This window comes from Lissotriton vulgaris, chromosome 1_1, assembly GCF_964263255.1.
Source record: "Lissotriton vulgaris chromosome 1_1, aLisVul1.2, whole genome shotgun sequence".
Taxonomy (NCBI): Eukaryota; Metazoa; Chordata; class Amphibia; order Caudata; family Salamandridae; genus Lissotriton; species Lissotriton vulgaris.
In genome coordinates this window covers 1,763,729,368-1,764,882,800 of record NC_141685.1, presented here as the reverse complement: position 1 = coordinate 1,764,882,800, position 1,153,433 = coordinate 1,763,729,368, and the positions used below count along the sequence as shown (strand labels likewise).

General features: G+C 45.8%; 3 protein-coding genes and 1 pseudogene across 5 annotated transcripts; 1 reads left to right on the top strand and 3 right to left on the bottom strand.

Annotated features, from left to right (window-relative positions):
- Positions 1 to 212,532: 212,532 nt before the first annotated feature.
- METAP2 (methionyl aminopeptidase 2) lies at positions 212,533 to 382,066 on the bottom strand. Its single transcript, XM_086919070.1, has 11 exons — positions 381,713 to 382,066; positions 359,517 to 359,615; positions 333,770 to 333,835; positions 321,769 to 321,871; positions 317,122 to 317,283; positions 298,151 to 298,332; positions 297,972 to 298,066; positions 294,907 to 295,003; positions 269,759 to 269,862; positions 254,310 to 254,425; positions 212,533 to 214,014 (listed from the first exon to the last, which is right to left on the bottom strand). Exons 1-11 carry the CDS (start codon positions 381,861 to 381,863, stop codon positions 213,762 to 213,764), a joined length of 1,428 nt encoding a protein of 475 aa, XP_086775196.1. The 5' UTR covers positions 381,864 to 382,066; the 3' UTR covers positions 212,533 to 213,761.
- Positions 382,067 to 468,880: 86,814 nt separating this feature from the next.
- On the top strand, positions 468,881 to 921,767 carry LOC147751179 (uncharacterized protein C3orf20 homolog). 2 transcript variants are annotated; one of them, XM_086919068.1, is made up of 20 exons: positions 468,881 to 469,008; positions 506,727 to 506,805; positions 506,894 to 506,997; positions 511,020 to 511,600; positions 574,965 to 575,024; positions 587,689 to 587,769; positions 598,399 to 598,498; positions 609,702 to 609,929; positions 614,060 to 614,209; positions 678,104 to 678,224; positions 698,106 to 698,237; positions 728,530 to 728,640; positions 807,153 to 807,306; positions 821,398 to 821,635; positions 833,517 to 833,603; positions 836,934 to 837,261; positions 854,902 to 855,018; positions 893,016 to 893,158; positions 904,850 to 904,951; positions 920,629 to 921,767. In XM_086919068.1, exons 2-20 carry the CDS (start codon positions 506,758 to 506,760, stop codon positions 920,681 to 920,683), a joined length of 2,940 nt encoding a protein of 979 aa, XP_086775194.1. In that variant the 5' UTR covers positions 468,881 to 469,008; positions 506,727 to 506,757; the 3' UTR covers positions 920,684 to 921,767. The 2 variants fall into 2 exon arrangements, with proteins under 2 accessions (XP_086775194.1, XP_086775195.1); XM_086919069.1 differs by lacking the exons at positions 468,881 to 469,008; positions 506,727 to 506,805; positions 506,894 to 506,997; positions 511,020 to 511,600 and having other exon boundaries at positions 574,971 to 575,024; positions 678,107 to 678,224.
- LOC147751180 (tubulin alpha-1C chain pseudogene) lies at positions 678,763 to 679,554 on the bottom strand (annotated as a pseudogene).
- Positions 921,768 to 926,832: 5,065 nt separating the features above from the next.
- Positions 926,833 to 1,124,585, bottom strand: VEZT (vezatin, adherens junctions transmembrane protein). 2 transcript variants are annotated; one of them, XM_086919066.1, is made up of 12 exons: positions 1,124,385 to 1,124,585; positions 1,036,368 to 1,036,502; positions 1,019,706 to 1,019,795; positions 1,010,790 to 1,010,968; positions 1,007,001 to 1,007,282; positions 995,098 to 995,247; positions 984,864 to 985,011; positions 978,291 to 978,622; positions 967,734 to 967,927; positions 955,757 to 955,857; positions 937,827 to 938,034; positions 926,833 to 927,962 (listed from the first exon to the last, which is right to left on the bottom strand). In XM_086919066.1, exons 1-12 carry the CDS (start codon positions 1,124,418 to 1,124,420, stop codon positions 927,388 to 927,390), a joined length of 2,430 nt encoding a protein of 809 aa, XP_086775192.1. In that variant the 5' UTR covers positions 1,124,421 to 1,124,585; the 3' UTR covers positions 926,833 to 927,387. The 2 variants fall into 2 exon arrangements, with proteins under 2 accessions (XP_086775192.1, XP_086775193.1); XM_086919067.1 differs by having other exon boundaries at positions 995,098 to 995,235.
- Positions 1,124,586 to 1,153,433: the final 28,848 nt, after the last annotated feature.

Sequence of the window (1,153,433 nt, the reverse complement as noted above, 5' to 3'; positions counted from 1 at the left end):
TGGGTATTGTAATGTAGGGGGCTAGAAAAATACAGAATCGGTAAATTTACAGATTCGGTAAAATACCGAATCGGTAAATATACCGATTCTGTAATTCAATATGTAGGTGGCACAGTTTACAGTGCAACAGGCCCTTAGAAATTTGTTATTTACCACCCAATACTATTGGGTGGTAAATTACGAATTTCTGTGTACTTGCACTGTAAACTGTGCATGTACACCTGTGCCATGTGACACACATACATGCCCTTAGGGCATGTATGTGTGCCACATGGCACACAAGCCAGAAACAGGGGTGCAACAAGGTGTCAAAGTGACACCCTGTCCCCTTTGAAAATTCTGTATTTTTACCGATTCGGTAATTACCGAATCAGTATTTGCTTTTGAATCCTATGGGCTTCAAGGCCCATAGGAATCAATAGCAAATACTGATTCGGGAATTACCGAATTCGGTAATTACCGAATCTTACTGATTCGGTATTTTTACCAATTTTTTTTCCTACATAGCAATTACCGATTAGTAAATACCGAATCGGTAAAATTCGGTATTTACCATTCGGTAATTTGCTATTACCTACATCTTGTAATAGCAAATTACCGAATGGTAAATACCGAATGTTACCGATTCGGTATTTACTAATCGGTAATTGCTATGTAGGAAAAAAATCTGTAAAAATACCGAATCGGTAAGATTCGGTAATTACTGAATCAGTATTTGCCATTGATTCCTATGGGCCTTGAAGCCCATAGGATTCAATAGCAAATACGGATTCGGTAATTCGGTAAATATAAGATTCTGTATTTTTCTAGCCCCCTACATTACAATACCCAAATACCGGTCGGTAACGGCCAAAATCGGCCGTTACCGACAGGTATTTGGGCTCATACATCTGGCCCCTAGCCCTTAGTGTAGATTTTTGTAGCCACTCAGACCTAGTTTGCCTACACTGTATGGTGTTACTATCCCTGGATGTTGTGTCTGGACTTATCTTGGATCTGGCCTGGTGATTGTGAACCATTGTGTCTTATTCAGGAATCTATCTGAACAGTTGTTTGTGTCTGTGGGCCAGATTAACAATTTTTTCCAATCCGGATCTGTTCTGTTTTTAAGTAAAATAGTTTTCACGTCGACCACCCCCTCTTTAGTGTCCTTACTATCAGGTGTAGGTGTAGGTATTGACGGTTTGTTTATCTATTTTCCCTCTTTTTATTAATCAAATAGCTACAATTCTAAATAATATTCAGACAGATGCCCCAAAATTGATGATACAGTGGTATCTGTCCTGCTATATGCTGACGACGCTGTTTTAATCTCTCGCACCGCCCTAGGCCTCCAGCGACTTCTCAATGAATGTACAAATTTTATTAAGGATAGGAAACTTTTAATTAATAAATCAAAGACTTACACTATAGCCTGTGGGGGGAAGAAGAAGATATTAAGGCCATTTTTTCTTGACGGATCAAAAATAGAAGCCGTTACATCTTTTTGTTACCTCGGTGTCACCTTTGAACAAAATAGCAAATGGGTTTGCGAACAAAAAAATATTAGGCACAAAATGATAAGGAATGCAAATGGTATTTTCCGTTTTGCTAGTAAACTAGGGGAACGTAGACTACAAGATATGGTAACCATATATAATGCCAGATGTGTTTCCTCAGCTCTGTATGTAGCCGGTATATGGGGCCACTCATCCACAGCCCAACTTCAAACAAATGAAAATCGTTTTTTAAAACGACTACTGTGTGTCCCGGTCTCGGCTTCTATTGACTTGATCCATCAAGAAACCGGCCTGAACTATATTTCGGATCTAGCGGCCTTACGCCCATTGCTTTTGTGGTGTTCGATCTGGTATAAGAGCGAGACAGAGTTTACTCAGAAAATAATTAAAGATTGTCTTAAATTAGAGCATGCCTCTCGCATCCCATGGCTTAGTTATATTATATATTGGTATAGCACATTGTTTGATTTTAATATTTTAAAGGTAGCCGAATATATAATCCCCTTTACAAAGAAGGAAATTAAGGATTCCTTCTTGTCATATGAAAGGGAAGAGCGTTTAAAAACAACTAGGACCCAAAAAACTGTTGTGTTTTATAGGCAACTTGAACTCAAAAGTGGTTTTCAGGCTTACTTGTCTGATGTATCCAGATCTTCACATCGCTTTGTTTTAACACGCCTGAGGCTGGGGATTGTACACCACTTGGTATCCTTCCCTGATATAGGAGAGAGATCTACTATGTTATGCCCATGTGATAACATCTCTAGCCAGAGTTGCCTTCACGTTTTACTCTTTTGTAAATTTTATATATTTTTAAGTAAATTTTATTTGAAGCCTATCCTTTTAAAATATGTCTGTACAACAAAGGATGCAATTAATTTATTATGTGCCCTTGAAACTACAGATATTTGTTTTCGGGTTGCATTATATATACTGAAATGTAGAACAACAAGGAAATCGATAATACTATAACCATTATAACAAGCCGTTTTGCCGATTTTCAAGACACTTTATTTTGGGGTGGAAATGTTTACTATGTTTTGTATGAACTCGGACGTTTACTCAGGCACATGTCACTTTAATGGATAATGAATAATGTATAATGGTTAAAGCATTAGTTTAAACATCCTTTAGTACTATGCATTTAACTGTAATATTTCTTTTTAATTATTGCTACTAGTCTGTATGTGAAAGTTTGATCTATTTGAGTATTTACTAAATAATGTTGTCTCGTCGGTGTATCACAATGTGGGTTAATATACGGAATGTGCAATCAAACCTTTTTAATTTAGTAGGGTAACTGATATACTTGAATTATGTTGATTTTATGTTAAATTTCATTGAATGTATTTTTCTCTTTGATTATTGTTGCTTTTATGGTTGTGTCATGCAAACCGAATAAAGTTTCCTAAACTGAAACTGACGGTTTGTTTGAATCTTTTATTTTAGCTAATTCAAGACAAGATGTCTGTTGAACAGTGTCATTTAAAACATTATTTGTTCTGGAATAATGAAGGCTCTAAATAAAGGTTCTAATCCCTGCACCTGCCAGTCTTTTGTGCCCCAGACAGTTTTTGTCTCAATGTTGTCTTTCCAAAAGTCAAAACCTAATGTAGACAGCTGAGCATAAAAGGCTGCAGAATACATTTGCTTTGTATTCGTAAACATACTTTTCATTCCTGTCCTATTAACATTTTTAAAGTAAAATGCTTCTGGATTTGAGACATTAAAACCTGAAAAGTATGGAAATGTGTCATACAATGTTTTTGAGCTACCTTTTGGTGGTGTAGGACAATGTTCCCATAGGTTATAAGTAAACACATTTCTTGGATTTGCAGATTTGTGCAAAAATGATGACCATAGTGATTATAACAGTACATTTGTTCTGATGAACCTTCTAAGTATTCATGATTTGTACATTTTGCAGACATTTCTAAGTCTGACATCATATTATTAACAGTCTCAAAGTCCCAATCATCAGAAAAGGTACTAGATGAAACAGTCACTCAAGGAAACCTTGAATTGGTGTAGAATTTTTAACAGCTCCGTCGGACCAAAGATGTCATAATCAGTTCTGTCATAAGCTATACCACCTGGAATAGGAACGGCTTTGATATTCACTGATGACAAGTCTCGTTGTTCACAATGGGAAGATTTGTGTTGTTTGAGGAGTAAATTGATGTTCTTACTTGCTGTGTCCTTTTTACTATATCTTTCATTTATCAACATTCCCAAAGTTAATACAAGAGTCAACCAAAGAAGAAGAAAAAGTACACCAACAAAATCCAAAGTTCAACCCATGGTGAAACCAGATAAGTATTTTCCAGTTGATAAAAAAGGTCTGTAGCTTGTTCTTTAAAAGTTCTTTTTACTGGCCTTGTTTCCAGTTCACTGTTTTTCTCCAAAAACATATCAAAGTTAATGAAATAGTAAGAGGCAGTTCTGTCAATTGTAAGTATTGCATTAGGATTATTTGAAATCGCTGGAGTTATTTGGTCCCTTGTCATATTAGTATAGTCAGACACTATATCATTGTAGACAGGCGTTTCTTGATGAACTCTTATTTGGGTCTCAAGAGGTACAAGTTCCATGGCTTTGTTGCATAGTCCTTCTTTTCACACTGCAGATTTTTCAAAGGTGATGAGTCTTTCAGTTTGAACCTCTTGGACAGTAGTCAGATTTGGTTGTCTGCTACATCTTTGGAGCACAATTGGCCTACTACTTATGATCAGCCACATGATGCGGTTTTATCAAGGTCGATGGATAAGAACCTGTTCTTTCTTCCAGCAAGGGGCGGTAGAAACACTGTTCTTGATCCGTGGAATGCTAGTACAGGTACTGGTTGTATATAAGAAGGCCCAAATTCCTTCTTGTCTGCGATCTTCTCTCTGACTAGATCCCCAATCTTTGGAATGCAGGCAGGCCTTGCTGGGACGGGTGGTTCCCCTTCACTGGTCGTTGGCTTCTGTAATGTGTTGCTTTGACTTTTCCTTGTTTCATCTAAGTCCTGCAAAACAGCCAAACGGTCTTTGATATCAAAATATTTTTGTTCTACTACTGAAGTGTGACGATCAAGGTCCTGGACAATCATTCTAGTTCCAAAAAGGATTTCATATGGAGGGATTCCTCCCAGAGACTGCGTTGGACACTTATTAGATGTTTGACCCATCCGTCACCGAGCCTAATACCCTAGCTGTTATAGATTGCTTTATGTCCCTTTTTTTCTCTCCACAACCGAATTTCCCTCAGGATGGAAAGGAGTAGAATTCCACAATGCAATGCCCAGATTGGCCATGGCCTCCTTGTAAGCTAAACGCAGGACCCTGGTCAGAATGTAGCAAGCCTACTGCGTATGTGCTGATAAAGACTCGCAAATCTTTTATAACAGTTCAGGCGTCAGCCGAGTGCTGAGGCCACATCCAAATGAATCTTGTCTTAATATTTGTGGGGCCGCATTTGTCCATAGGGACGTCTGCATGTAGATAGTCTAATGCTGTCTAACAATGGTGTCTGTACTGGGCTGGCTACACTGTAGTGAGGTATCTAGCGGCATTCTGTGCTGCGATCTCTGTGCAGTCATGGCAATTAATTGCAAATGTGTGAATGTGACCATTCATCACTGCCACTAGTATGTCTCTTTTAATTCTAGTATAGATTTAGAGATCCCCTGATGTATCAGACCCTCTCCCAAATGTGCTTCGTGCATCAAAGCTACTCTACGTCTCCTGTTTGGAATTACTCTATCCCCCACTCCAGGGATTCGAGCAAAAGGAACGGAGTTGGCATTGATTATGTATGAAATTTGGAGTGGATAAGTTTGAGGTAACGCTGCACCGCTACTTTTGCTTGTGGCATTGACAGCTGGCATTATTTAGCAGTCTATTTTCGTTTTGAACGAGTGGTTGCAGCTATGGAAACAGTTTGCACAGCTGCCTTCGCGGCTTCATCAGCCAATGAAATCCCTGCAACATGAACGCCATCACGTTCATAAGTCAGTGTATGCATCACGTGAGTTTTTTTTAGTTCTTTTTGTCACTGAACTACTTGTTCCCAAAGCAATTTATGCTTGACTGTGCCACCTTTTGCATCTTTCAATCCGTTTTGAATCCAGTTCTGCAAGTATTCATTGTAAGAATGAACGCAGTAATAAGAATCGCACACTATGAGTGTGGGGAATTCGTGATCGGTATTTTTAAGTGCCATCTTGAATGCTTGTAGTTCAGCTTGCTGAGCTGTACAATCTCCGAGAGATTGTGTTTTAGTGACCATAGGTCGGAATTTACCATCATGCCAGCGACCTTTAACGATCGCCCACGCAGCACTATAAGCTTGTTTACCCCCAATTGCGGGCTGTGCTGATCCGTCTGTATAAATGATACATTCGTATTGTTCTAGTGGCAGAATCTCAGTAGGCAGAGGACATTCTTGTTCGTATTGTAGAAATTCTTGTGTTTTCAAATAATGGTCAAAAACGTATTCAGCGTCTGTTGCAACAAGTGATTTAACCAATTGTATCCATCTTGGATGTAAAGCCTTCGCATTCGGAATGCTCGCTTTAGTCACTGCCTCTAAGGCAGGTACAGGAGTAACGACCATTATGCGTTTTCCCTGTGCGAGGGCTCTCTTTTGCTACAGCAGTTTGAACCGCTGTCAGAATTTTTTCTGTAGAAGTGAATTTCATTTCAGCTTGTGTATACAAGTGTGATTTATAAGCTATTGGTACTTTTTCTCCTACATTAAAGGTTAAGTATGTGAATCCGCATCTTCCTGGAATGATTCGGATTACTAGGTTGAGTACATTTACGCATGTTTTTAAATGTGTTGTTGCTAACATGCTGTTTGCACTGAATGCAACATTTCTGTGTGTTTTTGACTCCAATTAGTTGTTTTCAAATCAGGTTTGATTAATTCGTAGAGAGGTTTAACCCTTTCTGCGTAGTTTAGAATGTAAGTTCTTCCCAAATGTAGGAAACCTAGAATCGACTGAGTTTTTCAGCGTTTTTGGAGGTTGGAGCAGCGCACACTTCTCTAGAAAGTTGGCTGCCAGGCTTTTGCCTTCACTTGATAATTTGTATCCTTGAAAAAGGACGTTTAAATGGGTAATTCTTGATTTCTTAAAATTGAATTCGTACCCTTCAAATGCGAAGCCAAGTATTATGGTGTTCACCCTGTTCAAGTGCCTATCCAAGTCATCATACATTAGATAGATGTCATCAACATATGATAATGCCTCATCATCATAGGTTTGTAGTAACTCTGTTACTCTTGCTGAAAACCCTGGACTATTCTTGAATCCCTGGGAGAGACGACAGAATTGACTCTGTATCCCCATTATTGAGAAAGTGGTCAAATACCTACTTTCTGGTGCAATGTTTTAACAGAAGAAACCATTAGAAATATCTAACGTGGTTTTATATTTTTTACGCACAATATTATTCATTAGTGCTGCACTGTGTGCATTTTGTACTGCAATAGTTTTGCAACAAGAGTTTAGATGTCTGTAATCCAAAACTAGACGATATGTATTGTCTGGTTTGGAGACAGGAAACAAAAGATTGTTCATGGATGAGGTGCATGTTTCAATCACCCCTTGGTATTCAAGTTGATCTAAGATCTCCCTGACCTGTTTTTTAGCTTCTTGCTTAACTGGGTACTGTCTTTGTGCAGTTGGTTGAGTTTTTAATTGTATTTTATGGTGAGGGGAATCCTCATCCCATCCTACATGATTTGTGTATAATGCAGGAGCCTGGGCTAAAGCCCATTTTCTGGCAAAAGTATATTTTAAATGATTGGAATATGATTGGAGAAGGCTGGCATAATGATGTCTTCGGCACTCCCTGACAAATTCAGGTGGCCAGTCTTTTTCAGCTAGAAGAATGTCATAACCCATAGAGAACTTCTCCCAAAAGAGTGCTCTTATTTTTCTAGTTATATCCCCCTCCATCCGGAGTGTTACTTCATATAACTTATGGGGTACACTAACTCTGGTATCTGCAGTTTCAACTTGGATGTATTCATTCCAGTCCACTGTCTCCAGATGATCCTTCAAGCTATGCGAGCTATGGTTACTTCTCCTTCGCTGTCCAACATTGTCTGAACCCACTCCCTGTTCTTAAGTTGTGTCCTCAAGATCCTCGGCATGTCTGATTTTTAGACCTGCTACCTTCTTTTTGGTGAATTGGGTTTTCTTATTTTTTTGGAACGTGTTGTTCATCTTTGGACTTCACACGTTCTTCTTTCTGTTCTGACTGTCTTCTTCTTTCCGATTTCTGTGAGGAAGTCTGAAAGGTACGAGAGAAACATGTATCCGTATCTTGATATCTATCAGGTTTTCTCAAATGATCCCTATTCCTGAGGTTATACCTCCTATCAGAGGGCTCCTTTTGAGGAGACCTACCTCGGGACTGAGAACGCTTCTCTTTAGAAGTTTGTTTAGTGTTCTCCCACTTCTTTTTAGGAACAGTGAGTGTTTTAAGACCTTTTTAGGACTCTCAGTTAGTTGGGGTTTAACTGGTTTCCCACCCAAACTATCTCTACCTAGATCTACATAGGATTTTTCAATTATTCTGGCCAGTTCATATGGTTGCTCAGTTACATCAACTTCTCTTCGCCACAGATGCTGCCTCACCTTTAATATTAGCTAATATTATTGTTGAGACCTGTTTGAAATCTTTCAGTAGTTTCATACCTAGATTTAAAGCAGGCTCTGCCCCGTATTCATTTTGAATCTGTTTCAGGACTTCTGGTATCACCGCCATAGACGGAACACCATGTGTTTTTGTATAGATTGCAGCAAATACTGTACCCCAAGTGTCAGTCCTCCAGGTGTGGTGCGATATCCATTGGTAAACAGATTGTTAGAATCCTGTGTTTCTCGTGAGGGGTAATATCGGGAAATACTGCCTCGATTTGAGTAATTTTTTGAGCTATCCAGAATGGAATTTGTTCTCGTTTTGCGGGCAATTTACCAATGACTGATTGTATAGCCTGTGGTGTGATTTTATTTGTGTTCCCCTGATAAGGGGTGTGTTGTGGAATCCTTATAGGAGGTTGGACCATTAGAGTCCGCATGACATATTGAACGAATTGTCTATGGATTTTGATTAGTTGTTTCAGTTGAACTAATGGTTCCGCACCTGTCATTTCTTCAATGGCAGGATGTGGTGTATAGCTGGCTAATACCAACCATGTTGCTCCTGGTCTACCTAGTGGACCAAGCCTGGTAATGTGATTTGATGTTGTGGGGCACCTTTAAACCAGAGCACATGCTCTTGGTATGTTAGTTGAATTTCAACATCCTCGAAAGGAGTGTATTCCGTTGGATGTTCCTCTTCTTTGTAGAAGTGAAACACGTGTTACTGGATTTGCTTCAGAGAAGAAAATCCATGAATACAATACCTCTGTCTGCCGATATTCATGTGTCTCTATTACAAAAATTACCCTACCACTTCTCGATGATAGGCCATTTGTTATAAGTTTTATAGTGATGGTTTTCTTTAAAATTTCCGGGATGATTATAGCATCCGGGTGATCTTCATTAAAGCCTGTAACATCTAAGCCTGGTAGGGCTGCAGCTGCTGCAACTCCACCGGTCGCGTTGTTGTCGCCATTAAGCAGCATTGTTTAATAAAAATTTGCAGAGCAAGCTTCAAGGAAACAAAGATAAGGTGCACAATATTTTGGAACACTGTATCCTTCAACGTTGAACAAACCAAAAACTAATACATAGGATTTTCGTCCTGCTCAGCTATGGTGGATATTTTATCCTTTTACCCACTCCAGACGTCTATTGGAGTATTTACAGGAAAAAGGGGCTCTGAGAAAAGCACGACTGAGGTACTTTAGTATCTAGCGTTAAATTAGTGCCTTACCAAACGTTGGGCGCCATGTGGTGTAGTTCCTATATTCCCAATAGGCTCTGCGCATTGGAATAATATATCCTATAGATTAGACTTAGGACTGAGGTAGACTAGGTCTCTATCGAATATATTAAACTTAATAGTGTGTGCCAGCTAGCTCAGAGGTCACTAGAAACTTTCTCGAATACACAAGAAGGGATTCGTTTCTGACAACCGCATAAACATGACCACTTTGTTTCCCAAGAATAAGAAATGTATCTCTAGAGTCGTGGAAACAATAGATAAGTAGTTCACTCAGTCAATCGTACATGCTTAGTTTCAACAGAGGTGCAGAGAAATAGAGAGACAGGCGTTTTCAATAAAAGGATTTATTGAACAGTCTTCTTTCTCATGCAAGTAAAGTGAACTGCTACAATCGTAATGCAGGCTGCGGGTATGGCTGCGGCTGAGTGATAAGGGGCATAGGGTACAGACCAAGCGAGGCCCAGGCCCTGCCACCGCCCGGGCACCATGTCTGCCAGCGCCATCTACGTGCTGGGCCTGAAGGGGAAGCGCTCTGATACCTCCGGGTCTAGCCAGCGCTATATAACCTTTGCAAGTCAAATAAACTAAAAACTGGTTTCCCTGAACACTGAGACCTGAGCAACATGGCTGATGACGGATGGAGCTGCTAGACAGCTAATGAGGAGATTGGCCTTGGTTTCCCCCTTGACCGTCACCTACCCACATTGGGCACAGTCCTCCTCGTCTCCCTGCTATTACTCCTTCCTCCCCTCCCTCCTACGAATCTTGAAACATTGTTTATGTGTACTGTATCTTACTATGCTCTTGAATCTGATGTAAATTTTAATGCAACAATCCTAAATGTAAAGCGCTCTGATACCCTCATGGGTCAAGTTCACGCTATATAAAACTTTATAAATAAATAAATAAAATAAATACAGCGAGAACAATATTATAAAATATTACTGTAAGAGCATTGTATGGTTTCTAAGCCATATAAAACTACATACATAAATAATAATGACTAAAAGTTCTCAACAGATGCTTCTAAAATACGCCTACCCCAGTGTACCTAACCTAAGTCTAGTACGAGGGAAGAAGTAAGTATTGTGTAGTTTACGTTTAGATTTCTTTGCCAAGAATCTATCCAAGATTTCTCTTAGGTTCTAATCAGCTCTATACCTTAGTTTAGAATGAAGGAGGTCTGGTATATCTGTTTCTGAACTCAATTTCCCAACACCCCGCGAGGGGAGCTTGGAAACACTGGAGCTGAATTCTCAGCAAGAGAAAGGACGGCCTCTCGATCAGTGCGTCAGCTGGAGGGTCGGCTTCCTTCGGCACTTGCTGTAGCGAGCTGCGTTGGGCAAGTAGATAGTCGAACTGCTCCGAACCACTGTGTCTTGCTAGAGCAAGTGTAGGCATATTTATACTTTGAAGGTGCCTAGTTTGACGTAAAGTCGGGCATAATAACGTCAGTAAAGAACCCCAAGGGAATAGTAGTTCTTTGTAAAGTGCATGAGTTCTTCGACAAATCAATATTCAAGCAAGGGGAGGTCCCTGACTGCTTAAGCTGATTTTCCAAGAAATCGTTATGACGTTTTGGTACGGGTGGAAGTAGCCATGCCTGTATTTGGACTGCATGGGCTATGTCTAAATAAGGGAATGATTTCTATGCTTATATTATGGCAATGTGAATTGTACCTATATAAGGGCATGAATTCTGAAAATTCACTTGGATCCTAAAACGCCATACAACAGTATGTGTGTGTATATATATATATATATATATATATATTACCTACTGGCGGTCGCCAGTAGGTATATATAGTTAGGATTTTTTCTCTATGGGATTTTTGAAAATTCTATGTCTAATAACTTTGGCGTTTGTGGACGGAATTGGCTGAAATTTTCAGGAAAATGGAACAGTTTGTTTCTGAGCAGCCCCTGACAATTTGGGGGGGTTTCATCAAGGGGGGGCCGAGAAAAAAGGGGGGTCCCAAAACGCATTTTTCCCATGTTAATTTCCATAGGGCGGTTGGCCTCACTTTTAGCTCGAACGGCTGAATGGATTTGCACGAAACTTGGCAAAATTGTAGGGACTGTTAGCCCGATGTGCCTTTGCTAGGTCTCAATATATGTGCTCCAGTGGATTTTGAGTAATTTAGGTTCAAAAAAAGATATATATCTGGGCGGAGCCTAACCACACATCTGATCTGATTGGCTGTCAGCACTTCATCCAAGAAGTGTTGGCAGCCATCTTGGGACCAATATACATGATAGCACCTCATTAAAAAGCATTGTAGGTAATAGAGGGTTTTAGGACTTTAGTTACATTATAAATCATTTGTTGATGGTACCATACTCGTTTTAGGAATTGTGGTGGGTTCTAAGGTGATTTTACCATGTGAAAAAACCTTCTGCTGTGATATCATGAATATTGTTTGAAAGAAAACTAATATCTCATGATTTTCCCACAGTGGTTTGGAAGGGGATCTATAAGCTAAACTGAAAGCATATTTTCTGTAAATTCACATTATCTTTCTCAGTCATGTGAAAATCAAGTCTGACATTCTCAGTAAAACATGTACATCCAACAAGGACAGAGACTGTCAGTTGATTCCTTTGTGTTCTACTGCAGCCTCCTAGAGTGTTCTAAAGAACAACTAGAGCGCTAACAGTCCTACTTATTACAAAGGTATGGCACACCTGAAGCCATCTTGATTGGAATAAAGTGGTAACTCTTAAAACATTTAATTTAAAAAGAAACAACATGAGGGGGTATATTTTGCCATAGAAAGTATGATTAGTGCTGCAGAATGAAAAATTAGGGCACATTTTGAGTGACTTCTCAAATCCTTTTCTATTTCATTAAAACATTCTGACATGCAGTCTCCCAAAATGGCCACCCGAGACAAAAGAGCCCAAATGTAGCCCAAATATCACCCAGATGTAGCCCAAGTATAGCCCAATGACAGAATGTCCCAGAGTGTTCTAAAGAACAACTAGAGCGCTAACAGTCCTACTTATTACAAAGGTATAGCACACCCGGAGCCATCGTGATGGGAATAAAGTGGTAACTCTTAAAACATTTAATTTAAAAAGGAACAAAATGAGGGGGTATATTATGCAATAGAAGGTATTATTAGTGCTGCAGAAAGAAAAATGAGGGCACATTTTGAGTGACTTTTCAAATCCTCTTCTATTTCATTAAAAAATTCTGACATGCAGTCTCCCAAAATGGCCACCAGAGAAAAAAGAGCCCAAATGTAGCCCAAATATCACCCAGATGTAGCCCAAGTATAGCCCAATGACAGAATGTCCCAGAGTGTTCTAAAGAACAACTAGAGCGCTAACAGTCCTACTTATTACAAAGGTATGGCACACCTGAAGCCATCTTGATTGGAATAAAGTGGTAACTCTTAAAACATTTAATTTAAAAAGGAACAAAATGAGGGGGTATATTTTGCCATATGAATTATGATTAGTGCTGCAGAAAGAAAAATTAGGGCACATTTTGAGTGACTTCTCAAACCCTCTTCAATTTCATTAAAAAATTCCGACATACAGTCTCCCAAGATGGCCACCAGAGACAAAAGAGCCTAAATGTAGCCCAAATATCACCCAGATGTACCCCAAGTATAGCCCAATGACAGAATGTCCCAGAGTGTTCTAAAGAACAACTAGAGCGCTAACAGTCTTACTTATGACAAAAGTATGGCACACCAGAAGCCATCTTGATTGGAATGAAGTGGTAAGTCTGAAAACACTCAATTTAAAAAGGAACAACATGAGGGGGTTAATTTTGCCATAGAAAGTATGATTAGTGCTTCAGAAAGAAAAATTAGGGATCATTTTGAGTGACTTCTCAAATCCTCTTCTATTTCATTAAAAAAATTCTGACATGCAGACTGAAACATGCACTTTGAATACCAGCAGCAGACGTCCCTGGTGAGCAGTAGCTTTACTACAGTGATCTGATGTGCAACTAGAGTGCTAACATTCAGAATTTATGGCAAATGTGTGACACATCTGAATGCCTTCTTGATGGAACCAAAGTAAACAAGCATTGAAAATGCAATAGATCTCGCCCTCGTTTAAGTTAAAGCCATTCTGTTTGTAATGAGGTGGCTTTTTAGCTTTGCTTTTATTAGTGTTTTTTCAACTTTCATGTAAATAAAATGCATCTGTATGCATATAAGTATATGTATGCATGCATTTATGTTTGTATTTTTATAGATATACAGATGATATATGTTTATATATGTATGTATATATATATATTCACTGAAAAAACCATAGGTTATAGACCATATATAGTTAGGAATTTGCATTTACAAAACCTTGAAAATTCACTGAAAAAACCATAGGTTATAGACCATATATAGTTAGGAATTAGCATTTACAAAACCTTGAAAATTCACTGAAAAAACCATAGGTTATAGACCATATATAGTTAGGAATTCGCATTTACAAAACCTTATTTTACTCACACAAAACCATTGAAATTCCATATATAGTTAGTTGCACTAACTATATATCGCGCACCCGCAATCCACTGCTGATGATGTCACATATTACATCATTCATGACATGGTCAGTGACATCACTGATGACATCACTGATGACATCTCAAATGACATCACTGATGACATCACTGATGACAACATCCAGTGACTGTATGTTTCGGTAAAGTTAAAATATGTCTTACATATTGAAGAATGAGTGGATGTATAAGAGTCTGGATGAAGGATTTAGTAGGTGCATGACTGACTGTATGAGTGAGTGATTAAATGTGTCTCACTGAGTGCATGGGTTAGTGACTAAACTGTCTTAATTTGTGCATCATTATGTCTGTTGTTCTGTAAACTGTTGCATGTGTTGATAAGTAGCTATATGAGTAACTATATGGGTTATTGATTGGTTGCCCAAGTATTTGTATGGGAGACTGAGTGTGTGTGTGGGTGGCTGGGAGGTGTATGACTCTGTGCATAGATGTGTGAGCAGTTGATTCCCTAGATGTATGGTTTCAAAAGTGCATGTGGAAACAGCTGTATGGGCGGTTGACAGTGTGCATGAGTGTATTGGTGAGTGAATGGATATCTCAGTGCTACATGTCAAAGTAAGTACATATGTAAAACACAGTACATGTGAGAGTTGACATATATAAATAACTGTGCATAAGAGCCAGTGAATGTGTGAGTGGCTGTATGGATCATTGTGAACTTGTATCAGGGATTGTATAAGAGAGTAAATATGTGTTAGTATATGTTTGAATAAGTAAAGTTTGTATAACTGTATAGTTGAGGAAATGGAGGTGTGATTGATTCTTTGCATGACTGACTAGGTGTGTGAGTAACTCCATGGATGAGTGACAGTCTGTGAGTGTCTGTTTACACTGATTGTATCTAAGGTTATATTAGAGTCTGAAGAGGTTCATCGTATTATCACATGAATGATATCATCAGTGATGTGATCAGTAAAGTCAAATGAGATGTCATCAGTGATGTCATCAGTGATGTCATTTGAGATGTCATCAGTGATGTCATTTGAGATGTCATCAGTGATGTCATCAGTGATGTCACTGACCATGTCATGAATGATGTAATATGTGACATCATCAGCAGTGGATTGCGGGTGCGCGATATATAGTTAGTGCAACTAACTATATATGGAATTTCAATGGTTTTGTGTGAGTAAAATAAGGTTTTGTAAATGCGAATTCCTAACTATATATGGTCTATAACCTATGGTTTTTTCAGTGAATTTTATATATATATATATGTGTGTGGTGTATATGTCTATGTGGGTGTATATGTGTATGTGTGTATATATATGTATATATATGTAGGTGTATGTGTGTATATATATGTATATGTATGTCTATATATATGTATATGTATGTCTATATATATGTATATATATGTATGTATATGTATATGTATATGTATGTATATATGTATGTATATATTTTTCTGCTCAGTTTTCACCTCCTCCGTGCACTCCCGTGCGGGTGCTTTTCGCAGATTGTGCGCCCACACATATAACTGCTCCAACCTCTGTGTAACTGCTCACACACAAAGAGAGCACTCGCGGGCGAGTCTGAAGATTTTATTTCACGGACTAACGCTATCCAGACGCGTTTCGGCTAACGCCTTTATCGATGGTAACATGGCGTGCCTGAAATGGCCGTTTTTTATGTCAATTGTAATTCAAATCAACACTGAGAAAAGACAACACTGCCGATATTGGCAGACATCTTCTAGTGTGCAACAAACATTATCCTTATTTCATTAGCACAACCAATGCATCATGAAACCTTAATGAGTATACAACTCATTATTTTCTATTCACTATGTGAGATCTTGCCCGCAGATGGGCCTCATGCACTGTTCATAGTTAATCTTAATGCAAAGCTGCACATTTAATCCTTGATCAAGCCCTGTATGGGCCATCAACACAACAATTCAATCATGAAATGTTATCTCAGTGTACACATCAATAAAACATAATCTACTAATATACATACCCACTACATCACTACAACTTTTTGTAATTTTCAACGTTTCAGATTTTTAAAAAAACTTTTTTTCTTTCAAAAAATTTCATGAGATCAAAAAACAAAAAACATGAAGGACATGAGGACAAAAAACAGATCCTAATAATGATTACAATATTTACATGGCCATGGGATTACGCAGTTACTCCCCCAAATGCACAGCAAGTTCCTCGTGGGAATTCATGCCACCAGGTACTTTTGTTTGAAGATCAGTAATGTACCTGGATTCTAGTCTTCTCAGACTACTCACCCTATCCCCACCTCTTGGATTTAATGGTACATAATCTAGAGCAAAGAAGGTTAGAAGGAATCTGTTGCCATTATGTTGTACTTTAAAATGGCGAGCTACCGGGTAAGTCATGTCTCCATTTTTAATTGCCCTGGCATGCTCAAGGACACGTATCTTGGTCTGATGGATGGTGCTCCCAATATACTGGAGCCCACAGGGGCAAATGAGACAATAAACCGTATATGGGGTGCTGCATGTAACAAACGTATTGATGCATTTTGGTTTCTCAACCCCTGGTAAGTCAAAACTCTCTTGCTTCCTACGCAGGCCTTACACTTCCCGCAGGGATAAAACCTCTTCAAATCCTTATTCAACATCTTAGGTGTACCTTTTTTCATGAAACTGCTGGTTAGAGTATCCCGGATCCATTTTCAAAAGTTTTCAATGTCTCTGGAAAATGGTCCTTAATTTCTCTGAGTCTTATGAGAAGGTAGTTATCATACGGAAACCACCTTCATTATTTTCCTTTCTCACTTTCTCCTCTAGGAGTTTTTCTCTAGATATAAGATTGACTCCTTCAATGCTACATCCAATACCTGATCTCCGTACCCTCTAGTTTGAAATCTCCCTATGCATTCTCCTGTATATTTTTGAAAATCTACTTCCCTACTGTTATTCCTTTTTATATGTAGGAATTCCCCATTGGGGATACTGTTTATCAGTTTGGGAGGATGCCCACTACGGGCATGTACACTAGAATTACCCGCAGTGGGTTTTTGATACAGTTTAGTTCAGATCTTGTTCTCAATAATGGTAACTTCCAAATCCAGGAACTTTACTGACTTATCACTAATTTCAGCACTAAATTTAAGGTTCAAGTTATTATTTTATTCTCGAACATATTCCTCTGCAGTTTATGCTATCATCCTCCATATCAGGAAAAGATCATCTATATATCTGTACCAAGCCACGACCCTATTGGTCCACATGCTGTTGTCCTCCGCCCAGGCCACCTGCTTCTCCCACCAGCCCACGAATACATTTGCGTAGCTGGGGGCGAAGCAGGTGCCCATGGCCGTACCAGATACTAGTCTAAAGTACTAGTCTTGGTACAGAAAGATACAGACAAAAACATAGGATTTCTATTAGCATCTCACTGTGCTCAGAATATTTCAGTGCCCGATTTCTCAGAAAAAAGTGAACTGCCTCTAAACCATGTTGATGTTTTATGCAGGTGTAAAGGCTTGAGATGTTCATCACTATCATCTGATCCCCCTCTTGCCAAGTGACATCAGTCATATGTCGAAAAAAATCTTTGGTGTCTTTAATATAAGACCTTAGTTGTACTACGAAACTAGACAAAAAGTGGTCTATTTACATTGAAATGTGCTCTAAAAGGCTGCCATGCGATGATACAATGGGCCTCCCTGGTGGTGACAGGGCATTTTTATGTACCTTGGGAAGATGATAGAAACAAGGTGTTGTAGGATTTAGCCGTCTCAGGAATAAATATTCCTCTGTTTCTATCTTCCCCTTCTCATACCATTTTAGCACATAGCACATGACAATCCACAATACTTTTGCTGTACACGTCTTTCCCCACCTTCTCATAAAATGCATTGTCACCTAATTGGCGTAGGGACTCTTTATTATAAGCGTCAAATGTTTGTAACACAATATTACCACCCTTGTCTGAGGGCTTACAGACAATAGTCGAATCTTTCTTGAGTCCATCAATCGCCATATATTGCTCATGGGTGAAGTTGCACTTCTGGTTCGGGACACGGTCATGGCCTCGTAAATTTATCAATTCTTTAACGACATTTTCTGAAAATGTATCAATCACGTCATTTGGCATTTGCGGCAAAAAAGTAGATATAGGCCTAAAAGGTGTGATTCTACATGCCTGTAGTGGGCATCCTCCCAAACTAATCAATAGTATCCCCTATCTGGAATTACTACTTATAAAAAGAAATAACAGTAGGGAAGTAGATTTTCAAAAATATGCAGGTGAATACATAGGGAGATTTCAAACTAGAGGGTATGGAGATCAGGTATTGGATGGAGCAATGAAAAGAGTCAATCTTATATCTAGAGAAAAACTCCTAGAGGAGAAAGTGAGAAAGGAAAATAATGTAAATGTAAATGTAAATGTAAGGTGTTTTGTAGCGCGCTCAATTACTACCGGAGTATCCAGGCGCGAATGACCGCTGGGGAACCCGTCCTGGCTTTCCCTGTGAGATGGTCCCTTGCTGGGTATCTCCAAGGTGAAGCCAGGCATCCCCGGCGTCTGTGGGGGGCCGTTGTAGAGATGAGGCAAGCTTAATGCCCAGAGTTACCGAGTGTGATCACTGCCCAAAGTGGGCACCGAGGCGAGAATTATCAGTCCGCTGACCCTGGTCCGCGACCCTGCCGCGTCGGGAATCGAACCCTGGTCCCGGGCCGTTCTCAGCCTCTGGGTCTGCCGCCTCTAACCAGTGAGCCACACCTCTCTACTGAAGGTGGTTTCCGTATGAAAACTACCTTCTCATAAGACTCAGAGAAATTAAGGACCATTTTCAGGTGACATTGGAATCTTTTGAAAATGGATATGATTATTGGAATGGATATTCCAAAGCGACTGCTGTAGACATTTCGCAAAGCGAGGGCCCTCCGAGATACTCCAACCAGCAGTTTCATGAAAAAAGGTACACCCAAGATATTGAATAAGGATTTGAAGTGGTTTTATCCCTGCGGGAAGTGTAAGGCCTGCGTTGGAAGCAAGAGAGTTTTGACTTACCAGGGGTTAAGAAACCGAAATGCATCTATAAATTGGTTGCATGCAGCACCCCTTATACGGTGTATTGTCTTGTTTGCCCCTATGGGCTCCAGTATATTGGGAGCACCATCCATCAGACCAATATACGTGTCCTTGAGCATTCCAGGGCAAATAAAAATGGAGACATGACGTACCAGGTAGCTCACCATTTAAAAGTACAACATAATGGCGACAGATCACTTCTAACCTTCGTTGCTCTAGATTATGTACCATTAAATCCAAGAGGTGGGGATAGGGTGAGTAGTCTGAGAAGACTAGAATCCAGGTAGATTATTGATCTTCAAACAAAGTACCTGGTGGCCTGAATTCCCACGAGGAACTTGCTGTGCATTTGGGGGAGTAACTGCGTAATCCCATGGCCATGTAAATATTGTAATCAGTATTAGGATCTGTTTTGTGTCCTTATCATGTGCTTCCTGTTTTTTTTTTATCTCATGAAATTTTTTGGGAAAAAATATATTTTTTTAAAACAATTTGAAACGTTGAGAATTTCAAAAATTGTAGTGATGTAGTGGGTATGTATATTAGTAGATTGTTTTATTGATGGGTACACTGAGATGTCATATCATGATTGAATTGTTGTGTTGATGGCTCATACAGGGTTAGATCAAGGATTAAATGTGCAGCTTTGCATTAAGGTGAACTATGAACAGTGCACGAGGCCCATCTGCGGGCAAGATCTCACATAGTGAATAGAAAATAATGAGTTGTATACTTATGAAGTTATAATGATGCATTGGTTGTGCTAATGAAATAAGGATAATGCTTGTTGCACACTACAAGATGTCTGCAGTGTTATTTTTTCTTAGTGTTGATTTGAATTACAATTGACATAAAAACGGCCGTTTCAGGCGCGCCATGTTACCATCGATAAAGGCGTTAGAGCAAATGCGCCTGAATACTGTGAGTCTGTGAAATAAAATCTTCGGACTCGCCCCTGTGAGTACTTTTTTTGTGTGTGAGCAGTTACACAGAGGTTGGAGCAGTTGTGTGTATATATATGTATTTGGAGTTTGCGCGTCTATGCCTGCAGAGATGTAATGATGCCTTTGCGAGAAAGCACAGGGGGGAATAAGTTGACATTATTTAAAGGGAAGCGCTTCAATCACTTTTTACTTCTTTACTTGTCTGTTCCCCAGCGCTGTAATACAGTCAGCTGAAATGCACAGTTCGTTTTTTCATTTCTCCTGATTGAAGCGCTTCCCTTTAAATAATGTCAACTTATTTCCCCCTGCGCTCTCTGCAAAAGAATACGGCCTGCGGTGATTAAAAGAATCACGTGGGTCATTTGAAAGTCAGAGACTCCACCCATGACCAAGGCTTACAGAAGCAGAAACGTTGGGGAAAGGACGCCTACTGCCTTCGTGCTGTTCCACACATTAAATGAAATTACAACAATCCAGCCAGAGTTGGTGAACCTCTTTGCTTCAAGGAGGGATTTGATGATATATGTATATGTATGTATATATATGTGTGTATATATGTGTATATATGTGTATATATATATTTATGTGTGTGTGTATGTATGTGGGTATATATGTGTATGTATATGTGTGTGCATATATGTGTATATATATATGTATGAATATATGTGTATATATATATATATATATATATATATATATATGTACGTGTATATGTATGTGTGTATATATATGTATGTGGGTGTGTGTATATATATATGTATGTGAGTGTGTATATATATATATATGTATGTATATGTGTATATGTATGTATATATGTTTGTGTGTGTATACATGTCTGTATATGTATGTGTGTATATCAGTAGTTCCCAAACTGTGCACCGCGGCACCCTGGTGCGCTGCCAAAACCTGCCAAGGGTGCCACGATCTCTGATGCTGATCATAGTTCATTATTATTAGGTACACCAGCCTCTGTAATGCAGACCGAATGGCCAGTGCCTGGCAACTACTAGGTGGTGCACTTACTGCCTCGTAGCGTAGTAGGAATTGATCCGAAGAAGCACTTGAAAGAATGTGAGTAGCAGGGCAATCAAGTTGGCCATACATCACCCGCCAAGGTCATCTGCAGGTTAGATCAGAAGCATATGTTTGTAGTAACCTTTCCTAGATTCCTAGACAACTTTAGGTGTTTTTATCTGGATGGTTAAATTGTTAACAGGGCTAGAGGCCTAATAAACAATGCAAAGTAAAAACTACTGTTTTGGAAACACTTACTGCGTTATTACAATCGCAGCACGCCATGTCGAGCAGTGACACTGAATGCCCAAATCTTTTATCATGACGATTTCAATTTAATGATTTTCATTTGAGATCAATAGTCAGTATGTTGGCCATCCTGAAAACCAAATGGATTTAACAATAGTCTGGCTCAATGGATGCAGGCTCAATTACAACTGACCTTTATCAATTCCCAGTACTTTGGCACAACTCAAATACCAAAGGCCGATAGATTTCTGCCTGGAAAAATACCTTTTATAAATCCATATTTTTAAATGCTTCAAATAGGAATGGACGTTAGCATCAAAATGTAAAAGTATGTTCTGAAAAACCGTCCAAGTGACTGTGAGAGACAGATTTTTTAATGCAAACATTTATTACTATTGCTCCCATAGAACCTTGTCCTAAACTCCGGTCATATGATTCAGCAGACTAAATTAGCATTCCCAGATAGGCCCTCACCAACTTTCTTTTCTTGAGCACTTTAACTACCAAGTACCTGGAGTGGGCGCAGGGGTCTAGATTGCACAGACTGACCGTCTAGATTGCATAGACTGACCTGCATAATTCAGTGCCAAACTCTACTGAATTCACACGTTGCCTAGGCTATTTTGAAATTCAGCACTTACATGTGCATCACCTGATAGCTGCAGTAATTACATTTAAAGTGACTGACGAGTCTGAAAATAACATTTTGCACTGGTTAATCCAAATGCTGGTACACTATCATTTGGAAATGTTGGTACATGCTTACCCTTTCGCTGGTGCAAGCTAAATAATCTACTCCGTCTTTTTGACTCACCTGGCATTTTTTGCATGAACACACATATGTTAATTCCCATTTGTAAGCACTCTTGTAAATCGGGCACATATAAAGCAGATACTATCCGCGTGGGTCTCTTGAAGCTGACTTAGAGCGTTTTCACGTTCGGAATTTCAACTCTCACATTTTGCCTCTGATTTGCCTTCCCGAAAAGTCCAAATAGCAAAAGGTGCTAGATTAAACCTGTCCGTAAAGTAGGCATAAAGGTAAAACAAATCCTAAGAATGTCACATTTGCCACCTCCATATTTATTTCTATGACTAATGTACAGTTCTTCAGTGTAGTGTTGGCTTTAGAGACTGGCATGCTGTGTGGTTGATATCTCTAGTATGTAAACATACTTCTCGACTTCGCCAGTCTATTGACCCATGAGATTCACCATTCACTGACCACATTAACAGTCTAGTTATTGCTGACTTCAAATTAACCTAGAAAAAGAACTAGCTACACAAAAAGCCTTATCATATTATGAAAAGTGAGAGTAGACATATCTTTGCATGCACTATTCTCCCTACCTTCATCCCAATTAATTTCAGGGATTAAAATGTAAGTGCTACCGAGGCCGGGATTACACGCACACACACACAAAAAATGTAATGGGGAGCCACTGTCAATAGCCAATTGATCAAGGGAGCCGTAGGTCAAAAAAGTTTGGGAACCACTGGTGTATATGTATGTATATATATATATATGTATGTGTGTGTATATATGTATGTAAATATGTATGTGTTTGTAAATATGTATGTATATATAGGTGTGTATATATATTTATATGAATATATGTATGTGTGTGTATAAATGTATGTATGTGTATATATGTATGCATGTGTATATATGTATGTACGTGTGTGTGTGTGTATAACCTACTGGCGATAGCCAGTAGGTATATATAGTTAGGATTTTTTCTCTATGGAACTTTTGAAAATTCTATGTCTAATAACTTTGGCGTTTGTGGACGGAATCGGCTGAAATTTTTAGGAAAATGGCACATTTTGTTTCTGAGCAGCCCTTGAAAATTTGGGGGGGTTTCGTCAAGGGGGGGCCGAGAAAAAAGGGGGGTCCCAAAACACGTTTTTCCCATGTTAATTTCCATAGGGCGGTTGGCCTCACTTTTAGCTCGAACGGCTGAATGGATTTGCACAAAACTTGCCAAAATTGTAGGGACTGTTAGCCCGATGTGCCTTTGCTAGGTCTCCATATATGTGCTTTAGTGGATTTTGAGAAATTAACGTTCAAAAAAAGATATATATCTGTAACAGCGCTCCGGGCAGCGCTCCGGTTCGCTTACTTTTCGCGTAATGGAGCTTTGCGTAGCGAAGCTGATTGGCTTTCCGGTGTCTGTCAACATTCTAAACAGTCCGTAGCGGCCGCCATCTTGTCTCTCGGTAGGATCGAGAGACAAGAAGAGGTGAAAAACGAAGGGGGAATTTAATGAAAGGGGGCAAGGTAAACCCCGCTTGACCCCCTAGGAATGATGTTGGGGTTATTAAAGGGTCCCGTGGGGAAAATAAAAAAAATTTGATTTTTCACGGTAGAAGCGCTTCCCGGGCCGCGAACTGGGCCGCAAACTGGTAGCGAAACGGGAATTTGCCATTTTGTGTTTCGTTTTAATTAAATTACAGGGTATAAGGGGGTACGGGAGACGTATCCTGACTCTTTATGTTTTCTGAGGGTGGCTGAGGAGGCTCATATATGTTGATACATGTCTTCCAGTGGCTGTGCGTGAGCGTTTTATTTTTTTTGCTGCGTGACGTCTGTTAACGTTCGATTCGATGGAAATCAGGAAGTGTTGATCGCCAATTTGTCACTGCGATAAAATATTTTGTTATAAATTAATCCTTATTGATAAACATTGTCTGCGCCATCTTGCCTTTTTTCCAATGCCACAATTTTGTCGTGCACGGCAGCCATTTTAGATGCCTTGACCAGACCCACTCTCTGCAAGCCGTCGATTCTCAGCACGGCTCCCCACCCTCGCAAGCATCTCCCCCACGCACTGGTCACCCCCGCTCTCTCTCTCATGCATGGGCCATAAACCTCCCCCCATCTGCGCTGTTCTTCTCTGAGAATCACACCCTGTGCCCGCCCGACACCTCCCTTTCACCCTATTCACTACCGCACCCTCTGACACTCCTCTTCCTCTGTGTCCGATTGTCCAGGCCGGTCCCAGGCTATCACCTAGCCCTGCGGATGTAGTTTATGGCCCCAGCTGTAGAGAACGCAGACATGCCAACCCTCCCAATTCAGGCGTGAGACTACCGATTTCAGTGCTAGTCTCCCGCCTCCCGATTCCTGCAAGCAAAAACCCGATTCCTCGGGGGTTTCAGCTGACAGGGCTTGGTATTGTGTTACGTGCTAATTCTTCCAGGAAACGTCAGAGGGCCGATGCAGGGGCTCTAGAAGGGGTGATAAACCATTTAAGCCTCATTAACAAGCGCATGGTCTTTTAAAGATCTGTGAAGTACTCGGGGCGGCGGTGTGTGTGCCCTGTTTCAGGAGCGGGCGGGGGGGGGGGGCACTGCCAGCAACTTGCCAGGCCAGGCAGTGTTCAACACTTGCATCACCCTTTCTCTGCCTGCTATTGCGCTCCATGCTTCGGAAAGGTAAGAAAAAGAACGTGCATTTGAGTTTGAAATGTCCGATCCTGCAGCAGCACACTTCCAAAGCCCACACATGACAATAACCCGATTCAAGGCCCCATTCTCCCGATTTTTTTTTTTAAAAATCTCCCACTTTGCTCTTCTGAAATGTTGGCATGTATGAGAATCATCCCTCTTCAAAGGAGTTACAGTAGATGAAGGCCCCCACCCCATGAGATCCGTCACACCATACGGGTTCCTACTATCTGATAACCATCCTGTATTGTGCTTGGGGAGGGGATTCTCACTGTGAGGGTGTGTGGGTCCGAGCCTGAAGCGGAAGATTCCAGGGATGCCTCTTTGTACATCAAAGTTTTTACAATTATGTGTCACATTAAAAATATACTCCAACAAAGTAGTAGGATTATAACACTTTAATAACTTATAAATATATAGAACGCAACAAAAACAGTAAATACATTTAAACATTTTTTTGAAAAAAGAAGCAACAATGGTCAGTAGCTGTGTTTTGTGCGAATAGTCCCAAGGCAGCACAACGTGCTGAGTTCTGGACGGCACCCAGGTGATGTTACCCAGGTGAAGATTCTACAAAAGTCTTGGGGGCCCTCGACTCCTGCAGGCTTCCGTGGGGAGCGGCTGCCATGATTGCTCGCGGAATGACCACGACGGAGCCACGAGATGGTGGTGCTTTCATGCTGACGCCAGCTTCAGTCTGAAACATCCAGAATCAAGGTGGGGCTTTCATCGTTTGGGAAAAAAAAATGTTCTAAACCAATGAAAAGTGTTATTTTTAGGTCATATGACCAAGTCTTCTATCATTAGGAAACCAAAAGTAAAATGAACCAATGAAAAGTTTTATAAACAAGTCACATGACCTGTTATGCGGCATAGGGCTATAAAAAGCGTAGAAAATCCGTTGGCACGTGAGGCGGCGTCAGTAGCGGACCGATGTGCGAATAGGCCGAAGGCAGCACAACGCGCCGAGATCCGGATGGCACCGAGGTGGTGTCCAGCAAGTTGCTGCACTGGTATGGCTATCCTACAATGCTGCGTCGAAAGTCGGCGTGGGGCGCCCCGTTGGCCTGTGAGGTCGCGTCAGTCAGTGGGGGCTGTGCGTCTCCCCCAAGATGGAGGCTCCTCGGCTGCAGTGGGGCGCGCCTTAGCGTTTCACTCGCCGTCCAACTGAGTTGCGTCCGCACTTGCAGCTACAGTAGGCCGAAGGCAGCACAGCGCGCCAAGATCTGGATGGCACCGAGGTGGTGTCCAGCAAGTTGCCGCACTGGTGTGGCCATCCTACAATGCTGCGCCGAAAGACGGCGTGTCCAGCTGAGTTTCTCCCGCTCTTGCGGTACAGTGACTCGAACGCGCCGAAATCCGGATGGCACCGAGGTGGTGTCCAGCAAGTTGCCGCACTGGTGTGGCCATCCTACAATGCTGCGCCGAAAGTCGGCGTGGGGCGCCCCGTTGGCCTGTGAGGTCGCGTCAGTCAGTGGGGGCTGTTTGAGGATCTGACTGCATTGGTGATGCTGTGCGTCGCCCCCAAGATGGAGGCTCCTCGGTTGCAGTGGGGCGCCCCTTGGTGTTTCACTCGTTATCCAGTTGAGTTGCGTCCGCACTTGCGGCTATAGTAGGCCGAAGGCAGCACAACGCGCCGAGATCTGGATGGCACCGAGGTGGTGTTTAGCAAGTTGCTGCTCTGGTGTGGCCATCCTACAATGTTGCGCCAAAAGTCGGCGTGGGGTGCCCCGTTGGCCTGTGAGGTGGTGTCAGTAGCGGACCGATGTGTGAATAGGCCGGAACCAGCACAAGGCGCTAAGATCCGGATGGCATCGAGGTGGTGTCATAGTTGAGAGTTCTGAGCAGTGCTTGTAACACTGTCTGAAGCTTATTTGCACCTGCTGCAGCTTCACTATCGCCCTGGTGTGGCCAAAGATCGCCCATGACATAGGCGGCCGGCTCCTGGGGTCCGGCGGAACTTTTTTCCTTTCTGCATCTTGTCCCACAATCCGTTTGACCTGAAGACACGACCAGGTCCCTGAATGTGTGCAGGGGGACGTTATTGATTGAATCAAAATGGCGGCTTCACACAAAGCTGAGTCAAGCGTTGCTGTTGATGCTATACAGACAAAAATTGGTTTTCAGTTTGTACATTCTTCAGGATTTTTTTTTCCATCCAAGGCTGGTTGAGAGTTTGTAGAACAATGGCTTCAGATTTTCAACATACTACTCTTCAACATTCTTCCTAAATGTAACAATGTGAGACTCACTAGGAGAACGGCTGTTTATCTTTCCTTTCAAAATGCTGCCAACAATATTTTCTGAATGGAAGACATCATCTTGTAGCATAAAGGGCCGAAAGGGGTTCTGGTCTGGCCGATGGTTGGTGGAGACATTTTGACTATATCCTGGACCTGCCCGGCCTCGCCCAAAATGGCGACGGTATAAATGGGACTCGTAACTCCTTGTTGTGTACTGGTTGAACAACTTTGATATCACGAGATATGAATGCAGTTTTGATGCTCATGGCGGGCGGGGACGAGAATTGATTGAATATTTCGACATCCCTATTGATATTAAGTTCTGATGTGTTATTGATTACTGTACTATTGAAAGTTCGAATTAACGTCACCCATGGTACTTGCCCGCAAATGTATATCTAGAAAATTTTATTGAAAGTGGCCCTGTCGTATTTTAATTACAAAATGTACGTCCACCGATTCCGCAACTGTTAGACACCTTAGTTCTTGCAACCTAATGGCCCGCTCGTTACGTTCTTCTACAATGTAAATGTATCCTCATCATATACGATTTCAGTTTGCTCCGTGGCCGGCCCACGTGGTTATAGGCCCGTATTTGTATACTGACATTTTCACAATAAAGGTTTTTAAAACAAAACATGGTAGTAGTATTTACATTGGTAAAGTTTTTAATTTTAGTCACTATTTTCGAATCAGTAAAAGGCAAGTGAAATAAAGCAGTCCAATTACATGACGGATAAAAGGTATAATACGCAGGAACGCAGTAAAGATAAATGATCAAGGGCAGTTGTGTTTTCCACTCCTGCAACATAAAGTGATCGATAAGAATCTGATAATCAGGCGTATCGGCGACTAAGACAGCAGGCCGAGCCTCTTTTACTCAACGGCTCCGTCATGGGACGAAGAAACGCCCTTTTTCTCGAAAAAGGAATACATTTTACTTGCAGGACAGTTGTAAATTTTCCGGGAAAGTACATTAGCCTGGAACATTATAACATATATGTTTAAGAAAAAATTATGTTCGAAACCAATAAAAAGCGTAATTTTTAGGTCATATAACCAAGCTTTTCATCATTCAAATAACAAAAGTAAAATGAACCAATGAAAAGTTTTATTAACAAGTCACATGACCTGTTATGCTTACGTTATGCGCTGCGCGCCGCGCCCCGGATCGCTTCCGGGAAGCTGCGCGTTGCGCACCGGAGCACTTCCGGGTGCGCTAACGCGGCGTGTCATATAACGCATTACGCGACAACGTAGGTCCAGAATATAGTCAAAATGTCTCCACCAACCAGTGTTCGGAACACAACCCCTTTCAGCTTTCTAAAAAGTTCTGTTAAATGACAACAGAAGGGACAGGCAACAAGAACCATCAGTCAAAGAGGGGAGGGCAAGTTCTTCTCTACCGGGTCATGTTGGGGCGCTACCGGAACTGATCGAATTGGTAGTCTACAGTGTTTCTGGATGTTTCAGACTGAAGCTGGCGTCAGCATGAGAGCACCACCATCTCGTAGCTCAGTCGTGGCCATTCCACGAGCAATCATGGCAGCCGCTCCCCACCAGAAGCCTGCGGGAGTCGGGGCCCCCAAGACTTTTGTAGAATCTTCAAGGCTGAGGGGACGCTTTCGAGAATGGGACCCAAGCCCTATCAGGCAAGCGTCCGAGTTCCAAGGTGTCCCAGGGCCATTTTAGTGGACCACGCCCAAATCTGAAGAGCCGGCCGCCATTTTGAGGGTCCTGTGGCATCCGCCTATCGTTGCATCGCAAGAGCGGGAGCAACTCAACTACATGGTGAGCGAGACGCTGTAGTCGCAAGAGCGGGCGGTAAACAGCTGAATGGCGGAAGAGGCACAGTGTAGCAAAAGCGGGCGGAATGGCAACTGAAACGGTAAAGGGGCGCCCCACTACAGCATGTCTTCAGGTCAAACGGATTGTGGGACAAGGTCCAGAATGGAAGAGTCATCAAAAGGCAAAAAGTTCCGCCGGACCCCGGGAGCCGGCCGCCTATGTCGGGGGCGATCTCAGGCTACACCATTGCTATAAGACTTGGGGAGGGGGTCGGAGCCAAGCGTCTTCTCCGAGTCCGTGCCATCACACCGCCCCTCGGGGGCCTCCGTCAAGCGGTTTAGGGAGGTACCATATCACATTGTTTTCAAATGCAGTCAGGTCCACAAACGGCCCTCACTTACTTTGAGAATAGTGAAGCTGCAGTAGGTGCAAATAAGCTTCAGACAGTGTTACAAGCGCTGCTCAGAACTCTGAACTATGGCACCCAACATCCAGAACTTATGCCATTTGAGCATGGCAGTGACATCGAAGCAACTCAGGGACCAAAACCATGAACGTACACTCACGTATGAAAATCTTACTTGGGGAGGGGGCAGGAGCCATGCGCCCCCTCCCAGTCCGCGCCACCACACCGTATGTTGAAAATCTGAAGCCATCGTTCTACAAACTCAACCAGCCTTGGATGGAAAAATCTAGAAGAATGTACAAACTGAAAACCAGTTTTGGTCTGCATAGCATCAGCAGCAACGCTTGCTATCAGAGTGCATGAGTTTCATGCTCGATCGATTGAGCTAGCCGGATCGGGCAACAAAAAGTATAAAATAGTTATGTAAATAGTTATTTAATAAAATGTTTTACCCTGTTACTTTGCTGGTGTGTTGTATATATTTATAATATTTGCATAGGGTTTGTCGTTATTTTGGGTGGGGTGGGGTGGGCGGCGGAGTCGAGCTGTCTTGCAGCCATCATGCTGTGGAGCTAAGTTCATCTTACTAGTTTCGTATTTCTCATGAGGGGTTCTTCTTAATGTTTCTATTTTAGCGAGGTCAAAAACAGATCCCATTAGTGGCCTACTGATTTTGCTCGATTCCTTTTGTTTTTTTTAACTATTTTTCACTATCTGCAAAGACTAAACAGAGTATTGCGACTCTGTGCTTGTTTGTAAATACAGAATGAACCAAAGAGAACCAATTCTAAAACAGTAAATGCTTGGATAGCAATCAATCAAATAGAGAGAGAAGCAGGCACGACGGATTACAACGGGGGCAAAGGCCTGCGTTAACTACCCTTCACTATCTGCAAAGAGAGAGTACTGCTAAGAGAAAAGAGGGGGGGGAAGGGGGGCAGCGTTCAAAGCACATCAGCGTGCATAAACACGAAAATGTTTTTACCTATCATGTACTTGACATTTGACAGCATTTGATATTTGGTATTAAAAAACCATTGAAATTCACAGAAAAAACCATAGGTTTTAGGCCATATATAGTTAGGAATTTGCATTTACAAAACCTTGAAAATTCACTGAAAAAACCATAGGTTATAGACCATATATAGTTAGGAATTAGCATTTACAAAACCTTATTTTACTCACACAATACCATTGAAATTCCATATATAGTTAGTTGCACTAACTATATATCGCGCACCCGCAATCCACTGCTGATGATGTCACATATTACATCATTCATGACATGGTCAGTGACATCACTGATGACATCTCAAATGACATCACGGATGACATCACTGATGACAACATCCAGTGACTGTATGTTTCTGTAAAGTTAAAATATGTCTTACATATTGAAGAATGAGTGGATTTATAAGTGTCTGGATGAAGGATTTAGTAGGTGCATGACTGACTGTATGAGTGAGTGATTAAATGTGTCTCACTGAGTGCATGGGTTAGTGACTAAACTGTCTTAATTTGTGCATCATTATGTCTGTTGTTCTGTAAACTGCTGCATGTGTTGATCAGTAGCTAGATGATTAACTATATGGGTTATTGATTGGTTGCCCAAGTATTTGTATGGGAGACTGAGTGTGTGTGTGGGTGGCTGGGAGGTGTATGACTCTGTGCATAGATGTGTGAGCAGTTGATTCACTAGATGTATGGTTTCAAAAGTGCATGTGGAAACAGCTCTATGGGAGGTTAACTGTGTGCATGAGTGTATTGGTGAGTGAATGGATATCTCAGTGCTACATGTCAAAGTAAGTACATATGTAAAACACAGTACATGTGAGAGTTGACATATATAAATAACTGTGCATAAGAGCCAGTGAATGTATGAGTGGCTGTATGGATCATTGTGAACTTGTATCAGGGATTGTATAAGAGAGAAAATATGTGTTAGTATATGTTTGAATAAGTAAAGTTTGTATAACTGTATAGTTGAGGAAATGGAGGTGTGATTGATTGTTTGCATGACTGACTAGTTGTGTGAGTAACTCCATGGATGAGTGACAGTCTGTGAGTGTCTGTTTACACTGATTGTATCTGAGGTTATATTAGAGTCTGAAGAGGTTCATTGTATTATCACATGAATGATATCATGAGTGATGTCACCAGTGATTTCATTTGAGATGTCATCAGTGATGTCATTTGATATGTCATCAGTGATGTCATTAGTGATGTCATTTGAGATGTCATCAGTGATGTCATCAGTGATGTCACTGACCATGTCATGAATGATGTAATATGTGACATCATCAGCAGTGGATTGCGGGTGCGCGATATATAGTTAGTGCAACTAACTATATATGGAATTTCAATGGTTTTGTGTGAGTAAAATAAGGTTTTGTAAATGCTAATTCCTAACTATATATGGTCTATAACCTATGGTTTTTTCAGTGAATTTTCAAGGTTTTGTAAATGCAAATTCCTAACTATATATGGCCTAAAACCTATGGTTTTTTCTGTGAATATATATATATATATGTATATGATTCCTGGTGGCAGCAGGAAGGATTGTGACAGTGATGAGCAAACCAGAGATGAGAAAGAGACATGATTGTTCATGGATTTTAACAATCAGAGTAGGGATATGAAAAAAGCTCTACGGAAAAATTGGAACATACTGCTCCTGGACAATACCTTAAAACAACAACTAACTCAATATCCAAGCATTACATATAGGAAAACTGCCTCATTGCGTGACATCTTAACCGAAAGCCATCTGACACTGAAGGAACAACCCCCCAAAAAATCAACATGGCTGACAACTCCGGGATTTTGGAAGTGTGCCAAATGTAAGGCCTGTGAGCATGGCACAAACGTCAAAGAGTACAAATTACGGAATGGCAAAATTGAAAAAATAAGAGATCATCTAACCTGCGAATCTAAATGTGTGATCTATAGGCTGCAATGCCCATGTGGAAAATCTTATAAAGGGAGCACAATCAACAAATTAAAATTGAGAATTTTACAACATCTAAGGGCGATCAAGAACAGAGACCCAAGCTACCCTATGGCCACACATTTTGCCAAATGCCACAACAGCAATCCAGATTTGCTAAGATACTCAGGGATCAAACTGAGCAAACCATCGGAGAGGGGTGGTGATCGTACTCTACAGTTGCGAAAACTGGAGTCCAGGATGATTCTTGGCATGGGAACTGAATACCCAGATGGACATAATCTGGATGCTGAATTATTTATACATCTGCTATGAAATTCCAAAATATGGGAAAATATTAGAACTAATTGAGTGACATTTTGGATCCATTCATGTAAATAATTGTAAATAGGCGTCAAACTTGAGAAGTCAAGAAAAGTCGTAAAGGGACATGTAGCACACACGGGCAGACATCGTGACATGAGTAAACATCAAAAATGGATGAGTATAAATATCCTTAGTCTGTAAATGTAAATTGGTGTAAAAACATCACTTGGATCTGGTGTTTGGTTAAATGAGTTTAAGATATTCAGGGATCATGGAATATTGAATGTACTTTACCGGAACGAAATAATTCTGACCCGGTAATAACAATGTTCAACCCAGCTGATGTACTTCTAGTTTAAGATATTGCTGAGGATCCTGGATGTAAATACCTTGGGGTCATGAATTGGCCTTGGGAATTGTAAATAGTGCATATACAGGTTGCACCGTTTTGCGGACTAGAAGGAAATATAATCATGTTTGATGGAGACAATTTTGAGAAACTGTGGAAATGTATTCAGGTACTTTACTGAGAATAATGGGCCAAAGTTTAACCCTCATAATAACAAATACTGTACATGATGAAGACATAAATGAAAATTATATGAAACATTTGGTTTAAAAGTTGGGTAAATCCTCATCATGTCCAATAACAATGTTGGAATCTACTAAGGCGATATGAGGAACATATGGCTTATTCTCAAATTGAATGCAATGTGTGTAAATATGTAGATATATGTATATATCTATACATAAGCCCAGACTTTTTTTTTAAATGTGTACTTTACAGGAATGTTGAGCAAAAATGGCGCTCAAATGAAGCCATGTAAAATGAGCAAGGTTCTTGTCTAGATTTTTAATAGACATGGAAGAGGGTACTTTCACATTGCACTATAAGTTAAGGTCTAGATCCTTGGGACTCTATGGTCCAGTGGAAGGCTAGAGTAGCCGAAACGCGTAGGCCGTCCGTTTTTATGATGAGCTGCATCCTGCACATGGTGTGTGAATAATAAAGAAGTTTTGAAAAACTTACCTGCTGCTGTGCTGTGACTTCTGCCGACAAGTGGGGGGCGAGAAGAATCCAGGAATATATATATATATTTATGCATGTGTGTATATATGTATGTATGTGTGCATATGTATGTATGTATATGTCTATATACATATGCATGTGTGTGCTTATGTGTATGTATGTGCGTGCATATATGTGTATGTATGTTTGTGTATATATATCTATGTATGTATGTGTATATGTATCTATGTATGTGTCTGTATATATGTATCTATGTATAGGTTTGTGTCTATATGTATCTATGTAAGTGTGTGTATATATGTATCTATGGTGTGTGTATATGTATCTATGTGTGTGTGTATATATGTATCTATGTGTGTGTATATATATATTTATATATGTGTCTGTGTATATATATGTGTGTGTATGTATATATCTGTATATATATATGTGCGTGTGTGTATATATATGTGTGCACATAGATATGTGTGTGTATGTATTTGTGTAACAAGAGGGAGCCGTGAGCACTACAGGTACCACAATGCTCAGCAACAGGAAGTGACCTAGCTAAGATCGTGTTATCTAAGGAAACTGAGCCTTTAAAATCAAAGAAACACGTAGTGGCAAATCGGCTTCCCAACCAAACGGTGTTTGCAAACTGATGAAGTTCTTGGTAGAACGAAACGCGTCCTGTATAAATGCCGTTTTTCCAAAAGAAAAGGAAATGAAAATAAAATGAAGTAATGTGGCAAATATTTCGGTTTCTGTGCGGCTCTACTTCTTCTCTGCGGGGGAGAGTTGTTGGAATATTTAATCGGCTTGGTTCCGCCGAAAGAGACTGCACAGCCAACGAGAGCGCCATCATCCCCAACTCGAACCACATCGTTGACTCCGTCCAAACGGTCAAGGTGGATGCGGTGCTCCCGGGTGCTGGACCCGGTTATGGTTTCAAGCGGCCATGAAAGGGGGCCGATTTGGAGAAACCTGCTCCATGAAAATGCCCGGAGAAATGACAATTAATGGCATTTAACAACACCGACCCACTGGAGGGTTAAAAGACTTTCGGAAGAAAATAACAAGAGGGAGCCGTGAGCACTACAGGTACCACCATGCTCAGCAACAGGAAGTGACTTAGCTAAGATCGTGTTATCTAAGGAAACTGAGCCGTTTAAAATCAAAGAAACACGTTGTGGCAAATCGGCTTCCCAACCAAACGGTGTTTGCAAACTGATGAAGTTCTTGTTTGAACGAAACGCGTCTTGTATAAATGCCGTTTTTCCAAAAGAAAAGGAAATGAAAATAAAATGAAGTAATGTGGCAAATATTTTGGTTTCTGTGCGGCTCTACTTCTTCTCTGCGGGGGAGAGTTGTTGGAATATTTAATCTGCTTGGTTCTGCCGAAAGAGACTGCACAGCCAACAAGAGCGCCATCGTCCCCAACTCGAACCACATCGTTGACTCCGTCCAAACGGTCAAGGTGGATGCGGTGCTCCCGGGTACTGGACCCGGTTATGGTTTCAAGCGGCCATGAAAGGGGGCCGATTTGGAGAAACCTGCTGCCTGAAAATGCCCGGAGAAATGACAATTAATGGCATTTAACAACACCAACCCACTGGAGGGTTAAAAGACTTTCGGAAGAAAATAACAAGAGGGAGCCGTGAGCACTACAGGTACCACCATGCTCAGCAACAGGAAGTGACCTAGCTAAGATTGTGTTATCTAAGGAAACTGTGCCTTTAAAATCAAAGAAACACGTAGTGGCAAATCGGCTTCCCAACCAAACGGTGTTTGCAAACTGATGAAGTTCTTGGTAGAACGAAACGCGTCTTGTATAAATGCCGTTTTTCCAAAAGAAAAGGAAATGAAAATAAAATGAAGTAATGTGGCAAATATTTCGGTTTCTGTGTGGCTGTACTTCTTCTCTGTGGGGGAGAGTTGTTGGAATATTTAATCAGCTTGGTTCCGCCGAAAGAGACTGCACAGCCAACGAGAGCGCCATCATCCCCAACTCGAACCACATCGTTGACTCCGTCCAAACGGTCAAGGTGGATGCGGTGCTCCCGGGTACTGGACCCGGTTATGGTTTCAAGCGGCCATGAAAGGGGGCCGATTTGGAGAAACCTGCTGCCTGAAAATGCCCGGAGAAATGACAATTAATGGCATTTAACAACACCGACCCACTGAAGGGTTAAAAGACTTTCGGAAGAAAATAACAAGAGGGAGCCGTGAGCACTACAGGTACCACCATGCTCAGCAACAGGAAGTGACCTAGCTAAGATCATGTTATCTAAGGAAACTGAGCCTTTAAAATCAAAGAAACACGTAGTGGCAAATCGGCTTCCCAATCAAACGGTGTTTGCAAACTGATGAAGTTCTTGGTAGAACGAAACGCGTCTTGTATAAATGCCGTTTTTCCAAAAGAAAAGGAAATGAAAATAAAATGAAGTAATGTGGCAAATATTTCGGTTTCTCTGCGGCTCTACTTCTTCTCTGCGGGGGAGAGTTGTTGGAATATTTAATCGGCTTGGTTCCGCCGAAAGAGACTGCACAGCCAACAAGAGCGCCATCATCCCCAACTCGAACCACATCGTTGACTCCGTCCAAACGGTCAAGGTGGATGCGGTGCTCCCGGGTACTGGACCCGGTTATGGTTTCAAGCGGCCAGGAAAGGGGGCCGATTTGGAGAAACCTGCTGCTTGAAAATGCCCGGAGAAATGAAAATTAATGGCATTTAACAACACCAACCCACTGGAGGGTTAAAAGACTTTCGGAATAAAATAACAAGAGGGAGCCGTGAACACTACAGGTACCACCATGCTCAGCAACAGGAAATGACCTAGCTAAGATCGTGTTATCTAAGGAAACTGAGCCTTTAAAATCAAAGAAACACGTAGTGGCAAATCGGCTTCCCAACCAAACGGTGTTTGCAAACTGATGAAGTTCTTGGTAGAACGAAACGCGTCTTGTTTAAATGCCGTTTTTCCAAAAGAAAAGGAAATGAAAATAAAATGAAGTAATGTGGCAAATATTTCGGTTTCTGTGCGGCTCTACTTCTTCTCTGCGGGGGAGAGTTGTTGGAATATTTAATCGGCTTGGTTCCGCTGAAAGAGACTGCACAGCCAACGAGAGCGCCATTATCCCCAACTCGAACCACATCGTTGACTCCATCCAAACGGTCAAGGTGGATGCGGTGCTCCCGGATACTGGACCCGGTTATGGTTTCAAGCGGCCATGAAAGGGGGCCGATTTGGAGAAACCTGCTGCCTGAAAATGCCCGGAGAAATGACAATTAATGGCATTTAACAACACCAACCCACTGGAGGGTTAAAAGACTTTCGGAAGAAAATAACAAGAGGGAGCCGTGAGCACTACAGGTACCACCATGCTCAGCAACAGGAAGTGACCTAGCTAAGATTGTGTTATCTAAGGAAACTGTGCCTTTAAAATCAAAGAAACACGTAGTGGCAAATCGGCTTCCCAACCAAACGGTGTTTGCAAACTGATGAAGTTCTTGGTAGAACGAAACGCGTCTTGTATAAATGCCGTTTTTCCAAAAGAAAAGGAAATGAAAATAAAATGAAGTAATGTGGCAAATATTTCGGTTTCTGTGTGGCTGTACTTCTTCTCTGTGGGGGAGAGTTGTTGGAATATTTAATCAGCTTGGTTCCGCCGAAAGAGACTGCACAGCCAACGAGAGCGCCATCATCCCCAGCTCGAACCACATCGTTGACTCCGTCCAAACGGTCAAGGTGGATGCGGTGCTCCCGGGTACTGGACCCGGTTATGGTTTCAAGCGGCCATGAAAGGGGGCCGATTTGGAGAAACCTGCTGCCTGAAAATGCCCGGAGAAATGACAATTAATGGCATTTAACAACACCGACCCACTGGAGGGTTAAAAGACTTTCGGAAGAAAATAACAAGAGGGAGCCGTGAGCACTACAGGTACCACCATGCTCAGCAACAGGAAGTGACCTAGCTAAGATCGTGTTATCTAAGGAAACTGAGCCTTTAAAATCAAAGAAACACGTAGTGACAAATCGGCTTCCGAACCAAACGGTGTTTGCAAACTGATGAAGTTCTTGGTAGAACGAAACGCGTCCTGTATAAATGCCGTTTTTCCAAAAGGAAATGAAAATAAAATGAAGTAATGTGGCAAATATTTCGGTTTCTGTGCGGCTCTACTTCTTCTCTGCAGGAGAGAATTGTTAGGAAAAAAATGTATGTATATATGTATGTATATATGTATGTGTGTATATATGTATGTGTGTGTATAAATGTATGTGTGTATAAATGTATGTACGTGTGTATATATATGTGTGTATATGTATGTATGTGCATGTATGTGTGTACATGTATGTATGCATGTGTGTATGCATGTGTGTATATATGTGTGTGCATATATGTAAGTATATTTGTGTGTATATATATGTATGAATGTACATCTATGTATGTATGTGTGTACATGTATGTATGTATATATATGTGTATATATGTATGTGTGTGCATGTATGTATGTGCATGTATGTGTGTGCATGTATGTATGTGTGTGCATGTATGTGTATATGTATGTATGTGTATATATATGTATGTATGTGTCGAAATATGTATGTATGTGTGTATATATATGTATGTGTGTATATGCATGTATGTGTGTATATGCATGCATGTGTGTATACATGCATGTATGTGTGTATATATGTATGTGTGTATATATGTATGTGTGTATATATGAATGTATGTGTATATATGAATGTATATATGACGCGGTGCAGAGTGAGGGCGAGTGAGTGGAAAACGGCAGCTCCCCTTCCTGCTGCAGTGTCGGAGCTATCCACAGATGCGGGGGAGACACCAGTGTGAGAACTGAAGGCATACTGCTTACTCCACTGGAACAGCAACTACCAACAACGGTGAGCATTGTGCACCACAGGTGAAAGAAAACATGTATAGCAGTTAGCGGCAGGGTGCAAGACCATGTTTGTCAGCAACAGCGGCGGCTGGCATGGTGGTCACAAATCGTGTCCCAAAGATGCGAGATCCTGCGCTGAAGCTGCAAGCCAGAAGCGGGTGAGACATATTGCGACCCCCTTAAGATGCATAAGAGGGTAAATAAATTAAACCATGGTTCATAGTCGCGGGCTCCCGACCCACAACAGAAACTGAAACCGAAACCACAAGGTCCCCCAGTTAACGCTACTAGACAATGGCGGACATCACAATGAGACCGCATCGGAACCCAAAGCGTGCAAGCAGAGACTTTGGACACTTATGAGCAGGTATATGGGTCGGGCAGGAGCTATGCATGTAACATGCAACCAGAAGACAAGAGCGGCAACCGGAAGGCAAGCAGAGCTAGTGCTTCCCCTGTATGAAGCTAGCAAGATCAACACTAGCTTAAGCAAACAGAGTAGAGCACCATGAGGAGGGCGAAGTGGGGCACCATAATGGAAGAGCCTCCCGACAAAAACAAAAACAAAACAGCTATAGGGACAGTTATAACGATGGTTAATGTGCCAGTTAATTTGTCAAGATGGCGCCTGAGGAGTTATGAAACCGCACCCGATGGGCAACCGGCCAGAGCCTAGGAATGCAATGATGTTGGGGGATTCGGGGACCCAGAGAACATGAAGCCCATGCCGGCACCTACCCACTCGGTCTTTGGGTTGACTTTCCCTTTATCTCCTTTCCTTTTTCCCCCCTCGTCCTCTCCCTTCTCACTCCACCTCTCCCCTTTCCCTCTCTATTTGTCTTTCTGGACATTGGACACCGTTCTTCCTCGTCTCCCTGCTATGGCTCCTTCCTCCCCTCCTTTCCTACAAATTCTCTCAAACTCGTTTTTGTTTACCATACCTTACTACGCTATTGTAACTGATGTAATTTGTAACGCAATGTTCCTCTGTTATAGCTCTCTGATACCTAAGGGTCTAGCCAGTGCTTTTATAATCATTTTGATGTACCTTCTAATGCAACGTTCCCCTGGTTATGCTCTCTGATACCTCCGGGTCTAGATAGCGCTATATAACCTTCGCAGATAAAATAATCTAAAAACAGTTTTTTCCTGAAAGCTGAGACCTGAGCAACATGGCTGATGACCGGTGGAGCTGCTCGGCAGCTAATGAGGAGATTGACCCTGGTTTTCCCCCCTGACCATCACCTACCCAGCCGGACATTGGGTATTGTTCCTCCTCGTCTACTACTCCTTCCTCCCCTTTCTCCTAAGAATTACTGAAACATTGTTTATGTGTACTGTACCTTACTATGCTCTTGTATCTGATGTAACTTGTAACGCAACAATCCTAAATGTAAAGCGCTCTGATACCCTCTTGGGTCTAGTCCCCGCTATATAAAAAACGTTATAAATAAGTGTATCTATGTGTGTATCTACGTGTGTGTGTAAATATATGTGTGTGTGTGTATGTATGTGTGTTTATATATGTGTGTGTGTATATGTATGTGTATGTGTATGTATTATGTTTATGTATATGTATATATATATGTATATATGTTTATATATATATACACACACACACACACATATATACACACATATATCCATCAGTCACTAGGGGTTATACTTACCTGTTAAACTTGAGCACACAGACTGCAGGACCACTTGCGTGATCTCCGGCGCTTCGGGAGAGATTATAGCATGCCTCTCATGCCATCAACAAGTCAGGGTCATATTACATGCAACCAAAAAATGGAGAACTGTTCACAGTGGAGCTAAGATTCACATCACAAGGGATTTCTTGTATGAGAAGGAGACTAAACGGGAAAAGCTGGGGGCACTACATCACTGCATGCGAGATGCAGGGATCAAATTCAGCTCTTGTACCAAGCCTCTGATGATTATAACTGTACAAAGCCTTACTACGTATTCAATGACCTGGATCAGCTGCTGTCATACCTGGACACTTCGGAGAACACTATGGGACTCGTCTTCAAAAATGAGATGTGAAACTTGTCGAAGGCTGCGGAGAGGTCTAGAAAGATGAGGGCCGCGGTGTGTCCCTGGTCGAATAGCATGCAGATGTCATCAGTGGCGGCGAGGAGGTCGGTCTCAGTGCTGTGGTTGCGGCAGAATCCAGACTGGGAGGTGTCCAGGATGGAGTTCTCTTCTATGAAGGTGGTCAGCTGGTTGTTTACGAGTCTCTCGGTGACTTTGGCTGCGAATGTGAGGAGAGAAATGGACCGGTAGTTTTTCAGGTCCATTGGGTCGGCTGATGGTTTCTTGAGGATGGGTTTTTACTTCTGCCTCTTTCCAGTCTGGGTAGATGCTGGATCTGAGGGAGGCATTGATGGTGCATCCTAGTTTGGGTGTAAGGTGGACGATGTGTGGTGGGCAGAGGTCCATAGGGGCTCCAGAGTGGATTTTCTTCATGGTTGCTGTGATGTGTTCGATGGCCGCGGGATCCCAGGACGTATGGTCGGCTTATCGGTCGCGGTTGGTAGGGGGGAGGTGCTCGTCGTTGGTTTGCTGAAATTGTCGTAGAGGGCCTTGATCTTCAGGTGAAAGTAGGTGCTGAGCTTGTCGCAGAGTGTGAAGGGGTGATGTCCGTGGCTTCGCAGGTGGATTTTGCGAGCAGCTTTATGACGTTTAACAGTTCCTTGGTGTTGGTCGCGTTGGTCTGGACCTTGTTTCTTATGAAGGTCCGTTTGGTGTCTCTTATGAGCTGGTGGTATTCCTTCAGGGCACTCTTGTGGTCGTCACATGCTTCCGTAGTTTTCAGGTTTCACCAGGTTTTCTCTAGGCGTCTGCAGGAGCGTCTGGCTTCTTGAAGTTCTGTGGAGAGCCAGGCGGCTTTCGGCGGGCGTTGTTTGACGGAGAGGTGGAGGGGTGCGAGCTTGTCGGCGGAGCGGGCGATCCAGCGGTGGAATTCCTTGGCTCCGGAGTTGGTGTCGGTTGCGGTGCTGGGGGTCTTGGAGGAGGGTGGTGTTTAGGAGTTCCTCTGTGACCTTGCTCCAGTTCCTTTGTGGCAGGCGTAGGGTGGGTTTGGGTGCAGTGGTGGCACTGAAGGTAAAGTGGACGCAGTGGTGGTCGATCCAGAGGGGCTGGGTGGTATGGCAGAAGCAGATGTTAGTTCCTCCCACGAAGATGGGGTCGAGGGTGTGACCCGCACTGTGGGTGGGCGTGTTGACGATCTGTTTCAACCCCAGGAGGGCGAGGTTGTCGTGGACAGCAGTGGATTTGGGTTGTTGAGGTGGAAGTTCAAGTCACTGAGTAGAATGTAGTCCGTGGAGGTGATGGCGTGGGGTGCGGCGAGCTCGGTGATGGGAGTCACGTGGTGGGTGCTAGGTCCTGGCGGTCTGTAGATGAGGGGGCTGCGTACCGTGGTCCTGGGGCTTCTCTGGATCTGGAAGTGGAGGTGGTCTGTGTTAGAGTGGGGATCACTCGTGCTGGATGTGGAGAGGCGGAGGGGGGTCTTGTGTGCAATGGCGAGCCCTCCTCCTGGGCGGTGTGGACTGTCCTTTCTCTGGATCTTGTAGCTGTCAGGGATGGCAGTGGTGAGGTCAGGACCAGAGGTGGCGTTGGTCCAGGTTTCCATGAAGAGGGCGACGTTGGGCGAGAGGGTGTCAAGCAGGTCCCAGATCTCAATGGTGTGTCAGTGCAGGGACCGCACGTTGAGCAGGATGCAAGTCAGGGTTTTGGTGGTATGTGCATTGGACGTTCCTTCAGTGGTTGCGGGGGCTCTGTCGATGGTGAAGGATTTGCGGCAGGGTCTGCACAAGAACTACCCGTTTGTGTTGGTCGATGAAGATTTAGCGCAGTTGGTGTGTCTTCCAGGTTTGAGTGTGTGGAGTGTGGTTGAGTCGTAGCGGAGAGGCCTCAGAGAACCAGGGGTCCTGGCACTGTTGGCGGTTGGGTCACGGACGAGCATAGACAGGCTTACCTTAGGCACACCAGCGGCGCGACCGCACAGCGGCCACCATTATGTAGGGAAGGGGGAGGGATGAGTAGCTGGGAGGCAGGAGTGGGGTGGTCAGGGGGAGGGGTCACAGGTGGATGCGGCAGCAGGAAACAGCAGACACAGGAGGTGGGAAGAGTAAGGCAGTGAAAAAAGAAATTAAGCTCAATCAGGCAGAGTAAGCAGAGAAAAATTAAACACAGTCAGGCAGAGAAAGCCTAGGGGTATAACAGTGCTAAACAAACACAGTTCGTCAGAGGCAGCAAAGTAAAGTGGAAAAATTAAACACAGTCAGGCAGAGGCAGCGTGGGGGTAAACAGTGAAAAATAAACACAGTTCGTCAGAGGCAGCAAAGTAAAGCAGAGAAATTAAATAGTCAGGCAGAGGCAGCATGGGGGTAAAACTGTGAAAAATACACACAGTTCAGCATAGGCAGAGTAAGGGTAAAATAGTGAAGGTTTAATCGCAATAAGGCATAATGCAGCACAAAACTGAGACCAGTGTCAGGTTGGGATCGAACCCTGTAAAGGGAGGAGTTGGCAGACAACACACAGCACAGCGGAGCTGCCGGGTAGAGTGTGATCCTGGAACCGAAGTCGGCTGCAACCTGCCCTCATGTCGGATTCTGGCCATGGATATTTCCTGCCTCATTTCTTCGACAAGTTCGCCATGGTCCTATTAACCATTATGTCCTTTGCTGAAGTTTTGTATTACATTTGCCCTGCTTGGGGTACTGTTTTCTTTATTGTATAAATATTGCATTGTTTTTAATTGTCATGTATAGTTGCATCTTTTGGGGGAGGGATTCTCAAGGTGTTGGTGGGCTGAGGTGATTGATTCTTTCCAGACTGGGCTCTGTCTACCTCATACCTGTAGATCCAGAGTCAAAGGAGAGGCGCGCTTACTCACTGGTGGCCCCCTCAGACTTCCCGATCTCTACTATATGCGCCCAGGTGACCCTCCACATACCTTCACTCAATGGCATCCGACAGGCTGGTGAGATCTCCTGATGTTTACAGCCAGGGATAGTTCTGTGGATCACAGTTTGAGTTGTTGTTTCCTCCTGTGCAAATTGACAGACAACTTACATTGCTTATTACCTCACCCACTCTCTCCCCTGGCACTGTAATCTTCATACCTGGTTTGCAGTCTTACACTACGCTATCTTGGGGTGACCCTTCCTCTGGATACACGTGCTTGTGCCAAGTCGCCTACCTTCCCCCTATAATATCCATGTGGGCACCCTCCTCTATACATAGTGAAGCCTCATCCCCCAAGGATGGGTGTCCATGAATGTTATTGGCCTGTCCGATTTTGTTAAATATACAAAGATCCTTAATTTCCTCCACCACCGTAATACTGATGTGGCATTCTTACAGGAGTTGCACGGGCCCACAAGTGAAGTGGAAAAGTTACACAGGGACTCAGTGAGCCGGGTGGTGGGGAGTAGCCACACTATAGCCTTGGATCCTGGATCCCCTGCTAATTAGATCTCTTTCTGGAGTCACTTGTTAACAGTGTGTTTTAACTCACTCGCTTATCTCCCTGAGCACCCCCACGCAGCGGACCCTAGCGCTGACGTAGGGAAAATTGCCTAATTGCTGCCACCTGGTCGAGCACTCAGGCCACGCCCACTTCGCTGACCACGCCCCCCGCATCCAGTACAAAAGGCGTGCTGATTAAGAACGCGCCCAGAAGACTGTTTGTTTACTCCTGAGGCGGAAGCCGGGAGATTGCTTTGTTTTTAAAAATTGGAGTCACTTGTTAACTGTGTGTTTTAACTCACTCGCCTATTTCCCTGAGCACCCCCACGCAGCGGACCCTAGCGCTGACGTAGGGAAAATTGCCTAATTGCTGCCACCTGGTTGAGCACTCAGGCCACGCCCACTTCGCTGACCACGCCCCCCGCATCCAGTACAAAAGGCGCGCTGATTAAGAACGCGCCCAGAAGACTATTTGTTTACTCCTGAGGCGGAAGCCGGGAGATTGCTTTGTTTTTAAAAATTGGAGTCACTTGTTAACTGTGTGTTTTAACTCACTCGCCTATCTCCCTGAGCACCCCCACGCAGCGGACCCTAGCGCTGACGTAGGGAAAATTGCCTAATTGCTGCCACCTGGTCGAGCACTCAGGCCACGCCCACTTCGCTGACCACGCCCCCCGCATCCAGTACAAAAGGCGCGCTGATTAAGAACGCGCCCAGAAGACTGTTTGTTTACTCCTGAGGCGGAAGCCGGGAGATTGCTTTGTTTTTAAAAATTGGAGTCACTTGTTAACTGTGTGTTTTAACTCACTCGCCTATCTCCCTGAGCACCCCCACGCAGCGGACCCTAGCGCTGACGTAGGGAAAATTGCCTAATTGCTGCCACCTGGTCGAGCACTCAGGCCACGCCCACTTAGCTGACCACGCCCCCCGCATCCAGTACAAAAGGCGCGCTGATTAAGAACGCGCCCAGAAGACTGTTTGTTTACTCCTGAGGCGGAAGCCGGGAGATTGCTTTGTTTTTAAAAATTGGAGTCACTTGTTAACTGTGTGTTTTAACTCACTCGCCTATCTCCCTGAGCACCCCCACGCAGCGGACCCTAGCGCTGATGTAGGGAAAATTGCCTAATTGCTGCCACCTGGTCGAGCACTCAGGCCACGCCCACTTCGCTGACCACACCCCCCCACTCTACTAAAAATGTGTCTATTCAGGAAGCGCAGCGGACGAGCGCAGCGGGAGCGCCGTTTGCGCGCCGAAGGCGAGCCTAAGGCAAGCCCGTCTGCGCCAGACCGCGCCCAGAGCCGGGACCCCTGGTTCACCCTTCCCAGGCCACCACTTACTCCAGGGACACCTTGCTGGGACTCCGAATCCCCCTACCCCCCCCCCCCCTGCAGCAACTCGATCTCACTCGCTGAAGGGAACTCTCGCTGCCGTTCATGGTCGTACAGTCTCTGCCCAGAGCTAACGCTGAAACCCATCACCCTCAATATGGCCCTGCTAAACTGCAGATCCCTCCCAAAGCACCAAACGGAAATTAATCTGCTCCTGAAAGACTCCGATATTGAAATCTTATTCCTAACGGAAACATGGCTCACAGCAGGATCAGAGCCAGATATCGTTCAGTCACTCCCACCGGAATACCTGATTGAATTCCACAACAGACCCGAAGGCATAGGAATCGCTGTCGTATACAGAGACTACCTCTCATGTCAATTCAGAGATAGTCCTATACCGGACTGCGAAAATATCTTCTTCTCAGTGAGTCGTCCACCATCGCTCACACTTTTGGGACTATTAGTTTATCGTCCCCCTGGACCAATTCGTCACTTTTGCGAGTCACTCATTGACTCTGTCTCTTCCCTAGCCTGTACAACACCGAATTTTACGATATTGGGAGATTTAAATCTCCATCTCGACGACCCCTCCAGCAAACCGGCGATGGATCTCAAAGCCGACCTTGGCTCACTCAGCCTCGAATTACTTAACAACCTTCCCACTCACATCAAAGGGCATCTGTTGGATCCCGTGTTCTCCAACCTCCCGCGTCTCACAGCTAAGCCCCCCATCCCCATTCCATGGTCAGACCATTTCTTGGTCCCCTTCGAGCTACTGCTATCCACCAAGCCTCTGGGTAAACCTCCCCCCCAACCCCCCGATCGCCCGTGGAAAAAACTGGACAACAACGCTTGGGCTCAGGCGCTATCCTCCACCTCCCCCCTCCTGGACGAAGACCCTTCCATAGCAGAAACTCAGCTACAGGATTGGATCCATCAATCCTTAGAAACCGTTTTGCCACTCAAACAACTGCCTAGCAGGAACAAATCGACCAAATCTCCCCGGTACACCCAGGAAACTCTGCACCCTAAAAAAGAGCTGTAAAAAACTAGAACGCGCCTGGAGGAAAACCTGGTCTACAGCTGCCAAAAATGAATACAGAACCGCTATCAAGCTCTACAAAAACGCAATTAAATCTACCCAGGCCACCTTCTTTGAAGGAAAGATTGCTGCAGCGGCTAACTCCGCGAAGGAAACATACCGCATAGTACGGCTCCTCACCAAAATCCAGGACCCCCCCCCCCCCCCCCCAGACCCCGAAGGCCAACTTCTTCTCCGCAAAAATTGATAAAATACTTACCTCACTCCCTGCACCCTCCGCTTCTCTCCATTCCATTTCACCTCCCCTTCATCCGGAGGCTCCACGCCTGCGAGCCTTCGACCAGATCTCCACGGAGACTTTTTTAGACACCCTGCAAGCCGTAAAAAGTGGCTCACCAGCTGATCCTGCTCCCATTAGCAAGCTGAAACTGGTCGCCCCTACTATTGCTCAACCCTTCACCAATCTTATAAACGCCTCCTTTAGGAACGGCGCCGTTCCAGCCAACTGGAAAAAGGCTACCGTCAAAGCCCTCCTGAAGAAACCCCACCTGGACCCATCAGACCCCTCCAACTTCAGGCCGATTTCACTCCTACCAGGGATCAGTAAAGTGGCTGAACGAATAGCTAACCAACAACTATCCTCCTTTTTGGAGTCCAATCACTTATTACGCGACTCCCAGACCGGCTTCAGACCGGGCCAAGGCACTGACACCGCCCTGCTTGCAGTTGTCGAAGAGGCGAGAGCCATCATAGACGCAGGAGGATCAGTGGCAGTGATCCTCCTCGATCTTAGTGCCGCCTTCGACACGGTGGACCACTCCATCTTGGTCCACCGGCTGAGCCAAGTGGGAATCACTGACTCAGCCCTCGCATGGATTAAATCCTTCCTCGAGGGAAGATCATTCCAGGTGTCAGACTGCTTTTCCACGTCAAAACCCCTGACCATGCAGTGTGGGGTTCCCCAGGGCTCCTCCCTCAGCCCCACACTTTTTAATGTTTATATGTCTCCCCTCTAAGACATTATCACTCCCTTTGGTGTCAAGACAGTGATGTACGCTGATGACACCCAGCTGGTGGTGTCCATCAACCACTCAGACTCTAGCTTAGGAAACCTCACCAGTTGTCTAGAAGGGATCTCACAATGGATGTCGGACTCTAGACTTAAGCTCAACGGCGATAAATCTGAGATCCTCCTCCTGGGCAATCAAAACAAATTACCCGCAAACCTTTCTTGGCCACCCTGCATGGGCACCTACCCTACTCCCAAAACAGAAGTTAAAAGTCTAGGTATCTGGCTTGAACAGGACCTAAATTTCAAAACCCAGGCCAGGAAAACATCAGGGACCTGCTTCGGCCTAATCCGTATGGCCCGTAAGATCCTCCACCTGATCCCTTTCCATTCCAGGAAGTTACTGATGCAGGGACTGGTCAACTCAAGACTTGATTACGGTAACATCCTATACCTGGGAGCCCCTTCATCAGTCATTCAAAAACTTCAGGTGGCCCAAAACGCTGCAGCTAGAGTCCTCACAGGAACCAAAGCACGGAACTCGGCGAAACCTGCCCTCAAAAGCCTACACTGGCTCCCAGTGAAAGAGCGCATCACTTTCAAGACTCTCTGCATAGCGCACAAAATCATGCATGATAAGGGCCCCCCAATACTCAGATCCCTGATGAAACCACACAAATCTAACAGACATCTAAGATCTGATTCACTTGTCCTGGCCTCCATCCCTAGAATAAAAAAGGCAAGATCGGGCGGCCGCAGGTTCGCCTATAACGCTCCTAAGCACTGGAACTCCCTCCCACTAGCCATGAGGAGTGATCAGAATCTACTATCCTTCCGAAAATTTTTTTAAACCTGGCTCTTTCCTTAAACATCTTCTTGCACTGACCCCTTTTGGAATAAACTAGGTCCTCTTAGCGCTGGGATGCCCAAGGGTAGCTATGTGCTCTACAAATCCACTTCCAAATTCCAAATTCCAAAAATACAGAAAATGTGGCGGTGCCATCTTGATACATAAATCATTCCCACATACACTGTTGAAAACTTAGATCCTGAGGGCAGGCACATCTTTGCGAAATTGAAACTGAGAACACAACATTGTTGTCTTGAGTTTGGTATGTGCACCCGTGGTCGTTAAGGCTGTCTACTTTAGACGGGGGAGAATGTATGTCTAAAAGTTAAGGCATACACTGTGTATGTTAAAATACCCCTCAGACACCAAAAGGGCCCTTGGTATCATGCTTCATCATCAGGGTCTTCCCACCCGCTGCGGGACGGGGCGTGCTGCGACTGGCGACTACGCTGGAGCACTTAATTAGTGTAGTGCTATGTGAGGTGTATTTGTAGTGAGTGCAATGGGTCAGGGGTGGGTGAAGTAGTGTGATAATAAAAGGTACCTGGCCTTAGTGACTAAAAAAACTTTATTTGGTCATAGGCTGGTACTAATAAAACGGTGGTTCGGAGACCCCAGGCTAGTAATGTGCTGATTCTCCTGGAAAAGTCAACATGTTTCGAAGCTGAAGGCTTCTTCCTCAGGACTGAGTATGATCCCTCTATCACTCACTAAGTTGCTATCAATATGTGAAAGAATGAGTGAATATATACAGAAGTGTTTTTTTTTTAAATACGATACCTAGTTGGTACTGTTTTGATTCTAAAGCTCTGTCAGTATTTCTGGAAATAAGCCTGTAAAGAAGAGAGCACAGTTACTTCACATGCGCTTCCAAATGCGCAAGCACAGATCACATGTGAGAGAGAAAAGGTGATGCATAGTGAACATAGTAAACATAATATACTACTGTTAAATATTGGTGCTGAGACCTGTTCTGGTAAAGGAAGGGGGGAGGGGTGACAATACACAACGAACATACATAGAACGGAAAGCACACACTCTAAAACGTGAGACTCCAAAATGAGTTGTTTGAAGCTGAAAAAGTACATACTCGAAACGTAAAGGAGTCAGTGCTCCATGAAGCATGACACCAAGGGCCCTTTTAGTGTGTGAGGGGTATTTTAACATACACAGTGTATGCCTTAACTTTTCGACATACATTCTCCCCGCCCCAACTAACCTCTTTGAGGTGGATCCCTTTGTTTTCTAAACCTTTGCATGGAGGAGGATGCATCCACCAGAGTACTCTTGTTGAGCACTATCTCTTCACTCCCCAACCATTGTTTTATTTAAATGTCTACTTTAGATATCTGAACAGACTCCTTGTGGAATTTGGCAAGGTGAGGCTGATAGTGAGAGACGACTGGAATGTGACACCTGGTGATATCCTCAAACGGACTGGTCCACCTGAGTGATACAATGCCTCAGACAGAGCTCAGCTCATGGACCTGCTGGCTGACCATGGCCTAGTGGATGCTTGGTGCCTTACCCAGCCCTCTGATACGAACTACACTTACACTTCGATCCATACTACAGCCTCTATCTTCAGTTATTTCCTGCTGAACCACTCACTTCTCTCCCTCCCATTTCACACTGACATCCTATCATGCAGGCTTTCAGATCATTGCCCAGTATTACTGGAGATGAAGCACCAGGTGATTATGGCTTCTCTTGGGAAGTTCATAAGACTGCAACTGGCACAGGTGTTACACCAAGCCTTTCAGGAGGCATCTGCATCTGGTACCCTAGGCCCATTCCAAAAAAGGCAATCATCACAGTACTTCCTAAAGATAGGAAGGACCCTCCCACCTGTGGTTCCTCCCACCCCATCTCCCTGTTGAATATCGACATGAAGATTCTAGACCAGATCATTCCCAACCGGCTTTGAAGGGTTATACCATCCGTAATCCATACATCACAGGTGGGCTTTGTGGATGCTCCTCTCTGAATCATGTGCGCACGTTAGCCCAATTTCTCTGGGACTTGCAAAATGCTGATAAGGAATGGGTGGTGCTGTCGCTGGGCATCCAACCGAGTCTAATGGCCAAACCTGTTCTGGATTATGGACTGCCTTGGCTGAGACTTTGTTTCTACAGTTAAATGACTCTACGACGGGCCAACAATGCAGGTTAACTTTGGAGGCCAAATAATCAAACAAGCATTTGCAATGCAATAGGTCTCGCATTAGGAAAGTTTGAGCTATTGGTATTGTAAATGACACATTTTTTATTTATGTTTTGATTTTTAAAATATCGAAATTTATAGCTTTGTCATTTACAATGCCAATAGTTATAACTTTCGCAAATGGGACACCTATAGCATTTGTAATGCAATGTGTGTTGTATTTACGTGACTTACATGTATTGATATTACAAATAACAATGGCTTTTAATTTTTTTAAATAATTAATGCTTACATAAAAGTTATTGTAATTTATAATGGCAATAGCTTAGACTTTTGTAAATAACTTTTGTGAAGATTATGTTCAGTGTATTTTATTGTGACGAAAATCCAAGAACAGGAGTGAAATATTAACATCTTTTTGTTACATTTGTAATAAAGCTTGAAACATTGAGAGAACATATTTGAACCAGTTGTTGTTGAATGGTTGCAGAGATTGATGCTTTGGTGGCGCTGAGTGATGTTGTGTTGGCGAACGAGTGATGCTGTGGCATTCAGTGATGCTGTGGTAGCGCATAGTGATGTTGGGGGGCCCCTGAGTGATGCTGTGGTGATGCTGAGTGATGCTGTATGCTAAGCTATGTTTTGTTTTGCTATCCTATGTTTTGTTTTGTTATGCTATGTTTTGTTATCCTATGCTTTGATTTGTTATGCTATGCTATGCTGTGTTTTGTTATGCTATGCTATGTTTTGTTATGCTATGCTATGTTTTGTTGTGTTTTATTATGGTAAGCTTTGTTTTGCTATGCTATGTTTTGTTATGCTATGCTATGTTTTGTTGTGTTTGGTATGCTATGCTATGTTTTGCTATACTATTATATGTTTTGCTATGCTATGTTTTGTTGTTTTGTTAAGCTGTGCTATGTTTTGTTGTGTTTTGCTATGTTTTGTTATGCTATGTGTTGTTGTGTTTTGTTATGCTATGTTTTGTTATGTTATGCTATGTTTTGTTTTGCTATCCTATGCTTTGTTTTGTTATGCTATGTTGTGTTGTGTTTTGTTATGCTATGCTATGTTTTGTTTTGCTATCCTTTGCTTTGTTTTGTTATGCTATGCTATGTTTAGTTTTGCTATACTATGCGTTGTTTTGTTATGCTATGTTGTGATGTGTTTTGTTATGCTATGCTATGTATTGTTGTGTTTTGCTATGCTATGCTTTGTTATGCTATGCTATGTTTTGTTATGCTATGCTTTGTTGTGTTTTATTATGCTATGCTTTGTTTTGCTATGCTATGTTTGTTATGCTATGTTTTGTTATGCTACACTATGCTTTGTTATGCTATGTTTCGTTATGCTATGCCAAGCTTTGTTTTGTTATGCTATGCTATGTTGTGATTTGTTATGCTATGTTTTGTTGTGTTTTGTTATGCTATACTATGTTTTGCTGTGTTTTGCTATGTTTTGTTATGCTATGTTTTATTATGCTATGCTTTGTTTTGTTATGTTATGCTATGTTTTGTTATGTTATGCTATGTTTAGTTCTGCCATGTTTTGTTGTGTTTTGTTACGCTATGCTATGTTTTGTTATACTATGCTATGTTTTGTTTTGCTATCCTATGCTTTGTTTTGCTATCCTATGCTTTGTTTTGTTATGCTATGCTATGTTTTGCTATCCTATGCTTTTTTTGTTATGCTATGCTTTGTTTTGTTATGCTACGCTATGTTTTGTTATGCTTTGCTGGTGATGGTGTGTGAGGGGAGGGAGGGTGAGTGAGGGTGTGTGAGGGTGTGGGGGTGTGAGAGTGAGGGGGTGTGAGGGTGAGAGGGTTGTGAGAGTGTGAGGGTGAGGGGGTGTGAGGGTGAGGGTGTGAAGGTGAGGGGGTGATGGTGAGGAGGTGTGAGGGTGAGGGGGTGTGAAGGTTAGGGGGTGTGAGGGTGAGGGGGTGTGAGGGTGTGGGGGTGTGAGGGTGAGGGGGAGCGAGGGTGAGGGTGTGTGAGGGTGAGTGAGGGGGTGTGAGGGTGTGTGAGGGTGAGGGTATGAGAGGGTGTGAGGGGGTATGAAAGTGAGGCTGTGAGGGTGAGTGAGGTGTGTGAGGGTGAGAGGGTGTGAGGGTGTGTGAGGGTGAGGGGGTGTGAGGGTGTGAGGGTGATGGGGTGTGTGAGGGTGAGGGTGGGTGAGGGGGTGTGAGGGGGTGTGTGAGGGTGAGTGCGGGTGAGAAGGTGTGAGGGTGTATGAGGGTGAGGGGGTGTATGAAGGTGAGGTGGTGTGAGGGTGTGGGGGTGTGAGGTTGAGGGGCTGTGAGGGTGAGAGTGAGGGGGTAAGAGGGTGAGGGGGTGTGACGGTAAGGGGGTGTGAGGGTGAGGGTGTGTGTGAGGGTGAGGGGGTGTGAGGGGGAGTGAGGGTGAGGGTGTGTGAGGGTGAGTGAGGGTGTGTGAGGGTGAGGGGGTGTGAGGGTGAGGGTTTGAGAGGGTGTGAGGGGTTGTGAAGGTGAGGCTGTGAGGGTGAGTGAGGGTGTGTGAGGGTGAGGGGGTGTGAGGGGGTGTGAAGGTGAGGCTGTGAGGGTGAGTGAGGGTGTGTGAGGGTGAGATGGTGTGTGAGGGTGAGATGGTTTGTGAGGGTGAGTGAGGATGAGAAGGTGTGAGGGTGAGGGTGTTTGAGGGTGAGGGGTGTATGAGGGTGAGGTGGTGAGGGTGTGGGGGTATGAGGGTGGGGGGTGTGAGGGTGAGGGGTGTGAGGGTGACGGGATGTGAGGGTGTGTGAGTGTGATGGGGTTGAGGGTGAGGGTGTGTGAGGGTGACGGGGTGAGGGTGTGTGAGGGTGAGGGTGTGAGGGTGAGGGGGTGTGAGGGTGAGGGGGTATGAGGGTGTATGAGGGTAAGAGGGTGTGTGAGGGGGTGTGTGAGGGTGAGGTGGTGTGACGGTGAGGGTATGTGAGGGTGAGAGGGTGTGTGAGGGGGTGTGAGGGTGTGTTAGGGTGAGGGGGTGTGAGGGTGAGGGTGAGGGGGGTGTGAGGGTGAGAGGGGTGTGAGGGTGAGGGGGGGTGTGAGGGGGTGAGGATGAGGGGGTGTGAGGGTGAGGGGGTGTGGGGGTGTGAAGGGGTGAGGATGAGGGGGTGTGAGGGTGTGTGAGGGTGTGTGAGGGTGAGGGTGTGTGAGGGTTAGGGTGTGAGGGTGAGTGAGGGTGTAAGGGTGAGGGGTTGTGAGGGTGAGGGGGTGTGAGGGTGAGGCTGTGACGGTGAGTGATGGTGTGTGAGGGTGAGAGGATGTGAGGGGGTGTGAGGGTGAGAGGGTGTGTGAGGGTGAGGGTGAGGGAGTGTGTGAGGGTGAGGGGGTGTGGGGGTGAGAGTGTATGAGGGTGAGGGTGTGTGTTAGGATGAGGTGGTCTGAGGGTGTGGGGGTGTGAGTATGTGAGGGTGAGGGGGTGTGAGAGTGAGGTTGTGTGAGGGTGACGGGGGTGAGGGTGTGTGAGGGTCAGGGTGTGAGGGTGAGGGTGTGTGAGGGTGAGGGGGTGTGAGGGTGAGCGTGATGGGGTGTTAGGGTGTGTGAGAGAGATGGGGGTGAGGGTGAGGGTGGGTGAGGGTGAGGGTGTGTGAGGGTGTGAGGGTGAGGGTGTGAGGGTGTGAGGGTATGTGAGGGTGTGAGGGTATGTGAGGGTGAGAGGGTGTGTGAGGGTGAGAGGGTGTGTGAGGGTGAGAGGGTGTGTGAGGGTGAGGGGTGAGTGGGGGTGAGGGTGTGTGAGGGTGAGGGGGTGTGAGGGTGAGGGGGTGTGAGGGTGAGGGGGTGTGAGGGTGAGGGGGTGTGAGAGTGAGGGGGTGTGAGGGTGAGGGGGTGTGAGGGTGATGGAGTGTGGGGGGGTGAGGGGGTGAGGGTGAGGGGGTGTGAGGGTGAGGGGGTGTATTGGTGAGAGGGTGTGTGAGGGGTGTGTGAGGGTGAGGGTGTGAGGGTGAGGGGGTGTGAGGGTGAGGGTATGTGAGGGTGAGAGGGTGTGTGAGGGTGAGAGGGTCTGTGAGGGTGTGTGAGGTGGAGGGGGTGTAAGGGTGAGGGGTGTGAGGGTGAGGGGGTGTGAGAGTGAGGGGGTGTGAGGGTGAGGGGGTGTGTGAGGGTGAGAGGGTGTGAGGGGGTGTGGGGTTGTGAGGGGGTGAGGGGATTTGAGGGGGTGTGAGGGTGAGGGGATGTGAGGGTGAGGGGGTGTGAGGGTGAGGGTGGGTAAGGGTGGGTGAGAGGGTGAGTGAGGGTGAGGGTGAGATGCTGAGAGGGTGTGTGAGGGTGAGAGGGTGTGAGGGTGTGAGGGTGAGTGAGGGTGTGTGAGGGTGAGGAGGTTTGAGGGTGAGGAGGTGTGAGGGTGAGGGTGTGTGAGGGTCCGAAGTAAATGGTGGCAGGCAGACATTATAAGACAGAGAGAAACACAAATGTTAAGATAACAGTGCTCGAAGGGGTTGTGAGAAGGTGGAAATGGGATTAAAGGAGAAAGGATGAAAAGTTAAGTAGGAAAGAGGCCAGAAAGGAGACACAAAGGAGTGGAATGTGTGGCGGAAACAGGGAAAAGCAGAAAAGAATGAAGATGGATCCGAGAGGGTGCAAGTAGGGTCACATGCGGGAGAAGGAAGACTTGTTAGGAGGGTGTGATGAGGGTGATGCTAGAGAGAACAAACAAGAGGACACGAGTGTGCAGAAAAAAGAGCGTAAATTAAACATGACCACAGGCATGACAGGAGGAGGAACAAGCGGTTTGTATGGGAAAGCTTGCAAGAGAGAACACACAAAAAGATAAGACGTAGAGAGAGAAATGGGATGTTACAGAATAAATAGTAGAAGGGGAGTGCGTGGGGTATGATTCGAATAAAACAAGGACTGGGCGAGAAGGGAGGGGGGAATGCCAGCAGGAAGGGAGGGGGTGACAAATGGTGAGCATTTCGCGGCCGCTTTGATGTTCTCAGTGGCCGCGCGGCTCACTGAGAACATCTTAGCGACCGCAAAATTGCTCCCAAAGCTGCAGGCGGACAAATGGTGCGCGCGCCCGAGCACATGCACTGTGTTCGATCTGCAGACTTTGCGAGCATTAATGAAAGCCCTACTATACTCTCGCAGAACAGCGCATGCACGTTGGTTCTACGAGACCTAAAAAGGGTCTTCTGCTCCTAAAAAGGAGAAAAGAGTGTGACTAAGAGGTGTAACTGGACCTATATCATGAAGACAGCCAACAAGACTGTCTCATGTTGCCCTCACACATTCTAATTCTATAAAGTTCCCATACACGAGTCATCCCAGCAAGCTCTTTAGTCCTTTTATTGGCTCCCGGTGGCCCAAAGGGTCAAATTAAAATCCCTTTGTAAAGACCACAGGGCATTGTTGGACAAAGGCCCTTTGATTTCTCAAATTCTGATTTCTTACGATATTCTACTAGAAATATGTGGTCTACTAACTCCCGACTTACAATAGTCCCCTCCATTTAAAAAAGCCAGAAGTGGAAGTTGGTCATTTTGAAACATTATTGCCAAGCTATGGAATTCTTTACTCTCCAACTTTTGGACAATCAACCTGGAACTCCATTTTCACAAACTCCTGAAAACATAGTTATTTGACTGTTTCTAGAGCTAATGTTTTGGTCAGCCAGATGCGTATTTACTGCTGGGACGCCTACAGGTGGCCATGCGCTCTATGAGTGCCTTTAAGCTAAGATAAGACATTAGGTACAGACAGCAAGGTTTACTTTAAACCACTTTACTTGATGACGTAACTAGTTGCATAGAGTCAGTAGGGAGTGAATGCTCCCCACTTCGGAATTTGATGTCTATATGTTTGAACCTTTGCATATGAGTACACTAATGAGGAGGACCGATGTTGCTCCGAAATGCCCCAAGCAGAATTGGATTTGTTAAATCAATTACGGCAGTGATGGGTTACATTGTGTGTTTTTTTAATACTTCATGTAAAAAATTTATTTACTGCTATTACATACAATGAATAATGTGTTGGCATTAACACCATTTTTTTCTGTAGGACGAGTAAATACACGTAACTTGTCTGGGCCAATATGGCAGACAGCGTTTCTGTTCATGCACATGTGTAAGTCTTGCGTTTATGTTTTCAAACAAATGTTTCTGTATATTTAAATAGGAAGCCAAAATATCGTCTCTTATCGTTAGCAAGGCTCAGACAAGCCAAAATGCGTTAACTGCTGCCTTTGTGGATTAAACCTTCCAAACTACCACCTGAGTGCTGATCTCTTCTTTTGTTATAAGAAAAGGGTATACCCAAAACCACTGAGACCTGGGTGCAAGGCAGTATAGAATGTGGTTGTCCCAGTACTGTTACATCAACATAGTGTAAATAAAAATATGCAGTAGTATACAGACAATTAATTCAAAGGAGAAGTAAACTGATGCTCGAGTGTTATTTAATCACACTGAACACATTTTGCAATTTTTGAAAAGGACGTTTTAAGAAAAACATAAAAAATCATCATTGGTGTGGTGGTATATGACTGAGTAACGGCGAGTAACTGATTCATTAGTTTGCAGTAACCTGTGAACGCTTTCCGAAATTTTCTGATGGTGGTTTGGCCACGGACTTCCCCAGCAGTAATAATCACTAATACTGCTATGGATCAGATGTTTAGGATTCCTCCTCTTTTTTGAGTGTTCCTCACTCTCTCCCCCACGTTCAACCTCCTGGAGCTTCTTAGCCCTATCAGCCTCAGCAAAACTTTGCGCTTGTGAGGCTTCTTCTTTAACAGCTACGGTGCCCCTCCCCTCTCACTTTCACTTCAGTCCTGAGGAAGACCCTGCCAGTAAGGCCTAGAAGGAACCTACACAGTTTCAGGGGTTGAAACATCAACACATTACTGATACCAGTACCGTCAACAGTGCATGCCGCACTGTGATTTTCTGTTTTACATGGCTTTGTAATTTATTGGATTCTATCTGCTATATACTTTGTTAGGAATGTATGGCAGTGAATAGTATGCCCACCAATTTGATTGTGATAACCATTATTACTGTATTTCACTTACCTCACTACCTCACTTGAGTCACCATCCTTCCCTTCCCATTTACCCAGTTGGGCACACCAATGATGATTTTTTATGTTTTTCTTAGAACGTCCTTTTCAAATATTGCAACATGTGTTCAGTGTGATTAAATAACACTTGAGCATCAGTTTAATTCTCCTTTGGATTTATTGTCTGTGTACTACTGCATATTTTTCTTTACACTATGTTGATGTAATAGTACTGGGACCACCACATTCTATACTGATCTCTTATTTTGAGCATTGAAGAGGCAGAAGGTTTTGTTTTGTGCTGGCGAGCGCATCCAGCAGCACCGCTGATGTTCAGGTGTACGCCGACTTCTGCGTTCGTGAAGTATATAAGTGTGTGTGTATATAAAAAAAAAGAGGAACAAAAAATCATGGAACTTAACACCTGGAGAGTATAAAGCCCTTAAAGAACTGAGAGATGACCCCCAGTGTATCATCAAAGCCTCTGACAAAGGTGGAAACATTGTGGTCCAAAACCTCAATGATTATATAAATGAAGCAAACAGACAATTGAGGAGTGAAGATCATTACGAAACACTTGTGGAAAACCCAATCAAAGAGTACCATGTAATGTTACAGGGATGGAATGAAAATGGCCTAATGGACTTTGAGGAATATATGTATCTGAAAACTGATCACCCCATCATTGCAACAATCTACTTTCTGCCAAAAGTTCATAAATCAATCATAAACCCACCAGGAAGACCAATAGTGAATTCTATTGGATCTCTATCGGAATCAACATCTCGATTCATCAACTTTTTTCTAAGGAATTATGTAACATCTCTACCATCATATCTGAGAGATACAATGGACCTTTTCAACAGAATTCAAGACATTTCATGGAAAGATGGCTTCAAAGTGGCAACAGTAGATGTCTCATCCTTATATATATCGATCCACACTGATGGAATAGCTGCTGTCAGACAGTTCTTACAAACAAGATCAATCAGTTACCCGGAACATTCGGAGATGTTAGTAGAAATGCTGATGTATTGCTTACTAATAACCAACAGAAGAGCCAATACTGGAGTTTCAATAATTCTATGAACTGGTGCACTAATAGCAGTGAAGAATGACACTACTATCGTTGTCAAACAGGCCGATAAAGGCGGAGCGGTGGTTATATGGGACATCAACAAATACAAGCTAGAAGTACACCGTCAACTTAACGATCAGAACTGCTATAGACGTATCGGGAAGAATCCTACATCTGAATTACAGAATCAATTATTTGACATCATCCAAAGAGGCTTTGCAGAAGGGATTATAGGACCTAAGGAGCTCGCATTCCTACAAAATAAAAACCCAAGGACTCCTGTATTCTATGTGCTTCCGAAATTACACAAGGATGAGAAAAATCCTCCAGGGCGACCTATCATTTCAGGATGCGAATCTCTGTTTGAACCTGTGGCAAAATATATCGACCATTTTTTGAAACCCTTTATCCAGACTATCCCTGCTCATCTCCAAGACACCACTGCTTTCCTTAATCGCATTTCCACCATCAAATTTGACCAAAGCAGTCAACTCCTAGTGACACTCGATGTGGTGTCCCTATACACCCAGATCCCTCAAGAACAAGCACTGGAAACTTTGACAGTGTTCCTGGACAAAAGGGAAAGACCAGTAAGAGTCCCCACCAAGTTCATCCTTGACCTTGCACGGTTTGCGTTACAGAAGAACTTTTTTTACGTTTGACTCGGAATTTTTTATCAAATCAAAGGGGTGGCTATGGGCTGCCCCTTTGCCCCGGAGCTAGCCATAATGTTTATGGGGTTATTTGAGGAGAAATTCATCTACCAAACTAATCCTTTTGACAAGAGCATTTCGCATTATATGCGATATATTGACGATATATTCATGGTGTGGACTGGCGGACATGAAGACCTTGGTCAATTTGTAAGCTGGCTGAATTCGAGAACAATAGACATCCAGTTCTCTGTCTCAGCATCAAACAAATCCATCAATTATTTGGATGTGAAAGTGGCACCTTCTGATGGAGGCTTAAGCACAACACTTTTCCGGAAACCTTCGGATAGGAACAAAGCGTTGCATTTTAACAGCAACCACCCTCGCAGCTTGAAACAAAATCTGCCTTATGGGCAGTTTTTGAGAATCCATCGAAATTGTTCGAGCAAGGAAGAATACTTTATTCATGCTGAATTCTTAAAAAATCGACTGATTCAGAGAGGATACCCAAAAAAACTACTAAAAAACTCACTCAAACGAGCCTGGTGGACCCCTCGAGAGACATTGTTAGAAAAAAGAATGAGACCTGAAGTCAAAAGGATGGTTTGCGTCACCACTTTCTGTCCGGCAGCTAACTTACACAGAAAGCTCATTTTGTCCAACTGGCATTTACTAAAAAACCTGCATGAGGATTTCTCAGCCCCACCACTTTTTGCGTACAAAAAGGACAAAAGTGTGGCCAATTACGTGGTCAGGGCAGCTTTACCTATGACGAGGGCTCCCACAGTACAGAGCATCTTTGGATTACCCCCACCTAAAGGTCATCACAAGTGCGGGACTTGCACTTGTTGCATTGAGACCATTGAAGACACAGTTTTTACATTCGATAACACTCATTGGAAACATGAGACCTTTACGAATTGTAAATCAAAAAACGTGGTATATGCAATTATTTGCCCATGCCCTTCAGTCTACATTGGCAAAACAACACAAGAAATCAGGACCAGGATTACGCAACACAAATCGCGCATCCGCAGAGGGGTTGAAAATGCCCCATTAGTAAATCATTGGACTAAGTGTAAACATGTCATCACGGATTTGCGTTGGACCGTCTTGTCTAAAATTGAAAATGACCCCAGGGGAGGTGACATTGATGCAAAATTGTCACAACGTGAAGCAATGCTCATTATGAAGTTCAATACCGCCACACGGGGACTTAATGAAATATCTGAAATTTATAAGCCGAATGCTTAAGTCAGTTGACCTTTATGACTCCAATTCGTCATCACATAGTCTTTAAACTACAAGTCCCAGAATTCCCGGGCCCTCCTTTCTTTCTAACACTAACCAGGAAGTATTGAGGCTACACTTCCATTCGAGGACTCCAGCCGGTTGAACTATGCACACCAGCTAAGGAGAAGGACCATCGCCTTGCTCCCGCTTCGGTATGTGAACCCGACCGACACAGAATTGACTTGCACACGGGGAAACCGCCATATAACTAATAAATGCTTTCGCCCCCGTTCTACAGAATAGGAGCGGCCGCCCAAGAAAGTATCTGAGCAGCAAGTCTGAAGCTGCCCGCCTGCGGGTAAGTTTATGCACTCCCCTCCACGCGGTATGAATGATGTTTGTAAGCATTACACTATACTGAAATGTTGTCGCGTGTATTATGTTTCCTTGCACAGCTGCTGTAACTACACCCATTGGGAAATACGTAACTTATTGGAAACGCTCAAGTTATCGGTTTGACTTTTGGATTGAGGTAGGTAGCGTCAGTAGGACTCTGGTAGTTGATCCCTTGTTAAATCCACTTGTTAGTTGCTCCGTTCAACCATGCTCAAGCTAGTTATTTTTATTATTTCAGAACCAAACCCGGTCCTGAGGAGAACCCCACCAATTCCTAGGGGTTTGAAACGCGTCGACCAGCTTTTTAAGTCCCGCATCTGGTTACCATTATCACGTTGGAACAGTTATTTCATTAATTTGGGTTCATGAGTGATCTCATGATAATTACAACGACATTGCAAAAATATGAAAGGAAATATTTTCCACTGATTCATTTGCAGATGCCTGGACACAGTGTTGTTTGTATTATTATTTGCTCTGTACGGTTTGTGTATGAATGTATGGCCAAGTGTGTATGAAATGGTGTATTTACATGTTTGTATATATTGTATATAAAACGTATTTCATTGTTCATTTTGTATTTTCCACGCACAACGAATAATGTGCTGAAAAAAGAAAAAAAGTATGCTTGCAAAAATTAAATAAATTTGCTCGGTTTAATAAGCTAACCGGTTGTTGTTTGCTTCAATCAAAGCAACCTTCATTGAAACCAGTTCATAGAATTATTGAAACTCCAGTATTGGCTCTTCTGTTGGTGATTAGTATTAGTTGGACTCAGCCTTTCTGAGTAATGAGTCAAGGCCCTATTTTGATTCTTTGATGTATTGCTTACATCATAACATCTTCCTCTTTAAAGGCAAACTCTTCTGGCAGAGACAGGGAACTGCAATGAGGACATCTTTTGCACCCACTAATGCCCACCTGCTTATGGCAGTATGGGAAGCTGAAGTCCTGAAGACTCAAAAACTATCAAACATCAAAATCTGGACTAGATTTATTGACGGCCTCTTCGTAATATGTGAGGGGGATCGTGTTGATCTTCAGAACTTCATCAACTCACTCAACGAGAATAAATGCAATTTATCTTTTACATCTCTGATCAGTGAATCAAGCATTATGTTCCTAGATGTGGAAGTTTTCATCAAAGAACAAAGGTTATGCACCAAAATGCAAAGAAAACCCACCTCATGCAACATCAGCCTGCATGCCAACAGTGGGCACCCACAAAATCTAAAATGGGGCATACCTTATGGCGAGATATTACGAGGGAAAAGAAACTGCTCAGAAGTTTCTGACATGAACTCTCAAATAGATTAAATTAGCAGTTGCTTCTTAGAAAGAGATATCCGTTAGGAGTCATTGAAACTGCGAAAGCTAGAGTGAAATTGAAAATAAGAGGAGACCTTTTAAGACCACGTAGAGAGAATCAAGAAGAAAGCAATAAAGAAGATACAACATCTCAACTTATCATAGACTTTAATAACCAGAGTAGAGAGCTAAAACGTATTGTTTGGAAGAATTGGGAAATATTGATATCGGATGAAACCCTAAAAAGAACGTTGTCATCACATCCGAGCATCAGGTACAGGAAAACTGCCTCCTTTAGGGACATTTTAACGCAAAGCCATCTGGAATTGAAAAAAAAACAAAAACATCTTCCTGGATAAATACTCCGGGGGCCTCATTTATGAAAAGTGACGCATCGCTGCGTGAAAACAGCGATGCGTCACTTTTCAGTGCGCACTCCTTGCGACACCAATGATGCGTCATATTTAATGTATGGCGCATCATGTCGCAAGGACTTACAGATACGTCAGTATTTCTGACGCATCTGTAAGCGCAAAAGTGACGCATTGCTGGAGTGTGTCACAAAAGTGACGCATCTCCAGCAATGCGTCCTTTCACATGGGGAGAGCCCCATGTGAAAGGGCTTGCGTCAGTCTTACGCCTGCTGTGAGGCAAGCGCAAGATTTTGACGCAACCGCATCCTAAAAGTGACGCAGTGAAATCTCATAGATTTCACTGCGTCACTATTACGAGGCTTTTTGCGGGGGAACGCCCCCTCTGCATACATTATACCTGACGCAGGTATAATGTGGCGCAGGGGTTTAAAAAGTGACGCATCTACCTAGATGCGTCACTTTTTAAATATGGAGCAACAAGGCGCATGTTTTACGCCGCAGATGCGTCACAAAAAGTGACGCATCCGCAGCGCAAAACTGACGCAAGGCCTCATAAATGAGGCCCCGGGTTTCTGGAAATGCTCTAAATGTAGAGTCTGTGAGCTTGGTCAAAACTCAACAACTTATCGACTCCAGAATGGGAAAATTGAATGCATCCAAGATCACATCACATGTGAATCAAAATATGTGGTGTACATACTAGAATGTCCGTACCGAAAACAATATGTAGGAAGTCAATCAATAAACTAAAACTGAGAATCCTACAACATCCACAAGCCAGCAAGAACAAGGATTTTACTTGTCCTATGGCCAAGCACTTCCATGATTTCCACTCGAGTGATTGTCAACAACTAAAATATTTGGGTATAAAAATCGTGAAATCAAAAGAACGTGGCAGGTACAGAATACTAAACTTATGAAGAATAGAATCACAACTCATTTCAGCAATCTGCACTGAATACCCATATGGGCATAATCTGGATGCAGAACTACATATTGGGCCCGATGTAGGTCGGTCGTTAACGGCCGAAAAACGGTATTTTCGGCCGTTACCGACCGGTATACCTGAAATGGTATTTAGGGGCACAATTTTACAGAATCGGTAAATTTACCGATTCGGTAAATTTACCGATTCTGTAAAATACTGAATCGGTATTTTTACCAATTCGGTAATTCTCCGATGTAGGTGGGAATCTTCAGAGTCCCAGGAGCCTTAACGAATCGGTATTTTACCATCAAATTCAATTTGATGGTAAAATACCGATTCAGGTGTGCATGCACATGTGTGCATGCACACCTATGCCATGTGACAGGCAGACCTGCCCTTAGGGCAGGTATGCCAGCCACATGGCACCCGTGCCTGTTTTGGGGGTGCCAGAGGGTGTCAAAGTGACACCCCCTGCACCCTTGTGTGAATCGGTATTTACCGATTTGGTAAATACCGAATCGGTAATGCCCATTCATTCCTATGGGCTTTGAAGCCCATAGGAATGAATGGGCATTACCGATTCTGTATTTACAGAATCGGTAAATACCGATTGTTAAAGATTTGGTATTTCAACATCTGGATATACCTACATATCCACACTTTAGATTTACCAATTTTTAATTACCGAATCGGTAAAATTCGGTAATTAAAAATCGGTAAAACTAATTTACCTACATCTGGCCCTAGGTTCTGTAAAAAGTGACATTTCAAATAGAGAGAAGAACTATACACGGTGATTGAAAGTTTATCCCTACGGACCTTAGTGATACCGAATAAGAGATGGCAATTAGAACACAAAAGATCTGAGAGTGGATAATACATATACATGGGACAAACCAACAGAGGGAAAATGTTGTGCTGACTTTTTTTTTATGATTCATCAACTTGATAAAAACCTCACTAAGTCCTTATAAATAGGAATTGATTTGAATGTAAGGGATTGGGGCTCGGACTTTATGGACAGAATACAAGTATATAATAGTCCTCCATATATTTATTTTATCCATCTTTTTAATTTAATTGCAACAGGGTATGATTACACCCAAATGAATTACTGTGCTCACATGAAACGTATACATACTGCTCTTTATTGGAAAATTGAGGAAGGGCTAGAAAAACATATTTATTGATTTTTAATTCAATTTGTACTTTACATTGAATAAGTGTTAAAGAACTTTTTAACCAATATCTTAACAGATGCACTAGTCACTTTTCCAATTGATAACCATCTTAGGAACTTTTAGGTGTGGTTCAGCACCTCATTTGCGGTTAGGAAATGTTCAATTTGGTGTATTAGATAGTTGCAATTGATAACAAAATGCAGTATGTCACACATATCATGTAGATACAAATGTAAGCTGAGATGTAGGAAAATATTGGAACTAAACCAAATTGTACTTTACATTGATTAAAATACAAATGTAAATAAGTATTTATGATTTGTATAAAGTGCATCAGTCACCTTATCCGATTACCAGCTCCTACACACTTTATGTATACATGTGGTTTGAATAATAGGACGTTGTGCTATAATCACAGCATAATTATGGGGACTTTAGAAGATACATCATATACAAGAAACTCTAACAAAGAAAGGATTATTCCCTGTAATGCACTTTAATCGATTCCGTTTTTAATCCCTTCCCTGCGGGGGGGTTTTCACCTCCTGTGCGGGGGGGGGGCTGCACGCGGCGCCGCCGTGCTGGTGACGAGCTCACCTCGTCATGAGACACAGAGGAGCTGCACTCATGACGAACTCAGCTAGTCACGGCCACACCCGTCTTTTGAACGTTCAGCACAGTCCCCGCATGAGAACGTTCCAACGGCCGTGACGAGCTCAGCTCGTCATGAGTGCAGCCCAACTGTGCATCATGACGAGCTGAGCTCGTCATTAGCACGCAACGGGTTAAACTTATAAGAAATCTATTTCTTGCACTTGCACTTTTGGCCCTGCAAATGTATATACTTTACAAATGTAATGTCAAAATGACTGATAAAAATGGCCATTGCTCATATGTGAGGATTAACAGTCTAGTCACCTAATGGCAGTAGAAAGTTAAAAGGTATTAAGCACTGAGCACTTTAAGAGACAGTCTAGACACGAGGACTCTATGGTACAGTAGAATGCCGTACGGCGTGGATTGTGTTCATACAGAGGAGGCAACACTGCTTTATTTACTTAAGAGAGAGAGTTGATCATTTGCGAGGACTGGGCGAATTTAATATTGGGGACAATCCACCCATGTGAAGAATGATTACAAGCATCGATTCCACTTCTTTAGGCGGCATTAACATTTGGGATAACTTAGAATACGGAATCCTTATGAATAACGAGGATCATTTTTATCATTCCTTTACAATCAAGAGAGAACAAGATTGATTTGACACCATATTTAGGACCACTACAATGAAATAAACATACCTTGTATACCGTAGTTGCTGTTAAAGTTGGCTTGGCAGCCATACTTGTCATCAACATAAGAAACAGCACTGTGACTAGCCCTGAAGAAGTCCCAAGAGGTATGAAATGCGTTGGCAGCAAAGCAATTGTTTGGTGGTTTTAAAAATAAGAAAAAGGAGGATAACTGCATTTCAATAAAGGATTTGATATAACTGCAATCAAGACATTTGACTGATTAATAATTTTATTTGGGAAGTCTTTTCTGTTTGTGACATTCGCTTCTATTGTCTAATACAATTTGGACTATACCAGTGATATAAATAAGAACACACGTTTCTTGGGTGCAGGGTCAGTTTAGAGTCTGGTAACTCATTGTCAAACCTACAGCCCGAACTGCTGGACGGGATGACACCAAATTTGGCAGAAATTTAGATGTTGTTACGCAGATTGTGCTTTTTGTTATTTGGTGCAAATCCATTCAGTAGCTTTTGTGAAATTAAAGCAGAAAATTAAAGTGATATCTCTGCCAAAGATATTTCATGGCAATTTTGGGATGGTCACAGATATTTCGTGATGACTTCATGGTAAGTCACGAATGCGTGTGCCTACAGCAATGCTGTGATTGGCTGGACGCAACCTGAACAGAAACTCGCTGCCGTCATTTTATCAATCGGGAGCGGTATCCAGGTCTCAAAATTTCAGTGAAAGCTAACATATGGGGGGGGGGGGGGTCAGGGTGGAGGTACTCTGAACCCATGTTTGAGAAATGCAGGAGTACGTGGCACATGTTTGTCCAAAATTGTTTTTTTTAACTGCACGCAATATTCGCAATGACGACGCGATCGCCAGTATGACCCCTCATGTACTGTTGCCGGTATGTCTTGAATATTGCGGCGACACTGAGAAAATTGGTGAAAATATAAAAATATATATATATTTGTACACACTCGTGGGTCTCTGTCACAGACTCCTGTACAAACTCACTCAGACACTTCTACACCCACTCACATACCAATACATCCAGTCACATACCCGCTCAGATAATCACGCACCCACTCACATACCCATTCAGGTAGTCATGCACTCAATCACAGATTCAGTAAGTGATGCACCCATTTTCAGACCCACTTAGACTCACGCACCTACTTAGAGACCCACTTATAGACTTGTGCAGACAGTCTCATACCCACTTAAAGACTCTTACACCCACTCAGAGGCCCACCTGGGCACTCATGCACCCACTCACAGACCCACTCAGATATTCATGCACCCACTTACAGACTCACTAGGAGAGTCACACACACATATACAGACCCACTCAGAGACTCTTATTTATTTTATTTATTTATTTATAAAGTTTTATATAGCGCCAGCTAGACCCGGGCGTATCAGAGCGCTTTACTTAGAAGAAGTTGCACTACATCGTAGAACATGAGGAATCATAAAATATATAAGCAAATACATCACACTTAAACATACATTGAGGGAGTGAAGAACGCAGGTGGTTGAAACATTCAGATGACCCCCATCCTAGAAAAAGTCAGAGTGAGAGGGGAGATCATTACATCATTAATTTGAAAGATCGTGTCACAGCAGCGCTCAAGGGGGTGTTTCATGAGAGCTATAATGTAGGTAAACACAGTTTATGGTTAAAAGGGAGGCTGAGTGTCCCAAGTGTCATGTGCTCTCATGTATTGATGTCTATTGGTATGCTTAAAAATGTTTCATATTGTATTGTAATGTAATTGCATTTATACAACGCTTACTACCCCCTGACGAGGCATCAAAACGCATTTTCGGGAGTACCACGCCACCCAAAAAGGATTAGTGATGAATTAGTAAAGTAAATTATGAAATTAATTTGAGTGGTGGACATGTTAGTCTGTTATTTGGATTGAAGAAGGTAGTGGAGGGATTGAAGAGGGAAGGGTTTGCATTTATATGGCGCTTGCTACCCCTGATGAGTTCTTGTAGCACTTTTCTGTGGGCCACTCTGGAACCCAAAAAATATTAGTGGTGAATTAGTGTAGGTAAATATGTGTTGTGTTTGACCTCTCCAGGAGAATTTACTTTCAGCTGAGAGGTACCCAAGCAGCAGTGTTTATCAGTGTATCATAGGCCCTAGTGCAAGGAAGAACGTCCCTCCCCCGGCTGCTGTTTGAATTATAAAGTGCGGCAATAATCATAGTTCGGTTAGCCCCTCAAGCCTCTGGGTCCAGTGCCACTGCACCCGCTGCACCATTGGAAGTGAGGCCCTTGTGCTCAGTCTGTTAAAGGGGTGCCTAGAGCACGATGGCTTTTATGTGTCGTGCTTTCTAATCAACGTACAACACTCGGTTAAGTGTGATTCTGCTCCTCCAAAGGTAAGGGACAGGGCATGACATGAAAGTAAGTATGGGTCTCCATCTCTGTAGGTGGCAGATATCCTGACTCTATAAGGAAGAAGGAGAAACAGGCAGTATTAATACATTCACGGGTCTTACCTTACTCTTACACCCACTTACAGACCCACTCACACACATGTATGTACACACAAACCCACTGTCTGAGATCCAATGAAACACTCATACACCCACTCACAGATCCACTTAGGCACCCACTCACACACCTAGTCCCTCAAACACTCAGTCACAGATTCCCTCAGAGACTTATGCACTCAACCTTCTGTGATTCAAAACTAATTTCCCCCACCTTTGTCCCAATCGCCCAGACCCACGTTTCACCACCCTCTGCCGATCCACAGACCACTAATTCCACTTTACCACCAACCTGGGATCTTTCAGTCATCTTTTGGAATGTAGCGGGCCTCAGATCCAAGATTCATCTTCAGTCCTGGTTCGACTTGGTTAATAGGCATAAATTAGTCTGCCTCCAGGAAACCTGGGCTATTGACCCTATCCACATTCAGGGCTATAAAACTTTCCATATTCCCGCCAGCCGGTCTACACACGGAAGACCTAAGGGTAGCCTAGCTACCTATATCTCCAATCAAATTTCAATTACGACTATTGAAGTTCCCTCAGTTTCCCCAATTCTCCAAATCCTTACGCTAGTCCCAGACAAAAGCTCCTGTTATTATTTTATCAACATGTACAATAACTCTTCACCTGCTGACTGTGTAAAGTCTCTGATAGAAACTACATCATATTTGCATGATCAGAAAGTTAAGAACTCGCAGTTACAATGTCATGTTGTGTGGGGTGGGGATTTTAATGTTTACCTATGTAACAACTACAAAAAAGGTATCTGCGGGCTCCAAGATGAGCATGATGTCCCCATCGCCCACTTTGCTCACTCCAGTATTGGGACTACTTTAAATAACAGTCTTTTTTCACTAGAACTTGAATTTGCGAATGAATCAGTGTGTCCCGTTGTCGAATTCAAGCCGACCTTTCATGGCAGAGGTCTTTCCACTACCATTGATTATATTCTGTGTTCGCAAACTCTAAATAACCGAGTGAAAAACTTTGTAACCGGCACCGATCCCTCCAGTGATCATTACTCCAACAGTATCACCATAATATTTAACTCAGCTTTCCCAACCCACTCTAAGACTAGTCTTCTAACGCAGCATTCTCTGGAGATGGGCAAAACCAACGGCTATACTGTAAAATGGTCAAAGATCAACCCCACCGAGGTTACCAGTAGGATTATCCAAAAAACCCTTCCCCTAATATACAACTGTTTAGAGGAGACTTCATCTCCTCAGTTGATCCTCTCCAGTTTTGTTAAAATCTTAGAAGCTATTCGGCAGGAGCTTACCCGCCAACATAAGACTCATGATAAGGATTCCCGGGGGTGGTTTGATCCCCATTGCCGCAAAGCCCTTTGCGCGTTAAAACATGCCCTACATAGCCAAGAAAGGGACATGGCCTTAATAGCCCTATTAAGAAGGAATTATAAGTTGGCCCAAAAAAAACGTAAACGGGAAATAAAAAACAACCTCTGGGCCCAACTGCATGAGAGCACATTGAGCAAGGACAGTACTCTGTTTTGGCGAACAGTTAAGGCCCCTTTTTTAGCAGATGCGACAGCTGTTCGCCACCTAGATGTGGCAGTACTCGCTGAAAAATGGGTAGCCCCTACTCACAGATTTTTGGGGACTCCACTTCAACAACTGAGGCCTCCAGAATTGGGGAGGCAGTCCTTACTAGGGTTAACACCTATCCCATCGACCTCCACTTCGATCTCGTGGAGGTGACTGCTGCGTTGACTTCCTCAAAGACCGGGAAAGCTCCCGGCCCTGACGGAGTCCCACTTGACATCTTTGTGAGTAACCTAGACCTATGGTCCCCAATTGTTATGCAAGTTATGTCCGCAGCTTCACAGATTGGCCTAATCGACTCTTGGTCTACCTCTGTGCTTCTACCCATTTTTAAAAAGGGAGAACGCGACAACCCAGCCTGCTACAGACCCATTTCCCTCTTGGATTCGCTGGGCAAGGTCGCTGGGAGACTAATCTTGGAACGTCTCCAGGACTGGGCCACAGAGAATAAGATCATAACCGACCTACAGTTCGGTTTCCAGGAGGGATTGGGCACTGTAGAACAGGCCCCTAATCTGACATTGCTCATGGGTAAATATGCTTGGGCCAAAGGCGGTAACCTTTACCTGGTCTATGTGGACCTAAGCTCCGCATTTGACTGCGTAATCCACTCCAAGCTGTGGGAGATCTTGAGTAACTTGGGCGTAGATCCTCCACTCCTGAAATTTCTCCGAGAGCTATACTCGGATGCTAAAGCATGTGTGAGGTATGGTATCAACGGAGAGCTTTCGGAATCATTCGGCATTGCAAAAGGTGTCAGACAGGGGTGCGTCCTTGCTCCATTTTTATTTAATATCTATACAAACGGATTGGAACAAGCGATGCTGGTAGACAACAAAGATCTCCCCTGCATAAACACCAGGCCAATCCCCGCATTACTATATGCTGACGATTCCGTCATTCTAGCGAGAACACCTAATCAGCTCCAGCTCCAACTGGACAAGTATTGTCAATACATGCTTTCTCTTGGATTAAAAGTAAATAAATCCAAGACTTTTGTTATGCATATTGGCAAGAAAGCCCAGAAATGCAAATCTCTTTATATCGACAACACTAGGCTAGAAAACGCTAGAACATATCCTTACTTAGGGATCCCCATCGACGATCATTTGTCCTGGAAACCTGCCACCTCCAGCAAGAAATTGCAGTTTCAACGCACAACAACGGCGCTGACCTCTTTTTCAAGGAAGTTGGGCAAGCCCGCCCCTGCCGTGATTCTGAAAATCTACCAAGCTAAATGTTTGAGTGTGGCTACTTATGGAGCGGGTGTATGGGGCTACGCCCCTGCTACTGAGCTCCAAGTAATCGAAAACGATTTCTTGAAATATATATTAGCCCTACCCCAAAGTGCTCCTAACTACGGTACCCATATTGAGCTCGGTTGGGAGTATCTATCTGACACCATTAGATACCAACCGATCCTCCTTTGGCATCGTATATGGACCCAAGAGCACTGTCTTCTTACTAGGTCGTTAATAACTGATTGCCTTACATTGACCCACTGGAAAAAGATCCCCTGGCTATTATATGTTTTTAAATTTCTGAATGATCTGAACTGTCCAGCGTTTTTCACCGACCCTGTCTCACTAACGGCCATACCCAGAAAGACCTTGAAGAATGTATGTGTCGCCCATTTAAGAGACCTACGCATGTGTTCTGAAATTGGCAAACATTCAAACACTCACTTAATGACGATACAATCCTCCTATGGCATACAACCTTATTTGTGTTTTTACCTGTCAAATTATGATAGATATGTTTTAACTAGATTTCGGTTTGATTCATTTTATCGTCCTGTTTCATTCCCTGAGCCCTTTGATTGGTCTCGTGAACTAGCTAGTTGTCCTTGTGATGGCTGTTCTTCCCAGTCTACCTTGCACGTAACTTTATTTTGTAGCTTCTATGAGACCCCGCGCAAACGCTGGTTGGTCCCACTTCTCCGACAAACAGGACTGAGAAGATGCAGACCTGCTCTTTTGGCACTTCAGTTCTTAGATACCCCGTTTGTTGCCAAATCTATAGCTTGCTTCCTTAAGGCATGTCTGAAAATTCATTCACAACTAATGGTTACTGCAGTGTAAAATTTTATTCTTGTTATGTGAATAACTTTTTATTTCATTGCCGTACAGGGCGACATTGTATAGACGATCCTTTTAATGATTAATTTAATGTTTTATGTATCTATCAGTCAATATAGCTCAAATGAAAACTTTCTTATAAATTGTTGTAAATATTTTTCTACAATGTACTTTTATGATTGTAAATTCAATCGAAATAAAGTTTCTTTTGACTTTGACTTATGCACTCAGTCACTTGCTCATAGACTTAGAGGCTCACACACCCACGCACAGACTCACTCAGATATACAAGCACCTACCCACCCACTCAAAGACTCATGCATCCACTCACAGATCCACCCAGACACTCGCCCTACCAGTCACTGACCCACTCATGCTTGCATCCAGTCACTCATCCACTCAGACATATGCTCTCACTCGCAGACCCATTGAGACACTCATACACCCACTCACAGATCCACTCAGAGACTTATGCACCCAGTCACTCAGAGACTCATGCACCGACTCGCAAATCCACTCATACACAAACACTCCCACCCAATCATAGACCCACTAAAAGACTCATGCTCTCACAAACAGGCCCACTCAGACACTGATGCACCCACTCACTCACCCACCCACTTAGACACTCACAGATCCAATCAGTTAGAAAGTCATATACTTACTTACAACTGCACAAAGGCACTCATGCACCCACTCACAGATCGACTGAGAGACTCATGCAACAAATCACAGACCCATTTAGACACTGATGAACTCAGACAGTCACACACTTCCTTACAAAACCAGTGATAGACTGATTCACCGTCTCACAGATCTACTCAAACCCGCGGAGATTTGCCTAGTCCGCGTAGTCAATCCGTGGACACTGGAACCCAGCATTAGAACCATAGTAGACAGACCTGAACCAAAAAGGATCGCCTCTAACAGAGCTATGCTACAAGACATAATGGGAGATCATATTTTGCTGGATGTGTGGCGCCTCCCGCATCCCTGAGAGAAAGAGTATATGTTTCTGTCCCAGGTGCATGGGACACAGTCGCACATTGATTATTTTGTCCTCAAGGGTTTATTCGTTGGGCCAGTGGTGAAGACTGGTGGTCCAATGGACCATTCTGCTATATTACTAGACCTCTCGCTAGGGCATACCATAATCCATAAACAAATATGACATATGCTGGCCCAAGATGCAAATTGCTGTAGAATAAACGTACCCTGAGTGAGTGGGACCTGCAATAAGGAGAATAGTGCCTGTCACCTCTACTCAGAACGTATGTCACTCCCACAGTAAGGCAACAGGAGTTAATCATGTATAACTCTGCACTAATGAAGGAACCCCGCAGTCAAAATTCCTAGTGAAATTGAAGCAGCACCATTAAGAAGGAGGCAAAAGGGCAGGGAAGATGTTAGCACTCCAGCTCAACCAAAGGAAAGCACAGCTCGCTATACCGGTAATACAGGATGCACAGGTACCCTGTTCACATACCCGGAATATATTACAGAGGCGTTTCGCTCTTTTTATGAAGCACTGTATGATTCAACACTTGATGATACATCCACACATACAGATTGGTTCCTTTAATACTTTCAAATACCAGCACTGGAGAATAGTAGTAAAATATCCATAGAAGAGATTTCAGGAGTAATTTCACAGTTGGACACCTGCACATCCCTGGGTGAAGAAGGTTCACAGGGGAGTTCTACCAGACTTGCAAACCAACATTGTCGACAGGCTTCACGCTACCTGCAGAGAGGCTGATGAAACAGGAACATTGAGACTTCTATCAAACAAGGCAATGCTCACACTAACCTCAAAAGTAGACCAAGATCCACTAGACTGTTCCAGGTATAGGGCTATATCTTTAATAAATGTGGACATAAACATTCGAGCTAAGATCCTCACAAATGGATTACAGAAAGTCATCCAGTCCCTCATTCACATTCTCAAGTCGAGGTCGCTCTACCAGGAATCCTTTAAGAATCCAGGCCCATCTCTTACTGTATTCCAAACAGCAACCTCATGCCTTGATCACCCTTTCTCACATTGCTGAAAAGGTGTTTGATAGGATTGAATGAAAATATCTACTTAATGTCATGAAAAAGTTTGGTCTGCGACGTGAGTTAATTTCTAAAGTGAAGTTGTTATACATCGCGCCCTCTGCACAGGATAATTGGGCAGAATTCTTGTCATAACCCACACACATCCAGAGGGAAGCTAACTCGGGTTGTTCTCTATCCTCACTTTTGTTTCTGTTCACACTGGATTCTTTAGCACTGACCATTAGACAGACAGTCAGATGCAATAAAAGGCACACCTTCCAGAGTGGGTCCACCCAAGGCTTCCTATAAGCAGATGACACCCTTATGACAATGTCGGATTCAGGCTCTTCTTTTCCAACCTTGGTCAGTGATACAAGAATTCTCGAAATTCTCAGGGTGTCAAATATATCTTAGAGTAAGTGCTTAGCAATGCCATTCCCCTTGAGCACAAGTAGGTTCACAAGACACTTTGTTATTCGGATATTCGCCTTATTAGTGGCCTAGAGAATTTGATTGAACCCAACATTCTTTCACTGCTCCATAAAACACGAAACATTGTCACAACTTCCACTTTAATTAAGGAGCAGGACCCACGCCTTTAAGATGGTGATGGCCCCAAGATTTAATTATGTCCTGGGGATGTTACCCCTATGGTGCAGCGATCACTCCTGAAACAGATCGAGTCAGTCATTAGGGGTTTCTTTTGGGGGAACTTTAGGCTTATGAATGTACTTTATACCCGCACACAGAATTGGGAGGAATATGCCTTCTCCACATTACCTCAAATTATGCAGCCAACCGATTGTGACGACTGATATACTTCCACATGCTAATTGAGTGTAACATACTAGCATTGACGGTCATCTTCATGATCTGTATAAACACTGACCTACTTAGTCCTTGACTGACAACCCCATGGCGCTTTGCCTACTACATATATGGAAAACGACACCCAGGCTGGATAAGGTAGACCTGTAGGTGCACAAATCTGGCACAATAGTGACTACAAGTGGGAGGTGACCCAGTTCATAGGACATCATGAGATAACTCAAGCATTTCACGCGTAGAGCATCTGATCAGAGTTTCAGCTCAATCCGAATCAATATTGGAAGCATATTCAACCAAGACGCTGCCCTCACACTAGACTTGGTAAATCACACAGTATATTTCCACAGTCACTGATCGGGACTTATATTGAAAAATGTGAAGGCTGCAAAGGAGTGATGTTGGGATCATATAACCGGTTAATTGATCTCAATTCTTCAATCCCTGCAATAGTGGCAGCCAAAAATATTTGTCGTCCCTTATTACATACTGAATTTTGTGACAAAAAATGGAAATCGCGAATGGAGTCACACAATAGACTCATTCGATAGTTGAGATTCCAATGTGCATGCTTCAAAATCTTAATAGCGTGCTTAATCTCCACTACGGCCCCCACAGCGCTAAGGATGCCTGGCCTCCACCTTGGGGGTGCCCAGGAGTGGACGCCTCACAGGAAAAGCCAGGATGGGTTCCACAGCGGTATTCGTACAAGCGCCTTGAGACCCTTGCGGGTGAGTAGTGCGCTATACAAGTATCAATTTACATTTTACATTTACAATGTCTGGTACTGGACTTCATTATAACTGCATAGACTTTGAAAACTCTAGCACTCAGAATGCTGGTGCTACTTATAACAAGGGTTTTACTCATATACTGTGGGACTCTGAGACAATCCAGTGATACTGGACTGAAATGTGGTCTACTTCATCAGCCACCCAAGGGTCTAAAATAGTACTGGTGAAACGCCTAGGCCTTCCAAGTGATATATCTGAATGTGTTGTAAATCAGCAGCGATTAGATTAAGCATTAGCAGAAGACATGCTTCGTTTTGACCATTATCGTAATAAATGTGCCAACTCCATCTTGTATTTGTAGCGGCCATTTTGTATGCCATACATTGCCATGTGCTCGTCATGTGCTTAGTCCTACCTTCTTGTTCACCGCGCCTGGAGTCTGCCCGGCAACAGGCTATTTTTAGTAGTCTCAGCTTTCAGAATGCCCAGACATGAGCAGTAGGATCAGCGGCTGTTATTAATTGGTTCCAGATAGGAATGTGCCTACCAGTTATCGGAGACTGTTAACTCCGCCCACTCATCGATTATGCCATCCAAAATGTCCTTGTATGGTCATAAATCTGCTCTTGTCTTTTGTACCGCCTTCTCTTGAGCCCCCTCATTGTGTATAAAAGGGGCCATGTGCTTTAGTTCGGTGTGCTACTCAATACAATACCGAAGGGTGTTGTGTGGACTGTAGTACCACCTTTAAAGGTTTAATAAACTTTGCTTTTGTATTTTCCAGTTTTATTGCCAACTTCTTCCTAAGGTCTGAGGACTCTGTGCAGAGAAGGGCGAACCCTTGCACTAAGTAGGCCTAGCTGAGGTTTGCTTACAACAAATGCGTCCTGCCCACCAATCACTTGCACAGATGGGATTGCATAGGCACTGGAGGGAACCCACTGTGCCAACACATGAGCAATGGCTCAAGGTACTCACAAGAGTAAGTGAGTGATCGATAAGGTAAATGATCAAATGGCCCATTTTGGTTTGACATGGGAATCTTTTGTTAGGCCCTGGGAGGGAAGATAACCTTTAAATAGACTCTTTCCCCGCGGAACATATAATGTCAACAGCCCCAGGCTAACCAAAATAGGTGGAAATTACGTTACTGAGGTACTTGTCCGATTTTCTACCTTTTTCCTCCTTCCCTTCCCCTCCCTCCTCTCGTGAGGCTGTTTTTCTTTGAGCTACTAGTTAGAGTACATAAATATTAAATGCCGGTTTATCATAGTGGTCAACTACAACGCTAGTAACGATTTGTATGACAAGACTCCGACACACATGTTAATTTATAAGTAGAAAGTTATCTTTTTTGTTACAATCTCATTATCTCATCAGTTGTGCAGCTGGAATGCTGGTATAGACGTGTCTAGGGTTGGAATGTTGTACAGCAGTTAAAGAAGGTGGCTAGTGGTATCACCATTTAGTGTACCGTGCAGCTTTTTACTCAAAAAGTTATTAGTACATGCTTACATTATATAGTACTAGTAAAATCCAATAAACATGTGTTGCAAAAAAAATCCCAAGGTCACCCACAACCTTGTCGCTGCAGGAGACATATTGCGCCAAAGGGTGAGGCCTCCATGGTGTCTAAGCACATTAGGAGTCACTGGGCATCACTGGGAATCTGCAGATCGATTCTAGAACTAAATCCATGCCCATCTTTTGTCAAACTTTTTAAAAGGCTACTACATCCATCTTCTGAGCGGTCTGAAAGGGAGGACGACTGCTCATATAGATTCCCCACCAAAAAACGTGGCTACCGTTTGAGTTACACGCCTTACAGTATGCCGTGACAGCACCAAACACCACTGGACCACTGCAAGATGCTGGGGCAATTGGCAGGTTCCGCCAGTTGTAGCAATGGATTATGGGTAAACACCAAAACCCTTGACCTCGCCTCCTTCGCCCATCTTGTATCATGTATCATGTGAAAGGGATGGGTACAGATTATCTATCCTCAGATCCACATTTAACAAGCTAGTCTCCCCCTCACTGGAGCAATGTAAAGTATTTTTGGGCATATTTACAAGCTCCTTGCACTGCCGGTGTGTCCCTTGTTTTGGCACACCGGCGGCGCAGTGTGGTGTTCCATATTTGCAAGGCCACGTAAAGCCACCCTGCGTGGCTTTTCATGGTCACGGTCTTGTAAATACGGCCCCTTTTCAAGCAGCACTTTATATGAAAGTGGCCTGCCATGGGTGTTGCTGTGGGTGTTCCCACGCAACATCCATTAATTCTGCTGTATTCCCAAATTTACAACATTTCGTAAACCTGGGAATGCGTCCGAATCCTATGCATTCCTAGGGGAGGTGAAAGGAAGCGCAACGAGGAGAAATACTTATATTCTCATCGTTCTATGCGTGCTGCATTTTACAGCACACACGTAAGAGGAAAACACCTCACGTGATTTCCTCTTGTGAAGGTGTCCCTTACTGCACAAAAACAATCTACCCTAAAACGCGGACACCCTTGCACCAGGGCACAAGGGTACCTCCATTGGCGCATGGCAGCTAATTATGCGCCAGTGCAAAAGAAGGCATGACGCATCCCTGTGCTTTGTCAAATGGCTTGTGCTGCCGCTCTGCACAGCTTTCCTGTAATGCCAGAAACCGGTCCTCGGAAGCTTGTTTCCGGTCCAGGGAAGGCATGGCTTGGCAGTTCGGGCTGGACTGCTCCCATGAGGCACAGGGTCAGACTGGTTTGCATATAGCCATGTCTGAACTGGGGTGGCAGAGTGGGCTAAAGAAAGGTGATGTATTAAACCCAGATCTGTTGACTGGGTGTGAGTGTTTGATTGGTTCAGATGCTCCGTCCATCACCACCCCCTTTTGTACCGCTTCTTGTAAATAAGGCCCTTTGTTTGCAAGGTACTTGACAGAACACATCCGACAAAACTCGGATATACCTTATAGCTGGAGGTCACAGAGCCCATAACAGTACAAGTTCCATCACTTGACACACAAAACACTACAAACATGTCCAGCATAGCATGGATATCATGTATTTTGGTATCACGATGGTCACAATAGCATGCCCTGCCAGGGCACCCTACATTACAACAAAATTCTAACCGCAGACACAGATCCATTCACTTGCAGGGCAAAAGCACTGCCGTTGACTTGGGAAGTTGAAGCAGTGTGGTATTGTCCTCTGACTCACACTCGCCTTCAGGGCAATAGCATTGAGCTGCTGGTGTGGAGGCGGGGAGTATAAGCAGTGTGGTATGGTCATCATGTCTCACGCTTTAAACATCATGAACATTCACTCAAACATCAGTGAAAGGCATTCACTTAAGAGGCTAACAGACCCAAATGGGCAACGGCCAGTCCACCAGCACAGGCAGACTCCCACTCCCCTCGGTGATGGAACCTCACACCAGAGTTTGAGACGCACATGGATTCCCATTGTCACTGAGAGGCCAGACAAATGGCAGAACTGACAATTCAGAAATGCCTCTGAAAACATCCTAGCATCCCCGAAAGCAGCGGGCCACAAGGATTGCATCGTAACATGTCTGATCATAAAAACTCGTGAGATCCTCTTCTGCTTTCTCAGAACACTCAACCTCAACCCGTTTCACCTCAGCAAAGACTGCCAGCCTGCCCTGCCATAGCAAGGCGCTTAAATGGCCCGGGTGATTACCGAGTTGAAACGCTTGGCCGATCGGTCGATCTGGCTTCACACCGTGCTACACCACTCACCACCATTCAGGTAATTAATGGGTGGTGCCTTTTTTTTTAGCAGCGTCATACAGCGCGAACTCGACCCGAAGGTATTGGATCACTTTACATGAGCACCAGTTTCATTACACAAGGACACATTCATTTTTTGTAGGCTCGGGGAGATTGCGTGCTCGTACTCTATTTCTGAGTTCCCAGGTCGGCAGCTGTGGTTGGATTTCTCTTCTCTTTTTGAAACTCCGGAGCAGCAACATTGTAGTGGTGTCACCACGGCTTTAAGTGGAAGTGTTTTCAATAATATATACAAGCTATAGTTGTTGCTTATTTATCTTATACAGCTAACAACCATTGACAAAGCCAATAGTCCTGACTTGTTGTAGGTTTGATGTTACTTATTTGTATCAAATATCTGGATGCAATGACAGAACCAGCAAAATACAAGTCAACCGGCGCACTATGCCAAGCACAGATTTTTAGCTTACGTGTTTGTAAGCCACGCCTTTAATTACATTAGCCACACCCCTTTGAGAGACCCTCCAGTTTTTTCATCCCACTTAAAGCCCTAAGTATACTCCTTTTCGCTACACTGATCTTAGACACGGGTTACGTCTGTTAGAAGACCCGTGGGTGGCAGTTGTTGCATTTTGTAATGTTCTATGCCCTTTTCTGAGAGTACATTATTGCTCTCTGTATTTATTTATTTATTTGTCTAGAGTAGGGCGCATTGTTCTGCAGGTTTCTGAGGAAAGTAGGCAATTAAACGCACTGGTTAGTATGAAAAGGCGATAAAAACGTTACATATGAACCGTCACTAGATACATAATTTTTTATTGATAGAACTGTAGCAAAGGACCTTTTTAAGGTTCACCTTCCCCTCTCAGAGAAGTTACAGTGATGAGGAGGCCGTTTTTCAATGCAATATTCATATATGTGCCTTGAACATTTGTCCAAGTCAGCGTTCATGAGCCTGCTTGGAGCTAAGTTTAAATCTTATTTAAATCATCAGTGGCAAAATATATCTTACAGCTCCAAAAGCTCTGGTTGCGGTCTCTTTACCATCTTGTTAGGTTGGGCAGAAGTAGTCATGGCTACCACAGGAATCCAGGCTGAGGCGATCTTTAATTCCTTCCTCATAAGATGTTAGATGTATATTGCAATTTAAAATTACCAGTGACATCCCTCAGTGCAGCGTTGCCCAGATAGCATCCCTGTTGGAAGGCGGAGACCCCAGGGGTCAAGAGGACTCTCCTAACCACCTGGAACTTCCTCTCCCACAATTACTGCCGAGTCTTATCGAGGGGGAGTCCCCACCGGGGAGGACTGATCGTACACACTGTCGACACACCACACTTATGAACGGACACTACACCGTGATTCTTTATCAAGACAGACTTTATCAAGATTAAAGTAAGGAGCAATACACAGTGATCGAGGGATCACAAAAGTCTCGTAACGAGGGATCGGGGAAGCGGGACAGTCTTAGGAGGCCAGCTGGCACGCCATGTACCCTGCGCACAGTTCTCAATCCTCGAACTGGGGGGTACGGGGGCTGGCGATGGTACTTGCTGTCTTACTCACTTCTGGGTCAAGATGATCGTGAGGGTAGCGTCGATGGTCCAGCCGGACCAGAGAGTTTGTCAAGCCGCGACAAGGTCAGCAGGGCTTGGGCAGGAGTACTCCGTCGTACTCGTAAGCGGATGGAGCCGCGTCAGCGTCAGCAGGGCTCCGATGTTCAGGTCTTGTGCTTCAAGAGGGAGCCGCGACAGCCTCAGCAGGGCTCCGATGGTTCAGGTCTTGTGCTTCGTGAGGGAGCCGCGACAGCGTCAGCAGGGCTCCGATGGTTCAGGTCTTGTGCTTCGTGAGGGAGCCGCGACAGCGTCAGCAGGGCTCCGATGGATCAGGTCTTGTGCTTCGTGAGGGAGCCGCGACAGCGTCAGCAGGGCTCCGATGGTTCCGTTCCGTAGGTTCTAGGGTGAGCCGCGACGACGTCAGCAGGGCTCGGTGGGTCAGAGTCTGTTCTCCTTAAAGTCAGCCGCGATCAGATCAGCAGGGCTTTCTTGTCCAAGATACAACTGCCGATTAGGTGGAAGGCAGGCTGTCTTATAGTCGACGAGTTCTTTGATGTCCGGACCCTCATAGGCAGGAGGCCGGAGGTCCGAGGGCCAGGCGCCTGATCGTCTGGGCGGTTGGTTCTTTGATGCTTTGGACCATGCGCCCCTGGAATCCCAGACGCCCATCAGGGCCTGGAGCCAGCTCACTAGGAGGCCCAAGGTGCCATCGAAACCAGCCCCCAGGGATAGTTCAGAGGTGTGAGGGAAACCAGTTCCTCGGAAGGGGGCCGGAGGTGTGATGGAAGTCTTGGTTTCGGGTACTTGGTGAGTCGTTCACCGCCCCGGGTGGATCTGGGCGCGCCGGACGCACAGGCTTAGCTGCAGCCAGGAGAGGCCAGGGCTGCCGAAAGGAAAGAAGGTGGCCGGCCGGCCGGGGTGGCCAAACATGGAGTCTGATGGTCACGTGCACGGGTGCAGCCACGCGGTCTGGGGATCGTCTCTGGTCCAGTGTAGCAGTGTCATGTACAGTTCTGGGTGGACGGGAATCAGTTCCACCTGTAGATCTGGGGCTGCGGAGCTCAGCGAGGACCACGCCACGAGGCCGGGTCCAACATGCGTCCCCTCCAGCTGAAAGACGAGGGGAACTACCCATCCTCTTGGGGGTTCTCTTCGCTGAGGCAGAAAAAGCGGGACAGGCCGTCGGCGTTGGCGTGGTCGGCACCAGGCCTGTGTTCCACAGTAAAATCCACCCCTTGGAGGGAGATGGACCAGCATAGCAGTTTAGGGTTCTCTCCTCTCATCTGCATGAGCCACCGAAGAGGACGGTGGTCGGTCTGGACCCGGAAGTGGGTCCCGAACAGGTAGGGCCTCAGTTTCTTCAAGGCCCAGACTACTGCGAAGGCCTCTCGCTCGACGGTGCTCCATCTCTGCTCCCGGGGTAGTAGCCTCCGGCTGATAAAGGCTACCGGATGATCAATCCCCTTGTCGTCCACTTGGGAGAGCACAGCCCGATGCCATGCTCGGAGGCGTCGGTCTGAACCACGAACTCTCGGGAGTAGTCAGGGGCCTGTAGGACTGGAGTAGTGCACATGGCTTGTTTCAATTCTTCGAAGGCCTTCTGACAGGCGGGGGTCCAGATAACCTTCTTGGGGTTGGCCTTGGCTGTCAACTCGGTGAGGGGGCCTACAATACTCCCGTACCCCTTGATTAATCTACGGTAGTACCCTGTGAGCCCTAGGAAAGCCCTCACTTCGGTCTGGGTCGTGGGGGTCTCCCAGGCATTGATTGCGGCTATCTTGGGTTAGAGAGGGGCCAGGAGGCCGCTGCCGACCTGGTGCCCTAGGTATACCACTGAGCTTTGTCCTATTTGGCATTTACTAGCTTTAATGGTGAGCCCGGCTCGACGCAGGGCGTCCAACACCTCCCAGAGGTGGTGCAGGTGCTCGGGCCAGTGAGCACTGAACATCGCAATGTCGTCTAGGTAGGCTGCACTGAAACTTTCCAACCCAGCCAGGACCTGATTGACCAGCCGCTGGAAGGTGGCGGGGGCGTTTTTCATGCCGAAGGGCATGACTCGGAAGTGGAAATGGCCATCCGGAGTGGAGAAAGCAGACCTTTCTTGGGCCCTCTCCGTGAGGCCGATCTGCCAGTAGCCACTGGTGAGATCGAAGGTACTCAGGTACTGAGCCGACCCTAGGCGGTCAATCAGTTCGTCGGCTCGGGATATGGGGTGTGCATCGGTTCGGGTGACTGCATTGAGTCCGCAGTAGTCTACGCAGAACCTCAGCTCGGGAACGGTGCTGGGGGCGGCGGCCTTCGGAACCAGGACCACGGGACTAGCCCATGGGCTGTCGGAGGTTTCCACCACTCCTAGGTCCAACATTTTGTCGACCTCAGCCTTGATGCAGGCTCGGACTCGGTCCGGGATTCGGTAGGCTCTGTGCCGTACTGGAGGACTGTCCCCGGTGTCCACGTCGTGGACGCACCAACTGGTGACGCCGGGGTGAGGGAGAAGAGGTCTGAGAATTGTCCCAGCAAGTGGCGGCATTCCTCACGCTGCAAGGGGGTGAGGGAGGAGGAGAGACTCACTCCCTCTACGGAGCCATCTTGATCCTTTGCACACAGGAGATCGGGTAGAGGGTCCGTTTCTTCTTCCTCTCTGTCGTCGGTGGCAAGGAGTAACCCCAACTCAGACCGCACAAAATGGGGTTTGAGCCGGTTTACGTGTAACACTTTCAGGGCGTTCCTGGCTGATTTCGTATCAACGAGGTAGGTGACCTGGCTCTTGCGCTCTATCACCTTAAAGGGTCCAGTCCACTTGTCCTGCAAGGCACAAGGTTCCACTGGGGACATGACCCAAACCTGTTGGCCTGGTTGAAACTCGACCAGAGTGGCATTCTGGTCGTACCAGCGTTTCATCTCCTCTTGGCTGGCTTCCAGGTTGGTCTCGGCCAACTCGCGAAACTTCCGCGTCTGGTTCCGGAGGGCCAGGACGTAGGAGAATACGTCGGGGGGTGTGCTTGGGGGGGCTGCCTCCCAGCCTTCCTTGACCAGGCTGAGGGGACCCCGGACGGGGTGTCCATAGAGCAGCTCGAAAGGGCTAAACCCCAAGGATTTCTGGGGTACCTCACGGTAGGCGAACAGGAGGCAGGGTAGGAGGACATCCCACTTGCGTCGTAAGGGCTCCTCAAGACCCATGATCATCCCTTTCAGGGTGCGGTTGAACTGCTCAACCAGGCCGTTGCCCTGGGGATGGTAGGGGGTGGTGAACCGGTAGGACACCCCACACTGTTGCCAGAGGGACTTCATGTACCGGGATATGAAGTTCGTCCCTCGATCGCTTACAACTCCTCGGAGGAACCCCACCCGGGAGAAGATCCCCATGAGGGCCCGGCCCACGACTGGGGCCGTCACGGTCCGGAGGGGGATGGCTTCGGGGTATCGGGTGGCGTGATCGACCAGAACTAAAATGAACCGGTGGCCTAAGGAGGTCCGGGGGTCCAGAGGTCCTACGATGTCGATCCCCACCCTCTCAAAGGGCGTACTGACAACTGGAAAGGGCTGGAGGGGAGCCTTGCGCTTGCCTCCGCTTTTGCCGCTAGCCTGACACGTGGGGCAGGACTTGCAGTGGTGTTCCACATCAGCCCGCATGTGGGGCCAGTAGAAATGGGTCACTAGTCGTTGGAAGGTCTTATCTTGGCCCAGATGCCCTGCCAGGGGCACATCGTGGGCCAGGTTGAGGAGTCGTCCGCGGAAACGTAGGGGTACCACCAGCACACGGGCTGACCCTAGTTCCGCTGTCTTCTGTTCACTGTACAGTAGGCCGTTTTCCCAGTAAAGGTAATGGGAGCCGGACTGGTCTCCAGCGGCCTGAGCTGCGGCCTGTCGGCGGAGCCCCTCTAGGGCAGGGCAGGAGGTCTGCTCTTGGCAGAACTCCTCTCGGAACGGTCCTCCCTCTTGGCGCCACTGGGCCAACTCGGGGAGATCTGCTAGGGTCGGGACTGGTTCGACAGCTGGTCCGAGGGGACCTTCGTCAGATGCGTTCTCTTCGAGGGAGGGCTGGTCGAGGACCGTGGGGTGCTCCCCGCCCTCGGGGACATCAGGGGCTGAACTGGGGAACTCAGGCTCTTCGTTCTCGGGGTTGGGCATTCTGGCGGTCATGGCCCGGGTCCTCACACAGGCCCATTGGGGCAGTCCTAACATGGCTAAATGGGTCCTTCTTTCTACCTCTATACACTGGGAACTCTCTAGGTCATTCCCCAGTAGGCAGTCTACAGGCATGTCCGTGCGAACGGCGACCCGCAGATCGCCCGAGACCCCCTCCCACTCAAACGGGACCTGGGCTATCCTGCAGGTGCGGATAGAGTTATCGGCTGCTATCACCCGACAGGAGGTGTGGGGGATGATCATGGACTCAGGAACTAGCGTGTACCTAACAGACGTGATGCTGGCTCCTGTATCCCGAAGGGCTCCTATGCTGCGCCCATTAACATTCACTGTTTGGCGGTACTTTTCGGTGTTGTCGGGCAGATAATCTCCGGGGATCATCTCACTATTCCTCAGGGAGGCTAGGACCATGGCTGCGGGTTCCCACCCCCCCTGTTCTTCTATCTCTTCCTCTTCTAAGGCTACTGAGGATATCCGTCTAGAGGAGGGCCCAGTGGGAGTGGATTTCGGGGTCAGGGGACATCGGGGGTCACCGGCATAGTGCCCGGGTTGCTGACACTTGAAGCACGTGGAGCTGGGGCAGGGCCCTGGGGGTCCTGCACTCGGGCGGCTCTCGTCGCGGGAGGAGAGCGCGGGGTCTGGTTTCTGGGGGGACTACGCTGAGGCCCTGACTGGGAATTTTGCTGCTTGCCCCGACCTCCCCCACCTCGCTGGCGGGAAGATCCTTGGTCGTTCCGTGGGGGGTCTCCCCCGGGCGCCTTCTGGACTCGGGTGGCCACCCATCGATCGGCTTCCACAGCCAGTTTCCGTGGGTTGGCGAGCTTGCTGTCCAGGAGATGCTGTCTTAGTTCCACAAAGCAATTTGCGGACAGGTGTTCGTAAGCCACTAGGTCGACTAGGCCCTCGAAGGTGGTCACATTGCTGCCCTTGATTCACCCATCTAGGGCCCGGGTGTCATAGTTCACATAGTCCACTCATGTGGTGCCAGGAATCTTCTTGCACTCCCTAAACCGCTGGCGATACATTTCTGGCGTTAGGCCGTAGCGGAATAAAAGAGCATCTTTCATGTGTGGGTAGGCGTTCATGTGTGCCGTCGGTAGGTCCAGCAGGGTGTCTCTCCCCTCGCTGAGGAAGCGGCTCCACAGGCCAGCCCCCCAGTCCTTCTCCGGGACCCGGTGAGCGGACAAGGCCACCTCTTATGCTTTGAACCATTGCTGGATGTCGTCTCCTTTGTAGAATTCCTTTACAACGTCCTTGGGGATATGCACCTTCGTTTCTTTGGGGACCACCTGCTCCCCAAGGCTCGGTGATCCGGCTGCTTCTTTTCTGGCTTTCAATTCGATTTCCTTGAGGCTGCGCTCGTGCTCGAGCTGAAGTTTCCGTCCTTCATGCTCCCTCTGGAGCTTCTTCTCCTCTAGCTCTCCCTGGAGCCGCAATTGCTCCACCATCAACTTTTTTTCTGCGAGTTTGAGTTCACCCTCTAATTTGAGGCGTGCTAGTTCGAGCTCATGGCTTCGGTCACGTTCTCCATCGGCCATCTCCTCCGATGACCGCTCTCTCCCGGTTGCTGGGCTCCGGGTCGGTTGCTGGATTCTCTCACCGGTCGGTGTACCGGGTGCGGTCTGTGGCCTCCCTCCCTCGTCTTCGATCGGGGGACGAGATGCTCTGGATTCTACCCAGGCAGTCAGCGCTTTCTGGAAATCTTCCTTAGTACTTAGTCCGGTACTCGGGATACTAAGTTCTTTGCAGAACTGCTTCAGCTCTCTATGTGTGTAATCTTCCAGGAGGTCCTTGTCGAAGGTTGTCTTTACACCAGATTCTGTAGTCGTCATTGTTGCTCTTTTCTTGTGTGTTTGCTGCGTGTAGGTTCAGGTAGTGTGTCAGTGGTACGGTCTTTAGACGTAGGTTCGGATCCCACCGCTGCCACCAATGTTGGAAGGCGGAGACCCCAGGGGTCAAGAGGACTCTCCTAACCACCTGGAACTTCCTCTCCCACAATTACTGCCGAGTCTTATCGAGGGGGAGTCCCCACCGGGGAGGACTGATCGTACACACTGTCGACACACCACACTTATGAACGGACACTACACCGTGATTCTTTATCAAGACAGACTTTATCAAGATTAAAGTAAGGAGCAATACACAGTGATCGAGGGATCACGAAAGTCTCGTAACGAGGGATCGGGGAAGCGGGACAGTCTTAGGAGGCCAGCTGGCACGCCCCGTACCCTGCGCACAGTTCTCAATCCTCGAACTGGGGGGTACGGGGGCTGGCGACGGGACTTGCTGTCTTACTCACTTCTGGGTCAAGATGATCGTGAGGGTAGCGTCGATGGTCCAGCCAGACCAGAGAGTTTGTCAAGCCGCAACGAGGTCAGCAGGGCTTGGGCAGGAGTACTCCATCATACTCGTAAGCGGATGGAGCCGCGACAGCGTCAGCAGGGCTCCGATGTTCAGGTCTTGTGCTTCAAGAGGGAGCCGCGACAGCGTCAGCAGGGCTCCGATGGTTCAGGTCTTGTGCTTCGTGAGGGAGCCGCGACTGCGTCAGCAGGGCTCCGATGGTTCAGGTCTTGTGCTTCGTGAGGGAGCCGCGACAGCGTCAGCAGGGCTCCGATGGTTCAGGTCTTGTGCTTCGTGAGGGAGCCGCGACAGCGTCAGCAGGGCTCCGATGGTTCCATTCCGTAGGTTCTAGGGTGAGCCGCGACGACGTCAGCAGGGCTCGGTGGGTCAGAGTCTTTTCTCCTTAAAGTCAGCCGCGATCTGATCAGCAGGGCTTTCTTGTCCAAGATACAACTGCCGATTAGGTGGAAGGCAGGCTGTCTTATAGTCGACGAGTTCTTTGATGTCCGGACCCTCATAGGCAGGAGGCCGGAGGTCCGAGGGCCAGGCGCCTGATCGTCTGGGCGGTTGGTTCTTTGATGCTTTGGACCATGCGCCCCTGGAATCCCAGATGCCCATCAGGGCCTGGAGCCAGCTCACTAGGAGGCCCAAGGTGCCATCGAAACCAGCCCCCAGGGATAGTTCAGAGGTGTGAGGGAAACCAGTTCCTCGGAAGGGGGCCGGAGGTGTGATGAAAGTCTTGGTTTCGGGTACTTGGTGAGTCGTTCACCCCCCCGGGTGGATCTGGGCGCGGCAGACGCGCAGGCTCAGCTGCAGCCAGGAGAGGCCAGGTCTGCCGAAAGGAAAGAAGGCGGCCGGCCGGCCGGGGTGGCCAAACATGGAGTCCGATGGTCACGTGCACGGGTGCAGGCACGCGGTCTGGGGATCGTCTCAGGTCCAGTGTAGGAGTGTCATGTACAGTTCTGGGTGGATGGGAATCAGTTCCACCCGTAGATCTGGGGCTGCGGAGCTCAGCGAGGACCACGCAACGAGGCCGGGTCCAACAATCCCACAAACCTTCTCCATTTTGAAGAGTAACAGTTTTTAGAGGTAGGTTTCCCTGAGAACTTCCATAGAGTCAATTTAGAGAATAACACTTTCTAGTGGTAAATCTGACAGATAATTTCCATAGATTTGGGGGAAAGATCAGGGTCACCTTAATCTGACCTTTTTAGCTCTGCTGCTAAGTCATTGACTTGGATTGATGCATGTAATTGTTCCCTACTCCCATGGGAGTAGACTAGGATGTACCCTAACTTTTATGTGTGATACTACTAATACCTCCAACAAATGTTCATATCCAGGTTATCTCTATCACTAGCATATACCTAGATGTCTTTTTGGGATACTGAGAGAGACTGATGTGACTGGGTCATAACCCAGCCTGTATCAGAGTATCAAAGTATCACATCACTATTAACCTCAAGTTGAAACTGACAACCACTGGCCTCCCTTAGGGCAGGGAAGATAATCCGCCAAGGCTCATTCCAGGAACCGGAGGGGCATAGAGACTCAAAATGTGCTGTACCACAGTCAATAACTGTTGATAAATTGTTTCTCCAATCAGTACTTGACTTTTTTTTTTTTTTTTTTTTGTATGTTCTTATATAGCGCTTGAATCACCCGGAGGCACCTCGGCGCTTGCCTTGGGAACCCGTCCTGGCTTTTCCATGTGAGATAGCCCCTAACGGGCATCCCCAAGGTGAAAGCCAGGCATCCCGCCGCAGGGGGCCGTTGTGGAGATTAAGCAAGCTTAATGCCCAGAGTTGCAGAGTGTGAACCCATGATTAGGTCAGGCACCGAAGCGAGAATTATCGAGTCCGTGGACATTTGAGCTCAAGACCCTGCCGCGTCGGGAATTGAACCCTGGTCCCGGGTCTGACCTCTGCTTCAGGGTCTGCCTGCTCTAACCAGTGAGCCACACTTCTCCACTTTTGGAAGAAGAAAATAACTTTAACCCCTAAGTTGCTAAAGCCTCCCATTTACTGTGCTATTTTCTTTGTGTTTGGGGCTCTCGGTGCCTAAGCCTTCATAACTATTTTTCACAAAAGGTATCCAGGCCAAATGTGGATCCTTTTTCCTATTTGTTGGATATACTAAAGGTACCCAGGGTTTGTGGCACTTAAATATTGCAAAGGTTTGTTTTAAAAATTTGGAAATTTGGGGAAAAGTGTTGTGCAAGAGAGTGTATACTTTCTTTTTCACAAAAATTTGCACCATCAAAAGTTGTTCAAATATTTTATAGTTTTTGCATTTTTCCAAGTGGCAGTCAATTGTTTCTATTTTTGCATTTTCAACGTAATTGCAGTTTATGGTGAAACCAGGTTTGAAACCCATGGGTGAACACAGATAGCTATACATTTCTGAAAAAAAGCCACAATTCAGAATTTAGTAAGTAGTAATTCATGTAGATTGCTAATGGTTTTCATAAAGCAAGTAGTTTTTGATAAAAAAAACAATAATGAAAATTAGTAGGGAAATATGCCAACTGTTGACTTTTTCATCTGTAATTTTTTGCCCCAATGGCCAAATTACAAAAGTAACAGACTGTGACATATCTCAGCTCTTTTATGTTGCTGGAATATATAATGTTTGTTGGCTGCCCCAAAACGGGCTATAGCTAGAGCCAATAACTGAGTCGGAGCTCATAATGATATTTCATTTGTGTACCGACCATGTAGCAATTCGTTTGGTAAAATCTTATGAATGAAAAAATAGATATGAAGGAAACCAAGGCATTATTGAAATGTGCCTTAGATACTGAGTTTCGGAATAGTGGCTGCTTGTGCAAATCTAAATTTGGGGTTACCTATACTATTGTGAACAAAAGGACATTTTACATCTGTTTCATTGCACACTGCATTATATTTGGAAGCCAACAATGGTAAGACATTTCCCTTTCCTACACTTCTCCTGGTAAAAACGGTATCCTACTTGTGCAGCTTGGCCTAGTGACCATGAAACAAGGGCCCCCAAAACACAATGTGATAACATGTAATTTTTCTTGGTCTAGATGTTCTCAACACCTTGAGAAAATGTTGAGACCAGCTATACCATGATCAGTTGTGTTCCAAGGCAGGGAACACACAGAGACAGCCCGCCCTGAAAGCGTGTACTTTGGAAAAAACATTATTTATTGTGGAGTGCAACCGAACACTTATTCCTGCATTTGACATCTCATTGTTGCCATGAAAGCTCACCCATTTTGCCAATGTGGATATCTGCAGTATTTGGGCCCCGTGTTCGGCCGCCACCCAAGGAAATGTATTAAACCCAGAACATTTCTGAAACCTAGACCCCCAGGAGACTCCAGGGCAGCTCGACTTATGTGGCTCCCACTTCATTTTCTTACCCAGAATGCTCTGCAAATCCACATTTTAGCTAAATTGTTGCATTTTCCTCATATTTCACTTTGAAAAAGTTTTGGAGTCTGAATCTACACAATTCCTACCACCATTCACTCCGAAGCTTCTCCTAATAAAAAATATACCCCACCCGATCAACCACTCGGGAAGGGAAAATATTAAAGATTTATACCGCCATGGGAGATGGTTAGGGTGGGTCGACCCAGCCCCCATTCCACTCACTAACAAGCATTGGCATAGCCAATAGGTCTCGCCTTTGGGGCCTTATAAGTGTTTAGTCAGAGCTATTGACTTTGCATACTGCTGTACAGTGTGTTTGAATATACACGAGTCTGGTCTACTATGTGAGTGCTTTGCAATCACACTTGTGAAGCTGCAGTCGGCATTTAGGATTGCCAGTATGTTTATGGCGCGTATGTGTTTTCAGATCCTTTGAAAGTATCCTTTATCTTCAGGTGGTATTAATGGTACATGCATGATCTGAAGACTGGTAAGCTGGCAACGGCAAAGAAAACTTTCTTATTGTTGACAAGGTCTTAACTTAGCAAATGTGAGGCACTGTGGTGCAATGGACTGGAGTGCATCAAACAAATGCATCAGGGATCTAGGAAGTACATTGTGCGACACCCCAGTTAATTCGGCATTTGTGCTCTGGACAGAGATCAATGCTAGTAGATTCAGTACAGCAAGTGACCTCATAGGAAGCAAACACATCACTTCAGAATACAACCCGTGCACGTGTGTTCCACAAAGAACCCTCTTACCTTCCACATGCATCAGCTGGGCACCATGAACCACTGCTGGGCTGATGAGCAGTTTCTCCTATGCAGCATAATGGAGGCAAACATCGATCTACTGTAATCAGACCCCAGGTGCTCTGCCCTCCTTCTCCACCCCATTCAGCCATGCTCGCTTCCCTTGTTTACTTAGCTTACCCTTCATCCCATCTTTCTTTCATTAGAAAAGCCACACACAAACACGAGCCTCTTCGCTGGACGCCTTTTTTATGTGGTTTCGACCCCTTAGAAAAACTTCCTTTGGTGACGGCATCTGCGGCTCCGGTACATACTTCCCTGCCGTGTGCAAATGCGCTCCAGACTTTCTGGCATGATGTCAGCGCTGTGGTCACGTGACCCGAGCCGTGGCCCTCTCCGGGGAAAGGGGGATTGTGCTAAGTGGAGCCAGAAGGAAGGCCGTGCATGTGCCCAACGCCTCCTGCCCATGCAGCCTCAGATATCAACAGTGGCAGCAGAAGGGGCAGATCAAGTCGGGATGCGGTGGGGAAGCTAGCAAGGGTCTTAATGCATGCAATAACAAACCCGCGAGTGGTGCGCGAGAGCGCACGCATGTGCGCTAAAAGGAATTTTAAAAAAGAGCACGCGTCTCAAGCTGAAACAATAAAGATGCCCACAAGTGGTTGGCGTGCACTTGTGAGAGCGAGCAGCCCATCTGTTTTCAATTATTGCGCACGCGTCTGGGCACGATAACTGAAAACAGATGCCGCTGCTGCGCATAACTGCAAGCAGTAGGCCATGGGCGGTTACATTTGTTTGGAAAGGTCGGACATGCGCCCGCCTTTACCCAATTCTGTGCTGTCTTTCTTAGAAGGACGCACGCAAAGGCCAATAGCCTATGACCAACAAAAAAACCACACACAAGAGCGTGTGGTCAGATTTTGAAGCCCCTTACAAAAAGTCTTGCAGTGCAGCACATGCGCTCTGGCTCAAGCGAGACCTAAAAAGGAAGATCCTGATCAAGGATTGCAGTCCGAGTCCCAATCCCAAGCAGAAATCATTTGAGGAAGGACATCGCTGCAAAGTGGAGACCCTCTTCTTTCCAGTGACGCCTCTCCCATTACTTTAGATCCCCACGGGGTGTGCGATTGTTGAGGGGGACGAATGCCCCAGATGCGCGGATCAGCGCTCCCATGATGCTTGCAGCGCATCGTCTGGATGGTCAATGACGTCGGCATGAACGCCACTAGTTGTGGAGGAAGGGGATGGGAATGACGCTGATTCTGCATCAGTCCCATCATTATATGAATTGGGGGAAGCCTCTGTTGTAAGCACCGGAGGTTTCCATGTGCTGCCTCACCCTCCTGCTTAACGAGCCATTCCCATAAAGTGCACTATAGATAGAGGTAGTGCAGTGCATTTGGTGTGAACTGTTTTCCACTTTCAGTGTAGGGGTTAGTAGAAGGTGATTGAAAGCACACTTAAAACTATGTTCAACCAAGGAAACAAGAAGGTCATTCAGCCAGAGAGTCAATCCCAAACTCTATTGCTTCCTTTTGCAGAACATACTTTAACACTGACCCCTTGGATGTAGGCTTCAGGCTAGTAAAGTTTGGAGCCTTTCCGGACCCCTCCCTGAAAAATAGCAGTTTGTGAGCTACAGAGACACTGGTACGTCTGTCCCGAAAAAATACAATGGCAGGGTTAGCTCAGTTTCACAAAGCCATGCAGAGGACCAATGGCATGGGTGGAAAAGCATAAGCAACATTTTAAAAATCACTTACGTCCGTGTAACAATTGGTTTGCAGCCTTTAGTGCTATAGATCACATGCTTTGCTCACTCCTACCATCTAGTGTTGGGTTTGGAATATTGCAGGTTTTGTTTTTGTTTTTTAATAGGAGGTTTTGGTTTCGACGTGACTCATGATGCCTCCGCCTTACACCTACAATGAGTCAGGACACAGACTCCACCTCAGATTGTACTTTTTCCCTATGCGTCAGTGTGAGAATCAAGATGCAAACTAGAAAGATTTCTGTGTATTGTTACTATATATAAGTAAGGACAATATATTAGCATTCAAACATGTCAGGTGAGCTCACATCTGGGAATGCGGAAACGATGCATGTAAATTTACAGCACTGCAGGCTGCACACTGATTGTAAGTAAGGTTTTCTGTTTGGAGCTGTGGATAAAGATAATCAGTCTAAAAAGAAGTACGAAGTAGTAAGAATAATATTAAGAATGTATCCAAGACTAGGCAGTCCTCCAGATGGAATGAGTCATATAAGCACGTCCAGGATGGATTTAATGTCACATATTTTAATAATGGACTGGAATGGTCTGTTTTGGAGGTAAGCTGCTAATGCGGCTAGATGTATTTTGATTGAGATGTAACCTAGCGCTGTTTTTTTTAAATATCATAGGTAGCAAACAGTATCATTGATTGTTGCCTACAATGGCTGTACACTGATTTCAGAACAACAATGGACAAAAAATTTGGCAGCATAACATGCACGAGAGTTTGGTTGCTCTCTTATTTTAATATTTGCATGCACTCCTCTTGGGGCTGCAAATATCCAATTCTAAGACTTGAGGTCCCAAACCGCTAGATTCAGTATCTTTGTGTAGCACATTCATGTAATTGTAGCATCCTGCTACAAAGAACCACAGACACAGGTTCTTAGATCTCAGAGCTTTATTTACTACAACTTGTCTTGACCCTGTCCCTACTCTAACTGACCCTCATCCTGTCCTGACCCCTCCTCTTCCCCTCAGCCCACCTAGCTCCACCCACCCCAGCTACTAGACTGTCAACTGTGTTACATCTCCCCCTTTCTTAATAAAACAAAATAGACAAACCAAGCTTCAGTCCATCTCTACAATGAGTCTCTTTGGTGGCTGAATGTCGCGACGTGGTCGCAGAGACATGGTCCCAGTAGACGCACTTGGTGAGGGTCCATCCTGTTGACCGTTGTTTTCCATGCGACCATGGTCAGCTTCCGCAGGTGCAGGAGTGCTGGTCGGGCTCGTCACCGGCTCCTTCATGTCTTGAGGACACCTCTTGAAGTGAGAAACATTTCTGGTAATTCGACGGTGTTCAGATTCCGCAGTCAGCATGGTGCCCTTCTGTTGGGTAACCAGCAGTGGCTCATCCCGGAAACGACAATCAGTCTTTTTCTGTTGCTCCTGTTTGACGAGAACATGATCTCCCTCATGCAGGGATAGCGATCTTGCTCTCCTTTTTGCGTCGGCGTATATCTTCATTTTGTCTTTGTTGTGTCTGTCGGTTACGGCCATTTCTTGGTGATGGTGACTTGGTAATACCTCTTGCAGGGCTCCTTCCCATGTCGGGATGCGATTTCTCATTGTCCGCCCTAGCATGAGGGTCGCGGGGCATTGCCCTGTAGTTGAGTGAGGAGTCGTCCTGTAAGCCCTGAGGACTTCATTCAGGGCGGCCTGCAGCTCCTTCTTCTCCGCTGTTGCTTGCTGGAAGGTCCTCTTGATGGTGGCCATGAACCTTTCGACAGTACCATTGGCTTGTGGCCAGAGTGGTGTAACTTTTCGGTGCTTGAAGTCCATGTGCTTTGCAAATGCACTAAATTCGTGTCCATTAAATGGGGGGCCATTGTCTGTTTTAACCTCTCTGGGAACAGGTTGCAAATACTTCGTCAAGCACCTTGAGTGTGCAAGAGGCACTGGTGGATGGTACTATTTGAGCAATAGGAAATCTGGAGTACTCGTCGATTATAGCAACCACATATTTCCCAGATTGAAGCGGTCCATAAAAGTCCATTGCAACTTCTTGCCACACTCCGCTAGGCAAGGTGGTCATTTGCAGGGGTGCAGGAGGGTTGCTTTTGCTGGTCAACTGGCAGAGATGACAGTCTTTCAAAGTATCTTCTACCATTTGGTCAAGAGAAGGAAACCAGACACGTTCTCTTAACGCGCGCTCGGTGGATACTACTCCTCTGTGGCCTTCATGGGCCAGATTGACAACTCCCTGCCTTAATTGACTAGGAATGACGAGTCTATGATCTCTTAGAATGACTCCATCAGTGGTGACTGACAGTTCATCGCAGACGTGCCGGAATGCTTGTATCTCTTTCCGGATTATGGGATCAGTGTCCTCTTCCTGCGGGTTGTATCTCCATCTGTTAGTTTGGATCTGGTGGAGTACCTTTTGCAGGATGGTGTCTTGGGCTGTGACCTCCCGGATGACATCCATGGGAATGGCAGGTGGCAATGCCTGGTCAGCCACAAAGTGGATATACTCCTCAGCGATCGATGGTTTGGATTCTGAAGACGGCTGAGGGTGACTGGACATGTAATCAGCCGGGTTCTCCGCCTTCCCCGGTTTGTGAACAATCGTGAAAGTGTACTCCTGAAGCCTGAGACCCCATCTCTCAATTCTCAGAGGCATCTTGGATTTCGGGTTGCCATAGATGGTGACTAGCGCCTGATGGTCCGTGATCAGGGTAAAATGTTTGCCATAAATGAAAACATGGAAGTGTTTGCATGCCCACACCACGGCAAGACTCTCCTTCTCGGGCTGCGAGTACTTCTTCTCAGGATCAGAGAGGCTGCGGCTGGCATAGGCAACAATCCGCCTTTGGTCAGAGTCGTTATCATATTGAGCCAAGATGGCTCCTAAACCAACGGGGCTGGCGTCAACCGTGATCTCAGTCTTCCGTTGGGGGTTGAAGTACGAGAGGCTGTCAGCTGATTCCACAGCACGCTTGATGTCTTTGAATGCTCGCTCGCACTCAGAGGTCCAGTCGAACGGTTGACCCAGTTTGGTGAGAGCCCGAAGGGGGTGACTGATAGTCGCATAGTCACGGATGTAGCGGGCACAGTAGCTGGCCATCCCCAAGAAAGATCTCAAGTCATTGACATCTTGCGGGCTCTTGGTGTTGTTCAGAGTCGCAATCTTGTCCGGATCCGGCTTCATGCCCTCGTCTGAGAAGATGTGGCCAAAGAATTTCAGGGTGGCTTGGTGAAACTCACATTTCTCCTTATTCAACGTCAGGTTTGCTTCCAACAGGGCATGACAGACACGGTCGAGAGCGATGTCATGCTCGCGAACATCGGACCCATAGACCAGGATGTCATCGCTATAGTTCAAGGTGTTGGGGATATGTTGGATGATTTGCCGAATCGCCTCCTGAAAGATCTCAGCGGCAGAAGAGACACCAAAACTCAGTCGTTTGTACCTATAAAGTCCTAGGTGAGTCGCAAACGTGGTGATATAGCGAGAGTCGGTGTCTAACTCAAGTTGGTGATAGCCCTTGTTCAAATCTAACTTTGAGAAGACTTTAGCGCCATTCAGCGCGGCAATCATGTCGCTCAAATGCGGACCAGGGTGTCGCTCCCTTTCAATCGCAGTGTTCGGTAGGCGCATGTCAACGCATAGTCTCACCTTGTTGGGAGTCCCCTTCTTAGGCACGATAACCACTGGAGACACCCAGAAAGTCGGGCCGTCCGTCCGCTCTATGATGTCCGCGGATAAGAGTTCCTGCAGCTCGTCCTCGACGGCACTTTGCAGATGAAATGGAACACGTCGTGGGTGCTGCGCGACAGGTTTGACCCGTTTGTTGATGTGCAGATGGATTTGACACCCTTTCAGCTTGCCTAGGCCTTGAAAAAGCTTGGGAAACTTACTGATGCAGTCTGGGTTGTCATTGACTTTGAACAGGATTTCCACTAGGCGAAGACGCTCTGCAGTGGGGAGACTGAGTAGGCAGTCGGCTTCAGGGCCCTTGATGACATGTATCACTGCCGGTATGGAGATGTTGTCATGTGTGAGAGTCGTGTGGAATTTGCCCAGACAAGGAAGTGGCTTTTTGGACATCCACGTGAAGACACGGACTGGCGCATAAGTCAATGGAGGCTTCGGAAACATTTTCTCGTGTTCCGTAACTGGAATGTAGTTCAGCGAAGCCCCGCTGTCCATTACAAATTTGGTCTTATGATTCCCCACTTTTATGTCTAGGCGTGGATACCTTTTGAGTTGGTCAGGATCAGCAATCATGTTGACATGTTTCACAGTGTAGGCCGAGTCTCTGGAGGATAATGACCTTGACTCTCGAGATGGAGATCTGCGTTCCCAGTGCGATCTGCGTGACTCTCGGCTGGAATGTGATGAGCTTGGGGACCGCACAGACTCTCCTTGAACAGCTCGGATGTGGTGTTTCCTTGTGTCTGAGCGAGACGATCTCGTTGTTTCACCTCGTCTTTCCTTGTGGTAGTCCCCACACATTGCTTTGAAGTGGTTCGATCGCCCACACTTCCGGCATCGCTGGCCCATAGCTGGACAGGAGTCTACATGAGGATAATCATACCCACACCGGTAGCAGCGTCTGGTTCTTTCTGGTTTCCGATCTCTTCGCTCTGGTTCTTTTCTTCTATATTCCGGGCGCCGTTGATGTGATGATTGTCTTGGTCTCCATTGCTTCTCTTGGGAATATTGTCGTCTGCTACGGTGCTGTTCCTGGACACGGTGTGCTTTCTCATGGCTCACACTGTGTCCCGTTTCAATGGTGGCGGCGTGTTCTTCCGCTTGGTCATATAGGCGAGTCATCTCCTCGATCTCTTCCAACTCATGGGGTTTTCTTAGCAACCGCCTTCTGAGCGTTTCTGAGTGGCATCCGGTTATGATTTGCGACTTGATGGCAGTATCAGGCGAGAAGGTTTCGAACTCGCAGTGTCTCGACAGCCGTCGTAGCCGGGTGATGAATGCACTCATTGCTTCCTCCTTTCCCTGACGTGCCTGATGGAATGTATGGCGTTCATAGTCCACGTTTCTTTTGTGAAGAAACTTTTTGTGTAATGCCTCACGTACTTTGACATAAGTATCAGCATCCACCGGTAGAATGTCTCTAATTATTTTGCTCACTTCTCGACCTGCTAGGTTACGGAGAGCAATTAGTTTTTCCTTATCTGCAGTTACCTTGGACCCCTCAATGTAGTCTTCAAAGTCTTCCAGCCATTCTTGCTACTTGGGGCCCATGCTCCCTCAGGTGGTCACGGTCAGGGGTTCTGGCGCTCGCAGGTGTGTTCCTCCCTTGACTTCATTTCGCGGTGGTGAATGGGTTGGGGTCCCGTGGTTCGACATTGTGTCGCTGTGTCCTTATGTATCTTCACCAATGCTTGTGTGTTTTTCTATTCGCTAATGCTTGTTTATTCGCTCTTTCCAATGCTTGTTTGTTTCTTTTCGCCAATGCTTGCTGATTTGCTTGTGACAGTGCTTGTTTCTTTCTATTATCCAATGCTTGTTTATTTGCTCTTATCAATGTTTGTTTCTTTCTATTAGCCAATGCTTGTTTATTTGTTCTCCTCAATGCTTGTTTCTGCTGGGTGCCTGACTTCAAAATGGCCGCTCCGCAACAACCAAGGGTTCTGTCCTGAAAAACGCCTGACTCAAAGATGGCCGCCGTCACTGCAGGCACACGAGGCTTTCTCTCCCGGCTCACTCGGTCCTCTTTCACTCTGGACTCACCGGCGGGCGGCTCCCGAGGGCAGTACGCGTCAGGACTTGCTTCTCCCCAACTGCGGCTACTATCAGGTGAGGTTGGGGTGGGCTCCCGCCTTGTCCTGCAGGTTCCCGCGCTTCCTCTTGTGACAGCGTGCCAAAGCTCACGCATCCAGCATGAGGTCTTCCGACAGCAACGGGCACTCGAGCCCGGACTTCAAAACGCTCGGTGGCGCTTGTCAGCGGGCCTGTATGAGCGGCGTCCTCTGCACTGGGGCACTTCTCTTTCGCTCTCGGGTGCGAGGCAGGGTCGGGGTGGGCTCCCGACTTCTGCGCTTACCAAGCTCGCCCAGTGCACACGCTTCTGGCGTGAGTCGCGCTTCGGCGCAATCAGCTCGATTCCTTCGGGGCGAGTCAGCGCTCTTTCAGGCGGCCTCTCTCTCTGCCCCCTCACGGTCACTGGGCTCAAGATCCCCTGCTGCTGGCCTCTCCTTCTCAGGCGGCAGCTCACGGTACTTGGCAGCGTTTTTATGGACGTTGCCCGGGACAGGGTGTCTTCTCGGGGTTTTGCACACAGTGGGCTTGCTCATCCCACCCTCGTCGCCAGTTGTAGCATCCTGCTACAAAGAACCACAGACACAGGTTCTTAGATCTCAGAGCTTTATTTACTACAACTTGTCTTGACCCTGTCCCTACTCTAACTGACCCTTATCCTGTCCTGACCCCTCCTCTTCCCCTCAGCCCACCTAGCTCCATCCACCCCAGCTACTAGACTGTCAACTGTGTTACATCAATGTTGCTTGTATGATAGCTTAGTAACTGATATGACACAAGAAGGTTGTATAGCTCTAAGGCTAGCAGTTGCAATCATTTGATATGGATGAGAGTTTGTTGTAAGACCACCAACCCTGGCCAGTGAGGTTTTCCCCTCTGCTAGGGATGCTTTTGTATTGATGGTCACTTGCGCCTAAGTGCTGAGAAGCAACCTGCCCAGTAACAAACGGTTTGAATTTCACTATTGAAGTTTGCGCTGAATATTGGGCTCCCCCAACACTAAATCCAAATCTGAAGTGCCGTGTGACCACTGTCTGCATGTAAACTCTTGGAGTGGGTGCATTTGTAACCTGGCATATGGCACCAAGGCGATACAAGATGCAAACTAGCAGCTTCATGCTCACTCTGACAGGGGATGCGGGCTGTGGGAAGTAGTCTGTTGAAGGCACCGATTCTCTAGACTGGGATAGACTTTTGAAGTCATTGCATTGTGAGTCACTCCTTGGAAGTCATGTGTTTGCTGAGGACACAGGATCGATTTTTTTGCATTTGTTCTAGTCCGTTTTGGGATTCAATTTACAGACTGTTTGTCAGTCCACCTCCAGAAATTTGTGATTACAAGATGGGCAGAATTTAAAGGGTGTGTGTTTTTATGTCCTTGCCCAAACGCAACCGCAGCCCGTGCAGGTAAGAGTGGTGGGACCGGGTTGGGCCGGGTGGGGGAGGATTTCAACGGACGATGAAGAGGGAAAATCAATTGTTTATTTCATTTTCCCTCGCCATCGTCCATCGAATTCCAAGGGCCCCACCACTGTTACCTGCACTGGTCGCAGCTGCCCAAACGAGTAATTTTCATATTACCTTCTACTGATTCGGTGTCAAAGCAGTCAACAGATGTCAAATGTACTCAGATGAAATGTTCTAAGCTGTCAACAGTTTGTCCTGTAATGGCGTGCGGTGCTTTTCAGTTTATTATCCAACTATGCTCTGGTCTTCCGACATAAAATGTTGTGTATTTTGATGTGCAGCTGAATGGAGCTTTCGAGAACACATCTGAACCAGATGGTGAAAAAAACAATCTGAATTGAAGTCTTTGTCCTGGTGCATATTGTGTTTCAGGTGGAGGTATTTTCAGTCCCCTTGAAATGGATACCTCATTTGAAGAAAACAACTTGTAACATTGAGTGCCCGACATTAGCAGGAGTGTGCAAAGTATGTGACCTACAATGCAGCAAACACAAGCATACCTCCAGTGCATTCCCCCTTGTGCTGTCTTCTATAGGAATCTAGATTCATTATCATGCCATTTAATATTTTCTCTTGTTTCAAGTTGTATGTTTGGTTGATTCCATCTTTGGAAACACTGTACATCTTCCTATTCCCATTTGAGAGGGTCGATGTATTGCCAACCTCAAGAGGCTGGTGAATAAGTTATATACCTTTGGTAGTGGCTTTTCTGGTAGAGACTCTATCTCACCTCAGAATCTTCACAATCAGGCACAAGACTGGATCTGGAGACTCTTCATTTCGGATTCCCTCACGTGTCTGTAGGCAGCATCATGCATCTCCCTGTTGGATTCGTCTTGCCCCTTTGTAACATTAAGGCCACTATGTCTGCACCCCATCCGCACGCTGACGTCTGTTCCTTCCTTTTTGCACCTTTCAACGCAGATTCAAAACCTGACAACTTAAAATAATTTCTTCCCTAAAACTTTACAAGAGTGCAAGGGGCATTTCCCCAGCAATATTGTCAGAGTTCAAATTGTGTAGGTCCCAACATCGCCAGATGTCAAACACTCACACAATGCATGTCTTGGATCCAAGCATGATTGGCCATTGGGTGAATACTGCATGGAAATTAACTACAAGGGCATCCCTGGGCACAAAGCAATACTCTCTGTTGCGGAACTCTGAAGGAAGTAAAGAAGACCCAGTCTCGATCAGAGTTGAGGGTGAGGATGTGCTCCCAAGTCGATCTCATGACCATTCATTATCAAAGTCACAAAGCTCAGCTAAGTCAAAAAGTCAAAGAAACATAAAAGGTCCAAGCACGGCTCCCTGTCACTCCCACCATTCGAGATAAGAAATGCCCCATATACCTTCAGGGCATGGAGTCATTCCCCAAATTGGGAACCAATTCCAATGTTGCTTCCAATGCACCCTGATTTCCCTGGGCCATTTGCAAAGCCACAGAAATTCACAGAACTCAAAACAGTCGAGGGCAGAATATTTGGAACTCCATTGAATCTCTCTGGCTTGTCTCTGGGCTCCAAGATCTGAAGTAGTGGGTTTGCTACTAGCGTATTAGTCCCGGATGCCAACTGTGCTGCTGTACTTCGATCCAAGGCCAGCCTTTTCTCTGAGCTCGGCTTCCCCAACTCCAACCCCCGCTGCACTGTCCAATGCCGTCTTCAGCACCATGACCAATGCTGCCAGCCCGAGTCTTGACACCAGCACTAATACTAGAAGATGAGCTGATATTTTTATCAGACATCGAAACTCGTCTACAACCTACCTGGTAACTCACCTATACTCTCATTCAGACCCTGAAATGCAGCTACATGATGATGACACCCCATATAATGATTAAATCCTAGGATGGCAGTGGACTGAATACTCCTCCAGACATTGGAGTATTCTCGCCTAATAGAAGTATCTATCAGAAAAGACTTTTTCTCTTCCTGGAACGTGTAGCGTGCTAAGTGCCATGCCCGTCATCAGTGCCAAATCTCCTCACTTACCCGAACAATTTATTGATTGTAGCACCCCTGCTTTTGTACGTAATGCATACTAGTGGTATCATCTGTATGACTCAACATATTTTTGCTATCAAACTGTATTGAACAATTAGAGATAGGCTTCATGTCCAAAATTCCATTACATTTACATGCAACTCATTTCCTAGAGTGCCAATTTTCCACTTATTAATTTAAGGACACATCTGTAGTAATCGTCTCCTGGGGTCTTGCCATGCAGGAACTGCCTTTGACGCTCCCATTGAGGTGCCCTTTTTCAGAGACCCCACTGAGGTATCATCCAAAAGACGCCCGCCAGACACAAGAAAACTCATAATCTGGCAGGCGGTGCTCATGCGGCTTTGGCAGTGAGGGAGCAGGCGGTGGCATGGCAACCCCCCTCCCACTGCTCAATAGTCGCAGTCGGACCCTAAGTCATCTTCGTTTTGACTGGAGTAACTGCTCCGACAAAATACGTCTACTAAGGAAACTGGCTTTCCCACAGAGGTATCTGTCTGTGTGTCTTCCCTCTACCCACAGGACTGCCGATCACACTTCCAATGTTGTCTTGGCATTCTTGCTATATTTGTAGTTTGGTGCAATGTAACATTTATTTAGCAAAGGATCCTGTTCAGTCAAAAGTTTGTGCACACATATTTACTTACCAAGTAAAGAGGGAACTGTTGCCACCGGATTAGTAGGGGTGTGAGGGTGATTTAACAGTTACAGTTCAGGGTACCCAGTTGTAAATATGGTTTATTTGTGCAACTACGTTTCAGTTCTCTGTCTTTCCCACCACCCACAGACAAGGCATGGGTCTTGTACAATGGGGATAAGGCGTTTACTCTGCATGCTTTAACAAATTACTGCTCAGATAATATTGTTGACGTGGTGCATAGGGTAGGCTAAAATGCACCAGGTTAAGGACAATTCAGGCTGCTCTACTAGCATTTGTGTGTCAAAGAACTGTATGTCAGAGGCTTGGCAAGACGCCAAGACCCCGCTAAGACCAGATATTCGATGAATGCAACTAGCTAGAAAGTATTGTATGATTTTTTCATAATAATGTCTCTCTCTTCTGTCTTTCTTTTATCTTTATCTCTGTACCTTGGTAAGGTCTGGATTATTTATGAGCCTTGGAAGTAATTCCAGAGGCAGTTTTTTCTTTGTTTATACAATGGCGTGATTGTTGTTGCCTGATTTAGACACAAGGGTCAGTTTAGAGCATGTTGAGTACATATGGTCTCTCAAAACAATGTGAGAGCAGACCTGCTCTTCCACCAGGCTCGCACCCACATCAAATGGCCATCAAAGTAGATTTTGGGTCTTCCATCTGGATGCCAAAGTGGCATGCATGCCTTAACATCTAAAAATGAAGAACTTCAGTTCCCTTAAAATGGTACCTTGAATTACCACGGATTTGAAACAAATGCTGCTTCTCAAAGGCAGTGAAATAAAAGATAAAATATAACTCCAGTCTTTAGACATCTGTAACAGAGCTAAAGTAAAGGCCAGTGTTAAAAAATGCAGAAAACAGTGGAGCAAAGAAGTAGCCGCCACCACGGATATGGATCCCGCTCTCCTGGCTCCTAGTGCTCTGGCATTGGGAGGAAGACCACTTAGTGGGTGACATGCTTCTGGGGGCACCTACCAAGACCACCCCCCTGGCACAGACAGATGGGCGGCTACTGCGCCATACTGAGATTAATGCCCACTACGTTTTTGACATTCTGAGTTCCTCCTCATAACTGAGATGCATGCCTTGCATCAAATATCAGATACCGCCACTAGCCAGCTAAGAAGTAACTGTGCCGCCCTTAGGGACACCATTGCACAATGCCAAGATGGAGCGCAGGTCCCCACAAATATAATGGATGCTCTCTTCTGACAACAGAAATACAACGACCAATATTTCCCTACAGATACGTCCAATTCCTCGTATCCTAACCTTATTTCACAACTGGCTGCAATTGCTAGGGGTTGGCAGGATAGTTATTAGCACTAAAGAAATCAGCTATTGACAACAAATACAATGAATGAAATAAGACTGCATCTCATACTGCCCCTAAAATACTACCCCCCGCCCCCAAGGATGGGGATGAATTTAAGGGGCTCCTGGACAAAACAGCACAGCAGGATTGTGATACTTCTACTTCCGACCTACCTAATTCATGAAACCAAAAAAATGTATCCAAAATGCTTGAGCTGGACCACAAATGGGCCTATGGACCCCCCACCCTTTCCGATGGAGACTAGTGGCAAGGTCTCCACACCTCAGGCGTGAGTGAACCTAGGATTGCCTCTTACTGATTAAAATATGCCTGGTAAATACAAATGGCGGTCACAGGTGTTCAAATGTTCTACAGCCATGATACACACTTGAAACAAGCCAAAATGGCTTCTACACCCTGAACAAATAATAGCTTTCATAAGAAATGCCATTAACGCTACACAGTACATTTCACACGCACTCTCTTTCATTTCCTCTGCTTGGTGCCCAGCTTAACCTCATCTCATCTCTCCATGAAATTAAATGAGGCAAATGGTCATGACATGGTTTCCATTCATGGTCCTTGAACGTGGGCTGATTTATTGTCCTTTACTAGGGATTTCCCCAAATTATCGGAGGAACCCCAGCAATGGCTTAATAGACTCATAGCCATGGAGGTTTCTTTGGGAAAACTTGGATATCCTTTTTAGGTTTCGCCTGGCGTTACTGCGCAAGCAGTTCGCGCAGGCGAAATCTAATGATTACAATATGGGATATAGGAACGTCCCCCGGCTCCCATTGGCTAGCTCCATAAATGGAGGCTAGCCATTGGAAGCCGGATCTGTCCGTCAAGGCCGGACCGGATTCGTGGGCGTTCCCGCGATTTCTTCCCTCTCCGATCGTTATCGCGGCGGTGGGCGGAGTTTTTTTTTTTTATGTGTTTGTTTTCGCCATTCTGCGGCCGACCGCCGCCGGAGGAAGTCCAGGGGCAGGTGAGTGCTTTCCGTGTGCCCGTTCGTTCCCACCCCTCCCCTCCCGCTGTCCGTTCCTGCCCCCCCTCCCGCTGTTCGTGTCAACGTTCCCGCCCCCCCTCCCGCTGTCCGTTCCCGCCCCCTCCCGCTGTCCGTGAGCCTGTCCGCCCCCTCCCGCTGTCCGTGAGCCCGCCCCCCTCCCGCTGTCCCAACACTCCCAATCTGAAGCCACGTCGGCATGGCTCCTGAGGGGCAGACTCGGCGAAGTAAGGAAGAGTGTCCTACACAGCCCCACTGAAGACTAAGGCCGGACCAACATGCACATCACTAGGGGAGAAATGCGCCTGGTACTGCGACAGCTCAGCTGGCTAAAGCGCCTGGCACAGAGCCCGGAGCCTCACCTACACATCGCAGGCTCGAATCATGGAGCCATGGTCCCCGTTCCAGCGAGTGCCCCTCGAGTCTGTCATATGCTATAGACATTAAAAGCCTTTATCGGTGCCTGCGCCCAGCCTCACTTTTCTCAGTAGTGCACCTCCCCAACACCGCAACCTATACCCCTTGCACACTCCGTACATGATGTGTCTTGGAACCCGAGGCCACCGGAGCGCTTCGGTCTCATCAGGAGCATGGAGCACTATACTGCACCGTCACGTGGACTGGGGGATGGGCTCCCTCAAACCTGCCCAAGACGTGGAGTTCGTGCTCGGTCTGACCCCAAGGAACGGAGCCCCTCAGAGTCATGGCTGAGGGCCTGGTTCATTAACCCGAGGGAAAACAACATCAGGGATGAGGGAGGGGCGTAGAGGTGAAGGGGCACAAGGATGCGCCCTCTATGCCCGGCAATGCAGCTCAGTACACTTCAAACACCGTTTCGGCATCAGTACCACGACGGGTACCCTCACCAGGCTCAGAGGGCAGGAGGGAGGCACAAGCCTTGGAGGTACCCTCGCCAGGGCAGGAGGGAGTCACAAGCCTTGTAGGTACCCTCACCATGCTCGGGCACAGCCCGTTCCCCTCAGCTGGAAGCACAGGCCTTGGATGTACCCTCACCAGGCTCGTGTAGCTTGTGGAAGAGAGGGCACCTGCCCTGGCATGAGAGAAAACACTACAGAGCCCCCTGGCACAAGGCTAGGGGGAAACAATACACAGTACGGCGCTGAGCTCTGCCTCACCCACAGCCCTGGCCGCGCCCTCCACCCTTTAAGGAGTGAACATCGCACTGTCCATGGTCCCCCTCCCACAGGCCCAGAGCCCGCCCACTTCACACCGGGAGCGGACGGATTCCGGGCGAACAGGCTGCCAAAGAACTAACAACATGTGTTTTCCCAGCCGCCGTCTTTATTGCTTTTGTATTTTACACTTTGTTCCAACACCTGGAAAAATTGTCAGGGCCAGCTCCTGGAAAACCAATGAACCTCGTTCATGGCCACGGTCATAGCCCAAGTCACGGTGCCTTCTGTGTCCTCGTTCACACCCTGGAGGGCGTCCCCATCATGGCCGGCTGTGTGAGCCCCTGCACGCACAGCGCTACGAGGCCCTAGCAGTGGCACTAGCGGCAAACACAGCGTTTCCACAAGAAGGCTCATCAAGAAAATAAAGATCTGCCCTTCCTCCGGCAAAATCAGCGTGACTGACATCTGTAAACCACCCCTACGGGCGCAGGAAGGCAGGGGGACTAAAACACATCAGAAGTGACGGCTCAAATAGGTGGAGGTTCTAATGGAAAATAAACAGACCCGACCTTCTGCGGCCCCAGACCAGTCTGCTTGCACTCATCGGCCGGGGGACTGTACCTTAAGGGGAGGTGGGGGTGTTGCCCTGCTCGAGGTTGCATCCTCGTATTCCAGCACAGTGTCCTACCCCCAGGCAGAGGGAACCAGTGTACAGTGACCCCCGACAACATCCGGAACACAGGGGGCTCCAAAAAGGGTGGTAGCATAACTGTACTGATTTGTGGGAGTTTTTAGAACTTTGGGTAGGGCACACCAAACAGCTGTGGGGCGTTTTATTGCGAACATTTTATAGTACCCAGAGCATTTACACAGGAGGTGTAAAGATCAGACACTACTCTGAGGTCCTTAGGGGAATTGAAAAGTGGCGACAGTCAAAGGGAGGGTACTAGCTAGCGCCTACACGTGTATTTTCTCATTGGCAATTCAAAGCACCTGTCAGTCAAATCATTTGATCAGAATCTCACATCTGGTGAAATGAGAGCGCCATCAGCAGCAGCCAGCTCTCACCTTCTCAAATTATAACTTGAAGAAAAAAAAACACCCACAAGAAAATACACACGGGTGGCATAAAAAAAACAAGAACATACAAGGGTGGCAGAGGGTTACACCAGATGACGCCATGTCCACTCCCAGGCACTGCCTTCACAACCAAAGTAATAGCTCCCCCCCCCACCGATGCGTTTCAAAGGTTGTCAGCTACCACCACAACTCCCAGAACGCAATAGACTAAATTACACCAGATGACGCCATGTCCACTCCCAGGCACTGCCTTCACAACCAAAGTAATAGCGCCCCCCCCCGCCGATGCGTTTGAAAGGTTGTCAGCTACCACTACAACTCCCAGAATGCAATAGACTAAAATACATGGGTGAGCTGATGTGTTAATGGAACCAGGGCGCTAATAGTACTGTGCAGACTAGTGTGTAGTGTGGAAACAGATGTGGAAACTAGTGCTCCGGCTGTGCGCAGCACCTGCTGCCTCGCTTTGCTGTGCAGTGCATGGGTTAGCTTCTGTGCAGGTTGTAGTTGCTGGCTGAAGGGGCCAGTGCTCCAGTGGTGCCCTGCAGACTTATGTGGAAACAGAGGTAGTGAAATCGAATGCTCGGCCTTGTGCTCCTCCTGCTTAGCTCTGCTGTGCAGTGGTCAGGTGCTGTGCTCAGGGGGCCAGGTCGTGCTCCCGCAGACGTGCTTGGAAATACTGGAGGAGGGTTTGTGTGCCGAAGGACTGACGTCCATTACCAGCCACTGACCACTTACCGCCACCCTTGCAGTATTCTAGTGATCTAGTGTTGCACCTACCTGTTGTGCCACTGAAGGGGTTAACTATTATCAAAGAGGAGGGGACTGGGGGAAGGGCGCGAGCTGTTCACTGCAGCACTCAACATAAATAACCCCAGGTGCACCTCAAACGACAGAAGGAGCGAGCTTAGGCAGGGTGACTTATCAGTGTTTGCGACATGAGCCCGGCACACTTCTGGTGTCTGCAGACGGGGCCAGGGTGGAGTTCCTCTAAGGTTTATCCACGCAGCTTTTCCAGCCCTCGTCACCCCAACCGCCCTACCTCCTTATTGAAGCACACCTTACTAGGATAGGGCTTGATTGCAGGAAAGCCCTGCTCCATAACATGACCGCCCATCATCTACCCCGTCACAGTAATTCCGTTTAAGCCAGGGAGTGCATTGGTAGTAGTGTTGTACACACCACTACTGAAGCGTGCATTCCTTCTTAAGGTGCATGCTATATTTCCAGTTAATTGCAGCGCATTTTAAGGTCACATTCCTCAATTTTTTTTGCAGTTGTATATAGCGCGAGCTCCGTCCCAAGGTATGGGAGCGCTATACATGAGCGCCAGTTACGTTACACAAGGATCCAATCATTTTTTGATAGGCACGAGGAGATTAAGTGATTTTCCCAGAATCGCAGGATGTTGAGCCATTTGCCGTCAGTGTAGCCCTTCCCTACATACCGTCCCCCTCAGCAGGTCCAACGCAACTCCGCAAGGGGACTCTGCAGGACCTGTGCTCACTCATCTGAACGTGAGAGGCAGGCAGCACAGACTGTAAAAGTGAAACTCTGTCTCAAGGCATCCATCTGGAAACCCGTCATCCCAGGCCACTCCAACCCTCAGATTCTGCCGTTCCTCCACTCTTGTGCCAGGTCTTCCCAGCTCCTTCGCCCACACCCAGAAGTTCTGTCACAAATACGACTCCTCTCCTCCCTCGTACACACAAACCCAGCAGTTTCACCACAGTTCTGCCTCCTCTCTCAAGGCCACCGAGTACAATCTACTATCGAAAAACAGGCGGTTTTTCGTTTTAATGTATGTCCAGATTTGTGTCGTAATGTATGGTGGTGCAGTGTATGACTGGGCGTTCGAGACCAAGTGAGTTGGGAAGGGAGCAGGTATTGTATTGGACAGTCTTGAATACACTACCTCCTACAGGGACGCCTGCTGACTCTCCTCTTGATACTCTTCTGCAAGAGTAAATGCACAAGCCAGTTTTCATCGTAGTGCAAAATGAAAAACTGAAATAGTTGCAATACAAATCGCATTTGCGAGAGATTAAGCTATTGCCATTGTAAATGACAATGCCATTTATTTATTCTTTTTCAAAACCAACACATAAATAAAAAGTTTGTCATTCACATTGCCAATGGCACACACTTTTCCAAAGGCTAAACCGTTGCATTGTAAATGCTTGTTAACAATATTGTGCCCAAAGAATTGTGGGAGGATTACAAAAATTATGTGAAGTGGTCCACGGAAGAACCATCATCGCGCATCTGACAATGTGCCAGGATCTGAGGTTAATACAAAGCTACAGAGAGGTTCTTACACACATTAGGAAGAAGCTGTCTGAACAACAAGTTGATTGGTCTAAAATAATTTAGACCACTCAAACAAAAGATGACTGTTCGTGCACACTATGAAACGTTGGAAATTTACCAACAGCATAGTGGAATAAAAAGTCCCTGGGTGAAGGATTGCTTTATTTTGTCACCACTTTTGTGCAAGGCTTGCACCCCAATATTAGAACACACTTGCAAACAGTGGCAAAATATTGCACAGATGATCAAGAACAGCTTTCTGAAGATCAGGAAGGGAAGCTGATAAAAGGAAAGGAGAGATTGGTGGTAGCACACACACAGTATTACCAAGGGGGCGGGTAAGGAAATGTTGGCAGGTCTGTGCTTGGAAATGAAGAGGTTGTGACCGAGATAGAGGAAAGGCTCGGTTGGGATGTCTGCTAAGCAGACAAGAAAGTCACTGTTTTAACTGCAATCAGCCTGGCCTCTGGTATTGTCCCTGCCCCAAGCCACAGACAGCCCACAAGAGGGGGACCACCGCTGCCCCCTGCACACCAGTGGGAGCAGTGGGTCCCCAATTTTGATGACAAATGGCTGCCCACAAGCTCCATCAATCCCGATAGATCAGAAGCTCCCCTCCGGTAATCATGGATAAGCCTATACCATCCTTAGTAGATATGGAAGCAACAATCTCCACACTGAAGGCATGCTAAGTATCTCATTAGCCCCTTTCTGGAACAACAGTAAAGGCAACCAGCCTCACAGAAGAGCTGGTCAGAGAGCCCATGACCCACCCCTCCAAATACTCAGAGCCCCCCCCCCTACAGAATGACATCAGCAGCTTCTTTTTAGTCCCACTTGCCCTGTTAACCTGCTGGGTGCAGACTGTAAATTGCAATGTACGATCCACTGTACACCAGATGATATCCGCACTCAGTAGTGGTCGACATGTTTCTGCATTTGGTGAAAAAGATTTTTCATGCATTCCTCAGGACCAGATATTTCAAAACTACTGCTTTTTGTGAAAAATAATTATTAAAAGATATCACCTGCAAAGACCAGGTTGTGTGCTCAACCAAGTACCATAAATGATGGTTGAGGAGCTTCACCCCACCTGGCTGCGGCTCAGGTATGAGGAGCACCGCTCTATCCGTCGGTGTCTCCCGACAGTCATCCGAGCTGTCATGTCGACCACTACTGAGTGCGGATATTATTTCTAAACCCGCATTTGCACTTGTCTTTTAACCTTAGGGACTGGGAGACACTAATAAATCCTTTATTTCTACCCAGTTCACCTAATTTTACAATCACTCACTTTTCACCCTTTCCACTTTCCACTGCTTTTTTTCAGTCGCCACTAAATCATGTGATACTCTCCTCTCACATCTCCATTTCGGTAACGGTAACATCTGACCGGCCGTCTTGTTTTGTCTCCTGGGCAAGGAGATCCCAAATGATGCAAAAGAGGGCAGTACAGTATGGCTTCTGATGGGAATTTTTCCAAACGTCCTTGAGCCCTGACTTGGCCAATTCTATATTTAAAAACGTGCATGGTGTGTTCCCATGGGTGTTATTTGTATTGCACTTACGTTGTGATTCCAGACGATTAACTCACTCTCTTGACTACTAGGTACCACTTGGTGTTTAGACATTGTTATTGGGGCATGTACCTGGGTAGTCGTTAAACTTGCCCTTGGGCCCTCTTCAAAAATCTTGTTGTGTATGTGCTTTTAGCTTGCCCATCAGCGAAGGCTTGCAAACAAGACATTATCGCTCTTTATGTGAACTGGCAAAAACAGTTTACAAGGCATCACCTAAGAAATGGCAGTATTGTACCACTTTTCTAACCTATTTGGGCCATGATGTATCTGAAGGGTCTTGAAATCTGTCACCATATAGGATCTCTACCATTACACAGTTCCCTCGCCCTCTAACGCAAAAAAGTTTTATAGCTTTTCAAGGCACGGCTGGCTACTGCCGCCATTGGAACCCCAGTTTTTCACTTATAGCTTGCCCTATGCTGGAATATCCAGTCCCATCATCTCATCAATGTGCAGATGTGTTTGTTGTATTGAAGAAAGAAGTGTACATGACCCAGCCTTGGGGCTAACTGACTACTCTTTTTGGATGTGCTAACTTAGAAACATGGTGCTATCATCTTCCCAATTGCATATTATTCTGCCACTCTGAACCCGGTCATTGCTGCCTTGCCTTTGCTCTGTGGCACCGGCAGCTGTTGCCATTGAACAGTCTGAAAGTATTGTCCTAGAATGCCACATGGTTCTGCATGTTCCCCATGCAGTAGAAATATTGTTAACATCTCTCTAATGCCAGGTTGACTAGCTGTGGATTGACTTAGTTAATGTCACATATTGCTATAAAAAAATACTTGAATCCTGCCACATTGTTACCAACTGTACAAACTCAATTGTTAAATGATGACGCCTTCCACGATTGGGTATTAGCTATGAAGCATCTCTCTAAGGTGTGACCTGACTTGCAAGATACGCCCCTTTCTGAGCGGAATTTGTTTGTGAATGGTTCATGCTCGAGAAACCAGCAAGGGACAGTGCAACCTTCCTATGCCATTTGCACTGCACATAGGCAATAGAAGGTGCATGATTGACGGGTATTAGAAGTGCATAGTCAGCAGAATTTGATAGCCCTATTCAGAGTTGGTTGCAACGTAAAATATATGAAAGCTAACATCTACACTAATGGTCAATATGTGTTTGGGGTGACCCATGACTTTGACCAGTTATGGGTCATGAGAAGCTATCTCACGTCAGCAGGGCATAAAATACAGCATGAACAACTGATATGTGATCTTTTGCAAGCTCTTTTGTTGCCATCAAAAATTGCTACCATGAAATGTGCGGCTCATACATCGCCAAAAGACTATATTCATTGGGTAATGCCTTTGCAGATTGTAAAATATATAACAATTAATGACTGGAATTCTTGAATAAATCTCAGCCACTGGTAAAATAATTGGGCTGATCCAATGCCATCGTTATTGTCACACCATGCCACCTCAGTTTGGACCCAGCTATATACAAATCAGCCTTGGCCTTGCTCCAATGGGAAAAGTCCAACCTGAACTGCCAAGCTAGGTCCTCCCTGAACCAGAACACAAGCAACCCAAGACTGTTGTCGATGGGTTAGGATGCCGCCCGAGTGAGTGCCAGTAGCTAAGATGATTTCAAGCATTCCATCCATCACCTCGTTGTTGTTGCATTTGCAGACTGGAAAGTAAAAGAAATAGCCATTTCAGGATTTATTTTAAATATTTTGTAAATCTCTTTATTATCAACTGCAAATGCAATCATGACATTAAACAGATATATACAATCACAACAGTCTTTTATGATTTTTTTCCCTTCCTTGCATAAGTTGGATATCTACATATCTACATCCCATATATATTACAAATAATCTTATTACAGGGTAGACTAATCTTCCTAGACATATGTTGGCTTATCATTGATTAGGTGATTTAGCGCAATTCAAATTAAAGAGAACAATTACCGTTGTGAAACTTGATAAATTCCCACCCCAACAATCCCCCCACCCATCCCCACCCATTACTGGTCGATCTGCTGTCAGTGGTTTAGCTGCCCCTGGGTAGGCACTAGAGGCTGTCAGTCTGTAGGGCATGGGAGCAGATATCTCGCACCACTTTGTGCTGGCAGGGGCCCACCTCTAGATAGGACCCTCCAGGTTGTGCATGTTATTGAGAACCCGCCACCTGAGATGGGACCAAGTCGAACCCTTCCAGTTCCAGCAGCATGGCTTCCCACTCTAACGCTAGGGTTGTTTTCGGTGACCTCTCTCCTCCTCCCTCCTGAGGGCTGCTCCCTCCGCTCGTCCCCACTGCACTAGATCTGTCTGCCATGTAGTCACCATAGGAGACTTAGGGGACTTCCACCTCATGGTTATGACCCTAATCGCCAAAATGAGAGCAAGGTCCAGAAATGTTAACTTAACTTTCTGTTTCCCTGACCTTTTACGTAATCCCACCAGGCAAGGTAAGGCTTCGACCGGAACCGGCAGCTGTGTCACAGTATTGAGCACTTGACAAACTTCGGCCCAGTAGCCTCGCAGTCGTGGGCAAGACCACATCATGTGTATAAAATCTGCTTCATCCCTCAGCGAGGGCAGCAATGGGGGGAATCCGGGAACCTACGATGTATCTTCTTGGGAGTGAGATATGATCTATGGAGCACCATTGCCTGGATAAATTTAAACCTGGCATTACGTGAAACTCTTTTAGGATGCTCTAGTATAAGCTGCCATGCCTTATCTGTCAGTTCAGTTTCAGAGTCTTCAGCCCAACCTGTTCTGAGGGTCATGAGTGAGATTGCTGCGTGTTCCCTAATTCGGTATATAGCCAGCACACAAGGTGTCCACCTATTCCCATATAATATAATAAGTGTACAAATTCGTGCTGTGTAGGTTTGAGCCTTTGTGGTGCCCATGTATTCCTAATATAATGTGTTACTGTGGCATGCAATAGGTACAGTCGTGGGGAAGCACCTGTGATCTGCATGAAGGATTCGAGATCGAGCAGGGTCTCATCCCCGAAAAAGGCTCCTACCTCCTCTATCCCGCTATCTATCCAATGGCGAAGTTTATACCACGTGAGTCTACCCTGTGAGGTAGGGAGGCCTAATAAAGGAATATTTTCCGCGTAGGGTGGCACTGCAGATGTATAAAAGAGGGCTTTCCTCCAGCATAACAAGGCAGTACGTAGCAAAGGTGGGCAGTCCGGGGGTATCCTGGCCTTGAATGAATGAATGAATGAATGAATGAATGAATGAATGAATGAATGAATGAAATTATTTGTAAAGCGCGCGATGGCCAAACGGCTTCCTGGCGCTGGGAGCTCTAAAGAACCGGACAGACAAGGCCAGGAGGATTAGCGGGGGTAGGCCTGGGCAAACAGGAAAGTTTTTAGCGCTTTACGAAAGTGAGAAAAGATAGGGATCGAACGCATAGAAAGAGGAAGGGAGTTCCAGAACCGGGGGGCAAGAACAGAAAAACGGGTTCCACCAGTGCGAGATTTGCGAAAGCGGGGAACAGTGAGGAGGGCAGAAGATGATGAACGGAGAGTGCGGGCAGGGGTGTGAAGGGAAATCAGAGAATTGATGAAAGCCGGTCCAGAGTGATCAAGGGCCCGATAAACAAGGCACCCTAATTTGAACAGGGATCTCTGCAAGATGGGCAACCAGTGAAGGAATTTAAGGACGGGAGTGATGTGATGGGTTTTGGGCAAGTGAAAGATGAGACGGGCAGCCTGATTCTGGATAGCTTGTAAGCGGCGGGTTTCATAGGCAGGAATGCCAGCGAACAAGCTATTGCCGTAATCAAGGCGGGAGGTGATAAGGGCAGAAATAATAATTTTAAGGGAGTCAAGAGAAAAGAAACGAGAGATTTTCCGGATCATCCGGAGGGAAAGAAAACAGGAGGACACCACGGCACTGACCTGGCCGTGCATGGACAGGTCCTGTCTGACCTTGATGCCCAAAGTTTTAACGGAGGGAACGGGGGTGGGGGAAGGGCCAAGAATGGGAGGCCAGAAAGCAGAGGACCAAGGGTTGGATGAGCCGCCAATCAGGACAAGCTCAGTCTTATCTGGATTGAGCTTGAGGTGGTTGGCGCTCATCCACCCAGAAATAAAAACCATGGTGGAATGAAAAAAGGATAAAGCGTGAGAAGAAGAGGAAAGGTCAAAGACGAGCTGGAGGTCGTCAGCGTAGTTATACACAGAGACCCCCAGCTCAAGAAGGGAAGAGATAAGAGGGTGAATGTAGAGATTGAAAAGAAGGGGAGAAAGGGAGGAACCTTGGGGGACCCCACAGGGCACCGGGAGGGGGGAAGCAGAAAAGCCGGGAAGGTGAACAGCTTGAGAACGGCCTGTCAGAAAAGAGGTGATCCAGGAGAGGACAGTGCTTCGTATGCCCGCTGCGCTGACACGGTCCAGAAGAATGTTATGGTCGACCGTGTCAAACGCAGCGGACAAGTCGAGGAGGATCAAAGCTTGGGGAGAGTTGACGTCGGCCTTGGCTTTAAGCTCGTCAAGGACGGCTAACACCACGGTTTCGGTCGAATGACCTGAACGGAAACCGGCTTGGTGAGAGGCCAAAAGCTGGTTCCGTTCAACATAAGCAGAAAGACAGGAAGTAACATAAGATTCGAGAATTTTAGCAAGATAGGGAAGAAGAGAGATAGGTCTGAAGTTAGAGGGAAGAGAAGAATCGAGACCAGATTTTTTAAGAATGGGAGAAACAATAGCAGATTTAAATGAAGAAGGGACCAATCCAGTGGAAAGAGAAGCATTAAGAAGAGAGAGGGGGGTATCAGGGCAGGAAGAAAAAAGGGTTTTGAGAATACGGGCAAGGGCACAGTCAGTGGGGGAGCCAGACTTGATTTTAGTGAGCAGAGCTAGAAAAGCGTCCAAGGAGAGGGGAGGGAAAGAAGAGAAAGAAGATTTAGGCGCAGAGGGGACAGAGTGAAGAGGAGTAAAAGGAGTGACCAGGATGTTAGATTTAATATTAACAATCTTCTCAATGAAGAAGTTGTTAAGAGAAGAGCAAAGGGCCTGGGAGGGAGTGAAGTGAGGGCAAGCACGATCAGAAGTGGCCAAGTTCTTAACCAAAGAGAAGATTTCTTTGGATTTATTAGCCGAGAGCGCCACTTGTTCAGAGAAGTATTTGGTCTTAGTGGTCAGGATGGCCTTCTTATACTCCCTAAGAAGTAATTTGTATTTGGCCTTGTGGTCAGGGCAGTAGCCACAGCGCCAGAGGCGCTCTGAGCGTCTAAGCTCCAGTTTGAGAGTCTTGAGCTCCGGGCTAAACCAACGGTGAGCCTCATGAGGGCGAATGGACTTGACTAACTTAAGGGAGGCTACTAAATCGCATGCGGAGGAAAGCCAATTACCAACTGCAACGGCCTGAGAGTCAAGGGAAATGTCAGTGAGGTCTGGGGAAGAGGAAGCAAGGGAGTGAGAAAGGGAGGCCAAATCAACATGATTCCAACTACGGGTGAAGACATTCTTGGGACGAAGGGGCTTGTGAGGGGGGCCAGTAGTGATAGAAAAGGAAATGAGAGAGTGGTCGGACCATGTACATGGGAGGATGCTGGGAGAAGAAACTATGTCCTGAGATGACCACACTTGGTCCAGGATGTGTCCAAGATTGTGGGTAGGGACCAGAACATGGGACTTCAGGTTGAGGCAGAGGAGAGTGGCCGTGAAGTCCTTGGATGCTGAGTCCTCCCTCGGGTCGCCAGGCCAGTAGTTAAAATCCCCAAGCAGGAGAACAGAGGAGTTATTAACCACCAGCGTGGCGAGGAGTTCCTGCAGGGAGGCCACAAACAGGGGCATGTTCAGGGGGGGGCGATAAACAAGGACAACAGTGAGTGGTGCAGGCAGATTGGAGGAGCGAGCGACCAAGAAGTCCACTCCAGCGATGGGTGCTTGGGGGAGTAGCTGGAATTGAATAGAGGATCGGACAATCATGGCAACACCCCCCCCGATCTTGTCCGCGGGGCGATCGGCCCGGAGGACATAATAAGAATGGGGAAGGATGGCAAGGATGTCGGGGAGGGAAGCCTCCGAAAACCATGTTTCCGTAAGAAACAGAAAATCTGGGGAGTCTGTGGTAAGAAGGTTAAACAGGTCAAGTTGGTGTTTGCCTGCCGAGCGAGTATTGAGGAGATAGGCAGAGGCAGTGTGAGGGGGAGATGAAGGACCAATGGGGAGGGAGTCGATGTCCGGCGTAGGCAAGGGAGTAATTGGATGTGGCAGCACAACACGGTCTGAATGGGGGACATAGATATCTAATGCAACAAGATGCTGCATTAGAGTATGGGGAAGAGGCACCTCAGTGGAGCAGGCGAGGAGTTGTGCAGGCGTATATGACAACAGAGGAACAAGGGGTGAGGCCCCTGGTCCCGGCCCGTCGCGGACGGGCGCAGACGGGCTTAACTTAGGCGCAACTTCGGCACGCCTTCGTCGCGCCCGCTGCGCTCGTCCGCTGCGCGGCCGGGATAATAGTGCCATAAGTAAGGGACCGGAAACAATAGGGCGTGGCAGGGGGTGGAGGGACAGAGGAGCTGCCCCGCCAACCAGAGAGCAGCCCAAGATGTGAGACACGCCCGTCCCCGCCCTCGTGACCTGCCCGTCAGAGGGGGAGGGAACGCTGAGCGTGGGGCGCTCTGGTGGCGGCAAACAAGGAAGTCCCAGGAGGACAAGGGGTGCGCGGTGTCCTCAGCGCAGCCCCTGAACGAGGAGCAGGTAAGTAAAAAGTGTCCAATGCACAGATTAAAATGAACGTTGCGCCGCACCTCGGCAGCGTTGTTGCTCCCGGCGAAGCCTCGGGAGGTCTGGCGATTCAAGAGAGCTGGGGCGGGACTCGCCCGGCAGATAGAAATTGCCAGGGGGGGAGGGACAGAGGAGCTGCCCCGCCAACCAGAGAGCAGCCCAAGATGTGAGACACGCCCGTCCCCGCCCTCGTGACCTGCCCGTCAGAGGGGGAGGGAACGCTGAGCGTGGGGCGCTCTGGTGGCGGCAAACAAGGAAGTCCCAGGAGGACAAGGGGTGCGCGGTGTCCTCAGCGCAGCCCCTGAACGAGGAGCAGGTAAGTAAAAAGTGTCCAATGCACAGATAAAAATGAACGTTGCGCCGCACCTCGGCAGCGTTGTTGCTCCCGGCGAAGCCTCTGGAGGTCTGGCGATTCAAGAGAGCTGGGGCGGGACTCGCCCGGCAGATAGAAATTGCCAGGGGGGGAGGGACAGAGGAGCTGCCCCGCCAACCAGAGAGCAGCCCAAGATGTGAGACACGCCCGTCCCCGCCCTCGTGACCTGCCCATCAGAGGGGGAGGGAACGCTGAGCGTGGGGCGCTCTGGTGGCGGCAAACAAGGAAGTCCCAGGAGGACAAGGGGTGCGCGGTGTCCTCAGCGCAGCCCCTGAACGAGGAGCAGGTAAGTAAAAAGTGTCCAATGCACAGATAAAAATGAACGTTGCGCCGCACCTCGGCAGCGTTGTTGCTCCCGGCGAAGCCTCGGGAGGTCTGGCGATTCAAGAGAGCTGGGGCGGGACTCGCCCGGCAGATAGAAATTGCCAGGGGGGGAGGGACAGAGGAGCAATAGCAAGGATTGGAGCTCTCCTCGGTCAAGTCGTTCTCTTGTGAAGCCGATCTCGTGAAGGTTCCTGCCCGCGGTCCAGTAAGAGAGCCACTGAAGCTGGCTAGCATAGTAGTAGCCCCGGAAATTAGGGACCCCGAAGCCACCCGATCTAGTCCCCAATTGGAGTTTACGAAGGCTAATCCGTCTCCAACCGGTACCCCAGATAAGGTTGATCAGAATAGTATTCAGTGTATTAAAAATATTTTGAGGCAGAATCAGTGGTAAATTCACAAAATAATATAAAAGGCGAGGAAGCATAATCATTTTGGAGATATCAATTCTGTCCATAATTGACAGGGGCAGGGAGGTCCAGATCCCTACGCTACTGTGGAGACGTGTTATAGCGCTTTGGATATTACCATCTATCTGGTCTTCCGGTGACCGATACACCTATATACCCAGATATTTAAAAGTGGTCTGGGCCACCGGGATCGGATATGTACCAAATCGTATATGGAAAGAATACAGGTCCTCCCGGAAGAAGAACCCAACCGACTTTGCCGGGTTAATTGCTAGGCCAGACAAGAGTTCGAACCTCTCAAAAATGGCGGAAATCGAAGTGTGATCAGCCGTCAAGTCACGCAGGTACAATAAAATATCGTCCGCATAGACAGATATCAAGTGTTGCGTCCCATCTATCGGGATGCCCTTGCGGTCTGCCCTACTTCGGAGGTCCAGGGCCAGGGGTTCCAGGGCAAGGATGAGTAAAATCGGGGACAGGGGGCAGCCCTGTCGCATGCCTCTATGTACTTTGTAACATTTTGAGATGTGTCGCCCGTGCGTGCCCTAGCTGTGGGATTAGTATATAATAAACAAACCCATTTCAAGAAGGTATCTGGGAAGCCGAAGCGTTTCAGGGACTCAAACATAAATGCCCAGGATAAAGATTCAAATACTTGTTTCAGGTCAAGTGCTATGCACCCCGCCCGGGTAAACTCCTGTGGAGTGGCCGTCATTAGAGCATGTAGTCTACGCGTATTCAGCCACGTGTTACGCCCGGGAAGGAAACCACATTGAACTTGGTGTGTGAATGTGGGAAGGTGGGATTGTATACGATTGGCCAGAGCTTTACTAAGGATCTTATATTCGGTAGAGAGCAAGGAGAGAGGTCTATAATTAGCCATGTCTAGCTTGTCACGGCCAGGCTTAGGTATAGATGTAACCAGTGCCTACATAGTGGATTCCGGCAAGTGACCCTCCTCAAATGCTACTCTGTAGACCGTCTCCAGTACTGGCACTAGGATGTCCGAGTAGGTTAGGTAAAACACCATGGGGAGTCCGTCCACGCCAGGTGTTTTATTACGGTTGAGGCTCTTGATCTTTGCACGTATCTCTTGCTGGGTAATAGGGCCATCGATGGCCTTCTGTGTATCAGCCGTCAGAACCGGGAAGGGGAGACCTTGCAATAATTCTGCAATCTGTATATAGTCATATGGTCCGGAGGGCGCATAGAGTGCTCGAAGATGATCGTGGAACGCCACGTTAATCTCCACTTGTGTGTGGACCAGGGTGCCTGTCAGAGTGTAAATCTGAGTTATGGTCGTTGGGTCCGGTTGGTCCCATACTAGTCGAGCAAGTAGTGGTCCTGATTTATCAGCTTCGATGTGTTGTCGGCGTAGGTATTCCCTATAATCTATTGTCCGTACGTTTCTAACAACTCCGCGTGATCATTCTAAGCTATTTGCAGCTCTCCGCTCTTCGCAGGGTCAAGAGCTGCCACCTGTTCAAGTACCATCAATCGGTTCTCTGCCTCACAAAGTTTCCGATGTACCTCTTGTCTGGCCCCCACTAATTGCCCTATCGCTGCCCCTCTGACTACTACCTTCATGGCATCCCATTCAATCAGGTTCGTGGAGGCGGAATTCCAGTTTTCCCTCAAATAGTCAGTGATAGTATTAGACAGTAATGTGCGAAAGGGGGTGTCCTCTAGAAGAAGCAGGTTGAGTCTCCAGGTGGGTACCAGGGCTGGTACTCTGCCCCAGAGGAGCGTGAGCATCAGGGGCCTATGGTCGGAAAAGGTCTTGGCTAAGTATTCCGAACTCCCTACTCTAGTAACTATAGATCTGGAACACAAGAACCGGTCAATCCTAGTGTGAAGGTTGTGCAAGGGGGAATAGAAGGAATATTCCTCATGAGTAGGATATAGACCTCGCCATGTATTCGACAATGTCCAGCCATCCACCCAGGAAACAAAAAGGTCAGTCAACTTGGTCGCCCCGGAGGCCTGAAGAGGAGGGTGTGATCTGTCCAGGCCTAAATCTAAGACTGCATTCCAATCCCCCCCCAGCACCCAGGGGATCCCAACCCACTCCGCCAGTGCCATACCTAATTTGTGTAAAAACCTGTCTTGTTCGTAATATGGAGCGTATATGCTTCCTAGGACTATCAAGGTCCCATCCAGAGTGCCCTTCAGCAAAATGTATCTTCCTTGATCATCCACTCGGCGCTCAAGCTCTACAAATGGTGTCCCGTGACGGACCCAAATAGTCGCTCCTCTGGAAAAGGCTGAATAAGTTGTAGAGTAAATGTGACCTCTCCGTTTCTTCCGCATCTTCTGCGATTCCGAATCTGTGAGGTGGGACTCTCGAAGGAACGCGACGTGTGTGGTGTCTAAGCAGAAACAAATGAATTCGGTGGCATTTTTTAATCGCACCCAGCCCTCTTACGTTCCAAGTAAGATAATTGTAGGATCCTTCAGTCACAGCCGTATTCGCCATCTACCCAGGTAGTATGTGTCGCCTCTCCCCCTGTAAAACACCCTGTTGAAATCGACCAGGAGACCTGGTACCCTAAAACCAAAACTAAACTTGGCACAGCATAAGAACTGTGCTGGGCCCAACAATGGAGTGTCAAACATACAAGACCAAATAGCGATGCGTACGCCAAAAGGGAGTTGGCCAGTCACTAGCGGTGTCATAGTGCTGCTAAATGCCAAATACCGATCGCTCAATGGTACTCCATCCCGGGGAAAAAATATCAGGAGATATTAATGTTAAGGGAGTGATGTGGCAAATTCAGCTCGGTGGGTAGTCCTGGGAGGACCAGGTATCACCGAGGATCTCTGTAGGTGCTGACAACTAAAGGGTATGACCCTAAATTCTAACCCCCAATATTCTACTCAAGAAACCTAACCCCCAACATCTCGGCCGTATAGTCATCAGATCAAATAGTTATAACAAAATTGCGCTATGATCAGAGTCGGAATGTAATGTGCTACCATCTGATTCCGTCGCAATTTTATTTGTGTCTTCGCGGAAGGCACCAGCCGTCGCAATCGCTCATTCCTGGTCTCTTCTCTGTTGCTCCAGCGACAGGCCGGAACGTCCACTGCCCATGCTGGACATCGGCGGTCTTCACGTCCTGAGCCATCTCCTGAGGACCATCCTTGAGTAGAAGCTTGGCTCCCCCCTATGCACATCACCTTCAACCACTCTTCAACATTGGAGGAACTTTCGAAGAAGTGTGTTTTCTTTCTTGTGGATAACCTTCAGTCGGGCGGGAAAGAGGAGCGCGTACTTTAGCTGGGCCTTCTGTAGTTTTTTCTTTACCACTTGATATAAAGAACGCTGCCTCTGGACCATCGTTGTATAATCTGGATATAAGGACACCCGGTGGTTCTCATATTGGATATGGGATTTCTCGCGAGCCTTCTGCAACAGAGTGTCTCTATCCTGATAATTGAGGATCTTTACTATCAACGGATGGGGTGGTAGACCAGGTTCGGGCTAGCCGGTCAGAATCCTGTGTGCCCGTTCCACACAAAAGTACAATGAGAGCCCTTCAGGCACTACATTTTCCCGGAACCATTGTTCCATGAAGTCTGCTGCACGAGGTCCCTCCCAGAGTTCAGGCAGGCCTATGACGCGTATATTATTGTGCAGGTTTATCCCCTCCACGCCCTCCACCCGATCCAGCAATGTGGTGACTTGTTGTTGAAGTTGCTGCAATGAGGAGGAGTGTTCCGCCACCATCGGTGTGAGATCCGCGAGAGTGAGGCTCTGATCTTTCACTTGTCTGCTCTAACTTGCTGTGATCCGCTTTCAGGAGGGTCAGGCTCGTAGTGAGAGCACCCAGTTGTAGCTCCATCACTGATCTAGAGTCCCTTATTTCTTTGAGAATCAGGTCCAGTTTGTCTGGGGGCCGCTCTCCTGTGAGGGCAGTCGCGGCGGTCCCCGGTGTAGTGCGCCCATCCGCAGCATTTGGCGTGGTGCGGGGAGTGTCAGAGCTGCCCTGGATCTCCGGTCCCCTTGCCCCCTTGCGGCCCATAATGCCAACATTCCTCACCGCTCACCAGAGGATATCTGGGGCTGTCCAACACGGGGCCCGGTCCACAATCGACTCAGTGCTGAGGTGTGGGCGGTCGGGCACCCCTGGAAGCGTCCTGTAGGGGGAGAGAGGGGAGATAGGCGGAAGCAGTCCGGGCGGGATGCAGGAATGGAGGGGGGTCGGGGGGAGGGGGAAAGAAAAATCCTCCTTTCAGAGAGCCTCGCCTGACGTCAAGGCCAAACCACAAAGGTGTCCCACACATCTCCAAGCTCCATAGTTGTAGTATCTCCCTAAGTGTCCAGCTTCCAGATTGTGGAGAGCAGGGTGCCGGCAATCGCGGAGAAGGGAGAGATAACTCAGTCCAGCAAATAGCACATGTAATCAGGTCCCATACCATGCGGCTGGCTAATCAAGTGTTGGGGCAATCCGCCTCTCGAGTCTCGGGTCGCTTCTCTCTAGCCTCCCAGTCTGATAATATATTAATCCAGCCCTAGTCTTGCCAGGTTCCGTCCAAGGTCAGAGGCTATGAGGCCCCTGCAGCGCCGCCCCAGGCCCCTCCAGCCTGCATCACAGTCAACTTGTCTCCAATCGGTCTCTCTGACCTTCTAAGGCAATCACCCTCAAGCTCCCGGGTCCAAATAGTAAACAGTTATTCAATGCGGGCGCCAGCCACTCACCAGCACTCGACCCGCTGTGTATCCACGGAGGGGGGCCCAACCCGGCAATACTCCGACGAGTCGCAAGTCCCAAACGCAGGATAGGCGCGGCACTCACAGCGCCGGTGGCAGAGCATTTCGGCCCGTTCCCACGCCGACTCCCAGAAGGATCTCGCAAGGCCTGTCATGCTCAGGCCGACACAGGACGGCAGCCGCCAGCGCAGTCCGGGCCCAGATCTACGCCCGGGTCGGGCGCCGCACGTGTCCTCTCTCCGACCCGCGAATCTCTTTTCCAAGCTCTAATCCAACCAGTGCAGCGGGAAGGCACAGCTCCGCTCGTGTCCGCCTCAGGGCAGGATATGGGGGCAGCTCCGCGTCAGAGGCGCCGCTCATCGTCCTCCGGGGGGCGGTCTTGCGAGTCCCAGCCTACGCACGCAATCTAGTTTCCGGCCTCAGCCTATAGGGCTCCGCAGTAGGCCCCTCACCGCCACAGCTGCACAGGACCCGCCGTGGGTCCAGCAAGGTTACCCCAGGCAGGCACAGGGGCGTCAGCACCACGCCCCACTCTCCCGATCAGGGTCAGGCGCTCGTAGGCTCCCGTCAGCAGGATGACTTCCCCGGGAGGCTCCGGAGCTCTATCGGCAGTCGACCGCCATCACAGCTAGCAAGCCACACCCCCAGAATTTATTTTAAATATGCTAGTGAAAACACCACCACATGATGAATGACCCAACTTCAATAAGTATTTTGAACCACAGCCTGTACAGCAGCAAATTTCAGAATGTCAACTACAGTCTTGGTTCCAATGTGGATGTGTGCAAACAGAGTGGGGGATATAGGTGGGCCCAGATAGAAAAATGTGTTTGCTAATGTCAGACGTGAGTCCCATGCTCTCCACACCAATGGAGTCAAGCTATCCTGGCTGAAGATGGCTGATAGCCAGAAACCGGTCCTAGGATGCTTGATTCCGGTCCAGGAAAGACATGGCTTGGCAATTCGGGCTGGACTGTTCCCATGAGGCACAGGGTCAAGGATGATTTGCATATAGCCATGTCTGAACTGGGGTGGTGTGGAGTGCAAAGAAACGATGGATTTAGGCCCAGATCTCTGTACTGGGGTGAATGTATGACATTGTTCTGCATTCTGTCCATCATCAACTTGTTATTTTTGCATTTGTCACCCCAAGTGGGATGGGTATGCTCAGACGTGAGTCCCATGCTCTCCACACCACTGGAGTCAAGCTATCCTGGCTGAAGACGGTTGATAGCCAGAAACCGGTCCTAGGATGCTTGATTCCGGTCCAGGAAAGACATGGCTTGGCAGTTCGGGCTTGACTGTTCCCATGAGGCACAGGGTCAAGGCTAATTTGCATATGGCCATGTCTGAACTGGGGTGCTGTGGAGTGCAAAAAAACGATGGATTTAGGCCCAGATGTCTGTACTGGGGTGAATGTAGGACATTGTTCTGCATTCTGTCCATCAACTTGTTATTTTTGCATTTGTCACCCCGAGTGGGATGGGTATGCTCAGACGTGAGTCCCATGCTCTCCACACCACTGGAGTCAAGCTATCCTGGTTGAAGACGGCTGATAGCCAGAAACCGGTCCTAGGATGCTTAATTCCGGTCCAGGAAAGACATGGCTTGGCAGTTCGGGCTTGACTGTTCCCATGAGGCACAGGGTCAAGGCTGATTTGCATATGGCCATGTCTGAACTGGGGTGGTGTGGAGTGCAAAAAAACGATGGATTTTGGCCCAGATCTCTGTACTGGGGTGAATGTATGACATTGTTCTGCATTCTGTCCATCAACTTGTTATTTTTGCATTTGTCACCCCGAGTGGGATGGGTATGTTCAGACATGAGTCCCATGCTCTCCACACCACTGGAGTCAAGCTATCCTGGCTGAAGACGGCTGATAGCCAGAAACCGGTCCTAGGACGCTTGATTCCGGTCCAGGGAGACATGGTTTGGCAGTTCGGGCTGGACTGTTCCCATGAGACACAGGGTCAAGGCTGATTTGGCAATGGCCATGTCTGAACTGGGGTGGTGTGGAGTGCAAAAAACGATGGATTTAGGCCCAGATCTCTGTACTGGGGTGAATGTATGACATTGTTCTGCATTCTGTCCATCAACTTGTTATTTTTGCATTTTTCACCCCGAGTGGGATGGGTATGCTCAGACGTGAGTCCCATGCTCCCACACCACTGGAGTCAAGCTATCCTGGCTGAAAATGGCTGATAGCCAGAAACCGGTCCTAGGACGTTTGATTCCGGTCCAGGAAAGACATGGCTTGGCAGTTTAGGCTGGACTGTTCCCATGAGGCACAGGGTCAAGTCTGATTTGCATATGGCCATGTCTGAACTGGGGTGGTGTGGAGTGCAAAAAAACGATGGATTTAGGCCCAGATCTCTGTACTGGGGTGAATGTACGACATTGTTCTCCATTCTGTCCATCAACTTGTTATTTTTGCATTGGTCACCTGGAGTGGGATGGGTATGCTCAGACGTGAGTCCCATGCTCTCCACACCACTGGAGTCAAGCTATCCTGGCTGAAGACGGCTGATAGCCAGAAACCGGTCCTAGGATGCTTAATTCCGGTCCAGGAAAGACATGGCTTGGCAGTTCGGGGTGGACTGTTCCCATGAGGCACAGGGTCAAGGCTGATTTGCATGTGGTCATGTCTCAACTGGGGTGGTGTGGAGTGCATAAAAACGATGGATTTAGGCCCAGATATCTGTACTGGGGTGAATGTATGACATTGTTCTGCATTCTGTCCATCAACTTGTTATTTTTCCTTCCATCCATGGCATGATTATTTTATGGGACTTCTTTATATATTGGCTGTGATGGCATGATTAGAATGTTTTTTCGAAATGCTGGTATCACCTGAAATTCTGTCTAGAAGCTGAAAGACAGTGCAAAAGTTGTACTGTATGTGCACAATACAATTTAGGTGAGAACACTGTCCACTGCACCAGGCCCCTACCCACCTCCACAAAGGCCTTTTGAAAGTTTGCACATGGATTCAGTTGAACTTCCACCCATTCATAAGTTTACAAATGTCTTGGTTATTGTTTGTATGTTCTCTAAGTGACCAGAGGCATACCCATCAATGACCTGTTAGACATTGAATGTGGTCAAATGCCTTTTGAAAGAACTGATACCATACTTTGGGGTCCCAAGCCTCCTCAGAGCAGACAATAGACCAGCATTTAGCTCTCAAGTCATACAGGGGATCTGTAAGGGAGTGAGGGTGATGCAAGAATTTCACTGTCCCTCTCACCTACCCACAGCAGGAGCTGTGGAAAGGAAAAACAGGGTATTAAAACAGAACATTTGGAAAATCTGTGCATCCACTAAGCTGTCTTGGGTTGATTCTCTGCCACTTGCCTTACTGGCAATGAGGAATACTCCTGCTCGCGTGACCAAAGTCCTCATGATATCCTGTTTGAGAAACCAATGTACCTACCAATGCCACATGAATTGTTCTCTGTTACCAATAACAGATGATTTGCTACTACAGTATTTTAAGAAATTAACCGAAACATTACATTGTGTTCATCATCAGGTGCTGTAGATCCTTCCAGACCCATTGACAACACCAGGGTATTCTCTTCATCCAGGCTACTGGATTTTTGTCAAGGTGCACACCAAACATCACTGTCCTATGCTCATGACGAGCCCAGCTCGGCATGAGCCATGGTTTCCGTGTGCTCATGTCGAGCTGAGCTCGGCATGAGCCGTGGAACGCTCCCATGCGGGTCTAATTCCCCTGCTGTGCTGAGCGTTCCATTAAACGGGTGTGGTCGTGACGAGCTCAGCTCGTCATGAGCACACGAGAACCGTGGCTGAGCTCGTCATGAGCACCGGGGCGCTACGCGAGCCCGCCTCCCGCCAGCACAGCAGGGGAATGTGCCCGCAGCCAAGGTGTTAAACCTCGCTGGAACGGATCACATGAGGTCTTTCCAACAACAGACACAGCAGTCAAGTACACAGGTTTGACCTTTGGGGTGCACGTTTCCATGCTAAGAAAGCCGTCCCATCACGGCAGGAACAACAGATCACCAGCTCTAAGGAAGAGCTACCTGTTCCTTTGGCTACAAAGATAGGCTACAAATTAAGGTTGAGAAGGCCTAATCGTTTGCATACAATGTTCAGATAAGGCCACAAACAGAGTGCACATGTAAGCCGAACTTTTCTCCTGGAACACATAAATTGGGGGTCAAAGTTTGTCAGAGGAACGGGAGTGGCGTCACGAGGGGTAGAGCTTGAAAAGCATAGTCTAACAGTCAACTTGTATATATATTTTTTAATGTGCAGCAAATAAATTGGCAACAGCGACATATATGACTGTAAATCTTTTCTAGAGTACTTAATTAGTCACAAAGAGGCTGCATTTATAATGTATTTTACAGGGGTATGACTACTGCTGCAGAGAAAAGTGTGTGCCTAGCAATTTTGAGGAGATTATAATAGCGGTGAGGTAACTCTAGTGGTTAACACAGTTCTACGGTTTCTCCAGAAACAGTCTTAACTCATCGTGTTGCATGCAGATTACAGATTTGTATTGTATTTCGATAGGTAAGTGAGCTACTGCTTTTGACACTGAGATCATTGTGTTGCTTCCAGTTTATAAATTGCAATCCTTCTAATATAGCATAGTGATCTATTTACCAGCATCAAGGAGTTTGTTTCAAATTGTAAGTTAAAGGTTTAAACCTCTATTGGTTTTTTCCTCAATTTGTTATTCGAAAATTGCAAAGAAGGGTTCCTTTTGAAAGCAATAAATTATTGTTAGTACAGATAACCACAATCACTGTATTACATTTAATATCCTGACTTTGTGCTTTATATCCTTCACACTTACAACCCCTAATAGAGACTATCTCAAATATGGCTTTGGTCCTTTCTAATTATTTTACTTTAGGGGATTTCAACATGTGGGCAATAGAGGTATCCCCCGCCCCTCATATAAAGAACTTTGTAACTCCTTTAATATCTTAGGGTTACACTAGATGGCATCTGGCTCAACCCTTTCTAGTGGTCTCTGCCTCTATGTTGGACGGTCCGCGCTTTAATAACTTTCCTTCTTCATGTGAGAGAACTCAATACCGCCATAAAGGTGGTACCCTTTTGAAGAGTAGGACATGACATAAACTTGGAGGGTCCTTCTGCAATATGCAATGTAACCTGCCTATTTCTTTTGATCAAGAAAAGCTAATAGAACAAAACTACAAAATCATGGCGGGAAAAATCCTTGAACTCCTTGACACTAAAATTCTGCTGCAACCTAGGAAAAAGCATGGTCAAGCCCCCACTCCCTGGTATAATCCCTCCCCAAAGAAGCTGAAAGTAGCCTCTAAGCAAGCGTATAGAAAATGGTGTAGGTCTCGAAAGGAGGAGGATAAAATATGGCTAAAATCCTCCCTGTATAAGGCAAAACACAGCAAAAGCTGACCATTATGGCACCGCTATTCTCGCAGTGCCCAACAATGTAAAAAAGGTTTTTGACAGTTTGCGTGAGGTGTCTAATCATGACTGCCTGAAAAGGGATATTATCCTGTCTCAAGGACTATGTGACAACCATGCCTTGTTCTTTGAGGAAAAAATTGACAACAATCTGAATGATATTAACTACTCTTCTCACCTTTTTGGCCCATCCTCAGTTGGGTTACTCTCGGATGACAATTCCATCACCGTGTTACCCTTCCACTCTGCCTGTAGTCTACCCGAATTAGCTAATCTCTTGAATAGCCCCAGGTGTAACCTCGATAATAAGTATGAAACATCTCAGATAATTGTTTCTGCTTCATAGCCAATTCCATATCCCCTGTCTCTCCACTTGATCCTTTTCAATATAGGGTTTGGAAAGATCTGGCATAGGAATTTTTTCCACAGCTAAAGCAGATTTGTAACCAATCTCTGGACTCTGGCAGGTACCACAGACCTGGAAAAAGCCATTGTCTCCCCCATTTTGAAAAAATCCTCCTTGGACTCTGCAGTCCCTAGCAACTACAGGCCAATTTCACTACTGCCTTTCCCGGTAAAATTACTGGAACTTTATGTCAATAAAAATCTATCCCACTACCTGGAACACCACACCTGAGTTGAAATGAGCAGTTTGGCTTCAGACCAGGGCATGGAACTGAGTTGGCCCTACTCACGGCCATGAGACCAATAAGCAGAAAAGGGCCCTTTGAGAACAGGAATATAGGGCAGACAAGAGCTAATTCAAAGAACAAAACAGTCTGCCCCTTATAATATGTATCAAGGCTCTACTTGAGTCCTATAATGGAATTCGCAGTAGTAAGCTCACTGAGACCAGAAACAAAACAAACTTAATCAGATTCAGCTCATTATAGAAAAATGTTAGTTGTTTATTTCATTTCTTTAGTATAAATATATATATTTCCAAAAAAGAAGAGCAAAATCGACAAAACATAACAATGATAGTACAAACAAGATTATTCCAATAACATCCCACACACCCCTACATACATTCACGGCCATGGACGAGCTCCAGATGCTAGTCGATAGTGATCAGTCAGAGATTCTGATTGTATTGGCCTTATCTACTGCTTTCAACACAGTGAATCATGGTATCCTCTTACAGAGACTCGCAGTGGTTAAAATAGGTGGCACAGCACTAAACTGGATGCACTTCTATATGTCGAAGCGCTGTCAGGCCATTGGTCTTCCTCTCTACCGCTCTGCTCTCAAGGACGTTAAATATTGTGTTCCTCAAGGGTCGGCTTTTAGCACAATTCTACTCAATCTATAAATTTTGCCATTGGTGACCCTCATCAAAACACACAATATTAGGTAAGTCAATTATGCTGACGACACCCAACTAATTTTGTCACTGGATAGTGACCATCAGACAGCGCTCAGATCTTTCAGAACTGTATGAAAGACATTGTCACTTGGCTGAACGCCAACTCTCTGAAATTCAATGGAAGCAAAACTGAGCTCCTGTGCTGCTCAGCCAATACAGTTCCCTTAAGTCTCCCGGCCAACCTTTGACCTCTGTCAACAAAGTTGGAGCTGCCTCCGAATTCCAGCCATGTAATAATGTGGGGGTTACCTTTGATGATAAACAGTCCCTTGAAGGTCACATCACCAACGGAGCTGGGACTTAGTTATTGCTCTTGTGGGGTCTGCGAAAGCCTCCCCCATGCTACCGACAACTGCCAGGCCCAAAACCCTGATTGCGCGTATTGTGAGGAGGTTAGATTACTGCAACGCTCTCTCCTAGGAGCTCCAGATTTTCTGATAGACAGATTATATAGAGTTCAAATTGCAGTGCTCAAATTGGCTGCAGTTAGTCCTAGAAGATCTGCATTGGATGCACTGAAGGAGCTTTACTGGCTACCAGTTAAACAAAGAATAGTTTTCAAGGACTTATGCATTGTTTTCAAAGCTCTTCGGGGTCTAGGCCCAATCCCTCTTCAAATTGCTTTCGAAGATATTCTCCGGGGAGACTCCTTTGCTCCTTGTCTGCCAATCTTATCTTTATTGACAAATTCAAGAAGATACGACAGGTCGGGTGGGTGTGCCTTCAAGGTGAGAGCTGCCCATCTCTGGAATATTCTTCCTGCCTTTGTTTCCTTCCATTGCATTGGCATCTAGGTGTTAGGCTACCGATGGCTCCCAACCAGGATGATGCTTGAACAAAAGGAAGGCCGACGGCCTTTGTTTTGGGCCCAGCTGGATTTTGAAATAAGAAAGCCCCCTCACCGCCAGCAGGCTGCTGCTCTCAACAGAATGCAATCAATGTGTGGGCACTGCTGAACTAAGTCCCAGTGTCAGAAAATGAGACCAGGGCAAAATAAAGCACGTTTCCCTGGCCCCACAAAAAGCTTCCAGACCCGGGACATACAGGAGCCCCCTAATTTCCAGCACTTGCTTGTAGGTTCAAGTGATCTTTGGGGGCCTGATGGCTGAGACCTTCACAAGAAGCAAGAGGAAGTGGCCTTTGGCAGTGGCACTTTTGGTACCTTTGTGCCAGAAACAATAATGACTGTATTACTCCTCGTCTTCAAAGAACATATAAAGATAACGGCAGGAGAAGGCCATGTGAACAATTCCGAACTTATGGCAAAGATCCATGCTTCTGTCAGTACGACGAAGAATAGACGAAGAGCAGGGCTAGGTAGGAAATAGGGGGCATATTATCAAGTACGGCGATAAAATTATCGCCGCTTTAGCGACAGAAAAATGCTGCTGAAGCAATCAATCAATCAATCAAGAAATTTGCTTATCGCTTATAGGCTTATCGCCGCTTTAGCGGTCGTTTCCTGCCGCTAAAGCGGCGATAATTTTAACGCCCGTCCTTGATAATATGCCCCTATGTTTGTTATACCGTTGGAAAAGTATGTTTCAACGATGAATGTCTCCTGATTTTATGTTTGCCCACATCTTCCTGTAAGTTCTGAGGATGATATGACTTATGGTGTAGTCCATTAAGACAGGCTATGAGCTGTGGTTTTATACAGGAAGTATTTTTTTAATGCAAAATAGTGTAATATCTCAATGAGAAACCGAAAACCCAGTGTCATGGAAAAGTTTAAATCCCCTGCCTGTAGAAGAAGAGGCATAAAACTACAAGAATTGTCCCTAATAGTGCAGATTGATAGAGCGTCTTGGAGAGGGCGACTCAAGAGATACAATTTGGAGCAGGCAAGGAGTTGACAGGTGCTGCCTAGTTGAGAATAGAACACCACAATTCATACTAGCTGTCCCTGTGGGGTTTCTTCTCCAGACATTTGCAGCTGTGAGGTCTACCTCCATTCCTCTGGTGGTGCAGCTGACAGAAAAGGGACCCCAGGAAATGGGCATATATATGCATGAAACAGCACTTGTAAGGAGTTTATATAGATCAACATTTCAATGTCGAAAGGGAGATGAAACCAGGACTTTCCCCAGAGGTTAAACAATATAGAGGGATGTATTTTTAGTGTGAACAAATGGCTTAGTTTAACTTACTAAAGGGTTGTATGGAAACTGATACATATCTTTTGTCGTGCCAAGATGTTTCATGTCCAAAAAGTGCCAGAGGTAAGGTCTGATGCAAGAACGAAACAAAAGAAGATGATCACTTGGGTTAAGAACATGCTAACAGGCCTCGGAGTAATAATACTCAGAATTGGTTAAATCTATTGGCAAAATTGAATGCAGATCTGTCTGACGAAACAACTACTGCCGTAGGCAATATTAGAGAGGAGATGACAGGCATAAGAACCGTACCTATTTAGAATGGAGTGACAGTGGATATCTTGTTGCCCAAGGAGGTTGAGGTGTGCAAGATAATTGGACAGGCTTGTTGTACATACCCAATAATAGTGCCACCATCAGAAAAACAATAGGTAAGATCCACCATATAGGCAAAGAAGCACAGGACCCCCGGAACAGGACATTATGGGATTCCCTTGTTGAACAATACCTCTGGTAGCAGTTCACAGTTTCTTTATTCAGGACAATGCTTGTTATTTTTAGGTATCAGCTCAGCGCAAGCGCTGTCCCTGTAAGAACTTCTGTTTTTCACCATCCCTCTGACTGTCGGCGTTGCTGTGCACCCTCCCCCCCAGTTTTCATGTTACCTTGCAAATATTTGTGGTGCCTTGCTCCTTAAGTTTTACCTGTGTAGTTCTCCCACCTATTGTCCGTGTTGCCTTGCTAGTTGTCTGTGCTGACTTGCGCCCTCCATTGTCCATGTTACCCTTTCCATCGGCCATAACTAAAACAAGCATTAGAAATGCAATAGGTCTCGCAGCATTAGAGTTAGTGCTTTTAGAATTGTTAATGGTTTTTTTTGTAAATCTTTAGCATGAGGTTGAGGGTGAGTGAGGGTGAGGGGTTGAGGGTGAGTGAGGGTGAGGGTGAGGCTGAGGGGTTGAGGGTGAGTGAGGGTGAGGGGTTGAGGGTGAGTGAGGGTGAGGGGTTGAGGGTGAGTGAGGGTGAGGGGTTGAGGGTGAGTGAGGGGTTGAGGGTGAGTGAGGGTGAGTGAGGGGTTGAGGGTGAGTGAGGGTGAGTGAGGGTGAGTGAGGGTGAGTGAGGGTGAGTGAGGGTGAGTGAGGGTGAGTGAGGGTGAGTGAGGGTGAGTGAGGGTGAGTGAGGGAGGGAGGGTGAGTGAGGGAGGGTGAGTGAGGGAGGGAGGGTGAGTGAGGGTGGGTGAGGGAGGGTGAGTGAGGGTGGGTGAGGGTGAGTGAGGGTGAGTGAGGGTGGGTGAGGGTGAGTGAGGGTGAGTGAGGGTGAGTGAGGGTGAGTGAGGGTGAGTGAGGGTGAGTGAGGGTGAGTGAGGGTGAGTGAGGGTGAGTGAGGGTGAGTGAGGGTGGGTGAGGGTGGGTGAGGGTGGGTGAGGGTGAGGGGTTGAGGGTGAGTGAGGGTGAGTGAGAGTGAGTTAGGGTGAGGGGTTGAGGGTGGGTGAGGGTGGGTGAGGGTGAGGGGTTGAGGGTGAGTGAGGGTGAGGGTGAGGGGTTGAGGGTGAGGGGTTGAGGGTGAGGGGTTGAGGGTGAGGGGTTGAGGGTGAGGGGTTGAGGGTGAGGGGTTGAGGGTGAGGGGTTGAGGGTGAGTGAGGGTGAGTGAGGGTGAGTGAGGGTGAGTGAGGGTGAGTGAGGGTGAGGGTGAGTGAGGGTGAGTGAGGGTGAGTGAGGGTGAGTGAGGGTGAGTGAGGGTGAGTGAGGGTGAGTGAGGGTGAGTGAGGGTGAGTGAGGGGTTGAGGGTGAAGGGTTGAGGGTGAAGGGTTGAGGGTAAGTGAGGGTGAGTGAGTGAGGGTGAGGGGTTGAGGGTGAGTGAGGGTGAGGGGTTGAGGGTGAGGGGTTGAGGGTGAGTGAGGGTGAGGGGTTGAGGGTGAGGGGTTGAGGGTGAGTGAGGGTGAGGGGTTGAGGGTGAGGGGTTGAGGGTGAGTGAGGGTGAGGGGTTGAGGGTGAGAGGGTGAGTGAGGGTGAGGGGTTGAGGGTGAGGGGTTGAGGGTGAGTGAGGGTGAGTGAGGGTGAGGGTGGGGGGTTGAGGGTGAGTGAGGGTGAGTGTGGGTGAGTGAGGGTGAGTGAGGGTGAGTGAGGGTGAGTGAGGGTTCATTCAGCGGTGTAGACAATGTAGTGGCAGCAGGACATGACGTCCCTCTCCAGACTCTCGCATCAAGGCGCTCTATCAGAGTACAGACTTTCCTATCTTGAAGGGAAAAGTAAACTCGCACCAGAGTATTCCAATATAAAAATCCATAGCTTTAAAATCGGAGACCCTTCAAAGTATACGCACCTTATAGCTTGGCGGCGCGACAAATAATTTGTTTGTGCAGAAAGAAAAAGGTGTGTTATTGATAAAGATGTGGTTCCTCATTTAAAACCGCCGGGCTACCTTGGCAAATAATTCACACTCATCCCCCACAGCCCAGGTAAACCGACCCTGCTCATATTGAGCCCGCAATTCCACCCTGTTCATGAATGAGTAAGAATAAGGTGTAAGTAATGAAACGCTTACCCTGCTGCAGCCTGCCAAAGTGTCAACTCCGACAAAAGCCCTAGCATTCCTCCCTGCCCTGTTGCCAGGCCAACTCACAGTGAGGCAGGAAAGCGAGAGACTGGCTCTAATAACCCCCTTTGGAGGAGAGAGAGAGAAGGAGCTGGGAGGCGACAGCAGGGCGGAGCTCCTCTCGGCTTCTGTTAATGAAACTCCAGGAAATGAGTCAGTGCCTACTAACACATCCCTTCTATACAACTGGGCATCAAGTTACCGACCACCCACTCAAAACAGGAGTGCTCTGGGACAACGGCTGCAACTGCCTGGAAGAGTAAAAGGCGGAGAACGTGGTTGCGCCGAGTGCCAGGGCCCAGAGGAAGGGGCAGGTCGGAGCAGACGACTCGAGAGCACCAGAGAAAAGGCATAATGGCAGCCTCCATGGGAGGCGGGCACACTAGATTCAGCATGACCAACTGTCTAGTGGCCCCACGCCATCTGCTGCGCCGTCAGCCTGTCCCGATTCCAAGACGATCGCAAACTGCATTTTGGGGCTTGCAGTTTCGCTTTTACACTTGCAAGCCTGGACTCAACATCCCATCATGCAAAGTGCTGGAGGTTAAAAACGTCAAGCATGCCTTTAGGCGTCTAGGACATGAGAGCAACTACAGAACACAATCAGAGGTCCCGTCCAACGACAGTATTCAAGGCGACCGTTTTTGTTGAGTGTGCTTTGAAACAGACTTTAATCACTTGCGCGTCCTTTCTATAAAAGCTTCATTTCAGAGTATAATGAAAACATGCACTTTGTGCTGCGCAGCGTCCTTAGCACTAGAAACTGCATACAGTACTTGATAGACAACTATTGGCAAACGTATCTACTCAAATATGGCGACTGTCTATGCCTACGTGAAAAGCCTAACCGTTTTAATGGGGCCGATTCAAAACCACCTATAAGTAAAAGAAAGTCTCGGAAGATGTGTAATGCGGTTCTCTATTGTGGCTAGACCGGAATAACATTTTATGATGTAATCCGAGATACATAATCTTGTCAACAAAAAAACGATACTCCCGAAAATAAATAAAAAGTAGCCTATACACACAACACTAATTAAGAAAGGAATTGAATTAGCCAAGCCGTGTTTTGATGTTTTCTCAATCTTTCAATTACGTTTAGAATAGCTTCTCAAGATGGCTGGCCGTCTATGTTCGACATCGGTAATCGTGCCCTTAAAGGTAATCTAACTGCAGCCAATGCGTAGAGTCACTGCATGTTCTGGAGGAAAAGGGATACCAGCTGATCGCAATATGTGGTGCCAGGGAGCGCTTGTTCCCCGTACCTTGGCAGCCCAGCCCGCTTTCAGCTGGAAACACGCCCACGTCCCGCAGAGGAGTGAGCCTGGGACAGGGGAAATATAACGCTGTACAGAACGAAGCTAGACTCCTGCTGTGAAAATATGCACGACACCGTAGAAAGAAGTAGTCGCAAACGTGATTCTGATGATCCATTAGAAAAGGCTTGTAGTAGGAGCAATGAGGGGGAGGAGAAATGCGCTGGGGTCAGGCGGGGGAGGGTGGGTTTGGAATGACGAGCTCGCGAGGCGGTGTTGGCGGGGAGGGGGCGGAGCGGGGGAGAGGGTGTGTGTGAAACGAGACGGAGGGGAGAGAGGGGAGGGGGAGGAGAAATGCGGCAGGCAGGCAGGGGAGGAGAGGAGGGGGGAGGAGAAATGCGACACGGCGGGAAGGGGAGGGGGCGGAACGGGGGCGGAGAGGGGAGAGAGAGAGTAGGCAAGGGTAAACAAACACGGACGTGCACGCGCCCGTGACTTTTAAGGTCAATGCGCATGCGCATAAGCTTAATGCGCATGCGCATTGACCTTAAAAGTCACGGGCACTGCAAGGAATCGCCACGATTCCTTGCAGTGTGGATAAAGTGTGGATAACTCGCTATAGTCTCGCCTTGCTCGATGCGCATGCGCATCGACAGGCGAGACCTAATAAGATGTCACAATAGCTGGCCATGTCAGAGCACACTCTGCAGCACACATAGAAAGAGGAAAATGCCTCAGAGGATTGTTTTTGTGCAGGAAGATATCCCTTCCTGCACAAAAGCAATCCTGCCTACTACGCAGCCACCATGACATAAGGGTGAGTGCATTGACGCTAGGCGCCCAAAAGTGCGCCAGCAGTAGGAAAGGAGATGAATGTGCCGTATATTGGCACATTGCTGCCCTTTCACACAGCACAGTGTATGGCTGCGTGAACAAATGATAAATGTTGGCCGGAGTCTTTAGACCAGGAGAGTTGGTCTTCGAGTAAATGAGGCTGCCTGACACCTACTCTGCTGTGTACAGTAAATAATTGCTGACTCAACAGCTTCAGCACTCACCCGGCTGATTCTCCCTTCAGAAGATACTGTGTGCCAGAACCAACACTGTGCTGCTAGGCCTTAAGTATTCAGGGCCTGAACCTGCACTTTGCACATGCCCGCCTGGTGATTCATTGGTTGCCACTGATTACAAACTTTATGCTCAGCTAGCAATCGGAAAATGTGGTTAATATGGAAAACTTAATTGGAATCTGTTCTATGGCACAGAAATACACTAAACTCAGGAATCCCATAATCAATAAACATTCTATTAACTGTTGCACTCAGAGTGTCTCCTGCCCCCTAAAACATATGTATATTCATCAAGGCAGTTGTCACTACTTTGTGCCTGGAAACACTGTACATTTAGGAGTAGTTCAGCATCTTAAAAACATTTCTGAATTCAAATGCTGTGCCTCATTCTGCCATCTAGTGGCCCGAAATTGTCTCTCATGTAGTCTTTTTTTTTCTTCCCCTTCTGACTTGGGCGGCATTGACCATTTGGTCCTATGTCAACTCCTCTGGTGATGCCAGATGTAGCCCTCAGAAGCTCCTCTGCCTTGTCACCGTCTTTAGATTTGTTTTCTACTTGGAGACTTATACCCTTATTTGAGCTTCCCATTTTACATACTGCCTCAATTTCTCAAATCAAATTTTCCTAATTTCCCAGAGGGTCACATGTGGACCCAGAAGATTCTTCAAGCTGCAAAACTACCCTTACAAGTAACCATTATTTTGCAGCGCAAATCTTTTATGAATTTAAATGCTGTACATACAGTGCTTAATTTGAGCGGATGGTGGCGGTGGAGCCCACCTGCACTCTTTTTTGGGAGCCAGTACTTATTTTTCCTCATCAGACATTTCCTGAGAGGGGGCGTGGCTTGAATGGAGAACATGGCGGATGCGTGAGCAGACACCACTGAGCCCCGGGCAGGAAGGAGAGGAGATGCGCAGCCTGGCGCTTCTTCCTAGCAAACGTCACTGGTGAGACTGCGGCGACACCCCGGAAGGTAGCGGGACAAAGGCCTGACTGGGAATCTGCTTATGATCGGGGCGGCCCCTGAAACAGACATGTTGCACCAGGTGACTGCGAGGTGAAGAGCACTCCCTGAGTCTGCCGGTTCCTACTGGGGAAAGTGCGCAGTGAGGGCCTGTGACACGCGGCACATCGCTGCATCGGACTCTGAACTCTTGGAACCTTGCTGCATCCTCCCTGGCTCCTGGCTCCTGGCTGCAGTGAGAGGCACCTCGGGCGGATCTGAATGCCCAGGACCAGCTGAGTACTGTAAAGTCACGGCGCCCATGCAAGTGGCGAGACCGGCAGGGAAGGGTGTCTGATCCTGGGCCTGGTGCATAGTGGTGGATCTTGCTCGCGATCAGAGCCCAGGTTCCGCTTTTGAAGTGGACCCAAGTCACAAGACTGTCTTGCTGGGGCGAGGTGGGGGAGACTACATAGCACAAATAATTATGCCACCGGGAGATAAAAGATAGAGCCCCTCCCCCATTCTATGCATCTGGATCACTGGTTGGAGGCACTCACTTGTGAATCGGGGTATGGACCCACTGGGAGCAGAAGAACGTGAGCTGAAAGGTACTGATTTTAATCAGTAATGGGGCGCCTGTACGTAGTGAGGTTCCATCCAGTAGAGGCTGAACTACAACCTGAAGTAGGTGCGGAGAGAACAAGACTGCTCTCACCACGACCTGTAGCACCACTATGGGTAAACCTAGGGGTAAACAGACCGGGATTCCTCTGGACTCAGAAGATAGTGCGCATGAGCAGTTGTAGACGACATTGGAAGACACTGTACATCAGCAACTTAAACAAAATACTTATTAAATATAAAAATATTAGCACAGTGGAGGTAGGAATGGGCCTGCTGCGTGAAGAGCACAAGAAACTCTCGGAAAGGTTCAAAAACACAGAAACCAGTGTTGCAGAATTATTTCCAGCGCAAAAGGCCACAGAGAAGCAGATGGGAGCCCTCGCGGACAGAGTGAACTTATTTGAGCGCAGAGCTGAGGATGCAATCGAAGGAACAATGTCAGAGTCGTGGGCCTGCTGGAAGGAACAGAAGGGGGTGACATGGTGTCCTACCTGGAGAATTGGTTCAAGAGTGTGGTGACTCCGGAGGGCCTGTCTACCTTCTATATACTGGAGAGGGCCCATAGGGTTCCTGCGAAACCTTTGGCCCCAGGGAGGCCTTAGAGACATGTGGTGGCCCATTACTACTTCACTTCCGCGATAGGGACTTACTCCTGCATAGAGCAAGGGCCGAGGGCCCCTTTAATGTGGGCAACAGCAGGGTCACCTTTACCGGATTACACACTGGAAGTCTAGAGGAAGCGGGCCTCCCATGTGGAGGCTAGGAAAGCGCTGAGGGATGAGGGTCTTTGAAGTAACTTAGGAAACGAAGCGTGAGATGTAGTCCTTAGTATTTATTCCAGATATAGCAGGAAGACAGCTTACGCAACCATCGAGCAACACTATCTTACAACACTAATCCCCAACCGCCCATCCTTAGAATCCCCAGCAAGAATCAGAACATAGAATGCCAGCCCAAGATAACCAAGTGACAAGGATACAACACACCTCCCCCCAATAAAAACAAAAAAAAACAACAAAAAAAACCATCAATACTTCACATAGTCTTTCATTTTTAACGGAACATTCCTAGTGCGACAACTTCTTCTAGGTTCACATATGCATTGGTAAGCATTTTTAGAGGTACTATCAGCAACTCCCAATTCCCCAGACATACTGTTCCGTACCACAACAGGAGAAGGAGTTTGCTCAAAACCATCCTGAATAAGACCATCTGAACCAGAACCAGAAATCTGACCACCATCTGAAGAAGGTTCAGGAAAACAAAAACTGCCAAAGAAATTTTGAGAATCCTCATGAACTATTTCCTTAGAACGCTCAACAGGCAAATGAGATTTCCCAATAAGAGAATTATTCTTAAACAAAAAAACTCGTCTGAAATTCCAAACTTTGCCATCTTTAACCCTTACTGCTTTAGAGAAAACCTCAATCACTTCAATAGGATCAGACCATTTAGACCCTTTCCTATTGTAAGTCCCTCTAAATTTCACTCTCACCAAATCACCAATTTGAACTCTCCGATCCTCCCCTTGAGACACAAATTTATACTTATTCATTCTCCCTTGATAGTTACGTACACGTTCTCTTACCTGAGCAAAATCCACACCATCGTCTTGAGTATACCTTCCTTTCAACCACCAAGGCAGAAGTTTCACCCCAGGTTTCCGACCTCTCAACATTTCAAAAGGCGAATAACCAGTAACAGCACTTGGGGAAGTGCGATAAGTAAGCAAGGTAGCTCGCAAAGCTTTCCGCCAATCAATATTGCTTTTTACAGTCAGTTGAATAGATTCTTTAATAACCCGGTTGAAGCGCTCAACTTGACCATTCGCTTGTGGGTTATAATTAGAGACCCTTTTGTGCACAATACCATAAGTCTTTAAAAACAGTTCCATCTCCTTACTTGTAAATTGGGTACCATTATCCGAAACCAGCTCTGAAGGTAAACCCTCACGAGAGAAAACATTATCTAGAAATTCAATTACTTGAGAAGAAGTAATTTTCTCTACAACTTTAACCTCCGGCCATTTGGAAAAATAGTCTATTAAAACCAAAGCAAAAACTTCCTTAGAAGAAGGCAAAGACAAAGGGCCAATAATATCAATTCCCAATTTCTTCCAAGGGCCATCAACGAACTCAATAGGAGACGTGGAAGTAGACAAAGGCTTGACAGATTTATCGCTCTTGGAACAAGGAATTCAGTCTCTAACCCATTTGTCAACAATATTGTCAATACTTGGCCACCAGTAGAATTCACGTAAACGCCTCTTTGTACAAGACATACCTAAGTGTCCCTCATGAGCAATGGTCATTAATTTCTCTCTAACACCAAACGGAGGAACAATTTTGTCACCTCTGGTAACAACATCTTGTGAAGACATAAGTTCTTCCTTTACCTTAAAAAACGAACTCAATTCACCATTCAACTTCCTCTCCTCTGGCCAACCAATACGTAGAAATTCAAGCACACTACACAAAAAATTGTCTTCACCCATAGCTTTTCTCCAATCATCCTCAGAAATAACTCCAGAAAATCCAAAACTATTGACATCCTGAAAGGTATAAGCAACATCAACACATTCTTCTCCAGAAACACTGGAACCCACATCAATAGGCAGAGGTAACCGAGACATACAATCAGCATGAACATTCATACGACCAGGGATGTACTCAACGCTACATTGAAATTCTTGTAACTTAGCAGCTAACCTAGCCAAACGTGCAGTCAAAGTTCTTCCACCACCTGCATCTAACATGTTAATCAATAGTTTATGGTCCGTCCTTAAACAGAATTTTGTTCCCCACAAAAATTGTCTGAAATACTGTGCAGCCCAAGTACATGCCAATAGTTCTCGCTCTATAGTGGAATAATTGCATTCAGCACCACGCAATGATCTCGAGGCATATGAAATGATATGTTCAATTCCATTGTTTTTCTGCATCAAAACTGCCCCCAAACCAGTTCCACTCGCATCAACAGCTACTACACATTCCTGTCCAACCACAAATGGTTTCAAAAATGGTGCTGAGCAAATCTCCTTCTTTAGAATCTCAAACTCAATTTGTTGATCTTTGCCCCAGTCAAATTTTGCATTTTTCTTTAACAACAATCTGAGATGAAATACTTTTGAAGCATAGTTCTGAATAAATTTGCTATAGAATTCAGCAAGACCAAAAATGAATATAACTGTTCTTTGTTTGTAGGAGCAGGCGCTTCAGCAATACTTTTAATGTGGTTAAGCTTAGGTTTGATGCCCATGCAAGATATCTCATGTCCCAAGTATTCAACTTTTCCTTGTCCAAGTTTGCATTTAGAATACTTGAGAGTCAACCCTTTATTCTGTATACTCTGCAAAACTTTCATCAAGTTGTTATCATGTTCAACAAAATCTTTGCCATAGATTAATATGTCATCTTGAAAAGCTATTGCACCAGAACAGCCCTCCAAAACTTCCTTCATCAACCTTTGGAATACCGATGCCGCGCTAGCTAAACCAAAAGGCATTCTTAAAAACTGGTACATACCCTCCGGTGTTATGAATGCTGTTAAACATTTTGAATCCTCATGTAGCACAACCTGATGATAGGCACTAGCCAAATCTAATGTTGAAAAAACACAAGCCCCAGATAATGTTGAGATTAACTCGTGTATATTAGGTAAAGGATGTCTATCAGTCCAAATCTCTTAGTTAAGACTGCGGAGATCAACACATAAGCGAAGATCCCCATTAGGTTCAAGAGAAAGAACAATCGGAGAAACCCACGGTGAAGATTCAATAGGTTCAATGATCTTGCCATGCACTAACTCCGCTAGCATATTTTTCAATTTATCACGGTAAGCAAGAGGTACATTGCGTACCCTGTGTCTCACCGGAATAGCATTACTTTTAAGAATGATTTTATGTTTGAAGTCAATGAATTCACCAAGACTCTCCTCAAAAACTTTAGCAAATGTCGTCTTAATACTAGCAACAAATTGTTCATTAGAAATACTAGCAACAAGTTGTTCATTAGAATCAGATACGACATACACAGAAGGTGAGGCATTAGGATCAAGTTTCATCCCCATTTCCTTCTGATGAGGCCAACCTAAAATTGACGCACCTTTAGTAGCTACATATACCTTGCCTCTGGTTCTTCTACCTTGAAAATTTAAATCTGCCCAAAAAAAACCTTCCAAGTCAATTTTTTTCTCAGTATAACCAGCAGGTCTAATATCAGGAGGCAATAATTCTTTGTCCCCCTTTAATTTCATAAAAACTTCTTTCCCAATTATAGTGTACCAAGCACAAGAATCAACCATCACTTGAATATCTTCACCATTAATAGCTATCAAACAAGATGGAAAACTCTTGGTGTCACTACATCCAACACAAGAAATACAGTTAAATTCACTAAATTGTTCACACATACCATCCTCACCTGAAGTTATGCAATTTACTTTTGGATTGGATCTACACATTTTCCCAAAATGGCCTACCCTTTTGCATTTCACACAAATTTTATTTAATGCTGGACAATTTCTAAAGTTTCCAACATGGTCAAAACTACCACATCTATAACATATTATGAAATTACGTTTCCCAACAAATTTGTTTTCAGAAGAGGTAAACTCTTTTTTTCCCCACTTGTTTTCTTTCATTTCCACTTCTTTTTTAAAAGAATACAAAGGTTTCTTAAGATAGGACTGGTTCTTAACAACAGATACTTCAGAAGTGGAATCCTGAATTTTCACCGAAACAGATTGAGATTGACCTCTGATCTGATTAACAAATTTCTCAGATTGTTCAATGCCCTTAGCTATGTTAACTACAGCACTTAAAGAAGATTCAGTACCCAACCATAGTCTCTCTTGTATTTTTTTACTCTTTGTTTTCATCATGATTTGATCTCGTAGAACTTGTTCATAGTTGATAGTGTCAAAAGCACATGAGCCAGCTAAAGCGCGTATTGCTGAGACGTAGTTTTCAATAGACTCATCATCTTTTTGAGCCCGTGAGTAAAATTTGAATCTCTCCATTACCGTATTGATCTTCTTGCCAAAGCGTAAGGACAGTTGTTTAATAGCAATTTCAAAAACATCAGTCTCCTCAGATCCTTCAATTGGAGGCAAATTCGTAAATTCTTTTATTCCCTGTCCACCTAAACAATGCCTCAAAAGATCCAATTTCCTCTTTTGAGAACAACCATCTTCCTCCAATACCTCCACATATGCCAAAAACATGGGGTACCATAACTCCCATTCAATTTTTGGTTCTCCTGCAACCGGTAAAAAATGTGGAGGTGCTAAAATAGAGGACATTATGATAACAGTATAAAGTGGAATAAGAGAAATGAATGTCAAAAAATATATATATATATTTAAAAAAAAATAATATTTGCAAAATGACAATAATGTCTAAAATACAATTAAATATCTCAAATTCAGTTAGTATTAAAGATGAGATAAATATCTTTAAAAAGAAAAGTGTGCGAATCACTGAAGTTCGCAATAAAATACGAATAAACTGTGTAAATTGCTTTGTAATGTTGAAAACGCCGAATAAACCAATCCAAAATGGCCGCTTTGCGTGCGTGATGACATTAATGCCCCAGAAACCTTCGGATGATCCAGAATGCACTGCACGGCAACAATGAGAACTACGTCAGCTTCATGAGAGACAAATCTTGCTCTGAATCCAAGAATCCAAGGCTCGAGCAAAGATGACGGTTAGCTTTAAGTATTTATTTATTCTAAGTGCCAATAGAATAAAAATGTTCCTTAGCGGAAGTCGCAACAATAGAATAAATTGAATCAGGGCACAGTAAATAATAAAAAAAAAATCTCTCTACTCGCATTCAGCCGCTGGTGCAATCACAAGCACAGTATACTAATCAGCCGCGGGTGCAATCACAACACGATAAATAAGCCAGCCGCGGGTGCAATCAGAAGCACAACACATAAAAACTGCCGCTGGTGCTATCCCCGCACAAAATTAAATATATATTTTTTTTTTAAATACCTTGAAGCTAGATGAACGCTGTCTTACTTCTGCCAATCTTAGAAGAATCCCATCCTTGTCGCCAAATATTATGAAGTAACTTAGGAAACTAAGCGTGAGATGTAGTCCTTAGTATTTATTCCAGATATAGCAGGAAGACAGCTTACACAACCATCAAGCAACAGTATCTTACAACACTAATCCCCAACCGCCCATCCATAGAATCCCCAGCAAGAATCAGAACATAGAATGCCAGCCCAAGATAACCAAGTGACAAGGATACAACAGTCTTCAATACTCCCTGATGTTTCCAGACCGATTGCGCATTATTCTGCAAGGAACTACTCACTATTTCGATTCTCCCAGGGAGGCCTGGGACTGGTTAGAGGCTTACAAGGGCAAGACGCCTAGAAGGGGGAACTCTGAGGTAGCAGGGCCGAAGCCCACGGTCTCTGGAACACGCACAAACCGACGGCTCCGCCCACAAATTGGAGGCAGAGTACATGTTTTGATTCAACAGAAGTTGTGTGCTTCCACAAAAAAACATGCTTGCCCTCAAGGTAGCTGTGATTATTTTGTTCATTTATCCAGCTGCCTACGGACTTAATATTTCAGGCACACATACATGACTTTTGATTACTTTTAAAAAGTCTTAGATAATCAGATAATTTATGTTGTTTTTCTCTGGAAGCAGCGCGGATGGGAGGATGGCAGTCCTTAAACTACATGGAGGGCAGTCCTTAATACAAGCTTATTTCCCCATTGTGGGAAAAGCAATTCTATGTTAGGAAGCGGAGGCGAGGATTTTGCTAGTCCTTTCTCCATTTTATTGGACAGCAAGTTAAAAGTAAGAAAAAACATTAGAACCATGGACTACCCAAACCAACATGGCAGCGGTAGCCATGGTAACACATCAACCAATTAGAGTCCATCAAACAGCATATAGGGACTCCCAGCCGTTAGTCCTTCCTCTTTCTCCATTGCTGCCTCGACAAGATAAGTCACGTTTTACTTCAGCTTGATCTTTGTTGTGGCAGTTTTGAAATTGATTGTAGACAGCTTTGTTTTGGTATTTTACGATTAGCCTTTGACTTCGCCTTTGTTGTAGGCTGTTTGATTGTGTATTTAACGCGGTAGGCTATTAGCCCGAGCGTTTCTCCTACGCGCGTGCGCAGTCCTGGTGTCGGCTTCTGACGCCGACCGGCTGTTCTCCTCAGCGCTCTTCGCGCTTTGTGTGGAAACGCGCTGAGGCGTTGCGCTTCGTTTATTTTTGCCTCTTCCCTCACACTGACGCTGTGTTTTGACGGCAAGAATTATATTTCTGACTGGTATTTGAATAAATTGCCATTTATTTTCAGTCAGTATATTTGAGTTTCGGGCTTTGTATAAAGTGTTAGCCTGTGTGGTACCTGTGTGAGGGGCTTCCCCTTGTATATAGTTGGGGTGTTTGTTTTATGGGTACCAGTTTTTCTGCTAAAATGCAGTCCGGTCCTTCTAATGTTGAGGTGGTGAATTCTAATGATCAGCCACAGCTGCCCCTTTCGCGCCCTCCTGCAGAGGTGGACAGGCTTCTCTCTTCTGCGATAGCTCAGGCTCTGGCACCTCTGCAGGACAGTGTCAATAAGCTGTCAGCCCATGTGTTCAAGACTGATTCGGGTGTTTTTGGGGACAGCGGGGCAGGGCCCAGTGGTGTTCCTTGTGTTCCATCACGTATGGCCAGGAAGCGTGACGCGGGGCACCTGGAGGGCTTCAACAAATTATCTGAAGTCTTTCGTAAGAGTGCGCGCACGCTAAGAAGCGCACCCTACTGGGGGGATGACTCACCCGGAGAGACTGGTGGTTTTGCCACCCAGGACCTTGACCGGAGGAAGGGTTTCCCAATGAGGGAGATGATGAAGAGGACGATTATGTAGATGAGGATGAGGACGCTTCCTCAGAGGATTTTTTAGATGTGAGCAGGTCTTGGCGCCCAAAACCTATTGCTCCTAGTTTTTCAGAGGGTGATCTTGTGCCTCCTGATATGTTTGACCCATCTACTATTTTTAGACCCAGGTCATCAGAATGGTTTCCTGAACAGTCTACTGCTGATTATGTCGCTGCTAAGCTTCAGCAACCTTTACCTCAGGATGTACGTTTACGCCTGCGTTCTGAGTGCCCACGCCCTTCTCTTCCCTTTAGGGTGGCATGCACCCCTGAAATTGATCCGAAGTTGTGCACCTTCTTTGCCAAGTATATCAAGGACCCTAAGAAGGGTATAGATAGGTCTTGGAAAGCCTGTCAAGATAAACTTTTGGATTTCGTTGGTCCTCTGACGAAAATAATTGAATTAGCCCAACGTTCTAAAGAGTCAGGCATGCCTCTTTTGGTTGATGACATTGCTGGTTGGTCGCAAAGGGCTATGTGCCTTCTTGGCAATGCCAATTGTGCGCTTTCAGCGGAGCGTCGACGATCCTTGTTACTTAAAATTGACCCAAAACTGGGAGAGTTGTCGTCATCAGAGGCGGGCCCGATTGCGCAGGGTGCTTTGTTTGGGGAACCCTTTGGGAAGGAGTTAGGGAAGTTCGTTGCTACTTTTTCTGCCCTCGACAAAGCACAGGCTTCTATGAAGAAGTTTTTTCCCAAAAAGGTTTTTGGCGGGGCCGGCAGAGGCAGGGGTCGCTCTTCCGGCCGTCAATTCCAGCAAGGCCCCAATAGAGGCCAATCCAGAAGAAACAACGGCTGGAATGATGGGCGTCAGGGTACCTTTTACCCTTCCAGAGAAGGCAGAGGCCAAGGCAGGGGACGTGGTGGCAACCAGTCCAACTCCAGAGGATTTAATGGTAAGATTTTGCATCATTTCTCTGGTTCGAATGGGGGGAAGGCTAGCGTTATTTCCCCAGGCCTGGTCGTCGATAACATCAGATTGTTGGGTTCTGGAGACCGTTCAGGGGTTTCACATCGAGTTTTACGGTTCCCCCGTTCAAATCTCTCGTCCTCGCCCTCTAGTTTTTTCAGTCACAGAACAAGAGCTTATAGACTTGGAGGTTCGGGCTATGTTACAAAAAGGCGCCATCATCCCCTCTGTTCTCCACCCAAACGGTTTCCTCAGCAATACCTTCCTAGTGGAAAAGAAGGGCAAGGGGTTCAGACCGGTAATCAACCTCCGATCCTTCAACGAATGGCTGATTTACAGACATTTCAAGATGGAGGGCATCCATCTTTTGAGAGACCTTCTGTTGCAAAACGATTGGTTGGTTCGCTTGGATCTGAAGGATGCTTATCTTTCGGTTCCAATCTATCCTCCTCATTGTCGGTTCCTCCAGTTTCTTTGGAAGGATCAGATTTATGAATTTCGTTCGCTCCCCTTTGGTCTTTCCTCAGCACCTTGGTGCTTTACCAAGCTCCTGCACCCGGTGGTAGAACATCTCCGTACCCTGGGGATTCGTCTAATAATTTACCTGGATGACATTCTTTTAATGAATCAGTCCAAGGACCTCCTTCTTCACCATCTTCAGGTTACAATTTCCCTTCTTCAGTCACTGGGCTTCATCATCAATGCCCAGAAGTCGGATTTAATTCCTCGTCAGGAAATGACTTTCCTTGGATTTCTGATCATAACTACGGATGCAACGCTTCATCTTCCTTCTCAAAAGATCTCCAAGATCAAGAAGGAGATTCGCAAAGTTCTCCGTCGGGATCGAATTTCCCTCCGTCAATTGGCCAGGATTGTGGGCTTACTGTCTTCATCGATCCAGGCCATTTTTCCAGGCCCTCTTCATTACAGGTCTCTTCAGAGACTAAAAGCGTTTCACCTTCGCAAGGGTCTCACTTACTCGGAACTGATTTCCTTAAATTTGGAAGCCCGGTCAGAACTTCTTTGGTGGTTGGTTCACATGGATGCGTGTACCGGGAAGGCGATTTTCGGTTCCCGTCCGGATCTTGTGATCGAGTCAGATGCCAGTCGCCAGGGTTGGGGTGCCCGGTGCGGCTCCCTCTGGGTGGGCGGCAGGTGGACGGAGGAGGAACTTCACCTCCACATCAATTGCTTGGAGCTCCTCGCGGGTTCCTTCGCAATCCGCTCTTTCACCACGACCAAGGTCTCGTGTTGTGTTCTTCTCCGGATGGACAACACGACTGCGGTCAGATATATCAATCGTTTGGGCGGCACTCATTCCAAGGTCCTAGCGGATCTTGCGAAGGACTTCTGGAATTACTGCCTTCTTCGTCAGATTTCAGTCACGGCGGAGTATCTCCCAGGCGATCTGAATATGGTGGCGGATTGGCAGTCCAGGAATTTTCGGGATGCCAGTGATTGGAGGCTGGATCATTCGGTATTCCAGAGAATTTCGGACCTTTGGGGTCTTCCAGTGATGGACTTATTTGCGTCCAGATGGAACGCCCATCTTCCCCGCTTCTACAGCTGGAAACCGGATCCGGGTGCGGAAGCAGTGGATGCCTTCCTACAGGACTGGTCCCAGTTTCCAGCTTATGCGTTTCCTCCTTTCCTTTTCATTCAGAGGGTGGCAGCTCAGGTCCGCAGACAGAGAGCATCTCTGATTCTGATCACACCAATCTGGAGAGCTCAATGCTGTTTTCCTTCTCTTCTAGAGCTGTCCTGGGACAAAACTCTTCAGTTACCGTCGTTCGATCACATTCTGACGGATCCTTTGGGTCACCCGCATCCTCTGGTTCTCCAGGGCCATCTACATCTCATGGCCTGGAGGATTTCAGGGGACGTTGGTCTTGCGACTCACTTTCGAAAGACGCTGAGCTCCTCATTAGAGGAGCCTGGGCCCCTAACACCACTAAGCGTTATAGATCAGCGTGGAACAGATGGGTTCGTTGGTGTGTGGCAAAACACCTGGATCCCATGGGCTCCTCTGTCACTGACGTGATTAACTTCCTCGCCGATCTTTTAAAAAAGAAATTGGCATACAGCACCATTAACTCTTTCAGGTCGGCAATTTCTGCTGGTCATGCTCTTGTGGATGGCTCTCCGGTTGGTGAGCATCCTTGGGTTTGTAAACTCCTCAAGGGTATTCACCTTTCGCGTCCCCCAGAACCCCGTTATTCTGGGTTATGGGATGTTAATGTGGTTTTGAATTTTCTTAAGTCCTGGCAGGATAATCAGTACCTTTCGCGCAAGGAACTTTCTGCCAAATTGGCGATTCTTCTCTGCCTGATTTCTTGTAAGCGTGCTTCGGATGTTCGTGCTCTGGATATCTCAGCCAGGGTTTTTACCCCGGAAGGGGTTACGTTTACAGTTTCAAGAAGAACTAAATGTAATACCAGGTCAGTAACTTACCCAGCTTTCCCAGATTCACCAAAGCTCTGTGTTGTTCGTTGCCTCAAAACTTATGAGGATGTTACTCTTGAGTTCCGCCCTCCGGGCGAGAGACAATTGCTTATTGCGGTTAAAAAACCTTTTAAAGCAGTTTCCTCTCCCACCATTGCCAGATGGGTCAGGTGGATTATGTCCGAAGCTGGAATTAATATCACTGACTTTGGGGCTCATTCCACTAGAGGTGCAATGGCTTCCAAGGCTGTACAGGTAGGGGGACGCTTGGAAGATATCATGAATGCAGCGGATTGGTCTTCGGATTCAACTTTTAAAAAGTTCTACTTTAAACCAATCCATGAGGCTGCATCGTTGGTGGTGAGTAAGCTTTGAACAAGCAAAATCCTCTCCTCCGCTTCCTGACATAGAATGAGAAATTTCCTAGTTATCACCAAGGAAAGTTTCAATTCTATTAAGGACGCGGAGGCAAGGATTTTCCCACCCAGGCTTTATCGAGCCTTCCCTCCCAAGACTGGATTCTGATGATTTTACTTCGTCTAAGGGAAGTACCTTTTTATCCTATGTCTTAATGTACACATTGGATTACTGTGCAATTATGTTTTCTTCTTTCTGCAAATTGTTTATTTACTCCATTGCAATGTTCTTGACTTCGTTCTACATTGTTCTGGACAAGATATTATTATTGTTTCTCTTCCCTAGGCTCCGATCAGAAAGCGGACTAGTGGATGGATGACTTCTTACCTGCGGCAGCACCCAAGAAAGAGGAAGGACTAACGGCTGGGAGTCCCTATATGCTGTTTGATGGACTCTAATTGGTTGATGTGTTACCATGGCTACCGATGCCATGTTGGTTTGGGTAGTCCATGGTTCTAATGTTTTTTCTTACTTTTAACTTGCTGTCCAATAAAATGGAGAAAGGACTAGCAAAATCCTCGCCTCCGCGTCCTTAATAGAATTGAAACTTTCCTTTGTGATAACTAGGAAATTTCTCATTATTACTTGGTGTGTTTATAAGACCATGTAATAATGCCAAAATCTTTATCAGGTCCAGTTAGGTTTCTTTAATGAAACTTTTAGCTTAGTCGGGGGGCGTGGCCAAGCTGCCGACCAAGATGGCCCTGCAGCTCTGAAGCTCCTCCGCAATACCCGTAACAAACAGCTATCAAATGCCCTAATGACACCCTAACTGCATCGTAGACTGCCTGCATTGAACGCCTGAATGCACAGGGATTGGCCAGGCCAGCAACAAACACTACACGGCCAAGACAAGCGACACGACCGGCTACTGCGCACTTCATTGGGTGGAGACAACGGCAGGGGGCATGGAATATATCGAGACCCCGGCCTGCGGCCTAGTTGAAATCTGCTGCTGAGTTCCAGTGTGGGGCCGTGAGATTGCCACACACAGCCTCGGAGTACTGCTTGAGGTGAGCGGCGCTGTCCTCCTCTGCCCTCTTTCTTCCCCCTCTCCATCAATGCCTGAGACGATCCCAGCAGCGTGCTCTACCACTGGCAAAAATACAAGGCCCGCCCGGTAGTGCGTATCGGAGGCCCTGCAGCGACAGGGGCCGAAGGTGGGCCGAGGTTCCGACAACCCAGCTGACCGGGCGGATGCTGGGAGGGGGGCCCTCATTGCTCTAGTCCCCAGAAGAGAACTCTGCTACAGCCGTGGATCCCAGCATAGGGGCACGACAACGGATACTATTGGCCCTGGCTGAATACATAGTGAACCAGCCCGAGCTGTGCCTGCATTTATCGCTGAGTGGAGATGCGTGCTGCGGTGGGCGCCTAATTAGGGCCCTGACTGATGACCTTGCACATTGTCAAGGTTGAGGCCTTTCCCCGAGTGGCGCCCTTAGCCTTGCACGTTACCGGGGCGGCTTTGGCAGTGTTCTGCAGCATGCGAGTCAGCTAGACAAGATGAGGCCCTTCCCACAGTAATCCCCGGAGGCCCTGCTGCCTGCAGATATGGACTGAGTCAGCATCCCATCTGCCCGGACGACCGGCGTGTATGAGGGATGGTCCAATGCTTCTTACGCCCTCATTGCGAATGGGTTGTGTTTGGCGGTGAGACACTTCGGTACAAGGGGGGCTTCTTGCTGCCTGGATTCACCTTGGGACTTATGTGGACTTCTCACTGCTGATGCTCTGCTTGCTAAGTGCCGCTGCTCCACCCCATCAAATGTGAGAAATGATAGCAAGAGAATACTGGTGAGAATAAAGGGTTGTGGAGCACAATGTCTACAATTAGCAGACGGCGATCTGTCAGAGGTCATTTGCTGATATAGTTGCGACAATCCAGTGACCCTCGTGCTTGCCCTATCGCAGCCCCCCCTGCTGTATAACCCAGGAGGGTACCTGGCATGTAAGATAGAAGACGCACTCCGTCAGATGGGGGCAGAAGGGGGCAGGATGGCATGGGCCATAAAGACCCAAAGCAGTGAACCTTGCAATTTACTAGGGTACCGGAGAAGGGTCTTGACACAGAGTCCGCCATTGCAGCTGGAGGATCGGATACAGGCCCGACTACAGATCAACCAATGAGTTCAGACTGCTGCAGGAGCTACACGCTGGGTTTAAAGCTTTGGACAGGGGCTTTGACATACTAGACAAGTGTTTGGACAATTTAGGTGGTAAAATTGATATACATGAGAAATTTCTGACACAGTAGAGGAGAGGAGGTCCGATTTGGAAGACGGAGCCGCGCAATCGACCCAAAGACTCGAACGAGTTGAAAAGATCCTAAAAGATGTGGCTATCAAGAATGAGGACCTAGAATTGAGCAGCAGGTGAAATAATCTCCGTATCCTAGGTGTGCAGGAATCGTCCAACACCATTCGCATGGATCACTTTGTAGAAAATCTGTTAGCTGACCTATTTGGAAGAGAAGCGTTCACCACAGCCTTCATAGTGGAGCGTGCTCACTGTTAGTTACGTTCTAGGCCTAACCCTGGTTGTCCCCCTAGACAAATAATTTCACACCTCTAAATCGTTCCAGACAGAGATACAGCGTTGTGTCTCGCAGGGGAGAAAGACGCTCTCAACTGGCAGGGTTCTGTGTTGTCCATGTACCCAGATTTCACAATTATGCTCCAAGAGGCTTGGTGCAAATACAATGGGGTAAAGGCCACGCTGCACAAGTTGGGGGCTCCACTATGGGCTGCTATATCCGGCACGCCTTTGAGTTGACATTGATGCTCGGTCCCGAATTTTCGAATCACCTTCAGCTGTACAGGAATTTTGTAAGTTACAAAGATGGTGGTCTCCACAATAGCAAGGAGACATCCACATAGCGGCTCTGTTGCTAGTGTGGAGCTTTTTTCTTATGAATGATGTTGGTGCAGTGATGCGTTCCTTGCTATTTTTTACAAGCGCAGCTATGCTGTGACTTATTCCAGGACTGTCATTGGACGATCTTAGATAAGTATACAGACGGGTACTCGGAGTGGTGTTGCCACCTCCTAAGTGTTTAGCACAGTAGGCTTGCATGATGGTAATGATTTTGTGGATTTTCCACTTTTTTGCAATGTTGAAATGTTTGCTTGGGGAGGATAACTGTTTTCTAAAGGGGGTAAGTGCCTGCACATCGTGGGGCAGGGATGGGTAGGGGAGGTTTACTATTCACGGCTGCATTTCCTGACAGTCCTTTTTCCTAGTTGTATATCAAGCCACACGAATGTCATTATCACTTTGAATTCATTGTCTACTAAAGCACTAGGTCAGCTATAGATAATCTGTCCACCGCCTCCAGCCTTAAGCTTATTACTTGGAACGTTCGGGGTTGCCAAGTAAAGGAGAAACGTACTTCACTATTTATAAAGGCCAAGGGATTGATATTGCATTTCTGCAGGAGACCCATCATCCCAGAACTGATGTCACCTTGTTCGCAACAGCATGGGGCCCACATAGGTATTTTGCGGGATATATCACTTATGCACGCGGCACAGCAATTCTAATACACAAACACCTACCATTCCAATTACACAAAGTACACAATGACACGGAAGGGCGATACACCATGGTGACAGGGCAATTAATGAGTCACCGTATAACTTGTGAATATTTACGCACCAAAAGTAGACTGCCCGGAATATTTCCATGATGTGCATTCTCAAATTCTGCAGATGGAGTCTGAATTTATTTGTATGAGGGGCGATTCAATTTGCTAATGGACCCACAATTAGACAGTTCATCCAACACCTCAGACACCAAATCACAGCAGGCTCTAGTTGATCTATGCGACTCCATCGGGTTGTGTGATGCCTGGCAACTACGTCACCCTTCCACCCCCGCATACAACCACTATGCGGCCCAATATAACACGTGGACTAGATTGAATTATTGGTTAATCACCCCCAATTGTTTACTTGGTACAAGACTATCAACCTGCTTCCTAGAACGTACTCGGACCACGCTCCAGTAGAGTTATTGGTTCCTTGGCCTGAGGGTGTTAAGATGAAGTGGAGATTCCCTGGGGGGGCACTAATGAACTCCCTCTTTCACGCCTAGATTCATGATGCCATTGTGGTCTATTTTGAACTTAATATGGGCTCTGTCACCACTTGGGCGCACTTTGGGAGGCCCTCAAGGCCTATATCCGAGATGTATGCATCTCTAAGCACGCTGGGGTATTAAAAGACCTCACAGCTACTATAGCCGGCATTGAGAGTAAGTTGGAGGCGTTGGATAGGGAACAAATTGCATGACCTGACACAGTAAGATACAGCACCCGACTAACCCTCCTGACTGAATTTCAGGGGGCTGCTGAAAGGGAGTCTCTATTCCTGCCTAAGTATTCCACAGCTCGCCGGTACGGGCAGGGAGGCAGACCTGGACAGACACTAGCTAGACTTCTAAAACCCCAACGGCTTGTGACTATATCACTGAGATCCCCGGACGGCCCGGTTCTTACGAGCACTCCCGCTATTCGAGACAGATTTTTAACATATTACACTGATCTGTACACCTCCTGTAGAGACGATAACTGCTTGGCTCAAGCGGTCTATTTGGCTGAGATTGCGGTGGTCTGGTTGGAAAAATGTATGCAGGAGTACCTGGCGGAGCCTTTCTCTAAAGAAGAGATCTCCAGTGCGATTGACGCCTTCAACTGACTTATTTTATTTATTTATTTTAAAAGTTTTATATGGCGCTGGCTAGACCCGAAGGTATCAGAGCGCTTTACATGAGCTAGGACATTGCATAAGAACATTTTTACATCGTTACGTCTGTTATAGTTACAGTTAACAGTAAATGCTATGGAGAATATGTTCTAGGAATAAGCAATCCAGCATTATTTGTTGGTTAAGGGACACAGTATCGCTGCCCCATATTGAGTGCCATAGGAGAATGGGTGCTACGTTTATCAAATCAGTTATACAGGGGATATTTAGCTCTTGATGTAATTTGAAGTTGGAACAACTAATAGGGAGGCTCATCATTAATTTCCAAAAGCAATCCTCTATTGTTTGTATCGCCTTTACATTAACATAGCCCCACACTCCCGCACTATATGCAGCTACTCCACTAGATTTTGCCCCATAAACCTTTCTTAAAATATATGGGCTCCTTGTTCCCAACTTTTTTGAAAATGAATGAATGGCATTTGTACTCTTTTCAGGCATAGTCCCACGATTCTCTACCATATTCATCTAGGATGCCCTATAATCAAAGATAAGAAAATAACTCTGTCTGTACCACTTTACAATAAGAAATAAATCCATGGCCCCTGGGCTGGATAGATTCACGGTCAATTTTTACAAGGAACTCTTGGTTCTGCACCTGCTGGGAGTGCATAATGAGGCCTTAGAACGTGGCGAGTTGCCTCCCACATTACGTGAAGCAGTGATAATACTACTTCCCAAACCGGGCAAAGACCCGCTATCATGTGGGTCCTACCGACCTTTTTCACTCCTGAACTTAGATTATAAAAGCTTGGCCAAGATGACTGTGTTACGTTTATCTCTCCTGCTAGACCGGGTAATCTCCCCAGCCCAATAGGGATTCATCCCTCACAGATCTACTGCCCTTAACTTGAGGACATTTTTTGCTGTCCTTCATAGAATATTGCCTGATATTCCAGCGGCCGCTGTACTGCTTGACACCGAAAAGGCCTTTGATTGTCTTGAATGGTCACTTTTCGTGGTGGTCATGCGCAAGATGGGTATGCCGAAAGGTTTTATTGCCCTAACTGCACTACTATATAGTAACCCCACTACCAGACTTAGACTAAATGGTACTCTATAGCGTTCCTTTCGTCTCTCGCACGGTACCAAACAGGGATGCCCACTCTCACTGTTGCTTTTCATTATCCCAATGGACTCCCCGGTCAGACATTTTCAAGAACGTCATCTGCACAGAGGATTGCAGTTCAAGACAGGCCCCTTACTCGTTTCCCTCTAAGCGGATGACATTATTTTATATGTACGTAAGCCGGAGGAGAACCTTGAGCCCCTTATTAGGGAGATTATTCGATTTAGGACACATTCTGGTTTGGGAAAAGTCAGTGATTTTTCCGCTCACTTCCAGCACCAAGAGTTGGGATTGAGAATTCCCTTTTACCTGGTGTTCTGACACGACTCGATATCTGGGGATTCACATTCATTTCGATACAGACCTGATTATCAGATTGACTTATGGCCCGCTATGCATTCCCTTGAGGAGCAAGTCAACAGATGGATACGCCTCCCCCTTGATTAAAATGATTGTTCTACTGAGATTTTTGTATTTATTCAATAATATCCCGATCCCGCTACCCAATAGCTTTTTTCTCACCCTTAGGTCACATTTGATTAAATTAATATGGGGGGGTAGGAATCCCAGGGTTAGCTGGGATGCGATGACACTACCTTATGAGAGGGGGATTCGGAGTTCCAAATTTCCAAGTGTATTACCTGGTAGCACAGTGCAGCTTTGCACACTCCTAGTGTCACCCAGACGCCAGACTTCCCTACTCCAAACCCGAGGCGGACTTGGGCCTGCCGCGACACTGCACACACTACTGCCCCGGGGCCACCCAAGAGATCCCAGGAATATCCAAACTGTTTCAACCACAAGTTGGGCGTGGCAGAAATTAGTTCGAGTCACTGCAGTATCTAAACTATATTATCCGGACATTCCAATTTTCAATAATCCTTGGATCCCATCATGACAGAAAAAATAGTACAGCACACGTTAATCAAATTTGCAATTAGTAAGATGGGCGACCTATTTCCTGACGGCCACGTCTTTGACGGCGGGGAGGAAGGAAGATTCTGTGAAGCTACATTCATTGATCAATTCATCCTAAAACGGGTACGCAGTGAACTTAGATCAGAAATCGCCAGGTTTCCATTGGCCTCGGCCGAGTTTGTCCCATTATCCACTGTAATTTCGGACCCTGGGAGCCGGCGACTAGTTTCCAAAATGCATCGTGCATGCATGGCACTTGTTCTGGGGAGGGACACCAAGGTCAGAGAGGCATGGGGAAGGATTTGGGTTATCTCATCGCAGATTCGCACTGCACAAATTAAAGAAATTTCCGTAAACAGTAAGCACAGGTTACCACACTTTAAGTTTATATGGAGGATTTACATGCCCCCAGAAAAAAGCCACACCATTGACCCGAACAAACCACATTCTTGTTGTAAGTGCGGTGCACCACATGCAGACTTTGCGCATTTAGGGCCCGATGTAGGTAAAAGTCATTTACCGATTTTATAATACCGATTTTTACCGAATCGGTGTTCTGAAATCGGAAAATGAGATGTCGAGAAAAAAAATCGGTAAAATACAGAATCGGTAAAAATCGGTAGCGTGTTTCGATACTTACTGAATCGGTAATCACCGAATCGGTAGATACCGAATCGGTAATGGCAATACAACCCTATGGGCCAAAAGGCCCATAGGAATGCATTGGAAGAACCGAATCGGTATTTACCGATTCGGCAAATACCGAATCGGTAAATACCGAATCGGTAAATACGGAATCGGCAAGCAAGTAAAAGTGAAACCAATTAAAACAGCCAATGAGGTGGAACCACCCTCCCCCACCCTAGCAGGCAGTGGCTACCCAGGCAGGTGCAACTCATAAGAACTTTCTGGAGAGGCAGCCAGAGCTGAGCAGTGAGAGTGAGCAGCAGAGAGAGTGGTAGCTGAGTTTGGAACACAGTGGAAATGGCAAGCAGCTCAGAGAGCCAGAAGGCTGAGAGAAAGCGCAAGGTGAAGTTCAGCAGCATGGAGCTGCAAGTACTGGTGGAGGAGGTGGTGAGGGTCCACAGGCAGCTCTTTGGGAGGCTGTCCCTCACAGTCCCTGAGTCCACCAAGAGGAAACTGTGGAGTGCCATCAGTGAGAGGGTCAATGCTGTTGGTGTGACCCCCAGGAGCCTGGAGGACCTCAAGAAGAGGTTTTAGGATATCCGGAGCCTCACAAAGAGGAAATTGTCAGAGCTCCATAAGCAGGCAGGTCTGACCGGTGGAGGCAGGAGCCCCGCGCCCCCCCTGACTGACCTGGAGGAACTGGTGGCCACAAATATCGAGACAGAGAGTGTGGTGGGAGTAGGGGTAAGAAGCATGCGCAGCATGACACACCCAACCAGACACCTCCCCTTTAGCCTCAATGTACAGCCAAACCCCAGTCCAGTACTGCTAGCACCATACATGAGCAATGCATTATGGGAAATGTAGTCAGCTAATGTAGGAACAAATGTCAGTGCACATTAATCTGCAATGCACTTTAAAAAATAATCAGAGTAATGAAAGTGACATGTGCAATGCTTTTATTGTAGTGACTGTAAGACATTTGCACTCAGTTCACAAATGCTTCTTTATACCTAGGGGCGCCATCAGGCAGTGGAGCATCAGCTGCACAAGCGACAGCTCCAGCGACAGCGGACAGTGTGGTGGCAGGGCCAAGCACCATGGATGCCTCGCAGGAGGAGGAGGACAGCAGTGCCATGGCCAATGAGGACGACCCAGGACATGCCCTCTTATTTCCCCACTCCCCCCAACTGTCACAATCCCCCCCATTGCAGTTCTCACCAGAGAACTCCCCCACACGGTACCAGACAGCACCTGCCACATCTCCAGCCAGGAGGAGTATTGTGGCCCCAATTACTATCATGGAGGGAGCTGCGGGTCAGGCACCAGCACCAGCACCCACACCAGCGACACCTGTGGCACAGCAGTCCACCCAGCAGGCCAGCACCAATCACCGCCACCCACGCACTCCCAGCAGTGCATGTCCATCACGAGAGGGCACCGTCTTCCAAGGGCTTGAGGGGAGCATGGTACGAATCCAGCGGATGCAGGCCAAATCCATCTTGGCATGCCACCGCCAATTGCGTGCACACAACCTGCAGATGGTGGAAATGGCAAAGGGATTTGGTGAGTTTGTGGCAGGTAACAAGGAGGTGGCACAAAAAAACAGAGAAATTGCCACAGGACTGGGTCGCATGACAACTGCCATCACACAGCTGTGTGCCAAGATGGAACATAATGAGCACACAAGGCGCAGGGATGCCCGTGTACAAAACCGGGCAATTAACCGGCTTGCCGCCGCGACGTCCCTGCTATGCCGCCGAGGGGCAAATATGGAAGAGTGCCTCACTCAAAACACTGCGGAGGTGACCAGGGGCATGGCCCGGATCACCAGTGCCATGGAGGCCCTCATCATTAACCAACACAGTGGTGAATCCTGCCCTGGACGTGGCCGAGGCTGGGGACAGCAGCAGCCGCAGCAGCCCGGCCAGCGCTGTGTCAGAGCCGCACCGGAGCACCAGGCGCTCCGCAGAGGCAGCCGGCCATGCAGAAGGGGGGGAGCAGCATCCCAGTGGTTCTGCAAAGCGCAGCAGGAAATGACTCTGCCAGTGTGGGTGAGGCAACCCGGCCCATTTCCAGTCCCCACCTTTCATTTCATAATTTCATTTGTTGCACATCAGTGCTTTACCGTTGTGCCAACATTATTAAAAAAAAATTCACATCCATAACCTGTCTGTGCATCTGTACTCACTCAGAAATAGTTTTCTGTTATCTCCTCACGTCTGTATCTGCCATCACTTGGTGTAGACACCCCAGCAGGTTGTGTTTTTGGTCCTCGTAGTCTGACAACTCCACCTCAGTGCCCTTCTTCACCGCAAGGTTGTGCAACATTGCACAGACAGCTATTATCTTACAGCAGGTGATGGGGGTATACTGCCTTGCACCTCCACTCTTGTGCAAGCATCTGAACCTGCTTTTCCAGATGCCAAAGGTCCGTTCTGCTACATTCCTTGTGCTTTTGTGGGCCCGGTTATACCTCCTTTGGCTGGGTGTAGAGGGGTTGAGGTAGGGGGTGAGTATAAATGAGCGGAGGGCATATGCGCTGTCGCCTAGAAGGAAAAGGGAATACATCACTCACATGCATACATGTACTTCACAGTGCTATTTTTGTAATGGGGGTCTGATGATGTGTCTCACCTAGGAGGTACCCTTCACCAAATTCCCCTGCCGTCAGCCGTGCATAGATGCAGCTGTTTTGGAAAATGTAGGAGTCGTGGGTACTCCCTGGGAATTTTGCAACCAGGTCTGTGATGGCGCACTTAGCATTGCAAATCACCTGCACATTGATGGTGTGCATAGACTTCCTATTGCGGTATATGTATTCTGTGTCAGCAGGGGGGCAAATCGGAATGTGCGTGCCATCAATGCAGCCAATGATGTGGGGAAATCGTGCCATCTGGTAAAAGTCTGCTTTTGTTTGTACCAGTTCCGCATGGGTTGCAGGGAAAGAAATGTATTGGTCCATCCTCTGTATCATGGCGTCAAGGAATTTGTGGAAAAACCTTGACAGGCTGCTCTGGGTCACCCCTCCTACCGCAGCAACTGCACTTTGATAGCTGCCAGACGCAAGCAGGTGTAGGCAGCATAGCACCTGCACGTGCGGTGGGATGGCGTGTGCCCTTGGGGTGGGGTGGTCCAACAGTGGTTTTAGGTCCCTGATGAGCTCCAGAATGGTGTCTGAGTCCAGCCTGTACCTCTGTAGGATCTCTGCCTCTGTGAGCATGAACAGGGTGATCCTCTGTCTGTAGACCTGCTCCTCTCTTTGCCATTCCCTCTCTCCTTCCTGCTGTAGCCGTAGCCGCCTTGCAATGACATAAAATGCCGCCATCCTGCAAGTTGCATTGCATTTTGGGTCTAATTTTATAGGTTGCAGTTGGTTACCACCTGATTCCAATCCATGGTAAATACCGATTTTGAAATACCAATTTTGAGCCAAAATCGGTATTTCTGTGCTTCCATACATCTCTATCTGAGTTTTAGCCTGTCCGATTCGGTAATTTACCGATTCGGTAACTCTACCGATTCGGTAGATGATCCGAATCGGAATATTTACCGAATCGGTAACTCTACCGAATCGGTAAATGGTCCGATTCGGTATATTTACCGATTCGGTATGTTAGCGATTCGTTAATTTATCGATTCGGTGTATTTCCGATTCGGTTTTTCGAATCGGTAAAAATACTGATTCGGCCGGATTTCTGGCTCCTACATCCCGATGGCTCTATACCGCTCGGTAAGGGCCGAAAATCTGTATTTTCGGCCGTTACCGATCGGTATTGGGCCACCTACATCGGGCCCTTAGTCTGGAACTGTGTAAAGATTGGGGCTTATTGGAGATCAGTTTGCAATGAAATTACTAAAATGGTAGAATTGGAGGTTCCTTCGGCTCCGGAAACCGCCTTACTGGGCTGTGCATTAGATCTCCCCGAACTTGTTCGGAAATTCACAGCAATGGCTTTCAGATTGCCCTCAAATGGGGTTGTAAGGCTTTACCCATGTCGAAGGCCTGGCTTCACAGTCTGGCCTATTGCAACACAGACAGTTACTTAAATGCCGACACTTTACCTTCTGTGTCTCGCCCAAAATGTATGGGGCCCCTTCAAAGTTTACCTAAACGACTCAACCACACCCCCTGCCTCACAGCCTCCAGACGGCCTGGTCCCCACGGGAGTGGGGTGATACACAGCAGATCCTGATGTATTCCTGGTCAAACCCATATTTAACCAACTCTCCGGTGAAATGATATCGCTTGTGACAGGTTGTTGGGAGGGGGGCAGGTTGGAGGATGGCGATAAATTGAAGAAGTGTATTGTGTTGTTCTTTATATGACCTTATTCGGCATTGTATTTGTCGATGTGGCAGTTTATGACAACTGTGACTTTATTATACTTGTACGCTGGAAATGAAAAATAAAGTTACAAAAAAACAAAAACTCTTAGCTTAGTCCTGGGTAGCAATGGCACAGAGCAGACAGCCTTAATCAAGGGAAGAAGTGTAAAGTATTTGGGAGTATAAAATCAACAGGAAAGTGAGAAACACAACACAATAGAAAATTAACACCAACTGATAAAAACGCATTAGCAAAGCCAATAGGTTTCGCCTATGGGACATCTATTGGCTTTGTCATTATTATTTTTTTACACATGTTGCACAGCAGGGCGGGCTACTGTGCAACATGGCTTAAAATGAACAGGAAAAACGACGCAGCCAGGGTTTGAGGCGTACTACCACTTTTTTTTCACTTTAAGCCATGTTGCACAGCAGCCCACACTGCTGTGCCACATATCTAAAAATAAAACATTGCCAAAGTCATTTGATGTTGCATAGGCAAAACCTATTGGTTGTGTTTTCCGGGGATTTTCTGAAGATTGGCACTCTGAATTTAGCTTTCTCTGAGGTGGTTTGATGCCACTCTTGGGGTTGAGTTAAGGGCACCTGCGTTGCAACCTGGTTTTTAACTCCGGATTTTTTTATTGATGGCCATATGTTAGAATGTTATGTAGTGTAGGATTCATGTATGGTATACAATGAGGTCCGATTTCTGTAGGATTCTTATTCCAGAAGACGTCATGCTTTGTAACATGCCACAAGTCACACTGAATGTACTTCTGGGCTCTCTGCCGTACGCATCGAGTAGTTAGTTCATGACTTCAGCGAAAAATCAGTTATTTTTATTTGACACCTTTTACTAGAGTTTGTAAGAGCTGCATCTGTCATATTTACCCAGCTTAAAGAAAAACCATTTACCCAACTAGGTAAGGTAAGGTAATTTTACTATGCATAGTTAATTAAAACCAGTGCAAACATTTTACAAAACAGATTAAAATATCATAGGAAAAATGGATTCATTAAAACGTCATTACAAGAACATGCAGTAAAAGCCCGATCTAATGTCCAGCTACATTACTTTTGAGGCAGAAGAGCAGGTATCATTGAGTTCTGGTTAGCAACTGTATGTTTCCTGCGTAATGTTTTTTGACAGTTTCTGCTCAGTTAGCGCAAGGAACTTTACATACCTGCAGTTCAGTTTCGTGTTTGCAGGGTTTAGGCAAGCCAGCACTGCTTGCCTTCTAGTGCGAGATCCTATCTGTTTAAGCTGGTCTTTTAAGAGCTGTTGGCGTGCTGGCCGAAGCTCTTGGCAGAGGCAAGTCATATGAAGTATATCGCTCTTCTCTGTGTTGCAGAAGGTGCAGGCATCGTGGCCATTGCTCCTGAGCCATGGTGGAAAATGCTCTCTAGTGGCAAAACCCCTAGTCTGTATTTCAAAAACTTCAGTTTTATTATCTTGGAATAACCCTGACTGAAGTATGGTTGTGGTGTCAGGGATTTATATGAGTTTATGATCATCCATGCATGATTTCTTTTAGCACATGACTCTTGTACTCTAGTAGTGAAAGAGTTTTAACAGTTTTCCAAACCAGTTTTTTGAACGCATTGTGGCCGAGTTGCATATCCCAGATCGCTGATAGTTTAGTAGCCCCCAAGGCTGTCTTCAGATAAGATCTTGCCTGAGATACGTCCCTGCTTTGAATGTCTTGCCATAGCATCACATTTAAAGTGTTAGTAGTAGCAGAACGAAGTTTGTGGCAGCAGATAATATAAGTTCCCTGTCTTGTAAGAGCTTGTTTTTGTAATCCAAATTCCAGCCTGAGTTGGGCGGGCGATGTATAGGACGGGAGCGAAAACATTGTTCGGTAAGCTTTTATCTGGATTGAGTCCAGATTCTTGGAGTCTCTCCCACGTAGAGCCTCACTGCCATAGCAGATGGAAGGTAGTAGCTTAGCCTGGATGATTTTCAGATAAGGAGTCAGAATTGGTCCCATTAGTTGGTTAGCTATGCTTTTTAATGTGGCGGCAATACAAGACCCTCTCCTTTTTGCTTCCAGCTTTTGCTGTGAGAATGAACCGTCTTGGTCAAAGATGGCTCCCAAGTATTTGAAGTCCGAAGCTGACTCAATGTTTTGGCCGCCCAGTGTCCAAGTCTTTTGAGGCTTTTTATGTATGTTTATCAACATAGTGCGAGTTTTGCTCAAATTTATTTTTAGTTTGTTTTCCGTGGCATACCTATGCATTTGAATTAATGGTTGCTTGAGGCCAATGTAGGTATGGCTCAGTAGCACAACATCATCTGCGTACAAAAGGTTACTCAGGGATTTCCCTCCCAGCCTCGGGAATGGGAATTGCATGTGTTTATTATGCCTGGTAGATCCGCCATATACAAATTAAACAATATTGGGGCAAGCATGCCCCCTTGCTAGAGGCCTTTGGTGGTGCGGACTTTAGATGACAGATGTGTGCCGCCTCCTAGCTTCACCTGCACCCAGGTATCAGAATGGAGAAGCTTCAGCATACTTAAAGGGGAATGCGGTATTCCCCATTGTGCCAGTTTCCTCCAGAGTCTGTCTCTCTCAATGTTATCAAATGGCGCACTGAAATCAATGTAGCACATGTGCAGCGGCAATTTTCTTGTTTTTGCTGCATCGATCATTAGTGAGATAACCAGAATGTTTGTAGTTGTTCCAGTATTTTTCCGGAAGCCAGTCTGGTTCAATGGTATAATCTCAGTAGAGTCAGCCCATGATACAATCTCCTCTAAGATAGTACCCGCAAAATATTTTGCCTCATTGTCAAGGAGGGCTACTAGACGATAGTTGTTTGGATCCATTTTATCGCCTTTTTTATATATGGGGACAATCGTCGACCCTCTCCAGGATTCTGGGATTTTATTTAGGAGTCTAACTTCCCAGAATAGCGGTTGCATAATAGTAGCCCATTCTATGCGCTTTTCCTTGAAAAGAGCTGGCAGTATGCCATTAGGACCTGGTGCACCTTCTTTCCTGCCCTTGCAAATCTGTTTTGTTATTAGTGTTATTTGCTGAGAGGCTGATGCAACCATGGTGTTTTCGGGTAGGCCTTGCTCCTTCTTAATCAGAGACTCCGACGAGGGCGTTGTGTGGTCGGGCTCTATTTTGTTGGATTCTTGTGCTCCTGCCTGTTCCAGGTGGTTGTTGAAGTGGCTGGAGAGATAGTTAATACATGACTGTTCCATAATGTGCGAGCCTGGTTTTTTGTATTGTGGACGCAGAATCCTGTTCACCGATTGCCAAAAACGTGCGCTATTACTGCTTTTGGTATCATGTAGCAGTTTTGCCCATGTTTCGTTTTCAGCCTCTTGTTTTATGTTCCATTTTGTGCATTTGAGTTCCGCTCTTTGTTTCCTCAGCTCTATCCGAAGGTTTGCATTCTCGGCGGATGATCTTAGCTTCCGTAAGGTCGAGTTAATTCGTTTTTTCTGTAGCCTTAGTTGTGCTCTCTGTCCTCTTTTTAAGTTGGTTTTTATGCCCTCATTATGAAGGTTGCTTTTTTGGGCGGGCTTGGTTGCCAGATCTCGTAGCAGAGACTCAGTGTATAGCTCCCAGTGTTGGATATGCCCGACCGCATTTGATTGCAGAGTGTTATGTAGTTGAAGGGCAGTTTCTGCCAGAGTTGTTAGATTGGTTGGCGTGCATTTAAGTCTTTTTTGATTGATGGTAGCCCCTATCGTTTTGTCTGGCTTAAATGTAGTGGGCGTCTTTGTTGTTAAGTGGCATTCCTGGGGGTGATGATCGCTTTGGCCCTTGTCCCCCATTCTGAATCCCAGGATATGGGGAAGTAGGGCCAGACTGGCAAATGTATAATCCAGGATGGAGCTCGCTATTTGTGAGTAGAATGTTTCTACAGGCGGGGAGTCAGTGGAGAATCTTCCATTTAGTGCCCGAAGGTTATGATGTTCTAGATCTTTGAGTAGAGCATTGTTTGGATACTTTTTCTTGCGTAGCGGGGAGCTTTGTGGAGGTATGGTGTAAATTTTGTTTAAAGCCAGAGCCTCTTCTTCTGCTGAGGAACCAAACATGTTTTTGTTAAGATCCCCAGTCAAGAGGAGGAGTGTTTTTTCCATTTGAGAGACATACTCCGCTAGTTGGTTTGAAATTGAGTTGGAGTCCTTGACTCTATGTTTGGGGTGGACGTATGCGTTAACCAGGCATATCTCTTCTTCTTTGTTGCCGAGCTGTAATTTTATCTTTACTGATAAAGTTGTCGATGTGGAAGATTTCATAAGAGCTGCAGATGAGATTGTTGTGTTAGATATGTATGTACCCAAGCCTCCTGACTGGTGACCAAATCTGTTGACTCTAGTTGCTGCCGATGAAAAGCAAGGGAAGCCTGTGATGTGTTGTGAAGTTGTTAACCACGTTTCTTGCAACATAACTATGTCAAATCGAGAAATGTACTTTTGAAAGTCCGGGTCATCCATTTTTGATGAAAGGCCATTTATATTCCATGAGCAGATGCCTATAAGTGGCACCCTGCCCTTTATATCGTCTATTGTCTGTTGGTGGCATAAGGCCTCCTCGGGGCGTAAGAAGATTGTTCGAGACAATATTTCTCTTGTAAATGCTTGGTTTTGATGAGAGGCCCCCCTCAATGTAGCGTCTGTCCGTCCCTAGGGTCTGCGTGTATTGTTATTTGGCTGGCTTCTTCTCAAAAGCTTAGTCGTGGGAAGGGTGTGGGTCTGAAATACCTTCGGCATTGGCCGTCGCCCTCTTGTTGAATGTGCTTCTGCTGCCCTTGGTCTGTCTTCTGAGCATTGCCAGGATATATTCTCTCTTTTTGTGGGCGAGCTACCCAAGGCACCTCTAAGAACGCTAAGAGTGTTTGCCTGTATTGCCACTGATTCTGGGCTTGTTCTCCTCTGTAGTGGTGCTGGATAAGCTGGTTTTGGTAGAGGAACTAGCTTAATGCCCCAGGACTTAAATTGCTCCACTTCTGTTGCAATTAAGTCTGCAACGATGCTAGAGGACCAAGTGGTTTTGGTTGCCTCCGGGCTATTTGAGTTTATGGCAGGCAGGAATTCGACAGAGATTAAGTTATTTGAACTTATTCCCTCCAGACTGGGAATGTGTTCCATTAGTTTGAAAATATTGCAGCGATTTAGCGTGTCGTGCTGCCCTAGCGACGTACACTCCGGAAGGAAGACAAGCATCTCCGTTGCTTGATTGGTGCTTCTTTCCTCCTGATTTTTTTTGTTGTATAAAGTGCTGACGAGCCCTGAGCTGAGGGAGCTTCGTGGGTTGCCGGGATTGCGTCTTCGCCTTGCCGGTTGGCTATGTGTTGGCTATGTGTGTTGTTGCTTTGAGAGGGAGCATTTGCTTTGGTTTTATGTGTGTTTCAGAAGACCAGTTTGTTTGGGGATGCTCAGATTGACTTGGATCCAGATAGATAGTCTTAGCTAGTGTATCTCTAAGGTGGACTGCATGAATTTGGCTTAACGTTGGGCCAATCTCTCCATTCCTATCCCCAACCTCAGAATTTAGCCTGAGTGGGTAGTTACTTGCTGGTGTTGATGGTATATCTTGATTTATAATTGATTCAAGTGATTCCCTTTCCCATTGAAGCGGAGGATCCATGTTATGCGGTGTTGGAGCTCCCAAGTGGACGTCGAGGTCCCTCATTGTCTTATTCTTATCACAGTTTGGCTGTGTGAGTTGTTTGGTCTTTACTGCCATATCTCTGTATGTGACTGTTTGTTCCGGTTGGTCCTTTGCCGGTAGTCCTTGGGGCCCTTGCCCTGCTTGATTCGGCAGGTTACGAATTGTATTGTGCTGCTGCTGAATTAAACTAGGGGATGAGCGATTTTCGCCCTCTGTGGAATGGGCATTGATGATGTTATTTTTTTTTTAAAACCTTTATTTGGAGATAAGCAAGGAAAAAAGGAAGTGCATACATGATCCATACAGTCATAAATGGCTATTACAGTATAACGAAATACTCAAATGAGTCCTGAGTACAGAGTGGCATATCAATCAGTATATACAGTAATTGTTGAGATCACATAGCATGTAGGAGAGCGATGACCCAGGGCGCACAGGTACACTGATGAGATGGTACAGCATGGGCATATTCTGTGAGCGCAAAATAAAACAAAGGAGAAGCAGAGAAAAGGACAATACATGTAAGAGGAAACAAAAAAAAAAAAAAAAATGCCAGTGTCAAACGACACAAGCATATTACATGCATGATGTACTCCAACAAGCCCCCCCCAGCCGCCAACTGAAACCTGACAGGAGTTCGATCTCTATCCCCCCCATCTGAGTGGCATACAAGGAAATACAGCCCCCTTGATCTTGCAGAAGAAGGAAGCAGTTCAGCCCCCCCCCCCAATACCTGAGGACCAGCAAATGTAGAATGATATCGCGGCCCACCGTGCTGGCGTTAACCAACCCCTACTCGGTCCTCATGTTCAGAATCAGAGTCCTGCACAGCTCTAGTTAGGAGGTACACCTGTAGCGGGCTCCAAAAGTCTTTGGGTCTACACCTCACGGGCATCAGTTCAGAATAGACATTATATTGGTCCTGACAGTATATGAGATCATTCAACCAATCCTGGAAGGGCGGTACCCTGCCACGACCCCAGCAACAAGCCACCCTACGCTTGGCCAGAAGCAAGGCCACGTCAACAAATCTACGATGAGGGGCAGGCACGTCCCTAGAATAACCCAGCAACATAACCAAGGGGTCAAACGCCACCCCATCCTCCGCCATAACCTGCAAGGCCACATGGACCTGAGTCCAGTATTCTAGCACCCCCGCACAACTCCAAGCCAAATGCAGAAAATCAGCACCTTCCGCTCGACACCTAGCGCATCTGTCATCCTCCGCTAAGTGGAACCGAAGTTTCTTCGCCGGGGTGTAATAGTACCTCTGGACAAATTTGTAATGGATGATTTTCAGGCGGCAACTGGAAGAGACATTGGCAGTAAGTCCACAGCAATACTGCCATTGCTCGTCGGTAATAGGGGCTCCCAGTTCAACAACCCACTGCTCACGCACCCGATTGGACGGGACAGAGCGCTGTCGGCGAATAGCACCGTATAATTTCGACACCAGGTGACGCCCATCTGAAACCAACAGCACATGGAGGGGGAGAGTGACCTCCGGCTCCGAAGGAAAATCCGGTAGCAAGGCACGCATGCCCTGCCTCAGACGAACATAGTAAAACAGCTCCAAAGGGGAGCAGGCAGCAGCTCCAAAGAAATGAGCCTGGGTACGGAAGGCGCCTTCATGAAACACGTCACCCCACGTAAGAATACCTAGCCGCCTACACAATCGTTGAAACCCCGTTTCCAGCAACAGAGACAAATCAGGATGATAGGATAGAGGCAGGGCCGGCGAATAAAGAAAGGAGACGCCCAGCAGTCGTGCTACCCGTTTCCAGGCATCCACCGTGCATGTCACCGTCGTTTGAGGCGTATCCACATCTGACACCTTGCCCAATACTAAGCCCTCCAGCGGGAGCGGATGGGCAACCCAATGTTCGGCCGCTATCTGGGGCATAAACGGCGTGGGGCGCATCCAGTGATAAGCGTAATGCGTTTGAACGCTAAGATAGTAAAGCTCAAATTCAGGGACGTCAAATCCTCCATCAGAATAGGGTAGTGTAAGGGTAGCCCAAGCCAACCGCGGCTGTTTGCCCCCCCAAAACAATCGAATAAGCTCAGAGCGAAGTCTACGAAGAAAATAAGCACCAGGGTGATATGGAAGGTTTTGAAATAGGTACAGAAATCGGGGCAAGACTACCATCTTGATGAGGGACGCCCGACCGGCCATGGAGAGAGGCAAGGACATCCATCTAGTGACGTCATCTGCCAGTTTAGTAATAGCCACACCATAATTAAGCCTGATCGTTTCTTCTCTGTCCAATGACACAACAATGCCTAGGTACCGCAGCTACGAATCGCACCACTCCAAAGGGTAATCAAGAGGAAACCCACGCACAGCCGCAGTAAGGGGGAAGAGTTGGGATTTCCGCCAGTTGATATGGACACCGGAGACACCCCCAAAAGCAACCAGCTCTCGCAAGAGCGCATTAAGGTTGTTTTCAGGATCTTTCACATAGAGCGTGACATCATCCGCGTACAAAGAGATCCCGACCTGACGCTGAAGACAATTGAAGGCGCTCTGCTGGTGTAACTGACGAATCCTGCAGGCCAGAGGCTCAATAGCAATGGCAAATAGGAGGGGCGAGAGGGGGCATCCCTGACGAGTCCCCCTTGTAAGAGGGAACGGGGGGATAGCACCCCATTCACCACCACCCTTGCCATCGGATCAGTATACAAGAGCTTAACCCATGAAACGAAGATCCGAGGAAAGCCCATCCGACAAAGTACATCAATAAGATAGCCCCACTCAACGGAGTCGAACGCCTTAGCGGCATCAAGGAAGATGGCGGCGACTGGGATATCAGGAGCAATGGTCGAAATAAGGGAAAACAAGGTACGAAGGTTGTGGGAAGTAGCACGACCAGGCACAAACCCCGACTGATCGGGCAGAACAATAACAGGCATGAGCTCAGCGAGTCTCACCGCCAGGACCTTCGCGAGTATTTTGACATCGCAATTGAGCAACGAGAGGGGCCTATAGGAACCCACATCCAGTGGATCTTTTCCCGGTTTGAGCAGCGACGTAATAGCGACCTCCCGCATGGAACATGGCAGTCGCCCCTCCTCCAGGGATTCCTCAAACACCTCGCGGAGAACGGGGGCCATAATGTCCACATAACACTTATAGAATTCAGCAGGAAGGCCATCCAGACCAGTGGCCTTCCCATTATTCAGAGACATGATTGCATTCCTGACCTCTTCCACCTCTAGGGGCCTACCTAAGAACGCCCGATGATCATCCGACAACCAACAAAGTGCCAACTCATCCAGAAACCCGCCATACCGTGTCTCACCAGACTGCTGCGTCGTGTAAAGGTGTGCGTAGTGATCAATAAAGGTACGCTGAATCTCCGCAGTGTCCCGACAGCGAGTGCCATCCGGCAAAACCAATTCCAGCACGTCCGACCCATGCCGTGGATGCTTAGTAAGTGCAGCAAGGACCTTACCGGGCCTCTCCCCCTCACAGTACCTCCTCGCCGTCCAATACTTCCCCCTATGTTTAGCCTCCCTGGCAGCCTCCTCCTCATACTCGGAGAGCTTGGTGCGGAACTGACTCAAAAGATCGGGATCCGAGCCAGCCTGCATCCTGCGTTCTAAGTCGCGCAAGTCTCCCTCCAAGCCCCCGAGAGTCCGAACAATCAATTTAAGCATTCCACAACTTTTAGAGATAGTGACTCCCCGGATCGTAACCTTGAACGCCTCCCATATAACCTCGACACTGTCGACAGAGCCCTTGTTTCTGGGGAAGAACGCCTCACCTCCTCGCCAAGCTCCGCCCTGAACACAGGGTCAAGCAAGGCAGTTGGAAAAAGGCGCCAAGGCGGGCGCGGCCTGTGCAGCCCGGGAACAGACAGGACAACCTTCACCGGGCAGTGATCAGAATACGTACGAGCAAGATGCACAGCTTCCTGCAGGCCAGCCACCAACCCCCTAGAGAGAAAAACATAGTCCAGCCTCGCCCATGAGCGCGCATGTGCAGTGTAATGAGTGCCCTCCTTAGTGGCAGGGTGAGAATACCTCCAGCTGTCAATCAGCCCAGCCTCCTCCACAACCCCACGCAGAACTTCTCTAGCTTGCACATTATACTGAGGACTCCCGTCCGATCTATCCAACTGAGCATGAAGTGCAAAATTGAAACCCCCCCCCCACACAATGTGAGTGGCATCGACAGCAAGCACATGGCCCCACAACGTAACAAAAAAAGTTGGCGTATCAACATTGGGAGCATAGCAATTAACAAACAGCACAGTAATCTGCCCAAGCCGCCCCCAGAGTAGCACATAGCGTCCCTCCGGGTCTCCCATAGATCCCAGTTCTTGAAATGCGAGCGATCTTTTAACAAGGATAACAACCCCTCGAGCATAAGAGGAGTATGAAGCAAACATCCTGGCCGCTGCCCACCTCCCACCAAAGCTGGGGGAAGGTCCAGGACGCAGATGCGTCTCCTGGAGGAGGGCCACATGAATAGCATGCCTGTCCAAATACTGGACATTTCCTGGCATCATTAAGACCCCGTACATTCCAGGACAAAATTGATATCTTGTCTATAGTGACAGTCGACATTAGCCATATTCAGGGCCCCACAGGACCCAATGAGCAAGGGCGGCGTGTCCGACTCCCAGCAGCAGCCAGCAGCAGGACACCAGCCCAGGACGCTATCGTCCCACCACATACACTCCACACACATCCCAGCCATCTCCAAACCAAGCAACCAGAACCCCAACAACTCCCCCCCAACAGCACCATCCGTGCAACAGGCACCCAGGAAACACATCGCGCAGCACGCAGCAAATACAGCTCATCCAGCCCAGAACTCGCACACGCGTCCCTCGTGTAGCGTGCTCACCACCATGCGGTCGCCGGAAATAGCGGCCGTTTCTCTCAGGCTCACAGCGAACGAAGGCAAGGGCCCCAAGACCAATGCCACACAGAAAAATAAAGGACCAGCCGAAGCAGAGGAAACGGAGCCGCGTCCATACACACAGACAGCAATAGCAATCAACGCAATGACCCATGAGACCTGGGCGAACACGTATCGTCAGCATCACCCCCACCCCAACCACCCACCTGATGACACCCCAACTATCAGGCCATGCATACACCCTCCCCCCTCCATTCCCGAACACACATCCAGTCAACCAACAAAGGACTAGAGTCCAAACCAAAGGTACAAGTGGGGTACACCCTCCGGGGAACCCTCTAGAGGTGCACGGCACCACTCCCACACACCACGCCAGTGTCCGAGCCAACGAGTCCCAAATGGCTCCAGGCGCAGCGCGGTGGGGGTGGGTGCCCAGAGCGCGAAACCAAATAGCACCATCCTGCTGTCCCATACCGACCCCAAGAACCGCCACTCACAAATACACTCGCAAACAGTCAAGGTAAAGCCCCCTCCCTAAAAGCGGATGGCCGCGAGGCCTCCTACGCAGACAAGGAAGCCAATGCAAAAGACATACGTCAATAATGTCACAATACAAAAAATGAACAAGGTCACCCCAATCAGGCGACCTCCTCCTCAGCCGCCGAATGTTCACCCTCAGGGTCTCGATCGCCTCCTCGATCTGCAGCCGCTCGATCGCGCTTGAGGCGCTTTACAAAATCCTCAGCATGCTGTGGGTTAGTGAAAAAGTGTTGCTTAGCCTGGTGCGTCACTCTAAGCTTGGCAGGGTAAAGCAAAGCATAGTCCACCTGCAGTTCCCGAAGTTTCTTTTTCACCCCTAGGAACTTACGACGCTGGTCCTGCACCATCGGCGTGAAATCGGGGTACATGGTGAAAGACACCCCTTCAAAGGAGAGGGCCCGATTGGTGCGGGCAGCTTGGAGGGCAGCGTCCCGATCTCGATAGTTTAAAAGACGCGCAATGATGGGGCGCGGTGCGGCTCCAGAAGCCGGCCGAGGTCCCAGTGACCGGTGCGCTCTCTCGACGATGAACTGGGACGAGAAGGCATCCGCACCAATGGCGCCCACCAGGAGTCTCTCCACATAAGTTTCCATCTTTCCAACATTCGTTGACTCCGGCACACCTACTATACGAACGTTATTGCGCCTACTCCTCGCTTCCAACTCCTCATTCTTAGCGGCAATCACCCGCAATATATTATCCATTCTCGCCAGCTGCGTGGTATGAGTGGCTGCAGTATCGTCGTGGTCCGAGATGCGCTGTTCCGCCGTTGTCAGGCGTTCCTCGTGCACGTCTAGCTTCTGGACCACCGTATCCATGCGCGACGATATTTTGTCCACCTTGTCCACTATCGTGGCAAACCCCTGCCTCATCTCCTGCATCATCTGGTGAAAGTCCGGGGTTTGTGGCTGCGGCACAGTATCAGCAACAGGCGGGGGGGGGAGACCGTGAGGTCCCAGCATCCTGGAGCAGTCGCGTTCCCCTCCTAGCCGCTCCAGAGTCCAGAGTCAAAGGACAACTTAGACTGTTTAGTGTCCGGTTTCCCCATGATAAAGCGCTAGTAGCACAGCGGGGCACCAAAGTCAAGAAGAGCCAGACTGCAGGCCGGCCTAAGCACTCGACCAAATGCCAAAGCACGGGGGCACGAGCAGGCATGGACGCCCCGCCACTCCCAGAGGAAAAGATGGCCATCTCCGCTCCCAGGCCAAAGGGGTTGCTCTCCAGGCGACCAGACGATGAGCCGCTGTGGCTCCGTAATCAACAGTTCCTAGGCAGGCAGAGGTAGAAATCGAAAAACCCAGTTCGAGGACAGGGGAGCATTCAGCAGCATACCCGGTCAGCTAGCAAGCCCGGTGGAGAGAGGTAGAGCAGGGCCTACACCCCACGTGCGGAGCCACGGGCTAGCGTGGGTAGTGACGCCGGGCTACGGAGCACCCGACCTCCAGAGCGCAAGTCGGGGGAACTTAGAGCCCTCGTAACTTCGGCCAGCAGCCTCCGAACGGAACAGGAGTTGGACCGTGGGTGGCCAGTCGGTACCCCAGCAGATCTATAGGGTCAGATCAGGGCGCAGTGATGGTAAGCAGGATCCCTAGTCGGATAATAGCTCCGGGCAGCAGGAGCCTCACGGCAGTGCGGCCATTCTGCAGTGCGCCCTCTAGCGCCCCCGGCATTGATGATGTTAGGAGGAGATTTCTCCTTCAAACCAAAGAAGATTGGGAAGTATTTGGAAGTAGATGTTTCAGTTTACATTTTTTGTTTCCGCCCTTTCCTTTTTTGTTGGCGCCGTTGTTTGGCGTTGAGTTTCTTTGGAAGTTCCTGTCCCGTCTAACTTATTTCTTCGTATGCGGGAATGTGATCCACAATTAGCTCTGCTTTGTTTCCGGGTAACTCCTCCTTCCTTTGCGCTCCATCGTCATGTATAGTGAGGCTCTTTTCTACAGTTGCGTTTCCTCTATGTAGGTTCCTTAGGTCTCCTATTAGGTCAGTTAGCATAGTCGGCAGTGTGGCTACTTTATCCAATGCCTGACTGCAATTGCAAATTGGGTAGATATTTGTTTGTGCTCTCACTATTAAGTTGTTTAAGTTGCCTAACTTGTCGTCAATGCCAGCTGTAAAAACTGCCAGTGTGTTAAGGAGAGTGAGTTGGAGCTCCATTTTTTCAGATTGGTATTGTAATGCATCTACTGCTAGCTGAATGGTATTTAGCAGTGAATTCCACGTTCCGGTATTTTGTTCTTTCCACCGCCCGTTCTCCTTGGAGGTGTTGGCATGCAAATTAATACTTTTGACTGCCAAAGATGGATCGAGGGCGTGGGGATCTTTGTGATCTGGTGTATAGGTTGCTAACATGTCTTCCCATTCTTGTGTGTTGAGATAAGACATTATAGCCCTGCCTTCTGCTTTGCGGCTGAGGTCATGTGGACTAGCTGCCTCGTGGGTTCCCTGGTCTGTGGGTGGTGTTGCACGTCCAGCCGTTAAGTGAGACTTGATAGGGGTACTGTGAGTTTGGCCCATAGATTGTAAAGCCAGCGCCGGGCTAAGTGATGCTTCCTTGGTTAAGATCTGTTCTTGTGTCTGTAGGCCTGTCTGTGGGCCTCTCCCAGAAGCCCTATCAGTTGGGCAGATGTCTGTTCTGTTCGCTGATTTTTGTGCTGAGATGGGTATCTCATTCACGTTGGCGTTGAGATAGTCCAATGGGGTTGGTAGCACAATTTCCCTGTTGTGTGGGGCCATGCTGTCTGAGTAAGCAGGTAAAGAATTCTGATTCCGGTTGAGCTAAACAGCAGAATTAAGTGTCTCTTTGCTTGCGCTTGTGCTTGAAATCTCCAAATGAGTGCTTGCATTCCTGTGCTTTGAGATGCTAGCTTGCGTAGGGTCTAGCGAATGATTTCCCAGGAAAAAAGGGCTTGTAGATTCTGGTGCGGATGATGGCGGGCATGCTGGGCTCACAGCAGCCGGAAGTAATGGTGTTTGCAAGCCCTGCAAGTGGCTGTTGCTCGAAAAGATGACTGAGCCTGCGTCCCTTAGGAATTAAAATTTTGTGTAATTTTGGGCTGGTAGGACTTTTTTGTAGATTGTAGCACCTTTACTGCAGACTCTGATGACAGGACCGCTGTCGAGCCCTGCTCTGTTGAGCTTTGGTTCAGCCCCGATGCTTGCTCTAATGACAAAAAGTTCACCTCTGTACTAATGGCGGGATTTGAATTCATTTTCATTTTCTTATGCCCTTTCCCATTTCCAGTTGTATTATTCATTTTTGCTGTGGGCTTGGTTTTGGCTCCGGGGGCTCCGGGGGGTCCCTGACTTTCCCTGACCTCATGATGATACTTGCGGGCTGTGAACCACTGCCCAGGGGCCGCCAAGGAGAGGTGGAAGATAACTGCCCCCCTCCTTGTTTGCTGCCCCTTGCTAAAGCGTTTGCTCCTCTGCCGGTGGTCGAAAACAGAAGGATGGGAAGGTTTTAAGGTACGATTTTGATGGAGAGGGAAGATTTGTAAGAGTGGTCCCCCAGGACGATGAGGGCGATGGAATGGGCTGTGAGAGGGCTGTGGGGGAACTGAAAAGCAAGGCTGAGAGTAACTTCAGTCGAAACAGCAGGTTTGTCAGCAGGCTGTGAGCGGATCAGGCTGGGAGCGGAGCACTCAGGGGGGACCTGCTGGCAAAGTCGGACCTAGTCGGACCTGCCTAGGTCAGACCCCCCGGGCTCTTACTTGGCGGCCGCCTCTATCGGCAGCCGCGCTCACGTCACGTCTTTACAGTCTCACCTCACCTCTTTGAAGTGGCTGATCCTGACGGTGATGTCAGTGCAGCAAAGAGCGGCAGTGAAAAACAGTTTATCCGCACTGAGATCGAGCCAATGCTGGTACTCGCTCTGAAGATCGCCGCCTGCACGCTCCTCTAACACGGCGTGATCCGTGGACTATGCGGCTGCTGTCAGCGGGGTTGTGGGATCTGTAGTCTATAATCCCCAGTGGTAGCAACAGTGACAGAGCTCGAGGAAGAATAAACCGCAATCCAAGGTAAAAAGTAAAGCAAAAGAACCAAAGTAGAAACCCTAAGGTAAATGCCCAACTCGGAGGATGAAAGGCTGGCTTGCGAACATGTGATGTGCTGATCTCGCCAGATGCCAGCAGCGAGAGAATAACTGGTTGACTCCCCAGCTCTTGCTGTGGTTCGTGGGTGGTGGCATAATTGTTTAGCTGCTGGTCGGGACAGTTGAAAACTTGTATGTTTGGACATGTTTGTGTATTAATTGTAGTCTGACTACCAACCAGTAGTATTTATAAAATGTAAGCTTTTCAATCCTTGGCCTCCCGGGGGTGTACTCATTTTTGCACCTGTGCTTCCATGCGCCCATCAGTGTCTTGCCTTTAAGAGACTGCATTTGTGGTTGCTGGGCATGGTTTTTGCTTTAGAACTCTGTTTTCAAAATGTTAAACCTCGTCATACAATATTAGAAGTAAAAGCATCTCCATCTAACAGAGGATTTAATATTGTTATGGACAAAGAACGCTCGAGTGAGACAAAAACAAGAAACCATGCACCCTGAACCAGATGCACGACCATTTCCTTTTGCGACACAAAACGAAATGAACAAATGTGTCTCAGAGACTTTATTGCATTTCCCAATTCGGTTCCAAATGACCTGCCTCATCAATATTCATAAGGCAGGTCGCAATTCGAGACCCACTGTGTATGGGTAATAACACAGGGATGGGGGCCTGTTGAGGACAGCAGAACCCTCTCCGCCCCCCACCTCAATCATGTCTGTGTTTGCAATTTAAATTAGCAATTAAAAAAAATAAATGCAATTTGTATTACTTAAAGGAAATTCAGATGCATTTACAAAATAACAAGCATTTACAATGCAATGGACTCGCCTTTGCAAAAGTTAGAGCTATTGGCATTGCACGTGCAGCACAAGCTGCAGTGTCCCTCTTGCCGTGTGCTGCACGTGCAACACTAGCTGCATTGTCCCTCTCTACGCCTGCTGCAAGATCAGCACAAGGTGCAGTGTCCCTCTGATGCAGGTGCAGCACAAGCTGCAGTGTCCCTCTGTCTGTCTGCTGCATGTACAGCACAAGCTGCGGTGTCCCTCTATCCCTATACTGCACATGCAGCACAAGCTGCAGTGTCCCTCTGCTGCATGTGCAGCACAAGCTGCAGTGCCTGTCCCTCAGTCCCCCTGCGGCACGTGCAGCACAAGCTGTAGTGTTCCTCTGTTCCTGTGCTGCACATGCAGCACAAGCTGCAGTGTCCCTCTGTCCGTTTGTTGCACGTGCAGCAATAGATGAAGTGTCCCTCTGTCTGTCTGCTGCACTTGCAGCACAAGCTGCAGTGTCCCTCTGTTGCATGTGCAGCACAAGCTGCAGTGTCCCTCTGGCCGTGTGCTGCACGTGCAACACAAGCTGCATTGTCCCTCTCTACGCCTGCTGCAAGATCAGCACAAGCTGCAGTGTCCCTCTGCTGCAGGTGCAGCACAAGCTGCAGTGTCCCACTGTCTGTCTGCTGCACATGCAGCACAAGCTGTGGTGTCCCTCTGTCCCTATACTGCACATGCAGCACAAGCTGCAGTGTCCCGGTGTCCCTCTGCTGCATGTGCAGCACAAGCTGCAGTGTCTGTCCCTCAGTCCCTCTGCTGCACGTGCAGCACAAGCTGCAGTGTCCCTCTGTTCCTCTGCTGCACATGAAGCACAAGCTGCAGTGTCCCTCTGTCCATTTGTTGCACATGCAGCACACGCTGAAGTGTCCCTCTGTTGCACATGCAGCACAAGCTGCAGTGTCCCTCTGTCCGTTTGCTGCATGTGCAGCACAAGCTGAAGTGTCCTGCTGTTTGTCTGCTGCACGTGCAGCACAAGCTGCAGTGTCCCTCTATCCGTTTGCTGCACATGCAGCACAAGCTGCAGTGTCCCTCTGCTGTACATGCAGCACAAGCTGCTGTGTCCCTCTGCTGCATGTGCAGCACAAGCTGAGGTGTCCCTCTGTCTGCTGCACGTGCAGCGCAAGCTGCAGTGTCCCTCTGCCCGTCTGATGCATGTGCAGCACAAGCTGTGGTGTCCCTCAGTCTCTTAGCTGTACGTGCCACACAAGCTGCAGTGTCCCTCTGTCCCTCTGTTGCATGTGCAGGACAAACACCACTGGACAAATACCGAATACAATACAAAGGCCAGTGTAAATAGAATGGGAGAATAAAATGGCGACATGTGTTTTTGTTTTGTGAAGAGACATCAGAAGGAGATAGTAAACAAGCACTTGCTATGACACAGACTTTTCTCTAGTAGAGCTGTCCCACTTGGACGGCCTCAGCCTGACTTCCTGCTGGCATAAAAGGTTCCTTAGCTTCTTTATTGGGCATTTGGCCCTTAAAAAAAATAAGAAACCTTTCACGCCAGCAGTAAGTCCAGTAAGCCAGTCTGAAAAGGACGGGGCTTAAAGGGAGAAGAAGAACGTCACTAGGACCTCTTCTCCAATAGCTGGCCTCCGTTTAGCATGAATGGTGACGCCAGCCAATGGAAAAGAGGGGCGGGGCTTAACCTTGCTAGTGAAACTCACTCTACCTCATTAAATCTCGCCAGCTCGACTGCGCATGTGCACAGTCTTTCGCAGGCCGAGACCTAAAAACGAAACGTTTTAGTTCTATTATCCCCCTGCGACACGCTATTAAAAAAGGGACGCCCTTGGTATGCCCCTTCCTAATAGCAACCCACAAAACCTATTTTGTGAGTTGGTAACAGGTTACTGACTCTCAAAATATGTTTGGTACCTGCTACAACCCTTTTTAGCGTTGGCAAAAAGGCTGATTTCCCGTTTACGACAGCAGCAAATGTTCATACATCTAGCCCCCAGTGTATATCAGTCCCCGATCTTAAACATCTATGGTGATCCTCAATGATTTACGTCAACAATGAAACTCCGGTCTTCAATGGGCTCACACTCAACATTCAAGTGCACTAGGTTACAAATTATATATTGTCTTCAACAGTTGTTCTAATATTTAGAAGAGATTTGGCATGTATCGGAAGACCACACTGGCGGTGGAGAGCAGCACCTCCATGTAGCCATGGTCTGGTAGCCACAGCTGCCAATTCACAACCAAATTCAGCAAGGGCTCCTAACACCAAAGCACCCTTACATTGCCACAGACTGAAGCTGTGCGTAGTGGTAACAATACCACATGCCTCTAATAAACAATTTTCATCAGTTGTTGTGAGAAACGCACTAACGTAGCCGTATTTATTAGGGCCAGTACATTTATCGACTAACATGTAAGAATGGAGCTAGGGGGATGCATACAAAACATTTAATTAAATAATATTCATCAAGGAGCAGACACTAGATGGAGAGTGGATGAAGCAATTTCACTCACATTAAGATCAGAGGGGAAAATCACTAAAGAGCAGAGACTGAAACTGGTTGGTATGTATTCTACCTCCATAGGGACTGAGACCATGGATCAATTGAAAATGAAATGGTTACTTACCAGTAGGAGTAGTTTTGAACTTGAATAGTTTTCTGGACTCACATGCTGTGCATTATCCCGTCATCTAGTGGTTGGGTCCGGAATCATTCTGGTTTCTCTTTTTGTGTTGTTAGTGTGAGCATCATCGACCACTATTTGATGACATGTCCAACCCCTGTGTGAAGTCAGGCAGTGTCCCAGAGGTCCCTGTGCATAATCACCATCTTCAGATTGTGTTTCCTGTTTTCTTTTTTGTTTCTTCATCCACTTGTATTATTTCCCACCTGGTTGCTTGAACTCCCATTTCTGGGGAGGCTGGTGGGTCGCATGTAAATCCATAAAACTTTTCAAACTACAAAAGTACTCATACTGGTAAGTTAACTATTTTGTTTTGCAGCAAGAATGCTTTTCTTGAATCAAACGTTGTACATTAGATGATATAGCGGTATTCCTTTCCTTGGGTTGGATGAGTTGAAATCAGGAAGTGTTAGCAAACAGGTGTTGTAGTACATTTTGTCCCACTTGTGCTTCCTCGTTCATTTGAATGTCCACACAATATTATTTTGCAAAGGTGTGTGGTGATGCCCATGTAGCTGCTCCACAAATTTAATTAAGGGTAACCTTCGCTAAGAATGCCAGTTTTCCACCCTAGTTCCTGGTTGAGTGCACTCTTGGGCATACGGGTAGGGTTTCCCCCGCTTTGTACTAGGATGTTGTATTGCGATAGCTCCTTTACTAACTGGTGAACCTTTACCTGCTCTGACAAGAGAGACAAACAATTGGTTTCCTTTACGAAACTCCATTGTTTCCTGCATTAATGCCGTCCTCACATTCAATGTGTGCCGGGTTCTTCAGATCTGTGTCTTTGGTTCCTTGAAGAAAGAAGGTACCTATATGCTTTGATTGACATGAAACTGGGTCACCACTTTGGGTGGAAAATGTGGGTTAGTTCTGAGCACAACTTTGTCCCTGTGGATCTGTAGGTATGGTTCCTGTATGTTAGTACTTGAAGTTCACTGACTAAGCGTAACAATGTGATCGCAATTAGAAAATATATCTTCGGAGTGAGTGATCTTGGAGCTGACTTGTGCATGTGGTCAAAAGGCTGAGTCATTAATTGAGTTAGTACGGCGTTCAAGTACCACAATGGTGCTGGAACTGATCTTGGTGGTGCCATTCTTTTAGAACCTTCCAAGAATCTCTTTACCACTGAGGATGTGAAGAGAGTGTTACCTGAAGTAATCCAGGTGTAGGGTTCTATTGCTGCTAGGTGTACCTTTAGAGATTTGTAGGTTGGTCTGTCTAGCAGGAGCAGCATTATACATGTGACGCACTTTCCTTCATTGCGCCGGGCACACCTTTCAGCTCAATGAAGGAAAATGCTCTGTGTTAGGATGAATGCACTGCCCTCAGGGCAGCAGCAGACTCATGCTGAAAAACGGAGCAGCTGCTTTAAAGCCGCTCTATGTTTTCACAGAGCAGGCGGCAACCCACCTGCACTTTTAAAGGGAATTAGAGATCCCCTTGCAGGCAGGGGCAGTCAGCAAGAGGATGTCTGGGGGTTCCATGGGCCCCCTTCTCCCCTCCTCCAGAGAGCTGCCATCAGGGCGTGTTTCTTGAATCAAACTATTTCTCTGGAACTCTGTAGAAACGAAGCATGCACGATTGACGAGTGAACTAGTTATCTATTGTTTCCACGACTCTGAGAGATATATTCTTGGGAAATAAAGTTGTCATGTTTATGCGGTTGTCAGAAACTAATCCTTTCTTGTGTATTCGAGAAAGTTTCTAGTGACCTCTGAGTTAGCTGGCACACACACAATTAAGTTTAGTATATTCGATAGAGACCTACTGACCTAAGTCGTACGTCAAATCTATAGGATATATTATTCCAATGCGCAGAGCCTATTGGGAATATAGGAACTACACTACACTTGGACAGTTCTAGTAAGTCCAAGTACCAGGTCTGTCTGGCCAATTGTGGGGCTATGAGGACGAGCCAGTACCTTCGGGATCAGGGGAAAATCGGTGGAAAGGTAAATATCCCTGACCAGTTTATTGGCAGGTCATTCTCCTCTGACTGGTAGTGTGGAAACCTGGAGGCAAAGTGTTGGTATTTTGCAAGTGCAAACAAGTTTATTCTTGGTATTCCGAAGACCTTGAAGATTTTCTCCACTGTTTCCGGTTTCAACCCCCAGTTGTGGGGAGTGCTGTCCTCTATGCTCAGTCTGTCCGCCTCAGTGTTTTGTTTTCCAGGTAGGTGGACAGTCTGCAATGTGATCTGTCTTTGGATCGCCAATCTCTATATTTCATCGGCTAATTGGATAGAGTGAATGACTTTGTTCCTCCCGGTTTGTTCCAACAGTCTGTTTCAATCAGTACAGTTTGACTGGTTAGGTACAATTGGAAAGCCCTCGGGGCTAGGAATACTGTTTATCTCTAAGTAAATTATGTGTTTACTGCATCTGTGCTGTTCCATATTCCCCATGCCTTCAGGTTGCCTGTGTGCACTCCCTAATCCTTGTGGGATGCGTCCGTTGTTATGGTCACCATGGAAGCTGGTGTCTTGAATGGTCTCCCTATGTTCACGCTTGTTGATTTCCATCATTGTATCTCCTTTTCTACCCTTGCTGTGACAACCACTAGAATCTCCCAGCGACTTGTGATCATTTGTTACAGATCCATTACGGGATGGGGTGCATGTGTGATGAGTAGGATGCATGATGCCATCATGCCCATAATTTTCATGACAGTCCTCACTGTCAGAGACCTAACCGGCTGATAGAGGCATGTCTGCTCTACAATTGTCTCTTCTCTCTTCCAGACTGGATATGCTTGTGTGGTCTTCAAATTTAATGTTGCTTCCAAGACCTTTACCTGTTCAGTTTTTGGTGAATATGTTTTGTGTTTTATTGTGGACCCAAGGCACTGCAGTGTGGCAATCACTGTTTGTATGATTTTGCTTTTACTAGCCATTTGTCTAAGTATGGGTAGACATGGATTCCTTGTTTCTTAGGTGGGCTACTATCAACACAAAGCATTTTGTGAAGACTCTTGGCGCTAATTTTATGCCAAATTGTGGCACCCTGAATTGATGCACCTTGTCCAGTACACATCGGAAGTGATTTTGTGTTTTGGTTCATAGGTATGTGTAGATAAGCATCCTTTACATCTAGGCTGGACATATAATTCCCCTTCCTTAGGAGCGGTAATACATCTTGAAGTGTTGTCTACGGGTGAGCCTATTTAGGAATCTGAGGTCTAGGGTTGACCTCAAGGTCAGGTCTTGCTTTGGCACCAAAAAATAGGGTGAATAGTTTCCTTTGCTGGACCTTTTTCTATGGCTCTCTTTTGTAAACATTCTTTTACTTCCTGTCGGAGTTGTATGATCTCTTTTCCCTATAATTGCTTTGGTCTTGGGGGGATTTGTGGAGGCTCCATGAGTAGTTCTGTGCTGTATACGTGGCATATTATGTTTTAAATCTAATTGTCTGAGGTAATCTTTCCCCACTCTTGGGGGTAATCCCGTATTCGGTCTCCCACAGTTTATTTGTGGTGGGCTGAGATGCTACATATGTCTGTTGCCTGTTGGTTATCCCGCTCTGGGAGGTTGTGTTCTTCCCCTTTCTCGAAAGGACTGTCTTGCAGACTGTTGCCAATGTTGGTTTGATGTGTGCTGCATGGCATGGTGTGTGCTGCTTGAGGCCACTGTTGCCCAGATGTGAAGTGCACACCTGTGGGTCTCCTGGGTGCAGTTCCTCCTCTCCTGAACAAACCCCTGAAATGTAGTGCCCCCATTGCCATCTTCTTTTCCTTCTTTAGTTGTTAAAGAATATAATCCACAACCTTTTCGAACTGAGCATCAGCTGTGAATGGCATATTGATGATTGAGGCTTGCACCTCAGGTTTGAAACCTGATATTCTGAGCCAGGCGTGCCTTCTTAATTTTGTTCCTGTGCACATCTGCCTGCTGGCAGTATCTGCTGCATCTAGTGCTGACTTGAGGCAGGTATAAGCAATGTTTTTCCCTCATGCATTACTTTCTTGGCTCTTTTTCTGTACTCCTCAGACTCCAGTTCACCCCATTGCTGGTGGCTGTATCAGTTCAAGAGAGCGTTGGAGTTAGCTATCCTCCATTTGGCTACAGCTTCTCTTTCTTTCTTTCTTTCCACCAAGTCAAGTGTCTTACTCTCCTTTTCTGGAGGAGGACCTGTGGATGTGGGGTCGTTGTTCCTCTTCCTGGTGGTCTTCACAAAAACAGAGTCTACAGGAGTATTGCCGTTGATGTATTTATAGTAAGGCTTGTAGTTTTTTCCCCACTCTTGGTGTTACAGTCATTGTAGTGGCCGGTTCACTGAAGTCGTCCTTCCCTTAATCCAGGATGCTGGGGAGCATGGGTAGATAAAGGTTTCCCTTATGTGAGGGCATTCATTCACCACTAATCCTTTATGGGTTCCAGAGTAGCGTGCTACTGACCAAAAAAGCGTTTCAACACCTCATCAGGGGTTGCAAGCACTGTATAAATGCAAACTTTTTTCCTCTTCTATCCCTCCGCTACCCTTCTCTATCCAAATAACTGAATAACATATAAACCACTCAAATTACTTTCATATTTCACCATACTAATTTTCAACACTAATCCTTTATGGGTTCCAGAGTAGCGTGTTACTTGCCAAAAAAGCACTTCAACACCCAATCAGGGATAACAAGCACTATATAAATGCAATTACAATACAATTGATGTTTCAAGGAAGAAACATGAATTTAGTTTTTCCTCCTCTAGTTGTACCCCATATGTGTCTGCACCCTCTTGTTGAGGCTATTGTAGAGGGATAGGCCGTCTGGTGGAGATGGCCTCAAAGAGTAGCTGTCCACCCCCTCCTCTGGGGATTCAACATAAAGATCATGCCATGTTTCCTCAAAACGGTTCTGGTCATCAAACTTGGTTGTCTTCGACCTCGAGTTCATAGAAGTCTTCTTGTTCCTCTTCATGAGACCCGGATGTTGCCGGCGCCTCTATCCCAGACTGGTCCTTTTACTGAGATACTGAGGCGGAAGACTATTTGCGGGAATATGGAATTCCCTCAAGGAGTCATCAAACTCCTCCTTCCTCTGAAGGAGGGTGGCCATTTCGTTATCGAGCCGCCTCTTCTTGCATTAGACCTTGAGCACTGTTCGGGGTCGAGTGTTGTTCTCTATTTTAGCATGAACCGGTCTACAGTCTTAGCAATTTTGCTCTCGACTTTCGCTCGCTCTCGAGCAGATGGTTGCGTCGAGGGTTTCAACATTGTTTTGCCTACATCAGTATCCCTTGTATGATATCAGTGTGTCTCTTTTTGTTTTGGTTGTCTTTCGGTCGGCGAGTGCTTTGAAGCATAGTCTGCCTTTTGTGGCTTACTGTCCAAAGCCTTTCGGTGGTTTAGTTACCTTAAGCTTCTTCTTTTCAGTGTCCTTCACCGCATGCCTCTTTTCGGGTGTCAGACGCGTAGATCTCAGACTTTTCTACACAAGCAGTTTTGGCCTCCTCACATTTTCCTCTTCGTCACTGGCTAAGCCGATGGTCTTTGAGCGATACCTGTGTCTTCTGAGTACTGGCCATGGTTGAGTGCTCTAGCTTCTGTCAATGATGTACCTTGAGAGTCTTGGGTACAAACTCAGCATAGGCCTCACATTCTGCCTCTCCACTCTTCATTCTCCGATGTTATGTTTTGTTAAAAAGCTTATAAAGCGCACTTATACCCAAGGGTGTCCAGGCATTAACTAAAACCTAACTGGGTACAAAAGCTATAAATCAATGGTTATTGAGAAAATAACCAAGTTTTGAGCCCCCTCCTTAAGGCAAGTAGCTCTGTGTTATTCCTGAGAAATGATTGCAGATTTTTCCATGCTTTTGCAGCGCCCACAATAAAACTTCTGCCACCCCAGCTGGCTCTTTTAACTTGAGGGACAACCACATATTTTGCCTACGCTGATCTCAATGGTCTCCCAGGAACATACCAATGAAAATGATTCCTCAGATAATCAGGGCCCCTGCCCGTCAGGGATTTAAACTCCGTACACAGTGCCTTAAATTGGGCATGCTGTATCACTGGTAGCCAATGAAGCTCCTTTATATCCTTCCTAACAGAAACAAATCAAGGCGTGCTGGTAATCAGTCTGGCTGCCGCGTTTTGCACCAGCTGGAGTCTGTAGAGATGCTTCTTCAGAATATTTGCCGATCATATGGTTATTTCCAGAGGGCTCTTCTTAATTTTGTCTGGTTTAAAAAACAAAATGTCAGAGCTCCTCTGTCATACTTTCAGACCCAACGGCAGAAAAAAGAAAAGAATCTGGAGATGGAGACTATGCACAGGAACTTCCACGGCACTATCTGACGTCACACAGGTGTTAGTTATATCACCAAATGGCGGTCAACGACAACCACAACAACAAAAAAGAAACAAACAAGACCGTTTTGAACCCAACCACTAGATGGCAGAATAATGCCAACATGTAAATCCAGAAAAGGATTCATGCTGCAAACCCAGAATTATCAATCAAGAATGTCGAGTGATGGGGGCGTGGTTTGGACACCAGAGAAGATGGCGGCGTAAGCTCTCACCTTCTCTCAGGGCACAGCTTCACGTCGCTTCTTCTGGTGTTGTTCCGAAGTGGTGAAGTATCTTTTCCCCAGAAACCACGGCCGAAATGTGAGGTGCACCTCCGATCATCTTTTGGCAGAGCTCCCTGCATGTTTTAACACAGAGCCGGACGAGGAACAACAACGCGGTCCAGGCATGATCTCCCTCCGTCCCTGTTGGAGCCCGCCCACGGAGCGTCTCATATGAGAGAGCCCGCTGCTACCGCATGCTACGGAGATGAAGTGGACAGGACTGGAGCTGTTAACACAGTAAGTCTGCTGCCACCGCACGTTGTCCCGGTGTAACAGATGAAGCCCCGGGTTTACAGCGCTCAACCGCCCACGGCTACATTAATGTAATAACTGCCACAGATCTATGCGGACGATGTGATCTGGCTTTTTTCACAGTCAGATTTTAAGATTTTTACTGAGCGCGATCGCTTTGCAATGTCCTGATGACCCCTGAGAGGTACTGCTCGAACAGACATAAAATGGCGGGCACCCCCGGTGCAGTATAGAAATCCATGCCGAGCTGTCCCCTTCTATTTTCCTTGTGTGCATGGGTGGTTTTAACAGCTAGGCACTGCGTTCTGGAACCTGAGAGACACTGATGCACTGCAGCAACTCAACTTTCACAGGTCTAACGTGGCTAGCAGCACTTATGATGTCCCGGGTCCACTTAATGGCATCTAAATGGCATCTGCACAGCTAGTTTGATGTCTTACTTCCAATACTGTGGTCATTGGTGGCCATTTGTGTTCAACTGCACCAAGTTCCAAATACCATTGTGGGTAGACATCAATGTTTAGTCAGTGCAGTGTTTTGCCTCCATTCCTTTGCTGCCTGATTTTAGAATGGCTGCCAACTAGGACTGCCCATGTTTGTCCTTGCCTCGCCTGACACTAAAATGGATGCCTAAAAGAAATGGATGCGGGGAGGAGCTTAGTGCGCATCCAAGATGGTCGCATGAGCAAAGGGCTCCCGGGACCCTCACCGCCTCCCGCATATATCCTGTCATGAATCCTGATACAGTCGACGGGTTATTACGGACATGACCCTGCTGACATAAAAACTCTTTTCAGGAATCGATTTGGATGCCGGGAACCGGACTTACTCTACTCCGATAGTTGAAGGCCTACACCGAGGAGCAGCACGGGACTCGAGTCCCCGAGATACCCTGGAGGCAATTGAACAACAACGGCCAGTGGGAGCCGACTGATGCCCTTGACGTACTTTCGGTTTCGTTTTCTGGTTCTTGTTTACTGAAACCAGCTGCCCTCTGACTTTGTTGGCCCATGGTCTAATTGGATTGTACGCTTGCATGCTGTGCCTCGTCTTCTGACTTCTCTCAGCTTGATTCGCGAGGAGCCATTCACACCAGGTCCCAAAGGCCCCTTCGGGGCGCGTCGCTCAACATGGCGAACAAGCCTGAAAGTGAGAAACGGACGACCAAGACTACGCACCGAGGGGGTGCCATCCAATCTAATATCATGGATCGCTACACTCGCCCTAAAGGATCCCCCAGTGGTATTGGTAAAACCTCGGACGAGCTTGGAGGTGGCTCCCCAGCGACGGAGGAGTTGACTTTACGAGACGTCATGGGCGCCATTGCGAGCATGAAAACATCCATGGGCCAGCAATACGAGACATTGGCCTTAAAGCTTGACACCGTGGCTATTGATGTCAACTTGATCAGGACTAATCTGGCGAAGACCAATGAACGAGTCAAGTCTTTGGATATCAAGACCGCCACTCTTACAACCGACATGTCCGATCTCCAAACCAAGGTTCGTAATCTACGAACCTCGAATGATCTATTTGCCCGCTGGCTGGATGACTCCGAAAGTCGAGCAAGGCGCAACAATGTGTGTATCATCGGGGTTCCGGAGAAGTCCACTGAATTGACGACGGATTTCCTTGTGGAGGACCTGATACTGAATCATCTCGCCCCTAAGGGCCTCAGTAACTTTTTTGCGGTGGAGTGTGCCCACAGAGTTCCAGGCGGGAAACACACACCAGGTGCCCCACAATAGCCAGAATTTTCAATTTCAGGGATAGAGACGTCATCCTGCAGGCATTGAGGGCCAATAGCCCCACGAAATTAGAGAATGTGACTATCAGCTTCTACCCCGACTTCACTCAATCTGTACAGAAGCAGAGGATGGGATTTATGGGGGTGAAACGGAGATTGAGAGACATGGGCTTGAAATACGCTATGCTCTTCCCTGCCCGACTACGCATTGAATATAATGAACGAGCGCTCTTTTTTGATCGGCCTGAGGTCGTTAGTGACTGGCTGGATACATTACCGACGCATCGAGACCGCACGGAGCAATCTGGAGGCGTGGATGGTGGCCCATTGGACCAGGAGTGAGTGATGACCGGTGCGTGCAGTACATGGACTATACAGCAGTGGTTTATTGACTTTTTGTGTTTGTAAATATAATGGTATATACCCAGAGGCGGCAGGGAAGACGGCCTCTTCCTCCTCCCGGGGTGTTTTTCTCTCTTTTTGTAGACTAGTTTCAGGTTAGGGCGACAGGCACACTGCAAGTTGGGGTGGTTTTTTTGGACTAACGCAGGCGTGCAGGGTCGGGGGATGTGTTCTGGGGTTTTCTTGGGGGTGGCGGGGGGAACTTTGCTTTATTTTGTATTGTTTCAGAGGCAATGTATCACTGCATATTTTGACTTTTGTGTCCTTTTCGCTGTTGGAGGGGAATCCGCCTTCATTCCTGGGATGGGGGTAGGGGGTTGAGGGTACTAAGTTGGAATGTCAACGGCTTGGGAGACAGGATAAAACGGGGGATAGTACTACAGTTTTTGAAGCGTCTTTCCCCTGATGTAGTGTTGTTACAGGAAACGCATTTGATAGGGAACACATGCCACGCAATGAATAGGCGAGGTTATCGTCTAGTCGCGCACTCGGGATTCACCACTGGGTCGAGGGGGGCTGGTGTCCTTGTTAGGAACTCCCTCCCCTTGGAAATAGATGATACTATCCTGGATGATAGGGGACGATATGCCGCTATTATTGGCAGATGGGAGGGGAAGACGATCTCCATACTCTCCGTGTATGTTCCGCCAGGTTTACAAACTATGACATTTGCTGACTTGGGGAAAGTGGTGTTGGGGTTCCCCGAAGGGATTTTGGTTGTGGGTGGAGACTTCAACTCTGTTGTCTGTGGTGGAGAGGATTGCAGCCCCCCTAGGGATCTTGCGAGATCGCATTCTTGTCTGGGTAACTTCCTGGAGACACTGGGTCTGGTTGATTGTTGGAGGCTGATGCACCCTGGACAGGCACAATACACTTTTCATTCTGGTGCAAACGGGAGCTCGCTAGGCTTGATTATGTCCTTATGCCGGTGGCGCAGACCGTCTTGGTGAGAGAGGTTAGACACCTGGCCAGGGGTATATTGGACCACTCCCCACTGTGGCTTTCCATTGAAATTCAGCTGGGAACCGGGGGTCGAGTGGCCCCGATTAATGAAATCACTGCCTTGGAGGGAGAGTTGGAGTCTGGTGCCACACAGGATAAGCTGCATGCTTTAAACCTTAAACAGTTTGACTATAGAGCCCTGGGGACTGATGCGGCCAAGGCCATGAGTTGTGAGCAACAGGGGGCGACTGTATGATGCGGGAGATAAAGCAGGGAAGTTGATTGCCTGGTTGGATAAAAAGGAAAGACTGAATTGCGTTGTGCCTGTTATTGAGAGAGCGGATGGAGTGCGTATTGTTGATCCTGTGGAGATAGTGGAGGGTTTCGCACACCATTTCCAAACGGTGTATGCGCCAGTCTCAGACAGACCGGAGGAGGACTCGCACTTATTGCTTCAAGATATCGCATTGCCTTGCTTGTCTGATTCTGACAGAGAGTTTATGGAGGCGGAATTTTCCTAAGATGAAATAGCGCTCGCCATTCGCTTCATCCGCTCGGGAAAAGCTACAGGCCCAAACGGTATTCCCATTGAATTGTATAAGCTGTGTCCGGACAAAATGGCGCCGTATCTCCGTGAGATGTTTCTGGAGTCGCGAGATGTCGGGTCCCTTCCCCGAGACCAGAGACTTTCGTCCATTGTTGTAATTCATAAAGAGGGGAAACCCCGGGACCTATGTGCGTATTACAGACCGATATCACTTTTGAATGCCGAACCTAAGGTCTTGGCAAAACTGCTAGCAAACCGGCTAATTAAGGTGATTGGCGACCTGATACACCCGGATCAATCCGAATTCATTCCTCATCGCAATACCGCACTGAACCTGCGTCGTCTTCATGGCGTCCTCGCGAGAGCAGAGTCGTTACGTGAGCCGGCCATCTTGGTCTCCTTGGATGCCACGATGGCCTTCGACACCGTGGAATGGTCATACTTGTGGGCGGCTCTCGCGAAGTTCGGTTTTGGCCGGGGTTTATCGGTTGGGTCAAACTCCTTTGTTCTCGGGAGAGGCACGCAACAGGGATGCCCTTTATCTCCACTGCTCTTCGCGCTTGCCTTAGAACCCCTAGCTGCTTGGCTGCGGTGGGAACCGTCGCTCAAAGGCATTAGATGGGCCCCCGACTTTGAAGATCGCATATCACTATATGCGGACAATATCCTCTTATACCTCACTTCCCCTCGGAAGTCACTAGGGGTACTGTTTGATGTACTTAGCTCATTTGGAAAGAACTCTGGCCTAGTGATTAACTGGGCTAAATCCAGTGTTTACTCGCTCACTGGGGAGGTACCACCCTTGCTGCGTATCTGCCCGATACAGATATGGCAAACCGGCTTTAAATACTTGGGGATTTACATATCGCTGAACCCTGCGGTTCCTCCGCTTCTTCGACTTAAATCCGACGTGGGGTGGCCTGCCGTTGTCCCCGGTTGGGAGGGCAGCTTTATTCAAGATGATGTCCTTGCCCCGATTTTTATATGCTCTCCAAAATACGCTCGATATCGTACCTGCCAGCTATTTTCGCGAGATAGAGAGCCTACAGAGGCGGCTGACATGGGGCGGGCGTCCTCGCATTGCCCTAGCAAAATTGACACTGCCCTGGTACGATGGGGGCATCGCGTTACCGGACATCAAACGTTATTACTGGGCATCCCAGTTGAGTGCAATCAACCATGCCATGTACGGCCGTATGTCAAACCCTGCATTTGAAATGGATAAATGGCTGCTCCCGAGAGGGAACTACAACAGGGCGCTCTACTCTAAATCGACTGGCAGGAAATTAACGGGACCCACCGGGGTTGCGGTGCGGGTGTGGTGTAGCGCGAATGCAGCTATGGGGTGGTCGGACAGATTGACTCGAGCGACCCCGCTCTACGTTGTTGAAAAATTGGGTAGTTTGTGGACAACTAAGGGCTTCGAGAAGTGGGACCTCATTGGCATCAGTAAGGTCGGGGATCTTTGGGTCAAAGATAGGATCAAGACCTTTGAGGAACTGCAAGCAGAATACGCGCTCAGCAATAGGGAATATTTCCGTTATATGCAGATCCGACATGCACTTGGTTCGGTTTTCCCGGCTGGAACCTTGATCCCGGAATCTTCTTCTCTTGAAGATAGGGTGCTTGATGGACACGTCCCGGATAGCACTATTTCCCTAATATATAAAAAACGTATTATTGATCGAACGGATCTACTCCTGCAGCTTCGGGAAGCTTGGACCGGTGATGGACTGGGGCTGGATGATTGAAGATCCTACACCGTATCTATATAACAGGTCCCCGGCTGCTGCGTATGGGTTATTCTGTGGATGGGTTGTGTAAGCGTGGGTGTGGTAGGATGGGTACCTTCCTCCATATCATATGGGAATGCCCTGATGTGGTGTTATTTTGGAATCCTGTGCATGCTGTCATGGAGGAAGTTACGGGAGTCTCGTTGTTGCCTGAAGCCCGACGCTGTTTACTGAATGTGTGGGAACCAAATGATTATACTGTGGCACAGACGCAATGGGCTACCCTTGGGAATATGGTGGCTAAAAGGGACATAGCGCAACTGTGGGGGTCCCAAAGAGCACCTACGGTCTCAGCTTGGAAAGAAAACATGGACTGGTGCATGTTTAGGGAAAAAACTGTGTATGTCGCACGTGGCAGACCCAAGAAGTGGGGGAGAATATGGAATCAGTGGAACCTATATCGTGGGGAGATCTGTACTCCTCCTCTTGTAGATATCCCGGAAATGTCGCAGTCCCCATAGCCCAACATTCCTTGTACTGTGTGGATTCTTACTGATGTTGTGATCGCCTGCTCCCGGCCCCCCTTCCCATGGCTTCATCTACTGACATTTGCATATATTTCTCTTGATACGGCTCTCCCCTCTAGGGAAGGACACTCACCATATAGTCTTTTTTGCTTCGCTGTTTTTTTTTTTTGGTTTGTTTTTATTGTTTATTTATATATGTTTAAAATGTAAAACCTTAATTTCATCCTGTGCAATATCATATGTTTTCAAGAACGATATGGTGAATCGCTGCTGGACCCCTGGGTTGTCAGCTGAAGAGCTGTGTATCAGTGTAATATTATGTAACTGTCTCGTTTTAGCGACGGCCGGCCACTGTGGTTGTAGGCCCGCAACTGTATTACTGCAACTGTAAATAAAGGTTTAAAATAAAAAAAAATGGCTGCTTAAATAGGTACTCTGATCTTTCAGATTAGGCTGCCTGCCAACTCTCTGCCAGCAAGCTCAATAGATATAGCACTGGGTCTGTACTCTCTACTTACCATAGCACTGGGACTGCACTCTCTACTTACCACCATTCTGCCGGTGATTTGGCGACAAAGCCTTACAGCACGCCATTCCACCTGCTCATCTTACCTTCGGATCCTAGCGCAAACAATCTCCTGAGGATACATTGCTCGCGATCACAAAACGTTGCTTACAAATTGTTCAGCATGAGTGAAAAGGACTCTAAAAACCTCAAGAGGCTTAAGGCCGACCCGCCGAACCCAGACTCACCCACCAAAGGTAAAAGGGACTTAAACACCACTATGAACACTATTCTGAAAAAGTTAGCAGAGGTGTATGATCTGGCAAAATCAACAAAAGAAGAAATTTCTGTGATCAGACAAGATATTAGAGACACCAATGCCAGACTGTCCGAAACAGAGAACTGAATAAGCCACTTAGAAGATACAGAAACAAAAGTCTGCAAATCCCTCAAAACGTATCAACCACGACGGATTCCCTGACCAGGAGGTTATCTGAGCTTGAAGACAGAAATCGGAGAGGGAACCTACGCATTTTTGGAATACTGGAGGGTTCGGAGGATGCTTTTGATACTTGCATCTCCTTCCTGGAATCATGGTTCACAAACGCAACTAACCTGACCTTCCACCATCTGCTTGAATTTGACCGAGCCCATAGGGTTCCCTCTAGAATTAACCCAAACCCAAAAGGGTCAAGACCAATCGTATGCAAACCTTTGCGTTACCAACATGTTGAACAGATCTTGGCCTTCATGCGTAAGAACAATAATATTTTATGGAAATCCAGTAAAATCTATATCTCTCTGGACTATAGCAAAGAAACGGTGGACATTAGGAAAAGCTTTCTTGCTCTTCGACCCAGATTGCGCTCCTTAAATTACCAATTTGGTTTTGCAGGCCCAGCAAGGTTCCGTGTGGTCCTCCAAGGGGTTCCCCAAGGTTTTATGGATCCCCAAAGGCTCAAAAGATTCCTTGATGGTCCAGATGAACTTTCTATGGACACAACAACACAGTGGTCCCTCCACTGCAAGCACTTGATTATCCTTCTAAAATACTTCAATACATAGTTGTGATTCACTACTCTGTAATACGTTCATAATTTTGGTTGGTTGTAACAGTATCAAACTACCTGAAATGTCTTAGCAGAGTTTCATCTAGACTCTTTACTTGGAAAGGTCTCGACCAACTTTAATTTTCTTTGCATTCAACGTTTTACTGTGGTCTTACTTGAGTCAGTGTAAGCTCGTTTAATCTGCCGATAGGGCAATACTAGTTACTGGTTCCTACTTATAGATGAATAAGTGGTTTTCCACTTATATCTGATTATCACCCCAGCATTAGCTCGCTGTTAGCTCGTTGTTAGCTCATCTCTGGAGCTCAGTTTTAATCGTAGCCTCAGCATAGCCTCGACAACGTTTACCTGTTTCTAATCCTACAATTGTTACTATTAAACTCACAATTGACAATTTCCGCAGTCAGAGAAATGGCGGTATCACTCTAGGCACCTCCAGCACCCTCTCTAGGCCACGCCAGTGACTGCCTCACATGTAGTTAACGCCAATTATAGATTTAGCGCCCACTGTTCTGAGAATGGGAATTGACTTCAATAGTCCAACATGGTTCTGTTAATTGCCCTGGGAGGGGAGCTATTTTCCCCTTGTCACCATGTATACTAGTTTTCTTCTGGGTGGGGTGGGAGGGTTTGGGAGGAAGGGTCGGAGGGGTGTGGGTTTGACTTCAGTTTGGATATTTGTATGTATTGCTAGTATATTTTGTTTACTTTTTCATGTATGTTATTATTTCCTTTGCTCAAGTGCCAATTTTGAAATTCTAATTGTAACCCCATGTGTCAACTTGATGGGGTACTCCAGCACATATCTGCAAGTCATTGTGACCCAATGTGTAGCATATTTTGTCTATCTGATTCAGATGTGCAGGTCTGCCTCTTATATGCGACCCCCAGGCTATATGTCATACTGCAAGAGCAGTAAGAGGATTTTCTATCCGGTTTCAGTGCCTTACTTAGCTGAACTTTCCCTATTATGGTATGACCTCATTGCCAGCTTGCACCACCTACAACTCATCCACCGTGTTTGGCTCAGAAGCTGCGGGGGATCTCAATTAGTGTTCCCACTAAATATATTGCAGGCACTTCACTGTCATATACCCCCTTCTATCTACACAACCAGTACACTCAGACAAAACACACGGGACGAAGGTTTCGATGCTTTAATAACAGTGGTTTTGGCTTGGATAAATCATACTTTTGAGATATTTATGTTGTCACACACAACGTCCAAAGCCCCTTCGGGGATTCCCACGCTGAATACCCTGAAAATACGTTCGCTTAACGTCAAATGCCTTAACCATCCCGTTAAGCGGAGGAAGATCTTGGAATACCTCCAGAGAAAGAAAGGGGATGTTGTCCTTTTACAAGAAACAAACATTGATGCCAAACTATTTAATACACTTAAAAATAGATTTTACAATGAGGTTGTTGGTTCTGAGGTGGTGGGGAAGAAAAACCGCGTTTTGACACTAATAGCGGGAAAATCAAATATTGACATAGGAGCATACACGGCTGATACTAATGGGAGGTGGGTAACGACTAAATTGATTAAAGACAACACAGAGTTCTTTATTACAAAGGTCTACGCACCTAATGCTATTGAACCAGACTTCTGAAATTACCTATCTAAACAGATCGAAACTATCCCAGATTCGACTATGCATATTCTGGTGGGAGATTTTAACCTACCTTTAGATCCAACTCTAGACAGGGACTCACGGTGTGCTTACCGTAGTAACAAGTCCCATAAAGCCTTTACTAACCTCTGCTCCCTCTTCAATCTTTTGGACTCTTGAAGACTACAAAAACCCACAGGTAGGGAATATTCATTTTACTCACCACCCCACAATTCCTACACACGTATCGACTACCTATTTATCTCCAGTAATGCCGCTGCTAGAATCGTAGTCAATAGAACCCAGGGTAGTATGAGACCACTCCTGTATCTCCCTATTTAATGTAAAACCGACAACTCGTCAGTCCCTTTGGAGATTGAACGATGAAGTATTAGAAAAAGAGCAACATAGGAAAGCCATAGAAAAGGTAATCCAGTACTACATACTGAACAATAAAAAGAATGACAAGTCTGATCTAACTCGCTGGGAGGCTCTAAAAAGCACCATTAGGGATGAAATTATCAAAATCAGATCTGCCTTAAATAAGGAATATAATAAGGCCCTTGGCGAGCTAGAAAAGGAGATCTCAATCCTAGAAAGTAAGCACATAGCATCTAGGGATGTGTCAACAATGAATGAGTGAACAAAAAATATGAATATAATAAAATAATAACAGCCACATGCATCAAAGGAAATTGCATTCGCAAACGGTGCGAATTGCAAAATTTGGCCGTTTGCGAATGCAATTCCCATTTTTGGGATGCATTACCATTTTAGTAATGTTCGCAATTTAAGAAATCGCAAAATTGCGATTTCTTAAATTGCGATTGCATTTAAGGAATCTCAAATTGAGATTCCTTAAATGCAATGCATCAAACTTTAAAAATTTGCGAATTCGCAAATAAGGGGAGCAAATTACCATGAAGTTGACCTTCATGGTAATTTGCGAAAACTTTGAAAAATTCACTAAAGTGCATTTTTCAAAGTTCCATTTTACACACACACATGCCCTTGGGGCATGTGAGTGTGCAAAATGTACTCCTAAGCAGATTTCAGGGGTGCAACAGGGTGTCCTTTGGACACACCTGCACCCTTGAAATTGCATTCTTAATTTGCGAATTTTTAATGGTGAATTGCAAATTAAGAATGTCTTTCCATTCATTCCTATGGGCCTCTAGGCCCATAGGAATGGATGGGTAAGTATTCCTTAATTGCGATTCTCAATTAGAGAATCGCAATTAAGGAATTTTAAGAAATCGCAATTTTTATAGCGATTTCTTGATGCATTGCAGTTTGCAATTCCTTAATTGCGATTCCTTATTTTTCGCAATTAAGGAATCTCAAAATGCAATATTGATGCATGTGCCTGAGAGTAACAGAGCTGGAATATGGATTAATAAACTAAAGAAATTCAGGCTCTGCGAATCAAATAAGGTAGGTAAAAGCTTAGCTGCGTACTTAAAATGTAAAGTAAAAAAGAACCTGATCAATAGCATAAAAGACCACAATGGCTTAGTCCAATCTGACCCAGATAAGATTGCTGAAATTTTCAAAGACTTTTGTAATACCTTATATTCCAAAAACAGAGAAGTTGATGATACTAAAATTCAGGACTATCTCAATGAGTGTGAGCTCGCAACCCTTTCAGATTCCGATAAGTCTGAACTTAACAGACCAATAACTGCCCTGCAAATTGACAAATCAATTAGATCGCTCAAATGTGGGAAGGCCCCTGGACCAGATGGGTTTAGTGCTAAATTTTATAAGTGTTTCCCCTCACTTTTAGATCCTCCTCTTTTACATCTGTTCCATGAATTCGGTGAGGCAGGGAAAATTACAGGAACATTGGCTGAAGCTATCATTGCAGTGTTACCTAAGGACGGGAAAGATCCGACACTTCCCAAAAATGACAGACCGATTTCCCTCATTAACTTAGATTGTAAACTTCATGCAATGATTCTGGCCAACCATCTACAAAAATTTCTACCTAAACTTATTCACCCTTCATAGGTCGGTTTCTTAAAGAATACACTATCCAGCGATAATACCAGAATATTAGCCCATGTATTGCAAAAGGATAAACTCACTAACTCACCTACTGTAGCCATCACACTCGATGCTGAAAAGGCATTCGACAAAGTTGATTGGACGTATCTAGAAGTGGCATTGAATAAATTTGGACTAGGAGACAATTTCACATGGATGGTAATATCTCTATATTTCTGCCCCTCCGCTAGGGTCTGGGCGGGAGGCTCAATCTCGCCCGCCTTCCAGTTACATCAAGGAACCAGACAGGGCTGCCCCCTCTCTCCTTCATTATTTTTACTCGCCATTAAACCCTTCTTATAGCACATTATTAAAAATGATCGCATCGCAGAGGTCCACTTTAATGACTGTATGGTCAAGATTACCGCCTACGCGGATGATGTTTTAGTGGTTTATGAAGAAGCGGATAAGGCTATCCCCGCTCTCATGTCCTCAATAGATAGCTTCTCTAGGGTGTCCAGATATAAGCTAAACAAAGATAAGACTGAAGTAAAATTCTTGAATAACCTCGGCAGCAGAGATTATGGGAGACTCCGGCCTATAATGACAACCTAAATGTTTTAAATATCTAGGCCTTGACTTTGATAAAGACCGGATTTCTACCCTTCATACTAATGAAACTTTAGTCTACAAAAAGATATCTACATTGCTGGAAGGGTGGTCCCCTAAATATCTTTCATGCTGGGGCAGGGCCGAAACTCTGAGAATTAGGGTGACCCCTTTGGTCAATTATCTAGCTAACGTGCTACCAATGACTTTCTCCGATGATTTTCTGAACAAGATCTATAAACTCTTCAACACGTTCCACTGGCAGGGTAAGAAACCCAGAATATCACTGAATAAGCTACAGTTCTCTAAAGAAAAGGGCGGTCTGGGTCTCCCTACCTTTAGGAATTATCAAACGGCATTTCTCTGTAAGCAAGGTGCTAACTGGTTGACCAAGAATCCGGATTATACTATAATAGTACGGCTGGACATAGAAAAATCCCTCATTGATGATATGCCTTTGTCGGCCCTCCTCACTATGGACCTCTCCCACCTTCCTCACTCACAATATGTTCTCCTTAATACCAAGAGAGCCCTCTTACGAATAGACCACCATTATAAGCAAAAAGTAAATAAGTCTAATATAACCTCCTTATGGCGAAATCCCTCTCTAAGGATTGAAGGCAGCATGCTCTACTGGGAACTCTGGTCTCAAAAAGGAATAAACCTAGTAAAAGACCTTTATGCAGGGCCCCACCCGTTACCTTTCTCAACACTTCAGACCAGTCACAATGTAACCCCCATGGATTTCTATGACTTCTTAAAATTGAAAGCTCTCCTCTCAGCACGTTCTATCAAACCCTATGATCCATCATTAGCCTCTCATCTGTCACTAATACTGAAGGCAGATCACACCGTCTCCAGAATATACAAACTCCTATTACCTAATCCAAGGAAGATGCATAAACAAAATGAGACCAATTGAGAATCCGAACCCAACTCTACTACTATCTCATTTGAATGGGATAAAATATATAGCACAGGCTTCTCGAATACAATATCCCCTATTCATTCACAGACTAAGTTCATGCTACTCAATAGGTCATACTGGACTCCGGAAAAACTCTTTAAACTCCGCCTAAACGAAGCCCAACATGCTGTAACTGTAACTCGGCTGATGGTAATCTCGCTCACATGCTCTTCACCTGCCCCACCTTACAGCTATATTGGGATAAAGTCTACGAATGTGTAGGTCACATTTTCAACATCACTCCTCCCAGGGAATTTTCATATATCTTATTAGGCGTCCTGGATCCAGCACTGGTCAACGCTAACGATTGACACTTGATGGACCTCTTGATCACCTTAGCATGTAAAGTTATATTGTGCAAATGGAAAAATGGTAAAGATATGTCCTTTAGAATTTGGGAAGAATGGCTGTCCTTCCTAAGAGGTGCGGACAATCCGGCGCTTCATACCTCTCCATGGCGCAAGTCTCACAGGAAACTCTGGAAATCCCTAGATGCCTCATCATTCTCATTCGATCCTCCGTGAATTTAACATATTGTTCAATATTTGTAACCACTTTGTATTCCTATCAATATGAAGGTGTAGGCTATAACTATTATCTAATCCTCTTGTATGACACCATACTGCTTATTTATATGGTCACTCATGGTATTTATACACTGTACATGCTGTTTTCCCTTTTTGTGGCCATCTTGTGGGCATTGGCAATAATCAATAGGCACTTGAGCATGTTATCATTTATGTAATGATTAAGATGTCTGTATTATTTGATTCAGTTTGATTATTATTGTATTTTATTTCTTTTCTTTCTTATCTTCCTTTATTTTATGTATGTATTCTCCTTTATTTTTGTGTTCTTTCAATAAAAATGACGAATAAAATAAAATAAAAAAAGAATGTCAAGTGATGCAGGAGGGGTGGTTGTATTTAGTGGGACCACAGGCAAAGAATGAGAGGCCCCGACTTTGCAAGGTGAAAGGGAGGGTGCAGGATGAACATGGTCTTGATCCTTGGGTCTAAGAAGCCCGACGGGCTGGCACAAACCCAGATTATACACATTCTTCGACTGAAATACAACACAGCATGCACACTGCAGCACACAATCCTTTTGAAAGGGAAGGAAAACACAAAGACTATGGATAAGCAGAAGTTTACGCCACAAGAAACAGGGTATGGAACATTATCATTTGGCTCCATTGCCTGCAGAGCCTTTCTCCCCTCCATCACGTGTCCTTTTTTCATTAACTGCATTTTTATCTTTGCACCCTTAGATGATGTGTGGTGGGGGAAGGGGAAAAACAGTGCTATGATGCAACCAGTGTTTAGTGCCTTACAGAGCAAGTGCATGCCAAAAGTTTAAATTTAAAAAAGTGCTTGGAACCAATGGAAGGACACAGGAATGAGTACTTAATCCATGCTCCACTGTATTAACGAATACTCAAAAGCCCAGGAGGAGTCTGACCAATAGGAAGACAGGAAAGGAAAGCGACGTGATAGCCAAGCAATGGTAAGTAAAGTTAAGTAGTGGGCGGGTTCTAAGCCCCTTTTAAGATTTTGTTTTTCATTACAAGGGATTTAGCACACATAAAAATAGTACATTTTCAGCTTAGCTTTAAATTAACATCAAAATGATAAAAGGGGAACCGGAGATATGATTTTTCAAAGGTAAGTAAAAATACTTTAATTTAGTCTTTAGGTGCAACAAATCATTGCAAGTGGATTCTAGCAAACGGCTGAAAACACCTTTTAGAACCCTCTTGGAATGCCCACAAGGGGTTCAGATCCAGCCACAGGGACCACTCAGGTCCAGGGGATACAGTTACCTGTCACTTTCAGCAGTCCAAGTGCTCTCAGTGCACTTTTCTTCTTTTAACACAGTCCAGTCAATTGGTTCTAATGTTGGAGATGGTGCAGAGAGGTGAGTGTTCCTAGGGCCACCCTGGTATCCACAAATGTCAGGAGTTGTCTCTGGCCTCAAATATCGATGTATGTCTCCGAAATTGCAGGGGAACAGTGTACAGTGCAGGTCGAGTCACCACTGTCAAATGGTATCCCGGTCCCAGCAGTATTCAGGGGTTCCTTGTGGGCGAGTTTCTCTTTCTTGGTAAGCCACAGGAGTCCACTTCGATGTCTTCTACGGTCCCCACAGACACGTTGGTTAAGTTAGGACTAGGGCTCCTAGAGGCATCTCGGTGTCCTGTGGTGGGCAAGCATTCCTGTAAGCCTAGTTCCCCCGCCTTTCTTCCCATTTTGGCTTCAGCACACAAGGTCATCAAGCTAGTCTTTAACACCTCTTCCCATGGCTGATTTGACCCCAATGTAATTTTTTTTTACCTATTGGCTGCAGACACTAAGATGTTCTAAACTTCCAGCTTTCGAGCTAGCTCGAGCAATTAAAAATGCTCCACCCATCTTAATTGGGCTTTCACACCCTCTATGGTACTGAACGGCGCTGATGAAAGTGTGTAGGAAAATAGGATCTGCTTTCATGATTACGCTCACTTTTGCCTGGTGTCATTCTGTTTTTGGACAAGTCTGACTGGGATTCTGCTCATCAGGACCCGTAACTGCTCTCTCCCTAAATCGGACTATGGTAAGTACTTTGGTACCTTCCTAATTGGCTACTGGTGTACCCTTCCAAGTCCCTAGTCTATTGTACTGAAGTACCCAGGGCAAGAGTACACCAGGGGTCTCCTATGGGCTGCAGCATATATTATGCCACCCATGGGAGGCAACTCAATCCGTGACTACAGGCCTGCCACTGCAGCCTGTGTGAGCTGGTGCTAGCACCACTTACAACAGATATACGTTTCCTTATATATGACGTCACTGCACTTATAACCTATAAGTCATCCCTAAGGTAGGCCTTTCAATCCCGAACACTGGGCGCTTGGTTGTAAGTGTGAGGGTGCCCTGTATGAGCAGGACACCACCTACAGGCCCAGGAGTCAATTCTCCAGGCTTTGTAAGTGCGGTCAGCCATCTTATACATATAGTGGACATCAAGTCAATTAAGCGATGTCTGACTATATATTGGCTGCACTGAAACCGGTCATGTTTGGTATCACACATGTTGGAGCCCTACCCCAAAACAGATTCCAATGTTGGATTTAGGATCCCAAGTACTGGCGGCTCCGCTAGGGACTAACAGCAAGCAAGTGCTGCTGCAGACCACAGACATGATTCTGCCCTCCTACTGAGCCAGGCTCGAGGCGACAGTAGAAAAATAGGTTTCCTGTCACAAGGAGGTGTGACCACCTCCCGGCAGGACTTAGTGTATTGGGCTGGGGGCGCTTGCCGGTGCCACCAGACTGCTTTGAAGGGCTCATTTGATGCCCTCCTTGCATACTCCAGTTGAAACCAGTTCAGGGAGCTGTTGGCTCCAGCTCTGGCACGAAACTGGATAAAGGAGATGGGCGTATCCTCCCTCAGTTCAGCTCTTCCTCTGGGAGGGAACCCTGAATCGTCCCAACCCTTTTCTTTCAGTACATAAGGGCTTACCTGTGGGTAGCTCTTCAGATTAGTCATGGGACAAGATTCAGATCCAAAACCACTTCTACTTCTACCGTCTGGGCACTTCGGATTTCATTGGACTTCGCTTTGGGAACAAAGACTGCATCTGGGAAGACTCCTGTTGCTCCTAGTCTCGTCGTCCTGCCAGCCTTCTGAATCATATCTGTGCTTCATCCAGGTTCTTCTCTAGGCCTGTGGGTATCAAAGACATCGAAGGAATCTCCCTTGGAGTGAAGGAGCCACTCCCCTGCATCTGCAGGCACTGCAACTAAGCTGACTGGTCTGCTGCTCTGGACTTTGAAAGATCCAGCAACACAGGTGGTGGTTCTGCAACTACCTCAAGGCCTGCACTGTCTTCTCACTGAGTTTGAGGCCAGCGTCCCTCGTCAGAACCACTGAAATAGCACCCCTGTGCACCGTGTCGACTGGCCATTGCCAAGGCTTGTTGACTCTCTTCTCCAGAGATCTTCGGGCACCAAGAAGCTCCAGCCGCGAACATATCTTCCTGCCAAGATCTTAGTCTTCACCGAATTCCTTGCACCTTTGGTGAACTGCTGGAGGGGATTGATTAAAAAAATAAAACATCTGTTTTCTGTGTTCAATTTCAAGCAGCTTTCCGTCATCCGGGCTGCGATATTATTCATGCAATGTTTGAAACTGGCAAAGGCAGCCTCAGAGTGCTGAGTATCATCAACATAGGATACCACTTTAACGCCCCATTGCTCGGCAACCAATGCGATGGAGTAAGATAGACATTGAAAAGAAATGGGTTCAACGCCGAGCCCTGGGGAACACCACAGACAAGAGGTTTCTGTGAGAACACATGGGGGTGGAGAAATACCCGCTGAGAGCAGTCCTCCAGAAACGAGTGGAACTAGGCCAGCACGGAAGCACCCCACTCCCAGGTGCCAGAGTCTCTCCAAGAGAATTCGATGAGATACCGCATTGAATGCCACAGAGAGATCCAGTAGCACCAGCATTGCAGTTACCTTGGTCTACCGCTTCACGGATGGTTTCAGACACTTCTAGAAGAGCTGTCTCCGTGCTGTAGCCTGATCTGAATCCAGATTGGGCGACTTCCAATCTGGATTAGCTTGGTTAGATTCAAGGAAATTAGAGTTGTTTCTGGACTTCCTTTTCAAGAATTTATGCAGGCGCTGGTAGGAGGGAGATAGGCCTAAAATTGTTTTTGCTCAGCTGGGTCAGCATCAGGTTTCTTAAGAATAGGCAGCAGATTGGCCAGTTTCCAGGCAGCAGGGTAGATCCCTGTGGTCAGAGATGAATTCCAGATAGGGTTAAATACCGTATTTAGTCAAGGAGCAAGTAGTTTGAAGAACTGGGCTGAGCAGGGATCGCCAGGAGAGCCTGTTTTACCATTATATAATTCTCAGAGAGATTCCTCAGGGAGAAAAGGGCAGAATTCGGACCAGGTGCCATGGGGGTCAGAGGTGGAGTTAAACATCTAGGAGAGGAGGGGGGGCATTGCAGTCATTTTAAAATCCTGCTACTCTTGCCTATTTGTCAAAGAAGCAATGGAGGCCTGTGAATGCACACTCTTTCAGTATTACCGTCAGCGCCCATCTGACTATTTCAGGGTTGTTAGTATATCGCCCTCCGGTGCCTGCTACGAAATTTAAATCTGCCCTGTTGGAGTCCACCTGCATGCTTGCAATGGGTACAGCCAATTTCAGCATCCTGGGTGACCTCAATTAGCACTTCGATCTTGTGCAGGATACTGAAATCTGCAGTCTGCTTGCAGATTTTGCAGCTTGCCAATTAAATCAATTAGTCCCTGGCTCTACCCATTTAGCTGGCCATCTGTTAGACCCCATCCTTTCTAATATCCCTCTTGCTACGGTGGAGGCCCCTAAACCCATAGGTTGGTCTGACCACTCTTTGGCATCTATGTCCTTCCTTGCTCCCGAGCCCCTTGACAAAGTTGTTCAATTTAGACGCCCTTGACAAAAACTGAGGCTGGAGGATTTACACACGGTTCTTGCTGCTAATCCCCTGGAACCACACAACGATGCAGATGTGGGCTATAGATCTTATCGCAATTGGATTGTCCAAGTCTTGGATTCCCTCAGTCCAGCTAAATGGTTTAAAGGCCGCACTTTGGACTCAAGCCCATGGTATAATGACTAACTGCATTGCGGAAAGCGTGTAAGAAAATGGAGCGACGCGGAGGAAGGAATATGACCCTGCGACAAAAAAAATGCTATTTAGCCTCTATTAAAAACTATCATAGAACCATTTGTACTGCCCGAGCGGCCTGTTATGCCAATGAAATAAAGCAAAACCCTAATCCGGCCAAATGTATTTTTAAGATTCGAGGACCTCAGAGTAAGGAAAAACTCCTCTGTTCCGTGATTACATCTGAGCAACAGTGTGAGAACCTGGCAACTTTTTTGTTGACAAAGTGGACACCATCTATCGGTCCTTTCCGCAAGGGTCTCCTCCTCCACTGCATTCTCTGGCAGCTATTCCCAGTATCACGCAGGAAGAGTTTACTCTTCTGAGTAGGAAAGTTAAATCCGGCTCCCCAGCCGATCCGTAAAAACCCGTCCATTTCAGGGACTCACTTTCTCTCTTCCTTGCCCCTCTGTGCCAGGTTAACACTTCTTTTTCTATAGCTGTGGTCCCTGTGCTGTGGAAACAGGCAAGGGAATCTCCTATACTTAAAAAAAACCTTCGCTTGACCCAGCAAAATTGGAAAACTTTAGGCCAATATCCCTCCTTTCATGGGTAGCTAAGATCGCAGAGGCTCATGTTAATAACATATTAATGAGATTCCTGAACACCAATAACATCTTGGATCCCTCTCAGAATGGTTTCCGTTCCGGTCACAGCACAGAGACTGCTCTCCTGGCTGTGACAGAACATCTGCGGACCATCCTCGATTCCGGTCACACGGCGGCACTAATCCTGCTTGATCCGAGTGCCGCATTTAACACGGTTTAGCATGGGATTCTGCTACAGCGTCTGGAGGAAGCCGGTGTTGTGGGCCAGAATGGTTCAGATAGTTTCTGACAAAGATCATTCAGAGTGTCGCCCCCCGTTTCTTTCACAGGCTCATTCCATCAGTCAGGGGGTGCCTCAGGGTTCTGCACTGAGCCCTGTATTGTTTAATCTACATGTTCAGCCTCTTGCAACAGTGGCCAGGAATATGGGCCTCACCATGGTCTCGTATGCAGATGATACGCAGCTGGTGGTGGCCCTCTCTGATGATTCCACACAGGATGCTTCTAGGTTTAGGAGTGGCCTGGCCGCCGTTGCGGAGTGGATGACCAAAAACTGCCTCCAGTTAGTTAAACACGAATAAAACTGAGGTATTGCTGGTGGGGAAAGACAGAAGCTTCTGGAGTGAGAAATGGTGGTCTAACGCTCTTGGTAGTACCCCCACCCTAAGTTGGTGGTCAAGAACCTGGCGGTATGGATGGATTCTACCCTCAGTTTTCGAGATCATACTAAAAAAGTTGCTGGGACTGGTTTTGGCCTCATTCGGGGACTTAGGCCTCTGTTGAAGTTCTTTGACTCGCCTTCATGCCAGCCGATTGTTCAATCAGCCATTCTATCTAGACTAGACCAGGCTAGTTCGCTCCTTCTGGGGGCTAATCAGGCTGAGGAAATGTGACTGCAGCGTGTCCAAAATGTTGCCGCAAGGGCCCTGTTGGGGCTCTCGTTTAATTGTCCCTCTACTGGTGCCATCCAGAAGCTACATTGGCTACCTATGGCCAAGCGGATCCAATTTAAGGTTCTCTACCTTTCTTTCAAGATCTTGAAGTTTGCATCGCCCAGCCTCCTTGTTAACCTGCTAGCCCAGTATGTCCCAACTCGCCAGCTGCACTCCCTGGGGGAGGCAGCATCTGGTTAGAGTCCCCCGTGTGAAGCGCCTTTGGGCCGGAGGCCGTTCCTTTCGTTGCTTGGCAGCCAAGCTATGGAATTTTTTGCCTCCCCAGATCCGTAGCATGAATCGTCTGCTGGACTTTAGGAAAGCAATCAAAACATTTCTTTTTCCCTCTCCCTAATCATTTCTTGTCCTTCTGTATGTTTCTTGCGCCTACCTGCTCGGTTTCTTAGCCCTGATCCTGCTGACACGGGCAGCGCCAGGACACCTCTTTGCTGAGGCAGCTGTGCGCTATATAAACTCAAATAACATAACATAAAAGATAGAGTAGCTGAAGGGAAGGAGGAATAAATCGAGCATATTTTCTCCTGAAAAAAGTCAGAAAAGTCCTCACCAAGGGCGTCGGTAGGGGATACAGTGCTGTCAAGGGCTTTTGGCTTAATAAAGCCTTGAACAATTAAAAAAAACTTCTTTAGCTGCGTTTTCAGATTAATTTGGTTGGCATAGTATTCCCTAATGTTATGTTTCAGCCTATGATTATCTTTTTAAAGCGTCTTTATATGAGCATAACTGCTGTCAAATTATAAGATTTACGCCAGACGCATTCCAATTTCTTGCATAAACTCTTTTCAGGGAGTAGTTCCTGAGAGAACCAAGGAGCAGAAGGTTTCTTCCTGGCAGATTTAACTGCTTTGAGAGGAGCCACTCTGTCGAGGGCAGAGGAGACCCAGCAGTTGAAACTGGAAACATCGGCGCTCTGGTCTCCCGACAACTGAGAAGGGGCCTCTTGTAACAGGGGTCCTAAACATTATGGGGCTATCCTCCAGTTTCTTTGTACCTAATATATAGGGCTGGCACTACTGCCAGAGGGGCTACCCTTGAAAGCAAAAGGAACAAGCAGATGGTCAGACCAAGATAGAGGTAGCAGAGCCTCAACTAGCAGGTTGTCATCATTAGTAAAAAGAAGATCCATCCAACATATGGCCTGCTATATGGGTGGGGGCACACACCTTCAGTAACAGATTAATACCCTCCAATGTATCTGCCAAAAGGAAGGCCATGGAACAGTTATCTTTGTCCATATGTACATTGAAGTCGCCAAGGACAGTGAGATAGGTGTGCCTCAATGATAGATTTACTATGATGTGGCATAACTCAAGCATATGACAGGACGGGCCTATAAACCAAGACCTCCTCAATAGTTGAGGAGGGGGAGATGTTAATACAGAAGTACAGCGCCTCAAGGATGCTCTCCCAGGCATTCCTCATAATAATGGCAAGCCCGCCACCCAGCCTGTGGCCCGCCCGGTTGGCAACATAGATCTGGAAACCCTTGGGAACGGCCAACAGCAGATTCGGCTTGGAGCTTTATTTTAACCAGGTATCGGTTAAAAACATCAAATCCCAGGAGTTAGACTCCAAAGTGAGCCAGATATCGTCGGAGTGCTTGAGGAGAGAGCGGCAATTAACCAAACAGGCCCAGATGTTGGAACTGGAGGCCCAACAGTGTGAGATTGGGGGCCTTAGAGCGGCTATGCTGACCTTTGCCCTCTCTTCCCAGTGCACCGATAAAAAGGGGCAGAAGTTACAACACAACTCGTGACCAGCCCTCGATGATTCAATACAGGCCAACCCCGGGCAGACTACTTTATTTAAACCAAGCAGCAGATCTCTAGACCAGGAAATAGTTGAAGATGGAACACGGGCAGCATGGCTGGCCCTGGACGTGGTCAGGTCGCGGATGGGCGCAGACGGGCTTGCCTTTGGTGCACCTTTGGCGCGGCCACATCCCGGCTCCCGTTAAGTAGGGATGTAAGAGGCCGGCCGGTCGGTCAATAAAAAATAGACTGCCGACCCAAGATGGCACCCAATAATGCCCCAAGTGAGCAGTGCATACCATGCCAATAATAATCAACAGGAACTTCTTGTGCCCACAGTTCATTAGCATGGAGGAGTCTATTAGGTTTATGTAGGAGGTGAGCTCTGCTTGCAAGATGCTTGCTGGTCCCAACCCTGTGTAGGGTGCGACCTCTCCCTCTGGCTCTTCCTCAAAAGGATGGTGTTGTAGGGTATTGACACTTTGATGGAGCACTCAGGGTGTTGGTCGGTGGCTTGTGGCAGCATGGGGAGAATGACTAGCTGAGACCCTCATCTTGGGGGTACTTTCTTCTTGGTATGGCTTCTCTCAGAAAGGATCCTGAAACTGCAATGTGCCCATCTCCTTTGCCATCTCATCCATTTTCATCTTCTAGTGTGACTCGTCCACTGCAGTCCAAAAGTGGCTTCTGCCCATGAAAGGCATATTTATTACAGTTTCTTGTACTTCCTACTTAAAACCAGACTCCTTCAGCCACACATCTCCTTAGGGCGGTGCCCGAGCACAAATGCCTGTGTCATCTGCATCCAGTACCAATCTAAAATGTGTTAGAAATGGTTTGTCCTTCTTGGATCATTGCCTTCACCCTCCTCTTAGAAATACTGCATCAACTCCTCTATTTTCTCCCATAGCTGGTGTCCGTACCTGTTGAGCAATGTGTTAAGCTGGCTTTGCCCCATTGTGTGGTGGCTGACTTCTCCATCTTATGCCCAACCACCTCCACCCTCTAGGACGCCTTGTCTGTTGGGGGGGCCCCATAGCAACAGATACATTGGTCTCATTCGCACTGTGATGACAGTAATGGAGTCCACTGATTGCTTCTTCTACTCTCCTTTTTTGGCATACTCTTTAGCACTTTCTCCCTTTCTCAACGGCCTTGGCATTGGATCCTTTCTCTTGGCCCACTACAGTTTCCTCAGGGTTTTCTTCGTCTCTGTACAGACCTAAATGTCTCAGCAAGGATTGCTTCTGCTGTGACTGTTATAGCGTAAATGGCCCACCTCTGCTTCTCCCTGGTCTTCAGGGTCTAAATCAGAAACTTGCCACATACATTGATCTCCTCCGAGCTGTGATCTCCCAGAAGACAAATGTTACACACCTTTGTATCTAACCTGGGCAAACTTGTGGTGATGCTTTGGCCAAACCTAAAGGGGGGTATGCTGCATCCTTGGCGTTCATTTGATGACCAACATGGATGATGTCCTCGCATTGAAACCCCCCAAAATACTCAAGTTTTCCTCAGTGCTTTTCTGTTCTTATGACGAGTCTGTGGGTTTTCTTTTTTCCTACCCCATTCTGGGCAGAGAGAAGAAAAAAAGCATTGCAAAGCCAATAGGTCATGCCTATGTGGAATTTATTGGATTTGTCAGTGTCTTTTTTTAGCTGTATTGCACGCAGCATTCTGTAAGTAAAATAAAAAGGCAATACAACACAATCAATGCTGGCTAGGTCATAGCACTTTCCCCGTTCTTTTACATTTTTAACTGTGCTCCTGTAAAACATGGCAAAACAAATTGACAGCCAATAGAGCTCGCAGAGGTGAGACCTATTGGCTTCGCCAACGATTAGGAAAAAAATTGATAAGGCTGCTTCATAGTACTTTTTTTTCTGGCAAGGGAAGGGACAAGTTGACAGGTGTATGGGGCTAGTGGACAGGGGTATAGGGCAAGCAACGTCAGGAGGGGGCAGGCAAGCAACGTCAGGAGGGGGCAGGCAAGCAACAACGAATGGTGGGAAACAACGATGAGGGAGACGGCTCAAGCAACAATGCAGAAGGGGGAGGGGAGGGCAAGCAATGACGTGTGTAGAGGACAAATCAAGCAACGATGACAGAACAACAATGCAGATGGGTGACAGTCAAGCAACAACAAGTATGAAGACGGAGGAGGGGAGACAGCCTGAATATACATGCACTCTTCTGGAGGGCCATCTCTCAAATTCACAATAAGGGATTCCGGAAGCATGCAACCAGTCAAAGGACACTGGCCACCGACAGGAAGCAGTACTTGGTACATGCTTCACGGAATGGTCAAACAGAAAGCGAAATCGGTATGCGCTGACCAATGAGAAGCAAAGAAATGAGTGACAATGAAACCCACGAATGGTAAGCAGAGAGCAGGCTCCAAGACCCTTGTATGTAAACAAAATGTCTTGCAAGTGGCAGCACATACACTGTCTCAGGTGAAACTTAACCCCTTCGATGCTCATAACGGAACGGTTTCGTCATGAGCGTCGGTTGGCCTGTGCTCATGACGGAACCGTTCCGTCATGAGCCCGTTGGCTCATTAGAACCTTCAGCACAGCGTGAGAATTCGCGCCGCGCTGAAGGTGTTAAAAAGGACTGCAAAAGAATATTCTGGATTCACCCACTAGATGGCAGAATGATGCACAGCATGTGAATTCAGAAAAGATTCATGCTGAAAATGGGTCTTTCATCATATTTTCTTTCCCAAACTGGTACTCTTCAACCACTGTGGTGAGGCCTGATGGCAGCACAAATAATCTGAAGATGGGACCAAGCATTAGGCAAGATAGCTCCATCTCAACACTACACAGAAGTCACATTTGAGAGACTTCCCGACAGAAGGTTCGATAACCTTTTTAAAGAAAAACCACTGATAATATCCAGCCTTGCTAGGCAGAGTGAATATTCAAAGCATGTGATGCAGTGCAAGATTATTGATGCAAAATCCAATTTTTATTAACATATGGACAATAAACAGATTTTACCTGAAGGAATTATTAGCCAACAATATGTCCTGTCTGAGGGCTTGCCTTATTCTTATCCATTCACATCAGTTACAAGCCTGAAATGTAAGCAAAGAAAATGGGCTTGTGTCCAAATCCCCTCCCCCAGTGCACAGCCATAGAGCTTGATGGCTTCCTTCCAGTCCTCATCTAGCACACTAAATACTTTTACCTTCTACACCGGGAAGCACCTTTCCATGACTCCTGAAACAATCTTTTCTATCTGCCATAATCCATTACTTTGGAAACTCCTTCCGTATAGTCTCCCTTGCACCAACATGCTTACAATCTTGTAAATCTAACATACTTCATGAAGCAGTTTTTTTATGCATCGAAACAAACACTAAAAGTGTTTGAAATGCAAAATTCCAGCAAAGGAAAATGCAACAGTTATTAGGATGCGATTCATCACAAACCACCTTGCAAAGTGAGCACTGGAATAACAATCTCAGTTTTCTGTAAGACCAGGCACAGCAAGGTTCACTAGAAAAGAGTAACAAGATATGGCAATGAAACTTACTTTACCTCTTAGAAACTTTAAGTGCTGTTTAAACTATAAACTGATGTGCAATATAATATCCCACTAACAAAGGTCACAAATAAAATTCTGAAATGAGCTCTAGTACACTCCAAAAATAAAACACAAATTTTAAAGCTTTTAATATTTTTATGAGTAGAACCCTAACCATTTAAATCAACGCACACAAGGTTTAAATGGTTTATACTTTTAGCTCTGAAAATTAAACTTTATTATTTTACAAAATTAATTTCAGGAAATGTAAAAAGGCAATTCTATTGAGTGCAGGAATGGAGCGGAGTTGTTTCTGAAAAGCACTCCAGTCAGAATAAGGGTTATAAATGTCAAAAAATCTTTGTTTAATTCTGAATGTTGCAAATGAAATGTTGAACTGCAGTCAATCTCAGAATGCAGCGTTTCAGCATGCTTCCCGAGGATAAAACAAAAATTTAACAGTTGAAGACGAGTTATTTTAAAGGCAGACACCTTCCCCCACCCCTCTTATTAAACAAGATTTGCCTTTGAATAAATTCCTTTCTTTGAACGTGGAATACACAGGTCCACGGTTAAGACACACGTTGCAAATTAACTCTGGTGTAATGGTTTTTTTTTGCTTAAAAAAATAGCATAAAATCAAGATGGCCTAATAGTCCTCTCCTCTGCTGACAACTTCTTTGCAGGTTGGGCGCAGTAATATGGTATGCTCAAACTGAGCTGTGTAGGAGCCTTTAATGTCACACAATGGAGGGTATGGATCCACGATACCCAAGTCACACAGGCTTTTGAGAGCAATTAAGTATTTACTCTCTCCAAGACGATCAAGCCATCTGCGACAGAATGCAAGGGTTCCAAAGTTTTCGTTGATTACATTTAGCAAGTGTTTTGCTCTTGGTAGTCTGTAATACATAACAAAAATGCATTATTCGAAGCACAGTAATCAAAAATGACAAGTCAATGTCAAGTTAATCAATGTGAGATTAACACATTCTCCAAACAATTTGTAATGAACATTGTCCACAATCATGAAGTTATATTTACCAAGTATTCTTTATTTACTATTAAGAGGGATAAGGATGAAAAAGGAACACACATTTAGCAAAACAAGTGTACAGATTTTAGAAATAAAACTTACAGGAAGACTTGGTGAGAATTCAGGACATGAGGCAGAGAAAAACGAGTTTATATGGATTTCCTAGGACAAACTTGATTCTGAGTAGGCCTAATTTATTTTCCAACTGTCTTTCTTCCTCATTTCAACAGATAAGTGAAGCATCAAACTTACGCTTAGCATACTTAGATACTATGAAGTGACCAGTACCAATGTGCAAGCTATTTGAAATTTTAGGAGGAAAACGATCTGAAGGGTTACCCCCTGTGGTGGGGTATGTCAGTTTCAAATAAATTGTACGCTGTCAGGAGATACCTTGTTGCGTGGGTTGTGTAAGAGGTCGTTACTGTTGGTACAATCTTAAAAAAGGAAAGGCTTGGTGTCTGTACCATGCACTGGTGGAGACTTTAGTCCTAGGCGCTTGGGCCTCTTAACTCTGCAGGTGAAAGGGAGACATTTTCTTAACTCTGCAGGTGAAAGGGAGACATTTGCTAGGAATAAGTTACACAGAGGCCCTAAGCATGCATGGAATTCAGTTCAAGAAAGTTCAGCTGATGCAATTATAAACAGGTTTACCCAATGTGAAGGATACTTACCTCAGCCCCCCCCCCCCATTCCCGCAAAACCACCTTCACCCAAGACTAGCCCATTCAAATTGCCTTTACGGTCACAGCAAGATCAAAATTCTGCTAATCTAGCACTCAATCAGATTGAGAATGTGCATCATAAACGGTAGAGTAAAAACAACTCTTAAGGAATGGATTCAAAATGCCTGCTCACTTAAACTCTTCTAAAAAGGCATTCAGATCATGGACAACATTTAAAATGTCAAGTTGTCTTTAGCAGGAATCAGTAAGGCGCTTTCAAATAATTGTGCCATTCCCTAGCCAGGCACAGGATTTTCTACACATGCTAGGTTGGTCCTGCATGGATTATTTAGGGGAGTGGCAGACTTTCATGGTTCCACTTTGCTATTCAAGGAGGCTAAGCACTATCAGAATGTTGGTGTTATCATGGATCTTGAAAATGTTGAGCGAGTATTCAGTGTCCTATCCTTTCTACTAATTCCGTGCCCACATCCTATTGTGCAGTTATCTCCAATTCATATGATACCAGGAAGCTCCCACTAATTTGCGTTTGGAGCTCAGCCTTCAATTCAATCCATGAACAATCCACTCTGATACAAAATGTAGTGCCATCAAAAAGCATTTACAGCATCTATCACAGCACAGAACCCTAGAATATAAATATACAAGTGTCTTCCAAGAAACACTGAGAAAATGGGCAAAACAGCAAGATCAGTCATTTCTTTAGATGCTCCACACCCATGCTAAGATTAGATTCCTTTCTTTCACAAAGGTATAATCAAGCACAGAAATACATAATGAATGCAAATAAGAGTGTCCGAGAAGCACTCACTACTCACAGAATAAGTTATTATGCTGTAAGAGACTTTTGAACTCAGCAGTGATAACCACTATCGGTTATAGCGCATGCTTTTCCCTCTAGCCAACAGGGTCTACCAATTGGTTCAATAGCCTACAGAGAGGTGGGCTACATTTAGTTATAGCACCCACTTCTAGAGGAATCAATTCCTTTCTTAATCAATGCTAGCTAAACAATAGTGAACGTGAGAGTATAACCCACAGCTACGGTACATTTTGCAATACTACTAATTAAAGAATGAACTGTGTCAGTCTTTTACGTCAATGCCTTGAAAGGCAAGCTACGGCGGAAGGAGCAACACTAAACTCTTAGTTTGCAATCCCAGCAGCTCCAAGAATCAGTGCCAGGAAAACATCAAACTATACAGAACTTGGATTCAAGCGGTAGAGCAACAGAGTATGGTGAAGTCACATGTAAAGATTAAAGAGGAAACTCTTCATCAGGTGTTTTGTTAGGAAATGTTCAGCTCAGCAGCACTTTTCTCAAGGACCAAGTAGGCAGAACAGAAATGTATTGTGAATGCCCTGCAAAAGAAAAGAATTCCATAATCATTTCACATTTTGTCCAGATCAAAAAGGGTGTTTGGATCCCCACTTACCCCTCATCAGGCTGGTCTTTCTGCGCGTACTTGTGTCTGCAGTTCGGGCAGAACTTGAACGGAGTGTTGTCCATCCTCGTGCGTTCAGGCCTCCCTGACCGCGTGGACGTCGAAGTTCGAGGTTTTCACCTTCTTTTCTCTTCGTCAATGTTCTGTGAAGTCTCCTTTAGTGTTCTTCTTCCAATATCTTCTCCAACTTCCACGCTTTTCAGTACTTTCTCCAAAAATGTCTGGAGCCCAACGGGAACGATCCAGACCCGACCGCGGAAAAAAGAATCTGAAGATGGCGCCCAAGTGTGGGAGCTTCCGCAGGAAGCATGCCGACGTCACCGGAAATGCACCCGAGGAGGTGCGACGCCGACGCCCACAAGGGCTACAAAAAAAAAAAAAAAAAAAAAAAAGAAGACTACGAATCCGGCCCCAACCACAAGTCCGCGGAATATGCACAGCATAGTGAATCCAGAAAGATTCACGCTGCAAAAGTTCTTCTTCTTTCCACTAGGCAAAACACTCATTTGGGGAGGAGCAACGGTTGCAAGTGGATCCACAAAATTCCACAGACTGCAAAACTACTCATATATGTAAGTAACAGGCCTCGAAAAATCCCCAAAATGTTACTAGACCTGCACTTCACCCATAAACTGGTTTCAACTTATGTGATCCTTGGCAAGTATTTTAATTCACGGAGGCGCCATTTTCTTCTTTTCATATATGAGAGCACCTTTAAATACAAGACTTCAGCGCATCTGCTGTACAGGCAACTATTTTGTTTAATTTAATAACTTAGACATTAACTCCATATAGAATACAAATCTAGCCACAAAGGATACACATGACCGCTGACTTGCCTCTTAGTTCATTTACTGTATTGTCATGTCATCCGTGCGGGGGCTGGAATGTTTCTCAAATCATGTTTAAAAACCATCACTTCTAATAAATACATAATTAAAGCATAAAGTAGCAGCACACAGTCATTTGCATTCAGAAGATTTTAGAATGAAATATCCATGATCTCACAGGAAATGGGGAAACACCGGAAGAGAGGTCAAACGCCGGAGAAGCTGCCGCCGGAGAGTTAGGCAAGTAGAGCGAGGGTGACGGGGAGAAAGAGTTTGCACTACCTCCATCAGTGCCCTCTGAGCCCCCTGAGTTGTTCCCGAAGCCCTGCTCTCCCACAATGGGGCGCAAACCGTCTGTATCAGCCGCCTGACGTCTGCATTAACCGCCCCAGCCGCTTCCAGCAGCTTTACAGCTCCGGTGCTGAGTGTGTTAAGCGTACCACAGAGGTGCGTGAAGAGAGCGGAGAGGGAGCAGAGAGGTAACTTGGGATTACGATCACCCCCGGCACCCGTAGCCTCGCCTCACAACTCCCTAAACTTTAGCAGCCGCCACTTAAAGACAGGCTTTTTTTTCCTGCCGCCGCCACTGCACCAGGGGACTCCAGGTCCAAGAAGACACTGCTGCCAGGGGGAGGTGCTGCTCCTCACGCCCCCGCGCTCAAGAGCGCGCAACGCCACCAGCGACGCAGGCTTTGTTTTCCTGCTGCCGCCACTGCACCAGTGGACTCCAGGTCCCAGAAGACACTGCTGCCAGGGGGAGGTGCTGCTACTCACGCCCGCGGACGAGACCAGGCCTGGCCTCCCCCTCTAAATTTGTTAATTCGACAAGGGGGTGCCCTCTTTTCAGAATCTAATGGGTGAGGCGAACGCTCTTTATTGCCTGGATTTGTCTGAGCTGCTAGAGGAACGGCGCTTAGAGGTCGGGGTCTCAGTCCCAGTAGCAGTTGATCCACACAGCTTTGATTCTGAGCAGTGAGAGAAAAGAGAGAACTTGAGCGTTCCTGCTGCCCGCAAGGACTTTTTAGTGCAGGTATTGACTGTCCGGGAATTTATTTGATATTGTCTTTGTATCAATGATAGGCACTAGGTGTGAATGATTATCTGGATATCCTGTGTCCTATTGACCCTAGCGATTATATAAACCTATTAACGCAAGAAAGTATTGTTGGTATAACAAGAACATATCTTCTCCAAGATACGCGCCCTATAGTGTCTGGACGTGTTTGTCTGTTTTTTAATCCTGAGGAACATTTGGATTGTGGCTGTATGGATTCATGTACTTCCTTTTATATGTTTACTATTTTGTAATAGCCACCTTTTCTCCATTAGCGATTCTGCAAAGCAGTACTGTTTAAAGTTTTACTGAAAGTTGGATATTTTGTTAAAAATGAGTAGGCGGAAATTAATTCCAGGGAAAGGCGTGGTAGGAACTTTAGACGCCTTCTTAACGAGGGCTGAATCGGTTCTTAATAATGACATTTCATTAACAGAACATAGGCTATCCTTGGAGCCTCTTACTACACAGGGTAGGCTTTCTCTTACCCCTGCTTTTCCTGAAGCTTTACCAACCAGAAACCAGGTTACACTGCAAGACAGGTTGAGTCAATCCTTAGCAGGAGTTCCTGTAACACCGAGCATCTCAGTTGCCTCCATGTCTACGGAGCAGGATCCCAGCCCAGTTATACCTAAATCAAGAACCGGAGGGCAAAAAACTAAAATGAAAACCAATCGGCCAACTAACTCACCTGCTGCAGTGAGGAAGAACCGGGGTGCTGTGAAGCCAAAAAAAATCAGTGATAAGCACAACTAGGAGAACTAAGGATACTGGCCCCCTTGCAGGGGTTAGTAGTGTGGCCAACTCTTTCACTTTGCATCAGGATAAGGAAGGGTTTTCATCCAGTAGCAGACAAGAGGGAGATTTCTGGGGTAGGCTAGAAACTATGATGACCACACTAATAGATCCTATTATTCAGAAAATAAGTTCTGTTGAAAATAGGCTGCTCAATTTGGAGTAGTTGATGGTACACGCCCACCCAGAGAAATCAACGGCTATTTCTAATGAGCCTAAAATTCCTGTAACCACAGAAGGGGGAAGAGTCAGGCAAGACAGAGAAGATGGAGCCTCCAGTGTTAGGCAATTTTACCACAGTAGGGTGCCTGCGAAGCCTGCTAGTATAGATCCTGTAGCTCCTAGACAGATGTCAGCTACAACAACAGGGCCCCCTACCCTGCAGACAGATAAGGCAAGAAGAACAAACTCCTCAGGTGACAATATTCCCTACTATCGACCTTCCAGTGGAATCTACCCCGTATGTAGTGATCCTGGGGGGTGTTCCTGCTCTCCCATTAGGGAAGAGCGAAGTATATGATCAGCTCCTCAACAAAATAAATCACTGGTTCACACATAATACCACTGTCGGCCTGCGCATACTCAATAATATACTTATGGCACGAAGAGTTAACTGGATTGGGGGCTCACGTAAACAAGGGACTGGGGACTGTATCATCTGAAATTTTGACAATCCCTACACTGTTGGTCAGATACTCTTTAGAGACTACAGTCTTACCCCCTTAGTGGGCTCTGCCATTAAGATATTACCCCTGGGATATTTGTATAGGCCGTTTAAGAGCAGGGGCAGGACAGCAGTGGGCACCGGGGAACCATCAGATGGGGTGGCCAATTAAGGCCATATTCCAGCCACCACTCTAGTCCCCCGGCTCATTCTTGGTCTTCTGTAGATAGGCCTTTTGGCCCTGATCATAGATTGGTGCTAAACAATAGAATTGACACCCTGTCCGGTATGGAAGAATGCGACTGACTGCAGGGTCCTGAATCAGTAGGGATTGAGCAAGCTGCTTTGTCCCAGGATTATGGTGATGCAGTAGCAAGGTCTCCAAAGCGGTCTTCTAACAATATATTATCATGCAACATAGCGGGGTCGGCATCTAAACTACGGGAACCCAGATGGGTAGTTTATGTTAAACAATTCTTGGTAATTAGCCTACAGGAAACATGGTCGATAGACTGCAACCTCTTCCTGGAAGGCTATAAGGCTTTCTTTGTTCCGGCGAGACAATCTCTGAGCGGGAGACCCAAGGGTGGTTTAGTCACGTACATTTCCATGGCCATCAGCTGCAAATCGCAGCTTTTGCCCATTACACACCCAGGTATCCTGGTGATAAAGGCCTGTAAGGGGGGCATGAGTTTGTGTATAGTTAATTTTTATAACTTATTTTTGTCTTCGCAAGAGTCTAGTAACGCAAATGCCCAGGGAGATGCAATAAAACAATCGCTGAGCGGATGCCTACACAGTCTCCTGGTGGCCAGTGACTTTAATATACATCCGTGTGGTGATCCGCGTATGGCTTGTTTGAACTTGGCTGCCCGCGTATGCACGGCTTCCACTTTGAACATTCTGTCCAAGGTGAGCTGCTAAACACTATGATTAACGAATTAGATCTGGTGGCCACTATGTCTTTATCTGACCCGCACACTAATTTTCCCGTGCCCACGTTTAAGGGGCACTGTAAGGGTTCTTTTATTGATTTATTTTGATTTCGTCCTCCTTACAGTCATTTGTTATTAACTTCAAAATCTCAGGGAGTGAATTTAGTGACCATGACCCCCTGACACTATCGGACGGGTCCACAGGCAGAAAAAAGTAGGAAGGCTCCAAATAAAGGTCTACTGCGGCCAACTGATGGCAGGCATAGATTAAAATGGTCACAAGTAACTCCAGAATTATTTTACTATAAGGTTAAAACAGAATGTCCTAATTAATTATCCCTCTGCCTAGAGGAAAAGTCCTCGCCAACAGAGATTTTAGACGCTTATAAGTCCATTTCATATTATCTGCCCCAGAAAGAAGACATGTTAGGTCTGTTCCCAGATAGTTCGATTCACACTGCTCTAGAGCTGCGAAAAGGCAAAGGGAAGCTCTGACAAATAAACCTAGAATTCAATCTAACATTATAAATGGTCGTAGGGGTTACAAAGCGGCCCTCAGTAATCAAAAGGGAACATTAAAAGATGAAGCATGGAGGGAGCGGTTGGATTCCAGCACCCTCATAAATAGTTCGAAAATCTGGAGTATTGTGAATAGACCCCTGCTTACTCAGGAAGGAGGGGGGGGCTTGAATCCCATACAACTGAGGAAGAGTGGGTATCACATTTTGAAACCAAGTTTGATTGTCGGTCTGGGCATAGTGACAGGAAGCCTTCTGACACTCAGGAGGTAGTATTAAAATTTGAGAGAGGTGAAAACCTGGAAGGCATAACAGGTTTAACTGTTGGAAAAGCATCTGGTCCACACGGGATACCTCCAGATCTCTAAGTCTGAGCCCTCCTTTTGGGAGCAGATACTGGAGTCTGTATTTAATGCGGCAGCACAGTATGGTTCTCCCCAGTCGTGGGCAACATCTACTATAGTTCCTGTTTTTAAAAAAGGCGACAGAAATAGTACTTTGTGCTATAGACCCATCTCATTAATAGCCTCAGTGGTAAAGGTGGTAGGCAGGGTCCTTCTGCAGAGTATATCATCCTGAGCAGAGGACAATATGATTCTGTCAGAAGCTCAGTATGGTTTTCGAAGGAGACGGTCTACCGTAGCTTAATGCCTTAATTTATTTTTGATTTTGAGCAAGTACGCTGTTGCACGTTCCGGGATCATTCACCTTGCCTTTATGGATTTGTCATCGGAATTTGATTGCATTAACAGAAGTAAGCTCTGGCAATCCATGAGGGCAATGGGAGTGGAGAACAGTATTGTTAATTTTCTGGATGACATGCATTAGTCCACTAAAGCCAATATTAGGTTTTCACAGGATCTGCGTGTCACACGGGATTTTAGCATTAAAAAAAAGGAGTCCAGCAAGGCTGTATACTGGCCCCTTTCTTACATAATTTTTATATTAATGAATTGGATAACACTTTAAGGGCAACAGGTGTCGATTACCCTAGTGTAGGATGGCGTGGGATCACCGTCCTGCTATATGCGGACGATGCCGTTCTCATATCCAGGACTGAAAAGGGGCTACAAACGCTTTTATCTGCCTTATCGAGCTTTATGTCAGACAGGGATCTGGCAATTAACAACTATAAATCATACGTCATGCAAGTGGGGCACCCGGGTAGGAAAAAGTTCCAATTTAGAGTGAGAGACTCTAAGATTTCCCGTACTAATGTGTTTTCCTACTTGGGGGTTCTTTTTGATGACAAGCTCAATTGGGGACCTTTACTACAAAAACAAAAGGGGACCTGGTTAGGGCGAATTCAGCAATCTTCAACTTCGCATCTAAATTAGGGAAGAAGCCTACAGGAGCCATGATACAAGTGTACCAGGCGAAAAGCCAGGCCATAGCTTCGTATGGAAGCAAAATATGGGGATATAACACAGGACAGACCCTTCAAGTATAGAAAAATGATTTTCTGAAACTTTTATTATTATGTGTTCCACGGGGTACATCTAATTTAGTGGTCCATGAGGAGCTGGGGGTCCCTTACTTAAATGATGTGCTCTCTCTGCAACCCCTGTCCTGTTGGTTGAAAAGTTGGCTGAACATAGACCTCCCTCTTACCCACCTGATTATAAAAGATTGCATGGCCCTTGATAACTTGGCTCGCATCCCGTGGCTGAGCTATGTGAAGAGAAGCTTTGAAAGGCTAGGTTGGGGGGGATGGGGGGGGGGGGAATCCATTTACCAACCCCGAACGCATTGTGAAGAAAGATGTGGAGGCAATTAAGGTAGCCTTCTTGACAGAAAGGAACATGGAAATGGAAACAAAGGAGGTTCAGAAATCTAGTGTGAGGACATATATTATGCTTAAAACATCCCCTAGGGCAGAGCGATACCTCATGGGGTACCTGTCCACACATGAAATTTTTTTATTAACTAGGTTTCGGCTGAACCTTTTTCACCTTTTGCTTGCCAAACCCAAATGTTTCACTAGAAGTAAAGTGGCAGCTCCCTGCGGCTGCGATGAACAGCCTCCGCAGGACATGCTGCATTTTATGTTTCTGTTTCTATGTACATTTTATGATTTTCCTCGTAAACGATACTTGGCCCCAATTTGAAAAAGATTGAATTTTAGACAGGCTCGTCCAGCAGTGGCGTACCTGCAATTACTGAAAGAGGACTGTTTATTTTTTATAGTGGGGTTTTTAAAAGCTTCTGTTAATTCCAGGAACTATATGGATCAATAATGTATGTTTTCCTCAGTTTTTTTTTTTACTTATTTACTAACATATTTTACGTTTTATTGCTGTTTTAACTTAAGCACTGACATTTAAATTGTGTTCGTGTTGTGTAACTTTTATGGTTTGAACAACAAACCGAATAAAGTTTTATTGAACTGAATGAAATACCACAGAATTGGTCACCGACATGTGGTTTAAAACTATTTAAAGTACAATGTTTGGAAATAAAGTGTCTGCAAATATTTGTCATTTGCACATCACCAAGTAAAGTATTCTGATTGACTTTGCTCCAATTTAAATCTTTGTTTGCATCACACTTCTGAATTACCCAAAAATGTTATTTCATAATTCCAGTTATATTTTAAAATAATTGTACTGTTCATTTACAAGCAGTTTAAATGTTGTTGGAGAAAGAAAACTGGCCTTTTACATCCTTTTATTTCACAATCTTTGTCAGATCACTTGACAAAAACCATTAACTGTGATAAATAAGTGAAAGAAAAGTTAAAACAATTTTCCAGGAACACATAGGCAACAACAAGTAAAAAGTCAAACTGACATTTGACCTCAGTCTTTGAGCAGTCAGCAAATGTGTCATGATAAAAACATGATTTAAAGGCTTCTTAATTGCTCATTCACTTACTGAATGAACAGAAAACCTGTTTCTTCAAGATTAAGTTTACTCACCAGCAAGGTCGAGTAAGTGCTAAAAATAGCCCGACGTGATAAAATCTCACTCGGAATTGCGATAGGATTTTTTGAGGCCTGATAACTATTTCATTTTGAACCATGAATCTTTTCTGGATTCATATGCTGTGGTATTCTGTCCTCTTGAGAGGTCTGGTTACAATCAGTTTGGTTACAATCAGTTTGCGTTTAGAACTTTTTTCCAACTGCGCTTCTTTGTTTGCTTGCTTGCATGCACATGCTTGCTTTGATATCCACACAATAGTGTTTGCCGAGGAGTTTCATATGGCCAGCTTGCACTTTTCAGTAATGGAGACACTGGCGATGAAGGAAAGTGTTGCTTCATTCTCCCATGTGGAGTGTGCTTGTGGTTTTTCTTCCATGGAAATTCCTGCTACCGTATGGCATCACTGTATTCTCTGTGTTATCCATCGTGCTATAGTCCCTTTGCTTATAGGTGACCCTTTTTAGGTCGAGGGACCTATAAGCTGCAAAGCAGCTTCCGGTCCGGAGATCTTATGTTGTATAGTAGGGCTATAGAACCGGCCTCCCTGCCCTGTCTCTCCTCCATTGGCTGGCTTCCTAAACGGAGGCCAGCCACTGGAGGAGAGAGCCGTCCCTCCAAAGAAGCTCCGTCTTTTTCAGATTTGGGGGCGTAAGTTTTGCTGTTCTTTAGAAAGTGATGTTGTCCGTCACTCAGGACAGCAAAACACGCCCCCCCCGCCCCCCCGAATCCGAAAATTTCAGAGCTTTGCAGGCAGCCATTTCGGCCTGACCGCGTCGGCCGTTGCATCCATCTGCTTGCTTCCATGAGCCTCCTTCTAATCGTTATTCATCTCTCTTCCAATGATATTTAGTGGTAGCCCTCCGCCTCCGCTCCTATCTGGCAACTAAACTACAGCTAAAGCCCCATTTGTCCGCTCCTGTTAACACACTTCGGGAAAGACAGTAACTGCTTTTGGTCGGGAGGGGGTCTCCATTTTCAACTGCGAGGGAGACAAAGCGCCGACTAGTGAGTGGAGCGGGACCTAGGCGAGCTGGCATCCCCAGGCAGAGCGAGGAGGCAGCGGCTTTCTTGCTGCTCGTGTTGGTGACCCCCTCCTGTCTTCCCCCTCCCCTTGGCGCCGTTTTCTCTACCTCCCCCTTGCTCTCCTCACGCAGTGCCATTTATTTATCTATTTATTTATGCCATGTTATATAGCGCAAACTTTACCCGAAGGTGTCAGAGCGCTTCACAATAGGGACAGGGCTGATACACGAGACCAATCAAGTGAGCAAAGTCCAAAACAAACGTTACATTAAAGAAGCAAAATTACAATCGTGAGCCAACAAACTACAAGAGGCAGCAAAGGTGCATTACAAAATGACAATCGTGAGCCAACAAATACAAGAGGTAGGAAACGGTGCACTACAAAAGTGACAATCGAAAGACCCGACCACCGCATAGTGTGCTGGAGTGCGGCCCACGTCCTGCCTAGCTGCCGCACGCCCCGCGTGGTCCCCGTGCCCACCCCACACGCACGGGCTTCCACTCTGCACCCAGAGCATCCCCACGCCCCTAACCCAGGACTCAGTTGGCACCTCCGTGCCAAGTGGTGCTCTCCCCCGACAGCCTCCAACAGCACCTCACATCCCCTGCCATCTTCCGAGCCTAGCTTTCCCCGCAACAGTTTTTAGGCCGCCAATGATGCCCTGTACCCCCCAAGACCACCACCAGTCCCCATCCACCAGAACGGCAAACTTCCATCAATGCATCGTGTACGTGTGTTTTGTCCTAAGCCAATTTAAACTGCTGGCCCTGCATAACGAAAGTCATTTTGAAATATGGAGCCACAGATAGCGTATTTAGAAAAACCATGGTGTTAACCCCAGTGGAGAGAAAACTTTCATTGGCTCGGCGCACCATATGCGGACTTTCTATTCTATTTGCGATACCAGCCATCCCAAGCCTCGCTTTCCCTGCAGCATTTCTTTTAGGCCGCCAAAGATGCCTCGTGCCCCCCCACGACCACAAACCCATCCCGGCAATCTCCTCCCGCTACCCGCCGTAGCTCCCTGCCTCCCCCACATCCCCCCCCCCCCGCCTCAAATTGGTGCCCGCCTCACTCGGTCACTCTTTAGGAAACATGTGTCACGCTCCCTTTCGAGTCCCCCCTCCCCTCCCTTCCCCCCACCCCGCCTCCGGCCGAAGCCAGCGTTGAAGCATCATTGTGCAGCTCCGCGATGACCCGAGCGCTTAACCCCCTCCCACCGTCCTGGGCAAGCAATCCAAGGATACCAGCGCCCCCTCCCATCTATTAAGCCCCTTTCGGCCGTGCAACGATTGTCCTGATGTAGTCCATGCAGACCTACAAGAGCTGTATAGAGGGACAGTGTTTCCGGATAGGATTCAAGGAGTGCCTGAAAGTTTTAGTGCCGCTTTGTTGAGCTGTCATGTGGAGGCCGGACTTGTATTTATTTTGTGTCTGTAGACATCACGGGGTTGAGCTCTGATCTAATTTGTCTAATTATGAGATTTATACTGTTGTGAGTGCGCCAGACTGAAATGCACTGCTATCGTGAATTATCGACTGCTAAATGGTCGAAAGAAGAATTCGGACAGCAATGGATTTTAACCACTTTTTAAAAGGCACGGCTTTGGTGGAGCTCTAAAAATAGATTTCAGTGAAATAAGAAATAGGATGTTTCTGATTCTTACTGTCTGAGTCTAGTGAGCTGATGGTAATGCAGTGTAGATCAGTTACCTAACACTTTGAGTTTGTGAATATATAAGTGAAGAACTACTGCTTATCTTGTATTTCTTGTTTATCGCAGAAACAACCCAGATGCAGTGCTTCAGACATGTATGAAAGCCTGCTGCTTCCTGCTGCTAGTGCTTTTTAGGCCGAGGGGGTGTTAATGCAAAGGTCAGTCAGTTAATGAACTGGGAATAGTCACCGGCTCCCAAACCTGTTGGGGCTGAGGAAATGGAAAGTTATGGGCAGGCAGGGCGATTATAAAAGATTAAATGATTAATTAATTAAACTCAACAACTTTCGCAGTAGGTTCTGCAAGCAATAATTGACACGAAGTGTGCGTAATCCGGGATGCTCTATCAGTAACCTACACCAGAAACATCCTAAACGGAAACAATTTGTGAGTTTAGTGTGATATTCAACGTCGACATTTTATAAACACGATGCTGAAAGTTGTTGCCCTGTAGCCCAGTGCTTGCAAAAGTGAACGGGCAAAGCCTGCCTGCAGGAGTACAGATGGATAACAGCCCTTCTGCATACAGGTAAACTTGACATTGTACCAGTAAATCTCCTAAAATTGTGACAGCATGAAGCAGATAGAACAGATTTGCGACAAGAAAGTAAAATAAGCCAATGTGTCTCGCGGCTCACCTCTTTGACTTTGCCAATGGGGATCTCTTTCCTTTGCCAATTTTTTTTGCTGATGCCATCAAGACAGAGCCTCTGTTCTCTGCTTGTCATCCCGATTTTTCTGTGCCTATGTGTGCGTGGCTCTGTCTGTGTGTGCGTGGCTCTGTTCAGATTCAGAGTGTGAGTGCAGAGTGTGAGTGCAGAGTGTGAGTGCAGAGTGCAGATTCAGAGTGCAGATTCAGAGTGCAATGCCATTTATTTAACGATTAAGCTATTGGCAATGTAAATGACCATGCTATTTATTTATGATTTAAAAAAAAAAAAGTCATGAGCAATGCCAATAGCTCTACCTTTAATAATGCCGAGACCATTGCATTGTAAATGCTTGTTTAACTTTTGCGAAGAAAACAAAAAAATGATTATCTTTCCCAATCGCCTTTGTTTCCTGAATTTAGTACATGATGGCTCTTTTGACGTCCAGTGTATGCAGAACCAGCTCAGCTCAAGCTATTGTCTGTTCGAACAAAACTGTTAGCTGTATGGCTTGTTTGACGTGGAATGATGATGCAACCTTTAGAAGGAACTGAGTTTGTTTGCATCACAACTCTGTCCCTCGGACTCAAGCAGCTGGTGACCACCACCACCCACCTCGCCGGACACACACTCGACGCCGTCTTCTCGTCCAGCAAAGACATCGCCTTCAGCCACACCACTGGACTCCACTGGACGGACCACAGCTGCATCCACTTCACCTTCAGAAGGACCACGGTCCACCACCACCAGCAACAGGCTGCACGAAGAAGCTGGAACAAGATCACAGCCGACTATCTCGCTGCATCCCTAAGCCAGCACCCTCCCGCCAGCTCAGCAAACCCCAGCCAAGCCGCCGACAACCTCACGAAATGGATCTGCACCTGCGCGGACGAACTCGCCCCTCTGAGGACCCCGCCCAGCAGACCCGGAAGCAAGAAGGCCCTGTGGTTCACCGACGAACTCAAGAGCTCCAAGAAGAACTGCCGTGCCCTCGAGAAAGCCTGGAGAAAAGACCCTACACCGGACAACATGACTACCCTCAAGCTTGCCACCCGAAAGCACCACCAACTGATCCACGCCACCAAGAAAACAGCATTCAAGGACCGGCTGGACAACAACGCACACAACAGCAAGGAACTCTTCAACATCGTGAGAGCTCTCCAACCCCAACGCTGGAACCAACGACATCACCCCATCGCAAGACCTCTGCAACTCCCTCGCCTCCTAATTCCACAACAAGATCGCTGACATACACAACAGCTTCAGCACACAAACAACGCTCCCCACGACCACACCAACGCCCCCCACCACCACCCTCAACGCCTGGACACCGATCAACCTCGAAGACACCATCAGCACGATGAACTCCATCCACTCCGGATCTCCAACCGACCCCTGCCCTCACCACGTCTTCAACAAGGCCGACGCTGTCATCGCACCCCACCTGCGGGACATCATCAACACCTCCTTCGACACCGCCACCCTCCCTGAGAGCTGGAAGCACGCCGAACTCAGCGCTCTACTAAAGAAACCAACGGCGGACCCCACCGAACTCAAGAACTACCGCCCCATCTCGCTCCTCCCGTTTCCAGCCAAAGTCATCGAGAAGACCGTCAACAAGCAACTGGCAGCCTTCCTCGAGACGACTGGATCCCTCGACCCATCTCAGTCAAGCTTCCGGGCCAACCACAGCACCGAGACCGCCCTCATCGCTGCCACTGACGACATCCGAACCCTGCTGGACAACGGAGAAACAGCGGCCCTCATCCTCCTGGACCTCTCCGCGGCATTCGACACTGTCTGCCACCGCACCCTAGTGCAGCGCCTCAGCAACGTCGGAATCAAGGAGAAGGCACTGGAATGGATCATCTCCTTCCTCGCCGGAAGGACACAGAGAGTCCGCCTCCCCCCGTTCAGATCAGAAGCCACGGAAGTCATCTGCGGTGTCCCTCAGGGCTCCTCGCTCAGCCCCACCCTCTTCAATGTCTACATGAGCCCCCTTGCGGCCATCGCACGCCAACACAACCTGAACATCATCTCCTACGCCGATGACACCCAGCTGATCCTCTCCCTGACCAACGACCCCGCCACCGCCAGAGCCAACCTACACGAAGGGATGAAAGACGTGGCCGAGTGGATGACGACCAGCCGCCTGAAACTGAACACAGACAAGACGGAAGTCCTTATCCTGGGCTCCTCACCCTCTGTCTGGGACGACTCCTGGTGGCCCCCCCGCCCTGGGCAACGCACCCAAACCGACAGACCACGCACGCAACCTGGGCTTCATCCTGGACTCTTCCCTCTCCATGACCAGACAAGTCAACGCCGTCTCCTCGTCCTGTTTCAACATCCTGCGCATGCTCCGTAAGATCTTCCGGTGGATCCCCACCGAGACCAGGAAGACGGTCACCCAGGCCCTCGTCACCAGCCGTCTGGACTACGGCAACGCCCTCTACGCCGGAACCACCGCCAAGCTCCAGAAGAGACTCCAGCGTATCCAGAACGCCTCGGCTAGACTCATCCTCGACGTCCCCAGACGAAGCCACATCTCCAGACACCTGAGAGACCTGCACTGGCTCCCGATCAACAAAAGAATCACCTTCCGGCTCCTCACCCACGCACACAAAGCCCTACACAGCCAAGGCCCGACTTACCTCAACAGCCGCCTCAACTTCTACGCTCCCAAACGCCATCTCCGCTCGACCAGTCACGCCCTCGCCGCCGTCCCCTGCATCCGCAGAGCGACAACAGGAGAAAGATCCTTCTCCCACCTGGCCGCCAAGACTTGGAACTCCCTCCCGACCGACCGACCTACGCCTGACCCAAGACCACCTCTCCTTCAGGAAGAAGCTCAAGACCTGGCTGCTCGAGCAGTGCGGCCCCCCCCCCCCAAGCGCCTTGAGACCCTCCGGGGGAGTAGTGCGCGGTATAAATGCCTATGATTGATTGATTGACTGATTGATTGTCCTTGTGAATTTGAAGGTAAGTTTCTTTCATAGTGAGGGTTTGGCGCACGCTAACTCAACTAAAGTATGTGATTACTGGCATGAGAGTCTTCTTAGGTTAGGAATTGTAGTCCTGTGCATCCGCTCAATGGGCAGTTGTATAAGGTGGGTGATTACTATATTAAGGTTCCACTTTGGTGTGACCCTTGGTGGTGTCAATCTTTTTGCACCTTCAAAAAATATTTAATTTACTAGTGTTTGAAAAACAATTCTGCGAGTAAGCCACGATGGCTGGTAAATGTACTTTAAGGGAGTGCAGGAAATTGGCTCTGTATATGATATTGCCACTATGTGGTAATAATGTGCGTAGAGTCCAGGGGTTTCCCAAAAGTTCATAGGGCACAATCCAAAACTTAAAGTGCTTTATTAGTAGTAGTGTGGGCGAGCAGCCTTAAGCCTAACACAGAGGAGTGTAAGGCATTTATTTCAAAACTGTGATCAATAATGGACACACGACTCAAGGAGATCCAGACCAATTTTATGAAAGTATACTTTGTACTTTATTTTAAGACCCTGGTCTTCGTAATCGGGTAAGTAGTTTTTAATGAAAAATACTTTTCACTTAGAAAAATCGACACTTATAATCTTTTTCACACAGTCCAATGTTATCATATGGGGAAAACAATATTGCGGCTAAACAGGTATTTAACTTACAATCCCAGTCTTCAGAGCCAAAAGTCAGCAAGGGCCAGGGGTCAGGTGAGTACCAAAACTGCACCACCAGCAGCGCAGGGGGCGGTCGGGTGCAGAGGTCAAAATCAAAGTTCGGCCCAATGCTTTCCAGTGGAGCCACACTGCTGGCAGGTAAGTATATCAGTTGCAGGGACCAAGCTTTGGGGGTTAGCACAAGCACAGAAGGGGCCACAAATCAGCACCAAACATACACCACCAGTGGCACAGTGGCAGCCGGGTGCAGGGTGCAAATTCAACATTGGGCGCCCAATGCTTTTCAATAGGGATTCTTCTTTAGGCATGCGTGGAACCGGAGGTTGTAGGAAGAAAACCACCAGCAGCAGAAGTAAGTTGGGATGTAGGAAGTTGTAGGGGCACCGTCGGTTTAGCTCAGCAAGGCTCAGGAGCTTGGGTTGCCTTTCAACTTCACGGTTGGGGGGGGGAGCCTCTGGAATCACACTGCAGGTGCCGTTGTGAAGGGTAGGAGAGGTCAGCCAACGCTGGACAAGAGGTCAGGATCGCCAGGGAGGCTTCACTGCAGAGGTGAGCCACTCAGACTCGGGACGTGGGCATTGGGTGCAGAGTGGGCTGGGGACCCGGATCCAGCGTCTTTCTTCTGGACAGGTCCGCTGTCCACAGGAGATTTGAGTCTTGAGGGAAGGCCACAGTCCTCCCAGGGGTTTCAGAGTTAGGTGTTGTGAGACAGGTCGCAGGGTTGTTGAAACATGAGAAGGGACAGTAGGGCTGGGGCCAACGCAATTGTCTTCTGCTGCAGGGTGTCTTCTTTTTTCTTAGGTCATCGCAGATCTGAGCGCCAGGTCTGAGGGAGCCACCTAAATACTACATTTAGGAGGCGTTTCCAGGAGCAGTAGGTAGGGCCAATAGGCACCTACCTGGGGTGACTACACCATCTATTTAGCCACCTTCCTGTGGGATGCGGCATAGACCTAGACCTGATCGATGGGTTTCCTCCATCTTCAAGATGGCAGGGACTGAACTTTGTGCTTCACCCACCTTAGGTGCCCAAAGTGGGGGTGTGAACCAAGGGCTGCCATCTGCTGCTAGCAGCAGAGGCTGCAGGTCGCATTAAAAAGGTGGCAGGCTTTTGAAGCTTCCCTCTTTGAGCAATGGCACATCCTAGGGGGGAAAAGAGACAAGATACCCCTGACCAGGATGTGCACGATTTCTGGTCTCAGAGAGCAGGGGCTCTCTACCCAGGGGCCCAGAAAAACGTCTGGTGGTGGATAGCTGCCTACAGCCAGTTAGAGACCCCACCAGGGTTGACAGGGAGTCAGGGGGCACCTCTGAGGTGCCCTCTGGGTAAATGTTACAATAAATCCCACACTGGCAACTCTCCTGTATTCAGTGAAGCCATCATGGTGCTGTAAAACTCTAGTTGTCGAGCTCCCAGCTCATGTACTCTGTGGCTTCAATGGCACTAACAATATTAGGAAATGGGGCCCAATATTGTAGGGGCATAGCTGCTCATGCAGATATGCCCTCAACTGTAGTATAGTGGACCCTGTCCTAGGGATGTGAGACCTGCTTGCGGGGGCGTACCTATGCTGTCAGGCAGTGGTAGCTGGCTTGGCAAACAGGTAGGGTGCCATGTCGACTTTGTTTTCCCAGCTGCAAGGGCAGTGGCATGGTCCCAGTGAGGGGGTCCCAGCGGACCACCTTCAGCCCCCAGGCACTAGATACCCAGGGTACCATTCACTAGGACTTAGAGTGGGCAGAAGTTCTAATTGGGGGTTTTAGGAAGGAGCACTGGTACAGGGGACCTGATAGGCAGGGACACTGTGCACTACATTTTAAACCACTTCAAAACCAGGCAAAAAGGGGAGTGTTAACCATTCACAAGAGGCACTTACTCACAGTGAGGCATAAAATAAACCCTCATCTTGAGTAGATAAGTGAGGTACTTTCTATTCTTGGAATTTATATAGCGCATGGCTACCCACCGGGCCTTCCAGGGCTGGTAAACCTCGACTTTTTGCGCTAGCTGCCTGCTTAATGCTAGAATAGATAGGTTTTGAGTTGCTTCCTGAGGGTAACTTCGGAGCTATCTAGCCAGATGTGGACAGGAAGTGTGTGCCATAGTTTGGAGGCTAAAAAAGTGAAGGAACTTCCCCCATCTCTTGCTTTCTTGACCTAAGGTACAAGGGGTAGTTTTTGACTTTCCAATCACAAGTTACGTTTCAGCACATAAGGGGTTACGAGACGTTGGATGAGCTGGGGGATTTTTAATACATGGTACGATGGACCAAACAGATATGAACTGTATCCTCATTTGGATTGGCAGCCAATGAAGCGCTGCAGTAGCAGGGACCACTGATCTTTTGGAAATATCAAAAATTATACGTGCCTTTGTATTCTGTACTACTTGGAGCCGGCTGGTTACATATTTGGGACTGCCTAGGTACAGTGAATTAAGTAGACACTGAACTACCACTCTACGTTTAAGTGCTGGGAGCCAATTTTGTATTTTTCTTAGGAGGCGAAGAAGTCCAATGCAGCAAGCCACTAACTTCTTGGCCTAGACTTCCATGAATAGTCTTATCTATCTAAAACCTTAAGACTATTTACTGCCGGGAGGGAGTTGCCTTAAGTTGGCCTGCCAGGTGAGTTCACTCCGAAAGGAGGGCTTGTTTCCTACAACCGGGATCTAGGTTTTCTCTTGGTTTAATTTGAAACCACTATTCGACATCCTATTGGTGACGTGGTTAAGACAAGCAGATATCTGAGGAGAGGTGTATGTGATGTCGATAGACAATGAGATGGCACGTTGTGTGTCCACTGCATAGGAGACTAGTGTGAACCCATGGCTCAGTGCTATTTCTGCCAGCGGACACTCAAAGGTTAAAAAGAGCCAGACTTTGCGATCCTTCCTTGAGGTACTCCTTACTTTAAAGCATAAGTTGCAAAGCTCGAGGAATTTTCCTGGACTTGAAAACTTCTCTGGTGTAGAAAGTGAGATAGCCATTTAAGGGGGATTTCACCTGTTCCAGCCTCTGTTGATATGGACCGAATGTGATACCATGTCAAAGGCAGCACTTAGGTCAAATAAGATCACTCATGGTGAACTAACCTGATTCAGTAGAGCCCTCAAGTCTTCTGTTGCTGCGAGGAGGTCAGTCTTGGAACTGCTCCCGGCCCTGAACCCTGCTTGAGTTGGATGCAGGATGTCATGCGTGTCCAGGAAAGTGGAGAGATGTATATTTACATGCTTTTCTAGTATCTTGCTTGCCCTGGGGAAAAAATGTAATGGGGGGTTGATTAACCAGTAGTGGGTCAGCAGTGTTTTTGTAAGAAGGGTTTTCACCACTGCATGTTCCCATTGAGGGACCGTGCCGCCGTCTAGTGACAGATTGAGGAGGTCTGTAAGTTCTGGTACGATGATTAGAGTGGCGACCCTGATTTGATATTTTTTAGGGTCTCTTTAGTAGCATCAATACTCAATTGAGGAAAACGTAGTTAATGTGAAGTTTCGTACTGCTATGTCTGTGCTAAAGATATTTTGAGTGGAGTTTGTGGGGAGGGTTAGTAAGTTTTCTGCAGGAAGCTAGTGTGTGAAATTGGTTATCAGAGGGTGCAGGCCCTCTTTGGGTCTGTCGGATTCATAGAAGTATCGACCAACTTGATAGTTCCTTTAAGGATTTTGGAGCATTTTCTATTTTGGTGTTAAAGTACACCACTTTGGCTTCTCTAATGGAATATTGATATTTTTTCATCGATTCTTTGTATGATGCCTTACTTGGCCCAAAATACGACTTTCTCCATTCTCTTTCTGCTCTTTCTGTTTCTTTTTTGAGATCTGCAAGGTTGGCTGAAAACAGAGGCGGGGTGTAGGAAACTGGCTCTATATATACTACACCAAAATGAGGTAAAGTGTGTATAGAGTCCAAGTGAGGGAGGCAGAGGTTAAACTTAGATAGAACCTTACTCTCTATTTGTGGTAGTGGTCGAGCAGTAAGGCAGTATCAGAGGACAGTGTTAAGCATTTGATGTACACACTCAGTCAGCAAATGAATTCACACACTCAAGGACTGAACTCTAGACCAATTGTTTTTGTATAAAAATATACTACTGTTTTATTTTTAGAACCAAGCAAGCCTGGCACAGGTAAGCATTAACTACTTTACACTATTAAATTGCTGTATGTAGAACAGTTTGAAAATGCAATAGGAATTGTACTGTGTTTGATTTACAGGGGATTACAGTAAGTTGCAATACTTCGCAAATACAGTACATTGACATGAATAGGCTTTTTCAGTAAATTACAGGTAAGTTACTTATTACGTTACTTTTCTAACTCAGTGCTGGATACCTAGATTCAGCACTGGGACATTACCTGCAGACAGGTAAGTAAATGCGTTTTGGTTATTCATTCGATTTTTAAAGAATATTTTTAGATTTCCAAACTCCACACTTAAGAAGAAAATTGTCAATGTTATCCTTTTGAGGAAAAACAGGTTATCGGTCCACAGGTAAGTTATCGACTGTGGGAGTTAAATTTCTGGGGTTAGATTCAGGGGTCCCCCAGGGTCAGTGATACACTCTTGTTACACCCTCAGCGGCACTAGGGTGGCCGAGTGCAGAGTGTTGACGCCCAATGTTTTCCAATGGGGATAGGGGGCCTCCAGTTGGTGGCTGCTGGCAAGCAGGCCTATGGGTTGTGGGAGCAAAGCTTCTAGGGTTTAGGTCAGGGCAAAAGGGGAAACAAAGTAGCACAAAAGGTGCACCCTCAGCGGCACTGAGGTAGCCGGGTGCAGAGTGCCGTTTCGACGTTGGGCGCCCTTTTTTCAATAGGGAACCTCCAGTTTGCAAAAGCACTACAGGCAGGGAGACGAAGGACTTCTGGGTGCGACCACCACTTCGAGAGATAAGTTGAGAAGTTAAGGGTTGGTTAGGCACCGCTGGTTTGGGCACACAGGCCGTGGGGCGTGGAGTGCAGGGGTGTCTTTTGGGGTCAGATCTTACCAGCTCCTGGTCGCGGTTAGGGAGGCCTTCTGGATTCAGGCTGCAGGGGTTGGCTTGAGGCAGGTCAGGGGTCACCGGATCGTGCTTCAGGATCGCCGGAGTGACCTCCTCGTGGTGTTTTGCCACTCAAGCTTGGGCCGGGTTCGGCAGGTGCAGAGTGGGCTGGATTTGTGATTTACGGCTGCTGCCAGAGGTTGCAGTTGAACAAATACGGTGTTCACTGGAGAAGCAGTCTTTGGAAGTGAAGGCAGGTAGGTCCATTGGGGTTTTCGAGGTTGCTGGCTGCAGGACATACTGGGATTTTGCAGGAGCAGGTTCGAGGAGAGACAGTCCTCTAGGGCTGGGGCCAAGTGAGTGGGCGCCTTCCTCTTGTTAGCTGGCTGCAAGGCTGTTCGTTCCTTCTATTCTTGTTGTTTCTGGATCTGAGGAAGCAAGGTTCAGGGGGCCCCCAAATACTATATATAGGGATGTTACAGGTAGGTAAAGGGCAGGGACGATTGGGTCCCTTCCGGGGGTTGGGTACACCCACTATCTTGCCACCCCCCAGTTGGAGGGGGGCAGGAGCCTGTCCCTGGTTGGTTGGGTCCCCCCATTCTCAAGATGGCGGGAACTCAGTTGTGCTTCACCTCGCCTCCCCCACCTGAGTGGAGTTAGCAGAGGTGGGCACACCTCTTTCTCTCGCTTGTTTTTCCCGCCGGTTCTCCCGCCCAAAGTGGGGGGTATGGGCACCATATACTCTTAATGGCAGCACTGCACTTACAATGCCTGGGAATGGGCTTGGGCACTGTAGGGGTACAGGGCTCATGCACCTGTACCCTCACCACTGTCATTGGGCACCCAGGTAGAGAGTTGACTGATCTATGCCAGGGCAGTGGTTTGTAGGCATGGCACACAGGGATGTGTCCCATGTCGACTCTTTGTTCTGCACCAAGACACACAGCCTGCAAAGGCTCTGTGTGAGTGTCAGGGTACAGGGCTTCTAAGGGTGTAACAATATGTGTTTCAGCCCGTAGAGGAGGCCTCTGGTCACAGTGCCCTGGGTACCTGTGGTACCATTTACCAGGGGCTGACCTGTGGCTAGAGATGCCATTTGGGTTTGGGCTTCAATGCAATTTTAGGGAAGTAACATAGGCCCTGGGTACCTGATTAGCAGGAGCCCAGGGCACACTCAGTCAAAGAACATCAGCAATTCAGCAAAAAGTGAGGGCATACCATGCAGAAAGAGGGCATTTTCTTAAAGGGGGGGGCACCCTTCCAGGTGTTCTGCCCTATGGGCTTAATAGGGATCAAGGTATCCAGAGAATCAGTGAGCCAGTACTTACATTTTTTTTATTTATCTTTCATCAATCCGTCCTTCCCTTTTTGGAGAAGATTCTACAAGGGAACTCTCCCATGTTGTGGCATCGAATTTCAGTCTGGTGGGTTGGGGATGTTTTTCTAACTGTCCAAAAAAGCTAAGCGTAAAGGGAACTAAGTGTTGGTCTTACCACCACACAGGTATAGGAATATCGGTTGAAAGATCCCGTGTTGGTGAAAATGGGGTCCAATATATGGCCAAGTTTGAGAGTGGAATGCTGAACTATTCAAACCATTAGGATTGCAGCCGTATCTTGCTTGAGATTTAGATTTTAAATGTTTTATTGAAATGTATGCTAAGATCACCTAGCACTGAAAAACAGTTTTTAAGCTGAGTTTTGCAATCAGCTCTGGGAGTGCTGAGCTGAACTTGGATGCAGGGCCTGGGGGAGGGGGCGATATATTAGGATGTCTGAGAGGGCGAATATAGCTGAGAACTCCTATGAAAATTGCATACACTGGAGATTAGGCAAAAGAAAATCAGCTAGAGCACCAACTCAAAATGGCGGCTCTTGTGATTATTGTGGTACTGAACAAGGCCAATGAGGATTGTACATTTTGTGCCCAGTTGCTTTTGGCAACTACTGTGGTGTGCCAGTGTTCCATTGTGCGTGTAGCACCACCTTGTGGATGGTATTTGTTGGACCCGGCCCATTAGGCAGGTTCACCCCTAGACTTTTTGCGTTTTCCTAGCCTATTTATGGAACCTGGTATTGGTGATTTTAGGCCTCTGCGCACTTTTTCACTGTGGTACAGTGTAAAGTGCTTGAGCTCTCTGTGGATGAATGGTGAGTGACCTGCCCTCCCATAGGAATGAATGGGGAATATGTATGCCCATGGTAGTTCCTGATGCGTGGGGAGTGCAGGGGCGAGTTTGGTATGAGAGAACTCATGAGAATGAATGCTGCAAAATGATGTATGCAGCATGGCTGTGTCTAGTCTAGAAGTCCTACTTTTGGAAGTTGGCATATTTGTGCACGTTGGTGCTAGCGTGTGATTGGCTGGTGAGCCTGGCCCAGAGTGCATGGGCCTGCTTGTGGATTGACTGTCTGGTTTGAGGATGACAGGGGCTGGAGAGCCCAGGAGGTTGTCTGAGTCAGCCCATGGATGAAAGGCAGCATCTGCTGCCAGGGAAGTGGGAGGAGATGGCACCTGATAGTGAAGGGCTGTTCCTGTGTAACTACAAAGCTGGCTCCACCTCCCGCTGGGCGACTGACACCTCTGTCCCTGATACTGAAGGGGACTTCCCTCTAAACCAGTCCAGCTGGTTCTCACACTGCCTGCTTCAAAGGACTTCAAAGAACTTCAAAGGTTTTGCACTGTATAAGAAGGGGTTGTATCCCCTTCCAAAATGTTCTTGTTTTCAACTTGAATCTGCCAGGGGCTGCTGCTGCTTGAGCTCAGGGGAATCCCTGGCTCTGCCCAGCCCTGGGCACCTGATGGACTTTCCTGGACTCCTGGGGGACCCCTCTGCCTTGCTGGGCTGATGGGGGGGACTTTGCTTTGCCCCCTGGGACTCTCTGGACCTTTGTGCAGCATGGTGGAGCTGCATTTCTGGAAGGACCCTTTGTACTTTTTGTTCTAGCGCTTTGGGAGCGCTTTATTGCCCATAGCGCTTTCGAGCGCTTTATTTTTGATTCTAGCGCTGAGGAGCGCTTTGCCAGCCTGGCGAGTGCCCACCTCGCTTATTCTTACTTGTTATCTAACTTCGGCTGCCCACGCCGGTATTACCGATATTTTAAAATGCCTCCCCGCCTGCCTGCCTAAAGGAGAAGGGCCGCTGCGCTGCCCGCAGCGACCCGGAAGTGGATGGCCGGCCGGCCAATCCCAGCGCGGCCGGCCGGAAGTCCCGCCCCCGCAGCCCGAGAGGAGAGAAGCTGCCCGGGGGAGAGAAGAAGGACGAGTGATGGCGGCTGGTCGGCAGGGCTCCCGTGAGCGGAGGGAGCCCTGCAGCGAGAGGAGCGGCCTGCAGACACGAGCGGAGGGGGCGCGAGGCACATTGCCGGTGCCTGCCCCCACCGCGAGGCTTCCCGACTGGAGGGAGAGCCAGAGGAGGAGAACCGGCGAGCGCCTGACCGACCGGTGAGTGGGGCCGGAGAAGGGGAGGGGCGCCGGGACACGTTGTCGGTGTCCGCCCCGCCCCCCGGTAGCGCGAGCTCGCGCTTCATGTCAGAGGGAAGCCATGAGGGCTTCATGGGCGGCCCCAGTTGGCAGTGGGTCGCCCCAACGCGAGTCAAGCCATGAGGGCTTCAAGGGCGGCCCCGGTTGGCAGTGGGTCGCCCCAACGTGTATGAGTCCAGAGAGGCTCTAGGGGGCCATTTCTTTTTGATTTACGAGCCCCGCGAGGCTCGAGGGCCCTTTTGTCGAAAAGACACAGAGTCAGGGCGGCCCCAGTTGGCAGCGGGTCGCCCCAAAGTTGTCCAGGGCCAGGAGAAGGCTCGAGGGGGCCTGTGTGGCTCCAGCATGGCGCAGTTTGCGCCCACGGGTCAGTGAGGACCCTGTCGCAGTTTATTTTATTGCGATGCCCAGGTGCCCAGCACTTTGTGGGCACCTGCCACGTTTAGGCTTTTTGTACTTTGGACTGGCGCTGCATGGCAGCGCGCCCTGACTTTGGACCCAGGGCATCCTTGCCCCATCAAGCCCAGTTGGCCTAGGGACTGCCACAGGTAGTGGCTTATGTAGTGTGGGCGCAATGTGATTTCTATGCTTTTTAATAGTAATTACCTACTGTGAGTTTTTGCGCTATTGATTTATTAGGCACCTCTGAATGTTTAGGCATTATGTGTCTTCCTTTCCATGCGCTGCACCTCTGAATGTTTAGTCATCATGTGTCTTCTTGCGCTGCACCCCTGAATGTATTTTATTGCATCATGTGCTCTATTCTTACTCCTCTGAATGTAGGTTATTGCATCATGGGTAATGTGTCCTTTTCCTAGACCCCTAAATGCTGAGTGATACTTAGGTGGTTGTCTTTTCTACTCCTCTGAATGTAGGTTTATTGCATCATGAGTAATGTATTCTTTCTTAGACCCCTAATGCTGTGTGATACTTAGGTGGTTCTTCTTTCTTAGTACAGGTGGTCCTAGTAAGGTCCTGGTTCCTGTTACCAGTGGTTACTGGTTGTTATCTTTGTGATTACCATTTTATGTTTTACTATTTCATTCTAGAAGTGATTTTATATTCTACATTTTATCTAGAAGTGCTATATCTGAATATGACAGTGGCCCTTGTGGCCCTGTCTTGTGTACATAATCCCTGTGAATATTGCCTGTGCCAGTTGGCACAATGTATATGTGTGATTTTATCTGATGTGTTTTTACAATACAAAAGTTATTTTTATAATAACCTTGTGTGGAGTCTCTTCTGTGGTGTGCCTAGTATGTTGTTGCTGTTGTGCGCTGGCGCAAATGCTTTACACATTGCCTCCGAGTTTAGCCTTACTGCTTGAGCCAAGCTACCAAGGGGGTGAGCAGAGGTTATCTTGGCGTGTGACTTCCTTGCCCTGACTAGAATGGTGGTTTCTGCCTGGCTTTGGCGTCAGCCTTAGCCTACCAGAAATAGCCAGTTCTAACAGTATTCTTGCTCCTCTTAACACTTCCATGGTTCTTTCTGATATGAGTATGTGTCTAACCTTTATGTCTTCAAGAGCTATGATGCGAATCAGAGAGTAATTCTGGGTGAAGCACTTGTCCAGCTTGCATCGTTAATAGCTGTTGATGCAGTGCTAGTGATATTCTTCGGTCCTGAAATATTTCCACTAGGTCTGAGAACCTGGTTTGTCTTGCCCACTGTTAACAGATTGAGATTAGTGTCATTGTTATTTGTAGCCATTTCTCCATTACTAACAGTATCAGGGAAATTAAAGAAATCATATTTATACCAGTTTTTCTGACCATTCTATTGAGAGGGCTTTCCACAGTGACCTGTGGTTTGGGCATCTGGCTGCCAAGTTTTGGCTTTTGCTCTGGAAAAAAGCCAGTTGATGCTGTTCCTCAACTTATGAACATAATGTATAACAACTCTTGTTTAGTTCCCATTTGTGTGAAGAGCACGCCTGTCTGCCTCTGGGGTTTGTACTCCTGGTAGATGCATCATCAACTGTGTGATGTTTCTTTGAATGGCAATGTCTCAGGTGCTAGAGTGAACAGTTGGTAAGATCGTGTCCACCTGAATTTGTGGGGGTAAAACATGTTTTCATATTGTCCATCTGCATTTGTACTGTTCGCCATATTATCAGTTTTTGAAAGGCCCGCTAGAAAAACTGCTTTGCGTGCCAACACATTTATGTGCCTTACTCCTGAAGGTTCCATAGGCCTTGGATCTTCAGACTGTTCACATGTGTTCCCTACCCAGTGTATAAGGCGATCACTGATGGTGGCAGAGGGAGTTGTGTGTTGAATGGTCTGCCTCAGGTAATATTTCATATGGAACACTAGTATAACTCTTTGTGGACTCTGTTACAAATACCAGATCATTCCGACTTCCTGTTCCCAGTCATCATGGTCTCTGTAACCACGCTTGTAGTGGTCTCATGTGTAGTCTTGCATGCAGAAAGCCAACATTCCTATCACGTTTCCCACAGTCCTCACTGTCAGAACTTGAACCTTCTGGTAAAGGAGAATTATCTCTTAACACCAGGATTCACTCAAACAAAGAATGATTTTGCTACTGTTGAGTTTAGTCTCACTTCCAAGAATATTTGTTCCTTTTGTGGAGTAGGTGGAGTTTATGGAGAAATCCAGATGGTGTAGTGTTTGTATAGCTATTTTTAAACTCTCCTGACACCTTTTGAACAACCCTGATTTTACCAATCAGTCTTTCCCAGTGCCAGTACACCTGGATCACCCTTCTGCTTAGGTGAGCTGCCGCAGCAGATAGGCACATTGCAAACCCTTGGGGCATATTTTATTTCAAAGGGCAGGACGTTAAAGGGGTAATGTACCTTGCCTACTAAGAAGCCCAGGAATCTTTTGTGTGTTCTGTTCATTGTTACATGCAAGTAAGCATCCTTGAGGTCTGTAATTGCCATATAGTATTTCGTCCGCAGACGAGGGATAACTTTTAGCAGAATCTTGGCGTTTCGGTTTAAGACCCTACGGTCTAACATGGGTCCCGAAGTTTTGGTATAAATTTATTTTATTGGTTTTATCCACAAAGAGAACAAATGAGGCAATATGCTCCACAATCATTGGGTTGCAACCCGGCATGTCACTATTGTGTGCTTCAGGCATGAACAACAACAAAAGAGGGAACAATCCCCCCCCCCCCTTTCCTCCTCAGAAAAGAAATAAAAAGGACGACCTGGTAAAAGGGAAGTGTTGCGTTCCTAAGATCAGATCCCATGCTTGGCTAGGTAGCAGATGTGGCAGTAGTAGGTTTTGGTGGGGGGGTCCGCCAGTCTTAGCAGTCTGAGATATTTGGGACATGTGAGCTCTGTAAATTTGGATGTCAAGAGTGCGAGGCGGGGCGCCCATAGCTCGTGAAATGAAGCCCCGGGGTTAGTTAATGAGAGAGAAATCTTCTCCATCCCTAGAATGGACCAAAGTTTATGCAGCCAGCCTAGTCGTGTAGGGACTGTAGTGGAACCCCAAAGTGTGAGGACGTTCTGTACTGCCGCGCCTAGAGTTAGCGCCATCTGTTTGCCTCTCCTAGAGGTAAGCGGGAAGGTTATGGTATTAGAGAGGCCAAGAAAAATGTACACTGGGAATCTCGGGATCTGTGTGTCAAAGTGAGAGTCGATCTCATCTAGCACAGTGGGCTTTGTGAGGGGTTGCCCATATGGAGTCTTACGGGGGTTAAATACCAGTAGGTGGCCAACTTGGTGGCCGTTTCAATCGATGTGACGTTGCAAGCCGGCCGGCGGGCTCGGTAGTAAATATCCTTCCATTCTTTCGGTGAAAGTTCGCTACCCAGCTCCCCCTCCCAACGCAATTGGCCTGGGGATTTCCCAGTGTCTGAGGTGTTTCGAGTGAATTTATACGGATCTGATGTTAAACGTGTGTCGCTATGTCTTGTAAGTAACCACTTCTCATACAGTGTGAGCAGTCACTCTGCACCCTCCCTCACTCCCCTCTGCAGAACCCAATGGCGTTGGTCACAAAGTTTTATCTGGTTTCTGTACAAGGAAGAAGACTGAGTGCAGGAACTCTTTCTATCATCAGTTTGAACTATAGATATTCTATCTCTTCTTTGAGGTTACTACATATTCAGAAGTTGACCATTTTTGATGTTGGTATTAAGTTTGGAGGTTGTTTTAATAATTTGATCCATGTTCAATAATGTTTAGGATCCATTTGTAAAAGGTGATGGTACTCAGTTTGAGGAATCCTCAGATTGACACACAATGGAAATGCATGGCTGAAAATCAGGGTCTCTAAAACTCATCCAACCAAGCTACCACCAGTCCTCTCACAGAACAAAAGCTGTCACTCTGCATTCAATGCCATAGTTGGTCTATTTGTTAATTTTATAGAACAGAGCAAGCTAACCACACCTCAGTAAATAGGCAAAATTAGTTTGAAAAAGAACACACTTCCATATTAGTGGGGAAAGGACACAAGGGACGTATTACACTCAGTGCACCAAGGGTGCAATGGGCGTTTGCGCCTGTTATGCGCGCCCTCTGGGCACATTGGTATTACAGAAGGGGGCTCAGACGCTTCAGCAATTCCGATAGTGCTGGCGCACTTAAAGCGCCAGCGCTACCTTTAGGGGGCATTCTCTAATTTGCATAGGGGCACGCCCTATGCAAATGAGGGAATTCCTTAACCTCTGTGCTATATTACAAAAGCGAGCACAGAGGCAAAGAAGCTCTCAGGGGGGCAAACTCGCAGTGAGTGTGCCCCCTGAGTGCAGACCTCTGGATGGGGGAAAGGGGGTCCTATGGACCCCTCCAGACATCCCCTTGCAGGTGGATCTTCTGAAGGTGCGCCTGGCGCAAACAATGAAATGCGCCTGGACCATAATACGGCCCATAGACTAAAAAAAAAAAAGTGGTCTAAAACGGCTCAATTTTAATCAGTCCTTTATTGTGAGAATCAAAAATGATGGATGTAGGACGTTACATCGCGCACATTGAGATCGTGCGCTTTTTCCCCGCATCTATTACATCGCACAGACCATGACATTGTCTGTTTTTACCTCGCTATCTGTTGCAACGGGATTCCGTTGCTTTCTATTGGCCCGTACATTACCCCGCAGCACACCAAGTCGCATGGCAAAACAACGCTGTTTGATATCGCCTGCGTGAACCGGCCTGTAAGTCCTGGACCCCACTCCAACCCCCCCCCCGTCCCCCCCAACGCCAATTCTTCACTTTTTATTGCATGTTTGTGTTTTTGGGGGGGGGGGGGGGGGGGGGGTAAATTAATTTTATAAATGTATCCTAACCTTTGTCCTGAATTTTTACACTCACTGTCCTTCATTTGCATCTAAGCCAGTTGGTCCCCCTACCCAGGATCTTTGTATCGCGCACTTGAATTGACTTTTACTATTTACTATTCACGCAATTGCACCAGATATTGTGTGGTTAGACACGAACCTGGGTCCTGGTTTCATTTCGTGTAAGTTATGAAAGACTTCATGAGGGTTTTGTACGATGCACTCAAATGTGTTTTTTATTAATATTCCTCTCACATCAAGTAACTGCAGCAGAGGCCGTATAATCATGCGCTTTCTGCACTTCGCCAGGGCAGAAGGGATGTGTGATTATTTTCGGCATCTCAAATGAGTTCATTAATTCGAAATCTCTCCGATTAATGCATGTTATTCTGACACCAGAGCACAGAATCACAAAGAGGTATTTACTGCATTGTGTTTTTGAGCTTCGCTGTCAGCAAAACATGAGTTAACTCGGTATTAAATTGAGTTAATCTACCCACTCGAGATGACAAAAAGAAGAGCACAGATCCCTTCTACACTGGCACAGCGCAGAAAACGGCATCTTGATACAGTCACTGTTGATTTTGGAGAGATTGCTTAGTATCTCTATAAAGCCTAATGGCAGGGCTTTAAGTGGGTCGGGCCCTGCCAGGTCTGAGCACAGGCAGAATTTTCAGAGGGTGATTAAACGAATCATTTCTGGGCTCTGTAGATATCCCCCTAACTGAGCTCAGAGCAAGAATGGTTTCCTGATCAGCATTGTCAGGTCTGAGAGGGAGACGATTAAAGGAAATATATGTGGGTGTGGTTTCTCCTCCAACTCTCTGTGGCAGGACTGTGGCAGAGCGTTGGATAGCGTAGGGGTAAAAAATTACTATTCCCACTCCAGAGAGTGCAACAGTAGGGAAAGCGCTGGATAGTGTAGGGGTAAAAATTACTACTCCCACTCTAGTGAGTGCAACAGTAGGGAAAGCATTGGATAGCATAGGGGTAAAAATTACTATTCCCACTCCAGAGAGTGCAACAGTAGGGAAAGCGTTGGATAGCGTAGGGGTAAAAATTACTATTCCCACTCCAGTGAGTGCAACAGTAGGGAAAGTAAATACTTCATATATTATTTTAAAAAAAACATTAATATCCATAAAAAAATATTTAAAAGTAATTACCAATTTAATATAATAATTAATCAATTAAAAATACAAATTAAAATTATTACAATTAGTTACCAATTAATTACAAATTAACAATTAATTAGCAATTAAAAAGTAATTAACAATTAAAAATAAATACCAATAAATGTACATATTTATTTAATTACAATTAAATTACTTCCCACCCTATTCCCCTATAAACCCACAACCCGCTACAGAATTAGATTACGCAAAAATTAAACATAAATTTCATTAATTAAAATAAATTATCCACCCACCCACGCCACCACCCACCCATGCATTCACCCACCCGTCCACCCACCCGCCCACGCATCCCTCCACCCACCCACCCCTCCACCCACCCACCCATCCACCCATCCACCCACATACATAGAAAGTAGTAAGTGTTACAAAAACACTTAAAATTTAGTAAGTGTATATTTGGGGTTCTCGCACGCAGTTTAGCTTAATTTATATATTTTATGATCGTTTCCCAACATTAACATTAATATATTAGGTGAGCGTTCGTTTTGGGAGACGTGACAGGAGGCTCGAACCTTAGTTCCCAGCACCAAAGTCGGCAGCACTTGGCCTCAGACCACATAATCTTGTTATGTGGTCGTGAATCTTTTCTAGTATTTGGGGGCCTCGCACGCAGTTTAGAGTTTGTGATAGTTTACCATAACATTAATATATTAGGTTAGCGTAGTGTCAACAAAACACATTAAAATGTGTAAGTGTATATATATATTTGGGGGCCTCGCACGCAGCTCAATTAAGATATTTTGTGAGCGTTTCCCATTACATGGTGAATATTACATTGTTTCTGGTCCTCGCAGGTCATGGTGAATATTATATCGTTTCACACTGTGACTCGCACGTCACAGTTTAGAGCAATTTTTGTTTCATTTTGGTGAATATTATATCGTGCAGTTTAGCATTTGTGCTAACATTCATTAATTTTGGTGAATATTATATTGTGCAGTTTAGCATTTTTCCGTGTGGTGAATATTATTTCGCATTTCTCCAATTACATCAGATTTGCAGTTTAGAGCAATTTTGGTTTCATTTTCAGTTTCTTCATTTCCCATCACGATGCGATGTCATCACTGGCGATGTAATGGCCTATGTCATCGCTGGCGATGTAATGTCTAGCGATGTAGCGACGTCTTAGCATGCGGCGCGCTAGCATGTGGTGTGCAGCCATCCGCGGTGTAATAGTCGCGCTGCGATGCAGTACTTTCGTTGTAACGGGTGTTTCCCAAAATGATGCAGTGGGATTCCATCAAGAGTGCAAAAGAGCTCACATTTGAGCCCTTCTTCCTCAAGTCAAAAGGCTAAAAACCCATGTTTCTTTAGACTACATTTTTACGGTGTGAGCTACCTTTTCAGTTTTTCACAGTGGTACATTAGAACTTAATTTAGAAAGTGGTTTCCATTAAACTGTAGATTTGAGGTAGAACTTTCACCAATATGAACAAAAATCTTAATAATGCACTTATTTTTGACTGAAGAGCTTTTCTTTGTGCTGCATTATCGGATCGTATTTTTTTTTGTCCTCATTTGCCTTACCCTCTTTTCAAGAGACGCCAACCACCCTGCGTGTCCTACTCTGAGAGACACGATTGACATATTGGTGATAGAAGAATCCAGAGGAATAAGAGGGGGGAAGGGGTGTGGGATAGCAATTACTCCATCAAGGTATTTTCCAACTTGTTGGACCGTTACAGTATCCGAGGGGACCAACAACCCAAGGTCCATGGAGGGTTGTAGGCATAATTATAGGACCCGGGGGAAAAAAAAAAAAAAAAACTGAACCCTATCTCCACTGAACCAATATATCCCAAAAAGCCAAATTACGTTAGCTACATAGTCTGGCAAAGTCCACCTTAGATGTTTCATATAGGGACGTCAGCCGGCCCAAGTGTGATGGTGCCGTTGTTTCAACCCAAAATTTACAAATTTGCCTTCTGGCCAGAAGAATTGCATAAAATAAGAAAGACTTTGCCTGACCAGTGATGCTAGCATCCAAGCCGAAAATTATTAGTGGCAGAGTGATAGACAATGATGTATTAAGGATAGAGTCCAATGAGGACTTCACTTCTTCCCAGAACCGGCAGATGGAAGGGCAGTCCTTAAACATGTGTACGTCAGATGCTTCTGGGGGATTACATTTGTTACATCTTTTTCCTGGCTAGAATTTTGAAAGCCTTAGAGGGGAGATGTAAGCCAGATGTGCCGTGAACAGATGGTTACGACTCAGCCATGCCGGTTTAACGGTTTTATAGAGGAGAGTAAAAGATTTTACCCAGATCCCCTTGCACTGAAAGCCTAGCTCTTCCCCCCACAGCTCATCAGGTAGGGTAAACTCCCCATCAACCTCTTCCAGTAAACTCCAGTACCACAAAGCTACCTCTTTACCTCCCCCTTGCCTCTCTACCAATTGCTGTTCCAGGTTGCTAACTTTCCCCAGAAGAACACCTTTCCTACACAGGGCCCTAGACCAGCTATCGAGCTGCATATGCTTAAATCTGGATAATCCAGGGCCTACCCTATCCCGTAACTCTGCCCATGCCATCATAGACCCTCCTGCCAACAGGTATCCCCATCTTGCAATCCCAGCATCCTTCACAGGAGTCGACAAACTGTCCTTTAAACATAACGGTAAACCTGGGGAATTCCACACTGGCGCAAAGTTTGAGAAATAGGAAAGCCCTAATCTCTTTATAATCTGTGCCCAGGCTTTAGCCAAGGATTGAAGAATTTTTAACAACTTTTTTAGAAAAATTTCAGGTCCCCGAATTTAAACAGAAATCCGTCAATTGGTAGGTCCGCCCCAACTAGCACGGCTTGAAACATTGTCCCTATTGATAGACTGGATGGTGTTTTCAAAAGCATTCTAGAGTGGGACAACTGAAAAGCCCATGCATAGTACTTTAAGTCAGGTAGTACCAGCCCTCCCTTTTCCCTCCTCAACTTCTTCCATGCCAATCTAGTGGTTTATAGTTCCAAATAAAGGAATTAATCTCTCGCTGACATTTATCCAGCTGTTTAGCATCAAAGGCCAAGGGGATGGTGTTAAAGATAAATGTAAATTTGGGAAGGATAGCCATCTTTACTAAACTTATTCTCCCCAGTATGGTAAGTGGAAGGTAAACCCAAGATATGAATAGCTTCCGACATTCGTTATAAACCCGGTCTAGATTGTTTTGCACAATATTTCCAACTTCTTGGGTAACCAGGATTCCAAGATATCGCATGGAGGAGATCACATCCAGTTATACGTTAGCAATGTTCCATGCCATTATTTCTGTTTTACTGGTGTTAATCTCGTACCCCGAAATCCGCCCAAACTCCTCCGCCCTCTTGATAACAGTGGGAAATGATAGATCCGGGTCAGACGTGAAGATGAGGATATCGTCTGCATAGAGTGCTACCCGCATCTCCCACCCCTCGAAAATTACGAGGGGCACTAGGCAGGGCTACCTGCCTCTCCCACCCCTCGAATTTGAAAGGGGGGATGTTAACCTCTTCTCTCAAAACTTGAGCGAACGGTCCAATGTACAAATTGAAGAGGAGGGGAGAGAGCGGCCAGCCCTGCCTAGAGCCTCTCGTAATGTTAAAGGGTTCTGTCAGGACACCATTAATTAACAACCTGGCCGATGGGGCCCTATACATGAGAGTGATAACTCAACAGAAATCCTCTCCAAATGTAAATTTTTTCAGAACCGCGGCCAGATAGGGCCTATCGAAGGCTTTTGTTGCGTCTAAAGTGAGGGTTGCCAGAGGAAGAGAGAAGGCGGAGGCAATGTCTAAAGCTCCCACCAAATTGTGCGTAAGGTCAGCTAACTGACGCCCTTTAATGAACCCTTTCTGGTCTTGATGTACAATTGAGCCAATTACACTCCCCAATCTAGTTGACATGATAGTTGCGAAGATTTTATAATCGCTGTTCAGGAGCGAAATTGGCCGGTAGGATCCGCACTCAGTCGGGTCTTTCCCTGGCTTATGGATCAAAACGATAGTTGCTTCACTTTAAGACTTTGGGGGAGCCTCCCCCTTCATGAGAATCCCATCAAAAGTGCAGTCAGTGTTGGAACAATGGCTACAACTAACACACAATATAACTCTCCTGGTAGGCCATCAGGGCCAGCCGCCTTCCCTCGCTTAAGTTGTCCAATGGCTTTGCTCACTTCTGCCTCCGATATTTCCATCTCCAAACGGTTGCTTTGCACTATTGAGAGAGTCGGCAGAGAGATTTTATCAAGCCAAGAATCCCTTGCCACATGGTCGTTGGTAATGTCCTCTTTATAAACCCCCTCGAAAAAACCCAGAAAAGCGCTCCCAATATCTGAATTAGAAATCCTGGAAGCAGCCTCCCCTTCCAATTTTATTTCTCTGATGTAATTTTGAGCTTGGTCAGCTTTATCTTTCCAGGCCAAAACCCTACCAGCCGCTTCCCCAAATTCAAAATGGGAGATCTTACTTGCCTCCCATCTCTTAGCCACCCTTTCTTGTAGGATGTTCTCCAGCTGTTTTTTCAGGTCAGCCAGCTTCCTTTGCTAGTCTGTTGAACCCATGGAGGTGCCGAGCTTTTGCTAGATTAAATTCATCTCCAGCTCCAGCTCCAGAGTTTTTATCTTCTCCCTATATGACTTCCCCCTATGGTAGGCTCTGTTGGTTATACACCCTCTCAACAAAGCTTCCAGGGCATCCCACACCGTGGCTATAACAGCAGATTCGAGATTAATCTCCAAAAATAGTTTGCACTCTGCTAAAAGAAAACTGATTTCATCGTCCTCCAATAGAATGGTCCGATCAAAGGACCACGACGCATGTCTAATCTGCTGGTAAGATCTTAAAGTGAACAAAATAAACGAGTGGTCGGAAAGATGGGAGGGGAGATCTACTATCGCCGTTAATGAGTCTTTGAGACAATAGCTAAACCAAGCATAATCGATTCTCGATTTATGCTTATATTTAAGGTTCCGAAAAGAAACCCCCAATTAATTGCCTACCCTTTCCCTCCATAGATCCGCTAGACCCAGCTGTGTCATTATTGCTACAAGGGTTTGCCTTGATTTAGAGAGTGTGCAGGCTCTAGAGTTAGGGGATTTATCTAATTTAGGGTTGAGTACAATAATAAAAACGCCCACCCAAATTACGGGGTCTTGGGAAGTTACCAGATGATTCCTGATAATGTCCAAGTAAGACGGATCATCTTGGTTTGGATCATAATAGCCCACCAATGTACAAATCCAACCATCTACCGAGATTCTTAGGAGGAGCCATCTCCCACTATGATCCTCTTTATAGTCTAGTATCTGGACTTTTGCTGATTTTTTTAAAATAAAGAGGATCCCTCTGATATTTGCATTGTGGTCTGTACATATGAATTTATCAATCCATCTCTTCTAATATTTCGGTGGCTTCTGCGTTGAGGAGGTGTGTCTTTATGACAATGATCTGCGCGGGGGAATCTCTCAAATATTGGAGAATTCGGTCTCTTCTACTCCTCACGCACAGACCATTGACATTCCAGGATAAATATTGAATGGAAGTCATGTAATTGCTTCCCTCTCCCTCACCTTTACACCACCCCTCCCATGATCCCAGAATCCTGGGCCCCTCGACCACACAATCTGGCAACACTGAGTCTGGATAAATACACTACCAGGGCACATAAAGAACTTAAAAAGGGCTGACATATGAGGATTTAAAAAAAAAAATCCCCCCACTCAAAGTGCCCCCACCCGTACCCCCCATCCCGCCTGGAAAACCCTCCCACACTTATTCTGGCCTGATGTGTAGCCAGATTTACGTCCTCCAACATCCCCCCCTCCTACACTGCTTACTAGAGAAGACTACTACTAGAAACATAACTGATATTGAAGGGAAATCATTTTATTTATTTTTTCCTTTTGTAGATACTTTTATTTTTACCCCCACTTTGTGTTATTAATTTTTTTTCTCTATTTCTTTTATTCTTTTTTTCCCACCTTTTTCTCATTATCTCTTTCCCCCTTACCAATAAAATTTGGGAATTATAGCCTTAACCTGAATCTCTTAGGCCTAAAATAGGTTACATAGTGCAGAAGGTGCCAAGAACTTGATTATATTCCCCCCGCGAATGATCCCCAATAGATACCAACAATTCGTCGGCCTCAAGAGGAGATCGAATATTGTGCATTTTATTGTTATACATTACCCGCAGAGACGCGGGGAACCTCATCTGCACCGTTGAACCAAACGATCTAAACTTGTCCATTCTTTGGCCAAGTTCCCACTGTTGATCTAGTGTGGATTTAGAGAGGTCTGACCGTACCTCAAAGGGAAAATCAGGACCCTTTAACGTTTTTGCTTTCAGTGCGAGGTTTAGGATTTTTTCCTTTAGGGTGTATGTAAGGAAGTTAATCAAGATCTTTCTGGGTTTAATTCGGCCAGGGTTTAAACGGACGGGATCCCGATGTATCCGCTGTATATCTTTCTCTAGAACGTCGCCTGCCTCTTCAAGATTTAGGGAGTCTTTCAGTAATGTAACCACATAGGCCTTAATGTCCCCCCCTTCCTTTCCCTCCGGGACCTTCAGGAGCCGAAGATTGTTCCGCCGTGAATAATTTTCCAGGGATTCAACCCTCTCCAGCATGACATCCCCCTCTCCGTAGATTTTGAATTTGGTCTCAGCTATCTCTAGGTTGACCTTCAATGACCCAACAGAGCCCTCAAGAACCTCTGTTCTTGTGCAGAGACCGTCTACTTTCCTCTCGAGGATCTCACACGCGGCCCTCATCTCATTCTGATTTGATTTAGAGACCAAAAAGTCACACCATATCTCCTCCCTCATTGATGTTATGAGGTCCTCGAGCGAATTTCCAACCCCATTTTCTCCTGCTTCATGTGTCACCAATCTCCCCCCAGCACTTCCCCCAGAACTGGTACATGTCCCGGCCCCAGGAGCAACATCAGGTGGCCTCGTATCACCTACTTTAAAATTAATTGCCGCCTCGTCCTGCACAGCTAGTACTTGCTCACTGACAGCAGTGACTACAGCTGTAGCTTCAGGGAGAAGAGAAAGCTCAGCCATACCAGACTCTAAAGTAGAAGTGGGCTCGGTAGGTTTAGTTGGTAAAATATCTAATACCTGGGGTAGTGCTTTAAAGAAGGAACGCAATGAAGGGATAATGCATACTGCGCTACTCTGGACGCTTGTTATTAGCCCCTGTCTGAGAACTACCACTTATTTTAGTGCTTTTGCTCGCCTCCTTAATTCTGGCCCCCTGGTTATCACCAGTACTTTCCCTAGTTCTATTGACCTCAGCCTCCACCACAACCCCCCTATCTACTGCTGAGCCTCTCTTCGTCCCTACCTCCGCCCTAGTCGCACTTTCTGGGTCCTATTTGTTTTTTCCACTTTTGTATTCTTTCCCCTGTTTTTACTTTTTGGAGCCTGCCTCTTCTTTGTGAGCTTTCTGGTGTTAGAACGAGGAGTCCCTGCACCCTTCCCCAGCCCCCCGACCTTACTTCCAGTGTCCACAGCCAAACCTCCAGGGACCTCGGAACTTTCTGAATTCAGCGCCCCAGGCTTTGCATCCTTGCCGGCAATTCTCTCTGCAGGGGTCGCAGGGAAAATGCTGGAAAAAACTGAATGGAATCCGGCAGCAGCGCCTCCTCTATTACTGCTGGATTTCCCTCTGATGAGCCCGCGAGCCGCCGCCGTGCGGCCGCGCCTCAGCTCCGCGTCTGCATGCCTCCACTGCAGCAAGGAGGCGGGGGAGGGGGGGGGGGGGGTCCGCGACCAAACACATCGATTATTTTAACAAAAGCCGGTAAGGGGAGCCGAGCCACAACTTTATCGCCGAGTTTTATTCCTCCCTCATTTCCCTTTTAGATCCGCTTCTCACAACATAACTCGCCGGAAAAACGCCAAAAAATGCCGGCAGTGCAGCAGTGTATTGGAGGACTGTTAGGACGCGCGCACCGCTCTAGCCTGCAGCCGCCATGTTTCCCCCCCGTTCCCTGCCCGCCAATATCAGATCGTATTGAACACTGAATTTCTGGTATGCTATGAAATTCTGTACACATTTAATTACAGGAACAATGCTAATAATCTTAGATTAGGGTCAACTTTTAATGTATACACTATGCTTCAAAACAGTCCATTATTTTCTGGTGTTTTTGAACATTTTCTAAAAACAACCCCATGCAAAATATCACAAAAATACAGGACAGCTTAAGTACAAATTAAATTACAACCAAGTCTAAGCCTAGTTATCGTGACGGTTTTAACATACAAGCTTTACATAAAATAGAGAAAAAAAATATGGAACAAGACACCCATTTATACACTCAGTAAGTAGACATCGATGCAACATACCTTATTGGCACATGTCCAACATCAAAGTTTTTCATATAGTGAGAACATTCCATGTCGTCATGAACCACTCCTTTTCCTGTGCTACCAAATGTTTCTATAGCATATACTTCTCCCTCCTAACAATAAATAAATAAATAAATAATCAGTATAGTAACAAAGATGTGCAAGTAATGTTATGCAATAATTACCACATATTTAGCAGGCCTACTAAGTTCAGATAATAGCCTAACTGAAGACAGCAGAAAAAGCAACAAATGTAATGAATTGAAGTAGTCCTTGAAATAAATCAGGGCACTAACTTGGTAGCCCATGCCATTATCTTTGGTTAATCACATCTTGATAGATACTGCTTGACACCACAATTCAGATGATCAAACAATTGCATGTAATCGCAGAGGAGCTGATGCAATTAAAACCAAAAGGCACTGTGATATCACTGCTACAAAGGGAACCTACGTTAACTGGAGCCTATAAGCTATCATTCAAGTGGACAATGAAGCAACAGTTCTAAGAATTTGAAGAACATTACATATGTTTGACTCCTGTAGGCTGGTGTTATTTAACAAGAGGTATGGTGTCTAGTTTGGATGTAGCAGTAGAGAAGTTCAGAATTTTGGGAGCCAATTCAAAGATTTTTTGTGCTTGTAGTTGTGACTTACTCTAACAATACTTCTGCCTTGATCCTGCATTCAAGGAATACTCCGGACTTACTCTAGGAAAGCAATAAGGCAGGAATATTCCAAGAGAATATCACACCAAAATCTTTGTGAACTGAATGCATTATGGGCAACTGTAGTTTTTAAGGTTTGGATATTAAGTAATCTTTCCACAGCCTTGACACCAAGACGACGGTTCCTGAACACAACCAAATCCATATAAAAATAGACTCCCCTGAGCTAGACAGGATTCTTATTATGATTGTAGGAAGCTGGCTCAGTATATACCATACCAAAAAGAGGTATAGCATGCACAGATTCCATTAAGTCCCCAATGGTATGGCAGAGATTAAAGTAGATAATAGCTTACAATCAAGTTAGAGGTAGCTGGGCTGAGAAGTTAGGCTTATCAGAAGATAGTGTTAAGCGTTTGGTGTACACACACTCAGGCAAGAAATTATGTCACACACTCAAAGACTGAATCCGGGAAGCTAGACTCCAGCTCAAGTGTACCATCAATCCCTCCAGGTGCCACCTGTCTGCTTGATAGTACAACCTGCAGACCGAAACTGTGGCTTTTCCTTCATGTGCTGGTTGTGGCAGCTGCAGCAAGACCAGCAGGAGGAGGTAAGTGGATGTTTGCTAGTCACTTACCCGTTTTGTATCATTTTGAACTTCGTAGTGCCTCATGGTACTGTTTTTTCTAGGTGCTCTACATAGGCATAGTTGTGTGTTTAGCTCTTCTGGTAGATACCTGCTGGGGACTCCCAAGGAGTGTTAGCGGCCAGAGGGGCTGCCAGACTATCAGGAGGAAGACAAGCTGGGGTTCAAACCATCAACAATCAACATTGAACATCATTCAAGGGCATTACGCTTCCGAGGTTTGCAGGTTCGCAGGGTGCACAACTGTGCAAAGACGGGTAAGGCCTTCCCTCTTGTGTTTGAGTTCGGAGCGGCAAGCAGTACTTGGTCTTGTAACCGATAAGGATTGAATCCCTGCCAAAGGCGAGATGGATGAGGATGGGAAAACGCAGAGCAGGTGGGGACACAGTGAAGGTGCGACCTCCTATCACCACCAATGAAAGTATGCTTGAGCTTGCAATCGCCCTTGTGGAGGGTGAAATCGATCTAACTGACCGTAGACTCTCCCTTGACAATGAGGTTGTGCTTTCCCAGCTACTTGGTGCTATTTCTAGTACTATCGATAACCTCCAGGGGAGCGTGACTTTAAACTATGTTTTGCCAACGCCTGGAGAGGGAACTAAGATCCCCAGCCATGCCTTTGTTGTTGCAGTAGTTCTTTCAAGCCAAAGTGAGTCATGCTTGTTTTGATCACCACAGCCAGCCTTAAAACGCATATGACCCCTAGTCAAAGCTAGGTCTCCCAAGAAAAAGTTACCCGTTCAAGGTACCCGGGTTCAAAAGATATACTTTCATGGGTTCAACCGCCTGCACCTTCCTGTCCACCCACTCACATACCACTGCCTTGCTACTCAGGCCCTTGATACCACCTTATCAGACTCCAAGCTACTAGGTATATTTTGTACTAAGGTCGAGTCCATCCTAGAGGCCAAAATAAACCTCTGGTAGACCGACTTGGATGCATAGAGACCCTGAATAACAATCTCTCTAAAGTAAGGGTTTCCGAATTACTGATTAAGGATCCTCCTTTAAAACATGCTCCTAATATATATATATATATATATATACACATCCCCCCCCCCCCCCCCCCCCCCCACGGGTACCAGAGTCAGGAGTCTTCATATACAAAACAGTGTCCACCGTGGGACTCTTTTCAGACAAATATTGGCAACCCTCTTGCATCAGTTCGGGGAAGCCCACAATTCACTGTATTATTTCAAAAAACCAAGTGGTACCTACACACTCTGATGTATTGTACAAACAGGAGTACACAATAAAAAAAAAAAAAAAAAAATTATATATATATATATATATATATATATATATATATATATAAATAAAGGTTTTTGTGGTAATTTTTCTATTATTTAAAAAAAGTTCTATATGGAGATACTGTTCTAACAGATAACTTAAGAGCAGGTGACGCGGTACTCCAGTGTGACAAAATATAAAAATATACACCTAAGAAGCAAGATATAAAAGTTCACTGATTATGTATTTACAAGGCGAATACATGTGTATATATCCCATTACAACATGTGAGGCAATCATTGCTCAAGGCAACCAGGTGAAAACGTTTGTCTAACCATTTTACGGCCTCATCCCATATACTGCAGTAGCCTGCAGTGAGTCGCCAGGGTACTTGTACCTGGCAGTCTTTTAAAACAGCCCGAATACTTGTCCCTGATCTGAAGCACCTCTATCCACTAGTATAAGAAAAAGATGGAAACCCAATATACCCGTAGAGTCTTGAGTAATCAGTATATTAAAGGCTGAGGGTGCCTACAAGTGATTTTCTACAGCATACATAGTTTAAACATTTACTATACAAATAATGACAAGCTTTTTGCAGTCGCTTGCATTAAATTATTTTAGAAATTCAATTTAAATCATTTATACTTGAATTAATCTGTTAGAAAAAGATCTTACATACACGTGTGTAAATGTTTTTAAAGAATTACATTTATAATAAAAAATCTTCGAAGGGTACAAAAAAAAAAAAAAAGATTAGTTAATACAAACCTCTAAGTGAAACTACACATTGCAACTGATGTGTCCAGACCATTTGATGTTGCAAACACCTCTTATTCACTAGTGTGGACACCTCTATATAAAAATATAACCGGAAAATGTGACTGGTTCACCAGACAACAGATCCTTGAAAACAACAGTTCAACGTGAAAGTAGGTGCAATTGTCGAAGTTTCGGTCTATTTTGTAGACATCCGCTAGACCATCTTCAGGACATAAAAGTGCTGGAGGACCCTTAACAGTTTGTGTGGACTGATTCAAGTCGTGGTCAAGTCCATCAAGAATTTGATTAGAAATTGAGAAAAGGGCTATCAAATAGCACCCACAGTTTCAACAATGAAAGCAGGCAACTTCGATTTGATCTAAGGAGATTGCTGGCCCTTACCATCTCTGCTGCCAATTACATTAATCATAAAAAACTCTGGATGCGATACCTGGAAGACTTGATCAGTGTCCAGGCGGCCCTGCTCCGGTTATCAATATGGAAAAACCCTGGATCCACCTTAACAAGAGATCTAATACTGGACTGCCTCTCTCTGGATAAAGTTTTGCAAATCCCCTGTTGGGAGCAATATTTATGGATGCGACAATGCTGCCAAATAAAGTTTTGAATTGTCTGAATCCAGACCAGTTTTTGTAAAAAAAGTTGTTACTTTGTTATTTTTATTACGGGAAACAAGAATTACTTGGTTGCTGTTAAGTGATACTTTCAAAACAATAATACTTTTCAAAATAAGGTGTGTACTGGTTTTATATAGGCTAACAAGGTACTTTGCAGTATAGGAAATATGTTGTAAACTCTTTGGGATACTTGGAATTACTTCAGATTACGTTTTAGTTACTTTTCTAACTTTGTGCAAAACAAACAAATAATACAGTTTAGGTACTGCAGTTCATTAGTAAGCAGGACAACTCACTGGTAGACACTAAGTTACTTTTGAGAGTCAAAATCTTTCAGAAAAAGGCCACACTAGGCACTCCTATGGGAAAAACAAAGTTAATACGTGCAGGTAGGTACAACAACTTTTGGTGTGGTTCTTGGGCGGAGGGGGTGATTTGTGGGGGTAGAACCAATGTTCCCCAAGGTTCAATTCTACACTCAATGTGCACCACCACAGGCACTACGGCAGCTGGGTGCAGAGTGTAGGGGTGCCAATGCTAGTCAATGAAGATTAGGGGCACATCGGTTGGAGACTGCTCACAGGCAGGTAAAATGGACTTGGAGGACAATCTTCAAGAGTTGAGGCAAGTACAACGGGGGCCCAAGGCAGCAGCACAACCACACCAACAGCGGCACAGGGGCGGCTGGGTGCAGGGTGCTCATGCAGCATCGGGAGGCCAATGTTACCATATGGAGTTTGTCTGTACCGGTTTCAGGCTTGGACCAGGAGGTCACTTCGGTGGAACCAGCAGCCAGGGGAGGTAGTTGGGATGCCATGAGACATTGGGACACCGTTGGTTCAGGTCACAAGGATGCAGGGTCGGCGGATGCAGGGGTATCTTTGGACATTGGGTTTCTTCTTGCCGGGCAGCTCGCAGTTGAGGGGGGTCTTGATGCAGAGGCTGCAGGCGTTGTCACCACGGCTGGGTGAAGTCACTCCTCGATGGATTCAGACTTGAGACCACTGGGGAACCTCTTCTGGACCAGTGGGTCTCCTGGATTCGGGCCATGGGCGTCTGGTGCAGAGGACGGGTCTGGAAGGTGAGTCTTGACGGTTCCGCAGGGTCTTGGGAGTTCTTTTTGGAGACAGAGTAGCTGTCTTAGGAGTCTTGGGTCTTTTTCGACGCGAATCAGTCCTCTAAGGGTTTTTGGAGGTCGCTGGTCTTCAGGCTGGAAGTCGTTGTGCTGCATCGGTTGCGTGAAGGTGCAGGCAGGCCGATGGGACTGAGGCTAAAGCAGTGATCACCTGGATCATCTTCTGCTGTGCTGTCTTCTTCGCCAATCGTCTTAGGTCGTAAGGAACTGATGAGCTGGGTTCAGGGGTGCCACTAAATACTGTATCTAGGGGCGTTACTAGGGTAGCCAGGTAGTAGTCAATGGGCTGATGACCTTAGGGTAACCTCACCCTTAGCGTGCTCAGCCCACATTGGGGTGAGGGGGGGAGTGAGCCCAATCCCGGACACTGATTTGGGGGTGCCTTCCATCTGCTAGATGAGAGGCACTGAAGAGTGGGCTTCAGCTCGCCTCCCCGACTGAAGGTCGTGGGGTTGCCAGAGGTGGGCACACCTTCTGGCCTGTCCTAATTTCCCAACTTGTCTTTCAGCCAAAAAGGGGGTGAAGACAGGACGTGGCTTGCTCCTGCTAGCAGGAGAGGCTGGGAGTTGTGTTACAAAGGCAGCAAGTCCTTTGAAGCTCTCTTGCCACAGATGGCTCTTCATGACCTGGGGGAGGTGTGAACACCTCAGTACAGGAAAGGGTTTGTTTCTGGGAACTGGGAGCAAAGCTTCCCACCTCAGGGGTCCAGGTCTCGTGGTGGCAGGCTGTTGTTCAGTCAGGAACCCACCAGTGGTTGGTTTGATTCAGAGGCCTCATCTAGAAGGGCCCCCTGAGTGCATGGAATAATAAATCTGACAATGGAATCAGTACAGATTTAATATTTTGAAAAGTTTGATACCAAACATCTCAGGATTCAGTAAAGCCATTATGGTGCTAGGAAACTCATAATGACAAGTTTCTAGACCATATACTCAGATGTTAGAAGTTCACAGTGAAACTATACTAAGAATGGCCTTAGACATTATAGGGGCCTGTCTGCACCTGCATATAGGAATTCATATGAAGTATAGTGCACCCTGTCTTCAGGGTGACATACTTTGGCCCCAGTGCTGGGCAGGCATGGCACACAGGGATGTGTGCCATGTCATCTCTTCACTTTAAGCAGCACCAAAACACGCAGCATGCAATGACAGTGGTGCATGCTTGTGGTGAGAGGTCTAAGAGGGTGGCATAATACAAGCTGCAGCCCTCAGAGGCCTTTCCCTTGGTAGCATAGGTACCCCTAGCAAGGGACTTACAGGAAGGGGAGAGTTGTGCCAATTGGGGAAAAAAAGGTACAGGTTTGGAAAATAACATAGGCCCTGGGATCCTGACTGGCAAGGATCACCGCCAGAACCCCCTCGTCCAGCCATCAGGCTGTAGCAATTTATCCCTCATATGAAGCTATAACCACCAGGACCATACGCATGGAACTGCCGAATTAACTTTCCCTTTAGTCCCCGCGGAAAGCGTAATCATTTCGTTATCGCTGTGCGGAATTCTTACTATGGACCCAATCTGAGTATTTACGAGAGGCTCTGTGGTTGTAATCTAATCTCCAGACAAACATGACATTATTTCCTTTCCTGATGATGATGCAAGTATTGTGTAATTGCATCGAAACGTCGTCGACCTAAATGCACCATATGTTGATTTGACCTCATAATTTCTGAACAACAATGGGTTGCTATGATTGTAAACTAGTCTGTATTACCAAGGAATGAGTACAGACCGCTTTTGAGCGTTTCTACATAATTGTTTGTGTCACTTGTTTTGTCCTTGTCCCTTGTGGGTCACAGGCTGTGCCCACTTTTGTATAATTGTCATTTATATGGAATAACACTAAAAAATTGCATAATTAAAAAACCTGTCCGGCTGGGCAGAGGTCATATATACTATTAAGTATATGTCTATTATTTATGTGATCCTCAATTACTAGGGTCCCCTGTTCTGTACAATGGCAAGGACCCAGAGCACACTCAGTAAAAGTGAATCAGGTATCTGGCAAAAAGTTAGGGGGTAACTTTGGAAAAAAAACCACTTTCATGCAATGGTGAAATGGTTATACTCCCCAGGATTTGTACTGTACAACCATGCCGAAAACACAGATTGCAGTACTGGTTAAAATTCGAACAAAAAACTTTACCTATTATTTGTTGGTGTTCAATAAATGAATAGGCTATAAATGCCTTGCACTGAATTCCTCTCTGACATCGACGGCACACAATTATAGTTAATTTAATCAAGACTCCTTAGCAAGTGAAAATAGGCCTGTACTCCCAAGCCAACAAAACAGAAGAAGCATTTCAGAGTCTATGTAGACAAAGTAGTTGCCAGCTCAACCTCATGGAACTTCAAGCTAGTGAGGATCACTGTTGGACTTGGCCCTTCTGGCAGATTCACCTATAAAACTTTTTGCTTTGTATGGGGACCCTGTGTTAGTGATTTTTGGCTTCTGCGCACTTTACCACTGTGTCCCAGGGTAAAGTGTGTGCGTGTAGTGAGGTAGGCCTGCCCTCCCAAAGGAATGCATGCGGAATGTATGTGTCCATGTAAGTTCCTGATGCGTGGGGAGTGCAGGGGCCAGTTTGGTATGTGCAGACTCGTGTGATCAAATGCTGCGCGATGATGTGTGTGGCATAACGAATAGTTTCTTACCTGTCGGTGTAGTTTTGCAGCTTGAAGATCTTTCTGGATTCACTATGCTGTGCATTATTCCGCGATCTGGTGGTTGGGTCCGGATTCGTAGTCTTTTTTCTCTTTTTTTTTTGTAGCCCAGGTGGGCGACGACGTCCCACCATTTGGTGCACCTTCGTGACGTCGGCACGCTTCCTGCTGAAGATCCCATCCTTGGGCGCCATCTTCGGATTCTTTTTTCTTTTCTCCTTTGTGGTGAATCCATGGCTATGTGTATTAACTTTCCTTTAGCGTAAACTTCTTCACGTATATATGTCTTTGTTAAACGTTCCTATCTTGCTCCATGTCCTTCCACCTTCTCCAGCCTCATCTTTCTGGCGGAGGTGGGTGGGTTCGCTAGTGAATCCAGAAAGATCTTCAAGCTGCAAAACTACACCGACAGGTAAGAAACTATTCGTTTTGCAGCGTGAATATTCACTATGCTGTGCATAGATTTCGTAGCGGTTTTGTCACTCATGTGGCGGCTGGGTGGAAGATGAGTGTTGGTTGTTAAAGATATGTTGAAGCACTCTTTGGCCCACTTGTGCTTCCTTGTTCATCTGCACATCTACGCAATAGTGTTTAGTGAAAGTGTGCACTGAATCCCATATTGCCGCCAGGCATATGTCTTGGATGGGCGTGTTTGCCAGGAAGGCGATCGTTGCCCCTTTCTTTCTGGTTGAGTGGGCTCGTGGCCCCTCCGTGAGCTCTTCACCAGCTTGCATGTGGCAGAGCTGTATTGTTTTGGCAATCCATCTTGCTATGGTGTTCTTAGTCACTGGTCTACCCAGGAGACTCCTTGCGAAGGACACAAAGAATTGTTTAGTCTTCCTGTGTTCTTTCGTCCTTTCTATATAGTGCATTACTACCCGCCTTGCATCCAGAGTGTGGAGCGCCCTCTCCGCGTTTGACGTGGGCTTCTGGAAGAAGCTAGGTATCTGGATACTTTGGTTCATGTGGAATTTAGATACTACCTTGGGCATGAAATGCGGGTCTGTCCTCATCACGACCCTGTCACTGTGTATTTGTATGTACGGTTCTTGCAGCGTCAAAGCTTGTAGCTCGCTCACTCTGCGTAGCGATGTTATTGCTACTAGAAAGGCTGTCTTCATTGTCAGCATTTGTAGTGACGCTTTATGGATGGGTTCAAACGGTGGCTTCATGAGTTCCGTCAGTACCACGTTCAAGTTCCATGCCGGCGGCGGCATACTCTTGGGTGGCGCTATTCTCTTCGCTCCTTCCAAGAACCTTTTCACTACTCTGGAAGTGAAGAAACTTCTCCCTGTTTCTCCACTTGTGTATGCCACAATCGCTGCCAGGTGAACCCTCAGCGAGGACGAGCTTAGTTTGGCTTTGATCAGGTGCGTGAGGTATCTGAGTACTGTAGACTCTAGTCAGTTTTCTCTCCAGGTTTTTCCTGTGGCACCACTGCGTGAACCTCTTCCATTTCTCCCCATAGCACTTCCGCGTGCTGGGTCTCCTTGCTTCTCTCAGCACCCGAAGTGTGCTCTCTGGTAGTTTTAGATGTGCGAACTCTAAGTCCTCAGGAGCCACGCTGACCGGCAGAGGCTTTCTGGTTCTGGGTGTAGAACTTGTCCCCCTTCCATGGAGAGAAGGTCTCTTCTTTTTGGGAACTTGTGTGCTCTGCCCTGCGACATCTCCATAATCTGAGAGTACCAAGTCTGCCTCGCCCATTGGGGAGCCACCAGGATGAGGGTCATGTTGCTCGACCTGCACTTGTTCAGGACTCTGGGGATCAGTGGCGTTGGTGGAAAAGCGTAGGCAAATTTCTTTGACCAGCTTATCCATAGGGCATTCCCATGGGACATTGGTTCCTGTTCCCTCGATGCAAAGTGTTGGCATTTTGCATTCTGGCATGTTGCAAACAGGTCTATTGTTGGTGTGCCCCACCTCTTGAACAGGTTCTCTGTCTCTTGGTTGTTCAGTTCCCATTCGTGGGACACCAATGCTTGCCTGCTGAGCCAATCCGCTTCCACATTGTCCTTCCCTGGCAGGTGTATGGCAAGCAGGTCTATCCTGAGTGGGATCGCCCATCTCCAGATTTCTTGAGCCAAGCTCGACAGAGGGAATGACTGAGTCCCCCCTTGCTTGTTGATGTAAAACATTGTTGTGGTGTTGTCTGTCTGTATCATCACCCTTTTGTTGTAAAGGTGCTTTTGGAAGGCCTTGAGGGCCAGCAACACTGTTTTCAGTTCCAGGTAGTTGATGTGCTTGACCGCATCTCCTGGGTTCCACAGACCCCTCACTCTGAGCCTGTTCATGTGTGCGCCCCATCCTTTCTGGGATGCGTCTGTGGTGATGGTCACAGTTGGGTCCGGTGGCGTTCGAGGCTTCCCCATCGTTATATTCTCCTTCGTCCACCATTTCATCTCCTCCTGCACATTGTGCGTAACAACCACTAGATCTTCCCAACTTCCTTGTGCTTGTGACCATTGCTGTTGCAGCCACTCCTGTAGTGGTCTCATCTTTAGCCGAACATTGGGGACCAGGTGGATGCATGACGCCATCATCCCCAAGATCTTGCTCACCGTCCTCACTGTCAGAACTTGCCCCTTCTGGTAGTGACGTTTCTCCCTCAGCAGGCTGAGTGTTCTCTTCTCGCTGGGTGTCACTCTGCATTCGACCGTGTTGATCAGGGCTCCCAGGAAGATTTTCACTTGTTCTGGGTCCATGGAGCACTTCCTCCAGTGGATGGAGAAGCCCAGGTTCGTGAGCGTTCTTGTGGCCTCTCCGCATCCCCCTGAATTGTAGGGCTCCCATCGATTTGGCTGTCTCATTGTCCTTCTTCAGCTGAGCCAGTTTGTCATCTACTGATGCCCCGAACAACGTCTCCCCGTTGAAGGGGGTGTTCAGGATGTTATTTTGCACTTCTGCCTTGAAGCCTGATATTCTGAGCCAGGCTTGCCTTCTCTCAGTGATGCCTATGGCCATCAGCCTGCTGGATGTTTCTGCCCCATCTAGGGCTGTCTTCAGGCATGCGTTTGCTATGTCCTTTCCCCCCCTCCACGAGGTGGGCTGCCCTCTGCCTGTACTCCTCAGGCATGTGTTTCAGCAACTGGCTCATCTCATCCCAGTGCTGATATTGGTGTCTATTCAGGAGTGCATTGGAGTTTGCCATCCTCCAATGCATAGCGGCATTTCTTTCAATTTTCCTTCCAGTGAGGTCCATCCTCCTGCTTTCCTTATTAGGTGGTGGCCCAGATATGGTTGGCACTTCTTCTGGCCGTTGCCGCGATTATGGAGTCAGCTGCCATGGTGCCCTGGATATAAGGGGGGTCCTCGGAAGAGAACTTGTATTTCTTCTCCATCCTCGGGGTCACTGACCTGCATGTGGCCGGTTCCTTGAAGGCTTCAGTCCCTTGGGCCGTGACGCTCTTCAGCATGGGCAGGAAGCTGCTTTTCGTCTGTGAGGGGAGCAAAGTCTCTAGCAGGAAGTCAGCTTTTGTCTGTTCCTCCTCCAACTTCACATTGTAGACTGCTGCAGCCTTCTTAACGACCTCATAGTAAGCCCCGATGTCGTCTGGCGGCGAAGGCCTCGAAGGGTATGTCTCCACAGGTTCCTCGGGGTTGTCGGCCTCGAGATCCTGCCATTCTTCCTCTAGCGACGCCGAGGATTCTGAGTAGTAGTTCTCGCGGAGGTAATCTCCTTCCGAGCGGTAGAAATCCTCCTCTTCTCCCTCATCTGCGGGGTTTGGAGTTTTCGGCGGCTCCTCGGCTTCGAAGTCCTCCTGCACCTCTACCTCTTCGGCGGTCGCAGTGGTCTTCGAGGGAGTCGAGTCGGTCTTCGAGGGAATCGTATAGTTCTTCATTGTTTACTCGAAGGCTCTCTTCCTCTGGAGCATACTCTCCATTTCGGCCTCGAGCCTTCTTCTCTTTTTCTCCATCTCTGCCGCTTGCTCGGCGTCGAGCTTTTCGGCAGGTCTCTTCGACGGTACCTTAGACGTCGAGGCCATTCTGAGCGTCTTCTCGCTCGAGGGTCCCTTCTCGAGGGCCTGCTTCGACGACCTTTGCTTTTCGCTGGTCTTTGCCATCTGGGAGTCCTTTTCGAAGGATCCGCTGGGCCTTTCGGAGGATGCGGCTTCGGACGTCGAAACTTTCGTCGCCGGCGCTCCTTTCGAGGAATTAGCCTCTGCTTTTCGGGGTTCTCCCTCAGGCTTTCTCGGCCCTGTCTGGGTTTTCGGGGTCTTAGACTCTCCTACCTTTTTTGAAGGTCTCACATCGGTCTCTACGACCGTGAAGTCATCTGGTCCCTCGGCGATGTTCTCCTCTTCGTCGGAGGAGGCACCCAGCTGGTAGAGCCTCGGCGTGGTCCCTTTCCCTTGCATCGTGTGGTGGGCCACCCTCTGTCTCTCTCGAACTCTCAGAGTCTTCGGCGTGAAGATTGAACAGGCGTTGCAATCCTCGCTGGAGTGGTCGATCGGCAGGCAGAGGTTGCAGACCGGATGCTGGTCCTTCTGCGCGTACTTGTGGTGGCAATTACGGCAGAACTTGAATGGGGTGTTGTCCATGTGCTCGCTCAGGGGGCCCCCTGCGCGCGCTTTCTCCTTGGCCGTCGAGTACCACGAGGTTTTCTCCTCTTCCTTCGTTCTGGCTCTAGGAGGTCTTCTTCTCCGACTTCCCTCTGTCCTTTTTCCTCAAAAACTTGGTGTATTTCCTTCTTTTCTCCTGAAACTTCTCCGGAGCTTCATGCGACGATCCAGACCCAACGGCGGAAAAAAGAATCTGAAGATGGCGCCCAAGGGTGGGAGCTTCCGCAGGAAGCGTGCCGACGTCACGAAGGTGCACCAAATGGTGGGACGTCGTCGCCCACCTGGGCTACAAAAAAAAAAAAAAAAAAAAAAAGAGAAAAAAGACTACGAATCCGAACCCAACCACCAGATCGCGGAATAATGCACAGCATAGTGAATCCAGAAAGATTCACGCTGCAAAATTGTGTCTAGTGTGGAAGTGCCACTTCTAGAAGTTGGCCTGTGTTTAAATTATGTGAATTGGCTGTCTGGCTTGTGATTGGCTGGAGCTGGCTGGTGAGCCTGGCTCCAGGAGTCAGGATGGGTGTCCCAGGGTAAAGTGTGTGCGTGTAGTGAGGTAGGCCTGCCCTCCCATAGGAATGCATGGGGAATGTATGTGTCCATGTAAGTTCCTGATGCGTGGGGAGTGCAGGGGCCAGTTTGGTATGTGCAGACTCGTGTGATCAAATGCTGCGCGATGATGTGTGTGGCATAATTGTGTCTAGTGTGGAGGTGCCACTTCTAGAAGTTGGCCTGTGTGTAAATTATGTGAATTGGCTGTCTGGCTTGTGATTGGCTGGAGCTGGCTGGTGAGCCTGGCTCCAGGAGTCAGGATGGGTCTGCCCCGGTGGTGAGTGGGGAGATCTGCATGACTGATGTGAGGGAGGAGTGCACCTGGGACCTGAATAGGGCTGGGCTTTCCCCACACAATGCTGGCTCCGCCCCCTGTGATGCGTCTAATGTCCCTAGCCAGGCCAGTGAATGGAAAGAGGGGCTGAGCACATAAGAGTGCTCCAAAACCAGCTGCGACTGGTTTTCCCCCACCCTGCAGACACAGACAAAGGGAAAAGGTGTATAAAAGAGGGGCTGTGACCCCTTGAAAATTGTGCTCTTGCTGAAACAAATTTGGAGGGGGCCTGCTGCTGGGCGCCAGGAGGACCGCCACTGGGGACTGCCTCCCTGCCCTAATATTTGGGCCAGAAGAGATGTTCTTTATCAAAAGGAGTATTTAAAACTTTTGTACTTCTGGTTTGAAACCAGAAATCCTCAACCAGGCATGTCGTCTTAATAGCACACTTGTGTTGATCTCCCTAGCTACGGTGTCTGCAGCATCTAAAACACACATCTTATTGAGGAATGGGATAGAAGCGTCCGTTCCTGGACTAAATCTTGGGCTTTTGCTTTGTATTCATCTGGGAGTTGTTGTAGGAACTGCTCCATTTCGTCCCAGTGTGCCCCATCATATCTGGCTCGCAGGGCCTGGGAGTTTGCAATACACCAATGATTTGCTGCTTGGGAGCTACTTGTTCAGCTAAGGCGTCTAATAGTTTTGACTCCATGTCTAGAGGGGGAGAACCACCTGTAGTCTGAATTGTCCCGTTTACAGGCATTAGAGACTACCAAGGAGTCTAGCGGTAGCGGACCTTTAATAAAGACTGGATCTGAAGGAGCAGCCTTATAATTTTTATCATTTCTGAGGGTGAGAATGCAAGCCCGTACTGGATCTTTAAGGATGTCATCAGCATGTCTGAAAACGTATCTTTTCCCAGAATAACTGTAGCTCCTCTGTTTTCTATTAGTAGCCTGCTCTTGGATTCTATAAGCGCTGGGATGCCCCATGGTAACCGTGCGCGGTACAAAATTCAATAATAATAATAATAATAATGTCTCATCATGCCTTTAAGCATAGGTAGTGTGAGACTAGCCCTATGTGTGGTACAGAGTTTTCAAATAGGAAATCTTCCTCAAAAGATTCCTTGTGTTACTGCACCCGGTGATATTCTGCAGCTTTAGTAAGTAACTCTAGATGACCTACATTGTCGTCAGGAGGAGAAGGCTTTGCAGGGTAAAGATCTGGGTCGTTATCGGTGGACGAATCTACGTGATAATCTTTCCAGGGATCTATTCGTAAATTATTGTCGAAACAATACGGATGCGGGTACAGTGGATTCTGCATCAAGGGGAACCCGAAGAAACGGTTTAGAAGTGGAGCGCAGCAATACACATCCAAACCCGATGGCAGAAAAAAACCATTTAACAATGTGGTTGATGCCCATGCGCACTATCACTGAAAGGAGGAGTCACCTACCTTGTGACTGGAAAGACTTTCTCGAAGAAAAACTTGCAAACATCCGGACCCAACACTAGATGGCAGGAGTATGCAAAGCATGTGATCTACACATCACATGCCTCGAACATACGGCTTCTCCTTAGCTCACCTTCTCTCCAAGCACCCTTTCCCTGGGTGCAGTCAGGCTCTTCACGATCCCAGCCCGATTGTGATCTCTACTGTTCTCTGTGTCCATCCCCAGCAGGCTGCAAAGATCTAGCGCCATCACAGCCGTCCAACCCCCAGACACTCACTCCACGGCTTTGAGCAGATACAATTTGATGCCAACAGTGCCATTGTTATTGTTATGGCTGCACACTCGCACAGCCTCTCAGCCCAGCCCAGGGCAGGAGGATAGATGAATACACCTCTTGAGTTCAGATACAAAGCAGGGTGGAAGGCTTCATCACTATGGGCTCTGCCGCTATGTGGCCTCAGTTATTTAAGGCCCACAAACGACTCTATGGAGGACGTTACATGGAGAAAATACAGGAATTCACTCTTGATCTCTAGGAAACATGTGCCATCTTGGCATCTAGCAACTACGTTTCAAGATGGTAGTCAAAATGCTAGTTTATCTCAACGTTCATAAGAGTGATCAATCAACACCATATATTCAATAATGTTTTGATGACTAGCAACTGCCAGCTATAGGGCAAATCAGTTATTGGAAGTAGTCTGATGTTTGAAAGAAGCAATGTTCAATATTCTTAAGAAACAAAAATACAGGAAACAAAAACAAAAAATGCACACCTAGTGAATACACACATCAAAAGATATTATTAAAGGGCCAGAAGCAAAGTAATCAGTTAGATTCCTAAAAGCTCATACCTCCATTCTCGTGGCTTCTCCTCCCTTGACAATCGGAACAGTCTTGCCACCGTGGATCCTATATTGTCCAATTGAATGCCCATTGAGATTGCGTATTGGCTTCACTGTTCAAGAAAACAACACAATATCAGCATGTATGCAGCAGAATTAAAATTCTGATTTGCCAAAAAGCAGGCCCTCAAAATCTCATCAAGGCCAGAAAGTATACATCTTAAACAGTTTTCTTTAACAATCAAACTGTATAGTGCCAACATTCCAGTTGCTAATATGCTGGTGCTGTGCATTCACAGTAGAGGGCTACCCATGCTTTAAAAAACACAATGGCTCCCTTTACCCCTGCAAAAGCATAAATGCTAAGCCATACCATGTCGGCCCTGGAACTGACAAGAAGGGCTGCGATCCCAAGGTAAGAAGCATATTAAAACTAAAGTCAGAAAGTGGGTTGAAAACTAAGCACTACGCAAGAAGTTCATCCAGATTTCCACATGTGGGATAAAGTAGTGCGCACTACAAGCCAAGTTCTACTGACAGAATTCCTGGATGATCCTTTGACTCCTTGTAACCAGGGATTAACCCATTGACCTCAAGTATTAAAATAAAACATGCCCTACTGAAGTAGTAAATCTTGAACACTTAAACTAAGGCAAAGTGTCTATCCAATCACACAAAAATACGTCATTGTACAGAAGGCCCAATTCGAGGGAAGGAAATTTTGGATGAAACTCTTACCAAAAGGATATATACAGAAGCGCTTTCAACATTGCAGATTGCTAGGAAAACTGGGGAAAGAGACCTGGGGTCATCCGTTTAACAGGTCAGCATCATAAGTAGGGGGTTATACAAAAAGGTTCCATCTTCATGATCAACCAATAGAGTTTTTTACTTAGGTTGCTGAGGAGACCCATAATATGAGACCCATGTCAGCTCTACATATTTTATAAACAAAATATTAGGAACGAGGTTGCGCTATATAATTAGAAATGGCACTTCATATGATGTATGTTGAAACGTTGTCAATTCAAACTATATGGTATACCGTTAATGTGGTTTCAATAAAAATAGTTTATATAAAAAGATCTGAAATTGTGGCCTCAATTTCTTCCATGAACCTCCATATTCAAAACAATTAAGGTTCTGCATCCCTCACTACCGACCAGCTTGCTTCTTAATTAAATGGGTTATCCTGAAGTCTCAAACAGCAGCTTGCTGCCTTACAAATGGGGACAAATAACCTCATACGTATACCCAAAATAAATTAAACACAATCAGATATAAAAGGAATGCAGGGCCTTTCCTAATGACATACATTTTGTCAGAATCCCTACCTGGGGATAACTGCAGACTGATGAAACTGCCTCAAGGCAAAATCCCTCCCCTTACCACTATCACCAGAACCTCATGCTACCCAGTGTAGCTGTATTTCACTTGCATATGTTTATGGCGTGAACAGTGTTGCTGCCTGGAAAGCAAATACAGTCATATACTTTAAAAGAATGAATTTGTAGGGAAGCCTGAAAAAGGGTCAATTGTGCAGACGGTGCAAAAATTTACCTCCGTTGTTCTCAATACAGTAATTTCTACTAATTGAAGAGCTCCAAGAAGGGGTTAGAGCTAGTCACGCATCAGGAAAGAGTTGTTCCTTGGCTGCTCTGGCGGCAGCACCTGGCTCACGTAAAGACTTCAACATTGTGGCGGCCTGTGGGTCTGATAATCAGGGGATGAAGCAAAGCTACACTGATCTCTGCAAAGTACAAATTTGCAGAATGTGATCTCCTCTGCACTATCTGTGAAGAATGAAACATAATGGCACGCACTGGGACAGCATAGCTGGGGTCCATTTCCACAGCCTTAGGGCTGTCCTTTAGGACATCCACAGGGAGAGTATAGTGCGTGAGGGGCAGGGCCAGATCATTGCATTGCCACAGTGTGCAGGCACAACCAACACCCCGTGGCACTGCTGGAAGGAGTGGACTTGGCAAGGGTTTACATTCATGCTGGATGGGACTAGGGCAGGGTTTCATTGTATATACTTCTTACATTTTCTGAGGTGTGGAGAAGGAATCGGGTGCAGTGGGTCTCTACATTCGCTAGAGATAAGCAGAAATGTGACCGACTCGGACAAACTCTTGCAACGCTTTGAAGACTGACAATGGGTGAGCAATTCCTTTTGCATAAAGTGCATGCTTTACACTAACCCCTTTTTTTTAGCACAGTAGCAGAATGTTAATGATGGCCTCACCAACAAGCGGAGGCGAGTGAGTCCAAGGGACCCATACTCTTGTTCTAATTGCTACAGGTTATTTTGGTAGAGCTTGCACATTACTGTAGAGATCGGTCTCCAGGAGATTAAAAAAATAAGCATGGCTGAAGGTTCTACTGGGCATACAACAAAGCTTGCTGCTAGTCTATGCGGTTACTCTTTTCGAAAAGAGCACCTGTATGGAGTGGACTGAAGAGCTCCCATAGACTTTAATGTCGCCTTTCTGTCTTGATTTTTTTCAAGCATCTCATAAATGTGAGCCAAAAAGGTGCTCCTGTCAAACGGGAGGATGAGGAGATGCTGCTGAACCTCAGGATTGAACCCGGAGATATGGAGCTAGGCATGGCATAGTTATACGAACAGCCTACAGCACCAAAATTCTGGGAGGGAAGAAATAGATCGTGTGGCACAAGAATCGAGTCCAAATCAAGAAGGGGGTCTAGCTGGTAGGTCTAAATGAAAAGCAGAGTGACACCCACCTTCGATAACTGCAGGTCTAATCGATACCCCACTACCAGCCACGATATAGCTGTGAGGTTCAACAGTGCACCGCGACCAAGGCCACGGCGCAGCTTGCATTAGATAACACACTTGCAGTCACGTATCTCTTGCGTTCTCAGACCTCAAATCACTATGTTATTCAAACACATGTCGCGGAAATTACCCACGGCACGGCTTACCTTTTTTATAAAACATAGAAAGGGGACTGATGTCATGAACATCGAGAGAGGAAAAACCCTACTCTTGCATAAGTCGAATGTAACCTGGACGAAGGACTAATCATAACTATCCCAACTTAGGACGGAAACGGATGAAAGACTACAGCTAACTTCCAAAAGGAGGTGTAACCGAACTAGGATCAAAAGGACTATGATACTACATTAAACTAAGAGAAATTGAAGAGGGGGGACAAAACTACATGCCTAAATTCAAAAAGTGGAAAAATAAAAAAACACCTTATTACCCATAAAACTACATTAAACTAAGCAAAATTAAAGAGGGGGGACAAAACTACATGCCTAAATTCAAAAAGTGACCAAAATAAGATTAATTTCTCACTGGCTAATAAGGTGTATTATTATTTTTTCACTTTTGGAATTTAGGCATGCAGTTATGTCCCGCCTCTTTAAAGTTCGCTTAGTTTAATGTAGTATCATAGTCCTTTTGATCATAGTTCGGTTACACCCCCAATCAGAAGTTAGCCGTAGTCTTTCATCCATTTCCGTCCTAAGTTGGGATAGTTACGATTAGTCCTTTGTCCAGGTTACATTCGACTTACTGCAAGAGTAGGGTTTTCCCTCTCTCGATGTCCATGACATCAGTCCCCTTTCTATGTTTTATAAAAAAGGTAAGCCGTGCCGTGGGTAATTTCCACGACATGTGTTTGAATAACAGTGATTTGAGGTCTGAGAACGCAAGAGATGAACAATTGTTACTTACCTGTAAACAGGTGGTTCTCCAGTATTGGTGTCTTTCATAGATTCACATGCTTGAATATTCCCCGTCGTCGGAGTGGGAGTCCCACTGTAAATAAAATAGCAATAATATACCAATAATATGTAAATGTAAAACATAACAGATGAAATACATATTAGACAAGCATTGGAAATGCAATAGGTCTCGCAGCATTAGAGTTAGTGTGAGTGAGGGTGAGTGAGGGTGAGTGAGGGTGAGTGAGGGTGAGTGAGGGTGAGTGAGGGTGAGTGAGGGTGAGTGAGGGTGAGTGAGGGTGAGTGAGGGGTTGAGGGTGAGTGAGGGTGAGTGAGGGTGAGTGAGGGTGAGTGAGGGTGAGTGAGGGTGAGTGAGGGTGAGTGAGGGTGAGTGAGGGTGAGTGAGGGTGAGTGAGGGTGAGTGAGGGTGAGTGAGGGTGAGTGAGGGTGAGTGAGGGTGAGTGAGGGTGAGTGCGAGTGAGGGTGAGTGAGGCGTTGAGGGTGAGGTGTTGAGGGTGAGTGAGTGAGGGTGAGGTGTAGAGGGTGAGGGATTGAGGGTGAGGGTTTGAGGGTGAGGTGTTGAGGGTGAGGGGTTGAGGGTGAGAAGTTGAGGGTGAGGGGTTGAGGGTGAGGGGTTGAGGGTGAGTGATGTTGAGGGTGGTTGAGTGAGGATGAGTGAGAGTGAGTGTGAGTGAGGGGTTGAGGGTGAGGTGTTGAGGGTGAGTGAGTGAGGGTGAGGAGTTGAGGGTGAGTGAGGGTGAGTGAGTGTGAGGTTTTGAGGGTGAGTGAGGATGAGTGAGAGTGAGGGTGAGTGAGGAGTTGAGGGTGAGGCGTTGAGGGTGGGGTGAGTGAGGGTGAGGGTGAGTGAGGGTGAGTGAGTGTCAGTGAGGGTGAGGTGTTGATGGTGAGTGAGGATGAGTGAGAGTGATGGTGAGTCAGGGGTTGAGGGTGAGTGAGGGGTTGAGGGTGAGTGAGGAGTTGAGGGTGAGTGATGGTCAGGGTGAGTGAGGGTGAGGGTGGGTGAGGTGTTGAGGGTGAGGTGTTGAGGGTGAGTGAGGGGTTGAGGGGTTGAGGGTGAGTGAGGGTGGGTGAGGAGTTGAGGGGGAGGCGTTGAGGGTGAGTGAGGGTGAGTGAGTGAGGGTGAGGGGTTGAGGGTGAGATGTTGATGGTGAGTGAGAGTGAGGTGTTGGGTGAGTGGTTGAGGGTGAGTGAGGGTGAGGGTAGGTGAGGTGTTGAGGGTGAGGGTCATTGAGGGTGAGCATGCTTCCAAAGAGCCTAATTCCACAGCTATATTTGCAGCCTTTAGCTTAAGAAATCCATTATAGTCGCTGCCGATCTGGGTCACAGTGCAGAGCTGAGCCAAGGGCGAATGAGACCGTAGCCTTCAGCCATCTGCTCAGCAATATTTCATCCAGCCACGCCGCGTGCCATATTCACTTGTGGCAGCAAATGCAGCATGAAAACTCGCCAGAGCCAGCCCTCCCGCGGTAGAGGTTTTCTGCGTTTCCAGAGAGTAAGAACAAATACATAGCTCTAGAATCGGACAGGGGAAGGTGGGAACATTTGAAAAATCAACGGAAAAGAACAGATTGGAGTTGATTCATCGGATTATGTAATCACTTGCACATGCCAGATGGTAACATGCTGAGCCTGAAAGCAATATGGCATTTAAACGCAGAAGAAGAGAATGCCTCAGCGCTGACACATGGAAGAGGCATAATGACCAGCTACTGAGCCGTCCGCAAATATACACTGATTTGCATCATGGGACCCGAATACTGCTGCTGAAGCATCCCCTTTAAACACCAATGTTTTCAATGACACTGTTCCTATTTGTAACCACAAAATGACTGTGCAAGCAGCGATCCGTGATTCATAGGCGGGATCGGCCTCGCAATCTTGCTTCAGAGTTCGATCAGCACACATCTCAGACGCTGAGCACTGAAAGAGGTCTGTCTCCTGCTTCCTTATTTAGAGTTTAGCAGTCAGAAACGTGACGGATTTGACACCCAAGGCGGACGGGGTATCGGTCACGTTTGTCCAAACATCTGCCAAACTCTAAAATAAGCTTTTCGGATTGGGCTTTGGGTTGGAGCTCAATCCCCGACCCAGTTTCAACTAAGCACACCCCCGTCAGTGTAGCATGCCACCAGTCCAACTATGTGCTTCGGAGCCCCGCAAAGAGTATGGGGCGCTATACATATACAATCACAATTATAATCACCTAGCAAAACAATTCAAAATCTTTGACAACCTTAGCAGGCCCAGTTAGACAAAGAAGGAAAAAGCTTTCTGGGAGTTTGTTCATTCAGAGATTAACCATATGCAGGTTCAAACAGTTTGAAAAAGACACGAGTCACACGGGTCTAACGCTTTTCAAAACACACAGCTGATGAACGTACATTCGCCTCTGGCAACGGCTTCTTAAATACTTCAAAACTAACAAGCCTTTCACCGTAACACGGCGGGCAGGGGAGGGGGCGGAGAGGGGAGAGGTGCGACACGGCAGGCAGGCAGTCAGGGGAGGAGAGTAGGAGGAGGAGGGGGGAGGAGAGTAGGGGAGGCACGGCCTAGCGGCAGGCAGGCAGGCGAGGAGAGGAGGAGGGGGGAGGAGAGTAGGGGAGGCACGGCCTAGCGGCCGTGCAATCAAGTAGTGAGGGGGCGGAGCTGGGGGAGGCTGTGAGAGAGAGTAGGCAAGGCTAGCGGCAGCCAGGCAGGGGAGGAGAGGAGGAGGGGGGAGGAGAGTAGGGGAGGCACGGCCTAGCGGCCGTGCAATCAAGTAGTGAGGGGGCGGAGCTGGGGGAGGCTGTGAGAGAGAGTAGGCAAGGCTGGGGGCATGTGCACGCGCATTTAAGCTCAATGCGCATGCGCAATGAGCTTAAATTTCTCGTGCACTGCAAGGAATCGCCACGATTCCTTGCAGTGTGGATAAAGAGCGGATAAGTGCCAATACTCTCGCCTTGCTCGATGCGCATGCGCATCGACAGGCGAGACCTAAAAAAACAGGCAGTAAATGCCTAGACATAATTCCTCATAGGAAACCATGATTGGAGAAAAAAAAACCCTTTAGCCTATTTCTGTCATTATGTTGGTCCAAACTGTAGCCAATCAGGCGCCAGCAGCCCTCCAGAACCGTCTCCTCAGAGCTCAATACCTCAAATTTTCGTAGCACAAGAGTGACCGCAGAGTGTATGAGGAGAAGAGAGCTTCTGAGGGGAGGAGGGTGGGTCGCATGAGAATCTATGAAAGACACCAATACTGGAGAACCACCTGTTTAAAGGTAAGTTAACAATTGTTCTTCTCCAGTATTAGGGTGTCTTTCATAGATTCACATGCTTGAATATAGAATAGAAAGCAGTAATATTGGAAGAAAACTTCCCAGTCATGATAAACATGCATAGACTTATAAAACCAATATGCGTATAGTCATGCAAAACATACAATAATAAGGCAAACCATAATGGAGGAGGGAAAACAGAGGCTCACCTTTTTGAAAAAGATTGCGAAGCACAGCCTGTCCCACTGCAGTGTCTGCTTCGTTGATTGCACCCAGGCAGTAATGTTTCGTAAACGTGTGCCTGCTTGACCACGTGGCTGCTCTGCAGATCTGATGCAGTGGCACACCGGCGAACAGGGCAGTTGAAGACGACATCGCTCTGGTCGAATGAGCCCTTACTGAAGAGGCTTGCCTGCCTGTTGATGGCAGAAAGCGATGGCCGAGGAAACCCAACGAGCAATTGTAGGTTTGGTAACTGGACACCCCTTGTGGAATCGTCCATAAGCTATGAACAGTTGATCAGCTTTATGAAAAGGGTTGTTCTGCTGATGTAAAACTTTAAGCACCTTTTAATGTCCAAGGAGTGCAAACGCTGCTCCGCTGGAGACTGTGGATTAGCAAAGAAAGTCTTCAGGCGAACAGGTGTGTTGATGTGGAAATCTGAATGCACCTTAGGCAGGACCGTGGGATTAGTACGAAGCACTACACAATCAGGTTGAAACTGCAGAAATATAGAAATATAGGATTTATAGTGAAGGCATGTATGTCACTTACGCGACGAGAAGATGGAGGTGCAAGGAGAAGAGCAACCTTGCAAGTGAGAAACTTCAAGTCTACCTTGTGTATAGGTTCGAAAGGTGCTTTTTTAAGTTGTGACATCACGATGCTAAGGTGCCAAGTAGGAGGAGGGCGTCGAATCGGTGGGAACTTGCGAAATAATCCTTTGAAAAATTGGCGTATTATTCTGGAAGAACAAAGGTAAGTGACGCCATTCTGACGGAAGCGGGAAATTGCAACCAGAAAAACTCTCAAAGTTGAATGCGAGAGTCCAGACTGAGCAAGTTGTAGAAAGAATGGAAGGAGCTGCGCAGGCGTGGAATGAATGGGATGGATCCCAGCAGCTGCGCATCAATGGCAGAATCATTTCCATTTAAGTTTATAGGTTTTAACCGTTGACGGAGCTCTAGCCTGTGCGAGTAGGTCTCTACAGTCTGGTGGGATGGCTAGGTGTGCAAATTCAAGGTGCTCAGGTTCCAAGCTGACAGGTTCAGAGAGGAGGGGTTTGGATGGCAGATCTGACCCCTGTCCATCGTGAGAAGGTCCACCCGATGATGAAGACGGATGGGCTCGCACTGGGATAGAAGAAGTAGCTCTGAAAACCACGCCTGACGAGGCCATCTGGGGGCAATCAGAAGAATGTGGCAAGGCTGTCTCCGCATTTTCCACAATACCAGAGGCACCAGAGGGATTGGAGGAAAAGCGTAAGCAAAGAGATTGCACCAATTCATCAAAAGGGCATTGCCCTGTAATCCTCGGTGGGGATACCAGCTTGCATAAGAGGAGCATTTCCGGTTCTGTGGTGTAGCAAAGAGATCCAGCGGTGGATGCCCCCAGCTCCGAAATATCAGTTCGAGTGATTGATGGTGCAACTCCCACTAGTGGGTCGATGACGTGGACCTGCTGAGGGAATCCGCTAGGATGTTGGAAACTCCTGGTAGATGGACTGCAGTGAGAGTGACTTGATGACTCAGAGCCCAGTCCCAGATCGACTGCGCCAGATGCGACAAGATTGGTGACTTTGTTCCGCCCTGCTTGTTTATATAATGCATGCTGGTTGTGTTGTCCGTCTGAATAAGGACTGACTCTCCTTGGATCAAGAGATGAAAGGACTTGAGCGCCAGAAAAATGGCCATCAGCTCCAGCCTCTTGATGTGCCAGGCTCTCCGAGGCAAAGTCCACTTGCCCTTTATAGACAGGGCTTGGAGATGAGCACCCCATCCTTCCAACGAGGCGTCCGTCGTCAGAGTCAGTTCCGGAGTGATGGAAAGGAACGACGACCCTGTCGAAAGATTGGATGGCCTCGCCCACCATTTAAGGGCCGCTCTCATGCGGGCGGTGGCGCAGACTAATGTCGCGCAAGGAACCGGTGACCTGGCGCCACTGTCCATCTAGTTCCTCTTGAATGGGACGTGTCAGTAATCTGCAATTTGGGATCAATGCAATGCACGATGACGCCATTCCTAGAAATGATTTTAATAGTCGGCCAGAAACGGACTGTCTTGCGCGCAAGAGAGACACCAACTGAAGAATCTTTTGTTGTCGCTCCCGAGATACAAATGCTTTTGCTAGAGCCGTATTTAACGTGGCCCCTAAAAAGTTCTTGCAGGTTGCTGGATGTAATTGGGACTTGGCCACGTTGATGGATAGACTGAGGGAGCGAAACAACTCCTGGCAAAGGCGAGTGTCCTGAAGCAGCTGTGTACGAGACTGAGATTTTAGGAGACAGTCGTCCAGGTAAGGAAAAATCTGTACACCCTGAAGACGTAGATAAGCTACCACAGGAACCAACACCTTCGTAAAGACGCGAGGGGCTGAACGTAGGCCGAAAGGCAGTACTTTGAACTGGAAATCCCTCCGTCCCACACAGAAACGTAAATACTTCCAATGTCGCGGTAGAATAGGTACATGGAAGTAGGCGTCTTGGAGGTCGATAGTTGCCATGAAATCCCCCACTGAGAGTAGTCGTAAGATCTCCACCAGCGTTAACATGCAGAAGGATTGGCACTTGAGGAATTTGTTGAGTGCTCGTAAATCCAATATCGGCCTCCAATCCAGCGTCTTCTTTATGACAAGGAAAAAACGAGAATAAAATCCCATTCCCCTTTGAGACTTTGGTACCACTTCGACGGCACCCTTCTGTATCATATGACGAACTTGATGTAAAAGTTCCCTGATGTGTGCAGGTGGCGGGCCGGAAGGTGGGGTGGGTGGAGGAAGTTTGACGAACTCCAGAGCATGGCCTTTCTCTACGATGTCCAGAACCCAACGGTCCGAAGTAATGGAGGACCATTGAGAATAAAACAGGGAGATTCGACCTCCAACTTTTTGGGGTAATGGCAGGTCATTGTCACTTGGGAGCAGATCCCCTGTAAGAAGGCCTCCCCCTGTAGGTTTTAGAACACTGTTGTCTTGAAGACGGCTGCTGGTTGTTTGAATAGTGTTGGTTGCCTTGGTTGTAGGAACGGTACTGAGTATTTCCTCCTCGAAAAGTGGACGAGATGCCGCGTCCATGTGCACCCCGAAAGGGCTGGTTCAGAAACTGTAAAGTTCTTAGAGAGCGAGCAGTGTCCGTGTCTTTTTTAATGGACTGTAAAGCTTCATCAAAATGAGCCCCAAACAAAGACTTGCCGTCATACAGGATATCGAGGATCTTTGCCTGTACTTCCTGTCGGAAAGATGTGGAACGCAACCAACCTGGTCTACGAAGAACCGCCGCTCCAGCAAGTTGCCGGAAACCAGTGCAGGCGATGTCAACGGCACAATCAATTATCTCCTCCGATGTTCTCTCCCCTTCTTGGAGATGTTGCAATGCCTCCGCCATTAAAGTATCCGGAATTAAGGCTACATAAGCTGTCATGTCCACCCACATTTGGCGGCCGTAACGCCCCAAAATGGCCAAAGCATTGGCCGCTCTTACTGTGGTGGAAGCCATCGTAGAAAATTTGCGGCCTATAGCATCCATGCAACGACCTTCGCGATCTGGTGGGGCAGTAATAGCCGATGCAGGATTCCGTGAACGGCACCGAGCTGCTTGTGTAACCACTGAATCGGGTTTTGACTGTCCAAGGAGGCACGCTGGACTGCCAACAGGTGCCTTATATTTCTTTTCCAGCCTGGGCATCCGAGCCGGAAGTGTATTAGGGGCCTGCATCAATTTTACTCCTTCGGCCCAAATAAAGTCAATTATGGACACAGTATGGACTTGTTTTAAAGGCTGGTTTTTAAAGTCATAGAGAAAACAATCCTCCTCTCTTTGGACTCTAGGCAATTTAAAGCGTAGGGCTGCCTTGTCCATCAACTGATGGAAACTCGCAATATCTACAGGAGGAGAATCCCCTGGTGTGGCCGGAGATGGGGACGGTGTTTGGACTTGATAATTATCCCACTCTGCCATATTGTCATCCTCATCATCATCACGAACCTCACCATCTGAGAAAGCTCATCCTCATCATCGGCATACACAGTTGTGTGTATCCGAAACAGATGTTTGAACTTGAGGAGCAGAAGCAGGTAGAGGTGCCAAAGGAACCGGAGTTGGCATAGTAACCGGTGGTAGAATAGCAGGGGCTGCAGGCACTTGTGGAGATGACTGAAAAAGTCTGTTGTAGTCGTCCAACATATGTTGGAGATTAGAGATAAGCGACAAGGGTAGCGTCGCCGTAGGAGCTTGAACCGGCGTAGATTCCTGCTGGGAATACTGGTCCTCATCATCGTTACTATAATCTTGGCATTTGATGACCAAATCAGATGGACTACATGCTGCTCTAAATGATTTGTGAACATATTCCTCTGAGTCCTGTTCAGAGTCTGTGCCAAACAAAGGCGAGGGAGGCTGTGGATCACTGGAAATGGAAATCTGGTCCACAGGCACCATGCGGCGTTGGTGAAGAGATTCAACATTGGCAGATCCAGTGGATGACAATGGCAACATTGGCAAAGTGGCAAACGTAGAAGTAGTCGTCGATGGAGCCACACTGGCAGCATCCGTTATAGTCGACGGTACCGTCGTCGACGGTAATGGCGTCGACGGTGCCTTCATCGACGAAGATGACTTCTTTTTCGTCGACGGAGCAGTCGTCGATGGAGCGGTCGTCGACGGTGTGGACGTCGACGGGGATGTCGACGAATGTGATTTCTTCACACCCTTCGTCGACGATGAGTTGGTCGTCGACAGGGAAGGCTTCTTCGTCGACGACAATGCAATCGGAATGACAGACGGCACAGTCTTGAAACTAAGCGTAACTTTCGTCGACGACGTCGACGAGACAGTCGTCAACGATCCAGAAGCAAACGACGTTGTCGTCGATGATCCGGAGACAGCAGATTTCGTCGTCGGAAAAACATTCGACGGTCCCGTCAAGGCAGAAGCATATTTTTTCACAAAAACATGAGCAGAAGATGCAGTAGACGCCTGAGAGCCAGGTCTTGTGGGCGTGGACGTAGTAGGCAAAGGTGAAGACACCGCAGGGGCCAAAGAGAGGGACATTTTCTTTTTCTTGATGAAAGGTGATGGCAACTCCTGCACACTACTACGTTTAGATACTGCTTGGGAACGACCAGAAGTGAAACTTTCGGCATCAGAAAGTACACCATCCTTGTCCTCGAGTCTCTGAAGCCATAACAGAAGGCGGCCTTCCCTGTCCTTTAGAGTCTTTGTGGAGAAAGTTCTACAGAACTTACACTTTCCCACTTCGGGGTCGGGGTAAAGACATTAAATACACTTACTGTGTGGATCCTCTGAATAAAGACGCAGCTTTCCACAAGAAGAGCAAGGTCTGAAGAGAGATTTCTTACTTGTAGACATTCTGAAAAGCACAGGAAAACCTGAAGAAACTGAGAAAACTGAGCAGAGCTCAGGGAGACTCCCTTACACACGACGTGCGGTACAAAATCTGAGGTGTTGAGCTCTGAGGAGAAGGTTCTGGAGGGTTGCTGGCGCCTGATTGGCTACAGTTTGGACCAACATAATGACAGAAATAGGCTACAAGTGTTTTTTCTCTATTCATGGTTTCCTATGAGGAATTATGTCTAGGCATTTACTGCCTGTTTTTTCTAATATGTATTTCATCTGTTATGTTTTACATTTACATATTATAGGTATATTATTGCTATTTTATTTACCGTGGGACTCCCACTCCGACGACGGGGATTATTCAAGAATGTGAATCTATGAAAGACACCCTAATACTGGAGAAACGTGACTGCAAGTGCGTTGTCTAATACAAGCTGCGCCGTGGCCTTGGTCCCGGTGCACTGTTGAACCTCACAGCGACATCGTGGCTGGTAGTGAGGTATCGATTAGACCTGCAGTTATCGAAGGTGGGTGTCACTCTGCTTTTCATATAGACCTACCAGCTAGACCCCCTTCTTGATTTGGACTCTATTCTTATGCCACTCTATCTATCTATTTCTTCCCTCCCAGAATTTTGGTGCTGTAGGCTATTCGTATAACTGAGAAGCCCGTAATTCAATCTGCGGGCGCGTTTGACGTCTCACAGAGGAATATATAATATTAGTTACCCTAGATGTATGCAGGTACTTGTTGTTTGTCTTTCTTTCTCTTTTTTTGTTTAAGGAGCACTCGGGAAGGTATGGTGGCTTTGTCCTATAAATCACTAAGTTCCTTCGATCCTATTGGGCTACGAACGTAGTTTAATTCGGTCTTTTTCCTTGGGTTCTTTTCCGTTTTGTCACCATCAAATCACTTTCATCACGTTTTTTGGTGTTAGTTGGAAGTTATGTGGCCAATGCACCTCTAGGTATTTACACCTATACAGGGTTGTTTTCCATTAAGATTTGGTGTGTATACGGTGAATATAAAGTCTTAAGAATGTACATATGTAAATTTGGTTTATTTAATTGTTTCAGGAGAGTTTTGTTGTTAGCTAAAGTCCTGAAGAGGCCTGAATTTACGATAGACTGAAACGCGGCGACTTTTTTGTTGCACAGGCACCACCATAGAACGTGGAAGATCTAAAAACATTGGAAATGAGCCAAAATCATAAAGGAAGGATATAAGGTTTTTTCTTCAGAAAGCTCTTTCATAGTTGGATGTGGTGACCGGGATAGAAGGAATAAGGTTTTGTAATTAAATGCCATAATTTCCTTTCCTTGAATATTTGGGCAGAAGAACCATTAAAAATAGGTTCATGATATTGTCTCACAGTTATTTGTTAGTGTTTTTATGTATGTAGATATTGTAGATATGTATAAAGATACATGTTAAATGTATATATATGTGCGAAAACAAGATTGAAAAAAAGAAAATTTATTTTCAGAAAAAGATATGGTTTACTAACTGAATTATGCAAACCACTTTGTCTGTTTGTTCTGATTTATTTAATTTTCGGGATGGTATTTAGATGAATGAGTGTAAAATCATAACTCGAGATTGATTGAGTTCTTGGAGTATAGATACTCCGAGGATAGATAATTAATAGCATCTTTCCTACTTAATAATTATTGATAAACATTACCATAGGCATCAATTGTGTATTTAGTGTGATATCTAGGCATTTCACACTGATTAGCAAAAGCAATCTGAACAGTAAACCAATACGTAACGTGTAAAGTAGTTCACAAAGTAACTGACCAGTAATTTCAAAACAGTAACCTACCTGTAATTCATTTAACTACATCTGAACCTGTATTCCATTGTAAAACGGTGCATAAGATTTTGCAAAGCATTTATTTCACTTACTTGCACCAGGCTTGGTTTTAGAAGTAAAATAACTAAATAATATTTTTATACAAATCAAATTGGTCTGAGTTCAGTCTTTGAGTGTGTGACATCATTTGCTGATTGAGTGTGTACAACAAATGCTTAACACTATCCTCTGATAAAGCCTTACTGCTCGCCCACACTACAACTAATCGAGAGTAAGGTGCTATCTACTTTTACCTCTACCTACCTTTGGGGTTTCACTAGACTCTGTGCACACATACCTCATTTTGGTATAGTATATACAGAATATACAGAGCTAGCTTCCTACAATAGTCGGTGGGGCTTTTCCCTGGTGGCTGATCATAAGGGTCGAAGGTGCAATCAAGGTTGCCTGACTGAGTATGAACACGGGCCCTGACTCTTGACGATTCTGTGGAGGACGTGCACATAGGTTTGGTGCTGGTGGAGTTGGAGTTTAGGTGGGTTATGTGGTAGGAGAAGAGTCCCTGTGTTTCCTGGGTGCCTGCTCTAGGGAGGGAGACCTGGGGGAAGGTTTCTCCTCAAAGGCGACAATCATTTTTAGAGGCAGGGGAGGTAACATTCCGAAGTTCTTACTCATGACCTGATGAATGAAGAGGTGCTTTTGTCTAGCATCCAGTTCTTGTTGAAACCTCAATGTTCTCATCTTCAGGTGTCATCAGTGGAATGGAGCTCGACTTTGCCCTTACCTGGGTGCGGAGGATGGCTTTGGTGTCTTGTAGCCGGCACAAATAGAGGTTTCAGTGCCAGCTTTAAATGAGACCACTACTCCCTTGGAGAAGTTGGGGCTCAAAGGTGAATGGGGGTCTGGGGGGTGAAATCGACACTCTTGACTGGAGACTTGCTGGTCTCTGAAGCCTTTCGTCTGTGGTGACAAGAGTCTGAAGGTGGCAGACCTGTGGTTGGCCTTTTCTGGGCACTCTGCCTCAGCATGAGACTTTGTGGGAACCCAGCCTGGTGATAGGGCCCTCAGGGGCTAAGGCAGAGCTTTCCAAAGTCTGTGTTGCGACACAGTACTGTGTCGCCTCCCATGTGTGGGTGTGTCGCAACGATGACGTGAGGTCGTGGGCATATTAGGGCGAATGCTTGCATTCAGTGAGGCAGTACAGTACAGCAACGTACGCAGAGGAAGGAGAAGTTGAGCGCGCGGCCTTGTTTCCTTTCTGACACAGATACCACAAAGCCGCCTCTGCTCCCCAGGCGCTCTGTAAGCCAAATCTTCGAAATTTTAACACCGTTTAGGCCGCACAGGGATTGCATTTACAAGTGGGTCGGATTTCAACAAAACCTGTAATTACCGGTTGGTTTAAAGACCGAACTACCCCTCCCCTAGCCCCAACCCCCTCCATTGTAGATTTCAGCAGGTCAAAGCTGCTTGGCTCCTGGGTATCAGATTTGAACAGGTGTGATAAACCTAGAGATAACCATCAAAATCAGGTCCCTTGTCTGCCTGAAAAAGTCCGAAAGGGATTAGTAGGCTTCTGGGAAATGGGGCATGCAGTCATGGCAAGTTCGGTGAGTGGAAATAAAAAAACGTGTGATCCTGGGCATATTTTTGACCCTGCTGCGTTTGCCAAAGATGAGCAGAAGCACCGTTTCCTACATCTGTGCCTTGCGAGGGGTGGGAGCAGGGGGACATTTGTCCTTTATCTTATGTGAGCAGATACAATGCAAAGTGCTGCGAGAGGGAAGGTTAGTGTGTGCATTTGGTGTGCTTGAGCGAAAGTGCCTGTGTGCTTTGCGTGTCTAAGAGAGAAAGAGCTGTAAGACATCTCGGAGTGTCTAAACGTGTGTTCTGTGCGAGAATAAAAAAGGATGTACTGTGTTCTTGCACACGCTATGTCTGTGCAGAAGTGGTTTGTTCGGGGTACCTGCTATGCTTTCGTGTGTGTGCGTGGTTCTTTGAGCAGTGTGTTTGTCTGAGTGCAGGGGTACTGGGTTCGGGGTCAGCAGGTCCCTTGTGTGCCTAAAAAACTCAGAAAGGAAGTGGTAGACTGTTTGGAAACGGGGCATGCAATCATGGCATGGTTTGTTAGTGAAAATAAAAACGTTAACACTGCACTGCGCAAACAGCCATATCCACTCTGCATGTTTCTACACAATTTGAGACACAACATATTTTTAACCTGACATTACATTGATTTAAAAATGTTTTTGCAAAATACGAACTGCTTTTTAGTGTGTTTAATTTCACATTGCGGATTCTGCTTTGATTTTAATTGGACCCTCGCTCCCTGAGCCCCGGTGCCCCTGAGGTGGTTCGGGCTCGCTCGCATTACCGTGTCGCAATATGAAGATTGTTGAAAAGGTGTGTCACCAACATGAAAAGTTTGGAAAGCTGTGGGCTAAGGTATACTCATGGCTCCGAGTCTCGTCTTCGTATGAGGTACAGTTTTTGGCACTCATTCAATTTTCTATGTATGCTGGTTTCGCGTGTGGCTAGGTGATGGTTGCATGGTCAGGAGAATGGGGATCTTCCTCGCCAAATGTCCTCGGTGACTAAGACGTTCTGCCACTGCTTCCTTCTGTGTGCCAACGGTGCAGAAGGTAGTTTTTAGAATGAAAGGCGAGGTACGAGAGACAGGAAGAGTGGACATGCTCGGGTGACGGGCAAAGATTGCACCCCTCGTGGTGGTATGTCCAAGGGTATCTAGAGTGACACCAAGCCTAGGTCTTGAAGGATGTCTGTTTCATCCCTCATACAGAATTCTCGGCAACAGAGGACTGGAGGTGGTGCTCGGCCCCCGAGGAGGGCTATGCTCTTGACTCCCCAGGGTGTTCACAATGGACTTTGATGCCGCTGAAGGTAGGGTGATGGGGAGAAGATGGTACCAGAGCTCAGCTGAAACCGACGCAAATTGATGGAAGACTAACCGAATGGTCTGGATATAAAATGTGTTACAGACATGACAATCTTGGGGCCCACTTCTTAATCCAATGGGAAAAAAACTATCTAACATCGATTTGGTGCCCATGCGCGATGTACACTCAGAAGAGAGTGACACCACATCCCTTAACTCGAAAGACATCTTCAAAGAAGAAGAATTTGCAAGCGACGAACAGCAGATCGCAGGAGTAAGTATGTGCATCTACATTCACACAGACTATGAGCATTATGATTTTATATTGTGTTATGCCCTTCTCATTTCCAAATCCACAAATGGCTAGTGAAGCTAAAAATCAAACTGGAACTTGCAGGTACTGGTTTCAAAAGAAGAGTTCTTCCTTTTTCTCATTGGACACCACATTCTACAATGAAATCCCTATAAAATATATATACAAGATATAAAGGAAATCTCTCAGATGGGCTGGTATGTATTTGACCGTAGACATGTAATACAAACATTTCCCACAATTAAAGACAGTGCTCCACTACCAAGAATAAACTTATTTTAGCCTTCATGGAACTGTATACTGACAGTATGGCAGTTAGCTGCTGTAGTCATGAGCATCAATCCGGGATTACTAGAGAACAAGGTTAGCGGCACAAATCTGAACTCGAGCAGCTGCCGATTATATTGTGGGGGGTTGGGGTGAAACAGACTGCAAAGTAAGTAATTCAAGCAAACATGGAGACTTTCATTGTGCCAGGTAGGTCATTCACATTGTTTTGAACTATACACAGTGAGGTAGTGCAGAGCATTATTCAATGATAACGAATAGTTTCTTACCTGTCAGTGTTGTTTTGCAGCTTGAAGATCTTTCTGGATTCACTATGCTGTGCATTATTCCATGGTCTAGTGGTTGGGTCCGGAATCATAGTCTTTTTTCTTTTTTTCGTAGCCCAGGTGGGCGTCGACGTCCCACCTTTTGGTGTCCTTCCTGTGACGTTGGCACGGTTCCTGGGTACGCTCCCACCTTTGGTCGCCATCTTCGGATGTTTTTGTGTCATTGTTATTCATCTTTTTCCAATCATTTCAGGTTCATCCTTCTTTTTCAAGGAACTCCAGGTTTGTCTCTTTTAAAGAGTTTGACTGTATATTGCCTTTGTATTTCCTCCTTCTCCTGTCTAATCTTTCTGGCGGAGGTGGGTGGGTTCGCTAGTGAATCCAGAAAGATCTTCAAGCTGCAAAACAACACCGACAGGTAAGAAACTATTCGTTTTGCAGCGTGAATGTTTCTGGATTCACTATGCTGTGCATAGACTTTGTAGCAGTTTGTTATGTTTGTGGCGGCTGGGTGGAAGATGAGCGCTGGTTGTTGAATATAGGTTGAAGCACTTTCTGTTCTACTTGTTCTTTCTTGTTCACTTATATATCCACGCAGTAGTGCTTAGTGAACGTGTGCACTGAAGCCCATGTTGCCGCCAGGCATATGTCTTGAATGAGTGTGTTAGCCAGGAAGGCTACTGTTGCTCCATTTTTCCTGGTAGAGTGGACTTGTGCCCCTCCTAGTAGTTCCTGCCCTGTCTGCTTGTGGCAGAATTGTATAGTTTGTACGATCCATCATGCGATGGTGCCCTTTGTTACTGGTCTTCCCATGAAAAGGCTTGCGAAGGACACAAAAGAATTGCTTTGTTTTCCTGTGCTCTTTAGTTCTTTCAATGTAATGCATTACTGCCCTTCTAGCGTCCAGAGTGTGCAGTGCCTTCTCTGCGCTTGTGGCTAGTTTCTGAAAGAAGCTTGGTATCTGTATGGTTTGGTTCATGTGAAACCTTGACACCACCTTTGGCATAAAGTGTGGGTCCGTTCTCATTACCACCCTGTCATTGTGTATTTGTATGTAGGGTTCTTGGAGTGTTAGCGCTTGCAGCTTGCTTACCCTGCGTAGCGAGGTGATTGCCACTATAAAGGTGGTCTTAATTGTGAGCATTTGTAGTGAGGCTTCATGGACAGGTTCAAAAGGCGCCTTCATAATCTCCGTTAGGACTAAATTAAGGTTCCATGCCGGTGGCAGCATCCTCTTTGGTGGGGCGATCCTTTTTGCCCATTCCAGGAATCCCTTTACTACTTGGGATGTAAAGAACCTCTTTCCCGTCTCTCCTCTTGTATAGGCTACTATCGCTGCTAAGTGTACTCTCAGCGATGTAGAGCTTAGGTTCGCTTTTAGCAGGTGTGAAATATTTTAGCACAGTTGATTCCTTGGCCATTTTCTTGTGTAGCTTTTTCCTGATGCACCATTGTGTGAATCTCTTCCATTTTGCCACATAGCACCTCCGTGTGGGTAGGTCTCCTTGCCTCCCGTAGCACCCGTAGTGTGCTCTCTAGGAGGTTCAGGTGTGCAAACTCTACGTCTTCAGGAGCCATGCCGCTAGGCAGAGGCTCTCTGGGTGGAGTACCTCCCCGTTTTGCATTGTGAGCAAGTCGCTTCTTTTTTCGAACTTGTGAGGTGGTCCTTGCGCCATCTCCACTATTTGTGAGAACCAGGACTGCCTGGCCCACTGTGGTGCCACCAGAATCAGTGTCATGTTGCTGGTTCTGCTTTTGCTGAGGTCCCTGTGTATCAGTGGTATCGGAGGAAAAGCATAAGCAAACATTTTCAACCAGCTTATCCATAGGGCATTCCGCTGGGATTGTTACCCTGGTTGCCTGGATGCGAAGTATTGGCATTTTGCATTCTGGTGTGTTGCAAATATGTCTATTTCTGGTGTCCCCCACTTCTTGAATAGCTTTTGCGTTTCTTGTGCATTGAGCTCTCACTCGTGGGATGCTGATGTCTGTCTGCTGAGACTGTCGGTCTCCACGTTGTCCTTTACTGGTAGGTGTATAGCCAAGAGGTCTATTTGTAGTGGGATGGCCCATCACCATATCTCCTGCGCTAGGTTGGATAGTGCGACTGATTGTGTTCCTCCCGGTTTGTTGATGTAGAACATTGTGTTGTTACAAACTGACAACACTACAACACTCTGCTTGTACAGTTGTTTCTGGAAGGCTTCTAAGGCAAAGAACACTGTCTTTAGTTCTAGGTAGTTGATGTGCTTGATCGCATCTGTTGGGAGTCCCCAGACCCCGCACCTTGAGCTGGTTCATGTGTGCTCCCCATCCCCTCTGGGATGCGTCTGTGGTGATGGTCACTGTTGGGTTTGGTGGTTTTAAAGGCTTCCCCTTTGTTATGTTATCATTCCACCACGCTATCTCCTCCTGCACTGCGTGCGTTACAACCACTAGATCTTCCTAACTCCATGTAGCTTGTGACCATTGTTGTTGAGCCATTCCTGGAATGGTCTCATGTGTAGTCTTATATTGGTGACTAGGTGTATGCATGACGCCATCATCCCCTGGATCTTGCTCACTGTCAAAGGTCGCCCCTTCTGGTATTGACGTGTCTCCTTCAGCAGGGCAAGTGTTATCTTGTCTCTGGGGAACACCTTGCTCTGTATGGTGTTGATCTGTGCGCCTAGGAAGATCTTCACTTGTTCTGGTTCCATTGAGGATTTCCCCCAATGTATTGAGAATCCTAGTTCTGTCAGCGTCTGTGTGACCCTCTGTGCATGTCTCTGGCATTGTTTGTAGGAACTTGCTTTTATTAGCCAGTCGTCGAGGTAGGGGTATACACTAATCCCTTCCCTTCGTAGGTGTGCTGCCACTGCTGCGAGGCACTTGGTGAAGTCCGTTGGTGCGGATTTTAGTCTGAAGGCAAGGGCTGTGAACTGATAGTGCGCTTTGTCTATCGCAAATCTCAGTAAATGTTTGTGTTGTCTGTTCATGGGAATGTGTAGGTAGGCAACTTTGAGGTCTAAGATGGACATAAAATCTCCGTCCCTTATCCGAGGGATGACTTTTTGTAGGGATGTCATTTTGAATTTGAGTTTTTATGTATTGGTTAAGGAACCGTAGATCCAGGATGGATCTTAATGTTTTGTCCACTTTTGGCACAAGGAAGTAGTTGGAGTACACTTGTTTCTTTCTTTGAATGGTACTGTTTCTATCGCCTCTTTGTGGAGAAGTTGTTGTGCTTCCTCTAGGAGTAGCGCTAGTTCTTTTGCAGAGTGCACCTTTCTTTTTGGTTTCCTGTTTGGAGGCTTCTTTTCCAGTTCTATGCAATATCCGAACTGTATGATGTTCAGTATCCATTTGTCTGTTGTTATTTTCTTCCACTCCTGGAAGAAGTGTTTTAGTCTGCTTCCTACTGGTGTTACACGTTCGTTGATCTCGGACCTTAGTTCGTTTAAAGGTTTTTTGCTTATTTTGTTGTGCCCCCCCCCTCCCCTTCGAGGGGTTCTGTGGGTGGCACGTTTGGTGGGGTGGAGTCATTTTGAGGTGGGTTGCTGGCCTCCTCTTGTTTGCTGGCCCCTGGGTTGTTATTGCCAGGTTTGCTGCTGCTGCGGACCCTGCTTCGCTTGGTTGTTTCCTTGGTAACTCTGCTGGAATGTCTGATGTGACGTTCCCGGCTGGTTTCCACCCCCTTCCGTTTGGCCTCCGTGTCGGGTGCCCCTTCTCATTCCTCTGAATTGCAAGGCCCCCATGGACCTTGCAGTTTCATTTTCTTTTTTGAGTTGCGTCAGTTTCTCGTCCACTGGCGCTCCGAATAGGGTTACTCCTTTGAAGGGGGTGTTCAGGAGGTTTTTCTGTACTTCCGACTTGAAACCGGAGATCCTAAGTCAGGCGTGCATTCTTGCTGTGACCCCGATCATCATGAGCCTGCTGAATGTGTGCCGTATCCAGGGCTGATTTCAGGCATGAGTTTGCTATGTTCTTGCCTTCCTCCACCAGGTGTGTTGCACTCTGTTGGTATTGCTCAGGGAGGTGTTGAAGGAGCTGTCCGACCTCCTCCCAATGCTGGTACGCATGTCTGTTGGGTAGGGCATTAGAGTTGGCAATGCGCCAGTGGACTGCTGCATTCCTCTCTGTTTTCCTTCCAGTGAGGTCTATCCTCTTACTTTCCTTGTCTGGCGGTGGGCCTGAGTTTGTGGGAACATTGGCCCTCTTTCTGGCTGTTGCTGCAATGATTGAGTCAGCCGTGACGGATCCCTGGATGTAGGGAGGCTCCTTGGAGGAGTGTTTGTACTATTTCTCTGTCCTAGGCGTGACAGACCTGCAGCTTGCTGGTACCTTGAATGCCTCTCCCCCCTGGTCCAGGACACTTGGGAGCATGGGGAGGGATTGCCTCCTGGTTTGAGTGGGGAGCAGGGTCTCTAAGAGGAAGTAGGCTTTTGGTTTTTCTTCCTTCAGTTTCACTCCATAAGCGGTTGCCGCATTCCTGATGACCATGTTGTAGATATCAATGTCATCTGGCGGCGAAGGCCTCGAAGGATACGTCTCCATGGCCTCTTCCGGGTTTTCGGCGTCAAGGTCCTGCCAATCCAGGTCCTACACCACCGAGGATGCCGAGCCCAAACTTGTGTGCTGGTCTTCCTCGCCTTCCTCGTCATAGTATAGGCCCTCTTCCTCTTGGTGTTCTTGGGAGGCGGCTCTTCAGCGCGTACTCCTACTTCCTAGACGATCGTCATCAGCTTCGTCGGGATGGTGACCCTTTTCATCCGCTCGTCGAATTCTCTTTTCGCTTTTTCGGCCTCGAGCCTTCTCTTTTTTCTCTCCATCTCGGCGGCCTGTTGGGCGTTGAGTGTTTCGGACGATCTCTTCGATGTAGACGTCGAAGTTGCCTTCGGGTCTTTTTCTTTCGACGTCGAGCGTGCCTTTTTGACGACCTATGCTTTTTTTTGTGTTTTCGCCGCCTGCGAGTCCTTTTCAAAGGATCCGCTCGGCTGTTTGTCCCTGGATGAAGCTGCGGCCGTCGAAATTTTTGGCGCCAGTGCTCCTTTCGTGGACTTAGACTGTTTTTCGAGAGTCTGACTCGGACTTTCGAGGGTCTGTCGGGGTTTTAGGGGTCGATGTCTCTCCCACCCCCTTTGTTGTTTTCTTATCGGTCTCTCCGACCGTGTTGTCATTGGTCCCTTGGTGATGTCCTCTTCCTCACTGGAGGTTGACCTTGGCCTTGCATGCTGTATTTGACTCTCCTCTGCCCCTCTCTCACCGCGAGCGCCTTCGGGGTAAAGACGGAGCAGGTGTTGCAATCCTTGCTCTCGTGGTCGACCGGCAGGCAGAGGTTGCAAACCGGGTGCTGTACTTCTGCGCGTATTTGTGGTGGCAATTGGGGCAGAATTTGAACGGGTTTTCTCCATTCCTGCGCTCAGGGGGCCCCCTGTGTGCGCATTCTCCGTTGGACGTCGAAGTTTCAGATGTTCTCCTCCTCCTTCGTCGTCCCGGTTCAGTGGTCTTGTTTCTCGATTATTGTCCAATCTTTTTTCGGTAGATTTCAGTCTTTTTCCTCTTCTTTTCTCCAAAATCTCTGGAACCTCTTGGTGACGATCCAGACCCAACGGCAGAAAGAATAATCTGAAATCTGCGCCCAAAGGTGGGAGCTTCAGCAGGAAGCATGCCAACGTCACAGGAAGGACACCAAAAGGTGAGACGTCGACACCCACCTGGGCTACGAAAAAATAAAAAAAAGACTGCGATTCTGGACCCAACCACTAGACCGCGGAATAATGCACAGCATACTGAATCCAGAAAGATTCACGCTGCAAAAATATGATCCATGGGTGTGAAGCACAAAAAAAACAAGCATCAATATTGCACTTAAAATTTACTGTGGTAGGATGGCACCAGTGTATGCAGCGCTGACGAAGTATAGATGTGAAAGGATGGCTATACTTTGTTATGAGGTGTGGCGTGAAGTTGCAAAATTACAACTGACATCAACTGTATGTTTCTCATGTTCTTCATGCCACCCTTGAAAGCGTGGGACCCAAGATGTTTTATTTTGTTGACTTAAACAATTCTCCTGCATAAGGAGGTAGACCATGGGAAACAGATCATGGAGCAAAATCTAAATTGCTTACCCATCATCATGACCTCATTTTCAGAGCTCTTAAGCTCAAGCCAGCTCCTATGCATATAGGAATGTTATACACAGTGTCAAACATACACTGACTGACCAGTGAAAGAGGCCTGTATACCTGCTATCTACCCTATATTTTGAAGCTGCCTATATCAGTTATATATCTTGCAGCTATGTCCCTTAAAGATGGTGCCTCAAGAATTTTCTAAAACATCCAACACATCACTGACTTTTTTTGTTACCAAACACTAAATTGACAACGTCCAACAAAAAACGCAAAACAAAGGAATACTAGTGCCACCTTGTTTCAAGCCTGACTATCTACAACCTCTGATAGCTAAACAGATCTTCATTGAACTCAAGCCAATGTAAAATGTAGGCATCTATGTTTCCTCACAAAAAATATCACCAGGACTGCTTCAGCCACCTGCAACAACTATGCCTATGATGCACTCCAACAATTACTGGAGAAAAAATAAATAACTCCACATGAAAGCAGGCACATCTTACACCAGACCAGGTGGTCCCAATTTATCAGTCTTCTGATATAGACAATTAAATGGACTTTCACATCCAATTAGGTCAGATCTATACCTCAATGTGTGGATGTTATTGAAACACTTTTTTTTATTGTGGACGGGGAAGGTCAAGGTCAATGTATGTACAATCCACTCTGTGTCTTCACTATTTTCCCACTGGCCAATTTCGGTCTTCAACTAATTGTGTTGCACACCAAAGTAATGGAAATGAGGTAAAAGAAAATGATCTTCACAGACCCACATAATAGGGTGTCATGGGAAGCTTTGATTACCAACTCAAGGCTCTAGGTTCCACAATCTATAGTTTAGCCACCAAACTACATCCTTGTAAACTATTTCAACAATACACAGTCTCTACTGTACAAGGTGGCAGACTTACCTTGATATGTCTTGCCATCAAGTTCGACCTCATACGACTCCATCACTTCTTGAATGGCTTCGCCAACATCACAAAGACGCACATCTATTCCAGCACACTGGAAGGCACAAATGAATCATGTTCAAACATAGGAAAATAGTACAAATGTTAAAAGACTGGCACTCTGTAACACCCTTCTTCAGACCTGCTGTCTGGCATTTGTTCATTTACACTTTTCCTTATCTCCATTAACATCTATTTCCTTCACTTTCTACTTCTATGTCTGGTTATATGACTGGGGGTCCAAGTGAATGCTATTCAGGTATACAAAGGCCTTGACTCCTAAGCAAAAGGCATACTTGCTCTTTTCATTCTTGTGCTCACTGTAGTGATGATATTTTCAGACATTCAAGAGAACAATTTGTACATATTATAAAGACTTGAATCGGATTTGGCCAGGCTCCTAACCTAAAATGTTATTTTGTTTGTGTAAGGAGCTCAAAAGGTAAAACAAAAAAAAAACTGTGTTGTGCTGGCTTTATTGAGTCACTTGCCTGCCTTTTTAATTCACCTTAATATATTTGAAACCTTAATAAAATTCAATAAATTAAATATAAAGTACATTATGTGCCCCATAACACAGTAGCAGATATAGCTATTAGTCATATGAGTTTACAAATGTCAGTTTACTTTTTAGCAGGCTTGATCTTACCGGATTGTCTCATTAAAAAAAACATAGTTCCCTTGTTAAATTCCCAGAGCAAGTACTGAGGTAAACAATTTCATTGGGGACATAGGTGCCCCAATAATTAAGTCAGACTGGGAACATCAGACGATGGCAAGGATAACTTTGCTGGTGGTGTCTGGTTGGAGATATTACACAGATTAAACAATGAACTAAGAGCCAGATTGGGTAAAATGAAAAAAAAAACCTCATCAGACAACATGCTAGATAATTGTCGATGGGTTTATCTCTGCAACATGGGGCAAACAGTTCTGGTCGCTCTGCTTGAGGACATCTTAATGGCAGCAGAGGAAGTGGCGCTATCCCAGCTCAACTGTCTGCATTTGTCACTTTAATTTTATACAGTAAACTTTAATCGGCTGCTTATTCAATTCATAACAGTGGCTAATCTTCTGATTGAGCAATGAAATGGTGTAGCTCTTTTCTATGGAGCACCAGGTTAAGTTTGGTCCTTTTCAGTCCTCTAAAAACAGAAGTCAGCTGTGGGTCCAACAAATTATTACGGTTCCAATTCAACCTAGATGGCATGCATAGTTATCAAAACGTCCAAAGGGTTCAGCATCATTCTGAAGCCCACGGACAAGGGGTAGAAGGAGAAGTGGCCTGAATTAAGTGAGCTTAAAATAAATAGTCCAAGACAGAGGTTCTGCGGATGTACTCTGTTAAGATATTAGGAATACAGCCCCTCCCAACAGCCAGAACGGTTTTCGTTGCAACCACTTTCTCCAGTAGGCCAAAAAACTCAACTACTTCGGAGTAATCGGATATGCTGAGGTTGGTCTAGAGACACATTAAAGTGAGAAGCGGTCTCAGCGTTATTCAGCTTACTCCTTATATTGATGGGGCCCATCAATAGCTACATGCCGGACCACACGTGCCCATATAAGCAGCCATCTTACAATGATTGGTTATAATTTGACTAAAAATAGTCCAAGTTTGCCACCAGTGCCCTCACAAACATGCATGAGAGGCCATCTTTAATTTTTTGTCAAACTAGGATGGGAGAGACATGATAAAAGATTAAATAAAGTATGCGTTTGGATGCTACAAAAAGTAATCAGCTGGCTTCCAGTCTGTAAATGAACAGAGGCGAGCAGCTCAGAAGCAATTTGCAGTTGTATGCAGTAGCAGTATGTAGTTGCGGGGCGCACTCAAAAATTAGTAATATAATAAGGTTTTTAAAGAGCAGTTATTAAGGGCAGGAGGTGGATTATCAGACCCGGGTGTAGAAAGAACGAGCGAGAGAATGAACGAGAGAGAGAGAACGAGAAAGAGCGAACGAGCAGGCAAGCAAGAGAACGAGCGAGAAAGAATGAGAACATGAACGAGAACAAGAGAACGAACAAGAGAGCGAGAGCGTGTGCGGTTTGGTTGGGGCATGTAGAAAGCAGCCTGAGGAGGAGGGATGATTGCAAGGGAAAACAATGCATTCCCATTGAAAAAGAGAACAAAAAAACCAGGGCTGAAATATGGCTAACAGTACATACATCCTGATCACACAACCCTATCCTAAAAGTAGATAGGAGGTTGCATGGAAATGACTATCAACAGAGAAATTACCAGGGTAGGGCAGGTTGCTTTAGATGCTGAAATTTGTCTAGCGGGTAACCTAGTGAGGCCAATGTGGAGCCTGACGATGTGAGATGAGAAGCAGGGCTTGAGGACTGTAGGAAGCAGTAGCTCCCCAGTGCCCGCTGACCCGAATCTGGCCTGAGGGGAGCTTCAGACTCTGCAGAACTGGATGCCCCCTGCTGTGTTGGCCAATAGGGGGGAAGAAGGGGGTAAGAGAGCGAGAGAGAAGGAAGGGCCACTTGACCTTCAGATGGTGCCAACAGCACCCATACATGATAGAACGTGTATGATAATATAACTGATCCGAGACCTGGTCAGAAGTGAATGTGGGGAAGAGAGATTAGACCTCCATGGTAGAAGTAAATCCCAAGGAGACACTTTTACTTCAATGGTCCACTTCTGGTGGTGCCTAATTGAAAATATCCTGCTTCATGCCTTCCCTGGTATTTGAACGGATGACTTATGTTGGGACTATGCTGGTGAATCCTGCAGGCTGAACTTTATTTGCCATGCCCCTAGATGCAGATGGTAAACCCAGCTACACTTGCAGGTGCCTCTCCATACTGTACACATTGTGGAAAGGTATTGGGGGTGGGGGCGGGGATGAAGGTTGGCGCTTGAATGATCAATGTTTCTCCTTTCTTTGAGTAGTTGTTGGTTGTATCATGTCCATTCATTTAATTTTATTGGCACATTAAAAGGAGGCTGAAGAAAATTTGGTTTGTGGTCTGTGGCAAACTAAAGAACAGTAACTACATAAATTGCATACCCTGATTCCAGTGTTGGTGGCATCTTTGACAGCTTCCAGCAGCTTGTCGTATTTTGGGTTGAAGGTCAGTGTGAAAGCACAATCAATTATACGGCCTGTATAAACAAAATTACCCGTTAGAATTTGCTTTAAAAACAAAACCCCTAATTTACACTATAATTTTAACAAATGTGACTAACCATTAATATGGGTTCCAAAATCTATTTTGCAAACATCGTCATATTGCAAAACTGTTGGATCCATGGCGTTAGGAGTGTAGTGAGCGGCACAGTTATTCAAAGAGCAACCAGTGGGAAAGGCAAGGCCGGCATGTAACCCATTCTCCTTTATCAACTTGCGTGAGCAATCTTCTAGCTTTTCACTGTGGGGTAAACAACATTTTGTGACGCATTAGCCTTAATTAAAAAAACATTGACATTTTTAGAGGGTGCACTAATGATCTACGGCTGTTATCAAATGATGAGTGCATGTATTTCATAGACAACATAAGATTAACATTTGTTTGAAGTGCTTTTAATATTTATAATGCTAAGTGCATGGTTGTTTAGTTCTTCATAACAAAAGTCCCTCAGCACCTCTAACAGTTGCTAATATTATCCAACTCAATGTCTTTATGTTGTCAAAACGGTTATGCAGACCTGATAGGATTTGAATCAGTGACATTCAGGTTACACACAAATCTTGTGTACCTGTTGGTTCACTGAGTAATCATACACAGCTGTGTTCAATAAGTTAATATTAATAACCCATATACGCCGCGGGAGGAAAGGGACGACTAACTTAATCATGTAAAATCAAACTTATCAAGCTTTTGTCATCACATCACATCACTCACATCGACGAAGGAATTTATCAATGAAAAAGGAAATATTACTCCCCTGTAAAACCTTTTCTCCACTGTGAGTACAGTAAACTTGAATGGTTCGACACAGCTAACGGGTGACCCAGATTCCATTAAATCAACTTGTCTTCAAAGTGCATAATTTCTCTCGAATAGCCATTAAGGTTTCCCCTTTCTTCCTCAGAACTAACATACGCCTGCCTATGCACTGAAACGCAATGACTAGGCAGGCTGGAAAGATTCGATGATGGCCTACATTGGCAAACAATGGTAAAAAGTACTTGCTTGCAATTGTAGTTTACAGCAAGATGAATCTAATAATTTTGTATAACTCTGCCTATGCATCGGATCCTGAAACACTATGAAGAATAATCTTTTTCCGGATTATGCCTAAATACTGGTACACACACGGATGGGCCCCAAAGTTTTTCTAATCTCTATTGCCTTATCAAAGTTATATGTCAGAGCCCTCTTCATATCAGGGGTACATGCATTCCCCAGTGACTTTTGGGAGGAAATGATATGGTTCGTAAATGAAAGACACAGGATATCCTTAACCTTGCTTACAGATTTAACTGCCACTAGGATAGCCACTTTCGTATAAAAATGTTGCAGTTGAACTTTGAGGTTTGAAATGCAGGAAACATTAGTTTTGAAAGGACACCTCTGTACTCCCATGAAATAGTGAATTGCCTGATTGGGAGGTGGGATACGTAGTTATTACTATAATGTAACCCTGGGCGAAGACCTACGCTCCGTTCGCGGAGTTTCGGCAACTCCGCGCTCCGCGGAGAACGCAAAGTTGTCGAATACTCCGCAAACTGCTGCGTAGCGTAGTTCTCGCGCGCTCAATAGCATTTTCGCGTGCGCGAGGATGCTTGTCGGTAAGATCGAGTTGCCGAACACGCAGAAACTGCAATCTGGCACGGAATAACTCGCGAACACGTTAGTAGTGACTGGAAATAAGGGGACGCGAGCGGGCGGGACAAACCTCATGGGTAACTTCGCGCGCTACACATCCCGAGCATGCAGGCAATCAATCAATCAGGATATTTGTATAGCGCGCTACTCACCCAGAGTGTCTCAAGGCGCTTGGGGGGGTGGGGCGCTACTGCTCGAACAGCCATGTCTTGAGTTGCTTCCTGAAGCAGAGGTAGTCTTGGGTCAGGCGGAGGTGGATGGGGAGGGAGTTCCAAGTCTTGGCTGCCAGGTAGGAGAAGGATCTTCCTCCCATGGTGGATCTTCGGATGCGTGGCATGGCGGCGAGGGCATGGCTGGTCGATCGTAGCTGGCGGGTGGGAGTGTAGAAGGTCAGGCGGTTGTTGAGGTACCTGGGGCCCAGGTCGTGGAGGGCGTTGTGTGTGTGGTTGAGGAGTTGGAACGTGATTCTCTTGCTGACGGGGAGCCAGTGAAGGTCTCTCAGGTGTCCGGAGATGTGGCTGTGTCGGGGGATGTCCAAGATGAGTCGTGCGGAGGCGTTCTGGATGTGTTAGAGTCTTTTCTGGAGTTTGGCTGTGGTTCCGGTATAGAGGGTGTTTCCGTAGTCCAGTCGGCTGGTGACGAGTGCCTGTGTGACCGTCTTCCTGGTTTCGGTGGCGAGCCATCGGAAGATCTTTCGGAGCATACGTAGGATGTTGAAGCATGATGATGAGACGGCGTTGACTTGTCTGGTCATCGAGAGGGAGGAGTCCAGGATGAAGCCCAGGTTGCGTGCGTGGTCCGTTGGTTTGGGTGCGCTGCCCAGGGCAGGGGGCCACCAGGTGTCGTCCCAGGCGGAGGGTGATGATCCAAGGATGAGGACTTCCGTCTTGTCTGAGTTCAGTTTCAGGCAGCTGTTCCTCATCCACTCGACTACGTCTTTCATCCCTTCGTGTAGGTTGGTTCTGGCGGTTCCTGGGTCGTTGGTGAGGGAGAGGATCAGCTGGGTGTCGTCGGCGTAGGAGATGATGTTGAGGTTGGGTTGGCGTACGATGGCTGCGAGGGGGCTCATGCAGACATTGAAGCTGGTGGGGCTGAGTGATGATCCTTGTGGTACGCCGCATATGACTTTGGTGGCCTTGGATCTGTACGGGGGGAGGCGGACTCTCTGGGTTCTTCCGGTGAGGAACGAGATGATCCACTCCAGTGCCTTCTCTTGGATTCCGATGTTGCTGAGGCGCTGCACTAGGGTGCGGTGGCAGACCGTATCGAATGCTGCGGAGAGGTCCAGGAGGATGAGGGCCGCTGTTTCCCAGTTGTCGAGCAGGGCTCGGATGTCGTCAGTGGCTGCGATGAGGGCGGTCTCGGTGCTGTGGTTGGCGCGGATGCCGGACTGCGAGTGGTCGAGGCTGGTTGGGCGAGCGCAATTGGTGATCCACTGTGTAAGGTTGTTGGCTGCTTGGTTGGGGTCCGTTGAGCTGGCGGGAGGGTTCTGGCTCAGTGAAGTGGTGAGCTGGTCGGTGGTGATCTTGTTCCAGTTCCTGCGGGGAACCTGTTGCGGGTGGTGGTGAGTCGTGGTCTTTCTGAAACTGAAGTGGACGCAGCTGTGGTCTGTCCAGTGGAGTCCGGTGGAGTGGCTGAAGGAGATGTACTTGCTAGTGGAGAAGACTGGGTCAAGCGTGTGTCCGGCGTAGTGGGTGGGGGTGTTCACCAGTTGCATGAGTCCGAGGTTGGCGAGGTTGTCCAGCAGGGTGGTGGTGGTGTTGTCGTTGTTCTCCAGGTGGAAGTTGAGGTCCCCTAGGAGGATGTAGTCAGCGGAGGCGAGGGCGTGCGGGCTGATGAAGTCTGCGATGTCTTAGCTGAATTGTGTGCGAGGTCCTGGGGGTCTGTAGATGAGGGTGCCTCCGAGTGTGGTCTTTTGGTCGGTGTGTATCTGGAAGTGAAGATGTTAAGCGGCTGTGAGGGTGTCGTCTGAGTTGGTCGTGATGCGGATGGTGTTCTTGTGGACGATGGCGATGCCTCCTCCTGTCTCGTTGAAGCGGTCTCTCCGGGTGATCTTGTATCCGTCCGGGATGGCGACGGCGATGTCGGGCGCTGAGGAGGCGTTCATCCATGTTTCCGTGAGGAAGGCGACGTCTGGAGATGTGGTGTCGAGCAGGTTCCAGAGTTCCACGGCGCTCCCAAAGACGAAAAATGGCTCGCGAACGGGTCAAGCAAGCTACTACGCATGCTCGCGGAGCTATGCGTAGTTCGCGGAGTGCAAGTGCATCTTCGCGGAGTGCGGCTACGCGAACTACGCCCAGGCTTACTATAATGTCCTTAGTCTCTAGAATAGTGAAGGAAGACACTTTGTAGTGCTTTTTTCAGGAGGCTTTGAGCACTGCCAGATGCATGTTTGAGAAATTAAATGCATCCTAACAAAGGCAGTACCATGCCTCATGGGGATGAGGAGAGGGGGTGGGGGGGGGCGGAGGGGGCTTAGGCAGGTGGAAGGGGTAATTCATTTTTTCACATAATAGTTGCAGAATCTCTACCAGTGAAGTGTGTAGGAAGATCTGTAAGGCTGCCTTATCGATCCCTTTAGGATATCCGTGCGGACCTGTAGCAGGTTTAACAGTCCCTATTATAAGAATTAAGTAGCCGGGTAGCCTGTTTCAGTAATTGCCTTGTGTCTTGGACAGATGACCCAGTGTGCTGGGCAACCTAATGTGGCTATTCAGATTGGTAGTTATGGTCTATTTCAAGGCAAAAATAACATGCAATGTTGTATTTTTGACTGTTGTGAAGGGGTCTATTTGAGGCATTTGCCAGAAATTATAACACATACAGGATACATATCAACACACTGGTAAACTTTACATCAATATTGCTTTCAGTTCAACTAAACCTTTACTTCAACATGGTTGTAATGTCAAAACTGATCTGTTTTATTTACTATTCTAAACTCAGCGCTAGAAATTTGGCTGTCAAACTAATGGCTTGGTTAATGTTAAGGGAGGTTACTGACGATAGGTTATGTCATGATGTTGTACGTGCAAACACGACCTTGTGTTTTTCTGTGATCATTCTGCTTATTCATTGTGCCTGGTAGATAAACTGTTGTAACAATGAGATTTGTGGCAAGGATTAGGTGTCATATGGCTGGATGATTCTTTCAGCACCCGTGATCATGTTACTTCCTATTTAAATTAAATGAATTTAGATCTGCATTCACAGTCCTTAGGTACATCGTGTTTATGTGATTCAAAGACTCTGTTTGAGAAAAACATTTCTTCAATCTGGGGGAATCTAAATAAGCCTCCGACCCCATAAGAGAGGTATCCGTCAGAGTGTCTTATGAAACAGCCTGCTTTTATTCTATGAATATCCTATGTAATTTCTGTCATGAGTCAGCTTTAGCTTACAAAAGAATATCATCCAACAGAATAAAATAAAAGTGAATCACACACACACACACATTATATAAACACATACATATATACATACATACATAAATACATACATACATACAGGCCCTTTAGACCATTCAACCAAATAAAAGGAATGTTCTGCTTCTAGTGTTGATAACACTGTCACAATATCAAGATAACTGCGGTATACACTTCGAAAGTATTGCAGGATGAATCCAGCCTGATCTGGTAACACTAAAATAATCAATGGAAGTATTTGTACTGGAAGTATTTGTACTGTAATGTTTTAAACAAATCTCATGAATAATGTTTTCTCGATAGAGATATATCATCTGGAGACATTATTTGAATTGTTATACAGCCCCATATGTTTCCCAACACATTTGATTTGCAAAGATGGTTACCAGATCCCTGGTGTGAACAATATCAGTATTTTTACTATGTTCACTACTAGTCAGATGACAGCCCATCACATGACCATCTGGGAGGGTTTTAAATATTTTGTTTGATACCACAATGGCGTTTATGTGAGCAAGGCGACTGGGATCGCTGAAATGAGTCTTTCCACTTAAACTTATTAATTGAAAATAAAAGGATTGGAGGAGGAGCTACGACACAAACCAAGATGGCCGCATAGTCTCCTGGCTCCGCTGACCTCCGTCCGACGCTCTACTATCCTGGCACCTATCCTGATCTCCTGCCCCGGATCAGTGTGTGTGACCCGATTTGCACTCCGATGATGTGATCCTGGAGCTTCTCCGACATCGTGGAGCGGAGTAACGTCGAGGACTGATTTGAGGCCTAACCCAGCCGAGAAGCCGGGGTCTCGAGTGCTGGCCTAGCCGGGTCAGAGTTGAACAACAACGGACTGTTGAATGCGGTTGGGTCCGGTCTCTGGAACATTCGGAATTTTGGGATTGCCCTGCTACCATCTGCTGCCTGGTGTTCTATAGGAGGTGAGGTGACGAGTGCTGTGTTGCGGGGGTCCCGGACCGGGGGTCCGGCATTCATATCGCCAGTGCCCCGTGGGTTGGAATCTCAGTGCGTGCTACTGCACGCTAACAGTCTGTCCCTCATGGCTCATTCCTGCTCCGCCTAACCTTACCCCGGAGAAGGCGCCTCTCCGTGGGGAACACCATGCCTGAGGAAAAATGGAGGCTGACGGAGCAGGCTCAAAGTGGCCCGTCATTGCGGAGGGTGCTGGAGGCCCTTGTGGCACTGCAGGAGACGGTTAAAGCCCAGACCTGCAGCCTGTTGGCGGCGGATGGAATCAAAGGACTGAGACCGGATCCTGACTTGACGCCCGAGACCCGGCGGCCAGCTCGCCCTTCGATTGACGCCCCGGTGGCGTGCTTAGACCCAGCGCTGGAAGCTGTATTTGCCCCTATCGCAGTGGAGCTACCCGAAAGTACTGTGCTTGGTGACTCAATTGATCCGATGGAATCCCCGGTTTTGCAACTGTCGGAACATTTACATGCTCTCCCCACTTCGGATCCTTTTAATTGGTACTGTGAACTGTTTTGGACTGTGTCGACCCCCCTCCCTAGTCGGTCTTTTAAGATGGCGGATGGGATAAAGCCTGGCTTCGGGGACGGGGAGGGGCATCGTTGGTACCAGTCGACTAATTTGGGACCTGCCGTTCTTCTTTCATCTGTGGACCCCTGTTCTGCCAACTTCTGTGTACCTTTTGACATTTTGAGGACGGGGCTTCCTTCCTCTGACGGACTCAGCGAATTTCATCGACGGGGCCAAGGCTGAGATTGTTGTCTGGGTTGTTCATTGTGGTATTATGGTTAACGGGATTGTTTTATTGAATTAACGGAGTCCGGGGCGGGGTTGGTTACGACGGGGGCGAGAGACCGGGAGTGCGTTGAATTAAGCCCTCCTCCATTTCCCCTCTTCGGGTGGGGTTTAATTTCTTTTTTCCCTGTTCCTTCTATATTTCAGGTCTCGGTTCTTGGCAAACAGGCACGCTGCTAGGGGGGTAGGCCGTAGTCATCTGCAGGGGTGCAGGGTGGGGGCTGTGAGTTTTGTTTTTCTTTGTTTCTATGGCCTATTTTTTCTCTTCTTATCTTTCTTTATCCTTTTTTCTCTTTTTCCGGGTCAGTGTAGTGGGTTCATTGTTCAGTCCATCTCTGCTTTCACATCTGTGCCTCAACGCTCGCGATGTTTCGGGGCCAAGGGGCGGGCATGAATGTTGGCGCGAACCGTAATAGTATGCTTGTTTATCCGGGTGTCTTCTGCTTTAACGCCACTGACCTAAATGAAAACGAATTTACTGTGGACACACTGTTATTTCGCTCGCCCCCTCTTCATAACTGGAGATATTGTATGGCACCTGATCCTTCTATTTTATATTATAAAATGAAACCTTTTGTATCCGGTTTCCAATTCGATATGTCTTACAACCAGTACGCATTGTGGATGTAGCGCATATGCTCCCCGGGAGGCTGGGTCTGAAGTCTTGATCGTAGTATTGTGTTGCAATTGCTTAGCAGCCAGCCCTGGGGGTTGTAGGCCCGTGTCTGTATCTGGTTGAAAATGTCAAATAAGGTTTTCAAAAAAAATAAAAGAAAATAAAAGGTTTTCATTTCACCAGCAACAAGCATTTTCAAGAGTCTGTTTTTCTCCTAATGGTGCCTGCATAAAGCATTTGGAGGGCAACTTGAGATTATATATATATACACACATACATATATACAGGCCTTTAGGTCTAGTTCAGGCAAATGGAGACACAAAGGGCATCTATATCTCACCGGTCGACTGAGCATAAAGAATCTTAAGAATAAGGAGTTACTCTGCATCTATACAATGATGTTAGCACAATTTCACCAATGAGAGGAAAGCGGTCCTTCCACAGATTCTCTTTAGCACCTGCTTCAGAAAAGACCATTTAACCAAATAAAATGAATGTTCTGCTTCTAGTGTTGATAACACTGCCACAATATAAAGATAAATGCGGTATAGACTTCGAAAGTATTGCAGGATGAATCCAGCCTGATCTGGTAACACTAATATAATCAATGGAAGAAGCATGTTGGTGATATCCCATCACGGATTTTGGTCGGCATCAGCCAAGTAAATCCAAAGTTTCATCAAGTTTCAGCGTTAACATAACAGCTTTTCTAATAATCCAAGGTAAAGTCCCTCTTTGTAAGGCTTCCCCATCAGTCTCCAATAAATGCAGCACTAACAGTTCAATACATCAATCAACACAGCAGGCAGTGCTCCACTGGTCGGCTCTCAGAGAGCCCTGTTAGTCCAACCGAGAAGACGTTTATGATGCAGCAACAGTGGGTAACGAGTTTTGTTATTAACGGTTATGTCATAGCAGTGCGTTGCCAGATTTAGAATTAGGTGTTAACGATAGAGGCTTCCTATGGAAGCCATGCATAACAATACATTTAACATCTCCTTTAGGCCTTTCCTCTGGTTTTGAAGCAGCATGCTGTGCCTTCATACAATAACGTATATGTCATAGGAAGAGGAGACTAGTGGAGTGTAGTAGTTTGTTCTAGTATACTTAGAACAAACATAAGCACTAAATGTAGGTTACGGAAGCAGTAAGGGGCCACAAGTACATGTTGTGCTAGAGAAGTGTTCACAGAAGTCACACAGTAGAACACCTGCTCCTGTGCTTGAATAATAGAAATTCATTAAAGCAACAGTGGTCCCTTATAAGCGTGGCGATATAGTCAATAAATATAGACGAAATCGTATCTATATTGAAGTGACATGCCCAGCCGGGCAGAGGTCAAATATTTACTTTTCAAACAATGTCAGGCATCTTATACATACAATATACAAGGTGGGGCATCAGCCTGTACCCAGCTTAGCACACAATGAATAGAAAGGGAGAAAAAACAACAACGAAAGAAACAAACAAAGGGCTTTTAGGCAAGGGATTTGCGCTCTGTTATCTTGTTCTTTGCACAATTTTAAGATATAGAGCATAACATTACTTGCACCTTTACAATTATTAGGAGGGCAATAAAGTTTTTCATTTGTATAAGGTGCATACACATGTCGACGGCGTTTCGATCCGTTTAACAAATCATACGGATCATCATCAGGACATTTGATAAATGCCGAACAGGTAGAAGCCTCAGTTGCCTACGGAGAGAGAGGGAGAAGGAAAAAATAGGGAGAGTAATTAAAGCCAAACTTTTAGGACAATAGAACCTATACATCAGGGGCAGTGAGGTGAGGAGCAGCGATACGTGGTGATGAGCCATCGATGTGTCAAGGAATCATAAGAATCATGCGAGTGGTTAAGATCTGGAACAAAAGTTGGTTCTGAGGAAAACATGAGCTATGGTGCAGAGTAGAGTGAAGCCGAAATGATGTACGTGAATATAATAACGGGTGAATAGACAGATCCAGGAGATGCCAGGCACTGTGAAGAAGTGAGCATACACGGTAATGACGTTGGTGAAATAACGTGGTAGGTGGAGTGCGGGCGGGAGCAATATGAGATGCCAACATAGTAAGGTGAATAGTCGTAGTGGACGGATTACGGGCGGCGGAATCAGGAGATGCCAGGTACTGTAAAGCAGTACGCATATACGGTAAAGACACGGGTGACTTAACGTGGTGAGTGAGGCGGGCGGGGGCACTATGAGATGTCAGGCTTACCGTTTGCAAGCCGCTGGGAAACTATGCATCAAGGGTGGCTGCGAATGCAGCAGGAAGTTTCAATTGGAATAATTGAGCCTGAAAAAATAATCACAATTGGGGCGGTGTGCACATGACCGATGAAGCAGGGGCCGTGCAAGTAAACAGATGGGGGGCTTACCGAATCAAAGATCCGGGAGGGAGTGTCAGGATGCCAGTATTAAGGCGCGATCGCTCTGGATACGCGTAGGGTACAATGACCTGGGGAGTAAAAGACAATGCAGGCGGCGGTTAGATCAGTGGAGTGGTCCTCGTAGGAGCTTAAACCATGCATTCGGCGCTGGGGACTTACCAGAAGTTCGGCGTGTGCTCAGCTCAGTCGCAATTAGTGATGGATAATTCGGACGTGTGGATACGAGACTCTTTACGGAGAGAGCTCGTTCATGGTTGGTCTATTTGGGCATGTGACCGATGAGGAAAACAGGAAGTGGTAAGAGATGTCGAAAGTGGCGGCCATCTTTGGGTGTGATGATTAACATGAGCGGTAAAGCATAGCAGAGATCAACGTGGGTGAAATAAAATAATGGAGAAGGTTCAAAAGGACACAAGATGATTTAAAATTACATATTGGTCTTAGGGTTTTACGAAAAGCAATGAGGTCTCTATTCTCAGTAAAGGACTTTCCTTCGTCCCAACCACATATCCAAACGTTTTAGACTTGCAGGGCATGTCACTTCAATATAGATACGATTTAGTCTATATTTATTGGCTATATCCCCACGCTTATAAGGGACCACTGTTGCTTTAATGAATTAATTCCCAAGGTCCCTAGTTGACTTTCTTTGGGTCTAATAGAGTTAGGCATGTATACAGGGCTTTAAATAACCACACTCTATATCTGTGACTTTGCAAGCCAGAACACCTTTCTGCCCTGACTATGGAAGAGAATACTGGATAGAGTCAGTCAGGCTCAATCTAAAATCTATGACAATGCTTTGTTTTGAGTACATGGGGGTTTGGCCAGCAAGGAAAATGCCAAATCTAGTAACACCACAAGAGAACAAGCATTTGCAATGCAATAGGTCTCACATTAGGAAAGTTTGAGCTATTGGTATTGTAAATGACAATTTTTTTATTTATGTGTTGGTTTTGAAAATAGCGAAATTAATAGCTTTGTCATTTACAATGCCACTAGTTCTAACTTTTGCAAATGTCACACCAATAGCATTTGTAATGCAATATGTGTTGTATAACGTGACTTAGAATTATTGATATTACAAATAACAATGGCTTTTAATTTTTGTTTACTAATTATTACTTAAATAAAAGTTATTGTAATTTATAATGGCAATAGCTTAAACTTTTGTAAATACATTTTGTGAAGATTATGTTCAGTGTATTTTATTGTGACGAAATTCCAAGAACAGAAGTGAAATATTAACATCTTTTTGGGACATTTGTAATAAAGCTTGAAACATTGAGAAAACATAATTATGTGGCGTGTAACTATGTGGTACTGAGTGGTATTTGGAGTGTATGTTGCATGGCGTGCAGTGTAATTATGTGGCTTATAATTATGTGGCACGGAGTGGTATTTGGAGTGTATGTTGCATTGAGTGCAGTGTAATTATGTGGTGTGTAATTATATGGCACTGAGTGATATTTGGAGTGTATGTTGTATTGAGTGCAGTGTAATTATGTGGCGTGTAATTATGTGGCACTGAGTGGTATTTTGAGTGTATGTTGCGTTGAGCGCAGTGTAATTTTGTTGCATATAATTATATGGCATTGAGTGGTATGAGGAGTGTATGTTGTATTCGGTAGAGTGTAATTGTGTGGCGTGTAATTATGTGGCACTGAGTGGTATTTGGAGTGTATGTTGCATTGAGTGCAGTGTAATTATGTAGCATGTACTTAGCATGTACTTATGTGGCACTGAGTGGTATTGTGTGGTGTGTGTTGCATTAAGTAGAGTGTAAATATGTGGTGTGTAATTATGTGGCACTGAGTGGTATTTGGAGTGTATGTTGCATTGAGTGCAGTGTAATTATGTGGAGTGTAATTATGTGGCAATGAGTGGTATTTGGAGTGTATGTTGCATTGAGTGGATTGTAATTATGTGGCGTGTAACTTTGTGGCACTGAGTGGTATTTGGAGTGTATGTTGCATTGAGTGCAGTGTAATTATGTGGCGTGTAATTATGTGGCACTGAGTGGTATGTGGGATGTTGGGGAGGGGGCTGGGGGTGAGGGGGGCACCTGGTTCCCTTCCATATTGCTAGAATAATGTAGGGGCAGGGGGCTGCCTCCCTGGCCTGCTCTTCTCACTCTGGGAACTGCTGGCTGTCTTGTGTGCACAGTTACCTACAGCCCACCTTGGGGCGTAACTGGGAATGGGACATTCTCAGAAACTGCCCACAATGTGTAGGCAATACTGAAGGGGGGTGGGGGCTTAGTCTAATGTGGGATAGGATGTGGTGCTACGGCCAGAGCTGTTCACTTTGGAACTGGGAATCGGTTTCCAATCTCGGCGTCAGCTCAACAACCCTGTGATTCTGGGCAAATCACTTTATCTCCCCTTGCCTATAAAAATAATAACATCAAATGAATGTGAATGTAACGGGTGTTCTTCCGGTCCAGCTCGCGCTCCATAACGCTGCCCTGAGTCCAGCTCACTCTGCCTGTGCAGCGTCGGGTGAGATAAGCTAGTGACGTCAACAGAGTGGAACGTGCTAGCTGTAGCGCTCTATGGTCCCGGAGGCGCTGTCTGTGCGGAGACAGTGCCTGTTCCAGGCTGGGGTTTGCAGCGCTAAACTTCAAAGCTTTGGGTCTTTTATGGCCGGAGGTAGCGCCCCAGGGGGGAGCACTGGCCTGTTCAATGGATCAAAGGCTCTTTGGTGAGGTGTGAGATTGGAGAGGGGGCCGATGGTTTTCTGGGGGACGAGGTGTCACTGTAAGGCCTGGTAGCTGCTGGAAAAACAGCAAAGCTGGGGGATGGGGATGGCAAGAAACATCGGCTCTGCCTATGGGGGCCTCGTGACATCGGCTGGGTGACTCACCCACCGCGGTGTTCCTTTCTTGCTTTAAAGCGTTCGATTTTTCTTGTGTGTTTTTTCTGCACTTTTATTTAGCGCGAACTCTATCGGAAGGTATTGCAGCGCTTTAAATGAACACTAGTTACATCACAGAAGGTCACTTTTTTAAACAAGAAAAACAAGCATTTTCGGAAATTATGTAGAATATTCCATTTTGGGAGTGCTACATTCGGGGCCAGAGCTGAATTTTAATCAGGGGGGACTGCAGTGATGGACTGCAGTGTGTCTGCTGTTATACCGACGACATAAATCACGGCGAGCCCGACTGCGCCCGCAGGCACCGGCTCCCGACTGTCAGGGCGGTCGGGAGGCAGCGGGAAAGGTAGGAGGTGCCAGGGAGAGGGGGCTGGACACAGACAGGAACGGAGGAACCACGGAAGCAAGAAAGAGGGGAAAACAAGGGAGGAGAGGAGGAAGAAAATAAGATGAGAAGAAAGTAAGAGGCGACGAGAGAAGAGAGGGATAAAAGGAGGAGGGGGTTATGAGTGAGGAGGACAGAAGTGGATTGACAAAATAAAGACTAAGGAAATAAAGCGCGAAAGCTAGAGAAGAGAAAGGAAGCAGTAGAGGCAGGCATTCAGGGTGGAAGGAATAGAGGGGAAAGGTCGACAGGGTAGAAAGAAGAGAATGGAAGGAATAAAGACAGGAAGCTGCACATGGGGGACACAAGAAATAATGAGCAGAAGGAGAGACTGAGAAAGGCAGAAGCACAGAGAGAAAGAACGACTGAAGAGGATGGAGCAATGTTGAAAAGAGTCACACAAAGCCGAAAGTCCGAAAAAGAGGCGAAAAAGAAAAGGCGGGCGAAACTACACGGAAGGGGAGAGACGCGTGGGCGGAGTGGAGCCTGTAGGAACGCGCGGTGGAGATCAAAGAAAAGGCGAGCGACCATATGGAGAGTGAGGGGGTGTGCAGCCTAGTGAGCTGAATGCGTGTGGCAGCAGAGGAGGAGCACGGGGCTCCCGCAAGAAGTGTCTGGTAGCAAATGGAAACTGTTGAGAATGCGCGTGGTTGTGGCAGCTGTTGACAATGCGTGTGATTGTGCTGACATGAACTGTACGAGATCCGCAGTTGGGTAGACTTTTCGGAAGCCTTGCTATTAATCTTTTTTTTTTTTTTGAACGATCATATAAAAATATCCATTCATATCAATGTAAGAGGGGATATGCAGCGACTGGGGAGGAATAGACCGCAACATTCAATCTGTACTTATTGAAAGGTCTTCCCATACACGGTTACCTATTTAAAGATCCTTAACCCACTCACAAATTGCAATTTCTGGCATTAGCAGGCTTAATAAGGTACGTAGACCCTAAGCGGCAGACACATTGCTCCATGATAGGGTAACTTGCTATGAAGCAGAATTGATAAAATTAAGCCATCAATGTTTTATATGCTAAAACAAATTAGCTACGTTGTCTGCATCAACATTAGTTGGGAGGCCACAGAACAGTTTAAGAACAATAGGCCCCACAGGTTTTTTTGTGTGACCACACTGCATAGTAAGATAAGACCCCTGTTATGACCTATTTTAAGGCACTGTGGGAGGAAGCGGTCCTTATATATCCTCCAATTATACTTCAAAACGCATCCAGATGATGTGAAAAGCATTTTAATGTGAAGAGCTGTGAATAGTAAAAAAAAAGTATAACTATACGAGTTAACGGATGCCCAACGCTTCAGCAATTTAATTAGCAGGCTGTTATCCAAAAATAAATCCACTGGATGCTTCATAGTTCAATAACAGCACAGATACCAATGCTCAGAAAGCCAAATTATATTTACTAATCGGGGCACTTACTACAAGCCAGTTAGGCATTCTTATATGAGAGAGCCAAGATTGAAACTGAGATAATCTATTAAGGGTTCCGACAAACCAAGGTTGGACTGGTAAACCCAGTGTGAAGATTAAGACGAAAATATTGTCTTAGCACTTGAGTTTCAAAATGGTGGCACAGCCTTTTGTTTTGCAGGAGTACAGACATTGGAAGCAAACATGTTGTGCCTTTCCAATTCAAAGTGCGTTCAGTTATTGATTTTTTCCAAGCGGAGGACAATATTTGCAGTGTGGGGTATCTGCCATCAATGTTTGAATATTAGCGGTCGGGGGCTAACCTGACAATGACATGGTCATGTCTATTTCAGACAACAGTATCCATGGCTTGCCTAAAGTATGCTATATTTGGAATTAGAAGGGTTAACCAGATGAAAATACTAGGGAGGGACCCGTGTGGTTATAAAGGCTTGTTACAAAATAGCTGAATGCTTAAAAAAAAGTTTCCTTGCAAACTTGCACGTTGTTTTTTTCCTTTTTATTGGTACTTTAAAATTGTAAACACGTGTTTTCTTTGTAGTCAATTAGAGAGCAGACCCAAGCAGTCAGGGTTTCACTGTTGGGCCAAGCAGGGAGTTTTCTGTGACACACTGACCCTGGGGTTGCTTGCAACCATTTAATCTCCAGTCTGACGCATAGCTCGGAATGTTTCCTCAAACGTCTGCCCTTGGGTAATTGGGATGACGAAAATGGCTACAGTGAATACGTTGGCAGATACCTCGAGTACTGACTCTTTGGAGAAAAAGAAATAGCTAGTTAACAACTTGGATGGCCTCGCTTTGGAATTTGCAACCGGAGACATGACAGACGTTTTTTTAATCTCTTTCGTAAGAATGTTCACTTAAGATCGGAACCTCTTGATATTTGTTTTATGAGTTACTGTTTCCTCCACTGACATTTTTGAACAAGACTTGGCAAAAACTAAGAGGTCTTGCTGAGTGGTAGCTACTGCTTTGCCAATATGTTGTTAGGCAGCATGGCTACTGTGCAGCATAATAAAAAGTTATATAGAAAAACAAATTGCTGTGGTGCGAGAACAAGAAGCTAAAAAAAAAAGTTAAAAGTTGTGCACTGTTGAATAATGGTGCACGGAGAGGCGCACTGTTGTGTGCACAGTGATATCCTGCTATATCCCATATCTGTGCTGAATCTGTCCCTGCTAGTGCTGAGTGTGCCCCGTTGAGAGTTGACTAACCCATGATCAGGGGGTGGGGAGCGCCCCACCGCAAAAAGGAGGCCGTGGGGGCAAAAGCTGGCATCGTTGGGGAAACGAGAGTTGGCTTTGAGGGGGCGGGGGTCGTCAGGGTCCCGGTGAGTGGGGAGAGCCGGGAACAGCTGGGAAGTGCTGCAGCTCTATATAACAAGTTCTATCATCGTGAACAGCAGGAGAAGGTGATTGCTGGATAGGAGAAGAACAAGCTGCTGTGGGGGTTCGGAAAAGAAATAAATTGCTTTGCAAATGTGAAAAATGAAAATAAAAGCGCTTAAAGTGAATGCTAGCCGAGGATGGCTTCTGCTTATTGTAACATTTATTAACAAAACGAAAAAGCACAAAGAGCAGCTAAAGCATAGAGAGCAGCTGCAGGATGGGAGGGGGGGGGGGGGGGGAGACATGGGAAGCTGTGACTGGAGTTAAATGTATATTTTAGTGAGCACATTAATTCAAACAAATGCCCGATTTGTCTGCGAGAGCGGGCTAACGTGGAAGCAGTGACTGGGTCGAATGTCTATTTTAGTGAAGGCGGGCAAAAAGGCACGAATGGGAGGGGTGCGGGTGGGCCGAGAAGTCAGGGACTGCAGGATGGGAGGGGGAGGGGGGGGGGGGGGGAGACACGGGAAGCCGTGGCTGGAGTTAAATGTATATTTTAGTGAGGGCAGGCAAAAAGGCACGAACGGGAGGGGTGCGGGGAGCCGAGAATTCAGGGACTGTAGGATGGGGGGAGGGGGGAGCCATGACTGGAGTTGAATGTATATTTTAGTGAGCACATTAATTTAAACAAAAGCCCGATTTGTCTGTGAGAGCGGGCTAACGTAGAAGCAGTGACTGGGATTGAATGTCTATTTTAGTGAGCTCAATAAACAAGCTCTCGGCATTGCTGTGGCGGTGGCGGGAGCGCATTCCTTTGAAGTCTGATGGTGGGGGGAGCGGCAGTCTTTGAAGTCTGATGCAAGGCACAGACAAATAGTGGTTTGTGACGTGGCTGGTTTGTGCACGCGCATTAATCACATGAACTGTGTCTAATCCGCCGTTTTGGCAGACTTTTCGGACCGCTTACTAGAAATCTCGACAAACAAACTTTGCTAAAGCAATGCTTTAGGTTGAGACCTAAGCAACTATTTATTACATAGTCTCAAAAGTAAATCATTCTTTAAACAATAATAAAAACACTGTTAACCGACACTCAAACAGATTTGCTTATCTGTGACCCTATTACACTCAGTGTCCCAGGGGTGCAAAAGCAATATGTGCACCTGCTTTCAGTGCTCCCGGGGCACTTTGGTTTAACTAAAGGGTCTGTAGACGCCTGTGCATTCCCTTCTGTGATGACCCCATGCAAACTAGGAAAGCTTTTCCTCTGCACTTCTTATGTATTACCAATGCGGGTGCAAAGTAGCTCCTGCACTGATGGCATAAAAAGGGGTTGCACTGAACATGCACCAGAGAGAGGAAGTGCACTTACTGCAGTTCTTTGCCCTTCCCCCTTTGAGCTTCGTTTATCAAGTAGGAAAGAGGGCCCTATGGACACCTTCAGGCAGTCACTCACTGCACAAGCCTGCAGGAGGGATTTTCGTCCCCCTTTGAAAGGTGGGCCCACAATGGCACCTGCAAAGTGAAAGCCCCTTTCACTTATGCGCTGCTCAGAGTGGAGGCTTGAGATTGCAGCGGTCCTGGGAGAGCTCGCTAACTACAATAAGGCACAGCGACCACGTCAGCACTATGTACACCAATTAAAGGGGCAGTGCAGACCGATGCGGTGCATCCAATATATATTACAGGCCCTGCTGCTCATGCAAAACTGCCAGATAAACGAACTACACTTGCTATTTAACCCCTTCCATGCTGGTGACGAACCCCAGCCGTCATGCACTACGGTGCTCGTGTGCTGATGACGGCTGGGGTTCGTCATGGCCCGCCCGTGTTCGTCCGGCGGCCGCACACGGGAAAAATCGCGGCCGCACGGAAGGGGTTAAGGCAAAGCCTATTAGGTTTAGCAGCAAACAATAAACAAACATTAGCAAAATATATAATTTATATTGCTGAAACCGATGTGCCGCAATGAGAAACTCACTTCATACACAATATTGCTAGAAAACAGTACATGATAATATTGATGCATTGTTTGATTTCAGGCTTAAAAGAAATAAAAATGTGCAATGAGCTATTTATAAGCCCCACCTTTCTGTTTAGGATGCTTTGTAGAGGTCAACTAATGACCACCGAGGAGTGTGCCTTTAATCGTTCTATCTTAGGGAACGTGATGAGGCTAGAGAATGGTGGTAAGGTGGGATGGCTAAGTTATGTACTGACGTTTCTTTCAAATATAGGCCACCGGGAATATTATGAGGATCCCGCAAGTATGAGCAATGTTCCTAGAAAAATTCTCAAAGGTATATGCATGAGGTATTTGGGCGACCTCCGAACCAACACAGAAATGTAAAAAAAAAAAATAGTGGCCGCGCATCAATTAATAATGACCTCGGACCATATGCAACCATATATCAGATTAAGAATGAGTGTCTTTGAAAGGTTTTTAGCAACACGTTTTAGGTTAAATTTGTTATTTAGATCCCTTAGTTTCCCCAATATGAATACTTGGTCCAAAGAACTTAAATGCCCGTGTGACGATTTGTCTGAGCAGTCAGGCATCCATATTCTTTTCTTCTGTAGATTTTACACAATCCCTAGGAGAAGATGGATTGTGCCTTTATTGAAGATTATGGAATGTAATCAGTGTCGCCCTGCTTTCTTAGTAATCCAACGATTAGACAATATATTAACCGTTGCATCCCTCTCTGTGTATTTTAAATCTGTTTCTAGATCTCGAAAATCGATCACCTAATGAAATAAGATGAGCATATTTTATTCTTTGTTTTAATTTATTGTGTTTTTATGTATATTTGAAATGTAATGATTTATCTGTACTTTTATGGTTGTTTTTATCTGATAACCGAATAAAGTTTAATGAATGAATGAATGAATGACTGCCTTTGTTTAGGAAGATTCCACATGTCTTCCAAGAGGAAGAAGGAACTTTCCACTGGAAAAACCTGGGAAAACCTCTTGGGCAGCAAAGGAGCTTAAGATGAATAGTGGATAGAATATTGTCTAGATGAGGAGGACCCATGGGGTGGCACATATAACGAAGCCAGTTACAAGCCTTCAAAAAGTAACATATGTTGATCGCCTATTAATGGAATTCAGTTCATGAACACCGTACCATATGTCTATCATGGTCATTCCAGGCTTGATCCAGCTCATGACGTATTTCCGCACTTGTCTGTGTGCCTCAGCAGCTTGTCTGAAGTCCGCCCAGGTCTCTTCACTGGCTTGATCCAATGCTTTCTTTTCGTCATTTGTTGCCCTCCAGGCTGCAGAGCGTCTGATAATCCCCCACCCAAAAAAAACACAGGCACAGTTAAATAAAACAGAATCCTTCCAAAAAACACATTACAATCTTATCTAAGTACTAGAAATAGGGGATGAGTAACTAAACTCACATGACAGAATGACAGTGTACAAAAGAACCAAGTACATCATTACTGTATTCAAGGTAAAATGCAGATGGTAATATTCTTCACACATTAAGCCATTTTCTTGCCTGACATTCCTGCACCCGAAAGTGCTAAATTCACGTCAGGAAGCGAGCATGGATGAACAGCACGTATAACACAAAACTCAAATATACAAAAGGAAATAATAAGCTTTAAGGACTTTGTAGAAATAAAGATCTGCGATATGAATGTGAAGCTTTATGGAACAACAAGAGCAAATGAGGCAGTGGATGTCTAAAGATTAATGCACAGCACTTGGAAGATCGAATTGCCTGTAGATACTGCTGAGAGCCTGGGGCTAACAAGGGGTCAAAATATTAGAAGAAGAGTTCACTAAGTGAGGAAGGACCGTTTCAAAAGTGCACAACCATGAATAGGTATAGGCAGCTGGTTCCATATATTGAGGACCAAACTGGAAAACGCTGTCCTATAAACAAATGTCTAACAAAAACAAAAAATATTTCTCTAGACACCCTGAACTCCTTGATCAATGCTTATGAATTCCTCAAACCTAATGTGAAAAAATTATCTTTCCCAAGAGGAAGGTTTTAACTCCCTATCTCATTTATCTTTGATACTTGCATTTCTAAAACCAGAAAGAGAATCAAAACCAAAAGTGTCCTCACTTTGCCTTCACACAGAAAGGCAAAACTTGCAATCCCTACAATGCTCATAGAAGAAGCCATCTTACATAAGATCTTAAACAAAGCAAAAAGGTCCGAAACTTAAACCTTAAATAAAGAAGATACTTTCCAGAGATGAAAAAGCACCAAAAAGTTGAACTGATATATTATGCAGTGTAGTAAAAGCTTAAAACTATAGAGGCATACACAATAATCACCGAACTCCATGACACTTGCTGTAATGAGCTGGCCAAATTCTTAGACAAGATACACTAAATACGTAGCAATTGCCAATAGCTCAGATACTCCAACAACCCGATATAAACCTAAATATATATATATTCACTTAAAAAAACCATAGGTTTCAGGCCTTATATAGTTAGGAATTAGCATTTAAAATACCATTGAAATTGCTCCTATATAGTTAGTTGTACTAACAATATTTCGCGCACCCGCAATCCACTGCTGATGATGTCACATACATCGTTCATGACATGGTCAGTGACATCACTGATGACATCTCAAATGACACTGATGATTTCCTATGGTAACTAGGTCCTAACTATATATACCTACTGGCGACCGCCAGTAGGTAATATATTGGCAGCTGAACATCATTTACCACTTTCTAAAAAAAAAAAAAAAAAAAACATGGATGAAATCAAGCCTTCTTCAACTGGGCCAGACCGCCACCACTCCCTATTTACCTATAGCTAATCTCCTCCTTATCCATCTATGGAAAACATAAGTACCTGCCTTGAACAAGGCATTGCTCTCATCTTCTCTAGGAAGTGACTAATAATTAGGATGAAAAAAAAAACATATCTGATCCGGACCATGATTGGCCTGCCTTAGGTTGGAAAAATACTGCAAAATTATGTAGAACACCAGCGTAACCAATGCTCTCAGGAGAACAATGTCTTTATACAGGTACTAATCAGGCCCTTGTTTAATGGAAAGTCAAACTGCTGCACTCTGAATCCAAAGTTATTTAACACATACATGACCCCATTGGTGGATCCTGTCAAATGCCCAGGAATTCATCCTCCTCTCATATGCAGACAACTCACAAATTACGATCTTAATTTCCAATAACATCCCAGAGACACAATCCAACGTCCGATTTTGCATGGAGGATATTGCCTCTTGGATGTCGTCTAATTGTTCAAAACTCAAGGTTACAAGATGTGGTGGTCATGGTTGCTAAAACTGGATACAAACTTAGGTTTCAGGTTGAACCAAGACCTGCCCATGACAGAAATAATTAGCCACGTTGCAGCTGTCTGCATAGCCATACTGAAAATGCTGAATACACGTTTTGATTGGCATACACTACATGCTAGCACATCTGTGGTATAAGTCCTGATTACCTCATTGCTAGTCTACAGCAATGACCTCTATTTAGGCATACCCTAATATTTGATACACTGCCTGTAGGCCGTACAAAAAGCTGCAACCCAACGGATTCTTAATCTTCCAGCTCAGACTTTCATTTCTGCTCATCTCACTAATCCTCTCTCGCTACGTATTTAGAAGCACACCTTATTTTAAATTCTTTTGCTTTGACCACAAAGCTTTATTCAAGACTGTCCATTCTTACCTTAGCATTAAGCTGCGCTCTCCGAAACATTACTTACACTCTGCTTATCTTTTCCAAGCAACCATCCCGTATTACCAGTGTCAGGTTAGGGGTCTGCCTTCTTACTTAGCTGCTACTCACTGGAATTAATTTCCTGTCTCTCTTTACCAAGTATTGGAATTCACACTCTTCAAGAAAGCGCTCTAAACCTTTTTTTTGTTTTATCAAATATTAGCCATCTAGTACTTCCATTCAAATATTGCCTTGGCAGCACCCAGGTACACCCAGTGGGTAACAGTTGCACTTTAAAAACTAAGTAATATAACACTCGACATCATAGATGACTCCTGACAAAATACTAGAACAGAATTAAACCTGCCTGATAATCAAACTTGACCTCTCAGCCAGGTTTCCTACAGTTGACTGTGACCTACCAACACCACCTTCTCCTTGCCTTTTGGTATTGGTGGGAAAATACTTTAGTGGATCATACATCTGTTATCGATGCCATCATTCTTGCTTCACTCTGACAACATCGTTTGGGGTCCTCTCAAAGATCATTAGCCCTCCATCCCAATTAACTTATACTATGAACCTCTTGGGGAATTCTTACAAGCTGCTACGCAAATGTATACAGGAATTATTAGCACCTCAACCTAATACATCAAAAAATACCTCTGCAGAATTCAAAGCTGGATGTCCAGACAAAACCTGGAAGTGAATCAAAACCGAAATCCTGATATTCAGCTTGGGCTATAAATGCAATACAGCAAAAAACGTGCTTAAACTCTAAAAAAGAAAGCCTCTCCTTAGAGGTCATATAATATATCAACTCTTTAAGATTCATACCGAGTAACAAATAAGACTAGATGCCCACATAAGCTCTTTGGGGGAAAAGGCCCCATTGAGTCCATGAGGATTCTTATTCCCAAGGAATGAGATTTCAAACAGGTCATCAAAGCACTGGCAATTTCAAGGCTACAATAGGAGATCTCCATTATCACAGACCGTCTTGACATCCGGACAGTCCCCTTGTTGCTCCTGTAAGATCACTGATGCAATGCATTTTGAATGTTCCACACCAAAACACATTAAACTCAAATGGTCTCCATTCCAAGCACACCGCACATTTAAGTACGCCTGCACTTTAAATACGTTAAAAATCAACATCCCCTTACTTGAAAAAAAAATTCGCTCTCTTAGGTTGACAATGCATCTTCCGTGCCACAAGATCTCTATCTTGAAACGATTTAGTTCAACAAAACAGTCACACTAATCTAATCCTTCTCAGGATATGCTCCAAAGAGCAGGAATTTGATCACCTTAAGTATCTGATGACCAATCTTTCGCTGCTCTCAAAAACACTCTAAAATACCACCTTTTTAAACTAGTAACCGCATCTTATTCATGCTATCGCTACATGATTCGGTATAAGCTGTGTAACCAAATTCCACACGTAACATTGATAAACCCATATACTTGGATATCTAACCCCTGCTTTACACTTTACTTTCTTCCAACAGCTGCCAATTTTAACCCACTTATACGACGAAATGTTATATCCATGTTAGATCTAGCCTGCAACTAAAATATTGCCAAAATGTCTAATACCTGCAACTTATTTTTCCTTTTTTCCGTCCCTTGTATAATGTGCACCTCAAAGTATCATGTTCATACACTATTTTGTAAAGTGCTTTACCATTATTCGATTATATCAGCGTTTTGAAAAAATCTAAATAAATAAGAGAAATATATTCGCAGACAACGAATATCCTAAGGACTGCCAGTAGTATATCAGTAATCTTGAAAGCCTGCTTCAAGGTGACAAAAAGTGGAGGCAGACTATGGTTTTCAAACATTTGGTAAACACAAGAGGAGGAACAGATTTTTACGAAATTAATAGAAATAGGTGCTGGTAGCGAAAGGATGGGATACAAAAAGACATCACATTGTGCTCGCATGCAGAAGGAGTGAATTGGCTAACTATACAAACTCTGTGACCTCGATTATAAAAAGTTATTAAATGTCATTTCCCCAACCTGCCTCATCTGATTTTCCTACCTGCATGAGAGTTATTTACTATATTTTCTGTCACAAAATTAACACTTTACCCGTCTTGTGTTGCTGGATACTCGCATTCCTGTCCTCTTGGAAATATGCCACTGGGATACAGATCGCAAATAGGTACAGATGGGGGATCAGTCTGATTTTTTGCTGTGGAGTAGAAAATAAGGAATTAACCAATTATAGGAATAGTTACTAAAGTATCTAATAAATGTATGAAACCAAACATTTGCCTCGCTGAGCCAAAGACCCAGCTAAAAAAAAATTCTTTCAAGAGCAAAAAAGACAACAAAGCACTTCTAAGCCAAGCTACAACTAAACTGGTTCCAGCTAAATTGAGCTCTTACTACCATTTCCAACTATACTGGCCACACAAGGTAACCAAAAAAATAAGACTTTAATTACATGGACAATTGATCAAATGCAGTATTTTGTTAAAACCAAATATTTTTTAGATTTTCAATTAAAACAAGTAACCTAAATATTCCTCCTGCAATGAGAACTATGCTTCTACAGATCACATCCCTACCCATCCCACCTTCCAAGTTAAATACAGTTGCCACTACAAGTATTTATTGTAAGAAAGTGGCCCTGTATATACTGGACCAAAGTAAGGTACAGTGTGCACAGAGTCCACAGTCCCCAGAGGTATGGCAGAGGCTAAAGTTAGATATAACCTTACTCTCTAAAGTGGTAGCTTTGTTGAGCAGAAACGCAGTATCAGAGGACAGTGTAAAGCATTTGTTGTACACACAGTCAGCAAATGGTCTCAAACACTTAAGAACTGAACTCTAGGCCAATTGTACATACAAATATAGTTACTTTATTTTAGAACCACAGTAGGTATCAAATACTTTCTCAGAATGAGATGTTGCACTTAAATACTTTCAAATAGAAATAGACTTTTAAATGCAAGAGATACAGTTGTTGCAATATGCAACACAAGTTAAACACAATCAATCAATCAATCATTGCATTTATATAGAGCACTACTTACCCAGAGGGTCTCAAGGAGTTGGGGGGGGCGGGGGGGGGGTGGGGGGGGGGGAGGGGGGAAGGGGGGGTAAGCTAATGCTCGTACAACCAGGTCTTGAGTTGCTTCCTGAAGGCGAGGTGGTCCTGGGTCAGGCGGAGGTGGGTGGGGAGGGAGTTCCATGTCTTGGCGGCAAGGTAGGAGAAGGACCGTCCCCCTGTGGTGGCTCTACGGATGCGGGGGGACAGCGGCGAGGGCGTGGCTGGTCGATCGAAGCTGGCGTTTGGGAGCGTAAAAGTTGAGGCGGCTGTTGAGGTATCCTGGGCCTTGGCTGTGTAGGGCTTTGTGTGCGTGGGTGAGGAGACGGAAGGTGATTCTCTTGTTGACCGGGAGCCAATGCAGATCCCTCAGGTGTCCGGAGATGTGGCTGCGACGGGGGATGTCCAGGATGAGTCGTGCTGAGGCGTTCTGGATCCGCTGGAGTCTCTTCTGGAGTTTGGCGGTGGTTCCGGCGTAGAGGGTGTTGCCGTAGTCCAGACGGCTGGTGACGAGGGCCTGGGTGACCGTCTTCCTGGTCTCGGTGGGGATCCACCGAAAGATCTTACGTAGCATGCGCAGGATGTTGAAGCACGACGAGGAGACCGCGTTGACTTGTCTGGTCATGGAGAGGGAGGAGTCCAGGATGAAGCCCAGGTTGCGTGCGTGGTCTGTTGGTTTGGGTGCGCTGCCTAGGGTGGGGGGCCACCAGGAGTCGTCCCAAGCGGCGGGTGAGGATCCCAGGATGAGGACTTCTGTCTTATCTGAGTTCAGTTTCAGGCGGCTGTTCTTCATCCATTCGGCTACCTCTTTCATCCCTTCGTGAAGGTTGGCTCTGGCGGTGGCGGGGTCGTTGGTAAGGGAGAGGATCAGCTGGGTGTCGTCGGCGTAGGAGATGATGTTGAGGTGGTGCTGGCGTGCGATGTCTGCGAGGGGGCTCATGTAGATGTTGAAGAGGGTTGGACTGAGCGAGGAGCCTTGAGGGACGCCGCAGATGACTTCGGTGGCTTCAGATCTGAACGGAGGGAGGCGGACCCTCTGTGTCCTTCCGGCGAGGAAGGAGATGATCCACTCCAGTGCCTTCTCCTGGATTCCGACGTTGCTGAGGCGTTGTACTAGGGTACGATGGCAGACAGTGTCGAAGGCCGCGGAGAGGTCGAGGAGGATGAGGGCCGCTGTTTCTCCATAGAACATTGAGCTCAATGGGAAGTTAAGTAAATGCAATAAAACCCCTTTACGAATGTTTTTCCTGCTCAGGGCTGGAGCCTGGATTCAGCCCTGGAGCATTTCCTGTAAACAGTTGAAAGAAATCGTTTTTGTTACTCAGGCGATTTTTAAGGAATATTTCCAAGTTTGGAAAATCGACACTTAGAAGAAATTCCAAGTGAGACCAGCCAATGTTACCCAATGGAGAAAATCAAGTTATCGGTCTTTGGGTAAGTATTCGGCTGGCAGAGTTAAGGTTCTGGAGGTAGACTCAAGGGTCTCCCAGGGTCAAGTAAGTACAGTTGTCACACCTTTAGTGGCACAGGGGCAGCCGGTGCAGAGTGAGTAGTCCCAATATTATCCTATGGAGGATGGGGGCCTTCGGTTGGTGGCTGCTAGCAGGCAGGCCATGCGGCTGTGGGAGCTGAGCTCCTGGTCACTTACACAGGGCAAGAGGGGAAGTAGAGTAGGATAGATGCTGCACTCCCAGTGGCACTCGGGTGGCTGGGTGCAGCGTGCTTTTGGGCCTTCAGGCGCCTAATGTATTTAAATGGGAAAGCTGGATGTTGAACAAAGGCGGCAGGCTCGGGGACGGAGATTCTTCAGGTGCGACCACCACTTCGAGAGGTAAGTTGGGAAGCTGTAGGTTAGGTAGCCACCCAGGAGTTGGGGACAGGGAGCAGTGGGGCGCCGGGTTCAGGGGTGTCGGGAAATCTTGCCCTCAGCTGCTCGCGGTTGGAGGGGTCCCTTGTTGTGAGGCTGCAGGCGTCGTCAGGAGCGTCGAGAAGGGTCCTTGGGCACTTGATTCGTGGTCACAATCGCCGGGGGACATCCTTGTGGTCTTTGTTCACTCAGACACAGGCCGGCTCGGCGGGTGCAGAGTGTGCTGGATTCGCAGTTCCTGGCTGGCACCAGGGGTTGTTGCTGTTTGAGTAGAACCACTGCTCATGGGTGTCCCAGTCTTTGAATGAGCAAGGCAGTCAGGTCCTCCGGGGGTTTTCGAGGTTTCTTGACCTCTGGAGACACCAGGGTTTCGCAGATTAAAGGATCAACAGGCCTGTAGGGTTGGAGCCAAATCAGTTGGTGTTGTCCTCTTGTTAGCAGCTGCCCGGCAGGTCTTCTTGTTCTTCTTATTTCAAAATGGGAATCTTAGAAAGGAAGGTTCAGGGTGCCCCTAAATACAAAATGTAGGGGTGTTAAAGGTAGGGCAAAGGCAGGGACCAATCGGGTGTCCTGGGGTGAGTACACTCCCTATCCTGCTCCTCTCCTGTGGAAGGGGGGCAGGAGCCTGTCTCTGTTTGGGTAGGGCTCCCCATCCTCAAGATGGCAGGAGCCCGGAGTTATGCTTCACATCGCCACCCCACCTGAGGGGTTGGGTTGGCAGAGGCTGGCACACCCCCTTTCCTCACTTAGGGTTTCCCACCTGTCTTACCGCCAGAGTGGGGGTCAGAACCGGTGGGGGCCCGTTGCCGAGTACAGTAATTGGCCTGGATAAGCTCACAAAAGGCAGCATGCCTTTGAAGCTTCCCCTGACCATCCTGGGGGAGGAGGCTTGGCACCTTGTCCCAGGATGTGCATTGTTTCAGGCCCCAGAGAGCGGCAAGCTCTCGACCCAGGGGTCCAGAAACATGTCTGGTGGTGTCAGCCTCAGTAGCCACGCAGTCAGGACACTGGGAGTTGGTTATGTTTCGGGGTACATCTCCAAGATGCCCCCTGTAGGGCATTTTACATTTAATCCCACACTGGCATCAGTGTGGGTTTAATGTGCGGAGACGTTTGATACCAAACTTCAGTCTTCAGTGTAGCCATTATGGCGCTGTGGAGTTCGTAATGAGAACCTCCCGGCACCATATACTCTTAATGGCATCACTGCACTTACAGTGCCCAAGAATGGCCCTGGGTACTGTAGGGGCTCAAGCACCTGTGCCCACAACACTGGCATAGTGCACCCAGCTAGAGGGGTGACTGAGGTATGCCAGGGCAGTGTGTTTGCGGGCATGTGCCATGTAGATATGTTGAATGTTTTGTTCTGCACCAAGACACTCAGCCACAGTGGGTGTGTGTCAGGGTACAGGGCCTCTAAGGTTGGCACAAAAAGTGCAGCAGCCCTTAGGGGCCTTCTCTGGTCACAGTGCCCTGGGTACCAGGGGCTGACCTGTGGCCAGAGATGCCAATTGGGTTTAGGCTTCACTGCAGTTTTAGGTAAGGAACATAGGCCCTAGGTACCTGATTGGCAGGAACCCAGGGCACACTCTGTCAAAGTACATCAGCAATTCAGCAAAAAGTGGGGGTATACCATGCAAGAAAGATGGCTGCTTTTTACCAAAATTCTTTATAAATGTGAGAAAGTGCTATCATGGATAGATATTTTACATTCTTTACTAATTTTCTCCTGTTTTTTTCTGGCCAGAGAGAAATAAAGGACAAGAAAAGCTACTATATCGCTATTTAAATTGTATTTATCAAATTACCAGTTTACAAAACAAGCTGTGTAATGTGAAACCAGCACTGCTATGGCTTCTCAGCAAGATCAATTATAGAATGTACGCTTAAAAAAATGGTTGACATACTGAAGGATATTTTTGTACAAGTGCCTCAACTGTTAATGAAGAGTATTCAATTAACAAAATTACAAAATGTACAAAAAATGACAGCGCCGCCAGGTGGGGGGATTATCATAAGTACATACCAGTGTCAATTAAGTACCGGTGCAGAGCACTAGAAAACTCCAACACAAATTAGGACCCAATTAGGCACATTTCTGCACAAGCACTGTAAATCCACCTTGCACCACGGTTTACACCTGTAGTCAGACTCCGAACAAATAATTTGAATTTGGGAAGGCTGGAAAAATGGCATAAGACTCTCCAAATCCCAACTTTTGGCCATGACTAAACCGCATTAAAAATTTCAAGGAAAAACACCAGATCGGTGGGACGAGATATTAATGAAATAAAAATACCATGCTCAAAAAGGCTAAGTTCGTCTTTTTGTACAAATTAATTTAGCTGGAAGATTGAATCCATTACACAGTTTTGAGTAATCTGGAAAACGTATGATAAATTTCTGCAGTAAATCTATGCTAGATTTAAAAGAAAAGTGGGGCAGCATATTATGTAGACATTGGTGCCACTTTATTTACTGAACTACCAAAGACAGTCATGCACTCGGGAAGATACTACCAAGAAAACCTTGCATTGGTGTTTAACAGGCTCAATGATGTTTTTCTCCTTGTATACTTTCAAAGAACCCTAGTGCCTATTCAATTATTTTTTTTCTCAACCACTAAGAGCCATGGTTGGGTCCTCAATTTGAGGAGACACAGGAGACTGCAGAAGAAGATCCAAGCATTGAGGAACTCCTAATTGCAATTAACTATTTTCAGTTGACAAAATAGTGTTTTCGTTCTATTTAGCAAGATTAAGTAATCAAAAAATTGCTAATGGAAAACAAAACCATCAATTTAGTTCGAGCAGTGACCCCTGCATCAGACGTGAACCCAGCACAAATCAGCACGATCAAAACTGCTTTCAAATTTAGCAGCCACATCTATCATTTTTTCCGACAATTTTATCAGGTACAGCTCGATGGTACCGTATTGGATGCAAAAAGTACATGGTCTTTTGACTGGTGGGGTTTGAGAAGTTAAAGAATGCTGCATGCTTGAGCCACAGACGACCCACTGTTCCCTGAAGACTATAATAGCACAGAGAGTATACACTTGAACTTCACTTGATTTTAGTAACTTTCTTCTTGTGGCATCAAAACTTAAAACTCAAGTTGTACATTTATAGAGAAGAACAATAGTTACTTACCTGTAATCTGTGGTTCTCCAGTATTGGTGTCTTTCATAGATTCACATGCCTGAATCATTTCCAGTCGTCGGAGTGGAAGTCCCACGGTATATAAAAAAGCAATAATATGCCTGTAATAACTAAAAAACCTTGGTAATAACCAACCAGGAAGTAAAGTAGCCCTCAGCTACAGGAGCAAAAGCTCCCACACTCATGACTATCCTAGTCATTATGTATAGACCAAACTGCAGCCAATCAGACAACAGCACCCATCAGAATGTTCTCCCCAGAGGCTCAGGCTCTCAGATTTTCTTGCACAGGAGTGAAACTAACATAATTGCCTGAGGGAGCCTCTGAGGGGAGGTGGGCGGGTTGCATGTGAATCTATGAAAGACACCAATACTCGAGAACCACAGATTACAGGTAAGTAACTATTGTTCTTCTCCAGTATTTGGGATGTCTTTCTTAGATTCACATGCCTGAATCAGAATAGATAGCAGTACACATAACCTAATGCTCATAGACGCTAATAGTATCATAGTATACATGCATAAATATAAAATGCAAAAGACATGGTAAAGCGTCTAAAAAGAGCATAGAGGAGGCGGGAGAACAGAGGCTCACCTTATTGGAAAAGATTGCGAAGAACTGCTCTTCCCACCGAAGCATCTGCATCACTTGCTGAGTCCAGACAGTACTGCCTCGTAAACGTGTGCCTGCTGGACCACGTTGCAGCTCTGCAGATTTGTAGAAGAGGCACCCCAGCGAACAGAGCAGTGGAAGAGGAAACTGCCCTTGTAGAATGCGCTCTTGGTAAGGCCTGTAAGGGTCTTCCTGCCTGTTGATGACAGAGTCCAATTGTTGACGAGACCCATCTAGCGATAGTCTGTTTGGACACTGCACAGCCTTGGCGCAGTCTGCCATAGGCCACAAACAACTGATCTGTCTTGCGCAAAGCTGATGTTCTTGAAAGATAAAACTAGAGGCATCTCCTGATGTCCAAAGAGTGTAAAGCTCGCTCAGCCGGTGTTTGTGGATTTGGAAAAAATTTCTTGAGGATTACCGGCTCATTTAAATGAAAGTCCGATGGGACTTTGGCCATGTACCTTGGATTGGTACGCAGTACCACCAAATCAGAGGTAAATTGTAAAAAGGGCGGTTTAGATGTGAATGCTTGAATGTCACTGACCCTTCTGGTAGATGTTAAAGCCAATAACAAGGAGACTTTGCAAGTAATAAACTTAAGGTCAACCTTATGTATTGGCTCAAAGGGGTGACGCATGAGCTGGGCTAGCACCACATTCAAATGCCAAGCAGGAGGCGGTCGTCGAATCAGAGGAAACATACGAAATAGACCCTAAAAAAAATGACTGGATTATTCTTGAAGAAAACAGAGTTTGATCCGTCCTGACGGAATCAGGAAATGGCTGCCAGAAATACAGTCAGGGTTGAATGCGCCAAAACCAATCTAGCCAGTTGCAGGAAGAAGGGTAATATTTGCTCTGGTCTAGCATGAATGGGATGCAGATCAACAGTCTAGCACCAGGCACAGAAACGCTTCCACTTGAGTTTGTAGGTCTTAATCGTTGATGGTGATCTGGCGTTAGCTAGCACCTCTTGACAATCGTGAGGAATGTCTAAGTGGGCGAATTCATTGTGTTGAGGAGCAAAGCTGATAATTTCAGAGAAACTGGGTCCGGATGGTACACTTTGCCCCTCTGAACTGTCAGGAGATTCGGTATTCGAGGCAGTTGTATTGGCCTGCACTCCGAGAGGAGGAGAAGCTCGGTAATCCAATATTGCCGGGGCCACCTTGGAGTAATCAGTATTAGACGACATGGTTGACTCCTCATCTTCCTGATGATCTTGGGAATTAAGGGAATTGGCGGAAAAGCGTATGCAAATATTCGACACCAATTCATCGAAAGGGCATCCCCGCACGAGTCTTTGTGGGGATCCAGCTTGCAAAGCGTGGCATTTCCGGTTCTGATCTGTTGCAAACAAATCCAGGTCGGGATGACCCCACTCTCAGAATATCTGATCCAGGGAGGGTTGATGTAGCTCCCATTCGTGATTGCTTCCGGCGGACCTGCTGAGTGAGTCCGCTAGGGCATTGGCAACCCCTGGGACATGGACCGCCGACAGATTGATGTTGTGATCCAGGGCCCAATTCCAAATCTCCTGCGCCTGATGGGACAACCGGGCCGATCTTGTGCCTCCCTGCTTGTTCAGGTAATGCATGCTGGTTGTGTTGTCCGTTCGTATAAACACCGAAGAGCCCTCCAAGATCGCCTGAAAGAATTTCATGGCGAGAAAAATGGCTCTTAATTCCAGCAGATTTATGTGCCATTTTTTCTGTTGCATGTTCCATTTGCCACTGACTGTCATCCCTTGGAGATGGGCGCCCCAGCCTTCCAGAGAAGCATCCGTGGTCACGATGAATCTGGTCCTTCTGTCAGGAATGCCCCCAACACTGGATGGAGTTTCTCATCTGAGGAGTTATGTTGATGACGTCCTCGAATGAGCCTGTTATTTGCACCCACTGACGACTGAGTTCCTCCTGTAAGGGTCTCATTCGCAGGCGACAGTTGGGGGTGAGAGGAATACAGGACAAGATCATCCCGAGGAAAGACTTAAACTTGCGAACAGAAACGCACTTTCTTATAAGTAGTGTTGAGGACATCCTGCAAATCTTCACCTGCCTTTCTTTTCATATGAACACTTGGGCGAGTCTTGTGTCCAGCGTGGCTCCCAAGAAGGACTTCCTCTGTGATGGAGTCAGGTGAGACTTTTTGAAATTCACCGAAAAACCCAGGCTCTGGAATAGTGATAGACATCTCTGAACGTGAGTTTTTGCCAAGTCGATGGAACTGGCCTTGATAAGGCAGTCGTCCAAATATGGATAAATTTGAACTCCCTCTAGTCTCAGGTGTGCGGCCACCGGGGCAAACATTTTTGTGAAAACTCTGGGGGCCGAACGTAGTCCAAAGGGGAGTACTTTGAACTGGAAGTCCCAGCCAGCCACTCTGAACCGTAAGAACTTCTGGTGTCTGGGAAAAATGGGCACATGGAAGTATGCGTCCTGAAGGTCGAGTGTTGCCATGTGATACCCTACTGAGAGAACCTGGAGGATTTATTGAAGCGTCAACATTCTGAAAGATAATTTCTTTACGTACTTGTTGAGGGCACGCAGGTCGAGGATGGGGCGCCATTCCCCCGACTTCTTGCGGATCAGGAAAAATCTTGAATAAAATCCTGTACCCTTCGGATGTTGAGGTACCTTTTCTATTGCTCCTTTCCGAATCATTGAGTGTATTTGGGAAAACAGCTTTTTGAGATGAGCTGGAGGTGGTCCTCTTGGGGGAGAATTTGGAGGGACTTTGACGAATTCGAGAATGTGACCTCTGGAAACCACGTCCAGGACCCATCTGTCCGTGGTAATCTTGGACCAATTTGAGTAATATCGGGATATTCTTCCTCCAATTTGCTTCAGGCTGGGACAAAGTGGTGGCAGGATGCGTCTCTCACTTGCTCTTGTTGCAGTCTCTTCTTCGATAAGAGGTTTTTCCTCTTGATTGAGAGTAATTATTTCTCCATTGGCCATATGTTTGTTGACAGTATGGCTGGTATCTTTGATTTCCCTGGGTGTTATTGTAGGAGCGTTGCTGTGAATAACCTCCTCTGTTTGAGAAATTGCCTCTTCCTCTTGCGCCACGGAAGGAAGACTTTCGAAATTGGAGCGAGCCCAGCGACCGTGTCTTTCTTTATGGCTTGTAATGCCTCGTCAACAGGTTGACCAAAAAGGAACTCTCCATCATAGGCCATGTCCATGATCTTTGTCTGGACCTCTAGAAGAAAAGATGTAGCTTTTAACCAGCCTTGCCTATGGAGAACAGCTGCTCCCGCCAGCTGCCTGAAACCTGTGGCTGCCACGTCCACTGCAGCATCAATTATTTCAGATGAAACGCTCTCTCCCTCTAGTAGGATCTTTTTTGCTTCAGATCTATCCGGTTCTGCAAGCTTCTCGATGAAAGGCGATATGTCAGACCACATCTGCCTGTCATACCTGCCAAGTATTGCAAGTGAATTTGCGGCTCGGACCGTGGTTGCCGCAATAGTTGACACCTTCTTCCCTATTGAGTCAAGACGTCTACCGTCTTTATCAGGGGGAGCAGAGACCTGTGCAGATGGATTCTTGGCCCTTCTTTGAGCTGCTTGCGTAACTACGGAGTCCGTTTTAGCCTGACCAATAAGGCATGCCGGTGACGAACTAGGTGCTCTATATTTCGTATCTACCCGAGGTAGTACTGCGGGTATTCCTTCCTTCCATATAAAGTCAATGATTGGCATAGACCAACTTGGTCTTTGCAGCAAATACTTAAAATCATATAGGAAGCATTCGTCTTGTTTAGCTTCCATTGTGATGAGGAACCTTTTCGTAGCTCTATCCATAATCTTATGAAAGCTGGCAATGTCCACCGGCAGAGAATCTGCCGTATGCGGGGCCGCTGGGGAAGGGGTTTGTGCCTGATAGTCGTCCCACTCCGACGATACTGACTTGCATTGCCGTACAGGTTGACAGTGGAGGCGTCGATGGAGCCACCGATGCTGATGACAAGCCTGATTCCCTCTGCGTTGTCAGAACTGTCGACGGTAGCAGCTTCATCGACGATGAACTCGTCGACTAGGTTGTTTTCTTCTTCGTCGACATCAACGGAATGGTCTGCTTCGTCGACGAGGTCGTCGACGGGTTCATTTTCTTAGTCGACGGTAACTTCGTCGACGAGGGTGTCGTCGACGGTAACTTCGTCGACGAAGATGTCGTCGACGGTAAGGCCCTCTTTGTCGACGGCAAGATATTAGTCGACGCCTGAAATCGACAACAAAGAGCTCGTCAACGGTACCTTCAGGACTCCCGTCGACGGTGGAGCGTCGACGATCGATGGAACTATCTTCGTCGACGGGATGGGTCTAATTTGTACCTGAACCAACGTCGACGGTGAGGAGGCTGAACACATCACCATAGCTGATTTTGGTGAGGAGAAAGTCACTGTAGAAATGGAAGTGGTCACATGAAGAGATGGCGACGATGAGGCTGTTTTTGACTCTGCCATGGCCAGAGGTGTAAACTGAGGTGAAATTTTTTGAGCAGGTGCTTTGGAAACTGTAGATTTTCCAGATTTTCCTGAGGGCGCAGATTTCACAGGTGGGGACACCTTTTTGGAAGTAGTAGGCAAACCAGAATCCTGAGAGGATTGGGCCTTCTTCAACACTTTAGCCCTAGGAGAAGCCACCTCAACCTCAGTCTCTCTCTTCCTTGAGACAGAAGACCCTGAGGCAATGCTCCCTACCTCTGAAACAGGGTTATCCTTGTCCTTTATCCTCTGAAGCCACAGGAGAAGATGACCCTCTCTGTCCCGGAGGGTCTTTTGAGGGAAGGCTCTGCAGATCTTACATTCCTTCGCCTCATGATCCGGATACAGACAGTATATGCATTTTTTGTGAGGATCCTCCTTGAACAGCCTTAGTTTTCCACAGGAATCACAAGCCCTAAAAAGGGATTTAGAAGTAGACATCCTTTGAAGGTTAAAAAACCAACCAAAGTAAGAAGAAACTGAGCAGAGCTCAGGGAGACTCCCTTCACACGACGTGCGGTAGAAAATCTGAGAGCCAGAGCCTCTGGGGAGAACATTCTGGTGGGTGCTGTCGCCTGATTGGCTGCAGTTTTGTCTATACAGAATGACTAGGATAGTCATGAGTGTGGGAGATTTTGATCCTGTAGCTGAGGGCTACTTTACTTCCTGGTTGGTTAGTACCAAGGTTTTTTAGTTATTACAGGCATATTATTGCTTTTTTATATACCGTGGGACTCCCACTCCGACGGCGGGGAATGATTCAGGCATGTGAATCTATGAAAGACACCCCAAATACTGGAGAATACATGTTCCTCCTCCAAGGATGGGGATGAAACCTATTGCTTCAAAGAATAATTACTTGTCAGAATAGACTATGTTAAAGCTCTGTAGTCTTGGCACTTACAGCCTTTTTTCTTCTTTTTCTTTTTCTTCTTTTTCCCAGCTGCTCCATCGCCGTCTACTTCGCCCTCTAGTAAAATAGACATGATGAAGTTAGAAAAAACACATAACTTAAAAAGGTATCTAAATAAGAAATACCTTATTTGATTTATTTACATTTCAAAATACATCTGTAAATCTGCTTTGTTCCAGACTTCACAGGCTCTACACAATGCAGCCTTATACAGTTTAATTTCAGAGTACCAAACAACAAAGAAATATCAACCATTAGACCCACCAACCAAATTCTCACTGGCACCCTGTCCTTGATTATATAACACCACGTCATCTTAACAAGATTGTCACTCTTAAATGGCTATTTTCATAAGGCACTGTAGTACTTTTGGAGCCCTAGTACTTTTCACCAGCTACAATGAAGCATTTATATTAAAGCATAGACAAAGCCAATAGGTCTCGTATTTGAGAGAGAGAGCTACTGGCTTTGCCAATGTCTTTTAACCAAGTTCAACACCAGCCTGACTGCTGATCAGCAGGGCTAAAAGTTAGTGGAATGGCACACAGTGGCGTTAAGTAGTGTCGCCAGGAGGCGCATTGAAGTGTCATCAGAGGGGAACAGAGGTAGAATAGACAAGGTGTACAGAGGCACACAGTACAGTGGGTTACAGTGGCACAGAATAGACTGGGGTACAGTGGCACAGAGTAGAGTGGGGTACAGTGGCAGAGAGAGGAGCAGTGTTGTGAAGTAGTGCTTTGTGAGTAGAGTGGCGCAGAGCAGAGTGGTGCATAGCATAGTAATCGATGCGTAAAGCATGAACATATACCCCCTGAACATATCACCCCTTAAGGCAGAGGTCTTCAAACTTTTGGATGCCGAGACCCCCTGTCAATATTTTGAGGCGTTGGGACCCCCTCCTGACAAAAATTTCTAAACCTGTAGGCAGGGCTACTAGAATTATGAGGCAGGTGAGGACCAAATTACACGACAGGCTTGACTAAATAGTGTGGGAAGAAAATGTAAGTGATGTTATGTGATGCTGTGTATTTTGGGATAGCATTGCTTCTTTATTTTGACATTTTTACACACAGTAACACGGAGGAAAGGTTTCACCCCATCAGTACCCGTTCATAGCCAAAATACAGCAATTAACATCTGAAAGATTTTTAGTAAACCTTTGAGAAGGGCCTTCCACTCCGCAGGAATATGTGCTGCCACATTAGCTCACCTGGCCCTGGCCAGGAGAAGCCGGGGTCCCTTAAAAACCTGGCGGTTTTGTGCAGAGTTGAGCAGTTTACCCATGCAGCTTTACTCTCACCCCCTCCCTTCCATCCCTCTCTCCTCTCCTAACCCCGGATCCCTCTCTCACTTTGCAGGCCATTTTCTTTCACCCCTTTTTACAACTTCTGACTCTCCCCATTCAACCTCTCACTTCACCTTTTGCAATTCTCTCTTTTCACTGCCCTCATTTCTAACAGTCTCTCGCATTTCTCTCATGGCTTCTCTGGTCCAGTCACCTCCCGTGACCCATAGCACTTCATTCACCTCGTCTCTCCATTCAAATTTTTGTCTATTTGTATCTTACACCTCTCCAGTCCCCCCATTCAACTTTCAAACCTCCCCTTTGTTCTAGCAGAAGCCCAGGGCCAGACTGGCCGTAGCGGGCACCGGGCGTTTCCCCGGTGGGCCGCTATGGTGGGGGCCGTTTGTTTCAGGGCCGTTTTAGCAACATAGCTGCAAAATCGGCTCCTGTTGCAAAATCGGCCGAAACCTGCCCTGGTAAACAGCTCGGCCGCTCCCAGGGGGGGCCGGCCGAGCTCTTTGCCAGGGCCAGTTTTGATTCCCAGTCCGGTCCTGCAGAAGCCCTCACCTTTGGCTCATATTCACTTCTTGTGTGTCCACACTTCTCTGCGGCAATTCACCTTTCTCCTCATGCCGGACCTCCTCAATCGAATTCTCTCACTCCCTTGCTGTCCTCTCTCATCCCTCATTTTTCCTCACCAAGCATACGGGCCAAACCCGTATGCTCCTGCCGGCCTGTGCCACTCTGCTTATTGTTCCCTAGTTCAAGAAGGCATGAGTTGTCTGTCTCGCTGTTTTGGTGCAGGCTGCGCAGTTATGGAACTTACACCCTCCTTTGCTTTGCTGCACCAAGAATCTATTATCCTTTAGGAAGATATAAAAACCTTTCTCTATGCTCTGTAGGTTACCCCATTTGTCTGGTTCTCCTGTGCGTTTCTCATTTGCCTACAGGCAGCAGATAGCTATTAGCCCCAGGATATCTTTTGGTAACAGTAGCGCACTACAAATTAATATAGCCAGAAGCAGGGGAGTCACTAGACCAGAAATTCGGAGAGGACTAACACTCCCAGCCAGGGCTGGTCCCAACACTGGTTGCACATGGTGCAACAGTCTTTTTTGGTGCCCCACCCCCGTTTCCTCCTCTCCATGAATTCCTTCACTGCCACTCACCAACAATGCACTTCATCTCTCTATAGCACCTTTCTGACAAACATTTAACTTTGTTATAGCGCTACTCATAGTTTACTCGCACTCAGTTCTGTGATCTGCATAGTACACGTTCTTTGTAGCAGGCAGATTAACTCTCTGCACACTGTGTGGGTGCCAAGAGTGCCCATGTGAGTGCACGGTGAGCGATGCAACAGTGCGAGAGTAGGGTAAGAGGAGTGTGCAGGGTGAGTGAGGTGGCGTATGAATTTGGGTGCGAATGGAAGTTCAGAATGGGACGAATGAATGTATGATTACTGATGGGCTTGTTTGAGTAAGTTGCATATTGAGCAGTGAGGGGGACAGGTGAGTGAAGTGTCACATGAGTGCAGGATGAGTAGTGTACTCGTGTGACTGCAAGGAAAGGTATAGGGTGAACAGATCAAGTGCATTGTGAGTGCAGAGTGATCACTGAGTGCAGGGTGAGTGGATGAATGGTGCGAGTGCATGGTGATCAGTGTGAGTGCAGGGTGAGCATGAAAGTGAAGGGCGAGAATGAGGAGCGAGATGACTGAATTCAGGGCGCATTCCAGACACTTGAAGTAACTCATCATATTATTGACGGCGACTTAGGGTTTAAGATCTAAGTTAAACTATTGCGGCATTAATCGGAGATCGAGGGTGGAGGAAATAAATAATGTGCTTATCCTGCAACAAACTTACAGTCCTATGGTTAGGGTTGCCAGCAGATTTTGATGGCACAGTTGGTACAAAAATAAGCAGTCACCTAAAGCTGTATTTTCAGCATTTATCTGTGCATACTTCGAACAGCTAATATAAATAGAAAGCACTTTTAATTGTGTTCTAGGGCTGCCTCAATGATCCATGACTGATGAAGAGAAAAAAGACAGAAAAGTCACATAAGGAATGCATACATACTTTTGTATTTAAAAGTCTATTTAGTGTCAAGGGGAGGTCTTTCCAGGCTCTTTAAACAAAACAGGCAGGCATTTTTATTTTGGCAATCCTACTTTATATTCCTTTTCATTAAATGCATTCTCACAGTACAACAGTAATTGTAAAATACAAATGTAAGGAACAGGCAGAGTGGGGGCCCAGGGGGTACTGAAACCAGGAAAAAAACTAAGCCTCTGTAACAAGTTTACAAAGACATGTAAATATGCAAATGGTCTTTAAAGACCTGTGAAAAACTCAGCCCGCAGGAGAGGACTCCAGACACTGCCCAGCCGAGCCCCCAGCAGCTCGAGTTTCACTGCCGCAGCAGCCGGGCTGAGAGACACACGAGGGAGGAGGGGGGCTGAAGCCCTTGGGCCTCTTCAAAAGTGTGACTGAAGGCGCGACCCCCTTGGCATCACTCCACGGTCCCCCTGGGGGTCGCGCCCCACAGTTTGAAGACCCGTGATCTAGATATAGGAAACAAGATTAAGTGGATTTGTAATCTAAGAAAGTTGGTAAAAGAAATAGGGTTTGAAGAAGCTTGGGTAACCCAGAACGCGCCGGCAAAGCAAATTGTAAAGAAGGCTTATTGGGAATGGGTGATAGAGATGGAGGCACGAAAACCCAACCGAGGGACTCTTAATGCACAGTTTCCAGAACATAAGCCAGCTGCTAAATTTGAGCATTATCTTGATTTTATACAATCTTCCCGCGATAGATTGTTGTACGTGAAGTTTAGGCTAGGAACGCTCCCACTCAATGATATGTAGCAGGTTGGCGGAAGCATAGCTTATCTGTGAGCTGGCCAGGCTGCTATGCACCATCTGAATCGCTCCCACATTTCCTCTTTGCATGCCCCGCTTATAGGGCTGCAAGGAGGAAACGGTTGAAACTTACATGCAAAAATCTTGGGTTTACTGACTAAAGGGCAGCATGACGCATATTCAAATCTGATACTTCTTCTTTTAGTATGATCTGTGAGGTAGCAAAGTACTTGGGTAATGCCTGGCTGTTACGTTCCAAGATGTTAAAAAAAATAGCAAGAACTAGCATCTATAGGCTCCCTATGCTGTTTATATACCACTTGTAAATGCAATCGTTTTATTGTACATAGTGTAAAAATTCCTTTTAACAGATTTTTAGACGTTTTTACCTTGTAATTGTTGTATGAATTTATCGGGTTAATTATTGTATGAATCGCTGGATTTCTTTTTCCAAAATGTATTTTGTTCATACTTTCATGATATTTTATATCGAATAAAGTAAAACCAGCTTAGATTACCTACCCATAGGTGATAGTCTTTCTTTAAGCTTTTTCGACATCTTTAGTTTGCTTTCTACCTCAACATAAAACAACCTGATTTATTGCTCGGCATTTTTCCTTCTGCCTTTCTGTTAGAATGAGTCTCTGCTTACACTTCATCCTCTGCATGCCTTAGATGCTCCCTGAGTTTACCCTGCCCGTGCACAGGCCTGACTTATTCATGTCTACATATTTCAGTAAAATAAGCACTCCACTAATCCCTATAAAGCATAAACGTACCTTCAGAATGACCATTCCTGCAACTTCAAAACCTATCCAACCTGTCTACTACCCGCTCCCATAAGTCGCAATGGTTCATTCTGTTAAACCTCTTCTTGCTATCTCACAATATTTAATCTCCCTCGCCCTATTCCCACACACCCCTTTTTCACCTTCTTTAACTCACTATAGTTACGACTTCTAACCCCACCACACAACTCCTATTATCTTAATACATCACAACTTGAAAATGGAGCGCAAGACTAACCAAGAAATCTACAACAGTAATTAATAGCCACTGCATTAACCACTGTCTTTGGGCCCCAGTGTAGTGTGCTCCCTACTAAAAGTGCCTCAACACCTTGTTGAGGGGTAGTATGCTCTATGTAAAGGCAATTACAATAGAAGATACACCAAAATAGAGGAGTTCTTTGCACACAGAAAATATGTGCAATGTTTCCTATCTCTGTTCCAGGGCCCACTCTTGCACCATCAATGTAATAATTTTACCGAGCTGGTGTGAAAGCTATACCATAACTAGACGGGAATTGACTTTGTTAACCGCATCGCTGCTGCGGCGATTTTTGCGCTGTGCGGCAATTGTAAAATTACCGCAATACATGACGAGCTCGGCTCGTCATCAGCACACGCCACCCGTGGGTGATGACGAGCTGAGCTCGTCATCAGCATCGAAGGGGTTAATAGGTCTCACTTAAAAGTGAAAGTAGCTCTTTATTAATTTGTCTGCTCTGTATGGCATTCATACACAACATGGCCATCCCCAAACTGTAAGCGAAAAACCATTCATATTAGTAACCTAGTCTGAGAAGTGTCAGTTTTGAATGTGTCCGGGGCATGGTAGTTTTTGTGTGGTATTGAGATCATGATAAACAGCAATCCCAAATGCATGCACTTGTCATCTGTATTTTACTGTTCTACCTTATTTCCACCAGTTTGCATCTGTGTGTCACCAAAATCAGAATCTTTGGTTCGCGATTTCCAAAACTGATATTCCTGTTCTATGGGATATTATTTACAGCAGTAATCTGGGTATTTTGGGACTGACCCTACCACTTAACCAATCCTAAAAGAACATATTTTGGGAGCTTCTGATTCACCACCTGCGAGGTGCAAAGTACACCAGGCTATTGCCAATGTGGGTTTATTTGTATATGTCTGTTTAGTATAATTTAGTTAAAGCCAGGTAGTGCTAGTTGTAGTCCATCCCAATCTTCCACAACTTTGGCCAGACCCAGTGTCCACAAATTGTCTTCAATGGTGTTGTATTGTGAGGAACGTAGGCGGTTTAAGGGCAAAAAGAAGCGCTTAGACCAGAACAGTACCAAGTCAGGTGGCAGTAGTTTGTGTTTGGAAAGACAAAAATGTTAATCAGTTGTCTCCTTTGAAAGCTAGTTAAGGAATCAGTTAACGTGCTGTATTTCTTGAAAGATGTTTCCTACCTCTCTCCTTAAATGATTCTACCTATCTTAGCCACCACTACCCAGTTCATCTGTCTGGCATGCCTTTTGAGCAACAATTTTCTGTCTAGGAGTTTGCTTATTTGTTTAGTGCTCTTTACTAACTGCGTAACTTAAACAATCCTCTTCCTCAATTTCATACCCATGCCACAGGCCCTGGAAGCTGGGGAGTAGGGGTGCTGAAGCACTCCTGAAATATCCATGCTGGAGCTCAGAAGTGAATGAGCAATAAACAGCCATTTAAATATTGTTTTTATCTTGCCACATTTGCTGTGCATTCAAATACAGACACCAAATGTTAGGCTCTATCTTCCGATGGAGGTGGGTGTTTACTTTTCTTTCTCTGACTGTAAAGTGAACAAGCATTTGCAATGCAATAGGTCTCGCATTTGCGGGAGTTTAAGCTATTGCCATTGTAAATGACAAAGCCTTTTATATGCGTTGATAATTAACACATAAAAAAAGTAATTGTCATGTACAATGCCAATAGCTCAAACTCTTGTAAATGCGAGACCTATGCAAAGAAACGCCTGCCATTGTCCAGGGCTGTTTAGAAAGTTAAAGTCTGCATGGTGCCCTGAATGTTGCAGGAAAGCATGTTGTGTCTGCAGTAGGAGAAACTAATTAAAGAAAATGGTGCTTACAGACTAAAAAAGACTCACCATCTAACAACTGAAGTAAAAAGGCCGGTCCTCATGGGATTTTACGAATGAAGACCAGGCAGTACTGAGGAGGGACTAACAAGCCTATTAACGAATCAGAAGCCAGCATTTACGAAGGTCAGGTTCACAAGCCAATGACAAATGTGTGAGAAAGTGCCATCTTTCTCGCATGGTATGCCCCCACTTTTTTGCTGAATTGCTGATGTACTTTGACTGAGTGTGCCCTGGGTACCTACCTTTCAGGTGCACAGGACCTGTGTTCCTTCCCTAAAACTGTTGAAACCAAACCCCAATTGGCATCTCTGGCCACCTGTCAGTCCCTGGTAAATGGTACCCTAGGTACCCAGGGCATTGTGACCAGAGAAGACCCCTAAGGGCTGCAGCACTTATTGTGCCACCCTTAGGGGCCCTGTACCCTGACACACACACTGCCATTGCAGGCTGAGTGTCTTGGTGCAGAACTAAATAAATAGTCGACATTGCACACATCCGTGTGTCAGTGGCGGCTCCTCTATAGGGGGGTTTGGGCGCCGCCCCCCTGCTTTCTCGCCGTGCGAGAAGGCAGAAACAAATGGTAGTTATTACCGTAATAACTACCATTTGTTTCTGCCTTCTCGCACAGCGAGAAAGCAGAAGTTCCTGGTTGGGGGTGGGCTGTCCTGCTTGAGGGCAAGGGGGAGTGGCTTGCCCACTGTTGTTCATACTGACTGTTTGGAAAGCCTGAAGCCGCCCAAACAGTCAGTATGAACAACAGTGGGCAAGCCACTCCCCCTGCCCTCGAGCAGGACCGCCCACTCCCTTTTTCTCCATGTATGCTGCTGCCTGCGGCTGCCTACATAGAGAAAATGACCCAGGTGGGACGCCCCCGATGCGCCTCACTCGTTTTGATTGGCGGAGGGGAGGGAGGGAGGCTCCCTGTCCTGAGGACGAGAGCTAATTCGTAAACGCAGGACGTCAGGAGCTGAGGTGCCGCGGGCCGGTATGTTTTTATTTTTTAAATAAACCCCTCCTGCCTTCCCCCAACCCCCCACCCCGTAGTGACCCCATTTCCACCCACCTCCGCCCCCCACCCGCCCGTCATATGCTGAGCGTTCATGCGTGCTAGGTTTTGAAGTTAATACCAAGTCTTTGTATTAACTTCAAAACCTAACACGCAGTCACAGCAGGCATATGACGGGTCGGGGGGGGGAGGGGGGGGACTGGGTACAGCATACCTATTCGAAGCATGCTGGCAGACAACCAAAAGATATGCTGAAGCCTGGGCTGTAGACTGTAATCCCAGAAATCAAGAATTTTGTTTAGCAATATGAATACGTAGGTCTGCAAATGGCGTGGGCTGTGGCCTGTAAGCTCAGCAATCAAGAATGTTGTTGAAAATAGGAATGTTTTGGTCTGCAAATAGAATGGACTGTGGCCCGTAAGCCCAGCAATCAAAAATGTTGTTTAGCAGCAGGAATATTTAGGTGTGCAGATCGAGAGCCAAAGCTATGATAATGCAAGCATAGATATATTGAGTTGGACAGTTGATTGTTACTGTGTGAGTAGATGCTGCCTTGTTGTGAATATGTTGGGTATGCCTGGGATTTGTGCTAAGCCCTTACAGTGTCTTAGTAAGCACATGTTCCATGGTTTTACTGCAGGATGGCATTTTTTTGTCAAAAGCAGGAGGCCTTTCTTTGTTACATTTTGAAGTCCTTGACAAAGGTAAAAGATCTAATTTCAATATTGTGAAAAACAAAATGTGCATTTGGTATAAAAAGGAATGCTACGGGGCAGATAACAGGCACGGTCTGAGTTTTCAACTTTAGTTGCCCATGTGATATGTCTTTAGTGTAGTGATTTGTACCATGGATACTTTGCCACGCCCCCCTTAGCAGGGATTCCAATTTGTAATATCTCCTGGAATATTTGTAAATGTGTGCCTAGTATTTAGTGGTGTGTGCATTAAAGTATTTTTTTCCTTTTAAAGGAAAGACCATGGCTAGACATTGTTATTGGGTGTGCTGCTGTGTTCTGAGTTTCTAGCTCACAACACCGCCCTGAAACAGCCTTGGACTTCTCAGCCCCACTAGCCAGAGAATCACGTGCTAAAAGGGTGCTAGGTCCCCAGCTTGAGTATCCGAGTTATAGTGGCCCCCAGGGCATCAGTGACAGAAAATCCCCATTGAAACAACTGGGGCTCAGCAACCTCTGAGAGCCCTGGCCTGCCCCTCCCCCCCACTAGGCTTCTCACTGATACGCATTTGTAAAATAGGGTATCAGTGAACATTTATTCATCAGAGACCCCCTCCCTCACACACAGTTGTCAAAGATGAAAGGGAAGCGAATCAAATGATCATAGTTTTTTGTTCAGTAGATGTAGCCACACACTATCTATATCTGCATACTACTTTGTACGCTTTACTCCTTTATTTTCCACAAGAAGAAACACTAAAACCTCAAGGACAAACGTACAGTAAATACAAAGCAGTTACATACTTATTCATGCTTGAAGTGTCTTCTGTCACCAATGGAGTGTGTGTTTGTATATATGTGTATATATATATATATATATATATATATATATATATATATATATATACATATATACATATATACACATATATATATATATATATATATACATATATACACATATATATATATATAATTTCATTTAAAGATTTCCTGGCAGTACAAAACGTTTTATCAGTTCATCAATTTCAATAGGAGTATGTTTCAGATCAGATGACTATGCATGTGTGGAAAATACGGACAAGTTGAATACCGGATGTGTTATTTTATTCCTCAGACGTTCATGATAAAAGCACATATCAGGGTCGTGCCCTCGTCGGGATGCTTGTGTAATTATGCGGCTAAGGTGTTACTGCGTCGAGATGATAAACAAACACACGATTAACGACAGAGCATCCTGTGGCTGGCTGGCAGGTGAGGGCTCGCCTGGGCATGTTCTCTGCCTTTGCAGGATACAAATCTGTGCTCTGCTCCGCTCCCCTGGACGCCGGCCTGGTCCGCTCTGCTCCGCTCCCTTGGACGCCAGCATGATCTGCTCTGCTCCGCTCCCTTGGACGCCGGCCTGCTCTGCTCTGCTCCCCTGGACGCCGGCCTGCTCTGCTCTGCTCCCCTGGACGCCGGCCTGCTCTGCTCTGCTCGCCTGGATGCCGGCCTGGTCCGCTCCGCTCAGCTCTGCTCCCCTGGATGCCGGCCTGGTCCGCTCCGCTCAGCTCCGCTCCCCTGGACGCCGGCCTGGTCCGCTCCGCTCCCCTGGACGCCGGCCTGGTCCGCTCCGCTCCCCTGGACGCCGGCCTGGTCTGCTCCGCTCTGCTCCGCTCCCCGGCCTGGTCCGCTCCGCTCTGCTCCGCTCCCCTGGACGCCGGCCTGGTCCGCTCCGCTCTGCTCTGCTCCCCTGGACGCCGGCCTGGTCCGCTCCGCTCTGCTCTGCTCTGCTCCCCTGGACGCCGGCCTGGTCCGCTCCGCTCTGCTCTGCTCTGCTCCCCTGGACGCCGGCCTGGTCCGCTCCGCTCCCCTGGACGCCGGCCTGGTCCGCTCCGCTCTGCTCCGCTCCCCTGGACGCCGGCCTGGTCCGCTCCGCTCTGCTCCGCTCCCCTGGACGCCGGCCTGCTCTGCTCTGCTCCCCTGGACGCCGGCCTGCTCTGCTCTGCTCGCCTGGATGCCGGCCTGGTCCGCTCCGCTCAGCTCTGCTCCCCTGGATGCCGGCCTGGTCCGCTCCGCTCAGCTCTGCTCCCCTGGATGCCGGCCTGGTCCGCTCCGCTCAGCTCTGCTCCCCTGGACGCCGGCCTGGTCCGCTCCGCTCCCCTGGACGCCGGCCTGGTCCGCTCCGCTCCCCTGGACGCCGGCCTGGTCCGCTCCGCTCCCCTGGACGCCGGCCTGGTCCGCTCCGCTCCCCTGGACGCCGGCCTGGTCTGCTCCGCTCTGCTCCGCTCCCCTGGACGCCGGCCTGGTCCGCTCCGCTCTGCTCTGCTCCCCTGGACGCCGGCCTGGTCCGCTCTGCTCTGCTCTGCTCCCCTGGACGCCGGCCTGGTCCGCTCCGCTCCCCTGGACGCCGGCCTGGTCCGCTCCGCTCCCCTGGACGCCGGCCTGGTCCGCTCCGCTCTGCTCCGCTCCCCTGGACGCCGGCCTGGTCCGCTCCGCTCTGCTCTGCTCCCCTGGACGCCGGCCTGGTCCGCTCCGCTCCCCTGGACGCCGGCCTGGTCCGCTCCGCTCCCCTGGACGCCGGCCTGGTCCGCTCCGCTCCCCTGGACGCCGGCCTGGTCCGCTCCGCTCCCCTGGACGCCGGCCTGGTCCGCTCCGCTCCCCTGGACGCCGGCCTGGTCCACTCCGCTCTGCTCCGCTCCCCTGGACGCCGGCCTGGTCCGCTCCGCTCTGCTCCGCTCCCCTGGACGCCGGCCTGGTCCGCTCCGCTCTGCGCTGCTCCCCTGGACGCCGGCCTGGTCCGCTCCGCTCCCCTGGACGCCGGCCTGGTCCGCTCCGCTCTGCTCCGCTCCCCTGGACGCCGGCCTGGTCCGGTCCGCTCTGCTCTGCTCCCCTGGACGCTGGCCTGGTCCGCTCTGCTCTGCTCCCCTGGACGCCGGCCTGGTCCGCTCCGCTCTGCTTTGCTCCCCTGGACGCCGGCCTGGTCCACTCCGCTCTGCTTTGCTCCCCTGGACGCCGGCCTGGTCCGCTGCGCTCCGCTCTGCTCCCCTGGACGCTGGCCTGGTCCGGTCCGCTCCGCTCTGCTCCCCTGGACGCCGGCCTGGTCCGGTCCGCTCTGCTCTGCTCCCCTGGACGCCGGCCTGGTCCGGTCCGGTCCGCTCTGCTCTGCTCCCCTGGACGCCGGCCTGGTCCGGTCCGCTCTGCTCCCCTGGACGCCGGCCTGGTCCGGTCCGCTCCGCTCTGCTCCGCTCCCCTGGACGCCGGCCTGGTCCGCTCTGCTCTGCTCCCCTGGACGCCGGCCTGGTCCGCTCTGCTCTGCTCCCCTGGACGCCGGCCTGGTCCGCTCTGCTCTGCTCCCCTGGACGCCGGCCTGGTCCGCTTCGCTCTGCTCTGCTCCCCTGGACGCCGGCCTGGTCCGCTTCGCTCTGCTCTGCTCCCCTGGACGCCAACCTGGTCCGCTTCGCTCTGCTCTGCTCTGCTCCCCTGGACGCCGGCCTGGTCCGCTCCGTTCTGCTCTGCTCCCCTGGACGCCGGCCTGGTCCGCTCCATCTGCTCTGCTCTCCTGGACGCCGGCCTGGTCCGCTCTGCTCTGCTCTTCTGGACGCCGACCTGCTCTGGGCCACTCTGCTCTGCTCTTCTGGACTATAACCTGCTCTGGGCCACTCTGCTCTATCTGGGAGGGGTGTGTCAAAGCGGCCAGATCAGCTGACCCCAGAGCACATGGCTCACAGTTAGATTCCTCGGCTGCAGCTCAGCACCAAGTGACTCTGGGCAATAACTGACTTGATCTTCCTGATTGCACCCAGCGCCTTGAAACCCTAAGGGGTGAAATGTTCGCACTTCATACATATTGATTATTACTATGCTTTATGCCATGCTGCCCCACTCTGCTCTACCCCACCCTGCTCTACCCCACCCTGCTCTACCCCACCCTGCTCTACCCCACCCTGCTCTACCCCACCCTGCTCTACCCCACTCTGCTCTACCCCACCCTGCTCTACCCCCTCTACTCTATCGGGGAGAGGTGTGGTGCAGCAGCCAGACCAGCCGACTCTAGAGAGCAGGGCTCATGGTTCGATCCTTGGCAGCTGCTCAGCTACGCACCATGTGACTCTAGGCCAGAGGTCTTCAATCTGTGGGACGCGACCCCCAGGGGGGTCGTGGAGTCCTGGGAAGGGGGTCGCAGATTCTGCCAGAGTGCAATTCCTGGCGTTGGGCTGATTGAGGGTGCGCAAGGCGGAGGCCGCCTAATTCACACCGAGGTGTGAAAAACATCAAAGCCTCGTTAACAAGTAAAGGTCTTTTAAAGACCTGTGATAGTACTCTGGTGTGCCTTTGTGTGTGTCCAAGCTGTTTCAGCCTGGCTGACATACAGGAGCTGGGGGGGGGGCGCGCTGAGGAGGGGGGGGGGGCGGGGGGAGGAGGCTGTAGCCATTTGAGTTTAATGGACTTAGCTGTGGGTTTATTTATACTTTTAACGTTTTATATAGCGCTAGTTTAACACGTGCGCTTTACAAATACACAGTAAACAGCAGAAGGGCATTACAATCATATCATTGGTTCAAGTCCCACGAGCCCTCATACCTTGCGCCTGTGCAGGAGAAATGTGGCTGAGAGTCTGTTCTTCATGGTGCCCCCCCCCCCCCGGGGAGGCACAGAGATGCCCTCCCATGAGAGAGGAAGACGAAGCAGAGAGATACTGACCCCCCATGAGAGAGGCACAGACAAGGTGGGTGAATGAATGATAGGTGGATGGATGGAAGGGTGGACGGATGAAGGATGTATGGATGGATGGATGAAAGGGTGGATGGATGAAGGATGGATGGATGTGTGAAAAGGTGGGTGGATGGAGGATGGATGGATGAAAGGGTGGATGGAAGGATGAAAGGGTAGATGGATGAGGGATGGATGTATGGGTGGATAAAAGGTTGCATGGATGAATGATGGATGGATTTGTGAAAAGGTGGGTGGATGAGTGATGGATGAAAGAATGGATGTAAGGATGGATGGATGAAGGATGGATGGAAGGATGGAAGGATGAAAGTGTGGATGGATGAAGGATGGATGGACGGGTGGATAGGTAAAGGATGGATGGATGTATGGATGGAAGGATGAAAGGGTGAATGGATGATGGATGGATGATGGATGGATGGATGGATAAAAGGTTGCATGGATGAATGATGGATGGATGGATGTGTGAAAAGGTGGGTGTGTGGATGGACGGGTGGATAGGTAAAGGATGGATGTATGGATGGAAGGATGAAAGGGTGGATGGATGAAGGATGGATGGATGTGTGGAAGTGTGGGTGGATGAATGATGGATGGATGGATGTGATGGAGGTCTAACAGGCGCATTTATGGTTGTCGATAGTTGTTTATGATGAGGAGTACCAGTTTCTAGAATCTTTTGTCGGAAGGGGGTCCTTACGCCTAAAAAGGTTTTACAAGGGGGTCTCGGCATCAAAAAGTTTGAAGACCTCTGATCTAGATTGATAATCTCGCTCAGTGCAGCAGCATAATTTGCCAGTTCAGGAGTCCTTCTTAGGCGCACCCAGAACAATAAGGGACGTAGTCTAACGATGCTTGTAAAGGACTGTCTTCCCAGGTCACTACGGAGCGGAGTCAGAGGAGTGGAGAGAGGCAGAGATACCAAGCCCCTGAGGAACTTATTTTGAGATTTCTCGAGCTCACAGACATCTTCGAATCCCCATAGCTCCGACCCATAGAGAGCCGAAGGGAGTGCCTTGCCCTCGTAGACCACGAGGGCCGGGCCTACTGGTCTGCTAACTGAGAGGCGCCGTTCCCTTAATATAACTCCCGCTACCCTTCTATGGCTAAGAAGCATTTTAGCTAAGTGAGTGTTCCATTTCATTTGATTGTTCAACCTAATCCCCCCCAAGTAGTCAAATGACTCAACGGTTTTCAAAGGGGTGCCGTTCAGGTTGATACTAATCTTCAAACGTTTGGAAGGGGAGAGGGTCATCAATTTCGTTTTATCAGTATTGATTGATAGGCCCGTAGGTTACAGAAAAGGCTAAACCTATCTAACAGTTTTTGTAAGCCTACAGGTGTTTTTGAGACCAGAAGCGTATCATCTGCGAATAGGAGGGTGGGGGTTTTCTCTCCGGCCAGGGTTGGGGCATCAGATGGAACCTCTCTCAAATGGTCCACCACCCCATTTACAAAGAGAGAGAACAAGGTTTGAGCCAAAACACACCCTGACGCATCCCCCTATTCACTGCCACCCTTCCTGTTAACTGACCTTGATTACCCCACCTAATTTTGGCGTAATTCCCCTCATGTAGATGTTTGACAAAGTCGAGAATCATGGGGGGGAATCCCTAGGTCATACAGGACTTGCCATAACTTAGCCCGGGGGACCAGATCGAATGCGGTCTTGAGATAGATAAATGCCAGATATAGGCTACCCTTCCCGATAGATACCACTTTCCAGTGTAGAGTGCAGAATCTAAACACTTGGTCAATCGTCCCTACTTTCGTCCTAAATCCTGCCTGAAAATGCGAGAGGACGTTAGCATCATCCATCCATGACCTTACTCTCGTCAGGAGGACCCTGCCAACCACTTTTTGTATTACATCGATCAAACAGGAAGGCCGTTAGGGCCAGCTGCCTTTCCAGCTGCTAGCCCAGCTATGGCAGAAGAAACCTCGCTGAGCTCAAAAGGTTCATGTAGATTAGCCCCCTCTATTCGGTATTCTGGGCTAGGAACCCCGACCGATACTGGGGTAGATCCATTAGACTCTACCATAGCTGTTTCAGCATCGCAGTACAGGGCAAGAAAATGGGCATGCCATTCATGTTCCGCGATGTGGTTAGGAATCAGATCAGTCCCCTTTCGGCTGCCTTTGTTAAGTATTTCCCAGAATACTGCAGGATCTTTTAATAGGGAAGCGGCTTTAAGTTCCTGCCAGTGGTTTTCTTCCCAGTTGCGTTTAGCTAGGTCGACTGCCCTGGCATACTCCCTTCTTGCTAGTCTTATCAGAAGGGGATTGTTCCTTTTTAAGGACAGGGAAAGGCTCCGCCTCTTTTCCCTGCAAACGTCTGAGTACCACAGGTTAGAAGACCTAGGATGCTGTTTCCTGTTGGTACTCTGATTGCTAGGGTCCGGAACGGCGAAGAACTCTCCCAACCCATCGATCGTCCTCTGATAAAATTCGGGAAGGGGAGAGGGCACTATGGTCTCTGTAGCAGCAATAATCGCCCCAAGCTCCAATGATTTCTGCTCGTTGAACTCTTTAATGTTCGCCAGTTTAATCTCTTGACAAGCGACCTTATGCCATTTGAGGCGTCGGTTGCAATGGGAGGGAACTACCTCTTTTGTCAGTGTCCTCACCAAATTTGCAGCCTTCGAGATCATCCAGTTGTTTCTTAGTTGCATGCAGAGTGGATTGTGGTCGCTATCATGGGTTGGTTTCACCTCCAGGTCTATAAGATCTCCCCAAAGTCGGATGTCTAAAAAAATTTAGTCAATCCGTGATGGGCAGCTATGCCTATTATATGTATTAGCCCCTTTAAGATCTGAGCGTGTACGCCCATTAACAGCTCTCAAATTAAACTCCACGGATATGGCGTTCAATTGTATGGCTTGTTGCGGCCACTTTTTAATTGGGGGGAGGTTAAGCAATGGAATGTCAAATTTGCTGTCCTGCTCCCCAGTACCCAGCACATCCTCCTCGCTAAGTGGTTCGAATGTGCAGTTAAAAATTCCGCCACTATAATGACAGAGTTAGGGGGTAATATGGACAATTCAGACTCAAGAGCTGTAACAATGGCCGAATGGGTATTCCCGGTGACCCTCTAGCATACACATTGAATATCTCCAAATTGGGGCTATTTGGGGGACCTTTCATCGTCAGATGTAAGATGTCATTAGATGGGATAGTATGTGTAGTTATAAACCAATTTAAAGAGATGTTAAGCGAAATATGGAGACCCCCGGAGGGTCGACCCCGCCTTGTACCTAGTGCTGGAATAAAGTATGTTGCAAACCCAGATTTGTGTGAAGGGACCAGACTCCAGGTCTCTTGGAACAATAACATATCTTGTTCCTGAATAAAGTTATTCCATTCTGGTAGAAGCATTTGTTTTCTAGCCCTGCAATGTTCCACGAAAGGAGACAAATTGTTCTTATGTTGCTTCCATCCCCACTGTGTGTGTTATTCGTACCCCCCGCAGATCTACCCATCTCTAGAACACTTGGGAAGGCAAGCTAGTCCTCACATGGCCCATCCTCTGCTTCCTGGCTGGGAACCATAATCAGCGGTTCATCTAGTCAATCAACAAAGCCTAGGCCAGACTCCATCCCCTCCTCCCCTGATGACCATTGTGCGGTACAGCGAAACTGAATTGCAGAATGCCCTGCAGGGAGAGTGCGAACTTCAAGTTCCACTAGATTTTTAGCAATGACGGCACTGAATAACTGAATCTCAGTCCGTCTTGGAGCTTCCCAGGCTGACCCTTCTTCCCCCTGCCAAATCCTCTCTAATCACCGACCTGCAGCCCCTAACATGTCTCACCCAATGTATCACTTTGTTTTTGAGGAAATCACTAATCTTGTGGTTGATGTTACTTACTAACCTGGGAACCTTAGTCTCGTATATCTTGGGAAGAGGGTTCTCTAAAGGGGTATTTCCCATGTATAAGTCTTGTCTCAAATTGCTGCCCTGACCTTCCCTTATCGGGGCACTACTATGAACGTTACCTGTAGGGGTCTCTTTTTCTGGTACTGCTCGCCTAATTCCTAGAGATAGGTCCCTGTTGTGCCAAGAAATGGCACTAGATTTACAGTTAGGCCTTTCCCGGTATGTCTGTGCATTAGTCTTATTCCCTGGTGCTGGCCTCTGCCCCACTCCCTCAGTCGCCCCTAACCGCGGTCTGTTGTTAACACTACAGGGCAAGGGGACTGGAGAGGGGACCACAGCAGTACGGGTTTCTTTGGTCACAGCTAGAATCTGTTAATAGAGAGGTGGCAGGAGAGTTAGATCGACTATGTCTTAAAACCTCCACCTCCTTACTCAGTGAAGCTAATTCTTTTTCAGGAAGAGCTACTCTTTGCAATATGCTGCGAATAATGATAGAACAGGCATTACAGGTCTCTCTATTACATAAAGGTAGCATTTCTTTATCTTTAATCAGGGGCTTGGGTAAGTTGTCCTCGCCAAAAAATTCCAAGATGTCATATCTATTGGAGACCGGGATATGGGCCTTAGCCAAGTCCGCATCTGAACTAGCTTTGGGGATATCACCAGCTGCTTCACTAACATTCTGCACTATAGGAAGTGGTACTGGTGTATCCTCCTCTATCCCATGTACCTCTCCAATGGCGCTAGATAAAGGTGTTCTTTTACTAAATATTTCTGGGATTACTTTTCCTCTTTGCCCCGCCTGGGGCCTCATCAGGTGGGACATTAGTTGCGGCTAAGGGGATTAAGTTGTTAACCCCCAGAACTTCCTCGCATTCGCTTACAATTGCCTCAATCCTTGTTAGGACACAATTACTGGCCGCATGTGTAACATTCTTTAGTTTTTCCCTCTTTTTGATGGAGTTGCTTCTCCCCCTCCATAGACTTCCTTTTCCCCCATCTGATTCACTTAATACAGGTTAGGGCGTAATGGGGGATTCGAATCAACAAGAAATCACAAATTAAGCTAGACCCCAAGGATAGATGCCAATATAAGTCAATCCAGTCTGTTGGATCACGTAAATTGTCCCATACACAATACTACTGCAAGTACCTTATGTCAAGCACCCCGCTGTTCGGAGGTAAGAAGGGGGGGGGGGGGGTTTCAGCCCAGCCTCTTCTGGCCACAGACGGCCTGCCCTTTGCCCGGGCTTAGCCCGGTTTGCGCCCGCGCGCATCCGCGGAGCGGAAGTGGAGTTTAACCTTTACGTCGTCCTGGTAGAAAGGGAGGGCTGCTTCAGGTGCTGGTGACGCTCAAGGGATCCTGGGGCAGGTAGTCTCGTAGTACAGCCCCCAGAACACAGCCGCCGCTACACGAAGTCTCTCCCCCAATGCGGGAGGCGCGAGCTGGAATTAAATTGCTCCGGGCGGGGAAGGGAGAGCTACTAAATGTGCTGGTGACGCTAAAGGGATCCTGGGGCAGGTAGTCTCGCAGTGCAGCCCCCAGAACACAGCCGCCGCTCCACGAAGCGTCTCCCGCTTGCAGCCTGAGGTCAAGGACCAGGAGGCTGAGTTTCGATCAAGGCCCTGTTGCAGCAGAGCCACCATGTGTCATTATCTCTCAGTACAGATCTTGAATTTGATTATATAGCGACTAGTCTTAACTCCAATTTTCATGTGCTGAAAATAGAGCGTCTGCTCGCAATTTCTCACGCCTTAGTCACCTCTTTTTCTTTCTCAAGTCTGAAGCAGCCTCTCAGTCAAGTTGTCACTTTAATTAGTCAAAGGAGAATTCTTCCCATGGCATATTTCTAGAATTAATAACAGCCTCTCGTGGTAGCAACTCCACTCGCAGGCTCACATTGAATGTCAGACGGTTAGTGATCTAAATTGTTCTGTGTTACCTTGCTCCACTAGACCCCCCCCAATGGCGTCTACACTGTCATTTCTCTTACATACACAGGGCTAGAAAAATCATAAAAATCTTACTAGACCTGCAGGTCTAATAACCAGAATAATTTACTCGACCTAACTGTAATGCACTTGACCTGTGAACTGGTTTCAAATTGTACAATCCTAGGCAAATATTTAGTCTTATGGAGCCGCCTTTTCTTTATTATCACATAAGAGAGCACCTTCAAATATGCATGTTTTCCATTTCTGCTGTACAAAAACCTATTTTCTACACCAAATGTTTGCTCTTTATATATTAAGAATCGAGCCCACATATAGGGTACACATGATCCCTGGCTTGCCTTAGTCCACTAATAGCATGGTTATCTGGGCAGGCGCAGTAATATTTCCCATTTCATGTTTAAAAACGAACTTTTCATAAATATATTAATAAAGCATGATGTGGCAGTGCACTGTCATTTACAGACAGCACATTCCATTGTAATGGCCAAAAAACGTTCCTACTAACATGTAGTTTTACTGATAAAACTATATAGTGCATAAACCATATTTGGAAGTGGGTTTCAGCAAAAATATTGCACATCACCAAGTAAAGTGTTCTGATTTGATTCCATAAAAATCTTTGTTTTAACCACAGAATTACAAAAATGTGGCTTTATAACTAGTGAAATATATTTCAAATGTTTAACAGTTCACTTATTGGCTATTTTAACCTGAAATCTTACAGCCTTTCATTTCACATGCTTTGCACGGCGCGAGTCTCACAGTTCACTTTACAAAATCCTCTAACTGCAGTCACAGAAAGAAAAATAAATGTAGGATTACAAACTGACTTTTGACCTTTCTCTGAAAGCTGAGCAAATGTGACAAGATAACAATATTTAAAGGCATCTTTATTGCTCATTCATGAACTGGCGAGTGGCCCCCAAAAATAGCCCTGATTAAATCTGGCTCGCCATAGCGGGTGGGCAAGTGGATTTTGCCAGCCCTGACACAGATACTGAATATCACAAAACTATCAGACTTTGTACTTGTTTTTCATGGGGTATTGGGTATGTCTCAATAGTGGGTTCTTGGGTATGTCGGATGAGATTTTGAGGAATGGACAATCAGAAGGTGGACAATCACTGCTCATACTCATATGTGTTTTAGAAAGATGCAAGGGTGTGGAGTTTCTAAAGGGGTGTAGTTCTCCCTGATATCAGTGGTCGTTTGATCAGAGTTTCTGCTGTTTTAGCACTTCCTTGATCTTAAAGGGTCCTGATGGGTATCGGTCTGTGGGCAGGAGGAGACAAATTATGGATTCTTTGTTGGATCACATTATGAATAACCTGGTCTTAAACATCCCCTGAACTCTAAATGATTTTCAGCTACTCTGATCTTTGCAGTACTTTGGAGAGCATCTACTTGTAACTGGCAGCCAGTGTTGAGCTTTCAGAAAAGGAGAAATATTGTTTTGGATACTTACATTTAAAAGTAGTCTGAGTTTTGGAATATTTATAGCCTAATAATGGAGAGAGGAAGGTGTGGTATAGTTTGTTAGCACAGTCAAGTTTTGGGAGGATGAGCAATGTTGTTGCTTGTACCACTCTCCAGCAAAAAATGCAAAAGGGAATGGTCTTAAAGAACAAAGATCCTTATAAGGGTCTGCAATTGTGTTCACTCCACTGAGCAAAATGAGCCCTCAATGCTCAGTGCATTGAGGACTCATTGCCCTCAATGCACTGCATGGAACAGGCCAAGTCCAGAAAGTAGAATGGGAAGAATAGAAACCAGTCCGAGACTGGATGGACAGGTGAGTGCTGTTTCAGGGCACTTCGTGGATATGCTACATAACGAGACCTCTGCCACCCAGATAGGAAGTGCTAAACTTCTGCTTTAAGCAACACTTGTTGCACACTATGGAGACTAGCACTGAGCTCCTGACAAAAACAAATGCCCACTGAAGTTTTTTTTTTCAAATGATGGTTTTATGTAAAAAATTCCTGTATGAATGACAAAGAACTGAATGTGTGATTACAGAGTGTACTTTTTTTGTGTGTGTAAAATAGTTCCTCACGCGTTTATAATGCAAGCCCCCTATGTGATGCAGGATGATGTAGCACACAGCCAATTGCATGTGGTAAGAAATACTCCTCTGGTAGGGCGCCAAAGTTCACTCTATGTATGTCCATTTGTAACACATCAAGCAGACAGGCATGCGAGTCAGATCCAAAACAAATGTTAACAAGCATTTGCAATGCAATAGGTCTCGCATTAGGAAAGTTTGAGCGATTGGTATTGTAAATGACATTTTTTATTTATGTGTTGGTTTTTAAAATAGCAAACTTAATAGCTTTGTCGTTTACAATGCCAATAGTTTTACCTTTCGCAAATGTGACACTTATAGCATTTGTAATGCAATATGTGTTGTATTTACGTGACATTAAAGGTGCTATTTTTGGTTGGCGAGGGAGGGAGATGGTTTTAATTGGTTTAATAATCATGGGCCTCAGGCCCCACTATGCTGCCCTGGGTACCACTTTCATTCGTTTTTGATCCACTGGACTTGGTTACAAACCAGAGAAACTTAAAGAAAAAATACGCCACGTCGTGTGGTCGTCCTTTTGCGCTACAACAGTTCTTGGGGACCCGTTGTGGGTCAGCACTTGATGGGCGATCATTCTGCTGATCGGCTCCTGGGAGGCGCCACTTTGTGTGGTTGTCCGTGATAACTGTTCTGCGCGATGGCGCTGCCTGCGCTCTTCTTTCTCCTTGCGGTGGCTGTGCGTTGCCACGTGGCGCGTTATCTGCGCGCTTACTGTTCAGGGCTCTTGGACTCCTGTTGCGTGTCGTTGGGTACTTGCTGCTTTGGCTGTCATCGGGTACTTGCTGCATTGGACCGCTGGCGGGAGTAGTTGATACTGCGGTGAACACCTGTGGCCACTAGGAGTCGCTGCTCTTTCCGTCTTCTGATCGCGGCAGTCTTTTCCCTGGACGTTCTTCCAGTGCTTGGCAGTCGCTTCCCTCTAGACGTTCTGTCAGTGCTTGAGTTCTCGCTGAGGCGTTCGTGCCTCTTCCCACGTTGCGTTGGAAGTGGCGACTGCCGACTCCTTGCTGGTGCGTGTGGGTGTTTCCTGCGTGGTTGCGCACTTACTTGCTGCTTGGTAGTAGATTCTCCTTGGGGGCGCTACTCAGTCTGTTGCCCCTTGCTGCTGCTGACTTATCTTCTGTTGTGCACTTGTGCAATGCTGGTTTTCTTTCTTTTCTTGCTGGCAGATGCACTTTTCTTTTTTTTTGGCAGCAGCCTGCCTTGCTTAATACTTTCTTCCCTGGTTGAGCACTCTATTGTCTGTCCCTCAGTGCACACAGGGGGCTGGAGCTGCTGCTGTGACCCGGTGAGAGTCTCTCCTTCTGCATATTTTTCTATTGGGGCAGAGAGGCACAGGCACCCGATTGCTCCCAGTGTTGCATAGGCACAGGCTCATTGTTCAGGGCACATTCTGTGTAAGGCACTGTTATGATAGATCACGGGGCAAATGCTCACATACTTGCCGGGTGCACCAGCACTTTCATTTGTTGTTGCTGTGGGGGCACATTCGGACTCGGCGGCGCTGGCAGCATGCAGGCTTCTCCCGCCCCCTCGCAGCAGGCCAAATGTTCACGGGCTGCGGGGGGGGGGGGGGGGGGGGGGGGGTCACTCAGATCGCTGGAGGCAGTCCTGTCGGCTGTTGCTCTCCCCCGGCCGCGGAAGCCCTAGACTTCACTCGTCGGCGCTGCAGCTGAGGCACTGTTCGTCCTCCGTGCATTCTCCCCCCCTCCCTGCAGCAGCTTCTTCGTCCACACGCTGCCAGGGGGGGTGTGTGTGTGTGTGTACACTGGGTCGCTGTGTGTTCCGTGCTGAGCGGGTGGGCTCCGCTTCAGCCGTGTGTTGAAGGGTGTTTAATGCCCGATTCAGGGCACCGCGAGGCGGTGCGAGCGGCAGTTACTTTTCCCTCTGTCCTCCCTGCCCGCGGCGGCGTCTAGCAGTCCTTGCGCAGGGGGGGGGGGGGGGGGGGGGGGGTGTGGCGGGGGATTAATGCTGGGGTCTTCGTGTCTTGTTGCGGGTGGGCTCCGCTTTTACTACGGATTGTCCGGCAGGGGCTCGCTGCACTCGCGGGTGGGCTCCGCTTGCAGTAGACCTTAGACAAACGTTGCGAGGGGGGTCAGGAGGCGGTTAGCTACTCCGCTCCCTCCCCCTCATTATTCTTCTTGATTGCGGGTCTGGTCACCCCTTCCCACGCCGTCTCTAGTCTCTGTGCCCCGCCGCTTCCACTCACACACGTGGCGGGGGCAGGGGACGACTCGGGCAGGCCGCGGGTCGGCTGCTTTTTCGAAAGTAGTAATGGGGCGGGGGGGACGGGTCTCTATGTGTGTGTGTCCGTGTAAGTAAGTGCGTGTGCGCGTGTGTGTGTGTGTGTCTGTGTGCATGCACGTGCGTTAGGCTGACTTGCTGGCAATGTGGACGGAGCCGACGTGCGCGTGCACGCAGTGAAATCCAGCCGGAGAGAAGCGCGTGGCAGTTTCTTGTCCTTCATTCCCCCGAGTCAGCTAGCTATAGTTCTCCACCTGGACCGCATCCTTCGGATGCGTATTCCCAGGCTCGACCTAAAAACGATGAATAATTATTATTGGCTGTTATCAGGTTCAGACGACTGCAATGAAGTAGTAAAGCTAGTGAGTTTATAGAAAAATGTGTGAATGTTTAAAAGGTATAAAGAAGATACGGTGAAGTGAATGGGAAATGGGAGGGTGGACCCGTTGTGGTGGGAAGTGCCTATGTGTGGACCATGAGAGTGAAACTATGGCTCATTCTATACTTTATCCGATGCTGGTGACTATCTGTGTTTTGTTGTTTGGTTGTCAATTGAAACATACTAAAAATATAGTTTAAAACACTGTTTCAGGATTTGCAACAAAGAAATTCGGGACGAAATATGGCTATTATCGCAAATAAACATCCAAACATTGCCATGAAATAAGGAACTTTTGAAAATAGCATGAGATGGTACAATGGCAACTCCCAAATAAATGCAGGTATTGATAGGAGATTTCTCCCAGCATGCTATATTTTTAGAACCAACTATTTTTCAACGAGCTTTTCAAATATTACAAATATGAATTTCGAATAAAGCTATGGAATATTTTCAGCAGGCAATTTCACAGCTAAATATTTAATGTGCACAAAGGACACATTAGTGGTGTGGAACTCTAGTATTAACGGAACATATAATTCAAGTAGAGGGGAGTGTGGTGCAACAGGAGTGTCCTTGGCTATCAGCCATACAAGGAATTCGATCTCTTTGCAAAGAAACATGCTTTTTACCATGGAAAAACGATAATAACAAACATGTGACTTTTGAATATTGACATGCTTAGAAGTCACCAGACATTACATAAATTATGGCCTAATTCCGAAAAAAGAAAGAAAAAAATCTAAATTGGTGCCGTACAAAACTGTTCAAGACAGAATTTGCTTAATTTCTCATGTTGATTGCATTAGACAGCATTGTAAAAATATTCCCAAATTACTTCTTAGCTTTAGGTGGATAGAGTACTTTTGTAGAAATTAATTGCGACTAAGACTCTGTTCCAAATAGTTAAGAATTATTTCACTAAAACAAGCCTATGGTAAAATCCTTTAGTCTCATCATACAGTGACATCACCACTGTTTCTCATCCAGGAAAGTAGCTATGACAAGCTCAAGCAACATGAAGCATAAAACAGCAATAGCCCTCCTTTACAAAGTTAGTTGAAAATATTAAATTCGTAAAGACCTAAAATATCAATATATATGTGTGACCAAGGGCAAGTGGTGTCCGAAACACGTAACTAGGAAGCAAGAATAAAAATTTGAACTTGCCTGCAATTCCAGTGGTCCGTGATTCTTTTTCGTCGCAGAAGCAGTGGGAAACAAGTGCTGCGAGCGTACGAGGGATCGTGTGGAGTGTGTATATATATATATATATATATATATATATATATATATATATATATATATATATACACACACACATCCATACATACACACATAAAAGCATGCATATAAAATATGCAAATGTTGTACAGTGGAGTGAAGAAGTGTGGCTCACTGGTTAGAGGAAGCAGACCTGGAAGCAGAGGTCAGCCCGGGAACAGGGTTCAATTCCCAGCTCGGCGTGTCTTGAGTCCTAAAATGTCCATGGACTCGACAATTCTCGCTCCGGGGCTAGTCGATTCACGGGTTCACACTCTGCGACTCTGGGCAATAGCTTGCTTAATCTCCACAACAGCCCCTCGCGGCGGAATGCCTGGCTTTCACCTTGCGGATACCCTGCCGGGGTTATCTCACAGGGGAATACCAGGACGGGTTCCCTAAGCAAGCGCTTAGAAACCGCTCGGTGATTTGCGCTATATAAATTCCTGTACATTTACATTATGCTTCTCTTGGTTTTCATCAAAACATTTACTCAGCACTTGCCTTCATCATCGTCATCTTTTTCCTTATCCTCCAAGGCCTGCTTCTCCAGCTGTTTAGTCACATCATCAACCGTGGCGGCTCCCCCTTCTTTCTCAGTATCTGGTTAACATAAAACATTTTTAAAAAACGTTGATTTTCTGTTTTAGTCAAAAAACAATTCACATTTTTAAAAAAAGAGTCTCCTAGGTTTGCAATGTGCAATTGTGTCCACAGCAGTATTTGTGTACTTGAACAGATTTCTCAAACATCTGGGCTAACACATATTTCTTTATTACTAGTCGTGTAGGCAAAAGGTCCAGACAGAAATCCACTTGATTAGCTCCCTAATATCAGTATAAACAGTCCCTTACCTGACAGTACTTCTATTTGGTTTCTGTCACCCCTTCACCCTGTATCCCGTAAAGCTTGCTACTTCTAGTGTACTCGCTCAATGTGGTCTGATAACAGAGAATAACTTGTTTCATTGCTGCCAATTCTCCCTGATCCTCCACTCACCTTTCATCAATTCTTGTCAGTTCATTGATTCCCTCCTCAGGTATTGTCCATTCAATATACCACTCGCCGAGGCGCTTGTGGTCCGGGTGACCTTAGTCAAAGCATGGCTTTGCGTGGTTTAACAAGCAATGCCCCAAACACTTCAAATGTATTTACTTTGTTTTGGGACCCCCCACTACCACCTCAGGAGGCACGTTTTAATCATCAAGTGTGGCTATACCACCCATTATCGGGTCCAATCTGTTCATCACTCCTAGCCAAATTCTTTGGAATACTGGATAGGCCCATACAATATGGAAGTTTGCCTCTGCTGCCCTTCACCTCAGGTGTGCAGATCTCTCTCCACGTCCCAGTTTTACTGGGGGTGGGGGAATAACGTTTTATGCATGTAAATAAACTTGACTAATGTGACCCGGGCATTGCTGGAGATTTTCTTAACTTGTGAATATGCTGCCTCCTACTCTTTATCTGTGAATGGATCTGGGCAGTCTGCCTCCCATTGGGTTCTGACTTAGAAGGCCACCACCCTCGTCAGCTCTCAGTACCCTACAAATTAGACACCAACACCCCTCATTGTGCTTAAGTCAACAGGGTTACTAGTGCAAAGTCCAACCTTAGAAGTAAAGGAGCGTATCAAAATCAATCTGTAATTTTTCTTTCCAAGAATAGTAATTTTCACTCCATAACTCATATAAGTCCCCACTCAACTTGGAGTCTTGTGTTTCTTTTTTATATCCACATTTGTATTTAATCAATGCTTTTCATCAGAAGCAGTCAGCGCAGCTCAGCCAACGTGTTTCGTCCATAAGGAAATCATCAGGGCTCAAGATCACAAGTCAGAAGAAGACTAGATGAGCAGTAGTCACGAGGTCTCGACTGACAAGTTGCGTGGATTTACAGCACAAGAACAATGAGAACAGGAGGCCTTGCATTAACTTGAGTTGTGCTGCACACTGACATACATAGCTGAAGAAATAATAGTCTTCTGACTTTATCTTAAGCCCTGATGATGTTCCTATGAACGAAACGGGTTGATTGGAGTTCGCTGACTGCTTCTGATGAAAAGCATTGATTGAACAAAAATTTAGATACAAAAAAAAAAAAAAACAAGACTCCGAAGTGACTATTTTTGAGGGGGGATTTACTTATATGAGTTATGGAATGAAATTACTATTCTTGGAATCTAGGAAAGAAATTACAGATTGATTTTGACACGCTCCTTTTCTTCCAAGGTTGTATTGACGAGGTCCAGGGGCGGTGGGACATCATAAAGTTGAGCGATGACCTGCGATAATAGAACCAACTTGATTATACACCACTGCGCCCTTGTTCTGAGCCCACACTGCCAGTGTGTCTATTTTGGCGTTATTAGTGCGCATGTCACCTGTGAGGCACCCAGCAACTTAGTCCACATCTCCTTCATTGCTTGTGTTCAGTTAACTTATTAAGAATTGTCCAGATCTCACACCAAGGCTTTCCTGCGTTTCAGCAAATGGGAGGAAATTACATCGTGGTAAAAGACCTATTTGGTCCCACCTCCTGCCACTGCCATTTTTTGTAGATCCACTCGAATGGTTGTAACCTCCCTCCATAGGTCAATACCTTACTGTTCTCTCTCATGTTCTTCCACCTGCATAATTATGAAAGGGCATGGTGCTGGTACACTGCATCCCATCATGAGCAGTTCTCCAAGTGTGGCCTGTGTTCTCTACAGTAGCTTGCTCACCAAATTCACCTCAGTATCTAACCGCATGTTAAAGCTGTGCGGCTATTTAATATACTTCCAAGTCTTGAAAACCCAGGCTCTTCCTCCTCCCCAGCTGCAGTGTGTCCAATTTGGCCATGCTGCACTTCCCTGACCGTATGAGAGGGATAAACAATGGGTCTAACTCCCTGAATGTCCTCACCAGCAGTGGCGACATCAAGTTCAGAGTTGCAGGTAAGCATCTAAGCAGAAAGCGATACCTGCCCCGTAAGAGTGTCTCAGAATTGCACTGACCCTTTCGAGCCTGCCAATACTCTGTCAATTTACACATACTGTTTACCCACAGTGTGTGAGAATTGTGTTTCGAGATATCTGAAACACTCTACTTTCCACTGTATCCTCACTTTCGAGTACCAAGACCTTCTTTATCAAGTAATGTTGCATTTATTTTTACAGGAAAGCAAATAGTTCCAATTCATTGCCTCTTTACGCAGCAATGCTTCAATACAGAAGAAAAGGCATATGTTGGATACAGTTATTTGCAATCAGTTTCTGGAGGTCTCCTTCTGGACTTAGGGTTGTAGGAAGCCATTGTTTCAAAGTACCACCACCAGTTACTCATTACCTGCCCTGGGGTGACTGGGTGCAGAGGTGCTGGTCGAGTTAGTAGCGGTGTGTGCTACGCTGCTAGGAAGAAGGGTGTCGCCTAGAAACAGGCTGCAGAGGGGAAATTGGGGGCAAGTTCAGGAGCTCCCAACAGGGGGCTCGATCACAAGGTTTCGGGGGGCAAGGAGGCACATTCAGTTAATTGGTACCCAGACTGGGGTGCTCGGTGCAGAGTGGAAAGGCTGGCTTGGCTCTGTGCATCCTGGAGCTTTGCGGTTGTCGGTCTCACCAGTTGAGAGTACAAAAATCAGGACTGCTGGGCCACTCTGGAAGTGGGTTTCTGTGGTGCCGATGTTCCTTGATGGCTGCTCGGTCTCAGTTCAGTGTGAGTCCAGATTGGACTCTCACTGGCTGTGCTTGCTGCAAGGGGTCCGGTACCCCGGGTATTGGCCCTGTGCAGCTCTGGTCGGTCCTACTGTCCTCATTTGGTGGGTAGGTAGATTTGACCTTCAGGAGCACAGGTTCAGCTTCCTGGACGGCTGCTGCATCAGGCTGGCCGGGGAGCGGCAACTCAGTAGATCAGACTTTGTGTTTCGGTGCCTGCGGACTGCAGGGGAGTAGCTCCTCTACTCCAATAGATTAGCTGGTAATTTGTGAAGGGCTGGCAGTCTACTGGGGTTCTTGGAAGCTGGTTTGCTGAAGGACAAGTCCAGATTGTCGAGACTGGTGCGGAGAGGCAAGGTTTGGGCAAAAAAGCCATAACAAGTCTTCAGTTCTCTTTCCTTGCATCTCTTCTTTGCCCTCTCTTAATGATCCATTGCATCTAAGCTCCTTGTGTCAGAAGTCCCACCTAAACACTCGCTTTAGGTGTGTAACAGGGAGTGGCAGGTAGTAGCTAATAGGCTACTTACCTTTTAGGGTGTCTACATGCTCTATATGACCACTTTGTGTGGGAAGTGGGCAATACCCTGACCTAGCGAGCCTAATTCCGCCAAAACTAAGATAGTGGAATCCTAAAAGTCAAGTTCACAGAAGGTAGCCAACCTTAGGGGTGGTACTAGCCTGACAGGGGAACACGCCTAATGACTAGTTAATTTTCCCAAGCCTGTCAGGGTGCCAATACTGGCCCAGGACAGGGAGCAGCATTTCCACTGTCCTGGAAAGCCTTGTGTTGTGCATCAAAAACGGCAGAGGCTTTTGGAGCCTCCTGACTTGATATACTGATCGCTGATCCATCCTCCTTGAAGTAGGTGACAACACCTCCGACTGGAGAAAGCACTGTTTCTGTCCTCAGGGAGTGTGGGCTCTCACCTGCAGGAGGTCAGAAACAGGTCTGTGGTGGCAGGCTGGTCTACATCAGTCAGCCAGCAGACTAGGTTCAGTGAAGCCATCATGTTGCTGGGGAACTCAAACAACAGTGTCCAGCACATGGTCTCAAAATGGCTTCCCTGTTTACTTGCAATATTTAAGAATCGACTTAGGCATCGCAGGGGCATATCTGCTCATGCAGATATGTCCACACATGTAATATAGCCATGTAATATAGTGCACCTTGCCTTAGGGCTGTAAGGCCTGCAGCAGGGGTGACAACTATATTACATGTGGTATCTACAGGAATGGCACACAGGTGTGCCATTCGTATCTTCACTTTTCTCGGCACCATGGCACTTTCTCTGCACAATGGCACACAACTTGCTATTGCAGTTGGCATGTTGGTGCCAAAGTGTCCCTCAGTGTGGCACAATACATGCTGCAGCCCTTAGGGACCCTTTTTAACCTCTTTTCCCTAGGTATCAGGGGTATTATTTACAAGGGACTTACAAGAGATGCTAAAGGTATTGCCAATTGTGGGAACAATTGTACAGTTTTAGGTAAAGAGATCTAGCACTGCAGACCTGGATAGCAGAAATCCAGTACACTTCTGGCAAAACTGCAGCAGATACAAGTCAAAAAGTGTGGGTGTCCATGTCAAAAAGGGGCACTTTCCGACATAAAATTTTGTAGTATTTTGTGCCTCTAAAGACTTCAAGAAGTCTTAGAGCATACTGTGTAATTTATGGTAAGGTCCACTTCGCAGCACCTGGTCCCTACAAATGCCCTTCATTGTTGCCACCAGGTCCTCCTAGGCTAATGGGCCTCTCAGAAGTTTGGGCAGGTCAGCCCCTTCCACAAAGACATCAAGGAAATGAAAAACGTTATTAACAAGTAAGTGTACAGTGTGAATGGCCCAAAGGAATGCAGTACTTCCCACTTTCGGTGCAAATGATTTTTCCATAAAAGAACCGTCAAAATTAAATTAAATACAGATGTTGGATTTTGGGATGAAGAAATAACACTAAATTGCCCACTATGCATGCTCGGTCTCGACTTGTGTAATACAGATATCGCCTTGCAGACATCCAGAGGCTGCCTTACTGATGTTAACAAAGTCTCTAAAATTTAAAGGAGATAAAACATGAGTTGATTCTTTGTTACTGGGTCTCCGCATGGTCTTCTGGTTCCTGGCCTGATGAGCTAGGATAACCTGCTATTTCTGTTGATTAGGTTAATAGCCTTGGGGTAATTTTCAACAGCAAATTCTATTTTCAGACTCGCAACAAAACAGATTATATTTTCTACACTTACTGTGCAAGATTCTGCTTTTTCTGCTTTTGGAACAACATAGGACTATAGTTCAGGTAGTGATTATGTCCAGAATGGATGAATGCAACTCTCTACATGCAAGTCTTCCCGCAACTCTATGAACAGTCTTTAACTCAGAACAATGATGCTAGACTTTTTTTGGGGAGGAAAATATTCTATTCAATCCCAACACACCATTTGATAATGCTGACCAGAGGAACCCTTTGAAGAATCAATGAGGGAGTATGTTATCTGGCATAGTTTTACAATGCATTTGTTTCTTCATTCTTAACAGAACCAGTAACTACAAATATGAACAGAAGCCTCAGTACAAAGACCGGCATGTGGTATCCCACAGGGCTTCTCATGCGCACCACTACTTTTCAATATTTACTTGCACTTGTTAGCACACATGCTAGCGCATGCATCTGTCTGCCGGGTGGATTGGTGGGATGTTAGTGCAACATGTAAAAGCAGGGGGAGACAGGTTTTTTTTACAGTTTAAAACAGTTCATCATTGTTCAGCAGACCACAGGTGTGCCATTTGAGCAACATGTTATGGAAACAGTCATTAGTGGACAAATATTGGGCCGCCGTGGTTCTCATGTAGCTTCCAGAAAAATCAAGCTGCCTCTTGGCTTCTGCAATATATATCTCAACATCCCACAAAACGACATTACCTCCTTTGTCTGACGGCTTGGTGACAAAGCCGGTTGCTTGCTTAAGGGATTCAAGTACCGCTTTCTGACCTTTTGTTAGGTTACTCATGCCCCCATTCTTATTCTCAATGTTAAGTTTGAAAATGTCCCGTACCACCGAATCATGGAAGGAATCAATGTTATCGTGTGGGGTGTAGGGTATGAACCAAGATTTGGGTTTTAAATTGCTGCTGCTTCTCTTGCCGGTTTCCATGTCCAAAGCGATACCAAAGGGGATGATGGACGGAGTGTTGGAGCACTATTTTAGGGACAGACCAATTGCCACATGGGATCACACAGATGTTACTAGAGATACTCCAATTCTGCCTAGAGAACAACTACTTTTTACATGGCCAGCAGTGGTACAGGAAACTAACCGGTACTGACATGGGAAGTTGCTTCCCACTGAGCTAAGCGTGTATTTCCATGGGGTGGTGGGAGTGTGAATGTGTCTGGGCAAATTACCTTGCTGAATACACCAAGAATCTGGTCCTTTGGACCAGATACATTGATGACATTTTCCTGATCTGGGATGGCCCCCTGGATGCTCTAGACAGATTCCTCCTAGCCATCTCTGATAATGAACTGAAATTGAAATTTACTAGCACCACCAGCAGGGAAAAACTAGACTTCCTTGACGTCAGTGTAGAGGTCCTGGATGACAATACAGACCAGCCGTCACAGGAAAGCTACAGCGGGTAACAGCATCCTCCATGCCACAAGTCATCACCCACCCAATCTGAAGAACAGCATCCCCTATGGAGAATTACTTAGAGCCAGGCGTAATTGCAGCACCACAGAGGCATATACCAAAGAGGAAGGCGTAATGCTAGAAAGATTTCTGCAGAGGGGCTACACACGCAAAGTGGTAGATGAGGCTAGGAGGAAGGTTGAAGGAGTAGGGAGAAAAACGCTGCTTAAACCCAAGCAAAAGAAGAAAACTGAACCAGTTATTAGACTGATCACAACTTTCAACTCTGATTGTGCCAAGGTCCAGGCCATTATCAGGAGGCACTGGCATCTAGTAAAACTGGACCCGGCCATTAACAAACTGGTCACCTCGAGCACCAACATAACATATCGCAGGAGTAACTCTCTGAGGGATATGTTGGTACATAGCTTAATGGAACCCAGTCAGAAACACAACAGCACGTGGTTGAGGGAGCTCCCGTGGTTCCACAAATGTTCAAGTTCAAGAATTTATATAGCGCACTACTCACCCAGAGGGTCTCAAGGCGCTTGGGGAGGGGGTTCATTATTTGTCGAATAGCCAGGTTTTAAGTTCTTTTCTGAAGGAGATGTGGTTCTGTGTAAGGCGGAGGTGAGTGGGGAGTGAGTTCCAGGTCTTGGCCGCCAAGTAGGAGAAGGATCTACCTCCCATGGTGGATCTTTGGATACGTGGAACTGCGGCGAGGCCTTGATTGGAGGATCTCAGTTGGCGGGTGGGTGTGTAGAAGGATAGTCGAGTGTTGAGGCATTCGGGACCTAGTTTGTAGAGGGCCTTGTGTGCGTGGTGAGGAGACGGAATGTTATTCTCTTGTTGACGGGAAGCCAGTGGAGGTCTTTCAGGTGGCCGGTAATGTGATCTTGGCGAGGGATGTCCAAAATGAGTCTCGCAGATGCGTTGGAGTTTTTTCTGTAATTTGGCTGTAATTCCGGCGTAGAGGGTGTTTCCGTAGTCTAGTCGACTCGTAACCAGTGCGTGGGTGACAGTCTTTGTCTCGGCGGGGATCCAGTGGAAGATTTTTTTGAGCATACGAAGTACGTTGAAGCAGGAGGATGAGACGGCGTTGACTTGATTGGTCATCGAGAGTGAAGAGTCTAGGATGAAGCCGAGGTTACGTGCGTGGTCCGTAGGTATGGGTGCTGAGCCCAGATCCGAAGGCCACCATGAGTCGTCCCAGGCAGAGGGGGTTGACCCTAGGATGAGCACTTCCGTTTTGTCTGAGTTGAGTTTAAGGCGGCTGTCTTTCATCCATACGGCTACTTCTTTCATGCCTTCGTGAAGATTGGTTTTGGCGGTGTTTGGGTCTTTGGTGAGGGAGAGGATCAGCTGGGTGTCGTCTGCGTAGGAGATGATGTTAAGGTTATGTTGACGCGCGATAGAAGCGAGTGGACTCATGTAAACGTAGAAGAGGGTGGAACTGAGTGATGATCCTTGTGGTACACTGCAGATGACTTCGGTGGCCTCTGATATGAACGGGGGAAGTCGGACTCTGAGTTCTCCCAGCTAGGAACGAGATGATCCAGTCCAAGGCTTTTCCATTTATGCCGATGTTGCTGAGGCGTTGTATGAGTGTGCTGTGACAAACAGTGTCGAAGGCGGCAGAGAGGTCGAGTAGAATGAGGGCCACTGTTTCTCCGTTGTCCAGTAGTGTTCGGATGTCGTCTGTTGCTGCGATGAGGGCGGTTTCAGTGCTGTGTTTGGCTCGAAAGCCGGACTGTGAGGGGTCGAGGGAGTTGTGGGATTCGAGGAAGGCAGCGAGTTGGCTATTGACGGCTTTCTCAATGACTTTGGCCGGGAATGGGAGGAGGGATATGGGGCGGTAGTTTTTAAGTTCAGAGGGGTCTGCTGTGGGTTTCTTCAGGAGGGCGCTGACTTCGGCATGTTTCCAGCTTTCTGGGAAGGTGGCAGAGATGAAGGAGCAGTTGATGACATCACGGAGATGGGGTGCGATGATGGAGTCTGCTTTGTTGAAGATGTGGTGGGGACAGGGGTCGGTTGGCGAGCCAGAGTGGATGGATTTCATTAGGCGGATGGTGTCTTCGGTGGTGATTGGGTTTCAGGCACTGAGGTTGTTAGAGGGCGGTTTAGGTTCTGAGGGGGGTGGAGAGGATCGTTTGTTGGAACTGTTTTCGAAGCAGTTATGTATGTCGGCAATTTTGTTGTAGAAGAAGGAGGATAACGAGTCGCAGAGGTCTTGGGAGGGAGTGATGTTGTTTGAGGCTGCGGTGGGGTTGGTGAATTCTTTGATGATGTTAAATAGTTCCTTGCTGTTATGGGCGTTGTTGTCGAGTCGATTCTTGAGTGCTGATTTCTTGGTGGCTCGGATCAGCTGGTGGTGTTTGCGGGTGGCTGCCTTGAAGGTGGTCATGTTGTCGGGTTTTTTCTCCATGTTTTTTCGAGAGTGCGGCATAGCTTTTTGGATTTCTTATGGTCATCGTTGAACCAGGGGGCCTTTTTACTGTCTTGTTTGGTGTGATGGTTTTTCAAGGGTGCTAATTCGTCAGCGCTGTGAGTGATCCATTGTTTGAATTTGATGGCAGCTTGGTTTGGGTCCAATGAGAGGGAGGGTGGGTTTTGGTTGAGCGATGTGAGGAGTTGGTCGGTGGTGATTTTGTTCCATTTTCTTCGGGGGATAGGTTGTGGGGGGTTGTGGGTCGAGGTGGTTTTGTAGCTGAAGTGAACACAACTGTGGTCCGTCCAGGGAAGAGCTGTGGTGCGATCGAAGGAGATGTGTTTGCTGGAGGTGAAGATTGGGTCGAGCGTATGTCCGGCTACATGGGTGGGGGTGTCAACAAGTTGTTTGAGGCCGAGATTGGCCAGGTTGTCAAGAAGGGTGGTGGTGTTGCGGTCGTTTTTCTTGTCCAGGTGGAAGTTGAGGTGTCCTAATAGAATGTAGTTCTCAGAGGAGAGGGCATGTGGACTGATGAAGTCGGTGATGTCTTCGCTGAATTGTTTACGGGTTCCTGGAGGCCTGTAGATGAGGGTGCCTCTGAGTGTGGTTCTAGGGTCGTTGTGGACCTGGAAGTGTAGGTGTTCGGCGGTTGTAAGGTTATCGTCGAAGCTGGTCATGATTTTGATGGTGTTCTTATGGACGATGGCGATGCCTCCTCCTGTTTGGTTGGTGCGGTCTTTTTGGATGATCTTGTAAGTGTCCGGGATGGCAATGGCGATGTCGGGTGTTGATGATGCGTTCATCCAGGTTTCTGTAAAGAAGGCGACGTCCGGTGACGCAGTGTCGAGTAGGTCCCAAAGTTCGGTTGCGTGTCTGTGGACCGAGCGGGTGTTCAGCAGGATGCACTTCAGGTGGTTAGATTCGGAGATGTGTTTGGATTCGGTGGATGTGGTATTGTTATTGATGCTGGTACATTTGCAGGAGTGGCAGGCGAAAGGACCGTGGGTACGTCCCAGGGCAGCTTCGAAGCATTGTGGTGTATGTCCGGGGTTAAGGGCAAGGAGAGTAGCGGCGTCATATGTTATGCGGGAGGAGTGGGTATTGCGAGGGCCAGGGGGATTGGCGCTGGGCGCGGTCCAGGCGCGGACGGGCGTAGACGGGCTTACCTTTGGCGCGACCGCTGGGCGCAAATGCATCAGACATAAGAGGATGGTGGAGAGGGGAGGGGCGAGGGAGGGTCAGCTGGGAGGCGGGGCGGATAGCCGGGCTGGGAGGCACTACAAACATCAAACAAAATGTCGGCGAGCCAAAAGGCAATCAGGGCGCTATTGGGGCACAGGCAAAGCAATGCAGCAGACAATGCGAGATAAGTAAATAAATAAAAGTGCACAATTACGCGAGAATCGGCAAACAGGCAAAGTACAGCAGCAATGGACAATAATAAGCACACGAAGCGCAGTCTGGCGGCACAGCACTCCTAACAATCAAATTATTCCTTAGTAGCGCGAGATGCCACAATGCTAGCAGTTCACAGATGTCAGCTTTTGAGCAATTATAGTGCGAGCAGCGCTACGATACCAGCTCAGGTCAGGAGCAGCGTGGGGGAGCGACCGCCTTCGTGAGTGCAAGGCTTGTTCAAACAGTACCAATGTTAAGAATGGGCCTCTTCCAAATGGCAGACAATAAAAAATCCGCCAATTCATGAACTGCACCACAGAATTTGTCGTCTATGTCTTTGTGTGTGTGTGTATGTGGTTTGAGGTATGTGGGGAGCACCATCTTTCCGGTGAAAAAGCGTATTTTGGAGCACTTAAGGGCAATCAGGAATAATAAGGTCACATATCCCATAGCCAGACACTAAAACAGTACACCGCTCCACCAAACCTGAAAACGTAAAGATCTCATCTTTTGAAATTGACAGGACAGGATCATGGTGAAAAGTCGGGGCGGAGACAGGGAACGAGCACTGAGAAGACTAGAATCCAAGTACACAATCAGCCTCAACTCCAAACACCCAGGAGGTTTGAACCAGGACGAAGAGCTACATCTACACCTATGATTGTACTACTTGTCCTGATGTTACTAGTCCTTGTCTGTCATTCCATTTCATCCCATTAGTGCAGACGCTTCTCTCTCTGACAGAATCTCCTATCCTATTTTTCCTACTGACTTATCCCTCTGCTGTTCCCCCCCGCCCCTACCCCCCAGCTCACGCCACTATGCCCAGATGAGCCCTCTTTTCCTTCTCACCCAATGCCACCTATTTTTACAATGGTCACTTGACCTGTGAACCCATTTTTTGACATATTGTGTGTCAAGAATATGGTGGGAAAGTTCTCCCTTTTTAAGCACATTCAGGGATCATGCCTGGTTGGAATTCACTTGCACTAGCAATTCCACACCTGTGACGTTTTTCCCATGTGTTTCACCTAACATACATACATGTATATTTACATACAGTTTTTTCTTTTATTTTGCATTGTGATGCACTTGCTAACCAATTGCATGAGAAAAAACGACATTCTTTTTAATTTTGTTTTCTTAAAAAATGTCTTGACTTACATAGTGTTCTTTCACTGTGACTGATGAGATGGCAAAAATTTCTTTTGTGCCCAAAGTCTTTCTCCTATGTTGTTTTTTCTTTTCCCTCCACTTTGACTCACTGTATGCTATGGATACTGTGCCACAATGTGTAGTTCCCAGCTTTGACAAAGACCTCTTGGTCGAAACGCGTTAGCTATTCAAATAAATTGTTTTGGACCTACCCGTAGTGCGGGCTGTGTTCTTCTGGCGCGGCTGCATCAGCAAGGACTTCTTAAGCTTATATATATATATATATATATATATATATATATATATATATATATATATATATATATATATACATATACACATTACATTACCTACTGGCGATGGCCAGTGGGTAGTTATAGTTAGGATCAAAATTGCAATAGGAAAAGCATTTATTTTGTCAATAACTTTGGTACCGCTTGGCGAATCTTCCCAACATTTTCAATAACATCCCCTTTTTGGTTCAGCTGTGGTGTTGAAAGTTTCAAGGTGATCCATCAAGTGGGGGTCAAGAAAATGGGAAGGGGGGGGGCGTCGAAAATGTCTATGGGGATTTTTCATTTTTGAATAGGACTACAGCCTGAACCGCTGAACGGTATTACACTAAATTTGGCAGAAAGCTAAATGTTCATCCAGAAAGCATGCTTTTTGTGACCATGTCATGAGTTATGTAATATAGGACGTCATAAGCAATGCATTCTGGAGGGGTGCTCGAGTTCTAGTTAGCTGAACTAACTAGAACTGCTGAATTTCACTGGTTTTCTACGAGTGAAACCTGAGCCTAACTATAACATTCCTGCAACCTTTGTTTTTTTCAATTAATTTGTAAGGTGTTTTTATTCCATATCTGAACTAGTACGTCCCTGTGACTCTTGTTTTTTCAGTGAATATATTTATATTTTGTTTTCCAGCACAATCTTTCTTGATTTAGAGCACTAGCCATCTATTTTTAGGTCTCGACTATTATATCCCGCAGGTATAGATAGGCGAGATTATAGTAGGCAGTTCAAAAACTCTACCAAACTTGCGGATCAAGTACAGTTCATGTGATGTATGCCCGTGCACGCCATCGCTAGCCACGTCACACCACCATTTGGCTGTGCCTCACATCAGACTTCAAAGGCTGCCGCTCCCCCATCCACCTCCCCCCCGCCACAGCAATGCCGAGAGCTTGTTACCCCGCGGCCGCGTCAGTTTAATTTTATTCCGTGCCGTCAGTTTCATTTTCTTGCGTGCAGCGCATCTCTGCGATCACTCCCCGCTCACTTTAATTTTTTTCCCGCGGCCGCGTCAGTTTCATTTTCTTGTGTGCCGTCAGTTTCATTTTCTTCTGTGCTATCTCACGAGCGCGGCCGCTCACTTTTATTTTCTTCCCGGGGTTACGATTTGTGCTTTCTCACGAGCGCGGCCGCTCACTTTTATTTTCTTCCCGCGGCCACGATTTGTGCTTTCTCACGAGCGCGGCCGCTCACTTATTTTCTTCCTGCAGGATTGGTCTGTGCATAGAAAAGTAGGGCCGGTGCTGCTTTGAGCCAAGTGGCACAGGTGGAGGGGTGGGCAATCCCAGTTAAAGTCAGAATGCCAACCTAGTACCAGCACAGCTAATGTCAAGGCACTCAAGAAGATAAGGGCCCGCTTCCCAGCGTCATGGGGGCAGCCAGGGGTGTCACGGCATCACAGTCCATGGCCCACTAGATCACCACTCTGCAGTTTGCAGCTGGGAATCGGCTCCACCTCCTCACCTCTCAGCACCGGATGTCAGCAGCTTAGCGCCAGCAGCCTTGCCTCTCGGGCCGTAGCCTAACTCCCAGCCATTGTAGATGGGGCCCCCAGTCCTGCCACAATGCTGTTTGCAGTAGTGCCTTCTAATTCAGGCACAGCAGGGCAGTCAGGAAGCACGGGAAGGGACTCTGCGGGCTCAGAGCAGGGCTCATCGTAGAATAATCACCGTATAAACAGGGCAAAGATAATAGCTCACTTAGAGCACTCCCGCCATGATGGCTGCTCAAGCCACGACCCCCAACCTCCCTCATATTAAATTGTATTCATGTACAGTGTTATTCAACCTACAGGATTTGGGGATTATATACTATGGTTCTCCTTACATGATGTTATTGTATTCATGTGTACTGTTCTTTGATACATAGGATTGGGTTATTATGTACTACTATTTTCCTATGAGATGTTTCTCCTTACAAGGTTTTTCCTCAAATTCTGATTTAATGCCTCACTCTACCACCCTCTCGCTACCTCTCTACCGCCCTCTCTCTACCTCTCTACCGCCCTCTCTCTACCTCTCTACCGCCCTCTCTCTACCGCCCTCTCTCTACCGCCCTCTCTCTACCGCCCTCTCTCTACCGCCCTCACGCCCTCTGCTGCTCTCTTCCACCCTGCCTCCTTCTCTTAGTCCCTGTTCTCTTCTCCTGTGCTGATCTGCTGCTCTCTTCCACCGCCTCTTTCTCTAACTCCCTGTTCTCCTCTCCTGTGATGATCTGCTGCTCTTCTTCCACACGCCTCCTTCTCTAACTCCCTGTTCACTTCCCTTCTCCAGAGCTGATCTGCTGCTCTCTTCAACCCGCCTCCTTCTCTAACTCCCTGTTCTTTTCTCCTGTGCTAATCTGCTGCTCTCTTCCACCCCACCTCCTTCTTTAACTCCGTTCTCTGCTCTTCTCCCGTGCTGATCTGCTGCTCTCTTCCACTCTGCCTCCTTCTCTAACTCGCTGCTCTCTTCTCTCCGGTGCGGTTATGCTGCTCTCTTCCACCCACCTTCGTCTCTAGGTCCCTGTTCTCTACTCTTCTCCTGTGCTGATCTGCTGCTCTCCTCCACCCGCCTCCTTTAACTACCTGTTCTCTTAACTCCTTGTTCTCTTCTCCCATGCTGATCTTCGGTTCTCCTTCTCCCGCCTCATTATCTAACTCCCTGTTCTCTTCTCCTGTGATGATCTTTCTGCTATCTTCTATCCGCCTCCTTCTTTAACTCCCGGTTCTCTTCTCCTCTGCTGATCTGCTACTCTCTTCCACCCGCCTCCTTCTTTAACTCCCTGTTCTCTTCTCCTGTGCTGATCTGCTGCTCTCTTCCACCCCCCCTCTTTAACTCCCTGTTCTCTTCTACTGTGCTAATCTGCTGTTCTCTAATACCCGCCTCTTTCTCTAACTCCCTGTTCTCTTCTCCAGTGCCGATCTGCTGTTCTTCCACCCGCCTCCTTCTTTAACTCCGTTCTTTTCTCCTGTGCTTTTCACACACAACCACACACACACACATCTATCTTTCGCCCTCACTATCTATCTTTCGCCCCCTCTCTAGCCATCTATCACCCTCACTTTATCGCACCACCACAGCATCACTCAGGGGCACCACAGCATCACTCAGGGGCACCACAGCATCACTATGCGCTACCACAGCATCACTCGTCGCCACTACAACATCACTCAGCGCCACCACAGTATCAATCTGTGCAACCATTCATCAACAACTGGTTCAAATATGTTCTCAATGTTTCAAGTTTTATTACAAATGTCACAAAAAGATTAATATTTCACTTCTGTTCTTGGATTTTCGTCACAATAAAATACACTGAACATAATCTTCACAAAAGTTATTTACAAAAGTTTAAGCTATTGCCATTATAAATTACAATAACTTATTTAAGTATTAATTATCTTAAAAAATTAAAAGCTATTGTTATTCGTAATATCAATACATCTAACTCACGTAAATACAAAACATGTTGCATTAGAAATGGTATAGGTGTCACATTTGCAAAAGTAAAAAGTATTGGCATTGTAAATGACAAAGCTATTAATTTCGCAATTTTCAAAACCAACACAAATAAACAATGTGTCATTTGCAAGACCAATAGCTCCAACTTTCCTAATGCGAGACCTATTGCATTGCAAATGCTTGTTGAGATTACCTGCCGGTCTCAGGTGTAATTCTTCTGCAGTCAGAATTCAGGCATATACCAGCAGCAAAGACACATCTTGGCTGAGGGGATTCTCTCCCGTCAGTAGCTCTACTATGCTCTCAGCCTTCTGTGTACCGAAATGAAGAATTCTAAGGTGGCATTCAATAATTAGGATCACTAATTGTCAGCCTTTTTAATGTTGGGGTGCAGTAAGGTCTAAAAGACCAGAGCTTTTAACTGGTTTCTTTAATATATAATAAGGGCTGCTACAATATCACCCAAGGCAATGTCCTCGGTGTGCAAGGGCACTAACAATTTCCTGATATTTGTAAAATTATGAACACAAGTCATGTATCCTCTATTTAAGCCTGCTTGTCTGTACATCTTTAGTCCTCACAACTACTAAAGCACTAAACAAAAACAAAACACTGCAAAGCCACTTCTATAAAAAAACAAGCATTTGCAATGCAATGGTCTCGGCATCATTAAAGGTAGAGCTATTGGCATTGCTCATGACATTTTTTTTCTTTAAATCACAAATAAATGGGCATTGTCATTAACATTGCCAATACACAGCACTCTGCACTCAACAGCACACAATGCTCTGCGCACTCACCACTCTGCGCACGCACCACTCTGCACTCTGCACTCTGCACTCTGCACTCTGCACTCACCACCATTTTGAGGATATACAAATTTCTTGGAAAGCCAACAATAAATAACATTCTTAGGTCGGTCCCCCGGGAATCGGTTAAATGCTGATCTGTACAAATAAGTCTTTACTTTTGTAGCTCATTCTCCTTTGACAAGTGTAGTAAGGATTTGGCTCTTTTCAAAATTACACCGGAGTATCAATCAAAAAGTCCCCATTCTACGTCCGTCTTGTCGGGTCTTAAAGTTAATTCCTCTGTTCGTGGAAGGAGGAGCCACGCGTGTGACCAGGATGGCCGCGTGAGAGCTCGGCTCCGCCGACCTCCGTTACCAGCCTCCACATACTGGCATTAATCCTGTGCTATAAACCCGCTCCCGTAAAGATCTGGCAAAGCGACGACTCCCGCTGTTTACCCGGGCCACCTACGGTACTCGAGACCGAAGTTATACCGGGTTGTGGTCTGCGGCCTACTAGCATCTGAAGCAGGGGGCTTGAGTGGACGAGGAGCCCGTCACTAAGTGTAAAAACATTGGGGCCGCAAACCGAAGTCAGCGGTCCGGCCACGTGAACTACCCCAAATGTGCCTCCAGCGCGATGGCAGACCTAGCGGGAGTGAGGTGGTGGCGATGCGGCCATTGTGAGGCCGTGGCGCCGTGAACTCCTCCTGATTTGCCCTGTGAGGTGCACGGAGGGGGCTACCCGTCGTGGACATGAAGCACCCTGCTCCGGGGCGGCGAGCCAGTGCAGGCGGTGCTTCAGCGCTACTCTAGGGAGAGAGGAATCATGCACAGAGGCTCCGGTGAGCAGTGTGTTGGGGGTGCCCGTGCCGCCCCTCCTTGAGGCATATATAAAGCCCCATGGTGCCTGTGTGTAGCGAGGTGGGCAGGTTGCACAGTTGGTGCGCACTAAATTGGCTGTGTGGCGAGCAGTGGTGGCCAGGTTGGCGCCCTGTTTGGTTGTACAGAACTGTGGGAAAGCGGCTGCCCTGGGGACTTCCTTGTAGGCAATGCCCTACCTTGCTGCGGTGTGTCTACCCTGCTAGTAATGTTGTGGGGTGAGCCGGGCAGCTGATTGGAGACGCGGCGCACATACAACCCCAAGCATTACAGTCCCCGTTCCTTCCGCGCGTGTAGCCGGCGTTGACGGCCTCAGCCCCGGGTCTGCCGCGGCCGGTCCTGCAGTAATGGGCACGGCGCATGCGTAAGCCCGAAACCTTCCATTGGGCACGGCGCATGCGCAAGCAGCGGGAGGTATTGCTAGCGTCTCAGCTTCCGAGGAGGACAGCGCGTTCGCGTGCGCGTGGCCGGCGCAAATCGCCTTGCGCGCGGCCAGTGCTGTCTTCCTGGGAAGCTGAGCCGCTAACAATAAGGTCTCTGGCGAGAGCGAGCTTCGCTCGCTTCTAGCCGAGACCTAAAAAGGCATACACGTACAATGTTTGTTTCTTTTTCATGTCTCCCTTACCAGACAGTGAAAGGTGTCTGGCTGTAAAAGACCTGTTGTGAACTTACAGTGGGGTTACAGCCTTATCGCAGATTTGCTTTATTGACATTCTCATTTGCTTGAGGGCTAGCTTTCCTATGCTTGTGTTTGTTCCTGTTCTGAAGCATACCCTCTTTAACCCTCTGAGTGTGGCTGGAATTCCCCCTGCGGTGCGGGCGAATTCCACGCGTGCCAAAATCGGACGGCCCCCGGCTGTCTGACACATGCCCACCGTGATGTCGGTCGACACCCTGCGAATTCCACGCATGCATAAATTGGACGCCATCCGACGCACACGCCCACCGTGACGTCGGACAGCCGGGGGCCGTCCAACGCATGCAAGGGGTTAAAAACTTTTTGACTGGCTGACTTGTATCCTTCCACTGCTCGAATTTAGTAAACTACTTTTTTCTTTTTCATTCAGCAAACCATGGGATTGCATGTATTTTCAGTATATCGCCCTGGTGTGCTGTTTTCCCTCTTTAAATACCTCTCCTCTCTTCCATGTTTCTCCCCACCACTCATATTCTATGTTTGAGCATTTCCTCTAGAATTTGGATTGTTTTCCCTGTTTACTTTTTGTTAAACAATATTTAACAGGCATATATTGGCAAAGCCAACAGCTCAGCATTGCTATTGGAAAGGCAAGACCTACTATCTTTGTCAATACTTGTTTCTATATATTCTTATTCCTGTTTAAAGCAATTAAATCAATCCTAGTTTATGTGAAGTTTTTCACAATTTCACAACAAGCAACCCACGGATCAATGCTCTAAGCGTTTTAAGAAATATATAAGCCTCATAATCGCAAGCCGAGTTGTAACCTACACTTATATAAACACATTTCTTAACACTTTTCACAAACAAACATGGCATTTTAAGAAATGTTAAGCACCAGCATGAGCTGACAAAACTCTTAAATTGAATAGAAAATACAAATATAATATCAAAGGCAGGGCATCAGTCACCCAGAATAGATCAATGCGCCATTTTTCATAATTGTACGTTCATATCCTTATTTCAGAAGCAGATGGGGTCTCACTTATACTTCATCACGTTTTTCAGTATTATCATTTTACAAAAATGACGACAACCAGCTGTGTTTATGTAAATCCTTTACAGCAGCAATCAGTCCACAACTCTCAGAATCTAAAGGTCAGAAGTAAGATATATAGAAACATCCTTATCAGTCCATTCTCGAACGGTTGCCAACCCATCAAGAGCCTGGTCACTTGCTCAACAAGAGGTGTACTAATCGCTCTTGAAATGAACATGGACTGCAAACACAGAGGCAGGAGGTCATTCCCAGCTTCAAAGATGGGAAAGAGAACTTCTTGGAGGATCTCCTATTAGTGTGTGGAGTAGAAACAACTGCTGAGGTTGTCCAATCAGGTTTTGTCTGACCCCTACCGCATGAGAGACTAGCAGTAACATACCTAGTTGCAGAGCCTACTGCCAATTAGATAGCCAGTCAACACAGCTATTGAGTGTGTCTACCTTGTTACCTGATAAAGGTGGCCGCTCTGGGGCTGTTTGTATAGACATTCACCAAACTGGACCACAGCACAGGTAAGAATGCCTTCAACTCAAGCAACATTTGCTGTCAGAACCAACACGTTTATGTACAAGGGGATATGAATAGTTCTCAACAATGGACCCCACAGCCTGTCCTCTGTAAGTCAGAGGTAACTGTAAACAAAATTAACAAGGAGGGGAGAGAAGGTTCACAGGTGGATTCGTACCCCCTGATCAATAGTTTATAAACAAAAGGAATCCACTGTAGGAAGAGTTTCCCCAACTATGGTTGGGAACACCTATGTTTTAAAATACCCTTCACACACCAAAAGGACCCTTGGTGTCATGCTTCATCATTGGGGTCTTCGCACCCCTCTCCGGGATGCGGCGTGCTACGACCTGCAACTACGCGGGAGCACTTAATCAAGACTATGTGTGGTGTATGTGAAGGTATCTTATGTGAGTGGTGAGGTTACAAACGCGAGTGAAGTTTAAAAAGGGCCTGGCTCGTGGGGTAAAAAGGATTTTAATCAGCCCCCGAGCTGGCACTATTAAAAACGTGCAGTAAATGGAGGTTTGAAGTGCAAGGCTATGTGCACTACCTCCTTTGTGTGTGTGTCGACATGTTTCGGAGACTGGGCTCCTTCTTCAGGAAAGGGTACGCAAATCCCCACCTTACTCCCGTATTTCTACTTAAAACATGAAATATATCTACAAAAGTGAAATATATGTGCAGGACATGTTATGTACCTACAGGTTGATATCGAGTCGCTATGTTCGACCTCAAAAGGAAGGGGACAAATAATTTTTTCTGGTGGTCCACTCCTTTTTAAACAAAAACACTAGCATGACACCAAGGGTCCTTTTGGTGTGTGAGGTGTGTGAGGGGTATTTTAAAACATAGGGGGTTCCCAGCCATAGTTAGGGAAACCCTTCCTACAGTGGATTCCTTTTGTTTATAAAGTAACTGTAAACAAGGCATGCTGATGGGGCATCCCTCCAAGAAGTTGGAAGAAAGTTCAAATGATTCCATTATTTAAACAGTGATAGCTGGACTGAGAGGAGCATCAACTGCTCTTCTCACACCTATTCCCACAGACCAGCTGTTAGAAACTGTTGCATAAACATACCTGTGGCACACTACAAAATGGCACATTTTGCTTTTGTCTCTGATATTCTGCCCCACACAAATGTTAAAAATACAAATAATCCTATGCACAATGAGCAAGCCTTAGTAACAGTTTCCCCGACCTACGTTTTATACAATCTTTGCCACAGAATCCTACTTGCACAGAAAGCTCACAATTGAGGCTTCCTCTGCATTTGTCACTTTGCTTATTACATTTCTAAAGGGCTTGCACCAGCTAATCGTAAGTGGTGGATTAAAGTTTCATCTTGCTTGCAGGTACTTTTTGTGCTGGTTTTGCTCACAGCTGTCTTTTAGAAGATGGCAGCACAACTACTGACATGGTGTGGCTTCATCTGTTCGCCCTACTGTATGTGTTCTGTTATAGCATGTGCTCAACTTGCTACTCTATGGCAGCTCACCCTTCCCGCTTCCGTGCGCCAGTAAAGTCTTTTGAGCCAGGCGATGTTTGGCAGCATCCCATTTCAGTATTTACCACCACGTTCTCTACTGCAACTTCGAATCTATTCCCCGGGGTTTGTTCACAGCTCCTGCAGTAGTCTCCTATCACAACGCCATCAAAAAATGCAACAGTCCCACCTGCAACATGCTTCTTGCAATGGCAAATGTAAGTATAATGGATTGTCGGCAATGTAGTGGAGATATGGCAGAAGAGAAAATAAAGATGACTTTTATGGAGAATCTTAGTAACATCTATTGACAGGCTGCCTCAATTAGCTTAATGCTAGTCTGTGTAACCTGCAATGATCAGTGGGCCATATGCAGTTATCCCAGTAAAGTCCAGTCAGCCGTCCATCCTTCCCAAGATGGTAAATTGAGTGCGGTTACACTGGGCAACAGATAACGGACTACTTACAGTGCTAAGAAACAGCTGAAATGCGGTCTAAAGCAATACATAAGAACCGAGTTTTAGATATTTGGTCGAAATTGACTCGCAAACTTCGGCCCCATTCTACTGGCCACATCCACAAACCAAAGCAGCAAGCTTACACACACACACACACACACACGAGCACTGGCAAAGTCAACAGGACAGGCGTTGATTTAGAGCTCTTTAGCTTTATCAATTACTGTTTTGTCATGATTTTTGCAAACTTTTATTGTTGATAAGGATGCTGGGCCATTGCAATCTGCAAAAACATGTTGAATTGGCAAAAAGAAAAATATTTTTGGGGGTCTCAAAAACCATACACTGCCATAGTGGTCCCTACCACTTTATGGAACTAACTGATTTGTGCGTGGCTGTAAAAGTGAAGTTAGCCAATGGCTGAAGTGGGCTGACGCCGTGACCAAAGTTGTGTTCTGTAGTGGAAGACAAATGTGAATGAAAAACTGACCAAATGATGTAGAGGGCCGGCAGAAACAAGAATATTACATTAACCCTCACCACCTCTTCTATGCCCCCATCTCTAAGCCATTGCTCTTTTCCTATCCCCTTTCCCGGTGCTCTTGTTACTCCTTCCTCTTCCAACTCCCACACCCTTCCTACTCAACAATTGTGAAACACTTACTTTTGTTTGTTTCTCCTCATGCCCCTGCTAGCCCATGTGCCTGACTAGTCGGAACTACACGAGTTACTTTTTAAATGTTTTATTCCTCTTCTTTCCTTCAGCCATGATCTCACTCCTCCTAAAACACCCCGCCTATCCATGCTGCTCTTTTCCACTTATTTTACTTCTCACCCCCAGGAGCCTTGCTCTTCTTCTTCTTCCTCTTCTTCTTCTTGCCAGGCTCTTCTGACGTATCGGCCTCATCCTTGTCCTCTAGTTCCAACTCCCCATTGAGGTGCGGAGGTTCTTCAAGCAGCGATTGCTGCTGTTTCACTGCCGCCATGTTCAAGAGAGAGAGCCTAGGTCTGACCGGAACACTGTGGTTCCTAAAACAACTCTATGATTCAGGGGACCCGGGTTTCCGCTCTAACATCACTCTATGATTCAGCCATCACCAGTCAAAGGGGATGCCGGGACAGCTGCACACAACATTACGGAGCGCTCATCTGTAAACATAGAAAACGGACTTCACCACTTTTTCCCACCGAGGGCTCCGTATAGAAACCCATTAAAAACACCCAATTAAAAACAAATTACATCATATTTTTAACTGCAGCTCGTGAGAACCCACTTCAAAATGAGCTTTAAGTTTTCACGAATTCACGAACGGCTGGGCTATACCATTTTTGATATGACGATCACATTGGAATATAGAGGCAAAGTAGCTCAGATCGTAATAACCATACACGTATTCTGACGCTTTTAGCTAGTTAGGAATATATTTTCACAAACACTTGGAAAGCTCAGAGTATTCGGTTCTCACAAACACATTCGGTTCACATTTTCAAAATGGCCGACAGACTCGAAGACGGTATTTTGTCAAGAAGGCTGGTTCTTACTGTGCCTGGATACTAGATCAAAGATGTAAACAAATTTAACCTCTTGATTTCTAGCGCTTATTTCAACAAAATGTATCCATATCCATGTATGCATTTTTTTTGCAGTGTTATGTAAATACTTTGCTTTTTGTATGTATCTGTAAAAATCAGCAGAAATGGAAAACTGGGAACCTTAAACATAAAGAATGAAAAGTGGGTATGAATAAACCTATGTGTTTCTGAAAGGTACACAAACTACTGAGTTTAGGGACCACGATTATTTGTACACCTCTGAATTTGCGCTTACTTATATTATCTTATGATTCAGAGGGCATTTTGCCACAAATGCAAAGAAATCTAATTGTTAGTGACAAATGTTCTACTATTCTGCCACGTTTCCCAATAAAAATGGTACCCCACTTGTGTGTCCGGACCTAGCGCCTGCAACAAAAACAAGCATTTGCAATGCAATAGGTCTCGCATTAGGAAAGTTTGAGCTATTGGTCTTGTAAATGACAATTTTTAGGTCTCGTAGAGAGACCTAATGCCGTCCATCCACTTTTTACGATCCAGATTTTCAAAAGTTCACGTGAAATCACGTGACCACAAGCTCCTTCGTGCACAAGCTTGCATTTCCCCACAGGCTTCCCCCTGCCAGCAGCATTTGCATCAAAGGGTTCCGCTGCCCCGCCCCCTGCTTCACGGCCAGCTGTTCCCCAGCACCTCCCCTCTCTCTCCCCTAATTATTCACTGCTGGCCGGCCGGCACATCTAGTTTTCCACGGCTTTCGTTTTCCGCTTGTTTAATTTCATTTCGCGGCCGCAAATGCTTGTTATTTCTTTGTTGCCCGGCAAATGCTTGTTTTATATGGCGTGTGATTGTCTCCCAGCCATGTACATACCCGGCGAGCGCTTTTATTCCTCTGCATCAGACAGAATGGCTTTTCCCCGGCATGGGAATACGAGGCTTCAGAAAATCATGCATCTTTCAGCTTTAATTTCATCTCCAAATACTTTGCACTTGAAAACGTTTTAAGTCGCACTGCACAGGAACATGATCATTGTCTGGTTTTATTGTTTATTCAGTAAGCCTGCTCCATATGTGCGTGTCTACAAGCTGATACCTTGTGACTAACAGTGGTAATAATAAATCATTGTTAAACACTGTATAATTGCGAGTGAAATAACAATCTCATATGGCGGGGGATCCGCCGTGAGCAGATTAACTAGTTTGGAGGGTTCCTGGGCTGACTATTTTAAATTATTATTTCTGCCTCTTGCTAGACTTTCTTTCGCGGCGGCGGCTGCACAGCGTCCATAGGGGCGTAGGGGCGTAGCCCCACTAAGCCTGGACGCAACGTGGCAAGCTTACACATACTGTATACATACTATAAAAAAATTCACAATAAAGCGCCACAACGCAGCACTTCAATACCGGGACAGATTGGTATGCGGTGCGGAGTGCGCAGGGGGTGGGGGCGTGGCTGCTGGTCTGCTGCAGCTTGAGTGACAGTCTGCAGCAGGCCAGCAGCAGTGTGCGCATGAGGATTTTAGGGCTGTGACCTGCCCGAGCATGCGCGACAAACACCCCGCAGTGAGAGAGGGTCCGAAGGGGCCGGGGGTGCTGCTTCAACCGAGCCCCGGGGTTTACATAGGCACCAGGGCGAGTACGCAGTGTGCCCCCCTAGCCAATCCCGGCGCTGCATGCAGCGCCAGGATTGGCTGGTCCACTGCGCAAAATCCATTATTGGATGCCGTGCAAGGGTGGGGGCACACTGCTCAGCACTGCATAATCATGGCCAATCACTGTGTGACTTCAGCATGATGCCATGCAGTGATTGGCCATGATTCAGGACGTGCGCACCGTGACGTCTTGACTTAGTACTAGTTTGTTTCTGTAGTGTGACTGTCGTCGTCGCCACGTGCAGAGCCAGCAGCAGCTCAGCCCAACCGACTTCCGACGGTCCACACCACCAACAGAACAGTCACGTCACAAACAGTATCTATAAGGTGCGTGCTGTATAATATATTTTTAATTCGGCTGCGGTCCGGATTTATTTCTGTTGCGTGTCGCTGTCGCAGCCTCTATTGTGATACACTAATGTGTAATGTTTCAGAGATGGTGTGAAGTCTGCTGGCAAAAGGCAATGAGCTCATGGGTCTCTGGTGGCATAGAACACCAATATTAATTTTGATCATATAATTGTCTTCTACTATATCCAGAGCTGAGTGAAACTACATGTTATCCAAGGTCAAGCCCGCCAGTCTTTACCAAGAGCAAAGCACTTCAAATACTCTTGCAGACTTTGCAGAGAGGCTTTCGATCATTTGCTGAAATTGTCCACTTTGCACACAGAGATAAGATTGTTCATCGACCACCCACCCTAGCTAGCTAGTGCCAAGCGGCAATGACCGGGCGGACTGGGCCTTTATCAGTCATCTACTCCGAGCAGCGCTGATGCAGGCGTGTTGACTTTGCAAGATAGTTACTGCAGTAATGACGGATATTTGATGCCTTTCTGCTCTGCTTAGGGACGCTGTCGCAAGCACAACTCACCTCTATTTCGATACATTAGATCTAGACACACATTTAAAACATCTTCCTTTATGAGGCATACATTCATGCTGTCTCGCTGGATGACTGTATTCTGATTTATGTATGTTGATTTTCTTTCTTTCCTTTCCTAATGTCACCCTGGCCTTGAAACCACCCACGTACACGTGTAGTGCATCTGACATAGGGGGGTATTAGGCCAAACCTAAATACTGTGAAAGGTGAATCCTGACCTCACAGATCTGCAGATTGGTTGCTTCCAGCAGCTGGCCGGATTGTGCGCAATCATAGTGTAGTTTGGGATGCCAAAAAGTAGTGTTTGCTTTGTGATTCTTCACGGAGGTTTATCATGACGTTCCCCACACTCGGGCTCTTGCTCTTGCAATGACTGAAGGAATGTGTCCTAAAAACAAATTTTCGGAAGCAGTAGGGGTAGAGATTTCTACACTAAGCACATTTCCCGTTTGAGAAAAAGAGCCAAATAAAACGTCCAAGTGCAAAGTCATTATTTATCACCCTGCAAGTGTGCATTGTCTGATCTGTGAGCAGACTTCATGACAAGTGTAGGGATGGCAGACGTACGTCAGTGGAGTGCACTGCCCACTTTGAGCATTTCAGAAAATTCATAAACTATGTGCATTGCCATCTCTGACACCGTATTTTTTTCAGTTTCCTTTACATTTTTTTGTAACCAGTTTCAGTGGTCTGTTATTTATTTTATTGTGTTTAACTGACCCCCTGCAGATCTTGTGTTAGTTAAAGAAGAGAGCCCACTAATTTATGTTTCACGTTCATATTAAGCCTTATCAACCGCCTAGGTCTGTCATTGTAGGTTTTACATCTCTGTATTTCTAAGTTATCATTTGTGTCATGGATTCATACATTATAATCAACGAATGCCAGTCACTGAAATTCTATTCCTTGTGAGATGTTTAGTGCAGACCAGACATTACATCTTCAGGGTGCTATTACAGGACGTCAGTGTGCATGCAATGAATCAGACGGTACAAATATTCAGTCAGTACAAATAAAAATATTCAGTCAGTACAAATATTAATTTAAAAGGAGTATCGTTCAGCACTTCACACCCAATGTTCATTAGCGCCTTACCTTTCATGGGTGTTTCTCATCACCCTTCTTTTGCTTTAGTGTTGTTCCCAAGCCTCAGTTTCATCTGTGCGCCTCTCACCCTTTTATAACAAACGCTCATTCAGCTCTCCGCTTGCACCTCATCTCTCCATTTTGTTGGGCTTTGGGCACCCTTTGACTTCAAGTTCAAGTTCAAAATTTGTATAGCGCTCTAATCACCCAGAGGGTCTCAAGGCGCTTGGGGGAGGGAGATGTTCTACTTATCGAATATCCAAGTTTTTAGTTGCTTTCTGAAGGAGAGGTGGTTCTGTGTAAGGCGAAGGTGGGTGGAGAGAGAATTCCAGGTTTTGGCCGCTAAGTAGGAGAAGGATCTTCCCCCCATGGTGGATCTGTGGATGCGCGGAATTGCGGCGAGGGCTTGATTGGACGATCGTAGATGTCGGGAGGGGGTGTAGAAGGATAGATGCGTGTTGAGGCATTCGGGTCCTAGGATGTAGAGGGCTTTGTGTGCGTGGGTGAGGAGACGGAACGTTATTCTCTTGTTGACAGGGAGCCAATGGAGGTCTTTCAGGTGGTCAGAAATGTGAGCTTGCCGAGGGATGTCCAATATGAGTCTGGCTGATGCGTTTTGGATGCGTTGGAGTTTTTTCTGTAGTTTGGCTGTGGTTCCGGCGTAAAGGGTGTTTCCGTAATCCAGTCGGCTTGTGACCAGTGCGTGGGTGACTGTCTTTCTTGTTTCGGCCCCACCCACGGAAGATTTTTTTGAGCATTCGTAGGATGTTAAAGCAAGATGATGAGACGGCGTTGACTTGTCTGGTCATCGAGAGTGAGGAGTCCAGGATGAAGCCCAAGTTGCGTGCGCGGTCCTTGGGTATGGGTGCGGTTCCGAGGGCCGGGGGCCACCATGAGTCGTCGCAGGCAGAGGGGGATGGCCCTAGGATGAGGACTTCTGTTTTGTCCGAGTTTAGTTTTAAGCGGCTGTTCTTCATCCACTCAGCTACTTCTTTCATTCCTTTGTGTAAGTTGGTTTTGGCGGTGTTTGGGTCTTTGGTGAGGGAGAGGACCAACTGGGTGTCGTCTGCATAGGAGATGATGTTGAGGTTGTGTTGGCGTGCGATGGAAGCGAGGGGACTCATGTATACGTTGAAGAGGGTGGGACTGAGTGATGATCCTTGTGGTACGCCGCAGATGACTTCGGTGGCCTCTGCTTTGAAAGTGGGGAGGCGGACTCTCTGTGTTCTTCCGGTGAGGAACGAGATGATCCAGTCCAGTGCTTTTCCTTGAATTCCGACATTGCTGAGGCGTTGTATGAGGGTGTTATGACAGACTGTGTCGAAGGCTGCGGAGAGGTCGAGTAAGATGAGAGCGACTGTTTCTCCGTTGTCCAGTAGTGTTCGGATGTCGTCTGTAGCAGCGATGAGGGCGTTTTCGGTGCTGTGTTTGGCTCGGAAGCCAGACTGAGAAGGGTCAAGGGATTTGTTGGATTCGAGGAAGGCAGCGAGCTGACTGTTGACGGCTTTTTCGATGACTTTGGTAGGGAACAGGAGGAGCGAGATGGGGCGGTAGTTCTTAAGTTCGGATGGGTCTGCCGTGGGTTTCTTCAGAAGGGCGCTAAGTTCGGCATGTTTCCAGCTTTACGGGAAGGTAACGGAGTTGAGGGAACAGTTCATGACATCGCGGAGATGGGGTGCGATGATGGAGTCTGCTTTGTTGAAAATGTGGTGGGGACATGGGTCGGTTGGTGATCCTGAGTGGATGGAGTTCATCAAGCGGATGGTGTCTTCGGTGGTGATTGGGTTCCAGGCGCAATGGTTGTTAGAGTGAGGTTTTGGTTCGGAGGTGGGTGGAGTGGACTGGTCTTCGGACTGGTTTTCAAAGCTGTTATGTATTTCGGCGATTTTGTTGTGGAAGAATGAGGCTAGATAGTCGCAGAGGTCTTGGGATGGAGTGATGTCGTTGGTGCCGGCGGAGGGGTTAGTGAATTTTTTGACGATGTTGAATAGTTCCTTGCTGTTTTGGGCATTGTTGACAAGTCGATCCTCGAATGCTGATTTCTTGGTGGATCGGATCAGTTGGTGGTGTTTGCGGGTGTCATTCTTGAAGGTGGCTAGGTTGTCAGTGGTTGGGTTTTTTCTCCAGGTTTTCTCGAGAGTACGAGTCATCGTTGAACCAGGGGGCTATTTTGTTACCTTGCTTGATTAGATGGTTTTTCAAGGGTGCTAGTTCATCGGCGCTGTGGGTGATCCATTGTGTGAGGTTGGTGGCTGCTTGGTTAGGGTCCGATGAATTGGCAGGGGGGTTTTGGTGAAGCGATGTGAGGAGCTGGTCAGTGGTGATTTTGTTCCAGTTTCTTCGGGGAATAGGTTGTGGGGAGTTGTGGGTCGTGGACTTTTTGTAATTGAAGTGAACTCAGCTGTGGTCGGTCCAGTGGAGAGCTGTGGTGTGATCAAAGGAGATGTGCTTGCTGGAGGTGAAAATAGGGTCGAGCGTGTGTCCGGCAGAGTGGGTGGGGGTGTTAACGAGTTGTTTGAGTCCGAGATTGGCCAGGTTGTCCAAGAGGGTGGTGGTGTTGTTGTCGTTTTTCTTTTCCAGGTGAAAGTTGAGGTCTCCCAGTAGAATGTAGTTCTCGGATGGGAGGGCATGTGGGCTGATGAAGTTGGCGATGTCTTCGCTGAATTGTGTGCAGGGTCCTGGGGGTCTGTAGATGAGGGTGCCTCTGAGTGTGGTTTTAGGGTCGGTGTGGATTTGGAAGTGAAGGTGTTCGGCGGTAGCGAGGTTATCGTCGGAACTGGTCGTGATGCGGATAGTGTTCTTATGGACAATGGCGATGCCTCCTCCTGTTTGGTTGGTGCGATCTTTTCGGATGATCTTGTAGGTGTCCGGGATGGCTATGGCGGTGTCGGGGGCTGATGAGGCGTTCATCCATGTTTCTGTAAGGAAGGCGACGTCCGGCGATGTAGTGTCAAGTAAGTTCCAGAGTTCGATGGAGTGTCTGTGGACTGAGCGGGTATTGATCAGGAAGCATTTTAGGTGGTTAGTGTTGGAGCTCTGTTTGGAGTCTGTGGATTTGGTGTGGGTCCTGATGCAGTCGAACTTGCAGGAGTAGCAGGTGAAGGGTCCATGGGTGTGTCCTGGGGCGGCTTGGTAGCAGTGTGGTGGGCGGCCGGGGTTAAGGGCTGCGAGGGTTGCGGCGTCGTATGTTATGCAGGTGGAGTGTATTTTGCGGGGGCCAAGGGGTTTGGCGCGGTCTAGGCGCGGACGGGCGTAGACAGGCTTACCTTTGGCGCACCTTCGGCGTGCATGGGGCGCAACCGCTGCGCGTGGACGCTGCACGCGGAGGCATCTGTCATATGTGGATAGTGGAAGGGGAGGGGCGAGGGAGCAGCAGCTGGGAGGCGGGAGCAGGGTGGAGATCCGGGCAGGGAGGCACAACAACAACAACAAAATGGCAGCAAGCCAAAAGCGAAACAGGATGCAAATGCGATGCAAATGGCAGTGGCACCGGCACAATCAGGCACACATCAAGTCTACAGGCAGCGCAGTACAATTGAAACTATAGTAATAGCGCACTTTGGCTACGATCTAAAAATGAAATCAATGATTAAACAATCAGGCAAACTAGCGCTACTATAAAATTGTGCAAATCAATCAGGCAATATCAGCAGTCTGGCGGTATAGCGCTACGATACCAGGCTGCAGGCAGGGCGGGGAGCAGCGTGGGGAGCGACCGCTTCTGCTGGGAACAGGACAAGCCTACATACGTCTTTGCAAGAATCAGTGCTAGCTCAACGAAACGTCTGCTGAGGAGCAGCGAGTATTGCAAGGGCCTCTCGTCCTTAAACTTGCAGGCTAGCTACTGGTTATGCTATGTTGCTCCATGCTCCACATGGCTTGATTGAAGGCCCTCCTGCAGCTTGTTTAGTATCTGTGCAATGTTTAACCTTACGCGGCTTGCCCGAAGTGGTTGTAGGCGGCTTGCTGTGTATTCATGTGCTGGTTATACTGATGTTCTTGTAAGCCCTTACGCTGCTGGCCCAACCAGATTACGTGGTTTGCCCAGAATCACCGGATGTTGAGTCGAGACCAGGATGAAAACCTGTTTTTACAGGTTCCAAAGTTGGCTGTTCTAGCCAGCCATTAGGCACTTCTCCCCATTATTCCCCCTTGTTCCCAATTTCTGCATTAGGCGTTTTTGACACAACACCCAGCTGGCTGGTAGTATACTTGAAACTTGCAAGAGGGACCCAGTAGTTGCCAGGACAATATTAGTAGTGAGTCTACATCTAAAACCACACTTGATGAATCTGCAACAACAGTCTATTGAGGACATTAGTGATTGAAGAGAGATATGGGCATGCCCAGCCCCCCTCCCAGCGCTGCCTGGCCGGCACATCAAAGGCTGCTGCTCCCCTAATGAAATTTCTGAAAAGCAGTTTGCATTTGATTGTGCTTTTGTTTGTCAATGGCCCGGAACAGAATTGCCACCCAGTGTTTCAGTCGTGGCTATTGGCATCAGGATAGCCATTTTAAACAAAAATCCTACTTGATAAAATTCGATTATCAATATCAAATTGCATAATATCAATGAGAAACATTGTAAGCCCAAAGTAATAGACGTTGTGTAGCAGGAGGGCATTGGCTGTAATGTAAGGACATAGTGATATTGTATGTGCACGTAGGGAAATACGTTCCTTCGTTTTTTTTCTTCTTCAATGTAGACAGTTGTATAAAAATAAATATCTGAAATAATGTTCCAACATGATTGTAGAGTGGATGGAAGCAGCACAAAAGTGGCTGTATTTTGTTTTCCCGTTGATGCTGATGTCACAGTGAATGATGGGCTTTTTGTGGTTCATTTGCCACCAGCCTGGTTATTCCCAACAAGAGACCTCCTATAGCTAAACATTGTTTGAAGAGCGTAAAACCGGAAACACTTCTGAGTTCTAAGTCATTATTTATACACAGGTGCTTTGAGGAACTATCTAGCCCATTATTGAGTAACATCAATTAGACTCGATGTATGCAGCTTCTTTCAATATAATGGTTTTGTAGTGGAGGCTAAGTGCTAATGCAGAGTCAGAGTTCTAACGCACAGTTTGAAAGGCTTTTTCTCTGTCGGTTACAAACTAGTGGATAGGAGGTTCATATGACTGAAGAACGCACATTTTTCTCACGTGGTGCATTGCTTGATTGTTCTACATTGTTGACGAGGACTTGAGCTCCTTTACACAACTGTTACAGAAAGCATTTGTCAGTGAAACATTGAAAACAATAAAAGATGCAAATACACACCCTCACACCCGCACTCACCCTCACTCATCTTCACCCCTCACACACCCTCACCCTCACACAACCTCACTCACTCTCACACCCTCACCTTCAAACACATCACTCACCCTCACCCACCTCACTCACCCTCACACACCCTCTCACCCTCACTCACCCTCACACCCTCACCCACCCTCACTCACCCTCACCCTCACCCACCCTCACCCTCACCCTCACCCACCGTCACATCCTCACACACCCTCACTCACCTTAACACCCTCACACACCCTCACCCTCATACCCAAACACCCTCATCCTCACACACTCTCAAACCCTCTCACCCCCTCACACACCCTAGCACCCTCGCTCACCTTCACCCCTCACACACCCTCACTCCCCTTCACCCCTCAAACACCTTCACCCACCCTCACTCACCCCCTCACCCACCCTCACTCACCCCCTCACCCACCCTCACACATCCTCACACCCTCTCCCCCTCTCACACCCTCTCACCCTCTCACACCCTCACCCACCCTTACACCCACACCCACCCTCACTCACCCTCACCCACCCTCACCATCACACACCCTCACATCTTCACACCCTCACTCACACCCTCACCCTCACCCACCCTCACACCCTCACTCACCTTCACAGCCCCTCACCCACCTTCACACCCCTCACCCTCACACCCTCACACCCTCAACCCCTCATCCCCACACACCCTCACACCCGCACCACCCTCACCCCTCACACCCTCACTAACCATCACACCCCCTCACACACCCTCACTCACCATCACACCCCCTCACACACCCTCTCACCTCACACACCCTTTCACCCTCACTCACCCTCACACCCTCACTCACCTTCACCTCTCACCCTCACTCACCCTCACTCACCCTCACCCATCCTCACTCACCCTCACTCACCCTCACTCACCCTCACTTACCCTCACACCCTCACACACCCTCACACCCTCTCACCCTCACACACCCTCACCCACCCTAACACACCCTCACTCACCCTCACACCTCCTCACCATCACACACCCTCACATCCTCACACCCTCACTCACACCCTCACGCACCCTCACTCAACCTCACATCCTCACCCTCACACCCCCTCTCACACCCTCACACCCTCCCACCCTCACCCCCCTCACCCTCACACCCCCTCACCCGCACACACCCTCACCCTCACACACCCTATCTCACCCTCACCCTCACACCCCCTCACCCGCACACACCCTCACCCTCACACACCCTCACTCACCCTCACACCCTCACCCTCACACCCCCTCACCCTCCCAACCCTCACACACCCTCACACCTTCGCCCTCACCCTCACACCCCCTCACACACCCTCACTCACCCTTACTCACTCATCCTCATACACCCTCATCAGCATAGCATAACAAAACATAGCATGGCATAACAAAAAAGCATAGGATACACAACCTCACAACCCTCTCACCCTCACACCCTTACCCTCACACCCCCTCTCACACCCTCACACACCCTTAGCCTCACACCCTCACCACAAGTTAGAGCTATTGGTATTGTAAATGACATATTCTTTATTTAGGTTTTGTTTTTGAAAATAGCGAAAGTAATAGCTTTGTCATTTACCATGCCAATAGTTTTAACTTTCGCAAATGTGGCACCTATAGCATTTGTAATGCAACATGTTTTGTATTTACGTGACTTAGATGTATTGATATTACAAATAACAATGGTTTTTAATTGTTTTGAATAATTAATACTTAAATAAAAGTGATTGTAATTTATAATTGCAATTGCTTAAACTTTTGTAAATAACTTTTGTGAAGATTATGTTCAGTGTATTTCATTGTGACGAAAATCCAAGAACAGAAGTGAAATATTAACATCTTTTTGTGACATTTGTAATAAAGCTTGAAACAATGAGAGAACATATTTGAACAAGTTGTTGTTGAATGGTTGCTCAGATTGATGCTGTGATGGCACGGAGTGGTGTTGTATTGGCGACGAGTGATGCTGTGGCGTTCAGTGATGCTGTGGTAGTGCATAGTGATGTTGTGGTGTCTCTGAGGGAGGCTGTGGTGGTGCTGAGTGATACTGTGGTGGTACTGTGCTGGTGCTGTGGTGGTGCTGAGTGATAATGTGGTGGTGCTGAGTGGTGCTGTGGTGGTGCTGAGTGGTGCTGTGGTGGTGCTGAGTGGTGCTGTGGTGGTGCTGAGTGATGCTGTGGTGGTGCTGAGTGGTGCTGAGTGGTGCTGTGGTGGTGCTGAGTGGTGCTGCGGTGGTGCTGAGTGGTGCTGTGGTGGTGCTGAGTGATAATGTGGTGGTGCTGAGTGATAATGTGGTGATGCTGAGTGATAATGTGGTGGTGCTGAGTGATAATGTGGTGGTGCTGAGTGATAATGTGGTGGTGCTGAGTGATAATGTGGTGGTGCTGAGTGGTGCGGTGGTGGTGCTGAGTGGTGCTGAGTGATGTTGTGGTGGTGCTGAGTGGTGCTGTGCTGGTGCTGTGCTGGTGCTGAGTGATAATGTGGTGGTGCTGAGTGATGCTTTGGTGGTGCTGAGTGGTGCTGTGGTGGTGCTGAGTGGTGCTGTGGTGGTGCTGAGTGGTGCTGTGGTGGTGCTGTGGTGGTGCTGAGTGATACTGTGGTGGTGCTGAGTGATAATGTGGTGGTGCTGAGTGGTGCTGTGGTGGTGCTGAGTGGTGATGTGCTGGTGCTGTGCTGGTGCTGAGTGATGATGTGGTGGTGCTGAGTGATGCTGTGGTGGTGCTGAGTGGTGTTGTGGTGGTCCTGAGTGGTGCTGTGCTGGTGCTGAGTGATAATGTGGTGGTGCTGAGTGGTGCTGTGGTGGTGCTGAGTGATGCTGTGGTGGTGCTGAGTGATGCTGTGGTGGTGCTGAGTGATGCTGTGGTGGTGCTGAGTGGTGCTGTGGTGGTGCTGAGTGGTGCTGTGGTGGTGCTAAGTGGTGCTGTGTTGGTGCTGAGTGGTGCTGTGGTGGTGCTGAGTGGTGCTGTGGTGGTGCTGAGTGGTAATGTGGTGGTGCTGAGTGATAATGTGGTGGTGCTGAGTAGTGCTGTGGTGGTGCTGAGTGGCGCTGTGGTGGTGCTGAGTGGTGCTGTGTAGGTACTGAGTGGTGCGGTGCTGGTGGTGCTGTGGTGGTGCTGAGTAATGCTGTTGCGTTGAGTGATGCTGTGGCGTTGAGGGATGCTGTGCGATGAGTGGTGTTGTGGCGTTGAGTGGTGTTGTGGCGTTGAGTGGTGTTGTGGGATAGACGAGACCTAAAAAACAAGGAACGTTCATAAATCATGTACCTTTAGCACAGCACTCAATGTTTTAATAGACATTTGCTTGCTGCAGAGGAATACTGCTCCTGGGTACACCATAGTGTTGAGATATTTAAAGAGCTCCTCTTCGGGGCTGTTCGTAATACCCACAGCTTTTAAGCAGGTACATTTTGAGAACCTTGCAGTAAAAAAAAAAATCATGGTCTAGCCAGTTTTGTTAAAAAGAATACTTTGGGACCCCGAACCCCTATGGATAACGTTGGGGCTGCGTTCACTGTGCTCACGCCGTTTGGGGGTGGCATTAACTTAAGCAGTTTCTATGCTCCCGTCGCAGAAAATGGTCAGAGGTTTGGATATCCAGTCAGTATGCAGATGCACGTCTCTTTTAAATTAGAAAAAAAGGAAATATGTTATGTTTTGAGGTAACATGTTTTCGGCAAACAGTTAATATTTTCCAAATGTAACAGGCAAATATTGTTTTGATGCATTTTTTTTAAGCACACATTCCAAGGAGTCCTGCAGCTTGGTACAGAACCAACCTTATTTTGAACGTCTCATTGCTTGTGATTAAAATAGAAATTAGCTACTGGGCTGAATACTCCTGTCCCTCGACAACACCAATGATATAGAGGACAAAAGAAGAAAAACTGCAAATAAGGACATCCTATTACATGAACAACAATTTAGATTGAATTTAAATCATGCTGAGTATCGACACATTCCTCGTCAGACTAAAGTAGGGTTAGAACAACATAACATTACTAAAGCTTCAGCAGCTAATAAAGGTGTACTTAAAACATACGAAGTATGAAGTTAAGTTGAACAAATGCACAATAATCTAGTACAGTTTCACATGTGAAAACAAATGACCAACATCTTCGCAGCAATGAGCACTCCAATTGGTTTTTTTTTAAATGTCAACATACAGACCGATTATAGTTTGGGTAGAATGGCAAGCACGATTGCATTGACATCTTTCCTTGCCTAGAGGTTATGCGCCCAGGTAGATATTTGTTCCGTCGAATGTCACGACCAAATGCTCCCAAGTTGCACTCTTGACAGACCAATATGGGGTCACTATTTGGAAAGGAAACCAATGCAATGCTCCGACCCTTGTATCCTTCTCACTGTTGGCTGCAAATAATCGTAAACTGAATATGCTCCAGGCGGGCAACTAGAGCCAAATTTCGGGGAGGCTGGAAAATACTTCAGGGGGGGGGGGAGGGATAATTCTTCCAACCACGGACAGAGTGGCTGTAAGAAGGGGTGAACACACAACAGGACCCTAATTTGCACGTACATGGTCTTTTAAAGACCTGTTAAGTACTAGGGTGCAGCTGCAATTAGACAGTCGCCAGCCTGTGAAGCTGTCTCCGCCGGGCTGACACACACGACGTGGTGGGGGGGGGCTGAAGCTCTGTAAAGCTATCGCTTTTCACTTGTTACACAGGGGAACCTCAAACAAATGAAAAAATAGCAAAAAAAAACATTGAATCACTTGTTACAGTGCAATAAATATGCAACAAACAGATTCAACGTCTTCAGATACAATTCTGCTACAAACAATGCTGCCTCGCTTACTGATCACAGTGATTGATTTTATTATTTTGATTAAAGGACTAGCACTAAAGTGAATATTAAGAACAGTTAAAACAGCTCCGACTTCTAACACCCCCACTTGGTGCACAAAAACTATCATCTATCCACACACATATACTCTCAAAGTTACCAAAGGATAAATGAACAGAAATTAAAGCGTGTGTTCAGAAAGAAAATTGTGTCTCAATTAGCGCCATTCACAGTAAACAGCAAACAAGCTGCATGCCGCGTGTAAGCAACAAACAATCCCAGGTGCACTTAACCATTAAATCCTCGTGAAAGCGATGCGGCAATACAACACATAATCCCTGGTGCATGTGCCTACAAGCGTGACAAGCTGTATGCTGCGTGTAAACCACACATAATCCCAGGTGCGCTCATTAGTAAATGGCAGTTGCCCGAATCTCCAAAAAGATGAAGAAAAGGAACAAGCAGTGAGTCTGAGGCCGTGGCAGAGTGCCCACGGGGTGATGTGTCCCTCAACATCTCGCTCTGTCTGTCTGTCCAACTAGCTGCCCAGACAGGCTGGCAGGCGGAGAGTGAAGCAGACAGCCAGGACAGAGAGACGCGTGGACAGACAGACATGGATAGAGCGCACAGTCCCGCCTCTGTCACTGTGCTCCCCCTGCCCCTCCCTCTTGCTCCAGACCCTCATTAGCATCAGAAGGCAGGAATGAGGTCCTGGGACCAGACAGAGCCTCTGAGATGCCTCAGAAAACACGTTGCGCTCTGAGAACTTGGGTCCTCACCGGAGGGAGAGTGTTTGTGAGGCCTCTGGGGGGCATTCAGACCCTCAGTCTGGCGTCCCTCGCTCTCTGGGGGTGCGCGGGCGGCCGTGAATGGCAGATTGCCTTCATGTGCAGAGGAGAAGCGGGCTTGCGAGGCCAGCGCCAAGCCCTCTCCGAGGACCCAAGACTTCTAACCAGCAGTATTAGCAGCACAATCTGAGCACGCCTGTCAAAGAAAACAAGCAAGATAGCACGGATGGATAATGCAAGTGCAACAGAGCATGAGGTTCTCAGATTCAGATTCCAGCTGGGCCGCCTCAGCCTTCCATTGTTTCTAGGTAGACCATCAAATAACAAGCAAGATAGCACGAATGGATAATGCACGTGCAACGGAGCATGAGGTTCTCATAGTCAGATTCCAGCAGGGCTGCCTCAGCGTTCAATTTTTTTCTAGGTCGATCCCCACAGAGTTTGGTAGTAAGAAAACAGCCAGGCAGGAGACAATGTTGAGTGCAGGTGGGAAAAGCAGGAGTGTAGGAGAGAGCAACACGTGGGGGAAGCACACAGGGCGAGCTCATCAAGGAGGGGGCCGGGGAAAGCATACGGATGGTTGAGAGCAACCCGGAGTCGAAGGTGGAGGGAGGAGGCACATTAGGGTGATAGCTAGAAGGCACATGCAGTCGTGGATTCTGCACTGGATGTACGAAGAGAGAGGGGCAGAGAGGAGGAAAGGTGGGAGGGAACACGGCCTGGGGGAAGCTGGCTGGGGTGGGGGAGGAGAAATCCGAGTAAGGCTGTGTGCGGGGAGAGAGAGGGGAGGTGCTGGAGCTGGGGAACAGATGGCTGGGCAGAAATGCGAGTCACGCCTGGCGGCCGTGAAGTGTGAAGCAGTGGGCGGGGAGGCAGGAGCAAATGGTAAGGGGAGCCTTTGAAGAGCAAGGCAGGGGGATAGAAGCGCGATCACGAGCACGTGCACTTCTACAAATCCGCATTGTGAAGTCAGCTTTGTGGTTTGACTGCAATAGGTCTCTCTGCGAGACTTAAAAACAAGCATTTGCAATGCTATTGCATTGTAAATGGTAGGCATCATGGACAACTGGAGGGAGGGTGGGAGGGGGGGGGGAGAAGGCACGACAAGTGGAAGGAGGGGAAGAGTTAAGAAGGCATCAAAGCATGTTGTGCCTGCAGTAGGAGAACCTAATTAAAGACAATAGTGCTCACAGTCTAAATAATGCGTACAGTGTAACAACCAAAGTAAAGGGGCCAGTCACTATGGGAGGGGACAAATTAAGAAGAGGCGGTAATAAAGAGGGATTAGGAAGCCAATTGATGAATCAGAAACCACCATTTAGGACTCACAATGCACAAGCCAATGGCAAATATGGGCGGAGAGTGGGCAGGGCTTCTATTCCCTACTACTCTGCAATAAGTCTCACAGAGCAGCGCATGCGCACTGAATCTAGGGGCGACCTAAAAACACCCAGAAACGCAACCTGAAAACATGACATTTCACCCAGCAAAATCATAGCTGGCAAGTTTTGAGATTGCTTATGTGTGACATTTTCAAGAATCATGTGCACTTATGAGTGACATTGTATTGTATTGTATTGTAATTGCATTTATATAATGCTGACTACCTAGGGTGACCAACTGGCATAGGTGCAAATTCAGGACGGTGAGTGTAAAAATTCAGGACAAAGGGGCAAACTTCAAGACAAAACTTCGGGACAAAAGGTAGGTTTTACAGATACATCAGAGGTGGTCGCACAATAGTATATATGTAAGTAAACAGACAACCATCTAAGTACAAGTCAAAATAGGTTTATATTAGGTTGAGACAATCGTGCACTTCACGGTTTTTCAGTATGGCTGCAGCTTGCTGCCTTAGACAATTCCAAATTTGCATCTCACTCCAGCAGGTACATTAATCACCAGACAATGGTGCACCACACCTGAATATAAGTGAAGCCACTTTTATTGTTGATTGAAAACTACTGGATATATAAGGAACTTTGGAGTGCCAGCCACCCAGTAACAAAACCGCACCCCCCCTTTCCAGCCTCCCAGGGAAACACCCGATGCCCGGACAGGCCAGTCCTGCCTTGCTATCACCCTTCAATGGTGCCCCTCATCTTCACTTACACCGTCTCTCATGTGTATTTAATTTCTCTTATAGTGTTACTCATCCCAATTATGTAGGGCAGGGTGTCGGAGTGCGTTACATCACACACATTATATAGAGACAATGACTCATATTAACATGAAAGTCAATGTGTGGGAAATGCTACTTAAGATAATGGGTGCAACAAGGTGTAATCATTCTCTTATCTATTTGTCAGGGGGTCCCCTGCTCGGCCCCGGCTGGGCTAACTGATTGTCCGTCTCCTCAACAGGCGGACTACTACGGGCCCTTTAAGGATAGCCTTTGTGTGCGTGACGAAGGCCTCGCCCCTGGACCACCTGACTTTTTGGACCTATCAGGAGCCACCCCTCGCCATATGGGGGAAGACCCGGAAGACGCCGCGTCTCCGTCGTGGGAGGAGGACGTGAGACGCCAGGAGAACAACGCGACTTGGGAAGCTGAGAACAACGCGGCGACGGAGTCCTTGGAGAGAGCCGACACCGGGAGCAGAGAAGGTGCCTGGACGGCTTGCTTTTCCCTCACACCCTCCCTATTTCCAAGAGTCTCTAGAAAGTGTACAGTACACTAAAAGCCTCGTTCTTTTCTTTTCCTTCCATGCGCTGGAGTATCCCGGACCTCGACCCAAGAAGTGTCCCGAGGACCCTAAGCAGGACCCTGGATTCTTGTTAAAGTGTCTGACCCAAGAATTTCTTTTTGTGTTAATTATTCTGAAGTACGCAATAAAAAGACAAATAGTCGCCCTCTAGTCTTGGCTCCTTCCCTTCTTGTAACCGAAAGGTGACAAGTGGCGAGCCAGATAGGAGACAATCCGTCTGACATTACAAGATGGAGACCTTGATAAATCAAATGAGCGAAGGTCAGTCCAAGCTAGAGTGGGCAATTGAACGGTCTAATGAACAAGCAGACAGTGATAGAGCTACATTCACTGCAGCTATTCAGCAACAGGCTGATCATGTCACTAAACTTGCAGAAGGACAAACGCAGCTGTTGGCTGTTCTGGGACAAAGCCGAGCCGCACACCCACCTGGAGCAGTAGTTCCGCTCCAAAAATATGTTCCCGGAGATGACCCTGTCGCTTTCTTCCTAAATTTTGAAAGGGCAGCCCGAGCTAGCGCCTGGCCGGGGGAGAGATGGCCCTTTTACCTAGCTCCTCTCCTTACAGGAGAAGCCCAGGCAGCATACCAGTTGGCAAATAAGGATGGCACTGCAGCCTATGGACATGTGAAACAAATAATTCTAGATAGACTGGGGGTTGATGATGAGACTCACCGACTACGTTTCCGACAAGAGAGAGGAACCCCAACCGATGCTCCTAAGACTCTTTTCTACAAGCTGAAAGACGCAGCAGACAGGTGGTTGAAACCACAAGAGGGGAATATCGATAACGTGATGAACAAAATCTACCTGGAACAGTTTCTTGAGGCATTGCCCTATGGCACCCAATGGTGGCTTAGACAGCATGCAGGGCTGACCTTAGAGCACGCCATTGAAATGGCTAACTCCTATGCTAGAGCTCAAACAGGCCTGTATTCCGGGAAACCGAGAAACCTGTTGTCAACAAAACCCCCATAAAACCTGACAAAAAGCCATACAAAAATCAAAGCGAACCTCCTCCTATGAAGCCTAGACCTTTGAAGATAGAACCGCCAGTCTTTACGGGTCCACAATGTTATGAATGCGGCGAATGGGGACATATTGCGAGGCACTGCCGCAAAAAGAAAGAAGAAGAACCCATGGAGGTCGGGTATGCTCCTCGTGCCCTCCTGTATGCCCAAGAGACAGGACCAGCATTTTATGTAAGTGTCCTAGTAGACAGTAAGAAAACCCGTGCCCTGTTGGACTCTGGGTGTCGCAATTCTGTGACCCAGAAAAACGCACTGAACAATACTTCTATGCTCTTCGACCGTACTGTCCGGATAAAATGTGTACACGGAGATGTGCGTACTTATCCTCTAGCCCAAGTCACTTTAACAACAGAAAAGGGTACCCAAGTACATTGCGAAGTGGGAGTTCTTCCTAATCTACCCGAGTCCCTTATTATAGGAACAGACAATAAGTGGTTCTCCACACTGATGGCAGAAGTCCTAGAAAAGCAGGGTAGACATGGGGTCAGGGAGGGCCTGTTAGCTGAAGAACCTTGGTCCACTGATACAAACTTCAGGGCTGCCCAATTAAACGATGCTTCCTTGGCAACTGCTTGGCAGAACGCACAGGATAATAAAGTCCAGAACCAACATACTTACCCCTGTTTTATTGAGCAAAACGGCCTCCTATACAGAGTAGGACAGAGTCAGGCCACTCCCCAGCTAATAGTACCCACCATGTTTCGCGAGCAAGTGATGTTTTATGCTCATGCTCACCTTTTAGCAGGTCATTCTGGTGCAGAAAAGACCACTAACTTCTCATTGAGCATTTCTATTGGCCCGGGGTGCATGCGCAAGTTAAGAAATACTGTCAGGAATGCCAGATCTGTCAGAAAAGAAACCCGTACATTCCTCCTAAAGTCCTTCTTGTCCCTCTTCCAATCATAGGGAAACCTTTTGAAAGAATAGGGGTTGACATCATAGGTCCTTTACCAAAGTCACACAGGGGGTACCAATACGTCATGGTAGTAGTCGACTACGCGACGCGTTACCCCGAGGCGTTTCCATTAAGGGCAGCTACTACTAGTGCCATTTCTCAAAAGCTGGTTGAATTGTTTGCCAGAATGGGATTCCCCAAAGATCTTATAACAGACCAGGGGACACCGTTCGTATCTCGTCTCATGAAACAAGTGTGTACTCTCCTAAACGTGAAACATCTACGTACCTCGGTGTATCACCCACAAACAGATGGCCTGGTCGAACGGTATAACGGGTTGATAAAGACCACTTTAAAAAAACTATTGTCCGGAGATGGTAAGCAGTGGGACCAACTGCTTCCGTTGGCTCTTTATGTATTAAGAAACCAGTTCCAAAGCAGTCTAGGAACTTCACCCTTAGAGTTACTGTTTGGAAGGAAACCCCGTACACTGTTAGAAATAACCAGAGATAGCAGGGAAGACAGGGTCAAGAGACGCTGAAGAGTTGTTAGACTACTCCCAGCAGCTGAAGTCCCGGTTACACAAGCTACGGACCTTGTCCTATAAAACCCTAGAGAAAGCACAAGGTAAACAAAAGACCTTTTATGATAAAGGCAAGAAGTGGAGAGAGTTAAACCTAGGTGACTGGGCTCTGGTCCTTCTTCCTACCTCTACTCACAAACTCCGAAAGGAGTGGCAAGGACCATTCCAGGTAGTAAGGAAAATAGGTAGGACTACGTATGCACTGAAATTATCTCCTTCCCGAACCCAGATTTACCACATTAACATATTAAAGAAGTGGTTGGGTTCTCCTCCTAAAACTCATGTCTCAGTGTCCTTAGCTACACCTCCTGCTCATACCATCGAGCACGCTGTTGTGAACCCCGACCTTCCAGAACTCAGGAAGAACGAACTGAAGGATTTGATGTTTAAACATCAGTCCATTTTTTCGGATCAACCAGGTCGAACCACCTTGGCTGAACACCACATCCTGACCATTCCAGGGGTGACTGTAAAACAGAAACCCTATCGGGTCCCAGAAGCCCGACGGACAGTGATAAAAGAGGAGGTACAGAAAATGTTAGAAGCAGGGATCATAGTGCCCTCTAAAAGCAATTGGTCTTCTCCAGTGGTACTAGTGCCAAAACCCGATGGAAGTAAGAGATTTTGCATCGACTTCAGAGCGGTGAACAAGGTGTCAAAACAAGATGGGAATCCCTTACCAAGAGTCGATGAATTGATAGAGCGCCTTGGTGAGGCTCAATACATAACAACCATTGACCTCACCAAAGGATATTGGCAGGTGCCCCTTTCCCTACAAGATCAGGAAAAGACAGCATTCACCACCCCAGACGGTCTATTTCATTTCACAGTTTTACCCTTTGGCCTTCATGGGGCTCCTGCTACGTTCCAACGTCTTATGGATACAGTGTTAGCCCCATACCGACACTTTTCAGCAGCTTACATAGATGATATTGTCATCCATAGTCCAGATTGGCAGACCCATTTACACCATTTGGAACAGATCCTTGGGGCCTTGTAAAAGGCGGGCTTACACATAAATTCAAAAAAATCGCGCTTTGCCTTTTCCCAAGTTAAATACCTCGGGTACTTGTTGGGTAACGGTCAGTTGTATCCTCAACAAGAAAAGGTAAAGGCCATTCAATGTCAAGAGTTCCCCTATAACAGGCGGGATCTCCGAGCCTTTCTTGGCCTGGTTGGTTATTACCGACGGTTCATCCCACACTTTGCCACTCTCTCAGCCCCTTTGACGGATCTGTTGAAGAAAACGGCCACTTCTGTCCAGTTCAAACGACCCTCTCCCCAAGCTCAAACTGCTTTTCAGGCACTAAAAGACATTCTCTCCTCCTCCCCAGTCCTAATAACGCCTGACTTTGACAAGCCTTTCTATCTCCAGACCGATGCTTCAGGGGTTGGACTGGGTGCTGTTTTGTCTCAGTTAGATCAGGAAGGGAGGGAACGGCCTATACTGTACTTAAGCAGGAAACTTTTCCCTAGGGAGACAGCCTATCCCACTATAGAAAAGGAGTGCCTGGCTGTGAAATGGAGCATTGAGAAACTTCATTATTACCTAGATGGTCGACGTTTTACACTGTTCTCGGACCATGCCCCTTTGCAGTGGCTACAACGGAATAAAGGCCGCAATGAACGCATCCTCCGGTGGTTCTTGTCCTTACAACCCTATGATTTCGAGGTGTGTCACCGTCAGGGTTCTGCTCAGACGAATGCTGACTACTTGTCCCGTTATCCACTTTCCCCCGAACGGGAAAAGTCTAGGGGGGGGATTTGTCAGGGGGTCCCCTGCTCGGCCCCAGCTGGGCTAACTGATTGTCCGTCTCCTCAACAGGCGGACTACTACGGGCCTTTTAAGGATAGCCTTTGTGTGCGTGACGAAGGCCTCGCCCCTGGACCACCTGACTTTTTGGACCTATCAGGAGCCACCCCTCGCCATATGGGGGAAGACCCGGAAGACGCCGCGTCTCCGTCGTGGGAGGAGGACGTGAGACGCCAGGAGAACAACGCGACTTGGGAAGCTGAGAACAACGTGGCGACGGAGTCCTTGGAGAGAGCCGACACCGGGAGCAGAGAAGGTGCCAGGACGGAAACGGAGGATAAACGGACGGCGGCAGCTGTAAAGCCAGGAGACCAACGTCACCGCGATTCGCCCAGCCACGCGAAGGAGGACGCCTGGCTTTCCCAGGTGCGTGCTCGTTTAGGTTCAATACTGCGGTTGAAGAAGGGAGGGACCGGGTAGGAGACAGAGCAAGCACCGGGGCACCTCGTTTCTTAGAACGTTATGCAAGTCACTGTATGTGGTGGTGGTTCTTGCTTTTCCCTCACACCCTCCCTATTTCCAAGAGTCTCTAGAAAGTGTACAGTACACTAAAAGCCTCATTCTTTTCTTTTCCTTCCATGCGCTGGAGTATCCCGGACCTCGACCCAAGAAGTGTCCCGAGGACCCTAAGCAGGACCCTGGATTCTTGTTAAAGCGCCTGACCCAAGAATTTCTTTTTGTGTTAATTATTCTGAAGTACGCAATAAAAAGACAAATAGTCGCCCTCTAGTCTTGGCTCCTTCCCTTCTTGTAACCGAAAGGTGACACTATTATTCAGTCTTTCACCATTCATTCTGTCCTTTCATCTATGTGCCCATTTATATCCAAAAATATTCTACAGTTTGGGAACCTATCCACCATATATCCTTCCATCCATCATTACACTCATCCATCCCTCCAACCACCCTTTCAGTCATCCATCCATTATTCATCTCCCCACCCTTTCAACCCATCCATCCGTACAGTCATCAATCCACTCTTTCAGTCATCCATCTATTCCCTCATCCATCCAGCCATTTACCCTTTCACCCATCCAGCCATTCATTCATTCACTTACTCATCCATCCACCCAGTCACTTATCCTTCCACTCATTCACCTTTTTTTTTTTCCAAAACCATTTTATTATGAGTTCAAGCAAGTTTCAGCACAGTCCTCCACAGTCAGGAGGAGACTGTCAACGACAGACAAGAGTAAGCACAGCAGTGACATAGCATTGAACCCAGTGTTATAGAATGAGAACTGTCGAACAACCCCCGCCCACCCAGCCCCAAGAACACCAACCTACCCCGCCTACAACTACCCACCCCTTATCCCACCCTAACCCAGTGCACGTGATCACAGTTCAGCAGCATAAGATGACATACAAGGCGGAGCCGGCCAGCAGCCTAGGGTGCGGGATCCGCATCCGGCGGTAGTGCATCGTCGATGTCCATGGGGGGTTCGAGGGAAAGGCCCCTGTAGTCTGCCCAACGTTTCCATATTTTGTAGTGTTTGCGGGGACACCCGCGAGCTTCGAAAACAGGCTTCTCCAGGCCCATGAGGAAGTCTAGGCCCGCCTTCCAGGCCCCAAGAGGGGGGGCGCGTTCGCTTTTCCAGGCCTGTGCCAGATCTCTTTTCGCCACCACAAGCCCCAACAACAATAAATGGCGCTTGTAAATGTTGCCCCCAATGTTCTCCAAAACATGAAGAAGGCCCAGCCTAGGGGTACGGGGCAGGTCCCACCCCAACACCTCAGACAAGCAGTCCCAAACCCCGGCCCAGAACCGGGACAGTCTCACACAGGTCCACACAGTATGAAAAAGGGTGCCCCTTTCAGAACCACACCTCAGGCACTCCGGAGCGGCAATAAGGCCCGCCCGCCAAAGACGGTCTCTAGTATAATAAGCACGGTGGAGGTATTTGAACTGGATGAAGCGGAGGCGGATGGCTATAGCAGCACCACGGGGAGATTCAAGGGCCTCGCGCCAATCGTCGTCATCCAGTGGACCAACATCACCTTCCCAAGAAGCCTTGAGCGACGAAAGTGAGGGGGAGCAGTGTGTGACCAGGGAGCGATATATCTCAGAGACCTTCTTGTCTCCCAGGTCTCCCATGAAAAGTTTCGCCTCTATGGGGCTAAAGTCTGGGAGCTGCTCCAGGCCCACCAGGCTAGGAGTAAGAGCATGGCGAAATTGGAGGTAACAAAAGAACTGGGACCGAGGCATGTCAAATTCAGAGCTAAGGTCCTGGAAGGACTTAAGGGTAGTACCAGAGAGGACATGGCCGAGGGAAGAGATCCCGATCGCGTCCCAGCCGTCGAACCCAGACAAAGAGGCCAACGCCGGTAGCAGTCCATTACGCCACAACGGAGTTTCGGCCGTCAGCCTACCCCACCAACCCATACGGTGCAGGGCCCGCCGCCAGACCGCGAAAACCACCTGAGTAACCCGAGGAAGCAGCCGCCGCGCCTGGCCGAGTACAGCAACGTGTGAAGGGAGGCTCCCCCCATCAGAGAGTGCTCCAGGGCATAGGCCGGATCGCTACGGTCCCCATACCACCACTCGTTAAGCACAAGGAGATGGGAGGCCTGATAGTAAGACAAGATGTCCGCGGTTGCTAAGCCGCCACAAAATGTAGAGAGGAAGCACGTGCGCAGCGCCACCCTGGAGGCACCCCCAGCCCACAGAAACCGGCCTAGCACAGAATTAACAGTACGGAACCACTGCGGGTCGATCTGGAAGGGATGATTCTGTAGTTGGTAGAGGAGACGAGGCAAGGCCACCATCTTAAAGATGGCTGACCGGCCGTAGATGTTAAGGGGCATACGTGTCCATGTCTTGATGTCCATCTGGACCCGATCCCACACAGGCTGGATATTCCGGTCCCACGCCACAGCAGGCGAAGCAGAGAGGAAAACACCCAGGTACTTCACGCCCTCCACCACCACCTGAAGGGATGCCGCCCAAGGACAGGCCACTGCGCCACCCCCCAGCACCCACAGGGTCGACTTGCGCGGGTTGAGGTAGAGCCCCGACACCCGACCAAACGCCTGCATTAGCTCCAGAACACGGGGGCCCGTTCGCTGTAGGTCGGTCATAAAGAACAGAACATCGTCCGCGTATAGAGCTATGCGGTCCGAATGATCCGTACCCCATACAAAGCCCCGGTAGAGCGCGTCATGGCGTACCCTGGCGGCCAGTGGCTCCATAGCCAGCGCGAAGAGGTAGGGGGAGAGCGGACACCCCTGACGCGTACCCCTAGTCACCGGGAACCGAGCCGACGTCGCCCCGGAAATACGCACCGAGGCAGTAACCCCAGTATAAAGCAACTTGACGTAGGAAAGGAAGACCGGGCCGAGGTTCAGCAGCGGCAGCAGAGCAAAAAGATAGGACCAGCTGACCGAGTCGAAGGCACTATCGATATCGGCCAACAAGAGCACCGCCTGATCCTCCGAAGATCCGATCGCATCAATCGCAGCCTGCGCCCGCCGGATATTGTGCCTCGTCGCCCGCCGCGGCATAAAGCCCGCCTGATCCGGGTGAACAAGGGCCGAGATGTGAGGGAGCAAGCGGTTCGCTAGAGCCTTGGCCAGGAGCTTGGCCTCAAAGTTAATGAGGGAAATGGGGCGGTAAGATTCATGACGATCCGGGGGCCTACCCGGCTTCAAGAACACCACAATTTCGGCATGTCGCCATTCCGGTGGGAGGCGGCCATGGTCCCGCGCCTGTTCCAGGGCCCGCAAATAATGCGGCCCGAGCTGCAGGTGGAACTTCTTAAAGAATTCGCTGGGGGGGGAGGAGCCTAGCCGGCAGCCGAGATGGCCGCCTAGCCCTTCGGCTCCGCCGACCCTTGCGCCCTTCGCTGATATCCTGGCGAGAATCCTGTGCCTCCGAGCCCGACGCTTGCCTGCGCTAGGCTCCTGACCATGTTGCTGCAGCCCCGGTCGCGAACGGAGCCTTCCCGGCGGAGTTGAGCCCCAGTTTCCATTTCGGCCCTTCCAGAGGGAGCAGCCGGGCTACTGCTTGGTGGGGACGGCCGGCGGCGACAACGACAGCAGCGGCCGCTGCGGTGAGGGAGGAGCCGGTGCACCAGACCTGGAGCGCGGAGTTGCAATTCTTACAGCAGCCCTTCCCTTGCTCGGCTGCCCAACGCGACTCGCTCGCAACATAGTATCAGGCTCCTGGTTACTGTATCCCGGCCCAGCTGGAGGGCCGGGATTGCTTCTTTGTTGCAGCCTTCAGCAGCGGCCGCCATCTTCCGCATCAGACGCCCTGATCCTGCCGGTGGGTTTCCCTGCACCACAGTTTCTTCTGTCCTTGGAGCCTCTCCACGGCCGGCTGCCCCCACGTTTCCTGTACCACCAGAGCCCCACAGAGTGACTTCACGCTCCAGATACTGATGGCTGGTGAAGGGGGCTCGCTTCCCGGGGCGCTCAATGGTTGCCTGCCTAAGATGGCGGACGGTACAGCGCCCTCCATCCTTGATCCACCGCTGGGGCTCCGCGATATCCTGGCTGCGCTGGAGGACCTGCGGTTAGCCTTCCGCGACTTTGCCACCGGTCTGGGGGACCGGTTTGATGGGCTTTTTTCAGCTGGCCATGGTGATTCTTCAGTGCGGCATGTTAAGCCACATCTTCAGCCGGCTGTCGGTGGATCACCTGAGTTGAGGTATGTGACAGTGCCGGGGGGACGTGTCCCAATGCCCGCTGTGGTACTCTTGGGTTCTGCTCTGGAGGAGTCTGACAACGCTGCTCCCCTGACGCGGCCGGAGCTCGTGCCTCAGTTGCAGTTTTGCTTCTCTCCTTTGTCCTTTGGAGCCACGTTTCTGGGCGTCCTCCTGGACTTGCTTCCTGTACATCGGCCGGCCGCTACTTTGGAGTTTGTGCATCGTCCTGCTCCCTGTTGCTCTAGCCGTGGCATGGCAGCGGTGCATTCCTCGGTCCCTTATTATCGTGCATCACTCCGGCTTGACTTGTCGCCTGCACCTCGACTTCTGCAACGGACTCCATGGTGGTCCATTCCGTCCGGGCTGGCAGTATTGCACTTGACTTCAGTTGGACTGTGGATTCGAAGGGGTCAAGGCTGAGGAAGGAGATTTTCTTGTGGCACATTGGAACGTATAATGCTGGGACTGGGACTTGTGACTGTCGGAGGTACATGCAGCCTGGGTGTTAGGTTGGGGCCTGGGGTTGGGTGACCGCGGGTAACGATTTTGCTTGCTTTGATTAGATCCTTGGCCCTCCTCCGATCAACCGTGACACTCTCTCTCTTTTTCTTCTCTTTTTCTTCTTCTACATTTCGGGCATTCTTCTGGGGCGACAGACACACTGCTAGGGGGGGGTAGGCCGTAGCCTCTGCATGCGTGTAGGGTGGGGGGTATAATTCCTTGTTGGTTTTTTCATTTCTATGGGCCTCCTTTCTCTTTCTTTCTCATCTCTTTTTCTCTTCTCCCTTTCTACTCTCTATCTTTCTAGCTTGTTCCTCTCTTTCCTATTTCTTGGGTCTATGGGAGGAGTGGGTACTTTTGGGTGGTACTTGGAGATCGTCATGAGATGTGTTTTTTTTATTAATCCTGATTTCATTGAGTGCGATTGATTACCTTATTGATAATGCTTGCTGACCCTTCTTAAGATCGCTGCCCACTATAGTCCTAACTGCATTGCTCTGATTTGGATCCTTCCAGACCCGTTGCTATGGACTTATTTCAAACTTTATAAAATTAAACCTCATCATCCTGGCGCTTGGCGGCGGAATTTCGTATAATGTAACCTGATCTCTTCGTGATTGTCCTGCTATGCTGCCGAGTTGTAGACTTGCTTGCTGATGTGCCCTTTATTGTCGAGGCCGGCCTGAGGGTTGTAGGCCCGTATTTGTCTGCACATACTATTAAATAAAGGTTTTCAAAAAAAAAAAAAAAAAAAGAATTCGCTGGGGAATCCGCTCGGCCCTGGCGCTTTGCCCACATTCAGCTGACCCAACGCGTCACCCAGTTCCTCAGCCGTCAGGGGAAGATCCAATGCATCGCGCACCTCGTCATACACAGCAGAAGGGGGAACCGATACCAGGTAGTCCGCAATGTCGGCAAGGGAGAGAGTGTCCTGGGAGGCATATTGACGCCCATAATAGCGCGCAAAGCTCGCCGCAAGAGTCTTCGGGTCCGTGATCGCCACTCCCGCACCATCAACAAGGCCCGGCAGTGTAAGGGGTTGCAAGGTCTGTTGGCAAAGCCGGTGGAGCATGGTGCAAGACTTGTCGCCCCACTGGTACACCCGGCTACGGGTGTCCAACCATGCCTGGCGAGCCTCATCCATCAGGATCGAGGAGTAAGACTGCTGCGCTTGCAGGAGCAGTCGCAACGCAACATCATCAGGTGCCTCACTGTGGCGAGCCTCAAGCTCTTCCACCCGCGCCGCAGCAGCAGTAATGCTTTCCTGCCGAGTCCGGCGAGCAGATGCACACCAGGCTATATCAATTCCCCGTAAAGTGGGCTTCATGGCCTCCCAGACCGTCACCGCGTCCAGTCCCTCAGTAAGGTTATCCTGCCAATAGTGGGCGATCGCACCACGGAGATGCTGGGAGTAGTCAGGGCGCTGCAGATGCCACGTGGACATCCGCCAACGGAAAGGGTGGCGTGCTTTACACAAGTCGATTTGGACTGCCACAGGGGAATGATCAGAAAGCCCGCGAGGACGAATCGCCGCTCCCTGCACTCTATCAAGGAAAGCCCTCGGAACAAACACACAATCTAGGCGCGATAGGGGGCCATGAACAGCTGAAACATAGGTGTATTCCCGCCGCCCCGCATGCAGGTGTCTCCACACATCCACCCAACCCAGACCATCAATCATAGCCCCTAACCGTGTCGGGGAGGGCACAAGCGCCACACCGGGCCTCCTCTGCCGGTCCAAAGCCACGTCTAAGACATCGTTCCAGTCACCACCAATCACAGCCAAGGAGTGGGGGAGTTCAGTCCACAAGGCAAACAACCGCTCAGCCAAGGCCCATTGCAAGGGGGGGGGCATATACACATCCAAACACCACAGGCTCCGCACCGACCCTCCCCTGAACAAACACAAAGCGACCCTGGGGGTCGAGCCATTGGCGCTCATGGACGTATGCCAGCCGTCTATGAATAAGAATTGCCACCCCCCTGGAGCCCCTAGTAAACCCAGCATGGAACACCTGATGAAAGCCAAAGCGCTGCAGACTCTGGGCCTTCGTACCCAGCATGTGCGTTTCTTGAAGAAGGAGCACATCCGCCAGGTCCCTCTTAGCCCAACGAAGCACCGCCCCCCGTTTATTCTTATCCAACAGTCCCCGTACATTCCAACTAAGAACACGCATGGAAGCGCCCGGAGGCGCCAAAGGAGGGACTTCAGCCATAATCACCCTGCACCCCGCCCCACAGTCCCGGGCTCCCGGCCCAGGCCCCCGACCCCACAGTTGCAAAACCCATGAAGACCACGTGCACCCCAGAAAACAGGACTCCAAAACCCACGACCCCCGAAGAGCAAAAATCTCCCCCTAGCCACCCAACAACCCAAAGCCCCCCTCCCCCACCCCAATACCTCAAGAAACAATGAAGTATCTGTCGCGGCACACGGTACTTCAGGCCCAGAACATAGCGCCAAAAGTCGGACATGCCAATGGATCCCAAACAGTCCCCTTACCACCAAACAAGCACACTCCCAACACAACCCCCCAGACCCAACAGGAGGAGGCAGCCCTCAGAACATGCCCCAACCCCCCCCCCCCTCTAGTAAGAGGTACCGTTAATGACAGTGCATGATAAAGAATGTCAGTACACATGAGTCTCAAATAAAGGCCGAAGAGCCAGGTAATACTGCACCAAGTAATGTTCAAACTGTCGACCGGCAGGCGGTCGCCGCAGGGACGGCCACTGGAGAAGCGTGAGGAGCCAAGAAGTCAGTGAACAGCAGTCAGGGCCCCCGGCCGGAATGATCCGTCTCCGGCTGTGTGTCCCCCAAAAGGGGGTCTCGGGACAGAGACCTCTGCCTCGAGCGAGATTTACGATGCTGCTTCCCTTTGTTCGGTTGGTCGCTCCGGTCCTGGGAAGAACTGCGCGAAGAGCCGGAGTGTAGCCCCGGCTGGATGTGTGGTCGAAGCCTGACTGTCTCGTCGGTCCAGGCGAAGACTGCCTCCGGAGAATCGAAAAAGTGGGTCTTCGAGTTGAAGATCACACGGAGGCTGGCCGGGTAGAGCAATGAGTATTGGATCTTTAGGCCCCGCAGCTTGGCCTTGGCCGCCAGAAAAGAATGTCTCTGCTGCTGGACCATCTTGGTATAATCCGGGAAGATCATAATTTTACAGTTATCAAACAGCAGGGTGTCCTTGAGCCGGGCCTCCCGGAGGATAACATCTCGATCATGATAGTTAAGGACCCGAGCAATGATCGGGCGAGGCCGCTCCCCAGCCGGCGGCTTTTGTGTCAAGGCACGGTGGGCGCGCTCTATCACGAAGCAGCGTGACAGGGTGTCCGAGGGCAGCCAGCTCTCCAGCCACCGGGTTAGGAAAACGTCCGTAGGCCCCTTCTCACAGTCCTCCGGGAAGCCGACAAAGCGCAGGTTGTTCCGCCGTGCCCGGCCTTCAGCATCCTCCACCCGGAGCGCCAAGCCCCGCTGCGTCTGCTCCAGGGTGGCGACTCTCTTCTTTAAGGCGCCGACATCGCCCTCCACCGTCGTGACCCTGGTCTCAGCTTCGGCGATGCGGGCAACCGGGTTGCGTAGGTCCTGGCGCAGCAGCATCACATCCGCGCCCACCGCACCAATTTTGGCATCCAGCATATCACGGGATTGCGTGATGGCCGTCAATAGCGCTGCATTGTCCGGGCCAGCAGCCTGACTCCCACCGGCCGACCCGGCACCATTCCTGGGGCCGGTGAACTTATCGATGGGCCCTGTCGTGGCGGCAGTAAGACCGCCCTTGCCTCTGGTCATGGCCGCCGTCGAGGCCGGTCGGTAGGGACCCGCAACCGGAGCACCCGGGTGAATGATCAGCGAGCAGTTCAGAGGGTCCACAGCCCACCAATCCCTCAGGGCCCGTCCGTCTCCAGCCCGTCGGGCCACCGGCAAGAACCACAGGGTAGGCTCGCCCCCAAGGCGCGGATATCACAAGGCCGAGGGTCCAAGAGGGATCTGCCAAGATGGAACCCTCAGGCCGTCCGCCTCAGTCAGCGCGGCAGATCCCCGAGTCCGCTAGGCCAATCCAGTCCGGACAAACACCCGGTCTGTACCGTTGAAGCATCAGGATATCACTCCGCAGGATACGGCCAGCGGGCCCTCCGTCCCCAGGCTCCGGCAACACCGCTGCAGCACCGCGGGCCAAGATGTAGGATGCCCGGCCGGCGCCCAGGGTCGCCCTGCGGGCGGGACAAAAATCGAGGTCCCGGCTCGCCACGCGGCAGGTAGGCCCAGAGGGCTCGGACCCCAACGGCCGCGCCGGCGGAGGTCCGGGGCTCCAACGACCACACCACTACGCTCCACCGGACTCCAGCAACCTCCTGCACCAGTACAGACGAGGGAAGAGGGTTAGGGCAAGGATAAATTAGGATCGGGCCGGCAGGAGCTCTACAGAGCCGCGTCCGCCATCTTCGCCCTCGAAGCCACGCCCCCCTCGTTCACCTTTTCAGTCATTCATCCTCCCTTTCTCTCTCCATCCCCCTTTCACTTATCCATCCATCCATCCATTCATCATCCACCCATCCATCTACTCATCCGTTCATTTATTCCATCCATTGATCCTATTACTCATCCATCCTTTCACTGATCCATCCATCTGTTCTCTCATCCATCCACCCTTTCACTTCTTCACTCATCTATTCATCCTTTTGTCCATCTACCCCTTTCACTCACTCATCCATCCATACATTCACCCTTTCACTTATCAATTCAATCCATCCATCCTTTCACTCATTTATCCACCCATTCACTCGCCCATCTAAGCTTCCACTCATCCATCCATCCTTTCTTTTATCTATCAATTCACCCTTTCATTCATCCATTCATCCTTTCAGTCATCCATCCAGCCATTCACACATTCATTCACTTATTTACTCACCCACCTTTTCACATTATGAGCTGAGCCTTTGTCTACAGAGTTGCAGACAGAAGAGGCCCATCAAGAACTTCACCTTGCTGTAGTTCCTAAAGCAAGGGGTGGGGTGGGGTGGGGGAAAGTTCACTATGCCCCTGCACATAGGCAGTGTGAAAACGTAGAAGTCATAAGTCATGCATGATGCACAGTGCCAGGATGTGAGGTGACTGTGACATGGTGTTGTTTCCAGGGCTTTACCTGGTGTAAAAAAACTGGGGGGTCTCTTCAAAGGGAGTGTTCGATGTAATTAAGGGCGTAGTTTAAAACACCTAGGCTAAAAATCAGCGCTAGCGTAGTGTTCCTCCCGACTGGTATTATGTTGTTTATGTCTTTGCATCCAGATATATATATATAATACAGCAAGTATCATTACACCAACAAAAACCAGGACTATTGGCTTTGTCAGTGGTTGTTAGTTGCTTAAAATTAAAAAAAAAGCAGCAACCATGGCTTTGTTGGATATAATATTGAAAATGCTTCAGTTAAAAAATGATGAGACAGTGAAAGAACGATAACCTGTTCTTTTTAACTTATTTTACAGGCTTCTTTATATATATTATAGACTGTTTTCTCACGTTGCTTAAGTTGCAGCATTAGCGTTTTGCCTTTTATTTTACAGAATGCCTTGCTGAACCCTGAGGCAGGAGGAGGCCGCCACATGATTTACCAGCCCAGACTGCCCCATTGACATTCTGTATGTGGCGCCAGTCCCAGGAGCATTGCGTCTACAAAATTGTGTGTTTTGTAGGAACTGGATGAGTTCCTCAAGGGGTTGGTTAAACTAACATCTTGAGCTACAGATTAGGGACTTAAAGTCTTTGCTAGGTTGTGCCTCTTACTTTTCCTTCTTCCCAATTGGATAGTTATGCAGCCTGGCATTGGGTTTGCTTTCCAAGTTAATGTTGGAAAAATAAAATATGAATGTGTGCCAGTATAATGTGCGGGGAATGAGATTTTGATATCTTTCCTGATTACCTAGATACCTATCTCATTCTTCTTTTTGGATCGATTATTTTCTGTCATTGAGTAAAAGGCAAACCCACTTAGGTTAAATCAACCCCATAGACTGACGCAACTCTGAAGAACCACTTACAACTGATAAAGTTTAAAAAATTTAATATAAAATCAGAATCAATTGCATATACAATCCTCTCAGGATAAGATTCAACAAGTAATCAGGAACTAAAAGGAACATAAATTCTCTAAAGAATCTAAGTCTACAAAAGAATACAATTAAAATCAATTCCAGAATCAACAGATTAAAAAGCATAGACACAAAGTGGATCCGTTGCGTCATCTACAAAAAGAGAATAACAAGTTAAATCTGTCCCTACTCTATACTAGGTGACATCCCTACTTCGCAAGTTCTTTACCTAAAAAGGTGTCAGCAGTTTGACTTCCAAAGAAGTTCAAACTCTCTTAGCCTCTAATGGTAACCTATATCGAGAAACAGTACCCTCTCTGCCTACCCATCCGCTCTCTAAGGGTCCTCGGCCTACTGTTCTCTTGCGCTCTGCTCTCTCTCTCTCTGTCTCCTCAGGCCATCTGCGCTAACTTCTCCCCGGGGTGCTGTCCCTAAATACACAATCACAGTATGGGTGGAACGCCCCTTGACGCCCACCACGTATACATTTACACATGCTCTCATTCTTGGGTTTTTCCATAGCTTCATCTCTTCGCGTCGTCCGTTAAGTTGACCTTGCTTCTTAGGCACCATCTTCGTCTTCGTGCTGGTGACTTCATTGACATTCCAGTTGACACTTTCAGAGCAAAGTCTATCACCTCAACAGAACTCCATTCATTACGATTGTGATTATAACCTCGTTTGGTCCTGTGAACGGTCATTTCTAAACAAGACCCCAAATTCCAAGCGTCTCTTATCTCACTTAGGCCATAAACTTCGTCCAGCATTGTCACCTTAAATTTAACAAGACCTTTGACTCTTGTCTCGCACGTACGGATCAAGGCTATCCCCTGTTCCTGTGAGCCCACTAAATTACATACAGCGGACTACACTCTTGCGAACCCTTGGTCAGTTAGGTTAAAATCACACATGACCACACTTTCTAAAACTCCTTCTTCTACACAGTATAACCTTTAACACACATACTTATATATATAATCGAATTAGCGAATCGGTGATTATACTTGAATCCATGTTACATAAAATACAACGTTTACATTCTCGTTTCTACACAGTGCTATATAGTCTACACATTTCTTCGCGTTATATTTCGTCTTCTTTCTCCGTCTAATGATTACATACGTATATTCAGTTTAGCACGTTCTAACGTTCTTAAGCATTTCTATACATTTCTATATTAGACCACTATATATATACGGTCTTTCTAAGGCATATTCTAAAGTGAATACAAATACATTTCCTATTACTTAAGTTACATCGGCTAACTTTACACTACAAGTGCTACTTCATGTTACAACTTCTACGTTTATGCGATATGCTTGTAAATATGGTACAGACATATGTTTCATTCAAATTGCGCTCTCTCAGTTCCCCCCTTTGATGACCTCTGGGGTCATCACTAATTTCAATTTGAATGACATTTTACACAGAACTAGTTACAAGACTCCCTCTTTTTATCGTTTCGAGAGCTCTTAAACTTTTATACTGTTGATCTTGTAAAGAAGCTAATCTCCTTTCCTGCTCTCTCATGGATCTTTGTAACCGGTTCGACCTATACCATTTGTACAGTTTCACTAAACCCAACAATGTAATTATGCAAATCAATATTATTAAAACAGGTTTCAATATGTACCACACAACACTTTTACCAAGATTGGCAAACCAATTTCCTACTTTTCCCACTCCATGACCTACTTTTTCCCAAACATTTACTTTTGTTAAATCTTCGATTTCTTTATGTATCTCTGTAATGTTCCGTATGACTTTCTCAAGTGGTTTTGAATTGTCTGGAATGTAAGTACAACATTCTTGGACCTTCAAAGCCTTGCAGACTCCACCCTCTCTTTTGCTAGCAGAACATCTAAAGCAAGACGGTTCTGAAGAACCATTGCCCTAATCGACTGCATCTCTCCTTCTACTAGCATTAATGACCTTGCAGTACTTGCAGACAATCTATCTACAACCGTAGCTAGTCTCCTGAACTTAACATCGTTAAGTATCAAACCTAAAAGAGGAAACATTGCTCCAAATATGTCTCCAACTACCTCAGCATCTCCTACTTCCCTTTTCGCTCTTCTCGAAGTTTTCCCTTCTATGATCTCTAAATCCCTTGCATGATATATTTTGGGGAAGACAATTGCCAAGTAACACGAACCATACCAATTGTCAGGCAGTTTTACATAGGCATTCCTTCCACATACAAAATATACATTAGGAATCGCTTGCATCCCTTTCATAAAATCTTTCGTATAGTACTCTAATCGAAAAGCATGTTCACAATTAACTTCACCTACAAATACACTCTCATAAAATGTCTTGCTTCGAGTTAAACATAACTTTCCTTTCTGCGTTCTATCCAAAGCTATTGGACCATTGCTACCCTTCTTCTTGTGTGCTTTTTCTTCTTCGGTCCAATCTGTTTTCCACTGTCCTGACATTTTTAGAATCTTCTGCCTTCTGTACCGGTCATCTACTTGTCCTATGAACTTTTTCTCTACCTCTGACACCTTGCAAGTCAGATTATTTCTGCGTGCATATGAAGTATCTAATGTATCCCAAGGAAGAAAGAATTTTGCTAATCGATCTTCCTTTTTGTGATAGTCCCACTTATTCATTTGTTTATAATTCGGGACTTCAGGCAGTACCGAATCATAATTTGAAAAGTAGTACTCGAACCCTTCTCTACCATAAAATATACTGAGCAATAAACTACATGTTATCCCATATGTCAGTGGGAGATGATGATATCTGATGCCTTCATCTACGGAAGCCGGCAATTGCATGCACACATAACAATCCTTGGCCTCCATGGCATCAATATACTCATACAATAGCTTGGCATATGCATTTGATCTAAAATTTCCCTGCGACTCGTCTACGTGTAACCTACGAGCTTCATTTGCCAGTAACGTCTTTTCACGGATAACATTGCTCTCCTCCTTCTTCCCAACAAGAGCAGGTTTCAAAGTCGTTACAGGCTTTACATCTGTTGTCTCCTTTTCACTTGCATGTCCTACCATGTACGATATGGTAACTACTGTATTAATGAGAAAAATTACTACTGCTATTAGTGTACCTACTATGCATTTGGCTTTTCGGTTTGGGTTGCCATTCTCCATGTTATCAAAACAGCGTAGCTCTTTCTTTTTCGAAGAAAAGTTTTCTTTTCAAGTCTTTGTCTTTCTTTATTTGCCTTCCCAGTCTGTGAAGCGCTCTTAATCAACAAAAAGTCTCTTTTCACAACAATGTCTTTTTATCTTCAGCAATGGACAACCCTAACCCTTCTCCGTCCTCTAAATGTAATCCCTAATTTTATTCTTCTTTCCACTCGGCGCTAGGTTATCTTCTTCTTTATAGCTTAAACACAAAAGTCTTTATGCATCTACAATGATTCTCGTACCTGCAGCTCTAATAACGTGTTCCAATAGTTCTAAACGAATGACTTTTTCTTCTTGTGCTGGTATTTGATGACCAAAAGTCGGAAACTCTAATCGATTCAGTACTAGGTCTTTGATCCGACTTAGGTAAAGGGGAATGGGAAGTGTGAAAGTCAGTAACCCCTCAGTCTCGATTCCAGGCGTCAACATCCATATCTCCACTGCCACAAATGGATCGAGATTGATCACCTGCACTTCTCTCACTCTCCCAGATCTCTGTCCCCAAGACATCTGCTAGATAAGTCCACTCTGGGGTGGCGTACCTTCTGCAGGGCACACGTACCCTTCTTGATCTTCTCGGACTCTCAGAGCCTGAATCCGTAGCTTCTTCGTCTGGCTCTGAATCTTCGGAGATCGGGACAAGGGTGCTCTCTGGATTTACTCTCAAGCTTGACCTTCTCCTTCTTTCCGGCCAACTAGCTTCTCCATTCCTTGTCCTCCTGCTCCTTGTTCTTGGACTCGTCTCTTGATCACTTGCAGCTTGTTCGGTATCTGACTCGAACTCCCAGCTACTTTCCTTTTCTGAGGCGACTTCGGTCTCACTGGTGTCCTGACCGTCGTCAGCCTGTTCCGACACAGGCTCAGCCTCTTCAATCACCTCTACAGCTTGGCTTTCCCTCTCTGTGGCTTCTCCGCTTTCCGCTGGATTCTCATCCGAGAGAGGAGCTGTTTCTTCCAGAGGTGCTGGAACTCTTCGGGTGTGTGAGGCGTGTATCCAGTTGGGCAAGCCTCCACACTTTACTGCAGTGTTCGTAACTAGTATGACTTGGAACGGTCCTCGCCAACGTGCGTCTAGACAGTTCTTCCTGACATGCTTCTTCACCAGGACCCAGTCCCCCGGACACAGGTCATGGCACAAGTCTTGTGCTGATGGAACCTCTGCAGCCTGGACCTGGAGGGACACAGAATGAATGGCATCAGATAGTCCCTTGCAGTAGTCCAAGATCAAATCGTCTGTGATGTTCAACAATGCTGCAGTCGGAACCGATGGCAATCTCATAGCTCTCCCCATTAGCACCTCGTGTGGAGAGAGACCTGTTCTTCTATCTGGTGTGCTACGTATGCTCATGAGAACCAATGGAAGTGCATCAGGCCAACTCAGAGATGTCGATGAACAAACTTTGGCAAGTCTGGATTTTATCGTACTGTTGATTTGCTCTACAATCCCCGAAGCTTCTGGTCGATAACTACAGTGGAGCTTCTGGTCAATACTCAAGGCTGAACATAGCACCTTCACTATTTCGCTGTTGAAATGAGTTCCTCTGTCTGATTCCAAAGAGGATGGCACCCCAAACCTCGGTATCAACTCTCTAAGCAACAATTTTGCTACTGTAAGTGTATCGCACCTACGTGTCGGGTAAGCTTCAACCCATCTAGAAAATATACAGACAATCACTAAGACGTATCTGAGTCGATTGCACTTAGGCATTTCAATAAAATCCAGCTGCATTCTATTGAAAGGCCCCCCAGACCTCCCTATGTGACTCAATGTGACTGGTGTTCTCTTTCCTACATTTAGTTGCTGACAGATCGCACAACGCTGACATACTGCTTCTGCCGCTACTCTAAACTTCGGATTATACCACGTTTGTCTGAATACTCTCACCATAGCATCTCTTCCTATGTGTGCTGGTCTATGCAATCTCCTTGCCATTGGACTAACAAGTTCGTTTGGTAAAACTGCTCTCCCATCTGCAGAAATCCAAAAATTCATTTCACTTTTGGTACATCCAGCTGTCTCCCATGCTTTTTTCTCATCATCTGGTGCATTTTCCTGAACACACTTCAATTCGTCCCACGTATCTACAGTGTCTAACAACATAGTCAACTCAGTTCTTTCCTGTATTCCCCCCACTTCTACATTGGTGTGAGAATACCCCTGTTCTGCACAATAACGTGCAACTTCGTCCGCGTATCGGTTACCTTGTGACACAAAGTCTGTATTCTTTGTGTGCGCGGCGCATTTGACAACCGCTATGGCTGTCGGACCTTGTAATGCCTCTAACAATAATCTCACGAATTCTCCATTCCTAATAGGAGAACCCGAGGAGGTCATGTAACCTCTTTGAGACCATAACTGCCCGTAGTCGTGAACTACCCCGAAACCATACTGGCTATCGGTGTATATGGTGACTCGAATTTTGTTACCTGCCAAACAGGCACGGGTCAAAGCAATGATTTCAGCTACCTGAGCGGAATGTACTCCTTCCAGGCAGGCGGCTTCCACAACTCTGGTAATTGTACAAACTGCATATGCTGCTCTCAGCTGACCGATATCGTCTCTTACGCATGAACCATCAACAAAGAATATTTCATCGGGGTCAGTCAATGGTTCATCTACGATATCTGGTCGCGGTTTGGTGCATAGTTCAGTCACATCAAGGCAGTCATGATCTGTACAGATTTCATCATCAATATCATTTGGAAGTGGCATCAAAGTAGCAGGATTCAAGACAGAGCATCTCTTTAGGGTCACATTCTCAGCAGCCAATATGACTTGCTCGTAGCGTGTGAGCCTACTATTCGTCAGATGCTGAGTCTTAGTCCTGGTCATTAACAATTCCACAGAATGCGGTACGTACACCACTAACTGATGTCCCATTACCACATTTTCACATCTTTCAATGCTGACACCCGTTGCAGCAACGGATTTGAGACATCCGGGCAACGCTGCGGCTACTGGATCTAATGTAGCCGAAAAATACGCAACTGGCCTATGCGCATTTCCGTGTATCTGGGCCAAAACTGCTAAAGCACAACCTTCTCTTTCGCAGCAGTAAAGCAAGAATGGTTTTTCGTAATCAGGCATTCCCAAAGCCGGGGCACGACACAAGTCCTCCCTCAGCTGCAAAAATGCCATCAAACAATCTTTGTCCCATGGTACCGGATCACTCACTCCCTTGTGCGTCAGTTTAGTAAAGGTTTTGCCTTCAGTGAAAAGTTGGCTATCCACTGCCGACAATAACCGACCATGCCTAGAAACATCCTGACTTCTCTTTGTGTTTTAGGCGCGTTCATTTTCATGATTGCCTCTATTCTGTCTGGAGACACCTTCCGTTTTCCCTATTCAATCCTGTGGCCCAAGTATTGCACTTCGGTGAGACAATACTGCAATTTACTTGGAGACACCTTGTGTCCGTTCTCGGCCAAGTGATTTAACAAGGTGATGGTGTCTACTTTGCAAGCTTCCTCAGTTTCTGACGCCACTAGGAGGTCGTCTATGTACTGGACTAGAACCGAGTTCTTGGGCAGTACTAGACTTTCAAGATTCTTCTTCAGCAGCTGGTTAAAAATCGATGGGCTTTCTGTTTACCCCTGGGGAATACGACACCATGTTAAAACGCGATTTTCCAGCTTAAAAGCGAACAAATACTGGCTCTCCTCATCTAAAGGAATCGAAAAGAAAGCCTGGCACAAGTCTATCACTGTGAACCATTCAGCTTGGAACGGTATCTGAAACAATATTACTGATGGATTCGGTACCACTGGACAACATGAAACAACGATATTATTAATCTTTCGAAGATCCTGCACTATTCTGTATTTTCCACTAGGCTTCTGCAAACCCATAATCGGGGAGTTACATGGACTTCCCACGATCTCCTTCAGTATTCCCTGTTTAATCATGGATTCGATCACAGGCTTTATTCCTGCAATCGTCTCCGGTGTCAACTTATATTGTGGTGTTCTTGGATACTCAGCATTGGGTTTTACCATGATCTTTACCGGTTCTACCCCTTTAATCAATCCTATTTCCTCTCCAGTAAAATCCCACACCTCAGCTGACACTGTCTCCTTCAAGTCCTGTGGAAGCTCCTCCACCGTTAGGGTAGGATATAGTTCCACGCATCCCTGCGAGTTTACAACCTTAAAATCAGCATCATCATCGTTAGTCTGCACTTCTACTCCTTCAGGTGTGCAATATATTGTGCAATTTAGTTTACACAACAGATTTCTTCCTAGTAGACACACAGGACTAGAATCACAAATCACAAACTGATGTTCATCACTGTAATTTCCTATCTTCACTGACACTGGTTCTGTCAGAGGATTCGTCATTCTCCTGTTTGCGACTCCTACCACCTGAATCGTCTCTCCCGACATTGGCAAACCTGGGACTACCGCCGATCTCAAAGTGGATCGAGTGGCCCCCGTATCTACCAAAAAGGTCGTAGGACATCCAGCCACCTCAGCTTCTACGTATGGTCCTCTCTGGTCTACCTCCAGGGCTGCTCCTAGAGTACAGTCTTCTTCCCTATTCACTCGTTGCCCCGTAAGAGGATCAACGTAGTAGCATTCTTCTCCTCCTACGAACAGTGGCAGTTGTCTATAGGTTTTTCCTCCATTTGCAATGCGAGGCGGTTGAGGGAACGGGGCTCGAGGAGTCTGAGTCCCCCCTTTGATAAACTTTCCTTTCGGGGCTGCTGTTCCCTTTACCATGCTGGTTTGAACCTCATCCTCCTCCAGTTCTAATTCCCCCGTCTCGACATTATAGGGACACTCGCGTCTCCAATGTCCCACCTCGTTACACTGATGGCACCTCGTTGTCTTTTTCAGTGTCGCGATATCTACCCTCGGTCTCGGTCTTTCTTCCTCATCTCTGCTTTGATTATTCTGTTTCTTTCCTAGTGTTCCTGTTCCCTGTTGCCGCTGTCCACTCTTTCCAGCTGATTGCATCTGCACCAACATCAGCTTTTCCTTAAGTTTCTTTGCCTTTGAATCTATTTCATCGCTACAGTACCTCGCATACCTCAGAATCTCATCTAAAGGTTTGTTTTGCCAACAAATCAAATGCTGTTGTATCATTAAGCTTATGTCTGGTCGTAATCCCAGGACAAACTTCGACACAAACTGTCCTATGTCTTTGGGATCCATCACATCCAACCCACTGTACTGTTTGAATGCTTTCAGCAATCTCTCATAGAACTCGTGAACGGTCTCTTTAGGTTCCTGAGTTGTTCGATCTATCTTAACCCAGTCTATGTCCTGCACCGGCACCTTCTCTTTTAACCATGCAATTACCCTCTCGTACTTTTCCATGACTCTCTCTGATGGACCATTCGTCCGGACATCCCTATCGGGTTCACAAATGGGCCATTCGACACTAAGTTTGCATGCCGTCCACAAATCTCCGGGTACTACGATATCAAACAGGGTGTTCAAATCGATCCACAACACCTTAGAGATCTTTACGAACCTCTCTACCTGTTTGTACCACTCGACGGGATTCTCGCTGAGCTTTGGAAAGGAATTGGTAAATGCCGCTAAATCCCCCCTACTCCAGGGCACATGCACGTAGCTTCCGTTCGCGATTTCTCGCAAAGGGAAAGCTTCCATTCGCATTAGCTCTCCATCCGGGGACCTCGTAAGTGTACTCCTTCTGACGGATCCCCTCTTGGACCATCTTTCCTCCCATTTATCCAAATCCCTCCACATTCTGATACTCAGGATCAGTTCCTTTATGTGTACTTTCAGCCCAATCGTCCTACGCTCATCTAGATCCTGATCCGTGCAGTTTAGCCTATGGTTACCCTGTAAAGCTTTAGTTCGTGATAAGTCTATCATATACCTGTCTGCCAACTCAGATAATTTTTCATGAACTGACCTCGCTTTCCGAGTAACATCCTTAGACATAAACAGTATTTCTCCCTGATCGTACAGCTCTATCCTTTCCATTGGCAATGTGCCGTCTATTATTTCATCCAAATCTGATTTTAAACTCATTACGTCGAGCCGTTTTGCTTTTATCTCAGCTCTCAGTACCTCACCCCTAGGTGGTTCGTATACATCCCTCTCACCCCTACTACGAGCCCTACGTCTCGGTACAGGTGAGTTATGAGGCGTCCTTCTTGCTTCTCTTTGTTCCCACCTCTCTAGATCCCAAGCTTTCCCATCCTCCCTTGGGGTATGGTGGAACAATGTTCTATCCCCCATTACTGCGTTCTGTCTTTTCGGCTCGGTCTCTCTAGATGCAAGATAGGATCCTCCGTTCTGCTCTATATCACTGCAACTCCCTTGCTGTCTGGTATCACTCAATAAACGGTAAGGTCCTTCACGGTCCTCCATGTTCCCGCGATCCCGTCCGTGATCACTGGATGTATGGCGAGACCTTTCGCGACTCCCTATATTCTCGTGACTCCAATGTCGCACGTTTTCTCCCGGGGCATGGTGAGTGCACCTGAAGCTATCTCGGTACTCCTGCGTCTTTCGTTCTCCCTCACTAAGAATGAGGCGAGGCACTCCCCCACACCCTGCACTCTTGTCCTCACACATTTGTCTAGTGCCACCGATGGTATGGCAAGTATCTCCCTTGCTTCCTTGACTCCCTCCCTCCCACTCCGGGCTGCTTTCGCCAGCTCCGCAGTGAGAGAGGATCCTGTTATCCTGATCTCTCCATTCTGCTTCTGTTTCTAATCTTTTGTTCTGAGTCTCTTCGGCAGCATCCCATTCTTTCAAATACTCCCTTAATTCCTTAAAGGTTTTCGGTTTCGGTCCCCTCAGATCCATCTGTCCTCTCTGACCCCCTTGTTCTATCCAGGGACCCGTTGCTGAATCCAATGGGGTACTCCGACTCTTTGGTCCTAGCAACTGCCTTTGGGAATTGATCGTATTATTCCTACTTTCCATCTCTGCCCTTTCCCTGTCCCATCGTGCCTGTTCCTCCTGCTGGACTCCCTCCGGGTTGTAGATTGACACTATAGGACCTATGGTAACAGGTACTTGTAGAGCATCCAGCAATTGATACGACCTTGCATGCTGCGTTTCTGGCACCTTCTGGACCACGAATCTTCCTACTACTCTCTGTACGGGACTAGATTGAGGTACTTCCTCACCTTTCTTGGGATCCCACTCTGATGTGGGGAGCGGTTTATATTCCCCCCACCTAGCCCCATCCCCTTGCTGTAGTTCGGGACTTTCGGCTTCTCTGTTGTACGGTGGTGGTCTATCTAATAATAGCCTCTCTATTAAATCCTCATCCGGCTCGCTATCCTCATCTTCTTCTAGAGGTTTCTTTTCTCCCATAGTCTCTAGCATTGTGAACAGTTTGTCTGCTTCTATCTTCTGCACCCTCCACTTTTTAGCTTCATCATCCCATTTAGCATCCTGAACTGCTTTTACCGATCGTCTCACTCTTTCTTGGCGCCTATTCAAGCTCTTTTCGTGTGCCGTTCTAAACCATGCACTAAGGGCTTCGAACTGTGTTGGCCTCGGTAGAGGTCTCGTTGCTAGCATTACCGCTTTTAGTTGGTTCAATACTTCTAACCTAAACGTCCCGTATCTCGGGAACGTCAGTTCCTCATTTCCTTCTGTTAGCTTACTCCACTCGGAGATCCATAGTATTGAGTGTAACCCTACATTCACAGCCATATAATAAGCTGGTGTGCCTTCTGGTGGAGCTTCTTCCCCTGCATACGAGTTTCCTCTATCTCTCTTAAAGATCGCCTTAAACGTTTAAAACACTTCATTTTCAAAATCTACGATTTTCCTTATTCTCTTCCTTATTTACTTCTTGCTGACAACCACCAATCCCTGCGCAGCTCTCGCTGATCAGCCTATCCCAGCGCGACTCTACGCTGACCGGCCAATCTCAGCGCGGCTCTACGCTGACGTCACTCGTCCCCTCTGCAGCAGTTCCCCTCCTTTCTCAGCTCGTCTCACGGTCTTGCATGCGTTTTCATTCATACGCCGAAAAATGACTACTTCCGTCCAAGCGATCACTTTTCTTGACTGTACGTCCACAGTCTAACTGTAATTGTCACCTCAACTGACGAGACGTCTTTCCTCTCACGTTCAGACGCTCGCCTTATCTGATAGGTTACTTACACACAGTAAACGTCCGACCAGCGTCCGTTACTCATACACTCACTCTGTCACTCCCCCTATCATCGGTCCTGCGGGCGATCAATGGTACCTCATGACCCCCTTTACAATGGTAGACAATTACTCTGGGTGTTCGATACACCCGAACCACTTAAGCCCTTCACTGGGTCTTAAGATTTTATCCGGTTGCGCGCGCTCACAACCTTCCCTCAATCACTGCAGGCATTCAACTCCGCTTGACATTACAACACAGGTACAACACAAAACACCGCAATCTGGCAACGCATGACCCTTATACTCACTCTCGACCGACTCTGCTGCTTTTCTCTCGCACCGTCAGCACCTTCTTCTGCAGGGATTCTTCTTCTGGTCGTCGATGACTAGGGACCTTGGGGTAATCTAGACCTGACCTAGGTTGTCTTCCTCAAGAAGAAAACCATCTTTCTCTGCTACCAACTGCGGGGAATGAGATTTTGATATCTTTCCTGATTACCTAGATACCTATCTCATTCTTCTTTTTGGATCGATTATTTTCTGTCATTGAGTAAAAGGCAAACCCACTTAGGTTAAATCAACCCCATAGACTGACGCAACTCTGAAGAACCACTTACAACTGATAAAGTTTAAAAAATTTAATATAAAATCAGAATCAATTGCATATACAATCCTCTCAGGATAAGATTCAACAAGTATACAGGAACTAAAAGGAACATAAATTCTCTAAAGAATCTAAGTCTACAAAAGAATACAATTAAAATCAATTCCAGAATCAACAGATTAAAAAGCATAGACACAAAGTGGATCCGTTGCGTCATCTACAAAAAGAGAATAACAAGTTAAATCTGTCCCTACTCTATACTAGGTGACATCCCTACTTCGCAAGTTCTTTACCTAAAAAGGTGTCAGCAGTTTGACTTCCAAAGAAGTTCAAACTCTCTTAGCCTCTAATGGTAACCTATATCGAGAAACAGTACCCTCTCTGCCTACCCATCCGCTCTCTAAGGGTCCTCGGCCTACTGTTCTCTTGCGCTCTGCTCTCTCTCTCTCTGACTCCTCAGGCCATCTGCGCTAACTTCTCCCCGGGGTGCTGTCCCTAAATACACAATCACAGTATGGGTGGAACGCCCCTTGACGCCCACCACGTATACATTTACACATGCTCTCATTCTTGGGTTTTTCCATAGCTTCATCTCTTCGCGTCGTCCGTTAAGTTGACCTTGCTTCTTAGGCACCATCTTCGTCTTCGTGCTGGTGACTTCATTGACATTCCAGTTGACACTTTCAGAGCAAAGTCTATCACCTCAACAGAACTCCATTCATTACGATTGTGATTATAACCTCGTTTGGTCCTGTGAACGGTCATTTCTAAACAAGACCCCAAATTCCAAGCGTCTCTTATCTCACTTAGGCCATAAACTTCGTCCAGCATTGTCACCTTAAATTTAACAAGACCTTTGACTCTTGTCTCGCACGTACTGATCAAGGCTATCCCCTGTTCCTGTGAGCCCACTAAATTACATACAGCGGACTACACTCTTGCGAACCCTTGGTCAGTTAGGTTAAAATCACACATGACCACACTTTCTAAAACTCCTTCTTCTACACAGTATAACCTTTAACACACATACTTATATATATAATCGAATTAGCGAATCGGTGATTATACTTGAATCCATGTTACATAAAATACAACGTTTACATTCTCGTTTCTACACAGTGCTATATAGTCTACACATTTCTTCGCGTTATATTTCGTCTTCTTTCTCCGTCTAATGATTACATACGTATATTCAGTTTAGCACGTTCTAACGTTCTTAAGCATTTCTATACATTTCTATATTAGACCACTATATATATATGGTCTTTCTAAGGCATATTCTAAAGTGAATACAAATACATTTCCTATTACTTAAGTTACATCGGCTAACTTTACACTACAAGTGCTACTTCATGTTACAACTTCTACGTTTATGCGATATGCTTGTAAATATGGTACAGACATATGTTTCATTCAAATTGCGCTCTCTCAAATGTAATGGTACTCATGCAAAGTGCTCCAATATCTTCAGGGCGAGTTTGCACTACATACAATTGTAAAAAAAGTGTTACTCAGCAAATGTTTTTCCTGATTCCTCCGCACTGGGCTGAGGGCTGCTAAGAGTGAAGGATGGCCGGTGTCTCTAAAATTAAAGAGCCGAGAGGCTGTTACTGTTGATACAATTTAATAACAGTAAAATAGTTTATAAATATTTGCCAACTTGCAAACCAAATTTTTACAACATTTTTATCCACATTTGAGGAATGAAATGCTTTATTTGAGCACTCACCGTGACCTAATACTGTGCCGAAACATAAGTGCTTTTATAATGGGTTCAAGGCACCTGACAACCTGCCTTGAGGCCGTGAGTGTACTCACGGCTCGGCCCACCCACGCCATCCTGCATAGAAGGCAGGAATGGATGGCAAAACTACAATGCTTGGGGGCTGGTGCAGCAGCAGGTGGGCAGTCCACAGTGCACAGCGATGTGATTGGAGGTTGTGGCAGTATTATGGGCAAACAAATACTGCAGTGCTTCGCCCCGTGCACAGAGCTCCATTTTAACCACCATAGGTCCCACACAGTGGCAGGATAAGGGAAAAAAGGTTGAATCCAGGCTTGACCATCCGCCTGAGCCTTTAAGTGTGGTGTGTGCCCCCTACTGCCTGAAAAACAAAAGAAGGCAAGTGTTGGCTGGGCCAAGCCCACGTGGATCCGGCAGCACCTTTCTTTGAGATTAAACATGGGAGATCATATCCACATGACTGTTTTATTTCTCCCATCTCACTGCAGGGGAAACAGTGTATGGTACAACTTGGTCTTCTTACAACAGTGGTGAGTGTTGAGCATGGCTAAGTTAATTTCCCAGGGCCTTGCAGGCAACAGCATGGAAAACACCCAAAGCGTTTTTGTTGTTGATTATTCTGTAGCACCTCCTTGCGCATTCATCGGAGGAGCTGTAAATGCGTTACTAAAGGGCCGGACTTTAAGGCTGCGATGCCAGAAGATTACTGTGTCCATAGGCAGGACCGTATCTCTGCCCATAAAGGCGGGGGGATTGCAATAATATATCGCAACTGCCTCCGCGTTAAAGCTATTGATCTAAAACATAAGAGTTGTGAGGCGCTTGCCTTTACGATTACTCTCACCACTAATCAAACATTCACAGGCACTCTTCTGTATCGACCTCCAGGCTCACGTTCAAACTTTCTCTCACAACTCCATCAGTTGAGCGAGTTATCTGCAGACCATAAATATTTCACTTTCCTGGGAGATTTTAACTTTCATCTTGAATCACTGTTAGATAAAGATACCGATCAGCTTATCAATGATCTTCTCGCTGTTGGTATGGAACAGCTGATTAAAGCCCCTACCCATGAAGCAGGCCACACGCTTGATGGCATATTTTCCAACAACCCCTATATCATCAAGAATAAAATACTTCCTTTAACGTGGTCCGATCACTTTGCTATTTTATTTGATATCCAAATCAAAACCACAGTTCCTAATATTATATCTCCTATCCCTCACCTAACTTCGAGAGATTGGAAAAATCTAGACTATAATCAACTTGCACAGAATCTCACTGATGCTTTTATGAGTATAGACAATGTAATTGACCCCAACAGTGCTGCTACTACATATACCTCTATTCTAGAAGATGCTTTCCTTACCTTAGCTCCACCTAGAACTCTCAAACGTAACAGGAAGACTCCTTCGGCACCATGGTTCACCGAAAATCTTAGACTCCAACGACAACATTGTCGTAATTTGGAACGTCATTGGCGCAAAAACTATAATCCAGCAGACAAGACAACTTACAAAGCTGCACTTCTCAGCTATAAGCACAGCATAGCATCAGAGAAAAACATCTACTACACTACTCAAATAGACCAAGCTCGATGCAGCATGAAGAAACTGTTTGAAGATGTAAACCATCTTGCGGAACCACCCAACCCCCCTGCTGAAACATCTCAAAACCTTTGTAACGCACTGGCAGATTTCTTCTCTGATAAGGTCACATCAATTTTTAAGGATTTTAACCCACAAGTGAAAATCTCCGATTCACCTGATTCCCAGTCACATGATAATCAGACAGCGTTAACTGAATTTACCAGGGTTAACCCACAAGACATCTACAAACTAATTCAGTCAATTAAATCTGGCTCTCCTTTGGATCCTTGCCATCCTTCCATACTTAACAATATCCCTAATATCATTACTATACCTTTGACACACATTTGCAACATTATGTTTTCTACAGGCTCCTACCCTACCATCTGGAAAAATACCATCATCAGGCCACTTCTCAAAAAACCTTCCCTGGACCCCTCACTACCCTCCAGTTATCGTCCCATTGCCTCTCTACCTTTCCCAGCTAAGATCCTGGAATCGGTCATGAATAAACAACTGTCCGAATACATTCAAACTAATGACCTGTTAGACGACACTCAGTTCGGCTTCCGACAAGGTCACGGGACAGAGACTGCGCTAATTAAGGCGGCAGACGAAATAAGGGCCACAATGGACAAAGGCGGACAGGCTGTCCTGATTTTGTTGGACCTGTCGGCGGCTTTCGACACGGTCGATCATGCAACTTTGATCGGCCGTGTCGAGGCCATAGGCATTAAACATAGAGCCAGGGATCTTATCTCATCCTTCCTGGCGGATCGTAGGCAAGCTGTTAAGATGGGTACTTATACTTCATCCACCTTCAGCCTTCCTTGTGGAGTTCCGCAGGGTTCCTCGCTAAGTCCGACCCTTTTTAATATCTATGTTTCGGACTTAGCGAGGGTAATAAAAGAGTACAACATCAATTTGACAACATATGCTGACGACACCCAGTTGGTATTATCCATACACAAAAACGGACCTACTGTTGCAGCAAACTTTAAGAACGGTATGAGGGCTATTAGCAGCTGGATGGCTTCCAACTGCTTAAAACTCAATTCATCTAAGACGGAGGTCATGCTTTTTGGAAACATCCAACCCTTGTGGTCTCCCTTATGGTGGCCTGAGGAACTGGGAACTCCACCTCAACCTGTCAGTAAAGTCAAAAATTTGGGAGTGATATTTGACGACAAGCTCCTTTTCCATCATCACGTGAACGCGGTTGTTTCATCATCCTTTAACATCTTAAGGAAAATAAAGAAACTCTTACCTTATCTCCCCATAGCAACGGGAAAAACACTAATATCCACACTGGTGTTCTCACGTACTGACTATTGTAACGCCCTCTTCCTCAATGCCCAAAAAAAGGTTATTTCCAAACTACAACTTATACAAAATGCCACCGCTAGAGTTTTATTGGGTATTCCCAAACATAGCTCTGTTTCTGCACATCTGGACCAACTGCACTGGCTTCCAGTCAGAAGTCGTACGAAGTTTAAGACCCTCTGTATTGTCTACAAGGCAATAAATAATATGGGACCCAAATTCCTGAAAAGTTCTTTTAAGCCTTTGGCAACCCCCAGAACGCTGCGTTCCAATACGGCTCATATGCTTCAGATTCCTAGAACAAGGAAAGTAAACTGGGGAGACAGATGTTTTGCCATAGCAGCAGCAAAACTATGGAACTCTCTTCCCCTTAAGATAAAAAGTAGCCCATCCTTGATTATCTTCAGAAAACAGATAAAGACGTGGCTGTTTTCCCAACGGCATGACTCATAGACCTCTCATCCATTGCCTTAAAGTTTTATTTACTGGTCTTCTGCTTTTAGCCTCTAGCGCCGAGACACCCATGGGTAATTGTAGCGCTTTAAAAATTGCAAAAATAAATAAATAAATGCCTTTTAGTGTGGTGATGCAGACCACCACACTAAAATGTGTTAGTCTAACCCCTGATGCATGGAACTTCACAGGGTTGCAAAATATTTTTTTTTTTTTAACAATACAGGTACCTGTCAATTTTGGGCCCTAGCCACCACCTAGGGAAACCTACAGTACCCAGATATTTTCCAGAGAGGTGTCATATGTGATTCTAAGGTTGTCTTCCCAAGAAGCCATTGCAAACCTCACAGTTTGGCTAAAAACACACTATTTCCACACATTTCTGTGAAGTAAAGGTCCACAATCTGTGGGGATCCTCAAATTTCCTACCACTCAGCAGTCCCATATGTCTCATGATAAAACGTTTAGCCCTCTTGTGTGGGTGGGCTTAGCACCTGTGACAGGAATATGCCCAAAACACAACGTAGACAGATAAAATATTTCCACTCAAAACTGACCCTTTTTTTTTTACAGTATTGCGGAATTTGGGTGCTAGCTCAGCTGGTACCCTTGGAACGATCAATCCTCATCTCTGGTGAGACTTTGTCTGGATTCCCCAAGTGGGGTTGCACAAAATGGATATTTTCTTAGCTTTAGTGAAAGAAAGTCTTTATTTTATTAAAGACAAGGAGGTGAGTATCATGCTTTTTTTTGTGTTTATTCAAATAGCAGCCAAGATAAACAATGTGTGCCATCATACAAAGCACTACATTATGATGTCATAAAGGCATTAACTAATCATAATCCCAACCAGTCTACAAATCCCTTGACTGGGAGCAACAAGTCCCCTTTACTTGCCAGAGCAGATTAAACACTTCGAAATATGTAAACAATAACTATAACAAAAGCTGGTGCCATTTTTAGATCAAAAAAATCCTTTTTGAAATCCAGCAATGTATATTTACCATTGTTGTGAAAAGCCCAAAAAGCACAAAATGCTTTAGGTATCCATCTACTTTCAGTATTTGTCATCAGTTATTCAGTATGAAACATCGCACCTGTGTAATGCTTCATTGTGAACACTTTCTAGTCTTATTGACACATCTGCCCTGAGACTTCTTGAGATCTTTGGCAGATTCAGAGTGATGGCTCTGCAGCATCTATTATTCCCCCCCCTCGTCCGTGCTCTCTATTATTCTCTAATAGGATTAAATCTGTACGTGATTTATTTCATGTCCTACCTTCTAATCCCCTGATGGAGGCGTTATCTTTTAGAAGGTCTTTGGTACATTGGGTTTGGTTATTTAACAGTAATGGTGGCCCCAGCTTATTTACTCTCAGTTTTTTTATTTTAGAGACTTCTTAGGGTTTTTTTTATAAAAAGATTAATATACAGACAAATTGAAGATGTTTATCAGAGTCTTAAGTTGTAGTCCTTGGTGTATTTGTCTTGTTGGGTTCCGCCTCATGGTACAGTTGAACTTTTCTTCTCTTCTTCCTTGTCTTTCAGGTTTCTACTATTTCTGACTGGAGTTGCCCTAGGGTGGAAAATTATTTGCATAGCTTTTGAGATCTGACCTGATCTGTTGCCTGACCTGATCCCGTCTCAATTGGAGATTAGGGCAAATTTTAGCACAGAGATGGCCCTACTGGAAGTGACTGTGTACATCAGAGAAAAATTGGATCAGGGCGGAAGGGCTGTCCTGATATTACTCGATCAATCAGCAGCATTTGACATTGTCCCGCACGTAAGACTCATTGTCAGATTGAGGAATCTGGGAATTGGTGGGACAGCATTGGCCCGGTTGGATTCTTTTCTGCAGGACAGAGCCAAAGAAATATGGCTTCCCCCCTTCTCTGCCTTCATGCTTGGCACGAAGGTTGGAGTTCCCAGGGCTCTATTCTTAGTCCGACTCTTTTTAACCTCTACTTGTCCCCCTTGGCAGCTGTGGCAGATGCAAATGGTGCAAAGATTATTTCCTACTCGGATGACACACTATTGATTTTCATCTGCGAAAAAGGATCCGATTTCCACTGTGCTAATATCAGAGCATGTCTGACAAAGGTATTTCAGTGTCTCAAGGCGAATCAGCTAAAGTGCAACTCGGATAAATCCGAGATTGTCTTCTTTGGCCAACCTGCAGTCAGTAGTTGGAACGCTTGGTGACCTGAAGAATACTCACCACAGCACATGGAGCTATCCTCTGTGAGAAACCTTGGTGTTTTCATGGATAATGCACTTTCCATGAGGTCCCAGGTCCAAAGACTGTTAGGCTCCTGCTTTGGCATTTGCGTATGCTAAGACATTTCTTCCACTTTTGACAATAGAGGCTAGGAAAACTGTGGTCCAAGCCTTGGTGACCTCAAAACTAGACTACACAAATGTCCTGTATTTGGTTCTTCCCTGCTGCCTTGTACAGCGTCTTCAAGTAGTAGAAAATGCTGCAGCCAGGGTGATTCTCAGACCTAACTCTAGGCCTCATATGTCTCCTATCCTTAAACCCCTCCATTGGCTATGATTGAAAGAAAGGATTAAATTCAAAGCCCTCATTGTCTTTTTAAAATAAAGAAAAAGCATCTAGAAAGGAGACTCAGCACTCATGAAATGAGGCAAATCAAAAGACATTTTCAAAAGAAAGAGTTGGGTTTTATTAATGCAACACTCTCTAACAAAAAGACTTTCCCAGATGTCAAATGAAATAGGTAAAACAACATCTAAACATATATATGTATGTGTACAAGCAAGCAATAATAAAACACTCACAAGTTCAAATGCATGAGATAAAACACAAGCAGATAATAATGGCAAACATATGGAAATAATAATAATGAAACAAGTCAAATAATAATGGAACATTCACAAGTAAAATGCAAGGGAGTAAAACATTAGCAGATAATAATTATGGAACTTTCACAAGTCAAATATAATGGACGTCCAATGCAAGAAACAAGCACAGTCAAATGTCAGGAATATACTCCTTCAAATGAGAGAATCAATTATAAAGAGCACAACATGAAAACATCACAGAGCAGTGAAACTCATACATCACCTTAGAGCTCAGCATAATGGTCAGCTTGAATTGGAAGCCCTTTCAGTAAGTCACCCAGAAGTCTCAATGGGACAGCAACACTTTTTTGTGATGGTGCGTTCACCCCACAAATGAGGTTCAGTGTGAGCACCAACACTTCCCGTCTTTAATACTTTTTACTAACACGGGGAGAGACTTCTAGAAATTCCCCCTCTCTTCATTTATTGCAAAACCAAAGCTGATCATACAGGTCTGTTCAAAAGGTCAAGACGGAAGTGCCCTGGGTCACATGACTGTGAATGGCTCTGCCTTTGGGCTTTGTATATTCCTCCCAGACAATGAGGCAAGATGCGCCATCCTGTCAGGATGGTTGGGGAGGAGCTGCACACAGCACCACTTACATTTCAAAGGGCTTGCCTCCAACAAACACAAAGAAACCTGACACTCCTCTTTTGTTACCCCAGATATCTTGGATCCTTGACAGGGAAAGGGAAGAACTTTCCTGAACCAGAGTATAGGGAATCCCCCACTTCAAAGGCAGGCACAGGTATAAATATTGGACCCTCAAAACACCACTTTAGTTCACTGCTGGACCTTTAGTCACTATAGAAGCCCATCCGTGTTCCCCAGATGTTTGTCCTGATGCTTGAGACTTGCCGTGTTACCCTGAGGACTGTCCTGCTACAACAAAAGTACTGCCCTTCTGCTTTCTGCCTTTTTCACGGGGGACAGCCCTGGCTAACCAGGCAAACCTGAGTTAATCTGAGGGTCAGTTGGCTGACCTCCTGTTCTGAGCTACAGGGTCACAACAAACTCCAGAGGCGTTCCTGCAGCTGGCCTGCTCCAACTGGATTTCTCTGGACCTGTCTGAGCCCTACTGGCCTCTGCTAGAGCACTTGATCCTCAAGAGGTGCCTTTCCAGGTCCTGGAGCCTTGGCTTGCTTCAGAGTTTACTCCTCTTCAGAAAAAGAAAAATTCGTGAAGTTGTGGTTTCTTCGTGAACAGGCCTGTTGATCCTGAGAATATAGCTGTCAACACAAAACTCCGGTGAACCCGACTCTTTGTACTACAGTGACATTCTGCAATGCAAGATCTGCATTTCACACTACAGCAACAAAAACTCACAGTGACTGTCCATGTGAAACTCCAGCAACGACCCTCACCTACACCTGTCTGGATCGATGTGCTACAGTGGTGGTGTTCTGCAATGCCAGGCCTGCTCTTAGTGCTAGAGTGACGACCATCCACAATGTTCTCCACATACCTCGCAGCCTCCTCCAATGCGATTGGAATCTTTTGCACTGGATTTTGAGAATGTAACTTTTTTAGCTGGACTCACCTGGTCCCTGCATCTGGCCTGTGCACCTGGCCCGTGCACCATCATGGTGGGCCTGGACTTATGGCTTTCTCTTGGTCTAGCAAGTGGTGCTTTGTGCTTTTAGGCACCGTATTAACCTAACAATTTAGAATTCCAAATCTACTGTTCTACTGAATAGATTTTTGTCATTCCGGTATCATTTTATTTATTTAAATGCACCCTATTTTTCAAAATTGGTTTTAAATTTTACTTGTGTTGTGTTTTCACTTTATTACTGTTTGTGTGCTGCATACATACTTCACACATTACCTCTAAATTAAGCCTGACTGCTTTGTGCCAAGCTACCAGCGGGTGAAGCACAGGTTAATTTTGTGACTTTTGTGGTTCACTCTGATGAGGATTGTGGTTGCTGCTTGAGTAAGGTTCCCCCATCTCAATCAATAACCAATGTCTTACAACAGGTTTTTGTGACTGTGAATAATTTCTCGTTTAAAAAAAAATGTCTTCATTATAACCTTAATTTTCTCTCTTAAGTAACATAACACTTTCTCCCTTTGTAAGCATCTTCCCACCTTTTGCCCTGATTTCCTCACTCCCTAAGGCTTATCTCTAGTGATACACTGTTTTGGCCAACACAAAAAAAACACCTAATCCTTTTAGCATGATGTTTCTCTTCTCCGTAATTGATCCCATTCATAAAACACTCCTGCGACTCAAAGTTAGTTTTAAGGGCAACAGCTGTAAAAGAAAACCAAGATCCACTCAGGAAAATAAAATAAATATAAACCCTATTTACCCGCGAGACTGTGGTCATCGTTTTATGTGGTCTTATTTGCCTTAATCCCCTCTCCTTATGTTGCAAGCTTTTCATCACCTGCCCCTGTCTATACTGAAGGAGGTGACCACCCACCTGACTGGGCTGCACTCCTCTCCGGTGGCTGAAGCACAGGGAAGGCACTGTGGCTTATGGCGCGGCCTCCATTCTTTGCTCCTCTCATCCTCCTGTCCCAGGCACATCTATTCCTGGTGTCCTCCAGTTGGGAAGAAGTCATGCTGGTCTCTGCCGTTCTCTTACCCCCCAAAGCCGATGGGAAAGCGTTTGTGTTTTCAAAGGTGTAAGGTGTTCCCTATGTAGAATACAGCTTTGTATACATTTAAATCTGGTGTTAAGTGTAATCTGAGAAGGGCATTGCAGCATGGCCAGCCATTTCTTGTCATTGAAGACGGTTCGGAGCTCTATTTCTGAGGCAAGTTTAAGGGGCTGTGCAGATAGTCCAGCATGTCCCCGGGACCCCTAATATACCCAAGTGACCAGTTTCCTACCATCTCCTGTTGCGTAGAATGTTTGCACTACAGCTGGAGTAGGGGCGTTCTGCGTGTGGAGTCAGCCAGATAAGCTGGATCACGTGAAATAATCTCTCATAGGTGAGGAATTCACCTGCAGGGAGTCCAAATGGTCAGACAAGTCCATAAAATCTATGAGGGAACCCTCCTCAAATAGATCCCTACCAATGGTCAATCCAGTGTTGTTCCAGTGGGTCAAAGCCCAGAGAGAAACCGTACCAGGATAGGCTACTAGGCCCATCAGTGGAATCACTAGAGCGTAGGCAGGTGTAGCTTTATTATATCTCAAAGAGTTGGGGGACGCTAGTACCACCACTTCAAGCAATAAGGCACATCGAGCAGGTCCTCTGGCATGAGGGAAAAGAGCGTCCTGTAGCATATCATTTTGACTTTGGTCTGCCTGTCTCAGCCAAGTAGTGTATGGACCAGCCAATAGGTGGGCCATTTTAGTTGGACAGCATAGTATTAGGCATGAAAGTCAGTTGCTCCAAGGCCTCCACAGTCAGTGGGATGTTTGAGCTTAGTTAAAACAGTCCAACTCAGGCCAGTACCCCACATCAATTCAAGCCCTACAGTATCAACTTCTTTAAATATCTTAAGGAACACAACTACTGGGAGATTCACAAAATGGTAAAGCAAACACAGGAGAGACTCCATCTTACAGAGGGCTATTATTCCTATAACCGTTATAGGTAGGGTATTCCAGAGCACAATTGGGCGCAAAGGGTGCGTATGATGCTGCTGAGATTGCCCTCTAACAAATCTTGTGAGGAATTAATATTGTAATTCCACGGTATTTGAAGATTTGAAGGACTTAGGTGGCTAAAGTATGCGATCCATTCCAGTGCCAAGTTCACATGGGAATAGCCCCCTGGCACAAAGGAAAAACGAACATTTTAGTGGGGTAAACTTAAACCTCGAGAGGGCATGAAAATCATTCAGGATAAAAACAATGGGTGTAAGGTTCAGGTTAAAGGAGCAGAGCAACAGCAACATCTCATCAGCAAATAAAGAAATGACATGCAATGTGTATACCAGTGATATGCCCCATGCCCCACCCATTGCCCTTCATTTAATCACCAAGAGCTCTTCTGCCAGTACGAATAAGAGAGAGAGAAGGAGCATCCCTGTCTAGTCCACCAAGCGATAAAATAGCTACTGGAAATCTGGCAGTCTTGATCCTGGCTGTAGGGGAGTTATACAGCAATTTGGCCCAGTGCACAAAGCAGAGTCCATATCCTAATCATTCTAGTACAGCCAGCATATAGCCCAGCTCAACGTATCGAACACCTGTTCGAGGTTGATAGAAATATATGCTACCTCTGGCTAGGTATACAGAAACCCTTCCATCACATGGTACAGGCGACGACGTATGATTAGGAAACAGTTACGTCGAGAGGCAAACCTGTTTTGACCCAAATGAATGAGAGATGCAAAATGGGGAAGGAGGCAGTTTGCCAGGATTTTGCCTAGAATTTTGTAGTTTGTGTTTAGAACAGATAATGGACAGTAGGTGATGTTCGTGGTGTCATGGTGTGTCTAGGCATGGACGGGATGATCGCCTCTCTCAATGAATCAATCAGTAGATTTGTAGAGCGTTCCTGTCAGCCGTGAGTGTATCCAGGCACTGTGGAAGGTGAGAGGCTACCCAGCTGAAGAAGATCAGCGAATGAAGTCGCTAGACGAGGAGCCAGGAGGGATTCATAAGCTGCATAATATTCTACAGGTAGACCATCCAAACCAGACATTTTCGTAGGACCCAAATCATCTGGCGAATTTCCTGTATCAAGATAGGGGGCTCAAGAGCCTCGAAGTCTCCAGGAGGGATTCGAGGAATAGCTAGACCCTCGAGAAAGGGCCACAGGGCCGCAGGCCTCATTGGAGGGCCCGCCACATACAGCCCTCAGTAGGGTTGTGCAAATGGGGACTTTATATATTTTTTGGTGAACACCAATGTCCCAGAAGAGTCCCTAATACAGTGTATTGAAGAGTGCGGCTCATGTGGACACATTAGATGCACCAGCAGCGTATCCAAATTATCAGATGTGGGTTTTAGCGGCATAAGCGGACCATGAAGGCACCTCAGCAGGTCCATGAGGTCGCCATGCTCGCCTTCAACCAGTGTTAAGTGTTCAGACAGTTCAGGGGCAGGGATCACTCTTTTATCAAGGTCTCATTGGGCAGATTTGGTCTGCACCAGGTCCTCTATATAGAGGCATGGCCTCCAATCTTAGTGCACAAATGACTACCCGTATAACAACCTTGTACTCCTCCCATTCAATCGCTCTTGAGGAGGCAGACTCCGCATTATCCTGAAAGTACTGCACAATAGCTTCGCACAGAATTTCTTTGAACGCACTATCCTTCAACCGTAATGGATGTATGCACCAGGTAGGTATTGAGTAGGCACTTTGCCCTAGGCCGCGCTCAAAAGCATGATCAGATAGGGTTTTACCAAGGTATTCAGCATAGAGCACTTGCATTTGTAAAGAAGCAGGGCAAACCATGCAATCAAGGCGAATGTGAAAGACATGAGCAGGGGAATACCCTTTTGCCCACAGATGGTGGGCACACCAGGCATCAATCGCCAAGTGGTGGAGCCAGTCAGCTAATGCCACAGAGTGACACATTGCACATGTACCCAAAAAGGAAGAAAGTGAGCAGTCTAATGTAGTATCTAAAAATGCATTGAAGACTCCACCCTGTAGCAGAGTAGGGTCTGCTTCCTTTGGTCACCCCCATTTTTTGCTGTGATTTTCTGGTTTTTCGACTTTAGTGTGGCTGTGGGCCTGCTAATCAGACCCACAGCCCAGCTGTTCTCTCTCTAAATTGATACCATGTACTTTAGGTACATACCTGATTGGGTATTGGGTCACCTTTGTGAGCCCCTGTATTGTGTACCATAGGTACCCAGGGCATAGGTGCATCCCAGGCCTACCAGGGGCTGCAGCATGTATTATGCCACCCCTGGCTGACCATCCAAACTGACACCACAGGCTGATCACTCAGCTTGGGTACGGTGGTGTAATCACCCCTTACTTAGATATAGTATACCTATATCTACCCATATATATATAAACACATGTGCACCTATAAGTCACTCCTATGGTAGAGGCAGAGTGCTTGGTTTTATGTGAGAGGGTGCCCTAGCATGAGCTGAGCCCCTCTGCAGCTTTCGGAACCATCTCCTTATAGCTGTTCTATGATATAGCCATACCATATACTCTCAAATGCATTCTAATCCTCGCGGTTAATGCCGAATTTGGTTTGGCTTTATCAAAACATGTCGTGTAAGGTGTCAAACATTTTGGAATTCTACCCCTCCGCCAGTTCTGGTGGCGGGGGTAGCATTCCACCCTTCTAGAGGGAAAAGACATGTAGTTATTGCTTTACCCGGTTAAATTTAAACAGAGCCTCAGCATCACAAAATGGATGCTGCTGCCACAGACACGAGTCTGACCTCCTGCTGCTGGGGGAAACTCCAGCAAGGGAGGCTTGGACAATAGGTTTCCTGTCGAGGGAGGTGCCAGCACCTCCCCAGACAGCCTGTAGTGTATTGGGGCAGGGTGCGTTGAATGGAAAGATGCTTTTCCAGACACTGCCTGGGGCACACAAGGTGCTCCATGCATAGCCCGGTTCAAACCAGTTGCTGAAGACATCTCCCTTGTGGTCAAGGAGTGACCTCCCTGTGTAAACAGGCACCACCAGTAACTTGCCGGTCTGCTTTGTCGATGCTCCCACTGGAACCCGAAGACTCAGCGACACAGGAACTGGACTTTCAGACTTCTGTGACTCCGACCCACATCCACAGCAAAGCTGAGACCCGTGGCGAACACGAGAGTCGTGGGACCAGACACCCTGGACATCCTGCATTTTGCTAACTACATCCACTCCTGAGGTGACTCGCAGTTGTGCATTAGAGTACGAGAAGCCCCAGACCCGAGCGCCATTTGCACCGAAGCTCAGCCCTCCACACTCCACGAGTGCCGCGTGGGGCCCGCTCTTGCATTTCAGCTCAACGCATCTTCCTGGTTGCTTGCCCGCTGGCTAGTTAGCCCTCTGAAGTGTTTCCTTTGAAACTTTGCTCCAGGCTTGCTCCAGCTTCCCTGCAAAGGAGAAGTTACCCAGACCTTGCTGGTCTGCACCGAAGCCAATCTCCACTTCATGTGTGGATTGCGTTTGCCAAGGATTGTTGGGTCCAGTCCAGATACCGACACCGCAGTCAACTAGATCCTTTGTGGGACAGTTTGAATCCAGCTCCTGGTCATCATCGACGCCTCCTGGTCCTCGTGGCTGCAGAGACAAGGTTCACCTCTTCACCTGAGATCATCGCGACATCGCCTGGTTCCTTCCTGGTTCCTACCTGGTCACTGGCTAGTGACCAAGACTCTGTCCCCTCTGCTTTCAGGTTCTTCACATCTTCGATCCACCCTTGGATCCACCAGACACTTTTCCTCTGGTCGCCTGCAGCACTTCTTTGCAGATCTCCATAGAAAACATTGACGAAACCCGACACCAAAAGGCACCTATGCACCCGGCTTCCCTGGGTGAGGTAACACGAGTACTCCGGTGCTCCCGTGGGTCTTGACTCTCGAAGTGTCCTACTTTAAAGGGGTTTTGTCGTAGTCCATCCAGAAGTGCCCTTAAACAGTAACTTTGTAACTCTTACGTTCTCCATTATAAGTCAATGGTAACTCGCGACTGTGTTTAGACACTGCACGTGTCTCCCGTGGGCCTCCTACTTCCTAACCGTAGGTTGTTTAGTGTAGCCCCAGCGATTCCCTATGCCCTAGGCCTATTCACTATTCCTGAAGTGGTTCTCATACCACGTACGTAGTATTTGGTTTGTGAGGCCCCTAGGGCATAACTGTATTGTGCAACTTATCGTATGCTAATTGAGTAACTTGTGATGTATTTCGATCTCTGACCTCATAAAGAGTGCAGAGGGGTTGTGTTAGAAATAAATACATATATATTTGATATATACCTTGTGTGGTGTCCTTTCAATTGGTATTCAAGGGATTATAATTGGTAAAACAGCTTGCTTTACATGCTCTCTGAAGTTTTAGCCTAAGACTACTGGTCCATGCTACCACTAGGATAGCTTGTCTATAAGGATGACTTTACAACCACCATCAATAAGGGTTGTTTAGACTGGTGCAAGGTGCCCACTAGAATAGTGGACATCATATGCCAGGCTAACTTCTCACATTAGTGTACAGCGGATGGGATAAGAGCTTGCTGTTGTTTTACCATAACATCTTGAGATATCATTTGTAAGATCACATTAAGGTACCTGGAGGTACATATAAATCAAGTTCTTATAATACTTTATATTCTACTGAACTTAGCAGTTGTAGATGAAAGGGCTTAGCACACCCTGACTACAACTCCTAGAGAGGTTCTAGTTGGTAACATTTAGTGTAGGTAGGTGCACACACCACACCTCACTAGAAAATGTCCTTGGTTGCAGGGTGTAGTGGGCCTCTGCCAGAAACTGACCCTAACAGGGCACCTACTAAATATGACACATTCACTTGTCATGAATTGAGAAGCCTGTGTGCAGCCAGAAGGCCGAGACAAGGACAGAGTCCAACCTTAACCACCTGGTAGATATTTTAGTGGAGTATGATGTAGAAAAGGCGTCCATCCCAGATAAAACAGGTAGTGCAGAGGGGGGCCATACCTCAACAGAAGACCCCACTGATGACAATCAAGGGGGCACTGATGATGAAGTGGATGATAACCAGGTAGAAGTCAGGCAATTGAACCAGGTTAAGCTAGGACTACATAAAACTGGAGAAGGAAGGATCCAATCCAGACCCCCAAGTAGGCCTAACACCGAGCACAGAAGAGGAAGGTCACCATCCAGTGAGTCCAACCACTCTGATGGCTCAGTAGGGTCCTATGCCTCAGCTCTAAGGAGAATGACTTCCATCAGAGGAGAGAGCACAAAGCTAGGATGAAGGAAGTAAATCTTAGTATCAGGAGGCAAGAGATTGCCCTTGCAAAAGAGACCCTGGCTCTTGAAAGAGCGAAAAAGTTAAGTGGGTTAGAACCCACTGGTGACAGCAATATTCCTAGAGATAGGGATAGGTCTCATGACCATAAAAACCTAAATAAGATTGTCCCTCCCTACAAGAGTGGGGATGACATCCACAAGTGGATAATTGCTTTGGAGAGGGCCTGCAAAGTACAGCAGGTACCCCAGAGTCAGTGGGCAGCAATCTTATGGCTCTCCTTTTTAGATAAAGGAAGAGATAAGCTCCTCACAGTTAGTGATGACTACACTGTCCTGAAGAGTGCGCTGATAGATGGGTTTGGCTTAACCACTGAGCAGTATAGATTGCTGTTCAGAGACACCCAGAAGACACAGACTCAGGACTGGACTGACTTTGTAGATTTTGCTACTAAGACTCTGGAAGGCTAGTTACTGGGCAGTAAGGTCAATGACTATACAGGATTGTAGAATTTGGCGCTGATCTGACCTCTCGCCAAGAATTGGGAAAGAAGGCGGACAAACGGGTCAGAACCAGGGTGAAGCAGAAGGTACAGAACCAAGGTCGTGATCAGAAGAAGCAAGACCAAAAGGGTGGGGAGAAAGCAAAAGACCAGAAGTCCTCACCAGGTCCCCAGAAAGCTTCTAATGGTGGGGGTCCCCAAAAATCTAAAAAGAAAGAAGGTCCAAAGAAACCATGGTGCAACTTTTGTAAGGTTAATACTCACTGGACCAGTCATTGCACCAAAAAGGAGGCAGCACCAGCCACCATTGCCCCTAAGGCAACTGTTCCCCCTAGCACAGCTAATAGTGGTGGTTCTCAGCAGAAGGGTGTAGTAGGGTGAACCCTGGGAACTGAGAGGGATCCTCGCCTAGTCAGGATACCAACTCAAGCTGTTCTTGTCTGTTATGTGGACATGGCTATGTCCTCTACTGTGAGCCCCAGTAACTTGGGCAAGTACAGACAGACTCCTTTAATTAATAACAAAGTGGTTAAGGCCTACAGGGACACATGTGCCAGTGTCACATTGGTGATACCCAACGTTGTGGACCCTGGACAGTTCATACCAGGTGAAAATTATCTAGTGACCAATGCAAACAATGTCACTACCACCCATAGTATGGCAATTGTTAATTTCTCCTGAGGAGGGGTAACTGGCCTCAAAAGAGTTGTTGTTAGTTCAGACCTCCCTGTAGAATGCTTGCTTGGAAATGATCTAGAATCTTCAGTCTGGTCTGAAGTGGAGTATAGGACTCATGCAGAGATGTTAGGTATATCAGCACATGTCCTTGCTGTGACCAGGTCGCAGGCAAAAAAGTGAAAAACTGAACGGGCCCTGGATCCTGAAATAATGGACCAGTTGCCTACCAGGAGGAGAAGCAGTAGGGTTAAGGCAGTGCCTTCCCCCTTGCCTCAGAATGAGGATCAGCCTTCCAAGGAAGCTGATTGTGAGACCCAAGAAGAAACTGTTCTGGAAGAGCTTGAGCCTGATCAGGTTGAGTTTCTTGGGACAGGGGGACCTTCAAGGGCAGATCTGAGGCAGGCGCAATTGGACTGCCCTTCTCTTGAATCCCTCAGACAGCAAGCTGCTGCTAAGGCTGCTACGGCTGCTGGGAATGCTAATGGAACCCATAGAGTGTATTGGAATGAAGGGCTCCTGTATTCAGAGGCTATAGACCCCAAGACTGGTGCTTCCAGGAGGTTGGTCATACCTTTGGCATTCAGGGGCTTCCTTCTTACATTAGTCCATGATATTCCCCTTGCAGGACATCTTGGCCAGAACAAGACTTGGGACAGGCGTGTCCCTCACTTTCACTGGCCCCACATCTCAGAAGACACGAAGGAGTTTTGTTGCTTCTGTGTCACCTGCCAAGCCAGTGGCAAATCAGGTGGCACCACAAAGGCACCCCTAATATCACTACCTGTGGTGGGGGTTCCCTTTGAAAGAGTAGGGATTGACATTGTTGGACCAATGGATCCACAAACAGCCTCTGGGCACAGGTTTATTCTGGTGGTAGTGGATCATGCCACCAGATACCCAGAAGCTATTCCCCTAAGGACCACAACATCACCTGTTGTGGCAAGAGCCCTCCTGGGAGTTTTCTCAAGAGTGGATTTCCGAAGGAGGTTGTCTCAGACAGCAGTGCAAACTTTATGTCTGGATATTTGACTGCCATGTGGAAGGAGTGTGGAGTGAACTACAAGTTCACCACACCCTATCATCTACAGTGCAATGGTCTGGTGGAGGGATTCAACAAGACCTTAAAGGGCAGGATCAAGGGTTTACCTGAAAAGCTTAGGCGAAGATGGGACATCCTACTGCCCTGCCTTTTGTTTGCTTACAGAGAGGTCCCACAGAAGGGGTTTGGCTACAGCCCTTTTGAACTTCTGTTTGGGCACCCTGTAAGAGGACCCCTTTGTCTGGTGAAGGAAGGATGGGAGTTACCTCTCAAAGCTCCAAAGCAAGACATTGTGGATTATGTACTTGGTCTCTGCTCCAGGATGGCTGATTATATGACAAAGGCATCCAAAAACCTTGAGGCAGCCACGAACTCCAAAAAGCCTGGCATGACCAAAAGGCTGTGCTGACTGTTTACCAGCCAGGGCAGAACGTGTGGGTGTTGTACCCAGTTGCCCCAGCAGCACTCCAAGACAAATGGTCTGGACCCCACACTATTGTTGAACAGAAGGGACAGATAACCTATCTGGTTGATCTTGGAACTCCCAGGAGCCCCCACAGGGTGCTTCATGTCAACAGATTGAAACCATATGTTGAAAGGGCAGACATGGGCTTGCTCATGGCTACAGATGAGGGACAGGAGGAGGAGAGTGACCCTCTCCCAGACCTGCTTTCTCAGAGCCCTGATGATGGTTCAGTTGATGGTGTAGCCTTGGCAGGCAGCCTCACTGACCAACAGCAACAGGACTGCAGACAAGTTCTACAGTCCTACAGACATATGTTTTCTCTGACTCCAAGTCAGACTACCTGGTGCACTCATGAAGTGGACACTGGGGACAGTCTGCCTGTAAAGAGTAATGTCTACAGGCAACCTGATCATGTCAGGGACTGTAGCAGGACAGAGGTCCAAAAGATACTTTGTTTGATTCTTTGTGGGGGCGCACCAAGAAAAAGTCCAGAAAGATAATCACTTGTGTATATAGAAAAGTTCTTTATTTATTTTTGTCCATTCTTTTAAAAAACAATCACCGTGCACTTTACAAACAAATCAGCCAACGCGTTTCACTCCCTTCCAGGGAGTTTCTTCAGGGCTGAAATCAAAGTAGATAAAAACTTCCATGAGTTTCATATGTCATAAATCCTATTCCTAAGCACATTTTACCATACATATTCCACATTTGCTCTGAATTAAAAAAGACATATGACACATAGAAGCTCACATTACAAGAGAAGGCGCGGTACCTAATATTGGAAAGACCACTAGAGCCAGAGTACAAGGTATCATAATGAAAACAACTAGAGCCACAGTATAAGGTGTCGCAGTCCCAGTGCTATAATTACAACTCTTCTTATGCGATACCCTTTCATGTCCTAATCGTGTGTTTCTGATACGTGTTCGACAATGCCCTTTGTCACACAAGGATTCACAAGTTTTTTGACATATACATACTGTAAAAGCACAACAAGATTCTTGACAATCCCTATTCCTAACTGTGTGGCCATAGAAGGGGGAAGGAGCAAATTATGCGGCAACACACAAAAAGGAAAAGGGGCCGAACAAGATATGGTTCAAATTAGCAGGAAACGTTACTAATAATTCATTATTGTCTATTTTGTCCAGAGACACCTTCACAGTTTCACAAGATTATATCCATGAATTCCATCAATAACATGAATTTCCAAATCATTGTTGTCTCATTGGTTACAAAGTTCACAGTTGTTGCTAACAAGCAAGCGTTGGTGGGGCAAGAGTTGTAATACGTAAATATAGAATGGAAGGGATGATATTGAGAAAAGAGAGAGAGAAAACGAAAAAAGAAGAAAGAAGGGAAAGTTTTGGGAAGATTTTGGGAGGATACCATTACCGACCTAATATTCTGTTACAGAAAAAAGTTCTTGGATCTAGTAACCATTAAGGCCTAGCGTACACTATGACTGAGGGTCGTCTAGCTGAACTAGCCTTAGTAAATATCACTTCTTAGGTCGGTAATGGTATCCTCCCAAAATCTTCCCAAAACTTTCCCTTCTTTCTTTTTTTTTCGTTTTCTCTCTCTCTTTTCTCAATCTCATCCCTTTCATTCTATATTTACTTATTACAACTCTTGCCCTACCAACGCTTGCTTGTTAGCAACAACTGTGAACTTTGTAACCAATGAGACAACAATGATTTGGAAATTCATGTTATTGATGGAATACATGGATATAATCTTGTGAAACTGTAAAAGTGTCTCTGGACAAAATAGACAATAATTAATTATTAGTAAAGTTTCCTGCTAATTTGAACCATATCTTGTTCGGCCCCTTTTCCTTTTTGTGTGTTGCCGCATAATTTGCTCCTTCCCCCTTCTATGGCCACACAGTTAGGAATAGGGATTGTCAAGAATCTTGTTGTGCTTTTACAGTATGTATATGTCAAAAAACTTGCGAATCCTTGTGTGACAAAAGGCATTGTCGAAAATGTATCAGAAACACACGATTAGGACATGAAAGGGTATCGCATAAGAAGAGTTGTAATTATAGCACTGGGACTGCGACACCTTATACTGTGGCTCTAGTTGTTTTCATTATGATACCTTGTACTCTGGCTCTAGTGGTCTTTCCAATATTAGGTACGCGCCTTCTCTTGTAATGTGAGCTTCTATGTGTCATATGTTTTTTTTTAATTCAGAGCAAATGTGGAATATGTATGGTAAAATGTGCTTAGAAATAGGATTTATGACATATGAAACTCATGGAAGTTTTTTATCTACTTTGATTTCAGCCCTGAAGAAACTCCCTGGAAGGGAGTGAAACGCGTTGGCTGATTTGTTTGTAAAGTGCACAGTGATTGTTTTTTAAAAGAATGGACAAAAATAAATAAATAACTTTTCTATATACACAAGTGATTATCTTTCTGGACTTTTTCTTGGTGCGCCCCCACCAAGAATCAAACAAAGTATCTTTTGATCTGGAAAGCACAGCGACGTCAATCAGCAGCTGACGCCGGGGGCAGCACAAAACGTTAAAGACTACTTTTGGAACTGGATTTTAGGTGCGGCACTGTAGGGTTCGCTGCTACAATCTCTGTGATTAGAGGTCCAGAAGATGTTGGGAGTTGGGAGTCATTGAGCCCTCAGAGAGCCCTTGGGCCAGTCCTGTAGTCCTAGTGCCTAAACCTCACACCCAAGATGGTAAGAGAGAGATGAGGTTTGGCGTGGATTACAGAGGCCTCAATACTGTCACTAGGACAGATGCCCACCCAATACCAAGAGCAGATGAGCTCATTGACAGATTGGCTTCTGCCAAGTTTTTGAGTACATTTGACTTGACAGCTGGCTACTGGCAGATCAGACTAGCTGATGATGCAAAAGCCAAAACAGCATTTTCAACCCCTGGAGGTCATTATCAATTTCTGGTAATGCCCTTTGGTCTGAAGAATGCACCTGCCACATTCCAAAGTTTGGTGAACCAAGTCCTCTCAGGTCTGGATGACTACTGTGCAGCTTATCTTGACGATATTGCTGTCTTTAGCTCCACTTGGGAAGATCACCTGATCCACCAAAAGAATGTTTTGGAGGCCCTGCAAAAGGCAGGCCTAACTATCAAGGCTACCAAGTGTCAGATAGGGCAGAGCAAGGTTGTGTACCTGGGCAACCTGGTAGGTGGAGGTCAGGTTCAACCATTGGAGAGCAAGATCCAGACCATGAAGGACTGGACTGCCCCCACCACCCAGACACAGGTCAGAGCTTTCTTGAGCCTGACTGGGTACTACAGGAAGTTTGTTAAGAACTATGGGTCCATTGTGACACCTCTTAACCGCATCGCTGCTGCGGCGATTTTTGCGCTGTGCGGCTTTTTTTTAAAAGCCGCGTTACATGACGAGCTCAGCTCGTCATCAGCACACGCCACCCGTGGGTGATGACGAGCTGAGCTCGTCATCAGCATCGAAAGGGTTAATGACTTAACTTCCAAGAAAATGCCAAGGAAAGTTCAGTGGACAGTAAGCTGTCAAAAGGCATTTGATGACCTGAAGTAGGCCATGTGCACTGCACCTCTTCTGAAAAGTCCAGACTACTCCAAGGAATTCATTGTACAAACAGATCCTTCTGAGTTGGGTGTAAGAGCTGTTCTTTCACAACTGAATAAAGATGGTCAAGACCAGCCAATAGCTTGTATTAGCAGAAGGCTGACACCTAGAGAGAAACGTTGGTCAGCTATTGAGAGGGAGGCCTTTGCTGTGGATTGGGCCCTGAAGAAGCTGAGACCATACTTGTTTGGTACTCACTTCAAGATTCAGACAGACCATAAGCCCCTCGTGTGGCTAAATCAGATGAAGGGTGAAAATCCCAAACTGCTTAGGTGGTCCATTTCCCTACAGGGGATGGACATTACAGTGGAACATAGACCTGGGACTGACCATGGCAATGCAGATGGACTCTCCAGATATTTCCACTTAGAACATGAAGACTCAACTGGTCAAGGTTAGTTTAATGTCCCTACATTTGGTGTGGGAAGGGGGGAGGGGTTGTGTAGGAGAGTAGGGTCTGCTTCCTATGGTCACCCACACTTTTTGCTGTGATTTTCTGGTTTTTCGACTTTAGTGTGGCTGTGGGCCTGCTAATCACACCCACAGCCCAGCTGTTCTCTCTCTAAATTTATACCATGTACTTTAGGTACATACCTGATTGGGTATTGGGTCACCTTTGTGACCCCCTGTATAGTGTACCATAGGTACCCAGGGCATAGGTGCATCCCAGGCCTACCAGGGGCTGCAGCATATATCATGCCACCCCTGGTTGGCCATACAAACTGACACCACAGGTTGATCACTCAGCTTGGGTAAGGAGGTGTAATCACCCCTTACTTAGATATAGTATACCTATATATACCCATATATATAGACACATAAGCACCTATGAGCCACTCCTATGGTAGGCATCGACAATCCTGGAGGCAGAGTGCTTGGTTTTATGTGAGAGGGTGCCCTAGCATGAGCTGAGCCCCTCTGCAGCTTTTGGAACCATCTCCTTATAGCTGTTCTATGATATACCCATACCATATACTATTAAGTGCATTATAATCCTCGCGGTTAATGCTAACTTTGGTTTGGCTTTATCAAAACATGTCGTGTAAGGTGTCAAACACTTTTGAATACTATCCCCCCGCCAGTTCTGACAGCGGGGTTAGCATTCCAACCTTCTAGAGGGAAAAGACATGTAGTTACTGCTTTACCCGGTTAAAGTTGAACAGAGCCTCAGCATCACAAAATGGATGCTGCTGCCACAGACACGAGTCTGAACTCCTGCTGCTGGGGAAAACTCCAGCAAGGGAGGCTTGGACAGTAGGTTTCCTGTCGAGGGAGGTGCCAGCAGTGTAGTAGTGTATTGGGGCAGGGTGGGTTGAATGGAAAGATGCTTTTCCAGACACTGCCTGGGGCACACAAGGTGCTCCATGCATAGCCCGCTTCAAACCAGTTGCTGGGGCACTCCAGCCCCGCTCTGGCGCGAAACTGGACAAAGGGAAAGGGTTGTAACCACCGCCTTCCCAGGTCCACCCATAGGAGGGACCTAGCAGGTAATCCAGCTTATTTTCTTAGTATAAAGATAGTTGCTGTGTCTCCAGGACTTTAGATGATCCTGGAACGAAACTCTGATACGAAACTCTTGGACCTTTGCCATTCTATTCTGACTAGAAGACTGAAGACATCTCCCTTGTGGTCGAGTGACCACCCTGTGCAAACAGGCACCACCAATAACTTGCCGGTCTGCTTTGTCGACGCTCCTGCTGGAAACCGAAGACTCAGCGACACAGGAACTGGACTCTCAGATTTATCTGACTCCGACCCACATCCACAGCAAAGCTGAGACCCGTGGCAAACACGAGAGACGTGGGACCGGACACCCTGGACATCCTGCATTTTGCTAACTGCATTGACTCCTGAGGTAACTCGCAGTTGTGCATTGGAGTACGAGAAGCCCCAGACCCGAGCGCCATTTGCACCGAAGCTCAGCCCTCCACACTCCAGAATGCCGCGTGGGGCCTGCTCTTGCATTTCAGCTCAACACATCTTCCCGGTTACTAGCCCACTGGCTTGTTATCCCTCTGAAGACTTTCCTTTGAAACTAATCAATTTTTCTGGTTGCTCCAGGCTTGCTCCAGCTTCCTTGCAAAGGAGAAGCTACTCAGACCTTGCTGGTTTGCACCGAAGCCAATTTCCACTTCCTGCGTGGATTGTGTTTGCCAAGGCATGTTGGATCCAGTCCGGATACCGACACAGCAGTCAACTAGATCCTTCATGGGACAGCTCCAATCCAGCTCCTGGTCATCATCGACGCCTCCTAGTACTCGTGGCTGCAGAGACAAGCTTCACCTCTTCACCTGAGATCATTGCGACATCGCCTGGTTCCTTCCTGGTTCCTTCCTGGTTCCTTTCTGGTCACTGGCTAGTGACCCAGACTCTGTCCCCTCTGCTTTCAGGTTCTTCACATCTTCGATCCACCCTTGGATCCACCCGGACACTTTTCCTCTGGTCGCCTGTAGCACTTCTTTGCAGATCTCCATTGAAAACATCAATGAAACCCGACACCAAAAGGCACCTATGCACCCGGCTTCCCTGGGTGAGGTAACACGAGTACTCCGGTGCTCCCGTGTGAGGTTCCGTGACAATTGTAAGTGGTGTTTTCGACTCACACGAATATGGTCGAGTCTAGTATCTATGAACCGCAAATGACGAGTTTAGCAAGTGTGCGCAGTTTCGCTGTGCTAACTTAAACCGTTCGTTTGTTATGTGGGTTTGTCATCTGTACCCACGGGTTCCATCTTAGATACGGCATCCATTTTGTCTCTTGCCCTCAAGTAGCCAGCGAACGGACGCTGTCCGCTTCGCGACCCTGGGACTCCCAAGATATTTGCGGAAGACACATGTTCTTTGAAAGTGTCTTTATGACGAGGGGGATGCTATTGTAAGGCAGATGGCGCCGCTCGAGGCTCATCTTGCCGCACGGGCTTATTGTCTCAGTTGTGCATCTCATTAGGCACGTCCCTTTGATGCCTGTATCTCGTGCTTCTCGACACTCCCCTTTTACACCCTTTCCGATCTCCCCACTGTTTCCGTCTTCCTCTGCACCTGTCTTCGTTCCTGTTTCGATCTACTTTATTGCTGATTGGAATTTGCTAATGGTGGGAAGATGGGTTTTTACAGTTGGGAACCGCCAAATGTTTCCGCACTTATGTTCCGGATCTTGTGTGTTTCAAAGTGATCTAAGCGACCCCTCTGAGAGCGACTTGTGGGAACCAGGTTGTAAACTATTGTGTATCATGTTATCCTATGGGTAGAAACTGTATAAAAGGAGCGATCCACAAATACAATTTGAAGCAGTCTCCCCGAACTACACTCGATGTACTTCCTGTGACTTCTGTGTTCCCTGCAGTAAATAAACCTTGACTCTTTGACGCCGAAGGAAGTGTCCCGTGTCTCTGTGACTTGTACGCCGGAGCAGGTTACCCACGAAGGTTTCAGGTGTTGTGCCCTGGCACCGCTGGGTCCAAAGAACCCAGTCCTTCAGTTGGCGCCCAACGTGGGGCTGCATCAGTGGTACCGGTCCAAGCCTGACGATCGTGAGGAACTTCGTGTGAAATCTCCGAGGGAAGGTGCACCCCGCTTCATCGATCCTGTTGTCGAAATAAGTGGCCCGAAGACTTTTCCCGCGAAGATTCCCGCCTCCTAACGGCTGCGACGGACTGCTGCCCTGACTGTAGACCTGTTTTGGCGCCTGGCGTAGACCTTGGTATAGCGAGACGATTAGACGGGCCTTCCTGAGGACGCCATTGATCTTTGAGTTAAGTATTTGTGGGTCGCTCCCAGAGTTCTTTGTTGTAGACACTTTAGCGAGTGTCTTTGTTGTAAACACTTTAGCGAGTGTTTTTGTTGTAGACACTTTAGCGGGTGTCTTTGTTGTACACGCTGTGTGAGTGTTTTTGTCGGTGACACTTTGCTAGCGTACTTTGTTGTTGTTGTATTTGTTTGACGACTGCAGCCGCCAAAGACCGAGGGTTTTGTTCTTGCTGGGACTTGGTAAATCCCGTGACCCTTGAAGTTTGTGAAACTCGGCTAGTGTGCAAGATGCCTGGTCGCAGTACTTTGTTCAGTTGCTTTAGACCTTGTGGTGCGGATTCCCTGCTGGAGGACTCGTGTCCGATACCTCCGGTTGGAACTCCTACATATGACTTATATAGCAAACATGGGCTAGGCCCGATTGCTTTTAACGATTATTGGATCAAATATACAAAGAAAGACGGCGATCTTCGTTGGCCACCTCACGGTAGCTTCGAAGCGTCGATCTTAGATAATTTGGAAATAAAGTTGTTCGAACGTAAATCAAGGCCGGCCATGTTTGATGCCTTTCGGTTCTGGCGCAAAGAAGCCCGACAGAAAGAGATCAGACAAAATAAACGTAGTCAGCGAGATACTGTTGCTACTATAGTGAAGAAAGCTGAGCAGTTTCAGCGTGATAAGGAGGATAAGGATAAGGAAGTGTTTGAGAGATTACAGCGTATGTCCATAGACAAATGCTATCCTGTTTTGTCTACGGAGTCGGATAAGAAGGAAGAGGCAGTTGAGGATTCTTTAATGTCCTATCTTATGAAGTCGCCACCTCCGTACGTACAGGGTACCGCAGTTCCTGTGGTCCCTGCCGTACCTACTCTCCCACTTGTTATTCCTCCGCCTATTCCTCAACCTGCACCCGCTCTTCCGACTGTTCCTGCTCCTGTGCCTGTTTCTATTCCTACTGCTCCTCCGCTTCCACATACTCCTGTTCCCGCTACTGCTCACGCTACTGCTCCTGTGTTGTTAACCCCTGTCGTTGCTAACGTCTCTACTCCTTCTCTTGTTAGTCCTGTGTCTTACTCTTCTCCCTCTACTCGTAATCGTGATTCTCCCCTTGCGACAAACTTCTTTCAGTCGCTCGGACCTGTTTTTGGGTCTGCTGGTTCTGATGGTCCACAGAGACGTAGCCAGCTTCCTGGTAATAGAGAACGTGTTGCGCTATACAATATGGCGATGGGTTGGATGATAAACCCTGTTAGAAATCCACCTCGTGTTGTCCTCGAAACGTTTGATCAATTCAACATACCTACTCAGAGATATGTGTTTGATGAAATGTGCAAGTTCTTACATGATCAGATAGCGGCTGTTGCGCCTGACGAGGTGCTGACCGCCCTGTCTAATCTTCGGCTTCAGTTCGCAACTGGACTGATAGTCGACACTAATGTCCGACGTGCTATTGAACGGTTGCTATCTCTTCGTCCCGCTCCTATTCCTCATGCATTGTTCGTTGAGGACATTGAACAACGAGATGGGTCTGGCCAATATCCTATGCGAGAAGTTCCGCCAGTTTGGGTACCCGCTGATAATACTAATGCTAATGCTCCAATACCAGCACATTTCCAGAGAGTGTGGATACACCTCCCTTGGAAACGATCGGAAGTGCTTCAGGTGAAACAAACTTTGCCTGATCCTCGCAAAAATCCTGCGGGGTATTACAAAGAATTATCGCAGCTCGTAGACGCTACGATAATGAATCTGGCCGATATCGACATGTTGTTTGGCAATGTCGTACCGCAACCGGTATGGGCCAAGATTCGTCACCAAGATCACGCGAATGAATTAGGTGGTGATTGGGCTGCCATTACAGCGGCAGACGCTGGACAAGTGGCTGCTACTAAACCCGATCAGTTGATTGAACTTCTTCCCCAGCGAATCATTACGTTAATGAAAACGCTTATGCCAGCTATGAGGGTAAATTGGGACAAGTTGTCAGCCTGTAAGCAGAAGAAAGATGAGAGTGTTTCAGACTTCTTTACGAGGTTCGAGGAAACATTCGTCGATCATAGTGGGCAGGATATGGGTACTGAGGGTGGACAAAGGTTGTTTGTGGATAAATTTGTATCGAACTTATTGCCCGACTTGTGCAATAAATTGAAAAATTCGGAAAGTTCATGGGCCGTTTCTACCTCAGCTCAGATTCTGGCTACGGCACAATATTACGAAAATAGAGAAAAAGAGGAAAATGACCGTGCCGATAAAAAGACGAAAGAGCTGAAAACTAAAGTTTTGTTACAACAAGCATATCCGCCGCGTTCTAATCAGAATGCGCCTCAGCAGAATAGATCGCAGTCGCAATCGAATCGATCGCAGCCGCGTGATGATTCATCTTTTCAGAGATCTTCGTTGGGGTACAATCAATGTGCTTATTGTAGACAGGAGGGACACATTAAATTCAATTGTCCTGCTTTAAATGACCGTAGTGGTGGTAATTCGTCTAGAGGAGGTCGTGGTGGTTCACAGAACGCATCACGTGGTAGAGGTCGTGGTGCTCAGAACGACTGTTCTGATAACTCGTCAAATTCTAATAATTGTTTCGACCAACGTGGATCATCGCAAGGACGATCTGCGCAGTACAATGTAGACGATTATTACGTCGATCAGGGAACTGACGATAGTAATTACTAGGACAGCCAAAGACAAGGAGAGGGAGTGGTATCAGTTCCGGTTGATCAGAGAGGGCCTTACGTCGCAGTTGCTACATCGGGCGTCGTTGAGCCTTTTCTGTTGGACACTGGTGCAGCGAAAAGTTCTATCATGCATTCGAAACTCCCTGGCGCACCTTTGTCTGGCTTAACAAATGTATCTGTTGGATTCTCTGGCGCCCCCGTTAGCAATCCAGTTTCGCGCCCTTTGCCCCTTAAAATTGGGCCTCGTGAGCTCGAAGCTCCGTTGATTTTAACCACTGGTTGTGGTGAAAATCTTTTGGGTCTGGATTTGCTTAAACGCTTGTATGCGACTTTGTATTGTTCTCCTGCGGGTGTAAAGCTTACGTTCGGAGAGAAAGTAGTCTCTCCCATGTATTTGTCCCGCGATAAGCTTCCACCGGAATTGGATTCTCTTCCTGCATCTTTGTGGGCGACGGGTCCAAATGACGTGGGCCTACTTGATATCTCCCCTTATGTTGTTCAGTTGAAATCGAATGTGCGATTGCCACGTATTCCCCAATATCGTATCTCCCTGGATGGTGAACGAGCTTTGTTAGCGATCATCTATGATTTGATCGAGAAAGATGTCATTGAAGAAACTCGGGGAAACGTGTGCAATAGTCCTGTACTGCCCATTCTTAAACGTACTGATCCTACCAAACCGCCTGTTTATCGTTTTGTTATTGATTTACGGGAGGTGAATAAAATTGTGGTTCCTCAATTCCCTGTTGTGCCTGACATTACGGCGCTACTGACTCTGATTCCAGCTACGGCTTCATGGTTTTCGGTGATTGATTTGAAAAATGCGTTTTTCAGCATCCCGATTGCCGAAGAGAGCAGGGACCTTTTCGGTTTCTCTCTTGGTGGACGTAGCTTCCGGTTCAAACGCGCTCCTCAGGGCTACTGTGAAAGTCCATCGATTTACAGTCAAGCTTTGAAGGGTCAACTAGATGCGTTTAGGTTGCCGGTTGGTGCGGCTTTAATCCAATACGTCGACGACTTATTGGTGGCTGCTGATACTCAGGACATTTGCAAAATTGCTACAGTGTCGTTGCTGCAACATCTCTGTGAGTTAAATCACAAGGTGTCACCTTCTAAACTCCAATATTGTTGTCAAGAAGTAACCTATCTAGGTCACTTATTGTCAAAGGAGGGAAGGAGATTGACCCCAGAGAGAATTGCAGCGATTGCGCGCATGGCTGTGCCACAAACCCAAAGAGATGTGCGTGCCTTTCTAGGTATCACATCGTACTGCAGGCAGTGGATTCCTAATTTTTCATTGCTAGCGAAACCATTGGTGGCTCTTACGTGCAAGGATGTTTCGACTCCTTTACCATGGACGGAAGAATGTCAGAAACGTTTTTCTGAATTACGTGATTCATTGTGTTCGGCCCCTGTGTTAGGTACCCCTGATTACAGCAAGCCGTTCACGTTATATGTTCACGAGAGGGAAGGTTGTGCTTTAAGCGTCTTAACGCAACCTTTTGGTGGTAAGCAACGTCCATGTGCATATTTTTCCTCGACCTTAGACCCAGTAGCTAGAGCATTGCCGAGTTGTTTGAGAGCAACTGCGGCAGCTGCGGTCTCCATCCGACAATCAGCAGGATTGGTCATGGATAATATGCTTACGGTGATGGTTCCGCATGCAGTCGATACTCTTTTGAACCGTACGAAAACTCAGCACTTGACGAGTGCGAGGTTATCTGGGTACGAATTGACGCTCTTGGCAAGCCACATTCAGATAAAACGTTGTAATGTCCTAAATCCGGCAACTTTGTTACCAATTAGTGCAGAGTCAGATGCAGTAACAGAACATGACTGTTACTTGCGGACAGAGGAGGAAACAAAAGGTCGTGTGGACCTTAAAAACACCCCATTGGAAGACCCGGATGGCATCCTGTATGTGGATGGGTCATGTTTTAAATTGCCGAATGGTGATGTGACTACTGCTTATGCTGTGGTGACATTGAATACTGTTGTTGAGACTGCGAGATTGAATCAGAATTCTGCCCAAGCTGCAGAGCTGATCGCTCTTACTAGAGCATGTGTATTAGCAAAAGGTAAACGTGTGAATGTGTACACCGATAGTCAGTATGCTTTCGGTGTAGCGCATAGTTTCGGACGATTGTGGCGAGAACGTGGTTTCTTGACGTCACATGGCACGAAAATACAGCATGGCCAGCTTGTGAACGATCTTTTGGATGCATTGACTTTGCCTGCTCAAGTTGCAATTGTTAAATGTAGTGCGCATCGTAAGGTGACGGATGATGTTGGTCGTGGTAATGCGTTTGCAGATGAGATTGCTAAGGAGACTGCCCGGAACCTTAGCACTCGAATGTATGTGACGAATTCGGTTAGGTGGCCTACAGAATCAAGTATGTGTGAGAATACTATAGAGAGTGTGAAAGCAATTCAGAATGAGGCCACCGACACTGAAAAGATGAAGTGGAAAGAAAGTACGGGAAGGTTGGATGTGAATGGTTGCTGGATTGATTTGTCAGATCAGAAAAGATGGATGTTGCCTGATGCGTATGTACTGGCCGTTGTGCAAATGGCACATGGGTTAGCACATATTAGCGCGAAAGGTATTTGCAAGTTGTTGGCTGATGTGTGGAAGAATGATGGAATTACTAAGTGTGCTGAACGTTTGGTGAAGAATTGTATGGTGTGTATAATGTACAATCCTGGCAAAGGAACCCCAACTCCCCCTGGCAGTTTTGCTCCTCCTTCGTATCCCTTTGAGGTGATCCAATTGGACTTCATCCATATGGAGCGATGCAATAACCTGAAATACGTTTTGGTTGTGGTTTGCGCATTCTCCCGATGGATCGAGGCCTATCCCCTCAAAGATAATACTGCCTTGTCTACTGCGAAAATCCTACTGAAGGAATACTTTCCTCGGTATGGAATGCCTAGAGTCGTGTGGTCAGATAACGGAAGTGAGTTTGTTGGAAGTGTGATGAGGAGTGTGTGTAAGGGCCTTGGAATTAATCAGAAATTCCACAGCGCCAATCATCCCCAGTCAGCTGGATTGGTTGAAGGGTACAATGGCACCCTTAAACTAAAATTAGCGAAGATCCAGGCTACGACTGGACTTTCGTGGCCTGACGCTTTGCCTCTAGCATTACTGTCAACTAGGGCGACTGTACACTCCCGAATAGGGCTTAGTCCCTATGAAATAGTGTTCGGCCGTCCTGCGAATGTGTGGGGGGTTCCTAGGCCAGGTATATTCGTTGATCTTGAGTACCCGATGTTGATTGACTACTTACATGACTTGACTGCTAAACTGAGGTTAATTCATCAACAGGTTTACGACGCCTTGCCGACGCAGACGGAGGGTCCAGGCCACCAGCTCCAGCCTGGTGATTGGGTTGTCACCCGAAATTTTTCGCGCAAGAAGAATCTGGACCCCCGCTTTGTTGGACCTCACCAGGTGCTTTTGGCCACGAGGACTGCCGTTCGTCTTGAGGGACGGAAGAACTGGGTACATGCTACCCATTGTAAGCGAGTCCCTATTCCTTTGCCGGCAGACCCGTGGGTGAGGAAAGGCATTGCGTCAACAGAAGCAGCGACATTGCCGGCGTTTGTACCTTTCAGTGACGCACAACTTGTTGGTGAACACTCAGCGCAGCAGAAAGCCATTGTAGGAACATTGTCAGCAAGAGACTCAAGACCAGACCAACGAACTGATCAGCAGGACGCTGTCTCTTCGACAGATCCTTTGTTCGACGAGCAGACACGTCCTGGGAAACATCGATATTCTTTGCGTTCTCATACTAAGGACAAATAAATTTTTGCTTGCTTTGCTGAAACTGATAACTGCAATATCTTCGTTTCCCCTGATCAACTGTGAACAATTCGTATCACTGAAAATTGTTTTGTACATATATCAAGATTTTTTTCCTTGTATCTTTTTCCTTCCACAGCTGAATTATTGTGCTAAATAAAATACATATTGTGTATTGAGGGCCGTAGGGCCGCGCGCGTACTTCCTTCTGGACAGTAGGTCTTGACGCTAGGTTAAAGGCCGTCGGTTCCTAGGAACTCCTGGGAATTGACTATTGCTGCACAGAACGAAGTGCGTCAAGAAACGTTGCGGACGGTCATAGGGAAATGGCATTTTTGAAGCTGAATGATTTGGAAGGAGCTCAGGCGTATAGAGTCAAGCTGCAGAAACTTAGTCGTACTAAATGTTTTGTATCCCAATTGTTTGTACTGTTTTTAACTGCTTCTGCATTTCTGGCGGGTGGGGTGTATTACACTATGTCTTACTTCTTACTTCCTACCCCTACTCCTACTCCTTACCCTAACATTACTTCTACTGCTTCTCCTCATTCCTTTCATATGTTACCAGAACACGAACAGGCTAGACGTGTAGAATTCCGCAACAATTCCTTTATCCAGCTCCTCCATCAGCATCAGTTAGTGGTTAACACTACTAATTGTTGGGTGTGTGGGTTGATGCCACATACTACGGGTAAGGGAATTCCATATCTGGTGTTACCGTATAGTTCCCAAGGGTCAGCTCGAGCATACCAAACAATGCTTCGAAGCGCACTAGGTTTCCACCCCTCTCCAGAACGTTCCCCCAAACCGGGTCCTACCTCATGGCAGTGGGTGGTATCGATGATAATACAGGATTTGGAAGATGAGATCTATGATGCTTATCTCATCCCTAAGGCAGAGGTACAAGCCTATAGGGCACCGAATAGAGGGGAATATAGTACGTTCACTAATGAAAAGCAGCTTAAAAGCTCGTCTCCAATATGGGTCGTACCCCACACTGGTAATCTTTGTCTTGTGGGTCGTGGCTCGCAAGCCTCACTTGGAGTAAGTGCTTGCACTGAAAGTTACGTTCTGTCAATGTCCCCGATCCCTGTGTTTCTGGCTGCCAAGGGTACGTACTTCATCTGTCATGATCGTGCATACACATGGTTGCCCGCAGACTTCATGGGCTCATGTTTTGTTGCAAATCTGTTGCCTCCGACGTTCACTGTAGATGCCGATTACCACAAGACTAGAGTTGTACGAGGCGTAATTAGTGAAGAGGATACTGCCGGTCAAGAGGCAGGAGACTTTTTCAAGGGTTTCCTCCCGTTTTGGGGACCTATGGTTAATAGTAGGAACCTGAGACATTTGACTCGAGTGGTAGAATCGACAGCTAACATTACTGCCAGTGCCCTTGGTAATATCACCACAGAACTTCAGGCGGAGAGACTTATGACATTACAAAACCGTATGGTTTTAGATGTTGTCTTAGCAGATCGCGGTGGGGTATGTAAAGTGATCCATTCGAGCTGTTGCATTTTCATTCCAGATAATGCTCCTACTGTCTATCAAGCCATCTCGAAGTTGCACAAGATCTCCGAATCCATACACGTGGATGTAGGGGATTGGACGCTACTTGGTTGGTTTTGGGGCCTGGTGTCGACTTGGGGTTGGAAGATTCTGACGATCATCGGGGTTGTGGTAGTGTTCCTGTTCACGTGTTGCCTTTGTGTGCAGTGTGGTCCTGCCTTATGTGGCCTCTGCGCTACAACGTGTATGAGACAACCATCTGTTACCAAGGGGACTCGGTTGGACAGAGCTATGCTACAACGACATCTTGATGGTCTGATGAATATCGAGTATGATTCTGACTAGTGCTTGCCTACATGAGGGCAAAAGGAGCGTCTGAGGTTCCGTGACAATTGTAAGTGGTGTTTTCGACTCACACGAATATGGTCGAGTCTAGTATCTATGAACCGCAAATGACGAGTTTAGCAAGTGTGCGCAGTTTCGCTGTGCTAACTTAAACCGTTCGTTTGTTATGTGGGTTTGTCATCTGTACCCACGGGTTCCATCTTAGATACGGCATCCATTTTGTCTCTTGCCCTCAAGTAGCCAGCGAACGGACGCTGTCCGCTTCGCGACCCTGGGACTCCCAAGATATTTGCGGAAGACACATGTTCTTTGAAAGTGTCTTTATGACGAGGGGGATGCTATTGTAAGGCAGATGGCGCCGCTCGAGGCTCATCTTGCCGCACGGGCTTATTGTCTCAGTTGTGCATCTCATTAGGCACGTCCCTTTGATGCCTGTATCTCGTGCTTCTCGACACTCCCCTTTTACACCCTTTCCGATCTCCCCACTGTTTCCGTCTTCCTCTGCACCTGTCTTCGTTCCTGTTTCGATCTACTTTATTGCTGATTGGAATTTGCTAATGGTGGGAAGATGGGTTTTTACAGTTGGGAACCGCCAAATGTTTCCGCACTTATGTTCCGGATCTTGTGTGTTTCAAAGTGATCTAAGCGACCCCTCTGAGAGCGACTTGTGGGAACCAGGTTGTAAACTATTGTGTATCATGTTATCCTATGGGTAGAAACTGTATAAAAGGAGCGATCCACAAATACAATTTGAAGCAGTCTCCCCGAACTACACTCGATGTACTTCCTGTGACTTCTGTGTTCCCTGCAGTAAATAAACCTTGACTCTTTGACGCCGAAGGAAGTGTCCCGTGTCTCTGTGACTTGTACGCCGGAGCAGGTTACCCACGAAGGTTTCAGGTGTTGTGCCCTGGCACCGCTGGGTCCAAAGAACCCAGTCCTTCACGTGGGTCTTGACTCTTGAAGTGTCCTAGTTTAAAGGGGTTTTGTCGTAATCCGTCCAGAAGTGCCCTTAAACAGTAACTTTGTAACTTGTACGTTCTCCATTATAAGTCAATGGTAACTCGCGACTGTGTTTAGACACTGCACGTGTCTCCCGTGGGTCTCCTATTTCCTAACCATAGGTTGTTTAGTGTAGCCCCAGCGATTCCCTAGCCCTAGGCCTATTCACTATTCCTGAAGTGGTTCTTATACCACTTACTTAGTATTTGGTTTGTGAGGCCCCTAGGGCATAACTGTATTTGTGCATCTTATCGTATGCTAATTGAGTAACTTGTGATGTATTTCGATCTCTGACCTCATAAAGAGTGCAGAGGGGTTGTGTTAGAAATAAATACATATATATTTGATATATACCTTGTGTGGTGTCCTTTCAATTGGTATTCAAGGGATTATAATTGGTAAAACAGCTTGCTTTACATGCTCTCTGAAGTTTTAGCCTAAGACTGCTGGTCCATGCTACCACTAGGATAGCTTGTCTATAAGGATGACTTTACAACCACCATCAATAAGGGTCGTTTAGACTGGTGCAAGGCGCCCACTAGAATAGTGGAAATCATATGCCAGGCTAACTTCTCACACACCCGATAGCCAACCGCGTAGGTTTCGTGGAGAGAGAAACTAAAAATCACAGCGGATCCATATTGGGGGAAAGAGTGAGTCAAACACTACTGACAGACTACATAGGAGCCCCAACACAAGTATAAATCTGCCTTTAGGATCAATCGGGGTGTTCTTAGCTTGGAAGAGTTTCCTAACCGAATCTATGTGGTTGGGCCCTGAGCTAAAGAGGAATATGTAGTGCTGTAAATCTGCCCTACTATCTCTGCCTCACCATCTATACTGCAGCTTCGGAACCTCCCTATCATTCAAGCAAGTACAATTTGCTTCCCAGTTACTCCTTTCATTCTCGTCAAATATTCTTTCATTTTAGCTTTATAAACTTTCATTTTAGTGCAAGTCTCCTTAAAATCTAGCTCAGCAGCATCACCTTGTGTCCTTTGCTTGTCTTTCAACCACCAGGGCACTAACTTGATACTTGGTTTACAGCCCCTCAGCAATTCAAACGTACGTACAGATGTAACAGCAGGTGGAAAAGCTCTATAAACTAGTAACATGGATTGTAATACGTTCTTCCAACTTAGACCCCCTCTGACAGACAGCTGTATAGCCTCTTTGACTACATGGATGAATCTCTCAATCTGTCCATTGGTATCTGGGTGAAACACTGCAATTCTTTTATGAGAAATGCCACATTTATCCAAATAATTCTCCAATTGTTTGCTGACAAATTGGGGTCTGTTATCTGCAACCAGTTCCTGGGGAATACCCTCTCTACAGAACACTTCATCTAAAAATTGTATAATCACTTCTGATGTAACATCTTTGACCATTTTGATCTCAGGCCATTTGAAAAAGTAATCAATTAAAACAATACCAAAAGACTCCTGCCTTGGCAATTCAGAACACTGACCAATAATGTCAAGACATAATTTGCACCAGGGTGAAGCTGGTAAAGCAACTGATTGAGGATCAGTGGTGAGAGCCTTAGCAGATTTATGACTATTCACACAAAGCTCACATATCCTTACTTGATGTTCCACAAAAGCATCAATGCCAGGTCACCAAAAATTAGCCTTAAGACGTCTTCTGGTAGTTGAAATTCCAAAATGACGTTCATGAGCAATATCAACAAAAGATTTCCTCAAAACCGAAAAGGGGGATACATTTGTCCCCCTTAGAACAATCCCATTTTCTACTGCCAGTTCCTCACACACTTTGAAATAACTCATCAAATCTCCAGAACATTTCCTCTCTTCTGGCCAACCCTTCAAAATAAAATTCTTCACACAAATGAGCTGCTGGTCACCATCCATCTCCTTGTTCAACATCTCCTCTTGAACAATGGGACAATCAGTACCAAGTAAATTGACATCCTGCACAGTATAGGCCACTTCACACTCATCCAAGTCAAACTCATCAGACTCTTGAATAGGCAGGGGTAACCTGGACATTCAATCAGCATGCCCATTGGTCTTATCTGGAACATATTCTAAAGTGCACTGAAAATTCTGCAACCTAGAAGACAACCCGGCCAATTTGGAAGACATAGTGTGTCCACCACCCGGTGCTAACAAGTGAACTAAAGGTTTATGATCAGTTTTAATGCTGAACTTTGTGCGCCAAAAAAAGGATCTGAAATGTTCAGCACCCCGTACACAAGCCAATAATTCTCTCTCAATTACAGAGTACTGTCTCTCTGTTTCCCACAAGTTTCTCGAAGCATAGGCCACAATCCACTCTTTGCCATACTCGTCTGGATCAAAACAGCACCCAAACCACAACTGCTGGCATCCACCATGACCACGCAGTGCTTCCCTACCACAAATGGTTTAAGACACAGAGCATTCACAATTAAATATTTTACAGCTGCAAAAGTAGCAGACATGTCAGTCCACTCAAATGTAGTGGTTTTCTTCAAGAGACACCTAAAAGAATCTATCAAGGCTGTATTATTGGGAATTCATTTTCAATAAAATTCAACCAGACCCAGGAAAGGAACTAACTGCCCCTTACATTTAGGAATAGGTGCTTTACTGATATTCTCAACATGAAACGTCTTGGGCTTAATACCATCACAACTAATGCAATGTCCCTAATATTCCACTTCCTGTTTCCTGAATTTGCACTTATCCAACGTAGAGTCAAACCTTTGGGTACTAATGCACTCAAAACCTTCTCCAGATTGTGATCATGCTCATTCTCATCCTTACCAAAAACCAAATTATCATCTTGAAAAGCCAGAGCACCACTGAGACCACTCAACGTCTCCTTCATTAATCTCTGAAACACAGATGCTGCACTAGCTAGGTCAAAAGGCATCCTGCAAAATCTGAATAATCCCTCTGGGGTAATAAAGGCTGCTAGATTGTTTTATTCTTCATGTAACACCACTTGATGGTATGCACTGCCCACTACGCTACTGTTTGGACCCAGCCATATGCAAATCAGTCTTGATCCTGTGCCCCATGGGAACAGTCCAGACCGGACTGCCAGGCCAGGTCATTCCTGGACCGGAAACAAGCATCCTGGGACCGGTTTCAAGGTATGTCACCCTTCTTCAGCCAGACTAGCTTGAGTCTAGTGACACATCGCGCCAGGATACTCCTGAGTAACAGAGCGCGCAATAAAAGGATTTATAACATAACATAACATAACAGTGAGCAAGGGACTCATGTCTGGGCATACCCATCCCACTTAGGGTGAAAAGTGTTACAGCAAACAAATGATGGATGGAATGCTGACAATGCAAACATTCTCCCGCAGAGGGACAAATAGAAGAAGAAGAAGGAAAGACATTGAGTAAATTGCAAGCAAATGAATTTGACAAGAAAGCTGATCAAAGATAAGCAAAGGACTGACCCAAAGCTCACTGTAAATATTAGTATTGTTCTCAATTGGTTGGTCTTCCATTGCAGACAACTAACAATAGATTAAGGTGACCCTTCTGACATGCCTCTTGCTCTGGTTTAGCAAGGGTATCATGGCCCCAGAGCAAGCAAAGAAAATAAGCTCCGGTATATTCACTTAGGAAGTAAAAGGCAACATAACTGGGTGCAGTGGAACTCTTCGTACCCTGGAATCTGGTGCCGCTGTACCTGATACACTAATTATACTATCACTAGGGACCCTGGCCATGCATACTATATATTGGTCTTGATGTCTAGATGAACATGCATTTTTTCAATACAATCCTGCAATGAAAGATAAAAACCATATCTAATTACTTAAGTTTAAGAAATCTCTGGAAACAAATCAGTGATCAAGGTCTATATACAGACTGTGATCAGTACACTACGACATGGAGGGAGTGCAATCCTTCCTAAACTGAGTTACTTTGTCATGAGTCTGTACCGTTTACTGTTCATGATCCCATAGCAGCCACGTTTCCTGGGTCCATGTGTAACTGGTTAGACCAGTCCTGTTTTTTTTTCCTAATAATTCTGGGACTTGCAGTCTTATTTGACCTAGTATAAAACTGTGAAACGTAGCAGCTATGTGATCCTAGGGGGTCACAAAAACCTAAAACACTGCAGACCAAAGCATAAGCAATGAAAAACAATTGACAGTGTAGCTCATAACCCTCAAATGAAGGGGCAGTATTTCGAAGTGTGAAGAGTGTGTTTCCTGGCTCTGGCATGGCAAGCCCCTGTGCTCAGGGTGGTGCTGGCCAACCGACCTGTTGTTCCACGCGTGGCTTCTTTGTATTATTGGCTACCTGTCAGGAAGGACGCCATATTGTATTGTATTGCAATTGCAATTATATAGCGCTTACTACCCCTGACGAGGGTCAAAGCGCTTTTTTGGCGAGTAGCACAGTTCTCTAGAACCCATAAAGGATTAGTGTTGAATTAGTATAGTGAAATATGAAAGTAATTAGAGCGGTGGATATTAGTCAGTTATTTGGAGTGAAAAGGATAGCGGAGGGATAGAGGAGGAAAAAAGGTTTGCATTTATATAGCACTTGTTACCCCTGATGGGGAGTTGAAGCGCTTTTTTGTCGAGTAGCACGCTACTCCGGAAACCCATAAAGGATTAGTGGTGAATTAGTATAGTGAAACATGAAAGTAATTTGAGGGGTGGATATGTTAGTCAGTTGTTTGGATTGAGAATGGCAGGGTAGGGATGGAAGAGGGAAAGAGTTTTGCATTTATATAGCGCTTTCTACCGCTGATGAGGTGTTCAAGCACTTTTTATATTGTAGTTTACTTCTCTTTCTACGGAGTACAGGCTTTATTTAGTTACCACCGCCATACACCCCCCTACCCTCCCCTCATTCAAATATAGTCCTTCCCTCCACACCCCATCCTCAACACCATGAACCTGAGGGGAAAACACGGATCAGCATCTCAGACCAAGGGACACACGAGTTACAGAGTGGATATTAGTAGACTAGGGTGACGAGGAGTCCCGGATTTGCCGGGACATTCGCTGTTTTCCACCTGCTGTCCCCGCAGATATCTGCAATTTTGGCTCATGTGCCGGTTTCTTGAGGAGTTCGACTGAAAACAGTGAGAGGCACTTTTTTAGCTGGTGTAAAGCTGTGCTAGTAATTAGCTGTCATAAATCATCAATTTAAATAACAGGTATGTTGCTGGCTTTAAAAATGACATTTTACTTATTTTCTTAGTACCTCTTCTGTATTCCTATGTTGATGAGAGCTGTCCGTCTGCGCCTCGCAGTGGATGCAAAATTGCAGTCCTGCTACTTTTGCAAAATGTACCGGTTTTTGGTTCTCAAGATCTGGTCACCCTAGTAGACAACCATCATTTGGAGAGCAAGCGTTTTTAATTAAACGTCTGTGTGCATGTTTCTACATATTCGTAACGTTCACTGTGCCCCTCTGGTGGAGTTGTACTTAAAGCAGAAAAATCATTGAATTATCTGAAAATATGCACGCGCCGACACTCAGAGCTCTTAGGGGTCATCACTAGTGGTTTTACCTGCAAAAATCACCAACAAACGAATAGAAAATAGCCCCGCTTGAACTTCGTGAGTGTCAGACAAAAAAGCAGCATTTCAAAGCCTGGGACGGCCGGGTAACCAGGCAACGAGGCTCGACCTCAAACTCCGAACACAGAAACACTGGCGGCGACCGGCGAGTGAGAGAGGCTCTCTCCTTCCCGGCTGCGAGAGGAGACGTCACTGGGGGTCCAATGTAGCACCCGTTCCCACCACGGGACACAGGACGCGCCTTTCCAGGTATGTACACTTCTGTATTTTCCTGGCGCCCCAAACAGAATCGCTCTACAGACGTTGAATACGGAAACTGCACGGTGCGATTATTACAGAGCTCACAAAATGAGCAGCTTGTTCGGGTGTGAATCATGATTCGTGCATTCTGGGATTTGTGTGGTCCTGCATGGATAACCCACTCGCCTTCCCAGTTTTAGATTTGAGTGGTCTTCCGGTCTGGTTATTCACCTGCATGGGGTTGTAATTGTACAACAGTTTGAGTATGACCGGGCAGTGTTTGTCGTGCGTGGTTGGTAGAGTGTGTGGGGTGCAGCGTGGGTGATGGAAGAATCTGTGTGTCCTGCTTGAGGACAGGCGCGCGCCAGGCACGTCATGACCTTGCACTGCATACCGACACAATTGTAGTTTTGCTTTTCGTATTATGTATATATGTTTACACTGAAGCATAACTCTCCCACTGCCGAACTCCCCCCCTTCAGCCTCTGCCAAAGTTGCAGTAACCTAGGTTTTTACCAATGTAATTATCCTTTTTCTGCGACTTTCTTCTTCTGGTGATGCCCTTCCATTCTGGACCTAATAGTAGTTACAAGGCTCAGTGGATTTATTTATTTGTTTATTTATATATAACTGTGGACATTACCCAAAGGTGTTAGAGCGCTTTATAATAAACAGGTTCCATTACAAGAGATACGAAGTTACAAACCGCTGCTAGTCCTGATCATTACAAGAGGCACAAAGTATCAAGTCGCGACATATGGATATTTGCTCATTTCGATCATTACGAAGGCACACACTTACAGATTGTAAGAGAGGTATGTATTGTAGGCAGTGGTCGAAGTGGGGAATAAAAAGTAGGGGAACTGTGGGTGGAGAATCAGGGGCGGGAATAACCGAAGATTGGATCAGTGGGCGGAGTCAGGGTTGTGGCTAGAAATCGCAAAACATACCAATTTTTAGTACGTTTAGCCTTTTTTACTGACCAGTTACAGTTTATAACGTTATTTAATTCAAACAATGGATAAACATGTTTATTTGAGGTTTAATTCAGGAAAAAGCAAATACTCATAGGGAATACAGGTTTATGTAAAGCGGGCGAAATATAAGCAGGAACAATGGCATTGGCGCAAATTCAGGATAGTGAGTGTAAAAATTCAGGACAAGGGGTCAAAATTCAGCACACAAATTCAGGACAACGGGTATGCTTTGCAGACACATCAGTGAATGTCATGCAATAGTATATAAATAAATAGGCAAGGAACATAAGTACAAGTCACTTCTACCCCGTCACCGCTCCTTCCCTGTCATTTCCCCTGCCCGGTCACCGCTCCTGTCCAGTCAGCACTCCTGCCCCATCACCACTCCTGCCCCATCACTTCTCCTGTCCCATCACTATTCCTGCCCCTATCCGTTCACTGCCCTATCCATTCACTGCCCCTATCCATTCACTGACCCTATCCATTCACTGCCCTATCCATTCACTGTCCCTATCCATTCACTGCCCCTATCCATTCACTGCCCCTATCCATTCACTGCCCTATCCATTCACTGCCCTAACCATTCACTGCCCCTATCCATTCACTGCCCTATCCATTCACTGCCCTATCCATTCACTGCCCCAATCCATTCACTGGCCTATCCATTCACTGCCCCTATCCATTCACTGCCTATCCATTCACTGCCCCTATCCATTCACTGCCCTATCCATTTACTGCCCCTATCCATTCACTGCCCCTATCCATTCACTGCCCTATCCATTTACTGCCCCTATCCATTCACTGCCCCTATCCATTCACCGCTCCTGTTCGTTCACCGCTTCTGCCCCGTCACTCTCCTGCCCCATCACTTTTCCTGCCCCGTCACCTCTCCTGCTCCGTCACCTCTCCTGCTCCGTCACCTCTCCCGCCCCATCACCTCTACTAACGGGACAGCAAGTAAACAACCTTCATGTATGTAAGTAACTTGGTCAGCGCGCAAATGGTTCCCTTAGCACGGGTCTTTACATGCAGGGGTTTCCACGAAAATTCATGCCTTTAGAGCACATTCACTCAAGGGAACATTCACGCAAAATCACAATCGCTTCAAACCACCACAACTGGGAACCTCCGAGATACTCGGTCAAAACGAACTCTTGGTCGCCTTTTCTAGTTCAGAGCAATACATGTCCAGTTCATTACAGACTAGAACATTCCCCAACACCCCAAACAATGTTGTCCTGCAAAATACGGGTATATCCAAAAATGCCGCGTTCAGAGCTGTCTGTTAAAAATGACAGGCCCTGAATAAGCAAAAGTACACAAAGCATACAAGTCGATAAGCAAGTATCACGACAAAACACCAGGAGACTAACATCACATTACAGAACAGGCCTGGAATGTTAAATTAGCCGCTGTGCAGGAAAACTCCGAATTATTGTCCGGAAAAAACTGTAGAGTATGCTGAAGCCACGGTGTGGCTGTGGATCTACAGTTTCTGGCCCTGGTTGCTTCATGACATTCGCAGGAATGGACATCTTCAAGCAGCTGGACAAAGGAGTAACTAGATCAGTTGGCACGGACATTAAGGCCTAAAAACACAAGTCACAATTTTTCATGCTTTTGTTTTCCTCACAAACTTCTTACAAAGACATTTTACCACCTTAACCAAAAAATAATCATGCAGGTTTCGCAGAGTTGGTGGCAAGTTCCCGACAGTCCTCTGTCTGGGGAAAGCTCCTCTGTAATCACCAACTCAGCATGAGATGCTAAAGGCAGAGGGCGGCGCATTGTCATTCGAAAGGATTAATCAGCCTCAATCGGAATGACAATGGGCCGCCCTCCGTCTGTGTGAGCTCAGGGAGGGGCTGCTGCAGCCTCGGGAGTTTAACAGAGAAGTGCGAGCAGCCCCTGGAAGCTGAATGAAAAAAGTTATCGTTTTTAAGTTGGACTATTTTTGCCGTCCCGGGACGATTTTTTGAATGAAAGAAGTAGGGGAACGGACTGAAAGAAATTTTAAAAGTAGGGGCACGCCGTGCCCTTCCGTCCCCGCCCACTTCTACCACTGATTGTAGGTAAGAGCAGCAATGTTAGATTAGGTGAGACAGGAGTAGCGCAGTTCGTCTCAGTCTAGGGGAGAGTAAATTATCTTCAGGGAGGTTGGCTGACATCGGGACAACAGGGCAAAATGTCTTGAAGGGCTTTCAGCTCCGTTTTGAAGATCCACATTGAGGTGGTGGTGCATAGTTTTGGGGACAAGGAGTTCAACCATAGGCGCAAATAGAGCCAAATTTCATGGGAGAGGCCACTAAAATTTTCAGGGGGGGGGGGCTGATTCTTCCAGCAATATGCAGAGTGGAGATGCAGGGGCTCTAAGAAGGGATGAAAACATAACAAAGCCTATTTAACAAGTAAATGGTCTTTTCAAGACCTGTGAAGTACTCAAGTGCAGCTGTGTGTGTGCCTGGGAAGTTGTCTCAGCCGGGCTGCCACACACCACGGCGGTGGGGGGGCTGAAGCCCTTGGAGCCCAATGGGCGTTGCACGCCTGAGTTCAACTTTCTAGTCGCACTATCCGAGAAAGATTGTGACATGAGTTGTTGCTGTGTAAAGGTCGGAGGTTCTTACAACATTGCTTGAGCATTTCACAACAGTCTTGAGCCTCCTAAAAGCTTTGGTTTGTTCGCTAGGTAGCGAGGAGTGATTGTATGCAAGGCCTTGTGGGTGATACAAGCAGTCTTATGCATTGCCCAGGCTTCTATCGGGAGCCAGTGAAGAGTGACAAGCATTGGTGATATAGGGTTGTTTCTTTTCACCCCATGGACGAAGCATGCTGCTGAAAGTAGACCGGATTTTAGAGGGTGAGCTGAGTCTTGGGAGACCTGTCACAAGAAAATTGCAATAGTCAATTCTGGAATGAACCAGTGGTTGAGCAAAATATTTCAGATCTTGTTCGGGAACGAGCGGCAGATTCCTAGTTGATATCAGGCATTCCTGGCCATGGTGCTGATTTGGGTTTGAAGGTTAAATCTTTTATCCAGATTAACTCCCAGAGTTTTTGCACTGTCAACTATGATGGGTTTGCAGTTGAGTGAATCCATCCAGGATTGTACAGATGGTAGTGAATTTGAAGGCAAAATCAGGAGGAATTCAGTTTTGGTAGTTTTCTGTTTTAGGTTGCGAGAAATCATCTGTTATTGAATGGAGTTGAAGGTGTTGGCAAGAGGAGAGCTTTCATTTGTGGAAGAGACCTTTAAGTAGATCTGAGTGTCATCAGTATCATGGTAGAGGATCCAGGCCTTTCATAATAGAACTTCCGGAAGTTCGATAAAGAAGCTGAACAGGGTAGGAGCAAGGATATAACCTTGTGGTACTCCTTAATCAGCGGCCTTTGGTAAAGAGAGACAGTCGTAAATTTTGATTTGCTGTGGTCTGTCCATAAGGAAGGATTCATATCATTTTAGGACCCCACTGTCAATGCTTATATCATTTTTTTAGTGTACCTAGACACCTGCAGTGATTTAATGTATCAAAGGCTGCCAACAAATTGAGAAGCATAAGAGGCTGTAGATCCCCAAGTCTAGGACTCAAATAGAATGATTGACAACCTGAAGTAGCGCTGTTTCGGCACTCCATCCTTGATTGAGGCTGGATTGGAATTTGTCTAGAAGGTTATTGTCTTTGATATATAGATTGAGCTGTTCCTCTACACATCTTTTGATGATTTTTGCAAAAAAAACGTGGAGCTTCTAAAGTGCTTTCCTGTCGTTTACCAAGTTTGTGATTGGCCATAATTCAAGCAAAGAAAACGAGCTCCAGTGTTCCAGTTTGGAAAGTTAAAGACACCATACCTGGTGTGCAGTGGACCACCTTTACCATGGGCTCTGGCGTCACTGCTCCAGATGCAACAATGATAACATCGAGGTGGTGCTTTGGCATAGCCTTACCCGACCTGAGAATCTCACTCGGAATCACAGGAAGTGCAAGCCACTGTCAAATCAGAAGCTTGGATGACAGACAGGTGTGCAGGGTTACTCTTTAGATTGAATCCTACTAGACAGCGCAGCTGTCTGTTTGATAGGGACTTCTTGGGGCATCCTGAGAGCTGACCTAAAAATCTATTCAGACCATTACTTACCATTGAATTCGTAAATCATGTTTGCTTGCTTTTTTTTTCTGTCTTTATATCTTTTAGGTCGTCTAGCATGTCTTTGTCCCTCCAGTGGAGCACAGTCTTTTTACTGTATTTATCCATGAGTGCTTGCTTTCTGTGAACATTTTGTTCTTATCTTGTCACATTTTCTGTGTATTCAAAGACTACAGTAAATGTCAGATTCTGTCTTCCGAGGGAGCATGGTGTTGACTTTTCTTTATCTGACTTCAAAGTGAGAGGATTTATCTGACAATCTGGGCATGTGAAAGGAAAGGCTTTTTTCTAGCACACAACAAAATGTAAATGTCTGTAAATGAACTGCCCAAATATTTCAGAATATATAAGAATTAGGAAAGCACAAATTAAGCAATGTTTTTTGTAATTCTAGAGTTTTCTAAAACAAAGATTTTGATATGAACAAAAGAAACCAGTACGCTAGCGGATTCCATTTACACACATTATCTATTGTGCATTTGTAGTTCTATCAGTAAAACTGTATGTCTAGGTAAGTGTAATGGCAATTTCAGTTGAAAATGTGTTGTCTGTAATGGCAGTGCACTTCCACACCATGCCTACTCCACTGTCCGCCACTCCACTGTATGACACAATAAAATGCTCCATTCTGTGCAACTCTACTCTACTCTATTCTATGCCACTCTACTCCACTCTACGCCACTCCACTCCACTCTCTATGACACTCTAGGTCCCTCCACTCTAGGTCCTCCCACTCTAGTCTCTCCGCTCTACACCACTCTACGCCACTATACTCCACTTCACTCTGTGCCACTCCACTCTACGCCACCCTTCTCCACTCCACCCTACTCTACACCACCCTGCTCTACTCTACCCTACTCTGCCCCACTCTATGCCACTTTTAATCTCACTACTCCACAGCATTACACACTACTCCACTCCATGACACTCTACGTCCCTCCACTCTGACCCCCTACTCGATGACCCTTCACTCTACAACACTCTACTCTGACAGTCTACAACCCTCTACTGCACACCACTCTACTCCATTTTATACCACTCCACTGTACGAAACTCTACTTTCATCCAATCTGTGACACTCTACTCCACTCTATGCCACTCCATTGTGCTCCATGACACTCCTCTCTACTCCTTGACACTCCATGACACTCCACACTATGACCCTACACTCAATGACTATCCACTCTCCAACACCCCTCTCTATCTAAGCCACTCCACAACCCTCTACTCTATGCCACTCTTCAACATTTTAAACCACTCCACAACACTTTATGCCACTCCACTATTCAACACTCTCCTCTACACCTCTAACTTTTAGCCATGCTGAACAGCACCACACTGGTGTACAACATGGCTAAACACATTGGCAAAACCAATAGCTCTTGCAAAAGTGAGACCTATAGGCTTTGCCAATGCTTGTTTTGTCAGGCAGCGCCACTGTGCCATATGGCACCGACCTTTAAGAAACACCTCTCCATTGGCACATCGCTTCCCCCTGCAGCCAACACTCTACTTCATCTTTATGAAAAACCTTCCAGGTTTCCCTGCCGTGTGACTATCACAGCACCACTGACATGTTTCATTTTACAGAACCACACCTTTCGGGAAGTAGCCCAGGATCAGCCTGAGAAGTGAATAAACCCGTCACAACCCCATTGACCATTCAGAGTGGCCTCATACCTGTGGGGAAATAGCCCATACTCCCCTTAACTTATCGGCTTTTGCAGCCCGTGGGATACTCTGCTTGATTTGTTCATCTGCTGGCCTGTTACTGGCTGTGCTTCATCCACCCAGAGGTGCGAACCCACATAGGGACCTACTGAGTGACAGGTGTCCACTCTGCCCCAGTCCTGGGCTTTTTAAAGGAATTGCTTCTATCACTTTGGCCAGTTCGCTACTCTATGATAGAATCTGTATCTTTTTTATTATAATTTTGTTCTTTGTGTTTTGGAAAACCTGTAAAACACAGCCCAGAATTCTGCAGAATTTAGAAAGCAGGGCTTCTTTCTTCTGGGTTAACGCGCTTCAGTGGTTCCTTTCTGGGCTGACTTTAGCGCTGTTGGCGCCCAGTGTGACAATCTTTGTTGGCTCCACCACTCCTAAAAATCTCCTTCACAAATTCCCTCACTACCACACTCCACCAGTGCACCTCATCTCTTCATAGCCCCCCTCTCACATGCATTTCATTTGTTTTATAGCACTTCTAATACCATTGTAGGGAGCACTTTAGATCACACATATATAATACAGAGCCAATGAATCATACATGTGTAAATCAGTGTGTAGGAAATGTTACATAAAACAATAAGGATCACATGGCATAGGAGTCACATGTCACTGATACTAGTTGGCAGTTTTTGTTAAGGGTTTAAAATGTACCACAATAAGAATGTATTTCCACTCAAATGACCCCTTTTTTTTAATCAACATTAGGATAATGAAAGACTGGGGAAAAATATAACGTTCTAACCTATATGAGGCAGTTTGCATACAGACGTTTGATGATGGATCATATCTCACTGTGCTATACTATGGTTGTAACTAATGAACTGCAAGTAACAAAAGGATCTCTGCAGTGATCTACTGAGCAATCCACATAAAATAGATTTCTGTGAGCTACATGGTGCTCATTCTTGGCAGCAAGCATATTAACCCCACACGCTAATTTATCATGAGTGGAAACTGCCACTAGACAAAACTTTGATGTCTCTCCAGCAGGAACATTAATCACCAGAGTTATTTTGAAAATGTTATTGTTGCCTGAAAACTGCTGGACACACAAGGAATCTTGCAGCAGATACTTACTAAACCCATGTTGTTTTAATGGTGCCCCCTGAGGTCAGCTCCTGGTGCGACTGCACTGGTTGCACCGCCCGAGACCCCTAACAATCCATTGATTCCACTGAATGTCAGAGATAAAAAAGTGTTTTCGTAGGTTGCACGCCTGAGAAATTCACCCTTTTTTCCCTGCACACCTTTGCTGCCACATACACATAGAAAGTGGGATTGTGGGGAATTAGGCACAATGTTAGTGTTAAAAGCTACATGTACAGATTCTTTTGTGCCAATTCCTGACCCCCCACCACCCTCAATCAGAGACATTTTAAATCATGGGCAAAGTGGGCTCTGGCCCAGGGCCCCAGCCATTCAGGGGGCCCCCTGATAGAGCAAGCTCTGTTCTGCAGAGAGTCCTGCCCTGATGACCTTGACCTAATTCTTAAACAGATTGTTTTAAGTACTGTTTTCCTTTCATTTACTTTTTTAACAGCTGTTTTTATTAAGTTTTTTCTTCATAATAACACATACCAGGCACACATTGGTTTGGTAAGTTGCGACATTCAACAATGACCGACAAAAAAAGGAAGAATATTTCTGATATTCCTGTCATTTACATCTTTCTGTGTCCAATGAATCCTTTAGAGTTTCACAGCAAATTATACCACTTATACGACATCTTTTATATCTTGCCTGGCATCAGGCAGGTATATGTCTGTGGTGCCAGTGATGATGTTCCAAATACGTCTTACTCTGTGCAACAGCACTGTGCCTGCATTTGTCACAATGTGCTCCGTAACTGTGGAGGAGGGGTGTTAACCAAACTGTGGCAAAACAATACTTAATGTGTTAGGGATCTCAACTGTGAGGCTGGCGCTTAGGTACTCTGGGAGCGACTATCTTGGCGTTAATGTCTGTCATTTGTGGTCTGGCGCTGGCTGCTAGCTTGGCATAGAGCATTTTCATGGTTGCACTTATTCAGTGGGTCGGAATTCTTTACCTTACTCCTTTCCGCTTCTCCTCCCTGTGTGCTCTCCTCTATGGTATGCACTCTTGAGGTGTATCATCTACAGGAGTGTGAGAGGGCGTGGCATTCCCTTGTGTGTGGGTCAGTGAGGTTAGGATTACATCCCAATTTGCAATGGGGGGGATCTTGCGGATCCCAAGCATGTCCTTGCATCTGAGTGCAGTGCTTTCTGCTTTGGCCCAGTTTAGCATGGAGTGTCTCCACTTTATTATGAGCGGCGGCTCAGGGTCCTTCCGTCTTTTGTGATTAGCCTTTTTGCTACTGCCAACCCCAGATTTAAAAATGTAGACGTATTTTTATTGTTGCAGATTCTATGATATAAATGCAGAAGATGTACATGCCATTCAAACTGGAGTGTGCAACCTGTGCAGTGCACCAGCGCGTTGACTACTGCCAACCAAATTCTGTTAATGTGAGGCACTCCCATAGCATGTGTAGCAAGTCCGCATCTAAATGCATACATCTGGGACATTTGGTGTCTTGGCTTCTAAAGTATTGATTGATCTTTGCTGGCATGAGGTACCCTCTATGGGTGATATAGAATTGTATTTGTTGCAGGCGCCCATTCCTTGGAACCTGAGTTGAGCTCGACAATACTGAGGCCCATTCTGTGTCTGTTAGCAGATGTCCTATGTCTGCCTCCCAGTGCTGGCAGAGGGCCAATCGGTTTGCCGCCTTGTGATGCCTGAGGGATGCTGCAAACCATTTGACAAGGTGCCCACCTTGACCCATAACGTGTAGGTATTGGATGGTGAGGTGTGCCTCTGGTTCAGTAGTCACGTCTCCCCATTTAGCTGTTATCGACGCTAGTAGGGAGTAATGCAGTAGAATTGGCCGGGAGGTAATTTGTCTCCCTCCATTAGCATTGTATATATGACTAGTGTGCCCTCTCCATATAGATTCCCCATGTCCTGAATTCCGGCAGTGTGCCAACTTTTGAGTTTGGCTGCTGTGGTTACTGTGGGACCTCTGGGTGTTCCCTCCAGAGGTAGGGCTGGAGCATATGGTGTGGTTTTGGGGGTGATATACAATGCTGTACAGAAGCTCTTGTAGGCCACATTCAGCAGTAGTGAGTCAGGCGGATTGGCTTTTGAAGATGGGTTGAATATTACAGCTAGCTTTGCAATCTGTAGGGAGGGGTTGTGTGGTTGCTGTGTCTCCACTGTGGCGGTCAGCAAATCATCTGACAACCCATTGTATTTGGGCTGCTAAGTAATACTGTTCCAAGTGTGGAACTGCCAGGCACCCTGGTCCACCGGTAAGTGGAGTTTTCCCTAGATTTTCCCCATATGAATTCTTTTACTAATCTTTCAAGAGGCCAGAAGAAGGATGATGGGATGTAGTGTGGGAGATTTGTGAAATAATATAAAAACCTGGGCAGTATTACCATCTCTACTATGGCCACTTTTCCTGTAACTGATAGTGGGAACATTTCCCAAAACACCATCTGGGAGCAGAGTGCAATCAGCGCTCTGCCCAGGTTGCCATCTTCCAAGTCTTTTGGGCTCATACTCTGGGTCACCGCATTGTTCGCTGAAGGGATATAGACAGGATTTAGTGACGTTTACTTGTAATCCTGATATAGAATAAAGTTTTCCAATATGGTTGCTATTCTCTGTGGGATGCAGTGGATGTCTCTTATGTACAGCAGAAGATCATCTGTGCACAAAGATATTGCGTGTGCTGTCTCCTAGCGCGATGCCGTCTGCTATCTCCCTGTGTATTCCTTCCGCTAGTGACTCAATCGCTAGTGTGAAGAGCAATGGAGACAGAGGGCAGCCCTGCCTAGTCCCTCTGTGCACTTCCACAAGGCCGGATATGTAGGGGCCTCTTTTAACCCTCGCAGTAGGGGAACTTTACAGTAGCTTCACCATGTTGATATATAGGTCTAATATGAGATAGCCTGCTCTCTGCCATTGGGTTTGCGAATACGTGGCAATCCTAAAGAAGAGCCAAATGTTTAAGATGGTGCTTCTCAAGGGTACAAACCCGTTTTGGTCACGGTGACCCAGGGAGGGGACCACCTGCGCCAGTCTATCTGCCAAAAGCTTTGCTAGTACTTTGAATCTACGTTAAGTAGGGCAAGCAGCCTTTCCTATCATTACTTTTAATGTGGGTGATGTGTGAGTCTATTACAGATATTTTGCAGAGAAATTATGTGTTGAGAATATTTTACTGCTCAATGACAGGATGTTGTCAATGTTCATGATTGGGTGGCCAACGTACCATTCTCCTTTCACAGGAGAGTTTGAAGTGTGGGTCTGTCAGTAGACGTTGAGAATATTTTACTGCTCAATGACAGGATGTTGTCAATGTTCATCATTGGGTGACCAACTTACCATTCTCCTTTCACAAGAGAGTTTGAAGTGTGGGTCTGTCAGCAGACGTTTACTTGGGTAGGGGTAATCTATGAGACCTGGAAATATTTTTGAGTTTTCATTCCATGCACGCCCTTCTACATCAGGCCCCTGGTTTCTTTGAAAGATAAACAACAGTATTCACCACGTTTCTACCTAGTAACCACCTACTGCCACAGGACCCAGAGATAAGACCTCACAATCTCATCTTGCGCTTATCCCCTTTTAATTGGGAGTATGTGGGTGCTATAAAACAACTTGACGGGACACTCAACAGGGTGGCCAATTAACTCTAGTGGCAAATAGTACTAACTCTATTACCGTAAGGTGTGGAGAGAGGGTACACTTTAGCTCTTTATTAATTATTTTATTTATGCGATTTTATATAGCGCAGACTTTACCCGAAGGTGTAAGAGCGCTTCACAATAGGAACAGTAATCATACATGAGGAGAAAATTACAAGTGAACAAATTACAAAAGCAAACGTTAAGTTACATGAGGCAAAAGTGACAATAGTGAGCAACCAAAATACAAGAGGTAGCAAACGGTATATTACAGGAGGAAAAAGTGATATGTGTGCAGGTTACAAAAGCGTACAAAGTACAAGTAGAGGTATGATACTGCAATAAATGGCAGACACTCCAGCACAAGAACAAACGTTACGTAGGCAATGGTGGCACTTGTGCAAGTATCTAAAGCAAACAAAATTTGAGAGGTAGCAAACAGTGTGTTACAAGAGAAAAGTGACGTGTGCATGTTACAAACGAGTACCAAACACAGGTAGAAGGATAATACTGCAATAAATGGCAGAACACACTGGGAAGGCACTTCCATAGTCATGGAGAATAGAATTTTCAATAATGGGAGGTCTTCCTTCAGATAATAGAGAGGGCGTGAATTAAATTTGGAGATGTCTTTGGAGGAGGAGAACTTTGAGGTCAGTTTCGAAGGCCTGGGAGGAGGTAGTAGTCCGGAGCTGAGACGGAAGTGAGTTCCAGATTCTCACTGCGTTGCCTGAAAAGGTTTGGGCCATCAATCTTTCCTTCTTGAAAGTGGGAGGTTCAAGCAGTACATTTTCCGCATTACGAAATGGTCTAGAGCCTCCAGAGAGTTTCAGTTTATTCGCCAGGTAGCGAGGAGAGGAGGAGTGCAAGGCTTTGTGGGTAATATAGGCAGTCTTGTAGATCGCTCTAGCCTCGATGGGAAGCCAGCGGAGGGTGGATAACATCGGTGTGATGTGGTCGCTTCTTTTGGCCCCATAAATTAAACAAGCTGCTGAATGGAGAACAGATTTAAGGAGGGGCAGGTAGGATTTGGGGAGGCCAATAAGAAGAGAATTACAGTAGTCCAGTCTGGAGAGGACCAGCGATTGCACCAGGGTTTTAAGGTCTTCCTCCGGGAAAAAGTGAGGAATTCCCCAAAGAAGGCGCAGTTGGTATTGAGCAGACTTTGCAATGGAATTGATGTGGGAGATTAGATTGAGTTTTTTGTCGAGTATGACACCAAGGGATTTTGCAACAATGATGGGTTTATTGTTAAGTAGATTCATCTGATCCATCAATGATTGAACCGGGGAGGAGAAAGTGAGGAGGAGAGGAGGAGGAATTCAGTTTTGGAGAGATTCAGAATCAGTTGATGAGTTGACATCCAGTTTTGAATGGAGTCGAGAGTTGATTTTAGGATGACGAGATTGTGGGTGGAGGCAACCTTGAGGTAGATTTGAGTGTCATCTGCATAGGGATAATAGTGGATCCCGGATTTACTTAGGAGATTTCCCAGTGGTTCTAAGTAGAGATTGAACAAAGTGGGTGCAAGTATAGAACCTTGAGGAACACCTTGACCTACCGCCAAAGGAGATGATAGACTGTTCGCTATTTTGATCATTTGGGATCTATCAGAGAGGAAGGAAGCAACCCATTTAAGCACAGTGCCCTCCATGCCCATTTTCTGTTGCAGAGTGTTGAGGAGTGTGTTGTGATTGACAGTGTCAAAGGCTGCAGAAAGGTCAAGGAGAATTCGAAGACAGGACCCCCCCTGAATCGAGTGTCCTCAGTCCATCATCAACCACTTGCAGTGGGGCTGTTTCAGTGCTGCAGTTTTGGATGATGTTGGACTGACAATTGTCAAGAAGATCATTGTCCTTGATAGGACGAGAGAGTTGTTTCTCTACACATCTTTCTGTGATCTTCGCAAGAAAGGGTAGGTTAGTGATGGGGCGGAAGTTGTTGAGGTCATTCGCATCAGCAGTGGGTTTTTTAAGCAGAGGGGTGACCTGCCCAGTTTTGAAGGAGACAGGAAGGGAGCCTTGACAGAGGGAGAGGTTGACCAGAGTGGTCCAATAGGAAAGAGAATGGGAATAGAAGTCAATGGCAATGGCGCTGGGGATGGAGTCAAGAGAATGGTTGGAGGGCTTTGTTTCGAGGATGCAATTGAGGAGGGCATCTTCAGAGATGGGGTCAAAGTTCTGCCAAATGGCTAAGGATTTGCACTTCTCTGGAGGGGTAGGATGAGCGACCTGATCCACAAGGGATTTCACTTTTTCGTCAAAGAATATAGCAAAATCTGCAGCTTTCTTTATAGAATCCTCCAACTTGGAGGTTGGGGGAGAGCAGTTAGGAATCTTGTTAAGATCGAATAGTTTTTTGGGTCTATTTTTGGCTGAGTCAAGGAGGGTTCTGAAGTGCAACGCTTTCCCAAGGAAGATGTGCTTGTGGTACTTGGATCTTGCTGAATGAAGCGTGGCAAAATTATCGGTGGAGGGCGCTTGCCTCCATTGTTTCTCCAGGAATCTTAGCTGATTCCTTTCTTCATAGAGATTGATTTGTTGAACCAAGGTGCTGAGGGAGTGGGCCTTATCTTTTTGCTTTGGAGAGGAGCAACGTTATTGATTTCGACTGCAAGGCCTGTGAGGCATTGGGAGGTGAGTTCGTCAACATTTAGGTTCGGGTCTAGCCTTGGAAGTGATAACAAAGCTGATTCACAGAGGGAACCAGCTTAAATATTTTTAGCATCACGGAACCAGGAGGTAGCCCTCTTAGGTTGGCCAAGAGTTCTAGAGTGTGATAGGTGAAAAGAGAATGGGATGAGGAGGTGGTCAGACCAGTCCACATGAATAGGGGTAGTGATAGAAAGCATGTCTGCTTTAGAAACAACAAGGTCCAGGATTGAGCCCTTAGAGTGTGTTGATTCTGTGCAGTGTTGGATAAGATCGTTAGCAGAGAGGAAGGTGGCCAGCGAGTTCTCAGAGGAGTCTTGCGGTAAGCCCCAGTGGAGATTGAAGTCACCCACAAAGGTCTGATTGTCACTTTGTGAACAGTGGGGGTGTTTACTCCGACGACAGCCAAGAGCGTAGTGAATATTACACAAACCCAGTGACAGGAACTGCAATAAATCACAATGCCTTTAGGCTCAATGCCAAAGCTCAGGCCATGACTAAGAGCACTGAAGTTGAAGGCTGAAAGCAATGCAAGTTTACCATATTACCTGTCAGTGGGCCAAAAAGGAAACAAAAAAACAAAAAATTAACTTACCAGAGTTTCCTCATCTTCAGTGTTGTCGTTATTGTCTGGAATGCAGTCTGTGTGAGTCCTCCTGGAGCCTCAGCCAACTTCCCTTAACTAATCTGGACGCTGCTCTCATGCTGATGAAAATGATAGCAGCATGAAAGAAGCACCTGGATTGGTTGACGCGGGCTGCCTTGGTGCTCCTCAGTTCTTGGGGCCCTGTGCCTGCTCTCTAAGACGTCTAGGTGTAGAGGTTTAAAGTGCACATCTCAGGCTGGCCGTGGCAAGACAGACGGCCAAAGGGACATGTGCACTTGAAACCCTAGTGAGCACCCATTCTTCTTCTGCTGCCAGTCAGCAGCAATGGCCCTGCCCTCAAACACCACTCAAGCTGGAAGCAGTGAAATATAAAATGGTAATTCATTTTATTTCCATTTTATTTTTCACTTTGCTGCAGCACTGGCAGCAGGGGGAGACGCTCCTCTGCCGTAATGGGGAGATGGGAGGCTGCTTGTAACGTACCTGGCAAGCTGGAAACTGTAGAGCCAGGAGGCAATGTTTTAATACTAATCTCCCCATGTGAGTAAGTGCGTGCTCTAACATATTTTTTCTAATTTCATTTTGCGCAAAGGTTGGAAGTTCTAAAACCAGGTTAAGGGCTATTAGCGAGTGTGTGGAAAAAAAATGCATGTCTGGAATCCAACACACATTCGATAATACATCGTGGGTGTAGCACCCTGGTATACTGACTAAAATGTGGCACAGCGGGAAAGGTATAGGTCTTGAAACCGGTAGCCATAGAGTGCAGCCTTCATTGACTTACTTTACCAAATTCGTTGATCTTTGGCAAATCATGACTCCTCTGTGCCTTTGCCACATTATATGATATTTTGTGAGCATTTCGAGATGGGCTCAAAAGCAAAAAAAAGTATTGGCCCGAGCACATCTTTTCCATTCTTTCATGATTGTTCTTAATATTATATTTTCATAACTAAATGGGAATCGTTGACAAATAGTGACCATCTGTCTGTCTGTGTATATTATTAATGAAATACCTTAACCCAGCTATTTAGTACTGAGTTCTGTCAGTTTATGATTGCCGTGAAGATGTGTAGAAAAGGTAACTTACAGCACATCCCAAGGTGGTGGCAAAATGATTCCACAGATTACCAAAGTCTCAAAGCTGTGTTTCCCTTGATGATAGGCAATAGAACTGGCCAAAAATCCTTCCTCTGCTTAACAATGGCCTTCACGCTGAACGGTGGACTAGCCTTTAAACCAACCTGGGTGCGGTAAAAGATCTTGGATGGTCCCCTGTCGATTCATGGCCGCTTCACTGCAGCAGGTGTGCACAGTCTGTATTTACTAGCATCTTTATAATTAAAGTTAAAGCTGCCTGCCTTGAACCGACCCCCTTCAGTGCTGTACGCTCCATTTACCATGTAATCAATGGCTGGCCCATCAAAGGCTCCTGGAAAGAGCTAGTGTTCGTCTCTGTGTTGACGACAGATACTCCCACAACTATCTTTTGTACAACTGTCAGGAACTCATAAAGGGATTTTCTGGTATGCTTAAGCCCATTTACAGGTGTGGAGAGCTCCGCCCTGAGTGCAGAATTCTTCGACTTTTCTTGCAAATCATTTGTCTGCCTTCTAGATGGCTTTTAAAGGATTAAAATTGTATAGGGTTTACCTCTTAGCTAACTTTGTTTTAGGTCGAATGTCTTTTTGTTTCCTTTTATGGTTTGTTAAGTCTGGAGATACACTGCGGTGGTTTCCAGTTATGTGGGCTGCTCTAGAACACAACACTGGCAAAAGACATTCTTAATTGAAGTTAAAGTACTCAGTTTAAAATTGAATATATTTGGAAGTAAAATGGCCTGAGGATAAAAAAGGGTGCTTTATTCTGTAAAGGTCAACAACATGAATTCAAGCATCTCTTAGCACAAGGGCCAGATCAATACAGTGGGTTTGCAGATCTAGTGGTCCTACAGCTAGATCATCAACGGGTTAAGAGAAGAGGTGAGAAGATACAGCCAGACTCCCTAACATTTCATTGTGCTATGACTAAGAAAAGAAGGTTTTTGAAAAACGGATTTACCAGTAACTCGTGCAGATAGGAGAAGTTAGACCCCCTCTGTGGGAGGCTGACCTGGTATATGCTGTCCACTAATGTAAGTGGGCACCTTGCACCAGTCCATTCAACCCTTATGGTGATTTAAGAGGTTTCAGACAACCTTAGAAAGCTATCTAAGTGGTATCCGTGGAGAGCAGCCTTCAGGTTTAGTCTTGTAGAAGTGTAAATGAGCTTGTTTTAACAGAATGCAATCTTATAGTATAGATTAAATGAAAAGAGAACCACACAAGGTATTTATAAAAATATGTATTTATTATAGAATACTCTCTAGTACGTTCCAGTATCTCCCACACTGAGATAGACACAAAGCACACAATAGTATAGCAAATAAATCACAGTAAATAGCACTAATACACAGTGGGCCCCAGGGGGGTACCAAACCATATACTAAAAAAGTGGAATAAGAACCACGACTCGAGTCAGGACAATGGTGAGTAGAGAGGGACCCCACGGAGTGCGTGTGCCGTGTGAGAACATGACCGTTTGCTCCGTACAAGTCTATGGGTAAGTCGCGGTTGGATTTTTAAAGATTAGTGACCCTTCCCAGTGGACTACGAAGGAACCCAGTGGAAGACAGAAGGTTGGCAAGCCACCCCACCCGTGGATATTGAAGCCCCCAAGTTACCTATCCCAGGGAAGCCGGGTGCATAGATGTGAAGTGGCATCGGAAACTGCCATCAAACCCAATAGAGGACTTCGAAGAGGAGCCACTGCTGGAAGGGAGAAGAATGTCAGTTGGAATCCAAAAGTGGATTCTTGTTGAAGCGTACCTGAAAGCAGAGGGGACAGTGTCAGGGTCACTTGAGAGTGACCAGAGGCTCGGTAGACGAATGCCCACCGATGTCAGGTGCTTCAGGATAATTTACGGTAACCTTGACTCCGCAGCTGTGGAAGATCAGGCGACTTTGAGGAGGACAAGGAGCTGGATGCAAGCTGTCCCATGAAGGATATCAAGTACTGAGGGGTCGGTGTCCGGCGGGAGCACCAACAAGCCTTGACAACAGTAACCCACGCAGAAGGTCAAGGAAGTGTACGGTTCGGACCAGCAAGGTCCAGGAGACTCACCCCACACAGGGGAGTCAGGGCAGGCCTGGAGCAACCAAGGGAGCCCAGGAAAAGCAAAGTTGACCCTCAATTGGCCCCACAGGCCGGAGGTACAGGAGTCGCGAGACAACCTCGAGCAGCTTCACAAAAAGACAGGCCACGAAGCACACAGTGCGAGGTGACTAAAGTTCTTTGTAGGAAGTAGTGCCAGAGGTTGGGGCTCCTTGGAGCCCAATGCACTTGTTGCAGGATTGCCAACAAGCACAGGCACTTGCAAAAGTACGCGGTGCACAGGGGTTCGGGCATTGCAGCCCCCATGAGTGATGCTGACCTCAAACTTGGTGCGAGGGCAGCTCTGACCTTGAGGGACATAAGAACCCACCTCCAGTGTTGCTGAGCCTTTCAAAGTCCGTAGGAGCTTGGGATCAGCAGACTGGTCAGCAGTGTTGGGATGCCTGTGAATGCAGGGAAGTGACTCCTTCACTCCAAGGGAGATTATCTTCAGATGTCTTGGATGCTCCACAGGTCCTACACAGCTCCTGTATGGTGCATAGGCACAGACAATGCAGTAGGCTGAGAGGGAGATGAAGTCAGGCCCAAACGAAGTCCAGCAAAGTCAAGAGAGCCTAGACAGTCAAAGTGCAGTGGTTTCTTGTTCAGAATCTTGTCCACGATGAATCTAAGGTCCTACAGCCAGGTAAGCCCTTAAGTACCCATGGGAGAGGGTTGGAAAGATTCAGGGGACCCTCACAGTGGAGATTCTGGACTTCTGGACAGGGGGGAGGGTACTCCCATGTCTTTTGTCCAGTTTCACGCCAGAGCGGGAGCCAATGGCCGCCAGGACTGGTTTGAACTGGACTATGCACAGGGACACCAATTGTGCTCCTCATGCAGACTTTCAGTCGCTTGCAAGCCCACCCCACCCAGCCCTAATGAACTAAATCCTGTCTGGGAGTTGGTCACACCTCCCTGTAACAGGATGCCTATTGTTCTGCCTTCCCCTGCTCGAGCTTGGCTCAGCATCAGGAGGGCATAAATGTGTCTCTGGTCGGCAGCAACCATTTTGTGCTGTCTGGAACTAGAAGGCTGGTACTGGGAACACCAGGGACCCCACAAAGCTGGCTTCTGAGGGGTGGAATCATATCTCCACACCAGTTACCGGCGTGGGGGTATGATTCCAACATGTTTGACACCAAACACAATAGGGTTTGTTTCAGCTGTTTTAGAGTTGGTCATCACACGGTCGCATAATGCCCCTCTATATTTATGGTATATGGCTCCTTCACCGACAAACCGGGAGAATGGACTCCATAGGCTGCAGGGGTGTCCTGATCATGGAAGGGGCACCCTCTCACTTAAACCAAGCACCCTGCCCTCAGGATTGTAAAGGCCTGCTATAGGGGTGACTTGTGGGTTTTAAGTGCAGTGACCCTTAGATATAGTAAACCTCTATCTTAAAAAAGTGGTGCCCGCACCAACTTACACAGGCTGCAATGGCAGGCCTGTAGTTCCATTCTGCATGACCTCTCATGGGTGACATAATACATGCGTCAGCCCATGGGAGGCCACTGGTGTACCTATGCCCTGGCTACATGTGTATCATTAACAAAGGAAAGGCTGCACACCTTTTTTAAACGTGAATCATCGTATTTTATGTTTTTGTTCCATTCAACAAAGCGTGCTCGATGGTTCCGTGCCCTGCCCCTGTGGCACGTGAATCAAGTCCATCCCAACACAGAGGCGCATGTAGTGCCCCTAACCATGGCACTGTAAGTGCTGCTGTTGCAGAAGTCGTTTTTCTTTTTAAATCTCTTTAACCCTTTGGTAGCCTTATTTTCATCATCTTCTTCCATGTTTCATTTTTTCATAATCTTTCTTGTTATATCCACCAGCAAGGAAAAGCTAATTTTCTGGTTTTCTCATACTCTTAATGGGCCATCCGTGCCTCTTCACTCAAGAATACGTAATGATGCAATTTTCATAAAAAGCCGTTTAGTAAAAACCCAATGCATTTCGGGCCTCCATGGGCCCTTCGTCAGGGGTAACTGAAAAAAATCAATTTAAACAACAATCAATTTGAGTAAAATGCTGGATTTACTCTATACTTTAGACATATGCTTTCACATATATCTCTCATTTAAGGCAGTAATGCAGCAATACTTCACCTCTATATCCGTTCACTGTAGGCAAAATGGTGTTCACATCATGTTTCAAAGTCTAATATAGATCTCTGTTCCTTCCTATCACTTGTCCGCTGTCCCCATGTACTTCTCTCTGTTAACGTGCCCCTCCATTGTCCTTCCACATCCTCCCCATCATGTTTGCCCTGCTTCCTTCTATTACAAACATCAGCCTTAAACACCTTTCTAACAGTACCCACTCTAGAAGTATGTGCTTCGTCTCTCTTTAAACTCCACACTCGCCTTTCCTAAGCTTACTCTTCCCCGCTGCATTTGACAAATTTGATCAAAGCCTCCAGAAACTTGTAACCACTTAACACCCTCTATTACTTAACTTCTACATGTGTACCATATCTTAGGGACTGATAAGGGTACCCCAGTATCAAATCTGGAGTGTACTTAAGTACATAACATAACAGTTTAGGGAGAAAGCAGATATACTGGGGTCCTGATTAGCAGAATCCCAGTGAGACTAGTCAAAAAGATCTAGCAAAAAGTGGGGGTAACAATTAGAAGCAGATCCTACTTTCCTCCACCCTCTCAGTAAAGAAGAGAGAAAAACGAAAAAGGAATAATCTCCACCTGTTTTATGGTTCTCCAAGACAATTTCTGAGAGATTGTCCCAAAAGGTCTAATAAGAAGATTCAGTGAAACTTCTCAGCTCAATGTTGAAAGGAATCCCTGCATTATGTAATGAAACTGCGATTCCTACCATTTGTGAATCTCATACAAGGTCACCACGTCTAGTGATGTCTGGATCCTTATGAAGTTTGAGACCAAAACTGTTTATACTCGAAGCTTTAATAGATGCAGGAGCTAATGGTTTGTTGATTGGCGAACAGTAAAGAAATTGAAATGGCCTATCGTACAAGAGACTTTACCTTACCAAGAACAACCAGTTGATGAAACACACCTTACTTCAGAGCCAGTTACACACCACACAAAGTTTACAATATATCTATGGGGGGGAAATCATCAGGAGGCTATTAGTTGTAACATTGTAGATTCTCCCCGGTATGGACTCATTTTTAGGTATCTCCTGGTTTGGGCAACATAAATCCATTAATGATTGGACTTACAGAAAATCGCATTTGCCTCACATTGCAACATATCAGTTCGTAATACCACTGGGGTCACTAAACATTTTTATGGAATAAGAAAGAATACACATTGGAATCAATGATGCCTTCATGTTATCATTATCTTTTAGATGTTCTTGGTAAGAAGATAGCTATGGCACTCCCATCTCAATACCCATATGATTGCTGCATTTACTTAATATCAGGGGCTAATCTTACATGTAGATGATTTTATGCTATACTGAGATAAGAGACTCAGTATTTGTGTGACTGTTTGGATGAGTTTTCAGAAAATGTATTTATTGGTCCATCGAGTTCACCAGTGGTATTATCTCTTTTTCATTCCTGAGAATAAGCGGGAGATGCACATCTGTATTGACACCTTTGAATTAGATAACACTTAAGAATTTATATCCCTTTCCTCTTATCCCTTTATTATTCGTCCATCAAGTTCACCAGTGGCATCATCTCTTTTTCGTTCTTGAAAATAAGAGAGAGATGCGGTGCTGTATTGACTATAGAGCTCAATGAATTAGATAACAGTTAAGAATTGATATTCCTTGCTTCTTATTCCTCTATTGTTAATTCAACTTAGGCAGGCTAAAATATTCACTAAATTGGTTTTGAGGGCCTATCTTTTGCTTACAATTTACTCACGGGACGAGTGCAAGTCTGCCTTCAAAACTAAGTTTGGCTTATTTGAGTATGTTATGCAATGTAATTTCTTACCCAGGAGGGTATCTGGCCACCTAAAAAAGGATGGTGCATCTTGTTTGTGATGTATTGGAAAAGCCAGGTTTTCCATTGGGAGCCAGGTAAGAGAAAACATGCCCGCTGGCTCTGGTTCTTTGGATGCAGGGGATGTAGGCAAGTATGAAGCCAGCTCAGTGGATGTTTCTGGTCGTTGTATGCACTTTGATGCAGCTGTTTAGGTTAGAGGGGCTTAGATTGTGTACTGTTTTGCATGTATGCATGAGGAACTAAAAGATAATGAAATTGTGAATTTTAAGCCAACGTAGATCTTATAGGTGTGTGGAGAAGTGAGTGCAGGGTGGGTGTTTGAGCTTGAGTTTCGCTGTAGTGCTTTGAAAAACCTAGAGTCTCTTTGTGAGATGTATGGTCCTACCAACATAGACTGTGTTCTCATAGTTGAGCTTGCTGGAGACCAGGTCTGGTGTGACGGTTCTATGGGTATTGAGCTTGGAGCCATCTGAAGATTTTTCTGAGGAGGTTGAGGATGAGGAAGCAGGAAGAGGCAACCGTGTTGATCTGCCTGATCATTGAGACTTGGTTGTCTACTGTTACCTGAAGATTCCTGGTTTGGTTAGACCAGCTGCGTGTTGGTCTTAGTTCGTTTGACCACCAAGTGTGGGTCCACAGTTAGGTGACCTTTCCCGAAGAGTATCACGTCTATCTTGTCGGAATTCAGATTTAGACAGTTGGTCTTCATTTAATTGGTGACTTCAGATATGCAGGAGGTGAACTTCATTTGTGTGTTTGGTTGTTGTTGTCGGAGGGGGAGAGGATGGTTTTGAGTATCAACTGATGCTGATTCCGTGTGCTCGGAAGATGCTGGCAAGTGGTGACATGTAGACATTGAACAGCGTAGGTCTGAGTGACAATTTTGGGGTACTCCGTAAATCAGGTTGTGGGTAGTGGAGGTGTATGGCACCAGCTGACAGACTAGGTGCATCCAGTGAGGAAGGTGCTGATCCATCAGAGGGTGGGTCCTCATATGTCGGTTTTAATGAGGCGCAGGAGGAGGATGGGATGGAACACAGTGTCAAATATGGCTGCAAAGTTGAGCAGGATGAGTTATGCTGTATCTCCTCCAGATCACTGACAGAATATCGGAAACACAAGTATCATGTGGACAAAATATTGTTTTAAAATATAGAGGACAAGAATATCGAGTATGTAAGTGCAAATTGGTAAGTATAAATTAAGTATTCTTAACTTCACATCTATGTACCTTGAAGATATATATATTGTTAAGGTGCATATATGTGGTGCTATATATAGTAAAACTTTACTTACCCATAGAATATGACATAGACAATATTCTTGTCTTCAATATTTTTGACACGATATTCTGTCCCACGATATATATATGTTTCTGATATTTTGTCCAAATATCATCTTCTCTGTCCATGACAGGCAGATGTTGTTAGAGGCTATGATGAGGGCAGTCTCAGTGCTGTGGTTGGGCCCCAAACCGGATTGAGAGGGGTCCAGGGGGTGGTGGTTGTTGAGGTTGTCGACCAGCCATTTGTTGAAAAGGTTTTGCAGTACTTTGGCTGGGCTGAGTAGGGAAGCAAGGAATTAGTCTGTACTTTGCCAGCATCTTTGGGTCTGCTGAGGGTTTTTCAGAAAGGTTTATGATAGCATGTTACCAGGTTTCTGGGGAAATTGGCTGTGGTGAGAGAGTTGTTGAGTATCAACGTGAGTGCAGCGCAGATTAGGTGAAGTCCTTTGGTGAAGATGAAGTTTGGGCAAGGAGCCGATGCAGATCCCGAGTGGATGGAGTGCATGATGGTGATGGTCTCTGTCGATGGTGGCATCAACAATTTAGAGAGTAACCCCTTTTACAAAGACACAGGGGATTGGGTTCAGCCAAGCCTATAAAAAGGTTTCCTCTGGACTTGTTGTTAAAACACAATCTTTTGCTATGTGAATGCTTAATCATCAACCCAAGAACAGCAAATATAACTTCCATATCAAAAAATAACAAACAATTAGGCTTTCACCTCAATATTAAGACTCTCATAGATATTTAATAAAAATACACATAAAATCCTATTAACATTTGTTGATATAATATATCATCTATTAGACCAGATACATCATCAAAAACATTTGGTCCCCTATAACATAAAAAACAACTGTATACAAAGTACAAAAAAAATGTATTGTGTCGATGCAGCATTTCAATGGCTTCTTGACTGTTAACCCACCTTTTTCAGGACCAATAACTGAATTAAAACTAGGAGAAAACATAAAATGTATATCTCCATAAAAATAAACAGTTGTTAAACAGATATCAAAGCAGATACAGTTGGGTATACAATGTTGTTCTCACTCTAATTCTGTTATATATGCCACATATTGAGACAAAATAAGCAAAATTATCAACCTGATGTATAATTATATTATGCATCTCAAGCATCAGTAGACATGATTTTGTATATATCATTCTTTGCCATTTCTAATTTCATACACATTTAATTAATATGGTCAGCGTATATCATCACCATGAGTATCAAAATAAAATAAAAACCCAAGGGACATTCTTAATATCCTTCCTTTATATTTTATCTTGTTTAAACTGTGTTCTTACCCATTGATACTCTTCAGAGTTTTATATCATGTATATTGAAGATGCTGTCCTTTTAGAGTCCTTGACCCATAATAGCATGAACAGTCTGTTTCTTTCCCAATGAGATAAGAAACTGTAGGAATTCAAAGGCTTTTTCTATTATTTTACAATGGCAATAAGTTATTATTCATCCATTTATATTAGTCAACGTCTTACCTAGTATTTAAAACTTTGATACATTAAAGCACGCTGCCTAAATTTTGCGTGGGCTAACAAACTTTAACAAGTCTATTGTTCCTTCTCTGCCCTGGGCAAGACTGCAGCTGTGATAATGCAGATCTCAGCAGTTAATAAAATGCTCCTTAATAAAGTCAATAAAGTGACATTTTCACTTACCTGCACAGCGTAAAAATCCAGTTTGTAACTCAACATATTGCATGCCGTCAGTTTTGTATATGCTCTTCACCATAAAAGCACCATAAATCTTCTTCTTTCTAGTTTATCACTAAAACTCTCACCTGTCTGTTCGACGCAATTCACATAGCATATTGTGCCGGCTAAGTTATGAACAAAGAAAGGTCTTGCAGGCTGCCAATACGGAGCCATGTGTTTCTAAAAACACATATAAACATATTAATTGATTGATTGATGCTGAGTTAGGAGCCACTTATTTAAATATCGTTTTTGCCTAATTAGAACTCACCTCGTGAAGATCAAGGTCCAATAGGAACACAAACCATTGTTCCTTTTTTTAAAAAAAGAACAGGAACCTATTTCTATCATTGACTTATACAGGAAGATAGTTTCCCATTGGTCCCTTATCTAACTAATCTGAATGTACCCATACCTATTTGGACTTCCTGTTCTCATATCTGTGGATTTCCATTGGTCCATTACCTGATAAATTCGTACCATTGAATTGTAAGCCTGCCGGTTCTTGTAAATGTGGTTACTCATTGGTCCCTCATTTATCCAATCTGTACCCTTATCTGTTTTACCTTCCTGTTTTTGTTCTAATTCGTCCATGTTAAAAACAGGTACTTTCTTAAAGTGGATTCTATCTCGTTGCGGGAGCAGTGGATTAATCTCCTTATGGCAATTAAATATCAAATTCTAAGGCATGATGTTATATACTCCACCCCATGAGATTTACCATTACACAATGTCATTATTTTTATTCAAATGAGACATAAATCTTATTATTGTGTATAATATCCCCGAAGGAAGACTTTATTATTATTCTGTTCTACTCTTCACAATTATTTAAGCCTTTCTAGTGGTAGTACATTTAGATATTTTCACTTTAGGGTAAGATTCCCTCCTCTTCGTGACAGCTCCACCATTTCCAAAATGCATCATTCACGTAACTTCATTATGTTTCATTTCTTTAAAATGCTCCATGAGTGGTGCATTTTTTTTACTTGTCTTAATGGCAGATCTATGTTCATTAAGTCTTATTCGGATTTCCCTCCCTGTTTCTCCAAAATAACCTTTACCACAGCAACATATTATCAGGTATATCACACTGCTGATTTTACAGTTCACCATCTGATTAACACAATGTACAACAGCATCAAATGTGATGTTCTTACCTTTTATTATGCTATTACATTCACCACACTGCCCACATGGGAAAATCCCCTGGAGCACACAATTATCCTGTATACACTTCTTTCTGTTCCGTATCTGTTCTTTATACTTGTTGACAAGACAGTTACGTACAGTTTTATTTCACCTATACGCCATAATGGGTCTCTCTACCTGGGCAATCCAAAATGGGCCAGCTCCTTGTAATTACATTTTTTATTTTTTTTTCGTTTAAGAAATTTTTATTAAATATTTTAAATAAAGTAACAATACATATGTTATAAAGTTTTAGAAAACAGGCAAAATACATATATGTATAAGGAATACATAACATATGCAATAAGTACTAATCAGAATGATAAGAAGGATATAAAGAAAGGAGGGAGGAAGAAATAGGTAAAATAGCAGAAAGAAAACAAGAAAAGAAAGAAGAAAGAGAAGGAAAGGAAAAGGGAAGGGAGAAAGGAGGAGGGGAAAAAGGGTAAGAGCATGTGGGAATAAATAGAAAGCACTCAAGAAGGAGAGTTAGAAGAAAGATAGGAGGTGAAGGGAAGTCAAAAAAGATCAGATTTAATTTTTAGTGGAATAGAAGAAGAGGCAGCAATAGAGATCCTATGTTCATCGCAGACAAAATTCCACCAAGTATGAACAGAAATCTTAGAATTATCTTTCCAACACAATAAAATGACTTTGAATGCAAGAGAAATCAACAGGTCCAACAATCTTGCAGAAGAAGATATACTATCAACATCAGTGGATAAAGATCCTAGAAAAACATTCTGTAAAGATAACGGAGCGGAACAAGAAAATTTGCGCATACATGTCTTCCAAACTGCCTTCCAAAATGAAAGGACAAGGACATATAGTAGGTGTTTAAGTGTCCCAGTATCTTTATAACATGACCAACATAGTGCAGATGAAGTTTGGGAAAACTTATGAACATTAACAGGTGTAATAATCACTCTTTGATAAATAAAAAACAAAGATTGAGTAATGCGAGCAGCAATAGATGTCTTAAACAGTTTGGACCATATACGATCCCACAACAAAACAGAGAAGTTAGTATCCAGGTCACTTTCCCATGCAGTCTCAACAGAGGATTTGGGACGATCTTTAGTATTTGAAGTCAAAATTGTATAAACAAGGGCAGCCTTTGGTTGATGGCTGGAGAATAAAGGATATAGAGGAGTAGTAGGAACAAAAGAAGGAAAAGCAGCAGGAATTGAGAAAGAGGCTAAGTGAGATAGAATGGCAGATGTAATAATGGTGTATTCATTTATAGAAGAAGAAGACAAGTTAAATAACTTTTTCAATTCCAAAAATGGAAGGACAGAGCCATCAACAAAAAACTGATGTACAAATACAATATTCTTTTCTTTCCAGTGTTTGAAATAAAATGTTTTACCTTTATAACGAAGGAATTTGTTATACAACACAACTGATGCTAAAAAACATTGCAAAGGGGATAGGTTAGAGGAAAATACATTAGATAGCACAGTTTGGGAGTATTTTAAAATAGGGAATGTAGTCAAAAAAGAACAATTTGACATTAAAACAGTATGTTGAAAGGAAAAATCCTTCAGTAGAGAGCGCTCAAGGAGAACCCAGGTAGGAACGGGGGTATCATTAAAGTCATAGGCCAAAGAAAAAGCTTGTCTAATCAGGAAGGCTAAGTGATATGTCTTAAAATTGGGGAAATGAATGCCACCTTCAGATTTAGGGCGCATCAGCTTATGCAGAGCTATACGAGGGTGTTTATTATTCCATAGGAATTTGGAGCAAAGAGCATTTATGTGGGAGAAATATGAAAGGGGAATTTTAAAAGGAAGCATAGAGACAGTATATAAAACATGTGGAGCAATCATCATTTTAATTGTGTCCAATCGACCCCACCATGAGAGAAATAAGGGAGACCAACTTTGAAGAAGGGAGTGGATTTTCTTTATGAGAGAATCAAAAGTAAGCTTGAGGGTTTCTTTCAAGGAAGGTGCAAACCAAATACCAAGGTATTTAATTTTGGTGGGACACCATGCAAAGTCAGTATTATTAAACATGTATTGATAACATAACGTGTTGAGTGGAAGGACTTCCGTTTTGGAGAGGTTCAGTTAATAACCCGATATAGAGGAATACAATCGGACCTCCTCCAAAAAATGAGGAAGGGAGGATTCAGGGTCAGACATATAAACCAGCACATCATCTGCATAAGCCGACAATTTAATTTCAGTAGAGGATAATTTAAACCCAGAAATCTTGGGATTAGAGCAAATTCTTTCTAAGAAAGGTTCAAGACACAAAATAAATAATAGGAGGACAGGGGGCATCCTTGTCTAGTACCTCTAGATAAGGAAAAAAAATTGAAAATTGATTGTTAACAAAAATACTAGAACGAGGTGAGGAATAAAGAAGTTTGACCATTGAGATAAAAGAGGGACCAAAGCCAAACCATTGTAAGGTATGGAACAGGAATTGCCAATTGATACGGTCAAACGCTTTTTCCGCGTCTAAGGAAAAAGCTGCCAGAGGGATTTTAAGTTTTTTAATGTGAGAAATGACATTGGAAAACATACGAGCATTATCAGCAGCAAGTCTACCTTTTACAAAGCCTACCCGATCAGTTTTGATTGGACAAGGGATAAGGGAATCAAGGCGTAAAGCCAAAATTTTAGCAAATATTTTGCAATCATAATTAAATAAAGATATAGGGCGATCATTTTTACACTGGGAATGATCCTTGTCTGGTTTGGGAATGATAATGATTAACGCATCCAAAAAGGTTCCAGAAGCCTTCGCATCCAAAATAAATGAATTAAAGAGTTGTAAGAGTTTTGGAGCAAAAAAGGCATGGAAAGAGGAATAAAATTCCACGGGAAGGCCATCTGGACCAGGTGCCTTTGATTTTTTAAGCGAGTTAATGGCCTGAGTTAGTTCTTGGAGAGTAATTTCCTTTTCCAAGAGAGCAAATTCATCCGGAATGGATGGGGGAGAGGGAAGACCTTAAAAAAAGGACGTTAAATTAACATTAGAGGGATGCGTGTCATCAGTATATAAGGATTGGTAATAATTATGAAATACTTCAGCAATATCTTCATCCGCTGAAACTAATTTGTTTAGAGAATCGTTAAAAATTGGACCCACATTTTTACGTTCTGACTTTACTTTCAAATAGTTTGCTAGTATTTTCCCCGCTTTATTTTGGCCACCATGAAATTTGGACTTAATTTTAAGAAGAGTGTTACATGCTTCATTAGTAATAATCTTATTAAGCTCCGTTTTGGCAGAAATCTTGAAGGGAGGAGGAGGAGGATTTAGAAGAAAAATACATATGTTCTAGGGTCTTGATTTTCTGAAGTTGCTCCTCATATTTTTTCCTATTGAGTTTTTTTTTGTTAGCAACATAGGAAATAGTAAACACCCTGAAAGCAGCCTTAAAGGCATCCCAGTTGTTAGGAATGGAAGTGTCAGAGGGATTATTAAAGGAGAAAAATTCTTTAAAAAACTCCACACTTTTCTTCATAAAAACCGAGTCAGATAAAAGAAAGGAGTTAAATTTCCGACGACTAAATTTGGAAGAAATAAGGGAGAGGTCAAGCGTAGTAAAAACAGGGGCATGGTCGGAAATAAATATGGAGCCAATTACAGAATTTTGAATGGAAGGGATTAACGATTTACTAACCATAATGTAGTCAATCCTAAAGCGGGTGTGATGAACATTAGAAAAAAAGGTATATTCCAACACATCAGGGTTACACAACTTCCATGAATCAAATAAAGGACGCAAGGCAATGGCAGATTGAAAACTCTTATGGGACTTATTGAGTTGAAATTTACTGGAGGATAGTCTATCTGAGAAAGGGTCTAACCATTGGTTAAAATCACCGGCAATAATAAAATCAGGGCAGTCAATGGAGGAAATCAAAGTTTTAATATCATTCCAAAATTTAGGGTCAGGACGTGCTGGACCATAAATATTTAGCAACACCAGTGTCTTATTATGGATAATCACCTTAGCCATTGCCCAACGTCCTTCATCGTCATTTTGAGTAGAAGTAATCTGTACATTTAAAGCTTTATGAAATAAAATAGCGACCCCCCCTTTTTTAAGGACAGCAGGAGAAAATACAACTTGACCCACCCACTGCCTTTTCAACTTTAGAGATTCAACATCAGAACAATGCGTTTCTTGAAGAAAAACAACCTGTGAATTAAGTTTAGATAAATGAGACAATACCTTTTGACCCTTGACAGGATGACCAAGACCTCGGACGTTCCAGGAAACAAATTTACACACCATGTAGGGAAGAGGAGATGGGCGACACGTGAATTAAACACATGGTAAGGGAACAACTACGGAAAGGGGAACAACAAAGACAAAAAGCACATGAGGTGGGAACTCCCAGAATACTCTCGGCACATAAACACAATTGACTTTGAGTCAAAAAGCACATCATGAAAAAGAACAATCGAGGAAAAGACTGCTTAGGAAAAGAGAAACATAGAACATATGAGAGGAAGAGAAAGCAACCCGGAAAAGGATATAAAGGAAGAGAAATAGAAAAAAGGGGAGAGGAAAGAAGCAGAGCAAATAGAAGAGAAAGAAGAGTAAGCAGATCAAGGCACTGGAGCCTGATCGGAGAAAGATAGAACAACCGAAACATATGAGGCATGGATACACCAGATAGGGGACACGTCCCCACGAGCAACCAATAAAGGACATGAATAGAGAAAGAGAACAGAATGTAAGAGCGAAACCTCAAAAATGAGAACAAAGACTAGAAGGAAGAGTCAAAAGAGGATAAAATGAAGGTGAGAAGAGCTGCAGTATAGAAGAAAAGAGCAACAATAGAAAATTCAGCAAAGAGGAACGTTAGATGGCACTGTCCATATTCGAAGGCGAGACACTCTGAAGGTATGAGTGGAGCTTTTGAGGATCATCAAATGAGGAGGTGCGACCATTATGAGTGATCTTGCAGAAACATTGATGTAGGATGCCATATTGAATGTTGAGCTGTCTCATGAGGGGACGGAGATTCAGAAATTCCTTGCGTCGGGCATTCGTCGCTGATGAAAGATCTTGTGAGATAAAGATGTTATGACCAGACCATTGAAGACGTCTTTTAAGTCTGGCGGCTTTCAGGACAGACATTAACTCAGTGAATTCTAGGAAAAGCATAATAATACCACGAGGTTTAGTAGAGTTAGAGTTTATGCAGCCCAGGCGGTGAGCCCTCTGGATGTTAAGAGGGTGTGACGCAGGTTGGAGATTCAAAAGTTCCTGTAAAAATTTTTGTAAGAAAGACACCATGTCAGGGCCTTCCAAATTTTCTGGAACACCATAAACGCGTAGATTGTTCCTGCGATTGCGATTTTCCAAATCCTTCGTGTGTAACTTAAGTTTATGGATTTCTTGCTCTAATAATGGAATTTTGACTGAGGCATCTTGAATATCGCTAACTCTAGGCTCCAAGTTTAAGACCTTGCTCTCCATAAGAACCCAACGATCCTCAATTTGTTTAAGGCGTTCATTAGTAGCAGTCATAAACAGTTGGAGACCTCGAACCTCCTCAAGGATGGAGTCCAGCACCGAGTTTGGTGAAGATTTTATGGGAGAAGGCGGGTCATTTTTAGGTCTTTTAGGCTTGGTACCTGTTTGAGACAATTTCGGAGTATGAGAGTCATTAGCCATGTTTGCAATGAGAAATAAAACAAAGAGTACCAGACAGGCTGGACAAGCAAGGTGGACACGGCCCAGGTTAGCACGTTCCAAGACTGATAACAGAACGCCACTTGAAAGCGATCAAAGATGGCAACTAAAACAACGGAGGTTAAAGACAAAAATCGCAAATCATATACCCAACTGAAAAAGGACCTTGAGGAGATATCTCAATGAAAAGTCATAATACGGCATTAATAGAAATTATCCGCCTCCATAGGATGTATCATAGGTGTTAGCTCATGTAAGTAATAACCCAATAGGTAGAACAACATTAGCAAAGATACTGTTGTGTGAAGGGACACTCAAGAGAATACTTCAAAACCAGTAGTTCAAGCGTTTCCAAAATGGCGGCAAACATTCCTGTGAGGCATACACCATTTGAGGAGAAAAACGGAGTAATACATTCAGCGCCGTTCAAACAAGAAAGTTATAGCATAGCATCAATGTAGGGCAGCGCGGTGGTGCAATGTCAAATTCAGGAACCCCTCATAACAGCAGCAGAGTCAAAAGCTGAAGGAAACCCATATGCGAGCTCAGCAGCCAAAATGGCGGCCGCCCGCGTCTCGGGGAAGAGAGAAGTTACCGTCGGTAATTAGATACACCACCGCTGCAGAAAAACGTCCGGAAACAACATTCTCATGATCACTGGGTGTTCCGCCGTAACTGCAGCCGTCTCAGTTCGTACGAAGACGGGGAAAACAGCTCTCACGGCATCCGCAAAAGAATTCCGTAGCGGAGCTCACGGAGAAGCCGTCCTCACCAGCCGGCGCACAAGCCACGCCCCCCCTGGTAATTATGTTTTTAATCCTATTACTCTGCATTTTTTCTCATCCCAACCCACAATCGCCCTCCTCCCCCTGTGGCTGCTTGCCCTGTGCTTCTCCGCCCGTCATGGAACAGGCCTGTAATTCATGTTCTTATCTTGTTTCTTCCCCTATCCCCCAACCACTCTCCACACACTGTTCCTTTCTCCCTCCTGTTCCCCAGTGGCTGCTTGTTTTATCGAAAGCTGTTTTATTTCCATGCCACAGAGGACAGATACTGTACTTTTGCTACTGCCGGGGCAGTTTTCTTGAGACTCCCGGACTTGGGCAGTCATGCTGGTGCTGCAGTCAGCAGGCATGAAGGCAGACACAAAGTGCCTCGCAGTCTGCCATCACAGTATGGCACTGAGTCATGAGAGCGCGTGAACATTTAGTAAGAAAGTGGAGCTTTAGAGGAGACGTGTTTCAGGAACTAGATTGTGGACATACATCGAAACTATTCCTGGCATCAGTGCCACACATAACGCGTGCCCCTGGGGAAATTACTTCTTCTCCATATGAACCAGTACCCCTATTTGTCCAGGTCCACAAATAGGTTGCCCTAGAATTAGGCTTTATGTAAAAAACACAATAGTGATATTGGCTATAACTCCTATTTTAAAAGCATGTGTATTTAATCTATAATTGGCTTTTGGTCAAGGCAATGAAAAATCACTGGTTTGCTCCAGCACTCCCGTTAATGCGTGGTTTCAGGAACAGACTCGCCACTAAAACAAAACAAGCACTGGCGTTGCCAATAGGTCTCGCAGTAGGAAAGTTGGAGCTATTACAATTGCAAATAACAATGCCTTTTATTTTTATTTTGCATGTTAAAAACATAAAGAGCTTTGTCATTTACAAAACCAATATCTCCAACTTTCCTACTGCGAGACCTATTGTGCACTGCACAGTGTGTGTGAAAGTGGCACTGCGTGAGTGTGAGTGGCTTTGAGTGAGCGTTGTTGCGTGGGTGAGTGGCGTTGCATGTGTGAGTGTTGTTGCATGGGTGAGTGGCGTTGCGTGTGTGAGTGGCGTTGCGTGTGTGATTTGCGTTGCGTGTGTGATTGGCATTGCATGGGTGAGTGTGGCGTTGCGTGTGTGAGAGTGGGCTTGCGTGGGTGTGAGTGGCGTTGTGTGTCTGAAAGTGGTGCTGTGTGGGTAAAAGTGGCACTGCGTGGGTGTGAGTGGCGTTGCATGTGTGAGTGGTGTTGCATGTGTGAGTGGTGTTGCGTGTGTGAGTGGCGTTGCGTGCGTGATTGGCGTTGCGTGTGTGAGTGGCGTTGCGTGTGTGAGTGGTGTTGCGTGTGTGAGTGGTGTTGCGTGTGTGAGTGGCATTGCATGCGTGATTGGCGTTGCATGTGTGAGTGGCGTTGCGTGTGTGAGTGGCGTTGCATGTGTGAGTGGCGTTGCATGTGTGATTGGCGTTGCATGTGTGAGAGGTGTTGCGTGTGTGAGTGGCGTTGCGTGCGTGATTGGCGTTGCGTGTGTGAGTGGCGTTGCGTGGTTGAGTGGCGTCTCGTGGTTGAGTGGCGTTGCGTGGTTGAGTGGCGTTGTGTGGTTGAGTGGCGTTGCATGTGTGAGTGGCGTTGCATGTGTGAGTGGCGTTGCGTGGTTGAGTGGCGTTGCATGTGTGAGTGGCGTTGCATGTGTGATTGGCGTTGCATGTGTGAGTGGTGTTGCGTGGTTGAGTGGCGTTGCGTTGTTGAGTGGCGTTGCGTGTTAGAGTGGCATTGCGTGTGTGAGTGGCGTTGCGTGTGTGAGTGGCATTGCGTGTGTGATTTGCGTTGCATGTGTGAGTGGCGTTGCATGTGTGAGTGGCGTTGCGTGGTTGAGTGGAGTTGCATATGTGAGTTGCGTTGCGTGGTTGAGTGGCGTTGCGTGGTTGAGTGGTGTTGGGTTGTTGAGTGGCGTTGCATGTGTGAGTGGCGTTGCATGTGTGAGTAGCGTTGCATGTGTGAGTGGCATTGCATGTGTGAGTGGCGTTGCGTGGTTGAGTGGCGTTGCATGTGTGAGTGGCGTTGCGTAGTTGAGTGGCGTTGCATGTGTGAGTGGCGTTGCATGTGTGAGTAGCGTTGCATGTGTGAGTGGCATTGCGTGGTTGAGTGGCGTTGCATGTGTGAGTGGCGTTGCATGTGTGAGTGGCGTTGCATGTGTGACTGGCGTTGCATGTGTGAGTGGTGTTGCGTGGTTGAGTGGCGTTGCGTTGTTGAGTGGCGTTGTGTGAGTGGCATTGCGTGTGTGATTTGCGTTGCATGTGTGAGTGGCGTTGCATGTGTGAGTGGCGTTGCATGTGTGAGTGGCGTTGCATGTGTGAGTGGAGTTGCATGTGTGAGTTACGTTGCGTGGTTGAGTGGCGTTGCGTGGTTGAGTGGCGTTGCATTGTTGAGTGGCGTTGCATGGTTGAGTGGCGTTGCATGTGTGATTGGCGTTGCATGTGTGAGTGGCATTGCATGTGTGAGTGGCGTTGCGTAGTTGAGTGGCGTTGCATTTGTGAGTGGCGTTGCATGTGTGAGTGGCGTTGCATGTGTGAGTGGCGTTGCGTGGTTGAGTGGCGTTGCATGTGTGAGTTGCGTTGCATGTGTGAGTGGTGTTGCATGTGTGAGTGGCGTTGCATGTGTGAGTGGCGTTGCATGTGTGAGTGGCGTTGCATGGTTGAGTGGCGTTGCGTTGTTGCATGGCGTTGCGTGGTTGAGTGGCGTTGCAAGCGTCAGAGGCTAAATGTAGCACAGGGAGACCTCCAGCTGTAAGACAATCAAAAACAACTTAGAAAACATTTCACAGTATGAAAAGATCAAACTCATGAACGAGCGTGATACACCTCAGCTAAAAATCATGATAAATAACAACACACATTAGAAGTGAAACTGCAAGTACAGAAGGACCAGCTTTGCTTGTTTAAAACTCAGAGGCAAAAAAAGAAGACATATGTACTTATGACATATGCTCTCCCACTTCAGGTAGATGAGTGTAATGTGTAAAGCGTCTTGTGGAGCAACCATGTCACATGAGCAGATCGTGGAGTCTGAGGACTTATGCCATCCGGCTAAGAGTTGTGGCAACAAATGAAATAAATAAATAAAACGCATACACCATGAAGAAGACACAGGGACGTGGACACCGCGCTAAGCCAAGAAGATAAAGAATGGCAGCCGAAGCAAATACAAACAAGCAGCAAATGGCCACGGCCTGCCTGCGAGGCTCAAAGTGTTAGAAGGCAGGTCTTGGGCAGAGGCAGAGTACTGACTTAGGAATGACTGTGAGGCGCATTGGTGTGAAGCACATCAAAGGGCTTCTCCTCCCCTAATTAGGTGAGGAGAAGCCGTTTCGGGAAACTGAAAGTACGGCCGGCCTGCGGCCGGCCATGAATAATTAGGGGAGGAGAAGCCCTTTGATGTGCTGGGCTGGCCCTGAATGCGAGTGCATGTTTAATCATGTGGTTCACGTGAACTGCATGAAAACCGCGGGGCTGAAAGCCCTTTGGTTTGACGATGTTTTCGCCACTTGAATTCTCGCTCCGCTCGATGCGCTTGCGCACATCGATAGGTCACGAGACCTAAACATGTGTTACCACGCGTTGTAAATTAGCTTGATCAGCCGTTTCGGGTGCAGACACAGGAGTGTATATCAAGGGGCAGTGCTCGCAGTGTCTTTCATGCATCCAATACTACATTTATCTTTTGTTATAGACGTAGACAGAGGGTACTCTGGCTATCCTAAACAATGAAAGGGATAGTAATTACTGGGTTGTACATTATCTCCCTCATGAGTGACAGCTGTACTACACTACACAGACATACGGCTCTTGATAATAAGCATCTATATATTTTGTTTCTGCCAGCGCTGTATACCGCACACTCGGCTAAGGGCATTGGAGCGCTGTACATGAGCACCAGGTACATTACACAAGCTCAGATTTATTTTTTGATACGCTTGGGGAGATTAATTGATTTGCCCAAATTCACAGGATTTTGAGCTTACATCGTGATTCGAACCTGTTTTTTACAGTTCAAACTCAGCAGCTCAGGGTTAAAGGTACATACTCAGAATTAACATACTTGTGATTAAGATGGCTCACAAAGGTTAGCTGTGAAATCTGCTTCCCGGAAACAAGTGCTGCCTGCGAACTGACTTTCTGGTGTTTTTGCAATACTGATTTTAAGATCTAGGAGGGGATCCATAGTCTCAGATCTAGGGCAACTGCTGCACTAACACATTCCCTCATGAATTGCAACCTACAGCAATAGTGGCCAGTGAGAGGAACTGACCAAAAAGCATTTGTTAGGTATTTTCTTTAAAAAATGAACGTTTTTTGCCTCTCTAGAAGTTTGAATTGCAACATGTTCGCAGCTTTTGTCTTTTGCTAACAAAAGCAATTTACACTAGGAAAACAACTTCTCCCTTTTCCCTTATCTTGTCTATTGTATCGCTTTGTGAACTCTAGATCCATATCAAACTGTTTATAGCTACAGTAAAATACTACAGTAAGAGAACTCTTATCTGTTTTTCCCACAGACATTCAAATGCAGTAAACTGTATTACAATAGCATATTGTACCATATAATCAATGCAAGACCTCTTGCCAATGCGTGTTATGCTGGTAACACCGCATGGGCAAAGATTTCACCTCATTCGTCCTACCAGTTTAACAACCGAAAAGTAACAATAAGCAACTGAAAAATGACCAGTCAATCTTTGCAATGGGCCTTCCACTGCTTGGGAACACATCACCAGATTTTTAATAACTTTTGATCTGTATGAGGCAGAAACAAAAACAATTTTTGTTTAAATCGGAAGATTATGCAGCAGATGATTGTTTATGCGGCAAATCCATAGTTATGCGAAAAACACTGCACCCGCAGAATTGCATAATTCCACTGTCTCTTATTATGGACGAGATGCCAATATGAAGATCACAGCTATTGTGAAAACCCGTATTACAAGAGAAAGTTAATGTCACGCTTTGACCCTGCATATGCACCTTGTGTTTTAACACGTGAAATTGAGATATCTGTTCTTCCCGTTGCCAAATAAGGCACATAATATGCTTAACAAGCGATTCTAATATTGGTTGTTTTCAATTTCAGATGATCTGGTTGTTTTTTGGGACTTTACAAAATGCATTCTGTTCTCATCAGCACGGGGCCCGTCTTTTTCTACGACCAGGTATTTATTTCACATCAAAACAAATATTGAAATGTATTTTCCGAAGGCACAATGATTCCTAATTAGAAATGTCTCTTTTATAATTCAGCCGAAAACGAAAGCAAGTAAACGAGCAAAGAAAATGCCGGAGGAGCTTCCTGCTGACGTGAAGTTCCTGAGCGCGAACCCACGGATTGCCGGGTTTTTAAACAGGTGAGGAGAAGGGTGGAAGTATGGGCGGGTCGGGTCGTCTGCTGTGGGCATGGAGTAGCCTGTGTACATTCAATCATCTACCTAGGCCCGAAAATCTCAGATTGTCTTTCAATGGGTCTGTCCTCTTTTCTTATTAAACCCAAACTTAAGGCCTTATGCATGCTTATACGTCAGTGTGTCTCGTGCAGTTGTCGGCAGGTAGGTGCACCCAACAATGTGTTTTTGCTCGGGGGTTTGATTTGTGCACTGCTTCATTTCTACTGGAAATGTACATCTGCAAACACCAGACTACAAATTAAAACCAGGATTAGGTGTGCTACTCACATATGAAAGGGGAATCAAGGGGATCTCAGCTATAAGCAGCCACGGCATTCTTTGTTTGCTGACTCTTAAAGTGGGGTTAGTACATGCCAAATAACTTTTTAACGCTTGCCCACCATTTTATTTTGGGACTCCTGAGGGTTTGCGACCGTTAAAAGGTTCATCACATATGGCCCTGCACGCCATCTTCATTTTGCTGTTGAGTAAGCGCCTTGGCCTCACGGTGTGGCCCAGCGTCCTGCTGGATGAAAGGAACAACACTTATGTGGCTATCTGAGTAATTGTGGTACCGTGAGAGCTGAGTGCATCTGGAACACTGCGCCCAACTAAAAACAATAACGCCTGGGAAATACAACCATCGCTCACCATCATATGGTAGAGTCACAGTGTATAGGTTGAATAGGTATTTTATTCATTTATTTATAGAGTTTTATAAAGCACGAGCATGACCTCCATGGTGTCAGAGCACTATACAAAGAGAGAGCTGAAGAGGGTGAGAGTGCAGTGAAGCACATATCTCTGATGAAACGCTGTACATGGAAGTCAAGGAGCAAGGTACAAGAACAATAGGAAACAATATAAAATAGGGTGAATTACAGTATCAAAGAGTTCTTTTATGATACGTTTTTCTAGTGGTAAGGCTTTTAACTTCCTTTTTGAAAAGCCTGAATGAGGTAATAATTCTCTGTGAGGGTGGTAAGGAGTTCCATATTTTTGCAAAAGATCCGGCAGACGTGTGCCCATGTGTTTTCCATTTTTGAATCTGGCTGGTTCTAGTGTGAGGGATTTTGCAGTTCTATAAACCCTTCCACCCCCTGATAGCTTGATCCTATTCGCCATGTGTTTAGGACCAGAATTGTATAGCGCTTTGTGTGTTATGCACGCAACCTTCAGTTGAATCATAGCTTCAACTCGGAGCCAGTTGAGGGCTCTGGGTGATGGGGAAATGCGATCATAACGACACGTGCTGGTTAAAAGTCTTGCTGCTGCATTTATTGTTGCTTTCATTTGGGCTCAGCTCGCTTTAGGTAGACCTATGAGTGTGGCATGCCATAGTCCAGTGATGAGAGCACTAGAGATTGAACTGCAGATTTGAGGTCTCCTAGCGGTAAAAAGGGCTTGAGATTTCTTAGAAGGTTCAGATGTAGGTTAGTGCTTCTGGTTGCAGCAGCTTGCATGTGAGCTTGCATGTTTAGATTTAAGTCTAGTGTGATGCCTAGGGATTTTACTGAGTCGCAGATGGTTGACGTGCAGTTTAGAGGTTTGAGGTTATGGGTTCATAGTTGAGGTTGTTGGGATCTAAGGAGTGTGGAGAAAAGAATGTATTTGTTTTTCAGCGAATTTAGTTTTAGAGGGTTGTGTGCAAGCCAGTTCTGTGTTTTCCTCAGGGTGTCTTCCAGTCTCCGGATATTCTCTTGAGATGTGAGTTAGATGTAGAGTTGAGTATCATCAGCATACATGTGATACAAGATTTTTGATTGTTAAAGGATTTCTGTGAGTGAATCCATGTATTATTAAAGAGTGTTGGTGAAATTGTAGATCCTTGTGGGACGTCCCTGTCACTGTCCGCTACCTCATGCTAGGGTGTTACCGATTTTGACTCTTTGTTGTTGGTTCTGCAATAATGAGGTGAACCAGTTAAGGATGGCTCCCATTCAGAATTCAAGAGCTTCTCTAAGGTATTTGTGACTGACAGTGTCAAACACCGCTGATACCTTTAAATGATTTAGGAGACAGGATTCATGTTAGTCTAGTGATGTTTGTATATCATCTAGGGTGTTTAGAATGGCGACTTCAGTATTCTGTCCAGGCCTGAAACTTGTTTGGTGTCTGTCTAATAGGTAAACATTCTTTATGTGTTTACGTAGCTGATTATGTGTGCATTTTTCTACCAATTTATCTACAAAAGGCAGATTAGAAATAGGTCGGAAGTTGTTAAAGTCTTTCTGGTCAGCGCTCATGTGTTTTGTAGTAGGGCAGATACTTGCCCCATCTTCAAGCATTCTGGGAGGGATCCTTGTTGGAAAGATGCGTCCATAATTTTCGTGCATAGGTGAGTGACAGATTGGTTGCTCTCTTTCAGTAGGTGGGAGATAATGGAATCGTTCCAGTGTGTGGTAAGTTTAATTGACTGAATGGTTTTCTGGATTTCTCCCTCAGACAGAGATCTGAAACTGTTCCAGAAGGCTCCATTTTTCTTTGGGACAGTTGTGGTGTGTTGATCAGTATTCTTGCTATGTGCTGTGAGAGTGGCATTGATGGAGTCACTAGGTTGGGCACTATCTTGGCTTGGAACAGAGTTGTGTAGTATATAGCATTTGCATTGAATTTATCTTACAATAGCATCTTGAAGATGTGCCTGGTACTCTGAGGCTTTGTAAAATGTCTGAGGGATCACCATCACACTGTCTAAAGTTGGAAAGATATTTAATGGGGAATGAAAAAGTGTTTATTCATGAACAGTCCAGTCTCATGGTTCAATCTCCAGAGTCCGATTCTTAAATTCATCATAAAGATTGTCTTTCAGTGAAGACAATAGCACAAACAAAATAAACAAAAGGTTGTAGTTACAATCATATCAAAGGAATGGACTTTTATCTTCACTGTCTTTTCCTAAAGTTAAATGGTTCCTCCTGAATCCCAACGGATGGATGCATTAAGGACAAGTGGTTATTATCCCTCTTTCCATTCAGGAATGGCACACACACTTAGAACGGTGCAGGGTCCTTAAGCCTGTAATGGAGATGAGGCGCACTCGGTGATGACTCCAGTTCTCCAACGGCTGTGAACTAGAGATAGCAAGATGCTATCACATACGGGTATGGGGTATGAAGGGCCCGCCTCCCAATACTCTCCTGTTCTGGCACTTTGTCGGTCGACAGCATGGTTGGCCTTATCCTTGTTTTTTGGCTCTATAAGGATTGGTGAGTGGGAGGTCCACCCCTCTTTAAATAAAAAAGTGACTTTGCCATCTTCTTTACTTTGTGTTTGGGCATGGTGTTTGGTGTCCTGATGCAGCCCCAAACATTATGTTCTTTTCCTTTCAACTACCTTGTCTGACTCAAAAGCTAGGATATACGGAAAGCAAGGATTTCCTTGCGTGCTGCACACAGGTAATGGAATGTGGATATTTGAGGAAGTTAGCCAGACGACTCTCATTTTTAAAAAAAATCTTTTTATTACATTTTTTGTATACATATAATACATATTACAGTCAGGTAGCAAACATGTGATGTGAATGTTATACAATAGTAGCAATGAGTAGCAATAATGCAACACCCAGAAGATTCAATGAATATCATATATAATAAATACAATGTAAAGAAAAATAAATAAAACAAAAGTGGGGGAGGGCATCAACAGAGGGGTCCATGCCATAATTTGACAGGAGGGAAGGACCAATGTGCATCAATACAGAGGAACAGCTTACATGAGTAGTGACAACAGGTACTATAATAGGGGGAACGCATTCAGGCGGGATGTCGGTCAGTCTAGTCTTTCCTGCACAGGGCAACCCTTAGGCGGGCAAAGCTCATATGTCAGCAAAGCTTTGCAAGGCTAAGTTGGCCGGGATAAATAAGCATTTATCATACATGTGCATGATACATTTAAAAAACTGTAAGAATAAAATTGTCTACTTAAAATCTTAGATCATGTACAAGCGCTCTGAAAAGTGAAATGTTCATGTTCTGTTTTATCAGCCTAGGCAAAAGAAGAAAGTCTATCAGCGTAGGCGCTACCGCGGAAAAAGGCGAGGTGTCGCAAGTGAAAGAGGATGGAGTGCGGAGGGAGAAGTACTCAGTTCTTCCTGAGATAGTTCACTCTACCACCTTAAGGCATGCCACAGAGGACTGTCACCCCAGGCCTGTCCCGACGGCCCCACTCATCCCAGGGGACGAGGATCTGCAGATGAACCCCTTCGATGAGTATAAATACGCTGCACCCTCCATCCTCTACGAGCTGAGCAAGATGCTGCTGCTCTTCGCCCGCTACGAGCTGGTGTTCCCCCAGGGGCTGGTGAACGTGCTGAGCTACAGCTGGAAGGAGCTCACCGAAGGCGCGGTTTACACCAAGCGGCACTGGCAGTCCTTGGCCTATCAAGGAGTCAAGCCAGGCATGGCCCAGCTCTCAGAGGATGTGGAGGCCAAGCAGGCGGAGGTGGAGGCTCCTGAAAACACTGAGCAAAGTAGAAATAAGAACAGGAAGAGTCTGATGCCAGGAGAGACTTCAAAGGATCGAGGGAACCAGGATGCTGCTCAGAGCAAGCCCACTGGAAACAAAAGTAAGTACCTAAGAAGATGTAAAGAATATGGAGGACCAGAACCTCTTTTGCATAGTTGGTTATTTGGATTTTTGCACCCCCTGAAAACTAGAGTAATGCAGGCGGCATTAATGCTACTACCGAATGTTAATGGTACAATCGAACCATGTCAGTTTTTGATAAAAAAAAGCTGATTTTTCTAACCTTTATTGCTTTACATATCCATTTTCTCCATTTTGTTTCTGTTTCTTGCATGTATTTGAGGGCTGATTTGATTTGTTCGAAGTATTTACATGGGTCAAAATGGTAGTACAGTCAGTCTCTAAAGACACAAGCCTTAACTGACTCTTTGGTTTCTTAAAATGCAAATAATTCTTGTCATTTCATGCTTTTCATAGCATAGGTCTTAGGTGGAAATACCATTATCCGATAAGTGGCATCACAGCACAGTCTTCCCCTTCTAATATATGTCCACCCATGTTGATTCCCCCCTCCTTCTGTCCACTCCACTTCTAGTGGAAGTCTTGCCTTCCTGAATGCTATTATGGAGAACTCACTCCCCACCCCAAGGCTGTCATTTTGAGGGAATCTGCACCCTATCCTCAGGCTGCCGTTTTGGGAGTCCACACCTTGCCCCAACTATGCAGTTTTGGGCGACCCCCTCTGAATGTTTATTGACTAGGGAAGTATCTATCAAGCTATGACTTTCTCAAACCATCAGTGAACTTGCTAAATCCCATTGTGTGTTTCCTCACAATCTAGTACCATCAGATTATAAGAACCAACTTGCTTCATTCATGAATCCACTCATCTGTTTATTTTTGTGTGCTTGTAAACGCAGCAAATACAGTCTAAATGGCATAGAGTGTAGACTCCCCTAAACCTCCCCCTCAAGCCCTCAATGGCAGCTCTGGGGCTCATGCCCACTTCCCAAAATGGTGCCATAGGATATTCATGGCAAGGGTTGTGAACAGAAGCAGTGAAGACATCTACTGAAAGAGGTGGGATATGGCATGGCCTCTTGTCACTTTTGTTGTGACATTATTTGATTGACAATAACAATTCCCTAGCATTTTTCTGATTTTACTACTTGTCAACATGAATATTCCATGATTGGTTCTTAAATTTATTTATTGACCATAGTATTTCCATTTCTTTTGGTGTGCTACTCAAATGTGTTAGGGCCAGGCTAGAAACGATCTTGCCACTTTTTCACTGGCTTCAGTGAATGAACGCAGAAATGCCTCATCCATGCTGGCTTCTATTGCTTTTACATCAGTATGGCGTGAGTCTGGCTAATACACCCTTCTGGTCTGCCTGCGCAGGTTTCTGTACGTTCTTGATTAGGGGCCTTTCCGAGTACTGAGACACCTACTGTACAACCATTGCCTTTAGCAATTTGGTGACCCAGCGTTAAATGTACTTGTATAACCCAAGCAAGAGGCGTAAATAGCCTTTTCTTACTCAGATCTGCAGGATGGCCTCTACCCGAACAGGTGGACAACCGCGGCCCAAGGCCTTTATGTATATGACAGGCAGACGGACTGAATGAAATTATAAAATGGACTTCACCTGCCTTTGCAAGGGAACGTCGCCATTTTGTGCTATGCCTCTGGATATACCAGATCAAAGTCTATACTTGTTCCAACATGTTTATTTACTTATTCTTTTTGTTTTGCATTAAAAGGACCAGGTCATGGGCTGGAGCCTGTATATGTTAAGGCATAACAGTATACATTGTCAGAGATTCTTAGGAAAATAGAATAACCTTTTGTGAGTCTACACGGGGACCAGATCAAATGCTTCAGTGGAGTTTCATTGTTAACGTTCGGCATTTATGCACGGTCACAGACAGAGACAAAGTGAACAAAATACACAAGCAGCCTTGAATTATGTTCGGCTCATGCACAAAATAAAACATTTCCTGCCGGAAGGGCTGACTCTGGAGCGCGGGGCTCACGGTTCGATCCCCGGCGCAGGCGGTGGCTCAGCTCAGCAACACGTGACTCTGGGCAATAGCTCACTTAATCTCCCCAACGAGCCCTCAGCGCCTGGATACCCCTTGGGGTGCTAAGTTTGCACTCTACAAATGTGGAATTATTTTTCTAGGCAGTTGCCAGTGCTACTCCATTGCCAAAGCTGTTGTTCTTTCACGCACATGAACTGGGTAGGAAGCAGCTAATCAGCCTTCCAGAGTTCCCTCTGGCTTCACTGAATGCTTTGTTCCTTGCACCTGTCCGACTATCCACAGACCATGGAAATGCCAGTCACGTCACCACCACTCTTATAGAACAGCTCTGCTCCACTTTATGCCTTCCTAAAGATAGGGAATTAGTGCAACATTACAGGGCACATGATTCCCAGCTTTCAGACTATCCCATCAATAAGCCACCTCATTCTGGTTACCAAAGGTCAACCCAGAGCTGCACCACTGTCCGACTCGAGATCCAGAAATTGAAGAAGGACAACAACTTGCAACAAGCTTTGTCCTGCTACACTCACAGGCTCTAGAATGACCTTCCCATTACCAAAACTCTACCCCTCCTATATTTTAGGAAAGAACTTAAGAGCCACGTCTTTCTGCAGTATCTTACTCCCCCTTTGCCTTTTTTTTTTTGCAACCTTGTGATCTGACTGGGCAGCCCCGGCTGCCATCTCACCAGTGTTTGTATTGTTTGCTCACCACGCTTGACATAACACCTCCTGATCTAGTCGAGCAAAGATCATCCTTAAGCCACTGCCTCAATTAGTACATTTGAATCAACTGGGAGTTTCCTCTCCCTGCATGTTGATGCATGTTAGCTTAGTTTTGCTCCATAATCAGTCCGAACATAGATTATATTTTTCTTGCAGTCCTTCTCCCTCTACCTTCGTTGTAGAGCACTTTCTTGGCTCCTCCATGGCCAGGTCCGTACTTAAAAAATATTCTAAAAAAAAATGTAAATAAGACCACTAGTGAAAAGTGTGCCTGGTGAGCACACCCTTCCTCCGGGTGTTACTTGGGTGCAGACATGCCCTTTCTAAAATTATATATGGTCAACTTTTTGGGGGAGCTTTGCAGTAAACCTTTTAACAGCCACCAAATGAAATCATCAAAGCAATTTCACAACCCCCCCCCCCCCCCCCCCCTCACACACTCCCTTGGTCTCCCTCCCTGTATTCCCTGCTGGCACCTTAATTTCAAGCTAATTTTGGTGCTGGAAACTCTCTCCCCGTGAGCTGGAGCAGGGTGACAAAGAATGTGTTTCATATCTTGACTTCTTTTTTGTTTTTTAAGTTCAAAAATAAGTTTATTGAAATAAAGATTTACGGTTGATAACTTTATTTCGGTCACAGCGGACCATAAAAGTGCATCGTAAAATACATACATTCAATAGCAATAAAATTAATAAATAACATAGAACAATACAAAGACAGTCATATATTTACATTATTGACAAGGTTAAGACTATACATTTAACCATCCCATCATAAAACCATATTCAGAATTCAATATAGTTATCGACAATGATTGTTAATTTTATACAAGTATTCCAGCCGTCCAGTTATATCAGTAACTGGATACTTTCCTTTTGGCCGGAGGAAAAAAAGAAGAAAAAATTCTTTCAGCACAAGAGATGATTATTTTAAAAAGCTTCTGCGTTCATGCCACATCCCATGTAAAAAACGGGAGACGGCAAAGACAATTGGAAGTTGGGTATCATACTTTAGGACTCTAAAAGCTTGAAAGCAGTGTCTAAAACCTAGATTTCTACAAATCGGTATCACCCAACGTTTGCGTGCCGCACAATATGCAGGGCAGCTAAAAAAAACATGAATTTCATTTTCTAGGTTGTATTTACATGCTGGACACTCAGTGTTGTTTTGACTGTCCCATTTGGAGGTAAATGACATAAGAGGAAGACTGCCCATCCTAAATTGCATGTATAATCTCCTCGTCAATGATGGATAGATCAAATCTAAAAACTCTTCTTTATTGTAATCCTTTTTTACTCTGAGGAACTCAAGTGTCATTCTTCCGAGTGATGAGCTCCCATCAAGGGATAAAAGATTATAGTGCCTATAATGTCGAACCAGTTCTCCCCTAGTAATTGCTGGGCATGCTACATCCGGAGTTTCCCAAAGCTCGGGCCGTCCTAGCCTACTGCTGATTGCCTTAATATGTGTGAGCCACAGTGTTTTCTTGCTACTCATGGTTGCCCAAACTTCACAAAATTCATTTCTATAGGAAGCTAGTTCAGGGACTGTCCATAATCTTCTCCAATACATAAGTGGCCTTAGTGCTCCTTCCTCCTCAATGGGAAGTAGCCCTAGGTCCATGCGGAGAGGGACTAGTGGAGTGCTAGATGGAAGTCCCACCAAATTCCTCATGAATGTATGCTCTACCTTCATGAGGTTGGTAGGTCTATGGTGCCCCCAAAGTTCAGCCCCAAACAGGGTAGCCGCCCTGGCCTATACTTTTATAGATTTCAATAACAGGGGCTGCTGGCTTGAACTCAGAGACTTCTGTGCATTTTCAATATCCCCCGCCACTTGGGTTAACTTTAGAGCTGCCTTTGATATTTGAGTGTCCCATTCCAGATGTTCTGATAGGGTAATGCCCAAGTACTCAAAAGTCTTCACTCTCTCAAGGGGAGTGCCATCCAAAAGTGGATTCGGGCGGGTCAACCTAGGAGGGTTGAAGATCATAAATTTAGTTAGATTGATCTCCAAACCTCTCTTTGCACAAAAATCGGCAAAGCCGTAAGCATGGGCGAATTTTGCGAATTCGCAATCTGCGGATTTGCGAATTTGTGATCCGCAAAATTCGCAAATTTCCGATTTTTTTATTTTTGCGTGTTTGCGGGGCGCTTGGCGTGTTCACGGGGCGCTTTGCGTGTTTGCGGGGGGGGGGGTGGGGGTTTGTGCGAGACCGCGATGCGCCCTCTGGTTCATCACTGCCACCCTCTCGTTTTTTGTGCCCTTCTGCCCTCTGCCCAACTCGTTTTTGTGCCCTTCTGCCCTCTGCCCCACTCGTTGTTGTGCCCTTCTGTGCTCTGCCCCACTCGTTGTTGTGTCCTTCTGCCCTCTGCCCCACTCGTTGTTGTGCCCTTCTGCCCTCTGCCCCACACTGTGACCTTCTGGCCTCTGCCCCACTCCTGTTTTATTTTAGAATGGCGCCAGCAAGCTGCCAGCGCCATTTTAAAATAGTTACTAAGTTAGCTTCATCAGGAAGCACTAATAGATAAAATAAAGCAGGTGCTCGAGCACCTGCATTTTATCTATTAGTGCTTTCTGTTGAAGCTAACTTAGTAATTATTTTAGAATGGTGCTGGCAGCTTGCCGGCGCCGTTCTAAAATAGTTACAAGCTTGAAGCTTGAACTTTTGCCCCCCGGATTCGTTCAGCTTGCGGATTCGCAGATTTTTGGAAAATTCGCGGGAATTCGCGGATCGCGATTTTGCTGAAAATCCGCAAAATCCGCGAGCGGAACAGATTTTGCGCCCATGCTTACAAAGCCGTCCAGAGTGCGTTGGATACCCGTTGATGTCTTGGACAACAACAAAGTGTCGTCCGCGAACATCAACGTGGGCCTCCTTCCTGTTACTAGCCTAGGGGCATCACTATCCTTGACTCCAAGTAGATGGTCGATAAGCCTGTTGATATATAGACTGAATAAAGTGGGAGCCAGGATGCACCCTTGGCGCACCCCCTGTTTCACCGGGAAGCGTGCTGACAATTCTCCATGCTTCCCGCACCTAACTTGTGCATAGGTCTCCTTATGCAGCCTCATCAGCATATCCAAAAGATATGGGGGAATGCCAACATCAAATAATACACTCCACAATTTTTCCCTAGGGACCAGATCAAAGGCAGACCTCAGGTCAACGAAGATGAGGTAGAGGCTGCCACCCTCCACACTCACTGTTTTCCAATATAAGACCTGAAGTCTGAATATCTGGTCAATAGTAGATGTGCTCATCCTGAAGCCAGCCTGGAAGGGACTCAAGATCTCCTTATCCTTAATCCAACCCTGGACTCTGTCTAGAATAACCTGTCCCGTCAATTTTTGGGTAGTATCAGGCTGATAGGCCAGTAATTGGACGGTAAAAGAGGGCAGCGTTTTTTATGGATCAGGATTATCTTGGCGCCACGCCAGGTATCCGGCGGATCCATACCCTTTAAAATAGCATTGAACAAGACACACAAATATGGTGCCCACATTTTTGGTTCTGACCGGAATAAATCCCCAGGGATCTTATCTAGGCCGCGCACCCTATTTGGTAGTAATTTGTCGATGGCGGATTCTACTTCACAGGGTGTAATCTCCCAAACCCCCTCCAGCCGATACTCATGGAGGAGGCTTGTTAGGTATGTAGAGATACTGTAATCGCCAGAGTTTGCATATAAGGCTCCAAAATGAGCTTCTCAGACTACTGGGGCTATATTGGGTTCTGCCGCTAGTCTGCCCTTCCTCCCCCCAGAGCTAACTATTGCCCAGAATGTTTTCGAATCCTTACCCTTGAGGGCGTTCCTAAGGTCATCCCATTTATCGGCTTCTCAATTTTTCTTTTCTGCTTGGATAACCCGCTTGTACTTAATCCTACATAGATTGATCCTTGGCCTATCCTTAGCCTTTACAGCGCTTAACAGTTCTGTTTTAGCTTTACAGCAGTTGGCATTGTGCCAGGGGTGGACTGGGGCAGGTTTCGCCCTTTGACTTCCTACCGGGTAAAATACATCAAACAATTTGGAAGTCAGGTGTTTATGTATTTTAAGAGGCCTATCACCCATCCCTGTTTGCAGGTCCAATACCCCGGCCTCTCCCATTTCTTTTAGGTATGGCACAGCCTGCTGGTAAATTTTTGCTAGTTTATTTGGCGAATCCTGAATATAGGACCACTTTACTCTCCGCCTGTTGTTGGATAGAGACAGTAGATGTTGTGTTGGATTGGGCACTGGTGCGGGATTTGATAGACCCAAACTTCCCGGTTTGAGTGTCATAACTAAAGCGTTACAAATAAAGAATTACAGAAAGGTACAAAATATAACAATGGTGAAAGTAAAAGGGTTACATACAGTATAACAGTTGGAAGGAATAGGCATATAAGGCATAAAATACATTAATCAAACATATCATATGCATGTAAAGTAACAAGAATAAATGATACATCGGTATGAAGAAAAAAGAATTGTCACGTTCCACAAAAATGTATATTACATAGTAGAGTATAAATAAAACTATAGATTAACAGCATTAAGGAAGTCATGGAGGTTTAGTAACTTCTTGTTGTAGAGGAGTGAAGAGCATAGAATTTCTAGCACTTGCATCAATGAACAACGTAACCGGTGCCCATAAGTCTAAACGCTTGGATGCCATATGAAACGGATATACAAATGTTGTATGCAACCTATGATTGTAACAGACAGCATACCACCATGCTTGATATGATAATTTAGTGAAGTCTTTCCAGTTCTTGGTTATTTGCTGGAAGGCCACTGCTAATAACAGGTCTATTATCTTTACATTAGAGTCACAATCTTCCCATATAGGAGATAGGCTACCTAAAAAGATATGTATAATGGAGAAAAGGGGATTGAAGTGAAAAATTGAGTTAAGTTGTGACCATACCTTTTCCCTAAATTTCAGACAAGCCTGCATGCGAAGAGCAAGTGAAATAAGTCAGCATGTGGTGATGAGCAAGACCAACAAGTCTTGCCCGAATGTCTTGCATTAAGGATAAGTGGGGATAACAGGAGCCTATTATATATGAAAAAAAGTGTCTGTGTGGTGTTTGCCGCTCTAGAAGATTTCCTAAATTTAAGCCAGATTCTATCCTAAAAATCCACAGACCAAGAGGTTTCAAAATCCTTCTCCCATAGTAATTCTACCTTAGTTTTGCCTCTCGGAGTGGATGAGCTATGTAGGAGTTTATATATTGTGGAAACCCTAGATTCGTGAAGTAGAAGAGTCCGCAGATTATCTGCATGATCAAGTTGAGATGGGATATCCTGATGGGATGTTGTGTACTGTAGGCGAGCAGTTTGGATAGCTTGTATTAATAGAGAATATTAGGAACGAAAAGTCGAAGGGAAGCCAAAAACAATGCTAGCTTGCGCGAATGGCATAATCTCATCTTGATTATATAATTGATTCAACCAAATCAGGCCCCGTTGTCCCCAAGATTTCCAAAAGAAAGGTCTATTATTTAATAAAATGTGGATGTTATGCTATATAGGAAAATTGAGAAATTAATTCATTGGGGACGATGGAAGAATCTTCGAAGTATATAAACAGACTACGGTTTGCGTGTGAAAGATAAGTATTCTTGGAAGGAGAAAGGGGAACTAAAAGATTGCTCAAGCGTAGCCCAGAGACGATAATTTATGGAAGAATCAGAAAGCCATCTTGATGCCTGATTTAATATGAAGGACTTATGGTAAATAGGAAAGTCAGGAAAGTTTGTCCCACCCTCCGATTTTGGACGAATCAGTTTTTGGATGGACAAACGTGATTTCTTGTTTGCCCACAAAATTGAAGATAAAGTGGAGTTACGTTTTTTAAAATATTTAAAGGGAATCGATAATGGAATATTAGAAATTGTATCTAAAACTATGGGGGAAAGCATCATTGTTATGGTGTCTAAACGACCCCACCAGGTCAGGCATAGGGGATGCCATTTTGTTGTTATAGAGGACAATTTTTGTATGCAATTTTCCATGCAGCATGAAATTGTTCCCTATATGGATGGAGTAAAGTGTAATCCTAAGTATTTGATGTATTGGGGGCTCCATGCAAAACCTGAAGTAACAAAGTCAGCTCTAAAGGTGTATTTTGTTAAGGGTAGTATCTCACACTTGTCTTTATTCAATTTATATCCAGAAACATATGCAAAAGAGTCAACCTCTTCTAGAAAAGCGGGAAGAGAGACTTGAGGTTGCGAAAGAAATAAGAGCACATCATCAGCATAAGCTGCCATTTTAATATTAGTCTCCTTAAAAGTAAAGCCATGAATGTCATTGTTTTGACGAATCCTTAACAAAAAAGGTTCTAAGGCAAGATTAAAAAGAAAAGGAGAGAGTGGACAACCCTGTCTAACTCCTCTGCCAAGGTTAAAGTAGGAAGAGATGCTACCATTCACTGTTACAGCTGCTCTTGAATTAGAATACAAAATGGAGATTAAAGCAATCATTTTTGGGCCAAAGCCAAACCATTGAAGAGTGGAAAAGAGATAGGGTCATTCGACTCTATCGAATACCTTCTCTGCATCCAAAGCTATGGCTGCTAAGGGATGAGGGATGTGGAGGGCTTTGGAGAGGATGTCAAAAAATAAGCGAATGTTGGCTGTAAAGAGCCGGCCCCTTAACAAAGCCGGATTGCTCCATACCCAGCAAACCAGGCAATTGAGATTCTCAACGGGATGCTAGAGATTTTGAAAACATTTTGTAATCTATGTTGACCAGAGAGATAGGTCAATAGTTTTTACAATAGTGTGGGTCTTTACCATCTCTAGGTATACAACAGATAAGGGCATTGGAGAAAGCACCAGTATACTACCCAGATTGCAAAATGGCATGTATGAGGGTAAGCAACTTGGAAATAAGTGAGTGCGCAAAATGAGTAAAGAATTCCACAGTAAAACCATCTGGGCCCCTATCTTTTTTGAGTATTTTTAAAGCAGCATGAAGTTCTTTCTGTGTGAGGTCGGATTCTAAAAGTGAAAGATCTGGACGCCCATCAGGGGAGCAATGAATTTTGGAAAGAAATTGAGAAATAGAGTGATCAGAAGAAAGGGTTTCAGACGCATATAATGATTTATAAAAGAGAAGAAATTTGTTTAGGATCTCCTCATCTTTAAATCTCAGAGAGTTATCTTGACCGAAAATAAATTCTATATTGAGTTTGTTTTGTTTAACTTTTAAATAGTTAGCCAATAATTTCCCAGCTATATTTTGACCACCATAGAATTTTGCGCTGGATTTCAATAAATAGTTTGAAGCATTGTTAGTAGTATCCTGAATAAATTAGAATTTGGCTTTTTCTGAGTTCAGATAAATAAGCTTTTGATTTAGAGGAGTAATAAGAATATTCCAAGTCTATTATTTTGGCTACAGGGCACTGGTGATTTGTTGGGACTTTTTACGTTTTTTAGAAACAAAGCTAATAATAAAATCTCTAGCTGATGCCTTGAAGGCATCCCAAGCTACATGAAAAGGTATGGTATCTGACTGATTAAAAAGGAAATATTAGTTGAAAAAAGAAGTAAAGGACGACGTGAAAACCGGGTCCATGAGTAGGGCATTATTAAAACGCCATTTCCGGGACAATTTAGGATTGTGCAAAACATCAAGGTGAATAGTGACGGGAGCATGATCAGATATTAAAATCAATCAATCAATCAATGACATTTATAGAGCGCGCTACATACCCGTAGGGTCTCAAGGCGCTGGGGGTGGGGGGGTGCCGCTACTGCTCGAACAGCCAGGTCTTCAGCTTCTTCCTGACGGAGAGGTGGTCTTGGGTCAGGCGCAGGTCGGTCGGGAGGGAGTTCCAGGTCTTGGCGGCCAGGTAGGAGAAGGACCTTCCTCCTGTAGTCGCTCTTCGGATGCGGGGGACGGCGGCGAGGGCGTGGTTGGCTGATCGGAGGTGGCGCTTGGGAGCGTAGAAGTTGACTCGGCTGTTGAGGTAGCTCGGGCCTTGGTCGTGTAGGGCTTTGTGTGCGTGGGTGAGGAGGCGGAAGGTGATTCTTTTGTTGACGGGGAGCCAGTGAAGGTCTCTCAGATGTCCGGAGATGTGGCTGGTTCGTGGGATGTCGAGGATGAGTCTGGCTGAGGCGTTCTAGATCCGCTGGAGTCTCTTCTGGAGCTTGGCGGTGGTACCGGCGTAGAGGGCGTTGCAGTAGTCCAGTCGGCTGGTGACGAGGGCCTGGGTGACGGTCTTCCTGGTCTCGGTGGGGATCCACCAGAAGATCTTCCGTAGCATGCGTAGGATGTTGAAGCATGCCGAGGAGACGTTGTTGACTTGCCTGGTCATGGAGAGGGAGGAGTCCAGGATGAAGCCCAGGTTGCGTGCATGGTCTGTCGGTTTGGGTGCGGTGCCCAGGGCGGGGGGCCACCAGGAGTCGTCCCAGGCGGAGGGTGAGGAGCCCAGGATGAGGACCTCCGTCTTGTCCGAGTTCAGTTTCAGGCGGCTGGTCGTCATCCACTCGGCTACCTCTTTCATCCCTTCGTGCAGGTTGGCTCTGGCGGCGGCGGGGTCGTTGGTCAGGGAGAGGATCAGCTGGGTGTCGTCGGCGTAGGAGATTATGTTGAGGTTGTGCTGGCGTGCGATGGCCGCGAGGGGGCTCATGTAGACGTTGAAGAGGGTGGGGCTCAGAGAGGATCCTTGAGGGACGCCGCAGATGACTTCGGTGGCCTCTGACTTGTACGGTGGTAGGCGGACTCTCTGTGTTCTTCCGTCGAGGAAGGAGATGATCCATTCCAGCGCCTTGTCCTGGATTCCGACGTTGCTGAGGCGCTGTACTAGGGTGCGGTGGCAGACAGTGTCGAATGCCGCGGAGAGGTCGAGGAGGATGAGGGCCGCTGTTTCTCCGTTGTCCATCAGGGCTCGGATGTCATCGGTGGCGGCGATGAGGGCGGTCTCGGTGCTGTGATTGGCTCGGAAGCCGGACTGTGAGGGGTCGAGGGATCCATTCATCTCGAGGAAGGCGGCCATCTGCTTGTTGACGGTCTTCTCGATGACTTTGGCTGGAAACGGGAGGAGCGAGATGGGGCGGTAATTCTTGAGTTCGGTGGGGTCCGCTGTGGGTTTCTTGAGAAGAGCGCTGAGTTCGGCGTGCTTCCAGCTCTCAGGGAAGGTGTCGGTGTCCAAGGATGTGTTGATGATGTCTCGCAGGTGGGGTGCGATGACAGCGTCAGCCTTGTTGAAGACGTGGTGAGGGCAGGGGTCAGTCGGTGATCCGGAGTGGATGGAGTTCATCGTGCGGATGGTGTCTTCGGTGCTGATCGGGGTCCAGGCGTGGAGGGTGGTGGTGGGGGGTGGTTGTTCGGTCTTGGTGTGCGTTGGTTGGTTGTTGAAGCTGTTGTGTATGTCCGTGATCTTGTTGTGGAAGTATGAAGCGAGGGAGTTGCAAAGGTCTTGCGATGGGGTGATGTCGTTGTTTCCTGCGCTGGGGTTGGATAGCTCTTTCACGATGTTGAAGAGTTCCTTGCAGTTGTGTGCGTTGTTGTCCAGCCGGTCCTTGAAAGCAGTTTTCTTGGCGGCGCGGATCAGCTGGTGGTGCTTCCGGGTGGCCAGCTTGAAGGTGGTCCTGTTGTCCGGTGTAGGTTCCCTTCTCCAGACTTTCTCAAGGGCTCGGCAGTTCTTCTTGGAGCTCTTGAGTTCGTCGGTGAACCACGGGGCTTTCTTGCTGCCGGATCTGCTGGGCGGGGTCCTCAGCGGGGCGAGTTCGTCCGCGCAGTTGCTGATCCACTTCGTGAGGTTGTCGGCGGCCTGGCTGGGGTTCGCTGAGCTGGCGGGAGGGTGCTGGCTCAGGGAAGCGGCGAGTTGGTCTGCTGTGATCTTGTTCCAGCTTCTGCGGGTGGCCTGATGCTGGTGGTGGTGGGTCGTCGTCCTCTTGAAGGTGAAGTGGACGCAGCTGTGGTCCGTCCATTGAAGCTCTGTGGCGTGGCTGAAGTCGATGTCTGTGCTGGAAGAGAAGACTGCGTCGAGTGTGTGTCCGGCGAGGTGGGTGGGGGTGGACACCAGCTGCTTGAGTCCAAGATTGGCGAGGTTGTCGAGCAGGGTGCTGGTGTTGCGGTCGTTGTTGTTCTCCAGGTGGAAGTTGAGGTCCCCCAGGAGGATGTAGTCGGCGGAGGGGAGGGCATGCGGGCTGACGAAGTCGGCGATGTCCTCGCTGAATTGGGTGCGTGGTCCCGGAGGTCGGTAGATCAGGGTGCCTCTGAGGGTGGTGTTCGGGTCGGTGTGAATCTGGAAATGCAGGTGTTCGGCGGTGGTCAGGGTGTTGTCGGTGCTGGTCGTGAGACGGATGGTGTTCCTGTGGAGGATGGCGATGCCTCCTCCCATCTGGTTGGCGTTGCGGTCCCTCCGGACGATCTTGTAGCCCTCTGGGATAGCGATGGCGATGTCGGGAGCTGAAGAGGCGTTCATCCAGGTCTCCGTGAGGAAGGCAACGTCAGGGGCAGTGGTCTCTAGGAGGTTCCAGAGTTCGATGGCGTGTCTGTGGACGGAGCGGGTGTTGAGTAGGATGCACTTGAGGTGGGTGCTGCTGGTGTTCGACTTGGCGGGTGCTGGTGCGAGGCAGGTCCGGATGCAGGTGAATTTGCAGGCGTGGCAGCTGAAGGGTCCGTGGGTGCGTCGTGGTGTGGCTTGGTGGCACTCTGGGCGTCGGCCGGTGTTGAGTGTGCTGAGGGTGGCGGCTGAGTACGTCAGGCGGGTCGGTCGGGGTCTTCGTGGGCCAGGGGTCCTGGCGCTGGTCGCGATCCGGTCGCGGACGGGCGCAGACGGGCTTACCTTTGGCGCGCCTTCGGCGCACAATCGGCGCGCCCGCTGCGCGTGACCGCTGCGCGTTCGCACGGTCGCCATATAAGGCGAAGTGCGCGGGTGGGCGGGGCAGCTGGGAGGTGGGAGCGGGGAGGGAACAGAAGGGAAAAAGGGGCGTGGTCAGCGGTGGTGGCGGGAAGCGGGGAGCGGGGAGGGAAGGCGGAGGGCGGCGAGGTAGGCGGGCAGACAGGAAGGATCACGCAAATACGGGCAGAAACGGACTAAAAAAACAGGCACAAATGGATAACAAAGATGCTAACACGGGAACAAAATATTGGTTAAGCAAGCACAAATGATTGACGCAGCGAGGCAGGCAGCGAGGCAGAGGGCAAGGCGAAGGGGCACACGCAGCAGCTGGTGGCCGTGCGGCGCGGGGGTGTCCCACAAGTGGAGCCAATATCCGCCGCCACTAGTGATTGAGAAATGTTATGAGATACAAAAAAATAATCTAGGCGTGAGTGAGTGTGATGTGCCGGTGAGTAAAAGGAGTATTCTCTCAAAGTGGAATTGCAAACCCTCCATGCATCAATGAGTTTATGTTGTTTAATCGTTTGTGTAAATAATTTGTGAGATTTATGAGGGATGAAGGGAGTCGAAGAGTTTCGATCTAAAAAGGGGTCAAAAATTTCATTACAGTTCACTGCAAGAAGGAAGCTTTTATCATAACATTGTGTGATTTGCTGGGCCAGGGAAATCCAGAAAGCGGGGTCACCGATTGTGGGTGCATAAACATTCAATAAAGAGATTGGAACATTATCCACCGTAAATTTAACAAATATCCATCTACCCGCCTGATCTGTACAATGTGATAACATCTTAATGAGAAGGGATTTATGAAAAAGAATAAGGACTCCATTACGTTTGCCATCAACCGGGGAGAAAAGAACATCACCCACCCATCCTCTTTTTAATTTTGCAGATTCTTCAGCTGTCAAATGAGATTCTTGTATACATGCAATGTCTGTTCCCAATTTAGCCAAATGAGTCCAAACTCTCTGTCGTTTGATAGGTGAATGCAAACCTCTGACATTCCACGATATAATTTTGAAAGGCATAAATTAAAACTAAAAATGTATGAGAAATACTGATTAAAACAAAATCTTGAACTATTTAAGCAATGTTCAACAGCAAACCAACTGTTTGTAAAATGAAGCTTAAAACAAAATCTTGTACTATTCAAGCAATGTTTAACAACAAACCAACTATATGTAGAATGAAGCAATTGAAATAGAAAAGATGTATAAGAAGAAAAGGACAAAGGAATACAGTAAGTAAAGAACTTCTGAATAGGAAGGGAGTGTTGTGGAGTAGAGATAAGTGATAAGGTAGGTATAATGTGGTAAAACTCATTTAAAGGAAAAAAGAAAGAAAAAGACAGAAAAGTAGTACGAAAAGGGCAAAGAGCAATTAGGAAAAAGGACTTACATATAATCCAGAACATATGAGGGGTGGAGGGATGGAACGCCACACGGAACAATGACGTGTCCAAGACCCATGCAGGAAGGCGGGAGAGAGGACAGGACCAACAAAGTCCACAGCATAGGGAAGAGAACAACACGCGGGAGTGGCCTGTGTGGAAAGAAAAGAGGGTAATTCTATAGCTAAAGCAGTAGCAGTGTAAATTAAAGTTCGCTTACATATTAACAGGTAACAAATGAGTTAAACATAGAGTCAAAATTCATGAAAAAATTGTAAACATAACTGGATCCAAACATGTCTATTTGGAACTGACTGAAGAAGTAGTATCCATTGTATCAGCATGGTAAGAGTATAGGAAGCTCTTCAGTTTTATTGGGTCTGCATAGGTGTCAGTTTTGTTATTAATAGTCACTTTAAATATGCTGGGGCGAAAAAGACCATATCGGGCACCTATCGAGTGTAGCTGTGGCCTTAGTGCTGGGAATTCTTTGCGTCAATCAGCAGTCGGCTTAGCATTGTCTTGAGAGAAAAATAAGGAGTTTCCTGACCAAGATATGCGATTCATTGCTCTAGCCGTTGATAGAAGTCAGTGTATTCAAGAAAATACAAGATCACGCCTCTTGGTTTCCTTGCTGTAGAAAAAGACTTCAAATGTAATGGTGGACCCAATCGATGAGCTCTCTGGATGTTCAGAATAGTACTCTCTGGCAACTTAAAGAGCTTTGGAAGAAAGGATTTGAAAAAAGAGATTGGATCCGAACCGTCTGTTCCTTCAGGAAGACCATAAATACGAAGATTATTTCTCCTATTCCTGTTTTCCAAACTTTCAACTTGCTTATTTAACATGGTTACCTGGGAACATAAAGAGTCCACTCTGGAAGTAGAAGAGGATAAGGAGCCAATATTCTGCTCCAATGTAGTAACACGTTCCTCCACGTTTGACCATTTATCAGAGAGCAACTGAAGCTTAGTGTTGGTTTCCTCAACAAATGGGCGTAAGGCCCTAATTTATTCCAGCAAAAAGTCCATTATGACAAAAGTAGGTTGTTTAGGAAGAGAAGGAGGATCTTTCTTTAACCTTTTTTCTGATTCTTTAGTGACACTAGAAGTTAGAGTGGTATTAGATGACGATGCACCCTTAGGTGAGGTATTGGCTGAGTCATCCATGGATAAGTAATTATAGTGTGTACTAGTATGGATCAGAAATCTACGAGAAACTGGTTCAGGTAAAGAAAAACTTTTAGGTAACCTTCCCATAGATAGGGAAAATGAACTTTGACAATAAATATCAGTAATGACCAAAAGACAATTTACAAGACCTCAAGATAATTAATTCTGTGACATAAACATGCAAAAAGGTACTTAAGGCCCTGTGCAATGAAACAATTTGCTATAGCAATGAAATTACATCTCTAGTAATGGTTTAAGAATGGAGAGAAGAAAGAAAGAGAGGTCATAAGGTACAGACATCAAGAGAGGTATCAGAAGAGGGCTAATGAAGCGTTGTATAAAGTTAACTCCATACCGTGAGTAAGCACCCTCAAAAGCATATCATGATCAGCCATTTATTTGTGTAAGAAGGACATAGATAAAAAGTGAGATATGCAATACTTAAATAAAGAGCAAGTCACATTTGAGAAAGCATAGAAAGGTAATTCATGAAGCGGTGTCGTCCTTACATTGTAAATAAAGCAAGTTAAAGTAAAAGTTCAGTCAGTGAACTGAGGGAGGCACATTTCCAATGGCTAATCTTGAAATTGCAGACTCCAGGAGTATGTAAAGAGCAGTGAGAGGTATTGGTTAAAATTTCAGATGAAGAAATATATATTATTGAAGTCCAATTATCCAGCATTCAGTGCTCACAAAATATGCAAATGAGCATCACATTGAAGAGGAGCTTCACCGGTTCAACGGAGCTGCACTGGACGTTATCGGTGAATTAATAATGTCTGCTAGCTGTAAAGCACCATAAAAGTACCTGCAGTGTTTCAGGGTATCTCAGAAGACATCCTCCAGTGTGGAGTGAGGTTTGCCGTTGAAAAGCCGCATTGGAGAAAAACTCTGTAAGCGGCAGGAAGAAAGCAAGCAAAATGGCGGCTTAGAGCTTGTCAGAGCCTCGCCGCGATACACGTACAGCACAACGTCTTCCGCAGTCATGAGAAAAGCCTCCAGAACAGTTTCTTTCCATTCCTCAGGCCTTCGAACAGCATATCTTCAATTTTGATGCTGGTGCGTGTGGAAATTACAGCGGTTGTTATGTCGCTGATCCCACCGTCCTGGGAGAGTCACGAAACTGCCACCATCTCCGTCAGAGTTAGCCACCCAAATCTTGAATCCTAATTAAGGAGTTGTACTACTCTCATCCTAGACAGTGTAAAGCAAGGATTTTCCAGTCGGGATATATGTGCAAGCAAAGGTTTCCAGGTCTTGTACAGTGACATTTCATAGTGAACAAGATCATGATTTAGCTTTTTGTTCATCAGCAGTTTCCAGTTTTTAAATCCATTGTGTTGGCGTTACCTCTTTTTAATGTGTGATTTTAGGTAACAAATAATTTGTACTAATTAATTAATGATTTTAATGATGAATACAGTTGTAATCGAATAATTACCGTTATTACACTTGAAATGATTTAAATATAAGATTTAGAAGTGTGTTTATTAATATAGTTTAGTTATGCCACATTTTCATAGACACACCATTTTTTTAAGATGATTGGAATTTTCCTGTGTTTTATTCAAGTAGGCCCTACTCTTACTCCCCTTCCAATCAATGAAGCCCCTGTGTGTCTTCTCGCCCCACAGTTTTCACAAGCACAGTACACTGTGACGTAATTGGTTATTTTCCTTAGAGAGCATGTATTGTGAATGACATTTTTATTGTGTTCCTGATGTATCTTTCTGAAGGACACTTTAGCTGGAAGTTTTGATGCAGGCTTACTAGCACACTAGTGTATAGGTCTTTGCTTGAGAATCTTTCATATTGAATTTTACAATACATTATAATCCAGACTGCTGTTGCTGTGGAAGCTAATGGAAGATTCCTGACTACAATGGAAATGGGTTAGAGTTATAATACTTTTAATGACAATCTCAATTCTGATTTTCCGACTCTGTAGTTTTGCTCGTTGCTTATGTGTAAAATGCGTTAAAAAAATCATGTGTTTGGTGTGAGTGTGGATACTTTCCCTTTCCTAGCTGATATGCTGTCAGTATCACTTGTGAATATGACAGAACTTAATAAGACTTTTGTTTTCCTCACAGGCTTCTGTCTGATTATTGGGAGACTTCCTATTTCCAATAGGGATCCTGTTTTTATGAAGTTTTGATGCTTATTAGACTTGATTTAAATTTATGATTTATGACTATAGACTCTGTAAATGAGAGTTCATGACATTTACTGTATTTCCCTGCAATGCTTATATTTATATTTTTTCAATAAAGCTCTTTAACTTTTTAATGATCAAGAACTCAGTTATTGAGAAGTCCCATTCACTATTTGATTTACTCTGCTAATTTTGTTGGACCTGATGTAGTGGAGGGTGGTGACTCTTATCACAAGATCAAGGGTGATGGAGACAAGCTGCCAGAGGTTAATATTGAGGTTACTGAAATATTGGGGTTCAGTAAATATTGGGGTTCAGGCACCCACAATTTGGATAGCAGAGGATCGCTGCATAAGAGCACCTCCTTTTTGAAAGGTTTCCCCAAAATGTTTTCCCATGATTTCTGATTTTTTAATGTCCAGTCTGAGGAAGAAAGGAATTTTTGGAACTCTGCCAAAATTCTCAGTATTGGCATTCCCGAGAAGTGATTGGTTGAATGTTCCTGAACAATTTGGAGTGTGAGTATTATTAGGGAGCATTGATTTTGTGAGTGTGCATTCAAGTATGAGAACATGAGACGTATTTCTGTTTCTGTTGTGAGTTGTTCGGTTATGCAACGAAGATTGTGGGTTCGATTAGTGGAGTGATCACTGTTGTGCTGATGTATTCACATTTGTAAATGCATTTCAGGTTCTATTGGTTCATTGGTTGGTTTGGTTATCAAATTATATTGACTATACATGTTTGTAAATGTGGTGTGTAGAGCGAGGCACATTGATAGGGATTCTGAACTAGCAAATTTATTTTTCTATGTTGCATGTTTAATTTGAGTTGATGTACTTTTCTCTCTAGCACAGAGCCAGCGCACTGACTAGGGTAGACTACCACAGGATGGGAGTCTGCTTAGTGTGCAATAAAGTACTTTGTGGATCGTTTCCGAACCCAATTTGGTTTTCCATATTCGATTTAGAATTTTTGTTCTTGTTTCATGGTTTGCGATTTAATTATTTAATTGATTTACTCACTTTTCTTTCCTTTCTAGGGTAAAAAGACAAGGGTTTATTCAGCTATTTGATTAAAAAAAGGTTTTGTAATTGTTTTCCTGTTCACAGATAACCCAAGCTATGATTGGTTGCTCAACCAGGGAGCCACGCTGGGATTGGTGATATGTGATCACAAAGCAGTGCTCTAATTGTTTGGTTGCTGACAAAGTTGCACTTTGATAAGTTGACCTCTAACAGAGCCGCACTATAAGTGGTTGTTGTTTGCTAATTCATTTGTTGTAATTTTTAGTTCATATTTAGTTAGTTTTGAGCAGAAATAATGGGAAATTTGTTAGTGGAGCCTATGGTTACACTGGTGACTAGGGAGGGTCAGAAAGTGCCAACAGAAGGAATACCAGCCTACGAGGCGATGAAGGAGATTGGGTACTATACCAGTACCTTGATTTCAGAATGGAATAAATATACTGCACATAATGAAGTTTTACAGTTTCCATTAGAGTGTACTTTTAATACCAGACAACTAGATTTCTTGAGGCAAAGTGTGTATGCCATTAGGCCTATGCCCAGACCTACTCGGTCTGAGGCACTTAATACATGGGATTATATGGTCAGAGAGAAAGAAAGCAGCAAAGCAGGTGAGGAGTTAATTTAGACATTGGTATAAGAATAAAATGGATCATTATTAGAAACGTTGGAGAGAGGAAATGATTGAATGTGTAAACACATTCTCTGCTATAGTTACTGAGAAAGGGCAACAGGATAAAGACAAAACAAAAGTGAAAGGCAAACCAGCAGATAGGTATGATGATGATGATACATTTATAAGTGAGCTTTGGAGTTCTAGACCTCCTCCATATACAGACAGAGCTGCAGATGCAACTCATAATACAGTGGGAGTGGACACAGATGCTGGGGGAGATTGTGTGGTGGAGCAAACTCCTACTTGGGTGGCACCCAGTGCACCAACAGAGTGGGCAATGACAGTATGAGTAGAGATGACCCATCTGAAATCCAGACTCAGAATGTTGCTCCTGTAAGGACAGTGGTGGTTGAAGAGCCTCCTTTGTGAAATGCTTTAGGCAATATGGATTTGAATAGACTATTGACTTATAATGCTGATGAAATGAGATATTTGATTATGGAATCAGCCAGATAAGCAAATAAGGCACATGACAAATTAGAGAAATTAGCTGATGAATTAGAGGTTGATATCCCCAGGATGAAAAATTAGAAACAACATTGTAAATTGGATTTAACACATGATAAAATTAAGGAAATTAGCTTAATTACCCTAAGAGTTTATATTAAAGATTTAATTGAAAAGTCCCAAGATTGGAGTGATTTGAAGAAATCCAGAGAAAGGTGGAAGAAAAGGGCAGCAAGTAAAAAAGAGAATGAAATGAGATGTTTTACAAGTGAGTCGGAGGTAGGAGCAGGAACGTTTTTGGAATTTGAGGGACGTTCATGGAAGGAATCTTGTACACGTACCATGAACTCAAGCTGATTGATATGCATTTACACATCAGTTTCCAAAGTTGCAAGAAGATCCAGCAAAGTGGTAAGATGAAGTTCACAAGTTTACACATATTTCTCAAATGCTGTGGACGGATTTGAATTCTTTGTTCGAGATTATGGTTCCTGGAGATTGTGGCTTGAATTCAAGTTTGTGGTTGGATTGCCAAAACAAGAAATATCTAGAACTGGTTCTAATAATGCTCCAGCTACAGAAATAGCAGACAAATATAAGGCTGTAATTGACTATTCAAAGAAACAAGTTCCTGAAAAGGATATAAATTGTCTTAAGATTTTGAGAACCTCAGAGGAGCCAAAGGAGTCAGTGTATTCTTTTTACAAGAGGTAATGCATATTTATAAGAAATATAGCGGAGTCACAAATCCAAAGAAAGATTAGTGGGGTTAACGGTTTCATATCTGCTTTTGCAAATGGATTAAGGCCAGAAGTTAGTAATCACATTCAACAGAGTGAGTTGTGCTGGTAGACTAGGCTAGTACACTAAGGATGAGGTCTTGATATTAGTAAAAAAGAGTAGTGATTAATTTAGGACCTAGCAGAAAAAGCTTAAAGAAAAGTTGATGATTGCTCAGGCAAAGCAATTTGAGAAAGGGTCACAAAATCAAATGGGTTCAAATATGAGTTTTATGCAAGCTGGCATGACTGGAATGAAGGAAATATATCAGGTGCAGGTGCTAAGTGGTGGCAGAGGTGATGGAATGGACATGAGTCTTGAAATGATGAAGAAGAATACAGCTTGTCACTTCTGCGGAAGGGTCAGCCATTGGAAGAGGGAGTGTCATCTGGATCCCAACAGGATTCAGGGGGATGCAGAACAAAATCCTCAGACACAGAGAGATAATATGATGGTTCCAACTATGAAGGATTTGGGGCTGATTGTGCAGAGTCAGAAGTCATTTCAAATGCGGATGCCAACAGCTCCAGTGAGTCAGAAAAACATGAGAAACAAGATGCCCCAAAATGCAGGGTACCACCAGAATCTATTGATTTTCAGTGATTAGTTGGCAGGGAGTAGTTCACAATGACGGTGCCTTAGGGGAGAAGAGCATTGCATGGGTGAAGCAGTCCCAGAGGCAGACCAGAGTGGCCCATATGTTGACAGAAAAGTCAATAGCCATCCCGTCTCATTTGAAATTGATATAGGGTCTACCCTTTCTACAGTTTATTCTGTAGAAGTTCCAAACCTACCCGCCTCAGGAAGAGAAGTCTAAGTACTACAACTTCAGTAATAAACAAATTGTCAATCAGGTTACGTTACAGCAGATGTTCCAGTTAGAATTGGTCAGATGGAAAATAAACACCAATTTCTTTTTTATGACTCAAGTTCTGTGAACTCATTAAGAAGGGACATGCTTTACAAAATGAATTGAGTGAATTATTGTGCACCAAATGGTGTAGCAATTTAGACCCAAGATGAGGATTTGATGTTTAAAATAAATTCACCAGACTCAAGCGTTGAGTTCTTTTTGGTTTTTACCAAGGAAGACCTACCTCTAGATTTAGGACATACTGTCAAAGATGAGGTATTGGATTATTCTGGTAAAGAGATTGGATTGATTGAACAAATTAATGAAACTAGTAAAAATAGAGATTAAACCTGATGCAGTATTTTCCAGAACAAGACAATACCGACTTACAAAAAAGGCACAGGAAGGAATGAAGCCAATGATTTAAAAAAATGATTGAGCAGAGAATTCTCCTAGAGGTACATGGGGGTCCTTGTAACTCTCCAGTGCCTAACGGCTAGGTTGCTCGACCTCGGACCTGGGGATCTGGGTTCGAGTCTGGGTAACAACGCCAAACATCCTATGATTCTGGGCAAAATCACTTAATCTCCCCGTGCCTAACAAAGGAAAAAAAAATGAATGTGTGTCCTCATGTAACGTAACTGGTGCTATGTAAAGCGCTCTGATACCCGATTCGGTTCGGGTCAAGTTCACGCTATATAAAACTCTGAAAAAAAAATAAGCTGATTGGCAAGTGGATAATCATGCAAGATTTCCATAAGATTACTAAAATTGTTGTTCCATGTTGTCCAGCGGTACTGAATCCAGCAGGGATTTTGTTTCAAATTCAATCAGAAGCAGAATGGTATACAGTCATAGGCTTATGTCAAGCGTTGCTCTCGATACCTTTTCATGAGTCGCAATTCTTTTTTGCGTCCAATTTACTTATGTGGTGTAGTATTCCACAAGGCTATACTGAAAGCTCTTCAATTTTCTCTCAGATACTGAAGAAAGATGGAGAGAATTTGAAGTTGCCATGCAATGCAGTCTTAGATGCGACCAATAGGTCATCAAAATATTGCACTAAAACAAAATATGACTGTAACCTTTACATAATTGCTTTCTTAAATCACCTAGCTGACATCATATTGTAAATGGCGTGAAAAAAGACTTAAAATAATGAATTTCTGCAATTCAGAAATTAAGCCAGCCAACCTCCCAGGAAAGTTTTGGATGTTTATTAGAACTTTTGGAAACTATCGTCAGTGAATTTAGTAATGTTGACATGCAGTGATCCAGTGCCATTTGATGATGAATGCATTAATGCTTTTAAAAAACAGAAAGGGGGGGCGTGGCCAAGATGGCGGGCTGAGAGGTCGCACTTGCCGAGAGCTCCCGGACCCCTGAATCCCTGCACTGCTTGTAACCGCTGATTCCCCCCCGGATCACGCGGCGACTGAGCCTGGTGCCCACGGTGGAGGTGTGGAGCGACTACTGAGCCCGGTTTGCGCCGTCGGGGGTGAGATCCTGACCGGTGAAGCCCGGGTCGGGGCCCGCTGCATGGCCCGTGTGCGAGCCGGAAGCCGCGAGTCTCCCGACCCTCGGAGCGTGACGGAGCGCCCAGCCGCCTGTGTGTGAAGCCCGCAGCGGCGCATGAACTGTCGGAGTGGGAGTCAGCAGCGGCTTCGCGAACGGCTCGGAGTTGTCCGACGGCGGTTGTACGGAGCGGAGCAGAGCGGAGGTGAAGAGCGGAGGCGGAGTCGACATCGCCTCACTACGCCAGCCCGTGGATTGAAGAGGCCCGCTGGGAGAGGCCGCTCCGGCCGGTTGTCTGAGCGGAGCAGAGGAACGGGGCTCCCGGGGCAGATCTCCCCCTGAGGCTACGGGCCCCGGCGACCATCGCACCGTGACTTTGCCCACTGGCCGGATTTTTGGGTCCCGGATCAGAGACGGAGAGGGGTTCTCCATCTTGGGCGTTGGCCCCTCGACATCACAGAGCGGCCATTTTGTGGTCTCCGGCCGGGCAGCTCGGCCTTCCTGGTGCTCTTTGTGTGGCGCTGCCCCCGGCTGGCATATAGCTGCTTTCTTTGCCCTCAACGTCCTCTACTCAGCTGCGATGTCGAACGCTAGAGGACAGCGACGGGGCGACCGAACCTTGCCGGACATGCTGGGTCGCGGCGCCCTACGCAGCGGTGGAACCCAACCCGCTACGACCTCCCCGGCCCCGACCAGGGGAGCAGATGGCGGAGAACCCCCGGTGACGAGATCATTTCTCGAATCGCTCTTTAGCTCCCTTCGGGAGGACTTTCAAACGCTCAAGCGTGAGGTGGCCGGGGAGGTCCGCGAAGTAAGGAGAGAGATGGACTCCCTGGGGGAACGTGTGAACACAGTGGAGGAAGCGGGTCACTCCAGGGATGAAGAGATCACCAATCTGCAGCAGGAGGTCCTGCGACTGCAGGAGCAGCAGATTGAGCTACAGGCCCACGCCGAGGACCTTGAAAATCGGTCCAGGCGGAACAACATACGGGTCCGCGGTGTGCCGTCCGGTGAGGAGGGTGAAGACGTGACTGCATATCTGGTGGCCCTCTTTCGTGCGATCCTGGGAGAGTCGGAGGACTTTCGGATCCGCATAGACCGAGCACATCGGGTGGGCCGCCCCCGCAAAGCTACGGCGCCCGCCCCGGACATTCTGGCCTTCCTCCCGAACTTTCCCTTGAAGGAGCGGATCCTCCGAGAAGCACGAGGGCAGCAATCTTTCCGATTCCGGGACCACCCTGTGACCCTGTTTCAGGACTTATCTACAGTCACGCTGCAGAAGAGGAAATCATTCAAGATCGCCACTGACTTCCTCCGGGAGCAAGGGACACAGTACTCTTGGGGGCACCCCTTCCGTCTGATATTTCGATGGAACGGTGTTTTGCATCAGCTTCGGTCCCTCCAGGATGTCTGCGCGGTGTTGGGCCTCACAGCATCGGATACAGATACCCCGGCTCCGCGGCGGAGGCGAAGCACTCGTGACGGATGGCAGCAAGCTGGAGGGGGGACCTCTCCTCCGTCGGAGCGTCCGGGCTCGCCCATGATCAGGGCGGACATGGCGGCCGCCATCCAGGAGGCCTCCAGAGTGGCGGCGAACGGCGAAGTGGCCCTGACGGCCTGAACTCACTCCGGGGGGAGTCTACTCTAGCTTATTCCTCTTGCAGGTGCGGGGATCCGGGGGGTGGACTGGGAGGAATGGCGAGTGCTGGAGGAGGTGGCTGGACGTCCACTAGACTGATTTATCACGGCCCTGCCCGTTACGGGCCGGACTGGGACAATGTCTTTTTTGAAAAGTTTGAGTAGCAGGGAATGGGGTTGGGACAGGCGGGCAGATGTTTTGATTTTGGGGCCTAGAGGGGGGGCCAGTTGCGGGGGATGGTGTAGATTTGGTTGTGTGGGGACAAGGGGGGTTTTTCTAGTTGTGGGGTGTTGGGGTTCGGGGACTGTACTGTGCCAGTGGACGGTTCAAAGTTGCTCTGTTTTGAGGCCTCGAGTGGTGCCTTCTGTGTTTGCCTGCGGGGCTTTGCCTCTTGACATGTGCTCCATTGATCCCCCTCCTTGATGGCTCTTAAGGTGCTTACTCTCAATGTGAAAGGGCTGAATAATCCGGTTAAGAGGCGGGCAGTGTTATCCTTGTTAGAAAACTCACAAGCGGATATCTGTCTGTTGCAGGAGACCCATTTGCTGGCTAAGGACTGCTCGGGGATGCGTACCCCTAAGTTCCCCACGCAGCTGTTCTCCTCTAGCGCCTCCAAGACGGCAGGGGTGGCGATCTTGTTTTCTGGGGGGTCCAGGGGAGAGGTCGTGTGCAAGGTAGCAGAACAGAAAGGGAGACTTCTAGTGTACAGGATCAAGATGGGGGGTTTAGCACTGACTGTTGGCACCATCTACTGCCCCAATGATCACCAGGACCAATTCTTACACAGGGCTTTGGAGGACGTAGCATCCACCTCTGATAGGCACATAGTGTTGGGGGGTGATTTGAACCTGGTTTTCGACGCGGCGATGGACAGGTCTGTGCAGCGGCGCCACCAGTTGGGTGAGCTTTCGGGCTCGATTCGAACTCGACTTGAGGAGCTGGATCTGCATGACATGTGGCGCCACCTCCACCCCACCACCCGCGCATACTCTTACTTCTCACATGCCCATAGATCTTATGCGCGATTAGATCATCTCCTTGTGTCGGGCCCAATGCTCCCTTTGGCTTTGAGTGTGGACATGGGGGTCCTCTCTCTTTCTGACCACGCCCCGGTGGAGGGCGCTTTCACTCTGCCCCCGGTGGTTCGGCCGAGAGGGGTCTGGCGGCTCCGGGACACTCTTTTGCACAGGCGGTCGGTGGTGGATCAGATCCGGGCGGCCATTTTGGATTTTCAGACCATAAATGATACTGGGGATACTTCTCGTGCGACACAGTGGGCAGCCCTGAAGGCGGTGCTCCGAGGCGAATTTATAGCGATTTCCTCGGCCGAGAATAGGGACCGACAGCTCAAGAGAGATGAGCTCACCCAGCAGGTGAGGGAGCTGGAGCAGGTTCATCACAGGACAGGGGCCCCCAGGGTGTGGAGGCAGCTGAAGGCGGCACGGAAACTCCTGGCGGCCCTTGACACGGACCGGGCGGAGTATGCGATGCTTCGCCTGAAACACAAATATTATACAGGGGGCGATCGGTGTGGGCGGCTCCTGGCTAATAAACTTAGGGTGCAACACCAGCAGCACCGAGTGAAGGAACTGGTGGACCCGACCAGTGGTAGGGTCACGGCTGATGAGCAAATAGCAGACGTCTTTCGCAGCTTTTATGCTGACCTCTACACCGGGGAGGCCCCTTCGGCCCCGGGCTGAGATGGCCTATCTGGACTCGGTCCCGCTCCCGTCGTTGTCTCAGGAGCAGGCTCAGTATCTGGAGTGTGACATCCGTATCGAGGAAGTGATCACGGCGATATCCCGGCTTAAATTGGGCAAGGCCCCGGGTCCGGATGGCTTTATCCCGCTGTTCTATAAAACCTTCTGTCAGGAACTGGCGCCTCTACTGACCCGCCTTTTTAACTGCTTCGCAGAGCCGGGAGCCATCCCCTCCGAATTTCTCCAGGCCACGGTTTCCGTGATTCCGAAGCCGGGTAAGGACAGGACCGCCTGTGGGTCCTACCATCCCATTTCGCTACTGAACACAGATTTGAAAGTGTTCACCAGTATATTAGCTGCACGCCTGGCGTTGCACCTCCCGGGCATGGTTGACTCGGACCAAGCGGGCTTCGTGCCCGGTAGGCAAACAGTAGATAACACAAAGAGGGTGACGCACATCCTCGAGAAGGCTTCCAGGATCCCTGGGGAGAGGATGCTCCTGTCCATAGACGCGGAGAAGGCTTTCGACAGGGTGCACTGGCCCTACCTAGAGAAGGTCCTGAGCAAATTCGGGATTGGGGAGAAGTTCCGTCATCTGATCTTCAATTGTTACCGGTTCCCCTCTGCGGTAGTCCGGGTGAACGGCGGCAGCTCTCGACCCTTCCCCATTGAGCGGGGTACGAGACAGGGGTGCCCTCTCTCCCCTCTGCTCTTTGCCCTGTACATGGAGCCTTTTGCTCAGAGGGTTAGGCAGAACCCCGACATTGTCGGTGTCAAGATGGGTGAATTCCATCATGCGATCAGCCTGTACGCGGATGATGTCATTCTGACGCTGGATGATCCGCGGAGATCGCTGCCGGCCTGTGTAGAGGAACTGAACTTATTCGCCGACGTGGCGGGCTTCAAGGTGAACCTGGGGAAGTCGGCCGCCCTTGACATTTCGCTTACTAACGCCACTAGAGCGGAACTACAGATGCTTTACCCTCTGAGCTGGTCCAGGGACCGGATCCCGTACTTGGGGATCCTATTGGCGCCCTCCCTCCCGGAGATGGTCACGGCCAACTACGCGGCTCTGGGCGCGAAAATCAGGGAGGAATTGGGCCGGTGGAATAAGGGCACGCTGTCGTTACTGGGTAGGGTGGCCGCGGTGAAGATGACCCTCCTGCCTCAGGTGCTTTACCTCTTCAGAGCGTTGCCGCTCCAGCCCCCCGCGGGGTGGCTTGCGGAGACACAGACTGCCATTGCGCGGTTCGTGTGGCAGGGTCGCAGGTCGAGGATCAAGAGAAGCATCGCTATGCTGTCACCGGAATCCGGGGGGCTGGGGATACCGGACTTGCGGAAATATTTCCAGGCCGCTCAGCTCCGCTATCTAGTGGAATGGAGCCGGTGGGAGTCTGATAAGCACTGGCTGTTCCAGGACCAGGCGGTGGCGGGTAGGACGCTGCAGGAAGTACCATTCTTGAAGCGGGCCCATCGACCCCCCAATCTCTATGCGTCTCTGGTAACCCGGGTCCCGCTCCGGACGTGTGACTCGGTGGCTGCCAGGTGCGAGCTTACCACCTTCCCCTCTCCCTTTACGCCGCTCATTGGCAACCCGGACTTCGGCCCCGGGATGGAGCAGGGCGCTTATGAGCGCTGGCGGGTGGCCCGCTGCTGCACTCTGTATCACTTGTACTGCCCTGAGGGAGTTGTCCCCTTCCCGGACCTGAGGAGGGATTATGGCCTCCCGGAAACGGAGCGCATGCGATACATGCAGGCGCGCCACTGGGCATTACAACCCCAAGTGCGCGACGCGGCACACCGGGAAATCACGGCGTATGAGCGTTGGTTAATTACTCGCACGTCGGACGCTAAACTGATCTCAGACCTGTATAAAATGCTGCAGCCCCCCTCCTTTCATATTCACAACCCCGGTCGGGAATGTTGGGAGCGTGAGCTCGGGCGCGTGTTGAGCCATAAAGAATGGGAACACATCTCCTTCCGCGCACGTCACTCGGCCTACCACACGGGTCTTATGGAGACCTTCACTAAAATCTCGACCTACTGGTACCGTACTCCGGAGAAACTGCACGAGATGGACAGGGCAATACCAGGGACGTGCTGGCGCAACTGTGGCAATACTGGTACCCTAACACACATACTATGGGAATGTCCCCTGCTGGCTCCTTACTGGGAAGAGGTTTTGGGCGAGGTAGACAAATGCTTTGGGATAGAACTGCCTAGATTCCCGGCCTATGTTCTGCTAGGGTTGCCGAATGGGCTGATGTATCCCCTTAGATCTAAGAGAGGTAGACAGATCGCAATTGCGCTGGGGTCAGCGGTGCAGAATATTCTCATACACTGGCGCACTACCACACTTCCCTCTGTAGTTGGTTGGCTGCACAGATTATGGCATGTCCTTGGAATGGAGAAGATGTCCTTAGTAGCCTTGGGGGATACTGATACCTTTGAGGAACTGTGGGAGCCCTTTCACAGCCTGTTATGTTCCGAGTTTCGGGAGATCACCTGCCCTAGATACCTTAGGTTGTTAAGGCTGACACCGCCACCGGACCCGCCTGCTTGATTGGGTGGGGTCGGTACTGTATAGCGGGGATTTTCGGAGAGTTGCATGTAGCGGAGACTGTAGATATTGGCACAGTACAGGGGGTGGGTTAGGGTTAGGTAGTTGGGGGTTCTGTTTGGTTAGGTAGGTTCTTGGAGCGGGGTTGCTTCTCCTCCCTTCACCCCTCCCTTTTTTCCCTTCCCCTCTTCCCCTCCCCCCCCCCCTTTTTTCTTTTCTTTTTTTCTTCCGTTCTCTCTTGGTCCCCCCCCCCTGATTTTCTTTCCTCCCCCCCATCCCGTCCCTCCCTCCCTTTCTCCCCCCCCTCGTTGTTTGTATGTGACCACAGGTGCGAAAGCTATGCTCCCGAGTCGGATGGGGCCTCTTGCAAACTTGTAACTGCATTACTGTACTTGCTGTACAATGCGCATTGCTGTGCGGTTCCTGTGGTTTACTTGTTCCTTGCCCCCTTGTGTCCTACCCCACCCTGCTTCAATAAAATACTTTAAACCTAAAAAACAGAAAGAAAATTTGTGTCATGTACTCGCACTCGGAATGCCTAATTACAATTTAATGTTTTTCTGGTTTTGTCATGAGAGAAATGGGAGGTGCACTTTTGGTTCTTACACAAAAACATGGAGGGTTGATGAGCTTGGTGGAATATCTTTTTGCTGTATTGGATACTATAGCTGTATGTTTTGCAAGTTGTTTGAAATTGCGATTCTCCTATTAACATGCCTAGAGAATCTAGATTTCATTAAAGACACGGAGGCTCACATTATGCAATGACTTTTAATTGCAGATCCAAGCCAGTCGCATCACAATACAAAGGTTCCAATAAGAACACTGAGATAAAGTAATACACAAAACATAGCAACCATCAGCCTCTTTTAAATCAGGCGAAAAAATATGCAGTAGATTCCAGAAGATTCTAAGTAAAAGACAAACGAGAATGAAGAAGACAACCAGTCGGCTTCTCGGTGATGAAACATCCAAAGTAGCTTAAGTAGAAGGATTATCTGAAAGAAAGGAGACAATGAAAATTGTATCCAAAATAAAAAGGTAATCATAAACAAAAAAATCCTGAAAAATGAATTGAACAACCATAAATAACATTTCAATATAAATATAAAATACATTATATTCAAGTGACACTCAGAATATAAATATTACATCCAGAACCAAACAGGGAACGGGATGGGCGGGATAATGTGAGCTTCCGTGTCTTTAATGAAATCTAGATTCTCTAGGCATGTTAATAGGAGAATCGCAATTTCATTACAAGAATGGAGGCTACATTATGCATGTTGGAAGCCCTGTAAAACTACATTAGACATGTGTTCAATAGGTTTACAATAATGTCTTGCAAAGGTATTAGCGTTAGACCAGTCAGCAGCTTTAAGGATATCATCCAACTTACCTCCGGACCAAAGAGACTTACTTGCCATGGCACCTCTAAATTTGGATATATCAATACCAGCTAGAGACATAGCAGATTTAACCCATCTGGCAATCGAGGTGGAGGAAATAGCCTTATGAGGTTTAACAAAGGAAATGAGAAGCTGATTCTCATTAAGCGGTCGAAGGTTAGACACTGTCACATAATAAGCTTTCATACATTCAACTACACAAAGTTTCGGACAAGGGTCGAAACGAGGCTAGAAGATTGAGTCAGACATGGTTTTGGTTCTTCTATAGACCTCAAATTTAACTCCAAACAAATTATAGGACCTATTAGAGATCTTCAGAGCTTTAACATCACAAACTCTACGACAGGAGATAAGGCAAAGAAGAGTTGCGAGTTTAATAGATAGAAACTTTCTGTTCAAAAACAAATTATCGGGCCAGGAAGTGAAGAGATCTAGAAACAAATTCACATCCCAGAGTGTATCATATTTCGGTTTCGGGGGTATTTATTTTATTTTTTTTGTATTAAATCTTTTATTGAGCATAGGCAAACAACATGCACCTCCGAGATGTCTCTAGGAGCCGTCACCCCTCCGGGGAGGCCTAAGTCAGCGACCCCACTGACACCCATCACAAGGCCAGCGGGCACATGGTCTGTTAACACAGCAAGCCGCCTACAACCCAACTGGGCCGGCCGCGTCATAAGAGGTGCTACAGCGGTGCAAGCTATGCAGTACTAGTGCAAGCTGAGAGAAACAAAGAACTGTAAACAACCCCCCTACCCTTCCCACCCCTACCCTCCCCTCTCCTTGTCCAATACCGGGGATAATCAGTCGGTTGTTGTCTTCCATTAACGGTCAAGTGGTGCTGCACGCGCTGGGCCTGTGCGCTTATGGGCGCGTGTCTTGGGTTCTGCAAGAGGTGTTTCCGCCAGGCGTAGCAGACGCAGGTAGCGTGGGCAGCTCACCTCACGAAATTCCCCGGTAAGTAGGGCGAGGAACGGTCGCCAGAGCTCCGCAAAGTCCGCTCCCCTCCCTGCCGCTGCCAGTGACAGTTTCTCCATTCCCAGGATCGCCCAGAGCCGGTGGAGCCACCCCAATTGCTGCGGAGCCTGAACTGCTCTCCAGTGGGCCACAATGTTTTGGACCGCTGCCCCTAGCGCAAGTGCTATCAGTCGACCCCTCCAGGACTTCAGAGGATACATGAGGGCGTTCGGGAGGCCTAGAATAATGTATGCTGGGAAGCGCGGCAGTTGTGTATCTAGATGTGCGTCTATGAGGTCCAGGATAGGGTCCCAATAGGGGCGAAGCGCCTCACAGCTCCATAGCAAGTGTTCCAGCGTCCCTAGTTCCCCGCACCCCCACCAGCATCTGTCGCTCACTCGGGCATCCCAGTGGTGCAATCTCTCAGGGGTGTGGTACCAGTATGTGGCTACTTTAGTTAGTGTCTCGGTGAGCCCGGTGTGGTGCGCCGAGTGTCTGGCCCTGTGGTACACCCCCTCCCATTCTTTCCTAGTAAGCTGCCGCCCTAGATCCCTTTCCCATCTGGCTTGACCCGCGTTGTACGTGTGTGCCTGAGTGAGAAGTAGCTGTTGATAAAGGTCCGAAATCAATTTCTTGTCCGAGGTGCGCGTCAGCAGCCACCGTTCGTAGGGGGTGAGGTGCCGTTGGGCCCCGGGCCGGATCGAGGGGTGGAGCACCCAATGCCGCACCTGCAGGTACTGTAGGCGTTCTGATTCAGCCACACCGTAGTCCGCCTTGACCTGCTGGAACGGGAGGACCCCCATGAGGTCGAACATGTGTCCCGCCGCTCTACAGGGCGTCGTCCGCCACGTCGTAAACGCTCCGACGTCTAAGCCCGGCGTGAAGTCCGGATTCTCAAAAATGGGGGTCATAGGCGAGGGAAAGGTGGTCAGTCCCCTGGCCACGGCCACTCTGTCCCACACTCTCAGGGCGGTGCTTGTGATTGCAGAGGCGTACAGGTTAGGGGGCCGGTGTTGGCGTGGCAGGAAAGGCACGCCTTGAAGGGTACGGCCGGCCACCGCCTGGTCCTGGAAGAGCCAGTGCTTGCCGGATTCCAGTTGAAACCATTCCACGAAGGTGCGCAGCTGCGCCGCCTGGAAGTACAGGGTGAGGTCGGGGACACCGACCCCCCCCGTTCGCTGGGGGCAGAGTGGCGAGAGTGTGCTTAAACCTTGGTCGCCGGCCGTTCCAAATGAATCGCGACAACTCCGATTGGGTTTGCTGAAGCCAACCCGTCGGGGGATTTAAGGGGAGCGTCTGGAACAGATACAAGATCTGCGGTAGCAGTGTCATTTTGACTGCGGCAATTCTGCCTAGCCACGACAATGTAAGCGGCTTCCAACGCCGGAGCTGCTCCCGGAGTTTGATTGTGAGTGCCTCATAATTGACTCGCGACAGTAGGAGCCAGGCGAACGCCCAGGTACGGGATGGCTGCATCTGACCATTGTATTTTGAATTCGGACTTAATCTCGGCCACCACGTCCGGGCTTAGGGAGATGTTCAGGGCTTCGGATTTCGCTTCATTGATTTTAAAACCCGAGGCCAGGGCAAAGGTGTGAAGCTCCACAAAGAGGGCACGCAGGGATTGCATCGGGTCAGTGAGGGACAGCAAAACGTCGTCAGCGTACAGGCTGATCTTGTGCGTGTCGGCACCAAATTTGATACCAGATATGAGGGCATGCTGCCGCACCCTCTGAGCCATCGGTTCCATATACAGTGCGAATAGGAGCGGCGACAGAGGGCAGCCCTGGCGCGTGCCTCTGCCAATGTCGAATCTCGGGGAGGTATGACCGTTCACCCTTACCGCGGCGTTGGGCCGGCGGTAGCAGTTGAAGATGCGATGGCGGAGTTTCTCCCCAAATCCGAAGCGGTGGAGAACCTGGTCGAGGTAGGGCCAATGCACTCTGTCGAATGCTTTCTCCGCATCGATGGTGAGGAGCATGCAGCCCGGCTTAGTGCGCGACCCGGCCTCAATGAGGTGCAGCACCCGCCTGGTGTTGTCGCTGGTCTGCCGTTGGGGGATAAAGCCCGCCTGGTCAGGGTCTATCAGCTGCTGCATGTATGGTGCGATGCGGCCCGCTAGTATGCCAGTGTAGAGCTTCAAGTCTACATTCAGCAGCGAGATGGGCCTGTATGAGCCGCATGCCGCCGGGTCACGGCCCGGTTTGGGAATTACAGAGATAGACGCCTCTAGCAGGTCCGGGTGGATGGCACCAGGCGTGTCAAAGGTGTTAAACAGGTCGCGCAAGAGGGGGGCAAGCTGCTGGCAAAAGGTCTTGTAGAATGCCGCAGTATAGCCGTCGGGTCCCGGGGATTTCCCCACTTTGAGGCGGGCAATAGCAGAGATGACTTCCTCCAGGCCTATGGGCCGCTCCAGAAAGTCCGCTTGGGCTTGGGTGAGGGTGGGGAGCTCCGCACCCTGCAAGTAGGCCGGGCCGGCAGTTGGGTCCAGGTGGTCCGCGTCGTATAGCGCCGCATAAAAGTTGCCGAAGGCTGCCGCAATCGCCGCGTCCTCCGTAATCTGGCCGCCATTAGCCGACAGGAGAGAGCGCACCTGTTGCCGTTGGGTTTGCGCCCGTAGTCTGCTCGCCAGAAGCTTCCCGCAGCGGTCGCCTCCGGTGTAATAGACGTGCTTGAGGCGCATAGCGGCGTATTCCGCCACGTCTTGATCTAAAGCTGCCAACATTTTCCGCTCGGCGCATAATTGGCGCCATGCCCTTGCCGCCCCTGTGCGTTGGTGCATCTGCTCCAGTTCCGCCACCCGTTAGGTAAGCTCCGCACGCTTTAGCGCCCTTTCTCTGTTGTTGGCGGTGGCTATGGAGATAAGTTCCCCGCGTAGGACCGCTTTGAGGGCCGCCCACTGAGTGGCCTTTGTAGTATCATCATTGGCGTTGTGTTCCAAAAAGTGGTCAATCGCGGCTGTGAGTCGGGTTTGGGTGTCAGGCAACTGCAAGAGGCCATCTCGCAGCCTCCAGTGTCGTTGTGGAGCCGGCATGGCTCCCACACGAAGCGTCGCTACCACTGGGGAGTGATCCGATAGCGCGGCTGGCAGTATCTCCACCTCTTCGACCTGCAGCGCTAGTTGAGAGGAGCCTAGAAAATAATCCAGCCTCGCATACGTCTTGTGCGCCGCCGAGTAATACGTGTAGGCTGTCGTCTGGGGGTGTGTGTGTCGCCATAAATCTATGAGGCCCAAGTCTGCTATGTGTGCGTGACCTGCCGCCGTGAGCGCCCCCACCTGCCCGGATCTCTGGCCTGAGCGGTCTGCCGTGTTATGAAATACAATGTTGAGGTCTTCACCCAGTAGTAAGTGAGTGTGTGTAGTGGACGTAGCGGTCTCTAGCGCCGTATGTAAGAATCTTTCCTGTCCCTCATTCGGGCCATAGACTGAACCCACCAGCAAGGTATGGCCTGCAATCTGGAAGCTATAAAGTAGAAGCCGCCCTTTAATTTCGGCTTCTTTCTGGAGGACCCTCCCCTCAAATGATTTAGCCACTAGGATCGCCACCCCGGCTGCTTTCTTCAGGGATGAGGAGAAGAACTGCCATGGAAAGGCGCGCGATTTGAGTCTGTGCTGGTCGCTGCGAACAAGGTGTGTTTCTTGGAGTAGGCAGATATCCGCCTTGGAACGCTCAAGACAGGATAGTATCGCCTTGCGCTTGTTCGGACTGTTGAGACCCCGCACATTAAGCGTGAGCACTGTTAGGTGTCGTGTCATGTCTGGGGTAATAATAAAGATGCCAATCCCCACCCGGAGGCTGTGGCTGCGGGCCAACGGACCGTGGAAGACACTGCGCTGGGAGTCCTACCGGCTCCATCCGTGGTATCAGAACCCCCTGGACAAGGAGAGCCCCCCCGCCCCTCCCCCTCATCCCCCAACTCCCCCCCATCCCCAACTGCCCCCCCCATCCCCAGCTCAACTGGAGCAACCCCCTCCTCCTGGATCCCCCTCTCCCTTGGTGCAACCCCTTCCCGCCCAATACCCCTTTCCTGCATCACCCCCCAACCCTCCTCCCCAACTGGTAAAGAAATTTGGTCCAACATTGTCCCAGGTCCAGCCACGAGGCCACTGGACCCGTGGTAAAGTAAGTCTGTAGAATGGGAGCAGTGGCGACATTGCGAGCAGGTCGGCCCACCCTTAACACTCCGCCGCAGGCGAAGAGCCAGAGTCTCCATCAGGGAAGGCCAAAAAGCACTCTGCTCTCGCCCCCGCCGCCGGACTAGATTAGCCCGACCCAACCATGTCCTGTGGAACTAGTGCGTCGCTCTCCCAGCGGTCAGCCATTGTTCGCCTGCGCCAGACCCTGCGCCACGGTCTCCACCGCAGCCCTCTGTCCCTCCTCTATCTCAGTAGCTGCGGGGCGTCTCGGCTTGCGTCTGCGCCGTTGCTGTTGCCAGCTTCATTGGAGGCCCTTTCTCCCGGTGATCCGTCGTCGACCACCGGCTCGTCGAGGCCCAGTACGCGGCAGGCGTCCCTGAGGGAACGCGGCTGATGAAGTATATTGCCAAGCCGGAACACCAGACGGAAGGGGTGCCCCCAGCTGTAGGAGATGTTGCGTTTTCTCAGTTCCGCTGTCACTGGTCGAAAGGTGCACCGCTTCTCCAGGGTAAGCGCGGCTAGGTCCTGGTACAACGTCGGGGAGTGGTCGCCAAAGGTGATCCTCTCCAGTTGGCGCACCTTGCTCAGGATCTCCTCTTTTGTCCTGAAGTCCTGCACACACACCAGGATGTCCGGTGGGTGAGCTGCGTCGGCCCTCGGCGGACCCGTCCGGTGGGCCCTGTCCAGTCGCAGTGGGGCGTCCGCCTGTCAGCCCAGAATGTGGTTGAAGAGACCCTGCGTAAACTGAAAGAGGTCTTCCGTGTCCGGGGACAGTTTCACTCCTCTGACCCTGATGTTATGCCGCCGGGAGCGGTTCTCCAGGTCCTCGGCGTGCGTCTGGAGATCCACCTGTTGGTCATGTATGCGGGCCAGCTCCTGCCGTAGGGCCTCTATTTCGGTGTCTCGTGCGTCGCTCTTCGTTTCCAGGTCTGCCACTCTCTCCCCTATGGCATCGGTGTCGCGGCGGACCTCCTTGATCTCGTCCTGGAGCTCCTTCTTTAGTGCGTGGATGTCTTCCCTCAGACCGGTGAACAGGGACTCCAGAAAGGACCGTGTGACCGGGCCCTCGGGGTCCGATCCCTCGGGGGGCGACGTGGCCACCGTTTTCTTTTCTGTGTCTCCCCGGGGGCTGGACACCGCGCGGCCATTCCGCTTCCCCATGGCGGTGGGGGTGAAAAGATCCTTTATGGTGCGGTCTTTCTTGGGTCTCCCGCCAGACATGCCCCCCCAGGGCCCCTAGCCGCGTCCGCCGACCTCCTCCTCTGCCAGCCGCGGGTTGGCCCCTAGGCCTCGTGGACGCCTCTCCGGGCCCGGGACGACCAGTGCTTCCTGAGTGACGCGTGGGCTTTCTGGCGGGTGCCAGGCCCAGCGCGGGGGATCGCCCCTAGGGGGCCCAGGCGACCACCGGCGAGGCCATCGGGGCGAGAGGACCCACAGGGCCCGGACCACGGGGCTGCGCTTCTTTATTTCTCCAAGCCTGCGGCCTCCCCGTTGAATGATGCGTAGTCACTGCCCCCCGAAGCCGCAGCAGCGCTCGGCGGGGGCCGCGTGATGGGAGCAGGGTCGCCGGGTCCAGCGGTGAGGGAGGGAGCGAGGACCAGGCAGGGAGGGCAGCCGCCCAAGATGGCGCCCGCGGCTCTCAGTGTTGCACTGCCCAGGGGGTGAGAGAGCGTGGCAGGTCCGCAGAGGCCACGTCCCGACAAGGGGCCTCGCTCACCTCTGTGCGGGCCGAGGTTGCCGGGTGTGTGGCTGTCGGTGTTGGTGGCCCCGGAGGCAGCGCTGCCGATTCGGACAGAGCAGAAGTCCCTTTAGGCTCACACCACGTGCGGGGGTCCCCGCGGATCTCCTTGTTGCCCCTCAGGCCGATAGGCCGCTACCTCCCTCGCCGGGCGTTCTAGCTCGCAGTCCCAGCAGCGGATGGGGGCAGTGCTGCCAGCGGGGACCGGCGGCAGCGGGGGGCCACGCGGCCAGGCCCAGCGCAGGCGAGTAGCGGTCTCGGCCGCCTCTGTCGACTGCCTCGCCGCGCTGCCCGTGGTCCCGCTCGCGGGGGTTCCGGCTGGATTCCTCTGCCCCCCGACGCTCCCACGTCAATGGGTAGGTCCGCCGGGCGGGGGGGTAGGGGGGGCGCCCGTCTGCCTCCGCTCCTCACCTCCTTCCCTCGGGCTCATTCGCTCGTCCGCCAGGTCGGCTCCGCCGTCGTCTTCAGCCATTAGGGCGCTCCGTCGGGCAGCAGGGTGGTGCAGCGAGCCCGCAGAAGCCCCCGACAAGGGACCACGGGGGCCTCGCGCTCCGCAGTGCGGGCCGGGCTCGCTGTCGCTACAGCCGCCGAGCACAGGAGCACTCGAGTCGGCGTTCAGGCTCCGCCTCCTGCGGCCTCGATTCCCTGCACCGCTCCTCTCAGGCCGTCGGAGCCACCAAGTCTCCGGGCCGGGTCAGCCGGGGCTCCACGCCGGGAACCGGCAGCGCTAGCGTCCTGCACACCCCCGCTGCTACGCCAGCCTCAGGCCCACCAGGGAAGTGCTCGGGTCGGGGCAATCGCTGTGAAAATGCTGAAAATAGCGGCCGGCGGCGGGAGCTTCGACAGAGCACGTCTGCTCACTCCGCCATCTTGGCCACGCCCCCTTCGGGGGTATTTTAATAGGAATACTCTTCATAACGCTACAAACAATTACGTTTTTCCCGACCGTTTTGCCGTTAACGAGAATATGACCCGCAGAGATTCTGCCTGTTTTATGTTTTAAAAAATTACTGCTGTACTTTTAACTTTGGTTTTGTATTTCGGCGGACCTACCCGCATTTTACCGCTCTGACTGTGTTATTGCACATTAGCTGCACAGCGCTTCTATTTCTTTGAATCTGCCCGCCTTCCCCGACTTTTCCTCTCTCTTACTGTCTCTCCCTCGCTGCAGCCGATTGAACGCTGTGACAGGGATAGGGACTGGGAGGGCAGCAGCCATCTTGGGAGTAGCCCAGGGTCGGCGCTGTAGTTCTTTTTTAACTCGCTCGCCTGACTGTATATAAACCTCACTTACACTCAGCGCGAGGCACAAGTAGGCTACTTTCTTCACTCCTGAGGCGGAAAGCCGGGAGCATTTGTGTGTCTCTGCCTGTTTTATGTTTTAAAAAATTACTGCTGTACTTTTAACTTTGGTTTTGTATTTCGGCGGACCTACCCGCATTTTACCGCTCTGACTGTGTTATTGCACATTAGCTGCACAGCGCTTCTATTTCTTTGAATCTGCCCGCCTTCCCCGACTTTTCCTCTCTCTTACTGTCTCTCCCTCGCTGCAGCCGATTGAACGCTGTGACAGGGATAGGGACTGGGAGGGCAGCAGCCATCTTGGGAGTAGCCCAGGGTCGGCGCTGTAGTTCTTTTTTAACTCGCTCGCCTGACTGTATATAAACCTCACTTACACTCAGCGCGAGGCACTAGTAGGCTACTTTCTTCACTCCTGAGGCGGAAAGCCGGGAGCATTTGTGTGTCTCTGCCTGTTTTATGTTTTAAAAAATTACTGCTGTACTTTTAACTTTGGTTTTGTATTTCGGCGGACCTACCCGCATTTTACCGCTCTGACTGTGTTATTGCACATTAGCTGCACAGCGCTTCTATTTCTTTGAATCTGCCCGCCTTCCCCGACTTTTCCTCTCTCTTACTGTCTCTCCCTCGCTGCAGCCGATTGAACGCTGTGACAGGGATAGGGACTGGGAGGGCAGCAGCCATCTTGGGAGTAGCCCAGGGTCGGCGCTGTAGTTCTTTTTTAACTCGCTCGCCTGATTGTATATAATGTGCCCCCCCCCCCCGGCCGCGCAGCGGACGCGCGCAGCGGGCGCGCCGCTGGCGCGCCGAAGGCGCGCCTAAGGCAAGCCCGTCTGCGCCCGTCCGCGCCGGGACGGGCCCAGGGCCCAGGCCTTCCGCTGTCCGTATCGCCTACTCTTCTGAAAACTTGCTGAGTCTTCGCGGCTCTGCCTGCTGTCTGCCCCTGGCAACCCAAGGGACGCTGAACTCATTAGGTATTTCTCTCTCCTCAACCAGCACTCATCCATCTTCGCCCCCCCAGTGTCACCAAACCTTATCTCTGAAGCCTATCTCCACCACTACTCGACACCTCAACATCGCCTATCTGAACACGAGGTCACTCCCCAAACATCACCTGGACATTTTCCTTTTTCTTACTGATCATAAACCAGACATCTTTTTCCTAACGGAAACGTGGCTCAACACCGGCTCCTCCCCTGATGTTCTAGCTGCCTTACCCGACAATTATTACATCCTCCAGGCAGACCGTGCAACAGGGAAAGCAGGTGGGGGAGTCGCTGCGATTATTAATAAGGATCTTACCTTTTTTAAGATGGCACCGCTTGATTTTACCGAAGTTGAAAACCTGGTCATTAAGCTAGAATCCAGCTCGGGACCTCTTGTATGCATATTGCTATACAGACCCCCCCAAAACATGCCGTCTTTTCCTTTTTCCCTATGTGATCAATTGTCCTCCTTGGTCACTGACTACTCCAATATACTGCTCATTGGCGACTTTAATTACTGGCTCAACTGTACGAAGGGAGGCCCTGCAGCCACGGAGCTCACGGAGCTTCTTGCTGGACTCAACTTTCTGCCTCATATCAATGCCGCGACCCATGTTGGAGGGCACACTTTGGACCAAGTCTGGAGCACCCACGTTGACATCTCTCCCCCCACTGTCTCGCCGTGCATCTGGTCAGATCACTTTCTGATTCAGTTTAACATTTCCATCTCTGATTCCTCAACTAAGGCAGTCACTGAACAGGGACTCATCAGGAAATGGGGCACTTTAGACACCCCTGCTTTCCTGGAAAGTTTAATTGACTCGCAACCAGCCCGAAACTCGAACCTCAATTCCGCCGAGTCAGATGTCTTTAACTGGCTCAAGGCTGCTAGCGACACCCACGCCCCTCTCATTAAATGCAACACCATTCGGCACTCCAAAGCCCATAAATGGTTCTCATCGGATCTGAGGGAAAAAAAGCTCTTTGTTCGGCAAAAAGAGCGTGCATGGAGGAGAACCTATAATTCCCCTGATAGGGCCAGCTACCTGATTGCCCGCGCAGACTATATGAAAGCTATCCTGTCTGCCAAATCTAAGTTCTTCTGCAATTTAATTGAGCAATCAAACAATAGTCCTAAGGAGATCTTTTCCATTGTTAAAAAACTCTCGAACCCCGCCAGAACTGAGTGTAAACCCGCTGCCAGTCAAGAATTCTGCAACACCTTGAATCAATATTTCTTGGATAAAATTGCCTTAATCAAATCTAGCATTCCTGCCATTGTCCCGGATCTGCCTGTCCTGGCCTATCCACCTAACCACCCAGTTTTGGACTGCTTTCCTCTTCTGGACACTACTACCCTCGCATCCCTTTTAAACAGGGTAAAATCAGGCTCCCCACATGACTGCTGCCCCCCTCACATACTAAAGACGGTTTTTACCGCTGCCCCCACTCCGGCTTTGAGTCTTCTTAACACCTCTCTGCTCCAAGGGACTGTACCGGCATCGTTTAAGGATGCAGTCCTATTGCCTCTCCTGAAAAAGCCAGGAGCGGATCCCAATACCCTTTCGAATTACAGACCTATTTCCCTGCTTCCGTATTTGGCCAAGATACTGGAAGCGCACGTCACCTCCCACCTCTCACTATTCATTGAACAGTCAGGTGTGTTACATCCGTCACAGGCCGGTTTTCGACCAGCCCATTCAACCGAGTCAGTTATCGTAGCGGTCTTGGACTCCCTACGCCTCAGTGCTGACTTGGGAATACCTCAAGCGCTGGTCTTATTGGATTTGTCGGCCGCGTTTGACACGGTCGACCATAACATCCTCCTCGACCGTGTCAGATCGGTGGGCATCTGCGGCCGTGCCCTAGACTGGCTCAGATCATTTCTTTGCGATCGCACCCAAGCGGTCGGACTCCCCCCTTTCTCCTCCCACAAACTCCACACTACCTGTGGAGTTCCCCAGGGCTCTTCCCTCTCACCGTTATTGTTTAACATTTACATGCTCCCTCTGCTTCAGTCCCTTCATTCATTTAAAGTCACTACCTTTAACTACGCAGATGATCTGCAGCTCACTTTCACAATTGACAACTCCCCTGATTCAATCCACCAATTCCAAAACACCATGCTCCACATCTGCCGGTGGATGGATGTGAATCAACTCAAGCTGAATCCGGGAAAAACGGAACTGGTCCTGTTCGGCGATAGTCACCGTTTCTGGGGCCCCCAATACTGGCCATCTAAGCTGGGGTCCCCACCTGCGCCGTCTAGATCAGTCAAAAGCCTGGGGGTAGTTATCGATGATGAGCTTTCCTTAAAACCTCAGGTCAATTCCGTTGTGTCCACCTGCTTCTTTCAATTACGGAAAATAAAGAAGATCAGTCGGCTGCTCACTCGACCTGCTCTGACGCAGGTTGTAAGAGCATTGGTGTTGTCTCACTTAGACTACGCCAATGCCATCTATCTTGGTCTACCTGTCACCCTTAGCAAACGTCTACAGCTGGCACAAAACCAGGCAGCGAGACTGATTTATCACCACCCCTGATGGCAGTCCGCCAGACCGCTTCTGAGGCAGCTCCATTGGCTTCCGATTCAACACCGCGTTAGTTTCAAATCGGCCTGCATGATTTTCAAATCCCTTCACAACTCTGGCCCACAGTTCATCCAAAAACTTCTTCTTAGGTACACTCCCTCCCGCAACCTTCGCTCTGCCTCTCAGATCTTCCTGACTGTCCCTCGCTACAAGCTGGTGCGTAAAGGAGGCCGTAGGTTTGCCACCCTCGCTCCCAAGCTATGGAACTCTCTCCCCCAGGAGCTTCGCTCATGCACTGCCCTTCTTCCATTTAGGAAGCTCTTAAAAACATGGCTGTTCACCCAGGTTGCGGCCTAGTGCTTACGGCCTCTTGTAAGTTAGTTCCCCTGCTGGTCAGCGCCATGAAACCTCTGGGTGTGCGAGCGCTTTATTAGACTTTGATAAGATAAGAGATTGAGGATCTATAACAATTGATTGATCTATAACTCAATCCCCTGTCAAAGAGTTCAGCTAAAAAATTTACTACGTCAACGATAGGTGCCTATATGGGATCCAAATCCCTCTCCATGCACCAACGAAACCAAGATTTCCAGATATTGTTGTATCTGTAATGGGTTCCTGGAGCCCAAAAAACGTCCAGAATGGAGTTATGAGGACCAGAGAGCATCGCTCTTGCCTCACTTACTGCAAGCCTCTCTGGATCATCGCAAATGGGGGGAAGGCATATGCACTGATCCCTGACCAAGATTGGAGAAAAGCGTTCACTGCTAGAGCAACGGGATCGGGCATACAGCTGAAGTAAAGCTCTAGTTGAGAAGTGAGACGGCTCGCAAAGAGGTCTATTTCAAATGCACCCCAGCAAGAATTTAGTGAGTCGAAGACAGCGACGTTGAGTTTCCAATGCTGAAGTCCGCAAGGAATCTGAAATTCCAATCTGCAGATACATTCGATTTGCCTGGGTAGTATTCTGCTTGGAGGGAAATCTTGTGTTCTAAACAGAACATCCAGAATCTCCTTTCTAGGTTGGAAAGGTCGGCAGATTTCGTAGCTCCCAACCGATTGATGTAGGCCACTGCCGAAACATTGTCCATTTTCAGAATAACCGATCTCCCTTGAATTGAGTGCTTGAAACTCATAAGGGCATATAGACCAGCAGTAAGTTCTAAGAAATCGATGTGGTGAGATGACTCCTCCTGAGACCAAACACCACCCGTATTCTGGTCTAGGAAACAAGCACCCCAACCATGAAGGGAAGCGTCTGATTCCAGCACAAAATCCGGTTCTGACCTGAAAATTGCTTTGCCATTCCAAGCCTCCAGGTTTTCCAACCACCAGTTCAGTTCTGCTTTGGCCTCCAAATCTAGGGTGATTCGGTCTTCGTACCAAAGTCCGGACCTCAGCGCCCTTCCTTTTATCCTTTGCAAAGCCCGATAATTCAGAGGGCCTGGGAAGATCACTTGAATGGAGGAAGATAAGAGACCTAGAAGTCTTGCCAGTTCCCTCAGGGGAAAGTCTTCTTGTCTTAAAACGTGATGGATCTCTTTCTTGATCTTCGAAGGAGGTAAAAGGAGAAGACACTTGGAAGTATCCAGAGTGAAACCCAGAAACTCCAGTGATTTTGAGGGGGATAGAATAGAGCTCTCTTTGTTGACAATGAAACCTAGATTTTCCAACAGATTCAAAACTGAATTCAGGTCGAGGCGAATCTGATGCAGATCTTGGGACATTATCAGGATGTCGTCGAGGTAAATAATAAGTCGGACGCCTCGTTCTCTTAGGAAGGAGGCTACTGCTCTCATTACCTTGGTAAAACACCAAGGCGCGGACGAAAGCCCGAAGGGGAGCGCTCTGAACTGATAAAGATGTTTTTTCCATAGGAATTGTAGGTAAGGTTGATGTATTTCCGCCATCGGGATCGTGAAGTAGGCGTCCTTTAAATCCAGTTTGACTAACCAGTCTTCTTTTTGACGAAGGTCTCTCAGGAAATGTATATCTTCCATTTTGAAGTGCCTGTAAACAAGAAATGTGTTGAGGCCCTTCAAATTTATAACCTGTCTCCAACCTTTTCCTTTTTTCTCCACAAGGAATAACGAGCTTACAAAGGTTAGAGAGTCCAAGGGAACTTCTATTATCGCTCCTTTCTGGAGCATAGGGGAGATTTCTTCCTCTACTATTTTCTCTTTCTCTAATGAGATAGGAAAATCCCTTGGTAGGGAAGTTTGAAACGGAGTTTGAACGAAATCTATCATAAAGCCTGTCACTGTGGATAGAACCCAAGGGTCTTGAGTTATTTCCTCCCATTTTTTCGAAAAAAGTCTCAGCCTGCCTCCCACCTTTGGAGGGATAGAAAGAGAAAGTAAATGAGGGGGACTTACTTGGAGGGTTTGACGAGAATGAAGCTCGTGATCTTGCTCCTCTTGCTCGATTTCCTCTTCCACGGTTGGAGGTGTAGTAATTATTTTGATATGCGCCTCTTCCGAAGGGGCGTGATCTCTGGTAGGGCCTCTGGTTAAAGCGGCCGGAAGAAAGGCCCCTTCTCGCGGCCCTTCCAAAAACATTATTGTTGAATACTCTCTTTATATTCTTCTGGGCGTTATCAAGCACTGTAAAGGTTAAAACATACTTTCCCAATGATTTTAAAAGCTCTTCACCAAAAAGCAGTCCTTTCGGATTTGAAGAAGGCTCCTTCTCAGCCATATCTGAGAGTTTAGGGTCAAGTTTATGAAGGATGAGCCTACGCCTTTCTGCGTTAATGCTTGTATTAGCATTACCTAGCAAAATGAGGGCTCTTTGACTCCATTCCCTTATTAAAACTATATTAAGGGGTGTACCTTTAAGGTAACATTCTTCTGCGGGGTCAAGAATTCTGCTAAGTGATCCAAGCACATCCAGTAGGCCATCTTGGCACCCTTTAAAAGCTTTTTCTAGGCTTTTTCTAGGATTGCGTCCAAGTCTAAACAGATACTTAATCAATTCAGGATCAATATTAGGGGCATAACATGCTTTTTCATCTATTAAGGGTCTTGAACACTCTGCCCTTAAAATATTCCTTGTCTCTTTTTCAAGGGGGAAGGGGGAAATCAGTTGCAGCGCTTTGCTTAGCCATTAAACAAAATGGAGGTATTGTGATGGGCTATACTTTAAATGTCTATGTCCCTCATTCGGTTGAGTTTCTTTTGGCAAAAATTAGAATCCAGCACCTGAAACACAGTAGACTGACTCATTGTGAGCAAATCATACTCACAGCAGAGAACATCTCTATTAGGAGATGCAATGCCTTGAACCCAGAAACACTACTTCCTATTTCAGACAAGAATTGTGAAGACGGGGAGAAAGATTATGAAATTAATGACCAATTGGACTATGATCCCTTAGGTGAGTGAGGTACGCACAAAACCAAGACCAGATAACAAAGAAATACCTTTGGAAATGGCTGATCAGAATTGTTCAATCAATCAAGCAGCATTTCTAGAGCACAACACTGTCACTCATAGGGGTATCTGAGTGCTGTGTCTCTATTGAAGAGGCAGGCTTGAGTCTCTTTCTGAAGTCTGCCAACGAGGAGGCTGTACAGAGCTGGAGGGGAAGGCCATTTCATGTTTTGGCAGCGATGTAGGAGCAGGAGCAGACACTGCTGTGGCGGTGACGAATGTGGAGGTGTGTGCGAGGGTGTGTGCAAGTGTGAGTGAAGAGGAGCTCTGGTGTTTAGAGGGCTTGTTTGTTTGTTTGTTGATAGGTCTAGTCTGAGAGACTAACATTCCTGAGACATTGGAAGTATCACCTTTGTCAAATGAAATAACAGTGCAGCTGGCAGAACTGGTTGCCCTAATGAGAGCTTGCAGCCTATCAGAGAATTTGAAAGTAACAATTTACACAGACAGCCAGTAAGGTTATGGTTTTGTTCCTGATTATGGACAGCTATGGTCACAAAGAGGATTGATGACATCTTCAGGAGCTCCCATTGTACATATTGAATTTGTGAAAAGCTATGTAAAAGCCAACAGATATTGCTGTTGTAAAGTGCACAACCCATAATCATGGCAAATATATGATTGCTCTTGGAAATAGATATGAGAATCAAGTGGCACTATATTGTACACCACAAGAAGAGTTATTTATACAAGAAAATGAAAACAGAGAATTGGGGACTAATTCAGTACAAAGCATGGACAATGTGAATTGTTGATGCTCTAAACAAGAAAATGGGAGAAACAAGACTACAAAATGATTTATAAAGATTTTTATGTCAATGTAGAAAACAAGTGTGTGCTTACTGACTTATGCTACATCCTGTGTACGAGTACCTGCATAAACAAATGCATACAGGTAGAGATAGTTACGTAGGATTTTCAAAAAGTGTTGGGAGAAATCAGGATTTCAATATGTTGCTGAGCATGTTTGCAGCTGATGTTTGATGTCATTTAAATAATCGAAACCTAAACTGAGGTGGCATGGTGAGCAAAATAATGATGGATTTAACCCAGATCTCTTGACTGGGGGGGGAATGTTTTGATATGCTCTGCATTCCGTCCATCAATTGTGTCCCTTTTGATGTAAATAATCAAGGCAAAAGAACAGTTAGTGTCATGAATCATATCGACCAATCGAAAGTCACATTTACAAGACCCCAAGCAGATTTTTTTGAGCTCACAAACTGTAATGGTCTGAAGCATGTCTTAGTAATTCTTTGCTTGTTTTCTGAATGATGGTTTTGGTGGCTTAGTAGACTAATGCAGCCACTATAGTGGCCTGTGTTCGAACAGGTTCAAACCCCGGTGGGTCCACCCAGCCTTTTATCCTTCTGAGGTTGATAACATGAGTACCATTGAGTTGGGTAACAATAAACATCTCTTATTCAGCGCCAAGATACCCTTCGTGCGCTTTACACATTTATGTAAATGGGTGGAAGCTTTTCCCACAAGGAGAGCAGATAGCCTTTACAGTTGTCAAATTGTTTTTGAGGGAGTTAGTTCCATGATTTGGCCTTACAACGTCTGTTGAGACTTGATCGTGGTGCACATTTCAAAAATGAAGATTTGTATATAATATGTACAGCATTCAATACCAACCAGAGAGTCCATTGCAGTTATCGACTACAATCCTCTGGTCCTTTGTAAAGGGCAAATGGCACTATTAACAATAAGCTAGCAAAGGTGTTTGGCTCGACTGATTTTAAATGGCTTGATGCTCTTCCTCTTGTTTTGGTGAGCATGAGAAGAACTCATGACAGAAAAAATGATTTATCACCCCACAACGTTATCCTGGGTTGAGCAATGAGGCTTGCATTTGTACCTTCAGTTGCACTAGTTTCAATAACTGATTATATCCTGCTAGATTATTGCCTAGCCGATATGGTGCAATCTGTCTCTCATCAGGTGACTGTGGCAACAGAAGAATACAAGGATATTCCATGTCATGGATTAAGTCCTGGCGAGTGGATTGTAATCCGAAAGTGTGTCCAGAAGGGATGCATGAATGAGTGCTGGAAAAGGCCATATCAGGTGATCGTAACAACAAATACTGTGTCAAAATATGCAGGTGTTCTGCAGTAGATCCACATTATCATACAAAGAGATTCAGAGTAGCAGTAGCAGTGGATGAGTCAGTCAAGAGATCCAATAAAGAGCACACAGATTGACACAGACTCCTGAAGTCCAGTTTCAAAACAATGAAGAGAATGCAGAGCTTAGCAGTGCAAAAGACAAAAGCAGCAGCAAGACGTAGTAGTCTTTGATCTGAGCAGTGAAAAGTTGCACTTGAAAATCAAGGTTACAAACACCCTTAAATGAAAGAAGACCTTTAGTGTTAATAGTGCAGACAGATATTAAAGTTGATCAAAGTGAAAATCTAACTTTAATTTCAAGCCCACGCTCAAGTTAAATTTTCTTGGATAACAGACGAAACAAAGACTGTTGCAGAGAGGAAAAGGGCTGAAGATTTTCCAAGAAAGAGAACTTGTAAAAGAAAGCATTGTGAGCCAGAAAGAAAATAAGCGGAGACACAATTAGATTGAGAAACTAGCGGGACTGAGTCAACAGTTGCTAAAAGGTCGACAAGGAAGAGAGTTCTGAATCAAAAAGTTGCCTCACTTGAATGAGTGTATTTAGCCACAGTTTTTGAAGAACAAAAAGGTGAAATCCTCAGTGACTATTCATTGGTCAATCTGTGCTAGTGCAAGTTTAAAAGTGATTCCGTGATGGAGTTGAAAACAGAAGAACTACCTTGAATGTGAAAAGGAGACATTTGAATAAAAGTGAAATCCAAAAATGATGACTAAGAGACTTTAAAAAGGCCTTGACATACTTAAAGACATTTACTGAATAGCGACTATGAACTTATGGGATTTACCATATTTTTGATCAAGTTGGAAAATCATAGAGTAGAGACTGAATTTGATGAACTTTGAAAGAGTTTTTTTTTAAAAAACTAACACCTGAACTGAAAAAAAAGATGTTGATTTTGTTTTGGGTTTTCTTTTTGTTTTAATAAACTAATAAGAAAAAGATGAAAATATTATTTTGAAGAAACTGTTTGTTTATTGTTCATAGAGAACACATAGTTAGTAGTTTTAAGGAGGATGTGTTTACTAAAATGATAAAAGAATATCTAGAGATAATGAAGGTAAGTGGGTGCTGTGTTTGCACCCATCTTCATATGCCTGCTGGAGAGTGATCTACTTATTTGCAGTTACCGATTGCATATTCTTTATTGTGTAGTGTTTATGTAGCAATTTCTAACCAAAGTGAATTTCTTTCTCCTTATTTGACTGATTTTAATTTGTCTTTGGAGAATGTATATATTAGGTAAGATGATAGAGAACGTATGGTAAGGTTCTTTGAGTGATTGTACAAAAACAGATATGATACTAACCCAGATGAAAGTTGCGTGTTTTATGAGTAGAGAGGAACCTGATTTTTTTTACAGAATATAATGAAAGAGGAGTAAAGGTGGTGAGAAACGTGGAAGAACAGAAAATTGCATTAGGAAGAAATAAGGGAAGAGGAGGAATTTAGATTGTCAGGTTTGCATCCTAGATTGAGAATGGAGCAGGAGAGCAGAGGTGAGTTGTGTATGGTAAGGCGTAGCTCCTCGAAGGGAAGTGAGGTACAATTTGCCACTGAGTGTGTATATGATAGAACTTATTAAGTTAATGGAAATTATTTGCTTGGTGAGGAACCCATTGCGAGGGGAATTTGTATATTTGTGTGAAGATTGCAGATTTTAATCTGCCAAGAAATTGGATTAACTCAGTGTTCCATAGAGTCTATCATATGAATGAATTAAATGATGAATATAGTTTGAAAAGAGTGAGTTGTAGTTTTGGACAAGTAGTAGAGATACACTTTCTTTAGATACGGCTAGGTCTTTTAAACTAGTGAATGTAGAAATAGTGGCAATTAGGGATATGGTAATGCAAAATCGTCTTTCTTAGATATTCTTTTGGCAAGAGAGGGTGGAGTCTGTAAAGTAATCAAGGCTAAAAGGTGTTGTACATGTATTCCAGCTTATAGTGAAGCTTTTGATTTCATTATGACTAATATGACTAACAACAAAGAGATTAGGTCTTTGGAGGACCTTGGTTTATGTGAAGCTGTAAGCTCATGAATTAGAGAATTAGGGAAAAGTTTTGGTAAGATTAATAAGTGGTTATAAAGTATAGATGGTGCTGATCTTCAGTCGATTCTAACCCCTACAATAATCATAATGATTTGTGCAATTGTTCTTTTCATTTTGTTAAAATTACACAAATGCATAGCTACTAGATATAAAGGTAATTGTGAAAATATGTTGAGAAAAAGAAAAAAGGTCAATGGAAATGGAGGATTTAAAAGAAGATCACGTTTACAACCTGTTAAAGATGGAGGAAAATGGTTCATAAATGTAGAAAATGAGGCTGTGTACTAATTGATGGCTGATTAATAAAGTTTATTAGTGGGTTTTAAGTGATCTTTTAAAAGTAATCAGAGGGGTGAGGTTGTTAAAGGTTTTTGTAATGTGCTATTTAAGTTAACAAATAATTGGAAATTAATAATGATTTTCATGATGAATATAGTCATAATCGCTGAATTAATAAAGTTGCACTTTAAATGATTTAGAAATTAGTTTATTAATATAGTTAAGTTATGCCACATTTTCATAGAGACTGACTCAATATGAACAGATCTTACTCACAGCACAGTACATCTAAATTAGGAGATGCACTGTCTTGAAACCAACAACACTGCTTCCTATTTCAGACAAGAATTGTGTAGAAAGGGAGAAAGATGATGAACATGATGATTAATTGGACCATGATTGCATTGAAGTGACAGAGTTATGCACCAAACCAAGATGGATGGCTGCAGTTTCTTGTGTTTTGTTCAACTTTCTCCTGCTCTACCCTTACCTCTTTATTGCACAACAAAAGACTCAAATTTGAAAGTAAAAATATTTTATACTAAACTTTAGACAGAAAAAAGAATAGTACTCTGTAGGGCTCTCGGTCCAACATCCCATCTCCTCTCGTTCTCCACTGTTAAAAAGAAATTCAAAGTCTATAATTCAACTTTTACAAATTTCTAAAAATAACCATTCTATTCAAACACAAACATCCACACAAACTGGACCCACCCCAGTTACCCTAACTAACCTAACTAAGGAAGGACAAGCCACATCCAAAATATACTCCTTACTCTCACCTAATAATCAAGACTTACTGAACCCTTACAAGGAAAATAGGCACATATACTAAGGTACAGTCTCAACTCCTCCCCCAAGTAATAGACAGGAACAATATGTGGTCAAATTTGGTGAAGAACATAATTTCCCACCTTTAGCCCAATGCACACGACTGACAGCACACAAGGCACAGGGGACACCCAACAAACTATTTAACTCAGGCTTATACTATTCTCACCTATATAGGAGTTGTAGGGAGGACAGAAGTGACCTTAAATATACCCTGTTATATTGTAGCCAATCCAAAAAGTTCTGGGAGGAAGAAAGCTCACTCATTTTCCAAATACTAAATATAAATTGGATCCCAGACCTCACTGCTATTGCTCTAGGTAAATACCCTACCCAAATCACCCTCTCTCTCCAAATTGATTAAATACTTCTGATAGACATTCATATAACAATTGGCCTCAAACCTCTTTTATATGAACTGAAAGATCTCAGACAACTTTTGGTGGGCAGGGGTACAATTTACTAGAGGAGCCGATAATTCTGTAAACAGAAACCTTCAATGAAATGCTATAAAGAATAGCAACATGTGGAAGAAGCTTGAAAAATATATTTCTTCCCAGAAACCCTCTTAAGATTCCTGGAGGATACAACAACCCTTTACTTTTTATTCATAAAGTCTTTATTAATCATACTATTACAATACATATACATTTTAACACATTTACAATATCCATCTGATAGCGATAATCACAAGTTGTCCTGTTCTTTCTCAAATGCAAATATCCTCAAATCAGTCAGTCAAAATAGCTTTATTTCGATAATACATATCATAAAAGCTGCAAATTTCCCATAAAATTATATAAATAAGATAAAATGCAATTTGTCATAAAACGGAATGCCATAATCAATGATCTTGAAAATTGATTTAAAAAATAGATAAAAGTCGCTATTTCAGTATAAGAACCATACAAACTTTAAAATCAGCAGACAAGTAACGACAGTGCAGATTAAGGGGGTCATTAGGATCGCGGACGGACTTGAGTCCGCCCCCCACCCCCCACTACACCTAGGGGGCCCGCAATGGGCCCCTGCAGTGCAGTTACACATGCTTTTCCACGGCGGAAAAGCCGCCGCGGAAAAGCATGTTTCCATGCACATCCTAATCTGGCTGAAGGTGTCTAAGAGACACCTTCACCATTTTAGTGCTTTTCCGCCGCGGTTGTAAGCCAGCCGCGGCGGAAAAGCTGCGGACCTAAACCATGACCCACCAGCCATCCTAATGTGGCGGTGGGTCCTGGTGGGTCCGCAGAGGATTTTCCGCATCCTCCGGGCCGGCGGTGGCCAGAGCATGAGGGAACGTCCGCATGGGCTGCGGCGTTCCCTCTGTGCAGATTAGGATGTGACCGCCAGGGTGGCGGTCACATCCTCTATTTTTAACATTGCTGCGGGTGGAGCTTCAAGCTGCACCCGCAGCAATGTTAAAAATGCATGCACAGCATTTGCGTGCACAAAGCGGCAGGCACCGCGCGGTGCCTGCTGCATTGTGCATGCAAATGCAGGGGGGTACCATAGGTACCCCCCATGTGCACCCCCCACCCCCCACTACACCTAGGGGGCCCGCAATGGGCCCCTGCAGTGCAGTTACACATGCTTTTCCACGGCGGAAAAGCCGCCGCGGAAAAGCATGTTTCCATGCACATCCTAATCTGGCTGAAGGTGTCTAAGAGACACCTTCACCATTTTAGTGCTTTTCCGCCGCGGTTGTAAGCCAGCCGCGGCGGAAAAGCTGCGGACCTAAACCATGACCCACCAGCCATCCTAATGTGGCGGTGGGTCCTGGTGGGTCCGCAGAGGATTTTCCGCATCCTCCGGGCCGGCGGTGGCTTCCGCCGGCCCGGAGGATGCGGAAAATCCTCCATCCTAATGACCCCCTAAGAGTTAACATTCAGGTTTCTTAGTCTAATACTCCACGCCCATCTAAAGAATGTAGCCAGTCCACAAACATAAAGTTCCTGTGCATCAGTTCTCAAGATACGCAAAGCAACATGATAGCTACGAGTGCCCAGTTGGTTATAAATTGGTTTTAACTATCGTTCTCTCTGTACTTTGTAAGCTGGGCATACAAACATGATATGTGGAATTGACTCAAGAATAGCCTCACAGCTTGGACAGGAAGCAGGTGTCTGAAAAGGAGGCCTCCATTTCGCAGTTATCCTCAAATCTCTTTTATTTCCTCTTATCTGTGATCACCTTCCTCTGCTCTCTTTTTTTGACTTTTTATATTACACTATCAACATTAGGTATGGGTATTATATTATCACCAAAGTACAATTAAGAACTATTTTTTCTTAAATAACATATACCAAATTTCTGTAACCATAACCTGCTCACTTTGTAAAAATTACCTTCTGGATATGTAATACCGCATACCGTTTTTCAAGCCTTCTATTTTGAAAACCTAAGAGAACTGTTTAAAGTGAAAAAAGGAAGTCCTCATCCCTTTGATTTTAAAGACAGTATTCTGTTTCTCCAACTTACTACATAGGCAATTGCTTACCTCAAAACAAACCAAAGTCCACCATCAAATAAATATTCCTATGTCATACAGATGTTATCCAGTAACTTAGATCTATTTTAAAATATATTTTGTATGCATGTACCTTATGATTATGATTAAAATACAGAAGAATACAATTCCAGAATTGACTTTCAGTATTTTCATTGCCATTAGCATTTGTATAATGAATAGCATCCACTTGTGTGGCCTCAAAGTGCTCTTTGTTAAGAGTTTTGCTTTTATTGAAACAGTGGTTGTTTTTGCACTGCTGCAGACGTGGTCACTGCAGCTTGGTGTACTAGTGTCACAGGATGGTGTATTAGACAGTGGAAATGTTCCAGCCAGACAAGCCATTGTGGGATATTCTAGTTTCATTTAGAGATTTGGCATAGGTGATCTGGCAGGCGATATAGCAGCTTAATATTATTTCAGGAGTTGGAAACATTTGCAACATTTTAATAGCTATCTGAAATGAGGGGGGTTCCTACATTTTCAACTACATTCTGGAAATGTGTTCAACAGTTTTTACTGAAAAATAGAAATATTTGAGGTGATCTCTGGTAAAGTGGCGAAACTCAACCTTACTTGGATCACGGAAAGCAGGTTTTATCTGGACTGTTAAAAAAAGTTAGACAACGTTTTAAAAATCTTGCCTCTAATTTGTGGAGAACAAGATGTGCAATGCAGAGTCCATGAGTGAATTTCAGCGGGACACTTGCAGCCAGTGAAGTTCTTGTAAGTTCAGTGTTATGTTCTCTTAAGCATGTAGATGCAATAACTGAGTTCTAAATCACCGTCATCGACATAGAGTCCATTTGCATGAGCGACACAATGGTGGCTTGATCCAGTTGTACAAATCCTAGGAAGTGAAATAGTAATCTGAGAAGTCTGAGGATATGGAATGAGTGTTTTCCACCTAAACTTCGCTGTGGTGCCAAGGCTTTGTGTGGATGTTGTAGGTACAGGCAGGATGTGTCCTCCTGGATGAGGCATCCTGGAGCAAGGAATGCAAAGATGAAGGCTGCAGTGTTCCACCCCCACCACGATCACTGGTATGTTCAGAGAAGGACAACCATAGCAGTGATGGGTAGTGGGTGAACGCAGGCAGAGGCGCAACTAGAGCCACATCCCGGGGAGCTAAGAAAAAATTTCGGGGGGGGGGGCTGAAACTTTAGGCAATAGGAAGATTGGAGCGGCAGGGGCTCTTAGAAGGGGTGAAACAACAACAAAGCCTCATTAACATGCAAATTGTCTTTTAAAGACCTCTGAAGTGCTCGGGTGCGGCTGTGCGTGTGCCCGGGAAGCTGTCTCATTCCGGGCTGCCCCACACGACGGGGGGGCTGAAGCCCTTTGAGTCCAATGGGTGTGGCACGCCTGAACGCCGGTGTCTGAACCATGGAGCCATTGATGGTGGGCAGGCAGGGTGCAGCACAGCAGCAAAAACAGTGTGAGGGTTTTGGGCAAGCGTTCTTAATGGCCACTGATTCTGTCTGGCACTCCTGGTACTTTCATCAGGGGTTTGGTGGACAACTGCCAAGCGATGCAGGTCTCTTTCCTGCCCTCCTTCCCCTGTTGCCCTTACCAATCCCTAAGTATTGTTTTATTTTAAATATGAATAGTTATGTATTCGTTTTTTTTTTTAGTTAAATCATTTTTTATTGAGGTTAAATAACACAAGAATACAAATAAAATCATTCGGTTCCTACAAAAAGGAAAAAGAATATATATATAGATAAACATACAAAACATCAGAAAAAATAAGTGATACAAACCAGATTATAACATTTTTATACTCCTAGTTTTGAACATAAGACTATGAAGCAAAATACATAAGGAGAATAGAACTAGGACATAAAACATATGTAATAGTGAATTTAGAACCTGCGTGAAAATAACAGAAGGTAAACAGTATTCAAGAAAAAGAATTAATATTCTTTTTTTTATATATATATATAAAAATTAAATAAATAAAATGTTAAAAAAAGGATAGAGGGGAAGGGAAAAGAGAGAGAGGGGAGATAGAAAGGAAAGAAGATAGAAAGAGAAAGAAACAGAAGTCAAAAAATAGTATAAAAGAGAAAACTATAAAGAAGGTGAATCCGATGATAGAAAAGAAGTGAAAGGTAACCACAGTAAATCAGATTTAATTTGTAAATGAAGTGAAGCATGGGGCACCAAGGCAATTCTATTTTCATCACATATTAGATTCCACCATAGTAAAAGTGATAGTTTAGAGTTGTCTTTCCAGCATGTTAATATAACCTTAAAAGCTATAGCAATAAATAAATCAAATAAAATTGATTTGGGATTAATATGATCAAAATCAGGGGACAAAGTGCCTAAAAATACATTATGAATATTAAATTGAATTTTATAGGAAAACATCGAAATACATTTTGACCAAACAGCTTTCCACAAGTTGTATACCTTAGGACAATAGAACAATAAATGCATTAGAGAACCTTCAGCACTAAGACATGACCAACAGGATGGAGAGACTGATTGGTCAAACTTATGTAAAAGAAGGGGAGTAATAACAACTCTATTATAAATAAAATATAAGGATTGTGTAATATTTGCAGCTTTGGAAGTTTTGAAGAGTTTTTGCCCAAATTTGTCCCACTGAGATACAGAGAGTGTTTGAGAAAGATCCTGTTCCCATTCTAGTTCAATCTTCGATTTAACCCTTGCACAGGTAGTAGATAAAGTTTTATAAACAAAGGAGGCACTGGTAATAATATCAGACGGAAGTTGGTATAAGGGGGTGTCAGGAGTGAGGGAAGTAGGAATTGGATGAGAATTGAAACTCTGTAAACAATCCAGGAAAATTGGTGCTAAAACGTTATACTGGTGAATGAAAGAATCAGGAAGGTTAAAGGTTACTTGCAGTTGATGAAAAGGTAAAGCACATTATTAACAATCATTTGATTAACATAACAAATACCCTTTTCTTTCCAATGTTTGTAATAAAAGGATTTGTGACGGAATTTTATGTGTTTGTTAAACCATATTGAGGATGCAAGGAAAAGACAATACTTATCAAAATTCCTAAAGAAAAGTGTGTGAAGCAGATACTGAGAATATTTCAAAATTGGATATTTGGAGATAAAGGTACAATTAGTCAAATAAACAATATCCTTAACTGAGAAATCATTTAATAATGAACATTCTACATTGACCCAGGCAGGTTTAGACACTTCTTGATAATCTTTAGACAAAGCATAAAATTGACGGATCAGGAAAGCATCGTGGTACAATTTAAAATCAGGAAAACGCACACCTCCTTCAATCTTGGGACGAAGTAATTTGGACAAGGCAATACGTGCATGCTTATTATTCCCAAAAAACTTAATACATAAAGAATTAATCTGTGTAAAATAATATTTGGGGATTTTGAATGGTAACATTGACAATGTGAACAATACTTGGGGAACAATCATAATTTTAATTTTATCTAGTCTACCCCACCATGATAAAAAATAAATGAGACCAGGAATTCAACAAGTTGGTAATTTTATGTTTAAAGGCAGTAAAGTTATGGGATAATGTATCACGTATGTTAGATGAGAACCATGTGCCTAAATATTGAATTTTTTGAGGACACCATGTAAAATTGGTAGAGTCAAACATATGTCTATAACATGAAGGGTTTAAAGGCAAAATCTCAGTTTTGGAGAAATTTAATTTATAACCTGAAACAGTAGAAAATAATGAAATTTCATGTAAAAAAGGGGGTAAAGAGGAGGTAGGATTGGATTTATAAATAAGAACATCATCTGCGTCTGCCGAAAGTTTAATTTGGTGTGACTTTAGGTTAAAACCAATAATAAGGGGGTTGCTTTTAATGCGTTCAAGAAAGGGTTCCATACATAATAAAAAAAGAAGTGGGGAAAGGGTCAACCCTGGCGAGTACCTCTTTGGAGTGAGAAATAAGGGGAGAAAAGACCATTGACAAAAACACATGCTTTTGGATTTGTATATAATAATTTAACATAAGAAATGAACTTTGGACCAAAACAAAACCATTGCAAAGTAAAAAATGTAAATTGATACTTGTATAGCGCACTACTCACCCGCAAGGGTCACAAGGCGCTTGTACGAATACCGCTGTGGAACCCATCCTGGCTTTCCCTGTGAGGCGTCCACTCCTGGGCACCCCCAAGGTGGAGGCCAGGCATCCTTAGCATTGTGGGGGCCGTTGTGGAGATTAAGCAAGCTATTGCCAGAGTTGCAGAGTGGGACTCCATGATTGGAATAGGCACCGAGGCGAGAATTATCAGGTCCGTGGAATTTTGAGCCCAAGACCCGCCGAGGCGGGAATTGATTCCTGGTCCCGGGCTAAACCTCTGCATCAGGGTCTGCCGCTCTAGCCATTGAGCCACACTTCTCCAAAGTGCGTATCATGAAATCCCAATTAATTCTGTTGAAAGCTTTTTCAGCATCCAAAGATAATGCAGCTAAGGGAGAAGGGCATTTTTTGCTCAAGGAAATAAGATTGGAAAACATTCTGGCATTGTCAGAAGCTAAATGTCCTTTGACGAAGCCAGCTTGATCTGGGTTAATAAGAGAAGGAATAACTTTCTCTAGACGAGAAGCTAAGATCTTTGCACAACTTTTACAATCATAATTGATTAGTGATATAGGACGAACATTTTTGCATTAGATGGGGTCTTTGTCTGGCTTAGGGATGACAATAATAAGGGCTTCTAAAAAGAGCCACAGGCCTTAGAGTTATATAAAGGAATTTAAAAGTTCCAATAATTTAGGAGCAAAAATTGATGAGAAGGCTACAAATAACTCAGCTGAAAGCCATCAGGGCCATGAGCCTTCAATTTTTTCAAGGATTTTAAAGCATCAGATAATTCTTGAAGAGAAATAGCCACTTCAAGAGGTGTGAAAATATCCGGGAGAGTGGTAGGTTTAGGGATGTGTTGAAAAAAGGAGGTAAAGTCTTCTTCAGAAGGCTTAGTAGTTTCTGTGTATAAAAGATTATAATATGATTGAAATGTACTAACAATATCAGAATGAGATGAGATGAGTTTATTATTTGTTTCTGCATGGATAGGACCAATTACCTTACTTTCTGATTTGATTTTTAAAAGGTTTGCTAGCATCTTCCCTGCTTTGTTTTGGCCTCCGTGATATTTCGTTTTAACCTTAAGCAGGATGTTACAAGCATCAACAGTAGCAATTTTATTGAGGGTGGATTTAACTTTAATTAACTGTTGTAGTGATGATGAGGATTTGGAAGTGTAATAAGTATGTTCTAATGTTTTGAGTTGTGATAAAGTTTCCTCTATATTTAGCATGCATTAGTTTCTTTTTCTTTGAAGAGTATGCAATAGCGAAGGCCCTAAAGGATGCTTTAAAAGCATCCCAATTATTGTGTAGGTAGGTGTCTAGAGAGTCATTAAGAACAAGAAATTCATTAATAAAGGAGGTCGCTTCTGAAATAAAGGTACGATCTGATAAAAGGTGGTTGTTAAAACGCCAACGGCCTTGTTTACATGTAGTGATAGATAAATCAATAGAAATAAAAACTGGAGCATGGTCAGAAATAAAAATAGAGCCAATTTCCGATGAGTGGAGGTAAGGTAATAATGCTTTGGAGATTAGAATATAATCAATACGAGATCTGGTATGGTGTACAGAAGAGAAAAAAGTAAATTCAAAAACATCAGGATTACACATTTTCCAAGTATCAAATAGGGGACGAGATGACAAAGCAGATTGAAAAGATTTGTGGGTCTTATCTGGTTTAAATTTGCATTTGGATTGTCAGTCTAAAAAAGGATCTAGCCAATTATTAAAATCACTACCAACCACTATGTTAGAATTAGATACAGATAATAGCTTCAATTTTATAGATTGCCAGAATTCTGGATCAGTTTTAACAGGACCATAAATATTGAAAAAAGTAATTTGTATTTTGTTAATTATAGCATCAACCATCACCCACCGACCAGAAAGATCACATTCAGTTGATACAATTTGGGCATTAGTAGATTTATGAAACAATATAGCAACACCACCATGACGATCAATAGCAGGAGAAAAAACAATTTGACTGACCCATTGGCGTTTGAGTTTAAGAGATTCAACATCATTACAGTGGGTTTCCTGTGAAAAAGCAACTTGGGGTTAAGTTTAGCTAAATGAGACAATACCTTTTGACGTTTGACAGGATGCCCAAGACCACGAACATTCCACGAGACCACATTAACCATGAGGAAGGATTAGGGAATACATGAGGAAACAGGAGCACAAAACTGCATAAACAACAAAGAGAAAAAACAAGAAAAATGGAAAAACAATGTTGGATATGTGATGAAATATACCAATTATTAAAGACAACACTAGTGCCACGAAACAAGACGAAAGGTGAGATCGAGAAAGAAGAGGAAGACAGAACAAGAAAAAGGTAAACAGATCAAGGAGTAGAATCAAGATCTGTAAAGCAAGGAATGACCGACGTTGGAGGAGCATAGTGACGTCGAAGGACATGGGCAGCAATAATAATAAAATATCTGAAATGAGAGCCTCGTATATAAGAAAGCAACAGGAACAATTCAAACGGTTTTAACCAAGTATAACTTGAATAATCATAATAACAAATATTGTACTACAAGAACAGTCAGATGTTGGTATCCATTCCACGAGATGAGACATCATGTAGATAAAGTTTATGTGTGTTAGGTTCATCAAATGAACGTGAACGCCCTTCATGAGTGATCTTGCAAAGGCATGGATGAAGAATTCCATATTGAATATTTAGCTGTCGCATCTGAGGACGTAGGGCAAGGAATTCTTTACGTCGAGCATTTGTTGCATTGGAAACATTCTGGGATATGAAGATATTATGTCCTGACCAGATGAGCCGACGTTTAAGTCTTACTGCCTTTAGGACATGCATAAGCTCGGTAAATTCCAAGAACAGCATTATAATTCCAGGTGGTTTATTTGAAGAGGGATGTAGACGACCAAGACGATGCGCTCTCTGAATGTTGAGGGGAGATGCAGATGGCTGCAGATCCAATAGTTCTGGTAGGAGCTTCTGTAGGAAAGAAACCATATCAGCGCCTTCAATATTTTCCGGAAGACCGTAAAGGCGTAGGTTATTCCTTCGATTACAATTTTCAAGATCCTCTGTGTGTAATTTTAACTTGTGAATTTCTTGTTCTAATATGGGAATCTTTGAAGAAACATCTTGTAAGTCGCTCACTCGTTGTTCAAGTTCCAAAACCTTTCCCTCCATAACAATCCATCTCTCCTCAATTTGTTTTAGCTTTTCATTGGTAGTAGACATAAAAGGTTAAAGACTACGTACTTCATCCAATATAGAGTCCAGGACTGGATTTTGTGAGGAGAGAATTGGAGAAGGTGGATCATTTTTATGCCTTTTTGGTTTAGTACCAGAGGAAGAAGACCTGACAGAATGAGAATCAGTAGCCATTGTGAAAACACTGAAAAGAGCAATTACTTAAATGCCGCACTTGGTGAATACGTCTCAAAAAGATAGGAGAATGGACTGAGATCTTATAAAGAGAAGGATGGTAAGGTGATAAAGACAGAACCTGCGTCACACATTATAATAATATCATTGAGCAGTAGTAGCAAAAGAGCTTGAGGGATAGTATGAAATATCATAATAAGACCCAATTTAAAGATGTAAACTTTCTCCTTGCCACAGAAGATATTGAAACATTGATAAATGGATCACTTTCATAACATAAACATTGTTCAACCATGCCCTAAGATGAGAGAAGGCTGGCAAAAGGAGAAAAATATGGGTGGCTCAGAACATAATGATGGGAGCACTGGGCGACGCTGCACTCTCTAAGGTATTGGTGCTCCTTCAGTAAAGATCCAGGTAGTAGTTGGTTAAATTAGTGCCAATGTCAGAATCACAATTGCATTAGTTGGAAAGTTTTCAAAAATCTTCAGAAAGTATGAAAGTATGGCAAATCCTGCCTATAAAATAAAAGATGACTGCTAATAAGAGTGGAACAGTAAGGAGAGGGCAGTTAGTTATGCTGGGCACTGGGAAGCGAATTTCATTTGTCTCCTTTATTTTCAAGTAAGAAAGGCCCAGAAGAATGCTTATTGAGGCGCTTTCATTTGGAAAAACAGGCCGCTGAGAGGTTAAACGCCAGCGCCGAAAGCAAAATGTCAGGCACTCGCGATTCTGCACACTAAAAACTCACCACCGTGGCAAAGGGGACCAAAACCAGGTTTGGGAGCACAAAATCCACTGAAGGGCTCACCGCATCTTCATGCAGACATTCCCGCAGTCCGCTGTTGTGAGAGCCGGCAGACGAGGCTCGAAAGCCGCAAGAAAGTCCCGCTTCAGAGCGGAGCTCAGTAAGGCTACGTAATGACACTTTGTCGCGTGGCCACGCCCCCTCACTATGTATTAGGTTTAGCTAAAAAATAAATGACATGTAGTTTCAAGCAGAGAGGCTATTCAATTCTGAACACCCCCAGTCACAACACTGGTTTTCCTTATGTTTAGCTTCAGATAATAAGGAAAATCTTATAGGGATCGAGATGGCTGATGTTATCAGCCAGGTATGAAATAAAGAGGTTGTTAAAATCAATTAATTCATGCTAATTGTTGAGCGATCGGCTGCTCTTTGTTAGAAGCTGGACAATGGCAGGTAGTTGGTCTTTTTCCCGCAGCTTGTCCTTTGGCAGTGGGTGAATAATCTGAACTCGCTAGGAGAAGTTCTTCATGGCCACAGCAGGAAGGATACAGATTATGGGACCTGCTAGACCTGACCTTGTGTCTCCACCAAGGTGAACATTGAAAGAGGGTCAGAAGAAGATCGACGTGCCATCCCCTGTCTGAATTTGGTTGCATGCTTCCGAGCCCCCCTCGTGCACTTGGCCTCTCCTGCCCTTCCAGAGCTGCATGTAACGTCAGCAATGAGACTCTGGTCCACAGAGGAAAATGACGGCCCATAGAAGAGCTTCTTCTAATTAATAAAAAAACTCTTATGGGCACTTGGGCTAATTTGTGCCAAAAATGGGGCCATCCGTGGTTTTACCACTTGATCGCTTCCTCTCCTGCCTTCGAGTTACATCAGCGTGTTTCGATCTCACAAAAGCACAAAGGGTGATGGGAGGCTGCTTGCAAGAAATCTAAAAACTGGAAAATTCTCTGGCTTGCATTCTTACTAGAGATCTATTACTCATGTGCCACAAATATTTTCCGTATATTCTTGTGTTTTTAACTGTATTTTTTTTAGATTTGTCTTTGTTTATTTACTTATTGCCTTTTGAATTATTTTTTTTAATATTGCTGTCTTATTGAAATCTTTGTTGCCTCTATTATGAATTTTTGACGTATTTACAAATAAATTTTGTATTTTAACCTCAGTTTAATATGGTTCTTTGCACTTGTGATACTTTTGTATAAGCATTTTTGTCTGCCTAGGTTGTTGTTTCCCAATAAAATTGCATTCTTCCCCATCCTTCTTTTGCCCACCACGTCACCTGAGTACTTTTTGCTGTGTTTTGATCTCACTCCATACGCAGGTATATTCTTTGTGAACTTTTTGTAGAGTTTCTGTGTCTTTGTTCAGGTGTATTCATGCGTACATCAAACAACATTAATAATTGTCTTGCTTGATTCTAGGTGAGAAAAAGTCAAAGAAGATTGATAATACCGGATCTGACGACATCCATCCAGAGACAGGTACCCGCCATGGACCTACTGCTTCCCTGTATTTCGTTTAGTTGATCTAAAGAGGAAATCATAATACATGTTTTATTCAAATTTATTGGGGAAGATTTTGAAATTAGACAGTCACCTGGTATGTAAATTGTGGTTATCATGTAACAAAACATAAGTAAAACAGAATAAATAAAACCTCCTGGCGCTGTTTCCGGTTGGGAATTTCATTTTTCGCTCCATTAATAGCTTAGAAAAGCAAAGTTCTTAATTTGACACATGCCATATTCTCGACACCACAATTCTACTGTTAAATGATTTGTAATATGAACCCTTGCGGTAGTTATGCACTAAGATTCTATCAAATGATATTTTTATTTTTAGGTGTGGTGAGATTAATACAGTGAGTATTGGCTAGTCCTTGTGTTTGACAAAGGCAAGCACCATGTGTTTTTAAAATACCCCTCACACACTATGATTCCCATAGTGTCATGCTTCATCATCGGGGTCTTCCCGTCCCTCTATGGGGCGGGGCGTGCTACGACCTACGTACTACGCGGGAGCACTTTTTTTATGGAAATAGGCTATGTGTGGTGTAAGGATAGTGTGAGTGGTAGGGGTTGGATGAAATATGGGAAGTAAAATGAAATGTTTAAAAATTTCCTGGCTAGTAGAAAAATTAGTTTATTCAATTCTCTAGCTGGAAATAATAAAAAGGGGTTGTGATTGGGTTATTTATTAAACTCTACTTGGTCGACATGTTTCGTAAGCAGTCCCCCACTGCTTTACTCATCAGGACCTATGTTGATCCCTACTGCACTCAAGTAAATAATCTTGGTAAAGTATGCCTACTTTCCTAAAATAGACTAGCAAAAATAGGCTAGTCCATTAGATCCAGGGCCTGAGTAGGCCCTTTTATTGCAAAAAATGTGACCCAGTCTGGTCTATTTTTCAAATTTTCTCGTGCCTCATGAGCGTTGCATCAGAGGAGTATTCACATGATCAGTTTCCGCTGGCGATACTTCTCTTGTCTGCCTCAGTGCCGCTCCGTGGGTACCCCCTGATGCTTTTTTTTTTTTACTGCTCTGAAACCGATGCGGCAAACCACACGATACCGTGAGGTAATCGGTAAGAGGGATAATTGAACAAACTCCAATACTGAAAAGAAGGAGTAACTAAGAAGAAAGAATAAAAGCCGCAAAGGTGGAACCTATATGGAAAAGGAAGGGGCTAGATAGACCAGAATGAGGAGCTGATAAGAATCGGATGCCCCCCTTTTTTAACCAGATTCTGCAAATCAAAAGAAAGCAAAGAAGGAGAGCGTACATCTCTCATTGAGTAAACTTTTAAACAAGAGCTGCAGCAAACAACCCAAGTGATTACCCCGAACAGTGAGAAGGGGAGCAGCCAAAAACGAAAAATAACACTGTTTTTAATTGTCCTGAAGAAGGTGGTGCGCACAGCAAGATCCACCGAAACGCGTTGACCTTTTTATGTATTTTCATTGATTGTTATGAATATTGCTTGATTTTAAATTGTTTGCTTTTCCTATATATGGCGAAATAGAATATGCAGTTGAGTCCAGCATTATTTGCATAGTGGTCATATTGTTTTTAATTTGTTTGATATCTGCATAATAAGGTGATGTACTGACCAAGGATGAATTATATGCGGTTCTATGTTTTTATGAAAATAAAAGTTTGAGATTTTATCTCGGTTACACAATGACCCCCAGTAGTTTGTAAGTGCCTTTTGTGGTGCCACCTTTAAAACAACTCTCACACTTGTGTTTGAAAGATTTGAATGCTTGATGAGTCCCACAGGCTCGAGATGAATAGACCCGAGTAAGAAAGAAATTAGTGTATGATATTGTGTTACACGACCAAGGGAACCCCTTGTTTTTTACTTGCTGACTGACCCTGTTCCCTTGTGGTCAAGTAAGGGTGACTCTCTTCCTGTTTTTATAGTTATGTGTTATTTTGCCATGCTGATAAATCTATAGTGACAATCAAATGGGTCATGATCTGATCAAGCAGAGACCCCAGAGCGAGTGATCTGTCAACCATCTGGGGGTCCACTGCAAGTGATCAATTCTGGTGTTAAGTGTGATCGGAGGCATAACAGTATGTGTAGTACTTTGTGTTTGGATGATGGGATTGCCATATATCTCTTAGGCACAGCTCCTTTAACCACCTCTTTCCTTCAACGGGCATTGCCTCAGCTTGTCCCACTCTCTGCCCAAGATTTGATAACCATGCTATTGAAGTTTTCACCCACCAGCATGACTCTATATTCTGATAATAATATTTTAGTTGTATTGCCATTTATGGATCTACCCTGGCCATTGTTAGGCTACTGTAAATGACTGTCCCCCTCCACCCCATGGCCAGTCTCAGAGCCAGAAGTCTTTCCACTTCCTGCACCATTGTCCTCAATATCTAACTTGTGAAGGTGCTGGACAGTGGAATTGCAACTACTCCTTTCTTGACCGGGCCTGAGGACAGAAATTGTATTGGGAACCATCTAGATCGCAGTCTTCGGCAATCCCTTTTAAACAGGTGTGTTTCCTGTAGGAGACCAACCTCGCATGACGTGTCATTTGTTTAGCTGGCACGTTCCAGCCTCAGCGTTTAAACTCAATATTTAAGCATTCCCATTAGTGAGGTGTGGAAGTGCTACTGGTGTGAGGCGTGTTGCAAGAACAAATCCGTTAATGGTCAAGTAAAGCGGACTCTAGTGTTGTTTGTCTGCCTGACATGCCTCCGTTTGCAATATGGAATTACCTTCGATCAGAATATACCTGTTCCTAACAACATGGATTAAAACAGTCTATTCTTTTCTTCCACCTTCCTGAGAAGTTGCAGGTGCTGGGGTACTGTACACTTTTGCTTAAACCTTCTCCTTCAGACTAATTGTCTCACTCTTATTTCTGCCGTCACCCTTTTTCATTAAATCAAAAATGGCTCTATGACTTACTTGGCAGTTTGAACAGGAGTCCCTTTTGGTTTGTTCATAAATCTTTTTATTAGCATTTTAAACGTACAACAAGCCCCCCCTCCTGCCCAATCCAAATTTGGTCAGACAGGCAGCCACGCAATACGGATAATGGGTTATTTAAGGTTAGCAATTCCCCATTAACTAAATGTCTCTTCGTTCTTCCAGCGATTCAAGATCCTCTCAAATTTATGAGGGCAGCCATGGGCTTTATATACTGCCTCCTCAGCCCTCATGCACCAGTCAAGGTTCATTGCCCATTCCTGCACTTTGGGCGTAGTAGGGCTGCCCCATTGTTTGAGTATGTTCCGCTGGGCAACGGAAAAGGCAATGTTGCAGAAGAGCAATGTGTATCGCTCCAGTGTTTTCTCTCCCCATATACTCAATGTGCCCAACTGGGGAGTGAGGCGTAACTGCACCCCCAGCACTCCTGATATCCTCTGCCCTACTCTTTTCCAGCACCCCCTCACTTGTGGGCACTCCCATATGGAATGGAGCAGGGTGCCACTCCGTCACCAACCCCTCAAACACAGATCAGTCTTGCAGCTCCTCATTTTGTGTACGGTTATCCTCGTAGCAATTTTAACTGTACCAGGCAGAAACCTGCTCTTATTGAAACCTTCAGATGGTAATGACAGGCCTCCCCTAGGTATCATCCTACAATATACCTAGTCTCGTTCCCACCTGAATCTGAGTGAGTCTAGTGGGTGGAGACTATGAGCTAGAAGTGTCATGTAGGTCAGTGAGATGGCGTGACTGTGCAGGGGAGATACCAGGGGGCATTCTTCCGGCGGGTCCTCTAGTTAATGGGTATGCTTCTTAAGGATGTGTTGCATCTGTAGGTATCTCAGGGACTAACTGCTCAACATATCATACTCCGCCCATGTGTCTGTAAAGGGGATCAGCTGACCTTCCTTCCAGACATCCCACAACACCAATATATCCAGTGTGTCTCATTTTCTGTGGCCCCCAATCCCCAGAAGATCCCTCAGTGCCTCTGACTCCCATAGAATTATTATCAATGTTATTTTCCCTTGCCAGCCCATTGCTCTCACTACCCTCCTCCAGGTGTCCACCACAACCGCCGTCTATGGCGGGAGCCCCCTCGACCTTCCTTCCCGATACAGGTGACAGGAGTCTAAAGCCCTTCTATCTGCCAGGAGGGATGACTCGCACAAGTCAGAAAAACCCAGTCATTTACCATCAACAGTTTTGCTGCTCAGTAGTACAGCCTCAGGTTGGCAATGCTATTCCCCCTCCCAAGTTTTCCTTGTAAACATTGCTAGGGCAATGTGTCAGGCTCACCATCCCAGAGCAGTGCCTGTGTGGCCTCATCCATCTGTCGGAAGAACCTGTCTGAAATGGCATAGGGCACATTTTGGGAAAAAAAAGGAACTTGGGCAAATATATACCTTTTTGCAGTGCTGCCTTACCCATCCGCAATATTTGAAAGCTCCTCCAGTGGTCTATGTCTGTCCATATGCCTCCAGAACTCTATTCAAGTTCTCCTAGAAGAAATGATCTCAGTTGGCAGTGATGTAAACATCTAGATACTTGAAGCCTGCTGACTCCCAGCAGACTGTGAGGTGGCTGCAATGTGGAAGGCATTCATCTGTCAGGGGATAGGCTACAGATTTGATCCAGTTGATCTGGAGTCCCCTGTGTGTCCCCAAGACCAGCAATATCTCACGTATCTGCAGAAGGGATTGGCTGGGTCTGCCAGATAGAGAAGGAGTCACATCTCAGGCCATAAAGTTGAGCATCACTACGGACCCAGATAACAAGTGAATCGAAGGCCACCGCAAACAGTAAGGGGGATAGTGGACATCCTTACCACATGCCCCTTTCTATCTACATTACCTCCCTCAGCAGGCCATTAAAAGACACCCTGGCCATGGGGTCCTGGTAAAGTAGTTTTAGCAATAGTAGAAAATTCCACCCAAATCCCATTTTCTCTAGTACAACCATTAGGTAAGGCCATTCTATGGAATCAAATGCTTTTTCTGCGACCAATGATAAAATACCAGTTGGCTCCCCAATTCTCTCTCTGCGGGCCAAGCAGTGAAAAAGGCACCTAAAATTGGTTTGCGTCGCCCTACAGGGCATGAGGCATGATCGACCACCAACAGGAATTCCATTACTTGCAACATGCGACCCGCAAGGAACCACGCTAGTACCTTCACCTCCATGTTGATCAGTGAGATAGGTCAATAGGACATGCAATCCTCCCATGACTGGCTTCCCTGCTTTATTTGTAGGCACAATCCAGGCTCGGGGCAGGTCGTCCGGAAGTTTTACCATTTGTTTGACACTACTGAACAATTTCCCCAAGTTGGGGTCCTGTCTGAGCATGGAGGCATTAAAAAAATTCCAGCGGGAAGCCATTAGGACCCTATGCCTTCCCTCTCTTAAAGTGGGACAGGTCCTCTGCTTTCTCTGAATCTGATATCTCGGCTTCCAGTGTTTCCCAAGCCCCTTCTCCCAGGTTGGGGGTAGGGAGTTCTCGGATGAAGTCCAGCAACTCCTTCTCATTGCACGATGTGTGCGACTTGTATACCTCGTACAGATGCGTCACCATCTCCTACGCTATGCTTGCTGGCGTCTCCACCATCACTTCGCGCCTCCGTCTCAGTCTACGCATCGGTTTCTGTCACTCCTTGCCAGCCAACCCAGGAGTTTCTCTACCTTGGTACCATGCTCGTAGACCCCACTTGTTTCATCTGATGACCTTAGTTCCCTGCTGAAAAACAGTTTGATAGTTCTCTCTAGCCTTATCGATCTTAATCGCCAATTCAGGCATTGGCGATATGATGTATTCTGCCTCCCCTTGCACCAGTTTTATCCCCAAGTCCTGACACTCCTGTTCCCTCCTCCTTTTTCTTTCTCACTGTATGGGTATCAATTGCTCATGGACCACCGTCTTGTATGCCTCCCTTGAGACCTCCCCGAGTACATTGACCCCTTGCCGTCTTTGAAATAGCTTTTAGATGCTTGTCAGGTATTTCTGGGTGTCCCAGTCAACAAGTTCTCACAGCAGGTTTAGTCTCTGTCCCATACTCTAACTCCCCGGTTGCGTTTGGGAATGCTGTGATCATGGGAGAAGGATCTAAGATGCCTCTGGGCAGGTACTGAGTGTCGTCGTACGTGTTTGTTTGTTGGTGGGGTACTAAGAGATAGCCCAGCCTTGTGTATCAGTTTAGGAAACGGATTGGGTCCAAGATGCTCTGTCCCTGTCTCTCTGTGCGGTGTGCCCCTATTATTGTAAAAGTGCCTGCCTGGCCAACAGCCAGTTACCCATTTTACTCAGTCCAGTCTTTTGCAACCCAGGAGGGAGGTAGCAGGATGCCAGGTTCAGGGTGAGCCCATTCCAGATGCCCACTACTGCGGCTCCACAGCTGACTGGTGTCAGCCATGTCTGTGTAAGCTGGAAGGGAACATTTCTACGCACCAAGATACCAACCTCCCTTGAGCTCAATGTGTATCCTGAGTGTGCCACCATTATGTATCTTCCCGTGTTGAGGAATCAGCATTTGTTGCCCACTAAATGTGTTTCTTGAAGCGCAACCCCATTCGGGTCATGTCGGGATAGGCTTTTTGTCACGATTCCCAATTTAATAGTATTGCCTAGGCCAGTGACATTTCATGAGAGAATCTAGAGGTTCACACTTCCATGCTTGGGTGCCCGTTCTATCCTGGGATTCATACCTTTAAATGGTCGGGTTTAGTCCGCCTGTGTTCGTCGTGTATGCTGTCATCTGGTGATTAAATTAATCCCTTTGCCTGCGATAAAACAACAGCCCTCCCAACTATCTCATGCGATGAGCTTGGAACTATCTACCTTCCAATGCTGGAGACGTCTGTCGCCCCCCTCGGTAACTGGTGTCCCTGCCTGCCCATGTTGTTCAGTGCTAGGTTGTGGTGGGAGTCCCGCAGGAAGTCATGAGTTCTCTCAGCTGAGGAGATTGGCTGTCATTGGGGTCAGCACTGGTGGCATGTCCTCCTCATCGTGATCATCTCCCGCTACTGAAGTCTCTCCATCCGTTGTTTCCTTGTCCAAATCCAGTATGTCCCATCTGGTGCCCCTGGGCCAAGCCCTACTATTCTGGATCTCAGCCACCAACCGGACTTGTACGCTTTCAGCCTGCGTTTTCTTGGGGATTACACCTCTTCTGTTTCTGGACGCTCGCTTTGGTCTCTGCCTTCTCCATTCAGTATCTCCATTGGCATCAGGGGGTCCGGGTATCTGGTGGCCTTTGACCTCAAGTCATTTCTGTGCCTCAGCCTTGATTTCAAAGAAGTGGGATCCCTGGTCATTCAGTATGCGTGGCTTGGCAGGAAATAGCAGCGCATATTTAAGGTTCAGGCTTCTCAAGAGTCACTTGACTTCAATATATGTCTCTCTCTGTTTCAAGACCTTTGCGGTGTAGTCAGGATAAATGTTTAGGGTCCAGCCCTCCAGCTGCCAAAGCCTGTGAGTCCAGGCCACCAGTAAGATGTGATCCCTGTCACAGAAGTTGAGGAGCTGCATCGCCATTGCTCTTTTGGAGTGCCACCAGAGGGGGAGGCCCATCTGGAACCTGATATGCCTGCTCTACGGTGAATAATTTGGAGTACTTTCCCTCCAGCACCATAACACCCAGCCAGTCCTCTATATATACTTCAGGTGATGGACCCTTCTCCTGCTCATGAATTCCCACTATCTGGACATTGTTACTGCTTGAGTGGCCCAATTTCACAGCCAGTGCTGCCAAGTCTGCTTTCAATTTCTCTACGCAGCTCTGGACACCCATCTGCATAGATTTTAGTTGCGTGATGGGCCACTCCGTGGCTCCAACTTTCTTAACCAGTTTTTTATGGTCGACCCGAAGCAGACCCACCTCTTAGGTCAATGTCTCTATCTTATGCTTTGGAGAGGTGTTGGTATCCTGAATGGCAGCTAGTATTGCCCTGGTATGGGCCTTGAGGATATGTTCCTCAGTACATAAGTACCACGCAGGCTAGTCCTCCCACTCCTGTGGGGATTCATCTCAATGGGCCTGCTGAGCACCTTATGCACAATCCATCATTATTGTGCAGCTTGCTGTACTTTTCTTACTTGCAAGGGTCTCGGGCTGCACCCCATCACTGGACACCTCTCCTCTCCCTCATGCTGCACTCATGCCTCGTCATCTTCTGTGGAATGGGGGATGGGGCCACCTCGCAGCAGACACCCCCCGCCCCTCCAGGGAAGCACACTCTGCCCCTCAACCCCCTGGCCACCACCAGAACCCCAGCTGCGGTCTGGAAGGCAAACATGCATGAGACAGGGCACAAGTACCTTGCCATCCGTCCTGTGGCATTCATGAGGAGGATGTATTGGGGATCTTGACTGCCCCATCTTGCACTTTTCTCCCCTGGGTGGCTCCTCTGTTATGGCAAAGGAGCCTCACCCCCCACTGATAGCCAGCAGAGGCAAAGGACAAAAATTAAATGATAATAAAACATTTTTATTATCATTTTCCTTTGAGTCCTGCAGGCTGCGAGCTGAGGGAGGAGCGTGGCCTCCCATCCTAATGCTGCAGCTGCAGCACCATGGAGGAGGGGGAGTGGTGGGCACTGAGGGTTAGGCCTGCCTTGTGGGGCCAGCCAAACCGTCATGTGCACTTAGCTTTTATCCACCTAGCTGCATTGTTCAGCTGGGTGGAGAAACCAACACAGGCTCCCAATATATGTCTGAGCGGCGAAACAAGGCACTCAGGCCAGTACCAGCACTGCTCATTTGCTGGAAAGAACATTCCCAGCATGTGAACAGCATTGGAATTGGGAGCTGGAAGCCTACGCAGTGTGCAACAGGCTCCTGACAAGAACACGAGAATCGGGAGCAAGGTGGCGGTCATCGGAGCAGGTAAGCTTTATTTTGTTATTTATACTTGTTTTGTTCTTGTTTTTTGTGTTCCCCGTCCCCGCCTCACCACTTCGTAGTATGAGTGGCTGCTACTGCTGTTGCTCTCCTCCCTGCTCTCCGCAGGGTCCCGGGCAATCGCTTTCTCAGGTCTCATGCACTCCAGATACCCCACTCTTGTCTGGAGACATCTCCCCGAGGGCTGCCTAAGCCCATCCGTCATCCGTGAGGCTCCGGAGCTGGGTACCCCAACTAGACCACCTCTCTCTACGGTCATCACCAGGCTAGTTTGAAAGGCCTGGTCAGGCCGCTACCATTTTGGTGTGACGCCGTTCTGCTCGCACCACTGCGCCCAGTCTGTGGCGTCCCCTCCCGGCGTCTGGTTGGGCGCCCTTGTTGATCTGGTCTGGGTGTTGTTGCCTCTGCTGCTTTGGAGGGGGCCCGAGGAGCCCCCCTGTTGTCAGGATAGTTGCTGCTGCAGCTGGTGGCGCCGGAGCTCTCGCTCACTGAGTCCCTTTTTGTTAGTCACATTACCAGTCCTTAGCTTGGGCTGTAGATTCTAGAACTACTTCTTCTAATCCACTTCCCCAGCATTCTTTAGTGAGTGTATCAGTGCTTGTTCCACTTGTGCAATTGTGTCGGCTGAGGGTTTGGCTCCTCTTTTGTTGCTTGTCACCTTTTCCCAACTGATATCGTTGAGGTTTGCTGCTCACCCGCGGGAGGGCTGGTCTACATCTTTTAGACCATCTTGGGGATCACCAAGGCCCAGTCGCTGAGGAGCTTCAGGGAGAGATCTTGTTTGGTGTAGGGGCAGGCTGCCCCTATTGGAAAACCAAGTGGAAGGTGTGTCCTCATCTCTATTTATTGTTCTTTAGGAATCCCATTAGTGGGCAGAATGACCAGCATTTCTTAAATGTGATGGGTGACAGATCCTGCTAAATCCCCTCTTTGGCACCCTGAAATGAGATTGTAACTTGTTGTCTTGCTGCAGACATTATTGCTCTTTTTGTTTAAAGTAATGAATAAAGGCCAGTGTGTGGCGATAATCGGTGGAGCACCCTCATCCAGAGTCCACTCGGTGTGTTCTATACAGAGTGGTATCTCCCTCTCTCTGGTTCGGGCCAGTTTGACTGAATAGGTTATGGAAGAGTCCCTCAATTTATTTGCCATCTATCTTTCTAATCAAAGGTAAATGGTGCCAACAAGGGATTTCGTTTATGAAGAATTTGGATTTGTTAAGACTTGTTTGAGGGGTAAGTCATATATGAACAAACTCCAAGGTGTCTTTAGACAACAACACCAAATGAAAATTGAGAGCATAGAACACACGGGAAATCCTATTTTTATAGAAATATATGTATTTTTGTATAGCAGAAATTTAAAAGGAGTACACACATATGAAATGAATCAGCAATATGTCATGAAAAGATGTAAAATCAAATTAATCAAACAATTCATGACAGACATCAACTCCAAACACAATCAAATTGTGACAGATCTCCTAAAAAGAATACACATCACTAAAGAACAATACATTTCTCTGGCGGGCTTGGTTAACAGTGTTTTTGCTCAGCTAAAAGTAGAGCCGAAGAAGGTTTGAGGGCCTTTGTCACTCCTGATGTGCTACCAGTGTGGACACTTAACCGTCCCTGTACTGTCAACAGTCTTGGAATTATTCTGGGTGTTGTACCCATTGGATTCCTCCAGTTGGTGGCTTGTGGTGTTTTACATTCTGAACTATTTATACAGTGGTTTTATTGCTGTTTTGTGGGCCAGGGCACCCACTTGTTCCTGTGGGGCCTAAACGATGCGGCGCTTTCATCAAATGGCAGTGTAGGAATGGGGGCACCAATCTGTCAGTCTCCTATCTCTGCTTCTCCCTTACACTCATTTCAGCAGGGGGGCTAGTCACCAGGCAATCAACTTGAATAATGTGGTTAGAGTACCCTCTCTCAAACTAAGGTCTTCAAGTGGAGCTTCCTTCCTTTAGCGCCCCAGGAGCCCTATTATGTAAAGGGTGCACTTTCCCTGTTTGCGCCCGGCACACCTTAAAATAGGTGCACCGGGAGCAGACAGGGAAAGTGTCCCATATTACATAGAATGCTCTGCCCACAGGACAGCCACGCACATGCAAGTGAAATATGGAGCGGCTTTAAAGCAGCCGCTCCGTATTTTCACAGTGCAGGCGGCAACCCGCCTGCACTTTTAAAGGGGAGTAGAGATCCCATTACAGTGAGTGACTGCACCTGCCAGCAAAGCTATGTCTGTGGGGTCCATGGGACCCCCTTCCCCCTGCCAGAGGGCTAATAAGGGGGCGCACTGTCAGTGCGCCTCCTCAGAGCTCCTTTGCCTCTGTGCCTACGTCTGTAATACGGTGCGAGTGTGGAGGCAAAGGTATTCCCTCATATCTATATGGCCATGCACCCATGCAAATGAGGGTACATCCTCTTGAGAAGTCGCTGACGCTGTATGTACGCCAGCGCTTTCAGTATTACAGAAGGGGCCTCGGAAGTGTCTGCAGCCTTTTCTGTAATACCAAAGTTCTATGGGGGCACGCAGAGCAGGCGCCAACGCATGTTGAGCCCCCGGGTAACTTGTGTAATATGGACCCAGAGGGAGGGCCAACCTGCTGAGCCCAATTAACTTGAGGGTAGGATCCGAGCCCTTTGTGGCAGCCACACAATGTCCTCCATGACGGGTGTTGGCGCCCTGGGGTAGAAACCAGTTGTCTCTGATAATCAAGCTACTTTTGGCACGCACAAGGACCTTGGGTGTTCTGCAGAGGTTCCTGCGTTATCCCAGTTGTCACCGGCTGTGGCAGGATGGCTGGTATATCTCTTGGAACTGAGTTCGGGCGGAGGCAGGCAGGGGATATTTTACACCACCGCAATGTTCGCTCCTCCCCGTCTTATCATTTTAATATAAAGATGTAACTCTAACCGTGGAAATATTTAGAGTAGAGATCCCAAGCAATATTGAGCTTAGCCTATAAAGTGAGACAAGACAACATTCTCAAGAAAAGTCTAGATCTAGAGAATTGATGCTCCGTGATGATTCTCGAGTACCAAACCCATTCTGCAATCAAGATGTCAGGATTCATAAGATACATTGATGTTCAGTGGACGTGGAATGGGGTCTTTTGCATATTATTTGAGTTAGACTGAAAACCTAATTTGTTGTGGCCATTGAGGATTGTTGCCGAGTAAACATGAGCTAGGGAATATGGTAGTAGCCTGTGAATATGATTTGTAGATGCCCATGGGAACGTTTCTCCTCCTATACTGTTTTACTCGCTTTTTTATATGGACCATAGGGTGCACATCTAAAACATACTCAGAGATCTATGTGCCAGGTGCCTCTTAACCTGCTGAAATATAAAGAAATAGTCTTAAAGCAGCAATAGTTCCAAATACTTTTTAAAAAACGTATATGGTAGTAAAAGCAATCAAATGCTATAAAGTGTTCCTTTTTTTAGAATTATATTTTTCACAATTCTAAGCTATGAACACTCCTCCTAGCCTTTGGCTTTTTGTTTCTTATTAGAATGGAGTGATTGTCCCTGAATGATCATCAAATGACAGTAACAATTAATAGTGAATTAGGGGTAATAAAAGGTACATGCATGTTATTCCTGAAAATGTATCCATTTATTAAGAAGAAAATAATTTAGGCGAATGAAAATTATCCTGCAGCAAAATGAATCTGGGAACTACATAATCATGACATGCTATAAGAATGGAGATGCGCAGATATTATTTTCATTTTTTAATGTTGTTAATAGTAGATAACATGTTTTTCTTTTGCCCTTCTTAGGCCCAGCCACTCAAGCAAATGTGCCCTATTCTTCAGTCACCATCAGTTTCTCAATGGCATCAAGAGCATCTGAACAGAGAGGTGAGATGCTTGTCTTCAAGGATTTTAATGTTGAGGATTTTTGCTTGGATGGGGAAGAGTAGACTGTGAGGTTAGAGTTTTTTTTCCTGCGACTAAAATAAAAATGCATAGATCTTTGAAAGTAAAGCATTGCTTTCACGAACATTTCCTGGTGTTACTTTACTACTGAGTTCTCAGTAGCAGCAGCAGGCAGAGGAAATAGGTTGGGCAGTGCGGAGGAAAAAAATAAAAAAATAAAAACAAACAAGCCTTATCTGCAGCCTGACGTCCGCCGCCTCACCATTTCTTCAGCTCGGATGCTCACACGGCAGGGCCGGACTGGCCTTTCGGGCACCGGGCAATCCCCCGGTGCACCGCAAGGGAGGGGCTGGTTTTGGGCCCCTGGGGCTGGGGGCCGTTTTTGTTACAGGGCCGTTTATGCAGCATAGCTGCAAAATCGGCCCTGTAATAAAATCGGACGAAAACCGGCCCCAGGAAAGAGCTTGTCGCACCCCCAGCTTTCCCGCAGGGGGGACGGCAGAGCACTTTGCCGGGCCGGATTGGGTTCCCAGTCCGGCCCTATCACACGGGCTCCCAGATTGCCCTGAGCCAATCCAGACGCTACTCTCAGCTGACTCATGGAAACACGCTGGATTTGTCTTGGCGTAATTATCCGACACCAGTAAACATTTGAGCAGTGCATGCACGGCTGCATTCTGTTTGAAGCAGCAACATGCAGGCGACGAGGGGGCTTTCTTATTTACACTTCTAGCTGCTCCCAACACAAAGTCCAGAGGTCCAGCCTTTCTTTTCAGACATCAGGGCGGCCCTCAGGCAGAAGGACAGTCCTCTGGCAGCAGGGCATGGGTCCATGAGTGGACAGAAGATTTGGTCTGATGGTCAAATATTTATACTTTGTTCTAGCTTTGGAGTTGGAGAAATCTAAACCATCGACCTCCCCCCCACACACACATCTGGATTGGGGGTTTCCTTCCTCCCTGCCCTGATTCCAAAATGTCTGGAGTCAAAAAAAGCCACTATTGTGAAGTTATTTGTGTGTATTTGTGTGAAATGCAAGTGTGGTAAGTGACAGCTCCGCCCTCCCATCAGGTCAAGATGGCCCATACTGCCAACACCTACTCCCCCTTGTGTAATGGGAGGAATACTTAACGGCTACCTGCCAATTACATTTAGTCATGTGACCGAGGATACAGGCTGCAGGATCCAAATGGTTAGGACAAGAAAATACCAACTTTCTGTAAGTGGCAGTTTCAGAATTCTGATTTAAATTCCGACTTTACCCTTAAAGAGTGTTTTAAATTACAATTGATTAGAGACCAAATTTGACTTTCCTACCTGTTCCCAATCTAAGGTTAGCACTGTAAAGCCCAATCCAATGTTATCCTGTGGGAGAGGTGGGCCTTGTAGTACTGAGAATCGAATGTAAGATTTTTTTTCTGCCAGGACATAAAAAACTTAAAAGTACATGTTCCACATATTAAATATACTCCAACCTGCCTCATAGGCTGTTTAGGGCCTACCCTAGACATGACTTACATATATTAAAAAGGAATGTTTAGAACTCGCAACGGATTATGTTGCCAGGTCGAAATGGCAGTTTAAAACCGCATACAGACTACTATGGCAGACCTGAGACATGTTTAAAAAGGCTACTTAAGTGGATGGCATAATAAGTGCTGCATGCCTGCTAGCAGCATTACATTTACAGGCCCTTGGCATATGTACTATCACTTTACTAAGGACCTATAAATATATTAAGGGTGCCAATTGGGTGTAAGCCAATGTTACCATATTTAGAGGAAAGAGCCTTGGCCCAAGACAGAATAGAACAGCTGCTAGTCACCCACAGTGGGGACTGGACATTGTCCCTGACCTATTAAAAGCTACTGTTTTACCTCACAAAACTTGGGTGGACCTTTTATTGATTTGGGCAGGGTCTGCAGGTTCATTTTTTGTCTAAATATACTAATAGCAGGTGCATAGAAACCTATTACCATAAAGCATCAGCACCTAAAACCTAAAAAGGCAATACTTCAATAGTCCAGTGGTTAAAGTTGCTGAAGGTTGTACAGCATCTAGCTCCTTGAATACCAAGCAGTGGTTAAAAAGTTGAATATAACTTAGGAGGCCGCACTCTAAAGATTCTATTTAGTCACTCAAAGCCCTAGAGATGGAAATAGCTGGCAAAGGAAGTGTGACGCTGGTGACCATGTTGTAAAAAAGCGCCCCGTTTCTGAAAATTGTAGTGAAACATCACAGAGTCAACCAATAACCCAGAAGACAGAAATCAGAGGAAAAACCATTCAATTGAATATGGAGATACCTGCCTTAACGAGAAGACCATGTGTCAATTTGTGTTCCCAGATTAGATTGATGGTAAAAGGAGAAGCAAATTTGAATCTAACCACATAATACAGATATTAAGATCAAAGTCTTTGGCAAAAACCAGCGTCTAAAATTCCTCAAAAAGTATTTTGTTTTTAAAATGCAACATCAAACGCTGGTTGCCTAGAAAGATCTCAAGTTATGTCATAGCCTGGGATGTTAAAAGCAACCCTAAAATGACAACCGTACCTATTGACTCTGAAAAGGGTGGGTAAAAGCAGTTCAAGGAAACCTGCCTCAGTGCCCCAATGTACGCACATGACAACGCACCCACATGACGAATAGCCCTGAACTGACAGAATATATTGTTTTTCTACTCATAGACAGCTGGCTGCCTGGATGATCAAATAAGGAGTCAGTTCTTGTATTAGTGGGTATCAGATGAGGCCACAATCTCTACAGCCATATTGCTCAGATCAGGCCTCCAAAGAGCCTGGAATCAGTGTCTGACCCGCCTGCCACAAACCTAAAACCATGACAGTTCCCATCAATAAAAAAACACTCTTAGGCCAAAAAAGACAAAAGAGAAATTCTCAGAATTTACATTTTGATTTTCTACAGATTGAAACATGATGCAAACAGCAGGTTCTTTTAACTTGATGGATGAGACCCTCAACCTTGATTGTATAAAAATAACCTTCTGTACAAGATGCAGAGGATATTTATCATCATTCATTATTTGGTACATATTGATGTAGTCATTTGTGCGTGAATGAGTTGGTTCGTTGAGCAATGGGTGCTTTCTTTTAGTGGCACTGCTTAGTTTATTGCTACATAAGAGCATTGGGCCCTGCTTTTTCGGGTGTGTGCTACCACTTCCACGTATAGTCCATTCATCATATATACTGCTTGAGAACATATGTGATGGTCAAGCAATATTGAGTAAGTCCATGAGGTGCGCAAGTTAACATTACGTTACATTACACGGTAGCATGCTTCTTAAATGCTGCACCAAAGGAGCACCAGGGTGGTTACAAAGGCCGAGAGTTGTAAATCTTTAATTTGTTGTCATCATCTAATGTTGGGTCTAGCAGAAGAATTCCTGTTGAAAACCATTCACTGCTAATGTATGTTTGTTTCTGAGGTGCAGTTGATTTGTTTTGAGAGAAAAGTACAGACACTATTTTTTTTTATAATTGTTAAGTTGTACAAACTCAAAATGTTCACAATTTTCATAACTTAACATACAGTTGTTTGTAATCCATTCGGAAAAAAAGAGCCCAGTAAAGTACATGAGAATGGGATTGATAAAAACGCGTTTATTAAAATTACCTAAAATGATTTGATATTGTTTTGCTGTTTCCTACTCTGTGAAGGGAACTGATTTTTCAAATGTAGCCGTCATAACAATAAACTGCATAAAAGTAGAAAATGCAATAATTTAAAAAAGCTTGCAAAAATGTGTTGAATTTACCAGGTGCCAAATGTAACTACTTCTCTCTTTGTACCGCGTTTGTGCTCTTGAAAGGTTGCTGCATCACTGGACGATCTTGCTGGGCTGCCCGCTGTATTTCCAAGCCAACTGCTCGCGGAACCCGCTTCGCGAGTCCCGCTTCGTGGAGGAGGTCTGCTGCAGGAATCCGCTGCTGTCACTGGGGAGCCTAGGGGCAGGGCAGGGCTGCGAGCGTGACTGCGGGGACTCCATCTCCCAGGAGTCCCTGCTCGGCCAACTTGAAACACCTGGCTCGCTCTCCCTGCTAGCCCTGCCCCTGTGCACTGGTCATAAAAAAACTCTCCCTAGCTGCTGACCGGCGGGACTCTTTGTACCGCGTTTGTGCTCTTGAAAGGTTGCTGAATCACTGGACGATCCTGCTGGGCTGCCCGCTGTGTTTCCAAGCCAACTGCTCAGGGAACCCGCTTCGCTGGTCCCGCTTCGTGGAGGAGGTCTGCTGCAGGAATCAGCTGCTGTCACTGGGGAGCCTAGGGGCAGGGCAGGGCTGCGAGCGTGACTGCGGGGACTCCATCTCCCAGGAGTCCCTGCTCGGCCAACTTGAAACACCTGGCCCGCTCTCCCTGCTAGCCCCGCCCCCTGTGCACTGGTCATAAAAAACTCTCCCTAGCTGCTGACCTGTGGGACTCTTTGTACCGCGTTTGTGCTCTTGAAAGGTTGCTGCATCACTGGACGATCCTGCTGGGCTGTCCGCTGTGTTTCCAAGCCAACTGTTCGCGGAACCCGCTTCGCGGGTCCCGCTTCGTGGAGGAGGTCTGCTGCAGGAATCAGCTGCTGTCACTGGGGAGCCTAGGGGCAGGGCAGGGCTGCGAGCGTGACTGCGGGGCTCCATCTCCCAGGAGTCCATGCTCGGCCAACTTGAAACACCTGGCCCGCTCTCCCTGCTAAGCCCGGCCCCTGTGCGGTCCACACCCAATAAGAACTGGACCTACCCCCCGCTGCGCGTGAGTGCGCCGGGAGAAGCCCGGGACAAGGGCAGGCCGTCTGTGGCTGTCAGGGGCTGCAGGAGGCTGGGCTGGGCCCACTCTCTGACATCCAGCGTCATTTATCGGACTCGACAGCGTAAGGTGAAGCGAACTGTTATATTGTGTAGCTTTGTTGACGGACCGTAGTTTAAGTTTCCTTCTGTATTTCGAGTGGTCCAGTTGCGGTTTACAGCGTTCTTGCTTATCCCTCGTGCTGTAAAGACCGCTAAGCATGTCTTCACCTCCAACTACTCCCCCATTGAACCCCCTCCCGCCCACGGTAGGGGTTGCAATCTTGGGTCCCTTAGACAAGTATTTCTCTAGGGCCACTCGTGATATTGATAGAGAGATTGCCCTAGCTGAGAGACGCGCTGAGCGCAGGCAGTCTATCGAACTCCTTAAACTCCCCCTAGAGAAGCGGGCACCCCTGGGTTCTCTGGCAGCGGTCCCTTCATCTCCACCCTTAACCGTGCCAGACTCAGTGGAAAAGCCCCAGGATTCATCATTGTCGCCCAGTCTGGTCAGGGTGGAAGGTATGTTAGGGTTGGACTCCCAGACCAGAAATGAGCCATCGGTCGCAGTCTCTACCAACTTACCTCCCCCCATGCCTACTACTTTAAATATTACATCCACTGACGAGGAAATTCCTGCCATACATGGCATGTTAACCCATGCAGCACCCAAAAACCCTCACATTAAAAGAAAAAGAAATACTAGTCCCCGAAAAGGTTGTCACCCTACACACCCCAAGAAAATTAGGAAACTTGGTTTAGCAACGGGAGCTTCCTATAAGTCTAAAGGGGCTGGTTCAGGTGGGGCTCAAGCTGTCAAGGGTGGGGTGTTCTCTGGTGATTCACCATGTAACACAAGCGAGACTCTGGCAATGGCTCCTGCCGAGACTATATCCCCAGATTCACCCTTACTCACGCAGATAGAGAAACTGATGATCTCTACTGACCCCTATTGCAGAACGAGTCAAAAGGTTAGCGGACCGTTTGGACAGTTTTCAACAAGCTACCTTAGACAACTTTTTCTCAACTAAATCCTTAATTAAAACACACCTTAGGACCGAGGTCAGTAATAAAGGGGGGGTCAAAGCGGCTACGACGACCTCTATCACTCCACAAGATTCTCCTAACATAAGTGGGTTGGCTAGTGGGGTACCTGCTCCAGAGTCCCTTCCTCCTGCTGTTGTTTCTGCCAAAGGGGGGCCTCGTTCTTCAGGTCAAATCCATAAGACCAATCCCCACCCTTCAGACCATTCACGGGCAAACACATCCCAGCCCAAGAAGCGCTTAGCTATCGAGGCCACGGGCACTATTGATAGATCCAAACCTAGGAACCCTGGATCCAATAATTGCAACGCCTTCACCCAAACTACACTGACTTGCCCCGTCCCTTTCCCCTCTAGCCAACCCGACACAGTTCCTCCCAAAGTGCCCCGTAGAATACCTCCTATGGATCTACCCCCAGACTGCCATCCCTTTGTGGCCATCCTTACCAACGTACCACCATTGTTGGTTGGGCAGCAAGAATCCTTCCAGATGCTAAAAAATAAAACCATGCACTGGTTAAGGATTAATAGACCACTGCCCAGGGAAGTTGATGGGCTGATTCTTGGTGTCAGAAGGGTAGGTTGGGTAGGTAGTAGTCATAAGCGCTATGAGGGGGACTGTGTGGTTGTCAACTTCAAGGATCCCAGGGTAGCTCAGCTAATTTCTAGCCAGAATTTAGGCACTAGCAGTGCTGGTATTGGAGTAGTCGATTTGACCTTTTTCTACCCGAGATCAGTTGCCATTCATTTTGGTATCTTCCCAGAAGTAAGTTGTTATCACAATCTTGCAATTCCCGGATTTGACCCCTTCTCTGTGCCTTATCAGCAAACCCCATGGCCAGGGACCTATGGAAGAACCGCAGGCTATTGAAACAACATTCTCCCTGGGACAGTTCTCTTACCCCTGGGTATGAGCCCACGGTTGGATCCCTGCTCCTTGGAGACTATCATCAACAGCTGGATATCCATCTCCACTGAGAGTGGTCCCCAGCCTCAGGGTGACAGTCCTGGTAGTGGGTCTTAAGGTGGAAGCAGAGCCTTTTGCTCATTCCCTGAGGGAGGGCAGGATACTAATCTTGTCCCCTACGCTGAACCAATTATGGCCGATCCTGTCATAAAGATTCTTAGCTGGAATGTTGCTGGGATTGCGAGGAAGTTGGCTGTTCCGGAATGGAACATCTTAGTAGAGGGTTTCTCCATCTGTATCTTCCAAGAAACTTGGAGTACAGGACCATGGCACAAGGTAGGATACTCATCCTTCTTCCTGCCAGCAGTCCCTTCCCCTTCTGGGAAAGGCCGCCCCTCTGGAGGTCTACTTATATGGGTCGCTATTTCGCTTGGTTGTCAGGTCACCCAGCGCGTGACTGACTCACTTGACCTTTTGAGTATATCGCTCACAGGCCCCAAGAGAGGGCCAGCCCTAGACATTTTCAACATCTATGTTAGGGGATCAAAGGGAGGTCTACTGTCACCCATTGTTTCTGAGTTAGAATCCCGGTTAAGAGGGGGCCCGATAGTTCCCATGTTCTAGTTGCAGGTGACTTCAACTGTACGTTTGAGCCTCTTGGGCTGGAGGATTCCCTAGGGACTGTTGAGGATGATAACAGGAGAGGTATAACAGCCCTGACCATACCTCCTATCAGAAGGTGGTCCCAAGTGGCAGTCCAAATCTATTCCCTAACCTTGGAATTCGATCTTAGGGCAGTGAATGGTAGGACGTCTCTGGATCCTTCTGGAGCGCATACCTACAATAGGGTGGATCATACGTCTGGAATAGACTATATCCTTCTTGATGTTAACTCCTGGGACCACTTGCTAGACATGGAGATACTCCCTTCAGTAGAGAGCGACCATAATCTGCTCTCCCTTGCTCTTCGCCCCTTCTGGACGGAGTATTCGGGAGTAGATGCATCCTCCTTAGCGCTAGCGCACCAGGAGCTTTACCCTTCTAATTGTGGTAGGCGTTTAAAATGGGGTAAAATTGTCATGGACAAAGAGAAAGTCCTATCCATTTCAACACTTTTGACCTCTGCCCAGTGCAGGTTAGCTGAATACTCGCTACATCCAGAGGAAGTAATATCACTCTTTTGTGCTACCACTAAGGCTTTGAGTGAACTCTTTTATCTTCCTAACATGGCTTCTCGTGCTGGAAAGCCCAAACCTAGGCAGAATCCCTATGCCTGGTATACAAAAAAATGCAGGGAGATGAAAAGTTCCTTGATTTGCGCAGTGAAGAGCAAGTCCTTGGCCGACATACGTCTGGCAAGGAAAAACTACTCACTGACCGTGATCGCAGCAAAGAGGGAATGGGAGGACTGCTTCTGGGAGGATCTGAGGAAAGCAAGTCTGGACAGTGATGCTGGAGGTTTCTGGACCCTTATAAGATCTAGGGACAGGCCATACAGCACATTAATGATGTGCAATATCCCCCCCCAGAGCTGGTTCAACCACTTCTCATCCCTCTATGTTGTAAGCGAACCACCTACCAATAACGCACCCCCCACAGGAATACCCATAATGGGATTAGAGATTGTTCTTTTTACCGCTAGAGAGGTGATGGACGTTATTAAAACCCTGGTTCCGCTGAAAGCAGCAGGGCCCGATGGGTTACCTGGTGATATAATACGGGCAAGCCCCAAGGAGTGGGGGTCTCTCGTATCCTCACTGTTAAATGCCATTAATGAGGGCGCGCCCATTCCTGAATCCTGGAAGGGGGCAGAGGTTGTCCCGATATTCAAGAAGGGGTGTCGAGACAACCCTGCCAACTACAGGCCAATAGGTCTAATTGACTCTACCCAAAAACTGGCGGGGAAGGTGATATTGCGAAGGATGCTCGAATGGATGGACGACAATAACATTCTGTTGGACCTCCAAGCTGGGTTTCGTTCTGGTACCGGGACCATCGAGCAGGCCTTCATATTAACTCTTCTCCACTGGAAGGTGGTGGTGTTGGGAGGGGGCAGTCTATACCTGGCCTTTATAGACTTAAAAACCGCCTTCGACCTGGTTCCCAGGGAGAAACTATGGATGGTCCTGCTAGACTTAGGGATGCCCTTTTACATTCTCTCCCTACTGTTAAAACTTCACAATGGCAACTTTGCACAGGTGCGTTGGGGCACGAAGGGCGAAAAAACAGAAAGAATTCCTGTAGGAAGGGGAGTCCGACAAGGATGTGTCCTAGCGCCCACTCTGTTTTCGCTTTATGTAAACGGAGTGGTTGAACATCTGCTTGGCACTCCCTCGGATGCTCCCTCCTTGGCGGGCAAAGGGATCCCTACACTGCTTTTTGCGGATGACACTCTCCTCATTTCAAAGTCCCCTATGGGTTTGCAGAGCCTTTTACATAGCTTCCAGGAGTTTTGTCTATCGAGAGGCCTAGTAATCAACACAGACAAAACCAAATTTCTGGTCATGAACCCCCCAGGAAACTCGGCAGACTTCCGACCTTGAACTCAGAGCAATTAGAGAGAGTTTCCGAATTTGACTATTTGGGTATCTGCCTTAACGGCTCCCTTTCCTGGAATCCTCATATCTATAAAATGCTACTGGGCCACAAAAGGGTAGGAGGAGCACTACTCAAGAAACAACGCTCCTCATCTTGCAAACCCATTGCCCCAGAAGTGGATATATACAAAGCGAGAGGGGTCAGTGCCGCTTTATATGGGGCAGAGTTGTGGGGTACCTGCAACCTGGATCCAATAGTCAAATCAGAAAACAAGTTCCTGAAAGACCTGATGGCCTTGCCACGAAGCACTCCAACTGTGCCAGTGCTATTGGACTTAGGCTGCAGACCTATTGGGGATCAAGCGCAACTTCGCCCACTGCTTCTTTGGGCAAGGTTGTGGCGGGTGCCCGAATTGGTCTCCTACGCGGAGGCTCTGTCTGAGGTTATGGATATGGCAGGGTGGTCTAGGATCAAATGGCTGAGGGACGTCAAAAGACTACTAATGGAGATAGGGTTACCTGATGCTTGGTCCACAAAATCTGCCCCACCTAAGGCTACCATTAAAAAGTTGTATTGGAACTGGGTCTCTGCGAAATTACATCTAGACTAACACCATTGCAACACAACAGTAGCTTTTGTGAGAATCAAGGATGTGGTGGCATACGAACCCTATCTAGACATTATCACCATCCTGTTTGACCGCACTCTGTATTTCAAGTTTCGTGTGGGGACCTTACCAGTAGGGGAGGTAGTCGCCCGCTGGAAGGGGCCTCACCAACTTTCACCTTTATGTGCATCCTGTCCCACTCCTGCAGAATCAGTTGTCCACATCTTGTTTGAATGTCCGGACTATCGCGTCCCGCGAATCCGTTGGCTTAAACCACTCTGTAGACTGCTGGGCATTCGTCAGTGTATAGTGGCAATGCGCATTTTAATGAATGACACATCCCCTGTGATTGTATGTGCTGTGTCAAAATTCTTGAAATGGGCTTGTTTGATTCGCAATAGAAGGCTTTCTGTGTCAATTTAATCTTTGTTTTAATTCATCTAATCAATAATTGTACCTGCTTTTATCAACTGTGTATAATTAGATTGTATATGACATTTTTTATAAATTGTATTATTGTACTGCTTTTATGGTATTTGTATACCGAAATAAAGCCTATCAAACAATCAATCACTACTTCTCTCTCTGATCACCTCGGTAAGGAATATCAATTTTGTGACGTTAAAATGTGTATACCCTCACGGGTGCTCAAGTAAAATTACAAGGAGATCCTTTACTGTGCACAGGTGAGAGCCTCACTCTCCTCTCTTTCTTCCTTTGCAGGTTGGATAGCTCAGGAATTTGCACCGCCGTCTGAAGACCTTGAATGGAATGCACTGTACAGATGGGCTGTGGAGCGACTGCAGCTGGCTCAGATACAAATGTAATTTACACTTTACCAACTCCTATTCGATGTGGGCATCTTTTAAATGGCACCGAACCAAAGCAGTCCTACGGCATTAATTACAAAAGGTTTGCTATTCCTAGTCTCAGTTTCCAGACAGGAGTCACCATGCAGTGAGTTCCATCGGTGTAGCCTGTGTCACTGCACTGCCTCACGCATTATTAATCCGAGTTTCAAGCCTGCATGGCTGGTGCCATCTCGTTACATCAATACAGTCTGTCCATGGAGGCCCATTCTGATAACATCGCAGGCAGGACCGAAAGGGAATACTGGTAATAAAAGAGAATTTCCAAACTGCTCCAATGTTTAGCATAAAAACACAAAATAAGGCTGAAATTAATCTCAGCCTCTGGTATTTACTTTGGATCACATTACTAATATTCTCTTGTTCACTGTACCACTAGACACAGAGAACAACCATATCCAAGTGAGTCTTGGTCCCACCACCCAAAAGGGACAGGCCAGTGTGAACTAGTGGGCCACGCCCCTCGTCACTGGAATACTAGAAATCACATACATGTTTTGACCTTTTAGTGACTCATCGATTAGGTGCCGTTAATGTCTATGATCAAGGATCAAAAAAGGGCCTTGACTCTACTCAGTAAGGCTGAGTCAATATCAAATAAAACACAACAGATGCCAGTGCTGAAACTCACTTAAGAGTTCTTCCAACAACGCTACCAAAGCCGATTGGTCAAAGGTGACAAGAAACATATATTTCTCAAGAATTTTTATTATTCAAGTTTTTTGGCTTATTTTTCAAAAGATATGAAAGTACAAACAGATAATACATGACATAAATATCACACAAGCAAAATTGGATTACATTCTTCCTCCCTAGCATAACTTCTCATAAAAGACACAACAAACATCCCAGCTTTTCTTTCATCCAATCATTAATTGCTGACACATACCCATCTTAACACACTCAGAAGATTCATAAGTGGGCCACTATTCACCAATTGTTCGATCCACCCAAGAGCAGTACGCGTGTAGCCTGTTACACAAAGTGATCTATCAACAGTTAAATGGAAAACAATCTCCAGAAAAAAATCAATATAATTATATCAGTGCATGAAACATTTTGGAGAACAACTTAATTGTACAGAAGTCCAACTGGCTACACATAGCGTAAGGTCGATGCGTTTCGCACCCTATTGGTTAGCAGGGTTCTCCTCAGGACCAACACAATCTAAAAAAGAAAGAGAAAGAAAAAGACATACTCTTACTATTTTGATTTTTACACCACCAAATACAACGCTATATGTCAACACCTCACCGGTGCAGCAGCTTCCTACCTTGCTCCAAAGCGAGATAGACTGTTCTAATCCTTGCCTATCTTAAGTGTCTCTAAAAAAGCAAATACAAAAAAAAAAAGAGAAAACCATAAGCCACTTGTACCCCGTCAGAGCTAAGTCACTTCATGCATTCCCTGCAAAGATAGATATATGGGCTTACTTTATGGGCTCCTCAATCCTTATGGAGACTCTCCAAATCTTCATGTCCATGTATCCAAGGGGAATATGCAAGGTGACTCTGTTATCATGATCGGCCTTAAACTCCTTCTCCTCCACACAATGCTTTATTTATATTCAGCGGTACAAAAGGGGGTGGTGATGGACGGAGCATCTGAATCAATCAAACAGTCACACCCAGTCAAAAGATCTGGATTTAATCCATCACCGTTCTTTAGCCCACTCTGCCACCCCAGTTCAGACATGGCTATGTGCAAATAAGTCTGACCCTGTGCCTCATGGGAACAGTCCAGCCCGAACTGTCAAGCCATGTCTTCCCTGCACCGGACACAAGCTTCCGAGGACCGGTTTCTGGCATTCCAGCCGTCTTCAGCCCGGCTTGCTTGAATCCAGTGGTCCAGGGAAGACATGGCTATATGCAAATCAGTCTGACCCTGTGCCTCATGGGAACAGTCCAGCCCGAATGAATGGCTGCTGCCTTCGTGGCCGTTCTCCACAGTGGTGAGACCCTGCAAACAGAGAGCTTCGACGTCAATCATTGACGCTCCTTTAGAAGCCTGATTTCAGTTGTTTACTATCACCTTTGTGTTACTAAAAGTTCGTATGGCTTGCAGCCCCATTAGCGTGCATTATGTTGAGTGGCAAGAACATAAATAAATCATTGATGCTGCTTTGGAAGCCCTACTTTGGTTTTTCGCCATCACGTATGTATTACACGAAGCTCGTTTCACTTGCTGCCCCATTAGTGGGCATTACGTTATGTGGCACGTTGAGTCATAGTGTGCATTACGTTGTGTGGCAATAACATAATTAATTGACGCTCCTTTGGATGCCCAACATAAGTTTTTTACCATCACGTTTGTATTACAAGGAGCGCGTATCGCTAGCTGGCCCATTAGTGTGTATTGCGTTATGTGGCAAGAACATAGACACGTCCTGTCCTATGGCAGAAGTTTAAAAAATGATAAGAGACTCATGGCAGTAGTCACCAAAACTTTTCCGAGACTCGAATGTCATTACTCAAATCCCATGTAGCCTCTCACTCGAATGTCATTTACTCAAATCCCATGTATCCGCTCATATCACCCGATTCTCCAAGCCTCACAATTCCCCACAGAGGTATCAATCAAACTAACCTTATCCACCGTAAAGATTCGGTTCGTTCAAGTCCTGAATCGACGTATTTTGTTTCTCTGCCCTACGTCGCTCAGCGCGATATTCCCGCAAAGGCTTGTGGGTAATGGAAAGCCGCTTTGTAAAAATGAAGAAGGGCATCACACCACCAGAACATCGCTAAATGTGACAATCTGGTGGCGCTATCCCATTTTAAATACACCCTTAGCGTCTAAAAGTACAAAGCACCAACTGTGCTTATCTGGTCACGTCAGACAGGGACAAAGTCACAAGTTCAGGCCAACTGCGAGGGAGCATGGGCTGGATAAAGGGACGAAATTAGACCTCCTGAACAAAGTACCTTCAATCAATCAATCAAGACACTTGTATAGCACGCTACTCACCCGGAAGAGTCTCAAGGTGCTTTGGAAGGGGGTCCGCTACTGCTCGAACAGCCAGGTCTTCAGTTGCTTCCTGAAGGAGAGGTGGTCCTGGGTTCGCCGGAGGTGGATGGGGAGGGAGTTCCATGTTTTGGCTGCCAGGTAGGAGAAGGATCTTCCACCCGAGGTGGCCTTGCAGATGCGTGGGACGGCGGCGAGGGCGAGGCTGGTCGACCGTAGCTGGCGGGTGGGCGTGTAGAAGGTCAGGCGGTTGTTGAGGTACCTGGGGCCCCGGTCGTGGAGCGCCTTGTGTGCGTGGGTGAGGAGTCTGAACCTTAAACCCGGGGTGCGGAGGGTTGAGAGCGCCAGCATCAAGGATGTGTCACGCAGCAGTGGCTGCCAGGAATTGCATTGAGGATGCGTTGTGCAGAGGAGCTGCTGGGTCCTACGTTGGGGATGCGTCTCACTGTGGCGGAAACAATGTGAGGCGTCGATTCTGCCCAAAGACCACATTTGGGCTGGCACCTTCAGGCCCACTTCCAAGGGTCCAGGACTGGGGTGGAACCACTTGGGGAGCAAGACTCAGAGCAGGCAGAGCTCAGGTGCTGTGTTCAAGGTTTTCGGATCCTTTTCATTCCCCCAGGCTCTGATCAGGAGGCCATCCAACTAGTCCATGGAGTCCTTCTGGTGGTCCTGATTTCAAGATGCAGGTCCAGTCCATCTCACTTAGGCAGCACGGTAGCAGGACACCAGGGCAGCAGAGTAGCAGTCCTACTTGCAGGGCAGGAGTCCTTTTTAATCTTCCACAGGTCCAGAGGTGTACTGAATAATTGGGTCTGAGGATTCACTATTTAAACTTGGTGCTAGTTTTGAAATAGGAGGAGGTTCTGGAGATTTTCCCAATCAGAGCTGTATGGAATTTCCTGACTCATTTCCCTGGCCCCAGCTTGTCTGGGAGCACGCACAAAAGACTAGTGTCAAACCCTTTGTAAGTGTGCTCAGTCACAGTCTTTGTGATGTGCAAGTGCGGTAGGTGACAGCTCCTCCCCCTCATCAAGTCAGAGATAGCCCATCCTGCCAACACATATCCCCCCTTTGTCTCACTGTCTTGTAGCAATACACATAGGCCAACTGCCAGCTACACACAGTCATGTGACCCAGGATCCATGCTGCAGCCACCAAATGGTTAGAACAAGAAAATTCCAACTTTCTAAAGTGTCATTTTTTAGAATTGTGATTTAAAATCCAACATTACCATTAAATAGAGTTGTAAACAAAAATGTTGGGGGTTTATGAATCTACCCATATGAGCAGCACATATGTGCAATAACAGCAGTATAACCATAAACCATGCTCTGTTTCCATCCACCCACCCACTCTCCGCTGCAGTCATCATTATAAAGAGTGTTTTACATTACAATTCTTTATACACCAAACTCAACATTCCTACATTCTCCCAAGGGGAGGTAGGTCTTACAGTTATTCATTTATCTCTATTTGAGCGGAGGCAAAAGTTGATTGTATTTTGATTGTTTTGTAGGGTGGGCTTTAGGGGAGTTGGTAATGATTGGGGAGGACAGTGTTGATTTTCTGTGCTTACCTGGTGGTTGGAGGGGGTTTGTTTACGGTTCCTTGAGCTATTTGGCAGCGGCACCAGCGGGGTTCTTGGGTGGGTGATCCAGCTTGAGAAGGGAGGAGTAGTGAAATGGAATGATGGCACACTATAAATGTATAACATGGAATGTTCGTGGGATCAACTCGTATGTGAAATGCTATAGGATGCAGGCTTGCCTTCTTAGGCATGGTGTGCACATTGCAATGTTGCAGGAGACACATTTATTGTCGAATGAGGTCCATAAAGTTCATCAGAAGTGGAGGGGTCAGATGTTTTCTGCCACGTACTCTACCCATGCCCTTGGGGTGAATATTTGGGCGGCTCCGCAGGTTCCCTTCCAGGTTAGCGGTTTCAAAGCAGATATAGAGGGACGTCATATCCTAGTGCATAGCCTGCTGGACGACATATGCCTGCTGAATGTCTATGCCCCAGATGTGGAGGATGGTGGTTTTCACCTGGAGTTGGGGAGGGAATTAATCCTGTATGTGGGTGTGCCTCTGTTATTGGCTGGAGACTTTAATTGTGTGCATGATGGCAATTTAGATAGACGCCCTCTCAAGCCACACATGATGGATGCCTTATGCGCAGTCTTATAGCCAGCTCAACACGTTCCTGGTCTATGGCGAGGGGGCGGCTGACCGTACCCGAATCCTGGGTCGCTTCCTTTCAGACCATGCTCCAGTGCTGCTGTAATGTGGGTGGAGTCCAACCGAGGCTTCCCCTGTGGTGTATTGGGCCAGAGATGCTGGGAGACTCTTTGTTCCGGAAGAACTCTGTACGGTGACTGCCCGGTACTTCGATACCAACTGTTTGTCCACTGCTAAAAGAGGGCTGGAATGGGACACTTTGAAATTGTTGACATGTGTAGAGTGCCTGTCCACGGTTTGCAGTATGAGGCAGCAAAGAGAGAGGGAGCTGATGGAGGCATAAGAGGTCCTGGCCGACCTTCAGTGCACTAGTCCCAGGATCGATGCGCGTTCTGGACCCTTGTTGCACGTGCAGTGTAGAGTTGGGTCATTTGCTACAGGCTGGATTGCCTGACCAGATGCGAGTATTGGCAGCTGTTCACTGGTAGAGGGATGAATCTGGGAGACTGTTGGGATGGCTCTTGAAGCGGAAGCGACGATGTATGGTGCGGGCCCACTGGTCACCCCAGCTGAACCTGGAAGATTCTTGGATGATTTGGAACTCTCACGCCTCACTGAGGCACAGGATAGGGGTCTTGAGGAGGCCCTCCTCATTGAGAAATTGCAGGAAGCTGTTGAGGACATGGCACGCTGCTGAGTCCTGGGCCTGGACAAGCTTCCAGTGGAATATTAACAGGTGTTTGCTGGGCTATTATTGCTGCGTTTACTGGAGACCCTTCAAGTACCCAGGTGTACTAGTTCTCTACCACCATCCATGTGGGAGGACCAAATTGTCATGAATCCAACCCGGGTAATGATCAATTAGACCCCAGCTCCTTCTGTCCCCTGTACATGCTGGGATTTGACACTAACATATTGACAAAGACCTTGGTGATGCTCTTGTAACGTGTGTTGACCCATCTTGTTCATGAGGCCCAATGGGGCATTATACCAGGTAGAGGTAGGCAAATGGATTTACGGAGGCTTTCTCATGTGCTTTATTCCGTGGCAGGCACCGACGTCGGCCGCTGTGGTCATGCTAGATATCAAAAAGGCTTTTGATACCCTTGGTTGGGACTACCTCTGGGAAACACTAGGGATGGAGGGGACTGTACCCAGGATGCATCTTGTGGGTCCACCTTCTTTACAACTGACCGAGGGTGCATGTCCGTAATGGGGCTGTGGTCTCCGAAGGTACACCTACAAAGTGAGGTACTAGGCAGGTATGTTCTTTGTCCCCACTCCTTCTATTGCCCTGGCAATTGGTCCCCCTGGCAATACGGCTGTGATGTAATATGGTCTTGTGGGGCATCCTAGTCAGGGGTCGCACTCATATCGTCTACATTTATGTGGACGACATGTTAATCTACTTCAGCCATCTGGAAAGATCGGTGTCCGTCCTTTTGTAAAGAATGGCCTCCTTCGGGAAGGTCTCTGGGTTACTCACCAACCACCAGAAGTTGGTTGTCTTCCCGTTGGTGGGACTGATCGGGTTCAATGCTGCTGCCCTCCCTGGGACGGAGCTCCATTGGAAGTGTGACCACTTCTGCCTCCTGGGCATACAGGTGGACACAGCTGAACCCAACTATGCCCTAATCATGGGGACAGTCTTCACTAGACATTACGTTTCCATCCACTTCAGGAATCTCCTTCCCTTTCCATTATTGGGAGAGTGGCATAGAGAAAGATATTTCTGTTCCCACGCGGGCTCTGTCTTGCAGAACTCCCTCTGCTGTATACCACAGGCTACTTTTGATAGACTGACCAGCTTTCTGATAACCCTGGTGTGGGCCTACAGTCAAAGCAGGCTGAAGTTGGAGGCGCTAAAGCTAGATGTGGAGCTTGGGGTCCTAAGACTTCTGGACCTACGATTGTATTATTTTGCAGGATTATGCAGTGGTGCACAGAGAGCCCGAATGGGGAGAAGGCTTTGCTAGCTAAATGGGGCGAGGTAGCAGATCTACTGGGGTGTCTGATTAGGGATTTGGGAGTCCCATCCAAGTGTCCATTTATAGTCTGTCAGGTTGCAGAGGTGTGGGAGCAGGTGGTCACTCTGGTGCTTCGCAGGGCCCCATACGCTAGACTGTTGCCCCTTTTGTGGGTACCTTGCTTTTGATGGCTAAAAGAGGTGATGGATCTTACGCAATGGTATGCTGAGGGGTGCTCCACAACTAGAGACCTATATATCAGTGGCACTGTCCTCATGATAGAAGAAGCGCGGGACTGCTATCAGCCACAACCTGGTCGGTTTCTACAGTCTGCTAAGATTTCACACACGGACAGTATAATATATGGTTACTTTCCCTGGCGGAACAAGAAGAGCCGCAGACACTACAGATTCTGGTAGACCTAGGCGCCATCAGGGGGATGATCTCACGCACATACAAGGAGCTGAAAGCTGGCCGTAGGGTGGATGTGATGAGGATTTGTGACAGGTGGCCGGCAGACCGCCAATACCCCTCAGGGTCGGTGAGTGGCGACAGGTGTTAGCACAGGTCCACAAGGTTGCTCGCAATGAATGCTACAAACTCCTGCAGTTTCACAACTTGCACCGTACGATATCTAGTTCAAGTTCAAGTTCAGGTATTTGTATAGCGCACTGCTCACCCAGAGGGTCTCAAGGCGCTTGGGTAGGGGGTTCATTATTTGTCGAATAGCCAGGTTTAAGTTCTTTTCTGAAGGAGATGTGGTTTTGAGTAAGGCGGAGGTGGGTGGGGAGTGAGTTCCAGGTCTTGGCAGCAAGGAAGGAGAAGGATCTGCCACCCAAGGTGGATTTACGGATGCGCGGGACTGCGGCGAGGGCTTGATTGGACGATCGTAGTTGGCGGGTGGGTTTGTAGAAGGACAATCGAGTGTTGAGGCATTCGGGTCCTAGATTGTAGAGGGCTTTGTGTGCGTGGGTGAGAAGGCGGAATGTAATTCTTTTGCTGACGGGAAGCCAGTGGAGGTCTTTTAGGTGTCCGGTGATGGGATCTTGGCGAGGGATGTCTAATATGAGTCTCGCTGAAGCGTTTTGGATGCGTTGGAGTTTTTTCTGTAATTTTGCTGTGATTCCGGCGTATAGTGTGTTGCCATAGTCTAGTCGACTCGTGACCAGTTTGTGGGTGACAGTCTTTCTTGTCTCGAGGGGGATCCAACGGAAGATCTTTTTGAGAATGCGAAGTACGTTGAAGCAGGATGATGAGACTGTGTTGACTTGTCTGGACATCGAGAGAGAGGAGTCTAGGATGAAGCCAAGGTTACGTGCATGGTCTGTGGGTGTGGGTGCTGTGCCCAGAGCGGAGGGCCACCAAGAGTCGTCCCAGGCAGAGGAGGAAGATCCTAGGATGAGCACCTCCGTTTTGTCTGAGTTGAGTTTTAGGCGGCTATGTTTCATCCATTCGGCTACTTCTTTCATGCCTTCATGAAGATTGGTTTTGGCGGTGTTAGGGTCTTTGGTTAGGGAGAGGATCAGCTGGGTGTCGTCAGCGTAGGAGATGATGTTGAGGTTGTGTTGACGCGCGATAGATGCGAGTGGGCTCATGTAGACGTTGAAGAGGGTGGGACTGAGTGAAGATCCTTGTGGTACTCCGCAGATGACTTCGGTGGCCTCTGAGGTGAATGGGGGAAGTCGGACTCTCTGAGTTCTCCCAGCGAGGAATGAGGTGATCCAGTCCAAGGCTTTTCCTTTTATGCCGATGCTGCTGAGGCGTTGTATAAGGGTGCTGTGGCAGACTGTGTCGAACGCGGCGGAGAGGTCGAGTAGAATGAGGGCCACAGTTTCACCGTTGTCCAGTAGTGTTCGGATGTCGTCTGTTGCTGCAATGAGGGCGGTTTCGGTGCTGTGTTTGGCTCGGAATCCGGATTGAGATGGGTCGAGGGAGTTGTTGGATTCAAGGAAGGCGGCGAGCTGGTTGTTGACGGCTTTCTCGGCTTTCTGATGCCTCAGCAATTGCATAGATTTAATGTGGCGCACTCCCCAGCATATTCTCGTTGCAGGTGAGTCCAGATTGAGTCCTCAGTCAAGCACTGGCTGCTGGGTGTACTACCGACCCCAACAACTGTGACACAAGTGAAACATAAGTATGTCTTGCTTGGACTGGTGCTGGCCATGCATTGCACTGCAATACATTGAACGCGTCCCTGCCCCCACCCCCCCAAAAAAATAAATGGTCAGATGGAGATCAGACTTGCGTGAGTGGAGTATGTCGAAGGAGCGACAGATAAAAGTGGTCCACACTGATAAGAGCGTGTAGAAGGACCTGGAGATATGGGTGATATGCTGGAAGAACTGGTACCCGAGGAGACGCAGCAAGCTACACCCGTTGAGCATTCACAGGTAACAGAGTAGGCTGTGCACCCAGGGACCTCAAGGGCGGATTCCCCAGATTGTTGAACTTTGTGTAGCTGAGTCTGAGTGTTTGGGGTTGTGTGGATGTGTGAATGGACAGATGAGGGGGGGAGTGTGTGAGTGTCTATAATTGTATATCCATAGGCATAGTCTGTTTGGGAATAGGCCTATCTCTGTAGTTGCTGCTGCGGCTGTGTGTCAGTGATAGTCAGATAGTTTTCGGTGGGTGTGTTCTGAATCTCCTTGGCCATCCGGAGAGCCTCCCCCGCCCCCTTAGTGGAGGATGACTTAGCCCGCAGCGAGACCCCCTGTGTCCCTGATTCTGCCCTCCACCCTTATGCACGACTGCCCTGGGAGGAAAAACACTTGTTGGTGTGCTACTACCACTGCTGTTAGTTTTTGCATTATTGTTTAGAGGGGTTAATTCTTTGAATTTGTGTATTGCTTGCTTCCTATCCTGCTACAGCACCATATTCTCACACTACTATGCACCTGCGCTGCGCTAGCTGTAATTTTATTGCATATGGTTGGGGTTCCCCAAGACTGCCTGATGAAGAGAGTCATGGCTTACAACATTGGATCACCAGAATGTGTGCTTCTTGCATAATGCTGGCTGTATCAGGATATAATGTTCTGCCTTTTGTGCTACTACTCACTGTATGTGCCATTGTGTGGTATTTTACACTGTGCGATTACTGAATAAATACAAGTTAAAAAGAAAATGTACTCTTAAGCCTAGGGCTATTGTTACCAGATTGTCAGTGATCCCGATTTGAGCAGAAATGCACATTTCCACCCAATCTGTCTTATGAGAAATGTCGCAAGACTGTACCCTCACAGACGCATATTGGCCAATGAAAACCTAATGGAATATGTCCGCTTAAAAGTGCCTAGAATATGGTCAAAGATCCAGTAAGCGATGCAGTTTCAGCACTAGTTTGTCATGGTAAAACCATCTGTAATGGTAATTCAGGGTGCAGTTCTACTGTTTCAGTATTACAGCGGATCTCGTAATGCTGGCCTTAATGCAGTACTGGAGGACTGAACTCTCCATTGAAATGCCCCCAAAAAGTGCCTGGTGTCATATTGCAAACACTTAGCACTGCTGCAATAAAAAGTTACTTTTGTCAGTTGGAGCTGACAGCTAAAAACATGTAAAATACACCTGATATATTTACTCAGTTTCTCTCAATACAAGTCAATCTAACATGACCATGTGAGAGAAACGTACTATTCTCAGCGAATATTTATTCAATGTGCAAAAGTTGGGGTCTTCCCCTCAAGGATACGCAGGACGGCCTTAGAATGGAGATCTCATTCAGGTTCTCTTTAAGAAACCCTGCTACAGCTGACTAGGGCTCTAGAGAGAACCCATAAAAAAGGACAGAAATGGCAGTGGAACAGGTAAAATCCGTTTCTTGGGGGTCAATGGTGCTGCATCTCAAAATAGAATGTGACTATTCTGAACAGCTTTTATTACTTAACCCCAATTAAATGAATGCATTTGATCTCATAATTTACTTATGTAATGCCATTTTTATCCAGTCTTGGACATCTTTTGATGACGTTTTTACAAATCGTGTAAACCTATAATACGTTGCAATATGTGCTCAGGTCTTCATTTTGTTGACTCGTGTTTACAGAAACAAGCAGTTGTCCAAGCTGAAGGAGGAAGGCTTCGATAAACCAGTTGTTCTTCATCACTACGGGGAAACCAGGAAAGATGCCTTCTCCAAATTCAAGAAGACCATGAAAAGCTCCCACTCTCCTGTGCTCGTGGATGGGAAACCCCAGATCCCGCAGATCAAACAAAGCAACCCAGCCTTGAAAAAGCTGCACTACTCGCTGATTGACGGCTCCTCTTTGACATAGTATCCTTTGCCTGGAACAACCACTTCCTTTGTCGGTGCATTCTAATGGCCGTCTTTAGTTGGACATGCGCATATCATAAGCACATTGCCATCTCACACTGTGTATAGTGAAAGTTGAGGGGCGTGCCTCTGGCGAAATACACGAAAATGTGAGGTGTATGTCGTGAGAGGTGGGAGAGCTGAGGTCGGGTTAGAGGAGTCAATGGCTTTGAAAAGCTGTTAGGCCGGAGGGGGCGGGGCAAGCGATGCTGTAGGCCCAGGTCTACGTCAGTCAGCTGGAAGGAAGCGTGAGTCAGGGCTGATGCAACAGGGAGAAGGCAGATGCTCCCAGGGCAGCTTCTGCTCTGCTTGCATTAGTCGGTGAGATGGTTGTGGAAAGTTTTCTGAGTTACTGAAATGGAAGGAGGCAGAGTTGAGCGGATCCACAGCAAGTCCCGCAGGACTTGGAGGTAGAACTGGTGGGTTGCTGTTTTGGTTCTCAGGCATGCACCTCAGATAATATAGCTGATAAAGCTCTTTTAGTAACGTATCAAAACATGCGACTTTTGTAAGGTCACAATTATTCCGATGAGTCTCTTGGTGCTGTGTAGCAGAAGGTTATTGTTAACCACCTTAGTGGCACCACTTTATGGCAGGGTCGGACTGGGACAGAAAATATGCCCGGGCACCAAACTAGAAATGTCCCCCATTAGTAAATTACATAGCTAGGAACTGGCCATTGGTTGCACATTGTGGCAATTTCGAACTTTGTTAAGACATTTGTATAAAGGTTTGCAAGGTATGGAAGACTGCATGGATTTGCGCTTGCCGCAGGTTATGTTTGTTTTAATATCAGGTAAATTAACTGTAAAAATTGGCCCAGCAGGCCACAAAACAGTCCCATTAGCAGCCAAAGAAACCCATTCACACAATCACCTGTCATCTCATTGGGCATTGCCTATTTGACCCACAGGCCAGTCCGACCCTGCTTTATGGACATGAGGTGGGTAAAAGAGTGAGTGGACCTTTTGGGAATCGAATGTGACCTTTGGGTCAAACAGAGATCCTTGCAGAAGATGCATTAGTCTGCTGAGTCATCCGAGCTGGCTTAACGAGCTGTTATTTCCCCGAGTCATTGGCCTATAACTGCTTCCCTCCACCTGCTTGGGGGCTGTTATGCTGTCAGTTACATATAGATACCAACCTGCTATTCCCTGCTACTTACCTCTGCTGCATGCTTTCACTTCACTTAGAAAGGCTTAGATTGCGGGCAGATCACATACATTAATGCCTTTGCACACAGCTTGCCACAGGGAATTCTCTTTGGGTGTTTTCGTTGTCCTTCAATCGAAGCACAGATTATTATTATTATTATTATTATTATTATTATTATTATTATTTATTTTTATAAAGCGCGATAGTCACCCGGGGGTATCCCAGCGCTAAAAGAACCATGAATTCACCAGGTCGAAGGGGGAAACAGAAGCAGAAAGGAGGGGAGAGGGGGGTACAGATTTAGGGAAAAAGATGGGTTTTTAACAGTTTCCTGAAGCGCAGGTATTGAGGTTCAAGACGTAGATTACGGGGGAGTGAGTTCCAAAGTCGGGAGGCTTGTACTGAAAAGCGTCTACCTCCTGCTCGGGTTTTCCTGAATCTCGGGATTTTGGAAAAGTTTTCTGTATTGGAGCGGAGGGACCTAGAGTTCCTGTAGGGAGTGATAATGTTACTGAGAACAGGAGGGCCTTGATTCTGCAACGTTTTATGAACAAGACATAGGGCTTTGAATTTGACTCTCTCCCTTATGGGGAGCCAATGGAGAAGTTTAAGAGCGGGCTTGGCAGATGATCTGGCCGGGGTGTTGGTGATGATCCGAGCGGCCGAGTTCTGAATTATCTGTAGTTTGGTGAGGGTCGCTTCGGGGGCACCCAGGTAAATTACATTGCTATAGTCCAGTCGCGATATAATGAGACCTTGGACTAAAAGTTTTTGGGATTTAGGGGGGAGAAGGGGCAGAACTTTCCTCAGCGATTTTAAGAGGCCGAAGCAGGTCCCTGCCACCTTCTTCGCTTGTGAGGTGAAGGAGAGATCGGAATCGATCCACACACCCAAACTTTTCACCTCTTTTTTAGGATCAGGGGGTGGACCCAAACAGGCTGGCCAGCTGTCCAGGGGAAGTGAGGCTCCTTCCGTGCCTAGTATAAGGACCTCGGTTTTTGTCCCGTTGAGCTTTAAGGCTGATCTGTTCATCCAATGATGGACCTGCGTAAGGCAGTTGAACAGATCAGCTTTCTGTTGCTTGGGATGGGACAGGGACACCACTAGTTGAGTGTCGTCGGCGTAGCTGACGACGCTCACTCCGAAAGGGGTGATCACCTCCTCCAATGTGGACATATAGATATTAAATAAGGTGGGACTCAGGGAGGAGCCCTGAGGCACACCACATTGGAGGGGCATTTCGGAGGAGCGGGCGTTCTTTTCCCAAATCTGGTAGGACCGTTGGGCCAGGAAGGATGAGAGCCAGGATAGGGCTGTACCTTTCACTCCCGCCATAGCCAGTCTTTCGGTAAGAAGTTGGTGGTCAACTGTATCGAACGCTGCACTAAGGTCGAGGAGGATCACTGCCACTGATCCTCCCCCATCCAATAGTGCTCTTGCCTCCTCTACAGCTGCCAGGAGGGCGATATCCGTGCCCTGTCCGGGCCGGAAACCTGTCTGGGAGCTTTTTAATTTATTGTTGGTCTCTAGGAACTGAGAAAGTCTCCTATTGACCAGTTTTTCTGCGACCTTGCTCACTCCCGGCAATAGGGAGATAGGTCGATAATTAGTCAGATTCTCGGGGTCCAGAGTAGGCTTCTTCAGCAGGGCTTTTACCACCGCCTTCTTCCAGCTTGAGGGTACGGTTCCTTGTTGGAGTGAGGTGTTAATCAAGTGGGTAAGGGAAGGGATGATAGTAGGGGCTACCTCTTTAAGGAAACGAAGGGGAGCAGGGTCGCTAGGGGAGCCGCTCTTCATAGAGTTGAACACATTACTCACCTCGTCTGCCGTGACCTGGCCCCACGTGGACAGGCAGGTGGTGGTGTGTGGACAAGTGATATTTTCTTTAGGGCTGGAGGGGGGGATAGATTCCAGAATTAGTCTAATTTTGTCGTGGAAAAAATTGGCTAGTTTCTGGCATTTCTCCAGAACGGCTTTAGGATCGGCCGTGGGTCCCGTTCCTTGTCCTTGGGGTTTAGACAGCTCTTTAAGGATAGAGTATGCTTCCTTACTGGAGCAGCCTGCTTTCTCTATTCTCTCCTGAAAAAACATGCTTTTGGTTTTCTGAATAGTAGTTTTATAGTTCAGGAGAGAAATAGAGTAGAGGTTCTTGTTGGTTGTTGTTTTGTCGCGCCTCCAGGAGCGTTCGGTTTTTTTACACTCTTGACGTAGAGTTTTAAGCTCGGGAGTGTACCATAGAGCTGGTGGTATCCTTTTAGGTTGTTTCCGAGTGGTAGTTATCGGAAGCAATGTATCCAGAGAGGAAGTGATCCAGTCGCTGAATTGGCTGTCAGCTATATTGGGATCAGATGAGAGCGCAGGGGTGGACTCTGCAAGAGAGGTGGCCCAAGTTTCCGGGGATAGTTTGCGCCATTGTCGGTCGGTGACTTGGATTTTTGGGATCGAATGAGTGGAAGTAGGAAATTCCCAAGAAAAGGGTACCAAAAAGTGGTCAGTCCAGGGTAAGGTCACCGGTGGATCAGAGTCACTGGGAGATTCTCTTTGCTTTTGCCTGAAAAATGAACTTTATAAAAGAAAGTATCCCAAACTGCATGCCTGTTCTATAATGTGGCTATCTCGATGAATTACTACAAAATACGGAGATTGTATTCCCACAAACTATATTGGGAAGTGTGAGAATAAACTTGGAATTGTGTGAAAATACAAGAGAGATTACAATCCAAAAATGAAGTCGCTTAAGCAGTGAAGACGTGACTTTAGTTATAATGCACCCTCCGCTCTTCATCTTTACGTAAAAAAAGATTGAAAGTGCAAATTACCGGTTTGCTTTCCCACTTTCAGCCTTTGCTGAGTGCTACATATCTGAGCATTGATTTGGTAATACAGTAGGTTCAAAGTGGCGGGTCTGCTGGTAAATTCCTTGACTTTCACCCTAGCTATCCATCGGGACGCCTTGCCATATGCCAGAGCTATTCTGGGCTCGCGTGTGGGGGTCTGTACACCAACATATATGGCAATTCTACAGAACACCCAATGCTTGGCACCTTCACACCCTTTGGACTGGGCAGTGTTTGTCTTCCCAACAGGTAAATATAACACCCAGGGGCCTCTGCCTCTAACAACAGTCCTTCTTTTCTACAGGTCAAAGAATCAAATGAGAACTGTCCACTCCACCAAAAACTGACCGTAAGAACTGAAGTGGGGGTAGTTAGTTTGCCAACAGAGGAGGAAGAGGAGCCAGGATTGTCGGTTTGGGGTTCACTGATGACAAGCACTTCTTGAGATGTTCGGGATCCTCTGCAGTTGGTTGATGATACGCCTCTTCTCTTATTTTCACCTCATATTTTCTTGCATCGGTGGCTTCTCATGCCTAGTGTGTAATATTTATTTAATTATTTATTTATTTATTTATTTATTTATTTATGACATTTATAGAGCACGCTGTTACTCATGGGTGTCCTGGCGCTATGTGAAATCTCTCCAGAGGGACCGAGCCAAGCAAGATACTTAGTTAGCTATTCTGAAAACAACCAGGTTTTTAAGTTCTTTCGAAAGATGAAAAGTTTTGAAATAGCTCTGAGCCGATGGGGAAGCTTGTTCCATGCTTTGGCTGCATTTGCCACAAAGCTTTTACCACCCCAGGTGGCCTTTCTGACAAATGGGACATGAACCAATTTGGCATCTGATGAGCGTAATAATCTGCTTGGCGTATACCAATAAAGGCGTTCTTTTAGATAAGCCGAGCCTGCTCCGTAAAGGGCCTTGTGCACTAAACACATCGCCTTGAACATGGTACGCTTCCTGAGTGGAAGCCAGTGTCATTTTCGAATCTCATCCGCTATTGGAGCATATTTAGGAATGCCCAACAGCAGTCTGGCAGCTGCATTCTGTAAGAGTTGTAACTTCTGCAATGAACCTTCCTGAATGGTAAAGTACAGACTGTTACAGTATTCTAGCCTCGACATGGTGAGAGCTGTAATCTTTTACGACATTCGGACAGGAGCAGAGGCAGAATTTTCTTACAGGACCTCAGGGCATAGGATTAACCTGGTCTTTAAAACTGAGCTTCTGATCTATCCAAACCCCAAGATTCTTTACCATCTTGATAGGTACGGGAAGAGGACCCGGAGTATCAGGCCACCAGTCTGGCGTCCAGAAGTTGGCATCATTCCCAAAACATACCACCTCCGTCTTGCTAGAATTTAACTTGAGGCAGTTCTGGGTCATCCAAGTCCCTACTGCATTCATGCAGTCGTTAAAGCGTATTGCTGTGCTTTTAGACTCCGCCGGAAGGAGAGACACCACTATTTGGGTATCGTCAGCATAGCTAGTAAGGCTAAACCCAAAGGTCTGAATTAGGGGAGCGAGGGAGGACGCATAAATATTGAAAAGTGTCGGACTCAGTGAGGACCCTTGAGGGACCCCACATGGTAATGAAAAAGGTTTAGATACAAATTCTCCCATCGCCACCTGCTGGGTCCGGTTAGACAGAAATGATTAAAAGTCTCCAGGCTGTGCCCTGAACCCCGATCTCCTGCAGCCGATCCATCAACAATACGTGATGGACCGTGTCAAATGCTGCAGAAATATCTAGCAGGATCAGGGCCGCATTCTCTCCTAGGTCAAGAATAGTCCTTATTGCTTCTGTTGATTTCAAGAGTGCAACTTCCGTGCTATGGCCCCCTCGAAAGCCGTATTGTGTGTGGTCCAGTGCTTGAGAGGACTTGAGAAATTGGCTCAACTGCGTGTTTAAGTTTTTTTCAATCATTTTAGCAGGGACCGAGAGTCTACATATAGGTCTGTAATTGTTAGGGTCTTTAGAGTCCAGATTTGGTTTCTTCAGGAGGGGCAGATTGGAAGCTTTTTTCCAATCTAACGGGAAATGTCCCTCTGAATACATTGAATTGAAAATAGGTGTAAGAACTTGAGCTACTGGCTCAGCCGTTAACTTTAATAAAGCAATCGGGCAAGGATCCGAGGGGGAACCGGATTTCACCAGACTAAGAAGGTTGCGAGTTTCTATGGCCGTTGGAGGAACAAACTTGTGTAGTATCGCCTTCAACTCTGTTCGTCGATCAACAGTTTGATTTGCAATGTTCTTAAGCGTAGCGTTAAAAAAAGTGGAAAAAATAGCATTCACTTTATCAAAAAAGAATGTAGCCAGTTTATCACATAGCTCCTGACTAGGCATAACTGTGATCGTCCCTGGATTAGCCAGGCTGGTAACAGTGTTAAACAGTTCCCTCGCTGAGTTTTTTGCTTTATTAATCTTCATAGCAAAGAATTGAATTTTGGCCTGGTTAATTTGCTGTTTATATGTAAACAGAGCGCTTTTATACTTCTTGTCGGAATCCTTGTATTCTGTTCTCCATTTTTTTCCAGGTGTTTACATATCAATTTTTGTTCCCTGAGTGCTTGTGAGTACCAAGGTGCGGATGGCCGCGGTCTGGTGGGATAAATCATTTTTATTGGGGCCAATACATTCCCTGCTGTTTCCAACCAACTGGAGAAGCGGCGAGTGGCATCTTCTAAATTATGGGGAGGCAACCCCATGGTCTTATTTAAGGTTTCGCATGGATCCTTGGCCTCCACTTTGTTCCACGCTCTTTTCGCCAGCTTCTTTTTTACAGCTGGTTTCTGCAAAAGATTCTCTTGAACGGAGAGATTAAATAAGACCGCTTTGTGGTCCGACCACGGAAGTGCCGCAATCTTGGTGACTAGTAGGTGCGAGTTATTGGAAAAGATGCCATCAAGCGTATGTCCTGCTTGATGAGTCGCCTCCATTACCAGCCGCTCAAGGTTGCTTCATTTCATTACATCTAGGAGTTTAACTGAGTCAGGATCTAGGAAGGCTTCCAAATGGAAGTTAAAATCTCCTAGAATGGTATAGGAACTAAACAGAAAACCGATTCGATGAGTTTGCCCACCTGCTCAATAAACCGGCCTCTAGGGCCCGGTGGTCTGTAAATGAGTGACCCTTGAAAGGTATAGTGGGGAGATAGATGGAAGGAGAAGTCCAAAGCCTCGTTGCCATCCACCTCTCCAGGGCTAAAAGACGCACAAAGAGAAGAATGGTAGATAACCGCTAAGCCACCTCCTCTTCCCTTGGGCCTATTCAGGGTATGGCACACAAAATTCGGTGGTATCGCCTTGACAAGGTCAGGTCCGGAAGCATTATCCATCCAGGATTCAGTAATGAAGGCTATTTTAATGTTTTCGGCTTCCAAAAATAAAGCACATTCTAGGCTGTGTTTGACCAATGATCTAACATTCATCAGGACCATATTCCAAACCGTGTCTCTTCCTGTTTTTGCTACCTGAGGTCTGGACCTCTCAATGGTATCGAAAATTAACTTTGGGATTGTAACCCCACATTATACGCAGAGCTCCGGCGATCCCGGCGAGTGCTTCATAGGATTAATGCCAAAGCAAACATGATTATTGGTTTTAGGGTTAAGCTTCTTTGAAAATGGACCATCATAATATAGTTTTTGCCGGTTACCTGGGCCTCCACGAGCATAATGGCTGGCGCTGAGCACGGTATGATCGCGGACGGGCGCAGACGGGCTTGCCTTTGGCGCGCCTGCTGCGCACGTCCTCTGCGCGCTCGCAGCATCCTGTGTTTAAATAACGTCAGGGACGAGAAAGCATAGCCTGCTAACCTCCCGACCTACCCAAAATGGCGGTCCCGCGATCCCAATGCCCGGCTAACCAGTGCTGGAGATCGAGGATGCAGGTGGCAAGGTAAGATGTGTTCCTAAAAAATTAGAAGCACTATTTAAAAAAGATTTGGCAGCGTGCAATTATTAAAATAATTAAGTGTGCAAATAAGCAAATTCGAGCAGCAAATTGACAGCGATTCAGAAAGTTGTTAAGCAAGCATCTACTCCCGGCTGAGCCTCAGGAGAAATTAATACTGAGGGATTAGCAGGTGGATAGATTTTGAGATGAGCTGCCCCACATTTAGAATCTGGGTTGAAGGCTCATTTTTGAAGTTTGATGGGCTTTAGAAGATCCTGTTGGTGGTCCCTGTCTAAGGTCCTACAGCAGGTGGACGAGCCACACGTCTTGCATTTAGTTTAGCTGGTGCAGCCAGAGTGGTCGCCTGACCTTGCATTCAGCGTCCAACATCCGAGGGAGTGGGTATCATAAAGCTGCCAGCTTGGGCTATGTTACATGCACATATATAGGGCTGTGTGGCCTACTGTTGATGTGCAGTTTCCATCTAGTGATGAATGCTGATTATGACTAATTCAGAGACTGTTAGCACCGTCTGTATTACAATAGAGTTGTTGGGGAGGAGCTGAAACTTTCAAGATAGCAAAACAACAGCAAATCAAGAAAATGATTTTCCACAATAGATTAAATAGCTCATGCTATATGTTTCAACGTATGATGATAACTCTAGCACCACTACTAGTGTTAATAGCACTACTAAGTATAATAATATCATTCATACCTCCATACCAATACTTCATACCATATAAACGGCAGCACAAAAGTATGTAAATGCCTGTATCCTAGTTGAATTTCTCTTCACGTGCGACTGATATTGTGATGCATTTGTTGGCCATGAAGTGTAAGGAACTGATATCTGCTTGTGAGTGTCCATATATCCACTGTGGAAAACTTGGCCCTATAAACCGGCATCCGAGACTGCATTAATCACTAGCAAGATAACTCAGTGGGTTAATGTACCACATGCAGAGCATTGTGTACAAACTGTGGGTCTTATTTTTTATAAATCTTAGTCGGACCTCAGCCTTTCATCCACCTGAGATGGATGTGATGAGTACCTTTCAATTAATTAGTAGCAACATCTCCTGTTAACTCATTATGGGTTGCCTTTTCTTATCTATTTGCGCCTCTTGTTTCTGCCATTATCTTTGTGTGTGGAAATTGCAGGGTTTAAATACAATGTGAAGGAAAATAAGCATTAAGACTTTGATCAGTTTCAATAATGACGACCACTTTTAAAAGTTATGTTACAGATTCTTATAAAGCGCAACAAAACTAGCTCCCAAAGGAGTATCCTGCAGCTAGTGCTACATTCCAATGCACAATGTAGAGATTGCTGCCAGGCTTGCGGCTTTAGAGCGCTATGGGTTACATGTGCTACCATGCAATGTCACCTGTTTTATACCCTCATGGGTGTTTTTCATACTGCTGGGTGCATTTCATATTGGCTGGCCCTTGCTTGCACCCACTCGTGTATGATGAGATGGAACTGCCTTGCACAGATTTCAACCTTTGAGGAGTTTTGCTAGCTTGTGACTACCCAGCTGTCCCATGTAGGATGGAGGCGTGCAGTCGTGGCCATTCCTCTATTGATGAGATCATTTCTTCAATAAGGTCCTAAGGAGAGCAGTGTCTGTGTGAGTAGGCTTGATAGTAGCACTAGGTTGCTCCACCTTCAGCACTGGGCAGAAGGCACGAGCCTGGGTGTCATCTAGAAACTTTCCGAACAGATACAGTGGGCGGTGGTTTGTTACTATAGCAACGACACGGAAGCGGAGCTCGAACACATGGCTTCCGTGGGATCACCTCACCGTTCCTTATGTATGGCCCACAAACGGTTGCATGGTTGTGTAGTGTATTGAGTGACCCCATAGTGGGAACCCTTTGTCGCTAGAAGTCACACAGTCTTGACTTTTCACACTATTCGTGGAGTGCGTCGTTAAGTAAAGTAATCTACCGCACGGAAGTGCAGCTCCTAACTTTCAACACGCGTCACACTTTTAGGCAGTCAGCGGGAGTCAGGCACATGATGTCACGTGGAGACAGAGGGCCCAGCGAGTGTTCATGTTGCGTCCTCTTTATTGCTCTCATAGAGCGCGGCGTCATTCTTGGCTCATCGTTTCACAGGCCTATAAATAGCGCTTTACTATGCGTCTCCCATTTGTAAAATCCAGAGACGTTCCAGGGCGGACCCATGGCGGCCGCTCTGCAGCACGACTCTTGAACACGTGATGTACAAGCAAGCCGGCGTAGGCGCTGTCTGCTGTCATTGACCAGTGACAGAAGCATCGACACGAGGGCACGGGCCCAGGGACAGCTTGAAGACTTCGGGGGCCTAGGGTCAAACGTATTTTGGGGGCCCAGTTAGGAACAGCTCAGAATTAATGACTCAGTTCCAGCTCGTTCATGTTCTCTATGCACAGGCGCACTGCTACAATTCTAAATGTATTTACATCTGATATTCAGGGACAGTGACTTGTGTTCTCCATATGGTAAAACAGTAGCAACCACTAACATTTATACAAATTTTCTCTGTGATACCCTCCATTTCTCTAATGTCGGGTTCTGTTGTGATCTAAAATAAACTATTTTATGGATGTTGCATGGAACACAAACACAACCTTTTTCTGCAAAATGTCTGCAACTCTCACACATCACCTATGATAAAATTAAATTAAAGGAAAACTGTATGTTAAAAAATCTGTTTAAGAATTATTCATGGTAATCATGGCAAGACTCTGCAGAGCAGAGCTGGCTCTACCAGGGGCCCCCTGGAAGGGGCCCATGCATTAAAACGTCAGGGGCAGCCTTAGGCAGGTGCAAGCTGTGCACTTGCACAGGGCCACCAAAACCCAAGGGCCACCACGCCAATATATAGCCTTAATATAATAATCCTCTGAGGATGGATACATATTTACGTGGTGGCCCCTGGCAGGGATTTGGCGGCCTCCGGCTCTGTTCCACTTCCAAACACCCTGACCCCCTCCCCCCCTCTTCACTGGCATCCGTGCTCCGCCCCGCCCGGAGCCCCTCTTCCGGGGCCTCCTACCTACGCTCCCTGCCCAGGGCCGCCATGAGCCTAGAGCCGCCCCTGAAAACGTCTCTGCCCAGGCCGCGATTACTAGCTCGTTAGTCACTGAGAAAGCCGCTATCTGGGTCACTGTGTGTCTGCCAGGAGAGCCCCGCCCGCTGACTCTGAGTAGCCCTTTTCTACCTCCCAGCCAGGTAGTTTCCTGCTTGTCGTAAATGCACAGTTCATGCCTGGTCCTGCACTGAAGGCATGGCCATTGCAATAGCTCTGCTGCCTTTACACCCTACCTGCATGACCTGTGTGACCTAAGCGATTGCATTGCTGCCTTTACACTTTACTTGCAAGACCTGACCGACAGCTCTGTTGTCTTACACCCTACTCATGATTACAACAAATGCATTATTACACTGTCAACCAGGCACTCCCGTGGTGTAGTGTGTCCCCATTCGATAATGCGCTTTGGCGCTCGTGATGTGTTATGAAGCACTATATAAAATCTACAATGCAGTACAGGAGTGAGACAAAAGCTCCTCTCCCCAAGGTCAGGCTTAAGCCTCTGTGTTCAGCAGACTCAATCTTCTGCGCACAGAATTCAGAGAGGCTGAATTAGGAGTTATCTAAAACAGGAAATTACACCTGCTTGGCTAATGTTGTTTTTGGATCAAAGGTCTCTTGCTGGAGGAGAGAACTGGCTTATTAGATGGATAGAGGGGTAGTGGACAGAGTGTGAAAGGATGAGGCAGAGCATATCAAAATGATAGTTATCTTTTGGAGATATACCTAACAGATGAGTTTTGCAAGGCTCACAGATCAAGGAGGACCTGGGCTATGATTGAACAAAACTACAACCCCCAAATCCATGCCATGCTTCTGCTCTAGCAAAAATAGTGCAAACCGTTTACTTTTTCTTTCACCACAGTGTCTCATTTTGTTTTTCCTTAAATGTACTTCTCTGTAAATGCTGAAAATGGAAATTGTCTGGGAAGAAATTCTAAAAGGGCAGGAAGATGACCCCTCCTGTAATTTAGAAAGAGCAAGGGTCTCTTGGATATAAGAAAAAGTAGTGTGCTTTCATGGGGGGTGAGGACAGAAGTTAACATGGGTGGGGTTATTCATTCCTGTGCTGACAGGGCAGCAACCTACCAAGTGCTTTGCCCTTCACTTACGCGTGTGCCGGATGTCTGGCGAGATTTTGAGCCATTGCCTAAGACTTGTCTGACTTCTGTTCATCCGCCTTCAGGAACCCATGAAGAGCATGAGAGAGGCGAGGGGCATGAATCCCTGCTCAAAATCTTGGCATCCCTTTGCCTAGCAGGCCTAGGAGCAGTAGCGGCCACTCGTAATGCGAAGTGGTGAGGCAGGGGGAGGGGGTAATAAAAAAAAAGCATAAATAAAGAATATAAAACTTACCTGCTCCGATGGCTGCCGCCTTGCTGCCGATCCTCGCGTCCTTGTCAGGAGCCTGCTGCACACTGTGCAGGGTTCCGGCTCCCAATCCCAGCGCTGCTCACATGCTGGGAATGCTATTCCCAGCATGTGAGAGGCTGGCCTGGCATATGATGTATACTGATGTGTGTGGACACCCTGTACCAGTCCAGACAACCCTTATCCTGATGTAAGAGGTCTTAGACAACCTTAGAAAGCTCTCTAAGTGGTAGCTGTGGGGAGCAGCCTTCAGGCTTAGTCCAGAAGGAGTGTAAAGCAGCTTGTTTTACCAGAATGCAATCGTATAGGTATAGATGGAATTAAAAAGAACCACTCCATGTATTTATGAAAATATGTATTTATTATATAACACACTTTAACACATACAGATATCTCCTACTCGGAGATATGCACAATGCACACAATGCTTTGCATAGAAATCACATGAATAGTAAAGAATACACAGTGGACCCCAGGGGGGGACCAAATCATATACTAAGAAAGTGGTATAAGAACCACGACTCGTGCCAAGACAATGTCCAGAGGACTTAGAAGTGCTGGGGACCCAAGGAACCACCCAAGGTGAGTGACTAGGAACCCCATGGAGATCGTGTGCAGTGTGGGAACACAACCTCGTCCTCCGTACAAATCAACGTGTAAGTCAAGGTTTCAATTTTAAAGATTAAGGACCCTTCCCAATGGATCCTGAAGGAACCCCGTGGAAGACAGAAGGTTGGAGAGCCACCCCCCCAGTGGATAGCCTAATACCCACGTTACCTACACCAAGGAAGCCGGGTGCATATGTGTGAAGTGGTGTCGGGAGCCGCAGCCGAACCTAATGGAGGACTTCAGAAAAATGCCACTGCTGGAGAAGGAGAAAGTGTCTGGTGGAATCCAAAGGTGGAATCAAGTTGAAGAGTACCTGCAAGCAGAGGGGACAGAGTCTATGTCACTCAGGAGTGACCTGGAGACCTCGAAGATGAATGCCCACTGATGTCGGGAGTTGCAGGAGAGTTGACGGTGACCTTGACTCTGCAGCTGCGAGTACCAGGCGATGCGGAAGAAGACCAGGAGCCGTGCACAAGCTGTCCCATGTCGGATGCCGAGAGCTGAGGGGTTGGTGTCTGTCAGTTGCACCAACAAGCCTTGGCAACTGCAAACAACGTAGAAGTCAAAGAAGGTGCAATGTCAGGACCAGCAAGGTCCAGGGGACTCACCATAAGCAGGGGAGTCAGGCAGGCCCTGAGCAATCAGGGGAGCCCAAAAGAAACAAAGGTGACCCTCAACAGAACCCAAAGGCCGGAGGCACTGGAGTCACAAGAGGACCTCAAGCAGCTCACCAAAAGATGCAGGCCACAATGCGGTGTCGAGAAAGATTCTGGTCACTGGAGATGCTTGAGGTTGGGGCTACTTGGAGCCAAAGAACTTAGTGTAAGGAAGCCAACAAGCCTGTGCAACAGCAAGTTGACGCAGTGCACAGGGGTTCGGTTTCTGCGGCTCCTACGAGGGATACTGGCCTCAAACTTGGTGAGAGGGCAGTGCGGAATTGAGAGCTGTGGAGAGCTACTACCTGTGTTGCTGAGCCTTTTGGAGTCTGTGGGAGCTCAGGATCAGCACACCGGCCAGCTTAGTAGTGGTGTCTGCAGATGCAGGGAAGTGACTTCTTCACTCCAAGGGAGATTCCTTCAGGTGTTTTGGATGCCCACAGGCCTTGGAAGGTTCCCGTATGGTGCACAGACACAGACGATGCAGCAGACTGGAAGGGACACGAAGTCGAGCCCAAACAAAGTGCCCAGATGGTAGAAGTTGAAGTGGTGTCTGAATTTAATCATGTCCACGACAAATCTAGGGACCTACACCCAGGTAAGTCCTTAAGTACCACAAGGAAAGGGTTGGGACGATTCAGGGGACTCTCCCAGGGAAGGGTTTGGACAGGGGGTAGGTCACTCCCATGTCCTTTGTCCAGTTTCACGCCAGAGCAGGAGCCAATGGCTCCCAGAGCTGGTTTGAACTGGACTATGCATGGAGGTACCAAATGTGCCCTTCAAGCAGATTGAGTGGTGCTGGCAAACGCACCCACCCGACCCCAATACACTAAATCCCGTCTGGGAGGTGGTCACACCTCCCTGTGACAGGATACTTATTGTTCTGCCTTCCCCTGCTCGAGCTTGGCTCCACAGCAGGAGGGCAGCAGCCATGTTTTGCTGTCCGGGTCTAGAGGACTGGTACCGGGAACACTGAGAGCCTAACAGAGGACTCTTCCAACGCTTGGAATCATACTCCCACACCATTTACGGTGTGGGGGTATGATTCCAACATGTTTGATAATAAACATGATAGGATTTGTTTCAGCCAATTTTGAGATGGTCATCGCGTAACTATGCGGTGCCCCTCTATATGGTATATGGCTGCTTCACTTACAACCTGGGAGAATGGACTCCGTTGGCTGTAGGGGTGTCCTGCTTATGCAGGGGCACCCTCACATTTAGAACCAAGCACCCTGCCTTCAGGATTGATAAAAGTGATATACACAAGCGGGTTCACCCAATATCAGTCGCTGAGACCTGGGTAATTATAGTACTGAGAGAGGGGGTCCCAGCAAGGGGAAAACATAAATTGTAACACCAATATTGAAGAACTGAATATGCACTTAATTTACATACATTGTTGTTTAATCACAATGTAGATGCGTAAAAAATAGCAGCAATTAGCATTTATACAGAAAATGTAATCAGTGCCCCAGGGAAGGGAAGGAAGTGATAAAGTGGTGGGAAGTGTGGGTAAGAATTAGTGACATAAAACAGGGCTAAACAGCCTTACTATATTATATCAATTGAAGTCAAAATACAAACAAAACAGAAAAAGATCAATCAAATACATCCAGTTATCACAGGAATCATGCTCCACTTGGTACATTAAATGTTAAATATTTGGGAAGGTGGACCTGATAACAAGAACAAAAGCTGTCAACGTTTCGACCCCTTTAAGAAATTGCAGGTATTATTAAATTCCTTGCGGCGGGGTCTTCATCAGGACGGTGAATTGGGGCGGGCACCTAATCAATAGACAACGTGTACACGTTTTAATATATTATAACAAACCAATTGTACTAAATGTATTGAAAATACACAGAAAAGGACCACGACATACCCAGTCAGTCGTGATTCCAAGGTAGAGGTAGGTGGATAGTACTCTCGCAGTGAGGAAACACAGAGTCCTATAACCAAAAGAGCACTATTGACGATTCTGACTACAGGAGACAGTAATGGAATACATTGGCCATAGTGGTAAGAGCGGGACCACTTACTCTCGTTATAATTCCCAAGTTGGTGTGAATATGGTGTTAATCGTCCACCTGGGGGACGGACATCTCAAGAGTAAGATCACCGTAGGAGCTAGCGTTCGTGTGTGCTAGGCCACGTCTGTAAAAGACGGATAAGGATGATCACTTACTCAAAATCAGATGAGTCGGTATAGAAGCAAAGTGAAATGGAGTAAGCGCTTACCGGAGGTAAAGATAATCCTTCTCGGTAGAGAGCGCGGTCGAATTCAATCATTATTGTGCTGGGCCATGTCTGCAAAGTGACGAATAAGAGTAATCACTTACTCATAGTCAAATCGATCGATAAACATTTGACAAAGTATAATGGGATTGGCGCTTACCGGAGGGAATCCTTCCCGGTATAAAGCGCAGTCAGAATCAATTGTTGTTGTTTGTCGCAACGTCTACAAAAATGATGGGAGAGGGCGATTAGTCATTGAAAATCAAACGGATCGGTAAGGTATCAAGTCGCCGAGAGGCTGTCGCTTACCAAAGGAGAGTTAATCCTTCCCGGACAGCCGCTTGGTCAGCAATGGAGACCGGCTTCTTCCTGGTTTCACTATAACCATGGAAACCCAACCACGTGACAGGTGTCTTCGTAGGGCGTGGAGATACAAAGATAGGACTAAAGATTCAGTGGATTGTGCTGGTGTTCGGAGTGTACTCCGTTACTATAGTAACCAGTCTATGTCTCATCAAAGGATCGGGATAAGGACACACTCTTGGCTGTGATAATAAAGACAAATGGGTAATAATCGGATATTAAAATGTTACCTGTGGAGACAAAGTTATAGGATGGGTACAACCAGACAAATTCAAAACGGATGTCACAAAAGCATTATAAATCATAACATAAATATGTAAAGAAATGTATAATCCGGCAGTAACAGCTACATCTCAATATAATCCGAAAATCATCTAATTAACAAAACACCAAATGGTTGCATCAGAATACATTTCTATGTGTCTTGCTTATTAGAGAAAAGGAATGGGCATTATCATACCGGGACATTCCCTATTGTCTCTGAGGAAGTTAGATAACACATGATTCTCAGTTTAGCATAGCCAATTGTGAGAATGAACTATCCAGTTCATTTAGACCATTTTGAATGGAGTCAAAATAAAACATCCATTTGAGTTCTCGAACATTCAGGATGTTAGCAATATTATCAACCCGGGGCCCCAGGATGGCTTTTTCTAAGATGACCCACTTAAAGCTGTCAGGCAGGTGTTGGGCAGATACAAAATGCTCAACCAGTGGTGCACCTTGTACTTCACAGCGTATGCGGCTGGAGTGTTGTAAGATCCTCGCTTTTGCTTTTTTCTGGGTTTGCCAATATATATCTGGTTGCATGGGCACACTATAGCATAAATGATATTCATTGTGTTGCAATTGGTGTGTGATTTTAACGACACTCTGTATTGTTTATACCCGAACTCATTTGTTTGTAGGGTTGTGTCACATGCCTTGCATTGTCCACATCTATAGTGGCCAGTGACTGGTGGAAGGTTCCATATAGTTAGCAAAGTTCGTTCTTCCCTTGGTTGCAGAAATGACTTCACCACATGGTCTCTGACGCTCTTAGCTCTTCTGAAAGCATGCAGAGGTGCACTGTCGTGCCCGATCTCATCCGCAATCAATTTCCAATGGTGGTTAATAGCACGTTTTATTTTGTTACTCTTGGTTAAACCATGCGCGCTTTCTTGCTCGTTTGATGATGCGTCTTTCTACAAACAAAGGGTGTAGCAATGGGGGCTACATTTACTCCAGATGTAGCAATTATATATATGTCCACTTTTGAGGAAAATGTGATTCTGAACAGCTATAACCCATTCAGAGACTGTCTGAGTCTCTGGATGAGGTATATTAATGATATACTGCTGATATGGAATTATTATTATTATTATTATTATTAATCGGGTTTTGTAAAGCGCAAACAACCCGGAGGCCTCGTAGCGCTAAGTACAGTCATACTGAAAGGAAAGAGATTAAATGAACAGATGCGTTTTCAGAGCCTTCCGGAATTTTAGAAGGCTTGGTTCACTGCGAAGGGAGGTGGGCAGGGAATTCCATTCTTTCGCGGCATTCCAAGAGAAGGAGCGTCCGCCCCATCTAGTCCGTCTGACTTTACTGACCGTAGCCAGAAAAGCAGAGCTTGATCTTAGGGATCTGTGAGGAAGATAGGGTTTCGCCAAGGAACAGATCATAGTAGGGGCGTTCTTCCACATAGCTTTGTGCATAAAGCAGAGAGATTTAAATAGTACTCTAGCCTTGACAGGGAGCCAGTGCAGTTTCCTCCGGGCAATGGTGGCTGACTCTCGTTTGTTGAGGCCCAGCAGGAGGCGAACTGCAGCATTCTGGATCACCTGTAACTTTTTGATTGTAAATGCGGGGGCACCTAAATATAGCGAGTTCCCGTAATCCAGACGGGACAGGATAATGGCTTGGACCATTATTCTGCGGGCTTCAAAGGGAAGAAGAGGCAGCACTTTCCTCAGCATACGCATTAGCCCAAAGCATGTGGCAGAAAGAATGGTAGCCTGCTGCATAAAGCTGAGGTTAGAGTCTAGCCAAATGCCTAAGCTCTTTATGTGGCATTTCGGTTGGGGTGTGGGCCCCATGCAAGGTGGCCAATCTGTCAGAGGGCTGGGAATGGTTGGGTTACCCAGCACCATGAGCTCAGTTTTCTCGCCATTTAATTTCAAATGCGAGGTGGCCATCCATTGAGCTACCGCTACCAAACAGTTACTTAGGTTGGACGGGGAGGGATTTGCTTGATTCATGGATACAATTAATTGTGTATCATCGGCGTACGTTATTATATCTATGCCGAAAGAAAGTACTATGTCGGCTAGTGGCTGCATATAAATATTAAAAAGGGTAGGGCTCAGTGAGGAGCCCTGAGGTACGCCTTGATCCAGGGGCCAAACTTTGGAGTGAGTAGTACCCTCAACTACCCTGAAAGATCGATTCTCCAGGAATGACTGGAGCCACTGCATGGCCTTCCCAGAAATTCCGATCTGACTGAGGCGGTAAAGAAGAATATTGGTGTTAACAGTGTCGAAGGCGGCACTGAGGTCAAGCAACATAATTGCTGCAGTGCCGCCTTGATCCATTTGCTTCCTGGCCAGCTCAGTTACCGCCAGGAGGGCCGCCTCAGTTCCCAATTTTGGGCGAAAGCCCGCTTGAGAGTCGTGGAGGAGATGATGGTTCTCTAAAAATTGAGTAATGGATGAATTGACATGTTTTTCTAGGAGTTTGCTGATCCACGGAAGGAGGGAAATAGGCCGATAGTTGGCCATATTCCCTGGATCTAAAGTGGGTTTCTTCAGCAAAGCCCTGACCTGAGCACATTTCCATGCAGTAGGTACTGAACCTGTGGAGATGGATGAATTTAATATACTGAGAATGACAGGTTTGATAATGTTCTCAATTTTTATTAACTGATAGGGAGGGGCAGGGTCTGTGGGAGATCCGGATTTTATTTTCATCATAATGGTTGCAAGTGAGTTCTCGTCCAGCAGTGGAAACTCATCTAATTTTGGAGTCGTGACGTTAGGTAAGCTGGTTCCAGTATCTTGGGATAGATTAGGTGAGCTAAATGCAGAGGCAATTTTTTGTATTTTGCTGTGGAAGTATTCGGCTTGACTTTCACAGCGGGCCTGAGCAGTGCTCGGGTCAGCAAGGACCAAGGGGATATCAACCAGGAATTTTGCTATTTGGAAGATTTCTCTAGAAGAGTTGGAGGCAGTTAGAATTTTTTCCTCGAAGTATAAGGTTTTGGTTCGTCTGATTTCTAATTTATATTTTTTAATGGCTTCGAGGTGTGTGGTTTTGTCTTCCTTACTACGGGAAATCCTCCAATTTCTTTCGAATCTTCTGCATACCCTTTTTAGTTCCTTAAGTTCAGGAGTGTACCAAGGTGAGTCCTTGGACTTAGTTTTTTCTTTGAGAACTTTGATAGGTGCGATGGAGTCCAAGGCTGTACACAGCCATTTGATGTAGTTCTCGTACTGTACTGCAGGGTCTGTTGCCCTTTGGAGGGGGGCGGCCGAGAGTAAATTGGCCCAATGAACTGGGGAGACTTTGGACCAGTCTCTTCCGAGAAGAGTTGAACGGGGAGAGGACTGAGTTGGGGTGGCTGTAGTCCACTGAATAGGTATTAGACAGTGGTCTGTCCAAGTAAGAGGTAATGGGGTCCCTACTTCTAGTCTGTTATCATTGCTAAAAACACCGTCAAGAAGGTGGCCCTTTTCATGCGTAGGCACAAAGCCTTTCTGAGTGATCTGGAGGGCTGCCATACTGTCCAGAAATGCTTTAGCCATGGGGTTGCTAGGATCATCTAAATGAATATTTATATCTCCTAGTACCGAGAAATTAGATCTACTAACCACAGAGTTAGCTATTTTTAACTGGAGTGATTCAATGAAGTCCCCTATTTGATTGGGGGGGCGATAAATAAGTACACCAGAGAATGAATCTGTGGGTGAAAGTTCAAGGGTGAATAGCATGCTCTCGCAGTTGGAGATGTCAGCCGATGAGGTTCTACAGAGGTATTGATCTTTGTGAAGGATGCCTAGGCCTCCTCCTCTACCTTCTGATCTATCCAATCTCTGCAAGGTATATCCCATTGAGAGAATAGAGGTGATATCCATATCAGTAGCGTCTCTTAACCAGGTCTCCGTCAGAAATATTGCATCTGGTTCATTTTCCTCCAGCAGGAGAGACATTTGTGTGGCATGTTTAGTCAGTGACCGGCAATTTAAAAGAAACATTTTATAGATTTTGCTAGAGTGGGACTTGTCTAAGTAACTGGTCAGTGTAAATTTACAGTGTGGACATATCCCGGGTGAAGAGTCCGGGAGAATGGAGTGCTGACAGATGTGATTGGTCGGAGGCATTAGGTTTTTTAACGTGATAGCGTCGTACCTCATCGATCTTCCCCGCTCTGTATCACCTTGCACAGGGGGTATGGCCCCTGGTCCCGTCCGGTCGCGGACGGGCGCAGACGGGCTTGCCTTTGGCGCGCCTTCGGCGCGCCGCCGGCGCGCCCGCTGCGCCCGCCCGCTGCGCGGACGGGGGACTTTGACGTTTAAATCCAGTGTGAGGGGCGTGAGGAGGGCGGGATCGCCGATCAACTAGACCGCGATCCTACCCCTACCCAAGATGGCGCCCAAAATGCTTTCAGCGCCGAGCGCCCAACTAGCGAGGCTTCCCAGCTGAGGAGGGGGTGTGAGGCCGCCCTGGGCAAAATAATGCTTGCACCCAGGTAAGGCCACCAGTACCTCTAAAATCGGCCTGTTTAAAATATTTACAGTTTTTTAAAAAGTAAGGCTTAGGTCAATCAGTCCTGTTCGATTTACAATTTTAAAGGAGCAAGAGTGCTCAAGGGCCCCCGGCTTCCGCCTCAGGGGAGAAAAGGAGTACAACAATACCCCGAGTAAAAGAAGAGGGACTCCTTTTATATCCTGGGAGGGCGGGATCGCCGATCAACTAGACCGCGATCCTACCCCTACCCAAGATGGCGCCCAAAATGCTTTCAGCGCCGAGCGCCCAACTAGCGAGGCTTCCCAGCTGAGGAGGGGGTGTGAGGCCGCCCTGGGCAAAATAATGCTTGCACCCAGGTAAGGCCACCAGTACCTCTAAAATCGGCCTGTTTAAAATATTTACAGTTTTTTAAAAAGTAAGGCTTAGGTCAATCAGTCCTGTTCGATTTACAATTTTAAAGGAGCAAGAGTGCTCAAGGGCCCCCGGCTTCCGCCTCAGGGGAGAAAAGGAGTACAACAATACCCCGAGTAAAAGAAGAGGGACTCCTTTTATATCCTGGGAGGGCGGGATCGCCGATCAACTAGACCGCGAATGGCACACAGAAAGACCTGGAGGTTTTCCACTCTTGGCTCAATCTACAATCACCTCATCTACAGTTTACCATGCACTCAGACAGCAGAAAGGTGGATTTCCTAGATGTCACCATCTTTGAGGAATCGGGACATATCAAAACTACTTTGTATCGTAAACCAGCGGAGCGGAATTCACTCCTGCAGTATACAAGCCATCATCCTAGAGCCCTCCGGGATAATGTACCATTTGGGCAGTTTCTGCGTATCCGAAGGAACTGCTCCAAGAAAGAAGATTTCATGAATGAATCTCTGGATCTGTGTAACCGCCTTGTAGAGCGGGGCTATCCAAGACGCATCATCAAACGAGCAAGAAAGCGCGCCTGGTTTAATCCACGAGAATACCTACTGAGTCCCCGTGAAAAGACAGATCAAAAGGATAAAAGAATCGTATGCTTCACCACGTTCTCCACCAAGAGTAACAAAATAAAACGTGCTATTAACCACCATTGGAAATTGATTGCGGATGAGATTGGGCACGACAGCGCACCTCTGCATGCTTTCAGAAGAGCTAAGAGCGTCAGAGACCATGTGGTGAAGTCATTTCTGCAACCAAGGGAAGAACGAACTTTGCTAACTATATGGAACCTTCCACCAGTCACTCGCCACTATAGATGTGGACAATGCAAGGCATGTGACACAATCCTACAAACAAATGAGTTTGTGTATAAACAATACAGAGTGTCGTTAAAATCACACACCTCAAAATGGTCTAAATGAACTGGATAGTTCATTCTCACAATTGGCTATGCTAAACTGAGAATCATGTGTTATCTAACTTCCTCAGAGACAATAGGGAATGTCCCGGTATGATAATGACCATTCCTTTTCTCTAATAAGCAAGACACATAGAAATTTATTCTGATGCAACCATTTGGTGTTTTGTTAATGAGATGATTTTCGGATTATATTGAGATGTAGCTGTTACTGCCGGATTATAAATGTCTTTACATATTTATGTTATTATTTATAATGCTTTTGTGACATCCGTTTTGAATTTGTCTGGTTGTACCCATACTATGACTTTGTCTCCACAGGTAACATTTTAATATTGGATTATTACCCATTTGTCTTTATTATCACAGCCAAGAGTGTGTCCTTATCCCGATCCTTTGATGAGACGTAGACTGGTTACTATAGTAACGGAGTACACTCCGAACACCAGTCCAATCCACTGAATCTTTAGTCCTATCTTTGTATCTCCATGCCCTAAGTAAACACCTGTCACGTGGTTGGGTTTCCATGGTTATAGTGAAACCAGGAAGAAGCCGGTCTCCATTGCTGACCGCGCGGCTGTCCGGGAAGGATTAACTCTCCTTTGGTAAGCGACAGCCTCTCGGCGACTTGATACCTTACCGATCCGTTTGATTTTTAATGACTAATCGCCCTCTCCCATCATTTTTGTAGACGTTGCGACAAACAACAACAATTGATTCTGACTGCGCTTTATACCGGGAAGGATTCCCTCCGGTAAGCGCCAATCCCATTATACTTTGTCAAATGTTTATCGATCGATTTGACTATGAGTAAGTGATGACTCTTATTCGTCACTTTGCAGACATGGCCCAGCACAATAATGATAGAATTCGACCGCGCTCTCTACCGAGAAGGATTATCTTTACCTCCGGTAAGCGCTCACTCCATTTCACTTTGTTTCTATACCGACTCATCTGATTTTGAGTAAGTGATCACCCTTATCCGTCTTTTACAGACGTGGCCTAGCACACACGAACGCTAGCTCTTACGGTGATCTTACTCTTGAGATGTCCGTCCCCCATGTGAACGATTAACACCATATTCACACCAACTTGGGAATTATAACGAGAGTAAGTGGTCCCGCTCTTACCACTATGGCCAATGTATTGCATTACTGTCTCCTGTAGACAGAATCGTCAATAGTGCTCTTTTGGTTATAGGACACTGTGTTTCCTCACTGTGAGAGTACTATCCACCTACCTCTACCTTGGAATCACGACTGACTGGGTATGTCGTGGTCCTTTTGTGTGTATTTTCACTACATTTAGTACAATTGGTTTGTTATAATATATTAAAACGTGTACACGTTGTCTATTGATTAGGTGCCCGCCCCAATTCCCCTTCCTGATGAAGACCCCGCCGCAAGGAATTTAATAATACCTGCCATTTCTTAAAGGGGTCGAAACATCGACAGCTTTTGTTCTTGTTATCAGCTCCACCTTCCCAAATATTTAACATTTAATGTACCAAGTGGAGCATGATTCCTGTGATAACTGGATGTATTTGATTGATCTTTTTCTGTTTTGTTTGTATTTTGACTTCAATTTATATAATATAGTAAGGCTGTTTAGCCCTGTTTTATGTCACTAATTCTTACCCACACTTCCCACCACTTTATCACTTCCTTCCCTTCCCTGGGGCTCTGATTACATTTTCTGTATAAATGCTAATTGCTGCTATTTTTTACGCATCTACATTGTGATTAAACAACAATGTATGTAAATTAAGTGCATATTCACTTCTTCAATATTGGTGTTACAATTTATGTTTTCCTCTTGCTGGGACCCCCTCTCTCAGTACTATTTCAGGATTGATAAGGCCTGCTATAGGGGTGACATAGGTTTTAAGTGCATTGACCCTAGATATAGGAAATATATCTTTTGTCAGAGGTGCTAGCACCAGCTTACACCGGCTGCAATGGCAAGCCTGTAGTTCCATTTTGAATGGTCTTCCATGGGTGGCATAATACATGCTGCAGCCCGTAGGGGACCTCTTGAGTACCTATGCCCTGGGTACCTTAGTACCATATACCCAATCTGGGATGTACCTCAGTAGTGAACATAATAATTTAGGGGAGAAAGCACAGAGACTGGGGTCCTGGTTAGCAGGATCCCAGTCAGCCCGCTCTATCCACAGGCACGCCATTGACCTTTGGAACCTACTAGACACCATCTCTCCTGACGTCGCCTTCCTTACGGAAACATGGATGAACGCTTCCTCCGCCCCTGACATCGCCATCGCTATCCCTGACGACTATAAGATCACACGCAAGGACCGCACCGACCATACAGGAGGAGGAATCGCTATCGTCCATAAGAAATCCATCCGCATCTCAACCAGCTCTGACGCCAACCTCGCTAACTCCGAACACCTTCACTTCCAGATCCACATCGACCCCAAGACCACACTCAGAGGCACCCTCCTCTACAGACCACCAGGACCCCGCGCAAAATTCAGTGAAGACATCACAGACTTCATCACCCCACACGCGCTCCCCTCCAAAGACTACATCCTTCTGGGAGACCTCAACTTCCACCTTGAAAAGACCAACGACCACAACACCGCCACTCTCTTGGACAACCTCGCCAACCTCGGACTTAAACAACTGGTCACTTCCCCCACCCACATCGCAGGTCACACACTCGACCCCATCTTCACCTCCAGCAACCATGTCTCCTTCAGCCACACTACGGATCTCCTCTGGACTGACCACAGCTGCGTTCACTTCACCTACAACAAGCCGAAACCCATCATCCACCTCCAACCAACTTTACAAAGAAACTGGAACAAAATCACCACGGAGCAGATCTCCACATCGCTCCTTCAAACCTCCCCAGCCCTCTCTTCTAACGCCAACGAAGCCGCCTCCAACCTCACCCTTTGGTTATCCAACACCGCCGACACCTTAGCACCACTGAAAAAACGTCAACACAAACTTGGCATCAAGAAGGCATCATGGTTCAACGATGACCTCAAGAAGTCCAAGAAACTGTGCCGCTCCCTTGAAAAGGCCTGGAAAAAAGACCCATCCACCAGCAACAAGGACGCCTTCAAAAGCGCCATCCGTACTCACCACCAACTGATCCGAAAAGCCAAGAAAACAGCATTCAAGGATCGACTTGACAACAACACCCACAACAGCAAGGAACTTTTCAACATCGTCAAGGAATTTTCCAACCCCTCGGCCAACTCCAACGACATCACCCCCTCTCAAACCCTCTGCGATTCCCTAGCCTCTTTTTTCCACAACAAGATTGCTGACATCCACAACAGCTTTGACAACCAACCCGGAAGCCAACCCACCCTACCATCAGCTGACCATCTTCCCCCCGTTAACACCCTTAACGCCTGGAATCCAATCTCCACTGAGGACACCATCCGCCTGATGAATTCCATGCACTCTGGATCACCCACAGACCCATGCCCTCACCACATCTTCAACAAAGCAGACTCCGTCATAGCTCCGCACCTCCGAGACGTCATCAACCACTCCTTCAACTCCGCTACCTTCCCAGAAGACTGGAAACACGCTGAACTCACCGCCCTTCTGAAAAAACCAACAGCAGACCCCACCGAACTCAAAAACTACCGCCCCATCTCGCTTCTTCCATTCCCGGCCAAAGTCATCGAGAAAGCTGTCAACAACCAGCTCGCCGCCTTCCTCGAAGCCAACAAATCACTCGACCCCTCACAATCTGGCTTCCGAGCCAAACACAGCACTGAGACCGCCCTCATCGCAGCAACAGACGACATTCGAGCTCTACTAGACAATGGAGACACAGTCGCCCTCATCCTCCTCGACCTCTCTGCAGCCTTCGACACAGTCTGCCACAGCACCCTTTTACAACGCCTCAGAAACATCGGAATCCAAGGAAAGGCACTCGAATGGATCACCTCGTTCCTCACCGGTAGAACCCAGAAAGTCCGCCTCCCACCATTCAAGTCCGAGGCCTCTGAAATCATCTGCGGCGTACCGCAAGGATCCTCACTCAGTCCCACCCTCTTCAACGTATACATGAGCCCCCTCGCGGCCATCGCCCGCCAACACAACCTCAACATCATCTCTTACGCGGATGACACTCAACTGATCCTATCTCTCACCAAGGACCCCAGCACCGCCAAGACTAACCTGCACGAAGGAATGAAAGAAGTCGCCGAATGGATGAAACAAAGCCGTCTGAAACTGAACTCAGACAAAACAGAAGTCCTCATCTTAGGTAAATCCCCCTCTGCATGGGACGACTCCTGGTGGCCGGAAGCCCTCGGAAATGCACCCAACCCGACAGACCACGCACGGAACCTTGGCGTCATCCTGGATTCTTCACTCTCAATGAACAGACAAGTCAGCGCCGTATCATCTTCCTGCTTTAACATTCTTCGCATGCTCAGAAAAACTTTTCGCTGGATCCCCACCGAAACAAGGAAAACAGTCACCCACGCTCTAGTCACAAGCCGACTGGACTACGGAAACACCCTCTACGCAGGTACCACCGCTAAACTCCAGAAGAAACTACAACGAATCCAAAACGCCTCAGCCAGGCTCATATTAGACATCCCACGCAACGAACACATCTCTGGTCACCTTAAAGACCTCCACTGGCTACCCGTCAATAAGAGGATTACTTTCCGACTGCTTACCCACGCACACAAATCACTCTACGACATCGGACCAGATTGCCTCAACTCTCGACTGTCCTTCTACACCCCCTCCCGCCAACTTCGCTCTTCCAGCCAAGCCTTCGCCACTGTACCTCGCATCAACAAGACCACCATGGGAGGCAGATCCTTCTCATACCTGGCTGCCAAAACATGGAACTCACTCCCCGCTTACCTTCGCCTCACCCAGAATCACCTAGCGTTCAGAAAGCAGCTTAAAACGTGGATATTTGACAAATAATCCTCCCCCCTTCCTAAGCGCCTTGAAACCCTCTGGGTATGTAGTGCGCTATATAAGTTCTATGACTTGACTTGACTTGACAGCTTGCAGGGCTAAAAATAAAATGATAATAAAAATGTTTTATTATCATTTTATTTTTGTCCTTTGCCTCTGCTGGCTTTTTACAGGTGTATTTATATAGCAGTTGGCAGCAACTGAGTACTATAGCCAGTGTTTTGTAACTCTGTAGTTTACTCTTGAAACCACGAATAGGGTTTTGAGATTACCGCGTTCCGATTCTGTTTTGGAACATACACTCGCACAGTATGGAATACAGGGGACTACACGTTCCATCACACTTGGGGGTAGAGTGACACAGTTAGTACGCAACCCTGGAAGTAGGTGGATTCAATCCAGCCGCTCCTGCGCGATCCTTTTTAACCTGCTCACTACGATCTCTATTTGCGTAGAGCCGGTGGGACCCACACCAAATAGGATATACTGCGGGGCAGGACCCTTGGAGGCGTGAGTAACTATGGGCATTATTGCAGAATGCAGGTAAGAGTGGAATTCTCTCCTATACGGAGGACTTATCCCATCAATTTTAACCTGATGCTTTGTTTTGTTTTACGCCTTTTTTCTCGTTTCATGCACAAATATGACTATATTATTATTATTATTATTATTAATTAATTTTATAGAGCGCGTAGTCACCCGTGAGTATCCCAGCGCTAAGATCAGTACAACTGCGGGTCAGCGGGGGCAGGGAGGGGGACAGGTTTAAGGAAAGAGGTGGGTTTTCAATCGCTTTCTGAACCGTAGATAGTTGGGTTCAGTTCTCAGGTCGCGAGGTAGGGCGTTCCAAAGGCGTGCAGTGTGGACCGAGAAGCGCCTTCCACCTGTTCGGGCCTTCTTGACTCTGGGAATTACGATGAGATGTTCCTGATCGGATCGGAGGGATCTTGGGGCTTTATATGGTTTGATAAATTTTCTTAAGCTTGGGGGGCCTTTGTTTTGAAGCAGTCTGTGTGCCAGGCAAAGGGCCTTGAACTTCACACGTTCTCTTACCGGGAGCCAATGGAGACGCTTCAAAGCTGGTTTGGCCGAGGCTCTGGCAGGGGTGTTGGTGAGGATCCGGGCAGCTGCATTTTGGACCCTTTGTAATTTGTTCAAGGTTGCCTCCGGAGCGCCTAAGTAGATGGAATTACTGAAATCGAGCCTAGAGAGTATCAGGTCTTGGATCAACAGTTTTTGAGAGTTGGGGGGGAGTAGGGGCAGGATCTTTCGAATCGACCTGAGGAGCCCAAAGCATGTCCCGGCTACCTTTTTTGCTTGTGTTGCAAATGATAGATCCTTTTCGAGCCATACACCCAGGCTTTTTACCTCTGGTTTCGGGTCTGGGAGCGGGCCCAGACAAGGTGGCCAGATGTTCTGTGAGAGAGAGGGCCCCTTCTGACCAAGGAGGAGAATGTCAGTCTTTGAACCGTTGAGTTTCAAAGATGAGCTGTTCATCCATCCTTGTATCTGCGTCAGACAGTTGTAAAGGTCCGCAGGTTGTTGGCTGGGGTGAGAAAGGGACACCACTAATTGTGTATCGTCAGCATAGCTGACGATACTCACTCCGAACGGAATAACAACCTCCTCCAATGGGGACATGTAGATATTAAATAATGTGGGGCTCAGGGAGGAGCCCTGAGGCATGCCACATTGGAGGGGAGTGTCGGAGGAGCGGGTGTTATTCTCCCAGATTTGAAAGGAGCGTTGACTCAGAAAGGACGATAGCCAGGACAGAGCGGTCCCTTCAACACCGACACTCCTGAGTCGATGGATAAGGAGCTGGTGGTTGACGGTGTCGAAGGCCGCACTGAGGTCGAGGAGGATCACTGCCACTGATCCTCCTTCGTCTAAGAGTGCTCTGGCCTCCTCCACCGCCATAAGGAGGGCGATGTCGGTGCCCTGCCCGGGGCGGAATCCCGTCTGCGAGATTTTAAGCCGATTGTTGCTCTCCAGAAATTGTGAAAGTTTTCTATTCACAAGTTTTTCGGAGATCTTGCTAGTTCCCGGGAGAAGGGAAATTGGTCTGTAGTTTGCCAGGTCGGCAGGGTCAAGGGAGGGTTTTTTTAGTTAGTAGTGCCTTGACGACTGCCGCCTTCCAGCTGGAAGGGACGACTCCCTGTTGAAAAGAGGCGTTGATAAGGTGGGTGAGGGGGGGAACGATCGTGGATGCTACTCTTTTGAGAATACGTAACGGGGCAGGGCCCCGGGGAGATCCACTTTTAATGATATGCAGCGTATTTTCGACCTGTTCTGCAGTCACTTGTCCCCAAGAGGTGAGACATGGGGGGGGTGGGAAAGTTGTTGGTTTCTTTTTCCTCGCTCGGATTTATGGATGGAATGGAGTCGAGGATTTTCTGGATTTTCTCCTTGAAGAAATTAGATAACTTGTAGCATTTTTCCTCATCTGCCTTGGGGTCTGGTGGGTCTCTAGGTCCGGGGTCTGGGACTTTGAGGAGTTCTTTTAAAATAGTGAAAGATTCCTTACTGGAGCAAGCGGAATGTTCTATTCTTTCTTGGAAGAATAAACTTTTGGTGTTGCGAAGGGCGGTTTTATAGTTTTGTAATGCGGTATGGTAGGCGTCCTTCTTTTCATTAGATTAGACCAATGGTGGCCGCCAGAGTTGGGACCAACTCCGACTCCGGTGTCGGAGCTGAAATACCTGGGAGTCTGGCTGGATGGTGGTCTTACCTTTGTAGGTCACACCAAAAAAACAGCTGCCTGTTGTTTTGGCCTGCTGAGAGGCTTACGACCTGTTCTCAAATACTTTGACGCCCCAACCAGGCAGCTGGTAATCCAGGCCACTGTCATCTCTCGCCTGAATTACGCTAGCTCTCTCCTGGTCGGGGCCAATCAGGCTGAGCTTACCCGCTTGCAACGGGTACAAAATGCTGCGGCCAGGGCGATTGTCGGCCTGCCCAGATTTTGCCCGGTGTCAAGTGTCCTTCGCTCCTTGCACTGGCTTCCAGTGAGGAAGCGTATCCTCTTCAAGGTCCTTTGTTTGACCTTTAAGATTTTGAGAGGTATAGGCCCTGAGATCATGTCCAGCTTTCTTTCTTTCTATGTCCCTATGCGCACCCTCCGTTCCCAAGGCCAGGCCTTTGCTGTGGTTCCTAGATACAGGCTTTGCCGTGTGGGGGGACGTTCCTTCAGCGTCAAAGCTGCAACAACGTGGAACTCTCTTCCGGTTGAAATTCGCCTGCTGGAGGACCTCATGGCTTTCCGGAAAGCCATAAAAACCTTTCTGTTTTAGTTAGCCCCTCATGTTTTTTGTTTAGTTCCTGTTATGTTATGTTCTACCTTGTCAATGCGCCAGGACGCTCCGTAGCTGGAGTAGCTGTGCGCACAACAAATAACAATAACATAACATAACATAACATTATCCTTCCTCCAGGAGCGTTCTGTTCTCTTGCATTCCTGTCGCAGAGATTTGAGTGCCGGAGTGTACCAGGGAGCGGGATTCACTCTTTTCGTTTGTTTGAGAGTGGTGGTATTGGGGAGGAGTTTATCCAATGAGGATGTGAGCCAGGAATTGAACTGTTCGTCGGCCGTAACTGGGTCAGTGGAGAGGACAGGTATAGAATCTGAGAGCATACTGGCCCATTCAGCCGGTACAAGCTTGTGCCAACGTCGGTCTGTCACTCGGATTTTAGAGGGTTGGGGGGGGTGCTATGGCTAGGTGCCAGGAGAAGGGGTTTAGGAAGTGATCTGTCCAGGGGAGAGGGACGGGGGGGCCCGAGGTGATATCCATGATGTTGGTCAGGACGGGATCCAGAAGGTGACCCTTGTCGTGGGTGGGTTCGTTATTGACCAGCCGGATGTTGAATGACCTAAGGTCCTGAAGGAGATCCGAAGCTGAGGAATCTGTGGGGTCAGTAAGGTGAAGGTTGAGGTCGCCCACGAGGAGAAAGTTCGGGGCGGAGGAAGCTAATTGTGAAACCGTATCAGTGAGGGCGTTGAGGAAATTCCCTGGTGTCCCCGGAGGGCGGTAAATCAGCAGTCCTGAGAGGGAGTGTGCCGGAGAAATTTGGAGGGCGAAGTGGCAGCTTTCGCAATCTTCAGCGTTGGCATTGCTGGTCCTACAGGCAAGGTGTTCTCTATGGATAATTGCCAGCCCCCCTCCTTTCCCTTTAGGTCTATGTAAGGTTTGAATAAGATAGCCTGGGGGTAGGGCATTGACAATATCAGAGTCCGGGCTGGCAGAGAGCCAGGTTTCTGTGAGGAACAGAGCGTCCAGATATGATGGCCCTTTTTACAACTATTATACAATAGTGTGTGACTGCAGGGCTACCATCATAACGTGAGGTCCCACGTGGAGTACAACATCTCCCACAATGGGGTACGGTTTGAAAGTTGATTGTTCTGGGTGTATGTGTTTCACGGCGAATGGTAACAGCGGTTTCCACTTTGAGTGAATGACACGGATGTCTCACAATGATTTACACGCACTAGTATGCAGTTACTGACAGGGTGCAACAAAATGTCGCCACTACACGATCTTTAACCACATAGTGAAGTGTGGTAAAGGTAAACATATTGGTTTTACACACACCGAATAGGTATGTTGGATGTTGTGTGTGTCAATTTCTGGCCATTGTGACACTGGGGGCAGCAGCACAACTCACAGTGTGAATTAACAATTGTTAAAAGAATAATACACTATGTTTGGATTTGGTGTTTTTTCCACAGATGGAGTGATCAGAAATAAAAGCCTTCGCTATTAGGTAAAGGAGCAGCTATCTGCCCTTATTATAAATAGTATAGTGAAATTCCCTCACTCTTATTTATTCCAAGGGGTACTACGTCATCGCCCCGAAGAAAGTCCAGCACCCTCCTGGAGCTCAAGTGGACAAACATGTTGGCACTAGGGTCCCAAGATCATAATATCCCAAACTACCCTATTTTCTCTATTTTTAATAAGCCTGGCAGATCCAACACTAAAGGGAAACCGGGATCTGCCTGTGGATTTTTAATCTTTATTCCCCCTGGCCAAATACTTCTCTAAGAGCTCCCTGAAATATGGACGAGCCCACCCGGACTTTTAGGCGTCACGGTGACCCGATGATGAAGCATGACACCAATAGGTTGTGTGAGGGTATATAAAACAAAAGGACTCGCCTCCTTTCCCACTTCCTAGTGGCATACCAATAATAGCTTCACATAGGGATTTCCCCTCACTGGTTAATCAGGATCCATCCTAAACATTAATCGTGTAATACGATTAAGATATCAGGGGAGTACTTCTTGTGATAAATTGATCAAAATATGCCCATAACAATAAATGTTCAGCTCCGTTAGACTAAGAACATGTATATGGGCAGTATCGACAAAGGGTTCCTGAGTTTCCACATCTGTGTCTTAGTAAGATGTGGTGGTGTGTGTGTGTCAGCAGATATCCTGTGTTGTACCCACATAACAATCAAGGTGCTATGTGGACAAGGGACTTTCTGGTGTTGGGTGGTTTGAAGGCTGGGGGTGTTAGCAGATGTGCCATTGTGAAGTATTGAGATGTTAGCAGGCCGGGTGTTAATATGATTGTGTGGTTAGCAATGGGAAGAATTACGATAGGCTAAAAAATAATCATTATGGATATCTGTCATAAACCAGTGGTCACACACTTTGAAGTAAGTAGGTATTCAGCGCTGACTTCCTTTGGTAGAATGATTGATAGATTATACTGTGGAAGTGTGAAAAGGAGAAGCACGCTCTTCAAACAGGTGAGGTTTTTGTTTATTCGTGCTGTCTCGTCAGATGCCCAGCAACAACTGCCACCCAGAATACTCCACCCACAGCGCTCCATGCAGGGATCTACCAGTGTTCACAACAAAGAACCCTCATATCCCCTACATACCATCCCAACACAGCGGAACCCTTCCTCACATTTGCATTATTCCTTCATAGTCCCAAGTCTCATTCCCAAAATCATAACAGTGTATTTTAGAGGTCTCTGTTGTTCCGTAGATGTGTATGTATTTCTTTTGTACAGTTATTTAAGGAATAATGTGAATATGTGAAGAGAAACATATGGGGGCAGGTTCCAACCTCCCCTTGCTGTGACAAGTTCTTCCTCCGCCCTTTTAGTCTCCTTCACCTTTCCTGGACTTAAACCCCACTTGTCTGAGAAGAGACAACTCTGTGGCAGGTCAACCATCTGCCCTTGCTGTGGTTCCTCACTCTCTCAGGCCTTTTCTGACACTTGAAGAAGGAGGCCTGTGGTTCTGCCCCGACCCCTTCCCCTCATAGGCTGATGTCAATGGTATTCACTTTAATTGGCCCAATTCTTCTGCTGGGGCTGAAGGTTCATCATCCCAGATTAAGTTTTCGCCACTCCCTCCCTAAAACGAGCCCTTCCTGTTCCTGGTCTGGTGAGAGACCGTGCTGACTGAATACTTAGGCTTCAGGCATGAGGATTTTCGTTTGAGGTTTAAGTTTCTTGCAGGAATTTTTAGGTATAATAGTTTGAGTTGGCTCCAGACGCCATCCATTACGTACCCACAGGCACCAACGCTTTTGGGAGTAAACGTGCACCACAACCAGGACCCCCAGCAGGGGCAGCTCTAGGTTCATGGCGGCCCTGGCAGGAAGTGTAGGTAGGGGGCCCCGGGCGGGGTGGAGCGTGGTGGCCAGTGAAGAGGGCAGGGTGTTTAGAGGTGGAACAAAGCCGGAGGCCGCAAAATCTCTGTCAGGGGCCGTCATGCAAATATGTATCCATCCTCAGAGGATTATTATATTAAGGATATATAGTGGCGTGGTGGACCCTGGGGTTTGGTGGCCATGTGCAGGTGCACAGCTTGCACATGCCTAAGGCCGCCCCTTCCCCCAGCGGCGGTCTTTTCAAAACTGCACTCTATGTTCAGTCAAGGACTGGAAAGCTGCTCCCTGCGATGAGCTGCAAACACAACCGGAGCCCTCCTTTCCCGTGAGATAAATGCGCACAGGTGTGAGGTCTGTTACAGTATCATATTGTTTAGAGCCATAAATCACAACATAGCATTACTGATAGCCGAGCCGGTCAATACCGCTAATTAATGGCCCTCACTCAGTCTATGAGCTCAAGCCACAGGTACGTAATAGTTAGAATAGTGGATAATATATAACTCTGTGCCTGGCTGCAAAGTCAGTAGTGTCATTAGCACATACACATGCCTTTCAACATTCAGCAGAGAGATTTTAATTAAGAAAGAGCATATGAAAAGCAGGTTTTCTCAACTCTGCCAGTGAAGGAAAGTACTGATTATATTACGCAGCATTGTGCTTTAAATCTTGGTTGTCTGTAATTGCTGCCACAGGGGAACATATTCATTCTTCCCAGAAAAGGAAATCGAATCAGTCAGAACCAGTCCCAGCTCGTATAAGATTTCACATTATAGTCACTCCCTCTTTTGTAGATCATCGCAGCAGGTTAGAGGCTTTTGAGAGAGCATAGGGAAAATATCAGAAGAAATAAACAGAACAAACTGCACAACAGCATCCTTGTTATCCAGTTACAAATCTTTCTTGAGGACTTGGAGCTCAGATGGCTATACTGTAGCTGCAAAAGAAACGTATCACATAGCTTGTTGTCACGGGGAGGGAAACCGATCTATTTCCTATTGCAAAGAGAGTTGATGGGTATTACTACTAGTGTACATTTTAAAAAACAGGACTTTTTGTTACTATTCCAGTTAGGAAACATCAGAATTTTATGGCAAGATTGTACTATAAAATGCGTGTTTAAAGCACAGTGATAACTCTCAAAGGTATGTGACCTTCTAGTTTAAAATGCATTGTTAAATGTAACAATCTAGAGCAATTAGCCGATCTAACAATTTCTTTCAGCCTCGCACCAGCCCAAATTCTTTTAAAGCCAAACCCTCACTATATCAGTGCAACCCAAAAGGACCCCACCAGTGCTGTCATCCACTTCACCCAGCGGGCAAAAGTCTGGAAAGAGACAGATTCCTTTTTAGGTGGCAGTCTAGCAGACAGCGCAACTGTCTGGTTTGCTAAAGGCATCTTGGGGACATTCAGAAAGTTGACCTGGGAATGCATTCTGCCCGTTGCTTGCCATTGGCTTTGTGTTTTGAAACTCAAGTTTTCTTGCTTTACGTTTGCTAGCTTTATTTGTTTTAGGCTTTTCTGCGTGAGTTCGTACCTTCCCTTGCCCAAACCTTATTTATTGTAGTCTTCCGAGTGCTCCCTTTCTGTAAACATTCCTGTAAATCTTGTTCTAATATTGTCAAGTTTGCAGTGCATTCAAAGATCGAGGTCAAATGTCAGACGCTGGCATATGATGGTGCCTATTTACTTTTCTTTCTTTGACTTCAAAGTGAGAGGATTTATGTGACAATCTTGCTGGATGCTGGGGGTAGGAAACAATGTTTTTCTAGCACACAACAACATTTAAATGAACTGTAAGTATTTCAGAATATATCAGAATTAGGAACACAAATGAAGGAGATTTTTTGTTATTTCTGAAGTGTGTTGGAAACAAATACTTTAATATGATCAAATCAAATCATTACACTTGGTGATGCATTTTCGTCTGTGCACTATATAGTTTTATAAGTAAAACTTTGTCTGTGCAAATGTAATTGTCATTTAACTTGAAAATGTGTTGTCTGTAATGACAGTGTGCTACCACACTATGATCACTCCACTCTACTCTGCACCACTCCACCTTACACCACTCAAATCCACACAACTAATCATTGCACCACTACACTCTACGCCACAGCACTCTACATTATACCTACATGCCAATGCACTCTTGACCACAGTACACCACTTTACTCTTCGCCACACTAGTCTAGGCCAAATCAATCTACTCTGCACGGTTCCACTCAACGCCACTGTACTCTACACCACTCTGCAACACTGCACTCTACGCCATTGCACTCTATGCCGATATACTCTATGCCAGTGCACTATACTCTGTAAGACTCATCTCTATGCCCTTGCACTCTATGGAAGTCCACTGTACGCCACTCTAATCTACCCTGCACCTCTACACTCTATACCTCTTCACTCTACTCTAAAACAATCTACTCTGCGCCAATGCACTCTACGCCACTGTACCCTATTCTGCGCCACTACACTTCATGACACTGCACTCTACGACACTCAACTATTAATCACTGCACTGTACACCTCTCTACTCTGTAGTACTCCACTCTACACTATTCCACTCTACACCATTGCGCTCTATGGCACTGTACTCTACTCTACTCCAGTGATGAAAGTGTTAACTGTTTGCCCATTTCGACCCAAAGCTTATTACGTGAGGAAGGAATTAATCCATTAGCTTCCATTAAGAACCTTTTTAAACCATCCTCTACATTCATGCCCATGATGCCACGAGATGCGGTGGACATCTTTCACAATCAGGTAGTGGATTAAATTAAAAAACGTAATCATCAAAAGTGGTCAATAACCAAAAAGCACACATTTTGTGAGCGAGAGCATTTCAAATTAATGACAGAACTACAGAAAAATGCAATAGTGGTTATCAATAAATCTAATAAAGTCAGAAATATAGTGCTCTGGTGTAACACTGAGTATAAACAAGAACCCTATAGGCAATGATCCTGTTTGCTATAAAAAATCGAGCATGCAACAAGTCACGGCAATGACCAAACCGCTCAAAGATGAACTGGCTGGTGGGAAACGTGAAGGCCTCATATCCAAAGAAGAATTCCTCTTTTTGTATAACGAATTTCCTGTTCTGCCTTTGATGTATTTCATCCCTAAAATTCATGAGTACGTCTCCAGTTCCGGGCAGACCGATCATATCGGTGAGGTATGGTCTATTTGAGAATATCTCATGATATGTGGACTTTTTCCTTCAAGAGTTTGCGGTTGGAATATCATCTTACATCAGAGACACCAGTGTTTTTTTCAGAAAGCTTCTAGATTTACCCTGGTCCAATGATGTTATTCTCATGACTTTGGACATCACCTCCCTGTACACATGTATTGATCATAGGCATGGTTAAGGGTGGTGGAGTATTATTTAAAGAACAGATCCATTGAAATATTCAATCACAATAGAATGTTTTTAAGTATGATCAATTGGTGCCTTAATAATAACTTCTTTGTATTTGGAAATTAGATATTCCAACAGCTTTGTGGTGTTGCCATGGGGGCCTGCTTCTACCCCAGCTATGTGTGTTTACATGTAGGTTGGTGGGAGGAGCGGGTTCTCAAGGTGGTACACCGTTCTGACTGGGATACGCATGTCATCAGTTGGTGGTGTTATATAGACGATGTGTTTGTTATTTGGAAGGGAACACATGATGATGCAGTAGCTTTTGTTGAACATATCAATGACAATGCTCTGAACCTGGAATTTTCAGCTAATGTTGATAAACAAGCCATAGACTTTTTAGATAAGCATGTGTATATTGAGAAAGGCAAATTATAAACTTGTTTATTTAGGAAAGATACAGCAGAGAACTTGACATTGCATGCTTCGAGCTTCCACCCCAAACATTTGATCAACAGTCTCTCCTATGGGACATTTTAAAGAATTCATAGGGTGCATAACTCAGCAAAGGAGCTTGCACATTATCAACAAGAAGCTAAAATCCGATTCCTGCGGTGATGTTATGATGCAAGAGTGATAGATCAAGCTATTATAAAAGCTAACATGAGATCAAGGGAAGAAATGGTCCTTCCTATTGATAATGTAGATTCCCCACAGCAGATTGTTAACTCTAAGGATCAAAACACAGAGTCTAGAGCTTGGCTTATTACCACTTACAGCAGACAGGAGAAGAATATCAGAGCCATCATTAACTAACAATGGCCCATTGTGCTTACTGATACTATTTTGGCTCAAATGTTACCCAAGAAACCCATTTTTACTTATTGGAGAGCACCTTCAATGAGAAAAGTGTTGGTTAGGAGTAGCCCTGAGCTGGATATGAAGACCAGTTGGCTTTCTCCCAAAAACGTTTTTTATATATGCAGTTTATGTCAGTGCTGTAAATTTGGGGTCAATATGTCCACGTATTTAACAGCTTTTAGTTCCAAACCTATTAGGTTAAAAGGATTTTATTATTGTAGAACTGAATTTGTAGTGTATTCCTGGAATGCACCTGCTGACTGTATTATGTGGGCAGTACGAAACTGCAGGTGCACATGAGGATTTTACAACATTTGAGAGCTATTGTTAATTCAGATCTATCTTACCCAGTAGCACACCACTTCAAAGATACACATGACAACAATCTTAATTGTATCAAGTATTTTGTTGTTTGAGCAGTTCAGGCTCCAAGGAGAGGTGGCAATAGAGAGAAATTATTATATCATCTGGAGTCTAAATTCATTTTGGAATTCGACACTAAGACACCCAATGGCCTTAATACTAGCGACGATTTACATAATTGTTAATTAATTTTTAATGAATTCTTTATGTATTTTTTATGATTATGACTCTGTTCCTGACATGACCCACTAACTGCCTGAGAATCTGGAATTATGCTTTAGATCTGCTTTTCCAAGCTACAGGCTATGCATCAAGTTATGCGAGGCACTCCCATAAAAAATGATTCATGTGAGGTAGTGGGTATGCAGGCATATATTTATTGTCAAACTATCAGGTAACTCTTTCTACCGTTGTACTTCTCTCTAGTAAAGCACCTTGCACTTTTTGTTTACTATGGCACTTTACTATTTAGGCACTTAAGATAATTTTGAGGTACAAAAAGACAACTGACCACAATTATTCAGAGTGGAATTAGTTGTACCTTAGTAAGCATTTAGGCTGCTATATTTTAAACAAGATTATGAATGACCGACACACTGTGCACTTTAATTATTGCTATGTTCATTGCTATATTTGTACTAAACTATAATATTTATATTTATGAACAACACAGTACTGTAAAGTAGACGAATTTGCACAGATGTGTTACAATATATTTCCGTATGGATTGTATTAGATTTGTACTGGTATTAGAAAATAAGAAATTCGAGGATATATATTGTTGGGGTTTCCATACAATTGGGCATGGGGTGGTGCATTTGCCTCCTGGTGTATCGAGAGGTCTAAATTTATTTTTACCAGTACAAATTGTTACAGTACTTTGATTCAGTTCTTATAATGTATTGTTTATAATGTGGTAGTGTTTGCACTATGTACATTAGTGCACTTGTGGCGCAGGTCTGAAGGTACGTTTCACAGATAGTCGGTCATCAGTTGCTATGTTGTTGTATGTAGGAGTGAATCACGTGATATTTCCGTTTAAATTCAGGAAATGTCAAGCGCGATTGTGATCAAGGCCATTAACTTTTAAATAAACTCACAGTTTGGCACCGCAATATCTGGAGTCCGTGCCCGCTTCTTTTTAGAAGTTATCGCAAGCAGGATTTTTGGTTGGATATATATATTTTTTTATGGAATTTTATATAGCGCAAACTTGACCCGAAGGTATCGGGGATCAGAGCGCTTTACATGAGCACCAGTTGCATTACATGAGGACACATACATTTTTGTTAGGCACGGGGAGATTACGTGATTTTCCCAGAATCACAGGAGTTTGCGTGTCCTTGCTGAGACTCGAACCTGTTTCCCCAGATTTGAGGTTGACCTCCCTAGCCGTTTGGCCAACACCTCGCCGGTGGTGCTGTGTGTGACAGCGCTTCGCTGTGCACTGTTAAAGTGCAGAATACGGTTCCAAACAGCGATAAATGAACCCCACAGCAATCCGGTGCAGTTGTAACAATATTTTTATTCCACGCTACGACAAAGGCACCAATGGGTTTCAGTGCAAGACAAGCACCTTGTTCATGATGCTGACCATGTTCCCACAATGTTTTTTTAATACATTTTGTTTGTCAGTGCATTCAGTAAAAATAATAAACATAAACAAAGGACTCATGCCTTTACAACATAGGTGCCCATTTTGTAGTGGATATTTAACATTTCATTCACAGTTAAACAATGCAATAAATCGCTTCAATTTGTATAATTGATGTGCATTTATGTACGCCAATTATAAGAGTGATCAGGGGCTAGGATCGGGCCCTTGCGTTGTTTAATGGTGTTTGGCAGTTTGAGCACATAACGAGATGAGAAGGAAAACCCTCTGGAGGCACTCCTGACGTCACACTTCCAAACCGTGAGTCAGTTGCGATTGCGTGCATTTCCTTCTACATGCACGATCTCTACATCATTAATACGGCAGTCTAATCAACTTCTGCCACAAACGAGGGAAAAAGAGATGAGATGCCACAAATGAGGACAAAAGAAATGAGAAACCTGGAAACAAGAGGAAACTAGAAAAACCTGACGAAGAATACAAAGGAAGAAATCAGTCGCAAATATACCTTACGTCACTCGCCTGAACCTTGAGTCAGTGGCTGGGCTATGTGTATCCTTCTCCCCATGAGCCATTTCTGCACACACGCTGTACATTGCTAGGAAGCACCTTTATGACAGAGACTGATGCAGTCTCCTCACGGCACGTCACGACGCAACGTGGAACATGACGATGCAGCGTAAGGCTGCCATCTTGAGTGTCATTTTATTTCACAGCAGTTTCACTGTTAGAAGGCATGACCATGCACCATAATGTTGTGTAATGGAGATAGACGCCAACTGTTCAAGAAGGTAAGAATGTGCATGCACTGTTAGTCTCGTGGCAACGATTAAAACGATTAGAAATAGCAGTTGAACTGCTGTGTGTCCAAGCGAAGCCAGGTAGAAAGTTTTGACAAACATAGGTTTGCATCCAAAAGTCCGTAGATGTACACTGGTATGACTGGGAGGTGACTGTTAACCAAGTGGCATTCTCTAGTCCCGCTTTATGTGAAGCCACATTTGATCCAGCGCTCTTATAGATAAATTGTCTCACAAACGCTACCTACACCTCAATACTCACCATTATTTATAAAACACTCAAACAGGCCCATAACACCAACGAGACAACTTTTGAGCAACTGAATCATGTGATTTGATTTTTATTCTATACACATTATATTTACACTATTATATATAACTGCAGTTTATTTTTCATTATCATGATAGACAACGATTTTTCATTTAAATCAAACCACTAAGGTTGATGGATCAACTAATTGAAACTAGACCATGAATAAACAAGACCAGTTTGTCTTTCCGAATCTAATTTTTATTAACTTTATATTTTTCATAAAGAAAGAACATTTATGTTTAGAAAATCTTTATTTTAGGCAAATAAGAAAGCAGCATTTTTTAAAGCAAATGGATTATAGAACTGACATTTATTAAAGCAAGTTAAGAAACATGAAGAATTAGAAAATAACAGTTTCCATACCCTAAATCTATTTCCCTGCCTATTTCTCACTTCACCTGAAAGGAAAATAATTAATCATTATCAGCTGTCCTAACGTGCGCCAAAAGTCCATCAGCACGTCATCCAGGAATCGGGAAGCAAGAGTTTTTGCCCTGCTCATGATGTCAGGTTTTATACCTTTTCCCTATCTAAAACTCTCTACATTTTACAAAATTCAGGTTTTCTATTGGCTGAGCCATGTCAGTCGACCATTAGGTCATCTTTGAAAATTACCAAGTTCAGGCTTCACGTAAGCCCATTGTCTTTTCTTCCATGACATTTGGCTTCCTCTAATATGATACTTTTTCGTTCGAGTACTGTTCTTTTCGCTTCCTAACCTTGGCTGACATACACAGATCCTGTCCTTGGGCCTTGTTTCCGTAAGCACATTTTATTCAAGCAAAGTCTTTTTATGCAGCAAATATTTCCATTACACAACGCAAGGCTCCACTCTGGACAAGATTTCTTTCACGTCTGCATCTTTGTCAGCCATATTTTTCCGAGCCACTTTTCAGGCCTCACTTTGGAAACTATTATTTAAACACACACAAGACAATAATTAATTAAAGAATTGAGACCCATTCTGTTACCCTCCCCTTTGCTAATTAACAGGTTAATTATGTTACCTTGCTTAGCACTCAAAGCAGTATCATATTTACGTATCCTTTTCGAATCAGGAACTCTTAGAGCTTTTATCACAAAAGACACAACAAAAGCACATAAAATAAGCACATGCCATTATTTAAAACTGCCGCATTTAATATTGACAAGGACAATAGACAAGGTTAGTTCATTAATTTTCTTTGCAAATGCAACACAAAGCTTGTTAGTCCCGCGTGTAAACCCATGATGAATGTATCTTTAAACTAAGTTGATTAGTGATTTCACCACAAACTTATTAATATTATTAATCTTATTAGGAGAGGTTAACTTCGCAAGTTTGAACAAAATTTTGTTCTTCATCTTGCTCCATCAACTCCCTCATCCGGTGATTTCAAAATCACCAAACAATACCCAACATTTATAAATTTTCAACCCTGAAACATGTTTTGAACTTTCTTAATATTAGTACTTCTAAACTTTAGATTCATCTTCTGATCTCCTACAAGACTCATAATGAGCTTTTCGAAACTCTTCTAATTCTATTTCCTTTTCCTTTTCATCTCTCAGTTTATAAATTCTCTTTCTTTCTGGCACATATTTTCTTCTCTTGTGTAACATGCAACACATTTTTAATAAAAGTATCATTAAAACTATTATTACTAAAGGGAAAACTATTTTGCCTATAATTGATGTACCAATCTCTTGAAACCAGTGTTTGATTGCCGCAAATCATTTGCTTAAACGTTCTGAAAAACTCGCATCTTCTAAGGGTTCTATTTCTGAATGTAGTTCTGTAATATTTCTATATATGTCTCTATATTCTGGCTCTTATCAGGTATGCACGTACAACAGTGTTGAACATGTAGGATCCCACAAACACCTCCCTCCTTAGCCAGCAGGATGTCTAGCGCAAGACGGTCCTGCAATACCATGGTTCTCATGGCAACAAGTTCAGTATTCACTAATTGGAAACCACTTGCAGTGTCTGTTGACAATCTATCAACAATTGTGGACAATTTTCTGATTTTACCTGCATTTAGGGTAATTCCCACCATTGGTATTAACGCACCAAATATGTCTCCCAAAATTTCTGAAAAACTTTCTCTTTTAAATCTGTTCACATGGCTGCTAATTTAAAATGAACCATCTGCATTTCTATCTACATGAAAACATTTTGGAAAAACTAAACCTAAGTAACATGTCCCGTACCAGTGGTCGGGAAGGCTGTAATAGGCTTTATTCCCACTAACAAAATAAGTATCTTCACATTGACTTGCTCAGACAAAATAATTGTCATAAAGAGTGTTATCTCTTCTTATACAAAATTTTCCACTAACAGGTTTATCTATATGAATCGCAACATTTACATTTCTACCATTGGGTTTTTCATCCTCAAACTGCCAAAACTTTGATTTAGTCTGTTTCGTCATCTCATTACGCTTATAAGTTGCCCTTATCTCTTCCACCATATTTAAGAATGTTTTTTCCTCTGTTCTCATTTTACATGTTAAATTATTTCTGTAGGCATACTCATATGTGAGTTCAATAGTCGTCAGGAAAAATTCCCTCATCTGTTTAGCAGGTCTCACTTTATTCAGGTTATCTACAACTTTTAGATTAGCAAAAATTATATCAAGGTCTGAATAATAATATTCCAGACGACCAGTTTTATAAAATAAACTTGTTATTACACTACAGGTTATTCCATAAGTAAGAGGAAGCATATTATATTTGACTCCTTCAGACACAGAAGTAGGTAATTTTACGCAGACATAACAATCTTTTGCATTCATCACTTTAACATGCTCAGATAAGTCTTGAGAAAGTATTACTAGAAAAATCTCCAATAGATCTATCTTGGTGAATTTCTGGTTTATGAACAATAATTCTATTAGTATCAGTTTTCTCAGATTTAACAACTTTACTTGTCATGTTAGCTTTATACGTTTCTTTATCTACACCAAAAGGAAAGATAACAGCTAGAATTAACCAGACTAAAATAATCAATATTACACATATTGAAGACAATTTGCAACATCTTTTTGAGAATTGAGCATCTCGAATTTTCATTAGTATAAGAATAAGGCATCTTTTACTTGTTAGAATAACAGCTAAATAAAAAATAAAAATTAAAAATTGAAAAATTACTAAATATACACCCCTCACTTTTTTTTTATAACCTAACAACTTTTCTTCGACCTTATGTCATACATCAGATGTGTTTTTCAGCTAACACAATTTCTTCGACCTTGTGTCTCCTAACACATTTTCTTCAACCTTGTGTCAATTAATCAATGAGTTCAATCATTGTCACTTGCATCATCAAAATCTTCCTGACTACTATTAACCTCAACTACTGGTGGGATAATTATATAAGCCCACTCTGGCGACTTATATTTCTGGTTTGGTTTTAATGTTCTCTTTGCTCTACTGGTTATCACTTCTATATTCTTTCCTTCTTCTTTTTTCTTGTTCAAGTCTTCTTCTTTTTGACTTGAAATCACATTAACCTGCTCTTTTGCTCTATTCACTAATTTAAATTTTATATTTCCAATTTCCTTTGGCCAATTATCTCCTTTTCTTGTTAGCTTCTTTTTTGGTTCTTTCAAATTCTATTCGGCTCTCCAAGCTCTTTTTCTTGTTTTCTTCAATTTGGATTCATCTTCACTGTCATCTGTTTCACTTTCAGTGTTTTCAGCTGATTCAATAATGATCAATTTTTCTGAGTCAGATTCTTCATAAGATTCAGGTACTTCTTTACTCGGCAGTTTCACTTTGTTAGGAAAATCATTCTTACAGCTGGTACTTGGAATTTCTTCTTCTTCTTCAATTATTTCCAATCCACCAGTTTCAGAAATACTGTTCCTTCTTCCAAAGTTTCTTCTCTGCTTTTCAATACTCTTCTGATGTTGACTTTGACTCACTTCTTGATCAATTTCTTTTTCTGCTTCTTGTTCTAGCAGATTTTCATTTTCTTCTTCAGAATCTTGTATTACAACTTCATCATTCTCCTCATTCAATGCTTCATTCGCATTTGAATCTTCCAGATGTCGACTATCTTGTCGATCTTCAGAATCTGGATTTTCATCAGGCTCTTCTTCTGAATCTGAATCAGCTGTTGTGTCACAGTCTTCGTCAGGATTCTCAGGTTCTGGGACTCGAATGGTATGACTCGCATGAATCCCCCTTTTTAATCCCCTACACTTTACTGCATTTGTTGTGACCAAAATCACCTGTCTTGCCTTTTGCCACCTTGGTACTAGGCAATTTCGTCTTCGATGAACTTTTGTCCTCACCCAGTCTCCTGGTAACAGATCATGAGCTTGTTCTTTCTCTTTTGCGAGCACTTCAGTTCCTACATGATGTAACACAGAAGTCACCACGTCAGATAGATTTTTACAATAATCTAAAATGACGCTATCATTTATGGTTAGTAGCTTGTCAACAGGAACAAATGCTTGCCTCATGACCCTGCCCATTATTATTTCATGAGGGCTTAAACCTGTTTTCTTATCTGGAATGCTTCTCAAGCTCATCAATACAAGTGCTAGTGCATCTGTCCATTTCATTCCTGTTGCTAAACACATTTTTCCAATTCTATTCTTTATTGTACCATTCACTTGTTCAACAACACCTGAGGCCTCTGGCCTGTAAGCACAATGTAGTTTCTGCTTAATGCCCAATGCTTCACAAATCAGTTTCAACAATCTGTTTTCAAAATGTGTACCGCGATCTGTCTCGCCCGTCCCTAGGAAACCATACCTAGGTATGAATTATCTCAGCAACAGTTTTGCAACAGTGATTGAATCATTATGACGAGTAGGAAAAGCTTCCACCCATCTTGAAAACAAACAAACAATCACAAAGACATATCTCAGTTTGTTGTGAGGTGGCATGTCAATGAAGTCAAGCTGTATTCTGGTAAAAGGACCTCCCTCCCGTCCTATGGTTCCCATGCTTACAAATGTTTTTCTGTTGGGATTGATCTGCTGGCAAATCAGACATCTCTGGCAAAATGATTCTGCAATTATTCTGAATTTTGGATTGTACCATGTTTGTCTAAATAGCCTAATCATGGAATCTCTGCCAATATGTCCTGGACCATGGTACATGCGTGCCATGTCTGAAATCATGCTGTCTGGCATCACTGGTCTGTCATCTTTGTAAACCCAAATCTCATCCTCTTCTCTCTGCCTACATCCTGCTTTCAGCCATGTGTCTTTTTCCTCATCATTTGCCTCATTTTGCAACTGTTTTACTCCCTGCCAAGTATCAACTACAGATATTAGCATAAGCGAGTTCAAAACATGTTCATTTTCTTTTTCCCGATTAACTGCTGCATCATTTTTTGCACAGAATTTTGCAATTTCATCAGTATATGAATTTCCTTTTGTTATGTAGTCCATTCCTCTTTGATGCGCTGTACATTTAACTACTGCAATTTCTTCTGGTAATTGAATCCCGTCGATCAGTCTTTTAATCAATTTAGCATTCCTTATTGGTGATCCCGCAGAAGTTAAATAACCTCCTTGAGACCAGAGCTGGCCATAGTCATGAACTACGCCATACCCATACTGACTATCAGTCACTATGGTAACCTTTTGTCCTTTTCCCAATTCACATGCTCGAATCAAAGCAATTAATTCTGCTACTTGAGCTGAACGAATTCCTTTGAGATTTGAAGCTTCAATCACATCTGCAACAGTGCATACTGAATATGCTGAGTGCAACACACCTTCGTCTGATCTCAGGCATGAACCATCAACAAACAAAACCAAATCTGACTCAGGTAATGGAACATCCTTGATATCCTGCCTTGGTTTTGTGCAATATTCCAGTACATCCAAGCATTCATGATCAACATTTTCACCTCTGATTTCTGTTTCAGAAGCATCAGGTAACAAAGTGGAAGGATTCAGATTTACACATCTTGCAATCGAAACATTGTCTGATCCAAGAATTACTTTTTCATATTTTGTCAATCTATTGCATGTCAAATGTTGAGTTTTGCTTCTGGTAAGAAGAATTTCAACAGAGTGAGGGACATATAGCTTCACTGGAAATCCCATAATTATTCCTTCACTTTGTTCCAAACTTACACTGGTTGCAGCTACTGCTTTTAAGCAACCTGGTAATGCTTTTGCAACAGGATCAAGGACCGCTGAGAAATATGCTATTGGTTTTCTCAGTCTTCCATGTCTTTGAATTAGAACTGATAATGCACAACCTTCTCTTTTACTGCAATACAGCTCAAACTCTTTTTCGTAATCTGGCATACCCAATGCTGGTGCTTCACACAAACTTCTTTTTAACTGTTCAAAAGCTTCCAATTCAGTTTTTGTTAAACTAATCGGGTCTTTTATGTCTGCTTTTGTCAATCTCTGCAAAGGCTTTGCAATTAGAGAAAACCCACTAATCCATTGGCGACAATAACCTACCATGCCTAGAAACATTCTAACCTGTCTCTGTGTTTTTGGAGGTTGCATTGCTTGAATCATTTTTATTCTTTCTGTTGTTACCTGTCTGGTACCTTTTGCAATTCTGTGACCAAGATATTTTACTTCTTGTTTACAAAACTGTAATTTCGCAGGAGAAACTTTGTGTCCTTCATCTGCCAAATGATTTAAGAGAGTAATGGTATCTGTTATACAATTATCTCTTGTCTTTGCAGCAACAAGAAGATCATCAATATACTGCTCTAATGTAGATCTTCCAGGTAAATCTAGATTTTCCAAGGATTTCTTTAGCAACTGATTAAAAATAGATGGACTCTCAGTGTACCCTTGAGGGATTCTACACCATGCTAGAATACCATCCTGGAATCTGAACGCAAACATTTGTTGGCTTTCTGGATGCAATGGAACAGTAAAGAATGCATTGCATAGGTCTATAACTGTATACCATTCTGCATCATGCGGAATCTGATATAAAATTACCACTGGGTTTGGTACAACTGGACAACAAGGAACAACAATTTTGTTTACCTTTCACAGGTCCTGAACAATTCTGAAAGTTCCGTTTGGCTTTTTAATTCCCATAATCGGTGAATTACATGGACTGCTTTCTATTTCTTTTAGAACACCTTGTTTAATGAATTTATCAATCACAGGAATCACTCCTTGAATCACTTCTGCTTTCATTTTATACTGTGGTATATTTGGATAATCTACTCCTTGTTTTACTGTAATTTGCACTGGGTCTACATTTTTCATTAAACTCATTTCATCTCCTGTGAAATCCCAAATTTTAACATTCACTGTCTCTTTTAATTCTTCAGGCAAATTATTTTTATCAAAGACAAGAAATAATCTGCTTTCTTCTGCCTCAACCATTGACATTGTTAATTTGTAAATACCATCTTCTTCTGGAGTTTGCAGCTCAATACCATCCGGTGAGCAATATATTGCGCAATTCATCTTGCACAGTATATCCCTACCTAACACATTTACAGGACTGCTGTCACAAACTATAAATTTATGCATGTCTTTAAATTTACCTATATCAACTTCGACTGGTTTAGTTACATCTGTTTTAATCTGTTGATTAGCTACACCAACTACTTGGACTTTCTCCCCAGAGTGAGGTAGGTGTTCTATTTCCACTGATCTAACAGTAGAACGGGTAGCACCTGTATCCACTAGAAAAGTAATTTCCACATCATTCACTTTACCATTCACAAATGGACCAGATTGATCTACCTCAAGAGTGGCTCCAAGTACACACTCTTCCTCCTCTCTCAGGCACCGTCAGAAGTAATCATCAAAGTCACACCTTCCATCTTCTTTCAACAAGAATTGTTGTGATAGATTTGACACAATCACTCTCGGTGATCTGTTTACCTGTTCACCTCCGCTGAATCCTGATTCTGTACTGTATCTCTGCAAATTTACACAGTTTGGAAGTGGCGGTTGTGGTAACTGTTGTGGCAACTGACTTTGCTGAATCACTACCTGTCGCTGTAGCTGTTGCTGCTGATTTATCTCATTCTGCATCTGTGGATTTAATAATTGAGTTTAAACAAAATTTCTGGGCGGATTCTTACATTCACGCTTCCAGTGTCCAATTTTGCCGCAATTAAAACATGGCAGTTTCTGTTTTAACTCCTCTATATTTCCCACTAATTTTGGCTTAATATAATTACCTTTAAATTTACCTTGACTCTGATCGACATTTTTACTTCCCAAAGTTGCTATCTGTTGCTCAGCCACTTTCACTTGTGCCCACATTGCTTTTTCTTTTAGTTTCTTTTGTTTAACATCTATCTCATCACTACAGTATTTTGCTTTTCTCAAAATATTATCAACTGTTTGTGATTGCCACCCAACTATTCCAGATCTGATCATTTCAGGTCTCAAGCCATATACAAATCTGTATATAAAATGGCTCATATCTTTCTCACTCAGATGCTCATAACCACTGTATTGTTTAAATACCAGCAGTAATCTTTCATAGAATGAATGCACCGATTCTTTCGGTTCTTGGGTTGTTCTGTCTATTTTAACCCAATCTATTTCTTTAGGGGGGATCTTGTTTTTCAAAAATACAATTATTTTGTCATACATTTTCATTACATCTGGTGAAGGAGCAACTGTTACTTTGTCTCGAATAGGTTCTTCTCCAGGCCAATCTATAGAAATTTTACATTCTGTCCAAATATCTGATGGGACAATTATGTCAAATAATCCATCAAGATCAACCCACAAAACCTTTGAAACCTTCACAAACCTTACTACCTGTCGGTACCATTCTACAGGTTTCTCTCTCAAGCGAGGAAAATCATTTGTGAACAGTAAAATGTCCTGTCTTGTCCATGGGACATGCACAAAACCACCACCTGCTATTTCTCTCATTGGGAATTCATTTACTACTTTATCTTTTTCCTTTACGAGAAAATTTAAACTTGTTCTATCTTCAGCTCTTTTCTTTGTACATTTTGCTCTCCATTTACTTAATTCACCCCATTTTCTCAAAATTGTAATTAAATCTTTTATATGTGTAATCCTTCCTGAATTATTCATGTTTTCAATATCTTTATCAGAAAAATCCACCCCGTAACATTTCTGTAAATTTTTCTGTTTATTCAAATCAACTTCAAACTCAGCAGCTATTTCTTCCAAATGATCGTATCTGTTTTTTGTTTTCCATGTGATGCTTTTGCAAATAAATAATAATTCATCATCCTGATATGCCTTTAAAGTGTCAGTTCCAATCGTTCCAATGATTAATTCTTCCAAATCTGCTTTCAATTTTCCGACATCAAGTAATTTACCATCGGGAGTTAAAATCATCTTATTAATACTTTTCTCTGGCGATCTGAATCAGAGTCTGCACCAACTGGGGTTTTACATGTTAAGCTTTGATTAAGTGTTAAGTCAGGCATCCTCATGCTTTCTCGATGTAATTCAGTTAAATCTGAATAACATTTTTCAGTAACTTTGTATTTCCGTATTTCAGGGAACAGATAAAGCTGAATGTTTAATTTCTTTTTGATCAAATACTGGAAGAACAGGTCCAATCGTTACAGGCACTGTTACTGCTTCCATGCTTTTAGTTAACTGCTGTATTAATTCATTTGCTGAACGAATATATTCTGAAGTATCTGGTATTGGTAATTCTTTACTCCTATCTGCTCTAAATCCGTTATTTGGGGTTTCACTTCTAGGGGTTTCATTTCTTGGGGTTACATTTCTTTGATCTGGAGTTACAGTAAAATTACTATTTACTGGTGATATATTTGAATTATGTCCTGTTTCTGCTCTTTCTGGAGTTTTATTATTATTAATCAAAATCGTTTCAGGGGAAGTTTCATCAATAATTTCTTTAGGTGGGGCACTTGGAGGAGTAGTCCATGAACAGACTGGTTGGAAAGGTGACGTTTTTTTTAGTATACAGGTCTTCTAAAACCGCATCTTCTGAATCACTCTCTTCTCTATTATTATTTTTCTTTTGGGAACGCTTTTTTCCAGATGTCTCATTAATTAGTCTCACTGGGTACAAGCCATCACACATATCTGCACTTCTCCATCGACGCATTCTATCATGATGTGTTTCTCTGGCTATTCTTTTTGGAATGCCTCTACTTTCTCGATCTAATTCACGCATCTCATCTTCCCATTCAACTAAAGCTTCAAATTGTGTAGGTCTGGGCTTTGGTACAAGTGCCAACATTCTTTCTCTTAAGTTTCTCAAAACCGCTATGTTAAATGATCCGTCTTCTGGCCATGCCAAAACACCATCATTCTCAGTATATTTCATCCAATTCTCAATCCAGAGACAAGTATGGTAACCATATTCTCCTAACATATAAGCTGCAGGCGTTTTATACTTATGAATTAATTTTCCGCCTCGCGTTGCATTTTTCTTGTTAGTTTTAAATTTATTTTTTAACTTTTGAAACCATGTAAGTTTCTTTTTCTCTCTCTGGAAATAATAATCCATGTTTTTAAACAATTTCCTCAACTTTGAAAAAGATCGTAACAAGGAAGTTGTATTTCCGCAACACCAACCAATCCGTGCGCGAAACGTACCAATAAGCCAATCAGGTTAAGCTATGTCACTATTCTGCTCAACCAATAGAATAACTGCTTTTCGGAATGAGCCAATCAGCTGAAAGCTTGTCTTCTCACGTGAACCAATCTGTGCGCGAATACTGTGACGTATGTTAGCCAATCACAGCGCGGCAATAGTGACGTATGCTACCGCTGCAGCTTCTGTCTCTCCCTTCGCTCCTTATGACACCTCCTTTACAAAAAAAATTTCACAGTGCCATATTTACAAAACTTTCGAATGAATTCAGTTAGAAACACCACAAATAACAAACCATTTGTCTGTTTCGCTAAAATAAAGTAATAGTTTTCTCATACATTCAAGTATTCTTTTTGCGTGAAATAGATGACGCTATTTTCACAGAATATTCAGATTCGCTGATAAAGTAAGTAAGTAGCCTTACCCTACCCTTCTAACAAGTAATAACAAATTTGTTTCTCTCCGAATGCACATACAGAGATTTTTACACCTCCTTAGAGACAATTCAGAGTTTCACTCGGTCGAGTATTACAAACTCATTTATACATTTTTTTTTTTTTTTTTTTTTTTGGTGTAAGATTTTATTGAAGTTTGCCATCATTACAATGTCAGTACATCGTATCACAGGAAATCGTTTCACATTCAATCACATTTCTGTACTGCTACACAGCTATTCAGCCGACAACCTTCCGGTCCGGCAGCAAACGTTTGGTATAGTGCAAAATGTAATAAGGATATAGTGATAGAATACATGTCATCTTACTTTTATGGTATTTTTTGTTTTAACTTTAACAAGAACAAAAATAATAGACTCCTGCATGATGTATAGTCACGGTGAATCATCACAGTTGAGTTCAGTGTTGTTTGCCGGTTCCAGGTTCCCAGGCTACTACCTCTCCCTCTCTGAGCACCAAACTAAGTGAAGCCCCCATCAGTCGATCCCCATCCTACTACACTCATCTACACATTTCTCCCTGTCTCATTCATCCAGTTCATCATCATCTTCTGAGCTGTCGTCCTCTTCTTCCGGCAGTGGCTCACATAAATCCCCCCTATATCTGTTCCATGCTTCCCAAACCTTGTTCCACTTGTGGGGGTTGGCTCTCATTTTATACACTGTGCATTCGGTTAGCATAAGTCTATCCATCGTCCTGCACCACAGTGCTAGAGTAGGGGTTTCTGCCACTCCCCATCTCTGTGCAGTGTCGCGTTTGGCCACCATAGTCCCAGTAGTGACCCATTGTTGTTGCCGGAGTGTCAGGTCAGTCCCCTCCCACACATTCAGTAAGCACATACGTGGTTCCGGTGTCAAGGAAGTGTCAAGAGTCTGGGAAATGGTGCGCATGACCTGCTGCCAGTAACTCGAGATGGCCGGACATTCCCAAAGTGTGTGCAGTAGTGTCCCTTCCTCCCCACACCCCTTGAGACAATACGGGGTTTCCGCCCTGTGCATTTTGTGCAGAGAGGTCCTGGTGTAATATACTCTATGCAGTATTTTAGGTTGTATGAGCCTAAACCGGGCTGAAATCCCCGCCTCCCTTGGTGATGCTAGTGTGGCATTCCAATCTGTCTCGTCCATGGCACCTAGCTCAGCCTCCCACTTCTCTTTCAACCGTTGTAAGGGATCCGGGAGATTGTTCAGTAACTTGCGGTATGTAAGCGAGGTAGCGCATGTTTGCATAAAGTCTGTGAGAAGTCGGTCTTCCAAAGGTGAGGACTCTGGAACAGTGGACCCTGGCTCAATTACTGCCATTAGTGCGTGTCTAATCTGTATGTATCTATAAGTTTCAGTGGGGCCTAATGCGTATTGTTGCTGTAGGTGTGGGAAAGGGATCATCCCAGTAGTGGTCCATAGGTCCCCCACCGTCGAGATTCCAATAGTATCCCATTGGGTAAAACCTTTACTGGATCTAAGACAGCCTAGCTGTTTAGTGTCCCATAGTGGAGTAAGCTTGGTTATGACTCCCCTCCATTTAAGCCGTGTCAGCACCGCCCCCGGTATCTGGAATAAAATGCCCCTCCCCCTAAAACAAAGCACTGACCTAATGACATTTAGGAAGAACATTAAAACATGGCTTTTCAATCTATAGGGACTAACATCGCATGGAGAAAGCACATCATTTCAGCGCCAGGACACCTGCCCGGTAACAGTGCGCTTAATAAATGGTAAAAATAAATAAATAAATATACCATAATGTTACTGTGTGTTTGGTTGGACCGAGCAATCGCTTCAGTAGGCTTGAATTATACAGTGGGGCCAGTAAACTATGTGTTCCCAATTGCGCTCTATCTGCTAGATATGCCGGGTCATCATGTGGGGCGTGGATCCATTGATTAATGACTTTGAGCTGTGACGCCCAATAGTAAAGCTGCATGTCCGGCAAAGCTATCCCTCCATCATACCACCCACGATTGAGTTTAATATGCGCTATTCTGGGCGGACGTTCTCCCCATAATAGGTCGGTCATTACTGCTGTCACCTCTCGGAAATAGGAAGGCGAGATCAGATCCGGGGTGTTCTCCAGCACATATAAGAGGCGCGGGAGTGCCATCATCTTAAACAATGCCGCGCGCCCCAGCAGTGTGAGGGGCAGGGCTTTCCAGTGACGTACATCCGCCTTCAGGCGAGTGAGCGGGGGTGCCAAGTTCTGATCGTAAAACACACCCGCGTCGCCAGTTACGTGTATGCCCAGATATTTAAATGAAGTATCGGCTATCACCAATGGGCAATTGTCGGGGAGGAGCGGCGCAGGACCTTTGAGCACGTAGAGGACTGACTTTGTCCAGTTGATAGTGTATCCGGAGGTCAGACCGTGCCTATCACAGATTGCCAACAGTATCGGGATGCCTACCTCTGGGTTAGATAAATAAATTAGCATGTCATCAGCATATAAGGATATTCTATCTTCCCAGGTGTCACCCCACGTTAGTCCTTTCAACAGTGGTGTAGTCCTAATAACAGTAGCGAGCGGTTCTAACACCAGTGCAAACAGTAGAGGGGATAATGGACAACCCTGACACGTCCCTCTGGCCAGAGGGATCGCTCGGGAGATGTGGCCATTGGCTGCTATATGTGCAACCGGGTTCGCGTATAAGAGTTTAATCCAGGAGAGAAATTTGGGGCCAAAACCCATATGGGCCAGGACTGCGAATAAATATTGCCACTCCACCATATCAAAAGCCATTCTGGCATCTAGTGACAGAATGGCTGCCGGCTCCCGTAGCAAATGGGCTCGCGCCAGCGCCCCGTGCACACGCCGGAGGTTTAATGCCGTGCTTCTATGTGGCATGAAGCCTGACTGGTCCGGGTGGATCAGGTGTTGTAAGTGCGGGGTCAGTCTATTCGCAATCAGTTTTGCCAGAATGTTTGCTTCTGCGTTGAGCAGCGAGATTGGGCGATACGACGCACAGTCCGTGGGCGATTTACCTGGTTTTGGGATGGCCACTATAGTCGCTATTCGTTGATCCAAGGGCAGAATCCCCGTTTCTCGACACTCTGTGAACATGGCTAACAGTGGTGAGCTCAGGGTGTCCGATGCTGCTTGGAACCACTCAATCGGAATCCCGTTAGGGCCCAGCGCCTTACCCGTGTGCAGCGCAACAATTGCCGTTCGGAGCTCCTCCTCCGTTAGGTCCGCCTCCAGTTTGGACACTGCCTCCGGTGATAGAGTTTCGATCTGCATATCTTGAAGCGCCAATTCTGCGCCGCCTCAGCCGTGACCACCTCTCCTGGAGTATAGACTGCTTGGAAGTGGTCAGCTAAAATGTCTATGATCTCAGAGGGGCGTGTATGATACGTCCCCTTTGGATCCTGCAGTTGTAAAATGTGTCTGCTGCCTTCACTTTTTTTATCTAGCCAGGCCAATAGCTTGTTGGCTTTGTCGCCTATATCATAAACCCTATGCGCAGTCGTCTCAATATTTTCTATTGTCCGTCGTCTGAGAAGATTGTCATGTTGCTGTTGACAGAGGTGGAGTGAGTGGCGTGTGTCCTCCAATGGGAGTGCCATATGGGCTGCATTAGCTTGTTCCAGTTTTAGTTCTAGTGTCAGCAGGTCTTGTTTCTGTGTACGTTTATGTCTCGCGATCGTCGCAATCGCCTGCCCTCTCAGCACTGTCTTATATGCTTCCCACAGGGTCGTTGGGGAGGACACTGAGCCCGCATTTTCATTAAAGTAGTGTTTAGTCGCTTTTTTTTAAGTCTTTACGGACGTGAGGAATTTTGAGATATCCAGGGTAGATTGGGTAGATTCTCCTACGTGCTATCGCTGTACAGGACATGGTCATGGTCAAGGGGGAATGATCTGAGATACCCCGGGGTCTTATCTGTACATCATTGATCGTGAGTCGGCCACCCCCCAGTGTAAGAAAATAATCAATACGGGATAGGCAATCGTGTGTGGCCGAATAATAAGAGTATTGCCGATCCTCGGGGTGTAAGTGCCGCCATATGTCAACCAATCCCTGTGCTTCCATGAACTCACTGAATCTGGTCGGGCCTGGTGAATTCGCCCGGGTTGGGAACCTATCTTGTGTGACATGAGCCATTGCGTTGAAGTCTCCTCCCACCACTAGGTCTCCGTCCGGGAGCTCCAGGAGGAACTTTCCCAGGTCCGGAAGTGCCGATGTGTGTAGTGCTGGTGGGATGTATACAGACACCACATTAATGGATATCCCCTCCCACTGCCCACAGACTGCAGCAAAGCGGCCATGACCATCAATTTTAGTAGTCTGTTGAATGAATCGTGATGCCTTCTTCACTAGGATGCCTGTCCCCCAGGACCCCGAAGTGAAGTCTGAATGTATTACCATGCGGTATCCTCGCCTATCTAAAGCCTTGCTAGCTGCACCCACTAAATGTGTCTCTTGAAGAAGGACCAGGTCGCAATTTAATCTTTTAATACACTGGAGAACCAACCCTCTATTTACCTTGTCTCCCAGGCCCCTGACATTCCACGACATTATTTATAACAGCGGCACAGGCCCCACATCGGGACCAGCCATCACGTTACTGGGCTGTGGCGATCCTGCCATCGTGAAATTGTAAACATAAATACAGACCCCATAGGAGGAGGCAGCAATATGTCCGGTAGAAACCCATCCCCATGGGCGCCCACATTCGTATGCTGTAACGGGTCTAGTGTCCTCAGATCAGTATCGGTCCGCCCGGTGTGTGAAATCCGGCATAACGTGACTATAGTGATTGTCAGTGTGAACAGTAGAGTCAAACAATGCAAACCATCAAACCTTAATAACCCCCCCATGCCCCGAACTCCCGCCCTCCCTGCTTCCCTGCCACACAGACTCAAAACTGCCCGCCACCCCAAATTAGCAGAGTGCTTGAACCCACCCAGAAAGAAACACAAGGTTACTTGCTCGTTGGGAGTGAGGAATACTCCGAAAACAGCGGCCTCTCACACCCTCTGCAGAGGCCTTCAGCCCAGTGTCCATGGCAGTCCCGGCGGCAGTCCCATATCCAGAATGTCTCGTATCTGCCGGGCCGTTAAATATCCACCTCCTGGTCTGCATCAGCATTGTCTCTCATCGGCGAGCTCCTGTCGTTGTCTAGGTCCTCCTCTCAGACATTGTCACAATCCTTCAGTTGTTGGCCATTTTTAGTTCGTCCCGGGCGGCGGGATTGAGAGGCAGGGCGCCAGCCATCCAGCCAGTCCCGGGCAGTCTCTGGATTATCAAAAAACCATGTCCTGTTTTCCGCTACCACCCGTAGTTTAGCCGGGAATATCATGGAGTATTGGATCTCTCTCCTTCTGAGTTCCTTCTTTATTTCCAGAAACGTTTTTCGCTTCCTGGCCACCTCCGCTGTATAGTCCGGGAAGAATGCCAATGTGGAGTTCTGAATCTTTACTGGTGGGGAAACCCGCGATGCTTAGAGGATGGCATCCCTATCACGGAAGTTGAACAGTCTCGCCAGGATCGGTCTAAGGGATGCCCCCGGTTTAGGCTGTCCTCCCGGGACTCTGTGCGCCCTTTCGACTGAGAAGAACGCCGATAGTCCTTTGGGTTGGAGGTGCGATTTGATGAGGTCCTCCACATAGAGATCAGTTGCTCTAGTGCCTTCTGACTCCGGAACTCCAAGAATTCGTATATTATTTCTCCTGGAGCGCCCTTCCTGGTCATCCAGCTTGTCCTTTAGTAGTCTATTCTCTGCGACGACTGCCTCCATTGCCGTCTGGAGTTCCGACACGTCCTCTACCAGCGATTTTGTGACCAGCTCCAGTGATCCCACTTTTTCGGCCATTTTGTGGAGATCTGCCCGAATGAGAGTTATTTCGGTCGAGATGGAGCCCACCGTCGTCTGGACCTGCGTGAGTGCTCTCATCACATCATCTAGGGTCGCCTTTTTATGTCCCCACGTTGTCCACCGTTTTTGTGGAGGTGTGCCGTCCGTCTGCTGGAGGGGACGCCGTTTTATCATTAGTGTATCGTTCGATACGTGTTTGGGTCGTGCCGCCTTTAGAGCCCTTTCCCGCCATGATGGAGCTCAGGCCTTCGGGAAGAGGGAATCGGGGGGAAAGGGAGCGGCCACGGATACGATGCGGCCTGTAGTCCGATCAAGGAAAGCAATCTACTGTAGATGGGGGTCGCATCCAGCGCACCCCCGATGGTAACAGAGTTGCAGCCACCGTATTCTTGCCTTGTCGGGCGATCTGTCCTTTCTGGTCGCCCAATATCGTCCCGGTGTCTCAGGGTCACTGCTGCGACATCAGTTTCGGATAGTCCCTCCGCCTCTCCAGCAGCGTACAGCCTTCTGTTCGAGCCAATGCCGCTTTCAAGGATGAGAGTTCCAGTTCGTTGTTTGCTTCGCGGGCTTCCTCTCTAGTCCCGACCACTTCCGGTCCATCGTCGCCGGTCAGGTCGCACTTCTGGTCGGCTTCACTCGCCACTGGTTTCCCCGGATTTAGGCCTGTGTTTCGGTCACATCGACACTCGACGGTAACTCCGCTGTCCGGCCTCCGATTTTCGTCCGGGTACTTGCCACCAGCCCCGCCCGGTCCCGGGCGTTCGGTGCCTCCGTCTGAGGTTTGATTCAGCCACGGATTATGGTACTGATAGTCTGAGAGGCCGCTTCTCTGTCGGAGCTAGTCCTCTATGCTGCCGCCATGTTCGGCCGCTAGCCACGCCCCCTCATTTACACATTTTCAAACGGAATCCCTAACTATGCATACATGAATCTTTAGTAGGACTTTAACCCACCAATAGAAATCCTCACTCGCCAGTAAGGGAGACAACGCTTTTCTTACCCTTCACTCAAGCTTGGATAAATTCTACTACTCTTTTCACAGTGAGTTTTAAAGCAGGACAGAAGTAGTCCCTATACTCGAAAGCTACGATTTCATAGACAATCCTCACTATTGCATTCTACCTTTCGCACCTAAAATTTCCCTAAACTTGTGCTGTACGTCCACAACACTAGTGATATACGACGATACCACTATTTTGAAACAGAACAAATGCACTGTGTAACCTCACTTGTCACACTACTCAGGCCGGCACAACTAGGAGTTTTCACACTGCTGGAAAAAACCTTTCGACTACATATAACAACTGAACAAACGTAACAAGTTTTAGACATGTATCCTATGTAATTACCATGTAACATGTCAGTTACCATAGTAACCGTAACTCTGCTACCAAGGAATTGTTCCAGCGCTCTTATAGAAAAATTGTCTCACAAACGTTACCTACACTTCAATACGCACCATTATTTATAAAACACTCAAACAGGCCCATAACACCAACGAGACAACTTTTGAGCAACTGAATCATGTGATTTGATTTTTACTCTATACACATTATACATATTTACACTATTATATATAATTGCAGTTTATTTTTCATTATCATGATATAAAACGATTTTTCATTTAAATCAAACCACTAAGGTTGATGGATCAACTAATGGAAACTAGACCATGAATAAACAAGACCAGCTTGTCTTTCCGAATCTAATTTTTATTAACTTTCTTCTTTATAAAGAAAGAACATTTATGTTTAGAAAATCTTTATTTTAAGGCAAATAAGAAAGCAGCATTTTTTAAATCAAATGGATTATAGAACTGACATTTATTAAAGCAAGTTCAGAAACATGAAGTATTAGCAAATAACAGTTTCCATACCCTAAATCTGTTTCCCTGTCTATTTCTCACTTCACCTGAAAGGAAAATAATTCTTTATTATCAGCTGTCCTTACGTGCGCCAAAAGTCCATCAGCACGTCATCCAGGAATCGGGAAGCAAGAGTTGTTGCCCTGCTCATGATGTCAGGTTTTATACATTTTCCCTATCTAAAACTCTCTACATTTTACAAAATTCAGGTTTTCTATTGGCGGAGCCATGTCAGTCGACCATTAGGTCATCTTTGAAAATTACCAAGTTCAGGCTTTACATAAGCCCATTGTCTTTTCTTCCGTGACATTTGGCTTCCTCTAATATGATACTTTTTCGTGCGAGTACTGTTCTTTTCGCTTCCTAACCTTAGCAGATATATTCACAGATCCTGTTCTTGGGCCTTGTTTCCGTGAGCACATTTTTTTCAAGCAAAGTCTTTTTATTCAGCAAATATTTCCATTACAACGCAAGGCTCCACTCTGGACAAGATTTCTTTCACGTCTTCATCTTTGTCAGACATATTTTTCCGAGCCACTTTTCAGGCCTCACTTTGGAAACTATTATTTAAACAAACACAAGACAATAATTAATTAAAGAATTGAGTCCCATTCTGTTACCCTCCCCTTTGCTAATGAACAGGTTAATTATGTTACCTAGCTTAGCACACAAAGCAGCATCATATTTACGTATCCTTTTCGAATCAGGAACTCTTAGAGCTTTTATCACAAAAGACACAACAAAAGCACATAAAATAAGCACATGCCATCATTTAAAACTGCCGCATTTAATATTGACAAGGACAATAGACAAGGTTAGTTCATTAATTTTCTTTGCAAATGCAACACAAAGCATGTTAGTCCCGCGTGTAAACCCATGATGAATGCATCATTAAACTAAGTTGATTAGTGATTTCACCACAAACTTATTACTATTATTAATCTTATTAGGAGAGGTTAACTTCGCAAGTTTGAACACAATTTTGTTCTTCATCTTGCTCCATCACATTGAAATTACCAATTAATAGTCCGTTTTGTGAAGGCCCTGGTATGTAGGGATTACACCTCCAGTGAAGAGTTGAGGGTCGGTGTCCGTCAGTAGCACCAAGAAGCCCTGGCAACTGCAAACAATGTGGAAAGCAAAGAAGGTGCAGGGTCGGGACCAGCAAAGTCCAGGTGACTCACCACAAACAGGGGAGTCAGGGCAAGCCCCGAGCAATCAGGGGAGTCCAAAGATATTAGGGGACCCTCAGGAGGACCCACAGGCCGGAGGCACTGGAGTCGCAAGTGGACCTCGAGCAGCTCGCAGCAGATGCAAGCCCATAATGCAAGTGGTGTGGTGAGGATAAAGATCTTGGTCACAAGAGATGCTTGAGGGTGGGACTACTTTGAGCCCAAAAATCTTGGAGGAAGGAAGCCAACACCCCTGTGCAACAGTAAGTCGACACTGTGCACAGGGGTTTGGTTCCTGCATCTCCGACGAGGGATACTGGTGTCAAACTTGGAGAGAGTACATGGCGGGCCTTGAGGGATGTGAAGAACCACCATCTGTGTTGCTGAGCCTTTTGCAGTCTGAGGGAGCTCAGGATCAGCAGACCAGTCAGCTTAGTTGCTGTGCCTGCAGATGAAGGGAAGTGGCTCTTTCACTTCAAGTGAGATTCCTTCATGTGTCTTGGATGCCCACAGGCCATGGAGGGTTCCTGTATGGTGCACAGGCACAGATGTTGCATCAGACGAGCAGGACGACAAGATCAGGAGCAGCAGAAATCTTCCCAATTGCAGCCTTGATGCTCAGAGCAAAGTCCAGAGAAGTCCAGAGTGCCCAGACAGTTGAAGAAGAAGTGGTGTCTTGAAATAAATCTTGTCCCAGGATGAATCTAGGGACCCACGATCTGGTAAGCCCTTAAGTACCCTAATAAAAGGGTTGGGACAATTCAGGGTTCCCTCCCAGGAGAGGGGTCGGACATTGGGGAGGATCTCCCATGTGCTTTGTTCAGTTTTGCACCAGAGTGGGAGCCAACGGCTCCCTGAGCTGGTTTGAAATGGACTATGCAAAGAGGGTTTCTGGTAAAGAGCATATGACATTCGCTTCTAGGTCACTGAAACAATATGAAAACCAATACAGTACCATTAAACGTGAGGCATTAGCTTGTGTTTGGGCGGTTCATAAACTCAAGATGTATGTGTGGGGTCGCAAGTTTAAATTACATAGTGATCATAAACCTTTAGTACACATTTCTTTTACAGGTTCTAACAGCAATTTATCAGCGAGAGTCACTAGACATGTATCAAACTTCAGTAGTTTGTCTTTGAAATTAAACATGTGCCAGGCTGTATAAATTTTCGGGCAGACTGCTTGTCCCATATGCCAATTGGTGATTCATACGATGAAGATGCTTTGATTGATGATGATGTGTGTGTAGCCTCAATAGATGAGATCAGTATTGAATGTTACCTGCTGCACTCGCTCGCCAGCATTTCTAGTTATAGATTCCTGAGGCAGAAGCCGGGAATCAGGGAACGCGCATTTTATTGTGAGAACGATTGTACTCGGAGTGCGTATATTTTTAAAAAAGTGACAAAAACTATTTGATCCTTACCTGCTGCACTCGCTCCCCCCGGGAGTCTCGTATTGCAGGCGGCAGATTAGGGCTGACTTTGACGCGGGACTCGGGCGCATTATCACGGGTGCCATCTTTGGGGAAATAGAGGTCGGCGGGCTAGTCTTGCGAGCTGCACGGGCCTGTAGACTACAAAATGAATCTCAAAACGCGTACGCGCAGCGAACGCGTGCAGCGGGCGCGCCAATGGTGCGCTGGCCCGCCTGCGCCGGTCCGCGGCCGGATGGGGCCGGGGGCCACAATCCCTGCTCAAAACTATGATGGTCCTCTTAAATACTGCCGCGAAGCCCTCCTATCCCTCCGCTATAGTGACTGCGCTCTTATCACCCCATTAAATTGTGATCTTAGCCCATTACACTGCCATATCCGCGGTTTCCCCTCTCTACCCTCCACATCTAATACAAATAAATGTTCTGCTGACTTTGTACAGATCTCCCATATGAGCACTAACAATATAAAACTTTCAGAATTCACCTTTTTCAGCCTTAATTGTCATTCACTACCTAGACATAAGAGAGATATTTATGATTTACTCTCGGGCTCTCAACCTGAGGCCGTCTTTCTTACAGAGACATGGCTAAATGACGGCTCTGGTCCAGATATCGCTAGTGCTCTCCCCCCAAATTACACCTTTTTGGGGAGAAACCGGGTTAGCAACGAAGGAGGTAGTATTGCAATTATTTATAAGAACAAGTATAAATGCAAATGGAGCTTGTTTAAACTACTACTTTCACCTAATTTTACTCTTTCTGGTGTCTTGATATATAGCCCTCCAGGACCAATCAGTTCCTGGGCAGCCTCTCTTCCTGACCAAATTGCCCCACTTCTGCTTCAAGCTACTAACTTTCTGTTGGTGGGTGACTTAAACCTACATCCTAATGATATTTCTCTACCAACTAGCGCCAATTTTATTGCGGATTTAGCTGCTCTGAACATCATCCTCCATAATTCTGGTCCCACGCATAAAGCAGGTAATCTGCTTGACCCAATTTTTTCTAACATTGACACAGTCCTATGTAAACCGGCTACCCCTGTTCTTTGGTCCGACCATTATTTGATCGAACTTCAAATTAAATGTGAGCAGCCCCCGAAAAATTTGTTATCTGGGTTCACAAAAGGCAGAAATTGGAAAAACCTGGATGCTAACAAACTCAATCTTCTTCTTGAGAACACCAGACCGGTAGCCTCAATCACCACCTTTCAAAAAAGAAATACAATAACCACTACCCTCCCGCCCCATGGTACTCTTGAGGCCCTAAAACAGGAAAAAACGAAATGTAACAATTTGGAGAGACAGTGGCATAAATACTATGATCCTAAAATCAAACTATTGTATAAGTCAGCTCTCAGTAACTATCATCTATTATGTCACAACGCGCGGGCAGAGCACGCTAATCATACGATTCTAGAAGCACAAAATAGTTCCAAAACACTCTTCAAAGTTGTTAAAGAGCTCTCAGGGGCTTCCTGTCAGCCTAAGCCCCCCTGCCTTGATTCCAAACAATGTGATGATTTAGCTGATTTCTTTGTCACAAAAATCACTACCATCTATGCTGACTTCGAGAAACAGCCATCTGCAGTCCCCTTTCTCTCGAATCAATCCTCCCTCAAGGAAACTATTTTTCCGAACAATGGTATTGCTCTAGATAAATGGTCTCAATTGGATATTACCTCTTTCCGTAATATCCTGAGTAGTATCAAATCTGGTTCCCCCAATGATCCGTTTACTCCCTCAGTCCTCCAAACCTTGAATTTTTCCACACTCAATTTAATCATGGAATTATTAAATACCTCCCTAGTGGAAGCTAAAGTTCCTGTAGCTTGGAAACATGCCATGATTGTGCCCCTCTTGAAGAAAGCAAATTCGGACCCGGAAATACCATCTAATTTCCGTCCCATCTCCCTTCTTCCAATTTCGAAAATCTTGGAGAAGCATATAAATGTCCAGCTTGCTAACTTCATTGAGACACATATTCTTCTTCACACTTCCCAGTCTGGCTTTCGAGCAGGCTTCTCTACGGAGTCCGCATTACTGGGCGTCATTGATAATATCCGCCTTCAAGTGGATAAAGGTGAAACCGTGGCACTTATTCTACTTGATTTAAGTGCCGTGTTTGATACTGTCTCTCACTCTATTCTCTTGAACACCCTTCAATCATGTGGTATCACGGGTTCGGCACTTGAATGGCTATCCAGCTTTCTGACGAATAGGACCTTTCAGGTCTTCTCTTCCACTTCCAAATCTAAAGTTCATCTGTCTCAATATGGAGTTCCTCAGGGTTCCATATCGAGCCCTCTGCTCTTTAATATTTATGTTAGCCCTTTAGCTGCTATTGCCGAACAAGCCGGGCTCACGTATACGCTTATGCCGATGATACACAGCTTATCTTTTCACTTTCCACTAAATCCAATAATAACACTTCTTTGCTCAGATCCGGGTTGACAAACATCACAGATTGGATGCACACCAACAAAGTAAAACTCAACGGTGGAAAAACCGAGCTTCTTCTCTTCGGTAACAACAAAGCCCTCTGGGGCCCTCAACATTGGCCTACACAGATGGGACCTCCTCCGTCTCCTGTGCAATCCGCCCGGAATCTTGGCTTCATGGTCGATGACCAACTAACCATGAGGCAACAAGCTGGTAAGGTAGCTTCTACCTGTTTTGTCATCTTGAAGTGGCTGAAATAAATCCTGTGGATGCTTCCGCCACCTACCCAAAGAACTGTAATCCAAGCTCTCGTAACATCTAGACTGGATTATGGAAATGTACTGTACTTGGGAGTAGGTAAGGAAGTGTTGCACAGGTTACAAGTGGTTCAAATTCTGCCGCAAGACTGCTCTGCAATCTTCCAAATAGAACATCCATCTCAGCCTCATTACGTGATCTTCACTGGCTCAGGATTGAGAACCGTGTCAAATTTAAAGCTCTGTGTTACATGCATAGGATCAATTCTGGAGTAGCACCCCATTATCTGAAGGCCTTAGTACATCAATACTGCCCTTCCCGCCTTCTCCGATCTTCTAATCAGCGTAAATTCCAAATTCCAAGGATTAAAAGAGTCAGAATGGATGGACGTTCCTTTTCCCACTTGGCTCAAGCACTCTGGAACTCTCTGCCTTTTCATCTGCGCATGGAACCACATTATCACAAATTCCGCAAAAATTTAAAAACTTGGCTTTTTAATCAGTAGACTCATCTTCCAGACTAATCCATCTGTCCTCATTTTTTTGCGTTCTTAGCGCTTAGGAAACCTTCAATTAGTTGTTGCGCTGTATACATTTAATTATAAATAAAAATGTTGTGCTAATATTAAAGAATCAGCCTGGCTGTCTGCTTCTATGAATTATCCAGTTTTGAACAAAAACATTTTATTCACGGGTGGCCTAAAAAAATAATTCTGAATGGTGAATAAAATGATTTGAACGGGTAGCCAGTGATCTTTCAGTGGTTAATTGTTTACTTTTGAGAGGTGACTTATATGTGCCTCTGTCTGAATTGTGTAAATACATCATAAAGTGTGCGCATCAAGGCCATCTTAGCACAATTTCAACTTTTATGTGCCTCAAACAATATTATTGGTGGTCACGTATTGAGGCACAAGTCTAGTTACTAATAGATAAATGCCCAGAATGTTTGGTTTCTGACAAACATTGAAGCATACACAAGAGTCCTTTACATCCATTTCCCTATTCACAGGCTGCTTGGGAAAAGATTGGACTACACTTTTCTGGACCTTTTGTAATACTGCCATATAGTCTGAGATATATTTTTTAATGGTAGACCACTACTCCAAATGGATGAATTATTCTTTTACCAGTTCACCAGACACTGATTCAGTGATAGGTTTTGTAGAATAAGTGTTTAATTTAGAAGGTGCCCCCAGGGCAGTAGTCACTGACATTGGCCCCTATTTCACTTCAGCAAATATACCATATTGACCATCTCTGGGTAGCCTTGTATTCTCCTTGTTCGAATGGACTTGTAGAACGAAGTAACAAAATCATCAGAGAAGGCGTTCAAACGGCTATAACTGCTAATGTAGACGTGAAGTTGTTTATTCAACAAAAAGAAAAGTATGGTGTTGTAATAATGCCCCTCATTGCAGCACCGGGGTTACACCATTTTTATTACTCAGAGGCAGTAGGGCTCACACTAAGTTATGTCCCAAATGGCTGCAGAAACAAGTGAGACAACAAGGGTTCCCTGCAGTTGTAGATGTAGTTTAATTTCAGCAATAAAAGCCAAACAGAAATAAATGAAGAAAAATGTTGATGACAAATGCCAGGGTCCGTGCTCTGAGATTACTGAAGATGCATGGGTTCCAATCAAGAGTCCAATTATAGTAAAAAAAGGAGAGTGAATGTATTATATCTCTGTTAAAGTAGTTACGGTTGGTAAAGCTGCCACGTTATTGGAAAAGAAAGGGTGGTGGAACAAGCGTCAATTGGTGAAGATGCCAGATCAACAAACTAACATCATTTTGAAGAAACGCAAACCAGTTTCACAATCTGATTGGGCGTCATGGTTGCAACCTAGTTCTACGGATTCTCAGTTTTCTAGCAGCTCTCCTAGGCATGTTGCAGAGCCCAGATGTATGTGGGGTTCATCTATAGTACAAAATAACACGAGAAGCAGGCCTGTACAGGATTTTAAGATACCTTTCAGGTTCAAAGATTTTGTCATGTTAATTGCATTTTTTGTTCACATTTCAGATGGTCCTTCGTTGTTTTGATTTAGGGAGGTGATGAAGTGTATTACTTGTATTGTTGTTATGTATAATTTGTGCAACATGTAATGTTCAATAGGCATAACATTTAATGTGCCTGTTGCGCGTTGTACTATTAAGTTAGCGACAGGCAAGTGTTATATTAGAGCAGGTTGCACGTTCTGTTATCTTTTGATTTGTGTTCTCACCACACGCTTTGTGGTTGACAGGTGTGGATATTCAAATGGTATTCACTTGCTGGCTGATGTCCATACTGGTCGGTTGTGTCGCGCTGTGGCCTTTCTGGATTCTACGATAAATCTTACCTTCAAACCTTCACGTTCTTTGGAGGCATCACTACAGTGATGTAATATAGGAGGCAATTATCAATGCATGGCAAGGGCAGGAGTTATAGTTACTTAAGCACTTGAATTATAATTATTTCCAATAACTATAACAGGTGAATTTCAGTTGTTTTAATTAAAACTGGCATGTTTAAACTGTCATTGTCACCTAAATATAATGTCAATTTAACCTTTGGTTTCTTTCAGGACATTTCTAAGTTGAAAAATATATATATGTAAATAACATATAATTACAATTCCTGACTGTAACATCACTTTACCCTTTGGTTTGTTAAGTGAATTTGCCTGTTTTTTTTAAGTGATGTGTGAGCTAGAAAGAAACTGATATTCGAGGTCGGCAGATTGAGAGTGTGGCTGGTGTTGTAGGGTGCTCTATACAGGAGCTGCTTTCCACCTAAACTTGGGAACTACCTAGTGTCCCTTGCTTCCTTTTGTAACATAATCTATGCGCCACTCTAAGCCTGAAAGAGTATTGCTTTGATATATAAATCTATATTCTTTCTTTTTATGTGCATATGTAGTGTTAATATACAGAGAGAATATGTACATACATAAATAAATGCATAAATATAGGTTGTGGTTTGATGCAAGCAGCTTTCACACCAATTGTACCCTTGTCTTTTTTCTGTTTCCAGTAGCATAATAGCACTCATGTTCAATCAAGATGGTGGCATGATGACCGATAAAGAAGGTGAAATAGTGAGAGAATGGACCTGGCCTCGGATAGGAAAGATGAGTGAGCCAGTGGTAATGCAGGTAATTCCTATTGCGTTTATATTATTAGCAGTTCTGAATAATTAAAATGTGTTGGAATGTGCTTTGAATCGTGTTGTATTTTGGAGGACATTTCAAAGCAAATTCTCTATAAAGAAACAGAACTGCATGAGCTAAATAAACTACAAGCCGTTTGCGAATGGCAATGACTTTTGGAACACTGCATCAAATACCTATATATTACTAATTACTCTTTGCAGGCAACATTTAGGAGTGAAAGGGAAAACGATATTAGTTGCTAATCTCTCACCCCAATTTCACACAAAAGCCTCTCATTCTGAGGTGGCTGGTAAACGTCGAACTGGGCGCCCGCGACTAGGTTACAAATTCAGCGTACCCTCAATTTTCCTCACACACATATGTAACCTTATAAACTGGAATTTGCATGGATCAAGCCTGTTGAAAAGAGGGAAAAACTATTAAACAATATATTTTTTTTAAGGACACTCAAGTTTATTAAGGAGGTTGCAGATGGAAATTTTGGTAGCAAAAGAGGGCGAGGCTGGGCTACTTCATATAACTACTCCTCCCCCGCGTCCTCACCGTCCATGCTGTAAGCACCCACCTCTTCGTAATCCTTCTCCAAGGTGGCCATGTCTTCACGGGCCTCAGAGAACTCTCCTTCCTCCATACCCTCTCCTACGTACCAATGGACAAAGGCACGCTTGGCATACATCAAGTCAAACTTGTGGTCCAAGCCTCAGCAACGGATGTGGGGTTGTTCCGCATACACACTGCACGCTGCACCTTGGCAAGGTCACCACCAGGAACCACTGTGGGAGGCTGGTAGTTAATACCAACCTTGAAACCAGTTCAGCACCAGTCCACAAACTGGATGCTACGCTCGGTCTTAATGGTGGCAATGGCAGCATTTACATCTTTGGGCACAACATCGCCACGGTACAACAGGCAGCAAGCCATGTACTTACCGTGACGTGGGTCACATTTTACCATTTGGTTGGCCGGCTCAAAGCAAGCATTAGCGATCTCTGCCACAGTGAGCTGCTCATTGTAAGCTTTCTCTGCAGAGATTACTGGGGCATAGGTGGCGAGAGGGAAGTGGATATGAGGGTAGGGCACCAAGTTGGTCTGGAACTCTGTGAGATCGACATTCAGAGCACCTTCAAACCGCAGCGAGGCATTGATAGAAGATACAATCTGGCTAATAAGGCGGTTCAAGTTGTGTGCAAGTTGGGCGCTCAATGTCCAGGTTCCAGCGGCAGATGTGGTAGATCGCCTCATTGTACACCATGAAAGCGCAGTCGGAGTGCACCAGAGTGGTGTGAGTGGTGAGGATAGAGTTGTAAGGCATTTAATAAAAAAGATAAAGCCAGAAGGCTAAAATGAAACAAGAATGATGACAGCATGGCAATTAAAACATGGTCCTTTCAGCTGACTCTAGCCCTGACCTCAGCACCTCATGCATGTCTACATGACAGCATTAAAGATTAGAAAAGTACAGCATGACAGAGCCCACATATTGCACTTTAGAAGAGGCCTGTACGTACAGCACTAAAGATCACTAAGCACCGTCCAATCCATGTCCCCCCAAAACCCTGGGTGACTACTGCAATGGGCATCCGCTGCTATCACTGTCTGTGATGCTAACTCAGGGTCGAAAGCAAAGGACCTGGTCAGGAAAGACGGGCCCAATCGTAGCGGTGGCGAATTTACTGTGAAAATATACTTTGGATGTCATTGTCCGCTGGATCCATACTCCAAAATATGCCACCTTCAGGATGACTGCTGCAAAGGGGTAAGCTACTTAGTGGGTTACTACATGCCATCTACTTTATGACTACTGCAAAAAGACAAGATGCTGACTGGATTGTCATGTCACCTGCAGCATGGCTACAGAAAAGCTTGCCATCCACTGGATGTCTCTATATATATCCCCGAGCACAATCCCACAATAAACAGTATATTGTAAAGAAAAAGAAGAAAGTCAAATCCAAGTATTCGTTTTTCAAGATATTCAACAGTCTTTTTTATTTTATTTTTCTTGTTTTGTCTTCTTCTTCAAAATTTCATCATTCCATAGTTCATAGACAATATATTGTCTATGAACTATGGAATGATGAAATTTTGAAGAAGAAGACAAAAAAAATAAAAAGAAAATAAAAAAGAATGTTGAATATCTTGAAAAACGAATACTTGGGTTTGACTTTCTTCTTTTTCTTTACAATATACTGTGCATTGTGGGATTGTGCTCGGGGACAGTACCAATTTTCTTGTATTCTCTGTTTACAGAGAAACCGTGGGGACGCTAGTGGCCGTTTTTCCCTTGTTCCCTAGAGCCATTGACTTGAGGTAAAAAAGATAAAAGTAAGCAGTGTTGCGCAATATCAACCCAGCCACCAACCTATAATTAATTTTCTATATATATCCCATTGGATTACATGTACAAAAAGACAGATCTTCCTCTATCCCTTCTATCCGAATCCAATCGCCCTGCCTGCATACATCTGCCAGGCCACGACTGCTAAAAACAGCAAGACAAAATAGCACCACCAGCACAATTTACAATCACAGACCAGCCTTACGCCAATTATCCATTCATTATTAGGTAAAAAAAACATACAACGTGACTAAAGGGTGGGAATGTTGAATGGGCGCAACACCAGAGCCGATAAAATAAGTAAAAGCTCCTGTTAAATTGCCCCCTGTAAATCATAGGTCATTAATTACTACTATAGGCTTGTATCGTATTTCTTATATTTCATCCTCGGGGCATGAACTTTATTTTTGGTTCAGTCAATCTCTACCCTGCCTCATTTCAGATTCCCACTAATACCACATTAATCATTCATTTTAGCAGTTCATGATATTTCTTAGTTCTTCCTATACCGGTGTACAAAAAGTAATTCCTCAATTGGCCAGTTACTCACTTTAAAAACGCTCATGTAGTGGTGGTATTCTCACCCTGATGCACGTGGCCTAGACTGATGTGACATGGGACCTTGCATAAGACTCTGTAATAGCCAGGCTGCAGACTACTGAACTTCATTGAGTTGATCCAGTAGAAGACGCGTATTGACTGAGAATGGAGATTATTACTAATTTATACTGACTGGCTCTTCAGGAGGGCGCTCGCCAGACATTGAGCTGCAACCCCCCAACCCCATGCCTTTGTTTAGAAAGTGTATCATAACAAACTACAGATATTTAGAACGTATGTGTGCTAGATGCCCGGTGGTGCCCAAGTGGCTGCTCACCTGAAATGAGCATTGCCACATACTCTGTCAGCATTGATTCCTCCCTGAAGAGACTTTATATGGCCATCACTTGGCACTTGGCAAATAGAAAACGTTCGCCCTAATCACAGATGACGGATCTTGCTTCAGGGTTCAGACCATCTGAGTTTGTGGAAGGTGGTAGGTGAGAGCATGGAATGCTCCTCTGCTGGCACGTGCCACTAGATTATGATGTACATACCCACACATGAGGTGAACTAAGACTTGACTGAGAGTGGTGTATTAGTCCATATTGTACTGAGTGAAAGCGCATAGCAAGAGATTTCGGGCTTCTCAAGAAGGGTCTGTCGCGGTTCAGTAGCAAAGCTTTTTTTTTTTAATCGCCCCCTACAGTTCCAAAAACGGGCTAGTTATGCTTTCCACTGGCTGAAATGCAGACACTAGATATTTTGTGGTATAACATGGCCAGATATGGTGCTGCACAGGAGAGTGTAGTATGATGTTGTAAGGTTCTGGATGGTGTAATGTGCATGGAATCGCCCATTGTTGAATTATCTTTAGAGTGAGATCTGCTATATTGTGAGGTGGAATTGGATGATGTAATGTGATATGAATTGGAGGTATAGCAGTGGTATGCCTTGGTGTGGTTCAATATGGGGCCTTTGTGGTGTGGTATGATGGGTCGTGAAGGGCTCGCGTGTGGACTCATATGGTGTGGTTTAGCGTGATATTTCGTGGTATGGTGTAATGTGGTTTACTATATTCTAACATGCAAGGGTATATGTCTGGGCAGATTAATGTGGTATTACGCCAATAGAGTGCTTCCATGGTGGTGCCTTTAGGAAGGCGTGAAAAGAAGCATCCTTTCCCTAAATAAGGGCCAGAGGGAACCAAAGGCACCCCTAGACAGCAGAAAGCTTCATTAGCAGTGAGGTCGACTATAAGTATAACCCTCTTCTTACATGTTAAGTGCAGAAAGAAAACATCCACAGTGCACGCTTGGCTGATTGCTGTTGCAAGCAAAAGATCCTGGTGATGGGACAGTTGTAGAAGTGTTAATCTGTTGCAGTCTGTCTGGGGTTCTGCAGAAACGTGAGCCTCTTGGGAGCTTGCCCACATGTCACAGACATGGCATACGGCATGGGCAAAGTAGGCTTTTACCCAGGGACATACCTTACAAGGGCACCCCTGGGAAATTTAATTTTCTTTCTATGTGACCTCTGTAGGAAGGTGGATACCTGACTATGGTTACCCCAGATATTTTACCTTGTGTTTAGCTGGTTTTCGACTTAGTTGGCCTGGTTCCCTGCTAATCAGGGCCCCGGGCTCTCTGCTCACTCCTTAAATTGGACTCCATGCACCCTAGGTGCATAACCTGATTGGTACTGGACACCTTGTCAGCACCTATATAGTGCACTATAGGTGCCAAGGGCATAGGTGCATCCAAGGCCTACCAGGGGCTGCAGCATAGCTTTTGCCAACCCTGGCTGGTTCTTAAATTGACACAACTGGCTGATCACTCAGCTGGGGCAAGTTGGTGTAATCACCTCTTGCTTAGATATAGTATGACTATATCTAAACCTATATCTGGACACATATAAACATATAAGTCACTCCTATGGCAGGCCTTATCAATCCTGGAGGCAGAGTGCGTGGTTTAACGTGAGATGGTGCTATAGCACGAACTGAGCCTGTCTGCAGCTGTAGGGAACAACTCCCTAAACTGTTCCGGGATATTGCCATACCATATACTATTAAGTGCATTATAATCCATCGCGGTTATATGTTAACTTTGGTTTGGCTTTATCAAAACATGTTGTGTAAGGTGTCATACGATTTGGAATACTATCCCCTCGACGGTCCTGTCGACGGGGATAGCATTCCACCCCTCTAGAGGGAGAAGGCATGTTACTTTGCTAAAACGCGGTTGATTTTAAAAGAGCCTCAGCATCACAAAATGGACGCTTCTGCCACAGACACAAGTCTGACCTCCTGCTGCCGACCGAAACTCAGCAGAGGAGGCCTGGACAAAGGGTTTCCTGTCACAGGGAGGTGTCACACCACCCCAGACAGGAGATAGTGGATTGTAGCAGGGAGGTTTGAAAGAAACCAGACAGTGCCTGGGGAGCACAAGGCTTCCCCTTGCATAATCCGGTCAAACCGGTTCTGGGGCACGCCAGCCCCAGTCCCAGCGCGACCCTGGACAAAGGGAAAGGGGTGTAACCACCCCCTTCCTGGGTCCCACCCATAGGAGGGACCTAGCAGGTAATCCAGCCCCCAAGATTGGTTTAAGAATGGGAGCTGAAGGACCGGGTTTTAGAACCCAGCGGCGTCAGGGAGAACGCCTGATACCTTCGAGTTCCCCTGTCTTGGTAAACAGAGACACGGGATACTTCTTGATGACGTCAAATACCAAAGTTTATTGGCTGCAACCAGGAACAGAGATCTACGAAGCACACACGGGTGGTTCGCCGGAGACTGCACACATTCAATAAGCGGAGCATGGTCTTTTATGCCAAAAATCAAGCCTCAGGCAACATTTCAAATTAGCATTAGGTGCATACAAACTGACCAATGACAGTGTAACATTTTGAAAGTAGCGTATGACGACAATCTCAGACAATCCCATCTTCCGTTGTCCAGCCCACCAGAAATGACTAAGCAAATTCCAAGTTTCCTGTTCGATCAGGCCCGACAAACCCATCATAAAACCTTCAACCCAAATCAATGATTATGTCGTAAAGGAAAGGCAGAAACAGAATGGAAGTGAGATAGAAAGGTGGGAGCAGTGTACCATAAACTCAGGCACGTCCTGCTCTTTGATCTTTATCAGACCAGCTGCTGAAAAAGGAACTGGCTCAGCGAGGTCGGCCTCGGGCAAGGAGTCAGTTCGGCCAGGTCACTCAAAAGTCAGCTAAGGCATACGTGTCTCAAGGACTCGTTCGGCCACAGTCATCGGGCCTATGTGAGGGCAACCATACAAAATGACTGCCGTACACAAAATGGAACCCGGAGGTTCGAACTAAATCCTCGAATACGGAGTGTTCTCCTATATCGATTCATACGAAAACACTCAGACACGCTACACTCGCCATTTGCGGTCTGCTGACACCAAAGTCGTCTGTTTCCGACGACCTTTATTGAACGGGTTCAGAACCGTCGAACCCCACTCGCAAACCACGGAACTTCAGAGCAGTGCACGAGTGACCCTCGAAGCTGTGCATTGGGGTTTGAGAAGCCCCAGCCCTGAGCCTCTCTTGCACCAAAGCTCACCCCTCTACACTCACTGAGTGCTGCGTGGGTCCCTTCTGCATCTTTTGGCTCAACGCATTGGCCCGGTCACTTGCCCGTTGGCTTGTGGCCCCTGTGCCAACAAACCTTGAAATCTGAATTGTGAGTCTCTTTGCTCAAGACTTGCACTCGCTCCCCTGAAAAGGAGCACTCGCTATGACCCTCCTGGTCCGAGTGTAACGCCATCTTCGAATCCTGCGTGGGTTGCCCTTGCCAAGGGTTGTTTGCTCCAATCTGGAAGCCAAGACCGCCGACAGCGAGAGCCTGCGTGGGACAGCTTGTGATCCACTCCTGGACATCCTCGGTGCCCCAGAGTCCATGTGGCAGCGGAGAGAAGTGATTCGTCAACGACCCGAAAGCGCCCGACATTGCCTGGTTCCGTCCTGGTGCCACCCTGGTCACTGCTGAGTGACCCAGACTCTGTCCCCTCTGCTTTCAGATCATCTTTAACTTCGATCCACCCTTGGATCACACCGGACACTTCTCGTCTCGACGCCTGCAGCATCTTCAGCTCCAAGCACCATCAACCAGCGTGACAAAACCCGACACTACTTCGCACCTGTGCACCCGCTTCCTGTGGGTGGGGTAACTCGGCAACACCGGTGTTCCTACACTGGTACACACCTCTAGTGTATGTGTCTAAAGTTTCATCCTGCTAGGTTAAGCGGAAGTCTCCTTTAACTATAACTTTATAACTTTTACGCACCATTGACATTGCATTGGTGCATATGTGTGCTTTAAGCGCTGCACCCGAATCCCGCAGGCTTTTCCCGACTTCAGCATTGCTAGTCCCGACTGCTCCCAGCGATTCCCTAGGCCCTAGGCCTAACTACTGTTCGATTGGTATGTCTTATACCACTTTCTTAATATATGGTTTGCGTGGCCCCTGGGCCTCATCCATAATTGTGCAACTTTCATATGTTTTACTGTGCTTTTGTTTAAACGCTTGTGCCTCTGCACTCATAAAGAGTACAGAGGATTATTCTAGTAATAAATACATATATTTTTATAATATATAACTTGTGTGGTGTCCTTTCATTTGATATTACAGGATTGTGATTGGTAAAACAGCTTGCTTAACACGACCTCTTGAATTAAGCCTTTAACCCCTTCGATGCGCGTGACAAGGTCAGCTCGTCATGGGCCTTACCTGCGCTGCGCGTGTGACGAGCTGACCTTGTCACGTAACGCGGGATTTTCAAAATCGCAGCACACAGCGGGAAAACCGCTAGCGCGCATGCGGTTAAGGCTGCTTAGTCCATGCTACCCTTAGGATAGCTTGTCTATAAGGTTGACTTACAACCATCACCATAAGGGATTGTTTGGACTGATACAAGGCGCCCCCAGAATTGGAGACATCATATATCAGGCCAACTTCTCACAACCTCTGTCTATCCTATTTCTTTACCTAAACCTCCATCACTCTCAGTCTACTGCTACCACTTTCTCTGTTTCTCTACTCTGTAATTTTATAGATTTTTGAGGTCTTGAGGAAAACATATTTCAAGTGTTTTTGTGTAACCTTCCTAAAGTTGAACATATAATTTAGGGGCTGATTTAGAGTTTCGCAGACCCGGTTACTCCGTCACAAACATGACAGATATACTGTATGCTGCATTACTAGTCCATTGTATCCTATGGCACTTGTAATATGGCGGATGGGATATCCGTCCCATGTGTGACAGAGTAACCCATCCGCTAAACTCTAAATCAGGGCCTAAGTATTGTTTGGCATCATGCAGGCTTCAGTTAGCAGAAAATGGGTACAACAATTCTTATTTGTTCCATGCAGGAGCTTCCATAATATGTCTTGCCTCAGGCCCCCAAAACCCTTAAGATGACACTGCCAACAGCATGAGACTGGGTTTGGTGCAGAGAGCAGATAGATCTAGAATTAACCCAGGGGGAATTTCAGAGTCAAGAAGGCAAGGAAGAAAGAAAAGAGAGTACACGTCATACACACACATCAATACAATTCCAGGCATCAGGCATTTGATACATGGAGGAATCCAACCACAGCATTCACAACAGAAAATCACTGTCAGTGACCTGACTGAAGAGTAGATATAGATACTTAACTGTGGTGTGGTGTAGTGTTGTGGAGGTAGTAGAGTGTCATAGAGTGGAAGGGTGTAAAGTAGAGTGGAGTGTCATAGAGTGGAGTTGCATAGAGAGTTGTAGAGTGGAGTGGCATAGAGGGTTTGCATGGAGTTGAGTGTTGTGCAGTAGAGTGGCGTAGAGTGGAAGAGATTGGAGTTTCATAGAGTGGAAAAGTATAGTAGAGTGGAATGGAATAGAGTGGAGTACAGTGTTGTGGAGTTGCATAGAGTGGGATATAATGTAATAGAGTAGACTGGAGTATTATGTCAAAGAATAGAGTGGATTAAAGTAAAATGGAGTGGCCTGGAGGGAGTTGCGTAGAGCGTCAGAGTGGAGTTGTGTCATAGACTGGCCTAGAATGGAGTAGAGTGTTGTGGAGTGGCATAGAATGGGGTAGAGTTTAATGGAAAAGAGCATAATAGAATGTACTGGAGTGTCATAGAATGGAGTGTTATAAAGTGGAGTAGAATGGCCATTACATTGGCACATACAGTTTTACTGATAGAACTATACCGCGCATAAATGATAATGTGTGGAAATGTCATCACATGTTGTATTGATGTGTTTTGATCGTATTCAAAAATTTGTTTCCACTACACTTCAGAATTACAAAGAAATCTGCCTCGTTTGTGCGTCCATGATTTTGATGCATTCTGAAAGATCTGCACACTTCATTTGCAGACATTCAAATTTTGTTGTGTGCTATACAAAAATAACATCATTCAGACTTGCGTCCAGCACACACCCCTAATAACCAGCATGTTTGTCACATAAATTCTCTGACTTTGAAGTCAGACAAAGAAGGAAGGAAGAAACCGAGCTCCCTTGGAAGACAGAGCCAAGCAAATAAAGCCAGAAAGTAGAAAGCAAGCAAAGGTGAGTTATAAAACACAAAGTCAATGGTAAGCAACGGGCGAAATGCATTGTCATGGAAGCTTTTCCAAATGTCCCCAAGTCGTTCTTAGCAAACCAGACAGCTGGTGGTATGCTTCGAAAATGCGGAGAATCAAATACTCCCTTGAGGTGATTGACAATGTCTCAAGCCAACGAGAGAAGGTTCTAACGCTATAGGCATGTGGAGCCTGACCCCAAAGTCCCTAAAAGTATTATATAATATAATATTGACACCCCGAATGGTCCAAGCACCATACACGTCAAATCTACCATGAATGGTGCAAGTGCACGTCCACTCTAAAAACAGGAGACTGGCAGAATCGATGGCGGGAGTTTGGCTTTCTTACAGCTAATCCTTTTACAACCCGCAGGTACCATAAATATGTCTTTTGTGGAAAGGCGACGCTTCTGTGTCGCTTGGACGCAGTGAGGGGGCTTTGTCTGTTCAGATATCAGCTGGTTCCAGACGGCAGGGCGCGGGCGCGTGCTTGTTATCTCTGTTCTATTCTATAAATAGCGCTCTCTCACTGTGCAAGTGTCGACAGACTGACAGCTGTGAGAGGGTCGGGTCCTCTCGCTGTGGGTCACATTACAGTAGCTAGAGCTGGCCTTTTAGTGCTGTGCCTGTCTGGGGTTGAGGATGGTTTCGGGAGAGGGAAGACAGCGGTTCCAGGTGTTAGAAACATATTGTATATCTGAATGGATACTACTTGTTACCGACGCTTTCCCTGTGACTTCATAATAGCAGTGACTGTATTCAGTAATTTTACAATGTACAAATGTTATATTATCCTATGTTATGCTTTTCTATCCTATGCTATGTTATGCTATGCTACCCTGTATCATGGTATGCTATGGCATGTTATAATTGATAATGCTTTTTCATGTCATAATATTGCTGTAAGTGTAACCTGAGAGGTGCACCGTCCCAGTGCACTCTTGCAGTTACAGCAACGGCCCTTTAGAGATGCGTCGCGGCTTCTACAAGGCAAGCAGTTGCTTGGGCTAAAGGGGAGTTGTCAGTCACATGTGTACATGGAGGGGGGGGGGGGGGGAGGGGGGTCCATCATGAGGGCTCCAGATTCAAACAGGATCAGCCCCTTCACACGGGTTTTCTGTGCGCGGGTGATAAAGGGGAGATAGAGGTGCCGCGGGCAGTGTTGCTATTACCCAGTTCAAAGGAAAACAGTTATCAACATAAGAAAGATGAAAGATTGCTTTGGCTCCTCTATGATTGGAACCAGGTCCTCGGTGTGCAGTTTTCTGTGTAGGTGCTCAACGCACTGACCCGTCTTACCCTGAGTTATCTTATTTTACTCTTTAAAAATAAATCGAGTGTGGGGGAGTAGTATTCCTGCGTCTGGCATAGACACTGAGCATGTCATCCACCGCGATGCCCTGGTTTGTGGTGGGCGTGTTAACCGGGGGCGGGAAAGACCTTCATTGGCTGAGTGGCCTGCTGCTTCCTTCCGACGTGGATTGCTCTTCCAATAGCGGGTCAGCGCTCACCACACGGAAGTGGGGCCAGCGGCCCTCACCAGCGGTGGATCACCAGGGCTTGACCCTCTCTGCCTCTTCTTTGGAGAGAAGATCCTAGGTCAACTGAGCTCCACTTGAAAAGGAGCCCAGGGGAGTGCGGGAAGCAGGGGAGTGGTGGAAGCAGGGGACTGTGGGAGGCAGGGGAGTGTGGGAAGCAGGGGAGTGTAGGAAGCAGGGGACTGTGGGAAGCAGGGAACTGTGGGAAGGAGGGGAGTGTGGGAAGGAGGGGACTGTGGTAAGGAGGGGACCGTGGGAATCAGGGGACTGTGGGAATGAGGGGACTGTGGGAAGGAGGGGAGTGTGGGAAGGGGGGGGGGTCTGGGAAGCAGGGGACTGTGGGAAGCAGCCTAAATGCACTGTGATGCTGGGCTCAGCTCAGCGATGCCCTTGAATCTGCAAGGCGTGGGGCTGGACTAGGTATCCTAATGTTCTCATAAATAGAGTCCCCTTTTCTTAAAAGACGACGCTGTAGCCCCCATCATGAATGTGCAGAAACATATTTGAGACCCCCAACCCTGATTCTGCACAAACAATTACACTTCCCCAACGCTTGAAACGGAAATATACAAGTGCAGGCGCTCTCTGTCCCAGACTACTCCTCTGTACTCAGAAGTGCTGGCCCTGTCCCATTAAAAGTATCACACAACTGATGATGAGGCGTATACTCTCCTGTTCAAAGTAAAGAAGTGCAGGTACTCAGTACTTGGCAGTACCTTCCCCTCTATAGCACTGCATGTGGCTGCATCAAGGCCACTCAACGAGTGTGCGCAAACACAACTGACGATTCAAAGAACTCCCCAAGGCGAATTGACATAAACTCCACAGGCCACTGTTGACAGAAGCGCAAACTGTGCAGACATACACAGAATAACCTCCTACCCCACCACGAGTGTGCAAAAAAAACACCCTATTGACAGAACCCTGCAAGATGGGTGTACATAATCAGAAATCCATCTTTATATTTCAGAACCTAACCATAAATACATTTCATTAAAACATCATAGCAATCAAGTGGTGGGCTCCTGCTTCCATATCATCGGGATGCTACGAAAGGTTTTCCCTTTACTACCTGACTCTACTAGGAGAACCTTGGTGCAGGCCCTAGTATTGAGTCGCTTGGACTACTGCAATGGGCTGTTGTTGTCAACAAATGAAGCGGTAATCTCTAGACTCCAGGTAGTCCAGAATACTGCTGCCCGTCTGGTCCTGAACAAGCCCTCTCGCACCCCTTCTAAACCCCTTTTGGAGAAGTTGCATTGGTTACCCATCAAACAGAGGGTGAAGTTTAAGATCTGCTGTACAATGCATAAGTGTCTACAGGGAAATGGTCCAGCATATCTGATTAATAAATTCTCCTGGTATACACCGACACGCTCTTTGAGATCCAGTGAGCAGGCATTGTTACAGATTCCAAAATTTAGCAAAGTGAGACAAGGGGGAAGATCTCTTACGGTTGCTGGTCCAACTTTGTGGAACAGCCTCCCACTGTATTTGAGACAGTGCAAGGACCACCTTCCTTTTAGGAAGCAATTAAAGACATTCCTTTTTCAAAATTGACTTATGTTTATGGTTAGGGTCCGCTAGTTGCTTTTTTGGCTGCCAAAGGCGCGGAGATACTCCTTCGGGAAGTGATCCTAGCGCGGTACAAACACGCAAATAAATAAAATAAATAAATATCTACAGGAACAGCAATGTGACAGTGTGTGCTTAACCCCCGTTTTCTCCTCTCTTAACAAACACTTCTCATAAGCGTGCACAAATAGACATCTAGAGTTTCTTCTGCTTCCTCCAGGTGCGTGCTCCATGACTGCCAACAAGCACAAGTTCCTAGTAAAAGATATCGCCTATATGAGTGTGAATATAAACAAGTCTCTAATATGAGTGTGTGCATAGATATGCAAGCAAAACGCCCAAAGAATTAGTTGCACTTGTATTTATTTTTCAGTTAAGTGTGTGCATTATTTTATATGTAGTTACCTGATTATAAAAGACCAACAAAATAGTTATGAAAATATTTTGTTATTGTCAGCCACGTCTTTTGACCACACCACACGCTTACTAACCCCGCCCCATTCAATTCAGGATCCCATACCTTTTTATCCTCTTCAGCCCCTACTTAACATAAGGGCTATTTTTGACGAGTTACGCTCCTGCAAGTAAGTGCCCTTAAAATGGGTTTTCAAGTTCATGAGAAACTCCTTGTGGGCTGCTGAAAAACACATTGTCATATTTACAGCTTTAAACTGCAGCTTTAAACAAGCGCTTGTATAACTGGGGGTCATTACCTTCATATGAGACTCCCCACAAGAGAGAAGGGATGTCAAATGAAACGGATTTCTTTTCATGAGACTTTCAAAACATACCTGTTCAAAAATTGGAACACAAAACATTTTCACAAGTGAGCAACATCAAGCAGGTAGGTGCGTGCATTGATATTTCTGTTTACGGGGAAGCCCAGAGCAAAAGAGAGCATTTTGAAAGGCTCCTACCACCAGAGAAGCTTATAACACGAGAATTACGGCGATCACCTGTCCAGTATTTTTACAGACCGTCCGTGAATTAACCCTGTGTCTGAAACTGCTCCCCTGACTTGGGTGGGGCTTGCTGCTCCCCTGACTTGGGTGGGGCTTGCTAGCCTGCCTGGCCAGCGAAACCTCTGGCTATAATTAGACAACGCCGCCTGCCTGGCAGGGACCTCTATGACCTCAGTGCAACAGCTGGTGCGTCGGATGCACGCGAGCAAAGGGCCGAGCAGGTGCCATGTTTGGTTGGCCCTGCTCGGAAAACTAGAAATCATTGGCCGTGATGTGCATGGAGTTTTTTCTTTGTTTCAGGGCCATTGTATGTTTTTTTTCCTTCCTTAGTCCACCTTGCATGATGGTTTTGTGCAGGTAATTATGTGACGTAATTCTACTTTAATTAGGGAAGAGAAACGGTCACTGACTTTCTGGCCCATTGTCAGACGGCCGACAGATCAAGGGTTCCGACTGTCGGACACAATGGAGTGGATGGTGGGTAACTATCAACTTCTAAGTGAGACGCCTCCCCAAAAATCTAAGATTTCCTTTTAGTTTGACTCATTGAAAACGCTGATAAAAATGAATTCACATACAATGACAAGTTCTTCCCCAAAGATTTTGCTAACCTTAGACAATCCTTTTGGATTGAAATCTAGAGTTCACATGGTGGGCATTGCCTTCAGAAGACTTTCAGCATGAGTTGCTTATGAAAGCAAGTTTTCCAACCTCTCTGAGATACTGCCTAAACTTCAGGGCCTAGACCAGAGACATCTACTTCACAGTACTTGTTAAACACAACCACAATTTTATTCCTAAAAAACAAGGACAGCAGTTTCAAAGATTTAGAACTTGTCTCTGTTCCGTACAGCACTAAAGTCATTCTGAATGCTGTTCCATAATACTCCATGCACATACCATATCCAGTCATTACTCTAAATCATGGTTCTTAACCTTTTGACTTCTGCGAACCCCCATTTAATCATATCTGGATCATTATTGGAATCCGGGAGCTCTACTGCATTATTCATGGAAGCCAGGACCGCGGCCTAAGCATTTTCGATGATTTGAACCGCAATAAAATACACAAAATTCATAAGCATTCGTCAAACAAGTACACAACTGATGAAATCTTTTATTTAATGTACTAACAAATATAAAAAAATCTAAATTTTAATTTTGAAATGAATAGAGCTTTTTTGAATTCTATTCAAACTACCCTTCGTCCATTCTGTATTTTGTTTGGTACGCTTTCATTGCTCCCAAAAATCTATCAGAGGCTATTAACTTTTTTTTAGCCTCCGATTTCAAATTCCTTCATGTTTACAGAACGTTTGAAAGTTTTTAATTGCACATTTTGCTTCTTTATTTGTAAACATGCTTTTAATATGTTAACCCTTTCGATGCTCATGACGGAACTGTTCCGTCATGAGCGTCGGTTGGCCTGTGCTCATGACGGAACCGTTCCGTCATGAGCCCGTTGGCTCATTAGAACGTTCAGCACAGCGCAGGAATCTGCACCGCGCTGATGTGGTTAATATCATTGAATTTGCTACATAGCTAGTTGCGGACCCCCTGAGTAGGCTTTGCTGAGCCCCAGGTGGCCCTGACCACAGGTTAAGAACCGCTGCTCTAAGTAATTATCCGTATCTATTGCCAGTCAGTAAGCACTAGATATTTCTTAAAAAATATAAAGCTGCAATCTTAACACTAGCAGGCATCACCTCCTGCAGATTATTCCATTGTCTCACCCATATTCAACCTACCTTCTTTCAGCAAAACAATAACATCGATTCTAACCTCATCCTGAGTTACATAGCCTCCTAAATGACAATTAATCCAGCTTCTGCTTGGGTCATGGGATTTTCAGTCACTCCCTTTTGGAAGCCCTTCTAGAAGGCCTCCCGACTGACTTTGGCCTCCAGTACCTCCAATCTCCCGCAGCACTTGAGAGTCGTTAGGGAAACCACTGGAGAAAGCCTTGAACAGCCATTCTAAAAAAGTAAATACTCAGTCTAATTATCCATGCTTACGTTGATCATCTAGGAATTTCACCTTCATTTCAGATATGCAGCAACAACACCGCGATGGCTATGAAGCAGAAAAGAGATTCCAGCAATCCAGTCCATCGCTATCACCAGACGTCTATTCTGTTCCTGGATGAAGCACAATTGGCTCGTCGTAAATAGTGACAGTAACAGAATCCAAGTTATTACATCCCATTTGTCATCATAAATGCCTTTTTACTATTGTCCCACTTTTGGGGGAACACCCATGTTGTGCTGCCATAATTTTGGTCTCATTTTCCACCAAATTGTCTATTTCAGTGACCAAATTAATCACATCTTCAAAACCTGCACATTTCTCCTCTGTTCTGTGCAAAGTCTCACCCCCTTTCTCCCAAAGATACACAGTGCTACATAACTAACTAACATGATCATCAAGTCTCAACTGGACTACTGCAGCGATCTTTACGACTGAGTGCTAGAGGATCCATAAAAAGTAGGTGGTTCAAAATTGAACTCCCTTTTACATTCTGAACACTCAATCTTAAGAACACATTCAGCTTGCACTGAAATACCCAGAATGGCTTCCATTGTCTACAAAATTCATTTCTACATGGTCTGGTTAATTCACAAAACAATCTTCTCATATGCTCTCTTTCACTGGAGCCATGCTGGACACTGTGCCATTCTATGCTTCTCTGTCAAAAGGGAGAGCCCAGGACATTCGGGCTATGGCCCGATTTTGTAGTCTCAGTCCTGGATCTCAGTGATACTGGCTCTGAGGCTGCTGGATCTGATGGCCTCCTGCATCCTGCTAGTGAATCATACCAGGTGGCACATATGGGCTGTCTAGTGGGATCTGAAGTCCCAGCGGGCACAGCACAAAGGAAATCTGACAGATCAGATCTGGAGGTTGGAAGAGACTGCACAAGATCTGCAGTGGTGGCTGCTGAACCGAGATTGGGATAGTGGCCAACATTTATACCAATGTCAGCACCACTGTGTTTTGGAGTTTCCAAAGCATCTCTCACTCAAACTCACATCAAATAGCCTGCTATATGGGACTCCTACATGCCTTTCTGTCAATAACTCTCCTCCCTCGAGTTCTGAAAAAGATCTGAACCAACCAGGAACAAGTCATTTTGATGGCTCAGGACTGGGCAACAAGAGTCCAGAATGCCTAAACATGAGCAGCTGTCCTCCGATCAGGCTGCCTCTTTGGGAGGATCTCCTGACACTTGAAAAGAGCAGGGTTCTGAACTTAAACCTGCCTCCCTCTGAAGTATGTGATGTCATTCTGGCTGCCAGGCGTGCATTGACAAAGACTGTTTACATCTGTCATTGAGACCAGTTTGTGGCTTGGTGCACTGAAAAACATATTGACCCAATATCCACATCCTTTTCTGAAGTGTTGTGTGTTGTTTGTTATATCATTATCCTGGCAAGGCCCTGCTCTAGGCACGTCATGTCGATTTTCTTGCAGCTGCTGGATCAACCCTCCCTGTTCACGTCACTGGTTGTTACACGTTTCCTTAAAGGTCTTCAACATATGTTCCCGCCCAAACCATTTGTTATGTCCCAATTCGACCTATATTTCGTTTTGATCTACCTGATGTGTTCTCCCTTCAAACTAACGCACAGTTGTTACTCCCACTCCTGACATTCAAGATGGTTTTCTTGGTGGCCATAACATCGGTCAGGAAGGTCCTCAAATTACACGCTCTATTTGCCCAACCTCCGTATATGAGCTTCTTTCCAGACACATTGGTATTCCGCACCATGCGTCTTTATTACCAAAGGTGGTGGCACCCTTCCATGTCAGGCAGGCAAAGTATCACACTGTTGACTTTCTTTCCTGTGCCACATCCCACCAAGGAGGAAGAGAGACGTCATGGGCTTGACCCAAAAAGTGCTCTCTCATTCTCAACTACACCAAAGAAAATCAGTTAGATGATCAGCTTTTTGTGGGTTTCACAGGCACCAAAAAGGGAAAACCAGTGCAGCAACAGACCATCTCCCCATGGATTGTACTTCGTATTAAGATCTGCTATGCACTGACCAAGAAACATCCCTCTGAGAGTTTGCAGGTTCATTCTACCAGAGCCAAAGCTGCAACCACTTCATTGGCTCGCGGAGTCCCAGTCCTGAATATCTGTCTAGCTTCAACTTTGGCATCTCTGAACACATTTACTAAACCCTACTACATTTACAGTCTGGTTCTTACTGATGGGCACTTGGCCTTTTTAAGTCTGAAACAGTTTGCAGACCCATCTCCAGGGAGAGATTGCTTCAGTATCTATTCTAAGGTAAAGAATCTTTGGCTAGAAGTCTCTATCAGATAAATACGTTACTTACCTTCAGTAACATCTTTTCTGGCACAGACTCTACCTAGCCGCAGATTCCTTACCGATCCTCCCCGTTTGGTGTTATGGAATTCTCTTCCTACAAAGATCCTGGCTGGCCTGTTTCGCACATTGGTCGCAACACCTTGGCGTGGCTACGTGCTTCTTGCGTGGAAACAGTCGGATAGAAACTGAGGTCAGCAAGTGGGATGGCACCTATATAGGCACTGTGCACTTCACATCCAGCGCGGAAGACGCAGACACGGAACCGTTTAGTGCCACCTACAAGCATGCCGAGGTACTGCTCAAGATTTTCTGGATCCATTCCGAGGCCTGGGTAATATTCTAAGGTAAGAAATCTGTGGCTAGATAGAGTCTCTACCAGGTAAGGCATTACCACAGGTAAGTAACTTGTTCATTAATGAATGACAAAGTTGGACAATGTCATAAAAGAATTATGGGCCCTACTTACTTAGATAAATTCAAATGTACCTTACATACATCTGTAAAGAATTCACAAGAGCCTTCCTGGCCGACGTAAACCCAGTTATATGTCTCTATGAGTGCCGAGTTCTCTGTATCCATGAATCTCACTCAAGGGGTGGGAAAGTTGGTATTCCAATATGTGGTTAGCCTTGGAAGTTTGTGAACGCTCACACACATGACAGTGTTGGCATTCATAAACTTCTGCCCTTCCCCTTTCCCCAATGAAAGGGTTGATGTTTTACTCCAGCTAAGGGCTTGCACAAATCCCTTTCTAGAGCCTGAAGGGCAATGGATAAACCAATATTTGCGGGATGTAGAGGAAGGGCTTTTCTTCCTGGAAAATAATATTATCTGCAGAGAGAACAAAAAGTGCACACAAAAAGTGCGCCCACTGGGACTAGCATCCTGCTGGGAATGTCACAGGATCTTTGCAGAATTATGTCTGGAAACCTGTGCCTGGGACAGATTTCCCGGCGTACTCCTGACAATGTTTGTGAATTCAGAAACGAGGAAAATACATGCAGACAAATTCCCGCCTGTACTTTTCCTTCTTTCTTGTGAATCAGGTCCAATTAGTGCAGGTAAAATCAATTGATCAAGCACAGCCAAAGATACCTGCCACTGCCATTCCATCCTAATTGTATCTCAGCAACCAAAATAACGGGTTTAGGAAGACAGCATGCAGATCTGCGGGCTTCAGATCGCACTACATTCTCTCTCATTCTCGCTTTGCCCAGATCATTTTCTTCATCTTCACTGACTTCTGCTTATTCATTTTAATAGGCAGATATAAAGTCATACAGTCTCTCTGGACAGCAATGGTGACCAAGTCCTTTGTATCGGTCATCTGCCCAGAAAAGATTTAATCAGGAGAAACCCAGCATACAATGCTGCTTCCAGTTAGACTGCTTCAACTTGCTGAGGCACTGTTTCCCACTGGCAGGTTTAGAATTAGTTTTCGCCTGTATTACTGGGAGGTCACATCAAGCATATCTGAGGTCACTCACCCGGCTTCAGGCATTGCCCGACACCTGCACCCAAGGAAGTGAACTGAGTGCTCACAACAAATACTCTCTTCGTTGCACTGTTCAACCTTGTTGCACACAAAACAAGCTCTAGCAACTCCCTAAATCTGGCCCAAGTTGATCCCCAAAGAATTTTCTGTATGGAGAGAGGTTGAAAGGTTGAATCAATCGTTCCCTCCTCCACCTACACTGGTGCAGTGCCCTGTTTCTCCAAGCTGCATCAGTGCTTTGGAAATACCAATTCATACCTACACAGATTGAGGGCAAAACGCAGAGAAGTTCTGCTGCTTGAGATGCTACATTCAGTAGATTTACCTATTATTTAATAAGATACTTTTTTGTAATGCTTTATGTACGAATGACAATCCTGTCCTTTATAAATCCTTCTTAAGCCTTATGTCTTATTATGGATTGAATTTGGAGCCCAATAAAGGAAGATGGTGTATTTATGTTTCTTTCCTTTATTTCAGGTAAATGAATACATCACTATAAGGATTACTGGCCAGTTTTCCCTCTGCCTGTTCTTCAAATGGCAGCAGGACAGTGTGCGGTTGTCCATCTCACCACTTTCGGGTGTTACTCCACCAAAGATAGAGGAACTGGTAGGTGAATTATGCCATCCGTAAGAACAACTAATAACGAAATACGGTTAAAGTTTAAAGACGGGTTGACCAGTGTGCTGTTATCTGAACACAGTCACAGCTCAAACATGAAATCTGCATATGGATATACATTAGCAGCAGTGAAGGTGACTGCTGTACTTATTTATATCAATATAAGTGGTACTTTCTTTGTAGTGTATATTCAAGTGTTGAACATGTTGGAAAGGATGCTCATACCTTGTCTCGTGGCTTTCTCTTCGGGTGCCTTTGTAACAATGATTGGGCCAAATGCCTGCTCTTTAATGCCTCCATACACCCAGCCTTCTCCACCAGATCTTCCACTGCAACAATAACTATGTGAATTCTAATCTACAGTTTTTGTCTCGTATCAAATATGTCAATATTGGAGTTACGTAGCAGGACGAGGAAAAATTGGCAACCATTTTCACCTCAAGCTTTAAGAAAAGAGTCCCTTCATCAGGGTCATTCGTTTTATTTATTTAATTGAATGCTAGACACCATTCTTCCGGTGTCCTGCAGATTTACATAGGTGTGTCTTATGAAACCTTTATAGGAAAGCTTTGGATACCTTCTAATGTGACAGCAATGATATCTTCTTTTTATTCACTTGGTTTTCTCACGTGCCTTCTTTTGGTTTTCTGGTATTAAGTTTCATCACTTTTATTTCACTTTAGGAAAAAAGCATCTGTGACATTTATTGTTAAAAGCATATGTTATTCTGTGCTGCAATATAAATGGCCAGGTTTGTTGAAAACCATACGCATATACCACATTGCCTCTATAAGTTTAACAAGCATTTGCAATGCAATAGGTCTCGCATTAGGAACGTTTGAGCTATTGGTATTGTAAATGACACATTTTTTATTTATGTGTTGGTTTTGAAAATAGCGAAATTAAACGTTTTGTCATTTACAATGCCAATAGTTTTAACTTTCGCAAATGTGACACCTATAGCATTTGTAATGCAATATGTGTTGTATTTACGTGACTTAGATGTATTGATATTACATATAACAATGGCTTTTATTTTTTTAAAATATTTAATACTTAAATGTTATTATAATTTATAATAGCAATAGCTTAAACATTTGTAAATAACTTTTGTGAAGATTATGTTCAGTGTATTTTATTGTGATGAAAATACAAGAACAGAAGTGAAATATTAACATCTTTTTGTGACATTTGTAATAAAGCTTGAAACATTGAGAGAACATATTTGAACCAGTTGTTATTGTTGAATGGTTGTACAGATTCATGGTGTGGTGGCGCTGAGTGATGTTGTGGTGGCGACAAGTGATGCTGTGGCGTTCAGTGATGCTGTGGTAGAGCATAGTGATGTTGTGGTGCACCTGAGTGATGCTGTGGTGGTGCTGAGTGATGCTGTGGTGATGCGATATAGGGAGGGCGATAGATAGAGGGAGGGCGATAGATAGATAGATAGAGTTAGGGTGATAGATAGAGTGAGGGCGATAGTTAGAGGTGTGCACTGACGTCTGGTGGTGTGTGTGTGAATGGTGAAATTGTGCAGTGACGGCTGGTGGTGCGTGTATGCCTGGTGAAAGCGTGCAGTCACTGTTGGTGGTCTGTGCATGCCTGGTGAAAGTGTGCACTGATGGCTGATGGTGTGTGTGTGTGCCTGGTGAAAGTGTGCACTGATGTTGTGTGTGTGCCTGGTGAAAGTGTGTACTATGTCTGTTGGTGTGTGCCTGGTGGAAGCGTGCACTGACGGCTGGTGGTGTCTGTGTCTGGTGAAAGCGTGCACTGACATCTGGTGGTGTGTGCCTAGTGGAAGCCTCCACTGACAGCTGGTGGTGTCTGTGTCCGGTGAAAGCGTGCACTGATGGCTGCTGCTGTTTGTGTGTGGTGAAAGAGTGTATTGATGAGTGATGGTGTCTGTACGTGGTGAAAGTGTGCACTGACGGTTTGGTTTTCCCAAATAACTCCTCCTAACCATAAAGAATATACATCTTTGAGTTTCAATTGCATGACCACAAATTATTTATCAGCCCACTCCTAAAAAAGGTGATGCAAATGATGATGGTTTGGATAGTTGGGAGGGGCGATGTGGTTTTCAGAACGAAGTTTCCACTATCTATAATTTGAGTTGTTGACACCAACACTGGGTTGTTTGTGCAGAGCCCAGGCTGACATCCCTGCAGTTGAATTTCACCATCTACCTGCCATAGGTCCTAGCAAAGTTGCTGTAATCTTTAGCTGGTAAATGAGAGCAGAGCGAGATGGCAGCCCTGCCTGTTCGAAACTTCAAACTCCGAAATAACTTACTGTGCAAGGGGAGGTCTTTGAATTGTGTGTGCTTGCAAAGGGTGTGTTATCTAGGACAAATGCTGAGGGTTTCATTTAGAGGTAATGCAACAATTCAGGGATTAATTCTAGGCCTGAAAACCATATAGGCGATACCAGAGGACGAAGAAAATATCTACAGAGCTCTAGACAACAACAGCTAAGAAAATGGAAGCACAAGTATGCAGTGCAGACACATTGACCAGAATGTCTACAAAGAGATTTGTGATTTCTATGCAAGCTTGTACATTATGGCTTTGGGTAGATGAGAGGATGACTTTAGCTTAGCCTGGGCAGAATGGAGAAACCATGTATTTAAGAAGTAAAGGCATGAGTGAAAATTATGTTGCCCTCTTATTGGTGGAAAATGAAGGTTATAAGAACTACAGTCAGTAAAGCTTTGGCTTGGCTAATAGCTGCACCCAAAACACTCCTGTATTTTAAATTTTTGATGAAATTTATGGACAACAGTGCTGTCATATTAACTCACACTGTTGCTGTAAAATTAACCATGTGTCAATAACTAATTTACTTAATTGGATATTGGGGCTATGAAAGAAGAGTGGAATGTGAGACATGTTTGAGGCAGCTGCAGGAAGACAGAAGGGTGGGGGAGGTAGGACGCAGGCCTCCTTTCCGAGGGACTTGTCGTCCCACGGCTTTGTGCACATCCTGTGAGCACCGTAGAACCTTTTGTGTCAACCTCGCCAACCTCGGACTTAAACAACTGGTCACTTCCCCCACCCACATCGAAGGTCATACACTCGACCCTATCTTCACCTCCAGCAATCATGTCTCCTTCAGCCACACTACGGATCTCCTCTGGACTGACCACAGCTGCGTTCACTTCACCTACAACAAGCCGAAACCCATCAACCACCCCCAACCAACTCTGCAAAGAAACTGGAACAAAATCACCATCGACCAGATCTCCTCATCGCTCCTTCTAAACACCCCAGCCCACTCTTCTAACTCAGACCAAGCCGCCACCAACTTCACCCTATGGTTATCCAACGCCGCCGACATCCTAGCACCACTGAAAAAACGTCAACGCAAACCTGACAGCAAGAAGGCCTCCTGGTTCAACGATGACCTTAAGAAGTCCAAGAAAATCTGCCGCTCCCTTGAAAAGGCCTGGAAAAAAGACCCAACCACTTGCACCAAGGACGCCTTAAAAAACGCCACCCGCACACACCACCAACTAATCCGAAAAGCCAAGAAAACAGCATTCAAGGATCGACTAGACAACAACGCTCACAACAGCAAGGAACTCTTCAACATCGTCAAGGAATTCACCAATCCCTCGGACAACTCCAATGACATCACCCCCTCTCAAGCCCTCTGCGACTCCCTGGCTTTATTCTTCCACAACAAAATTGCAGACATCCACAACAGCTTCGACAACCAACCCGGAGACCAACCCACCCAACCATATGCTGAACATTCTCCCCCCTTGAACACCCTTAACGACTGGAACCCAATCTCCACTGAGGACACCATCCGCCTGATGAACTCCATCCACTCAGGATCCCCCACAGACCCATGTCCTCACCACATCTTCAACAAAGCAGACTCCGCCATAGCACCGCACCTCCGAGACGTCATCAACTGCTCCTTCAACTCCGCCACCTTCCCGGAAAGCTGGAAACACGCTGAACTCACCGCCCTTCTGAAAAAACCCACAGCGGACCCCACCGAACTCAAAAATTACCGCCCCATCTCGCTCCTTCCTTTCCCGGCCAAAGTCATCGAGAAAGCTGTCAACAACCAGCTCGCCGCCTTCCTCGAAGCCAACAAATCCCTCGACTCCTCACAGTCTGGCTTCCTAACAAAACACAGCACTGAGACCGCCCTCATCGCAGCAACAGACGACATTCGAACTCTACTGGACAATGGAGACACAGTCGCACTCATCCTCCTCGACCTCTCTGCAGCCTTCGACACAGTCTGCCACAGCACCCTTTTACAACGCCTCAGAAACATCGGAATACAAGGAAAAGCACTTGAATGGATCACCTCGTTCCTCACCGGAAGAACCCAGAGAGTCCGCCTTCCACCATTCAAGTCCGAGGCCACTGAAGTCATCTGTGGCGTTCCACAAGGATCCTCACTCAGTCCCACCCTCTTCAACGTATACATGAGCCCCCTCGCGGCCATCGCCCGCCAACACAACCTCAACATCATCTCTTACGCGGATGACACTCAACTGATCCTTTCTCTCACCAATGACCCCAGCACCGCCAAAACTAACCTACACGAAGGAATGAAAGAAGTTGCCGAATGGATGAAACACAGCCGTCTGAAACTGAACTCAGATAAAACAGAAGTCCTCATCTTAGGTACTTCCCCCTCTGCATGGGACGACTCTTGGTGGCCGGAAGCCCTTGGAAAAGCACCCATCCCGACAGACCACGCACGGAACCTAGGCGTTATCCTGGATTCTTCACTTTCAATGAACAGACAAGTCAGCGCCGTATCCTCATCCTGCTTCAACATTCTCCGCATGCTCAAAAAAACATTTCGCTGGATCCCCACCGAAACCAGAAAAACAGTCACCCATGCTCTGGTCACGAGCCGACTGGACTACGGAAACACCCTCTACGCAGGTACTACCGCTAAACTCCAGAAGAAACTCCAACGAATCCAAAACGCCTCAGCCAGGATCATATTAGACATCCCGCGTAACGAACACATCTCTGGTCACCTGAAAGACCTCCACTGGCTACCCGTCAATAAGAGGATCACTTTCCGACTGCTAACCCATGCACACAAATCACTCTACGACATCGGACCAGAATGCCTCAACTCACGACTGTCCTTCTACACCCCCTCCCGCCAACTACGTTCTTCCAGCCAAGCCCTCGCCACTGTACCTCGGATCAACAAGACCACCATGGGAGGCAGATCCTTCTCATACCTGGCAGCTAAAACATGGAACTCACTCCCCACTTGCCTTCGCCTTACCCAGAATCACCTAGCATTCAGAAAGCAACTTAAAACGTGGATATTTGACAAGTAATCCTCCTCCCCTCCCTAAGCGCCTTGAGACCCTCTGGGTATGTAGTGCGCTATATAAATTCTTTGACTTGACTTGACTTGACTTGACGTGTTGCCCGTGTGAGTTGGTTTAAAATCAAATATTCATTTTACACCTGCGGAAATTGCAGGTATTTGAAGGGTCCTGATGGGGGCAGCGGGCGGGCGATAGCTGGCTGGATGTGGGAGTGGTGTGTGAGGTGGGTGCAACAAGGACAGCAGAGGAGGGGCGACGGCCTGCCAGAACATGCACTCTCATGGAGTGCAACAACAGTGTCAGTACATGGGAATGCATTTTTACAAAGCTTTTTCATTTATACTAAAAAAGCAAATAGCAATCCTTCCTGTTAGTTTATTTTAAAAATGCTCCAGTCTGGTGAACGCTTTGTGTTTTGATAGAGCGTTGAATGATGCTTTAACTAGATTATATGTAAAGTGTGCGTTTTGGACACAAATTGTCTTTAATGCATTGTTAAGCTGTCTCTGCAGATATAGGAGGAGGACGGGTACTTTATAAATAACCTTATTAAAGCTAAATTCAATGTGCGTTCCAGACACAACACGTTCACCTATGGAATTGGATTTTTAACATAAACTAACAGGAACAATTGCTGTTTTGCTTTTTTTAAATTTTTTTTATGGTTTTATTGAGCATTTGCAAATCATGAATACTTACAATCACATCACGAAGTTTGGTGAGATTAGATATAAGCACAGAAAATTTCAGCAATGCTTTCTGATGTGTAACAACAAAGGATAAGAGTCTTTTTTCCTTTTGTGGTATACATAACAATGCAAACAACAACACGAGTGTATGTCAATATAGTCAATAATAAAAACAGTTCTTATAGTGGTCAAATAGAGAAACTTATATACATCAATGCGCTAATAAGGTTATTTATAAAGTACCCGTCCTCCTCCTATGTCTGCAGAGACAGCTTAACAAGCTGTTTTGCTTTTTAAGTACAAATGAAAATGCTTTGTAAGAACGCATTTCATGATGGTACATGGAATGCATTTTTAGGAAGCTTTTTCATTGGTAATTAAAAAGCAAAATAGCAATTCATTGTTGTTACAACATAAATGCAGAATGCCTGCAAACAAACTTCTGAGCTGAGGTAGGCAACAAACAAAAAGCGAAAGGTCACTCGCGGGTGAGTGGGGCAAATAAGCATGATACGGAGAGGTCCTGAAAGCACTCTAGCATGAAGGTGGCTGCAGGACAGGACTGCAGGCCGCATGGCATCGTTCTGGGAAAGTCGCAGGACACATGTGAGCGATTACCGTCTTTAGCTACCGAGTCAGCTGTGGGAGACACAGCTTCCTAGAGGAAGCGCCCAGGAAAGTCGAGGCAGGGAAAGCGGAATGTGTGGCCATACATTAGATCTATTTGTAAAGGTTTGAGTAGTGCAGAAGACGCCACTGTTGACGTCAGAGCTCTTTAATACCCTGTGTAAACAGTGCTGGTTACAGGCTGCAGAAAGAGAGTAAAGAAGTGTGCGAGGCTGTATTCTCAATGCGCCCATATTTGCACAGCAGGTGACGGTCATTCCCCACTCTCGGCTGCTCAATGGGCAAAGCTGTGACAAGAATCTCTTTCCAAATGGCGATGCTGAGCTAGATGAATGACGAGAACAAGCAAAGCAGTAAGGGGCTTCGGATGGCAAATTGGGAGCATTTGGCGGCCGCTATGATGGTCTGAGTGGCCCCGACATCAAAGCGGCCGCCAATGCTCCAGCGCACATGAAACCTAACAAGCTCTTGGCATTGCTGTGGCTGGGGCGGTGGAGGCATTCCTTTCAAGTCGGATGGGGGGGGCGGGGGAGCAAATGGCAAGCGTGCGCACGAGCACATGCACTGTCGATAATCCGCATTGAAAAGCCCCTTGGTAAGCTTTCCTGGAGCAGCTCTCTATATCTCTCGCATAGCGATTGCTTACGCAATACGCTAGGCGAGACCTAAAAACTAGGGTCTTAGCAGGATGCACTAACCTTTGTACTATGAATCCCAGTTGCGTAGCTATGGAGGTTGGGGGGGGTCCCCTGCCATCTCCGGGCAGCAACAGCCCTCCCCCTCCACCACTCCTCAATGTGTTTGCCGCGAGGGGGCGGTAAACTGAGAAAATACTCGCCAGCACCACCACCTCCCCACTCTTCACTGCTGCCGCCGCGGGGCGGCAAACGCAGAAACCAAGACAGGTGCCCATAGGGCTAGCTACGCCACTGTTGAATCTATTTGGAGTAACACACTTTTCATCCTTTCACCACCTCCACTTGTGACCACTTATACAGGGATGTGAGGGGCAGGAATAAAGAACGGAGTGGAATATCGGCTATCGCAGAAAACTAAGATACAGGACTCCACAGCTTTGACCTTTAACTTCTATTGATGAGGGATGCTGTAGAATGTAGTAAATCTCTACAAGACAGAGATACCTTACGTAGCTTGAAATAGAAGGCTTTATGCTTAACGGTAATAGTGAGTACACATATCTTAGAAATATCGTTGTGTTACCAACTCTCTTCTCTATGATGTGGAACATTTCGTACTCAAAACCACTGAAATTACCCTGTTATGGTTCGCAACGTTCATAATACACACAATAAGACGCGCCACCTGCCATAGTTTCATGTTGTTCTCTTGATCCTTTTTGTTTGTTAGTTTCTGTACGTTTGCCATATCGGTGTTTTGAGCATGGTGGGTGATGTTATGTGCATTGCTAAACATAAGGTGAATTTCAGTGGACTGACAAGTTTACTTCACATCCAGGGGAGGCTCCTCCGCTAAGGCAGAGGAGCTCCGCCCCACTGCTCTTTTCAGCAGTGCAAAAAGAAAAAAGAAAATGATATTAACAAAATGTTATTATCACTTTTATTTTTCCGTTTTGAGACAGTTTTAAGTGGAAGGACAGGGCTGGGCGAGGCTGGGTGGGGCTGGGCTATCATCACAGCCAGCAGGGAAGGAGTGGTTGTCCCACTTAAGTGTGCATGACGGTTTGGCTGGCAGTCTTGGGCCAGCCAAACAGTCATGTGCACTTAGCATGTTCTCCACCCGGCTGTATTGCACAACCTGGGTGGAGGACATGTACAGGCCCCCCACTCCCTGTCTGAGTGCTGAACCAGGGCTCTCAGACCAATCCCGGCGCTGCTGTCATGCTGGTGACAGCAGCGTCGTGATTGGCTTAGGGGAGGTTTGGAGCTTGCGTGCGTCAACAGAAGAACAGTAGAGGACGTTTGAGAGGCGGCAGCCAGGTAAGTAAAATTTTCTTTTTTTTCTACCCCTGCCCATGCCCCACCTGTACAATTCCGTGGCAGCTGCCACTAACCACAACCAAAACTCACTGTGATTTTAATCATTCTTTTTAATTGACTTGATTTTTCAAACCTCGATTTGCATAGCCTTTGCCCATGTGGAACCGGGCCTGTGGCCCAACCCTGTTCCCAGGCCATCTTTTCCGCCAAACCTTCACTCCACACAGCTTTTGGTTGTGTTTTGTGGGGCTTGGCTGCAGGTCCAGGCCCAATACCCAAACAACTATGGTCGGCAACCTGCAATGCGCATGCCAGACGTACTCATTTTGCGCTGTATACAGCTTTTGACGAGGCCCTTTGCCCAACCATCTTTCACTGTGTGCTGCGAGGGTTGGCTGCAGGACCTACCTGGCCTTGCACAAAGCTTACTGGGCTTGATTTTCTCACTGCCAAATTTCATACAGATTTCTTTTGCAGTACCAAAGTTATTAGTGAATGAAACTGTAATTGCCATCCCAATTCCTTTGCCCCAATGGATCTGTTCAAAACGTGACAGAATAGTAAATTAAACCTACTAAATATCTGCAAAAGTTTGTGTGGATTCATCAAAAAGTGCTAAACATTTTAGCAGATGAACACTACTTCCACCCTCCCCCCTCAAGGCCTCCCCCCCCATTGATGAGCCTGCATGAAATTGAGAAAGCCAAGGGTAAGCGCACAATGCCCACGCTGCCCTATTTTGCACAGATCCATCAGCGCGTGCCAAAGTTATTTGTAAATAAAAATGTTTTGACCTCCTTTAATTCCTTCCCTCCAATGGATCTGCACATAACCTAAAATAACTACACTGGGTGTAACTTGGGTGTAACCTGATAACTGCCTGCACATTTGATGTAGATTCATCAAACAGTTCTAAGGTTATAAGCAACTGAAAATATTCTTGCCTCCCATTTAACTTTGCCCCCCCTCCATTGGATCTTCATTAAACCTATGAAACCTGTACTGGGCATCACTTGCTAACTACTTACCACACTTGAAACCTTAGTTAGTGGCTGGATGGGAACTTAGATAGTGGCCGGAGGATAGACCATGAAATGGCAAGAAACACAGATCTGAACGACAGAGAGCTGAAACTTATTGTGTTGAAATGTTACAGGAATGAGAATCAAATTATCGAACATCATCCATTGTTAGTACCACGTGTTTGCAGGAAACCTGGATGGCGATTCCCTTTCATTTGGAGTGCTATAGTACCATTTGTACTCCTTCTGTTGCATCCAATAAAGGGAGGGCGAAGAGCAGCTTAGCGATTCTCATCTCGAAAAGAATGTTGGGCAGACTGAGCCACAAATGTCTCAAGTCCTCACATTTTCAACTTGTGTGTTATGGCTGGAAAGGAGGGAGACAGATCACGTTAATTAATTTTTATAACTTTTTTTAACAGTTCTCGTATTGATTTAGTTTTTAAGCTGTTTCACTTTTAAATGCCAGGGGAATCTGCAGTATGTTTGGCAACGAAAATGAGGAGAGATCGCACTTTTCAAGGTACGAGGAGGTTTTAAACAATCTTTTAATTAGGTATATTTTTCTTTTTGCTTCTGATTTTGCCAGCACCATCAAAATGATGTGTCCTTCATTTGTAGCGAATGGTAAATAGGCAGGAGATCTTCGATCTCATAACAGATTTTAAACTAGAAGTGCTGTTTGTCACTGAGACTTGGACCGATGATTCATCTCAGCCAGACCTAGCCATCGCAGTACCGGATGGATATAAAGCACACTGCCAGGACAGGCCTAGACAAAGAGGGGGTGGGCTGGCCATAATAGCTAGAGATTCATATCCTGTCAGAACGACCCCCATTCCATCAACTTCCTGTGAAGCCATGCAATTTGCTATTAACCCTTCACCTTTGTTTAACTTCAAGGGAATACTGATATACCGCCCTCCGGGATCCAAAACGGCATTTTTAACCAGCATTAATACCATGATGGAATCAGTAGCCACGGAAAGTGCCTTTACGGTTCTAGGCAACCTAAATTTTCATTTGGATCAAAGTCACCTAACTGATTCAGTCACCCTCATTTCCGATCTAGAAACTCTAGGGCTAAAACAACGGGTCACGTCTCCTACCCACCAAGCTGGCCACATTCTAGACCCCATATTTTCCAACTTAGAAGGCTTACAAATAACCAACATCTTACCCATGCCTTGGACTGACCATCATGCAATTTTTGCAACTATAACCACCAATATTCGTTGTAACAATAAACCCCTTCCCATTCCCAAACAACCCTTTAAAGATTGGAAAAATATCAATCAGGACGACTTGAAACTAATACTGGATCACACCCGTCCAACGCTGTCCACAGAGCCTAACTTAGCTCTTCAGCAATTCTACACCTGGTTGGGCCAGGCCACAAATCAGTCAGCCCCTACCAAAGAACTATCCAGAAATAGATCTAAACCTACTGCCTCGTGGTATAATGAAAAACTAAGGGCACAAAAGCAAATCAATCGTAATAAGGAAAGACTATGGAGAAAAGATTATGACACAGCTAGCAAAGCAGCTTACAAGGAAGCCCTGGCACTCTACAAAGCCATGATTGCTAAAACCAAAAAAGACTATTACACTGACCAAATCCAGAAAGCCAAAAATTCTAGTAGATTATTGTTTCAAATCACCAAAGCACTGTCAGGCAACTCCCCCGACCTCACTCCTCCCCCATCGCAACTTTTATGTGATTCTCTAGCTTCCTTTTTCTTTACCAAAGTGGATGATATTTACCAGGCTTTTTCCGCTAACTCACTTTTGAGGACAGTCAATTCCCCCATTCTATCTCCAGTTAACATGTTCCCCAGCTTCCAACCAGTCACCCCCGACCAAATAAAAATTACACTGTCCACCATCAAATCAGGATCACCCCTGGACCCCTGCCCACTCTCAGTACTCCTGCCGGTAATGGACTCTATCATACCACTACTCACTCAGGTCTTTAATTCAATTCTCCTTTCAGGTAACTACCCAGACCCCCTTAAAAACACTCTACTAAAACCCCTGTTAAAAAAACCATCCCTGGATAAAAGCGAGCTAAAAAACTACCGTCCCATCGCGAGCCTCCCTTTCATGGCGAAGGTGATTGAAAAAACCATGAATATTCAGATTTCCGAATTCATTGAAAAACACCATCTCCTGGACAACACGCAATTTGGATTCAGGAAATACCATGGGACAGAGACAGCCTTGATTAAGGCTGCTGATGTCATCAGGGTAATCAGGGATCAAGGGAGCACAGCCATTCTTGTAATGCTGGATTTATCAGCAGCTTTCGACACGGTCGACCATACCATCTTGGTCGACCGTGTCGAGGGATTTGGCATCTGCCACACTGCCAAAGACTTAATTGCGTCCTTCCTTGCCAAAAGAACGCAGGCTGTCATCTTAGGACCCTTCCAATCGGCCCAACTCTCCTCTCCATGTGGAGTACCTCAAGGCTCATCCCTAAGTCCGACACTTTTTAATATCTACGTGTCGGACCTTGCTAAAACCATCAAAGCACACGGGATGAGCCTAACCTCCTACGCCGATGATACCCAACTAGTGTTGGCGATCAAGGGGGACGGAGATCTAGTGGCTGAAAAATTCAAGAAGGGGCTGTTAGACATAGGAGAATGGATGGCTACCAACTGCCTCAAATTAAACTCAGAAAAAAACGAGGTTCTCATTTTCGGACCCCTTTCGCCAGCCTGGCCATCAAGCTGGTGGCCAGAGGCCTTCGGTACCCCCCCCCCACCCCAACTGCTAAAGTCAGGAACCTTGGTATCATCTTCAACGAGGGTCTAAATTTCATGGATCATGCCAACAAAACAGTGTCCATAGCACACCTGAAACTGAAGATGATCAGGAAAATACGTCCTTTTCTTACTGACTCAGCCATCAAAACACTGGTCACCTCTCTTGTCCTTTCTTCTTTGGACTATTGTAATGGTCTCTTCCTTAATGCTCAATCCAGAGTAATTACTAAACTGCAGACTATTCAAAATGCAGCAGCACGTCTGCTCTCTGGCAAACCAAAATATGAATCAATATCCAACAATATAAAGGACTTCCACTGGCTCACCGTGCGAAACAGAATCCATTTCAAGTCCCTCTGTATTGTGTTTAAAGCACTCAACAATCAAGGACCCCACTTTTTGAAACAACAGCTACAACAACACAAACCTAACAGAGTTTTACGATCAGCCACTCTCAATCAACTGGTCATCCCTCGCACTAAAACTGTCACCTGGGGCGACCAGCGCTTTTTGGTGGCCGCCCCAAAGCTTTGGAACATGCTACCCCTAAACATCAGGCAAAGTTCCTCTCTCTTCCAATTCCGTAAACTTTTAAAAACTTGGCTGTTCACTCAATGATTATCCCCTTCTCATGTAGACTGTCACAAATAATTGGTTTTACTAGCGCCAAGACGCCCAAGGATAAATGATGCGCTTTACAAATATTAAAAATAAATAAATAAAATAAATGTAGTACCTTTGATGTTGTAATGGTGTTAGATAACTTAAGTTATCATGTTAGGAATTTTCAGGTTCGTCCATCATGTCAGAGTGATCATAAACCCCCCGTATCGTGGACTTTGACATTCCAGTGGGGATCGAGGGCCGTCATTATTGAGGGACTATTTAGGAGTTAGCAGAAGGAATGGGGTTTCTGTAAAATGGAAAAAGATTGACACAGGGAAATTCTTATCTGATTTGGTGAGCTCGCATAGGGGCCTGGTAGAGATGGGTCTGGATAGTGATGCCTCAGGGTGTATTACATTACAGTCTTTTACCTCCTTGCCCTGAAGCATAAAGGCAGGACTACTGAGAAGCCCACGGACAGACAGTAATTGGGGCTGGTGTCGAATTTCGAAAGCAGTACAGCACCTAGGACTCTCAGGCAAATACTCAATATCGTTCGTTGGGATAACAGGGCCATTAAAGAGTGCAGATCCCATTGTATGAAAATGCTTGCGTTGAGGAAACAACAGATTAGGGATGAGACCTTGGATTCTCTATTAGTAGTGAGTAGGCAGTCTAATAATGTCCCATTCTGGAAAATTATTAATAATCCTTTTTTTCGTACAGCGTCAAGTCCTGCATTAGAATTGATTATTCCGGCCAAGGGTGGGTGACTCATTTTTCTGATATTTTCTCTTCAGAGAAGGAGAGTTTGGCTTGTAGGCCAGTAAGGGAAGCTGAAGATTGTGGGGGTGATGGGGAAGGCCATATGCAAATCAGTCTGACCCCGTGCCTCCATGGGAACAGTTCAGCCATGTGTGAACTGGGGTGGTGGAATGAGCTAAAGAATGATGATGGATTAAACCCAGATCAGTTGACTGGGGCTGAGTGTTTGATTTGCTCAAGCGATCCGTCCATCATCCTCTTTGGTATCGCTTTGTTCGCCCTAAGTTAGCACTGTATGCCCAGACGTGGGTCCCTTGCTCATTTTGACACTGGATTCAAGATAGCCTGGCTGATGAGGGTTATGAACCCGAAACCGGTCCTAGGATGCTTGTTTCTGGTCCAGGGAAGACATGGCTTGGCAGTTCTGGCTGGACTGTTCCCATGAGGCACAGGGTCAGACTGATTTGCATATGGCCATGTCTGAGCTGGGGTGGTGGAGTGAGCTAAAGAATGATGATGGATAAAACCCAGATCAGTTGACTGGGATGAGTGCTTGCAATGTTCAACATTCCATCCATCATCCCCTTTGGTTTTGCTTTGTTCACCCTGAGTTGGCAGGGTATGCCCAGACGTGGGTCCCTTGCTCACTTTGCCACTGGATTCAAGCTAGCCTGGCTGATGACGGCTGATTAGCCAGAAACCAGTCCCAAGATGCTTGTTTCCGGTCCAGGGAAGACATGGCTGGGCAGTTCGGGCTGGACTGTTCCCATGAGGCACAGGGTCAGACTGATTTGCATATGGCCATGTCTAAACTGGGGTGGTGGAGTGATCTAAAGAATGATGATGGATTAAACCCAGATCAGTTGACTGGAGGTGAGTGCTTGCAATGTTCAACAATCTGTCCATCTTCCCCTTTGGTTTTGCTTTGTTCGCCCTAAGTTGGCAGGTTATGCCCAGACGTGGGTCCCTTGCTCACTTTGCAGCTAGATTCAACCTAGCCTGGGTGATGACGGTTGATTAGCAAGAAACCGGTCCCAGGATGCATGTTTCTGGTCCAGGGAAGACATAACTTGGCAGTTCGGGCTGGACTGTTCCCATGAGGCACAGGGTCAGACTGATTTGCATATGGCCATGTCTGAACTGGCGTGGCGGAGTGAGCTAAAGAATGATGATGGATTAAACCCAGATCAGTTGACTGGGATGAGTGCTTGCAATGTTCAACACTCCGTCCATCATCCCCTTTGGTTTTGCTTTGTTCATTCTAAGTTGGTACGGTATGCCCAGACGTGGTTCCTTGCTCACTTTGCCACTGGATTCAAGCTAGACTGGCTGATGATGGCTGATTAGCCAGAAACCGGTCCCAGGATGCTTGTTTCCGGTGCAGGGAAGACATGGCTTGGCAGTTCGGGCAGGACTGTTCCCATGAGGCACAGGGTCAGACTGATTTGCATATGGCCATGTCTGAACTGGGGTGGCGGAGTGAGCTAAAGAATAATGATGGATTAAACCCAGATCAGTTGACTGGGGGTGAGGGCTTGCTATTTTCAACACTCCGTCCATCATAGCCAGAAACCGGTCCCAGGATGTTTGTTTCCAGTCCAGGGAAAACATGGCTTGGCAGTTAGGGCTGGACTGTTCCCATGATGCACAGGGTCTTACTGATTTGCATATGGCCAGGTCTGAACTGGGGGGGCGGAGTGAGCTGGAGAATGATGATGGATTAAACCCAGATCAGTTGACTCGGGGTGAGTGCTTGCAATGTTCAACACTCCGTCCATCATCCCCTTTGGTTTTGCTTTGTTCGCCCTAAGTTGGCAGGGTATGCCCAGACGTGGGTCCCTTGCTCACTTTGCCACTGGATTGAAGCTAGCCTGGCTGATGATGGCTGATTAGCCAGAAACCGGTCCCAGGATGTTTGTTTCCAGTCCGGGAAAACATGGCTTGGCAGTTAGGGCTATACTGTTCCCATGATGCACAGGGTCAGACTGATTTGCATATGGCCAGGTCTGAACTGGGGTGGGGAGTGAGCTAAAGAATGATGATGGATTAAACCCAGATCAGTTGACTCAGGGTGAGTGCTTGCAATGTTCAACACTTCGTCCATCATGCCCTTTGGCTTTGCTTTGTTTGCCCTAAGTTGGCAGGGTATGCCCAGACGTGGGTCCCTTGCTCACTTTGCCACTGGATTCAAGCTAGCCTTGCTGATGACAGCTGACTAGGCCCTACCCGTTTTAGTATATACATGGCCCCGTTAGCCCTGATAGTGGAACAGCTGGGCTTTGAAATCATCTCCTATGCAGATGACATGCAGCTCATGTTCACTATCGGGAAATGTCCAGAACTAGAAAAAACACGCTTTGCTAATGGTATGAAGCTGATCTCAGACTGGATGACGATGAACTATCTTCAGCTAAATCCAGGTAAGACCGAGATCATGCTCATGGGAAAAGCACCAGCTATCTGGTCAGAAGACTGGTGGCCTGAACAACTAGGTGCCGCCCCTATCTCCAAATTATCTGTGAAGAACTTGGGAATAAAAATGTACCGCTCCTTGTCCATGAAAGATCACATCACCACAACCACTGGCACTTGCTTTTATAGTCTTCAGCTTCTTCGAAAAATATTCCCTTTTATTCCCACAGCTCACCGCAGAACCTTGGTTCATGCGATGGTGACAAGCCGTTTAGATTATGACAACGCCTTGCTGGCTGAGGTGGGATCAACTCTTTTGTCTAAATTACAAATTGTTCAGAATACGGCCATGCGAATGATTCTGAATCGTCCGCCGGGCTCTTCTTCTGCTCCACTACTCAGAGAATTGCACTGGCTCACTGTAAAAAAGAGATCTTTTTTAAAATCTGTTATCTCACTTACAACGCCCTTAGCATAAAAGACCGTGTTTCCTGCAAAATAAAGTAATTAAATACTGCCCCAGTAGGAGGCTGAGATCCACCACTCATGGATTATTACGAGTCCCTAGAATTTGTCTGACTCGGAAGGGTGGTTGAGCATTCTCTTATCTAGCTCCCAGATACTGGAACCAACACCCACAGGCATTACAGCAGAGGTCTTCAAACTTTTGTAGGTTGAGCCCCCCAGCAAATTATTTTTAGATGTCGGGCCCCCCACCACTGACAGAAATTTCTGGACTCTGGTACACTACATATTCGACCGCCACCCGCATATCCTGGGCCATATACGGCAAATAATGTTTAACACAATAAGAGCTTGTGTCTCATTGCAGGTTACTATGCAAAGGCAATATACCAGAATGTATATTAGCAGTCCTGCCAAGTATCACGCATCCGGCATGACGCTAACACATTTCAGTGTGGTGTTTCCACATCACCGCACTGAAATGGATTGTCACGTATTTTTGCCACTTACTGGCACTCTGCTGACAGCGCTGAAACAACGCCTCTGACACATGTGTACCGTGCGGTTGCCCGGGTAACAGCAGACTTCACTTGCCAGGCTAAGTAGCACTAAACAGGTAAAGATCATGTGCTCACTAGTGCGTGCTACAATGTTACAATCTGCCCAGGTGCTTCCTAGGGAACCGGGTGGGGCCTGCTCACAGCAGTTACGTTACAGGTGGCTCTGTAGTGCCGTGGGGGGGGGTCGGATGTGGTCCTGTAACAGGAAGTGAGGTGGGAGAAGCGCCAGGGCCTGGGTCGGACTCGACTGGAGTTGTGTTGTGTGTCGGTCCGACCGCAATGCATCTGAGTCTGAGTGGCATGCGCTGCTGCCGGCTGCCTGCGCAGGGGGGCGAAGCAATAATTTATTATAATTAACCCGGCGGCGTTGGACCGGCGGGACGGGCAGAGCATCGACCTGAGTGACTCTGGTAGGCCCTTCGAGGCCTCAGAGGGAGCACCATGACCCCTGACTGCAGCAGAGCCAGCCCGAGCAAGCATGATGTGGGCGGCCGGCACAGAGAGAACAAACCAGGCATCTGGCCGGCGCGTATGAGGAACTGCAGCTGCTGTTGCCCGCCTCAGGCGGGCCATCACCAAGTAAATTCAAGCAAGTACGTTTGTGCCTAGTCCTGAAGTCATGGGCATAAATTAAAATGATCGGACATAAAGTTCAAAATGTGCTATGGCTCGCCTTGCCTGGCTTCCTTCAAATTCAATGCACACATCACAACCTCCGATACCCGTACTCCCTCGCAGCCACACAGACTTCACTTCAGACTGTAGACAACACACACCAGCATATTGCACGAAAAGTCAGAGGTCATTCAAATAATTATTCAACTTGGGCGAAAGATAAGGTCTACAGCTAAATTCAGAAAAATATGCACACCAGATAGTGTTTGCGCCGAGAAAGGCGTATTTCAATATCTTTAAAATAGTTACACAGATTTTGGAGTTATGTATTGCCTGCATAAGTAGAACACACTGTACACGCCCTTAAAAAGTCCTGGTAATCCAGAGCACTTGATGCGCATATATCCTGTGTATCTGAAAGCCTCCAGTTTTACGCTCTTTGTTGTTGCGCCTTGACGTGGTATGCGTCGCTGAACACTGGACAAATGAGAAGGAAATGTGTTGTGTGAACACTACACTAAACGGTGTCCTGCATGCCGAGCGTGTAGTGAGCACATGAGTGAGAGCTCAAGTCGAAGCCGTTACTGAAATGCCGTAGGTCTTTGAAGGTAAACACTGCCTTTAATTATAGCAGTGCATTTGCATTGAGACTTTGTGCATGTGACATAAACACAAGTTACATTACACAAGGTCAAATTCATTTTTTAAGCATTTCACCCCGTTTTTGGTCTCTCTGAGTTCCAGTTTCTATCTTTCTGCCCTGTGTTTATAATTGTCAGTGGCAATTCATCCATACCTTTATGCCCCATGTATGTGTCCCTACGCTTTGGTGTGGGTTCCCTGTTCCTTTCTACCCTGTCTGCATTAAGTTGTAGTAGAGATTCGTGTTGGGCAAATAGTTGTAATTTCTGATATTTGTGTTTCCCTCGTCTTCATTGCCTCATTTTGCTCGCTAGAAAGTGTCACTCTCACTCATTGAAATGTCACTCATAATAACACTGAAATTATTCAAATGTCACACATGGCAATCTGAAACCTTGGCAGCTGTGTATCAGTTACACATATATGATTTTTATTTATACTAATTAAATATATATATGTATACAGTTTATTTTTTGTCATTTCTTCACACTACTGATTTTGGTATAATTGGTCATTTATTCGGTTGACGTCCTAGGTCTGTCTTCCCACATAGGTGTTTACCCTGCCCTAGGAGTCTGCATTGATACCAAGGGGGTCCTTGTTTTTCCCATACTGATGACGGCTGATTAGCCAGAAATCGGTCCCAGGATGATTGTTTCCAGTCCAGGGAAAACATGGCTTGGCAGTACGGGCTGGACTGTTCCCATGAGGCTCAGGGTCAGACTGATTTGCATATGGCCATGTCTGAACTGGGGTGGCGGAGTGAGCCAAAGAATGATGATGGATTAAACCCAGATCAGTTGACTGGGGGTGAGTGTTTGATTTGCTCAAACACTCCGTCCATCATCCCCTTTGGTATTGCTTTGTTCGCCTTAAGTTGGCAGGGTATACCCAGACGTGGGTCCCTTGCTCACTTTGCCACTGGATTCAAGATAGCCTGGCTGAAGATGGCTGATTAGCCAGAAACTTGTCCCAGGAGGCTTGTTTCTGGTCCAGGGAAGACATGGCTTTGCAGTTCGAGCTGGACTGTTCCCAGGAGTCACAGGGTCAGACTGATTTGCATATGGCCATGTCTGAACTGGGGTGGCGGAGTGAGCTAAAGAATGATGATGGATTAAATCTAGATCAGTTGACTGGGGGTGAGTGCTTGCAATGTTCAACACTCCGTCCATCATCCCCTTTGGGTTTGCTTTGTTCGCCCTTAGTTGGCAGGGTATGCCCAGACATGGGTCCCTTGCTCACTTTGCCACTGGATTCAAGCTAGCCTGGCTGATGACGGCCGACTAGCCAGAAACCGGTCCCAGGATGCTTTTTTCCTCGCCAAGGAAGACATGGCTTGGCAGTTCGGGCTGGACTATTACCATGAGGCCCAGGGTCAGACTGGCTTGCATATGGCCATGTCTGAACTGGGGTGGCGGAGTGAACTAAAGAATGATGATGGATTAAACCCAGATCAGTAGACTGGGGGTGAGTGCTTGCAATATACAACACTCCGTCCGTCATCCCCTTTGGTTTAACACCTATTTGGTCACATCAAAAAAGGTCTATGTGTTTCAAACCCAGTTTTAGTTTGCGGGATATCCTCAGGACCTGGAAAATTCGCTTGCTAGTTCTCTCTGAGTGCACCCATGGTGCTCCACAGCTGGCATCTACTCCATCAACGTTAATATTACTTAAAGATGTCACTAGTTGGCCCGGCTTGGAAAATTCTAAAAGGACAGTCGAGGGCGTTGCAAGCCTTAGCACACCACTAAATGGTTGCCGTGTTTCCGCTTTCTTGTACACAATCCTTAACAACTTCTTTCGGTCAGATACTATCTTATATGCCTTTGTGGTTCACCGCCGTCAGACACACTTCAATCTCGGCTGTGGGCCTTTATAATTATGGCATGCGATTTGGTCTAAAATCCGCCTCAAAGTTGCATCGCAAAATAATCAGTGATTGTTTGATTTTGGATGGCATTAACAGCATTCCCTGGCTAAGTTATATCAGATGTTTATGGTTAAACATCAACTTATTTTACTGACTCTCAAGTACTGCAGAACATTGATGGAAAATATTTTGAGCTGTTGTTAGAGTTCAGTGAGATGAGGGTGTTGATGTAGAATTCAAAACAGACTGTGATTGCACAGCTAACGACTGGGATTCAGTCCTATTCAGGTCTGGTTTAGATCCTACATTGTTTTTTGTTGACTACATTTTTCATGTTGCTTTTAGGTATCAGACCAACGAACGACCTGTTACATTTACCTTTATGTCCATGTGACTATTTTTCTGAACAATCTACTTTACTTTTGGTAATTTTTTGTGGTAGTTTTTGTTCAACCCCTAGAAGGATATTTATTTCACCCTTTCTCAAGGGTTTATCTTCAGTACAATGTAGACCCCCTTCTTTATTGGGATGCACTTACACTTTGCAGTAAACTTTTAAAATCATGTTTGAAAGATAAGTAATTGTCTCATTTCGACCTCCCTGTATTAATGTGAATTGTAACGTGCTCGTCTTTTTAGCTTCATGGGTTTATTGAGGCTTTATACATACTACATCGAAATCCATATCACGTCCCCGTTTTATGCAGTTCAATTCATGTTACTGTAAACTGTTTGCACAAGATCACCGGGATTTTACTGCGGGATCGTTTTTAAATGCTCATTTATTTATCTTTTATGGAGTGATTTCGGCGGCAAAAAAATTGACTTATTTGCCACATTCGACATAGATTGATCAAAAAGGGCAAACCTTTAAAAGCAAGTGAAAATGTTATTGCCCCCGCACCCCCTTAACGGTGCCCTCTTTCTGGATTGGCACAATACTTGACAGAAGCATGCTAAAAGGCAGTGATATGGTTGGTGGCATTAGTGTGTGTTGTGTGCTTTGTTAGCCATACCAGGAGAATTTCATTCGTTTTAGGAGCTAGAACTTTAACTCCCTTTTTAATGTTTTTTGTTTTCACTGAAATTGTTGATTTTTTTATGATTGATTTTCCAACCCCTTTGGCCAGACTTGCAACCAACCTGCTGGGCAGCCAACGCTTTCTTTGCACGGCCCCCCTCAGTGCACAGCAGTGTTGGATGCAAGGCCTGGCCATCAGCCAAGCCCTGCACGCTACCTGCCATATTTGGCCAACCGGCCGCCGGTTGTGCACAGCGGGTGATGATCACATACATGACCTGTGGGTAGGACACATGGTCAACACCTGCGGCACATTCCCTTGCACAGTGACGGTTGGTCTCGGCAGCCAGGCTCTGCACTCAAACAGCTGCAGCCACCCTGACCCTGAAACATATACATGCTGATACATGTATACATACATATATTGAATATATGTAGACGTGCAGAGTGTAATATGATATTTATTGCCATTGTTGAGTGTGAGGAGGGGCTATGGCTCATAATAAGCAACGCCTCAAGTGAGAACGGAAGCCCCTCTCATTGTAATATCCAACCTGTGAGGCAGCAAACAGTTTTTTGTAAGTCAAGTTTGCTATAATGTAGTAATAAACTACAATTTGACCTTTGCACGAGTAGTAAATAAATCCATAATAAGCAATAGATCTTGGCAAGGAAATCCAAGACTTGGCTGCAGCAACTTTGTAACATGATTGCCTAGCAAAGATGCCATGGCCATGAAGGAAGCTACACCTTGCAATCCAAGATAGGCACCATTGCTCCAGAATACGCAAGAGTTCATGTCCTGCTGGGAATTATAGTTCATTGTCAGAACACTGCTGCAATGAACACTCTTTGTGTAAGCGCAGCCGCAGTCGAAACAGCACCAACAGCACATGATGACTGCCAAGGTTTGCTTCCATGAAAGAAATTGAGCATGAGCAGGTTTGAAATATCACTCCTGCATGATCAAACCATGCTAAGTACTAAGCAAAGTCTCCAACTCCACTTCCTGACAGGTCTCAGAATTGTGTTTCATCATGATTTGTTTAGTTTTGGGTTTGCAAGTCTAAATGACTGTTCATTTTAATGATTTAAATTGAGTTACTAACTAAGATTCCTCAGGGGACGTATTTGTTCATCATGTTCGTAAAGAATATACAGCAAATTATGGAAGGAGATGGACATTTTTGTCATGATGAAATGCAGCACAATTACTAAAATTCATGCACCAACAGCAATAAACCATTTAAATGTTGATTTTATAGGACCCTTAGAAATCTTTCTGCCCATTAATTTCAATGGAAGTTATTGTTGTTACAGGAGAAATAAGCATGGTATCTAAAACCTAAAAATAATTCAGTACAGTTAATGTAAGCTTCACTCAACCAATCAATCAATCAGCATTTGTATAGCACAGCGCTGTCACCCCTAGGGGTATCTGGGTACTGAGGGTGCCATGTCTCCTTCAAAAAGCCAGGTCTTGATATTCTTTCTAAAGCCCACCAGGGAGGTTGCTGTTAGGAGGTGGAGGGGCAGGGCGTTCCATGTCTTGGAGGCGATGTAGGAGAAGGATCAGCCCCCGCACCGGCTGCAACAGATGCAGGAGATGTGTGCGAGGGCGAGAGAGGGGAGCACAGGTGTCTTGCAGGCAGATCAAAGTTGAATCGGTGGTTGATATAGGATGGTCCTTGATTGTGTTGACCTTTTGTAGGTGTGTTTGAGGATCTTTAACTTCTCTTCTGGATGGGGAGCCAGTTGAGGCTTCTGAGGTGGGGGGTAATGTTAGTCTGTTTGGGGAAGTCGAGGATGTGTCTGGCAGCAGTGTTCTGTATGGTCTGTAGACTTCTGAGGTGTTAAAAGGAAATTCCAGCATAGAGAGCAATGCCATAATTGAGGTGGCTTATGATGAGATCCTGCGGGATGGTCTTTCTGGTGCTGTTTAGGATTATCTGATGATTCTGCGGAGCAAATGGAAGCAGGAGGCGGTGACTGCGTTGACTTGCTGTTTCATGATGAGTTGGCTGTTGAGGATGATGCCAAGGTTGCATGCTTGGTCTGTTGGTGTGGGTGTTGGTCCGAGTTCTGCTGGCCACCAGCTGTGGTTCCATACAGAAGTGTTCTTCCAGAAGAGCAGTATGTCTGTTTTGTTGGAGTTGAGTATGAGGCAGTTGTCTCTCCTCCATTTGGCTACATTGGTCATGGTGTTGCAGAAGTTGGTTTTGGCGTTGGAGTTTTCCTTGGTGAGTGAAAGGATTAGTCGAGTGTCGTCTGCATAGGAGATTATTGAGTGCATGGGATCTGACAATGTCAGCGAGGGGGTTATGTAGACATTGAACAGGGTGGGGTTGAGTACTTGTCCTTGGGTTACACTGCATATGATATCCTTGGGTGTTGAGGTGAAGGGAGGCAGTCAGGTTCTCTGTAAGAAAAGAGGGGATCCTTTAGAGGGTATTTATTCTGTTTGCCGATGTTGTGGAGCCTGTCGATGAGGGTGTGGTGGGACACAGTGTTGGATGCAGCAGAGGTCGAGGAGCATCAAGGCCACAGTTTCTCTGCAGTCAAGGAGAGTTTTGTTATTGTCTGTGGCAGCAATCAGCTCAGTCTCAGTGCTGTGGTTGGCATGGAATCCTGATTGTGAGATGTCAAGTAGGTGGTTTTGTTCCAGATGTTGCGTGAGTTGATGGCTTTCTCAAGTACTTTGGCTGGGTAGGGGAGCAGGGAGATTGGTTGATAATTCTTTAGATTCCAGGGGTCAGCTGAGTTTTTTTAGGAGAGGTCTGATCTCTGTGAGTTTCTATCTGTCCGGGAAGGTTTCTGTGGAGCTGGAGGTGTCGAGGATGCCGGTGAGTTGCGAGCTGATAGGGTTGGCTCTGATGTTGAAGAGATGGTGGGGGCAGAGGTCAGTGAGCACACCGAAGTAGATGGACGACAAGATGCCAGTAGCGGACTGAGTGGTGAGTAGAGACCATGTCGCGATCGTTTGGCTGGTGTTCATTGGTTGTTTGAGGTTGTTGAGGCTGAGAATGGTGAGTCGGGGGTCAAATTTGTCATAGATGGAGACAATCTTGCTGTGAAAGTAGACCAAGAGGGTGTCGCAGAGTGCTTGGGAGGGGTTGAAGGTGTTCTATGTGGCTGTCAGGTTGGAGAATTCCTTGACCATTTTGAAGAGTGCCTTCGTGTGGTTGTCCACAGTATCAATGCCGGCAGTGATGGCTGCTATCTTGGTGTCCTTGATTCGCAGGTGATAGTTGCTGAAGGCTGCTTTGTGAGCGGCTCTGTTGGAGGGGTTCTTAGTGTTGCACCATTGCTTTTCGAGTCGGTAGCAGTTGTGATTGGTGGGTCTGAACTCTATGGTATACCAGCTGGCTTGTTTTGGGATTATGTTGGCTTTTGCTGGTCTCATCTGGGTTACTCTGTCTGTACATTTGGTGACCCAGGCGGTGAAATTGTGGGCAGCCTTCCATCTAAATATTACCTGAAAAATCAAATTTTACAAAAATATTGCAAATTATACCCAAAGCGGTGAAGAGTTTTTTTCTAATTATATTGTTTCTATTCATTGCATTAACATATAAGCATGTAAATGTATTATTCTCGTTTAGACCTGTGTTTAAAATGACTAACATTGGTTGCCATCTTTTTTAGGACAAGTGAACTTTTATTTCTAGTCTAGAAGAATTTCAATGCTGTCGAACATGGTGTGTTCTGTTTCTTACTTTCTCATGTTATTAAATGTTTTCATTTTGTCATATTCATTGTGGGATGTGATAATTGGTATAGAATCTGAGAAAGCACCTGCAGAGTACCGGCTGGTCCAATGTATCTCGTTTGTTGCAGGTAAATGTAAGTTTAAAGGACCCTTAGACAGGCTATATTGTGGAGTGTCTTGAGAAACTAATGAGCTCAAGACTGTATCTTTTCACTGTCACCTGATTGGATCGTTTTATGAGAACTATGTGTAGGTGTAGCTAATGTTAGAATTGTGTGATTTAAGCTAGAGTAACATAGATTTAGCAGCAGAACCTTTCCAGATTTTGAATAGAACAAAGCAGAGTAGGAGATTTAGGGCACTCTTTCAATGGGAGGACTGAATTTAATTAGCCTTTCCTTTGAAGAAACTCCATGCTAGTTCACCCTTTTGCTTAAGACTTGGATTGATTCGAGCTTCATATCAACTAATGCATTCATATATTGATTAATGGTTGAAACAAATTTGATGATTTTGCCTTCTGTATAGTTTTACGTTTTGAGAAACATTTATGGTTCGAAAATGTAATCACTCTCGGTTTTCCTTATTGAGCCAATTGTGCTTCACCTTATTTAAATGTGTTGATTGATTGCCAGCCTCAAATGCAAACTTCCATTAATCAGATAGTGGTTTATGGGCCCCACATTTGCACAAAGAAGAGCACTAAGAATGGGAAGGGCCTGATTTTGAATTGCAACATTATCCAGGGGTGGCAGCACCCTTGATATGTATTGATTGAAGATGGAATAGGATCCCATGCTTTGCCTGAGGCCCTCTGACTCTACCCTTAGTCAGTAATGTATTTAAGTGCCACCCTCTTGAGTTGGGTTTGTTTTTATCTCATTAAGTGAATGCAGATGCAGACTTATCTATTGGCAAATATTGAATGTGACATCTATGTTTTTGCTATAATGTCTAATGCAATACTTATACATTTTTTGATTGTTTCCCATGCCTACGAAGCTTTACTATGTTGTGTTAAAAGTATTCAAAGTGTTGAGTGAATGCTATCATATGTATGTCACCAGCAGAATAAGGTGCAAGTCCTGTAATTATATGCAGTAGGAGGGATTAAGTATATAGTATCCCAAGTCATGCAGTTTATGCAGAAGAGGGGGTGTTGTTGTCTCCCAAGTCCTGCAAGTGTGTACACGCAAGTGTATACAGTGCTGTTTTGTAGTGCAAGTGTGTGCAGTAGGGGGGTTATGTAGTGTTCCTAGTCCTGCAGCTGTGTTGTATTTTCCCTAAGTCCTGCAAGCGTGTGTAGTAGAGGGTTTGTTCCCTAGTCCTGCCGCTGTCCTTGGTTGTGGGTTGACATAGGTTTTTCAACCTGTAAGCAATTTGTCCTGCAAGTATATGCAGTGTAGTTGTGTGTGTGTGCAAGTGTGTGCAGTAGGGGGAGTTCTGTAGTTTCCCTAGTCCTGCAAGCGTATGCAGTAGAGGGTTTGTTCCTAGTCCTGCCGCTGTTTTGGAATAAGGAGGGGTTTGGAATTTGAGGAAATAGCGGGTGAAGCTGAGACAGGCCAGACACTGAGCAATTTTACCATCCCTTCTCCGGACATGCTCAGTAAAATCTGTCTCAGCATTAAGTCTGGCTCTCCGAGAGATCCGGCCTCACCTAAATTGCTGGGCGAGAGTATGGAGATACTTGAACCTTACATTAGGCATGTTTTGGAGATCTCGCTTAAATCGCACACGGTGCCAGGGAGTTGGAAAAGAGCTATTGTTCTACAACTCCAGAAGAAGCCTAACATCAGCCAGGACATACTGGAAAATCTTAGACCTATCTCGCTTTTGCCATATCTAGCCAAGGTAGCTGAGAAGGTGGTAAACCAACAGCTCATGACTTATATTGAAGACTCTAGTCTCCTACATCCATCTCAATCGGGCTTTTGTGCGGGTTACTCCACGGAGACCGCATTACTGCTTGCCACGGAGTCCATCAGGAAGGGGGCCGAAGCAGGACATACTATGGCCGTGATTATGCTAGACCTGAGTGCCGCCTTCGACACTGTAGCCCACTACACCTTGCTACAGTGCCTGAACAAGGGTGGTGTCTCGGGCCCGGCCCTGAAATGACTGAAGTCCTTCCTGACTGAACGCAGCTTTCAGGTTGGACAGGGAGCACTCTACTCCAAGGATTTTAAACTAGAGAAGGGCGTGCCTCATGGCTCTGCACTGAGCCCTACCCTGTTTAACCTGTACATAACTCCGCTGGCGGAAATAGAGCAGGGCTTTGGTGTGGGGGTCGTCTCTTACGCTGACGACACCTAGCTGGTGATTTCCCTGTCTCAGGCACCCGACGTGGCAGCCTCTAATTTCAGGGCATGCATGCAGGAGCTTGCCTCCTGGATGGCTGAGAACTGCCTGAAACTTAATGGCAATAAGACTGAGGTGCTTGTGGTAGGGGGTGATCCGGCGGGTTGGACGTCGGTGTGGTGGCCTTTAAGTTTGGGCCAGACACCTATACCATTTACCCAGGCAAAAAACCTTGGGGTATGGCTGGACCCCACTCTTTTCTATGAAGTGCACACCAGGCGCGTAGTGGGGAAATGTTTTGGAGTCCTAAAAAGTCTACGCAAAACGATGGATCTCCTGCCGATAGAGGCAAGAAAGAAGCTGGTACATGCCCTTTAACATCCCGCCTGGATTATGGCAAGATACTCTATCTGGGTGCCACTGCTAAATGTCTTAGTAGACTGCAGGTTATGCATAATGCTGCTGCACGACTGGTTCTCATGCAGGCAAGGAGGGCTGCCTCTAAAAGAGCCCTCGATACCTTGCACTGGCTCCCAGTAAGGGAAAGAGTAATGTTTAAAGCACTTTGCACTTGCCATCGCATCACCAAGGGATCTGGTCCCGCCTATCTGAGGGATCTTGTTACCAGCTATGTGCCAGGGAGGTCCCTGAGATCAAGTGGGACCGGTTTGTTAAAAGTACCGAGAGTGAAGAAAGCCAGAATGGGAGGCAGATCATTCTGGGTACTGGCAGCTCAGAACTGGAATATACTCCCGTTAAAACTCCGGATGGAGACCTCTTAAGTTAAGTTCTGAAAGATGGTTAAAACCTACCTATTCTCTGGTTAATCCCGCAGATGCCGTGTGACGCAGGCTGGGCTGTCTCCTCCTCTCTCACTGCAGCGCGGGGACACGCCGAGATGGCGTAACCATGCGCTTTATAAAATCCATTATTATTATTTATTATTATTTAGTGCAAATGTGTGCAGTGGGGGGGGGGGTTATGTACGTTCCCTAGTCCTGCAAGCATGTACAGTAGAGGGTTTGTCCCTAGTCCTGCTGCTGTTTTGTATTGCAAATGTGTGCAATAGGGGGAGTTCTGTAGTTTCCCTAGTCCTGCAATCGTGTACAGTAGAGGGTTTATCCCTAGTCCTGTCATTGTTTTGTAGTTTCCCTTGTTTTGGAAGCGTAAGCAGTTGAGGGAGTGTGATGTGTCCCTAGTCCAGCCTCTGTTTTATAATATCCCTATTCCTGCAAGCGTGTGCAGTAGAGGGTTTGTCCCTAGTCCCGCCGCTGTCCTTGGAAGTGAGTAGACATAGGTTTGTCATCCTGTAGGCAATATGTGTCTTTATCCCTTGTGGTTTGTTATGAGAGTATATGTTCTCTCACTGTTTGGGAATTTAAGAAGACATCGAAGCTTCTCTGGATTTACCATTGTTTTTGTTTGGGGTATATGTAGTACTGTGTGTTTAGGAATTGCAAAATTACCCTGAGAGTGTTACGCCTTGAAGCTTTATGTTATTCTTGAAGCTCGTTGACTTTTTGTATGTGTGTATGTCCACCTCTGCACATTTATTTATAGCCAGTCATATTACATGTCTGTACTATGATCTTGCTTGCTTGTATTTTTAAAATTTTGATGAGGGGGATGTGTTATAATCTAGCAAGTAATTAATGCCTCCTCTCTATTGTTGCCCTTTGCCTTGTTGCTCAGTCTATGTGTTGTCATCAGAATGTTGAGCGGGTTTGAATGGAAGAAGGAATCAGTTGGTGTGGAAGGGCTGAGCGACAAGGAGGCTGCTCCTGGTGGTGCATAGTTTGAGGCATAACATGAGAATTGGATCCTATCTGAAAAATAAAGCTGTGATCCTATATCCATCACTGGACTACGTATCTTTCTTTAATTCATCTGTAACACAATACTTCTAATTAATTGCCATTCACAGGTCAGTGTTTGTCATCAGCCTTTCAGTGCCTAGGAGGATTGCAAAATCTTTAAATAGAGAAAATATAACTGTTATATCATCTAAAATCATGCTGTGTGATATTTGTTTATGGTATAGTACCCTCATGCCACCAATATGGCTTCAATGTACTGTTGGCTGTCTTGAATGTGTGATGTAGTGCAGTCTTGGGGTGGTGTTGCAGACAGGATTGTGGTTATGTGCTTTATAAATGTATTCAGTCAATGAATACGTTGTGTTTTGGCCCCTAGTATTTACGTGTGTACGCTAAGAGAAGGGTCCAGAGAGGGACAGGGTGGAAGTGTGTACAATAGTGAAACATTCAGATGGTATGCTGAATGCTATGTAGGTCAATTGGTTGTTGGCATGCACGTTAAGTGATTGCAATATCACTGCACTGACCCTTGTGAAGCGAGTTCCTGGACAACACAGTTTGACCACTACCTTATCCCCCCTGTTTATTATGTAAATTGAGCTTTGCGAGGTCTGCCACCATATGTCTTTATACCTGTGCTGGCTTTAGATTAAAATAATATGGAGTAGATGTACTTGATGTGTTCCGTCTAGGTTAATGAATTGTGATAAAGTCACGAGATGTCTGCCTTGTGTGTGATCATTGTAATATTCCTTGTAGAATGAGTAAGTTCTGTCACAACAAATCGCTACTTGCATAGTGAGCTTGTCTATGTAACAAAAAGTAGCCTTAACAATGGGTAGAAAGTACTGAAGATATTGCTGTGACTTTCTCATAAAACCACTATCATCCTTAAAATGTAAAATGTCTCTAGATTAACAAGACATATACTCCTGATCCTTCTGTACTACACACACACATACACACTTGGAAAATACTTTTATCTGTAAATAACTATTTTATACAGTCATAATCTACAAGAACACAAAATACATTTTTGTGTTCAATACACAACTGGTTTTCATATACAGACGCATCAGTTTATGCTTGTGCTTCCTCTATGTACAGGGCTTGCTCCTCACCAGTGAAAACTTCACATCGAAAACAGCCAAAGAACTATCAAAAACAAACCGGAAAAAAGGGAAAGAAAAAGACCCGAAGAGAGTTTCCAAGAAAACAGTAAGCAAAACAAATGCCTTTTTATTTGATTAAAGGAGGACTTCTAGTCATTAAGTGGGGACGACTGCTTAATTATTGGGAAGGTTTACATAATTTCAGGTACTGGCGGTGGATACCTTGTCAATTAGTGTAAAGATAGGGGTGTCTATATAACTTCTTTCCTGAAGAAGCACATTAGGACCATGGACACAGGGCGGGCAAGCAAAGAATTGGTCAGAAAAGATGAAATCTATGTCTTCCAAAAAGATGACTTTTATTTTTTCGTATAGCATATGAGAAGCCCAGACAGAATAAGTGAGCAGACATTACAAAAGATTTTTAGGGAATGATTCTAGAGGACTTGTTCGATCTGGCATCCTTGGAGTGGTTTTCCCCTGTATTTTTGCCTCTACCTCCTGTGTTTTTGCTGTGTGCTGGACTTCGTTTTTGCTGGTCTGGATGCTTTAGGCCCTTTGCCATTGCTGATCAGTGCCAAAGTTTAAGTGCTCCCTCTGTAAATTGTGAACATGGAATGGTGTTTCCATGATTGGCTTGTTTGACTTACTGCAAAGTCCCTAGTCCAGTGCACTGTGTGCCCAGGGTCAAATGCTGCTAGTGGGCCTGCAGCACTGGTTGTGCCACCCACACAAGCAGTCTTGCAAAAGGTTCTCAGACCCGCCACTGCAGTATCTGTGTGCGGTCTGGTACTGCCATGTCGACGTAAATGTAAATGTAAATGTATAGGCATTTATATAGCGCACTACTTACCCGGAGGGTCCCAAGGCGCTTCGACCGCTGCGAAACCCTTCCTGGCTTCCCTGAGAGATGGTCCCTTAATGGGTATCTCCAGGGTGAGACCAGGCATCCCCGGCGGTCTGGTGGGGCCGTTAGTGAAGATGAGGCAAGCTAATGCCCAGAGTTGCAGAGTGTGATCGCTGATCAGAGTGGGCACCGAGGCGAGAGAATTATGTAGTCCGCTGACCCTGGTCCAGAAACCTGGCGCGCCGGGAATCGAACCCTGGTCCCGGGCCGTCCTCTGCTCTCGGGTCTGCCGCCTCTAACCAGTGAGTGGCAAGTGCACACACTTGCCAGGCCCTAACCTTTCCTTTTCTTACATGTGAGTTACCCCTAAGGTAGGCCCAGGGCACCCTCGTGGGCAGGGTGCAGTGTATGTGAAAGTTAGGACATGTCCTGATGTGTGTAACATGTCCTGATAGTGAACTAGAGTAAATTTTGTTTTACACTAGGCTATCTGTCCAATAGGATAGAATGGGAGTTTATTTATAACACCTTATAAGTATATCTTCCCATTGGGATAATATAGGAATATGAAGTTTAGTATGCCTGAACTCAGAATATAAAGATGCAATTTTTGGTGAGGACGATTTTTACATCCTGTGTTTGAAAATACCCCTTTTAGAAAGTGGGTATTTTCTTGCTTAGCCATCCTGTGGGCCTCTACTGGTTTGTGGATTGACCATCTGGCCGTTCAGTGTCAGGGGCTGGGGATGTGAATTCACTGTAGACAGCCACTGGGGATGTTGAGGTGTGTACTGCCTTTCCTGGATGAGTCAGGGCTGGGCTGCATAGACCTGGGCTGCATTTAGAGTAGGGGGAGAAGATTTCCTTTCACCTGACTGGGCCTGGGCTGCCTTACACAATGCTGTCTCCACCTTCTGCCGGGAAGTTGGACTAGAGAGGCCCGACTGGTTTTGACTGAGCACAGAGCCTCTCTCCCACAAGAGAACAAAGAGAAATGGAATATAAATATCGGAGCCCAGACCCCAGAACTTTAGAATACTTCTGGACCAAGAGGAACCTCTGACAAGGATAAGAGCTGGGAAAGCTTAAGGAGAAGTACTGCACCTTTGCTTTGTGCTGTCTGGGGTTGGCCTGCAGTGGCTGTTTCTGCCAATGAGAGGATAAAGACTTTGCTGTGTATCCTGCTTGAAGAAGAGCTCCAAGAGCTTGAAGTAGAGCTTTCCTCCTGTTCTGAAGCCTCAGGGATACAAAGATTTCACCACCAGCTCCCCTGAACTTCCTTGCTGGGAACATGACCTTCCAAGAGGTGGCTTTTGCAGTGTTGATCCTCTGGAGGTTGTTCCTGCTGTTGGGAGCTGGAAAAGAGATGCAACAAAGAGAAGCGCGACGCATCCGCACCCGTTTCTGATGCATCGCCGCTTAGCCGCTGAAGAAACCAATGGATTTAGGCCCAGATCTCTGTACTGGGGTGAATGTCTGGCATTGTTCTGCATTCTGTCCATCAATTGTTCTTTTTGCATTACTCACCCCGAGTGGGACAGGTATGCCCAGATGTGCATCCTGTGCTCTCCATGCCACTGGAGTCAAGCTATCCTGGCTGATGAGGGGTGAAACCCATAAACCGGTCCTGGGATGCTTGCTTTCAGTCCAGAGCGGACCTGGCCTGGCAGTTCGGGCTCGACTGTTCCCATGAGGCACAGGGTCAAGACTGATTTGCATATGGGTGGGTTCAAAGTGGAATGGCATGGTGAGCAATAAAACAATGGAGTTAGGCCCAGATATCTATACTGGGGTGAATGTATGACATTGTTCTGCATTCTGTCCATCAATTGTTCTTTTGCATTTGTCACCATGAGTGGGACGGGTATGCCCAGACGTGGGTCCTGTGCTCTCCATGCCACTGGAGTCAAGCCATCCTAGCTGATGAGGCGTGAAACCCCAGATTCGGTCCTAGGTTGCTTGTTTTCAGTCCACGGAGGACCTGGCCTGGCAGTTCCGGCTGGACTTTTCCATGGGGCACAGGGTCAAGACTGATTTGCACATGGCTGTGTTCAAACTGGAATAGAATGGGGAGCAAGCAAAAAAACAATGGATTTAGGCCCAGATCTCTGTACTGTGGTGAATGTATGACATTGTTCTGCATTCTGTCCATCAATTGTTCTTTTTGAAGAAATTGATGCAGCGCCTGCCCGCGGCTGTAGAACTCGCCACATGCTGCCTTCGTGCACCGATCTCCGAAGTGCGAGATCCCCGCACTGATTCTGACACAGGCCCTTCTGTGCGGCTGCAAGAACCAACGCTTCGTGGGACCGCAGCTGGAGAGACCAACGCATCGCTATTGCCGCCTCTGCCACATCATGAGTCGACGCATCTGCGATCCCCACGCATCGCACCAGGTCACCAAGTCTACAAGAACGCTGGGGCTGCTGTAAGAAACTGACGCATCACCTCCCCGCACAGTAAGAAACCAATGCATCACCTCCCCTGCCTGGCAGTAAGAAACAAATGCAATACTCCCCTAGAGTAAAGATCCAACGCATCACCTTCCCTGGGCGTAAGGAACTAATGCATCACTTTCCCTGCAGCTGTTTTTGTTTATGATTGTTACGCATTAAAGGTACTTTGTGTTGAAAGTGTTGCATCCATAGTTTGCTATGAACAGAACAGTTTTTGCCTTCTAAGGATTACATTTTAATTACTGTATTGTGGATTTTTGTCATTGTGGTCTTATTTGGTTTAGATAAAGATTACTTATTTTTCTAAACTTGTGTGGTGTCCATTTGTAGTGTTTTCACTGTATTACTGTAAGTGTGCACAAATGCTTTTCACACTGCCTCTGAGATAAGCCTGCCCGCTCGTGCCAAGCTACCAAGGGGGTGAGCAGGGGTTATTTTAGAAGTGTATCCTCCTAACCCTGATTAGGAAGAAGGGTTCCTACTTGGACAAATGTGCAAACCATTGCCAACTAGAGACCACTATTTCTAACAGGTCTCACTGAAAAAAGAGCCCAAAACTGAAACTGATGAGGACATAAATATAGCCAATGGGCAGATTGAGACATGGATAACGGTTGCACTGGATGAGGTAGCACCATGGACTACAACTAATACTAAGAGGTCGAAAGCATTGGCACCATAGTTTAATGAACCATTAATAAATGCCCCAAAAAATGTAAACAGTTGGAGCGCAGATGGTGCAAGAATTACTGTATTAAAATACAGCAGGAGTATAAAAGAGAACAACAAAAATGCTATACACTTATTAGAAAATTCAGTGTGATTTCTACACAGAGAAAATTGAAATGGCTAAAAACTCTTCGAAAGAAATGTTCTCCATACTGAAATCACTACAGTTAACCGATGAAGTAACAGAGCCAACTGCCGCATTGGCAGAGTCCTGCAATAGAATTGCTGATTTCTTTGCAGGGAAAGTGGCAAAAATATACGACTCCTTCCCAATGGAAGCACGCCTAGGCAGAAACACTGAATGCAGGCCAAATAAAGTATTTAAGGGAGAAACCCTGTCTGAATTCAAGGTGCCAGAACTAGAAGAGATGAAGAGCCTAGCTAGCAGAATTAAATATGGATCTCCACTGGATCCAGCAACCCCAGAGATCCTAATGCAGGGAGGCAACCTTAATAAGCCTTTCATCTCGGAGTTAATTGCTTGCTCCTTTCAACTGGGAGAAGTCCCTCATAAATGGAAACAAGCAATAGTACGCCCACTAAAAAAAAGCCATCAATAGATAATTCGGTATTAGAGAATCTACGTCCCATCTCATTACTTCCCTCCTTTGCAAAAATGTTGGAGAAAATTACGAAAAACAGCTAATTACCCATATCGATAGGGATATCTTATTTCACCCCTCGCAATTAGGCTTCAAAGCTGCGCACTCTACTGAATCGGCTATACTCCTGGCCCTTGAAACCCTAAGGCATGGGTACTCACAAACTTTCTCTCGGGGGCCAAATTTACAGTAGGGTTTGTGGCCGAGGGCCGCACTGGTGGGGGCGGAGTCAGTGGGGGAGTGGGGCGGGTCTATGGCAAAATAAAAACTGTGACCATGAGGTTGAACACAGGTCTCTGCAGCGGACGCCTTCGTCCACTGAGCCACCTGACCCGGCGCGCACACACATACACACACACACACATACACCTCTCTCTCACCCGCTGTCACTCTCACTCTGACTGCTCTCTCTCCCTGTCTCACTCCCACTCTCTTTCTCTCCCTTACACCCTCTGTCACCCTCACTCTGACTTTCTCCCTCCCTCTCTCTGTCTCCCTCACTCTCTCTATCTCCCTCTGTCTGTCACCCTCTTTCAACCTCCTTCTGTCTCCCTCCCTGTCTCCCTCTCCCTGTCTCCCTCTCTCTTTCCCATTCCCTCTCTCTGTCTCCTTCCCTCTCTGTCTTCTTACCTCTCTGTCTCCCTTCCTCTGTCTCCCTTCCTCTGTCTCCCTTCCTCTGTCTCCCTTCCCCTGTCTCCCTTCCCTTCCTCTGTCTCCCCTTCCTCTGTCTCCCCTTCCTCTGTCTCCCCTTCCTCTGTCTCCCCTTCCTCTGTCTCCCTCTCCTCTGTCTCCCTCTCCTCTGTCTCCCTCTCCTCTGTCTCCCTCTCCTCTGTCTCCCTCTCCTCTGTCTCCCTTCCTCTGTCTCCCTCTCCTCTGTCTCCCTTCCTCTGTCTCCCTTCCTCTGTCTCCCCTCCCTCCCTCTGTCTTCCTCTCTGTCTCCCTCTCTCTGTCTCCCTCTCCCTGTCTCCCTCTCCCTGTCTCCCTCTCCCTGTCTCCCCCCCTCTGTCTCCCTCTCTGTCTCCCTCCCTCTATCTCCCTCTCCCTGTCTCCCTCTCCCTGTCTCCCTCTCCCTGTCTCCCTCTCACTGTCTCCCTCTCCCTGTTTCCCTCCCTCTGTCTCCCTCCCTCTGTCTCCCTCCCTCTGTCTCCCTCCCTCCCTCTGTCTCCCCTCCCTCCCTCTTTCTCCCCCTCCCTCCGTCTGTCTCCCTCCGTCTCCCTCCTGCTCTGTCTCCCTCCCTCTCTGTCTCCATTTATCGACTTCTGACTAGTAAACCTTTATGTAAAGACTGTACACTTCTAAATGATAGCCCTTCAGGAAGTGATCCTGTATTGAAGAAGATAGGAGAGGGACTTCACGACCACTACTGATTTAAATGATGCATATTTTCACATTGCAGTGCATTAATTTCTCAGTTTTATCTTCTTTTGTGGCAAGCGAACACATTCCCAATTTAGTCTTTCGTTGCAGAAAAATTTAAACTACATGGATGTTTAGAAATTGCTTGGCAGTGGTTGCGGCACATTTACTCACGTATATCATAAGTCCATAATTAGATGGCTGGTGTAGGAGAGCACAGCTCAAAAATGCCATTTACTGGCTCAAAAACTTTGCTACTCAATCTTCATTTTAATACCACGGTCAAAAAGTCAAATCTGAATTCCTAGCAAATACAGAATTTTCTGGATGCAACTCTCAATTTAATTATGGAAAAGGTTTACTCTTAAACCGAGCGACTGCAGGTGACGCTTTTCAGACTTCTGGGCGCTGAGCTCTGTGAGATCTGCTTAAAGTTCTCCAGGCTCTGGAAGATTTGGGGTATCACCTTACTTTCTCTCTGATAGTGTTGAGGTTTGAGGGCCTCCCCTTATTGTGACTTGCCTCCTTCAGTGTTTATCGTCTGCCCGGTCCAGCCTGTCCGCTTTGAATATACGTGTGATGGGAATGCCCAGTGGGCAGGGCGGGTAAGACTGAGCCCCTGGGGCTGCGTCCTTTCCATGTGCATCTTGGGTACAATTAAGAAGAAATCCTTGTATGAACCAGCTGAGCTCCGCCCGGTTCCTCTACCCGTGCTCTTCCTTTGGAATTCAGCAGAACAGCTATTTCTAATATCAATTTGCAGTGTTTTGAGGTGACTTTTCAATAAAGGGGCTTTACAAAAATACATATTTTTTCCAAGGTGTGCGTCTTTCTCAAACAAGGAATTGGATATTTTAGTAAGAAAACCGGGTTGTTTCTGCTTCACTACATGTCACAGCCTCTAACAGTGAGAAAAGTAAGACACTTAATAGTAATGCTGATGGCATGCATCACATTGGCTCTCAATGCTCATTTTCAAATGAATTCCTTGCTGGAATCATTGGCACAGCAGAGGTTAGAAGCAACTGGAATCTAGAAAGGCCTAGTGTTCTTTCATTCATTCAGCACGCCTGGTCACCTGTCAGGCATTTAACACATGCACCAAGAGTATTTCCTCACTCAGTGCCAGACAGGGCTGCTCCTCAGCAGTCATATGGCAGAGAATAAAAGAAATCTCTTAAGCACTGACACATTAAACTACTTTTTGACCCCTAATCACATTGAGCAATAATGTGCTTTAAATAAACTTCGCACAAACACGGCCAGCGCTGCTGGGCAGTTTTGCAGACCCACATTCACTAGTAACTGTCTCTCCCCCCTCCCTCTGACTCTCTCTCCCATTCTCCCCCCCCTCCCATTCACTTTGTCTCCCTCCCTCTGTCACCTCACCTGGCGTGTGTGTGTCAGCCGGGGCTGAGGCAGCTTGCCGGCCGGCCGCACCGAGTACTTCACAGGTCTTTAAAAGACTGTTTACTTGCAAATGAGGCTTTGTCGTATTTCGCTTCTTCTTAGCGCCCCTGCATCACTCTGGCCTTTGCTGGAATCGCCCGGCACCCATAGAGCGCTGCTGCAACCTCACTGTTTGCGGACACTCTTTAATTATTATTTTTTTTAAACACAGGTAGTAAGTCGGAAAGGTCCGCGGGCCGCCAAGGAAGGCTTGCCGGGCCGCTGCTGGCCCGCGGGCCGTACTATGAGTACCCCTGCCCTAAGGCAACAGGCAGACGAAGGACAGACAGCTACACTGATCCTGTTGGATCTGAGTGCAGCTTTTGACACCATCTCCCATTGCCTCCTTCTCCAAAGATTAGAGACGTGCGGCGTGAAGGGTTTGGTGTGCGCTGGATGACATCTTTCCTGTCTTCACAGTGTTTCCAGGTTACTCAATACTCGTATGCATCCTTTTACAGGGAGTCCCACAGGGCTCAGTTCTGAGCCCCACACTGTTCAATTTATACATGGGGCCGCTTGCAGATATAGTGGAAGGTCATAACGTGACCATTGTATCATAATCAGACAAGACTCAGCTAATTGTCACACGGTCTCAAAATCCCGAATGGACAGCCCACCAATTCTCCCAACGTTTGGAGGGGGTAGCAGCATGGATGTCTAACCATTGCCTGAAGCTCAATGGTAACACAATAGAGGTGCTGATTGTGGGAAAGGTTCCATCTGTTTGGACATCGTCTTGGTGCCCTGAGATGTTGGGTCAACTACCAACCCCTAAGGAAGAAGTTAAAAACCTTGGAGTGTGGTTTGACTCCAAACTGACATTTGATAGTCAAATCCGGAAAGTGACAGGTAAATGCTGCAGGACCCTGAGAGTACTGAGGAAGATCCTCGATCTATTATCTGTCAATGCAAGGAAAACAATAGTGCATGCAGTGGTCACCTCCCAGATTGGCTACGGTAATGTCCTCTATTTAGGTTCATCCAAAAAAGGGCTAAAGAGGCTGCAACTGATACAAAATGCTGCAGCCCGCCTAGTGATGAATCTCTCTAGAAGAACATCTTTAACAAAAGCCCTGGCACACCTGCATTGGCTACCTGTGGAGTAAAAAATATCGTGCTACTGCCACTGAATCCTGGCAAAAAAGGTCCAAAGTATCTCCAAGCAATGATAACAGCCTACACACCCAGCCGGAACCTTAGATCCAAAGGAAGGGCTCTGGTAAATGTACCAAGAATACCGAAGGCAAGGAGTTTCAAAGTTTATTATGTTTTGGCTCTCTGCGAGGGCCACATAAAAGTACATACAACAAATTCAAAAACAAATACAAATAGAATCATAATGTTCCATATAATATGTTATTCAAATCCATGAATCGTCCATTAACGGAGCTACAACAAAAGCTGGCACAAATCAATCCAGTGACGTATTAATAAATAGCTAAAAATCCTTTAAAAAAATTAAAAATGTAGAAGCAGAACATTTCATTTGGAGGCCAATATAAGGATTGTACAAAGATATTTACATTAGATATACCTAAACAGAGGCAAATTGGTTTTAGCCATTTAAGGCGCAAAGTGCGGAGTGCAGGGCAAATCAGCAGAACATGCATGCGATCCTGTGTACTCAAATTCCAAAAATTACACATTTTAGATGATCCATACCATTTGGATAGGAGTACATTTAAAGGTAATAGATCATAGCGAAGAAGGAACCATAGTCTTCTAATGCCATGGGGTATATTCCATAGAACATAGGGTTGGGCTTTCTTGGCAACATATGAGTTAAGGAGAAGATCACAACCCCCTTTTCCTTGTATTACATTTTTATCTGTTAGAAAGCATAGTTCCCACGATGCCTGTTTTAACAGGATTTTTAGGATTGAGAATGCAGGAACAAGACACTTTCATCTAACTTCAGAAGAGTCACAGCTCTTCTAAAATTCTTTATAAGTTGTGAAAACTCTTTAAAGTTGCCCAATAATTCACTTTTGAGTAGGGCTCTCATCGTCCCCGGTTCTGCTCTGGCTAGAGAGACCACCCATCGTACCAAGGCACATAATCCCTGCACCCAACTGCTCCTTAGCCCAAACTCGAGTCTGCAAGCAGCCAAAGAGCAATTAGTATTTAGGGAGGACAAAGATCTTAAAAGTTTCCCTTCAATTTTATGGCAGAAATCCCAGAGTTTTAGCTCTACAAGTTCGATACCATAGAGAAGGGTAGCGGGGATCTTAGCCCTATATACCTCAAGCATACAGGCAAAATGTCTTTTACCGGTCGCTGAGTATAGTGAATTTAAGCCTTTACCATGAGCGAGGGCTTTTCGAGAGCAATGTTCAATATGGGGCCTCTCACTCAAATTAGCCGCGATGATTTTTCCCAAAAAGGTATAAGATTTGACTACCTCCAGCTTTTGGCCGCCAATATTCCACCCAAAATTTTCCGAGCGGCACTTCTTTTTCCCCCCTATGCACATGATTTTACTTTTAGATATGTTAATCTTCATAGAGTGGGAAACAGCAAAAGCATGGAGTGCTTGCAACCTATTTGCCAGACCTTTAGGTGTTAAATCTAAAATAAGAATATCGTCGGCGTACATCAGACAGGAGATAGAGGCCCCCCCTATCACTGGAGCGATACCCTCGCAGACAGACACAGCTGCAGGTAAATCCTGCGTATATAGGGAGAACAAGAGAGGCGCCAAAAGACAGCCCTGTTTTAGGCCGTTAAGAGAGGGAATGCGATCGGAGAGGCCCCTTTCACCCCCCTGCAGCACCCTACACCAGGTTTCCGTATGTAATGTGCGAAAAAGATCTAATAAGTACGGGGGTACTCCAAGGGATGTTAATTTTCTCCACAGCGTTCTACGATCCACTTTATCGAACGCTGTGGAGAAATCAATGAAGGCTGCATAGACAAACCCCCCTCTTACTTGCGTATACTTGTCCGATATCACGTGAAGGGTGGTTAAATTATCTAGGGTGCCATGCTCCCTACAAAATCCCGTTTGTTCGAGTGGCAAAATATTGTTCTCATCACCCAGTCGGAAAGTAAATTTAAAGACATTTCGCAAAAACCTTACCGACTGAGTCGAGGAGAGCAATCAGACGATAGTTACTAGGGATATCCCTTGCTCCCTTCTTGAAGATGGGGACCAAGATACTACCCCTCCAAGATGCTGGTACCTTTTTCGAATCAAAACAGTATTTAAACAGTGGATAAAGAATTTTACTCCAAAGGAGGGGCTCCTGCTTCAGGACCGTCATGGGGAGTTCGTCAGGGCCCATTGCGCCAGACGAGCGCATATTCTTTATGGCCGCTACTATTGTTTCCTCCGATGGATACTTAATTTCTCCTTCAGATGTTAAATCAGGGGGACTAATATCCACTATAGTACCGTTCCCTCCATAAAGCTCCCAAATGTAGGCAGACCAAACGTCTTCGGCAATAGGAATTGGACAAGGGGTTAATCTATTGCCACATCCCTTCCCGATTATGGACCAAAATTCACGGATCTTACCATGCGCTACTGCTTCCCTTAGGTTAATCCAAACTAAGTCTTCCTTCTCCTTTTTTAGTTTCGCTTTTAGTCTAACTCTCTTTCTTTTTAACCTCGATATTTCTTTTTCCCGTTCCCCAGATCTACTTAAAAATTGGGCTCGGACTAGTTTATTTATTTCTTTGTTCAGCGTGCACAAGGCACTGGGCATGAATACCCGCTTCGGGGGACAGCTAGCCTTTTTTACATCCAGGATAATGTTCCGCATAAAGTTTTCAAAACTAACAATTTCCGAACCATACCAAGCATTCAGATCTAATATAGTTTTACATAGGATAATATGCACCCCAGAAATTGCAGATGGGTTCCAAAAACATCTACCAGAGGATGCGTGGAAAGTTGTATCTTTACTATTAATAGACCATGATGCCGTACTAGGAGGTTTTAAAGAAATAGTCAGGAGGATTATATTATGGTCACTCAATGTCGTGGGAACTATCATAAGGTCCAGGATGCGCGGGAACATGTCATAGTCCGAGATCGCATAATCAATAATAGAGGGCCTACAATGGGATTTATGAGTGAATTTCGCAGGTACGTCGGAGGGGAATCTCCCATTTAAGATAAGCCCCTCAACTGCAGATAATTCTTCTAGAAGAATCTTCCCTCTTTTACTAGTTACTATTTTATCGGGAAAGAGGGGTTGTGGTATAAAATGCGCCTCTTCTTTGGCTTTATTTCTAAAAAGGTTCATACTGGAGTTAGATATTTTGCAGTTTAAATCACCCACTAGTATGACTTCTGGAGAAGGTGATGTATTTTTAATCTGGCCAATATATTGGAAAACCTGCTTCAATACACCATTAAAACACTCTTCTGGAGGAATATAAACATTGATAATTACAACCAACGACTTCTTTGGGAGTGTGGGAAGATTTGCTATGGTTATGGCTTGGAAAAGGTTACTTGGGTCAGTATAATGAGAGAATTTCCAGTGCAATTTATTCGATAACAGGCACGCGATTCCCCCTTTAGCATGCCCTTTCTTGGATGAGACAGCCGGGACTTCCAGCACAAAGTAGTCGTTTCTAACATCAATATTGTTGATACACCAAGTTTCTTGAATACAAATCACGTTTGCTCCCAACGTGAATAGGAACTCGAATTTCTCTGGACTACTGTGTATCCCGGCTGCATTCCAAGAGATAATTTTCAGTTGGTTGTTAAAGGTGCTGAAACAATTTGGGATTATCTGTGGATTTAGATGATAGGGCATTATGCAGCCAATTCCACGGATTAGAATCCTCTATTTGAGAGGAATTCTGAATCAGTGGAGGAGGTTTTACCTGGGAAACCAGACGTTTCCCTTTTGCAACCCAAATCTTTAGATCTTTAAGTGGTGAAACAACCCCAGTTTGTCTATCATCCTTTTGGGACATCCTATGAGAAACATCTTTATACCCAAAATTCAGTATAGGTAAGACATCGATACCTGTACATTGGAAAATCTCTGCCTGTTGCAGAATCAAATTTGCAATTATTTTAGAATAAAATGTGACCCTTATACGCGAAACACTATTTTCCCCTAACAGAGAGACTAGCTCAATATCACTTGATTGGATAAGATGGAGACTATCCATCTCACTAAAGCGTTTGAGTAACCATGCTCTATTTAATGGTAAGTCAACATCAAATAGCGGAAGAAAATCCAACACACAAGTGTCCACATAAGATGTAACCTCTTTTCGCTCTGAAATTGGGAATGGCGGCTCCCCTGCCCCAGCTGTGAAAGTAAAAGAAGAGGCCAGTGGGTTGAGTAACTCAAGTTTAACTGGGTTAGCACTCCTTGTGTCCAATCCTGGGGAAGATTTTAAGCCCAAACCGTCCTTTTGTGTTAGATCTTCCCTAATCGTGGGTAGAGAATTTCCAGGAGTCTCTGGGGCACGATAGGGAAGACTGGATTCCAAAACCACCATTGCGGTCATTGGGATTGGTTCAGTGGCTTTGTCTTCCTTATCACTTAGGAGTAAAGAGTTTTGGAAAATTATCCGCCTCTGTCTTTTCTTCTTATGTTTGCGCACCGGTTTCCTTTTATTTCCTTTATACTTTTTGTGTTTTCCATTTTTTTCCTTTACTTCTAGGTTGTCCTCAGAATGTGCTTTTTTATTTTACGAGCAGAAAATAGGAAATAGTTCTTGTGGTACTTGGCCGTCAGGGCTAGGCATAATTTCTTCCACTACCTCCAGATCCACATTCATGATACAATTGGGTGCAGCTGTTACAGACAAACCCTTGACGATGTTATTGTGTACTAGTACTGGTACTGGTACTGGTTCAGGGACCTTTATCTTGGAGTTTTCTGTGCACACCTCAGTTTCCCCCTTGTTCAGATTAGTAGCATGCGTGAAGAGGGGAGCATTCCTCATTTCAGGTGCTTTTTGTACTAGGGTTTCCAAGATTTGTGTAACAGAGTCCAAGATACAGTCCGAGCTGCCTACAAATTTCCCCAGTAGAAATAGTATAGAGGCTAACAGATGTTCCAATGCAATCAGGGATTCCGATAGAGGTTTATCTCCTGCCCCGACTGTAGGACAACTGCCGGAGAGATTGAGAATCGGACTGGAAGTACTTAATAAGTCAGACATATCTTGCCTATTCATTGAGGGGGTACTGCTATATAGTAGAAGCCCGGATGGAGTCGCCCCCCCAAAAGGTTTATTAGTTTCAGGAGCAACCGGGCTAACAGCCTTCACATAACGGCCACAGAGTTCGAGGTCAATGGAAAGCGGTGGTGAGGCTTGACCATCCATGCTGTTCAAGGGTGACTCTAAAAGGGGACCAGGATTATTTGCTTGAATGTCATTGATAGAAAGTGCAAGAGAATTAATAACCCCACCCTCCTCAGAATGCACAAGGCAGGGAGTGTCAATGATTTTCACTTGAGATGGCTCAGAAATCACAGGAAGAGTGTTGGTATCTACAACTTGGGTATAGTTCTCCTGGATGTCAGGGGCTATAATATCCTTTCCAGCAGTCATTAGGGGTTTATCCACCGGTTTTTCCCATAATTCAAAGAGCTGACATTGACCCTTTAACAGCTGGTTATTCACGGATTTATTTCGCAAGGGATTTGATTTTGTTTTGGCACAAGTTCTTCCTCCCACCATTCTCCCAGAGCGAAGTTTTTTAGTCATCTTCTACAACAAGCTTCCCACACTGCGTCGTTTGTGAAGTAGTAATATTCCAGTATAGGGACAGATAAAAGTTATATAAACACCATAAAAAAGTTATAGGATTGAATGATAGAGGCCAGCTTTCAGGTACTGTAAAAATGGGAAGGCTCAATCCCTCTCAGCTCGAGTGTTGACTTCGTCTGGACCAAGTAGAATAACACATAAAATAAAATGTAAATAGCAGGGCCCAGCCCAGTCTACCTCGGCCACTGAGGGCCACAGAGGGCCCGCCCTTTGCCCGGGCTTCGCCCCCGGCGTCCCGCTCGCGTCCCGCGTTGCGGGCTCAGCCCCGCTTTGTAGCGCCGCCTGGCGCTGGTTGTTGACGCGCTCCGATGCGCGGTCGCAAAGCCCCCTGGGAATTGGAGTTCCTTCAACCTGCCTTGCCGTTCGTCTTGGCGTCCTTGCAGGGAGGAACCGGCGGTGAAAAGTGGCCAGACACGGGGGTCGCCGCTGGCTTCAGGCGAGTCTCTAATCACTCACTAGCGACCTTGCACCCGTCTTACAATGCAGCGTTTACACACTCTTGGATGGGCGCAGCCCAGCTTTGTAGCGCCGCCTGGCGCTGGTTGTTGACGCGCTCCGATGCGCGGTCGCAAAGCCCCCTGGGAATTGGAGTTCCTTCAACCTGCCTCGCCGTTCGTCTTGGCATCCTTGCAGAGAGGAACCGGCGGTGAAAAGTGGCCAGACACGGGGGTCGCCGCTGGCTTCAGTCGAGTCTCTAATCACTCACTAGCGTCCTTGCACCCGTCTTACAATGCAGCATTTACACACTCTTGGATGGGCGCAGCCCCGCTTTGTAGCACCGCCTGGCGCTGGTTGTTGACGCGCTCCGATGCGCGGTCGCAAAGCCCCCTGGGAATTGGAGTTCCTTCAACCTGCCTCGCCGTTCGTCTTGGCGTCCTTGCAGGGAGGAACCGGCGGTGAAAAGTGGCCAGACACGGGGGTCGCCGCTGGCTTCAGGCGAGTCTCTAATCACTCACTAGCGTCCTTGCACCCGTCTTACAATGCAGCGTTTACACACTCTTGGATGGGCGCAGCCCCACTTTGTAGCGCCGCCTGGCGCTGGTTGTTGACGCGCTCCGATGCGCGGTCGCAAAGCCCCCTGGGAATTGGAGTTCCTTCAACCTGCCTCGCCGTTCGTCTTGGCGTCCTTGCAGGGAGGAACCGGCGGTGAAAAGTGGCCAGACATGGGGGTCGCCGCTGGCTTCAGGTGAGTCTCTAATCACTCACTAGCGTCCTTGCACCCGTCTTACAATGCAGCGTTTACACACTCTTGGATGGGCGCAGCCCCGCTTTGTAGCGCCGCCTGGCGCTGGTTGTTGACGCGCTCCGATGCACGGTCGCAAAGCCCCCTGGGAATTGGAGTTCCTTCAACCTGCCTCACCGTTCGTCTTGGCGTCCTTGCAGGGAGGAACCGGCGGTGAAAAGTGGCCAGACACGGGGGTCGCCGCTGGCTTCAGGCGAGTCTCTAATCACTCACTAGCGTCCTTGCACCCGTCTTACAATGCAGCGTTTACACACTCTAGGATGGGCGCAGCACCCTGCTTTGTAGCGCCGCCTGGCTCTGGTTGCTGACGCGCTCCGATGCGCGGTCGCAAAGCCCCCTGGGAATTGGAGTTCCTTCAACCTGTCTCGCCGTTCGTCTTGGCGTCCTTGCAGGGAGGAACCGGCGGTGAAAAGTGGCCAGACACGGGGGTCGCCGCTGGCTTCAGGCGAGTCTCTAATCACTCACTAGCGTCCTTGCACCCGTCTTACAATGCAGCGTTTACACACTCTTGGATGGGCGCAGCCCCGCTTTGTAGCGCCGCCTGGCGCTGGTTGGTGACGCGCTCCGATGCGCGGTCGCAAAGCCCCCTGGGAATTGGAGTTCCTTCAACCTGCCTCGCCATTCGTCTTGGCGTCCTTGCAGGGAGGAACCGGCGGTGAAAAGTGGCCAGACACGGGGGTCGCCGCTGGCTTCAGGCGAGTCTCTAATCACTCACTAGCGTCCTTGCACCCGTCTTACAATGCAGCGTTTACACCGAAGGCAAGGATGGGTGGACCCTCCTTTAGATTCCTGGCAGCCAAACACTGGAACTCACTGCCAGCAGACATTAGAACGGATCCCTGGGAAGCCACCTTCCCCAAAAACCTAAAGACATGGCTTTTCCCCACATCAAACCAGAATAGACTGTTGAAACCTCCAATCATTTGCCCGAGAGCTGGGTGGTCGCTCTAGACTTTTCTTTTCTGATTTATGATAGTCTACTTCCAGCACGGGAACACATCGGTGGTGTAATCAAGCGCTTTATAAATGGATAAATAAATAATAGCAGAGATTGATGTAGCCTGTGAGATGTATGTCAGTATAGCATTCCAAATCCTAGGACCCTTTTCAGAGTATGATTGTCTCAGGGTGGAAGACGTTAGATTCTGAGGCTGTAAAGCTTATCTAGAGCATGGTTTCTTTAAGTTCTGTTTTTATCAGAAAGTTGAAGGTTTGAAATAAGTATTCAGGATTATTCAAATTAATCCACTTGTATGTGATGAATGGAGTCTTAAAGGCAGAGCAATAGGCCGTGGGAAGCCACTCCATTTAGCCATGGAGTAGGAGATTTAAATCTGACATATGACCATTTTTTTTGGGCTATGTCATGCCTAGGAGACTTTAAAACAGTGGTCTCCTCTTCCCGTGACCTTTGCAGTCTTTGGATGAATAGTCATGAACACTGTGTAAAACACCTGGCCTCAAGAAGTTACTATTTCAATTCAACAGCCACTCCCAAAATATGTTGGAAGTGAAGAACATCCTGGGCAAGGGGGCATACTGTGAAAGGTTCATCAGTCCTCCTGACCTACTCAGAAACTCTGCAAGATCACCAAAAGAGAAAACACTAGGACACAAAGGGAGGCATTCAATGTCATCATGCCTCGTTATCAACGTAAATCTACAAAGAATGTCGGAGTGTGTCAACAATACCAGATGATCGACTAGGGTAGCAAGTGTTAGTGGCATTGCCTCTAAAGCACTTGCCACCAGCGAATAAAGGTACTCTGAGATAGTAAAACAGGCCATCACATTTCTCAGGTGTGCCACTTTCAAATCTATTTGCACAGTCACACTTTTGAACAGATAACTGATCACAAACCCCTGTTCTTTCAAAGATCGAGAATTGAATCATCAAGCTCCATGAGCAGATAACGCAGAGGACATTTTCCCAGCATCCCTGGCTCACCAAGTCAGCTGAACAGGAGAATGCTAAAAAAGGGCAGAGGAACATGTGTGTCTTCTGACCAAAAAGATCTTGCCTAAGCCATTTAAACCTAAGTGTTGATTCACACCACAACTGAAATGACTATGTAGTGAACCATGTAATTTGGAGATATTGGACCTGGCATCTTTGGTGTGGTTTTCCCCAACTTTTCTCCTTCAATCCCCTTGTTTCTACTGGCGTTAGGACTGTGCGCACTTTACCACTGTTAACCAGTACTAAAGTGCTTGTGCTCTCTCCGTAAAACATTATAACATTGACTTCCACCAAATTGGCACATTAAATTTACTTGTAAGTCCCTAGTAAAGTGTTGCTACACGTGGCCTAACGCAGTTGACCTCAAATCTGGGGAACCGGGTTCAAGTCTCTGCAAAGACACTCATCATAATACACTAGTAAGAGAACGAGGAATACCTAATACACTTTTTTTGACGCACACACAAATCCTGCGATTTATACGTAAGGCATGGGCGCTGGACGGACAAGAAACCCCAAAGCACGAATTAGTGAATATGCTGTACATAATGAGAAACAGCAGTCATCTAACAAAGTGGTTGGCACATGGGATCAAATTACATACAGCAACATCACTACGGCCTCTCAGAGAAAGGTGGAATGCAGAAATAGGGAGGGATCTTAAAGATAAGGAATGGAAGGGCGCTATCGAATGCCCTAGGAAGGTGGCACGTAATCCCAAATTCAAATTTATACAACTGATGGTATTACATTGGGCATATTTATCTTCCCATAGATTAAGTGTGATGTTTGCGGATGTAGCCGATGAGTGCCCCCGATGTCGAGAGCCGAATGCTGACCTACTACACATGTTATGGTCCTGCCCAAGACTTTTAAGTTACTGGTCCATAATACACAACATATTAACAACCATAGTGCCTGGGAGAATAATTAACACTTTAGAATCCTGTTTGCTGGGACTACGTTTTACTAGCAAAACAGGGCACCCTACAACTCGCTTCCTTAACCTAATGCTATTAATAGCAAAGGGAACGATAACAATAAGCTGGAAGGCGAGAAATGCACCAGTGGTCCAGGATTGATATAATGATGCAATCCGTTGTGGTACTGTAGAGGGTATAGAAATCCAGAGGGAAGAAAGGCAAGGATTGAGGAAAAACCCTATTTCATTGGACTGGAATGTGTTAATGGAAGAACTTAAAGTGACTGATATACATGCAATTTGACAAGTATAATGTTGAACTGTAAATATGATTATGATAATAGTACAGCTGCCAGTATATTCAGGACGCAATGTTCTTATTGTTAATTGGTGGAGAAGTGTGGCTCACTGGTTAGAGGAGGCAGACCTGGAAGCAGAGGTCAGCCCGGGACCAGGGTTCAATTCCCGGCTCGGCGGGGTCTTGAGTCCTAAAAATGTCCATGGACTCGACAATTCTCGCTCCGGTGCCTACTCGACTCACGGGTTCACACTCTGCGACTCTGGGCAATAGCGTGCTTAATCTCCACAACGGCCCCTCGCGGCGGGATGCCTGGCTTTCACCTTGCGGATATCCTGGTAGGGTTATCTCACAGGGGAATACCAGGACGGGTTCCCTAAGCAAGCGCTTAGAAACCGGTTGGTGATTTGCGCTATATAAATTCCTATACATTTACCTTTACATTTAATGTACAGTATATAGCTTGAGTTGAGAACTCACAAAGCAGTGTATAGAAAGTGGTGTCAGCTGCAAATGAGTGAATTAAAAGTCTGACCGAAAGGGTGGGAGGGGGGATGAGTTACTTTAGCTGTTCACGTTTTTATTTTGTTTTGTTAGGTAGGAAAACATAAGGGAAAGTTCCCATGGCATGATATAGAGAATATAAGATATACCTCCAGATTCATCAAAGTCCTGTTTTGCGAGTCCATAATAGCGATTTTTAAGGAATCGCTATTAAAGACTCGCAAAACGGGATGCATGTAGGAATCGCAATATTTATTGCGATTTCTACAGCTTCCTTATTTGCGATTCGCTAATTGCTATTTGCAAATAAGGAATGGCTGTCCGATTCATTCCTATGGGCCTATAGGCCCATAGGAATGAATGGGGAGTCATTCCTTATTTGCGATTAGCAAATAGCGTTTCGCAAATAAGGAAGCGATTTCAAGGGTGCCAGGGTGTCCAAAGAACACCCTGTCGCACCCCTGAAATGCAAATGTACAATGGTGTTGCGCACACACATGTCCAAAGGACATGTGTGTGTGTAATATACAGCTTAGAAAAATGCACTAAAGTGCATTTTTCTAAGTTTCGCTATTTCCCACGAAGTTACACTTCGCGGTAAATAGCGGCCCCATATTGCAAATTCGCAATTTTAAAAAGGTTCATGAATAGCATTTAAGGAATCTCTAATTGAGATTCCTTACATGCGATTTTTCGCAATTTAGTGATTTCTATAATTGCGATTTTTGCATTTGGGATGATGAATCCCAAATGCAAAAATAGCGCTCGCAAAGGGCCAGATTCTCAGAATCTGGCCCTTTGCGAGCCAATTTCAGCTTGATGAATATGGCTGATAGTTAGGATGAATAACGAGGCAAACTATGCAAGCAGTTTTTTCTTTGTTGCACATGTGTAAATGTAAATAAATCCATGTAAATTATTATGATACTGGGCTATAATAAATTCAGTGCTGCTGCACTAATTATTATTATTATTAGGGAAATTTGTAAAGCGCCTGGTTTACGCCTACAGGCGTGTCCCCGCGCTAATTGCTCCATTGAAAAATAATTGCAACATGTATAACGAAACACCAACACAGATTGTTATGGAGACAGGTCATACATTGTAATGGATGTGTACCAACCCTAATAAAATATATATTTTTTAAAATGTGAGCACATGCAATATTGTGAATGTCGGGAGCCTAGGGAGGAAAGAACCCTAACACGTCATGTTTAAAAAAATGCATACATGAGAGAACCTACAAGCCAGGTTGTGTATATTAGCTACCTAACTTTTTGTTTTTGTTTGCAAAAACGTTGTGATCATTGGGGTGCATGAATATTTTGTGTGAGTGAGTTTGCCTGTATGAGAGTCCATATCAGTATGCTTGAGCGTGACTGCTTGTGTGTATAAGTGTATATGCGCGCATGTCTGCGTGTGAGTGCACATATTTATGTTTGAGCGTGTGCCCGAGGTGAGTGCGTGTATGAGTTAAGAGTGTTTTTGTAACAGTACTTGTGTGTGTAGATCGTGTGTCTGCTCCCTTTCCCTGGCCTGCATTCCCCTTCCTGAGCAAGATTATGGTAACACGAAACGGCTGACGGGGGGATTTTGCATATGATGCGTCCAGGAGTGACTGGCACCCTCTGTGCAGTCAACTATCTGCTACCCAGGCTCAATAATCAGTATTTCACCCTCACGAAAACATCTTTTCTCTGTGCAATCTAGAATTAACATATTTATAGGATGTTCTCTCACGAGGTGGAAGTGGTTACATTTAGTAGCTCCGTTTTCGACTGCACTGTTTGCCTTTTATTGCACCTGCAGGACAGCAGTTCAAATCCTGAGAAAAGCATGTAATGTAAAGACAATTTGGAAGGGTCCTTATGCCGTTTCACTCCTTGCTAGTGCCATGTGGGCCCTTGCTCTGCGCAAGCCCTCAAAATGGATGTGGAGGCATGCATGGAGGATGGAAGGTGCCCATGCAGGAGTCGGCACATGCCTCCCTACAGGGGCCTGCATTGCGTGATGAGTGGAAATAATTTCCCATGCAAGGGAAAACAAGTACAATTGATATACGAAATTGGTGGCAGTCTGTAATTTTAGAATGGAAATCTTTCCAATGTATAGATGGATAATGTTAATGTAGCCTCTCGTGTTAATATGTTATTTTTAAGTGACACCAAATGGTGTTAAATTACACCTTGGAGATGAGGCAACTTGAAAACCTACGCTTTTTGTTGTTGTGTTTTAAAAAAAACCTTTTTATTGTGATTATAAGCAAGGCACATGTTGGTCAAATAGTGCACACAAACACTCGATTCTGACAACATCAGCATTTTGGCAGTGTTCGTAGCATTGGTAACCACAGTATAGGAGAGTACAGTATTCCCTCCAAGAACTTCCCGTACCCCCATCATTGTCATCTTCAGACTCCCCTTCCTCCTGTGTCCTAGGTGGCTCACAAATGTACCCCCTGAATTTGTTCCAGGCCCCCCATACCCTGCTCCACTTCTGAGGGCAGCCTCGATTAATAAATGCTGCTTTCTCGGCCACCATGGCTGTATCTAGATCCCCACACCATGCATTGAGTGTTGGCGACTCTTCCCCACACGACTTTTGTGCTATATTGAGCTTCGCTACCATTATTCCTAGTGTGGCCCACGTCTGCGCCGGTCATGTAAGATAATTCGGTTCCCACACATTTAGTAAGCATCTTCTGGGCTCCAGCGTTAACGATACCTCCACCGTCCGCTGGCACTGGGCTGGGGACGGGGTATTTTCTAACACATAGAGGAAACGAGGCAGCGCCATCATTTTAAAAAGCGCCGCCTTTCCCAACAATGTCAGCGGAAGAGTCCCCCAATGAGCTGCATCCCTTTTTAAACGCTCCAGGGGGGGCGTTAGATTCCTTTTTATAAACTCGCCCGGGTCCGCTGTGATATAGATACCTAGATATTTAAAGGCCTCTCCAGAGACCTGCAGCGGGCAGTTCTTTGGGAGCTGTGGCAGTGGACCATGGAGCACAAAAAGTATCAATTTTAACCAGTTTATTGTGTACCCTGAAGCTCACCCAAAAAGTTAACATATATTCAGGAGGAACAAAATGAACCGCTTAGGGGAGGCCAGATAGAGTAAAACGTCATCCGCATATAGCGAGATGCGGTCTTCCCATTGTTCCGTCCACTTAATACCTCGGATCATTGGCTCCCATCTGATCCATGACGCCAGCGGTTCCAACACTAGAGCGAAAAGCAGCGGTGACAACGGGCAGCCTGACGCCTTCCCCGGGTCAATGGAAAGTCGTGGGATATATGACCATTAGCCGTCACGTGCACCAGTGGTTTTGTGTACAGGAGACGCACCCAAGTGCAGAACTTTGGGCCGAAGCCCAAGTGTTGTAGCACAGCGAACAAGAAGGGCCATTCCACCATATCGAATGCCATGCGAGCATCCAACAACAGGAGAACAGCCGGCTCCTGGAGATAGGGCTTGCGGACCATCACTCCATGTAAACGTCTCAAGTTTAATACTGTATTTCTATTGGGCATGAACCCGGACTGGTCCGGGTGAATCAGGGTTGAGAGGTGTGGGGGTCAGTCTGATTGCAAGGAGTATCGCTAGAATTTTGGCCTCAGCGTTTATTAAGGATAAGGGGCGATACGAGGTACAGTCCTCCGGCGGCTTCGGAATCGCCACCACTGTGGCCATGCGCTGATCCAATGGGAGCTCACCTGCCTGTAGACTGTTGCGGTACATATTTAGCATATGCAGGACCACTTACCCGCCGTCTTTTTATACAGTTCTATGGGAATGCCGTTAGGCCCTACCGCCTTCCCAGATTGTAATGAGCCAATCGCCACCTGCAGCTCGTTGGTTGTGAGGTCTGCCTCCAGTTCAAGGACCACCTCTGGTGTAAGTTTAGGCATTGCAATATCTTTTATATAGGTCAGCGCTTCTTCTACAGCCATCTCTGTCAGAGATGTCTAGACTTGTTGGAAGTGTTGCGATAACATATGTACTATGGCGCGCGGGTCAGTTGCTACTGAAACCTCACCCGTCCGTAGCTGCGCTATCCACTTTTTGTCTTGTTCCTTTTTATCTAGCCACGCCAGTAGCTTCCTGGCTTAATCGCCGGTCTCATATATCTTATGTCGCGTAGCTGATAGTTTGTGTTTGGTCCTTTGTCTATGGTAGTCCCTATGCAATTGTTGTTTAAGGCCAAAACACTGAGCCGTGGCCCGCGTTGGATTGCGAGAGTGTTGGGCGTCGGCCACCTGTAACTCCGTCTCTATGGAAGTGATTTCCTGCTGCTGGTCCCGCCTATGTAATAGATGCGATGACCTGTCCCCTTAGAACAGTCTTATAGGCCTCCCATAAGATGGTTGGAGAGTGGACCGACAAAACATTTCCTTGGAAGTAGTGTTCTGTTGTGGAGACTATAGCTTTCTTAATCCTGGGAACCTTTAGGTATCCAGGGAATATGGGAAATATATGCTGCCTCCCCCTCTGGTAATATGTGTATGTTAATAGTATCGGAGAGTGGTCGGATATGCCTCTAGGTCTGATCTCAATCTTGTTCACGTGCTTCAAACTATCCGGAGATGCAATAAAGTAGTCTGTTCTGGATAAACTGTTATTTACCCCCGAATGAAAAGTGAATTGGTGCGCCGTGGGGAGGCCATGCCTCCACATGTCTGTATGCCCTAGCGCACCCAGAAAGCTCCCCAGAAGTGATGCCCCCAATGCCCGCTCCCTCGAGGGGTGCCTATCCAAGGTCCCATCCATCATCGCATTAAAGTCCCCTCCAATCAGCAATTCCCCTTCATGGAGATCAAGGGGAAAGTCGGTGAGGGTTGGGAGGGTGATCGCATGTAATGCTGGAGGAATATAAACTGTCACTATATTGATAGGGTGTCCTTCCCTCTGCCCAATAAGTGCAGCAAAGCGGCCACCTGTGTACGTCTTTGTGTTATGTATAATGAGTGGTGTTTGTTTCGGAACTAGGATACCCACCCCTCTAGAACCTGAGGAGAACTCTGAGTGGGCTACCATTTTAAACCCCCATCTGTCCAATGCCTTACAGGAGGTACCAGTGAGGTGCGTCTCTTGCAGCAGGACCACTGCTGGGGAACTTCTTTTAAGGCAGTGTAGGACCAGACTTCTTTTAATTTTGTTCCCGAGACCACATACATTCCATGTAACCAATGTTAGGGAAGCCATCCGTGTATTTGGGGACTGCCCGCGCTCAGATGACTATGAGTTTGGCTTTGTCATCATTGTGAGTGTACGTAACTGGTTTGGCGGATTCGGATGAGCATTGCCTTCGCTGATTCATATCTAGAAAGGTGTCATATACGTGTGCCTGTGTGGTGCATATTAACCGGAAAAAAACATAACCAAAACAATATACCCCTATCCTCCACCCCCTCCCTGCCTCCCTGCTAGATGGATTCAGAAGTCCCCTCCACCCCAACAGTGCAGAGTGCTAAATATCCCCTACCATAACAGTACTTGCGTTTCGGGGGTGAGAAGTCCGGGGAATGTTGTAGTCCACCCCCTTCTTGAAGATGAATGTACAATTGAGTCTCGCCGCAGCAGTAGGGCCAGCCGTATTATCCGCGTACCTGGGCCTGCCCCCCATCCACGGAAGGCTGTCACATTACTCAGTCACCCACTGGCGGCGTGGCCCTTATTCTGTTGCTGGCAGATCCTGCACTGTCTCTGTAAGGAGAGCGAGGTCCGTTTGTGCCACGTCCCCATCGTCATTCTTCAGCTTCTGACCTTTGTGTGCTGTCATCTTCCTGCTCCTGTCTATGTTCCTTGGGGTCCTCGTCCATCTTCCACTGTTGCTGGTGTCTCTCCAATCGTCTAGACCCCTCCACTTGACGCCACCCCTCAAGCCAGTCGTGGGCCTCCTCAGGCGTGTCGAAGAACCAGGTTTTCCGTCCGCCACTACTCGTAACTTTGCAGGAAACAGCATGGAGTAAGCAAGTTCTCTGCGACGCTGTTCTTTCTTAACCTCAAAGAAGCTCCTGTGGCGCTTTGAAACCACCGCTGTGTAGTCCAGTAAGAAGGATACCATTGAGTTGTGAATGCGAATAGGTGGGGCCACTCTTGCAGTTTGAAGTATCGCATCTCTGTCGTGGAAATAAATAATTCGGGCCAGGACAGGTCTGGGAGGCGCCCCGGGCTTGCGCTTACCCCCCGGCACTCTCTGTGCTCTTTCCACTGAGAAAAAGGTGGAGAGCCTCCTTGGTTAGAGTTTGGTCTTTATGAGTTCTTTGACGTAGAGATCCTTGGTCGGGCCCATTTCACTTTCCGGAATGCCCGTGAGTAGCACATTATTGCGGCATGAGCGCCCCTCCTGGTCATCCAGCTTCGCCGCCAGTATTTGTTTTCCGCCTCCAGGTGCCCAACTTTTTTTAATCAATGTGGCCGTGTCCCTGGACAGGCTTTTTGTCACTTGTCCACCTCTGTGACCCTCGCTGTCATTTTCTGGAAGTCTGCCCGTAGGAAAAACACATCTGTAGAAATGGTGCCCACCGTCGACTGTACATTCGTGAGGGCAGCCATAATGTCATCAAGTGCCACTTTACTCGCCCTCTCTCCTTCCGGGGCCTTATCCAGCGTTTCTCTAGCATATGCATACTTGTCCAGTTTGCCCTGGGTGGTCGTGCGTGGTCCCCTGCCCCCCATTTTTATCCGGGGAACGTTGTGCCGGTCGGTAATGGCTGCCGCCAGCCACAAGATTTACCTTCACGCGCGGCCTGTCGGTTTATCCGCCACTCAGGTAGCTGGTTGGTACTGGGACCAAGGGCCGATGGTCGCACGTCTAAAAGACACACTAGCACCGGAGGGGCACCCTGCAGGGCCAAATTTCCGCCGTCTGCGACTTCGTGGCTACGAAGAGATAATACCCGTGCCCAGAAGAAGTCTGTATAGGGGGTTAAATTGGTCACAGGCTCTGAGTGTGGATTCAGGTGGTATCCTCCAGGGTCGCTGCTTCCCTGCGCCGGATAGTGTATGAATGGCGCTGTTCTAGCATGTGCACTACTGTAAGTCTCTGAGGCCTTCTCCAGGATTAGTGCACTCAACAATGGCCCAAAAGGGTGGCAATTGCGCATGGGGCTTATGATTAATGGAGGGCTGAGTCTCTGTTGGGCTACCCAGGCCCTAGTTCGTGTCAGGCGGGTGTTTTTAACTCCTTTCCGCTCTTCACTCCCCCTGATGGCAGTCCGCACCTGGAGTCGGGCCCCACTCACCTCCCGATGGACACCGACTCCTCACAGGTCCCAGCAGCAGCCGGCAGTTCGGCCGCTCCATACGCCAGACACCTCGGGGCAGTAGAGCCGAAGATCGTGTGCTGGCCCGCGTCGCGGGTGTCCCTCCGCTACCCGGCGTCCGCTGCTATTTCCCGGGGGGGAAGCCTCCACTCTCTTCAGTCGGCGTCCGACAGCCCAGCACAGCCCTAACTTCACTCCGCCTGCTCCGAACAGTGCGGCAATCGGCCCAGCCGCCGATCGTTCCCCGCTGGGGCCCGACTTCTGGACAGTCCCCGGCTTCAATCTCAGGAATAGGCCGTGCCGCCCTTCTCGATCTCTCCGGCATTCTGGTAGTCGCACACGCTCAGGGAGGAGATCGCTGGATTCACCGCAGGTTCCGCGTACAATTGATTTTCCTCAAGGTATGATTCGTGATCGGATTAATGGTCGGATTGATTGGGGAATCTACTCTTCCCACGGAGCTCCTTTAGGCTGCGGCCTTTTTAGTCTGGAGCAAGCCATGCCCCTTATGTTGTGTTTAAAATAGCTTAATACTTTTTAAGCAAACACTCTGGTTAATATTTTAAACTGGCAGGTGACTAATTCTAATATCTGTGATGTACTGCAATGTCTGCATGGCCTTGGATGTAGTAACGGTAGTTGTAGCTGCAATAGTATCATATTTATTTTGATATTAAAAATGCTTGTATCCATGTTCTGCAATCTTATTCTAATTTCCTGTTTGCACAGTCAGCCTTTAACATGTTATTTTTGCCCCTTTGTAAAGTTCCCTTTGCTTTTCGCACAGTGCATATCTTCACATAAAAATACAATTAGCAACAAATTAAAAACACATAGGAACAATTTTTGGAATTATTCCAAGCTTGATAGGGCTGAAAGCCTTCAAGCTCCCCAAATCAGTGCAATGCATCAGGGCATCACTGCCACTGGGTAATTAAATGGATGGTCTGAGGGGGGCCCGTCAGGGGTTACAACTTTGATGTTAAATATGCGCCTCACCACTTTTCAAATCTACCAGACGCCACTTCTTTTGACCATTTGTTTGTGAAGGCACGAAGCAGCAATGTCCCCATTCTAAACTGGAAATAAAGTTTCCTTGCCAAAAAAGGTTGGATGGTATCCAAAAAGTGCTTGAAGTGATACTCAGCTTTAATGTTTAAAAAGTCAGCTGTTAGACGACAAAGTTGGGCTTTCCCCAGAATATCAGCTAGTTTGTGCGCTCTATATGCTCTGACTAATGCAAAATGCGAGATGGCCTGAAACGCTACTTCAAGATTGCTCCATAGGTTTGGAAGGCCTAGCTTGTAGTATGTGTCCCAAATGTGGGAAAACCCTGGCAAGTTGCCCACACCCGGAAGACCCAGAATGTCCTTAAGTTCTAACTGATAACCTGCGAGTTCTGGGGTAGCCCACAGTCTGCACTAGAATTTTAGTGGTCGGAGACCAATCTCATCTGCTATGAGTCCAATACCAAGATCCATGCGTAAAGGAATAAGAGGGGTACTGGGTGGAAGACCCAGCAACTGCCTCAGAGGCTATTCTCAGTTTTAGACAGACCACTGGGGGGTGCAATGCACCCAAAGCTCAGCCCCATGTATTACAGCGCTCCTAATTTGCTCTTAATAAATCTCTTCCACCGGGGCAGCCGGTTTGCAGGAGGAGCTCCTATAAGTTTTAATACTCCTCCTACCGTCTGGGCAAGTTTGAGGCTTGCTTTAGCTAGTTGTGGGCCCCCAGTCAAACTTTTCAGACAGTGTGACACCAAGATAGTCAAAAATAGTCACCCGCTCTAGACTGGTACCATTTAAAGAAGGGTTAGGGCGGGAGGTTTAAGCTGGATTAAAAACCATGAATTTGTTTATTGATTGAAATCACAGTAGTACATTACATGACTGAACAACATATTGCATGCTTTCACTAAAATATTCCAACAAAACATCAATCAAGATTACTCAATACATATCTCCTACCAGTCTCTCTTGCCTTCGCATTTCCATTTCGATCGTGGGTGACACACATAGATCTCCCCTGTGTTTGTTCCACTGTGACCACTTCTTGTCCCATTTCTTGGGGCATCCCCTAGCCTTATAGACATCAGTCTCTGCCAGCATACATCTGTCCATTTCTTTGACCCATAGGGTGACACGAGGTGGGTTTATGTCCCCCTCAGCCCGTAGCCACTTCTCTCTTTAATAGCGTGTAACACAGTGTTGTGAATTGTTGTTCAATTTCCGTTAGGTCATTGGCCTCCCAGATGTTCAATAATCCGAGTTGTGGGGTTAGTGCTACAGCTTTTCCTAGGGCAGTGAACATGTGATTCGTGGCTCCCTCCCAGAGCTACCTTGGGGCAGGACCAAAGAGTATGGCAAAATGTGGCCCGCTGGCCACACCCCTACACATCTGTCATCAGGTTTGGACCCTATTTTGGCCAAGATTTTGGCCTATTAAAGGGCCTATTTTGGCCCTTTAATATACAATCGTTGGAGTATTCTAAATTGGATCAGGCGAAATCTCTGAGTGATAGCTGCCTCACGTGGGGACATCCATATCGACTGCCAATCTTCGTCCTCTATAGGGCCTATGTCGTCTTGCCAGCGCTCCCTGAGCTTTAGGAAGGTATCCGGAAGGTTGTTACTCAGTTTCTTATAGGTTAAAGATATTGCCTTCGACTTGAGAGGCCCATCAAGCAGGCGGTCTTCCAGAGGTGAGACTCCGGTATGTTTGCAAGAGACGGAAAAGATGCCTGCAGCGCGTGTCTGATTTGTAGGTATCTGTACATTTCTCCCTGTGCCAACTGATATCGTTTCTGGAGCTCACTAAAGGTCAGTATTGCCCTCTTTTCGACCAGATCCCCCACTGTGGATAACCCAATGAGGTCCCATTTGTCAAATCCGGGCTGATATCCTAGCCTTCCCAGTTTTTGAGCAAAGCACAATAGCGTGGCTAGCGAGGGAGTGCCTGTCCAACCCAGCAGAGAGGTGACTATACGCCATATTTCCAGTGTATGTTTGGCCAGTCCGAAGAACGTCCCCATATTTTTCCTATCAATGGTGTACAGAGCCCCCAGATATCCAGAGTGGTCCGTTTGGTATCTGTCGAGGGCGTACGCTGGGTCGTCTGGGGGGTAATATATCCAGTGGTTAACAGTCACCAGTTGGCCCGCGCAGTAGTATCGTTGCATGAATGGGAGGGCAATGCCCCATCGTACCAACTTTTTGTCAGTTTCTGCCTTGCAATTCTAGGGGCATTACCGTCTCATAGCAGCGTATTAATCTCACCCTCAACAGCTCTAAAGTACGAATCTGGGACTTTGTGGGGACAGTTATGCAGAACATAGAGAAAGCGAGGAAGGGCCAGCATCTTGAAAAGTGCCGCCCTCCCCACCAGTGTTAAGGGCAGGGTCCTCCAATGCTTCACATCTGCACGCAGTCTGGCCAGAGGCGGGGCCAAATTCCAGCCATAAAAACAGGCTGGGTCCGAGGTAACAAAAATCCTCAAGTAGCGAAATCCGTCAGTTGCAACCGTTATCGCACACTGTGGCAAGAGACGTGGCACATCTCCTTTCAGCATGAACAAGACTGATTTCGCCAATTAATTGCATATCCCGAATATTTACCAAAATTTGTGAATATGTCCAAAACAACACTAATCGATTTATATGGGGATGCCAAGTAAAGTATGATATCGTCTGCATAGAGCGATATGCAAACTTTTACATCAATTGCCCAGTGCATGCCACGTACCATCACGTCCCACGTATCCAGGCCGCGAGCGGCTCCAGTACGAGAGCAAAGATCAGCTGGGACAGCGGGCACCCCTGCCTCGTACCCCTACGGAGTTCAAACGTTCAGGATGTAAAACCGTTAACCCTCACCTGTCCCAATACGCCAGTATAGAGGAGTCTCACCCAGGTCACATATATGGGGCCAAGCCCCGTCCTTTGCAGCACCTTGAATAGGTATGGCCATTCTATGGAGTTGAAACGCCATTGAGCCGTCGAGAGACAGTATTGTCGTGTCTTCTTCAATGTATTGTCTACGAGCCATTACACTGTGTACACGACGTAAGTTGAGGGCCGTGTTTCGCCCTGGCATAAAGCCAGATTGGTCCGAGTGGACCAATGAGGTAATAACTGTCGCCAACCTATTTGCCAGGACTTTTGCTAATATTTTCGTCTCCACATTTATCAGTGAGATTGGCCTATAGTAGCTGCAGTTGTCATTTGGCTTACCTTGTTTATAGATAGCTACAATAGTGGCTAGACGCTGATCTAGGGGTAGCTGACCCTCTTCCAATCTCTTCTCATACATGGCTTTCAGATGTGGTACAGTCAGAGAGGCTGTAACCTTCAGAAACTCCACCTGGACTCCGTTAGGCCCCATCGCCTTTTCCGATTTAAGTTGTCCCAGGGCCTTGCTTAGTTTTTCCATTGATAGGTCTGCCTCCATAATTCCCCTATCTGTCTCTGAGTGGTTCGGAACATTGCTGTCTTTGAGGAGCTGGCGGGAGTCTTCCGCTGTATAGCATGTAGAGGGGGAATATACCCTCTCAAAGTAGTCTGCAAATTGTTCCGCTATTTCCTTTGGATGTACTTCTGATGTCTCCACCCAGCGTCGTCAGTTTATGGACCAATCTGGAGCCTTGCTCCCGCCTCTCCAGCCACGCCAGTGTCCTTCCTGCCCTCTCCCCAAGCTCGTAGAGTCTGTGTTGGGTCGCACGTTGCTTGGCTACCATCTGCTCCCTAGTTTTAATCCGAAGTTCGTCCTGTTTCAGGCAGAGCCTACGACGGGTGTTGGGTCAGGATCTTGCGAGTGCTCACGCTCCAGCTCAAGGAGGTCAGATTCCACTTTAGGTAGGAGTTCTTGTTTTTTGGCGATGTAGCCTGCCTTTAACGACCAGGCTAGGCTCTTGATTACCAAATTAAAGGCCTCCCAGACTGTTCGCGTGGTGTCAACAGAACCCACTTTTTCTGTAAAATAGCTCTCCGTTTGTGTACGGAGTTCGTCTCTAACGTCTGGTATGTGTAGGAGCCACGGGTTATTCACTATCGTGGCAGGTGGTTGGCGTTCCCACTGCGTATATTCCGTCCAGACCAGGGAGCGATCCGAGATCCCTCTAGGCAGAACTCCATATTGGGCGAAGTTACCCACTGAGGACAGATGTGTAAGGAAGTTGTCAATACGTGACAGACTACGGTGGGCATTGGAGAAAAAAGTAAACAGTTTGTCGGTGGGATCAAGTACTTCACCTATGTCTGCCAGACCCAGTGCCTGCACAAAGCCGGGCAATAGGTCATTAGACTTTTCTTGTGGCTTTGGTAGGTGGCGGTAAACAGTGTCATCTAAAGCCATATTATAGTCTCCTCTCATAATCAGTACGCCCTCCCGGAGTCCCGTCAATTTGTTACCTAGGTCTTCCAGCGCTGTCTTGCCAAGAGCGGGCAGCAGATAGACAGAGAGTATATTGATATCCTTCCCATCCCACTGGGCCTCCACCCCCGCAAAGCGGTCTGCCGTGTTTGCCCATATCTTGTGTACAATAAGGGGTGTGGTCTTTTTTACTAATACAGCTGTACCCCTTGAGCCCGTAGTGTAGTCTGCATGTGCCAAAAGTTTGTACCCCCACCTAGTGAGGACCTTGGATTTCTAACCCACCAGATGGGTTTCTTGCAGCAAGACAACATCCGGCGAGTGCCTCTTCAGGTATTGTTGCACTATGCGCTCTTCATCTTGTCTCCCATCCCATTTACGTTCCAGGACATTACCGCCAGAGATCGTTTACTATTGTGCCCCATAGCTGCGTATCACCCCTCTTTCCTGCCTTCGGATCATGTCTTTGTAGGAAAATACATAAACCTGTACATTTAGCAATTGTCGTCCAACAATCAATGCAACCACTTTACATTTTGGATGCGTGAAGTATCGTAGCATAAAAATAAGTTCCTCTTCATCGAATTCACTCGACAGTACCAGTAAGTCAATCAACTCATCAACAAACCTAGCAACCTTAAAACAGCCCCCCTCTCCCCCTCCACAATCTCCTCCCCCCTGCCCGTGGATTCAAAATTACCCGACCCCAAACTTGGCAGAGTGCTTCTCTCCCTCGCTAGAATGCTGAAAATACACGGGGTAGAGTAGCCCCCTTCCCGCTGATTCAAATCATAAGAACTGGGAGTATAGTCATCCACTTTTAACCAATTGAGTCCCTCCCAAAGCACATCTGGACGATCTATCAGTACGTGTCATATCTTTAGGAACCCCTCCTTAGCAAATTACACAATAATGAGCATTACCACCACCCCCATTCCCCCGGCCCCACTACTTGCTCTTTCTTTTGTGTCCCAGCGTGGGCATTCCGTTTCATATCGCCCATGTCCATCAGTCCTGTTCCTCAAGTTGGCTAGGGATCTCAGCTGAGCCTCTCCGGACTGCCTCTACTTGGATTCTCTGCGTTGGCCTGGTGTGCCCTGCCGATCCCTCCTCTGGTTCCCCACCGTGGTCCAGCCGTCCATCCATTCCCAGACTGCCTCCGGGGAGTCAAAAAAACAGCACTTGCCATCAGATTTGACTCAGACACGCAGTAAATAGCATTGCGTATTTGATCTCCCTGTCTCTCAGTTCCTTCTTCACCGCCTGATAGCTGCGCCTTTGAGCTTGAACCTTGGCCGTGAAATCGGGTAAAAGGGCTACCTCATAGTTATCTTAACACACCAGAGAACCAGGGGTCTAGAAAGAGATGGATCTATTCATCCACTCCACAGGCGCTACTGTAATTGCATCAGTAGAGGATACAAAGATTCCTATGCAGCCTAAATACAAAGCAGACGCTAAAAGGTCAATGATCGTGAGCTCAAGTGATTGTAAACGAGACTCATCTCAGAAAAGGAGGATTCCCATCAAATGTCTCTCCCTGATTCAGCGTCTGCATTGAGGCAACGACGGACAGAGCGGGCCTCAATCTTCCTGAGCAGGGTCCAGGAGAGGTGAGGTCTATTCCCCGGCTAATCTGGATGTGAGACACACCATTTTTGGCAACGGAGGAAAATGACTATGGATAACGTGATCCATTTATATCCTTTATAAGAATAATATTTCACTCCTTACTTTCACATAAAATACTAGCAGTAGCAAATAGTACGAACAGAGGCCCTGAAGAAAGCCTAGGGATATTTATTTCCCCCAGAGGCTGAAACATGTTGGCCCCCTCATGGTAGTCATATTTGTTTGCAATTACCGTTTTTTGCACTGTTCTTGGTTTTAACTAGAGGGCAAAAACAATTCACAGAATAAAATGTTTCTTCTTTCTGTTTTTGCCACCCTATTTTAACTCATCACATATTTATAATTTCTTTTTGCACTGCACATATTCCCATAGTTATTCTATCTATCTCTTGGTCAGCAGATTGATTGGCAATAAGAGTCATTCCTATAATACACACTACATAGAAGGGGGTCCAAGGGCTGGTTTAAAGACTCACAACTAGATACAAGCCCCTACTTATAACACCTATACAAACAGAGTATCTAGGAGTCAAAACAAATGAAAGAAGAAAGAAGAAGGGAAAGCTCTATTCTTCAAAGACCATGACAAAACTGAAAAGGTTTCTTATATTTTAAATTATTAAATAACACCACGTGAGATATTATATGCGATGTAATTGAAATGCACATGATCAAACCAACTGGGAAAACAAACCCAAGGGTAGGTGAAAATATTCCCATCAGTTGTCGAACTGTACTGCCACTTTTTACATCATGTGGGTTCTCCTTACCCAGGAGTCAATGCAATCACAGTCTAGAAGATGTAGAAAAGACTGCGAGAGCCAAAAGACCCTTGTATCTACAGGTTTGGTGGTGCAGATTCGAGAATCAATGTAATAGGACAACTGAAATAAAGCAGTGCAGAAGTGTGAGTAGTGATAAGATAAAATTGGATAAGGCTGTCAATACGTCACCAGCAATTTCACCCGAGGGGGGCACGTAGGGCAGTCAAGGTTGAATGTAGTTGTCTCGGAGTTATCTCCTCAGTGCCTCTCAGGCTTTAGGATGGGCGCAATTCTGTTCGCCCGACACAGTCATCAGGAATATGGTCAGTGCATCTGGCCACGCCAAACAACCCCAGCTCTGGGACCTCTTCTCACACGTAACCGCAGACGCATACAAGAGTTCTGCGTTCAGTGTCAACCCCAGCCAACACCTAGGGGATCACATAGGTTTTTCCTCTGTCTTCCAATCCTCCCCTGTCACTTGCAGGCCCCACTAATCACCTTAATTGTCAGCAAGAGGGTTCTCCATTCGCACACGTAGCCAACGCACCGCGGGTCTGATAGTGTCCCTCGCCACTTGTCTCCGTAGCCGGACTGGGGATATCGATGTTTCCAAGGACCCAGGGGGGCTGTCACCTTTATTCAGGGCTGTGGAACGGCCACTGATCAGTACTTCCACTTCACCCCTCTGATTCTAGGAGAGAGGACGAGGGGGGGCAGTCACTTCACTGCAACCTGTAGTCCTCGCCCTTCTTATGGACAGTGCTCACCAAAGCAAGGGCAGTACAGCTGCCGATCGCACCCCGGTGCAAACCTCTAACCAGGGTCTTTCCAGCCACCAGGCCCCCAGCTGTGGTCTCTATTTCTGAGTCGCCGTCTGGGCTTCTTCAATTAAGCGGCTCTATCAGGTATATATATATATTAGTTTGTATTTTTGAGTGTGTGTATCAAAGGTTATATTAGGGTGAAAAGAGATCTGCCACTCTTTCACAAGGATGATATCAGTGATGTCATCAGTGATGTCATTTGAGATGTCATCAGTGATGTCACTGACCATGTCAGGAGTGATGTAATTTGTGACTTCCATCAGCAGTGCATTGCGGGCGCGTGAGTTATAGTTGGCTGAACTAACTATAACCGGGGAATTTCTATGGTTTTGTACGAGTGAAATGTACAACTAACTATAACGCCCATGAAACCTATGATTTTTTCAGTGAATTTCTAAGGTTTTTTAAATGCTAATTTCTAACTATAACGTGCCTAAAACCTATGTTTTTTTCAGGGAATTTCTAAGGTTTTTTAAATGCTAATTTCTAACAATAATGTGCCTGAAACCTATGTTTTTTTCAGTGAATATATATATATTTATTATACTATGTATACATGTGGAAATGTCTCGGTCCGCCTGTTTGCCTCGGTGGCACGGAAAAAATGGGTGGAACTGACGTCAGCACCCGACGAGGTCCTCTTATGGCTCCGATGATGTCATGCGCTGTTGCGAGCGGAGCCGTGCTATTATGGCGTCCTCATCGAAGTGGGAGAGCTAGGAAAGAATTTCCATGGAATGCTGGTGCACGGGATTTTCACCTAAGTGTTCAGGCTAGTCCATTGGGCCACTCCAGAAACCGAAACCAGTGATCCGAGGGTAGAGGCCCTGCAGATGGCACACGAGGTGGGGTGCCCAGTCGTGTGCACCAGTGGGGCAGCGAAGTGACAAGCACCACTACCCACAAATAAGGTAACAAGGGCACTGAATAACACAGGATCTTCTTTGTATCTGGCAGGAACAACAAAGTTAAAAAGCCCTAGTAACAAAATGTAGAATTAGTGCTACAACAGTCTTCAAGAGGACCTGCAAAGCCACTTCTTCCTCCTGTACCCTGGAGTCGGCACATGGGTCACGCGGTACGGTCATACTGCTGTGGGACGCACACTCGTTGACCTCTCATGGCACTGCTCCACACTTCAGGGAGGGCGCTTCAATTAGCTATGTTTTCTGACGATGTGTCGCGCTAGCCTCGTCCAACAACAGAACTCCTTTAGATCTAAACAGACTCTTCCACTCTCTCACCGGAAGTGAAACCAGGCCACGCCGACACTTTCTTAATACAACATCCGGGAATGCACTTTTCGGTTAAAAAAACACATTCCCTTCTCCTAATTAATCAAATAAACATCTCACTGAAGAACAGGGGCCAGCTTCGATCGGTAAACAGCCGCTGCAACTACTTTTTTACATTGCGATACCATTACAACGCATGCATTACCACGCATGCGTGGAACATTGCGAAGTCATTACTACGCATTTTTTTAGAACGCATGGTCATTTACCATGCATAAGAAGATAAGAGAGCAACTAATAAAATAATCCTCCAGAAGGCATGATGTGATCAATATATGATGAGATGTGTTTCGGGCTTCGATTTTCAAGATTACCAACTTATATCATTCTGTGTATTACCCATGATCAATGTTTTTGGAATGCCCAGAAATATGTAAAGAAAATATATGCCGTATACAAAGTCTTATTTTCATGTAATACAGATTTATTGTTCTACAGAATGATCAGACATACATTAACATACATGAGTATAATGTATTAATGTATATATGTTGCATAAAAGTTCTATGAATATAAATTAAACAATAGAATGAGAAACTAGACATTGTCTATTGAGTTTAAATAATTTGAACAGGAGTTTTTTTCATATTGTTGGAAAAAGGTGTTTTCCAGTAGGAACAGTGCGCACTACAAGTAGGTTTCCCCTACTTAGTTGCTCTCTTATCTTCTTGTGCTAGCCAACACATTTCAGTAGTGCCGCACCCTTGGGTTAGAATTAGTGCATAGGTATTATACTGATTATACCTCGAGTGCTCCTCTTACATCTACATTCTTACACATTTACCATGCATGACTTTACAACGTATTTTGTTGTAAAGGTATGTATGGTAAATGACCATGCGTTATTGTATGGAAACAGAGGCTGTTCCGTTTCCTCACAACGACGTGCACCGCCCCTCAGAGACGATGTGAATCAGGAACCACGAGGAGGGAGAAAGCATGAGGAGTGAGAGGTAAGGGGGATTGGGCATGGGGTGGGGGTGTCTTTTCTAGGGTTTAGGGTAGTGCAGTGGTGTTTGGGTAGTGTAGGGGGTTGTGCTGGGGGTAGTGTTTTAGGGTTTATGGTAGTGCAGTGGTGTTTGGGTAGTGTAGGGGTAGTGCTGGGGTAGTGTTTTAGGGTTTAGGGTAGTGCAGTGGTGTTTGGGTAGTGTAGGGGGTAGTGCTGTGGGTAGTGTTTTAGAGGTTAGTGTAGTGCAGTGGTGTTTAGGTTTTGTAGAGGATCATACTGGGTGTAGTGTTTTAGGGTTTAGGGTATGTCAGTGGTGTTTGGGTAGTGTAGGGGGTCATGCTGGGGGTAGATTTAGGGTTTAGGGTAGTGCAGTGGTGTTTGTGTTGTGAGGGGGTAGTGCTGGGGGTTGTGTTTTAAGGTTTAGAGTAGTGCAGTGGTGTTTGGGTAGTTTAGGGATTCATGCTGGGCGTAGTGTTTTAGGGTTTAGGGTAGTGCAGTGATGTTTGGGTAGTGAAGGGGGTCGTGCTGGGGGTCTTGTTTTAGGGTTTAGGGTAGTGCAGTAGTGTAGGGGGTTGTGCTAGTGGTAGTGTTTTAGGGTTTAGGATAGTGCAGTGGTGTATGGGTAGTGTAGGGGTCGTGCTGGGGTAGTGTTTTAGGGTTTAGGGTAGGGTAGTGGTGTTTGAGTAGTATAGGGGGTCATGCTGGGAGTAGATTTAGGGTTTAGGGTAGTGCAGTGGTGTTTGGATAGTGTAGGGAGTTGTGCTGGGGGTAGTGTTTTAGGGTTTATGGTAGTGTAGTGGTGTTTGTGTAGTGTAGGGGGTTGTGCTGGGGGTAGTGTTTTAGGGTTTATGGTAGTGCAGTGGTGTTTGGGTAGTGTAGGGGGTAGTGCTGGGGTAGTGTTTTAGGGTTTAGGGTAGTGTAGTGGTGTTTGTGTAGTGTAGGGGGTTGTGCTGGGGGTTGTGTTTTAGGGTTTATGGTAGTGCAGTGGTGTTTGGGTAGTGTAGGGGGTAGTGTTTTAGGGTTTAGGGTAGTGCAGTGGTGTTTGTGTAGTGGAGTGGGTAGTGTTTTAGGGTTTAGGGTAGTGCGCCCAACTAGCCACAATATCCGTGACTCTTTTGAACTCTCCGCCAATTGAATAATTTGGGTCAAGGGCCCCACCACGTCCAAGACCTATCAATTCCTTTCTTGGGATCCCTCATATACTTGGAGAAAAAGGTACATAGTTTCTCATCAATTTCAGGCATGTGTGCCACCTTCCCCTTCAGTGAGGGCCTGTGGCATTCTCTCCTCATCCTATTCCTGACCTCCCTTTCAAGGGGTTGATGGATTTTCCCCACCACATACTCTGCCCCTCTGGCGTCAGGGGTCCACTCCGCCGACCTAGGACGGTAAATTTGGATAGGCTCGAACATGTCCGAGTGGACCCCGTCTCCAACTGGGGACTGAGAGGAGTGGGACTCAGGACGCCAGGGATGCCCTGAGTCCTTTTCCTCATCGGAGGAGAAATCGTCCTCCGATACATCCTCTTCTTCTAAGGGAAACCCACCGTCAGGGTCTACAATAGTGGTGACAGCGTCGCAAATTTCTACGGGCTCCTCCTCCTCCCAGCAGGGTGCATGTTTTAGCGTTCGGGCACTCTTGAGGAAGGTCTCCGTAAATGTATCAAATCCTTCAAAGTGCCCCGTGTTATGCTTAACGGCCCTTTTATTCCCCATCTGGGAGCTACTGGAACCCGCCACCACCAGATCTGGGTCACTGAACACCCCTGGGATGCTTTTCGCCAGCTTATCGACCTGATCGCAAAGAGGAGCCAGCGCCCTAGAAATAGCCAGAGAGAGGGCTTGGTCCACTGCTGGTGGGAGAAGTTGGGGGGCCATTCCTCCTCCACTTCCTGGTACAAGGAGTAAAAATGGTCTTCTGGAGAAGACATGATAGCAGAGGGTGTGAGCACAGAACAAATGCCCTTAAAATCCTTAATTTGTAAACAAAACGGAGTTTGGTCCTGGGACAGAGGGGCAGCTGGACCTAATACAACTGGAAAAGAGAATATGCTAGCCCTCAAACTACTTTTTCTCACAATTTTTGTGAAAACAAACAGACAAAATTATTTTGTTTGTATGGGTGAAATTTATTTTACCCTTTTCATAAGTTTTTAGTCTTTTTATAAGAACATTTTTTCATGGGTGAGAAAAGGCACAAAAATACTAACATTTACAATATTTACAGCTCACATGCATACAACTTTCATACCACTATAACAACTGACATATATACAAGTAATCCACAAATCTATACATACTATGTACACAAGCTTCTTTTGAGAAAGAAAATCAGTTAAACAACCACAAATAATGATTCTTTGTGGAGAATCAAAATATTATGACGCCCAAACAGGGTCAAACAACAAAAAAGGCAACAAGAAAATAGATTTCAGATTCAACAGTTAGTTCAGATTAGTGAATCAATAACATCAGAATGTTAAACCAGGGATGCCTATTTTGCTTGGTAGTTTAGTCTGCCCTGTTCCCATGATGCACTGGGCCAGGGACAGACTGATTTGCATATAGCCAGGTTCTGAGCTGGGATGGGGCAGTGAGATAAATAACGGTGATGGATCAAGCCCTGATCTTTGGACTGGGTAAGAGTGGTCTGCTCAATTCAGACACTCTGTTCATCACCACCCCCTTTTGTAAATCGATTTTGGCCACTATAGGTGTGGCAGGGTATACTCAGACATGAGTCCCTTTCTCACTGCTCCATCAGGATTCAAGCAAGCCGGGCCGAAGAGGCTGAAATGCCAGAAACCGGTCCCCGGTAGCTTGTCTCCTTTCTGGTAAAGAATTGGCTTGGTAGTTTAGTCTGCCCTGTTCCCATGATGCACTGGGCCAGGGACAGACTGATTTGCATATAGCCAGGTTCTGAGCTGGGATGGGGCAGTGAGATAAATAACGGTGATGGATCAAGCCCTGATCTTTGGACTGGGTAAGAGTGGTCTGCTCAATTCAGACACTCTGTTCATCACCACCCCCTTTTGTAAATCGATTTTTCAGATGAGGGCTTTAGTTTAGGCAGAGGTTCTGTTCAAAAAAATTATGATGGTTAACAACCATCCAGAGACACGCAGTAAATGTGGCTCCAACCCTTCAAAGCATAAAAGTCATACCTTTCAATGTGACAAGCAGTGAAGCTACTGTATCCTTGAACGCTGTGCTTATTTCCGCTGTTCAGGCAGAGCTGCTGCAGCCTGGAACGTATAAACACGAGCGGCACTAAGTACATGTGAATTAGTAGTTTTACAATGACGAGTTAGACGGTGGGTGGAAGTGAAACCATACCTGGCAATTATGTATTCTAGCACAAGAGTTGCTGCTCCACCAGCCTGTAGCTCCTTAGTTAGCGTGCGGGCGGCGGGCAGGGACCTCAGAACGATATTCCCAAAAGTCGGTGTTAATCACGCTGGTTTCTGGGGAAAGTTAAAGTAAAATATTTAGCGCTAAGCGCACAGACTAACCCCTCTAGGTAACAGGTTGTGGCGCACAGGTACTAACCTTCCTCTCCAACTAGTGCATCAGGAAATGCGAACCCATTGGTGGACCACCACCATGTGAGCTTCCTACTTGATGACTACCTACCGCTAAGCATTATGGTCATTGTAGTGACTCAGAAATTATTTTACAAACGCGAAACTTCCGATAAAGAATTAAGCCCCGTTTGTGTGCTATTGAACTTTAGTATCAGATATGCTTCTTTTTTTAGAAGCATTTGTTCACTGTTAGTGCCAGAACTCGATTGGTTCAGGTTGAACAGCACAGTCCATTTGAACTCATATTCCCCATGGCTGTTGTCAATGAAATGTTGGACAAGTACTTTGTTCTTAATGCGTGACCTATGTTGCGTCATGCGTGTGTTTACTTGCTGATTGGTCTTTCCAATGTAAATTTTCGGGCAAGAACAAACAATGGCATAAACCACATTTTTGGTTCTACAATTAGTGAAATTAGAGTGGGTCCACGTGGTAGTCATGTGTTGAAAGATTTTCCCTTCTATAGTTGTGTCACATGCGACACAATTCCCGCATCTATGGTGTCCCTCAACCGGTTTCAGGCCCCATTTCGACAATAAGTCGTTCTTTGGTTTTGTTATTCTGATATCTGCCCTAACTAGTTGCTGGCCAATATTTTGGTTTTTTCTAAAAGCAAATATTGGACGGGGGAAGGGTATTTCTAATTCTTCTAACAAATGCCAGTGTTTCAGGACCATTTGTCTGATTTTGTGAGTTTCAGCACAAAATGTTGTGACGCAGACCAGACTCTCTAATTCACGCTTGATTTTAGTTTCGAAGAGGCATTCTCTGGGTGTGTATCGTACCCTCTTGTAGGAGTGTTTTAATAGCTTTTTGGGGTATCCCCTCTGCTGTAACTCATCACAAAAATGTTGGCCATGTTGTTCAAATTGTTCAACCTCTGAGCAATTTCTCCGAATACGGAGTAGTTGCCCATAGGGCAAATTAGCCCTTAAATTTCGAGGGTGCGAGCTGCCATAATGAAGTATGGTGTTTTTGTCCGTTGCCTTCTTATACAATGAAGATTTCAAGCTTCCTCCCTCATTTTTTATTTCCACGTCCAAAAACGTCATTTTGACGTTGCTTGAGTCAAGTGAAAAATGAATATCCGGGTGTCGTGAATTAAGCCAGTGGTGAAAGTCAATCAAGTCTGTGTGGCTCCCCTGCCACAGGAGCCACACGTCGTCGATGTAACGATACCACTGCTTTATGTGTTGCATGTAAGGGTTATTTGTATCAACAAATTTTCTCTCGTATTCGGCCATGTACAGAACCGCCATTTCCGGAGCATAAGGGCACCCCATCGCGGTGCCCTTAATCTGCATGAAGAAGTCATTATCAAAACGGAAATAATTCTTTTTCAGGGTTATTTCTGCCAGTCTAAGTATGAAAGACGTTGGGACTCTGTGGGGTCTCTCTCTGGAGTCTAGATAGAATTCAATCACCTCTAACGCTTCCTCTAGCGGAATTTGTGTGTAGAGGGACGTCACGTCCATGGTGACCATTAGTTGTGATGTGTCATCGAAAACAGTGTCCTCGACTTTTGTCAAAAAGTCAGTGGTGTCACGGAGGTAAGCTTTGACTTTAACTACAAAAGGCTTAAGGAAAAAATCCACAAATTTGGACAATGGTTCTAAACATGAATCACACCCCGAGACAATTGGACGTCCCGGGGGATCAGACAGATTTTTATGGATCTTGGGCAAGAAGTATGCCACCGGGGTCCTTGGAAATTTTTTAATCAGAAACTCACTTTCTTTAGAACCCAAGAAACCACTTTCTTTGCCAGTTTGTACCACCTCTAGGATTAAGGACTGTATTTGTAAATATTGTAAATGTTAGTATTTTTGTGCCTTTTCTCACCCATGAAAAAATGTTCTTATAAAAAGACTAAAAACTTATGAAAAGGGTAAAATAAATTTCACCCATACAAACAAAATAATTTTGTCTGTTTGTATTCACAAAAATTGTGAGAAAAAGTGGTTTGAGGGCTAGCATATTCTCTTTTCCAGTTGTATTAGGTCCAGCTGCCCCTCTGTCCCAGGACCAAACTCCGTTTTGTTAACAAATTCTAGAGCGAGTGCGTACTCGCGAGAGTTGTAAGGGCATTTGAATCTTTCCATGTGGTAAGTCATTTTGGCTTGCAGCTAGGAGAGACTCTCTTGTCTCTCCCAAGTAATGGGTGAGAAGGACACTCTTTCTTTTTCTGAAGGCCACATAAAAAATCTATTAGCCACATCCCCCTTTGCTGAAGTGACGCTGAGCTCTTCGGCTCAGCAGCAAAACGAAACTGATAAATTAACCAGACTCCGTAAAAAACAGATACGCACAGAACTTCACGGTCATTTTCTTCTGAGGCACCTAAGGGGTGGGACCATCCCTTGGGGACTTCAGGTGAAAAATGTCCCAGTCATTTTTACTGATGATGCAGATTATAAAAAGGGCTTTAGCTGCATAAATACCAAGTGCAGTAGGGACCTGATGGTCCATACCATAGAGACTGCCCAGAGATTATGTGCAAAGGAACTCCAAGAAATTGAGGAATTAACCACGGCCATCAGAGACAACCAGGTGGTTTCCGACTCCAAAGCTCTTTTAGAAAAAATTGACAAAGAGATACAGTCTTTTAAAGACATCACCATAAACAACAAGACAGCTCAGTTCGAAAGAGACTCTAAGGCCTTCACTTTAGAAAGGGCTTACCCCTTCTTGAAGGACGATTATTACTCCCAATCAGAATCCCGAGGAGCACTTAACAATTTCCAAGGAAGATCTAGGAATAGATTTAAAACTTTCTCAGAAACTTCGTCCTCAGAATCATCTGGTTCGGACTCAAGAGGTGGAAATAAAAAACAAAATCCTTTTTTAGAGAAAGGACAGCAGTCAAAGGTAAGGTTCAAACCGCAATGGGAAATGCGAACCCGGAGGAACTACTACAAGTCATAGAAAATCCATCTACTATAGTGAACTTATCAGCTAGGACATTATCAAAAGACGAAGAGTCAGTCTTGAATCTGGGGCTTAAATTTGCCCCCACAAGACGGACAGATTTCACCAAAATAAAGTTGGAAGCGATAGAATTCTGTCGGAAAATTCGACTCAAAGCATTTTTTGCTAACCAACCCTCCAGCAGTAACATGGAAACTACGGGCCTGAGGAATAAATCCACTTTCGTACCCACCCAGAACATTCCGAAACAAGTTCAGGCATTTGAACAAATCCTCCTGTCATCTATTAACAAATTGGAAAATCAACAGAAATTTGTTAAACCAAATATTACCAAGGGGCAAAGAACCGCCATACAAAATCTTAAGGCAGATTCTTCTGTGGTTATAAAGCAAGCCGACAAGGGACATACTTAGACTGGCAGAAATAACCCTGAAAAAGAATTATTTCCGTTTTGATAACGACTTCTTCATGCAGATTAAGGGCACCGCGATGGGGTGCCCTTATGCTCCGGAAATGGCGGTTCTGTACATGGCCGAAAACGAGAGAAAATTTGTTGATACAAATAACCCTTACATGCAACACATAAAGCAGTGGTATCGTTACATCGACGACGTGTGGCTCCTGTGGCTGGGGAGCCACACAGACTTGATTGACTTTCACCACTGGCTTAATTCACGACACCCGGATATTCATTTTTCACTTGACTCAAGCAACGTCAAAATGACGTTTTTGGACGTGGAAATAAAAAATGTGGGAGGAAGCTTGAAATCTTCATTGTATAAGAAGGCAACGGACAAAAACACCATACTTCATTATGGCAGCTCGCACCCTCGAAATTTAAGGGCTAATTTGCCCTATGGGCAACTACTCCGTATTCGGAGAAATTGCTCAGAGGTTGAACAATTTGAACAACATGGCCAACATTTTTGTGATGAGTTACAGCAGAGGGGATACCCCAAAAAGCTATTAAAACACTCCTACAAGAGGGTACGATACACACCCAGAGAATGCCTCTTCGAAACTAAAATCAAGCGTGAATTAGAGAGTCTGGTCTGCGTCACGACATTTTGTGCTGAAACTCACAAAATCAGACAAATGGTCCTGAAACACTGGCATTTGTCAGAAGAATTAGAAATACCCTTCCCCCGTCCAATATTTGCTTTTAGAAAAAACCAAAATATTGGCCAGCAACTAGTTAGGGCAGATATCAGAATAACAAAACCAAAGAACGACTTATTGTCGAAATGGGGCCTGAAACCGGTTGAGGGACACCATAGATGCGGGAATTGTGTCGCATGTGACACAACTATAGAAGGGAAAATCTTTCAACACATGACTACCACGTGGACCCACTCTAATTTCACTAATTGTAGAACCAAAAATGTGGTTTATGCCATTGTTTGTTCTTGCCCGAAAATTTACATTGGAAAGACCAATCAGCAAGTAAACACACGCATGACGCAACATAGGTCACGCATTAAGAACAAAGTACTCACAGCGCCACTTGTCCAACATTTCATTGACAACAGCCATGGGGAATATGAGTTCAAATGGACTGTGCTGTTCAACCTGAACCAATTGAGTTCTGGCACTAACAGTGAACAAATGCTTCTAAAAAAAGAAGCATATCTGATACTAAAGTTCAATAGCATACAAACGGGGCTTAATTCTTTATCAGAAGTTTCGCGTTTGTAAAATAATTTCTGAGTCACTACAATGACCATAATGCTTAGCGGTAGGTAGTCATCAAGTAGGAAGCTCACATGGTGGTGGTCCACCAATGGGTTCGCATTTCCTGATGCACTAGTTGGAGAGGAAGGTTAGTACCTGTGCGCCACAACCTGTTACCTAGAGGGGTTAGTCTGTGCGCTTAGCGCTAAATATTTTACTTTAACTTTCCCCAGAAACCAGCGTGATTAACACCGACTTTTGGGAATATCGTTCTGAGGTCCCTGCCCGCCGCCCGCACGCTAACTAAGGAGCTACAGGCTGGTGGAGCAGCAACTCTTGTGCTAGAATACATAATTGCCAGGTATGGTTTCACTTCCACCCACCGTCTAACTCGTCATTGTAAAACTACTAATTCACATGTACTTAGTGCCGCTCGTGTTTATACGTTCCAGGCTGCAGCAGCTCTGCCTGAACAGCGGAAATAAGCACAGCGTTCAAGGATACAGTAGCTTCACTGCTTGTCACATTGAAAGGTATGACTTTTATGCTTTGAAGGGTTGGAGCCACATTTACTGCGTGTCTCTGGATGGTTGTTAACCATCATAATTTTTTGGAACAGAACCTCTGCCTAAACTAAAGCCCTCATCTGAAAAATGGCACCGCGGGACCGCGTCTTCCATTACTAAGGTAAAAGCTATAATAATCTCATCAGCTAGGGGACGAAAATGGTTTGACGAATAGTGGCTAAAGCAAGCTTCATCTCTCTTTTCCAGAATCTACATTTAAAGAGCCCTGAGGAGAATCTGAGCTTCGACTCAGATTCGAAACGCTTTGGCAAATAACAGCAAAATAGGCATCCCTGGTTTAACATTCTGATGTTATTGATTCACTAATCTGAACTAACTGTTGAATCTGAAATCTATTTTCTTGTTGCCTTTTTTGTTGTTTGACCCTGTTTGGGCGTCATAATATTTTGATTCTCCACAAAGAATCATTATTTGTGGTTGTTTAACTGATTATCTTTCTCAAAAGAAGCTTGTGTACATAGTATGTATAGATTTGTGGATTACTTGTATATATGTCAGTTGTTATAGTGGTATGAAAGTTGTATGCATGTGAGCTGTAAATATTGTAAATGTTAGTATTTTTGTGCCTTTTCTCACCCATGAAAAAATGTTCTTATAAAAAGACTAAAAACGTATGAAAAGGGTAAAATAAATTTCACCCATACAAACAAAATAATTTTGTCTGTTTGTATTCACAAAAATTGTGAGAAAAAGTGGTTTGAGGGCTAGCATATTCTCTTTTCCACTTAAAATCCTTAAGGCAGCCCCCTCGCCAGTGCTCCAACAGCTGGGCTTTCCCCGAAGCTGTTATAAGAATAGACTGAGGCGCAATACCAATTACCACCACCAGGTGTTGCTGGTCACTAACATAGCCGTGTGGGTAAATCACCGCGTAGCGGCGTTAAAATTGGGCGAGGGTTGGTCGGGAATCAAGCGGATACTAAAGAAGTGAACGGATTCCCAAATGCTCGTAAAAACCAGCAGGAGCTCTCGACGGAGCAGCCTCGCGCGAACCACATTCGCCTGACAGGAACTCACCGCGCGCAGAGTGCACAGCGAGAGCAACTGCGAGGGGGAGAACGTGCTCGGGCAAGAGCCTGCTGCGCAAGGAATATGAAACAATACCAAGGCAATAATGCTAATAACGTGCACAAGAAACCGCTATACAAACAACAACGTCAGATTATGCCAAGAATGTAAGGAATGCACTTAACTGAAGAGTAGTGAAGAAAGAGGAAACAGAAGGGACGTCATGATATTATATACAATGGACTGTGATATGATTGTACCATAGTTGCCTTGGGGACTACCCCCCTAATGGTTCATGGATTGTGTAGTCTTTGTTTAATGATTGTTGTGGTACGTTTTCTTTGAACTGCTATGCAAATAAAGTGAGGAAAGATATGCATAATCCTCACCTCCGTCCTGCCATAGAATTCATTAAACTTTATTCGATCTGATTTAGAAACATAGATCATAAAAGTGTACATAAAAACAGTAAATCCTCTTTCCTAATACAATACGGTGAGAATGAATTAAAACCAGTAGGTAAAAACGGGTGTCACAAAGCCCGGTTCAGAGCAACTTCAAGTTAACAGGATCGTAAAGTTCAATGTTTTGCAAGATCAATCTCATTTACTTTGTGAAAAATACGAAATAAGGGGTCCAAGTAAGATGTAACGCTCCAATACCTGACCAGTCTGCAGAAAAATAAAAAGTGCTTTGCACACTTCTGTCATTGGGCTATATGTGGGCTGCATCTGGGTGATATTTGTGCTACATTTGGGCTCTTTTTTCTCTGGTGGCCATCTTGGGATTGTTATGAAGTTTCCTAATCTCCTAATTTACTGCAGTCTCCTCAGTAGGAAATGCTTTCAGTTTTTTACTTTGGTTCCATCAAGAAGCCATTCAGATGTGTCACACATTTGCCATAAATTCAGAATGTTAGCACTCTAGTTGTTCATTAGATCACTGTAGTAAGGCTACTGCCCACCAGAGAGTTAACTGGAAGTCTACTGCTGTTATTAAAAGTGATTGTTTCAGTCTGCATGTCAAAATTTTCTAATGAAATAGAAGAGAATTTGAGATCTCACTTAAAACATGCCCTAAATGTTCTTTCTGCAGCACTAACCATAATTTCTATGGCAAATGACCCCCCCTCATTTTGTTCCTTTTTAAATTAAATGTTTTAAGTGTTACCAGTTTATTCCAATCAAGATGGCTTCAGGTGTGCCATAATTTTGTCATAAGTAAGACTTTTAGCTCTCTAGATGTTCTTTAGAACACTCTGAGAAGCTGCGGTTGAACACAAAGGCATCAACTGACAGGCTGCTCCTGTTGAAATATAACAGAAAGATATTTGAGATCTCACTTAAAACATGTCCTAATTTTTCTTTCTACAGCACTAACTATAAATTCTATGACAAAATGTACCCCCCTCATTGGGTTCTTTTTTAAATTAAATGTTTTAAGAGTTACCAGTTTATTACAATCAAGATGGCTTCAGGTGTGCCATACTTGTGTCATAAGTAAGACTGTTAGCGGTGTAGTTGTTCTTTAGAACACGAACACAAAGGCATCAACCGACAGGCTGCTCCTGTTGAAATATACCAGAAAGATATTTGAGATCACACTTGAAACGTGTCCTAATTTTTCTTTCTACAGCACTAACCATAATTTCTATGACAAAATGAACCCCATCATATTGTTCCTTTTAAAATTAAATGGTTTAAGTGTTACCAGTTTATTCCAAAGAAGATGGCTTCAGGTGTGCCATAATTTTGTCATACGTAAGGCTGTTAGCGCTCTAGTTGTTCTTTAGAACACTCTGGGAAGCTGCAGTAGAATACAAAAGAATCAACTGACAGTCTCTGCCCTTGTTGGATATACATGTTTTACGGAGAATGTCAGACTTCATTCTCACATGACTGAGAAAGATAATGTTAATTTACAGAATATGCTCTCATTTTAGCTTCTGGAGCACCTTGCAAAACTCTATGGGACAATCATGTGAAAATAGTTTTCTCTCAAACATGATTGATGATATCCCAGCAGAAGATTTTTCACAGGGTAAAATCACCTTCCAACACACCACAATTCCTGAAATTAGTATGGTACCATCAACAAATGAATTCTAATGTAACTAAAGTCTGTTATCATCCTCTATAGTTCTCCTTTTGGTAACCCTCAAAATCTTCGATTCACTACAATGCATTTCAATGGGGTACTATCATGTATATTGGTCCCAAGATGGCTGCCAGCAATTCCAGGATGAAGTGCTGACAGACAATCAGATCTCACGATGACATTTGTGGTTAGGCCGTGCCCAGATATCCATATTTTTTCTTTATAACATTTCTCAGGCACTACTGAACAGATTTACACCATTTAACAAAAAGAGTTCTTTCTGAACCAATCGCTACCTTTTTGCCAAATATGGTGTAATTCCGGTCAGCAGTTCGGGCAGTAGCCGTGTCTAAAGTTTCCTATGGGAAATAACATGAAGTAAACACGTTTAGGGACCCCCCCTTTTTCTCGGCCCCCTCTTGCCGAATCACCCCGAAACTTTGAAGATAGGAGCGGACCAGCGCCCCACGAAAATTTCACGAAGATTCGTCAACCAACGCCAAAGTTATTGGGAATAGAACGTTGTGATTTTCCTATGGTAACTAGGTCCTAACTATAACTACCTACTGGCAACCGCCAGTAGGTAATATATATAAATATATATTCCTTAGACTCTTCTTAGTTCGCTCCTTGCCATAGAAGTCACGGCACAGCAACAGGTAGATTTTAACAAGAATTATTTATTTACACACCATGTGCAAAATAACGTGCATCGATTAGGACGGCCTACGCGTTTCGGCTACTACAAGCCTTCCACTGGACCATATATATATATATATATATATTACCTACTGCCTGTTGTCAGTAGGTATATATAGTTACGACCTAGTTTCCAGAGGAACTCCGCAACATTCTATTGGGAATAACTTTGGCGCCGGTTGTTAAATCTTCGGGAATTTCTCAAAGAAGATGGCCCGTTCCGCACCACTTCTTCCCTGAAAGTCTCGAGTAGATTCGTCAAGCGGGGGCCGAGAAAAAAGGGGGGTCCCAAAACGTGTTTTCCCCATGTTAATTTCCGTAGGACCTTTAGACACGGCTACAGCCCGAACCGCTGAACGGAATTACACCAAATTTGGCAAAGATGATCAAGATTCAAGACCTAATATGGAATCCACAATATCTGCTGATGGTGCTAGATATCACCAGCTTGTACACTTGTATAGAGCACAGACACGGCCTGGAAGCAGTCCGATATTTTCTAGACCAGCACCAGATGAGATTTGCTAAGCATAATGAAATGATTCTTGAATTTGCTGAATTTTGTCTAACCCACAATATTTTCCTATTTGAAGACCAGCTGTATATACAAAGGTCAGATACAGCGATGGGCACCTGCTTTGCTCCCAGCTTCGCGAACTTGTTTGCGGGCTGGTGGGAGGAGCAGGTGCCCAGGAGCTGTGTGGTTGGACAAGATAGGGGGGAGACAGTGTGTTGGCACCGTTAAATTGACGATTTATTTATCGTCTGGCACGGTGGGACAAACACAGTAAAGGAATACATCAGGTTACTTAACAACAATGACCTAAACCTGCATTTCTTGGGTTCAATTAGTCCGGTGGCAGCGAATACTTGGACCTGACGGTGCTTGCCGAAGGAGACCATCTTCACACTGCACTCTATAGAAAGGAGACTGCTGGCAATTCAACACTCTTTGCCAGCAGCAGCCACCCTCCCCAACTTGTGAGGAGCATTCCTTACGGGGAACTCTTGAGGCTCTGAAGGAATTGCTCGAGAGACTCAGATTTCGAGGCGGCTGCCTCGGAATGCTTAGCGCACTTTGCAATTAGGGGTTATGGTGAGGAACTGTTACAAAACACACTGAGGAAGGTGAGAAAGTCTCCGAGGGGGACTCTACTCACCGCCAAAACCCAAGGAGGTTGCCATGAGAAGAATGCAGCTACCAACAAGGGGAAATTTAGGTTGATCACTCCCTACTCATCAGGTGCTAACGATCTCAGAGCCATGCTAAAAAAGAACTGGCATATTTTGCACAAACAGATAGCGTACTGAAGGAAGATCTACCGGCATATCCTCTGTTGACATTCAGTAAAGCGAGGTCTATAGGAGACATGCTAGTTTCCAGTCATTTGGAGAAACCCACATCCAAAGCGAAGACTCTTAAAGAGATGAAAGGGTTCTTTCCCTGTGGGCGCTGCAAGGCTGGTGCCGGCAGCAAAAGAGTACTGTCCTACACGATACCAGATACAGGGAGAACAATGGCCATCAAAAAGTTCATAACCTGTAGTTCCCAATTTGCGGTGTATTGCTTGCTCTGCCCGTGTGGCCTCCGCTACATCGGCAGTACAATCAAGAAACTGAAATTGAGGATACTAGAGCATTTGCGGGCAATCGAAAAGGCGGATCCTGGCTACCCGGTGGCCCGGCACTTTGCCGAAGTACACGGTAGGGATCGAGACAGACTTAAATTTTTTGGTTTGGATATCGTCCCACCCAATGTCAGGGGAGGTGATCGCCTGAGAACACGCCGCAGGCTGGAGTCGAGGTACATCCTAGATCTCTCCACCAAACATCCCAGAGGGCTCAATAGTGGAGAAGAGATGGCTTTTCCTTTAGGAAAGTGATGTTACATCTCTCACACATATACACCATCTCTGAAGGGACCACCCAAACATATAGTGATGACCCACTACCAATCTGCTAACCCTGGGACCAATGAATCTCATAGCTTCGCCTGAGAATAATAATAATATATGGAATGATGTGTTTTTATATACCTTCACATATATACAGAATAATAATTCTTTGTATTTTTTTTGGGTTTCTGGTTTTTTCTTTGGTCTGATTTGCACTCATTTATTTATTTATCCAGTTGTTATTAGGCTGGTGAAAACATCACATAAGCCACGTGGTTACTGTTATCCGAATTGGATCTCATGAATTAAATCTTTTAAATGAGTAAATTGTATTCACTGATTGAACTAATTTATTACATGTATCATCAATGTATTTTGCAATTGCCCGTGCAATTTGATCAGCTTATATGTTGAATCCGATGAACTAGTGCATCATTCTTGGTATGTTTTAAATGTATTATATTCATGATGGGACAATCTTAACATAGGACATTAGCCGATCCACGGCTTTATTCTCTGTCGATATCTTTAGACATATGCAATGAATAGACCCTCCAACCATGAACACGTAGTCCATCAGTGGACGTTATGAGCCTTGTATACATGTAATATGGCTTTGGAAACACATTCCAATATGGCGTTATAGATGGTGTTTGAGGGGTTAGTCCTATGTTTGTGTCCATGATTGAGTTGAACTTTATTAACATGCTGATTGTTTGGTGCAATCGACACACTGACGAAGGCAGCACGCCGAAACGCGTCTGTGCAGTTTCCCTGAATAAACCTTTCTGTGGTTTCTACAGTCCTCCTTGAGTGCTGTCTTTTCTGTAAAGATAAGAAAAGTTTGAGCGTAATATATATATATATATATATGTATATATATATATATATATATATATATATATATATATATATATATAACCTACTGCCTATTGTCTGTAGGTATATATAGTTAGGACCTAGTTTCCATAGGAAATCCGCAACATTCTATTGGGAATAACTTTGGCGCCGGTTGTTGAATCTTCGCGAATTTCTCAAAGAAGATGGCCCATTCCGCTCTGCTTCTTCCCTGAAAGTCTCGGGCAGATTCGTCAAGCGAGGGCCAAGAAAAAAGGGGGGTCCCAAAACGTGTTTTCCCTATGTTAATTTCCATAGGACCTTTAGACACGGCTACAGCCCGAACCGCTGAACGGAATTACACCAAATTTGGCAAAATGGTAGAGTCTGATTCGCAGTTCACCCTTTTGCTTAAATTGTGTAAATCCCTCCAGTAGTTCCTGAGAAAATCAAAAGAGAAAAAAATATATATCTATAAGCGCGCACTGTACGCGCACTGTGCGCGCACCGTAGTTGTACCTTCCGGTGCACGAGCTGCATAGTGATTGGCTGCCACTGTCTGTCAACACTCCAAAACAGAAATTGATGGCAGCCATCTTGTGCCTCGGTAGACGAAGGCACAAGAAAGCAGAAAAACAAACGTGTAGAACTCAAAAAGGGGGCAGGGTAGAAGCACCCTGACCCCCTAGGCTTGCTCAGGGGGTCCCACAGGGACCCCCAAGGCAAAAATAAATATTTTTTTTGCAAAAATCGCGGGGTACGCGCACTGTACGCGCACCCGCTATTTTACAAAAAAATAAATAATTTTTTTGGGGGTCCTTGTGGGACCCCCTGAGCAGGTTTAAGGGGTCAGGGTGCTCCTACCCTGTCCCCTTTTTGAGTTTTAAAACTTTCCGAGCCGGAGGTGCATGCTCATTGGCTTTCAACACTTCAAACCAGGAAGTGTTGGCAGCCATCTTGTGCTTGGTAGACCGAGGCACAAGAAAGCAGAAAAACAAACATGTAGAACACAAAAAGGGGGCAGGGTAGAAATACCCTGACCCCATAGGCCTGCCCAGGTGGTCCCACAAGGACCCCCAAAACCCAACTTTTTTTTAAAAACTTTTTTTTTTTAAATCACCCCCCGGGGGGACAGAATCGCGGGGGCATAGTGATAAAGAAGTGTGGGGGGCCCCAATACCCCCTACACTGCCCCGAGGACCACCACCCCCGGGGAAAAGCAATGCAGCCCCCTGGCGCATAATGGAGGCTCATGGTGGGCTAGTTGGCCCCCAGGGACCCCCAGTATGCAAGGGAACTGAAACCCCCAATTTAGAACACTCTACAGGGCGCGTTTGCACAGTTTAAGTTGGGGAATTAATTCCTGTTCAATGCAGAGGTCCCCTAGAGGGAGCTAGTCCAACAGGTATCTCCAGTAAGCGCCATGGAGCTGCGCTGCAGAGTGTTGTAAAAAGTGGGCGTGCCCTCTGAACACCTGCCTGCAAAAATGTAGTAAATCAGTATAAAAAAATAACAATTAATACATTTAAAAATTGTCATTAAAAAAACCTTCGAAATTCAATGAAAAAACCATGGGGCGATGTATTAAGATTCCATTTTGCGATTTCCTTATTTGGGAATTTGCATTTTGCGAATTCGCAATTAAGGAATAATTTCCCATGCATTCCTATGGGCCAGGAGGCCCATAGGAATGATTGTGAAAATATTCTCAATTTGCGATTTGCAATTTGCTAATCTCAAATTGAGAATAATGTCAAGGGTGCAGGGGTGTCTCAAAGACACCCTGCTGCACCCCTGAAATCTACATGTGTGTGCATATGGCGCACATACATGTCCTATGGGCATGTATGTGCGTCAAATGCCACCTTCATAAATGCCAAATAGGGAATTTTTGAAAGAATTCGCAAATTACCACCAACTACAAGTTGGTGGTAATTTGCAATTGCTTAACCCACATTCGCAATTTCGAAAACCTACATACAGTGCATTTAAGGAATCGCTAAATTTGCGATTCCTTAAATGCTTAAGCAAAATAAGGAATCGCAAATTTTTGCGATTTCTTACTTTGCGATTTTTTGATACATGTCAAAAAATGCTAATAAGCCTTTTGCGATTCGCAAAGCCCTGAATTCGCAAAAGGCTTGATACATCTGCCCCCATAGGTTTCAGGCCTGATATAGTTAGGAATTAGCATTTAAAAAACCATTGAAATTCACTGAAAAAAAACATAGGTTTCAGGCCTTATATAGTTAGGAATTCGCATTTAAAAAACCATTGAAATTCACTGAAAAAACCATAGGTTTTTTCAGTGAATTTAAATCCTCCATCCAAATATTTATTTTTATATATCCACTAATTTTTCAATGCAAATTGCTATATATATATATATAATGCATATTTAAATAACAAAGCAAACCACATTCACTGGATGATGTCATCAGTGATGTCATTTGAGATGTCATCAGTGATGTCACTGACCATGTCATGAATGATGTAATATGTGACATCATCAGCAGTGGATTGCGGGTGCGCGAAATATAGTTCGTACAACTAACTATATAGGAGCAATTTCAATGGTTTTGTATGAGTGAAATGTCCAGCTAACTATAACACCTCTAAAACTTATAGTTTTTTGAGTGAATTTGCAAGGTTTTTTAAATGCTAATTCCTAACTATATAAGGCCTGAAACCTATGGTTTTTTCAGTGAAAATTAATATATATATATATATATATATATATATATATATATATATATATATATATATATATATATATATATATATATATATATATATATATATATATATATATATATATATATATATATATATATATATATATATATATATATATATATATATATATATATATATATACACAACATTGCAGACCCCACTTCAGAAAGAGCCACACGGAAATAAATTGCTTGAATTTCTTTAATGGCAGCCTGCCAGCAGAGAATCCTTCAGGAAAGCAGTTAATTAACCATGCCATCGTTCATGCCAGACGCGTTTCAGGAGATTAATCCTTTCCTCAGTGGCTTTTGGAAAGGCAAGGGGAGGCGTTTTCGGCACATCCTGTTCTTAAAAGCACTCCCGCCCGATGGGCGTGACCTCACAGCATTCTGGGAGATGAAGTACGCACCTTTTATGACCTCAGTGGGTGCATTTCCTCAAGTCAAAATGTCCTTCAATATTAAGGCAGCCATTCTTAAAAGACTCTGCCCCGCTTTAATGCTGCCATTAATGCTGTGAACAGACGCCATTCTGAGGAGGTGATTCCTTTGTCAGGGAGACAAACCTATATATATATATATATATATATATATATATATATATATATTCACTGAAAAAACCATAGGTTTGAGACCATATATAGTTAGAAATTAGCATTTACAAAACCTTGAAAATTCACTGAAAAAACCATAGGTTTGAGACCATATATAGTTAAGAATTAGCATTTACAAAACCTTATTTTACTCATACAAAACCATTGAAATTCGCATATATAGTTAGTTGGACTAATTATATTTCGCGCACCCGCAATCCACTGCTGATGATGTCACATATTACATCATTCATGACATGGTCAGTGACATCACTGATGGCATCACTGATGACATGTCAACATCGTGACGTGGCGCGTAAGCGCGACATATCGCGTTGCCACGCGATGTGTCTTATGACACGCTGCGTAAACGCACCCGGAAGGGCTGCGCGGCGCGGTGCGCATAACGTGAGCGCGCCGGAGCACGTAACGTAAGCGCATCGGGTCATGTGACCTGAAAATAACACTTTTCATTGGTTCTCATCATTTTTTTTCTCCAAATGATGAAAGCCCCCTCCTTTTTTCCTCATTCTAACTTTCTTCATTGAGAGAGCAAGAGCTATTTTTGATCAGTGCAATGGCATCACTTGTAGCTGCAGCTGGTGCACCCCCACCACCACCACCACCAAGAAAAGAAGGTCCACCACCACAGTTCCTTGGAGGAGAAGAAGAAGAGGAGGAAGAAGAGGAGGAGGAGGAACAACCAAGGCGCTTCCTGCCTGAAGAACCAAGTGAAAGGCACGTTAAAGTGCACTTTATTTGGCAATTCTTTTCATTCCCTGAAAACCAGAAAAAGGTGAACGCCCCCAAAGTCACCTGTCTAATTTGTGGCAGAGTCCTCTCCAGGGGCAATCCCAAAATAAAATATTCATTTGGTAATTTTACCATGATCCGCCCCATGGAGAGGTGGCATCCCAATAACTTAGCCCAGGCTGAAGTACAGGAACTTCAGAACAACCCACCCCCTGTGGCCAGCACCTCCTCTACTGAAATCTCACTTTCTGGTCCTGAAGGATGCCAAATGGTGCCAAATATACAAAAAAAATTTGGCACCATAAAAATAGTTTACATTTTCTGTGGCAAAACGTTATGTTATGGTGAACTTAGTGTCACCTTAATAAATAATGCTGTGGACAACCACCAATGCAACAAGAAAAGGAAGCAGTAATTCTTTTCTTTTTTTTTTGCTCCTGTTGAGCCATTTCCAATTTCCTGTTTTTTGTTTGTTCCCTTAAAAAACACAAAAATATATAAAATTGTTCAAAAATACAAAAAAAAGTTCAGAAAAATAATAAAAAAATATAAAACAACAAAAAGAATAAAAAAAAAGTTATTTTCAGAACTACCTCCCATTTATAAAATATTGCTAAAAATGTTAAACTCTGGCATTCTTTTTCCTCTTTTGTGCGCTTTCCGGTGCGCTCCCCGGTGCGCGTACCGGGCGCTCCCTCCGCGAAAATCGTAGCACGTTCGTATGCGCGTGGGTGCGTCCGGGTACGCTTACGCCGTGCGTATCATGCGGACCCGGCTACGCGATACGTCATGATGTTTTCGTTCGCGGCAATAGCGCTAACGGGATGCTCACCGGTACGCGCCCTGGGGCGTGCCGCAAGACTTCGCTTACCGGTGCGCTCACCGGGACGCACACCGGGAGCGCTCCAGGGCAAAACAATAAAAAAATGAAGAATATACATTTAAAAAATAGTATTACATAAATATACAATATAGGATTCATTATAAAAAATATTATATTTCATAGCTATAGAAATTTGCAATTAAAAAACCTATGAAATTCACTGAAAAAAACATAGGTTTCACACCAGTTATAGTTAGGAATTAGCATTTAAAAAACCTATTAAATTCACTGAAAAAACCACAGGTTTCACACCAGTTATAGTTAGCTGGAAATTTTACTGACATAAAACCATTGAAATTCACACTTTATAGTTAGTTGGACTCACTATAACTTGCGCGGCTGCAATGCACTGCTGATGACGTCACATATTACATCACTCATGACATGGTCAGTGACATCACTCATGACATCACTGATGACACCATCCTTGTGACAGACTGACAGACCTCCTTTCAGTGTAATATAACCCTTGAAACCCATATTCAAAAATAGAAACTAACATTTTCAAAAAAATGGAGATACCCATACCAGTTACAACAACCAATTCAGTAATTCCACCATCTATATACACATCCACTCATTCACCAACAGTTCTATATAGTCACTCATACATATACTCACTCATCATATGTAGTCATACACCCATACATCCTGTTATACACCAACAGTCATCCAAAAGTTACTCACACACATACTCACACATGCAAATAAACTATTGAACATCGATTTATTTGCATATACAGCTATACACACACTACCACCTTACTTCTAAGGAAACTTACACATACTTACTCTCTTAAACAATCACTTATAAAAACACATGCTTATTTAAACAGGAACTCCTACAATCTCTTACTCTCACATATTCTCACTTATATACATCAATATTCACATATACTAGATTAAAACATATGTAGTTACTGATAAAGACACTAGTGAGACAGTCACTCACTTAATAACAGACACATATACACACTCATCCACCCATACAGTCCTGCACATATGTTGTGTTCAAAACACATACAAACAGAGAGTCAGTCATTGATGCATCTATGTGCTAAGTCATACCCCCACCAAACCATACAGACCCTGATACTGATACTAAAAACAACATCTAATAACCCATATACACACACATGTAGCTACTCACAAACCCATGCAGCCACTTACACACAAAGTGAAACACTAATACATATATTTAAATATTTAAACATTTCTCACTAATATATGTATTCACTAAGATACACTTAATAAGCCAGTTAACCAATCAATTTTCTTTTAAAAAAACATCCATTTAGACACTTATTTAAACATTTATTCTTACATTGACTTTTACATATACATATATAAAACATATGTATTTTTCAGAAAGACACACATTCACTGGATGGTGTCATCAGTGATGTCATGAGTGATGTCACTGACCATGTAATGAGTGATGTAATATGTGGCGTCATCAGCAGTGCATTGCAGGCGCGCAAGTTATAGTGAGTCCAACTAACTATAACGTGTGAATTTCAATGGTTTTAACTATAACTGGTGTGAAATCTATGGTTTTTTCAGTGAATTTAATAGGTTTTTTAAATGATAATTCCTAACTATAACTGGTGTGAAACCTATGGTTTTTTCAGTGAATATATATATATATATATATATATATATATATATATATATATATATATATATATATATATATATATATTGTGTCACTAATGTATTTTACAAGTATAACTCTTTTTACCCTGATTTTACTAAAATGGGATTTTATCACCTTTTATAAAATTGGTATTTTACAATTATGACAATCAAAGTCAATGATGATGTACATTGAAAAACAAGAAAGACTACGTAAATGTAAATATGTCTTTTATGTCTATTGTAGCACTAATGTAGCACTTGCACTTTAAATAGAGGTGTGCTTCACGATGATGCTGTCATGTGATCAAGGCAGGGATCTGCCGAAACGCTTCGTGAGGGCTTTGGTGGTGTCTGAAAAATAAAATCAAAGCACCAAATTGGGTCTGCCTTGTCCTCTTTGTGAATCCGGCAGGAAGTTGCAGTGGGAGCAAGCGCTGTTAATATATATATATGTGAGGAGCTTGAGTACATCAGTAAGACAAGAAGGGACACCTTACGCTCAGCAGGTAAACCACAACCGGCAAAAAACGGACAAGGAGCAGGCGGGAGCGGAGGGCCGCCCAGAGGAAACGCAACAAAGCGAGGGGGGCGGGGCAGAGGTGCTTGGAACAACAAACGGGGGACCAAAACGTAGAAGCACAAGAAATGAACACGGATTCGAACACGATAATAAACCTAGCAAACATTGATTTGACAATGGCTGAGAAACAACTGCTGTCACTGGGTTTATCGTATTGCCCTGAGAGTAATTTTCACTATACAAAAACCAGGGCGGATGTGTTCAAATTTATACGTAAATTAAAATTACGAAAATTTCACAAGACGCAGCCTACCAATAAATCAAAAAACAAGGGTACACAGGAAGATCCATTGGCAGACAATGTAAATTTGGCAGCAGGAGATTACGAGCTGTTAACATCTGTCCAAGGAATAATAAATACCCGAATTGTTTTCCCAAACAACATGGAGTCACAGAATGTAGAAAGTTCCCAAGATTTTCCAGTTCTCAATTCACAACAAACAAGGAGTCTGGTAAATAAGAAACCGGACACACCGTTTAAAAGAAAATCCAAGTTTGTTCCAATTACAACTAAAGACACAATTGATGTTTTCAATGATACTGTAGTTGCGCAAATCAAGAAACTACACACTACACACTAAGATTCAAATGACCAAGAAAAGAAGGACAAAGGAACAGATTCAATATGACAATCTAATGGATAAATTAAAAAATGAAAATCAGGTGGTAATAAGAAATTCGGACAAGGGAGGTAATATTGTGCTGTGGCCTTTAGCACAACACCTCTCTGAAGCAAACAAACAGCTCAGCGACGTCCAGTGTTACCACCTCAGGCTCACCGCTCAAACATGAAACACCAAGTTTGCCTGCAAAGGAAGGAGCCCACAAGTAAGGCTACGAAACGCGTCAGGCTGGACTTTGATGCTTGTTGCTGGAAATTTGCATCCATTTCACTGCTGCTCCCAACAGGAATAAAAATGCTGTAATTTCACCTTGCTTGTGGGCTCCTTCCTTTGCAGGCAAACTTGTTGTTTCATGTTTGAGCGGTGAGCCTGAGCCGCGGAAGGAGGTCCTGGGGCTTGCTGGCCCCCCATGGAGACGCCTAAAAACGCCACCGGTATGGAAGCAATGGGGCACTTGTTGGCAGACTATGGACAGGTTTGCATTGAGAAGCATAACAGCACACCCCACTCTGGGTTTTATTGTGACATTATCGAGGTGCTTGGGGGCAGGCTACTCACTGGAGTAAGACAGGCGACTACCAAGACCACAAGGCCATCTGATTGGCAACGCCCACTGAGGCGGGAAGTATGTTGCTGCCTGATAAAAAATGCTTGCCTCCGAGTACAAGCCCAAGCCTCTGATGAAGTAAGGCTACGAAACGCGTCAGGCTGGACTTTGATGCTTGTTGCTGGAAATTTGCATCCATTTCACTGCTGCTCCCAACAGGAATAAAAATTCCGTAATTTCACCTTGCTTGTGGGCTCCTTCCTTTGCAGGCAAACTTGGTGTTTCATATAGATATATATATATATATATATATATTTTCCAACAACGTTTTCTTCCGAAAAAGAAAATACGGAGCCGCAAACACCAACCAAGTTCCTCAATCAGGTTTCAATTAATTTATTCTTAAATCCATTTCAATTTTGGCACAGACATAACCAACACATTTCGATAGCCTCCGCTATCTTGATCACGGTTAATTTGTTACTGTGTTCTCGTGTGTTTTAAAATAATTTGTTTTGAAAAAATCAGGTGACAATGGGAAAACCCTCCCCAAACAGGAAACATGTGACATGGCAGTTTCCTAAGCCCAAGTTAAGTGACCTAGGAATTCTGGGCAATTTAGTTTGTGACCAGTTTGTGAGTTACATTCATTTCTTGTTGTTGATACCTCTCAACATATATTCATAGTTTTTACCATGTACTCATTTAACATTGCTCACATATATTATTTAACACAATTCTCCAGTGGGCCAATATTTTTAATGCCATAACTTGTTCAAAGATAGTCGCTTTTAATAATTTTTGAATTTATTGCACCTCCTTCTGGTTCGTAAGGGGTCGCTGTTGACATATCACGTTGTATGTAATTTTTTAGAGAGTTACTCATACCCTCCAGTGGCTTGACTAGGAATTTCTGACATTTCATTCGTGATAGTTCTGTTCTTTCATAGTTATGTGTTTTGTGGGTATCAATTTTGGAGAGGGTTAGTGAAGGGTGTTGTTATTTCAGTGAAGTTAAAACCCAAACTTAGTTCTGTTGGGGAGGGAAACAATGGTGAGGACCAGGGAACTCTAGTTTTTGATTTAAGGTTTTACTATAGATGTATGTACAGTTCCTCTGATTGATTCAAACCGAAAGGAATCCTGGTTCTAAAGTTCAGGATGTGTCTTGATTCTTTCTGACGTAGGAGTTTTTCCCGGTGACCTCGTCTGTCAGATAGGCTCATTGTCTCAATTCCGCAATATTTCAGAAGTTTCCAATCTCCGCCATGGTGGCTTTCCATGTGTTTTGATACCGCGTTACTTATTTCTTTATGTACAGTTGCTCGAATATGTTCTAATATTCGCTTTTTCAATTCACATATAGTGCTCCCTATATATTTGAGTTTACAGGGGCATTCTATCATGTAAATTGTGTACTGACTAGTGCATGTTATTAGTTCTCGTATTTTCCAAATCTTATTATTTGCCATTGGTATTTCCTTGGTGGGTTTGGCAATTTCACATGCCTTGCAGTTATAACAATTGACAAATCCACATGTGTTTAACCACATCACTGCGGCGGCTATTCCGCCGCAGCGCTAAGTGGGCGCATGCTGATGCCGGAACCGCTCCGTCATCAGCCGCGGTTGGGCTGTGCTCATGACGGAGCGGTTCCGTCATGGCCCCGCCCGCTCAATAGAACGCGCCGCGCAGGCGCGAAATCAGCACCGCGCAGGCGCGGCGGCAGGGCCATGACAGAACCGCTCCGTCATCAGCACAGCGCCACCGCAGCTGATGACGGAGCGGTTCCGTCATCAGCATAGAAAGGGTTAACCATGATTTCTTTTTGTTTATGTTCTTGAAGTGACTGTGAATTAATTGGTCTTGAAGATTTTTCGCTCTCCTATAGGTCACAATTGGGTGATTGCCCATTCTTTTTTCAATGGTTGGGTCCAACTGTAGGATTTTCCAATTTTTCTTTAATATATGGTTTATTTTTTTTGATTCCTGGCTGTAATCCAGAATCAATCTTATTGGTTCTTCCTCTGTTGTTAATTGTTTGTCGTTTGGTTTCAAACATTCGGACCTTTGTTTTTGGTTTGCTCATTCCCAACAGTTATTGACCATTGTTTTACAATATTTCCTTTTCTAGAAGCGCTTGATGGTTTTTGCACTTTGTTTCTTCCATTCCTCCTCCTCGCTACAAATCCGTCTCAGGCGGAGGAATTCCCCGTAGGGAATGCTGGAGATTAATGATGGTTGGTGAAAGCTTGTTGCCTCTAGAGTTGCATTTGTGGCCGTGGCTTTCCGGTGCAGTGTTGTTTCCACATGATTATCCTTGATGTACACTTCCGTGTCCAAAAAAGTTACGCGATTTTTACTGGATCCATATGTGAATTTCAGGCACGGTGTACTGTTGTTCAAAATATTAAAGTACTGTTGGAAATCACTTATGGTCCCATCCCACACAATGAATAGATCGTCAATAAACCTTTTCCAGGTTACTATGTGTTGGGTGAATTGTTGATTTTGGACATTCCATGCCACTTCCTCCTCCCACCAGCCCATAGTTACACACGCGTAGCTTGGACTGAAGGAGAAGCCCATTGCGGCTCCATTTTTTTGACAGTATATTTGGTCTCCAAACAGGAAGATGTTATTGGTCAATACTGTTGAAATCATTTCTGTTAACATCTCATTGTGAATTTTGTAATGGATGTTGCGTTCCCTTAGGAAATATTCACAGGCTTTTAGACCCAATTGGTTGTCAATATTAGTGTAGAGCGCTGTGACGTCCATTGTGATCATTAGATAGTTGGGTTGCCATGTAAGTCTGTTGTGTCTTTGATATAAGATCTTAATTTTTCCACATGGGGTGTTAGGAAGTGATTGATGAAATTTGACATTGGTTCAAAGAGTGAACCCTTAGATGACACTATAGGTCTCCCTGGTGGTTTAGTGAGGTTCTTGTGTATTTTCGGCAGGAAATACATTGTCGCAGTCCTTGGAAAATCCACCATCAGATATTTTTTCTCCTCGAAATCAATTAGGCCTTTAGCTTCCCATACATTTAATTTTAGCTCCATTTCTCTTTTGATTTTGTCAGTTGGGTTTGTTTTTAAGTTGTTCATAAAAGAGGGAATTGTTCAGTTGATCCATAGCTTCCGTGGTGTATGATTTTCTGTCCCTTAACACCACATTTCCCCCTTTGTCTGCCATTTTGATTTCGAAACTCTGATCATTGCTCAATGATATCAGAGCATTTCTTTCCTCCGTTGTCAGATTATCTTCATATTTCATTTTCGTTATTTTATATAGATCATGTGTCACAGCTTCTTGGAACATGTCTATTTTGTTGCCCGGGGTTAGTTGTGGGTAAAACTTTGATTTTGCTTTCTTTTTGCTGGTTCCCGCCCCCATTTGGGGGATCAATGATTCCAAGTTAACTTCTTGTCCCTCTTCGCTGTTGATATTCATCAATATCAGAAACGTTTCAGCTTCTTCTGCACATAATGAGGTGGTGGGTTCCGGTGTTGTTTTTATGATTTTAGGTTTGTTTTTTCTTTCCATAAAATATTTGGCCAGTTTTATTTTCCGTATATAAAGGTAGATGTCTATTCTGGTTTGGGCCATATCCATTCTCTGTGTTGGGCAATAATTAATCCCTCTTTTTAACAAGGAAATTTCTGACGATGATAATTCCCTTTGTGAAAGGTTTACTACTTGGAGCTCTTCACTCATTTGCCCCTCCTCTGTTTCATACCGCGTGTCTCTGTACCAATCTTTTCGTTTGTACTGCTTCCTCCTCCATCCTCGTCTTGTTGTGGAGTTTTTTGGTATTGTTGTTTGGATTGCCAGGGTTTTCCTCTTCCCCTTCCTCGTTGGTGTCTTTGCGACCCCTGGTTTTCTTCCCACTGGCGTTGCTGGAGAACGAGGCACATGTCCCCTAAAAAAATCTTTTGGGCTTTATCCATGGTAGAATCATCTTCACTTAATTCATTGGATGTTATGGGTGACTTGCTTGAGGATGAGGTAGTTGTTATTCCACCTTGTTGTTTGAAGGGCTCGAATTTACGGGCAAAGGTTAAGATCCGCCCCTCTGCGTAATCCTTGGCATCTCTTATGAATTTGTTGTGTTTCCTTTGTCTCACCACTCTCACCACTTCCTCATGTTTTTCAATTTGTTTACTGAGGTCTTCTTTGAATTTTGCCATTTCAGGGTTGAGTTTTAATGTATCAATTTCCTTTTCCATTTGTATTAATTCATCTTTGATTTTTTCCAATGCAATTTCGATGTGTTTGACCAATATTTTTATTAGTCCTAGGGAGGAGTTTAAAATGTATTCGCCCCATTCCTGCAGTAAATCAGTTGTGACATCTTGTTGGCTTGGCATCAACATTATACATAGTCCCCTCGGGACCCTTTGCGCCTCCAGATATTTTTCCAATGTAATCAATTCCCATGATTTATTTATTTCTTTCTTATTTAGTTTTTCCCTTGATCTTAATTTGTTTTTTGTGTCATTTGTTCCGGGTTAGTTTGTTTTCTCCCAAACTGTGTCCTTGTTCCCTTTGTCAAACATAGTAGACACTTGTTCCTTCCTTTTGGCCTCACGTTTATCCATAACGAACTCTGTGCTTAGGTTGTTTTGGATTTTTTCTTATATTTGCAAGTTTAGTGATTTCAAATGGTTGTTAGATATTACTCGGGTCACAATGTCGTTTCCTCGGTGTCCGTTACTTTTGCTCCATCCACGTTTGGATATTTCAATAGCACAGTAATTCATACACACTGCGGCATTGGCTTCCGAAATATCTACTGCGTAACCGGATGGCTTTACTTTCGCCGCTAAGTTGTTCTGTTTTTTTGCAAGGGTGATAACGATCTACAGCAACGTGAGAGGCCACATGCTCTTACTTAGGGCTTGATCTCCGGGGCAGGCGTGGGACTGCTTCTCCGCCGCTCAGTATCGTCACCGCTTCCACTCTTTTATTTCCCTTTTCTGTCCAGTGAGCACCGATGGGGATATTGCAAACCAACGTTATGGCTCACTCTTCTCCTCAAACCGGCGCTGCTTCGTAGGTGTGTCGCTCCTGCGGTTGAGCCCAGCCGCTTTGTATTCCAACAACGTTTTCTTCCGTAAAATAAAACACGGAGCCACAAACACCAACCAAGTTCCTCGATCAGGTTTCAATAAATTTATTCTTAAATCCATTTCAATTTTGGCACAGACATAACCAACACATTTCGATAGCCTCCGCTATCTTGATCACGGTTAATTTGTTACTGTGTTCTCGGTCGCCAGTAGGTATATATAGTTAGGACCTAGTTACCATAGAAAAGCCTCAACATTCTATTGGGAATAACTTTGGCGCCGATTGAGGAATCTGCGTGTAATTTTCCTTAAATTTGCTCATCTACGCTCCGCTCCTTCCCTGAAAGTTTCGGGGGGATTCGTCAAGCGGGGGGCGAGAAAAAAGGGGGGTCCCAGAACGTGTTTTCCCTATGTTAATTTCCATAGGGACCTTTAGACACGGCTGAATGGAATTACGCCAAACTTGGCAAAATGGTAGGGCCTGGTATGCGTATGTGCCTTTGCTATGTTTGGTGAAAATCCCTCCAGTAGTTCTTGAGAAAATTGAATTTGAATTTTTTTAAATGGCATTTTCTATGGGACCTTTAGACACGGCTACAGCCCGAACGGCTGAACGGAATTACACCAAACTTGGCAAAATGGTAGGGACAGGTATGCAGTAGTGCCTTTTCTTTATTTGGTGAAAATCCCTCCAGTAGTTGTTGAGAAAATTGAATTTGAGCAAATTATATATCTATATGTGCTCAACATTCTATTGGGAATAACTTTGGCGCCGATTGAGGAATCTGCGTGTAATTTTCCAGAATTTTGGTCAGCTCCGCTCCGCTCCTTCCCTGAAAGTTTCGGGGGGATTCGTCAAGCGGGGGCCGAAAGGGGAATCCCAAAACGTGTTTTCCCCAATGTTAATTTCCATAGGGACCTTTAGACACGGCTACAGCCCGAACGGCTGAATGGAATTACACCAAACTTGGCAAAATGGTAGGGCCTGGTATGCACATGTGCCTGTGCTATGTTTGGTGAAAATCCCTCCAGTAGTTCTTGAGAAAATGGAATTTGAAATATTTCAAATGGCATTTTCTATGGGACCTTTAGACACGGCTACAGCCCGAACGGCTGAACGGAATTACACCAAACTTGGCAATATGGTAGGGACAGGTATGCAGTAGTGCCTTTTCTATATTTGGTGAAAATCCCTCCAGTAGTTGTTGAGAAAATTGAATTTGAGCAAATTATATATCTACTAGCAGCCCGTCCCGGCGTTGCCCGGGGCAGAAGGGGGCTGGGAGCAGCATCGCAGCAGGAGAGGCGCAGCAGAGCGGCCGGGAGCAGCAGAGCGTACTTACAGTGTTTCCTTGCTCCCGTTTTATTGATCCTGGCCGCTTCTGCTCACGCTCGTGTCCGCTGGTTCTCCGCGCTCGTTTTCTTGGTCCTGGCCGCTTCTGCCGACTCTCCTGTCCGCTCTTACTCTGAGCTCCCCTGGGCATGTCGACGCTCTTCTACTCGCTCCGGACCTTGGAGGATGTTGCTTCGGCTGTTTCTCTGCGCTCGTTTTCTTGGTCCTGGCCGACTCTCCTGTCCGCTCTTACTCTGCGCTCCCCTGGGCATGTCGACCCTCCTATACGCGCTCCGGACCTTGGAGGGTGTCGCTTCCTTTCTCCTGTCCACTCCTCGCAGGGTGTTGCTTCCGGCTTCCGCGCTCCCCCGTGATGTTAGCACGCATCAGCACGCACGTCGTTAGCTGGCGCTACTTCTAAGGGACTACTTTCCCTTAAAAATTACGTTTCCTTTCTAACATATATATTTTGTTTTTATATAGCCTATGTCCTTCTGCTTGCCCTGACGTTTTGAAAGATGTATTGGGTGTTTGGATTGGTGGGGTACTTTTCGAGTTTACCTGGCTCAAAGGACACAGTTCTCTCTTTATAATAGTAGTATAGATATGCGCTCAGCGTATGCGCACCGTACGCTTACGGTACGCGTATGGTACGTGTACGTGCGTGTACCCTTACGTGCGCGAGCGAGTTTCTGATTGGCTGGCACTCGACTGTCAACATTCCAAACTGTCCAAACAAGGAAGTGTTGGCCACCATCTTGTTTTTTAGGAGAACTGAGGCACAAGAGAGCCCAAAACAAGAGTGGAAAACACGAAAAGGGGGCAGGATAGAGACCGGCCAACCCTCTAGCCCTTCTCAGGGGGTTCCAGAAGGACCCCCAAGGGCAAAAAAAAAAGAAAAATGCGAAAAAATCGAGGGGTACGCACACGGTACGCGTACGGTACGCGTACCGTGCGCGTACCCCGCGATTTAAAAAATATATCTTTTTTTGCACTTGGTGGTCCTTCTGAAATTTATTGAAAAATAATATAGGTTTCACGCCTGATATAGTTAGGAATTAGCATTTAAAAAACCTTTCAAATTCACTGAAAAAACCATAGGTTTCAGGCCTTATATAGTTAGGAATTAGCATTTAAAAAACCTTGCAAATTCCCTTAAAAAAACCATAGGTTTCAGGCCTTATATAGTTAGGAATTAGCATTTTAAAAACCTTGCAAATTCACTTAAAAAACCATAGGTTTCGGGCCTTATATAGTTCGGAATTAGCATTTAAAAAACGATTGAAATTGCTCCTATATAGTTAGTTGTACTAACTATATTTCGCGCACCCGCAATCCACTGCTGATGATGTCACATATTACATCATTCATGACATGGTCAGTGACATCACTGAAGACATCACTGATGACATCTCAAATGACATCACTGATGACATCTCATTTGACATATCAGATACAACGTTTCCCAGCCAGGAAGGACGACGCCATGTGGGGTGTATTCAAAGTCTTTTATTCAGGCTTCTGTCAAACGCGTTTCGGAGCTTTTGGCTCCTTGCTCACCAACAAGTGAGAGACACAAAGAACGCCATTTATAAACCATTCCAGTTCCATGTCACATGATCACCACCCCAGTGTAGATAGTGAAAAAAGACTATGTTACAGTTTAGAATACCAAACAATTCTCACATAACAATCAAACATTTGAACTGCAGCAACACAGTAATTGCAATATATCGGGAGTCATCTATGCCATCATTTGCCCTTGTGGGTTCATGTATATAGGCCAAACCATACAGAAGGTTAAATGCCGTATTCTACAGCATTGAAGTCGCATCAGGTGCAAGACTCAGGGGGCACCCCTTGTAGAACATTTTTCACCCTTCGGACACAAACCTGAAAACCTAGAATGGTGGGTCATTGAGAAAGTGAAACCTAATCCCAGGGGTGGTGATTTCAACAACATCCTCAGTACCTGTGAATGCAGATTCATACATATGTTTGACACTATCAAGCATGGGCTGAAGGAATATAAGGAGATTAGCAAACAAGTTGCTTTATTGTCCAACGATTAGTGAACTCTCAGACTTGGAATCCTTGCTAGTACTCTGCAGGGCCAACACCTGTCATTAGCAGTTGATTCACCTTCTATACCAATCATATTAACTCAGGAACTTGTATATATTGCAAATATCATTGTAATTGGATTATTGTAATTAATGTATACATTAGTTGTTCACTTGAACATATTGTATACATCCTTCTCATTGGATTGTTGTAATTCACGTATATATTTGTTTTCATGTCATTGGGTTAAGTGAACTACCGGATACATTATTCCAAAATTGTCCACTGTAATGCATACAGTCCTCCCGCCGCACTCTCATGTCTAAATACATTGAGACACCACGTCCCGGGCTGACACTAAGCACAATTTCACTTGGTCCGTCTCTCGATTCTCACTTTTGGGGATCCTAGCTACACACGCTCAACGAGCGGTGTATGTTTTCAGAGTCTTTCTTCCTCCCCGTGGCATATGCATACCGCGTCATGCCTACGTCCGGGGTACGTTATTTAACGTCCTCGCGACTCAGCGGCTGTTCTGCCATTCCCCGTGCAGATCACGAGACGCCGGTTGTGATTGCATCACTACTTCGAATGAGGTAAGATGTGTGCCTTGCGCCCCCCCTCTAACTCATTCGGTCAATATAGCGGACTGTACCAGGCTCTAACCACGCCTTTTTATCATTCTGTAGCAGCGGCCCCATGAATAATTTTCCCGAAGAGGACACACCTTACCCGCCAACCTTGGGTAAGTGATCCGCAGTCCAATTTCTCCTTAGAGGCCTGTACATTGTTAATAATGCTTGTATCCACTCATGATTAGCAAGGAGAGGCAGGCCAACTGGAATTTCATACACCATACTCTCTCATTTCAGATGAGGACGCAATTCTGCTCCCCACGCTCTGAAGGAGCCCCTAGATTTGCTACTCAACGAAGAAACACCAGGAACACCTTGAATATTCCATTTTACCCTGACTAACACACGGGTAAGCTTTCAATCCAAGCAAGGACTCACACGCCTTGGCTTACTGCTTTAGTGCACAACCATGGCCCAACTCTTTTATCCTTAGGTGGGACTCTGATACCACCTTGGTACGCAGGTTACTCCCCCCGACCAGTCCTGAAGAAGACCCGCGGGCTGAGGCCCCCACCTACCCACTAGCCCCTTAAGTCGGGTTGAAACGTCGACGTCCATCTACACTCAACCTGGACCACGCTCCTTTCAACCACTCACCTGCTACACAAGAATTGAATTGTGTGATGTAAATTTATGTAAATTGTAATTACTAATTGTATACTGATGTGGCCAGAGTTGCGAAGGACTGAAAGTGTATGACCAGTCCGCCCCTGAATTATTTATCTTCTCCCCCACAACTATCTCTTAAATTCCTTTCACTTCCCTACACCAGAGCACTCAATCCTCTTCCTGCACGTTTCCAGGAGTAACTATCTCCTTGTACCTTTAAAATGTATAAATTGATGCCTTTCGTTTGAACTTGAATATATTGGGAATTAAAAAACCCTTAGTTAAATAATCATCTTGGTTTGTGCGCTTAAAGAAGAATTAATGGATTAAGACTTTTGAGGCTCAAAATTTAAAAAATAGCGCTTGAAAGTGTGCGCTTAGATCGCTTTTGAATGAGGTCCACGACCATTGTCTTCCATACCACATTGTATCCAGGTCTAGGACCGTAGTTGGGTTATCCCATTTTTATAATGGCCAGGTTATTTTATTCAGCACATCTTCCACCAAAAAGGTTTGTTGGCGCTGAATGGTTTACCAGAATTTTACCATGGTGTACCTGTAGCATCTACATTTTGTTAGGGTTTACCCACTACTGTCCCTACAGCATAACAGGAATCCTAGAGCATGTGAAACCCCTTCTGACTGCTACAGATCAGCGTGACCCATTGGCAGAGGTACATATCCGGGATGCCTCACTCTGAACAGGAGTCTGGGTTGCCCATCTACTGCAGAAAAAGCTATTTCCGTTAACACTAGTAACAAGATTTTCATACAGAGCCTAAGGGCTCCAATCCATAATGGCACAGTATGAGCTGCCCTTTCAATGTCGTCATGTGGTCTGACGCTTATAAACAGATAACCCTTATGGTGCCTAAGTTGCCCCTATCCTTGCGAAGAACAGCCCTCTGTTATATGATATCACCACATAGCCACCCTGAAATAAATGGGGTGTTTTTCCTATTTTGCATTTTTTCTTTTAACAATCTGCCCTTTGCCACTTTAAATAGGAACAGCGGTGCAATAGGTCACCCGAGATTATAGATGCATTTTTTTATGAGTAGAGCCCGCGTCTGAAGAATTGTCAGTAGAACAGATAAACAAAAGGTTCTAAGAGAGAGAGGAGAAATGCTGCCACTGAACCTCTTAGTTACATGCAATATTAATTCCTCAAATGGTTTTGAAGAATGGGCTTGTGCCTGTGTCAGTCAGGTAATATTACAGCGCTCCAGCGCGCGGCTCATACATGTTTCATGAAGGTCCTTTGCAGTAATGGCGGGCGGGTCAGATGTCGAACCAGAATATTTCCTGTTAACAAGGAGAGCGATTAAGCTCATTAAAGATCAACTGACGTAGGATGAGTAACGAGGAAGACCAAAGATTTACTGAGCTGAAGCACAGAGTGCTTTAAAGTGCTTTAAGGCTGTTATACTTAGCCATGAAGTCCTCTCTTTCAACTATTTGATTCTGATGCTGCCCAGTGCACCTCTAGGTTTTTCCAATATATTTCTACTCCGACTTTATGTCCACAAATCTAAAAAAGCAAGTATGTAAAAATACGCAGATATGCATTGAGGATTATATACAACACCTGACTTTACAGAGACATATCTGAAAAAACGCATTTTTTTGTGAATACTCGTGTGCTGAGTATCCACTTCTGTCAGACTCTTCTTGTCACAAGGATATAAAATGTTAGTTAGTAGTCCAAAAACCCGCCATTCCTACAGCCATTATTTAAGCTGCTGGTGTTAACGATGTGTCATTGTGTGTTAACAATGTATCAATTTATAAGGTAAAATAGAATTAATGAAAAAAGGTCACGCAGGTAAACTATGCATTTTTAAAATGTGCCCAAGAATCTAACTTGAGGAGTAGTGTTTATTCGTATGACTCTGGTTTGAGGTTACCCATAATAACATGTTTTGCAAAATGCGTTCTTTCTTTAATACTGGTTACCTATGGAAGCAAAACATGGATTGGAATTCAATAGATAATAAGAAACGTTCTACTACTCTGTGTTTCCACGCTTCTCTTAATTATTATCGTAGATAAGATATGTTCCAAGACTTTTCCCACTTCACACGATGCTGCACTTGTGAGAATGGGCCTATCACCCACGACAAGAAAGCCCCCACTTCACATGCATTGTGGAGACATCAAGATTTTCCTTGGCATTTCACTATTTCTGTGGATGTGGGTAACTGCAGTCTTTGTGCCCAGGGTCAGCCAGCACCCAGTGCAACCTACCAACCCCATACAGTTCTGAAAAAAGCGAGATATAAGGGAGAGTCTAGGTTGGTGCAACGTATGTGGATTTCACCTGTTTTTCTTACCCAGAATGGTCTGCAAACATTGGCAATAAATAACAGGTTTAACACCTTTCTGTGAGGGAAAATTCTGGAATCTGTGAGCATCAACAAAAGTCATACATCACAGCATTCTCACACTTCTCCTGATGAAAATGTACCCCACTTGTGTGGCTGACCCTATTGTGCAAGACAGGAAAATATAAGACCCGTGACCACATAAACCCAATGTACTAAAAATGTGGTCTTTGCATGGGGACTGATATGGTCTTTTCTTGTCTCTGGAAATAGCCCCACTCATCAGGTGTGGCCGGCACAGGTAAGAGCGGTGGGGTGGTGGGGCTAGGGTGGAGCGGGTGGGGGTAAGTCGACAGATGACATGATAGGCAAAATTAAATAAACAAATACATAAAACCACTTACTTTGCGCTCATCGCATCGAAGAGTCAACAATGTGGCGAGCGCAAAGTAAGTGGTTTTATTTATTTTTTAATTTAATTTTGCCTATCCCATCTTCTTTTGACTTTCCCTCCAACCCCCTTGCCCCCACCACCCCACCACTGTTACCTGTTCTGACCACTCCTGCCACGCATACATGTTTTTACCTGGAGAAGAATGGAATTTCAGATTGGTAAGACTTTTGCCATTCCCTGCATTTTCATGTGTTATCTGTCACTTAGTCACATAAATGTGTTGAATTTCAATTTTTACTTTCATGCTTTGACATTTGCAGTAGTGGAGGTGCGCAAATGTAAATATATCTATGCAAAGCACACTATCCTGGACCCACCAAAGTGCATACTTTTGAGAAGTGTCTGGGAATGGTAGGTTTCCCAAGGTGAGGGCTGGCAAATTCTCCAGCCACACCCTACTTGAAGTCAACATTGACAGCTCATAGGTGCACTGTCAGACCTTTCTTCACTCGTACAAAAACACATTCATTGATGCCAGATATAATTTTAGTCAGGATAAGAAAGATGAATGGTGTAACAGTCCTCATTGACAGTAATACAAAACTTTGAGTACAGATAATGATGGCATTTCCCCACTTCATTGTTGTTTATTGTTTTATTCCATTGACTATTTAATACAAGTTATGTAGGTGTGTAAACACTGACCTACATAGTGTGGCATGATTTATCATCAGATCCCCTCCCATCTAGCAGTGCAGAACTTCCTTTTATTGTGTTGTCTGGCATTTGTATAGCAAACAAGTGCCATGACTGTGGGTTGCTTACCAATGGACCTGTATGTGGTTGGATAATTTGTTTTTGTAGTAGGACCTTGGAGCGTTATGGTGGATGAAGTGATCTGTCTGTCACTCCTACCGTGGCTATCTGCAGTCCACTTACACAATATTTCGATGAAAAATATGTCTTGGCTATCCTTAGACCCAGATGAAGACACAAAGAGATAGTCAATGACCTGACTAATATTGTGCAGGTGGCCCTTTTGTTAAAACCTCCCCATGGCAGCCTAGTTTGTCTCAAGAGGACTCGTCTTACTTGTCTTAATCTTCTTACTTATGCCTTTAGTATGCTAAGTGTGTTTTCAGGTGCCCTCCTCAGGGTGGAGTTTGGGTCCTGATTGGCTATGCGACAAATGCGAGGGCCCCTGCCGACCAAAACGAGATGGATGCGAGACCTACAGTATTGCTGCACCCAGACAGAACTATACAGCGACCTGTTACCGCCCAGGAGTAGGCCCAAGAATTTCTGGGATCTTTATAAAGAGCATCTACAGAAGGGGGAGGGAGACGACTCTGACACATCCGAGGCGGCTGAACTCCAGGACAGGGTGGGGGAGTGAGGTTCTGACCACGTTCATTGCTATATGGAAGGGAGGAGAGTTGGGAGTGCACCGAGCTGGGTAGGGGCTGCTGTGAGGATTCTGCGCTGTGATGAGACTGGGGGCTGCCGGGGAAGGACCATTCCTTGCGGGAGGATAGACATGGGACATAGAGTAGGTACACATCGGGACATGATCAATAGGGCTGGGTTTGCAGACACATAGACACACTCTAGAGGGTGGGGTGGGAGTTTGGTTGGGGATGTTCTCTTGACCTTATCTCGGTACTAGGCCTGTTGACCGCGATTGCAGTAGTGGATTGCCAGTTGACACACCGCACCAACACGCAGCTTGCGAAATAACACTTCCCTTGGCACTGTTATGCAACCGACACATTACCACGCCGCCGGGCCCCCGGGATGCCGGCAACAAGGCTATGTACGGACTAATACTTTGCTGCCCATGTGATTATCATAATGTATGAAGAGGTGCACTGTGATTATGTGTTACACTTGGTGATGTCAATGGCTTTGCTATCAATAAAGGTCTTTTAATAAAAAATAAAAAAAAGGCTATGCGACAAAATCCATCTCCTTCTGCCTTTCTGAAAAAAAAACATGGCGTAGACTCTCCTAAATACCCTGAAAAGCATTTTTGAAAATGTGTAGGCTGTTATTTAGAGTTGGGTGAGCAGGTTAAGCCTTCAAAAGATGTCAGATGCCCTGTCTGCCAAGTGCCTGTGTCACTGACTATAATGCCCTTGCAATTCATCGGACTGAACATCCGCCACGCTTTGCCTGAGTAACCAGTCTGCTACTCAACAAATAAGGCCCACAGCCAAAAAAGGCATGATGGTAGCAAGCAGGCCTCAAACAAGACCACTATGTACCCATTTACATGATTCAGTGAAGATACAGTGGTTCAAATCTCATTCAGTAAGAAAAGTAGGTAAGAATTCTGATACTTCTTGGCTAACAACTATTTGAAAAAAAATCGAACTCGGATGGAACAGTTTGACAGACTACATTGGCCACTTAGGTATGCGTTTTTGAAAGTATGTATCAATGCAAGGCCTTTTAAAGTTGCATACTAACTTTTGAACTGACTGTTCCATTTCCCTCTCTTTCCCAGAGCTTCTCTCTTATGTGGTATAAAGTGAAACAAGTAGGAAGGCACAGGCCTGGCTTAGGTGGACACTGGAGATAGCCGTAACAGGACTCCCTCCTCGTTCCTTGCGGAGTACAAACTCTGCATCTTTGATATGGTAAACTCTGCTTCCCTGCAACAAAAATGTGATCTGCAAAGTGTCAGTCCTGCCACCTTGCAACGTCCTCCACAATAGATGAGTTAGAGGTGTGAGTTTTACGAGTCGCACCTGCCCAGTTTTATCCTTAACTCCACTCATATCCTTGTTATAATCACATATACAGTTAGCTCATGCACTTCAGTCACCTGATTCCAAACTATGACTGGAGAAGTGCTCTCATAATGAAATGTAGTGAGCACGTACTTTCCAGCTGCCTATAAATTTCACAATAAGAAATTTGTTGCTAGGCACTGCACTGACTTTTATGTAAATTTTACACACAAGCTTCTGAGGGAATCCTTTGCAGTAAGTTTGATATGTCCCACATGCCATAGTGCCAGCGTGGTAAAAATTTCAGAATTATTGTACTATTTCACTGACATTGCAACATAAAGTTTATAACCCTTATGAAAGAATGATTGAACAAAATCCTTTACAGTCTTTTCACTGCTTCCTAATGTGGAAGGGCAACCTAAAGGATTTATACTGGATACCTCTCCAGCATACACTCTCGAATTGCACAAATAACCGGTGCAACTCTAAAACAACAATTACATCTTGATGCTGTACTGTGTTTTCTTAATTTTTATTTAATGCCTCAACAGTAGCCACTTTGTAAAGAATCAACAACTCATTCATTTGCTGTATTCTGCTCTAGAATATAAATTGCAGGAAACCTGGAAGAGAAATCTTCCACTAAAGGCCAAATTTGTAATAATCTGTCATGGTCTGTATGCTTCTCTTGCAATGCTGCAGTTACCATTGTAATGCAGAAAAATGATCTCTGCTCTTGAGAGAAGGGAATCTGGGTGTTGCCCAAACTATGATAGAAGACCAGTCAGAAAGAACTGATGGTTTGTGTAATATTCCCATGGGGAATGTTTGGTCCTGAAGTTTTTTTATCTCCCCAGGTAAAGTGGGAATCCATTTGTGTGCCTTAAAATGAGCCACCAGATTGACAGGATGGCCATGCGTGGCTTGATGAATCTCATGTATCTGCTTGTGTGGTACAAGGGCGATGCAAAACCTTGATAAATATGGGCCTGGGCCTATAGATACTACTACTGCTGCCACTACTATTACTAATGGTATCAACAATTAAGGGCCTTCTATACCTACCTGACGCACCTAGTTCTTTTGCTATTACTAGAACTATAACTTCTTCAACTGTTATTTACTAATAGCAGCAGCATTGTTACTATTTTAAATGCTGCTAGCAGTAGTATTATTGCCAAAGGTACTTCTGCAGCTACAAGTAATGCTTTGTCTCTTGCTGGCACTGCTGCATGCACTTATGCTATTTTTAGAGCTTCAAAAACTTCTAATGCTACTAATTCTGCTTGCTAGTACTAATACAAGTAGGACTGTGCCACATGCTATTTTTAACAATACTAACAGCAAGAGACAATTGTCTTTCAAGCGAGGCACCCCTGTTAACTCCATTCATACTTTCTGCTTATATTTTGCACAATATTGTATCGTGCTGTCTAAAGGGGAAGTTAAGAGAGCCTTTTGGGCATGGATCGATAGCGAGGAGCATAGAAACCCAAACCTAGGTAGACTGACCGACGCGTTTCGACAACACAAGTTGGTCCCTCGCCTTGAGCTCTATCTGGATTTTATTCAGAAACCAAGAGATAGGGCCCTTTTCATTCGATTCAGATTGGGTACTCTACCTGTTCGTGAAATTACGAGCAAATGGAGCCCCCCACATAAAACATCTGTTGAATGCCCACACTGTGTAGGTCTAGTCGAAGATATTTCACACCTCTTTTTTGTATGCACGGCTTATATTAAACCCAGAATGAAATGGTGTGCAGACAGCTCAAGATTAGGGATCATTCTAACGCTCTCAGAATCCTCTGAGCAGATGCTAATACAACCATAGCCTGCGGGGTGGCAACATTTTTGAGTTGGGCTTGGTGTATAAGATTGAAAGCTCTATGATGAGTATGTATGATCATCAATTTTTAATTTTCTATCAAAGCTGTCAAAGTTTAATACGTTTTTACTCTTTTTATTGCAATAATGATTCTTAATGTAATTCTCTTTTTAACCATATTTATTATAAACTGTGTTTTCATTTTGCATGTATGCTTTTGAGATATTTCATGTCGAAATAAAGCTTTGTTGATTGATTGATTGACAATATTTTACAAACTCATTGAGGAGGATTCATTCGATACTGGTAAGAAGACGTGATAGGCCAATTTATGAGTGAAGTGCACATTAAAACACTAACCTTTATGACAGATTGAGTGAAACAGGATGATGAGCAATTCAATAAAAAATTGTAATGCATTTTTAAGACATTGATTTTGGGCGCTAACTGGTTTGATTGGTAACAGTGCCCTTCAGCAACAAATGATAATTTGTTCAGAAATTCCCCTTTGTTCTCAAATATATATGTATTTAGCAGCAGCATAACTTGTCAAACAGATGCATGTCTCATTTTCATGTGTTATTTGATAGTTTTATAGCCATTGACACAGGGATTTGAGCAGTGATACTTATTCTCTTATCAGCCCTCTTGAGGAAGAAATATTGTTGATTTTATCAAGAAATGCTATAAATAACTAATAACAATATGCAATCTTTTCTTTTGTAAATGAATAAGCTATTTTTAGCAGAGTTGGTGAAGACCCTAGACATCCCAGAGGTGGATATAAGTCACGTGAGTGATTTTAATGCTGTTAAAGAATTAAGGAAGCTGCAGAGAAAGATCCGGAACATTCTGGATGACTGGATGGAACACTATCGCATAGCCACAGGTCAGTTGCAGCCTCAAAGCCAACTGTGACCTTTGAGATGTTCTAGGGGGTAAACCTTTGAACAGAAATCTAATACACTCTATATATTATAGTGTGTGCACATTAGAGCACTTCAAAGGATATGGAAGGATTGTGTAGACTGTGGGTGAACATGGACTTAAAAAAGATCGTTAATATTGTAACTTTTGAATTGTTCAGTTTAGTTCACACAAACTTTACTCGGCAGATTGTCATCGAAGTGCATAAAAACATCAGTGCCAACTGTTAAAATCAGAATATAAATGGCAACAAATATGATATACATAGAAAATGTAAAACCATAGACATATACTAAGCGAGTAGCTAGATGTTACTTTAAAGATAGAGGTGCATAAAAGGAAAAAAAGCTAGACATGAGCAAAAGTAGATATATGCTTAACAGGTCATTATTATCTGACTGCACGTGTTGGAGTACTTTTTTGGGCCTGAATCTCCACATGGCAAGGAAGAACTGAGGGACCACAAAGACTACACATAGGCTAGTGTCAGTTTATGAAATTTGCAGAGCCTCTCTAAAATCCCTGACTCCTATATTATGGCAGAGTGGTAAGATCCATTTTTTTCCTAACACCCTGGTATGTAGGGCAGAAAAAAAACATGCTTATCTGGTTCTTTTGGGTCAGTACAGGATGGGCACTGCCTGCCTCTTGGCCATGCTTCACGCCCCCAGCTTGCTGTAATGGAAGAGAGCAGCAGGGTCCTATACCAAATTGTAGGTAGAGCTTCCGGGCAGTTTTAGGTTCTGTGTCATCCAGGAACCTCTCTTCCTCATAACAGTCCTTAAACTTTAGGAAGGTCGACATCAGAGGACCCAAGCTAGGCTGGCCTTGCATTATGCCCAGTGTGTTTTGCCAGTAGGCTCTTTTTATTGATTCTTTAGTGATCGCACAGGCCTCCCAAGGAGCATCCCACATTTCTCTCCAGTCCAATTTTAGTGAGAATTGATTTTACATGCCTGAGTCAAGGTATGTTGCCTGAGCCTGGGATGCGTAGCACCTCAACTAAGCCTGACTGGTAAGCACAGAGCTCTGGTGTGGCCCAAAGCCTTCCCCAATACAACTGGGGCCTTGCACTAGCTCGGGATGCAATGCTTCATAGCTCCAAATCAAACCTTAGTGGGAGCAGCTTTTGACTCCAACCAAGGTGGGAACCTCCCTGTGTCCTCATAGCTCTACGCAGTACAGGGTTGTTCCTAGGGCCTGGCTGTTATAAATCTGGAGTACTGGTGACATTGGGCGATATTGAGAGCCCTTATGCATCTTTACTATTGTGATTTTGTTTTTGATGGGACAAAACCCTTTGGCGCTGCCTGTTGAGACAATGTTCCAAAACGAACGGTGGTCGCCTCCTTTTACCGCGGCCATCAAGCCCTCCCATTTCCTGTACTCCCACTCACTCTTTGCTTCCCGGAGGGCATTTTTCTATGCCCTCCTGGTTGCTTGGATCAACAACCTATCTTGCTGTTTGATGGCTCCAGTGAGCACTGCTCTTGCTCCGCTACACTGACTGTTATACCAGGTGGGGGGAACATGTCTCCTGACTGACAGGTGGATTTCCACATAAAAGAGCTGTCTTAGTTTTCAAAACAGCTGATTATGGAGAGTGCTAATGTTGGTCAAACCTCCCCCTTCTCCAATGGCAGTTCTAGTAATGGCATCAAACCCATATACCATCAGCAACTTATTTGTATAATTCTTCAACTGATTCATTGGATTGAGACAATGCACTCAATTTAAGCCTGCATCTATTAGTGGTCATGGTTAGCATTCTATCGAAAGGCTCATCATGATTTATCGGGGCAGTGGGGACCAATATCCTCAGATCAAGGGCTAGCACATTATGATTGCTATCATAGCGGGGTATTGCAGCCATGTCAAATAATTTGATCTAAAGCCGGACATCAAGCAAGATGTAGTCTATGAGACTTGTGATCTGCGGTTTTTAGTGTGGGTGCCCTCTCTATCCGAGTTTGACCTCATTGGAGGCTCCTAAGCCCTGATTCAACATGAGTGCATTAAGTTATATGACCAGTAGAGACCATTATTTTACAGGGGGGATCACTAGCTCCAGAATGGACCAGAGGAGATCTTCATCAGTTAAATAAGGCTCAATGCTATCGTTAAGTGGTTCAAATAGGCAATTCAAATCACCACCCACAATTTTTACAACCTCATTTGGGAGTGCTGCTAAGTGCGAGGACAGCAGCTCAAACTCATTTATTACCCACAGGTCTGCAATATACATTATAGATGTTACAGATTACATTATGAGAAAGAACTTAGTTAACACCCAGCAAGTCAGGCGTACATACCTTAATTTCCTTGATCTTACATGATAGGTTGGGTTTAACCCAAATTGTGACACTCCCCGATGGTCTACCCTCTAAGATGTAACTGCTACCTGGCAGTATGTGGGGAATCCTACACAGTGCCACTGTCTAAACGACCAAGTTTCTTGAAATAGACACATTTCATAATTATCAATAAATGGGCACCACTTGGACCTGGACAAAAGCCCTGCTACAGTCCAAGAAATCAATTTGAAGGTGTGGCATAAGGATATTTATCTGGGCACCCACCCACACCTGCAATATCACAGTGAGAATCTGTCCCAAAAGCCTTATCAAGTCAACCTATATCTGCCAGTACTTGAAGCGGTTAAAGGTCTAAATCCCCGGTGAATCAACAGTGCTTGTATCAATGATGTATGTATGTTTGATGCTGTTAACATGGTGGCTTGCTGCCCCCAGTTACTGGCTTGCGAGGCACAGAAACCGGGTTTATCAGAATTACCTGGTTTTGTAAAGCGGGGGCTTCCTGGCTTGAGAATGCAGAAAATACAAAAAGCTGGTCACTGGAAAAGGACCAGGTCTTCATCTGTTTCTTAAATGCCACATGGTTGGCTGATGCTTGTCGAAAGAGGGTTCGAAGCTTGAGCTTTCACGTATGAAAAAGAATGACCACCCAGATGTGCTCTCCTGATTTTGAAAATATTGAGAAAACAAAGAAGACTGAAAATGAAGCATATGATAGCAAAAGGAAAATGGCGCCCAAATTAACCCTCGGTCTTGATTATGCACTACTTGGTGACAGATACATAAGCTTTTAAACATAGCTAATTTCCAAATAGGAAGTAAATGCAGTTTCTTCAAAAAATTGGAAATAGGGGCCAGGGCAGAAGACCAAGCAGCAGCCATGCCCCAAGTAAAGTGAATTACAATAGGATACAGTGGCTAGGATCACAAGGAAATGAGCATGCTTTGTAACACAGGGAAGACTCTTCGTAATCATGCTCAGACTAAGAAAGGAGGTAGAAGAACCTTGAGAAGTTTGAGGAATCAGCGTTGGTCCTCATAAAAAAGGAGGCCTGGATTCTGGACCAGCGATATTGGCTGTAGAGTCATAAGCAGAAAGGCCATTATCACATTAGCAGCTATGGAACGTCCAGCTCCAGTGCTGAACGTTCCATTGCGCAGGTGAGGTTCGAACGTCCAACGGCCGACGGCAGCACTCCCGAGGTAGTGGTGCCGTCGGCCGTTGGACTAGGCGCAGCACATATGAGGTTATACAATATGGAAGAATCCCCTCCGACACAAGTACCTCTGTGTTATCCGAATTGAAGTTCACAGTAGTTTTTTACTCGCCAAGTTACAGAAGAAGGGCAGTCCTTAAAGTGTTACTGAGCTATTGCAAGCTTCTGTTCAGCTGTAGTTGCAAAACACATACATTGAACAATCCGGTACAAATTAAGAATTGTTTGTGTGCTTGTGTATGGGGTGAGTTTTAGGACCTTTCTGGCAATTGCATATGTCCACCTCAGAGAGGCGTGCAGGATTAGGGTATACCTGGATATTTATGTCCATGCAGGGGAGCACCACAGCAAAGACAAGGTTAGTCCACTGGTGCGTCAACAATAAAATGAAGATTTCGTGATGAAGATGGTAGAGCATGTTCATAATGACATCTTCTGCCTGTTGGCCATCTAGTTATGATGTAGTAATGTGGAGTTAGTACGAACATTATAATAATGTAATGCATAGGAATTAAACCCATCCCTACATGAGGTGACCTAGACAAGAATGACCCTAGGTTATTGGGAAACTGAAAGAACAGAAGGAAACATCACTGCGAGTGGAGTATAGTAAAGTAGGAATGTAGAATTCGGGATATCATTGAGTAGTCAAGGTGCAGAGCCGAGCACCCCTTCTCGAGTAAGAGAGGGTGGCTCAGAAACCAGGTTATATAAAGCCCACTAACCATCTGGTGTGTACATACATTAGAAAAGAGTATTAACCCATATCATACTGACTCCTGTCCTCTTGAGCCTATACATGGAGCTGCTGAGTGGCATGAACCTTGACAGGTTTGAACTCCAACTTTCATCGAATGCCATGTCACTTAAATCCACCCTGGACACCAACCTCACTCTTAAGAAACAAATTGCTAAAAAAAAGTCTGGTACCATTTCTCTTTTCTAATGAAAGTCAAATGTTTTCTTCAAGAAAGCGACTTCAGAACTGATGTTCAAGTCCTCGTCTTGCATCTGTATGGTGGGAATTTCCTGCCATGTGGCCTCCCCGACACCACACTGGCGCTCTTTAGGGCCATCCAACATGCTACAGCACGTCTCATATAGGGCCTGTGGAAATTTGATTACATCACCCCCATCCTGATCAAGCTCCATCGCCTCTACTTGCCAACCTGCACCATTTTCAAAGCCAGCTGCATAATTTACAGAGCTATTGGAACCAGCTCCCGCTCACCATCTATGGTGGATCTCGGCACACCCACAACTAGGGTACCATCAGAATGCAGACTAAGCATTGTAAAACAGAAAAATAACGAGGCATAAGGTCATATCCATCTATGCACCCAGGATCTGGGACAACACCCATATATCCATAAGGGCTTCCCCAATGCTGTTTGAATTTAGGGACGAGTTGAAGACTCACCTCTATATAGAGCACTATATCACAGTGCATTAACCATCCACAAGCCAGCTTCCTCACCTTTTGCTTGTTAATGTTATGATTGTTTTTGACAAGGTACCACACTTTGCTGCCTTTTGGCTAGGTTGGCGCTAGAGAAATACTATATACATGCATACATACATATATTCATGTCACACTGGTCACACATTCACTCAATCTTGCTATTCTTAAAACTCACCTGCCATATTTAATAAACAATAATTGCACAAATTCTTACTACAATCAGCACTTTTGATCTGCGCTTGTTTCATTTAAGTACATGTTCTAATGGATACTACTGGTTCCTCACCTTAGAATATCCCCCAGATGCCATACTGGATCTGGAGATTTGTTTCATAACCGGGATCTCGTGCTCAGATAGATGACGTTGTGTGGCTTTATGTTCACTCCACAGTACCCTGGAAGTACGGAACCTAGCCGCTTATAAGCGCTACCACTGCACACTGCTGTTAATTACTTTCTTACCACGCCTCTCGACTCAGATGCAGATCTCGGCTTCCAATTTTGGAAGCCCAGCAACATCTGAGCCCCTACATCATTTAATGAAGCCCTCATTGATCCTCTGATGATTACTTGGTCAAAACCATGTTCTTACCTACCAATGAAAAAGCAGGTTGCCAGCTATCATAGACAGGGGATCACTGACAGAATATCGACAGTCAGAATATTGAAGTACAATTCCGAAGTCCTATCTACATTATGGTAAGTACAAAAATATTGAATTAAAAATATCGATGTCAAAAATATTATTGTTAAAAATATCGTTTTTTTAGTTAAAAAAATAATGTAAAATAAAGTAAATAACACATATAATTAAAATAAACATAGTTACAAATATTTTACAAAGTTTAGAAATTATAACTAATACATATAATGTAAAAATAAATTAAACATATACATATATAATATATATATATATATATATACTTAATAATATTCATAAATAATTATTTTAATAACTGTTAAAAACATGTTATTAATTATAAATACATATATACACATACAACAATAATGTAAATAAAAATATAAAAATTATATATAACAAATTAAAAAATTACAATATTTTTTATCTTTTTAAAAAAAATATAGACTACATTAACAAAAACGGTAAAGAAACTATTGGATAGCAGAGGGCATAACATTACTATTCCCACTCCAGAGAGTGTAACAGTAGGGAAAGTGTTGGATAGCGTTGGGGTAAAAATTACTATTCCCACTCCAGTGAGTGCAACAGTAGAGAAAGTGTTGGATAGCGTAGGGGTAAAAATTACTATTCCCACTCCAGAGAATGCAACAGTAGGTAAAGTGTTGGATAGTGTATGGGTATAAATTACTATTCCCACTCCAGAGAGTGCAACAGTAAGGAAAATGTTGGATAGAGAAGGGGTAAAAATTACTATTCCCACTCCAGTGAGGGTAACAGTGGGGAAGTGTTGGATTGCGTAGGGGTTAAAATTACTATTCCCACTCCAGAGAGTGTAACAGTAGGGAAAGTGTTGGATAGCGTCGGGGTAAAAATGACTATTCCCACTCCAGTGAGTGCAACAGTAGGTAAAGTGTTGGATAGCAAAGGGGTAAAAATTCCTATTCCCACTCCAGAAAATGCAACAGTAGGGAAAGTGTTGGATAGCGAAAGGGTTAAAATTACTATTCCCACTCCAGAGAGTGCAACAGTAAGAAAAGTGTTGGATAGCGTAGGGGTTAAAATTACTATTCCTACTCCAGAGAGTGCAAAAGTAGGGAAAGTGTTGGATAGCCTAGGGGTAAAAATTACTATTCCCACTCCAAAGAGTGCAACAGTAAGGAAAGTGTTGGATAGCGAAAGGTTAAAATTACTATTCTCACTCCAGAGAGTGCAACTGAAGGGAACTTGTTGAATAGCAATTTTTTCATGAAATAACCAAATAATTATCTAACAATAAATTAATTATGAATACCAATAAATTAAAATTAATATTTTTTTACTTTAATAAAATTAAATTACTTCCCACCCTATTTCCTTGTAAACCCACTACCCGCTCCACTTTTTTTTAACACAATTAATATAATGATCAATTAATCAATTATTAAAAATAAATTACCAATTAAACATTAATCAACACTAAATTAATTATGAATACCAATAAATAAAAATTACTAATTACTTTATTATAATTAATTTACTTCCTACCCTATTCCCCTATAAACCCAGAACCCGCTCCCCCCAAAAATTAACACAATTAATGTAATTATCACATAATCAAATAATAAAAATGTATTACCAATTAATAATTAATTAACAATAAATTAATTACCAATACTAAAAAATTTTTAATAATTACTTTATTATAATTAAATTACTTCCCACCCTATTCCCCTACAAACCCACAACCCGCTACAATACTTAAACGCTAAATTTACTTTCTAAAAAATGTCTAACTTCTAAAAATGTAACACATATACATAACACTAACATAAACATCGATATTATTAATAAGGATATTTTTCCAAACGATATTACTGACTTCGATATTAACAATAACAATATTTCTTACCTTCAGGTCGATATTCTGGTCACTGATATTCTTGATGTCGATTTTCTGTCCCTTCGATATTCACAACTCAATATTTTCTGTACTTCGATATTAAAAAGTCGATATTATGTCTGTACACCCATTGACTGGTGCCTGGTGACCTTCATTTTTCTAGCCATGAACCCCAATCCAGAGAGTCGTATTGTGAAGTCTTTTACAAGTTAAAGGGAATCCAAATGAATTTTCAATGACTCCTCAGGATTGATGCTTTGGCAAACACATGCTTTCTGCCTACAGTTTGGCACTGTGATCCGTGAACGGTGTGTTCCTGCTGGTCCACTATACGCATGCCCTTTGGAACATGGCCAGCATGGTTTTGCCAGAGGTACAGGAAAATCATAGAGCCTCTTTGTCCCAGATGATACAGCATGGGCCGGATGCAAAAAAGTATGTTACCCTCTCGGTCTGGATACCACGGGCTGCCTGGCCTGAGCAGTCAAACTAGTGTTGGCCTTCGTAGATACCTCTGGATGAGGTTCTTTGGATTCTCTGGTGATGTACAGGCCTCTCTATTGGACATACCCTCAGAGAGAAGGCGGATTCCACTTTGGAACTTTTTAAAGTCAGCAGAACTACATCGCATTGCATCGCAGCCACACAGTTTCTGCATCTCTTACTGAAATTTAGAGGTTTTTACAGAGGCCTGGTTTATAGACAAAGACAGCCTTCCCAGCCAGTGATGCAGCAGAAAACCTAGTTTAATTGAGGTTGTGAACACTGATCTGGCAGAAAACATGTGATCCAGCTATGCCATCAGTCGTCCAACTCCTCCTACCCTGCCTCAACTGCCAACAAACCTCTGGGGAGCAGGATTCATCATTCCTCCTGAGTTGGCAATCAATCAAGTCTGACAGATGAGCCTTATACATTTTTCAAAACAGCTGTGCATTGCCTTTTCTCTTCTTGCACACCACCCATTCCCTCCCATTTCAGAATTCCTTTCAGAGGAGCATATGTCCACCCTGCTAAAGGATATATGCCTGTAGCTCTCTACAGATACTGTTGAGAGGGTACCGGACTTGGAAAAAGGCAAGGCATGTTACTCTTGCTATTTCCTCATCTTGAAAAAGGAGCGGTCTCAGGCCTATCCTGGACCTTCGACCCTTGAATGCCTTCTTGCAGAAGGACACATTCAAAATACTCACGTTGACTTCAATCCTATTTACTCTGATCCCATGCGTTATCTGTGGTTCCATGTAGGCCAGGAGCATTTTCAGATTGCTGTGTGCCTATTCAGCCCCACCAGTGCTCCTCGGGTGTTAACGAAAGTGATGGTGGTGGTTGCTGCCTAACTTTAGAGGTCAGGAGTACTTGTATTGCCTGGCTGCTGGAGGCAGACACACTGCAGTCAGTTGTGGGCATCAATCAATCGGGGAAGTTTAAAGCATGCTACTCACCTGTGAGGATCTCAATACCCTGGGGTGGGGTAACAGCTCCAGTCAGTCAAAGAGCTAGGTCCTGAGGGTCTTCCTGAAGATGTGCTGGGTTGGGGCGCATCTGATGTTGATCGGAAGTCTTGGGCGCGATGTAGGAGAAGGTTCTTCCCCCTGTTCTTGCTCTGCGGATGCGTGGGGATTCGGCGAGGTCGGCGGATCAGAGGTTCCTATTGAGTACGTGGATGGAGATTCTGTCGTTGAGATGTTGAGGTCCGGTGTGGAGGCATTTGTAGGCGTGGGTGAGTATCTTGAAAGTTACTCTTTTCTCAATGAGGAGCCAGTGGAGGTTACGCCAGTGCTGGGTGTTGTGTTCATGATTAGGGATGCTGAGGAAGAGTCTGGCTGCGGTGTTCTGTATGGTCTGAAGTTTGTGGAGCAGAGACTTGTTGATGCCGACGTAGAAGGCGTTTCCATAGTCCAGTCTGGCTGAACTCCGGAAACAATGGCATCACTCCCTCGCAAGACCTCTGCGACTCACTCGCCTCGTTCTTTCACAGCAAGATCGCCGACATACACAACAGCTTCGGTGCACAGACATGCACCCCACCACCGAACCAACGCCCCCCACCACCACCCTCCGCGCCTGGACCCCGGTCAGCATCGAAGACACCATCCGCACGATGAACACCATCCACTCCGGTTCACCAACCGACCCATGCCCCCACCACATCTTCAACAAGGCCGACACCGTCATCGCACCCCAACTCCGGGACATCATCAACTGCTCCTTCAGCACCGCCACCTTCCCGGAGAGATGGAAGCATGCCGAACTCAGCGCCCTCCTGAAGAAACCATCAGCGGACCCCACCGACCTCAAGAACTACCGCCCCATCTCGCTCCTCCCTTTTCCTGCCAAAGTCATCGAGAAGACCGTCAACAGACAGCTTGCCGCCTTCCTCGAGACGAACGGATCTCTCGACCACTCGCAGTCCGGTTTCCGAGCCAACCACAGCACCAAGACCGCCCTCATCGCAGCCACTGATGACATCCGAGCCCTGCTCGACAAAGGGGAAACAGCTGCCCTCATCCTCCTGGACCTCTCCGCAGCATTCAACACTGTCTGCCACCGCACCCTAGTGCAGCACCTCAGCGACATCGGAATCCAAGAGAAGGAACTGGAGTGGATCACCTCGGTCCTCGCCGGAAGAACCCAGAGAGTCCGCCTCCCCCCATTCAGATCCGAGGCCACCGAAGTCATCTGCGGAGTACCACAAGGATCATCTCTCAGCCCCACCCTCTTCAACATCTACATGAGCCCCCTCGCGGCCATCGCACGCCAACACAACCTCAACATCATCTCTTACGCCGACGACACCCAGCTGATCCTCTCTCTCACCAACGACCCCACCACCGCCAGAACCAACCTGAAGGGATGAAAGACGTAGCCAAGTGGATGATGAACAGCTGCCTGAAACTGAATTCAGACAAGACGGAAGTCCTCATCCTTGGATCATCACCCTCTGCCTGGGATGACGCCTGGTGGCCCCCTGCCTTGGGCAGCGCACCCGAACCAACGGACCACACACGCAACCTGGGCTTCATCCTGGACTCCTCCCTCTCAATGACCAGACAAGTCAACGCCGTCTCATCGTCATGTTTCAACATCCTACGCATGCTCCGAAAGATCTTCCGATGGATCCCCACCAACACCAGGAAGACGGTCACCCAGGCACTCGTCACCAGCCGACTGGACTACGGAAACACCCTCTACACTGGAACCACAGCCAAACTACAGAAAAGACTCCAACGCATCCAGAACGCCTCCGCACGACTCGTCCTGGACATCCCCCGACACAGCCACATCTCCGGACACCTGAGAGACCTGCACTGGCTCCCCGTCAACAAGAGGATCACCGTCAGACTCCTCACCCATGCACACAAGGCTCTCCACGACCAAGGCCCCAGATACCTCAACAACCGCCTGACCTTCTACACTCCCACCCGCCAGTACGATCGACCAGCCACGCCCTCGCCACCATTCCACGCATCCAAAGAGTCACCACGGGAGGAAGATCCTTCTCCTATGTGGCAGCCAAGACTTGGAACTCCCTCCCCATCCACCTCCGTCTGACCCAAGACCACCTCTCCTTCAGGAAGCAACTCAAGATCTGGCTGTTCGAGCAGTAGCGGACCCTCCTCCTCCTAGCGCCTTGAGACCCTCCTGGTGAGTAGCGCGCTATACAAATATCATGATTGATTGACAGTGTTAGGGTTCAGTATAAACAATCCTAAGTCTCCCCTCATTCTTTCACAGAGGCTTCCATTCATAGGGGCAGTCCTTGATAAGATGGAGTTCAGGGTGTTTCATCCACAGAAGCATTCAGGCTATGATCTTGATGTTTCAGGCTTAGTCCTGGAGAACAGTGAGAGGGATTTTGAGGCATCTTGGCCTCATCTATCCTCTTCATTATCTATCCTAGGTTGTACATACATGCTCTGCAATGGAACTTGAAGTTCCAATGGGCTCAACATCAAGGCAGCCTTTCTGATGCCAACAAGAACTCAGAGCGGACAGCTCAAGATCTGCAGTGGCGACGATTGAGCGCAAGCCTCCTTTCTTTCCCATTCAGAGCTGATGGTGGTGATGAACATTTCACTGCTGCGCTGGGAAGGTCATCTAGGAGAGGTAGAAATAACAGGACTCTTGTGTCCAGCAGAGAACCTGATCCACGTCAATGTGCTGTAGCTGCAGGCCATTCATCTAGCACTGATGGCCTTCCTACCATCCATCAAGGGGGGGGCTGGTGAAGGTTCTCATAGACAACACTAACGCCATGTGGTACTGCAACAAGCAGGGGTTGAGTGTGGTCCTAGGTCTTATGCCACGGGGATTTGCATCTCTGGAGGTGGTTAAAAGTGCCAGGGCACGTTCTTGATCGCAAATCATCTGTCCGGGATCCTGAATGCCATAGCTGGCAAACTGAGCAGACATTATCTGGCAGATCACAAGTTATTCTGGTTCACTGTTGAGAACGCACAATATGAACAATTCTACCCTTTGTAGTTTCCGCAAGACAACTTCTTAGATGTTGAATTGCAGTTGGAATGGACCAAGGCTCTCCTTTACACCTTCCCACCTCTACCTCGCTTGCCCAGAGTGCTAAAGAACGTCAACCATGTTATGTTATGTTTAAAAACTTTATAGAGCGCCCATACACCGATTGGTTTCTTGGCACTGTTCCTAGGAGTAGCCTGAGCCCTAGTACTTATTCATAAGCCTGAGTAAAGAGCCACGTCTTGAGAAGTCTCCTAAATTTTGCGAGATCGGTGCAGGAACTGATGTCAAGTGGAAGGGTATTCCAAAATCTAGGCGCCAGCAATGCGAAACTGCATCCACCTAGTCGTTTCAATCCGTAGGGGGGTGTGACCAAAAGGTGCAAATGGGCTGACCGCAGATTGCGGGTGGGTGTATGTCTTTGAGTAAGACTAGAAATACATTTTGGACTAATGCCATGCAAGGATTTGAAGATGAGGCAGCCGATCTTAATGGCACAGCGTTGTTGTATAGGAAGCCAGTGCATCTCCCTCATAAGAGGAGAGACATGTTGCCATCTTGGCTGCTGGAAAATCAGCCTAACAGCCTGATTCTGCACAAGTTGCAACCTTTTGGCTAGAAATAATGGAAGGCCAAAGTACAGAGAGTTGGCATAGTCAATGTGTGATATCACCATTGCTAGAACAACCTGCACCAATGCTTCTCTAGTGAGGAGTCTACTGATTTTCCTTATCTTTCTTAGCTGGAAAAAATAAGTAAAGATTACCGACCCGATCTGAGTTTTCATAGTGAGGTCACCATTAGTTGTGGACCCCGAGACTCTTAGCAGAGGGGGATGGGTCATCCTAGTGGCCTTGTATTGGGTCAGGAGTGTGTGGTACCTGGAATTCCTGGGAATGAGCATCTGTTCTTCAATCAGGCTGCCACTATGTGAAGACCTCCTGTCTCAGCAACAGAGCTGGGTCCTCCAGCCAAATCTACACCTGAAACTGAGCATTGGCAATTGACTGCTTTTGATTTGTTGCTTGAAGTGGTGAACGTCTTCTAACCCCTTTCGGCCGATGTCTCCCCAAAAACCATTGGTGTCGGCCACTGGAACACATACGTCACATGGTGTATTGCTCGCAACACTGACCCCTTACAGGCAAAGCTTTCATATGTCCTTTTGTTTGTTTTGTCTTTATCCCAGATAAGAAACTGACCTCATCGCAAAGGGGTGGAGCTCATATGTGGCTCGTCTCCATCTTCTTGGCCACTGTGAAGCCAACACAGAGAGGTACGGCACCACCTGCTGGTGCGCAAGAGAACTGATATGAAAAATGCTCCTGATGCAGTCTGGAGACTGGGGATTATTATGAAGTGAGGAATCTGCAGTTAGGTGGAGTAGGCACTTGACCGCCCTTGGAGGTCCCTACCCCTGCCACGCTGAAGAGCAGGGGGGCTGGCGAGATTTCCTGTGTTTGGTGGCAAACTCATGTAGGAGCGGGGGGATAGCCGCCGCCCCAAAACTTGTGCTGCCCAGAGCGGACCACATTCCCCTTGCTACGCCATCTGTATACATCAGTATACATCTGAGAGAGTATCAACAAAGGTAAGTAACGTATTCGTTTTGCATATTCTACTGAATCAAGAGTATTCCAGCACACTAAAATTGCAGGAAAAACAGTATCAGAGACTCTATAGGAAACAATGCTGGGGTCAGAATAAATTTAGGTAGCTGGGGTTTCATGAATGGGCAGGGATTGTGCCCTAATGGGAAACCACTCCAATGGCATCCATTTGCATTCCAACTTCCATTGCTTTTCCTTATTGAAAATGGCAAACAGCAGCTGCAACACAATGTAATGGGAGGAAATATAAAAGGCAAGTAATTTATGTTTGCTCTTTCATGAAGCATTGGTAAAAGAACCTTCCTACTGGTAAAAGCCTGTTAATGTATTAATCAGATAGCTAAAGATTTTCCACACAGGCACTTCATCCTTTCTGTCTGGTTTCATCACCGTTCCCACAAAACACTTGACAATATTTGTTTTGGTAATGCTGGCTTTTGAATTTCAGGAATCGATTCACCACACCTTCATGGGATGTCCAGCGGGCCACTCAAAACTCAAGGAAGCCGCAAAGTTCAGTCCGCAGCACCTCCCGCTGCCAGCACGACCCCTAAAGAATCGCAGAAGGTGAAGGAGAAAGTGGAGGGCGTGGATCAATGGATTGAAGCGTATACTCTGCATGGTCGCTTCCCATCGGCTCCTGCTCGCAATTTTCAGTGGGATATGCTGAAGAGCTCATCGCCAAGGTAAATGATCCCAAGTGCTTCATTTGAGCTCCGGTGCTCAAAGCTTGGCTCTGGAGGTGCTAGTAAAAATCGTCCGCCAAATACCAATACTGCATAGTGTTGAATTCAGCTCCGGTCTCCTTAATCCACTTCCAAGAGCTTCTGACCCATTACTGCACGTGTGCAGGTTGCTCCCATCTCCCTTTATGCCAGACTTGCCGTCTTTCTTTTCCTCCTTTTTTCCGTTTGTGTGTTTTCTCTCTCTTACTCGTGGTCAATATCTGATGAGGAAAAATAAATGCCGGGCCCCAAAAATGAGTGCCGGTGGACACCACTGGCAACCACCGGCTCAAATTGAGTACTGCAGTCAACCCTCATATTAACACATGATGAGTGCAGTGGTGTCACAAGGATGCCAAGGTGCCCAGTGCAAGCAAAGGAAATGGCCCGACTGTTGTTTAGGTAATAAAATACAGCATTAATCAGGGGTCAGTGGGCCCCTCAGTCCTCCAGGCAGTAGGGCCAGAGCACCTGCTGCACCACTGGTTGAGGGATGGTCCATCCTAGCAGAGTAAAGGGAACAACTGAGGGGAAACACAGTGTGTGTGTGCCACATATGAGAAAGAAACACTTTTGGAAAAGCTGGCAGAAAGTATACCACTGCTGCTGCTAATATCATTTCTAACTAATATTCCATGTATATATTAAATGTCTCACAGATGGAACAGTGTGTTTTTTACTCGAGGCAACACCATGCATCGTTAATGATTAAGTGATTAAAGAAGCGGGTGAAGTGGGCGGGACCTGAGGGGTATGACGTGCCCATACTTTTTTAATTTAAGAAAAACAGTGCCCCCTACCTTTTGTGAATGACCGCGAGCTAAATGCTAAAGCTGAAGCTGAAGTGTAAAGCAGAGATTCTCCTGCGCTGTGAACCCGAGGGAGGTGCAAACAGCGAATCAAGCTGTCTTGCCCGAGTGCCTGCTTCACTGTAAGAAATGTAAATGTGCGCAACTGGTCAATCTGCAAATGTAAAGGCTGCTTGGAAGCCGGTATTGACTTTAATTGATGGATTCCATTCAAGTTTTCTGATGACACACATTTATTCTTTTTGAGAGGGATTATAGCATAGAACTACCAGCAAAGCTGTGAAGTGTGTGCTTTTAACAGACAGTTATACAAAAAAGCAATTACACTAATTACATTCTGCAAAATAATTTATATTTTGAAATGCTTTTTTTATCTTAAACCTTTTTGTGTATTTTGTAATGGCCTACCCTATTCTGTGTGTAATGCTTTCTTAAAATAATGACTTAAATGTTCATAGTGCTTTCTGGTACAGACTGGGACCTCATAGTACTGACCATCCGCAAGTCATTATTGCCCACTGCATCAACCTGGATTCAGTTCTTGGGCTTTCTGGTTGCAGACACAGATCTCTGTAGTGCATTAACTAATAGAGGTCTCATAATGCGCAATAGTACATTTACCACTGATAAACGTAACTTGCACGTAATCTTCATTTAAGCTGTGTGTTATTTTATATGTAGTTACCTGAAGGTGAAAGACCGAAAAAAGTTACAGAATATTTTTTTTGCCATGCCTTTAACCCAGCCCCCATGCTCACTCACCCGCCCCTACTGTGCGCAGCGTCACAGTTCCCATTATTTTTTAATGCATTTTGACCGCTGTGCAGCACTAAACATTCACATGTCACTATACTCCACTGCTCCAACCAGAAAATAATTCTGTGGAACTCTGGTGCAGTGCATTAACTGATAGAGGCTTCATAATGCACACTAGTGTGCATTTCCCACTGATTACGTAACTTGCATGTAATTTTCATCTAAGCTGTGTGTTAATTTCTATGTAGTTACCCGAAGGTGAAAGATGGAAAAAAGGTACAAATGTATATATTTTTTTTTTACAATGCGACCACGCTCACTCATCCCGCCATCCTTACATTCTCATACTTTTTTTAATGCACTTGGACTGCTGGATTTAACATGCTGGAAACACATTCACTTTAATGCACAGTAAAGCAATAGGACGCACAAATTCCCTATGGCAAATCTGCACGCTAAACATCCTCATTAGAGGAATCACACCATAGAAATAATGGGCAGGTAACCAGGCACTTTTCAGTTTCTGAGAAACCAAGCTAGGATTTATACATTGACCAGAAAAATTGTAACTTTAAGCATCAGCGAACATGGGCGGCCGGCACGGATTGGAGGTAGGGAGGGCGGTTGAGGACACGGGGGAAACGAGTATAAAAAATAAAATACAAAATAAAAACATACCTTCTCGCCACTTCTCTCCTCTGTAGCCCTCCCTTGCTCGGCCTCAATAGGAAGCACAGCCAGGCTCCCTGTCAGCCAATCAGAATGCTGCTTTATCATTGCGCATTTGGGAGTGTACTACCATTCCTTCCCTGCCCCACCCCCTCACACAAAGCTGCGGAAGAAGGAGAAAATAAAATGATAATAACAGGAGTTATTATAATTTTATTTTCCCTTTGTTTCACTTCAAAAAAGCAGTGAGGCGACGCTCCTCCGCCTCAGCTGAGGAGCCACCACTATACATCGAAGCTTGAATATCCTGCGGTGCCTGCTACAGTTTCCAGTACTTTCACACTAACTGGTTTTCGATTTCTTGAATTTGCATGTTGTAGAGTGCCAGGCGGCCTCCACGATGATGCTGTGAGAACGGAACAGGAGAGTGTTCTGCATTGTGTAGCAGAATATCAGAGCCCATGCGATAATGTACAAACTGCCCAGTTCCCCTGCAGCCTCTTTTAGAAGTATTTCCCAAATATGTCACTGATCCATATGCCAACAATCGTTGACCTTTTTCCAGAAAAGCTGCAACATTTTAACTTACCCAATAGAACTCTTTATCTGCTGTAAATCTTTGCAGATACTTTCAATATTATGCAGCACTGTTAAAAAAATGTGCACGAACTTTGAAACAAATGCACACACATGTTTAAAATAAGTGCACAAATTTTCCCATGGGACGACTACCTTCTCAAACAATACGTGATGACGTAAACCTTCTCTGCTGTCTTAGGTGAAGTTTTCTCTTAGTTTTTAATAAATACAGCAATTTTGTAAAATAATAAATATGGAAAGTTTGTAAACTAGTGATTTTATAAGCTAGTTTTAGGGTTAGCTAAACATTAATACTTTTTTAATCAGTGACTGCTAAGTGGCCTACAGAATGTAAAACTGAATATTTTGTGTGTGGTGTAATCACTTATGCAAATTATGTGGCATGTGCACATTTTACGCTGTGCACAAGCATTAGATAATGAACTTCATGCACAAATTTTGTGTGAGAAACTTGGATCTGTTGTAGTTGGGTTTGAAGTACGTGGATTCATTGTTCACTACGGCAGATTCCTGTTTCTGCACCAACCCTGCCCTCCCTTCTCTGGTGTAGGCTCAGACCTGTCACAGACGAAGGCACTGTGATACCAATGTAAATCAGGGGTGGCTGGTGACATTTGAAAGTGGTGGGTCGTAAAATGATTGGCATACTGCACAGTAGCGAGCAAGCGTAGCGAACGAGCCCAAACAGCCTAAGGGAGGTTCAGGGGAGTTCTTCCCCCTGAGAAAATTTTGAAAAAAGAGAGCAAAAATTGTGCATTTTCAAACAAATTTGAGAAAGCAGGAAGGTTAATAAAGCAATTGTGAATGTGAAGCTATTACATTAATAAAGAGATGTCATTTAGCATAGGTAGCTGCTTATTCAGTATCACCACAGAGCTTCATAACAGACTTCGAGATACAATGCATTTCTGAGTACCACACTCACAGATGTTTTTTATTTAACAAACAACTGCAAACAGGAAAGAGTCCGGGGACCCTTAATAGCCCCTGGGCGGTTTGTGTATTGGGATCAGCACGGGCCTTTTAGCCTTGGCCCGTGCATGAGACACGCGCTGAAAATAATTTGGCTCTACAAAACCATCATATGACAATGTTATACTCTCTTTAAAATCAATAAATAGTATTTCTTTAACATGCAGAAGAGTTCACCCCAATACATCAGACTGTTTTTGTACAGAGCATTCCATGAACTTGCGTATTGGAAGCCATTCTCATATGTGATGGCATAGGAAAAGGACCTGTAGAGCCACACCCTTTGTCATGCAGATAATACTGATTGCGTTAATTCCCACCCGACCCACACATATTCATTGCCATCCTTTTTCAGCATGCACAGCGAGGCCAACAGCCACAATGAAGAACAATTCTTCGCTTAAACAGCTTTTATTTATGCGTCTTTGTAAATATGACCTAATGGGGTAGGTGGGGAGGTTCTCGATTTATAAGAATGCCAAAGGGCGCTTTTGGTTAAAGGGGGAGCGCTCTCTATGGTGCGCGCCCTCTGCTCTCCACATTTTGTAACACGTAAAGTTGAGAAAATTGTAATGGCACTTCCAGGCGTCTCTGGCTTATTGAGACGCTCTGGGGGGCATTGTGCATGCAAGGTTACCAGCCACCTCGAACTGTCAAGACGTTTCACCTAAGCAAGCAGCACCTTGCTTTTCTGCCGCCCTAACTTGTTACCAATGTGTTCGCTGTGAGGCGCTTTGTTTTTACTATTCCCTCCTCCTCTTCCTCTCACACGCTCCCCATTCACCATAGAAAAAAATATATGGAAGAAAAAATGGACACTCGCCTTTCATCTATTCTGCAAATTGATTGTTCCAAAGCGTCTGTGGTGAGGTCACAGGTCTTAGCCATGAACAGCAGGCCTCCACTTTCATGGCGAACTGTACGACAGCACATTTAATTTATGGTGGTGTCTTGGGTGGTCTGTCTGCTTCACAAACTTTAACATTAAATGGTAATTACAACAACTGGTACACCTGTTACCTTAACTTTGCAGTAGACTACTGTAGAGAGACACGACACCGGCACGAGGTCCATCCGTGTGGTTCGAGTGAGTGCGACTCGTGACTCTGTGGCGCGGTGACGTGCCGGAGCCGGACGCTGTGACGTCAGTGTAGGAAATGGCCAATCACTACTGCATGGCTTCACATAAGCCACAGTGATTGGCCAAAGTGCGGCAGTGCCACCACCCACACGCGGCAAGCATATACCATTGCTTGCTTAGCCTCAGGCTGCGCGGTCTCTCAACCAATCCCGGCGTTTTTATTGCAGCACCACTGTGCCAGGTTTGGCTAAGGGGCATGGTTACTCCCCAGCCCATTAGGCCTCTGGTCCCTCGCCAGTCGCTACGGGAAGGTATTACTGTGCGGCTTGTGTGCATGTTCGGGCTGGTCATAAAAATGACCAGCCCAAAAACGGGCATGCGCACTGCTGCTGCACTGTCTGCTACACTGCCGCGCTCACTCAAGCTGCCGCAGCCCCGCCCCCCACCCCTTCAGCCAGCGCCGTCCGAATGAGCCAGGCTTGTCCCGGGTGGTAGCAGCTGCGGCAAGATTACTTTGTTAATGTGTATGTTTGTTAATTTAATACAGAATTACATTTTAGTGTGACGTCCATGTATCCAGTCTTAGTGGGGCAACGCCCCAATGGACGCACTGCCACTGATGTAAATACCAGGTATAGTACTTCATCTGAAAAGCGTGAACCTAGTGTGTATGATATCGGTTCTAACCTTCCCTTAGGATGTGATGGGCCCTAACAGAACCAACAAAAGTGGGCTCCAATCCAAGATGGGTACTGGGCAGTAAAATACAGAATTAGTTGGATTGTAGAGAATCCCTCATATGCTTGAACCTAAGTGCCACAGCACCTTATGCACAATTGAAAGCTACACCCCTAGCTTGAGGGTATATCTAAATGATTTCCACGTCCTAAATCATTTCCATGAAATGCTTCCCAGCCCATGTGGAGATGCAATTCATAACACTCTTTCAGGCATGCTTAAAGCACTGTGTTATCCAGGTAGGGTCTTACTGTGCAGCATGTCTGTTACCAGAGTGGCCATGCTGCAACATGAAGTTAGTGTTGGAGAATATGGGAATCTGGTGTGTGTGGGCCAGCCACTCTTCTGTGATGCACGTGCCGCACATTGTATGTATTCGCCCAACCCGTGGTGAACTGGTCCTTAAGTAGGCAGCTTGAGACACTGGTGCGCTAACACCAGGTTTTGGACTATTTCCATTTTTCGATTTCAAAATAAATGATTACCCAGTCCTGAGGTCACAACAGGCATTGTTATTAAATGTGTTTTTAGGAGAAGGTTGCGCTATGACCTAGTGAATTTATTTGAAGCTTCAACCTGAACAGAGGAGGCATCTGCAAACAAGAATGTGTAATGTAAGTTTATCGCTTTTCAGTCTTCTGAATTGCACACATGTAGAATAAAAATTCTTATTTATAAAATAAATAAATAAAAGGCTGATTGAGAGGATTGAAGGAACATTTGATTTTATCTTTTACAATCTTTAACAAGATGTTGCTTTGATATTTGTTTTTCTTCGTTTATTTGCTGTATGTATACTTTTCATCATCCAGATTTACACAAAGTTGTTATCAAGGCACGGCACGAGTCTAAACTAAGGGGTAGATGGTCCTCCGTGGCTGTCCCATTCCCCGAGGCCTCTGTGCAGCCACCAACGTCTGATCTTTCAGAATACACATTTCACTGCCCCCTATTGCATGACACTAACACTTCACAACCTGCAGAGGAAGAGCATGGGAAAGAGGGGCAGTGCCCTTGGCAAGCCATATAGGCTTAAAGCTGTTTAGAAGGCAGCAACATAGTAGCTATTTATATGGATACTAGCATTGTTCATGGAGCATTTTCAGACTTGCTATACCTTGACACTGCTCCAATCCCTCTTTCCTGGACTCGCACCTTGTTGAATTTACCAGTACTCATTAGCTATCTTGCCTGGATTACCAGAGTTATATTTTCTTGGGGACTTCTAAAGCCCAGCTACTGCTCATACGGGTGCTACAAGTCTTCTGCTTGCGGGGTACTATTGACCCAAATACAATATCAAACTAAGGAAATCAATCTCAACTGAGCCACTCTGAAAATGATGATACAATATGTGACAATGAACTCGTAGCTGGTAATAACCCTTTTGGTGCTTGTAGAAACACTGTATGGAAAGTAATCACTGATCACACGGATTTAGGGTTTCTCAAGGCAGCACACAACATAAATCAAAGAAAACCCAGGTGTAGGAAGCTGGCTCTGTATATACTATACTAAAGTGAGGTATTGTGTGCACAGAGTTCAATGGAACCCAAAAGGTAGGCAGAGATAAACTAGATAGCACCTCACTCTCTATTTGTGGTAGAGTGGTTGAGCAGTAAGGCTTTATCAGAGGACAGTGTTAAGCATTTGTTGTACACACTCAGTCAGCAAATGAATTCACACAGTCAAAGACTGAACTTCAGAACAATTGTTTTTGTACAAAAATATTCTTTTAGTTATTTTATTTTCTAGAACCAAGCAAGCCTGGCACAGGTAAGCAATAAATACTTTACAGTAGTAATGCAATTTGTAAACAGTTTGACATGCAATTGTAAATGTACTTTGATTTGATTACAGTATTGTTACTGAAAATGCAATGCTTTGGAAATACAGTACATATACTTTGTATAGGCTTTTTTGTAAAATGACCAGCAGATTACTTTGCAGGTTACTTTTCTTACACAGTACAGTTTACCTGGATACTGTGCAGGGACATTTCCTTTAAACAGGTGAGTAAAGGCGTTTTTGTTATTTAGTACAATTTTAAAAGGATTTCTTAGGTTTTCCAACTCCACACTTAGAAACTTTGCATAGAAAAACAGTCAATGTTATCCTATGGAGTTGGAGTTGGTATTGGGGCCCAATGTTATCCAATGGAGGATAAGGGGCATCCGGTTGGGTGCTGCGGACGAGCAGGCCACTGGGTTGTGGGAGCAAAGCTCTTGGACTTAAGCTCATGGCAAATGGGGGTTCAAGCCAGCACAAAAGGTGCACCTTCAGTGGCACTGGGGCTGCCAGGTGCAGAGTGCTGTTTTGGTATCAGGCGCCCTGTAGCTTTCAATGGGGAGTCTCCGGTTTGCAAACACACTGCAGGCTCGGGGATAAAGATTTTCTGGGTGCCACCACCACTTGGAGAGGTAAGTTGGGATGCGGGGGGTTGGTTAGGCACCCTCGGTTGGGCCACCCAAGGCTGTGGGACATCGGCTGCAGGTGTGCCCTTTAGGGTTGGATTTGTTTACCAGCTCCTGGTTGCGGTTGGGGGACCTTCTGGTTTGAGGCTGCAGGCATCGGCTGGAGGCTTGATGCAGGTCAGAGATTGCTGGATCTTGGGTCAGGATTGCTGTGGAGACCTCCTCTTGGTGTTGACCCACTCGAACTCGGGCCATGGGTGTCGGTTGCAGAGTGGTGCAGACCTGCGAATCCTTGCGGAGCTGGATACTGTTGATGAACAAATCCGATGTTCACGGGAGACAGAGTCTTTGGAATGGAAGGAAGGCAGGTCCTCCAGGTTTCTCGAGGTCGCTGGAGGCAGGACACACCATTTTTCTTCCTGCAGTAGGTTCGAGGTGGGGACAAGCCGGTAGGGCTGGGGCCAAGTCAGTGGGCGTCCTCCTCTTGTTAGCTTCGCCATGGCTGATCAGTCCATCTTCTTCTTTTCTTTGTCTGGTTTTTTCTCTGACTTCTTGTTTCAATACTGCCCCCCTAAATACTGTATTTAGGGGGCGTTTTAGGGGCCTGGAGATCAGTAGCCAATGGGCTACTGACCTTAGGGTGACTACACCCTTGGTGTGCTCACCCCACGTTGGGGAGTGAGCACAATCCCTAATCCTGATTGGGAAGTGCCTGCCATCTGCAATATGGACGGCACTGAAGAGTAGACTTCACCTCGCCTCCCCCACCTGCGGGGTGAGGTTGGCAGAGCTGGGCACACTGTCTGTGCTGGCTAATTTTTCCCACCTGTCTTCCTGCTGAAAAGGAGAGGAGACAGGAAGGGGGCCTGCTTCTGACAGCAGGAGAGGCTGGGGGTCACATTACAAAGGCTGCCAGGTCTTTGAAGATCCCCTGCACCAGATGGCTCTTCCTGGCCTGGGAGCGGTGTGAACAACCCCTTCCAGGAAAGGCTTTGTTTCTGGGCTCAGGGAGCAAAGGCTCCCACCCTTGGGGTTACAGAAACATGTCTCGTGGTGGCAGGACGGTGTGTACCAGTCAGGAAACACACCAGAGGCTGGTCATTTTTCAAGGGCATCTCTAAGATGCCCTCTGAGTGCATCTTTCATTAGGTTTAATGTGCTGAGAAGTTTGATACCAAACTTCCCAGTTTTCAATAAAGCCATTATGGTGCTGTGGAGTTCGTAATGACTCCTAGCAACCTATACTCTTAATGGCATTACTGCACTTACAGTGTCTAAGAATTGGCTCAGACACTGTAGGGGTACAGAGCTCATGCACCTGTACCCTCATCACTGATAATGTGCACCCAGCTAGAGGGGTGGCTGACCTATGCTAGGGCAGTGGGTTGTAGGCTTGGCACACCGGAATGTGTGCCAGGTCGACTCTTCACTTTATCCTGACCCAAAACACGCAGCCCGCAATGACAGTGTGTGTTTGTAAAGGGACAGGTCCTCTAAGGGTGGCACAATAGGTGCTGCAGCCATTTGGGGCCTTCCCTGGCCACATTGCCCTTGGAACCCATGGTACCTTTTACAAAGGAGTGACATGTGGCCAGAGAGGTCCCAATTGGGGGTACAAGGTACAGTCCCTGAGTAGCAGCTGTACCTTGGCACAAATCCTGCTTCCCACATTCCTAAAATTGATCAATTTCCATGGCAAAAATGTTATGCTTCCACATTGCGTTTTGGGTCTTTCCTGTTGTGGGTAATAGGCACATCTATAGAAGTGGGGTACTGTTTTTATCAGCAGAAGTGTATGAACATAGAATAGTATAATATGTGTTATTCTTAAATGATTTTTTTCTCACTTTTAGGATTCCAAATATAAACCAGAATGCAAGAAAGAATACATTTGGTAAAATGCCGTCTGAATCACATAATAGTAACCTCAACTTCAAGGTTATATATCAACCACTATTCTTAAACTTGTGTTTCTTAGACATTTTTCAGAAATGCATAGACTTTCTTCCTAGCATGTTCATTCATTAGACTTTACCATATGAACTGAAGCGTGGTCGGTGCACAATGAAAAATCATTATAACTTGCAGCTCAATTGTTGTTTCTGGGTATCGCATGTTTTTCGACAAACAACATATATCCCTGCAACCTTAGGGGACATAACTGTATATTACATTTGTAAAGCAACAATCGGTGCAAATTATTGGAGATAAAAATCCAGTTATTCGTTTCTTTGGGAAAACCATGAGTAATTTACACAACAGACAACTTGCTGAATTCAGAATTGTATCTAGTTTTGCGAAATGCACAGCTTTCTGGGTTTACCCATGGGTTTTCACATCTGTTTCCACCACAAACTGCAAGTACATAGAAACTTCAAAAACAGTAAAAATAGACTACCACTTAGAAATGAGCAAAACTGTAAAAAAAACAGTTGATTTTTGTACAACTCCGGCAAGATAGGACGATGGTGATCTGAGCACACACTGCAAATCTGTTGTTGATGCATTTTTTTAAAACATGCATTCCTGCTCAGCACTTACTTCTTTATTTTTTTAAACATCTGCGTTTTGCTATATTTTGGTTAGAGAGCCATGCAGCTGGTGACAGACTTTTTCCCTTCCCATTGCTATCCCATTCTGGATGTGTGTTTGCACAGTAAACAATCAGCACGTTCCAACTCATCTTGCCCGATGCTCTAGATACCAAAGGGCTGTCCTGTGGCGATCCAAAATCCGACTGTCACTTCTAACACAGCAATGGCTGAAGGGACAGGTGCATTGTTCCAATACGTATATGGTGTCCGTGGGCTAAACCAACAAAACAGTGGCCGATTTGAGGAGGCTGACCCAAAACCCCAGTATGTATGTATGTATGTATGTATGTATGTATGTATGTATGTATGTATGTATGTATGTATGTATGTATGTATGTATGCCTGTATGTAAGCCTGTATGATTTACTATGTATTATCTTTATTACAAGAAGCCATTAGGCAGCTAAAAAGAAGACAGCACATTTATCTAAATACAATTGAGAACACCAGCAAACAGTGTCACATTAAACCACTTTAGACTGTAATTACTGTAGTGTTCTCTAGTATCTTGTATTGTACATCCCGCTACCTTTCTCTTCCAGTCACTGGCTTGTGTTACAGCTATCTCTAACATACCAATCTCTCATTGTCCCCTCAGTACTAGCCTCTCATTATACCCCTAGTGCAGTGTTTCTGAGTGAAACACCCCCCAAAAATAGGCTGTTACACACAGATTCTCCAGAATGCGGTGTCTGCAATATTTAGTGTACATTGCTGTCATATTAACAGTTCTTAATTTGTAAAATAAATAAGTGCCAGGACTCTTGTCGGGAGGTCATTGCAGCTTGCACCACATATTGCCCCTGCCATGCTGCCAATGATAGTAACAACACAACTCCTAACCCTCACACTCCTTTAAGTGTGACAATTCGGACTGTTACAGGCCCCTAAAGCTATAAGAATGGCTTGGATGGCAGATGATAGTCATTTTTAATGTATAATGAATTAATATTTAACTGTGTTGTGGTTTTCTCTAAATTAGCCAGACAGCACTAACTGTGGCAGACTGTCACAAGTGCCAGTTTTGACAATTAGGTGTCAGTGCCGAGCACTGAAAGCCACCAGTTCAAACTAGGAACTGGAAGTACACAAGTGCTTTTTGAGCTCCATCAAAGATCATGATGTGTTTGAAAGGATGTGTTAAATACTGTAGTGTTGGTCTGCTTTGCGGTGGAGCATGATCTCACCACTGTCCTTTTTCTTTCCCAGGCCCTCGTCTGTACAGAACAGCATTCGCAAACCGTACCATCTGAATACTGAGTCCGGGATCAACAAAAGTGACCCCAACAGATCAGGGTAAGCAAAGTATCTAACACTAGGTGGCGCAGTGCGGTGAAGCGCTAAGAAAGGTATTCTGGAGAAGTTTACTAAAATATTGTAGAGAAGCTTTATTTATTTATTTACTTTGTGTAACCAAAGAAGTCTGTGGAGGCGAGTAACTGGGATAATTTCTACGGAGTAGAGCGTATAAAACTCTCCACTTAGATCCATGAAACTCAAAGCACGGCCTAGGAGCCGCATGCGGCCCTCTTGACCTTTACATGCTGCCCCTTGAGCAGCAGCAGCACTGGTGTTTACTCGACTCAGAACTAACATTAAAATAATGCTAAATATACAGCAAGTGCCTAATTCAGGGTTCATTGCAGTTAAACAAAAGGAAGTAACTAAGCCCTTAACTTTAGGAACACGTCATTCTTAAAGAAAGCCAATATGTAAAAATACGATAGTCTTTTCAAAATTCGCAAAGTGTATTTCATTGACTTGTAGAACAATTTCACCTTAATAAATCAAATTATAGCAGTGCATTCAGAAGTAATTTTTTTAAGTGGTTTACGTCCATGAGTTTAGAAACGTTCATGCTTCCCCCCACGGCCCCTGTACCCTGACAACTATGCCATTCAAGTACAGGAGATGGTTTTGTACAGCACGCATCCTGAAGTCATGTATTTCGAGTTCCTCATATATGTGATAATAAAGAAAAAGGAGGGAAATTGAAATAAAATTATTACCCAGGGTCACACAGTACAGTTTAGTCAAGTAGAGAAGCCAGGATTCATCCCAGGTTTTATGGTTTCATATTGCGCAATTGAGTTCAGCCACTAGATATATATGCTTCCCTTCCAATACCACTCCACCCAATTTACAACCCCACCCCTCCCCCCTGGCATTAGTGCATCCCTCGGTCACACCAGAGGCCAGACTTTGCGGCTCCCGGAAAAATGTTTGTGAGTACCCATCACTAAGATGTTGAAAACTGACCGTTTTTAAATGGCAGCTTTCAAAGAGATGTTCAAACATCTGGGGGGAGAAGATTAGGCAGTCACCGCTGCCTCTGCGAAACTATGCTCTAATGCTTTTCATAGCTTGAGGCCTCCCAGACAGTCTTCTGCACATATTACTTTCTCTTAGTTGATAGGTCATCTGTTATATAAACTACACTGGCCTCAATCTAGGCTTAGCAAACAAGTATTCGCAATGCAATCAGTCTCGCCTTTGGAACCTTATATGTATTTAGCTATGCAGCACATTAGCCTGGGTGCTGAAACATCTACTGTTCTTGAACATGGAGGGAAAGTAAGCACCAGACTGTGTGACACACCAGGTATCGGACCACATGGATAGAAATATTGCCTTTCTGCTGGAAATGGTATAGTCCACAGCTCTGTTTTATATTGGTGGTCATATAACTGAAAATACAAGATTTGAAAAAATATTATTGTTTGCGGGTGCTTGTGGAAGACAATTTCTATTGACTGGAATCTAGGGAATGCTAAAGTGATTCTGGTATTTTACTGACCTCTGCTGGTCGTTTTCTATCACAAAAGTTAAGTAGAGGCAGTTGACAGAAAAATTAAAAAAGGAAAGTCCCGCAGCAGAAGGCAATTCTGGTATTTTACTGACCTCTGCTGGTCGTTTTCTATCAAGACAGTTAAATAGAGACAGTTAAACAAGCAGAAAGCAATTGTGGTAGTTTACTGGCCTCTACTGGTCGTTTTCTATCAAGACAGTTAAATGGAGGCAGTTGAAATGAAAAAAAAGTCCCTAAGCGGAAGAAGACAAGTCTTAGGGCTGATCGCCAGAGCCACAAAGTACACACACATATAAATATATACTAAAGTTTATACAAGTGGTCTTGAATGCTCAACCTAAACAGCACAGTGGTTTTTAAAGGCATCCACTGAAACTGTTCATGCACCTTGCCCTGATTATGGCTACAGCTATCTATAGTCAACATCAGTTTCAATGAAAACCAACATGTAAATGAATTATAGCCACTTTTCTTAAAGAATATTTAACATTTATTATGTTTTAAATGGTTTAACATGATTTGACAGCACTTGCTTACTCGATTTTTAGCATTTCATTTGTAAAGCCTTGCTACTTCAATGAATAGGTCTTATTCTCAAAGTGAGGCGCTCCCGCTGCTCTCCTCACAATCAATGCAAGCAACTATTGTATTTCTGGTCACTTTACCAATATCATAACCCTAAAGCAAATAGGCAGGAGAAAGTATATTTATTTTATTGAATTCTAGCTCCAAATTATATTGAGCACAGATCGAACCAGAATAGATGAAAGTGCTTCATAAGGAGGAAAGAGGAGTGATGAGGTCGAACTGCACCTTCGTCAGAATTTAATTTGAAGTTAAACTGTGAAAATAGGTGTTTGTCCAAAGATGGGTGCTGAAAATATTATGATTCAAGTTGCATTAGTGAACGCCCGCTGCAACGTCCCTTCGCCAGCCTGCCCAGGGCATCCTCTGAAATTCCCTTTACTTACCCCTGTATTAACTCCCTCATCTCCCCACCTTCACCTTTATGGTTGCAGCACCAAACTATGGAAGAATTTCCTCGGACTTACTCCTTCTACCCACCTCCTTGACAGGCCATGCCTCTCAGACCCAGCTGTCAGCACACATTGCCTCTCCATGACAGACCACCTGCACCAGGTCTACTCCTGCCCATATGTGACACCTCCTCCGTAGGGCTTGTTGTTCGTCCTAGTCTCAAGGCTTAACCATGTTTAACCACATGCGCGCTAGTGGTATTCTGGAGCTATGCTGAGATTTTAAAAAACCCATGTTACATCACGAGCTGGGCTTGTCATCAGCGTGCGAGGAGGATACACCATGACGAGCCCAGCTCGTCATGAGCCTGGAAGGGGTTAACCCCTTAAGTGCTGCTGACGGCCAATGGTCGTCAGCAGCGCTACCTCCCCAGTGCTGCGCACGACCATTGAACGTCCATTCAGCACTAGTTCTAATGGACAGCGCAGCACTGGGGAGGAATGTGTAATAGCAGCTATGAGGTTAAAGATAAAATGTTCTATCATTCTGTTAGGTTATATTTAAAATGCACAAGAATACCCAATGTTTATGTTTCCTACAGGAACAATTTCAATTCATGGAATATAAGAATAATTGAGAAAGGACCAAGGGTCTTTTAGGCTACCAAGTGAACAGCATAAGTAGTATTACAATGCGCTACGTATTGATAGGACTCCTCCACTCATTGCTTGGGTGCAGAAGTAAAGGCTTCGTTAAAGAATGATTAAATATAACATACTGGGAAAATGCAGGGGATCCATTCTGTGAGGCAACCATGATTTTAATTGTGGGTTTCTCAGTAGTCAAGATGCTGCTCTGGCGCCTGGGCTGTCTCTTCTCCACAGCCAGCACCACCCTTGGTCTGCATCCCATAACACCTGTCCCGCTGTCCTTCGGAGAGCTGCGATGGGTGAAGAAGGCAGGACATGCAGGTGCAGCAATCACCAGATCCCGTACGTGACCGACCTGGAGTATGATCAGTTGATCACCAGCCACTTGTCTGCCATGGAGCAAATCATCGTTGTGTGCATTGTGTCCTCGAATGACCCGGAAGATCAATGGGAGGACGTGTTGTTGGAACAGCTGTATGAAAAGAAGAACCAGTACAGGTGCATGCCGTGCATGCAGGTGAGTCATTTGACTGCCATTTGATAATATTCATGTTTCTATTTTTTTAAACATTTCTTTATTGTCTCGTCTGAAATACATAATGAGCGGACAGCGCTCGCACAGGCAATACAGACTAATCAGGGGTCATCCTAGTTAACCTCATTCATCTCACCATTCCATGGCCATGCACACAGAAAATAGTATAACACTGTTTCCTTTTGCAAGAAGAGACACAGACCAAGAAACTCCATCCATCCCATTTCCGTATCTGTCCAGTTCAGTTCTGCACAGTTTAAAGCAGGCTGGAGTAGTTCAGTTAAGTGAATCACAGCCCCCCACCACTGTAAGAATCTACCCTCCTTGCATCGTCCGGGGCCACTAATAATAATAATAATAATAATAATAATAATAATAATAATAATAATTCTGTATTTGTAAAGAGCACAGCTACCCGTAGGTTTCCCGGTGCTGGGGGCCGTCGGGAAGATTAAGCAAGCTATTGCCCAGAGTCGCATGGTGCTGGGCAGAGACCCCTGCCGCCTGTGCCGGGGATCGAACCATGATCCCCAGCATCCGGAATTAGTCACCCTGGCTGTTGCGCCACACCTCTTTCACACATGGAGTATTGTTCGCCATTCCCTGTCCCCCATTGTCACCCCTCATGATCCTCTTCAGCCATCGGCAGGAGATACAAAGGGACAGAATCCCTATTCCACCACAGCCTGTGTTCCATGAAGTCAGGATCAGGATAATCAGCCCTCATGTGGGCCATCATTGTGTCGGCTGGTTGTGAAGCGAAACTCGGATATAACATGATAGCCTTTCCACCAGAGAGAAGGCACTGGAGCTGTCCACTCCCTGTAGGGTGTAATGTCATCATCATGATCATGGACTACGCATTCTCCAGTCCAAACCTCCCCCTGGATCTAACGGAAGGTATAGACATCTAACCACTGTGGTTAGGTAAAAATAGGAGGGGAGTGACGGGGGAAGGGAAAATCACAGTTTTGGCGTAATTTATTTATTTATTTATTTTTGACATTTTTACCCGTAGGTGTCCTGGCACTGACTGATCGCTAAGGGGCATGGGCACGGGAGTTAGCGTGTAAAGAGCCACGTTTTAAGGGCCTTCCTAAATTTGAGCAGATCTGGGATCTGTCTGAGGCTCGAAGGCAGCGCGTTCCATGCCTTGGCGGCACCCAGGGATAGACTTCTGCCTCCCCAGCGGACTTTCCTTACTCTGGGGACTACTGCCAACCCCTACTCAGCTGATCTTAGAGCTCGCACTGGCTTGTACCACTGGAAGAGAGGGGTCATGCATTGGGGGCCCAGGCCATGCAGCGCCTTAAAAATCACGCAAAGTGACTTAAACATAATTCTTTTGTGAACTGGCAGCCAATGCAGCTTTACAAGGTCCTGAGAAACTGAGGCGAACTTGGGGGTGCCCGTAATCAAACGTGCTGCTGCATTCTGCAAGATTTGAAGTTTATCTAAAAGTCCCTGCTGGGCATTCAGTAGCAGAGTGTTACAGTAATCCAACCGGGATATCACCAATCCGGTCACTACTGTCTTCTTATGTTCCACCGGTAGAAATGGCAGGACTTTCCGGATAGTTTTAAGTACGTAATGGGTAGCCGAGGACAATGCATTGATTTGTGGTCTGAAGGACAGGGAGTCGTCCATCAAAACACCCAGGTTTTTTACCTTTGCCACCGGAGAGGGGGGAGACCCCATTTCTTCTGGCCACCAACGAGGGGACCAAAAATTGTCTCTTGACCCAAACAGCAGCACTTCTGTTTTTGCAGAATTGAGCTTAAGGCAGTTTCCTGCCATCCAGTTGCTCACCTCCCGCATGCAGCCCCTGAACCGATCTGCTGTGCTGTCCAATTCTCCTGGACGCAGCAACACAACAATATGCGTGTCGTCGGCGTAGGATGTAAGATTGAATACGAAGGATCTAATCACTGGCACCAGGGTGGAGACATAAACATTAAAAAGAGTCGGACTCGGGGATGAGCCCTGCGGGACTCCGCAGGGGAGCACAAATGGCTCCGATTCGAAGTCCCTGAAGGCCACCGACTGAGTCCTGCCGGATAGGAAGGCTTTCAGGATGTCGAGTGCCTTTCCCTGAAACCCGCTGGCCCTCAATCGGTCCACCAGTAATTTATGGTGGACCATATCGAAGGCCGCTGATAGGTCCAGCAGGATCAGGGCGGCTCTGCCTCCCGCATCCAGCACCCTTCGAATGTCTTCGGCTGATTTAATCAGCGCCGATTCTGTGCTGTGACCCGCCCTGAATCCGTGTTGAGAAGAGTCCAGCATCTCTCCCGATCCCAGGAAGGTGCTAAGCTGTTTGTTTAGTATGCCCTCCATGATTTTAGCTGGGAGGGGTAGTCTGGCGATGGGACGAAAGTTGTTCAAGTAGGTTACATCTAGGTTGGTTTTTTTGGAAGGGGCAAGATGGAGGATTGCTTCCAGCGCAGGGGAAATTCCCCCATGTCCAGCATGACATTAAACAGGGGGGTGAGTCCTGAAGCAATGGTGGCGGGGGCTAGTTTACCAATCGTGGCAGGGCAGGGGTCATGAGGGGAGCCTGATTTTATCCTCGTTAGCTGACTTGATACCTCCTCCTCACTGATGGGGGAGAAGTTCTCTAGTGTATCAAGTTTCCTGTTGGTCTCAGGATGCGTTTCTGGGGTAAGATCTGAGGCGTTAATCAAGATTTGGCTGTCCAGGGGATGAAAGATCTTTTCTACCTTACTCAAAAAGAAGTTGGCTAGGTCTTCACATAGTTGGCGACTAGGTGGTATATCTATTGGTTTGGGGGCTGCCAGGGAGGAAATTGTGTTGAATAATTCCTTAGGAGAGTTATTTGCTTCTTTGATACGTTTCGAGAAGAACTCACATCTATGAGTCAATGAGGTGTACGAATGGTCCCAGACTTCCTCCAATTTCTTGAGTCAGTCTTGTAGTTTGTAAATGATTCTCCCATAAGTGGCTAATCGTAACATTTCTTTTATTCATTCAATCCGTGTTGACACTGTAGGGGTGCATCACTATCAGGGGATGCATATTTTTGCTACCATCAAGGTCATCAGCATCCCCCTCTTCCAATGGGATGTGGTGTTGTCAATGTCCAGCAAATCCTGAAAAAGAACTAGCTTTGTTGTTTCAGCAAGGTGGAACCGGTTTGCATTGTGCAGTATGGGCCACACATCCAGCGACTCACCTGTAACGACCATGAAAAGACTACAACGGATTCAGAACTCGGCTGCCAGACTACTCTTGCATATCAAACCGCGAGACCACATCTCCCCTGCCTTGAAAGCCCAGCATTGGTTACCGGTTGCCAGAAGATCCACGTTCAAGCTGCCTTGTAGTACCCACAAATCAATACATGGAATAGGACCACTCTTCAACAGGAATAAAATCACCAAACACATTCAACAAAGGAACCTCCGCTCTAAAGGAGCATCTCGCCTCAAAACCCCACCATACAAGAAAAAAACCATGGTTGTCACATCCTTCTCTGTTCAAGCAGCCAAACTATGGAACTCTTTACCTCCCAACATAAGATCCACCAACAACCACCTTATCTACAGAAACTCAAGATTTGGCTCCTCCCCACATAAGCACATATGGAAACAGAAATTTACAGAATATCCGTCTGTATATAAGCATTTGTTTTCACTATAGATATGTACCTATCTTGTGTATTACTTTATAAAACATGTAAAATAATGATGTGGCTAAGAGAAAAGAAAAACATTATAATATTAATCAATAAATAAATAAAAATAATCTTTGGTCTACATGTACATACTTCCATTGTGCATCTATGTACCTTCCATGTACTTGGATCTGGGTGTCTGTTACTTTTCTCCTGAAAAAGCATATCCAATGTACTACCCTATATCTCATCTTGTGCCTCTATCAATATATTTAATCTGAACATACTTCCTTTCTTTATGTATCTATATACTTTCAATGTACTTATGGATCTATATATTTATCACTTTCTTCTAATTTAGCATTTCCAATGCACTAGCCTATTTCTCAGCCTATACTTCTCTCAATATATCTTCTAGCCCAACTTTCTGAATCACCTCAAACTTCTTTCTACTACTCCTTCCAATGCACTACCCTATCTCTTATCCTATACATCTATCAATATATCCTCTACATCCACTCTCTCATTTATCCCAAACCCCATGCCACTACTATGATCGCCAAAATAACCCTTTCTAGACTCTCTCCTGCTCTATTCCCCTTGCATCATCTGACACCTCTTTTTACTACACCGATCCCCTAAAACAAACCTTTCTAAACTCTCCCCTATGACGCCTCCCCTCCAAAACTCCTTTTTACTCATCCAAAAGCCTCTTCCTACTACTAAGACCTAAAAATAAAAAAAAATCCTTCACGCTTTTATCCCTCCACTATCCTTTTCATTCAAAATTAACAGACTAGATTGTTCCCTTCTCAAATTCCATATTCAACTATACTAATATACTGCCCAAATAACTGAATAACATATCTACTACTCAAATGACTTCATATTTATATTATACTAATTTTCAACACTAATTCTTTATGGGTTCCAGATTGACGTGCTACTCGCCAGAAAAGCGCTTCAACACCCATCAGGGGTAACAAGTGCTATATGAATGCTAATCTTTCTTCCCCTTTTATCCCGCCGCTATCCTTCTCACTCCAAGTAACTGACTAATATCCACCACTGAAATGACCTCTTATTTCACCATATTAATTCACCACTAATCCTTTCTAGGATTCCTGAATAGCGTGCGTCAACAAGCATTAAATAAATACAAACCTTTGTCCTCCTCTATCCTTCTGCTATCATTCCATATCCAAATAACTGACTAACCTATCCACCACTTAAAATGCACTTGCATGTTCCACTATACCAATTCAACACTAATCCTCTATGGGTCCCGGAGTAGCGTGCAACCCGCCGAAAAAGTGATTGAACGCCTCGTCAGGGGTAGTAAGCGCTATATAAATGCAATTACAATACAATACAATACATAAGTCATCACAAACAACGTGTAAGGCTATATTTCCAAAGTTAAACATAGTAAAGTTGCACCACATATAATAACAGTATAAACAAATTTCAGGGTAGGAATCCAAAATGTATACATTTCCCCTTATTTAATTTTTTTATTTTTCTCAAAACTGTTGCCAAGTTTACAGTAGAAACAGCCAGTTTACAGCAGAAACAGCCAACGTGTTTCATCCATAACAATGTCTATACAGGAAGTACTAGACAACGACTGTCTGTTTGTAGTCGATGGTACTGATTCGAGTGCCACAACAAGGTAAGATGGGCCCCTTGTAGTGATACTCTACTATAGAACTAATGTTCGCTGCCCAGGGATCTGAGTAACTTCATATGAGTATTTGTGGATGATAATATATCTTGCATCATCTGTTCTTCCAGAGGTCAATGATTTGCTGACTCGTATTTACATAACCAAGGCTATTACTTTGAGGACATTGTGCCCTGGAGAAGTCCATTGTTATGGACAAAATGTGTGTCAGGCTCTGACTCCTGATGATCCTAAGTCCAAGGAGGAAGAAGAGACTCTGCCTCGCTGGCCTGCACCTCTGTTTTCCTTCCAGCCCCCCAGAGGTTCCCAGTGACGTATGGTATGCCCTGGACGATACCGACCATTTCTGTTATGGGGCCTTTAAAACCCTACTGTCTGACGCCAATGTGCCTCTGAGCCACGCCCCCTGGAGGTGTGACCTGTCAACGCCGGAAGAGAAAGAGCGCCTTGGACAGGAGAGCAAGGGCTCTCTCACGTAGGAGCGAAGAGGAGGATGCCCTGCTACGGAAACTGAAGACGCTGTGCAGCAGCCACTAGGGGAGACAACGACCGAAGACGACCGCCGGAGAACAGATACCTGACGCAAGCCACAGGAACCAATGCCAGGAGGCCAATGACCCCACAAGTCGTCCAGTAGCGTTCCATGAGAAGCGTGGATCGTACAGGTGGAGAACGTTTGAATCAGAAGGCGAGTACCATTACCCAAGAAGAGGAGGAACCAATGGTTATGTTGGACTGTCTTACCTGGCAATAAACACAACTAAAAACCATAGATAGACTTGTGATCCCTATAACCAGCGACAACATGTTGGCTGTTTCTGCTGTAAACTTGGCAACAGTTTTTAGAAGAATAAGAAAAGAGCGGAATTGTATAAATTTTGGAATCCTATCCGGAAATTTGTTTATACTGATATTATCTGTGGTGCACTTTTACTTTGTTTAAATTTGTAATGTCCTATGGTGTGCATACATAGGTTTTAAAAAAAAATCCTTTGGGAAATTGTTTAGGGACACAGGATAGATGAAGTAACTTGGGGTCTGCTGCCATTATTTGGATTTTACTATATTTCCAAAGTGCCTGCTGGTCAAGTGCGAGAAGCAAGGCTGCCACTAGCCACGTCTCTTTTACTTCCAGCCTTGCGTCTCAGAAGCAACAGCTATAAGTACAAAGTGCATGTTTGTACACCGCTTGCAGGTTTTCAAAACACATAATTAAAAGGCATTTTCATTTACGATGTCAATAGCTCAAACCCTCGCAAATGAAAGACCAATTGCATTGCATATGCTTGTTAACTTCTACTGTGGCTCAGGATGATCCCCCCTTCTCCATTGTTATCTTTAGGCGCTGTGGGCAGCTGATATAAAGTTTAGGGTTAGGGAGGGGGGTAGTTCTAAGCTTTGCTTCCTTTTGTCTTCGTCTTCATTATGTTTCTTTTGATTGCCTACTGTAGCTCCTATAGTTACAATGTTATATTTTGCATGAACTGTTCCTGTTAGATGTATTTTATATATGATCGCGTAGTCCTGGAACGTACTGTATGGCCAGGTATCCACAGTATATGTTCACTTTTTGTATAAAAACTTCAATAAAATGTGTTTGGAATAAAAAACAGACTTGCCCGAGGATAAAGGTTAGGATGACAGTATCAATCCTTCTAAAGTCTACTCCCCTTCTCTTGTGAAAGCTAAATTGTGCACAATCTTTCAAATATAACCCACCAAAAAAATAGAAAATCGTAATGAGGGTATATGTACTCTTTTCGGCTGCAAGCTCACCATCTATGAAGTTCTCTGCATGCTCCCAACTAGGGCATCATCAGACTTGATACAAAGTAGTATGAAAAGAAAGCAAGGCAGCAAGGCGTGTCCAGCTTAAATCTCATGATCGGTAACAAAGTCCCTGTATCCACCAGGACGGTTCCCATTTATGAAAGAGTTGAAGGGCACCTCTTTAAGGAATTCTACATCACACTGCAGTAACATTACATTCCTGCTCCCAAACACCAGCTACATTTTCAGTGGCTCGGTGACTGGATCCTTGCCATTGACCCAGGATAGGCTTCCTCTGTCTTTCCTTTCCAAGCCCCTAGGTCAAAAGGCCTCTGAGTCCACTCAAGCAGAGCTGTGGCTGTGCATTGTGAGTGGAGCCCCAGTATAGCTGCAGTAACAGATTGTGAGCAGACATCAACACTTGTGACCTCATTCATATAACCTCTCCTCACGTAAGAGGGCAGGTAATGGATTATCTTGTTTCTTCAGCTATTGTTATAACTAAATAGTAAGCTATCTCATTTAAGCAACATAAATGTGGCATTGTTCGTATTGCTCTCTAAAAGGGAACATTTAACAACAGTCCTCACATACATCCAATAAAACATATGTATCCCGCTATGTTGTTGGCTACACACACCTAAAACCACTGAGATATGCCAAGTAGTTGGGCACCCGTCTGTTCACAACAGCTCATCTCTAAAATCACATGCAATGCACAAAACCGCAATATTGCATGTTAGACAGAACATTGATTGAACACACATTCAAAACAGCACAGAAATGCTCTGGACTTGCAACATACATGAGCTATATAGCGTGGATATGCTCATGACACCCTCAATCCATCAATCAGGGGTTTATAAAGCGCGCTACTCAGCCGTGGGGGTCTCAACGTGCTATAGGACCAACAGGACTCCCCTCACACTACCCTGTAACAGAACACATTAAGAGAGAACTTACCTATATTCAGCACAACTAAACTATGCAGTTCACTGGCTTATAAGGCACCCAATAACACTTCCTACCATCAGCTGCCTTTCACACTCATATATCAGTAGGCACACACACACATGCACAATAGCGGCTGCTGCCATAGTAAAGTGGTAGGGCGGGGGCTTGGCGTTGGGTTTTAAAAATAAAATAAAAAGACATTCCTGCTGCTCCCCTTCCATTGCCAGCCGCCTCATTGCTCCTGTCGTCCCAGAAGTAGCATGAGCGCAGCACCTGGATTAGCCTGAGTGGGCTGGTTTAACGCTCGCTCAGGCACAGGGAGCCTGCAGCTTTTCTCCAACCCGGCTGTACAACACAGCTGGGTTGGAGAAACATAAGTGTGCATGTCTGTTTTACCGGCCTAAGACGGCCGGCCAAACTGACATGTGCACTCGTAAAAGTGCCTACCACTCCTTCCTACTGCTGACGTGACTCACGTCATCATGCCCCCCCCCCCCCCCGCCCCAACCTTGTCTGGCAATAAGGTAAGTAAAATAAAACTATAATAAAATGGTTTTATCATTTTATTTTTCAGTGGGGCAATGGTCCTCCGCCAAAGCAGGGAACCGCCCCTGCACACACAGACCATGCTGATGCATAAGTGATTTGATACAGTCCTCCGGTCTCCCTTACCAAGCCCAAAAACGTTCATGCACAATTTATTAAAGCTGACACATTTATATATTGGAGGTAAATTCCAACTCACACTTCCAACAATTTATCCCTAGAAGTCGAATCAGACGACTCCAATCCGCCATAGAAACCTCAGTGATTTTCAAAGTGAGCCATGAACTACTGAACTCACTACAGTGTCATCCCAAAACCAAAAGTAGACGGTTCACTATGTAAATGTCAAAGAAAATAAAGAAGTTTACCTTCAAATCTGCGGTGTCCCCATCTCTGCACTCTGTGTGTATGGCTGAAACTTGTTTGTTTTGCTGATCACCCTACTCTGTTGGTATTTGTATCATGCATGCTTGTTAAAGGCTGATGGCCTACTCCCTCATACTTACAAACCATTAACTGAGAAGGAGCAATGACAAAATGTCCTGACACCGCAGGGGAGGAACATCTGCAGGAAGGGACATGTGGTCCTTTGTGGGTATGGCCTTGGTCCTGAGCAAAGTACAGTCATGTAGGATGAGAGCGATAGGGATGTTGTCTTTCTTACTAAGTGTGTGCAGGATAATTTCTTTCTTCTTGCCAAATATTCTAGTTGGGTTCAGAAGTAATCAGAGAAAATCTAATTTGCACAAAATTAAAAATATCAATAGAGACCATTACAAATAATTTATGATATTGGAGCATAGTTTCGAAAAACAGATGGAATCATCCAGAATCCATTAGGTGGAGATGGCCTCTGAAGTCTTAAGACATGACAAACATGGCTGGCACGGTGAGGACACCTGGTGTTTGTGGTGTCACTCCTTGATAAGAATGTTAGGGAAATGGTAATCAGCTTCAGGACTGGTCTGATTACTCTTTTCAGGCCCCTCAACTAATGCAGCTTTTAACCTGTGAAATGTCGAAGGTACAACTACCAAAGTACAGAGATCCATTCTGCCCCATACCTCTGTAAAAGTGTGCAGACTGTGCACCGTTTTACCAACTGTGTACAGAGGGCTTCACCCTCCTGTCTCTTCCCAAACCACCTACACCCGGTCAAGTCTACGTCCTTCAAACGTCTTGGATCCCTGCACTGGAATAACTATCCAACAAACTATCAGCAAATCCTGCGCTACCTGTATTTGCCTCTGCCATTGAAGGCAGGGGAGAGGATGTGGTGCAACGGTCAAGCGCTGCCGACTTTGGATCTGGGGAACCACGAACCAGGTTCGACTTTCAGCATTGACTCAACATCCTGTGATTCTGAGCAAATCACCACATGCCTAAAAAATGAATCTCTGGTAATGCAACTGGTGCTCATAGAAAACGTTCCAATGCCATTAGGCCAAGTGCACACTATATAAAAAGAAAAAAGAATATCACCCTCTTCGGCTTAAAGACCAACCCAGTGTACACTCCACTGCCCACTCATTCCAGAAATCTGTCCCTACATCGGATTCTCATGTACATATGTAATATGTGTATTATAATATAATCATTAATTTATGCTGATGTATTTCTGACATTCTTCAGAAAATACGTTTTAACACCACATCTGTATGAAACCTCTCTTCCATCAATGGTATTATGCACATATATATTCTTTTAGAAATGATTTTACTTCTTACATACATACAAATTGTTACACCGGACACCCTTGGGTGGTAGTACTCCAAACGTTTTCCTTCACCCCTCTGTTTTGCTTCATTTTTTTGTGCACTTTACCACTTGATAGCAGTGGTGCATGTGTGCGTTACCTAAAACATGGTACAATAGACCTACACCTACTTGGCACATTTAATTTATGTGTAAGAACGTGTTACATGTATCCAGGGCTTGTAAGTTAAATGCTACTAGTGGGCTTGCAGCATTCATTGGGTCACCTACTGATGTAGTCTTTTAGATCATGTCTCAGGCCTACCTTCAGCCTGTAGTGCAGGTTTATACTGTCATTTCTAACTGGTAAAGTAAACCTTTTGCCAGTTCTAAACCTCCATTTATAATACTTGTAATTCACCCCTATGTTAGGCCCTAAAGGATTATACGGCAGGGTGCATTGTATTTATAAAGCAGTACATGTGGATTTAAGTTTTACATGTCCTGGTAGTGAAAAATTCCTAAAGTTGTTTTTCACTATTGCAAGACCAACTGTCCAATAGAATAACATTGGGTTACCTTATTCCTCTTAATAAATGATAACTTACATTTTGGAGCAGATAGGACATTTATGTTTACGCTTAAATGAAGTGTAATTTAAACACCTATTTAATGTAAAATTGGATTTAAAGTCATATGGCTCAATTAGCTTAGCTGTTGGAATTTGTGTATTCCACTCAGAGAGTGATACAAAGGGGGCTCTGTGTTGGCAGGATGGCTGGAATGGAACTGTTCCCTGCCTCACTTAAATTTCAAAGGGCTGTCTCCAGCATTCATCAATGAACTTGACACCAGTCTTTTGCCACCCTAGACTACTTGTACCCTTATCAGGGGAAGAAAATAACTTTCCAGGCTCAGAGGTGGGGTTTGTAGAAGGTGTCCCCCCACTTCAAAGGCTGGCACGAGGTATAAATATTGGACCTCTTGAACCACTTATCAGATCATTTCTGGACCTGTAGAAGACTCATGAGAAGGACTGCCATGCTGCCCGAATAACTGCCCTGCTGCCATATTTCAGGAAGGACTGACCAAATGACTACCCTTCTGCCATCTTTCTGGAAGGACTGACTGCCCTGCTGCCATTCCGCCTGGGGAAGGAAGCCTGGACCTGCTCCTTGAACCCAGACCACCAGAGTGACTCCAAGGGTTAGATGCCTGGCATCCAGTGTGAGCTAAAGGGACATAACAAGCTCCCGAGACCGGTCCTGCATCTGCCAAGCTGACCAGACCTAACTGGACCTTCCTGTGCCTGGGAGCTGGCCTTTACTGGAGTAATTCCTTTTATGCCTTCCCCAGGTTCTGAACTCTTGGCTGGCATCAGAGTGTACTCAGTTGTGGCCCAACTGAGAGTTCTCTCACAACTGCAGCAGCATGGCGCAACTTAATGTAGGACATCACACTGCAACACCTTGCCGCTCCTCATTAGCGGCATCATCGGAACCTACGCAGTGTAATGCTACTAGATTCAGAACCTTGCATTAAAGCACCTCACACCTCCTGATCGTGGCCTCAATGGAACTGATGCAGCACAATGCAACTCGATGCAGCACCTCGCAGGTCCCAATCGGCGGACTCATCGGAATGGATGCAGCGTGACACAGGACCTCCCATCTCTGCCCAATTACAACCAGGTACTCTGTCCTGAACCAGCTCAGCACTCCATTGTGGTCAGCAGTGGCGGCTGGTGATGACAAAAAAGTGGTGCGGCGGGAAGTTAAAAACAGATATTCATTTTTACGCAACTTAATAGTCATCTTTTTATTGACCTTAAAAGATGAAAGGCTAAGTGGGAAGCTGAAGTTCAAACCATGGGGTTAAATACAGATAATCATCCTTGTCAGACGGCTTAGTAGATGCCAGACCCAGCTAAGAAGAAATACGGCTCATTCCCCATTGAACCATAAACTCCCATCCACACACTCCCCCTTTCTGCCATTCACCCTCTCACTCATTCACACACTCAGTCATGCATTCTCATGTACCCTTCCACTCATTCACCAAATTAACACTACCTCACACACTCACTCTTGTACTTTCATTTATTAAAAATATATGATTGTAGGCAGCAGGTTATATTTCAGTCAATTCATGGTGATTTAATGAGCTTTTATGTACCCACGGTATTATGCCTAGTCATCCACTCAGTTACATATTCAACTACTCAAGGTCACTCACTAACCTACACAATATACACACTAACCTATACACATTCAACCATTCACCTTCACCCGCCTTACATTAATAACCTGCCCACTCATATCCACCCATGCTCATCAAGCTTCCCACTATCATTCACCCAATTTATATAACCAGTCTACGCATTTACCTACACACCCTCCACATTCAATACCTTTGCTAGCACTGGAGAAAGAGCAACAGTTAGAAAGTGAAAGAAAAAGATGAGAGGGAACAGCTTTTAACTCTCTTCTCCCAGCTTACTTGTCTTTGTTTTTGAGGCAGCTGCTTATCTGGTCATGTTTCCGGAAAAGACCGCATTGACAGGAAGGACCCGAGTTAAAGCGCATTTCCAAAAACTGAAGCCAGAAGTAACCAAAAATTAAGAACACGAACCGGCATTTAATGCAAGTAACATATGGGGAGATAATTTCCACCAGACAAGGAATATCAGGGAGCATTATCGCAAACACAGAATTACTATTTGGTAAACATCTCAAAAAAGAAGCACCTTTAACATAATTGGACTTGAACTATAACGGCATATACAGTCACCAATTCTACCAACAGTCAGGAAATAAACCGGCCTAATACTACGTGCAAGACCAAGCTACAGGTCCAGTTTAAACGTCCTCCAACCAATACAGCTCAGCACCATTGATTTATATAAAGAAAAAATGCAGAATTCCTGAAGAAGGCGAAGCGCCGAAACGCGTTGAAGGGAATAATTTCTGCGTATTGTTGAAAGTTTAAAAAAAAAAATTCTATTGTATAGTAACTATAATGTATTAGATGTAAAAATATGTGTACAGAAAAAATAACAAAAAAAGTGTCTACATAAGTATAAACAATAGAAAAGATATGGAAAAAAGGTAAATAAAACAATAAGATAAGATATAAATAAATATTTTTGAACAAATGATGATTTAATAGAATTTTTCGATCCAAATCAGCATCTAGATAACTCATGAAATATAAAAGCTAATAACCTGAATGCCTTTTTCCCAAAAAAAAAAAAACATGTTTCCGGAAAAGGCCACATCACCACAGCAAGATCTAATCTAGGATTCTTGTGTGTGCTCTTACCGATCATAAATGGGCTCCTTCTCTGATTTGAAATACACAAAATAAAAGGTGACCTGGCACCACAGACTGACGAAATGTTTGTCTGTGGCATCTTTCACATGCTTCCTAAGTCCTCTGTTTTGCATCACAGGGGGGGTGTGGTCAGTGAAGCTTGCAGGCCACTCCTCGCCCCCCCTGTGGGAAGATGGTAAAGGGTGGAGTAACTACTGCTGATCGGCATGCAGACTTGAACAGCCCAGGCTTGGAAAGAAAACGTCCGAGGTTGTTTTTAAACTGCGCTCTAGAGGAACGTGGAGAAATGAGACTGACGTCACAGCGCGTTGAGATATGACAAGTGCTGTGCACAAATAAACCCTAGCAGGGCTCAGTCAGGTACAAGCTCACGCAGGCGCAGAAGGCCTTCTAAAAATATGAACCATATAATACTTTTCGGAAGTTCATTTTACTGTCATTTATTTTAAAAAGCTTATATTAAGATGCATAAAAGGAGTGGGGGCGCAGCCCCTGCGCCCATATTGAGGAGCTCCTTAACTTGGGACTTTGTTCTGGTCTGCCGCGGCCAGATAACTACAGTTGCCGCTTTGCGATTTGTTTGCGCTACTTTTACTTAAGACTTTGAAACTCCATTTCTCCAGTTCTACTAATCGGATTTTTGTCTTTCTGATAACATTTGTTTGATTAAAGTTTACTCTATTGTTCTAGATTGGTGTGGGATTTTTCTTGTTTTTTCCACTCTATTACAGTTGTGTGTTACATAAATACTTTACACATTGCCTCTAAGTTAAGCCCGATTTCTTTTGTGCCAAGCTACCAGAGGGGTAAGCACTGGTTAATTTAGTGACTTTTCAAGTTTCACCCTGACAAGGATTGTGGTTGTTCCTTGAAAAAGGTTTCACTCCTCTCAACCAATAACCCAATTTCTCACACAAATATAAACATATGACTACAATTTCATCATGCTCTTCGAACACTCTTATCTGATTGCATTACTGCATAGTGCCAGCATACTGAATACCTCCCTTGTATGATAGTTTCCCTCCTATCTGAATGGCAGAGTATTAGCCACTGAATAGAAATAACTCAATATTGTTGGGTCCTCATTTTATTTTCATTGTAGATGTCATGTCTTGCTTTCTTTTTCTATCTGTTTTTACATTTCTTTGATTAAAGGTCATTGCTCAGTTTCTCTGTGGGTTGAGAGATCCCTAGATGAGTTTATAAATAAATAAATATTAACCACGAGGATGAGCCTCAGAATATGGTTCATGCCATGAGCTGTTGTCTCAACGGCTTGTAATGTTAAGTGTGATCAGTGTATTTAAAAGAATCACAGCCTTGTGCACAGTAGTGAAATGCAGAACATTCACATTCACATTAGTAACCATCACTCATTGTTGATGAATGAGTCTAACATTGCAACCCTTTGGATTGTGTGCACTGGTTTTATAGTGTATTGATTCAGATATTCGATGTTTACTGCCTGGGCCAGCTTTAGCGCTGGTGGAACCCAGAGCAGCAATCTTTATTGGCACCCCTCCCCAGGACCCCTTACTCCACATATTCCCTCTCTATTACCCTTCAACAGTGCTCCTTTCTCTCCATAACTCCCCTATCTCACATGCATTTAATTTGTTATATAGCACTGCTCATACCAGTGGAGAAGTGTGGCTCAATGGTTAGAGCGGCAGACCCTGATGCAGAGGTCTGGCCCGGGACCAGGGTTCAATTCCCACCTTGGCGGGTCTTGGGCTCAAAGTTCTCGGACCCGATAATTATCGCCTCGGTACCTATTCTAATCATGGGCCCCACTCTGCAAAATAGCTTGGTTAATCTCCACAACGGCCCCAACAGCGCTGGGATGCCTGGCTTCACCTTGGGGGTGTCCAGGAGTGGACATTTCACAGGGAAAAGCCAGGAAGGGTTCCACAGCGGTAAGCGTTATAGCGCCACAACACCCCAGTTGGGGTATTAGTGCGCTTTACAAGTACAAATTACATTTACATTATAGTGTAGGCTGTCAGTGCACTTTCCAGCACACACACAGTATACAGAGACCATGCATATGCCTATCAGTCTATAGGAAATGTTAGAGAAATGAGGATTACAAGGTGTTTGGTTTGAAGAAGAACAAATTTGGGATTTCAAAAAGTGCCACAGTGGTTGCCATTGGCTTATCGAATAAGAAATTTTTTCAACGCATACCAACCCCTTTAAGCAACATTAGGTTAATGAAAGACTTGGAAAAAAACATAACATTCTAACCTGTACCATAAAGTTTGCATGCAACTGTTTGATGACAGTTCACATAGCATTCTGTGCTATACTATGATTGTAACTTATGAACTGCAAGTAACAAAATCATTTATGTGACAAAAGCAGTAACCCACCGACCTATCCACATAAAATACAGTTCTGTGATCTGCATGGTACATATTCTTTGCAGCAGGCACATTAACATGCGCTTCTTTATTATGAGCCTAAACTGCGATAAACCTTTAGCAAAGCAGGACAGAGCATGGGAGTAGAAGGCTACGACTCTCCCGGCCTTGGCTGTGTGAAGAAAGGTAGGGACCATTGTATGGGTTTATAAATGGCAGTGTATAAGGCAAGAGGTTGCATCCAGAAGCACCCCAAGATATAACAGGTGTGGGCGGAGAACCAGGGCATACAATTGGAACCTGTTCGCCCAGTGTGTCAGTTGATTGATGATAAAATCCGGGCATTTGTGGGTTGAGGATGGACAGAGTGGAAGTGAGACACTGACTGCTGCATGTGGATTTTCATTATGTTCCATTGACGGATGTCAGGTTGGGGGAGAGGAGGTATACATGTGTGCAGCCATTTGAGTTCTTCTTTGCCATTTTCTATGTCTTTGTTTTTTTTATAAATGTTGGCCTCATAGGCCTTATTTTTTTTTACTTGACTTGCAAAATCAATAAATATGTTTGAACGTAAAAGAACTGCCACTAGGTAAAATGCCATCTCTCTTCAAGCAAGTACATTAATAACCAGTTATATTGACATTTTTATTGTTGCCTGAAAACTGCTGGACACACAAGAAACTCTTCAGAAGGTGCTTTTATATACATAAGTTACATAAGTTATTTCTACACACAGCGCACCTTGAGGTCAGCGCCAAATGTGGCTGTATCTGTCACACTTCCCTAAAGCCGGCCCTAGCCCTGTAACACCATAAAAATCTCAAAAATCATTCAAAAGCGAGCATTCATTATTCCATGTTTGTAAAGTAGCCTAGCTGTTTCAACTTAACTCTTTTAAAGCTATAATGAAAAATGACATAACTATGTTATTCATTTTTCGGTCTGCTCTAGCGAGAGTTTTAGTAGTCGCATCTATTTCAAGTAATCAGGAATAGTAATCTATAAAAAAAAAAGATATATACTTACATAGTAGGACTTTGGGGGAGCTCTCTTCATCCTTTGATCTGCTTAACTGTCATTCACATTTTTCATCCACCACAGGAGACAGCATGAGGAACTGAGTCAACACACGTCAGACGTTGGCTCTCTTGCGTTGTAGAGCCACCTAAAAAAATTACATTTCAGTGCCAGGGTTAGTGGGCCAATACTTTACTTTGATAACACTTTGCTTTTGCACTCTTAATATTTTTTATGTTTTTTTACTTAGCCAAATCTTGTGTCTGTAAGCTATGCCTTTAGGTCACAGTAATCCAATGCAAATAGTGCATTTTAGGAGCATATTTTCTGTTGAGGTACAATAAAACAAAAAAATGGGTTTTGCAATTATTCTAACTGCAGCTCCCTGCTATGAAGCATTTGTACTGTTTTTAAATTAAAACTTCTCATGCAAGCATACGCCTGCTACGGTTAGTCGGCAGAATTCTATTTTTTTCTTCTTTTTATTATTGTGAAATATACTTGCAATGAAAGAAATTGCACGTATTTACTATAACTTGACATGTTGGCTTTGCCATTGCTTGTTTAAAATAGCATCGTCAATGCAAACATAAAAAAAAAAAATCCTTTTGTTTCTGCAGAGTCGTCTGGATTCATTCCGCCTACTGAAGTATAACATTGACAGCGCGGATGAGTTCACAGGCCGGGGAGGGTGCCTGCTGGTGGAAAGGCACATTGTTGCTCCTGGCATGTTTCTGGTGAGTTTTGTATCAAACGTGTCTGTGTGTCAAAATTGTATTTGCCTGGGGGGTTTCCAGAACTATCCAAAAGGGAGCAAGCTGAAGGAGACACTATTGCATCCCCTGTATGATATATTAACCTTAAGGAGAAGGTGTCTCCCAACTGTCCCCTCAGGTCCACAATGAGGTGAAAGGGCAGGGCAAGCGATGGATGAGGGAAAAGCAAAGGGACCAGTGACCCTGCCTGACATGAGTCCTCCCTTCCTCTCTCAATATCCCTCAAGCAGCCCACCTCGAAGAAGGCAATCGTGCCTAGGTATGCAATCTAACGAAGTCCGAAAATTCAATATAAGACCACTTTTTATTTAAGCTCAAACCTTTATCCTAGTGCTTTTGTTTATTTTTATTAAAGTATAAACTACACATTTCTTCAATTTCTAATTAGGCTTGGATCATGTACTAACCATATAGAAAGAACAGCCACTTCTAAATAGTTGCAAAGAATATGTAGAGAGAGTCGAATTTCCACACAATTGATCTCAGTGGAGATTATTTGCATAGTTTAGTCATACTGTAGAACTGATCGGGTCTTTTTTTAACAGATAGTTATTCAATCTCATTAACTCATTAGCACAGTTAATCCCCCTGCAATTGAACTGGTTAGACAGTCATGTGTGCCGAATGCAGTTTGTGCATATCACAATATACAATTGATTCACTGTTGAGTTGCAAAAAAAACAAAACACTTTAAATACAGAAACATTTGAAAGTCTGAGTTTATTAAATACAACTTAAATCTACATAGATTACCTTCCTTATACATATATACCTTCCATGGATTTATGTACCTTTATATTTATTACTTTGCGTCTAATTCAGCATCTTCAATGCACTACCATATTTCTCACCCAATACCGCAGAGTGTGACAATCCGGGACTGGGTACAGTGATAGAACAAAAAGTGCAGTCAGAATAGGAGATTAAAACTGGCTCCTGGATACCTGATTAAGCTTTATTGGTAGGTTCCAAGGTCAGGATTAAAAGTAAATTGCGGATGGTGGTGTTAAAGTAGGAAATTAGGACCCCCTAACACTCCTCCTCTACTGTTAAAGTCAACATGTTTCGACCTAAGCGTGCCCTCAAATAGTCGGTCACATCGGTCTTCTTCAGGACGTCTGGCTGTCCCAGTCTCATACAGTAACCCCCCTTACCTTAGTCTGGTGCTACAGAGGTACTAGTTAATTTACCAATCATTTAGGTCCATGTGGAGTGAATTCCGCCAGCACGGATGACATATACGAGCTTATTAAGTGATTAAACTCGAACTGACGTCTGGTGGGGGGGGAGTTCCAAGGAACACAACTGTTCCGGCGGATATCTCCGTCACCACTTGTGCCCCTCTCAACGACGCCGCGAAGGTCACTGTACCCAGTCCTGGATTGTCACACTCTGTTGTGAACACTGTTGTCACTTCCATCTTGGTGTTGTATTCTGTCTCTGTGTTTTATGTTCCCCCCCACTATGCTCCGCCCTGCGCGTGGCTACGCCTGGGCGTCTCAGCAGACCCGATGATGAAGCTTGTCACACACATTGTGTGTGAGTGAGGGCAGTTTTTTATAATACACAAGTGTGTCACTGCTTGTACGCTTCGTTATATGTATTTCTTTCCTCTCCACCCCTCTGCGTGTATATTACATTTACTGTAGGGGGTTCGGGATGGCAGAGTTCTGTGTAGACCCTCTCCCATCCGATGTGTGAGAAAAAAAAAATGCCTTGCCACCTTACTTGAGGGCAGGACGGGCATGGCCATTCCTGCCAATTGGCAGGAGGGATGTGCAATGTCCTAAAGCTTGTAGAGTGCATGTCAGATTGGTCAGCTGGCTTGCGATGCGCAGCCTGACATGCGCACTTGTAGCCTCTTCAATCTGTGCTGTGTTGAGTAATCAAGGGAAATGCAACCACAGCTCCTCAGTATCCTTATGAGCGCTGGGTTTGGCTGCTCCAACCAACCCAGGCGCTGCTCTCATGCTGTTTACTATTACAAAAGGCAAGAGAACAGGGACTAGATTGGTTAGATTAGTTGGGTGCAGCCTGTCTAAGGCCCACGCACATGAAACAGTACTTGGGAAGCATGAATAGAACACAACCAATCACTGTGTGGCTTTACGTTACAGCCACACAGTGATTGGTCATGTTTCCGTGACATTCTGCCAGTGAATACCTTCCCACAATACAACATACAACATGGTTTAAGAATGTTTAAGTGTGAGCAAAGTGCCTTGCTCGAGTTTTTGCCTCCACTCACACTCAGCTATATTTCATGGCCTCACTAATTCCTCACAGAACAGAGCACGTGTATGCACTCTTCTGGCACATGCAAATTATTGGAAGTAGGTAACGTGTCCGTAAGCGTGTCATTTACCCTATGAGTCTTCCTTCAAGAAAATCGATGGAATGGATCACACGTTATAGGCAGCGCTGATTTGAGCTTGTCCATTCTGACAGTGTGACTGGTGGTGGCTGTGAACACCATGTCAGCTGTGTGACGTCATTATGTTAGTTCACTGGAGCCGTGCTGTGCATTTAAAAGGACTCTATTTAAGGCCATACGCTGATCTCAGCGCATTCTCTGCGCTTGCTTGTTATGATGTGTCAGGAGCAATGTACTGCATTCTGAGATATGGTGTGTGCACTTATAACATTGAGCGGGCACCCTGCACTTTTATCTGCTGTCCTGGTTTGCTTTGGAATTATGACACTTTTGTGAAACACTCATGCCTTCAATAATAACGCAGCACGAGAGTATCAGTGTAAAATCTAATTGTATAACACCTGTTGCTGCTGCTTTGAACCGAAGAGTAGATAGAACCCGGCCTTGCATGAGCCGATCCAAAATCACCGTCCCTGGAGCTGCCTTGGCGCCTTGCTACTGCAGTACTTCAAACAACCGCAAAACACTGATGATTTACGAACAGTGAATATTAAAAATCTTTAGGTAATTCATGTTAACGATTTTGTTCCTGTTTACAATTCACATGTATACTTAATTTTGCGACTGCTTTAGAACTTTCCCTATTTTCAGGATGTTGTGTTTGCGGTTTTTGTGTGTAGCATATTAATCTTATTTAATGCATAGTTTGAACTGAGTCGCCGCCAAGCCTTTATAAAGGCTATTATCGAGAGCTGTAGAGTTGAGGCTGAAGACAGTTCGAGTTTCTCACTGTGCCTGTCCAGTGGATCAAAAAGGTGTTCAGAATACACGATCATCCAATCTTGGGCCTCTCGGCAGAGGGCACAGAGCAATGGACACATATTCCAGTTGAAATTGCGATTCTGTGTAAATATGAGTGAACGCGGAGCACAGTTGTCAAAATTTTGATGCGATGAAAGTAAAATAATATGCAGTGCTTGGAGGAGAGCAGGTGTGTTGTGTGTTCGCGGGGCTGATGAAGTGAGTGACCAGAATGCAAGGAAGTGCTTTAATGAAGAGAGCGAAAAGACAGTTCTTAGGTGTAAAGTGGTGAGGTGTGAGATATGCAGATGGATGAGGTGTGGAGAGAAATAGGGCATACATGTCTAACATGCAGTGCACACTACGGGTGTGACTAAGACATCCTGAAGATCAATACTCCTTCCACAGACTACAGTATTACTTAATTCACAGTCTCACAATTCCAGAATTGAAACATTTTCCATATTAATTATTTACATAAAAATCATTGTTGTTACTCATTTATCTTAAACAGATAACACTCATTGACGAAGCCAAAGGTCCTGTGGCTGGTTTTAAGTGTATATCCGTTGTTTTATATATCTGGATGCAATAACAGAAAGCTCAGAGAGGAACCAAAATACTGGTATGGTGGCACACTATGGTAATCTCAGAAAGTTAATTTAGATGTTAAGGCCGCACTAATTTTCCAGACTCACACTGTTTTCATCCCACTTAAATCCCTATGTGTACATATTTATATATGACTGCTTGCAGCCACCAGCACTAGATGCTTTCAAAGCCTGGTTAGAGCATTTTATTCCAAAGTTAATGATGCACACAGTGGTAGACATCACAAGCACACACTTTAAAGGGCCTAAAGATCTCTCAGTGTACAATTTGCAAGCTACTGTGAATGATGAACATACTTATTGCAGTAGGATATGGGATCGTTTTTAATGTGTTTACATATTTCAAGATTACATGTTCATAACTGTTTTATAAACATTCTTGATTTCTCACTAAATTATTCATTAAAATTTGCTGTAAAATGCACTATTTGTCATTTTTTTTTCGCTCCCTATGTAAAATTTGGCCCCAACTTCTATGCCTTACCACTTTTATATTTCAACAGCCGCCACTGCTGTTGACATATGCAATTTGTAGCTGCCTTCTTTCTTCCTCTTATAAAATCCTAATGCTTCCTAATGCACATTTCCGTCCTATTCGCTCCACTCCACTGTTGGCAGGCAATAACTTGTGTCCTATAGAAGAGTAGATGATTACAGGGCTCAGGAGACTGTAGGTAAAAATAGACCGCCTAGACATGTCTGTCCACAGGGTGGCAGTATAGACTGTCTAACATAAGTCAAATTTTAACGCAGAACTATAATGGCTCGGACTATAGGATTTCTGATATGCACCAGCACCAACAAACTGTGTTATGTATGGTTTTCGGAAGTGTAAGTATAGTGGCATAAGGTCTTAACCCACACTGTAAGGATGTGTGAACCAAAACTGTGACGCACTATATATTTGTAAAACGGTGTAATACACACATCCTCAACAATCATAACTATAAATCAGTGTGACGGGGGGGATAGCTGAGATGTGAACAGTGCATAATTTGTAAAAGAGTAATTGCTGGAGCCCAAGTTTTGCTCAAACGGCCATGACCGGCACTATCGAAGGTGGGGTGCTGAATACCCAGGGCTGTGTAGTCTTGATTTCACATGCCCCTCTTTAATCGACCAAAAGACACTCCCCAGCCCTTTATATCACTCTTGCAGGTTATTTTTCATCTCTTCTTTCCCCATTTGTTTCCTTTTCTCCACACTCCTCTTACTCCTTTCCCCATTTTGTGTTTTTTCTCTCTGGATCAATAAGTACCAGTGCCCAAAAATAAGTGCTGGTGAGCTCTGCCTGCAACCAACAGCTGAATTAAGCACTGTATCTGAGATGCCGAAGGCCCTGGTGGCACCGAAGTAACAATCTGCATTACCAAATCCTGGCTACTTCATGCCTTCAAGCAAAAGAAGACAGCGCTAACTGGAATGCATGGGAAACTGGGTGCCTGTTGTAATGGATCATGGCGCCTTTAAGCAAGGAGATCTGATGCATGTGGTCAAGCAATGGAGCAGCAGCAGTGCCTTCCTAGGCCAGGCCGCCCCCACGCTCCTCCTGCTGCTCATACCTGCCTCCTGTGACCTTCCGCCGCTGCCTCCTGCATTTCTACCGCTGCAGGCGTCCCAGCCGCCGCTGAGCCTCCCGCACTCGCGTCCCCGCTTTTCCCGCCGCTGCCTTCCCTGCGGCCCCGCCACCCGCCAGCCGATTGGGCACCCCGCTCCCGCCACACAGCGGACCCTCCCTACCGGCTCCCTTCTTAAGGGGACTCTGCTGTGCGTTCGGGAGCGACCATTGTGCCTTCCTAGGCCAGGCCACCCCCACCCTCCTCCTGCTGCTCATACCTGCCTCCTGTGCCTCCTGTTCCCTTCCGCCGCTGCCTCCTGCATTTCTACCGCTGCAGGCGACCCAGCCGCCGCTGAGCCGCCCGCACTCGCGTCCCCACTTTTCCCGCCGCTGCCTTCCCTGCGGCCCGACCCCCGCCAGCCGATTGGGCACCCCGATCCCGCCACCCAGCGGACCCTCCCTACCGGCTCCCTTCTTAAGGGGACTCTGCTCTGCGTTCGGGAGCGACCATTGTGCCTTCCTAGGCCAGGCCACCCCCACGCTCCTCCTGCTGCTCATACCTGCCTCCTGTGCCTCCTGTGACCTTCCGCCGCTACCTCCTGCATTTCTACCGCTGCAGGCGACCCAGCCGCCACTGAGCCGCCCGCACTCGCGTCCCCGCTTTTCCCGACGCTGCCTTCCATGCGGCCCCGGCCCCGCCCCCGCCAGCCGATTGGGCACCCCGCTCCCGCCACCCAGCGGACCCTCCCTACCGGCTCCCTTCTTATGATGCCTCCCCACACGCGCAGCGGTCACGCGCAGCGGTCACGCGCAGCGGGCACGCCGATTGTGCGCCGAAGGCGCGCCAAAGGCAAGCCCGTCTGCGCCTGGACCGCGCCCAGCGCCAGGACCCCTGGTACCCACCGCCGAGGCAAGACTACACGACAGACCTACGACGCTGCAACCCTCCACACATTCAACGCCGGCCGGAACCCTGCCTGCTACCGCGCCACCCCGAGGCGACCCACGGACCCTTCGTCTGCTGATTCACCTGCTACCAGACCTGTACCACCCCCACCGAGTCCAACACCAACAGCAACCACCTGAAATGCATCCTGCTCAACATCCGCTCCGTCCACAGGCACGCCGTGGAACTCTGGGACCTGCTCGACGCGACAGCACCTGACGTCGCCTTCCTCACCGAAACCTGGATGAACGCCTCCTCAGCGCCCAACATCGCCATAGCCATCCCGGACGGCTACAAGATCACCCGGAGGGACCGCGTCAACCAGATGGGAGGAGGCGTCGCCATCGTGCACAAGAAGACCATCCGCATCTCGACTAACTCCAACAAAACCTTCACCGCCGCCGAACACCTGCACTTCCAGATACACACTGACCCCAAGACCACCCTCCAAGGCACCCTCATCTACAGACCACCGGGACCACGCACACAATTCAGCGAAGACATCGCAGACTTCATCAGCCCACACGCCCTTCCCTCCGCCGACTACATCCTCCTAGGGGACCTCAACTTTCACTTGGAGAACAACAACGACAGAAACACCACCGCCCTGCTGGACAACCTCGCCAACCTTGGACTCAAGCAACTGGTGAACACCCCCACCCACTACGCCGGCCACACGCTTGACCCTGTCTTCTCATCCAGCAAGCATATCTCCTTCAGCCACGCCACCGGACTCCACTGGACCGACCACAGCTGCGTCCACTTCAGCTTCAGAAGAACTACGACTCACCACCACCCGCAACAGGTCCCCCGCCGAAGCTGGAGCAAGATCACCTCCGAGCAGCTCACCGCCTCTCTCAGCCAGAACACTCCGACCAGCACAACGGACCTCAACGAAGCAGCCAGCAACCTCACCAAGTGGCTGACCGCCTGCGCCGATGACCTCGCACCACTAAAGAACCCTCCCAGCAGACCCGGCAGCAAGAAAACCCCCTGGTTCACCGAAGAACTCAAGGAATCCAAGAAGTACTGCCGCACCCTCGAGAAAGCCTGGCGGCTCGACCACACCACAGACAACAGGACCGCCCTCAAGCACGCCATCCGCAAACACCATCAGCTGATCCGCACCACCAAGAAGAAGGCACTCAAAGAACGACTGGACAACAACACTCACGGCAGCAAGGAACTCTTCAGCATCATCAAAGAGTTCTCCAACCCCAGCGCCGGAAACAACAACATCACTCCCTCGCAAGACCTCTGCAACTCACTCGCCTCATTCTTCCACCGCAAGATCACCGACATACACAACAGCTTCGACGCACGGACGACGCACCCTACCACCGAACCAGAGCCCGCCACCACCACCCTCTGCAACTGGACCCCAATCAGCACCGAAGACAACACCCGCACGATGAACACCATCCACTCCGGATCACCAACCGACCCGTGCCCACACCACGTCTTCAACAAAGCCGACGCCACCATCGCACCCCATCTCAGAGACACCATCAACTCCTCCTTCCACACCGCCACCTTCCCAGAGAGCTGGAAGCACGCCGAGCTGACCGCCCTCCTGAAGAAACCAACGGCGGACCCCACCGACCTCAAGAACTACCGTCCCATCTCACTCCTCCCTTTTCCGGCCAAAGTCATCGAGAAGACCGTCAACAAACAGCTTGCCGCCTTCCTCGAGACAAACGGATCCCTCGACCCCTGGCAATCCGGGTTTCGGGCCAACTACAGCACCAAGACGGCCCTCATCGCTGCCACCGACGACATCAGAACCCTGATCGACAACGGGGAAACAGCGGGCCTCATCCTCCTGGACCTCTCTGCAGCATTCGACACCGTCTGCCACCGCACCCTAGTGAAGCGCCTCAGCAACGTCGGAATCCGAGAGAAAGCGCTGGAGTGGATCATCTCGTTCCTCACGGGAAGAACCCAGAGAGTCCGCCTCCCTCCATTCAGATCCGAGGCCACCGAAGTCATCTGCGGCGTACCACAAGGATCTTCACTCAGCCCAACCCTCTTCAACGTCTACATGAGCCTCCTCGCTGCCATCGCGCGCCAGCACAACCTCAACATTGTTGCGTGCTTATCTAGGTTCCTGATCGATACTGTGACCTTATGCCCCTATTCGGCTATACATCCATTTATTCCCTATATTGGCATAACCGTTCAAGTGCGATTTTATGGAAAGTCATCTCTGGCCTCACACGAACAGAGCCACATTCCAGCATGACTCTCTGCTACTTCCTTTGCGACCAATTAGTGCAATGACAGAGCAGCAGTCACTATCTGATATTCCTAGATAACACTCCGAGTTCTTCAACAAGATAAAAACTTAGCAAACCTGGAAATCCCCGCTTGCTATGTTTTGATTAGTAATGGAACTCTAATGAGCAACTGATAACTGTCACTTCCTAGTGACATCTTTAATTGACGTCTTATGTCCAGCAAACTTGCGTCAAACCCGGCACCTGTCAGGTATAAATATTACCAACGTTGCCTTAAGCAATGAGAGAGATACGAGCTGCGAGTTCGTTGCCTGTTGCTGATGCCAGCTGCCTGCATGACCCTGTGTTGGTAAAAACTAGCACTCTGTCGCTGCAGCCTGCTATCCTGTGGTGGTGAAGCTGCTGATTACCATTATCGCCGCTACAGCGCGAACTATGGTGCAGTACGCTTGAGGAGCCGAGCAGCCGTCCTCTGCGAAGACATCCAGCCGATTCCAGCTGCCCGCGGACGCTGTCACCCCTCCTTCCTCGACGCGCTGAGAGAAGCCGCTGCCTTTCTCGTGCAGAGAAATCCAGTCCCGGCGCTTCCGGTTTACCCTCGCGGGTGACTGGGATATCGAGAGAGACCCCTGAAGGAGATACCAATCCTCCATCATTCTATTCAGAGGTATGGTGTTGACTAAACCCTTAGACGAGAATTCTTGAAACAAACCTTGGCAAAACCAACTTAACTTAAGCTACTTACTTACTCCCCCTTTCACGTGTTAGGCTTAGGTCAGGCACACTGGGGTAGGCTTAGTTAGAAGCACCAGTTGAGTATGTTAGCCTAATGTATATATGACTGTATATATGTTTTATTACTTTTAAACCATTGTATGGCTAAGAAACCATATCAATGCTTTTACAGTTCTATTTCGCAATACTTATCTTACTGTACGTACTTTTTATAATTACAGTTATTGCAATTGTGGCAATACATTTCTCTTGTCCGAGAAGAAAGACTGTTCAATAAATATTAACCCTTTATTGATACACGCCCGTCTCTCTATTCTCTACATCTCGTGAAAGTAAACTGCACTAGACTGACTGAGTGAAATCTATGTCTATTGTTTCACACGACCCTAGAGATCGACTCTTGATCTGAGGAGCAAAGTTGTCATGTTGCACGGTTGTTGGAAAACTGAATCCCTTCTTGTCTGTGCCAAGGAAGCTGATCACTTCCTATGCAGAGAAGAAAGTTTCCAGTGACCTCTGAGCTAGTTGGTAACACAACCCAATTAAGTTTAGCATAGTCAGTGGAGGCCTGGAATATCCGCAGTTCCACGTCGATACTACTGTTTATGTTATTCCAATGCGCAGGGCCTAGTGGGAAACTAGGAACTACACTACATGGCGCCCAACGGTTTGGTAAGGCGATAAACTAACGCAAGACTTGTAGAGTAACTCAGTCGTGCATATTTCACACCCCTTTCTCCCGTAAAATACTCCAATAGACGTCTGGAGTGGGTGAAAGGTTAAAATCCACCCGACCTTAGTAGGAAGAGATTCCTATGTAAAGCTCTGGTTTATTCAACGTTGAAGGATACAGTGTTCCAAAATATTGTGCATCTAATCTTTGTCTCCTTGGAGACCTACTCTGCAAAACCTGCATTTTTTAAATGTCAGACAATGAAGAAGAAAGGGAAGCAGCTAGGCTGGCTTCCATACTAATAGAGGAGGACTCGAGTCTCCTACAGGCAGACCCGGATGCTATTATCATCCCGGTCCAGTTAAGAAGATCTATAACTTTAAAACTTATAGAACACGGACTGACACCTCAAGGTGGTACAGTAATTTTCGTGATAGAGGCTCACGAATATCGGCAGACAGAGGTATTCTATTCATGGATAAACTTTCCAGCGGTAAACGCTATAACACAGGAGTTTCACTATTACAAAATAGAGGAACCTCCGGGAGAGTACGCTCCTTTCGAGGAGATTGAAATCCCACTTAAATTTCAAGAGCACCTGCTCTGGTTTAATGGCGCCCTAAAACACAATGATCACATAACTAGGCTCGGTCCACTAGGTAGACCAGGAGCCACGTGGCCGGTTCTAGCCAGCTACACACCACATCCTGACATTGCAAGAATGTCTAGAGAAGAGCTGTTAGCACAGCTAAACACATTAATAAAAATACATAGGCAATTAGTCCAATATGTAATACGGACTGCAACAGTCCAGCCAGCTGTTAATACACCACAGCTGACCCCTCATCAGGGGAACACAAATAAAATTACACCACAGAACATACAGTCATGTCTTGGTAAAACACCCGTAAAACGGGAACAAATTCCTTTCTGGTTAGCCCAGAAAATCACTCAAATAGAGGCAGTATTTCCTGATACTACCCCTATTGAGAAACACAGAATCTTGACCATCTGCCTTCCTATGGGAATCGCACCACACGTGGAGGACTGTGACACTTGGGGTACAGTCTTTGCTTCCATTTACACAAAAACACACGGTGTTCCGTCTATGGCGGTAATACCAGAGGTGCTAAAACAGATTAAAAATGAATTCGGTCCAGAGCCCGCTTTAAATCTAGGTATGAAATTACTGAAAGACTTCAAGCAGGTCACGGCTATATTATTAGCCAACATAAAGGGAGAAGCAGCATCTGTGGCGATTCGCCAGAAGTTGAGGGAAACAGATATAAAAGATCCTGTTGAACTTGCAAAAATCATAGAAAAATGCTATGAAGAATTAGGTAGAGACAGCTTGGGTGGAAAACCAGTAAAGCCCCAACTGCTCGAAAATCCTGAAAAATTATTTATTAAAAATAATTCAAACACTCCTAAAAAGAGCTGGGATGGAAATAAACAATCCACTCCCAAGGAAAAAAAATTCCAGTCCAGAGGAAGGTCTCCTCGACGGAGGGAAAGAACTCCGACTCGAGAACGCCAGTCTCCCCAGAGGGAGCCCTCTGAGAAAAGATATAACCTTAGAAATAGGGATAATATAAAAAAACCTGATAGATATCAAAGTATTGATACACGTCACTCTCGATCTTCTCCACAGAATTCGGAAAGAAGAGGACGGTCAGACCCAGGAGAGCACACCAAGTCCAAAGACAAGGAACCTGCTCAAAATAAGAAATCTCAATTTCAGAAAAAGAAGGTAGCCAGTATTAGAGTAATCAACCATGCCGAGAATACTGAGGACACAGTTGAAAAACGGGGAGTGGGCATTGACAATGTTGGACAGTGCAGCAGAGATCAGTATAGCGCGCAAGATCTTGATGAGTCATCTGGAGACAGTGGACACGAATGAATACATTCAGGTTGAAACTGCCGACGCCAGACTAAGCGAGCCCCATAAAATATACGAAATAACATTGCGTATGGAGGGTGATAAGACTAGGAAAATTAAGGGTCTGTTTTGGGATAAGCTCTCAAAAGGCTATGATATTCTGTTAGCTGAAAAAGATTGGCCCCCGGAGTTTGTCAGGGAGTGCCCTCGTGGCGAAGAAGTGATTATGCCTGCCTTCTCGAATCACATACCGATTCACAAAAAATACACATATGCAAGGAAATGGGCAGTGGCCCAGGCACCTGCATTGTATAAAAATCATGTAGGATGGGATGAGGATTCACCGCCTCACAAAATCCAACTAAAAAGTGAACCAACTGCCCAACGGCAGTATCCCATAAAGCAAGAAGCTAAAAAACAAGTCAGGGAGATCTTAGATCAACTTGAGTACCAGGGGGTGATTGAAACATGCACCTCTCAAATGAACAATCCTTTGTTTCCTGTCTCCAAGCCAGACAATTCATATCGTCTAGTTTTGGACTACAGACATCTTAATACATGTTGCAAAACTTTTGCAGTACAAAACTCGCATAGTGCAGCCCTAACGAATAATATAGTTAGGAAAAAATATAAAACGACATTAGACATTTCTAATGGTTTCTTTTGTCAAAACATTGCACCAGAAAGCAGATATTTGACCGCTTTCTCAGCATTTGGGTCACAGAAAAATTCTGTCGACTCCCACAGGGTTTCAAGAACAGCCCAGGACTATTCTCAGCTAGGGTAACAGAGTTACTACAAATCTATGATGATGAAGCATTGTCTTACGTAGATGATATTTATCTCACAGACGACGACTTGGATACTCACTTGAAAAGAGTGAACACCATTATACTTGGGTTCGCAGCAGAGGGTTACAAATTCAACTTTAAAAAGTCCCGAATTGCCCATCTGACAGTACTATTCTTAGGGTACGAATTATCAAGTGAAGGGAAAAGCCTAGCGGACAACTTCTTAGAGAAGTGCGCTGTACTCCAAGCTCCAAAAACGCTGAAGAATTTACAATCAATACTAGGTTTTCTGAATTTCGGAAGAACTTACATCCTAAATTACGCAGAAAGGGTTAAACCTCTCTACGAACTAATAAAACCTGATTTAAAACAAATCAATTGGACTCAAAAACACACAGAAATTTTGAGATCACTGCAAACAGACATGTTAGCAAAAACAAAATTAGATACGCGTGACAACACGATCGATCTTGTAATCCGAGTCATCCCAGGAAGATGCGGATTCACGTACCTAACCTCTAATGAGGGAGAAAAGGTACCAATTTCAATTAAATCTCACTTGTACACACAAGCAGAAAAAGCATTCAGTCACACAGAAAGAACTGTGAACGCAGTGCAAATCGCATTAGCAAATGAACGAGAACTAGCACACGGCAAACGGATTAATATCCTTACAGCAGAATCCGCCTTCGAGGCGCTATTCAGCCCAGTAAACCTGCCTACAGTGTCACTGGATCCGAAATGGATACAGTGTATAGATTCTCTAGGAGCGGAAGACGTGAAATACTATTTCGCCCCGCAATTTGAAGAACTGAATGATTTAGAATATGAAGAAGAATATCCTCTGCCAATCGAAATCCTGCCTATCCCACAATACGCCTGTATAATCTATACAGATAGCTTTGTACAGCATTTCAACGTAGAGAGCAAATCCTACAATGCAGCGTGTGCGATCATTAAAGGTTGTTGGCTGTGCGGTAAATTCAGACCGAAAGTAACAAAAACTGAATCTGTAAGAAACTGTTCGGTTCAGAGAACTGAAATCAGATCTTTAAAGATGGCGCTCGAAAATGCAGAACGCGAATTCCCCACACTTATAGTGTGCGATTCTCATTTTTGCGTCAACTCTTACAACAATAAACTGCAGAGTTGGATCGAAAACGACTACAAAGATGACACAGGTGCCACAATAAAGCATAAATTGCTCTGGAACGAGGTAGCTCTTTTACACAAAGAACTACAAAAGACTCACGTGATTCACGCACAGAGTCTTCAACGTGATGGCGTTCACGTTGCAGGGAATTCATTGGCTAATACAGCCAAAGCGGAAGCAACTAACCCGGCTTCCGTAGCCACAAAAAAGCGTACAGATAAGTACATAGACGGGGAAACCATGCTAGCAGTAAAAACGACCGTAAAAGGTGACTGTGCAGCACTACCCGTAAACTATCCACCCAATTATGCATACATAGTCGATGCAAACTCCGTTCCTTTTGCTCGAATCCCTGGAGTGGGGGACAGAGTAATTCCAAACATGAACAGGAGAATATTTTTAATAGCAGACGCACACATGGGTTTGGGTCCTAGGCATAGAAAGATCAAGGAATCACTGACTAAATTACAATCAGTATTCTGGTGGCCGGGAATGAGTGTAGAACACCAAATATATGCAAACAACTGTGAAAACTGTAATAGGGATCGCAGTAGCGAACCTTGCTACCGGCTACCAGTCAGAAAGAGCGTAACGCTGCCTACACCCCATCCTGCGTCCTATTAATAGTTAAGACGAAAAGCACTTAAAAAATGTGGCCCCAGCGCTCGGCTGACGCTAGAACGGTTATAAAAGATTTGCGAGTCTTTATCGGCACATACGCAATTACCACGTTCCAATCTGACCAGGGTCCTGCTTTCAGCTCTCGAGCCTATAAGGAGGCCATGGCCAGCATGGGAATTGGGTTGCGGTATTCTTGTCCGTCGCACCCCGAAGGGAATAGTGTGGTAGAAAGAAAAAACCGGGACATAAAGCAATCTATAACAGCGAAGGTATTAGGTTCAGGCGCTGGGTGGGTCAAACATTTAATAAGTGTCCAGACTAGTCTTAACAACATGCCAAGAAATTCTCTAAAAGGTTTCAGCCCATACGAACTATTGTTCGAAATTAGAATGAACGTTCAGGACCTCGATAGTCAGATGTCAGTGGTACAAGAAGAAAAAACGCAGTTTGATGTAAAAGACCGTTTGGCTGTTTTACAGGAACTGAGTGAAACAAGAAAATCATTAAGCAACATAAAGTTAAAGCAACAGCCAAGTACCACTGACGAGGCACCACCCGCAACAGCCCCAGCAAGGCCTGTCTGGATTCCAAAGATTGGGGATCTAGTCAGAGAAAAGATCGCGGTTAAGAAGGAATTTGGGCCTTCTTACAGAAAAGCAGTACCTGTCTTAGCAGTCACCGGAACAAGATCAGTTGTGCTACCGCCCCTTGCTGGTAAAAAGGAGAACAGAATCGTGTCTATCGATCTGGTAAAACCACAAGCATGTGGCCTATAATCAACAGTAGGCCCAGTGGACTCCCAAGAAACAACAGAATACCCAAACTTGCAACAATCCAAGAGGTTCAAACTGAAAGACTAATCACATTCGATCAGCCTGCAGTGCACAATGAAGGACTATGCAATAATGCCATGGAACTCATGCCTCTTGAAACACAGATTGAAACAGTTCATCAAGAAACAACACCAGTCTACAATGATGTGGCATCAGAAAGTGCTACCGAGAGACAGATTGAAAGAACAATCCCATCAATTGACAGAACTGCCTCTGGTTATTTCATCAACTTCGACAACTTCTCTGAAGATTTAAATGACCCCGAAGTGATGCCAGAAACAAAAAAGTCTTTTAAAGAAAAAGCAACGAAACTCTTTCATCAACTGAAGGAAATCTACCTCATTTCCCCTTGGCTAGAGTTCTGGTTCGGTCTAGGTGTATTTTTCCTCCTGCTTTGGCTCATCATGGTACTATGTTTGGGAAAATTCATTGAAGGAAAATATATTACAATGGACACAGCAAGTCAGAACATCAACCTAGTCCTGAAACCACACAGATCATCCCACGTGAAGAAAAGAGAACTGTCAACAGTAAATGTCACAGCAATTCCAATACCTGGTGGGGTAGTATGGGAGAAAACAGACTATGAGATCTATGGTCCGGTCGAAATCCTGAAGTATCCTCATCAACTAAAGGTTTCCTTAACCTCATAGCTGCTATTACACATTCCTCCCCAGTGCTGCGCTGTCCATTAGAACTAGTGCTGAATGGACGTTCAATGGTCGTGCGCAGCACTGGGGAGGTAGCGCTGCTGACGACCATTGGCCGTCAGCAGCACTTAAGGGGTTAAGTGACTTTGTGACACCTAGTACATTCTCTGATGATTGGGACTTTAACAGTATTAATGACATGATGTCTGATTTAGTAATGTCAGCTAGATTCACAGATCATGATTATTTACAAGGTTCATCTAGTTATGAGCAGTTATTCTGTTATACCCACTATGGGGATCATTACTTGCATAAATCTGCACAGCCTAGAAATGTTTTTATGTATAATCAATGGGACCATTGTTCTACACCACCTAAAAGCAGTTCTAAAGCATTTTTTGAGAAATTCAAATACTTCTCAGGGTTTAACACCAGTGATGCAGAAACGTTTTATTACAAACTGTTAGATAAAACAGGAATGAAAACGATGCTGACAAATTCTAAATTGATATATTCAGAAGCATTTTATGACAAAATGATGACATTTGGTTTTGATTATTGGAAAAATAATATTGAAACGAAAACAATTTGGGGTACAAAAGATTGGCAGGTGCAAGGCATAGAAGCACTATTTAGAACCTGCATGATACCAGAACAAATGTTATTTTTAAATGACACAATACACCAAACATCTTGTCTTGGCCTAGCTAAGATCAAAGACCTTAAAACACCGTCTATACCGAAGCCAATACCTGAGAATACAACCACAGATATTGAGTTAGACGTGTCACAAATTTTACATTTCAACAGAACACATCCTGATTGGAAAAAGTGGTTAATCTGGCCTACAGACACAAATAGCTGTCAAGATAGATTCCTGAACAAAACACAGGGGTTAAAAATGACCAGATTAGACCCTAGATACTCCCAGAGACAACATCCAGGGATTATAACAACATACAGTGTAGGGAAACTCTGCCTAGAATGGCTAACTACATCCACACTGGCTGAAATTAAGCAACACTTGTCTTTATTAAAAGATGGTGCTGATTTGCGCGATTTCATTCTTGGACCACGCAAACGGCGTCAAAAGCGTTTCATAGCGACCAGTATCTATGCTGCTTACAACGAGGCTTGGAAAGTAAAGCAAATTGAAACTGCTGAAAAAATACGAGAAATTGATCGTATTCATTTGGAGAAATCACTTTCTGTGGTAGACAATGGGTTAATGACTCTGTCTTCCAGAATATATTCTTTGGACAATATTGTATCCTCTGCCTTTGATGTGATAGACAGAGATTTGCTTATGTTACAACATGGCCAGTCTCAATTACGCTCTATTATAGAACTAGGCTGGACGCTGCAAAATCTTCGTTCAGGCTATGTGCCTTGGCGTTTAATCAACACGACGTCATTATTTTCCAGTTTTAACCTTACTGATAAACAGATCAGTTTGGCACAGAAAGGTGCAGACTATACAATCCTGAGCATCGAAAAACTCGAGAGATTACCATTGACAATGTCAGAGAGTCCTGTCATTGAATGGATAATACACGGAATTATCACAATTCCGATAACAACTTTCCGATTTCATAAATGCCTTGAGTACATACCTGCTGGCCAATATGAACAATTGGGTAAAGGATATGTTAAATCCGAATGGAAATTAACATACACTCATTCTTGCTATAGTGACAGCGACAAAAATGTATTTCTTAGTGGTGAGAACTGTAAACACTCACTAAGCGGTATACTTTTGTGTCAGGGTATTAATTTACACGGAGCATGTGATGGAAATTCAAACAACCTTTCATGCCACCAGCTAGTCACACCTGCAACTCAGATCGAGCCCTTCTTTATGCAACTCGCAAACGGGAGTTACATTCTTAGAACGGATCACAGGTGCTGTGGCCTCGCGCCCGGGAAAAGTTATCTAGTACAAGTCACGTCCACGGTCAAATGTTGTATGCAAGCATTGTTCCCGAGCGGGCCTCCAGACATAGTGACTCCCCTCTGGCCTCGCCTGAATCTCTATTCTATACGAATTGATACATTAAGCAAAATGAAATCTGTGCTTTTACAGACAACAGTGCCTATAACGTCATCAAAAGAGACGTATGATCTTCTAGTCGCAAGGACGGCTACTGAAGTTCATGACCTTTTATCAACAAATTGCCCCGTGCATTTCGTAGAAATGTTCAGCCAACTCCTTAACATGTCTAGTGCTACAAGCATCCCAGGCATATTTAAGACAGTCTTTACGGGACTGCTAACACCCTTCCAGGCAATTTTGGGAATCTTTCCTAATTTTGTGCACTCCATTTTTGGCGGCATACCACTTTTTTTGGGACTCGTTGCAGGGATTCTATTTTTGACCATCCTGCTACGTTATGGCAAGCCTCGGCTCAGACATAGCTCCCATGGGAATGGAAGAGACAATCCTAGCAATGCGCTACAGGGACAGGATAACTAACGTCCTCGGATTGGCCAGGCTGAGAGATCTAAACATGACCTGGTTCCTTTTATTCAGACCGATATGGCAAAATTGCATTTTACCTGTGCTACGGTGTATGCTTTGCGGCGATGAATGCGTGTTGGACATCTGTCTTTCACTTCCATCAGCAGTACCAATGGACGTCGATACTTTGCTCAGTCCAATAACGGCTCACGCATTGTGTTGTCCCCAGCGGCTACCAATCCTGATGACGGCATTTGTGGAGACTCCTGTACTACAGCCAAGTGGTAACAGTGGAGCGAGTGACAAAAGCAACATCATCCAGGTACAACGTTCTGTGAGCATTGCTGGTCCTGCCTTCGATGACAGCAATCATTCTCACACCTGCCAAGTTACAGCGCTATCTAATTTGGTTGAACTATCACCTGATTTTGTAGACCAATTCTTTGCGAGCCTGTCTGATACGATGTTCTCACCCATAGAGAAACAATAACTTTTGAAAAACTTTCCGACACACAGCGTTCCCATGAACTCTGAATTCGGCCTTCAGTTTTGATCAACAAAAACTGCCAGGAGCTCTGGAAAATCTATTTTCTTTGAATTAGACAATTTTTTTTAAAAATATTGACCCTCTCTTTTTGGCACGAACAATTCTTTGCTTAACGTAAAAACTATTCTTAGAGAACAGAAGCTTCGCACTTCTATTTCTAAACACATCTAGAGACATAACAACATAACACCAGCCTCTAGCACACATGTTATTACAATGCATTTTTTTGTGATGATTTATCTCGCATTTCTTCTGTCAGAGATACTTCATGTGTAATTCTTTTTGCATAATCGTTCATTGATTTCATATGCAATACCTTTTGAATGATTACTATGCTTTAAAAAACGTACAGTACCTAAATTCCATGTATTACAAGTACGCCTATTTCGAATGCATTTATGTATTTTGGGGTGGGCAATGTTACACATGCATCTAATTGCTTTAGTTTTAGTAATTTTGATGGACATGAAAACGTGGAGTGGGTGTTGCGTGCTTATCTAGGTTCCTGATCGATACTGTGACCTTATGCCCCTATTCGGCTATAAATCCATTTATTCCCTATATTGGCATAACCGTTCAAGTGCGATTTTCTGGAAAGTCACCTCTGGCCTCACACGAACAGAGCCACATTCCAGCATGACTCTCTGCTACTTCCTTTGCGACCAATTAGTGCAATGACAGAGCAGCAGTCACTATCTGATATTCCTAGATAACACTCCGAGTTCTTCAACAAGATAAAAACTTAGCAAACCTGGAAATCCCCGCTTGCTATGTTTTGATTAGTAATGGAACTCTAATGAGCAACTGATAACTGTCACTTCCTAGTGACATCTTTAATTGACGTCTTATGTCCAGCAAACTTGCGTCAAACCCGGCACCTGTCAGGTATAAATATTACCAACGTTGCCTTAAGCAATGAGAGAGATACGAGCTGCGAGTTCGTTGCCTGTTGCTGATGCCAGCTGCCTGCATGACCCTGTGTTGGTAAAAACTAGCACTCTGTCGCTGCAGCCTGCTATCCTGTGGTGGTGAAGCTGCTGATTACCATTATCGCCGCTACAGCGCGAACTATGGTGCAGTACGCTTGAGGAGCCGAGCAGCCGTCCTCTGCGAAGACATCCAGCCGATTCCAGCTGCCCGCGGACGCTGTCACCCCTCCTTCCTCGACGCGCTGAGAGAAGCCGCTGCCTTTCTCGTGCAGAGAAATCCAGTCCCGGCGCTTCCGGTTTACCCTCGCGGGTGACTGGGATATCGAGAGAGACCCCTGAAGGAGATACCAATCCTCCATCATTCTATTCAGAGGTATGGTGTTGACTAAACCCTTAGACGAGAATTCTTGAAACAAACCTTGGCAAAACCAACTTAACTTAAGCTACTTACTTACTCCCCCTTTCACGTGTTAGGCTTAGGTCAGGCACACTGGGGTAGGCTTAGTTAGAAGCACCAGTTGAGTATGTTAGCCTAATGTATATATGACTGTATATATGTTTTATTACTTTTAAACCATTGTATGGCTAAGAAACCATATCAATGCTTTTACAGTTCTATTTCGCAATACTTATCTTACTGTACGTACTTTTTATAATAACAGTTATTGCAATTGTGGCAATACATTTCTCTTGTACGAGAAGAAAGACTGTTCAATAAATATTAACCCTTTATTGATACACGCCCGTCTCTCTATTCTCTACATCTCGTGAAAGTAAACTGCACTAGACTGACTGAGTGAAATCTATGTCTATTGTTTCACACGACCCTAGAGATCGACTCTTGATCTGAGGAGCAAAGTTGTCATGTTGCACGGTTGTTGGAAAACTGAATCCCTTCTTGTCTGTGCCAAGGAAGCTGATCACTTCCTATGCAGAGAAGAAAGTTTCCAGTGACCTCTGAGCTAGTTGGTAACACAACCCAATTAAGTTTAGCATAGTCAGTGGAGGCCTGGAATATCCGCAGTTCCACGTCGATACTACTGTTTATGTTATTCCAATGCGCAGGGCCTAGTGGGAAACTAGGAACTACACTACAACATCATCTCCTACGCTGACGACACCCAGCTCATCCTCTCCCTCACCAACGACCCCACCACCGCCAGAGCCAACCTACACGAAGGGATGAAAGACGTCGCCGACTGTATGAGAAAGAGCCGCCTTAAACTGAACTCAGACAAGACGGAAGTCCTCATCCTGGGATCATCACCCTCCGCCTGGGATGACTCCTGGTGGCCCCTGGCCCTGGGCACCGCTCCCAAACCAACAGACCACGCACGAAACCTGGGCTTCATCCTGGACTCCTCCCTGTCAATGACCAGACAAGTCAACGCCGTCTCATCCTCGTGCTTCAACACCCTGCGCATGCTCCGCAAGATCTTCAGATGGATCCCCACGGAAACCAGGAAGACCGTCACCTAAGCACTCGTCGCCAGCCGACTAGACTATGGGAACACCCTCTACGGCGGAACCACCGCTAAACTCCGAAAAAGACTCCAACGCATCCAGAACGCCTCCGCACGACTCATCCTCGACATCCCCCGACACAGCCACATCACCGGACACCTGAGAGACCTGCACGGTCTCCCCGTCAGCAAGAGAATCACGTTCAGACTCCTCACCCACGCACACAAGGCTCTCCACAACCTGGGCCCCAAGTACCTCAACGACCGCATGTACTTCTACACGCCCACCCGCCAGCTACGATCGACCAGCCACGCACTCGCCACCGTACCACGCAGCCGCAAAACCACCGCCGGAGGAAGATCCTTCTCCTACCTGGCAGCCAAGACTTGGAACTCCCTCCCCACCCACCTTTGGCGAACCCAAGACCATCTCTCCTTCAGGAAGCAGCTCAAGACCTGGCTGTTCGAGCAGTGACCTACCCCTCCCACAGCGCCTTGAGACCCTCCCGGGTGAGTAGCGCACTATACAAATGCCTTGATTGATTGATTGATTGATTGATTGATTGCCTTGGGCTTCCCTGCCTCTGCCTTCAGAAGAGATGATGTGTTCTGGTAGGAGCTCACCTATGTTGCAGGAGGGCTATCTTATGTAGTGATAGAGTGGTACAAAGCCTTCTCAGGGAGAAAGGAGTTCTGGAAATGCAGTGGGGTCAGGAACCTGGGTGGATGAGTGCAGCCTCGACGAGTTTGTGTATTGGGAAAGGTGTGCGACCACAAAGTGACAGAAGTGTAGGAAGGGTTGTGCATTGCCCTCTTCAAGCACCCGCCTCCCTCTTCTGCCCTAGTGGTGAAAGACCTCCACAGTGGGAGGCCTGTTCTAGGAGTTTCTCCTTTCTCTTTTCTGTGGCTGTGCTATGAGTTGATGGCTCTCGCTTGAACGCTGTATGGAGAAAGTCCCTTCCCTCCTCCAGACAGGTACCTAGGGCCATATGTATCATCATGACCATTTACGATTTCTAAATAGCGATTTTTAAGGAATGGCTATTTAGAAATCGCAAAATGGTATGTATGTAGGAAATCGCTTCTTTTTAGCGATTCCTTAACATTCCTAAATTGCGATTAGCAAATTGCTAATCGCAAATTTCCCATTCATTTCTATGGGCCAGGTGGCCCATAGGAATGAAGGGGAAGTTTGCGATTAGCAATTTGCTAATCGCAATTTAGGAATATTTTCAAGGGTGCAGGGGTGTCACAAGAACACCCTGCTGCACCCCTGAAAATGACATGTGTGGGCATATGGCGCACATACATGCCCTAAGGGCATGTGTGAGCGTCATATGGCACCTTTGGATTTTAAATAAATTGCTTTTTTAAAAGAATTCGCAACTTACCACCAACTAGAAGTTGGTGGTAATTTGCGAATCCTTATGGGAATTTTTGAATTAATTTTCCTTTGATACATTGCATTTAAGGAATCGCACAATTTGCGATTCCTTAAGTGCAGTCGCTAAATAAGGAAAGGCAAATTTTGCGATTCCTTATTTTGCTGCCAAAATGTTTCATACATACCATTTAGCAAATTAGCATTCGCAAAGGCCGAATTTCGAATGCTAATTTGCTTGATACATACGGCCCCTAGTCTTTTTTGTAGTCATGTCAGCTTGCATCCTGCTTGAACTGGAGTGTGGGTCTTCTCCTAGCCATATGCGGCCAATCTCCTCCTCCTACACTTGGGTCGGTTCTTTTTTTTTCGGAACAGTCGTTGCTGTTTGCGTTTGATGCCCCATCCAAAACTCATATTGTTCTGTTCTTCTTTCATCACCTTCCAGCCATTCACGTTCATCTTATCCTCCTAACCATTCATTGCACCTCATTCTGGGCTTTCTCTCTGCAGTCTCCGAGTTTGCTGTTGCGGTGCTCCGACTCACAGACTCACCATCATGCACACACACACATACACACAACCATCTCACCAACAAACATAAATCACACTAAGACCATCATAGTACTCACATTCTCTCACACACACACTAATACCGCTCACTTTCTCACTCACCCCAATACACCACGTCCACACCACTCGCTCATCACACAAATATCACCACACATATCACGTGTTCTATATACCTCACATATCACCACAGCAGGCCCTACACCACATCACCCATACATTCTCTCACACACCTACTCCCACTTATGCTGTGAGGAAATCTTTCACTGCTGCTGCACATGGGGAACCTGTTTTGTGCCGGTGGAAGTGTGCATAGATGTTGCATTGATTGGAGAAGTGTGGCTCACTGGTTAGAGCGGCAGACTCTGATGCAGAGATCTGACCCGGGACCAGGGTTCAATTCCCGTCGCTGCAGGGTCTTGGGCTCAATGCCCGCGGACCCGATAATTCTCGCCACGGTGCCTACTCTAATCATGGGTCCCACTCTGCAGCCCTGGGCAATAGCTTGGTTAATCTCTACACCAGCCCTAATCGCTAAGGATGTCTGGCTTCACCCTGGGGTGCCCAGGAGTGGGCGCCTCACAGAACAGGCCAGGATGGGTTCCTCAGCGGTACAGCGCGGGGACACACTGCTAAGTGTAACCAGGCGCTTTATAAGCTCAGTTACGTTACTTTACTACTACTAATATTGTGTTTACTTCAGGGACTTGTATTGCCCGCGCATGCAGTGCGGCTATTGCCTGTAACAATGCTATTCTATGTAGGGGAGGCATTAAGGGAATCTTACCCTATTGCTTGACGTACTGTGACTGTTCAATAAATGTGTATGTATGTAAAGAAATCTTTGCCGCTGCTACATGTACGATCATTGTTGGGGACACGGTTAGGGAATCTTGCACTTCTGCTGTTCATCATGTTATTGACTTGCTGACTGTTATTGTAGCTTTATGGATTTCATTTCAATATGCACAAGCTGCAGCAAATTGCTTTGCCAATGCTTGTGTTGATATATTGCATGTCGTTCCCCTGTATTTTGAATCTAAAAGTATGTTGCTGTTTTGCTTGTTACTTTTCTGGTGCTCCTGTCTGACAGTATTAAGGTGTCTTACTTATTGCAGTGCTGGGTCTCACTCCACTTGTGCATCAAATGTATCATTTTACCTCTGCTAGTCCAGTAAATACAACTTTGGTCATTTAAAAATGTAACTCTTCTAACTACTGGACAGAGGGTAAACCAGGCCCGGCGTGTTCACCGCAAGACGTCTACTATCTCAGTAGTGGCTTGGAATTAAACCATAATTACTGCCATTCCTTGATGACTGGTGTCCCAGGGTCACGAGGGCGCCTGGGTCTGGCTACAGCGTTTACTGCAACGCGACATACTTACAGCAAGTAATAACGTGGCAAAGAAGATTTCTCTGAGGTGGTATATTAAGCCATAGGCGTCATTACTTCTAAGATTTTCTCTAATCAGTGAGCTGGAAAATAAAGTAGCAGCGTGCAAATTGGTCCCTTCACATCCCAGGCAATCCCTTTTCGCTGTAGTGTGACCTAAAACCCTCATTTGTTCGTCACCTCTCCAAATAATTTACACATTGGCTGCACTTCACCTCAAGCACAGGAGTCACAGATGTACTTGTGCATGTCAATGAACTGGTATTTAACAAGGTGAAAGTACAGCATCTTGTATCCTCCTCAGAAGGCCCGTGGCACAAGTGAGTTGCTTTTAGCGTGGGAGAAGATTATAGCGCACACAAATAGGCAGTGAGGAGCTTTGAAGACACGTGGGCAGACAGTGGGTGGAACTTTGAGGGCACATGCCCAGTGAGGGAAACTTGGACTGCTCAGATAAATGCATCGCAACTAGTGTGGAGGGTACATGGACAAGCAGTGTCCGAAGAATGGAGAGCAGGCAGAACAAGTGATACGCTGAGCGATCAATGACTGTCAACATTTTATGCGCTGTCTTTGCGCTCTTGTTTAACTTTGAAACTGAGCTTGGCGCCGCTTCACGGACACTGTGCTCGGATTATTTATATATTTCTTAACTTTAACACTGAGCTCGGTGTCCTTGAAGCGGGCGCCACGCTCAGTGTTAAAGTTAAGAAATATATAACCAATCCGAGGGCGGTGTCCGTGAAGCGACGCACGCTCAGTTTCAAAGTTAAACAAAAAAATCAAACAGAGCGCGGTGCACTGTCATTAGCGAGTAGCACCCGCCATTGTCCAGTGAGTGCTGTGTGGGCAAGCACTGCCATTCTCCCACATTGTTTGGTAAAGAAAATAGTGTCCACAAACTAATTAAAGCATCCCATATAACGCCGCCAGTAAATGATCCAATCCTGGTGGGCGGGGCCAAAAGGAGACAAGGAGGCAACAAGGAGGGACTAAGAAGCCTCCTTTACAATCCAAACCCAGCGTTTTGAATGGAAGATGACGCTACCCAATTAAAAAGATGGGCGGGGTTTCAACTCCGCCTCCGAGAGCTTCGAAATCTGTATTGTTTCCAAGAAGCTCTCGAATGCAGAGAGCAGCGCATACGCGCTGCTTTCACCAGCCGAGACCTAAAAAGGGTCTTTCTTTCATGTCCATCAATGACTGAGTGGAGACGTCACTGCCATACTGATTTGCCTGCCTTTCGGACCAATTCTAAGTAATGTTTGATTGGGGTGGAACCCAATGGTGCTCATACATATGTACCCGGTGACATCTTAAGGATATTTTGGGCCCCGGGCAACACCTATCTTAGGGACCCCAATAAGGAACAGCGTTGACATTTTTTTTACCCATTTTCTGCTAGTTCAAGGTAGCAGATTAAATCTGTCTTTCGAGTGGCTCTAAACATCCTTAACATGCCACTGGACAAGGAGAGGGTAGGTTAGAGATATCAAGAGGTGAGATAGAGAGACATTTTACTTTCTCATGGGACCACTAAAAACGTGGGGGCCCTGGGCAACTGCCCACTTTGCTTATGCCTTAAAACGCCTCTGTATGTACCTACACGATCTCTGAAAATCCAGCTGTGCAAAGAAAATGCTCCAAAGCAATATTTTGCATTAAACATCTCTTTTCATATTTTTGAAAATTATAGAACAGCCATTGCGTCCTAATAGCTCTGCAAGGCAGAAGTATCAAATTGTGTTTTACAATCATCCCACATTTTTGCCAACCAGATTTTACCCACCAGTAAAATGGTGCTCTGGCTATTGTGAAACACGAGGGGTTGCCTACCAGCAACAAGGATCACTTTGCACGTAAGTACCAGTATTTTGGAAGTGGCAACACTGGCCTAAAACGTGAAAAGTTAAATTGAAGCATTCTTGCACAACATGTGACCCGAAGTAATCCATTTAAAATGTGTTCAAAGTGTGTCTGTAACCAAATTGGTGCTGACAACATGAGAAATTAAACTCCTAAAACAAAAACGTATGAAAGTAGGGCAAAGCGCGACGCTTTCAAAACATTTCTTCGGGTTTTGGCGCAGGCAGGGGACACTTGGCAGAAGAATGTGTGCATGTTTAGCTTGTGGTTTTCCTGCATCAGTCCTCTCGAGCTTGTGAAAAGCTTGGAGGACAATGCGGCCTTGTTTCAGCCTGTGGTGCACATGACATACAGTAGCTCGGCAGGACCGGGCCGAGATGCTGGCCGGCCCCAGTGAAAGGATGGCCTTGTGCCCTGCTGCGGATCTCCACGTGGAAGTGCTCAGAATTAATGCGGAAGAATCTGGAACACGAAAAGTAGTTCATGGCGGCTGGCGCAAACCCGAAATATTCGAAGAAGTGCCTGGGCCGTCTGCAAAACAAGTCCACAAAATTCCAGTAGCTATGTTATAGAAATAAAACTTCAATTGGTGTAAGAATGAGAGTCACGTTCGTTGAGGTGTTTCCTGCCAATTCAAAAGGCGTGCAGTGTGGGGGAATTCTCCGACTTCCAGTTACAATGACTTTATCGGGTAGTTTCCATGGAGGGCTGCATTCCTCACCGCAGAGCCGTCCTGGGCGAAAAGAGACAGAACCAGCCCCCCAGAGCTTAAGTAGGCCATGTTCAATTCTCCCCTAATGCAACTCATGCTTAGAATCTAAAAACTCATTTCTGCGCGGAAGGCAGCAAAAGCATGGGAAAGGGGAACTGATGGGGATGAAACCCGTAGGGACAGTGGCCCAACTAAAATGTGTCTGCATTCCTTCTGGTGTGGGCTCATTGAGCAGGTCTTCTGCATGCAATAGCCACGTGCTCTGCTGCATCGCTTTTTGACACAAGTGTGCATTTGTGCACGTGCATCTCTGGGGAAGAGTCTTCAATGCCTTTAGGTGCGGTTAGTATCTTATTAGCCTGTTACTGTGATGCTGCGAATTTACCAGCTTGGGTTATTCATAGTACATCAACAAAACTAGTGGACGATGTAGGGTGTACTTAGGTGCACTCTGAGAGTTTTTATCAATTGGTATTTTTTAGGTTGCACTTCTACCAGCTACTAGGGCACCGTCCAACCCCAAATTATCCTAATAAGTACTCAAAAAATGAGCTGGGAGTGCTAAGTTTTCTCAAGAAAGTACAATTATTTAATCACAATTGACACAACAAAATCAATGTTATAGCAACACTTCCTCAAGAAAACAATATAATTCTTGTATTCCAAATGAATTTCTTTGTATTGCCAGCAGCCGACGCTTTTCGTCCTAAAGGTAGGACGTCATCAGGGCTTGAAAATTACTATTTCGAAGCTTCCAAATCTGCAATATTTCTATGCCTTGCGTCTAGGAGGCTCCCAACATAAGTCACGCACCTTCGTCAATCTTTAAGCCACTCAGCTAATATGAGGCTCCCAGTGCGTCGATTGTGCTTTGTGCATTGAAGAAATGAGGTCTGAAATGAGAATTGTCAAAATATTCACTTTCTAGAAACCTTACTTTGGGTGGGATAATTGGAGAAGTTTACTTGAAGAATTGAAACGTTGAAAGAAGGGGCAGATCCGGTGTGGATTCTATTAGCTGAGTGGCTTAAAGATTGACGAAGGTGCATGACTTATGTTGGGAGCCTCCTAGACGCAAGGCATAGAAATATTGCAGATTTGGAAGCTTCGAAATAGTAATTTTCAAGCCCTGATGACGTCCTACCTTTAGGACGAAACGCGTCGGCTGCTGGCAATACAAAGAAATTCACTTGGAATACAAGAATTATATTGTTTTCTTGATGAAGTGTTACTCAATCATTGATTTTGTTGTGTAAATTGTGATTAAATAATTGTACTTTCTTGAGAAAACTTAGCACTCCCAGCTCATTTTTTGAGTACTTATTCATAATACACCATACTCACCTGGGTCCATAAACATTCATACAATAAGCTGGCAATCCTCACTACGCTGAAAAACCGGACTTGGTCTACCTAGAATTATAATTTACCTGTACACCTTACTTACCAAAACTTTAATACCTCAGTGCTTAATTTCCTCTAAAAAATGGATCAAGTACTTAGAATAATAGGCACAAAATTACATTTATCTCTTTCTTTGAATGACCAGACTCAGGAGAGTTTTCAAAACTTTATCTATGCAATATTTTGTGAGTCAAAAACTAAAACATGTCTATCACCAACTTCTCAAAGAGTAAAATAATGATCAAAACGAAAATCTTTAGAGACTTAGTAAAATTTCTAGACATTGGTACCTGAGAAAGGTGGGAAAGGGAAATGGTACAAAGACATACCACACAGAATTATATTTACCTAGAATGGTGCGATGACCAACCCCTGGCCAAGAGCTGGAAAAAAAGGGCTCCTGACTAGACATGAGCCAACAGGTCAGGATAGGTGCAGGACAGGTAACCTCTTCTAAGTGCAACGCCAGCATTGCACCCCTCTCTGGTGCTACTCTTGTTCCCCTTCTAGATGGGCAGAGTTTTCTCCTTCAGTAATCTCCCTAATCTTCTTTCAGAGTGCTCAACCAGCCCTCTGAGCTCCGTGACATCCATGATCTCCTTCAGCATACGTTGGGTCAGTGACAGGTCTGTGACAAGTTGGACAATCTAACTGACTAAACCTACCTTAGTTATACCGTTTTCCAGGGTATGTACCACCCCAATGTTTCAATATTCGTGTATCCTTTTCATTTGAGTGGTCAGTGGGATGGGGCGAGGTCATCACACCATACTAATATCAAGTCATCTTCTTTGGTTTAATTGTTTCAAGTTCCCACCCTTAATTTTATTTTCCCATGCTTTTATTCCACCCAGCAACATTCACATTACTTTAATACAATGTATTTTATTTATACACATCTAATTCCCCTCTTCGGTTCAAGAGGTAAAGTTCTCAGGTGCATCACTGGTAAAATGGGACTTGGCACTCTTTCAATGTCACCGCTCAAGGTCTTGCAGTGTTCCCAGCACATGCGCATACGGATTTCAAGATGGCGATGCAAGTCACCCTTCAGGCCAAATGCAAGCAAATAGCAAAATGAAAGAAGGACATATTTGAATATGAAAATAAATGAATGCACTCATTTCTACTCTATTCCCATTACTTTTTTAAACTATTGCATTAGCAGATTAGCAAAACACTCAAGGTTTAATTCAAGCAGGGGCATTTGCATTAGCATGTGAGATTTAAAGCGGCCATTTTAGGCACAACTGCACAGCTGCAAAGAATTCCCACCAAAAGCAAAAGACGTCATACTACGTAGATACCGTTGACGCATGCGCAGAAGAGTTCTGTGTTTTCAGCAGCCATTTTAATACACACAGATTATTCGTTAGTAAAGCGCATTTAAAAGCTTCCCCTAGATACAGAAATGTTGTGTGGTGCACTTATTAGTAATCACAAAACATATTGGATAACTTATTACATTTTAATTCGAGAGGATTGAGTCCAAGCAAGTCTCGTTACGTATGAAACCTTGATTCATCAACTGCTTCCCAAAAGGTAGACTTTGAATTCCCTCATTCAATCCCAGTTTTGCAGAAATTACGCTCAGTCCTGGGCGGTTTGCACTCGCAATTTCCTCCAGACTCCGGTATAATGAAGTACTAGTCAGTGCAATGACACAGAATGCTATGGATCAAAAATGGTCACAAAGACCCTTTTACACGTTATCACCTATTTTGAAACATAATTGTTAGAATCGGATGCACAATCCTAAACGGTGCAGTGGAAACAGTTTTCCTTGTGAACCTGGTTCTAGCACCCCACTTGCAATGAGCCTGTAAGTCTTTTCTCACCTCAGGTGACCTTGTTACCAGACAACCAATGTTAAATCGAGTGATGTCATGGTTGGAAAAACTTAAGATGACAGAGTCTCCCAGCCAAGCATGGTACAAAAATCCACGCCAATCCCACTTGTAGAACAAAGAGTATATCGAGAAAACAGGAATCATATTCCAGATTACACTGTGTTCGTCAGCCCAAATGGAAGGCTAATTCTGTGAAGAAAAACACATTTGCCTGACCATGCCCACCAAGAAAAGGAAAGACTGCTGAAATGGCCTCCATCCAGTGTTAATTTGATGCATAACATCTTGCTCACTCACACCTTCAGCCAATGCCATCCCAACTCTATTCGGTTTGCCACTTGTACCCAACGACTTGTTGCTGATGGACAACATGGAAACTGATGCACGTCCAGGTCAATCATGCAACATCAGAATAGCTCAGGATGGGGTTGTGACGTGTTTCCCTACTACACCAGAGGCTTCCATGGCATGCTGTGAGGGCAATATAGCTGGTGGCAAGTTACAATAGGTACAGTAGTGGTAGCTAGAGTAAAACGTCCACTATACTAGAGGAAGTGTCTGCAGGTAGAGGAGAGTGACTGTCATGGATACCCGGAGTACCAACACTCCACGACAGAGGCCCTCATATTGATCAATCTTAACATCACGATGTGTGCAAAGTACAGGTATGAACACCGGATGGAGCCCTGTGTGAGCTACAATTTAAAACTGCTGTGTAACGCAGATTGGGCAAGGCTTGTGGATCAGAGACAATGTAATACATAAGCACAGTTTAGTGTTAGGGTTGGGCTCAGAGACAACTAGTCTACAAGCTCTCACAGTAAACGTGTGAACTCTTCCAATACTCTTGCTATTCCCATGAGCAGAAATTTAGTGGATTTTTTGGGGCAGATGATGTTAAAGGCATGCCGCCAGAATGCTGCAGACCTGCTTATGCCTGCTATGCAGGCTGATTCAGCAGCGTTGAAAAATATCAGTTTAATACCCGAGGATAAACTTCATTTTCTGCCCAGAAATCAACTGGGCCCTGATGTACAAAGTGCCGCTCCTGAAGAGTGGGTGGTATCTCCTCTACAAGGATGGAGACATCCAGTGCTTGGATGTTGTCACCTTGCCGCTTGTAGTTGCTGCCTTCCCTAGTCGCAGCACTTCATCTTCGCAATGGTGTTGGGGCCTGCATTGTTAAAGACATACAGTGAGAGTCTTTATCTAAGGCACCACTTTCCATTCTAAGTAAGTGCACTTCCAGACCACAGAATCTTCTCCCCAACAATCCTGTATCCTGAACACGTCCCAGAGTCTGAGACACAGCAGGCATGGTGGGGAAATCAGTGTAACTTCCCTGAAAAATTAGCGTACTGAACAGTGCAACACGGCAAAACATAGGGAGGAGTATATAAAATCTTAACCCGCCAGTGTCCTGCCTTCTGATTCCGTGTGAATCCTTCCTTTAGCCAGGAGGCGGGTTCTTGAAATGTTTGTCATCTTCCTCTGTGAAGTCTGCCTCCACTGAGTAGTCACTGGTAAGTGGCGCTGGTTACAGAAACTGTTGCAAGCCAGAGACACATACTGGCTGCGTCGCAACAGGAAAGAAGCCACTTTCCACTGATCGAAGGCATATATTGGTCTCAATCGCTGCTGATTTGATTGATGAATGATCCCTGGAGCGGCTCGCTATATCACTGCTCCAGTCAATCTGCAGTGCTTTACGCCATTCAACAGGCCCAACCCTGCTTCAGGTCAGGTGGTAACAGGCGGCGGGGACAGCAGTAGAACCATAGAACCTGGCAGGAAGTGTAAAAAAAAGTGATAGTAGAGAACCTACAGGGTGTTGGTCTGCTCTGCTACATGTCATCATCCGCCTGAAAACTAAGCCGTCAGTAGTATCTTGGGTCAGGCCAGACTGCATTGACTCTCTGCTTCTCTGGGGTCTCTCTCTCCTCTGGAGTATGTTGTTCTACTGTATGAGGAAGAAAGCAAACATCGCATTTTGGAGAGACTGACCAATCTTGCCCGCTTTGGAATATGGCTTTCTATGTTTGACACAGTATCATGAATCTCCTCCTTGAGGTCCCATTAAGTAAGATAAGGAAACTAAGGTGCAAAGAGTCAGTGATTTTTCCCTGTACTGCACAATGCTCTTCAGTAGAGAAGCTGGGATTCAAAGCAGGTTTCCTCAAGGTGAGTCTGTGACGTGGACTCCAGGATGAATTACATTCTCCTTCCCAACATCACTATGGGCCTGATTACGATCTTGGCCGACATGGTTACTCTGTCAAAAAACGTGACCGATATCGTGTCCACCCGTATTACAATTCCATTATATCCGATGGAACTTGTAATAAGGTGGACAGTATATCCATTGCGTTTGTGACGGAGTATACCATCCGTCAAAATCGTAATCAAGCCCTATGTTCCTCGACTTGGTCACATTAATGCCCTTCTTCAGCACGCAAAGTCATTGCTGATGCACGCAAATGGGGATATTTTGTTTGCTGTTAGATATGTTTAAAGGCAGAATCTGATGCGCATCTAGAACTCTATAATATGTATCTTTTAATCACCAATGTAGTTCAGAAATATGTTTTTAAACTCAAGTGATTTTGTAATCTGGCTCAAGACTCTAAACTGGATTCCAAATTCAGGATCCAGCAATAGAGTTACCAAACGTCATTTTCCCGTGTAAGAAATGGTCATGGCCACAGTTTTTAGGTCTCGACCTGCCAATGCGCTTGCGCATTGCAGCTCGAGACATATAAAGGTGCATCAGGAAAGCTTACCAAGAGGGCTTTGGCAGGCGGATTATGCACAGTGCATGTGCTCCATGCACGCGCTTGCCATTTGCTCCCTGAGCCTCTGCAGACCCGCCACAGCAATGCAGAGAGCTTCAGATTTCAAAGGAATGCTCTCCCCCGCCCCCCTCTGCGCAATGCCAGAGCTTGCCACTTCACGCGCTCCACAGAATCAGCCCTCCTCCGAAGACTTGTTTACAGTGCTGCCAGCCTATCACGTGCCCGCCGCATCAGACTTCAAAGAAAGGCTGCCTCTCCTCCGCCCGCCGCACTCGGACCGAACATATTTCAGCACGGCGACCTATTTGCTCTTATTAAATACTTGTTTTTTGTGTGCGCTTGCATCATTAAATTAACCCGACTCCTTCACTCGGACCAAACATATTTCAGCACAGCGACCTATTTGCTCTTATTAAATACTTGTTTTTTCTGTGCGCTTGCATCTTTAAATTAACCAGACTCCTTCACTCAGACCAAACATATTTCAGCACGGCGACCTATTTGCTCCTATTAAATACTTGTTTTTTCTGTGCGCTTGCATCTTTAAATTAACCAGACTCCTTTACTCAGACCAAACATATTTCAGCACGGCGACCTATTTGCTCCTATTAAATACTTGTTTTTTCTGTGCGCTTGCATCGTTGAATTAACCAGACTCCTTTACTCGGACCAAAACAGAGGAAAGTGAACTACCACTAAGCAGCCTCCCACCCTACCTTACCCCGACAGCCCTCATTCAGTCTCACATTCATTCATAAACATCAAAGCCATTTGCCAGCATCCACTTCACGCGCTCCGCAGGTCATAAACAGGACCATCTGCTCGTGCCCAGCCCCATCCCAGCGCTGCCTTTCCTCTGCTCAGGCTTCAACTGGTGCCCGACATCACACCCCTGCTGCCCTGCAAGGCTTGTTCTCTTTCCCTTTCACTCTGTGTCCTCCTGTTTGTTCATCATTTTCCTTTCACACTTTCCATTCTTTGTCTGCGCCCACACCCCTTTGTCATGGTATTTCGTATTTATTTATGATGTAAAGGGCATAGGTAAGTATAGGGGTTCTACTGCACAAAAAAATGCAAAACCAGCTCGAACAGACGAACCTCGCCCCTGGGGGATGTCGTCGCTGTTGACAAGTGCATTTGAAGAGTTGTGGTTTGTGTCTCGGCTGTTCCTCAACCGCAGGTGATTTTCCGCAGGTCTCTCTTGATTGAAGGGCACATTTAAAATAAAACTGGTGTTCTGGATTAATTTGACGCATAGCTTCGTCATTTAACATGTTATGTTTTGATGCACTATGAATGCTACGCTTTCGTTTCTGTATTGTGTGGTGCATGCTTATCCTTCAGCAAAGCTCGCCTCCATACAATAAGGATATTTATACCCTATATTACACCGAAAATGTAATCGTTACTTCTCACCACAACAGTCTCTTTTCAATACTTGTGTCTGTAGAACATACTGCTCCCCTCAATAACATAGACCATCATCCTTTTACTTCTGGGGAAATAATCCCTTGGCATCATGAGTGAACACAATACAATGAGCAGCTCCAAACGTCAAAGAGCGCCAGTAATGGAACACACCCATGATTTGCACACAATCACAGGATGCTTGAGCCAACGGCAGATTCGAACCTGGTTCCCCAGCTTCAAGGTCGGACGCTTTGGCTGTTACGCCACATCTGGTCGCTGCTCCCTCCTCTCCTGTTCCTCCCCCTTTCCTCCTCCTTATGTAGTCACTCAATCTAGGCACACCTCCCTCATCATTTGCCAATGCTTGTTATGTATGCTTTTTATTTGCATATTTGCGTGCTCATTTAAATAGTAAGCATAGTTTGTTGCGTACTTTTCAATAGTATTATATTGCTTTACAGGAAAACACATATATTATGTCTGTGCACTTAACTTTTCAACTGCTTCTGTCAAAATGCAACACGTGCTTTTTTGCTAAACTTCTGTTAATTCTGTCATCAAAATACAGTACTCCAGCGTATTATATGCGTATTTGCTGTATGTGTTTACCTATTACATTCAGTTCGCAGTGGTTTGTTTTTTAGGCGCAAAATCTGTGCCCCTGTAGTCTACATCTGCCATGCCTTCCATTAAACAACAATTACATGCGTCCCCTCTGCGCTCATGCAACCTCTCATAAACCTTTTCATCAATTTAAAAGTTAGTACCTCCAACTCCACACTCCACACTCCACCCTCCAACCCCAACTCCACCCTCCAACTCCACCCTCCAACTCCAACTCCACCCTCCAACTCCAACTCCACCCTCCAACTCCAACTCCACCCTCCAACTCCAACTCCACCCTCCAACTCCAACTCCACTCTCCACCTCCAAATCCACCTTCCAACTCCACACTCCACACTCCCACTCCAACTCCACCCTCCAACTCCAACTCCACCCTCCAACTCCAACTCCACCCTCCAACTAAACCCTCCCACTCCACCCTCCAACCCCAACTCCACCCTCCAACTCCACCCTCTAACTCCAAATCCACCTTGCATCTCCACACTCCACCCTCCAACTCCACCCTCCAACTCAACCCTCCCACTCCACCTTTCAACCCCAACTCCACCCTCCAACTCCACCCTCCACCTCCACCCTCCAACTCCACCCTCCAACTCCAACTCCACCCTCCAAATCCACCCTCCAACTCCACTCTCCAACCTCCAACCTCCAACTCCACCTTCACACTCAACCCTCCAACTCCACCCTCCAACCCCAACTCCACCTTCCAACTCCACCCTCCAACTCCACCCTCCAACTCCACCCTCCAACTCCACCCTTCGTATTGATTATTTAAAAAAATTAATAGCCATTGTTCTGTGTAATATCAATACATCTAAGTCACGTAAATACAAAACATGGTGCATTACAAATGCTATAGGTGTTACATTTGCAAAAGTTAAAAGTATTGTAAATGACAAAGCTATTAATTTTGCTTTTTTCAAAACCAACACATTAATAAAAAATGTGTCATTTACAAGACCAATTGCTCAAACTTTCCTAATGCGAGACCTATTGCAAATGCTTGTTTTACTTGCTCACTCCAGTGCCAGATACAGTATTACATTTAGCCTTTACTTTGTAGCAAAATGTAATGAATATGTCATTTGGTAATTATTTCCTGCTGAAGAAATTTACAGTGGCATGCAATGGCAATTGTTACATGTGCAAAAGTGGGTCAACAGCCAAGAGTTGATGCAAACGTGCCACCGGCTTTCGCATTATACAATATAGGTTCCACCTAAAAACCTCCCAACGAAAATATAATGAACAGTGTAAAAACAAAGGTGAGGTGCCAACACCCAGTTTTCACCATAATGCACCAAACACACCTAGCTCATGGGGTGAAATCTCTGAACATCAACCAAAGAACAAAAAGCAACAATTGTATAGATTCAAGAGATCCTGCAGCAGAGGGGGTTCTTTCAGGGGTACCGCCCCTCTTTTGTTAAACTCACCCCTACCTCTCTCCCGCGCAAAACCTACTAGCATTCCAAAAAATGTTATGCAAATGCTAAATTGTGTCTGCCAGTCTTCCAGGCCTTCCTATACTCTCCTGCCACCTCCACTCCATAAAGATTGGAACATGCTTACCCAGGGCAAATAAAGAGCTTGACGACAATTTCTTTACATTTTCTGTGCACATTCTTTACAGGTGTTTGGAGGACTTCTAAAGAACTTGTAAAGTTAATTTGCTGCCTCAGGGAACTGTTGCAAATTAAGTGGTGGTGAACTAACCAAGCAAGGACTTGGGAGAAGTCCAATTGGCAGCGCTGCAACAGCCGCCTACGCAAGCTGGGTATTTTTGCAAGGAGGCAGCTTTTCAAACTGTGTTTACGTTTTAGATTGCAGGTTGAGGCACATTTTCTCCACTTAATGCTGAAATTCAACCATGTCAAACCTCTAGCTTGGGTCGATCTGTTCTTTCACCAGTGTAGCTCCTAATTTGTGTTTTTAATGTATTTTTTATTTCGGGGATTTATGAGCTGCAAAACATCGCTGGAGCCTTGGAAAAGAGGCAACAAAGCTCCATTTGCTTCACATTTGCCCTTTTGCTTTTTAACCTCCACCAATTGCCAATGAGGTTCATTATTTAACGTATTTAACATCATTTGAGCACAGCTGCAAATGATATGTCCTGGCTGGCAAAGGCTCCTCTTCCCCATCACACACTTGCGAAAAATGTGCAGTTTCCCCTGGCCCTGCCCTGTGCAGGGGTATATGCTTACAGCCATGAAGCCTAGTTGTATGCCTTTCCAACACACTGTTACAATTGTGTTTACCCCTGCTTTCTGGTAAGGCGCTTCAGGCAGAGGACCCCTTAAGGGCTGTGCCAAGGGGCCAAAGAAAAGAGATCACCGATGGTGTGCAAAAAACAGAAATAGGTTTGGAGTTGCTTGCTGCAGTGTCTCTATTTTACTATTTTAAGTTGATTTCACACTGTTGCAATCTAATGGGAGTGTTTAAACAGAGCAAGGAGCTCAGTAAGATCCCATTGCAGCTCTGTAAGCAAACCTTATGTGGGTATGCCGTGCTTGGCCAAACACATCTTCTACAAACATACAATAAAAAGGAATCTATAGCATTTCGTCTGCGATTCTATACGAGGAGTGGTAGGTGAGATTTAGTGTTTTTGGTAACCGAGAGAAACGCAGGAAGAAAAATAATTTACTGTATGTAATTATCTTTTTTTTTCTCCCCTGTTCAATGCCAGATGTACATCAAAGGAAAACTCATGTTTGCCAACTACATTTTCAACGGCTACAGCAAGTCAATTAAAGATCTCCACAAACAAATTGTGAAAACCAGGAACGACTACCACATGGGCTTCTGCTTGCCCAGTGATTTTAAGTTCAGGTATTGTTTTTCTGGTTTTAGATTGGTGATATTTGCTTCTGCTACTGAGATGAATTTGTTTTCGTCTGTAAAATGTTTTGAGAATTTTTGAAGCTGCCCTCTATCCATTGGATGATTTTAATACATCAAACTGTCCATGTCGATGTTTTTTCCTGGTCTGCCAGGCATCACATAATGCCTACAGTGCCCTAAATCTGGAAAGTATAAACAAACATTGGCAAAGCCAATAGGTCTCACCTATGCAAGAACCATTGGCTTTGTACAGCAGTTGGGCTTGTAGTGTAGTTTGTGTGGAGTGTGAACCCCACCAAAAAGACGCTTCGCGTCTCAAATAGACATACTAATTGAGACACATCAGTGAATTGAAAAGACTACATGTTTCATGCTGCTTGACGGACACTGTCAAACAGGTCTCTGAGCACCAAGGAGGCAGGGTATGCATCATGAAAACGAGCAAGGTGGACAGTCAGCTATGCAGTGGTGTGTTCGGTATGATCCAGATGGTATTGGGCATTGGGGCTTGCAACATTGTTCAACAGCATAACGTTATTAGAAATCTCAGCTGTTGTGCGGCTATGGCCTGCCCAATCCTCAGTCTGTCCTTATCCTAAAGCAACATGCAGGTCAGGCAACTGGGCAGCCCAAAGTCTGTGCACATGCAAGGTCACCACGATGTGCCACCATCTTGGGTGGCACACCAGGAAATGATAAGTAGCTGCTTCATCAAAGGAGCAAAGAAAAAAGAATAATATAAAACAAGGACGTAAATTAAAAATTGTACTCCACAACTAAATCCGCATAACGGCTTAAGCTGCACATGACAGATGAAGATATGTGACAAGTGGAAACAAACATTGTTAAACTGGCTACACGTCTTGGTTGGGTCACTTGTCTTATTTAGAGGTAATCACATAGGTAGCAGCACCATTGAAACCATGGAGGTTGTAAGACCTCCACCATTTTTGGCAATGCCCAACCATCCCTCATTGAATTGGATGCAGTGCGAGGAAGGTTTGGGGGGGTGGGGAGGTTAGAAGTAATTAATAGTGGTGCATTTACTGCAATAAAGAAGTTCATTTTACTCAAACATTGTTTAGGTCCTGAAGGATGCAGTAGTTTAAACCCACTTCATAGGGAATGCGGTAGTTTTGGACAAATATGTCACTGTGATAAAACCAGTAGTTAAGAGATGTTGTCTGAAGAAGAACAAAGTACTAGATGAGCACAACTTTTTCAAAGGCATGCAAGTGCTAGGTGGTCAATTACGTGGCTGCACTAGTAGCTATCTGTCGGTATGGATTTCTTACATAAGTGATCATACGAGACCACTTGGTTGTAAAAACTAACAGTAGGAAAATCCATTATTGTCCACAGAAGAATAAATGTTAGATAAAACAGTAGTTATAGCAAGGATCTTGAAAAATACTGATGACTATATAAAGGATTCACACAATCTTAGATCCAAATTATCCTGACTATGTACTTCTAAAGAGCGAGATTAGGTATATGTTTGTAGAGAAGTGGGATTATCTTTATACCAAGATGTTTTCTGACAGATAAGGAAAATTCAAGGGCATTATTAATCAAATACGACTCTAGCATAATCTATCTCCCTGTGTGCACAAAGTAAGGAGAAACTCAGTTGGGTTGCAAGAGAGTTTGAGGAAACAGCTGGATCAGTTGATGCAGTTGGATATCGCAGAGGAAATTAAAAGCAGTGAGTGGTTAGTCCCTAGTGTCCTGGTGCGCACGTTCAGAGGAGAGTTGTTATGTGTGGAGTTTTGCGAGCTCAAAAAAAATATTTGGGTAAATTGCAATTCCTTTGCGAATTTAAGTGAAATTATTGAAGCAAGCTACAGTGTTTTCAACATTGGATATGTCATCAACATACCAATAAGTGGAATTATATCAGACTAATGTCCTTCTCGCCTCCAGAGGAAGCCTTTATTTTCAAGAGGATGCCATGCAGACTTGCATGAGTTTCCATTGTATTTTAAGAGTGATGCATTTACCATTGAAAGGAATGGTTTGGGTGTGTCGCATATTTTCAGCATGACATATTATGACAGGAATATGATGAGAAATTGAAAAGGGGAGTTTGAGAGACAAGGAATGACCCGAGGAGGGAAAATATTGAGAGTGGAGAGAGTAGACTCTTTGGTTTACCAGGTGTCTGGAGCTGGGACAGAGCCAAAAAAATGTTTGGGAAAAAGTGTGGGTATGCCTTCCAGAAAATAGAAAAAGCACACCATATGTGCCAAACCGTTACAGCCCATTATTATGATGGATGCAGTGGATACAATTTGGGTGTGAATAGGTGATTGCCTTTACCTATAGGGGTTTGAGAGGTGCCAAGAATACATATTCCACCATTGAAAGCTTGGCTTTGGCATGTTGTGGGGAGTGCACCATTTTAGGATGAAACTCAGGAAACAGAGTTTGTGCTTAGAACAGATCACAAACCACTGGTATTTTTCAGTATGAAAGGTGGTACTCTAACTACTTATGTAGCCAAAAGGAGTACTATTTCCAGGAGTACATGTTTATGTAGAATATGTTTCTCAATGTAAGACCATGACAGATGACTTTTTTGACTTTTTGTCCCAATTCCCATTACTAGCGGTGGAAGACAGTGAAGTGAGAAGGAATGGGTGCCAAGCAACGTCGCAAGTTTATCATAAGGACCTTTGACAGAAGAGTGGTTGGAATAAATTGATAATTATTTTGATTTGTGTACATTAGAAAGGTACATGGCTTACTCATGTGGAGCTTAATATGGAAGTGGGTGCGTACAAGCATGTGGCTGATGAACGGTATTGAGAGGTCTGAGTTTACTGGTTGTACTTTGGGTATGAGGAAGAAAGTGTTGGAACTGACTTCATGAGTGCTGCAGATCATGAAAAGAATTTGTGAGGTTTTTAGGTGGCCATCTTTGCACAAGTCTGTGGAACATCATGTTTGAGATTTTATTGAGTGGATTGTATTTAAGAAATCTTAACATTGCCTCTGCTGGTGAAGCCAATTGAGGCGTTGGACTCAAGTGTAATATATCCAAGTTACACTTGGATATATCAGCCCTTATGGGTTTAACAGGTCTTGGTTTTGTAATAGACAATTTTGATACGAAGTGGCCTGAAATAAGGTTTATAAATTATGTCACAGCTGAAGTTGTGATAGATTTCATGTCAGATGATTTTAATAGGAATGCTTACCCAGAAAAGCTAGTTACTACCAATGGGCCTCATTTGGTGATACCCACATGGGGTAGTAAGCCCTGTATAACTGCTGCAATGAGATGGCAACGTATATTTAGCCACGTTGGCCACCAAGCATGTTAGGAATTCATTATACCATTGTCAGTCCAAAGTCCTGTGGCTTTGTAGAGTACTTTAAAAAAGTGATAACAACATTTCCCGTTATCAATTGTGAATAATTTGTGTTAGAAGGAGTGTCTTAGGAAGATGTTGTGAATGATGTGCACCAACCTTTATTCCAGCACAGATGACTGCTCGGAGCTGGTTCCATCATGGCTGCTCGGAGCCGAAGCTCCGTGGGAGCCCCTTGCACAGCAACCAAGTGCGGTGCTTCATCACACCAAAATCAGCAGGAAAAACTCTCTCCAGACATCGGAACTTTGGGAGCGCCTGCCGCTGTGGGCGCCGTTCCCCCAAATTCTTTGTTACCATGTAATCGGCTAAAATTCACCTGGCGATTACGCCTCAAAATGGTGCATGGGGCGGAGCGGACTTTCTTTATTGTGTAACAGAGTAGGGGCCGCGAAATCAGGAGTGGGCCCCCGGGAGACTGCATCGGAGGAGCAGCAAGACCCGGTGCTGCCCCCTCTGCATTCCCGGTGTGCGCCTGCAGCAGAAGTGGAGCAGCTGTTACCGATGGTGAAGCCCTGAACACACGGAGCGACGCAGACGCTCAGCCCACAAGGCAGCAACCACTAAGCAAGAGAACCATCCAACGATCCACTAGTACCTGGGAAACTCCAAGACATCGCAAGACACAGCACCATCCGGTGAACACACCGGGAGCACGCGGGAGTCGGCTCCAGTTTTGCAAGAGTCCCGCATGCCTTAGTCAAGTCAAGTCAAGTCAAATGATTTATATAGCGCGCTACATACCCAGAGGGTCTCAAGGCGCTTGAAGAAGGGTGGGGGAATTACTTGTCGAATATCCAAGTTTTAAGTTGCTTTCTGAATGCTAGGGGGTTCTGAGTGAGGCGAAGGTGAGTGGGAAGTGAGATCCAGGTTTTAGCTGCCAGGTAGGAGAAGGATCTACCTCCCATGGTGGTTTTGTTGATGCGAGGTACAGTAGCAAGGGCTTGGTTGGAGGATCGTAGCTGGCGGGAGGGGGTGTAGAAGGAGAGTCGTGTGTTAAGGCATTCGGGTCCAAGTTCGTAGAGTGCTTTGTGTGCGTGGGTTAGGAGGCGGAAAGTAATCCTTTTATTGACGGGGAGCCAGTGGAGGTTTTTCAGGTGACCAGAGATGTGGTCTTTACGCGGGATGTCTAGTATGAGTCTGGCTGAAGCGTTCTGGATGCGTTGGAGTTTTTTCTGGAGTTTTGCAGTGGTACCGGCGTATAGGGTGTTTCCGTAGTCCAGGCGGCTCGTGACCAGTGCGTGGGTGACAGTTTTTCTAGGTTCGGTGGGGATCCAGCGAAATGTTTTTTTGAGCATGCGAAGAATATTGAAGCAGGATGATGAAACGGCGTTGACTTGTCTGACCCGCCAGGGAAATACCAACGGTGAGAGAGGATCCCAATTGTATAAACTGGGTCAAAGGCATTACTGAGTAAAAGAATCACAGACCAGAGGCCAGACAAATTGTAGAGTCAAAGGGTTAAACAGATCCCCATAATCATCGCTCCTTACCTGGGGCATAGCAAGACCTGCTAATGCAAGGAAAGGTAAGGCCCAGGCTTGCCTGACTCTAAAATGGCACCCAGAATCAATATCTGCAATGTCTCTATGGGGGCCTATTGAGGACTGATTTCTGATGAAGATCAGGTTTCTATTCACAACCCCTCTTCAGTTTCACTCCTGCCAACAGGACTATAGACAGGAACGATGGTTTGTCTCTCAATTCTAGACTTTGAAACTGTCCCTTGCATCTCTGCTCTCCCCCACTCTTGACCTGGGGGTGAGTTGGAGCATGAGGCGGTCTGCGCTTCCCTGTAACAACGGGAACGTTGCATTGATGAATCTATGAAGATGTCCCCTGGGTGGATACCTTAACTGTTCATACTTACAGAGGTACCTGAGCAGCCTTGGCCGATGCCCTGTTGCGCTGTCCTATGCAGCTATTGAGGGGTTTGGCTTGGGTTCACCCCCTCGGCCGGCACCTACCAAGCCGGACATCTGACATGGTTTTCCTCGTCTGCCCTCTTTATTTTCCTCCCCTCCCCCGGGTCTTGCCTATACTATGCGTTAATTACTCATATTATTTTGTAATCTCATGTTTTTTTCCTATGTCTATACTTGGCTCCTGTAACTGATATAATTATGTAACTTGTAAACCGCTGATCCTCATGTAAATCGCTCTGATACCTCCGGGTCTAGCCAGCATTATATAAAACTTTGCATATAAATAAATAAATGTCTTTTCATGTTGCTGAGAGGTAGAGTTGCTATAAGTCTGCCCAACAAGGAGTGTATGAAAAGGAAACCATTGACTGAATAGAAGTTGAGGTAATGAGTGTTATCAGGATGAAAGCGCAAGATAAGTAAAGGTGAGATGAGAAGAGTGTCTGTTGTGTAAAAGTTTGGTGATTGGGTGAGAATTAAATGCAGTGTTTGCTGTAGTAAGAAGGCTATCAAGTTTTCCAAGCTGGTTTGGTTGAAGGACATCTGTGATTGTGTGGTTCTGTTGGATAATGGTGAAGTGTGGAATAAAGGTAAAGTAGCTGTAGTGCCAGAAGTTGTGAGAAGGGAATTGTGTGAGGTAAATGAGAAGGGAGTGGTTGATATTAAGAGAGTAGAAGGTGGTGAAGGGACCATCTTATTTAACTATGGGTAGTCACCTCTCCTCATGGTGCATTTTGGCAAGAAGAACCGTTTTTTATACGTTTATATGGATATTTTTTAGTTGAGTTTGTTCTCTTGTAAATAGTTTGGTTTCATTGTTGGAGATGAGGGAAAGGGAGAAATGTTGGATTGTGGTATTTTATAGAATATAGAATGTGTGAATATCATGAAATCTTTAGGTTCCAACCTTGACAATTGAAAAATGCTGCTAGATAGGAAGCTGCAGACCCACATTTGTCTGTATTTCAATAAATAATATAATCCCCTCCTTACTTTGCGGGATTCTTTAGAGTATTGATTTAGCAGTTATTGCTTTTTATAGGTGACCTCTGGTTCCCATGTTGCAGGAACCTGTCACAATCGAAAACTTCTCGAACCACAGAACATATTCCTATGATGAGTTAGCTGGCTATACCAAGCAATGCAAAATAGCTCAAAATACTCTATATACACTCCATAGATTCAAACTGTGTTTCATCAGATCATTTAGAGCCAGAATTACAGAGATTGTTAAATGGTACATCATAGGCAATATTAAAGATCTAGGTTATCCAGAAAGACTTCCTCTTGTCTTTAGATAGCAACACTCCTGTAGCGTAGAATACTCTGAGACCAGTCAAAAGGAGGATGTAGTGTCTCCATCTCTCTTATACAATTCCCCTTCTCCTGGGTCTATTCTTAACAAGCATATTGTCCGTGGGTTCAAATAAAGGTTGAAGCAAATATTGATCTAGTTGGATATGGATTGCAAGTTTGGTGACAGACAGCACAGGCGTAACGAAACTTGAGGTGGGCCCCCCTGCAAAGTAAACCCCTCCTCTACCTCCACCCCCGCCCTCCATAGTGTTATTCATTTATCAGTTGCCTGTGGTGCCTAATGTCAGCTCCTTTCAAGTGAAAACCTCCAGTCCCAATATTAGGTCAAACGGAGAGATAAACTGGAACTCCCTTTTAAAATATGCTGAGCAGAAGACACCGGTAATAAGTGGAAAGAAAGATGCAGGAAACGAGAATGAGCTGTCCCTCCAAGAGTAGGGCCGTTAGAAGGTGTGCACCATGTCTCATGTAGTGGAAAGATTATTTCACAAGCCATATACTCTCAAAAATGTATCTTTTCACACATCGGCTATGAAGTGTGCAGCGCATATTATGTAATGGTGATTATGCTTGTTTACGTATTTCCCATAAATCCCTGGACTTCTACACTATCCCTCTTGAGACCTTGAATTGTTAAGTTCTGTATTTTTTTTTTAGCACAAACACCATTGTGCCTCAGGGCGTAGGTAAAGCACTCTGTCCACAGACCTAACTTGTGGGATCTCGAGGAACACAGTTGCAGCCCCTCTGGATTTATGCCAAAAAAGCCCTGTGAATAGTTTGTGATGCCAAAGATCCCCCCTTTAAACCTTTTAATGACGGGAGATAATTTTGAGTAGAGGAGGCTACTTTGGTTTTTGTTGTGCTCTAAGCAGGTCTCTGCTAAATGTTGTTTTGAATGATGGCTAATTAGGAGACTTTAATTGGGTTACATTTATGTTGCCTTACGCCAAAACCACAATTCAAAGTTTTGTCAGCTATATTTTGTAAACATTGAAAATGTTGAACAAAGCCTGCAGATAACACAAGCATTGGCAAAGCCAATAGGTCTCGGCAAAGCCCGAGCTAGTGGCCATGTCAATGTGAATGTCTTTTAGCCGTGTTGTCTAACAGCACATCTGCTATGATATGGCCTGCATCATAGCATTTTTGTCAGGGACTTTCAGCCATGCTGAACAGTTGGTGAGCCGCTAGACAACATGGCTAAAATGCACAATTCACATTGACAAGGCCAAGAGCTCAGGCATTGCCGAGATCTCTTCGCTTTTCCAGTGCTTATTCGGTGTTGACCGGGTCTTACTGAATAAATGTGGAAGTGATGGTGAGAAACAGTTCAGAAGCTTTGAAGTGAAATGAGGATGTGACTTAACGACCAGAGTTGCTGATAGGGAAACTGGAGATCCAAGTTTAAATCTCGGGGTTGGCTGAACAATATGTGATTCTGGGAAAATCACTGACGCTTCCCCCTGACTATGACAGTAAATGTGTCATTGTGTAATGTAACTGGTGAGCACTCAGTGCTCCAAACCATGGGCTGGTGTTAGCACTATGGCAAGATGGAGGATGGAACAAGCAGGAGGGGATGGGGACAGGGGCAAGCAACAACGAGGGGGAGTGGGACAAAAACCTTAATTGAAGCAGGATCAGCAACAAAAATGAATGTGTCATTGTGTAATGTAACTGGTGAGCACTTAAAGGGCTCCAATACCATCAGCTTGTATTTGTGCTATAGCAAGGCGGATGATGGAGCGACGCCCCAATACCATCGAATTATGCAACAACAAAAAATAGGGCTGTTTGTGTGTTAATAACTTAAAGAAATACATCCGCTTATGTACACATGCATGCATTTTAGTAGTATGTGTTTATGTGTACAAGGGAGACTAAAAAATAGCACCGCAAACAAGGAGCAGTGTAAGGAGACACGTACTTGGTCCATGCACTACGGGAGGGTCAAACACATGAATAGGGCATGCCATGATGAAGATCATCAAAGAAAATGAGTGAGGCTGAAGTTTACCAATGGTAGTAGATGGGCGGCCTGTAAGCCCTCAAAGAGACGTGTTATGTTTTATCTAAGACAGCTCATGCTTTGACTAGCCATGTCCTGAAAACTGAACACGCAGTGACATAGCCAATACTTTTGGCTTTTCTATACATAACAGAACATAAGAAAAAACTGCAAGTTAATGCTGAATTATTTGATACACATTGTGTTATTGGTGCACATCACAAAAACTCTTAGGAACATTACTTAGCCCATGATACAGAGCACAGTAGTGAATGAAGTTACAGAATTTGGCTTTAACGAAGATTAGATCTGTTTCATCGTGCAAATACACCAAGCATTATATCATGAGTGCATGCCAACATTGCCGAAAATCATAATGTATTGTGGAGAGCTCTGATATTACAACACTAGTCTGCGCTATATCTAGAATTGAACCAAATGAAATGCAACACAAACCTGTGGCATTTTAATAATTTAAGTTATAAAATTTTGCCATTTGAATTTATCACCCTTTGATCTTCGACAGACCTTCTACCCCCAATTCAAGCTAATATTGTTTTCTGCACAGAAACAAGGTGTTTGCATGTCACGGTTGACATCATAGGAAAAAAGGTGCCTGTTGTCTGCTGCTATCTGGAGATAGCACATAAGCGCGAAGTCAGCCAAACATCCAAAGAGGAGCGATTGCTATGGTGCAAATGTCCAGGTTTTCAACATTTGCTCGGAGATCAATGAGTGTGTTGAGTGACATGCCAAAGCATTCTAGGTCCTTGTGATGAGGAAACACATTGGCAGGACAGGAGAGGACCTTCTGTAAGGTATGGTAATGATATCACTCAACACATTTTCCTAACAAGGATGAAGATATTTTGTAGAGATCCGGATGACTTTTCCTGCCAGGTTAGCTGGAGGTCAATTACTAATACTAATGCACTCTAAACAAGATCATTAAGGAGGCAGGGAATAGCAGGGTTAGACGATGGTGGGACGTAATACTGACAGGGATGAAGGTGGAAAGTGCGCAAGCGCTATGAGATGGATGAGGGACAGGATACTGACCGGGATGGGGCTGGGAGATGAAGGACCTAAGCACCATTATGGATCAGAGGATGTGGGCCCAAGATACATAAGCCAAAGTGGATGAGGATTTGCTGTCAGTGTTATAACAGGAGGTGGGCCGCTGGCCATGATTGGGTTAGGGCAGGCGAGTGATGACTGAGCGCCATGATGGAATGGGATTCAGACAGGGACCGGGCATGTGACCCACACAACAGAATGATGAGACTGAGTGAGTGAGAAATGAAGGGAAGCAGTAAGGATAAATGGGTTTGTGGTGAGTATCTGGACAAATGCAATGAGCTACTGGAGCAATCGGCTGAAGTGATGCTTAAACTTCGGCTGGAGATCAAGTGACTGCTGTGCAGCATGTCTGAAGGATTGATTCGCGAAAATGGACGCAATGAGTACACAATGTGCACTGCTGCATGATGCACAGCAACGGATGGAGGAACTAAATGCAAAGTTTTGTGTTATTTCCTGATCAGCCGCCTCCCCATTCTTATAATACTAATTTAATATTTTGTCCAAAGAACACTAAAATGCCTCTATATAGCATAACCACATCTATGCTGGATGCCTCTGCCACCCGCTCTATCCTCAAATAGTCCATATTTGGATCTCGTTGAAAACGTTCTTTCTTTTTAGTAGGTATTCCTGGTAAAAGTACTTCCGGAATAAATTATTTGAGCCATACATTGGTTTCAAATTGGTGACAGTGGATTGCGCAAATAGTAACTTTGACTCACTGACTTAACTTTGGACACCTGGAGTTCTTAGTGGTAATTCATGGAAATAGATGAAAACCGATCTGCTAGTGTCATCTTGGGGACAGAACATGGATTTAGCAAAACACAGGGAGGAAAGAGATGGACCGAGGCTGGGAGAGATGATTCTTAGGTCAGTGAGGACACTGTTATTTTTCACCTAGAGCTCTGTCGGGGCAAGGGCTACCTCTCCCCCTATTATTTGTTATGCAACAAAATTGATGAGTGGATTGAGTGTCTCCTGGAGAAATCCATACGTGTAACGTGTAGCTATCTGGCTTGAAGTGTACCTAACCAACAGGGAGCTGCAGAGTGACAAGAGGGCGCTGTGAAAGGGTTCGACAAGTGCGCATTAGCAGAACAAGAGCAAGTCTCTTGAATTGTGTTAAACGTTGTTCCTTTTTGTGGTAACCTATCTAAGTTTAGATGCCTACTATAAGTGAACTAATTAGCCGCAAAGAAGGTACTAAAGATAATTGTAAAAGAAGGATAAGTATTCTGCAAGTGCAATAGGAAAAATGTCAGAACTATGAAAATGTCAGCAAAGAGTAATGGAACTATTTAACAGGAAACTCAGAACAGTGTAATTCAGATCCTGTCAGTCACCACTCCTTTAACCCCCTAATCGGAGCACAGTGTTTCATCTCTGTGCTTGAAGACCACTTAGCTTCACTTTAACCCCTGCTCAGATGTCTTCATATAGCCAGAAGGGAGGGGGAAGAGTCAGCAGCCTCTCCATTGCACATATTTGAGACAACACACAGCTCTAGGCCTGTTCCCAAGACAGTGAAAACGCGCACTTGAGATCATGGCAAATGCAGCACCCACAGTGTAGTATTTTTATTACATTTCTTTAGGCACCTCACCGAGGCTCAATAAAATTAAATAAATAGCGCAGTCATGCAGGCCACTGCGAAAGGAACTTTCTGAATTAAAAACAATGCCTGAATTTGTTCGTTAATTACACTGTTTTAGTCTTTAATTTGCTTTTGTTCTTCGGGTTTGGAGAGATTTAGGCCTTATTTAGAGTTTGGCAGAGGGGATGCGCCATCACAAAATGTACTACAAGGTTAATATAGCCTGTGGCACTTATAATACAGTGGCCATGATACCGGTCACATTATCCCGAACACATTATCCCATCCTCCCAACTTTAATTATGGCCCATGGTGTCTAAGAAGCAGTCTGTGTTTTCACCTCTGGTCTAAAATTTCTCATTTGTGTTTCAGTCCTGGGAACAATCTTCCATCTTCACTGGCCACAAATACCAAGATAACTCTTCTGGAAGAGTCGGCACCAGACGGCGAGCTTACTGCAATGACTACTGACAGGTAGCAAAGGATCTTTCTTAAAAGTGATCTGGGTCAAGTCCAGCACGGTGTAGAAGTCCTTCCAGGATAAAGGATTCTGGCAGGGCTTCAAAAAATGCAACATTTTCTATTACAGACTGAAACATTTTTTAAGCAACTTGTGCCCGAGACCTAAATGACGATTTGATATGATGTGTGACCTTTAACTCTACAGAATATACATTTAACTATGTTTTGAGTAGGGAGATGCCACCACATATAATCCCAGTGAGAGGGATGTCAGCAAACCATGAGGAAAATACCATATCTATATAGAACATATGTCACCAGATTGGATAAAATGTTATGTAGTTATCCTATTTGTATTAATCTATTCTTAAAACACAGAGTAAATCTTGTAGTGAGTAAATTCTGGATAGGTGTTATTGATACTATTTGATTAACGTGAGGAAATGATAATTGAGTAGCTCTTATTATACATTAAAAAATGGGCGGCTAGTTCCGAATTAGACATGCAATATTTGACCCAAAGTGCGTGGGCACTGCTTTAACACACTCCAAAAACTTTTTAAAAAACAGACCGATCGAGATCCTTTGATTCAGTGATTTAGAACTTCACTTTAAGACACATAAAAACATCAGACGTGCAATAATTTATTAGGAGTGGTTTTATTGGTCACAATCTCATGGTTAGTTTCCAATCAAAACTTCAATTCAAAGGTTTGCTCAGTGAGTCGGAGGAAAGGTGCAATTTAGGCCACCCGATAAAATGCAACATCCGACTCATGGGGTGTGAAATGTATCAGATGCAATAAATTGCCCCTATTCTGCATTTGGGAGGGGGGTGGGAATAATAGGATTTTGGTGTTTAGTACACCAAACTCCACTCGCAGAGAATACAGTACACTTTCCTCCTTTGTTATGTTATGTTAAAGGAATTTGTTAAGCGCACGTTCACCAAGAGGTTTCATGGCGCTGAGGAACAGTGAAGGCAGCGTCAACAGATCAAAGCATTGGCTTATGCGTATGCCAGAAAAAACAGCAAGTTTTGCAGTCCCAGCAGTTCCGACTTGCTGAAAATAAACATTTGAGGACTTTAGTGCATCTAGTAATTACAGGGTCCACATAACTGTGAATTCAAACCCCTGCAGAACAAGTATTGGCATAGCCAATAGGTCTCGCTTTTGGGACCTTGTAAGTATTTAGTTATGCAGCACAATATCCTTGGTGCAACAACATCAACTGTTTCATGGCTAAACACTTAGACGGTCCCAAAGGCGACACCTATTGGCTATGCCAATGCTTGTTGCACTTGGGTTTAGTGTAAAGGCACGGGGCGGGGCTCGGGGTCGCTTTACAAGCGTCTCGTCGAAGCTCGGATTCCCAAACTGAGCAGCAAACAAACGGCAATCAGGAAGCATTTGAGGGCAGCCCCTTTTTAGGTTTTGCCTCGCCGAAGATGCGCTCTGCGCATCTTTTCGGCGCAGGCGAAATCCTGTTGAGTTGCATAGTGTGGCTTGGTTCGGCCCTCGTCCTTGATTGGCTGGCTCCGTAAACGGAGCCTTGCCATTGGACGAGGGGCCTGTCCGTCAATGCCGGACCAGACACGGGGGCGTTCCCGACATTCTTTGGCTTTTGCCGACGTCACGGGACGCCGGGAACGCCCCCGTGTCTGGTCCGGCATTGCCGGCACCCGCCTTCCGTCGTCAGCGTCTTCCTTCGTGCTCCGTCTCTCCTCCCCCTTTCCCGCCCCCTCCCGCTTGTTTCCTCATGGCCGCCTTCCTGCTCCAAGGCCGTCGTCGGCGTCTCTCCGCCCCCTCCCGCTTTTCTTGTTATTGCCTTATGTCTTCCCGCCCCCCTCCGCGCCTGTCCGTGTGTGTCTGTTCCTGCTCCCCCCCCCCACCCGATTGCTCGTTGACTCTTGGGACAGTCCGTTTCAGATCTCCCGGCAGCATGGGCCTACTGGAACGTGTCCGCAAGGAATGGTTCATCCTCGGCATCGTTTTGGTGATTGGAGCCGCCAAGCTGCAGCCCGCTATCGGCGAGAAAGGGGGTGAGTGCTGCCTTCGTCCGGGCATATGGTGAGGGCTGAGGGGACCCCTGAACTCCCGCCAAGACCGTCACTAACATGCCTGTGCTACGTGCCCCCAAAGTAGGCAGGGGAGAGGCTGCAAGAAGGAAGCGATTCAGCTCTGACACTGCGAGCTTTTCATCCCTTCTGTGCCGGCGCTGATCCCTTGCCCCACTGCCCGGTGTGTCCAGCTGTCCGTCCACCCACACCACAAGCGCCCGCGCTCTCACCTCTGCGCCCCGATGGTGTCCCTCCTGTGCTGCGGGCCGAAGATGGCGGCCTGCGGGATCGTGCTCAGTATTTGGGGGGTCATCATGCTGGTGAGTGGGGGAGGATGGGGGTACGAGCTGGGGGGGGGGGGGGTGGCGTTGGAATGACCTTTCCTCCGTGTCTCTGGAAGGGGGCGTGTGGAGGCTGTTGGATGTGTTGTTTCGGGGATGGTTTGGGTTAGGGGCCACAGGGGTAGACCAGCGACAGAGCTGTTGAATTGCATCATTGGGGAGCACTGCAGAGGGAGCTGTACCTTGTCAACCCTGAAAAGAAGGCTTCTTGAAGCTGAGGGATGTGCTGTACAGGAGCTTGGGGTGAAAGGCATATGAGGTGAGGTCAGCGCGCAGATGCAGGGTGAAAGGCATATGAGGTGAGGTCAGCGCGCAGATGCAGGGTGAAAGGCATATGAGGTGAGGTCAGCGCGCAGAAGCCGCCAAGCTGCAGCCCGCTATCGGCGAGAAAGGGGGTGAGTGCTGCCTTCGTCCGGGCATATGGTGAGGGCTGAGGGGACCCCTGAACTCCCGCCAAGACCGTCACTAACATGCCTGTGCTACGTGCCCCCAAAGTAGGCAGGGGAGAGGCTGCAAGAAGGAAGCGATTCAGCTCTGACACTGCGAGCTTTTCATCCCTTCTGTGCCGGCGCTGATCCCTTGCCCCACTGCCCGGTGTGTCCAGCTGTCCGTCCACCCACACCACAAGCGCCCGCGCTCTCACCTCTGCGCCCCGATGGTGTCCCTCCTGTGCTGCGGGCCGAAGATGGCGGCCTGCGGGATCGTGCTCAGTATTTGGGGGGTCATCATGCTGGTGAGTGGGGGAGGATGGGGGTACGAGCTGGGGGGGGGGGGTGGCGTTGGAATGACCTTTCCTCCGTGTCTCTGGAAGGGGGCGTGTGGAGGCTGTTGGATGTGTTGTTTCGGGGATGGTTTGGGTTAGGGGCCACAGGGGTAGACCAGCGACAGAGCTGTTGAATTGCATCATTGGGGAGCACTGCAGAGGGAGCTGTACCTTGTCAACCCTGAAAAGAAGGCTTCTTGAAGCTGAGGGATGTGCTGTACAGGAGCTTGGGGTGAAAGGCATATGAGGTGAGGTCAGCGCGCAGATGCAGGGTGAAAGGCATATGAGGTGAGGTCAGCGCGCAGATGCAGGGTTCTGCGGTTTCCACCTAAGTGGCACAGCAAGACCTTAATATGCTGGCTGGGCAGGGCACTAGTCTGTCATTTTCAGTCCGGTGTAGCCCATGACGAATTTAGGGCTGTAAGCCATTGAAAGCAAAGCAACAACTCCAGTAGAAGAGACAATCTGGCATGGAACTGGAAAACTTGAGAGCCCTGGTGATAACGCCCTTTAAGTCCTGAGGAATGAGAGCCCTGAAGTAAGTGCTTCAAATAAGTCTGGAATTAGAAGTAAGGAAACGCGAGGGAGTGGACTGTTTCCTGTTGTATGGATGGAGCTGTGACATGACCTCCGTGGGGCGACCTGTGGGTGAGTGGAAGGCCAGTGGTGAGTTGTGGAGGAGGGGAAGACGTGTGAGAGGTCCGTGGAATCGACGGGAGGGGAGTTGTGGATTAGATACAGTGGATAGTGGAACAGCGACGAAGTTGTGGACCGCTGTATATAGAGGGACCTTTGAATGACCTCTGTGGACTGAAGACCTAACTTGGGGCAGGGTTAGAAACCTGGGTCTCGGGTGATGGCATGTGGGTGAGCATTAACAGTTGGCTCCTTCTTGTGGCTTTAATATGAGCTAGACATCTGATGTCCCTACTTCTGATAGTACGTCGGGTTCCCTCATACGAATGAATGGAGTTGGTGTCCTATGATTGTCTGTAAGGTCTGATTAGTATTGGGCATGTGATCACAGGAGGGTGTGGCTTCCAGTTACTGTTTCTGCCAAACTGCATGTGTTTACCAAGGAATGGGGGCCTCTAGGTGCTGCTCATCTAAATGCTCTTCAGTGTGGGTTCATGCCTGGTGTCCTGTGATTTTAACTTCAAATAATAGACTAAAGTTTCTTATGTAAACTTCGATTCCAAGTATTTTTTTTCGTAATCCAGACGGTAGCCTTTTAAATAACTTACAGGCAAGCAATGAAACATCGAGCCCCTCCAGTTTTAAATGTATGATGTGGGAGGAGCTGGATGTCTGCATGCATTACTTTTGTACACGCTGAACGCCGTGGATGTGGCCAATAGTTTGGATGTCTGGTCCTGGCTGGAACTTCTGCTCTTGTACAACTTTTTCAGTTCCTCTTTGACTAGTGCCTGATCTCGGATTCCTCCTCTGCACTTCCCTTCTGAGTTCTGGAAATTATGACTGCTACTGTAACAAGGTGGCGTTCTGGTGTACTTCATTCTTAGTTTTCTGTGATCTCTAGAGGTGACCCCAAGGGTAACTTCTTTATGTGCTGGGCATGTATAGATGGGATCCCAAGCAGCTTGCAGCAATTGGTACCTCTTCCTCAGATAGCCTTTGAAGCTAATATTCTGAGCTGTAGGCGAGTTCTGCCCCTTTTCTGCTAGCAGTCTTTTGAGGTAGCTTTCTAGCCTCTGGAAGTTAGTTTTCTCCCTGAGGTTGATTCATTGTCACTATGTGGGTTTCAGCGCCTTCATTGCAGGCCATCTTTAGAGATGACCTCCAGCTGTATGGGTGGAATATCCTCCTCCTACTCTGGCTGCAGTCTCTGGAGGTGAACTAAGCTACGGGTACCACGGCACCACCTTCTTCTAACAGTCTCTAATCATGACTCCTGCGGGCTAGGTGGTTGTGATTCTTCTGCAGCTGGTCTCGAGATTACCTTCTGATTTGTTTGTTTCAATTCCTATGCTGCACGCAGAGTCTGTAGGTGACCTCTAAGCTCTCTGTAGTTCATCTCTATATGCCATCTCCCTGGGTGGCCTGCTAAGCTCGTAGTTCATGTTGTCATTTACCCGCACTTTCTGAAGATGCCCCTTTGCAGTCAGTGTGTTCAGGCTTTCCTGTATCTGCAGCTCAAAGTTTTAAGTGGCATGAAAAAAAAGTTGGAGGTTGGGGGGCGGGGGGTTGTATCACCCAACCAGTATTTTGGTTTTTGCTGTGCTTTCTGTTCTTGCATCCAGCTATATAAACCAACAGCTGACATGTGGGCCCCTGTTGCCTGCTTGTGCCTCTGTGTGCCCCTGTTGCCTGCTTGTGCCTCCGTCTGCCCCTGTTGCCTGCTTGTGCCTCCGTCTGCCCCTGTTGCCTGCTTGTGCTGTGTTGGTGTATGTGGAGGGCTCTGTGTGGCTGTGTGTGTAGGAAGCTTTGTGTGGCTGTGTGTGTGGAGGGCTCTGTGTGGCTGTGTGTGTGGGGGGCTCTGTGTGGCTGTGTGTGTGGGGGCTGTGTGTGCGGGGCTCTGTGTGGGGGTGTGTGTGGGGCGGCTCTGTGTGTGTTTGTGTGTGTCATTTGCGATAGATGAAGCTAGTGGCATTGTAAATGACAATGCCATTTATTTATGTTAAAAAAACATAAATAAAAATAATGTCAAGAGCAATGCCAATAGCTCTAACTTTAACAAAGGCAAAACCATTGCATTGTAAATGCTTGTTTGGCTTTGTAGTCAATCAGGTGGAACTTCTCGGCAAATCATGGGCGCACTTCCGGAGCACAAGTGCACTTTTGGCAGGGGCAGAGGTCACCAGGCACCTCTCTCAGACGCAGCCAGAACCCCCGCCAGGGAAGGGGCGCCGGTAAGGCTGGGGTAGACAGTCACTCACTAGGAGGGAGGAGGTTTTTGGGGGAAATAACTAAGGAGATGCATAAAGTGTGTCCGAGGCGGGCTGCTACGCTCAGATTTAAGAGGTGGGCTAGAGAGCTTAAACTGGCTCACACAGATTTTCCAATGCTACATAGAAGTTAGGACCAAAAACGGCTGGGCTTCTAAGCGGATACAACACGAACAGGATGCCATTCTGCAGAAGTAACTGCTCGTTATACGGTCTCACACATGGCATAAAGTATGGCTAACAACTGTGCCACTAAATTATATGAGAGATTGTACAGTATGTTTTTGATTAAATGCAGTTTGATATTTACTGAAAAAGTCGGCATGAGTAAATGACTCGTGGTCGGAATCGGTGGAATGCGGGGCACAATAATGTGTACATTGTTTCAAATTATCATTGGAAAGAGCTTTGGGCCGGGTTCGAGCAGCGCCAGGGTTCATGCCGAGATGATATAGAGAGCGATGTGCCCAGCTGAGAGCGGGACACAGTCCAAGCAACCCTTATCGATGGTAGGTTTAGGACAACCTTTATAGAAAGCTTTCCTAGTGGTAGCTGTGGAGAGCAGCCTTCAGGCTAAGTCTTGAAGGAATGTAAAGCAGCTTGTTTTACCAGTCTATAATCTCTTGAATGATCAAATGAAAGAGCACCACACCAGGTATATATATATATATAAAATATATGTATTTATTCTAAAACACACCCCTCTAGTCTCTTTATGAGGCTAGAGGCAAAAGCATAATACAAGAACGTAAATAACACACAGTAAATTAGCACAGTATATGTTTTGCCCTAGAGGCCTCACAAATCATATACTAAGTAAGTAGTACAAGAACCACGTGAGGGATAGAAGTTAGCCGCTGGGGCAACCAGGAACCACCCAAGGTAGAGACGCAGGAGACCCACGGGGAACGCGTGCAGTGTCTAAACACAGCCGCGAATCACCATTGACTTCGAAAGCAAAAGTTAAAGTTACAAAGTTAAAGATTGGGGACACATAGGAGTGGACTATGGTGAAACCCTTTCAGTACTGGACACTTCGAGAGTCAAGACCCACGGGAGCACTGAAGTACTCGTGTTACCTCACCCAGGGAAGCCGGGTGCATAGGGGTCTTTTCGTGTTCGGTTTCGTCGTCGTTTTCAATGGAGAGCTTCAAAGAAGTGCTGCAGGCGACCAGAGGAACAGTGTCCGGATGGATCCAAGGGTGGATCGGAGATCTGAAGAACCTGAAAGCAGAGGGGACAGAGTCTGGGCCACTAGCCAGTGACCAGGAAGGCGACAAGAAGATGCCAGCCGATGTCGGGTGCTTTACGGTGATGTCGGTGAAGCTTGACTCGTCAGCCACGAGGACAAGGAGGCGTCGACAACAACCAGGAGCTGGATTCGAGCTGTCTCATGTCGGATGTCGAGTGCTGCAGCGTCGGTATCCGGATTGTACCCAACAAGGCTTGGCAACAGCAACCCACCCAAGATGACAAGATTGGCTTCGGTGCAGACCAGCAAGGTCTGAGGGACTCACCCTTTGAAGGGGAGTCAGGGCACGTCTGGAGCAACCAGGAAAGTCCAAGACACAAAGAATATACCTTTGTGGGGACCCACCAGTCAACGGACTAGGGATCGCGAAGGAGCCTCGAGCAGAAATGCCAAAAGCAGGCCCACAGAACACTCTTGGAGTGTAGGCCCACAGTCTTCGATGCAAAAGATGCTCAGGGCTTGGACTATAAGTAGCTCAATGCGCAACTTCGGGAAACCTTGGGAAGTCAATGCACTAGCAAATGTGCAGGATGTCCAGGAGTTCTGGTCCCATGTCTCTCGTGATAGCTACAGGTCTTAGCTTTGCTGGGGACTCGTGTCAGCCTCAGAGATGTCTGGAAGTCTGTGTCCTGTGTCGGAGATTCTTCGGGATCCAGCGGGAGCCTCGAAAATGCAGACCGGCAAGACGCTTCTTTGGTGCCTGTTTGAACATGGGATTTATAACAAAAGTTTTACCTCTGACACCATAGATCTTACACTCTTATTTTGAAAACAGAAGCCCTTTTTATTGACTCTGTAATTCTTATTGCTTTTTTGATCTCTTTATATACAATTTCTCCTGTGGGTTAGGTATGCTTACAATCTATACATAATAACTCACTGGAATTTCATGTCTCAATTTTTGCACAAAATATATACACAGCATAATATTTACAAACAACAAATAAGTACAAATTTATACATTGGAATCACAAACAATGAAACGTGCTCTTACAAACGTAACCCTATATCGATTCCTTGGTTTCGTGTCCTACTACTTTGCCAGAGTAACACTGTTTGTTTCTTGGCAATTCCTAATGCTTGGTCCTATTAGAGTTAAGAGTCTCTTCCTTAACAGTATCTTAGTGTGCTCAGAAAATCTGGCTTCACTTGTTATATTTAAACCTTTTCTTCCATGTGTGTTATACTCCAATCCTCTTTTAGTAATGCCTTGTTTGAACAGCAGAGTCACTCCTTGACCCCAAGGGAGATTTCGTCCGTCTTCCAGTCGATATGGAATGTCGAAGGTCCAAGATTTATGTTTCAGAATTTCCTCCAGGGTAATCTAAAGTCCTAGGGACTGGGTTCCTATACTTTACTAAGTTTAGGGGTTGAACTAACTCTAGGGTCCCACCTATGGGAGGACCTGGGGAGGGGGTGGTTACACCTCTTCCCCTTTGTCCAGTTTCACGCCAGAGCTTGGGCTGAGTGCCCCAGCAACCGGTTTGAACTGGGAAATGCACCGGGACACCTTGTGTGCCCCAGGCACTGTCAGAAAAGCATTCACTGAATGCAACCCACCCTGCCCCAATACACTACAGCCTGTCTGGGGAGGTGCTGGAACCTCCCTGGACAAGAAACCTATTGTCCAAGCCTCCCCTGCCAGAGTTTCACCCAGCAGCAGGAGGTCAGACTTGTGTCTGTGGCAGCAGCATCCATTTTGTGCTGCTGAGGCTCTTTTAAACTATTACCGGGAAAGTACGTGTGTGTATTTTTTCTCCCTCTAGAAGGGTGGACTTCTACCCTCGCCACCAGAATTGGCAAGTCCAAAGTGTTTGACACCAAACACAACATGTTTTTATAAAGCCAAACCAAAGTTAGCATTAACCGTGAGGATTATAATGCACTTAAGAGCATATGGTATGGCCATATCACAGAACAGCTATAAGGAAGGGATTCTGAAAGCTGCAGAGGGGCTCAGCTCATGCAAGGGCACCCTCTCACACAAAACCACACACTGTGACTTCAGGATTGTCAAGGCCTGCCATAGGAGTGACTTATAAGTTAATATGTGTCTGTTTTAAATGGAGATATAGGTATACTACATCCTAGTAAGGGGTGCTTACACCACCTTACCCAGGCTGCAAGTGCAGACCTGTGGTGCCATTTTGGAAGGCTTCCCAGGGGCGGCATAATACATGCTTCAGCCCCTGGTAGGCCTCTTGGGTACCTATGCCCTTGGTACCTAAGGTACCATATACTAGAGACACACAAGGGTAACCCAGTAACCAATCTGGAGTGTACCTAATGTACATGCAATCAATTTAGGGAGAGAACAGCTAGGCCGGGGTCCTGATTAGCAGGGCCACAGCCAAAATAAAGTTGATAAACCAATGAAACACAGCAAAAAGTTGGGGGGTAACCAAAGGAAGCCGATCCTACTCTCCTACAATCCACACATCGATATTTAAACATTTTAGGTTTCATGAAACATTCAGGTGTATAATATTGTTTTGTGCATGGCAGTGTAGCAAGGGAAGTTGTTGCACTGAGTAAAAGGGAGAGTGCAGAACTGTGACATATTTACACAGATATGATGCAGTTCTGCTCTCTCTTAGTGCTGGTGCACTTTCGGCTGCCTAGAGCCAACACAGGCACCCTCATGTTACATGGGTACCTGCATAAGGTGAGATGGTTTGTGCAGAATACAGCACACATGCAAAGAGGAATAAATGAGGAGAAATTAAGATATTTCTCCTTGTTACACCAACTTCGGGTAGTCGCACCATTTTGCAGCAAACCTGCAATGACAAGTTTTTGTAAATATGAGTTTGCGGCAAAATGGGTGAATGGCCATCCATGCTCAATCCATGTAACACAAGTAAATATATATCTTTTTATAAATCCACTTTGTAAATCCCTGCACCAATTTTGTGTCCCCTTTCCTTTCCCTCCACTACATTACACTACAAAGTACTCATGGTGACATGTTGGCTCTTTATAAATCATCTCAATGAAATAATAGTAATTGAGTTGTACTAATCACCTGAAAGTAATATTATTTTAAATACTTCTATAAAGGGAGCGCACCTGCATTATTATTGAATGCAGTTGATCCAATTGTATGAGAAAAGCACAATATACTAAGAAATGAATATGTTGACTTTTGGAGTATTCTCCTCCCTAATTTATTATGGACAGTTAATGGGGCAGTCACATCCTTCACCTATTTTATTGTATTCTATAAAGCCTCTCCCTGGTATTTAATCTTAAAAAAATTCACACTTGCCGTGGCAGGACCTTAAGAAAGAATGCAATACTCGGTAACTCCCAGGATTCCCCATCAGACAGGGCTGCAGCAGGCTCGCTGCATGATGTTTCCCCAGTTTGTAACACTCACAAAGTGCATAACTTGCCAGCGGGTGCAAAAATTTGTATATGTCAAATTGTCCCCTTTAAGAAGCACACTTCTCCACTGTTGGAAAGTGGGTTACTGGTAGGGGCAAATGTAGGTCTGCCAATGGCAATAAGGCGACTAACATATGGTAGGACTCAGCATAGGTCTTAGAAAATTATTTCTAGGCTCCACCCTTGGTAGCTTAGCTGCGAGCAGACAGGCTTAACTTCAAAGACCGGTATGTAAAGCATTTAAAAACACAATTTCAGTAAATAATCAAGACACAACACAACATAAAAATCCAACACCAATTTATAAAAATAGGTAATATTTTAATCTTTTAAATGACACCAAAACAAAAACCATTCACTGTAGGGAACCAGAGATATGAATGTTTAAATATTAGTCACTTTCTAGTGCTTAGAAACCAACGGTGCCCTTTTTAGTCATTTCGTTTTCTCTGACAGGGACACACCTTTAAAAATTGTTCTGGCAAATTTTTTCACCACTGTGGTGGGCCGCCTTCTCCAGCAAGCGGGATTCAGTTAGAACTCCTTCCTGAAGTTCTGCTTGCGGTCCCAAAGTATCAAACACACAATCCAAGGTTCTGGATTCTCTAAGAGGGTTCTTGAAAGTGTGAAACTTCAATTCTGCAATCCACTTGAACAAAACCCTTACAAATCCACTGGTATTCCAGGCTGGGAATTCTTTGGGGGAATGTCCAGGTGAGCTCTGTTAACCTGTAGCTTGCAGGGACTCCACTCTTTAGTCCTTTTGAAGCAGGTTTGATCCACAGGGCTGTAGTTTCCAATGGTGCAAAAAAGGCGCAAACTCAGAGTCTTGGCCTTTGGAAATGCACTTCAAAATCTTCAGCACAGACAGACCCCTCTGTTTCTCTTCAGTTTCAAGCAGCAGATCTGGAGGGATCTGCCCCTCTCCGATACTTATTCCAAGTTCTCTGGGTCATGCAGGAGGTCACGTCTGACCAATGGAAGCTGGGTAACTTCTCAAAGTTATGACCACATCCTGTCGAGTGTGGCAATATTTTGTTCCAGAGCGCATTCAATCTTCCAAATCCATAATTGATGATATTCCAGCAAGTAGGTATGAGCTGGCGAAACACACCCCCTAGGATGGCTTATTTCCATAAACTCTCCCCCTACCATCTGCACATACCTTCCCTAATCCTAGGTCTGGTGGGGGTCAAAAGTATAGAGTGGAAACTGACACTGTGGCCATCCCTCTGCCTTTGAAGACCATGGTTTACGACTCCTCCCCCTGGCCTGGCATTCCTATGGAATAGCACACTGACCTCCCAGCAGAGCTGGTTAACCCCACAGGCTCTATATCACCTCTTCAAGGCAGGCTGGCTAATCCACTTAACTCTGACCAAACAGGGCAGACCACTGGAAGGCTGAATTTGGACTTACAATCAAGAAAGTCTTATAACTTCTTGTAGGTACACTTTAGGAGAAATTCAACAATATGATATTGATGGATTTATTACTACCATTCTGGGATGTCTTTGAATGGCCGTTCTAGTCCTCTCCTATCAATAGTTATTAATCAATAACTTCCTATCATGTTAACCTATGTAACAAGGGATTTGCAATGGGAAAATGACTTGGGCCATTTGTCCAGCACCGGGACTTACAAAAACATATTTTATAAGTACTTGCCTTATATCTACAGGAACCCCACCCCATGTGCAACTAGGGGAGACTTTAGGGGTTCTGAATCTGTAGAAATATTGCAGATTCTCCCTTTACTGTGCTCCTAGCATCAAAGTGGAATTTGAGCAGCACTTTACCACAATGTGGGGAGTGAAATGTGAAATTTCACTTCACCCTAGCATATAAAAACTCATTTTATAAGAGTGTACCTTATAGATAACTGACCCCCACCCCTGGGATACTTAGGGAGACCCTGGGGGTCCATAATATGCCAAAACATTGCAATTTATCCATTCTTAAGTGCTCCTACCACCAAACTCGAGTTTGGGCACAAGTTACTTTTTAAAAGCAGTCCTGGCACCCAGGGCTGTTTTTAAACTGACCTCAGGCTTCAGCAGTGCACACATGCAAGTGCAGAAAACTCTGCTGCCCTCTAAACTGCCATGCCCTGCCCTATTAGATACTAGGGGCTTATGGGCTAGGTCATGGCAATTACAGGGGTACCCCACCATACCATAGTGTACCCTAGTATAGGTTAGGTGGTTTAACTGTAATCTAATGTATCTCTTTCAGCATTGCACTGGCCCTGGGCCTGGTTAGGCAGATCCCAGAGTCAGTCAAAATTAGTTACCACCAGTATCAGTCAACAAAATGTTGGGGGGTGCCCAGGGCACATGATGACTTTGCAACATCCACCTTTCTGCTTCCCTTAGCTATTTCAAGGACCAGTAGAGAGCCCACTCTCCATCTGCATTTCACATCAACAATGTCTGTGGTTAATCAATATATGGTCAGTGGTACCAACCGTGCATATGTTTAGCCTTTCTATCTACCTAGCTCTACAGTGAATGAAGAGTTAAGGGCCCAGCAGAGAAATCAAAATTCAAGTGAAGTGCTTGGGTTCACGCATCTCAATAATTAGGCTCTAGTAACATTTGTATTTAGAGGCTACTCGTAAACAAGTTTGTATTTTTGCCTGAGACATGCAAGTGAGTCTCCCTTCAGAATAATAAACAAAACTAGGATAGCATTTTAATCAATAGCGATATCCATGAATGAACACGAACTCCTGCTCACCCAGTGGGTCCCTCTCACAAATCAAGAGACAATCTCCACCATGAACTCCATGCACTTGGGAGCACCCACTAACCCCTGTCCCCACCACATCTTCAGCCTCGGGAGCAAGACGATTGGTGACAAGCTCAAGAAAGTCCTAAACACCTCCGTAACCTCTGCCTCCTTCCCGGAGGACTGGAAACATGCAGAAAGGAGGCTCCTCCTAAAGAAACAATCTGCAGATACAGCAGAACCGAGAAACTACCAGCCCCACCTCCCTGCTTCCCTTTCCGTTGAAGGTTCTCAAGAAGGAAATCAACTAGCAACTCACTGAACGCCTGGAACACAACAACCTCCTGCACACCTCTCAATCTGAGCCAAAGACATCACCGAGACAGCTCTTATCACAGGCAACGATGATGTCAGGGTCCTCCTGATCTGGGGTGAAACAGCAGCACTTGTCCTCCTGGAACGGTCAGCTGCCTTCGACACAGTCTTCCATCACATCCTGATCAACAGATTTCGCCACATCAGAATCTAGGGAAATGCCCTCCAATGGATCACCTATTACCATGCCAGAAGAAACCAGAGAGTCTGTCTCCCACCGTTCACCTGCGGCGTTCCACAAGGATTGTCACCTAACCCCACCCTCTTCCAAAGGTACATGATTCCCCCCCCGCTTGGCCAACGCAGTCAGATTGCAGACAGAACATAATCTCCTATGCCAATGACATCCAGCTCATCCTCTTGCGTCCAGAAGACCCCTTTACCACCATAGTCAACTTCTACAGATGCATGATGAACATCGCCGACTGGATGAAGGATAACTGTGTTAAGCTCAAGACGGAAGATCTCCTCTTTGGGAACAACACCTCGCCATGGAACGACACATGGTGGCCTGCTGAATTTAAACCCTTCCTCACCCTGACAGAGCACGCCCGCAACTCGGCATACACCTGGACAGCAAGCTATCCATGAAGAAACAGGTAAACTTAGTCTCATCCGCCTGCTTTCACATCCTGGCTTAAGTGGCTACCAGTCAACACCAGAAGCACCTTCTCGCAGGCCCTTGTCACCAGCAGACTGGACTACGAGAACACACTCTACGTAGGAATCAACACACGCCACCTGAAGAGACTGGAAACAATGCAAAAATCAGCTGCAAGACTTATCCTCGGCCTCCCCAAATAGACCCATGCCACACTGCACTTCAATAAGCTACACTGGCTTTGGATCCATAAGAGATACCAGTTCAAGATGTTGACCCATGCATATAAAGCTCTGCACAACGAAGGACCAGCATACATCAACAAATGCATGACCTTCCATCAACCAACCAGACACCAACGAGGCACCTCCCTCTTCCTCGCAGACACCCCCCGGATCCACTGAAACAGCAGAGAATGCTTCTTCTCACACCTGGCAGCCAAGGCTTGGAACAACCTTCCCCTGCACCTCAGGACCGCCCCATCGCTTCAGGAGTTATGGGAAAGACCCAAGACCTGGCTGCTCGAATGACCATATAACCAGGAAGCAGTTAGCTATTCCAGCGCCTAGAAACCCTAATGAGTGATTTGCCGCACTTTATAAATCCCTGATTGATATGATATTCTGTATACCGTCCAGAATCTTAACAGTACAGCGCTCCATCAAAAATACACATCTCTTCCACGTCATTTGACAACATAGATTGCAATACTTGACATCTGAGGAGCATTCAGGTGTTCCTAAAAGCAGAAGGAATGATTCTCACAGTAAGCTAATGTTACCATACAAAAGGTTTCACCAATAAATAGTCCCTAATGTTGACAGTAACAGCCAGTGTGCCACGGAGCATGTATTGCTGCATGGGACCCCTTTCCAAAGAAATGTTTTGAATGGCCTTAAACCAGCACAACTTGGTGCACATGTTGACACACTGGAGTAATCAAGACAAATGCTTTGATAATTGTGTTTTCACTCAATGTAAGTGATCATATAACCATTCAGTTTAAAAAAAAAAAAAAAAAAAGAGTTTTTGCATTCTGGTTCTATGTGCAAAGCAATCCTTGACAAAATAAGCTAGAGAACTTCAGAGTCTAGAGATCTAATAAACTCGGAGGGCTTCACTGTTGATAGTAGCTTTTTGGTTTTAAACTTTATGCCATCATCAATTTCCATTAAAAATGTTATCTTTTCGAATTAAATTCATGTTGTGCATACTCTTCTACCAAGAATGTCCAATACCTGTATAACATAACGTTTTTTTTTTATATTGCAGCTCTGCAAATGCTCAAGTATTTGAGACATACACTGCAACGATGAGAAGTCCCTGAAAATTGAATCCAAACAAGTCTATGGATTTGGAAATTGGTTTTAAGAATCTACTCCAATAGAAAACAGTGCAAGTATAGTCATTCACTCTGGATTATCTACTCCAAGCGACTGTTACATCATCACCCTAGGACCAAAAGGCATTCTGCTTTGAAGAGATTACAAACAAACCATGGTCGAAGGAGTATCAGTGCAACATGCATTGCAAATCAGAAATTGAAATGGGACACGAGGTACCAATTATAAGAGGACTATAGGTTCTACGGCCTTCCACTTTTACTATCTGTCACCACGTCACCAATAGAACATTCCAGAACTGGTTTCACACAACAGGTACACAAGGATGTTGTCATCTACTTTCAACTAAGGATGGTCAATCACAGATGCACTGAAAGCAATCTGCTATCCTTCAAGCAAATATCATGGAAACTATTGTGAAAGGCCATATCATGACTATGTACATTAGTGACAGAAACTGCAGATCGCTTCACCAAGAGCATCAATATACCCAAGAAAAACTATACCCGGTTATCATGTCAAAATACTCCCCCTACCCTCTTTGCCCAAGTCAAATGATTAGCCACAGTGCAATTCAGCATGCCTGTACATGCTTCCATGGAAATAAATAAGTAACTCAACTATAAGCCACACAGTCCCCTTCATTAGTCCTTTGCTGGAGGCATATAATAAGGGAGGTACATGTCCTTCTCTGGAGACTATAAACTGAAGTGAAATACAAAATCACCAGGAGGGATACTAAAGGAGGAGAGACTATGAAGACAGGTTATAGTTCACAGAGCTATCGTTGCTCACTTGCCTGATCAACCATCCATAGTTTATTCCAGCACTGCTCGAAAACAATTAAAGATTTTCTTGTTGCTAGCTGGATGCGATTAAGCTAAATACAATAACGACTATTTGAGTCTTCTCCAGTTAATGGGGCAAACCAGTGAGTAAGACTGCTGATGTGGGGGAATGCGGGTAGGTTTATTCATGCAAGTAAAATGTGCATCACTGACTGGGGAAACAATAACGCTACTCCCCATGAAACAACTACACTGCTAATAAATTTCCATGTTCATCTACAAAAATACTTGTGGTTGTGTTTATTTGTTCTGTCCAATTTGCATTCATTTTCATAAGTGCACAGAACTCCTCTTCTCTAATGCAGGTGCTTAATAGTCTACATAAGTGGGAACCTGCTTATAAGTATTAATTTCCAAGCACCATAAATGTTACCTTTCTTTGCTTTCCCCTTTATTATTGTGTAACATTATTTGACACTGCAGTATCAGAGGTCTCACGTTGCCCCAAGTAACTTGTAAATGGTTGTTCCACTTATCATGTATTTATGCCTTCTGGTATGTACATGCTATCGCTATGTTGCAAACCTAACCAAATGAGCGCCGCACTGGATCGAAGGCAATGATTAAAGAATGACCGGGTCCTGAAAGCTGAAGGATACTGTTACAGCATAAAGATGGAATAGTCTTTAACTCCTGAAGAGCGTCGAACGTTCAGCCCCCAGTGCTAAACGTTCGAATAACGGGTGCTGGCCCGTCGGCCAACGGTCATGCGCAGCACTGAAAAGGTAGTGCTCGCGACGACCGTTGGCCGACGGCAGCACTTAAAGGGTTAAAGACGCATATCTTCAACTCTTTCCCAAACCGGAGTCGGTTTTCTGCTGTCCTTATGCAGTCACAGTCATGCATTATACGTGCAAGAATACAAAAGCCACAATACAAAGAAAAAAACGAAGTAGTTACTCCAAAGTAATACTACTTGAAGGTTGTGTAGAAGGACAAGACCATCTAAAGAACTGGAACTTCTTGGAGGTTGGAGCAATAGTGTGCAGACCCTGGCAGAGCAGAGATGGACCAGTGCCTCACATATGAGCCCAATGCATATCACATTTACTACAGGTTCATTTGGTGGTTGCGACCCACAGAGACCTGATGAGGAAACCCCGTGAAGTTCCTGCAAAATGTTCAAATTTTTAAACATTTTATTGGTATCCAAGGATTTAATTCTGAAGCCAGTTAATAATTCTGTTAAGCTGTACTTTAAAGCCTTCCAAAAATAATTGAAAAAATCAGCCAGCCTACTTTGGTATGAGTCTCTGACAAGGAGTACTTTGATGCACCTCCTTTGTCAGATGTATAGGACAAGGCGTGTTATTTTGGCCCAGTAGTATTCGTAGAACGTAATTTGTTTCCCATAATGCACCTTCCCATCACCACTTGCTTCATATGTTACTTTTTTCATGGGATGAGGTTTATATTTCATCATTTGTAACTAAATTTAATTTGATGAAAGAAACCGGTCACTTACAATCTCACAACAAATACTAGTCTACTGTGGTAACAAATGAGTCAGTCCTACTCCTTGCCACTCTAGAGCTTTCATTGAATCTTGTATCACTGTGTAATATACGTCAAAACATGAATGTTCGGTCTACCACCCTCAAATGTCAATCATCTAGACTTTGAGAACTTTGTGGACTATTTCCAAAATTGTTTTGGTCATGAAAACGTATTACGGTATGAGTACTATTCAAACACATTGAAGTGTTTGTGCCAAAGACACCGTACTCACCTTTTTGCAGACTTCACGATTCTGTAACCACCTATACCCTATTCCTCATAGATTGACGCACAACCATTTTTAAATGACAATCTTCCAGAAGAATGCTCTACTTGAATTTTACTTTAAACTTTCTTTTCCCATCATGCCTCAGGCAAACACTCAACAGGCATGACAACATGCCTAGAAGCGCTCCAACTTGAGAACCAGCAAGCTCCAAAAGAAAGCAAACTCTTACTAATGGAAACTTTAAAAGAGCTCTGGTTGGCCGGAGCACCAGGAAAGGCATTTGAAACTTATAAGTCTTCTCCCACCACAACTGACATGATTTTACAACTAATTATCATTTCAAAACCATCCAGTTCAACTCTGAACAAACCCTTATGAGTGAATACTTTTTGCCACAGTATTGTACAATATCATTTTATTACACAAAAACCTGACATGGAGAAGACTGATAGACCAAGCCTGCCCGGGCAACAAGGAATCCAGGAAAAGTTTCCGGCACTTCGTTTTGATCTGGCCATGTAATGCTACATCACGGCTGTCACTATTATTCCATGTCTGAAGTAGAAAGATGTGTGACAAGACATTCAAAATGACCTTCTTACAGTGACAAAGTTATTCTATTAGGTTGGCTTTTCTGGCAGTCGCATGGAACATTGCAGCCAAAGGCCCTTTTTGGAAACCGTAAAAAAAATAATGATTCACCTGCTCAAGGCACCGCCCTTCTTATGATGACGCCTTATGGTGGACAACTCAGGATAAAGTAGATCTAATGTAAAAGAAAACATAATCGTTGGGTGAGAAAATGGCAACGCATGATGCAGAGCTTGTAGTGTTGTCTTAAAACTGTGACGACATGGCCATCACCCAGAGCACTATACTGGATCGTTTACCGTAATGGAAGAAACTGAGCACAAAGGGAGGTACAATCTTGTCAATATAATGTAATGGGCTGTGAAACTTGCAAGAAGCAAAACCCCCAAAAAAGTGTGCATTCAAAGTCTTCATTCGATGGTATAAGGTGGATGGTCCATCACAGGGAGACCCTTTTCATGGGTTTCTGGAAGATAACAAGCGGCACAATCCTTTCATCCTTATTGCCAGGGGTGGTGGTTTCTCATAGAACATGTGCAAAGCTTGGTATTGTGAAAACCGTAAATGTTCCTTTAGAAATCTTCAGCTTACGGTCACTGAGTAAATCAAATGCACTGTTGGAACTTTTTTTTTCCCTAAAAAAAAAAGGCAATGGTTTTGAGTTTCATATCTCATGCTCAAAACACAAAAAGTGATAAAACAGACATACACATTATATTTTGGTTTACAGTATTTTTACTTTGAGTGAATTCTAAGCTTACTAATTATTTTAAATGTGATGTACAGTAGATTAGAATGGAAATAAATTTGCTTGTGTGCCTAAAGCGGAAAACTACTTATGTCTGTCATGAGAAGCACCTCTTTTGATAATTAGCTCTGGCGGGAAAACCCACCAAAATCCATCACTGCAGGCAGAATTTCTGCCAGCCGAAGTGGGCACTCTAACATTAGCGCATAAATGGAGGTACATTGGCAGAGCGCACATATTTGGTCTTCTTAACATTCTTATAAGGAGTATTCCAACATTTTGTGCACAACATTTTCACTATTTACTGCATATCTGCGGTCCTTTCTATGACAGTCGTTCACAGAGATAACTGTGCCACCCATACACAATATCTTCTCTGGCTGATCTGCCACCATTTATGGACCTAGGTGGACACAGTGGCTAATGGAGGAGAAGCTGGAGGAGTCTCTACCAGTGGGATACCCACCATCTAGAAAACTAAATACCGGACATTTAAACCACTGGTGAGCCAATCAGAAAAACCATACCTTTTTGGTTAAAATTCCGGTTACTGCCTTTTTCTAAATCAGGTTCTAAGCTTATGACAAATGAAAAACATTTAGTGAGAAAATATATTGTACTCTCGAATTAAAGAGGGAGAAGGGGCTTCTTATTTATTTAGACGGTCAGATTTACGGACACCCCAATGTGAGTGAGAAAAGACATAACTCATCAGAGAGCCAAATAACCAAGTGAAAAAAAGAGGCGTATAGGAACTAGGCCGAATAAATGCTAGTAAGGAAGAAAGAAGAAAATAATAATAGAGGCGATGGAGGATATTCATGCGTGACAGACAAAACCTGAGTGAAAGAAAAAAAAAGAAGGTTTTATGTGAAGAGGAAGGCAATCTGTTTCTGAGGAGAGATGTCCTAGAATGCAACACAAGCACAAACTACTTTTAACAGTACCAGACAAAGCCATAAACTGCCTAACCAAGATCATTATATTAGATCACACAACATCCAAACAAGTATTCTTCAGGAGGGTATATGGGAAGAAAATCCTGTTGTCTAAAGAAGGCTCCTAAGCCAGTAAAGGACCAAAGACTAAGCCCTTTTGCGGTCACTTTCCTGAGATTTCTGCAAACCGGCTCATTAGTTAATAACAGCTTACAATGATTCATCAGAAGAAAAGGGTTGATCTCAATTCTGTGAACAGATTTAGCAGATACAATAGAAAATGAATTCAGATTTACCCAGCAGGAATACAGAAATAAGATCTTGCAACATCTGCTACCAAACTACCTTTAAAATAAAGACAGCAGACCATGGCGCTAATGCACGTGAGAGGTAAAGGTAAAGATTTTCGGTTATCAGGTTACCACTGCAACATGTAATCACTCCGCTGCTTACGGCAACACCTCGTTTCCAGCAAGGATTATTGACAGCTAAAGGCTGGCAGTAAATAGCACAGTAAATATTAGGAATTAGGCAGCAGTAGTTTGCCCATTTTTTCCATCGGTCTCTCAGTGGCAGCTGGTAGCTACGGGGGGAGGTGGGTGGCACTTAAATAATATTTTTTTAAACGTGCACGCAAGTAATATGTTAAAAAACTCACTTACCTTACAAGAACACAACGTCCTACGGTCCGGACCTCTCCTTTCGCAGGAACTGAATGCAGCAACTCTCTTGGCCAATCATGGCGCTGCTCACTCCAGCATGAGAGCTGCGCTAGGATTAGTAGGAGCAGCCTCACTCTGCGCTCCACAGCACTCTGGAGGCTTTGGCTTGCTCTAACCCAGCTATCTTCAGACAGCTGGGTTAGAGATGTTTAAAGTGTGCATGTGTGGCTGGCCGTCGCAGGACACCCGGCCAAAAAGACATGCGCACAGCCAGTCCACACTCCTCCCTGCTGAGTGACATGCTGCTGTCACTCAGCAGCAGCCCCGCCCCCATCCTGACGCTTTGTTTGAGGTGGAGATTGAAAAATGTAATGGCAATAAATTACCATTTCATCTTTAATCTCTGGGGCTTTGGGGGTTTTTTAAGTGGGGTGACGCTACTCCGCTCCAACAGAGGAGCCGCCCCTGCAGACTCTACTGACAAACCTAATGTGGAAAGTGACCTACAATGCTATCCTTGATTGAGAAAAATAGAACTAAGACTGTAAAAACAAGTTTCAGATTAATCCATACTTATTTGCAGACCAAACGCTAGCCCATCAAAACTGAATAAACAAGGGTTTATTTAAATCTTTTAATTGAAAATCTACTTTTTAGCATCAGTGAGAATAGGTCAACAACAAATATAGTTACAAATGACCACAGTCATTGAGCAATATACACTGAATATGGAAGAACATGTGACTGCGGCATAAGGACCATACAATGCTGCTGTTCTCATTTATGGAACCCAACCTTTTTGCCGCCTAATTAATTTAACATTGTTAACTGCAAACAAAATTTTAAACAAGGGTGAGTTGAAGACAAGGTTGTTGATAAAATAGTATAAATAAATAAAAGGACAAACATTAAATAAGTTAAAACAAACATCAGGAGAAAACAAGTCACATTTCTTTGTTCGGTTATTTTCCTCTTTAGTTTGTCAATGTTACCAAAAAGCAACACTGGAAAAATGCAGGCTATACAAGTTTTTATAAATACGTCTTTGCTTTTTTTTAACCAAGACCTTTGATTCTCCATCCTTCTTTCGAACTCAGTCACTGTATTACACTGAAGTCTTAGTGTTGAGCAGGCAGCCATCTTGTATTTTACAGACAAGTTTATATAAACAAACATTACAATATCCCGTCGTTCGTTGATCTCTGTTCTTCGCTTTTCCCCCCTTCAACAAAATGTACATTTTGCTCTGGCCCAATGCCCTCTGTGTCTTCCACTTCCTCGTCCTCATCATCCCCAAAGGTCTGCTGCTCATCCATGAATGTGAACGCGATAGACCTTGCAGCGACCTGGGCGGCTAGCCCCGAGGTGAAGCTGAAGTCCGTGGATAGGTGGAGTCGCGCAAGTCTGTCTTTGATGGAGGACTGCACGGTTTCTGTAGGCGCTAGCTCAGAAGTTTCCATTTCCACCTTGCTAGTCTGTGAGGCCTCTTCTTTACCTTCACTCAGGTAACACGATTTCTCTTTCTCTGGCCGGACACCATGCTCAGCACACCTTTCTGGGCTCCCCTTGGTTACCCTTTCTTCAGAAATGTATTCAGTCCTCGGCTTCTCATTGGCAGCATCATGTATTCTGTCACTGTAAACACTGTTGCTTATGTGATCATGATTGGTCTCTGTATCACAGGATGCGCGCGGTGTGCCATTACTTACAGGTTCCACAGGGTCGAGCAGAGATAATGGCGTAACCGCAGCTAAAATAGAAAATAAATGAAACACATTAGGTCATTAACATTTTTACTTCGCTCCAATTTGCCATAAGTTCATCTTCCTAATGCCAGCAACAAACCTTGCACATTTACTTATGGTCTCACTTCTTCACTTAAGAATATCATCATCCTATTTTAGACTTTATATCGGACTCTACGTTAAACAACTGCTTATATTTTCCCATTTCTCAATGAAATCATGTAACCTAAACGTATGTAAAGTGAAATACCATTTATATAATGAAGTATGGTAATTATATTTGCATCTGCCCAAAAATACAGGCCAGCAGACTGAGCCGTCCAGGATTTTTGCTGGCAGAATACCAATAATATAGAAGCATGCTAAAATTATGCACATTATATTGGCAGAATTGGCATATACTTAACATGGTTCATTGCTTTGTGTTGCGTATGGACAAACGTCAAAGTACTGGCTCCCAGCCAGTCGGGTACAACCTAAAGTCCCATCAATTTGTGATTCACCGAAGACCTCCGGACCTCCAAGCGCACCTGTCGGAAGCTGGAGAAGAGCTGGCTCCGCGACCGAACACCAGACAGCCACACAGCCCACAAGAACGCCACCCGCAGACACAACTAACTAATCAGGACCGTCTTCAAGGACCGCCTTCAAGGACTGTCTAGACAACAACGCACAACTTCTCCGATCATTGCTAACACCTTACACCCCCCAACGCAATCTTCGCTCCATGGGCCAACACTTAGTAGTGGTCCCCCGCACGAAGTTCTGCCGTATCGGAGGCCGCTCCTTCAGGTTAATGGGAGCAAAATTATGGAACTCTTTGCCCCTACACATTCGTTGCCTTAACAACCTGTCCGCTTTTCGTAAAGCAGTAAAAACGCACCTCTTTCCACTTCTGTAGTTTCGTCTCCCTCCCCCCCTCCTCAGGTGGTTATGCTATGGTTCTTAGCGCCGGGACGCCCCGTTGCTGGGGCAGCTGTCGCGCTCAACAAAACTTATAACATAACATAACAACAGCAAAGAGCTCTTCAACATCGTGAAAGAACTCTCCAACCCCAGCTCCAACACCAACGACATTCCACCATCACAAGACCTGTGCGACTCACTGGCCACCTTCTGTCACCGCAAGATCACTGACATCCAAGACAGCTTCAACACCACCACCCCCACCCCCACCCCCACCTCCACCGCCGAGACCACTACTCCTGCAACCACCACGCGCACCAGCCGCCTGACCACCTGGTCCAACGTCAGCGACGAAGACACCTTCAAGACAATGAACTCCATCCACTCTGGGTCCCCATCTGACCCATGCCCTCACCACGTTTTCAACAAAGCCAGCACAGCCATCGCCCCCCACCTCCGGAAAACAATCAACATCTCCTTCAAGACAGCAACCTTCCCAGAGAGTTGGAAGCACGCCGAGATCAACGCCCTACTGAAGAAACCCAAGGTGGACCCCAACGACCTCAAGAACTTCCGGCCCATCTCCCTGCTCCCTTTCCTGGCGAAAGTCATGGAGAAGATCATCAACAGGCAGCTGACCCGCTACCTCGAAGACAACAATATCCTGGACCCATCCCAGTCCGGCTTCCGCAGCAACCACAGCACCAAGACCGCCCTCATCGCCGCCACCGATGACATCAGGATCCTTATGGACAAAGGAGAAACAGCCGCCCTCATCCTTCTGGACCCATCAGCAGCCTTCGACACGGTCTGCCACCGCAACCTAACAGCACGCCTCCATGACGCCAGAATCCAAGAGAAGGCCCTGGACCACATCCTTCCTCTCTGGCAGAACCCAGAGCGTCCGCTCCCCACCCTTCCGCTCCAAGACCACCAAGATCATCTGCTGCGTTCCTCAGGGATCATCCCTCAGCCCGACGCTGTTCAATATCTACATGGCACCACTCGCCCACGTCGCACGACAACATAGCCTCAGCAACCTCTCCTACGCCGACGACACCCAGCGGATCATCTCCCTCTTCGAAGACGCCCACACCGCCACAGCCAACCTCCACAGAGGAATGAAGGTCGTCGCCAAATGGATGAAGGACAGCAGGCTGAAGCTGAATGTAGACAAGACTGAGGTCCTCATCCTCGGCTCAACGCCGTCAGCCTGGGACGACTCCTGGTGGCCAACATAACTAGGAACAGCCCCAGAACCCACCAACCATGCACACAACCTAGGGGTCACCCTCGACTCCGCCCTCACCATGACCAAGCAGGTCAAGGCCGTCTCCACTTTCTGCTTCAACACCCTCCGAATGCTCCCCAGGATGAGAAGAACCGTTACCCAGGCTCTCGTCACCAGCAGACCGGACTATGGGAACGCCTTCTACGCAGGAACAACCACCAAGCTCCTGAGACGGCTGCAACGCATCCAGAACGCCTTGGCACGGCTGATCCTCGACATCCCTCGACGCAGCCACATCACACCCCACCTGAGAGGCCTGCACTGGCTCCCAGTCAACAAGAGGATCACCTTCAAACTCCTCATCCACACACACAAAGCCCTACACAATGCCGGACCAGCATACCTCAACGACCAACTCAGCTTCTACACCCCCACCCGCAGCCTCCGCTCTGCCAACCTCGCCCTCGCCACAGTTCGATGCATCTGGAAAACCACCGCCGGCAGCAGGTCCTTCTCCTACCTCGCCGCCAACACTTGGAACACTCTCCCTACGGGCCTACGACAGACCCAGGACCTGCTGGCCTTCAAAGGACTTCGCAAGACCTGGCTTTTCGATCAGTAGCAGCCCCCACCTCCCCCCAGCGCCTTGAGACCCTCACGGGTGTGTAGCACGCTTTACAAATGTAATGATTGATTGATTGACTGATTTGAGTCTCATGGAAGTGAAAAAAATCTACCTACAGAGAGATGTTGACAGGAAGCGTTCTAAACTAAAACAATGATAACATACCCCATTAGGCTTCATTAGACCATATCAGTGGTCGCCATCTTCATCAGGGAACATCTAAGCAGTGGCTTTACAGACTTGATCAAAGGAATCAATTCTACCCATTAATCTATTTTACCAAAGGCCACTCAATTATCTACCGATGGAGTTGATGTTTGTCTGAATTAGGATTTGAATAGTGAGCCCCAACATCACTAGCTTGGGTGAAGCAGGCAAAACTAGGCTCTTCCTAACCCTGGGGAATAATTGCAGTGAGTTCTGAGTTTTTGCAAGGAACACTAATGGCCCAGTGAAGGAGTCCACATAGTTATCCATGACCAACATCAATGCCCTGAGGGTTCCAGGAAACTACTGCGCTCACAATCTCACTGTTCTTTGAGACTATGAATACTAGTTGTATTTGTACTACTGACAACCATGCTTTAAGTACCGCCCACTCTATAAATGCTTTCAGGTGAAAGTTTTGGCTTTGCAGACACAGATCAGTCTGGCTTCCTGAATATACATTCAAGACCAGATGGACTTGAGGATGTCCAGGAAAGGCCTGTAGCACCAGCCGGAGTTTGCGGGCATTGGAAAGATGTTGGGTCTATGATTTAGAATTGGATGTTTTCTACTGTGAAGTTATTTGGAAATGTCATGATTATCTCCTTGGGCAAAACTCGACAACTGATGCATTCCAATCCGCTCCCTTCAATTTCAACATATGATATCTATCTACAGAGCCATAAACATTGATGCTGATCTCAATCTCATTGGACTTGTCCAGGAAACAAATAGGCCAATCTAAGCAAAGAACTTTAAACTCAGCCATTTCACGTAACGGAGAGCTTGACATGAAGCTGCTCCAGCAACATATGAGAAGATCACCAATGCAGACCTGCATGACCAGGACTACATATAAAAGGCATCAACCAAGCTCAGATGAATGCCCCTAGCATAGATGCAAGCAAACAAACTAAGCAGCATTATCCAAAAGCGGTGCTCATATCCTTGAGAGAATTGAACTAACATGTAGTAAAACAAAAATTACAAAAAAAGAACACGGTCATCCATCTACTCGTGTTCTTGGGAGAACTGGACCCGCATTTATAGTAATAAAAAAAGACCACAGGGCAATTTTTTATAAAGTCTCAACTTGATAACAATCCACATGTAAAGTACGGAAAGAATTTTGGGATGGAGCAGAGATATTTCTTCTGGCGCAGGGAAGCAAATGAATCCGACATCTTGGACATGAACTGCACCCACTGAACTGCTAGAAAGCAAGCCACGATCAGTGGCACCAACATGCCATTTTCAAAGCACTGGAAAAAAGATATGAAGAATAGATTCTTTATGAACGACAAATGACGCCTTAGAAAAGGGAGATACTTTCTAAGTTCCCTGTAAAAAAAATTGCTTTTTTTATGGTGGGGGTGGGGAAAAATGCAAGAATCTCTTCTAACAAGTCACAAGCAAAAACATTCATTAAGATTTTGCATGTTGGGCACCATAGGACCTGACAAAAAGCAGAAACAGACCTGAAATATAGAACATTTATGCCCGATTACAGTGGTAATAAACTTAAATGTTTCATGTTGTTTGATGTGCAGATGAAATGCAAAACAACCCATAAACATCTGTTTCTGAAATAGTAGTGATCGAGGTAGCCAAGTCACTTACGTTGTTTACATCCAAAAACTCAAACAGGCTGTGCATTAGTCACCAAGGTTTGTGTATAAATTGCGGAGAGATGCAAGCCCACATACGACAAGCAGATGTGAGAACAAAACTTTTACTTATTTTGTATAAGCAAGAGCCAATATATTGGGGCAAATATGAAAGGTGTTTAGCATGGTAGAGGACTCTCGTTTCCCTCCAATCACCTTCCGCCCACTGAACAACGTGTGCGCTTTATTCAACAAAAGACTAACTAACCCGGAGTTTTACTTCCCATAATTCTTTTCCAAACTCCATAAGAAAAAGAAGCTATCCCTGTACCAAGTATTGCTCTAAACTATGTGTATTTTAGCGGAGATTCAGAGATTGGAGGCTAGGCTCCTTATAGAGGTTTAGAGCCAGAGGCATCTGCCCCTTTTTTTGCTCTATTTTGTAGTTTTCCTTCGCTTAGCCTCTTTCTTAGAGTTTGAATAAAACAAAGTGGGGTGTAGTTCGAACAGTTTTTATGCAAAGGGAAGAGACGTTTAAAGAAAGAGTAAGACATATGCTTAAGAATATTTGTCAATGTCATAGCTCAATTATAAAAAGTTGGTAATCATAAAGAAATGTTGGTATTAAAGATAGTAATAAAAACGAATGTAGGTTTTGCGGACAATGGATAATGCTCATCTAAAACAAATGTAATAAGTGAAGGATGTCCAATTAAGCTATTGAAGCATATACTGAGACCCTGAATGTTTAGTGAGGTGAGACCATAGAGAGGCACATTTATAATTGAAAATGTGTTTAACGCAGTCATCATTTTCCAATAATACACTGCCCCATTGGTGCTTTGTGAGATGCAGCTCTGCCTAGCACAGGGAAAAGAAGGGGTGACACAGAAGGGGACACTCTTCCCTGACCCTTTTAAAGACTGAAGTTGTGTAGCGAAGTCACAATGATATAAACACAAATAGTGCAGTGCATCTGTAAGGACAGAACTTGGAGCCAATCATGTGCACAGCATGGTGTGACTAAGCTAGTTTTTGTTTCTTATCTATAAAGCTTTTTTTTCTTTATCACTTTTTCTAGTGGATATTTTTTAACTGAATATACCTCACGTTTAGACTACCCCAAGTGCAAGCCTGGATCTGAAACATTTCTCAGCAATGCTCCTGCACGCCGCTTGGTGGTGCCATGAAGCTCCGCGTTGGCTGTGTTCTTCCCCAGAAGTGACTATGCAGAGCCAAATAAGTTTCGCTCCTGCACGCCAACATAAGTTCCTTGCTTTCGCACCTCTGAATACAGATCAGGAGCTCTGCTGCAAATTTTTGGTTGGACAACTTTTCAAATTTGAATCCAGTGGACAAGGGAACGATGTCTCAACTAAAAACTTCAGAGTTCAAACCATGCCCTGATTGTTGGAAACAGAGGTCAGTAAACGATTCACCCGAGGTGTGTCTTTGGTGTCTGGGCTCGGGACACCGATCCAAGTAACGCAGTGAGTGCGCCCTCATACACCCAAAGGTGAATCAGGACCGTGAAGCAAAGCTGTACGACGCCAACCATCCGAAGATGTCACGGACCTCATGTAAGTTCTGTGGTTCATTGAGGGCGTGTACCAGCTTCCGCTTTCAAAACCAGTCCTGATACAGATCCTCTTTGTGGTTTAAATCAGCAGGTATGTCAAAGTCTAGGTAGAAGAGGAAATAAAAGAAAGTGAAGCGGGACTTGACAACACCCCATCGCTCGCTATCAAAAGAGAAGTTGCGAAGGTGTCAAGGTGCCAACCACTCTCGCTCCAGTTTCTCGCATAAGGAGCAGATTCCACACATGGTTCTTATGCGCCCCAAGTTCCAAGGGCCATCAGCGATGCCGCAACAGGTCGAGGCCTTCAGTGAGGGCAAGTTATGCATATTTGGCACTCATCCAGATCCCTCTAGCGTGCCTTTCGGCACAAAGTGCCCGCTGGGGCCTCCAGTCAAGTTACCACCAGTGCATCTGTTCTCTATGCTATCTGAGCCTGTGGAAATAGTTAAAACAGTGCCCACAACCAACACCTATAAAAATTGTAAAAAAAAGTCAAAGGAGACATTCATGAATATAGGTGGTTTAATAGTGAATTTTGATTGCAAGAGTTACTTTTCTTCCCAGTAATCTAGAAAGCGTTGTTCAACTGGAATAAGCCATAATGAGCACGCTAAGGGAGTGGAAGGGTGCTGTTTAGAGACACAAACCTATTCTTAATATATTGTTCTTCATATATGTGGTTATAGGCTATTAATAAGCCTGAAAATTGAAGCATATAAGTGAAGGGTGACATAAGAAAGACGTGTCAGGTTCACTCATTGTGGGTAAGTGTGGAAACAGAGATTTGAATTCAGAGCTTGAGTTTTATTAGGCAATAACCTAATCACTATACCACACTTTCTGCAACCTGCCGTGATTAAGATTTGAAAATAATTCTATTTTCGTCTATAAGGTAATGAGTGCACAGAATAGTCCCTTAGCAGCTAGACAAAGAAACTAAACCTGTTAGAAAGGATTGCAACAAAAATTAACAATAGTAGTCAGAAAGCCAAAGACACCGCTAGAAGTCATTTAGAATGTGCGCTTAGAAAGTGGGTATGTGACATACAAAGGATGAGCCTGGTGGTTCTTATTCAGTGCCAAAGTCTAAGTTTCTATTTCCCTCCACTACCTCACCCCCACCCACCTGTTAAAGACTGCTGGAGAGCTTATTAAACGTCCTCACCAGACAACCTTTAGAAAATAACTTGTATGCTAGACTGCATCCACTCATCCAAACAGAGATTTTGTAGGAATTTATAAGTGGAGGATACATAACGTAGCCATGCGATATGGTCCTTTACTGACAGTGAGAGGTTTTGGTGAAATAATAAATCATGAGCCAATGCACAGGAATTTAGAGTGTGGAGATGGCAGTATAGACCAACATTACTTGTTAAGCTTCATGTATACTTTTTTTGTAGTACAGTCCAAATGTTTGACCACATTTTGTCAGAAAGTTTAAAATGTGTTAACATATCCTTTCAATTTATTCATAAAAGGAAACGTCAAAGTGCATTTTGGGTGCTTGGTTTGAGGAGTCGTCTAAATGAGGCCTTTTGTTTTTTAAATTGGTGGCCAAAATCTGCGTTTTTGCCGAAGGCATACTATCTCCTTTCACCATGCTAAGGTGAGTGCCATGGCTCACCTTCTGAATAAATATTTTCTCCAAGTACTATGACCGACAGTAAGAACGGGAAATGCAGTTTTTACTATTTCCTCTGGTCAGACAGCAGCTCAGGAGAATGAGCGATGCTACCAGTGCAACCTGTCAACTAATGCAGCAGAAGGAGGAAGAGTCAGCTATCAAGAGGAAGACAAAATCCTAGACCCCGCTCAATAAGGGTTTAGGCCTTCCCACAGTATGGAGACTGCACTATTAGGAGTCACTGATTCATTGAGAGTCTCGCTCGATGCGGGATCTCCAACTAGGTTAGTGCTGATGGACTTGTCCGCAGCTTTTGATACTGTGTCTCATACGAGGATGTCACAGGGACTGCATGTGAGAAGCATTTATGGGACAGCTCTTAAGTGTTTCCAAGATTTATTTGAGAAATAGAACTCAAACCATTCTCTTGGCCCATTTAAATCCTGTACCATGAGAATTAACAAGGTTGTTCTGCAGGGCTCGTGTCTGAGCCCTACCTTATTTAAGATATACATGGCCCCCCTTGCTCAGATCGCAGAATCTTTTGGGTTTGAAATAATAGCATATGCTGATGACGCAAAGCTGGTCACCTCTTTTGACAAAGATCTGGACAAAACGAAAGACCACTTTGCCAAGGGAATGATAGCGATCTTGGTATGGATGACAACAAATTGCCTGCAGATTAAAAACTGAGGTTAGGCTGTTTGGTAAGGCCCAACATCTCTGGTCGGATGACTGGTGGCTACCAGAATTTGGTGATGTCCCCACCCCTAGGACGGCAGTTAAGAATCTTGGAGTAACAATAGATCAAGCACTATCTATGAAAGAACAAGTGCTATCTAGCACGAGCATGTGTTTCAATACAATGCGCCTACTGGGGAAAGCCTTCCCATTTCTTCCCATTGCAGCGAGAAAAACATGAGTTCAGGCACTGATAATTAGAAGACTGGACTATGGCCATGCTCTATTGGCTTCAGCAAATGAGACACTTCTCTCTAAATTACAAGTAGTACAAAACACCACTACTAGGCTTCTCCTTTATCTCTAAGGCTCTGCCTCCAAACCACTGCTGAAAGCTCTTCACTGGCTACCGGTACGACAACGAAGCATTTTCATTATTTGCTGCTTGACACACAATGCCTTGAAGGATAAAGGACTTTGTTACCTGAAGTAGAAACTCTGACATTACTCATCATCCCAAAACTAAAGATCTATGGACAAAGCTCTGCTGACCGTACCTCGTAATCGACTGACGAGATGTGGTGGCAGAGCCTTTTCCTACCTGACCCATGTATACTGGAATAACGTACCCCTTCATCTTCGTCCCTCCACAGATTATAATAAATTCTGAAAAATGCTTAAGATTTTTCTATTCTAACGGAGCTCCCTTAGTTTTGCCTGTGACTGCTTTCAGCACTTAAATACCCAACTGGGGTGATTTGAGCGCTATATTAAATGAAATTAACATAACATGCAGCTTACATGGCCTCACCCTGGACTATCAGGGATGCAAGAGGAACAACCCAATGACTTGAAGGGTCTGACCTTTCGTGGCCTTTCTTTATGTTATGTATTGCTATATGTAGTGGTGACCCAAGGTCTTTCTTTTTCTTGGCTTCAACTGTCTGTAGCTAGAAAAAGAGGGAAAGCATACAAGCCATGCAGGCTCTCAAACTCCAACTAGTGAGTGATAGAGAGCTCCAGAACCAAGGCAGCCACCCAACAGGAGCTGTCTCTCAGGATAAGTGGAAGGAGGGAGAGCTGCCCTGACATGGCAATAGCCCAGCACAAGCTGTGTAGATGAAGAGCAAGAGGACGAGGGGACAAGCAATGAAGCATGATGAAGAGGGTGTTTGCCACAGAATAGATGCAATTCCTGAAATATACAAGATTTAAAACCACACCTAAACGTGCAAAAAATGAAGCCCCCATTCAGCCAATATATTTATATATCTTCTTACACCGAACCATAAATCCCAATAAAACAAGCTTGAAAGCTCCTGGAAATTACCATGTTGCAAGGAGCAGAGCTTTTGCCTGCTCAAAAAACAACATCTTAAGTCCTCCCTGATGCTACCACTGCTCACCATGGTCACTGAAGAGCAGCTGCTTCCATTTCAGCCTCTCAGCCTCTGAAGCTTTCAGCCCCAGCACAGATTTCAACTCCTGTAGGACTCGCTTGGATTCTTCCCGTTCGCGCTTTTGGCGCTCTCTCTCCTCCTGTGACAGACAATAGTAATCTTCTCTTCGATACTCGTCATCTGTGTCTGCTTCCTCCACAATTGCTTCAAATTCCTAGAAAACAAAGAAAAGAACCCATTCAAATAGGGATTTAACTGCAGTGTATGAGTGAGGCTTCATGTGCAACAAGCAGTGGGAGGGAAGGGTGCACTTTGTGTCCTAGAAGGTGCATGGCAAACAGAACAAGACTGGGAGTTTAAATTGAAGGCCCTACACTTGTTTCTCCCAAGCAGGGTTTGTTTTAGTGCAGGAGACGTATGGGCAAGGGCACCAGCATGTAGCAAGGATTGCTGAGTTAATTTAACAAGCAGCAAACATTGTGCATGTACCAGAAATAGCCAAATTGCCTATAACATCAAAATGTTTTGCACTGACTGCTATTCAATCTTTAACATGCTAAAATCTCTACAAAGAGCTGCCAGCGATAGTCGCACTCCTTTTATTCTATGAAGTTACATTCGTTCATCTGGAGCAGATCACAAAATAAAACAAATTAAAAGTGATTGTCTCCATTAGTTACTCCTGAGGCGATTGGCAGGGTGCTTATAAGAAGGCGCACCTCTGCATCGTGGAAAAAAACATAGAAACACAATAAAAAAACTTGTTACCTGAATATGCCAAAGTGCTCTATAGAATATGCCGAGAGATCTTCCTCTGTAACTCATGAAATACACTAAGAAAATGGTTGCCTCGTTGAAAAGACTTCAACCTAAAGAACTTGGTATATAAAAAGAGCCAACCCACTGAGCCAAATAGCCACTGTCTACATTAAATAGATCAGACTCTGAATAGAAACAGAGATAACATTACAGACTACTAGCAATTCCTGCCAGCACAGGGTAGTAACTTTGCCAGAGTACCACAGTCAGTGTAAGACATCCTATTTTCCAGTACGGTTAAGTGAACCAGTCCCAATGATGACCCACTTAAATTAATAGAAGCATTGAAATACCGCAACAGTGCAAAATGGGTGTGGATAGAACTCTAAACTAAAGAACTGTATCATGCAGGAGCAGACAGTGTTTAGTAATAGCTTTGAACTGTAAATCCCAGGTCCACTTTTATGAACAACTTCGGACCATTTTTGGAACTTTGCCTGGTACTTAAATGAAACAAGTTTTCTCTTGAGTCTCTACACTAGGGTGAGCACATGATACTTTATGTTCTGATGGGTATTTCTACGTGCAGATTCCTCACCTTTTGAATATCTCGGGCATCAGACAGACTCTAGAAACTTTCAATAGCTCTCCATGTTGGCAGTGGTGATGGTTCCATCTTGACGCCAGAAACTGCACCCTTATGACATCACTGAAGCCATATATCACCCCCACCGGCGCCCCAACACCAGTTCCCTTTACGCCTCATTACCGACCTGGGTCCGAAGCTTAGATCTTCTCAAGGAATTCCACACAACATCTTGTCTTTCTCAAACATTTTTAAGGTGCATTACAGATTTAATCTCCCAAACATTCAGGTTAAACCTTGCAGGGACGGTGATGGGCAAATTTGCATCATAAACCAAAATGACACCGGTCTCTGGGTGCCTGAAGTTGGACCATGAACAATGTCCTGTGAATCATATAGGAGCATGCACCCTAAGGCCATAAAAGAAAGAGAAGCCAAACTCGTCATGGCCCAACCTTAAGACAACCATCAAGCAAAGTGAAAATCAAGAAGTCGCTGCCTAAGACATCCCGAAGAAAGCATAAGGAGAAGCAACACCACGACTCTGATGGACGTAGTTCATAGACAGGTAATGCACCTCCTCTCGCTACAGGATTCCTTGTCTGAGCATATTTATATTCCTCCAGAGGATCATTTCCGATGAAGTGTTGGTCTTTGATCCGCTGATGCTTATGGCATTGACAGCAGTTCCTTAACCCGGTCAGTAATATGCAGAACTTCTGGCTCCTAGAACAAACGTGGTTTATTCTTGAATGCCACATTTGACTTATTTCATTGGGCCATGGTCCCCTCTGGAGCACTTACAAGTCCCATGGGTCCTATGGTATTCACATTTACTGTGATACCAGTGGCTCTACCCTGGCTCCTTTTGCCCCTTTTCTCCAATAATTTAATCTCCCACGCTGGTTCCAAACTCAGATCAGGCACCACGACTGACACAGCACCCCTCATCTCTTCTCCATCAGCCCCAGATCACACTTCACCAGCTCCACCACAGACCTCAGCTTTAAATCTGTTGCCTTTAACAGTATTCCAAGCTCCTGTTCATAGATCAAGAAGAGAGGTACCATGCCTCATGGAAGAAGGCCATGGATTTTTTGGTGACTCGGATCCACTTGAGGACCCCATAGAAGACCCAGATGGATATGACATACATTTTGCCACCATGGGCCCAGACGATGCTTCGCAAAGAGATGCTAGTGGTCTTGAAATTTGACCTGAGTGAGAACTATTCTTTCCTACAGTGACCAGTGGCCAGAAGATATAGACTGGCAGCTGGTTACTCGGCTTTCTCATCAACAAATCGTCCAAACTTCCTGCTCCTCAAAGCTTCCCCCCATGTGCTTTAGTCTAAAATGATTGAGCAATTTGCCAATAAATCATTTTTGGCAGGAAGCATGGCTCTCAAATCCCTCAATGCCACTTGCCTTATGGGTAATTATATCCACACCCTGTGGTTTATGGCACAAGTGGTAGTCCCATACACTTGCGACCATATTTCACAGAGCTAATGAGGGAAGGACAACTGTGGCAAAGCAAGTCATACAGTCAGGCATAGACATGGTAAACTCTACAGCGCAAGCCATAAGGAGATCTATTTCTCTTTGTCACCATTCTTGACTATGAAACTCAGGCTTCTCAAAAAATTAGCAGTCTATCTTGACAGATCTCCCAGTTGATGGGTCTCATCTCTTGTGCGAAAGAAGGATTTGGCTCTTGAGCGCTTCGAAAAGAGCAAGACCAAATCCAGGTCACTTGGCTTACAAGCACAACAGCTGGACTACCATAAGTACAATAAATTTCAGGACTTTTATAAAGGGTTTTCCTTTCAAGGCAAGAACAAGCACAGACCACCCAACAACAGCAGCAACACAATCCACTGTACAAACAACAAACATAGGAGCAATGCCTAGCCTCCCCCTCCCCTCTTTGCCTCTCTTCCTCTTCCTAGCCAGCGCAGGGAAGCAGCCTAGTTCCCTTTTGACAGACCACAGGGTGCTAGTTGGAGAACTGGCATCTTTTGTTCCACAGGACTAAAGGGTATAACTTTGGAGATAAATACATTTTTGGTCCAAAATAAATTGACAACTTGCGTCCCCAGTCGCAATCTCAGATCCAGTACCCAAGCCCTTCTGTGCGTGCCCCAAATTCGTCACACTCGAACCGGAGGGAAAGGCCTTTTCCTATTTTGCCCCAGGGTACTGGAATGAATTACCTATAACCCTCAGTGCGACTCCCACATAAAGCAAATTCAGGAAACTACTAAAAGCATACTTATGCTAACCTTCCTTGGTCTACTCCTCCTGCCAGGACCTGAAATAGCGCTGAGATGCCCCCGGGTGAGACGTCGGCTATAGCAAATATTTTTAACAGAACATAACCAGCAGGTCTTGCAGATTGTGGAAAGGGCTTATACTGTACCCTTCCAGGGTCTTGCAGGTTGTAGAAGACCCTTGATTCTTTCTCCCCGGCCCATCCAGCAGACTACTTTCCCATCCTTCAGCAGGAGGCAGAGATAGTCATGCAAAATGTGGTGGTGGATCTGGTGCCAGAGCAGGAATGGAGCCAGGGATGCTACTCCTGGTACTACCTGGTTCTGAAGAAGGACGGCAGACTTTGTCTGATCCTAGATTTAAGGGTTTTCAAGTGTTTTTTTGCAAAAGGTGAAGTTCAAAATGCTGTCCCTGGCACAGGTATTACATACACTGGAAACAGAAGACTGGATGGTGTCTGTTGATCTGTAGGATGTGGTTTTCACATGCCAGTTCTGCGGTCACAAAGGAAGTATGTATGCTTCATGGTAAGATCGTTACTGCCCATTTCAGGTGCTCAGAAATCTCAGTGTTTCCATACCTTGACAACTGGATCCTCAGAACGGTGTCCCTGAAGATGGTGTTGCACCACTTGGAAGTGACAGTGTCTCTGCAGTTCCATCTTTGCCTTCCAATTAACAAGCCCAAATCTCACCTGCTGCCCTCTGAATGCATTCTGTTTATAGGGGAAGTGCTGGACACTATGTCTGATCGAACCTTTCACCCTCCGCAGAGGATAAAGAATGTTCAGGCTATGAATCTGATGTTTCAGAAGAGAACATACATACCTGTAATGATGTTCTTGTACCTACTAATTCAGCTAGCTTCTTGCATTCTCCTGGTCACTGACGCTGATCAGCACAATGAAATGAAAATTATATTTATATAGCGCATAAACTACCCTGAGGCCTCGCAGCGCTAGTGGCTAGAATCAGAGAGCAACAGGGCAGACGCTAGCAGGTGATTCCAAACAAATGAGTTTTTAAAAGCTTTCTAAATGCTAACAGATTACTGTCCCCTCACTTGGTGCCTCCGCAGGCAGTGGTCCCAACAGGGCAGAGAGCTGTTCCATTTTGTAACCATGTGGCAGACTAGATGTGGTGGAGTTTGGAGGACAACCTGGTGCAAGGAGGCCTTTTCAATCGCCACCAGCAGTGCCCACACAGTTGTTCAGGATGCTTTACTAGCTCAACAAGGTTGTGCAATGGGCACAGCAAAGGGCATTCCTTTGGTGTTCCAGACCAATCCTCCTCGTTCAAATCACCCATAGTCATGAGGTTTCTGAAGGGCCTCAACTACATAGTTACTCCCTCTCCTTTCATAATGGGTCAATGAGATCTTAATCTCGTTCTCACATTTTTTATGTGTTTACCATTCAAACCCTTGCACAGTTGCAACTGATTTTTAGGGTTTGCCACGTCTGGCCATACCCATCCCACATAGGGCGAACAGCAAAATACACAAGATGATGGACGGAATGTTGCACATTGGCAAAAATTCACCCCAGTCACAGATTTGGGTTTAATCCATCGTTATTTTGCTCACCACACCACCCCAGTTTCAGACAAGCCCATAGAGGCCTTGTCTGAAGGCCATGGAGTTTTGCTTCGATGGAGCATAGTCCAAGTATAGATAATTCTCTTTAGATTGAGGCTCTTTGTCACTGTAGCAACACAGGTATTTAATGTTTAAAACCTTCCGGGCGATACTGTAGCAACGTTCTTATTTAATGTTCAAAAGCACTTTGTTTTTCCAAATGCAACCTTTGATACAACATTGCTTTTATATTCTACAAGCTACACTGAGGCAATGGACTTTTTTATTGTTTAAACGAATGTTCTTTCTTTTTAACATGCAATTTTACTTTTTAATTAAAGAAGTTTGTACAACTACATGTTTATCTCTGCTGTGCCTCTTCTCCGCATTAACAATGTAGCCACGGAAAGCAGTTTGTGAAACTGCATGTTTTTGTCTGCTGGGCCTCTTTGCACTTACACAGTAGCTACGGACTTATTTAATGTTTAAAAGCTCCATAGCGATTAATGTTTAAATATATTTTGTTTGCTTTCCTAGTGCAATCTTTACTACAACATTGCTTTCAGATCCTTCAGGATGATCCTATACCCACTGACTTGTTTAATGTTTAAAAGCATTTCCTTTTTTTCAACATGCAATTTTAGCTTTTAATTAAAGCAGACTGTGCAACTGCATGTATTTCTCTGATGTGTCTCTTCTTCGCGCTAACACAGTAGCAGTTCTTGCCACTTCATGTTTTATACAATCACAACATGTACCAGACCATACTAGACAATAACCATGCATACCATACCATACTATACAATGACAAGCCATTCCATAACATACGACACAGCAAATTATACCATAGTAAACAATGACAGGCAATACTATACAAATAGTTCCAATGCTGGGTACCCTTATATTTATTCAAAACAGCCAAATGGTACCTCGTATAAGGTTAATTAATCCTAGACCTTTGCATAACCGAAATATTTGTATCAAAACCTAACTTAATAAAGATACTTGCTATGTAAACTGATAGACTAAGTTACTAACTCCCAAAAAAAGAGTGCATCTCTGAAGTAGACGTACATGAGCACACCTAACTTCGATGATGGAATCAGTGGAATTTTGTCTTATGCTTCCCATTGTTGGTTATGGACGGAAACGCTTTGAGCAAGACGATGATCCTTCCTAGATTTCCCTAGGTGTTTGTATTAGTTCTTAAAGTAGATTTTTTCTAAGTTGTCAGAATGAAAATGTTACTTACTTCCGGTAACTTTCTTTTTTGTGGAAACGAGATCTACCTGCAGATTCCTCATCATCTGAATAGCTCCGGTGTACTAGAGACCTCTAGTGACCTTACTCCGGTGCTGCTTTTTGCCCCAAGATGGAGCCGGCACCACTTACAGGCACGAGAGTTTTATTTTAAAGTTTTAGATCCTGAAATGGCTCTCATGCACCTGTAAGTGGTGCAGGTCACATCTTGGTGCAAAAAGCAGCATTGAAGTAAGGTCACTAAATCCATATAGTGCCATCTCAGATTCCAGACATCCTGCTCTCCATTGTCCACACCCTTCGAAGTGGATCCAAAGCTGCTCTCTGTGAATATTCACATTTCCCAAAGTGATGTTCACTATCTCCATCTCTAAATCTGGTGTGACAGCATTTCACTCGAACCTACACTTACTAAACTAATAGTTAAATGCTGGCAATGTGCTCTCTACCCTCATCTTGACCATCTGGGTTGGAAAGACCACAATGTGAAAATACCACTTTGTGGTGCGGTACTCACATCAGAAATAAATGCCTCTATTTACAGCAAGACCGGGTTCATGTGACAGGACATCAGTCAGTTTAGAAACTCACAAATGTGTACTTTCTTTGAAGGCAGAGAATCACTGTTATACCATCCTCTCGTATCACACAAAAGCCTGATCTATTGGAATGAATCTTCCCAGTGGACAAAGCAATGTGTAGGAGGGTAAAAGTAATTTATGAGCAAAAGTGGTGTCCACAAAAAGTCTACAAAATATGAAGCCTGGCATAAACATACATTATTAGTGCTGAAATTATTTGTAAGGTCAAGACACCATATGGCAGAAATGGACACATTAGCGGAGAGAGACTGGGACTCTTATGGGGTATACTTATTCTTATCAGTACTATATAAGATGAGAGCTAATATTTACACAGAGCTGATGCTGTCTGCATGGTGCGGCAATGTTGACTATGTCAGCAGTACTTGAAGGTGTTTAAAACAAAATAATTGGTGGTGAAAAGTACTGTGCAAACTAAAAGTATCTCTGTTAAACCGCTTTTGTGCTTTTACCGCACATGGTAAGAATTCGAATGTTAAGTATATGTTGGACCTGGCATCTTTAGATTGGTTTTCCCCCAACCGTTTTGCCTTCAACCCTTCTGCTTTTGCGGATTTCATTTTGCTCGCCATATGACTCTGCACACTTTACTACTACTAACCAGCCATTAAGTGCTTGTACTCTCTCCCTGAAAAAGGGTAACATTGGCGTACATCCAATTGGCACATTTAATTTACTGTTAAGTACCTAGTAAAGTGATATTATATGTACCCAGGGCCTGTAAATTAAATGCAACTAGTGGCCCTGCAGCCCTTTTTTGTGCGACCCACTTATGTAGCCTTTTAAAACATGTCTCAGGGAGGGTGGTGTGGCCAAGATGGCCGTGAGATAGGACGTGAATTCCTGTCCCTTTGGTGCCGCCACCCTTTAGCCTTGATTTATCGCCCCAGTTGGTGCCCATCGGCGTACCCCCACAAGCGGAGTGACCCTGGCTGAGCCCCCGGCACCAAAAACACGTTCTCTTTAGGTGCCGCTTCCTTTCGCAGGGGGCTTTCATCCCACGGTGCGGCGGCGACCTAACGGGCTCAGGCTGGTGTACGACCCCAAGCAGTGCTGGTGGTGAGCCTGAGCAGGGGTGGACGGCGGAGCGGCGCTGCTTTGAGGCGCTTACCTTTCTGCGTACCCAGAGCCCGTTTTGCGCTCTCCCGCTGTGGCCCGCCCTGGCGGTTGGCAGGTTTGGCTGAAGTCTGGACCTGGCGGGAAGCGGGCCTGCTTACTCCCGACGCCTCTGCCATGAACCGTGGGTGACGCTTTGGGGACCTACGCATTGCAGTGACGACCAAGGGAGACGGCTGGAGTCCTCGGCGGCACCCGCGTCCTGGTGAGGTGAGGAGGGTGGGCCAGGTGCGCGTGGTGGCTTCGGTCCGCAGTTCGGCGGACGGCGGGTTTGGCCGGATGGAGCTGCTCCCTCCCCCTATGAGTGGCGGTGGCTGCTGCATGCCCCCTCGGTGTCTTTGGCTGGGTGTGGCAGGGTGGCAGATAGCCATGAATCCGGCTGAGGCGTAGGATACCCCTTGCCGTGCGAGCAGCCTGCCTGGTGGAGGAGTGGGGCCTAGCAAATGTGGACGCAGCCCGTAGGCCGATGAGAAACAAAATCCCTGGTCAGCATTAAATGTTCATCAGTTACCTGGCAGCATTGAAGAAAACTAGGAGTGCGGAGCGGTAGTTGGCGCGGTGTGGTACTGCTTGGTGGGTGGGTTACATCCCCCAGACCGATGGTTGGCACCTACTGACGTCTGTGGCCAGCTGTGGGTGCTTCTCAGCGAGCTGAGGTAGTACTCCTGATTATTTGTGTGCCCCGGATGCCAGTCTGCTGCTAGAATCCTCTCCGGCCAGGGCTCTGTGCAAAGTGGACTTTGTGTGTTGTGGCTGGGCGGTGCTTTGGCGCATCTCAGGAGAACTGGGCAACTGGTGTCCCCCCCGGGGTAAGGCGGTGCTGCGGCAGTGACCAGGTCGATGAAGTGGGTCGGTCCTGTTAGAGCGCTGATCGGCCCTTGCTCAGTGGGCAGTGCAGCTGTGCAGGAGGCTCCCGGGTTTGGCTGCACACAGAGATAGAGCCTGCAGCTTTGGCACATGCTCACCGAAAAGAATTGGCGCTGCTTCCTGCTCCAGGGTGGTGCTCTGATTGTGAAGTCCGGCTCCTGCCGGCGAAGGCGGAGGCCTTCTCAGGATTCTAGCGCATTGGCCCTCCCCTGCAGGCAGAGTGGTGGGGGACACCGAAGACTGTAGGGATCTGGTGGGCTCACCATGACTTCGGCCAGGGGTCGGAGAGAGAAATCTTTGAAAGAACTCCTCCAGAAAATAGCGGGTCCCTCGAATTCCAGACTGATCCAAAGGCAAGCCACATGGAGGGTGATGACGCGCCAGCGACCCAGGCTTTTATGGTCGAGCTCTTCTCGGCAATCAAGGAAGACATTCAAGAACTGCGTTCCCAGCTCTCTGCTTACTTGAGAGAGGTTAGGTGTGATGTATACAGCATCGGTGAACACGTGGCGACCCTGGAGAATCACAACCTTGGTAGGAAAGATGACCTCCACCAATTGCAGCAGGAGATGCTACACCTGCAGGAGCAGAATCTTGATCTACAAGCTCACACAGAAGACCTGGAGAACCGCTCTAGGCGGAATAATATCCTGATTCGAGTGGTCCCTTGGAAGGAGGAAGGTGATGAGGAAGCTCAAGATATTCAAATGGACCGGGCCCACTGGGTGGGCAACCCGCGTGGTGCCAAGGTCCCCCCTCCAGATATATTGGTCTGTTTCCATGACTTCCAGTTAAAAGAATGCATTATCCGGAGGGCACAGGATCTGAACCCCATACAGTTCCGTGGGCATCACCTTGCGCTCTTCCAGGATTTGGCAGCTTACACATTGATTAAGTGCAGGGAATTCAAACCTATCACTAATCATCTTTGTGAAAAGAACATTCCCTATTCTTGGGGCCACCCGTTCCGCCTAATTTTCAAATTTCAGATCAAACTCCTTCAGATTCGGTCCCTGGATGAAGCGTTTACTACCTTGGGTCTCGAGAGGGCCCCTGCTGCGTAAGGGGAGAACAAGCCAATACCTCACCAGCGACGACGCTCCCCAGAATGGCAAAGAGTGGGGACGCTACCATAAAGCTCCAAACTGGATACGGCTACTAGCAAACTGGAAGGAGAGGCGGTCCCTTCCTCGCTAATGCAAGTAACAGAGCGGCCCAAATCCCCTTGAGCTGCCCAATGCATGGCATCCATCTGGACCCTCCAGCGTGTGCCGGACGGAGGGAAGAGACCAATTGTATGAGAAGGTCGTCTTTCCCCTGGTGTTGGAGAGTTAGGGAAGTATTAACTGTTGGACTGACTGCTTCCTTGACACGACCCCCAGGATCTTCACTACTGAGACGAACTTTTGTCATGTTTCCCAGTTTACCCCGTTTCCTCTCATTGCTTAGTTTTTCTTTATTGTTTGGGGATGGGACTTATTTGGGTTTGTTCTGGGTCTCCGCATCAGTTCCTATGTGGGTTTGGCATGTGATTAGGCTGCGCAGGCGGTTCTTCGCGGTGTTTGTGCTCCTCAGATTTGTGCGCTTGCTCAGTTCTCCATCCCTCCTGGCATAATGATGGGTAGAGATTTGAAAGTTATTCGTTTGAATGTTTGAGGTCTAAACAACAGAGTGAAGCGCACAGCGATCCTCTCCCTCTTGGAAAACACCAATAGCGATGTCTGCCTGCTGCAAGAGAAACACCACCTTGCTAAAGACACCAAGCGATTACGCGATCGGCGATTTCCACAGCAATTCTGGTCCTCTGGGACGTCCGAAAGGAATGGTGAGGCGATCTTGTTCAGCGCGCGATCTAAATGTAAAGTTGTCTCAACATTTGCAGAAGTTAAGGGCAAGCTGCTGGCAGACAGGATACAGTGGGGGACGCACACCTTACACTGGGGTCCCTATACACACCTAATGAACGACAAGAACCTTTCCTTCGCTCTGCTTTAACCGAGGTGCTAGCCTACCCTGATGCGGCAATTTTGGTTAGGGGTGACTTAAATGTGGTAATGGATCCGGACCTGGACAGGTCGGGACAGTGAGTACACCTAACGGGGGCGCTTTCACAGGCTGGGAAGAAGTGGTTGGAGGACTGCGGCCTACACGATGTGTGGCAATCACAACACCCATACTTTTCTGCAGCACACAAAACATATGCCCGACTTTACCACTTTTTAGCTTCCCCAGCCCTTAGGGCTAGCTTACACAAAGCTGAGATCAATCCCCGCTTTCTTTCGGACCATGCCCTCATCTCCGTGCTCTTACCGGCGCAGTGCTCGCATTCAGGCCCTCCGGGTTGGAGACTCTGCGATTCCCTCCTCCATTCTGAAGAGGTGATCAAACGGATACAGGATACTAAAATAAAATATTTTGTGGATAATGACCAGGGATCTACCCCTCTTGCTTCAGTGTGAGAGGCTTTGAAGTTGGTAACGCGGGGTGAGTTCATCGCGGTTGCAGCGTCCTTTGCGGCTCTGCATAGGGAGAAGCTTGTGGAGTTGGAAAGGGAGGTGGGAGAACTGGAGGCGGTGCATAAACGGACAGGAGCTCAGAGGTTGTGGCGAGAATTAGAAAACAGACAACGGATCCTGAAGAGCTTGGACCTCGATAGGGCGGAGCACGCTCTTCTGAGGTTGAGACACAAATTTTACCTAAGCGGTGATAAATGTGGGAAATTGCAAGCACATAGATTACGGGCAAAAACTCAGATGTCTGCCATTCAATCTGTTCGCGATCACGATGGGATGGAATCTGGCACCGATGACCGCATTGTTGAATCCTTTCGCAACTTTTACCAATGCCTTTATGCAGATAGGGATGCCCCCTTACATGCCCCTAGCCCATACTTGGAGTCCTGCAGTATTTCTCCCATACCCAAGCACACAGCTGAAACTCTGGACTCTCCCATTCGCATTGAGGAGGTAATTTCGGCTATCTCAAGGTTAAAAATAGCTAAATCTCCAGGGCTGGACGGCTTCTCGGCCGTTTTCTACAAAACATTTTGTGTGGAGCTGACTCCCTTTTTAACGGAGCTTTTCAACTCTTTCCTTGATTCGGTGGAAGTGACGCCTACAATGTTGGAGGCATCGATCTCTGTTATCCTAAAACCTGGAAAAGATTCCAGAGATTGTGGGTCATACCGGCCCATTTCACTGCTTAATATCGATGCAAAGTTATTTGTGGGCATCTTAGCATCGCGTCTTAACCCCCTAATGGCCAATATAGTAGACCCAGACCAGTCGGGTTTTATACCTACTAGGCAGGGGGGAGACAATTCTAAGAGAGACTGTTGCACATCATCAACCTTGTACACCACTCACGAACACAGGCCTTCTTGCTTTCAATAGACGCGGAGAAGACCTTTGACCGCGTTGATTGGGGATATTTGTTTGCGACGCTGCGTAAGTATGGCTTGGAGGCAACTTTATCCGTTGGGTTCATTGTCTATATGCCTCCCCTAAGGCTGCAGCATGGGCTAATGGTTGCAGGTCAGCCCTCTTACCTATTGCTCGGGGAACGCGCCAGGGTTGACCCCTATCCCCGCTTTAGTTTGCGCTCTATATGGAGCTGTTTGCCCAGCGGATTCAATCGAATCCTAACATTGAAGGTCTCAAATTTGGGGCCGACGTGCATAAAATCAGCATGTACGCTGACAATGTAATACTCTCACTTACCCAGCCCTGGCTAACTCCACAGTCTTTGACCAAAGAAATTACAGACTTTGGGAACATTGCTGGAGTTTAAGGTCAATTTCGCTAAGTCGCAGATCCTCAATATCTCTGTGCCTATGGGTGAGGTACTGGACTTACAGCAAGATTTCGCATTCCATTGGGCCCCAACAGACATCACCTATCAGGGCCTCCGGCTAACCTCGACCATTGAGAAAACGGTCTCCCTAAATTATTCTTTATTATTGTATCAAACGGCCAAGGCGCTGGACGCCTGGTCATATCTTAGGTTGGCATAGTTTGGAAGAATAGCGGCAGTTAAAATAACGGTGCTTCCACGCATCCTTTACATCTTCCAAATGCTACCTTTATGCCCGCCGCCGGAAACAATCAAGAAACTGCAAGTGCTGCTTAGCAAGTTTGTATTGAAGGGTAAGAAACTGCGCTTCTCGCATCCACACATTTCTTCCACGAAAGCACAGGGAGGATTAGGCTTTCCGCTGGCGGGAGCTTATTATCAAGCAGCATGCCTGCGCTACCTTGTTGAATGGAATAGGCCCCTATCTAGTAAACATTAGAATTTCCTGGACCAGACAGTGGCTGGAGCGAATATTTGGCGGGAGCTGTGGCAGAGGATGGGGGCTATACTCGTCGTCGGTTACCTTCCCAACACTCAGGGTTTGGGATCAGCTGGTAGTGGTGAAGGGCTGGACCACATTTCCCTCTCCCATGTCCCCCATAGTGGACAACCCCGACTTTCAGCCTGGGCAGGCGTTACCGTTGAAGGGAGGAGGATTGCAAAAGGGTGGGCTCCCTTTTTGACATGGAGGGGATAATTCCTTTTCTGCAACTGTGTAAGGACTATGATTTACCGGCCTCAGATGCATTCTACTACCAACAAGTCGCTCACTGGGTTACAGACACCGCAAATGTTGCCAAAATGTGCCGGCCTTTGACTCCCTTTGAAAAATGGCTAGTATGCAAAAAGGATGATCATAAACTCATCTCTGAATTGTATGCTAGGACTACTGAGCGCCCAAAAGGACACCGTATAAAAGCGCAAATGTGGTGGGAGACAGAGCTGAGGAGGCCCTTATCGTTTAAGGAGTGGGAGCACATACTATACCGAGCACATCACACTGTGTACAACACAACAGGGGCGGAATCCGCCTATAAGGTGGTAACATATTGGTATTACACACCGGAGCGCATTCATTACTGGGACAAGTCCAAGACAGACCTCTGCAGGCTTGGGTGTGGTTCAACTGGTACCCTAATTCATCTACTTTGGCACTGCCCGAAATTAGTGTGTTACTGGTCAGCGGTTATTGAGGACATTGACGCTGCATTTGAGATTAAGCTGCCCCGAGCCCCTGAATATATGTTGTTGGGTCTCCCCCACCCTAGGTCCTTTCCGCTGAAATCCTTGAGAGGGAGACAGATCGCGATGGCATTACTTGCTTCGACCTTACATGATCCAATGGATTGGATTCATCGTCTTTGGCAGCTCTTGGCTATGGAGCGACTATTGCTCAGTGTAGAAGGGAGGGGCAGCAAATTTGCGAAGATATGGGCCCCATACTTGCAGATCCACATCAAGGATATGAGGGAAGTGACTTGTTCTAAATATTTGCAAATTCTGCAGCTCATTCCGCTGGAACCACCTGGGTCCTCCAAGAGTGGGGATAAAGGGTAGAGTGCCCATGCTGTAGCTGGTTAGCGAGAGGTCATGTATGACCGTACTGGAACTGATGCGGAGAGTGGGTGGTGGGGTGGTTATGGGTGGGTGGGTTGTTACATTTTTTTCTTTGTTATTTAAAAGTGGTAGGCATTGCTGGGTGTGCTACGCCGTAAGATAGGCTTGAAGTTATCGTGGGGTCGCCCTCCCGGGTGTAGACCTGAACGCTGTGTCTCCTTGCTCATATTACGCTCTGCCGGCTCTCTGATGTAGGCAGTTACGCTGTGCATACGCTTCTAAGATACCACACAATAAAAATTATTGATTCTAAAACGTGTCTCAGGTCTGCCACTGAAGTCTGTGTGTGCAGTTTTAAGCTACCATTTTGACCTTTTGTCATGGCCTAAACCTTCTTTTTATTAATACATGTCACCCCTAAGGTAGGCCATGAACAGCCCATAGGACAGGGTGCAGTGCATTAAAAAATGTTGGACATGTATTTTTAAGTTTTACATGTACTGGTAGTGAAAAACTCTCAAATTCATTCTGTAAGGTCTACCTCTCCCATAGGATTACACCGTTTTGTTTTATTTACATTTAATAATTGATAACTTGTAATTGGGAGCAGGTAGGCTTGTCGAGTTTGGGGTCTAAAGAATTGTGATTTAAAACCATCTTTAATGGTAAATTCAGATGTTAAGTCACAATTCTAAAAGTGCCACTTTGATAAAGTTAGCTTTTTCTTGTCCTAATCATCTCGATGCCTGTGGCCTGGGACACATGAGTAGGTGTGGCTGGAAGTTGGTCTTTGTGTATTGCTCTCAGACAGTGATACAAACTTGATAGGAGGGCGGGCAGTCACCAACCCAACTTGCATGTTACAAAGTCTGTGCCTCAGCACACTCACTAAGGGTATCACACTTGTATTTTGTGCCCCTAGACAAGCTAGAGCCAGGGCAGGGAGGCAGGAAATTTCAAACATCTTGGTGGGAGGAAACCTCCAGAACCTCTTCCTACTTCCAAGCTGGTACCAGTCATAAATAGTGGACCTTCAGACCAAAATCTTCAGTACACCTTTGGAAGACTCAGAAGGACTGCTGTGCTGCATGAAGGACTGCTTCTCTGATGCTCTGCTGCCTCAGTGAAAAAGACTGGACCTGAATCCTGAACCAGGGACCACCATTGACTCCAAGGGCTAGTTGGCTAGCCTCCTGGTCAGAGCCTCAGAGACAGAAAAGGCTACAACCACCTTGAACCTAGCACCTGGTCCCTGTTTGCTGCGAGTCTGAAGGTGCTCTGCCAGCCCAGCTGTGGTCTCTGGGGCAGAACAGCTGCTGCAGAACGCATTCCTGACTCCGGACCTTGCATCGTAGACCACAGCTCCTCAGAACCGCTGCTACACGACATATCCAAGACAGAGAACTTTGCATCGCAAGTCTTCGTCCACAGCATCCTTGATGACGACGCAGGACCTCGCAACACATGCCTCGTGATGGCTTCATCAGAACCGCTGCTGCGCAACACATCTTCGACGCTGGACCATGCATTGCCGCACGAAGCCCAATGGAACTGCGCCCACCACAATGGAGTGCGGGCCGGATACTGAAGCCCGCTCAACAAAGTACTGCGCAAGGCAACCTTGATGTGGGATCTTGCAACTCTTCACAACCAAGATTTAAAGTACTTTGTTGAGCAGGCTTAACTTCGTCCCAGTATCCGGCCCGCGCTCCATTGTGGTCGGTCTGAACATGTGACTTTGTCCGAGTCCGGCACGACCAGACAACGACAGCTGGCGCCTTGTGCTGTTGGGCACTATTTTCACTTAAATCTTTAAAATTGCATATCTCTGGTTCTACTGACTGGATTTTTGTTGTTTTTGTCTCGATTAATATATTAAATTTTACTCTATTTTTCTAAATTGGTGTGGGAGTTTTTCTTGTGTTTTCACTTTATTAGTGTTTATGTACTGCATAAATACTTTACACATTGCCTCTAAGTTAAACCTCACTGCTTTTTTTTGGGTTATACCCAAACGTTTAGCTTCTTCCCTCCTATTTTTCCTGGCCTGTTTTTGGTGGCTGTAGGACTCTGGGCTCTTTACCACTGCTAATCAGTGCTAAACTGCATATGCACTCAGTATAAATTTTGAATATGATTGGTTATTCCTAATTGGCATATTTGATTTACTGGTAAGTTCCCAGTCAAGTACACAGAGTGTGCCAGGGTCTGTAAAAAAATGCTACTAGTGGGCCTGCAGCACTGCTTGTGCCATCCAGGTAGCCATGTCAATCTATCTTAGACCTACCACTGTAGTGGAAGTGCATGCAGTTTTTAACTGCCATGTCGACATGGCAAGTGCACCTACCTGCAGGCCTCAACCTTCCATTTTCTTACATGTAGGTCACCCCTCACGTAGGCCCAAGGTACCCCCATGGGCAGGGTGCAGTGTATGTAATAGGTCGGACATGTGTTGGTGTGTTTTACATGTCCTGATAATGAAATACTGTCAAATTTGTTTTTCACTATTGAAAGGCTATCTGCCCCCTAGGCTAACATGGGAGTTTCTTTGTAACAGCTAACAAGTAGAACTTCCCATTGGGACGAGATGAAGAAATTGAGTTTTGGCTCTCTGAACTCAGAATTTAATAACACATCTTTTTAGGGAGATGGTTTTTAAATTGCGTTTGAAAATGCCACTTTTAGAAAGTAGCCATTTTCTTGTTTAACCGTTTCGTGTGCCTATGCTGTTTGTGTATTGACTGTCTGGTTTTGGAGGGACAGAAGCTGGGAATGTGCATTCACTGTAGACAGCCACAAGAGGGGTTGAGGTGTGTCCTACCTTTCCTGGGTGACTCAGAGCTGGACTGAATAGACCATCGCTGCATTTAGAGTGGTGGGAGGAGTTTCACTTGCACCTGAAAAGGCTGAATAGGCTGTGTCTCATTTGCGCAATGCTGTCCCCATTTCCTGTTGTCGTGCTGCACCGAAGACAGCAGAACTGGGTGGAGCTATTTTGTTTCTACAAGGTCTATTTTTGAAGTAACCATTCTAAAAGTATATCTTGGTACTTGTATGTTGAATTTTTGTTGTTGTGGTCTTGTCGGGTTTAGATGAAGATACTTTACTGGTGTGGTGTCCATTTGTGGTGTTTTTACTGTGTTACTGTGTGTTTGGGTACAAATACTTTACGCATTGCCTGTGGGATAAGCCTGTCTGCTCGTGCCAAGCAGGGGATCATCTAAAGTCTAACTCCCTTACTCTGACTAGAAGGAAGGGTCCCCTAGTTGGACATAGGGGCATACCTCTGCCAATTATAGAACCCCATTTCTAACACTTGGGTTTCACCCTAACAAGAATTGTGCGGTTGATGCTTGAGTAGGGTTTCACCCCCCTCGACCAGTAACCCAATTTGGAAGCTGCATACAGGGGCATCATTGATCTAAACATTCTGGACAATTCGGAGCCACTAGTCCGGATATGTGGAATAGTTACCGCAAATGTTCCTACCTGTTCTTCTGGAATGGGATCCTTGTCCTCTATGTGGAGGGGAGGGGAGGTCACAGGTACTGGTGTACAATGGGAATTCTCACATGGACCTGTAGAGTTGTCTTAATAAAGTAAAAACAAGTGGTAAGAGATTGTGTGAGCTAAAAATTACTTATTAACTTCAATATTAACATCTCACATAAGCAATCAATCAACTTGATTTTTTATTTTTCCAAAGATGAAGACAATACTATTTATTTAAAAAATATTTATTTTTGTTTCTTCGCTATCTCCACAGCTTTTGCGACGCATCTTAAACACAAACCAGATTATTCCATCCTCTGTCTACTTCAAATGCACCATATTTGCCTTTTACTTCCTAAAACAAACTGACATTTTAGCTATGTGTTCAAAATGATTATGGAGTTAAACTTGAGGGTTAATTATTAAAGGAAGAAAAAAGAAGATCTAGCCTTCCAAGTGGATTGGTTTTATCCAAATCGGTCTCTTGAAGCATGCTGAATATTAAGGACATCTTTTAGAAATGTTTGCTCCAATCGGTCACTACCCAATATTTACATTAGAGCATATTTAGTCTCTATCACCAGCCCACCACAAAACTGTGTGTCTGTGAAAAGCTGTAACCTCACAGTTGTTGTCTGTTGTGCTAGACAACTAACTATATATGTATACACACACACACACACACACACAGCTAGATTACGCATTAATTGGCACCGTAGATAGCAGAAAACCCATATTGGATAATAAAGCAACATTTTGTGATAAGCACTAATACAGAATTCTTAGTAGAAATCACTGAAAATTCAGTGGATGATGATATAAATATGCCTATTTACATAAAGCACACTACAACCTAAATTATCTCTTGTTTGTGGTTTGTGCAAATCAATAGTTTATTAGTTAATTATCTAACATTCCTACATTATCAGAAATAATTGATCATTACAAGAACATTTTCCTCATTGGAAATGCAAAGTAGCTGCTGCAGAACAAAGCACAACGTAAATTAATATATTACTAACACTTGTATAATTCACATTGGACGGTAGAGTGGTGTCCAAGTGCTGTAAAAGACACATGAATAAATGGCTTGGTGTACAATGAACAATTTATCAACAATTTCCAAGGTTGTCCGTATACAGTTGCAAATGTCAGCATCCATTATGCAGCATCTCACTAAACCTTGATTTACTGTTTCTTCTTTTTCGTTAAGGAGGAGGTTTACTTGTAAACACATTTAAACTACAGGGCTAATAATGATTTTCAAAGCACTTATTGTTTTGGTACTCTTTAAAAGAACTACACACGCCACACTGGTGACTACCATTCACTAACACAAGCAGAAGCATAACTAAATGAACTCACTTTAAAAAGGGGGGCTGTATTGTCTTTATAATGCATGCCATTACCATGCATGTAACGCCACTGGTTTATATATTTATATATATATGTGTGTGTGCATATAAATGTGTGCATTTGTCTACACACATATATATATATATATATATATATATATATATATATACACACACACATCAATTCTTTTTGGGGGAACCCCCAACTCGCCTTTGTCCATATAGAATTGTGGGGGGTTGGGGGTACACCCTAACCTCCCCCTTTAATTTTAACTCCTTATCTCCCTTTATCTCTACCCACCCTCAGGGCCTGACTGGGAACCACAACCGGTCCTGGTAAAGTGCTCGGCCAGCTCCCCCACCCCCCCTCTCTCACTCGGGGAGGGGGGGGGGGGCAAAAACGTCCCTGTAACTGTAACAAAAACGGACCCCAATTGCCCAAAATCGGCACTGGGGGATTGCCCGGTGCCCGCTGTGGCCAGTCCGGCCCTGCCCACCCTTGTATACTAAAATCACCTTTACCTCCCTTTACCTCTCCCCGCACCCATTCCATTTTTTAGATAACATGAAAATTATGTTATTTAGAGGGGACAAAGGACCTGTGTGGCAAGGTATTGATCGGTAAAGGTACAAAAAGTTACCTGCGTGTTACCTGTGTGTTAAAGGCATATACAGTAAAGTTTGTCTCCCATAAATGGTATTAGTCACCTACCAAAAGTAACCAAGGTGTAAAACTAAGTAAGAATGTCAAATATATATTAAAAGAAACTCACTCCAAAGTTGCATTTGCCCACATAGACTTTATCACAGGTCTCGACAATGGGAAAGTCAGAAAGGAGTTCTTCCACCGCCTGACTGTTGCTCTGAAAACCCCAATAAATCTACTGAAACTTAAATCGCTTTAGCTAATTCAAGTTTCAAGATCTGTTGCAGCTTAAGCACATGATATTTTCTCAGCCCGGCAGAGAAAAAAATATATATAAATGCACTGTCAGTTTTTCAAGTGTCCACACAATGGTCACATATTGCAAAGATATTTTTACTAAGTCCAAATTTCTGAGCCATAATTACTGATCTCGGTTTGCCTATGTTCAGTATGAAAGACACACACGCAACCTACCCGCCACAAATGTAGCTGATGTCTAACGTAACTCACCAACAGCAAATTATCCAACCTTCCTAAAAGAGCACAGCTGTCACCCTGTGATTAAAAAACAGAACACAATGGCCAGCCTGGATATTTTGATTTCAAATTAGGGCTCACACAGCCCATAAGTACTGCGGGACCAAGCCATTTACTTAGCAAGCGTGCAACCAGATTGAACATTTAGTCACAGGTTCCGTGTGACAGGGAGGCAATTGTTTTCCACTTCTGATTCCGCCTGTCCACTGGTATTTCAGCTAAAGGACTGGTCTTCTTTTTTCCTTTATGCTGTATATGTTATTTGAATGTAATTAATTTAGGTTGTTTGCACTGTATTCTAAATTGCACTTTGGTGTCATGTGACTGAGTATTTAGTATTCATTTTTGTACATAGTGTATTTATTGTGCACACAATTGTCTGTTTTTGCTTGTGAACTGATTGCTTTTGACAGTGGTTTCTTTTTGATGTCATGCTTATATGAGCTTGAAACTTGTTTTAAGAATCAAAATAAATGTCTACCTAAGTAAATGGCTTGGTCACGCAGTACTTATGGGCTGTGTGAGCCCTAATTTGAAATCAAAATATACAAGCTGGCCACTGTGTTCTGTTTTGCAATTGTTGAGGTCCAGGCTGGCCTGTTTGGTTGGACCCAAAACCTTTTTGTATACACCCTGTGATTAAAAGCATGCATGGCACAAGCTCAGGTACCACTGATAGTGCTTAACTGCACCCAGCATGATCAGGCAATACATTATTGAAACAGAAGACTTAACAAACACATCTGCAATGCTGGATGTATGCCAACTGCATGGCCATCCTTCTAGGATAAATGAGAGAACTGCCCTGGGACATGTGGAAATATGGGGATGCGAGAGTGAAAGCAATAACCGGGGAGGCCTCCAATCGCATTGCCATAGGGAAGGCCTTATGACTAGGGCCATGAGGGTTCTTGACCAGCATGTATGCATCTGACCTTTAAATTGGAACAACAAACCCTTCAACGAGGCATGGAGGGCACCTTGCCCAGCACACGCTTTCAGAAAGGCAGGCAGAAGCACTGTGGTGGTGTGCACTACAGACTGGCACTCAGAGAAGGATTGTTGACTGTCCTTTGTGGAGGCAAAAGGGACTGATAGATGGGGTGAGCAAACTGCACTCATTCATCTGTGGGCATGCAGACACCAAGGAATAAGGCCTTTAGGTGCAAAAGCTTGCTTAATGCCACCTTTCTTCATGTGTGATTTACAAGATCCATGTAGCTTGATTCGTAGAGTCAAAGCCCCACCTCTCACCCCGGATTAGATGGCTTTTTGGCTGTCTGCGAAGAGGCGCTCGGCTCCCCCATAGGAGCACAGCTTTTCGAACGGAGGGAATCCCTGAGGTGTTTTATCTAAAAACGCGGCAATGGTCAGTCTGCAAAACTACTCGCAGAAGCCACGAAGGCCATGATGATGAAATAATGCGCTGACACACAGTCAGGTCTGGAATCGGAATAGAAATACTGCCACAGGAAGTATTAATTATAAATAAATAAGGACAGAAAACGTGAATGGGACAGATAAAACTAAATTAGTTAAGCAATCAGTAAAACAGCTGTTGTAGCTTGAATCACGAAGTCGCACCCGGATTGCGAAAGCAAAAGCCATTCTGAAATCGTTTTCAGGTCTCGCTGAGCCAATGCGTTAGCAATGCTTGTAAGGTCTTGCTGAGCCATTGCGTTAGCAATGCTTGCAAGATATAAAGTATGGGCTTTGAAAAGTGCTCCTAAAATGCAGATTGGGTACAGTGCATGTGAGCACAACCACACGCATGGTGCACAGCTTCCATTCGCCTCCAGACACTTCGTGCACGCGCGTCGCGCTCTGCCTCTGCTGCCACATGCATTCAGCTCACCAGGCTGCACACCCCCTCCCCCCCATATGCTCGCTCGCCAATGTCCCTCCCACCCTTCCTTTGATCTCCACTTTTCTTTGAACTTTCAGCGAGAGTTCTCACAGGCTCCTCTCCGCCCCCTTCCTTTAATGGTCCTCCCCAGCACAGAGCGCACATCGCTTGTTGTTTTCTCCCGGCCAGCTTCTACACAGCCCCTGTTATTGCCTTTCGTTCGCTCAGGTGGTCACCCCTCACCGCTTTTCTCCAATACATGTGCTTTTCGGTGAGTGTCCAGCACTCAGATTCTATAATACTCTGCTTGAACCACGACCCCTGCTCAGTCCACAGTGTGCTTAAATACTTGAAGTTTTCCCCGGTTTCTAAATTTCTGTGCTGCTACTTTACTTACAATTCAGAAAAGGGGGTGGTGATTAACAGAGTGTCTGAATTAAGCAGACCACTCTTACCCAGTCCAAAGATCAGGGCTTGATCCATCACCGTTTTTTAGCTCACTGCACCATCCCAGCTCAGAACCTGGCTACATGCAAATTAGTCTGTTCCTGTCCCAGTGCATGATGGGAACAATGCAAACCAAACTACCAAGCCAATTCTTATACTGGGAAGGAAACAAGCTTCCGGGGACCGGTTTCTGGCATTTCAGCCGTCGTCGGCCCGGCTTGCTTGAATCCTGATGGTGCAATGAGCAAGGGACTCACATCTGAGTATACCCTTCCACGCTTATGGTGGACAAAATGATTCAGAAAAGGGGGTGGTGATGAACAGAGTGTCTGAATTAAGCAGACCACTCTTACCCAGTCCAAAGATCAGGGCTTGATCCATCACCGTTTTTTAGCTCACTGCACCATCCCAGCTCAGAACCTGGCTACATGCAAATTAGTCTGTTCCTGTCCCAGTGCATGATGGGAACAATGCAAACCAAACTACCAAGCCAATTCTTATACTGGGAAGGAAACAAGCTTCCGGGGACCGGTTTCTGGCATTTCAGCCGTCGTCGGCCCGGCTTGCTTGAATCCTGATGGTGCAATGAGCAAGAGACTCACATCTGAGTATACCCTTCCACGCTTATGGTGGACAAAATGATTCAGAAAAGGGGGTGGTGATGAACAGAGTGTCTGAATTAAGCAGACCACTCTTACCCAGTCCAAAGATCAGGGCTTGATCCATCACCATTTTTTTAGCTCACTGCACCATCCCAGCTCAGAACCTGGCTACAAGCAAATTAGTCTGTTCCTGTCCCAGTGCATGATGGGAACAGGGCAAACCAAACTACCAAGCCAATTCTTATACTGAGAAGGAAACAAGCTTCCGGGGTCCGGTTTCTGGCATTTCAGCCGTCGTCGGCCCGGCTTGCTTCAATCCTGATGGTGCAATGAGCAAGGGACTCACATCTGAGTATACCCTTCCACGCTCATGGTGGACAAAATGATTCAGAAAAGGGGGTGGTGATGAACAGAGTGTCTGAATTAAGCAGACCACTCTTACCCAGTCCAAAGATCAGGGCTTGATCCATCACCGTTTTTTAGCTCACTGCACCATCCCAGCTCAGAACCTGGCTACATGCAAATTAGTCTGTTCCTGTCCCAGTGCATGATGGGAACAGGACAAACCAAACTACCAAGCCAATTCTTATACTGGGAAAGAAACAAGCTTCCGGGGACCGGTTTCTGGCATTTCAGCCGTCGTCGGCCCGGCTTGCTTGAATCCTGATGGTGCAATGGGCAAGGGACTCACATCTGAGTATACCCTTCCACGCTTATCGTGGACAAAATGATTCAGAAAAGGGGGTGGTGATGAACAGAGTGTCTGAATTAAGCAGACCACTCTTACCCAGTCCAAAGATCAGGGCTTGATCCATCACCGTTTTTTAGCTCACTGCACCATCCCAGCTCAGAACCTGGCTACATGCAAATTAGTCTGTTCCTGTCCCAGTGCATGATGGGAACAGGGCAAACCAAACTACCAAGCCAATTCATATACTGGGAAGGAAACAAGCTTCCGGGGACCGGTTTCTGGCATTTCAGCCGTCGTCGGCCCGGCTTGCTTGAATCCTGATGGTGCAAGTCCCTTGCTCACTGCACCATCAGGATTCAAGCAAGCCGGGCCGACGACGGCTGAAATGCCAGAAACCGGTCCCCGGAAGCTTGTCTCCTTTCCGGTGAAGAATTGGCTTAGTAGTTTGGTCTGCCCTGTTCCCATGATGCACTGGGCCAGGGACAGACTAATTTGCATGTAGCCAGGTTCTGAGCTGGGATGGTGCAGTGAGCTAAATAACGGTGATGGATCAAGCCCTGATCTTTGGACTGGGTAAGAGTGGTCTGCTTAATTCAGACACTCTGTTCATCACCACCCCCTTTTCTGATTCGCTACTTTACTTACATCAATAACTTTCCTGTGCTGAACTTCACTAATTGCTTGTTTTATTTTGTTTTTGCACGTTATTTAAGCCACTTCCTTTATTACATTACCCACGCTGCTGGCGTTATCCTTTCAATCCACTTTTTGCTGCGGTCCTGTCCCTCACATTTTAGCAAATTAAGACGTTATGTAGGGCTGTTAGGGCAGGATGATGGTAGGTGGTATTGCAAGTTATTTCACCCTTCACCCCCTCTCAACTCATTGTAACCTCCTTCAGCTCTGTGCACCCCTTCACACACTCGCACATAGCGGACCATCGCTGCATGCGCTCTTCAGAGAGGGCAGGTATTGGATGGGCGTGTCTCCTGTTAAGGGGCGTCATTCATTTCAGTTACCTTACACAAGGTCACATTCATTTTTATTGTCCCGGGAATATTAGCTTATTCGTCCAGAACTATAGGATGTTGAGCGACTCCATGACTCGAACCCGATTCCCAGTTCTAAAGTCAGCAGGTCTGGCCATTACACCGCATCCTGGGGTAAGGGGAGAGGGGCAGGCAATGCCACATGGAGGCTCAGCTCGTCATGGGCTCGAGGTGCCAACAGGACCTCGGGCTGAGCCAGAGCCAGGCATCTCTTCCCCCCAACCCACCTCCAGTATTCAGGGAGCTGAGCCGAGCCTGCCAGGACCTCTCTACAGGCCTCTGGTCTGCTGATATGGACAGCATTAAACGAACAGTGTACTGTAAGGTGATGCCACGAGTCCTCGCTTCCTTCTGATTGCTCTGCGCACAAGGCGTCTCTTCTCTTTCTTTGTACATCTATCTCCTGTAGCGCTCGCTCTGCACACAGCTGCTTTCTCTTAGCGCTGCATGCTTCTAGCTCACTAAAGTCTCACTAAAGCTTGACGATGAGTTCAAGCGCAGTGGAAGACCTTTTACAATAGTTGACTAGTTATCTTTCATTTGTTTATTGGTGCATTTGGATGTTAAACAGGTACTGCTAATAAGGTGAAATATTTGCCCAGATGGTGTTACAGTGAGTAAAAAAGACAAAATAGTTTAGCAATATAACAAAATGTGTTGCGTTATGCCTCATAATTTGCCTTTTCTTGCCATATAATTTAGCGGCATACCTTGGTCCATCAATGCCACATAATCCCAGTGGTCCTAGATATAATGTTCTAGTTAGACAACTATTTCTATGTCAGGATAGTTTAAAAGCTCAGAAATAGACATGTGCATACTTTTGTAATCGTCTAGCATAGGGGCAGCATGTCGGGGTTTCGCACATGACCTATTTTTCATCTATTTTCTCACATTTCGGTAGTTTTTGTAAATACAGTTGAGTAATTTAGGTGGCTCCTGGACATGTCCCTGCAGCTTCTTTTGGCGTCTCAGGTATAATCACACTTGGATCTCAAGAGGCTAACTCTCGGGTCTCACCGGAGGGTCACTATATTACCTCATGTGAAGGTCATTTGAGGATATATTGTGAGGGTCACTTTAGGAGCTAACATGAGGGTTACTTTATGAAATGCTTTAGATCTCACAGGAGGGTCTCCATCAGCCGGCCGATTAATCAATGTACTGGTACACTGCTTCTTCCCAGTGGTGATAGATGCAAAGAGGAAGTGTGCCTGGGATTCATTGAGGCTTAACAGCAGTGCAAGGTATAACTCGGACCGACCTTCAAGGGGGAGCAGGGAGTCTGGAAGCACATGCTTCAGAATATGAGCATAAACTGTGTGCTCCTCAGAGCGGACAACATTACGCTTATCTGCCCCCTCACCCGCCCCCCACACACACACACATACAACCACACACACACACAACCACACACAGAACCAACCGTCAGTGCACACTTTCATCAAGCATAGACACCATCAGTCATCAGTGCACGCTTTCACTGGACACAAACACCGCCAGCCGTTAGTGCACGCTCCCACCAGGCACACACCACCAGACGTCAGTGCGCGCTTTCACCAGGGGCACACACACCACCAGCTGTCAGTGCATGCTTTCACCAAGCACACACACACCGCCACCAGCCGTCAGTGCACGCATTCATCAGACACACACCACCAGCCGTTAGTGCACGCTTTCACCACGCGCACCATCAGCTATCAGTGCACTCTGCTACCAGGCACACACACCACCAGCCGGCAGTGCACACATCAATTGTTAACGCAGCCACAATTAACTATTGTAACAATAGAAGTATGGCGCACTTTACTTTTAAACATATTCATTTAAAGCGCAGCATGCCACCATTGCTACAAAAATAAATAAATAAATAAATGTTTGGTCTACAATTTATAGACTTTTGTTGCAATTGGTGTTGCAATATTTAGCAATGCCAGTAGCTCAAACTTAATTACTGCGAGACCTATTGCATTGTAAATGCTTGTTTTACTATTACTACTACTTTGAAACATATTGGATGTATGAGTTTGTAGGCAAGCTGTATGCCTGAAGTACATTCAGTGTCTAGGTCAGGTCTTGTATTCTGCATACTTTGTAAATATTTGTAACTGTTTCCTGGTTATCTGGAAACGATTTAACCAAGTTTGTCTCCGTTCCCCGGTCTCCGCTCGCTCTTGTTTTTCTGCCGGGAAGCATGATCAGAAAAGCCTCAACGAGTCTCTGCTTGTGGCTCATCCCTCTCCCACGGGCCATGGTGGCTCCAGCTGGTTGTACACGTGTACCAGAGGTAGATCATGCGGGCTCTGAGTCAGATCTGATGATCGGCGTGAAAACCGGCATCCCTCTCTCTGCCCGCATCCTCTGGATCCCTTCTTAGGCCCCATGGGTTGCACAGCAGCCGTGGCACGCGCTACTGAGCCAGCGCGTGACAGCTGACAGGGGCCGCCAGGCGGTGAGGGAGGATACCGCACTCTTAGAAGACACCAACCTTCACGAGGGAGGTACATTACATGGACGCCACAAACACCGCAGTACAACACATTGTAGTCTCTACATCAGAGTGCAGCTATATCGCAAAATAAAGTATTGAGCTAGGGGTACAGGTTAGTGGTCCGGGGTTAAGAGTAGAGGGCAATGGGTACAGGGTTAAGACTAAAGGTCTAACTGAACAGGGTACAGAGTTACAGGAACAGATCAGAGAGCTAAGGATGCAGGGTTAAGAGTATATGATACAAGGTTCAGGGTGCAGGTGTCAATGATGCAGGGATGGGAATACATGGTTTAGAATACAGAGTCAAGGGGACAGCGTGTAAAGTTAAGAGTACGTAGTTAATACTAAAGAGTACAGGGTTACAGGTACAGGATCAGTGCTTTAAATGGCCCGTACTGTCCAGTACTGAGGGGAAGAGGTGTGGTGCAACGGCCAGGGCGGCTGGCTCCGGAACACAGGGGTTCACGGTTCGATCCCCGGCGGCAGGTTAGCCCAGCACCATGTGACTCAGGGCAATAGCTCGCTTAACCCCTCCCATGCTTGTGACGGAACCGCTCCGTCACAAGCCACGGGTGAGCTGTGCTTGTGACAGAACGGTTCCGTCACGGCCTGCTCGCCGCGCCTGCGCGGCGCTGATTTCGCGCCTGCGCTGATGCTTTAATGGGCGGGCGGGTTCGTGACGGAACCGTTCCGTCACAAGCACAGCTCGCCCGCGAGCCGCGACGGAGCGGTTCCGTCACTAGTATGGAGCCGCCGCGCGGGTGCCCCACCACCTTAGCGCTGCAGCGGAATAGCCGCCGCAGCGAAGGGGTTAATCTTCCCGGCGGCCCCCCAGCGCCGGGACACCAGACCTGAGGTAGCTGTGCACTTTACAAATGCTGGTATTATTATTAGTACTGAGTACCGGCACTTTTTCATTTTGAGAGGGACTGGCACTTCAGAAGAGAAATGTAATACTTTAATTGGAGAGTACCAGCACTTCACCGAAACAAGCAGGTACTTCTATTTTTTATTTCAAGCACAATACAGTATACACTCTGAAAGGTAAGGATGCACGGTTATACAGAGTTAAGGGTACAGGTTATAGGTTTAAGAGTAGAGGCTTAAGGATATAGGGTGCAAGATTATAGGAGGTTAACACTACAGGGTTATATGTATAAGGTTAGAAGGTAAAGTATATAAGGTGAAGGGTACAGGGGATTGGTCGCTTGGGAAGGGGTGGGCATACCAAAACTTGCTGTGCATGGCCGTTGGCAAACTATAAGGGGAGCGCAGAGTAGTCAACTCAATCTAGAGTTCACAAAGAAAGTGTTGGTGACCTTGTTTCGTGTAACTAATACATTGCCCTTCATGTGTTTTGATTACTTTTTTTCACCAATGTTTCCAATCACAGATTCCGATGTGTTTATGGATCCTTGCAATATTTATTGTTGTAAGCATCTCTTGTTCCAGATGAAGGCTTCTTATAACTAACTGTGCCTGAGCCGAAACTCAATCAATATATTACACAAATCAAAATAGTTGGCACAGTATCTGAAGTGGCTAGAACTGATCAATTGTTTCCCAACCCTTCCTTCGTGTTTACGTACATATACTCCAGGAAGGACTTCCTCTTTGCCAATGTACAGGCGCCGGGTTTGGATAACAGCCCATCTCTCACCACATCCGATGTCACCAGCAGAGGCCTGACATTCCATTCTAGTGAGAGTGGTGTGTCATGCTCAAGGAACATTACTGCAAAACTAGGAAATAGCCAAGTACCGCAGATTTGTGTTCTCAATTGTGAAAAATAATAATGACAACTTAAATCGAAAAAGAGGTTGATGGACAAATAGAATTCAAATAAAGAAACATCTTTTTTTCTGGATTTCACCAATCTCCCTAACTGAAAATGTAGGCAGAACTATATTTAAGTAAATGGGAAAACTTACTAAAATGGTGCAACATCATAAAAATGAACAGTGTTCGGATTTTAGTCACGACAGGCAACTGCCAGTACATGACTGACTTTTGCCAGCTATGCTGTCCTTTCAGAGGCACCAATATTTCACCAAATTTGTTCAATTTTCCGTGGCCTGGCCCACCCTGGACTTCAAATTGATGATAACTTGACAACACCTCACTCCATTTACCACACAAACATCGAAGGCACTAGAGACCTACAGTAAACCCAGTATCATCAGTAAATGCAAGTGAATGGGGTCCTTCACAACTGAAATGTATATGCAACACCATATTAAAGCACCGGAACAAAGCGTGGTCTCCACAGATACTAAAAAAGTTAGGTAGCAAAAGCTTTTTTGTGGGTACCTTTTTTCTCGGGTCGTCTTCGAATCATTCTTTCCACCTGGTAGCTGGCCTCCTCCCAGCAGCTGTTACTTGCCTGCATGTGCGGGTGGATCACCTTCAGCTTCTGCTCTAGCACTTGGTAAGCTTCCGCTTCCGGCTCTGGTGTCTCTCTGGAGCCAGCAAGTTTTTCAACATCATCTTCCAGAATTATCACTCTGGATAAAGAATCAAAAAAAGTATTTTACATGTCTGGGTGGTCATGGCTTCAATTTGACACATTTATTTTGTGACTTTGTGTAAACTGCATGAGAGATATACTGGTCCAATTCAGATTCTGTTTTTTTAAACACTTGCTATCTTTTGTATTCTACTGAAGATTAGAAAACTGCTCCTTATGGTTTTGGTATGAGGTGTAATTCCCGGTGCCTTGCATACAACAATTATTCCTTGAATAAGTAGACTGGTTTTGATTTAGCAGAAGGTAAACTACTGAAAGAACATATGTGTGATTAATGCTACAAACTGAAAGGAAGTAATTACCAAATGCTGGTACAGTTTACAAAAGGGCCAGGTCTTTGGGGCAATATTGTGCTGAAAGCGGGTGCGGTTTAGATTTGAATACAGGTCAATGGCGCTAGAACTTTGGATCCAAATATTCCCTCCGATGATTCAGGCATGTAACTACAGAATGCGCTTGACACAGGTAAGGGATTAGTTTCCAAGATTGGAGGTCTAGAAAGAAAGTTTAACTAGACGGGAGAAAAGCGGAAGTCATAAATTTAGCAAATAGGGATAAATTAATAATCAGGGTGCGAGTTCGAGAAGAGTATTCTCTATAACCGTGAGACAGATAGGCCAAAACATATAATACTATATGATTAGTAATGTGCTTTAAATAATTATATTTTTTATTCATACCGGAATCTAATCTAACTGAGAAGTTGAGAGAAACAAAGAGTTCAATATAGAGATATTAAATAAAGAATTAATTATAGTGCGCTTAAAAATTTTAATAAATATATTGAATAATACATCTCAGTCAATGGAGTGTATTGATTTCACTATGGACCGGAGCATTTTCCTTCTTTTGTTTCCTCATGTGATGCATATCTGAGCAATTTTAGACATTGTCGGTATCTGGGACAATCAAATACTCTGTGAAACTATCGCACCCAAGCCGCTCTGCAACAAACTTTGAAGTGACAGCACATCAAATAAGAAAGAGCGGAAAATCATTTTTGCAACATGATCCTGAACTGTAGAAAAGCAGGGCACATTGAAAGGACTAAGGAAGAATGCATGATTTCCTGCTGAAGTGTGCTTGAGGCAGTGCATAATGTAATGGACGTCGATGATCTGTGATGAATCAGCAATGCCTTATGTAAAAAGATGGAAGATGGCAGTATTGTTTTTGTATATTTGACTTGTACTGCAACTGTTGACAAAGAAACACAAAATAACGTCTAAAAAAAGAAGAAAGCAAATCGAACCAACTAAAGGGCATGCATGGGCGTAGGGTGATTTTGTCTTCAGGCTCAAAGACACTGTAAGGTAATGAGATAAACAGGGCAAAAGGAAATCGTTAAACTGGACATAAGGAAAAGCAAAATAATTACTGAAACATCAATATCACAACCTTTAAGTTTTGCTACTCAGATGTTAAAGATACAGTAACTTCACATACATTTTTGGCAAAAGTGGTACACCATTATCTAGACTTTCGTGCCAAGACAGTGATAATTTTCCATGGCACAAAGTAGATAAAATACCTGAAGCCCGGCTACAGGAGCATCTAAGCTGCGACATGGCTCTATCCATCGCCTTTAGACCATAATTCCTACATGAGATTGGGAAGTCCATTCAACGCATCTTCAGCAGAAACAGCTTGACATTTTGATTCTCCCAGATATCAAGAGAGCACCCCCACACTAAACCTTACAGGGGTAACCAGCACCCCTTGCATGACATGCCTAGTCTACCACTAAATGAAGCCAGAAGGAGAAGGAAGATGGTAGCACCTAAGCCGCTGTTCGAATCCTTTTCTTGTCAGGTAGGAACAACTTGATCACAGGATACATAAATGGTCAAATAACCCTGGAGCCCCATCAAAACCCAACCAATCCACTGAGGCGAATCATTCCATGTACCCGTAATAGTGGATGTTATTGCATTAAGGTTTATAATCACAGAGCGTCTTTATGATGCATCATGTGTCACTCAGATGAAAATACATAAATAGGGTTCTCTAACTTCGTGCACCAGTCCATAACCGGCAATCAGGCTAAGTGTGAATGTTCCGCTTCAGATTTCCAGTGCTATGGTGTCCCTTCTAGCTAGTAGCTTACCCATGCTCATTAAAGTCCCCTGCTCCAGTGGAAACACGCCCTTCCTCTAGTATCTCCAGAAAACAGACGTAAGGGGGAGAAGATCAATAAGCTTCCTCAGCGTCTCACTAATTGAATTGGTTGCATATTTCCAAAAGGTTACCATCATACGACAGGACCACACCATGTGGGTCTTAGTGCCCATATCTTTACGAAATCTGGTACAGGCAGGAGCATAGATTAATCCCGCTATCCGCAAGCAATTGTGGGTGAGATAACCTCTATGAACATTTTTAAGCTGTAGAAACAATATTTGGTCAATAATACTAGTTCCCTGGTGCAAGGAGTGCAGCTCTCCAGCCAGTTTAATCCAGTGTGTTGATATCTTCCTCCCACTTAATGAGTAATGATTAGTCAGCAGAAATGTTAATGATTTAAGATCGATACATCTTTAAAGTACACCCCTTTTCATTTCTTTTTAAGACCAAATGGGCCACCATGAGAGTTATACTCAGAAAGCACAGAACCTTTAGGGCAGTCATGCTCCAAAATGTAGCATAATTGCAGTATTTAAAGAATTGTGTCTTCTACAGCTCAAATTCGTATTGTTTGGTATTAAAAGACTTCATATGGGGACCCTGCTATACCTCAACCAACAAGGAGACACCAATGATATCACAAGAGTCGAATTCCTTTAGCTGGCTTGTTTGCTTTTGAGCTATCCCATGCCAAAAGGGGCTCATTGAGGTCAGCTTGCCATCTCATCCCATCCACCTGAAAGCTCTCTTCTATGGTATGGGGGAGGCGGTCAACCTATCCTATGGATGTACAGAGAATCTACTAAACCTCCGTCTCCTAAAGGAGTACCTTCAGTCTGAAAGGCTGGGCCATCACTCTCCTCGAATGTCCAGTCATTATTAAAGGTCAACTGTGCCGCCCAGTATCAGATGTGTATATCCGCCATATCCATGTCTCCATCATATACCGACCTGAGCATAGGCAATGGCATTAGACCGTAACTGAATGAGGTATTGCATATGTATTGTGAAAGGATAATTCTGAAACACAAAGAATCTTGAGATGTAAAATCATTTTGTAGAACGCCACCCGGCCAAGAGTATTAAGAGGCAGCCTGCCCCAGTTTCGGATATGTCCCTAGATCACTTTCTTAAGGGGAGCCAATTTAGCTCACTGCATCTCGAGGGATTTAGGGCAAGTTGAATGCCCAGATATTTAAACGCAGGAACTGTAAATTTAGGTTTTTTCAATTGAGTTGCACAGAAATCCGGTCCAGTTTCAGGGGAGAAAAGTATTCTTATCAGATAGGAGCCGAGCAGCATATAGTGTACAATAGTAATCAGCAAAGGACCCTGCTATTTCTAATGTTGCTGTCTTAAGTGTTCCATGAGCTTTGTAGACACCGGAGACAATTCTGGGCCCACCAATCTATTATTTTGGGCCCTAGTTTCTCTCTTAAGTCAAGGGTGTTCCTCATGGGTCTGGCCATGGGAGTTTAAGTGTGGGCTTTGTAGATGTACCTTTGGTTATTCTTCAATCCATGTCCAGCCGAATTGAATGTTTTGAAAAACAGCTTTATTTTAGAAAATGACAATATTAATGGAAATAACAATCTATAGTCTAGTTGCATCACTCTAAGTTTTGCCTTTACTTCTAGGAAGGTCCTCCTTTGCCGTTGTGTTTGTTTTGTACAATCATGGAAAATCATTCTAAGGGTCTCATTTAGAAATAGTTTTCCGTTAGATCTAGCAGCTTTCAAGATGGTATGCATGTCCCGGTAGTTCAGCAACCTAATGATGAATGGTTGTGCGCCAAGGTGAGGCCATGCCACCATACAATGCAAGCCTCTCAAAAAGGCAGGCAGAGAGATCTTCTGCAGAAATCTAGGATTTTAGCCATTTCTCTTGGCTCCCTCCGGGATGCCAACAATATGAATAATGTTCCCATGGGGAATCTTCTGAAGCCTCAGCCCTGGTGTTGAGCAGAGGGGTTGAATCGATACGTTGCTTCACTGTTAATTCAAAGGTAGGAAGTTTGCCTTCCACTTCAGAGATGCATTTTTACGTTCTGGTAACACACTCGACCCCCGTACACAAGTCCTGAAGTAAGAGAGACAAATCAATAGCCCCTTGTCCAGTGTTGGCCTTTAGATACATGCAAGTCCTGTTTGGTCTGTACAGCAGTGTCTAAGGAGGTCAAACTATGAAAATTTTTAGCTGGGGATCATAGTACTGCAAAGAGGCTAGTGGTTGGGTTCCAAAATCCATCCAAAAAATCACTCATCTTATTGAGGTTTCTTAACCCCTTCGATGCTGATGACGAGCTCAGCTCGTCATCAGCCACGGGTGACGTGTGCGGATGACGAGATGAGCTCGTCATGTATCGCGGTTAATCGAAAACAGCCGCACAGCGCAAAAATCACTGCAGCAGCGATGCGGTTAATAAAGTGATACTTTTATTTTTTCAACATGATATTTAAACACCAATTGTAGGAAGCTGGCTCTGTATATGCTATACCAAAGTGAGGTATAATGTGCACAGAGTCCAGTGGAACCCCAAAGGTAGGCAGAGGTAAAGTTAGATAGAACCTTACTCTCTATTTGTGGTTGTGTAGTCGAGCAGTAAGACAGTATCAGAGGCCAGTGTTAAGCATTTGTTGTGCACACCCAGTCAGCAAATTAATTCACACACTCAAAGACTGAACTTCAGACCAATTGTTTTTGTATAAAAATATTCTTTTAGTTATTTTATTTTCAAGAACCAAGCAAGCCTGGCACAGGTAAGCAATATGTACTTTACAGTAGTAATGCAACTGAAATACAGTTTGAATGATAATTGTATATGCACTTTGATTTGATTTACAGTATGGATGCAGAGAACTGCAATACTTAGTAAATGCAGTACTTAGACTTGAATAGGCTTTTCAGTAAAATAGCAGGTAAGTAACTTTTGTGATTACTAGGCTTACACGGCGTAGTATACCTTCCGTCCTACAGTGCCAAGACGCCTCGGCATAAGAGCGCACTAAAAATAGTTCAGTCAGTCAGTCATACTACTCTGAGACATTTCCTGAAAACAGGTAAGTAAAATCGTTTTTGTTAGATTATGCAATTTAAAGAATTTCTTTCGTTTCTCAAACTCCACACAAACATTTCCAGAAATAGTGTTATCAGTTTTGAGGTATTTGGTAGTGGGGGTTGAGGTTCTGGGGTAGACTCGGGGGTCCCCCAGGGTCAAGGATGTACTCTATGTACTCTAGTTACACCCTCAGCTGCACTAGGGCGGCCTGGTACAGAGTGCTGGGACCCAATGTTATCCATTGGGGGATAGGCGGCCTCCGGTTGGTGGCTGCTGGCAAGCAGGCCACTGGGTTGTGGGACCAAAGCTCCTGGACTTTAGCTCAAGGCAAATGGGGAAACAAATTGGCACCAAAGGTGCACCCTCAGCGGCACTAGGGTGGCCGGGTGCAGGGTGCTGTTTTGGCATTGGACGCCCTGTTTTCAATGGAGAACCTCTAGTTTGTAAAGACATTGCAGGCTTGGGGGCAAAGGTTTTCTGGGTGCGACCACCACTTCGAGAGGTAAGTTGGGAAGTTAGGGGTTGGTTAAGCACCGTCGGTTTGGGCACACAAGGCCTTGGGGCATTGGGTGCAGGGGTGCCTTTTGGGGTCGGATCTTCTTACCAGCTCCTAGTTGCGTTTGGGGGGGCTTCTGGATTTAGACTGCAGGTGTCGGCTGAAGGCTTGAGGCAGGTTAGGGGTCGCCGGATCTCGGGTCAGGATCGCCAGGGTCACCTCCTCGTGGTGTTTGCCCACTCGAGCTCGGGCCGGCGGGTGCAGAGTGGTGTGGATTCGCTGTTTCCGGCCAGAGGTTGCAGATGAACAAATCCGGTGTTCACGGGAGACAAAGTCTTTTATAGTTGAAGGCAGGCAGGTCCTTCTGGGTTTTTCGAGGTTTCTGGCTGCAGGACACACCGGGATTTCGCAGGAGCAGGTTCGAGGTGGAGACAGGCCGGTAGGGCTGGGGCGAAGTCATTGGGGGTCTTCCTCTTGTTAGCTGCCGCACAGCTGTTTCGTCCTTATTCTTCTTCTTGTCTGAGGTAGCAAGATTATGGGGTGCCCCTAAATACTATATTTAGGGACGTTACAGGTAGGTAGAAGGCAGACCAATGGTTGCTTCCCTGGGGTAGGTACAATCCCTATTATGCCACCCTCCAGTAGGAGGGGGGCATGAGCCTGTCCCTGGTTAGCCGAGTCCCCCCATTCTGCAAGATGGCGGGGTCTGAGAGTTGTGCTTCACCTCGCCTCCCCCACCTCAGGGGTGGAGTTGGCAGAGGTGGGCACACCTCTCTTCCTCATTTGTTTTTCCCGCTGGTTCTCCAGCCCAAAGTGGGGTCAGAACCAGTTGCTGAAAGTAGGGAGTAGTCTGGGCAATCTCACAAAGGCGGCAAGCCTTTGAAGCTTCCCCTTCGTGAACCCTGCCCACCCTGGGAGAGGAGGCTTGGCACCTCGTCCCAGGATGTGCATTGTTTCAAGTCCTAGAGAGCAGCAGGGTCTCGACCCAGGGTCCAGAAACATGTCTGGTGGTGGCAGCTGAAAGCAGCCACTCCTCCTGGACACTAGTGGTAGGTTAGTTTTCAGGGGGCATCTCTAAGATGCCCTCTGTGTGCATTTTTCATTAAATCCCAAACTGGCATCAGTATGGGTTTAAAGTGATGAGGAGTTTGATACCAAATTTCTAAGTTTTCAGTGTAACCATTATGGCGCTGTGGAGTTTGTAATGACAAACTCCCAGCACCATATACTCTTAATGGCAGCACTGCACTTACAATGTCTAATAACTTAGACACTGAAGGGGTACAGGGCTCATGAACCTGTACCCTTACCACTGGTATAGTGCACCCAGCCAGACGTTGCAGGCATGGCACACAGATGTCAACTCTTCACTTTGTTCTGCACCAAAACACACAGCCTGCAAAGGCAGTGTGTGAGTGTAAAGGTACAGGGCTTCTAAGGGTGCCACAATAAGTGCTGCAGCCTTTAGAGGTCTTCCCGGTCACAGTGCCCTGGGTACCTGTGGTAACATTTACAATGGGCTGACCTGTGGCTAAGGATGCCAAATGGGTTAGTTTTGGGGAAAGAACACAGGCCCTGGGAACCTGATTAGCAGGGACCCAGGGCACATCAAGTCAACATGCATCAGTAGTCTGGCAAAAAGTGTGTGGGGGCGGGGGGAGGGGGGTACTACACAGAACGCCACTTTCCTACACCACTCTAGTGTACTGATAAGTGCAAATGTCCCCAGGGCATTTTGGGCCAATCTGGCCCTTCATCAGGGGGTGGTCCCCGCTTCAGTATTCACCCAGTACTCACAGGTTTCCTCTCCTCGAATTGATGACAATTTGCATTTACAGCCAGTCTGGATTGGTGTTGAAATTTCATGTTGAAAAAATAAATGAGTGATTTTTGGGATGGCCTATGTTCGCTATAGAAAAACAGTGTAGTTTAAGGAGCCCACCAGCCACCAAAACAGCAGTTCTATAGGAGGGACACGGTCGCTGCAGAAGAACCAGGCTACCCCAGTCTCGAGACACCTTCAGTGCCATCATTTGTGGGCACCTATGCACTCCGTTCTCACTGGTCCATCACAACAGACAGGCCCACTGGACACAAGGCAACGATAATTCCCTTCGGAGGCAGCAGTCACACTCCACTGTACCATTCCCCACATAAAATGCAATACAGGCCAGCTGCAATGTTCTAGAGTCACACTGCTTCCCCTCCAACGAAACAGCAAATCACTGTATGCAGGTCTGTAGCTTCAGTCGGTAGCAGGTTTTGGCAGACGCCCAGAGCGGACGGATTAACACAGATTCAACGGGGTATGTTGGCTAGCAAGTCACACTGCTACTCCAGTAGTCCAATCAAATAGGTTTTCGTTTTTACAAGGGATCAATGAAAAAACATACATGACAAATTGCCACCTCTGGGTCTAGAACTCTGCCCTCTTGAAAAAAAAAAAACATATGGAATGTATGTTGTAGCTACTTAGCATATAGAACTATGTGCACACTTAATAAAAAGTTGCTATACTAAGACAGCACGCAAGGATTCATGCTGGTCACCATCTTACGGATGACTTTCAGAGGATGACACAATATAGTGATCTTACTACAAAAGTTACTATTACAAAATGGAATAGCTGTGTTCTTTATCGACATTCTTCCCAAAAATGGCAAAATGGGAATAACTTAGATATACATACATGCTATTTGCGCCCATAGCTAATACTATATACTGCTCAAAATTGACCGGTACTTTCCCCAACATCAGAACAAGTTTCCCAAATGTCTACAAACGGGAAGGAAATGTTTAGATTCAAAGAGCTTTTTCACTTCCCGCTGCATTACTGGGCTGAACAAACGATGCAAATTATGCCCCAATGTTCCTCGTATAAGGAAAACAACTTAAATTGTCATAACCATGGCCTGTACATACTGTAAACAAAACAAATACTAACATTTAATTTGCTACGTCATTAGCTTGCCAGCTTCAGAGAAGGCTGTGAACTAACTGGCCCGGCAGCACGAGGGAATTACCACAAACAACAGTCAACACGGATGCCAGAGCAGAATGTGTGAGGAGAGCAGTGCCACACTTATTCAAGGGGTCAAGAGCTAAGCTAGAGACTGGGCCATTATTTTGCCAATCTACCAACTTTTCCTGCCACTCCAATACGATGAAGGCCACTGTCGCCTCAGCACCATGCGGTATTTCTGCAGACTTCCTCTTGCCACATGCCTAACATGATCCATTTACGCATGGTCCATTTACGCTTACTGTAGAAATATTGTGGTTTCATAGCAGTTTCGGCACAAAATGTTCAATATTTACATCAGTCATGTAATTACACAAGAAACTTCACAGAATTTCTTATAAATTATATTTTTATACTGAACACAAATTATTTAAGCAATGCACATATTCGCTTTGAATACATTTTCTAATAAAAAAAAACAAGCTAATTCTTGTTGATAAACTACAAGGTTATGATACACGGTTCCCTGCAAAAATAAAGGTGTCAAGAAACTCTGAGGCAAAATGGAAAAAGGTTCAGCTTCTACAAAATACTGTATCGAAGGCAATTGGGTTTCAGAAGATGTGATGCTATTTATTATTAGAAAGAATTTGTAAGGGATGTGAAGTACATCCACACACGCCTAGCTACCTTTCTGCCACATACAAAAACACCTTCCCACCCAGATAAAGTAATTAATAGGCAGTCACTACGCAGAGTAAAACATTTTAGAGGTCACAATGACTGACAAAAGGGCATTGGCTTCACAGCTGGTCCAGACACTAGCCACGTACAGGTAAAAAGAGTAAACTTCAAACCCATTTATCTCCAACTACCTGGTGATTGTGTCTTATCCCACCAGCAGTGTAAGACTGGACCCTGTGAACATTGAGGTGCAGGGGGACAAACTCTAGAGGTCCTGCTCGGTCAAGTGTCTGTATCTGTGAGGGGGGGTCAAATTATTTGAAAATATTGGCCCCTCACTAGTTTTGGCAGAGTTACATCATTACACTATATGTGACTGGTTTCCTCATTGAGCTCAGGCGATTCAAGAGATTTGCATTTAGCCGTGTAAACAGAGCAATATAATGAAGTGACAGGAAGATGCTAAAACAATCCCCAAAGAAACCAGATATACAGAATTTTCACGTTATTCTGCAGTTTTTTCAACTAAAATATATTTATTTTTTAAAACAATACATCTTGATTATGTTCTTTTAAAAAAACACGATTAGAGTCTGGTAAAACGCAGTAGTCTACAGAATAATCGTGCATAAAATAGGGGTAAACAAAAGGACACTGAAGTCTTCTAGTTGGATCAGAAGAGTAGGAGACTAGGTGTGCATCCTGGGCAGAACAAGCGCTTTATGCCATTAATGTTTAGAATACTTACTGTGCTTAAATCTAGTGTGTTACCTTTGGTATGGTCAACCACACAGCCTCAGAGAAATTGTGCCTTTGCTGAACCCAGTACCCCAACACACCGGGATTGAAAACCGCTCATTGACCTTGAAACCAACCAGAAATTTGGGAAATGTGGACTTGGTTTCCAGGTTTGTAACAGTTTTCAAGATCTATGCTCCAACAAATCATCCATAGATTAAGCTTGCCTACAGCCACAGCACACAAGCAACATTTTCTGTGGTCTCTGGTGTACTCACTCGCTAAGCAAAGCCTTGAGATGAAGCTGTAAGCTGCGGATGGCGCGGTGGAGGTTGTCCAGTTCCCCCATCTTTTGCTTGGCTTTGGTAGAGCGTTCTGAACCGGACTGGTGCTGGGTTTCAAAGTACCGGTAAAATTCATAACTTCGCTTCAGTTCGGCTAGGCATGTGGCCTGAGAGTGTGGAAAGTCCATTGCCACATCAGACCAAATACTGTGTGGCAAACATTCCAGAGTTGTTAGTGGCCCAGGAGACTCATTCTCTGGAGAGAGCAACAATGCCAAACGCCGGTAAAATTCTGAGCTCTGCCCAATCCACAGCTGGAACAAGACCTTAAAAAGAGAACAATTAGTAAGATTATTTATTTTGTTTGTTAGCATTCTATATAGATTTTTCAGACACATTGGGAAGTGTTGTGCCCTAAAAGAAATCTGTTTAGAAACACAACAAACTGAGGATACTGGCAGTGTAGAAGATGTGATGCAATGCAATGCAATGGGATCCTGGTTGAGACTTAGATGGTGCGGAGGGTTTTTCAGGGTGAATGGAATGGAAAAGTCTTTTTGCTGAAGATTTTATGTACGATCAGTAAGTAGCTGAAGTAAGTACAGAAGGGGATACACAGTACTTATTTTAATGTTGACAAAATGTGTTTCCTGTTTCTCACGTTTGTTATCGATCTTGATGCCACGTTTTTGACCCCAGAAGCACGTGGAAGTCAAATTTTAATAGGCCTAGGAACCAGCAGTTACATAGGTTTGGAGCAGTGGTAAAAGGTTCTGCAGTTTCAATATGCCTTAGTAGGAACCTGTGCTTCTAGTGTTGGGGTTCAAACGGACTCAGAGGGTGCCAGATTGAGATCGACTTCAGAGGTATATGCAAAATGTAGGCAATTGGCACAAAAGGTCTGCTTAACGTCCTGCATGCCTGGCCTACAAATAACTGATTTAAAGACTACACAGGTCAGTAGCGACCAAAATTCAATAACTTTCCAAACATAGTTGACACCGGAAAACAATCCCCAAAACATTCACCACAAACTAATCTCTCATGAGCTAATACAGAGGAGTCAGGGCATCTCTGTCTCTAGTTCTGGGCAGGTTTTTTGCATTTACAGTGATAGGCAGCAAGGGGAATCGGCCACTGATGTGGAAGACTCAATTATTCCCCACAAGAACAGCTGGCAGGCACCATCCTGATGTTCAAACTGCAGAATGTAATAATGTTGAATTGCATTTACTAGTATTTCTTGATCTTCTGCGTCGTCCTATAGAGGATTTAGTAGTCACCGGTGATTTCAATTATATCCCTATTTATGGTTTTCTGTTCTACAAGCTGGTCTGCTTTTCTATCTTATGTTGATACTAGAGACAGTCCCATACGTGAGCATAACTTGATCATGTGCTGTGATTCTTTCTAGCTTTATTAGTGTGTCTGGAAACAGCGCCCTGCTCTGCTTTAAAATGTGCACGCTCGGTGACCCAATGTGCAACTGTATCTAGATTGGTATCAGAAACTGCCCTTCTGATTTACAAAATGTGTGACTTTAGAAAACACTGGTAAAATGGCCACTATTACAGGTGGTGGTGATCAACAAGCAATGTATCATCTTTTGATTTCAATTCTCTGCTGTCAACGGTAGTGGTAGTTCCTGAGCCACAAGGCATGCTGCTTTGATTCCTTGTATTGTCTGATATATGTAGCATCTTTTTTTAATTGTTTTTCATAAATCATTCAATTTGTTGTCATTCATCTTCTATTGCTTATTTATTTTGGTAGACCTACTGTCCCACCTTCAATCCCAATGTTAATAATAATAATATTTCATATAGTGTTGGCTACCATAATTTTGCTAGTTTGCAGCATGATAAATAGAAGTTCTTATCAACACGCTGCTCAACACCACTGACAGCATGGACCGTGGAAAGATAAGTAAGCTGGCAGGAATAGAACCCAGCACCTTAGGTGGGACACAGACAGATCTCAGCAGTGAGCACCTCAACTGGCTTTGCCTGCACAGCAACACTCAAATCAAATGATGCCAACAGGACGGGGTCTTTTCTTCCTAATGGAGTCTCCTCTGCACAGTCAAATCCTTGGATGTCTTCAAGTTTGTCTTTACAACTATTTCTGTTTACCTGCTGTTGTTGTGAATTTCTAAAAGGCCCAAGAGTCTAAGGATACATCATCTTAATATAAATTAGTTTATTGTATATAACTGTTAAGCATGCTCCAAAATCGAACTGCATTAGATATACTTGTGGCCAAATTAGAACATATAAGGTGGAAATGTGATTTATCACTGGTATATTGTTGAGTGCTTATAATGGGCTTTTTAAGTCCAATATTATTCATTTTTGATTATTTATACCAATTGAAAATTCACAAACCTACTCATGATACTGGCAGAAAAGCCAATGAGTAGCAGTAAGAGAACTGACAAGGCTCAGTATGGACAAGGCACTCAGCCGACTAACATCTGCAAGTAAAGCCTGGCCACAGAACATGCACCTAAAGAAAAAAAAAATCGCCAACAAAAAGCACCTAGAAGCAGTCGGTGGACTGCAAGAATGCAATGTTTGCCTAGAGTTTGCTGTGTTTAAATTCGGTACACTTTAGCACTTGACTAAAGAAGTGAAAACAAACAGTCTGAAGCCACTTTGGAAACTTTAGCTTCTGGCCTGCAGAGCGCAGCTGTAAAATAGGATTTGCTCACAATGCACACCTCTGATTATCTGAATTTATTTCTCACCGGAGAGACAGCAAGCACAGTTGGCGGTAATCTGAATTCATAACCATCAGCTGCAAACAGCTTATCCAGTCATTTAGAAGTGCTGATGGCACCCATCATATATGAAGGAGGACAGCCAGGCACACCATGTAAGCAAGCCCTAAAATGGCTACTATGGAATACGGAGGGATGTGAGAATTATAGGTCTTCCGAAACTTTTGAAAGCAGCGGTACAACTGAACATAGCCAACAGAAGCAGGTTTTGTATTCACTGAACCTCAAAAGGTTACCTCGCTTGTGGGCTGCAGTGGATTTGCTGACCGTGTCAATCAACAAATTCTCCATTCCAGTAGCAAGGGTTGTAGCAGAAGTGATATCAGCTGAGGGCAGCTACTGGACCCATCGTGCACACCAACCTCACGATTATCTGAGCTGAGCTGGGACAATGCCTTTCTCAGTCATATCAATACCGCTAAAGGTATAGATGTCTAAACGCCCATTTGCTCACCAGAAATCAATGGCGTTTCAAGATGTCTATTTGTGGTCTGCAAAGCTTGGGAAATGAACAAGAGCCCCTCAAGGGTTCACTTATCAAGTAATGAAACTTGAATTGACCTCACCAAATGCGTCAATCTAGTCGCTATGTTAAGTACTCTTTTTACTACGAGTCACACGTCACAGCAACTCAGCACGACTTCACGCACTGCGAAATATCAGCTGTCCAGGCCCCGGTCACCTAAATCTAATACCTGAAGACCCAAACCTCCTGCCCGCCCTTCCAGGCCCCCCCCGGCATGCAGCTCGCAGCCTCCGCTCGCAGCCAGTACACTGCACGTTGCAAGGCCTGAGATCAATACAACAGAAAGTAAAACAATGACTATCAGCAATCGATCCGGGATCCCAGTCAAAATATGTTGGATGAGACAAGTAGGTCAACAGCTAGAAATACTTGCTAGACAACAGCGCAAACTTCGCTGAGCAAAAACAGTACATGTCAAAGAAACGGAATGCATTCATTTTCCTTTCCACAGTCTTGCACAGAAGTTGAATGGTTTCTCTTTTAAGCCACTTCTCACAGTGATAGCGGCTAAACTGCTACGTACCGTGGCATATGCTAGTGTTGCAGTGTGAGGCCAGGATGCAGCTCTCTTGGACAGCCTGCTGGTTAGCGCTTTTAAGCAGGTGTTCAGTCTTCCCCAAATGACATCTCGGCATAAGTTCGACTAGAGTTTTGGGCTTGCAAATCAAATATTGGGGAGAACGTACACCACAATAAAGTGCTGGTATAAAATAAAGTCAGATCAAGAAAGCTTACTAAACATCATTATGGAAAGCCTTGCAAAAAGATCCTAAATCCACTTATCATAAATACCCATATACCTCAAAAATGAACAAACCTAAAAAAAAAATCAACAAACCTAATAGAACTCGGGAATAAGAACCTGCTCTTTCTGACTTTCAAACAAGCGGTGAATAAAGCTGCAAAAATGCACACGTGTTTGAAAGATCAAAAATGGTTTCTATCGTCAATCTCATGCTTGACAGCTTGAAACCAGCCCTGTACTTAAGACTTTCATTCCCTCCACAAATTAAGCGAAAATTGCTGGCCATTCGATTTGGCCAATTGCCAGTGCTGGGTTGTCAAGCACACTTGGAAATAAAAAGTACAACAGCATGTAAACTTTGTGGTGCTAAGAAAGAGGACTTTATACACCTGGTTTGTACATACCCCATTTATACATACCACAAGCCATTTTTATTAAAACAGAGTTTTAATCTCAGAGGCATTCGTACATGCAGAGAAACGATAATAGAAAGTTTTAATCCAACAGTTGAATTGCAAACTGAACAGATTCTTTTCAATGCATGGAAAGGCCGTACTGCTTAAATACTCAACAAAGTACAATCAGTGCCTGCAAGTCTATTTAAAATCCTATCTGGAACTTATCTAAACTCTCTTGGAATATCAGATGCATTGCATGATGATTGCACATATGGAATACTGAAGGGATGTAACAGGCTGTTAGCTGAGAACACAACTGGGTCAGTCTTGGCTATCCTGTCAATGGTGAGGGCCAAAATTAGATTGCATAAATGTAACCATTTTCCCATACTAATATGAATAGTTGTGTCAAGCTAAGGTAGTGATTTCAGAGGCACTTTGTTAGCATTGTTGCACTTTATGTAGTTTCCTACTTGTTGTCTGATTTTTCAATCCAAACTGTTTATTTCATTCAAACAACCAGATTTCTTTAAAGTTACCATCAGTAAACTATTTTATCAAGTGGCATCACACGGCGCTGTTACAATTTATTTAACACTTATGCATCTTATTTGATAAGGCAGTTAATTAGATCTGAGTAATTTAAAAGTAAAATTGTTATGGTTTTAATTGACCAAAACATAAAAGAATTTTTGCCTTTCGTGGCTGTAGTATGTATCACTCACCCAACCTGGATAAAACTGGATGAATGGCAGTTGTGGCGAGTGAAAAAAACTCATTTTCGTAGTACGCTTTCTCACCGTAACAAAATTAAAGACTCCGAGATGAGCTGTTAAAATTGTGATGTGCAAACAGAAGGCACACGCTTCTGCAGCCAAATTATTTGATAATAGTAACCAATCTGAACCAATCACACAGTTCAAACTGGATTCAGAAATTACTACTGGGACTAATAAAATGCGTTACAATCACTCAAGACAATGGTATTTTCTTTTATCCACCTTGGAATTGTGCAAGGTAGAGTTAGCCACGGGGACTTGAACATTTGAACTTCAGGTTACAAACAAATCTTTAGAGAAGGCACATTAAGTTGTTGAGTAGCCAATACTTTTTCTGGAAATCGCAAATAAAGACTTCATATTGGATTAAGTGGACTCTAGAACAGACGTTAACTGCTTACCGAGTTTTAACAAAGCTCAAAAGCAGTAAGAAAATGTAAAGGCAAAGTTCTCCAACTTATGACTGTAGGAGTGTTAAATATCACTGAAGAATTATGGGTAGACTTTGGGCAGTGAAACAATACAGCAGCAAACTCGTCCTTCAAAAGGGTTACCACGAAAGGCAGGATGACCTTCGGAAAAACCTCCGAGATATGTCATTAAGGACATTTCCCCTCTTTTGGCAAAGATCTGTATGAATTCTGTAAGGCTGAAGCTGTCCTAAATGGAGTGTGAAGGGTCTGGTATACAGCAACGCCCAGCGCTAGAGCAGGGAACCAGGCACCTCAGGATTAACTAACGTTATAGTTCCAATCTGGGAAAATAAACTAGAGCACCAGGAATAACAACATTTAGAGAGTAGCAACCACAGTAAAATGACTGTATGCAGTTTCATAAAGAAAAAAACCTAAACCTCTGCGGTCGATGAAGTGACCATCAAGGGTCTGTGGCATCCAAGGAAAATGGGAGCAAAGATTGCTCCAAATAACTGGGTCCTACAGCCACCAAACAGACTATCTTCAAGGTGAGACCTTAACTTTAGGGAGCCTGCAAATCACTCGGAAAGGTCCTAATTCCTTATTATATAATTAATTCTCCATGTGACATGGCTTGGGGTCGGGTCTTCTTAACCACAGCAAGATCCATTGTGTAGAAGTACACCAGACAAAATTATGATGGGCAGTTTACAACATGAAGAGGCAAGTAGGATCAATCAAGGAATCAGAACTGTAAGCTCTTGTCAGAAATATATGTGAGATCACGGTTTCCATAAATGTGGCAACGTTTGGGAATGGAACTCAAAGCATAAACATGCTGGAAACCGACTAAATGTGGGATTGGCATGCTCACTATCACTTCCAAGGAGACAGCTGCCAGATTAATTCGATGGTGTGGATTACCTTTAATGCTGGCAGGCTGAAGCCGTCTGTGAGGTTGTGCGCCTCCTCCTCCGACACTTGCACCTTGCTCAGCCCCAGACGCAGGTCTTTCAAAGGCACCACGCAGATGTAGTTGGTCACATTGTCAATCTCAGAGTTCAGTGGATAGGTTCACACACAGTTAAGGCAATCACCAGAAGCATTACTGATCCAACACAACAACAAGTCACTCTGTGATTAATAAGTGCCACAAACAAGCATCAGCTTGAACTCATTAAGTAAAAAAAAATACAAATTCTACATTAGATTTCCGGTTTTCAGATGGTACAACAAAATAAATCAATACACTGTTGGCAGCATAAGCACAAACACAGTTATAAGATATCAGTTCAGCGGACATAGCAATTCTTCATCAGAAATCGGAAACCATACAAATAAATCTACTTTTACATCTTAGCTTCATCACTGAGCACTTTACAGTCAGTCACTGTGGATGGCACATATCAGGAGTTTCCTTCGATCTCTCAGCACTCCTCCCAACTCCACCATATCTTTTTGTGGTTGTTAGGCACACTCTAGACTCGTATATGAGATTTTCCAGTATTCGACTTTTGTCGAAACCCTTTTTCCAGCGAGTCAAGATAGGGGACTTTATGTTTTTTAATAAGCAAATAGTATTGTTGTCTATCAGTTACAACAGGTCACATTGAAACAGACAGCCGGCTCCCGAGGGAGGCCAATATCAGTACAGTAAAACATTAGCAAGAGTAAACATGCACACCAAGAAAATGACATCAATCTCACCACCACCCCAAGCCATTTCCCCCATACTTTGGCGTGTTAGCAGGTGTCATGGTCACGGCTAGCGGCCCTAGGGACCTGAGTTGCCTTTCTGCCCTCGTTCCCGGTGTCACACATCACTGGTGGCAGACTTCATGGACCCTTTGCTGCAGCAAAGTATGGGTGGTATTGTCAGCATGTTGCCCGCCTTTGACTGATACCTGCCTATGTGTTAAATGGTGCCTTCCTTAGTGATACACATCACTGTTGTAATCTGTTTTGACACGCGCTGATTGTTGGTGTAAGAAGCACCTATTTTAGGCGCTCGCATTTGATCCTTAATTGCTGCTGCTGCGAGGCTACAAACGGGGGTCTGATGTAACTTTTTTAATTAACGCTAAATCGTTTGAAATATTTTTTGGAAAATAAATTGATCACTTACCCGCACATTAAAGAACTCCTCATTTCACCTCACTATTTCAGCGGGATTCAGGGAAAACTGCACTTCCTCTAGCGCCATCTTGGTCACCGTTCTAGTGGCTGGCCAGCTTGTAATTGCCTTCCTATTTAGGAGGGGTAATGCAAGCGCGCAGCGCACGGAACGGGCGTGCCGATGGTGCACCAAATGCAAGCCCGTCTGTGCCCTTCCGCGCACCGTCCGCACACCAGCCGCGCCTAGCGCCAGTAACGCTGCCCATCTGGAAAAAGGCAAGATAAGATACTATAAGGAACTGCTGCTTAGTAGCGGTGAGTGGGAAGTGGGAGGGGAATATCATGTAGCTCTGTCACAGGGTAGTGCTGTTTTAATATGTGGCCTGATTAACAGGAGATCGTTGGTAAAACACAGCAGGAATTGTCAAGTCAGTTAGAAGATATGGACCTGGATGTTTTATTCATCACAGAGACCTGGACCAGCACTAACTCATCTGTTGAGCTGGGCTTTGCCTGTCCAGGAGGATATAAGATATTTCACAAACCTAGGGCCTCTGGAAGAGGTGGGGGGGTCGGGGTAATATTCAAAGAAAGATGGAACCTCGCACCCCTACAGGTTGAGGAGGTTGCTGGGATTGAGTTACTGGGCTTCACTTTGTAGGAGACAAAAGGAAGACTACTAACCGGCGTGGTCTGTTATAGACCTCCAGGCTCAGACACTCAGTATCGGGCACTGCTTGACACTATTGCTGCTCTGGCTCTGACACACTCCAATGTGATGTTTCAAGGAGACTTTAACTTATGGGATAATGGGATCCTAGGCAATCATTTGAGAGACCTGCGACATACATGTGAGAACCTTAGCCTAAACCAGTAAGTACAAGAACCAACCCATTCAGGAGGACACGTGCTGGATCTCGTGTTCGCGAATCAGTCAGAGAGGGTGGTGATTTATATACTGCCCCAAAACTGGACTGACCAATAATTAGTCCACTTTAGGATCACTATACCCAACTACACGGACAATAAAAACTGCTTAGCGACCTTTCGAAGGGGAAGAGACTGGGCCAAACTGTCTAAAAACAGCACAGACCCAATATTCTCCAATCAGACCTTCTTTGTTTCAGGTGATTCAGTGGATAAGAACTATCAAAACTACTGTAATCACATCACCAATATTTTAGATCGGCATATTCCCATGAAAAGAAAAAAGAATAGAAGGAAACCCTCAGCTCCCTGGTTTAGCGAGGAACTGAAATTAATGCGGAACACTTGCCGACAGGCTGAGAGGAGGTGGCGAAGATCTCATCTAGAATCAGACAGAAAACAACTGAAACTAGTGCAGGCTTAATATAAGGAGACCATCGCCAAGTCTAAAGCACTCTTTTATACCAGCTCAATCCTACAAGCACCTAACAGTACAAAAGCACTCTTTAATATTATAAGAGATCTCTCCACTCCCACTTGTACGGGCAACAAAGTGGTTGCACCTCAGAAACTCTGCGATGAAATCGCCGCCTTCTTTGATGAAGAACGCCAACATTGTTGGAGGCTTTGATCCAGGTAATATTATCAGCCAGGAGACACTATCCCAGGTATTAGCTGAGGAATCCTGGGCAGAATCATCAATGGAGTGCTTTCAACCACTCACTAAAGTGCTTTTTAACAGTCTCGCTCAGTGTTTCCTGTGGGTCTCCCCTAGATCCGCTCCCCCATAAGATCTGGAAGGAGTATGGGCCAGAAGAATCCCCTTGGATGCGACAGATTTGCGGTCAATCCTTGGAGGAATGCGTGGTCCCAGAGGCATGGAAGCAGGCAGTGGTCACTTCCCTGCTCAAGAAGCCCTCTCTGGACCCAACGAATCCAGCTAACTTCAGGCCTATATCCCTCCTGCCTTACCCTATAAAAATTCTCGAAAAGGCTGTTAGCAAGTCTCTATCGAGCTACCTTGAAGATAATCACCTACTGGATAGGGATCAGTTCGGCTTCTGACCAGGCCATGGGATAGGAAACAGCTCTGGTAACTGTATTGGACAATCTGCGAATGCGAGCAGACAATGGTAACTCATCTGTGTTAGTGCAGCTGGATATGTCGGCCGCATTCGACACGGTAAGCCATGCAGTGCTGATAGGAAGGCTGGAGAGACTGGGTGTGAAAGGTCGTGCCCTGAAATGGCTGCAATCGTATTTATCCGAAAGAGACCGTTTGCTTCATTCAAGTCTCCGGTGTGTCATGGAGTGCCACAGGGTTCGGCAATAAGCCCCATTCTCTTCAAAATATGCCTATGCCCCATGATCCCTATTATAAAATCTTATGGGGTAGATCTGGTCAACTATGCCGACGACACCCAATTGGTGTTTTCCCTGGAAGGGAAGCATGCGGTGTCAATGGACACCTTCCAGGAATGTATCCGTCGAGTCTCTGGCTGGGTCAAAGTAAACTCTTTGCAGTTTAACGGGGGGAAAACAGAGGTGGTATACTACTCGGCTGCCAAAATGCCAACACTTACCGCGTGAGTTTAGACTTACCCCGGAGGTTGACCCCTGGCCCCAGTCAAAACAGTACGCAACCTGGATGTCCTGGTGGATGAAAATCTTCAAATGCTGTCACAGGCTAACAAAACGATCAGTGTGTGCTTTGCTCTGCTAAAAGCGCTTCGCCAGATTCTTCCTCTTCTACCTAATGAGGCTAGACCTCTGGTGGTGAGGAGCATAATTCTGTGTAGGCTGGACTACTGTAACACCTTGTATCTGGGAGCTCCACAATACATCTTGCAGGGGTTGCAAAGAGTCCAATCTATAGCTGCAAAGCTGGCACTTAACAGACAACGTAGCTCATCTACCACAACAGCTCTGAGAGATCTCCATTGGCTGCCCATTACGGATAGAGTTAGCTTCAAATCTCTATGCATTGTATACAGAGCTGAGCAGAGTACTGGCCCTCTATCCATGCAAGAGAGATTTACCTGGTACAGGCCTACCAGACACCTTCCCTCTTCCAGCGCAAATCTGGTAATAACTACCAGATTTAAGAAATCTCGGATGGGAGGCAGGGCTTTTGGCACAGTAGCATCACGCTTCTGGAATGAGCTACCGCAGAGCATCAGACAAGCTAGCTCTTTGCAGTGCTTCAAAAAGACCCTGAAGACCTGGCTATTCCCCAGGAATGAGAGCAACGCCCCCCACTAACAATCAGGTCAGTCTCTGTTGACTCCATCTGTCTAGGTTACAGCGCCAGGATACCCGTAGGATGACAGTTCACGCTATGTAAGAATGAAATACAATACAATACAATACAATGTATTCTGTATTGTGTGCTGCTATTCTGATACTAATGGTATACCAATGGATATTAATTCACTTAATTAGAAGCCCTGTTTTGTGGACTGTGTTTTACAATTATTTCCTCCTACAGAAGAGCATCCTTGCACTCCTGCCATGGAAACAAAATTACCCAGACTCCTCGGCCTCTCGAGCGGCGCAGTTACAGTGGGATGGGCACCGCGTGATATTCATCTGTCGGTGCAAATAACTTCAAATTGTGGAGCAAACCACAAATCAGCCAGTGTTTCCAACCCAAATAAAACAATGCATGAAAACATAAACAAATCTTATAACTAGGATGAAAGAAATGTAAAGAGAACCAACTCTTTTATTGGAAACACGTTTGTATTATATTAAAAACTCCAGCAATATACATTACTAAGAACACGCAATAAAAGTATATTCTTACAGATCCTATCAATGTTAAGGATGACTGGAGTAGGTGCCACTTTGCCTATCACTCTGTGCTGTACAAATGCTAATTAACAATTACCTTTTCCCAATAAGAATAAATTAAATCTACACTGATTTCTTGTTTTTTGCAATCACAAAAGGAAAGCCTGGCAAGAAAAGAGAAGGAGAAATAAAAAGCATCACACATTATGCACTCAGATTGTTTACCATGAACACCTTGGAAAAAAAATCATGATTATTTCATTGCAGTGAACAGCCCTCGATAGCTGGCTTAGTATCAATTTTAATGTAACAAACACAATGGTTGCATGTAGGAATATTATTACTACACATACATTATTTAGAAATATTGTGTACTAAATATAGGTTACCAAAATATTGCGCAAATGGGAATAGATTTTCTTGGTACCATGCCCAAAAATTGAGCAAAAGAAAATTGATCTTAGCCACTGGCAATTGCCCAGAACTGCATTCCAGTATATCATTTTTCACCTACTGGGCCAGTAGATGATCCGACTCAAAATGTCAAATTGGTTTCAGCCTGCTTAGGCCTTAATTTTTGATGTGTAGCTAGAGACTTTCGGCTGAGTAATTGCCAGTGGCTGAGGTAAATTCAAGCATTCCTCTCTTATCACTCACTTACTTAATGCTTGTCATTGTCCTTCTACAATGCTCCGCTGACTTCTGATCAAGTCTGCACTATAGAAATATCACAAACATACAGGCCAAACATCTCTTTTTTGTTTTTCTCTGTGCGATGCCACAAGTCCAACAGGGTATACTAAGACGTGGGCCCTTGTGTACTGTACCACTCAACTCAAGCAGCAACTTCCCACAAGGCCGAAACTAATCTGAGACTACTCGGGTTCCCTTAGAGGGAGGTGATTGGTCTGGCTGTTTGTGCTGGGCCTATAGCAGCAAGACCAAGAGTGATTTGCCTTTGACTGGTCTCGGTCTAGACTAGCATAGTGAGCAAAACAACGTAGGACAAGTATATGGTCTTGGGTAACTACCAGAACTCGAGATTAATTCATGCTTTAAACCAAACTAGGTATGTTTGTAAGACAGACACCCATAGTTTGAATTTAGGTCCCCTCTTATCTCATTTTATTCTGACCAAATTTGACACTGTAACGAGTTGCAGGAGGTGTGCACATCTTTTTGGAGCACCAACCTTAACATCAAAGCTATTTAACTAAACTTATAAAGAAGGTAACTGGCAATCACAAACTTAGTCAATATTTATCCAGAAAACAAGGCATGGCTACAGCCCTTGTGAGCTACTGTGGGGCATCCCTGCTCTGGGATGTACTTGCAGCCATGGTGGCATTTCAAATTGGATGGATAATGCTTTCGACTACAATCGAACAAGAGAGAAAGACGGTCGAACAACCCCTAAAATGATGACTTTTCAAAAAATATTAAATACTTAAAAAAGTCAAGATGAATCGTTTGATAAGATGGTCACATGTGTTACTAACGTTTAATGGCAGATGAGACCTGTCCAACGTAGACAGTCTATGGTTTTCACCATCTACTCTTGACAACATAGACCACTGTCTAACAACGTAACATCTCTAAAGCATATCATGATTTGGTAAGGGCAGAGCTCTGCAAGAACAAAATCCTACAATGAATTCAGTTTTTTGCTGTTAGTATTTGATGCTGATAAACTGAACTATCTCAATTTTTTGTCCTGATAATCCCTGTTTGCACCTTCTAAACTATTTGTAATGTGTTATTCATTTTCGAAAGTTGTCTATTTTTGTATTGTGTGGATTTAGTTGTTGTGACTTTTCACGTGTTTATGTTTAATGTTGACTCTATCGACCAAAAGCCCCAAAAGAAACATTAAGGAACGCGTACATATCTTTGTAAGACTTAATAAAATGTAAAAATTACATTGTTTTGAAATAATTTTTGTTTTTGGAAATACATATTCATTTAAAGGGACAGTCGCTTATGAAGTTTCTTCTTTCTTTTAATAAAAAAAAAAAAAGCATTTTTCAAATCCTGATAGCTGAAAGAATTGTTTTTTTCTCGGTGCCTCAACACCTTTTACAGCACAGTTTATACTCCTTCACCTGAGTGGTGCCAGTTTGATACTTAGTGAGGAAGTCATACCTGCAAAACATGATTGGAAAAACACAAAGATAAAGCAAAAATGCTGCAGTGGCACTCGCTACAGAAAAATGCAGAGTAAAATATGCAACTAAGTAGTGTTGAAAAAATGTTTTTAAGTTAACACAAGCTAGAACAGACACACACACACACAATTTTATAATATTTTATCCTGGCTTCCTCTAAACCTTAGCTGGCCAATATCTTCAACAGGATATTTTACAAGGCTCAAGATGTCTTGGCGTTTCAGCGATAGAGATTTACAGGCTTGCTTGCAACACACATCTGCTCATCTGTTCAATGTATAGTTGGCCTGTCATGAATTACAGTTCACTGCTATATTAATGACGTCACGTTTTTAGGTCTCGCCTACGCAGCACACATGCGCTGCATAGGAGGACCTTTAGCCGTCGCTCGGGTCATTTTCAAGCACACACTCGTGCTTGTGGCGGCATCCACTTTGCGGGAGCGAGCAGACGGTGCGCCACAAGCACGAGTGCAGTGCTTGAAAATGAGCAGACTACTCTCTTCGCGTGCAGCGGCAGGCACAAGCAAGCGCGCACCACTCCCGGGCTTCTCTATGTCTTGTTTGCATACGAGCACAACCAGTCCCCAGGAAACACCCTCGCAGCCTTTCCCTTCTTCTTTGTCACATACACATCGTCGTCTTTTTATTTTGGTATCTCCCACTCTTCCAGGTTCTCACATCCTCACTCACTTCTCTCGTACTCTTTTATGTCCCCTCAACTCCCCTTTTATCATCCCTCGCTGTCTCTATTTGTTTCTTGTCATTTTTTTATTCTCGGTTTTTCCCCTCTTTCTTTTTCTCTCTCCCTCCCACCGTTACTTTCTCTCGCACTTTTTTCGTCTCATTCACGGAGAATTAAGTCTAAACATATGTTTGAATACATAATCTAAAGCTGGCGCAGAGATAACCAAATGCTCTTTTTAGAATGAATTGCAAAGTTCATGTACAGAGGCTCTCCGGATGCAGCTCTTATGGACGCCTATTTCCTGGGAAGACACAGGATGCTGTTGAGATCGAAACGGCGCATGCCTTGAATTCAATGATTGGCATCATGTAGGAAAGCAGATGTCGGCATCCCAGAAGGTCCACATGCGCCATGTACTGAGTCCACTGTATCACATAGACTCTGACACTCTCACATCTTTTACTGCCCTTCTGCATCACAGTTGTCCTTGAGAAACTGCTGTCACCTGCCCATGGCTCTTACGTGTAGTGCATACATCCCCTCAGAACCTGAGGATTCACCTTCTGCTCTGCATCAAAGCAGAGGGCAAAGGAGAGCAAGGTCTTTCCCCCATACTGGCCCCCGACTGCGACCGTGCCTCTTTTTTGAAGTTTACCTATGTCCATGCCCCAAGCGAGTGCCAGCCTCCATCGTGGCAGTGAGGTTAAAGGGAATTCATATGCTCTCTTTTCTTTAGGAACAGACCGGCGAGGTAAGTTGCTGCCCAGCACAGAGTCCCTCCAATCTCCTTACTCACCTTGCAACGGAGGTGACTAGGAATGGGGGTGGCATGGGTGGTGGGCATCCTTCCCGCCACCCCCGATCTCCCTTCTACTCTGACCTGCCAGTGTCGCTTCTGGACATCTGGACATAGGGTGGTATTTATTAAAGACAGATCATGCTGTGTTTAGTTAGCTTTGATCAGTGTCCGGTGGTGGGGGCTCTTTAGCTCCTGCTGCTCCTGGGTGGATATCTACGCAGCATGACGTAAAAGGCATGGGGGAACTTCATACTTTTTCTCTTTCAACATAAGCCCTTGTGCTGCATAATTAAATACTTATAAGTTCCCAAAGGCGTGACCTATTGGCTATGCCAATGCTGGTTATGTAGTGTTATCACTCCAGCACTTCTTTTCCTTGAAGATACATAAATAAAGGCCTTCTTAAAGTGCCAATGAATATGGATTCGAAAAAAGGATCTCAAAGAACATATCTTAACATTTACAAACTGATTTATGAACTTCTGTGTTTTCACGGCCTTAAGCGATAATGGGTATGGAATTTACACTCATTCAGATATTAGAATGTCATCTACACCTATGCGATGATGGATGCTCCGCAGAACTAATTCTAATGGATGAGGGTTCTCTGCAACATTTGAGCATTTGAGTGACCGGAAACCTGGATTGAAATTTGCTGCACTGGGTCTGGTAAATCCATACCATGGGGGATCAGTAGATTTAAAAGCATAGTCCGAGAGAAACCTATGGGTATACCTTATTGTTATGACACTGGTTCCTAAAAGTCACATGCGTGAATAGGGCCATACACAATCACTGACTAAGTTTGCTAGTAAAAAAAAAAAAAATACAATCTAGCCAATGCAAAACTTAAATGTTTTCAATGTTTTGATGAATTCAAAGGTAACCTTGACGAACGTCTTTTTCCTGTTGCCATGTCAACACAAACCCTCCTGGTCTTCTCAAGTGTCTTATTGTTCAAATTACAAATGCCAAACATCACAGAGGCAGGACAGAGGAAAGCGAGCATCTTGCCTACCAACTGCACAGCAACATAAAAACAGTCCTCAGCTGCATTGTTAATAGACAGGCCCAAGTTTGCAGTGCTTGAAACAAAATACACATGAAACCCATAAGTACTCCTGAACTTGACATGAGCATAAGTAGATCAGCAACTAACCTAGGACACTAATGGTGACTGACCAAATGTACACGGTGTTTGCAGTACAGGCTCTTTCTTTTACTATGCAGGCTTCATTTATTTCCAGTGTCACCTTCAGGTACCGAGGATAAACTCATGTCTCAGCCATAAAAAAACGGTGCAGCTTATGCAACCATTTCAGCAGAAAAAAAAGCATGGCACCTTACAATGGTAATTCTGCTGCCCTTCAAGTTTAATTTAAAAGAAGTATACATCGTTGTTGAATTTATAAAAGGGCAACACTAATGCCCTCTTTGCAGTCAGGCGTGAAAGCAAATTCTTAGTGCCCCTATTCAGTAGCTGTTTCTAAATTAAAAGTGAAACATAAGGTGTCATTCAGCTTCTTTGCACCTTCGAGAAGAGGGTCTTAAATTACATGATACATTACAACTTTTACATGGTGTGTTGCACGTGTGAAAGAGCAGTAAGTAGTAGGGTCTCCCAAGTGCATCTCGGAAAGACCCCACTGCTCGGGGGCATAAAAAAGGATATTTTTTCAGCATGTAGAGGGTTGCCAGTCTTGACAGGCGGAAGTTGGCTCGGACGGAGCGGTAGACAGCTTTTCGCAGGCCAATGAGGTGCTGGTTGGGGTGCTGACTGGCTTTGTCGAAGGGGCAAGCAGCACTGACCCTGTCAAGCAAACTTGAAGAGTAAAATGTGATACATCTGTACAGGTGTCCTCGCGCATCCCAAAGCACAGCATCAACAGCAGCATTGACGTCAATCACTTATGAGGCACACCCACTGGATAAAGAAAATAAAGGCGGAGGCGGCATGCATTGAGACTGCCCTTCCTAAGGAACCACAAGACTACAGCATCAATATCTATCGGTCACGAGGGGTGGTCTGTTTAAAAAACTGTAATGAACAAAGGAGCGTGTGGCAGGAAGCAGTCACTGTCACTGTCACACACCACTTATGGGGTAGAGTGACAAGACACATGCTGGACCAACTAGTGTCATGTATTCCTCCAAAGATGGATTAGCTACAGTCATAGGACTGTCCCGCCAACCTTACTGTGATAGTTATCCACATAATACCGTCAGAACCAGTGTATGCATATGTTAAGCATTATTGCGTGCCTGTTAGATATCACCATTTAAAATTTGTAAGAAAAGTAGTAAATAAAAAATGAAAATATGAACGCCTGATGTTTAGTCCACGCAAATGGACACAGACTACAGAAATGAAGAGCAATCACAGCTATTCTGTTAAAATGTCAGCATGTTTATTAGACAACCCATGCAACAGGTATATCACCATGACCCTGAAACAGAAAAGGATACCTATCTCTTATTCTGGTCTTCTATTCAAATCCAAGTCAATTTTTTGAGAGTTTCAACTTTTCCCCACTTTAGGGTTTGAGGCCTTTATATCACTGATGTGGTCACTTTCAGTTAATTCTACCTTGTGTTTTGCTGGTCTACCGGTTTGTTTTTATGTCTTGCCATATTGATCTTATCTTTGTATCTATATTGTATTAAAAAATATTCATACAATTTAGCAAGTTATTTATAGTATTAATAATGTACAGACTAGGAACCAAATTGTCCCAGAGCATGAAGGGCAGGAAGTGCTAAATGATTAACAGAAACCTGCAGGCATGGGTTTAAAAGAGGCAAAGAATGGTTTTAGGGAAAGGGTTACAGAATATATCCGTACAGTAATCGAGAGCATAAAGACCAGATTGTTAAGTACATCCCATGTAAGAAAAGAGCAGAGTATTTATGTTTTTTGGAAGATTAGGTCTAGATCTAGCCAACAGTGAGGACAGACAGCTGGAGAGTCGGGGGGCTCTTAAGGTGAATTGTTTATTGAATCATCCGATGTATTTGGATTTTTAGGTGGAGTAGAAGTTGAAAAGTTGAACTTGGCTTATTGGTGTGGTATCTTGGAAGTATAGAGTAGATACTTTCAGAGAGGTGCAGGGACAGTTCCTGTGAAGCAGATGGACGAGGCTGAGGATTGTTGTTAGAACTGGGATTTCTGGTTGGCTAAGGCTTACACCAAAGCCAGGCAGAAACCACCATTCTAGTCAAGGCAAGGGAGTCACACGCCAAGATAACCCCTGCTCACCCCCTTGGTAGCTTGGCACGAGCAGACAGGCTTATCCCAGAGGCAATGTGTAAAGCATTTGCGCATGCACACAACAGCAACAACATCTTTTGTCTAAAGGTGCAGGGTGGGGGAAAAACCAGGCGCACCTGGTTTGGGAGCACTCTTGATGAGCTCAGCCACCCCTCCTATTCACTAGTCAGGCCAGGGTCATCAGTCGCACCACAGGGGGCGGAGCCAGCATTGTGTGGGGAAAGCCCAGCCCTATTCAGGTCCCAGGTGCACCCCTCCCTCACATCAGCATGCTAACCTCTCCACCACCACCGGGGCAGACCCATCCAGACTCTTGGAGCCAGGCTCACCAGCCAGCTCCAGCAAATCACGTGCCAGCACACTCACTACACACGCACACCCATGTCTAGAAGTGGCACTTCCACACTAGACACATTCATGCCGCACACATCATTGCGCAGCATTCAATCTCACGAGTTCGCACATACCAAACTCGACGCTGCACTCCCCACACATCAGAAACTACCATGGTCACACATATTCCCCATGCATTCCTATGGGAGGGCAGGTCACTCTCACCACACACACACACACACACACACAGAGCGCACGCACTTTACACTGGACCACAGTGAAAAAGTGCGCAGAGACCTAAAATCACCAACACCAGGTTACAGAAACAGGCTAAGCAAAAGAAAAATGTTTTGGGGTGAACCTGCCAAAAAGGGCCAGGTCCAACAATTGTTATTGTTTTTTCTAACTCTGATAGCGAGGCAGAGAGTTGTGGAAGTGAAGATGGAGTTTGGTCTTCTGTTTTTTGGCCCATTTTCTGCTTTGTATCTGTCTAGTTGGTCCTCTGATATAGAGAGTAGGAGTATAAACTAGGATGAGAACAATATCTTTGATGTAAAGGTTGGAGGTAATGCACAGGTTCGTTCTAAGGAACAGCAATATGTTGAATGCGTACCAGTTTAAGGCACCTATATCGGAGGCCATACAGGGATTCACATTCAGGTGGAATCTTTGAGGTGGAGATATCCGACATGGGAGGCAAGGGTGATGGGTGAACTGAAATACAGGGATGGAACGGAAGCAGATTGTAGACTGCTACCTGGGGTGAAACAGTATTCGTGGATAGGGATCTGTATTTGGGAGTAGATTTGATTGTTGTCTGTGCAGAAGTAAAAGGGTAGGCTAAGGGCTCTTAGCAGGAACAAGAGAAGAAGCTAATTAAGATGTTCAAGGGGATGGGAACATGTAAAGTCACACAGAATACAGTAGGTAATGGCTATTGATTTAAAAGATTAGCTTAATTTGACCTATTGGGAGAAGTCAACATCACAAGCAGGAGAAAACAGACTAATGCATCATACATCACATGAATTCAGAATACAGGCACGGTTAGGCAGCGGTGTTGAATGCTACAGAAAGGCCGAGAAGGATGTCTGAGTCTGAAAAGGTCTCAGCCTAGACTTCATCAATGACTGAGATCTTGCAATACACACTGACTAGGGCCTAGGGTGTTGTGTGTCTTCAGAAAGCATTGCAGCCGAGAACGATTGGCCCTCATGCATTGTGATCTACCATGGTAGAATACAGTTCCTTCAGTAAGTGGTAAGGAAGAAGTGTTAAATGTTTGACCTCATGGGGACAGGAGTTAAAGACACCTTGCTGCAAGGCTCAGAAATAAGAGGGTTTGGTTTAGGAGATTGGTTATGGAAAGGGCAAGGAATGGGGTACACTCATTGGCTAGGGAGGCAGGAATGGTGTCACTGAACCAATCTAGGGGTGCACAGGAGGGATTTTATTTCTTCTAGTAACAGAGATGAACTAAAAGAGCTTGTTGGTCATGCCATGTGAAGAAAGGTAGTGGAGGTTGTCGTGCGTGAGCACTTCAACAATGATGCTTCAGGCTGGATCTATATTCCACCATTCCCATGATATTGGACACCACTCATTCTGTAAGCTATTAAATATCTAGCTGTAAAACCAAATTTACTTTCTTTACCATTTGTTCTTCAATTGTAACTGAACCAAAAATAAATGTGCTCAAATAATTTGTTCGTAAAACATGGAAAGGGACGGTTGGGTGGATCTAAACTGAGAAACTCGGGAAGGCTGTAGTTTCTTTGATATACCTTAGCTTAAATAAGCTTATAAAAGCATATAGCTGATGTTGGTGAAGTGGGGAATGTCAGACCACACAGTCACACCAACAGAAAAATGTAAGAACATTTCTTGCTAAATTTTATTATTATATGTTGTAGATGGCTCCCACAATAGACTGCTTGGTATTCAGTAAAAATAAGAATCTGATTAAACGGGTTTGGATACATGCAGGGAAAATAAATCTCATTAAACAACTGTGCCTCTAGGCGCATTGCAGCAGACTCCAGTCACATCATTATGTAAGCAGGTCACTCTTTTATAGGCGTCAAAATAAAGCCAACAACGTATTGTACTCCCTTTCAATGCTCTCCCTGAGGGGTAAAATCTAACTCCCTCCTGCATGCCCCTGCTTGAACTAGCATGTGAAGCAGCCTGGGAGTATCCAGATATTCACCAAACTTGCGTTCATTATAATTCTTTATCTGTCAATAAAAATGCTTTAAGAGGAGAGCTGTAAAAATTAGGTTGACACTTGATTTGTATTCATCACGCCTGCTGGTAGCCGTGCATTTCGTCCTTGGGTAACGTAGAATGATGACCTCAGATGGCAATGTAAATCAGCAGGGCTGAAGCAAACCTCAACAGACCCCACAAGGTTATCTGAGGTAAAGCTATTCATTGTAACTGGAGTGGGAAATCTCTAACATTAGTCCATGGTGCACGACAACAGGGTTTGAGCAGTATCTGTCCTGACCCCACCTCCATCCAAAAGAGTAGCTCAATGCCAAATCGTGCATCTTGTCTCTTTTAAATAAAGGCAATGTATATTTACACTTGTTCATGTTATGTCAGTGTTTCTTATTTTGAATAATAGAGAAAACCAAATACAGTACAAATGAGCAGCAAAGCTACTGTTCCAAATTACTCCGCAAGAAATATCAGAAATTGCCGATACCAAAATGATGGACAATTTGAAACTTAAGTTTTATGAGGTGGTCCTGAACAATGTAACTATCCGGACTGAAGCAAAGTTGGGCATGATGGGAAAAAGGCAGCCATTCTACCTTTTTAAAGGCATACGGAACACACACAACTTTTTTCTTCAATGGGAGATTACGGTTGGAACTAGAAACTGTCGTAGGATATTGGAGGGTTGGAATCCTGCAGACCAAAAGGAAACCGTAGTGCACACCTGAATCTCCCCCTGAAGAAGAGCGAGAGAAAAAACGATAAATGGGTGCATGGGCAGTGGAACGGGCAGCACTGGACTCAATGTTACTTGTATATTGTGCTTTGTTGGCTTCAGCCTCTGGTAGTTTGATGGATGATCTACTACTTTTACTTGTATTAGGGTCTTCCAGGAGTCTCACACAATAGTCTTTTTTTAGAAGATAATGGCCTCTCAGAATAAAGCCCTTTCCATAGACTGCCTCCCTGACGAGGAGAGCTCCATCACTGCAGTGTCTTTCATTTCAAGTGCTGGCCTCTTACAACACTGATTTGCCTTCAGACACCCTTGAGGGTAAAAAGAAATTGAAAAAGAAAATGGAAGGAGAGTGAGAGGTACCCAAAGCACGACAGAGAAATGCACACATTTAAGAGACAAATAATCCTACCTGGAATGATAATTACTTCTTTAATTGCCACAATCGTTTTGCTCCCAAGTTTTCAAGAGAATCGAGTAAAGTCTTACTTCCTTCCAACCTAATCTGACGAACTGTCAAGTGAAGAACCTTTGTTGCTATGGCATTTTTAGTTGTTTCAATAGTCCATAGCATAGAGACCGAGCTCGGCTCAGGTTCACTTGCATAAAGGCTTCCTGATGACCCGCGGTCACTGCAATGGTTTTTGGATCCAAAGGCATGTTGCCACCCAGCACTTTCCCTGCCCCTAAAATAGGACCTCAGTCAATATGGCAACTCGTAGCTGGTCACACTTTAGGTAGCTGATTAGCACTGTCTTGGTGTAGTACTGGCCCTAAAAGTGACTGTGTCTTTGTCCCCTGTTTATCCATTTTGGTTATCCTGCGTGGGTTGTTATGCTCTGTCAAAAACTACCTGTAGTCTTACTTTCTTGCAACCAGCTGCCTTTTGTCTGTTGTAAAAGTCATTTTGCATTGTTTTCACACAAACTGGTAAGCTTGTAGAAGTTGCTGCAGGGACGCCAATGATTTACAAGCATTGAGTGAGTAGGTTTATGCTGAGGTGCCTAGTTGGGATTCATGGGGTCTCTGAAGAAGCCTGAACAGTGGAGGGTGCAAATATCAAGTGCTCCAAATCGAGCTAATTTCTAGAGCATGAAGTCTACGTCCAAAATTTACTCCCAAGCTAGCCTGCATTATCATTTATTCATATATAAAAAACACTCACAATCTTTATAATATGCTTGAGATTATCTGAGGTCATGCCAGTGACCACAAGCGGAACAGCATAGGCAGCTGGTTTACAATCGCAACCAAGGAGGAAATTCTGCTTCCTTTTAGACCGCATGGTTAGTTGGTGTCTCACTGTGACAGTGATGTCTTACCATGCTCGGCTGTGTCAGAGCATGCCCACACCATCCCCAGAGGATATGAGCAGAGGACTGACGCACAATCCGCAAGTCATCATATTACCCCACACTAAAAAAAGACCAAAAATTGCGTAATTTCCACTCCAGGATGAGAGTAGCAGCTTTCTTGAAGCAGAGTGAAATCCATAGCAACAAATGTGATACCTGGGTTACCCTTGCTAATTCGGCCATTCTTTAACATGCAGCACATTTTGGCATCATTATGCATGTTTAATGCGTCATAACAGGGTCAATACTGTATTTTTAAAAATGCATTCGGTTAATTTAATCTTGGACCTTGCCCACTCCTTAAACACACCGTGTTCTAAAGAGCTGAGAAAAAGATCAGCTTTTAAAGTCTTTTGGACTTGAAAATGAACAACAATCAAGTCATCTGAAATACTGACAACTTTTGGAGATAAAATAGCAAAAGATAACTAGGGCGGTAGAAAAAATGACATTGACAAAAGAAAAGGAAACCCTCCGAATTGATTATGAACTTCCTTTTAGGTATCTTTACTATTGAGAAACTACTCGAAATGTTTAGCTTTTTATTTGAATATTTATGTCAATGTTTTGCCCACTCTCCACCCAGCACATTCACAGAGATTTAATGGACAAGACCCACCATCAAAGACTACTCGACAACACTGCAAGATCTCCTTCACCAGGACAATCCACAAAGGGAACCCACCCATGCTCTTGCGGACAACTGCGATTCAATGACATTCAAGTTGGACGTTCCCAGGTTCATACAGCTCATGACAAAGCTTCTTAGTACATCACACTCTACTGGTAAGGCTCAAATGAATTTCAAGAATGCTCCGAGCGGCCATTTTCAACCGCAGCTACGATCCTCAAATCAATTTAGTCTTCAACAAATTCCAGCCTTGTTTCCATCCTGGACAACGAACCAAGCCCACGCTAATCAACATTAGAGAAGTACTACCTACATTGTGAGATCCGAAACAAAACTGCGCCTTTATCTTCCCTCTGATTTCCGCCACTACATTCGGCACTGGGGACAAGAGTATCCTGCTTGGCCCTCTGAGCCTTGAAGTACAGGGGTGGTTATGTGCTTCTACTGTGGCTGTTTGGATGAACTGAAACTACTAAGCAAAGTTAACTTTCCCTCAGCCACAGGATGAAGAGTGGACCACTCTAAAACTACACAAGATAGCGGACTTTCCCAAAGAAAAAACAAGAATCCATTCAAAATGCTATTTGACCAAAGCATTTTGTGATGGGAAACAACTGCTGTTACAGATCTGTAGGTAAAACGAGAGCCACTTGCTCTTATATGAGAACTGTGCAGATGGCTTACTGGGTTACCACATGGTGTTATCTTTTTCATTACATCAGATGTGTCATGAGTACAGTCTCCAAGAAGCTATCGAAATTCTCGCCTAAAGCTGTGTAGGGAGCTATGCAGGGTCTCAAAGTAGTTTTAATATGCTTGGCTTTTTGCATATAAGTAGTAATCAGTCGTCCGTGCTCATCAGATAATGAACCCACCCACAATATAGCTGGGACTCTCCGAGTAAACCACGCTAATAACTTGTTCCCTTGTTTCCTGCCTCCTGGATCTACCTTAGCCTCCCAGGAGCGTAAATTAGTTGCTTCAGAAGCCAATTCCCTGTAGTCACCCTGTAAACGGTGTAGTATTTTATTTATTACTAGGGACGGGTACTTATTTCTAGCCCTTTACAGCGGATTATCTCACCCTCCATTACCTTGATAGCCCGACTATCTGCCTACTTTTTATGACTCCTACGACATGGGTTGATTCTGAATTACTGATTTAAAATCTTCTCCCAAGTTGACCCCGGCTTGAAATTATCGATTATTTTTCAAAAAGTATAATTCGGTTATTATGATTGGTTGTTTATCTAAAGATCTGTCATTAAGCTCTGATGCATTCAATCCCCATATGTTTTTCTCGTCTTTTTGGTGACTCCCAAATGTCAATACCAATAGTGAGTGGTCAGATATATCTCTTGCTAGGAAGTCAACTGAATGCACAACATACAACATAGGAGCATACAAGTGTGGTACATAAGCAGTTGATCTTTGATATGGAACTAAGTACCCCTGAGAAAAAGGAGTACAGCCCTTAGACCACATTACAGAGTCTTCAGGCATCCAAGAGACCCATAGACCTCAAAGACGAATCTGGCCAGATTAGCTAGTGGGGATGGGACCCTGATCCATCTCTAGAGGGACCCATATTACCACTGAAGTCATCTTTTAGTAGCAGATTCATCCTGGTGCCACCAACAGCAATGAAACATTCCTGTTAGAATTCTATTTTGCAGATTCGGGGGCAGTAACCTTCAGGGCTGTGACCTGTGTGTGCACACTGTGGCTCAAGCCATAATGTACTATTCATCAGAGTCTCCGTATTTGCGGGTCATCATAAACACTAGAGAATTAAGGGAGTAAAGCGTCACCTCCTGGGGCCCTCAGAACAGTTGGCATATTGTCCCACAAACTGATATTCAGCACCAATCAAGTGGGTCTCTTGGAATAACACCAGGAAGGGCTTATGGCTTTGTCAAAAGTGGATGTCTGTGCCACATTTAATTTTATTCCTCAGCTTGTTAACATTGCACGAGAGCACTTTGGCGAGACCCTAAAGCCCATATACCATGTCGTCCATCAACGATCAATTCAGTATTTTTGATCAATTACAATCCGGTTTCCGCCCGGGGCCCAGCACCTAATCAGTAATTACACATATACTAGACGATGCGCTAAAAACGTTGGATCAAAACGAATCATGCCTCCTTATTCTCCCGGACCTATCTTCAGCATTCAATATGGTTAATTATGACCAACTACTAGACCTATTGGAATATAGGAAGGGACCCACAGGGACAGTCTTAAACTGATTCACCTAGTTACTCCAAAACAGAGCTAAGAAAACTCAAGGTTAATCAGTCTCTATCTAAGTCCGGCCCTGTCAGAATAGGTTCCTCCCTCTCACCCATACTCTTTAACCTGTTCATGGAGCCGCTAACGTCAATTCTGAGCTCATCCAACATCCACGATCACATGTATGCTGATGACAACCAATTATACCTGTAAGTCGCCTCCCCTGAAGATATCAATGCCCTCAACTTTACCCTACAAAAACCTAAAAACTGGCTGACATGCAACCACCTCCAACTAAACAATCTCAAAACTGAATTCCTCCTAATCACCCCACATAAACAGTCACCCGTCATTAACGAATGGATGATGCAACTAACAGGCTTCAAGTACCTGCCTCAGGTCAAGAACATGCAGAAGCACATTAGTGTTGCCACCAAAGGAGCAAACCTCCAAATGAACATCTTAAGAAAATTAAAAATCTTCATGCCAAAACAGCTCCCTTTAGTGCCTCCCTCCACTCTGCAGCAAGGCTCATTACTGGATCGAAAAGAAACAACCACATCACTGCTGATTTGAAATCCTTCAATTGGCTCCCCTACGAAGCAAGAATTCAGCTGAAAATTGCATGCATTACCCACAACGCCCAACACTTCAATTTCCTAAGTTATCTTGCTCAGAAGCTTGAACTCTCTGGGGGCTCCAGATCTTCTAGAAGCTCTGGCACTTTACTGCTGAAACCACTGAGATTCTCTAAAAAGAAAAACTACAAGAGAGCCTTCTCTGACATCACCCCGAGAATTTGAACCCCCCACCTCCAGACTGAATCTCTCAACTGCATCTTTCAAGAAATAAGTTAAACTACTATTCATGAACACATTTCTACCCTAGATCATTGGAATTCTTCTCTCTGAGCTTATAAGGACTCATCAACTTTGCTCATGATTACGGCTCGCTGGTTATATTACTGTTTGATCTATCTGTCCTATTATTGAGGTGATCCCTCCCTCATCGGGGATCTGCCATATCCGGTGCTGTTTCTAGACTATTATAATATTGATAGTATAGGTCTCTGTTCTTTAAAATGTGTAGAGTGCTCCGATACCGCAGGGGTCTTATTAGCGATATATAAAACCTTGAAATAGTTAATAAACATTCTAAAGTGAATCTCTATTTACTGAGGATAGTATCATACGAGTTCTAATGATTGGTCTCCCATAATCTGATGAGACAGTGTGTATCAACTTTGTAATCTTTAATAATTTCTAATATTTGTACACCACATCACTCCACAAGGATTCCAAAGCGATGTTCATCAAATCTCAAGATAATCTCCATTTTAAAGATTTCATGTGCACAAAAGAGAGGGAAAAATTAGAAGTCTTTGAGTATAAAAGTACAATTTAGCACTATTGTCAAGATAACCACAGCTTCACAAAACATTTCACCATGGCAGTGACATGCATCAAGTGTAATGGCAATATCCTTTAAATGCCAATTCCCACATTCAGGAATTCAACAATCACAAACATCTTGATGACACAATACCATGTGCTGCAGTGTAAACATTGATTCATTCATTGTACTCAACAAGGAGAATTAGGATAATTGCAAAAACTAGTGGATACACTCCAAACAGAATATGCACACACATACTCAAATGTACACACGCACACATTTGTTTTTACACGTTGGTGGTCAAATATATGCGGTTATAATTAAGGATGAGTTTCCATAGGAAAAACCTTTTTTTGTTAATAACTTTGGGGCTATTTGATTATTGATTAATCTATGTATCTTCACAAAACTTTTCAAAAAACAACTTAATCCACCTCAGCTCCTTCCTGGGAAGTTTCGCATCTTTTGACAAAGCCACACATAACTTGGGTTGGCATGGACTGCAGATTCATCCAGGCCAAGGGAGTAAAGTGGGTCAAAAAACAGTATTTCCCATTTTTAACTTCCTTAGGAAACTTTGCTCTCTGCTACAAAAAACACTGACCAGAACTGCACCACACTTGAAACTATAACTTTGCTGAGGGTAGTTAGTGTATTTGCATTATTTGGTGTAAATCTACACAGTAATTAGAAATCAGTGTCACAAAAGTGAGTCAGGTGGACTTAAAAGGGTAAGTTGTAGAGCTACCTGGACCATTAGTTTGCAAACTGACCTTTAATACAAGTTCATAGACAGCTTCAAGACCTAACTTACAAAAAATAGTCTCTCCCACACCCTCCAGTGAACAAGGGAGCTTTTTTTCTACAAGGTCTGTGAAACCCAAACTGACTGTCTGGCTGAGAAAGGAAAGTTTCTCTTGAAGCCGGCATTACAGGAGGCGGGGCACAGTCTCTGCATACTGAAAAAAGAATCAAAATGCCACATAAGGGGCAGTGTAGGCACACCCTGACCCCCCCACCAGACCTAGGTGTGGGGGTCCCAAAAAACTCCTTCTTAAAAGTTAAAAAGATTATTTTTTAAGTCGGAGTTAGGGTTTGCATTGCTGTAGTTGAACTTATGCTTTGCAGAGTTAACAAGAACAGATTACTTTCAGTGGTTTTAGGGTTTTAACCCATAATATACTCAATTGATAATATGTACATCTGTGGACATGTACATGTAAAAGTACCAATTCTTATAACGCAACACTTCACTCCAAAAGATTCTGTTACAACATGAAAACTTCATGTTACCTCACATTTCAATGTTGATGGACACCACTATATAAGGAGAATGTGCTAAAAGGTTGTTTCATTATTAAAACAGTTAATGTAAGTTTATTATTAAGAGAAATACTCACAGAGTAAACCCTCTGGAAATGACCTCAGTCTCTTGAATAAGTCTTAAAGCTTTCCTGACTTGGTTGGTAAATGCGCGGCTGTCAGCTACAGTCTTTTCCAGCTGTGTCCGGTATTTTTTCAGGCTTATTTGCAGCTTGGCCAGCCGCCACTTGCTGACCAGGCGCACATATACAAAGGCAGAAAATGCAGAGAGACCTGGACCCCACATCAACCATGAGGAGGCATCCCACGTCTGAAGCGCAAATAGAGCACTGGCAAAGGCAAGCAGCACAGACACATCCCTGCAAGGAAAATAATATCGGAAAAAAATTAGCAATGATACAGTGCATTATAAATAAGGCTCCCTGTATTCCGTTTTTACTGTCGTTTACAGAGAAATACTATATCATTCATAAAAGATCCAAAAAACAACATAAGTACATTTATAAGAGTGGCAGATAGTGAGAAGAATGGCCACTCAGTCTGCATTTTTACTAATCTAACCACTTGCCATTTTGCTCTTGCAATGAAATTAATTCCCAATATACAGCCTAATGAGAAGCCCATGATGTTGCCTTCTGTGTGACAGAAAGCCTTTGAATGATGGGTTACTTACTAATGCAAGGTTTGTACAACTGCACAAGTAATAGAGTTTCTGCTAAAAGTAACCAGTTCGTATCCTAACCAAAAAGTTTCTGAAATGGAAAATGCCCAAATGTCACAGATGTAAAACCCTTCCCAAAATGTTCCAAAGAATGGGTGAATAGGAAAGAAAGTGAGAAATAACATAGGTCTTGCCCATTGAGTTTTTTTCTCCTTTTTTTACTTTGACAGACACTTTTAAGATTTGGTCTTTGAAGCCAATTTGCTATACTTTGTTCTTTGCCTTTTAAAGAAGGCCATAAAGATCCTGATTTACTAATCTTGAGTCACATGGCAGATGTAAAGATGCAAAAATTGCGCAGTATCTACGATGCGACCCAATAATAATTTGTCCACTGCAGTGGATCTACTAATCCGCCAGATTGCAAAAAAGGGATTCAATAGGTTTTCAGAATGTCTGCCCTGTTAATGGGATATGTGTTTAGTTTGCAAATACCTATGAAAGCCTGCGAATGCAGAGATAGAAGCCTGTCAGAAACATACTCGAAATCCCTTTATTCACGTTCACCAAATGCCAATATTTTTCCAAGCATTTTGTAGTGAGGGTGGGGAAGAGTGCAAGGGTCACCTGGACCGCTATCTGCTCCCCCAATGCAGACAGCCCAAATTCACAAAGTTAGAGCAGTTCCACTTCCTGAGCTCTGGGAGGACTATGAGGGAACATTCCACATGTCAATCTCGAACACTGCCTTGGTCAGTCTCATCCCATGATCCTACATTGATGGAGGTTCTACTGACAGAGGTCTAACACAGGTTTAAACAACAGGCACCCTCTGAAAGAGGCTGGAAAGAAGGTTACACCTTCGAAGGCGGCATCCTTTACATGAACGTAGGTCAATATCTTCACTTGAGTGAATGGCAACAGGTGTCACCACTTTTAATAAATATATGAGCAACCATTTATTATCTCTTGGTATTGATGTATGAATGAGTGCACTTTGGTTGGGGGTCTCCCACTGGGTCCACCTTGAATCAGTGTTTCCCAGAGACTCAACCAATTCATTCACAATTTGGTTGAGGGACTGCCGATGTTTTCAGTCAAGGTATAGGTCCATGATTAGTTTAGGTTCAGATCCACCTTGAAATTCCTGCTTAGCACACTCTTTAGGCTACACTTGCAAGAAGGTTGAAGGAGAGGTAGGAGCGTTGGCTCCATCCGACCACATCTGTTTGGGATCTCTTCCTCGGTGGATGCCCTCCCTTTCTATGTTAACATGTTCAGTACGAATTGGGATTCCAGTGGCTTTTCCCTTCTTCCTACTTCATGAGGACTCGTCAGACACAGACCACCTTAGAAGCCCCTCCTCAGTCAGCTTTCTTTCAAATGTAGACCCAAATGGTTTCCCACTGGTCTCTACACTATTCCCGGTCTCCTTTAGATGCAGAGCTCTGTGGCTGCACTCTTCCTCGCTAGGCTCTTCAAATGAGATTCATGTGATTGTCTCTCTTGACCTTTCACGTATGGAGACCTAAATGATGGAAGCACTTGCACCCGTCCACCGCATCCACACATTGAGATCATCATTGTAGGCCCTACTATATCCTTCCTGAGCTTTACATATGGAGAGCTCTGTGGCTGTCCCTTCCTCTGTCTTTCTGTGCTCTAAAGGGGACAAACTCCACATCTGGCTTTCTATGGCACTAGTAGTCGTAGCGGTCACTCTAGGTAGAAAAATCTGTGTGTGCCTTACTCCTTCTAAACAAGCTGCAGGCTGAGATCCCTGTCCCCCTGATTTTCCCATGCCCTGTGTGTGTGGGGGGGGGCTGTGGGGTGCATGAGTGTGTGTGCCAGACACCCACCATCCCCATGCGCCACCATCACAATACCAGATTTTCATAGTAAACCATTTCATATTGAAGTAGAGGCAACAGGCCTTGTCTCAGAAGTGTCATCACCGATGCATTCTACAAAGAACGCACACAATCACCTTACAAGATCCAAAAGCGCATTACTCCAGATTTATTTAAACACGGCAGTCCACACAAATTAAACAACTCAATTATCTATCTACTGTGGCATTAATCACCATTAATTGACCCTTTGATGCAAGTGAGTCTTTAAAATGTGCTATCGGACTACGCCAAACCACTCCAGCCCAAGGAGAAAGTATAAAGAACTGTTTGAGATTGGTTACCTATATTCTTGCTACTTTAGCATAGGCAAATTTAAAAAAAAAAAAAATTCTGATTTCCAAATTAATTGCTTTAGTTAAAGAAGTTAAGCGGAACAACAATGGCCTTGCTGCTCTGTACAGCCAAGAAACACTGACTACTCCAGGTCAATGAAAACACCCCAATCTCACAACAGCGCCCGACAGATCATCTATATTCGGATGACTGGTTTGAGGGGAACAAAGGGTGTAAAGTGTTTGTGAGCCCATGCTGGTGGAAATATAAAATACAGAGTATATGTAGAGCAGAGCAGGGAAAACAGGAATTCATGGATAAGCAGGAAAGCAATGAAGAGAAACTATGCTTTCATGGGGGCAGGTCCTGCTAGTTAGTAAATAAAACAACTTATAGCTATATACATAATTAATTGCATCTCCTACTTGACTTTAGAAACTGGATAATATCTCAATTTTTTGTAACATGAAGCATTTTATATCATATTGGATGTGAGACAGCACCGTGATGTTAGCAATGCAAGCTACAAAGTTTCTCAGTAACTTTTATTGGAAAGGATGAAGCAGGAAGTAGCAATGTTTAACTCCAAGTTCACAACACTCTCCCTTCTTTGGCACATGCACTTAGCTGCAGACATTCGATCTGAATTTGGCATAGCTCAAATCGAAAAAAGACTGTATTCTTGAGTGGTATCAGCCGACCTAGATCCAGACTTTTTTTTCACACTGAAGCCCAAGCTTAGCACATTTACAAAATGATATCCAGCAATCTAATATCTGAAAGGTATGAGTAGATCATTCTGGCCCGCTATTTTCATTGCATTAAGACACTTTTAGTCTTACTCATCGCTAATAAGTGCACATTTGAAAGACCGGGATCTACTCACATCTGACGTGAAGCCCTGTGACATTTAGGACAACCTTAGTGACAGAAACAGTCTTAGGGAATCACAATGCAGAGACAGTGACAGTGCTGTACAGGACAGGACAGGACACACAAGTCTGCTAGTTGAAAGTTACCAAATATTAGGAGTTGCTAGGGAGCGCAGCTTGGGAAGGTGTCGTCGAGTTTCCGGTTGCTCTGGCTGTCCCGCAGACAGGATACCGGGGTCGAGAAGCTCTATCAGCTCCACATCCTCCTGCAGCAGAACTTCCTGTCGCAGGATGGTACACAGGGAGTCGAGGCGAAATCCCACATCCTTACATCAGGAAAGAGTGCGGTGGAGGACAAGAAAAAAGGTGAGGCATACTATGGAGCGAGCAGCAAAATGCACAGTTTTCACCCTCCTTCTTCCCCTAATCTGACAATGCTATGAAAGAGAAATTGATCATACAAAAGCGGAAAAGTGAATATTAAAATTTGCAATATTACTAAAATAAAGACGATGGCAGTGGGTATCAACTACCAAATCAACTAATCTTCTGATAGTCCTACAGAATACATTCCCTATTCCCCTGCTAATCCATTACTTTCCTAATCAAAGCTTCCCATTGTTCCAATGTATTATTAGGTCTCGAAATAAACAGCTCTAATTGTCTAGAATACCTCAGACTTAAAAAATGTACTTATAAGAATAATAACAGAGGTAGTAGGCTTTTGGTAAGCCCATTTCAGTCATTCGATTCATGGTTTGACATTTTCTGGTGCTCTCCGTCAAGGTCAGAGCATTTAGTGGAAAGTTACATTGTGCCATTTGTGCTCCCACTCCATTTTGGCTATTGGCTCTAGTGCAAATGCAGAACAAACAGGAATAGGACTTTAATTCATAGACAGTTTGTGTACTTTGATGCATTTGACTTACCGTGACATTTTAATTCTTGGGTTATGGCTTTTTTTGTTTAGTAAGTGTGTTCCGTTTGTTTCTACAATATGCTAAAGCGGTGTACTTATCAACATTGCAATTTTTTTTTTTACTTTACTGTTATATAAACATGTTGTGGATTTACAGCTAATTTTGTTCACAAATTCAGGCCCTGCACGTGCATAGGCTTTATTAAAGATGCACAGAAAATACTTTCCATTGTCAGAAGTATCTCCTATAGGATATTTTGCTGGTTAGACCTTTTAATTTTCACACACACAACACAAACGTCGTCATCTTTTTTTAAATAGCTTTTTATTGTCATTTTCATAACAAAACAACAAGAAAAGAAACAGACATTGCAGTGCTTGGCTATTATGGGCAGGTAAGACATGTCCACGACACATACAGCATACCCCTGCAGCTAGAGTCCACAATGTGCAAGCAATAGCATGTAACATTATAGTGGATAGTTCCCACAAGGCACATGTTGACATCACCTGCCTAATTTCCAGCAATACAAAAACCTTTCACAGAAGCGCCCCCACCGGAACATAGAGCAATGAAGACATTCATTACCCCTCAATATCCCTGGTACTCAACCAAGTGACAAACGGTTCCCAGATATCTTTGGGTCGAGATCTGGTTGGTTGGAGATTCCAATATGTGGTGAGCTGTGTGCTGCAGTAAGCAACTTGTGTGATCCAATCTCGGGGTAGCTGTGGTCTTGCTGCCCCCCAGTGTATTGCTATCTGCCGTTTAGCCTTCAGAAGCAGCATTGAGGGTAATTTACGCGATTGCGGGGGCAGTGTCTCGAGTATCCCCAGCAAGAACGTTAGGGGGGTGATGGGGATGTCTATGCCAGTTATACTTTTTATGTGCTGGTGAATTTCCAGCCAGTAGTTCGCTATGGGCCTGCAGCTCCAAGCCAGATGAATAAAAGAAGCAAGTGGTGAGCCACATTTCCAACAACAGTCCTCGGCTCAAAGTCCCATTCTATGCAGCTGTATGAGAGTACGGTAGAGACTATGTAGATATTTAAAGTGTAGTCGCTCGAGCTGTTGACAGCTCAGCCACCATTGTTCGTCAGTGAGGGGCAAGTCTAGGTCCTGCTCCCAAGCCCTACGGGAGGGCGGAATGATAATTGTCGACGTTCGTTGCGTATGTCTGTATATACGAGATGTACGTTTTCGTCCATATTCTGTTAATAAATTTTCAAGGGCGGGGAGAGACTAAGGGGGTGCAGGGGATGTAGGGAACCTGCTCCTGCAGGACGCCCTAAGTTGGTAGTATAGCAGCCGGTCAAGTGCAGTCGTCTCTGCTTGAGAGCACTTCTGTTCAATGGTAAGGAACAGGTCATTTGGGAAGAGATCCCCCTCCCACCGCCAGTTTATGGGTTATTGCGCGTGCCTGAGCTTTCTTGCCCATCAAGGGGGGAAAAACTGGATTGTTAACCCAGTCGCTGCTCATGACGAGCTCAGCTCGTCATGAGGCACAGTGGAGCTGTGCTTATGAAAAGCTGAGCTCGTCATGAATAATGGGTTTCAAGGAGGATCAGCACAGGAGGGGAAAACCATTAGCAGCCAAGGTGTTAAGAAGCAGCATAGACGGGGCATATAGTACGTCTAGATGTGCCCGTTTGCGAATTCCATCCCACGCCCAATGTAAAGCCTGTACTGTGTCTAATTCCCAGCGGGGGCGCCTATAAGGTTGTTATAGCGCTGTTGATATTGGCAATGGGGCGGCGTGATCTATTTCTATAGCTACGTGTGGCTGATACGGGGTAGGATGGGCCCAAAAATGAAGGAATTGCGCCTGCGCACTGTAAGCATATAAAAGTAAAGTCTGGGGCAGCCAGGCCTCCCAGGTCCTGTGACAGAGTCAGAATTTACCACGCTATCCTTGACTGACCTCCTGTCCATACCAATTCAATCATGAGGGATCTGAGACGTTGAAGAAAGTGCTGTGGTACTGCTCCGAAAAGATCTTGTAGTAGGCCCTCTACGTATTTATCCATTTTCGGGATATTTGTAGATTCGGGTATACCCGTCAGGCGTATGTTGTTGCGTCTGGATCTCGCTTCTAAATCCTCATTCCGCAGTTTTATCACCTCCAGAACTTTGTCCATACGCAACAGCTGTTCACGCGTTTCCGTTTGATTATCATCGTGATCCGAGACTCTCCATTCCAGTGTGTATAACGTGTTCTCATGTTTTTCTACTTTTCGTGACACTTGGTCCATGCGCGCCACCAGAGAGTCAAGTTTTGAGTCAATATCTTTCAACCTAACTTTGACGTCTTTCAACATAGATTTAATATCATCATCTTGTTGTGACTCCATCTGTGTCTCCTGAACTATCGTCTGTGATGCCATGTCACCTTCTGTTTGCCTCGTACTATGTTTCACGTAATTCAATTTGGGTTGTTTATTATCTGGTTTCCCCATGGTTCCTCGCCTTCTGAGAGTCTTTGCGTTTGCAGAGCGCTGCCCCCACCAGTTATTGCACACACTACCTTACGCAGAGACACAGGCTAGTATCCCAGGCGCCCATGCTGGTAGTATATCTGCTGCAAGCAGCAGTCACTCACGATTGTGTAAGTTCCAGACTCACACCGCCACCAGCCGGGGCAGTCTGCCCATTCCAGATGGTATCCTGCGTGGGGGAGTTCCAGAATGAACTAAACCTCCGCCCCAGTCACAGCGCCGTAACACTAGGGGTGCTACGATGCTGCAGTTTCTAGGGCGCGGTCAGATTGCCGTCTGTATCACTCAGTACATGCCTCAGGGGTAATGCAAAGTAAAATACGCAACCATAGAGGAGGAGCTGCACTTCCCAATTATCAACTGTGAAATGCTGTGTTTGCAATGTGTCACATCCTCAATTACTGTGGTCTCTGTAGGCGCGCCGGCACAATACTACCCGCACTTATCTCAGCTGGACCTGTGGGCCTCGATCAGCCGGCTTCCGCAGGCCTCAGACCGCCGCTTTGCCCCCTTTGATAACCTGAGGCCGCTATTCTCACCACGCTCCCGAGCCAGGTGCGCCACCCCGACAGCACCAGCTAACAGAGTAGTCCTGCGACCCCTCACAGCTCACCACAGCGCACCTCGGGCCATATTTCCATGGTGCAAGCAATTCAGGCCATAAAGACTTGCGGCGGCCCTCGTAATCCGCCCACGCTGTTCCCATCCAGCACGGCGTACGCCCAATCTGGATTTTGCGGCGCTATGAAGAGGCGCTCGGAAAGCTATAGCGGCCAATCCTCCAGGCGGTGCAATGGTTCAGGCACGGCACACAGCAGCTCCGGTTTCCGCGGCGCAGAGTGCAGGACGCCGGCACAGACAGCACGGCCAGCTCTGGCGATTCCAGCGTCGCAGCACAGATCACCCTCTGGACAGTTAATTCAGCTCTGCTACCAGCCTGACCATGCAGCCAGCACAGTAGGTTCCCAGGCGTAATAGGATCACTGTAACTGCTGGCCTGCACCACCGACAGCGGCCGACCGCTTCATGAAAGTACACTGGTCTCCGCCGCCATTCACCCCGCAGATCAGGCCACCGAGCCACCAATGCCACCACCGCCGCTCCACAGCCCACCTCTAGGCACATAAGGTATCTTTTGGTTCCGCTTCACTTCCGACCTAACATTCAGACTTTGTAGTCCCACTGTGTGTCTATTTTGGCAGGATTCTGGACGGATGTTGCACTCGGCCGGCAGAACCGACAGATTAGGCGGCCATCTCGCTGCTCGGCCACGCCCTAAGCAGCATCGACTAAAAGTATTGCTTTCTACCGATGCTGTTCGGCATCGTGAAAAAGAAATAGCAAAGCCAGTAGGTCCCAAAGGCGGGACCTATTGACTTTGCAAATGCTTGATTAATTTTTTAAGTTCAGCTTCCTATTTTAGATACTTTTCTGGACAAACACAGCAAAGTGCTATAATGTCGAGATATCAAAGGGATAGGAGTATCTTCAAAGGGTAGTGCTGTGTACCTCAACTAATTAAAATTGCAACTATAAAGCAGTAATGGAGCACAATGGGTTAATGTATCTTTTGCAAAAATCTATGTGCATACAGCAAGGCACAGGCTTAAATACTGGGTTAAGCACATGTAAGTTTCGATCTTCATAGGCTCTAACTCAAACAGACGCTATTTGGATAATAGTAAACGCTCCATTTTAATAGCGCTATGTAGATACAACACTAAATCGATGTGTGCCATATAAACCATATTATGAAAGAGATTAGTACTGCTTCACACCACTTTGTATGATGATTTAATGCTTCCATCAGTTACACATGACATAATGTACAGAAATACGCAAGAATTCGCACCTATAAAAGCAATGACATAAAGCTTACCAAGCAAACCTTAATCTAAAATAAAATGAGGTAAAAAGTTATCTATAACAACAAATAAGGTACCATCCTGAATATCCTTAAAGAATGCGCGTCTCTCCAGTGTGTGTAATCACAGAACAAACCTTGAGACGAGAATAAGCTCTTTCTGCAGTTATAACAAGCATTTGCAATGCAATAGGTCTCGCATTTTAGAAACATTGACCTATTGGTATTGTAAATGACAATGCTTTTCATTTATGTGTTGTTTTTTAAACACATAAATAAATGGGATTGTCATTTACAATGCCAATAGCTCAAAATCTGACAATTGCAACACCTATCAAATTGCAAATGCTTGTTATGTCACGTCATGCATTCTTGAATAGGTTGCGAATCCAATATGGCAAAGTAAGAGCCCCCCACCCACGTTACATTGTATTTTTCTGCACACTAGGTACGGTTTATTGACAAGTTAGATTCACTGGGGACCCTTCAACCACATAGCTAGTTTGAAATTTTGCACAATATCATGATAAAAAGCATGATCCAAAACCGGCAAGAGACCACGTCTTTTCAGACATAGCCACCGGGTACACACACACGTTTGCAGTGGGCTACGACAATCTGTGTATGCATTTCTCATGTTAATCACAGTTTAAGATGGGCATTGCCTTTAAGCAACATGACAATTTTTGAACTGCATGGTAATTTGACTAACGTGAACACTTTAGAACAAGTAAGATAACATTTTTGTTTAGATCCACACGGCACACATAAATGTCATAAACCGTGAACATGCACTCCTCACTAATAATATTGGACTGTAATGTTTTAAACGTAGTTGGATTAATATATAATTGGTAGTTGGGAATCAGTTTCAACTGAAAACAGCAGGTCTACTTGTTATACGTTTGGATTAACACGCTACATGCTAAAGTGTTATTGGTCTTGGCTGCACTTCACACTTCGGGGGTTACATGGATGCCAAACATTCTTTTAACAGGGCGCAACCTCTCATTGTTTTAACATTTTTTTTACTGGATTCGAAATCACTTGAAAAATCTGACACATTCTTACTAGATCCAGACACTTACTGATTCAACACTTACTGAGACATGACGCCAGGCCCAACCGCCGCGCTAAGGAGTTTAAAGTATTTTTTTTATTAAATGGAAGTGCGTGAGACAAAAGAGTATGAAGGGAGAAATGACGTAAGAAAACCGACCCGGCTGGCGCGCTAAAGATTTTAAAGTTCTTTAAAAAAAAATGGAGGTTGTGTGCCAGCCCCGCCCTGCAAAATAAAATAAAATAGAGAGACATGATGGGTGGGAACACACGGAGTATGGAGGGAGACATGACGTTCGAACCGGCGGATGATGAACTCCTTATCCGTCAGCGGGGATATGAGGAGAATTAAACTGGCAGCCTGTTTTTGGTGGTGGGAGGGAGACCACCCTAAGGGGAGATGAAGCTGCTAAGTTGAAAGCACGGCGCTCATGAAATGGACACCGCGCTGAATAGTTTAAAGTAATAAAAACAAGCAACTACTCAGGGCACAAGAATAGCGAAAGTAAGAGTCGGATTCCAACACGCGCCTCTTGCCTGTTTATCAGCGCTGCGCGCCTCTCTGCAGACTCCCCTTGCATTCCAGAGAGGCGCGCGACGCGATCCGGTCTGCATTGGCATGCTGTGGAGACAAGACCTGGCCGAGCGCACAACGTTATCCTATGGGGAAACGATGCGCGCGGCCAGGTCTTGTCGAAAGACTGCTTTTTGAGCTGAGACGACAGCTATAGTTCTCGCTTGCGAGAACGCGCTTTTAGCGCGTTCGTCATAGGTGAGACCTAAAAATGGAATGCTCATCTGAAGTAACAAAGTCTTTCCAATGTTTGTCTTTTAATAAAATGTAACGCTACATATTAATAATTCACTGGAAATTTTTAAACCTGCACAGAGTGTGGCACGGTTCACTAAAACTCTCTTTCACAGAGTAAACCTGAAATGCAAACTGTTCCAATAGGCCTAATTAGTGTCTCCGACGAGGAAAAGCCACACGGATGCTTTAAGGCAGCCACGTAGCTTTAAAACAGAAGAAAGCAGAACACTGGCAACTGGTCCCGTAGGGTTTCCCTGAGCAAGATCCTTACACACAAAACTCTGCACGTTTCCTAACAAAATGTTTTGTCACTTCTCGTGAGAAGTGTGAGCAGGATACATGCCAACGGGTCATGTGCAGGAGGATGAGGACATAGAGGAGAGTAAACAAAGGATGGGGGCAGAAAGGATATTGGCAGAGATAATAAGGGTGAATTCTCGGCTTGGCCTTGTTCAGGCCCTGCATCTCTGCAGTTTGCTGCACGTCTGAAATCTTATTCTCACATTTTTTGCCTTGAGCTATGCATCTAATATTTCTGATTTCTACTGATCTAAACTACACTTCTCAGTCCGGTACTGTCCTACACTGCACCCTTACTCTGTCCCACCTGGATGAACGCTTGACTTGCCTTCCTCTACTCCAAACTATGCTTCTCTGGACTCTGCACACTAAACATAATCCTGTCCAAGCCAGACTCCAGGAATTTTCATCTGGATCGGCCACGGGTGCCTTCTGGAAGGCAACAGCGGGACCACTGTAGCACCGAAGGAGTTTGCAGTTCCTGTAGGGTGGGGAAAGAAGAAGGAGGCTAGGTTGGTCAATACACTTACTCAGTAGTGGAGTGTGGGCATCTCCCAATTTGGGAAGTTGGGCCCTCACACACCAATTTGGGTGTCATGCTTCATCATAGGGCCTGCTCCTCGTCAGGCCGGCGCTGCAATGCCCGACGGGCACCCTATGAGGGGTTCTTTGTCGGAGATCTTTTCCCCAAGCCGTATAGGTGAGGTGCGTGTGAGGGCCTAGTGGTGTAGATGTGAGGTGATGTGAGGAGAAATAAAATGAGGCGAGGTGGTGCTCCAAAATGAAATTTTACCTGCAAGCCCACTTGTCTCAATTAAAACCAGAATCGGGATACCGCTGGTTATAATGGTTGGAGGTGTCTATATGTGTGTAGTCATAGTCAACATGTTTCTTGCCCAATGTGTGTAAATCACTCGGCAATTCTTCAGGACCTATCTTGATGCACTATATACACGGGGGGTTGGTTGTGGAAAATGAACTAATCACTCTGATGACCTTTCAATGAGGTACCTTAATAATACAAATCATGGGACCAGCCTAATTCGGGTTCAAGTCACGTCTCCTCAATAGTAAGGCATAGCAAAGATCATTACAAAAGTTACTGTCATGAGTTTTCCTGAAAAACAGGTGGTAGGGTTGTTGCGGGGACCACAAACAAACCCCCAATCCCCTCCCCCCCAAGATTACGATTAAAATTAATTTTTCAGGCAGCTAGTACAGGGGTACTCCCGCAGCCCTCCCATGAGGCGCAGCAGGAGCCACTAAACAAGCTTCCACCACATGGTACATGGTTAGCTACACACAGCAAGGTTGTGCAGCCATTCCACAAGGAGGAAGTTAATCGCAGGGCATGGTGGTAGGCCAGGCCCTTTGGCCAACCCCCACTAGGCACTGCCAAAGGGACACACCTTCGTAGTTTGTAAGGACTGCACACCTGTTCGAAGAAATCTTATTTGTGGTTTGTGTTTGCTAGTTGTTCTGGTTCATACAGGAGTTACTTAATCATTGTACTGAACTTGCTCCGGTTCAGGAGTGTAGGAAGAATGTCTGCATACACAAGCACCTACAAACTAGCCCTTGTACAAGACAGTAAAGGTGTGGTTTGTAAACTTACCAACTGGTGTAATGTGTTATCTTTCCTTCTATCCAATGGAAACGGCGACCAGCTCTTCAAAGTGTCAACGAGGCCTGAAAAGATGTGTAGCTGAACAAAAAAGAAAAGAAAAGAAATAAAGTTTAATAATATGAAACCGTCATTCCCTTTGTAATAAAAAAATGCTAAACATCAGAACAATCAAGGGAAATGAAAAGGGGCCAATTATAAGGTAATTTAGACCACACTAGTTTCTTTCTCAGCCCAATCTAGAATTGCCCCACTGTTAGTATTTCCTGCATTTAGCGATTATAGTAGTTATTCTTTAAAAAGATTGCTCTTTTTTTTCAAGCCGCCAAACCAATGTGAATTTAATCAAGAAATAAATCACCACTTAGCTTACTGTGAAACTTTTAATTTAGTTGTTTCCTTCACAGAAAATAAAATAATTTTACAAAAAATAACGCTCATTTTAGAAAAATATCGAAAAGAACAATTATCAAAAGTTTGGATTTAGCAACATAAACGTTCTGCACTAGCGACATATTACTGCTCTTTGCAGTAGGACGTCAGATGAAGACACCAGGGCAAGGAAGTTAAGGTATTAAGAAGGTGGACATACAAACTGGAGGTCACTGTTTACTCAATTTATCATTCTATGTCAGTCCACGGAGGCTCAGATTATGCTTCTCTTCACTTTACTGACATAAACAGCAGCCAATAAAAACTTTAAACTGGCATGACCCCGGAAGGACAACCCCCTCCAACAGTATGCACCAATCACTATCAAGTCCACTGTATAACTGTCCATGTTTATCAATACGACCTCCTCTTTCTTTGCTGCTGCAGCAGCGAGTTAAGTGCCCTTTACGTTTTTCTACTTATTGGTGGTTAATTGTTAAGGGCGGTGGTTCTTACCGGCGCGTTATCGTGCCCTTGACTTTATTATGCCTAATGTGTTCTTTATGCCTTCGCATTTATTGATGTGTTTTCGTACGTTATGGGCTTAGTCCCCACACGTTTATTTCCTGTTGCCGATGTGTGCTTAGGCTTCGGCTTCCTTGCCGGTCTTTTTTTCCCCGTTGCTTAATTGCCCGTTGTGGAATTTGCCGCGCGTTTGTTTTGTTTGGTGTAGGCGCGAGTCGGCAGGGCGCGTGGTTCGCTCGGTAGGGGGCGGTGGAGCAGGAGGAGACAGACGCGAGTCTCTCGCGCTCAGGAGGCAGTCGAGTTCGGCCCCCACACGCGGCGCGCATGCGCGAGGAGCCGACTTTCATTTTCAGTGATACCGGCTCCTCGCACATCGCGCGTCTTTCAAGGCTGCATAAATCCTGGTCTCACAGAACGCCTACCGGAGCGTGTCCGGATTAGAGCTTTGCTCTAGGGGAGCTTTGTGTGCACAAAGGGGTCTCCTTCCACCTCAATCTCAGCCTCAGAGTGGTGATTCTTTCGGACTACAGTGTGTGTGTGTGTGTACTTGAGGCACCCCTGGGCTGCTCCCCCCTGTTGAAGTTCCTCCACACCTCCCTGCTTTAAAGCTATGGCGTACTACGCCGAGGAGGATACCCAATGGGCAGAATATAATGAATACGATGAGTATGAGCCACAGGAAGAGCAATTGGAGGAAAATTTGGTTGAGGCTCTGGATACCCATGTCCAAGGGTCGGTGAATAAGGCATTGATCAAGGCTCTCAAGCCTTTTACTCACACCCTTCAGAAATATGGCAAGAGGAAGTTTAAGTCAGCCCGGCAGAGTGATACCTCTCCTCAAGCCTCGGCCCAGGTGTTAGCACAGATGGCCAGGAATGTGATGAAGGATCATGGCTCAATGGTTATGGATACGTCTGGGGATTCGTCCCCGTCCCCACCTGTCACCTCTGATTCTGAGGTGGACTCGGTGATGTCCAGGAAGAGATCGAAGAAGGTGAAACACACCGCCCATAAGGCTGATGATAGTCAGGCGCCAAAGAATCTTCTGTTTGATCCAAACAACATTGTACACCCTAGGTCCACGGAATGGGTGCCGTGCCCGGAGGTGGCACACTATGTGGGTAATAACCTGCGACAGGGTTTCGACAATAGTGTCAGGGCCACGCTCAGATCTGAATGTCCCAGGCCATCCTTGACAGGGAAGGTGGCAGATACGCCGGACTTGGACCCCACAATGGCGGCCTTTATGAGAAAGTTTGCGAAAGATCCGAAAAAGGGATTAGATAGGGCCTGGCGAGGGTGTCAGGACAAAATGTTGGACGTAGCTGGACCCCTCACAAAGATTCTGGACGCAGTTGTCAAGGCAAAGGATAGGAAGGTGCCACTGGATGTGTCAGAGATCCTCGAATGGGCACAACGTGCCATGTGCTTTTTAGGGAACGCAAATGTGGCCCTGTCTACGGAGCGGAGACGCTCCTTTCTTATGAGAATCGACTCCCAGCTGGCGGAAATGCCCCTACCGAACCTGGTTCCCTCGCCAATGGTATGCTTTTTGGAGACAAATTTGTTAGAGAAATGGGCAAGTACGTTGCCACCTTCTCCGCGCTGGACCGGGCGCAATCAAATATCAAGAAAGTTTTCCACACTGGTGTTTTTGATAGGGCCGGACGCCCACGAGGTCGAGGGTCCGGCCGAGGTTATGCACAGACCTCACGTGGAGCAGATCAGAGAGGCAGAGGCAACAGACGCTCCAACTTCTACCCCTCCCGCGATAGAGGAGGCAGGGGCAAAGGACAGAGAGGATCCTATCGTGGCCAGCAGAATGGTTCTGGAGACAACTCCTACTCAGGTACGACTTTTGTGTCCGTCAGAACATATGGTGGGAGGCAGACTGTCTCTTTTTCTCCACAGGTGGCGCACGCTCACGAGCGACCCTTGGGTGTTGCAGACAGTACAGGGATTTCACATAGAGTTCTATGCCTCCCCGAGCCAACGGCGGAGACCGAATGCCCTGCATTTTTCCCAGACAGAGCAGAGTTTCATCGACGCAGAGATATGCTCCTTACTCCAGAAGGCCGCGATTGTGGAGGCCGTTCCGCACGTCCTGGGCTTCGTGAGCACTGTCTTCGTGGTCCCCAAAAAGGACCAGGGGTATCGGTTAGTGTTGAACCTCAGGGAATTCAACGGCTGGGTGGTGTATCGACACTTCAAAATGGAAGGTATACACCTGTTACGCGACATCCTCCTAGAGCAAGATTGGATGGTACGCCTGGACTTAAAAGACGCCTACCTGGCGGTGTCCATTTACCCCCCGCACCGGCGTTTTCTACAGTTTCAGTGGCGCGACCAGTGGTTCGAGTTTTCGGGCATGCCCTTTGGGCTGTCGTCCGCCCCATGGTGTTTCACCAAGTTGATGAGACCCGTGGTACAGAACTTGAGGGAACGGGGCGTTCGCCTCATCATTTACCTCGACGACATACTGATTTTAGGTCGGTCGCCGGAGATGGTTTCACTCCATCTGTCCTGGACGATTCAACTTCTTCAGGACTTGGGTTTCCTTCTGAATTTGCAGAAGTCCATCTTGCAACCTTCTCAGGTGATGGAATTCCTGGGTTTCCAGGTCGACTCTGTGAGAGCTCAACTACTCTTGCCCCTCAAGAAGAGAGTGGCTATCAGGAAGGAGTTGAGGAGAGCGCTTGCCTCTCCGACAATCTCCTTGAGGATTTTGGCGCGTCTGGTCGGACTTCTAGCGTCATCTATCCAGGCGATATTTCCGGGCCCTTTACATTACAGGGCCTTGCAGCGTTTGAAGGCATTGCACTTGCGCAAAGGTCTGACTTACGCTCAACACGTTTCCCTTTCGCCAGAGGCTCGTACGGAGATGAACTGGTGGTTAGAGCATATGGATGCGTGGAATGGCAGAGCCATTTTCGCGGCCACCCCGGAAGTGGTGATAGAGTCGGATGCCAGCCGCTGGGGCTGGGGAGCCCGTTGCGGCTCGGTGGAGACGGGGGGTCGATGGTCCAGCGACGAGCTGAGTCTCCACATCAATTGCCTGGAACTTCTGGCGGGTTCCTTTGCGATTCGCACCCTGTCCCCTCAGAAAGTGTCATGCTGCATTCTCCTACGCATGGACAATGTGTCCGCGGTGCGATACATAAATCGCCTGGGAGGGACCAGGTCTCGCCTCCTGGCGGAGATAGCGAAGGATTTCTGGCACTATTGCCTGGCCCATCAAATTTCGGTGACGGCGGAATATATTCCGGGGTCTGCCAACGTGACGGCGGATTGGAACTCTCGATACTTGAGGGATGCGAGCGATTGGAGACTGCACCCTCGAATCTTCAGGGCATTGAACCACAAATGGGGTCCGTGTGTAGTAGACCTTTTTGCCTCTCGGCTCAACAGGCAACTCCCCCAGTTTTACAGCTGGCGACCGGATCCCTTGGCGATCAGCTCGGACGCCTTCCTTCAATCGTGGACGACGGGCATTCTGTATGCGTTTCCTCCTTTTATCATGATCCCGAGAGTTCTGGCTCAGGTTCGGAGGCAGAAAGCGGAGTTGGTCTTGGTCTCACCGTGCTGGAAAGCACAAGCGTGGTTCCCGGTGGCAATGAGTCTCACCTGTGCGGCGCCAGTGCAAATTTCGACGTTCCCGGATCTTCTCACGGACCCGGTGGGTCTTCCCCACCCGCTGGTCCTTCAGAATCAGTTGTCCCTCATGGCGTGGAGACTTTCCGGCGACGTTGGCAAATGCCGGGAGTTTCAGAGGACACTCTCTTTTTCCTATCTCAGGCATGGGCACCTTCCACCCACAAGCGATATGAGTCAGCTTGGAGACGATGGGTTGGTTGGTGTAACGAACGGCAGGGGGATCCGATGGGATCCGATATTACTGTCATAGCGAATTTCTTATCGGAACTGGCGCGGTCTGGTCTGGCTTATCGAACAGTGAATAACTTCCGATCGGCGATCTCCGCGGGGCACCCGCATGTTGACGGTAAGCCCGTTGGGGAACACCCTTTGGTGTGCAGAGTAGTCAGGGGAGTCCGCTTAGTGAAGCCCCCTCAACCCAGGTATACTGAACTCTGGGACGTGTCAGTGGTCCTACGTTTTTTGGCGGCCTGGCCGGCTAATGAGGGTCTGTCTCGCAAACAGCTCTCAGCTAAACTTACACTTCTCCTCTGCTTGGTCTCATGCAGGCGAGTGTCGGATATTCGGGCCTTGGATTTATCAGGTAGAGTATTCACTCCCACGGGGGTTTCTTTTACGATCTCTAGGCGTACAAAAACGCTTACAAAATGTATTGCATATCCTGCATTTCCTCATCACAGTAAATTATGTGTGGTCAAATGTTTGAAGGTATATGAGGATTGTACTAGGGAATTTAGAACTGGTTTTGGTCAACTGTTGATTTCGTTACAGAAACCTTTCCGCCCAGTCACCAGTGCAACTCTGGCCAGGTGGGTTACCTGGTTGTTGGGCCTGGCGGGTATTGATACCTCTAAATTTGGGGCTCATTCTGTGAGAGGGGCTATGGCCTCAAAATCCTTTGGTGCCGGCTCTCGGCTTCAAGATATCATGACTGCGGCAGATTGGTCTTCTGATTCCACCTTTAAAGTGTTTTATCATAAGCCTATTGTGGATGTGGCCTCGGTGGTGGTGGACAAACTTTAAACTAGCATAATCTGAGCCTCCGTGGACTGACATAGAATGAAAAATTGTCTAGCAGACGCGACAAAGAATTTTCAATTCTATTAAGGACACGGAGGCGAGGATTATCCCACCCGGGCTTGCAGGATTGTATTTCATGCAATGTTGTATGGTTGATGAATTCTTGTACCCACCCGAATGATTGTTATTGGCTTGTTGTATTTCCAAGTTTGGGAATGGCCATTACGACTTATGTTCTTGTTTCAGGAGATCAGCACAAGCAGACATGAGGTGAACAGTCTGTGCTCTGGAAATCTGTGACGTGGTGCAGGAGGTGCCTTCCTCGACGATGGATGCGATGGTTGCCACGTTGGCCTCCGGTCTTGTTGGACTGATGATGTGTCGCAAAGAAAGAGGAGGTCGTATTGATAAACATGGACAGTTATACAGTGGACTTGATAGTGATTGGTGCATACTGTTGGAGGGGGTTGTCCTTCCGGGGTCATGCCAGTTTAAAGTTTTTATTGGCTGCTGTTTATGTCAGTAAAGTGAAGAGAAGCATAATCCTCGCCTCCGTGTCCTTAATAGAATTGAAAATTCTTTGTCGCGTCTGCTAGACAATTTTTCATTCTCGCCAAATAAACAGAGAGCATTAGAACTTTTATTGACACTGGAGTCTAGACTATGAACAGATGGCCTGTATCAGCAAACTAGATTAAGGAATAAAGTTTATAGTAAAACTAAATCTGATTCCAAACCATCACACATAAGAACTCATAAAAACAGTCAATAGTCAAATTAGAAATGATGTATTAGCCCGCCAGCAAGGCTTGATTATACGTATAGGACCTTAGAGTAAAACTGGCTTTTGGAGTGTAGTGTAGCAGGTTTCCTGCTTATTACCACGTCTTAACTTCTGCAGTTGAGAGGGAGAAAAGGAAGCTTGTTGTCACTCTGTCACCAGTCTCGAGCAGGAGAAGAGTTTACAAACCAGTCACCCTAAAGGAATACATACCACTATCTCTAATTAAAGTTTATTCTCTTTTCCTCAAGTCTAATCTCTACACTGTCCTTTGGCAAAAAATGTTTTTATGTATATTAAACCAGGGTAAGTTAACTATTTAAATAATACTTACCTTAACTCTTATGGCCAATTCACAAGCTTACCTAAATACATTAAACTACATTCAAACCAACAGTTGTAAAATGTGCTTCCTTTACAGAATAGCCCACATGTTAATCCGAACCTCATCAACTGACAATGTTTATTATTTATTTTAACTAGTGGAATGAACATAAATAGATTTTAAAAACAAGGACATTTACCCAAACTTTAATAACCCTAACCTAAACCTTAACTCTCACCCTCAAACAATGATAAATAATTATTTCGTAATTCTATTTTAATCATTATTTTCAAATTACAACATAGATTCTTGCTCCACACCTCCAGGTCATTATACAAGCAAGAAAAATATGAAGGCAGTAGAGCTTTATCACAACGAAGGAATCCTTTCCTTTTGGCTTTCAGGAAGGATCTGAAATCATGGTTGTTCCCTCAGTAGTTTTTTTCCCCTTTTGTCTCTGTCCCATGCTCGCTTTGGGTTAAAAGCGCCGGGACACTCTTCGGAGTAGCCGCGCGCTATACAAAACACACCATAACATTAACAATAACAACTAAATAGAGAAATATGGTCATACAAAGTAATGACTAGGCTATCCTTTTGGTCCCTGTAATTCCTAACCAGAGTCCAAGGGTGTTTAAAGCCAGATTGCCCTGCAGGTATCACGGATGATCAACATAGGGTGGAGCTAGCAATCTCATGCATCATTTGAAAGAATGTTTTATTTCACGTTTCTCTTCATAGAGGGTGAGAAAAACGTTTACTTACACCTAATGACTGGATCTTTCACTACAATGAACATCCTGATAACCTTAGGCCTCCTAAGAGACTACAGTTTCAATTTCTGCCTGTGAGCTGCTCAGGAAGGTAGGTAGATAGGTAGAAAATAAGTTTATTTAGACAACTGTCCATAAAACATTCTAAAAAGCACAATTCAAATCAATAAAAAGGTCCCGTCTTACTACCCGACAACCCCTCGCATTATAATTCTTCATAAAATTCTATTTAACTGACTGTAAAAACCAAGCAATTACAACTGTCACAGCTAAATAGCGGATTTCTGATAACAACTCCACAGCTTTCCCCCTATGGAGAGTACCATATTTAAAAAATAGAGGTCTTAAAAACGTAATTCAATTTGATGAATAAAAAATCACAGTACATTAGTATATGCAGCAAGAACGATTCTACATTCATGGGGCAGGGGCAGAGGCCACTATTGTCCTGAACACAGGACCGTTTTGGACTGGATGAGTAAATTGACATCCCACCCTGACCCTTAAAACTACTATTAAATCTTGACAGGCAACTGGCTCGCAATAGGGGCTTCTGCTTAATATCATCCTGATGTGTGTCCCTGTTTAGGTTCCTCCTAAAGGTCAGACCCAAATATTTATATTGGTCAACTTGCTCCACCTCCCATGTATCTAAGTGCCAATTGAATTTCTTTACTTTTTTCCCAAAACCAAAACGTTGGTCTTTTCCAGGTTGATGCAAAGCTGTGTCTGCTAACTATAAGTTGCTAAAGCATCCAATTTCCTCTGCAGACCAATTGGAGTACCATCCAGTAATACCAAATCGTCTGCGTATAGCAGGCAGTTAATATGATGTTTCCCAACTTTGGGGGGAAAAAGCCTTGGATTGGGAGATAAAGGCAAAAAGGTCAGCTAAAAATAAACTAAAAAGCAGGGGTAGTAAAAGACACCCTTGCCGAAGGCCATTCTCAACGGAGATTCTTTGGGATAACTGACCTGACTTGTCTAGATCCACCTGAGCCCAATTACCAGAATGCAAGGATTGGAGTACACTCAGGAGGTTTAAAGGAAGCTCCCAGCCAACAATTTTCCCTCAAAGGATATCCCTATCCACAGAGTCAAAAGCTGTCCTGAAGTGTACAAAACAAAAGTACAGCCTTTGATTTACCTCCAGTGACTTCCGGATAAAGGCCCATAATGCAAACAGTGATCTATAGTGGAGTGACCCTCCAGAGAAAAAAAACTGTTCTATTGGTATTCTCTTGCTTTCAAGGACCCAGTCTTCTAGTTTGGATAAAATAATCTTAGAGAAGATCTTTAGTGAGATATCCAGGAGGCAAATAAGCCTATAATGTTTGAGGTCTGTACAACTCCCTTTTTAAAAAATAGATTTTACTATAGACCCCTTCCAAGAAAAAGTGTAAAAGCCAGACGTAGCAATCCAACTAAACAGGGAGGAATAAACCGTGGCCCACCAAACACCATTCGTCTTAATTATTACTACCAGGATATTATCGGGCCAGCAGCTCGGAAGAGCTTTACTTTCTCGATGACAGATTTTACTTCCTTAACTGATAACCAAGTGAATGGGAGTTTTTGCCTAGGAATTCTCTGGGATCTATCTGAACCAGAAGAACCACTATACAGGTCTGTCAAATAAGTAGCCCACTGCTCTTCTGGGATCACATAAAGAAGGGTACCCCTATTCGGAGCACTAAACTCGTTAACTTTTGTCCAAATGTTTTGCTGATACTTGGAGAGGATAATTCCCTGCATCTCCTCCCACTTATTATGGTAGAAGGCGGCTTTTTTCGCCTGCGCAAGAGATTTACATTGGAGTTTAATCTTAGCCAACTCCTGGGAGGCTAGAGAGCCTGGCTGTTGCCTAGCACTCCTGGCTCTCTGTCTCACCAATCGCTTGAGCTCTTGGTAGGTGGAATCAAACGAGCCCCCCTTTTGGGACGATGGTCTGCTCGTATACCCTTCCCACTTATGTTTACTGTGATACAACCCAAAACTTGGCATACAATTTTATTGTACAGCACATATCATCATCAAAATAGTTGGGGGAGATATCAATCTTCTCCTCTAATTGGCGGGCGGCTAACTGTTGGAGATTAATAGAGTCCAAGCGTGTTGAGAGCCTTTCAGAGGACATTCCTAAAGGCAATACCCTGTCAGCGGACCCTGGCTCGCACAAGTCAAGAACTGCAGTAGTTGCCCAATGATCACTACCCTCAAAATTTGCCACCTCATAAATCTGAAAAGGATTCAATTGCCAAAGGACGTAAATATATAGTCAATTAGGCCTGAGGACAGGCCCTGCCGGAAAGTTGCTGCTGCTGCTGGCAAATCATTTTTGAGTCTTCCATTTAAAATAAATCAGACCATGATCCGCCAACCACTGACTCAGAACTTTGGCCTCCTTTTTGATGACACCAGGACGAAACTGCGCTGGGGGGAGGTTATAAGATTCCAAAACTTCCTCCAGCTGAAGGTCCAACTGTTCGGGAAAGAGACGAGCATTGACATCTCCGGCCATTATTATGACTGCTTCGGGTTATTTTGCTAAAAGGTGCTGAAAAAGAAATTCAAATAGTTCCACCCACCCTTTCGTTTGTCAATGACCTTCTTTATGGACATAGACATTTATAGGAAGGAGGAAGTATCTAAGAATGTTATTTCTCAAGCTCAGTTCAACCACTGAAAAAGGCATGCCACTTGACACATTTATAACCTCCACACTGATCTCTTATTCACCCAAGTCGAAACTAGTTTCAGGACACCTGCAGATGCTCTCCCCTTACCCCGGCTCCGACATTTGCTATTCAGTACCACAAAGCCTCTTTGCTCCTTTCTTTCATAACACCCAAGGCCTGGTTCAAAGAGATTTTGTTGCGACTTACTATTGTAGTACTCCCGGTTTGCATAACTGGTTTACTCCTGAATTAAAGGAGTAAGTCAAGGGTAAGCCATGATTACTCTCCTGGCTTACCATTCCTGAAACTCAGGGGTAAACCAAGAGTACTACTATAGTAAGTCACACATTCTCAAAGCAAAAGCATAACGATTCTTTCATTTAAAAAATTGGTCTATTCTAGCTTGAGAATGTATCAAAATAATTTAAAGTCCATAGCCATGCTACTCTACTGAAGAGTCGTGCTCTGGCTAGGGGGAAGCTGTGTGACTATAGATGCCTCTGGTCAAAAATGAAGGTCTTGATATCAGAAAAAGTATGGTACTGTAACAGAATTTTTTTCAGAAATGTTCTTAGAAAGTGAACCGGATTTGGGTGTCTATGACTTTTTACACTGAAATGTGAAAAGCTTTGCACTGACAGCGCATTGATGATATAGTAAAGTTGTATTATTAAAATAAGAATCTCTAGCTGTAAAATAAGTATTTTCTTTAATTATATGGATTTAATAGAGATTTACAATCAAAGTGTGGAATGTCTCCCTCCCCCCATCCAGACAGAGGTTAAGCACTTCCAATGTAATAGTCCATGTCACAAAGGAGACAAGCACTGTTGTCGACAACAACTTAAACAAGGAACTCCATGGGAATGGACAGAGCCAGAAAGGATGGAGGAGGAGGAGATAAGAGGTCACTAAATGGTGGGAGACAAAAGGGAGTGGATGTGCCTGGAGACCATTCAGATGTGTGCAGGCCTATACAATACGGTGCCAATGAATAAATTAGTTATAAGCAAGGGTCATTCGTGTGCCGCATTCGTGAGATCTCAGCAACCTGAGACTCCAGATCGGAAGAGCTTTGCTGAACAGATTTGGCAGGAAATAGGCAGATACGGTTTCCAGCCCTGAGCTCTGTTTGCCTTTAACCTGCGAATGCTTCAAAAATGATTCCTGGGGATGCAAGCCAAAGTCCGGGGTAGTCTGCTATGAATATCCATGTAAGCATAATCGTACTATAGACAAATTGTTCCATATTCAGCACCTGGAACATTAATTTCGACCGAAGCCCAGCTCGGTAAGAAGATCTTGGAGGCCCTGGCGGAACCTTCACCTAGACATCTCCACTGGGCAGCATCTACTTAAGGAATTTATTTGTGATTGGTGGCCTGAAATTAAATCAAACGAAACTGAAGGACTGCGGGTTCTACATTACCAGTGGCCCTATTCTACTGGTCACACAGTTGCTGGACACATTTTAAGTGCAGCATCTCTTTTTCACAGAACATACCAGAATCTTCAGAAACCTACTCTGTAATGTCTGACCACTAGAATTATTTACTCCAAATTTCAGTTGTAATTACTGAATTTCATAATACTGTAAAATAACAGCAGTGCTGTATATTCTTATTTACCACAAACATGTGTTAACTTTATGTGGTACACATTCTTATTTTCACGTTTGAGCTATGCTGAGTGTTATTAGAAGAATAATTATCTGCATATTTCAGTGATTACACATTTTGGAAAGGACTTATTTCTAGGTGAGTTGCTTTATTTTATATTCAAACGCAATTGCTGAAAGGGAAATGACTGCATTTTATTTAGTAGTGAGCTTTCACCCAAAACTGTTCGCATTCCAATACACAAGTGCTACACCATAAACTTTGCGCTGAAGGCTGTATGTTAAGAAAATAAATATTGTTGCCATAAAACGTGCGACATTTGCCAGTACAGCACCAAGAGCAAAGTGATGCATTCAACGACCGTGCAAATTAAAAGCAGGGAGTTTGGAACAAACAATTCCCTTAATCTTAGATCAATTTTCATTTAACTTCTTGGCACTGCTATCTCTTGTTCTTGCTCCTTTATAAAGAGAATTCAAATTACAAGACTTGACTTGGATTCCATCATTCTGAGATGCACAAAATGGCTACTCTTAACATGAGCAGAATATTAATGTTATTTATTTAAAAACCTCAAACTGTTCAGTGCAAGGTTTTCAAGCACACGATGCTTCTCTCTTTTTAAGTGAGGACGACGCAGGGCACAAAGTGCTACCAGGCAGGAGGAAGGACTAGCCTGATGAAGACAAAAAAGCTGCATTTTGTGCGGTTTGGGGGAAATTGAGCATTAGAATACTAAAGACATCTAGAATGAATTAAGTCCTGAGGAAGCAAATGCACAATGGGCTAAGTTGGCTAACACATTTTGCAGTCACTGCTAGAGGAGAAGTGTTAACAAACAAAGAGACCCTTCCGACCTTCTGTTCTTTTTTAGGACAGAAGAGGAGATTCCAAGTGGCTGGTCTAATGTTTATTAGCGAGCAGAATTAAAGGTACAGATGAGCTATTTCATAACAGATCACAAGCAACACCAAAGCAAAGGCGCGCATCTCAGTACTGTCACAAACATCCAATCTACACATTCACACATTCATTCACCGTTCCACTCCAAATGGCGAGCACATAACACAGAACACACTCAAAACGGAAGGTGGACTTTCTGTCGCTCAGCGAGGAGCACTTCTGGATGAACCGAACGCCCACGGGCTTTATGGGCACTTAAGGACGAAAAGCATGATGGGAATCTAATAAGGAAGTGAGGCTCCCCGGGTAATGGACTACGCCATAGACTGCAAAGTCATCATTCTTCATGGCTGAGCCTCCTGGGCGGTGTCTGGGCCTGAAAGAAAGGCAGGGTCTGGCCTGACCGAAGCACACCAGTACTTGGAAGAAAAAAGTAAACACGTTATCGCCAGCGGGTGATGGTAACCTGAATTATTCATGCATCCTGGAAGGATGACTCTGCCTTGTCATGCAGCTGGAGAGCGAACCAGTGAAGCACGGGGTGCGCATGCGCATTCGCTCGCGCATGTTCTCTCTAATGGCCGCAGCATATGAAGGTGTTATTTATTCCCATCAAAGAAACTCCTATCGGGTCTTATCTTTGACTCATGGGACACCCCCGTCAAAGCTTCGTGTGTTATGCTGCAGCTTTGTTAGAGGCAGGAGCTATGCACACGACCGCAGAGCGCCAGCAATAATACTGGTTATCATCACGAGGCAGTAGAACAGAACTGAAGCTAACTCGAATCATATCACATGGACGATCTTGTTTAGTTGCATTAGTAAAATTAGAACCTCAACTAACTGTCAAATAAAATTGTATAACTTATCAGGTTTTCAAAGAGATTTAAAATCGGAATTCGGAGGGCACACCTCCATTCAGACAGATTAAGATCTTCCAGTTCCAATGCAATAGTCCATGTCGCTCATAAGCCATTCATGGAAATACTTCTCACCTAGTCCCCTTCCTTAAACTGCAGTGTTTAAATGTATCAACACATAACTGGCGGGGTCTCTAAAAAAAACATCAATTATTTAAAGCTAACCTCTGGATTAACATCACTAGATTCTACCAGTGGATCACTGGAACATTCACATGAATCTCTTCAAAGAAAATCTTTGACTGTCAACAGCTGGTTCAAAGGAAGGTGGCCAGACAATATCTGAATACTGTAAAAAGACCTTGTGAAAACTAGTCTGAAAGCACTCCATAGCATCCAGTGGAGTGAGTACAAGTCACTCACAGTGGTACTGATAGCCTTGAGTCCCCTATCCTTGGCACTCACAAGAGATCCCGCCCATGGGCCGGGACAGGACAACTGTTGAAAATGGGCACCACTGTATCCACCACTAGGACTCTGATGTGTACACACATTGCAGTGCCTTCATTAAATTCTTAAGAGATCTGAGAAGAGGAAGGGGCCCTTAGGACTGCCAGTAGACAAGTAGGGTTGAGGGTGTTTGACTCTGATGTCCTGGGGTCCATCATAACATGGCTCTGCAAACTGGGCCAAGTATAATCCTTTCAATGCTTGCCTCATGGTAGTGATGGCAGACAGACACAGGCTTCTCAGGGCGATAAAATGGCAGTGCTCGAGCACACTCAAACACTCTTTAGTGCAATAAAGGATTGTCCATCCAAGTGCTTTACTTTTAAGAAGGAAAGAACTTTAATGCACACTAGAACTAAACACTACACATACAACATGAACAAGATGCCATTTAGTATCTTGGGTGCTCAATTTTGTCGGGATCATTTCTCACTCTTGGCCAAAGTCTCCTCTTATAGTCCAGGCGGTTCCCTCCCTGGATCGGTCATGTGTGATTAGGCTCAGGGGAGGATTTCTGCTTTACTGTCTTACTGTGCAGTGTCTCTCACAGTTTACTTTCTCACCAAGCAAAATACTCAATCCATATTTGGGTCAGTGCACTTGGGCAGTCAACCAGTTCCACCTCCACTCACCTTGTCTCCAGTTTATGAGAGAGCATGAGCTGCCAATTCTTGTCAGGGATTCCTCTGGTGGTCATGTACTTCACAGAGGCAGCAGCTCTGTGTTATGGGGACTGAGGTGGCTCTTCTCAGGCAGGGCAGAGGTGGCTGTTCTAGGAGACACTGTATCACACATGGGCTAGGTCAGCAAGTGCAAAAAGATCAGTGCATGCCACTTGAGTCGGATGGGTCTGGGCAGCTGCGGCCCCATATCCGCCAGGGATAGTGCAACTTCTTTGCTAGCACAGTAGCTCAGGTGCATGTCACTGAGGATCACAGGACCAACAGGGCTCCAACGATCTTTGGTCATGCTGCATGGTTCCCGCCAGGAACCTCGGTGGGGGGGTGAAGAGGAGTCTGCTGCTTGCCGACTCTGGCGCATGGAGATCGCTTTCCGCTGTCGTCTTCTTCTGACAAGCCCTACCATTGTGCAGTCACACTGCAACTTGATCCTCCTGGACAGTCGCTCCTCCTGCAGGATGAGCTGGCTCCTTCCCACTCTCAGCAGGCAGGCAGGCTGCATGACAGGTGAACATCTTTAACTACTCTATCAACTCTGGAAAGCTGACGGACACCAGCTCTGGTTGCACAAGAACCCTCTAAGTATTTTGCACAGTACTCTCCTCCGTTGACACCGAGAATGTGGACCAGGAACAACAAGTTTGTCAGTGGGTCCTACTTTATATAGTAAAAGTAGAAGGAGAAATTGGTGCATTTTCCCCACTTTCGGAACCAGTTTGAAGTAGCTCTCAGTTTAAGCGCCTTTTAAAGGCTACTCTCCAGACATAGCCTTTGTGGAGAATGATCCTCCGCACAGCAGGATTGTCTTCAGCCTGGAGCACCCACAGCAGAGACACAGGGATGAAAGGTTCTGCACTGGGCTGCCATCAGCAAGACTGAAGAATGTGATCAGGGTAAGACAAAAGGCTGGGCCTCATCTAAGGGGTTCCCTTCAACTTGCACACTAGAGTCTGCAGTCCCACCCCTCACATCCACCATCTACAAAGTGATAGTGCTTCAGGAAGACCAATCAGCTTCTTCCTGCTCAGCAAAATGTCTAACTGAACTTCTAAAAGGAGCATGGTCTCCTCATTCCTCACTTCAGTGTCTAGGTCTCCTCATTCCAGCTTCAGCAATGTAAGCAAACTGACTGTGAAAACAACCTCACCTCCACCTTGTACCGCAAGTCAGGTGTGAGGCATCCAAAGTGGATCCCACAGGCCTCCATTATTCTGGCTCACTTACACACACTATACATGTACAGTTCGCCACATACACAAAACATATACTTGGGATGTGAGCGCTAGGATCTGGGTAGCTGCATAAAGACAGAACTGTATACATGAGAAACCTGTACATGTCTAGATAGATACATTACAAGGAGTACAGATGCTTTCTTTTTTTGGACTAATGACAACAAAAGCCCTTTCTGATTAATGCGAAAAAGGAAGCACTCTCCTTTTTAAATGTTTACGAGTCTATGTACTGCCTACTGATGTTCCTACTGGCTATATGTGTAGAATTAGAAGGAAGCTTAACACATACATATTCACCTGTCATGTCTATTCATCGTTTAACATCATTCATGGGAATTTTATCATTTTGACAGATTTTTTCTCTCTGATGCTCTCTACATCACACCCGCAACACTAGATTTTGTAATGTAATGTGGATATGCCCCTGTCATCTTTCACTTCCGTCTCTTTCTAATCCCCTCTTTGCCCTCTGTCCTGGTCTATATGCTTTGCTAACTGACAGGGAATAAAATAATGCACACTTAAAACACCAATCACTGCCAAGAGTTTAATATTTTTGTCATTTAATGCAATGCTTCTGATATTTTCAACATGAATTACTATAAAGGTTGTCAAAATGTAAAAAACACACAAAAAAAGTATTCCCCAGAAGGATTGGTTAGGCGGATGCATTAGCCACATAGACCGAAAGACAGGAACAGGCGGCGTAAAAACTCACTGCGGGCAGGGTGAGGGGATCTTGCTTCCGCTGACCATCTTCTGCTGCACATTGATCGGACTCCTGAGGCAGTGCCTGGCATATTTCAAAGTCAGTGTGGCCTAGATCCTGCAAGTACTGGTATAGGGGAGAGTTCTGAAACAGAAGAGGAGGACACACAGTGAAGAAACTCCGCCAGCCTACCTAATCATTACTTCTGGAAACAGTCGTCTATGTTCAAATACGGTATCAGATTACTGAACACAGTATCACATGATGCTAGCTTTCTTTAGAAGACCGACTGGCCACTGTTTTCACAAACTGTATTCTAACATAGTGCAAGGAGTTAAGTTTTTTGTTCATTTTTACAAAGGTGCAAAATGCTTACCCATACTATATGTACATGCACACACATCTATTTTTCTAAAACTAAAGATCATATGGTAAAACTTTTCCACCCACCAGCTTTATAAAGTTTACTGTGCCTCGGTGCAATCCTATGATTTATTGCAGTACACCAATTCCTCAAGAGTATTCTTTTTGAGTTAGTATTTCAACCTGGCAGATTGTGTTGCTATATTTGCACTATCGCCATTATTAAGGTCGAGAGTACCAGGCAGCGCGGGCTCTCTGGCTGCAAAAGACCTAGTGTGGGCTTACCAAGAACATACAGGGATTTTCGTCCAGCACATTGCTGATCATTGGTTGGCTTTACTGTGACTCATTTGCTTACTTCTTATTTAGTGGTTCCATCGTGTCCATATTGTGTTTGAACCTCCCCTGGAACACAGCTTTTTTACCATCTCTCTGATTGGCTGGACTCTATCCTTCTGCTGCTCACTTTTAAGAAAAGTTGTTTTTCTTTTAGTTCATGGTCGATAAGAGTGCATGTGTTTTCCAGCTCTCTCCTTCTGTTCCTCAGGTGCTCCCCCAAATGCCCACCCTCCCAGTGCTCGATGTTCCGCTCTCATTTACTTCTCCCCTCCCTTGCAATCTGGAGTCATTCTCACACTGTTGTGCTTCTCTTCCACACCCAGTGCTGTTGTCACTTGTGCGTGTGATTCTCAATCTCTCATGTTCTTCTCTTTCAACACCTTGCGTACCATGTTCTTCTCTCCCCCAACTACCCATGCACTGTGTTCTTCTCTCCACGGGGGTTCTCTCCCTGCTCCTCCGAAGTCTCTCCCTAGTGCAATGCGTTTCCTCTTCATGCCCCACTTACCACCCAACGCCTGTGGTCACTTTTCTCATTTAAGCACAAATAAAAAAAAAACAAGTATTCATTCTTTGTATATACCGACCCCAGAGGCGTCTGCCATTTTGGATTGGCAAATAAAAAATGAAAGTAAATGGTGCCTGCTTCAATCCACAGGGGTGCGCATGCGTTCTGATGCATGCACGTACATGTCATTGGACATGCAAGCGCCAGTGGAAAGAGGTGACCACCAGCAACGGTTATATCATCACCCCTTTATTTACTCAATTTTTGACATTGCAGCATAGCGTAAGTGAAAATGTTTGATTCTACAGAGCATCACACAAAAGCAGTGGTAAAGCCACCCTGGTAAGGTTTCAACATGAAACGCACATGCACCACCACCTAAAAACATTCTGTAGTCAATCATTTACAACGGCAAAACTTTGTGATCAGATCTGTTTATTTAAACACCAAATTTCAACTCAAAGACCGTAGAATGTTATAATGTCAGACTAGTTTTTTAAGGCAGACTAGTTTTCAAACTATTTGCCGATATACTTTTTTGCATTTGAGATGTGTGATCAATAATTAAGTGCCTGCAAATACAGAATTCTCACAAGTTGTATCTGGCCGGGTGCTGTAGATCTTCAATAGCATCTGTAGGTATATAGTAGAGTGGAGTGGCGAGGCATAGAGTAGAATGGCGTAGAGTACAGTGGAGGGTCGTATGGTAGATCGGAGGGGCGTATGGTAGAGTGGGGCGGGGTAGAATAGAGTGGCACATTGTAGAGGAGCATAGCAGAGTGGAGTGGCACGGAGTGGAGTGGCGCGGAGTGGGATGGAGTGGAATGGGGTAGAGTGGCGCAGAGTAGTACAGTTGTTGTAATTAAGTAAATATAAGGTCGATAGAGATAGCAGATATGGTGAAAGCAACATAAATAAGAAGCCATGTGCCTGTATTATAAGTCGGAAATCATACTTCATGTCCAGGAACAATACAGAAAGGCTAATAAACAAAAATCTGTTGCAAAAAGATGAGGAACAACAAAGACAAGAAAGAACACCTATTGGTCCATGCTCCAAGGAGGGGATAAAAAGGACGAACGAAAACCCTACGGGAGCTAAGTAATCAAAAGATTTTGAATGAGAGTGACAGCGTAAACAACTATAAATAGTATGCTGTGGGCGGGTTTTAAGCCTACGGAATTGTAAACAATATGTCTCGCAGCACAGTGCATGTACTGCATAGGCGAGACCTAAAAGCACTTCTCCCAAACGTCATTAATTCATAGCATGTACGGTAAGAGAAGGCTGCTTAGTCACATTCTTCAAACCACGAGCTGTCAGGGGCAAAGTGATCATGGGCACGTGAAAGGAATAATACAGATGTGGTAGGTTCCGGATAAATAGAATTTTTCAATGAAATACATTTAGGACCACCAACCTGTGTAAGCAGGAACTTCAAGAACAAGAGAATACTTCTATACTATGGAAGCCGACCAAGTCATCACAGACTCATTACAGACTCATTACAGCCTTTGAACCATGCTATGAACTCCCTGCTCAGTTACACCCTTCACCAAAGGCATCGGATGGCAATCTACACTCCTGCAGGGCCTTGCAGCACCACCACACTATAAGGCAAGGGCTGGAGGTTTCTGAGACAAGACTTTCAAAACATGATCAACTCTCCTTATAATCAGGTAAAGAGATGATGTTGCGAATACTCACCAATTTCTTTGACATCTCTCTACACAATCGCAAGCATAGACCCAGTTTCCTTTGCAATATTTAACAACGGGCAAATAATGCAAAGCGCATTGTATACACAGCAAGTTAAACATGAAAGAGTAGCTGCTCCTGAAGGCAAGTGGAAGAAACATGATTATATAGATCCAAACTGGCCCTCAGGCACACTATAATGGAACAACTTACGACCTGAGAAACAATATTTTCGACTTCGCCAATAAGGCACAAAGACTGCTTCATTGCGGAGTAGGCTTGAAGTCGTTATAAACATCTGAGCCCCAGTTCCCGGGCTGGGAACTTCAGTTTAAGATGACACTAAGCACTTGGCACCCCTGCCCCACAGAACAATTTCAACCCCCTAAATCCACATCAGTACTTTCTACTTCTTTCACTATCATAAAAACTTCTATGTGGTCAATAAGTTAATTCCATAAACGTGCCACCATTAATAGAATGTGAACCGTCTACTCTTTCGACAAACATGGAGTGGTTTTAAACGTAATTAACCTCTCTCATCGCTTTTATTCCTGTGTTAGGTAATGTAACCTGAACTATATACAGCGTTAATAAAATATTAACGGAGGCATGAATTTCAAAAAACTAAAAATGTTGTTTGAGAGAATTTTGTGAATCAATATTATTGGCCATTTTATATAGTGCATACCACACGGGGTCTTATCAGTTGCGATGGCACTATACATGCTGTCATTAGGCAACACATTTGGTTATTATTTCACCAATCTAGAAAAGATGAAATGTAGAGTATATTACTGTAGCTCAAACTGATGACCTACAAGACAGACAGACAGACATGCACACATAGACAGACAGACAGGCAGGCCGGACTTCATACCTAGGTAGGCTCATATCTATGCAATCATATTTTCATACCCAAGTTGGTTCATATCCAGGTAATCAGGACCTCGAGGATGAGGACAGATCAGGTACTAGAAGCATTCCAGATTTCTCAGTCTTCCTTTCTTTTCTGAACAGTGTCACCAGAGAGAGGCGGTGTGATTCAATGAGGTCTTACAGATGTTGCTACTACCTACTCTACAAATGCCTTTCAATCGGATGCAAGAACAGCACAAGTAGATCTGGGAGGGCAAGCGGAGGAGTCTCTTTGTTGTCGTGATACGGATGGCTTTTTTGTACTAAACGTCCACTGCTCTGTGACAGGTGGGTGGCAGGCCTGTGATGGACACAGACAAGATCTAAATGCTGCAGGTTAGACGGCATCCCTGGGTACCAGATCCAGCAATGGTGGATAAATGCTTAATCGAGGGGATAACATAGTTCATCTGTGCACAGGTGCAACTTCACATGACAAAAGTTGTTACATTAGAGCGTGTGTGTGCACATTTAACTTCCTTAATGGAACATGAAGAAAGACATAATACCCTTTGTGCTGGAAATTTGACGGTTCTACATGGTCACCCCGATTTGATGGTAGAGTGTGTGCATCGTCATAAAAGAATATACATACTATTCCTCACCGCATGAGTCATTTACAAGACTGGACTAATGGTTATCCTCTCAGCAGATGAGAACTTGGGCTACCGAGATTGTGCACTTGCCTCGCACATTTTCTGATCACTCCCCAGTTAGGTTGAAGCTCACACTCCCCAGTTCACGGCTGCGCCAGACACGGTGGAGATTTCCAGCAGACTCCTTATTAAACCCAGTGTTCTACCATGGATTAAAAATGGGTATACTGAAATACTTTAAGTTGAATAAAGATTCTGTGGCAGAATATGTCACGAGCTGGGAGGCATTTAAAGCCTATATCAGTGGGATGACAATAGCAAAACACGCAGGCGAGCTTGCAGAACACTAACTAAAGCTCACACAAATGGGGCGCCTTATGCACAGACACCAAGGATCAGCACCAGCTGCTTCAGCAATACTGAGTAACATTGGTTAACTTGTACGCTCCGTTTGAAGATGACCCTGTTCCATTTAACAAACTGTTTTTATCCTTAGCAAGTGCTGAGGAATGACTGATTACTGGAGGTGATTTTCATTTTCTACAGCAGCCAGGCCTCGACTCCTCATTTAGCAAAAAAGATGCAGCTGAAGCCTTAAACTACAAAGAGCTTTGGGGAATACCCGAAAACAGTGGGGCTGATCGATCCTTAGAGGTAGACGCTGCTCCTAGTCTGGGAGGATTTGCCGCGATAAAGGACTTGTGCAGTGCCCGAGTGATGAGCTTGTGGTGCACATTGGTGGTGTGCAGCTCCCATCCCAGGCTGTGGCTGCCAGACATGCTGGACCCTGAGGGATGAGTCTGACCTTTGGAGGGGCATACACCTCCTAGAACATGAGAGGAGCGGCGATAGTTGTGCAGAGTTGCGTTTCTGGACCTCAGCCTCAAGCTCCCCTTTGTACCCTATCACTGCTTAGTGCACGCTATACGCCGTATTGCGTGCACTCTCTTACCTGCCTGGTTACGATATAGAGGACCTGCTCATGCCCCCTGGTGCTGGGGTGTGGGGGGCTGGACTGACAGGGCGTTGCGAGCCCTCGGCGGCCGTGGGATTGTGGTCCACCCGGCTCTCTCCATCAGGACACCACCCCAAATGAGGACGGGATTGCTCTCTATTGCTTCAATTGAGTTATTTGTCAGCCTGCTCCTGCCCTCGGTGGTAGCCCAGGGAGTGGCAGGGCCCGAAGACAGCTTTGGAATTACCCGACTTGCTGCTGTACGAGGGAAACAGTTAGGCGGCCGCCCCGAACCCCAGTGGGATCCACAAGGTGAATTCTGCCCACTCTACATTACTAGCCTCTGCACTGCGGCGATCCCGGGCCTCGCCACCTACTCAAGTACTGTGCGTGCTGAACTGTACTCCAGTGTCTGGTCGATCTCCTCCGCACCCGGTTCGACCTACCTGAGAGAATGGGGAAATCTAAACTCTCATTCAACAACCAACGACAGACACAAGCCATTGAGATGCCCCTTGGAGACGTGCAGGGGCATCCTGGGGGGTCGGGGTTGGGAGCATGCCCCCAGATCTCGATATACGCGCCATGTTCCTGGACTTAAAGCAGCGCTTGACAGCAACTGATAACAAAATTGATCTTCCTGCTGATAGATTTGATCGGCTGAAGGAAAAGGTTGATCAGCACGATGACCATGTCAACCAACTGGAACGCCGCACGTCAGATGCAAAGGATGATCACTCTGCAAACAGGGAAAAGCTCCTGCATAAGGAAAAAGTACTTGAGGAAGTACGGAATTAGAATGAAGATTTAGAAGCTTGTTCCCATTTGAACAATTTGTGCATTTTTGTTGTGCCAGAATCAACTGATATGGGCAGAATAGAAGATTATGTAGAGGAAATGCTGGTACACACTTTGCTTCTTTTTTATCTCCCATACTAACAGTCAAAAGGGCCCACAGATCTCTTGGCCTCCGACCACCATCGGCACTTCGCCTTACCCATCATTGCCCGATTATTAGGGAGCGAAGACCTCTGCATTATAAGGGAACTGAGATTGCCATGATTCCAGATTTCACGCTGTCCGTGCAAGCTGCGCGCAGAGACTTTTTGCAATCAAACGCACCCTGCGGAGCACAGACGTTAGATACTCGCTTCTGTATCCTGCAAAACTTCAAGTATCTCATGCAGGCAAAAAACTCATTTTCACAGACCCCAAGAAACCCACTAAGGACGCCAAAACCATCACACGGAAAGCAGCTGGGTCACCCCTGAGAAGTGGAGTGCAAGACTAGATGCATCTTAGTGAAACCGATTACGTTTGGGCCACTTTGCAGATGGGGGTGTTGCAGGCCGCCATCCTTTGGCCCTGGGTGTGGGGCAAATTACTGCAGATGGGCCTTCCCGTAGGGGCTTCTCTCCTGCATCTGGAGACAGGCGGCAGTGGATCGTATGCCGCTCTTGCCTGCGATTCAGACTCCGGTTGCCACCCGGCAAGCACCAAGTTGCTCTGATGAACCACAGTGTCTCCACGTTTGACTCCTCTGGCCACTCAGCTACTTGTAGTTGGGAAGTGTGCCGGTCTCCTAGTTCACCCATACGGGAAGATTGCAAGAAATGTATAATCTCAATACTGTTGGGGTTATTTTGACGGGGTGGATGTTGCATTTGGCCCAATTGGGGGTAAAATGGGCATTGAATCTGTAGGTTTTTGTGGGGGTTCTATGTGGCAACCTGGCTGCTAACGGTTCTTGTTGTTTTCCTTTTAGGTGTCAGTCAGCCAGTACTGCTATTAGCCATTTCATGCGATTTAAAGGGAAACACTTATTGATCTTATATCCCAGTACTAAACTATCATGGGGTCAATTAAAGTAATAACGTGGAATGTTTGCGGCCTTAATGACCATTGTAAGACGTGCCAGGTCTTTGCGTAGTTACAAAGACACTCCATAGATATCTGCTTGGCGACACGCTGCACGGCGATCCGGGTGTGTGGGAAAACAGCACGCATCTTATTACTTTAACTACGGCCGTGGAGTGGCTCTCTTCAATTAGAGGGGGTTACCATTAAGCATGCACCGTGTTATATGTGACACGCAGGGAAGATTATTTTTCTCATTTACAGTATTCTGCTGGACAATCCAGTCTAATTTCTCTCTGTATACAGCCCCAACACTGATGACCCCCTGTTCTACACCAAAGTATGGAGCCTGGCTTGGACGCTGGGTCCTGGTGCAACTCTATAGGGAGGGGATTTCAATGTGGTGCTCAATCTGGAGATGGATAGATCTGGTGACTCCAGAAGTCCTAAGCTCCGAGCAGCGACCCATCTGCGACTTATGGAACATTTTCCCCTCATAGACCTCTGCCGCTCCCGACATGCTGAACAAATGGAGGGAACCTGCATATTATTGGCGCATGCTCCGAAGTCACAAATAGACTACTGGCTGGGATTGCGGGACATGCTCGCCAGGGCGGTCCAGATTTCCCATTTACCAAGAACGCTCTCTGATCAGGCTCCCGTTCTGTTGGAGCTTGTACTCCCAGATAGTTCTCCTAGTGCTATTAGTGGAAACTTCCACCTGGAGCCCTGAGCAATCAGGTGTTCCGGGAAGATATCAGCGCAGCAGTTGTGGAATATTTTGAACATAATGATAATGCCAAGGTACTGAGGTTTTCCCTTGGGGCGGCCTTCAATGTAGTCATCAGAAGAGCCTGCATGGCAAAGCAGGCAGGCGTGCTTCGTGCATTGCGAACTTGCGCACCTAGAAGAAGAAATTATGGAACTTGAACTTAGGTTGTTTGATGATCAAGAAATCACTACACTTGCAGCCATTCATAGCAAATTATCGGAATACGAGGAGGCAGCATAACGCAAGACGCATTACCCCGAGAGGGAGGCAGGCTAGGCGCTTCGGGGAAGGTGACAGACTGGGCTGGTCACTCGCTTACTTGCTCCATAAACCATAGACGAGTGATTATATCACTGAGATACACAATAATAACTCATATACACACTGGAACGGAAACAGTACAAGAAGTCATGGTTGACTTTTTTGTATCAGACGACTCCTTGTATCGGACTCGTCGAGGCCCCACCTCTCTTGAACTCTCTGCCTACGTTGACTCCATCCAACTCTTATGGCTAGCGGATGGAAATAGGGGTTGGATCACTTTTGCCACCGTGACAGGCAGCAAAGGGTTATAAAGAGTAGGGCCAGACGAGGTAACCAGATTTATCGAATGTGCATTCAGGAAGGAAAAACCAGATCCTGGGCCCAGACGCATCTCAACGTAGTTACTTACTACAGCAAAGTGGTGGCAGGGAAGGATCACACGGGGTCCTTTTGTTGCAGGATGGCCATGAAAAGTTGGAGTAGACTGCAGCCTAGAGCAGGGGACAGCAAGCAGCCCATTGATTTTCAAGTTTATAAAAGGGTAATCTGCGAGCTAGAGGAGGTGTGCGAAGGGGAGCAGGAGACAAAGCTATTCAAGGCGGCTTTCGCGCTCGCCTTCTTTAGGGCGTAAAGGGTCGGCGAGATAGTGGCCCCGGCTAGGTGAACCCCGGGGACCGCATGCTTACACAAAACTACCGTGGCGATAGGGGCAGGACACATGGTAATTTGCCTGCGACGATCAAAGACAGATCAGGCTGGCAAGGGGAAGTACACCAGGATCGATTGCATCAGGGACAAGTCGTGTTGACCTGTGTGCCTGGTGCTAGAGTATGTGCAGGAAGGTGGGCCAGCTCAGGCCCCCCTGTTCAAGCATGGGGATGGGTCATGTCTCAGCCGTTTTCAGTTCATAGCGGTCATGAGCAAAACCCTAGCGAAGGCAGGCTACCTACCGACGGAGTTCCGGTCCCACTCCTTCCGCATAGGGGCACCAACCACGGCAACAGGGCTGGGGCTGGCGTCGGAACAAATCAAAGCGGTAGGGCATTGGGCATGTTATGTTATGGTATAGGGTCTTCTATATTGCTCAGCTGCCCCAGCAAAGGGGCGTCCCGGCGCTTTCAACAGTGAAAAAAGAAGAACTGACTGCCGCTGCGGGAAAGCTCGACATAACAGCAACAATAAACCTACTTTGAAGGAAAGAGGTGGGTTTTAATAGCCTTCCTAAAAGTCAGCAAATTCTCTAGACCCCGAATCTGGACCGGCAATGAGTTCCACAGTTTGGCTGCGAGGTAGCGGAAAGAGCGCCCGCCCACCCGAGAGCGCCTCACCAGCGGAACCGCAACTAGTTGCTGCCCTAAAGAACGCAGTGCACGTGGAGGAGCATACAGGATCAACAAATTGCAGAGCAGATTAGGTGGGACACGTTTCAGGATTTTAAAAGGGAGACAGAATCTTAAAATGGATCCGCTCTCCCACAGGGAGCTAATGAAGTCTCCGAATAGTATCGGCAGTAGGATGGAAACGTGGAAGTCCTACCAGAGCTCTGGCCCCTGCATTTTGAATCCACTGCATCCTCAAGATCGCTCGTTGGTTAGCTCCTAGTAACAAGGAACTAGCATTGTCAAGGCAAGAGAGAATAGTCGAATGGACTATCAGATGGCGTTTTGGTGCGTCAAACGCTTTTAACCAGTAGATGCGCCCCCTGGTTTACTAAACTTGACTCTTACGCCCCCCTTTATCTAGGTCCGCTGGAAGGTCGCAACAGGGTGTGGATCGTGGGGCACTTCTACATCACCCGAGTACAACAATGGGCGGCGGCGCGTTGGGAATTGAAAGGAATCTGGCTCCGAACACGGAGGTGACCTGAATGGGCCGATCTGGGATGAAATGGGACCAACCACTCCAGACGGTACAAAGGGCGCTGCAGCAGGGTCATGGGCCGGATGCGGTATTGGTCCACCTCGGGGCAATGGGGAGAAGAGGCCTGCTGGAAAAAATTACGACGGATTTAGCATCGATCGCCAGGTTAATCCTCCCGGCAGAAGTAATTTGGTAAGTAAATAGTGGTGCACAGGGCATGGAGGGTGCTCGGGAGCAAGCAGCAGTCGAAAAGTACAGACAAAAATTGAACATTACCATGGCGAGAAAATTCAGGGCCAACAGCTGGAGCTTCGTAAGGCATGGGTTTATTAAACTAGGGTCCTCAGGGTACTACCTGGAAGACGGGGTACACCCGACAGGGGTGGGGATGGACATGTTCATACTTAACATAGTGGGCGTCTTAGAACAGCTGGGTGTCTCATGAGCAGGACAGGAGGAAAGGGGAACTGCCTCCGATCGGAGAACCGTAGGCAGCGTGGCGGTAGAAACCCAAGAAAATACCCTAAACAAAACACAAAGTTAGGTAGACGAGCTGCTCACACAAGTGTCCATGGGATTCCTCACGGCAGGGGCTCTGAGTGCGCGAGTGACAGCACACAGATTCAGAGTAGATGAGATGCTCCACAGGGTCCTTGGGATGCCACACAGCAGGGGCACTGAGGTGCAGGCGAGTGGCCAGCAAGGGTCTAGAGCAAGGAAAACGGCACTTGCAGCCCAAGCAGGTCCTAAAGGATGCCCACTAAATCGGTAACAAGGGAAGCCTAGAACCGTGAGCACAGGGATCTTGTATAAAGGGGCACCTCAAACAAGGACAGTGCTGTCATTAAAATAGGTTACAGCAAACAAATGATGGACGGAATGCTGACAATGCAAACATTCTCCCCCAGTCAAAAGATCTGGGTTAAATCCATTGTTCTTTTGCCCACGACGCCACCCCAGTTTGGACCCAGTCATATGCAAATCAGTCTTGACCCGGTGCCCAATGGGAGCAGTCCGGACTGAACTGCCAGGCCAGGTCCACCCTGGACCAGAAACAAGCATCCTAGGAATAGTTTCAGGGTATGTCACCCTTCTTCAACCAGACTAGCTTGAATCCAGTAGCACAGTGAGCAAGGGACCCACGTCTGGGCGTACCCATCCCACTTCGTGCGAAAAGTGTTACAGCAAACAAATGATTGACGGAATGCTGACAATACAAACATTCTCCCCCAGTTAAAATGAGAACAGCAACAAATGCTAGAGGACAATGCACACTGTTAAAGTAACATGATGATTATGAATAACCAAACATAAGTTGTGAGATGTACAAACCATGTTAATAAACTGCTGCCTTTCTATGCACCAAACCATGTTGTGAAGAAGATGATTATTGGTGAAAGGGAATCGGTGCCTTTTGGAACCAATGGGGGGGAAAGGGGAGTCGCCCTGGGAGGGGTTTGGTTACTAGACGAAAGAAGCTTAACCGTAATAGTTGTTTCTATGTTTATGCAAAAGTTCCCCTTTAATAAAAGTAATTTTCATGATAAGTAACAGTGGCAATGCGTTGGCCTCGGCCCTCAGTGCAAAATCTTCAGCTCTCTGAACTATGCGTCCAGGAACAGCAGGCTGCAGTTCGCAGCTCCCTTGGCCCACACTGAGACGCTAATGCTGTTCACGAGCAGCGCATATTAAATGGTATCGCTGAGCTACAGTCCCGCCCCTTTTCTGTCCAAACAAACAAACGCCTACGTAAACTGCAGCGCGAGAGGACTGCGCGGCAGCACGTACCTTCAGCGGATAAAGGCATGATCAAAGAAAAACTACAAAATAATCAAGTCCGTCTGAGGACTTATGTGAGCAGCCCGGTGAACAGACAGGCAGACGTTTAGTTTCTTTCAAGGGTTTCAATGAAAACAAGCATTTACAATGCAATGGTTTTGCCTTTGTTAAAGTTAGAGCTATTGGCATTGCTCTTGACATTATTTTTATTTATGTTTTTTTTAACATAAATAAATGGCATTGTCATTTACAATGCCACTAGCTTTCTCTCGCAAATGACACACACAAACACACACCCCCACACAGAGCCCCCCACACACAGCTACACAGAGCCCCCCACACACACAGCCACACAGAGCCCCCCACACACACAGCCACACAAAGCTTCCTACACACACAGCCACACAGAGCCCTCCACACACGCCCACACAGCACAAGCAGGCAACAGGGGCACACGGAGGCACAAGCAGGCAACAGGGGCACACAGAGGCACAAGCAGGCAACAGGGGCATACTGAGGCACAAGCAGGCAACAGGGGCACACGCAACAGGGGCACGAAAACGGAGGCACAAGCAGGCAACAGGGGCACGAAAACGGAGGCACAAGCAGGCAACAGGGGCACGAAAACGGAGGCACAAGCAGGCAACAGGGGAACGAAAACGGAGGCACAAGCAGGCAACAGGGGCACCCAGAGGCACAAGCAGGCAACAGGGGCACCCAGAGGCACAAGCAGGCAACAGGGGCACAAGCAGGCAACAGGGGCACGAAAACAGGCACAATCAGGCAACAGGGGCACGAAAACTGAGGCACAAGCAGGCAACAGGGGCACACGGAGGCACAAGCAGGCAACAGGGGCACACGGAGGCACAAGCAGGCAACAGGGGCACACAGAGGCACAAGCAGGCAACAGGGGCACACAGAGGCACAAGCAGGCAACAGGGGCACACAGAGGCACAAGCAGGCAACAGGGGCACACAGAGGCACAAGCAGGCAACAGGGGCACACGCATCAGGGGCACGAAAACGGAGGCACAAGCAGGCAACAGGGGCACGAAAACGGAGGCACAAGCAGGCAACAGGGGCACGAAAACGGAGGCACAAGCAGGCAACAGGGGCACGAAAACGGAGGCACAAGCAGGCAACAGGGGCACCCAGAGGCACAAGCAGGCAATAGGGGCACACAGAGGCACAAGCAGGCAATAGGGGCACACAGAGGCACAAGCAGGCAACAGGGGCACAAGCAGGCAACAGGGGCACGAAAACAGGCACAATCAGGCAACAGGGGCACGAAAACTGAGGCACAAGCAGGCAACAGGGGCACACAGGGGCACAAGCAGGCAACAGGGGCACACAGAGGCACAAGCAGGCAACAGGGGCACACAGAGGCACAAGCAGGCAAAAGGGGCACACGGAGGCACAAGCAGGCAACAGGGGCACGAAAACTGAGGCACAAGCAGGCAACAGGGGCACGAAAACTGAGGCACCAGCAGGCAACAGGGGCACACGGAGGCACCAGCAGGCAACAGGGGCACACGGAGGCACAAGCAGGCAACAGGGGCACACGGAGGCACAAGCAGGCAACAGGGGCACACGGAGGCACAAGCAGGCAACAGGGGCACACGGAGGCACAAGCAGGCAACAGGGGCACACGGAGGCACAAGCAGGCAACAGGGGCACACAGAGGCACAAGCAGGCAACAGGGGCACACGGAGGCACAAGCGGGTTGGGGTTGGAATCTTCATGCATTTTTATGCATAGTTTGTTACCGGTCATTGTCTGATGAGGAGTGGGCACCGCTAACTGTAGTTTATGCCCAAACAGCTCTGGAAAATGCGTGGATGAGAATAAGGGAATACCATAGGATAAAGTGAACTTCAATAATGTGCTGATGTGAGAAATAAGCGAAGAAATAACTCCTTTAAAAAAACACTAAAAGCCCTGGTAGGACCAACACGTGGTTGACAGCTGCATTTCCCTGCCAAATACTAATAAAGAGCGAGCCAGGTAATTGGATTCCTAGTCAAACCCCATAAGTAAACATTAACACTGTGTGTTTAGCAATCACAAGTAGTTATTTCTTTCTCATGAGAGTTCTTTAAAGAAAATCGCAGAGGACACAGTATTTGTCACGCACAGAGCTGAAAATGCGTTGTTATGAAAGAGTAACACCAGGCAGGCGCAGGAAAGATAGCAACAACAAAAAAATTAAATAAAAAAAACATAGGAGCGGTTTAATCCGGGCAACTCATACAGAGAGAAACAAAAGCCTGTTCGCCTGGGCAGAGACGATAAAGTCCAAAGCAAGGGCTTATGTGTGTGTAGGTTCAATGAAACAAGCGCCTTGAGAAGTTGGGAAATGTGTGTTCGGCTCTAGTTGGAGTCACCCACCCCACTGCAAACAACTCTGGAGGGCCGGGGGAGGGCTGCTGTCTGTCTGTGAGGAGAGAGGTCACATGACAAGAGCCAGAGACACAAAGGCCCGTCCGAGACTCCAAGGAGGGAGGGAGCGGGGCTGGCAAAGGTGCAGGCAGAGGGCACGCTTCTCTCTGCCGCCTGCCTGAGAGTTATGAACACCGCAGCACGTGACCAGCTAGCTCCATATTTGAATATATATCTTCAGCACCAGACAGGTGTCTGAGGGAAATAATTCACCTGTAGAAATAATACGTAAGGGGGAGCGGGCAAGATGGCTGGGAACTCCGTGCGTTTCTGAATTTACTTCCGTTGCACTGAGGGGCATTTTGTGAGGCAGAAGGGAAAAGATGTAAGTGTTCACCGAAAGTAGAAATGTGGCACTTAAGTAGGAAGACTGCCTTTATAAACATGGAGGGGAGTTTTTAGCAAACTCAGAGATGCCTACTCGCCTCCGTCCGAAACAAAAGACGTGGCAAAGAGAAACTAAACCAGTGGCCACCCAATTCAGTGCAGTTTGAGTAACTTGAGGGGAAAAGGCGCTATTTTATTAAAAAGCAGTCCCCACAGCAAGTTCTGTCTAACACTCCAGGAGCACACTGCACAAAGCCTGTGTCTCTAAAGTAGGGTTCGCACCCCTCACTGACAGCGTCCAGCGCCATGTCCGTCAAGCTCCAGACCCGGTGACCACCCCCTCCCCCAGCCCCGTTCCTTCCTTACCTTCAGCCGTCATCGGATGACCCGCTTCCGATGTGTTGGCAAAACCAAACTCCAAGCTGGCGAGTGAGTGTTTACAGGTGGCTGCAGAATGTGCGGAGCCGGGGCATAACGTGGACACAATAATCTACCGCCACAACCTGTCTCCACATTCAAACACTCCGAGCAGCGGGCGGCGCGCAAATCCCGGCACTGGACTCCCGGGAATGGAGCCAGGACGACGCAGCTGGCTGACCGGGGCCTCCCCGCCCCCTGCTCTTCCCAAACCAAGAGTGCCCCCCGCAATGCTGTTCAAGGGCAGCTCCACGGGCATTTGGCAAATCCTCGCACTCTGTGTGGGGCTAGTGCAAGATTTATAGCTATTTGTCTGCTAAAACTTTCTTTTTATTTTCTTGCCAACAACGTGTCTGTCGCTCTTGTAAGTTGAGGTGGGTTTGGTGCGGAAATAGTTTTTTGCAACTTTACACGAGAAATAAATCCCGAATATAGCCTTTCCCTTTACACGTGAAACAGACGGGGTTATTTTAAGGGAACGCATGTACAGCGAGATTTTATCTCCCTTTGGATTCTGTTTAATTATTACATGTCTTTCATTAGCACTGTATGCGGAGGAAATATATTTTTTGGGGGGGGGGCGGCGAGATGCTGAATGGCATGCGTGGCCTGCAGAATCGTTTATTTTGTTGAACACGAAAAATGTGCCTCCTCTGTCTCTTAAATTAAATATGTATCATCTACTTCAGAGCTTCGTTGGGGCCATGCCCCAGAGTGTTGCTACGTGACCTGCACAGGAGAAACGGCACTGCGGGAACAGGGCGGCCCAGGCAGCTGTAGGGGGGCGGGAACGGGAGCCGAGGCAGCGGTAGGGGGCGGGAACAGGGCCGGGGAGACACGGAGAGCGGGAGAGGGGGTGGGAACCGGCAAACATTTCGCTCACCTTCCGCACCCGACGCTTGAGCAGTGCCTCCGCTGCAAACACTCGCTCCCCAACAGCCGAGAGCTCCATGTCCGTCCCGTTCCCTACAGTGCCGGCAATGCCGGACCAGACACGGGGGCGTTCCCGGCGTCGCGTGACGTCGGCAAAAGCCAAAGAATGTCGGGAACGCCCCCGTGTCTGGTCCGGCATTGACGGACAGGCCCCTCGTCCAATGGCAAGGCTCCGTTTACGGAGCCAGCCAATCAATGACGAGGGCCGAACCAAAGCCACACTACTGTTCTCATCAGGTTTTCGCCTGCGCGAAAAAGCTGCGCAGAAAGCGCAGCTTTCGCCAGGCAAAACCTAAAAACGTCCAATTTCCTTCTAATTAAAGTTACAGTCACCAGCAATGTAGACTGGGGTTTGCCAATCAACAATTGTTTCTGACCGATAAAGCAAGGCCCAGGAATCTCTGTGAATATTAAGTAAACTGTGGGACGAAGAGGCTCGCTAAAGTCAGTCAAGCGTGATACTCAGAGGCTGTGCCAACACCCTCAGCTCCTCTTTATGTGCCCAGTTCAGTTCTCATCTACGAAAACAAAATTGCACCGCCTACTAAATAAGCACTGGCAAAACCAGAAGGTTCGGAGCTTGCAATCTGGAGCTTTGGTTAAACTTGATTTTATTACAAGTGTATGCACAAAAATAGAGAAGAAGAAAAAATGTGCCTCAGCCTAAATGTGGCAGATATAAGCTTGCGGAAAAAATGTACAATTAAAAATATGAAACCATTGCATATCATTTTTAAATAGTGCAATACAAGTGCTTCCTAGATGGAAGGTACACTTAAAAGAGGAATGGAAACGTGTTTCAGTTTTAATGAGCACAGCAAAATAAAGATATCTGCAAAGAAAGGGTGCTGGCTTTAAACTTCTGAAATCATAGAGCTTTAAGTATTACTTAAAAAAATAAAAAAAAAATAAAGATATACAATTGAAATGAAAAACTATTGGCAAAGTAAAGTATTTGCCCACCAGCTCTGGCGCTGAAGCACACTTTTTTAAAAAGTGGATGTGGTCATGTAATCAGCCAAATGCGTCACTCCGTTCTAGAGAGCCAGTGGCTGAAGTGGGGTGACCCGCTGCCCCACAGTGTATGCCACTATGAGTAGAAGCAAAACGTGAATGACAGCAGGGGTGTAGATTTTGTACAATATCTATTAACCCAAGAGACTAGATGCTTCAGAAATCCAATTACACTGGTTAAAAAAAATCTACTTGGAGCAAAGCAAGGAGGTGACAGAATATGGCAGCTTTCTCATAAATGAGCTACGATTACACCCTCTCTGCTTATGGCATTGCTCATTTTAGGTCAGGGTTGGATTCAACAAAAGCTCTAATTATACACCTTTATGAATATACCAGCCTGGGAACATACAAGGACTAGGCGTAGCTCAAATGTTGTAATGTTCCCAGGCCCTGCTTATGCAGGGGTTCGGTTTAGGCTAGCTTTCAGATTATGGTAGGACTCTGAATATGCCAGCCATTTCATTATGGCAGAGTTCCGACTATAGTAGAGTTCATAGCACTGCTCGCATTCTTTCTTTAGTTTCTCAGGAAGCACCTTGTGATCTGCTCTGGCAAGTGTACTTTTAACCCCGTGGGTGCAGATGACATGCTGGAGCTGCATGCATATCAGGGTGCTGAGGACGGCTTCTATAAGTCCTAACACCCACCCGTGGCAGAAGTGCTGGTGGTCTCCTTCACCACGTGCCCCCAATAGGGATAGCAGCAGAAGTGCTTCCACTGTCACCCCTCCCCCCGGTGATCTTATGACTTGCCAATGCCATCAAGAGGCTTCCAGCGCGGATCAGGGTCCAGCAAGAGGACTTCCTAGAAGGAAAGCCCTCTGCTGGGTGGGTGGAGTCAGGTTGGAAGAGAGAAGCTGGGTGCAAGGGAAGAGTTTTTAGGGCTCGCCTGCTGTGCGCATGCGCACAGCTGGCAAGCTCTATAGGGGCTTATCCAGTGTTTAACCCCCACTGGCGATTCCTTGCAGTGCATGAAGCGCGTGCACAATGCCACCAGCCGCCTGCCTGCCTGCCTCGCATTACCACATCAAAGGCAGCCCTCCCAGCGCATTTGTCACCCCCTAATTATTCACGGCCTACCGGCCGTACTTTCAGTTTAGTCTCCTTTTATAACTTGTTTAACTTGCTCGCATTTCCCTCCTCCCCCTTCTGGGTCCTTATCTCCTCGCATTCCCCCCTCCCTTCTCGCCCAGCCCTTTGATGCTCTGCTGTAGTCGCTGCCTCTAAACCTGTCGTCCCATCTTTCACCCTCTCGTTTTTGTCTTACGTTGGCTACCCCAGTTATGGTTTCTCCTGCTGCTTCTTGCCCTTGCATTTTGTTCTACTGCTCAGTATTGCTTTAATTCCTAGTCTCTTGTGCTCAACATGCACGTAGCCCAGCTAAGTCTGTATACCAAAACCCTTCGATGGCGGCGGGCGTACCAAGCCCTAGTCCGGATACGCATCAGGCAACATTATTTAACTTGGAGATAAAAGATGATTAACATTAAATTAATATTTAAGATTTTTACATTTTACAATTGTATTTATTCACAGCCTTAAATTGCATTGGGTGAAGAGGTAGAGCATCGTTTAACCGTTAGAATTGCTGTTCAGTTTAGCAGCAGATACTTTTTGTTTTCTGTGCTGTAGTGTAGATTCCTCTATTTGTACTCCATACATGGCTTTGTACCAGCCAGCATGTTTACATGAAAATGAATTGTAGCACACTAGTTAATGCAATGAATAAAGAGGATGGCACATCTGACCTCGAACTTGAAACCTAATTCACTTTGTGAATTGCTGCTTCTTAACAGCCCTTTGTTGAATTGTCCACCTGATTATGTACTGCAGAACTCACCTATGTTCATGAATTACTATTCACATTCCTTACCGTCGCACTGGCTGTACTCCACACCTGATCTGTGCTCATCCTTTGCTCCAAGTCTCTGCACCTCAGAATTACTACTACTTTGCCCTTGCTGTCCAGTTTTGTACAGATTTCAGTACCACTGCTGAGCTCAGTCTGTTGTCATGCGACTGATGCACTTCTGAATTTCCTCATCGTCCCTTAATTACTATTATCGTCCGCTGCTTTGGCATTACTTCTGGATAAGCACCACACCTGAATTTGTGCTCTCAATTGTATTTTTTTTCCTTTTACAGTCCTACCATTTTGTGCCTTTTCACTGTATGCTCTTCGAACCGTGCTCCTTCGAATCATTGCCTGCTACGATTGTAGTTCTTGAAACTTGTTCCACTGTATTTTTTCCTGCCTCTAAATTATGTGGTCTCCTTTAAGTTCATCCTTTTAAATGTACTTCCACTCTCGTACCGCCGTGTGACCTGTGCTTCTCTGAAATGGTGTGCTCCCTCTTTGTAATACCGCCCTGCCATAAAAATGTTTACTCTACAACTTTCATCAGTTCAGATCACCTTATGTATGCATTCTGAGGCATAAGTAATTCTCTTATGGCTAACCTGCCTGCAAACAATGTTCTTCTCACAGTTTTAACACCAATTCAGCGCTCCGTCCTCACTTGAAACCTTTAATTTGACTTCACAGAATGGCCAAGTATGGAATATTTGAGATGTGCTTACAAAATGAACAAGCTGCTGCTGTCCCTGTCACTGCACGTTTGAGGAATGGTGCTTCGATCAATTGCCATAACAAAATCATTCACTCTGAAAAATCAAGTTGAAATAGCCTTTGCACTCGGTATTACTGCGAAAACTGCTTGACACGCAGGCTGGCTTTAGTGCTGGCACCGCCTATGACCTCCTCGTCCACGGATTAACTCACTTCTATCCTTCAACAGTGCCCCTCATCTCTGTAATCTCATGCTTTTCATTTGTTTTTTTAGCGCTACTTCTACCAGTGTATGGTGTCAGGACACTTTCGATCACGCACACATTATACAAAGAAAGTGAATGATGTGTGTAAATCAGTATACAGGAGTTGTTACATAAAACAATGAGTATTATTACAAGGTGTAGGAATCACACGCCATCCATACTGTAGTAGGCCTTAAAACGCACCACACAGCTCCACAGATGCACCCACCACCACAGATGCACCGACCACCCAGCTCCACCGAGGCACCCACCACCCAACTCCGCAGAGGCACCCACCACACAGCTCCACCGATACACCCACCACACAGCTCCACCGATGCTCCAACTAAGCTCCACCAAATGCACCCACCACGCAGCTCCACCGATGCACCCACCACAGAGCTCCACCGATGCACCCACCACAGAGCTCCACCAATGCACCCACCACACAGCTCCACCGACACAGTTCCAACGATGCACCCACCACCCAGCTCCACCGATGCACCCACCACACAGCTCCACCGATGCTCCAACTAAGCTCCACCAAATGCACCCACCACGCAGCTCCATCAATGCACCCACTAAGCTCCACTGATGCACCCACCACACAGCTCCACCTACACAGCTCCACCAATGCACCCACCACACAGCTCCACCGATGGTCCAACTAAGCTCCACCAATGCACCCACCACACAGCTCATCAATGCATCCACTAAGCTCCACTGAGGCACCCACCACACAGCTCCACCTACACAGCTCCACCGATGCACCCACCACACAGCTCCACCGATGCACCCACCGCACAGCTCCACCAAGGCACCCACCAAAGAGCTCCACCGATGCACCCACCACAGAGCTCCACCGATGCACCCACCACACAGCTCCACCAATGCACCCACCACACAGCTCCACCGACACAGTTCCAACGATGCACCCACCACCCAGCTCCACCGATGCACCCACCACACAGCTCCACCGATGCTCCAACTAAGCTCCACCAAATGCACCCACCACGCAGCTCCATCAATGCACCCACTAAGCTCCACTGATGCACCCACCACACAGCTCCACCTACACAGCTCCACCAATGCACCCACCACACAGCTCCACCGATGCACCCACCACACAGCTCCACCAAGGCACCCACCACACAGCTCCACCGATGCACCCACCACCACAGATGCACCCACCACCCAGCTCCACCGAGGCACCCACCACCCAACTCCGCAGAGGCACCCACCACACAGCTCCACCGATACACCCACCACACAGCTCCACCGATGCTCCAACTAAGCTCCACCAAATGCACCCACCACGCAGCTCCACCGATGCACCCACCACAGAGCTCCACCGATGCACCCACCACAGAGCTCCACCAATGCACCCACCACACAGCTCCACCGACACAGTTCCAACGATGCACCCACCACCCAGCTCCACCGATGCACCCACCACACAGCTCCACCGATGCTCCAACTAAGCTCCACCAAATGCACCCACCACGCAGCTCCATCAATGCACCCACTAAGCTCCACTGATGCACCCACCACACAGCTCCACCTACACAGCTCCACCAATGCACCCACCACACAGCTCCACCGATGGTCCAACTAAGCTCCACCAATGCACCCACCACACAGCTCCATCAATGCATCCACTAAGCTCCACTGAGGCACCCACCACACAGCTCCACCTACACAGCTCCACCGATGCACCCACCACACAGCTCCACCGATGCACCCACCACACAGCTCCACCAAGGCACCCACCAAAGAGCTCCACCGATGCACCCACCACAGAGCTCCACCGATGCACCCACCACACAGCTCCACCAATGCACCCACCACACAGCTGCACCGACACAGTTCCAACGATGCACCCACCACCCAGCTCCACCGATGCACCCACCACACAGCTCCACCGATGCTCCAACTAAGCTCCACCAAATGCACCCACCACGCAGCTCCATCAATGCACCCACTAAGCTCCATTGATGCACCCACCACACAGCTCCACCTACACAGCTCCACCAATGCACCCACCACACAGCTCCACCAAGGCACCCACCACACAGCTCCACCGATGCACCCACCACAGAGCTCCACCGATGCACCCACCACACAGCTCCACCAATGCACCCACCACACAGCTCCACCGACACAGTTCCAACGATGCACCCACCACACAGCTCCACCGATGCTCCAACTAAGCTCCACCAAATGCACCCACCAAAAAGCTCCATCAATGCACCCACTAAGCTCCACTGATGCACCCACCACACAGCTCCACCTACACAGCTCCACCGATGCACCCTCCACCGATACACCCACCTCCACCGACACAGTTCCAACGATGCATCCACCACCCAGCTCCACTGATGCACCCACCACACAGCTCCACCGATGCACCCACCACACAGCTCCACCTACACAGCTCCACCGATGCACCCACCACACAGCTCCACCGATGCACCCACCACACAACTCATCCGATGCACCCACCACACAGCTCCACTGATGCACCCACCACACAGCTCTACTGATGCACCCACCACACAGCTCAACTTTTGCACCCACCACACAGCTCCACCGAGGCAGCCACCACACAGCTCCACTGACACAGCTACAACGATGCACCCACCACCCAGTTCCACACAGCTCCACCGATGCACCCACCACACAGCTCCACCGATGCACCCACCACACAGCTCCACCGATGCACCCACCACACAGCTCCACCGATGCACCCACCACACAGCTCCACTGATGCACCCACCACACAGCTCTACTGTTGCACCCACCACACAGCTCCACTTTTGCACCCACCACACAGCTCCACCGAGGCAGCCACCACACAGCTCCACCGACACAGCTACAACGATGCACCCACCACCCAGTTCCACCGATGCACCCACCACACAGCTCCACCGACACAGCTCCACCAATGCACCCACCACACAGCTCCACCGATGCACCCACCACACAGTTCCACCAAGGCACCCACCACACAGCTCCACCGATGCACCCACCACACAGCTCCACCGATGCACCCACCACCCAGCTTCACCGATGCACCCACCACACAGCTCCACCGACACAGCTCCACCGAAGCACCCACCACACAGCTCCACCGATGCACCCACCACCCAGCTCCACTGGGGCACCCACCACCCAGCTCCACTGGGGCACCCACCACACAGTTCCGCCAAGGCACACACCACACAGCTCCACCGATACACCCACCACACAGCTTCACCGATGGTCCAACTAAGCTCCACCAATGCACCCACCACACAGCTCCATCAATGCACCCACTAAGCTCCACTGATGCACCCACCACACAGCTCCACCTACACAGCTCCACCGATGCACCCTCCACCGATACACCCACCTCCACCGACACAGTTCCAACGATGCATCCACCACCCAGCTCCACTGATGCACCCACCACACAGCTCCACCGATGCACCCACCACACAGCTCCACCTACACAGCTCCACCGATGCACCCACCACACAGCTCCACCGATGCACCCACCACACAACTCATCCGATGCACCCACCACACAGCTCCACTGATGCACCCACCACACAGCTCTACTGATGCACCCACCACACAGCTCAACTTTTGCACCCACCACACAGCTCCACCGAGGCAGCCACCACACAGCTCCACCGACACAGCTACAACGATGCACCCACCACCCAGTTCCACACAGCTCCACCGATGCACCCACCACACAGCTCCACCGATGCACCCACCACACAGCTCCACCGATGCACCCACCACACAGCTCCACCGATGCACCCACCACACAGCTCCACTGATGCACCCACCACACAGCTCTACTGTTGCACCCACCACACAGCTCCACTTTTGCACCCACCACACAGCTCCACCGAGGCAGCCACCACACAGCTCCACCGACACAGCTACAACGATGCACCCACCACCCAGTTCCACCGATGCACCCACCACACAGCTCCACCGACACAGCTCCACCAATGCACCCACCACACAGCTCCACCGATGCACCCACCACACAGTTCCACCATGGCACCCACCACACAGCTCCACCGATGCACCCACCACACAGCTCCACCGATGCACCCACCACCCAGCTTCACCGATGCACCCACCACACAGCTCCACCGACACAGCTCCACCGAAGCACCCACCACACAGCTCCACCGATGCACCCACCACCCAGCTCCACTGGGGCACCCACCACCCAGCTCCACTGGGGCACCCACCACACAGTTCCGCCAAGGCACACACCACACAGCTCCACCGATACACCCACCACACAGCTTCACCGATGGTCCAACTAAGCTCCACCAATGCACCCACCACACAGCTCCATCAATGCATCCACTAAGCTCCACTGATGCACCCACCACACAGCTCCACCTACACAGCTCAACCGATGCTCCACCTACACAGCTCCACCGATGCACCCACCACACAGCTCCACCGATGCACCCACCACACAGCTCCACCAAGGCACCCACCACAGAGCTCCACCGATGCACCCACCACGCAGCTCCACCAATGCACCCACCACACAGCTCCACCGACACAGTTCCAACGATGCACCCACCACCCAGCTCCACCGATGCACCCACCACACAGCTCCACCGATGCACCCACCACACAGCTCCACCGATGCTCCAACTAAGCTCCACCAAATGCACCCACCACGCAGCTCCATCAATGCACCCACTAAGCTCCACTGATGCACCCACCACACAGCTCCACCTACACAGCTCCACCGATGCACCCACCACACAGCTCCACCGATGCACCCACCACACAGCTCCACCAAGGCACCCACCACACAGCTCCACCAAGGCACCCACCACACAGCTCCACCGATGCACCCACCACACAGCTCCACCGATGCTCCAACTAAGCTCCACCAAATGCACCCACCAAAAAGCTCCATCAATGCACCCACTAAGCTCCACTGATGCACCCACCACACAGCTCCACCTACACAGCTCCACCGATGCACCCACCACACAGCTCCACCGATGCACCCACCACACAGCTCCACCTACACAGCTCCACCGATGCACCCACCACACAGCTCCACCGATGCACCCACCACACAACTCATCCGATGCACCCACCACACAGCTCCACTGATGCACCCACCACACAGCTCTACTGATGCACCCACCACACAGCTCTACTGATGCACCCACCACACAGCTCCACTTTTGCACCCACCACACAGCTCCACCGAGGCAGCCACCACACAGCTCCACCGACACAGCTACAACGATGCACCCACCACCCAGTTCCACCCAGTTCCACCGATGCACCCACCACACAGCTCCACCGACACAGCTCCACCAATGCACCCACCACACAGCTCCACCGATACACCCACCACACAGCTCCACCAAGGCACCCACCACACAGCTCCACCGATGCACCCACCACCCAGCTCCACCGATGCACCCACCACACAGCTCCACCGACACAGCTCCACCGATGCACCCACCACACAGCTCCACCGAAGCACCCACCACACAGCTCCACAGATGCACCCACCACCCAGCTCCACCGAGGCACCCACCACCCAGCTCCGCCGAGCCACCCACCACACAGCTCCACCGATACACCCACCACACAGCTTCACCGATGGTCCAACTAAGCTCCACCAATGCACCCACCACACAGCTCCATCAATTCATCCACTAAGCTCCACTGATGCACCCACCACACAGCTCCACCTACACAGCTCCACCGATGCACCCACCACACAGCTCCACCGATGCACCCACCACACAGCTCCACCAAGGCACCCACCACACAGCTCCACCGATGCACCCACCACAAAGCTCCACCGATGCACCCACCACACAGCTCCGCCGATGCAACCACCACACAGCTCCACCGACACAGTTCCAACGATGCACCCACCACCCAGCTCCACCGATGCACCCACCAAACAGCTCCACTGACACAGCTCCACCGATGCACCCACCACACAGCTCCACCGATGCACCCACCACACAGCTCCACCGAGGCACCCACCACACAGCTCCACCGAGGCACCCACCACACAGCTCCGCCGAGGCACCCACCACACAGCTCCGCCGATACACCCACCACACAGCTCCACCAATGGTCCAACTAAGCTCCACCAATGCACCCACCACACAGCTCCATCAATGCATCCACTAAGCGACACTGATGCCCCCACCACACAGCTCCACCTACACAGCTCCACCGATGCACCCACCACACAGCTCCACCAATGCACCCATCACAGAGCTCCACCAATGCACCCACCACACAGCTCCACCGATGCACCCACCACACAGCTCCACCGATGCACCCACCACACAGCTCCACCGACACAGCTCCACCGATGCACCCACCACACAGCTCCACCAATGCACCCACCACACAGCTCCACCAATGCACCCACCACACAGCTCCACCAATGCACCCACCACACAGCTCCACCTACACAGCTCCACCGATGCACCCACCACACAGCTCCACCGATGCACCCACCACACAGCTCCACCGATGCACCCACCACACAGCTCCACCGATGCACCCACCACACAGCTCCACCGATGCACCCACCACACAGCTCCACCGATGCACCCACCACACAGCTCCGCCGATGCACCGACCACACAGCTCCACCAATGCACCCACCACACAGCTCCACCAATGCACCCACCACACAGCTCCACCTACACAGCTCAACCGATGCTCCACCTACACAGCTCCACCGATGCACCCACCACACAGCTCCACCGATGCACCCACCACAGAGCTCCACCAAGGCACCCACCACAGAGCTCCACCGATGCACCCACCACGCAGCTCCACCAATGCACCCACCACACAGCTCCACCTACACAGCTCCACCGATGCACCCACCACACAGCTCCACCGATGCACCCACCACACAGCTCCACCGATGCACCCACCACACAGCTCCACCGATGCACCCACCACACAGCTCCACCGATGCACCCACCACACAGCTCCACCGATGCACCCACCACACAGCTCCACCGATGCACCCACCACACAGCTCCACCGATGCACCCACCACACAGCTCCACTGATGCACCCACCACACAGCTCCACTGATGCACCCACCACACAGCTCCACTGATGCACCCACCACACAGCTCCACTGATGCACCCACCACAAAGCTCCACTGATGCACCCACCACACAGCTCCACCGACACAGCTCCACCGATGCACCAACCACACAGCTCCACCGAAGCACCCACCACACAGCTCCACAGATGCTCCAACTAAGCTCCACCAAATGCACCCACCACGCAGCTCCATCAATGCACCCACTAAGCTCCATTGATGCACCCACCACACAGCTCCACCTACACAGCTCCACCGATGCACCCACCACACAGCTCCACCGATGCACCCACCACACAGCTCCACCGATGCACCCACCACACAGCTCCACCGATGCACCCACCACACAGCTCCACCGATGCACCCACCACACAGCTCCACCGATGCACCCACCACACAGCTCCACTGATGCACCCACCACACAGCTCCACTGATGCACCCACCACACAGCTCCACTGATGCACCCACCACACAGCTCCACTGATGCACCCACCACACAGCTCCACCGACACAGCTCCACCGATGCACCAACCACACAGCTCCACCGAAGCACCCACCACACAGCTCCACAGATGCACCCACCACCCAGCTCCACAGATGTACCCACCACCCAGCTCCACAGATGTACCCACCACACAGCTCCACAGATGTACCCACCACACAGCTCCACAGATGCACCCGCCACACAGCTCCACCGAAGCACCCACCACACAGCTCCACCGATGCACCCACCACACAGCTCCACAGATGCACCCACCACCCAGCTCCACCGATGCACCCACCACCCAGCTCCACCGATGCACACACCACTCAGCGCAACCTTAGCATCACTCTGCGCAACCACAGCATCACTCTGTGCAACCACAGCATCACTCTGTGCAACCACAGCATCACTCTGTGCAACCACAGCATCACTCTGTGCAACCACAGCATCACTCTGTGCAACCACAGCATCACTCTGTGCAACCACAGCATCACTCTGTGCAACCACAGCATCACTCTGTGCAACCACAGCATCACTCTGTGTAACCACAGCATCACTCTGTGTAACCACAGCATCACTCTGTGTAACCACAGCATCACTCTGTGCAACCACAGCATCACTCTGTGCAACCACAGCATCACTGGTTCAAATATGTTCTTTCAATGTTTCAAGCTGTTTTCAAGCTTTCATGCTTTATTACAAATCACAAAAAAATGTTAATATTTCACTTCTGTTCTTGGATTTTCGTCACAATAAAAAACACTGAACATAATCTTCACAAAATTTATTTACAAAGTTTAAGCTATTGGCATTGCCATTGTTATTTGTAATATCAATACATCTAAGTCACGTAAATACACAACATGTTGCATTACAAATGCTATACGTGTTTGCGAAAGTTATAACTATTGGCATCCAACGATGCACCCACCACCCAGCTCCACTGATGCACCCACCACACAGCTCCACCGACACAGCTCCACCGATGCACCCACCACACAGCTCCACCGATGCACCCACCACACAGCTCCACCTACACAGCTCCACCTACACAGCTCCACCGATGCACCCACCACACAGCTCATCCGATGCACCCACCACACAGCTCCACCGATGCACCCAACACACAGCTCCACCGATGCACCCACCACACAGCTCTACTGATGCACCCACCACACAGCTCCACTTTTGCACCCACCACACAGCTCCACCGAGGCAGCCACCACACAGCTCCACCGACACAGCTACAACGATGCACCCACCACCCAGTTCCACCCAGTTCCACCGATGCACCCACCACGCAGCTCCACCGACACAGCTCCACCAATGCACCCACCACACAGCTCCACCGATGCACCCACCACCCAGCTCCACCAAGGCACCCACCACACAGCTCCACCAAGGCACCCACCACACAGCTCCACCGATGCACCCACCACCCAGCTCCACCGATGCACCCACCACACAGCTCCACCGATGCACCCACCACACAGCTCCACCGATGCACCCACCACACAGCTCCACCGCCACAGCTCCACCGAAGCACCCACCACACAGCTCCACCGAAGCACCCACCACACAGCTCCACCGAAGCACCCACCACACAGCTCCACAGATGCACCCACCACCCAGCTCCACCGAGGCACCCACCACACAGCTCCGCCGACACAGCTCCACCGATGCACCCACCACACAGCTCCACCGATGCACCCACCACACAGCTCCACCTACACAGCTCCACCGATGCACCCACCACACAGCTCATCCGATGCACCCACCACACAGCTCCACCGATGCACCCAACACACAGCTCCACCGATGCACCCACCACACAGCTCTACTGATGCACCCACCACACAGCTCCACTTTTGCACCCACCACACAGCTCCACTTTTGCACCCACCACACAGCTCCACCGAGGCAGCCACCACACAGCTCCACCGACACAGCTACAACGATGCACCCACCACCCAGTTCCACCCAGTTCCACCGATGCACCCACCACGCAGCTCCACCGACACAGCTCCACCAATGCACCCACCACACAGCTCCACCGATGCACCCACCACACAGATCCACCAAGGCACCCACCACACAGCTCCACCAAGGCACCCACCACACAGCTCCACCGATGCACCCACCACCCAGCTCCACCGATGCACCCACCACACAGCTCCACCGATGCACCCACCACACAGCTCCACCGACACAGCTCCACCGAAGCACCCACCACACAGCTCCACCGAAGCACCCACCACACAGCTCCACAGATGCACCCACCACCCAGCTCCACCGAGGCACCCACCACACAGCTCCGCCGAGGCACCCACCACACAGCTCCGCCGAGGCACCCACCACACAGCTCCACCGAAGCACCCACCACACAGCTCCGCCGAGGCACCCACCACACAGCTCCGCCGAGGCACCCACCACACAGCTCCGCCGAGGCACCCACCACACAGCTCCGCCGAGGCACCCACCACACAGCTCCACCGATACACCCACTACACAGCTCCACCGATGGTCCAACTAAGCTCCACCAATGCACCCACCACACAGCTCCATCAATGCATCCACTAAGCTCCACTGATGCACCCACCACACAGCTCCACCTACACAGCTCCACCGATGCACCCACCACACAGCTCCACCGATGCACCCACCACACAGCTCCACCGATGCACCCACCACACAGCTCCACCAAGGCACCCACCACAGAGCTCCACCAAGGCACCCACCACAGAGCTCCACCGATGCACCCACCACACAGCTCCACCGATGCACCCACCACACAGCTCCACCGACACAGTTCCAACGATGAACCCACCACCCAGCTCCACCGATGCACCCACCACACAGCTCCACCGACACAGCTCCACCGATGCACCCACCACACAGCTCCACCGATGCACCCACCACCCAACTCCACCGAGGCACCCACCACCCAGCTCCGCCGAGGCACCCACCACACAGCTCCGCCGAGGCACCCACCACACAGCTCCGCCGAGGCACCCACCACACAGCTCCGCCGAGGCACCCACCACACAGCTCCACCGACACAGCTCCACCGATGCACCCACCACACAGCTCCACCGATGGTCCAACTAAGCTCCACCAATGCACCCACCACACAGCTCCATCAATGCATCCACTAAGCTACACTGATGCACCCACCACACCGCTCCACCTACACAGCTCCACCGATGCACCCACCACACAGCTCCACCGATGCACCCACCACACAGCTCCACCGATGCACCCACCACAGAGCTCCACCGATGCACCCACCACAGAGCTCCACCGATGCACCCACCACACAGCTCCACCGATGCACCCACCACACAGCTCCACCGATGCACCCACCACACCGCTCCACCGACACAGCTCCACCGATGCACCCACCACACAGCTCCACCAATGCACCCACCACACAGCTCCACCTACACAGCTCCACCGATGCACCCACCACACAGCTCCACCGATGCACCCACCACACAGCTCCACCGATGCACCCACCACACAGCTCCACCGATGCACCCACCACACAGCTCCACCGATGCACCCACCACACAGCTCCACCGAAGCACCCACCACACAGCTCCACAGATGCACCCACCACCCAGCTCCACCGAGGCACCCACCACACAGCTCCGCCGAGGCACCCACCACACAGCTCCACCGAAGCACCCACCACACAGCTCCACCGAAGCACCCACCACACAGCTCCACCGACACAGCTCCACCGAAGCACCCACCACACAGCTCCACCGAAGCACCCACCACACAGCTCCACAGATGCACCCACCACCCAGCTCCACCGAGGCACCCACCACACAGCTCCGCCGAGGCACCCACCACACAGCTCCACCGAAGCACCCACCACACAGCTCCACCGAAGCACCCACCACACAGCTCCGCCGAGGCACCCACCACACGGCTCCGCCGAGGCACCCACCACACAGCTCCACTGATGCACCCACCACACAGCTCCACTGATGCACCCACCACACAGCTCCACCGAGGCACCCACCACACAGCTCCACCGAGGCACCCACCACACAGCTCCACCGAGGCACCCACCACACAGCTCTGCCGAGGCACCCACCACACAGCTCCACTGATGCACCCACCACACAGCTCCACTGATGCACCCACCACACAGCTCCGCCGAGGCACCCACCACACAGCTCTGCCGAGGCACCCACCACACAGCTCTGCCGAGGCACCCACCACACAGCTCCCCCGATGCAGCCACCACACAGCTCCACCGACACAGCTACAACGATGCACCCACCACCCAGTTCCACCGATGCACCCACCACCCAGTTCCACCGATGCACCCACCACCCAGTTCCACCGATGCACCCACCACCCAGTTCCACCGATGCACCCACCACACAGCTCCACCGACACAGGTCCACCAATGCACCCACCACACAGCTCCACCGATGCACCCACCACACAGCTCCACCGAGGCACCCACCATACAGCTTCACCAAGGCACCCACCACACAGCTCCACCAAGGCACCCACCACACAGCTCCACAGATGCACCCACCACACAGCTCCACAGATGCACCCACCACACAGCTCCACAGATGTACCCACCACACAGCTCCACCGAAGCACCCACCACACAGCTCCACCGAAGCACCCACCACACAGCTCCACCGAAGCACCCACCACACAGCTCCACCGAAGCACCCACCACACAGCTCCACTGATGCACCCACCACACAGCTCCACTGATGCACCCACCACACAGCTCCACTGATGCACCCACAACACAGCTCCACCGAGGCACCCACCACACAGGTCTGCCGAGGCACCCACCACACAGCTCCACCGATGCAGCCACCACACAGCTCCACCGACACAGCTCCACTGATGCACCCACCACACAGCTCCACTGATGCACCCACCACACAGCTCCGCCGAGGCACCCACCACACAGCTCTGCCGAGGCACCCACCACACAGCTCTGCCGAGGCACCCACCACACAGCTCCACCGATGCAGCCACCACACAGCTCCACCGACACAGCTACAACGATGCACCCACCACCCAGTTCCACCGATGCACCCACCACCCAGTTCCACCGATGCACCCACCACCCAGTTCCACTGATGCACCCACCACACAGCTCCACCGACACAGCTCCACCGATGCACCCACCACACAGCTCCACCGATGCACCCACCACACCGCTCCACCGACACAGCTCCACCGATGCACCCACCACACAGCTCCACCAATGCACCCACCACACAGCTCCACCTACACAGCTCCACCGATGCACCCACCACACAGCTCCACCGATGCACCCACCACACAGCTCCACCGATGCACCCACCACACAGCTCCACCGATGCACCCACCACACAGCTCCACCGAAGCACCCACCACACAGCTCCACAGATGCACCCACCACCCAGCTCCACCGAGGCACCCACCACACAGCTCCGCCGAGGCACCCACCACACAGCTCCACCGAAGCACCCACCACACAGCTCCACCGAAGCACCCACCACACAGCTCCACCGACACAGCTCCACCGAAGCACCCACCACACAGCTCCACCGAAGCACCCACCACACAGCTCCACCGAGGCACCCACCACACAGCTCCGCCGAGGCACCCACCACACAGCTCCACCGAAGCACCCACCACACAGCTCCACCGAAGCACCCACCACACAGCTCCACCGAAGCACCCACCACACAGCTCCGCCGAGGCACCCACCACACAGCTCCGCCGAGGCACCCACCACACAGCTCCACTGATGCACCCACCACACAGCTCCACTGATGCACCCACCACACAGCTCCACCGAGGCACCCACCACACAGCTCCACCGAGGCACCCACCACACAGCTCCACCGAGGCACCCACCACACAGCTCCACCGAGGCACCCACCACACAGCTCTGCCGAGGCACCCACCACACAGCTCCACTGATGCACCCACCACACAGCTCCACTGATGCACCCACCACACAGCTCCGCCGAGGCACCCACCACACAGCTCTGCCGAGGCACCCACCACACAGCTCTGCCGAGGCACCCACCACACAGCTCCACCGATGCAGCCACCACACAGCTCCACCGACACAGCTACAACGATGCACCCACCACCCAGTTCCACCGATGCACCCACCACCCAGTTCCACCGATGCACCCACCACCCAGTTCCACCGATGCACCCACCACACAGCTCCACCGACACAGCTCCACCAATGCACCCACCACACAGCTCCACCGATGCACCCACCACACAGCTCCACCGAGGCACCCACCACACAGCTCCACCGAGGCACCCACCACACAGCTCCACCAAGGCACCCACCACACAGCTCCACAGATGCACCCACCACACAGCTCCACAGATGCACCCACCACACAGCTCCACAGATGTACCCACCACACAGCTCCACCGAAGCACCCACCACACAGCTCCACCGAAGCACCCACCACACAGCTCCACCGAAGCACCCACCACACAGCTCCACCGAAGCACCCACCACACAGCTCCACTGATGCACCCACCACACAGCTCCACTGATGCACCCACCACACAGCTCCACTGATGCACCCACAACACAGCTCCACCGAGGCACCCACCACACAGCTCTGCCGAGGCACCCACCACACAGCTCCACCGATGCAGCCACCACACAGCTCCACCGACACAGCTCCACTGATGCACCCACCACACAGCTCCACTGATGCACCCACCACACAGCTCCGCCGAGGCACCCACCACACAGCTCTGCCGAGGCACCCACCACACAGCTCTGCCGAGGCACCCACCACACAGCTCCACCGATGCAGCCACCACACAGCTCCACCGACACAGCTACAACGATGCACCCACCACCCAGTTCCACCGATGCACCCACCACCCAGTTCCACCGATGCACCCACCACCCAGTTCCACCGATGCACCCACCACACAGCTCCACCGACACAGCTCCACCAATGCACCCACCACACAGCTCCACCGATGCACCCACCACACAGCTCCACCGAGGCACCCACCACACAGCTTCACTGAGGCACCCACCACACAGCTCCACCAAGGCACCCACCACACAGCTCCACCAAGGCACCCACCACACAGCTCCACAGATGCACCCACCACACAGCTCCACAGATGCACCCGCCACACAGCTCCACCGAAGCACCCACCACACAGCTCCACCGAAGCACCCACCACACAGCTCCACCGATGCACCCACCACACAGCTCCACCGATGCTCCAACTAAGCTCCACCAATGCACCCACCACACAGCTCCATCAATGCACCCACTAACCTCCACCGATGCACACACCACTCAGCGCAACCACAGCATCACTCTGCGCAACCACAGCATCACTCTGTGCAACCACAGCATCACTCTGTGCAACCACAGCATCACTCTGTGCAACCACAGCATCACTCTGTGCAACCACAGCATCACTCTGTGGAACCACAGCATCACTCTGTGCAACCACAGCATCACTCAGCGCAACCACAGCATCACTGGTTCAAATATGTTCTTTCAATGTTTCAAGCTGTTTTCAAGCTTTCATGCTTTATTACAAATCACAAAAAATGTTAATATTTCACTTCTGTTCTTGGATTTGTGTCACAATAAAAAACACTGAACATAATCTTCACAAAATTTATTGCAAAGTTTAAGCTATTGGCATTGCCATTGTTATTTGTAATATCAATACATCTAAGTCACGTAAATACACAACATGTTGCATTACAAATGCTATACCTGTTTGTGAAAGTTATAACTATTGGCATTCTAATTGACAAAGCTATTATTTTATCTATTTCAAAAAATAACATAAATTAAAAAAAAATCATTTATAAGACCAATAGCTCAAACTTTCCTAATGCGAGCCCTATTGCATTTCCAATGCTTGTTTCCTTTCCCTCAGTGTCCCTCTTCCTTGTATTCCTGCTATAGGATCACAGGTGGGAGTGCGATTGCGCAGCTGGAATGCACCCACTAGACACAGTGACATCCTCATGTTGTGAGGAGTGACCCCTTGGGCAAGGGTCACTACACAATTTTGGTGAATAGGTTTTGCCCATTTGCATCCACCCCTTTTTTTAGGCCAATCTGCCCCCGGGGTGGTACCACAGGACTCCCGGGAGATAACCGATGTATGTTGGGAAACTGACCTTTGGGCGAGGGTTACTCCCCATTTGGAATTTGCCATCTCCTTATTTTTCTGCCCCCAATGGAGGTGGAAAACCATTAGACACCAGGGATTGGTGGTGGAGGAGGGATGTGGTGGCGGTGGTTGGGGTTGGGGGGGGGAATGTGTGTGTGTCTGGCAGTGTGTCAACTGGCCTTTGGCTGGTGGGGTGTGTAGACTAGCATTTGGCAGGCCCTCTGGGGTGCCAATTTTCTGCCGATGCTTTATGCCCCCTTGGGGGCAGATCGTACATTTGTGATGCCAATCTGGCCTCAGGGGCAGACTTGATTGTGTTTTATAATGTTATCCATTTTTATTTCTTGTTATAATTTGCATTTTTGAATGTAACTTTTTATTTCTCCTTTGTATTGTAGTGCAAAGCTTTTGATTTCCTTGGTGGAGACTCCTGCTTGCGGTTTAGGCATTGGTAAATCTGCAATTAGTGAGTTGCATCTGTTAGGTAAGGAAACCTTTTTTATGTTTACTTCAATGAGTATCATTGCCTAGCTTTTAACTGTTGTAATAACTGTAGCATATTTAGCTTATGTTTCATTGTGTTTCAAATTCACGTTTGGATTTGAGCAAGATCTGTATAGGGTTGTCTTGTGTGTAATTATTTTTTGCTTTTCCTTTGCAGTGGGATACTTTTTGTGCTTGCTAGGTTGTGCAGAGCAGGTGCAGTTGATCTCCAGTCTAGCTGTCAGTAACAAGTGAGAGGTATCGTTTTGGAGCATAGAGTTAATTGTGTTTTTTTCCAGATAATTATATAACAATATATATCTATATCTATATATATATATATTCAATGAAAAAACCATAGGTTATAGGCCATATATAGTTAGGAATTAGCATTTACAAAACCTTATTTTACTCGCATAAAACCATTGAAATTCCATATATAGTTAGCTAACTATAAGCGCTAACTATATATCGCGCACCCGCAATCCACTGCTGATGATGTCACATATTACATCATTCATGACATGGTCAGTGACATCACTGATGACATCACTGATGACATCTCAAATGACATCACTGATGACATCACTGATCACAACATCCAGTGATTGTATGTGTCTGTAAAGTTTAAATATGTTTCACATATTGAAGAATGAGTGGATGTATAAGTGTCTGGATGAAGAATTTAGTAGGTGCATGACTGACTGTATGAGTGAGTGATTAAATGTGTCTCACTGAGTACATGGGTTAGTGACTAAACTGTCTTAATTCGTGCATCAGTATGTTTGATGTTGTGTAAGCTGCTGCATGTGTTGATCAGTAGCTATAAGAGTGGCCATATGGGTTATTGATTGGTTGCCCAAATATTTGAATGGGAGGCTGAGTGTGTGTGTGGGTGGCTGGGAGGTGCGTGACTCTGTGCATAGATGTGTAAGCAGTTGATTCACTAGGAGTATGAGTTCAAGAGTGCATGTGGAAACAGCTATATGGGCGGTTGACTGTGCATGGGTGTGTTGGTGAGTGAATGGATTTCTCATTGCTACATGTGCAAGTAAGTACGTATGTAAAACACAATACATGTGAGAGTTGAGATATATAAATAACTGAACATAAGAGCCAGTGAATGTGTGAGTGGCTGTATCGATCACTGTGAGCTTGTATCAGGGATTATATAAGAGAGTAAATATGTGTTATTATATGTTTGAATAAGTAAGATGTGTATAACTGTATAGTTGAGGAAATGGAGGTGTGATTGATTCTTTGCATGACTGACTAGGTGTGTGAGTAAGTCCATGGATGAGTGACAGTCTGTAAGTGTCTGTTTATACTGAGTGTATGTAAGGTTATATTAGAGTCTGAAGAGGTTCATTGTATTATCACATGAGTGATGTGATCAGTGATGACAAATGAGATGTCATCAGTGATGTCATTTGAGTTGTCATCAGTGATGTCATTTGAGATGTCATCATTGATATCATTTGAGTTGTCATCAGTGATGTCATTTGAGATGTCATCAGTGATGTCATCAGTGATGTCACTGACCATGTCATGAATGATGTAATATGTGACATCATCAGCAGTGGATTGCGGGTGCGCGATATATAGTTAGCGCTTATAGTTAGCTAACTATATATGGAATTTCAATGGTTTTATGCGAGTAAAATAAGGTTTTGTAAATGCTAATTCCTAACTATATATGGCCTATAACCTATGGTTTTTTCATTGAATTTTCAAGGTTTTGTAAATGCAAATTCCTAACTATATATCCACTATAACCTATGGTTTTTTCTGTGAATTTCATTGGTTTTTTAATAGCAAATATGAAAAGCTTTAAAATGTCAAGTACGTGATAGATAAAAACATTTTCGTATTTATGCACGCTGATGTGCTTTGAACGCTGCCCCCCCCCCCCCCCCCTCCCCTCTTTTGCCTTTGTTAGTACTCTCTCTTTGCAGATACAGAAGGGTAGTTAACGCAGGCCTTTACCCCCGTTGTAATCCGTCGTACCTCCTTGTCTCTCCATTTGATTGATTGTTGTCCAAGCATTTACTGTTTTAGAATTGGTTCTCTTTGGATCATTCTCTATTTACAAACAAGCACAAAGTCGCAATACTCTGTTTAGTCTTTGCAGATAGTGAAAAATCGTGTAAAAAAATAAAAGTAATCGAGCAAAATCAGTAGGCCACTAATTGGATCTCTTTTTGACCTCGCTAAAATAGAAATATTAGGAACAACCCTTCTTGAGAAATACGAAAATAGTGAGATGAACTGAGCTCCACACCATGAGGGCTGCAAGACAGCTCGGCTCCATCACCCATCCCGCACAAAATAATGACAAACCCTATGCAAATATTAAAAATATAGACAACACACCAGCAAAGAAACAGGGTAAAACATTTTATTAAAAAACTATTTACATAACGTTGGTTTATAAGATGATGTCAGTAGTAGACCGATGTGTGAATAGATCGAAAACAGCACAAGGCTCCAAGATCCGGATAGCAAGCTCCTGGATGTTGGGTGCCATAGTTTAGAGTTCTGAATTTCAGCCTTTTTCAATGCCTGTGCTTTGTTGAATCAAAATGGCGGCTTGACACAAAGCTGACTCAAGCGTTGTTACTGATGCTATGCAGACCAAAACTGGTTTTCAGTTTGTACATTTTTCTAGATTTTTCAATCCAAGTTTGATTGACTTTGTAGAACGATGGCTTCAGATTTTCAACATACGGTGTGGTGGCGCTGACTGGGAGGGGGCGCTTCGCTCCTGCCCCCTCCCCAAGTAAGATTTTCATACGTGAAAGTACGTTAATGGTTTTGGTCCCCGAGATGCTTCGATGTCACTACCATTCTCAAATAGCATAAGTTCTGGATGTTGGGTGCCATAGTTAAGAGTTCTGAGCAGCGCTTGTAACACTGTCTGAAGCTTATTTCCTCCTACTGCAGCTTCACTATTCTCAAAGTAAGTGAGTGTCGTTTGTGGACCTGACTGCATTAGAAAACAATATGATATGTTACCTTCCTAAACAGCTTGACGGAGGCCCCTGAGGGGCGCTGTGATGGCCATGGACTCGGAGAAGACGCTTGGCTCCGACACCCTCCCCAAGTCTTATAGCACTGGTGTAGCCTGAGATCGCCCCCGACATAGGCGGCCGGCTCCCGGGGTCCGGCGGTACTTTTTGCCTTTTGATGACTCTTCAATTCTGTACCTTGTCCCACAATCCGTTTGACCTGAAGACAAGCTGTAGTGAGGCGCCCCTTTATCGTTTTAGTTGCCATTCCGCCCGCTTTTGCTACACTGTGCCTCTTCCGCCATTCAGCTGTTTTCCGCCCGCTCTTGCGACTACAGCGTCTCGCTCACCATGTAGTTGAGATGCGCCCGCTCTAGCGGTGCAGCGATAGGCGGCTGCCACAGGACTCTCAAAATGGCGGCCGGCTCTTCGGTTTTGGGCCTGGTCCACTAAAATGGCCCTGGGACACCTTGGAACTCGGACGCTTGTCTGCTAGGGCTTGGATCCCATTCTCGAAAAGCGTCCCCTCAGCCGTGAAGATTCTACAAAAGTCATGGGGGCCTCCGACTCCCGCAGGCTTCTGGTGGGGAGCGGCTGCCATGATTGCTCGTGGAATGGCCACGACGGAGCTACGAGATGGTAGTGGTCTCATGCTGACGCCAGCTTTAGTCTGAAACATCCAGAAACACTGTAGACTACCAATTCGATCAGTTCCGGTAGCGCCCCAACATGACCCGGAAGAGAAGAACTTGCCCTCCCCTCTTTGACTGATGGTTCTTGTTGCCTGTCCCCTCTGTTGTCATTTAACAGAACTTTTTGGACTGCTGAAAGGGGTTGTGTTCTGAACGCTGGTTGGTGGAGACATTTAGACTATATTCTTGACCTACGTTGTCACGTAATGCGTTTTATGACACGCCGCGTTAGCGCACCCGGAAGTGATCCGAGGCGCGGCGCGCAGCGCGTAACGTAAGCATAACAGGTCATGTGACTTGTTAATAAAACTTTTCATTGGTTCATTTTACTTTTGTTAATTTAATGATGAAAAGCTTGGTCATATGACCTAAAAATTACGCTTTTTATTATTTTCGAACAATATTTTTTTTTCAAACATATGTTATAATATTCCAGGCTAATGTACTTTCCCGGAAAATTTACAACTGTCTGGCAAGTAAAATATATTCCTTTTTCAAGAAAAAGGGCGTTTCTTCCTTCCATGACGGAGCCGTTGAGTAAAAGAGATTCGACCTGCTGTCTTAGTCGCCGATGCGCCTGATTATCAGATTCTTATCGATCACTTTATGTTGCAGACATGAAAAACACAACTGCCCTTGACCATTTATCTTTACTGCGTTCCTACATATTATACCTTTTATCCGTCATGTAATTGGACTGCTTTATTTCACTTGCCTTTTACTGATTCGAAAACAGTCACTAAAAGTAAAAACTTTACAAATGAAAATACTACTACCGTGTTTTGTTTTAAAAACCTTTATTGTGAAAATGTCAGTATACAAATACGGGCCTATAACCACGTGGGCCGGCCACGGAGCAAACTCAAATCATATATGATGAGGAGACATTTACACTGTAGAAGAACGTAACGAGCGGGCCATTAGGTGACAAGAACAAAGGTGTCTAACAGTTGCGGAATCGGTGGACGTACATTTTGTAATTAAAATACGACAGGGCCACTTACAATAACATTTTCTAGATATACATTTGCGGGCAAAGAGTTACGAGTCCCATTTATACCGGCGCCATTTTGGGCGAGGCCGGGCAGGTCCAAGATATAGTCAAAATGTCTCCACCAACCATCGGCCAGACCAGAACCCCTTTCGGCCCTTTATGCTACAAGATGGTGTCTTCCATTCAGAAAATATTGGTGGCAGCATTTTGAAAGGAAACAGAAACAGCCGTTCTCCTAGTGAGTTTCACATTGTTACATTTAGGAAGAATGTTGAAGAGTAGTATGTGGAAAATCTGAAGCCATTTTTCTACAAACTCTCAATCAGACTTGGATGGAAAAAAAAACCTGAAGAATGTACAAACTGAAAACCAATTTTTGTCTGTATAGCACCAACAGTAACGCTTGAGTCAGCTTTGTGTCAAGCCGCCATTTTCATTCAATCAATAGCGTCCCCCTGCACACATTCAGGGACCTGGTCGTGTCTTCAGATGAAACGCATTGTAGGAAAAGATGCAGAAAGGAAAAGGAAAAAAGTTCCGCCGGACCTAGTGAAGCTGCAGCAGGTGCAAATAAGCTTCAGACAGTCTTACAAGCACTGCTCAGAACTCTCAACTGAGGCACTCAACATCCAGGACTTGCCATTCGGATCTTAGCGCCTTGTATTTTTGTTTTGTTCTTGATGGAGGGGAAACAACAAAAAACAGGCATTGAAAACGGCTCAACTGGAGAAAAAAAAAAATTACTTCTTGGGTGCATTAGGGCATTTATGATTTTCGAATGCCGTATTCATCAGGTTGATGCTCATGTTGCCATAGGACAGCATAGCACCACAGTGTATACAACTTAACTTCATATGTTCAGATGAGGCAGGTGGCATATTTAGCATTCACCTTCTTTGATCCAGGAGGGATGGAGAAAAACTGCCAGATGAAACTTGAAACTTGGCCATCCAGATCTCGGCACATCGGTCCGCTACTGACAGTGACCGCAACTCAGCTGGACACGCCGTCTTTCGGCGCAGCATTGTAGGATGGCCACACCAGTGCGGCAATTTGCTGGACACCACATCGGTGCCATCCGCATCTCGACGCGTTGTGCTGCCTTCGGCCTATTCGCACATCGGTCCGCTACTGACAGTGACCGCAACTCAGCTGGACACGCCGTCTTTCGGCGCAGCATTGTAGGATGGCCACACCAGTGCGGCAATTTGCTGGACACCACATCGGTGCCATCCGCATCTCGACGCGTTGTGCTGCCTTCGGCCTATTCGCACATCGGTCCGCTACTGACAGTGACCAGCTGGACACGCCGTCTTTCGGCGCAGCATTGTAGGATGGCCACACCAGTGCGGCAATTTGCTGGACACCACCTCGGTGCCATCCGGATCTCGACGCGTTGTGCTGCCTTCGGCCTATTCGCACATCGGTCCGCTACTGACGCCGCCTCACGTGCCAACGGATTTTCTACGCTTTTTGTAGCCCTATGCCGCAGAACAGGTCATGTGACTTGTTTATAAAACTTTTCATTGGTTCATTTTACTTTTGGTTTCCTAAAGATGGAAGGCTTGGTCATATGACCTAAAAATAACACTTTTCATTGGTTTAGAACATTTTTTTTCCCAAACGATGAAAGCCCCACCTTGTTTCTGGATCATTCAGACTGAAGCTGGCGTCAGCATGAGAGCACCACCATCTCGTGGCTCCGTCGTGGTCATTCCGCGAGCAATCATGGCAGCCGCTCCCCACCGGAAGCCTGCGGGAGTCGGGGGCCCCCAAGACTTTTATACAATCTTCACGGCTGAGGGGACGCTTTTCGAGAATGGAGCCCAAGCCCTAGCAGGCAAGCGTCCGACTTCCAAGGTGTCCCAGGGCCATTTCAGTGGACCAGGCCCAAAACCGAAGAGCCGTCCGCCATTTTGACAGCCATGTGGCAGCCGCCTATCGCTGCACTGCAAGAGTGGGAGCAACTCCACAACATGGTGAGCGAGACGCAACTCAGCTAGATGGCCGCCACCTGGGGAGGCCCGTTCACGCCGCCTCCCCCCCCCCCCCCCGGGCCGCCGCACGCCAATTTTCGGAGCAGCATTGTAGGATACCAAAACCAGTGCGGCAGTTTACTGGACATCACCTGGGTGCCTGTCGTACATGTTGTGTCAGCCATGTGACACTGGACACAGACCGCTACTGACGAGGCCTCCCCCCGCACCACCCGGGACGCCCCACGCTGTTTTTCTGTGCTGCATTGTAGGATCCCTAAACCAGTGCGGCACCCAGGCGACATCACCTGGGTGCCGTCCAGAACTCTGCACGTTGTGCTGCCTTGGGACTATTCGCACAACAGACCGCTACTGACGAGGCCTCCCCCCGCCCCACCCGGGACACCCCACGCCAATTTTCGGAGCAGCATTGTAGGATCCCTAAACCAGTGCGGCACCCAGGCGACATCACCTGGGTGCCGTCCAGAACTCTGCACGTTGTGCTGCCTTGGGACTATTCGCACAAAAGACAGCTTCTAACCATTGTTGCTTTTTGTGTTAATAAATGTTTAAATGTTTTTAGTTTTTGTTCTGTTCATTATCGTTAAAAGTTAATAAAGTTTTATAACCTTACTTTGTTGGACTGTTATCTATTTTTTGAAAAACGGGTGAATGGGGCCTTGAATCGGGTTATTGTCATGTGTGGGCTTTGGAAGTGTGCTGCTGCAGGATCGGACATTTCAAACTCAAATGCACGTTCTTTTTCTTACCTTTCCGAAGCATGGAGCGCAATAGCAAGCAAAGAAAGGGTGATGCACGTGTTGAACACTACCTGACCTGGCAAGTTGCTGGCAGTGCCCCCCCGCCCGCTCCTGAAAGAGGGCACACACACACCGCCGCCCCGAGTACTTCACAAATCTTTAAAAGACCATGCGCTTGTTCATGAGGCTTAAATGGTTTATCACCTCTTCTAGAACCCCTGCATCGACCCTCTGACGTTTCATGGAAAAATTACCATGTAACACAATACCAAGCCCTATCAGCTGAAACCCCCAAGGAATCGTGGGGCATATTAGCAAGGGGGTTTATCTCCGCTTTTTTGGCTTTAAAAACCATGAAAGCGGAGATAAAATTATTTCCCTATTATCAAGCTGTCGCTAACACCAGTTAGTGACACCTAAAAGGAGATAGCGACCATCTTGGGCCCGGCTTTGCATGTCAGTGATACTTATCACTAATGACATGCAAAGTGGCGTGCCAAGATGTTAGCGACTGGAAACAGTCCCTAACATCGCTACCTTCTATTACCAACTTTTGGAGATATTCGCGCTAAGCGCGAATATCTCCAAAAGCTAACACCTGCCCTGAGCAGTTCTTAGCCATGTTATCCAATGGGAGGTGGATAACATGGCTAAGAGCATTTGCTCGATAATACATGAATATCGCTGACTTTTCTGCGATAATAGCAAGGTTTATCTGCGATAAAAATCGCCGATGTGCGGCGATAATTTTTGTCTCTAAACAAGTTATAGACAAAAATTATCGCTAGTTGTTCATAATATGCCCCCGGGTTTTTGCTTGCAGAAATCGGGAGGCGGGAGACTAGCACTGAAATCAGTACTCACACGCCTGAATCAGGAGGATTGGCATGTCTGAATTCTCTACAGCTGGGGCCATAAACTACATCCGCAGGGGTAGGTGATAGCCTGGGACCAGCCTGGCATCTAAAATGGCTGCCGTGCACGACAAAATTGTGGCATTCGAAAAAAGGCAAGATGGCGCAGCCGCTGGAAGAGATATATCAACATATATCAGCCTCCTCAGCCACCCTCAGGAAACATAGGGGATTAGGATATGTCTCCCGCACCCCCTTATACCTAGTACTTTAATTAACGAAGCACAAAATGGCGAATTCCCGTTTCGCTACCAGTTTGCGGCCCAGTTCGCGGCCCGTGAAGCGCTTCTACCGTGAAAAATCATTTTTTTTTTATTTTCCCCACGGGACCCTTTAATAACCCCAACAACATTCCTAGGGGGTCAAGAGGGGGATACCTTGCCCCCTTTCATTAAATTCCCCCTTAGTTTTTCACCTTTTCTTCTCTCTCGATCCTACCGAGAGACAAGATGGCGGCCGCTCCGGACTGTCACGCAGCAAAAAAAAAAAAAAAGCTCACGCACAGCCGCTGGAAGAGATGTATCAACATATATCAGCCTCCTCACCCACCCTCAGGAAACATAGGGGATTAGGATACGTCTCCCGTACCCACTTATAACTAGTAATTTAATTTACGAAGCACAAAATGGCGAATTCCCGTTTCGCTACCAGTTCGCGGCCGCGCTTCTACCGTGAAAAATCATTTTTTTTTATTTTCCCCACGGGACCCTTTAATAACCCCAACAACATTCCTAGGAGGTCAAGAGGGGGATACCTTGCCCCCTTTCATTAAATTCCCCCTTCGTTTTCCACCTCTTCTTCTCTCTCGATCCTACCGAGAGACAAGATGGCGTCCGCTCCGGACTGTTTAGAATGTTGACAGACACCGGAGAGCCAATCAGCTTTCTGCGCGCAAAGTTCCGATAAGCGAAAAGTAAGCGGACCGGATCGCTGCCCAGAGCGCTGTTACAGATATATATCTTGGTTTGAACGTTAATTTCTCAAAAACTACTGGAGCACATATATTGAGACCTAGCAAAGGCACATCGGGCTAACAGTCCCTACAATTTTGCCAAGTTTCGTGCAAATCCATTCAGCCGTTCGAGCTAAAAGTGAGTCCAACCGCCCTATGGAAAACTCAATGCAAAAAACGCGTTTTGGGACCCCCCTTTTTTCTCAGCCCCCCCTTGACGAAACCTCACCAAATTTTCAGGAGCTGCTCAGAAACAAAATGTGCCATTTTCCTGAAAATTTCAGCCGATTCCATCCACAAACGCCAAAGTTATTAGACATAGAATTTTCAAAAGTCCCATAGGGAATTTATCCTAACTATATATACCTACTGGCGAACGCCAGTAGGTAATATATATTTGTATTGTTTGATACAGCCACCGTTTGTGGAGTTCTAATCTGACACAGTGTTGTCTATTGTTCTCTTGTTTGTTGGGTTAGTTTCTTTAATGCTGATGAAGTGCCTCTTTTAGAGGAGGACATTGATATGCCGGTAGTGCGACAAGAGCAAACTGGATTGCAGCCAGGACCTGAAAGGCTTCCCACTGGAAGTGCTGAACCCAGGGTCACCCTTAACATAGAGCAGCCTGTTTTGCGTGGCATTGCAGGGTGGAGAGTAAATACAGAGAACTTTTTGCCTATCAGTTTCTTCAAACTGTTTATTAATGATGTGTTTTTGGACGACATTACTCCAACACCCAAAAAAGACTTTGCTTGTTGGACATGCAGAGGGTTTCTCCGAAGAGGAGTATGAAAGGAGAGTCGTATGTACTGACCCAAGTGTCCTTCAAATCCTGGCTTACGTGTGCCCACATGTTTTAAATTGTACAATATGTAACTCAAGCATTGGAAGGTACCATGAAAGTAAATGCAACTGACTGTGGTCTGTATTGCTATATATTTTCTGTTTAGGTAGCTGATAGGCATTCGTTGATGTGTTTAGTTACACCTGTTGTGTATACAGCCACAGTCCGTATTTCACATTCTACCAAGAGGTGAAAATGTTCTGTTTTTAGCTGGATGTTTTTTTTTCTGTCGGGAGAGGGAGAGGGAGAGGGAGAGGGAGAGGGAGAGAGAGAGAGAGAGAGAGAGAGAGAACTTGTGTTTGGCTAGCACTGTGTGCGGACTGTTTTTGGCTGGCCGTGTGACATGTGTGGTCAGGCATTTGGCTGGCAGTATGTGTAGTTGGGGTTTGACTGGATGTGGGTGGAGACTGGCGTTTGGCTGGTGGTGTGTGTGGGCTGGTGAATGGCTGGCAGTGTGTGAAAACTGGTGTACGGCTGGCAGTGCGTGTTAACTAGCAGTTGACTGATGTGTTCTAGTAGTGACTTGCTGCTGGTCACTACACACACAGGCAGTCAAATGCCAGTCCACACATACTACCAGCCAAACGCACTCTGCAAGCCATCAAGTGGTTTGTCAGTCCTGGTATGTCCGTCCTGTAGGCATATGAAAGTGATGAGCCCTTGAATAGCACCACTTGTTGATTGGAGTGTTGTAATATGATGGATGGGCTAGTGGTGTGAACAATTTTTGAGTGAGACGCACAAAAGGTGCATAAATTGCCAGTAAAGCGGTTGGTGCCTTGTTGTGGCTTTACAACTCACGAGCGGCGAGTCACTAGTTCATCATGCTAAAATGTAAATTATCTTCTGAACAGTGATCAGTACGTTTTCATTTTCACTGCCAGGTTGTGCATGGCCTCTAATGAAAATCTACCAACCCTACATATTTCTGTCCTCAATTGAAGAAAATGAGCAATTTTAGGTAAAGTTTAAAGTTTGCAGAGCATAGTGGGTAAGAAAACTTCATGGCACCATATGAGGCACACCATGATGGACTCCCCTGGTTGTCTAGTTTTTCAGAAATGTCTGGATTTGAAAGGATTCCCTGTGTGGCCGTGATACCGGGCAAAAGCACTACAGCTACTACCCCTTTTGTGAATGCTGCCTGTAAATGTGTTTTTATCAGTCAAAGACTGAGATTTGGTAGGACTTCTAGGTAAGAAAACCTGGTGAGAGCCATGCAAGTCACCCCGCCCTGGATTTCCCAGGTGTCTAGTGTTAAAAAATGTGCAGATTGCCGGATTTCCCTAAGTGTCAGCAGGTGGGTTAAGGCCCAAAGTGCACAGCTACCCATATTGCAAAAACAGGTCGATTTTCAGTAGAAAAATTAGATGCGTGCACAGTTTGGGACCTTTTCCTGTCGTGGGCACTAGGCCTATCCACACAAGTGAGCTACCATTTTTAATCAGGAGACTTGGGGGAAACACAGAATAGTAGACAATTTAAAAAAAGCAATACACCATTACGTCCGCTATACCGTTTGTTCTTAACCTATAGCTTGAGGGCATCTCGGGTCCACAAGGCCTACTCATAGGGCCCACAATGAGTCATGGGGGTTCCACTGAAGACACAAGGTTAAGAACTGCTGCAATAGACCCTTCAAGTCACAGGGATATTAAAGGGTTTATAGTTTATCCAAGAACCTGAGGTACCCAGAACCATCAATTGAGCTGCACCGTGCAATGGTTTTTCATTGCATACAAACTACAAGCACTTCGTAAGGTAAAATATAAAGATCGACAACTGGGTATGAAGGAAACCTATGTATTTCTGAAATGTACACCAGATACTGAGTTTAGGAGCAGTGACTATTTGTACATCTCTGAATTTGTGGGCACTCATATTAGCACTTGGTTCATAGGGCAAATGCAAATTGCCCACCGGGACAAGCAGTTACAGATAAAAACATGGTCACAAACGACTACTCATTTTTTCATATTTGTTTCGTTCAACAGGTCGTTTATTTGAAAAAACTTAGGGGGACCTACACAAATGGCCCATTGCTGAAGTTAGAGTTTTGTCTACTTTTTATAAATGTACAGCTTTCTGGGGTCCCCCATGTATTTCACACCAGTTTCCACCACAAACTGGAAGTAGTATGAAAGCACACAAATGAGGAATGGGCTACTTCTTTGTAAACACACCAAACAAATATATTGTTTTTAATTCAACTCTGCATGTTCCTGAAAACTGGGAAGACTGACGTTAGCATGGTAAACTATTCGTTTATGTCATTTATGGGGAAAAAACAAGAAACTTTATTTGCAGAGCACATTTTTCTTATTTTTCGCAAAAAAACGAAAATGTTGCTATATATTCGCTATTTTCCTTGTACCCCTTCAGGGAAATCCACTAGCTACGTTTAGAATCCAAGGAATATTGGAAAAAAAGGAAACTAATTTGGCATGGATACCTTTAGTGGAAAAAAAAAGATAGAATCATACGTGCAAACTACTCCAATAGCCAACAAGCATTTGCAATGCAATAGGTCTCGCATTAGGAAAGTTTGAGCTATTGGTCTTGTAAATGACAATTTTTTTTATTTATGTGTTGGTTTTGAAAATAGCTAAATTAATAGCTTTGTCATTTACAATGCCAATAGTTATAACTTTCGCAAATGTGACACCTATAGCATTTGTAATGCAACATGTTTTGTATTTACGTGACTTAGCTGTATTGATATTACAATGGCTTTTAATTTTTTTAAATAATGAATACTTAAATAAAAGGGATTTTAATTTATAACGGCAATAGCTTAAACGTTTGTAAATAACTTTTGTGAAGATTATGTTCAGTGTACTTTATTGTGACGAAAATCCAAGAACAGAAGTTAAATATTAACCTATTTTTGTGACATTTGTAATAAAGTTTGAAACATTGAGAGAACATATTCGAACCAGTTGTTGTTGAATGGTTGCGCGGATTGATGCTGGGGTGGAAATGTACTATAAAAACACGCTCAGAGCATGCCATAATATAACACTTTGTGATGTGCTGTAGTGTAGGTGTGTTGCGTGTCTGCTTGTGGTTGCATGTGTGTGTTGCAGCATAGATAAACAGCAACCGTTGCGGTGTATCTATGGAATCATATGTCAGTATTTTGTGTTTTCTCTGTTTGTGTCTCCGTTTGTTGCCTGTGCGCGAGTGCTTTTGTGCTTGTGTGCACGTTATGTCAATTGTTACATGTATCTGTCTGTCTTTGCTTAATTTTTTTTATATCTGTACATGTCTGAATTAGCTCATATGTGCGTGAGTGCTTGTGCGGTCATATATGTAACAGTAATGAATGTAACTGCATGAACGTGTGGGTTTGTGCTTGTGTGTGTGCGTATTGGGGTAACTGTGCATGGTGTGGGTTGCATGTTAGCATCTGTATGACTGTATGTATTTATAATTGCCTGTGTGTGACAAGTCGTTGTGTGTGCATGCATTTTACTTGTCTGTGTGTGTCGGTGAATTTGTGTTTAAAGATTTGTGGCTTTGAGTTCCTGCCATGTTTAGAGCAAACCGCAATGATAGAGAAAGAGCGGGAGTGGGGGCTGGAGGAGGTGGACAGGTTGGGGGCAGAGAGGCGGTGAGCGCGTGTGGGCGGTGGAATGAGCAAGAGAGAGTCAGGAAGGAAGAGGAGAGGAGAGGGTGAGTGGGAGTCAGAGAGAGCTGGGGGAGGAAGGGGTGCGTGGGAGAGACGGAGAGCTAGAGAGAGCGAGGGGGAGGAGGGAATATATAATTTAGCTGCATTCATAAAACCCTATGCGGCTTGTACCAGCGCAGCGCTATAAAAGTAACGGAATGATTGCAATTCTATGGTTCCTGAAAATAAGGGGGGAAATAATTGCCTGCGACGAAGGAAGCAGTGGTCTTTTTATTGGACGCGGTGAATAGGTGTGAGGGGCATGTCAGGCGCGACCCTGGGCAGCGGCACCTGGCGAAGGGGGGCGGGGGCACGCGTGAGTGGAGCGCCTTCAAGGCTGCACTTAAAGCGCGGCTTGGTGCTGGCTATATTGAGAGGCGCCATTCCGGAAGCTTCCAGGGCCCGCAGTGGTGGTGTTTCTTACTAATGCTGCACTGATTTAAAGCCTCGAGCACACGATTCACTGCTCACCTGTTCCCCAGCAGCCTGACCTGCACGAGCTCAGGACACATCCTAAAACACCCACCTGTTTACTCCGAACACAACGCAAGGCATCTCTGTACCCCAACATCCCAAATTACCAGGTTTCAAAAGACAACCCAATATGCATGAACCCCAATGCATCGAACTTCTAGAGCATAGGCAAACTAGCAACCGGAAGTTCGGCAGCGTGAAGCCGGTCGTGGGGCGGGACTTCCGCCTTTGGCGTGAAGCCTGCATCCACGGAGTGCCAGAGAGCAGCATTGGTGACGCAGGGCTCCCATGCCTGAGGGAGAGCCCCACAGTGGCTGCAGAAGTCAGGAGTGGCGGCGATGCAGTGAGTGGGGCTTAGTTGTAAGGGGGGGGTCGGGGGGGGGGGTGTGCAGCGGGGGTAGGGGGCGGCGGCGTGTGTATGCGTGCGTGTCTGTGTGTGTGTGCGTGTGTGTGCGTGTGTCTGTGTGTGAGTGTGTGTGAGTGTGTGTGTGTGTGTGTGTGTGTGTGTGTGTGTGTGTGCAGGGGGGGTGGGGGGTGGCAGCGTGTGTATGTGTGCGCGCGCCTGTGTGTGTGCAGGGGTGTGGGGGCTGGCTGTGTGTGAGTGCGCCGTTAGTGCATGCGAGCCAAGCGAAAGCAGGGGCTGTGTGTGCGTCTGCACAAGCGCGTCTCAGAGCCGCGCTCCCGCGGTCAAAACTGAGAATGGAAAAGCGCGCGTCTGACTCGTGTCTACATTCCCAGAAACGGGTGACAATAGTTGTCGAGCAGACAGCAATCAATGCTTCGCATTGATTACACGTCGAGCTCGACCTAAAAACAAGAGGCCTAGTACCAGCTCTCTCATCAAAAGAAAAATCGAACTGTTTCTTCCAGACAACATCTTGAGAACTGGTGGTCATGCCCACAAACCCCCGCATCTCAGTGGTGGTAATGCCCTAATCTATCAATGCCCCCTGAAACTCCACATTGGTGCCCTTACGAGCATCATAAACACCACAGCACATCTCATCGAGGGCCAGAAGAAATAGCATCACGTCACTCCTATCCTAATGTAACTCTAATGGTGCCGTTTGCCAGTCTGCAGCACCATCTTTAAAACCAGCTGCATCATTTACAAAGCTGTCACTACCTGCACCACTGCATATGCTATAGACAAGTTCATCTCTGGTGGTGCTCGGCACACCCGCAACCAGGACACTGTCCGACTGTCCAATAAGAAATTTAAACAAGTAATATAGAGTTAGTAGAGTTGCAGATAGTGAGTAGTAGATAGTAGAGAGTAATTAGTAGAGTGTGAGTAGAGCAGAGAGTAGTAGAAAGTGAGTAGTAGAAAGTGAGTAGTAAAGAGTGAGTAGTAAAGAGTGAGTAGTAAAGAGGAAGTAGTAGAGTGAGTAATAGTGAGTAGTAGAGAGTGCATAGTAGAGAGTGCGTAGTAGAGTATTGGAGTAAGTACTAGAGAGTAGTCGAGATTGAGTAGTAGAGTGAGTAGGGAGTATTAGAGAGTTGTAGAGTAAGTAGTAGAGTAGTAGAGTGAGTAAGAGTGAGTAGTAGAGAGTGAGTAGTAGAGAGTGTAGTAGAGTAGTAGAGTGAGTAAGAGTGAGTAGTAGAGAGTGAGTAGTAGAGAGTGAGTAGTAGAGAGTAAGTAGTAGAGAGTAAGTAGTAGAGAGTAAGTAGTAGAGTATTAGAGTGAGTACTAGATAGTAATAGAGTTATTAATAGAGTGAGTAGTAGAGAGTTGTAGTGAGTACTACAGTGAGTAGTAGTGAGTATTGTGAGTAGTAGAGAGTGAGTAGAGAGTAGTAGAGTGAGTATTAGAGAGTAGTCGAGATTGAGTAGTAGGGTGAGTAGGGAGTATTAGAGAGTTGTAGAGTAAGTAGTAGAGTATTAGAGTGAGTAGTGAGAGTATTAGAGAGTGAGTAGTAAAGAGTGAGTAGTAGAGAGTAGTAGAGTTGAGTAGTAGAGAGTGAGTAGTAGAGGGTAGTAGAGAGAGTAGTAGAGAGTGAGTAGTAAATAGTGAGTAGTAGAGAGTGGGTAGTAGAGAGGAGTAGAAGAGAGTAGTAGAGAGAGAGTAGTAGAGTAGAGTAGTAGAGGGTGGGGGTAGGGTGAGGGTGGAGTTTTATGGTGAGGGTGGAGTTGGTGGGTTGAGTTGGTGGGTGGAGTTGGAGGGTGAGATTGGGTGGAGTTGGAGGGTGGAGTTTGAGTTGGAGGGTGGAGTTGGAGGGTGGAGTTTGAGGTTGGAGTTGGAGGGTGGAGTGTGAGTTGGAGGGCGGAGTTCTAGTTTGTAGATACTCAGCTGATCCCAAAATCGCCACCCTTCTGTACGCCCCAGGTCTTTCAATACCATGGTCTCCCAGAGTCTCTAGTCTTTATTAAAATACAGGCTACATTTATGTGTGACTTTTTGTTTGAGAGCATCAACTGTGGTGGCTGGGGCTTGTTACTACACTGGGGTATAGAGACTGAAAGCCCAGAAGAACTGCACATGTAAGGTGCTGTTCATGGGACAACAACGCTTTTGGATTAGTGTTTAAAGGCCAAGGCAATAAATCTTTCTAGAACAAAAACCTCCTATCCTTCATGGGTTAGGACTATGGCCAAGTTATTCCTAAACAACAAGGTAAGCTGTTCTTGCGTGTAAGAGAGTGGCAGGTGTCATTCCACACTGTTTAAAGAAGAGAGAGGGGTATAAATAAGGAAAAAAAATATGATTTTTTTTACTTGAGATTCCACAAAAACAATATCTCCGCCAGCGGATTGGTCATGGACTGACTGATGGGGTAAGGCATCTAAAAGGAGGCAGTGTCAGTCCGTTGTGTACTCCAAATCATCAGAGAGGAATAATCAATAAATTTCTGGTATTGTAACTAATTGTTAAAAGTTTATTATTTTTCTTATTCAGATGCCCTCAGGGTAATCACAGTTGATCTTAGATTCAAATGGCGCCAACCTGTTCATGAGAGTGCCCAATTCTTTACTTGGACTCTCTGAATGAGTGTTGTGTAGTCTGCAATATGAGGAGGTGCTGTAATCAAAGGTGATGATTAATCGCCTCACTTTAAACCAAAGCACTATTTTTTCACACTAGAAGTTGGTTGGACATGCAGAGAGGCAAGTAATAGTTCCCTTGTTACTTTCTTCGAGGATGCTTTATTTATATAAAGTTTTATGTAGCGCGGACAAGACCCAGGCGGGTATCTTAGCGCTACAGATGTTCCCGGACCAAAAGAGGTAGGCCAGTAGGTCCGTAGAAACAACAGTGATTGGCAAGATATTGGAGTAAAAAGAGGAACAAAGGGATATATATGAGCATATATGCACAACAAACAAATATGTTCGGTTCTGCACGCATAATTGGTAGGCTCGTGTGGTATGTGGTTGGTCAATAAATATATCTGGTGGTCACGAGTATTCTATTGTGGGTCAGGTACATTGAAGTTAGTACATGCCACTCAAATGTATTGAAAATGTATTATGTGGCATATAAACAAAGGTCGGCTATTGGGATTTGCTGACAAGTTTTCCTCCTCGGGCAGACATGTAACTTAAAATATGAGTGATACAACGTCGTGTGAAATGTTGCCAGCGTGCAAAGAAGTACAGCGCCTGAAATCCAGACAAAATACTGTTTTTGGCTGCTTTGATACGAAGCTGTGACAGTAGGGGCCTGGTTTGCAGAAATCGAAGAGCTCCCATCAGGACTTATTTTCGTCTCGTAGCCCCCGTGTGGCCCACTCCTCACACGCACCCACACACTCAGACACTCTGCGCCCCCCACTCAATCACGGACTCTAATTGTGAAGCGGCTTCATTTCCTCGCTGCTCCCACAGCGCTTCTCCATCCAGCCTGCAATCATTTGGCTCGTCCAGCTCCAGCTGATGCGAGACCATCATAGTTGAAATAAAAAAACAAGAGATGAAACGTGGATGAATATTTATCGAGATGAATTATAACATTTACGGATGTTGTATCGACCTCGAAATGATAAAGGCTGAAAGAAGTCAATTCCGTCAAAGAGGCTTTACACGCAACTTCAGTAGCAGCAGGTGCATTAACTACTTTGGCCGTGAACCATCGGAAGACGCTAGTTCGCGTTGGGAGAGTCTGCCAGGGGAGGGGGATTGTTGAAGAAAGAGATGACCGCCTTGGACAAGCAAAGAGAAGAAACTAACAGTGAGAGCGCAGAGAGAGAGAGAGAAAAGACAGAGAGAGAGAGCAATGCGGGAGAGGGAAAAGGGAGAAGAATAGAGCGAAAAAGTGGGTTGGAAGCGTGGAGACAGAAGTGCGTGCCTGGGATAAAAGCAACTCAAAAAACAACGGAGAGTTTGCTCTACATCAGTTAGGCTGAGCATTTAAACATAATAAACCAAAAGATATGCCAGAACTGAGATATTGATTTAACCTGAAGGTTTTGTTCATAAGTTAGAAACAGATTCCAACCTACGCTGTTGCTAGTTAATAGCTATTTATTCAATTATTTTCAAAAGGGAATTTTAAACAATTTAATACATTTTTTACAACACTACACCAATATTTATACAGCACTCATTCACCTAGTCATCCATATCACAAGCATACAAAATCAGGCATCCATATGTACACAGAATTTCAGAATGATTACAAAGAAAAATAACGAGACAAAAATTAGAAAAAGAAGGACAAAGAAACAAAGGCTGCTCATACAATATTCATCTGTGATATGCCATATATCTATACATATATACAAAAATTGGAGATTAATCATAAACAACTTAGATGATGTCACACATTGTATATACACATGTTCAGGGTATCGGAATTCACAGTTGTTTGAATTTTCAGTTTAAAGAGAGCAGCACTCTGCAAGGGGCCTACGCGTTTCGAGTCCTATACAATGAAGGGACTCTCATCAGGGCCGTGGAGTTATCCTACTGGTCTGCAAGGCCACTTCACGGGTGTAGAACGCTGGGATGCAGGCAGTCGCGCTCACTGGGGGGTGGCGAAGTTACACTTGTTTATTCCAACGGACCGGGTAGATATTTTCAAGAATGGGGAACCCTAGGTGGAGCCCGACGGGGTGAGAAGTACCTCTATCGGTGGAGCTTGGTGCTCAGTCAGCACGGTGTCCCACTTGAATTAGGACGGATGCTGGAAAGTTTTCTATGAACTCCTGAGGGGATTGGTATCCTCGTGTCGGTCGGCGTCTCCGGAGCGCTGATCCTTCGCGGATAAAAGCAAGCATTGGCTGCACAGCCATCAAACAATGCGGCCGCAAAAGTGAAAGTGATCGCGCTCAAGGCGGTGCGCGATGTGCTTAATGAGAATGACGAGGATCGCCATATGCGCTGGGTCAGGCCTAAAAACCGAGACCCCAAGAAACTGGTTTTACCCTCTCTTTCTTCCATTCCTTTATTTGCACCTATGTGAAATGGATCCAAAAAAGAACAAGTCAAAACGAAACCTAAGAGCCGCGCGCGTGAGCTTTTACCGTAGACAGCTCACGTCGCGCGGCTCTTAGGTTTCGTTTTCCAAGGCGCATGGCAGAGTCGCACGCAAACAGCCAGCAGCAAAAGCGCGCTCACGAGACCAAATCCGAGACGGAAAATGCGCGCCTCCGACTCGTGTCCCCATATTCAAGTATACTAAAGTATACACGAGGTCCATCGTTACGCTCGACCTAAAAAAGGGCTTAGCATTCGAGGGGTAAAATGCCTAGCAGTTTAAGTAGACTCTCGAGTTCCCTAAATGTTAATGTGGTAAAAAAATGTTTATAATTCTACGTGGCTAAGTTGACAGCTGCGGCAAAAGACGATTCACCCACCCCGGCCCAGTCTGACATTCTCAACGTGACTACATTAAGTAATGCATCTCACTGTGCCATAATACACATATCTGCTATAAATGTAAGCACATACTAACTGCGATATCAATGACTGTACATTTACAATTTAGTACAAGGCAAACCACACAACACTAAAAATCCATCATGTACATATAGTGTAATCTAATTTAATACACAGATAAAATTAAACTTTTGTTTAAAGGGTTGAAGCACCCGCTGGGTGAGACTGGACAAATATATCACAACCAGAATCAGGAAATACTGGCACCTGATATCTGGGGATCCAGATATTGGTAACACGCTGGGAGAAAGACCTATGATCAGCTACAGAGACCAACTTGTTAAAAGCCATTTCAAAGGAACACAACAGGAAAAATGGAATTGGCTCACTAGTCAACAAAAGGGTTTCAGGAAATGTAATGTCTGTAAAGCCTGTAAAATTGGACAAAATAAAAACACCTTTGAAGAACCTAATGGCAAATAAATACCAATAGAAGAAAGAATAACCTGCACCTCGACACATGTAGTGTACATCATTGAATGCAAGTGCAGAATGCAATATATCGGTAGCACAACATGCATGTTGAAAAAGAGAATCTTGGAACACATTAGGGCAGTGAAAAATAAAGATATGACCTACGCCATGGCCAAACATATGGTAGCATGCCAGAACAGTTATTGGAAGGCAATGTCGTACTATGGAATCCACATGGTGAAACTGGAAGAACGAGGTGGCAACAGACAAAAGAGACTAAGACAAACAGAATCACGCCTCATTATCAGGCTCAAAACAAAATTGACGAGAGGCATGAATAATGATGAGGAACTCTATGTACATCTGGAGTAAGAGAATCAGTAAATGAAATTTTTTCAAAACTGAAATGTGAGAACTTTCGATCTATAAGAGTTTGATCCTGATTTATAGAAAATGGGTACTATACCCAAAATGTTAGCTCAATGACACTACTCCAGCTCATTGTAAAGAACAAAATTGAATTTAATGCCTGTTATCCAAATGAAAGACAGACAAGGATACTATATCCTAAAATTTGATATACCAACTAAAAAGATCAGTTAATTATGATCCAATGAGCCACGGGAATATGAATGTTGCTAAAACACATAACAACAAATGGGGTACTATACCCAGTAAGAAATGCGTAATAATATCACTAATCAGATTCATGTACACATAATGCAACATTATTATCTAACAGTGTAAGTAATCACACAAATGGTGCACTACATATCCCAGAATGCTCCGCCTATGGCAGAATGAGCTACAGGAATATAATTGTTGCCGAAACAAACATATAATGAATTGGGTACTCTACCCACTATGAAACACGTGATAACACTGCTACGCAGATTCATTATTACACAAGCGAAAATGTAACATCATTGCCCGACGTTGTAAATACTTGTACATTTGCCTAAAATGGTGAACTACATATCCGAGAATGCCCCCTTATGGCAGAAATGGGATATATACTAAACACAAATGATGGCTCACTCACCGTGATCAAAGCCGAGGTTAGACTGAAACGCGTTGGTTCGAGCTCTGAAGTTAATAAATTGAGCTAAAACACCCAAGTCTGGCGTGCCGCGTCCTTGGTGTAAAAATTGTTGAATTCGGGCCATCAGACAGACAGAAAGCCAGACAGACAGACAGACAGATACCAAGGTTGCCCAAGAGGAGAGCTTCACCCCTGTGAACACACAGCAAACTCGCAGGCGGTCGTGCAGTCAGCCAACACCTCGCATTTCCAAATTTCCATACGCGTTTCGAGCGCAAGCTCTTGATCACTGGCATGAGATAGCAGAAAACAGGTTTTCGTGGAACACCCATATATTTAAATATTGAGTCCAGCCCCAGTGGGCGTGTTTGCGGCGCATGCTGGTAAAAGTAGTCCCAAAGAAATATTACCCCAGACTCATGTAGTTCTCTGTCCAAGTGGCTTGTGTACTGTTCCTCATTAAAATATTGTTCCTTGTTAGGAGAACTGCTAAAAGTGTCCGCTGTTCGGCATCACCAATATCTCTGTGAGTGAGGCTCCACAGGTCTTGGAAATGGGAACTTTATAAACTGACGAAGGCAAGTGCTGAAACGCGTCTTTACTTGTTTGTGCAATAAACCAACTTGGTTTAACTTACTGGGAGTGCTGGTGTGTCGACTTTGGTCTGGCAGAGGAGCTGTGAATATATATATATATATATATATATATATATATATATATACATACATATATACACACACACACCATACATATGATAGACATAGCCTTTCTTACTGATGCATAGACAGACGCCTCCTCGTACCCGATCTACAGTCATCCTTACCTACAGGGTACAAAATTCATAAACTAGATCAGGAGGGGAAGAAAGGAGGGGGGGCTTGCCCTCATTCTTAAAGCCACCTTCAAGTCTTATATTCAAGTGAAAACAGACATCAAGGACTGTGAAGCCTTTGATTTTAAAATTGAATTGCATGCCCAACACTCATTTTTTGGAAATTTATTTTACCGCCCACCTAAATCCAAGGTTTTACTTTTTTAGATAACCTAGGTAATTTTTTAGCACATAAAGCCAACCATCCCAATTTTATAGTGTTAGGGGACTTTAACTTCCATTTGGAAATACTCACTGACCCAGACACAAAAGCTCTTCTAGAACAAATGGATAGCGTAGAGATGACACAACTTGTGGTGGATTCAACCCATACGGCAGGACATTGCTTAGATGGAATTTTCACTGATAATCCTCTTCTGACCTAGATAGGGACTCTGAGTGTGGTCTGGTCTGATCATAAGGCTGTCCTATTCAACATCCAACTGAAGTATAAAAAGCTTCCTAAGGCACCCAGAGAACTCTAGGTCAGTCGCCCTTGGAAGAAATTTGATGAAAGACTCTAAACTCGACTTTGCTAAAACGCTATCAAATTTGTCTACTGATTCAGATCTAGCCACCGCTCAATACCATGCCTGGCTTGACTCAGCTTTGACACAATTAGCCCTCCCTAAACAGGGTCAACGAGCAAGAAGAACACCATCAGAACCCTGGTTTAATGACACCTTGAGAGCCCAGAAACAAATATTTCGCAAACTAGATAGGAAGTGGCGTCTCGAAGAAAACCCAACTACTCGAACGGATTATAAAACGTCCCTTCTAACTTACAAACAACGTATTCTCAGGGAGAAGTCCGAATATTTTTCTAGGGTAATTACAGCAGCAAACAGATGTCCTGAAACCCTGTTTGCTACTGTAAACAAGCATTTACAATGCAATGGTTTCGCCTTTGGGAAAGTTAGAGCTATTGGCATTGTAAATGACAAAATTTGTATTTATGTGTTGGTTTTGAAAACAGATAAATAAATGGCATTGTCATTTACATTGCCATTAGCTTAATCTCTGCAGTCACTCTGCACTCCCTAGTCACTCTGCACTCCCTAGCACTCCCTAGTCACTCTGCATTCCCTAGCACTCTGCAGTCACTCTGCACTCCCTAGCATTCTGCAGTCTCTGCCTCTCCTTCCGCCCGAGTCCCGGCGCCCAAGCAGGTTTGTGCAAAATCATGCAACCTCCACTCATGTGGTTTGTGCGGTTGGAGACAGACCCTGTTAACACGCTCATATGCAAATGTGGCCATTCAAACACGCTCTCTCAGGCGGGGTCGCCGTGTTCCTTGACCCATGCATTAGTGCTACTGATGGCGACGTTAATGAAGAGATGATCGCTAATTACAGGCTGAGGAACCAGCACCTCCTCGGATCTCCATCCAAACCCAACAGAGAAGCGTGCCCATCCTTCACTGGTGCCTTTAGCTCCTTGAGGGACCTGTGGAGGTGGCGAGGCGCTGGGGCCTCTACTTGGCCAGGGTTGAATCCCTGCCGCTGCTGGACGAGAGGGACGAAGGAGGGAAGCAGATTTTAGTCCCTATTAAAAAGGACACTAGAAGGCTGGGAGAACAGCGAAACCTCCATGTTGGACAGCTGTAAAATCGTGTTGACAAGTCGTCATAGAACTTCTGGGAGAGGAGGGGGTAGGGGTTGAGGCGTCCGTATTAAATACCCAGAGCAGCGAAGGCGACCACTCAGAGGCGGGAGTGGTGCGTGGAGGGGACAGGGCTATACTCACACAGGGTTGGGGGTGAGGTAAACAGACAGAACGTAGGGAAGATTTGGACGTCTACACAGGACATGGTCGTGTTAGGTAGATTATTCATGTGTAGAATGAGCACTTACTAGGCAACTCGCTCTCAGTCTCTTTCCACAGACAATCCACAGCTGTCTCTCACCCACTCTCATTACCTCTCTTCACCACACACTTCCATTCTGGCATATAGACACTATCACAGGCAGACTCCCTCTCTGTTTAACACACACATGCTCTCCCAACCCCAAGCCACCATTTCTCTCTCAAAGAAACTATCGGTTTCACACACACACTTCACATTTTACAAACTATTCCACACAGTAAATCCCTCCCTTACACACACAGTTATAACTTTGTTTTTCTGTCAGACAGACACATTGCTTCTTCCACTCTCTCTATCAAGAATAGACTGCTGGTCACTCTCACATTCTTGCTGTCTCTTTTTCTGTCTCTCTCACAATCTATCTCTCACGCACATGGCCAGCCTCTGTTCCTTCAGACACACATGCTCCAGCAGTGTCAGTTGCGCACCTTTTGCTCTGCGCACCCCTCCCACAGATCACGCTCTCGGGCTAGAGGACTTAGGAGGAGAGGGGTGCAACCTGCTTGCCTCCTCACCAGGGAAGCAGGGCAGCATATCCTTCCCGCAGTTGGGCTACCCGCAGTACCTGAGCGCCTGCCCAGGAGCAGTCTACGCGACAGGGGAGTGCCAGGGACTCCTGGCTGCAGCCGCCACTGCAGCATCGGGAGCCCGGGCCGGTGGAGGCTGGGAGCCAGCAGCCCGGCTGCCCTCACCGCCTCGGTGCTGGGCATGTACAACGCTCACGTGCCCTACAGGGCCGCCCCCAACTACAGCGCCTTCCTGCCTTACACCACCAAGCTGGCGCTCTTCTCGCAGATGGTAAGTGTGGGCACGGGGCAAAGGAACAGCAGAGAGTGCCGGGAAGGCAGAGGGAAGGGAGAGGAATCCCGACTACAAAGGGAACGGGCTGAGAAGGAACGAAAAGAGCCGGGGAGTAGGACACACACCCGGGAGTGCCTTCACCTCAATTTCATGCTCTGCTCTGACTTATTCAAAAGGCGGCGGGTGTGGCATAGAGGTGCGGGCCGGTCGGCTTTCAAGCTGCGCTGCCAAAAACGTGCCTTTTGTCGCCCAGTGCAGCATCTGGCGCAGGACGAGCGGCAGTCGAAGGAAGGTGTACGGGCTGCATTTTGGGGAGCACAGCTGTCGTCAGAGGCTGTGGTATGTGCATGCGTGTGGAATACAATGAGCCTGTACAGCCATCGCAAAACCGAAAGCGATCTCTTTTTAAACCAGTGCTAGACTGCTCTCCGTGAACGAATATCGAGTTGTGGAGAGTGAAAGGGGAGGGGGGAGGGAACGGGCACACCGGGAGGAGGGCGGAACTGACACACGGACAGCGGGAGGGGGGGCCGGGGCGGAACTGACACACGGACAGCGGGAGGGGGGGCCGGGAAGAAAAGAATTAAAAAAAACACTCACCTGGACTTCTTCCGCCGGCCATGGTCGGCATGAAATGACGAATACAAACAAAAAAAAACAAAAAAAACGAAGCTCCGCCCACCGCCGCGATGACGACATTGCAGAGGCGGAGAGCGAAAAAATCGCGGGAACGCCCCCGAATCTGGTCCGGCCTTGACGGACAGATCCGGCTCCCAATGACTAGCCTCCATTTATGGAGCTAGCCAATGGGAGCCGGGGGACGTTCCTGAAGCCCATATTGTAAACAATTGATTTCGCCTGCCCCGAAAAGCTGCGCAGAGCGCAGCCTTCGGCAGGCGAAACCTAATAAAAACGACAGTAGAGATTGAGATGTGATTAGATGGATTTGAAGCTAAAATGTGATTTAAACAACCAAAAGTCCCCAGTTTGGAGGAAATTGAACCAAGGGCGGTGAGGGAAATGGATTACGGGAGTGAGGTGATGCGAGGTAAAAGACTGTAGTATTTCTGGAACGAGAGTATAGAGGAAAGGTGCCAATGATCGTACAGACAGTGAAATAGGACCGTTAGTTAAACTGATAGTGTGGCTTACCCGTCACCAAGATGAATAGATCGCGGTGAGAATGGTAATCGGTCCGGTCTGGCCGAACGGCAACCCGGAAGACGTCGGGCATGCGCACAAGCGCCTAATGAGGAAAGGGGGCATAATCATACAAATGGGGCTCTGCGAATGGAGTGGGAATCGGGGATTTAACGGGTAATGAAAGTGACCATAAATGAAAGGCAAGTGGGAAAGATCGTAAAAAGTGAAAAAGGGGAAGACAAACCTACAAAGTGACACTTACAAGAGGAAAACGGGAAATAAAACACAAAGATTTATCCTGAATAGTGTGGGTACAAAAGGGGAACAAGAAGAAAAGAGAATAAACTAGAAAAGAAAGAAAGAGCCAAAACATCACAGGCAATTTTACAATAAGTACAATATTATAGAGGGTATCAATGAGAAAAAGATCACAGGCATGAGAGAGATCAAGTGCATATGGTACCATACACAGAATGTTATACAGTACTCATAAGTGACAGCTAAATTCTATTCTGTCATTAAGTCCCTTCGGTTGAAGAGCTTGTAGAAGGTATATCCAGTGCAATTCTCGTTGTAGTAGGTGTTTACTATTGTCTTTGTGAGGTAGTTTGTTCACCACTTCTAGAATTAGAAACCAGATTTGACTGGGATTGTGGGATTGTGCAACAAAGTGAGCGGCAATGCAAGACTTCAAATTCTTGGTACGGATGTTACTACGGTGTTCAGTGAGTCTCGTTTTGATTTTTCGTTCCGTTTTTCCCACATATGGGAGTCCACACGGGCACTTTAACATGTATACAACATTAATTGAATCACAAGTCGCGTTCACTTGGAGATGAATTGGGGTGCCTTTTGTGGGATGAGATAAAATGTTACCAGTTATGATACTGCTGCAATGTCCGCAGTTATGACATGGTGTATATATAGTTCCTTTGAAGACAGCCGAAGTAGGCAATGTAGGTTGTTTTAGAAGAGATTGTATGTTTTGGGAACGCTGGTAGGCAAAAATTGGTGGTTTCTCGAAAATCTTGTTAAAATCAGTTTACAATTGTAGCATGGGCCAGTGTTTGCGAATCGCCTCCTTGATTTTTGTGGATTGGGTGGAAAATTTGGATACAAAAACAAGACTTTTTCATCATATCGTGATAGAGGTTGGACCAGGGGCACGAGGAGGAGAAACAGATTTTTAACAACTAAAAATGACAAAGATGAGGAAATAAAACCGCAAAATAATTATGTTAGTATTGTTGTCCAGCTTAAATTGAAGTACTGTCATAGCATGAATAAAGGGGGCGAGAGCTTCAAGACCACAGGAAGAATGGGATTTCTGTCACTTGTCAGTTTTGCTATAGGTCTAGTTTACCGCATTACAGCCTCTCAAAGAAATTCAAATTAAACACATGGAGTACAACTATTGCTCATTAATTGGCTAATGATCTGACCCAAAATTTTTAAAAAACTCCAAAAGTTGTTATAAGTCATGACTGAAGAGACAGACTAGCATGAAATGTAATAATCAAACAGAAATTCCACCACCTGTGAAAGGCAAGTGCAAGTTAGAAAATGTTTTAAAGACCATATGAGGAATAAGAATTAAGACCAACAGGGGCCATCCCTATTTTGATGAAAAAAAATTGTCAATCACATTTATAACAGAAACGTGTAGGGTTTACCTCATAACTGCAGCTTTCCAAAACAAACTTGTAACGGCAAGATGAAAATGTATATAGTTGCCTTGTTTTCCATTATTACAGCAATATTAGGTATCTAACTACTGCCTTTAGTACACCAGTAGATCATAAACAAAGACTGCCTATCTCCAGGCATTCATCTAAAGTCACATCAAAGTTCCCTACTCTGATCATTCCTGCAGAGAGGACACTGAGTCAGCGAGACAAACTGAGGTCTACAAAAATGTGAGATTTCCGAGAAAAGGACAATTGGCCTAATTCGATGAAGCTAAATTAGTTACAAAAATTATTTTGATTTAAAAGACGGAAACAGCATCAACAGTGCTCTAATATTTTAGCATAAACTCGATTGATACAAATTATCACACTGCTTGCAAATTGCGCAGCTAATCACGGTTATTCAGGCTTGTGCACCGAGGGTTTCCAAGAGAAAGTAATTTTCGAAGCGACTGGCACTGTGCATGCCCTGAATCAGAAGATTAAAATGGAAAGCTGAATTTCACTCGAATTTCATTTGCATGCACTTTTCCTGTGAGTGGCAGCATACACGAAGTGTTTTCTTTTACAATGATGTGAAATGATTAGGCCAGTTAAAGGTAGCCAACAAACAACGGAATGGTCAATACAAATATGTTGAAGATCAAGGAGCCACTGATGCACAGATAATGTCGCACTTCATGATTTTCTACTTTGAGAAAACACTTTTTTTATTGTCTTTTTTTTAATCAACATCAGCGCTTCAGCATGAAAAGACCAGCCAGGCATCAGTCAATTAAAGATTAACCGGTTTTCGTTCCATTCATCTTCCCTTCTAACGAAGGATGTCAATCAGTAGATTTCACGCTCATATTGTTTTTGCAGACATACCCACATGTACTATATTACTACCTTCTTTAATATGTTTAAAGCTTAGTTCTACGCGATTTCTACTGCACAGACTTCAACTGCTAGGGATAACTTTCCACTAAAGCACTACATACCATGCCAATGTCATGAAGCCCCCCAAACCATTCAGTTTGTATGCCACTGACAAAGACTGGTTATATCTAAAGAACAAGCATTTACAAGTACAGCCCCCCCCCCTTTGAAAGCACCCGCACTCACCGGCTGTCTTCTGGCGGGCGGGGCTAACCTCCTCACACGGGAGCCTTGCTCCCTGCAGCACTCCTCCGGCGGTCGCTTTGGGGCCGCGGGCGGGGTTCCTCTCCTCCTGGGCTCTCCTAGATGCAGCAGGGCTCCCTCGCATCACGGGAGCCCTGCAAACCGGCCGCCAGGCTTCTTCTTTCTTCCCCCCGGGCTGCGGGGGCGGGCACTTCCGGCCAACCACTTCCGGGTCGCTGCGGGCAGCGCAGCGGCCCTTCTCCTTAGGCAGGCAGGCGGGGGCTGATTTTATCGGGCAAATGCCGGGTGGGCACCGGCTCTTTAAAGATAACAATCAATCGAGGTGGGCACTCGATCGGCCCACAAGTCCATACACGGGGGGGGGGCGGGAGAGGACGAGGGGGGCGGGCGGGAGAGGACGAGGGGGGCGGGAGAGGACGAGGGGGGCGGGAAAGGACACGGACGTCGGGAGGGAGGAGGGAAACGTGGGGACGGCGGGAGGAGGGAGGACAGCAGCAAGCACGGCCGGCCGGACCAGACACGGGGGCGTTCCCGGCGTCCCGTGACGTCGGCAAAAGCCAAAGAATGTCGGGAACGCCCCCGTGTCTGGTCCGGCATTGACGGACAGGCCCCTCGTCCAATGGCTAGGCTCCGTTTATGGAGCTAGCCAATCGGACGGGGGGGCGTCTTCCATAGTGCTTACTATACTCATTAGATTTCTCTGGAGGCGGAGCCTAATCGGCTCCGCTCACCAGCGAAACCTAAAAACTAGCAAAGTTGTCAGCCGCCCCTGAAACCAGCATTAGCCAAGATTACTGCAACTCATTAGCAGAATCCTTCCAGCATAAGGTCAAGTCTGTCTTTGACTTATTTGTACAGCAGGACAATCTCTCGGTTCAAACATCGGCAGAGCTTATAACATCTCCTTCAACCTTTCCTGTTAAAAACGCAGGATCCTTCTGACTCAAACCCCCAGACCCTTTATTTCTTCACCACTTTAAAAGTGGAACAAACCACCAAACTTATTGCTGCTTCGAAATCTGACCCATGTCCTCCAAAAAATTGTTCATATTTCCCCACAAATTATAACCATTCCATTGACAAGGATTTTTAATTTAATGTTCACCTCAGGGCACTTTCCTATAGAGTGGAAAAAGCCTCTATACTTCCTTTGTTAAAGAAACATAACCTGGACGCTAAGGAGCCCCTTAATTATAGACCCATCTCAAGACTTCCTTTTCCTGCAAAAGTAATTGAAAGAGTGATAAATACTGAACTATTAGTCTTTATCAATGATAACACCATCTTGGACTCCTCCGAGTTTGGATTCCGTGCTCTCAACACAGCACAGAGCCGGCTCTTATCACCGCTACGGAGGAGCTCAGACAGGTTTTAGACAGCGGAGGGAATGCAGCTCTGATCCTCCTGGACCTGATAGCAGCCTTTGATACTGTTGATCATAAGCTGCTGCAGGACCGATTAAGTTCCATCGGTATCAAAGGCAAGGCACTGTCCCTTCTATGCTCCTTTCTGTCTGAGCGATCTCAGGAAGTTGCTTTGGGGAACATTGCATCCCCCCCTTTCACACAGCCTTGCGGGGTACGCCAGTGCTCTTCTTCGAGTCCAACGTTATTTAACCTCTACGTTACTCCTCTTGCTCGCCTATTAAGAAGTTATGGCTTTGCCATTGTGTCATAAGCGGACGACACTCAGATCGGTGTCTCGGTGAGCAGCTCTGTCAGCATGTAAATGTATGTATACTTGTAAAGCGCACTGTTACCTCATCACGTGGCATCCTGGTGCTGTATACCGCTGGGGAACCCGTCCTGGCTTTCCCTTTGAGAGGGCACCCACCAAGGTGAAGACAGGCATCCCCGGCGCTGCTAGGGCCGTTGTGGAGATTAAGCAAGCTATTGCCCAGAGTTGCAGAGTGGGACCCATGGTGAGCGTAGGCACCTAGGTGAGAATTATCGAGTCCGCCGACATTGACCCAAGACCCTGCTGCGTCGAGAATTGAACCCTGGTCCCAGGCCGACCTCTGCTTCAGGGTCTGCTGCTTCTAACCAGTGAGCCACACTTCTCCACCAAGCATCAAGGTTCTGTGACTGTATGAGCCACATAGCAAAATGGATGACAGACAATTGTCTGAAATTGAACTACTCTAAGACCGAAGTCTTGCTGCTGGGGAACATTCCATCATTTTAGACAGATAATTGGTGGCCGATTCAACTCGGCCCTTTACCTAACCCAGTGCACAAGGCTATAAACCTGGGTGTCATTTTTTTACACCATGTTGTCCTTCGAGGCACAAATCAAGTCGGTCACCTGTGCTTGCTTTTTAACATGAAAATACTGAGGACAATGGTCCCAGCAATACCTTTGGAATTAAGGAAGACTGATGTCAGTGCGGATTGCCTCAAGACTGGACTATTGCAACGCCCTCTTCTCCAGTGCTTAGTGGCGCGGCATTAACAAACTTCAAATGGCCCAGAATGCAGCAGTAAGAATACTGCTGGGCATTCCTGAATTTGATTCAGTCTCTACTGCGCAGCGCTGGCCCAACTCCACTGGCTACATGTGGCAAAGAGGATTCAATTTGAATCACTATGCATCGCGTTCAAATCTTTCAACAATATGGAGCCCACAGAGCTGAAGACATTTCTAAAGCCATACTTTCCAACCAGAGCCCTCAGATCTGCCGAACTGGGAAATGTAATTGTTCCTAGAGTTAACAAGGTTAGATGGGAAGGTAAGTTTCTCGGCTACAACTGCTAGCGTATATAACTCCTTCCTTGCCTACCTTGTTGAAGAAAGAATCGAATCTCCTCAAATTTAGAAAGGGCCTAAAAACGTGGCTGGCTGTTCACAGCATAATTCCACCTCTTTGCTTCACTCCGTTCAGTATTTATCAAAGGCAGCGCCTAGACACCCCAGGGTATTTGTCGCGCTTTACAAAAACATATTTATATATACATATATACATTTGCCTTGGACTGGAAGAGGCCTGAAATATGTGCCACTAACTGCAGCTATGGTTTTTACCATAAACTGGATTTATGACGGCAGGAACAGTAGAGCACCTTCGGTCGTCTGGGCAGAACTCCGTGTGTGGGTAAACATGCCGCCCTGGGTGGCACTGATCTGCAAGCTCCGCAGGGCAGCAACCTCAGCCTAGCACGCGACGGAGACAACAGCATGTAAAAGGAATACATTACTGCAACACTATTTACATGAAAAGGAGCGGTTACGGAATAATTACGCAAATATTCAACTATGGCCCCGGAGGGACAACCCTGAAGAAAACAGTGAGCAGAGAAGAGCGTAAATCTCGACGAGCTGAGTAAACAGTACTTCCAGGTGTGCGAGGCAGGAAGTAGGAAAAGCCCATTTCTTTAGTCAGATGAAGATGACGCAATTAGGAATTTCCCTGGTCAGGTTCAAGTCTAATTACTCGTGCGAGTGTTGGCACGTTAGAGCGATGCCTCAAATACAGACGACGGGTGAAATATCAACATTGGTTTATGCGTGCCAAAAGGCAAGCATTCTGAGGAAAATCCATAACATTCACAGAGACCGCAGACAAGGTGGAAGGGAGTACACGTCAAGCATAGGGTTTGGACTTGAAGGACCCATTAATTCCCTCCCCACCCTCTAATGATCATGCCCAATCCCTGAGCATGTATTGCCTAAAGCTCAAGCACAGCATGCATGCTTGTGCACACCCTCCAGCCCCTGGTGCTGAGGGGCTCATAACAGTTGATGAATAGGAAGCCGAGTGGTCTGTCAACTCAGACACCAGGGAACAAGTCTCATCAGATACTGTTGGTTTAAATCTTTTTACAACGCCTCTATGCTCTCCAGAGCTCCAAAAACTGCCCAGAAGGTGGACACTCTCCGGGGTAGTGAGTGCACCTAAAAGCAGCCTGTTGTTTATCACCATTATTCACTATGACTTTGTAACTTTCACAAACTGACTTTTGTCGGTCATCATGAAGTTGATCTAAGTGCTTTAATGCGGGGATTTGCTGTAGGAAGAGCGAACCCATTATCTTCAGTAAAAACACGGGTACTGTAAATTCTTTTACATTAGGTATCAGGATGCACAGCCTATGCGGTCTTTATGTAGAGGCCTAGTTGTATTGCTACTGCGATAACGCAGCGTTGTGGTCATTGGGTCGTTTTAATGTTGTAATTATAGTTTTAGTGCTTAGGGTTTTAAAATTGGTAGCTTGCTACTGGCAGAGGCACATTAGGGATAACGAGGTCATCAAGTTTCTTCAAGAGAGAAATGCTTATCCAACAACTTCTAATGGAACGGTAGATGTGCACAGAACAAGAACAAAGCACATGATTCTTTTTTCAAATGCAAGAGGGTGACTTCAGGGAGGGTGGCTTAGTTTGGCCCAGCAGAGCGATCTCACACATAACATGACTGAATGGTACTACAGCACCATGAAGCCAAACCTAGAACACAGAGCTCCAAACAATGCTTTTTTTAAGACCTTGTGAGTTCAGGCTACAATATTCTGCCCTATACTTGAGCAGACCCTGCCATAATCAGAAGCATAGCTAAACTTCCGTTGGTGCCGCCCCCAGGTCTTGCTGAAAAAGCTAGGGAGTAAAGCTCCAGAATTAGCACGGACATTGCAGGACTTTGAAGGTTCCCAGATGCCCCATCCGACGTGATCCCAACAAATTAAACAAGTGATACATGAATCATGTTCAAAGTAATGAACAGTGCTATAGGACTGGAATCTAAGGGCCTATGCAAACACAAACAATCCAGCACTTACCAGGAAAGTTAATACTCAAAAGTATCAGACAAAGAATCGATTCACATGGCAATCCTATCTGCCCTCAAGGTCAAGATAATACAGTCAAAATATGAAGTGAACTGGGTATGACCAGGCAATTTGGGGAAAACAAATACAACTCCTCAAGAGATCCCCACGAGAAATTGAACACGAAGGCATAATTGCACCAGCCAGAGACTGGTAAAGAGCAATGAAAAATTACCTATCAGACAACTTATGCACAGGACGATTCCTAAATAGCGATTCCTTAAAATTCGCTATTTAGGAAATGCAAAATAGTTTGATGATACATATGGCCCTAGGTGAAGAGAGAGAGAGAGACCGAGTGGAAACAAAGTGACCCATGAGCATAAAGAAAAATGGAATCCTTGAAGTACACAGATGTGGGTAGAGCTGCAGAATTCAAAGAACAAACAAACTCAGGAGACAAAAGTATAAGCCAGTCTTGCCAGCTCAGGCTGTTGCCATTTCCTGCAACCATTCTTGGGCATTAGTGACACAGATCAGCAGGCCGACCTGGCGGGTCCCCCAAAGTGACCCGAAGGAATATTGTGAGGAAGATGGGGCATCACAGAAGCTCTGAGAAGGAAGACGAGATGCATATGACCGGTATAAGTATCTATATAGAGAACAGTGGTTGACTTAGGAATCACTTCAAAATATTAACGCAAGTTGTATGGTAATTTAATTACCAGCACAATCCATGCTAGAATAATAACTAGCCTGTATAAGAATTTTCATCAAATAATCATAACATACAACTTTGACTCCAAAACACAGCGAAAAAGGTGACCACTGTCCCAAGTGATCACACTGTAAAAGAACAGTGAAGGTTACTGGTCACTCCTTTAGGTCTACTTAAGGGAAATGTAAAGCAATATGAAATTAGCCACAAAAGAAGAAAGGTTAATCTTCAGAAAGTTATTTATTTTGGGTAAGTGTTCAGGAAAGGACCCGTCATCAAAACACATGACAGCCTCTCACGGAATGTTCCAGGGTCTGCTTTCCTTCACAGACCTGGTTAAATTTTACGAGTCCAAACACAAAGATCTTTTCCTTATCCCTTGACTTTCTCCAAGGTCTGTGACTTCACCCTTATAGGGTACTCCTTTTAAGGATTACCTGAAGGCTCAGCCTCGTTCTTTTTTCAACATGGAGCTTCCATGGCTCCACAAAGGGGATGGTGGAAGGTCATGAAATGAACAAGGAGTGGCCAGGTGCTGATACTGTACCATCTAGCCGGTCTATCCCCTCACCCCCTAATTGAGCTCATGTACCTGTAATGATGACTGAGCGGTTAGAAGCAGATATCCCCCCATCCAGCCTGTCTGCCACCTACACCACAAACAACATTTTTATTAGGAGGAGAAACTCCTGCCCTTCCTTCCCTTCTCATAGGAGTTCCCAGATTGTCTGGAAGGTTTACAGCTACTCTCACCATTTCCAAACACTTGGAAAATTTCGATTACGGTCGTGTCCCCTGCCCCTTAGGAGGGTATTTTCTCTGCCTAAATGATTCTTGCCTCCTGCTTAACCAGACTTTGTTGTCCCATGAACCTGCTTCAACCTAACATATATTGAAGTCCCATGCCATAAGAATGACAGTCCGGTTCAGCTGGGAGACATCACGGGCATCTGGAACACCAGCACCTCACTCTGTAGAAAGGGTTTTGGAGGAGTGAGTTGGTGACGTCCTAGCCACCCACAAATTGGTACCCAACAACCTGTTCGGGAGAAGGGTATTGGTTGACAAGTGATTCCATCTTAGTCTCCGACCTCATATCCGAATAACCAGAAAAGGTTGCCTCTTCACAATTACTCAAGTAATTGCAACACTTATCCATTCCCCAAATTGTAAATTAGGGGGCATGGCTCCCCTTTAACCTGTGGTGAATGCAAGATCCTGTGAGGTGAGTTGCATTTGCAAGGGCAGAGAAGACACCAGGATTTGTGTGCTGCAAAGGGGTCCTTAATCCATTCCACAAAATCCTGAGGCAGACATGGTTTATGTGTCGGTTGCACCCCTTACCAGTGACCTTCCTTGGTGCTCTGCCTCAAATGCGGGTAGATGCTGCACCACAAATACATCCAGTTCTGAACCCAGGTTGAATTTGGGCAATCTGTAATGTGAGAAAAGCACAGCAGCTTCTTAGACCGATTGGTACAAGCACGCCAACATTGAAGCTGAACTGGTCTCTGGTAGCCTCCAAAGAAAGGTGAACAACAGAGACACTTTGGGCTCCAGTGTGCAGGAAGGCATCGTGCTGGTGGAGGTCAGGAAGACACTCACTTAACTTATCCAAAACCCCAGGGGCACAAGGGTAACATAAGGGTCATCAGCATCGTGCAGTGAATCACACGCCACGACAAATCAGGATTGGATAAAAGGGTCGTGGTTATCTAATGTTAGAAGGCGCCTTTCTCCCGAACAGACAGATTTTCATGCCAGTAGGGGCAGCCTTCTCTTTTACCTCACCACCCCTCAGAATGGGAGGTTCAGTCAAGAGCAGGAAAGTGGGGACAAGAAAACCGAGCCCATCCTCGTACTTATATCATTACAGTCTCCAGTGAAAGCAACAGAACAGGAATAGAACATACCAGAATTATCCTAACTGCTGCAAACACTGCCTTTCCAAAGATGCGGCAATGAATTTAGGGGTGGGGGCTAGAAGACTGACCAAGTAAGAAGGAATGGGCGAAGGGGAAAGCAAACATGTTTGGAGCATTCCAAACGCGTCCAGACTACTGTATTCTCAATTTTCAGGGAAAAAATCCTGTTCTAAAAGAAGAGAGAATTTTATATGTAATTTACTAATGCATTGACTAACACCTTTGGGAACTTTCCACACCATCTCTAAGGAAAATAATCTTCCATGATGAAGACGGAATCTGCTCAAAATCATCAAGTCCATCGTGAGAATTATTTGTATCGGTTTCATATTACAATGTGTGTTCTACTCAACTATAAAATGTTTTCCAAACACCTGCACGGACTACCTCAAAGTACAGTCAAACACATTAGGTTGATACATTTATGGTGTTGGCTCACCCAAACAAAGAGCCACAATCATTTTGTTTTTTAGGATAACTTGTGTGACATGGCAAGCATATTACAAACTAAACAAAATATAAAAATGAGATGTGTGTAATGATCTAATGTGCGCATTGCGCATATCATATTTACATTTGTGAATGTAAGTAGGCCTAGGCTGTTCGCATTTTAAGCCAGTGAATCAGATCTTAATTTACGGGAAATAGACACATTTTCCGTCCTTCACAGGGAATCGTGTGGCAGCATGTTTAAAAACAAAGCAATCTCAGCATTTTCCCAATGCTCTCAGGGGCTCTGGTTCTCACTTTCGAAGTTAATTTAACATTGAAAACATAACCTGAGGGTAAGAACTGGTGATAAAAAGAAAAAACTGGATTTAACTGTACGATTTTATCAAATGGATTTCAGACATTCATAAGCAGTAGCCGGCGCACGGACTCTTCATTTAGATTGCAAGTTTTGAGAACAGCCGGGTTCACTCTAAAAGAACACAGCAGGAAACGATCACACAACTTGCAATAGGCTCAGGCAAAAACTGCGAAAAAATAGTCCTAGTAAAATCATAAATACAAATTTTACAACAAGCTAATGATGTGAAATGTGAACAAAGAACATAAAAGAGAAGCAAATGTATCCAAAAGTACAGAATATGTACAAAGCAGACAGCTAGCAGTCGGTATACAAGCTCGGTCCTGTCAGACAGGAGGATAGCAACCCGAAAGCTTCTTGCACTGCGGTACCATGCTCTGGCTGGCAAAGACCGCCCTGGCGGATTACACTGCACTTCTAAATCAGATGAAAAATCGTTGGGAAAAACAAATTTGGCAGCGTGAACTGCACATTTGAAATTTTATCATTTGGACCACACAACATGGATCCCAAGAAAGGCATTGCAAAGGTCATCTCAGTGATTTGTTATAGGCACTTGTTTTCTGTCAGGGACTATGTGCTGTGAAAACCTCTCCAGTTTCCATCTGACTGCCAAGGATAGGGCTTCTCCTGCCAGTAGCCATGGTGCCACTATGCGCTTAATGTACACCTGCAATGCAACAGGTCTCGCATTTGTGAGAGTTTAAGCTATTGGCATTGTAATTGGCAATGCCTTTTATTTATCTGTTTTGATAATTAACGCATAAATAAAAGGCATTGTCATTTACAATGCCAATAGCTCAAACTCTTGTAAATGCGAGACCAATTTCATTTCAAAGAAGCGGCCGGCATTGTTCCGGGCTGCTTGGAAAGCGAAAGCAAGCATGGTGCGATGAATGTTGCAGGAAAGCATGTTGTGCCTGCAGTAGAAGAAATTCATTAAAGAAAATAGTAATTACAGACTAATTAAGACACACTGAGTAACAACAAAAGTTAAAGTCCAGTCCTCGAGGGAGATTACAAATGAAGACATGGCTTTACTGAGGATTGGACTAACAAGCCTATTAACGAATCAGAATCCAGCTTTTACAAAGGACAATGACACAAGCCAATGAAAAATATGGGTGGAGAGTGGGCTAGGCTCCAAGTCCATGCTTGAATACAGCATGCCTTGCAGAGCATTTTATGCACTGCCCAGGCTCGACCTAAAAATGACACATTTCTCCTTAAGAGGGTTCCAGTGAGGAGGAAAAGTACACAAAAAAGAACGGGAAAAACGCCAAGGCAATAGTGGTAGTTGCGGTCTATTGGCGATGAATGGTACAAGAGTTGATAACCAGACACCAACAATACCCTGAGACACTGTTGAGAAAGAGATCAGAAATTAGGTTTCCAGGCAAGAGAATGCAGCAAGGAATACTGCTGCAGAAAAGGGAGCAAACACTCAAGGACAAAAAAGGATCTAAAATAAAGATGAGCACAACGAAAACAGAGAAATAGAGACACTGCGATGCATGCTACTCTGACTAAATCCACCGTATAAATATGGACTTGGCAGGGAATGAGGTCAGATGAAAGGGGTTGGCACAATCTTTGACTGGGACACTTTTACAATAAAACTCTAGAAACACGGCTATCTTGGATAAAAATAGATTTAAGGCTAGCCACGCCTACTTCTTCATGAGCATTACGTTGCCAGCAGGTATTAGAAGAACTTTAAGTTGAACATTCTTCCTTTATGCCATTCTGTCGCATGTTGCCAGTCACACTGGAGGAGCCCAACACCGATGATGACCCTTCCATGCAGCCACAGAGCTGCAAACGCTAGTTGGGCGGAGCTGCCGCAGAATCATTATGGAATGCCAAGTAAAGAGGCCAAAAACACACTGTCTTACCCACTATAGATGAAAGGTTAAAAAACAATGCTGCCACCTCTGGCATGTCTCTTTTCAGGTACAACGAATACAAAAAACTAGAATAAGCTTCTGAGCAACATGCTCAAGCTAGATAGCAATAAATACCACCATGACTGGTTTTCTTTCCTGAATTGTACTGGTAGCAAGAATTGTCAAAGCCAATAGATCATGGCTTTCGGGATGTGTTGGCTTTCCCGATGGTTCTAGCCATGCTGTACAGCATACCAGATGCTATTACACATGCTTTTAAAAAAGAAAAAAAAAACATAAGCGGCAGCGTTATCATTTTGTAGACATGCTTTGCTTTTTTCTGTTTGCTGATCCAAGTTCGATTAGTAAAAAATATATGTATATAAATATACAGATATATATATTCCCACTCAGAGAAAGAAATGGCTCCTCTGGGATGGTTGTTAATCTAACCTATTTCATCAGGCCACTCCAGACAGACGGAAATACATATACACACACATATATATATATATATATATATATATAAAAACACACATTATATATTATTTTTTTTCCTGGAAAAAAAACAAAGGTTACAGGGACATTATAGTTAGGTTGACATTTCACCCGTACAAAACCCGAGAAATTCAGCCATTATAGTTAGCTGAGCTTAACTATAACTTGCGCCCCCGCCCTGCTTATGACCTCACATATTACATCACTCATGACATGGTCAGTATCATCACTGAGGACATCAGTGATGACATCTCAATTGACATCACTCATGACATCAGTGATGTTTTTTTAAAATGCTAATTTCTAATTATAACGTCCCTGAAACCTGTGGTTTTGTTCAGGGAATTTCTATGCTTTTTAACTAACAGTTATGTTTGCAGAATGGTGGAGAAAGGGGGCTGGGCCTCCAACCAGCGCTCAGGAATTTCATTGGTAGGACTTACAGGAGGTACCAGGAGGGCTTCTTGGGCTCCCAGGGTCCCTCAGAATTAAAGTGGACTTCATCCCCCCAACCAGTAGTGCGCCAGAAGGCGTGTTTGCAGAGTGGTGGAGAAAGGGGGGCATGGCCTCAGAAGACCTTTTAGCAATCCCACTGTGTGGGACTTACTTGAGGTAAAAAGTGCCCACCTAGTTGGCCCATAAAGACCCTCAGCATTGAAGGAGACTTCATCCCCCAACCAAGAGCGCGCCAGGAAGGGCGTTTGCAGAGTAGTGCAGAGAGGGGGCGGGGCCTCCGGCAAGTTTCCAGCTTTGTTTTTTTAGGAAGGGGGGCTGTGTGGCCCCCTTCCCTTGATAATTTTGGGCCCCGGGGACCCTATCCCCCAGGGCATGAACCATTTTGTAAAAAATAAATTGAGCAAAATAAGGAGGGGGGCATCGTGGCCCCCCTCCTGAGGCCGATTTCGTCCCCGGGGACCCCGTGCCCCGGTGCTAGGCCTTTCATTTTTATTTTTATCACAAAAAGGCCATTTATTTTAATAATAATTTTCAGGGGGGGGCAGCCATTTTCAGCCTTGGGGACCGCATCCCCTAGGCTATGGGAAGCTGCTTGGGAACAATGTAGGGAGCAGGAAGGTGGTCCGGCTGGCTCCCCCCTCCTGCAGGAGCCAGCATAGCTTTTTACCCCCAGGGAGCTGATGACATGCAGCTCCCTGGGGGTAAGAAGGAAAGTATGCTCACTTTGAACAAGCGAGAGCAAAGTTCTCTTGCTTGTTCAAAGGAAGCACACTGTTTGCTATGGGATGGTCTGATTTTGACATTTCCGTTTGCAACCGCAAAAAGCCTTCACACATCTGACCCCAAATTTCTTAACATAAAGCTTTCCATATCCAAAGACAAAAACACACTCAGCAACAAGAAACCATTAGCCCGAGAAACCCTACAATTCAAAAACCAACAAACTTAAGAAAAGTGTATACAGCTGTACTGCTGGAACCAGATATTCCTTTACGAGAGAGCTACACCAAATCCGAATTTAGACTGCTCGTGAAAGAGCTAACCACACTCTGGTCAGGAGGAATCCAACCAATCACATGTAGCCATACACTGGCCTCTTACAACCATAGAGGAAGTGACCGTGTATGTACCGCTTAACCAGATATTAAACAAGGTATGGCTTTCGGTCCTCACAAAACTCTCCAAATCAAACACTGCATAGGTAGGTCTCCCCTCATGCTTTCTCAAGACTAATATATTAAATGTTTGTTGCGAACATCTGTACCTCTGTGAAGAGAGCAGTTTAATGCTTGGCTCTTTACCTGATGCTTTAATAACTGAGGATCCACTGTGCAGGACCAAGAAACTTGTAGACCTAACAATGTAAAGTACAATCTACTTTGACTGGAACATTCATTTCCGCTGTCAGCGGAAAGCGTATGATGCGACTCCAGTAGCTGGTACGGTGCCCCTACAGATAACTGGAACGGGTCCTCAAAAACAGCCAATACTATCATTTATACCTTTATTAGCATAAAGGAAATGAGACTTGGAGTTGTGAGATTAACCCCTTCGATGCTCATGATGAGCTGAGCTCGTCATGACCACACCCATTTACATTAGGGCCCAGCACCAGGGGTAAATCGGCACCGCACGCAAGGTGTTAAGGGATTTTGACTGTGAAATACAGTTCCATTTAGAACTGTGGGTGTGTGTGTGTGGGGGTGGGGGGGGGGGGAGAGAGTAGCATTACTTCTGCAACCACAGAACTTTCTGCTTCAGATTTTGGAAGATTTTCGGTACCAAGTGAAGCGATGGAAATGCCTTGTGCTATTCCCTTTCAAGGGAAGACACTCAACATTACAGTAATGAGATTTTGATTGCCAAGAGAGATACTGGCCTGTGCTCAGTGTTCCAAAAGCCTCAGCTCGGTAAGGAGTCAAACGGAGCACAAGAGCCTGATCTGAGCCTGTAAAGGAGTAGACTTAAAAGAAGGCCCCTACTGAGCAATCTTATTCCAAGAAGATGCCCATGTTCCAACAAATACTGAATATTCTGGCCCAAAACAGGATGATGCTATATCAGCACAGGGATATAGCTCGACATTTCCACTCTAGGAAGAAAATACAGAAAAGAATCCGCACCGAACTCCAGGAGTCACTAGCAAAGACTGGATTAATCTGCTATGAAAAAAAGAATTCCTCAAAGAGAGATACATAGAAACCCAAAGATCTACACACACTGGCAAAGCTAATAGGACGCGTCTATGAGAAAAGTTGGCTTTGCCAAGCTGCACAGAATTTTTTTTTAAAAGAGATTTGATACAGCCGTTACATCATTTTGTAGAAGCATTTCAACAAAAGTATGAGCACATATGAAATGAAGCAGGCATTTTTTCTATTTATTAACCAATCAGTGATGTATTGATGAATAAATAAAAAAAAGCAGCTCCAAAAGTGTTTTTCATTTTTAGGCACAAGCGCTTTAAAAAAAAAAAACACAAACAAAAAAACAGAGGAGCTGGCAGGAGATAAAGCATCAGAAGGACAGGTGGGGGGTAAAGCACTGGCGAGAGGACAACAAGAAGCACTGGCTGCTGGGAGAGACTACCGCGATGAGACAACAACATGGAGCACTGGCTGCGGGGAGAGAAGAACAAGAGAGTTCAACATGGAGCGCTGGGTGGGGGTGGGGGGGAGACAGTGAGAGAAAAAAGGAGGAGCACTGGGGGTGAGCAGAAAAGCACAAGACGGAAACAGCTGGAAAACACATGCTCTTTCATGGAGTGCTTAACAAGAATTAAAAAATAGCTCCAGGAAAGCAAACACATTTGGAAGTATAGATGGGTGCAATCACAGGTTTTAAACGAGTTATGCGTCGCAAGAAGGATCCAGACATGAAGGCAGGGCTAAAAAAAAAAATCAAAAAAAATGATCATAGAGAAGGGAAGAGAGGATTTGGGTTGGTCCAGTAACTATCTCTTGTACGTTGTATGAAAAATATCTAGGGTGTTCAGTTCCAAAGAAAATGGGCCCCGGTTGTCTCTTATGATAGGAGGACCTTTTTAGGGTCAAGAACAGCGTAACCATTTAGGTGCAAGTGTCTTCACCCACAAAATGTGGTTGTATGCTTCATCATCGGGCATATGCTTCTTGTACGGCTGGTGCTGCATTGCAATAAGGGCCCCTCAAAGAGGCTCTTTGCCGGAGTTATTTAGCCAGTCTACCCGAGTAGACCCCATAAAGAGTGTTAACTGGCTTTAAAGATGGGCGAGGGTGATTAAAATTACATAAAGAACCTTCTTAAAGTATTTTTTGATGCACAAGGGTCTTTGTTTAGGTTTAAAACAGGGATGATGCTAGGGAGCTAATGTTCCTTTGAGCTCATCGTGGTCCACATGCTTCTTGCCCTTTCACAATCCCTAACAGGATCTATTGGCAAATCGTCTAAACCTAAATTGTCATGAATAATCTACATAGGGGTTTTAACCCTACTACGGTAATGTTATTAAACCCATACCTTGGCTTATACACACAGATTCATCATCGGGCATATGTGCCTTGTAGTGCTGGCTGAGGTAAGACCACCATTAGCCTACCCGTCTCCGTCCATTCCAGATTCATGGAGATGGAGAATGGTAAGCTAATGGGGGTCAACCCTCTGACTAACAAGCCTCTTGTGGAATAGTCTTGCCTCTGTGTGTGAATTGCAGACGCTACACTTTCCTGAGGTCGTAGGTTCTACAGCAGCACCATAACCCCAAGATTAGGGGCAATAGTGTCATTTTTTTCAGACAACTATAATCTGTGTATATAACACAAGGTGTGTGTCTGCCACAACAGCACTCTTTAATAACATTATATTAGTGCAGTTGAGCCACCAACGTACATTAGGCATAACAATTTAGGTCCTGATGAATTGCTATAAGATCCCATCAGGGACCTTAAAAGAGCAAGAAGCTTGTTGACCACGAACAGATCCAAAGGACAATCCTCCCGTTTTTTTTTTGTGGTTTTTTTTGTGTTCAAAGGTTTTTTATTAGGAGCTGCAAGAAATACAACAGTACAAAAGACCAGTTCAAGAACTTACGTACAGTGCTATAATGAAATCATAAACAAAGAATTATAAACTTTGCTACTGGTTACGTAAATTGCATTCTGTAATACAGGCAAGTCCAGATAAAAACATAAGTCCAGAAAAAAAACAAAGGGTCCACACATATTGTCTAATAGGCGGATGTAGACGAGTTGCGTCCAAAGTTACACGATGACTTGTTTAACATGACCATTATCACATGACATGACCTGAGGAGAAAAGAACACCAACATTGGATAGCAGAGGCATCATGAGCTAAGCATTTGTGTAGATCTACCCTGTATACAAAAGGAAGGATGCACGTGACAGCTATGCAGAAAAGCGCTCTGAGTACCATGTGCTCGGATTCATGGAGGTTTGAGTGCGTCAAAGTGGTCATCTAGTGCGGACCAGAGTTTCCTGAGCGGCGGCTTCCATGGGGTGGAAGTTAAGGATATGTTATCCGCACCTCTTAAGTGGGAGACCCAATTTAGCCAGTGGGGAAAGGAAGCTTTGTTCGTGCTTTTCCAGTTATTAAGTATGATTTTGACCCCAGCCGTCAGCAGCAGGTCCAGTAGGGCTTTGTCATCATCGAGTGTGACGGCTTTGGCAAAACCTAGAACAAGCGTTGAAAATTCCCTTGGTAAGGTGATATGGAGTACTGTGTGTATGAAACCAAAGATCCTGTCCCAATAGGAGGTAACACAGGGGCATTTGAAGATTAGATGTTCCAGATCTCCTCCCACATTCGTACAATTCCAACATGTGTCGTCGGGTTTGATTTTGTGAAGGAACAACCTCCTGGGAGTCCAGAAGGCCTTATGAAGCAGCCAGAACTTGGTCTGTGAGAGTGTAGGGCTAATTTTGTGGCGGGTGGTGGATTCCCAAGTGCTGGCCCAGATAGTGTCTGAGTTAGGTGTGGAGGAGAATGAGTCCCAGTACCGTTGGAGAGGTGCATTTAGGGTGGACGATTGTGGCCCCATTAGTTTGTACAGTCTAGAGACTTGGTGCCCCAATTTGTTAAGTGAGGTGAATAGACCTGGGAGGGAGGGGGGGGACAGCCGTCAGGTTAGCCTTCGCTAGTGCTACTTTAATGTGTAAGAAGTTATAGAATTCAACGTTATGGAGTTGGAACTTATCCTGAATTTCTTTGAAGGTTAGTGGAAGCGAGTTCTCGACGAGTTGGTGTGGGAATAAGATGCCACTGTCTATCCAGGTGGGGTAGTTTAGAGGCTTCCCTTTGTATGCAATTGTGGGATTATGCCATAAAGACTCCCAAGAGGAGAGACGGAATTGATGCGGGAGGCATTTACTGACCTTTAGCAGAGCCAATTTAGTATTTTTGAAGATGGGCCCCAGACCTAGGCTGGGACGGAGTTTGGCGGTGAGTAGGGCGCAGGGGTTAAGACCCTCAAGAATAGACTTTTCCACAGAGAGCCACACTGGGGTGTAGTCAGATTGGGAGGATATCCAATGCGACCCTTGTTTCGCTAAGAAGGCGATCTGGTAAGTTTTGTAATCCGCCAGATTGACCCCTCCTAATTTCTTGTCTAGTCGAAGTTTTTTCAAACTGATTCTGGCTTTTTTGCCCTACCAGAGAAATGCCGAGATGACTTTGTCCAATTTGGAGTGGAATACATTGGAAAGGAAGAGTGGGAGCATCGTGACAAGGTAGTTAACCAGGGGGGATATCATCATTTTTATAGTTTCAACACAGCCCCACCAGGTGATGAAGCGGGGTGACCATCCGTCCAACAGACTTTTGATTTTGTCTAGGGTTTTGTTCTCGTTGTGTTTAAGGGTACTCAAAAGCTCATCAGTGAATTCGATCCCCAAGTATTTAATCACTCCTGTTTGCCAGAATAGGCCCGAATTGCCCAGCACTTTTCTCGAAGTGTGGATATTAAGAGGTTTTACTTCGGACTTATCTCTGTTTAATTTGTACCCGGAGAGGGAGGAGTATTTATCTATTGAGGACATTAGCGCGGCAATGGAGTTGGCAGGGTTTTCGGTCGCTATCAGGATGTCGTCCGCGTATGCTGCTAATTTGATGCGTGAGTTCCCAAAGGAGATACCCTCAATGTCCCTGTTATTTTTGATATCTGTAAGGAGTGGTTCAAGGGCTAAAAGAAAGAGAGCTGGTGATAGAGGGCAGCCCTGTCTGGTCCCCTGGTACAGACGGAAGGGATCCGAGAGGGAGCCGTTAATAGCTATCCTGGCAGAAGGGGCAGAGTAGAGGGCCATCACCATCTTGATAAATGGGTCGCCAAGGTTGAAAGAGAGCATGCATTGGCGTAGAAAAGACCACAAGACCTTGTCAAAGGCCTTTTCTGCATCTAAGGTTATCGCCACCATTGGTACAGAAGTGGATTTTGCCTTTTCTATAATATGACACAATAATCTAGTGTTGTCGTTAGACATCCGGTTTTTTAGGAAGCCAACCTGCGAGGGGCTAATTAATTTGTGAAGGATGGTGTTTAGTCTGGTCGCCAATATTTTAGCATATATCTCACAATCTATATTTATCAGGGATATTGGACGGTAATTTTTAGTGAGTAGTGGGTCCTTCCCTTCTTTGGGTAATACTATAATTGTGGCCTCACTCATTGAAGGGGAAACTCCGCCACAGGCTGCAGTAGAGTTATAAAGCTTAAGGAGCGGAGGGTCAATCTGGTCTGCAAAGGCCTTAAAGAAGGGTGCAGTGAAGCCGTCTGGGCCTGGGGCCTTATTATTCTTCAGGGATTTGATTGCTGCCTTGAATTCTGAACTAGAGATTTGTGATCCCAGCTGTGCACTGTCAGCTTCGGAAAGTTTTGGAAGGCGGAGTGAATTGAGGTAGTCCTTGCAGGCGGGTTCGTCTAATACCTTGTTGTTTTTGTATAGATCTTCATAGAATGTCTTGAAGGTGTCGAGGATGTTTGACTGTTTAGTGTGTGTGACGTTGCATGAGTTTTTAATGGACGATATGGTAGACAATTTCTGTTTGTGTTTAAGATAGGAGGCCAACAGTTTCCCGGCTTTGTTGCCTTCGCATAACTTCAGGGCCTTAAAGCGGTTAATCCAAACCCCCGCCCGTTTACTGGTGATGGTGTTGTATTCGTATTTTTTCTTGGTTAGCGTGTCTAAAACACCTGAGTCAAGCGGGTCGGATTTGTGCTGAGCTTCTAGAGTGCCAATCTGGCGTTCCAGAGACTCAAGTTCCTTATTAAGTGCCTTGTTAGTTTTGGCCCTAATGGCGATGATGACCCCGCGTATTGTGGCTTTCAGCGCATCCCACAAGGTGCTAGGTGAGGTGTCGGGGTTGTCGTTTAGGGAAAGGTATTCCTCAATTGAGTTCGATATTATTAATTTGTTTGTGGGGTCTGAGAGTGTCTCCTCATTAAAGCGCCATCTCTTCGGGGGAAGGATCGATCTGGAACCAGCTAGTTTGGTGTGGATACAGGCGTGATCCGAGACTAACTTGGGGGCTATATCGGTCTCTTCTATAAGATGCGTGAAGGGGCTTGAGATCAATATGAAGTCGATACGGGAATAGGAGTTGTGCAGAGCAGAATAAAATGTGTAATTGTAAAGGCTGACATGCCACAAATTAAACCACCAGGCTGATAGAAAACATGTCTTCCCAGCTTCCAACAATATATTACTTTGGCAATAATGCCTCCTCTGCCAGTGAGACAGCAGGAGATAAGCCAGTTCCCAGTGCAGTGGCAAACCAAGCATATTTTTGTTCTCAGATGCAAGGAGAGGCCAGTTCGGCTTGCACTAAGTGCAGAAGGTACACTTCTTTTAGAACATTGTCACATCTTGCTGCACCACTCACACTTAAAACGTATACACAGCAAATACATACTCCCTAGGAATAGTATGTTCTTTTCAATACAGCAAGAATGCAAAGACTGCATTCATAACATCCGAGTACTAAATGTAGTATAGGTGATAGCACCCGACATTTCGTCACATACCCTATTCAGGAATCAATGCTGATAAAACTAGAGATGTAGCTGGAATTAGCCCTGAAGAAGTTCCATGGGGAGGAACGAAACATGTTGGTTGCCTTTGGCAGTTCATTTAAGCAAAAATTGTATGGAAGGAATAAATTATGTGTTTACAAGAATCACTTGTATTTTAAGAAACTCAAACTCATTTGAATGAACTATAAAGACTACCCATCAAAGACTCTTTAAATAAAGACTGCTTGAGTACAGATTATAATTAAAAAGAATTTTTTACAGTGCCTCTCTCATCACCTTCTGGGTAATTCAACACTCAAATGGACTTCAGCAAATCTCACAGTCAATGAGATTACTTAACATAACAGGGATAATGATCAGCAGGTCTGTGGTTGGTGTCGGATTGAATAAATTCAAAATAAACTCCTGCTGGTGTATACCAGCCATAGCATGATGATACAAAGGTGAATGCTGGAATTGGCAGACTGTGATTGGAGACCTAGTGATAAGTGCTGGACGCACTGGGTCATAATCAGAAAAAGCAACAGAAACGCAACAGTCGTTATATATGAATGTAGTTCTTGAACAAATAATAAGAGGCAGTAATGTGTTGGCGTTTCAACCCAAAGGTCTAAATTGGATCCTCATCTGGGCAGGCAGAAGTGTTAGCGTGACCATTGTTATCAAGGACGGTTTAGCAGGGGGCAATTCACAACAAATCAAAAGAAATAGTTGAGATTCACCTTGTATGCTGGCTGAATAAGGAATCTGAAAAAGGATTGGGCAAATTTAATGTCTCAAATACCAGCTACGAGTCCTCCGGGTAATTAGTATTGCATAGAACACTAAAGCAACATAGCAGAATTTACATCTCCAATGCAGGAGACTATCGTACAGCACAGCTACAACTCTACGCACCGTAACGTAGCCCTTAGCAGACTGCATGCCAACCAACACATTTTAAATCCACCAAGTAGCTTTGAAAGACTGAAAGGAAAAATTGTAATGATTTATTAAAAAGACTTATGAATTAGTAAATATTTTTGAGTGCATTTGCCATTTTGCCAAGGACAGATTCTATGTTGATGCTGTAAGCGGCAATGTGGTCATTTGTTGTCCTAAATTCCTAAAACATTACCTTTCACACTCCCTAAGTAGCAAAAACACTCGTCAAATGATATTACTAAGGGTTTTTGTGGCAATCACTTGGTTTAATTATGTTCTTTTTATCATGGAAAACTTCTCTTGTAGAGTATTATCGTTTTAGTTCCGTACAGTTTAAATGCTCCTGGTAAGAATTTAAACAGAACTAACTTTGTAGGGATTAGGGTTCATTCTAAAAAATATTTTACTTCAAATGTGCAAATGGGAAAATACATTCTCAAAGTCCTGACTCTCCACCAATAATGTTAACCTAACACACCATCTTACTGAATATGATGTGTCTTATAATATCTCTCTTTATGTATGCCTTCTGGCACTCTACTGGGACAGCACCATGCCAGAGAGACATTATCTAGGAAGCCCCTTGGCTTTTAGCCCCCACGGCACCTGCCACACAGCTATTCACGGGCTGACAAGTTTTTTCTCATCAGACATTCTGTCACTCAAACATTGCCATTCATGACCTAGAGTCTTGTGTCACACAATAAACCATCAACATATACACCTCATGAGCGATTTTACAAAGGTCTCCGCCCACCACACCATGCAGGTACCTGCTGTCAGGTCACACACTAGCAGCTTCAGAAGAATGATATATTGTCAAACAACCCCACGTCATGGAGTAGGCACCATAAAGTCATCTGTGGAAAGCACAGTCGCATGGACCTCTACAACCACTGGGGACCACTGTCCTTAACTGCCAACCCCTGCTCTCTTACCCTCCCCGCCTCCAACTTTGCAGCCACTGCACATCAACGCCTAGTTTAGCAGGTCCTTCAAATCTTGGCCCCCAAGGGATTCTCGAACCAGCTACCACTGCCTGCAACCACAGCACAGCAGTCACTGCCTGACTCAACAGCTCTATTACCCCTGCCTGCAACCCTCGGCTCTGATGACCCTGCCTGCAACCCTCGGCTCTGAATCCCCTGCCTGCAACCCTCGGCTCTGATGCCCCTGCCTGCAACCCTCAGCTCCTCTGCCCTTGCCTGCAAAAGGCCAGCTCCTCTGCCCTTGCCTGCAAAAGGCCAGCTCTTCTCCCCCTCCCTGCAAAAGGCCAGCTCTTTTGCCCCTCCCTGCAAACTATCAGTTCCTCTGCCTATACCTGCAAAATATCCCACAAAGAACAAGCGATGCAAATGAGCCAAGCCCATTCAGCAGGAGTGTGTTAAGAATGTAATAAGTAGCTATTGCATTTAGGATTATGGGGTCATAAATATATTACTGAAGCATGGTGTGGTAGCACACTCATTACAGACAGCAAATTTCCCATTGAAATTACCATTACATTGGTACAGGCATACAGTTTTACTGGTAAAACTATATAGAGCATAAAAATGTATTGGGTTTCAGTGACTATTAGTCATTTGCGCATAAACAAGTGTCTTTATTTATTTTGATCCTATTAAAACCTTTATTTTCATCACACGTTAGAATTAGAAAAAAAAACACTTCTTTTGTGCTTCCCGGTTATTTATTTTGACATATCTGTACAGTTCATTTATATGTTATGTTAGAAGTAAACAATATCCTAAAACCTTTGGGAAGCACTGTTGCAGAACTGGGACCCTTTTGCAACCCAACTAGCTCTAATGGATATGAAGGGATCAATTTTATAATGCAACTAACGCATCGTGCAGTAGCGCACTGTTATCTAGAGACAGCATTTTCCATTGAAATGGCCACTAAATGTACACAGACATACAGTTTGACTGATGGAACTGTATCTCACACAAATAATGTGTGGAAATTGAGTTTCAGTTAATATCTATCATTTGTGTATTACTAAATAAAGTGTGTTATTTTTTTCATCCTATTAAAATCTTGGCTTCCATCAAACTTCAGAACTACAAAAAAAATGATAACTTTTTGCTTTCCGAACTGCTGCATTGTACAGGTCATTTACAGGTATTTACATTTTGTTGTGTGTTACAAAAAATGACATCATCCTATAGCTTTTCCTTTAACACTCCTAGTACTCCAGCTAGATTGTCACATAATGTGCCAGAAAACTAGACTGAATGACAAGATACAACACAAAATGCCCTGTCATATTTAATGCTCATTCACCTTAGGAACTCTAGCAGCACCCGCGCTTCTGTTCCCAGCGAGTGTGCATGTTTTGCGGCTCTTGACTGAAACCACAGTTCTGCAACCTCAGCTTTGCTACCTACCACTCCCTGCACCACCCTGTTCCACGGCCCCCAGGGATCCCCGACTCTGCTACCCCGGAATGAACCCTCAGCTCTAGCAGTGTTAAATTACCTCCAGCGCTGCTGCCTATGTGCGAGCTGCTGTCCTCGCACCTGTTCCAATGACACCAGTGCAGACCCAATTTTACAGATTTAGACTCATGCCTCATCTCCTTTGGAAACCGATGACCATTTCCTCTGCTATCCCAGCGCCCTAGGTTTACAGGCTGCACCATCCTTCCCAAGCAAGCAAGCCCTACAACACCTGGATGATTCCCCCTGAAGCCCAGGTTTGCCCCAGGCCGGAGCCTGCTCTACTGTCCGTTGTCACTGCAGCGTGCCAGTGCATTCAACATGGAGCTGTCACCCACCTCAAACACCACTTCTTCGTCAAACTCCGCAGTCATTGCTCTCCGCCATGCCAATCCGCTGCACTCCGGGAAATGTAGTCGTGCAGAGCCCGGAAGCTGAGCAGCTACAAACCCTGGACGCTCTCAAGAATAAACTATATCTCCCAGAAGCTCGCCGGTAACATCTGGTATCCCCTTGGGATCGTGCATCCCCTGCTCCTCGGCAGCCTTCAGGGGGATGCGCTATTGGCCAGCTCGACGCCCCGCCCACTGAAGGAGAGGCGAAGCTGGACCTGCCCCGGCGCCGGCAGACAGAAGCAGTGGCACGCCGAGCAGAGCTACGATTACTCAATAAATACACCTGTCAAGTGTAAATGTATATAACGCTCGTCTTCTCTGGAAGCGCTGAACGGGCTCGGGTTGTTTACCTTGCCATCAGCACTGATACGGGCCAATGACGGACTCGCGAAAGAGTATGATAAATGCATACGGTGAATTGTAAAATAAATAAAATAAGCGGTGCCCTTAAAAGACGGAAAAAACGAGCGTAACGAGATAGAAACACAAACGCGTAGGGAATTAAAAAGAGGAGCTAACTGGCAGCGGTTGAAAGGATAGATGTAAGAAGACAGGGTCTCGACGAAAGGATGTAGGATTAAAAAGAGAATGCGTAAAAATGAAGAAGACGACCACAGAGAGAGAGATAACGCGTTTTGGCTTTTAAACAGTAAGACGTGGCTCAGACAGCAGGCGTACAGCGTGGATAAGAATATAGCACACTTCTCTTATTTGAAGACGTACTAGGTTGCCCCAGTGCTTAATTTGTAAAATATGAAGTGCAGGTGCTGAAATGTTTGTCAAAGGCCACACCTACTTTTCTCTGGCTCCACCCACTGGCTCCGCCCACTTACTATATTAGCTTCACCCACATCTTCAACTGGCACTGTTAAAAGTCAGATGTAATATATCTGAATTTCAGCAAGGGAGCCTTCCTCATAGTAAGGTTTTGATAGGAGGTTCCCCTTCCTGTGAACATTTTGAAAACGATTAATTCAAAAGTGCATTTTGGCGCCCCCCAATGACCACCCCTCACACACAATCCCTCAGTACCACCCTTTAACACTGCCCTTGGCTTCATGTCTCCATAACCACTGTCATCAATTAATTTAATTTTATAGCGCCTCTCATACCAATGTAAGGTGTCGGAGCACTTTGCATCATTCACACATTGCATAGATACAATACTACGTGTGTAAATCAGTATAAATGGAATGTTACATCAGAGAGGACTACAAGGTAAAGGAGTCACATGTCATCCATGATTATCTTGTAGGCAATATACTTTAAGAGTTTGAAGTCTGGAAAAGCGCAAATTCATAATTTAAAACATAACAGCATTGGTCGTGTTCTTTTCAATAAGAATTGATTTATTTTCTACCCAAATTAACCCTTTTTGCAAGATTAGGATAATGAAAGATTAGGCCAAAAAACATATAGCTCTAATATATAAATTGCTGTTTGCATGCAGCTCTTTGATGACAGACATATTAATAGCTTGCTGTTCTCTGATAGGATTTTAACTTACAAACTGCAAATAACAAAAAGGATCTCTCTGACAGAAGCAGTAACACACACTGACCTATTTTACATTATAAGCACTTTTTGATTTGCATGGTAAACATTCTTTGCAGCAGGTAGGTATATAATAACGCTGTACTACCTTTCAAGCAGTCACAACTTCCCCAGACAAAACTCCTGTCTCTCTCAAGGAAGACGATTTATCACCAGAGTTCTCTTATCTTGAAATTTTAATTTATGCCTGAATTTACTGGAGCCCAGGAACTCGGCAGTGGCAGCTTTTAAAATAAGAATATACTGCCAAACTGACTCAGATTCACTGCGGTGCTAGTGCAGACAAAGCCTGCAGCCTTACTTAGGCTGCTGCGCAGCTTTATTTTTTTTAACAGATGAAGCCTGCTCAGTACTGGGCCCTGCTGCCAGGCCCTGTCTGCCACTTCACCCCCTGAAGATGAATGGTCAATGGCCACGATTCCGAATGCAACCCCGCAGATTTGCGGATCCGACACTGAATCCATCATCCAGGCAGCTTGGGCCGGCCCGCTGCCTCAACTGCGTAACATGAGTCAGACATTATCAAACTTAAGGACCGCGGCCCGGAAGCCACTCATCATGATCAGAGGCAGTAACTACGGCATCAATAAAGTATTAAAAAAACAATCATGGCACCTGCCTGACCTGCGCAGCGCCAGCTTTATTTTTAAGTTAAAACATTATGATTAGGCCGTCCCGCCTGCCGCAGCGGGACTACTACCCCAGGGCCATGCTTCACCTGGTGGCACTTAACTCTATGTACCCTCCACTGAGTCCACTGCACTGACTGACCTTAATGCGGCAAACGCAGTTCTTCCGGGACAGGTGCTGCTACTTGGAACGGCGGATGGCCACGGTGAATCGGACGGTGGTGGTGAGCCTGAGGTATGCGTGTATGCTGGGGTGGGATGAGCAAAGCAGCGAATGCGCACGCAGCAATGTGAAAAAATCTGCGCACGCTGCTTGCCGCGCAGATTTGCTGAGCCTGGCCCTGGCTGAAGAACCGAAACTGATTCGGGGACGAGTCAGTCACTGCACCAGTCACGTCAAGGTCACCATTCAGTGAGTGAAGTTCTTGACATGTCGGTAAAGTAAAAGCAGCACTTACGCACGGACATTTACAACAGCACACCACACGCTCTCTGTGCCAGTGGCAGTGCTAATTATCAATTACTGGCACTTGCGGTGCTTGCGTGACTTCACTATACTGTAGACCCGGCCCTAATAATTAAGTGCCGGTGCTAAGCACCGGCAAGCCCCGGCACAAATTAAGCACTGGGTTGCCCCTGTATTGTGGCATACGTTTCCTTTTAGCGTACCTCAGCTGCATTGTGGGGACTGGTAGTTTTCTCTTTTAAGCAGCGCTTGAATCCTGGAAATGGAAACAAACTCCAGGAGGCCATAAATTGAGAGTCAAGTTATTGCAGTGTGGAGTCTGAAAGTTAACGTGCATTTTTTTCTAACTCGGCCACAAAGAAATTGACAAGAATGCAAAGTTGATGGTAAACTTATCTAACTTAATTGGTGACATAGGTAGCATTAAAAAAAAATGTAGTTAAAATACCTGCTGCACAAATCTTTGTGTGAACAGCAAGTTCCCGTGTAGTCTTTCGGTAAGATAACTGTCAGCTAATGCACTTTCTGGAGAGAATTGTGTGCAGTCTAGTCATAGGTGCGACGCATTCTAAAACAATATAGAGGACTAACGTGCATGCACACAGTGAGTAACATGTAATTTTGTTTTATTTGTATTACTGATTCCTACTGCATACAAACAATTCAAATGAACTCCATCCATTCAGGATCGCCAACCGACCCTTGTCCCCACCACATCTTCAACAAAGCAGACTCCATCATCGCACCCCATCTCCGTGATGTCATCAACTGCTCCTTCAACTCTGCTACCTTCCCAGAAAGCTGGAAACACGCCAAACTCAGCGCCCTCCTGAAGAAACCCACAGCAGACCCCTCTGAACTTAAGAACTACCGCCCCATTTCCCTCCTCCCATTCCCTGCCAAAGTCATTGAGAAAGCCGTCAATAGCCAGCTCGCCGCCTTCCTTGACTCCAACAACTCCCTCGACACCTCAAAGTCCGGCTTCCGAGCCAAACACAGCACCGAAACAGCCCTCATTGCAGCGACAGACGACATCCGAACGCTACTGGACAACGGAGAAACAGTTGCCCTCATCCTACTCGACCTCTCCGCCGCCTTCGACACAGTCTGTCATAGCACCCTGTTATGGCTGGATTTTCTGATTAGATGGGATCAGCCCCTAGGGGCCCCTCCAACCCAGCCAGAACGTAATCACATCCCTCCTCAGGACCAACTATCCAGGCACCTGGGTACCTACCTGAGGATGGGGAACTCGCAATATACAAGCTCATATTATTAAAAACACCACTAAATCTATAGGGATACTAAGAATACTCACTGATTACTAGGGATATCCATACCCTACACCACACTTATATTCACATCAGTTGGTCTCGCGGCCACCCCGACCCAGACCGGTCTACCCTAGGGCAGATATGACACACAATCCGGTGCGTCTACACATGGGCCTGCAGAACCCAATGCTCTCTTTTCCAAACGGTTCGCAATCCGGCAAACCTACACGTCAGTCTCCTACCTGACGCTCTCACTTACGCAAGCCACAATCTTGTAGGTATACACGCTGGTCTCCTACCCAACGTTCTCACTAACGCCGCATATCCACGACGACCACATTCCTATGAACTCCTATATATATATATATATATATATATTGGGAAGTCTCTTCACTAAGGGTCTGCTACTACAATAATATTATGGGATATCCGAATTACTTAGTGTCAACAATTCCCTAGCTCAAGGGCTCCCTGTTCTCCCTATTCATTCAGACTTACCGGATCAGGGGCAGCATCTGTTCTGGCTATAACATCTGACTAGGAGGAAAAAGGTTACCTATGCTTTGGAACAGAAGACGCTGTTTACAGGATTATGGGAGGGTGTGGTCCCTTAGTTGCAGGTCTCCTCTCTCCCTCACTATTACTTACCTGATCAGGGGTAGCATCTGTTCAAACAGTAATACTACTAGGAAAGGGGATTACCCTCACTGTATGGGATACACACTATGTGATTGAGTTATTTCTTGATTTAAGCGCTCCTACTCCCTTCTGATCCATCAGTGGCTCAACAGCAACTGGCTAGAAGCCAGGATAGCTTTATCATAAAAAAACTCATGCACACTAATTCACTAATTAATGGGGTCATTTATTGTAACAATAATAAAGTATACATATACAAAACTATGGGGTCTCTATAACTAGCAGTAACTTTAACACACAGCTGAAAGAGAAGGATTAAACATAACAGGAACACTCCGCTGAAAGGGAAAGGATTAGTTAGACATACAATAGCCTAGGGAATAAGAACAAGATTAAGGTGTAAGTGTAAGTGTAACTAATTCAGACTACCTCACCTATTAGAAGGAAGATTTCTCTCTCTGCCTCTGGTGGGATTAGGGCTCTCTCTGCCTCTGGTGGGATTAGGGCTCTCTCTGTCTCTCCCTCCTTCACCACATCACCACGCCTCTGGTTCAGTTGCTCCAGCTGACAGCCTTCTTTGATGCTCTCTGCACTGCTTTCTCTCTCCTCATCTTCAGCAATCGTCTGCCTTCTTTCTCCATTCAAGAACTGCACTCTATTCTGCAGCTCCAGCAGACATCCCCTCTCTCTCTCCAAGCTGTTCTGAGCTCCAAGCTGAACTGAGCTCCCAGCTGTTCTGAGCTCCAAGCTGTTCTGAGCTCCAGGCTGAACTGCACACAAGCTGGAATGAACTCCACGCTGAACTGAACACCAAACTGAACTGAACACTCCTCCTCTCCTGTAGCTCACTAATATGGAAGCTTGTCCTTTCATGGAAAGTTACGGCCAGTAACCTGCCGCCCACCAAATTCTTGTACCTCCCCGTACCAAGGACACGTTCCCAGCTGGCCAGCCTGAAGTTGTGTCTTCGGAGTGGAGAAAAATACATTCCTTCGATAAGGGCCAGCCTGAGCCGGTTCTCTCCAAGCGAACAACATCCTTAACTATAAACTTTAACTTTACCCTGAAAAGCCTCTCAGCTCCCTCAAAATGGAGTCCCTCTAGCTCTAGGCCTGTAGGCCTGAAAGGGATGAAATGCCCTTTAGCTCTGTCAGAATACCTACATAAACCATACCAATGTGTCTAGTATGTCAAAGCCAATAGGCAATAGACAGGTTAGAGTCAAAAATAAAGGCATATTAAGCAGCTATCCTCTTCTAGGTCTGGAAGAAAGGGCTTAAAAGGGCCAACACAGGCTAAGAATACCTATACTAGATGTGAGCAAGACTAAGGTCTATATCACTGCTAAATACAGCCAAAAACTCTGCCATAACATTCCACCCTTAGATCCTTATCTTGCGAACATCAATAAACAACAACATCCATATAAACAAACATCAACACAATCTATCAACAAATCAAAAACTAAAAAACTCTCTAAAAAGAAAGACAACTTAAGGAAATTCCACCTGAAACTCAATTGTAGGGAATACAAACCTAACAACCAACTGAAAACAAATCAAAGCACCCTTGATTCGAATGCTGAAACATATCTGAGATTGGATCTGATAACAACAGAAACTAACCAAAGCATCCTCAAACTAAATGTGCCTCAACTTCTAGTGACAACTGGTGAAGTCTAGTGATGTAGGGACTGATGTGTTGAATGAAAACAGCAAGGGGCCTAAATGGGGCCTACCTACTTCGGACAACTTAAGCCTAAATGAGGCCTACCTACTTCGGACAACTTAAGAACTAAATGTGTTTCAACTTCTAATGAAAAAACAACAAAGGGCCTAAATGAGGCCTACCTACTATGGTCAACTTAAGCTAATGATGACACATGGAATCTATTGGTGTAGGGGCTTGTTTGTGGGATGAAAATAACAATGGGCCTAAATGAGGCCTACTGACATTTGTCAATTTAAAGAAACATTTTGGTGAAATCTGAGAAGTAAACATGACAAATTATTTTCAAGGTTTGGGCAAACATTAATACATAATCATACTAAAAGACACACCTCCCAGAACAATCCAAAGTCTAAGGTAACCACCCTTTGATCAATCAAGGTGAAAATGTAAGAACAGTAAAAAACAACCCCATTTCTACAAGATAGCTGGTGTATATATATATCACTTAGTTTCTTCACACTGTGGAACACATGTGTGCACCACCATTCAAAAAAAAAGAAAAGTCCTTCATTGGCAACCATGATGACATGTTTTTGCTTTTAAAAGTGGGGCCTGCTTGTAATGATTGAAAACATGGGAATAATGCAGGCCAAGGGATTACGTAACCAAATCCTTTTGTGATTCTGTCACAAATAAAACATGTTTGTGTTTTTTTTTTTTTTTAAAGTGGGGCCTGCTCGTAGTGATTGCAAAGAATAATGCAGGCCAAGGAATTATAGAAGAAAATCCTTTTGGGAAATTCATGATGATGGAGTCTGTCACAAATTAAAAAAAAAGTGTAATTGTGTTCTTCAAAAAAAAAAAAAAAAAAGTCCAATGTCAATTTTGTTGATCAGTGTAGGTCACCACCCTGCATCTTCGGTATCCGGACACTTCCTCCGATGCGGCCATTCACCACCCTTCCGGTCTGGTCTGGTCTGGTTCCATCTTCCAAAAATAATAAACTAACATAAAAACATGAAAGTAAAAAACTAAAATAAGAAAAGGAAGTGGGGGGGAGGGGCCGACCCAGCACCCACACAACAACCCAGCAATCCTAGGGACAAGAAAACAAGTATCATTAATCTTGCATGACAAAATTTTCCATTTAAAAAGCACCCCGGGTGCCTTTTATTATTGAAAAGAAAATATCCTAATTAATTAAAAACATTCAAAATCTAACTTTTAAGTAAATTTAGCAGGGCCTAACATACCCTAATCCACTGTGAGACACCCCTCCCTTCAGAGCAGGAGCCAGGCTACAGTATGAAGTAATTTGAATCACTGCCAAATGATGATCTCACAGCAGGAGCAGGGCATTGCAAGCCTCCGTTTCCCTGATCAGAGAAGCCCGCCCAGGCCTACTGCCAAGGGCCAAGAGTGTGCAAGAATCCCTTATCAGCAGGCAATGAAGCTGCCTGCGTCAACAGCCAGGAAGAGCGAGTTCTCCCACCCTTACATAAACAAGCCGTCCGCGGAACAAAATTGGATTATGGGCAATCAAAAACAGGACAGGCTGCAGCCGAAGCCTGCAGGGAAAAAAAAAACTCGTCTTCACAAACCAGCTGGTCTGCCAAGGTCGACAAACAAATTCCTTGCAAGCTTGTTCCCAGGCCTGATTGCACTAACTAACGAAAGCCAGCATTTTAAAAAAAACAATTCTGTTACAATGTACTGCTACGTAAAAGCTCCAGTTTCTAAAAAGACTTTTGTCTAACTAATTCAGCTAAAGGCAAGATAATTAAAATAAGGGCACTTATTTAGAAAGGGGCAACTAAGTTTTGCACACAAGATTATAAAGTCTGTATTTAAAAAAAAACCGAATTATCATGGACTATTGTCAGCTGTTGAAAGAGAAATAATTTTAAAACAACATAAAATGCAGATACATTTCAACATTGTGTTTCGTTCAACCAGGGGCATCACGTAATTTTGCATTACAGTGTAATTAAATATGCAAGCTATTTAATCCAACCTAATAAAAGGGCCACATTCATACATTAATAAACAGCCAATTATTTTCGAACTGAGTTGGATAACTTACCAAGGCCGGTTTTGCTGACACATTTATAAAAAAAGTTTCAGTTTACATTTGGGAAAATAATAATAAGAACACACATTTGTTTTCAAAAGCACACGGTTGCCTTTCACTAATTAAAAGCACATGTTACCATGCACTGTCGGGCAAGATTGATTATTCTCAACCTGTGATCATTGCAACCAGCACATTCCTTTCTAGGTGGAAAACCCTCAAAGAAATAATTAATGAAAACAGCCCCGTAGCGTGCACTCTAACAGGGCCATCTTTTTAACATTTCACCCATTTTAAATCATGCATTCAAAAATAATTCTCCACATGTCAGTGGATGCATATTAAGAAGCGCATTTAAAAGAACACAGCTCTCTCCGTGCAAACCCTTATCTCAATCCGACTAGTTGATTTATAACCGCATCAGTTCCAAGGCAAACCCACACAAATTCGTAGACGCATTTCAAAAAGAATGTGAAATGAACAGAACCCTTCGCAAAGCACAAGATGTTACCTTTCCGTCAAGAAGCTGACAAAGCACGTAGGCAGACCAAGGAATCAAAAAAAAAGTCAAAATCAAACCATCAATCCTTAAAATAATACACTGACTTTTATAGTCAGTTCAAATAACCATGCAAGATAAAACAGCATGTTTAAAAATAAAGACTGCCATCTCAATTCAAGATATTAACCCTTTGGCAGCTCAAGCACAATCATTCCCCAATGTCCATGGATACATGGGAAAGTCATGAGCACATCTCTTCACGTTTACAGATAACACGTACACACATTTTCAAAACGTTATCCCCAAGCACCCGAGAGAGATCCAGCTCTCTCCTGCCAAACGCAATGATAACATGCCCTGTCCAAGCCATGACCACATGGCGCTATTCACAAGCCATATTTACAAGACAAGCTTTTCACAAACAATATATCCAAGGCGCAATGCACAAGGAACACATCAGATCAACATGAGAACATGCACCTCACAAGCCACATTAACATAACGCTATTCACAAGCCATATTTACAAGGAGCTATATTCAAAGAACTCCACAAATCATATTAAAATGAACACATTTCACATTGCACAGCATAAGCAGATGCAGCAAGCAATTTAATGGACAATTTAAAAGCATTTTTTACACACATTTATACAATTGGACCATTACAAAGATGTAACTGGCTCCCTCATGTAATGCCATCCTTCAACCCTGACAGTTCAAACACCAAGATGAAAACCATTCCTTCCACCCTGAATAAACCAAATGCCATGATGTAATGCAATCTCCTCACGCTGCAACTGTTCAAGCCCATAGGTCACACAGGCTACATAAACTGCAACATTACACAAGATGGAACCGGCGTTCAGGGCACTCCCTCAGAACACATGGGAAACTCTCTAAGCACATGGCCAGGACACACAGGTTTCGTAAACTGTTCGTAGACGCCAGATGTTATGGCTGGATTTTCTGATTAGATGGGATCAGCCCCTAGGGGCCCCTCCAACCCAGCCAGAACGTAATCACATCCCTCCTCAGGACCAACTATCCAGGCACCTGGGTACCTACCTGAGGATGGGGAACTCGCAATATACAAGCTCATATTATTAAAAACACCACTAAATCTATAGGGATACTAAGAATACTCACTGACTACTAGGGATATCCATACCCTACACCACACTTATATTCACATCAGTTAGTCTCGCGGCCACCCCGACCCAGACCGGTCTACCCTAGGGCAGATATGACACACAATCCGGTGCGTCTACACATGGGCCTGCAGAACCCAATGCTCTCTTTTCCAAACGGTTCGCAATCCGGCAAACCTACACGCCAGTCTCCTACCTGACGCTCTCACTTACGCAAGCCACAATCTTGTGGGTATACACGCTGGTCTCCTACCCAACGTTCTCACTAACGCCGCATATCCACGACGACCACATTCCTATGAACACCTATATATATATATATATATATATATATATATTGGGAAGTCTCTTCACTAAGGGTCTGCTACTACAATAATATTATGGGATATCCGAATTACTTAGTGTCAACAATTCCCTAGCTCAAGGGCTCCCTGTTCTCCCTATTCATTCAGACTTACCGGATCAGGGGCAGCATCTGTTCTGGCTATAACATCTGACTAGGAGGAAAAAGGTTACCTATGCTTTGGAACAGAAGACGCTGTTTACAGGATTATGGGAGGGTGTGGTCCCTTAGTTGCAGGTCTCCTCTCTCCCTCACTATTACTTACCTGATCAGGGGTAGCATCTGTTCAAACAGTAATACTACTAGGAAAGGGGATTACCCTCACTGTATGGGATACACACTATGTGATTGAGTTATTTCTTGATTTAAGCGCTCCTACTCCCTTCTGATCCATCAGTGGCTCAACAGCAACTGGCTAGAAGCCAGGATAGCTTTATCATAAAAAAAACTCATGCACACTAATTCACTAATTAATGGGCTCATTTATTGTAACAATAATAAAGTATACATATACAAAACTATGGGGTCTCTATAACTAGCAGTAACTTTAACACACCGCTGAAAGAGAAGGATTAAACATAACAGGAACACTCCGCTGAAAGGGAAAGGATTAGTTAGACATACAATAGCCTAGGGAATAAGAACAAGATTAAGGTGTAAGTGTAAGTGTAACTAATTCAGACTACCTCACCTATTAGAAGGAAGATTTCTCTCTCTGCCTCTGGTGGGATTAGGGCTCTCTCTGCCTCTGGTGGGATTAGGGCTCTCTCTGTCTCTCCCTCCTTCACCACATCACCACGCCTCTGGTTCAGTTGCTCCAGCTGACAGCCTTCTTTGATGCTCTCTGCACTGCTTTCTCTCTCCTCATCTTCAGCAATCGTCTGCCTTCTTTCTCCATTCAAGAACTGCACTCTATTCTGCAGCTCCAGCAGACATCCTCTCTCTCTCTCCAAGCTGTTCTGAGCTCCAAGCTGAACTGAGCTCCCAGCTGTTCTGAGCTCCAAGCTGTTCTGAGCTCCAGGCTGAACTGCACACAAGCTGGAATGAACTCCACGCTGAACTGAACACCAAACTGAACTGAACACTCCTCCTCTCCTGTAGCTCACTAATATGGAAGCTTGTCCTTTCATGGAAAGTTACGGCCAGTAACCTGCCGCCCACCAAATTCTTGTACCTCCCCGTACCAAGGACACGTTCCCAGCTGGCCAGCCTGAAGTTGTGTCTTCGGAGTGGAGAAAAATACATTCCTTCGATAAGGGCCAGCCTGAGCCGGTTCTCTCCAAGCGAACAACAGCCTTAACTATAAACTTTAACTTTACCCTGAAAAGCCTCTCAGCTCCCTCAAAATGGAGTCCCTCTAGCTCTAGGCCTGTAGGCCTGAAAGGGATGAAATGCCCTTTAGCTCTGTCAGAATACCTACATAAACCATACCAATGTGTCTAGTATGTCAAAGCCAATAGGCAATAGACAGGTTAGAGTCAAAAATAAAGGCATATTAAGCAGCTATCCTCTTCTAGGTCTGGAAGAAAGGGCTTAAAAGGGCCAACACAGGCTAAGAATACCTATACTAGATGTGAGCAAGACTAAGGTCTATATCACTGCTAAATACAGCCAAAAACTCTGCCATAACACACCCTCATACAACGCCTCGGCAACATCGGCATACAAGGAAAAGCCTAGGACTGGATCATCTCGTTCCTCGCCGGGAGAACCCAGAGAGTCCGACTCCCCCCATTCAAATCAGAGGCCACCGAAGTCATCTGCGGAGTACCACAAGGTTCATCACTGAGTCCCAGCCTCTTCAACGTTTACATGAGTCCCCTCGCATCCATCGCGCGACAACACAACCTCAACATCATCTCCTACGCTGACGACACCCAGCTGATTCTTTCCCTCACCAAAGACCCTAACACCGCCAAAACCAATCTTCACGAAGGCATGAAAGAAGTAGCCGAATGGATGAAAAACAGCCGCCTAAAACTTAACTCAGACAAAATGGAAGTCCTCATCCTAGGATCATCCCCCTCTGCCTGGGACGACTCATGGTGGCCACCGGCCCTGGGCTCAGCACCCATACCTACAGACCACGCACGTAACCTAGGCTTCATCCTAGACTCCTCCCTCTCGATGACCAGACAAGTCAACGCCGTCTCATCCTCCTGCTTCAACGTACTTCGCATGCTCAAAAAAATCTTCTGTTGGATCCCCACCGAAACAAGAAAGACTGTCACCCACGCACTGGTCACTAGCCGACTGGACTATGGAAACACCCTCTACGCCGGAACCACAGCCAAATTACAGAAAAAACTCCAACGCATCCAAAACGCATCAGCCAGACTCATATTGGACATCCCTCGCCAAGCTCACATTACCGGTCACCTAAAAGACCTCCACTGGCTCCCCGTCAACAAGAGAATAACGTTCTGTCTCCTCACCCACGCACACAAGGCCCTCTACAAACTAGGACCCGAATGCCTCAACACACGACTGTCCTATCACACACCCACCCGCCAACTACGATCCTCCAATCAAGCCCTCGCCGCAGTTCCGCGCATCCACAGATCCACCATGGGAGGAAGATCCTTCTCCTACTTGGCGGCCAAGACCTGGAATTCTCTCCCCACTCACCTCCGCCTTACACAGAACCACATTTCCTTCAGAAAGGAACTTAAAACCTGGCTATTCGATAAATAAAGCACCTCCTCCCCCAAGTGCCTTGAGACCCTCTGGGTGAGTAGTGCGCTATACAAATTCCTAAACATGAACTTGAACTTGAAAAATTGTAGTCTTTGTAATATAGCTTAATGAATTATGAACCTGCATCAAGGAGCTGTATGCTAACCGGAAAGCTTATGTATAGCACTCTAGTGTTTTTTCTCAATCCTATGTTATTTTAAGGTTGCTAATAGTGTTTATCTGGTTACTAATAAACATGTATTAAAGTGCTATATATTATAAGCACTAATATAGACAAATATATCTAACATTCATACAGTACATTTGTATCCATTTTATAAAGGTCATGCAAAAGTTGAAACCCTTAGTCCAAACCAAAGCTGCTGGAAATTATCATCTTTTGTGTTGTATATGACTATATTTTTGCCTTGACTGTTTTTGTTGGCTAAGAACGCAGTGTGCTTTACTGCTGCTGAACAGCAGTAAAGTGCCTGTGCTCCTCCTTTCATCATTATGAAATTGGTATACACCTGTAAGCCCCTAGTTTATGGTACCATGGGTACCCAGGGCCTGTAAGTGAAGGGTGCCTGGTGGGCTGCAGGACCCTTGTGCCACCCACTACATCAGGGCTTCCCAACTTTTTAGAACCACAACCCAATTTGTAGAGCGACAAATCTTCACTACATACCTGGCTTCATTAAATGTGATCCTAATCACATTGAGGAGTGCATTATGGGTGAAGAAATGACCTGCTTCTAAGTCCCATGATTCTACCAGAGTATCAAATACATGAAGTGTGCCATTATAGTACAGATCTCTTATTGGCGGTATTGCAGCCACAGTCCAAGGCTGTTGTTATATGTTCTGGTTATGTGCTTTGAATTCTGGGAGGCAGCACAGAAGTATGTCAGGTGTGAAAATCGACTTAACTTTCTAGGCAATCTAGAACCCGGCACCAGCATTGCCTGTGGATTGTAAGACACCCTGGTGCATTCCCTAATGCCACCTCACTCATTATATTAACACCCAGTATTGCATGAAGCTCACGTTGTTCTAGATCATCCACAGCTGACAACCATTTCATGGACCAAGGCAGCTGGGTGGCTAGGTAATACACCTCATAATTTGCACCCTCATGCCACCCTCTTCCAGTGGTCACATGTTGTTGTTTAGAACCACTTGCCCGCATCCTCCACCCCATATAGTTGAATCCACAGAGAGTACAGCAAAGAATTTCCTGGGCAGCAACCTGGAAGCATTGCAAAATAATACAGTAGCCAGAATATAAGCAGCATGTTTTGCTATGGCTGCGCTTCTCATCGGAGACAGCATGAGGGTACTCCAGAAGGCCAATCATTGTTTAGCATTGGCCGTCACACGGCTTGTGTTACCAGAGACCAGCTGTGTATTGTCATGATATATTTGAACCACCAAATATCTAAATGTGTCTGTCTCCCAGACTAAGAGATCCCACTATGCTTCCAGCCAATCTGGTTGTGCTGCTGGTCTCAACTGGAGAAGGCCGAACTTGTCCCATTTGACTTGAGTCCGGATATGTGCTGAAGTCAGTTAGCAGTTTCACCTCATCTGGTTAGACAGTCTTAGGGTCACAAAAGTATAACAACGCGTCATCAGCTTATAAGGAGCCCATGTGATCTTTGTGTGATACTCTAATCCCCCAGCTATTCTCTCTATAACATCATAAACATGCTAACGGCTTCATGGCTTATTCAAGTAATAGTTGCAGCAAGAGGCTTCCTTGCCGCGTACCCGCCTGCATGGGCCTTTATGTAGCTATAGTGCACCCTGTACGGATTCCAGCTAGGGGCTGTTTGTATAGGAGTCGGATCCATTTAAATATGTAAGAGAATGGGTAGAGTTGCCTCCAAAGGAGTTTGTTATCTTAATCAAATTGATTTAATTATGGAACTGAGTTAAATGCAGGTAACTTAATTATCCTGAACAAAATTAATTCCAAATGGTTAAAAAACATTCATATACTTATAACTGATTTGACATAACAATACTTAACAATAAGACAAAAACAAATAGACGTGTGTATAGGCAAAAAAAGTGAATTTTATCAAAATTAGGTCACAAAGGGAAATATACAATACATAAGAAAGTATGCAAAACAGGAATACAGGATAAATGTCTGAAAACAAATCAAGATCTCTGTAAAGCCTGTAAGTCGCCTATCCAAAATAAAGATTAGCAGAGTTTTCTTTTGGATAAAGCTGAGAGTCGACGTTTCGGTCTTTATGGGTAACTCTTCAAGACCATCATCAGGACAGTAGATAGTAACTATTGTAACTCCCTTAAGTCGATGACTTTACTCCGTATGTTTGGAGAAAGACGATATAAAGAGCAGGGACAGCGTTGTATTTAATGACGAAAAGGTTCGCAATTAAAGCTTATTTTCTTCATATGTCGGACCTTGCATTTTGACGGCTGATTCATTCCTCGAACCTGAACGATTAGAACAGATCGGTCATTTCCTGACGAACGCACCATTCATTGTGCCCCCTCTGACATTTTTGCGAGGAGCGATTCAAAAAGCGGAGAGCCTTAATTGCTCTTCTAGCTACGTCCACAGATTGTTCCATTTAGACGTCTTTGAAATTCGCTTGTGATCCCCTTGCAAGAGTATGCAAGGTCCGACATATGAAGAAAATAAGCTTTAATTGCGAACCTTTTCGTCATTAAATACAACGCTGTCCCTGCTCTTTATATCGTCTTTCTCCAAACATACGGAGTAAAGTCATCGACTTAAGGGAGTTACAATAGTTACTATCTACTGTCCTGATGATGGTCTTGAAGAGTTACCCATAAAGACCGAAACGTCGACTCTCAGCTTTATCCAAAAGAAAACTCTGCTAATCTTTATTTTGGATAGGCGACTTACAGGCTTTACAGAGATCTTGATTTGTTTTCAGACATTTATCCTGTATTCCTGTTTTGCATACTTTCTTATGTATTGTATATTTCCCTTTGTGACCTAATTTTGATAAAATTCACTTTTTTGCCTATACACACTTCTATTTGTTTTTGTCTTATTGTTAAGTATTGTTATGTCTAATCAGTTATAAGTATATGAATGTTTTTTAACCATTTGGAATTAATTTTGTTCAGGATAATTAAGTTACCTGCATTTAACTCAGTTCCATAATTAAATCAATTTGATTAAGATAACAAACTCCTTTGGAGGCAACTCTACCCATTCTATTATATCTTTACCCAAGCCCCCAAAGTTTTACTGGGTTGCTCAATTTATTTTCCACCATTTAAATATGTGACACCCTCGCATCCCTGTGAGAACTGCAAATAAATATGGCCACAATAAGGTGTCAAACACCTTTTCTATATCCATAGAGATTATTTTAGGCATTGTGTCACCTGATGATAACTGGTCCATAACATGAAACAAAGACCTACGGTTAAAAGGCATGCTCTGTCCAGGGATAAAACCACATTGGTCAGCGTGCACCAGATGCTTGATTCGACCCTGCACTCTGTTGGCTCGGTGGCATAACAATAGCCCCCTCAGCCCCTGCAGTGCGGGGGGGGCAGTACTCCCAGGTCCCAGGCACAGCACACAGGCGGGCCTGAGGGCTCCTCACTGGATCCAGAGCAAAGGGGGCACCTTCATGCACTTTGTAACCTTGTTATGCCACTGTGTTGGATTAAGGTTTTCCCAGTATTTCAGTGTTGTACCATCAGTGTTAATGAGGGATAGATGTCTGTATGACCGCACATCTGTGGGATCCTGTCCTTACTTAGGCAGTGCTACTATACCCACCTGTGTCTATCTTACCTGACAGTTCACATGGTGCCACAGTGTAACACGATATCGGCTCCCATCACACAGTCACCCAGTGAGAAGCAGGTATCACACAGTGGCAGGGAAAACAAGCTGAAAACCACTGTAAATAGTGGTTTTCCAGCTTGTTTTCTAAGGATTTGAACTGCCGATGTCCATTAAGGGGTGTGAAAACATCCCAGACATCCGCACCAGCCTCAGCAAGCTTTTTTGGTGGGGAGGAGGGGGCTTGGGGCAAGATGGGGCTCAAAATTGCCTCGTAGTAACTTCTAAGGACAAGTCCCTTCCCCCTCCTCACACAGTGAGATTGTTCTTAAAGTTGGCACGTATGGTCTTATGTTTTGCTGAGCTTGTACTAGGGTCCCATATTAGTCGCATACAGAACATATCGCGGAGCACAATAACCATGTGAGCAACCATCCCTCTTTAACCACCTAGTCATGCTGTTTAGCCACGTATTACTGATAATCTATTTTTCTCATTCTGCGTAACAGTACGTCATATTGTTTCTATAAAACCAGCAACTTTTTGATTTGCAACTTACACACCATTTTTTTCCCATTCCTAAAACTGAAGCTCCTCACCCAGAAATGTCCTCAAATATCAACTTATTTACCCCAGAGGAAGGCTTGATGCAGTTGCCTCACTGTGGTATTTTAGAAGCACCCCACTCAGTTACCCGACTGTCAGCAGTACCGTTGTTTTCCTGAAAGTTATTGTCTATATGCTCATGGATGTGAGTACGAAGAGTAGTGTCTTGAATGGTAGTCACTCGAAGGCGCCTTGTGAGGATCCCTGAGAGAGGACTTGTTCAGTTTAATGTTATCAGAGTTATGAACCAAAGCTACCAGGTCCAGAAATTCTACTCTTTCTACCCTAAGGGTGGTCCCATTGTCACCTTAAAAAGGGTCTATTCTTGTATACACTGTATGTACCGAGCAGTAGAATGAGCACTCTTTGTCTTCTGTGTGCATCTTGTGCTATGTATCTGAGAACTGCCATTGTTGCATCCATCTTTTAAATTTGGAAACAAGGGATATGACCTCTGATCCAACCACCAGCCGGTGAGATCTATCTTTTTCACAGTCATTCACCCCCCATAAACTCTGCGCAAACACATATGGTAGATAAATTGGGTTTATGGTGTCAAGAAAAGCAGCCTGACGTAGATTTGGCTTGTAGACACTCGCCAATACAACAGTCATACCGTCTACTGCCCCCATAAGGAGTGTGTATTGCCAATCATTGTCCGTGTGAGAGTCATGCACTGCATAAGATACACCTGGAGCAATCAAGATCAGAGTGCGTCTAGAAGAGATAGAATATGGCACAATATAATTAGTGGTGGCACTTTTCTTTAGGTTAGGGAACTTCTGAGAGGTCATGTGTGTTTCTTGTAAGCAAAAGACAAACACCCAAAAAAAATCAACTTCAAAATACATTGCATCCATCTGGACCAAAAAAGCATCAAGTGCCATTGGGAGGCTGTTTTAAGAACGCCGCAGCACTGGGCTCCATACGATTCACTATGATTGAATGACTATAATGGTGTTTAATATAATCAGCTATGGAGCTTATCATAAATCTTGCATTTGTGACATATCATGGGAGCTCTTCAGGGGGTCACCCCATCCCTACTTATAAGGTAGTAAGAGTGGGAGGAATATGGGGTGACTGCAAAATCGTCTGCACAGGACTGTGTCAATAATGTCACTCACTTGAAGCAGCGGGAGGAGGGGGGACACTACAGCAAACAATCCAGATCAAATAAAGTCAAAGGATATCACCAGGATATCATCAAAAGTCACTGGTGTGATATCCAGAACATGACCGTCTTCAAGTTCAGCTAGGTCACCTTCCTTCCTCGCAAAAAATTGCATGGTCATGTCAGGTTGTTGCCTGGAGGGCCTGTGCAGAGATAAATGTTCAAGGATCTGCTCTCTCACTGCATGGTCACTAGTTGGTCTGCTCCTAGTATGTTGGTGTGCCTGTGTTATGTTTTTCCATCGCCATAGTTTATTGGCCAGTGGCTGAAGTTTGCTGTCTGTTCACATTTTGATGGATTAAATGAATTGATAGACATCCTCCAGAGCTGTTAAAAAAGGTGAGCATCATTGTTCTGGACCACTCGGAGCCATGCAAGGAAAAAAGGGAATATGTTAGTTGCTTGTTGGTAGACTTTCTACATGAAACTCCGATTTGAAAAACTTGAAAAAATATTTTTTTTGTCTTTGGATCTCAGCGGTATAGTCCAGCAAGATATGCAGGTCACTTCCTTCTATTTTCCAGGGGTATTATATGCAGTATTTGTTAGGGGTATTATATGCGGTATGTAGGAGAGTAGGGTCTGCTTTCCTATGGTCATCCCATTTTTTGCTTTTTGCTTCACTGGCTTTCGACTTAATGTGGCTGTGGGCCTGCTAATCAGACCCACAGCCTGCTGTTCTCTCTCTAAATTCACAACCATGTACTTAAGGTACATTATCAATTGGGTATTGGGTCACCTTATCAGCCCCTGTACAGTGTACTATAGGTACCCAGGGCATAGGTGCATCCAAGGCCTACCAGGGGCTACAACATATCTTTTGCCACCCCTGGCTGGCCATCCAATCTGACACAACTGGCTGATCACTCAGCTGGGGCAAGGTGGTGTAATCACCCCTTGCTTAGATATAGTATACCTATATCTAAACCTATATCTGGACACATATACACCTATAAGTCACTCATATGGCAGGCCTTAACAATCCTGGAGGCAGAGTGCTTGGTTTTATGTGAGATGGTGCTCTAGCATGAGCTGAGCCTGTCTGCAGCTTTCGGAACCATGTCCCTTAGCTGTTCTGGGATATTGCCATACCATATACTCTTAAGTGCATTATGAACCTCGCGGTTAAATGCTATCTTTGGTTTGGCTTTATCGAAACATGTTGTGTAAGGTGTCATACGCTTTGGAATACTACCTCCTTGCCAGGCCTGGCGACGGGGGTAGCATTCCACCCTTCTAGAGAGAGAAGACATGTTACTTTCCTTAAACGCTGTTAAATCTAACCAGAGCCTCAGCATCACAAAAGGGATGCTGCTGCCACAGACACGAGTCTGGCCTCCTGCTGCTGACCGAAACTCCGGCAGGGGAGGCTTGGACAAAAGGTTTCCTGTCACAGGGAGGTGTTACACCACCCCAGACAGGAGATAGTGGATTGGGGCAGGGAGGGCTGAATGAAACTAGACACTGCCTGGGGCACACAAGGTGTCCCATGCAAAGTCCAGTTCAAACCAGTGCTGGGGCACTCCAGCCCCAGCTCTGGCGCGAAACTGGACAAAGGGAAAGGGGTGTAACCACCCCTTCCTGGGTCCCACCCATAGGAGGGACCTAGCAGGTGATCCAGCCCCTTGATTTGGAATAAAGGTAGGAGCTGTGCCAATGCACATCAGATCATCCTGACTGAAACTTTGAAACGAAACTCTGGACCCTTCGACATCCTACTCGACGTAGAAGACTGAAGAATCTCCCTTGTGGTCAAGGACTGGCCACCCTGTGCAAGCAGGCACCATCAGTGCATCAAGGCTTTCTTTGTCGTTGCTCCCGCCGGAGCTCGAGCAACAGACACCGACAAGACCCGGACTCCCAGACATCCGACAGCCCGATCCACAGTCCCAGCAGAGCTGAGACCCGTGGAGGCAACACGAGACGTGGGACCGGCCATCTTGGAAAGTCGACAAAGTGCTTCCTGTGCAGCTCCAGAGGCACCCTTGACGCTGTACTTTGGGGTTTGAGAAGCCCCAGCCCCGCGAAGCCTGTGCACCGAAGATCACTTCTCCACACTCACCGAGAGCTGCGTGGGGCCCTTTTGCACTTTTCCTGCTCGACGCATTGTCCGGTCACTTGCCCGTTGGCTAGTGGCCTCTGAGACGACGAACCTACAATTTTGAACTGGTTGTCTGGTTGCTCCAGACTGGCCCTAGCTCCTCTGAAAAGAAGACACCGATCTGACCTTCCCGGCCCGATTCAGAAGACATCTTTGAGTCCTGCGTGCGTTGCCTTTGCCAAGGCTTGGTGACTCCGATTCGAGAACCGACACCGCCGACAGCAAGAGCCTTCGTGGTACAGCTTGTGTTCACCAGCTGGTCATCCTCGATCCTTCCTGGTCCACGTGGGAGTGGAGACAAACTACTCAACAGCACCTGATCGCAAACCCAACATTGCCAGGTTCCGTCCTGGTTCCATCCTGGTCACTGGCTAGTGACCTAGACTCTGTCCCCTCTGCTTTCAGGTACTCTACATCTTCGATCCACCCTTGGATCCAACCGGACTCTTCTCTCCTGGCCGCCTGCAGCATCTTTTCCTCCAGGCTCCATAGAACTTCACGAAGAAACCCGACGCACTTTGGCACCTATGCACCCGCTTCCTGTGGGTGAGGTAACGAGGGTACTCCAGTGCCCCTGTAGTGATTTACATCCCTAGTGTCCTAGTTTCAAGTGGCTAAGTTCTAGTCCAGTCGGAAGTCTCCTAAACCTATCACTTTCTGATTTTTACGCACCATTGACTTGTATGGTAAACGCGGTTGCCTATAGACACTGCACCGGCATCCTTATTATTATAATTATTATGCGTTCTTATATAGCGCTCGATTACCCGGAGGCATCTCGGCGCTTGCATTGGGAACCCATCCTGGCTTTTTTCCCTGTGCGATACCCGTACTGGGCATCCCCAAGGTGAAAGCCAGGCATCCCGCCGTGGGGGGGGGGGGGGGCCGTAGTGGAGATTAAGCAGGCTAATGCCCAGAGCTGCAGAGTGTGAACCCATGATTCGAGTAGGCACCGAAACGAGAATTATCGAGTCCGTGGATATTTGGGCTCAAGACCCTGCCGCGTCGGGAATTGAACCCTGGTCCCAGGTCTGACCTCTGCTTCAGGGTCTGCCTCCTCTAACCAGTGAGCCACACTTCTCCACTTCTCCTGTGGGCCTCCTATGTCCTAACCTTCGTTAGTCCAGTGTAGGCCCGGCGATTTCCAAGGCCCTAGGCCTTACCATTGTTCGTGACGTGGTACTTATACCACTTTTTTAGGTCGAAGGCCTAAAAGGCTGCGCTTGCGCAGACTTAGGCATGAGATTTAATGATTCTTAGTAGCGCAGAAGGTCCCACCTCCCTGCCCTCTCTCTCCTTCATTGGCTGGCTTCCTAAACGGAGGCCAGCCATTGGAGGAGAGATGCGTCACTTCAAACAAGCCCCGTCTTTTTCGGATTCGGGGGCGTCATTTTTGCTGTTCTTTAGCTCGTGACGTAGCCCGTCACTTAGGACAGCAAAACCACGCCCCCAAATCCGAAAAATATCGGAAGCTTATGGGCGCCATTTTTCTGCACAGTAAGATGAGGTAGGTCGCCTGCTCCCGCTGTTCGTAGCTCCCGCCCCGTCCCGCTGTTCGTGGCTCCCGCCCCCTCCCGCTGTTCGTGGCTCCCGCCCCCTCCCGCTGTTTGTGGCTCCCACTGTTCGTGGCTCCCGCTGTCCCCACCTCCCGCCTTTTCCTGCTGTCCGTGGCTCCCGCTGTCCCCACCTCCCGCCCTCTCCCGCCGTCCCTCTCCCGCTGTTCGTGGCTCCCTGTCGGCCGTGCTCCAGCCCTAGGAGTCACACTCCATCCCCAGGCTCGCCTGTGTGCTCCAGCCCTAGGAGTCACGCTTCACCCCCAGATCCGATGTGCGCCACCATGATGCCCTCTAACAGACGCAGTCCAGCTCCATGCCCGACTGCCTGCACCTCAGAGGAAGGTACCGTGCGCCCCAAGCCAGCCTTTGCGCCCGCACGGCATGCCAGCTGCCCTGTCCCTTGATGCAGACCCCCGTCCCTCCTCCTCAGCTTAGAGCCCCGTGTCATGGTGGGGGCGCCTCGCTCCCGTCAATTTTAAACACAAAATGGGCACCGCCGCACATGCCCCGGAGTATGCATGGCGCCCAGCGGGGTTTCATGTTTCAAAACGGGACCTCGAGCCCTACCACACCGCAACGGGGGCACAGGAGCCTCTAACGCCGCCTCAAAACCCCGGGTTTCAATTTTTTTTTTTTAAACGGGGCCTAGAGCCCAAGAGCACCACCACGGAGACCCCACAACCGCTGTACATGCCAGGGAACCCGTTGTCCCCACCTCCCGCCCCCTCCCGCTGTCCGTGGCTCCCGCTGTCCCCACCTCCCTCCCCCTCCCGCTGTCCGTGGCTCCCGCTGTCCCCACCTCCCGCCCTCTCCCGCTGTTCGTGGCTCCCGGTCGGCCGTGCTCCAGCCCTAGGAGTCACACTCCATCCCCAGGCTCGCCTGTGTGTTCCAGCCCTAGGAGTCACACTCCATCCCCAGGCTCGCCTGTGTGCTCCAGCCCTAGGAGTCACGCTTCACCCCCAGATCCGATGTGCGCCACCATGATGCCCTCTAACAGACGCAGTCCAGCTCCATGCCGACTGCCTGTGCTAGAGCGCGCAGTTTCCCCCGGTCACCCGAGTTACCAATTCTTTTACACGCACTGGGCCCTTGGCGTGGAAAAACTATTTATTATCACACTAATTTTGTTGGGTGAACCGGGTGAGGATTTCTCCTCCTGCACGCTGCTAAGAGTAATCAAGTTTGGATTTACCTCTGCTTACCATGTGCCCGACTTACCACAGGCACAATTCTTCGACGGACCTGGAGCTATAAGGGAAAAATAGTAGACAGGCCTAACATCAAGTACTCTATAAAATCAGCAAAATACTTTCCACAATTCTGTAAAATGACCACAGACACCTGATGAAGTTTAAAACTTTATATAAGAATTCAAAAGGAAGAAGCCAAGATAATAAGCAATACACAGAATAGTATATCAAACATTAAAATCAACACCAATAGGTAACTTTGCATCAAAAATAAGACCATTAGGATATATGGGAAACTACAGGAAGAAGTTTTTAGAACAAAACTAGTCACTGCAAACTTGATACTAGAACATAGGAATGGGATGAGACCTAGAACATGTACTTAACCTAAGTGATTAAGCTATTCTTGCCAATTTCACTGCAATCCACTAAAGGAAAGGGAAAAACGGGAACATGCTATTGCTTTATAAAATCAATGAATTTCTAAAGGAGGGGGGAGAGAAGGAACCAACTAAAATTCAGGCATATATAATTGCAATGGCAATAAAGCAATAACACAGGTAAGAATGCTTTAACTGATCAGACGAGAGAGAGAGAGAGAGAGAGAGAGAGAGAGATACGCAAACCCACAATCAATATTTACCTAGTTCAGATTGAAGACCAACCCTGGCCACGGGTCAGGTGGGAAGACGGGGACAGGGACCCTCAGAAAAGGAATGCCAGAATGCGAGCAGGTACAGCTCACGGACAGTAAGGACAGGATACCCCTCAGGTTCAGGTCAAGGACTGGGCCTCCCAGGGTACGACCAACACCCACAGCTTCGGACAGCAACGCCTGCGTTACCCCCTCCTGCAAGTAATCCGCCAGAAACCCCGATTGGATTTTTCCCGAATTCCCCAGCAAAGTGCTTCGCCAGCACTTAGGATTTTCCACCCCTTAGGGAATTGTGGAAAGTATGGACAGAGTGCTCCGCAGCACTTTCAGAATGAGCACCTATTGAGATCGTAGGGTCAGTGACAGGTCTGCTACTCGGACAAGTCGGACAATTTTCCTAAGCTAAACTAGGGCAATTATACTATTTTGGGGACCCTTAGACCACCTACTAATGTTGCAAGTGACAGTTTCCCACATTGTGATTGGTCAGGAGAGGTGGTGCGGTCATTACCACCTCCTAGAATTCACCGTTCCCATCATAATTATTCAATTTTGCACACCCGCCCCCCTGGTTCACGTTCCCAGGCATAGGAATACAGAAGACAATGCAAGGAGTCCATCATATGGCAACAGTGTATGACAATTCAAGGTACAATCTGCTTCTTCGGGATGGGTTCCCAGGCGCATCGGGCTCCAGGAGCCAGCTGGCTAGTTTTAGCTTCTGCGCAGTTAGGACTCTCCCTGGTCAGCTGACAGGGTTCAGAGGAGCCTCAGCATGGCGTCGCTCATGTTTGCCCCAGCCCACAAAGACACGGTACATGAAAAGTAAGCGAAAACAAATTAAAATCATACATAAAAATGAGCGCACTGTATACCATGATAAAATCTAACCAACCCTTACTTTATAATGACTATAGCATTATGGATTAGTGCGAAAAGACAGATAGGCTAAAGCAGCTGCAGTAAGCAGAGAGCGTGGTGAGAGACAAGCGGCCATATTTAGCATCAATGCGCATGAGCACAGAATCCCTCCAGAATGCGAGTGCGTCACATCACATGGGTATGACCGACGCATGCGCAGACTGAATTTCGGCAAAGCAGCCATTTTCAGTGCAAGCTTCGTTTTAGTACGAAAAAGACAAACAAGCAAGCATCCTGGGGACACCCGCGTGTTGGGAAAACGCTTTATAAATGACGAATAATGAGGTTAATATTATTATGCAGTTTAGACAAGGGTTTTGCATACGAGCAAGGCGTTTTACGGGCAAATCCTTGCTCCATCAATCCCCTCTTTGATGATATTTACTATCATCACTACATGAAGGAAACAGATGCCAACTTTTCTCATTCATCCACATCACTCATCTGAATTTCAACAAATTTGTCGTTGAGTTTTCTTGCAGCTTCTCTATGAGAGTGGTCATTTTTCGCCTTTTTGTAAATTGCACTCTTCAACTCTTCTAATTCTAAATCATCAATATTTCTTTTCACCCCCCTCGGATTTACTGTATATTTCTTTTTGCACTTTTGACATTTGCAGCAGATAAAAATGATCAATACAATCACACCTATTATAACTATTGGCATCAGTATTTTCCACAAAATATTCCTACCTAAGTTAGTAAACCAACTACCTATAGAGGAGAGACCTCCAGTCAGTCTCGTCCAGGCACTGTCAACCTCCAATGGTTTGAGTTCCCTTTCCAAATTAGTTATGTTCTTCACATATTGTTTTAATTCGATACTTTTATCAGGAATGTAGGTGCAACAATGTTGCGCTTTCAGCATTCTACAGACTCCGCCCTCTTTTGCTAATAGGGTGTCAAGGGCAAGACGGTTTTGTAAAACCATTGATCTGATCGCAACCATTTCAGTATTGACCAGCAGGAAACCAGCAGCAGTGTCCGTTGATAACCGGTCCACTACTGTAGACAATTTGCAGATTCTATGGGTGTTCAGAACTACCCCCATTCCAGGAATCAGTGCACTAAAAATATCACCTACAATTTCACCTACACTTTCGCGTCTACTACGCACTAAGCCATTAGTTTCATCATCGCTTCCAGCTGCATTATTCACATGGTACAAAGTAGCAGCTTCCATACCAGTGATCCGGCAATTTGAAATAAGCCTTGTTCCCACATATATAATATATTCCGGGAAACACAGGTTCTGACCCATTTTTGAAACCCCAACCTCCAATTACCTTATAATTATGTTCACACTCGCTGGAACCGATGAATACATTGTTATAGTACTCTGTCTTTTCCCTATGGATACAAAGTTTCCCCTTTCTTTCAAAATCCAGCAACAAGGCAGGACTGGCTTCGCCTTCTGAGGTGTTATCCATGTGCTCAGCCCACCTAGGGATTCTATCTTTCTCGTCATTTGCCTTCTTTTGAAACTTTTCTCTCCTTCTGTCTGCCATCTTTATAAACATCTTTTCCTGCTCTTGCAGTGAACAGGTCAGATTGTCTTCTCTTGCTTGATCTAAGTCTATGTTACCTATAGTCAGGAAATATTCTCCCATATAGCGGGTCACGTCACTTGTAGTATGTACACGGTTCAAATGTCCTCTAACAGGAAGTTCAGAAAATACTACGTCATCATTTGAATAATAGTACTGCAAGGTGCTTCTATAGAACAAGCTAGCTAATATACTACAGGAGATTCCATAGGTCAAAGGTAGATGGTGGTATGTCACGCCTTCAGCCACTGAGGTTGGTAGCTTCATGCAGACATAACAGTCCTCTATTTCCATAGCTTCTACATAATGCACTAATAGGTTAGCAAAAACATTCAAATGCGTCCTGTTTCTCATTTTGTGAAAATGTAGTCCATCCTCATCTGGTGCTTCTAAATTAGGTCGTGTGTGTGTCAGTCCTACTCTTTTGTCGCGTCTTTCTAGTCTTCGTGGTGTTTCTGCAGTCTGTACAACCCCTACATCTACTGCTTCGGGTTCAGTAGGGGACAGGTTCGGATCTCTACTTATCATAAAGGGTAGAAAAACGGTTAGTCCTATCCACATTACTATTAGCATAGCTACACTACACAAGCATATCTTACAACAGGTTTTGAGACACCCACACCTGGATCTCCCAGAGACACTCGGATCAGACATTTTTAGCTTACAGGTGGCTTTTGCTACCCCTCTTCGTTTCTTTGCACCAAAGGCTCACTTCGGGGTCTCTCTCAAGGAGGGTCTTCGTCCGAACTCCGATCAACAATGGACTCGTTGTCACTGTTGCCACTGTGGTGTGGCTCGTCAATTTCTTCCAACACAAAGTACGTCCACTCAGGGCTCTGATACAGTCGGTTCTGTTTCTTTATTCTGTCGCTCTTTCTCAGCGATTTGCCTTGGGCTGCACTTCTTTCACTTTGAGCCCTTTTTCGGTCTTTATCGTTTTCTTCGACTGTCTTTAGTCTGAGCCTTAGTCTCTTGACGTATCGGGGTGCACTTCTTCCTCCGTGCCTCCCAGTGGTTGAGGAGACTTCGCCTTCTCCGTGCACTCTTTTCACTTTTTGTTGTGGCACTTCTGTTTTCCTGCCTGTCTGACTAGTTCCAGGTCTTTCGTCTATTTCTTCTGCCTGGTCGCTAATCTGTCCCTGCTCAGATTCAAATCGCACTTTCTTTTTATTTCCGGTTACTGTTGTTTCCGTTGTCTGAGCACTTTGATCTAGTTCTATCTGTTCCTGTTCATGCCCTTCGATCTCTTCGCTTTCTTCTGCATGAACGTCAGCTCTAATTTCTAACTGTCCCTTTCTCGGCTCCGGAGTTTCAGGAGGAGTCTCGAGGTCTTGATCTGACCCTACTTGGCCTATTTCCTGATCAGGTTCGTTGTGGCTTTCGTTGACCTGACCTTCTTCTTCTACTTCTGACTCACCTGGACTATCCCACTCACTGTCTAAGTAGGAATATTTCCTGGTTCGTATTGGATCATGAACTGGTTCGTCGGCGGGATACCATTCAACGTCTCGACTTGTGCTCGGCAGTTCGATGTCAGCTAGCTCCGGACTCTCTTCCTCGGAAGCTTCTTCAGCTGCGCTGCCTTCAGCTCCAGTCGCGTTTTCTCCAGATACCCGCTTTGTGTGGCTGGCGTGGATCCACTTCGGTACACCAGCACACTTCACAGCAGTGGTAGTGACGAGGATCACTTGTCGTGGCTTTCCCCACCTTGGCTTCAGGCAACTGCTCCGGGTGTGTTTCTTTAACACCACCCAGTCTCCTGGTTGCAGATTGTGTGCTGGAGTCTTTGGCCACTCGTCTTCTGTCTCTCCAATCTGCTGAGAGAGAGAACGCACTTGGTCACCCAGCTGCTTGCAGTATTCTAGCACCATATCATCAGAAATGCTTAGCAGTTTGTTTCCGGGTACCCATGCCTGGCGCATCACTCTTCCCATCAACACTTCATGGGGACTTAGGCCAGTCTTTCGATTCGGGATACTTCTCAAACTCATCAGCACCAGGGGTAAAGCCTCTATCCAGTTCATTTTTGTGGAATCACACATTTTTCCCAATCTGGACTTCAGTGTGCCATTTATTTGTTCCACTACCCCAGAAGCCTCTGGACGGTAGGCGCAGTGCAATCTTTGCTTCATTTTGAATGCTTTACTGAGTTCCAATAGGACATCGTTGGCAAAATGCCCACCTTGGTCCGTTTCGATCGTCTCTGGGATCCCATACCTAGGTATCAACTCCCTGAGCAATAGTTTGGCTGTGGTGAGAGCGTCATTTTTCTTAGCTGGATATGCTTCCACCCACCTGGAGAATAGACAAACTATGACTAAAACATATCTATGTCCTTTGCATCTGGGCATGGTTATGAAGTCTGCCTGCATTCTAACGAAGGGCCCTACTGCCTTTCCAATAGTGCTCTGCTTCACTACGGTCTTCTTTCCTGCATTGAATTGCTGACACACTAGGCACCTCTG

Coding starts and splice junctions, on each gene's coding strand:
- VEZT (XM_086919066.1), bottom strand. CDS start 1,124,420: ATGACTGCGGAGTTTGACGAAGAAGTGGTGTTTGAG. Junction 1,007,283..1,010,789: donor CTAGCAACTCCTAATATTTG/GTAACTTTCAAC, acceptor TTTTCCTTGCAG/GGATGTGTCTGTGCTGCTTG. Junction 995,248..1,007,000: donor ATTTCCAGAGGGTTTACTCT/GTGAGTATTTCT, acceptor TTACTCTTCAAG/TTTGCTTGACAGGGTCAGTG.
- METAP2 (XM_086919070.1), bottom strand. CDS start 381,863: ATGGCGGCAGTGAAACAGCAGCAATCGCTGCTTGAAGAACCTCCGCAC. Junction 298,067..298,150: donor TTTTGGAACCCATATTAATG/GTTAGTCACATT, acceptor TTGTTTATACAG/GCCGTATAATTGATTGTGCT. Junction 214,015..254,309: donor GTTGGACATGTGCCAATAAG/GTATGTTGCATC, acceptor TATGTATTACAG/ACTACCAAGAGCAAAACACT.
- LOC147751179 (XM_086919068.1), top strand. CDS start 506,758: ATGCATTCTGTTCTCATCAGCACGGGGCCCGTCTTTTTCTACGACCAG. Junction 807,307..821,397: donor ACACTATCGCATAGCCACAG/GTCAGTTGCAGC, acceptor TTTGAATTTCAG/GAATCGATTCACCACACCTT. Junction 893,159..904,849: donor CCCAGTGATTTTAAGTTCAG/GTATTGTTTTTC, acceptor TTTGTGTTTCAG/TCCTGGGAACAATCTTCCAT.